This window comes from Sebastes umbrosus, chromosome 5, assembly GCF_015220745.1.
Source record: "Sebastes umbrosus isolate fSebUmb1 chromosome 5, fSebUmb1.pri, whole genome shotgun sequence".
In the NCBI taxonomy this organism is placed as follows: Eukaryota; Metazoa; Chordata; class Actinopteri; order Perciformes; family Sebastidae; genus Sebastes; species Sebastes umbrosus.
In genome coordinates this window covers 26,289,423-27,305,803 of record NC_051273.1, presented here as the reverse complement: position 1 = coordinate 27,305,803, position 1,016,381 = coordinate 26,289,423, and the positions used below count along the sequence as shown (strand labels likewise).

Sequence of the window (1,016,381 nt, the reverse complement as noted above, 5' to 3'; positions counted from 1 at the left end):
AGCAGTGGTGAGTGAATATAACGTTATCGGTTATTTTTAGGCTACTTAAGCATTGAGTCGGTCCGCTATTCTCTGCCACGTTTTATCTCGCTGTTTTATTACAGCAGCCGACAGCCGTGTCTCCTTTTCTACATATTGCTTAACTTCTTCCTAATCTTCCATTAAAAGCTGTTTCTCACTGGGTTTAAAGTATGGAGAACGCGTTTACTCCATTTCAGCATCAGTAAATCTGCGATCGACCTCTTGGTCTGTTGAGGAAAGTAGTGAACGCGCATCTATCTGAATTACTTACACCTGGCTCAACCTAGTCGCTCTTCCTCAGCCTGGCTTGACCTTCGTGAAACGCATTAAGCCAGGATGACTAGACTAGGTCAACCCTCTCTTTCTCTCTTATCCTGGATATCTTTATTCTGCTTTTGTGAAACAGGCCCCAGGTGTCACCTCAGCTAATTCACTGAACTAAGACTCTGGGCCGTGTTTATGATGTTGGTGCCTTTTGGAGATATTTTCAAGCACATATCTTTTACATCATATCTTGGCTTGTTGTGCAGTTAATTGTACGACAGGCATCCTGTTGGCCAATGTGCGGGCGTTGGATGATGGGTTGCCGCTGGAGGGCCTCGGTTTACAACGGGATATTGGGAAATGTAATGTTCATGAATCTTGGCTAAATCTTGGAATGCCGGATGACGCCTTTCAGCCGTGACTCTTTCAATCTACCAATCAGACAGAACAAAGACGAAAAGAGAAAAAGGGAGGAGACGTGCTTTATGGTGGATAACATTTACGTTAATGCACAAATTGAAGGAGCTGACGGCATTGCATTTCACTGGAGTTGTAACGTTAATGTTAGCTTGTACGATTTCATGTGACAAATAAAGCTACATCAATTGATTGATTATCACCGGTGCCAACTACTACTGGTGCTGCAGTGCAGGGTTAACGTTAGCCAGCCTAAGCTCCATCCTCTTTGCCCATTTTTGTTACGACCCATCCAAGAGAAAAACCCTTATGGGAAACCCTGGCGCAACATGAAAAATGAGTCTCCCCTCTCCCCAGCTCACAAGAACCAACAACAAGGAATTTGCAGCCCTTTTAAAAGTTTATTTCACACTTGTAGCTTCAGGGGGGGCTAGCAGCAAAACGATAAACAATAGTAAAACTAAAGTTAAACAACCTAGATTAAATAAGAAAACAGGAAAAATGCTAATCTAACTTCTAACTGAAAACAGGAGAAAAGAGGGCTAACCAAAAGTGCTACCCACCCCTACTGAACCTGGGCTGTTATATCAATTGACAGATTTAGTGCATTGCTCACTAAACATCCTTGTTGGCAGCAAGGCCTATTGAAAGAGGCTAGGTCAAGTGTCATTAACGCGCCATATCTTTGGGGTACAACACATGTGCAGTAAAATCTGGTCTGCACTCACTGAAATTGAGCATATCGCAACGCACGACCGCAGCTCCAGTTACATTGCACATGTGTTATACCCCATACCACAAGACCCGTGTCTGCCCGTGTCCCAGCCTCCTTTAATAGGCCTTGGTTGGCTGTCTGACTGAAAGTGGAGAGAAGTGAGCCCACAGGGCCTGAGGGAAGCCAGCCTTTTAAACCTCAAGCTTGAAGGCTGGAACCAATCAGCTCCCCGGAGCAATCATCCACTCAGCCAATCACACACAGGCACCACAGCAGCAGAGAGAGATAAGTGATCCACAACAACACATGCACAGAGAAATTGAGAGCACGTACACAAATACATGGGGGGCGGGATCAAACCACCGATCGGAAGATCGGTGGTTTGATCCCCGGCTGCTCCGGGTCACATGTCGATGTGTCCTTGAGCAAGACTCTTAACCCCAAATTGCTACCGAAGGGATCCTAAGACCCTGGTTCTTTTCCAATTCATTTTTAATTAATCAATCAGTCTTCCAGAAAATCTTCCACCAGTTTGTTGAATTCATCAGCGTGCGTCACATGGAACATGTGTTTACCCCCTGGCATCAGGTGTAATCTAGATTGGGGACAAAACAGGGGTTATATACGTCACATGTGTCGTTTCCTGAATTTAAGGTCATTGTAAAACTGTTGTTGTTGTGATGTGTGTGTGCGTGCGTGTGCGTGTGCGTGTGCGGGTGTGTGTGTGGTCACACCTTGATCCCTTGATGTGTTTGAGGAGGAACTGTGGCTGGAGGCTGGGCACCATTTCGTCTTTCTCTCCATGGAGGATGAGGGTTGGACAGCTGATTAGGGGCAGAAGCTCCAGGCTGATACTCCCTGACCAGAGGACATTTAAGTTTACATTTTGGCTTTACTCTTTTCAGCTGACATTTATTAGAACATAACAAAATTAGGGAGCATCTCAAATTTATTCTCCATATGTTCCTTGTTTATAAAAGTAGTAGAGATTTTGTGGCAGAAATAAAAATCTTCCATCCTAAATTCAGTCAGTTCTTTGTTTCCTACTGCACACTCACAGTATTTATATATTATCAATACTATACAAACATCATCAATACAAGCATTTCCCCTCCATCTCTTGATTTTATTATATCTGATGGTTTTCAGTTTCAATTTCACTTGTGTAATGAGTCTGTAACAACATGGATTCGGTACCTCCTGGTCTTTTTGCATACTGCAAGATCCCATCTATATAGCCCCTCCAGGTTTTAGCAAAGACCTCTGCTCCATACACCTCCTCCAATTCCTTTCTTATCTCTGGAGAAAACGTAGAGACATCACGCATCCCTATGTGTTCCCACAGAAACCAATGCACACAAAAGGACACACAATCAAAGTTAAGAAAAATTATACCATGCACAGTTCACACAGTTTAGGATTACATTGGCAGATTACCTTGGTGCACCTTGAAGTCCTGCTGGGAAATAAAAGAATTTGATCCCCATACAACCAACTGGTTAATCAGGTCGGGGTTCTTCCCTGCTGCAATCAGAGCAGTGGATCCTCCGGCACTCCACCCCAGTACAGAGAACTTGTCATGGCCCAATGCCTGTCAATAAGATAAAAAATACTGTACTATAACTAACAAAGTCTCTATTGTCTCATATGCAACAAAAATAAATAATGAACATACAGATGCGAATTAGCTTCCATTCTTCTCATCACAGAATTAGGTGATCAAAGCACATATTTGCTAGATGGTGAATTACACATGGTAATAATAAAATGAATTCTGATGTGAACAATTGTGTGCACAGATTGCTAAACAGAGGGCATAGATTAATAAACTGTGTGTTGGATTTAGCTATCGGGATTATCATCAGTGTAAGAAAAACAGTGCCAATGCTTCCTGCATAAATCAGCCACTCAGAGCAGTGTATCAATTCAATTTATTCAAGTCATATTTGATAATGCATAGTTTCTTCATCTGAAGATAAAGCACAGATCAAGGAGGTATTTTGAGTTATAATTTGTGCTTCAACATTTAAAGAGTAATTGTGCCACAGCAAAATGATTTGACTTGCATGTTTTGTGTCTATTTAGTGATTCATAAAGGATATTATAGTCTTTTCACTACTATTCTGAAGCCAGTTATTAGACTGTGCTTTCATTTACATGATGTGACAATTTAATACTGTCTTAATTTAAAATATATTACATTCCAGCAACTTGCTTCAAAGTTTTTCTTTATATTTTACTAAACACTAAACTGAACTATAATTTATCAATCCATTCTCTCAGATTTACACCCATGTTCCTTCCCACCATATCATCCCCCACGGGGCCTTCTTAGTAAACTACACAATTCAGATTGTAATAATTATCATCCTTGTGTGATCAAAAGATTGATAAGACCTTCATCAGATCCACTCCGTCCTTTGCATCCCTCTCAAAGAAGTCAGGGGGGAAGTCTCTGGCTGGGGGGCGAGATCGTCCGTAACCACGGGCATCCCAGTTCACTAGAGTAAAGCGTTCCTTATTCAGTGACTTCATCTGAGGTATAAAACTACGCTGAGTGCATCCTGTGGTGGAAAAGACAAAAAAGGTTTTAACAAGATTAGAGGACGAACACATAAAGGACATGAGGCAGAGATACATTATGTGTGTGAGAGATCTTGCCATACAGTCTAAGAAGAGCTGTGTTATTTACCCAGAGCACCAGAAAAAAACAGCAAAGCGTGTTTCCCTCTGCCTGTCTGCTCGTAGTACAGATCCACTCCATTAACATGCTTCCTGCCTGAGACCACCGAAGAGCTGCAGGGAAAGAGACAGGTAGACTGTGGCAGTAATGGTCATGGTGATGGATAAGAATAGAATAGTTCTGTCTAGTGAAAAACACTGGCTTTCATTTGCAAACCCAGATATGACAAGAATTAGAGCCATAAGAACAACACTGTAGGCCTATTGTTCTTGTGATTCATTGGCCTTGAACATGTTTGATCAGTGGTTGTGATACATGCTCAACACCATGGTCCCCATTACCCTCAGTGACAGCTTCTGTTTTAAACATCTGTGTAATTTTGACTGAATCATGATGAATGAGACATTGTTGTCTTCTTGTTCGCTGTTCTAGGTTGTGCATTGTTACAGCTATGTTGCCTCTGCCTACTGTAAATGTGATGGCATTTTGTCCTGTCAGTTTGCACCACCAGCTGACTGTGACCTGCTGTTAAACATGACTCCTGCTGTGAGGAGGGCCTCTGACCTGAACATGCCAGCAAGGATACTTTAATAAAACATGAAGCTGCACTGATGATGACTGCTTTGCTTTGATGGTCACAAAATTACAAAAAATGTTACACAGAAAAATGCTTCAGTTTAGAAAGAGTCTTATGGACTTGTGCAGATATTGTGTCTAAATGTCCTGATGGATATTATATAAATGACATGCCTGATCTTATTCTAGATCATACAAAATATAGAATAGTAATTACGATTATTTTCCTCTAAGAAATGCTTTTTTTGTTTTATTTTGTAGGGGAAAAGCCTGTTAACATTTAAGACATTTAAGACAGTTAAGACAATTTTCATATTATTCTTATTATTTCGTACATACTATATGGTACATTGCCTGGAAATACTACGTCATCTAGTGGCTTTAATCAAACAAGCTTTCAGAGAAATTCTGCAAGATGGAAAAACATGTTTCAAACAGCAGGGCAGACATTTTCTGTTTTCTCTCTGCATAACTCCGAGAATAAATCTGCAGTCGTTCACTTTGAGCAAATATGATAAAAAATTTTTTTTGTTTTTTTTTCACAAAACTGTCACCATATCCTGACAGTATTGCATGAGACAGACCCAAAAGTCGCGCAAGTTAAGTCTCTCTCACTGAAGCTATGATGCCTGTGTGTTTCGTACTGGGATGTACTCACATGAGCAACGTGTCTTGCTCGTTCTTTCGCTTTCATGTACTGTTTTGCTGTAAAATGAGAAAAGTTTGCAAAGTTTTCTTTCCATCTGCCATGTTCGAAACAGTCGAGCCAAAAACGAGCACCACCCACCTGCTAGAGCAAACTTTGTCATTTTACAGCTAAACAGTACACTATAATATGTTTCTGAAAACATTTGAGGCGAGAAATAGGCAGTACAGTAACAGAATATTGATTCATATCTGATCATGCACTACTGTCAGGTTAAAGTGAGTGTCTTATAAATAGTTGAGACAGTTGTCTTTTATACAGGTCACGAGTTGAGATTCGGAGTACTTTCTTAAAGCGAGAGGACTAATTTAACCGGTCTGTGGGGGCCAGAATACTTGCTGGTTGCTAGGGGATCAAATACTTATTTCCCACAATCAAATGCAAATCAATTTATAACTTTTATATGATGTGATTTTCTGGATTTTTTTTAAAATATTCTGTCTCTCACATTTCCTCCACTGTAGTTACCAGTATGGCTGGATTGCTGTCACGACTCTCTTTATGTCACTTCTGCATTTCAAGAAACGTCCTCCAAGTAAAAACAACGCCATTCCTGCTGCAGGTTCTCTTCTTTAAGTGGTTAAAGATGAAACAAAGTCTCTTTCTGACTGAAGATCATGTAATCCTCCACTGCCTGCAGTCAGTTTGTCACTTTATACCTTGCCTTTATTGACAAAGATGTGAGGAGTCAAACATCTGACTCCACCCACAAGTTTTTTGGGGGGGATTACCCGAGGTTGACATTAAACAAAACCGTGAACAACAGCACAACTTAAATATAAACGTAGTTATATCTTGGAAGATCGTAAGAAATATTATATAAAGTAGTAATAGCACAACAGGAGTATTGCTATGTTTTGCTTCAACAATCATTAGGTGATCATTTGTGCTATACATCTCAAACGTTGATACAAGCAAGTCACATTGTCTGCAGCAAAAAAATAGTTATATAAAACCTCTAGGCTACAACACAATCCCAGAATGTGTGATTACTGCTGCTGAATATTTCTGTTCCACTAGAACAAATTGCTTCAAAGCCTGGCGCTCTTCCTGGGGGCTTGAGTGTACATCAATTTCTCAGTCACTTCACTCATCCCAAAGCTCCTTTACTTATCATGTCGAGTTTGTTGGAGCTACACAACGTTAACACATAGCTGCTATTGACATAGGTGCTAATATCGCTAGCACGCTAATCATGTTTCGCTATGGGCAGAATGCAACACTGGTCTCTGAGGTGAAAGTCCCTTGCTTGACCCATCCATCCATCTATCCATCCATCCATCCATCCACCCAACCTCCTCCCTACGCGGACTTTGATTAAGGCCTTTTTTTTCAGTTGAACCTTCAGGGAGTTTGTGTGTCCACCATGGCAAAGGATCCTTTCCATTGGCATTGTTTCCATGGTGCCGGCATGCAATTGTAACACTACGTGCCACCACCATTTCACGTATTTCTGTGATGACAGGCTGATCTAACCTGTTTAACGGCAGCAACAGACAGTTTGTTGAGCAAACTTTGAATGTTTAAAGGTTAGACCCAGCAGCACCTCTGGCCACCAGCTCGCTGTAATGCTCGGAGCTAGACACGAAGTTTGTTGATATCAGCAAACTGGGTTTAACCTGTGTAAACAGCAACAGTACAACAGCAAATTTACACAGCTTAGTCAATTGTTACAGCCGTCCCATGTTACAACTGTCCCTGGTCTCCGCCTATGTGTGTCTCAGTAAATTGAAATTGAATTGCAAGAATTTAATTTTAATTGTGAAAACTGAATGTGGAAGATCGATTTTAAGTGAGGATCAAATATAGTTTCAGAGTTAAATTTCATAATATTACATTAGGTTTCAAGTTTATTGGAATTCCAACTAATAAATTCAATTTCAAATTATGCTAGTCTGATTCACTTTTTATCAATGCAATTATTCAAATTAAACAAACAAGCATATTAGACATCTGACTTTAACACACTACATCTTGATGAAGCGGTACAAAAATACACACACAGTGTAGTGTCCCATACTTTTAGCCGCTACTGGCTGCTAATTGGTAAGAATTGTTTAGAGGTGTGCTCCGAACAAACGATATACAAAGTTTCAATACTTTATAACATGGCGTTTATTTACCAATCATGTTCATCTGTGTGGACATGAGGTGAGTGGCCATTGCTTGCCAAGGCAATATTCGCACTGAAAGTTCACCAAAGTTGAACTCCACACAAATGTGAAGATGCAAATTTGCTTCACCACCAGAAGTGAATGTTTTTTCCCCCCTTCACTCACATACACTGTGTGCACAATTATTAGGCAAGTGAATATTTTGACTCTATCATAATTGTTATGCATATTTTCCAACTCCAAGCTGTATAAACTTGAATGCTTGTTGGATTTAAGCATATCAGGTGATGTGTATTTGTGTAATGAGGGAGGGTGTGGCCTAAAGAGGTCAACACCCTATATCAACATGTGCATAGTCATTAGGCAGCTTCTTTTCCTCAGGCAAAATGGGCCAAAAAAGAAATTTAACTGACTCTGAAAAGTCAAAAATTGTAAAAAGTCTTTCAGAGGAATGCAGCACTCTTGAAATTGCTAATATATTGGGGCGTGATCACAGAACCATCAAACGTTTCGTTGCAAATAGTCAACAGGGTCGCAAGAAACGTGTTGAGAAAAAAAGATGCAAATTAACTGCCAAAGATTTGAGAAGAATCAAACGTGAAGCTACCAGGAACCCATTATCCTCCAGTGATGTCATATTCCAGAACTGCAACCTACCTGGAGGTCCCAGAAGTACAAGATGTTCAGTGCTCAGAGATATGGCCACGGTAAGGAAGGCTGAAACCCGACCACTACTGAACAAGACACATAAGTTGAAATGTAAAGACTGGGCCAAGAAATATCTGAAGACAGATTTTTCAAAGGTTGTATGGACTGATGAGATGAGAGTGACTCTTGACGGACCAGATGGATGGGCCCGTGGCTGGATCAGTAACGGGCACAGAGCTCCACTTCGACTCAGACGCCAGCAAGGTGGAAGTGGGGTCCTGGTATGGGCTGGTATTATTAAAGATGAGCTGGTTGGACCTTTTCGGGTTGAAAATGGACTCAAAATCAACTCCCAAACCTACTGCCAGTCTTTAGAAGACACTTTCTTCAAGCAGTGGTACAGGAAAAAGTCTGCATCTTTCAAGAAGACCATGATTTTTATGCAGGACAATGCTCCATCAAATGCATCGAAGTACTCCACTGTGTGGCTAGCCAGTAAAGGCCTTAAAGATGGAAGAATAATGACATGGCCCCCTTCCTCACCCGACCTAAACCCTATTGAGAACTTGTGTGCCCTTCTTAAACGGGAGATTTACGGGGAAGGAAAACAGTACACCTCTCTGAACAGTGTCTGGGAGGCTGTGGTTGCTGCTGCATAAAAAGTTGATCGTCAACAGATCAAGAAACTGACAGACTCCATGAATGGAAGGCTTATGACTGTTATTGAAAAGAAGGGTGGCTATATTGGTCACTGATTTTTTCTTTGAAATGTCAGAAATGTTTATTTGTAAATTTTGAGTTGTTTGTTTATTATTTTCACTTTAACAGATGAAAATAAACAAGTGAGATGGGAAAATTCTCGTTTTTCATTTAGTTGCTTAATAATTCTGCACACTAATAGTTGCCAAATAATTCTGCACACCTATATATTTTCCTAAGAAAGCCAGAACCTCACTTTTACTTTCTTAAATGTTCAGGTTTGTGGTTTGTTAACATTTTGGATTGACCGAGAGCACTGTAGTTGTTCAATAATAAAATGAATCCTCAAAAATACAACTTGCCTAATAATTGTGCACACAGTGTAGAATGGAAGTGAACAGGAGGCATGTTAATTTTGCGCATGTGTAACCGTGCCTTTTCCCGTTGGTAAAACGTTGCATCCATCAAAGTAAGCAAACATAATTACTCTACTACTTAAAAGCAACACACAGTAACATTTGCTGCTACTACATTGAAATAGGTGCTAATATCGCTAGCGCGTGTGTTCTTCAAGGGGCTTCCTTGCTTTGCCGATGCCGTTGATGTTGTTCAGCTAAAACTGTGGAATAGCCTGCCCACAAGTATTCAACAAATAACTTTTTTTTTTCAAGACACATCATGACTTTTTTTTATCTTGCTGTTGAGTAGTTCTAGTAGTATTTTGTTGCCTTTTCCATTTTTTTGAATCCTACTAAAAGGTTTTATTTACAACACTGTTTAAACGTGGGCAGCTTTGGCTCAGAGGCTAGAGCAGATAGTCCACCAATCAAGATTCAAGATTCAAGAGTTTTATTTGCCATTTGCACCTAAGTACATTGGAATTCTGAGTGGTTTACACCGAGTCAGCTTTCAGAAAAGAAAAAAGGTAGAAAAGGCATAAGGTAATTACAGTACAAAATAAGTAGCACATTCAACTCAACACAATAAATAAATAAATTATCAAAATATAAAACGCCCTCAATGTAGTCAATAAATAAACTAAACTACCCTCTGCATAGGAACGATACCCCCAGAATACAAATATACAGTATATATGCTCCATGACCATGTCAAAAGAACTTGTAACTCTCAAAATATTTAAAAAAATAAATAATTAATATATTTCAGACAATTACACAGTGGAAGGCAGCATATTGCACAGCATTACAGTCCATTCAGTTCAGGTGTACTGTGTGTCAATAATGGTATGGAGGTGAATCGGAAGGTTGGTGGTTCGATCCCTGGCTCACATGTCGATGTGTCCTTGAGCAAGATCCCCAAATTGCTCCCGAAGGCAGAGAATAGAAAAGCGCTATATAAATGCAAGTCCATTTAAAGGCATTTGAAACAATTTGTTTGCAACATTTTCATCTGTTGAACTGTTTTAAACATTTGAATGCCATTTTATGGAAAGCACTTTGAGTTGCATCCCATGTGTAAAAGTTGCTATACAAATAAAGTTTATTATTGTCATTATTATGATTTGGGTGAACTAACCATTTAGGCCTTCATCCAGCGCATCAAGATGACTGTCTACGGAGTCCACACATAAACTTAGTCCAGCCACTTGTTCATTTATTAACAGTGGTGGAGGAAGTATTCCGATCCTTTACTTAAGTAAAAGTATGCAGCATGCATGTCTCTGTATGTCTGTTTGTTTGTTTTAAGTATTGTTTAAGTACTTGTTTTAGGAGTCGTAATGTTTGACCGTGTTTTAGACAGATGAACGCTGGAGGTTAAAGATGAAGTCGGCTCCAGTGCTTTTGCTGCTGTTTTTTGGTCTCTTTTTTGACCGAACGTGCCAAACTTATATATAAGTGCCAAAAACAAGGACATAATTATTCCCAAAAAGATGTAGCGAGATTGGTGCGTGCTACTCTTGAGAAGCATTTTATCTCATCTTGCATCTACTGGGAAGAGAAATCCACATTCTTTTGTCCAGGAAGATTTGGTCACTGATAGATGTTTTAGTTAGAAAGAAGGAACAAGTTGTTTTCTTAAGACAACGTAAACTCTGCAATCGACCATCGAGTGTCGATTTTGACATTATCCAGGGAAGATAAAGTTGTATGACTCTGGGAGAATCCTCTCTCGCTTAAATCAACGAAAACTGTTAACTCCTTGATGACCTCAAAGTGATCTTTTCAACGAAGACCGTCCCACACACACACTCCCCTAACATTTGGAATTCCATAGTTGCGTAGGTCTTGACCTTTCAGTGACCCTGAGAGTCAACGAATCTGCGATGAAACAACATTGCCACCTAACGGTATCAGGAGGTAATAGGATAACTAATTGAATGTAACGTTTGTTATAAGTTTAGTAAAACTGATTTTAAGGTTGGTAATGTTTATTACTGAATATTTTGTTGTATAATCATTAATGGTATTGTAATACGTTTTTAATGTTTTATCAGTGATGATCAATAGATGTAATATTTTAAGTTGAAAGTTGTTGAGAATGAGTAATAACTTGACTTAGAATTAAATTTGGACAATTTTGATACTAATGTTTGATCAGAATATTAGTGGTTATATAGTTTTTGATATGTGTCTGTTTCGTGCAAAGTAAGGAACTCTGAAATTAGTGAGGAGGGAACTTTGATTTTGCGTGTGTAAGATTTATTCAGTAATAGAAATTGAGTTGCTGAATGAGAGGGCTTCAACCCCCTCCCTCCTCTACCTCCATGAGGGGGGTTAAAGAAAAGATGACACACAGTCAAACAAAATTAACAACAAGTGTTACTGACATGTTACAATATCTTAAGTTCCCGTTTTGTAATGTTACATCTATGGATAGAGCTGTATAGTTTAGCTTTACATGAGTGTTTGTTTTCTAACATTGGATTAGCCACAATTAGCTGCAACAAATGTTAGAGTTACATAATATGGTAAATAAGTCACCCTATATATATACAGTATACTGTATATATAAACATACACTATACAGTATACTGTGTGTATATATATATATATACATATATATACACTTTGTCATTTTAAAGTAAGCAGTCTGGCTGGAATTGGAGAGAAGTAAGCCCACATGGCCTGAGGGAAGCCGGCCCTTTAAACCTCAAGCTTGGAGGCTGGAACCAATCAGCTTCCCGGAGCAATCATCCACTCAGCCAATCAGCCAAGCTCATCTGCAGCATATCACACACAAGCACCACAGCAGAGGTCTGTACTGAGAAGCAAATTCAACATACCCAGGGTATCTTCTCGTTATCTGGCTTAACTAACCCTAACAACCATGATCTCGCTAAGCGGTCCTATGACGGTGGTTATCAACTCGGTAAATCAACCCAGGGTTTCTCAATCTGGCTATGAGCGCTTTCACATAAAAGGGGCGGTGTTTGCAGCATATGACCAATTGCAAACATGGACAAGTCTACTGTCAGCAGAGCGTCACATTTTACAGAAGAGGAGCAAACTATAATATTAGACAAATAGAAGTTAAACATATAATCCAGAATAAAAATAGCACGGTTGAAGCTGCCAAATGCAGGAAGGACAATTAGCAAAAAATTTGTGAATGCATAAATGAACAGACTTATTAATGTAACGGAATACTCAAAAGTCAGATATAGTTGTCTAGATAGGGCAGTGATATTATACAAAACTTTGAGAATATAATGGATGAAACCATTACACTTTATTATGCCCTTTGGTAATGAAATACTGTAGCGTGTATGAGTATTTGAGCCTTCTTTCAGCTGCATCCCCGACTCCGGCGGTGTGAAACGGACCATAAAGCATGTAAAAAATATTATGTTTCTAAATATAAAAACATAATTCAAAGCAGTAAGCACCCACAGCATACAGCCAGCTGTCCTTCCTGCATTTGTCAGTTTAAACTGTGTTGCTTTTAGTCTGGATTATGACTAACTTCTTCATATTTGTGTAATATTATCATACGCTCTGCGTACTGAGCTCTAATTGGTCTGTAGGCGGTGCTTTTATGCGAGTTGATCTCCTATATGAAACATGACCTGCTCCGGAGCAGGTTAGGTGTTCAGCATCAGTTACCATCGCAGACTAGAGTTCTATGAATCTGCACTCGACAACGCAATGACCATAGCGGAGACCAGGGACAGCTGTAACACTTTTCCCCAATAAATCAAAAAGCGTTTACACTGGATTAGCCAAATTGCTTTTCAGTTTTACTCTTACATGGACATGTATCCCAAACATAAAAAGGGAAAAGACAACCAGACAAGACCAGCAGGGCAGATGGGCACTGAGTATTTTTGTCACCTAACGCTATGTTTTGGCCGTCAATTAAAGTAACACTAATGGTATAGGGTGGTGATGCCCAGCGACATTGAACTAGCGGTTTTCTCAACACGGTTGTATTGATTTAAGTTAAAGAACAAAAGTATGAGTATCAAAATATACTTAAAGTACTAAAAGTACAAGTACATGCAGAATTTCATGCAATTATTTCAGAATAATATAATTGGATTATAATTAGTGATGCATTGATGTCTTCATCACATTAATGTTGCAGCTGGTAAATGTGGAGCTCCATAATAATACATCATAACATATTAGTTGTTTTATATTGTGTATAAATAAGCAAAATCTGCAAAGTAACTGGTAACTAAAGTTGTAATATGCATGTATATATATGCATATGCATATATATGCATATATATACATGCATATTACAATATATATGCATTATATATACATATATATGCATATATATATGTTAAATGCATATATATGCATATTACAACTCTATTTACCAGTTACTTTGCAGATATGGCTTATTAATACACAATATAAAACAACTAATACATTATGATGTATTATATTTATATATATTTATATATATATAAAAGTATAATGCAAATAAATGTAGTGAAGTATAAAGTGACTGAAAATAGAAATAATAAAATAAGTTACCAGTACCTCAAAATTCTAATCAAGTATAGTACTTAAGTAAATGTACTTGGTTACATTACACCACTGCTTATTGTGTAAATTAAACATTTAACATAATTCAACATGTTATAACTTTGGTATCACTTTAATAAGGGCTTATAAATTGTAAGCAATGATTTTTTTATTGCTAATAAATCCTTTTAAATGTGACATCATTAACATTAGTCTTGTAATCGCCAAAGTTAGCAGCTAATGTCACTGCCTTTTCATGAGTTTATATTACTGTGCTTTGTAAGGTACAAAATAAACAACTAATGTTATTAACATTTTACAATATCTTAATTTCAGTTTTGTAAGGTTATAGCTATTGATACAGCTGTATATTATAGCTTAAATTTAGTGGATGTTTTCTAACATTGTATTAGTTGCAATTACAGCAAATTTTACAGAGTAACATAACTTGAGAAATAACTCACCTCTACTTGTTTCATAAATCAAATTATTAAAAGAAATGAACTTTGACATTTTAAAGTAAAATATACAGTATTTAACAGTTAATGCCTCATGAAAACAGAGTAGAAATTAAATAATCAATAAGAAAAATTAAGACATTGTGTAAATATTTGCACCCTGATACCTCTCCACAAAATGATCAGACATTAGTTCACAGTGTTAATTAATCGATCAGTCTTCCAGAAAGTCTTCCACCAGTTTGTTGAATTCATCAGCGTACTTCAGGTGGATATTGTGTTTACCCTCTGGCATCAGGTGTAGTCTAGATTTGGGACAAAAAATGGGTTTATACACATGTCACATGTGTTGTTTCCTGAATTTGAGGTAATTGTAATATTATTGTTTAAATGTGCGTGTGTGTGTGTGTGTGTGTGTGTGTGTGTGTGTGTGAATGCGGTCTCACCGTGACCCCTTAATGTGTTTGAGGAGGAACTGCGGGTGGAAACTGGGCACCATGGGGTCTTTCTCTCCATGGAGGATGAGGGTTGGACAGCTGATTAGGGGCAGAAGCTCCAGGCAGATACTCCCTGACCAGAGGACATTTAAAGGTCTTTTTGATAATATCTTTACGTTGACAAATGTTTTTTAAAAAGAATACGTCTACAGAGCTTTTGGAAAGGTGCCGAATAAAAGTACGACTTTTTCTGAAAAAAACAATTATGCTTGTGAATTAATCATTTTAAAAAGTTTGATGGGTCCTAAATGAATGTTTTGTTTATCTCTGTGGAAGATATCAGATGTTCAGTTCTCAATTACAACAAGGCTTGTGAGCACACAATGACTTCATCACTTTACCACGAACGATTCATCACTTGACATGTCTGTCTGAGTCTCACTCCACTCGACCATAAAATATGCAGGTTGTGCAACGAACTGGCAACCACTTGTTGTGAAGTGAATGCAATGGAAGGGGGGAGGGAGAGTGCAAAATCTAGTAGCTGAATGTTCTCAATATTATCAATAGCAAATTTAAGTAAACATTTTGGCTTTACTCTTTTCATCTGATATTTATTAGAACATAACAAAATTAAGGAGCATCTCATATTTATTCTCCATATGTTCCTTGTTTATAAAAGTAATAGTGATCTCGTGGCAGAAATAAATATCTTCCAACCTAAATTCACTCAGTTCTGTGTTTCTTACTACACATCCGCTATGGTAAACACTGCAAAATCACAGTATTTATATATTATCAATACTATACAAACATCATCAATAAAACAACTTCCTTTATAATTGCATTAATTACATTATTTCCCCTCCATCTTGTGATTTTATTATTTCTAATGTTTATCAATTTCAACTTCACTTATGTAATGAGTCTATAACAACATGGATTCAGTACCTTCTGGTCTTTTTGCAAACTGTGCGATCCCATCCACCCAGGCCCCCCAGGTTTTAGCAAAGATTTCTGCTCCATACAGCTCCTCCATTGGCTTCCTCATCCTCACGCTCCACTGTGAGACATCACGGACCACTATGTGTTCCCACAGAAACCCATGCACACACAAGGACACACAATACACGGTTAAAACAGATTACATCATGCACAGTTCACACTGTTTGGGATTACATTGGAAGATTACCATTGTAAAGTTTGAGATCCTGCTGGGAAACAAACGAATTGGATCCCCATACAACCAACTGGTTAATCAGGTCGGGGTTCTTCGCTGCTGCAATCAGAGCAGTGATTCCTCCGTCACTCCAACCCAGCAGAGAGAACTTGTCATGGCCCAATGCCTGTCAATAAGATAAAAAATACTATACTATCACTAACAAAGTCTCTCATGTAACAAATGCATTAAAATATTGAACAGACAGATGCGAATTAGCTTCCATTCTTCTCATCACACCATTAGGTGATCGAAGCACATATTTGCTAGATGGTGAATTACATATGGTAAACTAGAAATACCGCCTCATGGTTGTATGCGTCTGCCAACAACTCAAGTTGCAGTTTCCATCCATATCTGTCAAAAATGTGATCACTACATAATAGTATCCTGTTAGACATTTGTGTGAAATTGTAATAATTAGCATATGAATTCTTGAATTATGGTCAAAAATGTGTTTTGTGAGGTCACAATCACCTTTGACCACTAAAATTGGCACAGAGGCATAGGAAAAAAAAAAAACATACCGACATGAACATTTGTGTGCACAGATTGCTAAACAGAGGGCATCGATTAATAAGCTGTGTGTTCCCAACCCATGTTCCTTCCCACCATATCATCCCCCAGGAGCTCCTTACTGTAGTAAACTCTACAATTCAGATTGTAATAATTATCATCCTTGTGTGATCAAAAGATTGATAAGACCTTCATCAGATCCACTCCGTCCTTTGCATCCCTCTCAAAGAAGTCAGGGGGGAAGTCTCTGGCTGGGGGGCGGGATTGTCCGTAACCACGGGGATCCCAGCCCACTAGAGTAAAGCGTTCCTTATTCAGTGACTTCATCTGAGGTCCAAAATCAGTCCGAGTGCATCCTGTGGTGGAAAAGGGTTTTCACAAGATTAGAGGACACACACATAAAGGACATGAGGCAGAGATACAGTATGTGTGTGAGAGATCTTGCCAGACAGTTTAAGAAGAGCTGTGTTATTTACCTAGAGCACCAGGAAGCAACATTAAAGCGTGTTTCCCTCTGCCTGTCTGCTCGTAGTACAGATCCACTCCATTAACATGCTTCCTGCCTGAAACCACCGAAGAGCTGCAGGGAAAGAGACAGGTAGACTGTGGCAGTAATTGTCATGGTGATGGATAAGAATAGAATAGTAAAAAACATTGGCTTTCATTTGACAGTTACAGCAAAACCAAATATGACAAGAATTACAGCAATAACAACAACACTATAGGCCTAATGTTTTCGCTTCCGGCTCTTCCTCCTTTGCAGACACTTCGCTGCGTTGCTCTCCACTTCGCTCTCCGCTTTGCTTTCTTTTTTTTTTCGTTGCAATATTTTTCTTTCGCTACTAAATTTTTGGAAAGCGGGTCCTGGATACTTATAAATCACTGGGAGTTTAATTTATGAAAGAAACCGCTATTTTAAAAAAACTGTCTATCAGCAGCACAAGCCTGTAGGCTACTATAATGAACGGGAGCGAGGTGCTTGGCTAAAGCTTATCAGCAGCAAGATGCCTCCCTTCTCCACGGATGACTACCACAAACTTCTACAGAAGATTGCAGTGCTGGAAACAAAAATTCACCGGCTCGAAGTGAATGTGGAGGTGAATGGACTATGTGGGAATGAAACCACTCTACCACTGACTCAAAACAGTGAACAGGAACAGACTAATAGAAAACTAATTAGCAGCAACAAGACCACCAAGAAGCAAGGGGGCTGTGTACAGGGCAATAAATCAACTAGTAGTCCTCCCTGGAACTCTCTTGGTGCAAAGCCAAAGCGTAAATCATGTCCCTGGGAAATGGGAGGAAAAGGACCCAGGCAGAACCCAGCACCCTCAGATATGTGATGCGACCGGCTGGCCTGCATTAGCATCCAAGCATAGTGCCTCATCAACCCCTGTACAAAGTAAGGTCCAACCGTGGACAACTGTGAAAGGAAGGATGAGTAACAAACCTCCCCAACAAACAAGTTTGCAACTGGAGAACAGATGTGCAGGACCCTGGATCTCGATCTGATGCCCTTGATATTCTCATCTCTTCACACAGCAGGGTAAGAACCCAAAGCAACTCTGAAGGTAAAAGGCTACAGGGAAAGCTAACAATTGGGCCTCAAACTCAAACTCAGATTGTGGGTGATGCTGCTGTTAAAGATGTGAAAAGCATGTGGAGTAAAGACATCAAAGTACTCTGTTTCCCCAAAGATATGGTCTCTGATCTGGCAGAAAAAATCCTGGATATTGTGACTGCACACCCAAATGGGAAAAATGTGGTACTGCACATTGGGTCGAATGATGTTGTGAAACAACAGTCTGAAGTGCTGAAACTGGACTTTACTGGTCTGCTAAACACGGTCAGCTCTGTGAATGCTCAGGTGTTTATCAGTGGTCCCCTGCCGCCAGTCAGAAGAGGAGCCGAGAGATTCAGCAGGTTGCCGGGATTAAACACATGGCTTTCAACTGCATGTAAATCCCACTCAGTGCATTTTATTGACAATTTTAACTTTTTTTGGAACCGCAGACATCTCTCTAAGGCAGATGGACTGTGCCTAAACAAGTCAGGAGTAAAACTGTTCAACTATAACCTACTTTACTTCCTGCGTCACTCATCTGTTCCGTCTGCCAAGGACGCGAGACAAGAGGAATCACCACTGGAGGAAGACACGACACAATGTGCCAGGGACCCTCAAGGAGAACCATCTCACCCCCCACCCCAGGCCAGCCCTGATAATGGGATACAGCAGAGACAAGAGGAGGCGTCTTCACCCCCCTCCACACTGTACACCAAAATCGAAGCCTGTGAGGAACCACCTACTTCACCCCCCCCAAACACTATTCAGTTCACCCTCCTCGCTTGTCACCCTTTCTCCCTCCTCCCCCCTCTTGGAGTTTTCTGTCCACATAGAGGAGCTGGTCACTGCTAGAACAAAACTAACTCCCCGCCGTACACACATTTTCTCTCCCATAATCCCCCCTCGGCGTCCACCTCGAACAACTTTGGTACAATCTTCACAACCACGACATCCACCACCTCCTTCCCCTTCACGATGGAATCAGCTTCTGTCTCCTCAGCCTGATAAGGATGTTTGTGTACAAAATGTTGCAAATACAAATTGATATGTGCCGTGGTCCAGGCTTCAAGGCTAATGATACACCTGACTGTATCCAGGGCAAGCTGTGTGACGAGAGCTTCATCAATCTCAGTTTTGAAAGAATGGTGAATCAGCGAAGAAACAGGAAGCATTTTACTGATTGTGCAAATTCATCAAATTTAGCATTGATTCCTTGCCAGCCAAACCGTGTCCAAAATAATAATAATAATGCTTCTAGCACATTAAAGCTAGCCTTATTAAACAGCAGGTCTTTGGCAGGAAAAACTTTTTTCAAGCTTGATTTTATGCTTTTAACTGAAACTTGGTTAGACCAAAATAACAGTGCAGCTGTTCTTATCGAGTCAACTCCTCCCAACTTTAGTTTTATGAGCGAAACTAGAATGCATAAGAAAGGAGGTAGAGTTGCCATATTGTTTAATGATTCCCCTCCAATGCAAACAGATATCTTATGGACATTTTGCTTCTTTTGAATATGTCGCTCTTCAGCTGAACTCCTCCTCTCGAGCTTTGTTCCTGAATATCTACAGGCCACCTTAATACCGTGCAAACTTTTTGGATGATTTTACTGAACTGCTGTCTTTAATTTGTGTTGACTTCCACTGTGTAGTCATTGTTGGTGATTTTAACATCGAAGAACTCTGTCAGGTTCTTGATAAGTATGGACTGACTCAGCATGTGACGGAGCCAACACACAATAGGGGGCATACTTTGGACTTAATCATATCAAAGGGCCTGAACATTTCCAAGGTTGTAGTGATGGATGTTGCTCTGTCTGATCATTCCTGTGTATTCTTTGAGAGTAATCTTCCTGTGCACAGAAATGATCAGACAGAGGTAATCACTGAAAATACCAGTGATCAATATGTTCAGGCTTTCTCTTCTTCAGGTCTGCTTAGTGTCCCCAGAGTCAGAACTAAACATGCAGAAGCAGCGTTCAGTTTCTATGCACCACATATTTGGAACAAGCTCTCAGAAAACTGCAGGACCAACTCCAACTCTTAGTTCTTTTAAATCGAAGCTTACAACTTTCCTGTTTGCTGCTGCCTTTTATTAAACCAGATAATGATCTTATACTGCACTAGAGCTTTTATTCTTGTGTGTTATACTCTATTTTAGCTTCTATCATAGCTTTTATTTTGAGATTGTTTTTATTTTCTAATCTTTAACGTTTTTATGTTTATATTTTAATTATGTCTTAATGTTCTTTTGCACTTTGCCGCAATGTTCTTCAATGTTTGTGTAAAGCACTTTGAATTGCCCTGTTGCTGAAATGTGCTACACAAATAAAGCTGCCTTGCCTTGCCTAATGTTCTTGTGATTCATTGGCCTTGAACATGTTTGATCAGCGGTTGTGATACATGCTCAACACCATGGTCCCCATTACCCTCAATTACAGCTTCTGTTTTAAACATTCTTGTAATTTTGACTGAATCATGATGAATGAGACATTGTTGTCTTCTTGTTCGCTGTTCTAGGTTGTGCATTGTTAGAGCTATGTTGCCTCTGCCTACTGTAAATGTTCAGTTTGCACCACCAGGTGGCTGTGACTTGCTGTTAAACATGACTCCTGCTGTGAGGAACAGGCTTTCATCCATGAGACTGCGGTTCGTGTCCTGTGCCTCACGTTACAATCAGCTGTTCGTTCGTGTCCCGTGTTCACAACGTTCAGTATCATTTTCACTGGACAAACGTAGTAGTTTTAACCCCAACCATGAATTTCTTTCCTAAACTTAACTATTGTGGTTTTGTTGCCTAATCCTAAAGTGACGGCAAGGGTAACTATAGTGGTTTTGATGACAAAAATAAAGTGACGCCAAGGGGCTTGACAAAGCGGCGGTATGTGACAAGTTGGGATGTGAAAGTGTTGGAACGGCATGTCAATCCACACCCAGCACGTACCTCGCGGGCACCGGTGCTAAATTATTAAAGACCGTAGTATTGATAAGCTACGACATTATCGGTTCTTTTATCTGTACTTTTTTATGTTTTGGTGTAATTTATTATCATGCTGCAGCAGAGCAGAGCAGAGAGGCCGCAGTAGATAAAGTGAAGATAACTATGAAAAGCCAATTGTTGACAGCTATTATCAATAGCTGTTCAACAATCATAAACATGATGTAAACATGTAGAAAAGCCATATTTGAATCTGCTCTGTCCTCAGTCTCTCATCCACCGCCGCTATATTACACAACGCCAGACAAGAAAGCACAACATGCTAGCTCGGCCAATAGAAAATGGTTACAAACAAACTAATACAAAAGCTGTCTGTATATAGTCTAACTGTTCTGATCTTAGTTTGCCATGTATCTTAAAATTTGGCAAATTCTTATAAACTTAGTTGCTGGCTGAGGCAAACAACCCCTGATACTGACTGATGTCTGTGTTCTTCATTCTTTAAGAACTTCACTCTAGAATATTATTCATCATTTTATTGAATTTTTTAGGTTTGTTTATTATTTCGTTTATGACTTTGCTGTTGTAAAAATGACTGATTCTGCTCAAACAGAATGAGTCTGAAACTGCTGAAACAATATTTAGTTATATTTTAAACATAAATAAATTCTAATCCTGTTCTCAATTTTATATATATATATATATATATATATATATATATATATTTATATATATATATATATATATATATATATATATTAAAAAGCAATTATTTAATAGGCCTAATGAAAAAAAAACAATAAGAGCATTGATAAAAGCCGATAAGGTGTATCATAAGAGTAGTAGGCTATCCATAAAAGTTTGATTAATAAGTTTAAGAACCCTTTTTCGAGATCATAGAAAATATAGAATAGTAATTACAATTATTTTCGTTTAAGAAATGTTTTGGGGTTTTTTGGAGGGGAAAGCCCATAAACATTTAAAACTAGGCTGTGCATGATCAATTATCAACATTTTTACTATCAGAAATATTTTTGGGTATTTTTATCTGATAATGGAATTTTTTTTTTTTTTTAAATAAAATGTTTTTTTTAATTATTTTTTAATTCTGAAAATGTCCAATAATAATTGTAGGGCTGCTGAAGAAAATAATACCAATATCACCAACTAAGATACTACTCACAGATTAGATGAAATATATCTACAATGGTTCTTAAAGCGGGACCTGTATTATGTTTATGGATTATAATAACAATTTCAGCTATATTATTTCGTGCATACTGAATTATGGTACATTGCCTGGACATACTGCGCCATCTAGTGGCTTTAAACCAAACAAGGCTTCAGAGAAACTCTGCAAGAAGGACGAACATGTTGCAAACAGCAGGACAGACATTTCCTGTTTGCTCACTGCTGCAGCATCGTGGTTAAAGTCCACATTTCAATGTGCATATAGTCCATACATGCAAATATCAAACAGAAAGCAGTTACCAGTACGGCTGGATCGCTGTCATGACTCTCTTAATGTCACTTCTGCATTTAAAGAAACGTCCTCCGAGTGAAAACAACGCCATTCCTCAGAGAGTCCGCACAGACCGAGCAGCTCTCTGCTGCAGCTCCTCTTCTTTAAGGTGGTTACAGATTGAACAAAGTCTCTTTCTGACTGAAGATCATTTAATCCTCAACCGCCTGCATGCAGTTTGCCACTTTCCACGTTGTCTTTATTGACAAAGAGCGTCGCCTCAGTGTGGGCTGCATGATTGCACGTCATTTAAAGCGAAAGTACAAAAAAACAACCGAACGGTTCCAACATTCACGTGGTTCTTATAAATTATATTACACTGGGAAATATTTCAGTAACACATTATTTTACAGATCCCTTCATTTCTTAATAAGTTCAGAGGAAGTTTCCCTGGAACAGATACAGTTAATAGAGTAGTTTCCCTAAAGTTACATTTAAACCCTAAATATTGGTTTAATATTGGAAACTTCATTCTTCATAGATTTTGAGTTGTTTGTTAGCCTGTAGACATTATTTGCATGTTCCCCTACTGTAGGTTACACTAGCAAATAATTGAAATGAATTTATTGAAAATGTAATAAACCGGACACTTTGTTCACTACGAAACTATTCCTTTCCAGGAAATGTCCTGAGTACAGTTAGGAAACTATGGGACTTATAAAATACAGTTTTACTTTATATGGGCAATGCATGAATTTAAATATTTTATTTGCCAAAATGTCATTCACAGACAAATGTACAGCATGTTATCCTCCTACATGGTGACATGACCCCAGGGAGTTCAAACTCCCTTTTAGACCTCTCATGAACAAACTATGATACTTATTTGGGAGGGCTAATGCTGGATAATAAGTACAGTCAACACCAATCAGAGATACTGTAGAGTGTGTAAAAATCCATTATATTTAACTGTCTAATAGACCCCAAAAATGTAATGTGTCATTTTCTACAGCAGACTTCTGACACATTATTTCATCATTAGTTCAAAATCATGTTTACAAGAAATTCTACTAAAATTACTAAAAGTCATGACGATTAGCGTTATCATTTGTTGATTAGCACCAAATAAAAAGTACAACTGATGCTGAAGGGAATGTCATTAGTTTTGCAGGTATTCAGTCATGAATCAAAGTATTGATTGATCAGTTGCCTATCGTATATTTTTTTTGCAACGTCAGTAAGATTCATCCTCTGAGCACCGTGAATGTCTGTACAGCCATCTAATCAGTAGTTGTTGAGACATTTGAATAAAAAACACAAATGTCAACCTCATGATGGCACTAGAGGAAAAGTCAGGGGGTCAGTAACATCAGTAGGCTTCATCCTCTGGGAAGCCTATACTGGGAACCATTAATATCTGTACAAAATTTCATAGCAATCCAATAGTTGAGATATTCCATCTGGAACAAAGGTCTTGGTGGACCAATCGACCAACAAACATTACCAAAAAATGTTCTCTAGTTCCAGCTTCTGAAATATGAGGATCTACTGCTTTTCTTTGTTTTATGTCTCTGCAAACTGAATATTTTTGGCAGTTCAAGGGCATCACCTTGGCCTCTTGTAAATTACAAAGGCCATTTTCCATTATTTCCTATAGACGAGCCGATTACTCGACAAATCAAGAAAATAATCGTCAGATTAATCGACAATGAAAATGATTGTTAGTTGCAGCCTTTGAATACCTGTCTGTAAGGACTTTACAGTGTGGTATTGTTTTGTTGTAGCAGACGTAGCACCTATTGATTATCTGCTGGGTGTAACAAACAAAGTGGCATCAAACTTGAAAGTTACTCCTGATAGGCAGAGGTTTTTGTGGGGCAATCGCTCTACAAAGCCTAGAGTGCACTGGGCATCACTGGACTGGAGAGGAGGAAAGCCATCAAGGACATAACAGAGGCAGCGGAGAAAGCCTCGAGATGGCTCTGGATCAGGAGAGGAGGTCCATGGGGAGGAGCGAATGCCACCTGAACACATGGTCTGATCAACCATGGCTGGGTGTCTGATGTTGAAAGATCCGAAACACCCACTGACCCCATGTGACATCACTGATGATGTGTTCAGGAGCATTGAAGAGATGTATTCTATCAATTTCTCTTTTTACTTCAATTTCTAAATATATTTTTAATTAAATTATTTATTTATTAATTAATTAATGTATTTCTAAATTACATACTTGTTGACTGTTTTATGTATATTAATTGCTTTGTAGTTTAGTCTATTTATAGATTCATAAATTAAGTGGTAAACAAATGTATTAATGTCTATTTTTCATTGTACAATTAGTTATTAATTAATGAAATGTTTGATTACTATTTCTGTGACACTTGTGGTCCTCCACAGTCATGCAGGCAGCTTTTTGTAAACGCCTCCACTCTCCTCTTCCTGTCAGTGCATCTGAGCTGTGCCACACACTGAACCACACACAGGGCGGCCGTGGTGGTTGGATCGGGTGGTTCGATCCCCAGCTCTTCCAGTCCATATGTCAAAGTGTCCTTGGGAAAGATACTGCACCCCAAATTGCTCCCGATACTCTGCCATCAGGGTGTGTGAACGAGCATTGGGATTATCTCCTGATGAGCAGTTTGGCACCTTATAGGGCAGCCTCTGCCATGTGTGTGAATGGTTGAGTGTTGACATGCAGTATAAAGCGCTTTGAGTGGTTGGAAGACTAGAAAGGTGCTATATAAATGCAAGTCCATTTACCATTTACACAGGAACACAACACAAAGACGACAAAGCCGAGCTAAAAAATACCTCGATCGCCACAGAGTGATGTGTTGAAGATGTAGCAGAATTTGGGGTTTTACTGTAAACGCAGTGACTGAAGTAGAGTCAAGTGGATGTCCACTGAGAATCAACACAATTTAAAATATATGGGGGGATTCTTTGTTCTAAGACAAAAACAAGTTTATAAGCAATTCTCATGAAATTCGAAAAAGTCCCGAAGTATCAAGCTGATAAAACAATGTTAAATGTGAGGATTTGAGGTTTTATTTAATAGTAAACCGAATATATTTGCAATGCTAGTATGTCAATGGTAGGTCCACCACTTTGATTCAGACTGAAATAAATCAGCAACTATTGGATGGATTTCCATGAAATTTGGTACAGACATTAATGGTCTCCAGAGGATGAATCCTATACTGACTTTGTTGATCTCCTGACTTTTCCTTTAGCATCACCAGCAGGATGGCATTTTTGTTTTAGAGTGAAACACTGTGACAGATATCGGGTTGATTGCCATGACATTTGGTATAGAGTTTCATGGTGACCAGAGGATGAATCTTCATGAATTTGGTGATCCCCTGACCCTTTCCTCTAGAGCCACCAGCTGGTCAAAGTATTCACTTATTCATTTACTGTGATGATGTGATTGACTATGGCCTGGCGCCATAAGCAAACATCCCCACAACCTTTTTCCAACCTCTTCCCACCCACTTCAAACCAGCAAGAAGAGCAGAGACAAAATGAAAAATATAGAACATCTGTCATGTGAAATAACGGAAACTGCTTGAACTTTTGCAGAAAGTTTTGTGTTTATGTAGGACACCATCGATCACACTAAGAAGTTGTTTAAACAAAAGGTTTTTTCTGGGCATTTAACCCCTTATCCCACCGACTGGGGTCCCCACAGACCCCAAAGGTATACTTTGTGTCATATTTCACAGGTGCTTTATTTCATTATTCCAATTTGTCATGACTTTGTCGATCAATTTGTTCCTAATGACTTCATATCATTGTTTTCTGTTTTAATAAGTGCTTTTTAAAAAGACCAATGTGTTAGGGTCCTATAGGGGACCCCAGTCAAGAGCACTCAATTGCAGCCTATGTAGTTTTAATAGATAAAATAGAACAGATTGATAAAATGTTTGCCATGGATCTTAATTTAATTAAAGTATCACACATTATCATTTTGAAGGAGACGGACACAGATTTCCTCACGCCTATTTTAATTTTACACAATATGTAAATTAACTGTGACTACTAAAATAATAATAACCCTGTTTTTTTTGTTGTTTTTTTTTACTTCGGATCACATTAATTACATTACCAGTCAGTAGTCCTTGTATGTTAAATAGGTTAGTGGGATGAGGGGTTAAGCTAAATTGGGGAATTTCTATAGTTCTAAGACAACTCGCCTGTTATATATACCTCAAGAATATTATCTAAATTAAGATTTATTGCAAGTGGCATGTATTTTGAGCCTCATTCAGAAGTGCTCCTTGTACGGTAGGCCTACAACACCTCAGCAGATCTGTTCTCCTCTTCCCTCTGGCCCTCAGCCATCTTTGTCTGGCTGGTATGTGCCTGTCCACAGTCCCATGACCCAACTACTGGTCTAAATATAAATATCCAAGCAGCACTGCTAAGGTCACATTACGTCATCCCCAGTAGCACATTCTCAATCAAGTAGCACTCGGGGCATGAGCTGTGGAGGCGTTCGAAGGCTTTATGATATCCTGGGTCACAAAAAAGTCATCAAGGGTAGTTTGAAAACGAGCTAGTGAGAGGGCTTGACCGACGGAGCTAAACACTTCTTCTTCTATCACTATTGTAGGTGATAAACAACTTTAAAAACCTGGTGAAAAAAAATCCAGCGTTCTAAACTTGATGTGCTTTTCTTGAGACTTTTGGCTGACATGGGTAATGGAATGAATAAGGTACAGTATCAAATCTCTACACGAAAAGGAGTCAAAAACAATCAAACCTTGATCACCTTGTTGTAGGCTACTTTCGCAGCCTCTTCTTCCTTCTTTTGACTCAATTTCTAACTGTCTTTAGGTCCTGCCTGATCTGTATCTCGGAAATATCAAAGGTAAGATGTCATGCCTCTTGTCATTTTGAGTGAAGAATTAATTTATTTTCAGGATAATGCAGTAGAGTGTGTTTCAGTTCCTCATACGGAGGGGCATGTGGTGAGATGCTACGCTGAGCTCAGTTTCTATAGAGTGGAGAGGTCACAGTGTAGAGCAGAGTGATTGAAGTAGTGTATTTTGATGTAAAAAAACAAAACGATTACACTGTTTTTTTGCCTCTGTGTGTGTGGGTGTGTGCGTGCGGGGGTTGGTGTGTAACTCTGTCAGCAGCTGGAGGAAAGAAATTATTTTTGAGGGCTGCTGAGTGCGTAAGGGTTGGTGTGGGAGGGGATGCCCCGCGGCGTGGGGGTGTCCCTAGTGTGAACTGTATTCCACATCTTTCCACAAACCAGCAAATATGATCATTAGGTTGCTCTTACAAAAGATCTGTGCACACATGTAATGGTGACTGCACAGGAAATGGGTTAAAAATATGGATCACTTTTTGTAAACATGACATATTCAGGTAACCACTGTTAAACAGGAAATCTGACTTGTTTAACGTTATCCAGGCCGTTGATCTTCTTTAAAACATTTTGCTTGGCATTCTTTTACATCATGTCAAATTGTATGTATTTACAACAACAGGTGTGAGCAAGTATGAGGGAGAGTTAAACTCTGTAAGACTGTCACAATGTTAGGAGACCCTTGATCTGCCCTACAGAGGTAGGACAGTGAAGTTCAGAAAAAAAGGAGTTTAAGGTTTTCAGGCTGGCCAGTAGACTGAATAATGCCTAAATTTGATGCCTTTTTAGGATGATTAAAAATAAAAAAAATAAAAAAAACGTCACTATAATACAGTACCTAGAAAGACCTAGGCAGTCTTCAGGGAATGGAAGGAAAAATGCAGCATCTACAAACTAAATGTGTTATCTCAGCTTTCTTGTACAGTTTGCTTTAATTGTATGATATATATATATATATATATCATATATCATATATATATATCATACATCATATATCTCTCTCTCTATATATATATATATCATATATCGTATCTCATATCTCTATCTCTCTCTCTCTCTCTATATATATATATATATATATATATATATATATATATATATGTATGTATACACATATACATGTACTGTATATCAATTAACAACACAAAAAAATGTCAAATATTGTCCAGAAACCCTCACAGGTACTGCATTTAGCATAAAAAATATGCTCAAATCATAACATGATAAACTGCAGCCCAACAGGCAACAACAGCTGTCAGTGTGTCAGTGTGCTGACTTGACTATGACTTGCCCCAAACTGCATGTGATTATCATAAAGTGGGCATGAATGTCTGTAAAGGGGAGACTCGTGGGTACCCATAGAACACATTTTCATTCACATATCTTGAGGTTAGAGGTCAAGGGCACCCTTTGAAAACAGTTTTTCCTCGCCAAAATTTTGGAGCGTTATTTTGCCTCCTTCGCGACAAGCTAGTATGAAATGGTTGGTACCAATGGATTTCTTAGATTGTTTAATTTCATATGATGGCAGTATCTTCACTCTACCTTTCTCGCTTTAAAACTGTGCCTGCAGGGGCGCTACTGTAGTTCACCTGGTAGAGCGCCCCATGTACCAAGGCTGAGTCCTTACTGCAGCAGCCCTGGGTTTGAATCTGACTTGTGGCCCTTTGCTGCATGTCATTCCCGCTCTCTCCCCCTTTCATGACTACCTCTCTTGCACTATCAATAAAAGGCATTAAAAAGTTATGTTAGCTTTAGCAGGAGTTTATTGTTAGTATCAGTTTAGTGTTAGCAGGATTTTAGCGTTAGCGGAGCTTTTATTCTGCATAATGGTTGAATTTAATCCATTTAATAAATAATAATAATCTTTTTAATAAAATATCAATAGGTAAATTTAGTTTACAGTAGCTGTGGCCATAGGCTCCAGGTTAGGGGGACAGTGGCCCGGGTAACTTTTGGAGTCTGATATAATATAATAATAATATATACATGTGATTATTGTTTAGCTGTTGTTTCTGAACCATGGACAGTGCTGTTTGTTGTGTAGGGGCCAGTGGTCTGTGCTCAGCTGACAGACAGTTGTCGGCTCTGTGACACCCCATAAAAATATTTATCTCATGACCAACACACTTGTGGACTATTCACTGGTTTCCTTGTAAGTTACATAATCAGATTGTGTTTCCTCTGCAACTATATGAAAGATTTATCTTAAGTTAGGCCTACTCATATGTTTATAATTTTTCCAATTGATATTGTATTAGTTATTGTTTAGTCTTGCAGTTTATACAAACTTTCATGATGTGTGAAAATCTGGTTAGTTGAATTGATTTGGCAGGCAGTAGGGTTCAGTACAGACTCATCTTGGTCTTGTATAAGGGGCATCAGCATCCTGCAAACTTGCAAAGCATGAGAAAAACATGCTCAAGACACATCTGTCCAAAGCAGAAAACCTTTGGCTTCCTTTTAAAGAACAAATTTGATTAGAACAATTACTGTTTCTTGCTTCTGGGCCAAGCTGTTGGACTGTTTTAGAAACACTGGTTTTCCGGTTTTTCTTTCAGTTCAAAACTTTGAAGGCCACATTTGCTTGGGAGACAGGGGGGTGGAGGGGGGGGAGGGTGTTGTTGGGTAGAAAATGCTTAATTTAGGTTGGAGCTTACATGTGGTGATCTTTGTTTGCATGAAAGGAATATTTGAGTTGACTGATTTTCTTTGCGATCCACAGATGCACGAGACAGGGAGCTGTTGGCGCAGCACAACATCACCCACATCTTGTCCATCCATGACACAGCTGCACCCTTCCTGGAGGTGAGCTGTTTCCTCTGCGTCTTATATCGGCCTGTGTGACCCTCGGACCCTAACATTAATCCAGCCATAAAGTACACAACCTCCCCTGAACTGTTTCCCCCCCTCAGTGGCTCAGCTGCTCGTTCTGAAAGTGTTAAATGTTGGCAGCAGACCTGAGGTGCCCCTCTGTCTTTTTCTGACTTAATATATTCATTAGGGCTGCAGCTCTCACAAATATGTTCAACAGCGATTAATCTGTCAACTGATTTTCCATGTAACTGATTGTTTAATCTGAAAAATGGCAAAAAAATTGTGAAACAATGTCCATCAAAGTTCCCCAAAACCTGAAAAGACTTTACACATTTGTGAAGCTGGAACCAGCAAATTTCTAGCATTTTATGCTTGAAACCTGATTTAAACAACAGATCATTTATCAAGATTGACTAATTGATTATTCAACTAATCATTTCAGCTTCAGATCTTCACTATACCCTCATTATCATCCGAGGTATCATCTATAACAATCTATTTACTATGTGAGGCCAATGCTGTTGCGTTTTGAAAGGAGAAATACGAGAAAAAAAGGGTGCAAAGTAATATCCAACACCCTAAAGTCAGATTTGTATCAAACACTGTTGAAATACACCGCTTCAATTAGTGTGAAAGGCAGATACTCTTTTTTTCAATTTTGCACGGAAAGTCCTTTTGTCGTATACCAGTCAGAAGACCCGGAATTCACCAGGTTCCACGAAATAAGCCGTTTTCTGCAGTATTGTGTGGGATCCCAGTGAATATCTGAAAATTTGTATGCCCTTTTCTGTGGTGCAGCTGTGGTGCAGATGCAAGTCACCAAACTGTAAGACATTTTTCACACAAGATGCTTTTAGCTCAGCAGCTTGAAGTCCATAAAGACTTGAAAGTGGAACTGCATTAAAAAAAAAAAAAGGTTTCTAGCTTTTCACAGCTGCATTTGGCGATTTGTGTATGAAAGGTGTTTTTCTTGTGTGTACGTGAGTGAGTGAGTGCTAGAAGGATAGAAAGAGGTGATTCTACTGTGAGAACCTGGTAGGTTGAAAGTAGAAATTTGCTCTCACTGATTTCCATTTGGTAACAGATCTGTACCACTGCAAAATCTGTTCTTGGATAAAATAAAGTTTAATTTAGAAGCGTTATCCTTTCGAATAATGGCCAATGATCCATTTTAATTCAAATTTTATTGTCATTTTATTGGAATGAAATTTTCCTCTCTCAGTTTACGTTTGAGCCGTTTTCGGAAATCTTGATCTTCAGTGTCCGCTTTCACAACTTTCATCTTTTCTTGCTGAAAGCGAGCATGAAAAAGTGCTCAGAGATTTCTGTACACTTTCTCCATCCATGCTATTATGTTTCATTGAACTCTGAAGAGAAACAGCAACTTGTATTACAGTATCACTACCCAAACTGGTCAACCACCAAAACTTTTAAAAAGGTTTTGGGCTTGAAATTATAGTCTGACTCGCTGAACTGTGCTGCCCTTCATTCAACAACTCATTAATCCCAGCTGTTGTACAAATCTTTGATCTTGATCGTTGGATTGTTCTCGCATTCATATGAATGACTCAGCTTTTTGAGTTTTGTGGCGTAATAATGACTCAGGTTACCAGTGTAGCCCAAATGGCCAGATGGGATGGTGTATTTGCATACCTAACAGTCAAACTGCTGACTGATCGATTTCTTGGAAGACAGCATGATGGTTCCTGAGAGAGGAAGGTAGAATTTGCAACCACCAAGTCTCTGAGGTCGGACTTGCCCTTTACTGTACAGTAAGCGGCTCTAATTAACATACCGCAAAGTAAGAGGGCGAGGCCAGCTTGATGGAACAAAATCTGAAAATTAATTTCTGCACTTATACACTATTTGCGCGCACATTGTTCAGGAGTTTATTCATGCTTTCTGTCTGCCTGGGTTAGATTTTACAAACACCAAATCATGGTCATGATGAGTTTTAAGAGTGATGGTGCAACGATAGAAGAGGACTTTCTCAGCATTCGTTTGCAAAACCTGACTTTTACTGTCAATAATTATAATGTCGACAATATGAGAGTTACATGCTCTGTCAATATGTGATATGTGTGAGTTTTTAAGCGCGTGTGTGTGTGTCTGTGTGTGTGCATGAGTATTGCGCGAGACTGTGGTTGGTGTGTGTGCGAGCTAACTTGTCTGGAGCACTTCCAGAGCTCGGAGTGTCCCAGAGGGCTCAGGGGTTTTTGCAGCGGTGCAGTCATAACGGGACAAGGTAGTTTCTGTCCACTGCATGTACCATCAGCTGCCAGGTGCACAGTACAAAAACATATGCATTAACACACACACACACACACACACAACAACACACACTCACACACACAGTAGAACATCGTTATTTCATGACCTACCATACCAGCAGGGTCAGAGGGGCAAAGTTTCAGGGGCCGTCCCACACACCGAGAAACAGCAAGTGTGTTGGACCCGTTGTTCAAACAGATGACCTGACAGGATGAAAAACTCTTTTTACACTTTGTTAAATGTTGTACATTCATTTATCTGCAGAAAATACACTATTGTGTTGTTTGAGTCTAAACTTCTCCCCCCTTCACCCTCCAGGACATGACGTACCTGTGTATATCTGCTGCTGACCGCTCTAAGCAAAACCTGTGAGTGCTTATATGATATATATATACAGTATGTACATAGATGAGGTCCACTATGTTTGAAAGTTCTTCAGTATTGGCTCTGATGTATCCACCGTCCGATGATCCGTGGCAAGCATAATTGCAAGAAAATAAAAGTCAAACCATTTTAATTTTCACAATTTAATGATACAGATTTTTTTCGTATATAATTAACTTTTTGATATCATAACGAACATGTTCTATTTATTAAATTATTTTATATAAAAGTATTCTTATCCAGGACAACTTTTTGAAAAGACTCACACATACAACCCCATTACTGATTGAGTACTGTAAACCAAAAGATTACAATTTAATAATTAATTAATTTTAATTAATTTAATTACAATCATACAATTTACAATGTTTTCTGCTTAGAGGGCAGGTTCAGCAGTCAATATTTAATGATTATATAATTAATAAAAACTGCAGAATATAGCGGAAGAAAAGTGGAATCAATTGATTAATAGATGGTTTAAGAAATAAAGTTACTGCTATTTCAAATGTGGTGGTTGAATATATTATTATAAGTCTGTATTGTTAAGCCAATTGTAATTTAAATATGAATTAATTCAGTGTGTTTAATGTGGTAATTTTACCAGGATTCAGTACTTCAGAGACAGCATCATGTTCATCCACGAGTCCCGACTGAGAGGAGAAGGCTGCCTTGTTCACTGGTGAGTGGAAATAAAGCATAAAAATACTTTTGGTTGGTTTGTTCTTTATTTGTGAATTAATGTACTTAATCTTAAAATCACATGCTAAAATAGTACTTCAATTTGATTGATCAAACATGATTTACTTGAGCAATAAATGGGTTTTTCAGTCTTATTTTTCTTGTATGTCTTGTTGTTTTAACGAATTATTTACTGCATAGTAGGCCTACAGTACTATACGTTCATATTTTTATTTAAAAATCACTAAGCCATAATATATTGTGCATCAGAATAGTACGAAACTGATGTCATTTGCATATGAGGATGTTGAGAGGAAGAAGCACAAATATTCAGATTTGGTAGATTTTTGTTTATAATGATGAATATTTGCCTCAAGGTGATTACTGACTGGAGGTCTTCATATTGTATTAAACTATTTTTCATTTTCAACCACATCACTGTCATCAAACAGGACAACATTTTGGTTAATGCTTTCATAGTAAATACCATCACCTTTCATCTGTTCTCATATCAAACAGGACAAAATCAAGCATTTAACCACAGCTTTAAGAAAAAAGGAGTTTCACTTCTTTGTACACTAAAGAAGAGAATATGAATATGTGTTGATTGGGTGAAGCTGTGTGCTCTCAGTGTGGCAGGAGTGTCCCGCAGTGTGACTCTGGTAGTGGCTTACATCATGACGGTGACAGGGCGTGGCTGGGTGGAGTCCTTGGCGGGGGTGAGGGCGGCTCGGCCGTGTGCGGGGCCCAACCTGGGCTTCCTCCGGCAGCTGGAGGAGTTTGAAAACACAGAGCTGACAGAAGTGAGTAACACCCCACTGATTGATCATAACATTTCATGATATAAAAAGCCAATTTTGATTATTCTTATTTTTTGGCAGTAGCCATTCAATGTATTTCTTTAAATATCTCTCTCTCTCTCTCTCTCTCCCTATATATATATATATATATATATACATACATAAACACACACACACACACACACATATATAATTCAGTATAACCGTCATGGACAACATTGTTGACTGTCGTCTTTTTTAAAACAATGTGATGTGGCCAAAGAGCAACTTTACACCAGGCTGAGAGGCAGTGTGTATTGCCGTCTCTGGTTGAAAGTTTGAAAACTGTTCCACTTCTTTTTTTGACAGTTATACGATAGTGAAAAGGTAGACAGGAAGCAGAGGGAGAGAGCGGGGTGTGACATGCAACAACCGTCTCGAGATAACTTCTGTTATGATTTGACGCTGTATAAAAATAAATTGAATTGAACAACAAAGGCCTGTGGTTGGTCTGAAATCGATGTGAAACACCCTTCATGGCTTTGATTCTGGCTTATACTCATCTGACTCACTTTTACACTCCCTCTGCCCTCCCCCTCCAGTACCGGGACTGGTGGAAGGACCGATATGGGAAGAACTCATTCAACGACGATGAGGAGATGGAAACCCTTTTAACTCAGAAATCTAGCAGCAACAGCAGCAATACCATAACAACAAGTATCACTACTACACTGGGCACAAGTGGCACCTGAAAAAATGTCTTCTGACAGTTTTGTCTTTCCTGAACTCAAGCAGCTGAGGGACTGGTGGACTTCTGCTTGGAAGTCCACCACAGTTTTTTTTTTTTTTTTTTTTTACAATCACTAATATCCTTTTGTCCAGTCTGTAGTCACATTTTCAAAATTCTAAACACTTTAGGACAACATCGGTCTGTTGTGGACCATACCATTAACACAATTCATGTTGTTTTCACAGAATATGCGGGCAATTAACACGTTTCGAAAATGCTTAAATTTTATTTACATACCAGCTTACCCAATACCAAAATTATGGATCTTTCTTGTTTTATTTTGCTTGCACACAGCATGCCAGAAATTAAAACCTAATGCTCAAAACCTTAACTATAGTATAAAGCTACTACTTCTGCAACAACAACAGCTCAACAGTTATATTGAAACAGCTGATGAGCATTTTGAATGAACAGAACATTGAAACATTGAGAAATATCTGATTTACTATAAGTTGTGTAAAATAGACTGCCAAAGGTGGATAAGGTATGCTAAGTGTTTCTATCCAAGGTGCATAGCGAGAGATGACATACAGTAAGATGTGAATATGGATGAGAACATGACCAAATGCTGAAGATCGTATGGATTGGAACAGGACTGTGCATTTTTGTGTTTTTTTCCCCTTCTCTTTTTTTTTTTTTTTTTTACTGTATTTGTGTATTTTATTTTTACACATTTGGAACCAAAGGCCATAAATGTTGGATTTTTTGTTGATCACTGGCAGATCATTATGTCACTATTTTTTTTCTACTGTACATTCTATAAAGTAAAGATAAATTAATGTAACTCATTCTGCTTTCTAGTAAAAGGAAACTGAATTATAAAAACAATGGGTTTCATATTGTCTATTGTATGCAGGTGGATTTGAAACATGTAAATGAATGCCGTTTATGTAATGAAATCAACTGTTAGTATTTTGAAAGTTGTCGTGCTATGATTGACTATATGTTCGTCTTTGATAGAAAACGTGTGCTAGTATTTTGAAAGAATGATTTGATACCGAGTCTGGTTTGTTGTGTTTTGACAGTTAGTGTGTGTAGAGAACGTGTTTGTTTTTGCATTTTTAAATATTGCACCCGATTCGACTGTTATCAGGCCATTAAATAGTCGTCATCAGTCGCTATGAGCAACATAGATGTGGGTCAGTAGGGGCCTACTACACCTACTAGTTTGTAAAAGTGAAAGTGAAACTTAAAAGCAACATGTTCTAAAATGTCGTAAAACTGAATGAAACGTCACGTTTTGAACACAAACAAAAAAGCTTCTTTAGGTTTATGCAACAAAATGACAATGTCTTCAGGTATAGGCAAAAAAAACAAAAAACAATTAGGTTTAGGCAATACAACAACAACTTCTTGAGGCTTAGGCAATAAAAAGCACTTGGTTAAGTTTATGGAAAAACATTGTGTTTTGGGTTAAAGTAATACGAACACAAACACAACTTGTTTCACACAGGTTGCAAACTCCGGTCTCCTGGATAAAAGCCTCCACTCCTTATGGAGTTTCACACTGTCTATACTACAGCACCTGACTTGTCGTGTTCGTTTATACCTTCTTTCGGTGATTTCCCATGTGAATAGATGATAAAACCTACTAGTGGGTGTAGTAGGCCCCTATTGACCCACATCTATGGGGCTTGCAGCGACTGATAACGCCTATTTAATAGCCAGACAACAGTCTAATCAGCTGAATGTAGTTTGTATTTAATGAACAAAATTTGGTTTTGAACAGAAAATTAACTATTTGGCTAAATGTGTGATGTAGGTGTGTTGCTGTGTTAAGAGTTTAGAAAAAGTGTCTTAAACGCTTGTTGGCAATCATAAAAAAAACCCCACTAAGACCAGACCAACTGTTTGACTTCACCATCGATCCTGCAGGGAAAAGCTACAGCAGAAACATCCTGTTTGAAGAATGGCTATGGAGTCATGTGAGTGGGGGGGATTTTTATGTCATTATTTCAGTCTCCCTCGTCATGTCATGACCTTGCCTCCAACTGTCAAAACAACATGCAAGGGCAGTCAAGCATGAGACCAACGAAATAAGTACATACAGTCCACAGTGTGAACACGCATTTAGCAGCGTTCACTCCCCCTGTTAGTTACATTATGCTGTGTCCTCTACTTGAAATATGAGTGTTACTTTCTATAGACAGTGTGGAAGCTGAATGCTGAGACTTTCAGTAAAACAGTATCAGAAGCAGTATTTATTTACTTATTGCAGTTTTATTCCTTTATTATCCTACATGTCTGCTCCAGACTACAGTAAATTATACATGTGAATTTGCATTTAATTTAACTAAATATCCATATACATGAGATTCAATTCGTCATCTGAATATTTTTTTTTATCTATTTAGCAGTCGTTGTTAACTTGGGGGCTGGGACCCCAATAAGGATTGGAAAAGCAGAAAAAAAAAAAACATTTTTGCAATTCAAAATGTCAATATATTTAGATTTTCTTGTGAATTAAAGGATTTTAGTTAATTTTTATAAAATATTCAAACAGAACGAGAGTCTCTGGTGGAACTGGTCACCACAGGTCAGTGGTGGATGAAGTATTTAGATTCTTTACTTAAAAAAAAAAAAAGCAATACCATTATATAAAAATACTGTGTTACAAGTAAACGTCCTGATGCATTTAAGTGTGAGCAGAATTTTAATGTAGTTGGTTGAGGTGTAATTTGTACTACATGAAATGCTACTGGGTAATTTAATTTATAACAATCAAACATTTTATAAAATTATCATTAAGTAACTAGAACTGTTAAACAAAAGTAGTGCAGTCAAATGTACAATATTTCCCTCTGAGATTTAATGAAGTATAAAGTAGTAGATTTTTTTTGTGATTGTTTTTAATGATAAGGTTATTATTATCTAACATTTATTCATTTTTGCTTGTTTTCAATAGTTCTCTATGTTTTTTAATGTTGTTTCCTCGTTATGTCATTTAGGCTACATCTCGGCATTAAAGGTGCTATACAAATGAAGTTATTATTACAACAAATATGACTAACTTGTTCAAAACTTGAGTTAATGTAGGCTACGTATATTTACATCCCACTACCGGGGGGTCAAGAGCCAAAAGGCAGTGGTACAACAGTAACTAAGTACATTTACTTAAGTACAAAGTACAATTTTTGAGGTACCTGTACTTTACTTTGAGTATTTCTATTTTATGGTACTTTATACTATTTTATATTTCACTACTTTTCAGAGGAAAATATTGTAGGTTACATTGTATTCCGCTACTTTCATTGGACAGCTATAGTTACTAATTACTTTACAAATTTTTATTTCATAATAAGAATATGTGCTGATTTTTATAAAATATGATGCATTGTTATGGATTAAACTAAGTGTATTAAATAGTTAGAATTAGCTCCACCTTGACCAGTTACACTATTTTAATGTTTCTTATAGGTTAACATGTCAATGATAATCAAATATATGTATTGTATTATTTATTATATATATTCTTTACTACATACTGTAGAATGAATCATTTTACTTTGAAACTTTGAGCTTAATTTGCTTTTTGTACTTTTACTTTTGTGAGCTTTTGAATGCAGGACTTGAGTATTTTTATAATCTAAGTTAAATCTTCCACCACTCCCAAAAAGGTTGTGAATTTCTGATTTAGAGCGTAGTGACTTGTATTGTATTGGTCCTCTAGAACTCCCTTCTGGAGGAACTCAGGCTAGTAAACTCTGTTTCTTCTTTTAAATCATGCCTCAAAACCAACCTTTACAGGAAGGCCTTTTTATAGCAATCCCTTGTTTTAAATGTCATTATTGTTGACTTTTTGTACAAAAGTCTTATGTTCAACATTTTATTTTGGCCAATTTTTTTATTCTGTATTGTTTTTATTTTTATTTTTGCACTATTTTAACTTATGTAAAGCACTTTGTAAATATGTTTGGAAAGGTGCTATACAAATAACGTTTATTATTATTATAATCATTATTATATATTTCTTGTGCTGTGTGAACTCGATGAACTGTAGACATTGTGTGCTCACTCAATAACGTGTTTTGATGTATTTATTTCTGTGTAATTATACTCTACACAGATATGACACAGTTTATAATAATCTTATCTGGAGGCTTTTCTTGTCATCACACTTCTATATAATCTTCCAATGGCAACAAACTGATGTGTGTTTTTGTGCGCATCACTTCTGCTGCAGGACCACTCGATGGTGACTTTTCGTAAAGCTTTTATCATTTCAAAGAATTGTTTTCGTCTCCGTCCCATGATTTTCCACGTGTGTGTGTGCGGGTGTGTGTGTGACACTTCTGAGTGACACCGGCAGGGTTTCCCCCCCACGGTGTCTTACTGGAGATCACACTGCTGCGCTGTGCGCGCAGATAAGCTTCACTGGAGAGAGAGAGAGAGAGAGAGAGAGAGAGAGAGAGAGAGAGAGAGAGAGAGAGAGAGAGAGAGAGAGAGAGAGAGAGAGAGAGCGATGTTTTTTATTTGTTTTTGTTTTACAGAAACAACAAACATTAATTACTTTGTTGTTTTCTTCAATTTACATGCATGTTCTTTTTAAATATCTATATATTGTAATTTGTTTAATGAATTGTACACACATATATATATATATATACATATATATAAATATATATATATATATATAAATAAGACATGCAAATCCAGAGGACAGATGATAATTTTGTAATGGGTTATGTATGAATAATTGTGATGTGTTTTGTTTTTTTTGTCTGATGGGTCTTACTTGTCTGTCTGTTTATGGTAACAGTATGTCTGCTGTATGTGTACGTTTTTCTCAAACTGAGCTGCCTATGGATGCAAAATGAATTTCAGTGCAAACTGACAATAAAGTTGTATCGTATCGTATACATGTATATATATATATATGTTTTTGTCATGATCAATGAAGCAAATTGAATTGAATTGAAGTGAATTGAATTGAGAGAGAGAGAGAGAGAGAGAGCAGCAGCAGCAGCAGGTGCGTCCTCCTCCTCCTCCTCCTCCTCCTCCTCAGCATCCTCTCTCTGTGTCTCCTCCTCCTCTGCTCGCTATAGGCTGGAGGAGGATTTAAGCGGTCCCGCCGTAGTGATGAGAGCTTTCTGAGACTGATTGATTTCAAAACTTGACGGGTTTCGAGTTTCACAGGTAAGAAGAAACAGCTCATTACGCGCAACAAGTCAGTCTGCTGCGTGGGAGATCCGGGTGTTAACCTTTTAGTGAGTTTTTACTGAACTCATCCTACTCTGCTAAACTTTCAAACACACATATCACAGCACATTGCGCTGCAGTACTGAGTTGTCGTGCCTGTGTGTGTGTGTGTGTTTGGACAGAGATGAACGTAGAGTTGGATTACTCCGGCGGCTCCGGCAGCAGCGGTAACGGGAAGCTGCGTCAGTGGCTCATCGAGCAGGTGGACAGCAGCAAATACCCCGGTCTGGTGTGGGAGAACGACGAGAAGAGCATCTTCAGGATACCGTGGAAACACGCCGGGAAACAGGACTACAACCGGGATGAGGATGCCGCGCTTTTCAAGGTGAGAGAGAGAGACCCGCATCCTCCGCTTAGTCCAATCCAGACTGAAGAAAACAGGACTTTCAGAATAAAAGTATAGTGTGCAAAACTGACCAAAACACATAGTTCAAAATGTTTTTTAAAGTCTTCAAAGTGATATAAAGGGGAGACTATGAGATAAATATATAGCCTATTGATATATGTTTTAAAATCATCATGAAGCTTTTCATAATAGGTTTATAGCTTCGTTTAGGTCTTATGTTGCACATTTCATGTTTTTAAAGTCTTCAAAGTGATATAAAGTGGAGACTAAGAGAGAAATATATAGCCTATTGATTTTTGTTTTGTCATCATGATGCTTTTCATAATATACTTCATTTAGGTTTTATGTTGCACATTTCATGTTTTTAAATTGGATATTCTATGGAGGCTAAATCACTTTGCAGTGTCTTTGTATATTAAAAAGAGCTGAACGATTCTTTTCATTATTATTATCAGTCTGCCCATTACTTTGTTGATTGCTATTTGGTCTTTTAGGCTAAATGTCAGAAAATAGTTTTTAAAAAATGATATTTAAAAATGCCACACAAGTTCCCCAGAGACAAATATGACTTTAAAATGTTTTGTCTGAACAACACTTCTAAAATCAAAAGATAAGTTTTTAGGAAGACAGTGACAAATAGAAAATCGTCACATCTGAGAAATTGGATGTTGATGGATTACTCAACTAATTGTTTTAGCTCTATAAGCAGAGCTGAACGATTATTTTCATTATTATTAATATTATTAGTCTGCCCATTACTTTGTTGATTGCTATTTGGTCTTTTAGGCTAAATGTCAGAAAATAGTGTTAAAAAAAAATGCTACTTAAAAATGCCACACAAGTTCCTCAGAGACAGATATGACTTTAAAATGTCTTGTCTGAACAACACTTCTAAAATCAAAAGATAAGTTTTGGGGAAGACAGTGACAAATAGAAAATCTTCACATCTGAGACATTGGATGTTGATGGACTGCTCAACTAATTTGTTTTAGCTCTCTCTATATAAACTTTGCTTTTCTTGAGAGGATGTCTACTGGCTCTGCTGTAGTTCAGTTTGGAGAACCTCTCAGGCTAAGCTTTAGTTAAGGGTTCTTTTTAAGTTTTACTGGTGACCTGTCTGCAGGCCTGGGCCCTGTTTAAAGGCAAGTTTCGGGAGGGGATCGACAAGCCAGACCCGCCGACCTGGAAGACTCGCCTCCGCTGTGCCCTCAACAAAAGCAATGACTTTGAGGAGATGGTGGAGAGGAGCCAGCTGGACATCTCAGACCCGTACAAAGTGTACCGCATCATCCCAGAGGGTGCCAAGAAAAGTCAGTCCCACCTCAAACACCTCACAAACTATAGAGCTTTGTTTTTTGGGCTTTTGTCACAGCACGAGTTAAATGACAATGCAGCATACATATTTACAGTGTCGAATTTAACCAAAGTGGGTGAATGTATGCTTCAATGTAGTTATGATTTGTTAGTTAGTTGTTATGGTAAACTGTTTTTTATCAGGCAAAAGTTGGAAATTCTCATCAGTGATTGGTAAAGGTCACTGACTTCTCAGTGCAGTGATGCATTTTTAAAGAGTCAAGAAGTCATCCACCAGTGAAGGTCATGCTGCATGATGTCAACATATGTGAACTTTTTCTGTGCTGAGTTCTGAATGTGATTGGATTTCTTTTCTTTTCTGTCTTGCGTTTAGGACCCCGACAGGAGGACAGTCCTCTGAGTCCAGGGAGCTTTCAGGTGCACTCCCCCTACCCTGCCCTGCAGACTCAGGTGATTTTCATACACATGGAAATGAGAGCAAAAGAGAGAGAGAGAGAGAGCAAGAGAGAGAGAGAGAGAGAGAGAGAGATTGGATGTGCAACAGAAACTGTGGATGAGAAAGCATACATACCGTGCATGCATGAATGACCTCGGATGCACCAGATGACAGGTCACAGCTTTATGAGTTGCATCCCAAAGTCTTACTGGTGCTGCCTTCAAGTGCTGTTGGAAATACTGAAATTACAAAGAAAATCTCAAATCAATATTTATACATTTAACTGTTAACTGTACATTATAGCTCCCAACATTATTTTAAAGTTGTCACACTTCATGCTGTCAGGAATATAATTCTGGTAGATAATAATAAATTGCTTTATTGAATTTGATTATTTTTTTACAATTATTTGTCCAATTTTAACATAGTGGCTCGAAAGCTATTGAAAGAAGAACACTGTGTGTAATTGTAGAATGTGAACTACTAATTTTACTAATTACTAACAAAGACAATAATACATTATAAAATGAATTCTAACCATTTAATCCTGCTGTGGAGCTCCCTTATGCTCATTATAAAAATGATTTTACATGACAGCACAAAGACTCTCCAGTTGCTGGAGTCTTGAGAATGAAATAAATGAAACAATATCGATGAAAGAAGTTACATCATCTGATTGTTTGTGTGTCTGTCTGTCTGTAGATGCCACAGTACGTGCCCACACCAGAGTGTGGCTGGAGAGATTACTGCCAGGAGCAGGCCTCCCTGCCTGAGCTGCCCTTCACTCAGTGTCCCTGTCCCCCTCGCAGCCTGCCATGGCAGGGCCCGTCCATGGAGAATGGTATGGCACTCAATGTTCAAATATAACTATTAGCATCCCAGGCAGTGCCTTTCTGTGCCCGTGTTGACCTCTTGTCTGTTGCTCGGTGTGTGTGCAGGATACCAGCTCAGAGCCTCTATTTACTCGTACGGTCCTGCTGACAACCAGCCCTCGCCTTTCACACTGGACGCCGGCATCAGATCAGCGGAGGCGCTCTCGGGTAAACAAACACTTTCATTTCACTTTTTTCTCTCCTCTGCACGCTATGACATCAGAAGGAGAACGGTGTACTATTGGTCCAGGTGACATCCTCAACTGAGCATTTCAATGTGGCTGCAGATCTTGTTTAGCCTCCCTCAGACTCTTTTAAACAGAAATACCAAGCGGTGAATACATCTTTACATAATGTATAAATACCTGGAAAAATCATAATATGCAACATATGTACAAGACTGTGCTTTGTTTATGGTCATACACAGAGACATAGCTAAAGACACAGACATCTATGTGAGTTTAAACTATGTAGCCTAATTTTAGCCTACATCTATCTCTTAAAAAGGTTAATCAAAGCAAAGCTGCAGAGAGGATTTGGATAACACTGCTCTGGTATTGGGAAAACTCGGAGGGTTAATGCAACTGCACTTTTTTTTCTCCAAGCCTAAAATATACACTGATTGGCCTAATGAGGGCGCTATAATTAAAGTAAAAAAAATCAATCGCAAATATTTTTGATTCTTACATTTACTGTATGATTTAGTATCACCATTCGCATCAACCCCATGGGTTGGCGTTACTGTGCGCTACCTGCCCAGCACCACAGCCAGGGATATGTGCTGGCTGTGTAGCTAGCAGTCTGTCTGCCCCCTAGTGGCCAGAAATGACTTAAAGAATTTAATTAATGCAGCTTTTTAAATTCTCTATACAATATCCAGAGCATTAATATAGCAGCAAACAACTATTTGCTATGTTAAGATATAGAGGAGTAATGTCTACCTGAGCAGAGAATGAAGTCGCTCTCCCTCTGTGCTTTGTTGACATAGCCGGGCCGGCCTTGTGTGCCTTTTATTGCATGCGAGCTTGCCACACTGGCTAGCTCACAGTTGCCGCTCCTCACTGCTCTCATACGGTGGTTACAGCTGATGGCGCCGTCAGTCGGGACGGCGTTATTGTGGTAGCATAGCATCCAGCCTCCAGGTTAATGCTGTGTTCACACTACGGGCGACACAACAACATTCTGCAAGTCATTTTAAATGGAAGTCGGTGACAAACTGACGCCCGACACGGGCGTGACACGCTACAAATAAAGCTAAGCTGGTTTCAGCGCTCAAATGACGCGGTGAAGTGTCAACCAATCATGTGTTTTTATTTCACCCTGTTCCTTTTCATCTAAAGAAATGCCGTCAGCCAGTCGCCAGTGCTATTAACACCATAACTACGTCAATGAGCGCTTGAGCAACACTTCAACAGCGATTCGGTGACAATGTAGCTGACCACACTTGCAGTTTTGTCACTTTTGTGGCTTGTAGTGTGAACGTAGCAGAAAGCTGTTAGCAAGTTTAAAGCTAGACTGTGCATGCCCATGTGCGATAAAAACATGTTACAGTACAACAGTACAGCTTCCAGCATCCATATTTGTAGTTTGGTAGACACTAGAGTCATTACATAAAATCACATTGGACTTCAATAGGTTTGGACCAAATCCTTAAAATAGAGAAGCTTGAACCAGCAAAAGTTTGTCATTTTTGCTTGACGAATGACGGATTATCAAAACTTTTGTAAGAAACGTGTGAAAAGATTAACGTGACCCCTATCCCTGTCTTCTTCTCCTCCAATCAGACTTCCGCCTGCATGTGTCGGTATATTTCCGGGACACTCTGGTGAGGGAGGTGACCACCTCCAGTCCAGAGGGGTGCCACATCACTCCCTGCTCCCCAGAGGAGAAGCACTACCCGCCGCCCGGATGTCCTGAGGTGGTCCCCCTGCCTGTGGACAGTCTCTCAACCCAGAGGAGGGCAGAGGAGTGTCCCCCGAGTCCCCCGTCCGCCCTGGAGAGGGGAGTGTTACTGTGGATGGGCCCAGACGGACTCTACGCCCGGAGGCTGTGTCAGGGCAGGGTGTACTGGCAGGGAGGAGTGTCCCAGTACGGAGACAAGCCCAACAAGCTGGAGAGAGAGGTCACCTCTAGACTCCTCCACACACAGGACTACCTGACAGGTGAGACAGCAGGAAAAGGCTGAAACTAGTTGCATCATCATTTAATCTGAAGATTTGTTTTTGAAAGTCTATGATCTAAAAAAACTGTAGAAAAATGCTATCACAGTTTCCTAAAGGTGACATCTTCAATTCAACAGTCCACATCCAAAGATATATCAATTTACGATATTAAACTCCAAATATTCACATTTAAGAAGCTGGAAGCAGCATATGTTTAGCATATTGGTTTTATAAATGCTAAACAATATCATGTTTGTCGATTAGTGTTCTTCAAAATTAAAGCATGTTGTACAACTCCTCTCCAGTAACCTATGCTTTAATCACCGAATGTTTTCGGCCATCTCGTCTTCGTAAGCACGGTGTACTGGAAAAGAGTTGTGCGACGTATTTTATTTTGATTGACTCGCATTGAAGCTTACACAAAGGTTAGAAATCAATTTGTTTGCCCTACAATTGATTAATCAACGAATTGTCCTAGCACTAAAAAAGAACACACAAAAAATTTACCCCATTCAAGCTAATGCTGAGCTAGTCCCAGTTTGTGCCTCTCGGGTTTTATCGACTCACAGAGCATCCAAATTCCCGAAAAATAAAAAGCCGACGATCTTTGAAAAACCCAGTTGTTTAATAACACTTATGGCTGTTCTGAAAGCAGTTTCAGATGCCTCAAAGACTCCTCCAATCATCTGGATGAAAAAATATTTCACGTTGCACAATAAAAGAGTTGAGACATAGAGTAGAAGATAGAATAGCAGACTGTAGTAGTAGTAGTAGTGCAGCAGACTGAATATTTGTTCATCCCGGCCATTGAGGAGTCTGGAAATACCTTAAGACAAGTGGAAAGTATTGTTAATCAACCTTCTGGGTTTTTCAAAGTATTATGTAGCCTATTTATTTTTTGGCAAATTGGATGCTTAGCTCGGTGACTTGAATGTAACGCTAATGCATAAGAGACACAAACTGGGGCTAAGGCTAAACTCACAGTAAGTCAGCAGTGCTTATTGGAATTTTTCAAAAGTGAAATTTGTGATTGCCTCAGTTTCTGAACCGTCTTTCAGAAAAACTAGTTCATTTACTGTAAGTCACTTTGGATAAATGCCATTTAAGAACAAAACTCAAGACAAACAAATCCCCCCAAAAAGTCATTTTCACTGTCAACCACGACAAATGTGGTACACAAACTCTTATAAGTAGTAATTCATGATGAGGCGGCAGCCACATGAGTTCTTCACAGCCACCTCATCCCACCCACATGCTAAGCCAGACCCAGCTGTGTAAAAGCCTGACAGCTAATTGTATTTACATACTTGGTGTGACCAGGACTTTCCATTTGAATCACCCCAAAAGGTCATGCTACTTCAAGAGAAATTCTCCTGAATTCATTTGAATCTACCCGTTCAGATGTATTTTACATTTCATAATAATTTGATCTCATCTCTTTCCTGACTATCAGAGATCCAGAGTTACGGGCTCCACGGTCGGCCGCTGCCTCGTTTCCAGGTCCTGCTGAGTTTTGGAGACGAGTGTCTGGACCCACAGAGACAAAGACGGATCCTAACAGTCCAGGTGAATGTCCATACTGCAATACTAGCTGCTCTACACATATATTAGTACTCTTTAACTAACCCCGGCCTCATGTCTCCTCATAGTACTTCCACACACATTCAGTTTACTTTCATTTTAGTTGAAAAAAGTCAAATGTGGTTTGAAAAGTGAAAAATAGGATATGAAAGCTAAAACGGAAGATTTATAAAGTTTGTAGTCTTCATAGTCATAATGTTTCAAAACTTTAAATTCAGTTACTGAACAAGACTTGCAGAGATTCAACGCCTGCCTGGTTCCAGATCTCTGAATCACAGACCACATCTGTGATTATTCTTTTCAGTGATTTAAAGTGAAAATAAAGGGGCAATTCATATCTGCTATTTCAAGCTTTGGATGACGGGATTTCTGACACCGTTTCAACCTGGGAAGATCTGAGACCCAGAAAACCCCCCCCAAAAAACCCCAAAAGTGGAGTTTCAGACCAATGTGCTCCAGCGTTTCTTAGCTGTTATATGTTACTGTTTAACTTATTCTCATACAACGGTACGTATGATATCTTATGACAAAGTTATTCCTCCTTTGTCGTTCGTTTTCTACAAATGTCCAGCAACACGTGTCAATTTCCGCTCGTTACATGCATAGTCTTTTCAAAATAAACTTCCGTCTTAAGAGGAAACAACTTACTTAGGTTAAGACCAAACTACTCAGTTAGGTTTAGGAAAAGATCGACTTGGTTAGGTTTAGGCAACAAAATTGCTTAGTTAGGTTTAGGAAAAGATCGTGGTTTGGGTTAAAATAACTCCAGAAGTAGTGTTACTTCAGTACGCAAGTTACGTGACAAATAAATCAACGTTGACTTCTGGTTTAACACGGGACACGAACGCCAGTCTCCTGGGTAAAAGTCCAGTATTTTTTGACCCACCCATCTACCCTGACCTCCTCCCTACACGGCTTTTGTTGCTCTTTATATTTTCTGGTTCACAATTATGTGAATTACACACAAATTGAATTAATGACATTATGACAATTCAATTCATACACGAATTACAGTGCATTTATTTTTGTAGGTATAGCTACAAACAGAGTATGAGACCAGACTGTACTGTTACAGCCCGATAATCAGACTGAATAGCCAGTTTGTTTTCACTTTGCTATTCAGTCTGACATTGTGTTCAGCACCCGGTTAGTGACACAGTGAACACAAAGATGGCTAATGTAAACTATAGGCCGACGCCACACGTGAAGATTATAAGATAATTTAGTTTTAATGGATTTAGTTGAATTCCGCGTATTCTTGCCCTACTGTTAGTTAGAAGTGTCTTTTTGTTTTATGACTGATGACAGACATATTTAGATTGTATGGACCCAGTAGTAGAGGTGAAATGCTGCCCATTTGTTTGGAGCATATGGCCAGGTCTTACACATTGCACCTTTAAACACTTAAGAGAACACAGAACTAACAGACTTTCATGTGTTATTTTTACACTTTCAAATCCTATTTTTCACTTCTCAAACCATAGTTTTAACTTCCAAACTTACCTTAGCTATTTTGATACTGATCTGAGCTCATAGAAACTACCTGCAATGGAAAAAGGTGACAGTTTAAAGCCTTTTACTAATCTGCCTGACCTTCCTGTGTTTCAGGTGGAGCCGCTGTTTGCCAGGCAGCTCCTGTACTACGCCCAGCAGATGGGCGGCCACTACTACCGCAGCTACGAGCACCCGGGAGTCACGGACCACATAACGACCCCGGAGGACTACCAGAGGACCATCACACATCATCACAGCAGCAGCCTGCAGGAGTGATCTCAGTAGGTTCAAGTGACTGTTGAAAACTTCAAGATGCAGCAGTGACCTTTGACACAAGGAAAGTCTGAGACAAGAGGACAAACTTGGACAGCGTTATACATGAAGATTATGAACGTTTAGTGACCCTGTAGGGTCCTGTGTGTGTTTGTCAGTGTGTGTGTGGTGGGAACAAAAGTTGTAGTTTTATTTTTTTCTTTACTGTATTTTTAATGGTACCATGAATATTTTCTATACTCACTATGCAAAGTAAACTGACAGCTTTGGTGATTGTACTCTAGAAAACTGTGTGGTGAATTTTAGTGCCTTAAGGTGATAGACATTTTGGGGAAATACGCTTATTCACTTTCTTGCTGAGTTAGATGAGAAGATCGATACCACTATCAAGACTGTACAGTAAAGATGAAACTGGAGCCAACAGGCGGTTAGCCTAGCTTAGCACGAAGACTGGAAACGGGGGGAAACAGCTAGCCTGGCTCTGTCAAACAAAATCTGCCTACCATCACCTCTAAAGGCCTCAAAGCTAATAATTTAACAAGTTATATTGAGTTTGTTAAATCCGTACAAAAAGTGTAAAAACATAAAATATGCGATTTTATATGGGGGTTATGAGCCCGAACAAAAAAGTAACTAGATTTAACGTGTTATATGCTTTCAAGGTGCTGGGAGGCAGATGTTTTACCTCTGGAATGAGCCAGGCCAGCTGTTTCCTGAGGTTGCAGTCTTTATGCTAAGCTAAGCTAATTGTTTTCTGGCAGTAACTTCATATTTGCTGTACAGACATGAGTGGTATCGATTTCCTCGTTGAACTCTTCTCAATAATGTTTTTGTTGCTAGGAGACACTATCACCACCATTTACTAAATTATGAATGAAGTCTTCTGCCTAGCTGTGTTTGCTTGAGAAACTCTCGGAGCTGATTTTAGATAAGCTTTTTCAACTCAATTTTGTATCAAATATTTCAGTTACATGATATATTTTTTTAAATGTAAGTGTTATACGTCAAATGTGAGAAAGAGAGAGTGAAAGTTTTGAACTTTTATGCCTTGAAGGAGCAGATTTCTATTTTCAAAAACAATAAATGGCTGAAGTGCAAAGAGTGACGACCTCTGTTGAGAACTGTGTGAGCTCTTTGGGTAACGTCAGTACTATGCATGCTGTGTCTGAACAGGAAGTGTGGTTCAGATGCAGGATGAGGCTGGTTAATCAAACACTTCGTTATCACAAACAAATGTGATGACATCACGGGGGGAGGAGAGAGAAGAGGAAGAGGTTGGCCACGCTTTCCGCGCTTCGCTGGAGAGAAAGCCTTCCTGGCTTCTGCTCGCAGATTAGAGTCTGTTTCCACTTCTATGGAAAACAATCACAATAACATTTGTCACTGCCACGAAATGATTTACAAGAAGAGCAGGGGAGATTTCATCACTTGATAAGGTTGCCTGTGAAAAACAATTGAGATGTTTTTCTTTGAAAGCCACTAACTACTGTCTTTTCAGCAAGCAGAGAGCTTTAATAATGACCCCTAACAGAGCTGCAATTAATGATTAATGTGCTAAAAACGGTTTGAATTAACAGATTAATTGTTAAGTCAATAAAATGTAAGAAAATAGTAAAAAGAATCACAACTTCTCAGGGGCTAAGGTGACAAAAACTCAAAGATATTAGGCAGATATTACAGCAGACAAGTGATGGAATAGAAGGCGATTTTCTAACCGAAAGTTCACCAAAGTTGAACTACACTCGAATGCAAAGAGGCATAGAAGCGAACAGGAGGCGAACGTTAATTTTGCGCATGTATGACCGCGCCTTAAAGTGTGTAGGATCTGGCGTAGTTTTGCGGTGAGGTTGAGATCGCAACCAACTGAAGCATCTCCCGTGTGCCAAGCGTGTTGGAGAGCTACGGTGGCCGACGCAAAAACGCAAATGGCCCTCTCGAGAGCCAGTTGTTGTAAGAGTAGCGTTGGTAATTTGGAGAGGAGCTACTTCTTAGAGTATGTGTGTGTACGAGGGAAGTGAGTGGTGAAGCAAGAGAGAGAGCTGGCGACGGGAGCGGGAAACATGATCAACTCCAGCCCAAGCCGTCAGGCTACTGTAGAAACATGGCGTACTCTGTGAAGAGGACCCGCTCCGTATATAGACATAAACGGCTCATTCTAAAGTAACGAAAACACAACGATTTAATATTTTCAGGTGATTATAAAGAAAGCATAGTTATTAATATTTCACATTTCTGCCAATAGATCCCTCTAATTATTACACACTGGTCCTTTAAAGCAGAAAAGTATGTTGAATATTGCCAATAATGTCCTTTTAATACAAACAATTTAAGACATTTCTGACAATGAACATTATAATAAACAAATGGTGATGCTTTCAGATGTCTGAAAAAACATTGTCCTGATCTTTTGTGGAAAATTACATAATTAGAAAAAAAAAACCTCGACTCACTGAAGGAAACTACTACACATTTTTCGTCAGAACAATATCAAACACCTACAGCAGGTGGATCCTTGAACGTCACCTGTTACACTTTAACTGAAAACATGTTTTTGTACATTTCAAAAAGGTCGGAAAGTTTTAAGAAATGTGCAGAAAATCAGATATTATCTTCACCCATTCAGAATTAATCAATAATTGTTATATTTGAACAGGTAAGATTATCAAAATTAATACACTTTCACTGCCTGAAATATTTTACATATATTAATCATTTTGATGTCACAATACTGATAAGATATATCAATAATTATTGCCTTATAGCAAATTAGCAATTCTAAGCACTATACAAACATTTAATAACTGTTTATAACAAACTATAAAGTAGTTGTAATAATATTTAAGTGTTTATTAATGTATTTATCAACAACTATAACTCATCCTATGGGCAACCATAAGTGGAGGCTGATGTATGAACAGATAATGAATGAAATATAGTGAAATACAGCTGTAAACTTGCTGATCTTGTTCACTGCCGCTGTGTTTTTTTTTTAAGTTCATCTGCATGAATACAACTTACAAAAAACATTAAAGGTGAGTTTGATCTAAATTTCCTCTGTGTCAAATTCCTCCATTCCTTTTAATTACCCACTCGCGGTGAAGTCAGATCAAAGTCTAAAAGTGTTTTGCAGGTCTCGTCATCACGTCTCCTGAATGGAACGGCGTACTGGTGAATATAAAAATAAATGAAAAAACTCCCCCTCTCACCTCGGTTACTGTAAACAGAGAGCGGATAAGGGTTTAGGCTTTGAACTTATTTTGTGAATGAATCCGTGGGAGGGCAGAGAGCTAAGTTTAGAACTCAGAGAATCAAAACAACTCCTGCCTGCCCTGCATGGCTTTCCCCTAAACGTAGATGGGGAAACCAAGACAGAGAAAAGGTCTGAGGGACATGAAAGTAGACAATAACAGAGAGTTGTAACCAAAAGTTGACTGAATGATTGAGCTTGTGCATTCAAATGTGGAGATCGAATTGGTCAACTCCTACTCCAACACAACAGCAAGTCTACCTTGTTCTCAGATAACCTCCTTGTGTCTTTGTCAAACTTTCTCATGTGAGCTGTGGGCGTGACGCTGTCTGTCTCCTTTGCCCGAGTGACGAAGCCACACCACAACCGTACCGCTTGCTATGTAAGTCCCTACACCCACGACCATAATCACACTTTCTGTTGTCATCATCTTCCTCCGGGATCCAATAACAGCCTGTTCTGTTCGCTTTGCTGCCCTGAATAACGGCCTAGAACGTTCCCCACCCGGCACACGCCCTGCGCTTCCTCTCCTCCCCGAGACGTTGACATGCAAGACAGCATGAGTGAACTGGTGAGCTGGAGCTCCACAGATGAATGGCTTAACCCCGTTGGTTTAAACCGTGGTGCACACACACCAACTGATATGCAAATATGCACTAATGCAGAATGGTTCACTTTGGTGTGACGTATGGATTTGTATGTGTAAACACAAGAGAAGTGATCCTTTTGCAGGTGCATCACAGACACAATATCATTAACACCTATGTTTGTACAAAGAGGTACATACAGGGAGTATTAATATATGGAACATGCAGGTTATACTGTTTTTGCTCCTTGACCCCAGAGAGAGGCATTTTGCTGATCTGTATACTTGTATGTGGATGATTGACATCAAATTTGGACTGCATGGACAAGTATTTTTTTTAAGTAAATGTCACAATACAATCTAATCAAATATAAAAACACCACACATTATGCCTTTAAAGGGGAACACCACCCAAATTAAGAATTCCAGTATGTTATTTCCATGGCCGAGTAAAGTTCAATCAATGTGTAAACATGAGCTCCCCGCTCTCAAAGCCAGAAACCAGAGAAGCAAGTCTCAAACTTGTGATGTCATAGTATAAAGTGTGGCGCTGCTCCATAGACAATGAATGGGAGACTGATTTTGTGACCCCACAGAATGTTTGTTTTCTTTTTTTTTATAACCAAATGAGCTTTATTCTATTGTAGTGTTCTCAGTTGTGAAACAGAAAATGTTCCCACATACTGAGAACGTTCCCCTGGGTGCTCTCAGTGTTATCTAGAACATCTCTCTTAATTCATTGTCTATGGAACAGTTACACACTTTATTCCCAATGACATCACAAGTTTTCAGAGTTGTTCATGTTTACTAATATTTTTTGGATTGTCTTAGACCATAGGAATAACATGTATGAATTTTGAAAATGGGCGTAGTTCCCCTTTAAATTACTATGGAGTCGAATTTCTTTGACAAAAATGCTAATAGAGTGCTCCAGGCATGATGTGATTTTGAAAGCCAACCAGGAAGTTAGCATCACCCTGGGTTCCCTCGACAAAATCCAATAGGATTTTTCCATGAACACCACTTTTATGATTTTTGAAGTGTAAATGCAATCGCAATAAGTAAAAAAGCTAACGTTAGGCTATAAGTGAACTACATTGCGATTGCTTAGTTAGCAACCGCCTTTTTTAAGGCACATAGGCTTCAGAATTCACAAGTGGGGTATTTACCAACGCATTTTATATTGTAGAACAAAACATTAAAATCTCTTCAGCTTGTGTCAACCACAGACCTTATTTCAGGCATCTAACTAAAACTCATTCAAAACACCCATTAACTACAAGACAAGGGAAGCGTAGTGCTAAAATGCTAACTCATTTCCAGGTTTTAGGACTCATTCCTGTAGCACTCTATTCAAGGCAGCATTTGACGAAATTTAGGCTTGGATATGTACCGTGATACAAGATATACTTCAATAATAGAGTAAAAAAAAAGAACACAATGCAAAATTTTTGAATTTGTGTAGATAAACAAGGGACAACAGTGTACTGGAATAAGGAGGAGACTTAACTGAGAAATCAGTTAGTTAGCAGGATATTGACGACTAACTACTTAACGGATGTTAGCAGACTTTGGTGGAAATTTAGGCTATGGGCCAAGAACTAGTGATTTGTTTTTGGTGTGGGTAGCGCCACTATGTGGCCTGCTTTAAAGTGCTTTAGTTTTTGGATCATTAGTCTTGAATAGTGACAAGTAAAAGCAAGATTAGCAACTTCAAATGATTTCGTTCCCTAGAAACCACAGCAGTCCTCAGCCGATCGGCACGATCGTCTATCACTACTTGTACTGCTGAACAAAATGTACATTTTGATACAGATCTCGATCCACACGCTGAGGCATGTGTGGCCTTTGCAGAGGAAGTGTTTTCTAACTGTAAAAAGGATAAGAGCATCTCTCACATTACACCTTGAAAATTAAGAAAAAGATATGATATATTTAGCCTGCCATACATCCCTAGCTCAAGGGCTACTGTAAACTAAGTAGCCAAGAAACTTCAACCATTTCTGTACAGTGCAGCAAATCTCAGATAGTCACTAATCATTGCTGAAAACATGTCAAATCAAAAAAGGAACTGTCCAGCTCAACTTTTAAGTCAAAACTGACCTAAAGTCCTAAAAAGTGCTCAGAGTAATGAAAAGATTCAACACTTACAGCTCCATGACAGCCAGGCAAACTAGATCTGCTGATGAAGAACGTGTGAGATGGTCAGAAGCACCTGAACAAACAAGTAAGTGGTCCTTGAGTTGAAATTGTTGTGACAAAACAACCAAAAGAAAACATGACTTTAATAGTAATTTTTTAATTTTTTATTTTATTGGGCAGTAGAGATTAGTTTAGTTTAGTTTATTAGGATCCCTATTAGCTGACGCCATGACATCAGCTTGTCTTACTGGGGTCTGATCGCACAGTATAAAGCAACAACACCAACATTAAATCTTCATCAGGATAAATAGCAGACTCCGACCTGGTTACAGCCTACATCTTTAGAGCTTTCTTGACACAAAGCCAGTTAGCAGCTTGCACAGCGCCTGTTAGCAACATGAGTGTCCGTATGTGATTAGCATAACCAACATGACTGGGACTGTCCAACACAGTAACAATGAAATCAACTCATTTGGTGTCTTTGAGATTAGATGAACAGATATTCCTGTCCAATCTGGTGAAGTTGAAAGTGACACTGAAAAAAGAGATGACTAAACAAGTGAAGTGATAAGTGTAAAGAGAGGGTTAAAGTTCATTAGCTGGTTACACATAGATAAGAAACAAAGAGTGCAGTACAGTTGTCGATAGAGTGGATTGAGTTTATCTCTTAACAGGCTGGATGCACGAGGTCTGGAAGCAGGTGAGCTGGAGCTGCATGCTGCTTTTAAACTTGTTCAACAGCTCTTCCAATAACCTGGCGGAAGAAACATAAATCGTAAAATGAATTTCACCGAAAGAAAAAAATTAAAATTTTTATTAGTAACCAGTATGAGACTCACTTCTTATCGGCTCCGCTGTGTAGCTGAGGAAGGGCATCCAAAGCCAGTTTGAAGCTGGCACTAGAAACAAGACACACAGTTTATTTAAAAAAGCAAACATATACTGTACATATTAAAACTGGAAACCAGAAAATACAGTTCAGAATAAGTCTGAGCATGCTCAGTGACCTCCACACATGAGCACATACATGTACGCACACACATGCACAAGCGCACACCACAGTGCGTGCACACAACAGAACCAGATTACTTTCACTTCCTTTTCAGAACCCACCAAGTAACATAAATAGGGATTGTAGTGAGGGATGTGCGACTGCAAAGATTTATGTTTGTGACATTCGCTACCATAAATCACTGGGCATATACGTGAGTTCCCGTTCTGTGCCACTATGTGAATGTGTGTTGCTGCACTTACTTGCTTTCAGAGTTTAGGTATGCGGCTATGGCGTCTCTCAGAGCACAGAGTTCAAGTCGAGCCTGAAGATGATGTGGTGGGGAGAGGTGGGGGGAGGCAGAGCAGATGAAATCAAATGAACATCTTCAACTGTCAGCAGTTGGGAGCTTGAACTGAAATGTGGCATTATCATAAATGATAGGTAAATCCCCCAACAAGAATGAGGGTCGACTTATGAGTCAGGGTCTTACTATGAGTGATAAACTGCTATAATTGTGTGAGAGCGTGTCAGTGTGTACCTGCAGGGCTCCATTCTTGCTAAAGGAGGACACGCATTGCATAAGACGACACATCTCGTCCGCAACTGACTCCACAATTTTAGACAAAACCCGAGGAACCAGGTCCTTAGACACTGTGAAGACCTGAGACAGACAAAGATGGTGATGAGAGCAGAAGATAGATAGTGAGGTGACAAAAAGACCTGGTGAATGCAAATACAGGGACACGTCCAAAGAACAACAGAAGTGTTCATGGTGTGTATATGAAGTGTGTAGGTTGTGGGCACCTCAGCATGAACTGTGATGATGGCAACCAGAGCTTCCTTCAGGTAGTTCCTTACACCTGAGATAGAAGAAGGCACAACATGAACGGAAAAAAAATTGAATTTCAAAGTTTCACCGTGCAGAAACATCAAATTGTTGCCAGATAACGTGAAATAACAGAAAGTGCGCAGTGAAAGTGGTCACAGTGACCTTTGACCACCAAATTCTAATCAGATTATCTTTGAGTCCAAGTGGATGTTTGCGCCACATTTGAAGAAATTCCCTCCAGGTGTACCTGAGATATGGGACGGTCGTGAGGTCACAGTGACCTTGACCTTTGACCACCGAAATCCTATTTTCTAGGTTGCCCGCAGCATAATCCCAACCCATCACCCTAACAGCTAATAGCTAGACTTAAAGTCAGTTACTCCCACCTTAAATTCATTAGGAAAAGTTGGAAAGACTGTTCAGGTGTTTGGGGAATAACCTACAACATAATTTTGAAATATATAGTTTTTCTTTTAAGTGTGATCTGCATAGTTTAAGTGCCTGTGTGGGTGTGTGAACACAATAAATGGTGGTGGAATTGGCTGTAATGCAAGGGGCACCAGCTAAAACTTTGCCTAGGGCACCAAATTGGTCAGGGTCGGCTCTGATTGATGCCTACAGCACACACTGGATGCCCCCAATCTGGGCAGTGAATATAATATGAAACAGGATAAATGGCGTATCTAGCGCATCATTAGCTGCCCATGTGTTTGGCTCTTTAAGGATGATTCCTAACTGTGAGTTAACGGCACAACTTCTGTTCTTACGTTACATTTGGTGAATGGATTTTGACATTTTTCATTTATCTCTAAAAAAACTTCTAACGATTGCATTTACACTTCAAAACTCATAAAATTGGTGATCATTTGTGAAGATTATCTTGCTGAACAAAACGTGTAAATATCAAACATTTGTTTGCCACAGAGTTTAAGCTTTTTGCCATAATCCAAAACCCAATTAAAAAATCCCATTGGCTTTTTGTCAAGGGAACCTAGGGCGATGCTTACTTCCAGATTGGACTACCAAAATAAGTCATCCCTGCACCACTCTATTGGCACTAGTATAGAAAATTTGCAAAAGCGATATTCCCATAGCCATTTCAAAATCACTAGAAGAAATAGAAGCTCTTTTTAATCTGTAATTAGTAGCTGCTCACACTGAAGGTAACTAATGCAAAGTTATTATACTGTAGATCTTAAGAGGCACAGCTCTGCCCAAACCAGACTGTCATTGTGTTTTATTTAACTAGACAGCAATCTATAGTGTGTATACAACACTAAATAGGGAATGTGTAAGTGGCTGTTCAGTGAAATCTTCATAGTTTTAATGCTTGACAATTTATCAGACACCATCGTCATTTGGCTAGGGATGTGACTAAGCGAGAGGACTTTATTATTCATTGATCATTATTGCTTCATGATATGTCTGACTCTAAAAAGAGTAATAAGCTGCACGCACAGATAAAAAATAATGCAAATACATGGAGCTGGAAGTGTATTATTATTTTTAGTTTACACTGTTCTGTGAGGCGAAAGAGAGACAGGAGAGCGACCATAGTTAATGTATAAAATTTAACATTTAATAAACTCTGACACAACCAGAGAATGAAAGTACTGAAACTGGATTTTTAATGCCTTGCAGCACCCACACGCCAACACCAGTCCCACACAAAAGTGCAACAAGTGAAAGTATCATATCCTAGAACTGTGGTTTAGTGTCCAAAATGTTCCTCTTTCACATGCAGCCCAGACACACAAACTCACTCCAGCAGGAACCAACCAGAGCAAGGCCCCACTTTCGATCAATACTGCCTTTTAAAAAACTGTGTAATGAGCTGCTGCCCATCTGAAAATACACCCAGAGCTCTAACACACACACTCTGACATGCTGCCTCACATCCTGTGCTAAGGTAAACCACATATACGCATTTAAGTTTCACCTGGGTTTGGTGCATCTGGCGAGCAAAAAGTCAAACTAAACTCATGTGCACACAAGCCGCTGCACACCCACAGCTAAACACAAAGGCCATGAGACTTTTAGGGGGACCAATAGAGTGATCTCAGTGGTGTTTACAGTAAGCCATCAAAGGGCCGTACTTTACACATGACACATAAGAACCACAACAACACAGATTAAACCAGAAATGTCGAGTTCTCATCCCACAGGACCGTTAGGGGCTAATTTCTGATATTACCGGGGTCAGATAGTGAGGGTTAGTCTGCCTGGTGATTTCCCCTAGGGTTTCTGCCAGTTTATTGCAAGCCTGGCGGCCCGCTGGACCTCGCTTGTCACCTGCTGATTAAAGTGAAGGGGGTTAGCCCCGAAGTTAGCAACAACTTTGGCTCAGGCTCAGTTAAGGTAGGCTGATCTTTAAGGTGTACCAACTATTCTCATTTTAGTGACAAGCCGCTCCTCTGAGTAAAAAAAACACAAAAAAAAAACACTTGGGTGCCGGACCTCACAACTTTTCTGGCGGAAACCCTGTCGCCTGTTGTGTCAGACATACAGTACATTCCAGGTTTTATCATTGCGACACACAAGGAGAGCGTACAGACGGAGAACATTTCACTGAGCATGCTTCCAGTGAGGCTGTGCAGTACAGTACCTGTAGGTGTTTGGCAGTCTCTCCAGTCAAAGTATCCAGCGTAGATGCCGGGCTCCAGAGAACCTGCAATCGGGTCAGCTCGTCTCTCGATGTAGGCCTCAAAGAGTTTTCTATCCAGCTCTCGTACAGCATCCACACTCACCTGACCGGTCAAAGACACATAATGTTACTACGACAAAATGGAGAAATACATTCAATGCACAATAGATTTTTTATTGTCACTTTTAGAAGGTCTTTACACACCGGGGGCGTAACACGTCAATGCGAAATACTCGCCTGCGAATATTATACGTCTAGGGCTTTTATTGTGAAAGGTAAAAACAGAAGGAGTGGATCTGGTCTGCACTGCTTTTGTCAAGGTTGTAATAAAGCTTGCCGTCTTGGTGTCGGACTTTTACACTCCTTGTAAATACAGGCACAATTCAACCCGTTGCAAAGAGCATGATTGGTTGATGCCTTTATGCGTGGTGTGAAAGCTCAGCAATGTTGAACTTGTTTTTCACCGCGTAATATTCACATTCTGTGTGAAAGCATTCAAAAACAACAGTTTGAAAATATATATTGCCGTGTGAATTAATTACACGAAAAAAAAATGCCCCCCGGTGTGTAAAGGCCTTAAGTCCAAGCAGACAAAATAAATAAATTGAATGATAAATAAATTATAATATTCAGCTATGTACGTATGCAGTGGGAGATGCTTTAACTTTTAAGTGCAAATGCTGTTTGTAACATTTAACGGCTTCTGTGGTGCTTCAGTGGAAAAAAGCGGGGAATTTGATTTTTTCCTGTGTTCATGGTACAGCTGTGCCACACAGTGAGGCAGCTGTGTGGTAGATGAATGATGGGGGAATTCTTATTTTTCAAAAGCTTGAAAGTTAGTAACTATGATTAAAATCTAGACAAACGGTCACCCATATCTCCCGCTCTAAATACCAATAAGATGAGAATATGAAGTCTAAATCGATCTTTCAAAGAAAATGATGTTCACTGGTTTTTACTGGAAAACCAACTGAACACTTCTTTGCTTTGTGAATCAGCCATTAGTCATCCTGAGTGAGTGAGTGAGTGAGTGACTGTGTGTGTGTGTTTGAAGAAGAGAAAGGAGTGAAAAAGTGGAGCTGAGCTTCCAAGACAATGACCTTTACTTTGTTTTAAAGGAAATAGTCATATCTTGAGTGTCTCTCTGATCAGCTTTGTTGCTAATCACAACACAACACACTTCTCATCAGCAGTATGAGACATACAGAGCTGACTACTCCTTTGGTACGAAATGGTAAAAACTGGAGTGTTAAACTGACCCGTGTGATCTTCTCAGTGCCTGTGAGGTTGTGTTTCTCAAAGTAGTTGGCCAGATTCAGGAAGGTGCGTCTCTCCAGGTATTGGCAGTTACTGAGGATGATCAGTAGACGCTGCTCCTATACACACAAAAACACATATTTATACTTTCATACTTGTGAGGACTCTCATAGACATAATGCATTCCCTAACCTCTGACCTTAACCATCACAACTACATGCCTGACCCCAACCCTTACCCTCAAAAAAGATCTAACCTTAACCCTTAAACAAAGTCTTAACCCTCAAACAGCCCTTGGAAGAAGTGAGGACCGAACAAAAGTGTACTCATTTTTCTGAAATGTCCTCCGTTTTTAAATATGTTCTAACTTTTCAAAATGTCCCCACTTATCTAAAATGCCTTCACTTTCTAAAAATGTCCTCACTTTTCGAAGTGTCCTTACAGTGATAGTTCAGATTTTTAAGGGGGCTGCATGAGGTATTTTAAAGGGTTAGTTCGGATTCACCAAATTTGCACAATAACACAAAAACCAACTGATCAAGGCAGCGTTAGACCAACAACTTCTGTCTTATATAAAGTAAAATTACTGTTTTTGTCAATGTAGTCTGGTGGCTTTGAAGAGAGCATAGATAACGGTTTTGGTTCCCCCCGTTGGAAAGGTGAAATTGAAAATATGCTAAATACACTTTAAGTGATAATGATTTTTTTAGGTGGCTAAAATATGTTTTGTTGCTGCCCCCGTCCACAGCACTACATCGCTTTGCTCCCGTGCCCCGTGTGTTCCCATGACTCAAATTGGTACTCAAACAAATAAGTACAATAGCACAAACACACAATAATGCACACAAACAGAACACAAGCACACAAACACTGACACTGATCACGACAGAATGGTGTTGTCACTGAGCAGCAATTTGTTTTTTGTACTTGATTTAATCAAGACTGCAGACCTACAGACACAATACGAGACTCAAGTGGGCAGATGTAACCTGATATCTATCTAGTAATGGCAGCCAGGTACTGTCCTTGTATGTATGTGGTGGTTTCTAGGTTGCCAACTTGCCAAACAAACACTAGATTTCATATCATGAGTGGCACTATCTTAACTCTGGTCAGCTGCACTCAATCGAGTCTGGCTGCCTCACACCCTGCTACGCATATTTAGGCTGGGGAAACCCCGTCCGCACCTTGCTCCATTTCCCTTTACCAGAAGCACTATACGCCATGCTCTTCCTCCTCCTCCTCGTCCTCCCCTGCGCTTAACCCCCTTCACTAACATCTCAAGCAACTTACAGGAAATGAGGACGTATCTGCATCTTGTCCACAACCAGGAAACAGCCTGATAACATTTCGCGGTTTGAACGAGTGAGACACGCGTTTGTCCTGTTGTGTAAAGAAGAGCCCACGCTATGGTGACGCTGCCAGATGTGGGATTTCAGGTGTATTAACCCCAAACAGTTTAAAAGGAAATAATAATACAAAAAAAAGCATCAGACTTACAGATGTTGGAGTGAAGCCCTCGTGAACTCCAGTAAACCGAACAGGAGAGGACAGGTCCACTGAGACGTTGCTGTGCAAACACACAGGAGAGATTTGAACATGTTAACAGAGTCGAGCACTCTATCAATCAAAGATGTGAAAAAGTCATCCAAATACTTACTGAGATGTTTCAATGTCTCCATCAGTTTTAGTGCTCAGCTGCTCCAAGCAGTTTATGAAAACCTGCATTGAACACATGAACACACTTGTCAGGAACGGTGTGCAAAAACATATACCGTACTCATATCTTACATGATGAACTCGTTCAGCTCACGACAGAGTTGGATCTTAGATACACCAACACAAGGTGGGTGCTTCAGTGGACGGTGCATATAAATTAACATTCATGGCATCCTACCGCTGTTTTTATGTTAATTCTATGTCTATTTTCCTTTACTATAAAGCACTTATGCTGCTTTTCTGGTATGAAAGGTGCCGTACAAATAAAGTGTATTATTTAGGGCTGTCAAAGTTAACGCGTTTACACAAATTCGTTACAACGCCACTAATTTCTTTAACGCATTAACGCAAACTTGCGATTTTTAGGTTGTAGCGGGTTCGGTTTTAAAGCTACAGAGAAGATACTGGTATCATATGAAACTAGAAAACCTAAGAAATCTATTGTTACCAACTAGCTGTCAAACTAGTTTGTCATGAAGGAGGTTAAATAACGCTCAAAACTTACGCTATTTGGGGGCTTTTCCAAACAAATTAAATCAGCATATATAAATTTCAGGGCTGTCAAAGTTAACGCGATAATAACGCATTAATGTAAATTAATTTTAACGCCACTAATTTCTTGGACGTATTAACGCCACTTGCGATTTTTAGTAACCAACCATGTCATACTAGCTTGTCGCGAAGGAGGCAGATAACGCTCCAAACTGGCATGGGCATTTCCAAAGGGGTCCCTTGACCTCTGACCTTTAAGATATGTGAATGAAAATGGGTTCTATGGGTTCCCACCAGTCTCCTCTTTACAGAGATGCCCACTTTATGACTTTCCCCAAACTGCATGTGATTATCATAGTCAAGTCAGCACATTGACACACTGACAGCTGTTGTTGTCTGTTGGGCTGCAGTTTGCCATGTTATGATTTGAGCATTTTCTTTATGCTAAATTTCTGGACAATATTTGTCATTTACATAAAGAAAGCATATTTGCCCACTCCCATGTTGATAAGAGTATAAAGTACTTGACAAATCTCCCTTTAAGGTACATTTTGAACAGATAAAAACCATGTGCGATTAATCACGATTAAATATTTTAATCGATTGATAGCCCTATAAATTACATTACTATTTTGTTTGCGGACAATGTTTCAGACCAAAGACAAGTAAAAATGGGATAAATTTACATGAATAAACATGTTCTACAGTTAATCGTGATTAACTATGGACAATCATGCGATTAATCACTATTAAATACTTTAATTATATTATATTATAATATTTCAATTTAATATTCTAAAAATTTAATTTTTTCTTGCTGACAATCGGTGTCAGACTGAACGATATCGGTTTAGCTCTACGAAGAAAACGATGCAAGCAGAATCATCAGCTCGAGCTGCAGTCATGTTTTTATAAAGTAGCAAAACAGTCACATTTTGACTGTCTTGGTTTGTCAGAGCTCTAAATCGGACAGGAAATAAAGTTTATGCTCCGTATCCGTCATTCTAAAGTGCTCCTGCTTTCTTTGCAAGTTCTTATACTTGCGTTTTACCTAAAGTCTACCTAGACGTCAGTGGACCATGTCCTCACCTGAAGTTTTGAGCGCCCAAGCTAAATCTGCAGGCGGTGGACTTGGGTCGCCGTGTGATCTGGGACTACTGTTTTTTCATTGACCACCAAAGATTAAAGATTAAAGTTTGTTTCTCTCAGATGATCACACAGTGTAAATAATTTCCTTTCAACAGATAAACGGATGAAACAGAGGATTAAGGGATAAAATTGGGGGTCGACTGCATATTAAATGGGTTTGAAATGTCTTCAGAATTTCAGGTTTATTTATAAATACAGTGAGTTAAATACTGCATAACATGCTTTTTGTGCATCTGTCAAAACATCCATAATATAACCATATCTTTCACTGTGGCTGCAGGCTGACACATCTTACCTTCATGATGCCAACACTGAGCTCTGTGGCCTGGTCCTGGACCTGGTCTATCTGCAGCACCTGAAGAAAAGGCAATGAAACACATCAGAAAAGTCCTAATATACTTTTTAAGTTACTGAAAAATAAAAATTGTGTTACTATATGTTTTGTGTGAGCAATTACAAAACACTCTCAGGCTTCCTTTGCAATGAAAATGTTCTTAAAAAGGTGCTACTGATAACATTCAGCTACTGGAAGTCGCATTCTCCCTCCCTCGTTCCATTGCAATCACTTCGTAACAAGTGATTGCCAGGCACTTATCGTCAAACTCAGCCAGATTTTTTTTTTTCACACTATCTGGCAACTTGATCGCTGACAACACAGAGATACTACGTGATACCAACTTCGTTATATTATTGGCTCAAAAGCCTTGTTAGAAGTGGGAACTGAATGTCTGATATCTTCCACAGAGATAAACAAAACATTAATTTTGGACCAGTCAAAACTTTAATGATTAATTCCCAATCATAATATTTTTTTTAGGAAAAGCCATACTTTTATTGTGCATTTTTTCTAAAAGCTCGGTGGATGTATTTTTTTTTTTTTCTAAATATTCGTCTACATTAAAATGTTATCAATAAGACCTTTAACTAAAGCTGCAACTGCAGAGAATAAGGATATAAGGTACTTATAAGATAAATAAGACTGATTTGACTTTACTTTATTGTTTTGTTTATTTCAGTCACTCATCCTCTGCTTTGACCCAGCCTAAGAGGAGCAGTGTGCAGCACCCACAAGCGTGTTAGAAACAAATGTTTCTGACTGGCCAAACAGACAACCAATAAGTTAATTGAGGACGCCAAAGTTGATTATCATGAGACTACTTCTGCTACTCTAGTGTATTTGCATTGATGATTGCAGGTGATTATCTCACATTGATTTCTCCGGGTTTGATCTCCAGTGGCTCTCTCAGTGACTGCAGCATCTGGACCATGCACTGTTCAAACTGCGAAGGCTGCAAAAACAACATGATAGCACATAAATTACAAAACCTGGCTCCTGAAATTAGGCCACAATTCTTATCTGCATTCTCAGCAGGGATGCAAACAAAAAAAACAAAGACACTTTATCTTAATGGTCAGAAGGAATGCTCTGTTATATATAAAAAACATACAAATGTTAGTAAAATGTCTTTCTTGTTTTGAACGGAATAAGGACTTACTACGCTGCTAACTAGTAAGTGAAAAATGGTAATTCAAAGTGCAATACTGATACTCGGTGTGTATCTTAGATGTGACAGTTTGCTGGAGTGTATCATTTCTCATTATAATATGACACACTGCTTGATGCAATAGCACATCCTTACCAGGCTAGTGATTCCCTCATTGTCCACGACCCAGTCCTCCTTCTCAGCGAGCCTCTTGACATCTGAGTGTACAAAAAGCACAAATATGACTCGAAAGGGCAATAACTGGAAACCTCTGCAGTTTATTGAACTCACAGTCAAAAAAAGCCTTTCTATATCTGAGGTGAGATCACTTTATGAAAATATAAACCAAATTAAGAGTTTCTGAGGGAAAACCACAACATGATATAGGAATCAAACCCTTTCTGACGAGACCACAATTTGGGGGAAAGTTAAGTGAAAACCAGTCACTCTTCTCAAAATGACCATGACTAACCACAAGTGAAACCGAGCATGTCTGGTTCTAGTCTCATAACACTTTCTCCATTACTACCCTGGAAGTTGTTTGAGGTAAAAGGTGACAGTTGAGGACAATAACCGCCAAATACTCAATGGAGGAATGTAGCAATAAGTAGGCAATTAAGAATTTTGATGTTGTTGTTTTTCATTTTTTTTGGAATAATGAAAAAAACGTGTGAAAAATCTATACAAAAATTTTATTTACCAAAATCCAGGTGAAAATAGGATTATAAAAAAATATATATTTCTGTGTGTATTATCGTGTGGTGCAGTTGTGTTGTATAGTGTGTAGTATTTTTCACCAACTAAGATGACTTCGGTGCATAATCAGCAGCTTATTTGCATTTTGTGCATTACATAACAGGACCACAGGATTCCCGAAAAAATGTCAGCTCCTACTTTCAACCAAGCCTTACTTATAAACCCTTTTCATTTATTACTGTTCCTGCTCACAGAGTCCTCCCTCACCTTCTGTAGTGTGCAGCAGAGACACCATGAGGCAGTGAACTCTCAGCTCCAGCAGCAGATCCTGGATCACCTGCAGCAAGTCATTTGGGATCTCCAGAGCAGACAGAGCCTCATGACAAGCCCTGGACGAGAGACACGAGAGGCAGCACAGACAGAGAGAGAGAGAGAGAGAGAGAGAGAGAGAGAGAGAGAGAGAGAGAGAGAGCGATGTCATTAAATGGAACTGTATGGCAGGCATGAAGTTAAAAATTCCTGCATGTCAGGACATAATCAATGAGACACATATTCAAACCTGACGATGTGTATGATTTGTGTAAGCCAGGCTCCAGTGAGCTCCGTCTTGTTCTCCCAGCCTCCATAAAACTTCAGCTCCCCCTGCGGCAGGGTTGTGGGGAGAAGAGCCCCACGAACGAGCTTCACCAGCCGGTTGGTCATCTCCTCGATCATTTTCTGTCAAACACACAGTGAAGCAAACAAACAACAAGGTTTAGGAGGCATTTTTTTTTCTTTAAACAACTGTGGTGAGTGAGAATCTCAAAATAATTTTGGTGTAAACGGTCACAATGAATCATACTTTAAAGTCATTCTGTCTCTGTCTGGCATTCTTCTTGGATTTTTCCACCTGCCCAGATTTCTCTCCAGTCTGCAAGAAGAAAAAAACAAGAAACACTAATGTTTATCAGCAAATTGAAACAAGTCATTCATGTGACATAACTTTTTAAAGACAGCCGTAGCCGTAGTTGACAGTGTAGAGGCAGACAGGACACATCACGGGAGAAAGAGGGTTATGATAGGCGACAAAAGGTCTCCTACCTGAATTAAAGCTTGGAATTTGGACTAATGTGATATGCGTCTCAACCACCAATAGGCCACCAGGATGCCCCAAGACCCTAGACTTGACCACCAGGCCAATTACTTAAAGTGGGGTTCATAATTTTACCATTTACGGTATCTCTAAATAAATGGCTCTAAATATGGCTTTCGGATTTTTTTTAAACGCACATTATGTAATTTCCAGCCGCTAGGGGCCTCTCAATCAAATCAATAACACAAGACGGAGTTTGGTGACGTCATGAAGTAGTGTGGGATCATGGGAGTTGTAACCACCATTGCCGTCATTGCAGTCAGCTTCTTCCAATTAGGATTCCCTGAGTGTTTAGGAGGTTTTTACCAGGTGCCAAATTATCCACAGAGGTCTCCTCCTCTCCAAAGCAAACGGACCAGGTGATTAAAATCAGTAAAGACTAAATAAAGTATTTTCACGTTAAAAATCTGAGTTTCTCCAAAGCTGTTCAACGGACAAAGAATGTCCCGGGGTGCCATGCCATTGTTCTGATGGCCCATTATTCCGAAACCCCAATAGTCCGAAAAATGTCCCATTGAACCAAAAGCCATTTTGTTCAGGAGGTTTTTTCCCAGAGCCGAATTCTCCTCAGAGGTCTCCTCCTCTCCGAAACAAATGAACTAGGTGATTAAAACCGGTAAAAACACTGAATAAAGCAGTTTCACGTTAAAAATCTGTGTTTCTCCTACACCGTTTAGCAGACACAGCGTTTGCTCAGCTTAATTCTCTCATAACTTAAGATCCAGACGTCCAACGACTAAAATCCTTCACCCGGTTAAGATATATAGTTAAAAAGATCTAAAAAGTCGTAAAAATAAACCTGGATGAAAAACTTCTGGCGGACAACCACAACACTGACGCATGCGCAAAGGTGATATGACGCCATTCACAGACGACCAAATGAAACTTGAATGAATGACATTTGTTTTCACCATAATGTTAAAAGGGCCAATCCAATCAAAAAACTATTTTCTTTTATAGGCAATATTTCTGTTGACAATGTGTTCTGTGGATTATCCAGAGTAATATGGACACTTCTGGAAAGACGTGCTGCTGTGGATATTAAAAGATACTCGGAGCTTCCAATCAGCTCCATTGTTTTGGGGTGGAGGGAGAAATCTCAGAGAAGGATTTAAAACTATCTGAATGGCTCGATACCACGAGAGGTAAGCGGGACAAATGGTCGTGATTAGGATGAAACCATCGGTTGTGTGTTGTATACAGTATTTACCTCACTGAAAAGACTCCCATTAACATAAGAGATCCAAAGTTTCCAGAAGTTGGGCAACTGACCGATCACCACATCGGACAGCTTCTCCACGAACTGCACCTGCTGCGGCGTTTCAAAGCGCCAGGCTGGGACAAAGACACACACATATACTGTATTACACAAACCTACCAACACACAATACTTATCTCTGATGCACTGGCTGACTTGAAAAAGTGAAAGTGCTTTGGTAATTCAAAGAATCAAGTCATCTTTAACTTCCAGGCACACCAGTTGTTTGTACTTTTACTGTACTGGCTCATGTAAGGGGACACACACTGCAGTTCCCTTACGCATGACTCTTATATATTGTGATTCCCCGAAGCACTGAACAGGGCCAAAAAAACAAACAAACAAATGCACACTCAGAGTGTGCCTCAGACAGGGAAGCCCCTCTCAAGCACCGAGTGTGTGGGTGAGTTGTAATGTGATTGTGGTACTCACTGCTGGGTCGTGGCGTTCGGAGGCTGCCCCCTCTCTTTAGAGACGCGGTATGGCTGAGCCTGCCGAGGGCCGACGGACGGGTATCTCCCTCCGGGTCCAGAGCTCCGACACCCACTGACAGACATAACGAAAGGAGGAGAGGAGGGGGCAAGAGATGAGAAATGAACTCGGAGGGAAAAGAAACACATACTCCAGATATCAAATAATCAAATAAGCCATTTTCATAATTCCACATTCCTCAATAAGCTCAGCAGGCTTTCACACCAAACAATCCTCCCTCGCCCCTCTCGGCCTTTCTTTATTTGTGTTCTGATCCATCTCTGCCGTGGCCCACAGCTGAGAGAATGTACCCTTCCAGGGTGAGGAAACAGAGCTGTGGGCTTTGAGAGCGCTGGGGTGAAGTGGGTTTACATCGGCCACACTGGGCTCAGTTACGTCTGATCCTTATTTAGGCAAGCAACAGAGCTCCACTAGATGGCAACAGGGAGCTTTGCAGCGGTAACGAATGAGAAAGTCCCTCTGCAACCACACACACTTATATCTCGGCTAGTGAGATAACTTTAGTGTAATGAATCTATGAGATAACTGTAGGATAACAGAAGGAGAGTTGACAAACAGGAATGAAAGTGAAACACTGCAGTGCTGAGTGGGGATCAGACTTACTACAATGAAAATGAAACTTTCAAAGACCAAGTTCGTGCAACGCTGCAATACGCCTACATATAGTTTGTCTAAACGAAGGGAGATGGATGGCCACATTTCCAAAACATGTGTCTGACACACACAGAGAAAAGTGTTCTGGTGAGTCACAGGCTGAACGCGACGTGTAAGCAAGTATTGAGAAATCCCCGAGCGAAGGAGCAAATGTGGTTGGGCCGGCCGTGCACACATCACAGCCATCCAGTCTAGAAAATGTAAGGAAATTCACGATTGAGTCAGATTATCTGTAAACACACAAAGCTTTCTCACACACACACACCACGTTGACACATAGCCCATATGGAGCTGTGCAGAATCCGTACTCTGTGATGTTTTCCTCTCTTTTTACAGGGATGAGAGCTGCTGTTGATCCAGGTGTCGGCCGAACCCCCGGCGTCCTCAGAATGCAATGTGTGTGTGAGAGACAGTTTAGGTGTGAGTGTGCATGTGTGCATGGGGCTGCTTTAAGCGCTCAAACTATTGAATTCATTATGTTGTTTCTTGCTAAAAGTCTGAAGGTTAAAATATAGGAACCGCTGTGTGTATGTGTGTTGAAGACGCTGACACAATGTGCTTCTGCTCACTTCCTCATCAGGTTGGATGAGTTCCTGTTCCCCAAGGGGTCGCTGACCTTGACCACACACACACACACACACACCTGCTTTTTCTCTAAACACACACACACACACACACCTAACTGACTCCTGTTTAAATGTCGTTTATTTCCCACGCTACAGAATATTGAACACTCATTTTTCACAGATTTTCACCCAAAAAGTACAACGATTTTTTTGCTTTTTATTAGGGCTGTCAATCGATTAAAATATTTAATCGCGATTAATCACATGATTGTCCATAGTTAATCTTGAATAATCGAAAATGAATCGCACATTTTTGATCTGTTCAAAATGTACCTTAAAGGATTTAATAGTCTTATCAACATGGGAGTGGGCAAATATGCATGCTTTATGCAAATGTATGTATATATTTTTGTATGCATATTAAATATTTTAATTCACATATCTTGAGGTCAGAGGTCAAGGGACCCCTTTGAAAATTGTCGTGTTAGTTTTTCCTCACCGAAATTTAGCGCAAGTTTGGAGCTTTATTTTTAACCTCCTTTGCAACAAGCTAGTATAACATTGGTGCAAATGGATTCCTTAGGTTTTCTAGTTTCACATGATGCCAGCATCTTCACTTCAGCTTTAAAACTGATACAACCTAAAAACCGCAAGTTGCATTAATGTGTTAAAGAAAGTAGCGGCAATAAAACTAATTTGCGTTAACGCGTTGTCGCATTAACCTTGACAGCCCTACTTTGTACCCATATTGTATATACTCAAGGAACCAAAAAATGTTAAGCTTCCTGCTGCAAAACACTGACCACCATATTTAACAGTAAACTAAGTTGTTGTTTTTCCGAGACGTTGGCAGCTAAGAAGACAGAAAACAGGGATGAAATAAAAATCGGCTCCAGAATCCCTCCAAGACAGTAAAAAAGAAAGAAATGCCAAAACTACTACTTTGCCCTGCAAACTGTATTGCACTTTTGATTTTTAGCTTGTTTTTTTTGTATCTTTATTTCAATTTCTTTTTAATCAATGTTTCACCAGCTTTTTCAGATGAAACAGATAAACTGAATAAAAATAAACTGATAAATTCCTAGATTTCCTGGGGGAGAAAATACAAATTCAAAAAAATGACCCTCAAGAATACGCTACCCTGCACTGGTACACATGCAAACACTTGATAAACATGCTCATTGAAGTGTAATAATTAACACGTTTCTCCTGGAGTAGAGTCTAAAATCACAACCGCATGTTTCTCAGTCAAATGTACGAACATTAGAACCCCTCTAACTGTTCACTGACAAACCTATTTTCCTACGAGCAAAATTTCCCGCTAATTGTATTGATATTGGCAGAAGAAGCGCTGTTCAGGAAATAAGAATACTGCAGTGTATAATTGAATCGGGCAGAGTCAGATTGCAGCACCGGGGCACTATGGGAGTATTTAGACATACGGAAGCAACTTGCGCTGCTATGCTTCCTCGCAAGAGAACTGGAACGTGGGGCTTTTGTTTCAACAGAGATGGATGGGTCTATTTCACATTTATGGCAATTTATCGGGTAATTAATGGAATCATAACTCCACCAGAACGGCCTCTGACCTCATATTCTGGACTCGGAAACACAGGAGACAGAGAAAATGACATCAGTTACGGCGGACTTGGCTGATCCATCACAGAGGACTAATCCCTGCCACGTGTGATGCTGACAATTGCATAAAAAGATGGCTTATAAATACACCGAGCTGGTAAATGTGATACGAGGAGGAAGAGGAGGCCGCCATCAGAGGGGTAGGCTGTGAGGTACCGGTAAGGGGAGATTCTGGCTATTTGAGAGGAGGGGTACGGGTGGGAGGGAGGGAGGGGGAGGGAGAGTGAGGTCGGAGGGGAATGTAGTGGATGTGGTTTTATGATGGTGGCTGTTCAAGGGCTGCCTGGGTGGAGGGATGTTTCAAGAGGCACGGGTTTCGTACTTGGGCGAGAGGTGAGCAGCAAAGAGCGGGGATGGTAAATAGCTACCAGGTGTGTGTGAGGGGAAGGGGTGGGGATAGAGGGGCTCTCTGTAAAGTGTGACAGCAGAGGGGACAGGAGGCAGCTGGCTGCGGCAAACTACAAGAGTAGAATTGACAGAAAAACAGATGGATCTCTATGTGTATAAACTCAGCTATTATGTCTTTCAGAGGTTGTAGCGGGCTCAGTCTTGAAGCTAGAGTGATACTGGTTTCATATAAAAAAAACCTAAAGAATCGATTGGTACCAACCATGTCATGTTAGCTTGTCGGGAAGAACGATAAATAACTCTCCAAAATTAGGCAAAATTTTGATGAGGAAAAACTGGCATGGTCATTTTCAAAGGGGTCCCTTGACCTCTGACCTGAAGATTTGTGAATGAAAACTCTGACATGAACAGAGTGAAAATCTGTATCTTATTAAAACAGATGTTGACAAACTGCATAAATTGTAGTTGAAAAAAGGTAATAAATCACAATATATAGCAATAAATCGTATCTAGGGCTGGGAAAGTTAACGCGATAATAACACGTTAATGCAAATTCGTTTTAACGGCACTAATTTCTTTAACGCATTAATGCAATCAATATATGCCATGTGTTGATTTGAGCAAATTTTCTATGTTAAATGAAGTACCTGTGAGGGTTTCTGGACAATATTTGCCATTGTTTTGTGTTGTTAATTGATTTCCAATAATAAATATATACATGCATTTGCATAAAGCAAGCATATTTGCCCATTCCCATGCTGATAAGAGAGTACCTTTAAGGTACATTTTGAACAGATACAAAATGTGTGATTTGCCTCTGGTGATTCCCACCCCTAGTAGCCTGTGGAGCTTTTGACCAGTAATCGTTTTTTGTATTGTGTGCCCTACTCGTACCCAAACCAAGCCCTCCCCTGGAACAACGCTGTGCCGAGCATCACAAACACTCACATGTCCTGTTATGTTATTAGAAGGGTTTTACAATAAAATTAAAAAGTTTCCAAGATTTATACAAGCAGTCATTTTTGTGCCAGTCAGCCAGCCGACTCAGCCACATAAGGAATCTACTGAGCATGCTCTGTGTGCCCAAAAAGTTGGAAGCCTGTAAAATGTTTTTGCTGTACTGTATGCTGAAAGTGAGCAACTACTGTCATCTTGGAACATGGTGTCCAATTCTCTTAATAAATCCAAGACCCAAGCGAGGATGCACGTCTCTGCACGAGCACATGGGTAACATGATACACATTCCTGTTGATGGTTATACATTATTCCACTGATCGACAACTATTGGCGTTAACAAACCAAGAAACCAGCAATGCGCCAGCAAAAAGGCAGGGAAGAAGAGGACTGCTAACATGGATGTTAACAATTCAAAATATTCCAAAATTCGGTTTTTCAAACATTTTGATGAGAAACACGCTATGTAAATAGTAGGGTTGCAACGTTAAATCGATTAGTTGTCAACTATTAAGTTAATCACCAACTATTTTGATAATGGGTTAATCGGTTTGAGTAATTTTTTAAGGAAAAAAAGTCAAAATTCTGATTCCAGCTTGTTAAATGTGAATATTTTCTGGTTTCTTTACTCCTCTATGACAGTAAACTGAATATCTTTGAGTTGTGGACAAAACAAGACATTTGAGGACGTCATCTTGGGATTTGGGAAACACTGATCGACATTTTTCCACAACGGAAAAGTCATATCGGTCATTGACAAATGACCTGTTTTGTGTTTTAGGTATGAGGACTTGTTGTGTAAAGTAAATGTGTCAGAATTGTAATTTATATAGAATATTGTTTGGATATAATGTTCCTCTTGAATCACTGTTTATTTCCTATGTCTTTTACTGTTACATTAAAGTAAATAAACTAACTGTGAATGTGCAATTTTGCAAACCAGCAATTTTCAAAATAGTTAGGTTGCACTTGATTTGCAATGCAATTTCAGATTCACTCCCTGCCACATGTTGCTCTGCTGTGGAATGCATGCGTGGACTGAAAAAGGGGCCATCCCTGACATGATAATCAAGATGATATTTAGCTGTGGAGAGGCAGGGAGCACACCAACCCCCAGATCCATCAAGCCTGAGCCCCGGAAACCACTGTTACCCTTAGCATTAGACATGTTTATGTTCCAGCTGCACTATGTGAGGCAGCCACCCACTCACAATGTATTTGTATGGGTGCCTTTGTGTGAGTGTGGGTGTATGAGTGTGTGTGTGTCTAAGCGTGGTTGTCGAATCGCTGTTCTTCCTGAGCGGACGGTTTCACATTCACATTTTTTTCTTGCTGGCTGATTTAACAGAGGAACGGCTTAATTGGGGTTAATTGTTCCAATCCATCTGTGAAGCCGTGTGTGAGCGAGAAAGAGAGTTATGTGTGCGTGCGTGTGCAGCAACATGTCGAGCCCTGAAACCCGAATCCGAAGCCAATGCTCCCTCGCTTTCATCTTATTCATACATTCATGAAAAAATAAACACGCGGGCCTCGAGTGGAGCAGGGGAGGGCGGTGACGGAGAGGGGAATGCAAGCAGGGAGCTGGTACGACGGAGACGCAGCTGGTCTTCTCTCAGCTACCCTCACAGACTCACATGGCATTCACCAGCCGCTGGATTTGGGAAACGCTAAATAGGGGCTTTTCACTTCATGTGCAAAGCGAGTCATTTCAGACATGTGCGTGTGAGTTAGTCACCTCTCTGGCCACCGATGAACTCGTCTCTGCAGTCTTGCATCAGCTGCAGGATCCACTTGTACTGAGCGTAGATGCACTGCCATGCTGGGTCGCCTGAAGCGTGCAGGTCAGACAGGTACCTGCATGTGCACAAACACACAGGTGTGAACAACTTTACATAAAAAAACAGGTACGTAGACATCAGAGGAAGGAGGAGAGAGCAAAACAACAATCACGACGAATTCTATTCATTTGATCCAAAAACACTTCACCCTCTTATACACCTCTCTACGCATAATCATCCATCGCTCAGGAGTCGATTTCCTAGGTATCACTCAGCGACCTGTGGGATGTCAGATGACTCACTCTCTGAGCTGTGGCCTGGCTCCCTCTACTGTCATCCTATGAACCAAACCGCTCATTTGTTTCTCATTAGGTGGCATCTTTCAAAAGATTGAGCAAGGCACAAAAAACACACACGCATGCACGCAGCTCCCACCGTCCACGGCAAGAGTAAACAAGAGCCGAGTGGGCGTTCAGAGCCGTGCCTGATGCAGGCAGGATGAAAGATGTTGCCGTGCGGTTGAAAACTGGTCTCTGTGATCCTGACAGGTCGGTCTGAACAATAATAAATCGGGAGCGACCACAAGTATGAATGGGCAGAAAGGATAGAGGGGGAAAAAGAGGGAAAGAAAGGCAGAGAACGGAGGGAAAATAGAAACAGAAACAAGATGACGGGACAACAGAAAGCTGAGAGGATCAGTGAACATTTGGAGAAAAGTGAGAGGCCGACAGAGGAGAGTGGATGCAGGATGAAGTTCTGTTAAACGATGACACAGACGGATAGGCATAAGAGATATGTCATGACTTTATATTTCATGTACACACTCTCTTTGCATTGTGTAGAGATTGTGTGACACGTGAAAAACTGCCGGGGAGAAAAAAAAAAAAGGCTTCACATGTAGATAATGTACCCGTTAAAACTGTAAAAACTAGGGCCGTCAAAGATAATGCCAAAGAGTATGAGATGTATATAAAATATGACGACAGGGAGGAATACAGACAGATGGTATGACAAATCCGTTGCAGGATTATGAAAACGTAAAGAGACCTGATGTATCTCTTCTGGTCATGCAGCGTCGACGGGGTCTGCAGCAGTTTGTCCAATAAGAGACTCCTCAGAGCTCCGATCCTCGTCTCAACCTCAGCATACACTAGAGCAAGGTAACAGGAAAGAAATATTCAAAATAGAGAGCGTAGATGAAAAAAAGAGTGATTTTTTACTTAATTTCATTTTTTTGTTGAGAAAAAAAAAACTAAAAATAAAAGAAAGTGTTTACCTTTTTTGAAAACCGGGACTTCAGTATTGCCAAAGAGAGATTTGGCTTTCTCATAGTCATTGATCACCACATCGTAATCACCCTGAGAGAGAAAAGGTCAGTTCAGTTAATAATGCAGCCCAACTCATCAATCGTGACACACTGTGTATTTAAGCCTCTCTAGCTCCACCCTCTGGATGACAGCCATCCAAGCTGCACCTTAAAACAAATATACACACATACTGGGGATAGAAAAAACGGTATTAAAAATAACAATTAATAATTAAAAGTGCAGCTTCACAAGAATCATAGTGTTGAATGCTCTTTTTCTTGTAGGGCTGTGGGAGTTCTCAAAGCAGCTTGAGACAACTAGGAGTTCAAAAAAGCTGACTCAAAACCGCTTTTATTAAATATGATAGACTGTTTTGAAAATCATGACAACATTTGTTAAACACAGAATAACTACTCAAACACTACTGCCTTAACAATTACCACAGACTTTAATCAACGCCTCTGTGCCGTGGATTGTTTTACAAAAACTGTACATCGTGAGCTTTTGAGTTATATTTATATGTATATATTTATGTATTTAATTGCTGCTGTGAGGCCGGTTTCCTGTTAAAGGACAGTAAAGTGAAGTGAGGTGAAGTTACACATGGTGGTGGACTTGTAAAGTCATGGGAAGCTTCTCATGGGAGACATAAGGTTTTATGATGATTGCTCTGCTGGGTCTTATAATAATAACAGAAGGATATTAAGCCACAGGACTCTGTGCACCATAAAGCATTTTTCTCTGTTCCCATATTTTTAGATGACAATGGGCCTCATTCACCAATATATTCCTAAGTCTGGTCTTAAGAAAGGTCCGAAGAAAACTCTGCGTCAGATTCACGTCGTGTTCTTACAACTGTGTTCTTATAATGAAGAATCCCATTGTCCTCAAGGACAGGTAAACGCCCCACCAATCACCATAAAAGGGCATGAGACTGCAGGACCGTGTGCTCACAGAAATATAAAAGTTGAGAGAATTAAGTCTAGAATACCCAAATGAAAGTCTAAAGTGGGTGGGCCAAAGTCTATAATATTTGGTAATTGGCAAATCAGTAATCAAGTAGAAATTATGATAAATGATGAACTAGATAGAGTATATGGAAATACATTTCTGGAAACATACAAAGCCAACCCTAATCACATTTTCATGCTACAGAAGAGAGCTATAAGAATTGTAAATGATCGGATAATTACCAACCAACCAATGCACTATTTATTACCTTGCCTTACCTATTATATGCTTTAAAAGTTTGTGATCTAGTCGATCTTAAAACTGCAAAGATGATGTAAAAAACACAAAATAATCTGCTTCCTGACTGTATTCAGAGGTTGTTAGAAATTAGAGAGAGCCAGTATGAATTTAGGTGGAATATGTATGTTTAAAACAAGGAATTGCAAATGTGTAGCTGCAAAATAAAGAAAAGGTTAAAAATAAGGTAGTAAACACATATAAAAACTGAGCTATGATTATTATCTTATATGAAATGTTTGGAACTTTGTTTTTGTTTTGTTTCTGTAAACCTAGCAGTGAAAGGGTTAAGGCCTATTGGGTATGCATAATAAGCGTAAGGTTTATCCAATACCTTTCTGGTCAGTATTTTTTTGTTGTCTCTTTAATTTAATGCCTTATTGTTATTTATTTATTTTTATGTGCATTCTTTTTGGAAAATAATTCAACTTGTCAATAAGGACCAAAATAAATTACTACTTCTACTACAACAATCGTAAACAAATAACTTCAATAGTTCTGAAGTAGAGGTACCGAATGCCAAAAAAGTTGTCATATTTAATAGTGTCAGTAGTGGATATAAAAAAAAACACAAAAAAGATGCATGAGATGATAGTAGCTGTTCAGTGTGCAAGTGTTAGTGTAGTGTTTATTTATTTTAAAAGACAATACTGCTTTGTAAAATAATAAAAATAATTATTAAAAATGATAAAAGTATTTTTGTGATTTTATACAACTGAAGAACTGAAGAAAACGCAATAACGAATTATTTTTCTCGACATACATAGATTCTGTTTTTAACTAAGAATAAATAAAAAAACAATGGTGAATGTCAGAATCTTTGTGAAAACTGCACAAGTGGGTTTTTAAGAAGAAATTTCTTCTCAAGAACGGTTGATGAATGAATTGGTAAAATGTAATGTTATGACAGCTAAATGAACTCAAGGTTAGTTTCATGAACACGAAGATGAAAAAAATAGACAAATATACAAAACACTGTATGCTAAGGGAAGTAAAACCGATTTTCACCTCCTCCATCACTCAGAGAGCTGAAGGCTTTCCCATTATGATGAATGACCGAAAATCTCACTCCACATCAAATGACAGCATTTACAATTGTACTGGTGTGGAGGCACAGGGAAGCTGTATTTATTTTGTATTCAGCACTGTGTCCACACTGTATTGTGCTGGTGTTTCTATTGCTATTTTGTACATGTACTGTGTGGATAGTACCTTTTGGATATTGCGCTCAATGTTGAGTGGCAGGTTGAAGAGAAACTTGAAACGCTGCAGGACGTTGAGTGCATTGCGTGTGGAGTCGGCTTTGTCTTTCCGCCCCAAGACCTCCTGGAACAGAGTATCTGCGGTATCACTCGCTCCTACGAGAAACACAAAGAGAGCGAGAGTGTGAGTGAGAGCGAACGAGGCAGGAGCAAATGAGACGCTGGGATACTATAAAAATAAATGTTGATACCACATTTCCCTTTTAATGGCGACCTCTGGTTTTCTTCCTGCTCTGTGTGCTATCTGAGACAGTAGAGGCTGAGCTGCTAAGGAGAAAGTGACAGCTATCTCTTAGTCAGACAGCTTAGTGGAACCTTTGCACGACTAGCTGGCTTCGTGGGTGGCCTCGGATGTGCCGTCAAATAGAAAAAAACCAAGTTCTTCTAATCAAAACAAAGCCCAACCCCCAAAACAAAATCCCTGAAGGAAAAACAGCATGGGACCAAACAGAGGAATATTTCACATTTTTTCATTCGCCAGACTGAGTTGTCATGAAACTAACATTCCTATTTTGTGATTGGTTGACTGTTGCTGCGTGTTTTGACGCATGACTTTTTTGGGGGTGAACGGTGGCCTGGGCCCACTGGGCCACGGGCCCACAAGTCTGGGGCTGTGGGGATGAAAGCTACGTCCGGCTTGGAGGTTTATTTACTCTAGACTCCGGGAAAAGGACCTGCTTATTGACCCTCCATTAGAGAAGTCACATTATCATGTATGAGATGAGAGGGTGGGAACACAGGATCTGCTGAGGGATCTGCTTGTTAAAAAGGGGGAGATCTACAAAGACGTCTGAACATACACACACAGTGTACATGTGTTCGGTTAATGGACGGCATATCGGTGGGTGATAAGTTTGGCAGCACAGAGCATCAGACTGTTTCTTCTCATAATCACTTTGACCCTTTTGCTCTTTGAGTTTTATTTGGAAATAATAATAATAGGGTTAAAAGTCAACCCAAGAACATAGTGTAAAAATAAGTCAAAGTAATGTGCAGGGAGAGGAAAACCAACGCAAAAAGGGGACTTTGTTAACATGAAATCAATTAAATAATAGATAAAACAGTTTAAAGTTATTTTTTAATATGTATTGTAGGATTATGATTTTTGCGGGGAATCTGTACCAAACAAAGATGTTTTCTTAAGTCTGTAGAATATGATGTGTAGGCCAGGACATCTCTGCAGCACCACCATATTTTATTTAAAATGGTATTTTGACACACATTTCGCTTTTAACAAATATTGCGATTTCCTCCTCATTTGGAGATTTGGAAATTGCAGTAGGCCATAATGCAATTTTGATTAATTGTGCAGCCCTTCTTCTGTCCCCTAAAATCATCTTTTAACAGAGATGATGATGATGTCACATGATGACACGTGGGCCAGTTCTATTCAATGAGGAAGACTTTGAGATGCAATTTTATTGCTCTGAAAAACCCAGTAACTGAGCCTTGAGTTGAGATTATTATGTCACATGTAAAAGCTCAATATCCTATTGGAAACTGACCTCTGAGTGCATCTTTGAAATCGTTTGAATTAATGACCTGGAATATTTCCCTCTCTGAATTGTATCTTGTATATAATTTTTTAGAAAACCTTAACGTAATTTGTAAGAACTAGGGCGGGGCTACTACTGCCCACCCCTAGTAGGAACTGAAGTTTTGGAAAAGAAGAGCTAAAAGGATGCAAGGATTTGAAGCGGTTAGGAGGAGAAACGTTTTCTCCAGGGTTGCTGAAAATGAAACAGTATGAAAAGTAAAGCTAAATCAAATAATAATAAAGGGTGTACAGAAATTGATCGTCAACAAAATAACTTACTTTGCTAATTATGCCAAAAGATTTAGTTAATTTTTTACGGACATAATCAATGTGTTCTTATCAAAGAAGAATGACATCGTTTCTTCGTGCATCTCAGGCTGACTGGGAAGCATTCAAACAACTAAAAAGATTGTGGAATTTCATCTAAATTCAAATCTGGTTTCTTAAACCAGCTTGGAAACACGTCATTGTCATTGGCTATCAACGCATTAAATGACACAAGAAATTGGGCCCTTTATGTGCTAAGAGGATGTGTTTTGGGGGAAATGTCCCAAAAACTGAAACTTCACATTTGCAAAACATTTCTCAGTAGTTTCTCTTGAGGCTGAACTCTGAATGAAAAGATGCTTACTGTTGAGGATGTTTTCTAGTCGTTGGGTCATCGATCCCTCCACTCTCTCTGTGCCATCCGACTCCAGCCTCTGGTGGATCGCTGCAACACAAAAGTGAGTATTCATTTGTATTGTAAAGGACTGTGATGGACAAACTACAGTTAAATACACTAAAATAAAAACCAGAGAAATAATAAATGTTAGCATGAATGTTGAGGTGGGAATAAATGTGGAAAAGGAAACAAACAGTTCTCTACACTGTAGAGTAACCGACGTGCAATCCCCGGAGACAGGAACATTTTCAATTTCAGGAACCGAAGGTAAAACAATAAACAGGCCCTACCCCAGTGATAGATGGGAGATAACCTCGCCGGTCCTCCGCCCACAGATGCTGCTATTGAACCCACCCCCTACCCCCTCCTTGTGACTGTTCCCACGCAACAGGCGACGTGACCTCGTCCCAGCGGTGACTGTACTGGATCAATTCACCTAACCGAAGCCATTAACAGCACCGTTTTGTGGTCTTGGGACATTTGGAGCCCTTTGACCTGGAGGTAATGTGAATCTAAAATGTTTCAACTCTGAAAAATAACATTTGGGAGCGCAGAGCCGGAGGTCTGGATATATATATGACTGTTGCTGAGGGGGGTGGGAGGAACTCTCTGATGGCTTGTATCCATCACTTAGCATGAAGAGCTTTACGCGGGAGAGGGAATTTGAAAAGAGGGAATGAGGGGCGAAAAACAGAGAGAGCAAAAGAGGCAGAGCGAGTGGTGTGGCTGCCCCAGTGAATAAATAAATGGTGTGCAGTAGTGGGCAGCTGGGCGCTGAGAGCTGCAGTGTGAGTTTATTGACAGAGTGGAGGAGAGGTGGAGGAGGCTTAGGAGACCTTCTCATACATACTTGGGGAGCGATTCAAATATGCAACGGGCAGACATCTCAAGAATGAGACAGAAACATGGAAAAAAGAAAAAGTATAGCGATCCTCTCATTTCTGTTCTCTCCACTTCCTGCTTCTCCCACAACTACAAATGCTCGCTGTTAGCAGAGCTTGGACACAGCAGAGGGAGCGGGAGGCAAAGTGAAGGGGGGAGAGCTCTGTAAATAAATATGTGGGTCCATTCTGACAGACAGAAGCCTCAAGGCAGAGACCGAGGTATTCCTAAAGCCCACTGTTCAAACATGCCATTGCCTAATCGGTGCGGACGTCGCTGGCCCTTTCATGGACCTCTCGCTGACCGGCATAAAACGTGGCCAGATGCAAGTTAGGACAAAGGCACATAGACGTGGGAGTGTATATGGGAGAGCACAGGATTGATAGGGCTGAACACACAGGAAGACTAAGACACACACACTGCAGGTCTGCTTCACGTCTACACTTTCCCCCCCTTGCCCTGCTGCCACAGCTGTGTGTCCTCTGCATCTGTCACACACTGAAAGGCTGATGACGTCACGGCTAACCTAAACATCAGGTCAGAGTCCGGATAACACACGCAGCCAGGACCTGAGGAAGAGCTGTGGCTCCCGCTTCACTTCCTGGAACCATTGAGGGAAGAAAAAAATGAATAAGAATAAAAATACAGTGTCCCTGGATTCTAAAGCTGGAGATGTTTTGACTCCTGCCGGGGCCGGGGGCTCGGGGAATAGGCCCTGGGAATCTGGCATTTTTGGAACACGGTAGCCGTTCCATTTCCTGCATCACTGGGAGGCTTCCTGTTCACACAACAATGAAAAACCTCAAATTTCAACATTTTAGCAGAAACAACCCTGGCCTCCCTGACAGACTGTCAGTCAGTCAGTCAGTCAGTCAGTGAATCAGCCGGAGCGGCTCTGTCTCAGATGCATTGCTCAATTTGTCACTGAGGCGCCACGACCAAACAGTCGCCACTCCCGAAACCTTGCATTTCTTTCACCAGTCTGTGGTGGTTCACATGGAGTGTTTACAGGAACACTTGTTTATCCACTGCAGAAAAAATCCCTTCTGCAAACAACCAAAATATTCAAACAAATATCAAACAAGAAATCTGCCAACAGGGTAAGCAAAAGTGACTTCTTGATTTCTTGAAACTAGTATAAAAATCTGACCACTACAAAAACTATCTGAGCTCAAAACAAGCAAAAACAAATACATTATTTAATTAAATGTCCATTTGGCCTCACAACATACAGTACTTCCAACATTCTATCCCCAGTAACTAGACCACCTGACAGAAGTAAAATGAGTTTACATCTAGAGGATCTAACCTGTGACTTCATTTATGTCCCAAGTTGTCCATCCACTTTTATACATACTGTGATTTTGAAGTTAAAATATAACTTTTTATAACATCACATTCTTCTAACTGTTTTCTCTTCATTTTTTTGTTAACTTAAAAGCTGTTATATAATGAGATATGGGCTTAACATTTTGAACTTTTTTCCCCCTTGTAATCAGGGATGCACCCATCCAACTTTTTTTCTGATACCAATAAAAATACCTCAACTCTGGATATCTGCTAAAAAGAAATTCCAATCTTATACCTATGGTCTCTTATCCCAAATTTTAAATCTGTATACCAGCTATTACTTTTATGTAAAGTAGCATGAGGCCACAAATTACTTACGTCGGCAGCTCACTGTGACTTAATAAATTTAGCAGAAACACTGACATTGGATTGGTCAATCTGGTCGATAACAGATCTGCTCAATAAGGTCAGTATCAGCCCCTGTATCGATCTGGTGGTTGGGATGGGATCCTTTAACCTCACCAGCCAGATGGTTTGTTGTCACACAGAACCATTTGAGAAGCCATCATTGGAAACTGTTTGGAAAAGGGCAGGCACTTTCAATAAATATTTGGCAGGTGATTGGATGAACCATCTGTCAATCAAACTCTTGCCGAAGCCAGTCGGGAGAAGAGCGAAAACATAAAGAAAAGCCTTCAGTGTTGTTCTTTGCTCTTCTTTTAATGTAGAAATACTCTCCAGTTCTGATATAACTGATGCTGTTGCAGCATCTACGCTAACCTCTTCAGGCCGCTATTGTTTTTTAGAACAGTCGCTTCTCCGTGTCTTTACACACACACCTAAGCCACGCCCATAGCTGCCAGTAGCTCCTCACAGGACGCTGATTGGTCTGTGCACTGGCTGGCCGGACACAAACAGTTTATTTGAAGCCTGACAAAATGGATTTTCGTGCGAACTGTGATCCTGCGATTCACGCGTGATGTTGCGACATCGCGAGAATCCAGCTGCTGTGCAATGCAAGGCATGCTTTGCCCCGATAAAAAAAATACATGCCCCGATAGTGCCATTTGGATAGATGCTTCTGCTAAAAGAATGAATGCTGATCTGGGTGCAGCTCATTCTTTATACCGTGCAAATGTTTTGAGGCCACGCAACTTAATCATGCACTTCTGATCGGCCCTTTGGAAGTTCTAAGAATACAATCCTAGTATAAAAAGCTGGCCGGAGCTCCCAGTCTTGTTTCTCCATTTGCCTCCATTTCAACACAAACAGCACTGTAATTAACAAGATTTGTGGTTTTGCAGATGCAAAAGTCTAAACTGTGTGCTTAAGCACAGAGTTCATAGTTCATTAAAAAGAGACATGGGATTTTGTTTTGCTATTGCTGTTGGAGACGGTTAACTATACTGGAGAGCAATTAAGAAGCAATTAGTGGGGACAAGAAAGAGAGGGAGGGAGAGAAACCCCACGGATGTTGAAGTCAGAGTCCTGCTGTTTGCTCTAAATATTTTCTATCCGTCTCATTTCTTTTCCAAGATTTGGCCTCTCCTCCTCGTTTCCACCACGCCGGCAGCAGTACACTTGCATTAAAAAGTAACTCCAGACTTCTATTAAAGTCATCAATAAAAATCTCACATGCAAGCCGAAGTGAAAATAAACAGGGGAGGAGACTAAAATGTCTTGATGGTGATTGAGAGGGCTGGAAGCACTACAGCGACTTCTAACACAGCGGATTCTGAACAAGGAGAGAACACACAAGCACCCTGTTAATTTCTTTTTTTTACCCACAGCTAATTTCTTTTAAATGTTCACAGCTACATCTCAGGTGAGGTTCATTTGGAACGACTAAGAACAACAGAGACCTGCCAAACGCCGCTGAGAGACAAAGAAAGGATTCACAGTTAGCTCAGACAGCTGTGCTAACTAGGCCTGGCAGTGAGCTGCTGCAGAGCTGTCTTGAGCTGGCTGCCTGCTAGCAGCGTGTCGGCTGGTATGTCGGTTTGGCTGACCGTGCCCAGTATAAAGAATATCTCCACTTGAGCTATCCATTCTGGGCTACCACTTCGTTTTTTAATGATTGAGAGCCAAATCTTGGCCGAGAAAGGATGTTGTAGTGCTGTAATGAGTCATGATGAGAGGGCAGGAGTCAGGGAGTTTAAAAATGAATGTTTAAGTTAAGTTGTTGGTCTGAAAGGGAGACTAGGTTTTTTTGTGGAAATTTGAAAAGTGGGAGTTGTATGATATTCGAGGATAAAGTGAGTACTAGCTTTTATGTTACAGAGCGAACCTGTTCCTTTATGATAATGTTGTATTTTGTGTTGTTTGTAGCCTTGTTGTTGATGAGCTCATTTATAGTGTAGAACATCTGTTGTAGTTAGTTAGCCCTAAATGGCTCCTGTCCATTAAGTTTAGTTACAATGAAGGAAATTAACTAGGGCTGTCAAATTCATTTTAACGCCACTCATTTAAAGTGAAGATACTGGTATCATATGAAACTACAAAAACATAAGGAATCCATTGGTATCAACCATGTCGTACTAACTTGTCGCAAAGGAAGCTAAATAACGCTCCAAATTTATGCAAAATTTTGGTGAGGAAAAACTGGCATGGCCATTTTCAAATGGGTCCCTTGACCTCTGACCTCAAGATATGTGAATGTAAATGGGTTCTATGGGTACCCACGAGTCTCCCCTTTACAGACATGCCCACTTTATGATAATCACATGCAGTTTGGGGCAAGTCATAGTCAAGTCAGCACACTGACACACTGACAGCTGTTGTTGCCTGTTGGGCTGCAGTTTGCCATGTTATGATTTGAGCATATTTTTATCCTAAATGCAGTACCTGTGAGGGTTTCTGGACAATATCTGTCATTGTTTTGTGTTGTTAATTTATATCCAATAATAAATATATACATACATTTGCATAAAGCAAGCATATTTTCCCACATAAGAGTATTAAATACTTGACCTTTATAGTACATTTTGAATAGATGAAAAATGATTAATTTGCGATAAATCACAATCAACTATGGACAATCGATTGACAGCCCTAAAATTAACTAAAAGAAAGTGGATCAATCAATCGGACCTCTTTTTTTCAGTTTTTATGGTGAACGTGTTACTGTTGCATATTTACACATCCATTAGACAAAGAGCAACGTTGATTCTCCTTGAAAAGATACAACGGGATTAAAAAGACCACCTGACTATCGTTCTCATGTTTGTTGGTTATTTTGTTTTAAATTATTTACTGCATTTTATCATAAATGTGTTAAACATGCTATCTGTCTGTCTACCTTGTTCAATTCAAAGTGTTCATAATCCAAAATTGGGTGTTACAAATCAAGTGGGGCATTTTATAATCATCTTATATTCAGGCCAATACCGTGAATCCCATCCTGTCACACAGGTCATAAAGCATCATGATGCCCTCTTGGTTCAAAGGTCAATTAAGTCCATCCATAGTGTATTGCTTCCTCTGTCTGTAGAGACTGTACATTTCCCATTGGGGCAGTGGGCACACAGTAGGCACGCTCAGTCTGAACGTGAGAATGACCGTGCATTGTTCCCATTGGTCATATTGGGTCTGTTATCAGCACTATCAGTCCTAATACTCTGGCCTGCATTGTGTTGGGCTGCTCCGTTTATTTAGATTCAGCCACTAACAATGAAAACATTGCCTCTCTCCCAACCGGGGCACAAACACACGGAAAGCAATAATAATAATGATGGAGGCAGAAAAGTGTACGTATAAATAGTAAGGGGAAGTAACTGAGCAGCTATGGCGGGAGGAGAGAGTAAACAGACAAAAGTATGAATGATGAAGCGAACAATTGATTTGGAGTACCTGGCAGAGCGACAGCAGTCAGTCAGTCGCTCCTACCTTGAAATCTTTTCGGCATCTGAAGGTCCATGTGGCCAAGTGTGTGTTTTTGTGTGTCCACTTCCAGGCTCTAGGGAGACTCAAGTGTGACTATGTGTGACAGGTGAGAGCTGATCTCATTTTGATGAAGGTGAATTAGCCGTGTTGTGGTTGGCTGGTGTAACTGTAGTACGAAGTGGAGGGTTTTCACACGGCGTCCAAATGAGCCTCTTTAATCAACCGCCGCTAAACCGCATGTGGAGGGGGAAAAATCCCAACACTTGCACGCTTTCCAAAAATCAAAAGCTCTTTTCTGAGCAGAGATGAAGAGTGATGATTTGGAAGTTTGTGTATTGATTGTAGGCCATTTGGTACGATTCCATAGCACACAAAAAATGTGTTAATCCCTCTCACCTGCCAGAGCGTCCTGGGCCTCAAAGAACGTACTGAGGCCTCCTTTTACGTAGGCCAGACTCCCCTCATTCTTCTTAGTGGCCTGCTTCTTCAGATGATTGGCCCCAGTCTTCAAGTGCTCAAAACTGAGGAAACAAAAACAAAATGATCATGCCATTAGATGAGGCCTGCAACTTGTGATTACTGTCATACTGTCATTAATTGTCTAGTTAATCGATTAATTGTTTAGTCTATAAAATGTCACACCATTTTTAAAAATTCCCATGACAATAGTTTGAGATGACGTCTTCAAATTGCTCCAATATCCAATGTTAAACGGAGAAAAGCAGCAAAAAGTCATGTTTAAAGAGCCAGAACCAAATTCATGGATCTCAGAAACTCAGTCACACACTAATTTTCGGCCAATGTGAGTGCGTGTGTCTGTGTGAGAGTCCAGATTGAAGTTTCCTCCGCAGGAAGAAACAGTCACCCAGCCAGGTCCAAACAGAGGCCCCTGGTCATGCTGGATCCTGGGGTCTGGGTTACTGGAAGGCTAAGCAGGGGGGAGAGGAAGCCAGGAGAGTCCAAAATAACTCTCCTTTGCCCTCACATGACAGTCAACTGGACTCAGGGCTTTTCGGTCAACAGGCTGTCGCGTCTACATACCTCACTGCTCTCTGAAGGACCAAATGGGAAGATTCAGCCAAGACACTATAACCTCAAAATGAACGTCATAAAACCAAGCATAATAAATGATCTGTCTGTCCACATATGAGAAGCTGGAACCTGAGTGTTTAAATAATCAATTATCAAAATTGTTGCAGATTTATTTTATAACAATTAATAGTCGATTGATAATCAATTAATCAACTAACTGCAGTTCTGCTGGACCATAATCATCTGTTCGGCTTGGTGAGGGAATAGGGGTAATATCTCTTTGGCAACACATGGATTTACCTGCCACTGATCTCACCTGCCAGCAAGGAGTGCTACTGGAACAAACCAGTAGGAAATGCTAGCATAGTGACCAGGATGTGCCAGATTCAGACTTTTTTTAAAGATTATTATTTGGGGGTTTTTGCCTTAATTTGACAGAGACAGTGACAGTTATGAAAGGGGGAGAGAGAGAGAGGGGAGGTCATATTTGAACCCTGGGCCACGGTAAGGACTAAGCCTTGGTACATGGGACGCCCGCTCTACCAGGAGAGCTACCGGAGCGCCCCCCAGACTCCCACTTAAGTTCATCAGTGTACGCAGCCAAACTACAAGGAATTAATCTTAGACCTCAGTTTTTGCCTCTGCAGCACCCTGTAAGCATCCTGCCTCTTGTGTCTCGTGTCTAGTTACTTCAGCAGAGGACATACAGTAAGTATGATATAAGCCAACTTCTGGTGGGTCTCCAGTAAATTAAAAACTTGCATTGCATTCTTGAGAGCTTCAGTCAAAGGGAGTCTCTTTCCCCCTTTCTTATTAGTAGTTATGAAGGATGGTAGTTTAAGACTGGTGATAACAAAGGGCCTACCTGGAGCCTGTGTGGTTTTCTATGAGGTACCAGGTGGCAGAGAAGTTCTCACTGGTGAAGTCTCCACTCATTCCTGGAAATGTCAGCTCCATGTCTTTCTGTGGGAATTTGCCTCTGAGAAAAGACAGATACACAGAGATGAACACAGAAGAAAGGCAAGACAAAGAAGAACTCCACTGTATTAAAAGATCAGATGTGCAGTATACAGTATAGTACTGTAATGACACTAAAACAGAGAATGTATAATATACAAATATAATGAACAAATTGGGAGTGTGAAGGGATTGGCAACATAATTCTGAGATACAGTACTTTTTATGTGATGTTGGGTTCAGTTTCTCCAGCAGGGGGCAGTGTGCTGCCAAAAAGTAACCCAGGCTGGGAGAGCTTGGCGTGGGAAGTGCAGTGTGTGACGCCTGGGTGCCCCTGGAGGACCCAGCACTCATTAGGGAAGCTTGATCTCTACTAATGACCCGTGGCCTACACAAACCAACCCCCCCTCCACCACCACCACCCACTCTGCAGTCACACACACACACACATGTAGAAAAACCGACACACCGACAGTACTGTAAAGTAAGGTGATGTATGCACACACAGAAAACCAGAAGCACTCAGTAGTAAGTACAAGCACATACACACTCAGTCATGTATGTGACATAATATTACAAATAGATGTTGCAATGGTTAAGATGAGTGAAATTACAAGCTTCAAATGTATACAGTATCTGTATCAAAGATCAGAGTTAAGTGTTTTAACCCCTTTAGTTTTTTCTGTGGTAAAAATTCACACTCAAGAAAACATTTAAATGTACAAGAAGTGACTGTATTTGAGGGAAATACAGCACAACAAAAAAAAATGCTACAGTCTCATTCCCTTTATAATCCTCATTGTTTTCAAATTAGCTCAGGAGATCCCAAACTCAGATGGCTACGGAAGACAGTCCCATACAACGTCTGTGCAACTATCTAATCTTACATTTAATGACCATTGGAGTCCTTTTCTGTACCTTCAAATAGTGTTAGAATGAAAGTAAATAAGGATAGCTGAGGGCACTGTCCAGCTTCCTGATATGATTCAATGCCTCTGTAAGCTCTCACATGTGTTTAGTTTGCAGAAGACACAAATTAAGACAAGTTCGTAGCTTTCAGGTGTTGTAATACATCATTATCCACCTCTGAGAGAGACTTTGGAATGTGTACCAAATGACGAGAAACCGATTATTTGAGCCGATTTATTATTCAAGTCCTTAACTATGTGATTAGTAACTTCTAACTGTGTGTCACTAAAGTGGGTTGCACTTTTAAAAACTTAAGGAATGTCATATGTAAATCAGTTGCTAGGAAACATTTATAGAACTGTGTAATCACACAACAATCAACAACATAATCTCTGAAGATACTGCAGCAAGCGATATATTGAAGTTACTTGCAAAGGCCAGTATTACTTGTTTATATTGTATTGTATTCAATTCATTTAAGTTCAGAGTGAGGGGAAAATCCATTTACGCTACCAAACAGACCTTATCTTGCATCACTAGTGCTATAATTTTGCAGTTGAGCATGTGGAGATATTTCGTAACAACTAACGTGCAGACTAGTTTGTGTGGTGCGAGCAAATTTAATCTGGTGACTTTTCAATCTCCATTTATTACATTATATCTAGGCCAAGTATGACGTTTTACACAGCTGGTGCAAACATCTACAGCTGAATAACCATTCAGTGACATCACCATACAAAGATCGAGCGATGCTCTTTTACTAACAAACAGCTCTTCCGATTAAATGCTTTAACCCTTGTGAAGTCTTCACATTCTGCATACTCCCCTTGTCCTAAGGGTCAAAAATCACCAGCCTTTGCTAAACCCCTAAAATAAAGCAGCTTAACTTTAATTTGTACCCCAAATCTATTATGAGCGAAGAAACAACCTATCATTCATCACAAACGTTGTGATTATCTGGGTTTTCTCTCTTCACAGTTCAGAAAGACTGAAGGGAAACAATAACAGTCTTGAACTTTTTTGACAACTTAGTTATACATTCTTTTACACTGTACAATGAGGAATTCAACTACATAATACTAGCATTCTCCTATTTTGTAACCACAGCCCCACAAGGTGTAAAAACAACAACAATAAATAAGAATAAAATATAATAATAGATCCAAAACAAAAGATGTGAAGAACATAAATCAAATCAACTCAAATCAGCACATGTAGGACACGATGCAAGTCTATGTGCATGGACTTTACAGATGTATTTCTCACATATGCAGCACACAGTATTTGTTTTAAAGTCCTTTAGGGCCGTGGAGGGGACTAGCCCAAGAAATGGTAAATGATTTTATAACTCAAAATGACCCTATGACAATCTTTGTACCTTGGTGGTGTACAGAGTTCAAGGAAATATGAACAACACAATGTTTAATGTTTAATTTTTTCTTTTTCTCTTTTTTTTTTTTTTAACACCGCGTCGTAACTGGATGCGAGCGTTTAGGAACACTTTAGGAAAAATCATTGAATTTCAAGTTGAGAAATGATCATTTAGGGTGTTTTCTCTGCTGTTAAACATAGTGACGGGTAATTTTTGACCCTTAAGACAACACAAGGGTTAAGGAGTGTTTTATTCTCCCTGTATCAGATCAACACATTACTGTCAAAGAGAATTGTGTAGACTTTTAATGCTGGATGTTTAACGCAATCCTGGCAGACGAGTGAATGGTACAGCCTGTTTACGGGGGTCTTGTCTCTGGCCACGAGCGGTCACTTGCCCCCGGCCCCTCTAAACCAAACAAACACTAACCCAGAAATGCCAGAACCTGACAACACAAACTATATATTACAACTGCTGCACTCCCTGCCAGGCGCGTGGGAGGCAGCACCACGCCGCCTGCTCCGAGGCGGTACACAAACATGTGTGTATGGGACGCTGCTTTAGTTCTTTCCAAATCCCTTTCTATCGCCGTCCTCTCTGCTTTATACACAATTATTCTGTTTCCACTCCCTGCGAGCAGCGGTTAGAGGCCGTTCAACCATTGCTGTGTTGGCATAATATTTCAAACGCCTGCATATGGGGAGAGTTTGTCTCTGTTTAGGGATGTAAACCATGACTCAATGACTAGGGCGCGTGTGTTTACGGCGGTGTGATTGTGCCGAGCGATGCTTGTGTGCGTGCGTTTGTGTGTTCTCCGTCCGTACTTGTCTACGTCGATGCCCAGTGGATTGCTGGGTCGCAGGGAGAGGGGGGAAATGCCTTTGTTGCGGTCAGTCCTCATGTCGTAGTAGTTCATTTCATCCACCCACACAGCGGACTGCTCCATGATACCTGCAGGACAGGGCAGGACAAGAGAGGAGAGACACGCGTCAATGAGCTCAACAACATGTCCCAGATGTGCGCTCACACACAGACGTACCCTCGCTCAAACATACAAACACGCACATTTATGCAGAATCACATATTATACTTTAGTTTTTATTTACTTCATATTTTAACTATATTTCTGTTTATTGTAATTAAACTAGTGCAAATTATGTCTACTCTATTCTGTACATAAGTATGTACAGAATACTACATTACATGCCTAGGTCCTCTACAGTGGCCGAGATAGCTCAACACACTGCAATTTCAGAAACTACATGCAAATGAGCATAACAAAAGTAAATGAAAAATATATCTTCTCACTTCGACAACACACGCATTGCGCATTTAGGGAAAACTGCAAATAAATAAAAGGCAATTTGAGAAACATGTTCACCAATTTCACAACACATACGCAGCATTAAGAAATGTGCCGCAAATACAGATGTGCGCCAAGTCATACAAAGAAACTGAAGTTTCCAGGAGACACACAAGTCATCAGTGAAAGGCTAATGCTGGCCAGTATCTCCCATAATATTGGAATCACATTGTTAAAATTAGAATAAATGTTAGCTCATTCGCATGGTTGATTTCAGTCACACAAAACACATGACCAGGTGTGTTCAGCACATTATTTTTCAATTTGCATGTGTTTTATTTATTTCCTGTGTATTTTTATCAATGCAATGTACTGTATGTGTTGCTAAAGTGGTGAACAATTTATTTTTTTAATTGACTTTTTGAATGTGTGTGTGTGTTTTTTTTTTTTTAAGAAAACGGAGCCCACAGTAGGATCTCTCCTCTGTTGCTCTTCCTGTGGGTTCTGCCATTTGTTATTGTCCTGATAAAAAAGTTTTGTGGGAAAAAAAAAATGTCTTTATCCGAATCAAGGTTGCAGAGAGGGTGTCATAGGGATTGTAAAGTCCTCTGGAGCAAACATGCCGTATTGGGCTAAATAAATTTAACTTGTCAATTATTTGACAGAAAAAATTTATCAGCAGCTATTTTTTAAATAAATTAACTGTTTGTCTTCGTTGCTTATCAGGAAAAAACGCTTCAGTTTAGCCTCTTAAATTTGAGGATTTTCTGCTTTTCTCGGTTTTGAATTGTTGGTTGAAAAAAAAAAAATGAAGATCTCCCTTTGAGCTCTGGGAACTGACATGCACCTTTCATTATTTTCTGACATTTTTTTAGACTAAACAGTTTAGTAATAAATAAAAAATAAATAATCAGAATCAGATTTATTTTGCCAAGTACATCCATATAAAGAATTTGACTCCGGTTTTATGCAGCTCTCTAAATGTACTTACACAAATAAGAGAGTTTAATCGCTAATGTAAATAATCATTAGCTGCAGTCCCAAGTTGCAACTTTTTTCGTCACATTTTGTCAAGGCTAGCAAATGAAATGTTTAGTCTTGGGAGTCTTACTAATCCTCTCTGGCCTGAGCAGCTTAAACGAGACCGTGGAGGTGCCGAGACCCCCGGACTTGGTGGTGACAATGATCTCTCCCTTGTCGTCTTTGGCAGGTCCTACGCGGCACACTATCTTGCTGGCTGACATCCACTCGGCTGTCAGCAGGCAGTTATGGCCGCAGATCGACAGACCTGAGACGGAAGAGAAAGAGGGGAAAAGGTGAGAAGGGTGAGAGAAACAGCCACACAGTGACAGCACAAATAAACAATGTGTAGCACCGACACACACACAGACAATCTCTAACAAGAGGAGCTCACTCAGACAGAATTGGCGTCTATCAGCAAGTTTAGTCAAACTGTCACCAGGGGGTCAGAGTTCAAGTTGGGGTCACGATGGGCGTGGGTGGCTGTGACCTTCCTTCCTCTCACTCAGCTCCTTTAAGCTAACGTGTGACACTTCAGTGCTAAGTGGCCCATTACTGGCACAATGTGCACTCTGCCCCTACATCTGTCGTCCTCTTTTTAAACCCTCTTGAAAACTATTTGGACACTAGAAGACAGACACAGGGATTACTTTGACAGTTCCAGCCGAGGGGATTCAGAAAGCTTCACGTGTGTATGTCATAAAAGCCTGTGAAAGCTGATTAACAAATAGCCCATAAAACCGTGAATAATATGCCAATTAGAGCCCCATTTCCTGCCTCTGTTCTCTGCTGGCCACTTTGTTTGAATACATAAGCACTCACACACATTTGTGCATATCTAATTGTTCAATTCCAGGCCCCAGGGACATTCATGGTCAGAAATAGAGCTGTATCACTGGCCAGAGCACGGCTCTCCAAGCATGGAGCAGTGTGTGGACTGCCCCCCCTTCCCCACCTCCGCTCAAACCAAAGAAGTAGGGGTAGAGGAGGAATTGGCGAACATGAGGGAAAATATCGGCACAGAAAAACGTGTGACGTTCAAACACATAATGAGAACAAGATGGAGGTAGTCCATCTGTGTCTCTGTGTGTGTGTGTGTGTGTGTGTGGCTCTTGAAAATCATAAAAAAGACAATTATATTTTCACATTAATGCATGTTAATAATCTCTTGAGTTTCTCAAACAAGGCATGCAGTATCTAAATATTTACACAAACAAAAATGTTGCAGGGAGTTGGCAGAATTGTCGCAAAAGAAGCAAAATTGAGTTACATAACAGTATCTTAATATTGTTATTTGGTTGGTCTGCAGTAGTCTTTTGTTAAGTTTGTTTTCTCTACTAAAGTTGCTGGACAATTTTTTTTTTTTTACTGAAACCTTTATAGAACACTTCAAATTTAATATTTTTATATGTATAATAAATTCATAAATTATGCATCGCAAATTATAAATAGATTTTTAAAATTTTCAAATTACTTTTCTTTTGCTTTGTGTGAACAGAATTTGGAGTAACTTTTTCTCTTTTACTTGTTATTGTGCAACACATATTTAAACATGTTAAACATTTATGTATACAGCCAGTTTAGATATTTAAACAGTTAATTATTGCTAGATAAAATATGTGTAAAAATTACAAACTTGACATTTAACTTGCTTAAGTTTAGAACGTTTTTTTATTCAACTTTGTAAAACCTAAATAGTGAAAAAGTGATGAAATTCTTATTCCAGAGGGAAAAAAGAATCTGGCGTCCTGTCCACTTACGTATCATATAAACAAAAACAAACTTTACACCAGCCTGTTTAAAAAAGGGGGCCGCTGTGGTTTGTTGATGGATAAGTTAATAAAATCAGTTAATACGACTCAAGTTACAGAATACTCAACATACCCGAGCAGAAATTAGATGACAAAAATAAAACAGCTATATTTACTCAACATCAGTGTCCCTCTTCTTCAACAAAAAATGACTTACACAGAGAAAGAAGCAGTAAAAATCATTACCTAAGAATTATCGTTTACCATAGACAAATAAATGTTAATTACATAATGTGTTGACATATTATATATTTACAGTATGTCGTGATCTAAGAAATATATATAGACTGTATATTTATCTTGACGTATTCAGTTATATACCTAGATACATACTTTATTAAGTAAGACTAAAGAAAAAATATTAAGTGGAGGAATGTAAAGGATGAATACAGATGTCTTCATTTCCCATGGAAATCATTATTTCTAAAGAAGAAATTAATTAAAAAAATTAAACAAACAGAATCTACAACATTCTACCAAGACGGAGCTGCGTGTGTGGTTAGTCACGTTGTTATACAGTAAATGCATTACCGATGAGGTCGGCTGGGCCCGTGCCCAGGTTTTCTCCACGGATGGTGACTTTGGTCCAAGCCGCACCCTCCTTGGGCGAGATGCCTGTGACCAGCGGGGGCTGACGGGCACGAGACATGGTGGCCTGAGGTAGACAGTAACACTGGGTCGATCAGCACCTGGACATGGAAAAAGACAGGCAGAGGGAGACATGCATAAGACGACGTGGTGAGTAACACAAAACTCAACAAACTTGATAATAAAATGATGAGAGTATCAAGAAAATGCACTATTTAAAAAATATAAAATCAAGTAATAATCATTAGTTATAACTCTGGAAGCTGAAATAGCTTAGGAAGATATAATATAGCCAAATTATTGCTGTTAAAATGGACAAAAATTGTCCACACAAAACACACTAAACTATACTAGACTAGTACTAACTATACTTATCTGGAGTAAACAATACCAGCAGGTGTTAAAAAGGGGATAAAAAATAACATTTATGTCAACTATGAACTGTAGCTGGTGAACAAACCTCTCCTGATAATAACAAATACGGTAAATCAATTTTTTTTTTAAATTCACCAGCCGCCTTTACTGAATTACAAGGCACCCAGATATTTAGATTTTTTGAACAGCCTTTGGCTAGCAGCTAGTGTTAATTTCCCGCCCTGCAGGTCTCCAAACAATGTATGCATTACAGCAGTTATCTCTCAGATAATAAGGAAAATAGAGAAGGGAGCCAAGATTGAAGGAGCAGACAGAGAGCAGGGAGGAAAGGAAGAATGTAAACCTCAAAGCGAAGGATAAATAAACCTGGCCTCCCCAATCATTCCACATAAGCCCACGCAATACAGTACAGATTATGGTACCAACGAAGAAGCACCCATGCAAATCAGTTCATGTCGTGGCGGAGCAAAAGGAAGAGAGGGAAAGATTCCAAATGAAAAAATGAAAGGATGTATTTCAGCAGCACAGATGTTTGCTAATAAATTACTGCCAGGTCTCAAAGAGGCTGACCAATCTGGACTCTCCGGAATAGTATGAGCGAGGCTTCCGCCCTTTTGCTCCATAGCCAAAACACGTTCCCCATAAACAATGCAGGAGTTCACACGGACCGGACCTGCAGCAAGTTCACGGTGGTAACCCTTTGTACAGTTATATGGTCGCTAATTAGCTGTAGGCTTACAACTGAGGTGCAAGAAGACTTCCAAGAGCCAACGGGGGCGCCATTATTAAAGGAAATCGAAACTGACAGAGCAGGACATTGATTTGTCTACTTGTTAGAGAGACTTTCCTGTACAGTTTCTGAGTTTCAACGCCTGCAGCAGCCAGTGCACGCATCAGGAGCCATAAACCAGGGCTGCAACTTATGGTTGTTTTAATTAGGAATTAATCTATCGTTGTTTTAAATTATATTAATCATATGGTCTATAAAATGGTAGGAAATAGTAGGGCTGACCAAAATGCTTCGAAGCTTCGTTCCTCGACCATGGTAATCAACCTCCAATTAAGGAATAAGCCCACAACATTATTCATATTCAGAAGAACACATCAGCCTGCTGCGCCACAAAGCTTCAAATACCTTCAAATCCCAAAAAATGGTATTCGAGAAAACCCTGGAAAATAGCGCAAAATGCAAATCAAAATCACAATCTCCCAGAAAAACATATTCAAGTTTACAGTGATATAAAACGGAGAAAAGCAGATAAACCTCACATTCAAGAAGCTGGGACAAACAATGTTTGGCATTGTGGCTTGATAAATGACTTCAACGATTAGTCTGTGCTTTCCTAACCCCGGGGTCAAGACCTCATGGGGTCGCCTGATATGCAAATAGGGTCATACGAAACAAATATATATATATATATATATATATATATATATATTTATTTTTTAATAGTGCATTAGGTTAGTAAAGTTTAAATTAAATTAATTTTTACAAAGTTTCAATCCCAAAAAAACAAAATATGTTTGCTTGAATTATGTATGTTGCATGACCCCAAGAGCCGTCACCTTCATAATAAAGCTGAAACAATTAGTTGATTAATCGGTCGAAAGAAAATTCATTGGCAACTATTTTGACAATCTTTGAAATCATAATTGCTCAACAAGTTTTAGCTTCTCACCCGAGACAATTTTTATGCTTTTATTGTCATTTGAATATTTTTGGCTTTTGAGCGGTTGGGCAGAAGAAACAAGACATTTGAAGACGTCTCCTTGGACGGATGGACTTGATGATCTGTCACTATTTTTGGACATTTTACACCAGACCAAATTATTAATTAATTTATCAAAGCATTCCTTATTGGAATTCCATGGGTGCTTAAGTGCAGCCCACTGCTCCTACAATGCTTAGGATGGGTTAAATGCAGAGGTCAAATTTCATGTATGTAGCTGTATGTATATGACGACTGTAATAAAGTTTAAGTTTTATAATGAAAATAAGTGTAACCCTACTTCACAGGACTGCACTCTGATGGCATTCAGCGTAGTAGCATACATAGTGAAGCCCTCTGACTTTACGCTGCAGCGCCATGTGAGCGCACAACCATCTCATTAGACATAGTGAGTACAAATAAACATCAGTGACAACATATTGTGCTTTACACTCAGTGGCCACTTTATTATGTACACCACCTGTACAACACAATACAATCATCCTGCCATAAAGTTTACTTTTATGTTCAGTTTCTTTTTGCGGACACACGGTTTTTATTCAGTTATATGTTTTAGCATTGAGGTCAGAGTTAGTTCAGAGATATTTCTAAGATTCTTCCCCGGTCATGTATGTTAATGGAGTACAAAAAAATTGGAAACACCTTTCAATATAATGCAGTCCTGTAAAACACGACTTTTAACTATGACATCAGTAATAAACATGTTATTCAAATTACACATTTTCGACAATTTCACCAAAAACTGAACATTCGAAACTTTATGCAGTTAGAATTTATGGCAGAGCAGAGATTGTACAGGATAGGTGTGCCTAATAAAGTATTTGTGTAGCACTATTAGTGGTCAATAAAATGTTGACAAATCAGTTAAGAGACTTATCATATGAAAACCTCCTTAACACTATGGACGTACCGATACAGATACCCGATCGGATATCAGACCGATACTGACTCAAATAGCTGGATTGGATATCGGTGACAATGGGGCCAATCTATTCAATTCAATTTTATGTTTAGATACTATACACATTATATACTGGAATTTTAATTCCTGTTCAAGTTTTGACCAATTTGTTGCTGCATTAAAAAGGTTTGCACTTGAATTTTAATTCCTGTTAATTTTGAAGATTCTTTACCAAGTTGTTGATGTACAATTTATTATTTTAATAACACATTACAATTAAATACATTTACATCTATGTATTTACTGGTCACATTTTGTTTTTTTCAAAGTTAGGAAAGCGAAGTTTAAGTCAAGCCTGATGATGCCTTACACATAAAAAGAATGATCCCGGTCACTTCCACACAGTGAGGCATACAGCTTATTAATGAAACACTGGTATCGGATCGGTACTCACAAAGCTCAGGTATCGCTATCGGGACTGAAAAAGTCGGATCGGTGCATCCCTACTGAACACTGAAGTCCCACCAGCTCGCAATCTATCAATTGCTGAATATTTGGCTCATGGCTTCAAGTAAATATCAGAAGACTTCAGACCTCACATTTTCATTACAGTTGTTAAAATTGTGGCAATTTATGTAGGGAAAAGTACGGGACGACAAAAACATAGATGCATAAAAATCTAGAGTGGGACAGCAGCACATGTATTGACCTAAAAACCTCCAAGAGTAGGAACCTTTCTGGGAAACTTTTCCGCCACAGATCCCCCCCTCCATCGCCCTGACATCCTAGAGTTAACGAGAAAACTCCAACGGGATTTGCCTCATGTTGTTGCTGCTGCCCTTCTCCTGTCAGAGGAAATGGAGGGGCTATGGATCTGACATGAAGAAGATAAGAGGTTAACAGGCCTAAAACAAGAGCTCGGTGTAACCTTCATCAATCCCATATGTTTAGAGTGGGAGCGGCAATGAGCAGAGGACTGGGATCTTTATTTTGTACAATTCGGATTCTGCTTCCAGGAGTGTTTCTAGATTATCCCCCCCTCCCCTCATCTTGGAAATACACGTGCACAAACACACAGATAGCCTGCCCACACACACACACACACACACACACACACACACACACACACACACATACATGCTGGGCAGAATGACAGCTCAGCTAGGTTGCGTGCGAGGGGCCCGAGCTGAGTGTTGTGTGGTCTGTGTGTATGCGAGTATGTGGAAGGATCTGCGGAGAGGTCTGGGCAGTGTGTGTGTGTGTATATATATGTGTGTGCGTGTGTGTGTGGTCTGGGTGTGTGGTCTCTGGCGCGGGCCTGGGGAGAGCCTGCTGACGGCTGGGATGAGAAAAGAGCCGCTGTGTTTACTTTACTCTGGGGGCTGTGCATGGACACGGGAACACTGCCCAGACCCCTCTCTATAACACCGCTGTGCGCGCACACACACACACACACACACACACACACACACACACACACACACACACACACACACACACACACACACACACACACACACACACACACACACACACACACACACACACACACACACACACACACACACACACACACACACACACACACACACACACACACACACACACACACACACACACACACACACACATGCAACAAGTCACGCAGAAACTAAGCGGACTCTTGCACAAGTCTAATGTCACACACCACCACAAATACCCTGTAAACTAGGGAATAGAAAGTATAACTTTATACAGACCGGGGACAAACTGAGTGAATTTTTTCCTTAAAGTAGCATGAAGAGGAAAACAAAAGAAAAGGTTTCTGAAGCTCCAACTGGAAACTTATGAGGTGGGCAGCATTTTCCACAAGAGGGATAAAGGTAAAAACCTCTAGGGGGCATCAGAGGATCCCCACAAGAGTAAACCCCACTACTCTTCCAACATGTGTCAAGCCATGTCGTACTGTGAAGGCTAAATTTAATCAATGACAACACACAACCAGATTTAGCCCCTCTTCTCTCGCTCGATTCTCTTCCAACCATGATGCCGTTAACCCCCCAGCCCCAACCCCAACCTCTCTCTCTAGTAATAGGGCTAAAAAGGCAGGTTTGTTTTCCTTGGAGGCTGACTTACAAACAGCAGGGTTGGCTCTAATCTGTGTGGTAGCTGTGGAAGTCTGAGGCTTGGGATCTTCTTGCAGCGCTGCTAACAAGTGACAGCCCTTCCTTGGCCTTGTGCTGGAGCATGCAGACACATAGGAAAGACTTTTCATTAAAGCTCTAAACAAATCTCTTTGTCACATGAAACCATTTAATTTCCAGAATGCCACACGCAGTACAGCCCAAAAAACGCTGTACTCAATGGTCTGGGCTATAGATGGCAGCACTGAATTTATTTTTCATGGGAAAAGTACGACGAAGAAGGAAGGCTACTAGAAAATAATTTCATAATCACAATCATGATTTTGGCTTATACAATTAATTAAGGTTGTGATGTTGATGCTTTGCGTTTCAAGTACACGCTCTGGTGCATCAAAGCAAGTCTTCCTCATTCGCTGGTAAACTGTCTGACCCATCACAAATGTTTGTTTCAAGCACATCGTGAATAACTGGCCTGCAGGGAAGAGCATTTACACTAAACAAGGCAACTAAATTTTATATACATATACATACACTAAAATACATAAATACAAAAAGAAAATTGGTTTTAAATTGGGATGAACAGTGCTAAAAATAAAACAGCAAATAAAATGTACTTATATTTTTGAAATCAATATCACTATATAAAGAAAATATTTCTAATATTAAAATAAAAAAAATACATAAAAAAATATATAAAATGATATGATTTATGTTCATTGCCATAACTATCTTTCAGTACATACAAAAGCATTAATTAATTTTGCAAGGGTTTTAACCACAAGATGCTTGGACATTAATTTGGACACAGAATTGTGTAAAAACGATCTTATCAACAAGATATCATTCAACCGAAAGTAGATTAACAATAACATACAATTATTTAGAATTTAAAAATATAGTAATTAATGGATTCATTATTTGATAGATTGAAAATGATTCAACATCATTATTTGTAATTTACAAGTCAGAAATGAATCATTTGCTGATTCCAGCTTCTCCAATGTGAGGACTTTTCTAAGCTGTGGACTGCATCATTGTAAATAGAGTATTTGGGGGTTTTGGACATATGAGACATCACTTTGGACTCTGGACATTTTTCACTATTATTTAACATTTCATACACTGAACAATTTCATTGATAAATTTAAAAAATAACAATCAGATTTATCAGAAACGAAAGCATTTGTTAGATGCGATTCTAAAATGATCACCCAACCTTATTTAAGACATGTAATTGTAATGTCCCTAGTTCAAATAGGGAGCTATGTTGCATGTCACCCCACCCCCCCGCCCCCCTCTCATTCTCGTCTGTCTCCACTCTGGGCTATCAAATAAAGGGAAGAAGGTATACCTAAGACATACATCTGGTCTGATTAACAAGCATCTTAATAATGCACCAAAATGAATTGCCAGGGGTTTAAACACCACAAGTCCTCCAAACTCTGACCTTTTGCAAGATTTTTGTTTCGACAACTTCAAAACATGACAAACTCTCTGCAGCACCACGGACACAGGAATCTATCTACCTGAGCCACCATATCAACACACACACACACACACACTGCTGTCTGCATGACTATCTCATGAATAAGGCGTTCATACCTTATCATCATATGCTGCTCTGAGCTCAAAGGTGACTCACATATGGCAGTGATTGGCAAGTGTGTGTGTGTGTGTGTGTGTGTGTGTGGATGTGTGTGTGTAAGAGAGAGTGTGATGGGTTTAGGGGGCACAAAGGGACCCATTTAGACAGCTCATCACCCTCACCCCCTCCGTCTCCCATCAGAGCAGCTAACTCACTGCGAACACACACGCACTAACACCATTTCACTCCGTGCTCCCCAACATTACACAAACACCAGATTCCATCAAAGATCCCCCTCCCGTCTCCTCTGAATGGACAGAGCGGGCCAAACATCACCCAGCCTGAGATGACTGGTCTGATCACACAGGCTGGACGAAGCTTTGAACAATCCCCCACAGTGTTCGCTAACACCCGGGCCGCCACATGCCTTTAAGATGTGGAGAGGGCAACGTAGCCAAATTGACCATAATGTGTGTCAACTGTCTCGTATTCCATATAAATGGATAACATGAACTGCGCAGGTTCTGTTTGAAACAGATGCTGCTTTGCGACCACTGTCCAGTCATCATTCTTCTACAATGAGTCAGCATCTCCGGTGCACGCAGACGGCCCCGGCGTTCATGGAGTCTTTCGTGACAGAGAAAGAGGACAGAGCGATCAGATGTGCGCCTCTGGCTCGCTATCCGACCATCATGATGTCTGCCCACAAGCTTTGTTATCTTTAGGGCTGTCTGTTTGTTTGTTTGTCAGTCTCAAGTGCTTTTCAGAGTCAGGCCTAACGAAGTGAAGTCCCCAATTTCCCATATAAAAATCCTGGAACAATAAACAGAAATATGAAGTATAGGCCTGCAGATGCAGGAAGATGTTTTCAGAGGATTAAGAGACTGGAGACAGGCGGCTTTGCCCAATGACATGGGGAAATGGAGAGATTTGAACCTTCATGAGCTGTAACTCTGCTGCTTTACATAAAAAACACACCACCAGCGTGAGAACCGTCTTCACAGTCACATACTATCATGAATTACACAAACACTGTAGCTTACAATACAAATCTACCCTTTTATTTAGGCTTGCAACTGATTAACATTTTATAATCAATTAATCTATTGATTACTGGCCAACAGTTCAGAACGCCCAAATATTCAATTTACTATCATAGAATGCTAAAAAAAAAAAAAAAACGCAATTTGTTTCATTTGAGATGCTGAAACCAGTGACTTTTTGGCACTGAATGATTAACTGAATATCAAAATTATCACAGAATAATGTTCTAAAAATTGCCTCAATTAATAAGGGTAAAAAAATTGTAAAAAGTAGCCTTATAATAGTAGAAAGGTGACGTCTTAGAAGTCAGTCCAAAACATAAAAGGTAGGGCTGGACGATACGGACAAAATCTTTTATCATGATATAGGTAATTTCATATCTCGATAATGATATATATCACGGTATGGCATGTTTTCTGGTAAGTCAATATATAAATAGTCTATATGAAATAACCACATGGTAAAGCCCATTTCTGTATACTCCTGTGTGAATTAAATACTTGAAATGAAAACTATTTTCTCAATTTAAGAGCATGAGAGCAAAATGAAAATAACAGTTTTAAGTCAAATTATCGAGAAAAAATAAATGAAATATATGCTTAGCCTACAGCGCAATAGAAACGATATAGAAAAATATTTACGATAGACATTTTGATATAATTTAATATCGTCATATTGCCTAGCCCTGTTAAAAGGTATTCAATTTACAATATAAAACAAGGAAAAGCAGCAGCAAATGCTCACATTGGAGAGACTGAAACCAATAAATATTAATAAATTAATGTCAATAATTAAAACTACAAGGCATAAATGATCACCAAAATGGTTGTTGATTACTACTCTGGAAATTGAGTAATTATATATTTAATTAGGGCTGCAATTAACAATAATTTTACTTATCAAATGATCATTTGGTTTATAACATGTCAGAAAATATTAAAAATGCCTATAGTAAGGCCTAATGTAATGTCTGAAAATGTTGTCTGACTAACCATCTAAAACCCTAAATATTCAGTTTACTATCACATAACTCAGCAATTAAGACGCCCAGATCAATTATACATTTGTTTTGTGTCAAATTGTGTCGCTCTATTATCAACTAATTATTTCCATAAGTCTGAATCTACACTATATAAGAGGACTCACTCCATTAGTATTGAGCTTGTCTGTTTGAGCTGTGCTGTGACCTGTTTCCCCAGCCCAAAGCTCCTCTGTCTGTCTGTCCAGGTCTGACTGGGTCACAGAAACCATACTGTGAAAACTAGTGGACCCAGCAAGCCTGTCAGCAGGGAGGAGGCTACCAGGTGGGGCGGACCGCGGAGAGCAGACAGGGGTGAGGGAGAAGTGCCGCTTCACAAACACGGCTCGGCCTGACCCCCGTCGCTCGATTCACCCCGAGGTCTACGGAGCAGCGGCACTGAGGAAAAGCCTCAAAAAAACACAACCCACCACATTCCACCAAAACAAACAAGCAGGGCCACCCAAATTTTTCAATTAGAGCCCCGGGAGGGGGGCAGGAAATGGATCAGAGTAGCGTTGCCCCCGCCATCCCCCAGCCAAGCAAGCAGTGCTGACTTTGGGGAGGAGAAGGAGATACACAGAGCTCTGTCGGCTCTCACTGAATGGCTGAGGACTTGTTAGAGTGGACGTCGACACAAATGATGGAGGAGCTCAATGACAACTTATTCCTGCGACGTGGCGCCTGTCTGCAACCAACCTGTCAATCAGTTACTCTCATTCACTCTCTCTCTCATATAATCAATCAGTTGAGCAAACATACATGGTTTCCCCTAAAAAAGCCTATTTAAGACCAGCTAGAAAACAACTGTATGTGCAACCACAGCTGAAATAGTGCTTTTTTGATTTCAAAGTAACACAGGCTTGATCTGACTTTTCTAAAAACAAAATAAGTTGACCTCATGTTATCACTGCTTACTGCAACTAAATTTTTTTTTTATAAAACAAGATCTTTAAGGCCCAAATACCAAACTTGACTCATCTTATCACAGTTCGATGTAGGCCAGGTGTTTAAAACTAGGGCTGCAACTAACGATTATTTTCATTGTTGATTAATCTGTTGATTATTTTCTCAATTAATCTATTAGTTGTTTTGTCTATAAAATAAAATGGTGAAAACGTCGATCAGTGTTTACCAAATCCCAAGATGACGTCCTCAAATGTCTTGTTTTGTTCACAACTCAAAGATATTCAGTTTAATGTCATAGAGGAGTAAAGAAACCAGAAAATATTCACAATTAAGAAGCTGGAATGAGATTAATCGATTATCAAAATAGTTGGCGATTAATTTAATAGTTGACAACTAATTGATTAATTGATGCAGCTCTACTTAAACCTCAATTTCTACTCAAAATTTTCACCACTAAATGATGGAGCATGCTGCAACTGAAGGACACCACAATACCTTATGTTAAGATTTGTTGCTTTCATTGGTGATATATGAAAATATCTCTGGGGTTTTGACTGTTGGTCAAATAAAACAAGCAATTTGAATACATCTCCTTGAATTGTGGGAAAGTAAAACAGGTGTTTTTTCAGTATTGTCTGACATTCTATACACAAAACAATCAACTGATTAATCAAGAAAATAATCAGCGGATTAATAATATATAATAATGAAAATATGAATTAATTGCAGCCCTATTGCACCAACTCCAACTCGTGTTAAATCTTACAGATGCAGCAATTACCTGAAATCTGAATTGATGGCATCTTAAAAAACAAACTATAGAGATTATTATTTTAGTATCTATTTCTACAGTTCCAATTTTTTTCCCAAAGCTTCATATTGGCATGTTATTATGCCTCTTAAACTTACTCATGGAGAGGAGCACACTGTGTGGGGGCAAAGAGGGGACATCATTCCCACCTTAACATATGTTATACTGAAAAAATAACACACATCATTCATGAAGAGGAGGGCTGATATACAGTTTACAAAACAAACCAACAAATTGTTGCTAATGATAAACAAATAACACGGTTCAGTACAGATAATCTATCTTTGTATGACAAAGTCACGGCAGTGAGACAAGGTTGAAACTGTTTTAATTGCAATCAAGTTGTTTAAAGTGGCAGTAGGCAGTATATTTTTGGCATCATTGGGTAAAAATGCCATATTAACCTTTCAGCATAATGTAATTCAAGTGTTCTGAGAATAAAAATAGACTTCTCCACCTCATCATGATGTTTTCAGGCTTTAAAAAATCTAGCCCGTGATGGGAGACTTTGACCAATCACAGGTAATTTCAGAGAGAGAGCATTCCTATTGGCTGTGCTCTGGTCATGTGACCGGTACTTGGCGTTCCTTCAAGCCATCTCAACCTGATCTCAACATGGCTGCCGGGTCACAAACTTTCTCATTTTACAGCTAAACAGTACACTACAAGATGATTCTGAAAACATTTGAGGAGAGAAATAGGTATGACAGTAACAGAATATTGATTCATATTTGATCAGCGCTGACTAGTTTGACCGTTTGGTCGAAGTTCGCGAGTGATTGACAGCCGGCTCTCATAGACAGCAGATGGACAGCAGACCTCAGATCAGCTCTGACTGCTTGTTTTCCTCCGGTCTGTGAAATCTTGCAGATGCCGTTAGGAGCACCGGAGGACACAGAGGCACATGATTTTTTTCAGGTTACCTGTTTCATGTACTACTGTCAGGATATAGCGACCGTTTATAAAAATAACTTTTTTTTAATCATATTTGCTCCAATCTCGCCTAATTCAGCTTTAATAGAATTAGTAGTGATGCATTATTACCTCGTTTACAGTACTCTAATGTTTATTCTCATCAAAGTGTCCTCAAATCAAAGGACGGCTGCCTTTCTGAGTCATATGAGGTAATTTGGTGTGATCATTTCTTTCTTTTGGCTCATTCCCATCTGTATACATGAAATGTTTTCCCAAGTATAAGCAAGGTGTTAAGTCCAATACATTTTCTTTGTTTTTATAGAGCCCTTAATAGGCAATCATTATTTCTGTGTTAAAAGGCAGTTACTTAATCTATTTACATTGGAATGGACTGCACAGTGTTTATAGACGTTGGGAGAGAAATCGTGCCACCTGGCAATGAGTAACCACTGCAGGTTCTCTCATACATACAACACTCATTACTGATTTGTGCTGTTTCAAGCTATCGTAATCATATCATAATTGCTTCACTTGATGCAAGAGATGAATTCAGTGCTGGTTGGAGGATGGAAAGGAGGAATGAAATTGGGAGGTTTCTGAGGAGGAAGGGAGACACTGTTCTGTTTTGATTTCGATTTGATATATATTTTTCTATATTTGCAGTTGGGTTTTTTTAGCGCTTTAAGCATCACAGACAATTTTCTTAATATTACATTAACTGTATGAATAAACTCTGTATGAATCACTACTTGGTGACAAGCAAAAGATAGAGTAAATGGCAGAAAGGTGCAGAGAGATGTAAGGTTTGCAAGCAGGGTCTAAAATTAAGTTTTTTCCTCCCGTGCCACTGTGGCAGGTCACTAAACATTTCTACTAGACATACAATTGTTTTGTCTGCCACTTCTGAAGTCTATGTAGCTTTAGAATTGTAAACACTAGGACTGTGTATTGGCAAGAATCTGGAAATATCATACGTATCATGATACAAGGGTTACGATTCAAAATATTGCGATATATTGCGGTACTGTAAGCAAGACAATATATCGCGATTTTTTTTAAATCTAATTTTAGGAAAACTGTCATAGTATAAAAAACACACCTCCAAATGCATAAAATCTGAGCAAAAAAAAAGTTTACTTATTTTATCCAATCAGAATTGTAGGATCTACATTTGCATTTATCACAGACGGCGCATATCTTTGCAAATAAAATAAAGTATTGACTGAGTTAATCTTTGCATGTAAACTATTAATTAGAATTCAATACAGAGTTTTTGAGAATTAATAGATACAGTGTCACAAAACATAATATTGCAATACTCAATATTTTCTTACACCTCTAGTAAACACTGAGTCAGTTGTAACAGACAGTAGAAATATGGATTATGTAACCTTAATCCCTGACTATTTTTAATTTAGGAAATGCTTTTTAAAAATAATACTTCTTAAAAGGGACTGTTTGTAACTTTTTAAGTGTATAAATGTACCGGGTCGGTATCCCATGCGCGCTTGCGTGTGGCCGGAGTCACTGCTCCTCTGCCTGTTTGCCTTCACTAACACACTGCGCGCGTTCTCTCTCCACCTCTAGACGTGAACGCGCGTTCATTAAACACACTGCAGAAGAGTTAGTTTAGCTCTGAGAATATCTAGTGAATGTACAGTGGAAGTTTGTGCAGAAATAACTGCTGCAGCTCCTCCAGACCAACAGAGGTTTTCCGTGTCTTGTGAAGTGACGGGGCTCCGCAGCGAGAAACGTTGCCGTCTCTGACCGGGTGCCGATGTCTTCCTGCGGGCGCAGTCGGGAGACGATAACGTTTCTCTTCCTGCTTCAGCCTCGAAGCAGGAATAGCCAACACTAGGATCAGCATTGATTCATGGAGAGACCTTCGTCTGGTCAGCTAACACTACTGCCAAGCAGGTGAAATATAGAGTGATATTGTGGTTTTAGCTGACGTGTGTCTCCTCACTGTTTTGAGCGATGCTTGTTCATGTCTATTTAGAGCGAGCATGCGCAAGCCCGACGCTGACTTTCGTTGAACTAACGGCCACAGGTGTCGCTGTTAACAAGCACTTCTGAAAGTTACAAATAGTTTGTTTAATATTAGGAATCTGCCATCGTGGCAGGTGGCCTGAAATTGTTACCTGCCACAGCCAACATTTACCCTGTATATGGCAGGTGCTAATTTCATTACCTGTTTGCAAGATACACAGTAGCAGTTATAACACCAGTGACCACAGCTAAATAAGACAATGAGTACCGCTTTATGGAGCACTAACACGGCTGAATTTTCTAGAAGACGTTAACGGATATCAAACAGTCTTAAGACATGTTCTCCTACACTAACAACACAACATCTCCTTTAAAGTGTCAGATATTTCAATGGCATTTGGTTCTGCTAATCATATTGCCATTGAGAGATCCACTGCAGGTTATCTCATACATACAACACTCATTACTGATTTGTGCTGTTTCAAGATATCATAATCATATCATGATTGCTTCACTTGATGCAAGAGATGAACTCAGTGCTGGTTGGAGGATAGAAAGGATGGATGAAAGTGGGAGGTTTCTGAGGAGGAAGGGATATACTGTATATTTTGTATATTTGCAGGGATTTTTTTTAGCACTATAAGCATCACAGACAATTTTCTTATATTACATTAACTGTATGAATGAACTCTGTATGAATCACTACTTGGAGACAAGCAAGATATACAGTAGCAGTTATAACACCAGTGACCACAGCTAAATAAGACTTTAGACAAATAAAACGACTTTTCTAGAAAACTTTTAACGGATATCAGAAAGTCTTAAGACATGTTCTCCTGCACTAACAACACAACATCTCCTTTAAAATGTCAGATATTTCAATGGAGTATGGTTCTGCTAATCATATATACATACAACACTCCTTACTGATTTGTGCTGTTTCAAGCTTTCATAATCATAATCATATCATGATTGCTTCACTTGATGCAAGAGATGAACTCAGTGCTGGTTGGAGGATAGAAAGGAGGGATGAAAGTGGGCGGTTTCTGAGGAGGAAGGGAGATACTGTTTTGTTTTAATTTGGTATATATTTTGTATATTTGCAGGGATTTTTTTTAGCACTATAAGCATCACAGACAATTTTCTTAATATTACATTAACTGTATGAATGAACTCTGTATGAATCACTACTTGGAGACAAGCAAAAGATGAAAGAGTAAAAGGCAGAAAGGTGCAGAGAGATGTAAGGCTATCTTGTAGGTTTGCATTAGATATACAGTAGCAGTTATAATACCAGTGACCACAGCTAAATAAGACTTTAGACGAATTTTGTAGAAGACGTTAACGGATATGACAAAGTCTTAAGACAAGTTCTCCTCCACTAACAACACACTAACAACACAACATCTCCTTTAAAGTGTCAGATATCTCAATGGAGTTTGGTTCTGCTAATCATACTGTCGTTCAGACGGTGCAAGACAACAAGCAGCCGCATCTGTCAGCTGTCTCTGCTCTTATAGACGCTCAGTGCGACATATTAAACAACCCACCGGTGAGTTTAGAGGAAGGGAAACACCTTTGTTGACATATTTGACATCTACCGTTAGCTCAGGCTAACCTGTGTTCACTAGCAAGCTACCCTTTATACCGGAAGCGTTATCATTGGCTGTCATTAGTGCTCCTCGTAATGTTACAAACCGCTTATATTATCACATTTACCCACCACAATGACTTCTGACTCCACCTCGAGCATTTAGGAGTAAAATATGTGAGAGTAAAAGAGCAACTTACAGTTTACAGCGGTTCCTACTGCAGACACCGTATCCGGTATCCGGTGACCAATTCCGGCCTTCCGCTCTCAGCCACAGCCTTCAAAATAAAATGACAAATACTGTAGCAGTATATGTATACATTTATATTATATAGTTTTGCATATTCTGTGTCCCAGTTTGATATTGATACTGAGCTCTATGACTTAAAACACATTTCTGAAAGATAAACGCAAGGTGTAAATTATGATATAAATGATATAAATATACTGGAAAAACAAAGTTTGGAAACTTGTGTTTGGTGGATTATTTCTCTGTTGTTACAATGCTAATTGGCATTGCATTTTACATGGTTGGAAAGCCTGTTTATTTACCTTCACAATGATGTCCAACTTGTAAGGATCATGCATTTGCGGGATGAGCAGCACAGCTGATTATGTGGGTAGCGCCCAAGAAAAATTTGCCAAAATGCTCCGTCAATGGTAAACAGTGTATTCTCATAAGGCTACCAGGAAGCCTGCAATGACTGCCCTTCACCGTCAGGCCCGTTTGCGCTGGTGTCGACAACACAGACAATGGAACCTGAACATGTGGGGGAATGTCATGTTCAGTGATGAGTCCAGGTTCTGTCTGCCAAAGTTGGATGGCAGGGTCAAAGTGTGGAGACGACGCGGAGAACGCTATGCTGATTGTTGCACCGATGGAGTAAGAGCTTTTGGTGGGGGCAGTGTCATGGTGTGGGGCGGCATCTCCCTCACAGGCAAAACAAGGCTTGTCATCATTGAAGGCCATCTCAATGCAGTGAGATATCGGGATGAGATTCTGCAGCCAGTGGCGATCCCATATCTCCACAATCTGGTACCTTACTTCATCCTCCAAGATGACAACGCTCGCCACCAGAGCCAGGGTTATCACAGACTACCTCCTGTGGGAGTAGAGAGAATGGAACGGCCTGCCAAGAGTCCAGACCTCAACCCAATTCAACACTTGTGGGATCAGCTTGGGCGTGCTGTACGTGTTAGAGTGACCAACACAACCACGCTGGCTGACCTACAACGAATCCTGGTTGAGGAATGGAACGCCATCCCACAGCAACGTGTGATTAGGTTGGTGACCAGCGTGAGGAGGAGGTGCCAGGCTGTTGTGGCTGCGTATGGATCTTCCACCCGCTACTGAGGCTCCTGACATGTTGTATTAAATGAATAAAGTGTAAAATTGCCAATATGTCTTGTTGGTTCCTTGTTACTGATAGAGAGTTCAATCATCCAATCCACCAAACAACTCAAACAAGAGTCAATACCAACAGGAGAATACACTGTTTACCATTGACGGAGCATTTTGGCAAATTTTTCTTGGGCGCTACCCACATAATCAACTGTGCTGCTCATCACACAAATGCATGATCCTTACAAGTTAGACATCATTGCGAAGGTTAATAAACAGGCTTTCCAACGATGTAAAATACAATGCCAATTAGCATTGGAACAACAGAGAAATAATCCACCAAACACAAGTTTCCGAACTTTGTTTTTTCAGTTTATAAATGTGTCCAAAACAAAAGAGATGATAGTAGATTTCTGGAAGAATCCTACGGTATCTCTCCTGTAAGGCTCAATGATCAGGCTGTTGAGGTGGTGCAGCAGTACAATTACTTTGGCATGGTACTGGATGACAGGCTAACCTTTGAGAGTCAGGTGGACACTGTATGTAAAAAAGCTCATCAGTGGATGTATTTTTACTGTAAACTTTGTAGTTTTAAGGTGGACAACACTTTTATTAAAATGTTTTATTCTTGTTTTATCGAGTCTGTCTTGACGTTCTCTTTTATCAGCTGGTATGGGTTGCTTACCCTCAAAAACAGGAACAGGTTGCAGGGTATAGTCAAAGTGTGCAGGCACCACCCTGAACGACTTGACTCCTCTATTCCAAAGTAGGACCTTGCAGAAGGTTCAGTCAGTCCTAGCTGATCTTAGCCATCCCCTGTCCATTGAGTTCAGGTTGCTCCCCTCTAGCCGCAGATACAGTTTGCCTAAACTTAGGACCAATAGGCTCAGAAATTCTTTTGTTCCGACTGCCATTGGTTTCCTAAACAATGCCCTGTAATGTTGTATGTTGTAAGCTTTTGTATTTATTGCCTTTAATAGGCTATTTATAGTGTTTATTGTATTTGTTTGATGACTGTGTGGTACTTCTGACTGTACAACAAATTGCCCCTAGGGGATAATAAAGTTTTCCTTGACCTCGATACCAGTATTTATTTAAGAAAAAGTAACTTAAACATTGCATGTGCTACTTTTTTTTCCACATTCTCTACATTTTAGTCTGTGCAGTAAACAGCCCAGCAGTGCTGGAAAGTAATTAAGTTAATTTACTCAACTAATGTAGTTAAGCACAGCTTTGTTTGTTATGTGCTGGATACTTGTACAGTACTTGAATATTTCCATTTTTATGTTGCTTTATACTTTTACTCCACTACATTTCAGTGGTAAATAGTGTGCTTTTTACTCAACTACATTTTTCTGACAGTTGTAGTTGATACATTGTCATAGATAAAACTACCCAACAGTGTATAAATCTGTTAAAATTATTTCTACCTCAAACAGCAACAACATTAAAATGCCGCTTACATGTTAATGCATCAATAATAATAAACCAATAGTATAATATATATTATAATAGGACACGCCGAAAGGGGCCATTCTGCATATGAGTACTTTCACTTTTGATACATTTTGCAAGTGCATTTTGCTGATAATACTAATGTATGTTTTACTTACAGTAGGTGAAACGCTGGACTTTTACTTAAGACTATGTGTTTTTACATTGTATTGTTACTTTTGCTTACATAAAGGATCTAAATACTTCTGCCACTGCAGCCTTGCAGACATCCTACCGTTACATAATACTACCTGTTTACATAATACTACCTGAATAGACTCATCCATGATCTTGCTGAATTTCTCCAATTTCTCTTTTTTAATTTGCCTTTGACATCATACCGACTTGCTTGGTGGGTTGTTGGTTATGCAACTCTGTCCTGAGGGACCCTTTTAAGAAGTAATGAGGATATTGATGAGCAGTTTGATCTATGGGTCATCTGGTTTGTGCTCAGAGTGGATGTGAGATTAAATGCAGCAGAAACAGCGTTACTAGCCTGCATGCTCCTCTGAAGTGTTGGATGTCCTTTGTGTGAGAATTCTGAGGCCCAGTGGGAGCTTTGCTTCTTTCCTCGTCTCTCTTTTCACGGTGCATCACTGAGGTATTTCCACTTGTTCTGGGAAAAGCGCAGCATCATTAGAAATGCAACAGAGACCACCCAGGCACACACTAGAACACTGATACCATTACATTTATCTCACCAAATTGTGCAGGGCAGAAAGAATTTCTGTGATAAGGCAAGGCCCAATCCCCAGGGAAACCTTGTTGTCCAATTAGACGGGGTAATCTGATAATTGAGGGATCAAACTGTGACTTGGGAGTTTGCACAGATGCTGATGCAACACAGGGGCTGTTTGTCTACACAAACATTAACTTCCAGCAATGACGCTGGAAGATTTTGATCTTGGTCTCAGTGGTACAGCCTTTGCCATTGAAGGAGAACATCAGTCCCATATCCCACATACCAACTGGTGAATCAATCAATTTAACATTTTACAGTACAGAAGAACAAGAACCACTTATGCAGAGCCTTGTTTTTAGTTAAAGGAATAGTTTAATATTTGAGAAATACACTCATTTGCTTTCTCACCGAGATGAGACAATTCTCATCTGTTCATTAAATATGAAGGTGGAGCCGGAAGACGGTTAGCTTAGCTGAGCATAAAGACTGGAAACAGGGGGAAACAGCTAGCCTTGCTCTGTCCAAAGGTAACAAAATCCACCACATTAACACATTATATCTATTATTATATTTATATCTACTTTATATGTTTAATCCAAACAAAAACCGAAGTGTAAAAACGGCAAGTTGTGGTGCATCCGATTCAACGGTTATCAGAGGTCATTAAATAGGCATTATCAATCATTACAAGCCTCATAGATGTGGGTCAGTAGGGGCCTATTAAGCCTACAGTACTACATTGTAAAAGTGAACGCGAAACTTAAAAGTAACATGTTATAACACGTAAAACTGGATGAAACATTATATTTTGAAAACAAAAAAAGGCTTCTTTAGGTTTAGGCAACAAGACTACAACTTCTTTAGGTTAAGGCAACAAGATAACAACTTCTTGAGGTTTACATTTGACAAAACCATTTAGTTAAGTTAAGGACAAGTGTTTTAGCATAAAATAACTATTGAAAAGTGAAAACACTTATGGTAAATAAACTTGCATTTATATAGCGCCTTCCTAGTCTTCCGACCACTCAAAGCGCTTAACACTACATGTCAGCATTCACACATACATTCATGCACTGATGGTAAAGGCTCATCAGGAACTAATCTAAATACTCATTCACACACCGATGGCACAGCCTTTGGGAGCAATTTGGGGTTAAGCATCTTGCCCAACAACACTTTGACATGTGGACTGGAGAAGTCGGGGGTCGGGGAACCGCTGTTCTTCCAATTGGTGGATGACCCGCTCTACCTCCAAAGCAAACAGCTGCACCGCTTATGAACACAAAGACAACTACGCATTGTTGGTTTCACAAGGGATGCAAAACCTGGCCTCCTGGGTGAATACCCTGTGTTTCGTGTCCCATCTGTCACCCCAAAGTTTCATGCCGTCTATACTACTATACTCCGCTTCTGCTCCTGTCATAATTACCACAGTCGCTAGAGATCACTGTCATGTTCTTTTATACTTTCTTTTAGTGATCTACCATGTAAATAGATGATAAAACATAATATTAGGTGTAGAAGGCCCCTATTGACACATCTATGGTGCTTTTAGCGACTGATAATGCCTATTTAATGACCTGATAACAGGCTGTGTGGTTATATACTTGAGGTTATGTGCTGCACAAGTTCTTGGCTATAAGCCAGTATCAGTCTTAATGCTCAACTACGCTTACCGGCTGATGGCTGTAATGGACAGTTATGAGAGTGGTATCTTGGCAAGAAAGCATATAAGTGTTTCACAAAATGTCAAACTTTTCCTTTAAATAACTATACCTACTGCTAATAATATTCTCATTTAGCAAGGAGCACGTGATTGTATGTTGTGTTTTTAAATAGCTTTCTGAGCAGGTGTTCCAGGTGTGCTCCTGAGGGACACCGCTGGTGCCTTGATCCTTGCTGTGACCCCCCAAATCCTCTGCAACCCACATCCCGTAATGGCACACGCTGCGCTGGCACCATTGCTCATCCCTGAACCCCATTGTTCATTGTTTGTCCACTCCAGTTTTTTCCCATGGGCCCCTGGCCAGTGAGAGGAAAAGGTCACTGTAAATATTGCACTGAAATCCTCCCTCCCTCCCATAGAGCTCCTGAAGATGGAACAGGCGACCAGTGGGTGAGCACTTCCTTCCTGCGCAGGGCATTTTCAACTGTAAGACATCAAACAAGTATGAATCCCTCAATGTCAAAGATCGCTGCGGTGAGATCATATGCTCAGTGTTGACATTACAATAACCTGGGCAGGTCTCGTCTCTTTGTGAAGCACATCAGCGCAATATCTACATATGTGCCATCACAAAGCTGCAATTTATCAAGAAAAACTGGGCCATGCACATCTATGTTCTCTCATATCCCATAGCTGCTCTTTAACCGGTCTCTGTTACTGTTAAATGAACAATAATATGTTATTATTGACTAAGAATGAATCCGATCCCTGACTGCATTTGGAATCTCATAAAATATGGATTCCAAGGAAAATTAAGTGAGGCTTAGCAACCCCTGACCCATGTGTGGCTAATCACTAGCCTGTAGCCCTGCTGTTAATATAAGACGGGGAGATTTTAAATAAACCCATGATATTTAGGTTTGTTTTGCTTTCGATTGGCGCTCCATCTCCCGCTGCTTCCCTCTCCCGGAGGAGTCCAGATCCCTGGGCTAGCATTTTGGGCTCCGGAAATTCAGGCCTGTGCCAGGCTTAGCTTGGAAAAGTATCCAGATGAACACAATGGAAGAGGGAAAGTCAAGGGGAACAGAGAGCCTTTCAGTCTGAGTGCTGACACATTGCTTGACACAGTGGCTGAATAACACAACCAATAAATGGATGGAAAGATGAAGGTGGGAGTACAGGAATGATTTTACAACAAGGTTACCTCTGATGATATCTCTACCATGACCTTAAAGGAACAGTGTGTAACATTTCTGGGGATCTGTTAGCAGAAATGTAATATAATATCTTTTCATTAGTGTATAATCACCTGAAACTAAGAATCATTGTATTTTCGTTAGCTTAGAATAAGACCTTCATATCTACGCAGGGAGCAGGTCCTCTTCACGAAGCCCCCCATGTTGCATCGCCATGTTTCCACAGTAGCCCAGAACGGAAAAAAAAAAAACACTGGCTCTAGAGAGAGCCTTTTACGTTTTTATGTTACCCGAAGGCCACCGTAGTTCTCCGACATGCTTGTGAAACTGCGGTAACGTGAACCGCAGAGTGCAAAACCGTGGTACCGCCAGCTGCCGTCTGACTTCCGTTGCTCCTAAAGTAGTGTTATTATGGTGAGGATGGCCTCTGAGCAAGGCGAACGGTGCTACCACTGCTTTGCACTATGCGGCTCAAGTTACCGCAGTCTTGGAAAGGGAGGAGTGAGCGGAGGGTACTCAGTTGGTTGCAATCTGCAACCAAACCACTACATGCTCCCATTAAAGATTATAATTTTATAGTTTTTAATGCACCAATCTGTCACTGTCAATCTAAATCTTACACACTGTATATATATATATATATATATATACACATCCATTCAGGATATATTTCTTTGCACTAGGCTATTTGTATTGTTTACAACTTACAGAATACTTATATATGTTTTATTTTTATAGTTGGTGATTTGGTTCTTTTTATATTTATTTATATATATTTATATATATATATGTGTACATAAGTCCTTTTTATTTCTCAACTTTATCGTCCAGCTTTGTTGTCGTTGTTCTTAGCTGCTATTTCTATTACTGTGTATATTGAGAGCAATGCAAAAAGTCAAATTACTTGTATGTGTACACATACTTGGCCAATAAAGGTGATTCTGACTCAAGTTATTGATTACGTTTTTGATGACTAATGAAAAATGTGTTTAGGGTTGCAATTGGGGGAATTTGGACTCAGTATTATGACCTCAGTAGTTCTAAAATCCTTGTTATGTCTCGGCAGTGGATTGTCCAAATAAATAACAGAGATGTTGTTTTTGGAAAGATGCTTTTCGGTTGATTTTTTTTTAACTATCATTCTTCAATGTTTTGTATTGTATATGTATTGCACAACAATAAAAATTCCATTCACCAAATTAAACCAAATCTATTTAAAGGTGCTATTGATAACATTGATAACATTCAGCCACTAGATGTTGCATTCTCCCTCCCCCATTCCATTGCATTTACTTCACAACAAGTCATTGCCAGGCACTTACCTTCAAACTCAGCCATTTATCAATTTTTTCCACACTGACTGACGACCCAGAGATACCACGTGATATACCAATGTTGTTTTACTTTTGGCTCACAAATCTTGTTAGAAGTGGGAACCAAACGGCAGATATCTTCCACAGAGATAAACAAAACATTCAATTTGGACCCGGCAAAATATTTTAAATTATTAATTCACAGTCATAATAATTTTTTATGTAATGTATGTATTTTTTATGTGGATATTCATCTAAATAAAAATGTTATCAATAAGACCTTTAGATGTTCAAATAGCACAAGAAGAAATATGCATTTTGTTTTTTTTATTTTGGGTGTGTGTAATTTGGGTGAACTGACCCTTTAAGTATTAAGACGCAGGGAAGATCGGAGAATTCCTGCAGCTGAATGTAAGAATCCAAAGAAAAAGAGTGGGTGTGAGAGGGTATAAAGGGGCATTTTCCTAAATATGTTCAGGCTTTTACCACCCAGGTTAACATAACATGTTCCTTGTCCTTCTCATAACAGCACTCCTTCGGCCCCCCCAGGCCAGACAACAGGCTACTGTGTCTCAGGAGGCGCAGACAGGATCAGCCCTGAGAACTCTGGAGGAACACGTTCTGGGAAAACGTCTAGAAAGTAAAATGAAAAATCCACAAGAGTGCTGAAGACGTGGAGCCAGAATGACTTCCTCTGACACATATTGTCTTCCAAAAGGTTGTTGTGGAGTTCAGCCTCATATTTTACTGTTACATCCCTCCTCGATTGAGTAACATAACGTTGAGAGGAAACAGCTTTCATCCACGGGGGCCAGCTGAAGCCATCGATGCATGCTGCAGTGTGTGCTCCGTCTTTGATGAGATGTGACAGGTCGGAGTGTGTTCATAACTGTTTGTGTTTATAAACAGGTGGACTTGGTTACAGCTGGAGGTTATTTGTGTGCTGGATGCATGGGTCCGAGCCAATCGCAATCAGGAAGGGAGCATAATAATATCATACACTCACTCGGCTGATGTTATACGCTCAGCAGGCTCTGTTTTCTATCGTCATTGGTCAGACGATGCTGCCATATTTTAATTTTTCATTTCATAGTAATATTATATATTCTTTTGAGACATTCCCACGGTAACTACAGCACCTAATTTAAATTAACCATAAAATGATAGCTCATTATACTAAATAAAAACTTAATTTATTGCAAAGATGAGTGACTTTAATTTCACACCACAACGATTGTGTTTTTATTGTCTTTCTTAAATGATTTTATAAGGTTACCGTTATGTTTTTTAATAGGAAAACCTATCTGCAAAGATAATAAACAAATTTCCCTGATAAGAATCTCATTTTTATTTGACTTAAATGCAAATTGAATGATGACAAAGGGAGAAAGACATGTAGTCTATGATGAATTTTTAATAAAATGTTATAAAGCGCTAAGAAGTGATGAGAAACTTAAAGTAAACCATACAGTCCAAAATAGACGACCTATTAAAGACGCATCCAAAATACCACATGACAAAAACTTAAATGATATCTTATTTTCCACTGTGTGAAAGGAAGAGAGGGTCTTAACTTGAATGAGCCCTCTAATGCCACACATGGGTTTTCTATCCCACGGATCAGCCTGTAAGGATTTAACACATTCAGGAGGAACTCGATCGGCCTCAGTGAATATTAACTGGACTTAATGTGCATCATATTGGCTCGCAAATGATTTAATAATACATCTTCATTTCCTTTGTTAAATAAATGACTGTAAGGATTCAGGCCATGGTGGACCTCACTGTGTCCTCAGGATTTTCCCTCTTTTTGAGCAGTCTAAATCATTTCAGAAACAAAACCCATTGTAGCTACAGTCCAGAAGGGGGCGCCCAAGAATGTCATTTATGAACTTGGCCTCCTCCTCAGAGCTCTTGTTTGCGGAGGAGGAGAGCTAAAGATGAACAGTAGAAAGAAGAAGACAAACAGAAAGTTTTGTTCAAAGGTTTAAAGATGATGATAAAAAGTGAATGAGAGATTGGTGATTGCAGGGTTAACTTACAGGGGGTGACACAGTATGTAGTACACCTTACAGCATAATGCAGGGAACAACAGCACCTGAAACATCCACAATAATCACCATTTAGTTTTGTTGTCGGTATTGTTTGAAATGTTTTGATATAAGTGCCACTACAATTTCTCAGTTTGGCACAATACCAAAACATTTCTTTTATTGATACTATACACTGAGAAAATATACATGTATATATGTATATATAATGTTTATTTATGTTTTTTAATGTTTTATAAATGTTTTTCTACAAAACCTCTTCTTTTATTTAACAAAGAAGCCAATGTTTTGAAATGATAAAAGTTGTCAAAATGCAAGCAAGACTTTTGCTAAATAAAACTGTCTAAAATTGGCAACATTTTGATTTAAATGAGGAACTATCTGATGAAAGAACAAATAAGCAAGACTAGAAATGTGACCAGATATACAGCTCTCACTATTTAGACATTTTTTGTTGCCAAAAACCTTGAGCCTTATTATTCAGCCCTTACAGTAATACAATTATTATTATTATTATTATTATTATTATTATTATTATCATTATTATTATTAATGTTAATATTATTATTAATATTATTATAAATAAATAAAAACAATAATGTTATTTACAGTATAAAGCATTTTTCAAGCAGGGAGCACAAAGTGCCTCCCTCTGGAGAGGAAAATAAATTTCAATAACACAATAAATGGTACTATAATGAGAATAGTATAAAAGTAAAAGTAAAATAAATACAAAACAACAATATAAAAACGTTGTTTCTTCCATTCTATGCATTAATAGATTGTGTTACATGTGATGTAATGTAAAAGATATACCATATAATAGGAGCTGGTCACGTAACCAGACAGGTGCATGAAGTAGGTAGGTGCCTATAATTTGGCTTTAGAATCCGTGCACATTTTAAAAAGGTGTGTATGAAGAGCTGAATATTTGCACAGTACATCAAACAAAAACTACAGGTGTGATCAACCAATCACATGCCTTTAAATCAGCAAAAAAAAACAAAAAATGTTTTGTTTGAGGGCATAAATGTATACGGTTCAGAGTATGTGTATATGTGTACACAAATACTGTGTGTGTGTGTGTGTGTGTGTGTGTGTGTGTGTGTGTGTGTGTGTGCGCGGGGAGTTGAAGCAGAGAGGCTGTTTGTAGTGAAAACAGTGAGAAAGAAGACACAGAGAGGAAGCTAAACACAGGCTGCTCTTTGAAGTACAGAGCAGGGTAATGCTATTGTGAGCAGGTTATTTAACCAACACAAACACAAGTTATATGTTCGCCTCGGACATATCTGATCATCTGTAAATCTGATTAATATGTGATATATTGTATAAATAGTGCAGATTAAAGTTAATATGTCATGGAGGCTATAAATTGCACTATTAATGGGCTGGAGGCGGCGAGAGATTTCCCGTGTTAAGTGGATGAGGTAGTATGGCATACAGGAAGGGAAATAGCATGTGGGAGGCGGCGGAGGGGATGTGAGGAGAACGATAGGATTGTGTATGTTGGAGAGGTGCGGAGTGCGCAGCGGTGCAAATTGAGGTCAGTTTCAGCCGAGTAGCCTTTTAGCTTTGATCCCTCAGCTGAACTGGATGAAAGACATCCTGCTTCCCTCGCCAAGGAGGGAGGAAGGGGAGGCGAGCGGGGAAGAGGGGGGAGGGACCTCAGTTTTCTACCTGACAGATATGGCTCGATGCAGCCCAAACCGTTTCCTCTATTACACCGATAATCTTTCATTTTCATCAGTCTCCTCTGCCTAACTTGGGACCGACCTCGCCCACGCCTTTCTGTAACTCACCCACCCCCCAGTTTATCCTGCTAATATAAATCCTGATGGGCTTTATCAATGCTTTGTCTCTCTATCTATTCTTCCCTGACTCCCTCTCTTCTGTTCTTTTCCTTTACAGTGCATTCAAAATCTGAACTTTGATCCTCCCACGACCTGTCAGACAGCAGACATGAAGCCTGGAGCAATCCGCTGTTTGCGTGTGTGTGCATCTGGTGCAGAAAAAGCATCCGAGTTCATGCCAATCACTGTGCGTGTGATCAGAAAATAATGACTTAATGGGATTACGGTGTTTAGACTTGACTCACAGTGTCACTAATGTGTCTTAAACACTGTATGTTCATTGCAGCAGCTTCCAGTCAGGCAGCGGGACTATTATCTTTTACCGGAAAACTGGTTGATGAATGGATGATTGCAGTTTATTACAAATTAGGTCTAGTTATGAGCATAATTTGTATGTGTTACAGTAACATTGTACTCACCAAAGACAATTCTGAGATCAGGGAACACGGGGGAAGTCAGTGCAACAAAGACCAATCTGCCAAGAAACAGTTACATAATCAAACTAGTTGGAGACAAACGCAGAGTTCAGCTGAAATTATTTGGAAACGAAAACAGAATTAGTACCCAAACTGTCAATCACCATTTAACGACTCAATTTCAACTATGAGCTACCGTATTTACCGTACTGTAGTTCAATCAGCAGAGACAGCACACGCAAAGCTAAAAATGCAGCAGCTTTATTTAATAAAAGACGTTAGCAATGTCCCCAATACAGCACTTTCATTAAAATAGAGCCCTATAAACAGCAGCCAATCAGAGATCCCCCTGTGGAGCCATAGAGGGTGCCTTGACACTGGCATTGGCGGGGTGGTGGAGGTCAGCCTGGTCATACAAAAAGGTGTCTGAATGACACGATAATGCGCAGGGAAAAAGCGTGTAATAAGAACACCGTTCTTGTTTAAGGCGTGTTATTTGAACACCACGTAATCTGTACTGACTGCAATGTAAATGTATTCGCGTGAATATGGTATGCTCAGAGCTGGTGACGTAGAATAAATGTTGTCTCCGTACATATTGTACTTGGTTTACCTACTTATTTTAAGGCCAACTAAGACATTTTATTTAAACCTAACTAAGTGGTTTTGTTGACCCCTGTTGGTACTGCACTTGGTACAGGCAAAACATGATACTGAAGCGCTATCCTCTGGTGGTGCGATATCGGGTTGTGGAGGTGCGAAGCTGCAGCATAGACTGCAATGACAGAAGAGACTGGTGAAGTGGTTTAAACATCCTTAGGCTAAGATGATCATTGGATGATAGGAAAGCCTGCCAACAAATCCAAGAGAAATTGTTGGATAATAACTGAGGTGGATGACGAAATAAAATAATACTTGTCTTTTGTGTGCCATCACTTTCTGTTTCACCCACAAATAAAGCGGTTTACACAACCTGTCTGAGTATATGACTTTGTTGTAGCGCCGTCTAAATTAAAGATGCTCTGTGAAGTTTTCTTGTAAACAAACAAAACTTGTGTTTCCATTGTGTGCAACAGTGTTACTCACCAAAACACATTGTGTTCATTCTTGAGGTTTAACAAATGTGTTGAAAGCATTTCCTTCCTCATGAATATTTGCAAAGCCAATTTGTATTTCTATTTTTTCGTTATTGATAACATTTTTATGTAGCTGAATATTTTTTGAAAAAATACATCCACAGAGCCTTTAGAGAGGTGCCGCATAAAAGTATGGCTTTTATTTTCATTGTGAATTAATCATTTTAAAAATGTTGGTGGGTCCAAAATTAATTTGATTATCTCTGTGGAAGATATCGGACGTTTGGTTCCCCCTTCCAACAAGGCTTGAAATGACGTTAGTATCACGTGGTATCTCTGGGTCGTCAGTAAGTGGGGATAACACACCATAAAAAATGGATAAATGGCTGAGATGGATGGTAAGTGCCTGGCAATTAAAGTGAATGAAATGGAACAGTAGAGGGAGAATGCGACATCTCGTGGTTGAATGTTATCAATAGCACCTTTAAATCATGCATTGTTTACATCCATGTTTACTAGCTTGCAGTAGTCTCCTTCACTGTCTTTGCTCAACGTATCCTCATACAACGGCTCGTATGATATCTTACAAAAAATTATTAATTTCAATACAAACTCATAAAAACATTGCTCCATAGTGCTACTAGTGGTCAAACACTCCACAGGGTACCTTTAACTTGGTGACTAAAATGTTATCATAATGAATATGAATAGAAATGGTGGCCAAAACTATGAAAATAAGAACCAAGCTTTGACAAACTGTCCAGCTCGTACCTCATCTTCCTTCCACACGTCGTCATTTCTCTTTTTGCGTTCTCTCTTTGTCGTCACCTTTCCGCTCTGAAGCCGAAATACTTCAAAGTGTTTCTTCACACTGGAAAGAACAGACAAGATATGGAACATAAATGACAGGATGGACCGATTAGTTCAAATACAATAGAGTTCAGGAACAAAGAGGATTAATAGAGGGCCACTTTCCTGTGTTTGACGTTGGACCAGTATAATGTAAATGTCCTGTATGTTTTTCATTTATTTATTCTTGTCAGAGTGGAGTTTGTAAATGAGGAAACCAGGAAAACAGTAATTTGGAAAAAGAGTTTGGACCGTTGAGGTCAATTCATCATAAACAGGAAAGAGACCTACAGTAACATATTAGGACAGTATGGGAAGTGCGCATGCAAGCATGGGTCTATTAGAGAAGTGGGAGGATGCAGATGATGTCTGTGAAATAAAATGGAGCTGCAACCAAATCTTGAGAGATAATCTTCAGTGGTGTGACATTCGGGGAGTTGAGCTGGCACCCATTCAGCCTGAACACTTTCACCCTGTGGGTGGGCACCACAGACTGTATATGAAGATGGACGACATGACAGCTCCCCAAAAGTGAAGCCAAAGCATCTTGCTCGCCTTTGGGTGGCTGGCTGCAGTATAGGTCATAAATCCCGCCCCCTTCATTTTAGGGTTAGGGTTATGAGACATGGGCCAAACTAAAAAGTCATAGTACAACTCAAATAAATTCTTACCAAAGATGTTTTTTTGTCAATTTAGGTAGATCTTACCACACTGATGTGTGTTCAGCTGTTCATTTTTCTGATGATTTCTGATTTGGTTTTAATTAGTTATTTGATGCTATAAAAAGGAGTTGAGATGTCATGATTGACAGCTGTGATTGACAGCTGCTCTGAGTGAAGTAGTGGTGCAGCCGGAGGCTCGGGAATTGTATGTGAGAGGAGATGTAACTTTCCATAACTGTCACAAGTCTGTGTAATAGAACGTGTGTCAATTTGATCATAAATTTAGTGATAGAGATATTATAGTTAGTTGTTGTGTCCTAATGTTAATGTTTCTGTGTAAATTTAAACACCCCTGGCTGATGTTCCGTCCTCCTTGGTTACTGTTTGTTTTTTTACGCCTCCAAGCTTCTCGTGTGTTTAACGTCACAACACTATGAATTGTGGGTAATTCCCTCAGGCAAAGTCTGCAGAAATGTGGACTTACTGAAAGTGTTCATAAAGGGCTCAAAATGTCTGTGGGAGAGCCCTCAAGGACTTGATGATTTGACAGTGGGACGGCTCTAAACCCTCACAGACTTTGCGGGAACGCGCCTCAAAGCCTGTGAATCTGTGAGTCTGTGAGTGCGGACACTGGGATTGGGCCTTTGGCTCCAAATGACGTCAGAATGTCAAGATGGCAGCTCCCGTATCCGGGATATTTTAGCTTCACTTTTGTACAGTGGGAGGAAGCGGAGACGCGTCGACCATCTATATAAACTGTCTATGGTGGGAACACATCTTCACTTCAGTAAACTGTGCGACAGAGCCTTGGAGAAGAGGCTGCACTCCTTAGATACCTTTGTAAATACTATAACAGGTGTTATTTTACCTGGTTATATAACCATACTAATCGGCCAGGTAATGATGACTCACATGCAGAATGGAAACATGCACACAAAGAATTCAGTTTTTAAATAGCCTCCATCATAACGCATGACTAACGTTAGCATAAACAATCCAATTATGACAAACAAAAGCAAATAAGATTTATTGTCTTGAGCTGTTTACCGGGTTGCTAATACAGTGCTCAGCCTTGATTGATGGGCAGGTTGACGTCTCACACCCAAATGCTAATGTGCCCTGAGGAGAAACAAGACGACAACAACACAAACGACTGACGAATGACCTTCTTTCCCTTCAGCCGTCTTGTTTCTTAGCATACTGGAATCACCGGCTTGCATAATGAGACAAGTTCCAACAGCCGGGGATCTCTCTGGCTCTCTAAACTAATCTTCCCTGACAAGTTCTCCGCAGCCAGGAAAGCACCTCATTCAATGAACTGAGAAACAGGTTCTTCTGTAATGGAGTAGTGCTCGGCTCAAGTCTGGAATTAACAGCAATGGGTTGTTGTTCACAGGTGTTTGTCATGTTGTGCATGCAAGCTGCCAGTTATCCTTTAGTGTGAGGAGTATTAAGGTCCTTTATTCAAGTAAAAGAAGATTAACATTAGGGGTGTAAGAAAATATCGAAATATCGAGTATCCCAATATTATGTTTTGTGATTTTGTATCGATTCTCAAAAACACTGTATTGATTTTAAATTAATAGTTTACCTGCAAAGATTAACTCTGTCAATATTTATTTCTTTTGCAAAGACATGCTTTGAGCATATTTGTTTATGCTAAATGCAGTACCTGTGAGGGTTTCTGGACAATATTTGTCATTGTTTTGTGTTGCTAATTGATTTCCAATAATAAAATATATACATACATTTGCATAAAGAAAGCATATTTACCCACTCCCATGTTGATAAGAGTATTAAATAATTGACAAATCTCCCTTTAAGGTACATTTTGAACAAAGAAAAAATTGTGTGATTAATTTGGGATTAATCACAATCAACTATGGACAACCGTGATTAAATTTGATTAAATATTTTAATAGATTGACAGCCCTACTATATATATATATATATATATATATATATAGTAGGGCACCCATTCATATATATATATATATATATATATATATATAATACATATACATTCGTTGCATGGTGTGTGTTTTCTGTTTTATCTTAAGATATTTTTAAGTTTTGTCTGTGCTTATTTTATTGTAAACTTTGTCACTATAATTTAAAAAATGTGATAAAAATCAATACTATTGAGATGATGATGCAACATGTTCTCATCCCACCTCGTCACATACTGAAGCTTTGTCAAACCCCTCTGCCTCACTTTTCAGTCGCAGTAAAAACTTGCTCAATGTTGCGAATTAAACAAAAACAGGTTTATACCTCTTCCTAACTGGATGCTATGAGAACGAACGAGCGAGCGAACATCAGATTGTTTCAGTTTCTCCCAATGAAGCTCCGAACCTGCTCTGTGCGTCAGCGAACAGGCGAGGTGACGTGCCGATTGCTTGAAAAATCGCTCGTCCTGGCTCTATTTATGAGAAGTTTTGTGCACCTGCTCCACCTCCAACCTATTTCCACTCAAAACGTCAAAATCGACGCTGACAGCAACTGACAGTTAGTCAGAATCACTCGCTCTATGTAATAGAGAATGACATCGCTCATAGTATATCTGGACAATTTTTTGCACTCCATTCGCCAGCCAGACATGAAAGAACAGCTGATTGTAACGTGAAAGTGAAACGTAATGCACGGGACACGAACAGCGGTCTCCTGGATGAAAGCCCTGTATTTGTTGGACCCATCCATTACCTTTGCCCCTCAAACTACGTCCTCACACTCCCGGGGCACTTTCTCTGAGCGTTTAATATCGACACGGATGGGTTTACATTGTAGTTAATTGAAAGCCCGGTGCTTCTCATACCGGTGCTAAAGGGTGCCGTGTGCGTTGGTAAGACATGCCGATGGGTGTGACAAAGAGTTGGTAATTTAAACTCTGGGAATGAGAACAGGCTGGTTGATTACTAACATAGCTGACAAATAAGTGCAGTGGAGTAAAAAGTACAAAGTTCCCATATGAAATGTTGTGGAATAGAAGGACAAAGTAGCATAAAAACAGTGCTAAAAGGTAGGTACATCCCTTCAGAAAATGCACTCAGTTACTTGCAGTCTCTGCTCCTGAGATGACTCGCAACGTACGAAAGAGCCCAACAAGACCCCTGAGAACTGTGTAAGTGTCCATAAGATGGGACAGGAAAGGTAGCAAACTCCAAAATCAATCTCCAACTCCATATTTAATTACCTCCAGCTCCCACACAACCCACTACTGTGCAGCAGGAAATGGAACGCAGGTCATTTGCATTGGTTAATACATTTCATAAGCGCAACAATCAGAGTATTATTAAAGATTAATGGTTTCCTCAACGCACATCCATCATGGGTCTACGGCCAGCAGACAATGGCCCCGCTCCACACACCCTATTAAATACGTTATGTTAGCCTATAGTAACTGGGACAGAGAATTCCCGAGATTTGCGTAACTGTCATTTGGTTTACACAAACACACACACTCACACGGTGACGCATGGCCGTGTTGTGATCTTTCCACACCCAAGGGTTGCCCATCGCGTGTGACTGCAGTGCAGAGAACGAGTGCACAGGGAGGTTTCTTGGATGTTTAACATGCCATCCAACCTGTTCCAGCTCATTATGAGGTGACAGTTGGATTGTTATCAGGGCGCCAAACAAAGGCAGGATTGAGACAGGCTGACACCTCAGTGGGCTGCTCGCTGACCTGGGATCAGCCCGACTTTAAGAGCAACATCAAACACAAACAGTCTGTGAAATACTATAAATACTATAATAAAACAAGCCATAAAAGAAAAACAGCCATACAATAACCTACTATAAATATCTTAATGTGGTTGATAGGCATGTACCAATATGCCCCTTTAATGACGTGATGATCTCCAAAATGATTTAGACACACAGAATCATAGTGATATTTTACAGAAATAAGATAACTTAAATCAGTATTAAATGTTTTAATGACAAAGGAAAATTGACACTGTGTCATTGTGTTCCGTCACCAATCTCTTTAAAAACATTTTCAACAGACTTTTTTTTCATTTTCGTTTCGTTTTCATTTGCACATTTATCTAAAATACCTGACACTAAAGTTTTAACATGATCATTCCTACTATTTTATATTCTTATTGTTGCAAAATACCCCCTCCACAGGTAGACACATATGTAAACACCTGCATGGTACTTTGTCTCGTCCATGGTGAGTGGAATTGGAGCAGCTCCAACATGACAGTTTTTATTTAAAAAATGATGGTAATAAAAACTGAAACTTTTTTAGTTTGTTGTTGTCTGGTAGGATCATCTATAGTTTTAGCCCGAAAAACGAGTCCAGTGTTGCCAACTCTTTTCCAATGAAAGCAGCTAGCGGTACTAGCTGCTGACTAGCTCCAAAAGTCACTAAATCTAGCGAGAAAGTTGCCAAGTCGGCAACACTGACAGCCCGTCCCTTCAAGCCTCCCTCCAAAATCATATAAACATAAACATATTCAACTTATTTCATTGATACTTTTTAATAATTTTTACCCAAGGGATTTACCTGATGATGGTTCAAAATAAGGATGTACTTTAACATTCACTGTTTTTTGTGTACCAGTTTTCACTCCTCCTTGTGGCTAATGATTTTTTCCAATGTCCTCTGAAAATGAACTTGTGGCTTCAAGCAACCCTATCTCAAATTCATCCTTTGCTGTGTTTTTGTAATGTGTCATCTCAAGCATGAGCTGCAACCTTGACATTGTAAATAGAGAGGCCATAGTGTGAAACAACAAGACAAGACTGACCTGAGGTGATTTTGCCGTAGAAGTCTCAGTCAGAGCTGTAGGTCATGTGACACCAACTGGCTCTGAAGACTTTTCCCCCCAAATAAAATCATTAGCCTACAAAAGAATCGTCCATAAATCGATTAATCAATTTTTCTGGGCGTCTCAGACACTCCAACATGCCTCTGTAATTTCACAATTTGAGCCATTAGGTCTAATAAACACTGAAAAGTTTCTAGGAGCCATATCAGTAAATTATTTTAGTGCTGTTCATCAGTGCGGGGAGCCAGCAGGAAAGCAGCCAGCTCACCCAGAGAAACACACTGATGCTCGCGCTCTATGGGCCAAAGAGGCCTAAAAATCTTTTCTGGCATATGCGGCCTATGAGCCACTTTCACTGGAATGACTGAGGCACAATCTTGGAAGACTGTATTCAACTCTCTAAATACATGCAGGGTTTGTGTTTAGTCTTTCTCACAACAACCATGCCTGACAAGCACTGACCCTGTGGGGACTTTATCACCTCTACAGGTACATAAGAATGCTCAGTTCAATAGGTCATGCATTTGCACCTGCTAGAGCAGTCAAATTTGCAATGGCGTACTATCACAGAGTATATCCATTCTTAGACCCAGTCTGTGGGAATGGAATTGTTTAAAGTCAATCTGAAACGGCATCTTAAGAGTATCTACGTATTTCCGAGTGAAACAGGAGAGGCAGGCGGGACATAACGTTGGGAGGAATTACGGACACGGAATACATGGAGCATTTTGGCAGCATACATCTTGTGTCAGTGGCTGGTGGATAATGTAAAGTTAATGCTAACGTTATAACAAGAAAACCATTGAATACTGTATGTAGGCCAAGTACATTATTTTTAAGTTTGCCAAAAGGTGCTTACTTTCAAAGTAGGAGAGGCACCAGCGGTGTACACAGACGGGATAGCAGTATCCATCAGGGAGAGAGAGACGGAGCATATCGCATGCTACATGCAGTTGCCGAAGCAGTTCGCAGTAAAATGGCTTGCACGTAATCTGGAGCTGTCCCAGATTCAGAAAAGGAACGACGTTTGAGGTGGCGAATACACAAAAACACACCGACATACCATAGTGTTAGAAAGCTAACAAAAGAAAGATCTTAGCTCTGACGTGGCCGTCTATAGCTCCAAGTGCCACTTAAAGTTGCAGATTGATTGACGGGTGGATGTCATGATATTATTGGTTGAAATTGGCTTGTACTAGTTTACGTAAGCATGCGGCATATATAGTTTTATGGGAAGAAAAAAAATAATTGTATTTTGATATAAAAATGCAAAGAAAGTGTTATTTTGTCATTTTTGGGGGAATTTATTGTTAAATAGGTGCACAATATGACCGGGGATGTGATCTACACTAAAAGGGTTAAAAATACATTTTTCATTTCAGCTCGCCTTTAAAGTCTTTGTCTTACTTTGTGTCTCACAAAGACCCATGATTGAAACATAGAAGAATGCATAAATTAGTTAGTACGGGAGCATAAAGCAGTGAGCGGATTTTGCCTTTAGTGTTTATAATGGGCATTAAATTGGAAGTATTGAACGGAAGTATAGATAATATTTAAAGCCAGCACTCAAGGCCTCCTTCAGTAATGTAAATCAGTCTCTGTGTCCCCAGCAGCAGCAGCTGCAGCAGTAGCAGCAGCAGTAGTAGTAGTAGTGTGGGACTACAGGCTGCAGTTTCACCAGAGAGGCTGTGTGGTCCTCCAGTCTCCTGCTATTAGTTTGTTTACAGAAGTTAAAGCTGTGAGCTGCTGAGTGCCCGGGGCCAGCATTCCAATACAGTGGCTCATACAGTACAAGCATGCACGGGCACACTCTGTTGTCTCTCAATACAATGTATGCAAACCCACAGCAACGAGCAGAGCGCCCCTACGAGCACTTCTTTTTTCGGTTTCTCTTCTGAAAGAATCCATCCCTCTTTTTCACTGCACACACTTCCTCTTTAGCTGTTTTTCTTTGCCATTTCTCCATATTTCAGAAATCTTTTAGTCCACACAATCATCTCCTCACGCCACCAAACATAAACACACGTGGCGGTATGGCTCGTGTGGTCGTCTGAACGGCAGGTGATAGCTGTTGCAGGTCGAAACGAGCTGTTACATGTGTATTTGAATGTACAGGTGAAGATGTGTCGCGCTGATAATGGCACGCCTGACATGAATAGCGGTGCATCGTATACAAATGAGTAATCATCCGCTTACCGCGACCAACCGTCGGGTAAAAAAGTCCACCTCGGCGTAGACGAGCTCGCAGTGTTAAAGGAAACTAACAGTTGATTGATGAGATGACACGCGGGGTGTAATTAGTGATGGGCCTGACAGCTACTTAAAACTGTTTCAGTCTTGGGGGAACAGACAAATATGCAGACATCATTCCTAGATGGGATACATCCTCATTTGAGAAATCTGTCTATCCATCTATAGCATGCACTGTTATGTACCTACACGTCAGGTAAAAAGGAAGGAATGTAAATAGCTTTTAAATGTGCAGTAGGAACAAAGCAATGATAAAACTGTGATGCAGTAATTAGTCAGGGCCAAAGGGTTATTTCAAGTATGCTGGTTGTATTGAAAAGGCTGTATCAACTGCCTCTGGGATAAAATGGCTGTCATTTCACATGCTGATAAGAACGCCATATTCATCTCCCCGTCTTTGTCTGAAGATTTTAGTAGGTAAACTTCTGAGTTACTTATCAGTACAGGTGTTACACATGTTGACTCGAAAGCCTCGATTCTGAATGGTCACACACCTGAGCTGGTAATGGACTCGCTTTATCTCGTTTAAACAGTTGTGATTGTCGATAGGCAGGCATGTTCACACCTAGAAACAAGAAACAACACTGCTCCAAAGCTTAGCTGCCATTGTTCTCTCAAACTATGGCCGCGTATAAACTATTTACTGCATTGTGTTATAAGAGATTGGCGGAAACTTGAGTAATCTCGAACCAAATCCTCACCGAAATACATATGCAGTTTCAGTATCGGACTGTTGTGCAATGTAACTCTTTGTAGAACTTCATACTTTGCTCAGTTCAAACAAAAAAAAAAGGTGATCTTTGGAATGTCTCCTCGTAACCATTGCACCCGAGTCGCTCCCGTCACACCTGATGGCTGCCTATTGGCCACGTTGCATCAATGTTTTACTCTCCATTCAACAGCCATAAAGCTGTCATCTCATTTGGGTTAATGTGAATGCTTAGTCATTTCACACAAAGCAGAAAATTGGACAGTATGCAGACACGCCCTGCACTAATGGCCCCAAACGCCGTTGGCCACAGGTATTGCCGAATCCTCCACTACTTGGCGAAGGGCCCAGGTCTTTGAACGCAGAGGATGACCTCAGTTTACAGTCAGAGTGCTTATGTAGTCTGCAGTCACGCTATCTGGAAAAAACGTTGAATAACATCCTTCAGCCGTCCCCATTCCGTTTCAGATGCCTTTCAATTAGTCTTTGTTTCTGTAAACTAGAAATAATTACCAGGAAGGAGGATTTTAAAGAAGCGGTAATGAACACATGTTGGACAAAGAAATAACATTTGAAGAATAAATTACAGTTTGGCATTTTTATTAGATTATAATGACATTATTACTGTAATATGTCTGTAACATTAACATGATGTCAAAAAAGTACACTCAAAAGTGATTTTGGGCTATACAAATAAAATTGACTTGACTTGATAGCTTTTATGTATTTAGAGTGTTACATTAGGGTGTATTTAACCCTGTACTTAAGGACTTTGCATAGGCTAAATTTGTTTGCAAAAAACTTCTATGATTTTTTTAAAAGTAGAAACTAACCGCTCAACAAGAAGCATGTTCATTTCTAGATAAAGAATTTTAATGTTAATGCCCTAAATTGCTGTGATTTGTCTAATTTGTGATTTGTGTTTTCAAGCTTCTTTTAATATAACTAGCAACAAATCTATCTTACTTCTGAAAGGCTTTTTTGTCAGAAAATCTGTACCAAAATCTGAAATAATGCACGATTTCCAGTGACTAAATACACACAAAACTTCTTATAAGTGTGGTTTTGTTATAATTGCTTGAGATTTTGTGAGACAGATTCAGTGCAAATTTTCGGTGTTTAACTCAATCGTTTGGTTGAAAAAATGTTGATTATATGCATCTTAGTTATTGTTAATATTTTGCCTTTTAAAGTTTTACTTTATTGAGTTTGGTACATCTATCAGTTTTTGACAAAATGTTTAAATAATCTTCTTAGTTTAATTAAAAGGCACCCTGCTATAGACTCAGTGACCTTTTCAGGGTGTGCTACTGTACGCCTCGCTCAAAGCATGTGTGACCATGCACAGTATAAGCAGGTATGGGTGGAATTTAAAAGGCATCTGTTTATAGTGATTTGATCAGTAGGTGCATCCCATGTTTGCGTCTCTGTTTAACAAAAAAAAACAAGACTTGTTTTCCTGTTTTGAACTCATATTCACATTTCAGTTGTACTCCATATATACAGTAATTATTCTCTGCGTGAAAGCTGATGTAACTCAATAAAGACTAAGAAAAAGATAGCTCAGTTGATTAAAAGGCCGTGGGTTCAACTTTTAAACCTTTAGATTTAGTATTTGAACTCACCTAAGCACATTTAGAAGGGCACTTTCATTTAGTATAGTACAGCTAGTAAAGTACAATCAAAGTAAACATGTAAGTCTATTCTGCATTAATATAAAACAATGCTTATTGACTGCCAAAGTAAAACTGACTTAGTACCTGAAAGCACTTAAGAACACTGCAACTCTGATAAAATATACTTGACACACATGCAGTAATACAAATATACTTTTAGCACAAGATATATCAATTTAGGGAGTGTTTAAGCAAAGTCTAAATATCCATCATATCACAAACTGTGTTGCATTAATCTCAAAGATTGTATTTGAATATACTAACCCAAATACTATCCAGTTCGTGGTGAAATGTCATGTGGGAGAAGTGTACCACTCTGCTTACAGCATATAACGATTACTGCTCATTGTATCTGCATCAACAGGTGGGTACTGTAGGTTTGCATACCCTGGTACTTATGACACATTGTGGACTCATTGTATACACATCAGCATTTAGGTGTGGGTAACCTACACACCAACGGCTGTGCCTTTTTCATGAAGTTCACCGCCTAGCCCTAAGGCCACACACCCATTATAAGACATTTCTGCTGAAGCCATGTCCCATTTAATGGTTTACACCTCGATGCCACATATTTACACACACTGGAAGTGCAGTTAAGGACACAGGGATAGATATATGTAAATGAGCAGGCTGCTGAACACTAGTCAGCTTGTATTATCATGCATTAGTAGAAAGGTCATAAAACCAATAAGCATGCTGCTGTAAACACTATATCACCTTAAACTATGTCTTTAAAGGGGGGAACTTGCATAATGAATCCAACGCAAACAATTTTAGCAAAAATGTACACTAAATGTGGCCGTCAAGCATTTCATCCCTCCTGGTAAGGAAAAAAAAAAGAGGGCCAAGACAAATGCGACGTGAGGCGATGCAATGGTCGGCTTTTATCGCCGCTAGGTCTTTGATGTCGGGTTGGTGTGTCTGGGCCTTTAACCTAACTGCGGAAGTTGTAGTTTTGTTGCGTGCCATATAAATGACACATGAAAAGGCTAAAATGCATCCTCAAGTCGTTCTATTTATACTCTTTCCATGAGATCGGGTTGTTTGATACATGACTGAAAATGCTGGAAGATCACATCAAAAAGAACCGGACTTTGACTCAGTTGATCCAAAACAGCTGGAGTTATGACAGACACACAAGCACATTCACAGCTTGTTGCCTTGGAGAAACATTATCTTATCTAAGCATTGATTTCCATCTGTTCCGTAATCATTTTTGTCACCTTTAGGTTCTGAAACTATATGATAGATGACATTTTTAGAGTTGAAGTGTAAAAACAAGATTTTCTGAAAGAAGTGTTGCAAAGGTCTGAAGTCAGTATTATGTACAGTTATGTCACAGTCTGTGCCGTTAACATGCAAATGGAAACAGATCTTTATGACTGACACCTAACCCATACTGTGGAGTATAACAATGTGTGTGTGGTACACATGTGAACAGGCTAAACATGATACTGACCGACTGCTCTGACGACCCCTCACTGATTCCCCCGGGAGTCCGTGTGAGTTGGCTGATGCTCATTTATGTAAGTCAGCGTGTTAGTGATACGCCAATATGGATGACGCGGTCCCATCTCACATTTGTTGTTTTGTTATGTGATGGGGATAATTTATATAACTGGGACACGTAACACAGCCACCTCAGAAGTCACTCAGAAGCTGGATTGTGTAACTGTCATGTTCCCAGGGGCTGCTTTTGTTTGTAATGTCTCCTGAGAGTGTCTGTGACTGTATATTGTGTAACGCTGCCACATGTCCCGAGGCCTTCGCCTGTGAAATACCCATTTCTATTTTTGTCACCTTCTCCACAAACCCAACAGGCATTGTGTAACAAAAAAAAGAACATGTGATGTGTTTGGGTTTACATCCAGGAGTGTGTGGATTCAATGCATTTCAATAAAATAAACCATTCAATAAATAAACATTTTAATCACTTAGTTAATTTGATTTCTTTTTTTGTATGCGTGTGTGCGTGTGTGTGTGTGTGTGTTATTTGCATACATTTTTTTCTGTGCGGTTATGGGGAGTATGGTGGCAAAACGACAGTGCCTTTGGGACATAAAATACAAACCCTGAACTGAAATTTTCATGTTTGCATGAGATTTTAAAGTATAATCTAACCATTCGATGAATTCATTACACAACTAGTAGCATGTTAATTTCTAGATAAATAATGTTAAAAATATAAATGCCCTAAATTGTAAATTAATCACACATTTTTTATCTGTTCAAAATGTACCTTAAAGAGAGATTTGGATTCCTTAGATTTTCTATAGTATCTTCATTCTAAATTCATTCTAATCTTCTTCCAAAATAAAGCAAGATTTACATCTTGCATGAAATCAAGATCGTGGTGTGAGGGCGGGTTGATGAGGAGCAAACCTATAAAATTCAGTTTTCAGACACAGTGTTTTGCTAACTGTCAACCCTTTCAAAGCTCTTTAAAATGAGTCTTTAGGCTCCAGTGAATCTCCCGGAATGTACATGTGACAGTATTGCGTGGTGAAGTCTGTCTGTACAGTATGTGTGTGTTATTGGTCTCTCGCTGGGTAACCACAGGGCAGGTGAAGTAATGCCTGTCAGTGAACCCACGCAGGATGGCGTGTCTGGCAGAGCCAGCTGCTACAGAGGTGTCGAAAACCTCTCTCTGCTCGCTTTTACTCCGTCCCTGCCCTCCAGCTTCTCTGCTTCTCTGTTTACCTCCCTGCTTCAATTTTCAATCTCCATCACAGAGAGACCTTGTCACTATAATACATACATACTTTATCTGTTCTATTCAAATATTGTACTTAAGTACAAATTTAAGGTAGTATTACTTTACTTGAGCATTTCAGTTTCTTCTTTTAATCCACTCCTTTTCTGAGTGATTGAAATGTGATGTGTTCTTTACTCCACTACATTTATCTGACAGATTTACTTTCAGGTTTTACATTCAACATCAGATAAGTTCTTTATTTCCCTCTTACTCATTCTCTTTTTTTTTTTTTGTTTGTTTCCTTCATCAGCTGATCTGAATGCAAACAAATCCCCAAAAAATGCAAATATAGTCTTTTTGTGTTATAGCAAAACTAAATGAGTACTTTACAGTAGACATGTGGTAATACACATACTGTACAGTAGTATTCAGCGGTGGAAAAACAGATCCTTCAGATCCTTTTCTTACGGTATAGTACCACAACTCACGCTAATTTGATAGTTGTTTAATTGAACAGATGATCGACAGAAGATTTTGATAATCAATTAATTGTTTATGACATTTTCGAGGATAAATGCTCAGAATTCACTGGTTGCAGTTTCTCAAATTGAGGATTTGCTGCTTGTCTTTAGACTTCTATGATAGGAAATGGAATATCTTTGATTTTTGACTATTTAATAAGACGTCAAGTAAACAAGCAAGACGTCTAGTTAGCCTGTAGAAAACAGTGAAGGGCATTTTTTATACTTTTCTGCAATTTTGTAGACAATTAATCCATTAATCAAGAAAATAATCTGCAGATTAATTGTTAATGGAAATAATCCTTCTTTACAGCCCCACTTAAAATACTCTATTATAAGTAAAAGTCCAGCATTCAAACCCTAACCCAAAGTAAAAGTATGTAAGTATTACAAGCAAGTCATGCCAGCTGTATTTTAATGTTGCAACCTATTTACAGGGAACTACTTTTAAATATGATATTGTATTGGGTAATCCATAACAATGCATCATATTTTATAAACTGATCATGAATTCTTTCTGAAAAATCATTATCTGCAAAGTGACACTAGTTGTCAAACAAAGTAAAACGTGCAATATTTCCCTCTGAAATGTAGCAGTGTACACGTACAAAGTACCTTAAAGTGAAAATACTCAGTTCATTTACAGTACTTGGGTAAATGTGCTTAGCCATGTGTGATCACTGGGAATAATTTCCCACAGTAATCTTGCTACTTTTACTGGGGAAAAAAAAGACTTCAGTAGGCTACGAATTCCAAAACTGATTCATCATGTGTTAGGAGGACAAACAAATTAAATCAAAATGTGTCCTTCCTGGTCCTCCTGTCCTTCCTCCTCTGCTCTATCTTGACCTCAGTCTACACACACTATGGGCCTGAGGGAAAAGGGTGAACCTGCTGAACTAGCGAGCTAAACAAGGGCTGGTACGCTGTGTTCTCTCATATTGTCTTTCTCCGTCTGTCAGTCTGAGGTTTTTCGCACTCCAGATGCCCTCAGACACACCTAATATCTTTACAATGTAAAACACCCTCATGCGAGAGCAGCTCTCATGGTTCACCTGCAGGACAGGGGAGCTGTGAACTCCTGGTTCTGGGTCGATCAGTCAAGACGAGGGGGGAGATCAGGGCACAAAAAACCTCAACATGTACCTCCACTTAACCTGCAAGTGTTTGAGTGACTGGGCAAACAAAGGCTGGAGGTAACACCCACAGCTTACATGAAGTGTATCTGCACTCATTACTCAGGCCTGCGTGCCGCTACTAACACAAGAGGGCTGACCTTAGCTGTTGTTAGTGGGAGAATGTGCATGTGTTCATGCATGATATCACCGACTCCAGTCACGAAAGGATTGTTTGCGCAGATAAACAGCCTTCTTGTTTGATATCTCACTCTCAGCAGTCCAGAAAGCACCTGAACACATGCAGCTAAAAGTGCGAGAGACACACAAATACCTGCTAGTTGTGGGAATGCACGACAAGCTCCATGCCACTCAAAAACCTGCCTCTCATTGTGAGAGGTAATAAAGCCGTGCATATGCAGAGCGGGGATGTCTAGCACCCTTATTGTGTTTGCTATACAGATGTATTCAAGGCAGCGAGTCGCTGAAGAACAGGCCTGCTGTAGATTAGACGCCGTTACAGCGACCCTTGCGGCTAATCCTTGCACGCACGCCACCGGGAATGTGCTACTCCCAAGACACAGGCCTTGGATTAAAGCCGGGAGTTATCGACATGTGCAGCACACGAACAAAGGGAGAGCCATTAACATAGAGAGCGATACAAGCTGCTCTCCTTTGTGAGGGGCAGATGAAGCCGAGCCGCCACGTTCTGCATAAACAGAAGTCAGCGGCGACGGAGCAGCGAGAGGGGAAACAGACAACAGCGACGACGACGAGTGAAATTTGGTCTAAAACTCCAAAACCCCTATACACACCGCCGAGCCACATTAAAATGACAAAGGCTGGAAACTTGCTCTTTATGTTGTTGCTGTGATGCACCCCTCACAAACTCGGAAAAACATCCTTTTCATATTTACAATATGATTTCCCCATGGGGATCATTAAAGTTTCATCCTTCTTATAATAATGACTGAGCGCATTGTTGTGCTCCAACAACAAAAACTACTATTTGCAGTTGTGTACACTCTGAACGTGCTATACATTAGAAGCTTCTTGTTGATATTAAGTTGCATCTTTTATATGTTTCAAATCTCATGTTACAAAGTTTATAAATCCTTGTCTGTTTTTATGTATACCCTCCTTGGTGGTTGGGAATCAATAAGATTTAAAGAGTTGGTTCAGCCACATTACAAAATGATATTTTTTCATTTACTTCAAGTCGTATCTAACCATGCAAATAGTTTTAGGTTTTTATTTTGAGATATCTGCCCCTAAGATTTCTGCACCCACCCCAATATACAAGAGGTGAATGTGATTTTGTTTTTGGTGCTCACCAGCTTCAAAAACTACATCCTCTCTTTCCAGAAACACTATGAGCTGTTCACACAGAGAGACGTCACTCAGAAGAAAGGCTTTTGATCTCAACGTATTTCAGACAGAGAGAGCAACTTGTACTGTTATAGTGGGCCAGAGCAGCATGGTGACGTGGCCACATATTCTTGTCGTGGAGTGCACGGTGAAAAAAGCTAAAAATGGAGATGCACCGCAGATCACCTGTCAAACTAAAAAAGGTGACCAATGAGCAACAAACTGGGCCTTAAGGTGCAGTCACCCTCACGCCAGATGTTGTGAATACATTGCTTCATCTCCTATTCACAATCATTGAAACTTGAATGTTACTTGAAAGATACGTTTCCTTGCTCTACTCCTTTGCTCAGACCTGTGAATTCACATTGTCACCCACGAGAAGCAATGATGCATTGTGCATTTGTTTGGTACAATATAGAGTGCTCCAGGGATGACGTATATTTGTAGGCCAAACAGGCCAAAAGTTAGCATCGCCCTGGTTCCCTCGACAAAAAGCCAATGGGATTTTTTTCCATTGGCTTTTGGATTATTTTAGAAAATACACATTTATTATACTTAGACGTTTTGTTCCATAAGATTATCTTCTCATATGAACACCACTTTTTTGATTTTTGAAGTGTGTAGGCAATCACCAGAAGTAAAAAGCTAATGTTAGGCTATAAACAAACTACACCACTGTTGCATGAGCGCGAGTATACACAACGAGGCTGTAAAGACGGACGAGTCGGCGTGATGACGTTTAGTAGTCTCATTTAGCCACATGTCAGCAACCGTCTTTTTTTAAGACACATTAAGGCTTCAAAATTCACGAGTGGGATATTTACTGACGTATTCTATATCGTAAAACAAAACGTTAAAATCTCTTGTGTTAACCACAGACCTTATTTCAGGCATCTAACTAAGAACCAGTTCAAAAAACCCACTGGCTTCCAGACGAGGGAACCGGAAGTGCTAAAATGCTAACTCATTTCCGAGTTTTAGGACTCATTCCTGTAGAACTCAATTACTGTACCAGATTACAAAGTGCAGAATTGCTCTCATAGATTGTTAACAGTTTGTGATCATTCTGTTTAATATATATTTATAACCCACTTTTTAATCTACACACTACATCCTTTTAGGGGCAGTTCTGTTGGACGGAAGGTAATGTCACTGTACATTTAATCCGGATAATTCCCAGAACACAATCAACACTTTTCATCGGAACTTAAAGGTGCCCTCTGGAGGCTTTCACCACTAGTAGTGCTACGGAGCAATGTTTTTACAAGTGGGTTCCTGGTTTGTTTGATGCACGTGCACGAGGACACACTTGCGTACGTGTGAGGCAATATACATTCCTGCTGCTGGTGTCACGCTGTTCCACTGATTGACAGTTGGTGGAAGTTAACCTCAAAGAAGCAAAACAATACGCCAACAAAGGCAAGGAAGAAGAAAACTGCAAGCTCACAAACATGGGGTCGTGTCTAGAATGTAACCCACAAGTTGCGAAACTCTCGTGAGATGGTCAAGGTTAGGAATTGACCTTGAATAGTTATGGTTAGGATAGCGTCTCGTGAGAGCGGATAGAGTCTCGTGAGAGTTTTCGCACGTTTTGGAAACTTGTGGGTCTAGACAAAGCCCAGACGTGGATTTTTTTACTGATTTGATGCTTACAATGCAGGATTTAGAATATTCAAAAAAATCTGCTCTGCAAATGTTTAATGAGAGAGCAAATGCATTCACATTTCACACACATTTGCCAAACCTCAAGGATACAATGTGCTCTAGTGAGAAACACTGAATATAAACATGACTTATGTTTGTTTACCAGAAAACTCCATAGGGCCCCTTTAAAGTGTTAACAGCGGGTTCTGTGGATTATCTAGAGTAACAAGGACACTTTTTTCTGAGGGGAAAAAAACAAAAATCAATGCTGTGAGCACCACAAGCAAAATTCCCTCCCATTGTTGTGGGATGAAGGCAGAAATCTCGGAGACAGATATTTAAAAAAAAAAGTTTCCTTTGACCTGACCTGACCTTACAGTAGCCTCGGCTCTCTACGTCCAGTCACACTGCAGCCTGTCACAGACAGCGCAAGGCCGACAGATGGAGTGTGTGCAACCGCTCAATCCGCCGGCCGTGTTTGTGTCGAGCTGCTGAGTCTCAGAAAAGTTCCCGAGTTCGGTGACTCATACAGCTTGGCTGCAGCTGGATGCTTACAATGTGTTTTCTTCATATTCAATATCTAGCCAAGCATTGTGAAACCTGGGAGTATCCCGGCTTCATTAATCCACCTCCCAGACAACAGCGTGGAAAGACAAATGTTTGAAACACGTGTTAAGTACCTGACTGACTCATTGTTTTGAGCAGCATCAGCGTGACAAAAGGTTAAAGGAAAGCTGTGAGCCCCTCAAATGCCAGCACAGCACCCAGTCCTTCGACCGCTAACCCATATCTAAAAATACAATTAAAAAACATTTAGAAACTGACCAATGGCAATTCAAGATGATGAACAGCAATTCAACAGATTCCCCACTGTATAATTAAAAGTTGAATGGATTACTTTCACAAAATTACACTTTAAAAAATCTAAACGTCAGTTGAATAACATGTAGTAGCTACTTGGGTGGATAGCAAATCATCTGGCTATTTTTACTTTGGGATTTATCAGCCAATTTATCCAAGAATTTTATGAGCCTCAGGAACTAAACTGAGAAGCTGAATATAGATTAATAAAATTATGAAGATTAGACAAAACAGGCTGATAAAGGAATACAAAGTGATCGTGCTTTGTGTCATGTTTCCTAACAACAGCAACTGTTGGTTTCTTTTGGACATGACAGAAATGGAAAACTCTTTCTAACCTTAACCAAATAGTTTTGGACTAGTCCCTTAAAAAATATAAATGTAAAGTGATTGGTCGAACACATAAGCCAATGCAGCAACAGTTACTGTAGAAACATGGTGGCCACCGTGAAGAGGACCCGCTCCGTATGTAGATATAAACGGCTCATTCTAAGCTAACAAAAACACAACAATTCTTATTTTCAGGTGATTATACACTAAAGAAAACCTACTTTACTTTACTTAATATTATATTCCATTTCTGCCAAGATCCACTGGACCATTAGATCCCCCTAAATGTTACACACGTTACCTTTAACATAGTGAAAAAGTGCCATATAACTGTAATTAACTGTAAGGAATCTTGCTGGCTGAGTAGCTCTTCAAACCTCATGTAATAAAGCAGCAAAGCAGCTGCTGAGGTGACGATAGAAACCACAACGCTCCGGTTGCTTGAATCATCCTCTAATCTCCAGCAACTGAAGTTGTGAATGAATTTTGCAACGGTTCTGTTGCTCAAGTTGTTTTGTTTACATTTTTGTGATGTTGCATAAGAACCAAGTTTTCTTGAGATTTGCAAGGCCAACAACACACACTAAGTTTGCCAATTTGGAACTTTTAAAGGATATCATTTGAGCCATCACCTGCGATTCCAACATCCTCACTGATGCATCATAATATATAAAAAAAAAAAAAAAGTGCTGCCTTTCTCTGCTCAATAGGCAACATGAACTGTTAGTTTTTCAGCCATTAACAAATGACAAACAAATCAGTACTTTCCATCAGTGAATCACACGGAAGGGAACTACACCTCAGGTGATTCACATCTAAGTACAATTTGTATTAACCTCGACCACACCCTGATTAACCAAGCTTGTTTAAGTTGCTTTGACTTAATCATTAGCTAACCTTTCATCACTAAAACCAATTTGTGGTTTTCGAATGACTGTTTGTCCACCAAACACCTAATCTGTGTTTAAGGGTTTGTGCTGATTGCACAAAATGGAGCTGAATAGCTGTACAATTTATGTGATTTTAGTAGGTTTGTTTTCATGTTTTCAGTTCTGATGCGTTTGCAATTGGCTTATTGGCCTTTAATACATACAGTATCTATCTCCATCCAAATGCGTGTTTGATAAAAATAAAAAAAGACGCTTGGGTGTGTCAAAGGTTCACAATAACAAGGAAAAGGAAATTAAGGTCAAATACAACATGGAAGAAAATGTGCATTATTTACATTTGCTTAGTCATGTAAGAAATTATGTAACATTTCAAACCACTAAACATGTTCTGGGTATTTTTGTGGTTGACCTTTTGGCTGTTGTAAAGTAATATCACATATTTAGATAAAGTGGTGAACTTTGTCATGTGTGGCCATGGGCTAATTCATTTACAGACAGCCATTAAAACCACTTATCATCCTTAATCGATAATGTTGACACATATTGTGACCACACAGTCTACACATGATTGTTTTACTGTAAAACATGCTTAGTCATGTAAATTTATCCCATTTTTTACCTGTCTTTAGTCTGAAACATTGTCCACAAACAATATAGTAATGTAATTTATAGGGCTGTCAATCGATTCAAATATTTAATCGTGATTAATCGCACATTTTTCTATCTGTTCAAAATGTACCCTAAAGGGAGATTTGTCAAGTATTTAATAATCTTATCGACATGGGAGTGGGCAAATATTTAGCATAAAAAATATGACACAACAACTGTGAGTGTGTCAGTGTGCTGACTTGACTATGACTTGCCCCAAACTGCATGTGATTATCATAAAGTGGGCATGTCTGTAAAGGGGAGACTCGTGGGTACCCATAGAACCCATTTTCATTCACATATCCTGAAGTCAGAGGTCAAGGGACCCCTTTGAAACTGGCCATGTCAGTTTTTCATGGCCAAAATTTAGCATAAATTTGAGGTGTTATTTAGCCTCCTTCGCGACAAGATAGTATGACATGGTTGGTACCGATGCATTCATTATGTTTTCTAGTTTCATGCCAGTATCTAGCTTTAAAACTGAGCCCGCTACAACCTAAAAATCACAAGTTGCGTTAATGTGTTAAAGAAATCAGTGGTGTTAAAGCAAAGTTGCATTCACGTGTTATCATTGCGTTAACTTTGACGGCCCTAGTGATTTACAGTGAAATTAAAGAAATATTTTGTATTATTTTACAGTCGGTGTGTTCATCTTTTTGATCTTTCAAGTCAGTTATAGGAAATAATGGTTAAAAAATGACACATTTCTGCTGTATTTTACACTCAGCATTATTATAACATCGCCAGTAAACCTCAATATAAATCAATACCAGCTACACTATAAGATTATCAGACCCGGTAGCAGTGTATGTGTGTGTGCCATGGCTTTACAGTGTCAATCCTCTGCCGCCTGGCTCCCAATATGGATTGGTTAACAAGCGCAGGGCAGCGTTTGGCCTTGTGAAAGCCCTATCTGTGTTGACAGAGAAACAGATGACCTGTGGGCTCGGGCCAACACAGTGGCAACACACCCGCTGAGGGGAAGAATTGCTCAATAGGCTGATAATACAGCTCATGCTATCTACTGCTGATTGCTTTATAGCGGTGTAATCCGGGGACAGTTTGTTTTAGAGCTTAGGTGACCAAATATGGCCGAATGTCACTGCAGCAATCCGTGTGTATTTTATAATTTTTTACAAGAGCATGAATTCTCATTGCGTATTGATCTTGTTATCCATGCAAATAGAAATGACGGTAGAGGTTAATGAATAATAAATTGTCTGAATTGTCTGTGTTGTATCTGCTCCTGAAATGATATTCACAGTTGACAGTATGCAGCTTTCAATTGATAAGACCGTAGTGTCACTTCACAAAAAAACACCCTGGAGTCTTAGCCTTATACTCTCAGAGAGGATGTTTCATTACAAGCTGTGGTATGGCAGTTTATGTAAAAGGCCACATCCTGGTCTTAGTTGTGTTGCCATGTGAAGTGGGTCACGTTTAGCAGTGTGTGGCATAACCAGCTACACGTTGTCCCCAGAGAGCTTTGATACCTATAGACAGACGAGTGAAGAAATCAAAGCCGAGGTCAAAAGTGAAAACTGAGAGTACAGTGAGTTCAGTTAATCCTTCTTGTTCTGCCAGATTGGGTTGCACCAGGTATTCATAAATCCATCATGTGTAAAGTCCTTCCTGAGTTCTTTGTATCTACGAGCTACTTTCAAACTAGTGATTTACTGTATCAGGTTGTCGCCATAGACTGTATATAAGAAGTGAGCGTAGTCACCCATTGGTTTATGGACTGCCGTCTTGAAGCCTCGAGTTTGGCATTTTGGCCGTCGCCATCTTGGTTTTTTGCAACCAGAAGTGAAACGAGAGGGTGGAGCTAAGTACAACCGAACGCTGACCAAGACATTTTTAGATAACCAGAAAGTTACAATTAACTTTCATGTACTGATAACAAACTGTGAAAGGGTTAACGTTGTAAGACAACACTGACAACTCTCAGACCGAACAACGCAGTGGTAGTGACCTGTCAATCACAAGGTAGCCATGCCCTAAAGCATACTCTGCTTTATGGTCTATTTGACTCTAAATGGGACCATAATGAACTAAATGAACTTCATGCTGTATTGGAGAAGACTTTAAACTAGCGATTGAGACCATAAACTCATGTTTACAATGTTTACTGAGGTAATAAATCAAGTGAGAAGTCACAACTCATAGACTTCTATACAATCACACTTCTTTTTACAACCAGAGGAGTCGCCCCCTGCTGGCCATTAGAAAGAATGCAAGTTTAAGGCACTTCCGCATTAGCTTCACTTTTCAAAACCAGCAGATTCCGCCTGGTTGCAGCATTGAAATAGAAGTCTGATTGTATAGAAGTCTATGAGAAAATGACCCTACTTCTCACTTGATTAATTATCTCAGTAAACATGAGTTTTGATCAAGTCACATATGTTGCCAATATTCTATATTACTTCTTTTAGTCTTCACTCTGAACGGGTCATAGTGTTAATTAGCAAGCCAGCGTTCGTTTTTTCAGTTGGTTCATTCAGCTACACCCATTATACCTGGCAGTTACTGGGTGTAAATATTAACCTCTTAAGACTCACACTTTTTAAAGAATAACACTAATCCTTATACCATCATCAAACCATTGTTGATCATTATTTTTACCCCAACCTTACCCCTAACCCGCAGGCAGGAAGGTGGGTTTTAAGTGGTTAAGTAACAACTAAGCTCTACATAAGAACTAGTTTATGTGGTGTAACCCATTTGAATTCAGAGATGCATAAATCTTCTCTTAGTAAAGTCTTCAGTTTGAACATACAAAAAGCTGGTGCAACTGACGGGAGAAAGAACAACACTCTCCACCTCTTGTTTGGCCTCTGACAGATGCAAAAGAAATACCCTGATCACTAAAGAGCTTCCTACTTTCCAAAAGCAAACCTGACATGGCAAAAAAAAAAATAGAGCACATTACAGTGTTTTTTGTGTGTCTCCTCCTTTCCTCTGGGACCTACTACAGTAATGAGCCACACAGAGTGGGACGATGTGCCAAATGGGTGGCCTGGGGCAAGGAACACCAAGAAACCATCAAGTTTGGTGGTTTGAGTGCGAGCAGGGGGAGCGATTGGTTTGGTTTACATTGAAATTAAGGCAGAGAAATGAGAAACTGCTGTTTACATTTTAGGTGGACTGTTCTCTGTATTTCCATCCACACCCAGGGAAAACCTAAGTCAAGAAGTTATGAAAAATGCATCCTGTAATTGAACATGCAAAATGTGAAACAGAGCTTTGACTCGCTATAGTTTACAATTCAAAATGCAGGCATTATAGATTTGCTCAGGGTTATTATAGCATTCAGTCACCGGCGCATGTGGACTCTCTAAAAGGTTTTCTGCAACGTAACGTATATATACAGTAAATAAGTATAAATACAGTAATGAAACTTACTGTAGGACCATGGTTACCATGATTACACCACAGCAATGTTTAATGGGAAAGTATTTCTTTGCCCTGTGAAAAAGGAATGTATTGAATGAACAGACACATCAAAGATGTTCTTACTTTAACAACTACGCTGCTAAATGTTTCAAGTTTTATCTATGTAATTACAAATCATGAATACTTCACAGGCTACTGTTGACCATTTTCAAACGCATAGAGATCCAGATTTTTTAATACATTTGTTCTATCCAGGGAAGAATTGCTTTCGTTTCCAAATGAAATGAAAATCAATTATCAGAATCTTACAGTAATACTTAAAGTAGATATCCATCACAGTGAAGGTCGAGTCTGTATTGTTTTCTTTCAAAGTTATTGTGATGTTGCACAATAATTAAACTGTAAATGCAAATCATTTTAAAAACGGGCACCGCAAATAATGCCTCTGACAAAAATTGCTGAATTTAATGTTCATGTAAATGTGATCGATTATACAACACAAACACGTTTCAAGAGATATTGATATGTATGGAAGTTAATGGCTGATTTAAATGAATGGCTAGCTTTAATGTAACATACAGATTATTTATATTAAATAGTGTAAAACATGCAACATTACTGGTATAGTATTTAAATCTAAATCCGTATACATTCATTTAGATCTTTTGCTTATCATTTTACATTAAAAATTAAAAAGTTGATCACGTTTTCTTAATTGTATCTTTCAGATCAAGGGGTCATATTGTCAGATTTAAGTAAAAATTTACATTTTGGACTCATTTTTTTATTTGCTACTGGACTGTTGAATAAAAAAATGAACGAAAACTACAGTAGTTTTATTTCTAATGATGTCATGGGTTGACTGAGAGCAAAGGAACTTAAGCCCCGGGTTGACTAAAGTCTGATAGTCAGGTAGAAAATTGCAAAAACAAGTCCAAAATCTTGTCTCTGAAGAAGTCTTTAATGACTGCAATGTAAATGCATGGTGGGCGGGAGGGGAGATGGATAGGTCCAACAAACACAGGACTTTTAACCTGGAGACCTGTGTTCAAGACAGGTTATTTGTTTTGTAAATTACGTTAGTGACATGTTTTTTAGTGACCCGTTTCCTGTACTTATGTTACGTTGTTTCCGTACGTATTTTACTCATACATACTTATTTTAAGCCCAACCACGACGTTTTCCTAAACCAATCTAAGTAGTTTTGTTGCCTAAACCTAAGTGAGTGGTACTGGTGCCTAAGCCTAACTGCGAACGTTACCGTAGTTTCGTAGTTGGGCATACAAATGACACAGGAAAAGGCTAAAATGCGTCCTCATGACAGGCGAAATGTCCTTGTAATGTTGTGCTATTTATACGCCTTCCCGTGAGACTATATCAAATAGCACTAGCTCTTCAAGTTTAAACAATGCCAATACCGTACATGTAACCATCCATCCATCAGCTATACTCGCTTCTCCTTTAGAGGGTCACGGGGGGGGTCTGGAGCTGAGAGGAAGGGTACACCCTGGACAGGTCGGCAGTCAGTTACAGGGGCTGACATACATAAACAGACAACCCTTCACACATTCACATCTGTGTGCAATTTAGAGTCGCCAATTCCCCTAACCTGCATGTCTTTTGACTGTGGGAGGAAGCTAGAGGAATTGGAGAGAACCCACGTTGGCACTGGGAGAGCATGCAAACTCCACTCCAGCAGGTTTGAACCCTACATTTTCTTGTTGTGAGGCGACAGTGCTAACCACTGCACCACCGTGCCGTCCCATATGTGTCTCTTAACCTGCAAATCAGACCAGTGTTTACTACGAAGCAACATGAGAGTTTGCCACGGTTTATTTTTGGGAACCAGCTCAGATTTAATGATCACCTTCAGCGTTGCTACAAGTATGAGTCGATGCCGTATATTCACACAGACCACATGAAAGAAGGACATAAACGCCCATTGTCCTGGCGTATTCCTCATAGGTGTGACTCGGTTTCTGTGACAAAATGACCCCCGGGGCATTGCATGCTCTCAAAAGGGATTCTTATGCAATGAAAGATCTCACCTTCTAGAAACTGTAAACCCTGTCATCTAATCACCAACAACGGAACAAGGACAAAGACAAGTGATTTTGACTCATGTAATCTGCTGTTGTAGACGTTTTCTGTACATGTCAGTGTAGTGATGAAACTGTCCCCTGAGGATTTCACTGTCAGTCATGTGCTCAGCTACAGTGGGAAAAAGCAAGTCAAGGGAAATGTGAGGGGGGACACAAGTATAGCACCTGTGAGTATAGCACCTGTGTTTACTATAAATCTAATTTTGATATCGATATTATAGGGTTGACATTGGTGGGATGATGTCTGTGGGACAAAAATAAAAAATATAGAGTAATGCCAGCCTTAAGGCCTTTACACACCGGGGGTGTGACGAATAAACAACACGAAGATGCGAAATACTCGCCTGAGAATATTATATGTCTAGCGCTTTTATTGTGAAAGGTAACAATGGAAGTAGATCTGGTCTATGCTGCATTTGTCAAGGTTGAAAGGAGTAATTGTTTGCTGTCTTGGTTCGGACTACGGAGCATTCGTGTTGTTGTTATAGGCACAACTCAACACGATCCACACAACTTGATTGGTAATAAAAATTGACCTTGTTCTGGAAAAAAAAGTATGCCACTTTTTCGCCACGTAATATTCACATTATTGCGAATAGTGTATTGATTATACACTAAAGAAAACATTTGTATCAATATTATATTCCACTTCTGCTCATAGATCCCTCTAAATGCTACACACTGTTCCTTTAACAACAGTGTTAGCATAGCGATGTTGACTAAACAAAGCATTGATTATCTAGACTTGACTTCATGTCTATTTAATATACAGCATCACATGGTGGCACAATAAGCAGTTGTTATATTTCTCAGAATGCCGCCGCTTTAACCAGAAATCTGTTTGAATGAGAAGTCGTGGGGCTTTCCTTGGAAACAGTGACACAAGCATACAAGTGTACATGCACCTCGGATGACGATGTCAAACTCTTTCAAAGTGTTGACTGTGCACCAAAAGATGGCACGCAAGTTTATTTATATATATCATTTGCCTACCTCTCTGTAATTCTTTTGTGTTTAACGTGATTGCGTATACTTGTATGTGTGTGTGTGAAAAACCAGGTATGCTCTGCCACCTCTAATTAACTTGCTGGAGATGTGTATGACTCAGCAGCAGTTGACAGCATAATCACCCTGTGGCTCACCTGTTTATACGCGCAGACACACACACTCACGCATACACACACACGCATGCTTACACACTCGCATAGTCGTAGGCTGACGAACCCTTTGTGAACCCCTGAGAGACTTCTCACTGTGCATCAGGGTGAAACTCTTCCGTGGCAAAACGCAACTATAAAACAGAGGCATGCCATAACCCATCGCTGAATGCCAGCCGAGGTGCATTCTCGCCAATGTGTGTTTGTCTGTCTGTCTGATGTAACCTGGCAGCTCAGGTGCAAACAGAGGGCAACGCGCTGTTTAGAGGTGGCAACCTGCAGCCACAGGCAAGCATGAAAATGAACGTTCAGGTAAATCAAGCAGCAGCTATTTACAGTAAGAGCAATAAAACATAAACAGACACAAACAATCACCATGGTTTCACACAAAGCAGGAAATTCATTTGAATTTCCGTCTATGTAGCTGATTCAACTGATCTGATTCTCAGTGATTTAGTGCCTTTTAATGACTTTCCACTTTAGTCGTTAGTCAAGATTTGAGGAATGTCTCATGTCCTCTTTTGTATATTGTGTTTTTGCCTTCTACATTAAACTACATTTCCCCTTGAGGGACAATAAAGATGAGCTGAACTGAACTGAACTTGGTAAAGATTCTAGAAACATTTTTGTGATATTTGTTAAAATTCTTGTTACATCCCGACAGCAATCACACATGCTTGTGTGCACTCTGCCCATGCACTCATTGACTTTTTCAATCCCGATACCGATAGCGATACATGGGCTATGGGTATGTACCGATACAGAGTGCTGATCCAATACCAGTGTTTGTTTAATTGTCACCGATATCCGATCCGGTATCGGTATCAGAGTCTTCCACAAGCTGCTAACTTGAATTGCTGTGAGTACTAACATGTTCGTCGTTCAAATTCATAATGATATACTGTACTTACGTTCATACTGATAATCGTGGGGTGTCGGCTTTGGAGGGAGGCCTGAAGCGACGGACTGTCTGTGATGCCGACTTGCCGACTTTCTCGCACGATTTAGGGACCTTTTGAGCTAGTTAGCAGCTAGTGCTGCTAGCTACTTTCATTGGAAAAGAGTTGGCAACACTGGGTTAGTTTTTTCAGCTGGATCATTTTTAAAAGTCTAGTGCTAGTATCTCAAGATCGCCCACCCTGCCTTTAATTAGTGTAAATAAACAAATAAATAAGAGTGACCAGATAATCCGACAAAATGTATTTTAAAGTGAAACTGAAGGTGAATCTATTCAAAGTAGAGGTTGTCATGGGTCCACTTGGTTCCAAGTGTCTATAACCCCTGACCCAGGACCCAACTTAGGACAGGTCCAAAATGGGTCTCCTTTTGTTCTCTTTTTTTGAAAATGAATGCATTTGGGGTTCTGGTAGGTTTTACATGGATCAATTTAGGACTAGGTCCTACATTTTGGACCAGTGTAGACCTCTAATCCAAAGTGTAACTATAATTATACTGTAAAACACACTGCTTTGTTACTCTGTAATTTAAAGTTGAACTCAGTGACATCTAATGGATGTTTACAAAGGAGAGTTTGGGTATTCCAAATAACTGGTTTAATGATAACACGGTTAAAGGAACTTGTTATAAACCTGTCTAACCACTTGTGTTGTTTGTCCCAGTAGACTCTGTTGTTGGTGTTGTTGTTGTTGCATAGTATACATATATGTTCCCTGCAGTAAACCTAGAAATTTTGGTTGCAGCATGAGATTGAATGTCTATCTGAGACTGTGGCATGTCTACTATCACATACATTTTTCATAGTTAGAAAGAGAAGATAGCTGGTTAGTTCTGCTTGGCTCTGAAGTGGAAACCAAGGGCTACATTTTTGAGAATACAGATACTCATAGCACATACATATACAGTATGTACACAAATATACAGTATACATAAACACATATGTGCACACAATGCCAGCCAAAATCCATCTCACAAAATATATATAGTTATACTAACTATTAGTGATAGCGATAATAACATGTTAATGTTAACACACACATTAATTTGCGATTAATTGTGATTAACTATGGATAGTCATGCAATTAATCGCGATTTAAATATTTGAATGGGTTGACAGCCCTACTAACTATATATAATTATACTACAACTGCGACTGTATCTAACGGTGCAGGTGAAACGGTTACATCTGCATGTGCAAAATGACTACACTTCTATACTGTATGCACAGTACATATTCTCCCTTGTAAATACATTGTATCTTATGTGATATAAACAATGGATAGAAATATTTAAATTGCAACTAACTCTATTAACTTTCCTTCTCCTCTCTTTCTTTTGCTTTTACATATTTACTTAAAAACATGTATATATAGTATATAGGTATCTATATATGTGCTTATATTAATGGGCATATACAGTATGTTTGTATATATTTTTTCCGATATATGTTTTAGGTTTTAATCTAAGTTATTGTGACTGTATATAAACAAGGAAGCAGGAAGAAGAAGCAGGAACTGTGGCGTAGAAAGTAAAATTTGGCCCAGGTTCCTGCGGTCCACATGCAGGTAAATACCTGAATATGTCAAACAAATCTCAGGGAAGTTCAAAAGGTCTTTGTTTGTCTGTTGTTTGACAAGCAGAAATAACACACAGCAACACTGACATTACAACAGACAGGTGGATCAGACTGAAATATTCCAAACGCGGTTCATGACCTCCACAGGCATGCTGCAACAATCACAGGCTCATCATACTTTACCCTGCATCCTTTACCCTGACCTCTGAAAAATAACAAGTTATCATGTGCCAGGAAGCACCATCAGCTCTGCCAAGCTCTGGTGAAAGTTGTGAATTTAAAGAGATGCAGGTGGTGGCACAAAAGATCTTAAAAGCTGTGTGAGCGGAGATGTGAAGGAGTGGAAAGTTTGCCACTCTTGTTTGTAAAAATCTTCCACTAATCCCATCAGAAGAAGAAGAAAAGGCTCTGGTCGGTGTAATCTGTTGATAAGTGATCAGGCCTTGTTTACCACAACGTTGATTAGTGTATGAAGTACTGCAAAAGAATACAAAAAAAAATGAAAAAGAAGATTAATAAATACAGAGACAACTTCTAAAGTGAAAGGGAGGAACAATTTCCAGTAAACAATTTCACTTTTCAGTTTGGTTGAGAGAGAGGTGAGAAGTTTCTTAGACGTCCGTTTCATTTCGACGATTCTAATATGTACAGTAGGAGTGGGAAAAAAATCCATTCACCAATGTATCGCAATTAATTTTTTTATGATTTTGAAATCAATTTTTTAATGCCAGAATCAATATATTTGCTTTATTTAAGTACATGATGAGGCAAAAGGATATGACCTGCACCCTCACATGTTAAATCTAAAGTAGTAAACACTACACATACAGTAAAGCATGGAAACACTTTGGGTTTCACACATTGCCAGAAAAAGCAGAGCTAGACATCACGGCTAAAGCTGCATGATAACTCTGTCATGGACAGGAAACGTTATCGTATTGTGGTAACGTGCGGTCAAGCCGGCCGTCACTCTCATCTTCGTGGTCAAATCAGCCGATGCTTCAACTGTAGAGCACCCATATACTGACATTTATGTTAAATGCATTCAAACGGCCCGATGGAGCTGACCATGGACGTATAAAAAGAACAGAGCTGATGGGAGAACTAGCGACAGACTTGGCGAAATTAGCGCAAGTATACATGTGTGACTACGTCCATTTTTCAAAATAAGGTGCTAACAAAGGGAACTATATACAAAATACATATATGGAAATAACAATAAATATCAATAATCAATATTGATTGGATTATATTAACCAGAAGTGTAAAACATTACATGTTCCTTATAAATTAAAAAAAAAAATACCATTAAATCCTGAGGGAAATGTCTTTATTCTTTGATATTTGGATTGTTGGAAAAAAATGAATAAATAATTCCTGACAATGACTGATATATTTGACTTCAGGACATCTCTGACTACATATACGTATGCTGAAAGTCAATTATTCTTACTGTATTAATTAAGATATGTTCCAAAGTAAAAGTCCCTTGAATTGTATGATTCAACTTTTTCCCATGTTCTAGTTAGAAAAGTTAACAAAAATTGCAATAAATCGTAATATCGAATCGCAATACATATCAAATCGACACCCAAGTATTGTGATAGTATCAAATTGGGAAATAGGTGAATCGACCCAGACCTAATGTACAGTAGCAGATGTTAAATACATGTTAAAGGATAAGTAAGGCAATACTTATATGCAAATCTCTGTTTTGTTCTACTTTTTGTTGACACTGACTGCTTTCAGTACTATACCAGAATGTCAGTCTTATAGCTGAATGCTGTTGTGTATCGCACAGAGCTGTTTAGATTCCCACTTCAACAGTATGCAAAGGTTTACTGGAAAAAGTCAATACTGTAGGCTACAAGACTGTATACACAAAAACAGGATATGTATATTTGTGAGTAAATGCATTTGTGTACTAATGTCTTGCATGTATCGTATTCTTCAACACTTCTAAACATTCTTTCATCTCAATCCAATAGAGCACCATTGGGATGTGGTGGAACGGGAAATTCACAGACGACAAATCTACAGAGATGCGTAATTCTATCATGACAAAATGGACCAAAATCTCTGAGGAATCTTTCCAGCACCTTGTTGAATCTATGCCACAAAAAATTAAGGCAGTTCTGAAGACAAAATTTGTCCAACCTTGGTACTAGAAAGGTATACCTAATAAAGTGGCAGGTTGTAACCTGAATGTCTAAAAATGTTTGTCTAAAAAATTCTGTTTTTTTGTGCTCAACCAACACTCATGTTGATCATGTGCAAGTATGAAAACTTGACTGAAGTCCATGACTCAAATAAGCACAAACTCACACTGTTAATGTGTCAGCTGCTTTGCACGGGTGTGCTATACAAACATCACAGTGGTTTAATCCTCCCACGCGCTGTGACCAGGAGAGACTTCGGGAGATAAATGAACGGACAATCTGCAGGCGTTTATCAGATACAATCAGATGTAAGCAATATGTAATAGACTGTAATGAATCAAACTAAAATCAAATTGACCGCAGGGCTTGCACAGATCGGCCCTCGCAACAATGAAACCTGTTTGTTTTAGTGTAATGTGGGAGGCGATAACTCCAGGGCTGCTGCCTTGGAAACAAAATAATTTAAACTCTGTGTTGTGCAACGCCCTGACTCTGCATCTGTGATGACAAACCGAGTGATCACCTTTATGCCAAAACCATCAAACAGTTTTACGAGTAAAAAACGGAGCTGGGATGGCAACGAGAACCTGCTTATGCACACAGAAACTCTGCACAAATACACCTGGAACACGCCCAGTATACATGGCAACTGGGACCGACAACCACTTAAAACACAACCACAGAAAAGAGGTGCTGGGATTCACTACACCCCGGTCAAGTCTGTCGACAATAACTGAACAGCAAAACATGAACCCGCAATGTTAGTCTCTTTGATGTTCCCCGGCTCTTTTCCCCCCCGTCTTCTTTTTTTTAATCTTTCCTTCAATAGAGGGGAGTCTGAAAGGCAGAGTAGAGATGTTTAAGAACACGGTTTGCGGCGGTTAAAACCCGCAGATAACAATAAGCGTTTTACACTGAGCAGGAATTCAAAGAACTTGAGGAGAGAAACACAGAGACAATACTTGGCTGTGAAAGAGTGACGATCGCTCTAACATGCTAAATCTCTGCCTTTGTGCCCCGAAGCTTTGATCCCAAACTTCCAGCGGGCCTCTTGTTGAGTCTGTTTGCTCTTATTCAGATATATTAAGACTTGCCATTATGTGCAGACTTCAGAAACAGCCTGTGGTATTTGCTCAAAGATTAGTTTACTTAAAAGCCCTAAAAAAAAAGGTCCCGAAATCAGAGGGGAAAACCTTCCATTGACAGAGATGAGAGGTAATCTGTGCCCATTTCAAGGCTCTTCTAGTGTGTGTGTGTGTGTGTGTGTGTGTGTGTGTGTACAGATCGTGTGTGTGGCTGTTTTTGTGTGTTTCTTTTGCTGTTAGATAAATATGTATTGAAAGTGTTGGGCTTAAAAGAACAAGCGAAAGGAGCATAAACTTCTTCTTTCATACTCTAGAGTTCAAAACACTGTTTACTGAGACACACAGAGGTTAGAGCACCAAACAACCTCTGAGGAGCTGACGCAGACCTGTCAAGCTTGTGTGTGTGTGTGTGTGTGTGTGTGTGTGTGTGTGCGTGTGCTATTAAGGGCACGTATCTGAGTGCTTGTTTGGTTGATTTGTGTGTTGATTTGTGTGTTTGAATGTTGCCTACTGCCGTTCATCCAGTGAGCAGTCAAGGTTCATTGGGTCACTGTGGTTCCCCGAGGAACTGACTGTGCCGGCGGCCGGTCGGGCCAATGAACACCACTGACCTTTGACCTTAACCCTTGTCCCACGACTGACCCTGCCAGATGATTGACTGCAGCCTGGGAGGTAACTGAGGCGCCCATGAGCTTCGACAGTGTCAACAGATGACCTCAAAAATATCAGTGTTCACGCCGAGCTTGAAGGACGGTGACGCAACAGGAATTACGTTCATGTTGGGCGATTCTGCTTGATTTCTTATGTACAAGGCCAATGTTCATGAAGGAAGTAGTGTGCCATATATTTAATGTGGTAAAGGTTATGAATGTGTAGGTCAGGGTAATGGATGGGCTTGTAACTTGTGAGTTTGGCGGCGGTGACTGGGATTTGGGTTTCAGACCAATAAATAAAGTTGTTGTTTCTTAAAACCATGACCAGGATCTTTCATTTACTACAGCCAAGTGTTTTAGTTGCTTCACCTTAAAGCTTCACTAGTCAATACAATGAATTAAATGACTATGTTTAATAAAAGTGGTCACTCGCAGAGGATTATACCTCTTTCACACCAACAATGACCAGGGTCACCTGACCCATGTTCAACCCTTCTTTAGTCAATAGACCGGGTTAATCCCTGGTCATGACAATTCAGACACGACCTGGGTCAAAACCCGGGAGCAATGCATGCTAAATACCCCAGGTGCTGGAAATAGGCGGGGGGTTTACACATCTGGAGGATTACAGAGCGATTAAATTGTTAGTCAACTAACACTCATACGATTTTGTCGACTAATCAATTAGTTGATTTAAACGACGGATCTGCAAAACTTAGTTTCTCCACAAAGAATCACACAAACGCACCATTTTAAATCTCGATGTACTCCGTTTCTTTGAAATAAGTCATTCAGCATGAAAAATGACTAATCGACTAAAGAAATCTTTATCAACTACGACCAATATGACCGATTAGTCGACTAATCGACTAAGAGCGGGCAGCCCTAGATTCATACTTTAACCATAACATATTCATAGTTTACATTCTCGGTTATTTTTTTGTTCTTGGCTCTGTTCTTCGGGACTTTTCTGGATCATCCAATATCAACACGATGTTTTGATAGGTTGTGACACACACACACAAACAGATTCTTAAATTAGACAAGACGCATGACGCATCTGTATGGTATGAAAATCATTATGAAAACAAAGACAGGTGATGGGAGTGTGTTGTGTGGTGAAGTATGTGTTAAAATATCATTCCAAACTAATGTGTCTTTGTGGATTTGAGCAACTGATTGAGCAACATGGGTGTGCTGAATGTTTGTGTTTGACGGTTTGCATATGAAAAGTCATCAAAGATGATGGGAATTAGTCAAAGCACTTATGTGCATTTAAACACCCTGTAAACACAACATCTGACATATGATCACCTTTTAATACACAGCTTTGTTGAATACTCGATTCTGATTGGTCAATGATGGCATTCGGGGTCCACCCCGACGCAAATTGCCGTATTGCCCTGTTGGGGTTTATTTGACAACGATGACCAGCTCACTGTACATCATCTCTTACATAAAGTTGATATGGCTATTGGTATGGGTATAGATCTAGTTATTAGACGGTTGCTTTACACATCCAGCAGACACTTACAGAACCAATATCATCAATCATTTGGGGTTGTATTTCTAGCTACCTTAGAAATGTAAGTCCAATATTCACTTTCTTTTTTAGCTTTGTTTTGAGGGAAATATCTGGCTCTCTTGCTGCTAAATGCTCCACTTAGCTAGCTAGTTGCTAACTTTGTCTGATGTTTGTTGCTGGGCAGGTAGTATAAAGTGGCAGGTAGTACCGGCTGCAACTGGAAACAGGGTTGATGACACCGGTGAGAATGAACCAAAACTGTAAAGCTGCAAGTCGGACGACCAAAACAATGAGCTGAAAGATGCTTAAACACTGAGGGGAACTGCAGAGACGGGTGATAACGTCACCAACACATTACACGTGTAATTTGACACTTATACTTCTATTGATGGGTGCAGCTTTAATTAGTCCTCCTCGTGAACTTATGCAATGGACAAATAGAGTCCATTGGATACCATCAGTAAGCCTACCTGTCACACATTTCCTGGCAATCAAGGCAAAAAACAATCGTAGTCCAAATAAGTTCCTCAAGACATACAGTATTCAGTATATTATAATATTATACAAGGCTTTTAAGTCAAATGGTGCATTGAAGTTTGCTTTGCAAAATCAAATTCCATCATATTTGGTTGGTACACAAGGTCAGATCTTTTTTTCAAACATCATTCATAGTCCAAATATATAAAAGAAAAAGGACAATATTTGAACCTGCTGTCACTTCCAATTTGATCTTAATAGGGAGACTAACACTAGACAACAAGTACATCGAGATTATGGATGTTTACTTAGGCTGTTAAAAGGTTGTTTATATCAGTGATTGCTTGTGTACAGAGCTGTAAAACAGGCCAACACATGGAATTATGATTAAATGAGAAACCTACTCTGTTTTCACAACAACTAAAACTCTTCACTTATATAAGTAGATAGAACTTAAAGAACTTGTCACTGGACAAGTTATGTTATTTCTAAGACATTTTTGGGTTACAAGGCGCTCAGCGGTTACTCAGTGTTGACAGCTGTCATTGTCCAAAGTTTACTAGCAATCATAGGTTTAAATGTCCCAGTGAGGCTAATCTTCTGTCATAATTAGCATGACAGTAACATTGCTCTCCTAACTGCTCTCAGACTGACTGCTGACCTCTGACCTGAAGATGACCTGTGATGACCCCTGACTGATGTGCTTGTTTGCTCTGTAAGGCCCACGACATTCTGTCGACTGGTTAAGATGACCAGAAGGGGAAAGAGAAAACCAAGAAGGGAGGAACGTCAGAAGAAAAAGAGTGACAGACAATGTTAAGATGAGGAAAAACTGTGTAAATGGTTGTTGAGGCTTTGGGCCAAGGCTAGATAATGGTTTGTCGCTCTTATGTCTTTAAATAGAGACACTTTAATTTAGTAAAAACACAGGTGAACATTTTAACCCCGCTTAACACCCGCTTTGTAGCTGTCGACATGGGAACTGACAAAAACAATCAGACAGACATCTGTTATAGCTAACTAGCTAGCCTACAAAAAATGTCAAGACACTGCATGTCTTTGGTATTGTTTCAGTAAAACGTTCAAATGACGGTCCCACAGGAGTTCTATACAGTGTTTTATAGGAACAACGGGGTTCTGAAGAAGCCAATATGTGTCACAAATGTTGATTTACAGAAATAAAAATAAAAAGGTTGGTAGGTTTCCCTGTTATTTTCTATGTGTAATACAAAGTGCCACACCTTGGCACTATCTCAACTTACTCATCTCTCTCTCTCTAAACTCTGGTCAGGTTGTAGTGACAACATTAAAGTCCATTTAGTGTGTCTTCCAGTGTTTGGTGTTGATACAACCTGAGCAGGGTTTGAGCTGCAGGGAGCTGAGGGTCTGAGGTTTGACCTCATGTAACTCATATCTAACTCTACATAGATGCCAAGACCATAAACACTGTCAAAAAAAGTGGTAGGAAGGGAGTACGTATTTGTTCAGATAAATAGGCTACGTTTTAAACACATAACAGGCCCACTTCAGACCAGATGCATACTTTACCTTTTGATCCACAGTAAAGTTTTCTGATAAGATACGGTATAAATCTGTACCAGATTTCATCTTAACTAAAGGTACAGTTGTTAAAATAGCTCAGGGAAACTGGATGGGGCAGAAAGAAAAACACTCACCACCACTGCAGAGACCAGGGTTCACTTCCCAGCAGAGTTGCTTCCAGTTTGATCCTATTGAACACAATAAGAAGTGGGAAGACAGTGAGGGATCATCTCCTTGTTGCATCACTTGTGACTACAATGCTCGGGACTAAAATCAAGTTGGAATTTAATAGAACAAACACGTTGAATTTGTAACCCATTTAGCATAATCCTAAATTACATATTTACCACCTGTGGTGCCTCCACTGCTTGACTAACATATGACTCCTTGGATGTTGTCGTGGTAACAGTAGTGTAAAGCTGCCTTCACTCACCGCGAGGAAGGGCACAGAGATGTGCAGAGGCAGCAGGTATAAATATCTCCCAAAAAGAGCGCAAGGAACTAGGGCTGACCCGAATGCTTCGAAGCTTCGACCGTTGCCATGGTATTCAACCTCCAAATCACTATTCAAATGCTTTGTTGTTGTTGTTTTTTTTAAATATATATATATGTATTTATATAATAAATAAATAATGTAGATTAGGCAGTACAAGTTGACAGCCTGAATCTTATACATCATTTTGCCATCTATGGTGTAGAGTAGTGGCTCCTAAACATTTTTAAATCATGCCCCCCCCGAAGTGTCCACCCTAGTCTACACCCCACTACACAAAAACTGTGAATTAGCAGCATCAAGGACTGCAGAGCAGGGGGACACTATCTATCCAAATTCGGGAGAAAAATTGTCAAATTGATTGAAAACTTGATTTTTGAAATATTTTGTAATGCAATGTTCTGTCTAAAGGTACATTTTGCTTACCTTGGAGCATAAAACTGAACGTATACAAGTCCCTAAATGAACATACAAGAAAGACTATGTTGACCTAGTTGTACTCTTCAATGTAAAATACTTTTTTCATGTGTAAGTTCACCGGCTAAACTCAGGCCCTGGAATTCTCTGGGTATGTGCGCATGAGCACCAGCGGGAGTGTCCGTGTGTGCAAAGTGCAAACGAGAAGATAAGCGATCCAGTTGGAAGCCGAGCCAGGGCTCCATCCTGTGATGTAACAGCTAATGACAGTAAATGAGTTGAGTTCTTTGCTCGGGCAGATCAGTGGCTCCCAGAGGAAAAGAGCCCGCGGTTCACTCTAAGTGCTGTGTTGTTATTTCTGAAGTGAATGGAGTTTGTTATCACAGCTTGGCCCCCCCTCGGTCCCCTCCTCCGTCACTCCGCAGAGCGACGGAGCAAAACCCCTGCTGCGTTTCTCATGCTAGACACCACAGGACTGCACACACACACACACACACACACACACTTATATAAAGGGTAAAAGCATGCATGCGCATTTTTGTAGCAGTATATGGAAGCATGTAGAAAAGTAACTGAAGGTAAAGGAGATGGCGTGCGACTCGCCTGCTACCGCCATGACTCTGCTTACATGTTACTTATCTTATCTGCTTATCACGTTGGCAGACAATAAAACACACACACACACATGCACACACACTCTTTTTGGTATGTACCAAAGTAACCAGTATTTTGGCAGGTGTTCCCCAGTTTCCTTAATCAGGATAAGATAATCTTCCCTTTGAGTACACAAACACACACACACACACACACACACACACACACACACACACACACTAGAGGCAAAAAGTAGCCAAATACATGTACTCAAGTACTCTCCTTAAGTGCAACTTGCAATGTACTTACACACAGATACAGGTACTTTCCTTGAATATTTCCAATTCAAGCAACTTTCTAGTTTTTTCCCACTACACTTATGTGACAACTGTAGTTACTAATCACTTTGCAGATTAAGATTTTATATATAAAACTGATGAAATGTTGAATTCCTATGTTAACACATCTCAGTCTGAGTTCTAAGTCATACTTTTAGTACCTAAAGAGAGGAGACAGACGCTAGCTGAAGCATGGCCAACCCTCGGTATACCTGGCTGGCAGTGAAACATACTCTGCCCTAAAAGAAAACAATAACATGAACCAGCGGAGCAGGTGAGTCTTTCTGTCATGCGTCACTCTGCTTCGCTCTTCAGAGCTGCAGCATCTGACGTGGGTCGTCGGCCGATGGAACGTAGGAATGTCTGGCTCGGGGGACCCGCCCGGAACCCGCATACGTCACCTGCTGGTGTTAATAGTGATGCGTGGGTTTGTGTGGGAACATGGAAACTGTAGTGGGGAATAAGGTCTATTGTCTGGCCAGGTATGAAACACCAGATTAGACTATTGGAGGGAACACACTGTACAACCACACTGAAGTGGTGTAACTGCAGTACGGAAGATACGTGACAAATAAACCAACGTTGACTTCTGGTTTCACACAGGATACGAACAGCGTTCTCCTGGGCAAATGTCTGGTGTTTTTCGACCGTTATCAGCTGTAACTGCCGTATGAGAGCAGTGAAGAGCAGGGGCCGTCAGTGGGGCATGCTCACATGCACTAAAAGCATGTGCGGCCGGCCCAGCTATGTTAACAAAGCACGGAGAAACTCGGATTACAACACACACACACACAGAGGAAGAGTGACTTCATTCTCTGCTCAGGTAGACATTACTCCTCTATATCTTTATGTAACAAATAGTTGTTTGCTGCTTTATCAATGCTCTGGATGTCAAATTTAGCATCTTTAAAGAAAATACGATGTTAAGACCCCAAGTTGGCACTCAGCATCTCTGTTCTACATGCAGCTGTTGTAGCAAAACTAATTATACAGTCGTGACGTGTTGTTTTTGCTCCAGAAATATCTAAGATTCCATGTGCGGATCAATCTTCAGCAGAGCTCTTGAGTGAAAAGCTCAAGGATATTTGCCCTTTAGGGAAAATTTAGTGCAAATACCTGAAGGATTAGACACAAAGAGACAGGGTACAACGATGTGGGGTATGCACCTGGCCTAGGCCATGTGGACGAGCCCAGCATGATCACACCTGGGAGACAGGCTCAGGTGAGTCTGGAGAGCCTGTCAATCACAGTCCTGGTGGCCCCGCGGCAGGCTGCCACTTCAAATTTACTGCCCCGTTTGGGTTTAAACCTGAGCTCCTGTTCGGAGATCTGTCCTATATAAACATGCAACCACATATTCTACACTCTTGCGTGTGTGCGCAACCAGATTCACAACACACGAACAGATTATCTTGGATGTTTATACAGAACGACTCAAGCACAGATCTGATAAGGCTTATCTGATCCGAGAGCTGCAGCTCATTTAATCAAGTGTAAGAAATTCTCACGCACCTGTGTGCTGCTCAGAGAATGTGTTTTTTTTTTTTTTTTACTACAGCCAGAAAAATGACTGCAACATGTTTATGACTGTGTAAAAACGACGTTGGAAGTCTGTTTCAACAGCACATTACTTCACCTGCAGGTTTTTGTCCGACACGGGGTTGTAGTAGCTCTTGACATGTTTCTTAACATGTTTGTTACTACAAACCACTTTCAGTTTACATGGAAACATTCATAGTAATAGTCATTAGTCAATTACAAATATAAAGTTAAGCTGTTTTATAGCGATAAAGGATGATAAGATTATGATGGCATGCTGTGAGGTCTCAGCGCATCCTGCTGAACCAGTTAGTTAATCTCATGGGTTTACTTCCTGGATTAAAACGCAAATCTCAACAGTTTTACCTGTGTCGTTTTTATATAGTTATGTGATGGCAAACACCAAAAGCATTTCCAGCGTGAAAATTCAGTGCAATTCAGTACGCTAAAACAGTATGTGAGATTTTTTTTGTATTTTAGTCCAAAACCTTAGTATGAAACCAATAGTACGTGAATTGCATACTATTTCCGGTGAAATATTACAGTATGCAAACGCTGGACACTACGGTGCGGTATAAATATCCCACAATGCAATGCAGTAATGACAAATTTTCCTGTAAATTACCAAGGTGTTTTGATATATGTGTATTAGTTTATTATGGCATATGTATTGTGTGATGTTTACTTTATTCTATTTCCATATTTGTAGTGTATTGTGGTTTTGTGATATACAAAAGCTGGATATTTTAATTACACTGTACATGTAAAAGCCCAACTAGGGACACGAGTTGAAAATTAGCAATAGCTATAAACTCTCTGTGCAGCACATCAGCTTCATGCCCTGTATTGTAACTATGTTAAATTGCATCGTCCTTACCAAAATAAAAAAAAATAAAAAACATTAATTACAGAGGTTAGCGGACAGCTCTTTAACATCAATAACGCTTCAATTGAACTGTAAGTATAAAATTGCACCTTGCTAGGCGTAATATCTATTTTTCAATTAGTTCAGATTTTGATTCTCACAAATCATCGTTTTGGTCACATGAAGTCGGCATGGGTTACCATGGTTACACGTCTCCAACCGGCTAGGAGGCTCTCTGGAAGTGTTGACGTAAAGATACATACTACTGTTTATTCACACAAAAGTATGTTGAACAATAGTACACATGTTGGGTATGTAGAGCAGAGTATGCAATTTGGATGCAGTTTTTTCGGTTCCATTGTGGGAATTTTTGATGGCAGTATTAGTGCGTGAACTTGACATTTTGTGCACACTGAAATTAAACGACAGAAGGTAAATATCATCCACAAAGTATCAAATACTTTGTGGAGTTAAGTCTTTGACTACTTTAAGTAGGACAAATTTACTATGAATTCTGGGTAAATTAAGAAATTTTTTAAACTAAAACATAGCTGACCAAAGCAACTGCTTTAAGTCGAAAACTTGTACAAGAAACAGACACAAGGATAATTCACTTGTTAGAGATGGTGCGGTTGACAGGTTGTCATTTCACATATGTAAGCTGATGCAAACCTTCTAAAATTCACTCTAGATAAATTTAAGAGGACACTTACTGGCCACCATACATGAGACTAGTCCTGAGTAATACTAAGTGTACTTAATACTCTATGGACCAGTCGAACATATCTTTGTGACAGTACAGTATTTCCGTGTTTGTCAGGTTTAACAGAAGACTCATGATTGATACATACACATCCAGGAAGCCCACACTGCACCAATGGGCCCCGTGGTAAGGTATCTTTATGTTGCTCTCATGATTACGCGGATGTGCAGACGGCATTAGAAATGAGATGTTAAGATTAGATATGCAAGCACATGTTTAGTATTTAGTCATTCTAGACATGTGTATACCACATGAGCACCTAAAACACAGTAGCACTCTTGTTCCAGTTGTTAGTTCAAGACATGAAAAGGCGAACAAAGAGCAGAAACTTCACTTGATGTTTCTGTCATACCAAAACTTAATTTGAAGATCAAAAGAACAAAAATCTAGTTGTCTCTGTTCTTTGAAGTATTAAGACCTCTCAGGGAGTTTGATGTACTCTTTAAAAAGGCACACGATGTAGAAAACAGCTTCTTTAAAGCTTAGCGACACTATCTGATTGATTGTTTTGTGGACTGTGTTGTCGTGCTATGCGGCGCAGCGTGCGTTAGCTGCTCGTCTCAGTCAGATCACATCTACGGCTCCGCCTCTGTGACATCACATACCCCGCTGAGTGTGCCAACACTCTGAACTGACAGAAAATGCCCGCATACGCTGGCACGTTATTGTTGCATGCGTGATAATGTGGCTGCAGCAGAAACAGAGCGGTGATGAGGGGACTGATAGGCAGCAGCATGCCACTGGCGGAGCCGCTCCACTGAGTGTGCAGAGGAGGTGAGAAGGAGAAATGTGATAAGATTCTTGTTACATCTCTGTTTCTGATTGCTGGTAAAGCACATGGTTCAGAGGAAACCATTTCACCCACAGAAAAAATGCAGCAAGTTAACATGTAGCTCAATCAGACATACAGGCCTCCATCACCAAATCAGAGAACAGACTGATGTTCAGCAGGTGAGGCACTGAGTACACCTCATACAATTAATCTGGGATTTGGGATCTATTCCTAGGAAACAACTTTTAAATCCAGTGGAAACTTTCAACCCAGCACTATACTAAGGTAGTATGCACGGACGGACAGACAACCCGAAAACATAATGCCTCTGCGCCGGCGATCCATACAACATATATGAGTGGCTACTACAGTTCCACACTTAAAGTATGGTTAAGATTAGGGAAAGACCACGGCTATGGAAAGGGTTAAAGGAAACGTGGCAAATGATTGAGAAAGATCTTGGTTACGTTAGTGCGACTTGACTAAACAGCACAAAACATGCAAACAAGCAGATGTTACATTCTGTTACCACCGTCTGCTGAGTCACTGTCAACTCCAGTACATCCACAACTCCGCTGCTCATCTGCTCACCCATTCCAGCTACCCTGAGCCTTGTCCTTTCAGAATCTCCATTGGCTCCCTGTTACACAACGGATCCAATTCAAAGTCCTTCTCCTCACTCACAAAACCCTCCATAACCAGGCCCCCTCACCGACCTGCTCCATAACCTCACTCCTTCCCGCAGCCTCCGTTCCTCTGATGCCAACCTCCTGTCTCCACAACCCAGGACCAAGCAGCGGACAAATCAAAACTCACCTCTTCAGAACAGCTTTTAATGTCTGATTAATGATGCGTGTTGTATATTCTTGGTGTGTTGTTTTATATGATCATTTTAACTTGTGAAAAGTGTCTTTGAAAATGTATTATTTTTAAGATTACTTTTTAGGGCTTTTATGCCTTTTTAATGATGATTGATAGTTATGAAAGAGGGATATAGAGGGGGGGGTGACATGCAGCAAAGGGCCACAGGTTGGATTGGAACCCTGGGCCGCTGCGGTAAGGACTCAGCCTTGGTACGTGGAGCGCCCGCTCTACCAGGTAGGCTACCACAGCGCCCCAAATGTAATATTATTATTATAACTGATGTCAACCTAAAAAGTTATCACCAGCTTTCACCTTGTGTGTGTCATCATGGTCCTGGAGACACCTACTGTAGCGGGAACTACCACAGAAATGGTTTTGGGTACTTTGCCAGGTGTTTATATGTATGTCTGTTGACGGATTTTGTCATGGCGATAGCATCACAACCGTACAAGATGCAGTCACAAAACTTTATAGATGTGTAGTTGATATCAAAATGAAGGCCTAATCTCTTGTACTTCTGTTTGCATGCTCGCTTGCCTCGAATTCGGCCCCTTGATGGACCAATAAAGAATACTGAATTGAAAATATTACCAGCTAAACATCTGCATCTGTTAGCATTGTCATTGTCACAGGCCTGCTAGCACGGCTGTAAAGACTCTCAGTCTTGTTTAAATGTGTAGGGTTTTTTCAACACCGCCTGAGGCATTTAGAGGAATTCTGAGAGGTGACAATTTATCTTGCAGTGCCACGCCTCGCATGCCAACACAACAGTAGCGCTATAAATAAACTTGTGATTGTTATTGAGGAGAACCATCGGCCGAAGTTTCCATAGAAATATGAAGCTGTTGTGTTTGCAGCGCATCACTGGCTACGTTCCTGCGCAAAATCTGACTAACTGACGGCAGCGATGCCGTGAATCACCTGGGGAACACACACACACACCATAAATAAGCACAGGTGTGAATAAGCAAGGTAAGCAGGAGAATAGGAGGAAGGAGGGGGGCTTAAGGTTAAAACCATAATTATGGACTTGGTGTTATTTTTAGAGCTGCAGTCAGAGGGCCAGCATGTAGAACAAAAACAATAACAGAAACTTTTGCAGCCCTTAAGCCGCAGACAAACACGTCCTTACCTTCTATCCAAACCCTTATGAGTACTGTCAGACCTGATTCATCAGCGCGGCATTATAAACTAAGCCTTAATACCAAACCCAAAGCGAAATAACAGCCAGGAAATCAAAATGAGCTTTGTTTGTGAGCGTGGAGGGAACCCCCTGTACCTAGTGATCCCTGTGCTATTGATATCTATCAAAACAACATTTTAGAAGAACCAGTTTTTTAATAGCACCTACACACACACACACACACACACACACACAGGCCTAACCTCAACTGCTCAGCACACACGCGATGGCATACTCTCAACAGTGACTCACAGCTATTACCTGACACTATTAAGCATTGTGAAACACTAGCTGGGTTACCCTCAGAGTCACATACTGTCAGTCACCGTTTCCTCATATTTCACACTAATCCTTTTTTCAGACAAACATGGGCGAGCAGCTAAATAACACCAAATACGTTTGGACATGTCGGCCAAATGACCAGGCTGCATGTGACAGGTGATTTGTCACGCACACTGTACATAAACCATTGGTGAGCCCACCCCCCCCCACTATAACTCGAGTCAATATGATAAGATACAAGATAGGGGCTGCGTTGCACCAGGTGACGGGACAGCAGAGCCCCGGGTCAATGTCATTCACAAAGCATGCTCAATCCGCGATAAGAGAGGCCACAAAAACACGCTAGTTATGTAAAACGCTATCTAAACATTGCATAAAGCAGACTGGCGTCTGGTTTTGCCGGTGTGATCCCTCACCTGTCATGAAGATGAGGAATACACCCGTCACGTGACGTGTGTGTAGGTGTGAGGAATGTATTTTTCCATCTAGAATAGTAGTGCTGCGTTCAGAGGCCTGTGTCTCTCTGGGGCAGCTCACAATATAAACTATAAAGTATAAACAAGCACAGGAACCAGAGTCCTACAGTTATACTCATTGAGCTTTAAAGAAATACTAGATTATACTGAGTTTGACAAACATGCCACTTGAGACCAAAAACTTTAGACCTATATGATCTTACTTTTGTAATTGCAATCATATGAATGTATTTGGGTGTGTATCAAACTGAAGGTGCCAGTGTTTTGGGTTGTTTTTGGCATCGACACTCCTGTTTTTGCAAGTCAGGTCAAGCCCATTTATTTATAGAGCATGTTTAAAGAAAAGTAAAAACAAAATAATAAGATGGTTAAAATGAAAGTAATGAACAAAATAATTATAGCAATACAAAAGGTGTTTTGCTGAGGAATAAAGATAAAAATATGAGTAATATATTACCCACAATGACATTAGTGGAGAAACACAGCTGTTAGAAGGCGGAGACAACTCGATGTTTGAGATAAAAACATGCACTCTGAGAGGAGTGATTGTGATTTTCCGATAGACCTAAGATGGATAAAAAAATGTTTTCATTTGTTTGTTGAAAATGTTCTTTGCATAGGTGACAGCAGGGTGCATAAATGTGGGTTAGATTACAGCAGGAGTCTACAGCACTAAAGATGAGAAAAAGATGTTTTCTCTCGTCTCCCGACTGGCTTCAGCAAGAGTTTGATTGACAGATGGTTCATTCAATCACCTACCAAGTATTTTTTGGTTCAGGTTAGTATTTGTGGCCTACATAGTTTCAAACAAGATAAGTTTGTACTCGCATTTGCAAATTTAACTAGTTTCTATCACATTAGCGGTATACTTTACATTACTCAGTAATAATTAATGAAAATAAAAACTGACACTTAAGAGATAATGCTGTATATGTATATTTACTAGGCCTGTCAAAGTTAACGCGATAATAATGCGTAAACACAAATTTATTTTAACGCCACTAATTTATTTAACACATTAACGCAATCGATCTTTCGGAGGTTGTAGCAGGCTCAGTTAGCTAGCGTGAAGATACAGGCATCATGAAACTAGCAAAAACCTAAAGAATCCATTGATGCCATACTAGCTTGTCGAGAAGGAGGTAAAATAACGCTCCAAATTTAAGCTAAATTTTGGCAAGGAAAAACTGGCATGACCATTTTCAAAGGGGTCCGTTGACCTCTGACCTCAAGATATGTGACTGAAAATGGGTTCTATGGGTACCCACGAGTCTCCCCTTTACAGACATGCCCACTTTATGATAATCACATGCAGTTTGGGGCAAGTCATAGTCAAGTCAGCACACTGACACACTGACAGCTGTTGTTGCCTGTTGGGCTGCAGTTTACCATGTTATGATTCGAGCATATGTTTTTATGCGAAATGCAGTATCTGTGAGGATTTCTGGACAATATTTGTCATTGTTCTGTGTTGTTAATTGATTTCCAATAATAAATATATACAGACATTTGCATAAAGCAGGCATATTTGCCCACTCCCATGTTGATAAGAGTATTAAATACTTGACAAATCTCCCTTTAAGGTACATTTTGAACAGTTATTGCAAAAGTGCAATTAATTTGCAATTAATCTCGACTAACTAAGTACAATTGTGCGATTAATCACAATTAAATATTTTAATCGATTGACAGCCCTGATATTTACTAAAAGGAACACCCTTTACCTTACTGATTAATGTTAAATTATCGCATCTTTAGTTGAATATTTTAATATTAATGGTTTCACTGGTAAATTAAACCAGATTTCGTTCAAACAAATATGTGGAGGAGGAGAGGATAATTCTTCAATATAGTTTCTGCAGTAACATGAGGGTAAGGCAGCATGTATGTAGCCTGAGATGAGAAAGGGGTCTGACTGCTGGACACTGTTTATGCGTAACTGGACATGTAAAGGAATCAATACACAGAATTTTCTTTATTTTACATGTTCGAAATAAATGTTGAAATGAATTTGTGAGGACTTAAAAAAGGTCAAGTCAAAAGTTGAAATTTGCAGCTCTCTCAGCTACATTTTGTGTGCTTCAGTCTTCTCTAATTCCTTTGTGCAACAAGAATCAGACGGCTGTAAATACTATGAATCAGATCCTCATGGCATCAACAGAAGTTCAGACTTTTGCTAAGAGACGGAGGGAGCTCCTGAAATAAGAAGATCCAGGTTTGTGATTGCGGCAGCAGCCCTCTCAACCAGCGCTCCATTCCCGCTCTCACACATGGACCACCTGGGTGATCTGTTTATGGAAGCCATCCCAGCTTCTGGCCCTGAGCACAGTCGAGCTATTCGTGCCTCTTTTGTTTAAAGAAAGTCGATTTATAAAGTCTCCTGCACAAGCAGTATGCAGATCAGAAACAGAGTGACTTGTCCAATCAGTGCAATGCTTTCAATCTGGACACAAGGCAGCTCGCTCCTATAATGTAACCATCGCGACATTAAAGGCTTATTCCACTGTTTTGGATTAACATTATTCCTTTGGTGGATTACATATAGGAGACATCTCCTAAGAAATGTTTCCATGCTCCCAGTGGAGCATCATGTAAACGCATGTAAGAAAAAAAAATAAAAAAGGAGGAGCAGGTATTACGTGTGTGTTTCGTGCGAGGGCCAAAGTGTTTCCACAGGTTAATTTGTAGGGAGCCGCTCCCGCTGTTGTCACGCACGCCACAGCACTTTGTTTTGCCGCTGCCGTGAAAAGTGTTTTTGAGCTAACCCAAACACAGTCTATAGTAACAGTGATATTATCTACCTGAGCACGCGGGGCCCACCTGCAGGGCTCTGACACAGCGAGGGAGATGTTTTACCTCGTCTGCACGAATGGGCCCGGAGCAGAGGAGTGAGGCGGGAGAGGGTAGAGGGGGGGAGGGGGCGTGTGGGAGGAAACACACAGAGAGAGAGGGGGAGGGGGGGAGGCGTGTGGGAGTAAACACACGGAGTAGGGGAGGGCGGGGGGGCGTGACGGAGAGTTTTACAAGCTGACACGCATGATGCTGTTTGGGCAGGTTGAGCCTGCAGACTCGCTGACTTCTCATCAGCTAGTTTTTCTACACCTTAACGGCCACACTATAATTAATCAGATGTCTGGGTTGGATAGGCACGCAAGGGCTGGGTTCAAGACCTTTTGTTTGGTTAGATGCCTGGTCAGGTGTGTAGCTGTATAAATAGTTACTGCCTGTTTTTCTCACAACGCCTTTCAGAGAAAGTCCAATTAGGGTGGTGTGTCAGCGACACATTTCCTGACACGAACGGGCCGAACGGAGCAGTAACTATGGTTTTCTACTTTTTTAGCATAATTGGGGGATCATTGGACTTGAGTGTAGAAGAGGCATTCACTGACACTTTATTGTATTTTCTTCTACCCCCTCAGTCAGCTGTTCTCTCAGCGAGACACAGTCGAGGGTCATCGGACCGAAAGGCTTTGGGACACAATCACACTGCTGCATTATTATCCCATATTCCCACCGTTATCACGCCGCTTACCCATGACCGCCCATCCCAGTCATCAAGCAGGTGCTGCAGTTTCTGCCTCTAAATTTTTCTTTTTTCCTCTCCTCCATCCACCTGGCCGTCCCAATGTGCCAAACCTGTTTCTCTGGCATGCAGGGGGAGTTAACGAATCTTAGCAGTACGTGCATTCAAAGGCCGGATCTATTTCCAAATAAAACAGGAGAGTTGGGGATTGTGCCAAAAATCACACCAAAATGCGTATGCTCAAACAGATAAACATTGGCGGTTGATGCATGGGTGGCATTCATCCTAACTGATGATGAGGTTATATTGCGTGGATAAGCCTGATGTTGTCTTTTTATTTTCATCAACAAGTCCCTTGAAGAAACCATATCTAAGTAATAATTTAACTATTGTCTGTTAATCCACAGCCTGACATACAGAAGCTATTCCTCCATGACATAGAACTCTATTGTTACATAAACACATAAAAGAGCAATACTTTTGCTTTGGGTGACAATAGATTTTGGGCACCCCTGGTTACCGGAAGTCAGGCTGTACTCATACACCGTTTGTAGCTATACCTACGAAAGTCAATACACTGTAATACATATACAGTATATCCCACGTAATCATGAACCAGGAAGTATAAAGAGCATCAAATGCTGCATAGGGAGGAGGTCGGGGTGGATGGGTGGGGTGGGTTCGTACCCCGTGTAAAAGCAGAAGTCAACGTTGATTTATTTGTCATGTAAGTTCTGTACTTAAGTTACGCCACTTCCGTAGTTATTTTAACCCAAACCACAATCTTTTTCCTCAACCCATCTATTGTAAGTAGTTTTGTTGTCTAAACCTAATACTGTATGCATATAACAAGTGGAAATTGACACGTGCTACTGGACATTCGTAGGAAAATGCATGAGGAATAAGGAATAACTTTTCATAAGATATCATACGAACCGCTGTATGAGGATATTTTGCGGAAGTAGAATAAAAGTCCCATTATTTTTCCCCATAGATAATGTTAGCCACAGTTGAAGAACTTCTACGGCATGGAGCGATATGAAACTCTCTTGGTCAAATCGTCACTATAAAAGAAAGTACAACCTATGTACATAAAAACTTCAAGGTACAGTAGAAGTTAACTACGACTCCCAAGATGCATTTCAGCAAAAAACAAACAATAACAGGGCTTCAAATTCTGTAGCGGCAGAAGTTAAATATTGCACTGTTTAGAAAACTGATTTTACGATCTGCATTTTTGAACCACTGTCGTTTGTTCCCAACTGAAACAACGAACAGCTTTGAATTTGCTACTGCTCTGGTTTGTGCCTCTGGCTGGCTTCTTCTCCATGGCAATGACATGGGTAGTGCAGTATTGAGACTAGAGCCGTCCGCCATGCCAAAATGACAGAAAAGAAGTTGAAATAATTCAAACTGGCGGTCACATCATAAACCTATAGTGCCTTTCCATTAGCCAGGAGAGTCCCGTGTGCCTATGGCCTTGATTATTCTATCACATACCTAATACTCATATATGCTGAAGATACTGACAGACGTGTTCTACTGTCTAACATTTTATATGATCTGATATGGGTGCTGAGGTTTGCTGTGCAGCCAGGCAGCTGTTGTTTGCTCCGGTGGATCAATGCAGGAGCGGAGGCAGCCAGCTGGAGGAGATTAGGCCTTTTTTTCCCCAATCAAACTTCCGATCCTTAATGATAATAATTTACAAATTATCACCGGATCAATATCTAATAGCACTTACTACAAACAGTAGCATCTGCCCAGGAGCCCAGGTTTCCAATTACCCCTGCAGTGAGCCATGTAAAGTCTACAGAGATTAGAAAAAAAAATCTTAGAAATTAAGCACGTACACTTAACTCCACATTTGATATTTGAGTTGGGAAAAAATTATCAGTCTAAAGTTTCTTTACTTTGGAGTCAGGACCCACCAAGGGGTCACTTGATATGCAGTTATATATGCAGTTATGGTTTGGTAAGGCATATATCATTTCTTTGCAGGATTGGAGCTGCCTCTCTGAACGTAGAAGTAAATTACCAAACAATTTAATCAAATTCACATGACAATTTGATGTCATGAAAATTGGAGGTACACATTCAGTATATTTGCAGTATAAACAAACCCTCGAGCCACACTAAGGGAAAGCACCACTGATCCAATGACCGATGTACCTGCCTCAGAAAAGACCCATCTCAGTCTCTTTCTCTAGCTCTGTGTGCTTCCTGCAAGCTAAGTGGTGAAGTGATTAGGTGCTAATCAAAGCCTTGCTAAGGGTTCAAATCTTGGTCTAGGAAAAATTGAAGGGTCACACCAGTATTTAGTATTGTACTTCCATAAAGTTGGTGGACTTGTGAGAGAAAAAAATCAAAGCAGTATAGGTCGAACTATCCCAAACCACAACTTTTAGTCTTAAAGGATAACTTTGATATTTTTCAACCTGGACCCTATTTACCCATGTTTTTGTGTCTAAGTGACTAATGGGGACAACACTTTTTGAAAGTTGTCCAGTATTGAGGGATAGCGCTCCAGCCGGGAGCCACTAAACAGGCTGGGAATTCACATCCACTAAAAGTGCTTCTCTTTGCCACTGACAGACTCAGACTGTTATTGTCTGACAACATTATGGAAAGGACACTAAAGACAAAAATGTTTTTCTTTACCTTTCACTTGATCCGGTTGGTCTGTGACACAATAACAAACCGTGTCAAGCAAAAGGTAAAGAAGAACTTAAAAGGGAAACCCTGCGGCAAAAGATGCAAAATGACGGATTTTGTGACATACGGCGGACCCTCGCCGGCAAACGAGCAGGAAGCTCCAGGCCCCGGTAACACGGAAGGAAGCCGAACATCGTTCATTTACACATATCACCCACATTGCAACGATACAAAGCCAATTGAAAAAAGTTTCCAATTAAGAGAGGTCCCTCCAGAGCCACAGAAGACATTATAGTGCAACGTTTTTCACAGGCTGAATAATAATCTCTGTGACAATTAAACTGAATTTAATATGTAAATTTAAAGAGTGCCCCTTTAAAGTACTGTTCTACTGAAATATCTCAAGATACGTAAAATATTCTCTTTTGTCTTTAGTCCACCCTGCTGTCAGCTTGAATAAAGTACAGGCTTTTTTTCCATGAAGACAAATCATCTTTCTCTTCTAATTAGAAAAGCTTATAAAAAACCCTCTGAAAAACCCCAATCAAACTAAATTTAGATTAAAATGATGTATAATAATGTAAGTTGGCCCTTGTGGCAAAAGTACATAGTCACTATAATGTGCTGAATAACAAGCAAAAGGTGATATATTAAAGAAGCTAAAAAGTCCAGGATGTAAGCCTGTGATAGATCTTTTTAAAACTGTTAGTTGTGGTAACACAGAGAAAAGGGGATCTAAATATAACCCACAGACTAATGTTGTCAATCAGCGAGGTGTTTGTTGGGTTTGTCTGTGGTATGACTCCTTGGTAACTGTTCAAAATCAGTGCTATGTTTGCAGATAAAACCCCCGAGCTAGATGTTCCACCTCTCAATCAAAGAAATAAAGAGGGGCAGTTCAGGTTCAGACGGTGCAAAAATAGCGCTACGGAGCGGTATAGGTTGAGAGGCGGGCGAAGCATCTCGTGCAAACCACTATGCGTGAGTAGAGTGTTTGGATCCTATTTCAAGTTTAGACAGAAAAGGGCTGAACGGCTGCCAGGTAAACAGTGCAGCGCAGGTACTGATTTGGCCCTGTGTTTATGCTTACACAAAAACAGCCTACAGCACTGCTGAATGGAGTTAGGTCCTATCAGCTGCAGCGATAAAGCAAGGTGTCTATGGCTGAGATCAATCATTGCTCCTTTTTCTTCTTTATCCACCCCCCTCATCCCCTCCCAACCCATACAATCCCTCCACGCCTCCCAGCTCGGCATGCGAGGGGACTCTAGCGTGTGAAGAGCTGAATTGGACGATAGCGGCAGATAGGGCAGGTATTGAGCCTATGTTGCCCGCATGGAGGAGGTTCATTGACAGACACGCACTAACAGTAACATTTTATGTGCAGGATTAAGGGTTTCACTCAGGTCCGCTTCTCCCTTGATGGCGTTCTGTTTGAGTTTCTTTAGACTGCTGACCAACATCTGATCAAAGGCACCAGAGGTGTTCAGGTGATGGTGCAGATGTTGGGCAGTGCAATGTCAAGGATAAAAGTATAGGCATAAATATATGCACATAGAGTCAACATCGGCTCATGCACACTCTCATATATTGTACATGCAGGGTTAGAAAAATGCTTAGAAGAAGTGGTGTAAACCATCCATGGGGCACCTCTTCCGTTAGGGTTAGGATTCAGTTTTACCCTCAGGCAAATGGGACCTGAGGGGAACTTTGTCTGAGCAGAGGGAACTGGGGATCTAAGGGGTCACTTGAGGACCATAGGGGTGCATGAATGTACTACATGGGCTCTTTGGGGACCAGGGGGCCACTTGGTTAACAAGACTCGTCAAAACCGAATATATGGCTGAAACGCGTATGGTCAGTCTGTGAATTTGTGGCTAAATTGTTACAAAACTAGTTAGTGGTCATGTTTATAATGTTAAATCCAGTGGTAAATGTCCACCAGGTCCAGCAAGGACACTAGGGGACGCGCTGCTCCACTCAATTGGTCGTTGAGGCGGTGACATACCCTATTGTGGAAAGTACGTGATTGGTCCCTGGTTTTCTGCTTGCCTTTTCAAACAGGAAACAACATGGCGGCCTGCTCGTAAACTTTCTGTTATTCCTTCTAAACGATCCAACAAAATCTACTTTTGAAACCAATCCTGTAACTTCATAACTCAGTTACTCACTCAGTCAGTCAGTCACTCAGTGACAGACTTTTTCATTTGTAGGGCTGGCCCTCTGCGGTCCAGCTAAAAAGGGGATCATTTTAGCCAACCCAAATTGGCATTTAGGCTGAGCAAAGTGGCATTTTATTCAACCAAAGGGGCATTTGACTCAACCAGAAGCAAACTTGGGGTCAAAAAGGTCACTTAGTGGCCAGAGAAGCTCTTTTGCCGACCAGAGGTGCACTTCAGCCAATCAAATCTGCACTTAAGCTAACCAGATGGGCCCATGGGCTGACCATTGGGGTAACAGCACCAACAAGAGCTGCGTTCGGGCTCACCAGAGGGAAACTTGAGCTGTATTATGGCTGACTAACTATGTGGGCGCCAACCAGAGCTCCTCCTGAGGTAACCAGAGGGATACTTTGACTTATCAGAAGGGCTCTTGGGTTTACCTCAGGGCCCTTTCGGGCTGATCACAGGGGAACGTGCACTTGGGGACTTGAGATACATTTGAAAACAAGATTTGCATTTGTGATATGACTACACTTGCCTTTCTGATGTGAAATTAGAGCAAAAGTTGGGTAGATGGGTAGGTTACTGAGGAGGAAGTGGGTATACTCTCCTATATATTCCAATGGCTTTTTGGCTGATAGGTAGGTATACTGTAAACCACCAGAAATAGAGGTTGGTATACCCCGTATAACTGTGCATACCTTCCACTACCCCCCTTGTGCAGACATGTTGTAGATGATGTTGTAAAGATAATGATTAAAAAAAGACCCCCTCTTTGCACGCTCCTGGTTACAAGTGTAAAAACATATTGCATGTATCATCAGGATACAGCGGGGGACCCGGAATGACATCACTACCGTTGCATGTGAATTAGGCCCTGGCGGTGCCAGGATTCCTTTCACCTGTGCCTCACCTGTACTTCACCTCTTTCCTTAATTACTTTAATTATACCCTTGTTGGCTCCGTTTATTTATATGTATCTATTTTTTTTCTCTTCGTTGGTCTGGCAGGATGTGAGCACCTCAGGTAAAAATGCAGGAGAACCCAAAATAGCAACATGTGGCTGCCAACTGACTGCAGGATATGCTGCTTCATTTTATCAGATTTCATTTATTAATCGTTGACACAGAGGCAGCAGGAGAGATTTACGCTCCTCAAACCACGCTTATGAAACCTCTGAGTCACTGCATGTACTGTACGTGTTATGTCTGTGTGCGTGTGTATCAGGTATCAAACTATTAATTTATGCTGCATGCAGCAGTTGCCTGGAAAGTTCTTGCGTTATGTATCACAACAGCTTCGTGGGAACTTTTTGTTTGTCGCTGTTAAATGTTCAGGTGTGTTTCTGATTACATGGACGAGGCGCCCCCCCACCATTTATCTTCCAAAACACAAAGGTATGATTCTACGGAAGTGCAACAAAGCCGAATGTTTAGAGGGCCGAATTTTTGGGTAATTACAGTAATCACTCTCGAAAGAATAAACTAGACGGAATGTATTTGTCTTACTCACATATTTAGCTGAACATGCACAATGTCACACACTTTCACGCCCCCAACCTGAGCAGACGCACAGCTGCAGACAAACATACATCCCCATACACAAACCCCTACTGTGCCAAGTGCAGGAATGAGTGGAATTCATGTGTCTGATTTTTAGCTCGGCTGTGAAGTAGTTGCCGTGCCTACCCGAGCGCCCAAATGAAGCATGTCGACTATCAGCGGCCTCTGTCAGAGACTGAATCTGCTGCAGGGAATCTCGGGAATCTCAGCTACGCGGCATTTCTTGTTGCCGTTCCTCTCTGCCCTGCTCGCCCACAAGCCCGCACTTTTGTTTATACAAAGACATGGGGGCCGGACACCCTTCACTCACAGAGAAGAAAGCAAACAAAGATGAGATACAGGTAAGAAGTCATCCAGAGACATGCAGACAAGGGTTTGCGTGTGAGCGTAGACCGCCGCAAAGGTGGGGCTATTTTTGGAGCCGTGAAGGATTCACCACGACGAATTTACATTACTGGAATTCCACTCGTGTCAGCACTTAAAAGAGACTTCTCCTCTCGCTCAAAGGAGACACTTTGAATCTCAATAGGTGAGCTAAAACAACAAGGTGCCAATTTTAAGAGAGGCACGCTAACAGGTTATATAAGCATGATGTGTTACTCTTGTCTAACTGCGGAGCAGAATGGATTCCTTTGACCTCGATGACCTTGCAATTAAAGCTATTTTACTGCATTATATATATCATTTTCCATTAGAACCTTAAGGTAAAAGATGATCCTGGCCTTCTCAAATGATTTTGAAACAAACCCAAATATCCGGAGAGGAATTATAATATGATACTTTACTGTGATCCCTGTGGGGAAATTATCTTTCCACTTCTGATTTCAAATTGCCATGTGGAAGATTAAAACTGAAAACAGGTGTGCTGCCTTTCACACCAAATCACTTCAGCACAGGTGTGTGTAACTGTCTTGGCAGACGACCTGAAATAAAATATCACACTTCTGAAAAGACGGAAATCCACACAAGCGCACCTACCACCAGCCAAACGGTTTAACATTCTCTGAGATTGCTGTACAGTGGCGGTGATAATGATAGCACGCATGCCGCTGCTTTCCTCAGCTCTGGTTTTAGGCTCACAGCGGTAGGCCCTCCTGAGTTTCAACAAAAACATTTTGGTTTCAACTCTCCAGCTGCTGCAGCGACGTCCCGGTGAGAGGAGGAAGCAGTTTCCCAAAATCTAAATTTGATTAGAGGATGACCTTTGGTTTCTCTGACATCCTTTCTCCCATCACAACTACAGAGTTTCTGGTATCAAACCGACTCCAGATTTGTATGATGTACCTGTGTTTCCTTTCAGATTTGGACGCTAAGCATGTCCAAGACCCACAGGGGTTCACCTTCAGTTTACAGAGAAATGTCAGTATTGCACATTTAAAGATGTAAAGGCTGACAAAGCGTCAGACACACTATATACCAAGGTTCACTATCTCTCTCCAACAGGGCCTTCTCCATTGCTGCCCCCCTCCCTCTGGAAATATCTCCCCCAACACCTCACAGCTCGGCCACACGAAAAGAGTATGAATGACACAATAATGCACGAGGCAAAAGCGTGCAATAAGAACGTTGTTCTTGCTTTTGGCGTGTCATTTGTACACCATGGAGTCTGTATTAGTCAGAGCTAGTGACGTAGTGACAAAGTGAGAAAGAGTGCTTATGGGAGGTGGGAAGGGAGGTGGGTGGGTCCAACAAACACAGGACTTTCAACCAGGAGACCGGTGTTTTGTAAGCTACATCAGTGACATTTGTGACGTGTTTTCCGTACTTCCGTTACGTTATTTCCGTACATATTTTACTTAGTTTACGTACTTATTTTAAGGCCAACCGTGACGTTTTTCCTAAACCTAACTAAGTGGTTTTGTTGCCGAAACCTAAATGAGTGTTTTTGTTGCCCTCTGCCGGTACTGCACCTTCATACATGCGTGCCTCCTTCAAAACTGCACTCTAAACCCTCCTTTTTAAAACCACCTCACTGTTCCTGTTGTTGTTTTTTACCATGTAAAGTGCCTTTGAGTACCTTTTAAAGCACTACATAAAGAAAATGCATTATTATTATTATTAGTTATCTGGATAATGTTTCCCTATAGCTAAATTTGATTTGCCTTAACTTAAAAAAGCAATGCTGTCCAGAAAAGGCCAGCTGTCCAGACCTGGACTCCTGCAATCAACAGCCCCGTAAAGACACCCACAACACACAAAACACTCATTGGACCCACTGACGAGGCTGACGTGCATTAACAGAGATCCACAGTAAACTGGCTGATTCAGATAATGTCACTCATTACAAGCACACACATCTGTTCCATTTCTACTGCAGAGATGAAAAGTGACAACCGACAGATTGATAAAAAAAAGGAGCTGTCGTCGGGCCTTTCATTAACAGGACTGGAAAAACAGACGTAGGCTTCAAGTGCACATACGTGTAATTAATCTATTTACCCTCCGAATTCTGTTGCTTTCCCACACTCACACAAACACCAACAGCTCTGGAGATCTTTAATCACGCCTGTCATGTACACCCAAGGTGATAGTTAGGCAATAAAAATTGAACATGTAGACACACAAACCGCTCAGGATGCCAAATATAGATTCATATCTCACTGCTGTCGGGAACAGACTGATATTTACAGTGACCTTATCTTATATCCCATGGTATCAGTGGAATTCTTTATCCCGTAGGGGTCTTTCATGTGTTTTTTGTTTAGCATAATTTACAAAATTCATTACAGGGTCCCTATAAATCTTTTCATACGCAATGTGTAGGTGCACACACATGAATACAGTGTACAGAGTTGAACTTAGAGTAAGTTGTTCAGGTCCCAGCAAAGTCTGAGCAGCTGAGATGGGAGGAGTGGCGGAAGAGACAGTTTAATGATTATTACTGGCCCGAGGCCAAGCTCATAACTCATGTTAACTCTCCAGCTTCTCTCTGCACCATCAACTGGCTAAAAGCTGTTGACAGGACAAGAGTTAGTGGGACAAACAGACATTTGGTTTACAGGTGTCCGGGACGTCAGTTTACTTAAAACCTGTTAGGGTAGCTGCGCTCCCTACAAATATTAGGTTGTCGACTGTAGTTGACTAAACGTCTGCAGACAATTTGACCACGCATTGATTTATAACTCATATTAATTGGTCATTACGGTCAAAATGGTTATGTCACCAAACCTGTGTTGCAGTGATGCACGAAGTTGAAAAAGACTGATGGTCCTAGATTCTCCTCCGTACATCTGTAACCATTTTTGCTTTTACTCGTTTTTAAGTTTGCTCATAAGAACGAAACTGCGCTAACATGTTTTTCATATTACAAAGTGATTTTATTTCCATTCTTCCAATTATTTATTTCAAATGTATTTGCTTATGTTTCTTTTGAGATTGTTTTGCTAGAAGATTAAGTAGTTATTTATAGTTTCAATACCTTTTCAGCCAATTTATTGTATCAATTATTTATTGCACAATATTATATTACTACTTACAGTTGGCCAGTAGTAGCAACCCTCATTCAGTCAGAACGCTTAACACTTTAAAGGTTTTTTCTATACAATAGCTTGAGCATTAATATAATGTAGCAGCAAACAACTATTTGTGTTTGCGAACTGTATGTTCGTGCATGTGGGTGTGCCCACTGGCTAGCTCACAGCCACCACTCTGCACAGCTCTCATACAGCGGTTACAGCTGACAATATGGTTGCAGAAGTGTAGCGTCCAACCTCCGGTCCCCCCCCCAGGTTAAAACTGTTAGCCCTGTCAGCACTTTTGTTATTGTTTCCACTGTTAGTGCTGTTAGCTTGTTGTTTTGTCACAGCGATTAAGTGTTGCAACAGTGCAATATGCAGTCACAAAATGTGTAGTTGAGATCAAAATTAAGGTTGAGAACGAAGATGGGTGTGGTCTGGGTAAGGAAGCGAGGGGGCCATTAGCCTCTCCACTTTACAGCTTTGGCCCGATTTGGCATCACGGACTGTCGTGGCTGGTGTGATCCCATCACAAGATGGTCTCTAGTTTCAAATCATTCAGGCAGAATATTTTTAAAAATTGAAAATTACGTGAAAATGCTGTAAAAGACCACTTTGCGATGGGATCACACTATAGCCACGACGCCAAATCGGGCCAGGGACATAAAAGTGGGGGACAATGGTTCCTTCTTCACTTCCTGTCCTCCTACTTCCAGCCAAGGCCTATTGAAAGAGGCTGGGTCAAGCGTCATCAATGCGTCATATCTTTGGGATACAACACGTGCACAGTAAAATCTGGTCTGCACTCGCCGAAATTGAGCCAATCGCAACGTACGACCGCAGCTTCAGTGACACTGCGCATGTGTCATATCCCATACTCCAAGACCCGTGTCCGCCCGTGTCCCAGCCTCCTTCAATAGGCCTTGCTTCCAGCGCCCTTACTACATTATGTAAGACCACACCCATCTTCAAACTCCGCCTTCATTTTCATCTCAACTACACACCTGTTTCGTGACTGCATCGTGCAGACAGGAAAAACAAACTTGGCAAAGTACTCCAAACCGCTCCTGTGGTAGTTCCCTCTAGTGTAGGTGTCTCTAGGACCACATTTTGCCATGATGACTCACACACAGACACACAAGGTGAAAGCCACATGCTGTCACGGCTGGTAATTAAGATTCCATAACTAACTAAACTAATCACGCAATGTCATGCACCAAGCCTACTGGCTGTCTGTCTGATAAAGACTTCAAACTAGTATTTAACTGCATCAGTTTTCAGTTTTTGAGCAGTATGATGTGAGTTTAATGAGCAACATGTTACAGTACGAAACTTTCGGAAAGAAGCTGAGACTGATTGTTGGCTGAATTTATTGCAGGGCAGGGGTACCTAATAAACTGGTAACCCTGTGAAGTTGGAATAAGAGCTTTCGGTTTATGGTGATTTTAAGTGTCTTGGTTACTTGCTGCACAACAAGCCAGAGGGGACAAGCGGAGGTCATCAATGTCAGAAGACCTGCAGTTTCACCAGCAAAATAACCACCAGACTCACTCCACTGCAATAAAGACAAATCCTAGGACCAGCCCTGGCTTCCATTAAACCACATGAGACTAGGACTGACTGACTTAAGTTAAACTAATGTATATGATGTGATATGATCCTGGTGTACTTAACTGTATAAAAAAAAATGCCACCACAACTGTTTTTTTCATATTATACATTTGGATTATGTAATCTTCATCATTATGTCTGTGTTTTTTATATGTTAAAATATGAAATATGATATAATCTAATTGTAAACCCAATTAAAAACGACACTTCTAGTAAATAAAACAATACAGTAATATTGTTATTAGTATTCTGAGAGACACTACCTCCCCCTCTCTGCTTATTTGCATCACCGGTTTAAACGCCTGTTTTCAGTCTTCTGTTGCTCCAGTGTTTCTTTGCATGCAGGTGCGATGGTCCTCTGAACTCTCCATGACCTCTCTGACAATCTTTTTTTATTGCCTCAACACTCTTGCTTAAGCTGAGAGCTTACATAGACACTGTCATTCTTGGTGCGTTACGGTGGAACTCATCCAAACCCATCTCTTTCATTTCAGTTGTGCGTCCGCGTTACTTCCCCGTTCCACCGGAGCACCGGCGGAGTAGAGGGAGTAACAGGTTCAACTCAAGAGCAGTATAACAAACAACCTGGTCTAATATTTCTCCATTTATTTTCTCTGTTTTTTTCTGATTATTTCACATCGTTTCAGCTCTCCCCCGACAGCTTTGTCAATTTTTGTGCGCAATTGCACTTTACCTCACCGAACAATCTCAAATCTAATTGGCTCTATATCGCATTTATTTTTCCATAAGAAGTGAGTAAAGAGAAGAAATAGGAAGAAAAAAAACATTTGAAGAAATTTCTATTTGAATCTGGAATCCAGACAGAAAAAAAAGGTGATAAGTGATAAAACTTTTGTTGATTAATAATCCAGCAGAAGAAGTTTATTTGATGGGTTTAATGCGCAAAATCTAGTTCAAGAAAAGTCCAAGATAGACATATAGACAGATAGATAGATAGATAGATATTCAAGAAATGTCCAAGATAGATAGATAGATAGATAGATAGACAGATAGACAGATAGACTTGGTTGCATCTCTCAGACTAATTATTTCTCATACCTGCCCTCTCTCGCTTCACTCCCTCACTGTTCTTTTTTTTTTTTTTTTTTTCATTCCCTGGCGTGGCACTGTGGCGACCAATTGTAAACATACATCCACTAATTCATTCAATCGCTTCAATGGATTGGGGCTGTAAACCCCGCCTGTGGGCCGTCCCTTTGCCGAGGCATTATATTAAAGCAAGACAAGCGTGTCTCCGGAGACAGATCAGTGTTCAGCTGCTCCACACTGAGGCTCAGGGTGCCTCCAGCTACAACACACTAACACAGAGAGACATTACTACCGCTGTGGAGACTCCTACACCTGCTGCTGACATTTGAGGGAGAAGATCCTTCTCTTTTTGAGGAAAAAAAAAATGAAACTTGAAGTTTTCTCCGCGCACCACTTTGCGCAGAAGCCGCTGGAGTTGTGCATGGACGCGGAGGGCGGAGTTGCGTCTCTATCCGGAGACGAGCTGGGGTCTGACGGGGACTGCGTGGCCAACAGCCCGGCACCTGTTCTCCAGCAGAGCGGCAGCGAGGAGGGCGGCAACAACAACAAGGGCAACAAGCCCTACACCCGCAGACCCAAACCCCCCTACTCCTACATCGCCCTCATCGCCATGGCCATCCGGGAGGCCGGCAGCGGCCGCCTCACCCTGGCGGAGATCAACGACTACCTGATGAAGAAGTTCCCGTTCTTCCGCGGCGGCTACACCGGCTGGAGGAACTCGGTGCGCCACAACCTGTCGCTCAATGACTGCTTCCTCAAGGTGCTGCGGGACCCGTCCAGGCCCTGGGGCAAGGACAACTACTGGATGCTCAACCCGCACAGCGAGTACACCTTCGCGGACGGCGTGTTCCGGCGCAGGAGGAAGCGCATCGCCAAGAGGTCCGGAGCCGCCAAGGAGAGGGAGACATGCCCGGACATCCTGGGCGGGGACACCCGCCTCCAAGGCCCGGAGGAGAGGGTTGGAGGTGCCGCCAAGTTCTCCAGCTCCTTCGCCATCGACAGCATCCTCAGCACGCCCTTCAAACGGAGGGAGGAGAGCCACGTTGACGCCCACCGACTCTATTACTCCCACATACTGCCTTACAGTCTGAGCTACCCGGCACAGCACGGGTACCACCTGTCAGAGGGCGCGTGCAGCAGCAGCAGCAGCACGGAGCCCAGCTGCACATACCTCCATCACACACCTGAGCACGCTCTGCACGCGCTCAAGGTGCCCAACAAGGCGCGAGGCTTCCATATAGACTCCTTGTTGTCATAATGCATCCAGGACTGTGTGTGTTGTCATAAAGCATCCAGGACTGTGTGTGTTGTCATAATGCATCCAGGACTGTGTGTGTTGTCATAATGCATCCAGGACTGTGTGTGTTGTCATAATGCATCCAGGACTGTGTGTGTTGTCATAATGCATCCAGGACTGTGTGTGTTGTCATAATGCATCCAGGACTGTGTGTGTGTGTGTTTTGACCCCCATGATGTGCACTTTTTGTGGGCGCTCTTATAGCTGTTTTATCTGTTTGGGACTATCTGTCTGTGTACTGTAAGTTATTCTGCAGTGAAAACACATGTTGTCAACTGTGTGATGATTCAGCAAATATCATGTCATCAGCAGGGCATTCCACTGCGCGCGTGTGTGTGTGTATGTGTGAGTGTGTTAGAGATGTTTAGAAGAGAGAGTGTGTGTCTCCATGTTATCCATGTATGATGGTTCATTGGTCATTTCCACTGTATACGACAACGGCAACCAAGCGCCAAACTATTAATCTATTTATATTTTCATGGTTTTTTTTTGTATGACCTGCTGTATAAAATATTGTTGTGTATATATATATATATATATATAATGTATATATGAAATAAATATTGACAGAGCTATACGATGAGAATCGCGTGGCTGCACTAGAAAACGCATGGAAAATGTTTTGAAAATATGTTTTTTCCTCAGATTGATTGATTCATGCATGTCTGGTATTTTTATGAATAAAAAGAAATACAATGGGAGCCTGATGTTCAATGAGTTGTTCATTATAGAGACATGAAAGGGAGATGAGGAGCAGGTGTACAGAGCCGCACACCTGTTCAACAGGAGAGAGAACGGTCTGCGGTAGATCTGATGGCAAAAAGGGGATTGTTGGTCTCATAATCTATTGAAAATTAACTCCTAAATCATAATCATCAAATCCAAAAATAACAGAATTAAGTCCAGCCTCTTACACTGATTCACTCAGTACTGATTTTGTTTTTATGAAAATATATGAATATTGGCCATTAGTGCTTAATATTATAATGGAATAAAGAAAGTCAGTCTATTTAGATTTTGCAATCAAAGCAGCAACCACAGTAAATAAATCAAATAATAGATCAAAGAATAAAGATTAAACATAAAAAACACACTATTGTTATAATTGTTGTTATATTATTATGCTGTTTAGCGTGTCATGCACATACATGTGCCCAGCCCACATAAGACACTAAAAATACTGTTGCAGAAGTGAAATATATATTTTTAAAAATATATTAAATTTCAAACAAAGAACTTTTTCTAAGTTGTCTACAAATAAAACCTGCCTCAAAAAAGGTTCCCTTCCTAAAACAAAACAAACATATTTATAGTTATCTATCCTTAAGCACTTATCATAAATGAAGGACATTTTACTATAATTATTGCTATTGTTGTTATTATATTTCTATCTTATTTCTACTAATACTTTTACTGCTTCATCAAAAATAACGATATGAAATATGCCACGCACTGTTTACTGAAAAAATATGAAAATGATTTGGTGCATTATACTATCGGTTCTACGTCACAATCAATGGTTTCTCACAGACTATAATAAAGTCTATAATATAGACTAATAATAAATAAAAGACTCAACAAGGATAAAAAAATATTGAAACTTTCATCATGACAATAAAGCCCCACTGAATATGAATTTGATAAAGATGCGATGTGACATGCCCAAAATAAAAACATAAAACAAAGAAAAACGCTCAATTTGTTTCGTCATCAAAGCACAACTATCCGTTTTACGTCGGCCATATGTTCAAATATATAGGCACAGATATTATTTTCAACAACATGCGTCCACACAGAGTCCTGCAGGCTGTTTACTGCTGCTGTCCGGAGGAGACTGCAGTTGCTCTCCGCGGTCCTGAAACAGACCCCAGACTCATCAGCCGCTGGACCATGAGGGACGAGACACATCACTTATGTAAAATATCGACGTTATGTGTTCTTAAGAAAATGATTCACCTAAAATGGTACCCCTCAGATAACTCTGTGGTGCACTGTTCTGTATAACATCGAATAAAAACCGTTCAGTCTGAGAGTTTTCCTCAAAAACATGGCTGCTAAATAATGTTCACCATGTATGTAATCATAAAACAAGACTAATATACCTCCACAATGACAAGTCACTTCCAAAATTGTAACCTGCTCTCTGAGAGTTTTCCTCAAAAAAAATGGGTGCTAAATAATAAGCTAATGTTCACCATGTATGTAATCATAAAACAAGAATAATATACCTCCAAAATGACAAGTCACTTCCAAAATTGTAACCTGCTCTCCAACAGACCGATGCCACTGAATTACAATTACATGTATTTATTTAGCAATTTAATAGAAAGCGAGTGTAATGTTCAAGATTATTAAAAATAACAGATCCTCCATGCGTAAAAAGATATCAGATGAATAAATTCAAGTTTTGGACATGAATTCTTCTGATGCAGGTGGATGGTTCCAAATTAATTTGCACATTTCAACACTAAATATCCTGTATTTTTGTCACTGCAGTCATCTTAACATTTGACCATGTTTTTATAACACCTGTATCATGCCTACACACTGATCAGTCCTGTCCTCTATACATGTATCTCATGATGTGCCCTCCTCTGATCGTTACGCACAAACACGTTGAGGCTTTAAACCAGCAGCTGATCTCTGCGCTCAGAGTCTGACAGGTGACAGGTGAGACCAGCTCCTGTTTCCAGGGACAATGCTGCAACCTGCAGGTGAAACTTCGGAACAGCATACCTGTCTGCGAGGCTGTCACGTGACCTCCAATCCTCTCGGTATCCCTATACATTGTTAACACCCTTGTTGTCACGACGCGCATCCTTCATATTTGTAAACAGCCTTTCTTTGCATTTCGGCCTTTACATTTCAACCGGTCCGGTCCACATCATCACGCTGAGGGGAGCTCAGGCCAGTTCCAGGGTTGGCTGCTATACACGAATAATAAGGCCCACACAGTGTTATGAAACCAAACTGTAAGGCAGGCACAATGTTAGGAAGTCCAAACAGTCTGTCACTCCGGCAAAACTGAACCGCGCCTGACCTCCCAGAGTCCCGGAGAGGAGGCTCCAAAGCTCCGGCACCGACACAGGAAATACAGGAATACCCGAGGAATATTAGGTTAGCGTTAAAAGGAGCTGAACGCACTGTTTGTCATTGTTTTATTTTAATGCATTATGTTTATTACAAGCCTACAAAATACATAAGGACGGTGAAAACATGGGACATTTATTATTATTATTATTATTATCATTATTATTATTATCATTATTATTAATAATGATAATAATAATGTGTAAACGTTGTGTTTGTCATTGTTTTATTTAATGCATTATGTTTATTACAAGCCTACAGAATATATAAGGACAGTAAAAACATGGGACATTTATTATTATTATTATTATTTATCATTATTAATATTATTAATAACAATGATAATAATAATGTGTAAACGTTGTGTTTGTATATTATTTGGGGAAAACTTGTTTCTTAATATTTGTTGATGTTTATTTTTAATCAGAAATAGAGGATACTTGTGATTTTGTTTATGTAACATATTTGTATTTAAAAAAAGCATTTTATTTTAAAAATGGCTTGAAATAGGTTACCTGAGGCCAGAGACCTCGACAAAACATTCTCTCAAAATCGTAATATTTCACGGGGGATAAACAGTATACTTCAGCCTAAACATGAAAACAAACAGAGGGCCTTATTGTGTCGGCAGTAGGCTCATATGGGCCTCCAGCCGGGACTGTGCTCCAAAAGGCAAAACCCCTCTATCAAAAACCGCCGATCACTTGATATTTTCCAAAAGGCTAAATCAGGAGTTCCTATAATGTTCAGTGCGTAAAAGCAGCCGGAGGAGCCTCGCGGCGCGTCTTCAAAGCTCCCAGAACAAAGATCCCCTCTGCAGGCCGAGGCATCCTGATCTCGGCGGGGGTCATAAAAGTTTTGATGTCGCAGGAAATTTCTGGGGCTGTTAAGCTCCTCCGAACCGCTGTGTGTGTCACGGTGGAAAAATGATTTTTATCCTGCACATCCTTTGTTGTGCAAAGTGCAAAAGGTTATTTATTGTTTGGGGAAAATCCTCCAGGCTATATCTAAACTTAAAAAAGGGTTGTGTCGGCCAAAACACGTGCACACAAACACAGATTTGAGTTGAGTGAAATATTTTTTTTGTTCTGCAAAGTTTCCACTTGTGGTTTGTTTAATCTTCTACAAACATCATCATCATCATGGGCCAGAAAGGGACGCAATCAAATGTACCTAAAATTACGCATGCATGAACAAAAAAAACATATTAAAAAGAAATCGTGACAAACATGAAACACAATCAAAAAAGCTCTCGGTGCACAAAACTTTATGCCCCTTTTGTTTTCCTTCTTCTTCAACGATCTCCGCTCCGTCGCAGTATACGGATGTTGATATTACCTTTATGGGGATATAGAACTCCATCATGTCGGACAAATCTGCGTGTGATGTCTCCATAGGGGAGGAAACTGTCGACGCCCGCTCGCCTAATTTCGCTTTTCTCTCTCTAATGAACGCGGGGGCCCATGGGACCGGCTCTGGCCCCGGGGCCGGTAAGCTGACACTGGCTCGCTGTGTGTGGTATCCAGGGCCGGGTCTTGATGGAAAAAGCCTGCTTCCACTCATGTCAAAGTCATTTACTCAGAGCAAACCCCCCGCTTACACACACGCACGGTAAAAAAAAAAGACCACCACCTCTCCATCTCTCACACTCCGCGCAGCGCGACAGTTTGTTTTTGTTATCCTCTGGACTCGTTTGGGAGGAAATTATGAGCAAAATAATACAAATAATACGCTTTTTTATTGCGTTTTGGGTATCATCCTGCAGCAGATATCATGTATAGGGCCAGAGTGTTTTGTTGTATCATCATGGCTTCAATTGCTTCAGAGCTAGACCTTTTTTGCATGCACATATTGTGGTGGTTTATTCGTGTCAGGAAAATGTATGATCTGTGGCTGAAATCGCAACTTCATACATGCAGGACCAGGGGAGGGTGTGGAGGTGGGGGGGGGGCTCGTTTTTTATGCGTCTGGCGTGTGGCGCGTGTGTTGATTGGGATGTCTGGGGGAGGTTTGATAGATGGCTTAATTGCGTGTAGTCCGAACTTGGACAAGAGGTGGGGGTGGGGTGGGAGGAGGAAGGAGGCGAGGAGAGGAGAGGAGAGGAGAGGAGAGGAGAGGAGAGAATGAGGGGCTTTAAGGAGGCGAGGAGAGGAGAGGAGAGAGAGAATGAGGGTCTTTAACGCTGTTGAGAACGGTAAGTGGACTTGGGCCAGATTTGGCAAAGAGGGTGGAGGAGGGGGGGTGGCTCTATTCGTCACTGATTTCAGGGAGATTTGCAGGCGCAGAGTGCGGATGAGAAGAAGGGGGTGTGGGGGGTCTCTCAGAGGGACGACAGATTTATGTAATGATAGGTGGTCGAGCTTTGTTTGGCCGGACTGTTGCGCGCAATAAGTCGACGGGTTTTTTTCTGCGTTTCCTCCACTTGAGGGATTATTAAGGCGCTCCATGGCCACCCGGCGCGCCACACACAGCACCACTTAGCGCCGCTGTGACACCCAGTGGAGTCGACCTAAAGCCCTGGACACTCAGTCTCCAGTGGATAACCAGCTCCCCCCCACCTCCCTCTCCCTCTCTCTTCCTCTTCCTCCCTCTGTCAGTGCGTATACTCGCCGTGCGTCAAGGGAGAGCACCGTGCGTAACGGGAGAGTCGTGCGTAACTGGAGACACATTTCACTCCATTTTGCGCTGGGATTTCTGAGGACCACTGGCGGTGTAACGCTCACTTGACCACTGGATCCTGATCTATTTTCTCTTTTTGAAACATCTCACAACTCGTCTTTTTTCTCCCTCCCTCCTTTCCTTTCTCCTCGCTCTCTACGCGCAGTCGTATACGTCAGAGCTTGACATGACGACCGAGACCCCTCAGCAGCAGCTGGACCCTCCGCCTCCTCTGAGATCCAGCCCGGCGTCCGGCGCCCTGCACCCGGCCATGCTGAGCCCACAAGCCGCCACGGAAAGTTCGTCTATTAATAAAGGAAAGAAGACGACCTCCGGTTTGCGTCGACCGGAGAAGCCTCCGTACTCCTACATCGCTCTCATCGTCATGGCTATCCAGAGCTCTCCAACCAAACGCCTGACTCTCAGTGAGATCTACCAGTTCCTCCAGGCTCGCTTCCCGTTCTTCAGAGGCTCGTATCAGGGCTGGAAGAACTCGGTCCGGCACAATCTGTCTCTGAACGAGTGCTTCATCAAGCTGCCCAAGGGGCTGGGTCGACCAGGAAAGGGCCACTACTGGACCATCGACCCGGGCAGCGAGTTCATGTTCGAGGAGGGCTCGTTTCGCCGCAGACCCAGAGGCTTCAGGAGGAAGTGTCAGGCTCTGAAGCCCATGTACCGGATGATGAACGGCATCGGCTTCGGCACCTCCATCCTCCCGCAGAGCTTCGACTTCCAGGCTCCGTCCGCCAGCCTCGCCTGTCACCACGGCAACGGCTACAACTTGGACATGATGAGCAACTCGATGGCCGGTGGTTACGACGGGCTGAGCGGCGGCGGACACCACATGTCTCCGAGCCCCGGGTCCACGTACATGGCGAGCTGTCCGGTGCCGTCTACCGGGGAGTACGGAGCGGACAGCAGCAGCAGCCCGGTACCGTCCTCTCCGGCCATGGCCAGCGCGCTGGACGGACACTCTCCGTACGCCAGCTCATCCGCGCACTGGGCGTCCTCCGGCGGGTCGCCTTACATCAAACAGCAGCCTCTCACCTCCAGCAGCACCGCGTCCTCCGGTTTACACTCCGGCATGTCGCCTTACTCCCTGGAGCAGAGCTATCTGCACCAGAACGGCAGGGACAGCCACAGCACCGACATATCAGGTATGGAGCAAACTGGAGACGATGAACCGCGTAATGTCTTTGAAGGCTATCATCACATGTACATGACATGCACTATCTACCTTTAAACATGCACTATCTTCCTTTAAACATGCACTATATACCTTTTAACATGCACTATCTGCAACCATCTTGGACTCTAACCACTAACGCACTTTACACTATACATCTTATATACCACTTTATAGATTGCACATATTACATTTATTTATTGCACGTACTACATTATGTTACCAAACTATGTTCACCCATTCACTCTGTATCTTTTATATCTCTATTATTGTTTTCATAATTAATATCTTTGGCGGTTATCATAAACGATAATACGATAACGATAATACCATAATACTTTATTGTCAGACAGGTCTGAAATTTGTTTTGCATAACAGCAGCTCCATTTGCAATATCACCGAAAGGACAAAGACAAGAAACAAAAGATATGTACGTTTAAACATTACAATCACAAGAAGATGATATTCAGGGCCTTTCAATGTACATTTGATCTGGGATTAGGCTCTATATTTAGTTTTAGGATTGACTGGTGTACAAAAGAGTGCTTCAGTCTAACCTTATTAAGTCGTGGAACCCTGTATCTCCGATTTGATGGTAACAATTCATATTCACTGTTCAAATATGGTTGGGGTCAGAGACGGTGGTGTTTTAGCCAGCCTTAATATGTTATTATGATAGGCTGATTCATAGAATTTCCTAAGGGGTTGACCTACAATCTTTGAGCAGATTTTCATTTGGTGAAGCAGTTTTGACTTTAAAGTAGTGGACAAACTCTTGTACCATGTAGTATAACAATACTGTAGAACACTCATAATCACAGAAGTAAAAAACAAAAGAAGAATTTGTTTACTCGCCCCAAAAAATAACATATATTTGCCATAAAAATAAATGTATAAGAAAAGTCATGATAACAATCCTCAAAGCAACTCCACCTCATCTGAGACACAGCCACTGCAATATGCAACGTTTTGTTTGCATGTGCAGCAGAGGCCTGTGACAAATTCTAAATGTTTTTCTTTTTATTTGCCTTTTTCTTGACTGTATTTGATACCTGTTTATGTGTCTTTGTCCTCATTTGTTTGTTTTGTTGTGTTTTTAGCTTGACAGCCCTGTGCTTGTCTTTGCTACTTTTAATATTGACTGATGTATTTTTTTTATTATTGTAAAGCACTTTGTGATTTTGTATCTGTGAAAGGTGCTATACAACTACACTTTACTTACTTACTTACTTACTTTTAGGAGTGAAAACGATATTATGAAGTTATATATTTTATAAATATATCTAATATTTCAAATCAGGATTGTCGTCTTTATTTAAAAGGCAACACACCAAAAGGAGAGTTTACATATTTGTGCAAGGCCAATAATATAAAATCTATAGTATATTACCATTATTTTCAATATAAATAAATATAATAATTTAACAATTGTTTGATTAATTGTACTGAATAATAAAGTTACATTGCATGTTAATTGATGATAATAATAACATTAATATGGCCTGAGATTGGTTCAGTACAATTAACGTTATAGTTTTCAAAATGTTTTTGAAGCCAATAAATAAATAAAATCCAGATTCTAAGAGCTGCTACTGTGTGATATAGCCTATATCTCTTTAATCCACAGTCTGCAGGGGTTTTAACTCACATCTGTACAAGTGTTCACGGGTGTATTTTGCACTAATGAATAGATTAAGAAAAACATCTATTTTCGTGCTCGCGTTCTTAATTCACCTCCACAGTTCACGCTCATTTGCTTTAACACAACACACCGAGGCTTTACTAAAGTCTGGGGATTTCAGCGAGGCGAGCAGCTCCATGCTGGAGCCCGACAGGGTCCCAGAGGTTACCCAAACAAAGAGTGCGCAGGTCGGACCACACCGGCGGAGGATTACAACCAAGAGACGGAAGGCCTTGTGAAACTTTTACGCAGCGCCTTAATTGAGCCTGTACGGAGGAGAAATGTGTTGCAGGGTCGCTAGCTAACTGTACTGTCAGTCAGGGAGGTGTGTGTGTGTGTGTGTGTGTGTGTGTGTGTGTGTGTGTGTGTGTGTGTTGTCTGTGGAAACGGGCTCACTGTGGTCTGGAGGATAAAGCCTGCATGTCTTCCTCTGAAAAACAGTCACATCTGGAGTCCTTATGACCTTGACGAAGCCGCAGCCTATTTATTTTTTCTCTTTCTGGAAATAGAGGCTCACTTACAGACACACAATGATGACGGTCACTGAGTCTCATTTAAATATTCTTGCAGGTTTGGGGGTTCTCTAGGGGGGGGGAAATAATCATATCAAAATAAAAGCATTGAATTGATTTTGAAAAATATGAAGTGAATATAATATAATGCCTTTTAAAGTATTGGAAAGGAGTACAGTGTCAGCTTGTGGAAGGTGTATAGAAAGCAAAAAAATATTATTTTAAACAACAACAAAAAAAAACAAGTTAGGCCTTTTTCTGCTCTTGTGTAAAGAAATAACCAATTTCTATAATGAATCTATAAAGATGTGAAGCAGTTTTGGGGATATATATATATATATTTTTATAAACAATAATTATTTCTGTACAACAAGGCCTTATAGCAGTCAGTTATAAAGCCTATATGACATTTTTGCGGTTTCTGAAACATCTAAGGCTATTTCATATTTTATTTTGAAAATATTTGACATGTAAAACGTTGATTTCTGGTCACAAACAAAAGTATATTTACCTCCCACACACTGTTTTATTTATTTATTTATTTATTTATTTTTGCTGGTGCAGAATAATTTAAAACTCAAAACAAAATAAATGTTATTCATATAAAGCATATAATGCATATTAATGTATTTATCTCCATATAATATTGTCTATCTCCTCTCCGCAGTGGGGATTCCTCGCTATCAGAGCCACTCCTCGGTGTGCGACCGGAAAGACTTCGTGTTAAACTTTAACGGCATCTCGTCCTTCCACCCCTCGGCTGGCGGATCCTACTACCACCATCACCACCACCACCACCCCCAGAGCGTCTGTCAGGACATCAAACCCTGCGTCATGTGAGCTCACACTGCAGCTCCATCACAAGAGGACATTTTAATACATTTTTACTTTTTTTTTTTACTTTTGTTTTGTTTTTGGAGGATTCATACAAGGATGTATACCGTGCCTCCAACATGCAGCCAAAGTAGCTCTCTTGGTTGAGAATAACTATGCATTGAAGGAAATGAATGAAGAAACCCCAGAGGCCTTTTAAAAAAGAAACCACTCTGCCAATAAGAACCCTGACAAGCGTTTTTTCTTCTTCTTCAAAAGAAGCTTCAGAAACACGACTTTTAATGTGTGTTTGCTCCTGTAACGCGTGCAAACGACTTATATTCTATGTAACTATCCTATTAGAGTAACTACACACACGACGCTTTAACATGAACTGCAACAAACAAACCTTGCACTTATTGTATAACCCTTTGCCATTTTTTTTTGTCCTGTAAAAGGTTTCAATAAAGCTGATATATATTTTAGGCTATACATTCCTACAGACTTCTGTCTTTCCATGTAGAGAGGTTGTTTATTTTGGTGATATTCAGTGTGCATATAGCAGAAACACATAATTCCATATTAAATATTGCGTTCTGGCTGTTTACACATTTCCAGTCATGGTCAGCAGTGATGGAAAGTACATTTACTCAATTTAAGATATTTATTTCAATTAGATCTGCTTGTACTCATTTATTTGGCAGCTGGACTTTAATTTGCAGAATAATATTTAACATGCAAAACCTGAGATCAGTTTATAATATTTTAAGCATGATTATATATTTAACTATTCAACAGCAGAAACAGCTACAACATTAAAATTGTGCTCACATGTTGACACAACAATAAATATAATAAAATAACTAGGGGTGTCAGAAAAATATCGAAAAAAAATCGAATATCGTGATATGATGTGTTGTGATGTATCGATTCTCAAAAACACTATCGATTTTGAATTAATAGTTTACGTGCAAAGATTAACTCAGTCAATACTTATTTATTATTATTATTATTTAATTTGCAAAGAGATGTTACCTCTCAGTGTATGTGCCCTCTCAAAGTAGTGCCGTGATATTGGATGTTACAGTGACTGATAAATGCAAATGCAAATCCCACTGTTCTGATTGCAGAAAAAAAAATGTTTTTACTCAGATTTTATACATATTCAATTCAATTCAATTTATTTGTATATAGCGTCAAATCATAACAGAAGTCATCTCGAGACGCTTTATATATAGAGCAGGTCTTAGACCATACACCATATGGCGTTATGTTCATTATACTAAGGCAGTTTTCCTAAAATTAGATTAAAAAATCGCAATACATCGCCTTGCTTACAGTATTGCAATATATCACAATATATTGAATCGTAACCCCTGTATTGTGATATGTATCGTATAAGACGCTTGCCATTACACAGCCCTACCATAGACCATAGAGGGGCCTGCAATATGAGTACTTTTACTTTTGATACTTAAAGTATTTTTTGCTGTCAATCCTTCTGTATTTAAGTAAAAGGATAGAGCGCAAGACTTTTACTTATTAAGGAGCATTTTTATATTGTAGTATTGCTTATACTTAAGGAAAGGATCTGATTACTTCTTCCACCTCTGATGGTCAGGTTTTGAATTTATTCTTTAAAATCAATAACATTCAAAAACAACAGTATGACAACCAAATGACAAATGGCTGCTTTGAGTCTTATTTTTCAGTTAAAGAAACCTTCTATCATTCAATTAATAATGTTCGTTTTCATAGAGATTTTAAAGTGACATTTCAATCGTTACTGTTTTGGTGTGCAGTTGTGATTATAATGGGGGATGTTGCGGCGGGGGAAGAAGTATTTGGATCCTTTAAGTAAACGTAGCAATGCCACTAAAGCTCCATCTCTCTTTACTGTAATTCTATTACAAACAAAAGTCCCAGATTTTAATCTCTCTTTAATAAAAGCACAGAAGTGTTATAAGCAAATTGTACTTAAAGGATCAAAAGTAAAAGCACGCATTATGCATCAGAATTGCCCATGTGATTCTACATTTCATAATACTGATTTATTAACATGTAAACAGAATGTTAATGTCATATGGTTCTAAGGTCGAAGTGGAGATAATGTACATCCTGTTGGGTAGATTAACCTAAAACGAGGAATCTTATGTTATCAGCTGTTACGTTCCACCACTGTTGATAAGTAAGACGTGTTAGGAAACAGGATTACTTCAAGAACCACACAGGCTGATCATTAATGCAATAAAACATTTGTAGACCACTGATGTGAGGTGTGAGGCTCAAAAGATAAACGCCCTTTGAAAGTTGGATTACAATGTAAAAGGAAGAAGATACTTCTTAAAAAATCAGATTATTATTAGTGTGAATATTTCCACATTTTGCATGTTTTACAGCCTGTCTACAACAGCTGAAAGTCTTTCGCATCCGGAGGCTGCTCCCTCCCATGTGGACATCCAGGGCTGCCAACATTTTGAAGACGCCATATAAACAAATGAAACGACAGGGCCGGCGTCTATGGAAATGCAACAACTAGGTATTTTTAGAGTGCGGTAAACAGATCGGACTCGCAGAGAGCTGCCTCGTCACACAAACAGAAAGCAGACTTGTGCTACTATACTTTGACTTTTGGTCATGACTCAAAATGGAGCATCCCTCATGACTAACACATGCAGATAGAGATTTGGCAGCGGCAGCTCCTTATTAGGCCACTGACATAATCACAGCTTCTTAAAATGCTCTGTGGTGTCACTATTTGGGTCGTGAATGCAACGCCTGAGAAAATGTTCTCGCTGGGATGTTTAATATCTGTTACCTCAGTGTTTATTTGTCATGTTAAAGCGCACTATGGGTTTGAAAACTCGGCATAAAAGTAATTGTGCAGGAAGTTATAACATAATTCAACCAGTTTAAACATTCTAAGGTATTACAAATGAAAACCACATGTGAAAGTTGCTTTTCACAAGTTATTTTTCACATTTCAACTGCCCAAAAAGCCTCACATGTGCAACACCATGTGGACAAATCCTCATGTAGTCCTGCTTTGATGCACAGAATAAGGAAAGATCTGGCGGCAAATTCATTTTCTTCATATCTGCTTAAGCCTAAGATCCAGAATCCATATCAGAAAACACACAGCACGGGTGAGAGACTGACTGAATCCTGTTGGTCTCACTGAAGTGGCCTCCCTTGGGTGTTTTGAGCATTTTGGGGTCCAAGCAAATGTCATATGGGATTGGTAACGGAAAGAGGAAAGACCAGCATCAGCAGTCACATATCAAAAAGAAAAAATGTCTTTGACAAGACAACAAAGTCATTTTTAATTTCCCCAATGCAACCCTCCATGATGAAAAGTCACACACGTTGGCCCTGCAGCTGCTGGATTTTCCATGACAAGATCTTTTGAGGAGTGCTGAACTTTCAATATGGTGGAGTATAGCGCCATCTAGTGGATAGTTTCTGCAGTGGGACGATATTATGAGGGATACACAAAGCAGAGGCTCAGATGCATAGGCCCATTTTACATCAACATTTCTCTGATAAAGCAAATATAAAACTCTCTTACGTTAATAGTAAAAATGTGACTTATGTCACAGCCAATGATGAACTACACCTGCTGAATCCTACTCAATTTAATACTGTGTATATTATATTATGTTGTTCTTCTCCAGCTATCACCACAGAGGATCATCTGTTTCCATGTAGTTGGCAACCTGGGCCTTGACTGTTCCGGTTTGGAAATCTGATTTTTATGATCCACGTGTTTGATTTGGCATAGGTTTTACACCAGATGCCCTTCCTGATGCAACCCGGGACCTTCTTACTGTAAGGCAACATTGCCACTGCACCACCGTGCCGCCATGTGTATATTATATCGTATCGTATCGTATCGTATCGTATCGTATCGTATCGTATCATACTATTGATCCAGATTTGCATGACTAGGCTTTAAAGCGAGAGTAAACAGAGTTGAGCTGGTGATTTACACTTTTCCTGTGTTATTTAGAGCCATGGTCAGATTAACCCACTAGGGGGCCAAAATGTATAAACTAGCAGTGGGCCCCCTTCGCCTAACAGAACCATCTGAGAAGCCGTCATTGGCACTTTCAAAAAAATACTTGGAAGGTGATTGGATGAACCATTCGTCAATCAAACTCTTGCCGACACCAGTCGGGAGAAGAGCAAAAACATCTTTTCCACAGAGAAAAGCCTTCAGTGCTGTTCTTTGCTCTTTTTTCAATAAAAACATACTCTCCAGTTCTGATATAATGCTACTGCAGCATCTACACTAACCTCTTGAGGAGCCACCACTGTTGTTTTGAACTAACAGTTGCTTCTCTGTGTCACATCACACACACCTAAGCCATGCCTGTTGCTGCCAGTAGCTCCTCACAGGACGCCGATTGGTCCGAACAACTGTGGTTCAACAACACATCATTTGAAGCCGGACAAGATGGATTTTCGTGTGATCTCTACAAATGCAATTTGGGCCTCACAAGCTAGAGGGAAGGTCAGAAGATCCTAAAACTAGCTATCATGGGGGGACTAAGGATGTCACGAGAACCAATACTTCGGTACCAAGTCAATGCCAAAATTTTAAAAAAGTGAAGGTACTCTTTTTCTACAGTACCGCAGGAACCGTACGATGCCTTTAATGGTCACTGATAGGGATGTGACAGTGAAGAAAATTTACCCACCAGTTAATAAACTTGTGACAACACCGGTGTTACGATTACACCGGACATTTTAGAAGAAAAGATTACGGTCAATATGTGCAGAGCGCTGACTCTGATCTTTACTATCAGGTAGCGGTGTGTCTGGCCTCTCTGGTAGCGTTTCTGCTGCGGGGCTCTGCGGGGGGGTCTACCTGGTGCCGCTGCTCCTTGCACATCGGCTGTGACGGCTCCATCCACCTCACGGCGATTACCTCATTAACGTTATGGTTCCCTTATAGCATTGGGATTAAACGTGAAATATTGCCGAATAGGTGCGTTTGCTTTTTGCTTCGACAATAAATCCTCTGCCTCCTGCTCCTACTGCTCTGAGCTGACGGACCAGATGTATTCACGGTCAGTATGTAGCGTCCGTCATCTGACTATCAATTGATAACATGCCGCTGATACGCCAAAATGAACGAAATGGGTCAATTCTTGTTATTAATTACTTAAAGGCTACATGCCTCTGTTTTTTGTAATGTTCAAATGTTTTTAATAAAAGAGAGCGTGTTGAATTACATGGGATTTATTGTTGTTGTTTTGGGGTTTTTTATCGTGGTATCGAATTGGTATCAAGAATCGTGGAAATTCACTAGTATTGGTATCGACTACTAGATTTCTGGTATCGTGACATCCCTAGGGGGGACCATAAATGTCTGCACAATATTACCTGGAAATCCCTCCAAGTCATAAATATTTCCCTTCAAGCATACAACCGACAGACCAACTAGCTGACATTGCCAGAACCATCCTGCTAGTAGCAGGCCAAAAACATAAAACTGGAGTCTGACTGTAAATGTAATGATACATGCATTATTGTCAAAATAATCTAATAATCTAAATGTATTACATTTTGTCTAGTTATTACATAATGTGTTGTTGCAAACTTTTTTCCTTGAAAGCTTCCCAAGCTGGAGACCTCCAAGCATCCTGGAGCTAGAGGTCTGAAATAGTGTCTCAGCAGACTGGGTCAAATGAAGCACAGAAGAAGTGGGTAGTGAGACTGATAGTATGCTGCAGTAGCTGAGTGTGGAATTAGAAAGGGGATGGTTGCACTTGAGAGCTTGTTAGTGAAATCTCACCTTAACAGGCAGGATAACATCTGGTAAGGGCACATAAATGGATAGGGCTGCATTACCAGTCACTATCATCACCAGCCATTGGAGCATTTACACTCAGTGAGCCAACACTTGATAAATACAAATATTTTTTTAAAAAGCTTTACAGAAGAGAAGAGAAAGAAAGGAACAAAAGAAGACCAACCCTGAAGAGGAGAGTGATAGTGGTTGCAGGTAACCACTAGGGGGCAGAGTTTAGCTGCAGTTTAGGACTGCCGCTTAGTTTAGTAAACTGCAGTATAGCTTGTTGCTAACTAATACAGTACATTTGTAGTTGCAACATGAATAAAGCCACAAACTAACAAAACTCATAGATGGGTAATAATAGTTTTGCGAATGTCAGTAGCATTTTACAGACATTGAAAAAGTGATTTTTATGATGTTGCATCTTCTCTCTTTCCACTTTTTTCAAAATGGGAAATATTGAAAACTTGACTTCAATGTTACAAAATCCTGTAACACTTGTTAATAATCACACAATATTAGTCCAGGCTTTTTGGCTGCTGTTGTTAGATGGATAGATGGATAGATGGATAATCTATGGTACAGATGACGATACCGATTCAAATGCCTGGATCGGGTATTGACGACAATGGGGCCAATGTATTCAATTCAATTTTATGTTTATATACTATATATATATATTATACTGTATACTGGAATTTGAATTCCTTTTTAAGTTTTGACCAATTTGTTGCTGCATTAAAAAGGTTTACACTTGAATTGTAATTCTTGTTCATTTTGAAGATTTTTTACTAAATTGCTGGATTTATTATTTTAATGATAAAGACCAATTAAATAAATGTATATCTTTGTATTTACTGGTAACATTTTGTTTTACAAAGGAAAGCAATGTTTAAGTCAAACCTGATGTTGCCTTACACATAAAAGAATGATCCCAGTCACTTCCACACAGTGAGGCATACAGCTTATTGATTAAACACTGGTATCGGATTGGTACTCGGTATCGGCCGATACCCAAAGCCCAGGGATCAATATCGGTATCAAGACTGAAAAAGTCGGATCGGTACATCGATGTTGTTTGTATGGAAAAATACATATAAATATCGTATGAAGTTCCAAGGAGATATTTTTCGGGCTGTTTATTGAACATAAGAGACAAATAGATCTAAATATTTCTATAATCTTGATTTCATTTGAGATGGTGTGCAAATAAAGATGGATAAGACTGTTTGTCATCATATTAGAAGATTATGCCATTCATCAGGGCGGCTAAATCAGAACCAGCTCAATCTTCAGTCATTTCCCGTGACCTTATTTGGATTTTCAGAGAAGCTCTGCACATTCGTCTGTCTGTCTGGTCTTAAATGTCAAGTTTTGGGGTTAAAAAAAGGGGAAAACTGCCACACTGTGAGGCGCTTTGTGGCCTTGAGAACAGCTCTGCCCTCTCTTCAAACCAGTCACAGCCGGAGCACCAAACACAAGATTAATGTTTTGCACATGGATGATTGGCAGCTATTTATTTGAAAACCAATTCCAATGTGCTCTTTTGGCGCATGGCTTTGAGGTCCTGGGATATTTTGGAAATCTGTCTGTGTTTAATTAGGCACTTAATATAAACACTGTCGATGACACACTGAAGTGCCTGAAAAACAATTTCATACCCGATCCCTCAGGAGTGAGACTTTATAAGAAAAGACCACAAACTGATGAGAGGTCACCAGTAAAAATACTGAATTAAAATACTCTTTTTTTTTTTACAGTTGACATTCCTCATAGAATTGTGGACCTTAATGAACTAAAATGTGCTCATAAATCAAGATTTCCTGCTTTTTACTTCTCTGCTGCTGTTGCTGCTGCTGTTGCTGCTGCTGTGTGTGCATCAATGTGACAGCAGAGGGCGCTATGTTACTACTTAATGCCAGATTGTGTGTGCCAAAATTACTTACAAGTTCAAGACACTGGTGGCAACACAGGCATTCAGTGATGATGATGATGATGATGATGATGATGATGATGATGATGCCTACAAATGAAAACCAGGAATAAAGTCAATGTTACATTGCGTACAATAACTTTTTTTTCGTTCAGTTAATGCAACTCGCAATTTATAGGTTGTAGCGGGCTCAGTTTGAGGCTGGCTTGCCATTTTCAAAAGGGGTCCCTTGACCTCTGACCTCAAGATACTGTATGTGGAAAAGCCCTCATTTAAATCATTATGTCCTAAAAGTTGTCAAAATATCTAATAGCTGAATCCAGAGTTATTTTCCTCGGCATAATGAAAGTGCATCAGACCCACAGGACTGCAACGCCCTGCACGCTATATCCATTTCTGCCTGCTAGCTGTATGCGGCTGTAATAATGGATATATTGGCTGTAATTCATCACTTTTATTATTTTCTAATATACCCATGGGCTGTCTGCTGTAAGCCTGTACGGTGGTGGATATATTAACGTCTCTGTTCCCAAACAACCGGCTATCGGTCAGTAGCTAGTAGTGCTAGTAGCATGACATAAACAGAATTCAATGTAATTGCAGGGCAAAAGCACAGGACACAACCTCTTATACATCCATGGTCTGTGGTCTATTGGACAACTGTTTGGAGGTCCTTGACATGAAAAAGTTTCAGATTGTTTTCAAAAATCTGTGTGTTGGATTTTTCTAACTTCCATTTATGTCCATCACTCACTTTATTCTCCTCTGGGAAGTGAGTAAATACTTCTAATAGTATGCATTTATTTGCGATTAATCATGATTAACTATGGACAATCATGCGATTAATCGCAATTTAACATTTTAATCGATTGACAGCCCTAATAAAAACCTGTCACTGCATTTTGTGTCCGGGAAAAAAAAAATCGACATCCAGCCTTTTTTCTAAACAAATAAGAAAGTGCTATCTATTCAACAATAAGTAAGTATTGTGTGCTTTAAATCTGGGTGTCTGTAATCTATACATCAGAGTCAGAGCTGTAAAAGGGAACCAGCATTGTCCTGTGGATGGGCAAGGACACAATATGCTTCAGCAACGCCTTTTCATACAAAAGTCCACAAATGTACTTAAAAAGACAACAATAAATGCATCAAAATAAAAGCATGCATTTCTTGGGGAATATTCAGTGGTTTATAAGCCTTTTATTTTAACCTGTATTTGCTCTTTGTTTCACCTGGAGTCCCAAAAACATCTATAAGAAACTTATAATATATAACTGTAAAATGTGACATCAAAACTGAACAATCAAAACAAAAATGTCATCAAACTGAAGAAATTGTCACTGTGGAGATAAATGACATATTTAAGATGTGCTGTCAGCTGGGTAGACACACCTGTGAAGACACACCTGTGAAGACACACCTGTGAAGACACACCTGTGAAGGTACTGTAGAAACATGTTTCTTTGCCTGTGTGTAACTTTGGTATTTTTCCACCTGGACCGTATTTGAACATGTTTTTGTGTCTAATGGGGACAACTAGTTCTTAATACAAGTCCAGTATTGAGGGATAACACTGTAACCATGGCAACGAGCAGCAAGGACTAGTGAGCAGCCTCAATGTTCACTATTAAAGTGCTTGTTTCGTTCACTAAAAGTGTTTGTTCACTAAAAGTGCTTGTTTTTGCCACTGACAGGCTCACACTGTGTCTGAAAACATTACTGAAGGACCCTACAGAGAAATAAAACGTGTTTCTCACCTTTCACTAGAGCCGGTCTGTTTGTTATCCTGTCCAAGTCCCGCTCCAGGTGAAGTCTCGTTGTGAAATCTGAACATCCGTATACTCAAATAAGTTCAAAGACCTTCTCCACATTGACGAAGTTATCTAAATATTCCGCCATGACATTGAACATATTTGAGATAAAAACTAAGCGACGCTTTCTGTGCTCCAGCAGCAACTGACTCTGCTCGGCTAGCACGTCGTGTTCCCACGATGGATGTATTTCGGCAAATTGAAACATCGCGAGATTTCAAAACGACACTTCCCTGCTGCTTCCTTGGGTATTTTCTAGAAGGTAACCCGCAAATTGCAAAAACTTGCAAAACGTAGAAAATCAATCGATCAGTATAAAAAATATATCATTAATATATAACAATTGTAATGTTATGTTAATATTCATATTGATATTATTGAGTATTTGAGTTTTGATGCTTTGGCAACATTGTTTTTTGAAACTTTCATGCCAATGAAGCCACTTTGATTTGAAAAAAAACATTGGATTTAATTAATTGAAAAACTCTCGCGAGACTCATGACAATCCATCTGATTGTGGACCAGCTGACCAACATTGCCATCCATATAAAGCTACATCAAGCATAGCTAAAACACTGTGGGGGAAAACAGGAAAGGAGACGAATTTAAAAATCCATTGCTTCTAGTTTTATAATTCTCATTATGTTTATCAGGAGAAAGGCTAGTTGAGTCTGTAACATGTATTTTTTTGATACTGTCTGGCCTCCACATACTGTAGCAACACCTCAGTGACATAATTTGCCCATGACCTACACTCCCTGCTATACTCATAATCTCTCAAATACAGCAACTTTGTCTAGTGATTAAAATGCAGCCATTGAAGACTGAAATGTCAACGCAGATGCACTCAGGCTATTCTCAAGGTTCTCTAGTAGTTAGTGGGTTTCTAATATTGTAAAGGGAGCACATGTGGAGTGATGCTGATATCAAAAGACATCAGGTTTTAGGAAACCTGTTTGCATATCATATATTAGAAGTAATGTTTTATGTGTCTGTAAAAATCCTAAGCATTTCATTGTGATAGTTTTATGAGAGAAGAGTTGTATTACTGCAATTCTCTTTGTGCTGAATCACCCATGTACAGTATAGATTCCCACACAATTGAACAGACTTCCTCTGCAATCCTTTAAATGCAGTTAAACAAAACTCTGATACAGTAAAGAGCTCAGATTTCACTACATGCAGTGACTTGATAGAAGGGGACATTTTTGCTTCTATGTGATGCCATAAGAATATTGCTTGTGTGTGTGTGTACATTAACAGGAATGTGTATCTTACATGCTAAGACTCAGATATTGCAGCCTAGGTGTGCAGATATCACAGAGGAAACAGAAACAGAACATTTGACTTAGTTTCAACATTGCCTTTGGCATTTCCTGATTTATTGCTTCTTTCACAGAAGAGAACAAGCAACTGACAATGAGCTGATTTACTGATATATAAAGTTTAAACCTTCTGTGATCAGTAACATCAGACAGAAATGATAAACTCTGTTGGTAAATCCAACCACATATGCAGCTGGTTCAGTTTGTAACGGCTGGACAATCGGTGCAGAAGCGCCTGAGCAGAACATCAGTCTTCAGACAGGTTCCAGGAAATGACTGGTGAATGAGAGCCGAACTTGACAAGCAGCTAAAGTTCTCCACTGACATCACCACATCCAGAGAAGAGACAAGAGCAGGACAGGCTGATGAGGGTCAGAGCGTGGCTGGCCTGGTGCAATAGCTCGGGGTTATGGAAGCAAGCAGCTGAGGCAGGCAGATGCAAGGACAGATCCTGGAGACACAAGGAAACAGAAGAAGTTCAGGTAAAGCACATGGCACAAAGAAATAACTGTGATTACGCAAACTTTTTCTATGATACTGTATTTATACTGCACTTTTCAAAACAAAGTCACAAGTTATTCTATTGTAGACTATTCTAGGTCAATTTCTCTACAAAACAGAAGCTCTTACTACTTTTTTCATCCTCAGTGAACAACAGCAGCTCAGGTGGTGGAGTAGGATATAAAGAATGGTTAGTAAACCAATACAACAATACAGTAACACACAATTCTCTCTATTTCTTTACAATATAGACTATTTTACTTTGTTTACATGTCAGATTACTGACCTTCTTCGTCCTCGGTGAACGGCAGAGGCTCAGGTGGTGGAGTAGGATATAAAGAATGGTTAGTAAAACAATATTTGAATTATTGAATAAGTATGAATAAGCAGATTTAAAATACAATAACACACAATTCATACTATTTCTTTACAATATAGACTATTTAACTTTGTTTACATGTCAGATTACTCACCTTCTTCGTCCTCGGTGAACAGCAGCAGCTCAGGTGATGGAGTAAGAGAGGGAACAATAAATAATGGTTAGTAAGAGAGACAAATTATGTTTGAATTACTTATTAAGTGATATTATATGAACAAATAGATGTATAGCATATAGTTTGTAGGTGGGTTACATAATATTACTTTATCTTTTTTTACATTATAGACTATTTAAGATCACCTTCTTCATCCTCAGTGAACAAAAGCAGCTCAGGTGGTGAAGTAGGATATAAAGAATGGTTAGTAAAACAATGTTTGAATTATTGAATAAGTATGAATAAGCAGATTTAACACACAATTCTTACTATTTCTTTACATTATAGACTATTCCAAGTCCCTTTCTCAACAAAACAGAAGCTCATACTTACTTTTTTTGCGTCCACAGTGAATAATAACAGCAGCTCAGGTGGTGGAGTAAGATAAGAGTAAAGCAAGACAAATGTGGTTAGTAATTAAAATAATCTTTGAATTATTGAATATTTTGAATATAATAGATATTTTATATAGTTACTATACCTTTTTCGGCCGTATTAAAGGGATAGTTTTGGTTTTGAAGTGGGGTTGTATCAGGTACTTATCCATAGTCAGTGTATTACCTACAGTAGACGGCGGTCGGCACGTCCCCAGTTTGGAGAAACAGACAGGATACCAACATGGGAGCAAAGCGATGTACTGCTGTGGACGGGGCCGGCAGGAAAACATATTTTAGCTACCTAAAAAAAAGGCCCGCCTAAAAAAATCAATATCAGTTTAAGTGTACGCTATATCAGCCCGTTCTCATTCCTAAGGCGTCAAATACCGACGCTTTGTCGCAGCCGTCAGCGTTTGACACCGCCGCACAAGGCTCCCTTTAGCGCTGGTATGAGACGCACCGGACGTTCCCGTAACTACAATGTAAACCCATCCACGGCAACAGTAAACACTCAGGGAAAGTGCTGTGGTGACATTGTTTAAAGAGCGAAAGATACAGTGGGCGGGCGGGTGGCGTGGTGGATGGGCCATAAAAATAAACAAAAAACACTGGCTAAAATGTGTTTTGCTGCCTGCCCCATCCACAGCAGTACATTGTTTTGCTATTGGGCTGGTACTCCTGTCTGCTTCTCCAAACTGGGGACGCACCGACCGTCATCTACTGTGGGTAATACACTGACTATGGATAAGTACCTCATACAAAACACCCAAACTATCCTATACGGCATTTTTTTTTTTTTTTATCTCTGAAGACGTTCAGGAGGCATGCTAATAGGACACCTAACGTTGGGCAACTTTGAGCTAACTCCCTGTGGGAAGAAATATTGTGTTCATTTGAATACAGACAAGGCTGAAGATTCCTCGCCCTGCCAGACGCAAAGACTACATGCATGGGGTGTCGACAGCCCTGCCAGACGCTAGGACTACCTGGGGCATTGACGGCCTTGCCAGACGCAAAGGCCGGCCCTCAGGATGAAAGAAATAAAATAATGTCGATCGATCCACCGTTCAAAAATGAGGAATTACTGCACAAAAAGCCCCAGTGCAAGACGCTACGTGGGGTGTTCGCAGCCCTGCCAGACACAAAGGCCAGCCCTCAATCCAACGGTCCCGGTGCAAGAGGCTACCGGGGGTGTCACCAGCCCTGCCAGACGCAGAGGCCAGCCCCCGGTGCAAGACGCTACCAGGGGTGTCACCAGCCCTGCCAGACGCAAAGGCGGGAATGATTGGTCCTGTTGTGATGAGGAAGTGATGAAGGGGAAATGTGGACTCAGTGATTGCTCCTATGTTTAGAGTCAATCCGAGTCGCTGTTATCAGACCACCTCGGCCTCTTCGCAGCAGCCTCCTCCTCCCCGTCGCTGTCTTCCCTGCGTCTCCTTGTGGAGGGGCCGGGGCCAGAGTCTGCCTCGCTGAGTTCCTCAGGGGGATCGTATTGGCAGACTGGCCCGATGTCTTCAACCTCCAGGATAGGGAACTCAATCCCATTGTCCCCATCGTCCCAATCCTCAAGATGGTCCTCAAGATGGTCCTCATCCTCTCCATGTTGCCAAAAGGCGTACCTGTCAACAAAATACTCAATGGCTTCAAAATACTCAACGGCTTCAAAGCCACCGTGAGGGTCAGCAGATGGGAAACTATGAGGAAGACCATGAGGGTCCGCATGAGGGTCAACTTGAAAGTCACCAAACGGGTAGGCAGGAGAGAAAGTAGGAGGACGACCGTAAGGGTCAGCAGGAGGGCCAATGAAAGGGTCAGCAGGAAAACCATAATAGTCAGCATGAAGATCAGCTTGAAGGTTAGCAAAAGGGTTAGCGGGAGGAGGACCATAAGGGTCAGCAGGAGGGAAAGCATAGGGAAGAAGATAGGGAACAGGGTAATAAACAGGAAAAGGAGCAGCAGGACCCTGTCTCCATCCCAGCCCAAAGTAGGGCGGAGGGACCTGCTGCTCACCGTCCCCGTTACCTCCCTGAGGCTCAGCCTCAGCCTCCTGAAGCCCGTCCGCATCATCACCCCAAACAAGGCCAACCTCTTCCTCGTCCTCGTCCTCGTCCTCGTCCTCGTAATCAGGCAGGACAGGATCATCGGGGGGCCTCTCGACGTCAGGGCGCTCATTATGCAGAGGCCAAAAGGAGCCACCTGAGGAGGAAAAAAAACATTAAAATGTCACATTCTCCACTTCCATAAAACAGTCTTAAACAAGAAAATCGTTTTTGACCAGATACATTACCAGCACTTTGTAGAAAAGCCCCCAACAAACAGAGTGCCACCTCTAAAAGTGATATCACATATAGTGCAGTACTGAGTACATCTGATTTATTGATTGCAGTCAAGATGTGATGAGAATTTTAACAAATATAACAAAACAAGTCTCTTAACCCTGCCTTTAAAATAAGAGCAAATGAAACTCTCTCCACAAAAATATTTTTCAATGCACACAGAAATAGTTAAAATATGAATTAAAAAACGATCATTAAAATGACAAAAAATCAGTACAGAAAATTTGTATAAAATAATAAAATATTATAAAAATAAATTAAATACGTAAACAATGGAATATGTAATAATAATAATCATATTTATTATTAGACTTATTTTTATTATTAATAAAACGGTGTCAAAAATCCCCACACAAATGCAATGAAGTTCCCACATGACAAGCACTTTGTGAATGCAGGTTCAACAGTTTGTATATAAATGTCACAACATCCAAATATGTTTTTGATGAAAATTGCAAATACTTTTAAATACATATATTTGTAGATTTATATTACATGTATTTAAAATAATAAATATTTGTGTCTGCATCAGAAATATATTTGTGAACCTTATTTTTTATATGTGGATATATATTTGTTTACATTTATATATTTATATTTTTTAATCCTTCTGTGTGCATTCATTAATATTGAGACTGATCTGACTCCATAGAAGAATCGGTCAATTTAATCTTCGTTTGCATAACACAAGTCCACATAATAACCCTGTTCACATCCCTCTTTTTCTTTCTAAATACACATTTTGTTTCTTATAACCACAATTAAAGTCAGACCAGTATAACAGTAGTCAGAACAATAGGATGTAATTCTGTTATGTTGCATCACATTTCAATCATATTAAAAAACAGTGGAAACAGGTGGTTCTGACTCTATTCAGTGATATAGCGAGAAGAGATGATTGTTCACGACACTGTGTGTTTTTAGGAGGATGCTACTGCCTCCAGGATTCCCTATTAGTTTACAATAAGCTGTGAAAAACACTGCGATACCCAAAACGTTTGACGCGGACTGACCTACGTGCGTAATTACGTACGCTTAAACGTGGGTACCTTCATTAATTCACGCGCACTTAACGACAGGCCCTCTCCATAAATAACCACACCAAAATATATGTGAGTCTTGGTCCGGCAAACTAATCGCTTATATTTATATTTAGTTTCTCTCCTAGGTTGCAAATCTTAAAAGCATATTACAATGTGACGACAATACTATCATGTCAAGTAGAAGCTCTGAGTGGTGACTGAAAAGCTTTGGTTTTAGGTCCAATAACTGTCAGACACTTTAGTTGACTTCATGATAAGATAAGATAAGATATTCCTTTATTAGTCCAGCAGTGGGGAAATTTGCAGTGTACAGCAGCAAAGGGGATAGTGCAAAAAAACAAGATGCATCAGCTAACACAGTAAAAAAGAGCTAAACAAAGTGTAACAAAATATGAACCGTTTAAATAGAAGGAAGTATAAAAATAGGAGCAGTATATACAGTATTGACAATAAACAGACTATTAACAAAATTGCACAAATGGAAAATGATATTGCACAGTGAGAATGAAATGAATGAATGAATGAAATTCCACCTCAAAATATCACGTTATTGTCAGTTTTTTTTTCATTCAGGCTCATATAACAATATCGATCTGTTGGTGCATTTTGAGGAAAATCTAAAAATGAGTTCATAAATGTGATATATTTGAACTTAAAAAGGACCCGACAACATCTCCGGATACATTTTTAAGCCGCAATCTCAGCTGTCCACACAGAGGAACGTGACCTGTGTGTTTACACCTGCGCGCTCTGACGTCAACACGTTTGATCCTAATCGCTCGATCGTCTCCATGGTGAACTAAACAACTCATGTTTTTGGCATTATTCGAAAAATGACAATTTTCTTTCCGAAATTTTCGACGAAATTTTGGAAAAAATGTGTTTCCCTCAAACAAAAGTTAGTGTTTTCAAATCACTCCAGTTGTAAACATACTCCACAGCTGTCCTGTTACACTTCACTTCACACTTCTTATCAGATCATTATGATTTTATACCCAGAAAACATCAAGTATCACCACAACCAGTGTTTTCCTATAACAGGCCAACTAACAGGTGTATTTATCTATAAATCCAACAATTTAACATAATTAAAAACACATTGTGTACCGAAATTCTCTTTTAAAGAATTTAAGGAACATTAATAAATATTTATGACGAGATTAAAAGATGTCTTACTCGCAAAAGAAGCGATCCAGCGCCTGATCCTGGTCAGCAGGCCGTCCTCCTCCACAAGGGGTCCATTAGAGGCCATCTCTTCCAGCAGGTAGCTTTTAGCTGTACAGATGTTTCTTCAGCTCAGTAATCCAACAGGTTTGTTCTCCAAAATTTGCTCCAAAGGGCGATGAAAGATTTCAACTCACCAGATATTCACAGGTCAACTTGTGTCCAAGTCCAAGGGCGAATAGGAGTTAGTAGAAAGGTGTGCAGCTCTGACGTCACCTCGGTAAAACGTCAACGTTCCGTTTCCATGGCTTTAAGTGACGCACTGTACGTCAGATACAGTAATAGATGATATAATGTTAATTGTTTGGACTCTTTAGTGTGAGTGTGTACAGCAGGTGTTTCCATCAATAAGTGATGTGTATGATGATCTATGGTCACTATACACTTCACACCATCTTGACCCGGAGCTCACTGAACCAGGTCAGCACAGCTTCATTTTGTTGTTGTTGTATTTTTAGATACAAAATAATGTTGGCAGACAGTAAATGTGAATCAATGCATGCTTTGTATCAAAGATTGCATTATTAATTCATCTCCAGTTTATAGCCTACATCGTGGCATTTCAATGATGCTCAAGTGGCCTTTATTGTTTCTTCATTTGTTTCTTTCCTGATCCTCGTGCACCCTGTGATGCTTTTATTTTGTTTTGCCACTGGGATGATAAGATAAGATAAGATAAGATAAGATAAGATAAGATATTCCTTTATTAGTCCCGCAGTGGGGAAATTTGCAGTGTACAGCAACAAAGGGGATAGTGCCAAAAGACAAGATGCATCAGCCAACACAGTATAAAAAGAGCTAAATAAAGTGTAACAAAATATGAACCATTTAAATAGAAGGAAGTATAAAAATAGGAGCAGTATATACAGTATTGACAATAAACAGACTATTAACAAAATTGCACAAGTGGAAAATGATATTGCACAGTGAGAATGAATGAATGAATGAATGAATGAATGAATGAATGAATGAATGAATGAATGAAATGAAGAATACAGAGGAGCCCAGGGTCCCTCAGAAGCTCCAGGTTCACTGTGTGGCACAACAGTAACTTGAAGCAATAAGTGGAAAATCACAGTTTTGGAATATACAAATAAAATATGCATTTAAAGCCATTTTGAGTTAAATATGAGAATTATTTACGTTTTAATAAAATAATATTTTTGTTGACGTAAAAATAATAAAGAACATACAAGTATATCTGTCTAACATTTCCACAGCGGAACCAATATTCTTGTTACAGTGATGTCCGGCGGTCATTATTATGAGTGGCGCATTCTCTACACCTGAATGATAAGTTACGTTGCTGTATAATGTATAATGTTTTTGTATTATTATTTTTTTTAGAAAATATAATTACAATAACAATACATACACAACCTGCCAGGAGTACATTAATAAAGTAAAAAATTAAAAAATTAACAATAAAATAAACAATAAAAAAAATACATCTATATAAAGAAAAAGTAATACAAAATCAGAATAGATTCTCATCGGTCCATAAGAAAATTATCAAATACAGTAATGTTTCTTATTTTGGTGCCATATTGTCTCAGTTCTTCATAAAAATGTTCAAAATCAGGTTTGGAGTTACAGTACGTTTCTTTTTTTTATGAAGATTGAATGAAGTGAAGACTTGTAGCTGGAAGTTTCCAGCCAATGAGGGATCAGTAATTTTCTACATTATGCATTGGTTACTTTGCAGATTTAGCTTTCAGATGACATGAACTTTAATATACATTCTGATTTATTATTACAGGTTAAGATCAGATCCGATTGATCCCTGGGGGGGATTCACAAGCAGCCTATAAAGAAGAAAAACATGAATGCATCACCAATTATAATCCAATAATATATATATTATCCTGGAGTCATTCTGCATAATGAGTACTTTTGGTACTTAAAGTAGCCTATATTTTGATGTTAATTATGTTATACTTTTACTGAAGTAAAATGTGGAATGTAGGACTTTTACTTGTAACAGAGTATTTTTACATTGTGGTATTTCTACTTTTACTGAAAGTTCTGAGGACTTTGTCCAACACTGGAAATAAACTCACCGATTATACTGATAATGTGCATCCATTATGCACTTTTACAGACTGACCACTGGGGGGCAGGAATGTGTCGCACATTGAGAGAAGAATTCCTATAAAGTCTTCAGCTTTCTCTCTGCAGTCCAGTAAAAAAACTAATTAAAGTCTCTTATCATATAACAAACGATCATTACTGTATTTACTACTATTACTATTCTTATAATATTTACATATAAGGATGTTTAGATCCGGTGTGCTGTTTTGTGTCCCAGATATTATCTCTATAGGATGTTGTTGGTTTTCATTGGAAGCTCAGTGTAGTGACAGCTGGAGGGATCCGAGCTGCAGAAATGAACCTGATCCTATAACAAACACCACGACTGATTCATCAAATACATGTAGGCTAACCACAGCTACAATCTGGTGCACCCACCTGTGTGGGTTGCTGGTTCTGTTGTTTCCCTCCAAACACACACACAGACAGACAGTCAGATGCTGCGGAGAGAAACAGGCGACCCTCCATGTGTCAGCAGGGGTCACTGGTCAGCCGTGGCCGGCACAGAGGACTCATCGGCCGGACCACACAGGTGACAGTAGTCCGCTCTGCATTTGCTTCCAACAGAGAGAGACAACACATGCAAATCACAGAACAAAGAGAAGAATGAAAACACACAAGTGAGAAATGAACTGTTCTCACTGATCTGATCGTCACTGTTTTATCACAGTTTACTATTCATTGTTATTATTATTATTATTATTATTGTTTTATTTTTTTTCTTTTGTAGCTAAATCAAAATTCTGCTAATTCTGAAAGGTAATTTTCCAGAATAAAGACACGATAAAGAAGCTGACTTGTACCTCTTTTATTGGATATAGGCCTGATGTGTTTTAGTTATTTCCATGTACTCTTAGATGTATCGAAATACCAATGAACTGCATGTTTTTTTTTCTCCCCTAAATAGGATGTCAAGTTTAAAGGTAAACAAGTGTCCAACAAATTCACAGTCACGCTTTATGTTCACTTCACAGTTTCATCAGAATTAGTTCTGTCAATAGAGATATTTAGGAATACATTTTCGTTTTGAATATATATGTAGAATTTAAAGAATATTTCAGATGAATTTGTTAAACTTGCTTATATTTTTGTTGAATCCATAAAGTTAAATGAGAAATGTTGGAACATTTTTTATAAAGTCTCTCTCTCCTTTTTCTTTTTTTTTTTTTTTACATTATTTGCAGTATGCTACCGTTTAATAAACTCTGACACCATATACCAGCCTACATAATAAAACAGAACAACTCCAGCTTTGGTAACACATGTTTCAAATAAAACCACTTGATGCCACATGCAGGGCTGCTTCATACTTTTTAAATTATTTTATAGGAGCAGCCAGGCTTTTTTCCTTTTCTGATACATTTTTAGACACAACAATGTAGATTAAAAACAAATGTGAAGACAGGTTTAATACTGAACTAATAATATGTATAAATAATCTATAGAAATATAGTTATCTAAAAATACAGGACTATGAGTGGTAAAGCCGTTAACGTCCTATATCAATAAAACAAAAAATGTTATTTTATACAACTTATATATATATATATATATATATATATATGCGATTTTTTTAGTAGTTTGTAGTAGTTTGATAACAGACAAATTACAAAAATATTTTGTATTCTCTGTCAGCCTAAAATGACTGATTAACTGCCATCCTTCCCATAATGGTCTCCATCTTCTTTATGTTTTTAAACGCTTATTTAGGCTGTAAAAACCCACTCGTGTTGTTTTTAGGCTTTGCAATCAACACAACGAAACATAACTGTGTAGAAGCCTGATGTCTCTGTTAACACCCGCTCAGTGTGAAGGACATTTGGAGGTCTTTATCTTTAAAAAAAAAAAAAAAAAAAAAAAAAAATCCCACCTCTGTCCCAGCAGCCGCTCGCACCCAGGGGACCTTTTCTCACCCATCTCGACCAAATGATCTTCATTTAACCTTTAATTAGTTTCCCCACACCGCCCACCGACAGGGAGGCATCCTCACACTCTTTCATGATGTGCGTCTGTTTATTCAGAGGCTCAACAGCAGCTGAGGAGAGTCTCTCACACACTGATGAGTATTAGCTCGTTTTGCATTCCTAATCGGTAATACCTCTGCTCTAATTAGAGGTTTGGTGCATCCAGACATATTTTAAACCGTTCATTTTGGAAAAAGGCCTATAATTTCCGGGCCTGAGGGCCAATATGACACATAATATATATAATAATAGAATACATTTGTGGAATGCCGTTTTGGTACATTTTTGGGGAGCTTTGTTTAGGATCATTTCAGCTTTTACGCATAGTTTTGATATTTCGGAGATGAAGAGGAGGGTACACTATAGTTTGGTCAGACGTTTTTAAGGCATGTAACCCCACAATAAAAATCACTCATCGTTTCCAAAGCAGAATAATGAGAAAGTTATTTTATGGCTCATAATATAATAAATGTATATAAAAATAATAAATGTTTCGCAATTTGAGTCATTAAAGTGAACATTTTCAGCATTTAAGGCGCACTCTTAAGATAAGATAAGATAAGATAAGATAAGATAAGATGAACCTTTATTAATCCCCGGAGGGAAATTCAGGTGTCAAAGCAACAATATCAGCAAACAGAGTGAAACACAGGAGAGGTAAAGGTATACAAAAAATTATTATTATTATTATGCTGCTTATTATTATTAAAAGATACAGAGTGAATGAGTGAACATAGTGTGTAAAGTCCGTCAATAAATAAATGTAGTATGTACAATAAATAAATGTAATATGTACATATGTGCAGTCTATTAAGTGGTATATGTATAGTGTAAAGTGCGCCAGTGGTTAGAGTCCAAGATGGTTGCAGATAGTGCATGTTTAAATTTAACAGCGTTTTAATATAACTCCATGTCTGAGCTGAGCTGAGGAGAGGAGAGAGGGAATGAGAGAAGAGGAGGAGGAAGAGGAGGAAGAGGAGGAGGGGTGGTGTAGTAACTTTTGTCGCCATGCAGCTTTTCCACAGGTTCATTCCGTCCTCCAATTGGATGATGGAGCACTCATTCTGGGAGGAGCAGCCCGAGCAGCCAAAAGGGAAGAAAAAAATGTGAAGGGTGAAGAAAAAAGAAAAAAAAAAAAAGTCCTCTCTGTGTGTAGACTCATGATCCTCCAGTCTCACTTTTAGCCTTTCACCAAATGTTCACTGCGGCAGTGTGCGCTCTCTCCTCCGGTTCACCGTGGCCAGCTGCGGCTTAGAATAAGACCCAGAAGAGAAGAAGAGAGTTCAACAGAAAACCGGAGCACACACCCGCTGAAGTATAGTGAGAGTTTTCTGGAGAGGACGCAGTTTTGGGTCGGTTTTTACGCACATAGCGCAGGATGCAGGCGCGCTACTCCGTCTCCAGCCCCAACTCTTTGGGAGTCGTCCCGTACATCAGCAGCGACCAGAGCTACTACCGGGCCGCCGCCGGTGGAGGATACACCGGGATGCCTACACCCATGAGCATGTACTCCCACGCCGCGGCCCACCACGACCAGTACCCGGCCAGCATGGCCCGTGCGTACGGACCGTACACGCCTCAGCACCAACAACCCAAGGACATGGTGAAACCTCCGTACAGCTACATCGCTCTCATCACCATGGCCATCCAGAACTCACCGGAGAAGAAGATCACCCTGAACGGGATTTATCAGTTCATCATGGAGAGGTTTCCGTTCTACCGGGACAACAAGCAGGGCTGGCAGAACAGCATCCGGCACAACCTGTCTCTCAATGAGTGCTTCGTCAAAGTGCCCAGAGATGATAAGAAGCCCGGTAAGGGCAGCTACTGGACTCTGGACCCGGACTCCTACAACATGTTTGAGAACGGCAGCTTCCTGCGGCGCCGGAGGAGGTTCAAGAAGAAGGACGTGCTGAAGGACAAGGACGAGAGGGGGGACAGACAGAGCAAGGACGCGTCTGTGAGTAGTGAGCAGGACTCTCAGGGGTCCCAGCCGGTGAGAGTGCAGGATATAAAGACGGAGAACGGGACTTCAACGCCTCCACAGGCCGCTGTCTCTCCGGCTCTGAGCTCCACCGTGCCCAAGACAGAGAGCCCGGACAGCAGCAGCAGCAGCAGCATGTCGACCGGCAGCCCGCACAGCGTTCCCTCTACTCGGTCACTCAGCATGGACGCACCGGAGCAGCACCACCAGCACCAGCAGCACCAGGGCTTCAGCGTGGATAACATCATGGGGTCACCGCAGGCCGAGCTCTCCACGCCGCCTCTCGTCGCCTCTTCTCGGACACTGTCGCTCAGCTACTCTCCAAACCAGACAACCGCGTACAGCTCGACCTCCTGTAACCAGAGCAACAACGCGACCTATCACTGCAACATGCAGGCCATGAGTCTTTACGCAGGAGACAGAACGACCGGTGGTCACCTGGCAACGTCCACCGGCAGCACCGTGGTGGAGGAGGCGCTGCCAGACTACTGCGTCACCACGACCACCGCGTCTCCTCTCGGACACAGCAACCAGGACGGACACCACGCGCCGCACCACCAAGGGAGGCTCGCGTCGTGGTACGGAGACCTGAGCCACTTGAGTCCGGTTAGTAGTTACCCGGCGCAGCAGCAGAACTTCCACTCGGTGAGAGAGATGTTCGAGTCCCAGAGGATCGGTGGTTTGAACGGCTCCCCGGTCAACGGGAATAATAGCTGTCAGATGGCCTTCCCATCCGGACAGTCGCTCTACCGCACCTCAGGAGCGTTTGTTTATGACTGCAGCAAGTTCTGAGAGAGACAACAAGTTTCTCCTTTTTTTTTAAATTAATAACTCTTAATATATGTTTTATATATTTTTTTTGTATTTTTTATTCTCACTCCGAATGGACATAAGAGACTTTCTGTCGAGGTGCGTGTGTAAACACCGAAAACACGTAAGTTTTCTTCCCTGTTTATATAAAGCTGGCCCAAATACCATGCTTTTATGATGACCATATACTGTAAATTATAACCTAATATAGTAATTTATTTTTTAGGAAAAAAAAGGGAGTGGTTGGATATTGAGGACCAAACACTTTTAAACGTTTTCTTTCCAGTTTTTTTTTTTTTTTTTTTATTGCTGCCTTTATTTGTCCCAGTTCTTGTATAGAAATAGATATGGGGGGCTTTGTAGTCTGACTTATTTTATTCATTTTGTCTTATTTGTTTAAAAAAAACTATTTTTTGAAGGCATTACATTTTGTTTGTTTAATAAAGTGCCGTCTATTTGAACTTAATTTGAGTGATTTATTAGCAGTGCTATAAGGGAGTTTTTTTTCTAAATTAAGAGATACATAACCAGGTAGAAGTCAAAATATGTTTGGGGTATAAAATATTTTATATAATTGTTTTTAAAATTGCTGAATGCTCTAAAAATGGTGGCCACTGAGAAACAGTCTTTTTTATTTATTATTATTATCTAAGAAAATAAGCAAGCAGTGTGTAGTTTTAGTGGCGTTGCATTTGAGTCTTTCAGTGAATCTACATGATTTGGATTTACTAATTTATGATAATCTTATAGTAATTTATATTAAGGTTCATAGGACCTGTTCTTTTCAAGATGGAATATATTTTTTTTACATATAACTTAAAGTCATGAGACGGGTCTGCGGCCCTACTTTGCGCTGCGGAGGCCAGATTCAACCGCACAACCGAGATGACCTAAAATATCAAACTGTGAGAGGTGAAACAGATTCAAATTCATTTGAACTGTCAGAATAAAAGCTTCACCTGCAGTTTATGTATTTGTAACATCCGTGCGTAAAGGCAGATACATAAACACACGTGTGGCAGCAGATGAGCGGTGAGGTCTGATCTCACTAAAGGCCTAGTCAGCAAAAACAAATCAGTCATTACGAACCGAGCAGGCTTCCGTCCGACTGCTGTTTGGGAGTGCATGATGGGAGGGTTTGGATGCAAAAAAAAGAAAGAAAGAAAGAAAGAAAGAAAGAAAGCTGCAGCTGCATTTGTTTTGGATGTCTTCAGGGGACATTTAGCTGCACGAGCAGACCGGAGCACACCCTGAAGGCCGCAGAGATGCATGATGGGACGGTCTGATTGACATGATGTGTGAGGTGGAGAGATGGTGCAACCTGCTCTGCACAATTACAGCAGCACCACTGACCTGTTGGGACTGATTGAAACACGCTGCTGTCACATGTCGATGTATTTTTTATTTCAGTGCTTCCTTGATGACGTGGGCCCCCACTCCCCCTAAAAAGAAAGACCCAGATTCTTATGACAATCCAAACTTTTCAATTTTTCTAAATTTGTATACGTGCAGGCACATCCACATGACAGCGTGCATGTCCAGTTTCATATTCATTCGTATCATTATTAATATTATAGTACTATTCAATTCAATATTCTGTAATATTTTGAATGAAAAAACAATTAGAAAAAGTTATTATTATTATTATTATTATTATTACTATTATTATTATGAATAATTCAATAGACTGAACTGGTTTGGCCCACGCAATAATATTTAAATATTGTATTTAAATAATAATATACTTATCTCTAATAGGTGACGTGAAACTCATAATCAATTATATATATGAAATATTCACATATTAAAAGAAAATATATAAAACCATTCTGAGAATTACATTAAATTCAGCAATAATATTAATACAAATATGATTATTAATAATAACAATAATTACAATAATAATGATAATAATAATAAAACATGATACTCATAATCAATTATATATAAAATATTCACATATTAAAAAAATATATAAAACTTCTGAGAATTACATTGAATTCCGCAATAATATGAATACAAATATGATTATTAATCATAACAATAATTACAATAATAATAATAAAACATACTCATAATCAATTATATTTAAAATATTCACATATTAAAAAAAAGTATAAAACTATTCTGAGAATTAAATTAAATTCAGCAATAATATTAATACAATAATAATAATTACAATAATTCGAATAATAATAATAATAATAATACATTAGAAGTCAATGTTGTTTCCAGGTTGGACAGTTAGGATGTTAACTAAGAATAACCTGATTTTGTTTGGTGTTTGTTTGCGCCTCAGCCTCTGATCCAGCAGCCTGACAGTAAAACTGTGTGTGTGTGTGTGTGTGTGTGCGTGTGTGTGTGTGTGTGCTTGCAAGGCCGTTCAGGCGGTGGAAGTGTAAACGTGACTGTCAGTTTCAGGCCTGTGTGTGTGGATGAGATTTTAATGAGTCAGTGAAACTAAAAAGTCCAAACTGTCCCCTGCAGGGCCAACAGCCAGTCAGATGAGTCAGACCCATAAAACTAATGTAAACAATGCGCTCTGCTGCAGCAGCACCTGAGGGGGGTTAATCCAAGTTTAACTGCAAAATGGCATTAAAAAATCACATCATCATATGCACAGAAAGCTGCCTAATAATACTCGTAATAAAGTAGATTATTGCCTCTAAACAAACGTCTTGGTGATTGATGCTGCACTCGAGGGTCAGGAAGGAAAACGCAGTACCGGCTGAGAATCATTTTTCATTGTAAGGACAAGACAGGAGGAGGTGATGGGGGTCAATGGAGAGGATGTCAACAATGCACTTTAGGAAAGGACGGCGAGAAAGGCTGCAGTAAAGCCTGTCACTAGCTTATCTAAAGCACCTGAAGCTGCAGCCGGACGACTCACTGCTGTGTTGTTGTTGAGGAGGGCTCTGCAGAAAACTGGAAACAAGCTGCCAAACAAGCGCAATAAAAGCGCACTGAAACGCGCCATCATGTTGTGTGTTTGAGGTATTTTAATGTTCAGGTAATTGACACCAGTTTCAAATATACATCGCCTCGAGGGATCCCGGTTGTGTATGTGCTGCAGAATGAATTCACTATGATGAGCATCACAAAGATAGATGTCTTATTAATATCCTGCTTATAGTGAGGTGTAAAGCAACCTGATACACACATCTTATGTATTACATGTTTGGCAGATACCAAAAAGGAAACATATCCTAGATTCACCGAGAAGGGACTATTTTCTTGCGCGTCACTAATTTGGAGTTTTGGCCAAAATTACCAAAGAAATTAAAGTCGAAATTAAGTTCTTTAAAAAATTTGAATGATCTTTAAAATTGGGACTCACTAGTGAGAGAGACCAATCTAGGAGGATGACTAGTAGAACATGACAAGCACCCACATCTTTTTCATCACAACTGACAACTCAGAAATCAATGTGAAACATACAGTATATTTACTTTTCCTTACCGAAGCACCGCTGTTTTTTTTTTCATGCGATATATAACAGCAACACTATATTGATCTGTTATAGTTTACTCATCGTTTTTTTTTTGCAGCTGGAGCCAAAAAACGCAAATATTAAAAATTCACGCGGATATCACTGATATGTAATAGTCATAAATTATATATATTTTTTAGTCCAAAACTGGAAGGAGATCCCAAAATATGAAATGTAATCTTATACTTGTGAGGTCAAATATATATATATATAAAAATATGCATTTTATATATAAAAACATTACAAAAAAAGATATTCTAACAGTATAAATAGATTAGAGACTGAAGGCGTTTCACTTTAAGTGCAGAAAATGTGTGGCCGTTTCAAACTACTAATGTAGGCCTGATTATGACAATGTGAGGTGTTCAGCTCAGCTCAGTCTGTTGTGTCTCAGGGGAGCAGATGATGGCTGAGATCAACATTTATTTCACTCTGAGTTTTCTGCCTCATATGTAAGTTTTCGTGTCCTGAAAAAAAAAATCCATATTCCAAATTCTTGATCTGGTTTACAAAGCAAAGCCTTCAGAGGCCTGATGTCCCACATTTAACACAAGCGAGGTGAAATCAAATGTTAACTATGTCCATTTGTTTTATGCTTCACTGACTGTTGCTGATATCTGGATGGATTCTCTTTAAAAACTTGATGTTTCCATCATCCAAAAATATACAGCCGGAATTATTGTTCACTTTTTGACTTTATTAATCTTTAGTGAGGCTTTGTGAGCTTTTATTTTTATTTTTTTATTTTTATTTTGTGTCTCTCTTATGTGTATTTGGGAGAGCTGAGGAGTTAGATTGCTGTTATTTCTTCCAATAACACGGGTTTTCTAGCACATAACCTCCAGCTGAAAAAGGAAAAAAAATTACAATATTCTGTTATTTTGGTGATATTTAGCCCTTAAGGCCTCTTATATGAAATTATGAAAACATCAGATTTTTGCTTTCCAGCGGACCTAAACAATTTCACGTTCTTAATAATACATTATTATAAAAACACAATTTAGACTCCTTAGAGTATGTTTTTATGACAATCAATCAAAGTGTGTGTTTTACAGTAAGTCTGTTCTCACAAGCATTAATACAACATTAACTTATGTTTTAATATTGCTGCTTTGGACAAAAGGCGCAGCTGTTCTTCCTCCTGCAGGTTTCATTTAAGAGCCTATTTGTCCTTAAACTAGTCCTACTCACTGTCCATTAAATCTGACAGAAAAACACAGTAATATTATTATCTTACAAGGACTTAAAGAATCAGGAGTTTAAATCGACCGTTTCATCTCTTTAACATGTTTGTTTAGCTGCATGAAGTTTTTTTTTTAATTTCTTTATATTGGTGGTCCAGATCCAGAATAGCTTTACTTTGTGAGAGAGCCAACAGTATATAAACCTGATCACGAGGCTCCTCTAATTGTTGTTGATCGGTGCTAGGTGCACCTGCGAGAGAAGCTGCAGGCTCACTGTGTGTTTCACTGTGTGTGTTTCACTGTGTGTGTGTTTCACTGTGTGTGTTTCAGAGGCCAAACAGCCTCAGAGACACATCTGGTTCCAATCCAGACTATAGTTCACACACACGAGCACAGAGAGACTTTAAATGTCCTGTAGGTGTTGTCTCAAAGAGAGAAACACTCCTCAGATTGCTCACTGAGACCCGCAGGCCTCCGGACAACAAGGTCAAGGTCAAACAGCTCGACCAAGAAACAACACCAGAGGGTGAAAAGTAACGAAATACTTTTACTCACCGTCTGTACTTAATTATAATGTTGAGCTAATACTTTAATTATTTTTAAATTCTTCTCCTTTATATTGTGGAAATACTATATATATTTTTTTCTCCACTTTATGACAGATTTCCTTACTTTATAGGTATCTAAGATTTTAGATATAAAATGTCAGAAACGCTCATGAAAAGGATGCATTGCTGTAGATTAAACTACCAAATATACAGGTAATATACAGGTTAGTTAAAATTGGCTACAACATTAAAATACATGCTTAAACTCTACTGCATCAATCTCCTCACAATAATCAATAATATAATATATTAAATAATATCAAAAAGGAGCCATTCTGCTGCATAGTAAAACTTTTACTTTTGATATTTTGCTGATACCTAGTACTTTTACTTAAGTAGAATTTTGAGTGTTTTTGCATTGTGGTCCTCTATTGGCTATATAGGCTAAATTAAGGATCTGAATACTATAGTATATTCCCCAAATCCTGCTACAAAAATACATCCATCGGCCTGAAGAGATATTATCAAATATAATGAATAACACGCATGATAAAGTGTGTATCAGGCTATATGTGCATTAATAATCCACAGGGATGTAAGAAAAAGAAAACTTGTCAAACACATTACATTTTTTTTACTAAAATAGCATTTTTAATTACAGTCAGACTTATTTTTTTGCAACAACAGTGAGAAAAATATTTAAAGATGAAAGAAAATGTTTGAATTGTCGCCTCAAGGCAGTTTAAAGACTTAAAGACTTCCCTCTGGAATTAAATGTGAAATGACCCGCAGTGCGTAACGTGCGAAAACCAAGTGGAGGCAAATATGTTGCTTGTTTAAGAGAAAGAAAACATCTCAGTGGGTTGAATTATCTTCAGTAAGATGGGAAGTGTTTTCACTGTATCGGTGTAAAAAAAGGTCCGGATCCAGGCAGCCAGTCTGGACAGACAAGAGGCGTTTGAGAGCCGGACTCTGGGACTCCGGCTCCCGGGAAAAAACGCACTTCCTGCCGAATACAAGAGCGCAGTGTGCTCGCTAATAAAAAGCCTGGAAAGCCTGGAAAGCCGGAGAGAGCAGAGAAGCGACAGGAGCTCAGCCAGCCGACCTCTGCTCATCCTGGGCAACACACACACACTCACACACACACACACACACACACACACACACACACCTGCATTTGAATCCTGATTGAAGACTTGCTGCTGCTTGCAGGCCTAAAAGAATAAAACACAAATCATACAAACAAAACCACACAAAGAAACCTCCATCTTAACATCTATTAATATGTATATTAACATAATTTATCACAGCATTGTGTAGCATCATAAAAAACATTAGGACACAACATGTGAAAAGAGCAGTCTTTATTGTACTAAACAGCACATTTGTTCATTTATATCATCGTTAGTCTATGAATAAACCCGTTGATTCCTATTTTCCAACATTAAATCTTCATATTTGTATTTATTTATATATTCTGTCATTTCATCCTCTGACATCTAAATCAATTCAACCACAATCGAAAAAGAAACAAAGACATAAATAAACCCTTAATCCTTTGTCATCTCTATAAATTAGATCATGATCAGTGTGGAAATACAAAAGGCATCTCTGCTATGTGATAACAAAACAAAATTAATTGACACATGATGCTAGAAATAGACACAACACACGAAGGCAATCAAAGGTTAAGCCAACCCGCAAATAACAAAGAAAGAAAGGACACAATTACATCATTTGGAAAAGTCATAAAGAAACATAAAAAAAGACAACATGTTCCTTCCTCTGTTGGTAGGACACCGGAGTGTTAAAATGTTTCCGTCCCGGGTGGAATGACTGATTTGGACTCAGGCGTTTGGGTTTTTCTTCATTAGCTCGACGTCTGCGTCCACCATCTCCTTCACCAGCTCCTGCAGAGAGACACCACGGTCACAGGTTAACACTTAGTTTCAGAAAGGAAGGGAAAAGGTTGACTATTCATCTTTAATGAAATACGTCTCTTATTAAAAACACAGTAGAGCCACTGATTGTAATTAAAATGCTTTGTCTTTATTTATAGTAGGCCTGCCATTAATGAAGATGAACTCTGTTCAGTATCAGCATTCATTCAATATCATCATTTATTGACTTTCAGACAAAATGTTTTTTTTGAAGAATGACTGATTACGGCTGGATATTAAACCTTCATATTTCTTTTGCACTGACCAAAATGCGTTCGTTGTACTGAATATGGAAAACTGTGAAGTACCGAAAAGTGGCATCGAATGTCAGGTCAGATTTGGAGTCTTGTTTGCTTATTCTGTGATCACTTAGTTCAAGATTTCATTTAAAATGTTGCTAATTTAATTTTATTTATGTAAAGTTCTTGTTTGGCTGCTTGTGTTTAGACAACTTTTAACATTTGAGAACTTTGGCTTTTTTAGTTTAATAGAAAACTGTATATATTTCTCAAAAAAAATGATACTTATGGTATCAGCATCAAAACTCTATAAAACACTATATGATCATATCATGTTATTGTTTCACTAAATTCTGTTGTCCATACTAATTCTTACGAGCAAATAGTAAAAAGATGTAGAGCTCCAACGATTAATCGATTAGTTGTCAACTATTACATTTATCGGTAATTATTTTGATAATTGAATAATCGGTTTGAGTAATTTTTTAATAGAAAAATAAGTCTAAATTCTCTGATTCCAGTTTCTTAAATGTGAATATTTTCTGGTTTCTTTACTCCGCTATAACAGTAATCTGATTATCTTTGAGTTGTGGACAAAACAAGACATGTGAGGATGTCATCTTGGGCTTTGGGAAACACTGATCGACATTTTTCACCATTTTCTGACATTTTATAGACCAAACAACTAATCGAGAAAATAATCGACAATGAAAGTAATAGTTAGTTGCAGCCCTAAAAAGATTTAATTCAAACCAAAATAGTGATTTGACTCTTGGAGACTTTTGTCTGGTATAATTCAAAACAGTTGAACATAGTTAATAATATCAGTTTGATTTTTTTTTTTTTTTTTTTAAATATGTGACTTACTTTGAATACTTTTGCCTTATCTTGAGATATATTGGAAAAATATTTTGTTTTATTATTTTTATTAAATTCCATGCCTTCCAACATGAAGTTCTTTTCAAAAACCTTTCCAATAAAGGAAAAAATATTATATTCTTTCCCATAAAACATACCAGGCTGACATAAGACATGATTTCTCTCTAACACATAAAAATAGGCCTGTACTTGTACTTGTTGCTTTTCTGTTGTTTCTTATACATGCACCTCAGTAGTCTGCTCACAAAAACTAGGCTACGCTCACTCACTATACAAGTAATATCACATCCTTCATCTCACTATCCCACCCACATACTCTGCTAACCCACCCACTTTCTACCACCTGTGGCTATATTACAGTATATTTCACCAAATCATTCCATGTCTGTATATGTGTGGCTAAAATATCCTCATTCACATCATCGTATTGATTTCAACCACATCATCCAGCTCTTATCAGATGTGTGACACGTACCTCAAAAGTGACCTTTGGCTTCCAACCCAACCTCTGATAGGCTTTGGTGCTGTCGCCTTGTAGGTAGTCCTGTTAGAAAGAGAGAGAGAGAGAGAGAGAGAGAGAGAGAGAGAGAGGGAGGGGGGGGGGGGGGATAGAGAGAAGAAAAACAAATCATCAGTCATGTCTGATCTGATGTCGACGAGGAGGAGGATCCTGCAGCCAGCTGATGTGTCGTCCGCACATAAAGACACACTGGATTCAACTCAATGTCCAAATTTGACGTCTTCAACAGGATGCAAGGGATGGAGGGTGATGATTACTCTCACACACACACACGCACACATGCACACACGCACACACGCACACACGCACACACGCACACACGCACACACGCACACACACACTATCTCCCCTCTCTCGGGGCAAAAGGGAGGTCACAGAGTCTCGCCGGCCATCAATCCCCCCTCTCGGCTCCCCACCACCGATCTGTCCGGACAGCCCCGTCGGTGCCAGAGGATGATGAATTGTGGGACTCTGGTGGCGTAACCCCCCCCCCACCCTCCCCAGCCCAGGACCCCCCACTCACCCCCCTCCACCCATCAACCCCTGACTCATTTCCCCCCCTGTTGTGTTTTGCACCGGGTTCAAGATCCAATGAGACCCTTCTTGAGACCACCAAAGAGACAGAAAAAACTTTTCTCTCTCTCTCTCTCTGTCTCTCTCTTTCCCCACTTCTATTTCCATCTCAATTTTTGGGGGAATTTCTTTTCATGTCTCAGGCATCATCCGTATTAAGTTAGTATCAGAAACACACATGTTGGCCTCAAGGGGTCTAATAAAACATTGTGGTGAAACCTGATACTGATGAATCTCCTTTTTCAATAAACTGATAGTGTACGTTCCCTAATCCTGCAACTAATTCAGAAATTAGTGACTACCCCGAGAAAGCTTTGCTGAAGTCGACAAAGGCTTCTATTTTTCTTTCTTCTTTTTTTTTTATCTTTAACACAGTCATGGCCTTGGTGCTTTCTCAAGAAGTGCGTGGTGGTCTTTTCCTTTCTTTCTTTCTTTGTTGTTTTCCCTCTGCATGGAGGTTCAAATTATATCATATTTATTTCCATGGCCAAAAGTATGTGGACACCCAAGCATTTCCACTCACATGTGATCGCTGAGCATAACTGTTGCTATAATAGACCTACACACTTCTGGGAAAGCATTCTACAACATTGTGGATGCAGGGATTCACTGCAATTCAGCCACAACAGCATTAAAGTGGATTTATACCCGAGCAGTAAGGAGGTACAGTACAGCTACGGAGCATACTGTATTCACGTAGCCGCTGGAGCTGACGGGCCCCTCCTGAAAGATGGCAGCAGAGAAAGCACGTGGACAATGGAAGGACTGTGATTGGTCAGTTTGAGCTTCTTGTGTTTTCTCCTACAAGTTTCTGACGTTGTTTACTGTGTATTTGTATGTTTTTAATGGTGAGTTGTGTTATGGGTATTGTATGTGCCTTTGTTGTATTTAGGAGAAGCCAAAGACAAATTTCCACTGAGGTGGATCAACCCAGTCTCCTACAAAATTACATTCCCATACAAATAATCTGCATTCTCAATCACGTTTCGAGGGAAACGTATTTTCTCCCGGTCTATGATCACGGTTTTAAACAGTTTTAAAGACGGGTCAACGTAAATTGAAAAAAAAACAAAAGTTCAACAAAACTACTTGGTTAGGTTTAGTGAAAAAACATCATGGTTTGGCTTAAAATGACCACTGTTGTTACGTCTTAAGCTACGGACATAAATTAAAATAAGCAAACATTGACTTTTACATGGGACATGAACAGTGGTCTCCTGGGTGGAGGTCCTGTGTTTTTTGACCCGTTCCCCACCCTGACTTCCTCTCAAGGCGAAGTTCCGTCTAATCTAATGCCAGTACAGATTGTTAAGAACGAAGGCAACATGTAGCAAATCGAAAAAAAAAAGGCACAGTCATCTTAACACACATCTAGCAAAGCCAACTCCAAGATCATATTTACGCCAACTGCACCGAATAGTCTCATACTCACTAATGAAACAAGGCAGAGGTTCCCACTGTCTCTTGTATCACACAGTAACAGAAGAAACATGATACGGCCTGATCACATCCAGTACGAGGTGTTGGATGTGGTTGAGGTTAGGACTCTGTGGAGGCCAGTTAAGTTCATCCACACAAAACTGGGATAACTTTATATGATGACTGTCTTTTTGAGGGCAAACCTACTGGATCTTGTGTAATAATTACATTTATTCTACAGCAATTAGGGCTGTAAGAAAATATCGAGTGTCGTGAGATTTTGTTTTGTGATACTGTATTGATTCTCAAAAACACTATACATTTTTAATTAATAGCTTACATGCAAAGCTTAATTCAGTCAATACTACTATTTCCTTTGCAAAGATATGTGCCCCCTCATAGTAGTGCTATGATGCTTGATGTTACAGTGACTGTGATAAATGCAAATGCAGATCCCACTGTTCTGATTACATAAAAAAGTAAACTTTTATTTTACTCGAATTTTATGCATATGGTGGTGTGTCCTTTATACTATGAAAGTTCTCCAAAAATTTGATTTAAAAAATTGCAATATATCACCTTGCTTACAGTATCGCAATATATCACAATATATTGAATCATAACCCCTGTATTGTGACACGTATCGTATCGCCAGATTCTTGCCAATACATAGCCCTAAATGCAATAATTGCATTCATACTAGTGCAATAAATACTCTTATTCTAGTGCAAAATTACATTGTATTTATTTATTTTACTCATTATTTTAGAACCTGTGTTGTCTGTTTCAGTTGTTTTGTTTTTGTGGTATTTGTCCTGTGTCTTTCAATGCATTGATCACGAGAAGTGCTCCTAATTACAATAAAGACTTTTCTACTCTATTCTATTTATGGACCTGACCTTGTGCACGGGGGCATTATCATGTTGAGACAGGAAAGGGTTTTCCCCAAACGGTTTCCACAAAGTGGAGGCGCATTCTTCTCTAAAATTTTGGATGCAGTGGCATAACATTTCCATTATTTGGAACCAATGTGCTTAGCCCAATCCATGAAAAACACAGGCGGCCATACAGTGAAAAAAGAGAGAGCAGTGTTTCTATATGACGTTGAACCTCTTGAAAATGTCTTTTCTGGGTGATCTTATTACACAGGAACGCTCACAGCAGCACTGGCATAGCTGAGCCTTTTAGAGAGCAGGGACCCACATCTCAGAGAGGTTCCACGCCGCTTAATCACACTCTACTGATTACACACACACAAAGGCAACAACACTGAACACACACACAGTGAACAAGTACAGGCCGATTCGGTCTGCGACACTGCTCGGTTTTTATTTTTAACCTCACATGGAGCACATACAGCCCCGCAGATGAAAGCTACAGCCCATTTTCTCCTCCGACTGTAACGGGCAGCACAAACAGCTCTTTCTCATGTGAGCGGCTCCGTACATTACTCACATCCATTTCTGGCTCTGAAGCCATAACTGGAAACATTTTCAGACTAATTACCTACAGCAATGAGACATAATTTATCACGGGGCTGAATGTAATTATTATAGGGTGACTTACTCCACAATTACATTAAATAATCCACTTGCTTCATAATTATATTGATTAGGGTTCGGTAATGGAGAACATTTCGTAGCTGGCACAGATGAAACATCAACCTGGTCTCGTCACGAACACTGAGGCTGGTCTCAAGTCAAGTGTTAACACGTAGTACATTTTTAGTAGAAACTGAACCTGGTTTAAGGTTTGTGTTTCTATGCCCTTTCTTGATTGGTTGCTAAATGCCAAAGAGGGTGGGTCTTATCTGATGTGAGCCTGTCAAAGGCCGATGCCAAAAAATGGGAAGGAGAACAAATGCAAGAAAGTTGGCGTGCCGTAAAACCCTGAACAAAAAACCTGAAGTAGCCTTTTGTTTAGTTTCTGTTGGCGTGCCTATGTAAATCCAATGAACTGACATAAACTCCAAGACGTCGACGCCAAAGGTGCCATCCATCTTTCATTCACTTCAACTGAAGTCAGAACGACTGACACATTCAAGAACGTGTTTCCTGTTTCTATTTGAGCTCCAATTGTTTCCCCCATTGCCCACCTTTAACCAGCGAATTGGCATAGATGACCAATACAAAGAGTGTTGGCTGTGTTGATAGATCTTGTGTTTGGAGATGGACAAATCATTATTCTAGCTGTGTGCCATCAGCCTGTTTTGGACAAGATTACACGCCGATAGTTCACATGGACTCTCGCGGACACAGGCAGATGACGATATTTACGTTGCAAGGACCCCTGTGGCAACACGAATGTAGAGAGCATAAATTGGCTTATCAGTCAACGTTGATTTATTTCTCACATAACTTCCGCATTTAAGTTACGCCACTTTCTGAGTTATTTTAACCCAAACCACAATCTTTTCCTAAACCTACCTAAGTCGTTTTGTTGCCTAAACCTAACCAAGTTGTTGCATGTGAAGACTTAAGTTTATTTTTGAAAAGACTGGAGTGGAAATTGACACGGGTGTCATGTGTGGTTGGACATTTGTAGGAAAACGCATGAAGAATGAGGTATAACTTTTCATAAGATATCCTACGAACCGTTGTATGAGGGCAGGTTGGATTATTAATGTAGCAAAGTTTCATGGCATAAAAGATGATCACTGTTTTTAACTGTAGATACATGTTTCTATGACTCCACCACTGGTAAAAAAAATCCAGCTGAGAGCTCTCTTTGCTGACCATCTGCAAATAATTGAGGGACCTGGAAACAGGAAGGAGGGCTGAGCATCCAACCTCTATACTTTTGTCAACTAAAATGTCGCGTATCGAAAGTTGACATCAGATGCTTGACATATCCTGTTCTCTTATTCTTGATCCGATATTGTTTTAGATTTTATTTATGCAAAGTTCTTGTAATGCTGTTTGTGTTAAAGACATTAAACACTGAGAAATCTGGCACACTTTGTTAAATGAAAGAGGAATTTTATAGAAAACATTTATATTGCTTAAAAGTGCAGTGTGTAGGATTTGGTGGCATCTAGTGGTGAGGTTGCAGATTGCAACCAACTGAAACTCCTCCTGTGTGCTAAGAGTGTAGGAGAACTACGGTGGCCGATGCAAAAACGTGAAAACGCGAATGGTCCAATCTAGAGCCAGGGTTTGTTTGTCCATTCTGGGCTACTGTAGAAACATGGCAGCCGGCTCTGTGAAGAGGACCGTAGATATAAACGGCTCATTCTAAGGTAACTAAAACATGATTCTTATTTTCAGGTGATTATACACTAAAGAAAACATACTTATTAATATTATATTCCATTTCTGCCAATAGATCCTCCAAAATGCAACACACGGTTCCTTTAAACTAAAATATTCCATAAATAACATGCTGTACCGAATCTCTGGTTTTGCATTGGCACCAATATTGAACAATTTCAAATAACCCCCATAACAGGAAGTAGGAAGAGTCATGCCTTGTATCATCATCATCTTCGTCATAATCATCGTCATGCCTGGCCTCTGAAATCCCCGTCTGAGCTTGGCAGGAGAACATCTGTTGAAATTGGACTCTTGTCTGCTAAATCCGCCGTCTTAGCACACAACCGCACGGTTCAGCATCCAGGAAGTTAATCCGGCGCCTGGTCTTTCTCAACCAGGATTTCTGCAGGTGACGGACCATCTCACCCTCGCAGATCCGTCTGCGGAGCGCGGCTCGCTGGAATAAAAGCTGCTTCCAAACTGCTAACAAGAGCGTTCTGCGGCCAAGTGAACTCACCCCAAACAGAGCATGTAGCAAATAATTCAACACGAACTACTAGCAGATGGGGGGCACAATATAATCTTCATATGGATCCGATTTGGAACCAAACCCAATGCTTTGGCACATCCTGTTTAAAGCAGCGCTCTGCCCACGTCTGAAAATATGCAGCGGTGATAATAACAACAGCTAGAGAGCCGAAGATTAGCCGTGACAAAATGTGTGTCACTTTTAGAGATTAAATGACAATACAAACTACGCCCACTCACCATGTGGGACCATGCTAGAGCATCACAGACTCTGAGCACTGATGTGTGTCACGAGTAGGAATAAACACGGGAAGAACACATATGCAAATGGTTTCATAAACCAAAGTTGGAAAAATTGAGACCAGAGTTTTATTTCTGATGATGTGTCTGACGGATTCAGAGTAGGCTGAGTAGTGGTATTGTGATACAGAAACATCACAGCTGTTACTGGTTACCAGTATCATCAGTCACCATGATGCCCATCTCCATCATCACCATCACCACACAGTACATTTGCAGTTTACTCATAACAGTCAATGTTACTCAACACAGACACAGATGCTTTGTTTCTGAAAGTGAAGAATGGAACTCAATATGACAGTATCCATTAGCCTCAGTGGTTGTTGCTACGGAAGATCCAAAGATGAATTGATTCAAGTCGCTAAATTAATTCCAGACAAACCTCTAATGCTCCGTTCACACTACGGACAACACAGCAACAGGCTACAAGTCATTTTCAAAGGAAGCCGGTGACATGAAGCTACGAACTGACGCCCGATGTGCTACAAATCAAAGTTGAGCTGGTCTCAACTTTTTCAGCGCTCCAATGACGAGGTGACGCGTCAACCAATCGTATGTTTTTTGTATCACCCTGTTCCATCGAAAAAAATGTCGTTAGCCAGTCCTCAGTGCTATTTAACGACATAACTATGCCAACTATGATCGTTTTGTTGTGTTTGTCGCTCGTAGTGTGAACGTAGCATTAGTTCACCTCACAATAACATGCACTGCGAAATAACCTAAAGGTCTGAATGGATGCTGTTATAGCGATGCTCTCAGGTAATTGGATTATCTCTTATTGTTGTCATGTACAGAATTGTGTATATTTTACCTTTTTTCAATTAACCATTTTATTTTTTCAAATCATTTGCTTATTGGTAGAACTGATGAATCAACCAGGAGACTATTATGGCTATTTGAGTGGTGGTAATGCTCAAATGGCTCATCATCTAACTGGGACAAATGAGAGCTGTAGTCGTGCTGGTGGCCTCTGTTCTACGAGCATCTGTAACTCAAAGGGTTTTCTCGTGGTGGTTTACTTCCAATGATGATATTGCGAAGTTGGAACATGTTCTTGGCCCATGTTATGTCCATATTCTACGATGAATAAATGTCTTTGTTTTTAGTGGACACGTAGCCGTTTTAGCCAAAATAAATCAATAATAGTTTTCTGACTACCTTCATACTGATCATTTGTTCAAATGCAAAAAACATTTATTTATACTAGCCTGAAAAGCCATGCCAAATATGACTTTTGTCACCAAGAAGTAAAGGCAGAAGTTGCATAACTTTGTTATAGCACGGGAAAACATCTTAGAGCAGAGGACAACTATTCACATCCCATTTCTTAGCAGCAAAGAGTCTTGGTATCCTCTAATCGTGACCACGATCTTTCCTTAAACGTAACCAAGTAGAGCTGCAACGATTATTATATTGATATGCAACTGTTTGAATGATAGATTAATCAGTTTGAGTAATTTTTAGATTTAATTTTAAGAAAAGAAAAGTCCTAATTCTCTGATTCCACCTTCACAAATGTGAATATTTTGTTTTCTTTACTCCTCTATGACAGTAAACTGAATATCTTTGAGTTGTGGACAAAACAAGACATGTGAGGACGTCATCTTGGGCTTTGGGAAATACTGATCAACATTTTTAACCCTTTTCTGACATTTTATAGACCAAACAACTAATCGATTAATTGAGAAAATGATCAACAAATTAATCAACAAGGAAAATAATTGTTAGTTGTAGCCCTATAACCAAGTAGTTTGGTTTTTATTTTTAACCACAATATTTCCTGAACTCTAACCAAATAGTTGTTGTACCTAAATCATCTCTGTACCTGCCGTTTGTAATGGTCTTGGACCAGATCAGAAAATGCTAATATGAGTAATGCTTGGATGACAGCTTATTTTTCCATTAAGTTTGGAGTACTTGGTTATTTTGTTTGATCAGAAGCTAGGGGGCATGACCTTGGCTCTCTATACGACTGTTACTGCCATAACCTTGATTCTCAAGCTCTGACGTGAAGAGTACTATTTCTCTTCAACTCTAATACAAATCTTTACTTAAATATCTACTCGCCAACAACCTATCATTGCCTATCATTCAACATCTCCGCCTCCTTGCCTTTTCCCTGACACTCTCCACTCTAATAAAGACGGGACGCCATAAAAAATAATCTTTAGAAATGTAAAAGCGAGAGACGGATGGAGTGTGATCATGGTTCATAAAGCACACAGGCAGTAAAAGGCACTCAGAGAAGGCATTTAACGCAAAGGAATTCTGGTATCACTGCGAGGCCTTTCAATAAATCACACGGCACACCGGGGCTGACCTACGAACACATAAGGGCACACACACACAAACATGTAGCGGCGTGTGAACACACACACACACACACACACACACACACACACACACAAAAGCACCTACAGCACTCGTATGTAAGGAAAAGGCAGAAAAAAAGTCCCTAATATTATTAGTTTTCTTCCTACATGGAATCCTTACGGGAGACACATCAAACGTTCTCAGGAAAACAACTCTCTTCTCTCACTCTCTCTCGGAGGGATGCATGCTGGGAGACTATGATGTGGTTTTTGAAGTCCAGTAGCGTCTCTGGTATTTGTACAGTAGTGGACATGAGGCTGCGAATACAGAGACTTCAAAGAAAATCAGATAAAGCGGCCGAGAATGCTGTGAGAGCCCGGAGCCCACGGTCTCCGTGTCCCCAGCAGACCCAGATGTTCCGAACAGACCCATATATCCTGACCTTTGACCTCGCTGGCTTTTTTGATGGAAGAACTCAACCCTGATCCTGCAGGGCTTTTTATACCCAGGATGAACTGCTACTACGACAGCGATGGGGACACGAAAAGGAAAAATCGTCTCTCCCTTCAGAGCCCTGACGCTGCGGCCTGTCTGTGGTAACATGGAGGCGGCTGCGTTCACCGTGCGACCAGGTGTGTGAGCGGGTAAGAAGTGTGTGCAGGTGGGGAAACACTGCCAGCAAATGAAAGAGAGAACTACATCATTCCTAGATGTTGAGACTCAGAGTCACAAATCTGTCACTGGTCGATTTCTAACGCAACGCCACCAGCATCGCCTCGACTTTCTTGAAAGCACAAAAGGGAGGAAATAAGAGACTTATGTGGTAATGTGCATACCACTGGTCGTCTTTCTTCTTCTTCAAGATCCTAAATTATTATACAGAACACACAAATTTGTGTTTTTTTAACCCAATTTTCTCAAATATATTTGCTTTTCTCTTTGAAAATCCGAGAGTTTGACATCTTCAAGGCTTTAAAACTATTCAAATGAAACAATCCAAGAATCCGAGGAGCATCCCACCGCTAACAGCCACTAACAGACACATTATGCAACAGGTGGTAAAGGGTCCACAGGAGACATTTTATTGGCTTTAAGGGCCACAAGCCAAAAAGGTTGTGAACCAATACACTAGAAGGTAACATACATAAGATAGATATATTGTTTAATCTTCATTTTTAATCATTTTCTTACATCAACAGGTTATATCGTAATCACTATTTTGTCTCTTTATGCTTCGGCGACACAAATGTATTTCGCATTTCTTAACAATAAAGCAACATTTTAAATTGAATTGAAAAAGATCTGAATTTAAGAGATATTATACAGAGCATTTTTTGTGAGGAGCTGAATTACAGTGATATTTATTTTATTAATGCATCATATTGCATTTGTATTAATATTTTTGGATTGTTTTGGTAATATATATGTCCATACGATAAAAAAGCTCATTAAACTAAACTGAGATTTCCTATTCTAAATATATGATTTTTGTAATTTTATGTATGTTTTTACATTTTAACACCTTAATACAATTTTTTTTCTCTCTTATATGTCCCCTTTAGTTGCGTTAAGGTAGGAAAACTAATTTAAAAAAATAACTGAAATTTAAAGAGAAATATGTAAACCCAAGACTTCATGTTTTCTAGCTGCACCGTTCCATCAAATGGAAACACTCTACATTTAGCCTGATTTATTTGGCATCTTTAGAAATCCTGGCATCTCACTCGAATTTAAATGAAGTTCTGCGGGTTTGATTTTGATTTGTGATGATTGGAGTTGGAAAGGTTAACTGTTTGTGTCTGTGTGTGTGTTAACATACTTTGGGGACACAAATCACTGCTTTTATGTTTACTTTTACATCAAGTTAATCACTGAAATACATTTAGATGAATTGTGAGATGCTGCGTCTTTAGGGAATCCAAGACAGTTATACGCCACTCCCAGCCAGAGGTCAAAGGTCAGGTCCAGTGTGTGTGTGTGTGTGTGTGTGTTTCTATATGTGTATGTGTGTGTGTGTGAGAGTGAGAGAGAGAGAGAGCTGTGTGAGTTATAGCTCAGGTTTCCTTCCCTGACTCCCCATGCAGCTTGGCCTGCACACAATGTGTTGAGTGACCTCTAAAGGGTGGCCCTGTCACCCTGATGAGTATGTACACTACACTACACACGCGCACGCACACGGCAACCTCAAATCTTAAAAGAGTTAACAACTCGATTTACAGATGGACCGATGCACCACACACACACACAAACACACACATAAATAAAAAACAACAACAGGAAATAATTAGCAGAAAAGCAGGAAAGTGTGAACCTCATCCAGGGAAACAGTAAAAGCCACTTGTGATATTGAAAAGCCAAAACATCACATCACAAACTGTCAGTACACTTCGCCTCCTCCCTCCTCTCTCCTCTGGGCTCGGCTGTGTTGATTGCTCTCCATCAGTGCTCATTAAAATTCCTGGGGGAGCCGTGTGATAAATATTTACGCGGCTGAGGACACACTCCACACACACTCCAAACACACTCGAGCGGCTGGATCTCACTGGCGATAGTGTTAAGTGCCCAGAGGGCTCTGGCAGCGAGAGAGAGATCGGTTGGTTGTATGCGTGAGGCGTTTACTGTCGAGATAACGGGAGGAGGGCGGCGATATATGGCTCTTAATCATCGAGGTTTAAATTTGTGTTTTTCTGCTTGTGTGTGTGTGTGTCCACGTCCCGAGGATAATCTTTTAATGTGTGAAGTTTATGGAAATGAAGAGGAAAATATCGCACGTTCGCACATCTGGATATAAAAGCACACACACAGAGTGTAACCACAGTGGAGCTGGACTCCTCACTACTGTTCCACTAAGCTGCTGCCGACCCCACCCGCCCTCCTCCTCCTCCTCCTCCTCCTCCTCCTCCTGTATTCTATTATTCCTGCGGACGGGAAACAGATCATAATTCCTGGAGTCAGCAAAAAGCTGCAGACTGAGAGAGTGAGAGCTGGAGGGAGGGGAGGGAAAAGAGAGTGGGGGGGCTCAGGTGACTGTTCACTTCCACTGAGGTCAAACTGAAACTGTGCAGTTAAGTCATTTCCAGTGAAAAGTGAAATGTGTGTTTAGTCTGTTTGCGCGTTTGTGTAATAGAGTTTGGGTGAAGTAGCGCTTTGTGTGTGTGTGTGATGAGTGTTTCATATTTCAGGAGGCATCAAAGGCCAACATGATTTCCCTTCTTTAAACAACATTCTTTACAATCATACTACAAAAAGAAAGAGAGAATGGGTGAGAAAGGGAGGGAGGAGGAGGAGGAGGAGGAGGAAAATGTCATCCAGTCTTATCTTAATTGTTGTGTAATCTCACTGATGGAGCTTTGACACCCAGCCTTGCTCTGTGTTTAGGTAGATGATGATTGTTGAGCAGCTTCTTGTACTCTGGACACAATCTGGCTCCAATTTTTTGTAGTTTTGGCCGTCACTCCAGTGAATTAACAGAACATTTTTCTCACCAGAAACCATGCTAACATAGCTACAGCTTGCAAAACAGGCAAACCACTAAAATGATGTTTAATGTCCTTTGTTTTTTTATTTACTTTTTATTGTTTTGCAGACTGACACCAAGTTGCCCTTTATGGTTACTCAATGTATTGCATAACTGTGTGCATGTTCATTCCTATCTTTGAGAGTCTCTACTGACTGAGGTCTGTATGTGGGAGTAATGGATATAATGCTATATTGTACTCGTGTTCTTGCACAACTTCGCTTGATTGAGAGGCTGCTTTTTAAAAGACACAGCAAATACATTTTATGAGGAGACATCATTTTGTGAAGCCTGTGTCTTTGTAACACACACACACACCCCGCAGGGCGTAACTGAGAATCACTGGTTTAGATCACTGGAATAAACTGGGACCTGTTTGAGATCCTGGTCGATTGCTGTGGTTGCAGTGTACCGTTGTAAAGCGGAAAATAAAGCTGATGGGTAAAATGTTATTATAATACAAAGGATTGCTGAACTACAGTAACCACAATGAACTACAAAAACATACCAGTTTTCTCTCTAAAATGTAGTAAGTCTGGAATAGTTCAGAAACTTGGCTCTGTATTTATTTGTATGAATCCAAATGTGGACAAATATTTTTTTTGATTCCAAATGTGTATTAGTGCATTGGTGGGGATGCCCCGAAGGGATAGCAAAATTGCAAGATTATTAACAGGATTAACAGAAAAGCAAAATAACATAATTCTGCTAATAAAATGACCTTAAAAAAAACAAAAAAAAAAAACTTTTCTCAGTTAAACTCATCTTTTTTTCTTGCTGAATTACTGATTTTTGGGCACAATCTATAGACCTACTGTCTAAAACAGTCTACATTCAGTCACCCATCAGTCACCCATAATACACAAACACATACACTCTACATAGGTTACCTAACAAGCCCCATTTTAGGAGCTCTTTTGGTAAAGGTGACATAAATGTTAGAGATACAGAGGGGAGTTCTAGTTGACACACACACACACATACAGTATGCACACACACACAGTGGATGTGATATATGTGGTCTACTTCAGGCCTTGGCTGAGCTCTCGGCGGTGTCGGGGTGAGGCAAGGTGGTTCCACACAAAATCTGCCGTCTCCAACTCTCAGCTCCCAACACACTATTTATTAGTCTCTCGCCCTTTTTCACCTCAGCTGCTCTGTGAACATGTTAACGTATAACACGCGACCTCCTCCCTCCTCTCCGACTCTCACAGCCACCGCCCATTCTCTGCATCGAGTCTGATGGTTTACTCAGGGTTAAGACAAATGCTTTGTTCTATATTTGTTCTAAACACTAACACAGTATGGTGAAAAACATGATCAAACTCATTCAAATATTCAATATTTTTCAGAAATAAAAAATATCTTAGGTTTGGGTTCTGATGGCCGTTTCTATTTTGGATGTTTCCAAGTTGGTATAGCCAGATTTGTTAAGCACTGATTCTAACAAATCTCCTAGCAAATCTTTTCTATCTGCTATTTTTGTTGATGATATTTAAAAAAAGGTCAGAGGTTGCAGGACTAAACTAAGAGACTGTGAGACAATTAACAGGATAGAAAAGAAGAAAAAACTGTTTTTCTTCTGATTTTCTCATATCTTGTTTATATTGATATTAAACAATCAGAGAAGAGAGCATGTCCACAATTGGCTGCACAGGATTTTTTTTTCAAAAGCTAAAGCTTTATAATAAGTGTTTCAAAAGGGTTCAAATTCAAGAAGTAGCTTCAATTCTGGATTTTGAGTCAATAAAATTATTTTAAATCCCGACCCCATGTCTGAGCCGGCACGTATACTTCAAACATCGGTGATCATTTAATTTACATAAATCAAACAAACGTTCACTACAAAAACATCCTTCTTAACAAGCCTTTTAGCACCAAATTCAGCCTTTAGAAATCCCAGAAAAATGATTAAACACAAGCTGATTTATATTGAAAATAGAGTGAAATTATTAGATTTTGTTTTTGCATGTTTTAAGAAAATAATGTTTTAAAACTCAATAATGGGTTAAATGTTTTACATACTTCAACCAAATTAAGAGAAAGCACATTCTTCACTTTCCTATAGCGGTATTTAGCCATCGGAAAGTTTGGGATTTTGTTCTCCAAGTTTATAGATATGTGTCTTGAAGGATTATTTTTTCTTCACCTCAACACAATGAGGTGAAAAATGATAAAACTCAACAGTAACAACTTGTTCCAGATATAGTTTTGGATAATCTTCATACTTCTTTCAAACAATTTTCCTAGTGGCAATTTCTTCAGTGGAAAGTGTTTCCAGTGAAAACTGTTTTGCACTGACAGTCCTGAATTTAGCATGTCATTATTGAACAGAAATGAAGTAACAGCAGCAGGTAAAAGGAGGGCGAGCAGGAGAAAGAGGGAGGCTTGAATGGGCATGCCCATCGGTCCTGGGTCAGTGGATCTCAATCCCTGCTCCTTTCCTTTCTCTATCCTGCCACTCCAGCGTGGAAGGAGACAGAAGGAGAGGAAAAGCCCGGTGTTGGGTGGGCGTTGGGGGGGTTGGATGACATATGGAGAGGAGGAGGAGGAGGAGGGAATAGTCCTCTATAGGCTACATCTCCTCCAGAACGGCGTTTCCTCTCTGAGCAGCATTCCTCATCTTATCAGCCCCAATAATCTGCCGTTCTCATCGTGCCCAAACAGGGAGAGCCAGAACCTGAGAGAGTGTGAGTCTCTCTCGCACCAACTCTCTCTTTCTATGTCTGGTGGCTGGTGATAGAGTGATAAAGCCGGGAGAAAAACAGCCAGCTGTCTGTCGCTCGGAGGAAGTGGTCGCTCGAGTCCCGCAGACAGAGCATGCTCAAAAATCAAGCCTCGAAGAGGGGAGGTGAGAGTTTGCAGATAAAGATTTTCATACAAAACATGATGATCTAAAATAATAATAAGCACTGTACTAGATTAAATTGTTAGGTTAAAATGTGGCTTATATATTACTGCATCAGTAATAATCCAATAAAATAACTGTATCATCCTGGGGGGGAGACAAGTGTGTGGGAAAATCTCCCAGCATTCACCGGGAGCAATCAAACCTGTGTATACAAGTCATATTTTATATGTGCTCGGCCTTTGTTAACGGTGTTAGTGAAAACATTGTGGTGCGGTCGGGCCGTGAGTAATGTTTAGTGTTTGAATAGTGAGGTTCCACCCAATGTGAATGCAAAGATTAGCATGTTGCTACCATGAAGCTGATGTTCATGTTAAAATCTGCTCACCACTGAGTCCTGCCTACACCTGTGACTCCTCATTCTCTGTCGTACTAACATAATACTCATTTTGAGGAGACATTTTGCAGAACAGTACTGGAACTTTTGATACTGTAAGAACATTTTGTTGATAATACTTTAAAGGAACACTACGATAACTCACAGCTTTGTGGTTCCTATACTTACTTGAAGTAAACAACAGGGCAATAAAAATTAGGTCAGACAGGGCGTGAAGCAAGTAGTCAGATGATCAGACAAATTGTAGCCAAACATTATTTGGAAGGGAGAACAATGGTGAAAGAAATGTAAGGCTATTATCCAAATTGTTTGTGGTAAACATCAATTACAGTTCACACACTGATCTACCGGTTGAACAACCATAATTGCCACACTGTGTGCCACACTCGGTTTTATTGTGCTATAAAGTATTATTAACGACATTGTGGCAGTGTTCACTCTGTTTTACAGAGCAGGAATAATGAATTAATTACACATAACATCCGTCTTAGTAATGGCAATAATGTTATGTTTGTACTGGTGCATGTAGATTGGTCTTGTTTAACAATCTGTAATATTGTAATGGGTTCTCGCCCACGAGATTCAGCTCACAGCAAACAAAGCTTTTGGATTTGTAAACAAAACTTTTTGATTTGCAAACAAAACTTTTTGATTTGCAGACAACATTTTTGGATTTGGATTAATACCTTTTTAATTACAATTTTATTTTACTTGGAATGAAACATTTTTTGATTGTAGTGTCGTTAGTTTTGCTCTTTAATCTATTTTTTTTTACTACAGTGTGGAAAGTTTTGCTCTCACATCTATTCTGTTTGATTTGGTAACAAAGACACGAAAGTCTCCATAGAGGTTTAGATAATTTAACTACACTGACGTCTTACTGTAACCGAACTGATGACTGGAGCTACAACAGTAAAACCCAAGTTTTAATAAAACAGCAGTATTCCTTTAAATACATTTTAATGCAGGACTTCTTGGACTGGAGTATTTATACATTGTGGTACTGCTACTTTTGCATAGAATGTGAATACTTCTTCCACTGCTCGAGTCGAAGCCGTTAAGGAGGGGAGGTGGGAGGGAGCGCAATAAGACAGACGAGCGAGCTTCGAGAATGATCGAGTGAGAAAGAGAAATAAATTGAGCAAGAGTGAGAGAGAGAGAGAGAGAGGGAAGAAAGAGGGGAGAGAGAGAGAGAGAGAGAGAGAGAGAGAGAGAGAGAGAGGAAAAATAATGCGACGAAGCAGCCTTAGGGTTACAGGAATGTCGGGGCTCCTGAGTTCAGGAGGGTTCACAAGTGTGTGTGTGTGTGACATATGAGTGTGTGAATACTGGGGCGACTGAAGAGAGCAGCCCCAGAATTAATTACCCAATCAAGATAACAAGCCAGGGAAAGACATTAGAGAGGTCACACTACAATTAACCTCTTTGTCTAAACCTCTCTCTCTCACACACACACACACACACACACACACACACGCACACACACACATACACACACACACGCACATACGTAATGAAAAAGTCATAGAGGTGGAGGTTCACTGCAGAAAACGCAGTGAATGAAAGTCACAGTTCGATATCACCTCCCATCACTGACCTTCGCTGACCACTGCGCTTTTATTTTGAAGCATTTCCTGTATTCTGTTATTTCTCGGGGGGGGGGGGGTTATAGTGACTCTACCTGTCCCGTTCTAGAAACCCTGGCAGAGCTGGCTTGTTTACAGTGGGATATTGAGTGAGTCGGGGGCTCGAGTGGAGTGGAGTCGGATGTGGTTCACACATTCCACCAGAGACTCAGATTACACTGCAGGAAACACCGGCCCTGCAAGACACACACTGCCTGACTCTGTGATTTATAAACACACCGCTCTATGGGACACACACACACACACACTCACACTCGCAGAGACACACATTAAAATCTCAGCGACTCAGCTCTGAGCCGGTGCTGCTACACCTCCATCCCTCGCTCACTTTCCTCCTTTCCTTTCCTTCCTTCCTGCCTTTCCTGTCATTCTCAACCTCTCGGCTCTCAGCTCCGCTTTACTCCTTCTGTCGCCGATCACAATGAAGACACCAGAGGGATGACATCATCTCAAGTAGACCTCGTTTCATGCATTTATGAGGTGGTTTCTCAAGACTGACAAATATCACAGTATCCCGCTTCCTAGAAAATGAATCACTGAGTCATTTAAATAATAATAAATTAAACACTGGCACATTGACATGTTATCATAAGCAATAGTTGGCTTTTTCTACATCAGCTATATTTACATGGAGCCTTTTAGTCACTACTAATCACAACCTCCATCAGCATGAAGCGGCCCATTCTGATATAAGGGTTATGGTTTAAACAAGACACTTTCTGCCAATACTTGCCTTCATTAGATAAGTTTCTTGGGAGAATGTCCTCATCAGAAAATTAATTGCATTGGGCGTTTGTCTCATCATTTCAAATTCTTAAAATGACTTATGCTTAAGATTTATATGACAAAAATAGGTGCCACAGTTCAGTGCCTGCAGGAGTAATACATCCTGACAGAACTGACGCTTCAGTAAAAAGCACGGCAGTAAATCAATAATGATTTCATGAATTCATTGCAGAATTGTATTTTTCTAAACTTTGCACGCTGGATTTAACTCATGTTAAAACTAAGCATGTAAACAGGACACGTTGCCCAATGACTTTATTTAATGCTCAAGGACTAATTGGCATCAATCAGATGGAAATGTATTTGTTTGCAATAGGAGTTTGTTTTAGGGCACAACAATGCGATGTTGGCAGCTCTCCTCAAAAGTGCAGGGTTGGGCGAAATGATGATATACTGTGGGACAACATAACTGTCAGCCGCCAGAGGTTTGGATCTACTAACTGTGTTTCCATTTGATTTTCAAGAGAATATTAAGCAAACTTTTGAAATGTCGCAATAAAAGAAATGCGAATTAGGCGTGTTTCCATTAACTGGTTTGGAGCGGATAAACTTGGGCGTAGTTTCGTCAGACGTTGCTGCTATAAGCTCGGATGGCTGTAGACCGCCAGTAAACCACAGGAAGTAGAGGTAGCGAACCAGAAACAAATCAAGTCGGCTTGGCCATCTAACCATCTACGAGAGAAAAATATAGAGAGGCCTTCAGGAATTTGTTTCAATTGGGCGAGTTTTAATTGTTCTTTCATGTCAGCTAGTACTGGCCATATTTCATGTCGTCCAGAGATGAAGACAAGCATCCGCACGTTGTGGGAATATCCGAGAAGACGACGACATCAGAAACAGCTGATCAGTCATGTGGGTGAAATGTTAGTGACATCAGAATATATTCAGCAAAGATGTTTCCATAATCCATTTAGTGCATCAACTCTTTTTTGACTAAGGCAAAAACCACCTCAAGCGAACGTAAAAACTTTTGTTCCGCAATGGAGGAAGTTTAATCAAATTTTGCCGTTTCAATGCAGCTTTTCTAAAGCAATACTTCAAAATGCAAATAAAAATGTGTGAATGGAAACACCGCTGCTGTTTCCTTGTTGCACATCAATGATCAGTACTACTTCCTGGCAGTATTGCACTTAACGGAGTTTTGGAACAACATCATACCTTGAATTTTCAAATATTTACTTCAGGTAATTAGCCAAAAATGGACATCTCCACTTTTTCAATTGGATTTCCAATTGCCCGAACTTAGTAGAGCTTGTCTGGGTTATAACATTCTTATTGGGGTAGGAAGCAGCAGACTTTATGGGAAATATAGTCCAAACACTGATGTTCAAAAATGCTGCATAGAGAACCTGCGATAATGTTCAGGACCTAAACTACATTTGGAAGATTGATTTTTTTCCTCATAATCCTCACATTACTGCCCAACATTCAAAAACAGAAAACAGCATCATTTATAAAAATGTCATGGCAGCGTAGGCGAGCACTGGTTCCAGTTCAGTCCGGGAGGTTCAGATCTGAAACCCTGCCCAGATCTCTCTCCTCTGACAGTCTGACGGCGGCCATGTTCCCCCGAAGCTGCTCAGTGGAGAACTCTGGGTAATCAAGCCCAGCTGGGACTAGGGGGCAAAGACACGGGCTGACATAGCTCACCCTATTCTCCCTCACCCTGTCAACAAGGCTCTCCCCCTCTCCTCTCTTTCCACCTCGTCTGGCAGGTTTCTCTCGTCAGGCCCAGCGCCGAGCGAGGCTGGCTGATAGCGCAGGAATCCTGGCCCGCAATCCTCGGTGCTCCCTCGCTATCTCTTCCAACGAATTACTATAAAGGTGCTGGAGATACACCTATCCATCACACCGCTGACACCAGGGTACAAATAACTGCAAAGTATTGCAAATACAGGCATCCCAGAAGCAACCAGACTCTCAGACCGTTGGAGAGCTGCCTACAGCCTGGAGCAGAACCCGAGACGCTGCCTTCGCTTGGCGAGACCACGCGTTCCTGCCTTAATAACAACCTGTGTGTCACCATCTTTATCAATGCTCCTTTATATTCGTACACCTTCATATCTAACGTGGCTCCACGCTGCTGCCATGCCTCTCTGTTTCTCTCTGTACTGGGAGCAGTACCGGGTCAGTCTGTGGGTTGGACTGCTGAGGGCCCCAGGGTGGTTCCGCTCTGACGGTAGGAGGAAACTCCTTCAGGAAATACCAAACTGCCAGACACACACACACACACAATCCACAATCTCTCTTTCTCCTACAAGCAGACTAAAGCTCCTGCACAGACTGCTCAAGGCCCAGCGCTCTTCTTTCAGTTAGTTGCAGCACTTCAAACACAGAGGAGCCGTCAGAAAACACAGCTCCGTTTGGTGTAGTCTACTATACTCAGGTATGGTAGATTGCACGTTAACCCATGTGGTGTTACACAACCCAGAGATTGGCTGGCAGCCAGGCTTTTTTATTGCATCAATTACGGCTCAATTAAACAATAAATCACTGCAGAGCCAAGTTTCTGCCCCTGAGAGCCCAACCTCTCCAGTCGCACTAGTAAAAGTTGAGTTATTTGTTTCCTGAAGAGTGAGACAAGTAAGTTAATTAGCATGCAGGGAAACAGACATCTTTATACAAGATTTTATAAAAATGAACGAAAGCTTCTGGGCTGCAGTCTGGTTGAATTTTTTTTAATGCTTTTTTCATGTTGAATGACTGATTTCTAAGAAACTTATGAGCACATCTCTGATAAACACAAGATTAAAAGTAGTGCTCTTGTGTGACTAGTGAAGTGCACGTTCGGAGCGTGTGCCCATCCGGAACGGGCCAATTGCTTGGCCCTCAGAAGTGCTGTTGGCAGCATTGTCAAGAACCGCTGTATGGCTGCTTGCATCCGCCAAGTTTGAGGTTGATTATATGAACGGTTCTCAAGATATGGGAAGGACAGTCATACATACATACATATACAGACAGACAGACAGAGAATATTTCCGTTATAGTTAGATGATGCTGCTACAGCGCCACGTATTGGCCAAATGGCACCAAATGGCACCAAATTTGCCATGGTCACTCAAACATCATATCTACAAATGTCCACCAACTGTGGTCGCAATAGCACAAAGCGTTCAGGAGATATGACATTTTTTTGTAATATAGGCCCTGCCCACAGCATTTGAGCAAAACTGTACGGAACATCAAAAATCAGAATAAGTAACTCTTTCCGGTTAGGTCTAGAGCTGTTCTGTACCAAATTTGGTGATGAACATTCGAAGGAGTAGTAGCAAAAAAATCAGATTTGGACAAAATTCAAAATGGTTGAAACGCAAATGGGCGTTGCTTATATAGATAGATTTGTCTGGACCCACAAAATCCAGGAAAAAATATTTTTGTTTCTGAGAGCTAAGGTTCATAAGTTAAAAGCCAAAACCTAAAGTTCATTGTTACAGCACCACCATCTGGCCAAATTGCACCACATTCAACACTGTGCTCCCTTGGGACCCCATCAATACACCCGCCAAGTGTGAAGTAGAACTGTTCTCGAGATATGTGAAGGACATACAGAAAGACTCAATTTTACAGATCTGTTGAAATCAACTAGTCGACAAAATCGAGTGTTAGTCGACTAAGAATTTCTTTGGTCGGGGACAGCCCTAGTTGAGCCTAATTTATCTTATTTTGTTGAAATAAGTTTATAAACTATACCAATAGCGTGAGATAAGCACTAGAATTACAGTTGTTTTCAAGAGTTTTGTTGAATCAGGAGATATTAACTTGACACTAGCGGAGAGATCCATCTTTCTTTCAAGACTTTAGTAATTTTCCGGTTATTTTCACTGCAGGTGAAACTGCAACAGTAACAAGCAAACCAAAGAGTAGGGGAAGACGGAAAGAGGACAGATGTGCATCTACAAAAAATAAATCATGTCCTCCTCCCCCTGACATATTCAAATCCTTATAGGTTAGTGATGACGCAGCATCCCCGGGCTGTTTTGCATGGCGTCGATATCGGTGGCGCTCGGCTTTCCTTTGGAACTAGTGTTCTCTGTAGATAAGCTCTCTCATTTTCATATTCTCTTGAAATCTTAATGGACCAAAACAATAGAGGGCAAGAGAGAAAATAAACTATTCATATGTAGATGAAACCACGCCAACCATGCAGTGGTGGCAGGTTAGAAAATAACAAAGTCGCAGTTCCATCATGGTATCTTCCTGAATTTCTAAAGTTTCATTGCTTTTATCAAGCCTTGTACCACTTTTAAGGCCAGATGCTGTTCATGTGGCCTGATTGGCTTGGATTTGCAAATATCTCCTGATTACACAATATTTGGCGTGTTTGTGGAAGGGTTTGTTTCGCAGCCTATCCCTGCCTAACATGAGATATGTTGTGATTCTGACTGCAGTGTTTTTTAAAAAAAGCTGAATTTTTGCATTTTTACATATAGTTCAATGTACTGTTTGTCTGAAATGTACCTCTGTGTGTGTGTGTGTGCACATTTGTGTGTTTCCAAGCAGCAGCCCTGTGGCTGACCACAGGAAGTTCTAATCAGCAGCACGGCGTAGCTGCTACCTTCCCTTTCCCCTGGTGACCTCCTCCCCACCCTTCTCCCTCCACAATAGAGATACCAGGATCACATTACAAACTCACAGGGTTAAGGGTCAATCCCATTTTTCAGCCCTCTCCGTCCCTTTTTCCCCTTACAGATCCTTTCCCAGGGGTTAAAACCTCCCGTCACCTAAATTCACATCAGTTCACGCGTGGCGAGGGAGTGGTATCCGTCGGAATCCCTCCGTCTCCTCTCCCCCCCTCTCCCCCATCTCCTCCCTCACCCACACACCCCTTTTAGTGTCCCCTTGACAGACAGCTCTCTGATCTCACACAAAGAACTGGACATGGGTTAGAAACATGTTTAAAACACTGCTGGCCTCTTTGCGTCATTGTGTTGGTGTGTCTCTGTTACACCCCGGTTAACGTCTGTGTTTTAGTGCTGCGGAGGATCGGGTTACTGGGAGGTAATGCTGAGCCTGTGCTGACCTCCTGCATAGAAAACCAACCATTTTACAACAATAATGTAAAGTAGGAGGATATATTTGGGGTTCTAGGTCATTTTTGGATGAATTCATCAACTATGGCTCTGTGTTGTTTAAATTTGCAACGTCAAATTGTTCTGAAATTGCTATGGCTCTGATTCAAGCATCTGAGTGACTATGTTTATATACACACTAATATTCCTCATTTATTCCAAATATGACAATATTCCGACACCGATACGGGTTCATGTATAAACATCATATTCCGTTTGGATATTCTGAATTAGGCCTTATTCCAAAAGGAGCATTTTCCGATTTAGACATGTGGAATATGCGGATATTATTCAGGCTTTAGGAGCACTCTTTGGACATGTATACAGCGCATTTGGATTATGCAAGTCAACTGAGTTTTTTACGGCAGTTTTTAACACACGGCCTCTTGCCTGTCTGCGGCCAGCTCTGTGCGTTGTGGTTGTACACGAACCAACCAGCTGATATTTTGCAGGGATGCATGCCCAAAAGAAAAGTTATTGGGATATGCACAAATACCGCAACGCCAACCTTTTCAAGAAGGTGGTAGAAGGAATGAAAGAGGGAGGCTATGTTTGCACGGTCAAACAAGTCTACCACTGGTTATGTTAATGATGCACGTGGAATATTAATTTGAATCAGACATGTTAACAGCTTAATAGGAATATTGTCTGTCTTGGAATAAGGGAAAAAAAACGGAATAAACATATTCATTGGCTTCCTCTCCGTAGCAATGGCGTCTGAGGCTCATGGATGTTGAGATATTTAGCTTAGTATTTAGCTTTAGCTTAACTTAGTTGAAGATATATTTTTAAAAAGAAAACGTTCAAATTGTAAATAACAGCGGTGAAAAATACTTCTGTCACCAGCGGCTCCTTCCACTTTGCAACTCAATACATGTGGCCGATTCGGAGAAAAAGAATACGAGTGAAACAAGCCACTTAGTGTGATATACACATGGCTGACAGCAGAGCAGTGCTTTAAATCATAGCTTCTATACTAAAGAAAACCGCACCCAGACCCAACATGAGCATGTGGGTGAACTGTGCTCTCCCTCAACACAAGTCTGCTTTTGATCATGTCGTGGTTCCTCAAGTACACAATAATCCCTTTTAATTATAGTTTGACTCTCAATCAAACAAGAGAGCAAGAGCTTAATGACACTGAAACTGACAGGTGATCATTTTCTCACACACTTACACACACACACACACACACACATTTAAACCCTACACGTTTAGATGCTTATGTAGTGAGATTTATAGCCGGGCACTTGCTTCTTTGGCTGTGTGAGTTTCATTTATTTTTCATTCAATATAGACAACAACACTCCTTTAATGTGTATATAATGTTCTGTATGTTTTTTTTCTTAATCAACTTATTGTAGATTATAGGTATTTTATTTTTAACCAAATGTTAATAAAGCATCATTGAATTGAATAGAGAGAAGGAAAGAGAGCATGGCTTCATGAGGAGATACTGATAGTTGGTGTAAATGATCGAAGAGGAAGTGGCCCTCATCAGATAATCAGGCCTATGGAAATGTGAGTATACAGACATGACGGACGTATTGCCAAACAGTAGACGGAAGCGGTCGTTACCATGACAATACATCAAACCCCACATTACTTTAAACACATTCATGGCTCAGTGGCTGAATGGATTCAAAACAGAAAGTTGAAAGATTTTTTTTGAGTTTTAAATTTGGATTATATTTGGAGAACGATATTCACTCATTCATACAGTGGAGAGTTCATGTGTTCTAAGCTGATCCACCAAATCATGTCCAGGACCTATAAAGTTATTCATCAGTATCAGCTACATAAAGCCCATTCGATTTCCATTTTTCTTTATTGTTAACCATTGCACTCTGTAAAAACACAACCTGTGTTTCTTGCAGGAGTTTAACTTAAGTAGGAGTCACACATTGTACACACCTGGCATTAAAATGTGTTTTGGGCGATCGGATTGCTATCAACTAGTGCTTGACCACATGAATGCGCACAAAACGCATTGAGGATGGATTGGGATCTGATTAGCCAAACCACCTCCAGAGGTGGTCGGGGATGCATGTGACTACATCGATCACAAGTGTAAATGTAATTGAGTTTTGAATCCACATACAACAACTACGTGTGCGGAAATATGTGGTCCTGCGCAAACAAGAGGAGTATGTGACCTTTGGGTTGTTTGAGCTGGACAGAACGATCGGATCTCAATGTGGACACTGGAGACACACATTAATACCAGGTGTAAATGTAATCAGGTTAATCTAGATACAATCTGAATACGAGACAGATTTTAATGCCAGGTGTAAAGGGAGTCAAAGTGTCTCTGCGGATTGATGCACACACATCTGACGCGTATTTAAAACTAACATGTTTATGGCATAACCAAAATCTGTACAGTGAGAGGAACTGATTTGGGTTCTATTTCAGTCACATTTTTCTGGTGCATCACACCTCTAAAAGAACTGCTGTTGTTTTAAAACTGCACTTGAAACTAGGAATACGTCATTCATACGAGGAAGAGAGGACATCCAAATTCTGTCTAACCTTCCTGTCACAACAGATCCAGATTAACATTCCTCTCTGTCTCCAGTGACGTTTCTTTTACACGGAAAATAACAGGAAAACTGTGATGTGGGGTATATTTTCCAAATGCAGAGAAATTTAGCTGTCAAACAAATAACTGTATTGAAAAACATGAATATCATAATGACACTCAGTATCAACAGATATTCAATATTAAAGGACAAAGGGCAAACAACTTGATTGAATTCCCTAGCATTATAGAAACTCTATTCATCTAGACTAAGTAGATCTAGTCTACTATTTATTTTAGCATTTTGAAAAGTTTCTGGGTCTTGATTCATTAAAAATCATATTCAAATATTTATGGAAACTAGCTGACAAGCTATAATGGACAAATGTAAACTACCAGGGAAAATGTGCGACCACTTTCTGCAACCTTGTCTTTTATCGTTCTCTATCATTTTCCATCCAGAGCAGCAGAGCGCCTGGCTGTCAGCGATCTTTCCAGACAGCAGAATTCCAGGTGAGAGAAAAGTGAATGGCTTTCCTGTGAACCATCTTGGAAAAGGACACCCAATTCCTCCCTAATATACGGAAACCTTTTAAAATAATGCTAATATTTCATGCTCCCTTTGTGTGAAAGTACCGCAGACCCCTGCCAAACATCCAAACTCAAGCACTGATAGCCCGTTTCGTGTGTCAAGTGCCATAAATTTAGCCGGCGGAGCTCCACAAAGCTTGTTCAACGGATAAATCTTGCTGCTCATAAAAAGCCATTTGCTCCTTTATGTCTGTCTGGTGTTCAAACATTCACCTCAATCCATCAACGCTGCAAACTGCTGTCAGAACACTAAGGCCTCTCCTTACCTCACATTTCCCCTTATCACTGGCTTCTACTGAGAGGAATCTGAGGAATCCTGGAGCTCAGTGTGTTCGCCAACACCCAATACGACACGGTGAAATGCACAGACACATGCTGCTTTTAAAACACAGGCTAATTTCTGACACATAAATCGCACAAATTGATCACAGATGCTGGCGCTAACTACTGCGGCTGAGGAACAAGTGTGGAATAAAACAACATAATTGACAATGATGTGTGAACCTGAGCTTTGGGACGATGTTTTGCATGATAATAAAGCCGTACTCTGGCTCACAGCCGACTGCCACCTCTCCTTGTTTTAAGACCTATAGTGCAGTATGGGAACTCCACCCAGTGAAATGGGCTGAGTTTGCTGCCTCAGCACTTCTCCATCCAAACGGCTGCGGTTCAGCTCGAGGTCTCGCTGCCTCGGCCCCGAGATGGAGCACCTCAGAGAGCCAGCAGTCCTAACTGGCCCCTGGCTTCCACCGCCGGCCTCTGACTGACACCGCTACACTGCCAGAGACATAAAGCAGGATAATAATAGCTGCTCATTCCTCCCTATCCCATACCGACCGACCAGACAGGCCCACATTGTCCAAATCCATATTTAACTGCATGATAAAGGTGAATACCTCAGCCTACAGCCTCACTGAAATCAGATCTATGAGTCCAGTTCAACATATTTAGTGAGTCACCATCTTGGCAGGTCATTGACTCCCACGGAATTTTGTGACAGCTTTGTAATAAAAGCGAAGTAGTCCCTTAAAAGGAAAACGCCATTTTATTCATGACCATGGTGTTGATTTTGTCCATCTTTCCTTTTGGTTATGATGATACTGTAGTTACTAATTTTGATTGTCAGAAACTGCTTTAGAAGCAAAGGCATTTAGGGCATCATTAAACTTCTTGTTTGGAAGTAAAAAATGAATTCCCAAAACATCCATTCTACAAACACTGTGATCTACAATGGAAGGGGTACAAGTAGCATCACCACATGAGCTTTCATGCAAGTTTTAAAGACGCCACGATGTGAAAACGTGCCCAAACTCTCGCGAGACTCGCTGCCCGATGACCTATCTTAACCCTAACCATTCAAGGTCAATGCCTAACTTCAACCATCTTGCGAGAGTTTTGCAACACAAATGCAATGGATGGATTGAGGGATATATTTGGATAACTCATCCCAGTCGGCAGAAACATTTTTGGCATTGGACGTGTCTGCAAACCACGGATTTGTTGAATGGCGACGTTTCTGAACCAAAAATAAGTTTCATAGATACATCTCATATCAGCCTCAAATCACTCATGCAGTAACACAATGCCTCGTGGTTAATGTTGTGAAACGATTGGTTAGGTTTAGGCAACAAAACTATTTGGTTATGGTCCGAAAAAGTATCACGTTTGTGTTCGCCTGGTGTGTGTCTTTTCGCTCTTGAAACTACGTCACTTGCTCTGACTGAATGCAAAAACATCGCCATTCAACGTATCCCTGGTTTGCAGAAACGTCCAATGCCAACATTTTTTCTTTCCTGGTGACTGGGCCGGATAACTTTAACTTTTATTCCTACTTATACATCAGCTAAAACCTGGTTAAGATATTTAGGTTTAACTGGAGTCTGATCCGTCGGGGTAAAAAGTTTCGGTCTCAAACATATCTCCTCTTCTTCATGGCTCTTGACAACTTTGTCAGCCAAAGTGGCAATCACACTAGACGACACAACAGGAAGCAGCACCAGTGGTGGCATGGGTTGGGAGTTACTTATAAAACTGACCTACTGAGAGCAGAAGAGTGAGCAGAAACAAGGGTGAAAACACATTTTCCATCAGTCCTCTCCCCGTTTTTATTACAGTGAGGTTGACAGGTACTGTATGTAATTTTGTGAAAAGATAGATCTGTCAAACTTTATTGCCTGTATTGTTCAGTGTGCATCGACTTTTAGGGGGAAGTCTGAGTGGTCTTCATTGTAGAGCTTTGTCTTGCAGTGTCGCCATGGTGTTGTATCTCTACAATCAACCTGGTGATTAAAATGCTATAATAACTCAAAGGCATAATGGCCACAAGGATGAAAATAAGACCCACATTGTAAAATGTTCCTTGAAGAAGTAGAATATGAAACAGCTGATGGCCTCAAGAGCAGCTTTTTCTTTCAACTGGATGCCTGAAGAGAATTCCAACCTAACAGTGGGAAACTCTGAAATAGCCACCATATTTCAGGCTTCGTTAAATAGCAGATATTACGCAACCAAACAGGCCAACTGCTAAAATCTTCTCTGGGGCACAGGGACAGAAGTGTATGAGTTACTGCCTGCCAGGAGCCATTATGTCAGCAGCAGCACATGTGTGTGGGGCCATACCTGTTTTTCTCATTGTTAGGATAAAGAATTGGCTCCACAGTGGGATCTGACACTGTGGTTGCTGCAATCATACTGTGTCTGCATGAGTTGTCTACCAGTAGTGTTATTATGTACTATAAAGTAAAAGCAGGAATTGGTGTGGATTTAAGAAGGGGTTATACGATATCTGCTGAAAAATTAATAAGACACCGGTTTTCTTTCAATCAAAGGAACTGTATTACTCATTGTGTGTGTGGAGACAGCACTACAAGGATCCTGGGAGCGGATTTATGAGGTCTGGACCGCCTGCATGGAGTCAAATGAAACCCAACACCGGCTCTGTTTCTTCAACGAGGCCTAAGAACCTAGCACCTCATGTCTGCTGCTACAAAAGACACTGTACTGACTCTAAAAGGCGTCACGATGCTTCAACGAAAGTGCTTGTTGCATGCTCAAACATCGTCTGCAACCCCTTCCTCCAACCCCATTTAGGCATCGGAATTGGGGGGGACTGTGTCTGACTCAATTTTACCAAGCATGACCACTTCACACAGAGAATGGTGAGAAGGTCAATGTATTCTCATACATTGATTTGTGTGATATCTATCTTGTTCCATGCATACAGTCTTTTCAAAATAAACTTTCGTCTTCACGGGAAACAACTTCCTTAGGTTTAGGCAATAAACCTACTTAGTAAAGCTATAGGAAAAGATTGATTTGGTGAGGATTAGGCAAAAAAAAAACTACTTATTTAGATTTAGGAAAAGATCGTGGTTTAGCATAAAATAAAATCAGAAGTGGCGTTACATAAGTATGTAAGTTACGTGACAAATAAATCAACATTGACTTCTGGTTTCACATAAGACACGAACGTCGGTCTCCTGGGCAAAAGTCTGGTATGTTTAGACCCACCCCAACTTCCTCCCTACACAGCGTTCGTCGCTCTTTATATTTCCTGGTTGACAATTATGTGGACTAGATATGAACTGATTTCATGGGATATACAGTATACGAATTACAGAGCATTACCTTTCGTAGATGTGCTGTAGCTACGAACAGTATATGAGACTAGCTAGTTCATCTTGAGCATACCCTCACCTTTAGGTCCCTGCATGGTTGTCCATTGTTGATTATCCTATGGTCATGTTGGTGAGACTCTCATCTAAAGTACTCATGTATGGATTCAGTGTCTTGAATCAAGGAAGTAGGGCTCTGGATCGGATTGAACCTGAGAACTTCAAAGGATTGTATGTTCTCCTACTATTACTACTAACTTAATTTTACTCACAGTGATGATATTTTTTTTCTTTTCTTTTACGTTTGGTTAAATATTTGGTCTACCATACTTTATCTTTCATTCGGACTAGTTTCTTGTGGTATTTTATTTAACCATCAGTTTTTCTATTAGCTTATAATACTGTTGGTTTTTAATGTTGTTTTTTGAATAGTGCTCTACAAATTAAGATAAATATTACTATGTAATTATTTTTCTCTACAACCCATCATTACTATGTCAACCTGTAACTGCTCCACCTTTACTTGTAGTAAGCTAGAGATGTAGTAATAGAAACAAACATGTGTTTTGGATGCATGCTGTTCCTCTGCTGCTTTGTTGTTCCAACTCTATTGAGCAATGGATTGCATAATCCTAGGGTGGTATCTTATTTTTTAAAAACTGAGTAATGAAACTAAGGTTTGTTTTTCTGGAATTAAGCTCCATCTATAGTGTATATTCAGAGATAATGGGGGGATGAGATAGTACTAGCCATTTGTTCAGCCTGGTACCACCTAGCAGACCTGCTAAATATACCATGTAGCTTTAAACTCTTGAACTCCAATTTTCCCCCTTAAATTTCTTTCTTAAGCAGCCTTGACATTAGAAAACACAGCTCTTTTCCGCATTGTATGAAAACATCACATATATAATATATTATGTCTCTTCGTGTTGTAACACTTCATTGAAACTATATAATGCTTACACTGAATGAATTATTTGAACCACCGTGTTTTCATGGCTGCACCATAACATCATTTGGAAACGTTCAAGCTGTCATGTGATTTTGTACACACTTGTCATTTTATACACATTTTCCCACAGTTTTGTGTGACACATTTTATATCTCTCGAGTCCTTCGAAACCCTGACTAAAAGTTAAAACAAAGTTTTATGGGTTTGAACGATCCCTGGCTGTACAACATTTATTGGGTTGGTAACAATGGTTCAGTTTGAAGAGAGTTCAAACACACTTGTTCAGACACACTTGCAAAGCAACATACAGGAAGTTACAATTCAGCCTTGCAGAGATCTAAAAATACAAGTGCTGCATAGCAGGTTTGGTGTCTGTCCCTCAGAATCAGATAGGAAGAGCTTTTTATTTACCTGTATCTTTTCATCATTTAAAACAAATATTCAACAACCGCGCAGGGAGAAATCCACTGTAAAACAGAGGGATGTTATCATAGTCATAGGTTATCATTTGTCATCTTTGAGGCAGGTCTTATATAATCAATACAAAAAATAAAGAACTCTGATTAGCTTTGGTATTAATAGCAGCAAGTGATGAACTGAGACAATGAGCGTATTGTGATGCTGCTTACGCTATTCATAATGCTATTTAAAGGGTGCACATTTCTGTTTTGGGTGTGTGTGCGATACAGTTATATGGGCTGTTCTGTACACACAGTACGTATTCGAGACCTGGAAAAAAACATGTTGTGTTCATGTTTATTTGTTCTTTTTGTTTTACTATTCTATCACAATGCATATCATTTTTGACTGTGCTTGTACAACGTATCCTCATACAACGGTTCGTATGATTTTTTACGAAAAGTTATTCCTCATTTTTCGTGCGTTTTCCTGTGAATGACACACGTGACGCACGTTTCAATTTCCGCTCCGGTCTTTTAACACTACCTTGAGGTTTAGGTTTAGGAAAAGATCAATTTAATTAGGTTTAGACAATAAAAGTACCTAATTAGATTTAGGAAAAGATCATGGTTTGGGTTAAAATAACTACAGAAGTGGTGTAATTTAAGTACGGAGGTTAAATGACAAATAAGTCAGCCTTGACTTCTGGTTTCACACGGGGGAACACCAGTCTCCTGGGCGAAAATCCGGTGGTTTTTGACCCATCCAACCTCCTGCCTACGCGGCGTTCGGCACTCTTTATACTTCCTGGTTTGCAATTACATGTATTACATACGAATTGACTTTGTGAGATGTATACAAATTATAGTGCATTACTTTTTCGTAGGTATAGCTCGAATGATGTATGAGAACAGCCTGACTTGTATGACATTGTACAATGCAACTTCAATGTAAACTACACTAGCTAGTTCAGTTCACCAATCATGCTGGTCTCAAACACTGTTCGTAGCTCTACCTACGAAAAAGTAATGCACTGTAATTTGTGTATATCCGACGAAATCAATTTGCGGTAATTAACATAATCGGAAACCAGGAAATATGAAGAGCTGCAAAAGCCACCTAGGGAGGAGGTAGAGGTGGATGGATGGGTCAAAAAACACTAGACTTTCACCCAGGATACCGGCGTTAGTGTCCCTTGTGAAACCAGAAGTCAACGTTGATTTATTTGTTATGTAAGTTACGTAGGTAAGTTACGTAGGTAAGTTACGTACTTAAGTTACGCCACTTCCGTAGTTATTTTAAGCCAAAACACGACCTTTTCCTAAACCTAATTAATAGTTTTGTTGCCTAAACCTAAAGGAAGTAGTTTCTTGTGAAGACGGAAGTTTATTTTGAATAGACTGTATGCATGGAACGAGCGCAAATTCACACGTGTTGCTGGACATTTGTAGGAAAAGGAACGAAAAAGGATGGAATAACTTTTTCGGAAGATATCATTCGAACTGTTGCATGAGTATACGTTGAGCTGCATAGCAATGTGGTTTGTTCACATGCATATCAGAGCCTTCCACCCGATCTGCGATGGCTCTAATTGGGAGTTTTCAACAACCCACTGCTTGCTAACTAGTTTTTGGTTCTTATGTCCCCCTTTGCTCAGTTCAGGCCCCGTCTGTGGGAGCAATCAAAGGGCGCTCTGTGAGACTCATGAGATCACTAACTGAAGCAGTGGAGGCAGGTCACAACACTTCATCACAAAGCCACGAGGAATGCATTCAACACCTCACACCGACGATACTCCGTGACGGAGTATCCAAGGGTGGAATCGTCCTTTAAGCTCAATAACGCTTGACTTTGCAAAACATTATTAAGTAACCAGTTCAGTCAGGTGTGTCTTTGTCACATTGATGACCTCAACAGATGGGTAGACGTTGCTTGCCAACGGTAATAAAAGGTTACCACAACACACGGCGTCTTTATTCTCCCAGATCACTGGAACTATTGTTTGAACTCCTCGTCCAATGACGACAGATATGATGACGTATGAAGAATATGCAGCGGAGTTTATTTCTGGTGAATTCGTTATGCACATCTTACCGCTGGAATGACAGCCATGTGAAGCAAGAAGGAAGTTTAGAATTGATGCACATACACACAGACGGTTGACAGATTAGGAGGTGTGGCATGTCAACAGGGTTATTGTGAGGAGCTTTTTATTCTGCAGTCTGAATAAAAAAAAAAAACAGGCCTGGCAACTTCTCTGTAAAAATCTCACAAGTGTGAATGTGACCCGCATTTTGCTATACGTATCATTTCATACTTGTTTCTGCCATGCTGCAACAACTCTTACATTTTTGAATTTGGTCTAGGTTGGAGTTATTGCTTTTAGCCAGATTGAAGAAATGTGAAATTTAGCATTCAGAGAACTCTTACTGTCAATAAATAAACAATGGCAACACTAAACAGCGGCAACATGGTCTGATGCAGTATCAGGATGTTGCACAGGGTGACAGCAAAGATAAGAGCAGGATTTATTTGATCAGCATCTTCCACAAACAGTGTATTATGCAGCACACACTTGGGTCACACAGGTGCAGGCGCAGCAGCAGCAGCGGCGGTGGTATGCAGCACAGCACTCCCGCTCTTCACACTTATTTGTGCCGCACAAGAATAAACTTGCAATGTCTAAACAAAAGGACGATCATTCACGTACTGACTCTACATGACTGTATCATGGGGAATGCTGGTATGCGACTCTAACAAAGCCTAATTTACATTTGTCGTTTTCGATACATGGGAACTTCTGACGGTGATTCCCCCCTGTCAATCAAAACAAGCCACAGCAATGAATAGCATTCAACTCATGCCATTGTGAACCGCAGTGATGTCAGCGGGATGATCGCGCAGCGATCTTGTCGTCCTGAGTTAGTTGATTAATTGACGGGCGGAAAATTAAACAACAACAATTTTGACAATCGATTAATCTCTGGAGCGATTTATCAAGCTTCTTGTTTAAGATGTCAATTTGCACCCTGGGAACTTATGATGTGAACTTCCTGCAAATATTGTATCGTTGTCCAAAGAATCAATATAATTTTGTATTGTGATGAAACTGGTGATGTACACCCCTAAAAATTATGTTGCCATACAAATAAACTGCATTCTAAATTACGTTTCAAGGGAAAGTATTTTCTCCCGGATTACAGTCGCACTTTAAAAACAGTTTTAAATAAAAGTTGTAAATTGAAACAAAACAAAAAACGCAACAAAACTACTTGGTTAGGTTTAGTAAAAAAACATTGTGAATGGGCTTAAAATGATGAAATTGAAACAAAACACAACAAAACTACATGAACACTGACTTTTCGTTTCACACGGGACACAACAGCAGCCTCCTGGGTGAAAGCCCGGGGTTTGTTGACCCATCCATCACCTCGACCTGCACCCTACGCAGACTATCAATAAAACATATTTGTGATACGTCAAAATCAAATGTAATCCGCGACAAAATACGTCTCCCTCAAAACGTAATTCACAATCCAGTTTAGTTTTATGGGAACAGAATTATTAGGGGACGAGGCTGCTGATGTTTAGATGATGTCTTCGCTTCTGGTCTCTACAGCAGAGTGAGAGGGTGGTAGGTGATAATGGGGGCAACTGTCTGTCAGCTTTTTCTTACATGAGGATAATCTCGCCTGGAGGGGCATTCCTGTGCTGCTGACCGATGCTCGTTACATCACTGTGACTGAGACATAGACGTAAGTGCAAAAAGGCCAAAAGGGCGAGAAAGTGCGCTGAGAAAATGACAGTGGAAGAGTTTTGCGAAACACTCATGGCATAGAGAGAGAGAGAGAGAGATAAAAATCAAGATTGAAAGACAACATCCCATTCATCACCACTTCTCTTGCTCCTCTGCATGAGAGGTTGGACAAAAACCGCAGCGCTGTCACTCAACTCGCAGCAGTTTATCCCCTGCAGCGACACATGAACTTGGAAGTATGACAGCCGGGCTGCATACCCACAAGTGGTGTGTATGTGCACATAGACACACACCAATTCAAATATGTGCACAAACAGTCCAAAACTAGGTCTACCAGAACAATAAGGGCTTCCACTGCTAACTGAGACAAATTGGGATCTGCCATAAATATTTCAGGTTGAGGTTTCAACAAAGGAAAAGAGAAAATTCTATTATCAATCATAGTTCACAAGTTGTAACTCTCCAATGAACGGAAATTGCCTTTTACAATTATTTTTATAAATCCTGGGCCAAATCAAACTACTGTATTGGATACATTATGTTATTTGGAGTATTGAAGGGAAACTGGACTGACATTCAGAAACATTTCTGTAATGAAAATCTGAGTATTAACATCAATTTAAGTCGATTTTGTATTAGAATATCTGTCAAATGCCTTGTCATGGGGTCATGGGGTCATGTTTACTGTGGTTACGCGAAGAGTCCAGTTGAGATTTATGAGTATTTATGACTACTTAGTGGAAATTATTTCATAAGTAGTAAACACTACAGAGATATTTTTTGATAATTTTGGAATTTGCCTTTGCATACTTTAATTAAAAAGGCTTTCCAATGATTGTACACATTACATAAGATCAGTTTCCAGGTCATGGTGAATATCTCCTGTGGTTCTGGTGGAGCTTCGACAAGTCCAGAAAATAGACCTGATGATGTCATGATGATGTCACCAGACTTATCATGGCGTTTTCTGTGGGAGACTTACATTTTTTAATGCAAAGCTGGCATTACAAACTGGGCTTATGGAGTATGACAGGCGTGGATGTTTACCACGTAGGGACGGTCCAACTAAAGATGCTACAAGCTGCATTATAGTAGAAGATTGTAAAGTGTAAAACCAACACATCAACAGTCGCAGTGGGTGTGAAACAATTAATTATTAACAGTTAAATTAACAATTAAGGTACTTCAAGTAGAAAAATCAAACGATGTTTGATTGCAGCTTGAAACTACAGGACCTAAACCAAAAAGAAATAAGATGAACAATGTTGAGCTGTGTTTACGTGGACTGTCTAAAGTGATTCTCCATGGCCTCAGTGTGTGACAAAGTTAAGTTTCGTGTGAAGTTGAAAGTTTATTTTGAAAAGACTGGAGCGGAAAATTGACGCTGGACATTCATAGGCATACTCATAAAGAATGAGGAACAACTTTTCGTAAGACACCAAACAAATCGTTGTACGGGAAATATAAGTTGTTCTGACATATTTCGTTCTTGACTACCCATGTAGAAACTATGCCACGTACACACCGTCAAGCACAAGATTACTCCACCTAATTCATCCATCATACTGTACTAATTCACACACCTATTGTCAATTTTAGCCTCGCTGTTGTTTCCGTCATGAACCACGTTCACACACAGCCCTGTAAATCCCACAAAATCTCGCAAATATCCACTGCCATGGCGCTGCGCATCACCTGGCAACCAAAACTAATCGTAACTATTAGAGCACAATACATCGTGACACACCTTTGCGAAGGCTCAGGCAGAGGCTGCTCACCTGAGCCAAACCTCACTGTTGGCAGAAACCCACAGGCTGACAAGTGTGACTGACAGCTCGGCAAAAACCAATACAATGGAAACAAACAGCAGCCATGACAGTTGGAGTGGTTTGTAACTTACCTGTAGCTTTATTCAAAACAACCCTGACAGCTTCAAACCACACGTCTTTTGCTCTCACATGTGACTATCTGCAGAAAATGGTGCTTGCTTTACTTTTTTTCCTTTTTAACCAGCATGTTTAACATCAAGTAAACAACTTCCATGACCACAGAGACAAATTCCCCGTCTTCCCTGCAGCCTCAGGGCGCACAGGCAAGTGCACGGTTATGCACAAAGAAACACACACACTTGCAGCACATGTGAAGCACACCTGCATATTCAACCCCCTCCCGCCCCTCTCGCCGCTGTCCCAAGGGGCTGGAGTGATAAATGAGCTCATGTCAGACACACACACTGACAGAGATAATGATGAATTACATATATATTAGCACACAGCCCGAGGACTCGCTCTTCTTACGTACAGCCACACCCACATCTGCACACAGGCCTCACACAGATCCAAATGTTCTTGCACCTAAACTCCGAAAGGGTCTGAGTCAGCTGAATTCTTAATGCACACGTACACACACACACACTTGATGACAGGTATTTCCACTTCAAGAGAGCCACAATGCTGAGCTGTGAGCCCGGTGTCAGTCACTTCCTGTCTGAAGGGGTCAGAGGTTAAACACTCTTCAGTCTCTTTAACCCCTACTACAGAAATAAAGAGACAGTGAGACAGAGCAGAGAAATCGCCCGCTGTAGCTGAACCGTCTCCCTCTCGTTATCGCTGCAATCTGTTCCCTCTGAGATACACGTGTTCTAAGTGATAGAAACTGCTGGTTACGCTACTAAAAAACTAAAAAGTGAAATGCTAAATTCAGACACGAAGTATCGATGAAGCAACTGACAGGACAGAAGAACAGCTTTAAAAATTGATTTAAGCTTAAATCAAAGATTTATTTGCTGGTTCCAGGTTCTCAAATGTGAAGACTTTCTGCTTTTCTCTATTTTATATCACTTTTTTATTTTCACTCTTTGGGTTGTGGATTGTTATATTAATAAGACGTCACCTTGGGCAGTTTGGACTTGTGATGCCTGATGAAGGTCCATGACAGCAATATAGTATCTCTAATAGACTATGTGCTGCAGTGAATTATTTCTTTTCTTTTCAATGATTTCATTTTCCTATGCACCGGTCTACCAGGTGAGCAGTAGACAATGCTTAGTTTGACCATATGGAGGAGCAAAATCTTAGGGCACTTTCACCAGACATAGACCGTTTGGCTAGTCCGAATCAGAGTATAAGTGATACTTTTCGTTCGTTTTCTATTTAGTCTGGTTCGGTTTCACAGTGCACAAATTAAAGCAGAGCAAATAAAAACGTGTACGAAGGAACGAATTCAGCTTTTTCGTCTCAAGAGCTTCCACTTCTGTGCTGGGAATCGCAGACTTTGAAATATTGCTGTCAAAGTTTTATCTCTTTGATTCAGCACTGATCTACTGTGCGCAAGAATCCCTTCTCCTCCAGTTTATCTGGAATGACTATATAAACGTCACTATTTTTGTGGACTTTATTTAGCACATTCTGTGTTCTTTTTGGCTCAGATGTCAAGCAAACATCGGACTTCTGCAGAAGTTCAGGTCAGTCATCTCCAACTCATGTTAACTTGTCGTTAGACCCGAGACCACCTCTCACAAGCGGTCTCGGACCGGTTGTTTTCAGCACCAGAGTACGATTACTGCGTTCACAACCGCGCAAATGAACCACACCATAGTTTGATTAAAACTGACTAAATGTTGGTTTGTGAAAGCGCCCTTAGAAACACCTTACAATATAATGCAATCCAATAAAACAACAGCACAAAAGACAGCAGCAGGACTATTGGATTGTGTGACAATATACAGGGGTTTCCGTTCTTTTAATCTATAACATTTAAATGTTTCAAATTCATTCAGCATCTCTCAAATTCACCAATAAATCTTCACAGGTAGGCAGGCATCAATGCTACAGGGTCCTGTATCACAAAAGCTCTTGTGAATGACACAGAGCCGTTCCTCTGCTGAGAGGTCACCGTTGGCTGATTTGACCAGTGTTTGGAGTGGTTTTCAGTGCGGATTCAGGGTTAAGACCTTGAATGAATGAGCCGACATGCACAAAGGACACAGGCCCAGGTGTGTGACCGGCGCTTCCATCGCCTCAGCAGTCAGTCAGCGGGGCCTCCTTGCTAATCCTCCGCCATCACTCAACTGGATCTCAGCTCTAATCTCGCCAGGCCAAAGCACAGCAGAGGGGCGCTCCTGCCTTTAAACTGAGAACCTGACAGCTAATCTCGGCCCCGACACCCCGGGGTAACCCTACACCCTCCCCAGGGGAGCAGCCACAATACCCATGGGCCGCGGCGATGAGAGAAAGACCTCCCAAATATCAGAGACACTTCACGCCTAGGCAGAGATGGAGGGATAAAATGACGGCTCATTTTTTGGCTTGAATGCTGTTATAGACACGGGTTCAGACACAAGCTGATAAAAAGGACACACATACTTTTCTCCTGATCTTTCAAAGCCTCATTCAGCAGAATTGCCTCACCAGTTGAGTGAGTCAATCCAACACACGCCCTCGCTATTAAACAACATTCTTCAAGGTTGCTTGCCCGAATAATACGAGCACCCATTCAGCACCAACTGGCAGGATGCAGCCTACATTAGTCTTAAAGAGGCGGACTGGCTTGTTTCCAGCCGTTTAAAAGCATACAATAAGCAGCCCGAGGCTGTCAACTGGACCCGTTACAGCTGATAAGTGTAAGGTCCCAGACACAATGACCGGTGATCAGATACATGCAGAGAAAACACGTTACATTCATGTTAAGGTCAGGTATATGGAACAGGAAAAATGTTTCAAGAATCATATAGAACTATATGAATTATTTACTATTATAGTGGACCGACTTCATTCTGCAGCAGCGAGTGTAGTTTGTTGATATGGTCCACCAGCATGGTCCTCATTAATTAAGTGACAAGTTAGCTTAGTTTGAAGTCTTGAGGAAAAACCTGTTTGTTTCCTACAAATCTCTAAAGTCAAATGTGCAAATGAAAGTGTGAAGATTGTGGTGGTCTGTCCGTGAGTGGGCTCACTCAAGGCATTATCATTAACAACAACAACAAACACACACATGACTAGGACAACTGCTGTCTACCGGGCTGTAGCTGTGACCGGAGACTGTAGGTGTTCAGGCCATTTGCTAGCTTTAAAAGAAAGAGCTCCAAGTGAGAGGGAGTCATATTTATTACTCCTCATCATCACCCATGAAAAAAATGTTGAAATAAACACCTTTTATGGCATTTTTGCCATTATTTGATAGTACGACAGTATAGTCAAATAGGAAAAAGAGGGAGAGAGAGAGAGTGGTTATATAACATGTATCTTAAAGAGGACCTCATTTTATTTCTGCTCTGACTGGTCAGCTGGCCCACTCTGTTGTGATTGGTCAATCAAACAAAACTCTTCGGACCCTGCTCCAGCTCCGCTCTAACTAGCTTTATCTGAGGGTGTGCCAAACTAGCCGCTAGGTAGCTATTATGCAAATGTGTTACTTGGTGACATCACCACTTTACGGAAGAAAAGGCGGGACTTCAATCAAAGCATTTCAGGCAGTTCAGGAGCAGTTTTTCTGTGGGGGAGAGTAGCTCTCTTTGGCGTGGACCTTGGGCTTTGTTACTTAACAGACCTTTTACATGCACAAAAAACTATATAATACACAAAAAGAAAAAGCACAAAAGCATAATAGGTCTTCTTTAAACCACTCAACCAGCAGGGCTCCCAACAGACAACAAACAATTATTTTATAGCTAAATGCTTGATCTACTTACTAGCTTTTTCAAAGATAGGGAATAGATAATCTGTGAGCTAACACAGCTAATGTGGACACACATTAAGACAGCTAAATGCTGGCGCCATTAACACTATATCAAGTAAATAATATATAAAATGGTTAATTTTAGTCCCTATAATATGTGTCATTGAAAAATATTGTTCCATTAAGAAGATATTAATGCTTGAAATGGTCATTGACAGGAAACAGTAAAACTACATTCAGGCCAATAGATGATTTAAACAAAGAGAAACAACGCATATACACACACGGACACAGGGAGAAACTTGACTTACCACTTCAGTAGGACGGAAGTATTTTGGGTCCACCTTCACATGTACCACTCCTGTCTCCTGGCAACGGCCAATCTCCTTCTCATCCTTTCCCTCCCACCTGGAAAAAAAGACATGTTAGCAGGAATACAGCTGCTGGAAAGTCCAGCTGTTCGTTCCTCTGTCTGCCTCCCTGATTATTTCTTGTGCAGTTTTGTTTCTTTAAAGTCTCGTGCAGACAAAACATGTCACCTGTCTTTTTTTTCCCCCTGAAATCAACACAGCAGTCACACCTTCACCAACATGTCAGTGTGTCCTCCACAAGAGGGAGGTGAATGAGAGGTGAGACAGAGGAGGGGACTGAGACGTGGCATTAAACAGGAGACACAAGTTTCCAAAATATCACATCTTTCAGAGATGGAACCTGTAACATTGCTGGCTTCACTGATGACTATTCTGCTGCTTCTCAGTCCAAGAAAATCCATGCATGTTCTCATCAATTTCATTATTCATTACATAGAATATTGAACTCCGATGCCTATTTCATACAGGCGGGCAGTGCCAAAGCATATTTAAGAAAGTAAGACATTAGGTCGTGACTTTAATTTTGCTGTATTATATCCAACATATTTTGCTGCCTAGCCTCGTCTAATGTGATGTAATTGTCTCTACATATTTAAATTGGCTCATCCACATTACATATGTGGTTTGTAAGTCTTATTTCACTTACTTTTGCATAGGAAATGAGAATTAAATCACTCATTTATTACAGCGCTTTTAAGAAGACACAAACTCTGCGTTCTATGGGTGTATGCTGTGACCTTTACTTTAATGTGACGGCACTTAAATCAGACTGGAAAAGTGTTGGACGTGTTATAAAATGTTAGTAGGTATGTCTTGTTATTGTTGTAGCTTTTATGGAAAAGTGAATGGGGGGCTTATTCATGATACGAGGGCTGCCCTCTCTTAGTCGATTAGTCGACTAATCGGTTGTTTTGGTCCTAGTCAACTAAGATTTCTTTAGTCATTTTTTATGCTTCTTCATGCTGCATGACTTATTTCCATGAAACTTAGGAGCACATCTCTGATAAACACAAGATTTAAAGTGGTGCTTTTGCATGATTCTTTGTGGAGAAACTCGGCTTCACAGATCTGTCGATTGTTAGTCAACTAAGAATTTCTTTAGTCGAAGACAGCCCTACATGATACAGACATCTAAAATTGTCTGAAATGTCTGAAAAAGTATTGTGTATCTGTGTGCACTCACACAATAGTCTTCCCCACACGCGTGAAGGCCTTCTCCACAAACTCCCTCACGCTGTGCACCTCCCCCGTCGCTATGACGAAATCCTCCGGCTCCTCCTGTTGCAGCATCAGCCACATAGCCTGAAAGAGACAGACGGAGAGAGAGACAGAGGACAGAGAGGTTAAACCACTGAGAGATCATAAAGACAGTTCAGCCCTCCACACTGGAGCCTGCCCAGCTCGGTCCTGACAGACAGGAAGTGAACCTGCGACCTCTGAGCGGGGCATTCGCTTGTACCTCTGTCCTGACGTCACCGCAGGGGCTCATGGGACAAATACCGTGGGAAAGGAGGACGGAGCGCTCCCGCAGGCCCGCTGTGCCGCTGGCACACACAGAAAACACACGTGGCCGTGAGTGCACATGCACCTATGCACGCACACACAACTGACACGGTCCAACCGCTTAAAACGACACCGAAAAGTTAATATAGCAAAGATAAAGTTCCAGAAATAAAAAGTACAGCAGCATCCGGTTCTGACTACACGGAGCAGGCAGTATTATCATTAGCCTATATACCCCAGTGAAAGCTGATAGTCTGAATCCCTTAATGGACCCAGCACTATATTAAAACAGCCAGCGAGGGCGTCTGTGCGTGGTTCCATAATATTTATGGTGAACCAGAGCCAGCAGGTCAGAGCTGCTGACCTCTGGCACGTCTAGCCTGATTAGGAGAGACTCGAAGGGGACACAAAGACAGACAGACAGACAGACAGACAGACAAATGCTCCCATCTGCACACATGCACTGACAAATCAAATCAAGACACAAGGATAGTTTAAAGTGTTATTTACAGTAAGGTTGGGTATGATTTAGACTTTATTTGATTATTGATTTCAGTTCTTACTGTATGTATTTCTGGTTTGGATTCTTATTCGTAAACTATTTGAGCTAGAAAGGAAACCAAAGTGTGTTGAAACCAAAGCTACGTTCATTTTCAGTAGATTTGTGTTGACATATTCAGTGACTGAGATTTCTGCCTCAGAGTCTGAAAAAAAACTAATTTGGATAAAACTGCCTTTAAAGATATGGATTGTAATTCCACACATTTTGCATGACACTAGGTGAATAGGGTAAAAAATGAACTAATAGATATTACCATGAAACTTACCCAGTTGATTATTTACTTTAACACAATTATTTTTTGTATTACAAATTTTCAGAAATTGTATGTTTAAATATGCAAATTAGGCATTATCTAATGCTAACTTTTGGTAAATTTAGGATAAATCTACAGACTCAAATAGACAAAGTAGTAAAAATAAAAATGTAGATTTCTGTTTTAAATATTAAGAGGAATGGAAAAAAAAGAAGAAATAGATTTAGTGAGCTGATCTGATGAAGAGATTAATGCAACAGGTGGTGCTTACAGACATTTGGGAGAACATCAAAACCCCAACACTTGATGAACGTATGTGACGCCTTTTACCTCTTCTGTTGTATGGAAAACTACTTGTTGAATGAAGTTGAAGCCACACTGTGCAGGCTATTGTAAATGGTGTCCAGCCACACTAAATTGCCGTCTGTTCTCTACAGCAGAGAGGTGGATAGGTGTGGAGCTGGTTTCCTCTCTGTCTCTACAGAGGGAACTTAAACACTTTGCCTGTCTCGTTCTCAGAGGATCACATCAGCGCTGTTTATGTGCTCTACTTGGATCCGTATTGAATGGTGTGTGTATGTGTCCTATCCAGCCACATCAGGATGTTTTATGTGATACAGTTGGACAGAGCAGAGACTGTCTGTCTCCCTGTGCACATTTAGCAGATTATGTGTTCCCTCTGCAGTAGTACTCATAGGTGTGTCTTTTGCAGAAACACACGGAAAAAAAATACTAAAAAGCTAACTTCCCAGTAGCAGCCCCTACTAGCTTCAATGTTGATCACACACCACGAAAAAAAAGCACATGAGGGAAACACCCTCTTGATGATTGAGCATGAATGTGCTGACTAGATTTCATAGCAATTTGCCCATTATATATAGACATTTCATTTGCAAAAGTAGTATATTTTGGTTTTTGTTTTTTTCATGAACTATGGTGTTGATCAAGAGGGAAAATTTAATCTGACAGTGGTCCCAGATGGAGGGTCAGAAAATCATAATAATAATCTTCTTGGGACCATGAATATTTTAAGTTTTCATGGCACTATGGCCATTAGAAATGTTGCGTACAAAGTTTATATTTAATGTGTTAGTGTTGGTAAAGGAAAGCTTATAGAGTGTCCAAAATGAGAAATGGTTAATCCTCTGGGGAGCAGGAATACATCGTTTTACTTTATGGCAATCTTCTCATAATATTTTCAAATATCTTGTGTATAAGCAACATTTAAACCTGTGACAATGGCGGTGGACGAAAGGTCAGGGGGGTCACCATTAGGAATTATGTTTTGGGGACCATGCACATCGATACCAAACTTAATGGCAATGGACCAGATTGTCAATCAGAAGTACTGACAGATCAAGTGTTGTGACACTCACTCAGTACTAAAGTACTGTATGTGCCAATTGTGGTATTGTGAAAGCACATGCCTGCTCTAAAACACACTCATTCACACACACACACACACACACACACACACACACACACACCAGCAGCGGTGGAATGCTCCTCCTCGGGGAGGCGAGGCCATCCTATCTCAGGATCGTTCAGGGTCGACTGACCGCTCAGCGCTGACGGCTCCCCTGAGCCTGACCCCTCACCCTCCGGCCCCTGATGAACACACCAGATTCTCACACCGCTACATGAGCCAATAATATCACCTCCTCCTCGGTGCAGGACTGACAGCGGAACAAACGAATCGGAGCATGTTCAATTTTCCACGACCAGAGCGCGATCAGAATCAGTGTTTCCCAATTATTTCCACATTTTGTGCTTTTTAAGCTGATGGGAGAGTTAAAATATCTGACAATACCATGTGCATCCTCACATATTCGCATGCACAAGATAAACAAAACAGGGACCCACTAATAGAAAAACAGTTCCATGGCGCTAGGTCTAAAACTGCACAGGGAACATACAGTATATAGAGACTGAATGGTTAAAAACGTACATGGAAATTGTCTTCTTTTTATTACCATATATAATAAAGCAAAGCAGCGTTTCAGCACATGTAGGACTATACGCCAGCACTAGTCCTGAATAAATCGATTAGCTGGTTAATGCACTGACAGAATTACGGTAAGTAATTAAATATGAATAAGTAAAAAAATAAATAAAAATAATATACATATATATATACATATATATAGATATATATATACACATACATATATATATATATACTGTATATATATATATATATACATATATATACATATACATATATATACATATACACATATTTATATATCATTTTATTTATCTTTGGGCTTTGGACTTTTGGTCAAACAAAACAAGCAATTTATAGAAATTCTGATGGTAATTTTAACAATTTTTTGGGCCATTTTCTACATCAAACATTTAATCCAACAAAATAATTTATTGATAATGAAAAAAAATCATTACGTGCAGCCTGACATATTACAATAAAATATTTAAAAAAAGATAAACAGTACAGGCCATAGATCTAGCCTAAGAATTTAATCAGATATGAATTCACATTCTGCCATTTTAAAATAATTCAACCTTTCCGTTCTCGATGTGAGCAGGATTAATTATCACTGGAAACGGTGGAACATCAAACACTGACATCTACACTGTAATACTGTTTTGATCATGTTGACTGGCTGATTATTTGAACTTGTAATGAAGCAGGCTCTTTCCCTTCTCCTGTGGACCTCTCTGCTGATGAATGTATGGCCTGCAGTAAACTGGATGGCCGTGATGATGGGAGCTGGGAACGCGGCTCGGCTCCTCTCGCAGCCAGAGAAAATGTTTACGGCCAGAGCTGAGTGATATGGCCTCTGCTGATTTTTAACTGGGCAATGTGATAAATAATACGATGTGTACTTTTCTGCTCGTTGTAGTAAAATCATGGGAGACTGTGGTTCATTCCTCTCCCCCCGTTCCGGGATAACAGCTAAGGGGAAAGTGCTGGCTTCACTGCGGGTATTCCCACATTCAACTCTCATCTTTTTCTCAAACTCTTTTACATCCGCCCCCTCTTCTTTTACCTTTAGGCCCCTTTCTCCTCCCTTTCCCCCTCTCCTGCCCCCTCCTCCCTCCACCAGTCTCTCTCAGGATTTCTCTGCTTCATTAGCTATCTGATAAACAGCTCAGAGGTTCAGCCCTTCACACTGATCCCGCACCTTCCTGTTCACATGGCCACAGGATGACCCCCATCACGCACTCGCCACTCGACTCCAGCCCAGAGACAGACACTGACCCCTGCAACCACCCGCAACCCCTTTACCTGAATTATACTCTGACACACACACACAAGGGGAAACCTGGTGACCAAAGTTCAAATGCTGTGTTTTTGTTCAGAGACTGTAGAAAAACATGGATGTCTATAAAGTCTGTGGCAGTGTAAGTTTCTGATGGGAATGTTTTGAAATCTGTATTTTGGTTTATCTCTCTTTGGCATTTTTGTCAGTTTGACTACCAGGGGACAAAACATTTAACATATAGGCAACTAATCAATTTTTAGATGTGGTTACAAGTTGGTAAAATACCCAGACTTTAGAGATGCAACGATTAATTGATTAATTGATTACCGATAATTAATCGCCAACTATTTTGATATGCAATTCATCGGTTTGAGTAATTGTTTAAGAAAAAAAGAATACCAGTTATGACTACATCAAATCGAAAAAGGCAGTAATTCTTCACAAATCAGCAACTTTTGATGCACAGAAACAGCCACTTTAATACAGTTCGAGTTTTCATGGCTTCAGCATTCAGCTGTGGTGGCTGCCACTTTTTTTCTGAATGTGTATTATATTTAATTTAATCCTTTCCATATGCCCCTGTTAGATAGAGCGCAGATAGAGCACAACCAGAGCTACTGGGCTGCGGGAAAATCCCTGGTACAAACCAACGGCAGTCTGCTGACTCAGAATACTTCTGCAGGTCACACAGTGCACTCTCACCACTGTGATACCAACGGCTGCAAACATGCTGTTTCAGACCCCAAACTCTGTATTGCTTATGCCAAACATCTGCTAATGTGAATGGAACAGAATGTCATAATTTATCAATCCATGTAGGTTCATTTTTCCTAGATTAGATGCTATTACATACAGGATCTTTAAATAAACAAACAAGTAGGTGTCTTCCTCGAAGACACTTCAGCAACCCACACTCCAAACCACAGCTTAAGCGATGACTTCTCTGAACCTCCCTCCTCTGCAGCCAGCTGACCCCTCCAGCCTCCCCTTCACCCTCCTGTCTGTCTCGCCTCCCTCCCAGCATCCCAGGCTGTTACGACCCCTCGCTCCTCCGTCTCTGGCTGCTTGACTACAGCTGACATGTGGCATGGCTCATGGTAAACACTTAATGGAGCTGCTATTACGGCCGCGGAAAGCCATCAGCCCCAATCACAGCCTGCTAATGCCATTAACCCCAGGGTTTCACACACACACACACACACACATGTGGACGCAGGTATCCACATGTGGGCAAATGCATAAACATACACACACTTTCTACCTCACCCACACATGCAAACATATAACAAAGCCGTGTTTACATGAAACCACAAATGCACTCGTGTAGGGATTCATTCACATTCCTGCACATATAAATGGTCTTTAATTTCTAATCACATAAAGCCACATGAGTCTGTCTGAATCATTACAACAGACATTGTATTCTCACAGAATTTAACATGATGGTGTAGCGCTGAGAGTTTTGGAGAAGCTGCAATTCCATGTCTTCCCCGCTACAGACCTCGACCAGAGGCGGCTTTTCCACATCATTAGTAGCTTAAGAGCTTCTCAGCTCTGTTCCACAACATGCTCGCACAGCTGCCAGAAAAGAATGTTAAAGCCTGAAAAATCAGAAGAAAAGTGCTCTTATTTTGGCGTGGACCAGAGGGGAAGTCTTGAATTGGAGCAGACGCAGCTCCGGCCCGCTGGCCCCACCTCATACCGCTGATAATGAGATTAATGAGCTGCACTCACAGCTATGATACAAGACATTCATGCACCGCGGTGCCGTGTCGCACTACTCGGGCTCAAACATAGTCTCGCTCATGTACGTCATACGTTGGTGTTATCAGCTGGTCTTTTCGGACCCACATCCATCAAGGCCACTACTCCCCGGATACACTGGCAATCATCTGCAGCCATCTCGTCCTGAGATTAGGCAAATAGTATTGAAATTACGACCTCAGAAGGCACCAAAACAGATACCACACTGAGGCCAGATAACATCCTACTACGTACTGTAGATATTTACATATGACTATATTTAGCAGCTATATTAATACAGCTCTATTTGCGTCACAACAATTCAGAGAATGACAAACACCTTGAGTTGCTTCCTCTACGTTCTCATACACAGATCTCAATCTTGACTCCAGTTTTAGTTTTTAAAACTGGGTAATGGTTGAATCCAAATCTTATCTTTATAAATAACAAATACTTTGTACTTGTTGTGTAACTGCTTTTTGTATATAACTTCCAGGGCCATCATGAAAAGATGCTGCAGCGGTAAGACCGTGTCCATAAGGAGGCTAAACTTGAAAACATATTTTTCTCCCAGCTTTGGCTTGCCATCGACACAAAATCTTTCATACCTAAAAACAATAATGTGGTCCAAAGTGGATATACCCACAGACTGTATATATAAAGTGTCTGTAGTCACCGTGACGTCACACGGTAGCCATGCCCTAAAGCATACTCTCGCTATATGGTTTATTTGACTCTAAATGGGACCATAATTTACTAAATGAACATCATGCTGCATTGATGAAGACTAGAGACCATAAACTCATGTTTACAATGTTTACTGAGGTAATAAATCAAGTGAGATGTAAGGTCATTTTCTCATAGACTTCTATACAATCAGACTTCTTTTTGCAACCAGAGGAGTCGCCCCCTGCTGGTTATTAGAAAGAATGCAAGTCTAAGGCACTTCAGCATTTGCTTCACTTTTCAGACCCAGAAGTTGCCCTCTGGATATACCCAAGTTTACCAGTGAGGTGCAGCAACAGACTTTCGGTCTATAACCTGGATTCATCTATAGTGGTTCAGCAGTCTGACAACAGTAAAATATGTCAATAACAACACCTGAACTACAGATGGGTTAAGCTCTTAGAACACTAGATAAATGATCACAGGGGGTAACTTATCTCCTGCACAATTTGAACTTTGCAAAGATAAATCATGTCACCAAACATTCTTAATGTGTCGCAACTGTGAGCTGCAGTTTAAAGTTTTGCAGTGAACGGCTCTCGAGCATGCACAAACAGAGCAACGCTGTCTTTCAATTTGGTCTTTCACCATCATCCACATTTTTCGGCAATGAGTTGATCACCATTAGCCTTGCTTTTTGGCAACCAGTCTCTTTGCGGTATCGTCCCCTTAAGGGATTTAAGTGTTACGTGCTCCTCTACAGAGATATAAAGACACAAATATATTCATTTTTAAATGTAACCTTTATTTATGTTCAAAATAGGCAACCGTCATATGTGTTTAAAGGGCATTGTCATTTGTATTTGCATACTCATGTAGAATTTGTTCAGCAAACCGGGCTGTGAGCTCTTAGAGAGAAGCGGCGGGACGAACTCTGCCTGTATCACATAGACAGCCATTTGACGAGTGGGTATGTTTGCCACCTGAGCGAACAGAGAGTGTATGAAGTTACATACAAGTGACTGACAACACATTGTGAGTGTGTCTGTCTGTGTGTTAAACAGCATTCCACAACAGTGAAGGATAATCCCAAACACCGGATTAGAGAAGAATGGACACGTTTGACAGCTTCCTCTCAAACTCTGCTCTCAAAGGATCCTTTGTTCTTTGAGCGTCCTCGCCGTAATACACACACACACACACACACGTACACACAGCCCCTCTGGGCTCTGACAAGGTGTTTGTAACTTTAACAATATGCTAAGTGGCATCTCATAAACTAGGTGATTTGAGTCCTCGCTGCCTCTCTAAACAGCGTATCACATAACAACTCCACAGCGCCGCCAAAACAACACTGACACACGATCTGTATCAATACAAACATTTGAACACTGCCAAAATGTGTCCGTATCGAGTATCCAAGTGTTTTTGAAACTTGACACAATTCTTTGATTAGATATTCCAGATCTAAATCAGGGAACTTTTCTAACTTTGGACTATATTTTTTAGGTAAAGTCAGAACAGTGATACATTTGAACCGTTTGGTATATTTTGTTGAATGAAGAAAAAAAGATTAAAACATGTTTATATGTTAACTACGGTATTATTTTGGTGTCGGTACCACATCTAAGGTATCATACTGACAAGATATCAAAACATCTCAGCCCTAAGACTTCAAAGCACCAAATTAAAGCGGTGTAGGTCTAGGCTTATATAACTAAAGCTACTTGAATGATAATCATGTTGAAGAGAAAAATAAGAGTTAAAGTCCCAAAATACTTTTTGTTAGTCATATTATATTGTATATATATATTTGTAACACTATAGCAAAACAACCAATCAGATCTTTTTATATTAACATATTTTCACACCTTTAGAATAATAAGATTTCTCAGAAACAATGAAGCGGTTTATACCATTGGATATATGACACTGAGAGCACTACTAGACTATACACATATTAGGGGCCAAACGTTGACAAGAATATTTCCCAAACAAAACCTTTATATTAATTACAAAAGACCACTGATTGGTCAGAGAGAATCGTCAGTAGCGCAACACAGGACATCCTGCACAAACACGCCATTTTTAAATAGCCAAGTTACTGTCAATGTTTTTATTCACTAGTCACTATTATTCTAAAAGACGACAGCCCACAAAACTACACCGTACACTACAATTGACGAAGCGCACAGGTTCCTTTGTTTGGTTGTCGATGAAAGGATTCAGAGTGTTGCTATGATGTCACATCAGTTTAACAAGAGGTCGCTATGGCGATCAGCTGAGAATCCCGCCTACACTGAGGGGGTACTGTCCGCAGTGGAAAACTAAATAGAGAAAAGGACCTGGTACCAAAACTGAGTCGAGTCGAACCGTGCAGTGGAAATGAGGCATTAGTGTCCTTAAAATAACAATACAGTATGCCCAGTGGGTCTTTTGATACACAAAAACATCAAGACTAGCCTATTTCATGAAATTATGTTGCATTAAACAGTATTTCCTGTGACACTACTCACCATCGCCCGTAACAACGTGACAACACAAAAAAACTCACATGCTTCTCAAATTGGGCCAGTAGAGACATTCAGTCTGAGACTCCGTGACTAAGTCCTGCCATCCGTTATAAACCAGTACAGATAAAACCAGCTGGCAAAAATAAAATAAACCAGCCGGTAAAAATAACATTTAAATGAATCTCAGTTTAGCACAATGAAGGCCAACACCCTTTCAACAGGCAGCCAGAGGGGCCAGATATCAAGCACTGAAATGGAGAGTGGTGGGCTAACATTCCACGAGTTCCTGCGTAGAGAAAGTTTCATCCAATGAGTTATCTTTTCCAACATATTTTATGTGACTTGACTGAGTTATGTTTCACTACAATCTCTTTTCTCATATAAGGACTACTTTTGTAATTCTGCATCCCACAATCCCTGATGTTCTTGTAGTGAGTCAGTAAAGGGCAGGGGTGGATTTGGCAGAACCATGATTCGGACCAGACCAGGAGAAATTGGGCCAGGCCAAACCAGGGAAGACTAGGCCATATCAGCCCAAACAAGACCGCTTTCAAAACCCTATTCTGCGTAAATACAAGTAAGAACCTCAATCATTCAATTTAGGTCTACATTTACACACGCACACACACGCACTGAGTGACATGCTAGTATGCACAGCTAACTTTCCCAGGCTCCACCTCAGGGAGCACACATCATCCAAATGGCTGCTATGGAGCTGTGATTTTTAGCAGAACAGCTTTTTTTCTGTTACTGAGCCCCCTATTTTTAGAGATGGCTGAAATTATTAAACCCCCTTCCCTTTCACCCACATACATACTCCTCTTCCTCCTCCCCTCTCTCCTCTCTCCTGTTGTGTTTTGACCAAAAAAGTCATAGACTGCAGCGTGTTTCCTCGTCAGACAGACCGTCTGGACATCGAGTCGAAGACAGACAAGGCTATATTTACAGTCTGACTTCACCCCCGAACGCACATACGCACACAGAGACCCATGCACACGCTGCTGCTATAACATGGTCGGGGGATGACGCAGGGATGACCGCACCTCGGCGCTGTCTGTTTCACCCTGACCATGTTCTGCTGGCCGGGCCTCACAGCGGTGGTTGACCTCAGAGGATGCTCTCTCGAAGACAACAGCCCGTTACCATGAAGAGGTCGCAGAGTCTGACAGATGAGGGAGATCGCAGTCGATCATAGCGAGTCCAGAACATTTTATTCACACAGTGCTGCTTCTGGTGGGTCCCCAAAGTATGTTAAATCAAGACTGTGTCCAAGGGAAAGACAATTTAAAGGAACATACCAACATTTTGCGGATTTTTAATCATTAGATAAGGAAATCACTCCTGTCAGCATAACCTAACCCACCTAGTTTCTTTAATCTGTAAATAAACACAAAAATTTAAAATGATAATTTACGGTTTTAGTTACATCCTAGCACTATTTTTTGGTAAACAACAGCTAGGAGCAATAACTTTCCACACAGTGAGGTTGCCAGGTCAGATACCATCATATCAGCACAGAGAGCTACACCAAAGTCTAACACCACCGGGATCTGGCAACCCACACTATAGCTGGAGAGACACTGCGCAGACGGACACATGAATTGTTATTTGTTAAACTACTGCTGAATTACAAAGTCTAAGCTAAAACTTATGTCCACTATTTTTCAGAGTTTTTTTCTCGTAAATTTACGACTTTATAATCTCGCAAATTTGTGAGTTTTTTCTCGTAAATTTGCCACTTCAATCTCAGAGGATATCCAAGTTATTTATGACTTTAATCTCGGAAATTCTGTTTTTTCTTGGAATATAACTCCCCTCCCCAGGTTCCGAAATTACAATGGTCCTAATATGCTGTCATAGATTCTTGTTGTAAACTTTTTTTTTTAATTCAACTATCACCTTTGTTTAATACTCATCATAACAAACACTTAACAAGCAACATAAATATGAAAGCTCTTACACACCTATTGTCCACCCCCACAGGTGATTTGTCAGATTAGACCTCCTATAGCATAACGCTGCCCAACTCATAATCACACAAGCATTATCCTAAAAGCCAGACAATTTGTTTTTGTTGCAGCGAGAGGGACATTTTTTTTGTTCATTTTAATGACACAAGTGTGTTTGAAAGGATTGTTTAGGGGATTAGTAAAACAAACGGAAAGGATGCACTCATTAGGACTTCTGTCAACAGCAGACAATCTGTCTTCCTGTGAGCAGTCAGCTGTAACAACTGAGCTTTGTTAACATAGCAAGGAAGCAAAGTTAACTGATGTACAGTAGGCTGCTACAGTCTTTAAACTGTTGTTTATGAATAGTCTGAAAGAGTCTGAAAGAACGGAATTAAATAAAATATGGGGGCTGCCCACTCTTAGTCGATTAATTGGTCGTTTTGGTCTTACTCGACTAAGACTTCTTAAGTTGATGAGTCATTTTTAATGCTTTTTCATGCCGACTGACTTATATCCAAGAAATAATGAATGAAGAATAATGAATTGGTGATATTTTTGATAACAAGCAGTCACTATGTCTTCTTATTGGAATTTCTGAGGCTGAGGTCTTTAACTTCAGTAGGTGTTTTCATCAGACAGGCAGGCTTTCAACACAGTTCTTCTCCAAACAAACTACTGTCACAGCTGATGAAAACATGAGAGAATGTTGTTTTTCTGGCTAAGACGTGTCAGCTCCAGCCCTAAGAGTTTACAAAACCCTGGTTCAGTGATGCACCACAACAATTTCTTACAGATCATACAAACATGTAGACAGATACATTGCCCACCTCTTTAAGTCATATTCATGCCATCAATCAAGCCTGCACCCGATCCTTTTGATATCATCAGCGTGTTTGTACATCTAAACATAGCCACATGCACGGGGAAGTCCACAAAAACACACGCACACACTTGAACTTGACTGTGACCTCTGGCTGTATGAACAGTGAGTCCTCAGTAAACAATCTTTCCATGTTTTCACCAGAGGAAGGGAAAGGGGCTCATAAAGACTGTCATTCACTATTTAAAACACACACTGCAAACTAAATCGCCCATGCACGCACACACACACACACACACAGGTTGGGCCCGGTTCCATGCATCGTGGACAGAGCTGCTGATTCTTGGAGCCCTGCGATAGCGTCATTTTTACACCGTGAGAACATGAGAAACACATTTCTCAAAGGAGCCCTCTCATTTGCCGTGGGTGTGTTACCATTTTTGGGAGGAGAAAGTGGGGGACAGGAACACACACACATGCACACCAGTTAAGTTAAGAGTTAAGTTAAATATAGTGGCTACATGATAATCTGTCATAGCTGGGTTATGAATAGGCTAAAGAGGATGTGAAAGGCGTTTAAAATAGTCGTTTTCAGATTTTCTGGACTTTATTTAACTGTGCTGTAACCCAGTATATCACACATGCATTTGTATACACACACACACGTCCTCGTCTGTCAGAGAGAGTATCAATAGCAGAGGGACGAGTGATGCTGGTCCAGAAAAGCACTTTATTTATTTTGCCCTCTTTGAACGGGCAGGAAGGAAAACAAGCATCAGCAGGAGGAGGAGAGCGATGTAAACGCTGCCTCTCGACTTAACGGACGCACTGATTTACTTCTATATCTCTCACCATGCACCACAGACTGCCTACAGAACGGAATATCACAGCATCTACTTCCTAGAGGGGAAAATCTGCAGGGAGATGGAGTACGTGCACAGACTATATGAAACACATTTCCAAAGAGGAATGGTGAACCCTGACAGGATGGGATGGAGAACAGGGCATCAATTTGTAAATTATATTAGAGTGGAAAGAAGTGGTTGCTTAATCGATTAGTCAGTCAACGTTTTTGTCAACTAGAATCAAAATTGCTAGTCACTTATCAAGGAAAATGTCAAATGTTAACTGGTTCCAGCCTCTCAAATGTGAACATTTGCTGTTTTTATATCATTCTATATTGAATAGTTTTGAGTTTTTGTCAATTGTTGGACAAAACAAATACTTTAAAAACATTTCCTAGGACTTAGGAAAAATGTTTAGACTTTTTAAAACGATTTTTCTTTTACATTTAATAGAATAGAGAAATAAGTGATAATAAAAAGTGATAATAAGTGAAGAAGTGAAGGGGGGAATTATGTTGTATTTAGGATAGTATGAACAATCTCTTATAAATTCTGAATCCAACTCAGTAATCTCTGTGAGATGATGTTGCCTCCCTTGCTACTTACAATCAGAGTATAAGGTCACACCTATAACTGGGACCATCATACCGACTGCTATCAAACGCTGCAGAAAGTAAAAAGAAATCAGTTGACAAGAAACCTTCATAAAGTCAAAGCTGGTTGGCTATTGTATCTTATCATCTGTCTTATTTATAAAGAAGGTGGTGACGGCACTGGAGGACAGGCAGAACTACGTGAAGGGAGTGCTACTGTCCATAAGGGCTACACACAAGACAAAAAAGGAGCGCTCCCCTTCTGCTATCCTCATCCATTCATCCCATTGCATCACTGCACCATCATGCCACCATCAACTAACCACTACACCGTCTAATAAGAAAGAAAAATGTTTTAAATATCAAGATTTAAGCAATGTAAAGCAGCGACCTTGGTTGGACGGAAGCGGGGGTGTGTTTTGTAATTTTTCCCTCCCTGAAATCGAGATGTGTGAAGTGGAGATAACACCGTACACAACACAGAAAGCTAATTTTACGTATGTTTTGTTATCGGTGATGGTGTAATGTGATTACACTGCAACAGAGAGTCTGACAGCGGGAGATAGATACAGTTTGAACTGTGGGAGTTGTAATATTTTTAGTCTTTCCACAAAAACTGAAAACAGATAACACCATGGGAAACTGGAATCAGACAGACCAGATGAACAGATGAGTGATGTATGTATGTTTGTTTGTTTGTTTGTTTGTGGAACAAAAAGGAAGAAAGGAAAGGAGACAGAGACTCAGAGATTCAATGGAAGTAAAAGTGAAGAGTTTAAGTGAGAAACCAGAAGCAGGGGAGACAGCGAGGGGGCGGCGAGTAAACTGTATGGGGTGTCAGTCCGGGCTATCTTTGTGAATTGAATTTCCAGACTTCCTCAACGGGTTGAGTTTGAACTTTGACCCAGAGACACATGACCTCTGACCTCGAGGAGCAGCGCTGCTAGAAGAAGACTCCGTTTACACTGTAAAGGCTCATAAACGCTCCGCTGCTTCTCGTCTGTCATACAGAACAATGCCTGCTTTCCTCTTTACAGAGTGTGAGTGTGTGTGTGTGTGTGTGTGTGCGTGTCTACGCTGGGCTCAGCCTCTCTGCTTAGAATACGGTTCCATCCGCAGTGATCTCATATGAGATTCTATCGGCCTGTTTACTGGTTCTCTGCTCCCCTGCGGCCACTACATCGCTTACAAATTGGACAATCAAGAGCAGGTGTGCGTATGAGATACGAATGTGTGTGTGTGAACGACTGCAGCCCAGTTTTTAATGGGACTACATCCTCTCCCCTCCTCAAATCTCCACTGCAGGTGGAACTCCTCCCCTGGTGAAAGCAGGGTGCACACAGGGGCCCAGCCTGTAAACTTTAACGGTATTTTGTCACATATTTAAGAAAGCTGTTAGTGTATTTATGGAGGTGCAGGGGCCACGGGCCCCCCGCGGGCTGCCGTCCAAACGAGGGACATGTTGGATTGATTAGGCGGTCTGGCAGAGGCTGCACCAACAGTTTGGAGGGCAGATCTTACACTGCAATCAATGGATGTTTCTTTCTTTTTTCGTCTAGCAAGAAGGTTGTGAATTTATTCCGACTGAGGCCATTTTTGAGGGCATTTCCACGTCCGTTTGAGTTTCCTACAGCTATTGCGTTTTTTTTTTACATCCTCAACCCATCCCAATTCAACTCAATGCCAATAATCCTTGTTTTCGTCCAGTGCAGGACGGGACAGACATGGTCAAGAGATCGATGCGATACACTGTCCAGGTTAGTCTGACTGTCAGATCCAGAGTCTTTTCCATATTTTAGTCATGGATGCTTTATGTCAGCCTCATCTCCCTTGGAATTAAGTTCATATTGTATTGTCATTCTGCAGCATACTATTCCTGTCCAATGTCAATGTTCAGTGCCAATGAAGGAAGCGGTGTGTCCTCTTTGCAGTGAGACAGAAGCTATAGGTGGGGGTGTCAGAGTGGTGAGTGGGCAAATGGAAAGTACAGTTTTACGTGGAAAACAAGTTTGTATTTAGTCTTAAAATTGTGTATTTTCCATCTCTGTCTCCCACAAAATCACGTTCCAATACAACTAAACTGTATTCTCATTACATTTTGAGGGAAACATATTTTCTCCCAAATAACATTGCAGTTTTAAACAAGAAGTCAACGTTGTAAACAAAACAAAAAATGCAACAACACTACTTAGTTGGGTTTGGCAACAAAACTGCTTGGTTAGGTTGAGTAAAAAAAACATCATAGTTTGTCTTAAAAGTGAACGTTGACTTTTAGTTTCACACGGGACATGAACAGCGGTCCCCCGGGGAAAAATGTTGTTTGACCCATCCACCTCCCCACCCGCGCACCCGTAGTGGACTTTCTTGCTTTTTCACTTGTTATTAGACCACGTAACTTTCAATAACGTTATTTTCCATGTCAATTTCATTAACAGTCGCTTGATAAACTACGTCACCTGCTCGGCGTGTCACTCATACTACATCACTTGCAGCGGCCTTCTATAAACTACAGAGTACTACTACTGTATTTGTAATACGCCAAAGACAAACGTAATTCGCGCCAAACTACGTTCCCTCCAAACGTAATTGGAGATGCAGTTTAGTTGTTAGGGGATGTATTTTTTAGGAGACAGGGCTGTTTTTTTTACCATGACCATAATGTTTCTCTGACTTTAATTAAATAGTTGTAGCTGCCTAAACTTTAAAAAATGTCAGAATTTAACATAATGTGGGTTTCACAGAATCGTCCAACATCAACGCTGTCTGATGAGTGGTTTGCCTTATCTTCATATGCTGAGACAACACTGATAAAGTACTGCTGGGTGACAGAGAGAGAGGGTGGGGAGGGGGGGCTAGAGGTGAGGGTTGTGAGATGGTCGGGGTCTTTGGGGACAGCTGGGAAACCGCACATTCATCATTTTCACAAAACATGAAGCGGGCACAACATAATATTTTAAAAACAGATAAAATCCCCTTCCATCCTCTTTATCTCTCTTTTGGGTGACTATTGATTCATTAACGTTATCTGACCACCGCAGCAGGAGCAAAGGGAGCCATGAAACACACACACACACACACACACACACACACACACACAAACACAAAAACACTCACCATTTCCTGAAACACACAGGCGCACACACACACAAGTTTCCTGTGGGAATTTGTTTTCAAATCAGCTATCTGCGATCACCTGCTGCCAGCCTCGTCCTCTGGCTTCTATAACGTCATTAAAACATCACGGTCTAATACAGAAACCAGAGAGAAAGAGAGGGCTGCGAGGACAAAAAGAGGAAAAGTTGGATGGAAATCAAGGTGACGTTGAGGGTTTCAGAGAAGAACAACTGGATGTAGTGACACAAAAAAAATAAGCAGAGAAGATTAATCATTACGATTAAAGAGGCACACCTGGGAAATCAGCAATACAATCTAATCTGACTGTTTGATAACAAGAAGTGATGACAAGTTTAACGAAAGTGACACACACACACACACCTGCAGGGCATCAGTTACATCTGTTTTAAACAGATGATGACTAAAAGTAAACACACGTGTTGATTTTGGCAGGGATTTTCATTTTCGTTTTTTACTAACTGATATATTAAAAAAGTTTTAGTCAAATTTACCTGACAAAACTGAGAAATTTAGTTTTGGTCTGTTAATTCAATTACTATTTCTTATATATTTAATATTCAGTCTTTTTCCTAATAACTTAATTTTAGTTAATATCTTTTAAAATTGGAATTTTATCTAAAAAAAAAAAATGGTATCATACTACTACAAGTTTTAATCAGATGTCGTATTAAAAGTAATTCTGCTCAGTAACATTGACATTATAGTTTAAAGATGACGGTTTGAACTTCAAGTCAAAAGCTCTTAAAATTGATAGAATTAACTCACATATCTATTACATGCATGGCTTCTCCCCTGGCTGCATTAATGTAGTGCATCCACATATTGTTTCTACTTTTTTCTACCCGCTGCTGTGGCTGAATAATCAACATCAATGGCACACTGAACATTTGTGTTAAATAAAATCTAATTCTGCCATGCTGTGAACTCACATAGAGGTGAGGTGCTTTGAGATAAAACATTACTGACGTTAAACTGTAACCTTTCATGAGGAAGTTTAACTGGAGGATCCTCTCACTGAATGAGCAGTATTTTGATTGGATGACAGCTCAGTTAAAAATTCAACATGTCAGTTTTGATTTAATCTTTTTTCAGTTTGGTCATGTTGGTAGGAAAATAAATATAAATGTACTATTTTCTCTAATACGTTCATCGCTTTACCATCATGTTGCATCATACTGCCTGTCAACAAAAATGTACATGTCATGATAACGCTGTGACACTTTGTGCACCACGAGCACAGAGCTCAATAAGCATTACTCTGCTACCTCATATACAGCGCACACACACACACACACACACACACACCTCGCTAGTGTTATCAGTAGGGAAACCAGACCAGATGAGAACGGTGTCCCTGTTGATACAGAGGCGATAACATCTGGACATTAACACTAAAAATCAGGGCCAAATGATGATGAAAAGGACAAGTGATTACCAGTCGGTGTCATCAAAACACTGCACATGGTCACTCCACGCTCACACATCCACACACACACACACACCATATACAGATACACACACCATCTCTGAGCCCATCAGAGGTGTGTATCTCTGAAATGTTCCTGTAATGTGTCCAATGTGTAAGATAAGAGAGGAGTAGTGTAAACAGTAGAGTGTGTGTGTGTGTGTATTGAACGTAGTGCATAGGAAACAGATGCCTCCCCCCCGGGTATGAGAGAGAAAGAGAGGGAGAGAGAGGGAGAGAGGGAGGGAGGGGAGAGAGAGGCTGTGTTTGTATTGGAGCTTTTCAGCAGGGACCCTGCAGTCTTGTGGCTGTTGTTCCACATCGTTCCACAGTCAGACACCCAGAGGGGTACAGGGGTAATAAAGCAGCGGTGAAGTTCGGCCATTTTCACTGGTTCATGCTGACCTCTGCAAATTCTTCACATATGGCAATCTGTGTGTCAAAGGTTCTCGAGAGAGCTTCTCTAAGTCTGCTCTGTGAAATACACACGGAGAGTTAAAATGGTACAGGAGCTGTGTAGAGTGAACTTATAACAGCTACAGCTGACAGAGAGGCCCTCCTATACGTGACCCACAAGCCAGTTAAAGCCCGACGATGAACTACAAAATTTGAGGTTGTTCCGTTTCGTCATTCTGTCAACATAACCTTATTAAAGCTGCAGTGGGTAGAAATGGAGCAAATATGATTCAAAAAAGTTATTTTTATAAAACGGTTATTATATCCTGACAGAAGATCTGGAGTCTGCCGTTCAGCTGCCGTCTATGAGAGCCACGGGTCAATGACTCGTAAAGTCCGATCAAACGTTCAAACTAAGCAGCGCTGATCAAATATGAATTAATATTCTGTTACTGTAATGCCTATTTCTCTCCTCAAATGTTTTCATAAACATCTTGTAGTGTACTGTTTAACTGTAAAATGTGAAAGTTTGTGACCCGGCAGCCATGTTGAGATCAGTTGAGGAAATACCAAGCACCGCCCACCAGCTGGAGCACAGCCAATAGGAACGCTGTTCCTCTGAAATGACTTTCGATCGGCCAAATTCTCCCATCACAGGCTAGATTTTTTAAAGCCTGAAAAACAGTGCCATGAGGCCCAATGATGCCAACAACTTTCTGCCTACTGAAGCTTTAACGGTGTACAAAAATTGATTTTTGGAATGATTTAGATCACACAAACTAAGACTTTCTACCAGTAACCAGAACAATACGATTTCTTGCCAACAAAAAAATACAGTATAACATCACAGGAAAAGAGTGAGGTGCAAGCCCTCACCTGCATACTTTGAGGTGAACTGATGTTAATAACCTTGTCCTTATAAGCCCCTGACATCAATCCCATCTGATACCTTTGGGATGCACCTGAGTGCAGGAAAATTAACTCATCAACAGCTGCATGAAGCACTGATATCTGCATGGTCAGCTTTAACACCTGGGATGCTACAGTTGAGTCACTAGTATGATGCATTCCAGTCCAAAAGGTGGTTTACCACAGCACCGACCTGTGATTTCTATTTTCCTGCTCACTGAGAACGTACATAAAGATGCCCATCCATCACTTCCCTCCTTTCCTCTCTTCCCCTCATCCATCACTCACACGTTCTCCCTCTCAGTTTTCTTCACTCAATCTCATTCTGCAAATCCCTTCCCACCCTAACCCTAAATGGATCCATCCCAGTGATGGTGCCTGAGGGTGCACTAACTCTGCCCTTACACTTCTGCTCCAGCCCTTCCTGTGGAGCTGCAGTGGGAGTCACTAAAGGAAGTCTTCATCTCAGAGGACAGCCCACTTCCTCCTGAGAAAGCGGGATGGAGTCGAGGGTTGAGAGTGAGAGAATTACAGAACAACAAACCTGTTTGTTTGCAACAAAGTGAACAGAAAAAGAGAAAGAAAGAAACCCCTCTCTGTTTTAGGGCAGTAGTTCCAAAATAGCGCTAACCGCTGTTACAATCCATTTCAACTCACTGGTTTGAGTCATTTTTGTTGCAATACTAAATGTTTGTCCACATTTTGTGAAATGAACAACATCTGTTTTATCTAATAAGACAGCTTTCATTCTGTTCAACTCAGTGTTTTTATTCACAAACTGTATCTTGAGGTTAGAGGTCAAGGGAACTCTTTGAAAGTGGCCATGACAGTTTTTCCTCACCAAAATTTAGCGTAATTTTGGAGCGTTCTTTAGCGTTCTTTCTGACAGGCTAGTATGACATGGTTAGTACCAATGGATTCCTTAGGTGTTCTAGTTTCATATAATACCAGTACCTTCACTGTTGCTGTAAGCCGCTACAACCTCTGAAAGATGGCGGTCGGATTGTTAAGAGTTAATAGTTTATATAATACTTTACATCTGTGTATCGATATAATATTGCAATGCAAAATGTTGCGATACTATGCGGCTTCCATTTTTTCCCTCACCCCTAATTCCCGAATCAGGTAGGGTTAACGTATGGTTATGGTTAGGCAACTTAACATTGCATACATTTTGGGAAAGTTCGTGGTTGGGGTTACAAAAAAAAGAAAAATGAACTGTTGGTCTGCGACGGGACATAAACGTCGATCTCCTGCATGAAATTCAGATGCATCCACTTCTGCGCCTTCCACACCCTTATTCTTCGCCTTGCCACATAAAAAGCCACATGATTTCCCGCACTGGCACTGAACGTTGGCACTGGATGTAACATCTTGCGCTGCAGAATCTTTTAAAACACCATCGTAACTCATGGGGCTGATGTTTTAATGAATAAGAATAATTGTGTAGCCAGAGGATAGATCAGCTGGTAATCTCTGCTTTAAGGGACGCTCCTGCTGAGGCATGATGAAGGTTATAGGGAACAGGCTCAAACTTTAAAAAAAAAAAATCGTCTGATTTTAAATTCAGCCAAAAGAAAGGTGATCGGCTGGGCAGTAAACAGGTGGGTGGTCATGTGTTCAGTGCATGCGGGTATGTGTATACTAGCAAACTTGATCCAGGAACCTCATTGTTGCCTCATCACGGTCGAGTAAAACTTCTGTCAAACTCTCGGTAATGCTGCATAAATCAGTGGAACCGCTTAATATTTCATCTGCCGCCGCTGCTGCCGGCCAAAGGCCTTGGCATCGGACTGCAGCCGTGAATTTCCAGCGTTTCAGCTGTATGAGCATGCATAAACATTGTGAGTAATGAAAACATGCACCTGCACACACACACACACCATAAACATGCACATTAAAAAATAGTGCAGAGCGAACTATAAAGTCAATCCAGCAGCGCTGTGAGACAGGGTTAAACAATTCATCTGTGCAACCAGCCTCTGAACAATAGAGCCAGTGTGATCGGAGGTATGTGCTACGAAAAAAAAAATCTGTCATTCTCATTCACTTTCCCTTTCCTAAACATAAAACACACACCCTTTCTGTCTCTACGCCACACGGTATTGTACAAAAAAACTACATCCACTCCTAGCAATGGATACAAACATGCACAAAAATCACAAGAAACAAAAGCACTTTTTGTCCGCTAGCGACAGTTGGCAGGGAGCGCTGCGCAGAACAAACGACACAAGTGTTTTGAATTTCCCCCAGGCACACTCGCCGAGACTTAGTGGGAAATATTTTCCTTCCTATCACACACACACACAATTGCCTGAGGGTGTTTCCCTAGCATCTAAATATTCAAAGAATCCTTTGTTTTGTTTTGATAAGATAACAGTTTAGACTCAGAGGGAGGCAGAGGCTTGAGTGAGGCACTCATACAACAGCAACAGTTCCTCTTTATGCATCAGTGAACTGTGATAAAAGAATCTCTCGTCGTCTGTATGTGAGTTTACTACACACAGAGGGATGCAAAAACACCAACGCCGAGGTTTTTATGTTTTACTGTAAATCACCCTTGACTACGGCTTTTCCATCACAACCCATAACTGGCGCTTGCAGCCTCTAATAGCTTTCGTAATCAGGATCGTGTAAAGTCAACTCAAAGCCAGACTGATCTGCAAATCAAAGCTGATGGCACACTTCCACGTTGAAAACAGTAAACATTTCTGCTAATACTCATATAATTAAGGGATGATTATGATTATAATTTGAGTTCAATCTGCCATTTAAAGACGAAGCGGGGGGCTGCAATATTATAACTGAAATCAAAATAGCATTTTACTACCGATAAAACATACTATTACTGTTACAAACTGCACCTCTTATTGAATGACACACATTTACATATGAGGGTTTACCTTAGAAATATGAACAGTCTGTCTTTGGTAGTGATTTATGTGAATGCTAACTGATGACATGTGGTGGCTGAACCAGGGGGATATTCCCAAGAGTGAGGAGACATAAGGAAATACATTACAGGTGCACAGTTGATTTAAAAGACCTTTACAGCCGCCCAAAAGAAAGAATGTATTTTTTTTCATGTGTTTTATTTCAATATTAATTTTTAAACGATTTTCTTTTATTTATAGCAGTGTTTCCCAAACTATTTTTTTCTGGGGACCCACTTTTCAAAACTGACAAACCACCGTGACCCAATTCACAATATCTGTAAATCGTGAGAAAAGCGAATTTGTGCGTAAATGAATGTTCCTGACCATTTTTACTGCCACTTCTGCATCACCTTATATTATCTTCAATAGGTAAAACAGCCATTTCGAAGAGATATGCGTTGAATCACAACTTTGTTTTATGCACGTGTTATTGAAAACATATACACATGTTAAAGATTTTTGAAATGAGACCAAATAAATACATTCAGGTGGAGTTAACAGGCTCTTGTTTTCTTCTAGAGCTGCAATGATTAATCGATAAATCAATTATCTTTCAACTATTAAATGAATCACAAAATATTTTTGATAATCGATTAATTGGTTTAAGTAATTTTTTAAGAAAAAAAAGTAAACAATTCTCTGATTCCAGCTTCTTAAATATGAATATTTTCTGGTTTCTTTACTCCTTTATGACAATAAACTGAATATCTTTGAGTTGTGGACAAAAGACATTTGAGGACGTCATCTTTGGCTTAGGGAAACACTGATCAACATTTTCTGACTTTTTGTAGACCAAACAACTAAACACTTAAAGGGACTCTGTGTAAGAATCAGAACTTGCTTGTTAACAGCGACACCTGTGGCCATTAAGAGCCGACACTGTTTTGCAAGACGGACTTCACTAGATATAACTTTGCGGTTTTGGTGCTTCCCTGTAGTTTGTGTTTGAACAGCGTAGCCACACGCGAGCGCGCATGAGACACCGACCCGATTTATACGTGTAAGAAGTTACAAACAGTCCCTTTAATTGAGAAAAGACACAACAGATTAATCAACAATGAAAACACTCATTAGCTGCAGCCCTATTTTCCTCTCATTAGTAAAACAAACCGAATGTACACTAGCCTTTTGTATTAGATTCAATGATATAAGTAGGCTACAATTATCAGAACAATACAAACATTCAGGCGCCCTCATGTGGCTTAAAAGTGTACTGCAGATGTAAATGTTAAATACAAGACTGTGGAAGAAATTCTGCAAATGTATTTGGTGACCCTAGTAAAATCTCCTGCGACCCACCTGTGGGTCCCGACCCAGTCTTTGGGAATATATTTATAATATATGATGTAAAAAATATAAAAATAAATAAAAGTACAATATTTACCTCTGAAATGTAGGAAAGTATAAAGTAGATTATAATGACAACTTAAGTACTGTCCTTAATAAAATTAATGAAAGGTTAAAAAAAACTCTCTTTATAGGTACATTACAGGCCTATTACAACCTGCTTTGGCAAGACTGTATTCAATTGTCATCAGGCCATTAAAGCAAATTTGAGAAGGAGAAAATGAAAGTGGGAGAACCGGGGAGCAGAGATGCAGATCTGGACGGGGTTAACCCCGAGTGGACCTTGTGGGTGGGTGGTATAGAACCAGACCGGCTTCTTTACATACTTGAGTTAAAACCTCGTTAAAAGCCAATTAGGCAAAATAATAATCCACGCCAAATTAAACACAAACTCACAATCTGCAGCTCTGCCTTCTACCAAAATAAAAATGAAAGAAGATCATTTTGAACAAAGGAAATATGATCTCCAGTAAAAAACGTTTTCCTCAGTGTGTGTGTGTGTGTGTGTGTGTGTGTATGTGAGCAGAGAGGCTGCTGGTTCCCAGGCTTGTGGACCACCGGAGTGAGCAGGTCGAGCTCCGAGGCAGTAAAAGCCCCAGGCGCTGTAAAGGACACAAGCTGAGAGTCCAGAACTGGACCGGGTCTTCTTTCAGCGGGACGGTTTATGTGACGAACACGAGGGGCCATGTGTGAAACTTCAGGGAGGCTAATTGCTGGGATTCCAACGGCCTCGACGAATGAAGCAAACGGCCATAAAAGCACATGGTAGTGATTAGGCCACGCCGATAAGCATCTACAGTATGTTCCTCTGTCTTTCACTCGCTCACACACCCACAGAGCTATTTTAAAAAATGATGCTAAACAGGCATCTACAGATAAGCATCTGATAAACACGCACGATCTAAAAGGAGCTGAGAAACACCTGCGGCGATGACATCATACGGGTGTGGTGACAGCTAACAGCTAAATGCATGGTTGTCTTCATGCCAAAGGGATCCCATTTATAATGTTCCATGCCTGAGTCAACAGCGATGGTTGCTTTGAGTACGTGCAACCGCACAAAGACCCTGCGGCCGAAACAATTATCCGCCATGATTGACAACGTTAGCAACAAATTATTGAATAATATCTCTGCTGTTGATCCTAAAGTTGATTTGTACGCCGGCGCTTGGCAGGGGATCATTCTGACTTAATGTAAACTTTCGCATTAATACTCACACTTGGGACGACTTCAAATGTAATATTTTCTCAATGGCGTGTTTCAACACACCCTGATATCTGGAGCTTTCAGTGGCGTCTGAATGGAGGAGCAGAAGCAACAACTATTCCTTCAGTTTCTATCTAGACAAAGTGGGATTGTGTGGATTTCGTCTTCTCGCCAGCACACACATGATGAGTTGTTATTTTTTCGGCAACTTCAAATACTTAAGGAACTTATAATAGATGAACAAAAATTTAGGATGTCAACCAATAACACAAGACACGTAACAGAGAAAATGAGGAAAACCAAAAGTGAAAATATTAATTGCATCCGTGTATTGTATTTGAGTTATTCTGTGGTTATAACCAAAACGAGACAAACAAGTTGAGTGTTTCCACTGCCATTGTTCAAACACGGCAGACTGCAGTGCCAAATACCAAAATAACCTCCAAATACCTTCTCAATCAGATATGGATGATCATTTGTGCTGCTTGAAACGCAGTTTCAAAACAAATGTGCATCAGACAAGCCTCACTGTTCTGACTGCAACTCTCCCAAGGTTTTCCTCATTGTTTTCATTATAGAGCTGCAAAGATGAATCGATTAGTTGTCAACTATACTACATTTATCCTCAACTAATTTGATAATCAATTAATCGGTTTGCGTAATTCTTTAAGAAAAAAGAAGTAAAAAATCTCTGATTCCAGCTTCTTAAATGTTAATATATTTTCTGGTTTCTTCATTCCTCTATGACAGTAAACTGAATATCTTTGAGTTGTGGACAAAACAAGACATTTGAGGACGTCATGATCGCCATTTTTCACCATTTTCTGACATTTAGTAGACTAAAGAACTAATCGATAAATCAAGAAAATAATCAACAGATTAATCAACAATGAAAATAATCTTTAGTTGAGGCCCTATTTCATTATTTACTACTACGGATCACTACACTGCTGCAGACAATCAGATTGATTCCAAATTGAACTGATCTATGTGATTCTACGCGACTAAAATGCTTAATTACAATTAAATGTTTTAAAGCTTGCCTCCTAAGTTATAACAATGACCTGTGTCAGTATCCCCATGTTTTGTTTAAAAGTACAATATGGTCACACATGGGATACATAATTGTACTTTTGAAGGACTTGTTAAGTTGTGTTCACTGAGAAAAGTAAATTTTTACCAAGAAAATTACCATAATAGTTTTTCCTCGCCAAGATTTTGCGTAAATTTGGAGCATTATTTAGCCTCCTTTGAGACAAGCTAGTATGACATGGTTGGTACCAGTGGATTCCTTAGGTTTTTCTAGTTTCATTTGATATATATGATATCGTCACTCTAGCTTTAAATCTGAGCCCGCTGCAACCTAACGATCGCAAGTTGCGTTAATGTGTTAAAGAAATTAGTGGCGTTTAAACAAATTTGCGTTAACACGTTTTCCTCACGTTAACTTTGACAGCCTTATTTTTTTTACTCAGATTTTATACATACGGTGTTGTGTTCTTTATACGACAGTTTTCCTAAAATTCGATTTACGAAATTGCAATATATAACCTTGCTTACAGTATTTATTTATGATTTATTGAATCATAACCCCTGTATAATGATACGTATGGTATCGCCAGATTCTTACACAGCCCTAGTTGTTACTATACCGCTGCTGCACCGTTGCTCTTTCTGCCAAGGCTCAAAACTGCATTATTCTGCAGTATAAATTCAAAATACATGCTACAGTGGCTTTCCTATCTGCTGTACAACTCATCTCAACACTAATCTACGATGTGCGATGCTCTGCTGCTGCTGTATTTGAGGTGTACAAACACACATTTCTGCCACACAACTACTGTCCTCAAATCCAGATGTAGACCCTAAAAACAACCTCAGGGCAACATAACCTCGCCCCTGTGACACACTAAAAGTAAAACAACCTGCTTGTTCATTAAAAGACGCGATCGCCACTAACGGGTTAAATCAGAACCATGTGGCTCGCGGGGAGCCTCTGCTTTTCAATATAGTGGGATGAACATCAGAAAGGATGGGCTGACGAGAGACATATGTTTAACACTACATTACCACATGTGGGTGTACAGCAGCAATCTCTTTGGGTCAAGGGTTTCACATTTTTCAGCTTGAGATCCAAATTACGTCTAAACAGTGATGCCCAGGGAGCCAGATTTATTGTTCTCCCATCTGAATTTTGTGTTCTAAGGAGATAGTTGGGAAATACAGCATTAAATTACTTCAAATTGAAATTCTTTGGTAAAGAAATCAGGGGTCTTAACTGGTACATTTTCTACTACAAAACCTTAAACCCAGCGAGATCCACAGGTACTATAGTTTAGTCTACGTGGCTAGAAACTTAAGCAGACATTATTGCTGTGTAGGCACTTGAGCTGGAATGTCTTTGTCTTATTTCCAGAGGGAAACCGTATCCCCGGTATTCCTGCCTCCGTTAGGCCATCGAGGAACGCCAGAGAGAAAGCGAGCCCAGCCCGCCCAGCGCATACCTCCCTCTTATTGGAAAACTGGGATAGCGCGCGGAGGAAATGCCTGGCATATTCCCAGAACAAAAGAAGCGATCTAGCCACCGAGGGCAAAGAGGAAAATATATTAAGTTAAAATTAAAGACATTTTTTTGTCATATTCAATACGCAAAGTCAAAAATCAGAATCAGATGAGGTTAACCAGGCGGCAGAAACAAGAGGAGCCGGGTGATGCTTTCAGCCTGGTTTGGATACAGCTCTAAGCAGTTCAGACACATATGTGAGTGTGTGTGTGTGTGTGTGTGGAAGTCTGAAGTGTGTTGTGACTTGTGAGTGGTGTAGACATTAAGTGGCTGACATTAGATCTAGTCTTTGCGGGTTGGTCCACTCGCGTGCCTCCTGATGCGTGTGTGAATGTGTGTGTCTGTGCACGCGTCGCGTACACGAGCGCTTTCCAGAGCGTGCACCTGTGTCATATAAATCCGCCATGAGCCTGCTCCCGTAGCAGCGCTACATTTCCAATAACAGTCACTGAGAGGGCTCGAGGCGAGGGGCGGAGAGATGGCTACTGTACATTGCTGTAATAGAGCACAGCTGTGTACGCATGAGTGCGTGTGTGTGTGTGTGTGTGTGTATTGTACGCACATGTGTTAAGACAGTCAGCGTGTTTCTGAGGGAGGGAGATGGCTGGCGAGCTGCTTGTAAATTTAAGAAATTGGCTTTTGATTGCATTTGGCTGCAGCTGAAACAAAGCAAATCACTTTTTGATGGGAGACAAGAATAACAAAAGATGTCTACTATGTTTCTGTCTGCACTGTGACATGCTTGCACTGTACAGAAGTCATGAAGGCGATATCAGGGCGGGTGTAAGAAATAAATTGCTGGAATTTGACCCAGGATTTGCTCCTTGGTCCCACGTGTTGTTAGGTTAGGGAAAAATTGTGGTTTGGGTTTATAAAATATTGAAGAAAGTCATTGCAACAAGTGAAGTTGGCATTGACTTTTTCAATATCTAACCAAGACCATAATCTTTTATTACACGTGGCACTGACTTGCCTATACATAACCAGGAAAACAAGGGCCGGATATCATTGGAAATGTTTTGATACTAGCACCACCATACTACCTGAATTTAACAAAAGAAGCTCTCAATTATTAAAGCTCGTCACATGTGCAGCCTATAATAAAATAGTGTAAGGTTATCAAAATTGTGATTTAATACAGAAACTTTCTGATCAAGGATTAAAATAAATAAATAAGAGTATGAACGTGATACCAGCTGTCAGTCCTTGACAGTTCTCAATCCTCTCAATGTGTAATGGACACGTTTGATAACAAAAGAAAGTATTGAGGCCTTATATTTACAACCAAGCCCAGTAGATGTTGTAGGGAAAAATCTGAATATGTTGACAGTAATAATTGTGTTACAGATAAGTACAACATGAGCGTGTACAGTTTCGCAAATATAGTCAATATACCATTTTAGCATCATGTTGCTAAAAAGATAAAAACATAGGCGGCATTACATTTCCTATAAAACATGTTTGTTAAAACAAATTAGTCGTGTATGGACTTAAATTTTAGCAGACGGGGTTGATCCCAAAGGTGTCTTTAGTTGGTTTGACTATGAAAATGACAAAATGTACCAATACATGGACACATAACAGAAAACAGAGACGAGGAGCAAAGAAAAGAGAGACTTAAAGAGTGTGAGAGGGAGTAGAGAAAGTCCTCGCCATCACAGCCTAGCAGCAGGCTGTGTGAGGGCCCAGGATGCCTCTCTGTGTTTTAACTCTGTGGTTTCACTCCGGAGTTCTTCTTCTCTCCTGGGAAATAAAAACATTCTTGTTTTCCCTCCAAATGAGCGTTCTGGGGGCAGCCAGATGTGCAGGAGGGGAGGAGGAGGAGGAGGAGGAGGAGGAGGAGGAGGAGGAGGAGGCTCCTCTCCTCTCAGACTAAACTGAGGGGCTAGGCGAGGGGACCTCCAACACCAGCTCCTCTCCTCCAGGAGAGGCAGCCCGCAACCTCGCCTCTCACCTCTGACCCATCACCCCTGACCTGAGGGATGGGGAGGGGAGGAGGACTGTGAAGAGCTTAGAGAATGTAAACAGCCAATCACCACATACAGAGTGACTTTCCCCGAGTCATTTTCTGTCCTTGCTGGAAAAAAGCCCAACAGATGATATAGATAGTGTTCTCCTCTGCACATACATCATACAGTATACTGTATATGTGTGCATGAGGGGTTGGCCCTCGTTTCGTCTTATTTTGGTCTTCCTCCTTCCCTAAGAGAGAATTGCGTCAGCCGTCTATTCCGGCCTGTTGGACGATCGGGAGGAGAATACCATCAATCCTTCCGGGACTTCGCAAGAGACCACCGGCTAACACGGAGGAGCTGTCGAGGAGGAGGAGGAGGACGACACGGGTTCGAGCCCTGAGCCATGGGCGGAGAGACAGAGAGGTGGAGGGAGGGAAAGATGTAGGCAGATAAGAAGGTGAGGGAGAGTGGGATGGAAGGGAGGGAGATGGGGAGGGCATGAGGTGTTAAGAAATAGAGGATGATACAAGAGCGAGGGAGTTGAGAGAGGAGTATGAGGTAAAGAGAGCAGGAAGGGGGGAGGAAAGGAGGAAAGGAAGGATGGAGGAGGCCTCAAGGGAACAAACTTAGTACAGGACGTCCTAATGTAGTGGAATGCTACTTCACTTCGCTCTGTAACCGATATAACTGAATGTGAAAAATAACCCTGCAAAATTAACTGACTTACTAGAGGAGTCTGGTCTTTATTCAACCAACATGTTTCGACACAGAGCCTACATCGGCCTGTTTTACAGAATTGCAAAGAGCACCGCCTATATAGTAATATACACATACCACTTTATCAAAAGTCTTCATCAACTATGACTGGACATATTGCGATAAACTTCCAATCTCTCCTCGAAGGCATTCATAGTGTAGAAAATACTGTGGGAAGAACTTGTTATTGGTTGTATCCGTGGCAACAACTGAGATCTGAAAGTCCAAAGTCTCAAAGCGCATTTTAGCCAATCACGGCCAAGCTTCTCTGCACAGTTCATGAGAAAAATTTCGACACGGTGTGACGTGACCAGAGACTGCGAGGCCCAGGCGGGCAAGTCCGGACAGTGGATGCTTGGATTCAGCAAGTCGTAAACGACCAACCTAGAAATGATGCTGCTGCTCCAGCAGACACATTTCAAATAAAAGTACATAACAAAACCACATAAATGCAGAAAAAACTACAACACAGTCACTAAATATAGCCAAAGAAATAAGGTATGTTTAAGGCCTAAGAAACACACAAGTATAAAAGTAGTTTTTGTTGTTTGTATAACATTTGTTTTGTGTCTTATTTTGAAATTTCTATTTTGGAAGTGTAGCATCCTTTGTAGAGAGCCCTCCAATCCATACGACCACATAGATCGTTTGTTTCTATCTTGTAATACGACCCACAGGAGCGTTTCCTTAAATAGCACCTCTACCAGTGGTTTAGGTTAAGGCAACAAAGTTAGGTGGTTAGGTTAAACTACGCAAGCCGCGAACGCAAGCCGCGTATATAAGCCACGCACGTAAGTGACGTAGTGACATAAAGTACACTTAGTTTAAGGTTTATGTAACAAAACTAGGTGGTTAGTTAAGGAAAAGATTGTGATTGGGGTTAAAATAACTATGTAAACTACATACATAAGTGATGTAGTGATGTGAAGTAGATGAAGCGACGTAAACTCAAATTCCTGAAGCGCTGTAATGACGTCACATGCTTACATGACATAACTGACATAAGTAAAAAATAACTCAATATTGACTTGCAAATTTCCCCGCTGTGGGACTAATAAAGGATTATCTTAACTCTTATCTTTTGGTTTCACACAGGACACGATCAGGGGTTTCCTGGGGGAAAGTCCTGTGTTTGTTTGACCCATCCACCAACACTCCCTCCCACCTTATGTGGATTGTACCCCGGACCCTGTAAAGCACCCTGTTGAAGGCTGTGTGTCGTGTTGGTGGAATAAACTGCAGACAAGTAAGTAAGTTATTTTTCTCATTTGATTCTCTTGTTACTCGAGCACCTACTGTAGTTTGCAGCGACAGCACACTCTTTCTTCTCCTCTGAACTGAATAAATGGCCTCTCTTTCCTACCTCTGGCCCCCGGGGCATCAGTTCAACGTTACTTTCACAACCTCTCACACTAACAGTTGCGAGATTGCTGAGAGTCAGATAGCTGGCATGGCATTCTTCTTGACAGGAAGCGGCTCTTTTCTCTGCACTCCCAGACCTGGCATGCTAGGAAATCAATGCACTGCCCTCATAAAAGCCCTCACTTCCTGTCTATACAGGAAACAGTCACTCGCTCACTCGCTTGCTCCTGATATCCTGCAGGTCTGGGTCTGTCTGCGAGATTGTTCTGCCAATCAAAACATGTTTATCAATGAAAACAAGTGCAAGAATGCGACCTTATCGGCGCGTCATTTGTTGTCTGAGAGCGAGCGCTGAGATTGAATCACGTCGTGTGATGAATGTGTCATGTACGGCAATAAAAGCCAATGAGATATAAACTGTCTAATCACAGACATGTCAGTCCTGAGGGAGCTGGCTGGTTGAACTGAATACAGACCAAGTTTCACTGAGTCTTTACAGCTTGCTTCCTTGCTTTTTTTCAGTATTTCCACAGCGTAGACCTTAAGTTTCTTTTTCTACTCTTTTTTTTTTTTACAGTCAGCCTCATCTGTACGTTTTCCCAGCAAGACTGAGTCTCATGTTACATCTTAAAACACATTAGCCGACGTAAAGCAAAATGGAGCGCCATCAATAAACTGCTTTGTGCAAACAATCAGCACTTGGTGCTCCGGCTTGTGTGTCTGCGGGAAACTGAAAAATGACATGCTCAAGACAGAAAGACAGAATCCCCAGCAGCATCTCTAGTGGGGATCATTTTATTCTTCCAAACATCACTAATCTCTGATATTCTCCTGTATTACTGCGTCTCACCAACTCCCACACCAGAGGTGTTAATCCAACAATGGTTTTAAACCGGTTGGATGGTTGTCAACTCCGCTTCCTCTCCAGGTGAAACATGCCCCCTCCCTTCAAATCAATTACCCCCCCCCCCCCCCCACCCTCTCTCCCTCCCAGCTGCTGAGCTCTTATTTATGGGCTGAACCTGGAGCCTGGGATTATGGCAACATTTGACCTCTCACCTTCGACCCTCCGAGACGACCCCGTGCGCCATTAAACTGCCTCTCTCCCGTTATTACCCGATCTGATGACTCACTTAAGGGGGGTCCCAGGTAACATGAGAACAAGATGGCAGATCTACCTGCTGTAATGGCAGCTGAGGAAAATGGCCGCCAATTAGAGGAGAGAGGGGGCTTCGGCGAACTAAGAACTTCTGAGATCACCAACGGCTCTCGGATGCAAACAGAGATATCGTTTTACATCTCTGTGGTTTGCCACCCAGTGGCTCCTTAGGCAACATCTGCACCATGAACAAAATCACCTAAAAGCACATCTGGGCTTATTTTAAAAAGGGAAATAAACCTGTGAATTAATTGCTTTATTTTGACTATCAATAACTACTGTTATATGACTATTAATAATAGCTTGAGCTTCTAACACCATAAGAGGACCTCATTTTATATCAGATGCGATTCTATGTACTCTTTCAATAGGAGGCACAATAACTTGTGGCTGATTGAGGAAATAAAATCCTGTTGAAAAAATGGCTTAAACTGATTTACTCCTTTAAAAAAAATCAACATTTTTCAGTTTTGACAAGGTCTATGAAGCAAAACATCAACTAGAGGGAGTGTGAGTGACCCAAAACTGTGTGAGATATCAGTTTAAAAACCGAAGCAAGTATAGCTTAGTCAGCTAGGATCCCTCACTTAGACACTAAATGGAGTTTCATTGGATCCAAAAGGGTCTCAGCTTTACAGTGATACCCAATTTATGCAATTCAAAGACTGTTTAAGGACCCCAGTATGCAGAAATATTCAAACACATAATTTTTAGAATAGGCAAAGTAACACATTTATACTGAATTAAAAAAAAACTGCATGTTTTTTGCCCCCAAACTGCATGTGATTATCATAGAGTTGGCATGTCTGTAAAAAGGAGACTCGTTGGTACTCATGGAACCCATTTTCATTCACATATCTTGAGGTCAGAGGTCAAAGGGACCCATTTTGAAAATCGCCACGTCAGTTTGTCCTCGCCAAAATTTAGCGTAACTTAGTAGCGTTATTTAGCGTTCTTCCCGTGAAGCTAGCATGACATTGTTGGTACCAATGGATTCCTTAGGGTTTTCTAGTTTCATATGATACCAGTACTTGACTCTAGTTTGATAACTCAGCCCGCAACAACCTCTGAAAACAGAATAGTGTCCAGGCCCGCCTGAGCGTTAAGGGGTTGGACAGCAATGGATGAAATGAGTCGAAAAACGAGGAACCAGCAGAACCAGAGAAAGCAAAGTGAGAGCCGCAGCCAGCGCCCCACCTGGCCTCGCCGTGTTTATTATTACCATTATCCAGTGGTAATGGAAAGTCGAAACAAACACTGGTGCACCTGTTAATTCCACCCCCAGGGAAACGGGCCCACAAACTCTCCAGCTATTTCCTGTGGCCTTGGGGAAGGCGCGGGATGGGCAAGCAGAACCAGATGATGGGGTGTTTGGAGGTTGTGGAGGTTACAGCTCCTCGCTAGTGTAGTGGCCGTCAGGGAGGTAGAGTCAGGGGGTAAAGGCCAGGGTGGAGGGGGGGCAGGGACACACCCAGTAGGACAAGAGGAGGACCTGAGACCTTCATGTGAATCTGTTCCAGACCCAGAGCTAAATGACAGTATATTGGATCCAGACATGAGCAGGAGGTTGTGTGTGTGTGTGTGTCTAAATGTACGGTGTGTGTGAATCTGTGTGTATATATTACATTGCATTACGATTGATTATATAAGAGTACAAAGTACAAATTATTTGGGTGTTCCAGTGTGGCCCCGGGAGATAAAAATATGTGGTGTCTAACGATTCAAACTGTTTGCATTAGGATTCAGTCCATGTCCATTTTTCTTATTAGGACCATTTTAAACATGGTTCATATTAAACAGAAGAAATAATCCTATGAAAACTGTCCAAAACTGCACACAAATCCTAAAATAGTGCAGCATATTATTTTATTATCCGCTTCATCAGGTTTCAATACAGATCCAGCTGAAGCTCATCTCTCTCTTAGGAAGTTTAATCACTTCCAGCTCTATCTACAGTTTACAGTTCTTTTTTCCCAAAGTCCCTCCATTCACCATCCAATTTAAATTTGTCCTCAGTTTATTTACCGTTTCCAAAAGAATTAGAGCATACATTTACAAGGCAAACATTTTTATGGATGGATGTTTGCCCCATTGAAACAAAGGAAAGTTTTTGTTCCTGCTGGATTTCAGGGATTTCCTAACAACACCACTAATCATAATCTACGCATCTTCCTCTGTATTCACTCAGTCCTTCAACAGGTGATCCTTGCTGACTGTCAAGACTAAAAACTGCATGCATGTTGATGATGTAATGTTTGGGGGTGTCTGGTCTTTGTAGGGATGAGTTGTACACAAACCAACTAGCCCAAAGTTTGCAAGGCTGGGGTAGAGATGCATGCCTCAAAGAAAAGCCCACATTTCTGGTCGGTAATGTGAAAGACTTGAATATCAACAAGTTTTTGGATATGCGCAAATATCGCTACGCCGACCATTTCAAGAAGGTGGTGGAAGGAATAAAAGAGGGAGGCTTCGTTCACATGGTCTAACAAGTCCGCCTCTGGTGGAAAACTTTGAAAGAATCTCATTTCAATCGTAGTGTAAACACCATGTAAACAGCTTAGTAAGAATATATTATTTTTGGAATAATGGCAAAAACAGAATATTTTGTGCATGTAAACAAGTCAGTGAGATCAGTGAATCAGTCAGAGAATTGGTGCACCCGAAATGTCTATGGGTCAGTATGCAAAGCAGGTGGTCCACTAATCGCAGGGTTGGTTCAATCCCCAGCTCCTCCTGTCCGTCAAAGAGTGCTTGAACTTTGCACTTGAGCAAGAAATTGAAGTCCAAATTGCTCCCATGCAAGGTGACCATCTGTGACTAAACATTAGTTTGGATAAAAGTGCTTTGAAAATGGTGGTATGGTAGGTATGAAGCAGGGAGTAGTTCAGTGATGGCTGCTTACAGTTTGTAATAATTTTATCACTTGCCATCTTTTTCTTTCAGATAAGTTTGGGTAACCCAGGGGTTTGTTTAAAACCGCTTGTGTTTCTTGATCTGTCTGACTTCTTTTTATAGCGATGTGTTCTAAGACCTCAGCAACTTGTTGGGTACAATGTTATTATTGACTGTGTCAGAAATAACCAATAAGACCCAGGTTGTAATAAAACTGAAGGTCCGTTCCTTGCATTATTTTGTCTCCATCTTCACATTAGGCTTCACCTCCTCTGGGCCTTCAGGCTTAGAGCAAACATAAAACTATCGACGTACACAGAGACGCTCCCTCAGCCCACCCGCCTGCTTCCCTTCGGTGTGAAAACATGATTCCTTCACCGTCATCATCCTCCGGCCCCTTCTGCTCCTTCTCTTCTCTGTTCCCCCCTGCTGTTCAGCGCTGAGGGGAATTAGAAAGCATAACAGCCGAGAGGTCCACTCTCATGGAACACCCAGGTCGCTCTCCTCTCTCCCCTCCCTTCGCCTCTGCTCCACCTCCTCCAGGCTTCCTGCTCACACAGCAGGCCCTTTCTTCTCTCAGGCCCCGTGTTTCAGGAGGAGCCAGTTCAGCAGCGCACCACACCGGTGAAGCGGGGCCATAAAGAAGGGCTCTGAGCTGTGGGGATGGACCCGTTGGTGAAATTGAGCATGGCAACACTAAATCCATCACAGAGCGGAGAAGGGGGATGCACATAAATATAGTCTAAAGAAGACAGGGAGAGGGCGGAAAGAAGCAAAAAAATAAGGGTGGTGGGGGAGTACAATGGACAGAGAGAAAAGAGGAGGAGGAGGAGGAAGAGGACTGAGCTTACAGTGGGTTTAACAACAAAATCCTGATGGGTTTCTGTGTCAGGGTTTTGCGTAGGCTCCATAGTTCGCCACACTTTATGTGCACTTCCTGAAAACTTGCAACTATACACGTCAGGGCTACAGAGATAGAGACCACAAGAGCTGTGTCAGCTTAGCAAGAGCTTGTGCTACATGTTTCCGATGCCGGCAGAGATCGCTGATAGTGACAAAAACATGGAGCAAATGGAACGGTGATTGTCTTTTTTTCAGTGACGCTAGACTAAATGCCTTTGCACACCCAGTCTATATTTGTCGTATGCGTTTTTTAATCCGCCATCCAAAGAAAATCATTATGCACAGAAACTTTGCACACTGAGTCCGATGTGTTTTATTATTCTATTAGGTATATATTCGTTAATACAAGACAAAACTGAATTAATTACATTGGTGCAATATGCAAAAATTACATAATAACCTTTCAGCGTATTGTAATTCAAGTGTTCTGAGAGAAAACTAGACTTCTGCACCTCCTCATGGCTCTGTTTTCAGGCTTTAAAAAAATCTAGCTCCCGACGGTAGACTTTGGCCAATCACAGGTCATTTAGAGAGAGAGCGTTCCTATTGGCTGTTCATTCAACGGAGGCAGCTGTCAATCGCTCGCGAACTCCGAACGGTCAAACTAGGCAGCGCTGATCAAATATGAATCAATATTCTGTTACTGTAACAGAACTGTAATAAAGTTTGCTTCCAGTTTGCTTGGTATTTCCTCAGCAGATCTCAACATGGCTGCTGGGTCACAAACTTTCACATTTTTCAGCTAAACAGCACACTACAAGATGTTCTCATTAAGTCATTTATCTGCTCATCGGTGTGAGCCGGGGCCACCGTGTGCCACTCGGCTCTGTGACAGAGCCGCCGTCATGGTCTCTCTGTCTGTCAGCGAGTGCGGGGCCTCGGCATCGACAGAAGGCTCAGCGAGGAGGGTGCACTGACAGACGAGACGGGAAAAGCAACAACAACTGAAACAGGGCAAGACTGAGAGAATGGGAGGGACAATATATATAGGAGAGCAGGGGTGAAGAAGAAGAGAGGGAGGTCGGAGAGACAAATTGACAAAAGCGAGAACGGTATGTTGTTCCATTTTAAGGAGGAGATGATTTACAAGAGCTGTGAGAATCCCTCCAAACACGATCTGACCCGACGCGAGCACAAATCACTGCTCGGTGGACGGCTGCCATCACCGCCGTGAACTAACCCTCCTTTTTCAGACCTGTGGCATGTATACTTCAAAAGACTCGTCACATTACATATTACCAATCCATTACGCCTCATCTCTGCTGGACCGTCCCTTCTATTAATCCTTAAACTTGTTAAAAAAGGAATTAATTCAAAAAGACCGCTATCTCCCACCTGGGCGAGGAATTCCCTCTCTGCCCCCTCCAACCCCCCCACCATCTCATATAACATGTCACATTGGATTCCATGTTCCTACATGGCGTGCTGTGCGAGTCTGTGTGGGAATGTAGGCAGGTTAGTCAGTGGCCAGCGTAGATGAACATTACTCTTCGAGGTTGATACCAGCCTCGCGACCCTGGAGCCAACTTCATCGCTATGGAGATTACCTACTCTGATTTATGACCCCCGACCCCTGGCCAGAGATCCTGCTGGTAACATCACTCACACACACACACACACCGACTGACACGCACACCTGTCCCCTGACCAGCTGTGAAAAATCACTTCACAAACGGTGTCATTCTTTCTCTCTCTGGCCTGCCTGGATGTGTTTGGCCAGGTTGTTCAGCCGCTTCGCCAACTCTTCTGGCCCCGTTACAAGGAGTTGCCAAGCAGTATTGCGTCTGCAAACTTAATGCAACCAGCCAAACCGTTTGATACGGGAGACTGGCCATGAGAATTTATGCTGGCAGTTGATTTCTGTTAGTGGGAGGATAAGGTATGATAGCTGGAGGATGAATGACTCCTCCTGTTAATTCGACAGTGGACAGTCTGTACGTTTTGAACAGCAACCCCCTTAAACTGCGGTCTCTTTGGTTAAAACTCATCCAATGCAGTCACTGTAAAAGCCACAAATTAGATCAAAATATATTGTGTTTCAGACTTTATTCTATTAGAAATTAGCTACTCTTACAGTCTCCCCATGTATCTGTAGTTAAATATCTGACAATGTGCTCATTGCAAATAGCCAGAAAGTAAATTTAAGGAAAGAAGAGACTAGATAAAGAACATGACAGATTCTCTTTGCATGCTTAGTTCAAGGTCACAAAGAGGCCACAGTATGGGATGACATATTTAAACTAGTATAAGATATGGACAATATACAATGATACAAAAATGGACTGCAATATTATCTGAATGTGATTATTATAACTCCCAAAAGGCATATTTCTGCATACTTTAAATGCCAGAGGGGGAAATTAAATGTCATCCATTAATGATGTATGTTCTCAGTGGTCCCACTTCATGACGACATCGTAGTCCGACCAAGTTTAGACATTTGCACTTTATCTTGAGGAGGCTCTTATCATTTTTATTCTTCTGTTTAGTTTTATGAAGATATAGATCTTCATGTAATATGCGCTGCTGTTTTCATTTAAAGAGGACCTTTTATGCTTATTTTCATACTTTTATTTTCTGTTTCTACTAAAACATGTTTACATGCTTTAATGTTCAAGCCTTATCTGCTCTGATTGGTCAGCTGGCCCATTCTGTTGTGAATGGTCAACCAAACCAAACTCGTCAGACTCTGCTCCAGCTCCGCTCTAACTAGCTTTGTTTGAGGGCGTGTCAAACTAGCTGTTATGTAAATGTATTACTTGGGGACATCAACACGTTACAGAAGAAAAGGCAGGACTTCAAGCAAGGCAGTTCAGGACCAGTGTTTTTGTGGGGGAGAGTAACTATACTACATATAATTAAAAACTATATAACACACCAAAGGAAATGGAAAAAGCACAAAAACATAATAGTTCTTTACAACACTCCATTATTGGCAATTTGCATTAAATCTACAAGAAAAATGAAAAGATCGGTTTCACAGGAAATAAATAAGTCATTTAGTTTAGTTAGCTGTCATTACAACTTTCCTTTTAAAATACTGTAAGGAAATTGAACAGCCAATCCCTTTATATTGTATCATACTGAATTGTGCTGACTAATCCTAGCATTAATATTTGTCACAGTGGAGTGTTAAATAATTATGAGACACAGGGCAAATGTTGGACCTGTTCCTGTTGCAATATTATAAAACTGAACTAAGATGGATCATTTTCGACATTACTAATAGTTTAACTGCCTACCAATCAAACACCCATTCAAGACGTCGGCTACTCAAACTCAACCCCCCTTCACTCCGACATGTGAGGAGAGAGTCGAACCAAACCGACTACAGTCCCTTTAGAAATGCGAGTGTGACATCTGACCTCGGAGTCAGATCGGGGCGCGCTGTCACTATAACCCTAACGCTCCTGCAGGAGCCGGGATTTCACGGTGAGGAGGAAGCCGGCACATGCAACAACAAATGGCAGACGTCAGCCATGCTGGTCTCTGATACCAACGCACACTTCTTCACTTCAGACAGGAGGACAGACACAAGACTCCGGAGAAGACAGAGAGAGGACGGGTCTGGAATTGGGGGGGTTTGCATGCCAAATAACCTTAAACCCCTTCACAGAGAGAGTAACAGAGAGACGACAGATGGTTGGTTTGTGTTACACACACATGATGCTAACACACATTCTCAGGCACTCGCACTCCAAGAAATCCATCGCACAGGGATGATTCATGATCTCTGGAGCCACGGGGGAGCAACAAACACACCGGACACACTTCATACGTGTGTCACGCGTGAGGCTGGTAACCGCAGAGATCCTGTTATGCATGTTATCTACACTGTAAAACATGCCGTACATACGGTCAGTGCTTATAGTCCTTCAGAGGGGATATAAAACGAAAGCCACTGGACTTATATTATACTAGTTGCCATAACAAATACTGGGTCTCCTCAGAGGTGTTTATTGTCTCCACTGCTTTTTATTACGTACACAGAACATTTATTGCAATCACCCTGGTAGATAAAAAATAGATATTGAGTGATAAAGAGATGACATAATAAAAGAAAAATAAATTCAGATAAACTTAATATGATGTAACCACTGACGAGGGGTCTCACAGAGTTATTGCTTCATATTAAGAAGTCACAAGCAAAGGCATTGGGAACCAGTGATTTACAGCAGTGATTCTCAAAGTGGGGTCCGTGGCACTCTGCCAGGGGGTCCGCGAAATGATGTATCATTAAAAAGTACATATCTGCAGATGGGGACTATTCGCACCAATAAAACAAGCATATTGTGTCCATTACTCCCACCCACGTATCTTTGGGTAAATAGAAACTCTCATATGATTGTGACGTTTCATGTCTATCTTTCATGAATCAATCACTTCACTCACGCTAATGCAAATATATTCCAATCAAAATTTCCTGAAGTAATATGTTAGGTTAAATTACTATGATGTGTTCTATAACACTGTTATGATAACTTGTGTTATTTGTTCAGAGCCTTCAGGCCATTGATTTGAATAAGGGTCAATATGTTCATTATTTTAAAGTTGAAGCACTTACTGAAAGTCAGCTTTCAACTGGTAATTTTAAATGTCTGGATTTATTAGGACTCTGTCAGTCTTGCTACTGTTTCTGAATTTTCTGAAAGCTTTTAAGATCAGTTACTTAAAGTATAAATGCTGTCAAGTTGAGTCCAAATGCAATTTGAATAAAATTACCTTTCTGTTTATCACTATATGAAACAAGTCTGAAGTATTTAAGTTGAAAAGATTACCACTACAAATAGTTCCAATGGCATCTAAGAGTACAAACGGTAGTAAGCATATGCTTCATTACGATTGTAGATTGCTATTAATCGTTACGATTTTGAGGGGGGTCCTTGGAGAATGTTCTCCCCTGTAAGGGGTCCCTTGTCCCAAAAAGTTTGAGAAATTCAAGAAAGCAGCAAAAAGCAACAAAACATACCCTAATGATAGCTCAGATGTATCAACCAAAGCAAGTTTCTTCCTTAAAAAAAAACAGGATTGGAATGGATGTACACGTAAGATGTTTTTCTACCTGATAAGTCAAGTCTGAAGTCAATTTCAGAGGTATCCTTTCTGTAAATAGAACAGATGTGTGCATCAACACCTGACAGGCAAGCATCAGCGTCAAGTATTTGACAGACGTGACTTAGGCGAGCAGACGTGCCGGTCACTGCTCGTCATAGTGATGCGATGTGTAATGCTTGAGTCAAAAATTGAAGGACCAGATTGTGGGTATAATACTACAACCATAAAGTCAACATAGATTAAAATCTATACTTGTAGTGGAGCATAAAAATGTATGGGTTACTTACATCTCTCACTCTCGACACAACTGTAAAAAGCTATAGAAAATACCATAAAATCAAACCACAGACAATAGACAATAGAGACTAAAAGGTGTACATTGTCCGGAGAGCTGTGAAACAAAGACAGCCGGAGATGTTTGTGTGCTCTCAGGTAATTGTTGAATGTGTGTCGACATGCTTTGCTGCGGGCGACTTGTCATCAGTTCTGTCTGTGGCAAAGTGGAGTGTAGCGGAGTAGACGGAGAGGTGCTAATACTCAGACAGACAGACAGACAGACAGACACAAGACTCTCAGTTAGAGATGAGCTGCGATCCCGTCACAATTCACTGGTCTCCTTTCAGCGCTCTGGATTCTGCTGGAGGCTTCGACACGCCACTCAACTCAACGCTGCACTACCAACGCAATACACACTCACTCAGTGCTGAGTATTTCTATTGTGCACGAGGTTAGAAACAGTGGTTCTCTCTGTCTGTCTTCTTACTCACATATACAGTAACACCTGTCTTCACTTAGCCAGCATGTACATCGATAACAGACTATTGTATAAGGGATGACAAGCAGACAGGAGACATGGGGGGAAAAGTAGTTCACATTTATAAGTAAAAATCTACTGATTTTGTCCAAGAATGCCAGAGAGTATTTGATATCAGACAAAAAAGTGGTGACTGCACCCCGAATCTCACTTACTGTAAGTTCTAAGAGACATTTCCTTTGTTTTCTGATGTTTTAGAGTAGAAATGGGGTTAAATACCAATTGAGTGAAATACATATTTTCCGCACAGGTGCTATGAAGCCATTTTAGATAATTGCAGTTTTACTGCCAAAGTTTTAAGAAATTCACCAAGGACATCGGTGAGAAACACAACCTCAATACAATGGAGGTTAATGGGATTCCATTTGCATCATTGAATTTAAAAGCCTTTCTTTCCATGAACAACATTCAGTTGCTAATTCAAACATGAAGTTCAGTTTACTTGTGACGAGGTAACGTATCCTCATACAACGCAAATTTTTTTGTGTGCCTTTCTACAAATGTCCAGTAACACGTGTCAAATTCCACTCCTTACATGCATACAGTCTTTTCAAAATAAACTTCCGTCTTCACACGAATCCACTTGGTTAGGTTTAGGCAGCAAAACCACTTAGTTAGGTTTAGGAAATGATTGTTGTTTGGGTTAAAATAACACCTTAAGTACAGAAGTTACGTGAGAAATAAATCAATGTTGACTTTTTAGTTTCACGGACACCGGTCTCCTGGGTGAAAATGTTGTGTTTTTTGACCCACCCTGACCTCCTTCCTTCGCAGCGCTCATTGCTCTTTATACTTCGTAGTTCACAACTTCGTGGATTACATACTAATAATCTATTTTGTGTAAAACAATTACTGTGCATTGACTTCTCAACGCTCCCAGTTCACTACATCAGTTCAAACCTTTCCATGACCCTTGAATGATACGACATTGTTGCTTTGCTCCTACTCTCTCTACTGTAAAAGGAGCTGAGCAGAAGATCAGGATGATGTAACTGTAGGTCACATAGTAAGATGAGATGTTCAGGGTCGGACAAAAATAATCAGCTCTAACTCTATTAGATATTATTTTGTTTTGTGTTTCTGTGCTGTAACTAAGGAGCTGACTGGAGAGAATCACAGCAGACACTTCGGTCAACATGATGTCAGCTCGCATGCAGAGAGAATCACACATAGTTTCACCACAGAATGTCCACTCACACAACACATCAATAATCGCTGTCAGTTCGGTCTCAAGCAGGCCGGTTCCACCTCATTGGCCGTGATTAATTGTCTATCATGGTTTCCCATGATTCTCAGCGTGGCCGGGCAGAGACTGACTCCAGCTCGGCATTCTGGGAGAGGACTCTGGCAGCGCTTCTCACCGGAGCCGTGACCTCTCCTTCCCTCCCTCACCGCCCGCCGCCTTTAACCTTTCCACTCTGCCCTCGGTGGGCTCAGGATGGGCTGGCAGCGGTCGGGTGGAGAAGGAGGAGGAGGCCGCGCTGCTGGTGAGTTATGGACGTGGTCAACATGCCAGGATTTCTCATGCAGACTGAGAGGCATGGCAATTACAAGTTTAGCCAATAATTGAAGCATAATGAAGATGGATGGGGTCAGCGGCGAATGCGGCGGGGTCACATCACCGGCTAATTCACAACATTTATTTCAGAGCATAACGAGCTAATTGCTGGGATACAACAGGTGAACAGGGCTAAACGGAGGACGCCCGTCACTCCAGCCAGCCAGAGAGGTAAACATGCAAACAATCAGCAGCTGCCTTCAGTGCATTCACTAAGGAAAACCAAATAACAGATTTACATGCCACAAATTTATAAAGACTGCTGGAGGCAAATTAGAGTTCTTGTGCTGAAATCTGGAAATGTAGTTGACATTTTCTTTCAGGTATGTTACATTTTAAGGCAAATATGGATTACTCAGTGCCTCTTGATTGCCTCCAAACTGTTCTCTATAGGGCAGTTGAGAGTACTTCTGCAGCATGAAAGTGCATACAGTATACAGTAGACTAATCCACCTGCTGATTTATGCGTTGCCCCGTTACTGGTGTGGTTGGAAAATGACCACTTCAATGGATAAGGGTAGCCTATGTGAATGTGGGTTTTTATTCCATCTAAAAATGGTTATGACATTGGGTTTATGAGGGAAAATATCATTAATGGACCAGTTTTTTTTCTGACCTCCACAGACTAAAGGTGCTGTGTGCTAAATAAGATGGCATAAATGTTCATAATTTGCTATATAATGATTACAAATCAACAAACTTGCACTACCTACTTTCTGTATAAAAAAAAATCTGAAATATATTAAATTGTAAAAGTAAAAAATTTCTCGTGGACAGGAAAGATAACTATGCACTGAGTATGGTTTTAGACGGAGCATGACGATTTCAAGGAGAAATTTATGGATCAGAGGCTTTAGATTTTGGTTCCTTTTTTTTGTTGAAATTTTGGAGCAGGTGATGACACAGCCAAGTAAACTGGTTTGGGATATTTACAAGTAAATACACGTATATGCGTCTATTAAAACATGACCCATTTTTTTTAAACTTTCTTTTAGATTACATATACCTATTGTTTCAATAATTTTTATCAGTGACTATAATCAACATGTACAGTAGCAGGTTGTAGAGCAGTTAAATAAATAATTTACATACATGCCATTACAGTATTGGTGCTTAATAGTTCTGTACTTTCATCTATAACCCGACTGTCCAGATCTTCCAACCAATAACAGCCGTAGTGGGTTTCTTTAGCCACTCACTGGTGCTAAGAACGTTGTACCACCTAAAAAGCGCCACTAACGCTTTGTCGAACTAAAGTCCAAGCTACAAAAACAGCCCCAAAATCCCCCTCATGCTCGGAAAAAGGATCTCGTGAGCAGCGGTTGTGAAAATAGACAAGAACGAGACACGGATAACATGTTAATAAGTTCACAGCGAGCTGCATGAAACACAATAGGTCAGGTTTTTGTCCGTAATCTTTGCTCAATCACCTATAATCTCTTCATAACTCAGAATAATGCCCAGTAATATGAACAAGCGACGAAGTCTTGGAGTCTCTCCTCCGTGAGTAAATATACAACAACCTGGGAGCCGCGGGTTCTCATATCGGACCCATCTGAACACACTAACAGTCGAACACAGGACCATCTGTGGATCTCTGGAAGGACATTGATGCCTTATTGGCTTCCTGTGAGTGAGTTTGTGTTAGCTAGAGTGAACCTCGGCCGTACCCGGGCCAGGGGGAGAGAGGGGAGTGGGCGGGTTGGGATCTGGATCTGCCTGAATCCACCAGTGGTCTCCACAACAAGCTCATTATATACAGTACGATTACATAAACGTACTGCTTATTAATCATTTTCCTTTAATCAATTTTGGTGAGATGCAAGATAAGATGTCAGTAAACAAGGTGCACACACACATGTAGAAGCACACACTGCGCGAACTGGACCTGAACCCAGCTCAGTGTCTGTTTAAACTAAACGATCCGAGTTAATGCGAACAAATATCCAGTGAGCTGCTCAGAGGTTTCTTCATATCCTGCCCTGGCCCACACACACACACACATACACACACACGCACACACACACACACACACACACACACACACACACACACGCACATACATACATACAATATGGAGGTATACGCACGATATTCTCCACCTCGTAAAGGGCCCCCTGGCTACTCTAACAGACAGTGTTAAGCCATTCCTGTGGCAATCGTGAGAGCCAGTCAAATCCCTCCATCAACAATGCCCTTTGTTTCTGTGTCCAGGATGTATTTTAAAAAATGGCGCCTGCCTAGGCTCGTTTGTCAAAACTGATATTTTTGTCGCTCTAAAACTCCCCAGCTTTCCCCCGCTCACTCTGGGCGTATACCTCAGACTGACTTTGCCAAAGTTCGTACAACAACTGCTTGGTAAAATAGTGCAAATGCAGTCTGAACAAACTCGCCAGAGCGTTTTTCGGCTAAAGCTGCCAGCATGTTTCTCCGACAGTGACCCACTGTGTTTAACATGCTGCCTGCCAAGGGTCACTTTCCATTTGGCTGAAAGACTCGAACGGAGAAAGACGTGGAGGGAGTGAGAGAGGAGACGCAGACAGACGGAGCAGGCATCTGCTGCTGTTTAAGCGGGAAACACCCTTCCTCTGTGACAAATAGATGAACAGGCCCACCTCACACTTTTCCCCTAATCAATAATTCAACAGTGACCTCATATGAATATAAAGAAGCATTGAATAAATTATTAAGCGCAGCTTTGTCCATAGCAGCCAAACAGATGTCATGCGTCTACAGTTTGTACTCAAAAATATTCAAATCCTATTATAAACCGTGTGCTGTTAATTCAAACGCTGTGTCTCTGAAGATGTGGGAAAGGAACACCCTGGGGTGTCAGTAGTCCGACGCTGACTCCTCTGTGTGTTTACAAAAGTGAATTCTCATGTCAAACTGAGCTCTTTCTCACAGCTCCTGTCTGCTTCTCTGGAAGAGCTAATGCTTCTCTGTCGGTTTCTGTCTCCGTCCACTGGCAGTGATAGTTGTTTAGAAGACAGGAGGTCAATAACAACTCGTCCTCTGAGGTCTGATTTCAATCTGCCAGAGCATTGGACTGACGTCTGAGAGCAACAGAGGAGGAGGAGGAGGGAGAATCTGGTCTGTGGTCTGAGAATTTCAGGACACACGACGAGGACGTCAGAAGAAAACGGTGGACTGGAAACTGCTCATTTTGGGCTTTGTGGAGAGTGGGACAATACCAGCTGACATATACACAGACAGGGAGAGAGAGGGAGAGACTGACAGAGGAGGAGGATGATGGATAGCTTTCCATACAGGGCCCGTCCATTTTCCAAAGGCTAAAAACAGACATGGCAACTGAATACGACTTGTTTTCAAATATTTGTATGTGAAATGCGTTTTATTTTAAGCCCTAAAACTGAACACAGCATTAAAGGATAATCCGGGTTTATTACATGTTAGATCGTATTTTCGTGGTTTTGGGCATTTTTCTTTTGGTTACGAAAACAATAGAAAGTAATTGCTGAGATTTGGGAACAACGACATCCTTACAAAGTCAAATGGGGCAAAAAACACAATCATCAGACGGTTGTAAACATTATCAAAACCATTTATAAACTGAATGTGATTGCATCCAAAATAAAGCTTATAGTCCCTCATTGCACAAAAAAACTGTGAATGCAGTGAGCACAACTGCTGTAAGTACAGTAGGTCAAAGTTCATTCAGGAAACAGCTGTTTGACAAAAGAAATCTTAACTCAAGGTTCATTTTCTGGCATTTTCTGGAGCTTTCAACTGCATATCACAGCCTTCAGAGGTTAGTGTTTGCCCAGTTTTCATAATGTATGTAAGTATCAAATATTGGTTGTGTTTTGACTCCATCCCCAACATACAACTACCTTTTATCACATGACTGAAGTTCCATGTTTAGGTCATGTGATGACAACTACGTTATCTCCATGACAACTGAGCAAATGCCGTGATGCGGCTGATAATTCCGGAAAAAGCTAAAAAGTGTTGTGTTAAGTATTTTTGTCAAAATACCAGCTGTAAAAACTGTTAAAAAAGGTCAAATCGGGGCTGCAACCAACGATTATTTTCTTTGTCGATTAATCGATTCATTGTTTGGTCTATAAAAATGTCAGAAAGTAGTGAAAAATGTTGATTAGTGGATCCCAAAGGAGTAAAGAAACCATAAATTATTCACATTTAAGACGCTGGAATCAGAGAATTTGACTTTTGTTTTTTTCTTAAAAAATTACTCAAACTGATTAATCAATTATCAAAATAATTGGCGATTTATTTAATAGTTGACAACTAATCAATTAATCGTTGCAGCTCAAAGTCAAACTATTTTTTATTATCTTTTTAACAATTCTTACAACCAATCGCTTGCACTTTTGAAAGTCTTTTAGACAGGTGCGATCATTAACTCTGACTGTGAAAGAATTTAAATCTAAGATTTTTACCTGATGAAAGTCAAATGAACAGAAATGTAATTTAAAAAAGTGAGAATGTGGAATATTTTTTACTTTTTTTAACAATTCAGAATCTTTTTAGCTACTTCCAAGTCTCAAAATATGTGCCTGCAATTTATAAAAAGAAAACTCCACAACCCCACCTTTGTTTCTAACCTACTGAGGCTGAATGTAGGCAGACCCCCATCAGCGGCACCACCCACCCTATTTTACTTGTGTTGCCAACTGGAGATATACTGTAAGGAGCAAAAAACGACAGAGTGAAAGGATGAGAAAGTGTGGGTTTAAATGTGTGTGTCTGGGATATGAATAATGTATGAGTGGCAGGTCTGATTGATGTGGGGTATAGGGTTTCCAGCCAGCCAGTGGAGGGGCTGTGTGTCCATGCCCAAACCCCAACACACTGCGCTGCTCACTTCAAAGGGTGTGGTCTGGACTCACTCATATACAAACACAAACTCTCTCTCACACACACTCAGATGCACAAACTCACTCACTCACTCATTCAGTCACACACATATGCACACTCTCTTTCCTCACAACTGTGCACACTTGCGCGCACACGCAGACATGCTGGACTTCCTGTGCTCCCAAACAGGAACACACAGGGTGCTGTGTGCTGGACGGTGGGTCTGGGATTTTGGGTGGAGGGAGGCCTGGCTTTCCACACCTGTGTTTGCAGCAGTAATTGAGGGCGCATGCTATTTCGGGGGCGGCGAGCGTTCGTCCGTGCGCTCACACACACACACACACTCTGGAGCGCACAGAGAGAGCTCTCAGTGACTGGAACGTACAGTATATACGTAGGCTGGTGTTTGCTGTGCAGCAGCTTGTGTTTTCTGTGGTTGGAGAGTGTGAACGCCAGTGGAAAGCTCTAAATGGCCTGTAAATACAAACAGTCATATTTCCAGTTCCAGGCCATTTAAGAGCTCATCATGGTCTGCCCACGCGGGCCTTTATGACATGACAGACAGCAGAGCTCCAGCGTTAGCTCAGCTAAGATGCTAAATCACGTGATCAACCCATCGGCCTCACATCTTAGAGGTTAATACCGGCATTATTTCACCTTTTTGTTCCTATCAAAAAATACCTGAAGGAGACCAAAACCATTTATACATTTATCCTACTAACAAGTATTGTCTGTGTAGCAACCAGTGGGCAACCACGGGGTCTGAGAAGTGAAGCCAATGCGGAAGTGCCTTAAACTTGCATTCTTTCTAACAGCCAGCAGGGGGCGACTCCTCTGGTTGCAAAAATAAGTCTGATTGTATAGAAGTCAATGAGAAAATGACCCTACTTCTCACTTGATTTATTACCTCAGTAAACATTGTAAACATGAGTTTATGGTCTTAATCGCTAGTTTCAAGTCTTCTTCAATACAGCATGATGTTCATTTAGTAAATTATGGTCCCATTTAGAGTCAAATAGACCATAAAGCAGGGGATGCTTTAGGGCGTGGCTACCTTGTGACTGACGTTGTTTGTCACCAGGCAAAGTTAGAGACTAAGTGGTGAAGAAAATTATGCATTTATTAACTACAGAGCTAGATATTTTTTCTCAGGAGTTGGTGGAGACCTAAACAGAGCTGAAAGGAGAGTGAATTTTGGACTTGTGTTCATCAGGTGGAAACAAACCCAACTCCAAATGAATGCTATGTTGCTCTGTGCCTTCTGGATGTATTAACAGGTAACTGACCAACACTTTAGCTAACTTTATAATGTGATAATATGTCAAGGCAATGCCTGTTAGCCTGTCTTGGAAATATTCTGCCCCCTAGTGGCCAGAAAGTCATTAACAATGCTTTAAATACACATAGAGGAACCATACTGTATATATGTATTACGTGACATATTTCCAATGTGTACTTTATTCTGAAGCAAGTCCACCATTGCATTTTGATCTCTGGAGAATATTCCATGTCACATAGAGGTCACTGAGCTTGGGGACACAGTTCTGCCGTTAGACTATAATTACTGAGGTCATTTAAGGATTGAATTTCTTCATAATGAAGATACATGTCAAATAATGCAACCATATGGTTCTTGTATGTGCTTGAAGTGTTATAGTGCTATATCAGGCTGTGGTTTTGGTCTTTTAATGGGATTTATTGATACTATTAAAAGATAAAGCAACACCTGCTTCATCAAATACTGTAATTATTCAACACAGTAAAACATCATGGAAAAATAACTCAACTCAAAAAAAAGTTGCCTTGGACTAAATGAGCGCTGGTCACAGGTCAAATGCTGAGAAAAGCTTGGAGAAGCACATAATCACACACCTCTCTTACAGTAGCATCTATTCTGTTCTGGATTTCTAAATTTGCATCTGGTCTATTTTTGAATCCTCCCACGTGGCCAACACAAGAGACTACACCTCCCGGCATTTTCGGCCCAGTCTGCCGCTCAGCATCTCGAGGAATAAAACAAGCATGACAGGCCGTGACAGTCACCAATCAGCGAGGTCTATACTTTGAGGTTGCGCTGGTTTGGAGAGCAACGAGGCAAAGCTATTGCGTCGTGAAAAACGTTAAGATTTGTGAAGACGGGGAGTAAACACAGAGACGGTGAAACGTGCTTATACATTCTCTTTCCCTCCTCGCTCCCTCGCAATCTCGTAAACACGCGTGCACGGTAATTACGTCTCATTAGAGTGCTCGGGGCCTTTCATGTAGCTGCTGAACATGGCCACCGTATCTCCCCTCTGGCCCACAGACATAAACAAACACTTCAGCTGGCCTGCCTCCTGGAGCCACGGAGCCTCCGCTCCACAATGGAGAGCTAGGGATTCCCCTTCGCCACGGCGCATGTCCCCACATCTACACTCCACAGCGCCACCCACTTCTTTTTCTTTTCCCCCTCATGCTTTTCTTCTGTTCTTTCCTGTTCTCTAAACACACAGATAAATGAAAAACAGAGTTGAAAACAGAGAAGGAAAGAGGGAGACAGAAGTCAGAGCGCTGCCTGCCTGCTGTGGGTCGGTAATGATATAATGAGAGGACTGCAGTGTTTAGTGGGCGGCTCTTTTTATAGCAACTGTCAAGACAAATGTGCAATCATTCACTCTGATTGAGTGAGTGTGTGCGCTTGCACATTTGTTTGCATGTGCACGACGGCTCAGTGCTCAGTGACAGGAAGCTGACTAAGGGATTGTGAGGTGAGTCGAAAGAGAGAGAAGGGAAGGGAAAATGGAAGGAAAGGACGTGACTGGAGGAAAAAGAAAAAGGGAAAAGGCAAAAAAGAGAGGTGTCACTGGAAAAAAAAAGAAGAAAAAAAAAGCGTGTCCCTGGCATTGAGCGGAGGGTCAGCGAGAGGTGACGGGCCCGGTCAAGCTGAGGTCAAATAAGGTGCAAAACCAGTAACTCTGGGGCAAGTTTAGAATGAAAACAAACCGCCGCTATCACTGCAGGTCACAGACAGGGCCTCCCCTCAGGTTACACACACACACACACACACACACACACACACACACACACACATATATTGCTGGGGCCACTTAATTAAAAAGAGATCCCTGGCACTCCCTTAGAAAGTCCCACCTTCTGAAAGCAAATACACGGCTCTCCATCGCGGCTGTTTTAACAAGGATAGAGTTCAATACCAGCAGCGTGGAGTGAAAGCCTCATTGTGGTGGAGAGAGAGGCTCTGAACGCCATGTCAGTTCTCTCCTCATCCATCAGGCCGACACCTCTGCACAGCATTTCCTCACCAATTATGAACCTCGCTGCCCAAGTGCACACAAGCCTGTTGTTTTATATATAAAGTATTTTATATGCAGCATGCATCTGTGTCTGAATACAAGTTGTTTATTACCGTGACATTATTCCTCTCAAAAACATGCCCACATAGCATATTGCAAACACGTGTGTTTGTGCATGCCAGCATGTTAACGAGTGTAAAATATCGGTGTTTGTGTGTGAGCTCGTGTGCCATACGGGGACGACGTGCGCCCGGTTTAATACCATAAGCCTGTGTGAACGTGGATCTGCTATAAGTGTAATAAAAAACAGACAACATGAGGAAGCCATTTGGCGTTGCGCGATGAGGGAAGACAGGCTTTCAGTGCTCTGACCCAACAAATGTTTCCATTCCATTAAAGCCATCAGGCCAGTTTGAAGTGGACTGGTTGGGATGCTGTCTCTGCCACGCTCAATAGACTATCAGGCAGCTCTCAGCTCAGTGGGCCTGGCGGGAAAACGCTGCCTGGGTCTGAATCACTCTTTCTCTGTACCTGCAGTTGTGTTCAGCCCATAAAAAACACAATTGGGGTGTTAAATGAGGCAGTTCAACATATGTAGGGAGCTCTCAGTGGAGAGCAATAAAGACAAAAGCAATGTTTATGAGTTGGATGTGGACCAGAGTTGACTTAATTATGGAGTTTTTAGCCCGACGCTGCTGCAACTTACAACTAAAGTATTTTATGAAGTGTTTATTTACTCACACACAAGTGAATCAAATTTCTACCACAGGATGCTTGCAGATGTCAGGACAAATCATTGCAGAAGTTTATGGATAATAATAACGCAATAACATGATAAGAAATTTCAAAATAGCAGTTATCGCTTCAAGCAGCATTCAAAAGCAGCATTACTAAATGCTTTACAAAAAGCACCATAAAACATTAAAGATGGGAATCAAGTTACAAAAATGAAATGCATTAGCTGTAAATATAAACAAATATACACATATACATATATATATATATATACAAAATACAAAAAAAATGGAAGAAGTATATAAATTAAAATATACCACATAATATAATTCCTAGTGAATATAATATAATCTCTGCAAAAACAACTTTCTGTGTCTAATGGCAGATTAGTGGTCAACTATTAAATTAATCGCCAACTATTTTGATAATCAATTAATCAGTCATTTTTGAAGAAAGAAAAAGTCTAAATTCTCTGATTGCAGCTTCTTAAATGTGAATATTTGCCGGTTTCTTTACTCCTCTATGACAGTGAACTGAATATCTTTGAATTGTGGACAAAACAAGACATTTGAGGATGTCATCTTGGGCTCTGGGAAACACTGATCGACATTTTCCCCCATTTTACGACATGTCATAGACCAAACAACTAATCAACTAATCAAGAAAATAATCAACAGATGAATCGACAAAGAAAATAATTGTTAGTTGCAGCTCTAGTTTTGGCCAACCTGATGGATGAGAGCCCATTAATACAAACACATAGTCCAGGATATATTAAATCTAAAGTAAAACCAACATAACACACAAACACAAGAGAGGAAATGCTTTTCAGATGTGCACAATGGGAGCGATTTACTCTTATAGACCGAGTAATATTGATGCTCCCATGTAATGCAGTGTGAGTACATGTGCACACAAACACAGCCACACAAAGTGTGTCCACAGAGAGCTGAGTATCAGAGGGGTCAGTCAGTCAGACAAAAATGTAATCGAGAGAGAGAGAGAGCTGTGAGAGACTGTGACTGAGCTCTTGTGATACTTGGCTCCGTTTCGACACTCGGCAGTCTGGACGGAGAATCTTCCCACGAGTCCCCCGACCGTCTGACAGAGCGAGAGGCGCACGGAGAGCAAGCGAGCGAGGGAGTGTGAAGGAGCGAGAGAAAGAGAGAAGGTCACACACATTCCAGTCCCAAAGAGTCGGCCAGACTCCTCACACAATTAAAATAAGATGACCCCCCACCCCAACCCCTCTAAACATCCCTCCACTCCATCAGTCCTGTCTGCTGGACCACTGAAGGCTTCACTTCACTCCCTCGCACTCCCTAAAGTGTCACTACATGAGACTCAGCCTTTTTCTCTATGACAAACACACATAACAGACACACAGAGGCCTGGGAGGGATTATTGCATTAGGGTGCTTCACACACTTGTGCTTCCCGATCAGAGTGTCTCAGCTTCATGGACCAGCTGTGGACTCTCTACCTACTGCTGCTCTCTCTCTCTCTCTCTCTCTGTCTGTGTCTAGTGCAATTCAATAAAGCTTAGTTGGCATTGCCAAGGGTATCGAATCAATACTCGGTACCAACTGAAATGCATCTGTAGCACTGAGTACTGAAAACTGGCGAGTACTGAAAGCTGGTATCGACTGTCTGATCAGTCATCTTGTTTAGTTTTTTCTTTGATCAATGAGGTCCTGATTTAAATCATAATCTCGCCAATTTCAGACTATTTCATTTTGGCAAGGCAGCAGCTTTCAACGACAAGGTGATTCAAAGTGCTTTATGACATAACATTAGATAAACTTTCTTGTGTTTATAATGCATTTAATCTTTGAGAACTTTGGCTTGTTTTGTTAAATGGAAAAAAAGGGTTTAGCATAAAAACATCCTTATAGTATTAAGTATAAAAAAGCCAAAGATATAAACTAGGGCTGTTTCAGTTAATGCTATAATAATGCATTAACGCAAATTGGTTTTAATGTCACTAATTTCTTTAACGCATTAACGCAACTTGCGATTTTAAGGTTGTAACAGGCTCAGCTCTAAAGCTAGAGTCAAGATGGTATCATATGAAACTAGAAAACCTAAAGAATCCATTGGTATCAACCATGTCAGACTAACTTGTCATGAAGGAGGTTAAATAACGCTCCAAACTTACACTAAAGTTTGGCGAGGAAAAATTGTCATGGCCATTTTCGAAGTGGTCCCTTGACCTTTGACCTCAAGATATGTGAATGTAAATGGGTTCTATGGGTACCCACGAGTCTCCCCTCTACAGACATGCCCACTTTATGATAATCACATGCAGTTTGGGGCAAGTCATAGTCAAGTCAGCACACTGACACACTGACAGCTGTTGTTGCCTGTTGGGCTCAGTTTTAGCATATTTTCTATGCTAAATGCAGTACCTGTGACGGTTTCTGGACAATATTTGTCATTATTTTGTTTTGTTAATTGATCTCAAATAATAAATATATACACACATTAGCATAAAGAACGCATATTTGCCCACTGCAATGTTCATAAGAGTATTAAACACTTTTTAATTGCAATTAACTATGGACAATCATGCGATTAAATCACATTAATCAATTAAATGAATTAAACATTTTAATTTAATTGACAGCCTTAATATAAACAAAACAAAAAAGTAATAATATACAGCAAATGAATGAAACAAGTTGTTACCGGTAAAGAATGTCAATAGAGTGAGAAATAACTGTTGATTCAAGAAACAAATAGCATAAAGCAAAATAATGTAATGCAAAATAAATAAAGAATATTGGAGTAGTCTTGAATAAAAATATGTCTTGCTTTTTGACAAGCAATAATAGCTAACAGGAAGGAAACGTAAGTGTTGAATTTGGAGGGAAAATTCCAGGCGTTTTGTAAAGAATGGGTTGCGACATAACTTCACCTACATGCAAGCTGCATCGAAAAATATCAAGTTATTCTTTACAAATATTTTTGGGAGGCCCTTCTGCCTCAACTTCTCCTCTCCCACACCGCTACTCATCACCCCCAGCTGCCCCGACCTGTTAAACCCCCAACAGGGTACTGAGCCCTCCCACCACCTACCAGCCATCCATTTCCCCTCCTGCTCCTTCACCCCCTCCTGCTCTGCTCCCTCTGTCCAGGTGGGAGGTATACTGTAGAGGGTTTCACCCCACACACACACACACACAAACCCGTCACCAACCGAACCTGTCAAACAAACCGCAGGACAACACTGCGGCCGCACTGAATAACACACTCTATGGCCTTTGTTTCCTGTTTTATATCGAGACGACTGAAATAAGCCACATAACTACAGCGTTGTTAGCATGTTTACAACAATAAAGCATTCATGACTTAAAAAATATTGCACAATCACTGGCAACCTCAGTCTTTATTTACTGAATATAGCTTTGGGTACTTGGACCACCGGCTATAGAAAATACCAAAAGCTGTCATTCAATGTTTGGGCAGACTGTCAGCTTCGTTTACCCGTTCTGTGATCAGATAGTTCCTAATTTAACTTTACATTTTGTTCATTTAGGACTGTATGTACTTAGATTGAGTTCTTATTCAGCTTCTCTGTGTTAATACACTGATATAAGGGAGACATTTGACTTAGTTTGATGAATGAAGAAACATGTTTGTATAAAAACATGCAAGTACAATTTAAACTAAGGTATTGGGGTGGAAAAGAGTATCAGTAAAAAACTGATTCCTGGCAAAAGTAAGGGACATTTTTAAAAAACACTGGTTCAGATATGGTGAGAAATCAGCTCAGTTTCTGGCACGAAGACTGTTAAGATTTCTTAACAGCACAAAACATCAATTCCCATAAGGAGAAACATAAGTACATATTCATTGTTATTAAGAACCGTTATTGGCTCATATTCCCTTTCTTGGTTTTCAAAACAAATACACACAAGTCAACAGTTGGCTCTTATGTCACTCTATTATATTGTCTTTGTTTTGTTGCAGCCTGATGGGGAGGTGGGGGTTGCATTTGGGAGGATGGAAATATTTTGTACATTTCTTTTTTTTTTATGTTTGGATCTTATTGTTCAACACAGTCTCACAGCAGTTTGTAAAATAGTCATGAAATAGAATCTAATTGATTCATGTACGTAGACATAAATATCCTTTTTTTTCGTGACCCTCAGCACGACTTTCAACAACATATTTTTTGTGCATTTTCCTACAAATGTCCAACAACACTTGACGCACATGTACATTTCCGCTCCAGCCATCAATTATGTGGATTACTTACGAATTGATTTTGTGCTGACCATCACGAAAAAAATTTGAAATGTGTGTCTATGTACACACGAAGCATTACATTAAAATTTCGTGACTATTTCATAAACTGCTTTGCGACTGTGCTGTTTTGTTTATGACATGAAAAATTCTATATGGAGACTATAGAGTGCTGTATTGCAATTGACTTTGCCTTTGGGATTTCCTGCCTTTTATGAATAATGTCCATATCTTCATACAGTATATCTGTGCATCTGTATTTTCCTTCTCTATACCGGTGCCTCTGTATTAACTGTCGGCATGTCAATGTTCGTATGTGCGTCTTTGCTTTCTGCGGGACTCCGGGGTGCAAACTATCCTGCGGCCTTCATATGAAAGCTGATGACTCTGGTTACACAAGGCGGCGAGGAGAAAGGAGAGAAAAACAGATCACGAGAAGAAGGAGGAGAGCATCTGCTTTCATCCTCAACTCAGCAGGGGAGAGCTTAGGCCTGTCACTCTGAGAGAGACAGCCAGCTGCTGCTGCTGCTGCTGCTGCTGCTAGAGCGCGCACACACACACACACACACACACACACAAACACACAAGATACAAACTTGGGAAAAAACACTGACTATTCTGGAGTACCATTAAAGCTCAGTAGTACAATCATTTCTCTTGTTTTCACCATCATAAAGATATATTCTTCATATTAAGGCAATAAAATATACAGGGACAAGCATGTACTGCAAAGTTAAAGTTCTAATCCGTCCAGAAAGTTCTTGCCAACATGAAAGATTTCCAACTTTTCCTCTCTCTTTTAAAAAAAGACCTACAGAAAGACGTTCCTCATTGCAGAGTCGTCCAGCTGGACAGACATCCTCACTAAAAGGCAAAGACAAGCACCACTTGGGTGTTTTCGCCTCTTCAGGCAGAAAAAGTCATTGGCGTGCCCACTATAAATTTATTACAGGTCTCTGATTCCAATCATTTAAAAATGATTTGCACTCACCACCAACACGGCAATAAAACCTTATTAAATCTGACACACATTTACATTACAACTTCCAAAAGTCGTCCTTAACCTGGAGGAGGAAGATTATTTTGGTACAGTATTATTGTACATTTCGACTTCCAATGTTTTATGGAGTGAAACGGCCTTGAAACCGGAAAATAAAGTCATTACTCGTGTCAAATTTAATCATCTTCACTGCCTACTCCCGCACAAAGGGATAATGAGTTGTGCTAGTCGCTTCATTTCAGGGACAGTAAGCCAAAAGGGCCACAAACACCGAACAATAAGATTGGCTTTGTGCAGATGAAGCAAGTAAAACAAGGATTATTAAGTTAGAGACATGACTCAAAACGTTTAACACTGCGTCCAAGAATGAAAACCAAAACACGGAGAGAACAGCGACTGGATGATAGAAACACAACACATCTCGTATAGCTAACAAGAGAAAGAAAAATATGTTTAGCAGCTGTCCTGGAGCTTTCAATTGTATCATCAGATGCCCAGATCGTGACAATGTAGATGTTCAAATTTTTATTTTTCAAGGAATTCATGTTGGCTCAACAGATGAGATCGAAAGTTCATTCTGAACTTGGAAAAAACAATTGCTCACATTAGGTTTAAAGGACAATTCTCAGACTGGAGTGCATACAAAGATTCAAAGTAATAATATATTTCAAATTGTTCAAAATATTGATCTGTCCAAACTAAAGACAAAACTGTGGTGACGCTTTGGCAAGAAATAGTGATGTAACAGCTAATAATAAAAGTTCCTCCTTTATTTAGAATATTATTTAGAGCTTTCTGGTATCATTTTTACAGGAACACATATGGAGATGGTTCTTTAGCATTAGTATAGATGAGGAGGTTTGATCTCCCAAAACAAGCGAACACAAACCTTCACCAATCAATAAATGATTCAAAGTCACAGTACAGTCACAACATGAACATTTGTACATTTGAAATTAATATCAAAGTCGGCATTTTGGTGCTGTGTGTCTATTTATTTTTGCCTCTTTAAGACTTAAAACTGCAGTTGTTGTTGTTTTGTTCAGTTGAAGGCTGAGTCACTGAGGCTCAAACATGAATTAATGGTGCTGTATAAACTTGATATCCATCAAGGTACAAATAAGCTGAGGTTTTACCAAGTGTGTTATATTTATAATATTTTATTGTCTAAAACAGGTAATTTCGGTAGAATATGACAAAAAATAGAAATAATTTAGTTTTACTTTTGTACGGCACAGGACACAGGACTTCCAGCCTCCAGTAATCCTATCATTCCCTTTACAAACTGTATTCCAGCTACGATCCAACTCTTACAGCCAATCACCCCGAGCTGTTCGGCCAATACTGACTGGGAAGTAACAGAGGGGTGAGAAAGACATTAACAGAACAGGAACAGAGAGAAAAAAAAAAGAAAGCCGTTCCCTGAAAACCCCTGAATCTCACCCCAAAAATGAGGACTGCTCCTGGGTTAGGTTTCAGCCTGTAAAGCTGTAAACCTCACCATGGCCTCTTCACAAATGCAGTAACCCTAGAATCTCTGCTGTCATGGATCTGTCTGTTATCTGTTCCTCTATTGTTAGAGCAGCGAGAGGGAGTCACTTTTACACAACCGTCCTCCATTTATCTTCCCACAGCTCTAAATTATCTGGACTGTGAAAATCCTCACAGTATCGCTGCTCTGTGACTCCCCCTGAACCTCTCTCTCTCTGGCCCTCTGGTATCATGCCACAGTAAATACTCACCCCATGTCTGGTGATTTAGGATTTGGACTCCGATGGGGCATGAGTGCCTCCCTGGGGATCTATTTTAAGTATCTCACCTAATTCGTTATTCTTATCTTCATATCTAACCTCCCACGTGTCTTTCCTGTCTGTTTATCCAAGTGCAACTCCCTTCGGTCTACCTGTGTGTGTCTGTGTCTCATGTCATAATCAACAACAACACAACTAAGTTTCATTGCAAAACCTCAGCCCACATGTGTGTTGATGGCCTACATTCAAATATGCAGAAGGAGACGTAATGCAGACATAAATAAGCAATTTACTTTACAAAACCATGAAACCCCACAAACAGTCACAACATACAAAATGAGTCTATAAAGTTGTGTAAAACACACAGATATTCCAGTTTAAAAAGGGAACTTTAGTTGAAAACTGACTTCTAACATTTTTTTTAAAAAACATACTTAATATTATATATTATACTAAATACTCTCTAACCAATAGAAACTTGCTTGTACCAAAAAAAAATGTTTTTGCCAATGATGTAACCAAACATACCTTGATTAGATATAATGAAACTACCACTAAAATCAATCCACTACGAACACTATTGGTGCTTAAAAGTAGAGAAGAAAAAACTTGCAGGTGCTTGACACTAGAAAATATGTCTTTGATAAGAAAATGTAAGATTAAATAGTCCTATATGATACTGAATTATCCTTTTTGCAGGTTTTTATTTCCTTTGATGGAATCTGGATCAAAATGGTATAGCTAATTTCTTCCTATTTGTCTCTTGACTTTACATCACCAGATATTCTCTGCTGTTGTCCTTACAAGAAGGTAATCATCGTCTTCTTGATGCAAAACACAACAACTCCTGGGTGCATGAGAACGTAACAGATTCAAACTCATCCGTTCCTTTTAAAAAAAAATCCTGTTATTTTTTACAGTAGACGTCTGTGCGTCTTAAGGATTTTATTACTTTCATTACATGAAATCCCAGAGATGATGAGCATCAACACTGTTATCTATAATCTATAATCCATTTTAATTTAGAATCCTTAAAAAACAAGCCATTACTCTTGAGAACCGCTGTAAGAAATGTCTACGGTTGATTTTAGAGGCTCCATGAACCAATTAAAGTCTTCAGACCTGGGATCAGATATCCTTTATCAGTCATTCATGTTTTCATTATGTTCAGCCATCATGTTCTATAAACGTGCGTGTGTGTGTGTGTGTGTGTGTGTGTGTGTGTGTGTGTGTGTGTGTGTGTGTGTGCGTGCGTGTGCGTGTGTGTGTGTGTGTGTGTAGGTGTGTGGTTGCTGGAGGTTCAGTGAGATTTTATTGCTCTGAGCCACAGGGGGGCAAACCCCAGTTTATTAAGCTGCTGTTAAGACCATGGGTCGAATTTCACCTGCAATTAACGTCACAAAACCAGCACTAACACACACACACACACACACACACACACACACACACACAGAAATACATACACGTGCACGCACACAGCTGCTGTCGTTTACTCATCCTGCTTGTGTGGGATGCCAGGTCAACATGACGGCAGCTTCTGTCACAGTCTCTCTCTCACTGAATGATCTACACTCCCCCCTCTCCTACACCCCCCTGCAGAGCACACAAACACACTCACTCACACAGAGCTCAAGAGATGACATTATGATTATGCCAGGGTGGTTGTGTTGGGGCAGCAGTGGTTGAGGGGGATAGGTGGGGGAGGTTTTTGGTGATGAAACCTTACGCGCCCTCTCCTCTGCCCTATTAGCTCCCATTTTAGCTCTTTACCACTCCAGCTGTGTTTATTAAAACCTTACAGAGCAGGCAGAGGTATTTATCAGCTCTCTGAATCACTGCTGTAAAGATCCAGGCACGCATATAACACACACTCACTCACACACACACACAGCAAGGGGACATTGTCCTCTACAACACGTCAAAGTGCACCAGTGAGCCTTTAAACTCCTAATACTCATGGACATGATACTATCGTTATGTCTATATGGCCCTGTTCAGACCTGGTATTAACATGCTTCCTGAGTGATCCGATGACAAGTGGACAGCTTTAAGTACGTCTGTTCACACCTGGCATTAGAATGCGTCTCCGCATGCGTCTTGGGTGACCACTTGTGATCTCGGATCTCACTTCCCCGCTCTATATGCAAATAAACACGTAGTAAACACATGGCTAGTACAGTAGACGTTGTGACGTAATATTACATGGATGTCAGTAGTAATATCTTACATATTCATGAATTTGGGTAAATTTTATTAACATCAAAATAAAAGGTTATTGTCCCAGGGGACCACTGCCTTTGCTAGGCAACGGTGGCATACAGAACTTCAGAGCCGGGGTTGAGAGCGAGTAAGAGAGTGAGCGGGCGAGCAGGTGGGTGTCAGCTCCGTCTAGAGCACCGGAACAAAAACACTGAAACATCTCCGACAGTATGATAATAATGCACTTCCAATGCTTAGTCTGATAGTCTGTAGATATGTAGCCTATAAATAAGATATATTTTAATAAAATACAGTTGTACAGACGGGATACAGTAGTGCACAGAAGCTGTTTCCATGCCGCGAGGCTTGCGTCTGCCTGTATATTCACCTGAGGAGCGCAGTGAGACCCTGCGGATCCAAAAGTTGTGATCGGATCACCGAGGACGCATGTTAATGCCAGGTCTGAACAGGGCCTATGTGATATCTGCTATATGAAGTTGATGATAATGATAGATATTTAGCTTATGGAGTGTGTTGTTATTTATTACTGTGGCTATGTTATGTTGGAACCAGAGCTGCAATAATTCGTCAATTAATCAATCTGTTGAACGATAGAAAATTAAATCAGAAACGATTTTGATAAGTCTTTTTTTTTTCCAGCAAAAAATGCCAAAACTCTCTGGTTGTAGCTTCTCCAATGTGAATATTTGCTGGTCTCCTTGGTCTTTGGACTGCTGGTCTGACAAAACAAGACATTTGAGAAGTCACCGTGGACTCTAGGAAACTGACATCCATTACTCAAGAAGATAATTAACAGCTTAATCAATAATGAAAATAACTGTTACTTACAGCCCTGGTGGGAACTGTACGGTCAGTATCTGCAAATTATATCAGCTTGGTTGTGGCCACTTAAGTTAAATGTACTGAATTAAATATTGCCTCTTTAAATTAGTAGAATACCTGGATTTCTTCTGAGGTACCTTCAATCTCTTATCTCCTTAACCTTTTCTGTTTAGCCAACACCCCCCATAAAACACGTCTTATGTCTGATCTCCACAGCAAAACATCTAGTGTCCATCAGGTCTATCGTCCCGTCAAAATGTCTTTTAGAAAGATAATGAGCTCCTTTTACGTGCTGAGTGAGCGCCTCAGCAAGAATTCGAGAATGTAGACGTTACATGTCTAGTTTACTGTACCGAGTCCTGGAGCCTGCCCCCGCTGTCACCTCCAAGGCCAAAAACATGTGATGAATGGCCCGGCGCTCTCATCAATCATCTGTGATTGGCCCTGATCTGCGCTGTGATTGGCTAATTAGCCTCATCTGTAACCATTACTGCACGGAGAGGCAGCTGCGGCAGTAAAAAAAAAAAAAAAAAAAACGGATAAGAAAAATAAAGGGAGGTGAAAAATTACACCATCAGGGCCGTCCTGTCACCTCGCTGCCTCCACACAATGCCAGGAATCAGACAGCTAAACCGCCACACACACACACACACACACACCTGAAGACTGCAAGGAAACACCTTCCAAAGGCCCAGAATTTCACAAGTAATTATATTTTCAAAATAAATACGTGAACAAGACAAGAGCGAGGAGGAGGGGGTTGTTAGGACTGTGTGTGTCAGCGGGTCAGACACATCTCATCTGGCAACGGTTTCTGGTGCGCTACGGCAGCGAGAACAGCAACGCCAGCTCCAGTCGGGGGAGAAATAAGAGCTGGTTATTAGACGTCAGAGGGTGGTAACTGGGTGGTAACGGCTCGAGAGCCGGACAAGAGGGAGCGACAGTTTGGTGGAGCTTTGGTGTAGTGACGCAGCTTTTCAGGAGAACAAAACATCAAAAAGTAAAAAAGGTTAAGCGGTGGGGGGAACATGAAGAATAAAAAAAGGTGTGAGAGGAAACAGACGATAAGACAGAGAGAAAGTGAGCCAGCAGAATGGAGCCCGAGGGGGGAGAGAGGGCCAAAAGCACCAGGCTGACTTCTGCTCCTGCTCCCTCCCAGCCAGCACTCTTCTCTCAAACAGGAAATGGATCTCTGTAGCCAGAAGGAGGGGGGCTCCAAACAGCTGTACCCACCATGGCCACTTAGGATGGGGGCACAGGCTGAGAGGAGAGGAGGGAGTAGGGAGGTAAAGATGGTAGAGATGGACGAATCATCTTCATCTGCTCTGATGGGTGAGTTAGTGAGTGATTGCTGTGGGTTTCCTTTTCTCCACGGCATGCTAAAGATTTAGAAATTTGTTCTGTATTGCCGAATCCCAGAAAACCGCACTCAAAAAAAAAAAGGGGGGCAGCCAAATGTTTCAAACACCATCACCAAAACTCCAAAAGCTTAACCCCCTTTTGAGGAAAATGAGATCAGGAGGATTTAAATCATTTTATCTGCCCATTTTAAAGCGTTCAGCTCCCGGCGTCTATTCCATAATATACCATAATAATAATAAAAGGACTCCATTGAGAGTAGCCGGGCAGCTCCAGGTCTGTCTGCCTGCCTGGGACAGACACCCGATACCCGGCCGAGACGATGCCCAGCCAGCCGCACGCCTTCAGACGTCGTTAGAGCAGACACACAGCACGCCCCTCCTGCCACCCGCAATCCATCCACAGCCAATTACAAGCAATTTCCCTGTCCTGGGTGGGGTGAGGAGAGGGAGCGGTAGAGAGGGAGGAAAAGCAGTTGTCAGCCTAAAGCAGACACACATGGTTCTGTTTACAAATTGCCAGTTGTTTGGCTTCGCCATGGCAACACAGTGCTGCTGACGCTGGCTGGACAGATATTTCAAAGTGAGGCGGAGAGAGAGAGGGGGGTCGTGGTGACAGTCGCTGGCCTTTGATGGTCTGCAGGGCGGGGCGAACTTTCAGCGGGAGAGATGGTCCATTTATGCATAATGTACAAACGTCCCACAAACACGCGTCTGTTTCCCTCCTGCCTTCATCTTCCCCCCCCCCTCCTCCTCCTCCTCCTCCTCCTCCTCCTCTACATCAGTTCCCCTCAGCACCTCGGGCTTCTGTTTGGCTTCCCGAAATCCGCCTTTTCCGAAACTGGAGACGCACGGCGAGGAGGTGCCTGATTCACCAGAAGTGGAATGTCGGCCGTTCCCACAGGAAACCTGGGGCGTCTCAAGCCAGGGTGCCCTGGACAGGCGAGTGCACACACACGCACAAATGCAGCGACACAGGGTTGCACGTACATCACATAAGTACACAACTGGTCAGTCAGACTAACATAACAGGATGCTGGATGCTGACCCAACAACCAGAATTTTACTTCAAGAAGAAGAACCAGTCTTGTTGTTTCACATAGGAGCTAAGTGGAGTTTCTGGAAGGTTTTTCCTCACCGTAAACTGTCATTTAAAATGTTGTTTTTAATGACAACATCAGTATTTCTCAAAATAGCAATATTACTACACTACAGTCCCTACTGTCTGAGCCTCAGTGGCTGCTGGGATGAAGAAGACAGAGGTACAAGTCAGAGCTCATTTTGAACACTTCAGTTGCAATCAGGAAGCTCAGTCTCGTGATTTGTACATTTATCTTTTCATCAAAGAAGGAGGTTTCTTTCTACCAATTATTTGCACTCATAATTCATCGAGGAGAGTTCAATGCCAATCACACAAAAGACATGTTCACATTCAACGTGAAGCCAATTTTTCCCTCACTTCATTCCCGCCAAAGTGACTGCTGGACTGTTTGAGAAGTCCATGTTTATTCCTCACAAACTGTGTTGCAGATCAGATCAGTTTCCAGCTCAATCACAGATTGGACTGGGCAGAAACCAGTCCAGTCTGGCAACACTGCCCGAAGCAGAGACTGTACAGAGATTAGCTGTAGCTAGCTAGCGACGTGCTGTTCATGTGTCTCTGTGTGACAGCTCACACCTTCATCCTCTTGGTTCTGTATGTTCATGAAGTCATAAAGCTACAGGATGAGTGTAAACTGTGGTGGAAACATTATCAGCTCACATGGGCATGCCTTCAGTGGGTTTTTCCATTGACTTTGTGTGCACTTTTGCTGCCTCTAAAATTTGCATTTGGCGTTAAGTCAACTCCATTTACAAGTGCCCCCCCTTCCTGTCACCTCACATCTGTCTGAGAAAAATAAATGTTTACTTCCAAGATCACATCGATAAATCATTTATTTTGTCAGATGTGAATCCGTTTGTGTACCATCCCAAAAACAGATTATTTTCCCAAAACAAACTTTGTCTTTCCATCTCATCAATCCCAATTCCAGTCCGACTTCCTACCGCAGGAGGCAAATATTATTCAGTGCGGTTATAATCGAATATGACTGATGTTAAGTCTTCCCGTATCAGGCGGTGACCAAGTCACTGACGCCATCTTCGCCTCCGTGACCCGCATTAACAGCGTGAGCCACCGCCGCTTCGCCACCGCCCTGCTCTGACGCAGTGACCCCACGCTGCGATCTGCAGTTAAACCGAGGTTCCCCTCGCCGTAACCTCCTCACCCCCACTCCCATCTCAAAGAGCGCCCCCCGCCACCATCACCTCCTAATAATAACACGGTCCGCTGCGAGGGGTCTGCTGTCAGACATGGCAACCCGTCGAGTCTTTCATCTCGACAGCCACACACACACACCAACCTTAACCTATCACACACTTTGACACACACACGTAGGAATGTGCGCTTCCTTACAAACACACACACACACACATGCATGGAGGGGGAAAAACACATTCAGAAAGCCGCGTCTGCTCCTGGACGTGGCGACCCCACTGTTCGTTTCATCTCCCCACTCCTTTCTCTGCTTGCTGCTGGCACCATCACGTTAACACAAACACCATATTTCTGTCATCGTCCCCAGGACGCAGCGTTCCCTTAATATCTCTCTTTCTTCTGCGGGCGTTCGGGGGAATGGCGATGGGGGCCTAAAGGGATCTGGGACATGGGTGAGTTGTGGGAAACCAGAGTGCAGTCTGTGGCCTCGCAGCGTGAAGCCCCCTCTTTCCCTCTCCTCCCGCTCCCCCCCTTTCTTTCTTTCTCTATCTCTGTTTCTCTTTTGGCAGAGAATCATAGGAGGCTTCATGCAGATCGCATATTGCGGCCTCAAACGATCTGGGAAAACATGCCCCGTTAATGCTATGTGCACGTCTGAACCCTGTTCAACTCTGAAGCAGTGCACGCACACAGTTTGTGTCTGTTTCCCCGGGCCTTGTGTGCGGTTATGGTTGTGTGTGTGTTTTACCTCCACATAGTCTTTGGCGTGGCCCCAGTCCCTCTTGGAGTCCAGGTTGCCCAGGCTGAAGTTCTCCAGTTGGCCGAGGTGAATCTTTGCCACAGAGCGGCTGATTTTACGCGTCACAAAGTTTGAACCTAAAACACATACATTAAAGAATGCTTTATTGGCATCGTATGGATTCAATCATAGTTAACACAGGATATAAATATTACAGAGGTTTAGCTCGGTCCAACACACACAAACACGGATTGTTAGAAACAAAGAGCAGATAAGTGAAATCAAGGCCTCCTCATGGAAGAGTTTATAGATCCCTACCAAACTTGTACATCACACTATCACCACACACACACACACACACATAGACAGACAGCCTTCCAAACCTCTACTACTGCTCCAGCTCCTCTTTAGCCAAAGCAAAAAGCTCAAGCAAGAAGCCACCCCCGAGTCAAATCGATTCGTTACCACCTCACATTTCAGCCGCTAGATCCTTTTAGATTCCTCCTCTCTCATTTTCCTCTCTAATTCACTGTTTCAGTGTCAAATCTGGGCCGGGTGCCAAGACAAATCTCAGAGCATCAGTCTGTCTACACCAAAAAAAGCAACAGGGAAGTGCCACAGAAAAAAAAAAAAAAGAATGACAACCAAACGGGGACCACCCTGGCTGTGCCGGCGCGGCGTCCAGTTCAGAATCACCACATCGACAGGCCGATTCATTTGCCAGATCGCTCAGCGGTGCTCCTCATTCCTGAGCCGACACACGTGGCGATATTATCTGCGGGAGTTGAAATGAGCTCCTAATGACTATTTCTGTGAAGAAGGTTTAGACAAGTTTTTGGGTGCTTTTGGCGGGACACCGAGAGCCGGTGTCATGTTCTCTGTTCCTGCTGCGGCGGGAAAGATGCCGCAGAGTTGCCTGCGAATAAATGCACCAGTCCTCCAACCCAAACACAGCATTATAGTGATGGAAATCAACACTAAATATTAGTGTGTCACGTCTAATAATGCCACCATCTGAGTGGAAACAGCTTATTAGAGCTTGAGGAGTTTAGGACTCGTCTGTCTTGTGTTCAAATGGCAGATATGTGGGGATATGTGAAAGTCTGATTTCAAAGGAAAGCTTGAAGCTTGCATCAAAGCGTCGGCTATTTTTAGCGCACACAACATCTCCGCTGTACATAAATCTCCCACAACCTTGCCTGAACCTTTTGGAGACCTCTTAAGAGCCGTTTTTTTAAACTCGTCCTGTCTGAGATGAATGTTGCCTTTTAGCCCTGCATCGCCCCAACCAGTCCATAATGCTGTGGCCCTGTCTCGACACTGTATCACTGTTGCCCTGACATGGAGCAGAGCTTCCATTTAGACGCAGGAAAATCCCATGAACCCAATCATGCGAATGCACCAAATTTGTAGTAATTATTTCATAGGAGAGCAACAGCGCTGGGCAGGCTGAGCAAAAACAGACCGGAGAAGGTTAAGACACGCTTATTTGAGTAAATACAGCGTGTTGTGTGTTGGTGGCGGGTCACATGGCCCCCGTGTCAACACTGCTTTGTCGCCATGTTGAGCAGGAGTTTAAGAAAGTTTAAATAAGGCTCTGGCCAGTCTTCAGATTTTCTTTGGATTAAAAACTTAAACAAATCCTTCTATTTTTCCGAATTCGGTGAATCCATATTATTGACAAGTTTATTAGGAAATAGGCGCCTGGGTTAGCTCAGTTGGTAGAGCGGGCGTCCATGTATTAAGGCTTGGTCCTGACCGCGGCGGCCCGGGTTCGAATCCGGCCTGTGGCCCTTTCCGCATCCACTCTCTCTCTCCCCCCTTTCAAGACTCTATCCACTGTCCTGTCATTAAAAAATGGAAGATGCCCCCAAAAAAATAACTTAAAAAAAAAAAAGTTTATTAGGAAATAGCATGCGCCTACAGAGCGTAGATAAATTGTGGATGGAAAACCCCCTCCGATGTCAGACCTGTCCTGTCTTTGCATGATCGTCTCACGTGGCCCCGGGGCCCTTCTCTAACCTGGCAGGTCATCTGTTCTGGCAGGCACCACTGCTCCCCCTCACAACAGTCAACCATTATTCATCTGCCACTGACACATACATGATTGTCAGCTTTGCTCTCATCCATATCAGCAGGCTCAGCACAGGGTGAGGGATATTTATTTACCATACAGCTATGAACACGTCATATACCTGATATTCAGACGATTAAGCAATTAATCAGTGGACAGAAACTTAATCGACAACTACTTTAAAAGGGGAACTCCACAGATTTGACACATTAACATCAGTTATCCAGTCAAGGGGAATGAATACTCAGACAGAAACAGTTGAATCATGTTTTCTGTGGTGGAACTTTCTAAAGAAAATCACCCCTTGTGATGTCACCAGGGTTATCTTAGCTTGGGCTTTTTAACGGGAAGCCTGTGTTACAATCTGGGGGTGTTGAAGTTTTAAAGACATGGGTTTTCAAACCAAAAGATGCCATGATGAAAGATACAGTGTTTTTGGATCTTGACCCACGTTAGGGACTAAAAGTCAAGATATCTTCAGTTCAGTAACTTAAATAGACAATGAGGTTCTGCAAACATTCTACCAGTTCGGTTTTAATCCAAACTAGAAAACAAACAGCTTTGGTTCTCATTTCTGATTGGCCGAGTCAAAACAGCTGATAGATTTGACAACACAACATCTAAAACATATATGCTGCAACTGAAAGTAGTGGTCACATACGGTTATTATACGAGTAATTTCATAATAAGTTCTTAAAAGTTTTCTGTAAATTACTATGTTATTTGGTTCTAATTTTGGAGTAAATAGAGACAAATTCTACTATTGTAGTTTAGTTTGTTATGATGAGTTCAAAAGCAGTTGTTGAGAAGTTCAAGACTCTGCAGGTTTGACTTTAACTGTTCTTTTAATGCAATCTAAATTATTGGAATGCTTTTTAAATAATTAATTAACTCTTTTATCAAGCTAAAGAGAGAATAATTTGATGGGTTACCCTCTCTTATTTCAGTATTTGCTGCTTTAAACATTTTAACATTGCAACTGCTCTTTAAAGCCTTCTTTTTTGTTCTGCATGTGTCTTTGAGGCTGCAACTTGAGACCCACTGTTTGCTTTGCGTTTTCCATTGTTTCTCTATTTCATATAATTGTAAATGAGATATTTGAGGATTTTCGACTATTGGTCTGAGGAGCACGCAATTCTATAATGGAAACTTGTGATGGACTATTCCCACTAGGGGTGTTGCGATGTACCTGTATTGACGGTGATATTTTTAAAATGTAATATTGATATCATGTTAATAATACACATATGATAATATGGTGTAAATAATCCAGTGCCTCTTAAATCATTCGTTTCTTTCCGTTCTCACTTTGTCTCCCCAACTCCCCAAACACATGTGAGTCTAATTCATTTGCCAAAAAAAATAGACAAAATGCACTATGAACAAAGTTAAAGATACATTTTTTTTTATTTTCTATAGATATCGTGATAATATTATCGAGAATTCTTTCGGCCACGATAATCGTGTAGGGACAATCTGATATCATGACAGCCCTAATTCCCACTACTGGTTTTTACATTTCTAGAAAAAAAAAGATGAATCAAATAATCGATAGATTACACAAATAATGACATTTTCATTAGTTGCAGCTCTCTACAGTATATCATATATTAGGACCCAGGGGGGTAAGGCAATGTAACAAGAGCCCAGATTGGTAACTGCTGTAAATTGGAACGAAGGAGTTTGATTTGATCCAACATATCCAAGGGAAACTCAAGTTTGCAGGTTAAACACAGGTTGTCAAAACTCTGCAGGGCCGAGTTTGCTCTTAAAAAAGGTGGCAGAGGGATACAGTGTAGCACAGTACACCCAATGAGTAATAAAGTCCATTATTTCCCCCCAAGCACACCTGTAGTCTCCTTGTAAAGCTCACACCTATGTTTGGAGTGGCTCTGCTCCCTGCCTGCTCTAATTGGTGCGGTGTGTGGACCAGAGCGTGGGCCTAATGGACCGGCCTGCCTGGCTGTGGACAAAGCCTGCTCTGTTACTGGCCCGGGTGTTAATGTGTTTCCTTTACTGGCAGCGGCACCGCAGGACAGCCAGGAGGAGGAGGCGAGGGGAGCCGGAGGGGGCTAACGGGAGGTTTCGAGCCCAAAACGGGGCAGCGGTGGCCGTTTAACCTTGCCCACGGCCCGGCGGAAAGTCTAATAAAACCATGGGCCGTGAAAACTGAGCAGACAGCAAAACCCGTGCCAGAAATGGACACTCAATCTCTTTCTCTCTCTCTCTCTCATTCTCACTTAACCGTTGCTTTTCTTTTTTTTCCATCATTCCTTTTCATTTTTTTGGCCAGAGAAGCGACAGGAAAAACGTAACACACGGGCTTCGTTGGCACAGCTGGGCTGAACTATGGGGAGAAAAAAAGAGGAGGAGGAGAAATGTGCGGAGATGACTCCCATCCAGAGCCAGGCCATGTGGGCCCAGACAGGATGGGGACGGGAGCTGTCAGCTGGGGGCTCGAGTGTGGGGGAGTCAGGGAGGGGACTGTGGGTTTCGAGGGGATTTTGGCTGGACTGGCCTCGGTTACTCAACTGATTCTGTTGTTAGAACCACGCTGCTAAAGAAAGGTGACTTATGAAGTCTGTCTTCAAACCGTGTGACGGCCCAGCCCTTACTGTACGCTCTCAGACCCCGAGATGTCTGACTCACACTCATCTATATTACCGTCTGGGAGCATATTTATGTGCGTTTGCTAATTGAGATTCAACCGCGGTGTGATTTATTCAAATCACTCGTCTGTAACATTTATTTTGAAGACATAATATGTGGTCATGGCTCGGCCCAATGGCACATTAGCTCTGGAAAAATGGAGCAGATTCAAGTCTTGAATCATGTTGAACATTTATCAAGTTGATCTTTAATGTTACATTTGCACAGGTAGAACATCTACTTCCTTCCTCAGCCAAGTCTCCTGTTCCAACTTTAGACCTGGCGCGTGTTTTTCATTACCACGTAAATCTGTTCCAAGGTGATTTGCAGGATTTTACCAAGTTCTCCCTTTTCTTAATAAAAATGTGGAATGACTCGGTAACCCCAGACTGCTTTAATGAGCCACATTCCAAAAATAGGACGACGGATCGCCTACTTTTCTTAAAACACAAAGACTCATTCCAAAGTATTTTCCAGATATTTCGCAGTTGAGTCATTTCTGACGCGAGCTTGTCTGAACTGGCCACGTTCTGAAGCTGGTAAAGAAAAAAAAATAGCCAAGACTTCATTTGGTCACTTTCATTTTGGTTCATTTTGCCATAGAGGTGTAACAGAAACCCTTAGGTTACCTCGACACAGGGTTTTCACACCTGTTTTGGAATTCAACCAGAACTGCAAATCCCATAATTCCACTCTGTCTTTCACCAACAGCCTAGGGGAGTGAAAGGCTTTGTGGTAGATTTGAAGTGGAAAATGCAACACTTTAATTTCCACCTCCACCTCCACACGTTTCAGGATTTAGGTCGACCCTGTAGCCCTGTTTACATCAAACGTGTACTCATCTCATCTCCTTTATCTATACTGAGTTATGGACAAAATACCTGATTTGCAGGAGCACTGAGTGATTCCACAGGAGGAATCTTCCCCTCGTCGGGGATTGGCCAAATTCCACCCAGGCCAAAGACCTGTCAGTGTCTGCCATCGCCGTTATTGCACAATTCACATTCTGACTGATCTGTGGAGCCTCGACAAAGGGAGAATATTTGCGTTGCATCCAAGAGAGGTCATGCGCCTTGCTCCGCCAACACAGTGTCTATTCACACCTGACAGACTGCTGCCTTCGTTCTGAGCCGACTCGACTGACGGGGAGGGTGCCGAGAGAGAAAAAAATGTGATGCGAGGAGGGTTGGAATGGGGCTGGAGGGTTGTGAAGACAAAGACTTTTTTTTTTTTTTTTAAATTGGGTGTGATGCAACAGAATGGATGGACGGCACAGGGTGTGGGGAAAGAAAAGGAGGGTGTGGAGTAAGAGAGGGGAGTAGATGATACATGTTTTTCTTGAGCTCCAACAACGACACACCACCTCCAACTGTTTCACCCTAGTATCGAAAACAAAGACGTAATTGTGTCTAGCAGCATCCCGTAGTTTGACTAAATCAAATGGTCTCAGAGAGACATTTTTGGGTTCGATTGTCCTCTGAGTGGAACTGGCAAAGGTTGAGAGAGGCGACAGGGAGCCCTCAACTCACTGTGTAATTAGCGCCGCTCAAAGAGAGCACTCAGTCAACAAGATTCTTGGGTGCCATGGTGATCTGGGACAACAAACACAAGATTTGAGGGCGGCGATGGGGATGAGTGAAGGTAGAAACCTCAACGATCACGTGACATGTCTGAAACCGACGTAGTCTGAGGCAGAAGGAAGCACCTTTTTTGGCCACGTGACACAACGTGGTGGAAAGTGTTGAAGGAGAGAACTCTGTCGTCAGCTCTGCTCTGAGGCGTCAGACTCCGCTCTTCACCTGGCCACAGTTCAGCTGATGTTTAGACTGTTCTCACTCAACCTTTTCTCATCAACACCCGGCGAAACGAAAGACCGAAAAGCGCTCGCTCCGTGCCGAGTTCCTTCTTACGGAGATCATTCCAAATCCCCCCGACGCCCCCATGACCGAGTCATTCCTATTTGAAGATTTCCTCAGAAAATAACCTCTCCGGTAAATGGAAAACATATCCTCTTACAAATCTATCATGCGATCTGACCTTTTGGGCTCCGCCTCAACGAAAGCAGAAAGATGAAGCCGAGGCATGTAGCGGCTCAGTGGCTGTATGTGTGAGGGGGCAGCATTGACTTTGGCAGTGCTATTCTAACTTCCCCAATGCTAACCGGTCTTCTCTCCTAACATAACAGTATATTATTCTATACTGCCAAGCGTGAACCACAGAGCTCTCAGGGTGGAGAGATGGATGGGACTTCCCCAAATAAACCAGGGGATTAGCCTACAACTGGAGCTGGTCAGTAGCAGCAACGGTGGATACACACACAAAACATATTACTGCACTGATTTACTGCACAGCCTTAGATCAACACACGGCTAATAACTATATATTAAACTTGGGTTTTGTCTTTTATTGTCAAAATTAGATTTTTGAGGTGCTTTGTTTGTTGAATACGGTGACCAAATAAATATATGAACTGGTTATTTGCACAGGTTTCACTGCTGATCACTGTGGAGTACTGCACTGTCTCATGTGTCAAAGCAATATGGAGTCTATTTAGCGCCCCTGCTAACGCTAATCCCTCTCTTCAGAGTCAGTCTGAGGGCTGTTTGTTATGGCTAACAGCTAAGCTAACCAGAAAGGAGCTAGCCGCGGTGTGAACCGGCCGGCAGATGCAGGCTTCTGTTTGCTTTGCTTCACGCTGGATTTCCACCGGGATATTTTCTTCTTCCCGACTGTCCGATTCCGACCTTTTTCGCCTCAGAACAATGGAGGTCGGCTGTTTATTGGTTGAACGCTCAGGTGTTTACGAGAACTGTTAATAGAAACCAGAAGCGCATTCCTGCTGGGATTAAGTCATCCTGGGCGCTTTAGGAGACAGAGCCCCTTGTTGAATCCTTCACAGGGACAGTAAGTCTGAGGGGAAACTGGTGTTCAGCTTCGTACTTCCCTCTTCAGCCATTCCCAGCAGCCACCACACCGTCCTATGTGACACACCACACCACGCCACACCGCGCCACAGAGATGATTGGCCACTGGTAGGTCACTTTGGCAGACGCTACTGGAGTAAGACTCTGTGAGGGAAAAACTTCCCCATAAAGGCAAACATCTATTTGTTTCAGGCACACACAGCCACTGGCATGCAGGGACAATGACATCACAGCTCTTCCTGTGTGTGGGAGGGGGGTTGGTGATGTCAGTGCCACTGACACTGACATCATAGACTTCCTCCCTCATTAGTGACTAATTATCCAGAGGCACAAGTGGTGCGTAAAAGAACTGGAGGGGCAGCACACAGGTACTAAATAACCCTTTATCTCTGTGTTAACACACGTAGGGACACAAATACAGAACAGATATGTTCCGGGTGTGGCTGAGAACAGAGAAGAGATGAAAATCCCTCTGGCTCTGGTGATCTGCGGAATGTTTCACTAGATTCTTGAGTGATGTCATTGTCATTGGTCTGGTGAGTCATTTACCGAAATCACTTGGAGAGCAGCTAGTAGTGTGATTTCATTGATTTTTATTTTATATATTTTAGAGTTTTTGGTGTACTTTTTGCTGTTGAGAAGGTTTGAGTTCTATTGGCGCAAGTTTTATCTTTACCTGGGTTGCCATCGTCATAACTGCTGAGTTCTTATTTATTTTCTAACTTGAATTCAGTTAATTTTTTCCCCAGAAAGATCTATATTGTGTCCTATTACCACACTATACCCTAACATTATAAAGTATAACTGTACAATGATGTTTAAAGGGACTGTATGTAAGTTTTTACACGTTTATGCTACGTCAATGCTCTTTTTATTGCCAATGTGTGATTGTAACCTAACCTAAAAAATGAGACCTTCCACGACTTTCTGGGTTTCCTCTATCAGCCTGTAGACTGCTTTTAATGGGAAGAATGTGGGCTGTTTTTTTCTGGGAAAATCCAGCGGATCTGACGTCATGAGCGATCGCGGTTAGAAATGGAATCCACTAACGCCAACAAACGATCAGCCCCCACCACAACTCAGACTCCAACACAAACTCCAAAGAAGCACGAAAAAAACAAAGTTATATCTAGTGAAGCCTGTCTTGCAAAACAGGAATGGGACCGACGTCGGGGGGGGGACTAGGATCAACATCGGCTGGGCCTTTGACTCATGGAGGGACCTTAGTTTGGTTTTGGGTATCAAAACGGACCCCGAGCAGGGAAAATTCCTATTGGACAGGTTAGCTAACATTACTGCCAAGACCGTGAAATATACAGTGATATTGTGGTTTTAGCTGGCTAATGTTGCTAAAGTTAATCAACATGATGCCCGTCAATCATGTTCAGTCTCTTGTGTTTCGCCTCACTGTTTTGACCGATTGCTCGCTCGCGTCTTCGAGTGCGAGCACAAGCGCGATCAACAGGACGCTGACGGTCGTTGACTAAACGGCCACAGGTGTCACTGTTAACAAGCAATTTCAGATTCTTACATCTATCCCCTTTAATGTATTATTTTGAAGGTTAATATAAAAGAAATTGGTCTTGATCCATTTACATCTATTTTGTAAAATACAGAGACATTCAAAAATTATGGAAGGTGTGACAAAAATGATCATTAACACACTTTGAGTCATTGACACCAGAGACACCATCAATAACGTTAAATTCAAGAAACATTATAAACAGCAAGGTTAACGTTTAGTTCATGTTTCCCTTTTTTGAGATGTCACTGGAATCACCATTTCAGTTTCTTGTTGAACAATCCCCCAATGTTGTATATAACTTAAAAAAGTGAAGAGTCAAGGCAGCAAAATGGAATTCAGCCATCCATCCATTTTGTTATTTACACCGGCGCATCTCCTACTCTGACACGTCAAAACGTCTTCGGTGAAAAAGGCCTATGGCCAAGAGTGAAGTAATGTTGGATCAGCACGTGGATCAGTACGCTGTGTAATGTAAAGTACAACCTGACACACTAACAATGACAGAATGTGCCATGGGAGCGTTTTACAGCTCAAAGCATCGACTCCACCCCTCTAAAGCCCTCCTGTGGGTGGCGAAGTGCACGGCCAAACGCCCCCTTGGTGCGGCAGCGGCGGGGTCATGGCGGGCCCCGGGGGCCTGGGTAAACACTGGCCAGTCCAGCCAACACAAGCGCCACACTGGGTTGTGCAAGGCAGCAGCAGTGGGACATCTGGCCACATCACAGCGCAGCACGGCGTTCCTGCTTTATGAGCAACAACAGCCGTAACTCTGAGAATAGAAGTGGCGGGAGCAAACCCAACGGCCCGCTGCAGAAATGCTGACTGTGGAAAAAGGAGGATGAAGACATGGAGTGAAGCGAGAGAGAGGAAGAAAGAGGGAAGGAGTGTGTGAAGAAAGAGTGGAAAGATAGAAGCAGAGTCGGAGAGAGATGGGAAAGAGCTGACCAAGGACCAAAAGGCTAAGGACTTGTTATTGAGCGAGCACAGAGCTTTGCCCTTATAAGGTCATTGTGTGTACGCGTGGAAAAGGACACAAGCATCTCTGATTTCACAGTTCCAGCCAGTTTGTTTATCTCTAGAGTTGCAAATAATGATTATTTTCATGATCAATAATGATGATAGTTTGTCTGACCAACTGTCCAAAACTCAAAAATATTCAATTCACTTAAGAGGCTGGAACCAGAGAAAGTGTGGCCGTTTTGCTTGATAAATGACCCGACCGATTAACCAATTATTATTGTTGTTTTAGATCAATTTTCTGTTGATCAGCACTACATATATCCATCACTCCTCCTGTCATCCAACCCATTTGTCCGCTTCATTCCCAGAATGACTCTGTCTAATAATTCTCCATTACAAGACCTCAATCACCATCTTTGCTGAGCTGGCCGTAAACTGCACTGGTTCCCACACCTATCTATCTGTGGTAACCCATTAGGGTTTACTGGCTGACCCCTGACCTCGGCCGGGGTCGTGGCCGGGGCCTTCATTAGGGGATAAATCATAAACACCTGAGCGGCTGACCTGGGCGCAGCGCCGGGGCTGCAGTCATGTGGTATTCATTTTGGGTCGCGGTGGCGTGTAAATCGGGTTAAACCAGCGCCTGCGACCCTCGGGGCTCAGAGCGCATATTAAAAAATGCGACCACAGCCCACTCGCTATGTGTCAGAATGAGTGTCAAGTAGTTATGAGAAACCTGGCTCCACCAATAAATGGATATGGCATTATATGGAGCATGTAATTGAATACTTGTACACACTCTAACAATGGTTTACCTTCTGTTTTACTGCTTTATTGGGGGTTCAGCCTGTTGCTCACAGGGGAAGTGATGTCATTTTTTTATTTTAAAAACCTGTCCTGTATGATATGATATATTCATTCCTAATTGGCAAAATTGTTCTTCAATTAGCAAATCTAATAAAGAAACACCACAGTTGAGGGAATTATCTACATGAATCATAAGTCATAATCAAAATGTTAAATTATGACAATAATGGTGCTTCAGTGGTGCTTTTAACTGTGTTTTGATTGTATGCCAGGATTCAACTTTATATGCAGAAAGTGATTTGATGTTGTTGCTTCAGAGTTAGATTTGATTTTATGACTGAATATGCTTTTGTATTCATTTAACATATAAGGTGTATATTAAATAACAGATCAGTGTAATGAGCTGCGTCCAAAATCCCATACTATGCACTACATACCCAATATGTGTATCGCCATTCAATTTACTTTTGTGTGAATAAACAGTAGTATGCATCTTTTTGGATGCACTGAGCAGTAATATACGTCGTCACTTCCCGAGAGCCTCCTTGCCGGTTGGAGACGGGTAACCATGGCAACCCGTGCTAACCTCATGTAGCCAAACCATGATTTGTGAGAATCATAAAGTCTGAACTAATTAAAAAAAATATCATACCTAGCAAAGTGAAATCTTACATTTACAGCTAAATTGAAGTGTTATTGATGTTACAGAGCTGACCATCAACGTCTGTTATGAACGTCGTCACTACCGCATTGCATTGTGGGATATCTATGCCACCGTAGTGTCCAGCGTTTGCATACTGTAATATTTCACCAGAAATAGTATGCATTTTGTGTACTATTGGTTTCATACAAAGGTTTCGGACATACTAAATACCAAACATACTGTTTTAGCGCACTAAATAACATGTTAGTATGGAATTCGGACCGACCATGGTGATGATTCCTTACTTACTATACTGTAAAATGACGAATGATGGTTTGTTTACCGAAATATGCAAATGAGGAATTGAGGAATAAAATGGTAACTTGAGGACAGAGTTTTGAGAGATCTTTATGCCTCTAAGGCAAGTTACTGTATGTATTTAAAAAAATCTAAACCTTGAATATCCTTTTATGATTATTAGCATATGGGCAGGATTTTGATCTTTATTTGTTTCATGTATTTGTAAGAGGAATTATTACGTTCAAGTTATATTCTGTGTGTTCTACTCTTTTCCATCTCCTGCCTGATCATTACAAACAATATATAGCACACGGGAATAATGTAATACAAAGAGCCAATGTTATCAGTTAAATGAAAACATTGCTCAACCCTAGTGTGACCTTTAATAACGCTCTTCAAGTAGCGCATACTCTCGTCTTCTCCTCCATTACTATCAGATGCTGCAACAATCTCATTTCCACGTTAGGACAAAAACAACAAAACAACCACAACTTTGTGGCGACACTGAACAGCAGGATGCACGTCGTGCTGCGAGCTCACCTCTCCTCGGGCTCTCGTGGTTAAAGAGGATCCCGTTGACGGAGAACAAGTTGTAGGCCTCTCGAAAGTTCACCACGATCCAGTAGGCGTAGAGCTTTGCGGCACCTGAGAGCAGACGTGGAGGGAGACAGGAACATATTAGTGCCAGAAAAAGTGAGGAGATATCACTTCACACAAAACCCACTGATCCACCAACGTTCCTCGGAGTGCACAAGCAGACTTCACACTCACATGATGCTTTTATTCACTCAATCAACAACTTCAACTTTCACGCAGCTATTAGCACGGTTCAGTCTGACAGAGTGACAATGTAAGCAGAGAGAGACACACTGATCCTCTCTTCTCTCATTGTAGCTACACTACATGTCACAGTTCAACACAGCGGTACCACTGATCATATTTCACCGTCAGGAACGTGAACCGCAGACTCCTGCTGATTGACCGAAAGCAGGCTTGTACAAAAAGTTTTCCCTTCTTCTCCTCTCACCATCCTCCTCCTCCTCCTCCCTTCTCCTGTGATGAGGGGAATACCAGAGCAGGCAAAAGGGAGGCGCCCGTTGATTAAGCCGTAGGTCAGGATGTACACTGGAGGTGAAGAGAGGTCGCCACGGCAACCCCCCGCCTCCCTCCTATCCAAAGTCTAATTAATAGAGGAGCAGCCCTCCTCGTGATGGTATGCGCCTCCCATGCAGCGTCAGATTGAGTGCTGACAGATGGGGAAAGTGTCAGCGAGGAGAGCATTTAGACAACAGAGAACATGAAACCTGATCACTCACACACGTGTACAGCCTGCCCGTGTGTGTAAGTGTGTGTGTGTGTGTGTGTCAGCGTATGTTGAAAGTGAGTGCTGAGTGCTGTGGATATAAAGGTGTCTTTGTTAAAGTGAGAGCCACTCCAGTCTTCAGTCAGACGCTCTGGCCTCGAGGTGTGTGGAGAGCTCAAATGCTGGCTGAGCACTGAAGCCCCCCTCTATTTCACTTACTCTCACACACACACACACACACACACACACATATTCACAAGAGATATCAAGCAATCTGCGTTTGTATGCCCTTACATGGCCATACGCAATGGTTTGACGAATGGCGCAAGGTAGAAAATGTTAGGTAATCCGTGTGTGTGTGTGTGTGTGTGTGTGTGTGTGTGTGTGTGTGTGTGTGTGTGTGTGTGTGTGTGTGTGTGTGTGTGTGTGTGTGTGTGTGTGTGTTTCCACATGGATCTACAGTACACTGCATGTATTACCGTAAGGTGAGCGAGGGTAGAAGGGCGTAGTTTCCGTCTGAGGGATCTCCTGAACTTTGCCGTACAGCTCACTGGTGGAGGCCTGGTAGAATTTGACGCTGTTGGTCAGACCGCACGTCTTCACGGCATCCAAGAGTCGGAGCGTGCCAACGCCGTCCACGTTTGCAGTGTACTCGGCCAACTCGAAGGAGATCTGAGAAAGAGGGAGAGAGAGAAAAGGAGATGGAGGAATTACTAAGGAACCTTGATAGGAAAATGTCCTCTATTCATTAATAATAATTCTGTAAAGGATTCATACTATTTAACAATAAACCATTGTTGGAGTGTATTGTTAAAGTATTCAGAAAAAAAGATAAAACTTGAGATTAAAGATTTGGAGTAATTTCTTTTGGTACCAAAGTAACAAAAATGAGAATTTGAGACTTGATTTGATTTAAGACTGCTCAGAACTTGAAAGCATTCAGCTCTAGAACTGGGGAAATCCTGGAACAAAAAATAATAATAACACAGTCCGACTGTCAGGCCTTGCCACAGTTTACATAGTTACTTATTAGGCTAGAGCACAGAATGTACTTGGTTTTAGATATGTAATAAAACAAAAAAAAAGACAATTTCAGAGAGAAAATTGGTTTGAAGTTGTGATTTGCCTTGACTGACTTGGCCCAAACGATTTTAAAATACCTCTGCTATGGACGATGTTACAATTTGTTTTGATGCATTTTAATTAGGGCTGTCAATCAATTAAAATATTTAATCACGATCAATCTCATGATTGTCCATAGTTAATCCTGATTAATTGCAAATTAATCACATTTTTTATCTGTTCAAAATGTACCTTAAAGGGAGATTTGTGAAGTATTTAATACTCTTATCAACATGGGAGTGGGCAAATATGCTGCTTTATGCAAATGTATGTATATATTTATTATTGGAAATCAGTTAACAACACCAAACAATGACAAATATTGTCCAGAAACCCTCACAGGTACTGCATTTAGCATATAAAATATGCTCAAATCATAACATGGCAAACTGAAGCCTAACAGGCAACAACAGCTGTCGGTGGGCATGTCTGTAAAGGGGAGACTCGTGGGTACCCATAGAACCCATTTTCATTCACATATCTTGAGGTCAGAGGTCAAGGGACCCCTTTGAAAATGGCCATGTCAGTTTTTCCTCACCAAAATTTAGCATATGTTGAGTGTTTTTTAGGCTCCCTCTCGACAAGCTAGTTGGTCCAGTGGATTACTTAGGTTTTTTAGTTTCATATGTTTTCATATGATACCAGTAACTTGACTCTAGCTTTAAAACTGAGCCCGCTACAACCTAAAAATCGCAAGTTGTGTTATTGCGTTAAAGAAATTAGTGGGATTAAAATGTACTTGCATTAATAAGTTATTATCGTGTTAACTTTGACAGCCCTTTGACAGGTTTTAATGATGCAATTTATCGCTGATGAATTTTCAAAACCACTATGCCTAGTTTCACACCAACTTCTTAGTCATATGCAACACATCACAAATGGACTTTATCTTTAGTGGTTCAATTAACTCAAAGTTTACTAAAATCCCTTAAATCAGGTTTGCTGCATTTGCTCTGAAAGTTCAAGGTCAGACATATTTATATTTAAAGGTGCTACTGGTATTGACATGTCAGCCAATCAGGGTCCAGTATTATAACTGTTTTGCCTGTGAAGTCTCAAGTTTTCACTCTTTTAAGTCATCAACATGTAAATAATGAAGGGTATTGCTGAAGTATAGTGAATACCTCGACCATCTTCACAAGGTCGCTGCACATGTCACACAGAGTCACCAATATGGGACATAACAGAAGGTGGCGACAATGATGCAGAACGTAATTGGAGAACGTGTTGTTTCTGGAGTCCATCAAAGCCGATCAGAAAGCTCATACCTCAAACTAAATACTCCAACTCCCAGAATGCCCGTTTCCACTGCTGAGGGCCAAGAAGGGAGGGAACTTAATGAACACTTGGGGGGAAATTAAGTTTAAATTAGAAATGGATGTGTGCGTGCACGACTGTATGTGAGTGTGTGTGACGGTGTGCGCGACTGTGTGCTTGCGTGAGTGCCAGGACGGCTTCAGGCTCCAAATCAGGCGTGACGGTTAAAAGCCGTGCTGGTTAGTGGTCACCACACCTGGAGCGAGCGGCATGAGCCACGTCTGTACGGAGGAAACGCTTCAGCCCTTTAGTGCTTCCACGCCGGCGCTGTGCACTCGGCCAGATAAAGACCCCTTATTTAAAGCCGGGGCCGAAGAACACTGGGCCTCTATTCCACTCAGAGTCCATATGCACACATGCACTGACACACACACACATGCACAGTGAGCAGGTTTGATCAGGTTCAATTACACTCCACAGCTCGGGGTAATTACCTGTGACGCTCCACTCACGCTTTTACTTTACATTCTGGCATTTTCATTTACATTTACATCATTTACAAGAGAAAGTGAGGGGACACTTTATACACCGACATATACTGTACATTATATTATGACGTTTTCCACAGCAAGCACAAGAGGTGCACACAGTAACGGCAATACCTGTGCAATAGAATCTAAAATCACGACAAACTGAATAAATGCACAAAAGGTACACTATTATTTACTGAGGAAATGTTGTATGATGTCCATCAAGATCAGTCAGAGGGAGGTTTGACTAACTCATATAGCAATTCATTTGCAGCTACTTGCATCTTGAGTTAGACTGCGTTTCTTCAGCTCCGTTCATTTATTCATCCATATGAATTCAACTGATCATAATGATATTAAAAGATCATAATAGACTACCACAAACACATAGGTACAACAATATAGTTAGAAATAAATAACTAAATTGTACATTTTTGGCAAATGTAGTTCATCTTAAATTTGCAGAAAAGTGTAAAAATGCATATAGGAAGTATTGACTTTATAGAGTGCATTGAAAGCGGGTCAATGCAGACTGGTTCTGATGTAATGACTCCCTTCGTGAGTTTTATCTTTCTATTTTGAGCAGACCTGAATCCCACTGGTATTTTTATGGTCAAATTATCTAGTTTATGTAGCTTATTTATATTTTAGTAAATAAATAAAATGCCAAAAAGGAAATTTCACTCACAAGTCCAAGCTAAGTCTGAACAACAGCCAACAATCCTGAAGTATCTCATTTCTAATGATTAGGAACAGAGAAAAACAATGAACTCTTAGCATTTTTAAAGCTGTACCCTGGAAATGTCTAATTATAATACTTGAAAAAAAAAAAACTTTCAGTCAATTCACTTGCCATTAAACCATTGCAGAAGAAGAGGATGCAACAAGATGGCGTAAAATAGCGCCAATCAAACTTCAAACTGTGGAAAACAATGTATAAAATGTAATAGAAATATTGCATTTCTGTTTGTTTCACTCATGTATTGATGTGAGGAACATTACAGTCTCCTCAATGCTCCACGCAGATAAGATGTTTTCATCTGACACTATTTTTAGTCTCTTCAGTGGACGTTGAAGTCCCATGCTTCATGTGCGTCATGAATTATTCGCTAAGACTTTTTCTGTTGTTTGTTTTTTCTACTTTTCCGCATTTCCACTCAGTCACCCACTTAATGTGTCACTACAGAAGCTCCTACACTATATGACTTTTTGGTCGTCACCAAAAAACAGTCTGTCTGCACCACTGAGTATTGACAAGTAATGAAAGTTAGCACTAAATGTCAGGTCATATACTGTATATGTACTGATATCTGTCCTGGTTTCTACTCATACTCCCTGGAAGAAGAGATATTGTATCTCAATGGAACTTTTCTGGTTAAATAAAGGATAAATAAAATACAAAAATACAAAATAAATTGTAATCTTTTGTACTTATTTTTAACTTTATTTTATTTTTGATCATAGTCCCTGATTAAAATCAAAATTTGGCCATTTAATAAAGAAAATGTACTTGTGATTAGACAGTATTTTGCAATTTCAGCTTTCTTTTGTTAAATAAAGAAATCTTGGTTTTGCCAAAGAAAAGTAAGGTATAAAAATTGTTTTAGGATAGTTGAAAAAAAATATATAAATAGTACAGCCACTTTTCCTCAAATTTCCTCTGAAATTTTGAATGGAAGAATAAATTGTAAATGCGTCATGTTGGGGTTGCTCAGGTCAGGACTGGCATAGTTGGCGATGATGAAACAGACAATACCTGCTTTCATGTTCAGTGAAAGAGAAGGGACAGTCTCACACTCAAACACACACACAAGGCCGATTCCCTCTCCAACAACAGACACAATGTGATCCCAGCTCTTTCAGGTCCACCTTCAGCTTTTCCTCCTCCCCTCCTCCACCTCTTCCTTCCCTCCTGCTTCGTCACTGCTCACTCTCTCTGGACCTCATAAACCTTATTTTATGCTACTACAGCACCTTCCTCCCCAATACCCCCCTCTCTATCCTGCTGTCTGTCTGTGAGTCCCTCCATTCCTTTTGTTTTTCCAACACCAAAGAGGTCTGCAACACACACACACACACACACACACACACACACACACATATACACACACGGACTCTGGGTATCAAAACCAGCTGAGAGGGGCAGGGTCCAGGACGCCTTGACAACTTAAATCAAACAAATTGCCTTAATGCCTCCATTCTCTGTCATTATGTAAGGCAGGGCCTGAGCGCTGACGGTTTAAAGGCCAGACGCTTGTGTACAGCGCTATGTGTGTGTATGTGTGTGTGTGTGTGTGGACTGCTGGGCCCCTCGGTCGACCTGGCAGATATTGTTCTGTTCTGGGAAGTCAGCCAGGCTCTGTCAGCATTGGGGGTCCACCGCCGCCGACCCGGAAAAAAAGCGATCCGTTTAAAAAGGTTCTAAATGTACAGGATATACGTGCTGCATTTAGTGGTTTCATTTCTTTCCTGCTCACACAAGGCCTGTTGAAATGCATGCTTGAAACTGGGGAATGTGACTCTGTGCATGTGTGTGTGTGTGCGTGTTCACATACAGCAGAGTGTTGGTGTGTGTCTTGACAGATGTATAAATATGAGCTACATTTATTCAGCCGTGGCCTCCCTCTGCATACCTGCATGGCCTTCCATACAGGGTAATATGAAGGACTTAAACTGTTTATACACAGTGATGGAGGAATGTAGAGCTCTATTGTGCATTCAGAAAAAAAAGAACAAGTCAATCACTCAGGAGCAAAGAGGCACCATTTCTATGGGGACTTCCATTGAGGAGAACCACCGATATTCCACACATACTGTAAATGAGTACGGTTATCTTTATATTATTACAGCATATTTATTGCCCAATTTGACATCTGCTGCTACATCACACCAGTGATTAATCTGATGATAATCCTCAACATGAATGCAGTTATTCTGGGGCATGCTATCTTTGTTTTGTTTTTGCATTACAGGTTCATATTTGTGTGTAAATTTGTGTTGAAATGTATATTTCGTTATTGTCATTTTTTTTTATATTCTCTTTAGAATGTTATTCTCTTAGTCGACTAAGATTTCTTTGGTCCATTAGCCATTTTTTAATGCTTACTTCATGCTGAATGACTTATTTCCAAGAAAGTTAGGAGCACATATTTGGTAAACATTTAAAAAGTGGTGCTTTTGTGTGATTGTGTGTTCTGACACCTTTCTATCGAAACCAGCATTAACTTTTTCAGCAATTTGAGCTCCAGTAGCACTTCTATTGGATCGGACAACACGGGGCCAGCCTTCGCTCTCCACGTGCATCAATGAGCCTTGGGTCTGACCCTGTTAGCGGTTCACCGGTTTTCCTTCCTTGGACCACTTTTGGTAGGTCCTGTCCACTGCAGACCGGGAACACCCCACAAGAGCTGTAGTTCTGAAGATGCTCTGATCCAGTCGTCTAGCCATCACAATTTGGCCCTTGTCAAAGTCGCTCACATCCTTAGTTTGCCCATTTTTTTTGCTTCCAACACAAAGTTCAAAATGTTCACTTGCCGACTCTAATATATCCATTGTATGCCATTGTAACGAGCTAAACAATGTTATTCACTTCACCTGTCAGCGGTCCTGGCTGATCGGTGTATATATATGGGTTTTCAAAAATTTTAATTGTGAATAATCTGTATACACAATGAAAATCACATTGTTCTTCCTTCCTTAATTTGTATTATTTATGCACTTTAATACTGAATTATTGCATGAAAACTGTACATTCCCATGAGAGAAATGTATATTTTTGAGCTATCCTCTCCACCGTCTACTGTAAATTGTGGTGATGTTTTTTGGATCATAAAATCGAGGTAAAATTATGTAAAGTGTCTGATTTACTCTACTGTATATCACCAATTTTCACCAAGATTCTTCTTAAAATCCAAATTAGTTACTAGTTATCTCATCTTCAAAGTAAACAAAAGTTTTTTTTTGTTTCTTTAATTATAATAACCCAAAACAATAAGCCCTACACAACACCAACCTGCTCCCTGGTCCACTGCTGTTTGTTCAGAGGCATCACTACAGTAAAACACTGATGCGGCAGATTAATGACCTCTGTGGTAAACCGTCATCACACCTCATATTTCAGAAAATTACAGGAGAAAGAACTGCCCATCTGTGAGCGTCACTTTCTCCAAATTGTGGACTACGTTGTCAAACACTGAAAATCCGGCACATTCCTGCCAACCGCAAACACCCAAATAAAGAAATCACTACGACGCCCTGGAGGTGCAGATGACAGGGAGAGGGAAAAAGAGAGGCAGGTATGGAAGAGAAGAAAAATAGAGACAGACAGACATAGAGAGAAAGTGTGTGTGTCTATGTGTGTGTGCGTGTGTCTGTGTGTGTGTGTGTGTGTGTGTGTGTGTGTGCATGAGCATGGGTGGGAGTTAGTTGGGAAAACCACAGTCAATTACACCTTTACTCATCACATTACAGGCCAACTGAAATTAGAGCAGTCGTGTGTTAACAGGGCAAAGACAAACAGGCTGAATTCCCTCCAGGAGAGAGAGGTTTAGACCCGACCTGGCAACCCACACACCGCCAGACAGATCAATTACGCCGCTTTCATCAACTCAACTACACTGTCACTCATCTGCATCATGAAGCCAAGATATAGACCCCACTTTTTCCCCTGCAAACATGAAGCCTTAGTGCAGCGTTCCTCCTCTCAGTGTTTGGAGAATTATGTTTTTCTTTGCATCAGTAATCAGAAGGTGGGAATAATGGTTGGGCGAAGCAGTTTCAAGGTCGTAATTTGTGTAATAATAAACCTTTTACTTCTAATTCACAGCAATAACAAAGGATCGCCTACCACAGCTGCAGCTGTGCTAAAGACGTAACACAAAGTAGAAGCCTGGGGATTCATTCTTTGACAGCACATTAAAATCTGTAGGATTATTTTGTAATACTTCACTCACATTTGTTTGAAAGTCATTATGCACATGACCGCAAGAGGTCGATTGTCTGGAAATTCGAAACGTTTGAAGAGAAGACCAATGCTGCCTTTATTCTGGTGAGCACTTATTTTGATGACAACTTTTTATTTTTGGTCATTACGTTTAAACTGAGCTTGGAGCGAGTGTGAACTCGCTCCAAGCTCTTAGGTCTGCAACTCGTTCAACTATTCAATCCAGGTTAACACACATTTTCATGTACAGACTGTGGGTTTACAGATCACAATGCAAACTAATAATCTTAACTCCTTGGCTAGCATTATCTACAACAGCACCACTCTGCACCAGGAACTAAACTGGCTGTGTTTGCACAATGTCTGACAACATCCTTGTTTTGGGATGGCCAATCATATGACCTGTGCTGTGTCTCAATTTGCGTACTTCCGTATTTACATTTGCTATTTTGAGTGGCAAAATGCAGTGCACTCTTAGTACCCAGATGTTGTACTCAAAACGGTCAAAACGTTGAGGGTGGAACCCTGGACATTTCTCACCCTCAACGGTCGCCATCTTTGCTACGTAGCAGAAGGGGAGGGGCCAACAACCTATTTCAAACTTGTGAAAATTCCGGGCGAGAAAGCTGCAGTGGTTGCGATTGAAAAAGTGAACACTAAACTATACAAATTTAAAATTATACAATTGTTGTTTTTCAGTAAGTATCACTATACTGTAGTCGGATAGAAGCCATTAATGGGCCGATACGGCGTGATATCCATGACTGACTATCACTAGCTGATCTACCAAGCTTTTGAGTGCACAACAGCCTTGTGCGATTTGAGACAAAACTAGCCTGTCGAAATTCACGCACTATACACAAGTAAGTACATTGTATGCACAGTCTACTACGTGGAAGTATCCGAATTTAGACACAGCTCTGGTGTCTATTCTATATTGAGGAAATCCTGCTGTCATTTTCAATCCCTTTTACTGATTTTCCCAGAACCCAGTTCGACTTCTTCAAATGTCTTGTTTTGTCCGACCAACAGTCGAAAAAGATATTCAGTTGACGATGACATAACACAAACAAAAGCAGCAAATCCTCACATTGGAGAAGCTGGAACTACAGAATGTCTGACATTTGTTATTAAAAAATGACGAATCGATTATCAAAATAGTTGCCAATTCTTTTTCTTCTTGGTCGATCAACTAATTGATCAATCGGCTAATTGTTGCAGCTCTAATAAAGACAATATAAGGTCACTGTTGCTCAAAATAAAAGATGCTTCCAGAGTGTACAGGCCAAGTAAGTTTACACTTTTTGGTACGGTATATTACAAAAATACATTTAAGCAAATATCTACAAAAAGATAGCTTATTTCATCAACCATTAAGTTAGAGGTCAGTGAAGACTGTATGGTTGTAGCGTAACACGGGTTTGAGTGACTCCGTGTTTTCACAGCTACCTGCTGTATCCTAAGCTACTGTTGCTGTATGCGTGCCCACGCTATCAGCCCACTCTCCAAACAGAGCCGTATCTCCATCACCATGTGTTGTGATGAAACTTGAGGGGGAATCTCTCCACCTCCAGTTCTGTCTTGTTAGAATTGTGTCACTCGAGCTCGTCTGCGCATAAACACACACACACCTGTTAGAAAAACAACGTGCTATTTTTTTTTCCTTGTAGTGTGCCAATTTGCCTTTCCCTGAGACGCAGACATAATACAATTCAAGAGTATGAGTAGCAGAGAAAAGACGTGAACGGTGAGTGACAGGGAGAGCAAGACAGAGGCGTGGATTTATGACATTGCGTCATCCATCTGGAACGTGTGTTGGCCCTTTGAGTGTTTTCTCGCTGGGAACCTAATGTTCTTAAAATGGATCTCAATAACAATATCACTCCCCAACCTACGTAAAACATACAGGTATGACTATCTCACACTGCTACAAGCGATTCCAAACATTACAAGCATGTCAGAAATTCTCAAATAACACAGAACATAAAATACATACACACACAGACGCTTGGCAACACGACCACGTCGTGCCAAGAATTTCCTTGTTTCCAAATTCCTTTGAGTTCCAGAGGTGACATTTGAAGGCTGAAGACTAAATAAAAGACACAGTGACAAGCGGAGTCAATAAAAGCCTCTAAAGAGCTTTAATTACAGAGTGCACCTGAAGGAAATACGAACACTGAGTTTATTAATAGAGCGCCTGTTTAACAAGAACTCCCGGAATAGCACAATAGGTTTACATGGTTCTCATGAATTACAGGGGTTGTTTTATAGTTAATGACGGATATTAGTTTAAAGGTAAGTGCTACGACAAAGAAGATGCTTGTCTTTGAATACCTGAAAGACACTTTGAAGACGTATGACGTGATTTGGACCTTTTGACTGAATTCCTCGACACCAAAGCTCAAACGATACTTTCCGCCCCCGCAGGGCCCCGAGGGTTTGCATGACATCAATTTGTGTCTGCAGGCATCCATGAGGCCCAAAACACACGAACACAGTCCTGCATTAAAGTTCTGCCACCACGACCTCCACACCCTTACTTTCTATGTCACTAAACAAAGGGCACACAACTTCCAGCACTAAACATGGACATTTGGATGTAAATCATGAGTTGCGGCATAGTCCAATGTAAACGTAATTCCAAAGGACTCTGGGCTGATGTAACAGAGCCTTACGAACCACAGGAACTAAAACAGGAAAGTCGCTTTAGTGCATCATTGTTTGCATTCTCATTGCATTTGAAGAACTATGAGGATTCGGTAAATCAGACTGACAATGGATTTACATGCAAAGGACTTTACTGTTTGAATGCAAAAGAGGCCTGCAGATGAGGAAAAAGAGGCTGAAAAATACAGATTGTTGCTACTTGGGAGACCAATCTGCCGAGTGTTTCATTTCTGCTTTGGTACATAACCGTAATGTATCAAAAACAAACTAAGTTTTGTTATCTCATTCATCCATTAACTCTCTTGTTTGCACATACTTTCTCTCCCTTTATCTGGCTCTTTAGACTGATCAAAAAATCAAATTCCATCAATAAACATTACAAGCAATGTCCACACCTAGTGCCATTAAAGATGAATATTGACTAGTGACACCCCATGCTTGTTTACTGTGTGAATGAAGCTGCTACACAAGTTGTAGCAGCCACAAGGTTTGACCAGTGAACGACATTCAGCAATGCAAACCTCGTCTTGATAGTTCCTGGACCATCGGAGAGTTGCAGGTACTTCTTTTCTGGGGCCAGGAACAGGCTAAATTTGGTCCCTGGTACAGCTACTCAAAAGCACAGGTAACATTCCTGAATTCCTTACATGGTTCTCAAAACATTGGAAAGGTTCCTGTAGTGAACAAAGGCCAATAGAATTGCGCAAACCTGTTTCATTGAGTGTTTTTTGTTTTGTTTATGATGCTGGCTGCACCCGATTCGGCTGTTATCAGCTCATTACGCCTACACGTTGTAATAGCGAAACTGAAAAGCAACACGTCGTAAAACTGCATTAAACGTTACGTTTTTAACACAAACAAACAGCTTCTTTACATTTACAGTAGGCAAAGAAACTACAAGTTCTTTAGACAACAAAAAACACTTGGTTTAGTTTGAGGAAAAGGTTGTGTCATGGCTTAAAATATCTACGTTTGAAAAGTGAAAGTGAAACTTAACGAACTATATGTTGTTGGTTTCACACGAGATGTGAACCCCAGTCTCCTGTATGAAAGCCCTGTGTTTTGTGTCCCGTCTATCGAACCCAAACTCCACCCAATATGGACTTTCACAGTGTCTACAGTGCATGACTTTGCTTCTGCTCCTGTCATTCCTTCTTTCAGTGATCGACCAGGTCAATAGATGATAAAACCTACTGATGGGTGTAGCAGGCCTTACTGACCCACATCTATGAGGCTGATAACCATTGAGAAAGAATTGTTAAAAGAGACATGAGTGTGTTCATTTTCATCCTGTGAGACGAAGGGTTTAGTCCCATTAAAGCTTAACCTCACTAGGGGATGAAAATGATCACTGATGTGTTTCTTGGCAACCTTTCATACAGAGACTGAAATGCACCAGCGTGCTTTCAAGACAGATTTTCTCCCTCATTTACTCAGGTGTTTCTTTTATTGTGTCTATTCACTGTTTAAGTGCAGAGACAGTTACAGAATGTGAAGCTTAACACTGAAATGTGTATCTACTTAAACAGAGCTTAAAAGATAGGATTAAAGAAATAAACTTCAGTACCTAAAACTTGAAGGCAAATTCAAGGTTAACATTCATTTTTCAAATCAGGGATCTGTACATGGCATGACATGCATCCACCCACTAATCCAACCCCACTGATGTTCACTCATCATTGCGAACATATCTCTAATTACAGGCGTCTTCTGCTCGGTTAGTGTGGAGGCCGCTGCAGCTATGGCAATGAACAAATACAAGTCAAACAGATCAGGTGAATCTGAGAGAGACAGATGGAGACATGGGAGTGTGAGCGGTGCACGTGTGGAGAAGTACGTGCTGTGGCAGCGTATGTCAGGGCAGGTAGACAGAGAGTTGGAGATCGGCTGTCAAACTGAGGATTTATGCAGTCGAGTCTGGAAAGTCCCTGCCTGCCTCCCGGCAACCGCTCTCTCACCTCTTTCACTCCTTCTCTCTTTTTCTCTGCATCGCATTCTCTTGATGGCATTGATGTGAACAGGTGGTGGCCGGTTTTTGCTCCATCTCTCAGGGCAACGCAATGAAGGAAATTTGAAGGATGCCTGAGCCAATGCAATCAGTCTGTAGTCCAAAACTTTTCCTAGTACCACTGCCAGACACACATCCTTATAAATGAAGTAACATGACTTTATTGAAGTAATATTCTACCAAAATTAGTTTTCAAGACAGAAAGATTTATCAAAAGGTCCACAGAAACTTTTCTGTGTAGTGATATTCCCACTGTTGAATCTCTACAGAGCCCATATCTTTAACAGTATTTTGGCAAAACAAACTTTATGCTGCTGAGACAGGATGTTTCCTGACTTCTTGAAAACCTCTTACCATCGGAACAGCCACTTATCAGTGACAAAACTAGCGTTACAAGTAGTGCTTATTTTCCCTTCTCTAAGTCCCACCAGCGCAGGGAGATATCTTCAGATTTCCTATTTTGTCCAACCACTAGTCCAAAACCCAAAGATAAACCATTAATAATGATATGAAATACAGAAAAACAGACATGTATCGGGTGGCAATGTGAAAACAATGTGAAAGATCGTAGTGATGAACCTACAAGAGAATCATCACCTGAATCTGCAGCTCCTCGGCTTTAAGGCTGACCCACACTAAAAGACTCTTAAAATCTTAACAGACTTTGAAAATGTGAGAGACCCAACACATAACGACATGTTATGATAAATGTAACAGTTTTGTTCCTATAGTGTGTGGTGAGCAACGATTTGGCCAAACAGCACACCACACACTAGCAGATTGCATTCATGAACAACAAGAGTCCCGACTAAAAAAAAACGGATATCTATATATCCATATCGATGAACAGGAAGAATTAGCGATGTTAGTTTTTGCATTACTTTGCACTGAAAATTCACAACTTCATGTTAAATAAACACTTTTCCTCCATTTCTGAGGTCCATCTTACTACTACTTTATGCTTCGCGTTTTGCATTAGTTCATGCATTAGCCGCGGCCTCCATAACGGCGGTGGTTGTCCTTCAGCCTCAGTCATCTACGATCCCAATTGGCTATCGTTCTTCCCACCTGACTGCGTCATCAGCTGTCCTCGGGGTTCCCCACCCACAACAGGATATCCGATTGTAAATACTGAACAAGTTTAAAATTTACGATTTGAGATCGGTGCAGCCAGAATGGACTTCTGAGCCCATCAGGGGATGTAATAAACACTCTTAACATACCTCATACCACAGGAATATCTGGAAAAATAATCTTTAGAGCCATCAAAAAAACAGGGCTTTGCTGACTATTGTCAAGAGGGGGGAAATCAAGCTTCATAGTGAGTTTCAGCTCATAGTTTAGCTGTCCGGTGCAAAACTTTACTGCATTGGTTCACTCTCACCGCTCTCATGGCGTCGTTTTCAGCCGCAGCAGTCAGCTGTTTTCAGCGATAAAGCTCTAAAATCCCACTGTACAGCGCCAAACTGCGGATAGACAAAGTTAGCAACTAGCTGGTGTCCTTTATGCCAGGAAGTCCCCATAAGAAGTACTATACAGTACAACACAATAAGAAAGAATAGCCACAGATAATGCTGCAAAATGCACAAAATGCCTGTTTTTTTGTGTACGAACAATTTGCTTGGTCACAATCTGACAAAAGGCTGGAGGTAAGAATGTCAGTTAAACTGCAACTCCTATGGTGACAAGAGTGGTTGCTACTAGCAACAAAATATTTGACTGAAATTAACAGGTGGTGGCAGAAAGGTATTCATTAAATGAGAAATGCTGAATGTCATTAGAGTCCTCCAGTATTTCAACAAGACTTAAAAGCATTCTAGAAACATTTGTAATCAGTAAGGAGTACAAAAGGTGTTTATTAGGAGAGCAGAGATGCAGTCGTACACTTCATTCCTTTAGCGTTGGATAAGAGCGCCAGACATAGCAACTTCCCGGAAAAGTCAGTCAAGAAAATAAGCACCCCCTCATTCCTGCCTTCCCTTGATAGCGTGATCTACCCTGCAGACATTTGCCACCAATTAACCACTCCGACCTCGCAAATATAATCACACATGTAAACATGGCAACAGACCTTACTGCAGCGGGCTGCGGTCATGCCCCCCGGGGGCTGTGTGGAGCAATCACACGTGCACACACTGACACACATGAATACACAGGTAGAAACAGCTTTGTCATAAGTGACACTCGTTTTTTTTGTTTTTTAAGATTATTTTTGGGGGGTATTTTCACCTTTATGTGACATAGGACAGTGTAGAGATGGGAGAGAGGGGTACGACATGCAACAAAGGTCCCGAGGCCACAATCGAACTCAGGACGTTGCGGTTATATGGCATGCACTGTAACAAGCTACCAAGGCACTGCAGTGGCACTCCTTTCAGGGATTTCACCAGTGGATATTGTGGGCCACGTCCACACTACAGTACAAACAATCAAGTACAGAAAGTATATGGATGATGTCAGTTGGCTGCAAACTACTACTAAACTTGGTGTCCAAACTACAATGAGAGACCAGCATTTCCAAGTCCCTCTACTCTGGAGAGTATAGACATGTCTTTTAGTTTATTTTAGAGCGGTGGAATCATTTTACTGGACCAAATTCATTCAACATGAATCTATTATCTCAATACAAAGGCTTTTATAATTTAAGCAGTGTGTCATTGCTTTATTACCTCTAACATATTACATAACCAGAGAGAGACTTGATGAGCCCTTAAAAACATAAAAACTACACTTAGAAATTCTGCCACACTGCCAAATACTGCGACCTCCACAACACACAGGAAGAACACTGAACACCACAGAATCACAGCAGCATCCTCAATCAGAGATAACATCTCTCTTTCTCCCTCTCTGGGCGTTTCCCCTCACACTTTTTTATCAGCTGACCAGGACCAGATGACTTCAAAGTGAGCGCTCAGAGGAGAGGTGAGGAAGGACCTCCCACGTCTGAGACCCCCTGCCAGGACCAAACTGATCCCCTTTACACTTCCAGCCCCCCGTCTTTCCTCGCTCACCTTACACCTGCCCCCACCGCTCCAACTCCAGCTGCTGCCCCTGCTCCATTTGGCTGTAATCAGCACCCAGCATCGCCTCTGATGAGACCAGTTGGGGGTGGTAGGAGGTAAAACTTGACAAATTGGCACATACTTCCCCACCCTTTCCCCATCCCTCCCAATCCTCTCTTCAGCCCCCTCACACACCCACAGACCCCACTTAAATCTGGCAGGACCTCTCCACCCACCCAACCCACTCTGCACCGCTCACTTGATGAATGCTGTCCTTGTGAGCAGAGGAAGCCACCAACACACACACACACACACACACACTTCTCCTGCCCTGGCGTTGCATGATCCTTAAATAGAAGTGAAGTTTAGGGACCACCGCCCCTGCAGGTGCTACCCCTCTTTAGTTATACACACATACACACACACATATGGACTCACATGCATACACCACCACATGAACACACTCCCATAAATACACACACAAACCACAGTCGGCCACAATAACGCATACCAACACACACACTCTGGCAGCTCTGGTAGCTGTCACAGAGCCATGCGACCAAAACGGAGCCCAGATTCTGATCCAACATTATGCCTGATTTACACAACCTCCTCTCTCTCTCTCTCTCTCTCTCTCTCCGCTGCTGCCCTCAAACCCCAGCCAGTCTATCCCGGCCCGCCCAGGACCCCCTAGACAGCAGCAGCACAACAGCTGCATGTGTGTGTGTGTGTCGTAGGGAAAGGAGAAGGAGCCAGGTTATGGTCGGGCAGTTACATGGGGCCTGTTGAGTTATAAATACCTTCTCGTCTGTCTTGCAGAGTCACTGCAAGTGTCTCTTTAGATGTGTTTATGGGGTGTGTGTGTTATCCTGGTTGCAAGGCTCTAGGCTATAAAAAACAGGACTGATCTGCGAAAGAGCACCGTGGCGTGGCGGAGCAGGAGACCGACCAGAGGAAGATTGGAAACAATTAGTGCGTTTACAGGCGCCTAAGTAGCTGGATTATTGTGGACTTGAAATCTGGTTTCTTCAACATCATGTAAACAAGAAACCCAGTTTCTGTCTGTCAGAGTAGGGGATTAGAGAACGGTGATTTCACCGAATCAATTTCTCCTGGAGGAAGCAGATTTCTCGGTCACATACATGTATATGCGAAATCAGTTACCAGCATGTTGACAAAAACTGTAACACAAAGTCAACTAACTACCATTTTCTGAAACTTTAAACCACATTGCAATGTCCTCCATTTGGTTTCTTTCATCTTTCATAAGTTTTTGAAACGTGCATATGCGTCTGGCAAAGATTTCAAACAGTCAAAGTGTTGCTGTGACACTAACTGCGAATATTATACTGTATATCTAGGGCTTTCATTGTGAAAGATAAGAACGGAAGGAGTGGATCTGGTCTGCGCTGCCTTTGTCAAGGTTGAAAGGAGCAATAAAGTGTGATGTCTTGGTTCAGACTATTGAGTCTCCGTGTTGTAGTTTTATAATCCTCATAAGTGCAACTCAACCCATTCTGCACAACGTGATTGGATGATGTCTGGATTCGCGGTGCAAAAGCTCGGAAAAAAATCGAATTTGATCAGAAAAAAACATTATGCCACTTTTTTTCGCTGCGTAATTTTCGCGCTCTTTGTAAAAGGAATCATGACAAAAACAACAGTACAAAAAAATGTATTGACGTGTGAATTAATCGCACGAATATATGGCCCAGTTGTGTAAAGGCCTTAAGTCTAAAAAGAAATTGGTCATCACACTGAACAGTTGACTATCTGGACAATTTATAGAATTGAAACACATCCGTGCTGTAAGGAAAAAATTGCACACTTAGACTCTTGTACAATTAAAGGACAAGTCTAGAGATATTCTAGGTTTTACACACTTTGATGGTTTTGGTCCATTCATTTGTTGATAATAAGAAAAATATTTAATAGCATCTGCCTCATCTTTTAAAATAAGTAAGCCGTGGCTTCAAAAGTCCAGTGGTTGTGGAGAAATCTCATTACTGACCTGCAGCAAATAAACAGTGGCTAGATGAAAGGTACTATTATTACTCACAGCAGTGAGCCCTTGAATCCTAACGACTAAATCCAAAGTCTGACTAAAACTGAAAGTGACACTAAAACAAAGTGTGGTAGATTCTTGAAGTCAACCAGGCTGTTCTCATACATCGTTCATAGCTATACCTATGAAAAGTTTATGCTCTGTAATTCATATATATCCCACGGAATCAACTTGTATGTAATCCACGTAATTGTGAACCAGGAAGTATAAAGAACGACAAACGCCGTATAGAGAGGAGGTCGCGGTGGAATGGGTAAGTCAAAAACACCAGACTTTCGAGACCCCGTGTGAAAGTCAACATTGATTTATTTGTCACGGAACTTCCGTACTTAAGTTATGCCACTACTACCGTAGTCATTTTAATTCAAACCACGATCTTTTCCTAAACCTAACTAACTAACTAAGCAGTTGCCTAAACCTAACCAAGTTGTTTTGCTGCGCATGTAACGAGCGGAAATTGACACGTGCCTCACTTGTAAATCGTCATTGCAACTGCAATGGGTGTAAACTAGATTAATGTTTTCCTCCAGTGACCTTGTTTTCATAGTAGTTAGTGATGAAGGTATGGTCTGGTGATGATACAGAAACCTGCAGAGCCGCCCTGGACTGGCACGCTGCTTAAACAAAGACAAGCGAAGAAAGACCAGGGCTGGGCGGACCAAACCGGCAAACCACCTTCTCCCCACAGTCATATAGATGCATGTTTGTGACCATGTGTTTGTGTGTTGCTCTCTCTCATTACTATGGTGATGGTTCATCTAACAGCACGAGGGGGCCGAGTCATAAAAGATGGTGTGATGTAGGAGTGGCCAACCTTTCCCATCCTTCCCCATCCCCGTCACACCAACAGCTTTCATCTGGAGCGTATTAGAGACATTAGCACTTTCTTATCTCTAAGCCTTCCTCCACGTCTTTCACCATCTCCCCCCTTTTTCCTGTCTCTGGCCTCCCACACAACACCCACCCTCTTTATTTCTCCATCTCTGTGCCCATGCATTCTTAAAATACTCTGAAAGGTATTTAGGAAAAGAAAGAACTTGCTAAATCAAGGGGTTGACAAAGAAGGAGGAGTGGACAACAACCTTAGGCAATGTTATTAGAGTCTGTTATTAAACTATTATACTCGTATTAAGAGAAATCTGTCTCTCATTCAAGCACATAAATCAGCGCACACAGGCTTATATTTTCATACGAGCGCCAGCCAGCCAAGTCCACTCTGCTCTGTTTGAACACACAAATATGCGGCTTGGTTAAGGGAAGAGAAATTTATCAATCACAACCCTGACACTGGATAAAGTGCATTATAATCACAAGTGACTCTACCACAATATCTAAACCAAGCTGTGTTTGTGTGTTTTGTCGCTGGAATGTGTAAGAGGCTTACGGATATTACAGGAGCGCTTGCACAGAGGCTAAAATTAGCCGTGCACTTATAAACAAACACACATTCACACAGCCGGTAATCCACATTAACACCAGACATCAATCTTGAGATGATGGCACGTTAGGCTGTCCTTACTGGGAAGAGATACGACAGCATTCTTAGTGGGAGTACGTTGTTGCAGAGCCGGGGTCGAGATGGGAATTTAATATCCATCATCTATCTCTATTAAAATGGCTCCAGATAGCCGCTGGGTTGGACACCGGTCTGACGAGGCTACGCCTTGGCTGATTCCGAACATCACAATATGTGGACAATACTTTGATACAATGAGCGTGAGTAACTGTCAACTGAACATATAAACTGCGCACAACACCGTCACCACCCTGCTTGAAGACAACTGCATCCTTTTGAGTATTTGCTGAATATAAGCCAAGAGTAAATACGCAATTCTTCAGAGTCAAATCAGGAACAATGTTTTTTTTTTTTTTTTAGATCTGCCCTTTGGCTAATAAGTGACAAGTTGTTGGTGACAAATAAGGGAATGAAGATATGGCTCATTTTTTTTCAGTGACTGTATTGTTCAGTCTCAGCGCTCTGACCTCTCATCAACCTGTTTTGAGCAAACAAACTCCAACGTCTGACAGCTACAGATTTGTTGGTAAAAATAGAGAGACTGCTGGACTTTGATTCATTATGTGGAAAGAGAGAATACTTCAAATTAGGGCTGTCAAAGGTAACGCGATAATAACGTGTTAATGCAAATTTGTTTTAGCGCCACTAATTTCTTTAACGCATTAACGCAACTTGCGCTTTTTAGGTTGTAGCGGGCTCAATTTTAAAGCTAGAGTGAAGATACTGGTATCATATGAAACCAAAAAAAACCTAAGAAATCCAAGAATTTGTGAAGGAGGCTATATGATGCACCGAACTTGCACTAATTTTTGGCGAGGAAAAACTGGCATGGACATTTTCAAAGGGGTCCCTTGACCTCTGACCACAAAATATGTGAATGAAAATGGGTTCTATGGGTACCCACGAGTCTCCTCTTTACAGACATGCCCACTTTATGATAATCACATGCAATTTGGGGCAAGTCATAGTCAAGTCAGCACACTGACACACTGACAGCTGTTGGTGCCTGTTGGGTTTGAGTTTGCCATGTTCTGATTTGAGCATATTTTTTATGCTAAAGGCAGTACCTGTGAGGGTTTCTAGACAATATTTGGACATTGTTTTGTGTTGTTAATTGATTTTGAAAACATAAACTGTATAGCTGTCTCAACGTAAAGTGGGGTGAATATTCTAAATATAGTGTAAACTTAAATTGATATTGATTTTTTTTAGGTGAGCCTTTCTTTTAGCTTAATTAAAAAAATAAGTAAAAATATAATAATATATGACCATGCTATCATAATAAACCTACACTGCATGTTGTCTTTTTTGCCGACACTCATCTGAGCAGTTCATAATCTTTTCCAAAGCCACTGCCCTAAATCTGACTCATCTCTCATCACTTTAACAACGACCGTCTCTCTGTGTGACTCTTTAGATCATCACGTAGAGGAATTACTGTCTGTGACCTTAAATACCAACAACACATCATCAGCAGAAACTCGTGATTCACACTTTGACAGAGCCACGTGGACACACAAACACAAATATACACACACACACACACACACAGAGAGAGAAAGGTTAGCAGAAGACAATTGCTTGGGTTCAAGTCCAGCCCGCCTCTCTCAACAGGGCGGGAACATCGGAGCAGGGGTCGGCATGCCGGGTCGGACCATTGCGGAGTGGCCGGTCTTTGAAGGAGGCCTGTAGCGGGGAAGGCTTTTCGGGAAGGGGAAGTGCTCTGCTGGAAGTTTTGGATATCAATGGAAAGGCTTTTTCTCTGCCACGCTGGGCAGCAGAGTGACTTTCCTTTATCTTCCACTACTTATCCCACCGCAACGGAAAGACAATGTCAAAGAAACATGTAACAGAAATATTTCCAGGAAGCGACGGCCTAAACAACTGCAATCCAATCCCAGAACAGGAGGATGTTTTGTAGTGAAACATTATGTATCAAGTTTAAACTGCAGTAAAATAAGTTAGGTGACTAAAATCTGACAGTGTTGATGTGGATAGAATACATATTACAGTCGGTGGCTGATGGACAGATGATGTTCAGCCCACAGGAGAACATGTAGGAAGAAAGTCTGCTGACCCCAACTATCCCACGATCCAACAGCAACCTGGCTTAACCACAAGCACAACCTCTGGCTATCCAGCTGTTTGCTCCAGAAAATATCACTATATTCACACACACTCACAGAGAGAGAGACACACTCACACACACCAGCAGGGAGTAGTTTGAAACTTACTCTCAAGTTACAGATAAGGTTGAAATGTGCTCTCTCAGTAGAGGGTCTGACAATGCCTCGGTCACCATGTCAAAAAAAACATTGTAAGTACACTACCGAGCAGCTGTCCTGGGGATTTGTATAGTGGAAACTGTTGATAAAATAGATCGATAACCAGGTTACGGGAAATAAAATATTTCCTTTAAAAGGTAACAAACAGAACACTTGAATTAGAATATGCTGAAAGGTATTAGGGAATTTTTGCCCGATGATGCCAAAAATATACTGCCTAATGCCACTTTAAGGTTGCTTCCAAATTGTCTTCTGACAATTGGCTGGTCCAAACTATTCAAAAACAGTGAGAACTTAAAAAGGAGTTCCTTTTCTCTTTGGATGCACATCATCTATATGCAACTAGAATTACCGCCTCACGGTTCGTGGCTATGCTTACGTCAACAAGTCAAGTTGCAGTTTACATCCATGTTTGTTCAAAAATGTCATCACTACATCTGTTTATCCTACTAGACATTTGTGTGAAATTGACATAATTAGCACATGAATTCTTGAGTTATGGCCAAAAATGTGTTTTGTGAGGTCACAGTGATCTTGACCTTTGACCACCAAAGTCTTATAAATTCATCCTCGAGTCCAAGTGGATGTTTATGCCCAGCTCATTGATTTGAAGAAATTTCCTCAAGGCCTTCCTGAGATATCACATTCACAAGAATGGGACGGACAACCCGAAGACATATGTCGCTGGCGCGGAGGCATGAAAACATCTAACAGCCATCGGCTGCAGTGCACACAGAAAGACTGTGAACCCTGTCATCACTCTAATGTCATCACTAAAAAGGGCGTAAACTATTTTTTCCCCCAAAAAAACTTCTCAAAACTGCTACCACACATCTGGGGACACTTTCCTTATGAGGCACCAGTCCACTGCAATGGGTTTCAGTCACTTTGTGGAGCATTATTGGGCCGACTACAGTGGATATCGACATTTAGAGTTGTGTGTGATCCACAAAGACATTAACGCCTGAATATCTTGCATGAGAAACTTTGCAATTTCAGTTGTGAAAGTGGTACCAACCTTATTGGTACACACCACAGACTACCAGTTCATGCAGACACGAGTCTCATATCTGGTGTCCCCCCCTTGTTTATCTTTTCACTGAGCTCTCTGTCCTCACCTCTCCTCCACCACAGAGCTTTCTCTCCTCCTCTCAGACCTCCGCCTTCCTCCGGCGAGGCTGACCACAACCCGTCCAGCCCGGGTCGCCTTTCCCATTTACCGCGTGGGAGCGGATACCGACACGGGCTCACAGAGACCCATTCAAAGCCCTGCATATGAAATCTCTTCCTCTGCAGTGATACCTTACACTTCATCTGCATATTCGCATATTCAGAGCCTGGTTTTCACTTCCTGTCTGTGTGAGATAGAGGGGGGAAAACTGAGCACAGATGAAGTTGGTGTGTTTTTATTAGTTTTCAAAGGGTTTTTTGTCACTGTGTCTTGGAAACCAACCAAAGGGGCAGCAGAACGTCTCGTATAAACCTCCTCAGACTGGGCGGGCATCAGTAATGTAAATATCTTAGTAGGAATCAAAAAGATGGATATTTCTAAGCCAAGGTATTAAGTCAAATAAATCACGTCTACTCCTATTAGACACAGATTTGTTGTTGAAAGCAATAAGAGAGAAAAAAAAAAACTGTAACTGCCATTTGAGGAATCCTGCCGGGACCTGCCCATCACGTGGCCGTCACGGATCATCTCTCGATCCGACAGCGGGTGTCAACAAACGTACACATGGAAAAATGAGAGCTGCCATTGTGTGACAAATTCCCAGCGCAGTTACACTTGTAAGCAAACAACAGCATACCAAAATGACACTCCTGGTGCTCTGCCATGTCAGCGCTGGTAGCTGCTCCGCTCGGCTAATCACTGGCACATTGATGGTTTTCATAGCGTTTTCTGCTGCTGCTGCTGCTGCTGTGTGGAAAACGTCCGCAGAAGATGGAATACAGATCGATGCAGCATTCCAGGTAGCGTACGATCAGTCAACAGGTAGCGTCGCTGATGCCATCATGTTCAATCAGTTATGTTCCTTCTGGATTCTTTAAATATCTTGGCACATAAAACATTTACCCTATAGGAGCCCAATTAACCCACTTTGGTTTAAAATTGTCCTGGCTTGAACTATCTGATCTAGCTTCCTGAAGGAAGATCAGATTTACTCCAGGACTAAATAAAGGCTATACATTGTTGCATGGCTACATGGTAAATTTCACTTCAGATAAATACTGTGTTTAAGGAACAACCTACTCAATCATTTAGATGAAATCAGATTTCCAAGAATGTTCCACCTAGAAAAACGAAATGCAGTGGAGATTTTTTCCCTGCTGGGGCCCAGGCTTCCATTATTCTCAGAAAAAGAGAAACGCCTCTAAGTGCTGGTCAGTTTAAGGTTTTTGGTTTTGTGTTTGTGAATGCGTTCTTTTTCTCTGCTCCCATTGTTTTGTCAGTTTTTATTTCTTCAACTCCAGTAAATTAGGGGCTTTTTTTGAGGTCCGTTCCAACATTTCTGAAAACCTCGAGGCCATTGCTGTGTGCACATATACTCTCTACAGAGGACAAACGAAGGCGGTTCAAGTGTATTCTTATTGTTTGAAATATTATCAGCGATTCAAAGCTTGTGCTCACTCAATATACGGCTCACGTTGACAATGGTATTGTTTTTACAATCATTTGCCAGTTAGCATGATATGAAGTATAAAAAAAAAAAGGCTGGAAGTAAATTGTTTGCATTGCTGCCTACATCACTAAACACTGATTTCAAAATGCTTTACATGCATCAATATAAATGAATCTATTACTTATGAGCTAGTTTGGAAGTCCTTTTTTTCCAAAACATTATTCATATGCAACTAAACCATAAAGTTGCCTATTCAACTCATACCTTAAGGTTAAGGGATTGCTGCCTTCCACAAGTTGATGCATCCTTTGATTTTGTTTTAAATGCAAAAATAAGCATTGTAACAGAAAATTCCTGAAATATTTGGCTCCTCATAATACTATAACATACGCTTACATACCTTGTGGGACTGCACATGAAATAAAACCCTTCCCAGAAACCCCGGCCTCCATTAACAACTTTCAAAAGAACCAAAAAAAACATCCTTCCAAACCTATTTTCTTTTTTATGTGCTGTGCTGTATGTGCAAGCGCTCAGCTGATGTTTCTGCACGTTGCCTGCAGTTTAAGGAGTCACGCAGACTCTTTAAAAAAAATCATAAAATCATCTTCGTCAAAGCAATGTCTTAACGTGTCAACGCACAGCGTAATGACAGAATCAGTGTCATGTTAATTCAGTTGAGAATAACAAGGCATTAACACAGAGCACTCTTTAAATTACAACAACTGCAGTTACATCCAGAGCGTGATCCATAAATCTGCAGAAATAAGGAACAGTAGCGTTGAGACTTCACATGTGGTTATGATGGGGCGTATTTTCTTACTTAACCCACAAGTCAAAGCCAATAAATGAGAGAAGAACCAACTCTAACCAGAAAACAGGCCTGCAACAATACAGCTACCCGTGGATAACTCTAAAGAAGTAGTGTTGCTGCGTCCCTCCCCGGGGCAGTGAGGTGCTGACTGACACTCTGGTAATAACTTTGTGTCTCTTGAACCTGAGCAGGGTCCACACACACACACACACACTGAGTGAACACATCTGAGAGCAGAGAGAGAGGAACGTCTGGCTCAGATACGTTCTCTCGATCGCTCTCCGAGGCCTCGGCTGCCAAAACGATGCAAGTTAAGACACAATCCAGAGCAACAAAAGACACCGCGAAAGTATTCTGCCACAGCAGGCATCACCAGCTGTGGACGCTCACACTGTAACTTACAAATAGTGTAGTATATTATAGGCTATAAGGTTGCTTTTCTTTATCATTTTTATATATTAAAAAATATTTATATTTATTATAACTTTAATTGGAAAGACAAGAAATACATTTGGTTAGTTTTTTGTCTTTTTTAAAAAAAACAGAAAGGAGAATATAATTCAGGATCATGCTCAAGATCCTATATTAAAACTTAATTTTTTTTAGCCTACAAGGGTGGAAAGTTAATGCAACAGGACTGACATAAACAATTACTTTGTGAACTTTTAATGTTTACCTTTGTTTGTTTAGAGTGTCAGAGGGGTATTGATTCAAGTATATGGTATTTTAAAGGGCATACTGTATGGTATTCCTTTTATACCACCCCTTTAATTAAGTCAAATTAGCAGAGCATATTTCTGAAGTGTTTAAGCAACAGTCCTCTAAAAAAAGATAAGACACTTTGTTAAACATTGTTGTCTTAAAATTTAAATTGATGATGAGCATACTTTAAGACACTTTATAGTCTAAATCATTAAAAAATAGATCAATTAATAATGAAAATATTTGTTTGATGCAAACATAGAGGTCATAATATTATGGTTATTAAACATTTCCAATGGCAGAAATGAAAGAAAACTTTAGCAGTAACAGAAAAACTGTTGAAAATTAAAAGGTTTTTCTATATCGAAAAGTGATTTAACTAAGAGAATGTTACGACTGGAGTATTTTAAAGTAAGCAATGTTTCGATATTTTTTTTTATCTAAATACTCCTATCCTGCATCCATTATTATAACAATTTATACTTCTATCCAGTATTTATTATTAAAAAAAATTATACTTCTATCCAGTATTTATTATCATAACAATGTATAATAAGATCATTTTGGCCAAGATATTCACACTGTGAAAGTTTCATAATATCATTGTATCACACATTAAAAGGCTGGGTATTGAACCTAATACTTTTGTGGTAACAACCAAAATATGTCTGTAGCATCCAGTATTTCAAGTACTGGAAGATGGCATGGAGTATCTGATCTAATAATCAATCTTGTTTACTTACTCTTTAATAAGATTGAATTCTCCAAATATTCTTATCACACACATTTGTTTTGCACACCAACGCACAAAACAGCAACGTGACTTTTAAACACACAAAACAGTTATGAGCTTGAAACAACTTCACCACGGTGTCTCCACATGCTGAACTGGCCGTGCATCTAGTACACAGACGGTATCGCACCTGTGAGCGGTGACGGTGGAGGTTCTGGCGAGCAACGAGTGTGTTTTTTTATTTTTTAGTTCCACGGGCACGACAGTTTAATTTGACTATAATAAGATCAGCGCGACAGATTGGTTTCACTGCAGCGGGGCAAGACGCTTGACTTTTATTACAACAGGCATCACTTGGAGACTATTATTGTAAACGTTTAGCTGTGGTGGCGAACTGCGCTGGCCACACATGACTATAAACCCGGAGCTTAGATTACTGAGCCAGAGCAGATATTACCATACCAGTGGCACGGAGACGTAGGAAAGATTTAGCATGGGAAGATCAGAATCCCAGGTGGATGTCTGTGTGTCTGTGTCTCTCTGTGTGTGTGTGTGTGTGTGTGTGTGTGTGTGTGTGTGTGTGTGTGTGTGTGTGTGTGTGTGTAATGGTCGCCACTGTCAAAATGACTGGCCGGTGAGGGGAAAGTGTGAATACTGCCCTGGCTTGTGTTTGTGTATCTATGGCTTTTTTTCCCCGTCATTATGTTCATAATTTGGGGAAGGAATGCTTGGGGGAGCAGTTAGGAACGTCAGGGGACCCTCAAGCTTCGCCGCTAAGCTACGGCTACACCCTGACACCCCGAATGTGACGAGGTCACCTACAGCGGAGAGAAAAGAGAAAAAAAACACTAACGCGGGGCGGAAACGCAGACACACAAGAAGTGCACGCTCACAAAAAAAATGCAACACCCCCTCTTCACTGTGTCATTTCTTGCTTAACTCTCTGTAATCGTTTAGCATGTGTGTGTGTGTGTGTTTGTGTGTGTATGTGTGTGTGTGAGGAAAGCAGAGAAAAGTAAAGAAAACAGTAGAGTGTTTTCTTTGGAGTTTGCCCACACTGCGCACACAGACGGAGGAGAGCAGAGATTATCTCCTGACTAATCGTGTTCTGTTCTCTGTGAGATGGCACTTATCATCATCGCCCCCTCACCCGACCCTCCCTCCCTCCTTGTGATCTTCATCACCACCATCACACATGGATGTCCAATCCCGCGGGCACACACGTAGTAAGGATGCAAACATATGCTCATGGCGTCCCAAACGGCTGCGAACACACACACACACACACACACACGCACAAATATCACTCATATCTCAGGGTCACTTACTGCAGCTTAAGCATGTCTGCGATGCGGCATCCGCTAAGAGGGCACTCTCACAAGTGATTTGCACGCCTGAGAGGGGGCCCGCCACGGTTTCATCCTAAAGAAAACAACTCTGAGATGTTTTTGACTTCAAAATGGTTTTCTGTTCATCCCTGACTCGGCGTCATGGTTTACTTTACTAAAAAAACAGATATCAAGAGCAGAAATGATTTGTTGATTAATCAATTCAGACAACTAACAGAAAATGTATTGACAACAATCCATTCATTACTATAATCATTTATAAGGCAATAATGCCAACAAATCATTGGTTGCCAGTGATTGCAAGCCAGTGGGCAACCTCCAGTTCTGAAAAGTGAAGCCAATGAGGAAGTGCCTTAACTTGCATTCTTTCTAACAGCCAGCAGGGGGCGACTCCTCTGGTTGCAAAAAGAAGTCTGATTGTATAGGAGTCTATGAGAAAAACCCTATTTCTCACGTGATTTATTACCTCAGTAAACATTGTAAACATGAGTTTCAAGTCTTCTTCAATACAGCATGATGTTCATTTAGTAAATGATGGTCCCATTTAGAATCAAATAGTCCATAAAGCAGGGTATGCTTTAGGGCGTGGCTACCTTGTGATTGACAGGTTGCTACCAGGCATTGTCCGGTCTGGGAGTTGTCCCTGTTTTCGTCTTAGAACTTTAACCCTTTCACAGTGTGTTTTCAGTTCATTAAAGTTAGTTGTATCATTTTGGTCGCCTAAAAATGTCTTATTCAGAGTTCGGTTGCTCCCCACTCTCGTGTCACCTGGCGACAGCCAAACACCAAGATGACTACTGCCAAAATGCCGAACTCGAGGCTTCAAAACGGCAGTCCACAAATCAATGGGTGACATCACGGTGACTACGTCCACTTCTTATATACAGTCTATGGTTCCAGCCCCTCACATGTGAGTATCGGTTGTGTTTCTGTGAATATATTTGGGTTTTGGTCTGTTTCTGAACAAAACAAGCAATTTGAAGACAACCCTTTGGGCTCTGGGAACTTGTGATGGGCAGTATTGGGCACTATTTTCTGACATTTTACAAACTGAACTGTTAATTATTTTGTTACAATTTAGTACCCAACCAATAAATAAGCAGGCCAATATTTGACAATATTAGTTGATCACAGATATATTGGCATTAAAGAAATTGCAGTACAGATGAAAGTGTATTCTTGATATGATTAAATGCTCCAGAACAGCTACTAAAATGTCAGTATCCAATGTTAACAATGAATTTTCTGTCTCAATGTTTGAGTTAATTTGGAGACTGTGTCACCATCATATAAATGTGTACCAGAGAGCACCAACAGGTTTATTTTTCAACTGTAAAATGTCAGAATTTAAGTGATCCTTGTCAAAAACGCCCATGTTGTGTCTTTTGTTAAAAAAACTTTTTAAAATAAAACATTATATAACTAAAATAGAAATACAGCATTGATCTCAAAAACCTAGTATCGGTCGGGCACTGTTACAATTTTTTGCAAAAATAATCAAGAGATTACTTGATAAAGAAATAATGAAGTGCAGCCCTACAGATAACCTCGGATCAGTTTATCTTTATGTTTAATGATTACGCCACGGCTGGCTGATTTATGAGATAATGATGATGAAACCAGGTTGGATTCGAACAAAAACAAATACTGGAATCTATCTGCAGGATGAGCTCAGGGAGACCGAGAGGTTACAAGCTTTAAGTCAACAGTTGGAAGTTGGCCGTGTCTTTGACAGTTCGGTGCTCGTCTGCCTCGCATGTCCGTCAGCCTCTCTCCCCGTCGCTCCGTCCGCCTAACCTTCCCCGCCAGACGCCAGCGCCGATGATGGATGGTACCGTGGAAAACTGGAAACCATTATTCTCAGTGACAGAATCAGCGTTCCCAAATGACAGAGCAGGAGCCATTTATCACACTTTGCAGCTTCTCACACTGCCGGAGACGTTTCTCGTCACTGCTGCTGATATATGTGCTAATAATGATAATAAGGAGGAGTAATCACGATCTAAACTACCATCCTACAGCAGCCTGAGGGCGAGGAGCAACACTCTCATAGACACCTTTTTCACATTTGAAAGATCCTGAGACACTTAAAGCTGGGGTAGGCAACTTTGGAAAAAGCCAGCAAGAGTAAGCTTGATTTTGAAAACATCAAACCCAAAAAATCCCAGCCCCTCCCTTGAGGCCTCCCTCCAAAACCACTCAGGCAGGTAGCTCGTCCAATCATGTCACGCGGGTCGAATGAAATCAATGGACGAGCTTATTGCAGCCCAGATTTGTTTTTCTTTTTTTTTAGTGAGATCATTTGATTTATTGATTGCTATCGGGATGTAAAGAGAATTGCAACAAATAAAAGAAAAACAATCCTTCAAAAATAAATTGCCTACCCTAGCTTTAAAAAGAAGAATATCTAAATTTCCCCCCGTTGCTAAGATGGAAAAAGTGAGAGGCAAAACAGCCCGAGGCAGGAAGGCCGAAAGAGAAACAATGAACGAGTGCAGATAGTTTGATTAATGATCATTTTTTCTATTTGCCACTCATACATCTGGCAGCATCAAACTGCTGGACAGAAGGTGCCGGTATACGGGCCATGTGTGTGACCAGACACTCACCTCCTGATTCATACATGAATAAGAGGGGCATGATGTTTAATTTTCATACATTTAATACACATCTGAACAGTATTCATATAGTTTTGTTCATAAGTACTATATGGCCCATATAAGTAGTGTGTATGGACATTTTTGGCAATATAGTGTTTTGTGTACTTTTGGCCTGTTAGTCCCAAGTAAGACAGATCTTAATGCTACAGATTATAATGATATTTTAGACGATATTTAATAGTGTGCTTCCAACTTTGTGTCAACAGTTTATGCCCCCCTGTCATTGAAAACTGTTTGGAAAAGGGCAGGCCCTTTCAAAAAATACTTGGCAGGTGATTGTATGAACAATCTGTCAATTAAACTCTTGCCCTGACCTTAACCCCATCCAACATCTTTGGTATGAACTGGAAGGCCCGCTGTGGGCCACACCCACAGTAATCAGGATTTTACGACTTGTAAAATGAGAGTAAAATGAGAAAGTGTGCTCCGGCTGATTGGCGGTGCTTGGTATTTCCTCAACTGATCTCAACATGGCTGACAGTGTCACAAACTTTCTCATTTTACAGCAAGATGATTCTGAAAACATTAGAGGCGAGCAATAGGCATCACAGTAACAGAGTATTGATTCATATTTGATCAGCGCTGACTAGTTTGATCGTTTGATCGGAGTTTGTGAGTGATTGACAGCTGCTCAGTGACGGCAAGGCTCCAGCTCGGCTCTGATTGGTCGTTTTCCTCCAGTCTGTGAAATCTTGCAGATGTCATGAGGAGCACTGGAGGACACTTGAGGACACTGGAGGACACTTGAGGACACCGAGGCACATGATTTGATCCCAAAAATATCACGTGTTGGAGTCAAAACAAAGCAATGTGAAGAGAGCACATCATGCTCACTGCTGATGAATAGCGCATTGAGCAGCTGTGCTCGCTGGTTATTGTACCTGAACATCTCTCTCTCTGAGAATAAAGGCCTGTTTGTTTGGCTTGACAGCAGACAAGGTAAGAGTGGCCCATCCCTTCATACAGGTATGACAGCCTGATTTAAAGCTGCAATTAAAAACACACACACTGGCAAAGCCAGCAGCCTACACACACACAAAGAAGCCACAGATAAAAAACAAATTCCACACTGTAGAATAACACCTTCATTAAGTCAACAAAAGACTAAAACAATTACACTCATCTAGATTAGTGTCTAACGCCGTAACTCATCTCTAACCTCCATTCAAACTCTCCTCCTCTTGTTTTTGTTCCCCTGATCATCATTATATGAAACAAGTGAGATCAGAGCTCATTACGGAGGGATTTTGTAAATAGATTGCGATCCCAACAGACATTAAAAAGGGGAGAACATGGAGCGCACCCACGCATGTTGTTAACCAAAATAATAGTGCCTTTTGGAATGATTACAGATTATGACACTTAAAAGGGAATTTATAGATTGTGAAATAACAATTACACCGCCCCTGCCTTTCATCCCCAATTGGAGTCATCGTTTTCTTTTCGAAACAGTTAGAAAACAATAGCGAGACCGGGATTTGACTGCAGGCCACGCTCGGAAGAAGAAATCCAAACACACTGCTGTATTACACAAACATGCCATTAGCAGGGGAAGTGTTGGTGTGTGTGTGTGTGTGTTGTATCTCCGAGGGTGTGAGCACACAGCAGAGAGTGGGCAGCAGCAGTCAGGACTTGTGTTCACAGATTAGCAACAGTGTTTACTGTGAGTAATGAGCTTATGTCACTTATGGAAGGATTGAGCGAGGCTGCATCTTTTCACTGTGTGTCATCGCCAAGTGTGGGTGTTTTGGGGATACGGTGTAATTAAGAGGCTGCGCTGATGACAGCCGAAAAGAGATATTATTTCTTCATGAAATAATAAAGGTGCAGTTTGGTAGCCGCCGCTTGATACAAACAAGTGAAAACAGACCAATTAAATGCACCGATCTCTTTGCGCATCTTCACTAAGCCGTGTGTATACAGTCAGTGAGTCCCTTTGTACACATGATAAAATGTCTATGCAAACACCACTATGTGTGCTCGAGAAAAACACCAATACCGCCAAATCTCTCTGTCAACTGAGCTGTCTCCATGTTCATTGTGTAAACTCATTTAGACTGAACGGTGTGTTCACACAGGTGTAATTTACTCTCCTTTTACTGGATGCACAACGCTAACTGATGCTAAATTAGAACAAATCGCACACGCTTGAAGCTTATAGCAAACGCAAATTGTAGATATACGTTACCTTCGGGTGCAGTTGCCTCAATATTACAGCTGCAGCTGAAGCATAAGAGGCCATCAGTGAAGCCACAATGTCAATAGCAAAACCAAACCCAACAGTGAGTGGCTATATTAAGCACTGCAGAGAATATCTAAATCATCCAAACTACAGAAATAAACTGAAATATCATGGCAAACCGTTTGAAACGGTGACAGATGTGCTCATTTTAATATCAAAGGCAACCACTGAAGGAGTGGGGAATATCTGTGATGGCTATTCAGTTAAAGTGAAGGTTTTTTATTATTTAAAAATCTAATTTTAACAGTCACGTTCGGCTGAAAAGCTACCACAAGCCATAAAAAGACAACTGTTGTGTATAATCACGTACTTTGCTAATGAATTATATTGACAATGCATTCACATACTGTATTCCTATTTACATTTTACACATGTGTACACTACAAAGTCCACACATAACTCTAGCTGACCTGATATAGCCGTCATTACTAGAAGAGCAATAAAAATGGAAACATATGAACAGACAAAAAAAAAAATATCATATATGCAGTGTGATATTGTCAAATATAGAAAAAATGTGTTGTGTTCTGCGTAGATGGGGGATATTCTTATAAAATCAAAAGATAAAGGTGTTGGGTATCTGAGCTTGTTAGATGGAAGAGTAATTAAAATGGTCAAGACATATTTCCAGTTCTTAGCATAGACGTTTGGTTTGTGCATCAGCCTGAAGGATACTCCCCGGCTGAAAGAAACACGTTACATTGTTTTAACATAAAAATAGGAGGCGGTTGACAGTTGCTGTAAGGTAAAACCAACGTATTCTCATACAACGGTTCGTATGTCTTACAAAAAGTTCTTCATTTTTCGTGTGCTTTTCTAAAAATGTCCAGCAACACGTGTCAGTCTCTGCTCGTTACGTGCAGACAGGCTTTTCAAAATAAACTTCCATCTTCACAGGAAACAACTTTGTTAGGTTTAGGAAAAGATCGTGGTTTGGGCGTAACTTAAGTACCGAAGTTACGTGACACATAAATCAAAGTTGACTTCTTGTTTCACATGGGACACAAACGCCGGTCTTCTGGGCGGAAGTCCGATGTTTTTTGACCCACTCCTCCGACCTGACCGTCTCCCTATGTGACGCTTGTAGCTCTTTATACTTCCTGGTTCACAATTACGTGGATTACATATGAATTGATTTAATGATATATATACGAATTACATTGCATTACTTTTTGTAGGTATAGCTACGAGCGGTGTATGAGACCAGCCTGGGTAAAACTCACTGAATCACCTTAACAGAACTGTTTAGTTATATTGACAAGAGTTGCTATAGTTAAGCGTGATTTCCAGTTGTTGTTTTTTTTACTTGTAAAGCCTGATTCATTGTGCACCACGATGCCCGATCATTACATTGTTTGCTGTACTGTTAAACAAGGATCAGTTCTGATTCATAAAGATGAAATCAGCTACTGTACCTTCATCATGGATTACAGTGTTATCATTTTAATGTGTAGACCATACAGCTCATCTGTGACAGTTGTATACAAATGCACATATCACATTCTGAATGTGATAACTATACATTTTAACTGGACATTGAGTTAATGATAAAAAAAAATTAGTTAAGTTAATTAAATGAGTTAGTTTTACAGTGGAAGTGCTGTCATTACATATTTTGTCGTTGGTTACATCTTTTTAAAAAAATTGTCTGGTTCTGTTAGTCCAAAAGTTTCTAGTTCATGATGCTATTTGATGGCTCAAACCTCACTTTTGGCAAAGTATTTATGTAGATATAGATAGAGATATTTATAGATATAATAAATACTAAATACCACAAGAGCTTAGACTCTAATGATAGGTTAGGTCTATTCATCACGAAAAAAAGTATTTTCATGCAGCACTTTCAGACAAAAGCAGATTATTGGAATTAGCTGATGAAGAATGTCATGACATGTTTCACTGATCACACAACCAGCAGAGCTGCACATAAATCATTACAGAACATCCAGTATGAAGCTATGAAGCTGATTATTATTGCCAAATGTCTGCCTGGAGGACATAGCAACAGGAAGATTGATGAGTTTGATAAATATTTAGTGTAATCCCTGGTTACCGGTGTCTCCTCACCTCAGCTCTCCTCTCTTACCAGCTACACCAAACTAATTAAGCACACCATCCCAGCTTTGTGTGTTTATTGTGGTAAGTTATCGTACCGACAAACACGCTACGGGCTACTGTCAGTCACTCACCGCAGACGTAAAAATGGAATATAGGACGTGCAGTAAGAGGTAGGAGGAAAAATAGAGGGGGGAGAGACTGAGGGATGATGTAGCAGATAGGAAAACAGTGATACTAAACTAAAATACAACAATAGTTTCCTCAGTGGCACCATTTTACCAGTTCTGATCTCTTCTCTGTCTAACTTTCCAATCTTTTCTTATTCTTTTTTCCTTTATTTATTTCTACTTTTTACTCATTTGTAACCCTGAGCCATGCCTCCGTCTCATAGAGGAGCTGTAATGTGACAGGCTGACCTGCAGAGGGCCTCATCCAGACCTGACGTCTGAAACAAATGCTTCCATCATTAAAACCACAGAGACACACTATTGTAGGGCTGTAACAATTATTTGCATAACAAATTAATCTGCTGATTATTGTCTTGAATAAGAAATAATAAGAAAGACAATTGTTTTGTCTATAAAATGTCAAAATTCTGGAAAAAATGACATTTTTTGTTTTCCAGAGCCCAATATGGCAACTTCAAAAATCTGTCCAAAACCACAACTATTCCATTTATTCCCACATATGACAAGTTAAGACAAGTAGCAAATCTACAAGTTGGAGAGGCTGGAGTTGGAGAAAGTTTAGCTTTTTTGGGAAAAATAAATAATGAAAAATAATCAATTGTCAAAATTGTTGCAGATTGATTTTCTGTGAATCAACTGATCAGTTTATCAACTAATCATTTAAATTCTACACTTTTTTTTATATCAAGTAGAGAAAGGATTGTTTTCCTCAGCAATTACTCTGTCAGTTACTTTTCAAATAATCAACTATTAGAACATTTTGTCTATAAAATGTCAGAAATGTTGTGTGTTGTATATTCATAGTGAGTGTGTTGTTTTATACGATCATTTTAATTTGAGTGAGGTGTCTTTGAGTACTTTGAAAAGTGCTCTTTGAATAAAATGTTTAAGTATTTGTATTATTACTAGAAAACAATGAAATGTTCATCGCAAGTTCCCAGAGCTCAAGCTGACATTTTTAAATATCTTGTTTTGTCCGGTCAACAGTCCAAAATCCTAAAATATTCAGTTTACTGTCACATGAGTCAGGGAAAAGCAGAAAAATCTCAGACTTGAGAAGCTGGAACCAGCACATTTTTTAAAAACTATGAATTTATCAATAAAAAAAATCATAAAATTACTTATTTTTGTTTCGTTCTTTCATACTACAAAAGCAGTTTAAACTGGATTGCTTCTGATAAAGCTGCATCCTCTAGATTTAAATTTACAATGATATGAAACAGAGAAAAGCAGCAAATCCTCACATTTGAGAAGCTGGAACCACTGAATATGTAGAATTTTTCTTGATCAATGACTGAATCTATTATCAACACTGTTGTTGTTTGACTAATATAATCATCTTTATTTAGATTAAATGCCTGAATTATTTGTGTTCATTTTTCTAATGATTATTGTTGTTGATTGATTTCTTATAATAAAGCTGAATCCTATAAACCCACCTGAGTACTTTTTATTCCCCTGACCTGACTGCTGTGTAATACCTGACTACAGTCGTGGCTGTAACTGTCAGGGGAGTCGTCCACAGCGGCTCACTGCTGCCATCTATAAATCACAGGTGAAACTACATCTGCACTGTTGACTTTGGCTTTTGTATGTCACACGAAACAAGACAGTTGATCTGGAATATTTGGGGTTTGATTTAAGATACAGACTTAAATGCAATCATATTTAGCTTTTTGATACTATTTATTGACTCAGTGTATTTACTTAACAAACCTCAACCCCCCCTCGCCTCCTCCTTTCTCAAACTGCATGTTTCCATGTGTTACAACTTTTTCTGGAAAACAGAAAAAGAACTGACTCATGAGTGGAGCAACGGATCTGACCCACAAAGCACAACCACAAAACATTCCCTGACTCTGAACGGGGAAAGTGCAGACGTGTTTCTCTTGGCACAAAAGAGGCTATTCTTAAGCTTAAAGTTCACTTTCGATCCGGGCCAGGCGGGCTGCCTCGTACGAAGGCCTAACCTTTCCAAACAAGGATTGGCCTGCTCAGGGAGCTATTCTGACCGCTGACTACCAGGCCACCAACGCAACACCGTCCCTGTTTCTGCTCATTCAATAGGCTGGAGGACGCATGAGAAAATGTGGGCTCAGAGATTATACTATGCATCTCCATTTGGCCAAAACCACCACGATTCTGATCCTGAACGGCAATTTTAAAACAATGGAAAACATGGCACCTTAAATACACACTAACCGCACACATGCAGCTAATGAGTCCTCAGAGACAGAAAACACATGCTTCACTGGGGAATGTGCTAGTTTGGTTCCAGGCGAGTTTTTATCCCAGTGAGATACGCACGACCGCAGCAAGCGTGCCACCGAGGGCTGATTGGACGGGATTAATATAAACACCAATCAGAGAGTGAGTAAACTGGCCAATGGGCTGTTACAGACACCAGACCGCTCATCATTCACTGAGGGGTTTGACGCTGTCCTGTGAAAACCTGGTTCCTCCAAACCTAAGCAAAAATCTTGTTTGTATCAATGAACTTTTAGAGATAATCTAAAAGGTTTGTAGCCCGAAAAGCAGGAGAATGAAGAATTGCCATTTCCGAAATGATCATTGCTGTCATATGAAAACTGTTCCTCTTTCAGCTTTCAAACATTTCAGCTTTTCCTTAATTTTGGAAAAGCAGTCTTATTTTGAGCTTTGTGACACTGTTTTTTTTTGTTGAGAAAAACAAAATCAATTTATTTTTACAATTGGAAAGAAAGGAGAATTGGTGTTTACAAAATGATTATCACTGCAGGGCTCGACAATTATGATTGCCCGCTTGCCCGGGGCAATTAAAATGTAATAAATCAAGCAACTCACTTGCCTGATAGGGCAAGTGGTAAAAAAGGAATTAAACACATCGTTTTTCCAGAGCTGATGATGGGAGTAGCTAAGGAATGAGCCATCTCGTTTCCTTCTCATCTCTGTTGAGAGTTGCACATGTACCGATCCGGCACTCATGAGAGAATGGCGGCGGGTAAAGAAAAGAAACAAAGTTTATGAGCTGAAGCGCAAGGAAGCATTTCAAATATCCTGGGAACAGGAGATTAGTTGGGTGGCATTAGAGGATGTGAGTGAAACTCCAGATTAATTTATTTAAATAAAGGTTAAACATGACTATTAACTTTGGTCTTTGTTGTTATTTGATAACCGCAAATAAATACAATTTGTATAGGGGCAAGTAAAAATGTACTTTTGGCAAAAAGATTTCTGTCCCATTTGCCCGACCAGGCAACGTTGAAGCCTGCACTGTCTGTGAGAACTATGTTTGAGATAGTTTGATGGGTTTTTACAGGTTTTTACATGTTTTAGCATCTTCCACATCTCTCAGCCTTCATCAATTTTGTGTGTTTTTTTTCTGATGTAAAGCATATACTTCCAAAATGTGAGCTTTTCATGAAGTAACGAGAAGCAGTCTTGTTTTAAGAACTGTGACAATGCATTCTTGAGATACTAAGGGTTTTAAAAGTTTTTTTTAGATAAGAAGCAGGGGGATTGGTGTTTGCAACATTTTTGGCACTGTACTGTGAAAGCCATGTTTCTCCAAAATGTCAGCTTTTTATGGTTTTATGATAAACTACAGCTTGTCGACAATGCAGTTTTGAGGTAATCTGATGGCATTTAAAAGGGTTAGCCTAACAAATAGGAAAATTGGTATTTGCATAACTGTCCTCGCTGTCCTGTGAAAAACATGTCTCCCCAAAATGTCAACTTTTTAAGAACAAACAAAAACTGTTTTGTTTTAAACTAGATCATCTGAGACAATCTAAAGTTTTTTTTTGAAGTTTTATTCAGCTATAGGCAGCAGTATAGGCATGTTCAATAACAATGTTATCTCTCCATTTCTTGTTTTAATCTTTCTGACACTGCATTTCTTACATAATCCAATGAGTCTTTAAACAGTCCTATTGGCCTGAGAAGCAGGAAAATCTTGGGATTTATTGTCGCTGTCCTTTTTAATATCAGTACATTTTTGACTTTATCCGATAGAGAGCGTTTTATTAGCCTCAGATGAATAATCCCAACCCCAGCATTTAATGCTTCAGTTTATCTGAAAACAAAAATCACCAAATTTGGAAATACATGGTTTTAACCGGAAAGCAAAGTTATGCTTTTTTGGAGCAGAATTGGCAAGTGTTGCATTTAAAAATGCATCCTCAACAGTTAGGAGGGCTAATACGGCAGGAAAATGAGCAGTCTAAACCCACTACAACATCTCCTACGCACATATCACACACACTACTGGATGACACACAGGGAGTCAAAACAACACTACTGACACGTTACAAGGATTGCATAACATGCCCACAAACTGTAGTAAGTAGTGGTATTACCGCCTGTGAGAGTAAACCGCTGGCAGGCTGCACAATAGCTGCTTCAGGCCTATAAACGCATCAACACGCCGAGCAAACAGCGCCGAGCTTTGAGGGGAACAACAGGCGTGTTAAATCCTGTGTGTGTGTCTCTGGCGTGGGAGCTTCTGCAAACCCGGATGGGGGAGAGACCAAAGGGTAGCGGAGAGAGAGAGAGCTGTAAGAAGATAATAGGATGATGATAAGTCCTTCTGAGGAGGAATTCGGATATGGATAATGAAGGATATAGATGAAGGAAGTCTGTCTCCTGGATGCAATCTGCACTTTTGTCTTCAAAAGCCATCAAACACAATGAAGTGGAAAACCTTCTGCTGCTTCATTATAGATACCCTCTCACCCTCTCACCCTCTCACCCTCTCTCCCAAAACTCTTTCCACCTTCTCTGTCTCCTCACCCCCTCCCTCCCACTCCTCCCAGTCATGTCTTTCTCCCTGTTACGAGCGAGTTGTGTTAATAATTCAGCCCGTCTCCCTGTGCGTCTGCTGCGACAGCTGCAGGTGGGAGAACTCGCACATAGAGAGCGATGGTGAGGGGTTTTGTTCGTGGCTTTCCTGTGAAGCGCTTCAGTGGGAGAACACAATGGGGTCGCGTTGAACCCTCAGACGCAGAATAGATTACCGTTTGCGGCCTGTAAGCACTTCCCCATTTCGGGTCCGTTGTTCATGCATATTTAACCTGTGCGATTTCCAAAATATTATTATTATTATAAAGATGCATAATTCATGAATTAATGCTATAGTATTGAGGAGGTTGGTGTCTCTTTTTCTATTCGGTCAGTAAACCTGTTCAACAGTAGGGCTGCAGCTAATGATCATTTTCATTATCTATTACTCTGCAGATTATTTTCTAGATTAATCAATTAATCATTTGGTCTATAAAATGTCACAAAATGGTGAAAAATGTTCATCCCAGTATATTAAAGTCCAAGGTGATGTCTTTCAATGTCTGATTTGCGATTCCAAAACCGAAAGAGCGGAAAAATATCCATATTTGAGAGGTTGAAAACAGCATTTTCTGCCATTTCTGCATGAAAAATTATTTTAATGATTAATCAATTATCAAAATAGTTGGCGATTATTTTTCTGTCGATCAACTAATCAATTAGTCTACTAATCGATTAGTCTACTAATCTTTGCAGCTACTGTATATTAAATAATAAAAACAAAGATATTAAAGTCAACCATACATATGTTTGTTATGTTTCTTATTTTTAGCACTACCTGCTACAAGCTATCAATGCACTATATAAAGCAAAACACATTCAATTTTCCAATCTGGAGACACCGACAAAAAAATTAGGGTTTTGACCAGCTCTTTTTTGTAATTGAAGCCCACAAACTACACACATTTCTTTCACTAGCACAGGAGTCCCAACTGACTGCAAAAGTCACACACTCACTCAAACTAGCATTCGTAAAAGTTTCTGACCAGAAACAAGACAACAAGACACAGAAGATGTTCTGGATGAAGCTGTGGCTGTGGTTGGTTTGTACAAACTGCAAAGTAAACTGGGAGAGGCAAACTTTGCAGTTTACTATTAGGTAACCTTGGTGCTTCCTACGTTTCTATGTAGCACTGCTTAACAAAATGGTTAGCATTATGTGTTAGATAAAAATGGCTCAGCTTTATAAGTTGGTCATACATAGAAGCTTAGTTGAATCGATATACAGTATAATCTGGGGGCTAGGACATTGCGATTTGGAGAAAATCAAATAGCGGTAGCACAATATTTTTGACCAAATACCACAATATCATTATTGCGATGAAGTGTTGAGCTTTTGGAAAATAATTATCAGTAATGTGAATATAATGACTAAGTGGGTAAAGGCAGACAGAACAACTAGAACAGTCTGGTAAGTTCATAAAATCACATCACTTTACTGTAATGTAGCCTTTAAAACCAGGAAAAGACAACACTTATGCCATATTACGATACGACGATATCTAATCTCATATCACGATATCAATATAATATCGATATATCGCCCAGCCCTAGCACCGCCAGACAGTAGAGGTTCTAGGAATACATCCCCCTTGTAGATGTAAGTAAGTTTGTATGTGGATATTGCAGTTTAATTTTTAGCCTTTTGACTTTGGTGATTCTCTGACTTTCCCTCTAGCACCGCCAAGAGGTTGAAAGTTTTGGCTTTAAATGAAACGACAGATGGATTGGTTCAGATATCCAAGGTGCCCAGCACAGGATGAATCCAAATGACTTTGGTGATCCTCTGACACCAGCAGATCAAAACTTTACTTTGTCCAGTACTTCGGTTTATGACTGAACATTCTCATCAGCCTCAGCTCTACTTTGTGTTTAGTAATAATTTAGCAAGTGTTAGCAAGCTAAAATAAAGTGGTGAATATGGTTAACAAACACCAGCAAGTTAACATGTGTCAGTTATCAATTATCTGACGTTAGCATTCAGCTCAAAACATCACTGTGCATCACACCACAAGTACAGCTGATGGTGTGACTGTAGACTCTTCCTCTCTATTAATCTTCAGGGCTTTTAAAGTACACACTCAATCACTTAATTGGTTACAATCCATAGCTTATACTAGTTGAGTTAATGCAGAGCACTGTAATAAACTATCCACCAGAAAGGTTTTACTTTTTACAAACTCTTTTAGCCATCTTTCCTATGGCGGAATATTGCTTTAAGGAAAGACGCCATGAGCACAAAGATCAAACTGATCAACTCTTCTGCTGTTACAGTTCCGTAGAAAAGACATAATGTGCGCTGGTCTTTTGATACTGCAGCTGGCTGCCTCTCTGGCCCTCCAGTGTCCGTCCACTATTCCCTGTCCACCTCCGCCCCTGCAGCATTAGAACATAACCTTCACTCTGTTCTCAGTGATGACTCTCTACAGCGGAAACCAGCACCCACACACACACAGACACCCCATCTACAACTCAAACAACTCAGGAGGGATTCCCTGTGAGACGGTGGGAGCGGGGAGAGGGCTGATGGGAAGGAAGAGAGAGAGAGATGCTGAGTAGCCGGTGTGAGTGATCTTTTCCTATGTGGTGGTGGGACAGACTGGAAATTGCTCCACACCGCTGCTGCCAGTAATCCTGAGTCCGGCTCAGCTGTTCAGAGCGGGCAGCATGTGGTGAGGAGCTACCAGAGTGGGGTTTATTGGTGTGGAAACAAATAAACACAGCAGAGCCTCGTACAGGTAGAGGGATGTTCTGTCACTCAGAGTGTGTGTGTGGCCTGAGGATGATCTACCATGTGGGAGGTGGGAGCAGAGTCCCGGCCTCTGACCACAGAGGATGTGGAGAGAGGAGTCATCGTTCGCCTCCCTTCTCACTCATTCTCACACTTTCTTTGTCTGTCTGTCTGTCTGTCTTCCTTCAGTCCTTTTTTTGTTTTTCCACTTTCTTCATTCTTAGTCCCACATTTATGCTTTAAGAGCATCAGCAAACAATTATCAGTGAGTAATCAATATTTTTTCAATCCATTGTTAATTGCTACACACAACTATGTTACTTTGATTGAGACAGTATTGCAGTAATAGTAAATCCTCACATTGGAGAAGCTAGAACCAGAAAATCTGGAACATTTACACTAAAAAACTAACTTAAACGATTAGTTTATTATCAAGAGTTTGTTTTCTAGCGGCAGCAGCAGACAGCTGTTTTCAGCAAACAAGCTCTGATAAACCCATTGTACTCTACCTGGCCAGCACCAAACAGCAGACGGATAAAGTTAGAGAAGAATGAGATACTTTTCTCAGAAGTTGGTGGAGACCAAACCAGAGTTAAAAGAGTGAATATTGGACTTAAATTCATCAGGTGGATACAAACACGTCTCCAAATGAATGATAAAGTTGCTACGTGGTTGCTGGATGTGTAAATCAACTACTTTATCAGGCAAAACATGTTTGTCTGTCAGCTTGTTTTGGTGTTTTTCTGCCTAAAAGTGCCAAAAAAGTGATTAAAGTAAGCTTTCTTACTAGTTTCAATATGATATTGAAGAAAAGTGATTCAGATTTTTGAAACCGAAACCAAGATTTTTTTTTTCATGATAACTGAGAAAATGGATTAATAGATCATTGGAAATATAATTCATATGTTTACCGTTGATTTACTGAATTAATGAATTCAGCAAAGCTTACTACACCACAGAGATGTGCGGGCTGACGTTGCTCTTCCAGTTTTAATATGAGATTCAAAGACTGGAAACAAACTAAGTTGAACTGAATGATGAAATAGTACCAATTTCATCCAAATGTGGTTGGATTCAATAAAGAAACTACTACTATTGAAAAGCAGCGTCTCATGTTCACATTACAAATGGCCTTATTATCTATGATCTGACTAAGCTCTTGGCTCCGTATCCTACCCAAACCGCCATGGTGAAGGAGGATCAGTGCTGCCTGGAGACTGTGTGTCAGATCCCGGTGTGGAGGGCAGGAGGAGGGGGGAGGGGGGTGCGGCGCGGCGCCGAGGGATCTCCTGGGATCACCGCGGAGCTCTGAGACAAAAGGGACATTGTGGCACAGACTGACCCATCCAAGAAAACATTACTTCCTGTCCCATCAGCTCCAGCGTCCTCCGCACGATCTGCTCACTTCCCAGAACTGAGAGCCCATTTTTAACATCATCTGCTGTTAACCATTCACAGCAGCAGTCAGTACCGACATACCCTGAAACTGAAGTTAATAGCCCGGGATTTTATTTGCTTCAATCACTGAACTCAACCGGTTCAGTTCAAGCTCAAGCTCAATTATTATAACTAATAATTTACAGAAACATTGCATGCAATAGTCCACTCCTCTCTCACACACACACACACACACACACACACACACACACACACAGCCAGCGACGCACCGCTCAATCCTCGTCTCTGTAATTGTCTCAGTCCTAAGTCCAAAGTCAAAATTTATTGAACAAAAAATCAATGAAATCATTTTCAACTAAATATTCTGCTCCAATCCATATTTGTTGGCGTTTAGCCTTTCAAAAACAGTTTCACTGCTGTCAAAAAACTGTCCGCCGCTTGCCGCACACAACGGGAGGCACAGTCTGAATTACCCGGGCGGTCTAGCAGCAATCTATCAGCATCATAAACCACAATAACAAAAATCATATTTTCCCTATTTTTTAGGGTGATGACATCATAAAATATGACAGCAGACATTCAAACATCCATTCGAAAAAAACCTCAATAAAAGCTTTGAATGTAAAAATAAAAGCTCTATTTACTAAGCCAGTAAATCTGAATGAATTATTACTTTGGTGCTCATGTTTTCCATAAAATGAACTGAACGATTAAATTGTGGAGAATCTAACTGATCTAATGATGTGTAGCAAATAACACTTGACTTGACAAATAACAATTTTAATAGACAAGTAGGTTTTCACATTAACTAGACGCTATAATGAAATCCAAAGCACACTCCTCTCTTTACTTGAGGCTCGCCGCTCTAGGCTACTACTACTACTAGCATAACACACCTGAACCAAACTAACTAAATAACTGAATCTCAAATTTCACAGTTTAGAATGTCCTTGAATGCAGCAATAAGGAAAACTATTATAACAGCCCATGCTCAAAAACCCATTATCTAAATAAAACCTACATAAAACTAAAATAAATGTTTACTGTGATGAGTACAAATCAGTCAAACCAGATCATCACCAGAAATGTTTAGCAACCTCTACCACCATCTCTTTTAACATTGTGAGTTATCAGGTCAGATTTTACTGTGAAATCTGTTTATAGTGACAAGGCTCAAGAGCTCCATGGCACAAAACAGAAACCAGTTTTACTTTGGAAGTCACCGAAACCGTATCCATTACTCCTGTTCACTGTTATCAGCTCTTTTCCATCATCTGGCTCTTCAAAACAAACCCATGTGCAGTGCAGTGATTCCAGGGAATGGGAAGTAAGTTAACTATGTTTATCAGAAAAAGTGGCCTTCATTTGGAGGAACACAGTGAGTTAGAGACTAAAGACCAATGACAGTGTTGGAGATGTGTTTGTGGGGTCACCCTACCTTGACATGACTCTGAGCGCCCAGGTTGTAGATCTCTGTGGGCTTCACCTGGTTGATGATCTTCACCAGGCACGTGCTGTCAGTCAGATCGCCGTAATGCAGCTTCATGTCTAACAAAGAGGGGGGACAAACAAACAGTGACGAACTCACAGTAATTCAAGCTTATTGGTCATCCACATATTCAACCATCAGCCAAATCTAAAAATGTGACACCCCATTTATAAAAGTTGGTTCCTAGCCATCTATAAGTCAACAATGTTCTGGTGTGTTACGACCTGGCCGCAACAAAAGGGAGACACACCACAATGTCATGGCACGTCATGTCATTGGGGTAAAACACGTGCGCAGTAAAATCTGGTCTGCACTTGCTGAAAGGCTCCCATAGCTGGAGCACGATCACAGAACATGGGGATGATTGATTAATTTCACTGAAGTGTCTGCAGTCTGCCTTGGGTCGGAATATATTTTATACGAAAAATAATAAAGGGATAACGTGCAGCGAGCTGGTCATTGTTGCGAAATAAACCCCTTCAGGGCGATGCAGGATCCCTCCGCAGCATCACCCTGGGGTGTCGGGGTCTCGCTGTACATTATACCGCTTATTACATGGCTACTTACTTAAGAAATCAATCATTTGAAACAAAAATGGTCCTCAGAGATCAAAACTATGTCCATAGCAACGGTCTGCTATAAAAGACATAACAGACCGTAGGATGTCGTAATTGACCAATCAGAATATGTAGAGTAGTCAACAAAGCTGTGTAATAAATTTAATTAATCTACATGTCGTTACTAGATCTAGATCTGGTGTGAGAGAGGAGACTTGCTATTTTTCGTCCGAAAAAGTTCCGTTAGGTCGAGCAAACCCAAAGAGCATCTGAGCAGACACCATCCCATTATTTCTAGCGCCGTCGGCTGTAACCCTCCAACATCACAGCTCCAGTTACACTGCGCATGTGTCATACCTCACAGCTCCCATGAGGTCAGAGGTCGTGACTCAGCCTTCATTTAATAACCTTAATGTAACCTAGGAACAGGTGTTCCAGATGCTAATCTACCACCTGAGCAAGAAAAGATACAGGTTAGGACCAGACCAAACCCAAAGAGGACCCCAATCAGTAAAGTCAAGGCAAAATAACCAAACCCGTACGTGGTGTGCCGTTTCCTGTGGAGAGGAACAGAGAGAGGGGTCATCACATGTGTAACTGCAATTCCTTTACTGCAGTCTAGAGGAAGTGTTCTTCTTCAAAGTTTTTAAAGTACCAAGCGCTCATTCATACTGTCCTGTCCTACAGCTTGAATATAAATATACACTGCCTGTGTTTATACTTATATATAGTTTAACATCTATAGGTTGGTGGTGAGGGTTTTTTGCGGATGGGAGGAATTCCAAAGAAAAGAGCTGAAAGAAATGTATCTCTTTGACTGGTTTACCTATTCAAGATGATATAAGTTGGTGCGTAAATGGCGGTAAAAATGGTCTGGATCGTTCATTTACACACAAATTCGCTCTTCTCACGATTTATAGATAAGGCCTATTGCGAATTGAGTCGAGATGGTTTGTCTTTTTAGAATGTTTATCGCTGCGTGTATGCGACCACACTCGCTCGTAGACAATACCGAATTAAAGCATATGGTCAAAGTGCTTGAGCCCCGCTACAATGGGCTTTCACGTGTGTGCCAGTCTGTTGTGCCTGCCCTGTATAAACGAGCAAAAGCTACAGCGTAGTTCAGGAATTATCAACAGGTCAGAGTCTTATGATGGAGCATTTGTGTTATTTATTCATTGATAATATGTCAGTATTTGTGTGCCTTAACTGTTACAGTAAGAATTGTGTCCAATGAGCGACTGTTGAATGCTTATATTTTTCAAAATAAATGAAAATATATATATATTTTCTGTAGAATTTATTTGACATGCACTTTGATTTTTTTAGTTTGGCCCATGTCCCATCCACTAACATGGAGGGGGCGGGGTTAATGAGCTATACTGCAGCCAGCCACCATGGGGCGATCGAGGATACTTACTGCCTTCCGTGTGCGTCTGTGGGTTCTGGTAAAGATGCTCAATGCGACCCGTGTTGAAGGAGCTGGAGCGACGCAAAATACCATGAACCTGTAAGAAAAGGAGACAGGATTTATAATACCATATTTCTTATATTTGACAATTATTACTTACACCATTTCAGTTTTAACATTACTACAAACACTACCATGCTTGGTTAGCTTTGTAGACCACATTCATATTGTCTTGAAACAATAATGTTTTCATGTTAGTATGTTGTTAATGCAAACTTTCTGCAGCTCCCACTGAAGAAAATTCTGCTGATCATAGCTTTTACTGTGAAGCAGCTTTAGGAGATAGTTGAGTTATTGCGACGTTTACACGTACTGACTGGAGAAGCCAATGTCAAAAGTTGACCATCATCAGGACTGAGGGAGCTGAGAAAAATTGTATGCAAATATCCTCTGAAGCACCGTGGCAACAACTGGCGCTTGTTTTGATTCTCGATACGTGCCTTGATTATATCATACAGATCCAAAAAAACATTCTTGATCAACAAAACACTGTAAGATAAAAATAATACAAAGCAGAGAGCTATTCTACACATCAAATCATCAGGAAAATCCTGCCCCTATTGAATTTGTATGGGGGAACCATAGACTGTATAAAATATGGACGTAGTCTCCGTGACGTCACCCATAGGTTTCTAAAGAGCCGCTGTGATGCTCAAAGTGGGTGGCTCCGGCCGTCACCATCTTGGCAGTGACGACAGCCTAACTCACAGCTAATCCAGAAATGACCAAAGAGGTGGCTCATCTGTGGAGCTGAGGCGGGGCCCGGGTGACGCAGCAGAGCAGAGCACCCACCGGTCACTGAAAGCAGCAACGCCCTCATTATGCCGAACTTTAAGACTTAATATAAGTTAAACGGGTGAGTTATATAAAAATGCAGCCCCCGTACAGTTGTCATGAACAAGAATACTAGTTTTAGAGTCCAAAACCGTTTTTTGTACGGGGCTGTAAACATGTTTATTTCAGCTGTAAAGTCAGGCTTTTAACATGGGGGTCTCTGGGGATTGGCAGATCAGCGTTGGCGACATTTCTCAGCACCGGAGGTTGCCGCTTTGAGTGAACAAAGGGCATCATAGTCACTGGTGGAGATCCAGTTTATGTCAGATGGGTTCAGTTGATTTAGATGATTTTATACTTAAAAATCACATTACTCTCAGTGGATCAAACTGAACTGGTTCTGCATTGAGATGCAGGCTCCTACTAAACTGAGTCAATTTGGTAATAAAATATGATGCTTTCATTTTGCAATACATAAAAACAGGCACATTTCATCTTGCCATCTAATAAAAGCCAGTGTTTTTTCTGGGCTCATCTAACGTTTTGTTATAAATGTCACGATGTCATTAACACTCTTCGTCTGTCTCTGAAATTAGATGTACTGTTTAGCTATAGTCTGTTTTTTTATGTATTTTTATAAATTAATTTGGATTTACAGTATAGTGTTTTTCTTCAAATGTGACAAGATGTCAAATATGATACAGCGTGCTTTGATTTATTGCGTTTCTTTGGAAGATATTTGGACCAGCACAGTATTTTTTTATTGCACAAGTTGATATAACAATATTTTGTCTCTCATGGCTCCGGCTCACTGTGTTTTTAATGCTGCCTGTGATCTGTGATCTGTACTCCGTGTTCTGAGGGGGGGGGACGTGTGAGGAAGCTCTGCTCAGAGAAGATAACAGAACCTGATCCGAGGGGAGTCCATTAGTGGGAGGACGCTGTGCCCTGACCTCACTTCCTTTATTCACTGTGCACTTCCTGCTTGCCTGTGTGTGCTCCTCTTTAATGCCACCCCACCACCCCCTCCACATGCAGCATCCCCAACCAGTCCACTTCCTGCCTGCTGTCTCTGAGGTGGGCGGCAGATGGCGAAGCTGACCAGGCAGGCTGGGATGAAGGTGTGTGTTTGTGTGTGTGTGTGTGTGTGTGCTGCTTCTGCACATCTGAGGGGAAATTAAGTCATACAGCTACTGTCAGGAAAACACAATGTGCACTGGTGTGACACGTATGTTTATGCAAGTGTGTTGTACTGTATGTATAGTCACTTTGTCAAACCAACGCCGAAACCTTACGTAGCAGAAACAGCTTGTTAACCTCTGCATCCATCGACAGGATGTTGACTTTTTGTGCTCCTAAAAACACACATAGCGCAGCAGGTGAAAGTTGGTGACCTCACTCGTATGACCATATAATAACAACTATTTCCCTGCTAATGGTTTGACCCGGGGGTAAAAGGTGAGGGGTTAACAGGCTCGAAGCAGCACACGGGGTCTTATCAGGGTTGAGGTGCGAGTCAGTCCGCGTACGAAATCATGTTACGTCACGATCCCTGAGGAGCTCCCACACACAGCGCTGTGGCTGGACCAAGCTTATCGAGGGAATGTCGCTCTGTGTGCGTCTGTGTTCGTTGGCATTTGCGAGTGTCTGCATTCATTCCTGTGTATGTGTGTGAGCGTGTGTCTGAGCTTTCACAGTAGGACAAATTCTTGGTACTGTTAAGTCCACAGTCTGGATTTCTCTCTCACCTCGTAGCCCTTAGCGAGCAGGAACTCGGCCAGGTAGGAGCCATCCTGAAAAAGACAGAAGACAACACCACTTAAAAACCTGTAATATTACACAAAATACACAAGTGTGTCCAGACGTAGTGATCAGAGTTTCTCGTACCGACTGAATCACAGCACATGAGAAAACATTCTCCGTCCAGGTTTGGGAAAACTGAATTCAAGATATCACAAAGTGTAAATGATTCACACACTCTTAGGACACAGGCTTTGTTGTAGTCTTTTCTACAGGCCGGGGAGAACCAGACCTGATGACCCAACCACAGATATATACACAGGCAGGACAGCACCAAATGTTGATGTAATAACTGTAGAGCTGCAACGATTAATCGATTAGTTGTCAACTATTAAATTAATCACCAACTATTTTGATAGATTAATAGGTTTGACTCATTTTTTAAGAAAAATAAGTCAAAATTCTGATTTCAATTTCTTAAATGTGAATATTTTCTGGTTTCTTTACACCAATATTACAGTAAACTGAATATATTTGAGTTGTGGACAAAAGAAGACATGTGAGGATGTCATCTTGGGCTTTGGGAAACACTGATTGATATTTTTCACAATTTTCTGACCATTTATAGACCAAACAACTATCAATTAATCGAGAAAATAATCAACAGATTAATCGACAATGAAAATAATCATTAGTTGCAACCCTAAATACCTGCTAATTGTAAAATTATAAAACATAACCGTGGGAGAACAGAGCTTTCAAAAAATCATCTGCTAAATTGATAGAAAATTAAAACTTTACATGCAATTAAATGCATGTAATAAATAAATGACGTAAGAGTTATTATATTTTTAGTCTGTTTAGGCCAAAATATGTTATAGCCCTTGAAAAAATATGAACTACCTATTTATGAAATAATACATTTATTTTTAAATTTTCAGATTATGCAAATGTGCAGATTTGTGATGAAGAATAAATGTTCCGTACACGCCGGCTAATGCTAATGCTGTTTATGTAAGTTCCTTATGTGTTCAGTGAAGCGTTAGATGTCTCAAGTATGGATGATCATTATCTTACAAGTACACAATGAAAGAAACACTGCAGCCTTAAAAAAGAGAAACACTAGAGTGAGGGTGAACATCAGTGTGGTTTGTTCAAGATGGACAAAAGACTTTTCAATGAAGCAGAAGTTGTTTTCTGCTGAATAGTTACAGTAAATACTCATTTTTATCATTTCATTAATGATTACGCCAACAGATGTCCAAATGTAGTGTCACATCGGATCTTTTAGAGACGAAACCCACCAGAACACCTCTTATAGTACAATTCTTCTTGGTTTAACTGGCTAGTGCAGTGATTTGTTGAAAAGTTAACATGCATATTGTTCACCCCATGACACATTAATGTAAACTCTTTCATGGTGTTGGATAACAACCCTCCTGAAACCTCCACACTGTAGCTGAACACTGAGCCCTGGGATCATTAGGTGTAACATCCACATGAATCAGGAGCTTTGGTCAGACATTGGGCCAATGTGTATGTGTATGTGTATGTGTGTGTGTGTGTGTGTGTGTGTGTCGGTGTGTGAGAGAGCGAGCCCTGTCAATAAGGTCTTGTTCCCCTCACCCATGTTACTCCTCGTCTTTTTTCCCTGCTCAGACTTTCCGACCGCACATTCTGGAACACTCTGGAACATTCCGAACTAGTCATGGCATTCATCCCTCAATCCCCCCCTCACATATGTGCACACACACATACTCTCACACTGCCAGCCCCATGCGTCCTCTCCAGGTCTGGGGGTAACCGTCGAGGTGGAGGGCAGGGAGCAGAGGAGGAAAGGGTTTAGGGGGGGCTAGAGGTTGAAGGACACCCAAGAACCTGCACTCAGCGCCGGGTAGGAACATGGCTGCATTGGGGCATGATCCTGGAGAGGCTGTACAGGTGGGCAAAGTCTGACACAGAGCAATTTGCCCATTTGTCCAAACTGACAACTACACGCTGGAAAACGTTGTTTAAAAAGAAACAGCAGAGACGTTATCTCTCAGGTTAAGTTCACAGCGAGTTGCATTAAAGGGTCACAGCTGATTTATGGCCACTAGGGGGCAGAAAAAAACAAGCCCACACGCACACACGCACGCAATAATTTTACAACAATGACCGGCTAGCTGTACATTATCCCTTACGTGTTTGCTGAAAACAGCTTTCCACTGCAGCTGGATATAAGGTCGATGAATAAATATCTCATTTAGATGCTCACTTTTCTGGTTGTTGATATGTCTGTTCTTTGGAAGAATTGGAGGCATGCATCCTGGAAGCTGTTTATATACTGTACTTTAGCTCCCGTCTGAAATGATAAGAGTCTGAGATCTGTGTATTATGAGGATGAGAATTTGCTTGCTTCCTTGTGTGTGAGCCGTCTAACAGAACCTGACCCACTGAGGTGGGATGTCACAGTGAGGACATTTTCCCACCGGTTAATAAACTTGTGACAACACCGGTGTTAGCGCTTACTTTGATATTTAAGACTGGATGGCGGTGTGTCTGGTCTCTCCGGTCGAGCTTTCGCTGCGGAGCCACAAGTTTCCACCCGGCACCGCTGCGCCGCGCAAACCGGCTGTGAACGCTCCGTCCTCCACACAGCGATTGCTTCATTAACTTCACGGTTCCCTTATAGCTTTGGGTTTAAATCCCAAAGCATTGCCAAATTGGCGCTTTTGCTTTTCGCTTTGACACCAAATCCTCCGCCATCATCTTGTCTGTCAACACTCTCCCATCCTGTGTGTGTGAAATATGATTCCTGCTACTCTGGGTTGAGACTCTTTCACTTTCAGTTTGTAGCGTCTGTCATCCAACTATATATTGATAACATATTTTCCTTGTGTTGTGCAACCTCCAACCTAACCTCATACCTGCCGTTTCAACACCCTGAAGAAGGTGTAAGCCAAACAAGTGGCAGTTTTAGTTTCTTTTTCCCCCCATGAACAGGCTTTTAATTTAGATTCACACACTTCTCACTTCCGTCATTGTTTTTGTCCTGACACTAAGTTGAATGGGCTTAAAAATGCTAAACAGCTAGTACAATCCTCAAAGACTCATTAATAGCAAATGTTTTTTTCTTGTTTCATAAAAATGTATGTATGCCTTAGTACTACTCTAAATGTTTTTTTAAGATCATTTTCAGTTTTGCAGGTTGAGCCTTCAGGTTGTGCGGTCGTTGGCACCGATTCTCAACCTGTTTCTGCCTAACCCAGAGGGGGGGGAATGGGCACGGGCACTGGCAGCCCCTCGCCCGTCCCCACGGCGTTCAAAGCTCCGGCCGGTGTCATGTTTTCCTGCCCCTGTGCCAGGGTCAAAGCGTTTCACGCCAGACCAATATGGAAAACAAGCCTGAAGAGCTGCAGCTCTGTTTCAAAACAAGAGGCTCCTTTGAGGCCGTATTAGCCCATAAACCCTGGCCTCACCTCGCTGTTTCCTGTTATGGGGAGCTGGGCGCTTGGTGGGAGCAGGGGGGGAATGGAGGACACACTCACAAACACACACACACACAACTATATGCTCACCTGCCAGGTCTGTGTCACAACACTAACTCCTCAAAGACTCATTTTGGTCTTTGACACAATATGATCTCTCCACTTTACAGCTACACTGAATATAAGCAAAGAGGCTGCCTCAGCAACAGGAGAGTAGATGCTAATTGAAGTACAAGACAATGACTGTCTCATATTTGAATACTGGTGTTGTGAAAATGTTAACTGAATGTTGATCGTCTGCAGTAGCAAGGATCGTCTGCAGGAGGAGCCAGAGTGTAAAAACTCATGCTGCATACAGGTACAGGTGTGAGATCCTTTAGTACCAATGAACAGTATGAGTATTAATAATTTTCTGATAATTTCATGCTAAGCAGACTTTGATTTTCATGTTTAAGGAATGTAACTTCTTTAGTCCTTAAAGGGGATATAATTAAATTATATGATATGTGTGTCAGTGCACCCATGTTGCATGTTTTTGGGGTACACAAAGACAGCACAATACAAATCAACTAGAAAACTACATCTAATTCCTGCTCAGTAATGTAAAGGCATAAACTGTATAATTACAGACAATAGTTATGTTAAATTAGACATTTTAAGGACTGAAACGTGCAAGTGCAGCTGTTTGGATGCAGAGCTTTGTGTGCGTTTTAATATATTCTAAATACTTTTCAAGTTTGTTTCTTCATTTTCTGTATTTTTTTGTCCTCCTTTTAGTGGAAAAAAAACATGAGGCCTTTAAAATCCCATTATTAAAAGAAATTCTCTATGAACAACATTACATAAACTAGAGAAAACAAAAGGGTAAAAAGGGGAAGCTTCGATAGAATTAAAGACATATGTAAACACAGGAAAAAGCTCAGGAAAGGGTGAAAGGACAGAGGGGAAGAAAACCTAAAGCTCATGTTGATGTTAGATTAAATCAGTCCATGTGTCTGAAAAATGTTAACAATGTTCGCTGTAGAACTACTCCCTCCGAGTGCCATCATTAGCTCCAATCAACATTCCCATCATCATCATTATCACATCATCATCGTGTGGTTTCATTAAGAGGATGGATACGCATCAATATCCGACGGTGGCACTGGTGGTTGTATGTGTGTATGTGTGCATTTCTCACAGGAAAGCTATACAGTTTTAGGTCTTTCACCTTAAAAATATTTCTTTTGTGCGGCTTCTGCAGTGCAGAGAGGTAACATAATCTTATCTGGCCGACACGTTTAGTTCATCGCGACAAATGCCTAAGGACACTAGCTGTATAAAATCCAATACCACTGCAAATTAAATACCTGAATTATCAATACGATGCAATAAACAGTACCCTTTTAACATCTTACTTCAAGAAACATAAACACGTTTTTCCACAAAACTCTTTTTTTGTGTAATTTTCTACTCAAGAACAGCCGCACAACAACTTATGATTTAAATTGGGAACTATCCCACTATCCGTAAAGAAGATTAGAAATCTGACCTGAAAGTAAATGCCAAGTTTTGTCACTTGACAGTTTTCAATATTAAATGCAGCAAACACGTTGCGGTTAATATCAAAAGTATGCTGCAACGATTAATCAACTAGTTTTCAAGCATTAAATTAATCGCCAGCTATTTTGATAACTGATTAATCAGTTTGAGTAATTTTTTTATGAAGAAAAGTCCAAAGATTATCTGATTCCAGCTTCTTAAATGTGAATATTTTCTGGTTTCTTTACTCCTCTATAACAGTAAACTGAATATCTTTGAGTTACAGGCAAAACAAGACATTTGAGGATGTCATCTTGGGCTTTGGGAAACACTGATCGTCATTTTTCCCATTTTCTGACATTTTATAAACCAAACAATAGTCGATTAATCGAGAAGATAATTGACAGATTAATCACCAATGAAAATAATTATTAGTTGCAGCCCTAATCAATAGTAGCCAAAATATTGAGGTTCTATACCCAGCCCTAGCTGTGCTCAAAACTCTTAGCAGGATGGACCATCCCATTTGTCAGGACCACCCTTTCTGATATACTACATCTCTATTCATACAGTATAGTACAGGTTATGGGGAGGCAAGCTGGCAGACACCCATCTCCTATACAGCTGGTGTGAATAAGGCTGTAAGAAGCTAAACTAATTTTCAATCTTAAAATGGTGAGATGCACTCTGTGTGAACAAAGCTCAACAGATGATCATATGAACAATAAAACAATATATGCAGGTATTTCAGGACAATGAAAAGGAAATAGCAAAATGCAAGTATAATGGAAAAAAACAGCTGACCATCCCATTTAAAACAAATCGGTCAAGGAGAAAAGTTCTAAATAATATAACAGACATCAAAGATAAAGGAGCATCAGCTGACATCTGCTAAATAATGAATGGAATTGTGAACAATTTCATGTTTTAGAAACAAAGTTCTTCCTCTGAGGTCATGGGATCACTTTCACATGGATGGATAACTTGACTTAATCTGCCAATCCTTTTCTGGATTAAGTATGATTTGGTCTATAAAATGTCAAATGATAGTGAAAAATGTTAATTCTTCAGAGCCAAAGTTGACTTATTTAAATAGCTTCTTTTGTCAAATTAACGGTCTAAAACCCAAAGATATTAATTTTACTGTAATTGGAGAGAAAAACCTGCACATTTTCACATTTGAGAAGCAAGAAGCTGTGAATTTTTGGTATTTGATCATATTTGTAAGCACTGACCAGCATGCGCAAATATAATGTAGTAAACAGTCATAACCTCCTTAACCATTAAGACGATCAACACAACTATTGTCAGCTCTCCAGCCAAAGAGAAGGGAGGAATGGAGTGTGTGATGTCTTTACACAAACCCCAGCACTATGAGTTTAGCACCCCCTGCTGGTGGAACAGTGAATTACTAATCAATAGTATTACGAGGGCCGCTCTGTGACCTTTAATACCTTAGGGTTCGATCACCTGCCTAACATTAGCGCAAAATATACATAACCAAAACTTAAAGAGCGTGTGTCCGTGTGCCTGGAGGCATTATGCATGCATTTAAGCAAACACAGAGTTCAAGGCCGCACATGCGTTTATTTGTCATTTTGTGTAAACTACAAATGCATCAATTTAATGTGCTTACATTAGACCGCAAGGAGAAGCTGCCCAGCACGCCACTGCTCCGCAATTAGGCCTGATATGGTTTAATGACGCTGCAATCACAGACCACAACACACAGCAGCATGTGAATGTGCACACACATAATCACACACACAGCGGCTAAGTAGGAACACTTGGTGTGCAGCCTGATTCCTCCTCAACTCTTGGACCAACTCAGGCGTGACGCTGAAACCAATATAGAGAGAGCTTCCTGGTATCAATAGGACTTCCTGTAATCCCGAATGTACAGTGTGTAATTATAAATTTGCATTTGAAATCCATTCCCATGTGTTCGCTGCAGCTGAACTTACACCTCCTTCCTGTCCAACTACAAGTTAACAGACTTCAGGAATCAGCCTTGAAGGAGCCATCAGCAGCCGTTACGAGCGACAGAGGAGATGTGTGCACGGATTCTTAGCTTTATGATTATTATTGCTGGCGCTCGCTCCAGATTCTATCCTGTGCTGCTAGCAGAGGGAGTCAGTGAAAAGCAGGCGAGGGAGGGATGAGAGAAGTGTATCAAATGCCAACAAAAGGATGAAGAAAAGAGGCTCGCAGGATGAGCATCAAACGGCCCGAGAGGTCGCATCGCGGCGCGGCGTTGTTTTCCCAACCAGATGAGCTGCAGAAAGACGTGTGAACCTCAAAGCCAAGATAAAGTTTTACTGTCGAACAGAGAGGCCGGACCTGTCCTCTTCGTAACCCCGGATCGTAAAAACAGCTCTATCAGCCAGAGCCCCTGCCCCGGCTCTGCAGCTCTGCCTCCTTGGCACTCAGGTGGTCTCCCATAACTCTCACCCTCTCACCCCAGGGCTTCCCACTGAGACAGCAGTCAAAAATATTCAGACTGAGCAGCATGCTGCCCTGAAATTTATGAACAGTAGTTAGCCAGCCGATTTATGGCATCGCTGTGACCCTGACACCCCGCTAGTGACTCCTGAGATGGTCTATCCAGATGCCTGCCTGCTTGCCTCCTGCATGGGCTTTGGGTATTCAACAGTATCGCCATGACCGGCGGGATAAAAATGAATTAACGCTGTTATTCTTTGTTTTCTGTTAAAGAGGGTGAGGGGAGCTTCGGAAAGTGTTGCTCGACAAAAGGAATGTGAAATGACTTTCCAAGACCTCTGATAGTTAGACGGATATGGCTGCATTCTGGGAACGGTCAACTGGCAACTTTCTCCTCCAACCATGAAACATCCCCCAGGTCTCTGCTTATCCCCTGCTGCTTATTTGCTCGATTTTACTTGGAAATTAACGCCCAAAAACTGACAATGCTCCTCTTTGCGCATACGTGCACACACAGAACCACAAATGCAAATGTGTCCGACAGATTCACGCTGCCGCTGCCACTTCTTTGAGAAACAGCCATGCTATTCAAATCAAACCAAATACTGTGTTATCTATGGTGTTCATACCATTAAGCTTTCTAACGAGCATAGAAGCACTTCTTTACAGTAGAAATGACCAAGTGGAAGGGTTGAACCTCTTCCATTATGGCTTTTCAATTCTATTCCAAGTGTTATTCCCAATATATATTGATATATAGAACATTTTACAAAATGTATTGACATATTATGTACATTCAATTGAATTTATAGGTAAAATATCAGATTGGACTGTCTGACAAATACCCAACAAATCAAGGTACTTGTTCAAAAATCGTGTTAATCCCTTATTGCAACATTTCTTGCAATGGCCTAATAAATAGTGATAATGGGCCGATTAATGCCATTTTGAGATAATCGGCCGATGCCTGCACTCATGAGGCCGATTAAAACTAAATGTCTGCAGACACATCTGCAGGCAGCATCTCAGTGAGGCTACTGTAGAACAAAGCTAGCAAACACCAAGGAAGGCCACCAAACTAACATGATTTATTTATATTTTTATTTTTTATTTATGGAAGTTGACAATTTTGTATTCTCTCTCAGAAACACGGAGATGCTGCTATCTGCTGCCAAATACTGTTGTTAAGTGCACTAAAACAATTTTTTTTATCATTGATAAGTTGTTGTTTTTTTACAAAGTTAAGATTTTGATTACCTGTAGACATTTATTTAGTTGATAATTTTTTTATTTAAGTAAGTTTTATATAAGTGCACTGCAGACAGAGTACAGATTTATTTGAGCAAACGGAGACAATGCAGACAATAACAGTGTTGAAAAAATGTTAATTTCACTTCAGCAAATTTGGTTAAATTTATTAAATTGTTGTTATTTATCAGATGCAAAAAGAAAAAGAAAAAACTAGATATCTGTATTATATATCGGCCTCCCTGTTCTCTAAATGTCAGTATCGGCCAATGAAAAGCCCATATCGGTCAACCACAACTAATAAAATTACAGGTATTGCAGGAAAGAAAATGTCCAAATCTGAATAGCCTGACACAGTATCTATTGTCTGTATGCAGGACAATATCTGACTTATTAACCAAAACAACAAAAATTAGTGAGTGCTTCCATTTTACGACAAAAAAAAAACAAAACATAATTAATGTGTATTGTTTTCATATAAAAACATTTTGGGTTCATCCTTAATAATTATTTAGAACCAAATACACCAAGAATACCAAGTATAGACTGAAAAATACTGAACTTTTAAAAAGGCTAATACCAATATCGATATTAACGCAATGATGTTCGTTTGGCCAATATATTATTTATTATTCTATTTTTATATATTTTTTTACACATTAAATTAACCAAAGATCCATCAACTTTGGGTATAATAAAAGTTATACTGTATGTACTGAGGTAGTACATTTTAGAGTTATTAATAAACTAAAATGATCAAAGATGACAGTCACAATAAACAGAAGACAGTATATTTTGATCTGGAAATTTCACAAGAAATTAATAATAAAAACAAACCAATTAAATATAAAATAAAACTAATTACATTGGAATTTTTAATGAATGAAAAAGTGTCAAATATGCAAATCCGACATATGACGCATTAATGAATTGCAATTTTGCAAATGTGTTAACAGTATATGATAAGCAAATATCTGCTGATAATATCGACTAAACTAAAAACGAAAATTTCTAACCTCCTCACAACAGACAATGTTTCATGTTCAGTCTCTAACAATAACACTGACTGGACTTCGGCATGTTTGACTTGCAGGCGTTTTTCATGGTAGAGTGAAACCAGCTAACATGACAAGGACACAAACTTCCCAACCTCCAGGCAAAGAAACTACAATGAACAAAGCCATGAGAATAACATGATAGCAAACATCATTGATGACATCATCACTCTGGTCCTGTCATGTAACCACTGACCCATAAAGATGCCATTCAATATGTACATTAATACCAGTAAGGCCAGTTCAGCCAAGCTACCACTCCTCTCTTCCCATTGTCCTGATGTTTGTTCGGGTTACGATCCTTCGGGTGGCAAACTTTGCGTCTCAAACATGTTTCTCACCACAGTAGCAGCAGCATGTAGTCAAACAGTGAGTCATAGTGAAGTCACTGCCCTCCCACAGATCCTATACAGAATTAGATGCTTCCTCAATCTTTTTTAACAGCGACCGTAGCACAAATAATATAACATTTCTCCATTAAAGGCATCATCAAATCCAACTAATACAGTCCAAAAGCTGACAAAGACCACACATCACCACTTCTCAATTACATCAAATGGTACCCACACGTACATACACTGTCAAACTGCAACAGACGATTATCTTTATTCATGTTGGCCAACACATCCAGTTACACCCCGACCTTAGTGTCCCCTTTGCCCTCACATACTCCTCTTACATTCCTACACAACTCAAACACGCTTAATGCTTTAGAGTGCTAACCAATATCTTTAGGTTAATAAAGGATCAAATAACTTGAATGTGAAAGGTGTCGTGCCCAATTCCATTCGCTTTGAGCTGCAACCAGCAGTTGGGCTGTCGCCAAAACTTTCCACACCCTTTGGCAACCACAGTTTTCGCCGTAGGCTACTTAAATTTGGCGTGGAGGACAAGTGCGTGGGTGTGAAGGTGTGGGTTTGTGTTCATGCCAATTAACAGGCACCACTTTGATGGTGCGACTTTGTGTTGTGTGAAGTTGCCTCCGTGTCAATTCCGTCTGCTTTCAAACAGAAAAATGCCTAAAAGATGCAGGGTGTGGTGGCATGCACTACCAACAGAACTAATGTCTCAATTCATGTGCTTACTTAACACTTGCTATTTTGAGTGCATAAGTGCGTTCACACTGAGAAGTGTGGCAAAATGCAGTGCACTGCAAGTACCCAGATGTTGTACTCAAAATTGTCAAAACGTTGAGTGTGGAACGCTGGACACTTCTCACCCTCAACCGTCGCCATCTTTGCTACATAGCAGAAGGGGAGGGGCCAGCAACCTATTTCAAACTCGTGAAAATGGCGAGCGAGGAAGCTGCAGCGGTTGTGATTGAAACGGCAAACACCGAACTATACAAACTTAAGTTATACATATGGGGTTTTTTTTTCACCAAGTACCACTATACTGTAGTCGGATAGAAGCCATTATTGTTTATAATAATTATTATTGTATTATTGTTCATTTATACGTCTGAATTGAATTACCGCCGATAAAGCGTGATGTACCGTGGCTGACTATCGCCAGCTGGTCTACCGAGCTTGTGGTGAGTGCACAACAGCCGTGTGTGATTTGAGACAACGCTCACCCTGTCGAAATTCATGCACTACGCAAGTAAGTACATAGTGTGTCCAGTGTACTACATGGATGTACTAACGGAAGTATCCGAGTTGCCGAACCGAAAAACTGAGCCTTTAAGAAGACAAAAGTGGATACAGACATTTCTGTATGTAAAGCTAAAACAAGTTGACAGTATGCAACTTGTGTTACAGAGGAATGTGGATAAATCAGAAAGCTATGCATTATTATATTTGCAAATGCCTTAGCTAACTACAGTAGCTTGCTAACACATAGCTTACATTGGCTTGCTAACTTTTTTTTTCATTTTAGTTATCAGCTGCATCCCTGGTAGACATAGGGTCCTAAAACAATCCTTTGACATGCTGATGTTTTTAACTAGCTACAGGCATTTTGTTAGCGTTTCAGCCCTTGTTTGCATATTATGGTGCCGATTCCCTCTGGTAGGCGTGGGAGTAGGATGGTTTCATCTACTCAAATGTGAGGATTTGCTGCTTTTCTTTGTCATGATGGTAAACTGAATATCTTTGGGCTCTTACAAAGCAATACATTTGAAGAGGCCAACTTGGGCTCTGGGAAATTATAGTCATTTTTTCACTATTTTATTACATTTTATAGACAAAACAATGAGTTGAGGAAAATAATCAACAGAATAAGCAATAATGTAAATAGCTGTTTGTTTCAGCCCCAATTGTGATATATCACCAGACATAAAACTGTGATAAGGATTTCAACCATATTGCCTGGCCATAATTCTTCATCATCTACTTTCACTTTTGGGTCACCTGATTCTATTCTATTCTATTAATTTGCAATGCATGCTGTATAACTTAAAGGTGCATTAACATAGCAGCAAACAACTATTTGCTATGTAAAGATAGTGGAGTAATGTCTACCTAAGCAGAGAATGAAGTCACACTCCCTCTGTGCGTGCTGTAATTGGAGCTTCTCTGTGCTTTGTTTACATAGCCAATCCGGCCACGTGTGCATGTTAGCTGGCTAATCCTGCTGCTCTGCATTGCGCAGACCCACGGCGGCGTTGCGGAAGCATAGCACCACCCCGGTTAACACAGTTAGCTCTCTGTCAGCACTGTTGCCGTTGTTTGTGCTGTTAGCACCGTTAGCAAAGAGTATAGAAGCAAAGAGATAAAACTACTAATACTACTACTAATTTTGTTTAACTTTTGTACGGAACTTTTTAGGCGGATAAACATTAACAATAAAGTCCAAGACTTATTTCCACTGTGCTCCTTGGTGTAAAAGATAGCAGAGATGCAGGAGTGCAGGTGTCAATGAGACATCATATGAACAAACACAGTTAAGACATACAGTATAGCATCATATAAACCCATATAAACATGACAACTTCTTTGTAGTGACGCAGGTGTTTGAAATAATAAAGATAATAGGAGCAGAAAGGCTTTCTTCTTGGATAATAAACACTTCCCTTCTGCCAAGAACATAGAGGGACATAATATGTGTATAGGACATTAAGGCCAATAACATGGATATAATCATGAGCATTATGTATTAACCATGCACTCTTCAGAATGATACTGTACATACATATCCATGTACCACCTAGACTGATCCCTACCATTACCCTGCTTACATCTTTATGACACACTGTTAACCTGATTGTGGCATTGTATATACTGTATATGCACCCTATTGTTCTTGTTATCTCAGACTTTTATATTTGCACTCTTCTCACTTTGTCTTGCAGCTATGCAAGACAAAGTGAGAAATGAAAAAATCTTATTTAAAAATCTTATTGTAAACATTTTAATATAGATATATTTATGTATATATATATGACATGTAACAAAATACAAATAAGTTCTGTCTATTTATCAGTCATTAACAGTAATATCGTATAATACATACACAAAAATGTCAATAAAGTGACAGTGTATTGCAACCCCTCAGAGAGAGCAGAGAGATCAACCCTCCCATTGCAGGAGGCGTTCAGGTGTTGTTTAGCAACAGTGTTGCTAAGATGCTGCAGAGTGTTTACCTGTCCGGTGATGCCGGTGATAACGGCCACCTTCCTCTCCTTCTTCAGCTCTCCGTTCACCGCGGAGCTACCGGCAGCTTGCTCGGAGCACAGGGCCATGTCTTCTTCTCGGGTGGGTGTTTAAAAGTCTGCTGTCAAAAGAATACCTGTGTCTGTGCTGTTGTGTGTTTACAGTGAGAGAACCGACGAGCCTCCTCAGCATCCGTAAACCAAACCACAGGCTGCGGGCTGACGTGTGAGGAAGCGGAGGAGAGATCAGCCAATGGGAAGAGAGCAAAGGGAGATCAGCCAATAGGAAGAGAGCAAAGGGAGATCAGCCAATGGGAAGAGAGCAAAGGGAGATCAGCCAATGTGAAGAGAGCAAGGGAGCGCAGCAGAGGCGGCTTCACTGAAGAGGGTCAGAGTGTCTGAGAGGGCTGCAGGTCAGTAAACACAGCGACGCCTGCAGGATGGAGAGAGAAATGTAGCTTCCTATATCACACTCACAATCAGATTTATTTGCCAAGTGTATACATACAACTGGAATTAATTTAATGCATGTATTTCTATGTGCTTACACTGAAAGAGAAATAACAGATAGGACAGCAAATCTGCACAAATAAAGATAAGGAATAGGCAGGATAAGAATGATAAGAATGCACAAACAGGTGCAGTAAAAGCTGACAGGAGACTCAGGAAGATGTCAATAAATTACAATGGGCAGAGATCTAATCAACCAGATAAACTGGAATCACCTGTGCGGGTGTTCATAACTGTCACTTCTCTGTTGTCAGTGTCATTCCTACACCCAGACTGAGGTGTAGGCATTTGTGGTGTAGAGACTACAGGTAAAAGAAATGCACTGCACTTTTTTTATTAGCCACTGGTGCCTGTAATTTCAGATATTGTACTGTCATCACCTATAAATATGACTAAAAGCATATCAGTATGTCATTTGGTACCCCATTACATTCATGAAGTCAAAACTGCAGCTACTGGTGACAAAGTTAAGAGCGAAAAACAACAATGTTACTGGGTGAGCGATCTAATCGACGTGAGTGTCAAAGTTTGGGTGTGTCCCAATGTCACTCATAGGAAAAGAGGCTGTAAAGACAAACTTATTGTCTGTTTTAATTAGTGTTTTTTATGTGAATTAATCACACTCTACGGTGTTGAATACATTAAGTCAGAAAGATTAGTGACATGGTTTGATTTGAGTAAAACCTGATTCTATTGTGCAGGTTCCTCAGGCACGGCTCAACAATAAGGATTGCTCATTTGCCCGGGGCAAGTATAATACCACATTGGGCTCGTAAATCGAACAACTTCCTGTTTCCTTTAGGTGGCACTATGACTATCACTCATAATGGCACGTGTATGTCTTGATGCCAGGACTCTTATAAAACATTTCAAGTTTGGTGCAGATTGGACAATGTATAGTCAATTTACAACAGCTTCCTGTTTCTTGTAGGTGGCGCTATGCATATCACTCATAATGGCACATATATGTCTTCAGGCCTGGACTGTTATCCAGCTTGGGAAATCTGGGGCAGATCGGATGTAAAGTCAAGTTACAACAGCGTGTAAAGTTTCATGAGTTTTTGTGCATCCTAAAGTCCTCAAACATGTGTTCGTAAATTTTAAATAAACGCACAAAATCCAAGATAGCTGACTTCCTGTTGTCTGAAAAATCTCAAAAATATTTAATACGCTCTTACAGATGTGAGAAATGAGCTACTCAAATTTCGTGAAGATCGAAGCTACTTTTTCTCAACCCTGCCTGTATTTGGGGGCGCTATGGACCCTGCTGGCGGCGCCCGAGCCAAATCATTAAAGAACTTTGCAATTTTCGCCAGTTCTGATTCATATTCCAATTTTCGTGAGTTTTCGTGCATCCTAGTGCCTCAAAAATGTGATCTCGCAGCGGAAAAATAATAATCCTTAGAAAAACGATAGGTTTCCTTGTGGGCGCCCTTCCTCATTTTCTGCCTTGAGGTAACAAATAAAAAAAGACAGAAATACACTTTTCACCCCTGTAACTCTCATTGTAATGAAACTGACTCAACACTTTTAAGACAACGATATCAGGGACCAATTATTTATTTATATTATAATAAACATATTTATTTCCTAAAATAAAAATCTAAATGTTTGTCTTAAAACCAAGTTGCAGTTTATGGTGCTAGGATTAGGGTACTCGGGGGTTGAACCCTCAAGTGTCGCAGCAGCAGCGGTAGGGGTACTCCAAATCTGAATTTCAATTATAGGGCACCAAAAGGGCTAGAGCCTGCCCTGAATATTTTTAACCCAGAGATACAATATATATTATTCTGAAAAGGGCCATTCTGCGTAATGAGCACTTTTACATTTGGTACGGTGTGGTTTGAAGTATATTTTGATGCCAAATGCGGATTGTAGCAGGACAGGCAGGTAGGTGAAAAACAAGTCTTTATTTCAGAGGAATAATAGGTAAGATGAGATGGAGGCTGGCAGGAGCCTTGGCTGGGGAGTGGAGAATTGTATCCAGGGGGGAAACCCAGGAATGAGAGCTTTGATGTGGGTTTGGTCAACTGATGAGGCGGGTAAAGGCAGACAGGTATTCATGGTAACCAGGAGAGCAGGTCTTTCGAGGAAACAGGTACACAAACAAGCTGAGAGACAGATAAGATTAGCAGGCAAGCTAAACTAGTAACAGAGCTGGAAATGTGACACAAACACAAACCGTGTATGGCCTACCGGTCCAGCAGGGACTGGCTGTTGGTGCAGACTGCACATTAGTAAGCTACTTTCCTACAAGCCATCTCCACTCTCCATCTTCTCTTCCTGCATGATGGCAGACAGGTGTGATATTTGCAGATGTCAGGCAGGTGTGCAGTGAGAGGGAGACAGAGGGCAAGGGATGAAACTGACAGACAAAAGCAAACACACACCAAGCACACACTCACTCAAACAAAAGCACACTCACACACAAGCATCACTGGCAGGAGTCACAGAGGAGGAGTCATGACGCTTCAAGCCGTGAGCACACTGCCCGCATGAGGCTGGCGTGACGGCAGCGTCGCGTCGTGGCCGCGTGATGCACACCTAGGGTGTTCACACTAGACGCTAGTTAGCTGCCTGTCGGGAGTGTGTCTGCTACCTGTCAGCTGTGTTTTCTGCTGCTGCTGACAGCCCTTTCTTTCTACATAGAGTTTGCCTTTTAATTGCCATTTAACTTCATGATAAATATAATTTATATTTATTTTAGACAGAGAAAGGTTCAGAAACGTGTGGTAATTAGTAAATAATAGTAATAATCCACAATTAAAACTCCTTACTGTATTCATTTATGATGCTTTCCAAGTCACTGCTTGTTTCACAGCACTGACTGCACATATTTCAGAATAAAAGCCTCGTGTTAACAAATGAAGGAATTCTGTGCAAAGAAACCCCGCTTTAGGGCTTTTATTTCGAAATGAAAGCAGGAAGTGTTGATTTAAACCCCAAACTTTATCAAAAGCCTCGTGTTAACAAATGAAGGGATTCTGTCTATAGAAAAAACGCCTGACGGCTTTTATTTTGAAATGAAAGCAGGAAGTGTTGATTTAAAAACAAGTTTAATTAATTTTACTTTTTTTTCATCTCCGTAACATATTCTACAGATAAACCTCGAAACTGTAGTAAAGTCTTGCTGGTATGAAGTTAATATACAGTCACTAGATCACTTTCACTGTCTGTGACATATTCTACAGATGTCTAGACATGGAAACTGTAGTAATCTTGCTGGTATGATGTTCATATACAGTCAATAGATCACCTTCACTGTCTGTGACATATTCTACAGATGTCCAGACATGTAAACTGTAGTAAAGTCTTGCTGGTATGATGTTAATATACAGTCACTAGATCCCTTTCACTGTCTGTGACATATTCTACAGATGTCTAGACATGTAAACTGTATTATGTAGCTGATATGATGTCCATATACTGTCAATAGATCACCTTCACTGTCTGTTGCTGCTGGGACACGCAGCTGAGACGCGAGAGGCTCGCGTGTAAAATAGGCGAGCCTTCTATTCTATAAAATAGACGCGCGTCTCATGCGGGCAGTGTGTCCACTCTAACCTGTTAACATGGACGCCGAAATAAAAAACAACACGCCACGCGAGACTCACGTGAGCCTGATGCGGGCAGTGTGTCCACCATGTACTTTTGCTTAAGTAAGATTTTGAATTACTTGAAGAGTATTTTACACTGACTGTAGTATTGTAGCCTAGTAGGCTAGCCTATATCCAAAAAATGTTTTGCAGATTATTTTTAAATTTGTTGGAAATTTAACCCGTTACCCAAAGAGCATAGTTTTACTGTGCAAATCCACCAATTGATTTCGTAAAATTGCTAAACAGGGAATTTTTGAAAATCTTTTAAATTTTTTATGAGATAGGCTATTGTATTTTTAAAAAGCAGGCACATGTATTCCATAATTGTCTATAATTACATGTATGTTGATGTTGTTTGATGTTGTTGATGATGAATGTGCACAGACATACAGATTGATTTGAGAGTTTCAGTGACCTGAGAGTGATTCAGTCTTGTTGACTCTTTATTAGCATACCGGTACTCAGACATTTGCATTTGAAGATGTGGTTTGTGTGCTCTCAGGCATATTTTTCTCAGTTTGAGTCTGCATGCAAAGTCAGTTGATGTAGAAGCTAAATGGGGATGTTTTTTTTAGAAAGTAATCCATTTTTTGAAAATCACAGCAGCAGTGAAACGTGAGTCTCTTCTGGCTCTGGATGAAGCTGAAACACTGTGTGAACCAACAAAGTAGCAGAGGTTACCAAATGTCTCAATAATAACTGAAGATTTACTTTCCAAAAATACTTATCCTCTATCATCAGTCATTATAAACCAACCAGGGTAAAACTACATTGTTGAACTTTGATACAGCTACACACACACACACACACACACACACACACACACACACAACATAATGATGAATTCAAACTGGGGCTGTCAAAGTTAACGCGATAATAACGTCCATCCATCCATCTTCAACCGCTTATCCGGGATCGGGTCGCGGGGGCAACAGCTCCAGCAGGGGACCCCAAACTTCCCTTTCCCGGGCCACATTAACCAGCTCTGACTGGGGGATCCCGAGGCGTTCCCAGGCCAGAGTAGAGATATAATCTCTCCACCTAGTCCTGGGTCTTCCCCGTGGTCTCCTCCCAGCTGGTCGTGCCTGGAACACCTCCCAAGGGAGGCGCCCAGGAGGCATCCGTGCTAGATGCCCGAACCACCTCAACTGGCTCCTTTCGACGCAAAGGAGCAAGGACTCTACTCCGAGTCCCTCACGGATGACTGAGCTTCTTACCCTATCTCTAAGGGATACGCCAGCCACCCTCCTGAGGAAACCCATTTCGGCCGCTTGCACCCGCGACCTCGTTCTTTCGGTCATGACCCAACCCTCATGACCATAGGTGAGAGCAGGAACGAAGATTGAACGGTAGATCGAGAGCTTTGCCTTCCGGCTCAGCTCTCTTTTCGTCACAACGGTGCGGTAAAGCGAATGCAATACCGCCCCTGCTGCTCCGATTCTCCGACCAATCTCACGTTCCATAGTCCCCTCACTCGCGAACAAGACCCCGAGATACTTAAACTCCTTCACTTGGGGTAAGGACTCATTCCCTATGATAATAACATGATGACGCAAATTTGTTTTAACACCATTTAGTTTTTTAATGTATTAAAGCAACTTACAATTTTTAGATTGTAGCAATCTCAGTTTAAAAGTTAGATTGGAGATACTGGCATCATATGAAACTACAAAACCTAAGGAATCCATTGGCACCAACCATATCATACTAGCTCGTCACGAAGGATGTTAAATAACGCTCAAAATTTACGCTAAATTTTGGCGAGGAAAAATTTACACAGCCATTATCAAAGGGCTCCCTTGACCTCTGACCTCAAGATATGTGAATGAAAATGGGTTCTATGGGTACCCACGAGTCTCCCAACTAACAGACATGCCCACTTTATGATAAGGGTTTATGTGAGGGTTTCTGGACAATATTTGTCATTGCTTAGTGTTAATTAATTTCTAATAATAAATATATACATACATTTTGAACAGATTACAAATGTGTGATTAATCGCGATTGATCATGATTAACTATGGACAATTATGCGATTAATCGTGATTGAATATTTTAATCGATTGACGGCCCTATTTAAAACTATGCAAGTCTGCACCACTCACATGCATCACCATATTCTGGGTTGAAATTAGCTTGTTGCAAGCCTACACTCAAGGAACAAGCACAAAAACATCCACTAAGAAATCAATCTCCAGAAGAAACAATGCTGTCTCGTGCTGAGAGGACATCCGTGTGCGCTTGTGTGTTCGGGTGTGTGTGCATATATTGGGCCCAGTAAACATCCTGGTCAAACAACAAGGAGTAGGTCATGTCAACGACACATCTGTTGGTTTCATTATAAGGAACAAATATAATACATCAGCACTTTGTGAACATTATTCTTGTTTATGTAATGAGCATCACTGCAAGAGGAACAAATACACATTTCACCCTCAAGAAAACGTTTCCTCCACTCTTACGGATGCATGTTGGTGGACATGCGTTGTTCAAACCCACAGAACTTTATTTCTAATTTTAGTAAAGATCCAAAGTTGTTGAGAAATATGTCAGCTTGAAACATTGAAAAATGTGTGAATAACGATAAAAACGACGATGGTCCCATTTGCTGCAATGCTGAAGCGTAAAAGTATACTGTCTATGGCAGTGGTTCCCAAAGTTTTTCACGTCAAGGACCCCTAAACTGAAATTAGACCACAGAACCCCATTTGATACGATTTTGTCCCAGGGTCCCCCATCTGATAGGATTTTAGCTTTTAGATGTTTTATTACAGAAAGTGTATGAAGCCCATGACCAAAATAGTCATAAGAGAGGTAACATGATAAGATAGAACTTTATCAATCCCGAAGGAAATTCTTTTGACAGAGTAATACATATAAAGTGTATAAGAAGTAATATTAGCAACAGTTCCTAATAGAATAACAATGGGAGTATGATGCATTTAGTAAAATAAGTAAACTAAAATAGAAAAGTAATATTTTGCATGATATTCTGTCATTGTGTTACTTCTGATGGAAATATACTGAAAATAATAATATTCCCCTTCTTGCTGGGGACCCTCTGGAACCCCCTTAAGGACCCCTCGGGGGACTCTGGACCCCACTTTGAAAACCACTGGTATATGGTACTTTCATAAAGTGTGGAAAAAGGTGTTTTTCTAACTTTATTTCAGGGGAAATTTAAGAGTTATTACATTTGTTATAGAATTGACTTGTCAGCGTGCCAAAATAAACACAGTTTCAGGAGCAGAACTTGATATATTGACCCTGATAGAGGAATTCATTTCACATCACTTGAGATGCTATCTTAACAGGAGCGATCAAACAGCTCCTATAATCTCTTATTATTCTTGTACATTTGAGCACGTATGACAACATCTGCTCCAGCTGAGAGCGTCGGTAGCGCTGTGAAAGCTTCCCAGAGTGCACAGCGTGATGGGAGGTGTGATTTCATAAAAGCAAACATGATTGTGTAAAAAAAACACAGTGCCCGGGGCCCTGAGAAGCACAGCGGTCCGCTCATCCACCCTGCCTGATCAAAAGAGAACAAAACACACAGCTCTGTTACAGCCCGGGGCTCTTCTTCTTCTCTTCTCCTGTTTGGACGGCAGGTGTCTCGCTGCATGCTTCGAGGTATTCGACTCTCACTGCGTGTCCACTGCTGTGCAGAAACCTTCATCCTTCACGTGTGTGTTGTGTGTGTGGGAACACTGAAGAATGTAATAGGAGTAGAAATAGGAGATGGAGGGTCAGATCAAGCTACACTTTTGTTCTTCATGAAAATTCACCCGGAGTCCATGAGCCAGATTGAATCCACAAACAAAGTGTGGAAAAGTCAGTTTCCCAAATGGCTCCCCTTGTTCTTTTCTTTGTGCAAAGTTCTGTAGAGTTGACGCTGACACACTCTGAGAAATTCCCCAGCTATGTTTGTCATCTGGCACAACCTGCTGGTTTTCATAGTCTTTACTCCTTGACCTCCTGAACTCAAGTGCAGTCAGATGACATGCTATCACAGACGTCATCAGGCCCTGTGGACCTAGATTTTAGATCAAGAGGGCAATAGAAAAAGATCTGTTTAACTTTCTGAAATGTTTCTATCCTGATGGGTGTGGTCTCTTCCAAGTTGACAGTAGAGGATTTATTACACCTACCCGTGTGTATTTATCCAAGTGCTCAAATGATGAATATCCTTAACCAGCCCGTTCTTATTCCCAAGGTGTCAAATACGGACACTTTGTCTGACGCTTAAGGCACCCTTTAGTGCCGGTATGAGACGCATCGGGCGTTCTACTAACTACAATGTAAACCGATCCGCGTCAATATTAAATGCTCAGGAAAAGGGAGCCGGGAGTGTGGTGACGTAGCTTTAAGAGTGAAAAGACACACATTGGGCGTGCGGGAGGGGAGGTGGATGGGTCCAACAAACACAAGGCTTTCATCCAGGAGACCGCTGTTTGTGTCCCATGCGTAACGTTACAATTAGCTGTTCGTTTGTGTCCTGTGTTCACGTTTATCTCCCCCTAAAGACCCTCTGTATCCTCCTAAAAAAGGCAAAAATTAGTCTATGTGGGTTTCAGAGGGTTAAAAAAAAAAAGACACATGCTTCAGTATTTTCACTTTAGTACTTTCTCTTCTTTAGCAATTCATGTGTGCAGATTTAAACTTTTCTTCAAGGCTTCTGCTGCTTTGAGAGTGTGGACATACAGGAATTCGAAACAGAAGCTACCTAATATACACTTTATTAACATGTGGATAGACCTACATGTTTACAGTTTCAGTATGCATTTAGGTTTTTGTTTATATTTCATGCAAATGGTCACAGAATTTTAATATTACATTTTTATTTCCAAAGAAACACTGCAAATGTTTTCTAGTGTGCTTTATTTATTTGCTTATTTATATTCTACATTTAATTATGTCTCATCGTTACACAAGAAAACTTGAAAAAAAGGTATCATAAATTCAAATAAACAAGTATTCAAAATCACAAAGCTTTTCCATTTCTAATTGGAGCGGCCAACAACTGAGCGACGAACGTTCATCCGACTTCCCATTTCTTAGACAGAACGGGACAATTAATCAGTCGCCGCTGACGTCTTCTCCGCTCTGCTGTTGGCTCTCCATCAAGCTCAACTGTGCATTTACACACACGGTATGTGCAGAACTACGTGTTTGTCTCCCCTGAAAGAAATCCCATCTTGAATTAAAAAGCTTTGCACTTCAAGTACAGTCTGGTGTTGAACCAGCAAATAAATGAACATATGAATCCACTTCAGTCATAAACATGAATCATTCGTAGGTAGTATTCTGTTGTTCCGTTGTGCCTTCATGGAAGGTGAGAGGGCTACTCCAAACTGCCGAAGCGTAGGCGAGCTAGTGGCGTGAACGCAAACAGAAGGCGATCCAGTCTACGGTAGAAATGTACCAGAAATGTGGGCTCGAAACCAGGAAGTATTCAGTCATTGAGATATCCTCACTTTTCAGGGGGAATGAGAGTGTTGTGTTATATGCTGTACAAAATAAATTAATGTGGTGTGACTGTGACTTCAACCAAGTTCTGCATGTATTTTTACCTTATGTTCAAGAAAGAATAACATTTTATAAGACTTGTAAATTAAAAGAAAGAAAGAAAAATCTGTATTCACAAAAATATATTATTTAAATAATAGCAGTCTGTCTATATTTTTGCTTAAAGTTGTTTGATAAATCTTGTAGAAATAGGCCAAAAGGTGCAAAACATGCAACAAAACATGACAAACTGATCACTGTCAGAGGGAGAATAACAGCGTCTGTCTGATGCTGATTTTCAGTTTTTCCTTTACCTTTTCAGTGGTACATGTGGAAGTTGTAGAAGTGACAAGTAATTCAGGTCTTTAGTCTCTATTATTTTGGACTCACCATTGCGATACGGGTCGTTCTACACACCACCATAGAGCGAGCGAGTCCTCGCTGGGTCAGTCGGAAGTTTCGTGCTCTACATTGACAGTAAGCATGCTAGCAGATGGTTCGTGCCTCCACCGCAGCGTTAAAAAGAAAAGTCTGTTTTTCTCCTGGGGGCCTCAGACTATTCAGGTCAGAACTACAAGCTGTGGAGCTAAGCTAACATGAGGATGCGAGCGCAGTTATCCAGTAGCCATACAGGTACAGCAGCATTGGTCCAGTGTTGAGCTCCAGGGCCCTACGTTGTCAAAAAGGCATGCTGATGGCCTCACAGTGTTTCTAGGAGGGAAACAAAAAAGAGGAAGATTTCAGGTTTTAAGTTTGTAAGTAGCCAGATGGTAAAGAAGCAATGCTTTAGATTGAGAAATGAATCACTAACTAACAGGGAAATATGAATCTTACCTGTCTGGCTCTCCGGAGAAGGAGCATGTGTGGAGTGGCACTTGTTTTTCTGCAATGAGAGAGGATGCACTGAATTAGAGCATTGGAGCAAATACCTGTATGAACACTGCTTTGTTTGCCAGTCTATTAAAGTGACAGAAGGCAGAACGTTTTTGGCATAACAAATCCATAATAACCTTTCAGCATATTGTAATTCAAGTGTCATGAGAGAAAACTAGACTTCTGCACCTCCTCATGGCTCTGTTTTCAGGGTTTAAAAAATCTAGCCTGTGACAGGAGACTTTGGCCAATCACAGGTCATTTCAGAGAGAGAGAGCGTTCCTATTGGCTGTTCATTCAACGGAGGCAGCTGTAAATCACTCGCGAACTCTGATCAAATGGTCAAACTAGGCAGCGCTGGTCAAATATGAATCAGTATTCTGTTACTGTAATGTCTATTTCTCTCCTCAAATGTTTTCAGAAACATCTTGTAGTGCACTGTTCAGCTGTAAAATTAGAAAGTTTGCTCTGGCTGGTGGGCGGTGCTTGATATTTCCTCAACTGATCTCAATATGGCTGCCAGGTCACAAACTTTCTCACTTTAGAACCTTTCAAGTAAGGGATAATGTACAGCAAGCCGGTCATTGTTGTGAAATAAACCCCGACATTACCTTCTGGCTTAGTCGGTGATGCAGACTCCGGTCTGACAGCCAGGGGTGTCTGAGGGACTCTGTTGCACTCATCCTCCAGCTCTTGCTCTTCACCAGCAGAAGGGTGATGAAGTCTTTGGCCTCGTCGGAGATGTCCGTGAACTCCTCCTCCTCAAAGTTCCACTGGCAGGCCAGGATGTTGTTCAGTGTCTCGTTGTCGTCGTCCCCCAGAAACGGAGACAAGCCACTGAGCCTGGACCAAGAGGAAGCAGAGGTCAGGGATGCTACTGTGTGTCGGTAAAATATTTAGAGATGAATGAGCATCCACAACTCACAGCATGTAAGTGATGACACCGAGGCTCCACATGTCAGTGGGGAATGAAACAAACTCATAGTTGATGACTTCAGGAGCTAAGAATTCAGGCGTTCCAAAGTTGACCCTCAGCTTCTCCCGGGGTTTATACCTGTCAGAGACGCACCAGCAGAAACATAAGAGATACATCTGGGGCTGAGAGAGTCCTGTTATGAAGTTAACAAAGATTTTAACTGTATATAATAGATGATAGATTTTACCTCCTGGCCAGGCCAAAGTCAATGATTTTAATCTTGTTAGTAGCTCTGCTGACACAAAGAATGTTCTCTGGCTGAAAAGGAACAAAAGAAAAGGATTACAATCACATACAAGGAAACAAATAGGGGAGAGCGGGGCATCTTGTCACACAGGTAATTCAGATTACTTTATTTTGTCCCTTAGATTTGCATAAAATGGTTATTTGGCATATAAGACAACACACACCATGCACCACAATTCCGTATCTTAAAATCTTAAACTGACCAAGTGGCAGTAATAAAAAGTGCTGAGTGGATTGTTCTTCCACTGGCATGTAAGTCCAATAAAACATCACAATAGTGCATGTGACTCAGCAGAATTTAACAATGGATAAATAAATGTAAATTAAAATAAGTGATGGAATTGGTTGCAGAATGTCCTTAAAAGTAGCCTTGATGCTTGGGATTTTTCCATTTACAGTTTTTCTCAAACGCTTTGGCTCATTTTTTTTAAACAGTCTTGACAGGCTCTAATCTGTAAGTGCAATCGTCAAGACTGTTTGATGGGACATCACAACTCCAAGAAAACTGGTGTATAAATCAATATGACAGTAAAATGATAAAAAAAAGAGAGGGATATTGCTGGCTACTGCTCCTACGTTGAAGTAGGTTTACCTTGAGGTCCAGATGTAGGATGTACATCTTATGCATGTACTGCAGCCCTTCACAGATCTGGCGTATAAACAGCACCGTGTCCAGCTCTGTCAGGTTGTAGTTCTCATCGATGATGCGGTCAAACAGCTCCCCTCCCTCCACACTACGGCACAAAGGAGACAGGAAGACAGGGCTCTTAAAGTTGTCGTATTGACGAATGAGAACAAATACTGTGCACCCAGAGGAATGCAGGTACCCGGACTTACTATTCCATGACCAGGATGATGTCATGGCGCGACTCAAAGGCGGCGTACAGCTGGATGAGGTTGGCGTGGTTGAGCTGGTTCATCACCTGGACCTCATTCCTCACCACATCCTGAGAGAAAGACAGAAACACATACAAGTCAGTTAACACACACACACACACAGTGAGGTAGGGGTAAACACACAAAGTGTTAGAAAACCATAGAAGTAGATATAATATGTGTGTGTTTGTGGAGCGATTTTTAGAAGTCCATTAACAACAGAACTGTTAATGAAGTAATGAAGTTCATTATTATGTCCATTATTGTGTGAGCTACTGTTAATTTGATTTCTTGCAGCTGCTTCACCGTAAATACAGAAATTAACCTATTATGAAGTGTAGTTACCACTTAAATTAGACTTGATTCAGGGATTTTTTAGCACCTTTTTAGCAATAATTTATCAACGCATTGTTTCTAAATGTAGCACTTGGAAACAGTTCAGCATGTTTGATGAACTCGATGTACATGCATGATTCTTGCAATTTTGGGGTTGTATCCACATGGTTCAACATATATTCATATAACGGTTCGTACGATATTTTACTGAAAGGTTGTTCCTCCTTTTTTGTTTGTTTTCCTACAATTGTCCAGCAACACGTGTCAATTTCCGTTCATTACATGTACAGTACACAGTCTTTTCAAAATAAACTTCCGTCTTCGCAGGAAACAACTTCGTTTAGGCAAGAAAGCTATTTAGTTAAGTTTAGGAAAAGATCGACTTGGTTAGGATTAGGCAACATAACTACTTAGTAACTTACATGACAAATCAATCAACATTGACTTCTGGTTTCACACGGGGTACTAACAGCAGTCTCCGGGGCGAAAGTCTGGTGTTTTTTGACCCACCCATCCACCATGACCTCCTCCCTACGCGGCGTTTATATTTCTTGATTCACGATTACGTTAATTGCACACAAATTGATTTCATGGTATATATACGAATTACAGTGCATCACCTTTCGTAGGCATAGTTACAATCAGTGTATGAGCCCAGCCTGCATGTTGAAGGACCTTATTGTATAAGTCACTTTGGATAGAAAGCATCAGCTAAATAAATGTAATGTAAATATTCAATATTTATGTCGGTATTTTGCACATTCCTACACAAAACTTTGCAGCTCTTTCATTTTAACAGATATATTGTACATATTTTTATAGTATTTTTTCATATTTTGAATGTACATTTTTCTATTCTATATTTATGTTTCTTGACTTTTCATGTACTTGCTTTTATTTTGATTTATGTTTATTGTTATGCACTAAAACACTAAGGCAGATTCCTTGTATGTGAAAACCTGCTTGGCAATAAATCTGATTCACATACAGATTTTGCAGGGGATGAATTGAAAAAGAAGATGCAGCCACTGGATGTATGAAGATCTGCTGGCATCAGGTACTTGTTGTAGTTTGGGCATCTTTATTTAGGTTGTACTGTGTCACGGACTCTAACCCTTGCACACTATATTATCTGTATGGACTGTATATCACTTGCCTTCACAGTCAGTTTTGTCACAGAGGATCACTGACAGCAACATGAGCCAGCCAAGGATTTGGCTGTGTGTTTGGCCGGCTCTGATCTTTTTGAATATCTCACATGATAATGTAACCACAGAGCTACAGTATGCTCAGGCATCTGACCTCTCTCACATCCTTTTCGGATGACCCAGAACAAGAAAGACACAATAAATGAGGCTGACAAACTGCCACATGCCCACGCCCTCTGTGCTGGTGATCTATTTTTAAAATGTAATTCATTATGGTTCTTAGCAATGATATAAGTAACCATCCATTAGACCGTCTGGGAAAACAGGCATCCGATCATTACTGCACCTTCTCTTTCTGGCTCTTGGCCTTGATGATCTTGGCAGCCAACATCATACCAGACGAGTTCTCCACGCACTTGTGGACTTGTCCAAAACGTCCCCTAATGAACGAAAAGCAAATACATAGATGAGTCAAGCACATACGTGGACAGTAGGGGCAAAGTAGAAGAAGAACCATCCTAGAAATTTATAAATAATTAAAGCTGCGAGCAGCGATGAACGGGCCCTCGCCCCTGCGGAAACGTCTTGGGAACGCGTACGTTGGGGCACGTACATGTCTTCAGGCCAAGACTCTTATAAAACATGTCAAATTTGGGGAAGATTGGACAATGTATAGTCAATTTACAACAATTTCCTGTTTCCTGTAGGGGGCGTTATGACTTTCACTCATAATACCACATATATGTCTTCAGGCCTGGACTATTATCCAGCTTGTGAAGTTTGGAGCAGATTGGACTATGTAAAGTCAATTTACAACAGCTTCCTGTGTCATGGCGAATCATTTAAATTCTCCGCCACGCCACGTCAACACCGTTTCATGAAAAAAAGGTCTTAAGATACTACTGACCAAATTTGAATATGATCGGGATAAATCTCTAGGAGGAGTTCGTAAAAGTATGCATAAAATACATAAATTACATGAAAAACACAAAATTCAAGATGGCCGACTTCCGGGTGGCGGAGCTAATGAAACCCAATGAGGAATATGTTAGCAATAATGAACAGGATGTGCCTACCAAATTTCATGAATATAGGATCAACTTTGACCAAACTAAAGCCTTCCACGCGTTAGGGGGCGCTATAGAGCCGGCTAAACACGCTGAACCCAAAAACTGTACGTTCACGTAAAGTTCACAGGTGTCCATCTTTTTGACAACTTTCATGAGTTTTCGAGTATACCAAGGGCGTCAAAGGCATGTTCAAATGCTAAAAGACATAAGGGGGCGCTAGAGAGCCAACATGCCACGCCCAAGCAAAATTTCACCACTAAATCAAAGTAATTACTAGTTTGGATGTGCGTGTAAAGTTTCATGAGTTTTTGTTCACCCTAAAGTCCTCAAACATGTGTTCGTAAATTTAAAAAAAACGCAGGAAGTCCACGATGGCTGACTTCCTGCTGGCCGAAAAAATCTCGCAAATATTTATTCCAGGTATGAGGATGTGAGCAATGACATACTTGAATTTCGTGACGATTGAAGAAACTTTCTCTTAAAAACTGCCTACATTCGGGGGCGCTATCTCGCCCGCTGGTGACACCCGAGCCCAATCACTCCAGAACATTGAATTTCCCACCAGTTCTGACACATATTCCACTTTTGGTGAGTTTTTGGGGATGGCTAAGGTCCCAAAAAGGCAATCTCCCGGCAGAAAAAGAATAATACTTAGAAAAACAATAGGTTTCCTTGCACTTTTGTGCCAGGACACCGCTGGGGTCCTGGCACTTTCGTGCTCGGGCCCTAATTATAAAACACTTATTCTAGTGCTGAAAGGATTACACGATAATGATGATGCGCAATAATTTAAAGCTTCAGTAGGCAGAATGTTTTTGGCATCATTAGGCAAAAATTCCATAATAACCTTTCAGCATATTGTAATTCAAGTGTTCTGAGAGAAAACTAGACTTCTGCTCCTCCTCATGGCTCTGTTTTCAGGCTTTAAAAAATCTAGCCCGTGACGGGAGACTTTGGCCAATCACAGGTCATTTCAGAGAGAGCGTTCCTATTGGCTGTGCTTCCGGCTGGTGGGCGATGCTTGGTATTTCCTCAACTGATCTCAACATGGCGGCCTAGTCACAAACATTCTCATTTTACACCCAAACAGTACACTACATGATGTTTCTGAAAACATTTGAGGTGAGAAATAGGCATTACAGTAACAGAATATTGATTCATATTTGATCAGCGCTGCCTAGTTTGACCGTTTGGTCGGAGTTCGCGAGTGATTGACTCGTTGCGCTCAGAGATGGCAGCTGGACGCCAGGCTCCAGTTCGGCTCTGACTGGTTGTTTTCCTGCGGTCTGTGAAATCTTGCAGATGCCATTAGGAGAACCGGAGGACACATGATTTTTTTCAGATTACCTGTCTCATGTACTACTGTCAGGATATAGTGACCGTAATAATTTTTGCTCCATTTCTACCCACTGATGCTTCGAGTAATTTCTCATGGTCATCTTCCAAATAATTTCTGGTTCCAGCACATCAAACAAAGAATTTTCTGCTATTATCTGTTTTATATAATCTTAAATTTAGATTTTAGATTGGTAGTCTGACAAAACACACAATTTTAAGATGTCATTTTTGGCTCGGGGAACTTGTGATGAGCATTTTCTTTTTTTGCTATTTTTACCAAACAATAATCAATTAATTAAAAAAAAATAACTCAGATTAAAAACATCTTTTAAATAATTATTAATCATCATAATGGCTCCTTCAGTCATACAGCAATTAGGGCTTTATACTGTGTCATTATGTCAGTAATTTGAGGAATGTGCTTGCGTGCTGACGGGTAATCTCCAGTTCTAGAGGCAGGATTTAGCACCGGCCTATTACATCAGAGAGGCCCGCTATTTCACAAGAAATAGCGCCCCCCCCCCCCCCCCCCCCCCACCACCACCACCACCACCCAAGGCTCACAATCAAATGCCCTTTAGGGGGGCAATAAAAAGGTCTAGGAAAAAAATGATTAGGCGTCCCCACACAGGCTGAGGGACCGATGTGTTGAATTGTCTGCGTGGCTGTAACCGAGCAAAATGAAAACAAGCTCTTTAGAGGCGGGTATTCGGTGGTACTCACCCTCCCAGGACCTCGTCCCTGTTGATGGTGTAATAGGTGGCTATCGGATGGGGTTTGGGAGTCACGATGCGGTGTTCAAAAGGTGCCAACGGTGGAGGGCTCATGTCTGAAGAAACCATAAAGAAATACAGAATAAAAAGAAGAATTTGCTGTTGCTGAGAACAGAGAGTGTGAAACAGAGACAGAGGAAGAGGCCTCGGTTCCCAGAAACAAAGTGGATCAAAATAGCAGCATGCCAACGTCTCATTATCTGCTCTGCCAGCTGTGCCGACTGACATGTTAGTGACGCTCGAACGGCCATGGTGTTATGACACTGGATCTGCTTCAAAGTCTGAGGAACGATAAGTTAAATGTCACCAACTAAACAACCAAGTTGGGTCTCTCCATGGAGAGCCTGCTGCACATGAATGTGACACGAAGTGGATCCATTTCAAACAGGACCATAGCCAGGATCATCAGCCCTACATGCATCTTTAATGGATCAAATTATAAAAAAGTTGATTTGTTTCTCAAGCATTCATGCACTGTAAAAACATAACGTCTCACCAATAACAAATTCCTTCACCGCTGACTCTTCCTCCTTCCCCTCCTCTTCCACCTCTGCCTTTACTTCGTCAGACTTGGAGGCCCGAGGCTCGCTGCCTTTCACCACCTCTCCGTCAGCAGCTTCACTCTCTTCCACTCGGCTCTTCTTGAGGTCGTCCTTCACCAGGTCTTCTTCTGTGACACGACGTTTGCTGCAAGTGGCCACATCGCCGACCTCCTCACAGCTACACATGATGATGAAAGAAAATACTGAGCACTTTGAACATTTTACTTTATTCAATAAAGTATTGTAACGTGAGGGTTCGTTGTGTGGTGGTGGAGGAGAATAAACATGCAGGATGGAGACGGATAACTTTTTAAGCAGCCACTTTACTGTTCTTCCCGCTTCATCTGTTTCACAACAACAACACTTCCTTGTTCCTAACTCACAAGTCGTAGAACTAACCAATCAGAGGCCAGAAGGACCTGGACTAAGGTAAATGTCAGGAAGATACTGCAGATTCAAGATATCATTATAACTATTTCGAAGATGCTGCCGTAAATATTTGAACATGTAAATATGTAAATAATAATCTTGTAAACATAAATATGTAAATAATTAACTGTGTAAACATTGTAACTATATTTTTAGTAACTTAACTCAAATATATGAATTAACTTCTAAACCTTACAGTATTTTATGTTTTATTTTTCTTCTCCTTCCCCAAAACAATTTGCTCTTAACTGACTTGTGTGACTTGCATATACATAAAATAAATATAAGAAATGAAAATAAACACAATATTGACACACAGTTATATAAATGATAGCATCAGAATGAATCGTGATTGGCTGGAAATACCTTTCCTGTGGTAGGAGAGAGGTTGTGCAGATATCTGTGATGGCACTCGGGGCCTTTTCCGACTCTTCTGCCTCTCCTTTACTCTTTTCCGTCCCATCATCCTCCACTTTTACATCCTGTTCTTCTGCCTTTTCCTCCTCTTCCTCTGACTCCTCAAAGACACTCCCCTCCGCTTCCTCTTCTTTCTCCTTTTCTGACTGGGCAGTAGAGGTGTGTGAACCTTCCAGGATCAGCTCCGTCGACTCCTGTCTTTTTCCTCCACTTCCCCGGTCCTCCCCAATCTGACTGTCATCCTCTGCCTGTCCATTGGAAAGCTCAGCGTTCTGCCTGTTGAGCTTTTCCACCTGTTCCTGCAGCACAGGCTCGTTCAGCGAGGAAGTGTCTGACATGGCAACAAACAGAGCAAACAACCATAAGGGATTATCGCCACTCTGTGTGGACGTTTCTATTGCTATTACATAAAAAAAATCAATGTGTTTTGGAAATTGGTGACCCTGGCATGGATACAATTCACTCCTGACATAAACTAGTATATATTCTATGCAATATCTTTTACCCCAGCAGGGGCTGGATGGAAAATGCCAAATTAGGTTTGGAGGAAATTTAGAAACAGTGTCACCATTGCATACTTTGTCCACTAGAGAGCACTTTTCACACTGTAAAATGTCCCACTATTTTGGTTTCAATAAAAAAAACAAAAAACGAATCTAAGGGATATGTACCAAGATCGTTTGTTTAAAGGAACAGTGTGTAACATTTCAGGGATCTATAAGTAGAAATTTAATATAATATTCATAATGTTTTCAATAGTGCATAATCACCTGAAACTAAGAGAGCAAAGAGCCTTTGGCATTTTTGCATTACCTGAAGGCCACCGTAGTTCTCTGACATGCTTGTGAAACTGCGGTATCATGAGCCACAGAGTGCAAAGTGACACCGCCAGCCGCTGTCTGACTTCCGTTACTCCAAAAGTGTCATTATGGTAAGGATGGCCTCTGAGCAAGGCGAACGCTGTGCACAGTCTTGGAAAGGAATGAGCACAGGGGTACTCAGTTGGTTGCAATCTGCAACCACACCACTAGATGCCGCCAAATCCTAAACACTGTCCTTTAAGTCATGTGTTTTGACTATCTGCTGATATCTCATCCAATTTTTAAACACCCACGTATTGATATTGGTTTGAAAGATCCAGTATTGGTCGGTCTATAGTCCATATCTATTCCAGCAGATTGTCAAAGAACAAAGATAGAGTGCACGTCCCTACATAAACTCAGGTGATTAAAGGTTAAGAGATATTTCCTGTTGGAGCCTACCTGACGTGTCCGTAGGTCTCCTCTTCTTCTGGGCTTTCAAGCCCTTAAGGCTCAGTTTGGCTTTATCCTTGTCATCCTTTGCCTTGTTGCAGAAAGAAGAAACAAAGATCAAGCATTAGACAATGCATCTATAAAGTGACAGACGTGGACAAAACTTGAACCAGGTTTAACAAATCCAAACTCTGAGCTCTTATATTCGCAGCAATTCATTTTCACATCAATGGGGTCAATGGGGTCAAAAGTAATTCATGAGTCGGTGTATATGTGTTTCCATTTGCGCAATAGTCAGACAGCAAGTGTTTGTTAGTGTTGCTACGGTTGCCCCTGTAACTGAAGTATAATGTTCTGCGGGACGGATGCCTCGTCCAGGAGAAAGACCAAAGGTCACATATCAGCAGACGACATGCTGCACAACACAGGTTTTATTTACACTTATTCCCACATATACTATATAGCAAGAAAAGAACATGATATAAGAGCAGTATCAGTAAAAGATATACATTTCAATGCATGACACTTTACAGGATGGCAGAACAGAAGTTCAGGTGATCCCTGCTACCGTTTTTCTGTCATCTAATATGTCTGACAGAGGCTGTCTGGTGTAATAAATCTGTTTGCTTAACAACACACCCATTCCTAAAAACAGCTTCTGAATCAGCAGAATTCAAGATATCCCATCTCACACACAAACATACACAGATATCCTGCAAGGATAGGGCAGCAGAAACTATGCAACAGTCCTCGGTACATAGTTCATATTGCTCCAAGGATCAAGAATAACAAAGGCTTCAGAACAGGCCACACTATCGCTAAATAGGGCCTGTGCAGCCGCAGTCCAACAAGCTGCTGCGCTGATAAAGACATAGTTTGGATAAGATAACCAGTCTGACTCCAGTCAATTACACCTCAGAGGCAAATGAAAATCACCACACAAAGGAAAATTACTTAACATTACAGAGGCATGTACAACAGAGCTAATTATAGATGTACAAGAAGGAGCCATATCAGAACAATTAGGAATAAGTAGCAGCATTACATGCAAATTTAAAAAACCTGTTAGGAGCCATTTCAAGGACCAGTGTGTAACATTTAGGCGGATCTATTGGCAGAAATGGAATATAATATATGTTTTCTTTAGTGTGGAATCACCTGAAAATAAGAATCGTTGTGTTTTCATTTCCTTAGAATGAGCCGTTTATATCTAGGAGCGGGTCCTCTTCAAGGAGTCCGCCATGTTTCTACAGTAGCCCAGAACGGACAAACCACTGTGTTAACTTTTCCTGCTTGGCCCGGAGTCGATAACGTTACATGCTCCGAAGTTAACCCCAGGTACACACACACTCTACGCACTGGCTCTGCTATTCTCCAAATGACTTACGCTACTCTTACTACTCTTCTAACAGCTCTAGATTTGCGTTTTCACGTCGGCCACCGTAGTTCTTCTACACGCTTGGCACACGGTAAAGGTTGCAATCTGCAACCATACCTAGATGCCGCCAGATGTTACACACTGTTACTGTATGTATTTTACCTATACTACAGGTTTTAGAGCCAGCTATTTATAATGTCGCTGCAAAGAGGTCACATCAAAGAGGATTAGCAACCTTTCGGAGAGCGCTGAATGCATCTGGCGCCATGATCACAATGCAATTAGATCCCTCACTATGTTGACATTAGTGACGCAGCACAAAGTAATAGAGCCACTATGAGAGCATTGCACCGCACCTTCCACAAAGTACTCAATGTTGGAGAACAGAAAACTAGACGGAAAAACGTTTGATTTTGAGGCCACTTCTTGCAGGAAAACCTTGCTTGTAATAAATCTCTCACCTTCTTGTTAGCCTTCTTTCCCGGCTGTTTAAAGAGCAGCTCCACCAGCCTGGAGCTCTTCACCACCTCCCCAATGAAGCTGATCACCTGCTGGGTGCCCTCCACCAGCCTCTCCACCCCTTCCAGCCTGCGTCCCTGACTCTCCATCCACTCGCCGGCCTTCTCCACGGCCCCACGCAGCTCTCTGCACGCCGTGTCCGCCCCAGGCCCGCGTCTGCCCCCGTGGCCCTCTTCTCGCATAGAGGCCAGATCCCGACCCATGCCCCTGACGTCCAGGGACAGGCCATCCAGCCGGGTCAAGACGGTCTGCTGCATGCTGAGCAAGCGCTCCATCTGGGAGCTCAGTGAGTCCATTCTGCTCTCCACGCAGCGCAGAGTGGCGTCATGATTGGGCGAGGAAGGTGATGATGAAGAAGAAGCTTGGGACTTGTCTGATCCATTAAGTGAGAGCTTCCTTCCACCAGGCTTCTGACCATGAAGAGGCTTTGGATCATAGACTTTGGCTAAAGAGTTGACCAGGCTGGAGCTCATGACTGATTTACAGCAGACGTTCTCTCACAAATCTGTTCACTTTCATGCAGGCTCGATGGAAACGGCAACAAAAACCATATTACCAGAGAGGCAGAAGAAAAGAAGTGGAGGGAGAACAGAGATCTCTCCCTCAACGCTGCACCACAGAGTTGAGTTTTAAGAATAGCACATGGCTGTCCTCCAAATTAAAGCGCAGCCCCCCAGTGGACGTCAGGGCCTGTGAGTGGCCAGCGATAAGAGCTGAGGGCTCTGGTGTGCAGTTGGGGATTGATGTGGGTTAGGGGGGAGATGCTGGAGAGGATCGCTATGTGACATTTGAGACACTTCAAAAGCCCTTCAGTCAGGGTGTCAGAATCCCAAGAATCTGGGACTGAAATATGACGCCGTAAAAAGTAAGACAAACAAATAAAATGTACAGCCAATAACAAAGAACATCAAATCTGGAACAATTAAGGACTCGTGCAAAGTTTCAGCAGATGTGGTAGTATTAGTTTACAGTATATTGTCTAGTACATGGATCTTATTTTCTATATGGAAGTATATGGTTTTCACATTGTTCCATAATAGGAAGTGGGTTGACAGGTGCATGCGTGTGCAAGGCCTCAAAAACGTTATTAACCACTTGAACCTCTGTTAAAGACTCGAGCATTGTGGGTATTTCTGAACCTCGTCAAATGCCACACAGTTCTCATAATGTTTTTGTTGATGTGTCAGCAGAACATTGCATAACTGCCAATAATTCCCAAGGTCATGACTTGCTCAAAAAAACAACATCAACTACAAAAAAGTTCTTCGCTTAAGATAACTCAAGTCTTGTTTTTAATGTTGGGAAAGTTCATTCGAGTAATTCAACATATAATATCCTCATACAACGGTTTGTTGTTTCTTTTCAAAATAAACTTCCGTCTTCACAGGAAACAACTTGGTAAGGTTTATGCCACAAAACTACTTTGTTAGGTTTTGGAAAAGATGGTGGTTTGGGTTAAAATAATGTCAGAAGTGGCATAACTTAAAGCTGCAGTGGGTAGAAATTGAGCAGATATGATAAAAAAAAGAAGTTATTTTTATAAAACGATCACTATATCCTGACAGTAGTGCATGAGACAAGTAATCTGAAAAAAATCATGTGCCTCTGTGTCCAAATATGAATCAATATTCTGTTACTGTAATGCCTATTTCTCGCCTCAAATGTTTTCAGAAACCTCTTGTAGTGTACTGTTTAGCTGTGCAATGAGAAAGTTTGTGACCCGGCAGCCATGTTGAGATCTGTTGAGGAAATACCAAGCACCGCCCACCAGCGGGAGCACAGCCAATAGGAACGCTCTCTCTCTCTCTCTGAAATGACCTGTGATTGGCCAAAGTCTCCCGTTACAGGCTAGATATTCTAAAGTCTGAAAACAGAGCCATGATGAGGAGGTGCAGAAGTCTAGTTTTCTCTCAGAACACTTGAATTACAATATGCTGAAAGGTTATTATGGAATTTTTGCCCAATGATGCCAAAAACATTCTGCCTACTGGATATATACGAATAACAGTGTATAACTTTTCATAGGTACGTCCCTAATAATATACGAGAACAACCGGTAATTCTTCTATGGATACTTATTATAGCACATACACAAATTGAATCTGTATACTTTCTACCAAGTTCCCAAATCACCCCCTTTGTTGAATAGAAAAAGGAATGGTTACATATGAATATTAAATATTGCTGTAAAGAAAATCATGTACATGTATTTTTGTTTTTAAATACTAGTAATTATCCATTTCTTGTTAATATTGTGGCTTATTTAAAATTCTACTAATTGAATCACATCTTTTTTTGTCAATTTTTGTATTACAGTAAACATTCTGTTTCCCTGCCAAATGTTGTATTCAAATACAAAAAAAACTTTTTGTGAAAAGAAAAGAGGCTATCTCACTGAATCTGAAACAGAAGGTTTTCCCTTAAGCATTTTGCAAAAGGACATATTTGAGGACATTTGAAAAAAGATTTGTTTCATCTGGTGTCTGCAAAGTTCCCGATATAGACTGACAACTTGTGCAACGTGAGGGCCAAGACAACGGGAGAAAACAGGAAACAGGTGATGCCACTGACACCTAAGAACTGTTGATACAGAGGAGAAGGGGATTGTGGGAGAGGAAACTTAATGCACATGTGTTGCTGCTGAGAATTAAATAGGACAAACTGACACAGATACACACATGGACACGGAAGTTCATGAACAGAGACAAACGATTGACACTTATTGAGACGCGTCTGACTGTACACATTGGTCTCGAACTTTTCCACGTCACAGTGCAGCGATATCTGGAGTGGGCAGGGTGACAAAGCACCAGCGCCTATATACTGGCACCCATCTGTCAGCACCGGAAAAAACTGACCTATAACCTGTCCCTTGCACTGTTCCCAGTACAGACAGCTCGTCAGCTGTCAGGTTTAACACGTATTCCTGCTGCCCATTTACCAGCTAAGGTGAGAATGAAAGAAGACACTGTACAAGTGCAAACAGAGTACATACTGTGGACATACTGTGGACATGCTGTGGACATACACTGGACGGACAAAGGAGATCACTGATCAGGATGGGCTTTAACACTAATCCAGTTTGTAAACATGAATACAATGTCTTTGTTTGTCGGAGATTGACATATAGCACTGCAACTCCTATGTACTGTAGCTATCCAGGAATTTAAAGGGCCACTTCACCTAAAATTAGACAGAAACAACAGTACAGTACATGTCTTTCTAAATGCGAATGGCCCTAGAACCAGGGTTTGGTTTGTCTGTTCTGGGCTTCTGTAGAAACATGGCAGCTGGACCCGCTCTGTACATAAATATAATGGCTCATTCAAAGGTAACAAAAACACAACTATTCTTATTTTCAAGTGATTCTACACAAAAGAAAACATACTCATTAATATCATATTCCATTTCTGCCAATAGATCCCTCTAAATGCTAAACACTGTACCTTTAAAGCAGCACTGGTTGAGTTTTTGGCCACTTGAGGGTAGTGGAACAAGCAATAAACACAACATATTATCACCTTATAAAGTTGTTATGTCAAACATGTTAACCTAGAGTTGCTTATTTACACATCTAGCAAACACGATGCAACATTAGCATTCATTTGGAGTCACATACGTCTAACATTCACTCTACTTTAAGCTCTGTTTTGGTATCATGTAGCTGCTAAATGCTCCGCTATGTTCACCAGCTATAGTCACTAAAAGGCACTAAAATGCTCTGTAGAGCTGATGGGAACTGCAGAGACAGGTGAAAATTGTCTCTATAAGCGTCTCCTTTCATATAGTCATTTGATCCATTGTTAATAAAAAGAAATATTGACTATTGCAGCTTTAAACATTGTGTTCCTTTATCCCTGTGGTAAGGGGCTGTGGTATAAAATCATAATGCACTCATGGGTGCCCCATATAGATAACAATAGACTCAGTGTGGAAAACACCATTCCTATTGTCATATTCTTGGCTTCAAACTCTTCCATTATTTTCTTATATTGGACTTGCCACAATCACAAGATTAGGCGTCTGAAAACGTGATAGATGGCTGATAAAACTAAAGACAGATAATTGCCCGACTAAAACAATCCAGCAAAATAGATTCTACAAAGGGCGATGAGACAGAGGAGCAGGGTGATGGTTGATTGGTCTGGGTCTGGTGTTGAGGGCAGTGGGAGGTTTAACTGTGCCCTGTTGGACAATCACTGAAATCCCCAGTCAGTAAATGTGACATGGTAAGACGAGAGCCAGTGTGGTATAGCAGTACAGTTTAGGAATGGGAGTGACGCGGCCTCGCCAGTCTCACCACACATATAAAGTTACTCAGCAGCAAGACACAGACAATACATAAGCATTATGTATTGTCTGTGTCTTGCTGCTGAGTAACTTTATATGTGTGGTGAGACACAGACAATACATAATGCTTATTCTAGTTCAACAAACTGTCTGGTAATCCAATAACATTGCAGTGCAATGGCCTGGATGACATGGATGCAACAAGCTTTAGCTCAGAGCCACAATAATAGACTGGGTGACATGCAGAACAAATGTGTGCCTCAGTCTAATGGCTGATGACGTGAGTCCGCATTTAACAATACTGTAGCTTTGCAAGCAAAAGCTGAAATGAAAGCAGAAGTGGGGAAAGTAGCTTAAAATATTTACTCAAGTAAAGTACACATTTTCAAGTACTTAGATTTTACTTGTGTACTTCCATATCTTGAGACTCCTCTACAGTTTGTACTTTTTACTGCACTTATAGGGCTTTTCCATTGGCACTTTTGGCATGAGTGTGATGACATGCCGTGCTGATTTGTGTTTCCATTACCAGTTTTAGCGCGCCAAATAGTGCCAAGCTGTGCCCGAGAGGGACCATCTCCGGTGTCGGGCCGACTCCAAGCGGGTTGCGGTGATGTCTCACAAACTTTGCAGAAAAAGATTGTGCTTCCGTTTTGTCTTTTATAGAAATGAAAGTGTGTTGGCTTCATTTTTATTTTCACTAAATATTTTCAAACTGCAAATTACAGACCAACTCGCGATGGGATCACACCAGCCGCGACGCCAAATCGGGCCAGGGGCGTAAAGTGGGGGGGTCAATGGCCCCTTCCCTACTTCCTACCCCCCTACGTCCGTCACCCTTGCTCAGACTACACCCATCTTCGAACTTGGCCTTCATTTTGATCTCAACTACACATCTGCAAAATTTCATGAATGCATCTTACACAGTTGTGACGCTATCACGTTGACAAAATCTGTCCACAGACAGACAGACATATAAACACCTGTAAAACAGTAGGTGTCTGCAGGACCACATTTTGCCATGATGACTCACACACAGACTCACAAGGTTGAAAACAATATCAGCCACACACTGTTGCAGCTGGTAAATATTAAGATAACATGCAGTCGATTCAAATCTTTAATGATGTACATTCACTCACAGAGTATAATACCCAGTACCAAATTTACCAAATTTGATCTGTATACTAGGACTTAATTCTCATGAGCTGAACCTGCGTCACTAATAGGTGTGCCTTGTAATAGACTAGAAATGTTGGGCTCCCTGACAACAGCTCAGTGGCAGCTCTCTGATCTCTGGTGACATGTTCCAGGGCCCTGATCCAGCTCTGGGGTCCCTGAATCATCCAGGGTTCCCCCACCCCCCCCACGCCACCCTCCAAATGGCATCCCTGCCCACAAAGGATTCACCATACCAACATCATGACTCAACCCACACAGCCTCACTGAGACCAAAAATAATTGCATTCAAATGACGGCAAACAAAGGGTCCTTGACAACTTGTAAAGCCCGAAATTCTCCCAGTTCATCACCACTTGAACGGCCAACAAAGTGCCAAATACTCAGTGGTGATGCACTTTAACATGTAATTGATGACTGGAGAGCAACGCACCGAGCCTAAATATGTCATAATGTGTTGGTCTTTATCAGCCGGTGTATTATAATGAGTAATAACAGGTTGCTAAGCAGAAACGATATAATTTATGCACAACTTATTTACATTTTATAGTAGCTTTTTCAATAGACCTTTTTCACGGCAGACATTTGAACTTGTCGTAGTAGGAAAAACACAGGTGGAACGATGGCTTAGTTCAATTAGGTGTCCCGGTAAACCGTTGTAACAGTGAGATAGCATGCACAAAACCAGCACCCTGGGGCTAGCTCACCTGAGTGGAACGCAGTCGTTTAATGTCAACAATCGCACCTGTGCTTTTCCTACTCTGACAAGCCAAAATGCCTGCTCTGCTCATACGATGTACAGTACATACTTGTGATGTCTGACCGAATATTCAAACCCAAGACACCATGTTTTTATAGCAGCACTATGAAATGGAAATGTTCAATGTGTTTTACACAATCTAGTTAAGCACATTTCCCCACAATTGACCCTGACACGTTTGGTATTTTTGGAAACCTCTGCATCATGACTAGAATTCAAATCAAGTTATATGGGTTTGAACAATGCTCGAAGTTGCAACATGCGCTGATATTGGTGGAATCACAGAGAGGTTTGGCAGGTTATTTCATATTTCTCTTTTTATGGCGTATAATTCCTCGGTGCTTGAGGACGGACGTCTGGCGCATACAGTGACAATGGAAAGAAGGCGCATTATCTCTGCAGCTCCACCTGCTGCTGTTCTATCTGACAAATATACTCGTGTCACCACTGGCTGATGACAGTCTGTACTTTCACAGTTCAGCTGCGGCGATAACATTCATCAAGCTCTCTCTCTGCCGTGCCACCTAGGACAGACACTTATAAAATTCCTTTCATGGTATAGAGGTGCTGCATGACGTCAGCAAAGTGTGTGTATATGTGTGTGGTTGTGCTGGAGAGGGCGATTATTAGGCCTGTAAAATGTATGTTACATAAGCATCACAAGTATGTGCACAGACTCTACACACCAACCAATTTCCCTCGGTTGTCGTGAGTTTGCTGCTTGCTGTCAGCGTTACGTAACATAAAGACAACTGGGCGTGACCGGACTGGCGCTTGAAAGAGGATTCAGGATAAATGGTGACCTCTGACCTCGTGGAATGACTGTCAATCCCACCGTCCAGAGAACACACACAAACACATACACACAAAAACCAGCAGAGCTTAGTGGAGAATTCAAGCAGAGGATTTTATATCTCCATCGCTCAGTGTTACATCGTCGGCACAAACTTACAGCTTGATAAAAATTAAGTCTAAAAAAAGTCTAAAATTTGACTTTAACGAGGTAAACAAGCCCAAAAAATAATTGATATGAAAACTATTAACATGACTTCAATAATTTGGTGACTAACTCTGCCCTTTCAGCCCGACTTCCCTGGAGGAAAGGAAGAAAAAAGACATTTATGAGAAATTCAAAATTCTTACTGTCTAAAATCATCAATCAAGTTATTAAACCCTACATTACGCAGAGTGAAACTGGTCTTTAATATAAAAATGTAAACATGAATGTATTCTATATAATGGAGTTTATCATTCTGTGCTATTACTTCAAGATATTTAAGAGCGTGAAATTCAGATTAAGAATTAAAAATTTGGATAAATCAAACAAGAACGTTTATTTCTTCCTAAATGTATTACCTTAATGTAATGTCTTTAATTGTTGTTTACTCTGTTTAGAATTGTCTGAATTTGTTTATTTAAACTAAATTGCATAGGATATTTGTCAATATCTGCAACATTATTGCTGCATGATGGGCCTTATAAATGTATTGCACTGTTTGTTCTGCATACAGTAGGATAATAATATATTTGACAACAATAAGTCCAACATGATGTTCCTTGTAATGGTCCACCTAAGTGAAGCTTTTTTATGTTTTGCAAAAATGTCAGCAGCCATTTTAAATGTTTATATTATTATTAATATTGGTGTTTAAGGAGTAAATTAACTAAAACATGCAAGATCATCAGCAGACCATATGGTGTTGTAATAACAAGGAAGGTGCATTTCTGTCTTGCTACCACAAGATGGCAGAAGTGATCCACAGACCCAGGACTAACCTGCTGATGACTACCTGGGAGTTTAGAAGCAATAGGATGGCATTTTGGTGGAGGGTCACTGCCAGCTGTTCTCTGGTTACCTTGAACCCCGACCGACTAACCCCCTACACACACACACGCATGTATTCACACGAATCCAACTTGTCACTGTTTGCCATGTAAGATCTACTGCACATGTTGACAGATTATAAACCCCACCAGTTCCAGTTGTGACTTTGTGTCGGTCCTTAAAACTAATGCAGCTTCATTCCATCCTGCTCTCATTCACTACCTCTGCTCTCTCCAAGTAAACAAGCCAGAAGACCTCAAGTATCACACTAATTTGTATGCTGATTTTCAACCACTTCCCATTAATGCTCACCGTTTTTAATACATTGTGTTTTTGACTTCCAAATTTGTTTCTCTCCTTTAAATCAGGCAGCCACTGCTTGCCATTCATTTCCCTATAAAAATTGACTAGCAAAGATATGAAATGTGCAATAATCCATCACATTAACACTGTGTCTGCTTATATTAGCATTTTGGAGTGATGCCTCCTATCTCTTAACTCCAGCTACATCCACACTTCTGGATTCAAATGTTTTTTTAAATGTTCTACACCTGGCTGCCAGTTTATTAGATACACACATACACACATAATGTTTTTAAGAGGTATTGATTCAACTTTATGTTACTGTATATCCATATATCTTTGTACTGTAGGCCTACTGCCTTTCCTTGGGATTTGTTCTATGTTCTATGCCATGGGTCAGCAACCTTTACTATCAAAAGAGCCATTTTAGGCCAAAAAAAATCTGTCTGGAGCCGCAAAACATTTGCAGTGAGGTAGGGAAAAAATCACAACTGAGTCAGAATATTACGAAAATAAAGTCATAACTTTACGAGAAAAAAAGTCGGAATATTACCAGAATAAAGTCATAACTTTACGAGAAAAAAAGTCGTAGTATTACGAGAATAAAGTCAGAACTTTATGAGAAAAAAAGTCTTAATATTATAAGAATAAAGTCATAATTTTACGAGAAAAAAAGTCGTAATATTACCCGAATAAAGTCATAACTTTACGGAAAAAAAAGAAAATAACTTGTAAAATTACTACTACTACACTACTATACATATATATATATATGTATATATATATATATATATACTAATATTATGACTTTATTCTCATAATATTACGACTTTTTTCTCTTAAACTTCTGACTTTATTCTCATAACATTATGACTTTCTTTCTCGTAATATTATGACTTTATTCTCGAAATCTCAGATTTATTTTATTTTCCTCAATGTGGCCCTAATACTCCGTCGTTCCGTCGTACCATAAACCTACAATAATGATAAATAAAAATTTAAATGTAAACAAAAAAAAAACAGTTATTAATTTCTACTAATTTTAAAAAAAAAAATCCACAGGGAGCCACTGGAGGGGAGCTAAAGAGCCGCATGCGGCTCCAGAGCCTCAGGTTGCTGACCCCTGGTCTATGCACACTGATGTGCTTTGCTCGCTGCTTTGAACCGGTTTACCTCCAGTTGGTACGTAAAAACTGGCAACTGTGTGTAACAACCATATCTAAAATCATTTGAATGCTGTTGAAAGAACCGTACCTTAGTGTAACCCTAACCAAATGTATCTACACACCTGACAGTTACCTAAACCACGCTGTTAAGTGATGGGCGTGTCCTCTGCGCACTGCACATGCGCACATCGTGTCGCTACGTCATTCTCTGACCGGAAGCTCTATCTGTCAGAACACCTGTTGCCAACAGTTAGCATTAAACAAGTTTAGCCTTCTTCAAGACAGCAGACAGTGTTTCTCTGACTGTTGGACTCTTCCTAAATGTTTACTCACCAGGGGAATACTGCTTCACTTCACCAAGATAAGTGTTTTTTGTAAGTTTAGTGCTGAAATGTTTATTTGACTGAATTTGGCTCAATCTGATGCTGCTAAGCTAACCTAGCTTTAGCTAGCTGTAGAGCCTGTCATCACCTTGACAACAGAAACAGTTCATTATTATAGTCCCAATTTGTCTTTGTTTGTATTATTAATGTATTATTATTACATTATTGCTCTTCAGCCTGCTACTAGGGCTGCTGCATCTACTCATTTACATTGGTACAAAATTGTGATTAATTCCATGTAGTGTGCATGAGCTTATTTTTGAACATGTGCATTATAATGCACCATTATCTACCTGTCCACCAGACGCCCCTCTGACTTTTTCTCCTGTCCCAGTCAGCTCACTCCCACATCCAGTCACTACCAGTTGCCCTGTAATAACCCCTTTCCCTCCAGTACCTACCAATCAACTGACCTTCCCCACCCACCGCCTCACTTGTTCCCACTTTCCTCATCAGCCCTGAAGATATTTACCCGGCCCATTTCCATTAATTCTCTGCCATATTGTGAAAGTTGTGATGCTACTGTGCCTTTATATGGTAAATTCTCGAACTCTACCAGTCTGCCTGCTTTGTCTGTATTGGGGTCCTACTGTATCTCTGTTGCCTCGCACCCACCAGCCGTCACAGAATGCATGTTTCCACCGGTGTTGCTGGAGGTTTTTTATTGGCTCACTGTATCATAACCGGATGTCTAGTAGAGGATACCGCTGCCACTAGTGATATAATACAGTATGACTGTTGCCTATTCACAGAATTTTCCTGTAATACTAGCATCAAGGAAATGTCAGCATGAATTGGCACACATAGAACGCAAATTCACATTTTCAAGATTGGGGAAATACTCCAACTCAAAAGCATTGGGTCCAGTGTCTAGGATCTGGCGGTTTCTAGCGGTTAAGTGAGGAAATTGCAACTAACTGAAGCCTCTCCCCGTGTGCCAAGCCTGTTGGAGATCCACGGTGGCCAACGACAAATCGTGAATGGCCCTCTCTGGGGCCATTTGGAGCAGAGCCTGTATGTAGAGTGGGTGTGTATGTGGGAAATGAGTGGTAAAGCAAGAGACGTTATCGACTCTGGCCCAAGCAGGAAAAGTTAACAGAGTTTGTTTGTCCGTTCTGGACTACTGTTGAAACATGGCGGCGCAACATGGCGAACTCCACGGAGAGGACCCGCTCCCTATGTAGATATAAACAGCTCATTCTAAGGTAACGGAAACACAATGATTCTTATTATCAGGCAGGGCTATCCCAAATACCATTTTTTGGGCTTCGAAGCTTTGGTGATAAATATTCAAAGCTATTCGAAGCTTTGGGACTGTGGCACTACTGTACACACGCGCACCTTCACACATAACAAACAGCGATATCCGTCTAATAAGTAATGTTTAATATGAATAATGAATAATGCTGTGGGATTATTCCTTATTTCATGGGCTATTTGGGGATTTATACATTATTATTACGTACTTGTATATAAAAAACGAAAAACAAAACATTTGAATACTGATTTGGAGGTCGATTACCATGGCAACGGTCGAAACTTTGAAGCATTCGGGTCAGCCCAATTATCAGGCGATTATACACCAAAGAAAACATACTTATTAATATCATATTCCATTTCTGCCAATAGATCACACTGGTCCTTTAAATTTAACCTAATAGTTCAAACTGTGTGTGTTTGTTTCTACCCGTCAGTGTGCTGCTGACAAGTTTTTGGATTGAGGGAAGAACCTTGGAGACAGTTTAGAGCAGTCCTAACCTCGAGCACAAATAATTTCACTCGATGAACTTGACAGCTCACCTCAGAAAGTAAGACATGGTAAAGGCCAGCAAGCACTTACACTTGTGTGTACTGAGTGTGTGTGTGTGTGTTTTTGTTTGTGTGTGTATTAGGCCCCACCACTATGTATCAGCACTGTAATGAGTTATGCAAACGGCTGAAAGTGGACACCAGCCGAGAGGCCAGAGGAGTCCAGGCAAAAACAGCACATTCCCCCGGAGTCCTCATACCAGAGCGACACAGAGGAAGAAACATGGAGTCAGGGGAGCCGAGGATTAGAAGTCTAAATAAAATGTAGGTTCTAATTCAATTTATTAAAAAAAAAAAACTCATTGCAGACCCCTTTTTCTTCAATTCACACAATGTACAGATAGTCTTTGTGTGTAACTGATCAATGTAATATACAGTTAGAGGTGTAGGAAAATATCGATACACTTGAGTATTACGATATTTTGTTGTGCGATACTGTATCGATTCTCAAAAACACTATAACATTTTTAATTAATAGTTTACATGCAAAGATTCATAGCAGAATCCTAAAATTAGATTTAAAAAATTGCAAAATATCACCTTCCTTACCATGATTCTTATTGTATTGCTCGATTCTTGCCAATAGACAGCCCTAGTCATAATACAGAACATGTTTTTGAAGCAGAAATGTTGTAATCTATAGGAAAACTGTCCTATACTCCGGAGTAAGATGTGTCCATTAACATTCTCATCAACATTTTAAAGCCCTGACTTTAAAGTAAAGGCTTTTCTCCCCCAATTTGGATCAAATTCTACCATAGAATAATTTGACAATTCATGCCAGTAGAGTGAGAATGTATTAGTGTTGATGTTGTGTTTTTTTTTAATACTTAAGTCTTAGTTCAGGATATCTAAAGTGGTAATTTCATCATTCACCAGTAGTGGCTAAATAAATGTTCAAATATTTACATTAACCAGAATGTGAGTTAGTCCTGAGTATAATAAAAGTAAACAGGAAATTCCAGTCTTTCTGTTTTAATAAAAAACTGGAAATTGTGATAGTTCTTCCTTACTTAATGTCCTATACCAAATGAAAGCCTCGAGCTACTGTATTTTTAAAATGTGATGTTTCTGTCAATTGTAAGATCAAAGATAAGACAAATACACACATTCACTATTAAATGACCTTCTTTGTCTCTTTAAATGATTTAATCCATCACATGAAACTATCCCTGTCTCTGTTCTTCCCTCCCTCCTCTATTTGTTTGTGTGCTAATTTGGTCCGAGCTATGTGAGTGTGAGAATCTGGAATAGGAGAAGCCCTTGTCACATTAGTCATGCTCACGCACATTAACACAAGCTACAATTTACTCTGTATAAGCCTCACATAAAACCATTTGTTTGTGTGCTGTATGTTCATCGTGTAAGACGTGCATAAAATTGATCTTCTTTTCTTCATTTTGATGATAAAGTTATACGTTTTAAGACAAAACGTTTATCACATCAATTATCCACATAACTTTTGACACAAGTGACACAAAACTACAAATACAGAGACTGTATTGTGTGCAAAAATAAAATGTAAATTGGTCAAATCGTCTCTGTTGCATGAATACAGACAATAGAGCATATAAAGAGGAGCTCAGTCTGATGTCAATCTTATGAGCCCACAAAGATTCACAGAAACGTGAGCTTTTCTGCCTGGTTAACATTTTACGGACACTGTCACTTTGATTTTCGCAGGATGCTGCAGGCTGGCTTTTTGTGTGTAAACCTGGATTTGAAGAAGAAAATCCTCCCAGTTCAACTGAAGATGCTCCCGCGTGTGTTCAGGTTAGTAAATTAAACCTGGCTATAGAAATCGAGTTTCAGGTAAGGAACGTTAATTAACAATCAGCTGAGGAACAGGGTTGTTTCAGCACCTTGGACAGATCTCACTTAAACGGGATTAATCTGTTCTACACCCAGGTTTCTTCAAAAACTTGACTTTGAATCCCCTCAGATCCGTCTGATCTATTATTTATGACCATTTTATTCACATTAAAACCACTATGACATCTCAACATGTTAACACATTTGGACTAAACTGTCCAGGGTAGTAGAAATGATGAATAGAGTTATAAATCTAGCGGTAATAAGCCCACTGTCAGCGGAGACAAGAAGAATGAGACTAATAAAAATATTGAGCTGACACTGACAGGCTTTAACTGCTCAAAGCATCGCAGCTCTCACGCTTTATGAGGAGTCAATTACATCTGCCTCCTGCTAAATTATGTTGACATAATAAACTGGTTATTACTGAACATGGTATGTGTAGCCTAGAGGGCACAGGCTTGTCTGGATGGAGTGGTGGAGCAGTTAAGTGCTATTGGACAGAATTGAGATGTCACTGCTGGTGACAACAAGTGTGTGACGCATGTAAGGTGACGTTGTGTTTTCCACTGACTGTCCCGTGCTCACACACTGGCTACAGATGGATGCGTCACCTGCCAAAAACTATTGTTGTTGCATTGTTTTGTCAAAGCAACGTGTTCAGTTCACGTCAGCAGTTCAACATAACAGCAAACACGATACAGATGCCAGAGATACCTCAGGTGATTAGTTTTAGTGCCAGTATACAGTAAATTCCTGGAAAACAGCTGTAGTCCGTACACACAGACCGGATTGGTCAGTAATGCTCTACAGGGGAAGATCAGTTCTGAAACATGTTCACATCACCAGAAACACAACTCCTCTTCTCGGAGTGAAAGCAGAAACTAGGCCACCCACAGATAAAGCCGGCATCGCTGAGCTCAGATATTCCAGGGTCTTCTTTCCAAAGTCAAAGATATGATAATCGAGCCACCCACACGTAATCTGTTCCACTAGCCAGAGCTTTGCTATGAAGTATGGAGGTCTAAGTGCAGCAAAAAAATAATATTTTTGCTGTATTATGATTTATAAAGTAGTCAGATAGCGCATATATCTTCCAATGCTTCCAATCCTTTAAATCTGTTAATTTATTATCACTGTAATAGAAATGTTTTTAATTCCGCCCTTTATCTTATTTAAACTCCACAAGAACCGTCTTTGCAGAGAAAAAAATTGACAGTCTGAGCTGACAAGAACCTGTTGATACATTTGTGTCCAGGGTGCTCATGATTTAGATCTGCATCTAAATGCACGTCGTGGCACACAGCCACCAGATTTTCTATTCAAATAAGTGTAATATTTCATGAAAAAATAGTGAAAATGTGCAAAAACAAATTCCCCTAGTTGTAATGTTAAGAGCTCCTTTAAATTTGGATCCAGACCAAAACCTCAACTCATGGGAAGGCGTGTTAATAGCATGACATTACATTGACATTAGCAAGGACAGTTCGCGTGTCACAAGGACGCATTTTAGGCCTTTCGCATGTCATTTGTATGCCACACAACGAAACTAACGCGGTAACGTCCGCAGTTAGGTTCAGGCAACAAAACCACTTAGTTAGGTTTAGGAAAAACGTCATGGTTGGCCTTAGAATAAGTATGTAAACTAAGTAAAATACGTATGGAAACAATGTAACATTAGTACGGAAAACAGGTCAACTACTAGACATCACTAAAAAACACGTGACAAACATCACTAACGTAGCTTACAAAACAAAACACTGGTCTCCTGGTTAGAAGTCCAGTGTTCTTTGGACCCATCCACCTCCACTCCCACCTGCCATAGTCAGTCTTTCTTGCTTTTTATTCAACATCAATAGCTCTGAGCGTAGCATATTTAATCGGATGCATTTACATTGCACATAGTCAGTACAGACTACATGGCGTACAAATGACACACCAATAGCAAGAAAAGCATTCTAATTACACGCTAAATGCCTTGCGCGTTACCATGTCATTCATACGCCTTTTCGGGCGAATGGGCTGAAAACCTAGTCACTCGTTCCTTGTTCTATGGCCTAACTTTCTGCCAAACTACATTGTAATCTGTTAACAGGTTTTGCTATCTAACAGACGAACAAAACCGGAAAACACAACTTCAAATGCAACAAACAACAACTTTCGTCAAATCTGTCAAAGTGACGAGATGAAAAGAAGCTGTCTAGTTGGCACAACTTTGGCCATTAAAGCAGCATTAGTGCGGGTGATAATGTGAGAACATCCATTACTTCATTTCCGGTTCATGCAGGCCTGCAGCTTATCGGGCTCAGCCTTAATCCCCAACATGACAGCTGAGTACAATAAACAAAGATTTGTTGATTTCTCCATTGTGCTATTCATTCAGATTGAATGAACTTCTGGCATCAAATTCACCTGTTCATATGTAGCTCAGGTGCACAGACCTTCTCTCGCTGTGTTACCTGTATGTCTGCAGATGGTGTGGTCCTTCCCCTCTTCTTGGTGGAGAATAATTTCCACAGCCGTCCCCACAGGAAGGTGGCCACCAGACACACACTCCCTAATATCCAAATATCTTTATCCCTTAGGAATTTCTCCATGATAGAAATCTTCCTCTTCCTGTCCCTGCTGTCGGCCTGCACAGGCAGTCTGTCTTATCTCCTCTCTGCCGCCTGTGGCGAAGGACTTTCAGGTGGCGTGCAACAAGTTGTTGACATGGGGCGAGACAGCGGGCGTTGATTATGAAATAGTCGGGCTCCTGTGGCTCTGCATTGAATACAGTCTCTTGCTCACTAGAGACTCGGAAGAGAACAGGGAGCCTGTGCTGTCAAGCCGCCTGCCCACCGAGCCAGCCATTCACCCGTCACACGGCTTCCTCCCTGCCTCCCGCCCCGGGACCTAAAAGGAGAGAACATGCTGTCTCTGAGACGAGAGCGGGACAGGTGGTGTTGGGTTCAGGGTGTCGTTGCTGTACGCAGAATCACATGCTGGTATGTTAGTGAGACCCCTGCGGTATCCTTTAACTTCAGACACAGCACTTCACGCATGCATGCATACTCCTCTAAGTATATCAGTCAGGCAGTCGCTTTGCCTGTTCACAAATGGACACAATTGTGTCGTGTACATGCATTATTGCAGATGCATACAATGGCAAATGTGCAAATAACAAACACCTGCATCTGTGTGGTGCTAAATTTAACCTTTTCTGTGGCCACATGTGGTACAGGGTAAAATAAGAAGTGAAGTAGTTGACTTTTGCTATGTCCACACTGTGTGAGAGAAAGGACGACTTCTAAATGTTATTGTCCATTAATTGTATTCAGTATACAGCTAAATGTTTGGGTGCGTAAAAAAATGATTGACACTCTTGCGAAGATAGAGAGGGAGATAAAAATAAATAGCAAAATTCTGATATTAAAAATGAAAAAAAAACACAAAAACACTCCTGTTCCTCTTATGTATATTCAGTAAACCCTAGACAGAGATGTACAGATCCACTCCATTTGCGCTGTCAGCAGAGAACTGCAGAGTTTCTTTTTTGGACTTTAAGTGCCTCTGTGTGTGCGACAGCTATCTGTCTGGATGGTGGCTGATGATTTATACTGGATAGTGGAATGAGACCAGTCAAGGAGTCAAGCAGATCAGATCCCTCCCCATGCCCTGCTCGACTTGTTGGTTAACAGTATGAAGGACTTTTAACCTTCATGCCTTTACAAATTTCTTTAAGAGAAGATGAAATATTTGATGTTGATTAATAACCTCAGGAAATCATATAGAAATATGTGCACTCCTCATTTTGCTTACCTTTAAGGATATAAAAAAAAAATTCACCCAAAAAAATCTTTGATTCAATGTCTATTGGTCATTGGCATTTTGATCTAGAAAACAGCATCATTCTATGAAAACGACAAAGGTTTTTTCAGGCAGCCATTTTTAGCAGGTTGTCAGAAAATTTGCTTTAGTTTTAAGATTTTCAAGATTGTGCAACAATCCAAAGTAAGCTTGATTTACTGTAACAAGCAGCAACAGGTGTAGGGCGGGTTACAGAGCATGACCCCTGGGAGGGAAATATTCCCCAGTGGGAATCTGAGGAGAACCTCTGCAAAGAGCAGGGCTGGAGTTTATTAAAGGGCGCGGGAAGTAGCTTCCCAGTGGTGTTTCTTATGTATTCAAACACTAAAATGTTGGTCAAAGTATGTATGTTTTAGTGTCAAAATGCTATTTACCCAAGCCCTTCTAAAGACTTCTTACCAAGTGACCTGATTTTGGTTTTCTACATGATGACACTGCTACATATACAGTATATATACATATAGTCAGTGTATTAACATCACATACAGTAACTTAGATGGTGGTTGGCATGCTCCCAGTCCGTAGAAGCAGACAGGAGTACCGGCACGGAAGCTAAGCAATATACTGCTGTGGATGCCACGTTAGTTCGGATCTGAAAGTCACACAATAACACAAACAAACTAACTGATCGATGCAGCGGTAAACTAGCAACTCCCGTGCTCTGTTAGGTCAAATTACTGTTTTTGTGAATGGGTCTGGTGGCTTTTAAGACAGCGATATAACAACTTTAGTTCTCCGTCGGAAAGGGCTGTCTGATGGCAAGGTAAAGCGGTTAAAATATTCTAAATGATAATGATTTTTTAAGTGTCTAAAATACGTTTTTCTGCTGCTCCCGTCCACAGCCGCTTTACCTCGTCATCAGACAGCCCTTTCTGATGGGGAACTGAAGTCGTTATATCACTCTCTTCAAAGCCACCGGACTACATTCACAAAAGCAGTAATTTTACCTCACAGAACGCGGGAGTATACATACAACCCCAATTAAAACAATCTGAACTAACCCTCTCAGTTATTTGACTCAGCTAGTGTTAGCATTCACATTATTCCTAACCTTACTCATTAGCTTTCTTTGGTAACCTACGTCACTGCTTTTCGCTAACGGGCGTTTCTATTTTAGTGGGGGGGGGTTATTTGAAAAAAACAGAAAAGAATGAAGATGGACCCGCCCTTTAATGAAGCTGGGGGATCTGGTGGCTGACCTGCAGGTTTGTAAAGTGTGGAACAGTTTGTAGTAGTTAAACTATGAAGGAGGATGGAGAACAGAAAAGCGGGGAGGGAATAGAAGGACAGGTGGTGGGACAAAGGTGCCACTGAGGTCAGAGTTCAGAGAGGAAGGTGAGAGTTATTCGCTGGGCACTACTGTATGATCTTAAATTACATTTGGTGCCTCCCACGTTATTGGAACATGTCCCTCAGCGCTCCCTGGTGGTCACTTCGAAAGCACCACTGATTTAAAGTTGGACAAGATAAAAAATAAATAATAAATAATATATAATTTATATAATTTATATAAAAATAAATAATAATTACAGTCAAGGCTTACAGTAGCTACACTGAGATCAACCAGCTGCTGGACTTTCTAGAGACCATTCATAAAGGCTACAATAGTGTACAGGCTCTCGTGCTGCTTCAGGTTATTTTTAATACTTTTCTGAACTGGACACAAAAAGTTGAAATTATGATAATGACTTGTAGAAAAAGCTGGTTTCCAACAATGAGTACAACAAAACGTAACACCTTGTACACTCAGTTTACTTTGCGTTTAGAAAAAAAACCCATTTAACTTCATACTGTATATTAAATAACTGTGTACTGTATATTTAACACAAATATAGATTTTTTTTCATTTACAGATGGACATGTCCAGATTTATGTCTTCCTTAATGTCAATCACGCCAAGGTGTTTGAATATAGACTTTCCTCAACTTCAACATTTATTTATATTCATAACAATTAAATAGTATATATTAATAATATTATTATTAATATTCTTAACAATTTAAGATTACCTTCATATAGATCATTTGAGCAGACCTAGCTGGCCACATAGTTGTTCTCAATTCTCATATGAGAGTGCAAGTCTTGTGTATTCATTTTTTCAAATGAGCAAAGCAAACTGGCCCAGGGCCGCCATCTGGTGGCATCTAGATCTGTGTGCATTGACCATTCATGTCAGTCTGTGGACTACTGTGTTTGTGAGTGTGAGTGTGTGTGTGTGTGTGTGTGTGTGTGTGTGACAGGCTGTGAGTTGAGGAGGTTCAAACAGACAATAAAAAACATTAAAAGATCTACAGCTCCCTCTAGCGAGCTTGCTGTATTCCACCTGTCAGGGCATGTTGTGCTTGCCAACAGGTGCCGACAACCGGAATAGTGTTTGCGAACGGTTTATTTCAGTTCCCTTCTTCCCCCTCTCTGCACAGCCTGCTGATTGTGGCTCAGGTTCAACACATTGCAGTATTGCCATCAGGGGGCACAACATTGTTACAGAGACAGTCATCCTCATGTTATCTCACTCCCATAAATGCCGGCTTGTGTGATGGACCAACAAAGTCTAGCCAGTGGTTAACTCAGTTGCTCATTAATTGATTTTTAGTTTGCAATATAAAGAGGGATTAACAAAAGATTAAGAGAACCATATTGGTGTTTTTTGTTTGAACCTATTTCTTTTTACAAATCTCATACTTTTTAGTACTGTTGAATGTTTTTCATTGCATGCTTTGGAAAGCAGTAATGTATGCTAAAGTTTTAGGAAATGGCCTAAACATGCGAAAAGTGTGGTATGTTTTTTTTGACAAATGACCATGTCAAGATTTGATCAAGTAGGTCCAATTTAAATATGGCAGCAGGGTGGCAGAGTTCAACTGTGTAACCCAAAATACCTGAGTTAAGTGTATCACTTTGTAAGAATGTATTCTACTAAGTGTCCTTGAGCAAAAAACTAAAGGAGGAAGGTTAAAAGGAAGTATTGGGGAGTCACAGGAAAGGTTTCTGTTTCCAGGAATCACAGATTTATCTGATCAACCCCAGCTCTGGAGTGCATTAGTTCTATGTGGATGATAAGAGTGAGGAGAATAGAGGCAGCGTATGTTACCTGCTGGCTCCCTCCCTCCAGCTCCACGTGTTTGAGCTCCCAGAAGCAGCGCATGGTCTCCACCTTCTCCAGGTGCCGGTAGAAGGCCAGCCGGCCCAGACGAAGGCTGTTGCTGCGGTTGCGGATGGCCTTCAGCCCCTCCATCTTTTCAACGATGGGGGACATGGGGATCGGCGGCGGTACGGCAGATGATGGGAGTTTGCCATTCTTCTTGCCAGAAACAGTCTCATTGCACTGAGTCTTCTTGTCTGACCTGGAATTACAACATGCGGTTTATTAACTTCTATCATTTAAAATATATCATTACATTTACAATGAATCATTCAACACAAATTAAATCATCAATCGTCAAAATTAATATTGACGATCATTCTTTTAAATCTTCTATGACACAAAACGTCCAAATAGGTGGTTCCAGCTTCTGAAATGTGAGAATTGTATGCTTTTTCTGGTTTAAATCTTTGTAAATGTAACATTGGGCTTCTGAAAAATTGTGATGGGCTACTACTAAAATGTTTTATTTGGGTCGGTGTAGTCTTTTATCACAATTAGAACGGAAATTGAGTCGGCACTCGTTCTAGCAAAAGTGCTAAACATTACCAGTTTCTAGCCCCTTTTGATTTTCTTTGTCTTATGTGAAAGTGAACTTAATATCTTTGTGTTTTGGACTGTTGGACTGGACAAAACAAAGCAATTTAAAGACTTTAAACTTTAGGAAACTGAGATGGGCATTTGTCACTATTTTCTCTCATTTTATAGACCAAACAACTTGATAGAGAAAATAATGTGCAGAATAATCGATAATTTAAAAACGTTGATAATAAAAGTAATCTTTAGTTACAGCCTTGTTCAATTAAGAAATAATCTATAGATAAACAAACCAGAAGGGAATGCCTGTTTTTGGCTCGCATTGAATCAAATACCTAAAAAAATCAATGTACTGCATCACATTGATGCAAAAACCCTTTAACTCCAACACTGCCATAAATCAGTCCTGTTCACTGGTTTGCAACATTGCTTCCACTTACCTAATGCAACCAGTGAAATTAAAGAGATCCCTGCTTTGGTATAAACACTATAACAAAATCTCATGCCTAATCTAATTGCCCAACTCTAATCTGAACTGTTGAAACAGCAGTGCGCACCATATGCTTTGATGCAGCCCTCCTGTGGACAGCAGTGTCTCTGATCCAAGTGGGATGACTGATGATGTGGTGGAGATAACCACTCTGACGCCTGCTGCCGACAGCTGGCTTTCTGCTGCGCTCTACCTGTTGAGCCTCTGGGGGAGTCATGGAAGATCACTGGAGATATTTATACCTCCAGAGTGAAAATGTCCTGCCTTTGCTTGACAATTACAAAGGTCAGAGCAGAGGGGCTGTAGTTTCAGCACAGCGCATGAGTCAGACTGTATGTAGCAGCCAGGGCTGTTCTTCAGCATCTCAGGGTAGGATTTCAACTCCAGTGCTAAAACCAAGAGAGTGGCCAAGGATGCACCTGTCACTGTTATTTATGTTGGCCTTTTTATTTACACATTCTATAATTGTTTTTTTACTGTTATTTATTATTCTGTGTATATGAGGGAATGGGTTAGGGCTGCAGATTCACCAGATGTGCAGATACATGTTGTTAATTAAATGGTGCATGGCACAAGGTAGATGATTATTTCAATTATTGCATTCATGAAAAGATATTTATAATATTAGAATAGATGGTAGCTTTTTCGGCGATAGTTTTTGCAGAACGTTCAACATGAATATTTGTGCAAACTCATTATCACACAATAGATGTACCCTGCAGACCACATTACACATCATAACAAAGCTCTCTCAATAATCACATTCCTCATTTGACATGTGTTGCTGATATTTATAAAGTAAGTGACCAGACTTCACTACATTATAAAGTGAATTACTCTACTTTTCTGTATGTGAGGACTGAAGTAGGCTAATTTTACAGATTAAGATTTTTCACTGAACAGAAGATACAGTGAGCCCACAAAATGCTGTTGTTCAGTAAAATGTGAACTGTATTTTTCTAAAATGTTAATTTCTCAGAGACTATGAAAAATACACCCTTGCTGTAGCATGATACGAATGTATCCAAAATGAGTTTTCTCAACCTGCTGTGTAGCATGTAATCTTACCAGCTAATCTGACTGCACAGAAACCCCCTAATGTTCCAGGCACATGTTCACAATGACTATGATATTTAAGTACATTTTACTTATAATACATGTGATTTCTAGTTTTCTAATAATACATTTGAATGTAGACGTTTTATTTGTAGTATTTTTACATGTATTACTGCTTTTACTTAGTAAAGGAGCTGAGTACTTCCTCCACCACTCACTGTGAGAGACAACAGTTGTCTCAACGCGTTCTCAAATCTCGTCACAAACTGCCGCTTCGTCACTCCCCTTGGCGTCACTTTATTTTTGGCATCAAAACCACTATAGTTACCCTTGGCGTAACTTTAGGATTAGGCAACAAAACCAATTAGTTAGGTTCAGGAAAAAAAAATCCTGATTGGGTTTAAAACTACTATGTTTGTGAAGTGAAAATGAAACCGAACGTTGTGAACACGGGACACGAACAAACATCTGATTGTAAAGTGAAAAACACACGGGACACAAACAGCGGTATCCTGGATGAAAGCCTTGTGTTTGTTGGACTCATCCACCTCCCTTCCAACCCACCCTGTGTCTCTTTTCACTCTTGAAACTACGTGTCCACACTCCCGGCCCATTTTCTCTGAGCGTTTATTGCTGCCGCGGATGGGTTTATATTGTAATTAATGGATTTTACGTCAATATTTGACGTACTAAAGGACTGGTTGTCCAACCTGACCACCACCCAGCCGGTTTCTTGGGGTCTTTCAAGAACTCTCATGCCTGTTTTGACGGTGTCGGCTGGCTCTGGGAAGCCCTGATGCTCCTTGTCAGCTGGGTGACCCTGGGTCACTCATTTTAAAGGGCTTTATTTTGGGATCTCTGTAGTACAGGGCGAGGGTCAAGGGGCACACTATCACCAGAAATGGAAAACGCCCATCAGTGAAAAACCGTTAGGAGGCAGGAGCTGTCACACTGCTGCCGGGCAGACAGGAATTAAAGCTGAATAGATTGCTTTCCATTGTGGTCACTGACTCATTGCAGTTGTCTCTTTAACCACCCCTTACATAAGGGGTATTGTGTATGGCATGTGTTTGTGTCTGTGTTTTATGTGTGCATGCGTTCTAGTAGCAAGTGTGTCACTGTCCAAGCAATGCTGTAGTTTGTGTATGTTTACTTTGCTTGGCGGCCCTTAGTAATCCCCCTCTATAAAACTGCAGGGGGGTTCCTATCTGTCTTCTCCATCATAATCCTTCCATGTAACTGATAGGAAGACCCCGCATGTGTCTCATAACTTTTAAAGTAGCAATGAATCATGGAGACCCCCGAGGACTGTGTGGGTGTATGTTTAGATGAGTAAAGAGCCAGAGAAAGAAAGAAGGGGCGGGTTGGCATCGTTCAAATCCCCTAAAATGCCAAATGCGCCAAAAGATCAAAGTGATGAGAGGGGACCTCACTGTGAAAACCTGCCCACGGGAATTAAAATATCCCAAAATCTATTTATACTGGCTGTCAAAAGGAATTAATAAAACATATGCACGATAAGTGTTGATCACGACAGAAATGTTAATTGGAGGGGGCAGCATCAGGATGTTTTTTAAAAATCATTTCTACATGTTTAGGACTGGGTCCAAATGCTGTACATAGCATAGACTGTATAAGAGGTCGCTATAGTCATCTTCACGTCACCCATTGGTTTGTGGACTGCCGTTTTGAAGCCTTGAGTTTGGCATTTTGTCTGTCGCCATCTTGTTTTTTTGCAACCAGAACTGACACAAGAGGGTGGAGCTAAGTATAGCCAAACGCTGAATAAGACATTTTTAGATGACCAAAAATGTTACAATTAACTTTAATTTACTGAAAACACACTGTGAAAGGGTTAAAGTTGTAAGACGAAAACAACTAAATTGAAACTATTTAGCTATGCCAAAGTTTGTGAAATACCCGTACTTCCTCAGGTAACGAGATGCAAAACAGTTTCATCTCTGTGCACCGAAGATGTCTTTGTTTTTAAACTAGCTTAGCTCAAAGAATGGAAAAGGGGGAGGAGGGGAACGGCTAGCCTTGCACTATGATAGCTACCTTAAAACAACTCCTATGCTTACGTATTTACACATTGTATCTTGTGTATTCAACACGTAGAAATAGAAGATGTGGTTTAACAAGCTGTTAGCTTACGCCATTGTGCTATTTATTGATTATCAACAGCATAGACTGTGTTTAAAGATGGACGACAAAACAGCTCCCCAAAAGTGAAGCTAAAACATCTCGGTTGCCCCCTGGTGGCTGGCTGCATTATAGGTTATGAACACCGCCCCCTCCATGTTAGCAGATGGGACAGGTTCATTTTTCTAATAATTTCGGTTTTAATTAGTTATTTGATGCTATAAAAAAGGGCTGAGACGTCATGATTGACAGCTGTGATTGACAGCTGCTCTGAGTAAAGTAGTCACGGAGCCGGAGGCTCAGGAATTGTACGATGTAACTTAAACTTACCATAACTATCAAGAGTCTGTGTAATAGAACGTGTGTCAATTTGATCATAAATGTAGCTATATTGTGGTTAGTTGTTGTGTCTTTCTCGCCATAGTGCTAATGTAGCAGCTAGGTGGCTCACGGTAGCGAGCTGCGACCATGCTCGGCTAGTGATTGGCTCGGGCAGGTGTGTGGGCGGGACCTCAATACCTTGGCTCCAGCCCCCCCATCACTGCTGCGCAGACTCTGGCTCCAAATGGCATCAAAATCTCAAGACAGCAGCTCAAGACCGCTTTGGCTTCACTTTTGTACAGTGGGCGGAAGTGGAGATGTGTTGTCCATCTATATATACAATCTAATGTCAGCAGCTGTTCACAGTGAGAGGTTTTCTTTGTACTCTTTCCAGACTTTAAAAAAACAACCCCAGATGACCCTTGTTTGTGTTGGTAGCTATCTTTATAGCTTACAAGGTAAAACACATAAATAAGAGAGCAATAAATACACTGAAAGGAATTTGTGAGTGACTGTTTGTAAGATGGCAAACAAGCATATTTCCCAAAATATCTAAGTGTCTTTACTCTAAAAGTTTAATTTTACAAAGTAGAGTTAGTGACTAGAATATGTTGATGTAATGAAATGTGAAATAATCACAGATTTTGAGGTGGCAGGTCATCTCCACATTTGAAATGCGCTATAAATTATTTATTTTTATCTGGCACTGCTGTGCCATCGGTCCTCTCAGCCTTGATCAGGCCTGGTGTAGAATAACAAGCCAGGCTTGAATATTGCACAATGAGTCAGGCTGAGCTAGTCCTGCCCATGTCAACATTTCATGTAGCTTATTCAGAAATTAGAATCTAAAAATTGTCTCAGCTTCTGCTTTGTGTGTATCCGCTGCTAGGTAAACAGACGTTGCAGTCGCTCTCAGCTAAGATAACATTAAGTGGCAAGGGGGGACGCAGAGTCTGCTGCATGCGTGTTTGCTCGTGTTGTGTTCACGTGTATACAGTATCAATGTATACACTAATGTAAAAGTGTGTAAGTAATCCAAGGCCTAACTCTGCAGGGGTTTGTTTGTTACATGTGAGCACGGTACAGCAACAGCAACAAGACAGATTAGGGGTCTTTTTTAGGTACCAGGCCGGACAGAGGATCTAGTCACAGACAGCCTGAGTGGGAGGGGCGGCCTCGAACGGACAGTCTTCACCCCAGGGTGCTATCTCTCTCTCAGGGGCCTCTGCTGTCCTGGTTTAGCAGTCGCATGGAAACAGCCATCAAAGCCTATAAACCATAGGAATGTGGGGGAGGTGTCTCTGAATGTGTGTGTGTGTGTGTGTGTGTGTGTGTGTGTGTGTGTGTGTGTGCGTGTGTGTGTGTGCGTGTGTGCGTGCGTGCGTGTGTGTGTGTGTGTGTGTGTGTGTGTGTGTGTGTGTGCATGTGTGTGTGTGCAGAGAAGAGAATAGAATAGTACACAACATTATCAATCAACCAGATTTGTCTTTGGTCTCAGCTAAAATACAATAAACACATAATGTATGGAGTCAAAAGACTTCTAAAGGGGCCTCAAGATCTAGATCTCCAAATTCTCTCTGCTGAACTCTTCAACTACAGCCTTGTGCACCAGAAAAAAAGGATTGTGCAAAGTACTGCACATATTTCCCAGCCCGCACTCCTTCATCAGAGAGGATACTCAAGTGGCCACAGCCGCTTCTCAAATTAATAGGCATCATATTAAACGTGTCGACGCCGACACGATAATATCAAGTGGTCAACAGGGATTATTTTTCCCCGTCTAAACTCGACATTCCCTCCTTTCCAGCCTGCCAGCTCGCTGCAGCTTTCACCGCGGCTGTCGCCAAGTCATGATCAACGTATCACCGCCATAGCTCTCTGGAGTGCCCGATGCAAATAGTTGGACTGAGGAGGTTCTCTTCGGACAGGGCCAAAGCCAAAGAACCCAAGCGACCTTGAAATTCTGCTGTAAGTGCCATATACAATACACTCACCCATAAACAAATAAACACATACACAGATATATGATCACAGCAACTACAAGAAAATGCATGAACTCCGCATCACACTGTACCTTGTGCACACAAATGTGCTGTTTTTGCACACATGTGCACAAACATGCTGTACAGTATGCACAGATATACGCACTCATCTGTGCCCCAACAGACATATTCGGTGCCCACAGCCCCCTCCAATCTGTCACACTGGCAACAACTCGCCAACCTCGGCAGAAGAGTGTAACTGTAGAACTTCCACTCAATGTACTTTTCCATTTCGCCAAGAACAAAGCAGGGCCCTTTTTTTAGTCCACAGCAGATTGGGTTGCATTCTGCTCTGCAACGAAATGATGTATGAACCGGCATCGAACCTAAAATAAATGAAATGATTCTCTCGCTTATTTTTTATTGGAAAAAAATAGATTCTTGTTTTTTTTCCCAGTTTGTTGAGCTACTGCACATAAATGTACATAATGACACAACCCTGACAGTGTGATATAAGAGGTCTTTTTTTGAGAAGTTTGAAAATGATAATGCCAAGGCGCGCCTTGGTAGCCGAGTGGTAACAGTGCATGCCACATAACCGCAACGTCCCAGGTTCGATTCAGATCTCGGGACCTTTGATGCATGTTATACTTCTCTCTCTCTCCCATTTCTACGCGGTCCTCTGTCAAATAAATGTGAAAATCTACCCCCCCCTCCCAAAAAAAATCTTCAAAAATTAAAAATTTCAGGTTGTTTTGTTTTTGTCAAATATTAGTTCAGACCAGTACATGACAGACAGAGTACATGTGTGCTAAATGGATCAGTTTGCCGGGTAACTTGACAAGTGGCACCTTGCACTGTGACGGTAACTGATACCACAGGAAGAGAAGGTGATAGAATTCAAAACATGGTCATCATGCAAGTTTAAGATTGCTTTGCATTTCTGAGGAATAACACGAATAGACAGTGCAGGCAGGTCAAAAGTGTCTCCTTAACTATTCCAATTAGGGACAGTGAAAATATGCCAGAGTTGCAACAAAAGACTCACCCTTGGTAGTTGGGCACATTGGCAATCACCAAAACCTTCTTCTCCTTTCCTCCCATGTCTCTCATGGGTGTGCTGGAGTCCGTCACTCCAGGTTTCCCTTCCTTCCTCTGCCGGTTTGTGTTTTTATGTCCAGGTGCTAGATGCTCTTTTGCTCCCTACACACACCAGGCAGCTATCGGGAAAATTGATCCAGTGTGACTGACAGACAGACAGATGAGGAGAGACAGCTCAATGGCAAGCTCTGGCTGCTTCTGGCTCTCTGCAGTGGGAGCCACGGACGCCGAGGGATAAGCACCAGAGGGGGCGGGTGAGGAGAAGAGAGGGTGTATGAGAGGGGGGGGGGTCTGCTCTGGGACGCAGGGACCACTAGCAGGGACAGAGCGGAGGAAGTGTTCCAGGGAATGTGGCTTGTTATAATGGAACGAGTGGCATGCCAGAGTGCCATGTGTCTCTGCAAGAGGAGGGATGAAAGACTGGGAGTGGGAGACAGATACAGCCAGGGGGAGACTAGGGGGGGCTGAAATAAGGAAAGATACAGAGAGGGGTTTTAAAAAAAATACTCTCCTTGTTTGTTGTATTTGAGCTGAGTTTTAAATCATCTTATGAAACTAGAAAACCCAAGGAAGCCATTGGTACCAACCATATCACACTAGCTTGTTGAGTATGAGGCGAAATAACGCTCCAAACTTACGCTTAATTTCAGCGAGGAAAAACTGTGTGCTGACAGCTGTTGTTGCCTGTTGGGCCTGATTTTGCCATGTTATGATTAGAGCATATTTTTTAGCTAAATCCAGTACCAGTGAGGGTTTCTGGACAATATCTGTTTGATTGTTAATAATAAATATATACATACTTTTGCATAAAGCAAGCCAATTTGCCCACTCTCATGTTGATAAGAGTATTAAATACTTGACAACTCTCCCTTTAAGGTACATTTTGAACAGATGTGATTAAACTGTGAATAATTTGAGACTAATCACGATTAAATATTTTAATTGATTGACAGCCCTAATTTAAACCTGATTGTTTTAGGGGGTGGGGGGGCATTTGAAAACAGTGGAAACAAGTTGTTAACACAACATTATCACCAAGTTTATATGGCAATATCATGGAGTAGCTACACCTACGAAAAATAATGCACTGTAATTTGGATATATCCCACAAAATCAATTTGTATGTAATCCACACAATCGTGAACCAGGAAGTAAAAAGAGCGAGAAACGTTGCGGAGGGAGAAGGTCAGGGTGGATGGGTGGGTCAAAAAACACGGGACTTTCAATGAAACAAGATGCTCCAGGCTTTCACAGTGCTGTCTCGTAATCATCTGTTGTGTTTATCACCATCATTTGTTGTTCTCCTGACCTTCCCATTAGGGAGCTCAGTTTTAGTCCTGACACTGAATCCTCCCTTACCCCTCTGTCACCCTCCTGTCCCTCCACCTTCTCTCTCTCTGTGCTAATTGGTCACACCGGTGCCTGTTGCTGTAAGGGTTTAACAGCGCTTTACATCGGTCCAAAAGTGTCACCCCGGGCCAAATGTGTTGTCTTCCACTTGTGCTATATTTAGCTCACACTCAATTAGATTATCTTGGATTAATAGTAATGTGTGGCAAAGGAAATGAGACAGCACAGGGTATTGTTACACTCTGTGTTATGCCCTGTGTATGTCACAAAAAATGCCAACAAGACGAGCTGCAGCTATAGGAACACTCAAAGCTGCAGCTTCCATGAACAGCTCCATAACTAACTGAGAGATAAGATAAAGCGTGCCAGACACTGTTGTTCAGACCTAAAAAGCAACATCCTGTATAATGACGGGAACAGCCGAGAAGTCTGCATCTGTAAATAGAATAAAACAAATATAAAGCAAACAAATGATAACACAGTTAAACAAACAGCTGCTGGCTGACCTGACCACCACCACCTGCCTTCACGCCCCATAGTCTAGTTTAAACTGGGCTTTCAAGAACCAGCATGTCTGCTTTTACCACACAGCCAACATTTGTTATTCATTTATACCATGACATACCAAAAGACCATGAACTAAAAAAAAAAAAAAAAACCCCGTCAAAAGGCAAATCTCCTTTCAATAAAATGACTCTATTACATTTAAAATTGAGATTATTAATGTCGATCAAGGTAAATTACATTGACAATTATGTGGTAATATAATTTTTAGAATGAAACAGACCTATCTTTAAGCTGCTCTTATTTCATGTATTTTATCTTTTCAGTTTTGTGCAATGTAAAGAAAATTTGTGATTTTACTTATCCAAAACTTTTTTACACAATTTAAAAAATATTTGAAAAATACTTTTTCTTCAAAACAGAAAGGCATTAAAAACTAACACTACCACGTCACGAAAAAATAACACTGTTCATAATAAGAAAAATCTCCTAAAACAAACAAATCTTGAGATCACACGTTGTACAACAGAGCCATGTAACACAGTTTCCCAGACAGGAAGTCATGAAGCAGACACACTGGCTGACATGCGGGCATACATTCACGTCAATTTTGAGAGCTGCGTTTATTGCGAGGTATTTTCAGCTTAATCTGTTGCGTAAACCGTCTGGTATGGTGGCGGCAGGGTTTTTAAGATGTATCATATCACGATTGCTGCGAGGGTCACTGACATTGCATCAAGTGTATAGGCCTTTTTCTCTCAGCCGCTGACTGCTCACACGCGAGCTGCAAAACAAAAAAATCAGACTTTGGAGGCTGACGGCTGACACAGATTTCCAGGTGCCACACTTAATCTAACCTGGAATATCAATCAGGAGGGCAGATTCCTTTGTGATCCCTGAGAAGGTCACAGCTGTGTGGGCACAAAGAGGCCGGCATGCCAGCTGACTACGGCGGTCGGCTGCAGCGGCGTCTTCCCTCGGCCGACAGAATTGAGGGCACCAGTGTTCGCCTTGACCTGAAGCGCATTCGTGGAGGATGGGGATGGTCAATACGGTACACTCACATGACATGATCTCATGTCTAGAAATCTGTAGCACATTTATGGTTCTGCTGCCTGGTTACAGTCAAGTGATGACAGAGTGGTAAATTAATAGACAACAGTTGCTGTGTAAACATTGGTTGCTGAATCAGCATATACTGTTCAAGAAAAGTAGACTAGGCTAACTGTAAACATGCATCTATGACTTCTTTCCTACTATTCATTCATTGTATGTAATGATGCAAAAAAAAAAACTGGAAGAGCGATAGGCTTCTATCCAGTCAGATGTTGTTGTTCGCAAACTACCAAACTCTCAAGCCAATCGGATCGTTATGCGGGATATCAAAACTGCTGTTGTTTAGAATGATGGATGATTCAAGGCTTTTAAAGAATCTGTCTGGTCAATGACATCTGGAAGATAGCTAACTAGTTAACCCTTTGATACGTAAAATAAACCTCCGGGTCTGAGAAGTGAAGCCAATGCTGAAGTGCCTTAAACCTGCATTCTCTCTAATATCCAGCGACTCCTCTGGTTGCAAAAAGAAGTCTGATTGTATAGAAGCCTATGAAAAAATGACCCTACTTCTCACTTGATTTATTATCTCAGTAAACATTATAAACATGAGTTTATGGTCTCAATCGCTAGTTTCACATCTTCTTCATTACAGCATGATGTTCATTTAGTAAATTATGGTCCCATTTAGAGTCAAATAGACCATAAAGCAGGGTATGCTTTAGGGCGTAGATACCATGTGACTGACAGATTGCTACCACGGCTTTGTCCGGTCTGAGAGTTGTCCGTGTTTTCGTCTTACAACTTTATCCCTTTCACAGTGAATTTTCATTTCATGAAAGTTAATTGTAACATTTTGGTCGCCTAAAAATTTCTTGTTCAGCGTTCGGTTGTACTTAGCTCCACCCACTCGTGTCAATTCTGGTTGCCAAAAACCAAGATGGCGACCACCAAAATGCCGAACTCGAGGCAATGGGTGACGTCATGATGACTACGTCCACTTCTTATATACAGTTTATGGTTTTTAGTTATTACAAATGTTTTTAAAGTAGTATGGTGTAATGTAAATATTGTGTATTAAGTTCATATTGTTCAATTTGTCATTTTATTAGGCTGTGTGTAAGCTGCCCACGGGCCCTCTCTGTGGCCAATTACTTGAATGTGTTAATTGCTTAAAGGGGTTAAGAAATCTTATGGATTACATGTTTTTCGTTGTTACACATCGACCCATTCACCGTGGAAATGTCTAATACGAGAACAAAAACACACACAGCGTTTTTTTCCCACTTTTTGGACCTTTACCAATGCCTGAGGTTTTCTATATCTGAATCTGCTATTTCAATGTTTACCTGCTTTCACACTGCACAGAGCATATGTTAAAATTAGATGTAGTTGCTCAAAACTTTACATAGAAATATACAGTATAAATACTGTATGTGAACACTCTTAACCTCCACCTTGTTCGTTTGATCTTGAACTTGATAACTTTCTAATTGCCAAGGTCAGGAGAATTGGGTTAAATCTTATGAAACCGCTACCTCACCGAATCATAAACACATGCTGCAGACATGCATAAGTCTTAACTGTATTCTTAGACCAATTTGTGCTTTGCTGAATGATCCTCTGTGGATATTTCATAACTATAGCACTGACAGCTGAAGGCATAAGTTACCATCTAAGGTGTATATTCTGTAGCAGCAACATCAGATGTAATTCTGCAAATAAGAGCATGTAATTACAAACAAGTTCTTTGACAAGTGTGTAAGTGCTTAGCTAAATAGCCGGAGAAATCTGAGCAAACACAGAAAGAGCTGGTACACAGTGTTCACCTTCTGTTGATTCAAACTGAGCAGCTGAATGGCTCCAGAATCTGTATCAAGTGCGTAACACCTTATTTAATTGCAGCTGAGGGGCGCATTTAATAACTCTGGAGTCGTGCATTAAGCTGAGGTCAGTATTGTGAACATGCAGCTGAGGTAGTATCTGGTGATATGCCATGAACTATTCACCATGGCACCGTGTGTTCAGCATATATTCAGTCAGATATAGACACACCCGTACACATTTTGTACATGCAGATACAGACTTGCACTCACTAACCCGCCATGCATGAACATTTTGCCTTCACTGCAGATTTAATTTAAAGCTCTACTAAGTAATATTTTATATTAATCAAATGACTCCATGTAATGTGACTAATTGATGAATCAACAGAGAATTATCACCCGACTCTGCAGCTCTACGGAGCTTATTAGATGGTAGTTTTGGTTTCACTGCACCATTTACCGTTTGGTTCAGTCTCAGCGCTCTTATCAACCCAATTTGCAGCAGGAAGTTGGATTTTTAGCAAACAAAGCTAAGTGGAGAGTGAATATTGGACTTGCATTCATTAGGTGGGCACAACAGAACTCCAAATGAATGATAATTTTGTGTTGTGTCTGCTAAATGTTAGCCATAACAACTTTATAAGGTGATAATATGTCAAGGGTGTGTGTCTATCAGCTTGTTTTGGATTTGTTTAGCCTCATGGTGGCCAAAAATAATTTAAAGGAGTAGATAATTTTGGAAAATGAAAGTACTTGCTTTCTTTAAGAAATAAAAACCCCTACCCTGGCTATGTTCAAGGTTAAAAAATAAAGCTACCAGCTCCTCTAAACCACTAATTTACACATGTTTCATTTGGTTAATCGGTATATAAACAGAAATGTGAAAAACAGTCATCATATTAAGCTAGGTTAAACACGTCCTGACTCTAGCTCCAAAATTAAACCTGCAATAATTAATTTGTTTGGCCACTTGTAGGTTGTAGAAACATCACGTTTGAAGTCGATATGCTAAACTTGTCAGCAAGCAGTTACTTATTTACACATCCATCAGTTACGGAACAACATTATCATTCATTTGGAGTCACGTTTCTGACCACATGGTGGATTTATGTCCATTACTCACTTTTAGTTCAGTTCTTGGCTTAGCTCTGTTTTTGGTCTCTACCAGTGGGCAACCTCCGGGTCTGTTTGGTTATACTTATCGCCACCCTCTCGTCTCACTTCTGGTTGCAAAAAACTAAGATGGCGATGGCCAAAAAACAAGATGTCAACGGCCAAAATGCAGAACTCAAGGCTTCAAGTCTACAAACCAATGGAGGACGTCACAGTGACTACGTCCACTTCTTATATACAGTCTGTGCATCTCTACCAACTCCTGAGGGAAATGTTTGGCTCTTTAGCTGCCAAATGCTCCACCAGCTAATTGCTAATACCCTTTGTCCACCAAAATTAGCATGTATATGTTTAGTTATTACAAAAGTTTTTAAAGTAGTGTGGTATAATGTAAATATTGTGTATTATGTTCATATTGTTAATTGCTAATACCCTTTGTCCACCAAAATTAGCATGTATATGCAGGTTTTTTAAACACAGGAAAACCTGCTAATATAGGCGATAGACTTCTTTCCCATTGCCGGTAGACGAGTGGCCTTTTCTGTTGTTTTTTTTTCTGGTGTGTCACGTTCAAGGTCACCAATGGTGTGTCGTTCAGTGCTGAGCAGATAGTGTTAAGGGTTTATTGACTTAAAACAGCTGCCTGCTGCAATGAAAGTAATGCTAGGAGAGCGATGAGAGGGAACCAAAAGCGTAAAGTTGTGGGCCGGACAGCTAAAATAAGGAGCTGAAACTGAAACTCACTAACCGACATGGGGTTCATATCGATCTTCTCATTTCACTTTCAAAAAGAAAGCAAATCGGCGCCTTTCCCAGAAAGTAGAACAACTATTTATATTTAGCTTTAAAAGGCAAAGCAAGGCCACAGTAAAAGTCCAGACCAACTCTGTCACCTCTGGCTTTTTCCAAGAACTCAGACTACCGAAGTGTGCTCAAGGTTGGAATCAAGTTATATCTGATGTCCCATAAATTCATGTTCAGTAAGGTAAGCTGTTAAACCTTGGCTTTACACCGACAGCCAACAAACAACTCATCACATCACATCTGCTCACTCTCTCGCATACAGTTTTTTCTACAACTTATACAGACTTCTGTTTTTCCGGCTCAGGCCTCCTGTGTCATGTCTGCCGCAGTTCAGCGAGCTGGTTTTAAGAGATACAAGCCATTATTGTTTTGTAATTTGTGCCCTTTAAGTCATGGTCCCCCAGAGTTTATAACTGTTAACTGCTGGTCTGGGGCATTAAAGTGTCCTTCATGAGCCTGCTGAAGGACAAAGGTAAAGTAAGTTAAACAATGTGAAACACACACACACACACACACTCCCCTAAGCCCCCGCCTGCTGTCGGCACGCTGCTACGTTTTCATCTCACACTCGTAAATAAATATGAATAACAACGATGAGATTTATGAAAGGTCATATACTCTGCCAACAGGCCCTATCTCCTCCGGCCAAGTGTAACATATCGAACAAGTGTGCCACTGTTGCACCCTTAAAGAGACATGACTCCATCTTCCTTTTGGCAACTTTTATTCTTCCCAGTTCTGTTGAAGTTATCTTTACACGAAGCAATCAGAACCGTTTGCACACATACGTAAACAACAAGCACGTTTTTTACTCGCTACTGCGCTGACTGATGACATCATCACACTCTTAACTTTGACCTCTGCGATAATAAAATTGCGCTGACTGATGACATCACATCCCTCTGAACTTTGACCTCGTGATAATAACATGAATCAGATAATAGTGTAGTGTAGTGTATATTTCCTCTTAGATAACTTAAATCTATTCTAGGTCAATAAAATGTAAATTATAAAATATTTCTAGTTCGCAACACCACCATTGACTTCAAAGTCAGTTAAAGGCACCAGTTGTCACTCTCAAAGTGAACAACAAAGGTTTGTTTTTCCGATTCTGTTTTCGGATGCATTTAATGTTAATTGTGATTGGTTGAAATGCTGATTATCCGTTTAAAGGGGCACCCCACTGGTTTAACATGCCAAAGTCAATTTAGTCATGGGGAGTTCTAGGCAGCTTGTAAAAACAGTCATATAATGTCTTCTGTTTCTCTTGAGGAGCGTTACCCAGTACGAACAGTTTACTTGTCAGGGAGGGTCTAATAAAAGACATCCATCGAGTCGCATCATTGGAATGTATGGGATTGTGTGTTTTTGAATGGTTACCCATAAAAGGGACTAAAGGCTGGGTTATGCTTGAAACTAACTAGTGTCGTCTGACCACGTATGAAGGCAGAAGTGTTCATAGCTGTTCCAAATGACCACATTGTGAAGGCGGGGTGAAAAGCCTGCCGTCATAGCGATGGACAAGGCGTGATAATTGTTAAAATGGGGCACCCACTGTTCACTCTGTACTTTTTGAACGCGACAGAAAAACCTAAAAGAGAGCTCGAGAGAGAAGCTCAAAATTTGCAAGATCTCCTTTAAAGATCGGACACATGTGAATAGACGTCAAAGTTTATATGGTGGGAAAAGAGTGACTTTATATGGGTTTTAAGCTTAAGTTTTTAAGTTAAACATAAAAAAATGTGTCAAAACAATAATTACAGCTCCATACAAGTGGTTCAATTTGTACAAATGGAACGTAAATTCTTCTAAAAACTTGAATTCAACTTGTAACGGAGACGCAAAAGTTTCAGAAGAAACCAAATCTATTTCAGCACTTTTATCTTGAAAAAACATCTAGCAAATTGTAATATGAAGTGATAGAAATCATTCTTGAGCCTGTCTGCATGTCAGACCCCATGTGAGGTCTTAACCCCACAGTTGAAGAACACTATAATGTCTAATTTCTGATGTCTGTGCAACAAGTAACTACAGTATATAACTGAGTTGCCTGAGTAGCTTCCCTGCTACTGCTGCATAAGCTGCACATGTACTTTTTCACGTGAGGTCTGACATTTCCCTCAGCTTCCTCAAGGCTAACCCTGTTTCCATGATCAGTTTCCCCTCACAAGTGACACAGCTGATGACGAGCCTACATGACCAGATCGGGGCCATGTTGACAGGACAAAAAGATGCTCCTGCTAATGGAAATGCCAACGTCAATGGCAGGAACAGAACAGCTACCAGAGGGAGGGACTGAGGCTGGTATGTGAGTTACCCACCGACCCAACACTCAGAGGGGTGTTACAGGGAGGACAAGCTGGGGAGGATTGTAGTGGAGGTTTATTCTCATGCAGATAAGATTCCTCATACAGTTGTTTACTATAGAGCATAAAGAAAACATTAAAGGACCAGTGTGTAGGATTTAGGGGCTATTTATTGGTATGGAATATAGTATTCATAAATATGTTTTCATTAGTGTATAATCACCTGAAACTAAGAATTGTTGTGTTTAGAATGAGCCCTTATTATCTAATATCTTAATATCATACACACTGCTCTTTTAAAAAAAAAAAAAACTAATATAATTTGTAATATATCAAATCGTAATTTATTAAATGGTAACTAATATCCAAAACAGTGAATAATGAAAATCGTGTTCCCTTGACTGGAACTGCAATGGATTAATGTGTCTTTTTGACCAGAAAAAAACAATTTTATGTACACTTAACCACTATCTAATTCAAGTAAAAAAAAAAAGGATAACCAACTAATTGAATAATGAGTGCAATATTTATATTGACCCACCAATATGTTTCTCTTTAATTGCCATTTTTACCTCTTCACTCAAGCTCCAAACACAGAAGACTCTGAGGACCAAACACTCACATAGACACATCATTCAAACATACTTTAGTAATAACAGCCAGGTAGGACAAGCTTGTGATAAACTTGTTTCCAAGTTGTTCAATGCTTTCTATGGGAGTTATGGGATGATGCACTGACAATTTTATAATATTCAGATACATAAAGCCGGAGGGACAACACAACCCTTCGACTCCCTCTAGTGGAAGACAGATGTTAAGTCGTCTCTGTTTGCATGTGCATTGATTGGTCATTTTTCATGCTGATTTTGGGCCCCTGCAGCCACCAAGGACCCCCAAAATGAGGGTAAAATGCAAACAATATAAACATTGTACTCATTTGTATATAATTTTCAAAAAATAATTATTCCATTTCAGTATCATCCAGCATGGCATTTTCTTCTTAATCAATTATTAGGTTTAAGCCTGTTTAGATTATAAATGTGATGTCTCAGAGATTCTCTGTTCATTTTTGTGATTAAGCTTTTTTTTTTACTGTTCATGTTCCACTCTCTGTGAGAAAGAAAGTGTACTGAACAGAGCCAATCAAAACCTACTTAGGGCCCAAGTAGGCACATAAATGCACATAAAAATATAATAATGTCGCTCTTTTTTTAGACAGTGCAGGAGGACGGGGTTGGTTATCGCTCCTCAATAATTTTTGGCATCAAGTCCTTGGTCAGATTCTTAGGCTTGTTTAGACTCCTTATTCTTTGACTAGATATGTCTTAAATTGGGCAACTTCTTTAAATTAGAAGTGTAATTTATTTAGGCAGAATGACTTATTTAACACTGATGCATTGAGCAATATGGCATGGTTTGTTAAACGGGTAAAATGTGTTTATATTTCCTAAAGGTGCCAAGTATAATATTGGTACATAATACATGAAAGGAAAACCTCTGTATGTGTAAGGAAGAAAGAGCGGAGGAGGGCTTCTATAGTGGGACAGGCTATAGGATGGTGTAATGTAACAGGGAGGGCTGGAGTCCAAGGGTTCCCATGAATCAGAAGTGTTTATTATGTTATAGTGGTTGCCAAGTAAGCCTCTGTGACGGGTGGAGACAAGATATAATCTCTACACAATAAATCACACAGACACGCCTTTCTACAATGTTGCAACTGGTTAATGTGGGGCCAATTTTAACTACTGTATGTACTGCTGAGTAGCTTAATCTAGGCTATAATAATACTTCAGAATTTAGTTGCTGATTATATATTCTATTAATAATCTGAATCTGCAAAATAACTAGTAACTACAGCTAGATACTGTAAATAGTGGAGGAAAAAGTATAATAATTCCCTCTGAAATGTAGTGCAGTAGAAGTATGAAGTGTAAATGTACCTCAAAATTGTACTTAAATGCAGTAGTTATACATGTAATGTATAAATGTCAATGTACTTACATTCCACCACTAGATCTGAGCAGCAGAAGATGTGAAATTTTGTCAAAATATTAATCACAATTGTGTATTTATTACAGTTTTATTATCTTAGGGAGAAAAAAATAAGTTCTCATTAATTTAGTATAACAGGATATTACAGGTGCCATAAAGGACACCAAGTCCATGCCCTAATAATATTCATAATATTCCTGGGTATTTGGGGGGGTTAATGACATAAGAGGAATTTATATTGCAATATTACACACATATAACACGTATTAGATTCTGATATTAAAATAAAATATTGACTTTTTTTTTGGGCATTTCCACCAGGCAGTGTAGAGAAGGCTTTGATCAAACATTTAGACTATAATGAAAGGAGATAAGATTTACAGTTACATGAATAAATTAAATGGGACATTTTGTGATTTCTTAAATACTTTGAAAATTGTACAGAGTTTGGTCTGTGGCTATGCGGGAATGTGTGAGATGGGTGGGGTTCCTCTGGGGGATTTTGGACTCATGGCCCCCTATTTCTAAAATCCTGGTTCCGCCCCTGTCTCTCCATCCATGCACGCTGTCATCGGATAGCAGAAAATATCTAATAAATTCGATATTAAAAATGTGCAAACTTTTTCACAGCACTGTATTTGCTCATTTTGTTTCCCTTCCCCAGTATACCAGTACTATAAAGGCATGTATTGTCACCAGTCGGTGACTTATCGCCCAGTCACGCGTCCCACCCACAGTGTGCCAGTCCCAACCTGCCTGTGTTCCTATAAATGAGCAGCGGTGAACTCCTGCCTTCAACCACCGCCTCTGCACTCTGTGCTTTCTCTATTGTTTGGAGATTTTTTGGGACTTTTGCGGGTCTTCACGTTTTGCTTTCACTCCTCCACACGTGTGGTGCGTGCGAGCACAGCGTGCAGCTTCAGTCGTCGCGAGAGGAACATCAGGTAATATAACACTAAAGCTTATAAGCCTGAAACACACACACACACACACACACACACATACCGCTATCATGTCAGCTAATCCTGATGTCTGACATGCATTCTGCTCTAATTGCGTATTTAATACCAGCTATAGTGTGCCATTTAAAGATGGACGTGTGCGGTGGGTTTATTTCCGGGTATTTCAACGCAGCATTACAGGCTCCAGTGAAAACTGTGATACTAGTCAGACATGTGGGAAAATACAACATTTTATACCAACTTTGTTTATAAATGCATTCAAAACTTTTGAAATTGTCAGAAAGGTTAAAAAAAACAAACAGTTAAATACCTTAATCATCTTTTGAATCTATGCAAACACCACCCAACCCTAACCCTATAGGCTATATACTCACTAGAAATGCAGATTTTCCACTAAGTGGTTAAACCATGGTGATAGGTGTAACATTACAGTGTCTTGGAGCATCCAGGTGACCATATAGGTGCATATAGGCTACATGTGCAAATGGATAATTAAAATGATTTAGGTTGTGGATCAAATTGGGGAAAAAAAGCTTTCTGTGACAGTTTTAGTGAGTAATGTGCATTCCTCTCAGAACAGATTTATTGAAAAACAAAAACAATTTCCTTGCAACAAAAGCAATGTTGCCTTTATTTGACAATTTGACAATAAAGATAGACAGAACTCAGGGAGGGTGAGAGCAAAGGAGATGTTTCCTATTAAATTCAATCCCCATTTCTTCTTACCGTGGCGTTAAACTTGTTGATAGATAGATAGATAGATAGATAGAAAGATAGAAAGATGTACTTTATTGATCCCAAATTGGGAAATTCTTAAGGTGTGAAATGTAGAGGTCCTCTTTCCTACGATATTTAGGATACAGTTTGTTTCATATTAACACCATCAACTATGAAATTTGGTATGTTAACATTATACTCTGTCTGAAATGTATTTTACAAAATGGAATTATATTGATTTCAATGTCATTTTTCTCTTTACAGGAAAACCGCACATCATCAGTCATGGCCACCATCAGCATCTCGAACACAGCTTTTGCCTTGGAGCTGCTCCGCACTCTGAGCCAAGCAAATCCCACCGGGAACATCTTTGTCTCACCGCTGAGCATCAGCTCGGCCCTGGCTATGGTTTACCTGGGGGCTAAAGGAGACACTGCTGCTCAGATGGCACAGGTCAGCAGCACACCGTCTCTCGATAACCTGATGTCATACAGTTTATGAAATACAGTCATCCTGGCCCGTTTCCATAAAACGTTTTATGAGTTCTGAAGTTCAGGCTGTTTGCCCAGGTGTGTGTGTGGCCACAGACTGAAAGGTGTGTCTTCAGACAGGCGAAGTCTAATGGCACCTGTACTTTGACCTCAATGTACTCCTCTGAAACAAGTAATGTATTGTTTGCTTAAAAGCAGATGTGAAAACTGGAAGCTCTACACTGAGTTATGGTTTGAGTTCCTAAAACCTGTTCTCTTTTTAAAGTACAGTAAATCCTCTGAGCTTTATTCTCTGTTCTTCTTTATCTTATATTGATTAATGACTTCTATGTAAGTGAGATGTGTTAGCTTTTAGCCAAATGGCATTTTTTTTATCTGCAGTGAGTCAGCAGGTTGATGATAAATGAACGACTGAATGAAAACACAAAACACAACAGCATGCAGAAATATGGATATGCATTTAATGACCAAAAGTATGAGGGCACATGAACATTACACCCGTATGTGACTGTTTGAAGATGTCATTCCAAAAATAATGGGTGTTAATCTGCTGCTATAACAGCCTCCGCTCTTCTGAGAAGACTTTCCACCTGATTTTGAAACCCTGCTGCGGGGATTTGATCCTATTCAGCCACAGTGAGTTTGGCCACTGATGTCTGGTGGAAAGGCCTGGCTGCCAGTTGGCATTCCAGTTCATCCCAAAGGTGTTGGATGGGGTTGAGGTCAGGGCTCTGTGCAGGCTAGTCAAGTTATCTCACAACAAACTGGGAAAAACATGTCTTTATATTCCAGGCTTTGTGTAGGGAGGCACAAACGGGGAAGAGCCTTCCACATACTGTTGACACTAGTGGGCAACCTCTGGGTCTGAAAAGTGAGGCCAATGTGGAAATGCCTTAAACTTGCATTCTTTCTAACAGCCAGCAGGGGGCGACTCCTCTGGTTGCAAAAAGACGTCTGATTGTATAAAAGTCTATGAGAAAATGAGCCTACTTCTCACTTGATTTATTACCTCAGTAAACATTGTAAACATGAGTTTATGGTCTCAATCGCTAGTTTCAAGTCTTCTTCAATACAGCGTGATGTTCATTTAGTAAATTATGGTCCCATTTAGAGTCAAATAGACCATAAAGCAGGGTATGCTTTAGGGCGTGGCTACCTTGTGATTGACAGGTTGCTACTATGGCGTTGTCCGGTCTGGCAGTTGTCCGTGTTTTCGTCTTACACCTTAGAACTCAGTTCATGAAAGTTGCAAGATTTTGGTTGCCTAAAAATGTCTTATTCAGCGTTCGGTTGTACTTAGCTCCACTCTCTTGTGTCACTTCTGGTTGCAAAAAAAAAAACAAGATGGCAACGGCCAAAATGTCAAACTCGAGGCTTCAAAACGGCAGTCCACAAACCAATGGATGTTGTCACGGTGACTACGTCCAATTCTTATATACAGTCTATAGTTGAAACAAAGCTGGAAGAACACTAAATTATAATAATACTATAGCATTAAGCTTTCCCTTATTTGGAATTAAGGGGCCTTGCTCATACCATAAAAAATAGCCCTAGACCGAAAGTACACAAAAGTATGGGACATGCCTCTCTGAATACTTTTGGCCTTATACAGTAGTGCAATGTGTGTAGAAGGCACATAACTTTAACAACATTAAAACAGCAGACATGACTAAATATTACAATTGCAGGCAACAAAAACGCACATAGAGAATAGAGAAGAAGATCATACAGTGTAGCAGCCACGGAAAGCAACACAGGACTACACATAATGTACATAGAGGCTTGTAATATTGCGCATCATATAACCTGCAAATTTAACAATAAGGTGAAGATCATTTTGAAATATTGTGTTGCCACTGTCCAATAACCAGATTCTTTTCCATTTCCAGCAGAAGTCTTTCAAGTTGTTACAGTAGCTCAAGAAAACTGTAATGTCCTGACTTTTCACTCTCTGTAACACACTTTTTTGATCCCAGAATAAAGTCTGTTGTTCCAAACCTTCACACAGGCCCTTTCATTCGGCTCTGGTGAAGGCGTCCATGCAGACTTCCAGACACTGAACGCAGACATCAACTCACCGTCTGCATCGTACATCCTGAAACTAGCCAACCGTCTATACGGAGAAAATTCCGCCAACTTCCTCCCGGTGAGTATCGCAGAAGACACAGATACTTATATTCAATCAATAACTTTATTTGACTGAATTCATAAGATGTTATCTGCTCACTGCAGAAATTCCTCGAAGCCACACAGAAGTACTACCAGGCAGACCTGAAGGCTGTTGATTTTAAAGGGGCTCCAGAGGCATGCAGAGCGGAGATCAACAGCTGGGTAGAGCAGCAGACAGAAAGTGAGTCCACTTAATTGGACACAAAATGATTCCTATATCAACTAATACAGCAATCATTTAATGGTGTACTCTGTGAATCAGTGTTCAACGGTTGCTTTGTCTCTGTATTTCCTTCCAGATAAGATTAAAGATCTCCTGAAACCAGGAACAGTCAGCGCTATGACAAGATTGGCTCTGGTTAACGCCATCTACTTCAAGGGAAACTGGTTGCACCGCTTTGATGTGGCAAACACCAAAGAGATGACCTTTAAAGTCAACCAGGTGAAGTTTAAATACACAAAACAGTTTAACTTAGCCAGATGAGATCTGATCCGATGAGATCTTGATGTTCTGTTTTAATTGTGCGTCAGAATGAGGCCAAGCCGGTCCAGATGATGTACCAGATGAAGAAGCTGCCCTACAACTACGATCCCGAGCTTGGTCTGCAGATCCTGGAACTGCCATACGTGGATGAGGAGCTCAGCATGTTCATCCTGCTTCCTGAGGAGTCCGCAGACGGCTCTGACCCTCTGCTGAAGGTACACAACAATTTAACAAGCACCTAGAAGCTGCTGCTTACAACATCTTAATATAAATATGATCTAGAGATGCAATACAGTGTGTGTGTGTGTTTTGTTCCAGCTGGAGAAGGAGCTAACACGGGAGAAGCTGGACGAATGGACCAACAGGGAAAACATGGACGTCCACTCGGAAGTCCTCGTTCACCTGCCCAAGTTCAAGCTGGAGGAAGACTACGAGCTGAACGAGCCTCTGGCCAAACTGGGCATGACAGATGTGTTCTGCGGGGCGAAGGCCGATTTGTCTGGCATGAACGGCGAAGGAGGACTGTTCCTGTCCACGGTGGCCCACAAGGCCTTTGTGGAGGTGAACGAGGAGGGGACGGAGGCGGCCGCAGCCACAGCAGGCATGATAGCATTGTGCATGTTGAGGGAGGAACACTTCATGGCGGACCACCCCTTCCTCTTCTTCATCAGGCACAATAAGACCAAGTCCGTCCTCTTCCTCGGCAGGTTCTCGTCTCCTCAGTAGACAGAACCAGCTGAGGAAGATGTTGGGCCAATTGAAATAAAAAAACATGCAAAATCCTTGAAATTAAGGCTGTATTTTCTGTGATGTTTTGCTAATTGAAGAGCTGTCTGCCTTTGAACTGAAATTGTAGCTGTAGATGGAGTTGGAGTGTTTTTGGTTGAATTAATGCATTGTAATACTGGAGTGAACTTAAGTGAAATATAGCAACAGACTTTGGGGTTTTAAAGTGACTACACTGTTAAGATTTTTCATAAGGACTGTTACTTCAGTTGACAGTACTTCTAATGAAGTGGGTTCACCCTGAGGTCTGTGGGTTTTCCAGAGGAACTGAACTCATATTTTAGGATTTTTAAATATAGATAAAGCATAAGAAAAATGAATGGTGATGAATGTAGTAAGTGGTTTATTATGTGTTACTGCTTTGATGATAAATTTGCAAGATGTGTTTTTGCAAATCCTTACAGTTTGTGACTCCTTTTACAATAATTTGTTAAACACTATTGCATAACGCCACAAAGCTGTGAAAAACAGTTTTGAAATGTGAAACCAAATCAATGCAGATAAAGTCCAGATAAAGTTCTTCGACAGCATTCTTACCAAAGCAAATGAAAAGTCAGCAGCATACCATGCATAAACTGAGGAGGTTCTGTATATCCTGTTAACTCCAAGTGACCCCTGTGTGGGTGTTCCTCTTCTTCTGGTCACTAAGGGGCAGTGATGACTCAGTAATGTGTTTCTGAGACAAACTGTGACACAAAATATACAGTACCTACACTAGTAATACAAATATTGCTCCACCATCCTGATCAGAAGCAAATTAAAAACAATATAAATGTATCAATCCAGTTCTAGCAAGCAGTGTTCTGCTTTATGCATCTGCTCTAGATGTATATAGCATTGAGCATGGACAGTTCAAAAATAGATTCAAAGAATAATCGTGAAAAATATATAAGAATATATATATAAGAAAGATTTCACAAAGTTATATTAAATGGGCTGTGTTTGTGATTTTCTGTTAGAGATAGTTTTATGGATACCTAAGAAACTTTCACATCAATTGAAAAAAAAAAAGTTGATTTAGGAATATTGTTCTTAATTCATGGTAATTCCCTGATAAAAAAATAAGCTTTATACATTGTATGAGCAGATAAAAAAATGTTTAAAACATTTACAATAAATGCAAAAAACAGAAATAATCATATTCTATGGCAGAAAAAAAATAGTGCTATTACCAAACCGGAAAGGGTATTTTTATGCATAAAAGTAAAAGTTACAAATCGTGAAAAAATGCTGTGGGGGAATGGTTATTAAGTCAAACTTTACACTTGATGCATTATTTACGTCTTTCCACTTTGAGAATAATTGGAACACTTCATTATGTCTATTTGAGGCATGAAAACGAACCCAGCGAACTTTATTTTGAAGGTTTAGACCGGAAGTGTGTGTCTCTCTACCGGCTCCCCTCTGTGTCTGTGTAGTCTACAGCCAGCAGGTCAGGAACAACCACGATACACAGTTTAGCTCAGAGTTAACGCTGTTTTACTGCTCTAGCGGCGGAGAGGGACATTGTTACTCACGGTATAGTTGCCACATCCAGGTTTATCTAAGTTAACTCGCTGAGAGGAATGCATGTGACATATTTCACCTGCTAGCATTGAGAACTAGTGTTGTTAAACTTGTCTGGCTGCTCTGCTCAACTCAACACAGCTCAGTGCAGACTGGTCTCCTCCAATGACAAGCAGGTAACAACACACGAGCTGTGCCTTTGGAAACCCGGAAAGAGCGGTAAGATAACTACGTTAGCTGTAGTAACTTAGACAGTGTTTGTTATTTGAGTGTGACTTGATGTAGTTTGCTGAACTGAGCTGCTTAATGACGTGGCATTTACCTGCAAACAGCTGAGCAGAGCTGCAACACCCACCCACCTGTAGTCACCTGTCAGGCAGCCTTCAGAGTTAACCGCTCCTTTGTTTAATGAAGCCTCATTATCATATGCAAACACACTCATATTCTGTTTTGTTTGTATCATGCTTATGTCCCTTTAAACCTGCAGTAGGCAGAATGTTTTTGACATCATTGGGCAAAATGGGACTGAATTAATTAGTTTGCTTGCATGAACATGTTAGTGTTTTTCACAGATGTCAGTGATCTCTTTTTTTTATTTAATATATTGCCTTAGACTTGTACACCCTTTTCTTTTTTGCATGCTCTCATGTCACTGTGTCAACATTTGTCAAGCCTTGTGCCTTTTTACTAAGAACAATTTACATAAGAGTGATGGGAAAACAGCACTAAAGTCTTGGTTAGACATGCAACATTTGTTATTTTGTGTATTTTGAAAAGCCATTTATAATCCTCAGACTGCAGCTGTATGTTGTGAGTACAGATAATGCTGCATGATCTGCATTACTAACTATACAGGGACATCCACTGAATATACATTCTGTAAATGCCTTTGTAGGATGAGCATAATAACGATGCATGGGCTATAGTGTTATAATGGCAATGCAGAAAGCTACTCTATCACTTAAAAGCATATAGAATAAGCTAAAAACAAACTCATTTTACAGCTTAGCAGTACACTACGAGATGTTTCTGAAAACATATTCATATGTTTCATGTGAATATTGATTCATATTTGATCAGCGCTGCCTAGTTTGACTGTCTGATCGGAGTTCACGAGTGATTGACAGCTGCTCAGAGACGATAGATTTGTTAAAGCCTGAAAACAGAGCCATGATGAGGTGCAGAAGTCTAGTTTTCTCTCAGAACACTTGAATTACAATATGCTGAAAGGTTAATATGGAATTTTTGCCCGATGATGCCAAAAACATATACTGCCTACTGCAGCAGGTTTAAGTATCTTTGTGCCTTGCTCTTTCTAGATGAACTGTCAGGCTGATCAGACTGCTCCATTGAGGGTGTTGGTGACAGGAGGGTCCGGCTTGGTGGGCAGAGCCATACAGCATGTGGTCAAAGAGGAGGGGGGAGCCAAGGAGGGGGAAGAATGGATATTCCTCTCCTCCAAAGATGTTGACCTCATGTGAGAGCATGCTTCTGTCTACTGCTAATATGCAAACACAGCATATGTTTGGGCACGAACACATAGAATTTGTGTCTGCACTTTTCTCATTTTGTGTTATTGTGGCCTCTCCTCAGGAACATGGAGGCGACACGGGCAGCGTTTGAAAAACACAGGCCAACCCACGTCATTCACCTGGCTGCTATGGTTGGGGGGCTTTTCAAGAACATGAAATACAACCTGGACTTTTGGGTATGAGGAAGTCACACTTCACACACTGCTAATAAACTATCACATATGTCTGAAAAGGTTGTTGGACATGTGTTGAAAGTAGAATTTGTTGTTATTTATGTAATTTGGTAACACTCATTTTCAGATTTGTTTTTGTTGCTACTGATGTGTCTGTCCCCTCCAGAGATGCAATGTCTACATCAATGATAACGTGCTGCAGGCAGCACATGAAGTTGGAGCGGTGAAGGTTGTTTCCTGCTTGTCCACCTGCATCTTTCCTGATAAGACCACCTACCCTATCGATGAGACCATGGTAAAAAGCCCCTGTGGTCTCCTAGCTCTGTGGTTCCCAACCTTTTTCTTTAAGGGACCCCTTTTCTATCATTGAGTAAACTGACGACCCCTGACCAAGTGCATAACAATAACGGTACAGTACAACTGATAAACTATATAATTGGCCCAAATAGTGAACGTAATTGGAAGTTTGCGTAAAACAAGCCATTTAGATGACTTTTGAGCAGATTATTTCCTGCCAATATTGCATCAGAGATGAGTCTTCCTGTTATTTTTAGGAACTTTTAATACAAATCTCTGTCTGTATTATGTATTTTATATTTATTTTTAACAATCACACATACTTAATAGGCTTCTTCTTTTCTTCTCCCTGACGCTTAGCCATTGTTCTGTTAGCTCTTTGGTTGTGTTAACTGCGTGGTTCTCTAAGTTTACATCTTAAATGATAATCCAAACTTTAAGAACAAAAATGTTGTTTAATTTTGTTCCCTGAAATGAATGAAATGCTGAGACATCGGCCAACTGTATAGTTTTTTAAAAAGTTTTCTTACACCTCTTAAAATCGAGAAGGCTTCACGACCCCCCGTGATGCTTTGGCGATCCCTAGTGGGGGTCGGGACCCCCAGGTTGGGAACCAGTGTCCTAGCTGGTATGTATCAGTAAATTTGTAAATGGCAACTAACTTTACTTCTTTTGCTCAAGATCCACAACGGTCCACCTCATGAGTCCAACTTCGGCTATGCCTATGCAAAGAGAATGATTGACGTTCATAACAGGTGGGAACTCAGTCGTTGGTTTTGTGCAGTAGCGTGTTCAGTAAATTCACAATGTTGCATGAATAACAATTGTCTATAAAACTGTGTGTACGTTTCATAGGGCGTTATTCAAGCAGGATGGCCGTTGCTATACAGCTGTGATTCCCACTAATGTGTTTGGTCCACATGACAACTTCAGCATTGAGGACGGTCATGTGCTGCCAGGCCTCATACACAAAGCTTACATTGCTCAAAGTAAGTCACATAATCCAATATTTCCCTGTTGATAAAACACCTGAACACAGGGTTTTGGACAATACCAAATAACCATCAGTTCTGGGGTCTGTGTATCTTTTGGTCATTCAATTTTCCTTTCAGAAATGGGTTTTAAAAAAACAAGTGGTTATTTGACTTTCATTTTAAAATACAGAAATTTGAATTGAAATACAAGGTGAGTTTTTCTTTTTCATGGTTAAAAAGGGATGAGCGAAATTTAAAAAATGGTTTGATTTTAATTTTCTATTTTGTGTAACCAGACAATAGTCTCATTTTCTGAGACCGGTGTGGTCAGAAGGCAAGAGCGATAAATGTAGGATTGCCAGTGTAGCTTTAGATGCAGGCTAAAATGTCTACTATACAATATGATTTTTTATTTTTATTTTTTTCGTTTGTTTTCTGGTGATTTTATTTTTTGTTATATGAAATAGAAAATGAAAATCAAGCCATTTTTAGAATTTCGCTCACCCCTTTTTGACCATGAAAAAGAAAAACACCTTGGATTTCAACTTTAATTTTTGTATTTTAATATGAAAATCAAATAACCACTTGTTTTTTGTTTTTTTAATGCCTGTTTCTGAAAGGAAAATCAAATGACCAAAAGCTACAGGGACCGCTATTGTCACTCTTTTCTTTTTCAATTTAGAACATGTCTACCTCAATTATTTTGTTTTAGAAAGTTTATGAAGTTGTGTTGTTACCAAGAACTGTGACAGAAAATCAATATTAAAATAAGATTGGTAACAGCGCTGATACCAATCCCATGTACTGGACTATCAGGGTATAGTGGGGGATACATGGAACCATATAAATCGTGTACTCATTTATGTGTATGATCAGAGGAGGGGAAGCCGCTGACGGTCTGGGGCTCCGGCACTCCCAGAAGACAGTTCATTTACTCTTTGGACCTGGCTCGTCTCTTCCTGTGGGTCTTGAGAGAGTATCCCGAGGTCGATCCAATCATTCTCTCCGGTGAGTCCTCATACACGGCATATTGATAGTTACTGTTGGTAGTTGTTGTTGATTTTATTTAAATATGCTGAATTATAATTTGATGGGTTATTGTTGTCCGGAGGATTAAGCTAAGACAGCTAATATGTGCAAATGTCAGTTGTCACTTGTTGCCATGGTAAATATTCACTCATTCTGCAGCCTGAAGGAGACACCAGTGTCAAACAGCCATTTATCTGTTTTTTTCCACACTAACTGGCAACATGATCACTGACAACACAGAGATACCATGTGATACTAACGTTGTTATACTATTGGCTCACAAGCCTTGTTAGAAGTGGGAACCTAATGTCAGATATAAACAGAACATTCATTTTGGACCCATCAAAATGTTTGTAATGATTAATTCGCAATCACAATATTTTTTTTAAATAAAAGCCTTGCTCTTATTTAGCACCTTTCTAAAAGCTCTGTTGATATATTACTTTTTTTAATTATTCATCTACATAAAAGTGTTATCAATAAGACCTTTAAATTCATAGTAATCACTGTGTTGTGTCCACTGGTTCCAGTTGGAGAGGAGGATGAAGTGTCCATCAAAGAAGCAGCAAAAGCAGTGGTGCAAGGACTGGACTTTAAAGGGGAAGTGGTGGTATCCTTTTAAGCATGTCGAGTTATTCGTTGTCATCACAGCAAATCTTTAGAGGTGTTTACCTCGGAACAGGTTGTTTTACTATATATATATAGTCCATGTTCCAGATTTGAGGCAGTTCGAGGTTTTTTCAGCAAGGTTAACTCGGTAAGCCTTTCCTTTTGGATCAGACTCCAGGCAAGCAAATAATGTTTCATGTGTTTGGTGGGCGTGCTGGTGGTTTAGATAAGATTGTTTATTAGCCACTCGACCAAGGCCAGTGGAATTTGTTTTGGGTACAGTATGTCATTCTCTGCAGCACAAATACATAAATGGACAACATCAGACAATCATGGTAATTCATGTCAGTGGTATGTGAGGTGGCACGAGTGCAGAGTCCTGATGGCTGAGGGGGGGAAAATTGCTGTCTGTGAAGCGTTTATTCTTAGTGGACAGTGACCTGTAGCGCGTAAGGGGAAGGAGCTGGAAGAGGTGATGAGTAGGATGTAATGTGTCGGAGATGGTCTTCTTTGCTCACTTTCTCATTTTACAGCTAAACGGTACACTACAAGATGTTTTTGAAAACATTTGAAGCAAGAAATAGGCATTACAGTAACAGAATATTGATTCATATTTGATCAGCGCTGCCTAGTTTGACCGTTTGATCGGAGATTAGATTAGATTTAGTGACTTTTGGAGCTAGTTAGCAGCTAATGCTGCTAGCTACTTTCATTGGAAAAGAGCTGGCAACACTGGGCTTGTTTTTTCGGTTGGATAAATGTACCTTACTCTTGCTGGTTTCTCCAATGTTACCTACCCGAGCTTCATGCTTTTGTAAATAAAGTGGTTATTCAAAATATTTCTTATCATCAGTTCCATGTAGTTTCCTTGACCTTTGACCTCTAGTTTGATACCAGTAAAGCAGACGGCCAGTTCAAAAAGACAGCCAGCAATGCAAAGCTGCACCGCTACCTGCCGGACTTTAAATTCACACCCTTCAAACAAGGTGAGACTGACTTAGTGTGTGTTTGTTTAGATGCCATCAGAGCAGAAATACTAAATAATAAAATACTTGATAATTACAAGAAGTATGTTTTGATACATCTGCTGCCTGTCTTCACTGATTCCTCTCGCTCTCACTTTCAGCTTTAAAGGAAACCTGTGATTGGTTTGTTGCCAACTATGACACAGCCCGGAAGTGAAGACTCTGCCAAACAAGTTGGTACAAAGTCTGTCCATTCATGACTCTCTGTTGGAAGAGAAGGGGAATAGAGAAGGTGGTGGTGGTGGTGGAGAAGGTGGTTCATCTGCAAATGGAGGTGAATGTTACTGAATGAAGTCTGTCAGTTTGATTCTGTTACTCAAGCCAAATTCAAGTCTACAACACCATACTGTATTATGCTGTGAATGTTGACTTGTTTAGGGTTTAAGAAACACAATCTGTTGTCTACCTGTATGTGTACTTTTTCACTATTTTAGCATTAATCATTTGAATTGTTAATAGACTGCTTCAATCTTGGAATCCGGGTGCTGGTACAATTTAATAATTTCAGTAATTGTCTAGTATAAATCTTTTTCAGCTTTTCACCACTGAATTACCTTAGGTCTTGAAGGGTTTGGGATTTTGAAGTTTAAGTGACCTTGATTGACTTTATTTAATGAACAGAAGGTTATATAGTATGTGCGGTTTAACTGCTGTTTTTTCCACACAGTACTTTAGCACTGAGAAAAATAAATATTTTATACATATAATACGTCTCAAGTGTCTTGCCTGAACCTTTAAGGGCAGAGATTTCTGCTATTTACGAATTTTGTAGGTTTTCACATTTTACAGGAAGATGAAATATAAAACGGTGATTGAATTGGGACTACTACTGCCGCTCTTTTTGAATACACAGAGACGGATTCATAGGTGAAGAAATAATTTATTAACTTAAAAATGGACAGGCAGAATTTACAGTGACATCACAGTAACAGTTCATTTTTGCAGAGAAGGCCCCCTAGCAAAAGAGAAAATGCTGTTTGAATACATGTACAGACAGATTCATAGAACAGTTAAAAACATGGTAATAAAATGTATTAAAAACACATGTAGTCTTAAAAAAAAAAATGTGTGGTGCTTGCTTATTTAACAACGTAGGAGGTCTGCCCCCCTTCGTGGACTCTGCAGTACTCCTGTCCTGGCACGACTCTCTTCTTACAGGCCTTCCCTTTTTTGGTGACCCCGTTGCACAGCTGACGGCCTGATAGGGAGCTGCTGGGAGAGAAACAAGAATGTTGTGATCAGTTTATTGTTAAGAACCAGCAGAAAAAGGCCTAATCAAAACATTTTTTAACAACATACTTGGAGTTTTCATGTTTAAAGCACTTAGATGTGATCAGAAAGTTAAAAACCCTGACCTGTTGCTGACTACTGACGGGGTAGGACTCGCACTTCGCGAGTCGTTCGCGAAATCCCAAGAGTCGCTCACTGCATCAAAAACACTTCCCAGGTTCCTCGGGGGGATGTCAGCAACCAGAGCCTATAAAATAAAACCACAAAACATGTGGTGGATCCTATTAATAGTTTGTGAGGTACTGAAAATAGATATTCTTCATATGACATTCACTCAATTTGCTCACCGCTGAAAGAGACGGCTGAGGTCTGCGCCTGGGAGTGGAGTGATTGGATGTGCCAATAATCGGCATGAACCTGGACTCTGATATTGGCTTCCTGTGAGGGGGAGACACTGCTGATATGTCAAAGTTACCTGTTTACAAAGACATAAGAGAGAGCAAATATGAGTAACTGAATCTACGAAGGTATCTTTAAAGGAACACTTCACCCCCAAATGATCATTTGTGTATCAATTACTCGTCCCATGTTGCCTTGAATTCTTGATGAAAACTTTGTTTTTCTTGCGTGCCTCTGGTGAACAGAGAATCCAAAACTGAGAAAATACTGTTTACGCTGAAGTTGTTTAAATAGTAAGGTTTTAGTGAGAAAGCAATGCGTTTGGGAAGTAGTGAGCATACAACTGAATAAGTGAGACTTGGGTTATACTGCACGAGTAATGTGAAAGTTTTGGGATTTTTCGTTCACCGTGGAGGCATGCGAGAAAAATAAAGGTTTCTTCACAAATTCAAGGTAACATGGAGTGAGTAATTGATATACAAATGGTCATTTTGGGGATGAAGTATTCCTTTAAGGGAATTATTTGTTAAATATTTTTTTTACGGTTAAGGTACAGTATATAATTCAAACCTGATGTGAAGCTGTCCTGATTCAACAGGTCATCTTGCTGCGTGAAGTCATCATTTTCATCTCTGAGGACATAAAGAATAAAACAGACTACATCAAAAAATAAAAACTACAGAGAAATAAGGGCACTTATCTCCTGCATTACTGCACAATTAAATGTGTTATGATGCCAATTGTTTAGAGGTTTTAAATCAGGATCTGCATCAAACTGCACAATCAGGGGACGCATATACAATAGTTCATTTGAAAGTAGTAAGAATAAAAAAAGGGGGAGGTGTCAGAGCTGAAATAATTATAGGCAATTAAGGGATTAGTCAATCAACATAAATTAATCAGCAACTACTTTGATAAATAACAGATTTTTTTTAAAGCAAAAATGCCATACAATCAAGTATGTTCTGCTTTTCTCTTTATATCATTGTAAATCGGATTTCTTTTCTACCGTAGGTCCGCCAAAACATTTTGAAGACGTCCCCTTGGATCCTGGGAAATTATACCGAGCATTTTTAACAATTTTCAGACATTTTATATACAAAACAATTAATCAAGAAAATAACTGTCAGGTTTAATCGATATATATAGTATATGGATATATACCCGGCAATATATATAGTTTGTTACAGCTCTAGTCGTGTATAATGAGCTGTGCAGACTCACTTCTGCAGTGTCGAGGACAGTGGGTATGAGTGGCAGGATGAAACTGGCTGCTTCAGTGGCTCCACAATGTCACATGGGGCCAGTGGCAGCGGGGCCGCCGGCTTTCCTCTGATCTGGAGGCACGCCCACAACTGACTCACAACCCAGTGACCTGCAAGATATGAAAAAAAAAACTTTCAACACTGTCACAAATACAGGAGAATATTGGAGACATTGCACAGAATTTGCCATGTAAGCAGCTTTAAGTCTGTACCCATAGAGAGAAGGAGCAGCAGCAGGCTGAGGCCAGTGAGATCCAGCGCCGGCTGCTGGTTGACCTCGGCCACTGCGTTGAGAGGCACGGTGAGCAGCAGCATGGCTCGAGAGAAACCTGGACAGCGCAGGAACGTCAGCAGGACGGCACACATGACAAAGTAGCCTGTATGTGCAATACATGTCCACATTGCTGTCAGGCTCAGATCTGTAATCACAAGGGAAATAAAATAAATCAATACAAATCTTAACCATATCTAAGTGGTTTTAGGACATCTTAGACTACAGAGGATATTTGGCTCATTTGATCATCCTAATGGTCGACTGTGGGATCCGTTACCACACTTTCAGTTGTGTGGTGTTTATGTGCAACTAAACCAACACTTTCTATTTAAATATATTTTTAAGAGAGTTGTTTTTTTTTGCACAATTTGTAGGAAAAGATGCTTTTAGCACCAGAGTAATCAATTATCTTAGATCAATACAGTGTTAGTTATTAAACTAAAAGGCAAAAAACATGTTTTTATGAATAACATTTGGCATTTTTTCTTGAACTGAATCCCCGGTCCTAAAATCCTGAGACTCCACTGACATCTGCTTTTGATATGATTAGGGATGCAATTGACGCTTATTTTCATTATCAGTCAGTCTGCTGATTATGTTCTCGATATCATATATGACAAAGAAAAGCATTACATTGAGATTGAGATGCTGGAACCAGAGAATGGCATTTTTTGCTTTAAAAACAAAAAAAAAATACTGGAATGATGATCAAAACAGTTGCCGATTTCTTTTCTGTTGATCATGATTAAAATGATTTTGTAGCAGAAAAGATGACACACGTGGACAAACTTGGTCGTTGTACTGTGTGTGTGTGTATGTAACGTCTCACCTGCCCAGCCGAGGTAGCTCTGGATCATGTGAAGCCTCTCCTCGATCCGGCTCTGCATGTTATCCAGGTAGTGCAGCGTGGCTCCCAGGGTGCTGTTCATGCGCTCCAGTTTGGTCATCAGGTCGGTGTAGTACTGCGAGGTCTGGTCCTGGTACTGCAGAAACTCCAACATGCTGTGGTCTGAGATCAGGCACAGCGAGAACACATAAAAAAAACAATGACAGGACTCATTTGACAGACATGTTTTGAAAAAAGATGTGATGAATTTAGATTTGTGATGCTCTCTCTTTTTTGATTACCAATTTTCTGGTGGATGTCCTGAGCTTGGTGTCGGACATCTGCGAGGTCTTTGACGATTGCCTTGTGGCTGTCCTGCACCTCCGAGCCCTGGATCTGCAGATGTTCACTCACATTCTCTAAAAGGAAGACAGGCAGAGGGGAATAATTATCAATTTCATACATTATTTTTTTTTGCAATCAGATTACTGCTAATCAAGCTCGCTGTTATATTAGTTGTTTGAGGTTAATGTGTTGCTAATACAACATTCTATATAAGTGCTAATTTACTGTTGGGCTAATTTATGTATTTGACTGGTTTTACTTTGACTCTTGTGGGCTCTATGCGTTTGCTATGTTGTACTTTCTGTGGGGAGGCTGTTCTTTAACTGGTAATACTTTGTTTCTTCCTGGCATGAGAAATAGTTCAACTAATGTGACAGCTATGTCTTGTTCATGTAACTGTATAAATTCATTCATTAAGGTTTACAATACCTTTGGTCTATCTCTTGTTTAAGATTAGTAAACACTACCATTGAATTTGTTGTCCAAAACTGTTGTAGTTTGTAAAGAGGAATAATTAAGTCCAATAAAAGTTCCTAATTTCTTTCTGAATATAAATGTTTTATGTATCTGCAATGAGCGATATTGAGATAAGCGAAGGTAATTTTGATTAGGCATGGATCATCTCATCCGTAAACTGGCAAAATCTCTGAAAAACTTATTGAAAGATTTTAATTAAATTTGGGGGTTAATTTAACCATGGCACAATTTTTTAACATGTGCTATTTTCTCAAGACTTATTGTATTCACTAAATAAATACTTGTCATATGTATCCTATGATTGTCTACCATTATGCTTATTTTGATGCAAATGAAAATGTATAAAAAAAAAAAAATTGTATTATTTAAGGTAAAAAGGATCTTGCTCTTTGTGTGCTTAAGACCGTAGACACAGAGATACAAAGCACAAATACAGGCACACATTTTGGTATGTCGACACTTCAGACAACCACAACTGAAATCACCACTGAACTTCAAAACTATTGTATACAATAGCTAATTCTGTGTAAAAAAAAAAAGAAGCTAAATATTTTCAATTTATGTAAAACATGAAAGCACTCACCCATTCTATTCGTAATGCCCTGAATGAGCTGGGCTACCAGTTGCTGTCCAGAGGCGATGAGGGCTTTTTCCTGGCCCAGTCGCTCCAGGTTGTCCCTCAGTGAACTCTCCATTTGCCCCTGGCCCTCGTATAGTTTGCCCTGTTGGGCTTGCAGAGTGCTGTGACCGTCCAGCAGCTTGTCCAAGGAGGCTGCAGTCAGTTCCTTCAGCTCCAGCTGGCCCTCCTGTTACACAACACCATGATCAGAGCAACAATCAACCTGTAGCATACTATGCACATGAAGATGAAAAGACAACAGAAATCTACCTTGAGGTCCTTCATTGCATCTAGCTGGCTCGTGGCCGTGGATATGAGAGCGTTGACGGTGTGCTCTGCTCGGCGACGGAAGAGCTGCTGCCGAGTCGCGTAACAAACTGAGCGCGCCCTGTTGCTCACTATGTGGTAAGCGTTCCATGTGTCTGGATCCATGTCTGCTGTGCAATCTTTTATACTCTGAAATGTCAAAATGATATTAAAAAAATAGCTCCACAATGACACAATATTTTGATTATAAAATATAAATCATAACTTTATATTTTACCATTTCCTCTGTACATGGGTAGATTCGGCGCCCCTCATACTCTGCCTGGCAGTTAAACAGTACGACTCCAAGCTTCGCAAGCTGCTCCTCTGGGAGGCTTTCACAGCTCGCCTTCAGCCGGGCAACCACCTACAACGGAGCACAGCGCTTTATTCAAGTAATTTGTACCAAATGCTACTGTGAACCTGCTGTGGCGAACAACGATTGTCAATATGTCCAATTTGATGAAAATGCCCAAAGACGGAAAAAAGGCTTTACATCAGTGTTTCTCAACTTTTCTGGACTGTAATTGCATTTTTAATCCTAAAACATCTCATGACAGGTCTCGAGTTGTCATGTGATTTTGAGACTACCACAATTTTAGCAAAAATCCCAAACATTAGCCGGTTCCAATTTTTTAAACGTGAGGATATTCTGCTTTTTTTCTTCTTTTTAAATCATAGTAAAAAAAATTCTATACATTATTTTTTTTGTTTTGGGACTGTTGGTTATGGAGGACGGAACCTTCCAAAATAAAAAATGAATGAATAAATAAATAAATAAATAAATATATATATATATATGACATTAAAAGTACCAAAAATCATATTTTTTAAAATAAATGTAGGTCATAAATAATTAATAAAATGTGACAAATTGATATTTCTGTTTTAGTTTGCTTCTGTATTTATTTACCTTTGTATTAATTTCCCTATCTAACTACTCTTCCACCTAATTTCCTCTTTTATCTATTTTTTCTTAACTTTTAAATGTTTTTATTATTTATTTTAGCAGGTCCCGTTTCCATAGTTGGTCAGTCAAAACAAGCAATTTAAAGGCATCACCTTAGGCTTTAAGAAATTCTCAAAATTAAATTTGAAAAAAAATATTTGTTATTTGCAGCTTTACATATAATCACACAAATGTCAACATATATGTACTTCTGATTCTGATAAGTCTCGATTTGACCCCGTTTGCGTAAATGACTCAAAGTGGATTCTGAGTCACAGACCGAGAAAGTCTGAATCTCCAAGTTTACCCTGTGATGGCAGCTGTCTAACGGGCTGAGCTCAAGCTGCTTCGCCTCGGCCAAAAACCTCTCATCTGCAATGGTCATCTCAAACTGAGCATCCTTTGCAAGCAGTGCTGGGACTTCTGCTGCTGCTGTTGGTGGAGGAGGCGCTGCTGCTGGTGGAGGTGCCTGCGTCCCCTTCATCCACTCAAACAGCCCGCTGACTGCCGGACACTGACAGGCCAGCATGATGATCAGCAGGAAACACAGGTGGTGGATCAGGAGACGGCCCATGTCTGGCAAAGAGCACAATAAGAATGCATAATCACTTCAATCTTTATTAGCAAGATATTTGCAATATTAAATAACAGCAAAAACATCCTTGTAGTCCTGTTCATGGATTCAATTGCAGCTCGGTTCAGATGTCTTGTACTATAAATTCAGCTTCTTGTAGTCTAAAGCTATACATCAGATTTTCGATTAAGAAAATTTACTCAACAATTACTAGCATCTGTTTGTGTGTCGGGGGAGCTACTTTACCTAATTCCTCATATTAGCTTTTTTACTTGCTATTAATAGTAATGTAAAGAGGACCTTTTATGCCTTTGTGCTTGTTCCCTTTCTTTAGTGTGTCATATACTTTTTTGTGCATGTTAAAGGTCTGCAAAATTACAAAGCTAAAAATCCACGCCAAAGGGAGTTACTCTCCCCCACAGAAACACTGCTCCTGAACTGACTGAAACTCCTCGCTTGAAGTCCCGCTTTTTCTTCTGTAACGTGGTGATGTCACCAAGTAACACATTTGCATAATACCTGCCTAGCAGCTAGTTTGGCACGCCCTCAAACAAAGCTAGTTAGAGCAGAGCAGAAAAGAGGTGCTGCGTTTTTTGAAATGTAAACCTGTTCTACTAGAAACCCCAAATACAAGTATGCACCTGAGCATGAGCATGTCATCTTTAACAAAATATCTGTTGCGTCTTATTACACTCTTGAGATAAATTCCAGTGCCTGCCATACAACTCATTGTTCAACTCAGGGACCATTGTAGTATTTGTTGAACTTTGTTCTTGTATTTGTTCTACTTAACTGTTTAAATAGGACCATTTCCCAATACAGTTATTTTCCAACTTTTCACAAAAAAAAAATGATTAATTGATCCACACTCTCTACAACATATCTGACACCTACAGTGTGTAACTGATGACTTACTTTTATCACTATCTGAAATCTCAATTTCAGGAGAAGGTGTGTTCTCAAAATATTCAATAATGACACTAGATGGCGACAACAACAGAGTTAATATGTTTGATTGTTTGAAAATGTATATGCATCACTCTGGATCTGGTTTACAATAATGTATATGGGGTCCTGTAAACCCATGCGGAATGCACATAACTGTATGCATGATGGGACATAAATCCAACTATAAATACAAAGTTTCATTCATCATATGTTTGAATGATCAGAGCACACTGAGACTTGCCCAGGCATGTCTGCTCTGCTGCTGCACAAGAGGCTCCAACACAGCACCTGCAGTGTGTGTGTAAACCACTTACACATTATTTTCGCACTATTATACTAATTGACAAGACATTTTTTGTTTTAAATGGGAAACAGAGATATTAAAATCTACCAGGGTGCAATTTAAAATCTACTTTCCGTCTGTGTTAAGCACAGGGAACTCATCATGCCTCCTTCAGTATGCCAAATAAAATGGGAAACAAGGAAATCCATTTAAAACTCTAATAGAGTTCAGCACATTCAACACACTACAACTTGTTACAGCAATATATATAATATATATATCTATATATAATATATGCGAGTACAAAAAGTGAAAATGAATAACCTTGCTATGCAATGCACGCTGGATTAAGGCCACAATTTTAAATACATATCTAAATCATGTACCTGTTGTTTAATGTTGCAGGTCCTTGTTCGTCCTGTCTCCCTCTGTCCCCCTCACACAGCTGATTTGAATGACAGTTAATTGTTTTTGTCCACAACCTTTTCTCCCTATAGGACCATGAGGACGAGGACACAGCCAATGGAATCACTCGCATGTTTTTAGGGACGTACATGTGGGTGTGTTTGATTTATATCACGGCGGAAACAGAAATGGTGAGTGTGGCAGGAACGTGTGGAATGTGTGGCTGTGTGGCCGCCCACCTGGCGCAGCAGCAAAGACGTTGAAAACAAACCCACCGATAGTTCATACTGGAGCTCAGTAGTGATGGGAATTCCGAATCTTTTTAGTGAGCCAGATCATTTGGCTCAGCTCACCGAGAAGAACCGGCTCTTTCGGCTCCCAAACGGCTCTTCGTTTTACCACTTCTGCCCTTTTATAATTCAGCCAAATGTAGCGCTGTTTTGACCTATGATTAGTATGTGTGCACATATATCACTTAAATTATTCAATCTAATTATACTAAACCTTATAATTTCCAGAATACCATAATTTTACATGCTGCTTCGTTTCCGACTGTCACTCATCTTGTCTGCTATTTGCGCACCGCACTCCTCTCTCTCTTTCTCTCCTCCTATCCCTCCTGTAGACAGTCAACACTCCGTGCACCCCCGCCCCTCCCTGCTTGATGGCATGATTCTTGTCTGTCATCACCTGATTGGTCGCACGGACGTCATTAACACAACATTCAGTCAAAGTCAGTGCATGGAGTGCCCGTGGTGCGGAGAAGATCGTCCTGTTATACTGCCTTGAAATAATTAAAGAAAGAAAAAAAAAAACGGCTCTCGGACGGAGCCGGCTCTTATGGTACATGTCCACAGGGGCATTTTTTATCGAGAGGGGACGTGACGCTTCCCAGCATTGGACGCTTGGTGGGCTGCCACTAGACACAGGCTGTCCCCACCTGATTGGACGAAGGCTTTCCCTCCGTGGGCTGCTGCTCCCAGCTTTCAAACCGGAAACAACATGGAGGCTCGTTTGGAAACTTTCTTCTTTTATTTCATGAAAATAGTTCACCGAATTGTGTTTCTGAAAACATTTGAGGCAAGAAATAATCCGTGCTGTTGCTGAATCTGTCTTTATTTTGGATCGACAACGTTTATTTTAAAAGATTCTCGGGAGTTTCGAGAGGCGGCGAGTCGCGTCGGACGCCCGTGATTTGCATAAAGTAGACGAGCCCTCAACTTCATGCAAATGAGGAACGGGAGTCGTGATGCTCCATTTCTCGTATCACGCCGCCACGCTACCAGAATGCATTGCACGGCTGCTTACATAGACAATGAATGGTGAGCGTGGAAATCACGGAGGCTGTGGACACGTACCATTATCGTTCACTTAAAAGAGCCGGCTCTTAGATCCGGCTCGTTCGCGACCGACACATCACTAGTTCATACTGCAGCTCAGCTGGTGTTGAGAGGTGCAGCTGGTTGTACCGGGTGTTTCCGACCTCACACACAGTTTAAATTAAACTACACTTTGATCTTTACTTAACGTCGGACGTCAGCAAATCTGAGAAACAAGCAGGTGAATGAATATCCTCCCTCAAGCGTTAGCCGGTGATACTCACAGCGTCGCCTGACACATGGTGTTTATGTCACTCCGTGTTACTTTATGGTTGTCCAGTCAACAAGTAACACGTGTTTTGTATTTCTAATCTAATCTAATGCTGGATTATTGTGTCGCTAGTTTAGATGCAGCTGCAGGGCTGGGTTTATGCTATCCTGGTTATTAAAGTTACAGGATTTTAACATTATATCAGCACGCATTTCACGTTAAAAGCTAGCACCACTCCGCCCGGCCACCTCAGACATGCTAGCAGCTAACTAGCCACCCAGCCGTGACATTGTATTAACATTTACTAGCATTCGAGCTAGCTAGGCTAACGTTGCTAGGCTACGTTGCTAGGCTAACGTTGCTAGGCTAACGTTGCCATAACAATGGAGGACTCCGGCATCAAGAAGCAGAACTGGGACGTGAAGGAGACAGAGTTGTTCCTGGACATCCTCAAGGAGCTGGACATGAAGAAGTGCCTGGACGGGAGGAAAGTGAGGAATAACAAACTGTTTAAAGTGGCCCACAGGAGGATGACAGCGGCTGGGTATCACAGGTCTGTGGACCAGCTAAAGTTCCGCTGGAAACTTCTCAAAAGTGCGTATTACAAGTGCAAGAGAGAGCCCGATGCTCCGGCTCCGACCAAGATACAGGGCTGGTGGCGCTATGAGAAGACGATGGTAGCCATCATGGAGTCCAGACACCCGCTGGTCGGAGCTGGGGTCAACTCTGACAGACATGATGAAGTGACAGAGGACTCGGACGGAGAAGCATCGATGCTGCCCTGGCCTCAGCAGCCCTGCCCGGACAGTTCAGCCCAGACCCTGGGGTTAATTGTAGGGGTGGTACCGTGGATGCGATGTAGTCTTTGTCATTAGATCATAACCGTGATTTATTTCATTTCTCCCATGTGTTGTCTAAATGCATGCATCCATCATGTGAATATGTCTCTGGGTTGTTCTCGGATATATACACTCATTTACAAGGTGCACCTAAACTAAAACTAATGCAGTCAAATGCAAAAGTCCTGCAAGAAATCCTCCCATCATGACTGTGTTATCATGTTTTAGAGAGGTGTTGATTCACATTTATGGTCATTTTTAAAGGGACTGTTTGTAAGATTCAGAAATGCTTGTTAACAGCGACACCTGTGGCCGTTAAGTCAACGAAAGTCAGCGTCGGGCTTGCGCTTGTGCTCGCTCTACATAGACATGAACGAGCATCGCTCAAAACAGTGAGGCGACACACGTCAGCTAAAACCACAATATCACTCTATATTTCAGCTGCTTGGCAGTAATGTTAGCTGACCAGATGAAGGACTCTCCATGAATCACTGCTGATCCTAGTGTTGGCTTTTCCTGCTTCAGCCTCCCGACTGTGACCGGGGGGAACAGGGGAGATACTGGCACCCGATCGGAGACGATAACGTTTCTCGCTGCGGAGCCCTGTTACTTCACAAAACACAGAAACCTCTGTTGGTCTGGAGGAGCTGCAGCATTTATTTCTGCACAAACGTCCACTGTACATTCACTAGATATTCTCAGAGCTACTAACTCTTCTGCAGTGTGTAGTGTGCGCGCATGAACGTGAGGTGGAGCGAGCTGAGTGAAGGCAAGCAGGCAGACAGAGGAGCAGAGACTCCGGCCCTGGAGACCAAAGCTACGGTCTCCGACCGCGGCCAACACTGTTTTGCAAGACAGGCTTCACTAGATATAACTTTGCGGTTTTGGTGCTTCCGTGTAGTTTGTGTTGGAGTGTGAGTCTGAACAGCGTAGCCACACGCGCATATCGACCCGGGTGATTTATACGTGTAACATGTTACAAACAGTCCCTTTTAATGTTTCTAATATTCTGTCCACCTTATTTATATCAATAAGGATAGACTAAATATTAAACGCTTACAATACAACTTTTGCTCTATCATTTTATTTCAACAGGTAGTCTTATCGACAAACACGTAGAAATTCACAACAAAACACAGTATACATTCTACATTACTTAACAATCAAAATGCTTGAATAAAATATTGTAAAATCTTCCAAAGAAATGAGAGAATTCATAATCTACAGCCTCCAAAAATGACCATAAAGTTGAATCCACGCCATTTCAACAAAAACTGATATTGATCACGTTCATGAAGGTAGGATTTATTGCAGGTCTGTGGTGTTAAACTGCATGAGTTTTACCTCGGACTTACTAAACTGGCAACTGAATGTAGTTAGTCTCAAGAAGGGGTGTGGAAGATAATTGCTTCAGCAACATATAGCCGTACACTACTCTGGTAAAAAAGCCTATGTACGTTTTCTTGACACATCTATACGACTGTGGCATTTTCAGCGCTATCGTTTCGTCGATCAATTGTTTTCTTTTAAGTGGAAAATGGTGAAAAATGAATGTGTGACCTCTTCAACAAGCAACAGTTGAAAACCCAAAGATAATCAATTTACAATCATAAAAACAGAGAAAAGCATCAAATTCTCACATTTGACGAGCTGGAACAAATGTTTGGGATTTTAGTGTAACAAATAACTGACTGTCAAAATAGTTACTGATAAATGTTCTGTCAGTTGACAGATACCGATACTGTGAAGCCCTCTCTTTGTTTACTGTAGATGCATTTCAGATATCCCAGTGCTCCCGACTCGTAGCAGTAACCTGGTTTCTGAAACATCATCAGGTTACAAGATCAAGAGAGAAATGTGATTTACAGACGGAGGGGTGGGGGGGTTCAATGTCGATTAATCTGATGATTATTATCTCGATTTATCGTTTTGTCTATAAAATGACAGAAAACAGTGAAAAATGTGGGCTGTAATTTTCGTCCTGCCGAGGTGATTTATTCAAATTGCTTGTTTCATTTGACCAACAGTCCAAAACCCAAAGATAACAGTTTACTGTCACAAAGGACGAATAAAAGCATCAACTCCTCACGGTGAATTTTTTTTTAGCATATTTGCTTGAAAAATATCTAAAATGATTATCAAAATAGTTGCCGTATCATTTTTTCTGTCCATGAACTAATCAATTAATTGACTAATCCTTGCAGCTTTCATTTTCTTGCAGTATTATCATCTATAACAGAATCCTAATGTATGTGTGATATTGTGTGATACCATTGTCAATGTGGGAAACGTGTCATGATGGTGTTGTGCCGTAGGTTGTCCTGTCCTGTGATTCACACCCTTAGTTTTCACGTAATTGTTAAACTATGATGTTGATGTTTCCACTCAAATCTGTTTTTCTTCTTTCCTTAAGATCAAAATGGACCCTGAGATGGACTCGCAGCTGAAGATTGGTTTTATCGGTGCAGGGAACATGGCCTTCGGCATCGCAAAGGGCATCTTGTCTGGTGAGTCATGAGAGTCGTTGAAACAGAGCAAACAGAGAGATGTTCTAAATAAAGGAGTTAACAGTCTCTTGTGTGTTCCCATTAAAGGAAGTGTTCTTCCCGTAAACGTCAAAGTGAGCGCACCATCCTCCAGGAACCTGGGGCGCTTTCAGGTACTTTTATCACCTTCTTCTTTACTTTTCTGCCAGTTCTCAGTAGTATGGGTTGGATTGCAGGGCAGTGAGCAGTCACAGTCAGGATCATGGTTACTGTTTGTAAGATCAGGTTCCTTGTGAATGGATGGTTTTCCTGCAAACCAATCCATTTTAATGCTGACCTTGTTCCGTTGCAGTTGAGTCCTGCAGGTGTTCTCGAATTAGATACTTGCGTGCATGAATCAATAGAACATAATGTTAAACAAACTGTCATCCAATAATTAAGCAATTAAAAATAAATTATGAAAGTGTAGCATAGAACATGATGATATAAGTTTGTGATGGCCATCCCCATGCTCACTTATGTCTCATGAATAGTTGCAGCAATTTTGGGTTTGACACCATTTGTTACACAGATTTGATGCTAAATTTAACCATTTTTTTTTTACCACTCGAGAATTAATAAAAATGATCAATAATCCCTCCAAAATCCCACTTTAAGACATTAAGACCTTGAGGAACACCATAGAAAAAGCCATGCTGTGATTTGGTTTAAAAAACTTTTGACATTTGGAGATTTCTGCAAGAATTGCATTAGTCGGCGATTGGATGGCGAGCACTTCTGTTCTGGAAACTGCTCAACTGCCCCTTATTGTCAATATAGCTGTTAAAGCCACCCATCCTCTGAATGCCCTAGGTCTTTAGTTTGTGGTTGTAAAGATTCATGAAGCTGTGATTATCCTAGAGGTCACCACAGGTCATTTTATACAGTGAGGTCAAATTTCAAAAAATGGTCTCACTATAATGAAATGGCTACTATGGGGACTAACATCACATACGAATAAAGTTGGGCTCATTGGGTCCACAAGAGTCTCAGCTTTACAGTGATACCCAATTTATGTAATTCCAAGACTGTTTAGGGACCTCAGTATGCAGAAATATTCATTCATTCATTTAGAATAGATGAAATTAACACATTTATACTGTATGTATGCCCCAAACTGCAATTGATTATCATAAAGTGGGCATGTCTGTAAAGGGGAGACTTGTGGGTACCCATAGAACCCATTTACATTCACATATCTTGAGGTCAGATATCAAGGGGCCCCTTTGAAAGTCACCATGCCAGTTTTCCCTCGCCAAAATTTAGCGTAACTTTGGAGCTTTATTTAGCATTCTTCCTGACATGCTAGCATGGCAAGGCAGTAAAGTCGTCCGAGGGCACCAGTGCCTTCAAAGAGGTTAATGTCAAATTAAGAATGTGATGCACAAATGGTCTAACCTAACACCTGCCTCTGTGTAGTGGTCCTGTCTGTATGCTGTGTTTTATTTGCCTTGTCAAATAAAAGAAGGTGCACTGTTTACTCTTCTTTACCTGTGGGCATGGATTGATTTTATGTGAGTCTTTCTGCATGCAAGTAGACATGTGGGTCAATATAACATCCCTTCCATTGGCTTTCAGGAGCTCGGGATTGCCGTCACCCACTCTAACATTGAGGTGGTCTCTGGGTCAGATGTGGTTTTTGTAGCAGTCAAACCTCACCTGGTTCCGCTAGTTCTCAATGAGATCTCAATACACGTCACTGACCGACACATTATCGTGTCTGTTGCAGCAGGAGTAACGCTGGCAACACTGGAAGAGGTGAGAGCCCATAAGTAAGGATTTTTCAAACTAAATGGTGTTTTTTGTGGTGATCTAAAAAAGTAATATTCTTTTTTTTATCTCTCTCCTTCAATTACAAGCTCCTCCCAGAGAATTCAGTCGCCATCAGGCTGATGCCAAATCTCCCATGTTTGGTTCAGGAAGGGGCTCTCCTGTTTGCACGGGGATCCCATGCGAAACAGGAGGATGGAGCTCTGCTTCGCTCCTTGTTGCACCTCTGTGGTTTGGTGGAGGAGGGACCTGAGGCCTGGATCGACATCCACACTGGACTGAGCGGGAGTGGAGTCGCTTTTGTGAGTGTCCCCGGATTGTATGGTTTGTTTAGAGGGAGGTGTTTGTAACTGTTTGCAGACTGTTGTATTAACACTACCTCAAAACAAAGAAGTTAATGTTGATTGATGATGAGACTCGAGCCGGAAAATAGTGAAACCTGTAATTCTACTAACCTTTTTTTATAATGTAAGATGTTGTACTGTTTTAGATTTCTGTTTTCCTACCTTTTACAGGTATGAACTCATTTCACTACAACATGAAAATCAACTTGTGGAGACATGAAAAAACGTTGTCATTGTAAATTATTGTTAAAGGTGCTCTATATGATATCCAGAGCATTAATATAGCAGCAAACCACTATTAGCTATGTAAAGATATAGAGGAGTGATGTCTACCTGAGCAGAGAATGAATGAAGTTGCTCTCCCTCTGTGTGTGTGTTGTAATCCGAGCTTCTCCGTGCTTTGTTGACATAGCCGGGCCGGCCGCGCAGGCTTTCAGTGCATGTTCATGCATGTGAGCGTACCCATAGAGCGGTTACAGCTGGTAACGCCGTCCCAACCGATGGCGCCGTCGCAGGAGAGTAGCACCCATCCTCCGGTTCCCACACCCAGGTTAACACTGTTAGCTGTCAGCAGTGTTGCTATTGTTTCCACTGTTAACACCGTTAGCTAAGTTTGCATTACATTACCACAGAATATTAACATGGCTTGGAAAGAAAAATTCGGACTCTGAACTCCATAATGAAAGGCAGACCGGCTCTGCCTATTTCTTCTTATGCAACTAAATCCAAGCATGTACATAGTTGGAACAAAATCTTGTAAACCATATTCTTCATTTCAGTGTTTTACTGAGACTTGTACTTGATAAACACAGTACACAGAGTACACAGACTCGAAGACAAAATAAAAAAAGACCTAAATAATAAAATAATAGCTATAAAACTTGATACTAGCCAATCAAAAGGGAAAGCTCTTTGCTGTGTCTATTGGTCCACATCAAATCCTCAGTGAAAATTACAAAATATCAGCTCTTTACATGTGCATATTTCTCTCCTGTATGAATGGTATTAACAATGATGGTCCCTGGGATGAATGACCTATCTGAAGTAACTTTCAAATCTAAGAAAGGTCAGAAAAGCACAGTCAGATGTTACAACCTTATATGATACTTAATATATTGTTTACCTTGCAGTAATACAAAGTCATCAACACGTGTGATTTAAAAAAAATTGTATGCACTTTGTGCACCTTTTGATTCTGATGCATGTGATCCCTCTCTGCAGGTGTATCTGTTTGCTGAAGCGCTGGCAGATGGAGCTGTTAAAATGGGAATGCCAAGTGCTCTGGCACACAGCATCGCATCTCAAACTGTTCTGGTCAGTTTTACTGTGTGTGTGCTTTTGTTTCACTGTTTTTAAGGGACAGTGTGTAGGATTTGGCGGTATTTAGTTGTTTGGTTGCAGATTACAACCAGTGAGTACCCCTCCACTCACTCCTCCCTTTCCAAGATTGAGGTAATGTGAGCCGTCAACTGCAAAACCGTGGTAACGCCGTTCGCTTCGCTCAGAAACCATCCTTACCATAATAACACTACTGACGGCGGCTGGCCGTACCACGATTTTGCACTCTGCGGCTCACGTTACCGCAGTTTCACAAGCATGTCGGAGAACTACGGTGGCCTTCAGGTTTAGTTCCAGGTGATTCTACACTAATGATAAACATAGTTTGAATATTATTCCATTTCTGTTAATAGATCCCCTGAAATCCTAAACACACTGTCTCTTTAGTATTTCTAAAAATACTGTGTTTAATGTTTTGCCAGCACAATATTTGAAACCACCATCATTAATTTAGTCTCTCTTCCATCTGTTGCAGGGTGCTGGTAGATTGTTACGCGAGTCCGGGAAGCATCCAGCTCAGCTCCGCTCTGAGGTCTGCACCCCAGGTGGAACAACCATCTACGGGCTTCACACCCTGGAGCAGGGCGGTGTGAGGGCGTCCACCATGAGCGCCGTGGAATCTGCCACCGAGAGAGCCAGGGAGCTCGGCCGAAAGTCAGCAGCGGGATCCAGGAAATGACAGCTGCTTTTTTGCCTTTAATAACTACTCAACGGACTTAACTCAAGCCTTACAACAAACTGACTTTTTGGCTCAACTTCACCATGGAACACAAAGACAAAGCAGGACTTGTCACTTTTTTTTATTTAATTTTCTCCCTGTTATTCTCCCTTAAACAAGTGCTGTTCATACTAGTTCTTTTTCATGCCTTTGACCCGAGGGATTTGTTGCGAGCAAAAAGGAAATGTTGGCTAAATCTTAACACCGACAAGTAAATTATTTGATCATGACCTTGTGATTTCTGAGAGAATGGCTACTTTTACATGCACACCAATAATCCAGTCTCTAATGCAAGTAAGGTGTAACCTAAATTTGATTACTCCCATAGTTGTGGATATCGTAATCACAATTAGATGCACAGTATCTTTATTTTAGTCACATTTATTGAGGGCCATGTCATAGAGTAATGTAGACAGACAATATTCTAGCATTATCAGTCCAGGAAGCAACTTGTATAGTATTGCCTTACTAGCCATGATTGGGTTATTATGTGCATGTAACATGGTGGAGTACAGAATGGAAGTAAAATGTGTGGATGTATTTAATTATATTAAAAAATACTATTTAATAATATTTGGCCAAATGAAGCATAAAAGATACATTTTGGATAATTAAAGAATGACTGGTTGTGCAGCTGCTGATAGTTTCTGTCCCAGGTGTATTTAACATCTAGTAGCTGGCTTTGTGTACAACACAATGTTGAGAAAAATATTCATGATCCATGATGCCAAGTGTGTACGGTGGGTTTTCATAAAGTGTCCTGTGAACCAGCATCCTCTGTGCAGTGCCTCATTTTTGTACTACCGGTGTAATGGATGGATGGATGTGCAACCATTATGATAATCGATTAAGTCATTTTCAAGCAAAAAGGAAACAAAACAAATCAATATTTGCTGGTTCTAGCTTCTCAGTGGTATGGATTTTCTGCTTTTCTATGTTTTATTCATATATTTGATATTTTGGGGTTTTGGATTGTTGGTCGATTGTTGGCCGCTCACATATGCATATGCGCGCTTGCATATGCTCGCGTGTGGCTATGCTGTTCAGACTCAGACTCCAACACAAACTACACAGAAACACCAAAACCGCAAAGTTATATCTAGTGAAGCCCGTCTTGCAAAACAGTGTTGGCCGCGGTCGGAGGACGTGGGGGAGACCGTAGCTTTGGTCTCCAGGGCCGGAGTCTCTGCTCCTCTGCTGTACTCTGCTCCTCTGCCTGCTTGCCTTCACTCAGCTCGCTCCACCTCACGTGCATGTGCGCACACTACACACTGCAGAAGACTTCGTAGCTCTGAGAATATCTAGTGAATGTACAGTGGACGTTTGTGCAGAAATAACTGCTGCAACTCCTCCAGACCAACAGAGGTTTCCCGTGTCTTGTGAAGTGACGGGGCTCCGCAGCGAGAAACGTTATCGTCTCCGACTGGGTGCCGGTGTTTCCATCCCACTGCGGTCGGGAGTCTGAAGCAGGAAAAGCCAACACTAGGATCAGCAGTGATTCATGGACAGACCTTCGTCTGGTCAGCTAACATTACTGCGAAGCAGCTGAAATATAGAGTGATATTGTGGTTTTAGCTGACGTGTGTCGCCTCACTGTTTTGAGCGATGCTCGTTCATGTCTATGTAGAGCGAGCAAGCTCGAGCCCGACGCTGACTTTCGTTGACTTAACGGCCACAGGTGTCGCTGTTAACAAGCATTTTTGATTTTTACAAACAGTCCCTCTAAGGAAAAAATCAGAGTACTTCTTTCTTTCCATTGGATTACCAGGTTTAAGATTAGGGAAAATAAGTAAAGTTTTACAACCACACATGACGTGTCATAAACAGTTAAGACTTGCCACACTAGGACAAAGGTTGAAATAAAGAAAGTGATCCTTTAAACTCAATTTAAATCCTATTTTTGCCTAAATTATGTAAAATAATCCACTGTAGTAATAATAATAATTATAGTTAATAATAATCTGAGTGTCAACAATACATGAGATTTAACATCAGGATACATTAATGATTCATAACTCCCCCCCTCCCCCATCCTCTAAGGTCACACAATCACCGCTTCTTGCTTCCTCCTCCTCTTCCTCCTCCTCTTCCTCCTCCTCCTCCTCCTCCTCCTCTTCCTCCTCTGGCTGGAGAAACACGCGTTTTGTCCACCGGCCTGCTCTCACACCGACAAGACAACGAAACAAAGCAGTAAGTATCGTTGACGCTGACTGACAGCGGGGGTTTCAGTCAGGGGAATAACGTTGTGAATGAATGAATATTCAGCTGTTCACAGGCAGCAGGCAGTCTGCGCGTGTTAGCCGAGGCGAGCTCCCTGCTAGCACACGGCTAACCGTGGTGCTAACGCTGCACGCCGGCTTCAGTGGCCGCTGTTCTACATTGACATCATATATAAGAGTCTTACTGACAAACTCATGCTTTAGTGTCACATATTAAAGCATTGTTGATGGTTCCCACCTAAGGACAGTGAAGCACCCGAGCTATCTACCAGATGAGAGCTAATGTTGAGGTTAGCAGGTTAGCAGGGCACACCTTCTGATGCTGACAGCTCTGTTGCTCTGTGGAGGCTTTGATCTGCCTTCATTGTTCAACATCCTGCACGACAGGCTTTTCTTCATGACATGTACACATTACCAAGCTTGAAGTTGAAGTGTTTTCAGGGGTGTAATGTCTTTTAAAGAGGACCTGTTTCCTCAATGAATCTAAGCTGTTATTTTCAGATTTGATGATTTCTTAGTGCTGTTGAGGCTGTGTGTGTGGGTATTGTGTTTAAACTCTGAAATACAGAATGATTAAGGGGTATGATGGTAAGTTAAGCATTTTCCTTGCTAAGTGTCATTGAGCACATCACTGTATTTCACTGTTCTCTACTTGTGTTGTGCTGCATCTGAGAGGTTATTTGAGGTGACTTCAACCTAATCATGACATCATGGGGATGTGATCTGATGTGCACAATGAAACAAGTGAACATTTAAAGGTCCCATATTATAAAAAAAAGTGAGATTTTCATGTTTTTTTTTTATTATAAAGTAAGCTTAAGTCCTATATAAATACTGTGAAAGTATCAAAACGCTCAATCCACAGGGAAATACACACAGCCCGTATTCAGAAACTCTGCATTTGAAACAAGCTGTCAGGATTTCTGCCCATTCGTGATGTCACAAATATACAATATTTAGACCCTTGACACAATTTAAAACATAAACAGTCTAAATGTGTCCCAGTTTATTCCTGGTTGCAGTGTATGTGAATGTCATGAGCTGACAGGAAGTACACATGGACCCAAGCTGTTGCCGAGCAACGCAATTCTGTTGCAATTCTGTCAAAATGCACTAAAACGGAGCGTTTCAGACAGAGGGTAAATACAGGCATATTCAGGCTGACAGTATGAGGAAAATAAAGTTTTTTTTAACATTACAGCATGTAAACATGATCTAGTAGAAACACAAAATAAAAGTATGAACCTGACAATGAGCATAATATGGGACCTTTAAAGGGTGAAGCTCAGGCTATGAATATTTTTATTTATTTGTTATCATCAACCCCATTTAAAGACCAAAACTAACACTGAATTGACCCTATCTAAAAGTATTGTCTGTGTATCCAAAGCCTGATATATATCGTATCTGTGCCGCAGAGCTCCATTGTTGTCCGTAAACTATTAAAAACATCAATGAGCCACATCGTTGCACTGGGGGACATGTTCCTTCAGATTAACACGGGCACTGTAGTTTATTTTGAGTCAATCTCACATACACCGTGCTGCTGCCAGAAATACTCACTAGAGCACCAAGTGATGCTTAAAATAGCCCACTGTTTGAGTGACGTTTGCTAAAAACTACATTGAGCAGCTATTATAGGAAATTTAATATTAAAATGAGAGTATGTATTCGTGAACCCTTTTTTAAGATCTCAGTATGAACAAATAGATTTAGAGCAGAGTGCCACAGATGCTGAAGAGAAGTCAGAAAGTATTAAGAGATGCAACCATCGCATTGTTGGTTTTGATGTTTTTAAGGGATTTGTTGAGAACAAGATAAATATGGAAATATCTCCAGCCTTACCCTTTAAATAAATGGCTGTGTCATTAGAGCTGCATCTAAGGGGTGCATCCTAAAAGCTAACATTTTAGACAACACAAAAATGATCAAATGTGGCTGAACAATCCAGCACATAGGGCAGTTTTCTAAGTTGTAACATCATCACTAATGTGATTAATTGGATTGAAGGGTTTTGATGTGACTGCTCTTTTTTTGATGAAAGTGAGGAAAATGAACTGTCCCTAGTGCTTTCCATTTAAAGAGAGGGGGAAAGCTTTGGGATGCATCCAAATTGTTGCTTGAAGTTCTTGCTTAATATCCGACTCTTTGATTTTAACAAATAATAGTGCAAGTAAGACTAAAGGGGTAACCTTGTGAAATCTGTAAGACTGCAGAGTTTCATGGTATTTATTTAGAGAAATCTTTTAACACGTAGCTTCTTTCCTCTCATCTTGCATTCAGAATTTGACAAGTGAGTATCCCTGATAACATTGACATTTACATGGTTTTGAGTTTGGTTGTATCCATAGTTAGACCCTTTGTACCAGTTCCATTGTTTCACAAGGTGGTGATTGTTAAATTTCTTTTTCAATGGCTTGCGGTTAACTGGATGAAAAGAACGTGTTGAGCATTTGACTTTGAATACTAGTTTAAGCTCAACACCTTTACCCAGGAAGGTGAGTTAAGAGCTTGAATATGATTTTCTAATAGACATTAAGCAGGAAATGCCTTCCCAAAACCCAAATCCATTTCAGTGGTCTATTAGTGTTCATCAATATTAATATTTCTAACATCTACATGTTTTCATGAAACATTAAGGGAGTGCATTTCCTGTATTGCAACAGAATAATGTAACGTCATAAAAAGGGCATGGCTTGTGCAATGTGTGATTTGTTTGCAGAGCAAAACCTCAATACCTACTGAATTAATTAGTCTGCTTGCATGAACATCTTAGTATTTTTCACAGATCCATCAATGTCAGTGATCTCTTTTTTTTATTTAATATATTGCCTTAGACTTGTACACCCTTTTCTTTTTTTGCATGCTCTCATGTCACTGTGTCAACATTTGTCAAGCCTTGTGCCTTTTTACTAAGAACAATTTACATAAGAGTTATGGGAAAACAGCACTAAAGTCTTGGTTAGACATGCAACATTTGTTATTATGTGTATGTTGAAAAGCCATTTATAATCCTCAGACTGCAGCTGTATGTTGTGAGTACAGATAATGCTGCATGATCTGCATTACTAACTATACAGGGACATCCAATGAATATACATTCGGTAAATGCCTTTGTAGGATGAGCATAATAACGATGCATGGGCTATAGTGTTATAATGGCAATGCAGAAAGCTACTCTATCACTTAAAAGCATATACAATAAGCTGAAAACAAAGAAATTGCATGATGATAAATAAATGTTCACATCTGGCTAAATATAGCTTAACACGGCAGTAGGCAGAATGTTTTTGGCATCATTGGGCAAAATTTCCATAATAACCTTTCAGCATATTGTAATTCAAGTGTTCTGAGAGAAAACTAGACTTCTGCACCTCCTCATGGCTCTGTTTTCAGGCTTTAGAGAATCTAGCCTGTGACGGAAGACTTTGGCCAATCACAGGTCATTTCAGAGAGAGAGAGCGTTCCTATTGGCTGTTCATTCAACAGAGGCAGCTGTAAAATGAGAAAGTGTGCTCCGGCTGGTGGGCGGTGCTTGGTATTTCCTCAACTGATCTCAACATGGCAGCCGGGTCACAAACTTTCTCATTTTACAGCTAAACAGTACACTACAAGATGTTTATGAAAACATTTGAGGTGAGAAATAGGCATTACAGTAACAGAATATTGATTCATATTTGATCAGCGCTGCCCAGTTTGCCCGTTTGATTGGAGTTTGCGAGTGATTGACAGCCGGGTCATAGAAGGCAGGCTCCAGCTCAGCTCTGATTGGTTGTTTTCTTCCGGTCTGTGGAATCTTGCAGATGCCGTTAGGAGCACCGGAGGACACAGAGGCACATGATTTCTTTCAGATTACCTGTCTCAGGCACTTTGATCAGGATATAGTGACCGTTTTATAAAAATAACTTTTTTAGTCATATTTGCTAATATACATAATATATATATAATAATAATCCTCCCTACTGCTGATTTAATTTTTAATAAAAACAAACGCAAAATGACATGAAATACAAGAGGCGCTTTCTTTTTTACTCTGGCGCTTCACTGACTCACTGAGTTTTGTAGCTGCATTTCAAAGCGCTATGCATCCATCCAATTTGAATGTATGATTTGTAAATGTCTTGCCTTTTATTTTATTTTGTTTTGGCTTGGCTGAAGCTTATTGCCGCATTTTGAATCAGGTCAGGGGCGCACCAATCGTTATCAGCTGATATTCGTTCTAAATAATTTGATCGGTGGTTTCTATGATGGCCGATCAGAAGAGCTCATCGGAAGAGCCAATCAGATGATGCATCGATTCTGAATTGAAACGTTTTCTTTACTCTTTTGTCTTTTTTTTTCCGCCTGCGCTTTAATTTGCTCTGAGAGCAACACAGCTACAGAGCTCGCTGCGGTGCATCCTGTCTGAACAGCTCAATAGGTTAACCGAAAGGAAGCTTCGGCGCCCATGTTAAATTAACATAGAACCTATAAACAGACATGCGTAACCAGTAAAAAATGCTCTTGGTGGTTAACTGCTTAACAGTTAACCGTTGACATCCCTAGTAGCAGGAAAAACTGCCACTCGGCATTTAGACTCAAAAGCATGAAAGCCAGTGTTAATTTTCCGTTACTTATATTGTTGAGTTTATAACATGCAAGCTTAGCTGGACACTTTCCAAGCTTTGGTGGGACTTATTCAGCGTGTGCTCTGCATGACTCTATGGATGATACTGACTCTTGACAAATCACAAGTAGATTCCATTCACTAAACATTTTTAGTTCATCTGCATGGGTTTCTTCTAATTTCCTGCATGCTTCTTGGCTTTCTCTGGGACTGATTTGTAGACTCTGTTTTGTGCATACAGCTCTATAACAAAGAAAATGTAATGTCTATAACAAATTAATCAGTGTTTGACACTGATTCATTTGTTGCCATGAGTCTAATAGATCAGTCCCTTTGTGTCTCTAAACCTTCCTGCGTCTCTCTAACTAATCCAAAAGTCTGTACCTGTTATTCTCTTTTATTTCCGCTGCAACGGATCAAAGATGATGTCTAAGAAGATCCCCCAGTGCTCTGCACTGGATCAGTCGGAGCATGATTCGGTGGACCAGTCTGCGAAGGCAGCACTGGGGTGTAGGAACAAGGCTGAATCGGGTCAAAGAAATGGAGAGACGGCGTCATCGTCCCCAGAGAGCGGCAGCTTGAACGGAGATGGAAAGCGCAGTGGGAAAAGCCGCCGCCGCAAGAAACGTTCATCCAATCCCGAGAGTCGCTCCGAGGGGAAGGTTGAAAGTAAGACCAAGCATGAAGAGAAGCCAGACAAAAGGACCAGCCAGCCACCACCTGACCCCCCAGCTGGGCTGATTGGCCTGCAGTCTGAGTGTGCTAATGTGTGGTTTGAGCGCAGCACCTACGAGCGAGCCGAGAGCCTCTACCAGTGCTGGTTGGCGAGCTCCTCCAATGGGACCACCAAGTCAAACCGGTCACCTCCAGCCCCTGGGAAACACTCAAACTCTCCATCCACTCCATCTTCCTCGGGACTGGTGTGCCACCATGGCGACCAGGTGGCGTGCCGCCATGGTGACCAGGTGGCCTGCCACCATGTCGTCCAGGCCGTGTGGGTGAACAAGACCACCTTTGACCAAGCAGAACGCCGCTATGTTGAAGAATCCGTGCAGCCGCCAATTCCAAACTCTCTGGACCTCCCATCCCCACCAAACCGCTCCATTGCACCTAGAACACCTGATGAAGGGTACCAGTCTCTAACCCCGACACCCGCAACTCCTGTCGTCCAACAAGCAGCTGTCACACCAACCAATCGGCAGTCGATTAACGGACTGCCCCGCATCCCGGTGGAGCTGCTTAGAGACGTGTGGCTGGAGAAGCCGCTGTATGACCGCGCCGAAGCGGCCTTCTACCAGAATCTGTACGGTAACAATTCCTCCAAACGGTCCAGCTGCGCCTCCACTTCCAGAAGTAGCGACCACCCTCAAAGCCTTGTAGAAGAGGAGGAAGAAGAAGAAGATGAGGAAGTGGCGGTGGAGGAAAGACGGGTGGTCCCGCACAGTAAAGCAGAAGTCTTCCACGCTCTGCTCCCTATTCAGGAGGAAGAGGAGCCAGCTGAGGTCCCAGAAAAGGAAGAAGCGATAGGGGCCGGAGTCTGCTACTTCAATCACCCAGACAGCGAGCGGGTGTGGCTGGACAAGTGGCGGTATGATGCTGCAGAGAGCCGTTTCCATGGCTACAATAGGAGTGAAGCTGTGGTGGTGAAGAAGGGTCGGAGGCCAGAAGCACCATCAGTTGCCTCCACCGCCCCACTGGGGGACAAGTATGACCAAACCGGGAGAATGGAGTCGCTCCAGATGTTTCTGTTTTATCTTTCATTGTTTTTCTTTATGTATTCATGGGTTTCCCTTTTTATTTTGTTTTTAATACGTGAACGTTTTTTCTTTTTACATCTCGTTTTTTTCATTAATTTTGGTTCGTTCATTCTTTATTCCTTGTGGTCTGTTTGAAACTGTTCTGAATGTTGTTTGTATGAGCCGTTGTTGCGTTTTGCCAACTTAACTTCATTTAAAGTTTCTTTTGTATGGTTGTGTTGGGATGGTCTGTTTGTGGGAAGTGTAGATAAAATAATACAATAAGCCTTTTTTAGTATGAAAAGTTAAATATTTCACAGCTATTAAATCATTGTGAATATTGATCACATATCAGGTGATTTTAAGTATAAATATTATAAGTAGTAGTAATACTTAATAATTTGTTTCTTTTTCCCTGACCTCCTGTGTCCTGTTCATACATCCCTCTCTTGTCCCTCCTTGCTCTCTCCTCTGTAGCACCATGAGTTCAGTGGACTTTCTGGCCCAGGAGAAGATCTGGTTCGACAAACCTCGCTATGACGAGGCAGAGAGACGCTTCTACGAGCGCCCGAACGGCTCCTCACAACCAACACAGGTACCCACGCTGTCTCAGAGGCTCAGCTTATCTTCTGCTTTAAGTTGTCACTCCTCCCATCTGAAGTAGCAAGATCGCTCCAACCAGTTGACCATCATGTCGACATTATTCATGTTGATTCTTCAAGTTCTTTATTGTGTGAATATCTTCTATCACTTGGTATCAAGGTTATAATAGTTTCAAATTTTGAATTAGTTTTAGTTTTGACTTTTCTATTTCATTGTAGTTTTTCAGAGTTTTAGTTTTATATATTTAGTTTTAGATTGATTTTGTTAGGGCCAGCAATAATATCTCAGAAGTATGTAGCTAGCTATATATATATATATATATATATATATATATATATTTATATATATGGTTGCAGAACTGTGTAGGAATCGCCATAATGTTTAATATTCACACTACTTTAGTGAACAAATTCTCCTGGAATGGGAAGTCCGTTCAATTTCTGTGGTTCAATGTCATGAGAGTTGATGGAAATTCATGCTGTATTCTTTTTTCAGGAGGGATATAGCTAAAATAATTAAACTGAAATGAATTTATATTCATTAATATTTTATTTTTATTCTTTTTTTTTAACCAGTCAATATCGTTTAAATTTTGTTATTCTTAAAAGATATAGTTTTTATTTAGTTTCAGTACAAAATATTTGTTCACTAATTTTTGTTTTAGTTTTAGTTCACTATAATAACTCTAGTTGGTATCCGGTCAAATATACTGTGGTATTTGATTTTGTGATTTTGGTATTATTATTTTTTCAAAATAGCTATTATTGTTATTGCTACGCATCTATTTTTAAACACCAAATTTCTGTACATGTCCCAAAATGTTTGTAGGCGCAAAAAGATTTATGTTGAATTTGCCAGATCTGTAGTTGTTTAGACTTTAAATCTTGATGCAGTCTATCCACACTGCACATAGAAAGCCACGTGATAGGTTGATGAGGGAGAGGGCGAATGTACGAGATTTAAACAATAAAGCCACACATTGAGACACATTGCACATTGAATCTTTACAAAGTAAAAGATGAGTCAGCGTTGACTTTCATTCGTTTTCTTTCAGGATGTCGGAGCTAACACCATTCTGCAAGACATTGCTCGGGCCCGGGAGAACATCCAGAAATCTCTAGCAGGAGTGAGTACATGTTTTGTGCTGGACCTGCCTCTTATCTCACAATTCCTACAAGTACTGTACATGTAGCCTGAGCAATCAAGGTCCCACTTGACCTATATAGCGCAGTGCTTCAAAATGTCCAGGATAACAGGACGGGTGTGAAGATGAGGTTTCATGAATGGTTATTACAATCAGATTTGTGTATCTTGTGTTAATTTCTATCACATAGCCGTATGCTAGACACATTGCTGCCCAAGCGTCACACCTCTTATACACATGACTGAGTATCTGTATATTTTAGCTGTGAAAGGATTTAATTTGCCACCACTCCATGTTCACATGTCCAACTTAATTTGGACCTGAACATTACCTTTGGAAACACCTGCTTAGAAAAGAGAAAACGTCCCTGCAGCTGCATAAACGTTTTTCTGCTTGTTACTATTGTATGGCCTGAAAATCAGATCTGATGAAACGTGGTTAAAAAAAAATAACTTGAATGAAAGAATCACCTTTCTAATTGAATAGTGTGCTTTGCTAAGATTATTTTAAGTGAGTTATGTGTTGTCTCCTTAATTGCAGGAACAAAATAGTAACATTTAGGAAGATTATTGTATATTATGCTAATTATGACAATTTCACACAAATGTCTAATAGGATAAAATGATAAAGTGATGACACTTTAGAAAGACATGGATGTAAACTGCAACTTGACTGGTTGGTAGAGGCATATAACCCGTGAGGTGATAATTCTAGTTATCTCTAAAATCACTTCCTTCCTTTTTCAGTTAGTTAGGCCCAATCTCTATGTCCACACTCACAGACTTGGAGGCGTGTTCTTGCAAAGTCCATGAGGGTTTAGGGCTGTCCCACTGTCAAATCACATTTCAACGACATTTCGACTCCTTAATGCACACTTTCCATGAGCTCTTGCCGACTTTTCCTAAGGGAATTACCCACAATTCATAGCTTTGTGATGTTAAACACGAGGCTTCCACGGGAAGCCAGGAGGCGATGGTACATAAAAAAGACACATGAAATCAGGGTAATGAAAGTGTGTATATAACGTAGTTTATTCATCAACCTTTTTTTTTTTATTTTGCTTAATGATGCTGTTTTGACAAAAACAAGTCAAATGGATTATTTGAATTACCTCTCGTCTCATAAGACAAGAAGCTGGAAGACATTCAAATCAAGCAGTAACAAACGTAAAATAAAAACCAACAGTTGTACATTAGGTGTTTTGGCATCGTCAAGGCAACGTGATATATCGCTGCAAAGTGTTGTCCCATTCCTATTTATACCATTTCAAGCCTTTGCAGCCTCTCTCACTCAACCATTTACCAGGTGATGTCAGTCAAGTCCCTGTTCAGGGCTTAAGGCCTCAGGGGGGACATAGAGGGATTGGCACCTTTTATGATTTTGAGCATGTAATTTGTACATGCTTATGATTTGTTTGACATATTTGAGCTTGTTTATTTTAATGATATGTAATTTCGTTGTTGCTGATAGGTCGAAATAATTTGCTTTGCATATAGGTTTAGTTAAAGTTAAAGTAGAAGCTTGGTGGTCAGCTGATGCCATACGAACCTTACTCTGCAGAGACATGGGTGTTATCTTCCATTACCTCCCAGCTCTACAGAGTGTCTTTGGTTGCTTGTTAGCTTTCTGTTTTCCACTCCTCAGTAGCACTCATTCAGCATGTACTTCATTCAGTTCCCTCCCTTTATTCATGCTTAAAATCCCCTCCTTCCTCCAGCTGAAGACTACACTGTGTAACAGAGGGTCTGGCCAACCTTCCCTCAGCCAACAGTCCCAACTTGTAAGTGCCACCAAGCCTTGTGTGTCCCTGGAAGCACCTCTGCTGCCAATCGCGCTGTCAGTGGACCTCGCTGACATGCACGCTCGCTTTAGCTTTTGGATGATATTTTGTGTGGAGTGTTGAAGAACCCCGTCCGAGTAGCTGCTTATAACTCATATTTCTGTCAGGCTCCATCTACAGGTTGTGTATTTCTGCTGAAATGGACACTTGGCTGTGTGTTGCGTGTTCACATAATGGGGTCTGCTTAATAGTCCTGGGTGTGATGAAAGGACTAATATTCTGGTTTGGTCATCAGATGACGCTCTTACTAAACTGTGTTGATTTCTTTCTCTCTTTGTGTCTTTACTGTGCAGAGCAGCAGCGGTGCAGCCGATCAAGGAGAAATAATCTCTCGCATCAAGAGCCTGGAGCTGGAGAACAACAGCCTACACAAAGGTGGGTTTGTTTCTTTAATTAAATATGAATGCATTTTGTTTTCTTTAGAGCCACCATTGGTAACCTATCAAATATAGTGCTCACATGACTGTTTGTGGATTCCAGCTTTTCCAGTTTTCTCTCAATGTTATGATTAACTGGCGTCGGGACCTTGTGATGTTCATTTGTTCTTATTTTGTGACATTGTGTTTACTCAACAATTGTTTCATTGCATAGGTTAGGAAAAGGAAATATTTGTTGCATAATTATTTGGAGTCCAAATCAACCAAACTATGTTTTTACAGTTAATTAATGTTAGGACAGGCAATTTATTTTGGAAGCATTATTATGCCTCCGTGCCGGTGACGGCTGTGACCAGAGGCATTATGTTTTTGGGTTGTCCGTCCATCGGTCCGTACCATTCTCGTTAACGCGATATATCAGGAATGCCTGGAGGGAATTTATATTATTATAACATTTTATAATTATACTACAACATTTTTAAAAACATTTTTATGGCATAATATACTACGACATTTTTTGACATACTATACTACGATTGTTTTTATTGATTTTTTTTTTCCATGACATACTTTACTATGGCTTTTTTTCAGGACGTTTTATATTATATTTTTTATGGCACACTATACTATGACACATGATTTTTTTTTACGACCTTATATATTAAGACTTTTTTATGACATTTTTGTGACAGTTTTCACGGCATACTACTATGACTTTTAGCATGACTTCTCACAACACAATACTATGACTTTTTCTGATATTTTCCGACACACTAATTACTTTATTATTTGTATTTTTATGGCAAATCATACTATGACTTTTTCATGACCTATTAATTGCATACTATACTATGACTTTTTTATGACATTTTTGTCAGATTATACTATGATTTTTTTACAAGATGTTTTTTAATGGCATACTATATTAGGATTTTTTTTATGGCACGCTATACTAAGACTTTTTTATGATATACTATACTATTTCTTTTCCCGATGTACTATAATTAAAAATACGCACTATACTCTGACACTTTTTGTTACATATTATACCATGACTTCAAAAATTACTTATGACATATTATGATGTACTATGACATTTTTTCAGACATTTCTATGGAATAATATATTGACATTTAATATGATATACAACATTCTATGATATTGTTTTTGACATTTTTGATCTCATAATATACTAACAAATTTTGAGATTTTCTTTTTATATTTTTATAGCACTATATAGTATGACATTTTTTATGACACGCTATACTATGATTATATTTTAAAGAAACATTTTATGGCCTACTATACTATGACTTTTTTCATGACATACTAGGCTGCGACCTTTTTTTATTTCATACTATACTATGACTTTTTATAACGTTTTTGCGATGTTATACTATGAATTTTATTTTACAACGTACTATATTGACGTTTTTTTAATAACATCTTCATGGTAAAATATACTTTTTATAATTTTCTATGACACTTTAATTTTTTTTTTTTACATTTTACACATCTTTTTATGACATAATAATGTCCTAGTACAAGGCTAATCAAATAATTAATGGTGTTTCATTGTCTTACCTCTGTTACCCAATGCCGTTGTCTTAGCTTGATTTTCATCTTGAATACATGATGATTTCTATATTGATTTTCCTAAGTGTTCCTTTTTATACACAACACTCTACTACCATGGTGTATTTTGTATGTAAGACTTATGGTGTCTGGTCCTGTTTCTTAAGTGGTGGATGACTTGAGGGCTGCACTTTCCAAACTGGAATGTCGGGTGTCAGTTCTGGAGAAATCTCCTGCGGTTGTGACCCCTGCTACCACTCCTTCAGTGCCCTACACAAATGTGAGTTTATACAGACTGCTTTTATCAAATCAATCCTTCTTGTTCATTTTATTTGACCTCCCGTACATCATATCAGACCCCTGTGTAAAGCATGTGATTATTTTGACTCTGTTCAGGGTACTACCGTCCAGCAGAAGGCCACCGCCCCAGTTAAAGACGAGGAGGAAGAGGACGATGATGATATTGACCTGTTTGGTAGTGATGATGATGATGATGAAGAGGCCGAGAAACTCAAAGAGCAGAGGTTAAAAGAGTACGCAGCGAAGAAAGCCAAGAAGCCCGGCCTCATCGCCAAGTCTTCCATCTTATTGGATGTCAAACCTGTAAGTCTGCGTTCTGACCGGATTTACTCTAAAGTCAATGTCTCCTCAAACTATAGATGAAACCAAGCAAATTACATTTCAGAATCTGCTTTATTGGGCCAAAAATGTGTACACATATAGCCAATTTGACTCAGTTTTAATTTGCTTTTAATGTACTTACACAGTTCCAAGTACAATTTACAGGAAGACAGAAATAAAACATAGACCTAGGTAAAAGAATAGATTCATATATACAATGACCAACAACATACAATGTCTATATATACACAATATCATTTTTTTTTTTTTAAAGCTTGATACTGACAGTGCGCCCCTTTCACCTTGTGTTGTATGACCTCTCCTGCCTTTTTTTTTTTTTAGTGGGACGATGAAACTGACATGGCAAAGCTGGAGGAGTGTGTGCGTTCGGTGCAGGCTGACGGCCTGTTATGGGGGACGTCTAAACTGGTTGCTGTTGGTTATGGCATCAAGAAGCTCCAGATCGCATGTGTGGTGGAGGACGACAAGGTGGGAACAGACCTGTTGGAGGAAGAAATCACCAAGTTTGAAGACTATGTAAGTACTGTGCAATACAGTTATTTGAATGTTTCTGGAAAGGTCACACACACACACACACACAGACCAGTCTCTTGAAGGAAAATAAAACCATTCAACAGTCATTGTGACCAATGAGGTTGATATTTATTGTCCAATTTGCCAAAATCAGAAGGATTTAACATTTTTTTTGAATGATTTAACATTCAGTAACTTGACAAACAGTTTTGCAATAGCCTCTAAACACATTAAAGTGTCTCCTTTTTTATCTCTGTTTCAGATCCAGAGTGTGGACGTAGCAGCTTTCAACAAGATCTGATTCCAGTGTCTCTCTTTCTGTCTATCTTCCTGCCTTGTTTCTCTGCTGATTGTGTCAACGGTTAATAATAATAAAAACAAACTCTTGCACTTAAGCTATGGTCTCATGGTTTAGTATTCTTGTCCTAATTTTTAAAGGACCAGTTACATCAAATGACAAATGCTTACTTCTAGTTTTGGTTTAATTTGTCCTGAATTTTAGACGTCTTCTTACACCTCAATACATTGAACTTTCAGAAAATTCAGCATGTCTTTACAAATAATATTCTTAATAATAGACTTTTTTTCAAAATATGCTGACTTTTTTTTAACATACTATACTATGACTTTTTAAAAAGGTTTTTACATACTATACTAAGATTTTTTTAATGTTTTCAACATACTATACTAAGACTTTTTTAATGTTTTCAACATACTATACTATGACTTTTTTTTTTTTTTTTTTAACATACTATACTATGACTTTTTAATTTTTTTAACATACTATTCTATGACTTTTTCGGCATACTTTATTATCACTTTATTTAATTTTTTTGACATACTATACTATGATTTTTTTTCAACATGCTATACTAGGACTTTTTTTTTTAAATGCAACATAATATACTAAGACTTTTTCGACACACTATACTATGACTTTTTCTTTCAACATACTTTACTATGACTTTTTTAATGTTTTCCACATACTATGACTGTTTTATTTTTTCGACATACTTTACTATGATTTTTTTCAACATGCTATACTATGACTTTTTGGTAATTTCTTACATATACTATGACTTTTTTTCGAAATACACAGTATGTATAGTTGACATACTATACTATGGCTTGTTTTTCAACATACTATACTATGACTCATTTTTTTTTTCAACATACTATATGACTTTTCGACACTACTATGGCTTTTTTAATAATTTTGACATACTCAAATAATGTTAGCACTAATCCTGATTTGTAGTAAATGGAATAAAAAGTGAATTTCTTTTGTTTGTATGTATGCAAAGTTTGGGACTTCAAGCATATTATCCGTTTTTATGGTTGATACTTATAACATATTAAAACAATGTCAGGTTAAGAGCGGGAGCTGTTGCCAAAAAAATCATTAATTATTACTTAGTTTAAAGTTACTGATCCTTGTTTGGAAGTCAAGATGGAAATCTTTCTTGGACTTTACATTTAAACGGTCACCGGACGTCACTGCCGACTTCCAAAACAATATTAAACTCATGTCGCACTGTGCTGCAAACTGTATGGACTAATGTCTCAGTTTATGTGATGAGTTTATGGCCCTTCTTCCATTTACTCACCTGATGGTCTGCCATCACTGTGTCATGTGGTCTACCTGCACGCAGGTGTGAGGAACAGCAAGCATGAAGGATCTGAAAGGAGAGAGGAAAAGAGTTTGAGTTTGACTACCTGCTGCTGGTTAACTACTGGATCACAGCAACAAACAATGACATTATTACAGACCACACTATCGACAGTTTTCATAGAAGCTGTTCTGGAGGAAGATGACGATTCAACTCTGGTGATTTTGGAGACTTTAAAGGTTCTATATATACAGGATTGAGAATTAATATAGCAGCAAACAACTAGGCCTATTTGCAATGTAAAGGTATCGTGGAGTAATACCTGAGCAGAGAAGGAAGTCACACTGGGTGTTGTAACATTTAATCCGAGCTGTCTGTACTTTGTTCAGTAATGGGCCGGCTAGTGTGCGTTTTAGTGCATGTGAGTCTCTCTGTTGTGCCTCACTGGCTAGCTGATGGCCGCCTCTCCATGCAGCCCACTGAATATGTAGTAGCAGTAGTGTTTCCCCTGCTGACCCTTTACATTGTGATGCCGTCACAAATCGCTTTTCTCGGCTCGAGGAAAGTTTTACAAATATAAAAAAACCTCTAAGGATCAAAAGGTTGCCTGTAGCAATAGGAACTTACTGTATGTGCTGCATATGCAACACGGAGCAAAGTTGTTGTTGCACCTAGAGGAATAAATGTTAAAAAAGACGTGTGGAAACTGGTGGAAAAAGGCTATTTTGCACACATGTGCCAACAACAACAGCAATATGTCTCACACATGGTATCATGTCATTTACCTTGTATTTCTTGCGTGTGTTTTCGTGACAAAATGTAGTTTAGAGACCTCATCCATGGGCCTAAACCACGGCGTCGTCTCCATGTTGAGAGCCCTGTGGAGGCAATAGATATGCTCTGAATTCTGCATTGAGCACCTTTAGTGGTGGTGCTTTTAAAACAATAATTAACTTTTGAATTAGAATAAATAATGAAACACACTTACTGATTACTTAGAGTTAATGAATTTCAATCTGGGTCATTAGGTCGCTTTTTTTTATTAAAGATGTAATGAACTCAGTTGCCCACTGGATGGAACTGTTTAGCCGAGTATGACTGACTAGGCTGGGTAGCAACTATAGAGGAAAGTATCCATATGGTTATATCAAACAAATATACACAGCCTACATCTCTCAAACTCTTTCTTTATTTACAATAAAGGATGTGTTGTATAATAAATAGAGGGCAGTGTGTAGTGGGTACTGATAGCCACACACACAGAAAGACTGAACAGCACTTTCTCCACACAATCTTAGAAAAACGGTCAAACCCGAGAATATGGCTGGACCGTGTATGGTCAGTGTGTGAATTTGTCTAAATTGTTACACAAATAGTCAGTGGTCATGTCTATAATGTTTTGTGAACAGTTTTTTCCACTTATGTTTGTTTGAAAGACAACTTATAGTGAAGCAAATGACATTCAATAATAGTAACATTTACTAGTCAGTATATTATACGTTTTATACAAGGTGAAAAGGTATTAGCATGACATACAGTATGCAAAGTTTAAAGTATTTCAGTTTTTTATTAAAGCGGTGTGTAACATTATATACATATGTCGCGAAAGTTTATCAGCATAGAGATATTCCCGCTGTCATCACTAACGTTGTTGCTGCCGTATGGAATCCTAGATGGAGTGTTAATGGAGCAGCTGCATAGCCTGGCACTGATCGATCCGAAATCCAGTCAGAAAACAAGCATTTTAAAAGTTGTTTGCTTGGCGTCTTGCGGACAGACCTGACAGAGCATAAATTCAGACTTTTTTACTAATCAGCATCATTATGTAGTTATTTCGGCACACTTTTGATCAGCTGTTTTGAATGTAATAAATACATTTAGTGAATTTTCAGGGTATAAAATTACTATTTTTTTTAAAGTCTGAAGTCATTAGGCAATGCTTATCACCCCATCCCATCTAACCCATTTAAATGGTCACCCAAAGGTTTTACTTACCTGGGGATCTCGATCAGGAGTGTTATGGACAATAACGTGATAATCAGAACGAGTCTGCAAGTCTGGCAAGCAATAAGAAAGATACAGGGTCTTTCCCTGGCTCCCATACAGGGTAACAATGATTTTTGCTCCAGCTTGTTCAGATGGAGGATTTAACATCTGGAGAGAGAGGGGGGATCTTAACTCTGGGGCATTTATTTGATAAAGGAGTTATGCTTACATTTGAAGAAATCCAATAGAAATATGGTCTCTCTAGAAGTAATTTCTTCATATATTTACAAATTCATAGCTTTATTCAGGATCAAACCACTTACTTCTCTGACTGTCAGACTTCGCAGATAGAACGTTTACTCCTCAGCAGAGGCGAGAAATCAGTTCTTCGTCAGGGGTATAAAAATATATAGTATAGTATGTCGAAAAAAGTCATAGTAATCTACGTCAAAAATAGTAATATAAAAGTCCTAGTATAGTATGTCGAGTATGTTTTAACTTTTTACATTTTACATTTTACAGCTAAACTAGAAGATGTTTCTGACAACATTTGAGGCGAGAAATAGGCATTACAGTGACAGAACATTGATTCATATTTGATCAGCGCTGCCTAGTTTGACCGGAATTTGTGAGTGATTGAGAGCTGCTTCTGTTGAATGAACAGCCAATAGGAACGCTCTCTCTCTGAAATGAGCTGTGATTGGCCAAAGTCTTCTATTACAGGCTAGATTTTCTCAAGCCTGAAAACAGAGCCATGAGGAGGTGGAGAGGTCTAGTTTTGTCTCAGAACACTTGAATTACAATATGCTGAAAGGTTATTATGGAATTTTTGCCCAATGTGCCAAAAACATACTGCCTACTGCAGGTTTAAGTGTGGGATATTTCTTTGCCCTGAGCGGGTGGCAGGCAACCAGTTTAGATGGAAGTTACAGAGAGGTAATAACTGTAGAAGTGAACTTTTGCTTTAAAATGACGATACCTTTTAGTGACAAAACAAGTTGACAGTTTGACCCAATTTTATTAGTTTCCTTTTGAAAACCTACCGTATTTCATTGCAACAACACATTTCAATCTACAGTGTACACTTACAAAGGGTTGTAAATAGGAAGGTCATCTGAAACACGACTTTGTGCATTACAGTTAAAGCAAAATGGTCCAGCGACCAAAGAAATTACCATGAAATTGGTGCTGGGTGGTGAGTGACTAACCGTCTGAAGGAAGAAAGGACTCAATCCCGACGAGTAAAATATTTACATAGACAGCATTTCGATGCTGTGTAATTCTACTGTCAGGAAGACAAAGTTTGAACACAAAGGCAACAAAAAGAAAAATCAACAGGATCTTAAAAAAGTACAGCAATGAATATTTAAAACCATGTCTCATGTTATTAACACTTTAGTCCTTGTTTTCACGTCTTTACAAAAAATTATTTGACGGCTTTCCTTCTACAGTTAAGACAACAAATCTTTAACTTTGAGTGATCAGGCACAGACATGTCGTGGCCTATATTAAAAATATAAAAGAGGATAGTGGAAAGAGAAAACATGTTTGGGATGTTTAGTCACTCATCTCCATGTCTTCCTGATGGTGGTCGTCTCCATTCAGTTTGGACTTTTTGGGGATTTGGCCCTCTGATCTCTCCATCTCCTCCTGGCCTTTGGGGGATGAGGCAGAGTCAGAGTCGCTCTTCCTCTCATCGTCTTCCTCCTCTCCTTCCTTTTCACTGTCATAACCTTGCTCCTCTTCATCGTAATCCCGGGTCACCTGTCAAGACAGTTTAAGTTAAGTTTAAAAAAAAGAAATTTAGAAGCTTCAGCAAAAAACAAATCACATGAAATGTAGCCAGCTACTGGGATGTTCTAGTCAATACCAGTAATTTCAATAGGAGATTAAAATACTCTAAACGTACCTTAACGTCTCCTTTTTCACTGTCGGACTTGCGATCCCGATCTCGCTCCTTGTCTTTGCTCTTCTTCTTCTTACTGCTGGAGCGTTCTCTTTCATCTCTGCTCCGGTCCCTGACCTCCTTCCTCTCTCTATCCCGGTCCTTCTCGCGCTCCTTGTCCTTCTTTTTCTCTTTCTTGTGACTGAACATGACAAATGTTTCATTTTCAGTTGTTGTACTCCACATTGATATATCTATTACCACTCTATTGATTGTTGTTGACACTATTTAAAAATACATTGAATTAAAAAGTACTAAATGTAACTAAATGACTTGCATGTAAAATGTGTTTGACAACTCACCGTCTGAGCGAGGGAGACCTGGACAACCTCTTCTTGGGGGACCGAGTTGCACTGCGGCTTCGCCTGTGCCTCCTGAGACACAAAGTAGAAATAAATAAATATATATTAAGACTCCTGTCATTCTTGTTATTTGCTTTTGTGAATGTAGCATCACATCAACTGAAAGAAAGTACACGTGTTGTGATTGGCACGTGTGCCTTTAGTTTACCATAACACCAATCAACACAGTGCTCAGACCACTTACCGATTGATGCTTCGAGACCTCCTGGCACTGCTGTAGCTCTTGGGGGGCGTCTTTGACCTTTTCTTAGCCTTTTCCTCCTTCCTCCTGTCCCTGATCAAGACGAGCAAGGTCAACAACGTTAGCAAACAGCAGCACATTGCAGGAAACAAAAACTGGATGTACTGGCAGCTCTTGCAAGTGAATGTTTTTGCAAAGTGTAAAAATGTGATAGGGTAGCACATCCCATATTTCAAAAATCAAGGAGGACAAAATACTAACATTTCACTTGTTTAATTGGCTCACATCACAATAGACATACGCGTTTCGGCACAGAGCTTTCTTCAGGGCGTTTTGTTTTTGCAAAGTATTGTGTAATAAACTCTGCAATAGAAATGGTCCACCATTGTGATGTCTTTCTTGGGCTATCTTCAAATGATTCATATCCCTAAAATCTTATCAAAAGTTAGAAATTCCAGTATTGTGACAACACTACCGCACATAACATGATGATGCGAAAGACAGAAGCCTTAGCTTTCCACTGCCAAAAGAGTGAATACACCAACTACTATGGTTTTTATTTTACTTTGATTTAAACAGGATCATGCTTACAAAGGGTTAAGAAAGTGTCAGGTTTAAAAAATAAAATTCATGACTACAACTACAGCTCAAATTCTGCAGCGGTGGTCAACTCATGTGGTCGGCAATAAACTTTAAAAAGGCAGCTGTTTTAGTACGGAGGACAACAGTGGAGATGCTGACCTTGATCTACTGCGACGGCTTCTGTCCCGGGAGTGGGTCCTCTTCCTCCGTGGACTCTTGGACCTCCTCCTACTCCTTGAATGGGACCTCCGCCGAGACCTGCTCTTCGATCGTCTGCCAAAATGAAGCAGCGACGATTTTAAAACATTGCAAACTACTGTCAGAAATTGATTATACTGTTCATGAAGACACCAAAGTTCATTTTGTTCACTGATACGGTCCACAGTAGGGCTGCACGGTTTTGAAAAAATATCTAATTGCAATTATTTTGACTGATATTGACATTGTGATATGATTTGTTATTTTAGAGGGAATGATCATTTTTACATAATTATTCTCATTTTTATTGAAAAATATCAATAAAATACATGATTTTTGCGGGGATCTGTACCAAACAAAGTTTGTAGAATATAATGTGTAGGCCAGGACATCTCTACAGTATGACAATATTTAAATAAAAATGGTATTTTAACACAATTCACCTCATCTTCACACCAAATATTGCAATTTCCTCCTCATTCTGCAATTTGAAAATTGCAGTAGGCCATACTGTGATTGTGATAAAAATTGTGATTAATTGTGCAGACCTAGTCCACAGACAGAATTTGTCATGCAGCTGTCTTTACCTGTGTCTTGAGCGAGATCTAGACCGCCTGCGCCGTGACCGCGAACGGGAGCGGGAATGTTTGCGCTTGTCATCTTTCTTATCTGCAAAAAACAATGACGAAGTTAAATATCTATCAGGTAGTAAGAGACTTATTTCTCGCAAAGTGGAACAAATATTCCACAGTAAGAACAAAGTGTTTTTATTAAAACAGGACATTAGCTTTTTCACTTATCATATTGTACTATAAAGTACTAAATAAAGCAAGTAGCCTTCTCTGCAAAGAGAGGAGGAAACGGCACACTCACTTCCTGGTTCGATGGCTGCAGAGATGAGAGACTGGGCCTCTCGGACTCTCTTCATGGCCTCTTCAATCTCCTTATTGGAAGCATCATTCTTCATCCCTGGATTCAAGTTCAGTCCGGCCGCTAATGGATTCAGTCTGCAAGTGCCATCAATTATTTAGTTTTTTTCTCCAAAAAATTAATTATTCGGTATTGCGTACCCGGAATTTGAGTGTGTATAGTTTCTTACTTGGGGTCCATGGACTGCATGAGCTTCAGGAAGTCTGCAGAAAGAGCCTGAAAGAAATACGAGAAGGATATTACCATTAGAAGGAAGTATTGTTTTAACATACTGCAACTATGAATGTGACTGATCAAGTGCTCACCTGGGGGTTCATGTTAGGGCCCGCAATTCCCATGGCAGCCATTTGTTCCAGGTTGGGACCTCCAAGACCTCCAAATGGCGTCCCTCCCATCTGAAATTACAGACGCAGACACTCTTAGAAGAGCTAAATTAACAAAACGTTTTATTAAGAATCCAGCAGATGCAACACAGTATTATGTCTTAATTATCAGCAGCATGTTCCAATAAACTGAATTATTGTGCCTATTTACATCCGTGTTACTAAAGGAAAAACTGTGCTAATACACTAGTTTTGTTTGCTTATACAGGCCAGGTTTTTTTCTATCTATGGTACACGAAGCAAGCTCAACAACAATCATCACTGCCAAATCGGTAGAGAATACTGCAGAGACCCTCCTCACACCATTCATTCATATTCACTAAAACCCACTCTTCCCAGCACACACTGACTTTGACTTAAACCTTATTTTTTTGTTCATCAATTCTTCTAAATACGTGGTACCTATTCTGCACAACCACAGTCTCCTGCATCTTCATTGAATATTGTCAGCTGTGTAATTGTTCCTCCTTATTCTACATCTAGAATCTTAAATCTGATGAAGTCCACACAATAATGGTTATTATTTACATGTTCATAACTTGCGAGTGATATACAGTAACGGTATGCTACACTGGCTCAAACACTATCAATTAGTGCTCAATAGGTTCCATTCACACTAGGGCCACCATGTATTTAATGCAATGAGGGGGATTTAATTCAAAGGACTGCAACAGTGAATGATCAACGTTCCCTCTCTGCATGTTATATTTGATTATTTTTTTTGCAACAGTACTAACAATTGTGCGGTATTTTTCTTTTACATCTAGTTCACATTTACCCCTTTCAACTCAGTAATTGGTCAAATGCCAATTTGTGAGATTTTCTACCTCTTGAACTTTGGGTGTTGGAAACAGTGCTGCCTGGAGGGTACAATCATATGGCGTGTTTTGGAAAATGGTCAGGAGCTACAGAAGTGTAAAAATGTGACTAATATCACAGACTATAAATTGGCTTACAATTAGGTTTAGTTTATTAGGGTTACGTTTAAGATGAAAGAAACTCTTCGCAATAGAGAAGAGAAACCCAAAATGATCATGAACACAATGTAAGCTTTAAAATCAAACTTAATGTCAAAACTCACTGTTGCCAGAGGATTGGGTGTTGGAAGAAGGCCTCCCCCAGGCATCATTCCTGCTACGGCATTGGCTGGAGCCAGCAGCGACATAGCTTTAGACTCATCAGGAATGACTCCTGGAGAAAAACAACAACATTTCAGTACATGCTCCAAGCAAACATCGATAAACACTCAGACAAGACTTGCAGACAAGCCACCTCAGTCTAACTACTCTGTAGTAAAAAAAAATAAAAATAAAAAATGATAAAAAATCCACTTTTTTGTCTTGTCTGTAAATCTTGTTCCCTGATTTTTTTTTGTGAAAGTATGATTGTAGGATTAGCAGCTATGAATTTATAAGTCACAATACACACTGTGGTCAACACTGCCAAGATTTTATCACCTGTACTTGTTTTTTAAGTCATGAACCAAACGTAAGCAAGCACAGCCAGTTGTCCCGTGGGATGTGCTCTCAACTTTCATTAGATGTTTTATGTACAAGCGAGTCGTGCCGGCTGCTTCGCTATAAAGCACACAAAAACATTGAGATACAGAAAAGAAAGTTCATGATTTGGGTGGAGACAAGGGTACATTTCAACATCACTTACCATCACCGATACAAAAACAGAAAAGGTTCAGACATATTACCTTTTCTGGGCTTTTGTTGGTGGTTACTTTGTACAATCCCACCACAAAAAAGGAAAAACTTACTTGGCAACCAGATAAAGTATTGCTAACAAGCTACAGTACTGCTAGGTTTTAGCCAACAGCATGTCACTAAAAACACTAAACAATGGCAAAGATAAACTGCACTAAACAGTTAAGGGCTACTACCAGCAAAATCTGAGATAAAATCATGACAAATGTGCCCAAAGCTGAAGAAACCAAACAGTAAAATCAAAAGGGAAAATCTTATGGAGATGATCATCCATGGTGCAATCTGAAAACAGGCTATTTTTAATCTGACATTTTTACATTTTAAAAAGGGGAGAGAGAGAGTGAGAGAGAGAGAGAGAGAGAGAGAGAGAGAGAGAGGGAGAGAGAGAGACACACACACACGCACGCACACAACAGAAAGGACACTTGAGAAACAGGATAAGGCTGCAGAAGACAAAACTGTTGGTGGCATTTTCAGCAGGGCCTGGTATATAGGGCTGGCTGAACCAGGAAAAAGAACTGTAAAACACAACAACAAAAGAAACACCACTGTTAAACGTGAGATTCACTCAACTCTTTCAGAGTCATGTGTGGAGAGGGTCAATAAAAAGCATTTTTTTTTACTGCAACATCAAGCAGAGGCTTAAAACTACTTTTATCTCGTGTGTGTGTGTGTTAGTGAAAAATTTGGAAATACAGATGCAGTGTAAAAGCATACAAGGCTTTGGCACATGAAGCAAGTAAATGCCAAAAGGCAGTTTGTGTGCATATCATGATTAATAACCAAATTATAAAGCTACTCAACTTCCACATCTGCTCAAAGTAACTGTGTAGATGATGGCACACACACCTTCAAAATCTATTCTAGCATGCACAGCTGATTAGTTAATCTATCCTGCATGCTTTGTGCTGTTGTAGGGATGTCCCGAACATTTTACCCTGATCTGAGCCATTTAATATCAGCATTCAGCCCATACCAAGTCCTAATCCAGTATTTATATTTTCCTCTGTAATGCACCCTATACTATAAAGTATGTACTATACTATATGAGCCACACCCTAAACACCCACACAGGTAAAGTTTACACTTACTGGCTGATTAGGCCTCTCCTCAGAACTGTGTAAAGACTGTGCTTGATTGACATCTTCCTCACTCTATTGCTAGGATTTGTTGCATCTGTTAGTGCTGGGCAACTTACACCTAGACCTTATCAAACTCCCACAATAGCCCTGCAAAACTTAAGCTTAAAATATTTCTAATCAGCCAGTAACTGAAAACACTAGTGTGTGTATGTGCGGGGTCTTTAATGGTTTCCTACACGTTGCATATAATATCCATGGACAAAGGAGTGGCAGCGTGGATCTGTTGTGGCAGCAAATCAACTACATGTATGCTACGTACACGTGTCAACAACAACAACAACATCAGCAATGTGTCTCGCGTATGGTATCATGTCATTTACTGTGTATTTCTTGCGTGTGTTTTCATGACAAAACGTAGTTCGAAGACCTCATTGGGGATTCCTCCCAGTGAAAGATCTTGTAGCGTTTCGCCGGTCAATCCTGTAGTGTGATAACCACGACTAAAGACTCCCAATATAAAATATAAACAGAGGATCAGAAATGGTTCAAGCTTGAAGTCAATACCATTTAGTTAAAAAAATGTCTTGAACTACCTCGATACAGATACAGCAGATCTGCTCGGGGCATCCCTAGTTTGGTGCATGCCTAAAAATCGACATACATTTTTTTGGAATAATATTAAAATTCTTTGAACATGTGAGGAATTGAGATTGCCCTGCACCCTCCCCCCACCACCACCCCCTCATTTTGCTTAAGAGTTGTGTGGCTAATTTTTTTTTTTTTTAAAGAAAAGATGCCTTGAACAGAGAGAAAAAAATAAAGAGTTAATATTTTACTGCAGAACAAGAGAGAGAAGGGGGCTTGCGAGCCTGGTGCCATTATTTTGTTCTAATCTCCTGATGGCAGCAGAGGACCACTTTCAGCCAGCAAGGAAGGGGCTCTCTGCAAATGACTTGTCCACTATGAAAACCACAACACAAATAACAGAGAGAGAAGTTTACAGCTAGATTGTCAGACATGGACACAAATGTACATTTCCCTTTTTACATACCTAGAAATGCCAAGCATTGAAAAGCTTAGCGAAATTTGCTTGGTCACAAAAAAACTCACAATGGCTCAGATAGTGTTTGCAATTCTATCAAAACAACCTACACATTTTGATGTATGTTCAGAGATAGCCGTGTGGGTGCGACAAAGACAAAAAAGACACCCACCTTCAGCGAAAGGGACCACGATCAAGGCTCGGTCCACGAAGACGGTGTTCGTCAGGTGTTGGGAAACTCCCACCGACTCAGACTCAAGGAACTTTACAAAACAGACACGTGAAGTCACAGGCAAGGGAGAGTCACTGGAAGAAAATACAGATATGTTGTGCAAAGAATACAAACAAGGAGACCCAACATGCCTTCTTCAAACTGACCTCAATGAGTTTTGTGTCCCCTGGACAACTACATTTTAAAAAAGGTATAATATGCAGCATTTTACTAAAAAACAATGTAAATAAAAGAATAATCCCTCTCAGTCATCATTTATGACCCACTACAATTGTGTGGCAGTGTCTGTATCTACTGAGACCCTGCCATCTGCCTGTATTTCCTCTTTTCTTATTCATTTGCTGTGTTTGGAACGTTTCTCGGCTTCAGCAGAGAGGCCTTTGGGCCCCAGGTGGGTGTGTAACTCCAAGCTAATGATAGCATGTAGGGTGTGCACCCTGTTCTCATTCCCATGCCAACTTTGAATGCTGCGTGTTTACAAAAAGCAATTGATAATGCTACATAATATACCTTTAATAATGGATTATGGGCTGTACAATCTCACCCACCCTGACCTTTACATCCTCTGCTTAGTCCAACAATGTATCTTAGAGATATCTTTTAATAATGTGTTGTAGTTAGCACATCGCTCATCGACTGTGGCCCTGTTCAGACCTGGTATTAACATGCGTCCTGCGTGATCCGATCACAAGTGAACAGCTCAAAGTAAGTCTGTTCACACCTGGCATTAGAATGTGTCTCCACATGCGTCTCCAATGACCACTTGTGATCTTGGATCTCACTTTCCCGCTCTATATGCAAATAAATATGTAGTAAACACATGGCTATACAGCAGACATCGTGATGTAATATTACAGGAATGTCAGTTGTAATATCCTACATACAGTATTTGCGAATTCGGGTACATTTTATTGACGTCAAAATAAAAGGTTATTATACCGGCGGTCCCCGGGGACCTCCATGCCGCCAACACCGCTGCCTTTGCCAGGCAACAGCGGGGTACAAAGCTTCAGAGAGCTGGAGATGAGAGCGAGCGAGCAAGCGGGTGTCAGCTCCGTGGAAAGCACCAGAACAAAAACACTGACACATCTTCGACAGTATGATAATAATGCACTTTTGAGTGCCTAGTCTGTAGATATGTACCTTATGAATAAGATATATTTTAGTAGAATACAGTTGTACCGACAGGATACAGAAGAAGAGTAGGCGGTACTTCAAGGTGGCCCAGGACACATTCACGTACACACTGCTAAAAGAATGTGGCCATACATGGCCCAGACCACCTCTGAGTGTGGTCTGAGCGATCAGATCTCAAGGTGTCTTGAGTGCGTTCACACCTGTGCTTAGAGCTGTTCACTTGTGATCGGATCACTCAGGACGCATGTTAATACCAGGTCTGAACAGAGCCAATCTGTTGAGAATCAGAGATCACTGTCAATCACTGACGCTTTGAACCTTTGCTGTTGTTGTTGTTACAGTCCTCGACAAGTCCTACCTGCTGAGAAGCCAGGTGTATTTCGATACAGGAAAATACAAAGCAGAGAACAATTATTTCCTACTATAGTCAATGTTAAATACTGCAGAGTATATATTGCAGTAGCTCATTAGCATCCCAGGTGAGATGTAGGGAACCCAAGGGATTGCCAACAGGAAGTCACTGACGTAACATTATAAAGTTAATTGGTTTTTCCACTTTGTATAAATCAACATTTACAACATCAAGATGATGCTGCAGCTGCTACATCTAGGGCTGCAACTGTTTATTGACATCATTGATTAATCTGACAATTACTTTTCCAGTGACTCAGTTGTTTTGTCTATAAAATATCAGAAAAGAAAATGCACAAATTATTCAATTTACAGTGATATAAAGTAGAGAAAGAGAAGAATAAGCTTGGACGAGCTAGGGTTTGGCATTTTTCAGGGCTGAAACAATCAATTTTTATAATCAATTACAATGATTTGAAGGGTTATTTATAAAACTTAAATGCTGTGGCAAAGCTATTTTTAGTTACTGAAATGTGAGGATTCACTGTTTTATTTGTGCATGTTTTTTAATCATTGTAAACTTTGGGGTTTAACGTTAGACCATTTAGACTTGACCAACAATATGGGAACTTATAACGACCTTTTCTCAAACTATTTGTGACATTTGTGGGCTAGACAAGTAATCCCTAAATAATTGACAGATAACTAGATGATAAACATAATCTTTACTTTAAATCCTAGCATTTTGGCTTGATCACCGACTCAAACAGAAGTTAATTGGTTTTTCCACTTTGTATAAATCAACATTTACAACATCAAGATGATGCTGCAGCTGCTACATCTAAGGCTGCAACTGTTTATTTACATTATTGATTAATCTGACAAATTACTTTTCCAGTTACTCAATTGTTTTGTCTATAAAATATCAGAGAAAAAAAATGCACAAATTATTCAATTTACAGTGATGTAAAGCAGAGAAAGAGGAGAATAAGCTAACTAAGGTTTGGCATTTTTCAGGGCTGAAATCAATCATTTTTTATAATCAATTACAATGATTTTAAGGGTTATTTATAAAACAAAAAAAGCTGTTTTCAGTTACTCAAATATGAGGATTCACTGTTTGATTTGTGCGTTGTATTGTAAACTTAAATCCCTCACATAAACCCCCAGCAGGAGCAGTGATCAGTGTGATAGACCCTCATGGTGTGTAGTTAAGAGGAGGCTGCTGCTGTATCCTCTAAAGGCGCGGGGCTAACGTTAGCATTAGCATTAGCACACCGTGCAGTGAGGCCTATACTCGGCACTACAGGCCTCTAGAGAAGCCCAGCGGGGGATAGCAAACACAACTCATAGTTCAGACAATACTCACTCAGGTGGAAACAGTTTGAGCTCCTCTATGTTCCCCAGGAAGCCGAACAGAGTCCGCATCTGCTCGGAGGTGGTGCTCGGGGAGACGTTAGTCACCTGGATGACGTGCGTGCTGGAGCTCATGCTGCTGGAGTGATAATAGAGATAACTATCTAGCTGTATGAGAGTTTAAAAACAAAAACACGACGAGCTGGTTCACGTTTACGAGGAAAACAACAACATCAGGCGGGTGTAAAAGCTAGCATTGCTCCTGTAGACAGAAGGTGGTTATAACGTTTGCTGCGGTGCAAATCTACCAACGGCCTGCAGCGAGCACAGAGCAACAATACCACAGAGAGCAGGGAGGCTGCGTTCACGGGCACGTTTCTAGGCTCGTATTTTTATTTTATTTTTTTCAAGAGTTTTATTTGTCATGTGCACCTCAGTACATTGGAGTTTTGAGCAGTTTACACCAAGTCAGCTTTAAGAAAAGAAAAAAGGTAGAAAAGGCATGAGGTTATTACAGTACAAAAGAAGTAGCACATTCAACTACAACACAATAAATAAATAAATTATAAAAATGTAAAACGCCCTCAGTGTAGTCAATAAATAAACTAAACTACCCTCTGCATAAGAATGATACCCCCAGAATACAAATATACAGTATATATGCTCCATGACCATGTCAAAAGAACTTGTAACTCTCAAAAATATTTCAAAAAATAAATAATAATATATTTCAGACAATTACACAGTGGAAGGCAGCATATTGCACAGCATTACAGTCCATTCAGTTCAGGTGTACTGTGTGTCAATAATGGTATGGAGGTGAGGTGTGTGGTATCCCTCTTTAATGTCCTACTTATGAGTGTCACTGTAGGAAACTCGAATTGTCCCATTCAAGAGGGGCAAAATAATATTTTTGGTAAATATCTTATCAGTGGTGGAAGAAGTAAAAGTAGTAATACCACCTGGATTTTGAGGCTGATACTGATATCAATATTTAGATAGAGTTTAGATAGATAGATAGATAGATAGATAGATAGATAGATAGATAAATAGTAACTTTATTGATCCCGAGGGAAATTCAAGTTTCCAGCATCACAGTTCCATAGTGAAAAACATGTTAGTAAAAAAGTTAGTAGTGCAAAGTACAAACTACAAAAAAATATACCAGATATAAAAATTCAAGGAGATGAAGAAAACTGTTAAATCTGAATATAGTACAGGGTAACAGCTGTGATACACGACTATTAAAAAGGTGAATATAGTGCAGAAGAGACTTAAAAATGAGTATAGTGCAGGGTAACTCCAGTAGCTTAGTCTATGAAAGTGCACTGTGTGCATTATTATCTGTCCTGCAGACCGCACAAACTGAGTTTTTTCATTCGAATTTATTATATATTTTTTAATCTAAACGCGTGATTTAAACTGTAGAACTTTGAATGAACAATCACGAAAAATAATGTATCAATACATGAAAATAAATTTCTTTCCAAGGTAAGTCTCATTTATCCCACTCTACTGGAAGGCAGCACGGCTCTGAATACGGCTGTGGGTGTGGCTAAAGTTGTGTCACAGTGTTTAGTTGCTAGGCTGCTAGCTGGTGATCTCTCCACACAGACTTACTGACTCGTTTTAATCTCTAAATCACAAAGCCATGCAAACACTGTAATAATCCAAAACGGGGAATGTATGCAGAGATACATCGGATGCAGTGGTGATCTTTGAGCTCGGGTTAAACAAACAGCGTCGGAGGTTAACTAACTCAACCACCCACATAGAGGCGCCTCTTGCTAACCTAGCATCCTCGCTACCTCTTGACATGTCAACAGTCTGCCTCAGTGGTTTGTTACTGCAGCTATTTAGACTTTATGGCATTCATATGAACGTTAACGGTGTCGATACATGTCAGTGTAACGTTATGCAAAACGTGTGGATCCAGTAACACCTCCATGATCCGGTAAAACAGGACGAACAAGCTGGCAAAGATGGAGCTGCAGAGATCAACGACATGAGACAGGACATGAGACAGCCTGTCCTTCTTCTGTATATTGTCTCTGCATGGTGAGCTTTATAAGTGATCAGTGTTTATGGTGCATCATTAAGAAACACTGGTATTTTCTACCTTAGAAGTACAACATAGAGGCTAAAGTATAGAATTGGCAAGGCTTAAAAACTATGTACAGTATTACTAAAATAAATAAAAATAAGCACAAAATGGGCATATAGGGACACCCCACCCATTTACTTAATGTGTTTGGTGGATTATTTCTCTATAGTTACAATGCTAATTGGCATTGTATTTACATCGTTGGAAAGCCTGTTTATTTACCTTCACAATGATGTCCAACTTGTAAGGATCATGCATTTGTGGGATGAGCAGCACAGCTGATTATGTGGGTAGCGCACAAGAAAAATTTGCCAAAATGCTCCGTCAATGGTAAACAGTGTATTCTCCTGTTGGTATTGACTCTTGTTTGAGTTGTTTGGTGGATTAGATGATTGAACTCTCTTTCAGTAACAAGGAACAAACAAGACATATTGGCTATTTTACACTTTATTTATTTAATACACCGTCAGGAGCCTCAGTCCATCCACCAAACAACTCAAAACAAGAGTCAACACCAACAGGAGAATACACTGTTTACCATTGGCAGAGCATTTTGGCAAATTTCTCCTGGGCGCTACCCACATAATCAGCTGTGCTGCTCATTCCACAAATGCTTGATCCTTACAAGTTGGACATCATTGTGAAGGTAAATAAACAGGCTTTCCAACGATGTAAAATACAATGCCAATTAGCAATGTAACAACAGAGAAACACAAGTTTCGGAACTTTTTTCCCCCAGTTTATTTTCTCTGCAGGGTGAGCTTTATAAGAGAACAGTGTTTACTGTGCATCATTAAGAAACACTGGTATTGTCAACCTTAGAAGTTGTAATGTAAATTCAATTAATATTCCGAGATGAGTCCTAATGAACGTTGAAATAAGGATCTCGAAGAGATGAAATGTCTTTGTTGTATTTTATTCTTGCAAGAAGAGGCACTGGTTCTGCAGAAGAGTGCACTGCAGGAGATTATTACAATGTGACTATATAGAAATCTACAACAGGGACTGTGAGAAAAGGAGTTGTTTTGCACAGATAAGGAGTTGTTTTACTCAAACAGTGTTCCAGTAAAAGTCAACACTCAGTACTTTCCCACTACATGAGACGAAGAGCACACAGACAGTAACTTTCCACTGTTGCATAAAGAGACATCATTACATACAATGTAATTTTCCATTACAAAGTACAACATAGAAGCTAAAGTATAGAACTGGCAAGGCTTAAAAACTATGTACAATATTACTAAAATAAAATAAAAAATATAATATATATAATAATAAACTTTTTTTATATAGCACTTTTCTAAACAAGGTTACACAGTGCTTTTCAGAGAGAAAAAAACCCAAAAAACAAAAACAATAAATCAGCAAAGAATAAAATACAATCAACAGAGGGATCATAAAACCAAGAAACATCTGGGGGTAAAATACAATTTAGAAAGCAGAATAAAATGGCCAGAGAGGGGTGATAAAAGCCAGCATCATATTTATCACTCAAAAATGCTTTCCTATAAAAGAAAGCTTTTAGAAGGGACTTAAAAGATGGTAATGAAGTAGCGAGTCTGATTTCAAAAGGCAGAGTGTTCCAAATAAGCCCAAAATGAGCATATAAAGACACCCCACCAATTTACTTAATGGAGGAGAGAAAAGAAAGAAGCAGGTACAGTACTGGAATAGTATAATAGTAGGAAAATGTTAAATTCATGTAAGAAATGAGATGGATTTCAGTTTAACAAAAAGTACGAGAATTGATGAGGAAAAAGATAAGGCCATTGGGAATATCAACATTTTCCTCAGAGATATTATAAGATTACGAAGAAAAACAATATACAACTAATGTTACAATATATTAACTTATTATGCACCGAAAAATGAACTTCCAAGGCCTCCGCCATTTCTGACAACGTCAACAAACATGTCACAAGTCGTAAACTTGTAGCTTTCAGAAACTTTCCACTGACGAGGGACTCTTCTTGTGAACACGGTAAACACAATCCCACATGAAGGCACCATCAGCCATTTATTGTTCCACACTAACTGACGGACCCAGAGATACCACGTGATATCAACGTTGTTTTACTAGTGTCTCACAAGACTTGTAAGAAGTGGGAACCAAACGTCAGCTATCTTCCACAGATATAAACAAAACACTAATTTTGCACCCACCAAAATTTTAAAAATGATAATTCACAATCATCATAATCTTTTTCAGGAATGCCATACTTTTATTCAGCACCTTTCTAAAAGCTCTGTGGATGTAATATTGTTAAAAAAAATATTCGTCTACATAAAAATGTTATAAATAAGACCTAAATGTTAAGGTAACATGTCGGAAGTCAGTGCACAAAATTCAAACCTTTATTAGTGTTTTTGATGGGCAGTGCCATCTCTGTGCATCGACACTAAAATGAGTATTCTTTCTCTTACAGGAAAATGTTGTCAACTTACCAAAAAATAACTATGAACTGGAAAGTCACAAGATGGTGAATGTATTCCCTTGTACACCCCTATTCTCATGACACCAACCGGGAGATATGGGCATCCTAAGACTGGGAGCCAGAATCATGGGTAGGATCAGTACTTTCAGGTCCTATCAGTTTGTGCTTCTCCTGGCTGCCGCACTCGCTGTTGTAGCTTTTTACTACTTCGGCTCAGAGAGGCAGAACTTCTCCAGCACCACGAAGCGGATCAAGCACACGCAGGCCACCCACAATGCCAACAGAAACGATGCTGACCTAACCGTGGATACCAGTCTCTCACACCCAGCTGGATCTGAAGAGCAAGGAGGGGAAGATCGAGATGTAGGAGGAGGAGGAGAGAGCGAGGGAGTTAGTTCCAGGAAAGGGGACAGTGGTAGCACTGGTGACCAACGCTACCACGCACTCATGATGTTCACCAAGGTGGACAAGAGCCGGAGCCTGCAGGACAAGTTCAGGGTGGCCATGTTGTCGATGGCTAAGCATGGAAACTTCATGGAAGGAGAGGTGTTGGTCCTTCATTTTGTGAGCGACCAAGCCAGCAAAGAACTGGGAGAGAGGATGCTGCAGGAGTTTCTCCTCGATGCAACATTTAAGTACGAGGTAAGCAGTCTACATGATGTCTTTGCACTGTACCATGGCTCTGTTCTCTATTCATTTCAATATAAGAAGAAGAAATCTCACAATGCTTGACTTAAAGATGAGTTTTATTTTCAGTAAAGTTTGCCTTTGATGTGCATTGAAATCGCTTGAGTTTGATGCTTTGCTATTGAGATTGTGGGTTAATTTTTGACATTATAAGAATGTATTTATTGAGCTAAGCTAGGGCAGATAAAACGAAGTTAGTATTGGCATTAAGATCTTTGTAGTAAAACAGTACCAGAGAGGCTTGTATTTTAACCGCACAACTCTGATGAACCAGTCGTAGAGTTTCTTACAGAATGCAAATGTATTAATTTTGTATTAGTTCAACATTCAACACTTCAGAGTCGGATGCAAAAGAGCATTCAAAAATTAACTTCTGTCTAGAAGAGACAAAACACCATTTTGACTGAGTGTATGTATATTCAACTTGATTTTCCAACAGATTTCTAACAGGATGAAATTATAAATCTAATAATATTTTGACAACGTTGGGTGGACTGCTTATTTAAAACACTGGGGGTTTTTTTCCCAACCTTTTTTGGCCATAAATTCTCACGAGTCCAGGAATTAGAAAATCCTGAAATTTGTATTTGAATTTCAGTGTGGTATTTATGTAGTGTATTTTATTTTTGAACGATGGACACAACTTTTAATGGGTTGGATATAAATAATGACAGATTGAAAAACAATTCAAATAGCTTGTTGCTTAAAGGAGCAATATTTAGTACTGACATCTAGCATATAAAATGGGTAACAGTCCAAATTTAAAACATTGAAGCCGTGGCCTGTCCACTCCTCCGGTGTGACTGATGGCAGTTAGCACAAATTTTCGCAATTCGAGGGGTTACCTTCTAGACACGACCGCGTTAGCCTCTGGCCAGCAGTGGTCGGAATCACTTCACCGGCTGTGTGTCTCAAATACTGTCTGTCTTAACCCAGCTGCACACGGACCACAGAGAGATGTGCCGAGGCTTTTCAGGTCGGGTAGAATCTAACGTTATCTCTGTTGATCCAGTTCGTTTGCTTACTTCCATGGCTTTGTTTCATACGCGGCAATGGGATGTCAAAATGGGCAGTGGACGGGATCTCACCATCAAAACAAAAACAGACGTTTCAGACCGGAATGGGCATTGTTGTCAGAGAAGCCAGTATTTCAATTCAGTGTGTTTCCTTAATCTTTGATGACATATCATGATCATCTTATGATTAATTCAGTAATTATATTACATATTGGTCCTTTAATGTATACGAAACAAATGAATATTTCAGTGTTTGAAATCCCTATCAGGGAAGCCCATGGTTGATAAACTTGGAAGTGAAGACTTGAAACAAACTAGTTTGTACAACATCCGGCTACAACTGAAGGCAAAAGTGTTTAACCCTGTTCTGACCGGCCACACTCAAAGACGAGGTGAAAAGCGTGAAGTCACAGACAGGGATGAGACCCGATAGTCATACAAATAAGGATAGCGGCAGACACTTTTGGACAGTCTCTTCTGGAAGGCATTCATAGGGTTGTACTTGTTACAAAAAGTGACAGAAATAGTTGTGTAAAGAATAAAAGAGCTTGTGAGAGAAGCCCGACTCTTTTCACACCTTCACACACCTTTTGTAGACTTTATAAAAATTACAAAACTATCCTACTAACCCCTTAACCCAGACAAACATTGGCTGTTGGTGCTGTTTGAAGTCGAAACACATGGGGGCAGTGTTGGTCCGCCAAACTAATCCCTCACTAATGGGGATATCCCTTCCTGTCTGTGCTCTCTCTGCCAAAACACAGGATTATGTCCCCTGTCTGTTGCATGCAACGGTCATTATTTCTCCTTTTTTGTATTCTTCACAGAGCACAAGATCGTAAACTTGTTAACAAATTACTTATCCCTGTCCATATCCTCCGCACCAGCTAGGCCTTTTCTCTCAGGAAGTTCTCATCATCTACAACATCTGGTGTTGTTACAGCTCTGTATTAGCTCAGGCTGATCTCATGCTCTGCGGGTTGGTTAGAGGTTCGCTCAGCTTGGCATCTTGGCAGTTTTGAGCCTGTGGGTCAGATTGCTTCCTGCTCATTTCACTCTCTGTATACTCCGACTGAGCTCAAAGTCTTCTACGAGCACCGCTGAAGTGTGTAATGTAAAATACTGGGCAAGATCTGACATTTGATGGTGAAGTGCTGCTACACCAGATATAAAAATCTGTTGTGTTATACCAGGGTGTTAAAGAGGACCAGACAAGTCCTCAAAAATACAGCCCCAACTGGCACGCAGGGATTATCTCCCCACCCCCTCCTTTCATGTACTACTCACCCAATACTAATAATGCTCTGTGTATAACTATTAAAGGAACAGTGTGTCACATTTATGGGGATCTATTGGCAGAAATGGAATATAATATTATTAACTATGTTTTATTTAGTGTGTAATTACCTGATAGTAAGACTTGTTGTATTTTTGTTAGTGTAGAATGAGCCGTTTATATTCACATAGGGAGGGGGTCCTCTTCACGGAGCCAGGTGCCATGTTTCTACAGTAGCCAAGGACGGACGAACCAAACACTGGCTCTAGACAGGGCCATTCACGTTTTCATGTTTTCGCGTCGGCCACTGTAGTTGTCCTACACGCTTATCACACAGGAGAAGCCTCAGTTGGTTGCAATCTGCAACCTCACCTGCACCTTTAAAGTTTGCCAAGATACAAAACACATTTGTTAAACGGGTAGCACAAAGTATTGGCCGTATTAGCAAGATGTTGGGGTTTCATAGAGTAATGCAAAAATATAGAGTTGGGAGGGTCCTTAATTAACGGCATCACCGACAAATATCCAAACATTTTGACAATAAAAAATAAATTTTTTGGTTATATTTACTTAAACCATCAGCCAGAAACCTGTCAGGAAAAGCATGATTTAGAAGCAGAGTTACCGAGGAAATACAATGTATATATTGTGAGATATTTCAAGTTTACTGACTAACCTTAGCCTATGGTGCTGTTACTGTAGTGTGTGTGCTCTCATCACATTGCAACTCAAGTATACATAGCAGAGCCTGGCTAACACTGGATTTGGATTTTCTTTTTACATTTTGACTGGAACTAGACTGATAAATCTGCAAGGAAAATATGTTGACTGATATTACCATATTGCAGTTATATTATTGATTTATATGTCAGCCGATAAGTAACAAGAAATTGCTGCACAGTAATGCCAAACTAGGCTTGATGTAATTTAGGAAACAGTGTCTCCATTACTTAGTTTGACCACCGGAGAGCACTGACATGTTGATGCATGTTGTTGTTGTTGTGATGTTTTTTCATTTGTCAAATGTCACACTCAGTTTGTAGCTTGATCATAATTCTCCCAAATATCGATCAGCGGGGCTGTAATGTTGGGCCATAATAATTTGATATGGATCCCTTCAATTTGGTTATTAAAGAATTGTGATGAAGATATTTTTTTGAGCGGGTGTTGACCCTGAAGGACGTCGCTGGTTTGTCTCTGGCCGGCGACTTTTGTCGCATGGCATTTCCCACCTCTCTCTCCCCTGGTTTCCTGTCATCCCTGTACTGTCTACTCTCAAATTAAGGCACCAAATGCCCCAAAAATCCAAATAAAAAATGCATTAGCTTCAGACTTTAGCTGTCTGTACTGCTGTACTGCAGCATATCTTACTTATCAGCTACCATTCGCTGTAATGCCTATGTATGTGTGAGGTCACTATCAATATATCGGTGTCTGTCAGTCAGGCTCTAGTTAGTACATAGTGGCCCAGGGGAAACACGTTTTTATAGCTCTCTTACACAACTTTGTAACTCAAAGTTACATGCTCCATAAATTGTACCAGCAGGCTGTATACTCCCACTGTTTTTTATCATTGTCATGATATCATTCCAGATCAGTGCTTTTAAACATCTTGGTTTGAGATAATGAATCATGAAATGCTGTTCTGACAGAAGCACAGCCACAAGTGCCGCCTCTGTCTCTATTGAAGTGCACACAAACAGGCGCTCGCTCACTGAAGTCCTGCCAAAGTTACAGATGCGACGGGGACTCCCCGGGGGCTGACGGAGGCAGTGTATTATGAGCACATTGACATCCTTGTCTGCTCAACTCGAGCCTCATTCCTTTTTAATTATTTATCTAAAAGGAGCATGACGGGAAGAACAGCGGTTATGCAAGAATTTTAGCCTCCATCCCTTCTCAACACTGGTAAATTCAATGACCCACTTGACATTCGCAACAAGCAGCCTACAGAGTCACACTGCCCAGAGGCTGTGCTCATTACAGCTGACCGTCATTCACACAACATACTGCAGTCGTGTGCTTCGTTCCCGTTCAGTCATTAGCACGAGAGAACACGGTGTTGTGATAGGATTCCCAGTTTAATATCCTGTTAGGAGGATATTTGTGTAGGAGGGTACACAATATATCAATCATGTAACTGACAATAGGGAAAATCACAAAAATATTAGCAGGATCTAGTAAATACAAACAAAACAGTCAATTTGTAAAACACAAAGGATCAAGTGGCCTCTGGGTGGTCTTAAGCTTTGATTATGCTTTCTGCAAGGACGGCCACACCGACATGAGCTGAGCTGGAATCGTGACAAGGAAATGATATCTAAACTATATAAAAGGGTTTCAGGCGAACACTTGACGTACAGAACACCGGCCGTGTCTGATGGTGTCACGTCACTTTGGCCGTGCGGACACTCGCAACCCTCTCAGATACGGCAAGCATAAATCAAGCTTTAGGACCCTGAATGTGGACCCAGAACAAAGTGTTAATATCTTCCCTTCTTTATGGAGATCCTCTGAAATGATTGTCCTCCTAACAGGTACTCTGTGTTCTGACTGTACTTTGTAAATTTGTGTCTTGTTCCTGCACCCTTGATTAGATTAAAAGATGTGTAATTTCTGTGCTCTGACCACACAATGAAGGTTATTGATTGGGAAATTAACGTCTAAATGAAAGGATGCTGGTTTAAAGTCATGTATGTATACAGCTTTTCCTGGTAATATTTCTCATTCTGTATTTAAGTGTATTACAGGCTTAAACGTCTCGATTCCCCTGTCTCATCCTCTGTTCAGTAGAAATTATGGCAAGCAAGCCTGGCATCAAAAGTCAAAAAAGGAATTTTTGCTCAGAACTGACGTCAACTTGCCAACGACTGCCAATCGTGTCCAGTCTCTCAGGTCAACTTTGTGCAGCTAGTTTTGTTTGTGAGCTAATAATATTACTTGGTCAAATACACTGAATGCCAAAAGTATCAGAAGTATAAATAACAGAACAGAAGAGTATTTATTTTATCCCTGAATAAATAATGCTGTTGGGCGCTTGCCAATATTTCCAATAATCTGTGTTCTCAGGTTAGAGGAGGGTTGTGTGGGGAGTGCCTATTGAAAAACAATATGATCTCTTGCACATTTAAATAGTAAGCAATCGTCTGTAAGCAATTTGAACCTTTTGCATATTGTAAAATCCCTTTCCGTGTTTAAAACAATCAACAGCTGTTTCTCACAGGTTGAGAATTAATTTGTGTTAAACTCCTGGTACAAGAGTGTGTCTCTAACTTGTCCCTCACATTGCCATGGACGCACAGATGGGTGCAAGTGCGCCGCTTTGCGCCACGTGTAAGATAGGGCCCTATGTTGAAAAAATGTCAGTCTATTTTTTAAGAACTTGTTGCATTATTTATTGTGGCCATTTGGGGGAAGTAGTAAACTTGTTTTTTCTCCATGAATTGTTAATAGGAAGCCATACAAAATAGCTTATACAATATAAAAGAATCCTCCAGAAAATACACTGTGCTATAAAAGATGGAATTAGTCTGTCCTCAACTAATTTTCTATATTCACAGTTATTGTTAGTTATCCTGTTTCACCAAGGTGACATTCATTGCAGACATAATTGTGCATAATCTTTGTCTTAATTTGACTTACTGGTCTTCCTATGGTTTTGTCTCTTTAACTTGTTGTGATTGACGGTGGGTTTGTCATTATGAAAACACTGAGCATTTGCTTTTGGTTGAAAGTTGTATTCTGCATAGAGAAACATGGAAAACAGAACAGCAAAAAGTTTAAATGAGACGCCACCTGTAGTGTTAATTCTTGTAGTGTTTCCAAATGCGTACTTTCATATGAAACGGCGAACATAGATCCAGACATTGGCACTGTGATACAGCTTGTATAGCTCATAAGAATCATGGAAATCTTAAAAAACAGAAATTAAAATGTGTCCTTTTGCAGTCCCAGTGAGTGAGAATTATTTATCAGGATTTTAGTAATATTACTTATTTCTCCCACAGCAGTGATTTATGTGCCATTACATCACATTACTAGCAGGAGTCCAAGGCGGCACTGATTTCCACAAACGACAGAAGGCTTACCTTAATCTGCCAGGGATCATTAAATGATGTTTGCCCATCGAGGCACATGGGCCTGATTTATAATTCCACAGCCTGGCATATTGTCCAGGTTTTATCTCAGGCCTCTAATGTACACATTTACTGATGTCAGGCTTGACCAGAAAAGGCCAGATTCTCCTCAGGAAATACTGTTTGTCCCAAACCAACACATTTATTTTTCCTTCTGCCGGAAAGCTTTAATGATAATCAGTACTTACTATTTATCCTCTTTCAGTAATCTGTAAAGATATCTACTGTACATGATCAGAGCGGAGACTGCTGCTTCACAGCTGGCATGTCATTTAAAGCTCAGCACTGAGAGGCACGAAACACAAGAAGATGGCGTTTAAAGAAACAGTGTGTAGGATCTGGCGGTATCTAGCGGTGAGCAGATTACAACTTCTCACGTGTGCCAAACGTGTAGGAATGCTACGGTGGCTGAAGCGAAAACACAAATTGCCCTCTCTAGAGCCAGTTGTTGTAAGAGCAGAGCGCTTAGAGTGAGTGTGTACGTGGGAAGTGAGTGGTGAAGCAAGAGAGAGAGAGAGTGGCGGTGACGGGAGAGAGTAACGTTATCGACTCCGGCCCAAGCAGGGTAAAGTAAAGAGTTTTTGGTTTGTCCGTTCTGGGCTACTGTAGAAACATGGCGGACACCTTGGAGAGGACCCGCTCTCTATGTAGATATAAACGGCTCAGTCTAAGATAACGAAAACACAATGACTCTTATTTTCAGGTGATTATACAAGAAAATATACTTATTAATATTATATTCCATTTCTGCTAATAGATCCTCCTGATTGTTACACACTGGTCCTTTAATGGTATTTGGGTTCTAGACTGTCTGAACATCATAAGAAGCATAATTTGCAGTCAAACCTTTTTAAATGACACAAGGCAGTGTTATATAAAACATTTGTTGTTTACACTTATATCTATTTTTCTAGACATCATGGTCCTCTCCACTAATTGTGGACAGTAAAAGTTTTATTTGAGAGGTTGCACGAAGCAAGTAGTTGTCTGTAGTGCACTGCAAGCGCATGGTAAATTATTATTATTAACATTTATGGTCAAATCTGCCCACTTTTGATCATTATCTTCTTTTACCCTGTGTACAGCTTGTCATTTTTTTATTGGTTTTGATTTATAGGACAAAGGAGTAGGCTACATGGGGTTAACTTCATTGTCAGATATTTCATCTAAGAGAATATTCCCATGGGCTTCAATGTTGGCGTACATCACAACTCGTGAACTCAGAGCTATCAGAAAATGTCCGTATAGGGAAATAGTCTCTTAAAGATCTTAAGCGGTTCCATATATAGTTTATCTCAGCTCTACTGCAGTTGGGAATTTGTTGTACTAACTTGATTCCACTGTGTTGATCTGCTGCCGATCTGCAGGTTTTGTTCCATGACGTGGTGGCTCTCACACAGAAGCTCTTCCCCATCGTGGAGGCCATGCAGAAGCACTTCAGCGCCGGCTCTGGGGCTTACTACAGCGACGCCATCTTCTTCCTGTCTGTTGCCATGCATCACATCATGCCTGACAGTAAGAAAAAGCACATTTTGTCACATTTGTCAGTTAAATTACTACAGATTTAGCTTTAGATTTAGAGCTATGGCTGATCTAATTCACCACTGTAGAGTCCAAAGATGACCTCTAATAGGTGTGGGTTACTTATTGTATATATATTTTTTTAATTTTTTTTTTTTGAGTTTTTCCAATATGCAAAATAGACATACAAGAAAAAAAGAACGGCAAAAAAAAGAAAAAAAAAAGCCCCCACTCACCAAAAAAAAGGCCAGAATATATTACAGATATTACAATTGTGTTAATTAGTGTACATTTTACATGCATAAAAAAAGCTGAGTATGCAATACCCATTGCTAATGCAACCAAATGTCAGAGTATTCAGGACCTGGGGGAAACCAAGACCAGTCACCCAGAGGGACTGACAACTAATGAAAAGAGCAACAGAGTTGACTTGTAATTTTAATCACTGAAGCATTTTGGCTATCCATGTACTGTAGATTATTTGCAGAGGTTTAGAGATATCTGTCTCTAGGATTTCTTTCTAGAAACAATGTCCCATAGATGTCAAGTACATGTACTCTATAGCATTTTGAGTGTTTTTCAACTGATCATAATTAAAATATGTACAAACATTACTGATGTAAACAAACCTTTAACAGAAAACATATCACTTTATGCGGAAAGGAAATTGTACCAGGATTTCATTTGGGCAAATAAGAAAAATCTGCAGTGTTTCAGTTATGGAATTACTTAACTTACCTGTTGGCTGATAAAGGACCTACAGTCCTACACATTACATCTGAAGCTCTGACCGGGATCTAAATGAAGTTAAACAGCTACATTCTAAAGCACAAATAAATAACCACCAAACAATCAACAGATGATTTACTGTGGAGACAGACGCTCTTAGTTTCATTTTCCTCCTCTGCATTTCATTCATTACATCCAACATGCATTATTAAATACAATGCAGCAGTAAATATCGTCGCAGTGAGACAAAACCTTTTACGTTTATTTTTATTAACTTGTGTTTTTAAATGAACTCATTTGCCTAATCTTCACAGGTCTTTAGACTGCAGTTGAAACGCAGACAACAGTGGGCTAAAGGAACCTTTTAGTTCCTTAAAAAGTAGTTCCAGGGACTAAAAGTCTTTTGGTGGAAACCCTGCAGAAGTAAAGCATAATTTTCCTTAATTATTATTCAGCTTCTCTGGCAGACCATATTTGAAATTCACTCAGATGCTCACTTTGCTATCCTGGCACTGCTGGAGCACAGCTGGAAAAGGCAGTTTGGGCCGGTATCTAACAGACACGTGGCATGCTGCAGAGGCCCTGGGGAGTGAGGAAGGACGGATTTGGTCTGTCGCTGCTGCCCACATTAGTGCCCCCTGTGTTGGTGCTGACCGATGGCAGCGATCTCCTCTGTTGTGGTTCACTTCAGTGGATGTGCAGCACGGGGCATCAGTCCACAAATGAGCCAAACCACTGGGCTTTGAATCAATAGTCACCAGAGGCACACGTATGAAACCCGACGTCTCCGTCTTGCAGACAGCAGGGCACCATCCTATTTCAGTTATTAAAACTGCAACTCAGGGTGCACAGCGGATACGATGTCAACACTTTAGATCATCACGTTCTTGTTTATTTTAAGTTTATTTAAAGATATGATTTAGGCATAATAATAAAAACATTTTAATAGGGCATTACATATCATTAACAGAGGGTGTAGTGATGTGTTTTTCACTCTAAAGTGAAGAGTTTTTCAGCAGTTACATTAAACTATTTTCATAAACAGGGCAGTAGTGGAAATCAGCGTGAGCTGGAAGCTCAATTATTTCATTTATTGGTTTTCCACCAAAGAAAGATGCTGCGTGTCCACATTTGAAGGCTTGACAACCCCTATGGTAAAATTCAGGTTTTCTTTAAGGTTTTGTTTTTTTATAGCACATCAAAGTATGCTATTTACATTACTCAGGAAAGCAGGATATCACTTAAGGAGCAGAAGAGGAAAAATATGAATGTCTCAAGGCTAAACAGGATGATAAATAAAAGATTGTGCTTGGGGGGGGGGGAATGTTTGAGTGTGTGAGTCAGCTGTCGGCTCTGAAAAGTCATTTTTGGTGAAGCACAAAGTTGTTTTGACTGGATTTTAAACATATTGCCAGTGTGGCATCGGCGGGTTTTGTACGACAAACGTTTGTTTTTCGAGCAGTCTGTTGTATGAGATGGAGTTGTGTGTCTGATGGTGTCTGTTAAATCCCAGCTGCCCCAACTGACAAACTGGCCAAGTATCTATAACTGAACTGGGTGCCGCTCCAATCGGGCTCTTCAGATATCCGAGCAGGAAATGGGATGGGCAGTGTCTAGCTGGAATCAATCTCGAACAGGGGACCAGGCAGCCGACTTGGCATATGTAAAAAAAAAAAAATCAAACGCTAAAAGGGTTAGACACATGGGAGGGTGCCGGCTGCTGCCGAAACAGTGTCTCACGTTGTGCGCTTGAAATGCTTATTGATCAGCCACATGTGCCACCCGTCTGCTGTGTGTCCAAGTGGTCACACATTTCTATTTAAAGAATCCTTTTATCTCTAAAGGGCATAATGTGTCCGTCTTAACAGAGAGAGCGGGGGTACTATTTTCCTGAAAGTCTTTATTCACTGAGCCTCACAGAACATCATTTGCGATTAAAGACAAACGTGATATCCATAAATAAAAATAGCAGATGCAAGTGGGAGGGCTGGAAATTTAACATCCTCTAACGTGCGAAGTGGGAGATGTTGTGATTTCAGCGAGTTTCATTTGGTTGTCAAAAGAAAAAGAAGAAGTATTGGAAATTGTCAGCACTTTAGCACCAGCTATACAACCTGAAGAGGAAAGTGTTTGCTCAATATAAATGGGAAATAAAATGTTTGGCAGGTCTGTATTTTATTTGTATTGAACATTTGGAGTTTCTCGCATCAAAACAGTTTATTTTGTACTTAACAATATTTTATAGGATAAGCTAAATAGCTGTTTTACAATATCCAATAGCTGTCAATGAATATCACAATATCTTTGCTACAGGATTGTATTTAAATACATATGCAACAAATGACAAATGGCTTTTAAAAGAGGATTCTATTTTCACACCATCTGTCCTTGGAGGATAGGAAATAAAGTGGACACAATGGAAACCTGTTGTAATTAATGATAAGGTTCCTAAGAAACACTGTTTTTGTTGGTGGAGAAGTGTTCCATGTTTTGTTTCCCCTCTAGAGGTCTCAACATGCTGGGACATGATGTCTCTCCTAAAACCCCGACCTCTGTTTTCCACCTCAGGAAGAAGTGGCACTGCTGATGCGTGAATTGCTTTGCTAAAGTGAGAAAGATGGTACCTGGAAGCGAGGTACTGTAGTGTCGAAACCATTGGTTGTCACACAGGCCTCAATTTACACAGCAGATGGATGTCAAAATGCTGATTTAGGTTCTATCTTTATTTGCCTCTTGGCAGCCATCTGTTTCACCTCCAATCAGTGTCTGGTGAAATTCCAAGAAGAAGCACCAAAAAAGAAGACTTGCTTTATGGATAAAACCTTTTTAATAAATTCTATTATTAAACACTAAAGTCTAGGTAGATACAGTCTACCTGCTATAATCAGATCTCCCACCCTGTTTCACCAGAGCTGATAACACAGAGCTAACTAGAAGTGCACTCGGAGCTGTGAGCAGACCTCCGCCAAGGCAGGTTTCATGTACGTCGCTGCCCACTTCCCACTTGTTGGCAACCACCTTTTAATAAGAAACATAAAGGCTTCAAAATTCACAAGTGGGGTGTTGATGTATTTTATATTGTAGAACAATTCTCTTAAGCTTGTTTTAACCACAGACCTTATTTCAGGCATCTAACTAAAAACCCATTCAAAAAACCCATTGACTACCAGACGAATGAACCGGAAGTGCTAAAATGCTAATTGCGATTATTTTGACTGGTATTAAAATTGCGATATGATATGCGATATTGGAGGGAATGATAATTTAAAAAAAAAATAATAATAATTATTCTCATTTTCATTGAAAAACATATTAAAAATGATAATGGTGTTATTTTTGTGGGGCTCTGTACCAAACAAAGATGTTTTCCTAAATCTGTAGAATATGATGTGTAGGCCAGGACAGCTCTGCAGCACGACAATATTTAATTTAAAATGGTATTCTGACACGTATTTTGCTTGGATTTCAACACAGAGATAAGGAGAGCGACTTCATTCTCTGCTCAGGTTACATTACTCCACTATAACTTTACATTGCAAATAGTTGTTTGCTGCTATATTAATGCTCTGAATGTCGAATTTAGCACCTTAACCATTCGAGATCAATGCCTAATCTCAACCACTCCTACAGAGGTTCATGTAGATGCTGCAATTGCATCAGTTATTTCAGAATTAAGAGTATTTCTTGATTGAAAGAAGAGCAAAGAATGGCAGTGCAGGCTCTTCTCAATGGAAAAATGTAATCTTTGCCACATAAAAAACATGTTAGCTGACTGGAAACCGTGTACCAGGAGCTCTTCTTTAAAATAACAAGGATCATATTCATCTAGCTTGCTGGAGGGAATGCGCCAAGCATGTGTATGCACACCCAAATGGGAAGTGGGACTTAGTTCTGCTTTGGCCAGCCACATCCCCATGTAAGCATCATCAATGGGAATAATACTAATGGTCTTGGACATATTGTATATGACCAAAACTGTGTACCCAGACAGGAGGAACCACCCACCACTACAGTAGGGGGATAATAGTCTGGCTTAAACATCTCCTCTGAAACAAAATACCTGCTCTGTACTTCTCTAACGGGAGGTGACTCATCCATTATACTGCCAATGAAGAGGTGCTTGCTTCCATCATTATCTTTGAGGCTTTGGAGATACTCAACCATGTTGTCTGTGTCGGCAAAGACGTCATCATCGCCATTTAGCAGCAAGCGAGCGTGTGGGCAGTTTATTTCTATCCATTCGAGGAAGAGTACCTGCTTCAAGGTGAGGTTGTAGAATGAATCTTTGAAGTCCCATTGGAGGACGTCATTTTCTCACGTCGCTCCAGTTCAAGGAGTTTGTTCATTCTCTCTCTCTCTCCGGGCGAGCATCTGTATTTCCTACGATGAAGATCCTTCGAATCAACACACCATTGTGTAACCTCTCTTTAGCCCACGTTTTGCGCAGCACCTCTCGGCGGTCGTAGTTCACAGAGGGCGCTTTTAATAACCAACAGAAGAAAGACGTCCGCAGATTCACTAGCTCCACCGCATTTGTCAGGAATGTCCAGTAGCATGTGCGTCACGCGCTGCCTGTTGATGGCGTCACGTTGACACTTGGTAATGATGTAGCTGGAGGACGTGTCTGGGCTGATGAGCCACTTGTCCCGGTTCCGCTTGGTAGTAATGGGCCTGATGAAAATGAGAAGCAGTATCCTGAAGTGTTCCAAGTGTGCGCTGTGACGTGCGCCATGAGTGTGGCCAGTCGCAATGCAGATACGGAGCAGGCAGAAACAAATGATGATGTCACAGAATTGTTTGTATTATCTTTGTCTGACACTCCTTTGTCTGTCTCGCATAGTGAGTTGGTGAATGAGCAAAAAGCAGATTCTATACTGGGGGAGCTGTTCCAGTCTGTTCTTCCAGTGGAGGAGGTGAAAAATCGTGCTCACGGTTACTTCATTCAAAATGATGTATTAGTGAGGAAATAGGTGCCACATGGTAAGGGCTCATCAGCCCAGACACGTCCTCCAGCCACATCATTACCAAGTATCAACGTAACGCCATCAACAGGCAGCGCAGGGCGCACACCCATTCTAACTTCACCGTCAAACAACTCTGAATGGACAGGTCTTTCTTGGAATTTAGATTGACGATGTTTGTCTCTTTGGGAGCTCAACCTATTTTTACAGTCACGGACCTTGGCGAGGTATGCGCTCTCCGAGTGCCATTCTAGTTTAATTTGTTTCCTCTTTATATTCCTAGAAGCATTTTCGAACTAGTGCTTGTGACTACGCAACATTGTTTACTTCAAACAGCAGTAGACAGTTTATTATTGCAGCAGGAAACACAACTTTTGAATACATAACAAGGGTGAAAATGAATTTCAAAGGATCCCGTCCTTTGAAAAAGGCAAGGTGTTTTCCAGCGGATGTTGGTGAAAGCAGCCAACAGTGACCCTTACAAATAGGCCATAAGTGCTCACAACAAGACTGCTATTAGGACTTAATGAGATTGACCCACTTTCCTCCTGAAAAAAATGTGATGTTAGATAACAGTGTCTCTGTTGTTTTGTTGCTGTTGAGGTTTACTCTGATCTGAGCAGAGCCTCAGGCGAGCTCTTAGCCACCTATATAACATTGTTCCTGCAATAAATGTACAACTCTGACGTAACTGGCCAACATTTGATTTTAACCCCCTTTATTTTTACGTATCCATTTCGTTCGTCTATGTTCTTCAACCTTACAAGACCTAGAATTCAGCAGAGATGTGCCATCATTAAGGATGTCTGAGATTTCTTAATGCTACTGGGAGGAGACGGAGAGTGAATCCAGGTGAAAGTCAGTTTAAACAACCAACTCCTTTGAAAAAAATCTGCTATTTTTCAGTGAAAATCGCCAAAAACAGAAAACAATGAGCCATAACTATATTTTTACCTACGAATAGTCAACTATGACTTCTCACATTTCTATATAAAATAGCTGACTAACTTAAAAATGTATTGATACCAAAGCTGACACCTCTAAAATATTGTTACGTGGTTGCACGAGCGATTGAAATGCACATACAAATTGAATTCATGTTTGATTTATGTGTACACTGGCTGCATTGAAGTTGTTATACGTGTGTTGATCTCTGGTAAACTCAACAGTTCAATTTTAAGCTCTGGGTTAAAGAGGTTGAAAATATATAGAAGCTAAAGCCCAACATTACAGATTACAGATCACAGTGTAAAAGTGAGGAGAGAGATAGACATTTTTGTTTAAGAGTAAAATCATTTTTTGTTTAACCAGAAACAACAGCTACATTGCTCTCGCCAAATACACCAGACTCCATTGACAAAAACAGTCATTTTCCGTGTCGTAAAACACACTTCATTCAAAGTTGACAGAAACAAAATAAAACTCGCCAAACCCATCTTGGTTAGTCTTTCCACTGTTTCAACAATCACCAACTCTGGTTTGGTCAAAATAAACCCTTAATTCTCCGTGTTAGATAGAAAATATTCTGGCTCTACAGCTGTTTTCCCTCTCGCTCCTCTTCTGATATTTTCACACCTAATGCTGAGAGGAAATGAAGGAAGAGAGAGAGATTGTGGGATAAGAAGAAGATGCAAATAAGTGAAATACACCTTCCGTCTTTTTCTTTGTCACTCTCTCTCGTCTCCACAGGCTCATACGCAGCTTTCTATAAACAAGAAAATCTGTCTAGCCTTAAATACTAATACACTAATTGACAGCTACTGCAGAATCTGTCTCGCACAGTTTTCAAGATCATTATTTTCCATTTATGCGTCTGCTTATCATTAAATGTTTTTGTGATGGACATATGCTTTTTTCAAGCAATAGATTTTGTCACTGTGAGCATCATTGCAACTTACAGCAATTTAACCAATAAGCGTACGGGCCATTTTTAGCCTAAAACAAACTTCTTTTTCTTCGTGCCAACAAGTCAGATATCACTCTCGTTATCTGCAGACTATGAAGGCAGACAATTCCTAACAGAGGTAGGACTGTCAAAGTTTAAAGCTGAAGTAGGCGAGTTTGGAGCAAATATGATTAAAGAAAGTTATTTTTATAAAACGGTCGCTATATCCTGACAGTAGTACATGAAACAGGTAACCTGAAAAAAATCATGTGCCTCTGTGTCCTCCGGTGCTCATAACGGCATCTGCAAGATTTCACAGACCGGAGGAAAACAAGCAGTAAGAGCTGATCTGAGGTCTGCTGTCTATGAGAGCCGGCTGTCAATCACTCGCAAACTCTGACCAAACGGTTAAACTAGGCAGCGCTGATCAAATATGAATAAATATTATGTTACGTTAATGCCTATTTCTCGCCTCAAATGTTTTCAGAATCATCTTGTAGTGCATGGTTTTGCTGTAAAATGAGAAAGTTTGTGACGCCCTGCCATTGTGAAATCTGGTGAAGGAACACCAAGTTCCGGTCACATGAGCTAGATTTTTAAAGCCTGAAAACAGAGCCATGAGGAGGTGCAGAAGTCTAGTTATCTCTCAGAACACTTGAATTACAATATGCTGAAAGGTTATTATGGAATTTTTGCCCAATGATGCCAAAAATATACTACCTACGGCAACTTTAACGTGATAATGCGTTAATGCAAATTCGTTTTAACGCCACAATTTTTTTTAACTTGCAATATTTAGGTTGTAGTGAGCTCAGTTTTAAAGCTAGAGTGAAGATGCTGGCATCCTATGAAACTAAAAAACCTAAGAAATCAATTGGTAGCAACCATGTCATAATAACTTGTCACGAAGGAGGCTAAATAACACTCTAAACAGTCATGCCCACTTTATGATAATCACATGCAGTTTGGGGAAAATCATAGTCAAGTCAGCACACTGACACACTGACAGCTGTTGTTGCATGTTGGGCTGCAGTTTGTCATGTTATGATTTGAGCATATTTTTTATGCTAAATGCAGTACCTGTGAGGGTTTCTGGACAATATTTGTCATTGTATCGTGTTGTTAATTGATTTCTAACAATAAATATATACATACATTTGCATAAAGCAAGCTTATTTTCCCACTCCCATGTTGATAAGAGTATTAAATACTTGACAAATCTCCCTTTAAGGTACATTGTGAACAGATAAAAATATCCCATTAATTTAATTTAGTTAATCGTGATTAACTATGGACAGTCATGCGATTAATCACTATTAAATATTTGAATCGATTGACAGCCCTAATTATAATTATAACTACTTTAATCACGTCAAAGCAAAACATGTTAGTGATGTAGCGAATGAGCATGAGAATTGTTCAAGATGTACTTCATCTCAGACACAGGCAGCTTTGGTTGCAGTGTAAAAATAACGACCACAATGGTTGCTTAAGTCATTGACCAGTTACTGTTCTTATGACAAGAAGATCTATCAGTAGAAGAACTTTTATACACGACATAATTATGCATCTATGGAAGACATGCTGCCCATTCATACTGTTGAGAGTGATGGCTTTAAGGCAGTGGTGAAAACACTAAATCTATGACGTGAGAAAGTGCAGCAAGCAGCACCAGTCTCACCTCGTTATTGAAATCATAATCTGCCGTGATCAAACACTGCCATACTTTCACCTTCACAGGACTTTGTGTTGAGTCATTGATCTAACATCAAACCATTCACATCACAGTGTTGTAACAACTTCAGGCCCTGTTCCTGTTATTCTACCACTAGTTAAGCCACGTACAAACAAACAGCGTTGACCACTCGGAGATTACTCGTCCTAGCCCCTCTCTGTTGCTACAGTACATGAAGGCATTGTGATGGCAGCTTCCTTGTTTGTAGAGCACAGAAAACCGGTCGCTGCCGCACTGCTGAGTCTTCTTTTTCCATCACTTGTTTCAACAGAAACCGTCACCCAAATATCTCTGCAGTACAAACTTGTAGTCCAGCTACGATCTCCCTATAGCTACATGTATACCCTTTATTGTTTTGCATTTCGGTTGGCTTTGTTGAGGCCAAATTTGGGATTTTTTTGCTTTTCAAAATTAGGTTGTTTGTCTATGATGTTTGGCCCCTTTTGAGTACATTCCTCTATTGGACACATTTCTATTTTTACCACAATAGAATAAGATTAGGATGGATAATTTGGTGATTAAACTGTCGATTATCAGTTTTTTCCATATCATATGAAAAACTTGCATATTCCATAATAGCTGATTGACAACGTGGTACATTTAAATTACTTTGAAACATCTGGAGTTTTAAGTTGATTAACTTCTTAACAGTCTCTAGAATCTCAGGATCCACCATTTTTTAGCTCGACAAAGAAAATTATAGAAGCCAGACGTAATTGCTGTATTGTTTTCTAATCATTTTAAAGCAGCATTAATGTTACATTACAAAACAGAAGTAGATGAACAATACAGCATAAAGATGAGATAAAGATGAGACGTTAGCATCAAGATTAGTTGAGCAAACCTACAGCTTGTAAGCTGATAATGAAGGTGAAATTCAAATTAGTCTGCCTTGTTTACACATAAACTTAACTAGTTAGTAATTACATTTATTTTCCAAGTGTAGCCTCTTTATTTTCCTTCTAATAAATAGCTCTTGTCTATATATTGGATGAATGATGCAACGCATTTTCCCCTCTGTATTATAGTGCACACTTTTTGCAGCCGGAATTATAAATAGCTTACTAATTCTCCACTTGCTGGTTGCTGGATCTCAACAAGGCTTTGAAGAACTGAAACAGATCTGAAATCATGTTGAATGGAGCTCTGAAGACCCCATGATGCAGACAACCCAAGCAGCTCATTATTTTTAAGTACTCTCATCTTTTAAGTCCTTTAGCACCAGTTGTACCAATTCTGCAGTTGTCAAACCAACCTCCTGCCAATGAATGTTTACTGCCCTCAAACTAGAGGCCGTCATCTTTGACAGTTTGTCTAAAGCTGACAAGTGTTTTCATCAGTTCAATAATCATGTTCTGCCCCTGGCACACCATTCCTGAGAATTCCCCATCCTTTCATCTCCATGCCTACCAGCAAAACATAGGAAGCTGAAACAATGAACAGATGAGGGCCTGAATATCCTGGATACCATTTCATCCACAAACAACTGTGTTAATCATTTACTGTATGTTCGTCACAACTGACAAACGTGCACTTTTTAATCGAGCGTCATGCTCAACTCTCTAGACATTTCATGCAATTTCCTTTGTTTAGATCAATAGTAATATTACAGAAAGCAAAAACACCACCGCAGAGCAACCATTTGATTTTGTTGAGCTTGTCAAGAGTGTAATCTGCTCCTATTACCTCTCACTGTGTATTCCTGGAAGGACCCTTAGAAGTGATTAGGCAGGCAGTCTGTCACTTGATGAAAATCAACCTACGTACACAGTTGACCCAAAAGAATTATCCCATTTCCTGGGATAATTTTAACTAGAATTACCACGTCACGGTTATATGCCTCCACCAACCAGTCAAGTTGCAGTTTACGTCCATGTCTCTCCAAAATGTCCTTACTTCATTATTTTATCCTGTTAGACATTTTTGTTAAATTGTCATAATTAGCATGTGAATTATTGAGTTATGGTCACATTGACCTTTGTCCTTAGACCACTGAAATAATCAGTTCATCCTTGAGTCCAAGTGGACGTTTGTGCCAAAGTTGAAGAAATTCCCTCAAGGCGTTCCTGAGATATCGCATTCACGAGAATGGGATGGACGTGAGGTCAAAGTGACCTTTGACCACCAAAATCGAATCAATTCATCCTCGAGTCAAATTCAATTCATCCGTGTGTCCAAGTGGACTTTTCTGCCAAATTTGAAAAAAATCCCTCAAGGCGTTTCTGAGATATTGCGATCACGAGAATGGGCCCGACAAAACAACCCGAAAACATAATGCCTCTGGCCAGAGTCCGTCACCAGCGCAAAGGCATAGAAATAAACTCATTTTGTCATTTATCAAACTTGGTTAAATATAAATGATTCATTATCCACTGACATGGAGCAGACAGAGGTCGCTTGTTCTTTGCCAAACAGCAATCAGTTTACACATTTAGAATAATCTTGGAGGATTTTTTCACAGTTTGCCTTACTAATGTGTTGTGCTCTTCTTTCAGGTCTGACGCGCATAGTGCAGCTTGACCTGGACCTGAAATACAGGACCAACATCAGGGACCTTTTCCAGGAATTTGACCAGTTTCCTCCAGGAGCGGTAATAGGCATCGCCAGAGAGATGCAGCCAGTCTACAGGTAGGCAGTGCGGCACAACACATCAGATATTAGTGATGTCAAAATGTCACGGACATACAAAAAAAACGATGTGGTAAAAATGTGTTCAACCAGAAGTCTGTAGACACAAGTTCAGTTTTGAATAAATGGATCCCTGGTCTTAGATGGAGAGAAATGAAATAGACAATGTCCCTAAAGTCCAACACTTGGCTGTTATGCATTCATTTAATCAATTTCCACTGCTCATGTCCTAGTGCAGTGGCCAAGCTTCAATGCTTTGTGAGTAGAGACTGCAATGTATCCAAAGCATGGACTATCAAAAACTGTTATGTACCGGAAACTGAATGCTTGGCCAGACTCTTAGTCATGTTTTCTTAATCTTTGGACAGACATTTCCTGATTTAATAAATAAATTAAACAGCCAGATTGAAACGTAAACTGATATTTCTTGTTCTGATTTTCCCTATGAGCTGGTCCATGCCTATTATTGCTCAAAATATCATCAAACTGTTTAGCAAAGTATATTTTGCAATGCTGACATGCTATATTTATGCATGGAATTGGTGAGAGCAGCCACATTAGCAATATCCTTTTCATCTCTTCCCCACTAATGGAATAAAAGCCACCGTACTAATCTCACTCACTCTTGCTGACCCCAGATGGATTTTAGTTTTTAAGGGCCTCACTTGCACATTCACAGTTATTTTCTCTCACAGTTTCTAAGTGAGAAAGAACATCAGAAGTCTCTCATACAGCATTCACAAGAACCTCAGCAGTGTTACCAGTCTGTCATTTCCCAACTGCAGGCAGAAATTAAAAAGATGTCATGCAACATTTAACAGAGACAAAGTGGCCTTTCTAATGATCCATGTCATGATTGTCAGTCCAGGATTTTCATGATAAATCTAATGCAATCTAAAACATTTAAAATATGTTTCAATAATGGTAAATTTTAAAATCAAAACTGGGATACGAATGGGGAAGTAAAATCTGTATATCATGCTTCAGCTCTGTCACACCTGAATCATCTTAATGCGCTTCAATTTCTGCATAATGTTCGACAGAGTATGCTGACGTGTTGCTAATGTGCTGCTTTCACAACGCAACAGCCTGGATTTTGAATGAAGCCTGAAGTTCTGCTGTCTTCTGAAAAATAAAAACATTGACGTTGTTGTCCCCCCCCCATTAATTATGAGACAATTGTTTCCATCATTCAAAATCAACCAGCCACAAACCGCTGAAAACCATCCTTTTACCGCTGTGGTCTGTGATGGCAGACATTAAGTCACAGCTGCAAGATAGTGCAACACTGACAGTATGATGTGATGTTTTCATGAATACGCTATTTTAAGTCCTTCATGTCAGATAAATAATTGAAGATTTGGCAGAATGTAAGCAGATAGACGCCTCCTTGTCGGGAAATGTTTTGTTCTCATCCTGTGATTCAGAAATGTCTCCTGTCTCTTTGTTAGTCCTGTCTGGAGTAAATAAACAATCTGCTCATCGCCAGAACCGACAAACACACTGATATGATCCATATAACCTTCTCTAACTGGCTGTATTATTTGCCCTACACGTCATTGGGAACTTGGCACCTATCAAGTAAACTTTAAACCCACTCTGACTGTAGGTTACGGCACCCCATGGTGGCACTGCAGAGCTCGGGACTTAACTCCCCCCTCCTCTTATCCTCAGCCCTGCACACCAGCCCCTCAGACCATTGTTTTTATCCTCGATAAACACACCTCATACCTTAGCAATGTGCACACTGGAGGGATGTGTGGGAAAGAGTCACAACAAGTATTGGAAGTTAGCATCAAAAGCTTAGTTGGATTGGAAGTTTGGCCTATTTTGTTGACTGGGAATTTTAGTTCCTACAGTTGAGATAAACTTGTAATTCTGTTGGCACACTCAAGTGTTTTCTTGTCAGTTGTTGAGTAAGAAGTTTTGGAAATGGGAACACACATCAACTTTTCTTACTATCTGTCCGACTTAACACCTCCTATCTGCCAGTTTTTCTTTCTCATATTAACTTTTGTTCAGAAGCGTGATTTACTGTATGGCTGGTTCAGACTAAACAATATCAGCCCGATTATAGCCCGACACGGCCGTCGTAGGGTGTGAGCTCGCGACAATCGATTGTTTTATCTTGTGAGGTGTGTCATGGTAGACGACAACCAATGCCGTGTCTGGGACGCATCACGACGTCCCGACAGAAAGTCTAGCATGTTTGATTTTTTATTATATTTTTTTTGCCTTACGCGACCTGCTCCGTCATGGCCGTGACTTTGACCAATAGGAGCACAGAGCGATCTGCTGTAACTGCAACTGTAAACAATGGCGAAGCGAAAAAGAGGAACGATGTTGGTGCTGTGAGGTGGAATTGTGAAATGGAGGAAAGATTTGTGGAGCTATGGCAACAACATCCCAGCCTTTTTTGATGTATCCTCAAGAGACTACCACAAAGAAAAACGCTGGTGTGAAATAGAGGCACTTTAGCAACCCGGGAAGAGCGCCAGTCGCTGATCCAAATTTATGTAGTGGCCAAATGGCGGTACTACAACTTCTGTGTCCATCACGTGATGCCATCGGGCCCAAAAAGACTTCTTCTCCATAGACTTACATTGGAAAAGAGACATCTGTAACTCGGCGGATACTTTTTTTTTAGGTGAATCAACTGCTCAGTGAGAACACTTGAAAAGCCCTTATTTAAATCATTAGGTCCTAAAAGTTGTAAAATGCACTAATAGCTGAATCCAGAGTTATTTCCCTTCCTCCGGTCATGTGAATGAGACCCAGACCGGGGCTGGAGCGAGGGCTGGGAGGCGGAGTTAACAAGCCGTGACAACAGCATGACATTGCGACCGCGTAACTGAGCCATGTGACCAATGGATGCGGAAGATCGCCGGAAGATCCGGGTACTTTTCCAGTTGGAAGTCGAGCCATTTTGGCATCATGCACCACTGAGCTTTTACTGAACTTTCATAGGAATGAACGGGGCCCCACCTCCAACGCTGTATCCAGTTCTCTTAATACATCCATGGTAGGCTACTGCCATTAGCATCAAGCTTCTTTCCTGATGACATCACGTACGTCGTTAAAGACGACCAGTGATGACATGTCATTTCTCTCTCTGTCATGTCTCTCGGCCAAATCACAAAAATAATTTATGACTCTCAATCGCCTAATCTGACAAATTGACTATCATAACTGACAAAAATATTGTGTAGTCTGAACCAGGCATAAGATAATGAAGCCACTCAATAATAACACGCATTGTTATGTGTGTGTGTGTCTGTGTTTGTGTGTGTGCGTGTGCGTGTGCGTGTGTGTGTGTGTGCGTGTGTGTGTGTGTGCGTAAACAAGGGACTCTGACTTTCAAGCTCTTTGTTCTTCAGCATTTTTCCATCCCTTTCCAAGACAGTAAAATAAACATGCCTGCTTCGTTTAGACTACTTCACTGTTTTCCATCCAGCCACAGCATCAAAACAGGACGTATGTGTGTGTGTGTGTGTGTGTGTGTGCGCATGAGACAAGGTCAGGTGGGAGGTTTCATTTAGCAGCTGGTTACTGGGATAAACATACAGCCAGGTGGTTTCCTCCGGGGTTTTAAAAACTGTGTGTGAATGAAACAACGAATCAGAACATTGGATTTGAATTAGAAGGCATATTAAGATAATAACTCACAGCATCCTTATCTTTCAGTATCTTCTGTGCATGTAAATGTGTGTAAGTTTTCCTAATACAACCTTTTATATAACCCATATTATTCTAATCAATATTATATAAAATATTATCCATTTGCGCAAAAGTCTTGAAATCTGATACAGTCATAATTTTGGAAAAAATTAGGAAAAACTGTTTATGAAATGTCTTCCATTGGGTTTTTTACACTGCATGTGTGTATATATATTTGATATACAACTTATTATGAGTTCATAGATAACAAATACTTGATTGTGCTCCTTGTAGTTTCTGAGATGCATTTTCTTATCAGCTTATATTTGGTCTTTTGGCCTATGGGACTACTGTTTTTTTTTAATGTAGAAATGCCCTAGAATAAGCAGTAAAAATGTAGGTATTATTATTATTCTAGGATATATCTACCATTTCTAAAAAAAACAAAAAAAAAAAAACATGATCAGGACACGCCTAATCATATATAAACTATATTAGAGCGTCTTTTTCCCTGAACAACATGGTTGTCATGGTGTAAACAGTTGGGAAATAAGTGTCATCAGTGGAAAGTAGTATTTGTGTGAGACAGTAAAGCTTGGTCTGCAATGATACTGCAAAATGTTGGTGACTCCAGTTGGCACCAGCATCTCCAAACAGATCTGTATCTCTGCCCTGCCACTGCCCTGGCTCAATGGGTTACTAACCCTGCTAATGTTGTTCCTGTGGGCCCGGACACACTCATTTAAAAACACACGCCAACATAGCAGGAGATCGTGCCTCTTAGCATGCACAGCCTCACTGGTTGAAATTTAAGGGAGGTTAACAAAACTTTCACACACACTGTCACGACTGGATCACTGTCTTTGTAGACCAGTATGGGTTTGTATGAACGCGTGCACTGTCAAGAATGCAGTGTCATTTCAAGTTCAGAGTTTTGAAGCAAATTCCAGGACCAGCAATTGATTTTTCATCTTTTGTTTTTTTTAAATTAAAAGGAAATTTAAAGTGTCAACAGCAGTTGGGGATTTACGTCACTGAGACTCTCGAGGATATTGCATTCCACCCAGTCAGTGGTGGTCTTTTTTTTTGTTGCTCAAACTGTGCTGGATGGTCATGTCAGGTGCAATTTCCGGATACAAGTCCAAGCGTTCCATGCAAAATAAAATGTTTATTGACTGGGGGGTTGAGCAACATCAACAGTATAACATGCCTTGACTTGTTTTCCTGAAAATTACATTTACAATCATCTGCGAAGCAGGTAAAAATTAGATGTGTAACAGAATTTCATGATGGGAATCTCAAAAAGACAGCCAAAGAAAATCATTTTTACTGCTTCTAAGTAGGGGTGTCACGAGAACGGATACTTCGGTACCAAGTCGATGCCAAAATTCTGAAAATGTGACGCTACAGTACCACAGGTACTCAAGACTAACAGCGTCACATCATCTCGTGGACGATAGAAAATGTGTTTGGGACGCAGTAAACTAACTACCCTATTTTTTCACTCATAATGCTACATTGTGAACAACAAATCCGTGTTGAAATCGGTAGGACGAGCTCTGTGCTCTCTGGCCCTACCGACTTCAACACGGGAGGTGCCATTGATGTACATTATGATGCGTTCAGGCCATATTCAGTAAAAATGAATTGTATTAGGTGAAGGTACATTCTAACATTATCATGACGTGTTCAAATGTAATCTTGTAAAATGTAGTTTTTAGTGAGAAACTTGAATAAATCCAGTTGTTGTTTTCACAGCAATATAAAATAGATGATAGAGAGGCAATTATGACGTATTTAACTTCCTAACAAAAAACAGTAAAATGCAAATGGTAATAAAGGAGTGTATGTTTAAGTACATGGGATTTATAGTTTTACTTTTGTTTTTTACTGTGGTATCTAATTGGTATTGAGAATTGTGGAACTACTAAATTTCTGGTATCGTGACATTCCTACTTCTAAGAGCCTTACGGGAGAGAATATGTGACTGAGAGATGAACTAGACAAATGTGGGATGTACATCATGCTTGAATGGATGTAGTTCATGTTTCAAATTATAATCAGGGTTGTCTTTTATTCGGAGCAATAGGAGAATCTGCTGGAAATTCACTGAAGAAAACTCGGTCTGTGCTGCACCCCAAAACACACCAGTAATGTTACACTGTCAGTATATTAAGTGTTTTCTTTAGAAGATAATATTTAATATAATATTTCAATTTTCACACTTGGTATTAGCGATGCATTGTGTGCAATCCTGTCACCTGAAGTATTTTCCTGTGTTGAGTGGAGAAGGCTCTCAGCTCCCACACTGTCTAGTGCTAATGGACAGAGCATTATGCAGGAGAATGCATCCTCCCACCAGCCGCATTCAGAGCGCACCCTGCCACCGAAAAGTTCATTATTAAAAAATATTGGCCTATGTATTTTCCCTGCAGCTGCATTTGTAATGTAAAAATCCAAAAACCCTCTCACATAAGTGTCACAGTCAAAGCCGCTAACACACACAATGAGAGACATTAGCCAGAAGCAAGTCACTCTCTTCATGCTTCGTGTATTGAGTCTCCGTTGTGTGACACATCCCACGTATTCCCATGTTTCACTCTAAAACAGAGTCAAATTCAATGTTGACTGTGAAATATTGAGTTTTGCGATGGCTACGTATCTTGTTTTACAGTCAGACGGCTGTGAGCACTCTCACTGTGACATACTTGTTTGTCTTTGTTCTGTAGTAGATATAATGTTCTTGAAAAGCTACCATCATAATCCTCAATGGACAGGAAGCGTTAAAGGCTAGAATAAACCTTGTGTTATGCTACGCAACTTGTGCTTTTTAGGTTGTAGCGGGCTAAGTTTAAAAGCTTGAGCGAAGATGCTGGCATCATATGAAACTATAAAACCTAAGGAATCCATTGGTACCAACCATGTCATACTAGTTTGTCGCGAAGGAGGCTAAATAACGCTCCAAACTTACGCTATATTTTGGCGAAGAAAAACTGACATGACCATTTTCAAAGGGGTCCCTTGACCTCTGACCTCAAGATATGTGAATGAAAATGGGTTCTATGGGTACCCACGAGTCTCCCCTTTACAGACATGCCCACTTTATGATAATCACATGCAGTTTTGGGCAAGTCATAGTCAAGTCAGCACACTGACATACTGACAGCTGTTGTTGCCTGTTGGGCTGCAGTTTGCCATGTTATGATTTGGGCATACTTTAATGCCAGGGTTTCTGGACAAAATTTGCCCACTCCAATGTTGATAAGAGTATTAAATACTTGACAAATCTCCCTTTAAATTACATTTTGAAAAGATAAAAAATGTGCGATTAATTTGCAATTAATCACGATTAATTAGATACTATCCTGCGATTAATCACAACTAAATATTTTAATCGACTGACAGCCCTAATTACAGTGTAAGGTGTTCAATAGATGATTTGTGCTTTTGGTGATTCTGTGAACTTGAATTGTAAATCTGCAGCAGCACTGTAGGCTTTTGTGTTTGAAGGGTCCTCTCACATCAATTAGATCAACAAGAGGGTTTTACGCAGCTTTCAGGAGCAGGCTGTTTCTTGTCCTAAAGAACATGGAGGACACATTTGGATGGCATAGCAGCTCAGAATGTCCCCATCTCTAATTTTAACGCTTTTTCATTCTTTCCCAAGTGAGACTTCACTTGGTTGACAATGAAAATTGGAGGCAGGAGACGAGGAGGAGAGGCACTTGTAGGGACACTGATCTCAGCTAAGATGACATATCGATGACTAAATCTTTGACTGAGTCTGATTTGAGTGTACTGTCTGGTACAAAGGAACAGAAACAACTAAAGCTATTGAGACAGAACATAGCTGCATTTTGTACTCGTCCTTCAAATCTCACTACTTATCACAGGCTCTAACAAGAGAAACTGCATCAGAAGAAATGATGTGCAGTTTAACAATTGATTTTTTTTAAAGGATTCATACACTGAAGTTATCCTATGTGTTTCATATGAGCATGCAAGTTATTATGTAATGTTGGCCAAAATATTTCCAGGTTTTTTGTGTCTCAAAATGAGGACGAAAAAAACAAAAGCTGATTTTAAGTTTTACATTTAAAATTCAGGTGGGACTTTTTCATCATATCTCACTCTCAGATATGTCAGTATAGTCAGTAGAGTCTGTATATATGTTGGCTGATAAAAAAAACAAGAAAATGCAGAACAGAAATGCCACAGATACGTTTTTAGATCATTTATAAACAGTGTCGCCATTACATAGTTTATTCTAGTTAAATGTATTAAATAAATAGTGTGAGATTTTGGGAAATACACTTATTCACTTTCTTGCTGACAGTTAGATGAGAAGGTTGATACCAAACACCTTATGACGCTTTAGCTGTAAAATGAGAAAGTTTGTGACTCAGCCGCCATGTTGAGATCAGTTGATGAAATACCAAGCACCGCCCACCAGCCGGAAGCACAGCCAATAGGAACGCTCTCTCTCTGAAATGACCTGTGATTGGCCAAAGTCTCCCATCACGGGCTCGATTTTGTAAAGCCTGAAAACAGAGCCATGAGGAGGTGCAGAAGTCTAGTTTTCTCTGAGCACTTGAATTACAATATGTTGAAAGGTTATTATGGAATTTTTGCCCAATGATGCCAAAAACATTCTGCCTACTGCAGGTTTAATTGCTAACCACAAGAACCTGTTGCATATTCCTCTGTTAACTCCAGCTTTACTGTCCGTCATGTCTCATAACCACTACGCTGTCAGGCAGTCTTATATTATGGCCACCATGCCACTTAAAACAAATGCAGTTTGTTCCACTTTATGTCAAAAAAGCAGAATGGAAAAGTCTGTGAATGTTCCCTTACTGACTTACTCACCCTGTAAATGTGTCTCAGGGCACGTAGACCCAGTGTATGTCTTTAAAAAGATAAACACTCTACAGAGGCCTCAAGTCCCCAGCTACCAAACCAACAGATTGTAAAAAACTGTGTGGACAAGCTACAGCTGCTGAATATAGGTCAGTAATAATATCAAAGCGTGACTCAGAGAATCTGCTGCTCCCACTAGATTTGATCAAGCTGCACTGAGAGAGAGAGAGAGGTACCCTCGACAATATGAATCATTACTATTCTACACAATTTTCCCCACGTGCGTTTATCTGCATCAACAGAGCAGGCAGAGCTCAGCTGATTTTATTAACGTAACTTTAATTGTGATTTTGTAATTATTTTTATTTACAAAACTGACCGTCCTGCACCCGCTTAGTCTGTCCTCTATCCCCATGAGTTTTAAACCAACACACTTCTCCATTAATATTTAATCTACAGTAGGTTTCCTCAGGCTTGGCCAGCGCTAAGAATAATTTCAATTCTGTAGAGAGTGTGTGCGTGTACACATCCATGCAATATAGAGTACATTCCCATACTCCAAACACTTCACTTCAACAAAAAATAAAACCGTACACCCACAGCACAGAAACAAGTGGTCTCCACAGACTTGATATTAAAACCACAGCAACTGAAGCTTCACTTCCCTCTTCTCACAACTCTACTTCTGACAAGTGCAGCTCCTCTCCCGTAGCTCAGTGCACTTTGAACATCTGGTCCCGCTTTAGAAACCTCTGTTTTAGGCAAACACATCCCATATATTGTAACTACAAATACAGCAGGACTGTTGCTAGAGCATATGTTAGTCAAGTTTGCCAAAAAATAGTGACCCTTTATTACACTCTGCATTACATAATAAATGAAATGAAATGAGAAAGTGAGATAATATTAATAAATACCTCTAAAGGTCTTACTTGTGTGTACACAAGTAACGTCTGTGCATACAAATGCTTGTTGAATGAAGCTCTGTGTGTCATTTAGCTACTTAAGAGTTGGTGTGTTGGCAGAACAGGGTGCTGAGTTGGCACAAGCCGCTGGCACTCCAACATGCTCTGACACTCCTGGACCAGCTTTCTTCCTGTTTTTGGCCACAGCGCTGTTTGTTCAGCAAATGTGGACTGAAACAGACTTGACTCTCACTTTTTTTAAATGTGCTACATCCCAAACATAAATATGAGTGAGACATTTCACCGTTGGTGTACAAGTTCCAGACTGTGCAGACGGATGAGTTCAAATTCAGAAAGATCACCAACACAGAAAGTGATTGTCTTTTATTTGGGTAGAGGTTTAACATGGTTCCTGACTTTTCTGCAACCGCATGTTCTAGTCATCCGTTATATTTTATTTTAACCACTTGAATGAGTCTCTTAATGAAATATTTGTGTCATGTGCTACTTTTTTGCTTGGGTTTGGTTGTTGTCAGTGAGCCCGAGAGAGAAAAATAACTTTGTAGACAATCAGAAGCCGCTTCTCACCAGTGTGATGCGAACATACGAAAATCTGCATGCGAATTATCCGCATTGCCGTGTTCCATTTTCGTCAATGAGGCTCAATGACTTTCCTCCTAAATAGAGCCCATGTCCACTCCACACAACAAAAACCTATTGAGACATAGAATGTGTAAGGTGCTAATGTTAAATTATTGGACCCCAAATTTGATGCTAACATTAACTGTTGTGGCTAGCCCCGTTCAGTGACCAACATATAACATTAACAAGTGTATATCAACTACATTACCATCTTTATCGTATCCCAGCTGTTGGGCGATCTCAAGCCATATAACGTTATTATCCTTTATTTGGTTGTTCCAAAGGCACATCGTTCCAAAACACCAATAGTCTGAAGAATGTCCCATTGGACCAAAAAAAAAGCCCATTTGTCCTACAGTCCGTTACCCCGAAAGCAAACGCCCATTGTTCCGAAAATACACACTCTGGTCTGGACTGATATTTTTATGACATCAGTTGGAACAAAGGAACATATTTCCGCATGCACAAATCTGATGATCTGATTTGTACCATGAATGCTGTCTCATGACTGACAGCAAGCCATGCCTCTCTTTTGTGGAGCACTTTATTCTCCGACAGATCACTGTCATCGTCATGTAAACCTCTTTCTGTCTTTCCTCAGACACACCTTCTGGCAGTATCGTAAGGAGAACCCTCAGACCAGAGTAGGTGATCCTCCTCCCGAAGGCCTACCAGGCTTCAACAGCGGCGTGATGTTATTGGACCTTGGTGCTATGAGGGACTCGGCTATCTACAACCAACTGTTGCAGCCTAGCAATGTGGCCAAACTAGCAGACCAGTATCGCTTCAGGGGCCACCTAGGGGACCAGGATTTCTTCACTATGATCGGCATGGAGCACCCCGAACTGTTTTATTCGCTGGCCTGTGGGTGGAACCGACAGCTGTGCACATGGTGGAGGGACCACGGTTACGGAGACGTGTTTCAGATGTATTATCGCTGCGATGGACTCGTCTATATCTACCATGGGAACTGTAACTCCCCGATACCAGATGACTGATGTAGGCACTGGACTGATGCTGGAACTGAAAAGGAGTCTATGACATCTAGAATATAGTTTAAGGAAAATATTTTTCCTGCTTTTTGGAAGGGAGGATTGTGTGGCAGTTTGCTTTCTTGACCACCGTACTGCCGGTGTAGTCACAGACTCTGCCCCCTGCTGGCCAAGGGGCTAGTGAAGGGCCCATCCATACAAAGATACGACCAAATGATGTTCATCGGTGTCAAGGAGCTGCAATAGTTGGGGCGTGTCTCTTCAGGTACAGAGATGATGAAATGATGAAATATGATATACGAAGTCAAGTATGAGTAACAGATCTATTAGTTTGAAGACTTAAGAGTAAAAATACACTGATTTATGTTACAAAATAATCTACCTAGAACATGTTCTTGCCTGTATTTGATTGGCCAATGCAGTGCCTTGCTGAATGATGAAGAAATCATACGATTTTGTAGATGAACGGATTAGTTGATTTAATCGTCAGATCTGTAAAATTGAGTTTCAACACAAAAGCACCACTTTAAATCTTGTGTTTACCAGATATGTGCTCATAAGGTTCTTAGAAATAAGTTATTAAAATCATAAAAAATTAATAATCGACTAAAGAAATCTTAGTCGACTAAGACCAAAATGACGATTAATCGACTAAGAGGGGGCAGCCCTAGATGTCGCATTGCGTTGCGGAGAAAGTTCAACTTTTTTTTGCAGGGGCCCTCTGCATGGCACCCCGCTGCCTCCACGCTGAAATCATTCAAAGTAAATATGGGGGTTAATGTCAGTATCAATGATGCCTAATACGTCATACATTGTCAATGTCAAGGCATTTTTCTTTTCATTTGCTTATACAATAATTGATCTCAATAAATGTTTATATTTGTTTTGAGGAGAATCTAAAAGACCACTATCCATTACATATTGTTGTGTAAGCGACTGTATTTTTGTATAATGCACAAGGAATTCATATTGCTAACAAATGGTTAGATATTATCTGCAATGAATATAGGGTCAGAAAATATGTTAACCCTGCAGTGGGCAGAATGTTTTTGGCATCATTGAACAAAAAATCCATAATAACCTTTCCGCATATTGTAATTCAAGTGTTCTGAGAGAAAACTAGACTTCTTCACCTCCTCATGGCTCCGTTTTCAGGCTTCAAAAAATCTAGCCCATGACGGAAGACTCACAGGTCATTTCAGAGAGAGAGCGTTCCTATTGGCTGTTCATTCAACGGTCAAACTAGGCAGTGCTGATCAAATATGAATCAATATTCTGTAACTGTAATGCCTATTTCTCGCCGCAAATGTTTTCAGAAACATTTTGTAGTGTACTGTTTAGCTGTAAATTTAAAAAGTTTGCTCTGGCTAGTGGACAACTTTCCTCAACTGATCTCAACATGGCTGCCGGGTAACAAACTTTCTCATTTTACAGCTATTAATCAGCGCTGCCTAGTTTGACCGTTTGATCGGAGTTCGTGAGTGATTGACAGCTGTGAAGGAGGGGTGGGGGGAGATAATGGTTAACAATGGTGGCTGTTGTTTGGGCCCTGCATTTGCAGTTTAGCTGAGGCCAAACACACGCGTTTCAGAAGGAGTGAAGCGGCCGTGCTGACACTGACCCACTTCTGAGTTTTCTTGCTGTGCTCACTGAACTGCCACTCGGATTCCAAGAAATGTCAACACTCAATATTCATCAGCCAGGATATTGTCTGAGGCGATGCACACTTTAACACACACACACACACATACACACAACGAGAGTGAGGCAGCTGAATGGCCTGCACCATCAGTGGAGTCTAAGACACTTGAGAATAAACATTATCTCAAATCAATGCGCTTCCCTTGAATTCTCCTTGAAGCTGGTCAATATTTTTCTGGCTCTTTCAGAACAACACTCTTTACTCTCCAAAGCTGTAAAACACATTGAACCGTTGAACCAGAGTAAATAATGAAAAATAACCTCCATTCTCAATTGCTAATTGCACTTTACAAAACACCCTTTATGATCACGGGGTTGTGTTGACTAGACGATGTTTAGATTTGTTTTACTGCATTGATTATTATTTGTTTGTTTTTTGTTTTAAAGACTATTCCAGTTTTTGTAGTTTTTGATTGATTTCCTACTCTTTATGCAGCAATTTCTTCCAGTGCATTATGAAGAATTGGTAATCCATCACAGTGAGCACTTTATTTGTATTTTTTATGTCAGTATAATTATGTTGTATTACAGTGGGGCATTTCAAAATTATTCATAGTGGTGCATTTGAGAACCCAGAAAGGATAACTGTCTGCTGAAGAACATTGCATCTGTTAACTATGTTTAAAAATGAAATCAAGAAGTAAAGATACAGACATGGACGCTGTGAAAGAGACTAATGAGTTTGATCTTTCCTTTAATTAAAAATTCAGCTGCCAACTCTCAAATCTGCTGTTTTGAGCATCTTTTTATGGAGGCTGAGTGAGTTATCCTCGCTCACGACAACTGCATCAACACGGTGATAAAAAAAAAAACAACAACCATGCAATAAATAATTCAATGTGATGGATTACCTATCTTAAATACATTTAAAGGTTTTCTTTCATAGTACAGTTTAAAGAACTGGAAAAACTGGCAAGAGAGAAAGAAAACGTATGTGGGTGTTTCTGCAACTACGGGCATTTTTAAGTCCCAGTAATGAAATTTTAGATTTATGTTAAAATTTGCAGTGCAGTGCTTGATAAATATATACACAGTGTTATTACCCATCTTGACATAACAAATAATTACTAAATAATGTGATTTAATAAAATTTATAATATATATATATATATATACACCGATCAGCCATAACATTAGGACAGGATGGGCACCGCAGCACCATACGCAACAAACCGCGAAGCACTGTGTGTTCTGACACCTTTCTATCAGAACCAGCATTAACGTTTTCAGCAATTTGAGCTACACTAGCTCTTCTAATGGATCGAACAACACGGGCCAGCCTTCGCTCCCCACGTGCATCAATGAGCCTTATTAGGTCTGACCCTGTTGCCGGTTAACCGTTTTTCCTTCCTTGGACCTTTTTTGGTAGGTCCTGACCACTGCAGACCGGGAACAATCCCACAAGAGCTGCAGTTCTGGAGATGCTCTGAACCAGTCATCTAGCCATCACGGTTTGGCCCTTGTCAAAGTCGCTCACATCCTTATGCTTGCCCATTTTTTCTAAATCCAACACAAAGTTCAAAGTGTTAACTTGCTGTCTAATATATCCCAGCCACTGCCAGGTGCCATTGTAACAAGATAATCAATGTTATTCACTTCACCTGTCAGTGGTCTCAATGTTATGGCTGATCGGTGTATATGCGACCTGTCCAGGGCGTACCCAGCATTTCACAACTTTGAAATGTTGTTTTTTTTGTGTGATCAGCTTTTTAAAATAAATTACAATAATGTCACTCTTTTTTATGGTGTTATTGTTTTATGTAAACTAATACTGCAGACATAAGTTATGCTTCGTTCTTGTTTCAGTTATTGAACAGCTGACATGAGAGACGACCTTGCTGTGTGGGAGGGAGAGCTGGCAACACATCCTCGTGAAAAAGGGTATGCTTTTAGTCACTTAAGGGTTATAATGAGGTGGTAAAAATCAATGTATGTTAATGGAGTGTCCTCGCATTTCTCATTATACAAACTCGTGACGTTGTTCTTGTGTTTCTGCTACACGATAGACGTGACCCATTTCTGTCACTCACATTTGCAGACGCAGGCAGCAAACGCTCCATAGACAGAAAAACAACATCAATCAGCCTTGACCCTTGAATGTGCTGACATTAAAATTACCCAATTTACACCTGAAGCTAAAATGAATCTTGTATCAAGATATGCTGGAATATAATCATATTTTCTTTCTCTGCAATGAAATCAGTTTGCTCTTTTGAAAAAATGTGTTGATTTACATGTACAACAGGTACTATAATGTAGACCAGGGGTTCTCAAACACGGGAGAACATTTTCCAAGGACCCCCTCATAATCGTAACACCGATTAAGCATTGTGCATACATTCGTACTCTTAGACGCCATTGGTGGCTATTTTTGGTCTGAGTTATTGTGAAATTTTGCACATGCATAAGCCAAAATGCCAAGACTTATCTGTGTTTGCATGGATATTTAGACATTTTAGCAGCAGCAGCAGCAATGTTTCAACTATTCATCCCATATTGCAAAAACAGACTGCGCCATCAACAACGTAGCGTTTTACATTTTGAAGCCCCAGTGTCTGGCCTCACATTACAGCTTCTACACTGATGAAGTTATACTAGGTTGGGCATAATAACCCTGGGCTATGTAGCCCATCATCAGTGTGCAATGATTTCTAAGAATCCCTCAGCCTGGTTTGTTCATCGACAAACACTTTAAGCACATTTACCTTCAGGGCGAGCAGCAGAAACAGCAGGCTGGTATAGATTTGATACAGCGGCAGCATTGATGTCTTATCCAAGAACCACAAACAGCTCAATGTAGAGCCCAGTGAGACTCGGAGTGTTTCTGTGCAGCTCTGTTTCCTACAGATTGACAGTGGAGTGAAGATAAATGCTCTGCAGAATCTATTGCTGCTGTAACAGCTGGTCATAGATGACTCACTAAGTCAGCGCTGCATTCAAAGCCAACAGAAACACCTACAGACATGTACACAGAGAGAACAGCATATGAACTAGTGTAGGCGATTACACTTGTGCGTATGGCAACAAGTCAAAGATGCTGTTTAAACAGGTGACCCACTGACCTGGTTTTAGTCTGCAAACCACTTCAGTTTGTTGCTTTTAACATACTGGAACTCTTTACTTTTATATTTGGCACTGCTAGCAGACAGCACCATGGATGTCTAAAGAGAACTGGACACAGTGTTGGAGAAGGGCTCCCATTCATTCCTGTGAAAGTTGGTCAGTGGCGCATGAAGCCAAAATGGCTCAACTGCCGAGTGATAAAATTACCCGGATCATCCAGCGATCTTCCACTCTATTGGGCGCAGTAGTGTTTCCTTTGACGCTGCCTCTCAGCCCTCGGTCCAGATTCGGTCACGAGCTCAGTCACATGAACGACAGCACGAAAATAACTTTGTATTCGGCTATCGGTGCATTTTACAACTTTTAGGACCTAATGATTTAAATAAGTTTTTTTTAAGTGTTCATACTGGGAAGTTGATATACCTCAGAAAAATGATCCGTTGATTTACAGATTCAGACTCATTTTCAAAGCAAAAGGTAGAACAATATTATTTAACAAAGAATACAATGCAACCAACTTCTCTTCAGGTCGAATGAACAGTTGTTTAACCACCTGCTTCTGTTCTCATTTTCAATATAAACTGATAACGCTGTGCCGACCCACGGCGGCGCCGCGGAAGCGTAGCACCCACCCTCTGGTTCGCACCCAGGTTAACACTGTTAGCTCTGTCAGCACTGTTGCCGTTGTTTGCACTGTTCGTGCTCGATCATAGATATGCTCTAAATTTGGAATTTTAGCACCTTTAAGGTCCCTTAATTCTTTAATTTGACTTGTGTGGTGATGGGGGCCATTTAGAAGAGCTCTGGCACATTGCCATCATCGCTGTACTACTGTATCATACACATTTTTAGGGCTGGTTTAACCTCAAGATTTGAGTCTCTCCAAGTCCATCTTGAAGGCTCTCCTTCTGACACCCACACATCCAGTAAGTATGTCAAACTATGGTGTAAGATTTGTTTTGCCTCTGGTACCATCAGACAGAGCACCAGACTAATGCATTACAAAAACAGCAATCCAGCTCTTGACATATGTTTTTGATTAAAAAAAAAAGATAAGTACAATGCTATCTTAAATATCTGAAATTGATGGCTTATGTTGAAAAATGCTTTGGCGGAGTGCCTTGGTAGCCGAGTGTTTACAGCGTATACCTTATAAGTGCAACGTCCTCGGTTTGATTCTGGCCTTGGGACCTTTGTTGCATGTCATATCTCTCTCTCTCTCTCTCTCTCTCTCTCCCCCCAATTTCTACACTGTCATCTGTCAAATAAAGGCAAAAAAAATAATCTTTAAAAAGAGAATGAAAGATGCTTTGGCAGAAAGAGTAAACTAATCGAAATTCCACAGACATTGCCGACAGTCAGTCCAATTTAAACATTCAGACCATATCAAATCAAACATGTATTGCCTTCACCGGTTCTGACTGAAACACATTTACCTGACATGAGGTCTACATGATCTGTGTGATAATGTATATACATATGTGCCTGTAGTTTCCAAATGAATTTGTACCTATATGTGTGTTTATGCAGCTGACACAGTACTCCACTGGATAAAATGTAGGCCAGTGTCTTCCTGAGTGCTCTCTCTCTCTCTCTCTGTCTCTCTCTATGTCTCTCACCCGCTCTCACGACCACTCACTCCCCCACATAAAGTGCGGTCTGTCCAATAAAAGGCTGAACAATGAGCGGCCTTCATCCATCTGTACACATCTCTCACTTCTCTTTTTTGAGTGCTATGCCCTCTGCTTTCCTCTGTCATACCATATCCAGAAATACATTTGGAATTGAAAATAAGTAAAGAAACATTTTGAGAAATATTCTTGGCTGCTTCTTTGCCTAGGGTTAGATTAAAAGATTAATATTCATATCCATTTTAACCTAGCTTTTCTCAAAGACTGGAAGAAAGGGGAAACAGCTAGCCTAGCTGAAAGGTACCTCCCAATAACTACAAAGCTGTCTTATGCACATGATGAAAATAGAAAATTAAACGAACAATTAGTTAGCAACAAAGCTACTGTAAGTCTTTTTAATTACTTTTAGGCAGTAGAGACATGGAAAATGCGGTATTGGCCGATACTGAGTACCGATCCGATACCAGCATGATAAAAAAAAACATAGTTATTATTATTATTATTATTATAACAGCTGTTTACTGCTGACCCTGTATGGATGTGATATGATGTACTTTTGTAGCTTCTAACAGAATCTCCTGCTTCCCTGTTTGTACTTTCAAATATCTGCTTTATTTAACTGTTTCGCATTGAGCTGCATAGTCGTGTTAAGTTGCTGCTGATGAAAACCAACATTTCCTGATGTTGCTGCTTCATGATAAAAGCTTTTAAATAACAATATAACAGGGGACTTTTATTGTGAAGAATATGGGAAATGAAATGTGTTTATCACCGTTTTACAGCCGCTCCTTTGATTACTAGTCACAGCCGTGGTTACACACCTTCAAGCAGGTAGCTCTGTTGTAATGGAGACGTAAATCCCTGCCGTGCTAAGCTGACGCGAAGAGTAACGTATGGAAAAACCCTACAAGACACAGGAACTTGGTTTGTGTCCTGTGGAGTTGTAGTATTTATTCACCGACGGCAGCCTAAACTGTACACACACTGCACTGCTGCGCTCACAGCTAGTTACAGCTGACTTCATACTCACCGTTACTCTGTCCTTAGAGTTATTCCTTAAAGGAGTTCGCTACTTGTATAATACATTTGTGTTTAAAAAACATCTTAAAAATACATAATTCCATGATGGTTTGGCCTGGCGGAAACCCTGGTATCGGATCGGTGCATAGACTCTGCGTACACACCGATACCCTATCTCAAATTTTGGGCAATATCGGACACATTTCTGATACTGGTATCTGTATCGGAACAACTCTATTTGCAACAGTTCAGAAGTCCTGTCGTCTGCAGTTTACAGCAACAACACAACATGAGTGCAATACACCATACATATGAATGTTGATTTATAAAATAGTATATTAAAATGATGTAAAAACTCCTTTATCTTGCAAAATTACTTTGGATTCCCAGCATCTATGAATTCCTTTATATCAGCACAATGATAGCTAACCTATAAGCGCATACGTCACAGTGATACTTTTTTATTAATTTCATGTGCTGTATTCAGCCTGATTCCCCGGAGCTGTTTACCATTTCTCACAACACCACTGTCATTTGCCAATGCCTATTGTATGACTCACCTTGACAAGGTGAATATGCAAACAAGTGTTTCAATCACTGCCACAAACTCTGCTGAACTCTTATAATTTCCTGACAACTCAATAGTCTGCTAACAATGGCCAATCTCAAGGTGAGCATCAGCAATGAGAAACAATGAATGCTGCTGCTCATGCTGTACATAAAAAAAAAACTTACATGTGCCTGTGGATCCTGTGGCCTCAAGGATCCACAAAGTAAAACTTTCTGTTTCTCAAAAGTGAGGGAAAGAAGTTCTGACTTAACTAGGCTAACCACAAGACATAGACACCTTTTAAGACTGCAAAGGCTACGTAAAGCACAGAGAAGCTCGGATTACAACACACACAGAGGGAGAGAGACTTCATTCTCTGCTCTGGTAGACATTACTCCTCTATATCTTCACATAGCAAATAGTTGTTTGCTGCTATATTAATGCCATGCATTTTGAATATTGCACCTTTAAACAGAATAAAACCTTCACAGAACAGTACAGATAAAGGACAATTTATTTTATGCAAATGTGCAGTTGCCACTTTCATTAGAGTAGATCTTCTTCTCTCTCTATCTTTTTCATCTTGCACCCAAACTTGTACATATGCATAACAAGACACAAATTAAAATGCACTCACACACACCACCACCATCTGTGGTCCTCAGAGATTGCTCTGTTTTCCACCTCTCGGTGTCAGAACAGCTGTAACTTATGAACAAGAGGGAAGATTATGATGACAGCAGAGAGTCCTTTCGTGAATCACCAACAGATGAAACATCAGCCAAAAGGACGTGGCTCGAAATTGGGCCACTGAGTGCAACATCATTTCTGTGGCTCATTAGTTTAAGTAAACTGCAGGTCTGGATTCTGTGTGATTTCATAATAGATCTTATACACACTGATTTGATGCTTTTATCCAAGCTGACATTCACTGACGACAACAACCGAATAACCTGAAATCTGTAGATGAACAATATTACTAACAACTACTTAACTAGAGACCATCTTGTGATGAGATCACATGGGCCAGGGGTGTAAAGTGGGGAGGGGGAATGGGGATTTTGTTTCCCCCCAGTTTCCAGTCTTTATGCTAAAGCTGAGGACAAACCAAACCGACATCAGAGAACTAGCACCGACGAAGGCCACATGTTGTGTCGCCTCACGTCGCCTTTGTCTCGGCCGACAAGTTGCACCCGAACACACCGCAAAGACTATAGCCGACGGCCAGTTAGCATGTACGTTCTGCGCCTGTGTGAGATGAAATAATCCTCCTCACCAACAGGCCGCGCTAGTCTGTATTTGTCATTCAAAAAGGGAAACCGGAAGACCGAGGACGGCGGATATACAAGCCGACCATTTTCACACCACCTTGGCAAGAAAACAATATGTGCATTTCCCAAAATGTCCAACTATTCCTTCAAGAGACGCAAGTGTACAAGCAAATCCTGATAACCAAATAAATATTAAATAAAGAGCAGTCTCTAAGTGAAGTTAAGCAGTTGAAAGCTGGCAAAAGCTCTATAGTAGAAATTACGATAATAAGAAGTTAATTGTTAATTTATTATATTGTTTTAGTTTTTTTAATACATTCTTATCTTATATTTCTGTGATTTTCCAGTTTGGGGTGCTTTATTACTCCCATTTGTGATTTATATACATTACATATAGTTTATATATCATATTGGTTTGTTAATCATCTGTAAAGCACTTTGAACAGCACAAAGAGCTCCTAACTAAGGAAATGGAGAACGAAATAGTCTTTAAGCACTTAATGCCAATCTCTCTTCTACATCATGCACTTACAGGGGTGCAAGTACACAGTGTATACACGTACGGTAACAACCTGTACTGTCACGCCAGTAAAAGTACATTATGTAACATGGAGGCCTTCACAGGCTATAGTTGAAAGTGTAAACGAGGTTTCCGTATATTGAACACAGTCACGGTGAAATAATGTGTTACCAAAAAGCCTTAAAGGGATTATGTACATACAGTATATTTAAACAGGAAGTACAACGACCCTTGAGACATGTAAGCCCATTTCAATCATATGTGTTCAGGTCTTAATCATGTCAATGACACCAGATAAACTATGTGAGATCAGGGGGGTGCAGAAGATGGATTCGGGAGGCGCTTCACAAACCACAGGGAACACGACGACTCACAATGAGCAGACAGTGAGATATATGAACAGACTGTCTCAAGAGCCACACCTAGACATATTACCGCCATTTATTCACAAGATATGGAATCACAATGCCTTCTGGGAGGATGCAAACTGTGAAAACTGGCCGGGAGGCTGACCCATATAATATATGGCTCTATCTAGCAGAAATTAGGTCTCTGTGTCGCCCTACTTCAAAGTCCACGGGGAGAAATGTCCATGTTAACAGCTAATCTTGTATTCAGCTGCAGAATCCTATTTAAAATGTGAGGCGGCGAACTATTCTTAAGATGGGGTGAGGGTGATTGAACGTGTCCCAAGTGCAGAGGTGTTCAATCATGTTAATGTGTCTAATGTGTAATATATAAGTAATTTCTTGTAATGATGATTTGATGTGAAATAAGTTAAGACATTAGTTAATTGCACGATTTTGTTGTAAGGTGATGTCTTTATTAAAGTTTATCTGCTTTACTCTCATTGTTTGTTCTCAACATTTCAGACCAAAAAAAAGAGTAACCTATTCCACTAAATGCACTTTTTGTGTAAACTCAAGCTCTTCAAACTTGTGTCATGACACCCGAATCAGTAATTCATGAGCACAAATAACAGTAGCAATTTGTTCCCTTGAATTAATAATTCACTCACTCAAATTAAGGCTGTTCATTTATTTTTGCGTTGAGAAATGATGCCAATACTATAATGTATAAAGTTGAAGAACCTCACCTCAGTGTGTCCGCGACTTGCCGTAAGCCGGTTTAGGTTATGCGGAAGTCACTATGGCAACGCTACACATAAAAATGGACGCCACTCTGACCATCCTGCTATGTTGATTTCGACAACCTTGTTTTAAGAAAAAAATGTTTTATTCACGATGTCATGGCGAAGAACTATACTACCAACAATCAAGTGCAACAGCTACGTCTCCGATTGGTGGAGCTCGCTGCTACTATAGAAATGTTTTGCGCTACCGTGAAAGGCTTGTGAAGGTACGCGCTCGTACGTGCTGCTCCACGGTCTGCTCCCGGATTTCAAAACAGACCAACAAGTCGGCTCGTTTGGAAACTTTCTCTTATTTTACGAAAAAAGTTCGAAATGTGTTTCTGAAAACATTTGAGGAGAGAAATAAGCCATGCAGTTACTGAATCTGTCTTCATTTTAGATCGACAACGGTTAGTTTAAAGGTTTTTTAGGGAGGTTCCAGAGGCGGCGAGTCATTTGCAATGGTTTATGGGATGAGTAGTTCCTTCATTCTTAAAATAATTACGTACACAGTCTTGTACCTTTGCCTTTCTTTTTTTGCTCCGAATCGAATGTTTTATGGTCACCTCACATCTCGTAGTTGGTTGGCTTAGTTCCATGCTTAAAACTCTTTATATAAGGATTTTCTGAAACGTCAATGGAATGAATTAATAGGAAAATGCCAACCTGTAAGAACTCTGCCCCTTAATGTTCATGAATCATTGTTGCTGCTCAGATTCTCCATAAGCTTCCCCAAACCTTACTGTATATCCATTTGCTACTGTATACAGGAAGAGGTCAGACGCTTGACGCAAGTGTCTCCGATTGAATTCCTAGTTTATTCTTGGCTTGCCAGTTTTGGCTGCCAGGTTCACACATGCCACTGTGTGTTAATGCATTTCAAAGTACACAGTGGAAGTCATGGAGAATATCAATGGACTGCTTGGGTGCAGAGTGTAAATGTTGGACTGAGATGTGTGGATGTACTTTGACATTTTAGCTTTTAAAAACAACGTTGTGTAATCTTTGATGTCCCTTTAATGTGTTTTACAGGATAACAGATCGTATAATTTGACGTAAATGGTAATAAATCATTCAACACAAAAGTAACCAATGTGTCTCTCTGAGGTTTTGCAGTAATTCATAAGCCGTTGTGCATCAGAGTGCACCATATAAAACACGTCACTGTGACACTTGTGATTTGTGATCATTAAAATTAAAATGTTTGATTTCTTTTCAAAAGCCTCCACACTTGACCACCACCTAATGACTGCATGCCCTGCAGGCAGTCTGTGTGTCCACGACTCTGTCCTCAAATCTTGGCCCAGATGGCCAGCGTCCACACCCTGTGCCTTTGCCAAAGCAGTGGTGGTGACTCACTGGCTTTTAGGACACAGAAGTCAAAACCTTCTGAGCACATGTTCTCAGACTGACATCACTGACAGGGAGGCATCTTAATCGCACACGACGTCAGCAGTGTTAGTGATGGGTTGACAGGGTGGCTCGTGATGATGCTGACTGACTCTGCACTTTCACCAGACGATTAAACGAGCCATAAAAAAATGCATATTGAGAAAAAAATGTTGTCAACGAAACCCTTCATTACTAGAAGTTTCTATACTGTTTTGTTTCCATCCAAAAAAATTCTGTACACAGATACACATCACAAGGAGAACCAGTTTAACAAACTGCAAACAAGAATTTGCTGCATAAATACCAGTGTTTGGCACACATAGACTTTACTTGGACGGGCCACCCAGATATATTAACGGCCAAAGAATATTTAGCTACCCATTTTGTATTTTTAATTCAAATTTTTGTATCCGTCCGAGAGAACGACGCCTTCCGCGTTTGATTAACTAGTTGACAACCTTTTCGTTCTGCATTCTGCATTCAGCATGTTGAATCGGCGGCGGAGCTCGTTGGTGAGAGAAATCACTGTGCCATTGATGATATATCAATGGCATGGTATATCCATTCAGTATTTATTTGTTTGCACTATTTGTATCGTCTACAACTTACAGAACACTTGACTTGTATACAGACATTTATTTTCTTTCTCATTATGTTGTTGGTCATTGGCGCTCTTTATATATATTTATATAGTATTTATATATACACTTGTGTACATGACAGTTCTGTCTATTTCATGCCTTTATTTGTCCAGCTTTGTTGTCCTTGTCCCTAGCCTTTATTGTTTCTATTTCTGTGCAAGTACATTTAGAGAGCTGCACAAAACTGGAGTCAAATTCCTTGTATGTACTGCATGCACTTTGCTAATAAAGCTGATTCTGATTCTGATAATTGATTAGTTGACCTACTTCTTCTACCTTTGTAGAAGTACTTTCAGTAAAGCCTGAGGTCATAGAGGATGTAATCCAGCATAAAATTAATCTCCCGTTGGGTTTACTGGAGATTGATCAAGTAAAATAATCAATTGAGATTACAGCTGTCAAACTGGGCAATCTTCTCCCCCGTAAAGTCAATATCTTTGATTAGAAGACACTACAGGGACTAAAAGCAGGAGTTAAGTGAACTTGTTTGGTCTTGAATAATCTTGACTGACATGTCCTTTAAACTCCAGGAGGGCACCAACGTGTGAATGACCTATATGTTAAATGCCAGTGATATGACACTGACTTGACGGTGATTGTGTTATCTCTATGATGTTAGTTTCGCTCCTCAATGCTTTAATGTGCCAGTTACCTGACTAGACATAAATGTTGACCCCATTTTGTGGTATTTCTTGGTAATATGACATCTGATGCTTAATGGGGACACACGGACCACTTCTGGCGAGACAGGCAGTTTGTAAGAAGAGATGGCCAACGTGTGTGTGTGTGTGTGTGTGTGTGTGTGTGTGTGTGTGTGTAAGAGTGAATTTAATACTAATGGACCGCTGTGCTCACGCAACGTCTTTAGGCTGCTTGTATTGATGTGACTACCCATCTCTCTCGCTCATAACATATATATATAATGGTGCCTTTACATGCATGCCTACGCAGTCTGGCACACATAAGCCTCACAAACACACAGTCATTTCACATACGCACATATACCCACATAGCATTTATCTTATACAAGCCGGCTGATAGAAATAGCCCAGAGTGAGAGAGGAAAACCAGAGGAAGAGGTTGTGATAATGAGGCCCTGCTATATCGGCCCATTCTGTAGCCGGTGTGTCAGAACACAAACAGCAGACCACAGAAGTAGGTCAGTGTGCTACAGTACACGCAACAGGCTAGCAGTAGAGAAGCTCCAGTGGTGATTAATAGCTACTCAGGCCATGCCGCTGCATATATTACAAGAGTGCCACATAACAGGATGCAGTTACTGCGTTCACAGTTGGGAGACCTTCTGTGGAAGATTCATCAGAGATCAGCTACTTAATCAATTCAGAAAATGTATTTTCTTCCACATTAGGAATTCTCCACCATGGCCTGCAGGACGGCGTAAACAGATGGAGCCTGTCAGTCAACCAGAGGCTTTGAGTTCAAACGTCATGACAGAGAGCAGTTGCACTCATGAAGGCACTGAACTCCCATCCGTTCATGCAGTGCTGTTCTGTAGTTGACCCGAGACCTCTCACTTCCATGTGGAGAAGGGCAAGCAAAAAGACCACCATGAATCAATTAAATAAATATCAAGGCTCTAATATCCAATAAATCCATAAACAAGTGACTAAAACAAAGGACTGTTCAATATCACTGGCCGTTTCAATTATCATTTAGTTTTTTTTTCCAAGAGATGGCAATGTCCAAGTTTGGTTTAGTTGACATAAGGGGGACATTAATTCACACACATCTACAAATGTCAGTGATGACACATTACGGTCTAAGACTTTTGATTGTAGTACCTGAGGGGAGTAACGGTGCGTGAGTACAGGAGACATGGTGACATCATATTATCAACAAACCAACTTGAGAAATACCCAAATTGTCATTTGCTCGGTCTGAAAAGTGAAGCCAATGCTGAAGTGCCTTAAACTGCATTCTATCTAATAGCCAGCAGGGGGCGACTCCTCTGGTTGCAAAAAGAAGTCAGATTGTATAGAAGTCTATGAGAAAATGCTAACATCAGCATTCCAACATACAAACGCATTAGCAAGATACACTAACATCCTAAATGTAAGCATGTAACATATTCATGGTAACATGCTAATGTTACTTCAGCATATTCATCTACAGCAGTTGTTAGCATGCTAAAGTGGGAATTATATTATAGCATTACATTTCAGGTCAAAGAACAGCTGAGCCAAGCACATCTGAGACCGATAGTGGAGCCAAGTCAGACAATGTAGAGCTGAGTCTGTAATGTCCAAAAATGGCCATTGTACATTTGATGATTCCCTTTTTCTCATTTTTGTCCACCCAGAAACTTCATTTTCTGGAATGTAATAAGCATCACATCCTCTCGGGGCCGCTAGCATTACATTATAAAGTTTATTCTTGTTTAAACACAGTGACTATCAATCAATCCATAAATCAATTAGTAATTCCTGGACTCGATGCTTGGTACAAACACTCAGCATTGCCATAGCAACAAGCACACTGCAACTTCTCAACAAGCCCAGTTTCTATTGTCATTATAGAGCATCATTATAAGCCACCACCTAATGACTGCATGCCCTGCAGGCAATCTGTGTGTCCACGACTCTGTCCTCAACTCTTGGCCCAAATGGCCAGCCTCCACACCCTGTGCCTTTGTCAAAGCAGTGGTGGTGACTCACTGGCTTTTAAGACACAGAAGTCAAAACCTTCTGAGCACATGTTCTCAGACTGACATCACTGACAGGGAGGCATCTTAATCGCACACGACGTCAACAGTGTTAGTGATGGGTTGACAGGGTGGCTCGTGATGATGCTGACTGACTCTGCACTTTCACCAGACGATTAAACGAGCCATAAAAAAATGCATATTGAGAAACAAAATTGTGTCAACCAAACCCTTCAATACTAGAAGTTCCTAAACTGTTTTGTTTCCATCAAAATAACATTTCTGTACATAGATACACAACACAAAGAGAACTATTTTAACAAACTGCAAACAAGAATTTGCTGCATAAATACCAGTGTTTCGCACAAATAGACTTTGACTTGAATATTTAGCGACCCATTTTGTATTTTTAATTAAAATTTTGTTATCCGTCCGAGAGAACGACGCCATCCGCGTTTGATTAACTAGTTGACAACCTTTTTCATCTGCATTCAGCATTCAGCATGTTGAAACGGCGGGGGAGCTCGTTGATGAGAGAAATCACTCTGATTGGCTGTTCAGCTTAAGCAAATCAGTGCACAAGAAAAGAAACAGAAGTGAGGAAAGCAAGCCAACGAGTAAAGTCAAGAGGGCACACGTAGAAATTTATTTCATGTACGTATCATAACAACGGCTTGTATATCTGCAGTCCTCGGTCTTCCAGTTTCCCTTTTTGAATGACAAATACAGACTACCGCTACCTGCTGGTGTGGAGAGTTATTTCATCTCATAGCGCAGAACGTACGTGCGAACTGGCCGTCGGCTGTAGTCTTTGCTGCGTTTTCAAATGCAAATTGTCGGCCAAAACAAAGGTGACGTGAGGCGACGCATTAGTCGGCCTTCATCGCCGCTAGTTCTTCGATGTCGGCTTGGTGTGTCTGGGCCTTTAGTCTATCTACGTACTTAACACAACGCTGTCAATCATGGAGACCCAACTCTTCAAATAAGTTATTAGCAAGCATGCAAGGATCCTAGCTAGTAAGGATAGCTAAAGTTAGAATGCACCTGGATTGTCGAGGTTAGCTCGCTGAACATAGCTGCAACCCCCCATACTCATGTATGAAGAAAGTCAAGTCAAAGTGTTTGACAAGTTTCCCTGTACAATGAAATGCCTTATGCTCTGAGAGCCTTTATTTATCTAAATTCCCATTCATGAACCATCTTTAGTCGTCCACTGAAGGGAACAGCAGTAGTCGGTAGCAGAAGAATGAAGAATTTCTCATTAACCCTGCTTTCAACTTTTCATACAGGCGGTAAATACCTACCTAGAGCAAAAAGTTAGGCCCATAGTAAATTCTCATCACAGCTGAGCTCTGAGGTCAGGGCCATGCACGTGTCTTCAAAGAACAGTACTGGGAATTGTTTTGACACTTGCTGTAAGATGTCAACACATTTAATCATTTTTTTCACTTTTTGTACTCAATAGGAAGCCAATGCACCAAGGCTGCAGTGCACTGGACCACGACAGTATACATATATTCAAATATTACGGTTTGTAAATGAATATGTTAAGCAGAGTGCTTGCATGCATGCAATCATGCACAGTGCAAGTATAGTCTTAAGAGGATTTGCTGAGCTTGAGAAGCACTTATGAAAATATCCTACTTCCATGGACCACGGCACACACAATTAATGTGGCAGGGATGCAAAATGTAAAAGATTAGCAGTATTTGGGCAATTTGGTATTTTAAAGCTGAATAGTATATTTTTTGTCCACTTGTGAACTAATGCAACACTAGTTGCAGAACATATTATAGTGTTGTTGTATCGAATTTGTTGGCAAACAATTACGGAGCAACATTAGCATTCATTTGGAGTCACGTTCCTGGCCCCCTGGCCAATGTACAGTCCAATATTCACTCTCCCTCCAGCTGTTTTAATCTTCACTAACTCGTAAGGGAAATATCCAACTCTTTAGCTGCTAAATACTCCACCATGTTCCCCAGGTAGTCACTATCTGTCTGTCTGCTGTTAGTCAGGGACGGGTAGCGTACAATGGGTTTATCAGAGCTTTTTTTTTGCTAAAAACAGCTGCCTGCTGAGGATGGAAATGAGGTTTATGAGAGTGGAGTTTGCAGACCATAAAACCAAAACAAGCTGAAAGATGCTAAAGCGAAGGACACTATACTACAGAGTATTATTCTCTGTGAGTTCATCAGTATCAGTGTCTCCTTCCACATAACATGTAGCGTTCTCTATTGCTTTCTCTCTCTCTTATGTGACTGGCCCTGTATAACATTACTGATGACTAAGTGCTTGTGTTGTATCCAGTGACCTTAATAATATGCTACTACTGATCAGCAAAGGAAAACTCACTGGCATACAAATGAAAATCTTGCTTTCTCTTGGATTTGCATCACTCAGACGTACACGCAGACAGATATGAGGCATTTAGGTCTGACACTTAAAACAGGGGTAGGCAGTGTATTTTTGGCGTCATTGGGCAAAAATTCCACAAGAACCTTTCAATATATTGTAATTCAAGTGGTCTGAGAGATAACTAGACTTCTGCACCTCTACTCCTCTTGGCTCTGTTTTCTTTTTCTTCTCGGTTTTAGAAAATCTAGCCCCGTGATGGGACACTTTGGCCAATCACAGGTCATTTCAGAGAGAGGACGTTCCCATTGGCTGTTCTACAAATGCAGTTGTGTGTGCACGTCCCTTCAGATGGTGAAAGACTGATTCAACGGCGGAACATCCTGCAGGAAAAGTTGCTATTCCACCGTTGGCAACAAACTACCTACACTGCAAAGCAAACCAAAAAAAGGCAAGACGGACTTATCAAAAAAGAGTCTGACAAAATAAGCGTTTCAGAGATGGAGAGAAAATGTTGCTAATAGTTAGCTGATAGCCTTCTGCTCACAGTAGGCGTTGTTCCGCAGCGGTGAGCAGAAGGCTATCAGCTAACTATTAGCAACATTTTCTCTCCATCTCTGAACTTCTTTGCCGATATTGCAACTCGCTAGAGCCCAAAGTCACAGTATGTAATCTCAAAGGGGCTTTACGGGCCCCAAATGTATTTTATTATTATAAGTCTGCAAAGAAAACAGGACGGTAATTCTCACAGAATTGCCGCTATGTAACGGCATCAGGATCACAATCACAATCGGGATGATGTTTGAAATGATGGATGTATTAAGAGAACTGGATACAACGCTGGAGGCGGGGCCCTGTTCATTCCTATGGAAGTTGCTCAGTGGTGCATGATGCAAAAATGGCTCGACTGCGGAGTGGAAAAGTACCCGGATCTTCAGCATCCATTGGGCCCATGGAGCAGGCGCAGTAGCGTCCACTCAGTCGCATGGCTTGGTCACGGGATCACAGCCGTCACGCTGTCGTCACGGCTTGCTAACTCCACCTCCCAGCCCTCGCTCCAGCCTCGGTCTGGGTCTCATTCACATGAAAGGAGGAAGGGAAATAACTCTGGATTCGGCTATTAGTGAGGCTTGTTTGAAATGAATGAATAGTACTCATACTGGTTACTGTATGAAGTGTGTGCACATAACCCTGCTTGTCTGGTGGGAAGGGCAGACAGGGGAGAGAGGAGAGCTGCAGGATGAGGGCTGCATTTTCAAATTCAGGCGTTTTGCCTTTTCCACAAAACTGCCTACCCTGGGGTAATAAAATATGCTGAAAGGTTATAGTGGATTTTTTGCCAAATAATGTCAAATATAACTGCCTCCCTCAGCTTTAAATGTCTGACAGATAGAAGTCAAACTAGAAATAATTGCCTTTCGCATCCAATCAAGACAATGTGGGAGTTTCATAATCTGACATTCTCCCTCTAAAGTTTTAAACCCTCAAATATGCAATAAATCTTTCTGTCATTAAATGTGTGTTGTATAAATAGAGTACACAAAAAGTGTGAATAAACAGCCCATCACACCCTTTACACAAATATCTACATGTTTTATGCACACATACAAAACAAACATACAGCTGAATGTTGTAAAGCGGGCTCTCATGTGGCAGAGGGTTTTCATCCATTGATCTATGCTGCCTCTGATGTGGAAGGTAACACTGGGGTTCCACAGCAATGTAGGTCACGTTACTCATGAGTTTGTTGTTATCTCAAAAGAGCATTTTTCATTTTTAAAACACTTGCCCTTTATGAGGAAAGGACATTTACGAATATCAGAGATGGAACAGAAAGGCCATAAATGACATGAAAGCTGTGAATGACGCAGAGAGAAAAGGAGGATGAAACTAAGAGGAGGGGGATGTATGCAGGTGAGCAGCTGGCTGATTAAAATCTCTCGTGGTCAGGCTGAGGATGAGCAGATACAAACAGAAACATGTCACACACGTCCAAGTGAACACAGCCAGATGTAAAAACTACAGAATAAATTCATTTCTCCTGGCAGGCGGAGGGGCGTTTTGTTGACGCGGCGGGTGAAGTGTCGGGCTTCTGCGAGTTTGACCCACATTCAGTGTGTCCAGGTGCTCCTACTGTTCCAATCTCACTCCTAGCTCCTCTCTTTGTGTTTATTTCTTTTATCAGTGTGCTGTGTGAAAAGAGGGATGACTAATGAAAATGATTCCTTTCCCTCAGGTGAAGGTGTTTCGGAAAGCAGCGAGGTGCCGGGAAAAATACTGACACTGCTTTAAATATTCAGCAATTTCATCAATGGAACGCTCTGCTCGGGGAATATTTTGTTCCAAGTCAGAAGAAAAGCTTTGATTAAATTAAACTCAGCAGCGACGGTGGAGCAATGGATCGTTTGTTCAGTTTTGTTCAATTTAAATTCAGCCTTTCTTTCTGCCAGCTTCAATACGAATGAGCAAATTGCAAAGCCCCACATGAACAAGGTTACCTGTTTGAACTCCGGTGCACCCGAAGGGGCTTTATTGTAACTTGCTTTGACACAGGTGACCTTGGTGCATATGAGGAATTCAGACCACATGCTGTTCACATTCTGAGGCAACAGTGTCCTTGTGTGTCTACTGAAAAGCTGCTCAAGTATGCCTCCTGAGCTTTTAGTGCTCTGCTGGCATGTGTGTGTGTTGTATTAGTGTGCGCCTCATAACCTTATATGAATGTGACCTGACATGCACGTGGTGTCACACATTTTTCTGGGATCTCACGCGAAACACAGACTTGCTTTATACCTGCTGTCACGTTCCAGCTGTCCGTCCGTCAACAACTGCTGCTTTCCTCGACATTTATTTAACATTTACCACTAATGTGTGTATCATAATGACTCATGCTGATAGTAATGTAAAATAATACCTAAGGAGAACTGTAGCTGACCAACTGCTGAGCACTGCAGTTACAGTTTGGTTATTTATCAGCTTTGCAAAACAGCACTATTTGTCTCTGTTAAGACATGCTGTTATGTTACTCTGGTAAATTTCAGTCTCTGGACAGCAGAATAGTTGATACAATAATTTTTACACTGTGCTCTATTTATCTTTATTGTGCTTCTGCCCCCCTGTTGTGATTAGATTACACACTAAACTTGCTTACTATCGCATCACATACAAGTTTTTCTACAGAAACTGAAATACAAATGGGGAACAACAAAAAAATCTATGAATAAATAATCCTTAATAAAGATGCACCGATACCCGATATGATTCAAACAGCTGGATGGGGTATCGGTGACAATGGGGCTGATCCATTGACTTAAATTCTATGTTGATATACTATATACATTATATACCCAAATTGGACCAATTTGTTGCTACATTAAAAAGTTTTACATTTGAATTGTAATTCTTCTTCATTTTGAAGATTTTGTTTTACTATGTTGCTGGTGTACGATTTATTATTTTAATAATTGCACTTAGTAAATTTATATCTCTGTATTTATTTGTTACATTTTGTTTTACAAAGTTAGGAAAGCAATATTTTTAGTCAAGCCTGATGTTGCGTTACACATAAAAGAATGATCCCAGTCACATCCACACAGTGAGGCACACAGCTTATGAATTAAACACTGGTATCGTATCGGTACTCTGTATCAGCCGATACCCAAAGCCCAGGTATCGCTATCGGTATCGGGACTGAAAAAGTTGGATCATTGCATCCCTAATTCTTAAACTCTAATAAAGACCTGGTCACACCAGAATTTGGCACGATGAAACTCATCTGCACATCTCTCTGGTGACATAGGGGCTACTCGGAGGGCTAGTAGGTGAAGTACTTTAGCTAAGTAGCAAACTGCTAACAGGTTAGTCAGCCAGGAACATGCCAAAGCTACTCAGAAAGAAGCTTGGAGAGCAATTGTGACTGTTTTCTTGCCTTCTATTTCCCTCTGGAATTTTCATTTCAAGTCATTGAAGAGGGGAAAAAAGCTCTATTAGCTAACAAGCTCTCTAACTGTTAGTTTGTCAACAGTCAGTCAGCAAGCTTGTTAGCTTGGCTGCTAACAGGACAATGAGTTCACACAGTTTATTCAAAAGATGAATTTGTAGGAGCAGGAGTACAAAATATTGCCGTTTTAAATGCAGGGCCGTATCTCTGGCTCAACTGCAGCAAGGTGGATTCCCACTGATGCTTCCTAATGTACATTTAAAGGTGATAAATACGAGATTGGGAGCATTTCTATTGCCTCTGCACGGCTCTCAACATGGTGACGGCTTGCCGCTAACGGTGCTACAGCCCTAAAAGTGAAAACAACAGCAACAGTGCTGACAGAGCCAACAGTGTTTACCAGGGGGAGAACCGGAGGGTGGGTGCTACGCTTCCACAACGGCGCCGTTGGTCGAGATGGCGTTATGAGCTGTAATCGCTATATGAGAGCAGTGCAGGGCGGCGACCATGAACTATCCAGTGGGGCACGCTCACATGCACAAACATGCACTAAAAGGCACGCACGGGTAGCCCGGCGATGTCAACAAAGCATGAAGAGGCTTGGATTACAACACACACAGATGGAGCGCGACTTAATTCTCTGCTCAGGTAGACATTACTCCTCTATATCTTTATATAGACAATAGTTGTTGGCTGCTATATTAATGCTCTGGATATCGTATAGAGCACCTTTAACATTGTACAGTTGGTATATGGTATTTGGGTGAATCTGTTGATATCAATTCTGTGTATTCTGTAACATTCAGGGTTAATAACTACATGTCTTCATAATGAAGACAGTACCAGCTGTCGGTGGCAGTGAATTAAAAGGTGCGTGGGCGGTGATACTGAAAATATTTTATCGCTCATTCTGTCTTTCTTTGTGTCTCATGCTCCCTTTACGCCTCACTGTCTCCGTGGCTTGTGCTCATATTTAGGCTTGACAAACCAATCATCCATCTGCACACTTTCTCTGTCTGTGAGTTTGAATTTGCTCATTTTTGTTAAGTAAGCTTTATGCATGTATGTGTGTTTTTAGGGTGACAAATAAGTTATGTTTTGGGTTTGACATTATCTCAACACACAAATAACCAGTCTCTGTCATTTAAGTCTGCAGGATCTGATATTTTGGTTAGTAAAGTAAACATAGAGATTGGTCACCAGTCTATCACAGGGCTAACACACAAATAGACAGATATATTCATACTATGGGCAATTAAGAGTGACCAATTCATCTGCTGTCTTTGGACTGGAGGAGGAAACCAGAACACCCATGCAGAACATGCAAACTCACATCTAGGCAGGTGGATTTTAAGTCAGGCAACAGTGCAAACCACTGATCCACAATGCTGCCCCTCTCACCTCTTTGTACCAAGTTGTTGCATGAAACTTACTTAATAACAGGAACAGATAGTGTATAGCCGAGGGATATCTGCTAATGATCTGACTTTATCAAAGTCCTTGCTGCGTCAAAACATTAAAACTACATCTCACAGGGATAGCAGTACAACCACCCCCATGGCAGTGCCACTTCCTCCGTCTGCCCCAGAGAGGCTGCCAGTTCAGGCCTGGCACGACACCCCAGCCAGCAGCCTGGAACTCCCACTCATCTCTGCTGAGACTTCTGCTGGAGAGACACTGGACACAGAAACTCGGATTTACTATGACTGGTACATATACACACATGTAGAGTGCCAGTGATAGCCGATAGCCGATCCAATCGCAGATAGAGGATCCAATAGACGATCGATGATCCGATAGACGACCCAATAGTAGGGATGCAGCAATCCGATACCTGGGCTTTGGGCTGCTGTCATTAACCTGTATTTTTGTTCATTCATTTCTATGAAGACATCTCAAACATCTTTGTCCAGCACACCCTGTGCATGACTGCAAGTATGCACCTGCTCTCAAATGCACACACAAAGTACACAGCTGCTCCCCAAACCAACAAATGTACCAATGCACACTCCCACATGAATGCAACACACACACTCACACACACACACACACATTGTCATCCACCACCATGTTTCCTACACACTGAGGCTGGCTGCAGTTAATGGGGTGATGGTATTTGGCTCTTCTTGGAATTGCAAATGGGTGCTGCTGTGCTTCCAGTTAATTGAGTGACGTAACTTTGGTCACGGCTCATTATTTATGGCTATCACTGCAGGGGAAGTTTGATTTATCAATGCCAGTTTGTTTGCAGCTGCTCTCATTCCGCCTCATGCCAGCTCAGTGGTTCGGGCCACGGGCCTTTGTATCTGAAGGGCGGCAGAACATCGTGTTTGTTGTTGTATGTTTTGTCATTTGTCATATGCACTTAGCCTGCCCACAAAGTTCTCTGCTCATCGTGGTCTGGCAAGAAGGCTGAGTGGCCATTTGCTTTGGCCATACATCATTTAAAGGCTGTACTCTGAAAAATGAAAATCATTCCTCTAAAACAAGACAAAACATTAATCCTCCCTAAAGATGATTGAACAAACATCCCAGTCTCTGAGCTATCACTTTTCTTGCTTTAGATTTTACACCTAGAAATTCATAGAGGCTCTCTCATATTTCAGATTTTTCCTAAAATATAAATCAGTTTCAGAACGATTAGATGTTGAGGCTGCAAAAAGGAATTGCAGTTGCAGGGCATTTTATATGCAGCTCGATTAAATGGTTATTCATGAGGTTTGTGAGACAGACAGAGAGAGAAAAAATAAAATGTAGACATGGTTAAAGTGAAAACCATTTAGCTGAAGAAACTGATATCAGTAAAACAAGTCCAACAAGAAGTCATATATCCTCATCACTGTATCTGTAAACTAAGGTCATTTACAACAGACAGACAGACAGATGTCCCATGCAGTGACAATATTTCCACATGATGGACTTGAGCCAGACGGATGTACAGCACATAGACACACAGTGTGCTCTGCTGTACATAGTGTTCTGTTCACACGGTGCAGATAATAGGCTACACAGATCCTGTGGGCTGCCTACAGGAGGCACTGCTGTTCTCTGAGGGGAGCGCTGTTACTGCTCATGAAATGGGACAATCCATCAACATGCACACAGCCCAGCTCTTCCAAACAGTAACATGCAGAGCACCATGTAATTGGTGTTTGTTTTATCTGTTGCTTAGTGCTGACAAAGAGGACTACAGCATGTGTATATTATGTAGACGGGACCCCCCCGACAGCCAGCTTTGCAGGTACAAGCGTGTTGCAGCACAAAAGTGGTTGAAAGAGATTTTTCATTGTTTTTCTTGGCCTGCCACTCCATCATTACCGTTCACAATTGCTTCAGATTGATTTTTCACTGTTAGAACAACGAACTCTTCTTATTTTATGTCAGAGATTCACCCTTTGTGCCTTATAACAATGCAATAGTTTTCTGATATAAAAAGATCTTGTGTAAAAATGTCTGTAACTACACTTCAGTCTAAAATAAAAGTGGCAATGATTTTTTTTTTCTTCGCATAGATGGGTTTCAGAGTGACGTCACTGAGAGATAGAAAACAAACCAGAATGACGGAAAATATATATGAAGAGCAAGTTGTTTTTTTTACCATAAACTGCACAAATCACAACATAAGTCATGAATCTAAAATGCTCAATATTTCAAGAGAGAAACCTACCTACAACAGTTATGAGTGCATATTTAGCTATGTGCATCTAGAGAACTGGTCAGAGCCCTAGATTGTAATAAGGTGGTAGATAGTTTTTCACTGTCACTGGTGAGACATAATATATATAATAATATATAATTATTATTATTATGATTATAATAATCATAATAATAATAATAATAATAATAATAAAAAGCATAAACGGACACAGTACATCCTTGATACCAACAATAACCACAGCCATAATTAAATTAAATACAAAGCCGTTTTTCTTTGAATATACACAGCAAGGTGCTCTACATTGGACACAACACACTAGTCCTCACCTTGAAAACATTTCAGTACGGGGTCCCAGAGCTTATCGAACAAACCTCCTCTATCTTCATTATAAAATCTCAGTATCTCTATACCCACGAGTCTCCCCTTTACAGACATGCCCACTTTATGACAATCACATGCAGTTTGGGGGCAAGTCATAGTCAAGTCAGCACACTGACACATTGTTTTGTGTTGTTAATTGATTTCCAAAAATAAATATATACAGACATTTGCATAAAGCAAGCATATTTGTCCACTCCCATGTAGTATTAAATACTTGACAAATCTCCCTTTAAGGTACATTTTGAACAGATAAAAAAAGTGTGATTTTTGTGTGTGATTAATCGCTATTAATCATGGACAACCATGCGATTAATCGCAATTCAATATTTTAATGGATTGACAGCCCTAGTTTTAATGTAAGGTAGCTCTCTGCTACATTACATTCATGAATAAATTGACTACAGCACTTTAGAGTCTGTATACAGTGATCTGTATTTCATACCACATCAGCCCAATAACAGGCTAAATGCATGAATTTGATTTGGTTATCGATTGCCATAAAATATATCCCAGTATTCTTTCTTTTTTATTTCTCAATTGTACTCTGTCTCTTTCCAGCGCGCTTGGTGGATCCTGTTGGGTCTCTAAACTATGGTGTACGGTCATCGACCTGCTCTATATATAAAGCGTCTTGAGATAACTTCTTTTGTGATTTGACGCTATACAAAAATAAATTGCTTCTCTTTTAACAAACATTCCCTACTCTCCTCCGTCATCTAATTATCCGTTTACCTTTGTTTGGCCGTCTGTTCTTTCCTGCTCTGACGCTCTGCTCTCTAATGTCATTTCCCTCCTTCTAACACACTGACATACATTTCTGAATTGCTGACCTACATTCACAACTCTGGGCTTCCATCACTCACTATAGCAACCTTCCTCTCTCCTCCTTTTCTTTATCTCTCTTTGTCTCCCTCGCTCATCCTGTTTCCCTTTCACACACTGTTGCTGATATTCAGACATCCTTTTATTTTCATCTGTAGCTGCCTCATTATTTGTTTTGAGTGTTCTTTGCTATATTTTTTATTTTCCTTTCCTGCCTTTCCTTGTTCACTGCCTGCCACTGTGGCAGGCAAGTTTTTTTTTTGTCTGTCACTTTTGAAATCTACGTGCAAAATGAAGGAATAACATTTTAGATCTGATGTCAATGTTCGATATATTTTACGTAAAAACGTTATATACATGGTAAAGTCCAGTGTTCGAATTACACCCTAGCTTCCGGGGGAGCCCTATGTTGTACACACTACTGTACTGTACTTTGCTATAGTCATCTATAGTGGTTATTTGCATAAAAACACACAAATCAAATGATTATGATTATTTAAATATTTGCTTTGGTTAAAAAATTATTGGCAAGCTGTTAGAAAGTTAAACAGGTCATAATTCCCTCTCTAATATCTATTTTATATTACTGTGAAAACATCTCCTTCAAACAACTGGATTTATTCAAGTTTCTCGCCAAAACGTAATGTTACGAGATCATATTTGAACACATCATGATAACGTTGTAATTTACCTTTGCCCAATAATCCTTTTTTTCTGAGCAGAGCTTGAACGCCTCATAATTGTAACTCAATGGCACCTCTGTTAACGTTAGTAGCTTTGTTATTTAGTCAAGCAGGACTGTGCTGTCCACCAGCTTCTAACAGGTAACATTACTAACTCTCCTCCTTTTGTTTGTGGTTCACAGTGTAGCATTATCAGGGAAAATAGGGTGCGCCCCTCATGTTTAGTAGGAGAAGCGCCATGCTTTTGAGCATTTTTTTTTTCTCAGCCAAACAAACTGAAACATGATACAGCGTGCGTATGCATCATTGTGCATGCGTAACTGTTGGAAAGCATCAATACAGAGAAATTGATAGTCACAGAGGCATGAGATGTCAAGGAATCAGACAACTAGGAACCAACGGGAACCGATTCTCTATTCCCATCCTTGCGTTTTCCCTGCCTGCCAAGGTGGCGGGTGGCCGGATGATTTTATCCGCTACTGCCAACAATTTACCCGCATTTGGCGGGTGGCGGATCCTGACCCAGGTACAACATGACTAAAGCGATTTTCTAGTGGTGGAAGAAGAACTCAAGTCCTTTACTTAAATTGCAGTATTAGTCCCACAATGGGACAATTATCATATTGGCCCAAATACACAATTTTTCCCCCTGAAAAACAAGCAGCAGAATTTGCTCTTTAATGGTGTTAAATGATAAAAATGACGAGAAAATAAAATGTATCAGCAGATTCCCTATGAGAAGCGGGGGCAAGCATCCCTTCTGCTCACTATGGCCATTAATTAAGGATTTTAAGGCAAAACAAGTTTTAACATCCATTAGAGGTGCAGCTTAAAAGGACAGAAATGTCCATCATAACATTACATATAACTCTCTCTCTGTCAAATAACGCATGACCATAGGGGGTCCTCCCAATCTCTGTAAATGTCCTGTCATGTCAAAGAACATTATTGTGAAAATCACCAATAGATGAAGCCAGCAATGTCCAGTATTCCATGTCTGAAAAAGAGCTTAAAAAGTGCAACATTTTCTGTCTCAGAATAACTTATCTAACCTAACTCTCACAAGTCAATTTTTCTGCAGAAAGTGTGATTTAGTTGACACAGATGCTACATCCATGGATGTCTGTTCTCTGTCTATGACTGGAGCTCTCCTTTCACAGTGGCGGATCTGGATTTGTCTCCTGTGTATCCAGACCTTCAGCAACCAGTGTGCAGCGGAAATAGCGTTTCAAAAATAGCATTCATCATCACAGCATGGTGGCTTCACGCTGTCACCTCACTCCTTGTGAATCTGCAGGAGAGCCAATTAATCATATGTTGACAAAGATGGAGATTCCCTGGTAATGTATATTGACATACCTCCTCTTTCAGTCTGTTTTGTAATGGCACCGGAACAGAGTAAAAGTTTTTCAAAGCAAAAGTTTTTCTGTAAGAAATACAAATTTGCATGAATTTTCAGTTGTTCAATGTAAACACATTTCCTCAGACACTTTTAAGAAGTTGGTTTCTGTATTTACATTATTCCCCAACACAACAAGCATTTATAATGGAGACTCTGGTTTAAATAAATGGAATATAAATGTCTCCCTACCTTCTCTTCAGTGCACGCTGAAATGCTCCAGCCTCTCTATAAAAAGTGTTATTGCACACAAAAAAAGAACTGTAGGGAAGTAAAACATTTCCTCGATGGAGTTTTTTCTTTCTCTATAATCCCCCATTCATGCATCATTGTGATATTAAATCACAGGACTGGCAGTCAGCTGTGAACGTGATGCTGCTTAATAAACAAAGAAAATGGACGTGCATCATCACATGTGCTCCACACATGCACTGAACGTGATGAGATACGAGGGAAAAAGATATTTTTGCCACCAGCCCATATTTTTTCAGCTTATTATGATGGTGAAAGAAGTCTTATGTCTTTCCTTACTCTTTTCTGTACCTATATGCTTCCTTCCATCAGTGAGTCTGTCTTTTTACCTCCTGCAACCTGTTGCTCTCTTTTCCATAAATCTCTTCATCTCTGTCTTTGTACCTCTTTTTCCTTTCCCTTTGGTTTTCACTTTCATTTTCTTTCTCATCTCTCTATTTCCTTGTCTGGTGTTTTTTTTTGCTTCCTTCCCATCTCTATATCTTTTTTCTCTGTCTTTGTTTGCTTCCCTTTATCACTGACTCTGGGGGCACTGAATGGCCGCTGACTGATGCCTCTCTGTGCAGCAGGTGATCAATCAGCCCTCAACACCGGGGTGCCACAGCAGGCGGCCACGACACGTGTTTGTAATGCATGCGCTCACAGATGCACAAACTCTGTCTCTGCTGAACTATCAGTGTGTCCTTTACACTGGGCTTTTTGCTGCTTTGCAGCTGGTTGCTGGTTTATTGGGTATTTATCGTATTCATGCAGGGCTTTTTGATTCCGCATTTTCAACTGATCCCTTTCAGAATATGCCATTTTTTTTTAAAAATGATGTCAATTTTTCTAAAATTAAAGGTCTTATAGATAATATTTTTATTTAGTAGGGATAGACCGATCCAACTTTTTTAGACCTGATACTGATAGCGATACCTGGGCTTTGGGTATCAGCTGATACCGAGTACCGATCCGATAGCAGTGTTTAATTAATAAGCTGTATGCCTCAATGTGTGGAAGTGACCGGGATCATTCTGTATGTGTAAGACAACATCTTACACATTAAACATTGCTTTCCTAACTTTGTCAAACAAAATGTAACAAATAAATACATAGATATAAATTAACTGAATTGTTATTTATTATTAAAATAACAAATCATACACCAACAATTTGGCAAAAACATCTTAAAAATTAACAGGAATTACAATTCATGTGTCAACCTTTATAATGCTGCAACAAATTGGTTAAATTAAAAAATCCAGTATATAATGTATAGTATATAGTATACAAACATTAAATTGGATTGAATAGATCGGCCCCATTGTCACCAATATTCAATCCAGCTATTTAAGTCAGTATCGGCCCGATATCCAATCTGGTATTGGTGCATCCTCATTTATGCAGGTGAATATTTAAAAACAAAGGTATGGCTTTTCCTGAAAAAAATATATTGTGACTGTGAATAAATCATTTAAAAAACTCCAAAATGAATGTTTTGTTTATCTCTGTGGAAGATGTCTGACGTTTGGTTCCCACTTCTAACAAGACTTGTGAGCCAATAGTTAAACGTCGGTGGTACCACGTGGTACTGTATCTCTGGGTCGTCAGTTAGTGTGGAAAAAACGGATAAATGCCAATGAGAATGACAGTAAGTGTCTGGCATATACTTGTTGTGAAGTAACAGTTGAAGGAAAATGCGTTACCAATGTAACAGATTCTGATTTTGACTCTATAACCAAAGCCACTGTAGAAGAGCTGTTGAGAGTAATTAATGATTCAGATACTGTTTAATTATTATCATTATTATAATATATTATTATTAACTATTAACTATAATACTGCAATGGTGAAAAAAGAATTTCACTAGCATGAGACACCAATTTTATTCTAAATATGCATCTTCAGCACATCGAGCTGCACACATAAAATCAATTGTGGTACTTTTATGTAAATGTGAAAAATTATTTTTCCCTCTTCTTCAATTTCATATACAATGAAGCCTTGTTTATAAAACCTTGGCAACAGTTTCTGTGCAGCCAGCTGGCCACAGTACTAAAACCTCACATGGGTGATTTTTTTGAGAGCTGTTTTATAAGTTTTATTTCACACAGGCTTCGTGCTCCATAAACCAGCCCACTCTCTCCTGTGAAACGGCACACTGAAAATTGCATGTACCATTTCAGCCAATCACGGAAAACCCGCCAACAATGCATTTTTGTTTGCTGTTTTCTGTCATTATTCTGTTACGGATGCTCTGCCTTCTTCCTCATTAGCCCTTTGGCAGCAGCTCTGCAGTCTGATTGGCCGTTCTTTGCTGCTTGTACTTTTAAATGGGAAATCCACCATTCACAGTGATACTGGCCTAAAGTGATATTTACATGTTTACACGGGCCTCAGTTATGTCTTTTCTACATGACCTCCGACAGACTGTGTGACCAATACCAGTATCAGAAATGCTTCAGGTACTGCCTAAAAATTGGGACCGGGTATCAACAAGTACGCATTATATGCATCAATCCAATACCATAATTTATGAACCCCAAAAAATCAACTTGTTTAACCGGAAATCAATTAAAACAGTAGCCTTCACTGTGCTGTAGCCCTGGATGTATCATGGCTGCCACAAGCAATTACTGTTTTAGAGCAGCGAAGAAGAACTGATTGCAGGTAGTTTATCACCGATGTGAGGATAGCAGACAACAACAGTGTGGTGCTAGTGGAGAGTGTAACGGTAGTCAGAGCGAGGAAAATGTCAACCATTTGGCAATATTTCATAGTGGAAAATCCAACAAGTAAAACGGCGATATGTACAGTAATTAAAGTAATAAGTAAATTAGCACACAGGCTGTCCACTGAGGAGACAGCTAAGAGAATTGTTATTTATTCCCCGCTTCATTTATTTATGATCTTTGTAACTGACAAACTGAATAATAAAAGAAAGTTCTAGTGTATTCATTCTCTGTATGTATTTGTTCATGTTTTACAAAGGGTTTAACCTGAGCCAGGCCATACAACAAGGATAGTCATCATATCACATCCATACATGGTCAGTAGTAAACAGCTGTTAAATAACCATTAAAATAATAATAACTATATATTATCAGTATCCGGAAGGAAAAAATGGTATTGGAACATCTCTTAGTGCAGTGATGCTAGACTGTAAGAATACAGTAATTTCACCTGAATGCAACCAGCTCTATTGTATGCTGGGCTTCACTTTTGCTTATCGCTTCCTGCCCTACCACCCAATCAGGTGGTAGCATTTCTGAAAAGCAGAGTTCTTACACTGATAGAAATAACAAAAGCAAGAAAAAATGTGAACATGAAAATAAATAAATGTCTCCCAGGCCTATGGATGTGATGAGTTGCAGGGACATACACATGTCAACACAGATGTTCTGCTATTTGTAGGCTCAGACAGTTCAGATATAGTATCAGCTTCTGAAGTATTACAAATGTTACAGTATATACAGACTATACAGTAGTGTTAATGCTAATAAACTAAACTGGGACAGCGTAGAGCTTTCAGTACAGTTTTTCTTTCTATTCTCTGTCTCTGAGGTGAACAAGAGAAAATAAAGCTTGGCAGTCACTCTGAAATTTGTTGATATGCTGTTGAATTTTGCACCACTTTATCACCTGCTCTTGTCTCCTGAGGTGATCTGTTCTCATAGCTGTGAGACAATATTCAGTGTTTCTGCTGTCTGGATGACAGGGCTAAAAATACGCTGGTGCAAACAGGCTGAACCCAAGACTGAAACAGCTGACAAAGTCTTCTGTCCACCATCCTTCACTCACGTATACCATGTACAGGCCTCTGTCTCGGGTGCTGTGAAATAAGTTTCATAGCACCTGGATGATGATAAAAGATTGTTATGGAATTTCTGCCCAATGATGCCAAAAAAATTCTGCCTACTACTTATGTCTTTTTATTCATCTACGCACGATCAATTATTGTGTTGTATTATCTTCATGCCCAATATACATTCTTCCTGGAAAACTTACAATTTGGTTTAATCCTGTGAAAGAGCTGCAAAAAGCGAGTCTTATTTACAATTTTTTTGTTTGAGATTTTGCACGTTTCGAGAATAATGTTAATCATCATGTATCAGTGAGACATGAAGAGACACCTCAACTAAGTATCAGCCTTTGATTCATACATTTTCTGTAACACAGGAAGGGAGAGGAGTGCCGTGATAAAAAAAAGTAGCTATTTTCGCTCAGACTGTGACCTGCATCTTGTCAGAAGAAAAAGACAAGAAGACGAGGAAATAGAACAAAGTGGAGAGAGTGAGAAAGAGAGAGAGAGAAAGAGAGAGAGACTGGGAGACGATACAGTGATCTCAGTTTAAGTGCAGAGTCGTGGAATCCAGAATAACTGCAGGAGTTTTGCCAAAGATTTAATATCAGAAAGAAATACTGAAGAATATACAGTATGATAGTGTTAACGCTGATAAACTAAACTGCTACAGGGTAGAGCTTTAAGTACAGTTTCTATATATTCTCTATCTCTGAGGTGAACAAGATAAAATAAAGCAAGCAAAAAAAAACAAGTGGCCTTGGTCATCTAACCATAGAAAAATGGAAAGAGGTCTTCAGGAATTTGTTTCAATTGGGCAAGTTTTAATTGTTCTTTCATTTCAGCTAGTACTGTCCATGTTTCATGTTTTTCGGAAACAAAGACAAGCATTCGCATATCATGGGAATATCTGCCGACAGCAAAAACAGCTGATTAGTCATGTGAGTTAAATGTTCGCTACGTCGAAATATATCTGGCAAAGGCGTTTCCATAATCCAATTAGCGCAACTGTTTTTCGACAAAGTCAAAAAACACCTCTAGCGAGCGTACAAATGAGGGAGTTTTATCGAATTTTGCCGATTCCATATAGCTTTTCTAATGCGACACTTGAAAATCCAAATTTTACCTGCTAGCAGAGAAAAAGAAATGATTGGATCTGACCTGGAAGTGTCATCCTGTCCTCCTGTCTGTGTGTGTCTGAAGCTTGTTAGCCAAAATTTGAGAACAGATTCTACACTGAGCACATCACACATTATCAGGACTGTGTGCTCTGTTCTGCACACAATAATCTTTCCCTGCACTCTTAAATATTGAGTCTTTGAGTCTGATAAGATCTTGAAAGTCATGCTGACTCCTCCATAAACATCTTTGTGTACATCTAGTGAGTGCGTACTGATGACCTATACATCCATGAAGTCCAGACCTCAACGCGGTAGCTCATTACAGCTATTAGAGGCCACTGCTGTTAACTTAAATCCCACTCTGCAATCTGTCTCATCACCTCAACTTGTACATTAACCCCCATCTCCCTCTTTTTTCTCATGCCGTTTCTCTGTGTACTTTGACAAAAGAAGGATGGACGGTGCACTGGCTGACTGCCTGCTCCACCTGCCACATCAAATAGTCCCCTGCATTCCTACAGTAATATTTTTCTTGCATTTTACGTGAGTTCAACAGTTGCATAACTATTTTTCATAACAGCTTCGGCCTTTTGTGCACATTCCTATTCAGCAGGGTTGCCAGGGGGGAGACGTGTTGGGGAGCACCACAGGCATCAAATACAAAATGATAAATAAATAATAACAGCTATTGTCAGATTGTCAGCGCCTGCTTGATTCCTCAAAGTCCTATTTTCTTTTATATTGTTCCCTATTTTTAGAGATGCTTCTCATTGAAAGTGCTGATTATTTGTGCTTTGTTAAATTGATGCGTGACTCAGAAAGCTGTGCAACCCCTAGGAGGATAAGAAGGAATGACTGGTTAAGAACAGTTAAAGGGACTGTATGTACGTTTTTACACGTATAAACGTTTTTAATTGTTTTGTATTGCCAATGTGTGAACAGGTTGTAAACTAACCTAAAAAATTAGACCTTCTGCGACTTTCTGTGTTTCCTCTATCAGCCTGTAGACTGCTTTTAATGTGAAGAATGTGGGAAGTTTTTTTCTGGGAAAATCCAACGGATGTGATGTCATGCATGTTCATGAGTGCCTTTACTCTCCACAGCTCAGCTTCAGGGCTATCAGTGTGCAATGACAGCTGACGTTCGGTTAGAAATGGAGTCCGCTAACGCCAACAAACGACTAGCCCCCACCACAACTGAGACTCCAACACAAACTCCACGGAAGCACAATACAAATACAGAGTTATATCTAGTGAAGTTATATCCTGCAAAACAGGAATGTGACCGCCGTCAGGGGGAAAACAGGATGGAGGAAAGCTTCGTTTGGTTTTGGGTTTCAAACTGGACCCCGAGCAAAATTCCTATTGGACAGGTTAGCCTACATTACTGCCAAGCATGTGAAATATATAGTGATATTGTCGTTTTAGCTGGCTAATGTTGCTGATGTTAATCAATGTGATGCCTGTCAATCACGTTCAGTCTCGTGTGTGTCGCCTCACTGTTTTGACTGATTGCTCGCTCACGTCTCTGTATTGCGAGCACAAGCGTGAGCAACAGGACGATGACTGTCGTCGGCTCAACGACCACAGGTGCCACTGTTAACAAGCAATTTTTGATTCTTACATCTAGCCCCTTTAAGAAAGAAAGAAAAGAGGAAAAAAAGTTATGAATAAAATGACATAAGGGTTATTTAACACACATTGTAACTTGTTTTGTACCTCTTTGTATTATCATCACAAAACAGGCAAATCACAGGATTGTGTGATAGTACTTATGTGATATTCAAAGCTACTTCTAAAATCACGCAATCCATTTGTGTTAATAACGCATTGACGCAAATTAATTTTAACGCCACTAATTTCTTTTTTACGCAATCAATATTTAAGAGGTTGTAGCGGGATCAGTTTTAAAGCTGGAATAAAGATACTGAAATCCAACCTAAAGAATCCATTGGTACCAACCATGTCATACTCAATGCATGGCCATTTTCAAAGGGGTCCTTTGACCTCTGACCTCAAGATATGTGAATGAAAATGGGTTCTATGGGTACCCACGAGTCTCCTCTTTACAGACATGCCCACTTTGTGATAATCACATGCAGTTTTGGGGCAAGTCATAGTCAAGTCAGCACACTGACACACTGACAGCTGTTGTTGCCTGTTGGGCTGCAGTTTGCCATGTTATGATTTGAGCATATTTTTTATGCTAAATGCAGTACCTGTGAGGGTTTCTGGACAACATATGTCATTGTTTTGTGTTAATTGATTTCCAATAATAAATATATACATATATTTGCATGAAACAAGCATATTTGTCGACTCCCATGTTGATAAGAGTATTAAATATTATATATTGATTAATCGACTGATCACTTTAGGTGTGTTGCATGCTTGTGAGCGACACTATGGATTTTTTTCAGTTTGTCATTAAAAAGTGAGTAAAATGTAGCAACCCCACTCTGACAGCAACTACTGTATTCCCCTCATACCTGTTTCTACCTGTCAATCAAATTTAATGACATATGAGATTCAGTTACAGTCTTGACTAATAATGCTCATACTCCTACATATTTCAGAGAAGATAAGACATAAGGCAAAGTAACATGCAGCATGAAGTCACTGGAATAAACTTCAATTTGATTTTCCCCCATGGGTCCATGTATTGATGATGCAAGATGATGGTCATCAACACTGTCCAATGAGAGAGTCGCCAGTCAGTCCATATGACCTCATATTTATACTAGGGCTGTCAATTGATTAAAACGGTTAATCGCAATTAACCGCAAATTAACCGCAAATTAATCGCAAATTAATCGCACATTTATTATCTGTTTAAAATGTACCTTAAAGGGAGATTTGTCAAGTGCTTTATACTTTTATCAACATGGGAGTGGGCAAATATGCTTGATTTATGAAAATGTGTGCATATATTTATTATTGGAAATCAATTAACAACACAAAACAATGACAAATTGTCCAGAAACCCTCACAGGTACTGCATTTAGCATAAAAAATATGCTGAAATTATAACATGTCAAACTGCAGCCCAACAGACAAAAACAGCTGTCAGTGTGTCAGTTTGCTGACTTGACTATGACTTGCCCAAAACTGCATGTGATTATCATAAAGTGGGCATGTCTGTAAAGGGGAGACTCGTGGGTACCCATAGAACCCATTTTCATTCACACATCTGGAGGTCAGAGGTCAAGGGACCCCTTTATTAAATGGCCATGATGTTTTTTTTATACCTACTATGGTTCTTCATAAAAAGCCGGTCTAGACACGAACCGGACCAGAACTAAAAAGAAACCATTTCTTTGGTCCAGATCAAATGAAACAAACTACAGGTGTGAAAGAGACCTAAATCTTCTGAAAAACATATTCAAGGGTGCCAGAAAAGAGACTTCAGACAATGTGGAACCTCGCATTCGGGAGGAAAACAGTGGGCAAGCTCATATAAATACTGGAGGGAACATGGGATATCCATCCAATTTCTAAGCATGGATGTTCATTATTGACCTTTGGGAAAATTATATGTAAGAAAAGTTTACTAACTTTCAGAGCTGACTTTTCAACTGCACCTCGCAGTTTCAGCAAATGCAGCTAGCGGTTGAAAGCTGTAGAGTGGTTCTTTGATCTTGGATTACTGTTAGCTTGGAGAGGACTTATGACCCATGAGTCCCATGAGGTGTCCTGTGGGGGGCACTGTGGGAGCATACTGTATGGTGCCAGTCCCCATCTGGCACAGGTTCACATTGCGCTGCACTTTTGTGAGCTCCATAATCCAAAATTGTCTATCAGAGCTCATGTCGGATTTCCAGCCAATATGTTGTGCCAAAGTTGTGTCCTGAGGGATGCGTGATACTTTACACCCTGTGCCTGGGTGTGATCTCATTATGGTCTCATTGGCTGGCTGTTAATATACAGTGATGCCAGGGTGAATATCAGGTCACAGGACTGAGTCAGAGAGGTTTCCTAAAGCCTCTCACTGTGGATGTTAATTGGTGCTCCAGTCAGCCAGGGGCAGCTCTCCGGCTGCACTGTAATTGGGCAAAGTGGCGAGTTGGCCAGACTGGTCACTCTTCTCCCTCTTTTCCTCTGTCTGTCTTTGTCATAATTAACTTGCACTCAGTCAATACTTCACACGGATAATTTGACATGAAAGCGACGGAGACAGAGGAGAGAAAGAGAGTGTCAGAGAGAAAGAGACGGAGAAATGGAGAGGGACCTTCAACTCAGCAGGAAGGAAATATGACTGCAGTTTCCAAGGTGATAATGAAGTGCCAATTATGGTATGTCACTGTTCTCCATGTTGCATTAATGAGTGGCCCTTTTTATCTCAGCGGCTCTCATTCTCTGCATCTAGTATTAATTTACTCTGATCTGAACATCTTACAGTATAACGCATGCTGTAATTTATGAGAAGAAATGATTTGAGAGATGAGTTTCTCAAAGAATGAGAAAAACATTGTCAGTGTAAGGACAGTAAGTCCAAACCTTGAATGTTCACTTGAACAAAAGGTATGTTTGTCTCAATGTGAATGCCGGCTGTGCACGTGTTCACGTGTTCATGTGGATTTTGTGCTTATTCAGTGACAGCTGTGGCTAATTCTGAAGAAAGACTAAACATATTGGACATGTATTGCTGACATATACAAAAATAGTGTAATTAAATCACCTCACTCCTCTACCCTTCTGACAAGCAGACAAGATATAGGTTATTATACTGCTACTGCTCCTTTTTATAAAGGCTACGAAAGTCAGTTAAAAACTAACCAACTGGCTATCTAGGAAGTATATTCTTCAAAATGTCTTTTTTCAAAATTAAAAAAATAGGAACAACAGGTTAACTCTGGTTAATATTTGAAAGAAGACTCAAATAATCATTCCTGAGGAAAGACAGACATGACTCTATACCAGATGAATTTATTGTAGACGTTTCTCAGAATAAAGATTAGGCTACAATAAACAGCTGCCTCAAGACAGTTTAGACTTGACAGACATCTGATAATACTATACAGGAGACAGATATGTCTTCGGTCCCCGTTGGCTAGAGAAGCGTCAGGATGCCACTCATTGTGAACTTAACCTCAATCCACATGCTGTCACCGGTCACTGAGACTCAAAGGGGAGCGGTGGATGGATCGATGTTGTGTACAGATCCTGCAACAGGACAAACTAGAACGGTATGAAGGAGAGAGACAGGAGCAAGCCCAAATCAGCAACTACACTTAAGAAACAAGCCCAAAAAACGCAACCCGCGACTACCCATATTTGTAAGCGACTTTATAGGAAACTTATAATAAGCGGACTTGGCAACTCTGCTCAAAAGCTCAAACCAATGCCCTGCATTACAAAGTGGTGGATATGAGAAAGGTTCAATTTTGTCCTCTTACGTCAGGGAATGGAAACTAATACTACTCGTGTTAACTGACCAACACAGGGACCGTGACCGGCCTGAGGGCGGACACAGGAACACAGCGCCAATCAGTCTTGTCAGCTCATGCGTCATTATTTCAATAAGACATATTACAAAGTAAATATACTGCAAAGCTAGGAGCTAATATGCAAGTTAAAAACCAGCAATAAATGAAATTAAACTATTTTGTTGCATTAGTAAACTGGGAACATCAGAGAATACCTGCCCAATCGAAGCTCAGTGTGTGAATTACATACTCCCAAAAGACAGCCTGCCACTTTTCAACTTGCTTGTGTGAACGAGGCACTACATTAATAGAAAGACTGGTGGAAGAGTAAGTGGGCCCCAAAATCAAACCTGTGTTGAACGGAAAATTCGCAGATTTTCAACCTTATCTCCATCTGAGTTAGGGATTTAGTGTGAAAAACACCTGCAGTTCTTGTGCATATTCTTCATGTTCTTCTCGGTCAATATAGCGCACACTGATTTGAGAGACTGGGCTCTCTGAATAAAATAGTTGATAAATAGTTGGATCTTGCATTCTATACCTCTCTTTTTTGAGTATCTACTAATAAATGTTATGAGCAAAATCTATACTACTGTTTGTAATTTAGATCATTTTAGATCACACACATACACACACAAACACACACAACACTGAAGGAACTGGCCTTCTACCTCCGAGAGGTCAAGGCCCAGTTACGTGCTGGTTAATCTTGTGTGACAAAGAGAATTTCCAAACAGACGGGTTAAAGCATAATAATACAATTTATTCCGAACACTTAATGTTGCATAAGTAAAATAAAAGAGTTTACAGATATCTGGATCCAACCTACATGTCCCTGACAACATACAGTGCATGGGTCAGTTCGTGAAGTCTGAACCCCGAGCTATCCCTGATCCAGCCTATTCATGGTTTACACAATATTAATATTCATGAGCTTATGGCACGTGATGTTTCTGCTGCATGTCTTCTTCTTGGTTATCTCTTTCTGACTCCTTCCTCCCTTTGGCCTTGAAAAAAGAACAGAGCATGCCATCCTCCCTGTCCTCGCAAACACTTCACACACAACAAATCCAACAATCAGGTTATTGTAGGTCATTGTAAGCACTTTTGTACATAATAAATCCAACAGACCCTCTTTTGAACTTAACTAAGTTCACCTACAGATAATGTTACATACAGATATATTTATTATAAGCATAGATAATGTTACGTACAGATGTATTAATTATAAGCATCATCACACAACCTCTTCAGGATCAACATCTTCACTATCCCCCACCATTTCCAGGAGACCCTGTCTCTCCGCTTGGAACATGGCCATCTGATAAGAAGGAGGTGCATCCGGATGCTTTCGTTGCACAGCAGAAATAATCACGCGCTCAGTGAGGTGGCGAATACATGGAATACAGCAACAACCGCATAATACTAAGCATGCACACACAGCAAGGATTGAGGAGAATAGAGATACCACCATGGACTTCCATTTCCCAAAGGTACGGTCTAACCAGTCGTTAATGGGGCTGTTGATACCTGAGTCATCGTGCATGGATTCAGACAGCGTCCGGAGCCCCTCTAGCGCCTTAGTTACAGTCCCGTCCGGCGCTGTATTGTTAGGGATGAAAATACAACATGAGTCTTGGAACATTGAGCATACACCGCCTTTCTCTGCCAGCAGCATATCTAATGCCATTCTATTTTGGATCACCATCAGTGACGTAGGAGCCATTTGTTCAGCTAGTCCGGCAATTGCATCACGGGTTAGATTAGTCAAACGGAGAACATTATAGTGGATGTAGTTAATGCGGTCAACATTTTTGTTAGGAGTGATAGGGATCAGAGCACTTATTAGAGGTATGTTTTCAAAACCTGCAGCTATTTGGTCAGCTAGTTTATATTCATTAGGGGAGCTACCTCACTACATCATTCTTTATAATCTTGGTTTAGCCTTCCCCCCCTTGTAGCCCACACCTTCCACCCTGCTTCTGAGTGAAAGCATTGTCTATTGTTAAAGAGTTACTTGTGATTAGCCAGTTTTAGCAGAGTGCAGAGGCGAGGATGATAAGTAATGTATCTAAACTAGTACAGTCTGTGCTTTCCCAGGTTATTCTTTATCCTTTTATCATGAATAACTAAAATGGTAACTGAAAACACGAAAATACATGAATTGCATTAAGATAGTAATATGAAATGAACGAGGACAAGAGAGGTAAACACAAATGCTACAGCAAACGCTACTAGCAGTTTGTCGTACTGCATGATGCTTCTAGTTTGTTTTCCTGCGCGCAACTGAAAAACTTTTATCTGGGTGATCCTATTTTATACTGGTTTGGGAAAGGAAGTGAAATTTCTCTCTGGTGGATTCTCCCCACCCCTGGTTTCTCTTTTTTATCTATTTTTATCTATTTTTGTCTATTTTTGTCTATTTTAGCATTTATTCTAAGCAACAATTTTTAATACAATGTGATATATAATGTTTTTCAAAAACCACCTAGATGAGTCCACCTAAACAACCATGTTAGCCTGATTTAACTGTAAATACAGGCAAGACCTTGTAACCTTCTTTCCCTTATGTGTATCTCATCACAGTCACAGTTTATACAGTATATGAAAAATAAAAAATTATACGTGACCCTCTTTTCACGTAGCCTGGGCTCCTTGTGGGGCTGCCTCCTCTGCTTCAGGTCCTGTCCTGCTGCTGGAGCACTGTGTTAGGTGCCACCAGTTGAGTCCTTTTCCTGCAAGCTGCACAGCTGTTGCAGTTCTGGCCAGAACCTTGTGTGGGCCTGTCCAACGTGGCTCCGACCACTTCCTCTTTAACACCTTCAACCAAAGGTGTTCCGGGGGTCCGGGGTCAGGTCCTGGAACGTCCTCTGTGACAGGGGTGACAGGTTTGTCACCTGTATAGGAGAGAGCTGACACAAGAGCATTAGCCTTCAAATAGTATGGTCTGTAACCGAGGTCAGGAAGGGGAGAGGGGTTTTGGGACGGCCCTGGGAAAGGTCGGCCACACGTAAGCTCAAATGGTGTGAGTCCTGTGATTGTGGATCATACACAGTGCCAAATTTGTGTTGTAGTCCCAGAGCCTTTTCAACAGATTGCAGGTCTTTATTTTTGAAATGTGAACCATTATCTGACCTGATCAATTTAGGAAACCCATGTTTCGGAATGTACTCATTCACCAGACATTTAATGACTGATTTTGCGTCCTCTTTTCCCGTAGGGTAGGCCTCAACCCAACGTGAAAATGCGTCCACAATTACTAGGAGGAATCTTTTCCCCCCAGCCCTTACTCCCATATCTGTAAAATCCATAAAGATTTCCTGTCCCGGGGCAGTGGGAGAAGGATGTTGTCCTGCCCTAGGAGTGATGGTAGGTCTGATGTTACATGTACTACATACGTCACACTTAGTCAAGAAGTCAGTTATAGTAGCATGTTTCCGGGGAATCCACCAGTGGCGGAGATCTCGTAACATCTGTTTGTGGCTTTTATGGTCAAGTCCATGAGTCTGAGTCAGTATTGAGGACATCCAACAGGGGGGCATAACTATTTGATCTCCGTTATACCATATACCATCAAACTGTTCTATAGCTCCCTTATCTTCCCAGATGGTTCGTTCTGCTGCTGTGGCAGATTCTTGAGCTTGTATAATGGAGAAATCAGTTATCTCAGAACCGAGATCTGCTGTGGTCATGACCATCATAGTAGGTAAATACCCTGCCGCCTTTTTAGCGGCTGCATCAGCTGCTTCGTTTCCTATACTCTCTAAGTCAGTGCCCTGACTGTGTCCTTTCACTTTGATCACAGCTACCCTCTGTGGTAACTGGATTGCTTCCAACAACTCTTTCATCAACTCCTCATGAGCCATAGGTTTATTCTGACTAGTCTTAAAACCCGCTTGCACCCAGCCAGACATATCTCTGTGAATTGCATTGCACACATACGCAGAGTCTGTGAAAATATTCACTGCCTTCCCTTCCGCTAACCGCAGAGCACAAACTACAGCCGTAAGTTCTGCTGCCTGAGCAGATTGTTTCCCATCAAGAGGTAACACATTATATGTCAGCCTTTGGCCTTCATATGTAAATGAGAAAATGTCCTGTAAATGATCTGCTAAGGGCAGGCAAAAGAAGGTGTTAGCCAAATCTATACATGTGAAAGATGTATGGGCTGGGGTGAGCATCGAGAGAGCAGAGTGGGGGTTCGGTACTGGAGAACAGGAGTCAAAACCAGCTCATTGATGGCTCTTAAATCATGAGCCATTCTGTATGAGCCGGAGGGTTTGATTACTGGCAAAATGGGAGTGTTCCACTGAGAGTAAGATTTTCTTAATACTCCCGCCTTTATCAGTCCTTCAATCGTAGGGGAGATACCCTGGGCTGCTTCCACTTTATGCTTATACTGAGGTCTCCAGATAGGGCAGTAAGTCTTCATCTCGAAAGTTACCGGTTCCATGCTGCACCTGCCAACATCAAAGGGGCCCGTAGACCACAGTGAGGAAGGGAGAGCTGCCAACATGGAAGTGGCTCCTTCGCCATCTAACATCTCCCTACCGTGGTGGCGTGTTAGTAACTCATGTTTGCAAATACCTGACACTGCATTGTAAAAGGAGAGTCTATATATGTTAGAGGATGGTGAGATTGAAACCCCCAAAAGGGAAATGGGAACCCAGTCTGTCAGAGCGACTGCTGCTTTAACCATGGGGCCTAAGTCTTTAGCCTGATGTTTTGGAGCTATGGCTAGGGACACATGGGGAACAGCTTCTTCTGACATGCGATACCATTGTTCTTGTGCTGGGGTTAGTTTTACTGCGGCTGCTACTCCTGCTGGTGCTATATAAACATCTCTTACTCCTATCCCCCAGGTTGTATCTAACAGGTTCTGTTGGAACTCATCTTGATACGTAAGATCATTATTTCTGTCATAATTCAGAGTGCAGTGGGGAGGATCGGGAACAGGGAGGTAAGGGTGTAGAGCCCTAATCCATGGTTGCCACATGTTATAGAAGTCAATCAGAGGGTTTCTGTCGGCTAGCAGGACCCAATATATGTCCGCACAGGGTGGTGGGGCATCAGGTGAGGTATCAGGACTCAACATGCGCATGCGATCAGCACTGGAGGGCGAGGAGCACACCATTTTTTCTCCTCCGGGGAAACTCACTATCACAGCTTCTGGTGAACAATGTACAGAAGCCCCCAGTGCTGCCAAAACATCTCTTCCCAGGAGATCACGTGGACAATCAGGTGCATACAAAAAGGGGTGCTCCATCACCTGTCTCCCAAGCCGGACAGGAAGGGGAACAGTAAAAGGCAGTCTTTGTTCAGTGCCGGAAAATCCCAAAACGGAAACATAGTGAGAGGAAAGGGAACACATAGGTTCAGCTAAGGTGGAGTAACGTGCTCCCGTATCCACCATGAACCATCTTCGTTTTCCGTTCACTGTCAACTGGAGACAGGGCTCTGCCAGCCCCTGTCCCTCCATCTCCGTCGGGCACCCCTATGGGAACATTCCTGGTGTATATGGACCAGGTGGAGGTCCCTGCGCAGAGTACCCGCTGTATGCCTGCATTGGAGCTAGCTGTTGGTTTGGTGGAGTCTGTATTGCTGGCTGATATGACTGCTGTGGAGGCCCTCTCATCTGCTGTTGTTGTTTCTGAGGACAGTCACGTGCCCAGTGATCTGGGTTTCCGCAGATGTTACAACTGCCTCCTCTTGGTTGGGCATACCTCCTCCCCCTGCCTCCTCCTCCTCTCCCTCTGCTTCTATTCCGTCCTTCATGATAAGGGGGCCGCTGATATGAGGGCTGCTGAAAAGGCACATGATACTGGGGTGGATATGTAGCCTGTGGCTGGCCCTGCAGTGGATCAGGATTCTGTGGCGGGGCTGGAGCTGGTGCTACATTTTGAGTCATCTGGGTATCTTTTTCTTTCCCTCCCTTTTTTTTATCTGTCGCACGAGTCCGTGCATCTGCCAACTGTAATTTAGTCAACTGAGCTACCATCTCTTTTAATGACTCATTTTCCTCTTCCTCCTCCTTGGTTTCTGCATCCTGATGATGGCAGAAATGTGTTTCCCATCTTGATGATTTTGCCCCTGCCATATCTGGATTCTCTTGCATCTTTCTCTTAACTCCTTCCGGAGCATGTTTTAACAGAGCTATTCTGAACAGAGACTGCTGTGATTCTTTATCTGGGTTCACCCCCGTAGCCCCCGCCCACTCTGTCTTTGCTCTTTCTATGAACGTGCGTCCACTCTCCCCGTTCTTAATCTTAAACACCAAGCTGTGGAGCTTGCCCGCTGGTATGGGATACTTTTGTCTAATAGCATTACCGAAGGAGGTAGCGTAGGGGTTAAAGTTCCAAAGTACCACCTAACACTTGAAACAATGGTGCCATAACTTCGTTTGTATAATCACTGTCCTGTGGGGTTGGTACCGGACTAGGGGTAGGAGGAGGATAAGGAGGGGGGTTGGGATGTGGGCCAGGTGGGTACTGCTGATGGAGGGACATGTAATGTGGCGGCTGGCTAGTATGTGGGTTTGGTGGTGAGGGTGCGCTAGGACTGGGTGAGGGATTCACTAGTGGTTTTGCTTCAGCGGTTTTTGCGTGGGTGGCTTTCGTCTGGCTGCCTAAGGCTGATAGTGCAGCCATCTGTATCACATTATATTTTACCAATTTACTTGCCAACTCGTCTTCTTTCTTCCTCAATTTCCCCCTTACAAACATATGTCCCTTTTCTTTGTCTTGTCTTGCTTGCAGCAGCTTTCTATGAACCACCTGTATTAATGCTCTCATCACTGGCATCTCACCGTGGCTGGAAAATGCCCTTCCTTCACTGTCATGTTATACCACTCATCTAGGTCTTGAGTCTCTTTATTTCTAGTCTTGGGATCAAATGTACAGATTACATTGGTCTTAACTTTAGCCCATTGCTGTCCAAATGATAAACGGGGAGGCCCACAGCCACCCCGTTCCTCACAGTCTTTGTCAAATTCTCCGTCCATTCTGTCCAGTACTATTTCACACAGGTTTATTCAGTTTATGACAGTAACTAGATTCAGAGTAAATGGGTCGCTATGCCCCTCGCTGTGATCCTACCAACATAAGCTTCTACTGGACACTTTGATGTTCCAGCGATGTTGGCCCAGTATCAACAGTAAGTTTTAATTTTCCTCTGAATACTAGTTATTAATGTACACTCATACAGTTTTTATTACTAAACGGGCAGCTTTCCTCCTCTTAGTCTTTACCAAAAGGGCAGCTTGCTCCCCTAAATTAATTCAGCTTTCCTCCTTTTAGCTCTACTAAAAGGGCAGCTTTAATTCAGCTTTCCTCCTTTCAGCTTTACTAAAAGGGCAGCTTTAATTCAGCTTTCCTCCTTTTAGCTTTACTAAAAGGGCAGCTTTAATTCAGCTTTCCTCCTCTTGGATTTACCAAAAGGGCAGCTTTAATTCAGCTTTCCTCCTCTTGGATTTACCAAAAGGGCAGCTTTAATTCAGCTTTCCTCCTCTTGGATTTACCAAAAGGGCAGCTTTAATTGAGAAAGTCTTTACTTCTGCAACATTTATCACTACAAAGGAGATTCAGCACAACAAGAGAGATAATTTAGAGTAAGCCAATATGCAGAGTTCGATAAAACAGGTTCTGCTCACCTTTAAGATTTCAGGGATCCCTTTCTCTCTCTCGCCGGTCTGTCCGTCCTTTGGACACGCTTCTCAATGCCGAAGATCACGTCGGGGTCACCAATTGAAGGAACTGGCCTTCTACCTCCGAGAGGTCAAGGCCCAGTTACGTGCTGGTTAATCTTGTGTGACAAAGAGAATTTCCAAACAGACGGGTTAAAGCATAATAATACAATTTATTCCGAACACTTAATGTTGCATAAGTAAAATAAAAGAGTTTACAGATATCTGGATCCAACCTACATGTCCCTGACAACATACAGTGCATGGGTCAGTTCGTGAAGTCTGAACCCCGAGCTATCCCTGATCCAGCCTATTCATGGTTTACACAATATTAATATTCTTGAGCTTATGGCACGTGATGTTTCTGCTGCATGTCTTCTTCTTGGTTATCTCTTTCTGACTCCTTCCTCCCTTTGGCCTTGAAAAAAGAACAGAGCATGCCATCCTCCCTGTCCTCGCAAACACTTCACACACAACAAATCCAACAATCAGGTTATTGTAGGTCATTGTAAGCACTTTTGTACATAATAAATCCAACAACACACACACACTGACTCTACTAAGTTCATGCACACAAACACACTCTCTAGTTGCTAGGACAACCTCTTTCTCCCCACATGCCCTCTGCGCACTTTAATTTTGATTAATCAAATCAGGTTAGAGTATTGCATTTGCCCATGGCTGACTGGGGACTGGATGGTGAGAGTGAGGTTACTGCAGGTAGATCGAGGACAGAGAAATCAATATGGCAACATTTTTTTGGTGTGAAAATCAGGTCAACTCAGACACCAATGAAAGAACACAAGGCATGTAAATGTCAACATTTGAATAAGTCAATACTAGGGATGTTAACAATTAACCGTTTAACCATTAACCGACATTAAGAATTTTAACCGATTAACGCTATGGGTTAAACAGTTAACATAAACATTAAAGATTAAATAAAAAGCTGAGTAAACTCAGAGGAGCGGCTTGTCACTTAAAGGAGAATAGCTGGTCCACCTTAACAGTCCACCTTAAGAGAGTCCGAGCCAGTGTTGTTGGTAACGTCGGAGATAACCGCCTTCACTGTAATCAAGAGGCGGCTGGCAAGACACGGAAGCAGTAGCATTTATTCACCGACAAATAAACTGCACACACACTGCTGCAGCCATGTTCACAGCTATAATACCACCGATAACCCCACACTCACCGCCGCCACACACACACACACACAGTCTGTCGGAAACTCGCTAACGTAACGCCGGGTTGACAAGAGTACACCGCCTCCACACACTCATGCTCTGTCTCTCCACCAGACACTCCGTACAGTTACGCAATGCTCACTGAGTACGCCAGGCAGACAAACAGCTGACAACCTTGCAGCTAAATGAAGTGGTGGAGACTTACTGGGACAATACAAGCAACGTCCAAAGATTATGGATTGCAGGTAGCAACCTTCAGTTATATACTGAGCTTTTTGTTCGTCAGTGGGTGAAGGTGTCAAGGGAAAAGAGAGGCTGAGAAAAGCAACTGTTGTGCTTAAACTGGAAAATGAAGCGTGACTTTGTATACTCCTCTAGTGCCATGTGCGTCTTTATGAACCATTATCTGATACAGCACAATGGAGGATGCTCTGACTACGTGTGTCTTGAATTTGTTTTGAAATACTGAAAAAGTTTCTCAAGGCCAGAATCTCTGCCATCAGCAAATATTTGTCTGGTGTCTTTTATTTAATGCTTAGCTGTGTGTGTGTGTGTGTGTGTATACAGTATATATATCTATATATATCTATATATATTAGCGTTGTGACGATTCACTCAGCTCACGATACAATACGATACACGATATTGGGTTCACGATCTCGATACCATACGATATTATAACCCGCTGTTAGCCGTCGAGTCAACGCGATGATAGCCGCCGAGCCAACGCGGTGCTTGTGTAAACAGCAGCGGTGGATGAGAGACAGCGGACAGAGCAGATTGAAACGTTGCTTTCCTCCACGTTTAACCGTTTCATCGTGTTTATGCTTGTTGAACAGGTGTAATAACTTATCTTTGCTTTATACTTGCAAAGTTTTATTGCACTTAGCAACGAGCGTAGCGTGAACTCGTCTCTCCACCGCGGCCTCTCGGATCAGCTGTTCACTGACAGCGCTGTATGTGTGTGTTGATGTGTGTGGTGCTCCGACACAGAAGCTGCGGCCGTGCGTTACGATTGATTGGTTCAATTTCGGCGAGGGCAGACCAGATTTTACTGCGCATGAGTTGTACCCCGAGAGGCTGCAGCTTCAGCCCCGGAGCACCATATGTACGTAGCACCAATTATGCCCTGATATCGCAATCCAGTTTTTCATCTCGACGATGCATATCGTCACGTTTTTATATTGCGATATTTCGAGGCACGATATTTCGTCACACCCCTAATATATACACCAGACAAATATTTGCTGATGGCAGAGATTCTGGCCTTGAGAAACTTTTTCAGTATTTCAAAACAAATTCAAGACACGTAGTCAGAGCATCCTCCATTGTGCTGTATCAGATAATGGTTCATAAAGACGCACATGGCACTAGAGGAGTATACAAAGTCACGCTTCATTTTCCAGTTTAAGCACAACAGTTGCTTTTCTCCGCCTCTCTTTTCCCTTGACACCTTCACCCACTGACGAACAAAAAGCTCAGTATATAAGTGAAGGTTGCTACCTGCAATCCATAATCTTTGTAGATGTCTGTGTTTCTAAACCAGACTGAAATGTTCCAACAGATTAAACTCTTGAATTCGAAAAACATTGAAAAGCAAAAGTGTTCTTGGACCTTGAAAAAGATTCAATTCAATTTCAATTTATTTTTTTATAGCGTCAAATCATAACAGAAGTTATCTCGAGACGCTTTATATATAGAGCAGGTCTTAGACCGTACACCACAGCATAAGATGCTGTCGACACTTCTCGTGAGCTTGAAGCGTGTTTACTGTATGCCCGACATTTATGAGAACTGACGTGAGTTATGCTGCACTGGGTGACTGCAGGTGAGTGATCACAAAGACATTTACGCTCCAAATTTATTTCCAAATTGAGGCAGAAGTGTTTGCTGCACCACTGCACGCATGTCACTGATTTGCAGTCGCATGCATGTAATCGGTCATTCAGTCACCCAGGATGACGTCATCAGTGAATACGTGACCCACATTAATGCAAGTGTCTTGGCTGATACAATTATTTGTGGATGTAACTAGGGCTGAACGATATTTGAGAATTTGCTGCTCTTTTGCTGTTGGACTAAACAAACAATTTAAAGACATCACCATGAGGTCAGGGAACTTTTCACTATTTTCTGACATTTTATAGACAAAAGTAATGCATCAATCAAATGAGAAAACAATTGACGGATTAATCGATAATTCAAATAATCATTAGTTGCAGCCCAAGATGTAACTTTGGATTGTGAATGAGAACACATAACCTCAGATAGCCCTGATTAGCGCCAGCACTGAGAGCCATGGCTTCTGACAGTCTGTCTTGTTAACTCCTGCTGGATGCTGTTGATCAAAAATGAGTGCTGCTATTTAATGATGAAGGCCCTCATCCTTCTCAAGAGGATGTGTGGCTGCAGCATGTTCAGTGGGGAGGGCGGGAGACTCACCAGAGGCTCCACGATACGATATTATCTCTTAAGTCACGATACGATCTTATTGCAATTTTGCGATACATTGTGATATATTGTGATTTATTACCTATTTCAACTGCAAATTATGCAGTTTGTCAACATCTGTTTTATCTAAAAAGGTACAGTTTTCACTCTGTTCATCTCAGAGTTTGCATTCACATATCTTGAGGTCAGAGGTCAAGGGACCCCTTTTGAAAATGGCCATGCCAGATTTTCCTCGCCAAAATTTAGTGCAACTTTGGAGCGTTATTTAGCATGACATGGTTCATGTTTCCAAGGATACCAGTATCTTCACTCTAGCTTTAAGCTACAACCTCTGAAAGACAGAATGGCGGCCGGTTAAGAGGTTAATAATTTACATAATAAAAGATCGATACTTGAAGCCCGGGTATTGATACAATATTGCCACGCAAAATATTGCGATACTATGCTGTATTGATTTCCCCCCCCACCCCTTATGTTCAACAAACAACAAACCGGCATTAACTGCTGAGATAATCAAAACGTTAGTTTAAGATTTGCATTAAAATTATTAATTTTATCATGAGCTTTTATGAAACATGTACGCAAATTGGTATGGAGCAGGTGGATTTGCATTAAACTTTGGTAAACAAACTGTGAGCTCCTCCAAACACTTAATTACAGCAGTGATCATTGCTCTGCTTATGATCACGGTTGTTGAGAACAGGTATTATAACTGCCATTTTTCATAATGCAGGGACACATTTACAAAATGTGAAAACAGGGTAATAGGTATAAATCTACTCATCTTCTTCTTTATCGTGGTTTCCTTGTTGACCCAAGTGCATTCAATGGGAAAAGCTTTTGAGTAAAGAAAGCTGTGTTATTGAGAAATATCCTTCTTTTTTTTACCAATTTTACCAGGCAACTGATTTGTAGCTATAGTCTAACTCACCGGATGTAGACTATGGGTACAAGCCTGCCATTGGGCACCAATTTCCACCGGCATTCTCCTCGCCTTCTGCTTATCTATCTATTTTGCAAGGCCACTGTACACAATAAGTGCATGACTTCCAAATCACAATCACACACATGCACACTATTTATCTTGCAGGGCATGGATTTACCCAAGCATGATTTCATTAAATGTCATCTTTTTCAAAGTTTACAGCGACGCTGTTTGATAGATTTAATTCACAAAGCCTGGTATAACTTTGAACCTTTCTATTGATGAAGCTCGCCAGAGACATCAAACCCTCAGTGTCAGAATCTCAAGCGCTCTCTGCCTTTGCTGTAGGGCTATGATTGATGTACAGGCTCCCGTGCACATACTGCATTTTGAGTCTGTTCCTTGGGGGTTGGAAGGCATTTGCATGGAGGATCACCTTGAGATCAATAGGCTTTAAAAACAACATAAACTCATGTGCTCCACTGGGCCTCCGACTGGCCTTTTTCTCTTGACTAATCAATCGCTATTGGCAAGAGAATAATTGATAAATCCTTTTAAAAGCAGCACAAAGTGCGTCCTCGCAATAGCAGCGTCTCATTCTTAACTGAATTTAACATAGACATTTCTACATTTCCATTTGGTGCTTTTGACAATATAAGATTACAATATTATTATACCTACAGTATATACAGTATCCTGTGTGGACTCTATTTTTTCCGTCTTTTACATGTTTTTCTGTCCAGCACCTAGTACTTATCACCTGGATGTGCATGCTTTTGTAAATACTTTTTAGTGTTCTATACCGTGACATCCCTCAAGAATGAAAACATGTTGCCTAAAATGTCAATTTCTGCTCAAACAACTTTGAATTCAGAATAAGGTTTAATTGCGTCTCTCGTCCCGATGAATAAATTACAGTTGAGAAAATTAGACTCTAAGTGTTAAGGGTTACTGATGATATGCATGTAGGATGAAAAGCTTGGTTCCTTACCTGACCGTACATAAAGGTTATCAAGCACCTCTGATTAGAAGTGATCTGAGGCTCTGAACTGTAATCAGACCTGTAACAGCAGGATTGTGGTTGGTTCACTTGGATAGATTCACAGAAAGGCAACACAACTGCAAAGACATTTAAAGGTTGGAGATGTTCTCTGTAGTCTCTAATTGAGAAATACTGTTGGGCTCGTCGTCACAGTTTGTTGCGTGTGATCGACAATGCCAACAAAGTCTTGTTTTGGCCGACAAGTTGCAACCGAACACACCGCAAAGACTACAGCCGACGGCCAGTCAGCACGGACGTTCTGCGCCTGCTTGAGAGGAAATAACTCTCCACACCAGCAGGTCGCGGTAGTCTGTATTCCTCGTTCAAAAATGGAAACCGGAAGACCGAGGACTGCGGATATACAAGCCGTTGTTATGATACGTACATGAAACAAAACAGCGTTTGTCGACCGTTTTCACACCACTCTCACTCACCACTTAACTTCATTCCATGTCGCTGTGAAAGTATCCGTGTATTGGAATGATCAGATGAGATGAAAGTGAGAAAAGCCTTCTGTGTTTTTCCTCTTGATTTTACTTGTTAGCTTGCTTTCCTCACGTCCGTTTCTCTTCTTGTGCATGGATTTGTTTAAGCTGAACCGCCAATCAGAGTGGTTTCTCATAATGTAGAATATGTCAAACCTCACTCACTTGAAAGCAGGACGAAGCCAAGAAAGTACAGTTAAAGTAAATGAAGAATCAACAAAAAGGTTGATGAAAAGTACATATGTATAGAGCGAAGGACTACTTTCCCCATCTTTTTAATTTCAGTAATTTACACTGTATGCCCTCGTCTGCTTGCTCTTTTGGCTTTCAATCAAATTATCCCTTTAAACCTGAATATGGCCGCACTACATGCTGATTGCCATTGTTCCTCCGTCTCTCAGCCTTACCCCTAAGCCAGGTGGGAGAACACTTACATAACACGATTCTCACGTGTTTTATTTATCATTTTTTTTTAAGTTTGATAGAATTTAAATCCAATTTTCTTGATGTTTCGGATCAAATATACATCATTAAGTTTTCAGAAACAAAGTGTAACAACTGCTTAATGTGATAACATCAAGCTAAAGGCTTCTCTAAAGCAACAGCAACAGTATGGAGTTAACGTCTTCCAGGGAAACTGTTGGAAGCCATTCATTTCTAGTTAGTCATTAGTTAGTCAGAATCCCTCCAACAGCGTGACATTTTAATCTCCCTTTGCAAAGTCAATGGCAATCTATTGCACAGAAATCGATAGCTAAAGACTGCCGCCCACTGAGTGCATTTCTGCAAAACACAACCGGTAAGTCAGCCGTTTAACCTTGAGGAATGAAGCTGACAAGATATAATTATTTATTGTGCAGTAAATGCCAAACCTGAGATAAATACTGTAAAAGAGTAAATAAATACGTGACTTGTTTTTTCAACAGTTCGTCTATCCGTGCCCAGGTCCACTTGAAAAGGTGGTAGAGTTTACAAAGTACAGTTCATGTGTACTTGGTTTGTGTCAGGTGTGATAACTAACTGTACCATGGAAGTGGACTGCTATTTAACGCGAGTAGCAGCAGACAAGTAGAGTTGTTAAACGCCACCCGTCTCTTCCAAAATCTGCATATGCACCCATAACGCGCCAATCTCATCCTCTCAACATGGGTGATAAAGTATGAAGGCAGGCGAGAGGGTCGTTTTTGACATTGTCTCCGAAATATAAACAATAGTAAGCAAAATGCGAAGGTGGACTCCATTGTATAGACTTGGGATCTTGCAATTGGCATGCTTTTTACACTATAGCGACAACATAAACAAATGTGTACTCAGGTATCGAACAACATTACTAATGTGAAAGCCAGAGATGGAAAAAGAAGAAAGTAGAAAGTACTTTTACTCAAGTACTGTACTTAAGTACACTTTTGACATACTTGTACTTTACCTGAGTAATTTCATTTTATGCTAGTTTATAGTTCTACTCCACTACATTTCAGAGGGACATATTTTACTTTTTACTCCACTACATTTATTTGACAGATATAGTTACGGTTACAAAAAACAGACTGTATGACTGTATGATCAGTTTATAATACAGTTTATTATACACACTGTTAAAGATTAAACCAGTGGCTGGTCTAGTTTGGCCCTAGTGCCATGTCTCAGATGTCTATGAGTTGTTGATGGGACTTTTCCCCTCGAATTTTTTCAGATAGTTGTATTTAAATAAATCTTTTGAATCCCAAAGAGATTAAATTCTCTTCACCAAAAATCAAAGATTAGAGAAAAGTCTTTGTTTTTTTTCTTCTTTTTCTACCCCATTAATCATCTCATGACCCCTCAGATTTATTTTGTGATTTATTTTGGAGGGGCCCGACCCGTAGATTGGGAACCACTGGACTAAACTACTGATATAATATATCATAATATAAAATAATATCATATAATATAATATAATATAATACAATATAATATATAGGGATGCTAATTTTGAAAAATGTTTAACCTATAACTGACCCTCGTTAACCGATTATTAACCGTTAACCAACAAGATTAGTGCGTTTCACGCAGCTGTGCTATTTTTAGTGCCTAACTCGCCCAGCTGCAACGAAAAGCCGATGCCCAAACAGATTAAATCGATCATTTATCACCAGCTGCAGTGTACGCGCAAAACAGACAACTGAATCCACAGTTCACCCGACCGAGAGAGTTACTAAGTGACCACCACATCAATTAGCTGCGAGGTTGTCAGCTGTTTGTCTGCCTGGCGTACTCAGTGAGCACGGTGTAACTTTAGCGAGTGCCAGTCGAGAGACAGAGCGTGTGTGTTTGTGTGGCGGCGGTGTACTCTTGTCTGCCCGGCATTATGTTAGCGAGTTGCCGACAGACCGTGTGTGTGTGTCGGCGGTGAGTGTGTGGTTGTCGGTTGTGGTAATGGTATTTTTACTTAAGTATAAGATCTGAGCACTTCTTCCACCACTGGAGAAAGCTTTGCCGCGTGTGAGTGGAAGGGGGTTGAGGGGTCAATTGTACTCAGGCACGTTACGAAGCAATCATACATAATATGAAAATGCCCTAAGGGTTACACGCCAAATTTAACCTGCTTTTTTTTGTTCGATGTTGTTTTTTTTACAGGTATTATTTGCTTGTTATCTTGTACGGCTGTTCTCCGGCTGTTGTTGTTTTGCCCCATTTGTTCTCATTTATTGCATGTGAGCACACCAGTGTTTAATCAGAAGGCATTAGTCTAAAACCCCAGCGTCAATAAGTGGTGGAAGGGGAGCCAGATTGCATTAGAGCGCCGAGATCAATAGTCTCTGGAATACAGCAGAACCCCAGAGGAGGCGAGGCAGCCCCGACTCTCACCACAAATAATGAGAAAGTGACTTACAGGTTTTATGAGTTTTCATCATTTTTTTATGAGTTCAGAGTGACCTCATTCTGAGTGATAGGGACTTAGATCCTGACCCTCTATTTCATTAAGTTGGTTGTGCTTAATAGGACTGCCGTGTATGATGTAGGGAAAGGAGGCGGCTTTGCTCTCCATGGCTCATATATTGAGCCATGCCTCCTCTATCTCTTTTCTCTCTCTCTCTCTCTCTCTCTCTCTCTCTCTCTCATCAGATGCACTGGTCCTTCTACAGGTTTACGCCCAGCTGACCCTAATTGCTAACCTGACATGATAGTATCAAATGAAGCTCCTAAAGGCCTTTTGGCAATAGACAAAGAACAAACTGACTAATACCCCGAGAGGTGTTTGGCTTAGTACAGGACACATGAAACCCCCAACCGTCCTTACCGTTATGTAAGTGAACTTGTTAAGTTGGTTAAGTTCATGCAAATACATTATGCATGCTCTACAAAGTCCTGAACACAGCCTCATAACAGAGGACTGGCTTTACATAACAGACTCTAATTCTGTCCAAAACTTGTAATGGAGCTGTTTATTTGTGAGCTCTTTGTCTATTCTGTTGATGTTTCATTCATCCGTTTTGTTTTTCTATCCACTGTCACACATACTGTAACAAGCATGGTGTTTGTTACAGACCAAGGATTCAATTCCTGTGATAAGGCAACGTGTCCCCCCTGAGTGTCTTTGAGCAAAACATGAAATAGTTGCTACAGGTTTGTTGTTATTTGAGGCTCCTGCATTCAGTCAACTTTGCTTAAATTCTCACATAACACCCAGAGATCAGATAATAAACAGGCCTTAAATAATAGCAGCGAGACAAAAGAATCAATTGTTTAAGAAAATGTCCAAAAACAACATGGTTACGTTTAAGTGACAAAACCATCTAGCGAGCATAGTAACTATTCCTGTCCATCTGGACCACAAGGTCAACAAAATAACTTTAAAATCGTGTTCGCTTCACATTTGCTACAGACAGTTAACACTGGCTTCTTTTAATCACATTGTTGTTTTCATAACAATGACAGTGTAGGTCCTAACCAAACTTTAACCATAGCGGTTTCAAATCAGAAAATGGACACCAAATGGACAGAATTTATTTTGTTTCTTTGTAACGGTTTTGGAAGAAACAGACAAATGATCATAGGGGCTTATATGTGTCATTCTGGATGGCCATTACAAATTATGTAGGACTTCTTACCCTGTAAGAAGTTGTAAAACGCACTAATAGCAGAATTCAGAGTTATTTCCCTTCCTCCGTTCATGTGAATGAGACCCAGACCGTGACGACAGTGTGACCGAGTCATGTGACCGAGCAGACGCTACCGCGCATGTCCGATGGGCCCAATGGATGCGGAAGATCGCCAGAAGATCCGGGTATTTTTCCAGGCGGAAGTCAAGTCATTTTGGCTTCATGCGCCACTGAGCAACTTTCATAGGAATGAATGGAGCCCCGCCTCCAACGCTGTATCCAGTTCTCTTAATACATACATGGGCTGGACCCAGCTTCTAAACTAAACTCTACTTGACTGGACACCGATTGATTCAGTTCAACTCACTCTCAAGTCAAAAATACACAAAGCAAGCACTAAGTCATGGAGACAATAAATAACTGGCTCTGCTGCTCTCCATGTCTTTCATCTCCACCATGTGCAGAAGTTGAAGCTTGCATGTAGCTCGCCCTGTTCCTCTCTATGTCGAGACAAGGAGAAGCTAACTCTGGCACCAGCCAGCCTCCTAAATGAGACCATTGTATCCCCTCCATCAATGCTGTCTCACAACATCTTCATGTTACACAGCCGTATCATGAACTTTGATCTGGGAAATTACATCTACAACCCCATAAGGACCTGGCTAACCCTCGCACAGAGCAGGCTTTGTGCTCATGTTACTCAAGCCTCCATCTCTGTAACGGCTCAGAGAGACAGGTTTAGGATTATAGCAAGGTAATGGCTGTGTGTGTGTGTGTGTGTGTGTGTGTGTGTGTGTCCTGCAATATGAATTAAGGATGTCACAAGAACTGATACTTCGTTAGCTAACGTTAATGGGGGTTGCATTGAGTTTCATTATGATGATATGATTATTCGTTCAAGCTCTATTCAGTCAGTCAAAATTAGTATTAGACGAAGTTAAATTATAACGTTATCATGATGTGTTCAAATGTAATCTTGTAAAATTTTGTTTTGGACGAGAAACTTGAATAAATCCAGTTGTTTGAAGGATGTTTTCACAGCAATATAAAATAGATATTAGACAGGGAATTAGACAGGTTTAACTTCCTAACATTAGCTCAAAGTGCTTATTGTTTTATTTTTATTTTTGTGCTATGGAATTGGGTATCGAGAATCATGGAATTTCACTGGTATTGGTATCGGCTACTAAATTTCTGGCATGGTTCTGGTATTATGAATTGTAGGGCTGTGTATTGGCAAGAATCTGGCGATACAATACATATCATGATATGGTGGTTGCGATTCAATATATCAATATATACTGTAAGCAGGCCCATATATTGCGATTTCTTTAAATTTTAGGAATTTTAGGAAAACCGTCATAGTATAAAGAACACACCACCATATGCATAAATCATATTGCATTTATCTCAGTCCCTGTAACATCCAACATCATAGCACTACTTTGAGGGGGCACATACACTGAGAGGGATCATCTCTTTGCAAATGAAATAAACTATTGACTCAACTTACAAGGAAATGGGATTCATCATTATAAGAACACAGGAACAATTCCGCAGTTTAAGTACATGTCGTGAATCTGACGTAGATTTTTCGTAGGACCTTTCTTAAGAACAAATTTAAGAAAAAACTTATGAAGATATTGGTGGAAGAGGCCCACTGTCTTTAGAGAGACACAAAAAAGAGAGAGCAACAAGTGCTGGAAGGTGTTGAACCTGGTTTTGCTGTCCTTTAACAGAAAGGAAAACTGCCTTTTGAAAAGAAGCACAGTGAAATACTGACAGCAGAGGACAGGCTGTCATTTTCACAGCTTTGTACGATATATTTTGTACTTGACACACTATCTACCATAGATGGAGATGAATATTTCATAGCAGCTAGTCACTGACACTTAGCATTCAGCTCCTTGCTCAGGTGCAAGGTGTGAGCGGTCTTTTGTCTCAATAGCACCAGTGGACCATGAAAGATGACCTGCTGCACTTGTGCTACCTGCTGATAGAAACGTTATCACGTCATGCAGTGAAATATGCCCATCAGCTTAACGGTAGGTTCACATTGAGACCCGACTGCATATGGCAGAGAAATGGGTGTAAAAGACGCACAAAAATATTTAATTTATCTTTATACTGTACATTACAAATACTGTCAAAATGGTAAGTACCAAGCTGGCTGTCTTTATAGGGGTAAATCTAATTCTAATTTCCTTCCTAGTAGTGAAATGTGAATGTTAACAGGCCCTCTTTTAAACCTCCAGGGTAGGAATTGTTCTCAAACTCACAATTCAATAAATTGAGATGCTTTGATAGGAAAGTGGGATGATAAAGTTACATAACTCAAGAGATAAAAAAAAGTGAGGCAGAGTCTGGTTGGATTTAAAAAGAGGCAGCAACAATGAAGGCACTATTATTTCTCTGGTGGTAAAATACAAGTATTAGTGGAACTTCAAGGAGACAGATAGATTTCAGAATATACCGCGAAATGAGTTGCTTATATTGCATTAAATTCAACACCACGACAACTGTTGTGTTAGTGTCTCTAAAACATCCTCAGCAAAATTCCAAAGACAACAGGTCTGACTAAAGAAAAGATCCGGTCTATGAGCTTAAACAGGTTTGATTTTAAGCAAATGAAAGTATTCCTGATTGCATTTTCAGATGACTTTGTTAAAATATTTTAACAATAGATGGTGGTAGATTTGTATTCTGGCTGATCCCGGCTTCCAGCCACGATTCCTCTGGATATATGGGTCAAAGTATGTACATTTACTATAGTTATTTTTCATTCAAGCCATGTGACAACTGATGCAAATAGTTTTGGAAAGGCTGGCACCTCCCGTTGTTGGGGTCACCCACCCTGCCATTTACTGGTAGAGGAAACTTGGCTTCAACACCCTGCCTAACAGCGGGGTGAGATCCTGATAACCAGGACAGAAGTGTGTGTGTGTGTGTCTCTCTTTCTGTGTCTCTGTATTTGTTGAAAAGTAGCACTCATGCATACAGGGAAAAAACATTTGAAATGCATGAATGATGAATATTGATTATAGTTCTTTTGCCCGGCTCAGGTCTGGTCATCTTTAGACTGCGTTGGGGGCTGAGATGTATCACCATTTCTTTGAGCTTTTTTTATCGTGACACATCTCTAACAGTCGTTATCGCTGACTGCTGAAAGCCTGCGTGCTGCAAAGCAAGTTGCGATATGACAACTGGCACCCGTGAGCTGTTTATCAATCTTAGCTGCAGCGTAATCGCGTATTCAACAGGGTTTTAATAATAACTACATTTTGAGGTTTATTGCTTAATTATTTTGTTACGATACTTTAAAAACATTATATGAAAATTAGGGCTGGAACGATACGCCTGGATACTATCACGATACTTTGGTGCCGATTCGATATGTATTGCGATTTTTAAGTATTGCGATTCTACAAGACTACAAGTATTGCTAGCTCACTAGTCAGCTCCATTCTCTTTAAACATCCATTGTCAGCTCCATCGGGGCAGTTTGAATGCATTTAACATAAATGTCTGTATATGGGTGCTCTACAGTTGTAGCGTCGGCTGATTTGACCACAGAGATTAGTGACGACTGGCTTGACCGCAGGTTACCGCAACACGACAACATTAGCTGGCTATGACAGCATGTAGCTTTAGCCATGATGTCTAGCTCTGCTTTTCCTGGCAATGTGTGAAACCCAAAGTGTTTCCATACTTTACTGTACAGTATGTGTAGTGTTTACCACGTTGGATTTAAAATGTGTGGGCGCAGGTCGTATCCACGTAGACCCTCCGCTGTTTTCTACGTTTTGGCTCACTGCGGTTTGTTTTGGTTGACGGGTACGGGACAGATATGACGTTACTCAGACTACAACAATAAAAGTGGTAACTTCCTTCTATATTTCCGCAAAGACTCAAATGAAGCAAATATATTGATTCTGGCTTTAAAAAAATGTATTTAAAATCGTAAAAATCTTAAAAATAGGTGGATATGTGAATCGATTTTTTTCCCACCCCTAATGAAAATGTAGTGATTATAAACGTTGATTTAGCCTGTCTTTAAAGCCTTCCAGGGGAGCTACTCTCCCTACCTCTAATTTTAGCCTTAAGTCCTGACCATAAACTGACCTCAACCTTTACTCTTATCCTAAAATAAACCTGTGATTCTAGTCGATGCATGTCCTGAATTGCAAACTAGAAGCCCTGTGGACTAGCCAAAATGAGCTCTCTTGGTAAAAATGTCCCCACTCCAAAGGTCTAAACCTCCAGCTGGTTTTCACAAGGACAGCAAAGCAAGCACACAGACACACACAAATACGGCAGCCATTGAGCACTCAGCGTGGTATAAGCCCATTCCTAATAGGGTCATTCATAATGAAAGGGGCATTAGATGTGCCCGGCTTTCACTCACTAGATAAAGTGTGCAACAACAGCCAGCTAAATTCAATTGGGATTACATAACTCCCAAAATCAACAAGGGTAGTGCCCCCAAGATGTTTTGTTTTTTTGGCCTGTGATCTAACAAGCGAGTTGCCAAAAACCCTTACAAGACATTTTGTCTGGTGGACTCATGTGAGAGTCTTCTCCGGCCCTGATGCTCTTGTCTGGTAACTCTATCAGAGTTAATACACAGCAGGCCTAATCTCTGAAGGCCCCAGGTTCTGAGCAGCCGTAATCCTCGGACAGCTCATATCACACAGGAGCAGATGCAGCAGGTCCAGGGTCAGCGCTCAGCCCCGGCACCCCCGTCTCATTCATCCTCTCTGTTGACTCTCAGAGCCAAAAATAAAAACGCGCTCTTCTACCAAGAGGAAACTGAGCCTCTTCAAGGCCTTGCTGAAATCCTGTGTTCTTCTAAAAGAAGTATTACCTTGTGTGCATGACATACTATGGTGTATGCATATTACATAAATCATGCAGGTCAATCAGTTGCATCAAAAAGTGCAAAAAGATAGGTGATTCGGTTTGTTACTACTGTAGGTTAAATTTTACCAAATCAAAGCCCTAATGACATTTGTTTACGTTCAAATGAAAAAAAGCCCTCCAGCGGCCATAGTAATTATGACTCATGTGACGTTAAAGAGCCACAAAGTCTTCAGAGGGAGCAGCTCTTGGTGGATGGGTCAACTAATGGTTCTAAATGGTTTTTAGGGGTGTAAGAAAATATCCAAAATATAGAATATCGCGATATTATGTTTTGTGATACTGTATCGATTCTCAAAAACACTGCATCGATTTTTAATAGTTTACATACAAAGATAAACTCAGTCAATACTTTCATTTCATTTGCAAAGAGATGTTCCCTCTCAGTGTATGTGCCCTCTCAAAGTAGTGCAATGATGTTGGATGTTACAGGGACTGTGATAAATGCAAATGCAAATCCCACTGTTCTGATTGCATAAAAAAAGTTCAAAAGGTGCATGGAACAACAACATGTTTTGTCATTTAATGTGGGGGACTATCTTGTTGGTTAATTCTAAATTAAATTCCCAAATGAGTAAAACTCAGAAAAAAATATTCCAAAACTGTCCAATTAAGCACCCACTTTTTTTTTCTTTTTTTTTCTTGCTTTTCACTTGACATTTTTAAACCTGTGGACACAATATGTATGCACAATTAAGGACACTGAGCAAATAAAAAGATAAAAATGTGTGAATATTGTGTGAACACAGTTTTTACAGCAGTTAATGCACACAATACACTTAACTATTCCCTCAACAAATATATTTTAACCTCCACAGTCAGTCCCAAGCTCTGTAAGGAGGTGATTAATGACTTTAATAAACGTAAATATTCTTTATTTCCCAGAGTAATGATTGGTTGATTGTTCACAATATAAAAAAGCCTCACCAAAGACCACCTGTTTGTGTCACTCAAGGACATTATCATATTTCTCTTTTTACTTCGGTAGTAATTACAGAGCACAGACTACCATGGTGTGGTGTGGTGAATTAAAACCCAGACAGAATAATAGATGCTTCCTGCATTGACTGAAGCTTGTGGGTTTATTGCCAAGGTGATGGAGCGGTGGAGAAGTCAGCTCATTGGTACATCTTCCTCCCTATCTCCTCCTTCCTTTTGTACAGCCCTCCTTCCCCTTGCTAATAATGTTGCAGGTTGTTAATCTACGTTTTATGATGGATGTATAAGTCACTGTAGCAAGGACAGGTGTATCAGTAGACAGGAGGGAAGCTCATGAATGAACCTGTAGGTGTGTTGAGAGATGATAATGTGAACACCCTGTGTGTTTATTTGAAGGGGAGAGAGACTATGTGTGAGTCTGTGTGAAAACTACTTGTGAGTTTATTTTATGTGACAGTGCAGTGTGTGTGTTTGTGTGTTTGTGTGTGTGTGTGAGAGTAGCCTGGAACAGTTATTGCCCCCTTCAAATATTTATGATAGGGTTGTTTTCTCATATTTATAGTCTAGAGGCTGAAAGCACAGCAGCCATTTCTCATCAACCCAGTTAACTCTGCCAAGGTGAGAGGAGGACTTAAAGAGAAAAACAGAAAAAAGGCGAGAGGGAAAAAAAAACTTAACAGGTTAAGAGAATCCAGACAGATTGGAAATAAATACTTTACATTTTTGACTGCCAAAACATCTGAAATAGCTAAATATGTGAAAATAAATATGTAAAACAGAAGAGCTTTTGGAGGATTTCTAAGAAAGTAAACCACTTCTGATCACTCATCTATTCGCTGTACTGCTCTGGCGCCGGATCTACTCAACAACAAATCTATCAACATGGAAAATCCCCTTAAAGCCGAAGTAGGCGAGATTGGAACAAATATGATTAAAAAAAGTTATTTTTATAAAACGGTCGCTATATCCTGACAGTAGAACATGAAACAGGTAACCTGAAAAAAACCCTGTGCCTCTGTGTCCTCCGGTGTCCTCCAGTGTCCTCCGGTGCTCCTAATGGCATCTGCAAGATTTCACATACCGGAGGAAAACAACCAGTCAGAGCTGATCTGAGGTCTGCTGTCCAGCTGCCGTCTATGAGAACCGGCTGTCAATCACTTGCGAACTCCGACCAAACGGTTAAACTAGGCAGCGCTGATCAAATATGAATCAATATGATGTTACGTTAATGCCTATTTCTCGCCTCAAATGTTTTCAGAATCATCTTCTAGTGTACTGTTTAGCTGTAAAATAAGAAAGTTTGTGACGCCGCAGTCATTGTGAAATCTGGTGAAGGAACGCCAAGTTCCGGTCACATGACCGGAGCACAGCCAATAGGAACACTCTCTCAATTAAATGACCTGTGATTGGTCAAAGTCTCCTGTCACGGGCTAGATTTTCTAAAGCCTGAAAACAGAGCCATGAGGAGGTGCAGAAGTCTAGTTTTCTCTCAGAACACTTGAATTACAATATGCTGAAAGGTTATTATGGAATTTTTGCCCAATGATGCCAAAAATATATACTGCCTTCTGCCACTGTAAGCAACCTTACATTTCATAGTTTCAAACGCCTCACGTTTCAAAACTTTCTCAAGAACCAATGGCTGACGACCAATACTGTTCCACATGAGCATATTAGTCCAGTCAGATGGTTCTACAGCACACAATTTACATCCAATGTCAACGTTCAGTGCCAGTGTGAGATTTAATGTGTCCTTTATGTAGCAGGGCAAAAACGAATGTGTAGAACTGGTGGAGGTGAACGGTCGTACAACGCTTCTGATTTACATTCCAGAGACTTTTATGTCTGTAACTTTAACAAGCTGCCGAGCCTTAACCACACCTTAAACACATCCTAAATATATTTCAATCAGGAGAGACTCGTATGAATTGAATGATGATTTATTACAAAGTGCACGAATTATGAATAGTAACAGTCTTTGGCGATTTAGACCCAATGTGACATAATAAGGGGGAAGTGATGCCGTAGTTGGATTTAGGATCATTCCCCCCGGGTCTAGACACTGGTGATGGTGGTAGTGAAGATTGATGCCGATCCGATGAATGAAGTGGAGCAGGATTGCTCTGATTGGATGAATCTGGAGGTGATGGGGTGGTGGAGGGTCGCATCAGTTTGTGCTGCTACTGACACTGAAACAGCATAGAGGAGAACGTTTTTTAAACTTTTGACAGCAACAATGTGATTGGTTTAGGGAGATATGGCCCATGAGAGAGTGACCCAGAATGAATGAGAATGAATGAGATTGCACCCCTAGTCTTCCTGACTGAATTTACGCATAAGCTTCATTTCTTGGCTAGGACCAAGAACTTCCTCAAAGCTTGTCATCAACCTTGAAGTTGCCAGGCAACCAGCATAGGATGTTTAGCTATACTTATAGTTATCATACACGGAGACACTGCAGAAATTAATCCTTAAAAACATATTTGTAGTGGCTGTTCAGAAAATGCTTTCATTCATCAAAATCCAAGGTTTGCATAATCGTCCAATATCTAAGTTTTGCCTGTAAATATGGTTGAATAGGTATATTAGAATACATTAACACAAGGTAGATCAGCAAATATTTGCAACATTTGAATCAGCTATATTTTTGTTAGGAAAAAAAGAGGCATTGTGCCCAGGACTACAATCTGCATTTGGCAATCGGCAGTGTGATTCTCAGGAATGCTTGGCTGTGGTGTTAGTTACATCATAAAACAAGGAACCCACTGTGGAGGTTTTAACACTCTGATGGACGGGTGCTCGCCATGAGCAATATGCAGCAAGAGGTACAGATGAATCAATCAACACCACATCTGCACTCTAATCTGCACAGGCCCCCTGCACTGGGAAAAGCCCCCATTAGCACTCTTCCCACTGGACACAAGAGTCGTGTAAACACATACACACACACACTAATGCACACACATAGGCTGCCTTCACATGCACTTAAGTAATAAGTAATATGATCATTTGCTGCTTTTGGCAGTGGCCTAAATCTCTGAAACACCATCTGAATGAGAGACCCGGCCCGGGTCACTTTATCAGGTTGAAGGATTAGGACAACCCAGATAAGAAGATTTCTGATGGAGAAACCTGATTATTCTGAAATGTATAGCTTAATCAGGATTCTTAAAGTACCTTCTTGTACTGAAGCCAAACTCCGACTGTAAGAGAGCAAAATTGCATTGATTATCCTGTTATTAACTGAAGCTTTAACGATTAAATAGTTAAAACATTGATTTCAACAGCTGCAAAATAGACAAATTTAAACACATGCAACTATTTCATAATAAAAATATAAAACTGATTACACTTAAAGGAACGGTGTGTAACATTTCAAGGGATCTATTAGCAGAAATGGAATACAATATTGTTTTCATTAGTGTATAATCACCTGAAACTAAGAATCATTGCGTTTTCGTCAACTTAGAATGAGCCTTTCCTCATGAATGAATGAGTACGCCATGTTGCTCCGCCATGTTTCCACAGTAGCCCAGAACAGATAAACCAAACACTCCTCTAAAGAGAGCCTTTCACGATTTTACGTTACCTGAAGGCCATCGTAGTTCTCCGACAAGCTTGTGAAACTGCGGTAATGTTACCCATTGAGTGCAAAGCCGTGGTACCGCCAGCCGCCGTCTGACTTGCGTTGCTCCTAAAGTAGTGTTATTATGGTAAGGATGGCCTCTGAGCGAGGCAAATGGCATTATCACGGTTTTGCACTCAAGGTTCAAGGTTCTTTATTTGTTATTTGTCAAGGTCTCGGTGGTAGTCAGTGTTACCGGTGTTACACGGTGGTCCGGCATACACTGACTACATCACTTGCCCACCGCCCCCACCGTCGTTTTGCTTTTTTTTATAGAAATAAAACCCATTTAGTTCATTTTGCCGTAACAGCGCCATGTTATATAGTCGCATACAATACATAGTTGGACGACGGACGCTACAAACTGAAAGTGAAAGTGTCTTCTCTGTACGGAGTCTCAGCTCAGAGTTGAAGGAGTCAGATTTCACACACAAGGGACGAGAGAGAGTTGACAATGATGGAGGATTTGGTGTCAAAGTGAACAGCAAAAGCGCCGATTTGGCAATACTTCGGATTTCAAACCAATGCTAATAGGGAACCTTAACGTTAATGAGGCAATCGCCTTGTGGAGGACGGAGCGGTCACAGCCGGTGTGCACGCGGTAGAAACCTTCGGCACCGCAGTGAAGGCTCAACCAGAGAGGCCAGACACACAGACATCCAACATCTCCACACTGTGACATTCCTACTCCACAGCTCACATTACCGTAGTCTTGGAAAGGGAGGAGTGAGCGGAGGGGTACTCAGTAGGTTGCAATCTGCGACCACACCACTAGATGCTGCCAAATCCTACACACTGTACCTTTAAATATGCCAATACTGGTTTAAAAAAGGTTATAGGAGGGAAAACGTACAGTATTACTGAAGTGTGTGTAATCTGGGGTTTTAGAGTAATCAGACTATTGCACTGAATGTAAAATATATGATCCAATTCTAGTTCCTTGTACATGGAAATGTAATCTGGTATTGCCTTGGATGCACATTTATTTGATAATGTGGCTGAATTGCAACACATTTTTGCAGTTAACTTTTTTGCATTTGTACCTAGACAGCTGCTGCACAGCTTTGCTAAAATAACATGCAAGTTATTTCCGAATTAAAAACGAGAACAAAAACAAACATCAGCTGGATCTATCCCCCTGACCCTGTCTGTTGGCTCATACTAAAATTGAATCCTCAGTGGACACAGGGAATATCAGTCCACTGATGAAGAAAATCATTTTTTTGTTTATTGTGTTTGAGTTCATTGAGTGTAAAGGTCTCTTTTAAAGCCTTAATGCTCCTGTAAACTCCTGAGAACCGTGTGATATTGTTTCTCCCTTCAGATATCCAGGCAGAAGTTCTGAATCTTCCAAGAACCGCCAACCTGCTGAATCCACTCAAGCAATCAGAGCTTCATTTCTGGAAACAAATACTCCCTGATAATTCTTTCAGAAACAGCAGTTGGTACCTTGTGGCTTGTGATCATGTAACCGATTCAGGTCGCTGCTTAACGTCAGCTTAACACTGTTAGGCACGAGAGAGCTGGTTTTCATTATTGACTATTGCATTATTCTGGGCAGGGGTCAGCAACCTTTACTATCAAAAGAGCCATTTTAGGCAAAAAACAAAAAACAAATCTGTCTGGAGCCGCAAAACATTTGATCATTGTGATGAAGGTAACACAGTTTAGAGTCTAAGTATATAGTATATCAGTCTAATGCAGTGAGGGCCAAAGTGCAAATGTACTACAGAGTATTAGGGCCACATTGAGGGGAAAAAATGGGATATTTCCAGAATAAAGTCATAACTTTATGAGAAAACAAGTTGTAATATTACGAAAATAAAGTCATAACTTTACGAGAAAAAAGTCGTAATATTACGAAAATAAAGTCAGAACTTTACGAGAAAAAAAGTCGTAATATTACGAGAATAAAGTCATAACTTTACGAGAAAAAAGTCGTAATATTACGAGAATAAAGTCATAACTTTACGAGAAAAAAAGTCGTAATATTACGAAAATAAAGTCAGAACTTTACGAGAAAAAAGTCGGAATATTACGAGAATAAAGTCAGAACTTTACGAGAAAAAACAAAATAACACGTAAAATTATTACTTTACAATATTATGAATTTACTCTCATAATATTACAAGTTTTTTTCTCTTAAACCTAGGACTTTATTCTCGTAATATGTCTTTATTTTCGAAATCTCAGATTTTTTTTTTTCCTCAATGTGGCCCTAATACTCCGTTGTACCGTCGTACCATAGACCTACAACAATGATAAATAAAAATGAAAATGTAAACAAAAAAACAGTTATTCATTTCCATTTTTAAAAATCCACAGGGAGCCCCTGGAGAGGAGCTAAAGAGCCCCATGTGGCTCCGGAGCTGCAGGTTGCTGACCCCTGGTCCAGGGGAACAGACACAAGCACAAACTAAGGTGGGACTGCATCTATCTTCACTAGCGCTTGCTGAGACCTGAGGGAGGTAGAGCTGTACCTCTCTGTGATGAACTATGAAGATAAATGGAGGGATGGGCCGGGGGGGGGGGCCTATACAAAGGCTCCAGACAGCCCCTCTGGATGTTGTTTATATGGGTCAGAAATATTTCTGCCCAGCCATGTACCAGATTTAGCAGATTCCTGCTATTGTTTGCACCAGCACATGGGACGAGAGGCCATCAAATGAGGGTTGTTAGAAAGCGAGGCCCTCTGTGAGGCTTCAGCAAAGTCCTTTGAAAGTCAGAGAAGAGCCCCTCTGTAGGAGGAAATGATGTTGCACTCTATTGTTCAAGGACATGGGGGGTTTACCGCTCCGCAGTAATTGGTTGGACATATTTATGTAAACTTTCTGCAGGGACCACATTAACACAGGATGACTACCATGTCTAATTATTGTCTCAGCAGCCCATTGTTGGCAAGCTAATGAGTCTGTGTGAACACAAAGCTCAATTATACAGTACACACAATAATAACTGGGGGGAGTTTGGGTCAGGGTAACAGTTGGCAAGGAAAGGCAACCTCCAGCTTGTCGTAATGAGTTTGCTCAAATCAGTAACGATAACATTTCAGTAGAAACGAGGCCCTAAATTATCAATAGAAATGAGGCCCTAAAAGCAACACTTTCTCACGGATAATTGGAAAGGTCACATAAAAAAGCCTTGAAAAACATGCCCGAGAATCTGCTTGACTTTTTATGCAATAATGAGGCACTTGTGGAGCAACACACAAACACATACACAACAAACCCATGCAAAATTCAGCCCTGGCAGTGACCTTTCCTAGTGTTTTTTCCAACTTTACCCAACAGCCATTTATGTCTAACGTTACATGACTGTGTTCATGATAAAAATGTAAGTGGTGATTAAATTTGGTACACGTTGAAAAATTTGCAGCAAGAATAGCACTGCCTGTACTTCTTCATTCCTTCCTGCCATACGTAACGATCCGTCTTCAGAAAGAAAATCATAACATCATCAGGGTTTTTGGCTGCAGTTATCCCAAGAAAGTACAACATTTCAGAAGACCTTGATAAAGAATTACTGCATGATAAGGTTGGATTAGTCATACTAAAAAACTCCACTGTTATTATATAAAACCATGTTCTATTTTATCTTTCTGCTAACATGACAGCGATGTCACCACTCCCTTGTCTTTTAATAAAAAATGACTCCCAATGGAGACGTTCCAAGGATTTTCCCTCCTGGCAGTCCAGTCCACCATTGTCCGTCAACTCAAAACATCTGGGTTGTAAAAATACTCTTTTTGTGTCAAGGTATTCTTGTTCGGAGTACAAGCTCTGTTCAAGCATGATTATTTGGAGTCACAGCCAAAGCCAACTTACCAATGATACTAGTAAGATTTGCCAAGAATTGAACAATGTATGTTTGTTCCCCTGTGATGTCTGCAGTTCCAGCTAATGATAATTGTGGTTTTATAGAAATTTTACATATTTTTAGCTTCTTACACCATGTAATTACTATTTGTTTCCGGTCTTTGTGCTAAGCTAAGTTTCACTTTTGAAAGTTATTTTATGCCAAAACACAATGTTTTTCCCTAAATTGAACTGTTTTAGTTGCCTAAACCTAAAGAAGTTGTTTTGTTTTTTTCAAAACGTAACGTTTCATTCAGTTCCACAACGTGTTAGAATGCGTTGCTTTTCAGTTTCACTTTTACAACAGTTTAGTAGGCCCTAATGACCCACATCTATGGTGCTTATAGTGACTGATAACAACCATTTAATCGCCCGATAACCAGGGATGCACCGATACCGATACTGGATCACATATCGGGCCGATACTGACTCATATAGCTGGATCAGATTTCGGTGACAATGGGGCCAATCTATTAAATTCAATACTATGTTTATATACTATATACATTATAGACTGGAATTTTAATTGCTGTTTAAGTTTTGACCAATTTGTTGCTGCATTAATCCACTTGAATTGTAATTCCTGTTAATTTTTAAGATTTTTTTTATTAATTTTAATTTGCTGGTGTACGTTTTATTATCTTAATAATACATAACAATTCAGTAAATGTATATTTATGTATTTATTTGTCACATTTTGTTTTACAAAGTTAAGAAAGCAATGTTTAAGTCAAGCCTGATGTTTCCTAACACATAAAAGAAAGATCACTTCCACACAGCGAGGTATACAGCTTATTAATTAAACACTTGTACTGTATAGTGTCGGTATCATTATCGGCCGAAACCCAAAGCCCAGGTATGGCTATCAGTATCGGGTCTGAAAAAGTTGGATCGGTGCATCCCTACTGATAACAGTCGACTCGGGTGCATTCCTAAAAATTCGATGAGGTGCCCCCCGGTATTCAACATGAAGGTACTTTAACATAAGTTCATAATGGCCACAAGGTCAGAATGATGGTTGAGGGCATCATGACCTATAATCACTAAAACCTGCTCACCCCGATACTTTCTTCAGTAACCAATCATGTAATGTGTGTTTTTATTGAGGCATTTGCCAGGTTAAATCAATATAAGGCCGACTTGTTCTTAGTACTGCGACATCTTTGAGGTGGCATCAAATGGATGATCTTGTTTTGTTTATTCACAGCCTGCATCCTCAGCCATCCACCACTCTCTCTTTGCTCCCGGGCACACTCGTCCTACAAAACAAGCTTAGCATCCAACGGGAGGTAGAGGTGAGCTAACTATGTCACAAGTTGCAGGGCTAAATTTAAATGCATCTGACTGGAGGGGTGATGCTTCCTGGCCGCACCCTGCACGCAATGTCCCTGTGACTCAGATCTCATATATACTGCATGATGTGGCAATGAAGGAAAAAGCCATTAACTCCTAGAGCAGGTTGCCAAAACAAAGCAGTTAAGCTGGAATAAGTCACATCAGAGCGCTGCATTGTGTTCAAAGAGAATAGAGGCTGTTACCTACGTATGTCTGTGGTCAGACGATCGCTGCATCTCCTTAGCGGAGGTCAAAGAAAGTCAACAAAATCAATCAGTACAGAACACGGTCAGACAATAACATCACCTACAGTGACCTAGAAGTTATAAATTACACTTCCTGTGCCAAAGACAGAAATAGTGCCATTTCCTTTATTTACTTTGACTCACCAAGACAGTCTAAAGCCAATGAAATATTAATAGTAGTGATGATGGTGATGCATGGGTCCACCTGCAGGTCGGATGAAGTCTGGTAAGCTTTCTAGAAAATATCACGGGTTGCCTGCAATAGTCCACCTTCCCTTCCCCGCTCTCTGTCACTATCTCTCTCTCTCTCTCAAACACACGTGCCACGGCGCTCAATCCTCGGTCTGCACAAACATGTATTTATGTTGACAAAACTGACGAGCGACGTACATGACACCTGCCTTGGCGGAGGTCTGCGCTCTCCGAGTGCACTTCTAGTTATAATTACACACATATACTAGTTACCATCTACTTTGGGCACGTCTTTCAACTACATTCAAAGCAAACAGGTTGGCTCCATTGCAGTCCCAGTGATAGCCACCCAGTTTCCACTGCTGGAGGCCTCACTTGTTGCTGCCAGTGTTCACAACACTCTGCTAGTTGATGTGATGCAGCAGCATGTAATTATCTCCAGCTTAAAAGAAAGATCATGCTAACAAAGTGGAGGGAAACAAACAACCCAACTGAACTGTACGCTCAGCTGCCAGTTTATTAGGTACACAGAGCTAAAACTAATGCAGTCTAATACTACAGTCCTGCAATAAATCCAACCAATATGAAGGTTATGATGTTCAATGTTTTCGAGAGATGTTGATTCAACTGTATGGTCATTTTGGATGCTGCAGTTTATGGTGCTGTTGGATTGGATTGCAATATACTGACAGGTGTTTCAATTATTTTGTCAACCCCATTATATCAATAATTGGTTTGAAAATGGTTTGGTTAAAGCTTCTAAGATGTTGATATCTGATACCGTAATTAATCACAAGCATGTGCGTGATGCAGCATGTAGTCTTCATGTGACACTAAAGTATGAATTTACATCTTACAAAACACAGAATTAGACTTTCCCACACTTTTTAGGTACGCAGCTGTAGCCTCGGAGGATGTTTTACCGTACTGACGGTGAACAACTTGACTGCTGATTTACATCTAACTCTCCTGTGAATATCTGTAATCATAAAGCATTCCTAAAAACACACACGGAAACATTCATTGATAATTATAGTTTAGAAAAACTAAATCAGCCATAAGGTTGCTGGACTAATCTGAAAATTTTGCACAAAATGACAAAATCCATCCTTTCTTAGCAATGTACGTTACTGTGGTTGAGGGGATACTTACACACAATGCAATGTGAAAGTTATCTTACTACTCAGACAAACAAGCTGCCTGTTTCTGTCTCGCTACCAGTCGCAGGCCTCTCTCTTCACATGTACACCCACACTTTCAGTCTGCACGCGCTCACAATCGTCAAACCACACACGTGGCTTCGGCATCATAAATCTGACACGGCTTTCGCGTTCAAGATTGTGTGAGTGAAATATGTGGGTACAACCAAACTTCTCCTCAGCCGTCATCATTAAAAAGCCACTTGAGGTTAAACAAGGGCATGGTGGGTTATGTACAGTAATTCAGCATGCAAGGATCACAACATTTCAATGCAGTGCATGTCAGTTAATATCCACTTCATCCACACCACATCCAGAAAAAGCATGGTACATCTTTTGTCGAAAACAAGAAGATGTACGTTTTAGTCGACATGCAGACCCTACTGTAGTTTGGTAATCTTATTTAAAGCTTTGTAACAGAGGCTGATGGGGCTTAATACCTGCTGTGAGATAGTCTGGACAAATTGCTGTTGGTTTCACAAGGATTCATTATTTTACACTGAAATGTTTGGAACAAAAACTTTGTTTCACAAATTCTTAGTTGGGCATAACTCAAGAGACACAAAGTTTGTTGGTTGATCTCCCAGAGAAAAAAGAGAGCGGCAGATGAGATGCTATCTCAATTCTTACCTCTCTCATCAGATACCTGAGAGGCTTTTTAACAAATTCCACAATAGTCTTATTGCTGCCAAATTCAATCTTCACTTAATCTGATCATGAGTACTTAGCTGTAAATTACCGATGGATAAAGGCACCTGTCGAATGCTGTTAAAGTAAACAAAAAGTAATTAATTTAATTACATTTTCACAAATTGTCTGTGCAAAAACCACAGTACATAATTTACTTCTGTTAGTCTACTGCTGAGTAGCAATTAGTGTACTTGTAGATTTCTGTTTTTTTTTTAGAGTTATACATTTTTACTATTACTGTAAAAAGAACGTTGTCCGTTGTCTGTGAGCATTATAAAATAGACAATTACGGACCCATTTACAGTGAACAGTCAGCAGAAAAGAAAGTCCAGATAATCTGAAATTAACCTGTGCAGTACACATGTCATTTCATAGCATTTCTTTTACATTTTCACAGCAGACATTCTGATTTGTCATTGTAGAAAAAGAACAGGTGTTACTAATAAGATTAATGATGGTTTTGTTCTATTTAAGCGTCCCTCTAAACCATAAAAGTGTGACATTGAACCAGCATGCACAATACCAGGACCCTGAAACTGAAGCAGCTAAATAATGGAATTCAGCCATCCTTAATTTCATTATTTACAAAAAAAATCGATTCACCTACGTATCGTGATTTTCTTTTTTAATGATTTTTAAATAGATTTTTTAATGCCAGAATCAATATATTTGCATTTGAGTCGATGCAGAGGTAAAAGGAAGTTACTGCTTTTATTGTTGTAGTCTGAGTAACGTGACGTCCTATCCGTTCTGTATCTGTCAATCAAAACAAAACGCAGCCGGATGCAGTGAGCTGAAATGACAGAGGGTCTGCGTGGATACGACCTGCACTCTCACATTTTAAATGTGTAATGGCTCACACATTACCAGGAAAAGCAGAGCTAGACATCACAGCTAAAGCTGCCCGCTAACTCTGTCATGGACATCTAACGTTATCGTATTGTGGTAACCTGCGGTCAAGCAAGCCACCACTCGCATCTCCGTTGTCAAATCAACCAACGCTACAACTGTAGAGCACCCATATACTGACATTTGTGTTAAATGCATTCAAACGGCCCCGATGGAGCTGACCATGGATGTATAAAAAGAACGGAGCTAACTGGTGAGCTAGCGACGGACTTGGCAAAATTAGCGGAAATATACATGTGTGACTACATCCAGTTTTCAAAATAAGGTGTTAACAAAAGAAACTGTATACAAAACACATCTATGGAAATAAGATTGATTGGATTATATTCACCAGATGTATAAAACATTACATGTCCCTTGTAAATTAAAAGAAAATACCACATATTTGTGAGGGAAATTTATTAAAAAATAATGCCTGACAAGGTCTGATATATTTGACTTCAGGACATCTCTGACTACATACATGCTGAAAATCAAACATTTTTATTATTTTCCAAAGTAAAAGTCCCTAGAAGTGTATGATTCAACTTTTTCCCATGGTTTAGTGTTAAAAAAGTTACCAAAAATAAACGCAATAAATCATAATTTTGAATCAGCACCCAAGTATCGTGATAGTATCGAATCAGGAGAAAGGTGTATCGTCCCAGACCTATTTTTCACACTTGTGCTTTTCCTACTGTGACATGTCAAAATGTCTTGGGTAAAAAAGGCCTATGATCTTTCCCTGTATTGTGTCCTACACTAGTATCCTATTATAACATGGAAACATAACGGACGTTGAAGGATGCTCTAGATGCTCTTAAAATGCTGTCTCATTGTGAGCTCCAGCCTCAAATGATCCATTAATTAATAACTCACTGGTGACCAACAGTAGAGGAATGCAGTTGTGCTGGGCAGCTCCCAAATGTCAATATGATTCAGCATCACACTACTAAAGAGCATGATTCTTCGTCAAAACTTCTCTCATTGAGGAATTTTAAAAATGTGTCTTATCTTCCACGGAGAAACACTCCAAGATTTGTTTTAACAGCTAAATCAAATGATGTTAATTTACAATATAAATGTGACACTACCCAAATTAAATTACATTTTCCAGGGAAAGTGTATCAATTCAAACTTTGCTCACTCACTCAAGATGGATTAAGTTTATAATTCATCAATAAGTACAGTTGAACTAAAAACGGGAAATGTGAGACGGTTTAACACGCTAAATAATATTTTTGGATGACCTGTCATGTCATATACAGTTATAATAGGACTGAATGTTTTTATCTTTTTATCTTTAACTATAAAACGGTCGCAGAAAAAAAAATAAATATTGTACAATCATTGTCTACACTCCCACACAATCAGCTGCTATTGTCTTCATCATCCACAACCTCCAAAAATCTGACCTGAACCTTTTATAAACATGAGACACGTGGCTCATTAATCAAAATTTAAGTTCGCAGGGATGAAGATGAGGCAGACGACGTAATGGTGTCTGCAGTCAAAGGCCACACGAGGAACTCAATTCATCATTAGTTTGGAAGACCTTGTGGATCCGTTCAGGGGCTCATTATCTCAGCTAGTGTTGCTGGATGTTGCTGCTGTCACACTGGCAGTGTTATTGATAGTGCAACACTGGAAATGGAGCAGATACTGAATTCATCTGAAGATGCAGCCACAAGCAACAGTCCCACTATTAATTGTGTGTTTTCTGAACTGCTTCTGCACCTTGGAGCTATCCTATGAATGGTTAGTGGTAAAAAATCTAATCATGCTGTTAACTGGGGCAAGATGCATGAGAATAATAGTCCTTACAAACCAGATGGCTTCAATGTACTGTAGATCCAAATAGATTTATTTTTGCAGTTTGTTTTTATTCTAATAATGTTTTTTGGAGGAATGCATGAGGCAGATTAATACACTGTGTTCCCAGTCTAAATGTTACATCCCCAGAAGGATGTTTACACTAAGCTGTGCTAATAAATGGAGGTTTAGTCCACATCTGAAGTCAGTTCCTAGAAGTTGGATACTGTGAAATTTCGACTGAGTGTGCCATGTTGTGATGGTATGTCTACTGTCGTGAGGAGTGTGTCCCCGGGGCCAATAGATCGGCTCCCAGATGATGTCACCTTTTACTCTGGCAGCGCTTTATCAGTGAGGTCAGATCAGAATATTATGCATGCTATTTTCCATGTCAGCTGTCTTTTTCTCACAGAGACTTTGCAAACACTCGTCAGTGGCCTTACTGCAAAAGACTACTCACTACTCTGATGCGTACTGAAGCTAACCATACCCATCATTCACAATACATTTTGCAGCTGAATCAAGTATTGGTCCCCAAAGGTGTCTACATTTTGACCCAGAAAGAAATGTCCACTGGGGTTTTTCATTTATATCCTTTTTAACTCTTAGTTTTTAGGTTTGTCAAACAGAGTGATATAGGCTGATCTTTTTTCTTGTGGGTTTTTTATATTGGTTCAATAATGGCTCTTCCTGATCTGACTTTATACGATGTTTGAAATGATTGATTCATTGTGCATAATCTTAAAGTGCTTTGGATAGAGGGCTATATTTGACCTCAGTATTCAGAAAATGTTACACAAAACTTGTGTTTATTTTTTTTGTTTTTGACGTTTGGAATTTAACACAACATGGAAGTGAAAGCAGCTCTGTTTTTTTATTTTAAATGTGAAATTTGCATAAAAATAATTGTGATCTCAATATTGATTAAAATAATCATGATAATCATAATAAATCATTTTGGCCATAATCATGCAGCCCTAGCCAGAGATGAAAGATTTGTTTTTTGGAGTGCAACGTACATCCTGGAAAAACAAATAAAACACTTTAAAAGCTCTAACTAACTTGAACTCTCTTTCACTTATTTCAATTCTGCCAACTTGGCACCTTTAAGAGAACTTCACTCAACTTCTCTTCCACTTCAGGAGTTATCTGCATCTTATGGCAGAACACCAAATAGCACTTTTATCATTTAGAGTTAAATTTCCTTGCGGCTCAAATGCACGTGAACTACTGGTGTGTGAAATCATCTTCACTCAAAATGACCTTGCAGGCTTCTTGGTGGGCCAAATTGAAACTGCTAGATCCCCTGTATCAGGGCTCCTCTCGCAATCCACTTGACTTATTTCCACCTTAATAAGGCTCGTCCTGCGGTTGTAGCTCTCGTACGAGGGCGGACAGGTAGCCTGGCTCTGACTGATAGAACTTCTCACTCCCTGCAGGGCCATTTCACTTTCATGTTATTATCTCTCTCAAGGGGCCAAGACATTTTAGAAGTCATAAGAGTTTCAAGAAGTCAAGTGCTCTTAATAAGCACATACTCGATCAAGCAGCTGCACGTGTCTGCACATGAGCATATCCACACAAGAAGTCTTTTAAAAGTTATAACCTTTGAAAATAAGTGTTTTGTTACGTATTCCAAGAATCAGTTTGTCTTTGTTCAGTGTGCGGCTGCAACAATTATTTTCATTATCGATTAATCTGGAAATTATTTTCTCAATTATTCAATTAATGCTTGATCTATAAAATGTAATATATATATATTGTAATTCGTTTCCATGATACTGCTCAGAGTAATCACAGTGACCGACTCGTCCGCCAACAACACAGAGCTGAACGGCTCCGTTAACAAGTAATGTATGTTTTGGTCGAGAAACTTGAATAAATACAGTTTGAATGAGATGTTTTCACAGCAATATAAAATAGATAATCTGAGCATATTATAATACATAATTAAAACTACTGATACCAAGATTTTTTTTTTAATCAAAGCAAATATTTACATAAAAATTCAATCATTTAACTCCTAATCATTTGAATTGTTTGTTATTATCCGAAAAAGATAGACGCTATGAGACTGTGAGAGAACAAAGAACTAAATAGTTACCTGTTTTCATTCTGTTAATGTCACAGTTAAGGAAGGCTGTGTTAAGTTGGGTTAAATTGCCTTTTCTGTATTGCTTTTACATACGTTTACATTTGGGACACCAAAACTGTACTTTGGTGCCCGGGCTTAAAAAAATTAGCGTCTATCCCTGAAGGGTATTATCTAATATCATAGAAGACTAAGAAGACCAGCAAATATTTACATTTAAGATGCTGGAGCCAATTGCTTTTTGGCACTTTTGCGGATTATCAAAATTGCTGTTGATTGATTGATTTTTCTGTCAATTCACTAATCTATTAATCGACTAATGGTTTCAGCTCCAGTTCAGAGTAAATTTTTTTCCTCTTTTCTTCTTAATGAGCTTAAAAGACTTGCTATATTTACAGAAGGGTGTTTGCCCAATTAAAACACACTATAACTGCCTGGGTTTATACAGGAACACATAAAAGATTGTGGTGGGCACATGCTATGATCGACTGCTCGTCTGATTTATGAGCAGCCAAATGAGCAGGATGAAACACACCATGTGGATTATGTCTTTTCCATAAATACTTTTTTTTATGCACACATTATAGATAGTACAGCAGCAAAAGCATCCTGGCTGCAGATTATTTATATCCGTCTGACCCCGGCCTGATGCTTACAGCGCAGAGCGGCGAGCGGATGATGCTGAGGCTGCTGTCTGTCTGTCTAATCTGCTTCCAGCCTATTTTCTTCACAGCTGTCTCATTTACTCCCACCATATCACGATTGCCATTAGCAGACTACCTGCCACGTGAAAATGCCATCAGCTGCATTGAACGCAACCACACTGTGGCAACGTGCAGCCTCTAAAGGTCTGCTAATACCCTTTCCTGCAGTGATGGAGCGCCATGTCACCATATCCTGTAGGAGGGAGATGGCAGGGTAAAGATTTAATGTCCTACGTCGGGCACTTTATTAGAGGAATGGATCGAGAAAGTGTGCTAAAGTCATCGATGAAGAACATCACATGACACAAGTGAAACAGAAGGATGTTTCACTGTGGGGAAAACTATTCATATCTTGTAACACAGTGTAATTAGAGAATGAAGAACAGTATTTGCATGGCCCCATTATGCCTTGTGTTCATTAGTGTGATAGTGTATGGCAACAGAGGTTAAGATGATGAATATATTCTACAATGTGTACAATGTCTATATATATATTTGTGCATACAGTATGTGTGTGTGAGCATGCAGGGTGACAGTTTGTCCTATTTCATAACTACGGACAAGTCCTTGAACAAGAGCGAGGTCTAAATCTGCCAAAGGCCAAATATTGAGAGGATGGATGTCCCACAGTTAGGAAACCGGCTCTGGCCTCTTCAGTTAAGGTTGTTTTTCTTTTCTTTTCTTTTTTTTATGTACAAGGTGACCTTGTCTGGTCTGAAATCCTGCAGGAGCTGATCACTGCCACCGGCATCCAGATCGCACCGTCCGGTCAATGCGAGCCTATTGAGAGCCGCTGTATTGATCCAGAAAGGAAGCCTTCTTCAATGCAGCTTTCTCCCTCTGTGCAGTAAATTTGAGTAAAAGCTGATGGGGTCCTTTTGTGGATGTCATAAAGTGGACCATCTAAATAAATGAAGCCTATTGTCTGAAAGGCACGAGACAATGCAACAGATTTTAACTGAATCACTCCTGCTTCATGTTTTGTTGAACAACGATTCATGACTTTAAGTAGTTTCTTGCTTTTGTTATCTCATCAGTGCAGTAAAGTATGTCCATTGATCAAAACATGGATTAATGACTTTTTTTTGTTCTTTAACATATAATGAAAGTGTTTTTTTCTTTACTGCATAATATGCTCATTTGTCTCTCTTTTCCTTAGCACCTTGGTGTTTATAGATATGATGAGAGAATGTTTGAATTAGGGCTTTCAAAGTCAACGCCCTAATAACCATTTAACACAAATTTGTTTTAACGTTACTAATTTCTTTAATGCATTGATGCAACTTGCGTTTTTAGGTTGTATCAGGCTCCGTTTAAAGCTACAGTGAAGATACTGGTATCATATGAAACTAGAAAAACCTAAGGAATGATTATTTTGGCGAGGAAAAACTGGCCTAGCCATTTTCAAAGGGGTCCCCTAACCTCTGACCTCAATATATGTGAATAAACATGGGTTCTATGGATACTAACGAGTCTCCCCTTTACAGACATGCCCATTTCATGATAATCACATGCAGTTTTGGGCAAATCATAGTCAAGTCAGTACACTGACACACTGACAGCTATTGTTGCCTGTTGGGCTGCAGTTTATCATGTCATGATTTGAGCATATTTTTATGCTAAATGCAGTACCTGTGAGGATTTCTGGACAATATATGTCATTGTTTTGTGTTATTAATTGATTTCCAATAATAAATATATACATACATTTGCATAAAGCAAGCATATTTACCCACTATCATGTTGATAAGAGTAATAAAAACTCGACAAATCTCCCTTTATGATACATTTTGAACAGATACAAATGTGTGATTAATTTGCTATGAACTATGGACAATCATGCATTTAATCGTGATTAAATATTTTAATCAAGAGCCCTCTAGCGGCAGAAATAACATATTGTGCTTTTAATCAAACCATTTTTTTCGTCAATAATGTAAAAAAAATCGAGAAAAATGCCCATTACAGTTTCCAATAGCCCAAGGTGACATATTCAAATTGCTTTTTATGTCCGACCAACAGTCCAAAACCCAAAGACACGTCGTATACTATCGAATATGACGAGGAAAATATCAAATCCTTATATTTGAGAAGCAGCAAATGGTGAGAATCTTGCATGAAACATGACACAAATGATTAATCGATCATCATCTGTTCATCATTCTGTTGATAGACTACGATTAAGTGACTAATCATAGTATAGAGACATTACTATAGGTCAGAGCAATGGAGCTTACTACCATATCTGCAGGCCTGTTAGATTTCAAATATATGGCTCTTCCACACCGACCTTTATAACCTGACAAGGAATTATCACTCCCTGGAATCAATGTGACACACTACTTTGCTCGTGGTGGTTGCAGGAGGAAATGATCATCACCAGAAGAGTCCTATTCTGAAATACTTTGAGGGTTTTGAATCCCAAAGGCTATTTCAGTCAGCCAGAATCTGCCCAGGGTTGATATTTGGCATCAAGATATGTCGCTCATCATTTCCCGCTCAGCACAGCAGAGATTGAGGAAGTGACGATAATAAAATCCCCCATACGAAGCTACATTAGATACAGAGCCTGACGCCAGCTGTTATGTGGAATCTACAATGTGAGCCGACGGCACCATCTGCCCCGAGGCCAATCCTAAAGAAAGCACCTCTCACATCTGCAGGGGATATTCTATCTGGTGAATTGAGAAGGATAAAATAAACCCAGCTATCCAAGACATTTCAGCTACGCAGCAGGTAATTACTAACTTATATTAAAATCACAACTTCAAACAATCTGTTTCATCAAATATGTGGCAATAAGCAACAGAAGACTAACTATTAAGTTATAAACATGAAGTTGGCAATGAGTGAAGCAGCAGTGTAAAACAAACAGCAGCCCAGCCCAGTTTAGATGTAATTATGACACTGCAAATAGTAAAACATGCTACGTAAAGTTGTTTCTTTTGAGTTCAAATGTTTCTCAAATGCTTAGCTGAAGAATGTGTGGAGAAAATGTGAAAAAGACTATCTTAGTCAACAAGTGCATGTTGAGTTTCTTGCGAAGTCAGTAATACTAATCCATAAAGCCAATATACAATATTACCTTCTACTAGAGACCAGAAATGGTCCTGAAACACCAACACCAAAGACAACAACCTTGATGGAATAGAGAGGTGAAGCCGCTCCCCTTCAGGTGTCCCCCATGGCACCTTATTTCAGAAAGAAAATATGTACGGTAGCCTACAGCGAGAGACAAAACATTTGTCTCGTTTGAATTGTGCAATGAATTACACATGATTATTTGTATCTCACTGTTAACTACTGGACATATTTTTTTCCCCAAAATAAACAGTGTGTTTCTTTATCCATACTAACATACTATTTAGTATGCCAGAAAAATATTTAGTATGTTCCAATATGCAAATGGAGAATGCTTAAAATACCAGGCTGTCCCACCCATAGACTGTATATATCAAGTGGACGTAGTCACCGTGACATCACCCATTGGTTTGTGGATTTTGGTTTTGAAGCCTCAAGTTCGGCATCTATTTTTCTCTAAATGGGACTATAATTTACTAAATGAACATCATGCTGTATTGAAAAAGGCTTGAAATTTGAATCTTGAGACCATAAACTCATGTTTACAATGTTTACTGAGGTAATAAATCAAGTGAGAAGTGGGGTCATTTTCTCATAGACTCCTTTACAATCAGAGTCACGTCCTGCTGGCTGTTAGAAAGTAAGCAAGTTTGAGGCACTTCCGCGTTGGCTTCACTTCTCAGACCCGGAGGTGGTTTGCAAGCCAGCATGCTTTTCATTGCTATTCTGACCCACAATCCTCTGTGCAGCAGATATATGAGCAATAGAGTCAAAGTTCAAGGTGCGATGTCATAACAAAGCAGTATGTCCCAATTGTTATGCCTACTGCAAGCAACAGTACGTACTGTACTTTGTAAGGGCAGCATGTACTAAAAGTAACAGTAAAAAGTATATGATTTGAAACGTAGCCAAGGTCCCATGGTGGAAAGGGGACGACTTCAGCTCTCTATAAAATAATCAATTCAGCCAATAACAATCATAAACTCACACATACAAATTCTAATTTCACGACAACATAAATTAACATAATGAAGGAATAATCATTCACCTGCCAGACAACATCAAGAGCTCAGCTATTACAAGAAAGCTATTAATACCAAAGCAAATATTCTGAAGCTGCTTCAGCTAGGTTACAGTAGCTAGAGGAGACGGATGACAGATGAAGGGGCTAACTGCTTAGCAGCAGTTAGTACAAAGTAAAGACACTAAGCTGTTTTGAAGCAACATTATCTGACTTTCGGACGGTCATGTTCATGAAAAAGAACCGCAGTGAGTGTTAATTACTGTACAGTTTTACAGTATAGCTTGAAAACAAGTGCATCTAACTGTCCACTCAAATACACCGCCTCATTAATGAAGGTGCGTTTGATTTGTATACCAGCAGAGCAGAGTGCGTCACGTGCGTCATGTGCTGTGTGTACCTGCCAGAATAACGTCAGAGACTTCATTTATGCTGCAAGAGATGATGATTTTAAAGTATTTTGACCTGGACCAATAATATAAATCTATTCAGACTACTCTCTTATGAGTTGTTTTATATAACATTATATTTTTAATCTATAACCGGACAACACAGATGATTTACTTTAAACCAGTGATTCTCAAAGTGGGGTCCGTGGCACTCTGCCACGGGGTCCGTGAAAAGTTTTTAGATTAATTTATATTATCATGATATACTTTTCTTTTTTCTTTTTTTTACAAAAGGCTTCGTAGTTCAACTAATAATATTTTATTTTTTAAATGTACAATATAATTTACGTTATGTTATTGATCTGCTACTCTGATATTGCCTTCCATTCATTCATACTTCAGTGTCATCCTCTTTCTCATTCATCCACCCATATGTTGACGTAGATCTATAGCAGATAATCAAACAAGTGAAGGTCAAAGAGCTTTTCATGCCTCACACTGCAGACAGAGAACACCGAGGGTGTAGGTGTGACGTGACGCTCAACTCACGTGTGATTTTCATTCTCTGAATGGTGAATGTAGGCCACAGGAGGGAGGGATGGAGGATGGGAACGGTGGGTAAATAGATGGTACGAGGTCGAGGAAGTGGTACTACAAGTACACTTCGATCAGTTTCTATTGTTACTGTCGTCACACACACAGACGTTCAAATTAGAGAAAGTAATGACATTTTCTCTGTTCCTCTTTCTATTCCATTTGATGTTATGGTGTGTTATTGGTGCACACAAGAAGTAGTCATTAAAGAGGAGATGACAACCCTGAAGGGATTTTCGGTAATGATAAACAAGTGCCACCCACCACAAATGGCAGGCGTAGGTGCATGCATGGGCAACTGGGTAGCAACATTCAAATTAACATTCAAATTTGATCAAAATGTAAATATGCATTCTAACCCCCGTTATGAGTTCATCTGTAAATTTATATTACATTCATAATACAAAATATACAAATGGACACCAGTGTTTTAAACTTGACAGTGTGTAACATTTAGAGGGATCTATTGGCAGAAATGGAATATAATATTAATAAGTATCTTTTCTTTAGCGTATAATCACCTGAAAATAAGAATCGTGTTTTAGTTACCTTAAAATGAGCCGTCTGAGAGCGGGTCCTCTTCACGTAGCCAGCCGCCATCTACAGTAGTCCAGAACGGACAAACCACTGTGTTAACTTTTCCTTTCTGGGCCCGGAGTCGATAACGTTACTCGCTCTGGAGTTACCGGAGTAACAAAGTTACTTTCCCATACAGTATACTGCATAACCATACTACGTTTTGAGGGAAACGCATTTTCTCCCAGATTACGGTTGCAGTTTTAAACAGTTTTAAACAGTTTTAAACAGCTTAACCTAACACTTAGTTAGGCTCAGGCAACAAAACTACTAGGTTAGGTTTAGTAAAAAAAACATTATGATTTGGCTTATAATGATGTAACTTTCGTTCACGGTCGCTCGTTGTACTACGTCACTTGCTGTCCATAGACTTACAAAGGTATTTGTGATACGTAAAAGACAAAATAATCCGCGCCAAAATACGTTTCCTTCCAAACGTAATTGAGAATGCAGTTTAGTTTAGTTCTTTTTTAGGAGACAGGACTGCATGTACACACACGGTCTACACACTGATTCTGCTTTTCTCCAAATTAAAATGTTACACACAAAAATGTTACGCATTGCACCTTTAATTCTAGCTCGCCCTAGTCAGTCCAGTCGCTATTTTAAGTGAAAGAATGCATCACCCTGCAAGTTTTGTCAGAATTGAACACATGCCATGTGGTAGTAAAACATGTTTCCTTAAAGTTTAACCAGTAGATTTTATTTTCAAGGATAATCAGATTTGTATAGGGGGTACACCATAAATCAGATTTCTGGACAGATGCTGTAAAAAGCAAAGTGTTAACAAATACATCCATTCTCAACACTGACCTACATTTGCTCTGACTCTTATGACATTCATCAACCTCATGGAAAAATGATGAAATGTCTTGGCCAAAAATATATGTCACTGTTATTATTTATCTTCCTTAATCACCTGTGCATCTGTGATGGCAGAGACGCCCACTTGACAACCCTGCTATCCTCTTCTTTGCCGACCCGCGGAAACAACAGGATTATTTGTACAGTAAAAGGTCTTTCTACACAGAAAAGATTACTACTTGTACACCAAACTCTGTTATTATTTCCAGGTATTTTCAGCTCATTGTATTGAAGCTGGGGATGCTGACCTGTAAACCCACAATGATTCAATTGGTCCTCTGTGTGACATTAATTCAATAATATCTAATGTGGGGGCGACGTTTGTTGCCTTCAGCACTCACACCAAGGCCAAATTGTCAGAAAATGAGCAGTGTTGTTCGGGCAGCCTGACTTTTATTCAGACGTAGTAGCTGACCCAAGGACGACCTTGACGTCTGTGTTCTGGTTCAAACTTGGGATATGCGGCCACTTCAACAGTCTTCAACAGTCTTATAATGTTTAATCATGTTAAATAGGGACATAGACATAAGACCTAAGCATTTGCTGCTTCAGTCATGAACAGTTGCTTTACTGCTACTGCTACTTCTAAATGTTATTTCCAGTGTTGCCTGGGCAAGTGAAGCAATAATACATTTGTTTTCTCTGACAGCAGCACTTGAATCCATCTGATTGATTAGTGCGATTTATTTATGTCTACTGTGCAGATGACACTTGATCATAAAAACCGGAGCCCAAAGAATGTGTTATTCTTCTTCATCCATAGAAAAACACCAGATACAGAGGCCACATGTATAGTAGACATTACATGGAGATAGCAGCTTTAAAAAGTCAAGTTCTGACTCATTTATTGATATTTTATTGTATTTACATGTATTTTATATTATTTTTTGTTATATTTTCATTTAGGATTCACATACATTTTTTGAAGAGTTTGACTTTTAGAGGCAAACTTTTCTCTTTCTTCTAAAAAAATGTTGAAGGAGAAGTAGAAGCTCACTTTACAGATTTATAATAATATAATAATTATTATTACTACTTTAAATAGAGATGCGACAATTAATTAATTAGTTGTCACTATTAAATTTATCGCCAACTATTTTGATAATCGATTAATCGGTTTGAGTAAATTTTAAAGAAAAAAAAAAGTCAAAAATTCTATGACTCCAGCTTTTTATATGTAAATATTTTCTGGTTTCTTTACTCCTCTATGACCGTAAAGTAAATATCTTTGAGTTGTGGACAAAACAAGACAATTGAGAATGTCATCTTGGGCTTTGGGAAACACTGATCGATTTTTCCCCATTTTCTGACATTTTCTAGACCAAACAACTAATCGATCAATTAAGAAGATAAACAACGTATTAATCGACAATGAAAATAATCCTTAGTTTCAGCAGTAATTATAAATAGCATAGGAACAAACCTATAGGTTCGAACCATTTACTGTCAAAAAAAAACTAATGATGACCATTATTATATGTAATACACTAAATAATGATATGGTGTTTTCATTTGTCTTTTGAATTGTTTTGGTTACAAAAAAAGCTGCTGTTAAATACAGCAGATATTAGCAATCTGTTAAAGCTGTGTGCCAAAATTTAAACTCAAAAGTCCACTTTTCAGAGTTTTCAACCACTTCGTCATCAGCAAGTGGAGAAAAGGCTGCAAAAAGCTGTTTCATAATTGAAGAGTGGAAGATGCAGTAGTGTCTGAAAACAAACTGTTGAGTTTTTCTTTCATGCCAGGAGTCATTTTAAAGCAGGTAACTCTGTGTCGCTTGCCAATTTTTGTTTTTATAGACCTTTTCATTGCCATTCTGTTGCTAGGGCAACAGCTTTGGCCCAAGTTTACTTCCTGTGAGCTACTGCATTAACAAACATTGCAACAGTAACGCAAAGGGGCCCTTTTAGAAAGTTTGTTGGCAAGTTTGAAAAGGTCTATAAGAAAAAATATTTAAAAATTCATTTTTAAATGCAATTTAAATGCATTAAAGGCATTAAATTCTCATGGAAACTCTACCGACTTAATCTTTAGAAAGTTGTTGAGGTTGTGTTGAGTTGAGGGTTTTCCTTTTTTCCAGTATTTTTGTTTTTGGGGGGGGCGGGTATAGAATGTAGAACTGCAGTATTTGGCAGCTGCCTAGAAAAAAAAAGTGTTAACATCTGATTTTGTAGTGTCTCAAAGGACAATTTAAATGATATGGTATTTTTAAGGATTCACAGCATTGGATGTTAAGATGGGAAAAAATAGATTTTATGAGTCATCGTCCATGTGCGGAAATTCCACTAAGCGCTGACCCTCTGCAGATGTTTCCTCTCTCTGTTGTTGTTGTTCTCCCTCAGCACCCTGGGGTCGCTCCACTCTATGCTAGTGGCAAGCTAACATATTAGTTATCTTTATAAACAGTATCCCTTAAAAGGAACACAGGTGGTTCTGACTAAGACAAATCTGTATTCCACAACATGGCTGGTTACAGGAAGTTACTGTCCCAACACTGGCTGGTGGTTTCCTAAGATTTAAGAGGCACTTTTACTGTTTTACCATGCAGGAAATGATATTTTAGAAACAGAAATGAGGCAGGCGGCTCACCTGCCAAAGCAAATAAATCAGCTTTGGGCTGGTTACGATCCTACTCCTGCTGGGTGTGAAGCAGTGGATGGTAGAATCTACTGTAATAAAGCTATTGTGAGACAGGAAACAAACAAAATCAATATTTACAGAACATATAATGTATTGGTTGTTGTCTGCCTTGCATCTGAAGGTCACTTTTGCACCACGGTTTTGCACTCTGCAGCTCATGTTACCGCAGTTTCATAAGCGTGTCGCATGTCGTGTAGTCTACTTTACCTGAAAGCAAAGTAAAAACATGAAAGTGTCTCTCCAGAGCCAGTGTTTGGTTTATCTGTTCTGGGCTACTGTAGAAACATGGCGGAGCAACATGGCAGACTCCGTGAAGAGGACCTGCTCCCTATGTATATATGAACGGCTCGTTCTAAGATAACAAAAACACAACGATTCTTAGTTTCAGGTGATTATACACTAATGAAAATAGTTATGAATATTATATTCCATTCTGTAATAGATGCCCTGAAATGCCACACACTGTTCCTTTAAAAGCCTTTTCAGTGCTGATATTCTTTGTCTATGATGTTAAATGAAACATATTATTGTGAGAAATGATTTTAGTCAATTGGAAAATCTGTAGTGTGCAGAAAATACCTGATATGAGCCTCCTTTCTTGTCACCATCCTCCCTCCCCAGGGCAGATCTAGAGGCACCTATCACGTGATGTGTGTGCCTGTGCGCACATGCACAGTACATGAATGTGTGCTTGCATGGGCGTTTGTGTGTGTGTGTGTGTGTGTGTGTGTGTGTGGCCGTGGAGAGAACATGTTGCCCTTTTCCTGCTTTACTTTTCTCTCGTTCTTAAGTATCACGTGTACGGAGCACACAGAGGGAGGGTGGTCTTGTGACAAACTGGGCTATGGTAACAAGGCTCTGAATTTAAACCCACCAACCCACACCTGTCTCTCTGGAGGTAAATATACACCAGCTTCAGATATTTATAGGACTCATGAATGATTTTCTCCTGCAGCACTCGGTGCACGGGAGCTCGTATGTCTGAAGCTATGGGTACCCCGGCTGCGTTTGACTAACGAGGTGCTCTGATTTCCCTCCAGGAGAGAAACGGGGACACACTAAGTGATTCCACCACTGTTGAATGTCTGCAATTTATAAGTGGGGCCTTAGAAAATCACATTTTCTTGCTCAGATTTCCTCATCTGAATGTGCAAATGTCAATTAGCCAGAACAGAAAGCAGCTTTTTCTGACGGATTATTCTTCATCTTCAAGGATTGTTTTGCAGCATAATCCAAATGGTCTGGTATCAAGTGATAGCACTATGGGTTCAGAAGTCCAAAATTTACATTTTAACAAACACATAGCAAAAGAAAATGCAAATGCACAATACATTTGGTGCACATCTTTAGATGGTTTGGTATTTTTGGCCTTGGTGTGTGTGTTCGTTGATTTTGCTGTCTTCTAGGAGGTGCTGTCCATGGGCACAGCAGGGTTTCCTCGGACACGTTTTTTGGACGCAGCAGGAAGCGAACAAATCAATAGAAAACTCATCACAAGATATTCTAGGCTGTCCAACACGTGTACCAACACTTTTCTTCCAAACTGAGAAATTCCTGGAAAAGCTCTAAAAGAAACTATAACAAGAATCAGGCCTCACTGATGCTCCCTAAGAATTATGTCCTTGTAACATATAATATATTCTACTGGGCAGTGCTGGCTCTTACTATGAGATGAGATTAGATACAGGATGGAAAAGCATAGCATTTGTGCCAGCAATACTGTTTTCTATTGAAAATCTTCTGGCTCTCTAATAGTTTGTGTTTTGTGCCATAGCAGATACAAACCAGATGCTCAAACAGGCTACAGGGCTCAAGTGTTATTTATTTATTTTTACAGATTTGGGTTAGGGGTGACAATTTTGTAAAAGGAACAGTGTGTAACATTTAGAGGGATCTATTGTCATTAATGGAATATAATATTAAAAAGTATGTTTTCTTGAGTGCTTGATCACCTGAAAACAAGAATCGTTGTGTGTTTATATCTATATAGAGAGCGGGTCCTCTTCACAGAGCTGACCACCATGTTTCTACAGTAGCCCAGAACGGACAAACCAAACACTGGCTCCAGAGAGGGCCATTCGCTTTTTCACGTCGGCCACCGTAGTTCTTCTACACACTTGGCACACGGGAGGCGTTTTAGTTGGTTACAATCTGCAACCTCACCACTAGATGCCGCCAGATCCTACACACTGCACTTTTAATGGTACTAATGTTTAAACAAAAGAGAGTGGTAGAGCAACTACATCCGTTTTGGAAGCTTGATTTATTTTAAATTGTGTGAAATGCACTTAAACTGAAAATCTGAAGATGAGGTGAGACACCTGTCAATAAAACAAACACACCCCCAAACATACCTCTCTTTAAGCCTTAATATTTTCTCAATGAACGAATACATTTCCATTACATTTTATGTGGATGTCCAATCAGTGTTGACAGTAAATGTAGTCAACTGAAGCAATAAATTCCTCAGTGTGTGCTATATTGATCGAGAAAGTTGAGATCTCCTGCTCGCAGAGCCGTGCCGGTAGTGCCTACATGTACCAGGATGCATTGCACGTGAGCTTCTGATACCCAGAGGGTCCCCACCGGCCATATCCTCTTGCACGGTTAATGCAGCCTCGGCCTCGGCCTCTCGCCGCTGCATTTCTTCAGCCGTATACTCTGGCTGGAATAAATACAGCTGAATATCCAAGTCAGCCAAAACACTGTAAAATGTGTCCTCGTCCACAACATCCTCTGCATGCATATTTTGAGATGTCATTTTCCTTGGAAACGTAGTTTGCAATACAAGCAAAGAGAACAAGGAAGTTCGGTTTTTAAGCGGCATCTAGAGCACGGCGACCCCTGGCTGCCCAGAGGCGGAGACTATAATTCCAGGCTGAAACAGCCCGTAGTTCTTCCTTGCCTCCAACTACGTCACTGCCAAATCAAATGACGGCACTGGATGCAGAAAGAACAACACATTTTGCAGCTGCGAACTCAGCTTTCTCGGTCAATATAGCACGCACTGAGGAATTTATTGCTTCAATGGATCACATTTACCATCAACACTGCTTAAACATCCACATAAAAGTTGGCGATTTTTCCATTTAGATATTTACATTGTGTGGGAAAACAAAAATTACTGAAATATTTCAAAAGAGAAGTTACTGTAATGTCATCGGAGTATCGGAGGAACTACCGTTTAAGGCACTTCCCCACTGGCCTCAGTTTTTAGCCCTGACGATAGCCGCTATGTTTGGAAAAAAACAGAAAAAAACTGGGTAGTTCAAGGCTAGTCAAATTGCCTTATCTTTAAATAATGTTGTAAAATGTGGTAGTGAAAATTGTTAAATGAATGTTACATTTTTGATCTACTACGGATCGAGCACGGTAGGAAACAGTTGATAAAAGAGCAATAATGTATACAAAGGTGTACAAAGTGTGTGCACAAATTAAAAATGTCTTTGTTGATTTGCTGCTCTTATCTCTGTGCACATACATGTGGATTGAAACATACTGTACTTGAGTGTTCATGTGAAGCAATATGCACGTGACTGTGGTATTTAGCAGAACATGGCCTCAGGCCACATGGTAGCAGCTCCAGATGAAGACACATTGTGCTACTCTCCTTGCTCTCCCAGAGGACAGTTGTGACAGTTTGCTTTAGAAACATGTTCAGGCAGCCACACTTCCACTCACCCTAACCTGCACCCCGGGGGGCGGAAGTAGCGGAAAGTTTAGAGAAGTGGTTTGTTTACAATTTAAGTTCCAGTTAAACAACTGTGAAATCTGGAAAATTTATGATTTATACCCTTTTGTCACCACATCTCTTTACAACTGTTTTAATATTCATTCTGCTCAGCAAAGATACAAAGAAACCATGAAAACAGAGCATAGAATAATGTGCAAAAAGTACACAGAAATACCATGGTATCGTTCTGGCATTGTGCATGCTGGCTCACTATTGGTGCCTTCAAATGAAACTCATGAGCTCGTGTTTACAACATGGCAAGTTGTGTACATGATATGTTTGGCGTTCAAGTGAGAACACCGCTGCTAAGCAACAGAAATATTAACGTTACTGTCGGCGTCTAGAAGCCACAGAGGTTAACAATTTAGCAAGCTAGCAAGTGGGTAACATAATGCAGTAAATGCGAAGGCATAATGACAGAAGAAAAAGATGAGGCCGTTGGGAATATCAAAATTTTCCTCAGAAATATCACGAAATTTATTATGCACCGAAAAATTAACTTCCTCCGCCATTTCTGACAACGTCAACAAACACGTCACAAGTCGTGAACTCAGAGCTCTCAGAAACTTTCCACTTACAAGGTCGTGAATACCACAAGAGGGGGGCGTTCATATGGACTCTTCTCATGAACACTGTAAACATGAAGAGAACAGATACATCGTCATCATTAGTAAACCTTTGCTTTTCCTACTATGACAATTCAAATGTCTGCTGTGAAAAAGGCCTATTGTCTGTCTAAAGGCCCAGACACACCAACCTCACATCAAAGAACTAGCGATGATGAAGGTCGACTGTTGCATCGCCTCACGTCGTCTGAGTCTTGGCCGACAAGTTGCACTTGAACACACCGCAAAGTCTACAGCCGACAGCCAGTTAGTACGTACATTCTGCGTCTGCATGAGAGGAAATAACTCTCCACACCAGCAGGCGGCGGTAGTCCGTATTCATCATTCTAAAAGGAAAACCGGAAGGCCGAGGACGGCGGATATAGAAGCCATTTTCACACCGCTCCCACTCACCACTTAGCTTCATTCCAAATGGCTATGTCGTTGTGAAAATATCCGTGTATTGGAACGATCGGATGAGATGAAGATGAAAAATTAGAAGAGCCTTCTGTGTTTTCCCTCTTGACTTTACTCGTTGGCTTGATTTCTTCACTTCTGTTTCTCTTCTCGTGCCAATTCGTTTAAGCTGAACAGCCAAACAGAGTGATTTCTCTCACTGAGGGGCTCCACCATCGATTCAACATGCTGAATCGGCCCAAAAAACTCCAAAATGGGCAGACTAGAACCGATGGTGCGGGACACTCCGAAAAAACTTCGCCGACAGACGCTCACTGACGGCCCCAAACTGTCCGACGGCCGACCGACGGCTTGGTGTGTTGGGGCCTTAAAGGCTTGGTTGATTAATGCTCTCCTCTTCATCTACAATGTCCGCTCCAGCCTATGAGCAAGGCATTTCATCCACAGCTAGTGGAGCTGCTTGGTAGATAGAAGGAAGACAAAGTGTTTGTGCTGAGGTAGTTTTAATAGCTTAATGAAAATTAAATGAAATGACTGGGAAATGAAATGAAAGTCAGTTCTATTTTAGGAGTCTGGTTTGACATGTATTGATACTGAGTTATTGATATTGACGTGTTTTCAGCAAAGACTGTTTACTTGTGGTTATAATGAGATCAGTGTGATGAGATCATCTGTAATGTGGTAGTGGAAGGTTTAAAGATCAATGAAATCCTGGAAAGACAATAGGTCCTAGTGATCCAACAACAGTCTGAGACATCTGCCGTTGAACCATGATGTCGCTGGTTTGGATCCAAGATCCAGGTTGGCTCCTTTACAACAAAGTGGTTTGATTTACAACAAGACAAAGAGACGATTCTCAATCTTTCTGTTTTGCCAAGTTGTGCACAGTTAGACTTCTAGCAAGCCATAACATTTCCTGCAGAGTCTTGGCTATTTTTTCTCTCTTTGTATGTTCCCATTGTTTATCTTTGAGTTTAATTTCATACAGCTGTGTGTTTGGATTTGAGGCCACCAAACTGCTGAACTCAGAGCAGAGAGGGGACCACACTCATAAAATAGCTGGACACACATATACAGCACCAGGGGACTTAAAGTGCTCAACAGATGTTTTGATGGGAGATCCTGATCCGAGCACAGTTTGTAACACACAGATGCAGATTGTGACCTTTCCTTCTGTACTGGAAGAGAAAATAAAGCTTTGTTGCATCAAAGTAAACTGTAACTGTTTGATCTTTGTGTTAAAGCATCAGTAGGCAACCATCTTTTGGTATCATTGGGCAAAAATTCCATAATAACCTTTCTGCATATAAAGTGTTCTGAGAGAATACTAGACTTCTGCACCTTATCATGGCTCTGTTTTCAGGCTTTAAAAAATCTGTGACAGGAGACGTTGACCAATCACAGGTCATTTCAGAGAGAGAGCATTCCTATTGGCTGTGCTCCGGCTGGTGGGCGGTGTATGGTATTTCCTCAAGCGATCTCAACATGGCTGCCGGGTCACAAACTTTCTTATTTTACAGCTAAACAGTACACTACAAGATGTTTCTGAAAACATTTGAGGCGAGAAACAGGCATTACAGTAACAGAATATTGATTCATATTTGATCAGCGCTGACTAGTTTGACTGTTTGGTCAGAGTTCGCGAGCGATTGACTCATGGCTCTCGTGGACGGCAGCTGGACGGCAGACTCCAGATCAGCTCTGACTGGTTGTTTTCCTTCCTATGAAATCTTGCAGATGTCGTTAGGAGCACCGGAGGACACAGAGAGGCACATCATTTTTTTCAGAATACCTGTTTCATGTACATGTAACAATTTAATGCCATGGTTGGCCACATGGGGCACAAATACCAACCACTATACTCTATCAACATACATCTTATAATAAGGAATTTAACTTATCCTTTTTTAATATTTGGCTCCTACAATAACTTTTATAAATAACATATTTGCTCTATTTCTACCCACTGGGTTTTAGCTAATTTGAAAACCTGAAAAAACAAATAAGGAGTAGTTTCATAGTTATTTTCTTTCTCCAGTTCACCCCAACTCTTCTCTTTTCAACATGCCTTAAAAGACTCATTAAATTGGGTCTATAAGTAGTTTTTGCCATAGTCAGATGAGTCCTTTCTTACATCTCAGCTGTCCAACAAACCCATACACTCACCTTTTTTTTGTCTATAAATTTCACAAATCCTCTCCTGTCCTTGTCCTTATTAACTTGTCTCTCATGTTGGTTTTGCTCAGACATTGTGAAAGTCCATGAATTAACTTGCAAATATCAAATCAAGCAAAGCATAAATTAGGGATAATTTAACCTGATCCGTTAGTCATTAATCGCCTCCTTAAACTTTCTGTTATTTTGTTGGTTTCCTAAGCTGGTTTAATATCTTGAATCAGTCATTTGATTCTCATCTTTATGTATTTTTGTCCTGGTGTCATACAGTCTATGCCTATATCTTTTTGGTATCTGTTTTCATCATATATCCTTTATATTGTATCACTACATTATACAGTATATTGTATCTATCTACACGCTGTAAACTACAAGCACTGCAAAAAAGCCCTCTGAATAGTACAGGAGTGCATGTGTATTTTGAAACTTTTATGTCTCTCGGCAAAGCAGAAGCATTCATTCTTTATCTGATCCTACAAATAAATATTTCATTAACCTAGTTCCTCGAAAAAGCAGTTGTACCACCTTTTTGTTCCTGACCTGTTGGCGTTCCTCGGGTGAAGTGTGAAGCGAGTTGATTTCAGCAGATTGCATCAGACACAGCTGGTGTGTGAGTTTTGTATGCGCCGTGTGTTGTGTGTGTGGATGGCAGGTACAGCCCCGGTGGGCCCTCCAGGTCTGTTGCTGGAGACTATACAGTATAACAGCATGAGACAGTCTGCTAAACAGACGGGGAATGTTTCAGATTTAATTTGAATCATCAGATTTTAGTGAAATAAATTACTTTACCACACGGGGTGATTTGTCCTACTACCCCACTTCCTTTGTTTGTCTCTAGATGATAAGGAATCCCATGCACTCCTTAGTCCTCACTCTTTCATTTTGACTCAATAAGAAGTGGGAAAAATCAGGTTTTTCTGCATCCAGAACAATCATTTTACATGGGTGACCAGATGTCAATTTGGGACAGTGCCGAATTACGAGCACTTGTCCCGAATCCCGAATCCTGTGCTGTTTGTCCCCAAAATTAGACTAAACCTGAGTTTTCATGATACTGACTGTTGTGAAACATTATTTCGGACGGGCACTGTTATGTCCGTAGCCTACATGAAACATGGCTGATATTGTTTTTTTTAGCCGTATGCAGTATAGTGCTGTGAATTGATAACAACTATGTATAGCGTCGATGCATAGCTATGACATTTTTGAATTAGAACATTTACGGAGGGAAATTAAATAAAAATGGCAGCATGCTAGGACAAAGCCCCAGAACCAAAACATGGTGCTTGAGTCAAACACTGTCCCATTCATTTGCTGTTCTATCTGTTTTATATTTCTGGCAGTGGTAATAGGGGCTTGCGTTGAATTAACAGAAGAACTGTATAGTCGCCATGAGCAATGATTGTCGCAAGGGCTCAAAATACAAAGACAAGAGCACCACTTACACAAAATGAAAGTTAAGATAAAAATACAGCTTAGTACCAAAGATAATTTGACCCAAAAACCCATGTCTTTTTACACGTGGTAACAGAATATAAACAAAGATAATAATTGTATTGACACTAGTGCATTTCATTGGTTGTCGTAAGGTTAGAGTAGTGCCCTTAGTTGTGTATGTAGGTGTAAACAGCTGCTTGTGTCCAGTTGTTTTGTAACATAACATGTGGCAATAAACAGTGTGAGAGGAGCTTTACCAGATTACTGTTGCTGAGGCTACACTGTTAAACTGTCCTTTATCACCTGCCGTGATTGACTCTCACAATTTACTCATGTTGTATTTTTAGCCACAGATGTACCTGTGATGATACTATGTGACGGTTGTTTTCTTCTCAACACATACAGCACACTAACTCTTTAATCTGTCCTGGAGTTGATGTCTCCGTCCCTTGGGCAACATAACAGAGGAACATCTGCGGACTGTTCATCAAGTCAGTGATCTGTGGCTGTAGATGGACCTCCGTAAAGATATGGGTGATAAAACTCGCCTGGACGTAGATTAACAAAGCCTTGCTACTGTAGCTGCCTGCTCCACACCTACCTGGAATATGAGCTTCTCACTGAACGGCTCAGCGGACAGAGCAGCACAGCAGACATTAGTGTGAGTATCCTTTATAATGTGACGGCCTGGAAAACTCAGGGTCGCAGTAAACAAACTCAACTGTTATGTGTTTTCAAAGGCTGATGAACACAATGCTGCATGCAGCTCCTTCACTTTGAGCAGCAAACACTCATAGAGGACAGCAGCTGTAGTCAGCTCGGTTCAGTTACAATGGAACAGTGACCCACTTTTGCATTAAAACATCCAAAGAAACTTCTCAACCTCCTCCTGCACTATAATCCATTCCTCCACTGTCCATACACGTGGTCAATATGTTCCAACTATTAATAAATATGCTGTTTATATTTCAGTCCTTCACACAACCCTCTTGAGGTTGCAAGAAAACGTGCATGTTGGCTCAGTACAATGTCTGTATTTTTATTTTTTTCTGCACTTTGTTGTATACTTGTCTCAATGCTAAATGGATTCAAGAAGGACTTTTTGGTCGTTAAAATTTAACAATAATAATAATAATAATAACCCATAATGGGTTAAATAGTAAATAGTTAGATCTTGGGTATTTCTTATTATTATTATTAGTAATCATTTTATTATCTATTTTATTTTATTTTTTTATTATTATTTTATTTATTTGCAATTAATGTTTTCTTTTATACTATGCATTTTTTTGTTAATAATTTCCAATGCATTTCTTTAAAACCAATACAATTTTATCACAAAAAAGTGAGATCGATCAAATGTAAAGATTTAATTTGAATGTGAAAGATGTAGTCACAGCCACCAGTGTTTCACATCTACAGTAATTATTATTGTATCAGTTTATTTATTTATTATTAAATTTCCCCACAGTGGGACTAATAAAGGATTATCTTATCTTAACTTATCTTATCTTATCTTATCTTGTCTTATCTTATCTTATCTTATCTTATCTTATCTAATATGATATATATATTTATTATATACTAATTCACATATATTTATTTTACTTTGTTACCATAAGGAGTTTTATGTAGACTTAATAAAAGTTAATAAATAATTATTTAGTTGATTTTCTATTTCTATTGTTCTCCAGGCCTTGTGTTTGTGACTATACCCAAGTATGACCACCCAAGCGTGCTCATTACAAACACACACTGGCATCCACACTCTGATAGACACACATAACTAATCAATTATTGAAAGGTCTTCACTTCCACAGAGAGATGACACCATCTCCTGCAATTCTCATTATATGGCTCATCTTCACCTGCAAGTGACACCCGTTCTCAGTGAGGCCTGAGGATGAACAGCAGCGAAGCACCATTAAATCCCTCCTCCAATAATTACTGTCTTCTTTAAAAGCCCAATGAAAGAGATCTGAGAGGTCTGCGTTGTTTTTATCCGGTGTTACATAATCATAGTTAACAGATCTAGCACTAACTGTAGCACTGTTAACAACTTGTTTTCCTAATTTATGTATCTAATTTGGACAAAAGAAGGATGTTGTTGCTAGGAAACCACGTGGACTATCTCAAAGAGTAAAGAAAGTAAGGATGTGGTGTAAATTTCGTACATTGTTGGAGAAAAGAAGATAGATTTCATTTCAGTACTCAAAATATTGATCAATAATAAATTTAGCTGGAAGCAGGAGTTCAGAGACCCACGAAAATCCCGTCAGAGTCCAGTGCACAGAGGCACAGAGGGCTGGTCTGACTGATTGGACTGTGATTGGAGAAACCATTGTGGAAATATGGGTCACTTCCTGTTTGTGTCTTTGCTGTCAACTTTGTCAAGTTGTCATGTTGGAATTGTTCATTATTCACTCATTGTTGCAAGAAAGCCATTCAACTGTTTGTGACTCAATATGTCACAATTCATCAGTCAGTCGGATGAACTAAATTATCATAAATGCTTTGTACACTGATTTAGAGAGCATGGTTTTAAAGGAACAGTGTGTAACATTTTGGAGGGTCTATTAACAGAAATGGAATATAATATTCATAACTATGTTTTCATTAGTGTATAATCACCTGAAAATAAGAGTTGTTGTTTTTTTTGTTAGCTTAGAATGAGCCCTTCATATCTACATAGGGTCCGCCATGTTGCTCCACCATGTTTCTACAGTAGCCCCAAAACGGACAAACCCTGGCTCTAGCGAGAGCCTTTCGTGTTTTTTACGTTACCTGAAGGCCACCGTAGTTCTCCGACACGCTTGCGAAACTGCAGTAATGTGAGTCGCCCAGTGCAAAACCGTGATACCGCCACCTCGTTGCTCCTAAAAGTAGTGTTATTATGGTAAGGATGGCCTCTGGGCGAGGCGAATGGCATTACCGTGGTTTTGCACTCGACGGCTCACGTTACCACAGTCTTGGAAAGGGAGGAGTGAACAGAGGGGTACTCAGATGGTTGCAATCTGCAACCACACCACTAGATGCAGCTAAATACTGATACCTTTAATAAAAGATTGTTACTGACTGTGTGAACCTGTGATCCATAGATTATAAGCCTTTCAGTGTTTTGAGAAAAAAATTTAACAAATACACCATGAACTATGCGAACATGGAGGGATTTAAAATTTTTTACATCAAGTTCTCAGCCGCCCAAATTAAGTCAACTTCAATCCTCATAATCCTGTGTGTTTGTTTTGACCAGCTTTGTTCTTGTTTTTAGCTGTATGTCTATTTCTGTGTGTGTACATTGAGAGCATTTTTCTCTTGTATGTGTACACATACTAGGCCAACAAAGTTGATTCCGATACTGTATTGGGGTATACTTTTTAAAAAATTCTATTTATAATGTGCATGTGCTCAGTGAGGACCAATTTACATCCTTTACCTTGAGTGTGAGGAAATTATGGTTGGTCCTCATTTCTCCAAAGGGCTGTTTGAGGGTTAATTTTATGTTCATGGCCCTCAAAAGTATATAAGGTAGAGGTCTTAAAGTGTCAGGGTGAACTGATGATCCCACATAGTTCAGTTCTGGTCCTTCAGGCATTGGTACACTCCCTTTATATACAGTCTGTGAGATGTACTGCATCCTCTCTGCTGATAAAAACCATAAGTAAAACCGACACTTACCAGGTACCAGGCATGTAACTTTAAAAGATCTTTATTCCATCCGTTGTTGATAATAAAATACCTGCTATGACATCTCTAAGTGTCCTATTGTGCAAACTGCAGCAAAGTTTCAACAATAAGCAGAGCAGCAGCAATGTTTCTGTCCTGTGTCATCCCATATCCTGACAGTTGTCTGTGTTTACACAGTGAAACTGCCCATCATCTGGGAGCGAGAGCAGGATAGTGACATTTCAGGATGCTACTGAAGTCAGAACCAACTGTTCTCGCCAGTTTAGTAGTTACAAGAACTGCAGGCGTCATCTTCTTTGATGGGTTTCCCAAAAGTAGTGCCTGAGTCATGGCATTTTTTTCAAAAGAAAGAGAAAGGCTTGTCTGGCTCTGGACTAAAAACATGACGTGGCACGTAAGAATCATGACTGCTTCCAACAATCAGATTTTAAGGGTGAGGTGAAAACAATGTTATTATGTTGCAGAGCATTTAATAACATTTCAGCTGTCATGTGCAAATACTTATTCATGTGTGTTATCTCAAATATAAATATATATCTGGTGGTTTAGAGCTGAAGTAGGCGAGACTGGAGCAAATATGATTAAAAAAAGTTATTTCTATGAAACGTTCTCTATATCCTGACAGTAATGCATGAGACAGGTAATCTGAAAGAAATCATGTTCCTCTGTGTCCTTCGGTGTTCCTAATGGCATCTACAAGATTTCACAGATCTGAGGAAAATCACCAGGACTGTCGACGGGGACGGCAGAAAAACGTATTTTAGCCACCTAAAAGAAAGGCCCACCTAAAACAAAATCTTGCACTGTATTGCATTGTTCCGGTGCTCCTGTACGTGCCGACCGCCATCTACTGTCAGTAATACACCTACTATGGATATTACCTCATACGACCCCATTTTAAAACACTCAAATTATCCCTTTAAATGTGTTGGAAACAAGTTGGATAATCCCAAGGGCAGCGTCAAAACGGATGTGTTATGTTGAAATTCTGTTCCTGTATTTGTCAAACTGGTGTAACTGTGCATCCTAGAATAGACACAGCCCGGACGACATTACACATGAATTTCCCTTGAAAATTATAGTGTCTTCCAGTAGAAAGCAAGCAGGGACTTGCAAGATGTCACAATCAATTTGGGAAATGACTGGGACAATCACCAGGCTTCTGCAAAGTGAGTATCAGTCATGTGTTTCTGTGTAACTGTGACTGGAGCCACCCTCTCAAAAACCTGTAGTAATGAAATGTGCTGTGAGGCATGTTAACCGTACAGCTTTCACTGTCATTGTGCTGATACAAGTGTGTTGCTCAGCAGCAAACATGCAGCACCCTGCGAGTCCGCTGGCACCGAATCAAGCCGGTCACACTGATTATGGACTCCAAAAGTTTTCTTACAGTCAGCAGAACGTCCTGCATGGTAGCCAGCAGGAGGTGAGTGCAGAAAACTGACACATTTTATTCAGCGGTGCCGGAAATTCTCATTTTTATAGCACTCACAGCAGCAGCCAGAGCATAGTATTAATATCATTCACTATGCAGACTGCCACCAGAAGCAGTGTGTCGTGGTTGTCTATATTTTCATAGATGATATAGACCTCAATTATTGTACAAAAACAGCTAAAAATGCATTAAGCCACACTGTTGCACTCAGTGACTCTCTCATGCTCCTACGTTACGATGATGGGCATCGTAATGAATCCAGGCGGCAACCTCCGGGTCTGAAAAGTGAAGCCAATATGGAAGTTTCTTCAACTTGCATTCTTTCTAATAGCCAGCAGGGGGCGACTCCTCTGATTACAAAAAGTAGTCTGATTGTATAGAAGCCTATGAGAAAATGACCCTACTTCTCACTTGATTTATTACCTCAGTAAACATTGTAAACATGAGTTTATGGTCTCAATCGTTAGTTTCAAGTCTTCTTCAATACAGCATGATGTTCATTTAGTGAATTATGGTCCCATTTAGAGTCAGATAGACCATAAAGCAGGGGATGCTTTAGGGAGTGGCAACCTTGTGATTGAAAAATTGCTACCACGGCGTTGTCCGGCCTGGGAGTTGTCTGTGTTTTTCGTCTTACAACTTTAACCTTTTCACAGTGTCAGGTTCAGTTCATGAAAGTTCATTATAACCTTTTGGTCTCCTAAAAATGTCTTATTCAGCGTTTGGTTGTACTTAGCTCCACCCTCCATTAATCATTCTCTCATAGACTTCTATACAATCAGACTTCTTTTTGCAACCAGAGGAGTCACCCCCTGCTGGCTGTTAGGAAGAATGCAGGTCTAAGGCACTTCAGCATTGGCTTCACTTTTCAGACCCAGAGGTAGCCCACTGATCTGGATATATTGTCTACTGTATTAATGTGTGTTTCTCCTGTGTTCAACACCTCAAAGGGCCTAGAATAAATAAAAAAAATATTAAGTTATAATTTGTAACATTTACATGAACATTTATATCAATGAAGTTCTCTTTTGCTGTTCTCTGTCAATGCAATAGTAATTTAACCTAGCTTTTAAATTCACTAATCTCAGACAATAATACTGCATCTGGTGCTCTACGTCAATCCCAAAACGATTAGACAGAAGAAGAAATGGTACATGTAAATTAACATTAGCAGGTAGCAACCACTGTCACTGAACAGACGAGAAACAGCGCGCTGATAACAGTAATCAGCTGCATTCTTAAAATGTGTTTGTAAAGTGGAATAGAAACGATCTCTTTCCCAGGTGTCAGTCGTCACGTTTCAAAACATCAGGAAACATCCAGACTGATCTCTTTTTTTTGAAAATGTGAAGAAACATCAACCATCTTCGTGCACTCTTCAGGTTCAGATCAGGTCCTGAGGGGCTTGACTGCTTCTAACATCTATAAAGGTTTATTCCTGGTGTTGCGGTTTACACTAAGAGAAGTCAGGACCCCTGTGATTAACTTTGCCTCTTAGTCCTCTACTTAAACCTGGCTGCTGGTAAAAATACCATGTACAAAACTCCACACGCTACCTAGAGACACACGCTACTGACCACACACACATGTGCTTGGAATAAGAGTAGGTTCTGGTAAACTTGTTGGTTACGCGGCCATTAATGACAGCAGCAGAGAGAGGTCTGAATGACGCAGACATTATGTAATCTGCCAGTGGCAAGGGCTGATCAGGCTGACTGGAAGGTTGCCAGTTTGGTGAGGAAGAAACAGTCTTCTCCCAGGAACACACCCGCTGAGGTGACCTTGTGACCCTATGTGACTGTGAGTGTTAAACACTAGCAAAAGGAAAATAATGCAAGATGGCTCAAATTTGACGTAAAATAGGAAAATACAAGTTACAAGAGGTTAAATTGACCTCATCCTTTCCATGTTAGTTCAACAAAAAAGATGCTGAGTCGGCTGTACTGCCAACAGCATCACAATGACCCAACATCCCGTAACATCAATGGCCCTTTGTGTTGAATTGGATCAAAAAGGAGCGATCCATTACTGTCTCATTTTAAACAAAGCCTCTGGGTTCACGACCGGGTTGTTGTCTTCAGAGGGCGTGCTGATTTAAACACCTCTGGAGGAGTTTTTTCCGGCGCCGCTGAGGACTCAAGCCAGAGCCGGGAGTAGATGGGAGCCAGGATCCTCTGCTTTCTTTCGTCTTGCTCTGGGCTGCATCCTGAGGCCACGAATGGCGGCGGCTAGAAATAGCCCAGACGTGCAGGCCAAGTCTGAGCAGAGCGCTGTTGGTGTCGTCTCCTCCGTCTCCTCCTCCTTCCTCGGCCGTGGCCGCTAATCAGCAGAGACAGAGGAGGATGCAGGACAGGAGCCAGACACAGATCAGGCTTCTCTGGGTGGGGCAGGCGACAGGAGTGTGCATGTGTGGAAGTATGTGGGTGTGCAGCAATGCTTACTTACCTACGCATGTATGTGAGTAACTTTGAACATGTGGGAACATGTCAAGAGGAGACACAGGAGTGGCACAATTTAACTTCTCATCTTACACACACCTTAACCCAATGGTGCAAAGTAACATTTAAACACTGTAATTACGCACAATTTTGACTTGTACTTGTACTTTTAATGAGTATTTCCATTTTCTGCTACTTTATACTTCTACTCCACCACATTTCGGAGGGAAATATTGTGCTTTTTACTCCAATATACTGTATCTATTATTATTTTACTTGCGGATTAAGATTTTAAATTAAAAAACATTTGATAATCTTATAAAATGCAATATATGTTTAAGGCGAGACATCCCAGGTAAAAACAGAGATTTGGGCTGTTTTGCCTCCATAACATGTCTTCTTTCAGACTAGTGGAAAGAAAACATCCAAAATGCACATTTAGGTGTTTATTTTACTACTTTGTCTGTTTGTGCCTGTAGATTTCTCCTAAATTCCCCCAAAGTTCCCATTAGATAATGCCTCATTTGCATATTTAAACATTAAAAAAAGAATTGCCTTAATGTAAGTAATCAACAGGGGATGTTTCATGATGATATCTATTAGTTATTTTATTTTACCCTATTCACCTGTAGTGGCTCCACTTAAATATGAATGACCTATGACCTAATGACCCACAGATTAGGAACCACTGCAATAATCTCCTTATGTAAAGTAGATAAAACAATTTTCACCTCGACCAGCAACATAAGTAAAATGCTGCGTACACATTGATACATCAGTATAATAATAATAATAATAATAATAATAATAATAATAATAATAATATACTGTATGTAAATATATGTCAGACATTTTGCTGTATAGTGAGTACTTTTACTTTTGATACTTCAAGTACAATTAGCTGATAATAGTTCTGAATACTTCTTCCACCACCGCTGTAATTATTGCAGGATTAATTAAATCATCTCAGCACATTGCAGCCGGAATGTACTGACTCGTTCACTCAGCGTCATAACAAACCACAAACATTACTCAACACTTACAATATGTGCTTTCCCTCTGATGATCATGAAATTAGAGTACAATTAGACTTGAATGTAATTCCCCACCCATGTAAACACACATGACCATTAGAAAAACAATAGGCCCTTTTCACAGCATGGGAAAACACTAATGTGTAATTAATAACATTAATTATTATGGCCCTGTTCCATTTATGTTGGTCAGGGCCCTGATATGTATACGTGTACGCTGACTCACTGGAATGGCTGTGACACACTAAATAGAACAGCACCATGATCATCATATAATAAATGTCAAAATGCCTGCTGTGAAAAGGGCCTGTCACACTGATTTATTCAAGTTAATGTCACTTCCTCTTTTAACACTTGCAGTCAGTCGATAAATTATTGAAAATGTTTTGAAAAGCTTATAAAACTTTAAAGCTGTTTAAACTTTTAACACGTCATCTGTCCACAGTCAATTACAGCGCAGAGCTCGACAGCCGAACCTTGTAGTCTGACCTTTTTTTCTCCGACCTTCTTTCTCCTCCTAATAATGAAATCTGAAGGTACTGAACATGTGCTCTTCAGCTTTAATTTAAAAGACAAACTATTTTTAGACATTTCCTTTCAACAGACGACTGCACGGTGTATTTTTTACTTGTAGTTTTGCCCAAAGAGAAATACCTGCAGCATTATCAGATTGCCATTCTGTGACAGTTCAATCAACACTTCCCGAGATCATCACATGCTTTTGTCTTAGTTCTCTAGTTTCAGGAGAGATTTGTTCATGTTTACACATTTCTATGAAGTAGACCTTGTGATGCAAACAGTTTGACACTTTTATGACTTGCAATTTCCAAACACACATCTCCTTTTGAATCCTTGTTGTGAATGTAAGCATTCATTTGTGATTCTTCTCACTTTTCAAACTCCTGCATTTGACCAGTGAATCATTTTAAAGGATTTCATTACAGACATGAAGCCTAATAATGGATTTGATATCAGAAACATTTTTATGAGATTGCACAAGACTCTTGGGATCCAAGAAAGACCATAACAAGAGTAGGATTTATGCAATTGTTTGTACTTTGTGTTGATAAAAGGATTTAAATATGCATACATTATATGCTAAATATAATGTGCTAATATACATATGTGCTAATTTAACTGATGAGAATCTTAAAGGAACCCTGTTGAGCTTTTGGCCTGTAGTAGTGCTATTGAGCAGTTTTTTTTGAGTGGGTCGCCATGCACGTGAACGCAATACAGATTCCCGCCACTGCTCACTATTCCACTGATCTACAGGTGGTGGTAATGCTGCAGCAATGTGCCAGCAAAGAGAGGGAAGGAGAAGCAAGCTTGTACACATGAATGTAAACAATGCAGGATTTACTTTAAAAATGATCTTTGCAAATGTTTTATTAGGAAGGAAATACATGTATTCAACACATTTGTTAAACCTTAAACCTGCAATAGGAAGATTATTTTTGGCATCATTGGGTAAAAATTCCATATTAACCTTTCAGCATATTGTAATTCAAGTGTTCTGAGAGAAACCTAGACTTCTGCACCTCCTCATGGCTCTGTTTTCAGACTTTAAAAAATCTAGACCGTGACGGGAGACTTTGGCCAATCACAGGTCATTTCAGAGAGAGAGCGTGTTCCTATTGGCTGTCATTCAACTGAGGCAGCTGTCAATCACTGAACTCCGATCAAACGGTCAAACTAGGCAGCGCTGATCAAATATTAATCAATATTCTGTTACTGTAATGCCTATTTATCACCTCAAATGTTTTCAAAAACATCTTGTAGTGTACTGTTTAGCTGTATAATTAGAAAGTTTGCTTAACAATGCCAACATTTTTTGTGGCGACTGGGTTGCTGTGGATCAGTCTCGGGCTTTCTCACTTTGTTCATTTCATATCTCAGACAACGCTCTAAAGTTGATGGATTGTGGCATTTCAGCATTGTATTACTAATTACTAGGAGCCTTCAGAGGGTGCGCTGCATCATCTGCACATTTGTTTGTCTGCATGTCAGATATGATAACAGAGCTGGAGTGTATTATTCCATAGCAGCACTCTTTGTAACTCACTGTGGATAAGACTGTCAGCTAAGTGATTGAAAGTAAACAGGGTGAGGCCAGTGTTTGGAGCTCCTCCACTGCTTCCTCGCTGGCTGCTCTCCAGGATTCCCGACTCTGTTTTTGCATTTGTTCCAATATTTTCAGAGGTGTTCCTAGTTACAATCCTGAAAGCCAGTTAATTATCTCTCTGGAGCCATTGTCTTATCTTGTTGACTGTACCAAGTCCACGCAGCACAATGTGCGAGTGGAAGTTCACGTTTTAAATTTCCGAAGAGTATGGCGCCTCCTCCGGCTGACGCTGCTGTCCTGAGTGTGTGTGTGTGTGAGGTCAGTTGATCCTGTTGGAGGGGAAGGAGGTCGAGACATACACACACACACACACACACACACACTCACACTCACACAGTGAGTGAATGGGGCTTCGTTATCCACACTGTAAGGGCAGCGAGTGTGTGAGAGATGAGGAATGAAGTGAGACAAAGAGTGACGAAGAAAGAGAGAGGTGGTAGACGACAGGGCAGAGGAAGTGAAAAACACACACACACGCACGCACTCAAAACACACACACACACACACACTCAAAACACACATAGTCAAAACCTCTGTCCTGTTTCCTGTTTACAGCGATGTGATGTCTATTTTTGTCCACTAGATGCATGAAGTGAGGCCTTCAACTTTAACAATAGAACACGGTCTAAAGTTAAGAGAGCTCCCATTTAGACTGACAACACACCGAGACGGCCAAACACGACAATCATTTCTTATACATTTTCTAAAGTGAATTAAATAATGATATTATTATTGTCAAGTCATTGCAATTCAGTCATCTCCAACACTGTTTGGTTTTGAATACTTTGTTTTATGATTCCAAAAAACACATTCTCATCCCAACTCATCACATACCGCTCCTTGGCCTGACTTTATTGTTGTAAACATGAACAGCTGATTGCAACGTGATACACAGGACATGACCAGCGGTCTCCTGGATGAAAGCCTAGTTTGTTGTTGGGGCCCATCCACCTCCCCTCCTACCCGCCTGGTGTGTGTCTTTTTGCTCTCCCTAATACGTCACCACACTCCCGGCACACTTTCCTGGAGTGTTTACTGTTGTCGCAGATGGGTTTACATATTTTTATTTATTTATTTATACATTTTTTTTCATCCAGTTTTATTTTGTTTTGTTTTATTAATATTTTATTAATATTTATTTAAATTTTATTTGTTATAACAAAAAAATTTAATTTAACGTAAAATCTTGTCTACCATTCAACAAATAAGGAGATAAAGTTTGCAATAATAAATTTATATTTACTTCTGTTTAAAAGAATAGTTTGACATTTTGGGAAATACTCTTATTTGCTTTCTGTCCAAGAGTTTGATGAGTAGATGAGCACTCTTATGTCTGTATGGTAAATATGACGCTCTTGCCAGCAGGTAGCTTAGCTTAGCATAAAGACTGGAAGCGGGGGGAAACTGCTAGCCTGGCTCTGTCCGAAGGTCTCTAACGACAACCCCGTCACAATGTCTGCCTCACTATTGCTGCTCAGTCTGCCTCTCTGTCCCTCTCTTCAGCCACATTTCCACTACTCCCCAGGCCCCTTCGTTACCATTTTCCATCCATCCACCAGATATCCTTGGACTTTCCCTCCTCCCCCATCACCTGACTAACCCACACATCTACACACCTGCTCTCACTTCCCTCATCTGCTCTGCTGTTGCCTGGCCTTCCTCCCCTGCATCTCACACCCTCGTCAGCCCTTTCTCTATACACCAGCTCACTTCCTCTATGTGGTTTTCTGTTACCCGCCTGCTTAATTTGGGCTCTTGCCACCTGTAAGGTGTATTTTTACCAATAAATCGCTGAAGCAATCCTGTTGCCTCCTCAACTGTCTGCATTTGGGTCTAATCCCTGTTCCTGTATCCACCCCACCGTGACAACCCCCTCCAGTAAAAACATTTTTTTTTTTTTTTTGTACAAACAGACATACGTGTTAATTAGTGAGCTTTAGATGAGCCAAGCTAGCTGTTCATTTCCTCCTGCTTTCAGTCTTTGTGCTCACCCAAACTACCTGTCTTCTGGCAGTAGCTTCATATTTATCATACAGACATGAAAGTGAATAATCCCAAAATATTGAACTATTCCTTCAAACAGATCTGTTAGTTTTTAAGATTTTAGCAGTTCCTTCATGGACATTAGTCTACAGATCAGCAACTAATTACTGCATAATATCAACTCAACAATGTTTACCGTCTTTCTTCTAAAAACTCAAATACATGTGCAGGTACTGACTGTCTTAACACATGGTGCTATTTCCCCTAAAATTAGTACCAAAACACAGTTCTTCCCTGAAATCTCTGAGAATTATTTCAGGAAAATGACAGCACGTATAAAATTAAACATCATCCAATTTTGTCTTATGTGATGCTAATTCTCTACTGCAACAACTGAGGAAAGTTGTAAAGAATGGAAAGCCTTCATGCCGGGATCGGCTGAGGTTCATTGTTTTTTTGCGACAGACGTTGAAAACAGAAGAAAAGAAAACGTCCTCTACCTATATTTGGAGGTGGGTCAGAGGTGACGTGGAAGGTTGAAGAGCGCAGGTCACTGAATCAAGGAAAACATTTCAGTAGAGCGGTCTGTTCTGGCCTCTCTGCCATCCGCCATGACGCCTGTTTATCCATCCCACTTCCTGTGTGTGTGTGTGTTCTGGACAGCTTACAGTATGTGTGTCTGTGCATGTCTGACCTTTTTTTTTTTTTTATCAAAATCTTCCCTCCCCCTTCTGCATCTGTTCTGTCTGTTTCAGTCAAACACACACACACACACACACACGCGCGCGCTCACACATACAGCACACATTCCTGATAAATCGCAGCTTTGTGAACGTGTTAGTTCAGACCCAGGAGGCTGCAGTGTTCGAACATTTCTGTTGTGTAGAGAGAATAACTGAGAGGACAAACAACCACACACACACACACACACACACACACACACTCAGACACAGTTGTACTTTTAAAGACACCTCATATAGACAAGAAAGAAAACCTCCTGCAGTTACTGAATGTGTAGAATACAAAACCAGGTGCAGCACAGTGCACACATACAGACATTAGTAGTGTTATTTAACCATTTACCTGATTCTACACCAACCTGGTCTCACTGGAAGGTGTATAAATTGCGTGTAATGAGGACGCATTTTAGGGCTCTTCGTGCGTCATTTGTACGCCACGCAACAAAACTACAGTAATGTCCGCAGTTAGGTTTAGGCAACAAAGCCACTTAGTTAGGTTTAGAAAAACGTCATGGTTGGGCTTAAAATAAGTACAGAAAATATATACGGAAATAACGTAACACAAGTACGGAAAAGACGTCACAAACGTAACCTACGAGACAAAACACCAGTCTCAAACACCGGTCTCCTGGTTAAAAGTCCTGTGTTTGTTGGACCCATCCACGTCCCCTCCCGACCGCCGTAAGCGGTCTTTCTCGCTTTTTATTCTACGTCACTAGCTCTGACCGTAGCATATGAACGCGGATGCGGTTACATTGCCGTCAGTGAAGACTACATGGCGTGCAAATGACACGCTAAAAGCAAGAATGGCGTTCTTATTGCACACAAAAATGCCTTGCACATCATTGTGGCATTTATACGCTTTTTCATGCAAACTTCTTTACATATATATCTATATTTATTACACGGCTTTGTTGAATAATCGATTCTGATTGGTCAATCACAGCTTTCTACGGTCTGTTATTTCATTATAGCGGACCGTTGCTATGGGCGCAGTTCTGACGTCGGACTCTGGCGGTCGGGGTCCACCCCTCCACTCCAATCATTTTTTGTATTATTCACTATTCTATATACAGTAGATTCATGCAGATGGACACACACACATACAGTACCTAATATAAACATTTCTTGCTTGTAATCGTTTTGTTTTTTTTACTCTTCTTTGTTACATATTTGTTAAACATATTTTTACTCCGATGATTCTGAATCGGACACAGTACACAGTCTGTTGGAGGCTGTCACCCAATCAGAAATCATATCCATGATGTTTGTAAAATGTGCACAACTCCAACCTAAATTTCTTCTGAGTGACGTATCTTCCAGCTCCATCCAGCTTTTCTCACACACATGGAAAAGTCTGCATCTTTGATATCTCCTAGTAAAAGCTCAAGTTACAGTAATTGTTTGAATTTTGGAAAGTCTGAGGGACTTTTTTTTATCCAGATATTATGCAATATGGAACGTGAAAGTGTAATACCCATTTTCAGGCCAACAAACATGTGGGATACTGGCTTCATTGTCTTTCTTCCAACCTCGGGTGCTCAGTGTTGTTGTGAAAGGGGGATTACACATTTCTATAAACTAACTACAGGATTTATAGAACCTTCTACTGTAGAAGCTCTCTCAACCATAAATCTTAATCTTTTAACTCTCAAAGACAAGTAAAAATATGCAGGTTGTACTAAATAATGTTGCCAAATAAAGATGAATCGTTCTATGAACTTGCGCTCTGCTTCACCCTGTTTGCCATGTTAACATTGCAGCAACCTCTTGGGGCGGCTGTTGCGTTGGAGGGTTTCCTATTGACCACAGGCTTCTAGAAGTGTTCTTGAGCAAGACGTTGAACCTCAAATTGTTTCCGATGGTTAATGGCTTTCATGTTAGCTTTGCCACTGTAGGCCTGAACAACACGTTCTCATCCCAACTCCTCACGTACCGCCGCTTTGTCACGCCCCTTGGCGTCACGCCCCTTGGCGTCACTTTAGGTTTCGGCATCAAAACCACTTAGTTAGGTTTAGGGGAAAAAAACATGGTTGGGCTTAAAGTTACTACGTTTTAAAGTGGAAAGGAAACTGGATGTTGTGAACATGGGACACGAACGAACAGCTGATTGTAACGTGAAGATAAAATGTAAAACACAGGAAAGGAACAGCGACCTCCTGGATGAAAGCCTGGTGTTTGTTGCACTTGCCCTATGTGTGTCTTTTCGCTCTCTAAACTACGTCATCACAGCACTGTTTTTGAGTGTTTTTGTTGCCGCGGATGGGTTTACATTGTAGTTAATGGAAAGCCCGGTGCGTCTCTTACAGGCGCTAAATTCACACCAGGCTCGCCACAATAATGAAGGTTTTCTGCGTGTGAAGACATTCTTTGTAAAGTAGGTCAACCTGACACAGGAGACACAGGATCTATTCACTGATTGGCTGCGGGTCCTCTATGGCCACACTTCGCCGCTAATGGTACATGTCCACAGCCTCCGGCCTTTCCACGCTTCCCATTCATTGTCTATGTAAGCAGCTGTGGAATGCATTCTGGTGCAGAATGCATTTCAATAAAGTTGAGGTCTAGGCTGCTTTATGCAAATCACGGGCGTCCAACGTGACTCGCCGCCTCTTGAAACTGAAAAGCGTTGTCGATCCAAAATAAAGACAGATTCAGCAACTGCATGGCTTATTTCTCACATAAAACGTTTCCGGAAACACATTTCAAAACGCATTTTCGTAATATAAGTGACCACAGATTATGGATGAGTCAATGCGTGTTCGTTAGCCCATATCAAACACTGGCGTTTTTCAGTGAAAGTGGAGACACTTCAGAGAAAACATCAGGAGGAATCACCCTCACACCCACACAATCTTTATTAAACTCCTCCACCCCCACCCCCTCTCTCTTTTCCCACATAGCAGCCAAAAAAAGGCAGAAGCTCAGTGACCGGCTGCTTCAGATACCTTGTGTTGGGTGTCTATTTTTAACCACAGACGTGTGTGTTGGGTAGAGCGCTGAGCTCTGGCTTTTGCACACAAATGTTGTAAACCCATGTTTCCCATCCAGCCGCAGAGATAAAGAGAGCGTCTGTTATTGGGGCGGACAGGCAGAACAACAATGAGCCCTGCTGAAGACACTCGGCGCTCACGCACACGCAAAACAAACACCCACGTTCTTTCTCTCTCTCTCTCTGTTAACGTGTGTGTGTGTACGCGCGTGTGCAGCATTTTCTCTCCCACACACACACACACAAACATAAACAAATGAACACACTTAGCGACGTGCTTCGGTTATTTATATGTTATATATAAGCTGCTGATATCAAGTATTTTTAAATTTGACCACGCAGAAAAATGACTTTTGATGATGAATTTTCCACTGTGCTATTTTTGTCTGGGTGGAAAATCATCTAAATTTAACTTTAAGACAACCTGTTTTAATAATGAATGTTACTGGGTTGGTTCAGCAACACACGCCAACAGTTTAGGATTCCATTATAAAGTACAGACGGGCACATAAGCATGAATAATACATGCGTACATGACACACAGAAAGCATACTCCCACTTGCACACACGCACATGTACTCCGTGTCTTTGTCACTTCTTTCAGTGTTCATTAAAGGTGTGATAAGTGACACTAAGCCAGCGACGGCAGCCAACACCTTCGTTCTCAGGGGAGGCCGCCCTCATAGCTGAGCTGAATCTCCCATCGAGTTGTTTATGTTGGTGTGTTGCATGCAGCTGTTTTTAATTGTCTTATTGTAACACATGACATAAGAAGGCTTTTCTACATCTCTGACTGTCATTCATCTGGTGGAGACAACAGAATGGGAGGAATTTGGCGAGCGACTATAGCTGTGCGTAACGATGAAGGACATCCCTTGACAACGTAATCAAAGTCACGCCGTGTCTGAGTTTCAGTAGGTTAAATCTCAAGGGAGTCGCCCTGATGGCTTGTGATCTAATGTGTCAACCCGCTACAGATGTTCTCATTTGGAAAAGTCACAACAGCGTATAGCACCACCGTGGTGGAGTTAATAGCTACAGTACAATCTGTTTCCCTTGTTTGATGCACAAAAGACCTTTTCAGCTAAATGCCAGTGTTGCTAATGGAGACATTCATGCACATCTTCAAATGTCACTTTTAACCTCACGTGCTAGTGCATATTTTTTTTTCCCAATTTGCTCGTTATTTATAATTATCAGCCACATCACTTGAAATATAGAGGGAGAAGAAACGACAATAATGACTTCCGACGGAATCCTCTTAGCTCTGCAATGTACAGATTATATAGGCGGAAAATTACATAAACCCATTTCATTCATTGGTTTGGTTTAAAGCAGTGGTCTCAAACTCAATTTACCTAGGGGCCGCTGGAGGCAGAGTCTGGGTGAGGCTGGGCCACATCAGGTATTCCACAAAAAAAGCTTTGTTAAAAAAAAAACAATCTTCTCAAACGTCATTATTAACAGTTCTTTAACTTGAATGGGTTCTTCTGAACATGAACTGTCCTGAACATGAACTGTCCTGAACATGAATGGAACATTGAAGAACATGAACGGTTCTTCTGAACATGGCCTCTATTGCGTCTCCCACTTTTCCTGAAATTGTCTGTGCTCGTCACCAACCTTTCTCTTCACTGCAGGCTTTGAAAAAGACATGATATATGTGTGACAAGATATATATTCATTCCACTTGGTGTCACTCCACAATAAAGTTGTGCCTGCTGTGTTTGTGTTGCTCTGCAATTACACCACCAAACCGCTAGTTGGCGGCGGCGTCTCTATGAGTTTCCTTCTTCTTCTTGTACTACAAACAGAAACTGAGCGGAGTTGGAGCTAATAACTGTTGAACCACAGAACTTTTACTGACATTACTGCAACGCCGAAAAGAGAAAATATATCTGAGTCGATTTGTATGAACAAACATTGAAAAGATGGAGGCAGAGAGAAGTAGAACTTTCTGTGGTTGTCCGGGGTCCTGGCCGCTCAGCATCGCTGAGAGACTGGACCAATCACAGCTGTTGCGGTCTGCGTCGCCGCGACGTGTAGTTACATGTCTGGAGAGGTGCACGTCAGGCTACGGCGTCGATTCAACGCAGAAGTATAAATCAAGCTTTAATCAAGCTTATGCGATGTTACACGGGCGTCGCCATAGTTGTTGTGAAATGTTTCTCTGCTTGCATCAAGCCCGGCCGATTGCCCGCCCCCGGGAGCCATATACCCCACTGTGATTGGTAGGTTTGTTCAGCTTGGGCTCGCGCAACAAAGGGACCTTCCACGGCAAACTGCCATTCACATAAAACTCGCGGGCCGAGGGCGTCTGGTTAGCTCAGTTGGTAGAGCGGGCGCCCATGTAACAAGACTTGGTCCTGATCGCGGCGGCCGGGGTTCGAATCCGGCCTGTGGCCCATTCCGCATCCACTCTCTCTCTCCCCCCTTTCCAAGACTCTATCCACTGTCCTGTCAATAAAAATGAAAAAATGCCCCCAAAAAAAAAAAAACTTCATAAAAAAAAAAAAAAAAAACTTTGCGGCCGCACTAACATTAAACTTTCATATCAAGGTGGGGGCCACAAAATATCGTCTTGCGGGCCGCAATTGGCCCGCGGGCCGCGAGTTTGAGACCCCTGGTTTAAAGCCTCGTGTCCACCATCTTTGTAACAAAGACAATGACTGCTTAACTGCAGCGTGCAAACGCATTAGACAGGCTCACGTGTTCCATGTTGAGAGAGTCTCACTTTAACTTTAACTGAAGGGGCACTTCACTTTTCTCCTGATCTGCTCCACAGGAAGGTCAGAGGTCACATCACTGGTACAGAACAGAGATACATCAAACAGGGATTTGTCAGAAGATTGCAAAACTAAATAAAATTTGGTATGCTCTCAAACAACTGCAAGTAAATGCAGTATACTCACAGGCAAGGACAAACATTTTGTGGATTTAAACTGAAAATAAATGGACCAGAAACACGTGCCAGTGATAACCAGTTGCAGACAGTATCGTGGTTACATGGAACCGACAGGAAACAACTTCTAATCAAGAAATATTTTATGTTTGTCACTTTATACCCCTAGTGTTTCTGTGCAGATGTTGAACTTTCCAGTGAAAGGTGAGATCACAGTGAGGTTTGTGGATTACCCAAAGAAACCAGTTTGTCGAGAGACAAGCTTTCTGTTGTGTGTTTCAAATGTTATTCTTCAATGTCTGGAGCACAACAAATGAAATTCTAGTCACCCGCATTGTACTGTGGTGTTGGCAGGAAACTCAGCAGCAGATATTTCAAAACCTCAGCAGATAAAACTGATGGCTAGATACCCCTATGAGTGAGCATCATTAAACACACAAACAAGTATCTTATTGGTTGGAGGTACTCAGAGCTTGTTAGGTCACACATCTCCATGTTAACGAAGCCAATCAGATCATCACAGAGACAGTGACACATTTCACACCAGGTTTTTTATTCTTCACATGTTGAAATCAAGCCCAGTTGCGTCACATTTGGCTATAGCTGCTGCACTTTCAAGTTTGGCAATGATGAATTCGTACTGTATGTACTACACAAGCCTTCAGCCATCTCCGTGCTGCAGAGGGTGAAAACATGCAGGAAGTTGCAGCTTAAAGTAAATTAAGAAACCTCACAGTTTCACATATATATTGCACTTCTTTGGCCAAACCCCAGCAATCTGTATGGATATTTTTTTCACTGTACAATATGAACAATATGTAGAAATACTTTTTTTTCTGTGGCTCCAGTGCTTCATCGTCTCTGCACATTTTGAATGGTTAACATTTACAACCTGTCAGCATTATTTTCGTGAACCTTGGGAATAAATGTTTGCACCCATCCGTCATTCAACAACAGTGCAACATAATGAGTGTTCAGTGTTTCTTCCTTACAGTAAACTGCATACTCACTTCATATCTGTAGGGATTTCTGTAACTAAACATAGAGATGCCGCTGTCTGATGTGATATATCTGATATGTCTCCGACTGTTGCTCTTCATCCCCTCCAGTCTCAACCTCTCTCTCCTCCCTCTCTTTGAACTCCTCTCTCATTTTTCTCTTCTTTCATCTCTCTTTCTCTCAAGCCATTGGAGGAATGCCAAAGTCTTCTGAGAGGCCGGATATGAGCGGCGTTGCATTCCTGTCTGCTCTACAGGTTAGACTGGCAAGTGGAGCCACGTGACTCTTCTTCAGGTGACAGATGGGAACAAAATGGAGGAACTCCACCTCTGGACTTCACAAACTCCAACCCCAGCCTCTCCTCAGTACTGGAGGTGTTTCACTTTCTCAGACTTTCGTATGCACCCTGTGCATATCTGGTCATAGCACAGTTTAGCCATCTGTGCTTTTTTTTTTTGCCAGAAAATCAGTTTTAAACATTGAAGAGAAAAATGGTGTGAGACATGTCCTGTCATGCCTGAAAGGACGGGTCTATTATTATTATTTTTTTTAGGTTTTTGTATCATTCTGTAGCTTCTCAGTGGTGTTCTTTATGTATTCAAATCCAAACATTCAAATTTTGGTCAGAGTATGTATGTTTTAGCGTCAAAATGCTATTTTCCCAAGCCGTTCTAAAAACTTTTTTAATATATATACATCTTTTTTTCCGAATGGAGTCTGGTCTGGTGGCTTTGAAGACAGCGATGTAACTGCTTCAGTTCCCTCCTCAAAGAAGGGCTGTCTGATGGCAAGGAAAAGCGGTGAAAATATTCTAAATGTAGCATATACTTAAACTGATATTATTTTTTTTAGGAGGCTAAAACACATCATTCTGTTCCCTTTCACAGCCGCTTTATCTCGCCGTCAGACAGCCCTTTCCGACGGGGAACTGAAGCCGTTATTTCGCTCTCTTCGAAGTCACCAGACTCCATTCACAAAAACAGTAATTTTACTTCGCAGAACACGGGAGTATACATACAACCCCACTTAAAAAAATTCAGAGACAACCCTTTCAGTTATTTCCAAATTTAACACAGCTAACTTTGACTCAGTACTAGCGTCACATTATTCATAACCAAATCAACAATGTTTCCCTAACCTTAACCAAGTGCTTTGAGTTGCCTAAACATCACCATAAAAACATTAAGCATGCCTTAGTTACCCCGAGGTGACATTTGAACATTTGCAATACGTTGATACATTTTGCAAAACCCTTCAGCATGGATATTTTGCGTTGGCAGTTAACATTTTGCACATAATGTTCTATATAAACTTTTCCTTATTACACAAAAACAAAAACATTATCTGGGTGGAGTTAAATTTCCTCTGAACGTATAGTATTTGCTGCTAAATATTAGTTGCATATGAACACAACTTTTAGGAGACAAGGTTGATGCATGTTACAAATTGACGTGTTTAAAGTAATAGTTTGGTTTTAGGGGACTTCTGCTTTTGAATTTGTAGGAAACAAAAACCCAAATTGGAGCAGTAGAGTTCTGTGTTTTTACAGTTTCTGTTTTACAGGGGTAATGCAGGTTGTTTATACATTTTGTCTGCGCTAGACTCTTTTGACAAAGCAAACTCCTAAACACACACATGCACACACAGTCACACAAAACTTTGTCCCTTTCACCCTTGGGTTGTGAAGTATGCACACACACACACACACACACACACACACACAGCGCTCGAACACAATCCCATTTAATCACAAGAATCCTGACTGGGTGCATTCCTGTCGCACAGAGTTAGTACGATTTGCTTATTAGAGCAAACAATGGTATCTGTCAATTTCATTTTCATAAGCTGAAAGATTACAGAGCGATGTGCTTATCCTCTGTATCCAGTCCAGTGCACTGCAGTTCCTCTGCTTTCCCACGTCTGACAGGCACCACGTTGTATGCGGGTTCAGCAAACTGATTGTCAGGTGGATTCAAACCTTGCTGAGCAGAGCTGGACATGTTTTATACAGTAAGCCTACAACAGAAACGGTTTTATGCATATTATATAGTGTAAAACCACAGAGGAGGGTTCTTGTTATTGTTTCAAGGTACTTTGCTGATTCTGACGGCATCTCTCAGCTGGCCCTGTGTCACCCTGGTGCCAGTAGTCACACCAAAGGGCACACTCTCATGTATTATGGCTAGTATTACAGAGAAGACCTACTGACTGCCATTGTGATAAGCTGCTGCACCTGAAAGTCTGCATTGCTGTGTCATTGACTATATGCTGACTCAGAATATAACCAACCCAATGACTACACCTGAGAAATGATTACAGTAATCGCACACAAATGTGCACAAACTGTAATGACATAAGCAGCTGTACATGCACTATTATGTGCTTATAAATACGTCCGTATTCTAGTCTGGTATGCTCAAGATATCGTAGTGCACGCAAATGTTCGGTCAATTTCACTCAACTCAATTCAACTTTATTTATATAACACCTTTAATACAATCATGCAGCCCAAAGTGCTTCACAGAGCAAGATTAAAACAGCACAGACAAAAAGCAAAACAAAAACAAAAAATTGACAACAATAAATAGAATTTTGCAAGACTAAAAATGACAACAATAGACAATAAAATGTAAAAATAAATAAAAGTCACTAGAACAAATAGACACAACCCTTAAGAGCCTTAAAACCCTTAAGAAACAGACATGACACGCATGTACAAAAGCACACACATCAGTCAGTAACACATCCATTGTTTGCACGTAGAAGTATGTTCATGAATATGAATGAATGTAAGCTGGAGAGGGCTGGATTACTGATTCTTTGTTTTTGTGAAAATCCTGCACATGCACCTGCATTGTATGTGATTGCTTTTGTGTGAGTACAAAAGTATGTGCATGCATGTGCAAGAAAATACTTTTGTGAGCTTGTTTGTGCAGCGTGTCAGAGTCTTTATGTGTGTGTGTGTGTACGTGTGTGCGTGTTGCAGGTGGAGGAAAGAGGGGGCAGCCTGCAGCAGGGGACCGGAGAATTAAATGAAGGAAACGGGAAGGAAATGACGAAGGCTTGCTCTCCGAAACCGCAAAACTGCCACTCTCCCCTTTGTCGTCCTGTATGGAAACTTGGACACATAGCCTGCTCACACACACACACACACCTACACACAGCCTGTTGTTGTTGTGACTGTGATGAAAACTCTGGTACACAGGATCTGAGACACAGGATGGTAAACAATGAACTTGGAGAATAGAGAGAGAGAATGAGGCATGGGTTCGAGGGTAAGTGAAAGACAAATAAGGAAAGAAAGTGTGAAAGAATGTGGCAGACAAAGACAGGTGAAAAATATTTTTTAAAAAGACAAACCTGACTTGACTGCACAGGAAAGGTTAAACGGCAACTGTTTGATACTTATATAACACAATCTTACTTTGCATTCACAAGAGTTATACTACTTTCTAAGCAGAAACCTCGTAACAGCCGATAATAACTTTTCCTTTCATTCAGCACCCATTTTGTCAAAGTCAGCGTCCCATTTTTCAAATGGCTGTCGTCTCTTTTTTTACATTAAGCTCTTGAAGGAGACACATTTGTGAGTGGGAGCAGGTAAATCATGCACAAATAAAATGATTATTGCACATTTGTCGGCTGAGCGGTGGCCGAATAAAGCTTTTACGCGCATTAACTTGAGAGGGAGACAGCATAGGAAGCCAGCACTTCCACACTGATCACTGATAACCCTGCAGGGGCAGCGGCGGGCTGGAGTGGTGACACAAACATCGCTGTCGCAGCCAAAACATCAACGGGCCTGGATCAAACAGGACCGGGAGATGTTTCCTATAGTGCCACATCAGCAGCATTAGCAGCTATAAAATGTGGATCACAGAAAAGTTACATTGACTTAAGTATATTTCTCTTTGACCTCAACATTCAGGAGCTCGGGGACAAACATGATTCATCTGCAAAAAACAACAAAAGGACCGCCACAGGAAGGTCAAAGGTTACTGCAAGAATGTCACTGGCATGTTCGTTATCACATATTTTCCCAACAATGCGCATAACTCAGTATGTGTGAGCACATACACACACACAAATACACACACACACACACTCTCTCTTGATGTTTTGAGGAAATCTGTGTCTCATCTTTCAGCTCAACAATGTTGTTTTGATTTAGTTTGTCTGTTCTGTCAAACAATTGCCTCCAGAATGAGTTTTCATCACTCCTGAAAAACAATGCCCCCCCCCCTTTGGGTTTACAAGGATTTCACATGTGATACAGAGATGACATCTTGTTTTAGTTTGGGTGTGTGTGCGTCCATTCCTGTGGTTTTCATGTTTCTGTGTTTGTGCACTTGCTTGTCCAGTATGCTCCATGTTTGCTTTCACTTGTCCTTGAGCCAGACTGTGTGTGTGTGTGTGTGTGTGTGTATGTTTTAGGACACAATTATGCTTTTATCATCTGGGCGTGACACCAATCAGATACAGAACATTTCATTCTGTGATGTAATTTTGGGCCACGTGGATAATTTAACCAAATAATAACCCAAGGCAGATAAACAAGTGGCAGCTGAAGGCGTTTTGAAAGAGACCGCAGATAAAAACTGACACACTATGAAAGAAATTCCCAATGCAACATAAATCTCCTAATCAGTCATGTTTTTATGAGGAGACATCTGCTCTCTGCTATACTACAGTAGTTAATACAACACACCCGTTTCATGAAAACTTGCTGGTCTAAGCACACAGTGTAAGGTAGCTCTTTCACAGGAAAAAATCCCCTGCTGAACAGGAAGTGATGTGTTTCATGTTCTTGGCAGAAGCAACGGGGGATAAAATGAAGGAAAGTTTGCAGTTGGCATGACATGCAATAACAACCCTGACTGAACTCAAACGTCAGTAAAGAAGAGAATCTATAAAAATCTATGTTTAGCAGCACTAAACACAAATCAAAGATCACACTCATGTACTGTCACTTTAAGACTTCAGGTAAGCCAAACCGGGCATAGCAACAGCCGAGGGCACTGTGCATTTCCTAGACGGTGTGTGTGGCTCGCGAGACCTGATGCTAATTCCATGGAGACAGCGTTGTAGGGGGGTTGAGATTACAGTCTGGCAGTGGAAGTCCAGCAAGGTTGCTCTGTTGTTTCCTGCAGTTCATGGCCTGTGTCTTAAGAGGCTTTAGGAGGCTTGGAAGAGATGAACTGCCATCTGGCTAAATCCCGAACAGGCAGCCACACATGGTTGGGTACGCCGCTGAAGTGGTGTGATTTAGCATAGGGTTGCTGGTGACTGAAAACATGGCTTCTGTTACCTGAGAAAAGATTGTGAAGGAATGATAGAAAATGGTTTAAAGAATGTGAAAAGCTACCTTTTTATAAAAAAAAATTTAAAATCTGAAATATGTCTAATATGCAAATTAATTATCTTTGTGTTTTTTTTTTGTAATAGCTCCTTGTTGTTAGATTTGCATGTACACATTGCAAATTGTGTGTGAAGGGTCGAGCTGCAGAGCTCCAGGCTCGGGTCCACCTCCTCCAAGGGATCCTTTCCTTTCATTAGTTTGAATAAGCCACACACACTCTACAATACAACCTTAACATTTCGATATAACTTTATAAAGTTAGCTAACGTAACGTTAAGCAACAAATAACTTACCTTACTGTACGAGTTTTCTAACGTTAGCTATCTGCCAAGCATAACTAATGTTATGCTGCAATCCTTTGCAAGTCGGAAGTCGGTAATTCTGAGTTGGTATTCCCCACTTCCAAACTAAATGTGTCCCATAGTGCATCTGCTCGGGAAAACATGGACGCCTGCAACAAACTGATGTTTGTATGGCAAGTGTCTGAGCTTCTCAATACAAAGGACCTACAACAATTACCACAGCACCATTAGAGAAGAGAAACGCATATAAAGTAACCATCTTTAAATTCACTAGCAAGGTCCACGACGGCAACGAGGTACGATTTAACAATTTTGTGGAAGGAAAAACACAGATGATGCTTGTGGTTTGTCCACTTAGTAAGATGCGGTTTGGGGAGCTTTGATTGAGGATCCGCCGTAGCGCCCGGGCGAACTTTCTGACTTGGAATTTCGACCTGAATCACCATTCCATTGTATTTTTTCCGTGTCGAAGGTTGTTTTTCTTTGAGTACAATGGATCACAGCATAAATGTTAGCTGAAATGCTGACAAGCTTTTTCATTTTTTTTCCTGTCATTGTTATGCTGACGTTAACATTTGTTTGCTAATGACATTACATTATGTACGTAACTCATAAGGTTATTTGCTGGTTAACATTACGTTACTTAACTTTAAACGTTACATCAGTTATACAGTTATATCTAAATATTAAGGTTGTATTGTTTACTTTGGTGTTATTGGTGGGGGTAGTTTGGCATGGACGTGGTACAATCAATACATATATTAAATAAACGCACAGTAGGCTACTTCATTTATTAACCATAAACCAATACACTGTGCAATATAATACAGTGGCATGTGAATGTTATTCATGATAAGGAAGTGCGATAAACACGTGATTTCCCACAATGGGTCCTGGCAATGGTGATGGGTTCCACGGCTGGAGGTGGGCCCGAGTCTGGAGGTCTGCAGCAGGACGCTAGTATTTTTGACTATACTGTAGAAAGTATTGGCTTCTTTTACTCAAAAAATCATTACATATGAACTTAATCCAAGCAGAAATTACATTTGTCACCACAATGTAATTGGTAAAACAAAATTAAGACTATATAAATGCAAATAGAGACAGGCTTGTCCTTCTTTCGCAAGACGTTTCTGTTGCTGTTATGTTTTGTAAATTGGATTTTTTAAAAAGTCCAATTAGTCTGTATTGAGTATGAATGAATATTAAGCAAGAGCAGTCCACTCGAGATGTTACCATGTTACATCATTTGTTTTATGTACCCCAGCAGTGATTTGTCTTTGCAGCGTGGTCGCGGGTGTTGACAGTTTCACACACCACATCAGTGTCAGACAGTACAGTACGAACCTGCAGGGAGAGAACATGCTGGCACACAGCCTTCACCATACCAGTCTGCTCAGATCTGTCAAAGTAAATCAAACATGCTTCACGAACAGTTTACTTTGTCTTCTGTTGAAAATTACAGCTCCTCCCTGTTTAAAATATTTATACATTTATTTAAGCTGCTGCAACACTGTCAGTCAGTCATGCAAACTATGAGCTAATCACTCCTTTAGTGACTCAAGGAGATATAATCTAAATACTTGAGTCCTTATAACCAACATCAGAGACTACGCTACAGAGAAGTAGAGTTTAAACACCGACAGCAAGCTTTTACACTTCTGTGGTTTTCATTTTAGTGTGGAGGAGTGGTTCTTAGAGCAACAAGCGATAAACATTGCCGGGATTTGCGCAAACAAAAGACTCTGTTTGGTTTCCCTTCCAGAGAAACACATGGTTTTGTCTGCCTGCAGCGGAGACACACAAATACACAGTACTGAATGCTGCTTTGCTTGTTTCATGCAGTTTGTTCAGTTCTGAGAGCTCCTGATCAAGGTGAAGAGGTCAAACCTGGGCATCAATAACCTCAGTCATATGAGTGTGTGATGTCAGACAAGCATTTGGAAAGCAGCCTGAGCAAGGCATGCAGCCCCCAGTAGGGATACTTTGTTGGTAAAGCACTACACCTAAAATGCATGTTATACTGTATATTGTATCCTACATTATCCAAAAACTTTGCCTGCTCTCATTGAAATATATGAAGTGGACAAAATAGTAGAGATACGTTTCAACAGCAGCGCAACCTGCAGCCTCCAAAATGACCATTAAGTTGAATCAAAAACAGTTTAAAGCTTCTCTATATGATATCCAGAGCATTAATATAGCAGCAGACAACTATTGTCTATGTAATGATATAGAGGAGTAATGTCTACCTGAGCAGAGAATTAAGTCACTCTCCCACTATTTACTTTAGCTTGGCGTACCTAATAAACCAGCAACTGAGTGAAATGATATAGTGGTTGTAGATATTTATCATAATTGACAACTTCTACCTGATACAGTAAATGGTCCTGAAGTGGTAAACTCCATTATTTTGGTATTTCATTAAAAAAAACAACTCTGAATTGTTATAAATTTACATTTGTGCCAAGTTTGAAACACATACAGAGTAGCTGCCAGTCCGAGCTTTTGAGCAGCCATTTGTGTACATAATAAAGGATATTAAATTCCCCCAATTTTCTATACTTAGTGTATCCACTTTACTTCTGAGTCACTCTGGGTCATTACAGAGCTGAATGGGGTCAGCCTTTAACGCTGTTTTTTTGTGTATAGAGTTATTTTGTCACATGAAAACCTTATATAAGTATATATATAAAACTCTGTTTGTTGCAAGAGGCGGAAGATTGCATCATTTACTCCAGGCTAAAAAACAATCTCATAAAAACAGTGTTAACGCTAGAAACAAATACATTTTTTTCAGCTCTTGACATGTTGACGCTTTGAGTTTTCACCTAACGTGGACTATTATACCTTATACTGTGTTATATATACACAAAAGTATGTTTTTATGAAGAGTAGCAGCAGTAAAATAGAAGGTCATTTCTTTTATGACACCATTATCTTTCCACTAGACCAAAGTACTAACATGGGTAAACTGGTAAACTGTTCTTCAAGGCAAGTCAAGGCAAGGCAGCTTTATTTGTATAGCACATTTCAGCAACAGGGCAATTGAAAGTGCTTTACATAAACATTCAAGAACATTGCGACAAAGTGCAAAAGAACATTAAGACATAATTAAAACAGTTTTAAAAACATAAAAACATTAAAGATTAGAAAATAAAAACAAGCTATAAATAAAAGCTAGGATAGAAGCTAAAATAGAGTATAACACACAAGAGTAAAAGCTCTAGTGCACTACAATATCATTATTCAAGTGCAAAGTTGACTGCACCCAGCCGACCAGGCCGTCGTCTACATTGATCAGCGTTGAGCTCAGCTGTCAGTAGGACACCTATTCATGGATGGCGACTGACGACATGCTGGCAAAATGCTATGAATCGAATGCAGACTTGCACAGCTGACACATGCACAGCTGACACATGCACTGCATTGATCCAACCTCAGTGGTTAGGACGTATCTATCAGTGACAAGGTCTGTCCGTCACAGGTCAGGCGACTCGATGGAAAATTGAGATTTGATTAGTCTGATCAATGCCTCTGAGAGCTAGGAGTCTTTCAGTAAATGTGTTCAACACTAGAGGTCCTTCACTGATGTATAAAGTATTGACATTTAAGAATGATCCAAGTCTCAAAACAACAAACACCCTCAGCACAAAGTACAGCATTCACAGCTTGGATAATAAAAGGTCATGTGTTGAGATAAGAGACAGTCATAAAACCACAGCTGGCTGCAAAGCACATAAATATAGATACAGTTTTAGTTAAACCTGTACAGTTTTTGGTTAAGGTTTTCTCAGATTGGGGATATATTTTTGCTCCTCTGTTGCCCCAATTCTTCCTGTCAGCAGATAAAAGCACCTTCAAAAACGTGTGCACACACACAGAACCATGTGCATCCTACGGGACATGCCTGAGAACTGAGGTGTTGGACATCGCATCTGTTTCCTGTCTGTATTTGAAACGGGAGAATTACACATGTGGATTTCACCATCATATGTGGACAGATCTGAAAAGTAGGCCACAGTATCTATTGAGTAAAGTTGCTTTTCACTTTGCTCTTGCCACTGAACAATAGAAGCAAAGGAAAGTGAGTGTTTTGGGGGCATGCTGTATCTCAAGTCTCCCCCTACACAAAACACGCTGATGGGTATATCTCGTTATAAAACGCAACACAAAAAAGCCTCACAAATCCCATTTTGGATTCTGCTATCCGCTCAGACAGCGCGTCTGTCCAAGGGTCACCCCGTGATTTTCTCTCTCCCCTCTGTTATTATTCCATTTCCTCCCCGTGAACGGAAAGACCGAAATAACCCTGCCGAAATCTATGGCTCTCTGGGGGCAAAGCTTTTGTGTCGGAGCAAGTGGAAAACAAGAGCAGCGGTGGCTGAATGGGACACCGCGAGATCTAGAGTTTCAAGGCCTCATGGGGCTCGGTCCATAGACACGGACACGGCTCATTACATGAGCAGACTGTATGGAGACCAACCAAGAAGTGTCTTGTGAGACACTCAGCATGTATGATTCACGGGGGGAAATTGTGGGCTGGATTCTCTGAATGATGGCTGAGTGCACAATGATGAAATATTCTGTAAGTACCTGCAACTGTGTATGTGGGGAACTGAGGAAGGAGAGGTTATGATCCAAACTAATGCAGAGTCCCATTAAACCTTTTCTCCCCCGCATCTCTTATGATTCTTGCTTCTTGTCTGATTTTTAGCCACGCTACCTGTGTGGTTCTAACGATGTCGCTTGGTCCACTAACATCTACTGAATGGATTGGCACAACATTTTGCACAGAGATTCAAGGTCCCCAGAAGATGAATCCTGTTGGTGATCACCTTACATTTCCTCTAGCGCCACCGTGACGTTGACATTTGTGGTTTTCTGTGAAATATCTCGACAACACATTCTCACTCCAAACTCCTCAAATACCGCCGTTTGGTCAGTGCTCCTCGGCATTGGAGTTGGTAACCCTCTTGCGTTACTTTTGGACGGAGCAGGGACGGCGTGTCAATATATGGTTGTTACATGCATAGAGTCCTTTAAAACTAAACTTCAGTGCGGTTAGGACATCGTGGTTGACGTATGACTCAAGTGACTACTGAGTGACTAATGGCTCCTGTGACTCAAGGGACTAATACTATGTCACCGGTTACTTTTAGTTTCACGCGGGACACGAACAGCATTCTCCTGGTTGAAAGTCTTGTGTTTTTTTGACCCCTTCCGCCCGCCATGAGCCGACTCTGACACTCTTAATACTACGTCACATGCTCTAACCGCCGAGGGGGGGTTTACATTCGCTTTAGTTGAAAGCCCAGTTTGTCTCTTACAGTTGCTAAAGGGCGCCTCCATGCGTCAATATCCGATGCCGAGGGGCACTTACCAAATGGCGGTATTTAAGGAGTTGGGAGAGAGGACAGGTTGGTCGCGACGACTATAGGATGGATTGCCATGGAATTTGGTTCAGACATTCATGTCCTCTTTTTTAATAAATTGTAATAACTTTGCTGATCTCCTGACTTTTCATTTAGTGACATCATCAGGTCCAATACTTTTATTTATGACCAAAAATCTGCAAAAAAAATGAATGAAATCCCCATCAGCCTCAGCTGTTTAGTGCTAAATAGCAAATGGTAGCATACCAACACACTAAACCAACTTTGTTTACTCTACTTTTGGCTTTTTAATTTTTAATTTTCTGATTATTTTGGCTGTGTTAATGCACACGGCATACATTTTGGGGTATGGTTGTGAGTTTTTTTTTCTTTGAATTTTGGAAATTCAACCGCTTTCAATCAGGTTTTCAATCTGGAGCACTGGCTTCAATATTATACTTTTCATGTTTTCCACCAGATTGAGCCATTTTCTTGTTTTCCCTGTGGCGCAAATACATGTTATTTTCCTGGTTTCCTACACAAAAAAAAATATCAAACTCAATGTTGTTGCTAATCATTGACATATTCCAGAATGTTGAAATTAAAAAAAAAAAAAAAGCATTTAGTATACAGAAAACATTTTTTGTGTTTCTTTCAGAAAAAACAACAGTGGCATTACGTAAACAAACTGGTATTTTAAGGGTTAAAATTCTGAAACTGAACAAATATTTGGTAGTTATGATATCAGGACTGATGTTGGTTAAAAAACTGAAGTGAAAGTGGAAAAAAATATTAACATGCATTTTTATAGCAGTTTTAGGAAGGGGACATTTTTGTCCTCTCAGGACATCAGAGCAACTTTTTAAAGGGATGCACAAGAGTTAACATGGATGCTTATGTTAGCATTTAGCTGGAAGTACAGCCTCACAGAGCGTCTAGCATAGCTGTAGACTCCACGTCTACAAATCTATTTTTTCCTCCGAGCTGCTCATTTTAAAATTTACATAACCCAGCTAGGCAGCCGTCGGTGCATAAAATGACTGACATCTATCTGAATGTTTTACACACAGTCGCTTTTAATGGTTGCACTTTCTCAATAATTCATTAAAGCGTGTCTGTCTTCGCCCATTGATGCATCTGTTCTCCGCTTCAGCTGGAGCGGCACCTTAGAGGATGCTGCACATGAAATGAAGACAGTTGAGCATGAAAATGACTTGTACCACACACACATAATGGACTTGCATGCATAGACACACACACATATATAGAGCTCCCTGAGGACAGCTGTCAGATACGAACTAATGAGAGCTGAGGCTGGCACCATAATGGATATTTTTCTCGCTGTCTGTCTGTCTCTGTCCTTCTCACATTCACAGCATCCTGGTAAAATCGTAAGTGGACTCTGACACTGACATTGTCTGGTACTGTCTGTCTGCCTTTGAAGTATGGCGTCAAAGTAACTCATCCCCTCCAAAAAAAAAAGCCAACAAAGTTCAGCACAACTTTGCCGATAAGGTCTGCTGCACCTCTAATTGTAAGTTGTGTGTAAAATAACCCCGTTATGAATGTGTCTGTAGTTGAGGAGCATGTTAATTACACACCTTCATGCTACAAATAGTAGTGTCACTTCCAGCTCCTCCTCACCTGAGACACTGTCAAGCATCTCATTATGATCTGAGGGCATGCTGGGACATGTTTCCACTGGTCCTAGAGATTTGTTTTTTTTATGTTTCCACTGTGTAGCGAAGGTCACCGTCCCTCTATGCTCTGATTCAACCCCTCTGACGTCTTAGTGATGCTGCTGTAATCAGATCCGGCCACACTAACTAACTAACGGCTCTCCTCATGCATTATAGACAAACAGATTTTATGGCGTGGTTAAAAATGAAGCTGTGTGACTGCCTGGCACTGGTGGTGATGATGGTCTGGTACAGCGATGGCCCGCGGCTGCGTTCCACTAGCAGATAATTAGGAAACTTTGCTCTCCTGCTTCTGTGTCAGGCCAGACAGCGATCGTCATTTATTCTCTGTTTGACGAGTGCTATTGTACTCAGAGCAATTCTCTCGTGTGATTTAGCTTGATGAAAGGTTTTCATGTGTTCACAGGGCATCACTGCAGAGAGCAGTAAGTGTCAAATACCCAGAGAATACTTCATGTTCATTGAACCGTGCTGTATGCTTATATACGGTAAAAAGTACATTTACTCGAGCACTATACAGTTTTAAGGCACATTAAGGTGCTTTAATTAAGTATTTTGATTGTATGGAACTTTCTCCTAACCTGACCCGCCAGATGTTTTGTTACACAGAACCAGCCGTCATTGGAAACTGTTTGGAAAAGGGCAGGCTCTTGAACCATCTGTCAATCAAACTCATGCCAAAGCCAGTCGGGAGAAGAGCGAAAACATCTTTTTCCATCGAGAAAAGCCTTCAGTGCCGTTCTTTGCTCTTCTTTCAAAGAAGAAATACTCTCCAGTTCTGATATAACTGCTATTGCAGCATCTACGCTAACCTCTACAGGAGCCACCATTGTTGTTTAGAACCAACAGCTGCCTCTCTGTGTCGTCTGACACACACACACACACACACACCTAATGCTACAAAAGCAACAAAATGACCAGTGTGGCCTTCTACATTGTCGCCGCTGAAGTGTTGCTTCACCGCGTCATTGGAGCGCTGAAAAAAGCACAGCTCAGTGACAAGTGTCAGGCAGATTAAGATTTGAGATATAAAACAAATGATCATTTGAAAATACGATGCCTTTTTACAATTAAACATCTCAACCGTTTATAAAATAGTTAAAGTAGTTTCCTTATTGACACATCAGTATTAATAGTTACATAATAGTATATACAGTATAGAGTCATATGACATTCTGAAAGGGGCCATCTTACATGATGAGAATTTTTAGTTTTGATACTTTAAGTTCTTTGTTATTAGTTTCATACTTTTACTGATGTAACATCTTGAATGCTACTTGAAAAGTGGCATTGCTACTTTCACTTGAGTAAAGAATCTGAATTCTTCGTCCACCACTTGTTAGTAAATAGCTAACAGCAGTAGGGCTGTACAGATTTGTCCATTAATCAGTGAGTTGATTGACAGAAAATTGATCCGCAACTATTTTGACAGTCGATTAATTGTTCAGGACCATTTCAAAGCAAAAATGCCAAACATTTCTAGGTTCTCAGTATTGAAGATTTGCCGCCTTTCTTTATGATAAAAGATCTTTGGGTTTTGGACTGTTGTTCTCAGGCTTTAGGGAATAATGATGGGCATTTTTCACAATTTTTCATTATTTTGTAGACTTTATAGAGCAGTGGTTCCCAAGGTGGGTTCCCAGGATGCCCAGAGGGGGCCCCGGCAAAAAGTGGAATACTTTATTTTCACAATAATTCCATCTATAAGTAACACAATAACAGAATCTATGACTATTTTAGCCATGGGTTTGATACACTTAAAAGCAAAAATCCTGTCAAATGAGGCACCCTGGAAAAAAATCTTATCAAATGGAGGTCCGTGGTCTAATTTGTGTCAGTTTAAGGGACGTGAAAAGGTCTAGGAACCACTTTTATAGACAATTCATCAGGAAAATACTCAATAAGAAAATAATCATTTATTACCTATAAACTCTTAAAAGATACACAACATCTTCTTTCATGATGCATAAAAAAAAAAAAAAAATTCTGTCCATTCCCGGATAGCAAGTTTTATAACAGCATGAAAGATGGGCAAGTATTATAAACAACACACTTGGCTTCTGTGATAGCCAGACAATTTTCTTCTTGCATATGCAGCCTCTTTCCCTGTAACTCACAGTACACACTCCTGGCAGTAGGTTAAACAAACACCGGAGTATTTGTTTGAGGTAAAAAGCGAATGTGACATGTGAATATTAAAAAATCTCTCTTATCAGCCAGGAACTCCGCTCCTCTCTCCCTTGGCAGCTTGAAACGTGCTCTACAACCACTTGTCGTCAACAAACACTTTGAATCGTTTAATTGCGTGAGTGGGCTGGCTGCACCTGTGGCTTACATCCAGGTAATCCTGGAAGATTGCGAGACTGCGATTGCTTTTGCAGAGGTGTGACTCGAGACAGGCTGCACGAAAAGGTAGATCAAGGAGAAATGTTGAACTGTAAATGCATGGAGCAGCTGTAAAAAGCAGGAGTAGTAGACGAATGACCTTTTGCTCTGTCTACCTATATGTTTATGCGGCTTTCCACTAATTGCATTGAGCTGGGCATATGCTGATGATGTCATGCTATATCTTCGCAGTATAAGGTCAAACTTCTGTGAGGCTGCAGCTGGTGTAGACAGGGCATCACACCACAAGAGGAAGAGTGTGGGTTTCTGCGCTCTGTTGCTATTTCAACTCACATGCAGGATTTGACAAGCCACGAATACAGCAACGATTTAGTGTGTGTGTGTGTGTGTCGTGAAAGCACATCAATTCATAATGAGCTGCTGTGAAGCTTTTTATAGGACTTGCCAACCGCTGGCTGAAACACATTAACCTTCTGTCTCTGGATCTCGTTCTAAATCCGTGGTGGGGGTGTTTTTGTTTTCAGTGAATGCCTCAGCGTGGCCAATGGGATTGTGTCAGCTGGTGAAACACTGTCTGTGCAGATAACAATCCCCATATCCACCTCCTCCTCTGGTTTTCTCCCTGCCCATGTCTTATTCAGCCCCGTCAGAGCTGGTGGTGTTAGTGAGAATGTGGCCTGGCTCTGGGGGGGGTGGAAGCATCCCTGCATGCTCGGGTGCCCTGGTGGACGTAACTCTAATGGCTTACGTACATCAATACAACAATATCTGTGTGTTCCAGTTGATACTGTCTGAATGACTGGCAGGAACTGGGTGGCGTGGGCCATGTGTGAAAAGGAAGTGACTGTGACAGGTCTTCCACTTTTAGAGCAGCGAGAGAAGTGGTGTCGATGAGGCTAAGTCACATCCCTCGCTGACCACATGACCACATGATCACAAGGCTGGCGCGAGAGGTGTGTCTTTGTCACTGTAGGTATCAGATATTAAGCTGGCATTTAATAAAAGGAAGTAACCTAATCTTTTAGGGCTGCAACTAACGAATATTTTCATGGTCGATTACTTTCTTGATTAAGCGATGAGTTGTTTGGTCTATAAAATGTCAGAAAAAGGTGAAAATTGTCGATCAGTGTTTCCCAAAGCCCAAGATGACGTCCTCAAATGTCTTGTTTTGTCCACAACTCAAAGAGTTTACTTTTTAAGTTGGATACTGAGTGCTCCAAGACATGTAGTGTCATATATCTATGATAAAATAAACTCACAGAAATATATGCCTATGAAAGCTTGGGATAGGGATGTAGCAGAAATGGGACAAGCCTTAGACTGGGATGCAATTTGGGTTAATGTTACCGGTGCTTCAAAAAACCCAAATCATCAGTATAAACATTTGAAATCTTGTCACAGAGCATATCTAACAGTGATAATTAGACATCAAATGGGCCTGGTACCTGGCCCATATTGCCCATTTTGCTCTCAAGGAACAGTTGGCTCTTTTCTACATGTTGTATGTGCAGGAGTTTCAGATTTTTGGGGGATTGGTACCCTTGCAGAACTAACGGGAGTACAATGGACCCTGCTGCACATCTTCTAAATGATGATTCCTGCATTTCCGTTATGGAAAAGACACGCAAAGTCTGGCTGGCAGGCTTGACTGCAGCTAAGAAGATTGTGGTCCAGCATTGGAAACCTCCTCATGATATTTCAAGTATTCACTGGATTCTGGGCTTTTTGGATATTTCTTACCTGGAACTATCATCAGCGAAAGTCAATGATGCACAATCAAACACAATTTTTTTATGTGGACAAACTTGATATCTAACTTAAAAGATCTTCTGTCTGAATAAGGATGCTCTGTCTGTGTGGATATTGCTATCCTGTTGGTCGGTGGGGGTGAAATGTTCAAAATGTAATTGGCAACCTGTTGTTTTGTCTGTAATTTGTTGGTGTTACAATATCGGTTGCAATAAATTATAAGTGATTAAAAAAAGATATTCAGTTTACTGTCATAGAGGAGTAAATAAAAAACAGAAAATATTCATATTTTATCTTAAAAAATGACTTAATCCGATTAATTATCAAAATAGTTGTCGATTAATGTAATAGTTGACAAGTAATCGATTCATATCTGCAGCTCTATAATCTTTTATCAGTGTCCCTTCCATATATATACTGATATTTTAGTGACACTACTCATGCAATAAGTAGGGCAATATGTGAATGAAATGTACCCGCTGCTTCTGAATGTATGATTCTATACATACGACATTACAGTATGGATATACAGCACTTGTTTTTGCCCGGAGGAGGAGAGACGTAACAGCAAATAAAAAAACAAGCCAGTATGTTGTTGAAAGACCTCCGGTTGCTTCAGCCTCGCTGTCATTAAAGGACCCATGTGATGCTCTAACTGCTTGGTCTTGTGGTGACGTCCTTTTGTTTGGCCTGGCTTCCCCGGGGCCAGTCACAATGAATGGGCCTTCAGTACCTTAATTGAATAACTTCTGCAGCCTGTTCCCTGAAAGCAATTTGGCACAAAAGGACACAGATCCAGCCAAGACTATTAAGTAAAATATATGTGTTCAACAACACAGATACTGCAGCGATAACACCTGTAGTCTATCTCTTTCTCTGTCTCCCAGCTCTGCATCTCTGACCTCAATTTGAGCCTCTCAAGGTAAATCCCCACTCACATATTAAAGAGCACCAGAGGAAAACACGTCCTACTTGTTTTCCAACACAAATCTGCACATACGACTTTATATAATTTTAAATTTTTTATTGATAATTCTATGAGGTTCACATAACAAACCACATTCTCTTTAAAAAATAACATATTTATACTTTAAAACATCTTACTTTACAGTTTAATACATAAAGGTGTTTTTTTTCCTTTTGCACAGCAAAGATATGACATTTATGTTTCAGACAACATACCGACAAAAACAAACATTATGTACATGTAGTCAACATAATACTTGAATGAGTTCCACAACAGTGCAAAATAATGTAAATGAAGAGACAGGCTGTTGACAGGAGAAATAAGGATGCCTGTTTAGACCCACTGAAAGAACCACTTAAAGGAAAAGAACAAAAACATTTTTTTGGATCGTGATGACAATCTTTCAACAGAAAAATGCCATTTAAGTAAAGTAAACAAGCTTGAGGATGCAACAAATCCTCTTAAATAAAAAGAAATGGAATTAGTGCCGTGCGTCCTAAAGGCGCACTGGGATGCTGTTGGTTTCAACCTGTCCATGCACTTGTTTCTCCATTGTTTACACAATCTTAAAAAATATCACTCAGTAGCCTAATTGTGTGTCCATGTGCAGTTAATTGTCCCAGAACCTTCTGTCTTTTTTCTGCATCCACAGAGAGGGAGGAGAGAGAGGTTGAGACTGGAGGGGATGAAGAGCAACAGTCAGAGACATATCAGATATATCACATCAGACAGCAGCATCTCTCTGTTTAGTTACAGAGATCCCTACAGATATGAAGTATACAGTATACAGTTTACTGTAAGGCAGAAACACTGAACACTCATTATGTTGCACTGTTGTTGAGTGACGGATGGGTGCAAGCATTTATTCCCAAGGTTCATGAAAATAATGCTGACAGAAGAATGCAATTTGCAAGGGGAAAAAAAAAAGTAAAGTTAACAAGCTTGAGGATGCAACAAATAAATAAAAGAGATGGAATTAGTGCCGTGGGATGCTGTTGGTTCAACCTGTCCATGCACTTGTTTCTCCATTGTTTACACAAATAATATCACTCAGTAGCCTAAATGTGTGTCCATGTGCGGTAATTGTCCAAGAAACCTTCTGTCTTTTTTTTGGGATCCTCTCAGATAGTCGTGGAGGCTCCAGATTACAACACGGAGGGAATGTTTTTCTTGTGCCTCAACAAAACAGAGGCGCCTAAGAAACACCCTAAAATAACTCAGGCAATTTCCTGCAGCACCTTCACCTCCTGAAAGGCGTGAGTAGGCGCAGGAGGCTCCTGGTTGCTGCTCTCTATGGAGGACTCGCTGCCAGTGCTCTCTCCAGACAGCAGCCTGGTGACTCTCAGGTCAGCTTTCAGCGTCTGCACGTCGTTCCCTATGCTCATCTCTCCCAAATCGTTAATAATCTGACTCAACTCCTGTTTCCCATTGCCCAGGACACACTCATCATCCTCCGTGTCCAGGATGTCCTCACACTCAAAGTGCATCGCTGCTTTCTCCTCCTCCTCCTCTCCCACAGAGTCCTCCGTGATGGAGCCCAGCTTGGGCGCGCTCCGGCTGCGCTCCACCGGGGGTTTGTAGTAACATTGTCCGTTCAGCAGCTTCCTAATGGGGACTAACGGGATGGTCTGCTCGCCTATGAGCTGCTGCTGTTGGTGCCTTGCATCATCCCTCCTTTTCAGTCTTTTAAACTCCGCCAGAGCCGTAGCAGAGGTCTGGTAGAGCAGCAGCGCCATGGCCTTCGCCTTCTCCGGCTTGGACACCAGCACCGCGTGGCAGCGCAGCATCACGGCCTTGTGCTTCATCTCGTGCCGGTACACCCAGGCGAAGATCTTGGGCAGCCTCGGGTCCGCCACGCAGTAGGTTATCCGGTGCAGCAGGTACAGGTGTCCCGGCCTCCTCGCCTTGTCGTCAACATGCACCATGCGGATGCCCTGCGAGCTGACGGTGAGACGCATCTTGGTGCCGTTTTTACCCTGCTCGCTCTTGGTCCAGATCTTGCTCACAGCCACGTCCGTGCAGCCGTCTCCTTTAGACTGGATGGTGGTGGCGTTGCCCAGGTAGAGGACGGTGTAGGTGGGGTCCTCGCTGGTGATCTTCACCTTTTTCCTCTTGGACTTGAACATACTGCCCACCCGGTTCAGGGCGCTCTCCGGGCAGGACTTGGCGAAGGAGGTGAGAGCCGAGTAGTTGAGGCTCACAGCATAGCCCTTCTGCTTGTTGTTCGACTTATTACTGCTGTCTTCCTCGATCAGATCGAACTTGTTCTTCTTCCAAGGCAGCATTTTATTTTATTATTGCTGTTTTCCAAGTCAACAGCAACAAAGTCTATACTGAGAAAGAGACAACTTTGTATCAAAGCTATACTGCTAAATCCTAGAGGTGTTTTATTTCCCCTGTCAGGTCATTGATGAGCTACTCTAAAGACTCCGTATACTTCGTGTGTTCGTCCTCTAAAGTGCTCTGGTCCATCGTGTGATGTGTCCTGTAGCTCTGGATACAGTCTGATGCTGCTGCTGGAGCTCTGAGCGTTATATGCAGGGAGAAACCATCTGAGTGAGACTGTAGGGGGGTGGGCTGAACCAAATGAGAATATAGGACTGTTTGGTTTGTATTGATCGTGCTCATTGATACGAAACTCTCACAGTTGCCCTCTGTTGTACAGTTGTTGTTTTTCAATATTTTATTTATTTATTTTTTGTTCATTTTGAAACAACAGAACAAACTTTCCTGTATCTATACTGGCTTATTTTATTTTAATATTAGGTTTTTTAAGTTTCTTTGTACCGAGAAAGTTATTATTGGGGACGTTTGAGAATAACATATTCTATACAAAAACAGATATATCTCTGTCAGTTAACAGTTAATATTTATCATTAAAAACGTGTTTTTTTGCATGCATTATATTTACATTTTGCAGCACACTATTACAGCATCCCTTTATACAAGTGGCAATAAATATCTATAGGATATTACTAGATAAAATATGAGACATATAACTATATTACTATATTAAAATCCCTCTAAATTTCTATAAAAAAAATCTATCATAGTAATTGTGCAAGATGTAAAAGCATAAGGAGTTTAGAAAGAAGATAGAATCACCACTGAGTGCAAAGTAACTCCTATGTATCTTATTGTCATTTTTATGTCTCTTTTATTTAACCAGGTGAATCCAAGACTGGAGGGGGGGGGGGCTGAACCAAATGAGAATATGGGACTGTATTGGTTTGTATTGATCGTGTTCATTGATACGAAACTATCACAGTTGCCCTCTGTTGTATACAGTTAATATTAATCATTAAAAACATGTGTTTTTGCATGCATTATATTTACATTTAGCAGCACAATATTACAGCATTCCTTTATACAAGTGGCAATAAATATCTATTGGATATTACTAGAGAAAATATGAAACATATAACTATATTACTATATTAAAATCCCTCTAAATTTCTATAGGACTATCATAGTAATTGTACAAGAGGTAAAAGCATAAGGAGTTTTGTAAAAAAAGAAAGAAGAGAGAATCCCCATGAGTGCAAAGTAACTTCTATGTATTATTATTGTCATTTTTATGTCTCATATATTTAACCAGATGAATCCAATTTACATTAAGAATCTCCTTTTCAGGGGCGACCTGGCCAAGACAGGCAGCAGCAGCACAAAAAAACAGTCACAGACAGAAAACACAAAGGGAGACAAACAAAAGAAAAGGGTACATCTATAAACATTTCCATAAGAAATCTGCTCCTATTGCATAATTAGGCTACCGTATTCCCATCCCACCAAAATCAAGATTTTCTTCATTGTCTCTCACATTTTTTTCAAGTAAGGCTTCAGATAAGTAGCTAATTTCCCTTCAATACTGTATATCTACTAAAATGTAACTCGTGTTCTCTCCTTCTAAAATGAAACTAACACAATCACCATCAACAATATAACAATAAAAACATAGGCTGTATTGAATAGACTATAATAAAGTAGCCAAATATTTGCTATGTCAGTCAGCTCATCATTTTAGTTTATGTGGAAGTAATAAAATCATTCTGCTGTTTAATGCTGCCATCTTTTGGTTCACATCAGAAGTGCGTTTGTTAATCTTGTGTCTGTTCGATGGAAGATGATTTACTTGTTACTTTGTGCAATACTAACTTTTTATTTGCTGCTGTTAAAGTCACATGCATTGAAATTCATGGATTTGGTCAAATTTAAAACCGCAATAATTATGTTCAAAGCAAGACATAATTCACTTTCGGGCAATATTCAAAAAATGTTTTGTGACAGGGAGGGGGGTTATAATTTAAGAGGAAAATTGGATTTTAAAAAGCATTGTGTTCGTACAACAAAGAAGAGTATATGTATTTCAGTCTGTGGGGTGGATCACTTTAAAAAGCTATACAAAAAATATATTTTTGGGAGGTATATGGTTGAGGAAGAGTTGTGATAAGGGTTGCGTTAAAGGTTGGTTTATATCTACTTTCTAACTCCGGATGGATATGTGGGTTGTAAATATAAACTTGGGATGCTGTTCATATATTTAATTTGGGATGTAAATAAATCTGGGATAGTTTATATATTATATTATATTATATTATATTATATTATATTATATTATATTATATCATATTATATTATCATTCTATGATATAAGAGTTATTAGAGGAGAAGTGAGAAAGGGGTAGGGAAATATAAATTGTACTTCTCCCTACTCCTTTTCGGACACCACTACTGTTGTTTTGTTTGTTATTATTTTGTATCTGTTTTTATTTATTTTTATGTTCGAAATAAAATCTTTCATTCATTCATTCATTTGTGAATTTCAATCTACTTTAGTACTGAGGACTGTATTTATATGTATTTATATGTATTTTTATTGTTAAACTGATTGAGGTTAGACATGAGGAACGAATATTGGTAGCGTCCTGTTTCCTTCAGGGCAACTTTGATAGCTGGACAATGAAGTGGACTGTACCACTGTACCATAGCTACGTCACTTTAGATGCTTGAACAAGCAGATATTATTACGAGTTTTTAGTGGTTAATTATGTATGTGTAGTAAGGTAATTCGTAATTAATAAAATATATAAATCTATATCTTCGAGTAGTTGAGGTGGATTCGTCCGGAAATGAGGCTCGATTGGTTTCTCCCACTTCCGGTTCTTTAGACAACAACGTAGTGCACATGGGGCGCAGTAGCTGGAGTCGGACAGCGTTTTAACACCCTGCAGATATATTACATTACAGCTTTTGTGTAGTAGTAAAGTAGTAAAGTAAAGTAAGTAGTGAGTGTAAAGTATAGTATATATAGTATATTATTATATTATATATATTATATTAGAGGAGCGACAGCATCATCAGTGAGTATGAGTAAGAAGAAATCAGGCACTCTGGGCAGAGCTCTGATCAAAGAGAGACTGCAGGCAGGCCGAGGAAACAAGAGGGGCGACACATGGGTATGTCAACTAGCTTATATCAAACATGTTTAATCAAATCATAGAGGAGAGTTATCCTGCTGTTCATGATGTATTGTGAAGTTCATATTCAGTGTTGGTCCTGTTTGAACTGACACTCAATACGTGGGTAGTAGTAGTTCTGAAAAGCATGGTTTGTTGCTTTGCGCCAAACTCCCTCAAGAAAATGACATTTTTATCTTTGCTTTGCACAACATCAACCTGAAGTACCTACAATAGCACCTGTTCGTAATAAACCAGCTCCTGTGGTAAATTCGGCATGGAGATAAATTATAAAGGAGCATTGTTTTTTGCTATTCAATCTTAAGATCATTAGAACTGGTTCATATGCCCTAACGCAGTGGTTCTCTAAGTGGGGTCCTTTAGGGGGTTTCCAGGGGGTCCCCAGCAAAACAGGGAATCATTTATTTTCACTATAAGTTCATCCATAAGTAACACAATGACAAAAATGTGTTACTATTGTGGTCATTGGTTTAATACAGGATCCTTGGCGTGAAAATATTTGATAACCTCTGCCTTAATGTTACTAATATTACCAACGCTGTATGTTTTCATGCAAGACCATTATTGGCAAATGAAACTACCACGAGTGTTTCGGCAGAACACAATAGAGTTAAATGATGTCCTCATGCCAGTCATTTTGTAGTACTCACTTTAATTCTAGACTAATGTGTGGTTTGTTATTAATGGAGGCCTTATTTATTTCACATTTGCAGCGCCACACCAGTGAGCTGAATGATGGCTATGACTGGGGACGGCTGAACCTGCAGTCAGTGACAGAACAGAGTTCCATGGATGACTTTCTGGCCACTGCTGAAATGGCAGGAACAGAGTTTGTTGCAGGTACGTAATACCACACTTCAGTCATGTGTAGTTCTTAGGTTGTATGTTGTACCGGGATGTTGTGGGTAAAGATTGTCAATGGCAAGGGGTACTCATAGCCCCAATACGTGCCATTCTCTGACACGGCTGTTGTATGTTAACATCATATCAAACTGAATGCAAAACAAAGTCACTCTGGATGCTTTTTTGGGTTGTACCTGTTGATACTGTGTTTTATGCAGCTGCACCATGGCTATCCACACTGTTTCCTAGGTATAAAATGGACTTATTGCTCATGTCCCTAATAGTCTTATCATTTAGCACATGGACTGGTAGGTCACAGTGTGCCTCACCCTCACTGCTTAGAGGATCTTAGAGGATAGATATATTGTGCTATAATACAGTTATCCACTGCTCTTCTGTTTATGTTTATTTATTTGTTTCACATATACAAAAAAAAACATTAAAATACAATTCATGAAAGGAATGTAAAATATGTGTGAGGGTGTTGTAGAAACCTATGATGGCTTACATAAAAACCACAACCACCCTGTCCTTTGATTCCACTGCTGTCTCTCACTGTTTCTTGCTGTGTTTTCTTAGAGAAACTCAACATCAAGTTTGTGCCAGCGGAAGCCAGAGCAGGCTTAATAACAGCTGAGGAGCGAACCAGGCTGAAGAAGCTGCATGAAGACAACAAGCATTTCCTCAGAATTCCTCGACGGTAAGAAGAACAGATCTAGTTAATTTTATGAAATCCCTCTACTGTATGTTTTGCACTTTTAATTTTTGTGACATCTCTTTCCCAATTTGAAGCCCCCACTGGGACGAAGGCACCAGTACAGAAGCGCTTCAGCTAGCAGAGAAAGACAGCTTCTTGGAGTGGAGACGAGTGCTTGCACAGTGTGTAATATTTTGTAAACTCAGTCACCTTTGCTCTTACAAAGATTGTGTTCTTATAAGCAGTAGTGTAGTTGTTGCATGTTTGTTGTCAAAAATGTTGTGTACAAAATTACAGCATTTGTAATATGTGGTTGCATCAGTGTCTGCAATCTAACTGCAATTGTTTCCTCTAAAGGCTGGAAGAGGAACAGAAGTTAATTCTCACCCCGTTTGAGAGGAACCTGGAGTTCTGGAGACAACTGTGGAGAGTGATCGAGAGGAGGTAAAAAAAAAACACAAAAAAGCTTTATGCAGCTGTCATCTTATACCTGTCTTTAATGAGGAATGTGTTCTCCTTATGTAATACTTAAGACAACATTTTTTCGTGTTTTCCTGTAGTGACGTCGTCGTTGTAATCGTCGATGCCAGAAATCCTTTGCTGTTCAGATGTCCTGACCTGGTGCGTACATTTGGCAGAGTTGCTTTAGTGGAAAAGTGACGGTGCGTGCACTGTTGAAGGAGGATGTCACTAATCTGTGACAACACTTTCCAATGTTTTTCAATGACAGTTATTCCCTGCATTAGGATACACATACCGATTCTAAATGCTGTTTCTGTCATTTTATATAGAGTGGTGCAGGGATAACGTATTTTTGCAGGCCAACCAGGAAGTTAGCATCAGGGAAACCAATGTGATAAAAGTACATTTTGTGCTTAGATTTAAAGAAGCCATTGACTATTAGTTGACTAATCTGTCATTTTGGTCTTAGCCGACTAAGACTTCTTTAGTCAATTAGTTGGTTTTTATGCTTTCTTTCATTATGAATGATTTATTTCTAAGAAACTTGTAAGCACATCTCTGGTAAACACAAGATCAAAGTGGTGCTTTTGTGTGATTCTTTGTGGAGAAACTCAGTTTCACAGATCTGTCGATTAAATCAACTAATCGATTAGTCATCAAAATTGTATGAGTGTTAGTCGACTAAGAATTTCATTGGTCGAGGACAGCTCTTACAGAAATACAGTCCAAATGTGAATCAAACATTTGTCCCTTCTCTGTTGTATGCCGCCAGGAGTTGTACGTAAAGGAAGTGTCGGAGCATAAGGAGAACATGCTGTTGGTGAATAAGGCCGACCTGCTGACCAGGGAGCAGAGGCGAGTCTGGGCCAAATATTTCCAGAAAGAGGGGCTGAGGGCAGTTTTCTGGTCCGCCCTGGCTGAGAACGAGAGACTTGACGCAGAGGAAAAGGTGAGTTTGAGAAGCTGAACATAACCTGTGAATTTGAATGTATGTGCTAGCTCATTTATTTACATTTCTTGGGAACAACTAAAGGTGTGGATCTACATTTCCTCATCATTGGGACCTGAATGTTATCAGTTTGTAATGTCAGATTGTTTTGGAGTAATGCTTGTGAACAGGAGTAGATCTCTTTAGAATATTCACACCAGTATCAAAATGCAAAACGTCTCTTCTCGTAGGGCATGGAAGTGGAGGATCCAGAGTGTGTAGAGAGTGACCCAGAAGAGGAAGGACAGCCAGACAATGAAGCCATGATACAAGAAGGGGCGGCTGGAGAGGAGGAGGACGAAAAGGAGGACGAAGAGGGACAAGAGAGTGGCACAGACGAAGAGCAGCAGGTAAAGATAAGTGTAGATGAGGAGGACTGGCACAGCTGCTCAGAAGATGAAGAAGAGAAAGGGACTGTTGGCTCATCCAGTAAATCCTCCTTCCACAACTCCAGCCGTCTGCTGCATAAGGAAGAGCTGCTTGAGGTGTTTAAGGCTGCTCACAGCGGGCCCAGGTGTAAAGAAGGAGAACTCACAGTGGGACTGGTGAGTGAAAAGTTAACCCTATACAATCAACTAGAAAATGTATGTTGTGAAGTCACCTTATGAGTCTTCTGATTGACTGTGTATGAATTCAACAGGTCGGGTATCCTAATGTGGGAAAGAGTTCCACCATCAACACTATTTTTAGGAACAAGAAGGTGTCTGTCTCAGCCACTCCTGGACACACGAAACACTTTCAGGTACAGGACTGCTCTTTAAACCTCTCAATATGAATTCATTGTATCAACAGAAAGCCTATAGTTTGATTGACTGTGTTGCTTTTTCTTGACATGTATCCCAGACTCTGTATGTGGAGCCAGGCCTCTGCCTCTGTGACTGCCCAGGTCTGGTCATGCCCTCCTTTGTTTCTACCAAAGCTGAGATGATCTGCTCTGGGATCCTGCCCATTGACCATATGAGAGATCACGTACCTGCAGTCTCACATATATCCTTTCTATGCTGTTGGCACCTGCAGAATCCTGCAGCTGATATTTTTTTTGGGAAAGAAGTGTTGATGAACATTAAAGGTGCTATGTGTAGAGTTTATAACCGGCATTTTGAGGAAGTTAAAATAGAATTTGTGTACTTTGTGCATTCAGAGATAGAAGTTGTTCGTCTGTACTTTCCTGTAACTTCTACGATATTAGATATTATTAAAGAAAATGTGTATATGTATCTTTTTACTAAGACTATATCTACAATCTTAACCTTGAAAATACCATAACGACTTAAAAAAAACCAAAATGTATTTCTCAATGATATATTGATAAATGGTATTCCTAGAATCTCGAATATGAACATCATGAGAACTTTTTGGATCTCGGTTAAGTCCTTAACAGATTCGTCACATATGTCAGGTGATCCCTCGGCATGTGGCAGAAGGCACCTACGGCATCAACATCATCCGACCACGAGAAGACGAAGACCCCGACAGGATCCCCACCTCTGAGGAGCTGCTGATGGCGTATGGATGTGAGACTACCGGATATATTTATTGTGTTTTTATAGAAAATCAATTAACAATATGCCAAAAAAGGTACTTGTCAGCATGCGGCTCTGTATAGAGAGGAGCTGTGAGAGTGATTCATCTACCTTTTATATCAAATAATAACATGCTTTTCATAGACTTATGTAGTATTAGCCCACTTCATGTTTTTTTTTTTTCTTCAACCAAGTTGCTCTTGAATGTGTTCTTGTTATCTGCTCTGTTTTTAAAGCATTGTGTAAACTCTTTGATAAGAGCAGCCTAACGTTTGTAATTGTGTTTCCCTCTATTTCAGACATGAGAGGCTTCATGACGGCGCATGGCCAGCCGGATCAGTCCAGGTCAGCCCGCTTCATCCTGAAGGATTTTGTCTCGGTAAGTGCCAGACCTGAGTCAGAACTGAAAAATGACAGTCGCTAGAACATTTTGTTGTTGGTTTTGCCTACTTATGTATAGTAGGTAAGGTTGAATAGGGCATAAGGGAACCATCCATTGAATACCAAATGTGTAGACAGTCTCTTTAAAGTCAACATACTGGTTGTTAATTCACCTGCAGTGTCACCTATAATAATTGTGAATTCATTGCTTTATGTTTAAAAGGACAGCAGGGACCTTTGGCCATATAGCTGCATATTGGAAGAGCTGTTCTATGAAATCGTTTTGTATCGTTGACTAAATACGTGCATCCTGAATAGAACATCCTCTCCCTGACACACTCTTCCTAACAATGTTGACTCTTCACAGGGAAAGCTTCTGTACTGCCATCCGCCTCCACATATTGATGCTCAAGACTTCCAGCCGCAGCACAACAAGTTCCTGAATGGAGACTCGGACGGCTGTGGCCTCTCCTACACAACAACAAACAAACCCAGGAAAATCAAGAGAATTGAAAATGTGGTTGACAAGAACTTCTTCCATCAGGTACGATAGGTCGACTGTCTTCTTATTCGTAAGAAAAATGCCTTAAAAGGATAGTTTGGGTGTTTTGATGTGGGGTTGTATGAGGTATTTATCCATAGTCAATGTATTATCTACAGTAGATGACGGTCAGCACGCCCCCAGCTTGAAGAAAACAGACATGAGTTACTGCACGGAAGCAAAGCAATACAGGACTGTGGATGAGGCCGGCAGCAAAATGTATTTTAGCCACCTAAAAGAAAGGCCCACCTAAAAAAAATCAACATCAGTTTAGGTGAATGCTATATTTAGAATATTTTCACTGCTTGACCTTGCCGTCAGACAGCCCTTTATGATGGGGAACTGAAGCCGTTGTATCCATCTATGCTTTTCGTCAAAGCAACCAGACTCCATTGGAAAAAAAACCCCTGTAATTTTACCTGCAGAACACAATGGTTGCTGGTCTACCGCTGTCTTGATCCGTTAGTTTGTTTGAGCTATTGTGTAACTCCAGTGAACTAACCATAGTCACACAATAACAGAAACAAACTAACCGATCAAGGCAGCGGCAGACCAGCAACTCCCGTGTTCTGCAAGGTAAAATTACTGTTTTTTTCAATGTGTGGCTTTGGCGAGAGTTCTTATATTGCTTCAGTTCCCCGTTGCAAACATAGACTGTTTAGCTTTCTGACAGCAAGGTAAACCAGTGAAAATATTATAGATATAGCGTACACTTAAACTGATATTTACTTTTTTAGGTGGGCCTTTCTTTTAGGTGGCTAAAATACGTTTTGCTGCCGTCCCCGTACACAGCAGTACATTGCTTTTTTACTTCCGTGCGGTAACTCCTGTCTGCTTCTCCAAGCTGAGGTCGTGTCGATCGACTATGGATAAGTACCTCATGCAACCCCACTTAAAAACACTGAACTATCCCTTTTAATAGCAGTTATTAGTTGTCATAAAATAAAAAAATATGTGAAAGTAAATGCTTGAGTATTGATGGGATGTCTCTCTTCAGGCGAATGTGCGGGCGCTCTCCAAGGGGGTTCAGTCTGTTATGGGCTACAAGCCAGGCAACGGACCTGTCGGCCCGAAACAACCTGGAACAGAGACGGTGGTGGGAAAACCCTGGAAAAAACACGGCAATGCGAACAAGAAGGAGAAAATACGCCGTATTACCAAGCATCTGGACGCTTGAAGATGATCCGAAATCAAAGCTCTTTAAATTACAGATCATTTCAGCGGGAATGGAAAAACCCTCAACTATAGTTCACACGTGATTCCAAAGGAATTAATGCTGAGCAGCATCTGTAGGTAGATGTGGGCCCTTTAATCTTGTGTGTGCACTTTGAAAGGATATATGATCGTGTCATGTACCGCTCTGGTTAGAAGATTATATTAGTGCAATGCATTCCATCAACTGGATCACCAGTTGTACACCAGATCTCACCACGGTGTTCGGAAACGGACTCAACATCCAGCGGGTGTGAATTTTGAAGACATTGAAGAAGACTTTTTCATTTTGTATTTGAAAGGCGTTTCAAAAGACACATCACAATGTCTACAGTACCCAGATAAATCACTGTGTGTTTGATAATGCTTTTATCCAGATATACAGTTTTGATTAATGTAATTAAGATGGATTATGAAAATAAATTGAATATTTTCATGTTAGTGCATAACTTCTTTACTCCATTATCACAAAGCTATCATTGGTTATTGCTGCCCAGTGCAACGGTGGAAAGGAAAATAATCAAGAATATTTGCAAATGTAGGGCATATGCATTCATATAGAGGTTCATCTTTTTAAAAGCTTTATTTGCTGCAGTTTATAAGTATAAAAATGTACATTAATCAATATTTTAATGTCAACATTAAACACAAAATGACTTAATGTGAAAAGTGTCATCTGCAATGTTTAGAATGAAGCTACATTCACCAAAACTCATGAAATCTGAAGATGTGCTGAAGATTGTTGAGAAATATAAGAGTTGTGGTGGCAACCCTAAAACATCTAGATTGTATCTTAATGTTGTTGATCTTTGTTTAAAGCTTTCTGTTCAGGGGGAATTTAGCACTCAGACTATTGAAGTTGACAGTGTTGATTTGTTATCACAGATACAAACAATTCCTTGATTCCTCACAGCTTCAAGGCAACAAGAGAAGCCGTGACATTTCAATCTACAGCATACTTTGTGTTCCAGTACTCATGCTACCATACCATTTAGTAAGCCAGAACAAATATTTAGTATGTCCCAATACATAGTATGTCAAATGCAGTATGCCGAAAAATAGCAGGATGTCCTACTACAACCAGCATGCTTTCCTGGATACTCAGACCCACAATCCTCTGCTCTGCGGTTATGAGCAAAATGGTCAAGGTGCAAAAAGCTATGAAGAAGCAGTATGTCCCAGTTGTATGCATACTGCATGCAACAGTACGTTTTACGTACTTTAGTACATACTGCAGCTGCAGAAAAGAACTAGGGTCACATAATAATGTTAATTAGTCAAGGCCACAATAAATGAGTGGAGGTCTATAGAGCCCATCTCCCAGGATCAACTGGACTAGTTCTTCTTTAAAAACCTGTGAATAAAGGGTTGCTCCTCCATGCCATGGGTGTAAAAAGTAGAATAGAAACTTCCCTCCATCATTAGGACCACCTCTAGGCCTCATCCTCAGGAGCATTCAGTGAAATGGGATACCTGTGATCCTGAACATTGGATGCAAACGTCTGTCAAAGTCAACTTTTGCACAGATTTAGCTCCAACTAATTGATAAAACACAACATTTGCTTTAACTTATTTTCTTTTAAAGAATAAATGAATTATTTCAAATGACCCTTCAAAAGTGAGGCTTCAGTAGCTAATTTCCCCCACAACGTCCAGTATTCAGTAGGGCTGTGTATTGGCAAGAATCTGGCGATGTGATACGTATCACGATACAGGGGTTACGATTCAATATATTGCGATATATTGCAATACTGTAAGTAAGGCGATATATTGTATTTTTTAAATCTAATTATTGGAAAACTCTCATAGTATAAAGAATAAACCGCCATATGTATAAAATCTGAGTAAAAAAATTAACTTTTTATGCAGTCAGAATAGTGGGATCTGCATTTGCATTTATCACAGTTCCTGTAACATCCCTCATCACAGCACTACTTTGAGAGGGCACATACACTGATGGTGCATATCTTTGCAACTGAAATAAGTATTGACTGAGTAAATCTTTGCATGTAAACTATTAAATTAAAATCAATATAGTGTTTTTGAGAATGTATCCAGTATCACAAAACATAATATTGTGATATTCGATATTTCCTCACACCCCTAGTAGGTTATCCAGTGAGGTGCATCACAGGTGAGCTCCTCCCTAAAATCCGCAGACTGGCTCCATTGTGCGTCAGACTGCTGCATGGTTGTGCAGGTGCTGCATGGATTCATTTCTTTCTAGCACCACGAAATGTAAACACATTTGCAATTAATAATGGGGGGACATGCATTGACCCTAGAGGGTCAGACAAGAGGAGATCCAGACACTTTTCTCTCCAGTTTGGTTGAATTTTGCGTCGATTCGGTGACTTTCTGTTTCTCTCCGGATGCAGACAAACGTTGCGTCCCCGTCGGTCTCTGCTCTCTGTCTGAGCTGCTTCTACTGCTCTCATGCTTTCTGTAAGTAGCTCAGCATTTTGTTCCAGTAATGAGTTGAAAAGGTTCCAGCATTAATCCCCATGTTAACTCTTTAAAGGCTCGTGTATCAGAGGTGTGGAGGAGATAATCCTGGAGGAACCATCCTGCTCCTCTACAGCCTCCTCGGTGCTCTGTGCAGCACGACTGGAGCCGTTCTGTCCAGACAGCTGCACATCCAGGTAACATCCTGTTCACATCCTGTTCATCTGGCTGCTTTTTAAAAAACATTTTACATGCAGTAATAACTTCTTTCTGCTACCTCCTCTGTAGGTTTTGATGGGTGCTTTTGCAGCTGCTGTGGATGCTGTCAGTTTGATTTCTTGCTGCTTCCATGTGCTCCTGTGCTGGAACTCAAAGACAGGTAATGTTCAGAGAAATTATGGAAGCCCTGAAAGGCAAGAGTGATTTTTTTTTTTTTTCTGGTTTAGAAAAATCACACTAAATTTATTTTGCTACCTGTTTCACAGACAAAAAAACTTAGAAAGATTATCCTTGCAAAATAAATGTTTTTAAGTCATAAACACAGGAGAGAAAATAATTCAGATTTAGAAAAATGGATCACAAGAAAAAAAAAGAAAATTCTCGCTTGCCTTTCAGGGCTTCCGTAAGAAATGCCATATCTCAATAATAATATTAATGCAAATACTGTTAAAACAAAGTAGAGAAAGGTAGCACAGGTGTTTTTATTATTAGCACCCAACTGGCCAAGCCCTTTAGGCAAAACAGTGAGGAGACTTATCAGAGACGCTCTACAGATAAAAGAACACATGAATAGAGGATGTGTTACAACTGTGTCCAGCTGCAACAACCACCGTGTGTGTGTGTGTGTGTGTGTGTGTGTGTTCTCCCTCAGAAAGGAGGCAGAGGATGATGAGGGGTCGGAGGAGGCAGCACCTCCTTGCAGTGTGTGTACTGATGGTGGTTGCAGGAGGTTTTCTAAAGTCCAGGGTGACCCAGCGCCCAGCAGACAGGCTTCTCAGCAGGAGGAAACTTCTGCATGCCACCCTCCAAGTAAGCACACACACCACCACTGTGGCTAGTTGGAGTCCTTATATGACTTTAGTGTAGTTCCATGGACAAATGCATTTACATTTCATGTGTAGTAACAGATGGGATGTTTTTTTTTTTTTACATCTACACCAGTGGTTCCCAACCTTTTTACTTCAGGAAACGACCCCTGTTAGTGACATATTTTATGAATATTTCATATTATATTCAGTGCAAAACAATAACAGTACAGAACAATTACAATTAACCCAAATAGTGAACGCAATAACTGCAGGATGTTTGCGAAAAACAAGCGATTTGGATGAAATGTGAGCAGATCATTTGATTTCCTGTGAATATATTGCATTACAGATGAGTTGTGCCTGTTAGGTCTTTCTTTTACAATTCTCAATTTTACAATTTTTATTTTTGGCAATCATTCATACTTACTGGGCTTCCTTTCAGACAAATTCGTGAACGTCGTGACACCCAGGTTGGGAACCAGTAATTTACACTTCCCTCACACTTATGTGGCGCTCTGTAGTTTTAAATACTCTGTTGTTTATTTCACGGCATCTACGATCTCTGTAGTGTGGATGGATATTCATGTTATTCAAAAACCCTATTTAGACTATATATCCTTACCTCGTATTGTATCTGACATTATAACAACTTTAAACGGTTCTTCTAACAGGATAACACTGAAATCCTTGGTTACACACTGGGCTTGCTGTCCTTTGTCATCGCCTGTACTTCCAGGTTCCCTGCACTCTGCAGAGTAGTAAGTGACAAACAATACATTTAGTGTCGGAGACACTTCTTATTGCTTTCCCAAAATTGTTCCCAGTGTTAAATCACTTTTAAATGAATTTCATTTATTATTTCCCTATAGTACAGAGGACAGATGTTGACCTGGGCCTACATGTTCTCTGGACTGCTGTGCTCTCTGGCTGGTGTCCTTTATGCTGCTGCCATTCTCCTCTACGACACTCAGCTTGGCTTTCTTTTAAGAGTCATGCCGTGGCTGCTGTCAGCAATATGCTGTGTCACCCTGGACCTTCTTGTATCCTTATATAGCAAAGAGTGACCGCATCTTACTCACTCTGTCAGGCTCACGGCTTCACACCAGAATAGCACTCCTGCCAAAGCCTTTAATGTACACCTAAACTGATATTGATTTTTTTAGTTGGGCCTTTCTTTTAGGCGGCTAAAATATCTTTTGCTGTCGTCCACAGTAGTGCATTACTTTGGTTCTGTGCGGTAACTCCTGTCTGCTTCTCCAAACTTGGGGTGTCATCTACTGTAGATAATTCACTGACTGTGGATAAGTTCCTCATACAACCCCACTTCAAAACACCCAAACAATCCCTTTAACATGGGCACCGGCCACTGAACTGCAGGTGGTTCCTGGTAGTATTGACAACACAATATTGATTCAGCTTTTCCAAGTTCTGAACTCTCTCTGGTAACTTTTTCAGCAACAGCAATAGACACCATGACTGAACAGAGAGCGAAAGAGTAGCACAAACAGAAACCCAAAAGTCATCAATACAAAATACACGACAAGAACTTCACAATACTGCCCACAATGTTTGATCTCTGGGAAATAACACACAGTACAATTATATATAAATAGAATTGCTTGAATGCATGTGAATTTTGATGATTTCAACCAGGTCTGATTTGTTGACCTTTAATCCAACATCGTAAGATTCTTGTCATCCATCGGTGGAAGAGAGGAACCACACAGTTGTTTGCCAGTTTTCCTCCAGACACAGAGAGCCTTTTAGGTGAGGATAACGATGTCATGAAGAGACAAAGAAAACAGGTTCATTCATCAGTACGGACAAAAGTAAGTTTTCATACTTCATGTTTTAGGTCCCATTTGTTTTACTAAACCATAAGGATCGAACAGGAATCTTGATCTCAACAAACTTCCTGAGTAAATAAAGTACTAACTAACTAATTGTTTTATATTTTACAATGACAATATTGGAATTATACTTACTGTGCCACTGACTCATTAAATGATCTCGATGTGTCTGCTTAAATGTGCATAAAGTAAACAGAAGACTTTCCTCTGCAAGATTTGAGTCGTTTGTATCAAATGAATGCTAATGATGCCTTTTCTGTCTTGGTTTGAGCATGACTCTATTTCTTCAAAGACAAAAAATGTCCAGAAGATGACTGAGATGGGCCGTTACATGGACATCAGTGTTCAACCTGCTGGAAAAGTGAGCGAAGAATCTGTGGTGGAACACGCTGCGTTCTTGCTGCATATTTTCTTCACCTCAATCAATCGGTGGTCATCCTTTCAGTAGAATTTATATGTTTTTGTGTTTTGCAGATATGCCTCAAGGAGGTGACGTTGTCCAAGAAGGAGGTGGAGGAGCGGCCTCTCAACAGAACGGTGCGAGTAATCCGAGTCGACAGTTACTGTTCCTCAGATACATCCTGTGATTCTTCACCAGTCAGCTCCGATCTGGAGGTGGGTTGGAGCCCTGTTGGTGAGCAGTATGATGTTTTCTTTCAAACCTGCCAACCAATCAAATTACTTACACTGATGTAGCAGCAACTATACAATACACAGGTGTCTTCTTAACCCCTCTGATTTAATGTAGCCAGTAATAACCTGGAAGTAATATTTCACCTTTATTTGAATTCAATCAGCAGTGCAGCAATATTCACTCATCAAATATCTACTTAAGTTTTTTGGTTGTGTCCAAAGGTAACACAGACAGCTCAGACATTGTGCTTTTTTTAACGTTTCAATTCAAAACTTCGATGCTTCGACGCCAAAAGCTCTGTTCCCAACCATGCTTTGGACGCACTCTTTGCAATAAATGCAATGCATAATGTTGGCCGTTTTCAGGTTTACTGGGGACCGGGAAGACAGGTGGTGGAGCAGTTACTTCCGCCGATGATGTCTGGGCCGGGCCTTTCAGGGCTGAGGACAAAAAAACGATCAATAGTTTTCTTCATTTTGAATTACCGATATGATTTATGGTTGTGATATTGCTCCAGGAGGAATAGAGGGCGTGGTTTCACACATACACACATCCCTTTTTTCTTTTTCAGGTGCAGGTGGGGGAAAAAAAATAACGCTACACACACATATAATAATAATGATAATAATAATAATACATTTTATTTACAGTATATAGCGCTTTTCAAGAAACTCAAAGACACTTTACACAGCTAGAATGATCATAAATAAGAACATCATTAAATATAAAGGTGCTGTGCAGGTGCACGGGTGCAACCAATGAAAATGTTTAGTCACTCTCGACAGATTTTTGGTTGCATCTCTGGAGCCCTGTAAAACATGGCATATTAATTTTTATGTAACATATCTGCCGTCATATCAGAGGAAATGTTAATTTATGTCCGATGCCGATGTTTCATTTTCAAGCCTTTATCTGACGATACCGATGATATGCCGATATCATCGTGCATTCCTGATCCTAACCTTAACTGTTCAAGGTCAATGCCTAACCTTAACCATCTTGCCAAAATTTCCCAAATTGTGGGTTACCTTCTAGACACAATCCAGTTTTCCCATTTTTCATTTCCTGTTGTCTTGAAATTGTGTAATATATTTATTCTGCAATCGTTACCATATTTTCAGGAATAGCTTTGCATTTTTATAGTTACTGAACAAGTTTCAAACAGTGATCTCAGACTCAAGCCTGTTATTAAATACAGCTATGAAGTGTACTTCCCACAGTGTGCCACTAGGTGGCGACAGTGGTTGACATAATGTGCGTTGCACATGGTGCTGTGAAGTGGAAGTATGAATGGGTGTGAACAGGGTGTTCGAAGGCTGTTGACTTCTGTTCTTAATCTGTTTTAATTTATTGACCTTTAATATGAGCTTGTGTAACAGGTTTTCTCGGCTCAGCACAGAAGTTCATGCAGAGGTGAAAGTCAAGACAAGGGTTGAAACACCACTATCTGTTCTTTTATCCATCTACATCAGGGTTGACAAACTCCCTTTAGCTCTTGGGCCACATAACAGCCAAATTTGATATCAAATTGGTCGGAGCACTAAACCATTGCATAATAACCTAACCTATAAATAACACCTCCAAATGTTTCGCTTTCTTTTAGTCTAAAGAAGTACATTCTGAAAACGTTCACAATTAATGAGCAATCCATTTACATAACAGATGTAAACCGCATGAGATGTTTCGCTGATCTCTTAGCTACCACTCAAAACAGACTGCTGTTTCCTCAGACCTGCCAACAATTCATTTATTTTCTCCGTTTTCTGTTGTTCTAGTCTGATAGTGGCGCCGAATATTATATTCCTTGAGCACCTAAAGGTGAACACACAAAGCAAACTGGCTTCCCATTTACCTCTGTAAAGAAATAGGAACTGGGCCATTTTTCTTGGAAACCCAATACTCTGGGACTTTTCATTTTTTTGACAATGACATTTTCCACCAGCTGCTCCTGCATTAACAGTAACCTACGCTTGACAGCAATATGTAAGCAGACAGTAAGCACGTGGGATCTAAAAGTGTCTCCAGCACAGGCCCTGCTACTCTTATTAGGACAGTGGGAACAAATAGGAATAGCAGTACATTTTATTGAAAAAAATGGAATTAATTACTTCTCTGCAAAATTTCACACTTTGCAAAGTCATCCAGTGGGCCCGGATTGTACCCTTTGGCGGGGCCGGTTCTGGCCCTCGGACCATATGTTTGACACCCCTGATCTACATCAAGTATCTCTGCATATCCATGCCTACTGTAGCTTTTGGCTGTCCCTGTTAGATTAGATTAAATGCTTCACATATTAGAAATTATCATAAAGAGCAAATGAAAATCCAGAGCTCAGAGGAAGTCATAAGAAGAAGTAACCACAGGTCAGGATGTGCTTTTCACATGTGACTCTGAGGGAAGTAAATCAGGCAGTCGTCAGAGGTTCTTGTAAGAAGACAACAGTCATCATCTTGTAGGATTGATGAGTCAAACTCTACAGAGAGACTCGCCTGTGTGTGTGCATGCGGATTTGTGGGTAAAAGTGTATGGAGAGAGAGTTTGTATTTTAAGTGGTGATTTGAAGTGACACGTGGCTTCATTCTGCCGTGTACAACTGTGCCCAGAATTAAATATCGGCTACACAGCAACAAAAACAAAAACAGTCTTGTTTTTTATAAACTCTCCTCTCTTTGAAAAGGCATAGTTTGAGTTTGCAGGGAGAGTGAAATTACAAGCTGTTCCTTTTCAGGCATTCACAGCCACAAGAGAACCTCCCTGCTGTAGAAAGCCAAGCTATGGAGGATGTCATTTAATCAGAGACAAAGGCAAATGGTGTGAGCACAAACAATTGCAGCTCGATACCGTTCACCAAACAGGAAAAAGCAAATGACGTGAATGCCCTTATTGTAAGTAGTGTGTTAGAAGTGAGAGGGCTTTAAAATGTACTGTGTGTACATGTTATATGTGATAAAGCTCTAAAGTAATTTCATCTCTCATTGGTTGGTGGAGGATTGTTTGCCCCAAACACTACAGGATCTTCCAAATATTCTGTGTTTTGGGGGCAGCTCAGATTAGTCAGCGAGTCTTTAAAACAAAATCTGTTAAGTCCTGATAGCTGCTAATGTTTTCTAATCAGTTCTGAACAAATTGTTAGTCTGACGTCTTTCTGATCAAAGACAACAGCAGGTAAATTCATAGATCAGTCCCTACCTCTCTTTCCCACTTTCCTAGTTAGAGTTAACAGAAGCTGTTTCAAGCCTGCTCATTGAAAACTGTCACTTTTTATTTGTTTACAACATTTTTCCACTACATTTTAAAGGGGACATATTATGAAAAACTCACTTGTTATGGAGGACAGGACCTCCCAAAATAAAAAATAAATGAATAAATGACTCGATAAATAAATAAATGACTTGATAAATAGATAAATGTCATTAAATCTAGCAAAAATTATATTAAGAATAAAATGAGTCATTAATTAACTGATAAAATGAGACATAAATTGATATTTCTGTTTTAAGTTGCTAATTTATTTATCTTTGAATCAATTCCCATATTTATTAATTTACTCTTCTGTTTAATTGTCCCTTTGATTTATTTATTTATTTATGTATTTATTTTATTAATCTTTAAATAATTTATTTAGAGTGAGAGTAAATAAATACGGGGATTAATACAAAGATAAATAAATAAATAAGTAAGCAAATTAAAACAGAAATATCAATTTCTCACATTTTATCAATTAATCAATGGCTACATTTATTTTAATATTTTTGCTAAATTTAATGACTTATTTATTTATTTATCGAGTCATTTATTGATTCTTTTATTTTTTATTTTGGCAGGTTCTGTCCTCCATTAAACATGTGATTCAACAAGCCATTCAGATTTGGCTCCCCTTCTTATGTCCCATGCAGGCTCATTAGAATCTATCGGCTTGAGAACTATCTTTGCAAAGGTGCGCCATGTTTTTCTCGAAAGCCAATCAGAGCAGACTGAGTTTTTTCAGGAGGGGGTCTTAAAGAGACAGGCGCTAAAACTGAGCGTTTCAGACAGAGGGTAAATACAAGTATATTCAGACAGTATGGGTAGTAAAAATGATGTGTTTTTTGATCATTAAAGCATGTCAACATGTTCTAGTAGAAAACCCAAAATACAAGTATGGACCTGAAAATGAGCATGATATGTCCCCTTTGAACGCAGAGGTTACCCAACTGTAAAATGTTTCAGAGTGAGCTGAGGACAGAAAAGAAAAGATCATAGTGCAAGTGGGCTATTTTTAGATTTAAATAAAACATGAATTTAAATTGTGCCTGCTTTTCATGATATCACCATAATTGCTGATCATGATAAAACCACACAACATTTTGGAGCGTGCTGCCTGCAGTCAGAATTCACCGCCGCCAGCAGCTTGAATTGTCTATTGTGCTGTGTGTTTCTTGCACATTTCTGCTTGAGTGCCGGTTCTCCGCTGAGGTGGAGGTGAGGGGCGGGGGGGACGGGGACTGAGGGGTACCATGAGGGGTGGAATTGTTTGAGATTTGCCTAGTGGCCCAATTGTTCTCCTGTAAAGGATCTTTGATTAAAGACCAGCACTGGGTTGGGCCTGTCTGCTTAGGAAGTAGTGCAAAATGGTTGCCTTGTCTATAGGGGGCCAGTGTTACCCTCTGCTATTTTGGGAGATGTTTATGGTCACTTGTGTGATGCCTGCTGCCCTAGACTTAACTCTGTGTGTGTGCAAGACTAAGCCTTTTGCATTCTTGACATTTAGCTGAGTCTCTTACACAACATGAGAGAAAGAAATAATTTCAGAATCTCTAACATTACAAATAACCCGTGTTAAATGGGATAAGGATCAGGGACTCCGAAAGAGTAATAACAAATATTCCTGTGCTCTTGAAATGATTAGGCAAAACGAAGAAGTGCTAGATGAAAGGTACGGATACAGTTGAGATGGTGTGAGCAATACTATAGACACATAATAACTGAATAGCTACAGGGATGGTTAATAAGCTACTAAGGAATGACCACTCTTTTATAAGGATCATAAAATTTGACACCATAATCCTTTGGCTGTAATTCTCTATAATAATATCTCGACCTGTCCATATTTTCCAGTGGGATTTTGAAGCGGCAAATGCCCAGTGGAGTGAACCATCAGCAAAACAACAGAATGAGTTTCCACCTCAAGAGTGGCCAACAAACCCCGAACCCTTTAACATCTGAACCTGTGCCGTGTCGGGATTCCCACAGGGAGAGAGCGCCTCTTCTGCAAGCTTGGCAAAACGACAAACAAATGTCAATCTCAATTAGTAATATGATACACATCTGATGCATTCATTTGAGGGGGAAATAAAAAAGTGTAAACACTGACCTGTTATCTGTGTTGTTTAACTTTACAGTTTAGCTAATGTGTGCGTATCTTTCTCATCACCTCAACAGGCGAGTGTGGGTAAAATGATGGTGAAATTTGTAGGTCTTTGCTTGGTAATGCTGGATGTTGCATTCTAGTTGCATTGAGCAGCTTTGTCTTTAAAGTAATAATGTAAAAACAGTTTTTAAAGGACTAGTCTGTAACATTAGGGGGGTCTATTGGCAGAAATGGAATACAATATTGATAAGTATGTTTTCTTCAGTGTATAATCACCTGAAAATGAGAATTGTTGTGTTTTCGTTACTTCAGAATGAGCCGTTTATATCTACCTAGGGAGCAGGTCCTCTTCACGGAGTCCGCCATGTTTCTACAGTAGTCCAGAATGGCTCGGGCCGGAGTTACTCGCTCCCGTCGCCTCCGCTCTCCCTCTCTTGCTTCAACACTCACTTCTCGCATACACACACACACACACACACTCTACGCACTGGCTCTGCACCAAATGACCTACACTACTCTCACAAGAACTGGCTCTAGAGAGGGCCATTCGCAATTTCGCGTGGGCCACCGTAGCAATCTTACACGCTAGGCACGCGGGAGAGGCTTCAGTTGGTTGCAGTCTCAACCTCACCGCCAGATCCTACACACTGTTCCTTTAAATAAACGTCTGTGAAGTCACTATCTATCCCCGAATGAGGTAACACAATGGTGAATATGTACTACTGATAAAAAGCCATTGCATTTGGAGTATTATGAACTCTGTGTCTGTGGCAACATTCCCGACAAAAAATCACAAGTGTGCCGCCAAAGAGAATGAAACGGAGACCTTCGAGATTGTTACTTTAAAAGGGACGTGATGTGAAAAAAAACAGTTTTTCAGTGCTTGTGCACATACATTTGGGTGTCTGGAGTGCTTACCAACCCCACAAACTGTGAAATAAGACAACCCAGTCAGTTTTTTGTGGGATGCCAAGATCAGAAGACTTGAGCCAATCAGAGCAGACTGAGCTTTTTCGGGAGGGGGATTTAAAGAGACAGTGTTTCAGACAGATGGTGAATACAGGTATATTCAGACAGACAGTATGAGAAAAATTATGTTTTTTGAATATGAAAGCATCATGTAAACATGTTCTAGTAGAAGCCCAAAATCCAAGTATGAACCTGAAAATGAGCATGATATGTCTCCTTTAACTTATGGCCATTTGTCAGTACACAGAGGCAACTACATCTATTGTCTAAACTCTTACTGCATTCATCAAGACCTCTGAGAACTGAGATCTGTTAGGACAGTTTACAGAAAAGACCTCCCCTAATAAAACAATATTGCGACCCTGCTGCCTTGCAGGGTTATTGGGTCATATCCTGTATTTTGCTAGTCGACCCGGGTTATCAGGGCTGGACTGGGAAAAGGCCCGGTGGAGCAGATAAGCACCAGACTAGACGGCCAGGGCTCCTCCGTCCTCTCCATCATCCCTCAGACCCCTCTGTCCATCGGCCTGCTCCGGGGCTTTGGACGATGATGCTGGGGGGCATTTTTAACTGAAGGGACTTCCTAAAACCTGATAACAGAACAATACAAAGATTAGGGCAAAGTTATGGGGCACATTTTACTCCTCCCTGTTACATTTCCTCAAGTGACATGTCCGTCCGAGACAAATGACTGGGAAACAACTAATGAACAAAGCAATTGCTGATATCAGCAGTAGAAATTAATGTAACTCGACACCTTGTTTGGCGTGTAAACATGACACGATAGGTCAGGCCGTGAGACAATTCAATAATACTGTTTATTGAATATCCCCATTGTCATGAAATATGATCTTATCATGTTATTGTATCAGTTAATGATTAATGACTAAATTAATGATTTTGAGCAGGGGTTTTTGTTTGATGAATTAGATGTATTGTACACTGGAAACAAATGAACTGCTTTCAACATCTGTTTTTATCATTTGTGTGGTTTTATATAGATTTGTCATGCCATGAAATCCCTATTAATAATGTGATAATGTTTTCAACCATACTGTCCAGCCCTACTGATAGTGGAAATACTTTTGACATCTTTAATTCAGTCAGTGCTTCATAAATATTTATTTCTGTAACTGTTTTGTCTTTAATGCATTTGGGATGTGATTAATCAAACCACAATGAAAAGCCACGCAGTGCTTCCTGCTGCTTAGGCCAATCTAATGTTGCTGATGGATAGGAATGTATCCCATGTGTATAGCTTAGTAAAGAGGCCTGAAATCTGAGATGCTGAATAAGGTCAATCATTACACACATAGTGGCTGTTTAACTGGAGCTCACATTGCAAACATTTCTCCTCGACTTAACTGGGGGCATTATTTTGTAAAAGATTAATCTATTTGGTTGATGTTACCATCTTGGAAATAGACCTAGACACAAGTTTTTCATCTGTATTTCCTAACAGATACATTAAACTAAAGAAAAAAATGATGTGTTTGTACTCCGTAAAAGCCGTCTGATGTCACGATGAGTGCTGAGCTAGCATTGGGCCTCATCTCTGTGCCTTTTGAGACTGCATGGCCAAAGGAAAACAAACTGTGTGTCCCATATAAAAAGGTGGAATTCTGTTTGCAGAAGTGATGAAGAGCACGGATTAGCACTTCTGAAGCAGCAGTGGGGGAACGAGCCTTTCTGTTTTTCTTGGCCCGTGCGTCAGTGATCGCTCCACTGCAGTGGACATGGAAGACACTGGATGATTTGAGCCTGCAGGACATTTTGTTCACCTTGCAGGGGGGTGGGAGAAGGGAGAGGGGAAACTGTTCAGGAGTAACACAAAACCCTGACAAGTTGCAGTGAATGAGCAAGGAATAAGAGACTGAATGCTGATTAATGAATACCTAGTTGTTACTGAATAACTCAGAACAAAGGATCATATACTAGTGAGTTGAGAGCTTTGTAAAAGGGGGACTCACTGATTTAACACATACAGATCCGTTTTTCTTGTAGAAACAGTCTGGGGAAAGAGTATAATGTATAATGTCTGTAGCTCTGGAAGAACTTTCTAAAGTGTAAAGTGTAATATATACATATATATATATATATATTAGGACTGTCAAAGTTAATGGGATAACTCAAATTCGTTTTAATGGCACTAATTTCTTTAATGCATTAATGCAACTTGCGATTTTTATGTATCAACCATGTCATACTAGCTTTTATGTAAATAAAATGTAAAAGTGTAAATAAATAATGCTCCAAACTTATGCAAAATTTTTGGCGAGGAAAAACTGTCATGGCAATTCTCTAAGGGGTCCCTTGACCTCTGACCTCAAGATATGTAAATGAAAATGGGTTCTATGGGTACCCACGAGTCTCCCCTTTACAGACATGCCCACTTTATGATAATCACATGCAGTTTTGGGGCAAGTCATAGTCAAGTCAGCACACTGACACACTGACAGCTGTTGTTGCCTGTTGGGCTTGAGTTTGCCATGTTATGATTCGAGCAAATTTTTTATTTTAGTACCTGTGAGGGCTTCTGGACAATATTTGTCATTGTTTTGTGTTGTTAATTGATTTCCAATAATAAATTATATACATACATTTGCATAAAACAATCATATCAACCCTAACCCTAGCCCCTAACCCTAACCCAAAGGAGGACGGTCTGCAGGACAGATAATAATGCACACAGTGCACTTTCATAGACTAAGCTACTGGAGTTACCCTGCACTATACTCATTTTTAACAGTCTCTTCTGCACTTTTTTAATAGTCCTGTATCACAGCTGTTACCCTGCACTATATTCAGTTATAACAGTTTTCTTCATCTCCTTGTATTTTATATCTGGTATATTTTTTTGTACTTTGTGCTACTAACTTTTTTTACTGCCTTTTTACTAACATGTTTTGCACTATGGAACTGTGATGCTGGAAACTTGAATTTCCCTCGGGATCAATAAAGTTAATATCTATCTATCTATCTATCTATCTATCTATCTATCTATTAGTCCACTCCCATGTTGAAAAGAGTATTAAAAATCAAATCTCCCTTTAAGGTACATTTTGAACATTTTAAATATATATATATATATATATATATATATACAGTATATATAGCTGATTTGCTGTAATCATTGCTTTAATAATATCCAGCGTGTCCATATATATATATATATATATATATATATATATATATACATATATAGCTGATTTGCTGTAATCATTGCTGTAATAATATCCAGCCTATACAGACGTAGGCAAAGTTGTTGGTAACGTTCCATTAAAGAGAGAAAAACCCACAATGGTCACTGAAATAACTTGAAACTGACAAAAGTAATAATAAATAAAAATTTACTGAAAATTAACTAATGAAAATCAGATATTGTTTTTGAATTGTGGTTCAACAGAATCATTTTAAAAAACAAACTAATGAAACTGGCCAGGACAAAAATGATGGTACCCCTAGAAAAGATGTAAAATAGTTTGACCATAGGGACATGTTAAACTAAGGTGTGTCCTGTAAATAGCATCACAGGTATCTTCAAACTTGTAATCAGTCAGTCTGCCTATTTAAAGGGTGAAAAGTAGTCACTGTGCTGTTTGGCATCATGGTGTGTACCACACTGAACATGGACCACAGAAAGCTAAGGAGAGAGTTGTCTCAGGAGATCAGAAAGAACATTATAGACCTTCATGTTGAAGGTAAAGGCTATAAGACCATCTCCAAGCAGCCTGATGTTCCTGTGACTACAGCTGCACATATTATTCAGAAGTTTAAGGTCCATGGGACTGTAGCCACCTCCCTGGACGTGGCCGCAAGGGGAAAATTGATGACATATTGAAGAGACGGATAATACGAATGGTAACCAAAGAGCCCAGAACAACTTCCAAAGAGATTAGAGGTGAACTCCAAGGTCAAGGTACATCAGTGTCAGATCGCACCATCCGTCACTGTTTGAGCCAAAGTGGACTTAATGGAAGATGACCCAGGAGGACACCAAATCATAAAAAAGTGAGACTGGAATTTTCCAAAATGCATATTGACAAGCCACAAAGCTTCTGGGAGAATGTCCTTTGGACAGATGAGACAAAACTGGAGCTTTTTGGCAAGTCACATCAGCTCTATGTTCACAGACGAAGAGATGAAGCATCCAAAGAAAAGAACACTGTACCTAATGTGAAACATGGAGGAGGCTCGGTTATGTTATGGGGCTGCTTTGTTGCATCTGGCACAGGGTGTCTTGAATCTGTGCAGGGTGCAATGAAATCTCAAGACTATCAAGGCATTCTGGAGCGAAATGTGCTGCCCAGTGTCAGAAAGCTTGGTCTCAGTTGCAGGTCATGGGTCCTCAAACAGGATAATGACCCAAAACACAGCTAAAAACACCCAAGAATGGCTAAGAACAAAACATTGGACTATTCTGAAGTGGCCTTCTATGAGCCCTGATCTAAATCCTATTGAACATCTGTGGAAGGAGCTGAAACATGCAGTCTGGAGAAGGCACCCTTCAAACCTGAGACAGCTGGAGCAGTTTGCTCACGAGGAGTGGGCCAACATACCTGTCGACAGGTGCAGTAGTCTCATTGAGAGTTACAGAAATCACTTGATTGCAGTGATTGCCTCAAAAGGTTGTGCAACAAAATATTAAGTTAATGTTACCATCATTTTTGTCTAGGCCAGTTTCATTAGTTTGTTTTTTAAAATTATTCTGCTGAACCATAATTCAAAAACAATATCTGATTTTCATTAGTTAATTTTCAGTGAATTTTTATTTATTATTACTTTTGTCAGTTTCAAGTTATTTCAGTGACCATTGTGGGTTTTTCTCTCTTTAACGGAACGTTACCAACAACTTTGCCTACGTCTGTATATATATATATATATATATATATATATATATATAGTGGAAACTTGAATTTCCCTCGGGATCAATAAAGTTACTATCTATCTATTAGTCCACTCCCATGTTGAAAAGAGTATTAAAAATCAAATCTCCCTTTAAGGTACATTTTGAACATTTTAAATATATATATATATATATATATATATATATATACATGAATGTTATTACATTATATTAGTAATAATCTCCACCCTACTCTATAGTGGTGATGGGCGCGCTCGCTCTCCACCTTGCGTCGTCTCCTCTCGTCACTTCCTGCCGTCAGACAGCCAGTTCAGTCCAGTTCACTACTGCTGTAGTACTCAGTCTATCCCACTGAGCTGTCAACACACAGAAACCTCTCTCTCTCTCCACTCTGCCTCCTCTCTGTTCAGACCACATTATTCTATCAAACTAGGTCCGTCTTTCTTTTCAACGACGTGTTCCTCCAGATAACAGCTGCTCTCGTCTCAGCATGCCTCGGAGGTGATCTTCAGCGTGTCCAGGTGGTTCTGGTGAGTGTGTGTTGTACTCATCGCTGTCATCAGCACCCATGTGTCAGCTGCTACCTAGCTGGGATGAAGCTAGCTGCTAGCTGATGCACGTCCGGGAAAACTGCTTTCATGGTTGTGTTTGAACACGCTGTTTCCCTGCAGTCGTTTCTGAAACCGAAAAGTATCTCACCAGAGGAAGACGCATGGACTGTTGTTAAACAGCTAGGCACTAAGCAGCAGGCTAACAATGGAGCTGAGCTAACGTTAGCCACGCTAGCCTAACATCCAGCGACGTCTCTGGTGGTGTCTGCATGTAGCCACGATTCAGTGTCAGTAATGAGGAGTGTACCTCTAGTGAGTGTCTATCAGGGATGTGGGTAACATTAGCTAGTGAAAGAGAAACATGTTACTCTGTAGACTCATGACAATCACACATTTCACAGCTGTGATTAGTAGATTGTTTCTTGGCTCCTTAATTGGCTTAAGACTGAGTTTTCTTCTTCTTCCGTTGGGGGTGGTTGCCTCCAGTTATTGGAGTTACTTTTAATTCAATGTAGTGGTGTCATGTCCTTTCTGTTTCATTTGATTAAACACAGTCTCATTCTGGTAAAGTGTACTGTACACAAGTCAAGCTACTCATCTTATTGGAGTCCCCAATAGCCTGTTATGTTATCTGTATACACCCATTACATTAAAACAGCTGTCAGAACAGTGACTGAGGACATGTCATTATAAAATACCTTATACAAAACAAATGCATTGTTTGAATGTTTCTTCCATATTAAATTACATTACAAAATAGAAACAATCTATTATCCCGGCACTTTTTTACAGGACATTAAAGAGAAAACTGTATTGTGTTCAACAACCAAAGTGTTGATGACTAGGGCTGATACTGACTTAAATAGCTGGATCGGGTATCGGTGACAATGATCTATTCAATTCAATTCTATGTTTATACACTATGTACATTATATGCTGGAGTTTTAGTTCCTGTTTAAGCCTTGACCAATTTGTTGCTGCATTAGAAAGGTTTACACTTGAATTGTAATTAATGTAAATAGTTCCTGTTAATTTTGAAGCTTTTTTTTTTTTTAATCAAGTTTCTGGTGTTCAATTTATTATTTTGATAATAAATAACAATTCATTACATTTTTATCTATGCATTTGTTTTTGTTACATTTAGTTTTACAAAGTTAGGAAAGCAAAGTTTAAGTCGAGTTTAATTTTGTAACAAATTAACTGTGGATATATCAATTAGCACAAACTTTTATTTATATTTACAAATTGTCTGGATTTAGTAGGATATGTATTTAAAACAAACTAATTGATGAGTCAATATTTAGGAGAGCCACCTTTTGGCTTCAGGTTTATGTATAGGTGTTAGTTTTGCACATCTGGCCTCGTATACTTTCAGTTTCAAATTGCATGGTGACCTTTAGTGAACAGTCATTTTTAAGTCCTGCCACAAATTATGAATTTGATTGAGGTCTGGACTTTGACATTCGTACAACATTTTATTTTCTGATATCCCACAAGCCTTTTAACGGTAGCCGTGAGTTATTTACAACTGTGGCTTTCTCTGCGACCGGTGAAGCACCATTGTTGTATGCACAATGTCTCTGATCCTTCACAGTAGCTCCTTCAGCGGCGCCCCAGGCCTCTATGTGGACTCCCTCACTAGTGGCCTTCTTACACTGACGCTGAATTTTTGAGGGTCTGATAGCTGTGCCATATTCCTTTTTGCCTTTCCATTTTGTTATCATTGGCCTTACTTACCGCCATGCACATTCAGTTTCTTTTTATATTCTTCTGTTAATTGTGGCTTTACAATTACCTTGTCACAGACTTGTTTGAAATATTGCTTTGTCTACATGATGTAGATTTTACCAGATAATTAACTTATCGGCAATCAGGCCTCCCAGACGCAGCCATATTTAATCAAAAATCACTTGTCACACCTTAATTACACACCGATGATGTCCATTCAACTTTATGCAACTTCCATCAAACAGCTGGGATGATTTAATTGGGTTAAGTGTGATGAATTAAGGGAATTAAGGCTTAATACTTGTGTGTTGTTAATTTAAATCCATTTGTGGAGATTAATTTTTAGATGGTAAAGAAGTGGCTGTGCTCACATGCCTTGTGGCTGCATGCTGTCAGTGTGGATATCATTTTTAGACTGCTGGCTGTTATTTATTTGTGCTGTGGCATGGCTGGCATACCCGCCGGACCACAAAAGGTTTCAGTAAACAAAGGATCAGAGGGAGATTGGGCTTTATATAGCCAACACCGATCAATTAGAAAATGTCCTGATCAAGTTCAAGTTTATTTGTGAAGCACAATTTCCAAACGCACAGTGCAGCTCAGGACAAATTTAATCATTGCTTATTCACTTTTCTGTTTATACATTAACAGAGACAGGTTCATGCTGCCACAGTGATGCTGAGGAGGTAATTAGTTTGTGCGCTTTTATTGAGAATGTGACCTTTGAGATGAGAGGAGTAATGTTTTGTTGTGTAGTCTGTTCTGTTGTTCCTACAGTCCATATAAAGAAAAGCTTCACACTCACACACACACACTCAAACCCCTGTGCAACCTTTGACCACACAAGTTATGATTCATAGGTGATGCGCATGTTTTTCTATATTAATTTAACCCGTATGTTACCAAATATTTGTATGAGCTGGAGCCACTGCCTGAATAGAATATATCTGCGATGAATTCAATATCTCTATGATGAATTCTTGGTCTATTTATAAATTATAAGGGGAAAAAGAGACCCATTTTTTTAACGTGATTTAGCAACATTTGTGATAAACTCAAGCCGTGTATGCACAGCAGTCAGAGAGATGCCCAACTAGTCTTCACATTTCGCAATTTGTGTATAAGCACTGACCATCCATTACATTTCAATTTTGTCTTTCAATTAATTGACTAATCATTGCAGCTCGAATATTTAGTTTGAGTGGCTCCGTCTTAATTAAGGCCGGGTACACACTATACAAGAATCAAGACGATTTTGGGCCTGATTCCCCCCTCCTGACAGTCGTCAGCAAATTTTGTTTGTTTTTAAGATTGTCTTTCCAGATATTTACGATCGGATATCCTGTTGTGTGTGTGGGGAACCCTGAGGACAGCTGATGACGCAGTCACGTGGGAAAGAACGATAGCCAATTGAAAAGGAAGCTGACGGAAGGCCGCTGTTGATGCATGACCTAATGCAAAACGCGAAGCATAAAGTAGTAGTAAAATGGGTCTCCTTGACTTCATCCATCCATCCATGTTATGAATTTTCAGTGCAAAGTAGTGCAAAAACTGTAGCTTGTGTTACACATCTGGATTCCTGGAATCAAGGAGTTGAACTTGCCCCTTTCACCTTTCTTCCCCTCTGTGAGAGATCCTGAGGTCTTGTCCAAGCTGAAAATTTGGAAGCGGTTTAGTCTCAGTTTAAGAACCGAGGCGCCAATATATTCCACTGACCTTTTGAGCCAGTGCCTCAAGACTTTTCACAGTTGAGCTTTAAGACAACACCCTGTGATGGAAGGCCTGCCAGTATTGATTCAGAGTGCAGATGAGAAATAATCCTGACATGGTAAAAGTCCTGTCAGCAGCCCAGCGCTGTTTGGTGTGGGACCCCACAGCAGCGTGATAGAGAAACAGATCTTTCTAGTACCGGTCTAGCGGTTTGCCTCCAACAAGACCAGGATAAACCAGCGGCCTGCATCAGTGGAAGTGAGATGAAACACTTCAAGTGAAAATAGAAACAACTGTGAAATTTAACACAGTAATGCAAACCTGAGAATAGAGTTGTGCAATTAGATGAAAACATCGGGCATTGCAGATGGACCGGGTTCATCGCTGATCAAAATTGCCTTGCAGATTTGAATCATAGTGTAAATCGGGACTATCCAGAAACTCAGGTAGTTCTTTATTTTTGAATTGAATTAAGGATTTTTTTTACTGAGGGCTTATAAGGCTTTGCATAGCTAGGCCCCTAAAAAATTAGCTTTTAATCCCTTACAAATCTGCTTGCCGTCCTCAGACAACAACGTCTTCACTGCATCCCTCGGACGCTGGCTGTCGGTTGTCAGGTGCTGTTGGGATAGTATAGAGGACCTCAGGACCATCATTCATAGTTTTTGTGGTGCGTCCCGCACTTTTGGCTCTAGCTCACACTTATCAGCAGCTGTTCAGATGATTTGTGACAGAAATTTCAGGACAGAGTTAGATAGATCCCTCCTTAAAATGCCACTCCTGATGATGATGATCATAAAGCAGCTCAAGAGATTGGATGATATTAAAGCAGCCATTTTTACACCCCTTTCACATACCTGGTAAAACTGGTAAATCAAAAAGAAATGACAACAACACAGTTGCAGTTGAAACCACTAATCCATCTGGCATTATGACAGCCACACACTTGTTGCATCCTGAGTCCCACAGTGGTTCATTTTGTGGTTGCAAACTGTATGAGATGCTGTGTAGAAAAAGCAACTGCTGAAAATATGACTTTTATGCTCTGTGGACATGTGAAACTCTCATTCATTAAAAAAACACTCAAAAGCACACTTTGCTTTGAAAATAACTTGGAAGACAATTGCTATGCTATTAGCATACTTGCCAACCCTCCCGATTTTCCAGAGAGACTACCTTTTTTCATTGCCCTCTCCTGGTTTCCTCCCGGGGACACAATTCTCCTGCATTTCTCCCAAATTATGGCAAATTTTCACACCTTTTTTTTCTTTTATGTTATTTCAACCTGTTTCTGACACTACAGCGTGTATAAGCCCTACTGTTCCCTCCCGGACAACAATACAGCTACACCAAATGTCGTTGCGCAGCGCCCAAAGTCGGGCTCTGCTCGACGCAGCGGAAAGCCGTTGTAGCATATCACAAGCCATTGGAAATAACGGGTTTCAGAGCGTAGTCTCGCGTTGTATCTGAAAGGACCTTCACTGAGTGAGATACGAAGAAATGGAGAGTACTGAGAGAAAGAAATACTCAAGCAGGGTCAAAAACTAAATGAATGAATAACTAAGTTCTGATGAATATTAGTTTATGCCAGAGATTTACACAAGTTCACACCAGAGGAGCAAAATATTTAGTTTTCTTTCCTGAGAATTAAAAGTAGGCCTATTTAACATAAAAATGCTGTTGCTGTGTATTTTATTATTTTATTTTTTATTCTTTAAAAGACACTAGAATGCAGAAAACGTTGTCTCTATAACTATTTTTTTTTTCTGGGGGAGAACCCCCAGACTCATGATATTACAGTACAACACCATTCGACTGCATCGATTGGATGGAAATATAAACCATCTCAGGGGCGTGTTTGATTAAGGCAGTGAAGACACTGTTTGAATTATATTACTTTAATATTTCTCATACGTATGATTTTAATAAACTTCAGCTGATTAATGTCTTTTATCTTGGTAAGTCCTAATAAAGAGCTGACATTTACAACTTCATTTTGCTCATGAAATAAGGAAACTTTGAATTATTCAATAATCTGTTATGTCCATATAGAAATATAATTTCTCGCCAGGCGTCATTATGAACCAATAAGCCCCTAAAAACGTGTTCTAATCTCTGGCAGTGTTATCAGCAGGTTTTCATAGACTGTCAAGCAATGCCACCGTTAATCCAAGAGCATGTGGTCTGACTTAAAATTCAGCACACTTTTGATCTGTAGGATTATTGTTTTTTCCCCAGCTCTTTCCCTCCATTTTTTTCACAGGAGTGGAGCTCACATACAGACTCCTTGTGGATCTCTTTTTGTCCTTGTCCACTCCCCGATCTCATCCATGTTAACTCCCCTTTCCCTTCGGCATCGATCATAGTAGCCAGCAACTCTTCTCACTTGGTTGCGCTCTAAAGTGTGCGTATGCCATCTCAAAACGTACAGAACCTGAGGCTGGTGCTCTGGATTGTTTGTAAAAGGTGTGGATGTGTACCTCATTTATAGGTGAGTTTGCCTAGGGGGATTCATGGTTTGTTAAGCTTGAACTGTGTTTGAGAAGTAAGAAACTGAACTGGAAGTGGTTGTGTGCTTGTTGCGTTGCTACATCCGCTCTGTACTGTATGCATGAATGTAAAATAAAATGTTATTTACACGCATGTTTTCCCCTTTGACAAGTTGTTAAGAGATTAATTATGTTATCAGTGGTGGTGAGCTCAGCAGAGGAAGGGCAGATAGTCATAGATTTTTTCGTAAGGCCAGTGGTCACAGCGATAAACAGCTTGATTGGCCCATGACGGGTAACAAAGCTGGGCTATAATACCCCATGAGTAGGAGGGGAAGTGATAAAGAAAGCGCATTGAGTGCAGAGCACGATGGCAACAAAACACTTTGCTCCAAATGCTTCCATGAATTATGGACTTGTGTCATTAGGTCATGGCTCATTGTTCACCTTTTCCTTTCTGTCTGTGTGCTGAAGAACAGGACAGAAAGGGAAAGGAAAATATTAGCTATCCTGGAGCTGTTTATTTGTATAGTTTTGCCTTGCTCCTGTTCGGGTTCTTGTACAATATATGTAAAGTGTCTGCTACAAATGGCTCAACCTCATTCTAAAGTGAACTTTGTACAGCCTAATATTTAGCAAATGATGATATTGAGACACTTTGTTTATCCTCATACCATGCAAGCACGGGACTTATAGCTTGAAGCACGACTGTAAACTTATGCTACTATAGACATACGGTGATGCATGACAATGAGCTTTTTTAAGACTAAATTAAACTGACTAAAGACATAATGTCACATTTTGAATCATCAGTTGGTGACTAAATGATTTGTCATTTGTTTCAAGGAAAATTTCAAAATATTTACTGTATCCAGCTTCTCAAATGCAGGAAATTGCTTTTCTTTGTCTCAACTTATTACATGAAGTATATTTTGGGCATTGGACTGTTGGTCGGACAAAACAAGCAATTTAAAAACAACTACAGCTGCAACGATTAATCTATTAGTTGTCGACTAAATTAACCGGCAAGTATTTTGATAATTAATCGATTTGAGTAATTTATTAAGAAGAAAAAAAGTCAACATTGTCTGACTCCAGCTTCTTGAATGTAAATATTTTCTAATTTCTTTATTCCTCTATGACAGTAAACTGAATATCTTTGAGTTGTGGACAAAACAAGACATTTGAGGACGTCATTTTGAGCTTTGGGGAACACTGATCGACATTTTTTACTATTTTCTAGACATTTTATAGACCAAACAACTAATCCATTAATCGACAATGACAATAATCAACATTGTAAATAATCATTAGTTGCAGCCCTAAAAACAGTGCCTTGGGTTTTCGAGGTATTGTGATGGGCATTTTTCAGAATGTTTAACCTTTTTATAGACCAAATGATTTATTGATTGAGAAAAATAATCAGCAGATTAAACACCAAAGAAAATGTTTACTTGTAGCCTCAGTCCCACAGTTGTTCAAACATTGGCAAAGGTCCATTAGCTTAATGAATGTATTGCTGATAGTAGATTGAAAGCAGTTGATGAATTGGAGTCAGACAGCTCACAGTACAGTCAAATAACTTAATAATTAATTGTGTGTTCGAGCTAATCACCTCATAATACATGTGTTATTGGCCTGTGTAAATGCTCTGTGAACCAGATCTGCTTTTGGACTCGAATAGCTGTTCATGTCCCCACCTCTGTTGTGGTTTAATAAACACATACTCAGTGGATGTTTTTCTGGCTCTTACCATTTCTTTCCAGGAACACTGATGATTGTCATGTTTAATCTTGTAGTTTGAAAAAAAATCAACAGCTGCCTCGCGTGTGTGTGTTTTTTTTCCCAAGCCCGCGTTGCTTATTAATACAATAGCAGACTAATCAAATGAGAGACAACAATGTGGCTTTAGGCAGGGCTGGAGGAGTCTATAAATATCTCTGAAGTCATGCTGACTCTTAGAGGCCCTATAAGGGTCCTCTATACTCCAGTCAAAACACTAGTTTCTCCTGTCATCCTCATATTTATTATATTAGGGCATTGGGACGGGACAGGAAGCCTCGTGAGTGGATGGTAGTCAGGAGGAATCCCCTGGCACTTCTTCCATATACTGCAACCATTTCAGCATGAGGTCATGATCATTGGCTCAAGGCATTGCTTCATCATGTTGCCACCTACAGTACCCAGGTTCTTTAGCCACCACGGGAAATAGTTACTGGGGATGAAGCATTAAATGAACACAGGGTCTGTCTGAGCAGGACATGATTAGCAACACCAGAAGTCCACAGGAGCTGGTGGGAACTGGAAGATGTACTAAATCGGAATTTGAGATGATGGGAAAACCTCCAATGTGGTCTAGTAGTCTGTCCTAAAATCTGCATTAGTGTGGTGGACATGGTCTCGGTATTGGTACTCCCCTGGGTGGTATTTCATGATGCTGACGGTTTATTGTTGGACTTGTTTACTTCAAATTTAACTTCAGGCAGTTCACTCTTCCTTTCTGTACTTTTTAAATATTTCAAAAAGTTGTTACCAGTAGGAGCAACCAAATCAAATGATGGTCAATTGTTGATCCATAGTTATCAGAGGGTCCTATCCAGTACTTGTTAAGTGCATACGTGATGAGTATATGCTCTTCAGAAATGTACACCAGTGAATACCTTGGCACATGCGTTTACATTACCTAGTAATTCTTCAGCCGCAGCTCAATACACATTAACCATTATTGTTTTTCCCCTTGGGATGATACGTTACTGTTTTGTGAAAGTCTCTCTCCTCAGTTTATCATAGTTCATTTAGTGGAAAGACCTGACATTTTGGAAAGCTGTGTTCGTAATGTGCATTGTGTTTGCGTTCTTTGTTTGTTTCCCCTCCCAGGGTTCCAGGTTGGTGTGGTGAGAGAGCAAGCTAACTGCGGGGAGGAGGACCGCCTGGGGCATCGTGTCCCTGGCTATCAAGGTAGGAGCACACCAACCAACCAGAAACCTGTTATCTGTTTATTTCTGCTTGCTGAGGAGATAAGGGAATGCTCCTCACTGACTGAATTACACATATTATGAAATGAAATGTACGTGTGCAACAGCTTCAATGCGACTAGGGGTGTCATGATTTTGATTCTAAATCAAAAATCGATCGAAATTAGTTTTTCATTTCAACCTTCGAAGTCAAGAGCAGGATCAGCGATTCTCCCAGTATTTGTTTATCTCTCGACCTCCGCCTACTTGCGTGCAACCGAAGGAAAAATATCCCCAATACTTTAAAGACCTGCCGCTCAAAGACGACACAGCTTATCTTACCGGTAGCCTGCAGCTGCACTTTGAGACACCGTGGCCATTGCCGGAGTCGAAGATGACGAAGAAACAACAGAACTGGAAAATCCTCCTGCTTCCCTGAAGTCACCGATGGGGCGACATTTTGCCTTCCCCGTGAGTTATGTAAACAGCGAACGCATCATTGACAGAAAAACTACAGTTTGTAGGCTTCAGAAGATTTAGAAACTGCAACAACCAAAGAAAACAGCACTCATTGAACTTTTTGGCAGTTTCAGCCGCGGTCGCGCGCTATCTCCACTTAAAATCGATTTTGTGTCTACATCGATTTGGGGGCTTCATGGTGCATTCAGGTTCAGTTCCCTCCTGCCATCTAGTGGATCTTCTTTTTGTTGTTTGTTCCCAATTGACTGGTGAAATAAGTTATTGTTATTACATATTAAATCAATTATTTAAATTTGATCATATGGCCTTAGTGTGGTTTATTCCCAAACAAATATCACACTTGATATCATGTAGCCTCTCTTTTTTTGTAAAGAAGAATTTGAAAGTGTAAATGACAGTTGTCAGGACATAAAACCAATGATCTGTTGATCTTCACGAATCAAGACTCCATAGTCTAACAATGACGTGTTTAAATCGAAAATCAAATCAAATCATGGATTTGGAGAATCGTGACACCCCAACCTAACACAGTTAGTTTATTTATGGGACGAGGGTTTACTCTGAATTATTTGGTTGTCAGTTTGTTCTTTTATTCTTTCTCTGATGTACACTATGTTCACATTGTTGTTTTTTTTTTTATTTCTGTATATGAATAATACACATGTGTTTTGGGACAGTTCCCTATCCCTGCTCTTGCACAAGTTCACCTAAATTAAAGTATAACTTAACTTGTCTCCAGCCTGAGTTAACATGTAACATATTGGCACTCAAGCCTTAACTTTGGCTTCTCAGCCACAAAGTTTGAACTCTGGCCTCTTGTCTGTTTGGAACCTGTAATTATGGGACCTTGTATGATTTCTGAGGTTACAACCCTCTGTTATCTCAACAGGTGATTCCAACATAACATATTATGTAATATTATTTGGTGTTCGTAACCACATAAAAGTAATACTTTAAAATCCTTTTTGGGTGCCATTTGCCATTTATCTGTGAGTCACCGTGCCAGGACAGCGTGAGTGCGTGCATGATGCATTGGTGTCGGCATTTCCAGTCATAGCAGCGGTTGGGGAGGGATTGTTCTTGTTGCACTGCACCCACTGCCTAGCGCCGGCCAGGGGGCTGCTATTGTAAAATACTAGGAAGGGCTTGGTCCTAAGCAAAATATCCCGCTGTATGCCAGAGAAAAAGTCCACCCGGGTGCAGCTTGCAGATAAGATCGGAGTGTGGGGGGCAGTGATACAGGATCAGAGTGTGTTGTAGGGTGGTGGGGGCAGTAGCAGGGTGGCCCTATGGGCACCGTGCCCTGACACATCACGCCAGCGCTCCTCAGAGACAGATGGGGTGGTTCCCTCTCCCTGTTTCTGTCACTTCATGTGGTTTTTGTGTTTTTTTTCCTGTTCGTGCATGTACTGCTTTCATACGAAAGACACTGTCACTGCACAGAGAAAGGCCATTGTTTTTCTCTCCTAAACAGTTGCATTGAGGAAACTGGTGCTCACTGCCTTGATTTTCTGTCCAGTTTAATTAAGGTCAACTTTGACCCCATATACACTGACCTGTAAAAGGCACAACTTTCTATCAGACAGTTTGGATGTAACTAGCAAAAAAGAATAGAGAATAGAGAGAATATGCAAGAGGATGTGATGCTTTCTTTACATATTCCATGTTTTTATTCTGATGAATCACAACAGCTGGTAGTTGAATGAAGTTGAATGAATGATCTGAAAGCTTTGCACATTATTTTGTGTCACTAGTAAATTTATTTTGACTATTTTAGATAAGACTTTATACAGAATTTTACAGCAATGTTTAAAAGAGCAAAGTCACTATATAAACTCAATAATATCGCCCTGGAAAAAATCGAAATAAGATAAATAGTATTCCTGACAATAAACACTGAATTAAGTTTGAAAGGAATGAAGTAGGGATGCACTGATACCGGATGGGATACTGACTCATATAGCTGGATCGGATATCGGTGACAATGGGGCCGATCTATTAAATTCAGTTCTATGTTTATATACTATATACATTATATGCTGGCATTTTAATTCCTGTTTAAGTTTTGACCAATTTGTTGCTGCATTAAAAAGGTTTACACCTGACTTGTAATTCCTGTTAATTTAATCTGTCAAAAATATATTTTTGCCAAGTTGTAGGTGTACGATTTATTATTTTAATAATAAATTACAATTCAATTACAATCTATGTATTTATTTGTTACGCTTTGTTTTACAAAGTTAAGAAAGCGATGTTTAAGTCAAGCCTGATGTTGCCTTATAAATAACAGAATGATCACAGTCAAAAGTCAAAGCCCAAGTATCACTATCCGTATCGGGACTGAAAAAGTTGGACCGGTGCATTCCTAGAATGAAGAACATTCAAACCGGTCTATCACTGATCCTCTGTTATCCTCCCTCTGCTTATGTGGAGTCACTGCCTGGCAGGTACTGCTGGTTTGGGAGTGGAGTTGACTTTTCCATCCATTATCTTAACCTCTTATCCTATTATTGTACTATTCAGGGTTGCGGCATTCCCAGCTGACATTGGGCGAAAGCTGTACACCCTGGACAGGTCGCCAGACTATCACAGGGCTGACACATAGAGACAGACAACCATTCACACTCACGGACAATTTTAGTGTCACCAATTAACCTAACCTGCATGTCAAACCGGAGAACCTGGAGAAGTCCCACGCCAACACGGGGAGAACATGCAAACTCTACACAGAAGGGCCCCAAGCCCGAAACCCTCTTGCTGTGAGGCAAGAAGAATTTGCTCAATTTTAAGAAACGTTCAGCTAATTAAGCTAAACAGTTAGGCAACATGCAGTTGGCTTTAGTTTTGGCTTGTTCCTAACAATTTGCTATTAGCCTAACAAACATGTTATGGCTAAAACATAACGGTGGAACAGGACGGGAGACTGCTGACATAACAGTTGAAAATATCACTTTCCTGCAAGTTTATGCTTGTTTAACGGTTGTTTTGATAATCACTCTTATTAGATTTTAATCACAGAGGTTTTATTGCTCTTACAGTAAAGACAAGGATGTGTGTGTGTTTGTGTGTGTTTGTGTGTGTTTGTGTGTGTTTGTGTGTGTGTGTGTGTGTGTGTTTGGAGGAGCTGAGCTTTGCCCTCAAGCCGTGGGCACACTGCCCGCATGAGGCTCGCCTGACGGCAGCGTCACGTCGTGGCCGCGTGATGCACACCTAAAGCCGTGGGCACACTGCCTGCATGAGGCTCGCCTGACGGCAGCGTCACGTCGTGGCCGCGTGATGCACACCTAAAGCCGTGGGCACACTGCCCGCATGAGGCTCGCCTGACGGCAGCGTCGCGTCGTGGCCGCGTGATGCACACCTAAAGCCGTGGGCACACTGCCCCGCATGAGGCTCGCCTGACAGCAGCGTCGCGTCGTGGCCGCGTGATGCACACCTAAAGCCGTGGGCACACTGCCCGCATGAGGCTCGCCTGACGGCAGCGTCGCGTTGTGGCCGCGTGATGCACACCTAGGGTGTTCACACTAGACACGAGTTAGCTGCCTGTCGGGAGCGTGTCTGCTACCTGTCAGCTGTGTTTTTGCTGCTGCTGACAGCCCTTTCTTTCTACATAGAGTTTGCCTTTTAATTGCCATTTAACTTCATGATAAATATAATTTATATTTATTTTAGACAGAGAAAGGTTCAGAAACGTGTGGTAATTAGTAAATAATAGTAATAATCCACAATTAAAACTCAGTACTGTATTCATTTATGATGCTTTCCAAGTCACTGCTTGTTCCACATCACTGTCCGGCACATATTTCAGAATAAAAGCCTCTTAACAAATGAAGGAATTCTGTGCAAAGAAAACCCGCTTTAGGGCTTTTATTTTGAAATGAAAGCAGGAAGTGTTGATTTAAACCCCAAACTTTATCAATTTTTTGATTTCCCAAAGTGACTGCGTGCTTTCACAGCACTGACTGCTCATATTTCAGAATAAAAGCCTCGTGTTATCAAATGAAGGGATTCTGACTATAGAAAAAACGCCTGAGGGCTTTTATTTTGAAATGAAAGCAGGAAGTGTTGATTTAAAAACAAGTTTTCTTAACTTTACTTTTTTTTCATCTCCGTAACATATTCTACAGATAAACCTCGAAACTGTAGTAAAGTCTTGCTGGTATGATGTTAATATACAGTCACTAGATCCCTTTCACTGACTGTGACATATTCTACAGATGTCTAGACATGGAAACTGTAGTAATCTTGCTGGTATGATGTTCATATACTGTCAATAGATCACCTTCACTGTCTGTTGCTGCTGGGACATGCAGCTGAGACGCGAGGGGCTCGCGTGTAAAATAGGCGACCCTTCTATTCTATAAAATAGACGCGCGTCTCATGCGGGCAGTGTGTCCACTCTAACCTGTTAACATGGACGCCGAAATAAAAAAACAACACGCCACGCGAGACTCACGCGAGCCTCATGCGGGCAGTGTGTCCACCACTTCAGTCGAACGCAGCAGAGGAGAGACAGACAGAGAGGAGAGGCTGCATGTGCCACCATAAATTACACCGAAAACATATTTTCTGCTATCGTTATTCTATATTTTGCACTTCCTGGTTTCTTCAAGTACTGATAAAATAGCCAACCTTAGAATGACCCTGAATTGGAGCCGGTTCTAACTTATTTAGAAACGGCTCCCAACAGGCCATTTTCACAGCAGACATTTTTACTTATCACAGTAGGAAAAGCACAGGTGTTAGTAATAACACTAACAATGTCCCAGTGAGAGTGACAGTGAGCCAGCATGCATGAGACCAGGACCCTGAGATTAAAGCAGCTAAATGGAATTCAGCCGTCATTAATTTCATTATTTACACCTGTTTTCCTACGGTGACGAGTCAAATGTCTTCCGTGAAAAAGGCCTATTCAGAACCGGGTTCCTGGGGGCATCATTAGTCAGAACTCTGGGTCATTCGCAGTGGTGCGCCCAAATAGTGTTTCACATTTGCTCACTCTAATTTTCACTGGCGTATGCGACCAAAATGCTTGCACTGTAGAGCCCTTGATAGGATGTCTCTAGTTCCCACAGTGAAATCCACAGTGTACCCGAGTGACTGATTACCAAATCCCGACCTTGAAGCCAGTAGCCCAATTAACCTCTCTTTCATACTACTTACACAGTTTGACTCCACATACATCCAGCTTCAGTGTTTCTCTCTGTAACTCAATACAATGCATGAACAACAAAATGATAAACTAGCCTGCTGGAGCTGCTTTTAGTGACAGATTATCCGCAGCCCAACTGGTATTTTCAAGGGCCTTCTCATCTTTTGACCTAAATGCCCCTCTCTGTCAATATCAATGCAGAATTCACACACACACACACACACACACACACACACACACACACACACAAAGTGACCGTGTGCCCTCCTTGGCAGCTGGCTGGTCTTCTGGGGCAACTGAGAGGAGGAAATGGGGTCGAGCCTGATATGATTACTCAGTTGGTCTGTGTGTGGGTGTGTTGACACACGTAAGAGATGGGTATTCTGAGGTTGAGCAGCTGTCATGGAAGTGCTGTGCATTTGGGCGTGTCCCGTGTGCTCCAATGAATTACTGACCTCCGTTAGCTTTTCCTGCACTTTGTATCCTCAGACGGTAATATCTTCCTTTGTCATAGCTCTCTCCCCACAGACAGTTGAAGAGTTCACAGTGGGTTAAATAAGTTTAACCAGAGTTCAGGAAAACATTTTGATCCCTGCTCACCCTAAGTCCATGTGCTGCTGAACATTTCTTGTCTATGGTAGAAATTGTCTGTTTGTTATTCACATAAAGACAGGCAAAACTGAAAAAGATTGATATCTCATGCCTTGAGAGCGATTGGTTAGGTGCATCATTCACCTCCAGCTTCTGATTATCGTTATACCTACTGACTAATATTCACTGCACAGACTGTTGGAAGTAGGGGTGGGGGAAATTGATTCATATAAGAATCAAGATTCTTATCTTCTAAGATTCTGAATCTATTCACAACTTCCAAAAATTGATTTCTAAAAACTTTTTTTTTTTTTCTGCAAAAGAACCTAGATATTGCTACTGATGGACAGTAATCCTGCACTCAGAGTCAAAGTTGTGTCAAGCATTATTGTGTGATTTGTTGAAAAATCAAACAAAATACCAGTTTAACAGTGTTATTTTGCGTATAACATATATTTTAAATTGGCAAGTTTCTAAGAAAAAAAAAGGCAGCTAGCCTAAACCTACTAATTTCATTTATGTAACGGGCAGCATTTAAATTTTTTGTATGACTTGAATTTGTTATTTTTGAAGTCACCGAGAATTGAGAAATACTAAAAACTTTTAGTTTAATTTTGCAGGTTCAGCATGAATAAATGTGACTTTTGCCTTCGTGTGTTTACATAATTTTATCCCCGCGACAACGTAATCGGGGGTATATAGCGCTCCGCGTGTCCTTCCGTCCGCCCTTCCTTCCCTCCATCCATGTCACACGGAGCAGAACTCGGAAACTATTTAACTTAGGAACTACAAATTTGGTATGATGGTTGACAGTGTGGTCTAGTTGTGCCTTTTGGGGATTAGAAGTCCAGGGTGCCCAAAATTTCTAACACTTTTGGGCACCCTGGACTTGAGCAAGGTGAGCTAATAACAAGCTACATTGTGCTCAATAGACTAATTCCATTACTTCCAAAAGGGCAAAACCTTTGTTTTGGGGTCAAGCAGTGCGCGGGGGTATGTGAGCCATGCTCACTTTTGCTTTGTTACAATCAGTTGATACAAGGTTTTCAAATATAAAAACTCCATAATCTTAACAGAGTCTGGAGGCGATGAAAGAATGGATGACCTTTTCTAAGTCTGCAGATGAAAGGATGATCTTGGTAATCGGTCTTAGTTTGGCAAAATCTCAGCGAGGCAGGACATAATACAGGACATACCGGTGGTACCAGGCTTTAAAGGGACATACAGTTGGGTGTCATCCGCATAGCAGTGTAAATCAATGTCATGTCAACGCATTATTTGCCGCAGAGTAAATGTTAACTGACTGCACAGTAATGGTCTCCGATCCTTTCAGCTCATAAACCTCAATTATGAAGTTATGTGTAGTGTATGCATAGTTTAGCAACCACAGAAATGTAGAGTTAACTGCATAAAATAAAACCAGTGAGGATCTGGGTTTTTCCCTTGCATCATTATATAACGGAGGAAGATATAAAAAATATGACAAATGTGTTGACAAAACACACAGCATTTTCCACACAGTACTCCTTTGCATCGTATCGCTAGAAAGCATCTTGTGACCCTCTGATGTCGAGCCACTGAAATGTTTTTCCACGCTGTTCACTCTGACATTTGTGTGTTTGCAGTGACTGAGGGAGGGGCTTGGCAAACTGTTCTGCAGCATGGAGAAGGAAGACCTGAAGGTCCTCAACAAAGGGGAAGAGGAGGAGATGGTACGGCTCTTTGTCATTTTACATCAGTGCCAATGTGAGACTTAATGCTTCCCGACTTATCAGTATGCACACCCTTTTCTCCCTCCACCCTTTAGGAGCTGCAGGGCTTCCGTCTGTGTCGTTGGCGGCTGGCCCTGGTGGGCCTCGGGGTGCTGTGTACAGGGGGCTTCCTCCTCCTGCTGCTCTACTGGATGCCAGAGTGGTGTGTCAAATCCACCTGCACCCGTGCCACAGCCCGTAATGCCGAAGTGGTATTGCTGCGCTCCACGGTAGGTAGCAAGTAGAGCTGCAATAATTAATCGATTAGTCGACAGACAGCAACTACTAGGATAATTGATTAATCGTTTCAGTCCTTTTTAAAGCAAATATTCACTGGTTTCAGCTTCTCAAATGTGAGGATTTGCTGCTTTTCTTTGTCATATATAACAGTAAATTGAATATCTTTAGGTTTTGGACTGTTGGTCGCACTAAACAAGCTAATTGAAGACATTACCGTTGGCTTGAAGAAATTGTAGATGGCACTTTTTTCACAATCTTTAAAGTTTTTATAGACTAAAAAAATAATCGACAGATTAATCAATAATGAAAATGTGTTATTTGCAGCTCATAGCGAGCTAAGCTCTGAGGTTTTACATTTACATTTAAACTGCTGTATTTAGATTGTTTAATTTTAGCCCAGAAAGGTAGTTGGATGGTAAATTAGCAAACACAGGTGACGAATTAAAGAAATTTACCATCCTCTGTGGCTAATATAAAAAATGTTAAACTGTTGTCCGATGTAGGAGCATACTGGATAGTGCTTTTTTTAAATTGCACTTATTTTATGTAACTTAATTTGCAGGCGTGTTTGGTAATCTAAATAAATAGTAGAATATCAAGACATCTACCAAGCATAATTACATTTTTATGTTACTTTAATACTCAGTTTGTGGTTTAATAAAAACACTCCCATGGTTCTTCTTCAAACCAGTTAACCAACCACAATAAAGTCTAAATGCTGTCAGGAACAGCTTGACATATAGGTACATGCAAAAGATATAAATATCAAGCTCATGAGCATTTAAAGCTGTGAGTGAATACAACTGTAGCAGCACAGTAAATACATTGAGCCTGACTGATTGCCACTGATAGTCACACCAGCAGGAATGCACAGATAATTTGCCATGTGTCCAACAGTGTGTTCATTACATTTGTGTGTGTGTATATTTGTCCATGTTTGTCTGCATTCATCTCTCTGTGTTGGCTTCATGCTTGTGTACATGTGTTTGTATTCTTCCATATCTGCCAATATTTTACGGTTGATGCATACAGTACCATATGCCATATAGATATCTGGCCACCTCATGTTTTTTAGACAGGTACAAAATACAGCAGAATAAGTGTTTAGGTTAGTTAGTAATGGAGGGAGGTTATGGGGTTAATGAGTGAAGGTCCTTAAAAGTCCAGTACTACAACTTTGTGTGTTGTTTGTTGGACTAGGATGAGTTCCGGCGCTGGTTCCTGGCCAGGGTGCGAGTGATGCTGGCCCCGGGGAGCAACCCCTTCCACAGCCTGGAGACCCAGACCACCTCCCCCTCCTCCACTTCCTCCCCCTCCTGTCCCTTCTCCTCATCCCCTCTGGCCAACGGACACACCCCCGGCCCCTCCGATGGCAGCTCCGCACAGGAGCTCATCAGAAGATATGCCGACTACCAGCCCACACAGGTAGGCACCCGTCACGACAATATACTGTATTTACACACACACACACACTGAACGCACCAGCCGGCTGCCAGGTTTTCAGTGGTTTGTTTGCAAAGTTGATAGAACGGTTGGCATATTTTAATCATGTGTAATTATACTCCATATTTATGTTATCATAGTGATACCACAAATCATTAAACGGATGTTACATAAAACTGAATTGTAAGTAAACTGAAATTTAATGTGTTTCTTGCCTTTAAGTATGTGGACAACAATACAGTAATGCTGATATGTGTCCCTTCCCTCTGCCTCTCCCCTGTTGTATTTCCCTCAGATTCGCTATTTTACCTTACATAGCACAAAGTATTATTGGAACGACGGGCTGCAGAACTTTGAATTTTTAACGTAAGCATTCTTTGATTATCTACAGACATTTTATGGGCTATTTTTATACCAGTTTGCAGGCACTTTTGCTGCCGAAAACTCCTTCCTTACAGTAAGCTAAATTGGTTAAGGGTTTTATCTGACAGTGTGTGTACAGTAATACACAGCAGTAATGATAACTAAATCTATACAGCCCTATTTAACTCACAAAGAGCTGTAAAGTAAAATGAGAAAAATAAGCCTTTGCATTTACAACTGTGGTAAATGTTAGACGTACGTTGCTAGTTATGTGTAATTAGTGTAATAAGTGTTGACTTTGTCCCCTGCTTTGACCAATATTTCACCTCCAGCGGCCTGGATGATCTGCAGGTCAGCTGCTCCACCCTCCACTCGGAGCACAGTGCAGGCCTGACCAGGAACCAGCAGGAGTACAGGTAACATCTCACCTGTCTGAAGGACTTTAGACAGCCAGACAGGAGGAGCATACTCAGGCCTGTTGGCCACAGTAGCTGCAGTCTATAAGCTCTTTGCCCAAATAAGAGTAATTCTATCGTCTTTGACTTTGTCATGCCAGATGTCAGCGGGGATTCCTTAGAAGTGGCCAGGGGGAAGTCAGTGCAGACATGTTAAAATGACAATTTATACTGTACAGAGCCCAAATAATTTAAAGGGTAACTTTGGTAGTTTTCAACCTGGACCCTATTTTCCCATGTTTTTGTGTCTAACTGACTAATTGGAACAACAATTTCTGAAAATGGTCCACTATTGAGGGAGAGCGCTGTAGACGGGAGCTGCTCACGGGCTGCATTGTGGTGCTATTGGGGCAAGCTGGCACTGTCATTCACTCCACTAAAAGTGCTTGTTTTTGCCATGACAGGCTCTGATTGTTATTATAAGTGTCTGACATTATGGAAAGAGTCTCGCTCAAGGAGAAGCCTCGTTCTGAAATCTGGCGAGGTGACGTGTCGCTGGAAGACAACAGTGGAATAGTGGAATACATCCATGGTGGAAACGCAAGTGCCAGCCGGGCAGTGTGTGCTGTGTTGGAGTACAGAAAGCGTAGCTTAGTGTTATCTAAAAGATTTGAAAGGAAAATGTTTTCTTACTCTGTAGGGTCCTTTCCATAATGTTGTCAGACACTTATCATAATAATCTGAGCCTGTCAGTGGCAAAACAAGTACTTTTAGTGAGCTAATTTGCTCTCGCAGCTCGTTTCGCGGCTGCTGGTTACAGCGCTCTCCCTCAATACTGGACCAATTTTCAGAAATTGTTGTCCCTATCCAGGTTGAAAAATACCCTTTAAATGAGAGGAAAGAACTAATCAGTGAAATCATCTGTTAATACTGTTTAGAATGAAAACCTGCATACCCTTAACCTTTTAATTGTACATTGTTGTGTATCTCTGCTATATACTGTGTGTTTAGATATGAAGGTCTGGTTCACAGCATTTGGCTCATAAATGTCTCTTTCACCTCGTCAGGAGACTGTTCTTCGGAGTGAATGAAATTGCAGTGAAAGTGCCTTCTGTTTTCAAGCTGCTTATCAAAGAGGTAGGGCCCAGTTTGCATTAACACAGGCAGCACTTTCTTTAACTCAGTTTGAATTGTCCTTGAATGAAAGACATCTTGTCAACTTGTGTGCTCATCTATAATACATACTTTTAAATTGATCTTTTCAGTTCCTTCAAAAGCAAAACATGTCAACCCACTAACTAATCTATATAACTAATCTAACTTTGACTCTTTCCCAACTAGTAGTTATAGAGACCTTTCCTGTTATGTGCATACTTGTTTAGGAAAATATTTGGGAGATCTACTTATTGTATTTCTACAAGAGGAGTGTATGTACAGTATGTATGAGGTACTTTGGTAAATACTACACTAGTGCTTCTTGCAGACCAACACAATGATGTGGGTCACAACTCACAACTCGGGTAGCGTTACCCAACGGGTAGGGATGTCACAATACCAGAAATGTAGTAGTCGATACCAATACCAGTGAAATCTCACGATTATCGATACCAATTTGATACCATGGTAAAAAACAAAAGCATCCACTCCTTTATTACCGTTTGCATACTGTTTAGGAAGTTAAACAGGTCATTTCAATTCCCTCTCTATTATCTATTTTATATTGCTGTGAAAACATCTCCTTCAAACAACTGGATTTGTTCAAGACTATAAAGTCCATCTCTGCCTCATTAGCACTTTTTATTGAACACTTCGTTTGTGGTATCTCATTTCCTCACACCTCAAACACTGCTAAAGCATGTGAACTTGATCATTTGTATGAAGCAGATTTTTCCCCTCATTGTCCTGGTAATATCTTGGTTATGTCCTCAAGTACAGTAGACATCTCTGTTTTTAAATTCATTGTCGAGGTGTCTTCATACTCTCACTTCTGCATTTGCCACACTAATACCTCTCCCCTGTCTCCTCCTGTAGGTCCTCAACCCTTTCTACATCTTCCAGCTCTTCAGTGTGATCCTGTGGAGTGCCGATGAGTATTACTATTATGCTGTGGCCATTCTCTTCATGTCGATCATATCCATAGCTACCTCTCTGTACACCATCAAAAAGGTGAGCTCCACAAAATGCTGAGACTCTTTATCAATCCAGAGCCTGGTTTATTTGACCTCATAATTATGTGATGACCTGGTTATATTGAATTGGAAGATATCCATGTGCTGCTACATGTTCACACACAGGCTTGGAGTTCAGCAGTTATTCCCTTATATTTCACATTTTCTGACTTGTGACTTACAGTATGTTTAATATAGTTGTAATTTAGAGAACATGTTTTTGCAGATTTTATGCTATTTTTGGTATTATTATTTTTTGCCCCGTCAGTAAACAGGGCTTAAGCTGTCTGTTTGTTCATCTATTGGTTTGTCCATCCCACACTTTGATCGAGAGCGATATATTTCGCCAGCTACAGGCCAGATGCGTCCGCTGACTACAAAGTCAAACTCGGACTAGAGCTGCAACGATTAATCAATTAGTTGCCAACTATTTTGATAATCGATTAATCGGTTGGAGTAATTTTTAAGAAAAAAAAGTCAAAATTCTCTGATTCCAGCTTCTTGAATGTGAATATTTTCTTTTTTTTTAATCCCTCTATGACCGTAAACTGAATATCTTTGAGTTGTGGACAAAACAAGACATTTGAGGACGTCATCTTGGGCTTTGGGAAACACTGATCGACGTCTTCCACCACTTTCTGACATTTTCTAGACCAAACAACTAATCGATTAAATAAGAAAATAATCAACAGATTAATCAATGAAAATAATCGTTAGTCGCAGCCCTAACTCTGACGGAAACAACCTCGCAGTCACACACGGTGGTGGTCATGGGAATGGGGAAGTTTCTCATCTTTTTTTCTTTGTTCTTTTTTTCCAGCAATACGTCATGCTTCACGACATGGTGGCAGCTCACTGTATTGTCCGAGTGTCTGTATGCCGAGCCAACAATGGTTTGTACATTTTATTTGTTGTCTTATTTTTTTTGTTTTTGCAGATATCCTCTGTAGAGTACACAGCATGTATTATTCTATTCAGTCTCCTGCTTTTCTGAAGAGGGCTTTCCAAACCAAACCTGACAGTAGACATTTTTCTGCTTCTCTGCTTGGCCAGACTCAATTACACAGTCACACTGCTCTGGCTGTCCTCCAGATGGCTGCTAGGGTGGGACAATGCAGACATAGAGAGAGAGTGTGTGTGTGTTTGATAGCGGGCATAGCATATGTATACATTTAAAAGCACTCTTAATAGTTCTGCACATGCTTTTGTATGTCTGATGGGTGATAGTGTGTGCAGAGATGATGCGTGAGCATTGAGAGCCTCATCAGGTGTCAGCTGTAGCCAATTAAAATGATTTCCATGTGTTGGCCGAAAGACAAATGAAACTCCTGCTTAGAATCAGTTAGAAACATTGCTGTGGTTGTTTGTGCACCGCTTATACTTTTGTTTATGCATCCATTTACTGCACTGGCCCCTGCTTGTGATACCTCAGCTTTTTGTTCCTGCTGCCTAGAGAGGCGTGAATAATGAGAGATGGGCTGAACAAGACTCAGGGGCTCTGACACACAAAATATCTCCTTTCTCACCCTCACACCCTCCATCTGCTACTGCTCCGGCTCATTTACACACTTTTCACCTTTCTCCACACTCATCATTTTCTATCTTCTATTTTGTCACCCACACTGCTCCACCTGTCTGTATTTAATGCACACATGTACCTTCTCCACTCCTCTATTGCACCCCCCCCCTCCTCCTTCCTGGCAGAAATCGAAGAGATTTTGTCTACTGATCTGGTGCCCGGCGATGTGATGGTCATCCCCAGCAATGGGACCATCATGCCATGTGACGCCGTGCTGGTCAGCGGCACCTGCATCGTCAATGAAAGCATGCTCACAGGTTAGAAGCAAAGTCTGAAAGAATATTGTTGGAATATTTGTACATAAACTTAACAACCAACCACAGGAGACTGAAGACGGCAAAATGCTTTTCCTGTAAATCTCCCAGCAGCCAGTTTTAATATCAGTCTAACCCCCCCCCATCAGGTGAGAGCGTTCCTGTGACAAAGACCAACCTCCCAAACCCCTTGCCTGGGGAGAGGGAAGGGGAGGCTGACGATGCCTACAACACAGAGGAGCACAAGAGACACACACTCTTCTGTGGCACCAACGTCATCCAGACCCGCTTCTACACAGGCGACCTGGTCAAGGCTGTGGTGGTCCGCACAGGTAGGTGTGTGTGTGTGTCTGGGGATATGCATTTAGAGATGATAAAAAGGACCTGTTATGCTTATTTTCAGGTGCATTCTTTTATTTTGGGTTTCTACTAGAACACGTTTGCGTATTTTAATGTCAACCAAACCAAACTCTTCAGACTCCGCTCCAGCTCCGCTCTAACTAGCTTTGTTTGAGGGTGTGTATTATGGGCAGATATTTTGCAAATGTGTTACTTGGTGACATCGCCACGTCACAGAAGAAAAGGCGGGACTTTAAGCAAGGCGTTTCAGTCAGGTCAGGAGCAGTGTTTCTGTGGGGGAGAGTAACTCTCTTTGGCGTGGACTTTGGCCTTTGTAACGTTTCAGACCTTTTACATGCACAAGTACCACGAGTCTGTTAGCGGTAGTCTTAACCTGTCTTTATTTTGTCTGAACTGAATTACGGCCGATACGGCGTGATGTTTGTGGCTGACTATCACCAGCTGATCTAACGAGCTTCCAGTGAGTGCACAACAGCCGTGTGCGATTTGAGACAACACTACCCTGTCAAAATTCACGCACTACGCAAGTATGTACATAGTGTGCACAGTGTACATGGAAGTGTACTAACGGAAGTGTCTAACTGAGACACAGCTACAGAAATCACAGGTTCTACTGCTGCTCATTACAAGAGCAATTTCAGAGGTCAGAAATATCCCTTTCATTCAGGAAGAAGCCATATTATTAACGTGCTCTGCAGTTTAATCCTTGTTCATTACAGTTCATTGACCTGAGCCCATGTCTGAAAGGAGTTTAAGATCAATTATCGAAAAACCCTTTCAACCCAAACATCTCCTAACTTCTTTACCCAGGTTTCAGCACAGCCAAAGGCCAGCTGGTGCGCTCCATCCTTTACCCGAAACCCACCGACTTCAAGCTGTACCGTGATGCCTACCTCTTCCTGTTGTGTCTGGTGGCTGTGGCTGGAATTGGCTTCGTCTACTCCATCGTCCTCAGCATCATGAACAAGGTAATAATGGAGGTGACGAGCAGATTAAAGGAAAATGAGAGCGCACAAACTGCAAGAAAATCAAATCTTATACTGTCCCATGAACAATCACTGGCTCTGTCTTTCTGTTGAGTTACAATCATAAAAAATACACAATCGTATTCGTGAGCGGCACAGTTTTATTTGTTGATAATTGACCATATCACTACAACAGTACGCAAAATATTTTCCTACAACAAACAGCGTGGCAATGCTTTTCTGAATCAGTATGTGATGCAGAACATGAACTGTTTGAGACTTTAGTTTTCCCTTCTCTGTAACGCTTCTTGTGTGATTGTAGGGTTGTTGTTGTTGTAAGATAAGCATCAGACTTGGCGGATCAGTCATTTTGAGTCCTTGCTTTGGATTTGTTGTTAACATGAACAATCCTAGGAGAAACATGCCCCAGCAAGACTTTGCTGTACCACACTGTTCACTTCAAAAGTGGTTCTTGACAGCTTATGCTGGGAAATGTCACATATTTGACTCTTAAACCAGGATTTTAACAGCCCCTTCAACAAATGAGTGAGCCTGAACTGAGAATCCTTACCAAGTTTAAGGAGTGCTGATTTTTTATCAAACATGCAAAAGTATCCTGACTTTCTCCTTTCTGCCTGCCCCAGGTGCCAGCCAAAACCATCATCATCGAGTCCCTGGACATTATCACCATCACTGTGCCACCGGCGCTGCCAGCCGCCATGACAGCTGGCATTGTGTACGCCCAGCGACGCCTCAAACACCTTGGCATTTTCTGCATCAGCCCACAGAGGATTAATATCTGCGGTCAACTCAACCTTGTCTGCTTTGACAAGGCGAGTACTAGTGGTTGTGTTATTGCTGTTTTTGCTCTTCAAGTAGTCAGCTGTAGGAATGTCACTATACCAGAAATTTAGTAGTCGATACTTCAACATACACTCCTTTATTACCGTTTGCTTACTGGTTTTTGAAAAAACAAATCTGTGTTGAAATGGACAGGGCCAGAGCTAGTTAACGTTAGCTGTTAGCAGCCGGTAAGCAGCACAGTCCTGCACGGAGCTAACGGCTAGCATTAAATAGCTCTCGTCCTGCCGATTTCAAAACAGATTTGTTGTTCACAATGTAGCATTATCAGGGACAAAAATAGGGTGTGTCCCCTGGACATGTCGATAGTGAGTTTACTGCATCCCAAACACATTCTCTATCGTCCCTGGGACATCGTTGGTCTCGAACTCAGACGGTACCTACGGTACCTGTGGTACTGAATAAAAAATGAGTACCGTCACGTTTTCAGAATCTTGAGGTCGACTTGGTACTGAAGTATGGTTCTTGTGACATCCCTAGTCAGCTCTAACCTTGTATATCACTAAAGAAGAGATGTCTATTTTCTGGAGGCCAACAAGAAAGTACATACCTGAAAACAAAACAAATAATATAGAAATATACCACACAGTGATCTGAACAATAGAAGGACTAGAACATTTTGAGTAACTGAGAAATTGGATTTGATATTTATGTTATCTATTATAATTATCTATTTGATTCCATTCAATCAAACTTTATTTCTAAGATTTGACTTTCTTTCTACTTACAGACTGGAACTCTGACAGAAGATGGATTAGACCTATGGGGAGTCCAGAGGGTTGAGAATGGCAGGTGAGCTTGTCTGTACTTTAATTTATTAAACATAATGGAACTACCACTGTTTCAATACATATTGGCTGCATCCCAAAGAAATCTCAAGTCATTGTGTTTGTTTAGCCATTGCTGAGCTTGTATTGCTTTGCTGATTACCTGGTGGAAATGTACTGGTAAAAATGTACTGTAAAAGCTGAAATCTCACTGATGTTGAACTGGGATGATTGGGTTGTGACTGTGTATCAAACAGCTCAAGTGAAATTATTTAGATATCAGAAGAGATCTTCAACCAACCAGTCACTTATGAAATGTGTTATTCTGTGTACAGTAATACGATTATTTGTCAGATATTGTAATGTGCAGGAATATTGAGTAATTATTATTTATTTACCCAAATTTAGAATAGTAGTTATAGAGTGGTTATGATTTTTAGAAAAACTATATGCATCTTTCTGTAGCATGAATCAGTGGTATAAATATACATACATACATACAGTAATTATGCACCATTACTATACCAAGTCCTTGAAATCCATTGCTTTTCATTCTCATCATGAAATATACTTTTCACATCATAAAGTGTTTCTTACTCCACCGTTTATATGTCTGCGTATAACTTCTTTCCTCATCCGCCTCCTGTTTCTTCTGCCTCTCCAGTTTCCAGCTGTCAGAGGAAAATGCATACAAGGAAAATCTTGTCAAGTCCCAGTTTGTGGCTTGTATGGCCACCTGCCACTCTCTCACCAAAATAGAGGGCCAGCTGTCTGGAGATCCGCTGGACCTCAAAATGTTTGAGGCTACAGGCTGGGTGAGTTGTTCTGTCACTATCCAAAAGCATAATGTTGGTCAAGACAGCACAGTGGGAATGTGATTAGTCAGACTGCCCTTAAAACGATGTATGGGGACAAATGGCCACTTGGAATCCCTTTTATGTGTTTGGTCACCAGTGTGTGACAGAAAGAGAGAGAGAGGGAATCTAAAAGATATTATGTCAAATGTCTTTACACATTCTTGATATCTTACTGTTTTTACATCAACGTTTTTGTGAACCTTATTTTCTCTCTACCTTTGTGTGCCCAGATCCTCGAGGAGGCCACTGAGGAGGAAACGGCTCTCCACAACCGTATCATGCCCACTGTGGTTCGACCCCCAAAACAGCTGCTGCCCCCAGAGCCTGCCGTCTTACCAGAGCAGGACATGGTATGAACAGCAATAAATACAGATCTATCAATCTAATGATATTAATAAAATATTAGAGCTGGAGTGTGGTTTTGATCATTGAATTTATTATTTGTTCTCTGACTTTTTTTTTTTTATATAGTTTTTAGTATATTGGCTATATATAAAACCAACATATTCTTGTGCCTCAATGCAACATAAATAGACACTATCGCAATCATATGTGAATGATTGATTTATTTGTTTTGACATTGTGTTTCTCACAGACTCATCCCACTCTGCTCTTTTTTTTATTCTAGGAACTGTATGAGCTCCCGGTAAGTTGCCTGCTTCCTTCCCACCACCCCCACCCGATATCAGATTTCTAATGCACTATTATCGTGGCCAAAAGAATTCACAATAACAACATTATCGCGATAGCTATAGAAAATTAAAATAATAATAATGCTTTCAGTCAAATTTAACTTTGTCTCTTGTGCGTTTTGTCTCTTTTTTTGGCAAATGAATTAAACTCAAAATACGAGTGTAGTGCGGTGGAGAGAGAGTGTGTAACCATTGCTGTACAAAAGCAGCATTGTAAGAGTCAATGGTTTATTTACACGATATTATCATATGTGTAATACGGTTATCGTCAATACAGGCATATCGTGACACCCCTACGCCAAATGAATAGTTTAGATTTTAACGAGCAGTAAAATTGAGCATAAATAGTGGCCTTCTACTTACCAATGTTGCCAGTTAATGTAAAAGTCAGTTAAGATTTTAAGATTTTAGTCTTTTTGTTGATACATGAGCGTCAAGTTTTCAGAATTATGTGCATCGTTCCATTTTGTGTCGTAACTGTAATACGGCATTTTTTTCCCAGGAATGTCGGCACAGACACCCAGTATATAATAGTGCAAATATGTAAATATTGCAGTTCTTTAATCAGTGAGCCATAGGCTCAATCACCATTGTGGTACTTCATTCGACAATCGATGACTTACCAGACATTTATTTAAATGAGAATCTTCGAGATTGCCATTTGACACACACAACTTGTGTCGTAAATTTGCTTATTATTCAGTATAAAAAAAACATGAAGATGTAATCTGTAATAGGTATCATGATTTTGTCAACCAACATTTATGTTACCCAATATCCTAGTAATAGTAATTTTGTAAGTACTCAGTTATTAGCATTATCCGTGATGGACATTTCATTTTTAGTTTTCATTTTCTCCTTGTCATAAAGGTAAAGACTGTTATTTGTTTTTCTGTGTGTCTGTGTGGGTGTGGATGTGCAGTCAACGTATGAGATCGGTATCGTGCGCCAGTTTCCCTTTTCCTCAGCACTCCAGAGGATGTGTGTGGTGGCTCGTCTGCTGGGGGAGAAACGTATGGATGCCTATATGAAGGGGGCGCCAGAGGTGGTGGCCAGTCTCTGCAAGAGAGAGACAGGTGAGGCGTCTAGTTACTGTAGCTGCTATGGTGGTGAACAGTATTATTATTAGGGATGCACGATACATTTGGTGGCCGATATACTATTGCAGATAAGTAAGAAAAATAATTTGTTATTGTTATAATGGAATTTCAGCCGATAATTATGTCCGGCTGCAGACTAGGGAACCACTGAAAACCCGTCTCGTCTTTACTTGCTGTCTGTCTCTCTCTAATTTTACTCATTTCTTCAATGTCTCTCTGTCTTTGCAGTGCCAGAAGACTTTGCAGAGGTTTTGGAGGGCTACACCAAGCAGGGTTTCAGGGTCATAGCTTTGGCTCATCGTCGACTTGAATCCAGACTCACCTGGCACAAAGTCCAGAACATCAGCAGGTAGCGTTCTGTATATTATTGATATTGTTGCCATTGACCTTCATTTCAAACCTATCCAGAGAACTTCAAGCTAAGGATTGCTACTGCTTTTTTTTTAACATGCTACTTCACACTGTCATGCCTGCATTCCTCTAATGTATGACATAAGTACTAATGTGAACGTTTTACTTTCCTTTGAACTAGGGATCACATAGAGGCAAACATGGAGTTCCTGGGTCTGATCATCATGCAGAACAAGCTGAAGGCAGAAACCCCAGCGGTGCTGCAGGACCTTCACCAAGCTAGCATCCGCACAGTCATGGTTACTGGTAAGACCACACACACACTTACAGAGGTATCTAACTAAACCACCTGTGGCATCAATATGATGTGCAAATGAAAACATACAGTGCACATAACACACAATCACACATAACACAATCCTTTCATGTCTCTCTGTCTGTAGTTGCTCATTAAAACTCTTGCACTGATGTAACACAGGCAGCATAATGAGTTTGGTAATCTGTGTATTGGCAATCCCTGTGGTATTTACTCAGCTCTACCTGTAATCTCAACTAATAACTTTTCTAGGCTGCTCAGTGTAACTGGCACAAATGAACTCCAATATCCACCAGAGGATTTAAATTTGTTCTTCCTTGCTTAGCTTTCTCCTTATCACCTGTCTTCTGAGGATTGCTTCAGAGGCCTTAAAAGAAAAGACTGAAAACGTCTCCATCGAAGCTGAATCATGATGTCATGATGTACACATACAGTATTAGGCACCATTTTAGAAACTGGGTTCCTCCTCTTGAGGCCCAGACACACCAAACTGACCTCAAAGAACTAGCTGCGACTGTTGCGTCGCCACCCGTCACCTGTGTCTTGACCAAAAAGTTGCACTACAACACACCACAAATACTACAGTAACTCTCCACACCAGCAGGTGGCGGTAATCTGTATTCATCATGCAAAAAGTGAAACCGGAGGACCTAGGATGGAAGATATACAAACCGTTGTTATAATACGTACATGAAACAAAGCGGCGTTTGCTGACGATATTCACACCACTCTCACTCACCACTTAGCTTCATTCCAGACGGCCATGTCGTTGTGAAAATATCCGTGTATTGGAATGATCAGATGAGATGAAGATGAAACATGAGAAGAGCCTTCTGTGTTTTTCCTCTCGACCTTACTCGTTGGCTTGCTTTCCTCAGTTCCGTTTCTTGTCTTGTGCACTGATTCGCTTAAGCTGAGTGATTTCTCTCACTGACGGGTTCCGCCGCCGATTCAACATGCTGAATCGGCCGAAAAACCTCAGAAACGGGCAGACTAGAGTCAACGGTGTGGGACCCACCTTAAAAACTAGAGCCACAGACGTTCACCGATGGCCGACCGTCGGCCTAGTGTGTCAGGGCTTTTACTCCAAATGTCCCCAAACTTTCTTTATGTATAGGGTTCCAGGACAATAGGTTCCTGTTCCCATTCACCACCCTACCATCAGTCACAGAATGTACTAAACCCACACTGTATAAATATTAATATGGGTTGTCGAGGAATCAATCCGATAAAATCGTAATAATGCATGTGTATTTGTGAGAAAGATAGAGAATGAAGGACGAACAGAGTACCATAAAACAAAGAACTAATTGTGTCTCAGCTAGACACTGTACTAACAGTATCTGTCCATCTATAACACAAGCTGATCATCATAAAAGAAGTAATGAATTTTCAGTGGAGAAAAAATGCATAATACGACACGCTATGTATTCACATTGTAGGTGACAACATGCTGACAGCCATCTCTGTGGCCCGGGACTGTGGAATGATCCCTCCCCAAGACACAGTCATCATAGCTGATGCCCTCCCTCCCCATGAAGGACAAGCCGCCAAGATCACCTGGAGATACGCCGACAAGCCGAGCAGGACATCTCGCCTGGAGGTGAGGCGATGGGGCTGAGGCTAACACTCACACAAAACACACTCACACAGAGAAAGAGCAAGCGATGAAAAATCTTGCACAATCAGACACACACCCACAGTGAGAGGCTGCACGCGGGCATACACACTCGTGTCTCAACTGTCTCTGAAACCAAAAAAGTGAAATTGTTTAGGTCAGTTGGCTGCTCTTAATGACGAGGTGTCCCACATCACCTCCCATTTCCTCTTACTGTCGATCAAATAAGAGCCAAGCAAAATGTAACATACTTGTAAGTAGCTTAATATAGTGTATAAACTTGAGGTTATCTTGTTTACTAAAAAAATATGCAAGCGTTGTCTTTAAAGGTGTGCTGTCTCATCAGTGGCATCTTTCCCAAACTAGTTTTAAATCATATCAATCATGAAGTTACGCCAGTGATTTACTGATAAGATGAGTACACAAAGGTTTTTTAATACTTGGATAAGAGAAGAAAATTTGAAACGACCTGGTTTAATCTGCGAAGAAATGCTTCGCTGCCTTCCAAATAAATACATTTGTTTACATAGTGCAATCCAATACAACAGCTGAATAATAAAATATGATCTTTGCAAAACATAAAATGTATTAATTGTTATCGACACAGTCTGAGAAGTCCCTTATAATGTTTTAGCTCTAATCCATGCTTTCATTACTCCAACAGCAAGTGTACATCGGTCTGGAGGATGTGTGTCACGTAGATGAGCCCAAAACACAAGAGCTGTACCACTTTGCTATGAACGGAAAATCGTTTGCCGTCATCTCCGAGCATTTCCCTGACATGCTTCAAAAGGTATGAGGTCTCTTAAAAGAGACCAAACTTTTCTGTAACTGGAGTAGAAATGTTGAAGTTGCTCCTACTGTTCTTTGGGTGCAGTTATCTCCATGACACCTGATGTTTCTGTTGTTTTGATCACGTGTTCTGTCGTACAGCTGGTGCTGCATGGGACAGTGTTTGCAAGAATGGCCCCGGACCAGAAGACCCAACTCATTGAGGCGCTGCAGGGCGTAGAGTGAGTATTACTGACGAACACATGATGTAGCTATGAAAACTTTGACAGGTCGTCTGAAGTGTATTGAAGTATTACATCCACGATATATGCTTCTTGCCACTGAGAGAGTCTTAAATAATCAGCAGCAGTAGAACCAGCCTACAGTCAGAACTGTAAAATAATATATATATATATATATATATATATATATATATATATATATATATATATATATATATATATATTATGGTAACATTAAGCACATAGTGACTGCTCTTCTTTATTTGCTCACAGTTACTTTGTGGGGATGTGCGGAGACGGAGCAAATGATTGTGGGGTATGTACAGCCACTTTAAAAGTAACCATGAATGTGACAATAACAGGTTGACATGGACATTGATTGATTGCAGTCTGTACATACTTTATATTTCTCACTTTCCTCACCCAGGCTCTGAAGAGGGCTCATGGTGGCATCTCTCTGTCAGAGCTCGAGGCGTCGGCAGCTTCTCCCTTCACCTCCAAGACCCCCAACATCTCCTGTGTCCCCAGCCTCATCAGGTTTGTCTTTCCTTCTTCTTATTTGTGTGCCACACTATAAATAAATACAAAAGTGATGAATAAAACCTAAATGGAACATCTTACCTCAAAAGCACCAGGATGCACGACGTTGTTGTCATTATGTGCTATTTATTAGTGGCGGTAATGAAGAATAAACTATTGCTCGAACTAGTGGTTCATTTTCTAACTCATTTTGTGAAGTTTTAGGTACAATTCTCACACTTTAACACAAGAAACCACCCCATGCAAATTCATCTATCTTATGTTTTTAGAATAACACAAAAAGATAGTGTATGCTATATACACCGTATATATATATATATATATATATCTTTCAGGACCTTGACCTTGCTCGGAAGCCATCCTTACATAAGAACATTACTTTAAGTGCAATAAAATTCAGATGGTGGCTAAATTTGTGACTTTAATCTCAGAATATTCGAATTTTTTTCCAGAAAATTGTGATTTATTTTTTTTCTCGTTAATTTACCTCAAATGGGTTTAATTTTTACACTTTAATAACACAAGAAAACCACCCCATGCTTTTTAAATTCACCTATCTTAGACAAATTGAATTGAAAAGGGCTTTTTATGTCAATTTGTGTTTTTATAGCTACATGACATGTTACTTGTTGCTTTTACAGGGAGGGGCGTGCTGCTCTCATCACCTCCTTCTGTGTGTTCAAGTTCATGGCCCTCTACAGCATCATCCAGTACATCAGTGTCACCCTCCTCTACTCTGTACGTAATGCTGCTTCCACAATCAGCTGTAGCTAATGAGAAATCCAGTCTCTGATCTGTGCTGTTTTTGTTTCTTAGATCCTCAGTAACCTTGGAGACTTTCAGTTCCTCTTCATCGATATTGCCATCATCCTCCTTATTGTCTTCACCAGTAAGTATAAGAAACAGTGATGTTTTTTTTTAAGTTATTTTTTTGGCATTTTAGTATTTATTGACAGGACAGTGGATAGAGTCTTGGAAAGGGGGGGAGAGAGAGAGAGTGGACGACATGCGGAAAGGGCCACAGGCTGGATTCGAACCTGGGCCGCCACAGCTAGGACTCAGCCTTGTTATATGGGCGCCCGCTCTACCAACTGAGCTATCAGGGCGCCCTTTACCATGTTTTTTATCTTTATTTCCCTACCTCTTCTCACCCACAATGTCTGCTTTCTGACCATCATCATCATTTCCCTCTGCTCCTCTTCAGTGAGTCTGAACCCAGCGTGGAAAGAACTGGTGTCCCGTCGTCCCCCATCAGGTCTGATCTCAGGGCCTCTGCTGTTCTCTGTGCTGACCCAGATCCTCATCTGCTTGGGCTTCCAGACCATCACATTCCTTTGGGTCCGACAGCAGCCCTGGTACTCAATGTGGACACCGAGTTCAGAGTGAGCAAATGCGATTTTCGAATAATAATCTACTAATGCCCAGTGATTTTCTAATCGTTTGTTGCTTGGAATGCACATCTCTAATTTTGACCACAGACTGAAAATGTTATTTGATTGCTCTTGAACCGAACTCTCCTCTCACCCAGTGCCTGCAACCATTCAGCCCATATTAACGTCTCCGACCACAACGACACAGAATGGGACGACCACAACATCAAGAACTACGAGAACACCAGCCTCTTCTATGTCTCCTCCTTCCAGTATCTCGTTGTTGCCATCGTTTTCTCAAAGGGCAAACCTTTCAGGCAGCCGAGCTACAAGAATTGTAAGGAAACTTGCTTCTTAATAAATCTGTCCTAAAATAGTTAAAATGTTACTTTTATATGTTATAAATTTGTTTGTGTGTTCTCTCTCCAGGGCCTTTTGTGCTGTCTGCCTTGAGTTTGTATTTTTTCCTGCTGTTCATCATGTTCTATCCTGTCAAAGGCATTGACGAATTTCTAGAGGTAAGAAGATGCCAAGTACAAGACACATACCACTTTACTCAGCTCTGGTGTTGACTAGCTTGTTTTATCACGCCGAGCTCTATACTCTTTTAATATTTTGATATGATATAATGTCCGAGTCTGCAGTTTCATTAAGATGTGCCGAACTGAAGTGTTACAGACACATAAAGCCTGAAATAAGGCTGTCATGTTAATAACCTCTGATGGTCATCTTTGGAGTATCTCTTTCTCTCTCCGTACAGATTGTTTGCATCCCGTTTGAATGGAGGGTAAAACTCTTCCTCATCATCTTAGTCAATGCTGCTGTGTCTGTTGTGGTGGAGGTAAGGCACACACTTCAAACACATGGCAACAGTAGATGTTTTTCTCATGTACAGTCTTTTGTTTTTTCATGCAGTGTGCTCATCTTTGTCTCATTTAGCTGGACAGCAGGATCAATCTTGTGTTGTGAGAAGAGTGTATGTTGTAAAGTGAAAAAGAGACAAGCTTTGGTATCTGTAATAGTTAACACTTGAAGTTTTTTTTGGTGAAATGTTTACATTTGTTAGGCTTTTGAAAATCATCTAAACAGCATATGTTTGTCCGTGTAGTTTTGGATAGACGGATGCTCTGTAAGAACATAATTTACTGCTTTAATGCTGGCTTGTCACACTCAGTGGAGCAGTATCACTACGCCTCTGCCTTCCTTTTAGATGACTGCCCTTGCATACATGCACTGCTTAGAAGACACCCTAGATGATGCTATTTCCTAAACTTCCAGTGCAAATTCCTTTCACCGTTTTAAGTGAATTAAAAAATCAACCCAAAGGATTTTACACATAATCAAAAATGTTCAGTATTTTGAGACAATAGTATCAATACACTCTCTTCTTACTAATTTGTTTGATTTCATTTTAACCTCACATCTGATGATTAACAACACACAACTTGATGGAAGAAAAAAATTGCCACACATGATTACTTAAAGCTTTGATACATTGTGGCTCTGCAAATCAATTGATGACCACTGTGCAAAATACAATGCAGAAGCTATGATAAATTACATTAGCCTCTCTGTAATTCTTTCCCCTGCCCCACTGCGCTATTCCATAGACCTTCATCCTTGACATCGTCTTATGGAAGCTTGTGTTCAGCCGAGACAAACAGGGCAGCTTTGGCATCACTCCTGCCGCTCCGACACCACAGGTTGGGAAAAACTGACACATTTCTTCTTTCGCCCTTTCATTTTCACTCGTTTGGTGTTCCCTCTCTCTGTCCCCACTTCCTTCTCTAATGTTACGGAGCGCACCTTTTCTATTGTAACTTCTAACCAAGACATGCATGTGCGAGACGTCAGCCTCATTCTGACCTGTCCTCTACGTCTCGTGACGGGCCTTCTGTTCGGGGCTTGATAACAGTTGCAGTTTTACATCTCCAAACCATTCTGTTGTCTGGCTCCGTTTCGAGATAAGCTTCATAACTGCTCTTACAGACAAGTATTTTTCTTTACTTTACTTTCTTGCTGAAGCTGAAAGCTATCTTCAAATTTAGAGCTACTTGTATTCACTGTTAAATACATTTAAATTGAGATAAGTAGGTACATGACTGGGAAGTAATTGGTTTATTTTGAAGCTTGATCATCTCCTTTAGAAACCACCATAGAAGCGCCTTGCTTTAGTAAGGTAAGCTCTATTTGCTGCGCTCTTAGTTTCCCTATTAGAGTAATTCCTAGATAACTGTCAGTCAACACTGTCAGTTGTTCCTATCAAGTACAGTATATTTAAAATCAAAGCAAGGTTAAATGAATAGTTCCGGTGTTCTGAAGTCCGGTTGTATGAGGTACTTATCCATAATCAGTGTATTACCTACAGAAGATGACGGTCGGGACGCCCACAGTTTGGAGAAGCAGAAAGGAGTTACCGTACGGAAGCAAAGCAATGTACTGCTGTGGACAGGGCCGGCAGCAAAATGTATTTTAGCCACCTAAAAGAAAGGCTCACCTAAAAAGGTCAATATCAGTTTAAGTGTTTGCTATATTTAGAATATTTTCGCCGGTTTACCTTGACGGGAGACAGCTATACAGTACGTTTCCCACAGGAAACTGAAGCCGTTATCTATGCTCTCGCCAAAGCCACCAGACTCCATTGAGAAAAAAACTGTAATTTTACCTCGCAGAAGACGGGAGTTGCGGTCGGTTAGTTTGTTTGTGTTATTGTGTGACTTTCGTTAGTTTGGATTCACCAATGTCACACAAGAACACAAACTAACCGATCGAGGCAGCGGTAGACCAGCAACCCCCCTGTTCTGCAAGGTAAAATTATTGTTTTTTTCAATGGAGAGCATAGATGGATACAACGGCTTCAGTTCCCCGTCGGAAAGGGCTGTCTGATGGCAAGGTAAAACAGTGAAAAGATTTTAATTATAACGTACACTTCAACTGATATTGATTTTTTTTTAGGTGGGCCTTTCTTTTAGGTGGCCAAAAATCTGTTTTGCTGCCGGCCCCGTCCACAGCAGTGCATGGCTTTGCTTCCGTGCGATAACTCCTGTCTGCTTCTCCAAACTAGGGTCGTTCCGACCGTCACCTACTGTAGGTAATACACTGACTATGGATAAGTACCTCATACAACCCCACTTCAAAACACCCAAACTATCCCTTTCAGGAGAAATTTTAACTCATTTATTTTTCTAATCTGTAAAGATCTGCTGTGGAATCCTTTTGTTTGTTTGATCTTTGACTCCATGAGCTTGTTTTTAGGGAGTGGGCTCAGTCTTTAAGCTGTCTACTGCCCACTCCTTCAAAATATTATCATGCTGACTTTTGTTTTGAATGACTTGCATGCATGAACACTTGCTGCAATTTGCCAGTGTAAAGAAATGTGCCTGCGTTTAACGTAAATGGCTCCAGTTTTATATTTTGCATGCAACAGTTATATCAGCATGTCAGTAAAAGGGTTTTAGAAAACCTGAACAAAATATGACACCAGTTCATGGAACCTTTCATCCTTCCCTTTCCTCCTTTCTCTGGTATTTTTATTTTATTTATTTGTTTATTTTTGGGGTTGTGGTATTTTCAGGGGATCATTGACCTTCGGGCGTACAAGTGTCTGTACCGGCTCTGCTGCCCAGGCAAGATGACACCCAAGGCTCGCTACATGCATCTGGCCCAGGAGCTCAGTGTGGACCCCGACTGGCCTCCAAAGCCAACCACCACCACTGAAGCCAAGTCCCGCCCAGAAAATGGCTCCACCTATCAAATCATGATCAACTCCTAGCACCCCCCCACAGCCACTCACAGTACCTAATCTGTCCCTTTCATACAGGGGAGGTGTATGCATACGACGCGTGTTCAGTGAACGCACCTTCAACCTAGTCAAAGAAAATTGTCCCAGGATAATTGCTTGTCGTTACGGTTCACAGAGACTTGCGTCTAATACTGTAGTTTCCAGAGACGTTGCTGCAAAAACCTTAAGATTACACATGAGTACCAAATAACGTTTCATTTCTCTCAGTGCTCTTGCTCTCTCTGGCTCAACCACTCGCGCTCTCAGGTCTCTCTTGCTTGTCTTTAAATGTCATTTAAACATCAGGAACATTTAATGTAATTCCCGTTCCTTATTGCAATGTCTGTTCACCAAAACTGAGCAGCATTCAACCCAGGCTGGGGTGATAAGTCAGGTCGAATATGTACATTGACCCCTCACTTTGTCTGCGTGAAAGGGGTGTAAAAGAGAGTCCCACTCAACTTCAGAGCTGTGCTGTCAGGAATGTCATGCAACAGCGTCTTCAGATTCCATCAGCAACCACAGTAGTAGATGTCAATTTTACTTGTAAAATAGCCTAATATCATGTCTGAGCCTTTCAGAATGATCACTGAAAAAATAGACTAAGGAGAAGTACAGTATTGGATGCAACCAATGCTAGTGTAGAAGAAGGGTTGTAGTTTGGCCCTCTAAAGTACGACCCACTCTTAAATGGTGAGTAAGAAAAGATAAAGAGTCTGGAAGAGTTTAGGCAGAGGGTGGAAGAAAGGGTTCAACTCTGTATGATCTGATCATACGGTTTTTAAAAGCAACAGCAAGTCCACTTTATATTTGTCTTCTGAGCAGCCATCACCTCACTTTTAGGACATTCAGCAACTTGTTTCACAGGTTTAACCTGCTGTAGGCGGTGTGGGCTCTGATTGCTACTATGTAGTGGTCTTATACAGCTAATGTACATATATATATAGAGAGTCATTTTAATGAGCTAGCATCACCACCTGGCAAGCACTCATTAGAGAGCATTGAATCATAACCAAAAAGCTTTCAAGCTTACCATGGACCCCCAGGGATGACTGAAATTACTCATTTGAGACCAGTATTTAAATAGTCTTTCAAGCACACTGTGAGTTGTCAAAGATTAGGAATCTTGGAGCAGATTCAGTCAACTTCACTAGCACACCTCAGGCAGAAGTTCCTAATCACATTCGCAAGTAAACACAAAAATAAGCTGATTGGCTGTCGAGAGCCAACGATAGAAGTCTGGACAAGTATAGAAAATTAGATGGGACATTTCTAGATTTTAAAGATTCGGAAACTTCACAATAAGTCTGAAAATATTCACGTTTTGTCAGAGCTGACAGGACAGGTAATCAAGTTTTTGTAAATCCCTGGCCACTTTTAATTTAAACCCTCGGAAATTGAGAAAATTACTTGTTGAAGTTATAGGTTTAGGGAAAGTGTGTTTTTCAAATTGCAGGCCTTAATCACAAAATACATTACATTATACATCAGATTGATGATTGACACTACAAAGTGATGGACCTCAGAAAGTAATCCGAGGTTGCATTTCCTTCATAATTTGGCCAAAAGTTTCATCCAAAAACATCACGGCTTGTAAAAAGTAAAGGACTTAAAGGAGAACAGTGAGGGAGACAGATGTGCTCATCCTCTCTCAACCACAGGCTGGGACCTGTGGCAGGATCTCCATTGTGTTTGTCAGAGTTTACCTTTACGGTTTTTGATAAAGATATTATTATGTAGAAAAATAAAAAACTGAAAAAAACAACAACAAACAAAAAGACAAGTTTCATCTCAGCTTTTTAGGCATGCTAGTGGATCCATTGGTCTGTCCGTCCACCAACCGTTCAACACTTCATAACAGGATACCTCTGAAACTAATGACTGAATTCTCATCAACCTCAGCTATAGTTTGATATTAATCCTAACATAGCATGCTACCATACCACCAGCATGGCAAGTGTTAGCATACCACGCTAACAAGTCTGACAGGGAACAACATGGCCTTTCCTCTGGCGCTCCCCTAGTGGTAAAGATCTAACAACAGCAAACGCGTCTCTACTTTTCGTGCATTTAAAGATGTTTTTTAGTGTCTAATGAACTTTTCACTCTCATGGGCCGCCAGCGTGGCTATAAACTTTTTAATCTCATGTTCTTGCATCTATGAGCCACGTCCTGTCAGCATCAGACAGGCGACTGAAAACATACCAACACTTGCATGAGGCCATCTCCCTATCCTCATGTTCTGAGGACTTGATGGTTGCAATACTAGAAATATAACTACAAATACAGCATTACTGTAGAATGAAGGAACATTTACATTAAAATCTCTGTATTTAAAAAAAAAAACAAAAAAAAAATCTGCACAAGAAACGGCATGAAACTGGCTGGTTATGGTGGACAGTTAATTGCATGCATGAGAACATACAAATCAAAGAATCCTACATTTACAAACTCGTGTCAGATTGGCTCCAGAAAGCTAGCAGAACATTTATTTTCTTTAAAAACAAAATTTCTTCCTATGGAAGACTGATTAAAAGCGTGATAGTAAATTAAGGCAAGGCGTTGTGCATCTCATCAGCTCGCTGCACATTCAAAACATCCATGCAACAACACACGCTGCATATGATGAATGCTGATTACCATATATACTAAGTATTCATGTATTAAACATAGGCTACCTGCATAGAGAGTTAAGGGCTATGTTTTATGTTCACTGCTCTTTCTTTGACATCGAAAGTGATGCTCCCAAAAAATGTATTCTTTAAGTATCAAACACTCTTTAAAGGTGGCTGTAAAAAAAGTGTTGCTTCTTCCTCAATAACAGCCTGACTGTGTAAATTCAGTTTGTTAAAGAGATAGTTTGGGTATTTTTGAAGTGGGGTGAAAAAACCCTGTAATTTTACCTCACAGAACACGGAGGTTGCTGGTCTACCATTGCCTCGATCGGTTAGTTGTTTTGTGATATTTTCTGACTTTGGTGAATCCGAACTAACCAAAGAACCCCACTTCAAAACACCCGGACTATCCCTTTAAGTTAGATTACAATAATGGCACACTGAGCTAACAGATGGACAGCAGAGAAGCAGTGTGCACTGCAGGAATGGATTGAGGAATTTTTATTTGCATTTTGCTACTTTTTCCAGCCATGAAAATTGGTACTATTGGAAATCATTCTAATTAATTGAATTGAATTTGACCACAGCCGCTGGAAGGAGAAGAAAACAAACGTTTTACAGCCACCAGACATGGTGTTTGATCCTCAAAAGGCAAGTTAAGGATGGACTGTCACTTTCAAGCAAAGATGCCAACACATGCAGCTGGTTCTCAATATCAGCATAACTGTATACTCTGCCTAGCAGCCTGCCTTTCATGAATTGTACGGTTTAATATTAATGATTTCAAATAGTGTGTCCCAAAATATTTTCAGAGTGCTAATAAGTGGTTACAGGACACCATGTTAGAAGAATGTTGAACTAAATGTAATGTTACTCTTCCTCCCTGACAAAATTAAGCACATTTCTTCCTCAAACATCTGGTAACAGCGCTGTCTTATGTGACACATGACATCACATTTAGCTTGTCCATTGATTATTAATGATTTTATTCATATGGAAACAAAATCACAACAGATTTCCTCAATATCAGTAATAACGAGTCTGAAGTTGCGTAGTTCCTAAAAAGCCATCGTCTATTGAGATGCTTGTAATATTACATATGAAACTTTGGATCCATACGGTTTCTATGAAGAGCTCAAATGTGATATGTGACATTCTTTATTTGATGAGCAAAAGTATTTTGTTATAGTATTTTGTGGGTAAATTGTCAGCGTGAGAAGAAGGATAGATATATATATATATATATATATATATATATATATATATATATATATATATATATATATATATATATATATATAGTGCTGTAGATGAAACTGGTGAGAAATGCATAACGTGGCTCAAATGGACTTTCTTGTGCCAATTTGCAGAAAGATTCTGATATGTTGTCAAACACACAGGCCACATGGGTTTCTACGGTTCTGAATACTTTTTCTTTTCATATTTGCTTTCAGGTTTTGTTTTTTCTTTAGACACCTACTGAGGCTAAAACTGAATGTTGCGTAAAGAACAAAATGTAATGCAATGCAATACTACGGTTATTGATTCTTTTTCCAAAGACTTTTCATCACATCTGTATTGGTTATTTGAAAAAAAAAAAAAAAAGAATTAATATTAGCCTGTGTTCAGTTTTGTCAAACCTGATTTGTCTCAGCAGAAGTGGACTTTAAAAAGTGATAATAATATTAGAGGTTGGATTCTATCTGTGTGTATATAAGATGTACATTTCTAGTGTGTGCTTAAAAGTCAAAAGATTTAGTTATAAAACAAAATGTATGGTTTTTGGATTATCAAAGGGCTGGTGTATCTTTTTCTACTATTTTGGTACTGTGTTACAATCAGTTGTCTGTCTGTCTACTTTTGATTTGTACTGTCTGTTGGATTTATTTGTACTTTCACTTTTGTTATGGAGTTGCATTAGCTTGGATCTTCCGTATTTGGGCATGAATCCTGGGCATTTATTTCACAATTTTAATCAGTTATTGTGACGTATGATTGGGGCACTTGGATCAATATTTGTTCTGTCTGGGGTAAAACACAATGCAGCACATCTACGCAAGAGCTTAGAGAACCAAATGGAAACATTTGTCTCTGCAGGACTTCTCAGCTTTTCTTGTTTATCTTTTGTCTCAATGCTTTGTATAATACCAAGGACCCGACACAAGAAGGGAAATCAACTGCTGTATATTTGTCGCCTCCTCTCAGCGAATTCAGAACTCGAGCAACATCTGACAATCTTGTTACTTTTCTGTTCGATCATCCAGTATACATATTTTACTTTCTTTGTCTAGAACTTTTTAAAGATCATTTGCACCCATGTAAAATTAAAATGTAATTGGCAAAGAGAATGTGCGTTGCTGCTCGATATCAGCGGTCTATTGTAGAAGTGACAATGATGATTCAGTCTCAGCTGTGTCATAACTGTGCACCTTGATACAGAAAATTCATCAATTTAACGACGCGCAAAGTGTAAAAACTACTATTGCTCGTCTTCTACGCTACAGTTTTGCCTTTTATCCTGACACAGCTATGTCACAGCAATGGCTTTCATGCTGAAACCTCTATGCTCTTATACAGGTACAACATATACCGACTGTTGACAGTTAGCATTCTTATTCACTTCATGTATTTTAAACAAACCATCGAACGGCATTTAGATTGAGTCAGCCACTGAGTATATGAAGCCTCATGTGGATGTGGTTTCCTCAGGGAAATGTGTCTATTTGTAATGAATAAAGAAAATAATAAAAGTTGATACCCAAACTGAATGAAAATATACTGTTGGTAAAACTTTTTATTACAGTTCAGCGTATGTCGGCTCTTTCACTACAGGTTATCTGGTGCGCTTTTTATTTGCAGCTCCCGCACCTCAGCAAGAGGCTCATCTGGGGTATATGTGTTGTTTTTATTGGCAGAGATGTACATTTTGGACATTTTTTGTACTTTATAATTTATTTTTTATTTATTTTCATTTCTTTCTTCCTGAGGATTGTATTTCAGATTATCTTGATTTCTTTCTTTTCAATAAATGTTCTCAAAATGGTCTACTGCACGTCTACGAGTGATTTGTGTCCATTATGCATGAATGGGATCCCTAAAGCTATGGCAAGTATTTCGCTCTATGTAGAGAATGGTTAGCGGGCCTCAAGTTGCCAATGTGTTGCAGCAATTCAAGAAAGTATAGTGTTTATAGTTTACCTGTTAACAAAATTGAACAAAGTGCAGTATCTGGTTAATGTGTGGTAGTTACAAGATATTTACTGACTTTACAAGTTGACTGGGACCTAAACCTAAACAACTGAGCAGCACAAATGGATCGTGGGATACTGAGGGCTGCAAAGGTTACGCAGGGTGTGTCCTCCAAATTCAGGCGATTTAGCAGAGCCTTTGAAATATGACGGGCCTTTCTTGATGCAATCATTCTAGAAATGTAGACGTTTGGAGGATCTAGCCCCTGAACAGGTACATACAGCTTAAGTCTTTTGCAGTACCTCCTCACTGGTGTTGTCACTTACCCTTAAAGGGGAACACCACCCAAATTAAGAATTTCAATATTTTATTTCCATGGCCTAGGAAAGTTCAATCAATATTTATGAACATAAGCTCCTCTCTTTCAAAGCCAGAAACCAGAGAAGTAAGTCTCTTGTGATGTCATAGGGTATAAAGTGTGGAGCTGCTCCATAGACAATGAATGGGAGATTTTGTGGACCCACAGAATGTTTGTTTTCTTTTTTACACCCAAATGAGCTTTATTCTATTGTAGTGTTTTCAGATGTGAAACTGAAAATGTTCCCATATACTCAGAACATTCCCCTCAGTGTCATCTAGAACATCTTTACCAATTCAGTTTCTATGGAGCGGTTCCACACTACTTGATCTTTACTAATATTGTTTTGGACTGAAAGAGAGACTAGAGAGGAAGTTTGATATCCATGAATCTTAAATTTATGAGACATGCAAAATCTTGCCTATGCAACAAGTATTTACATGGACAGCCTCTAGCTAAAGTCACACGTCTAACTGCAGACATTTCTTGACATATTTTCATTATGTAAATGACGGCTGTCTGTCAGTCCTCAATTTAATCTCAATGCACTTTGTCCTTAACTAGTCTAAACTGCACCTGTTTATTCAAATGCCATCTTTATCAATCATGTTATCAGTATTGCCCAGGTAAATGTTCCAACCAACAGGTAGCTCTCATTTTCACTTTACATGAACATAGCAAGCACTATCTAGTGGCTCAGTGTGATTATTTTATTATCATGTGACATTAGAAATGATCCCACTGGCCCAGTAAGTTATTTAACAAATGCATCCTTAAGGTTCATCACAAATTGTAAAGCTCTGACTCACCACTGTGAGTTGTACTCTCGGGTGGGATGGCCTGCACTGGCAACCCGTAGGCTCTCCCATTGGTACATCTTTATATATAAGGTGATTCTGGGTCTGCTCCCACAATACTTAAGTGTTTTTGTTATGCAAACAAATTGTGGACAGTATTCACTGCGTTCACAGTTCCTCTTTGTGCTCTCTGTCCCAAAAGCTCGGACAAAAATTGGGGAAAGGGCTTTTGCATATTCTGCACCCTCAGCCTGGAATTTGCTCCAAAATGACCTAAAAATCAAGGACCTAGCATCATTAAATATTTTCAAATCTAAAATGAAGGCTTTAGAAGCAGACTCTATGGCATGCCAATGTTTTTAGCCCCCTTGTTGTACAGCTGACTCCCAGAAAAGTCTCTTTTTGCCCCCCCATTTGTCTTTAGATAGTTCTCTTTTAATGCAAATTTTTGTGCTTTTAGTGTTTGTGAATTGTATTTTATCTCTATTTGTGTCTGTGTCTGCAACTTTGTGTTCTTGCTGCTGACCGTCTTGGCCAGGTCTCCCTTGGAAAAGAGGGTCTTAATCTCAATGGGACTAACCTGGTTAAATAAAGTAAAATAACAAAGCCCCTGTATCCTCCTAGGTCAGGGGTCAGCAACCTTTACTATCAAAAGAGCCATTTTAGGCAAAAAAAAAAAACAATTATCTGTCTGGAGCTGCAAAATATTTGCAGTGAGGTAGGGGCCACATTGAGGGAAAAAAAATCTGAGATTTCGAGAATAAAGTCACAACTTTACGAGAAAAAAAGTCGTTATATTATCAGAATAAAGTCATAACTTTGCGAGAAAAAAGGTTGTAATATTACCAGAATAAAGTCATAACTTTACGAGGAAAAAAGAAAATAGCTTGTAAAATTACTACTACTATGTCACTATACATATATACTAATATTATGACTTTATTCTCATAATATCACAACTTTTTTCTCTTAAACTTCGGACTTTATTCTCATAATATTACAACTTTTTTCTCATAAACTTTTAACTTTATTCTCATAATATTACAACTTTTTTCTCGTAATATTACAACTTTTTTCTCTTAAACTTCTGACTTTATTCTCGAAATCTCAGATTTATTTTATTTTCTCTCAATGTGGCCCTAATACTCTGGTACCGTCGTACCATAGACCTACAAAAAAGATAAATAAAGATGAAAATGTAAACATAAAAAAAATTATTATTCATTTCTACTATTTTCTTAACAGGGGGTTACTGCAGAGGAGCTGAAGAGCCACATGTTGCTGACCCCTGACCTAGTGTACACACAGGAACTCATTTCACTGACGCGTTTTCTGTCAGTGCTGATTTGAAAGTAGGACCGTTCAGCGGAAGTGGACTGTCAGTGCTGTGTCCTTTAGCCATCAAGCTACTCTAACTAGCATAACAGGCAGATGATGTGTACCATATGGAGAGATGACTTGACCTGTGCTTAGAGAGAGATTCAAGAAGACATTAGTGTTGATAACAGCGACCATGCTGCGCGTCGGGAGTAAAGCTGCCTGGTGAGTTCACATTAATGAACAGAATAACAGCAGCTGGCTGTGTTAGCTTTGGTAGAAGGAAAGCACACATAGCTAACAGCTAGCTGGTCATTCTGACAGCTGAGGACAGCAATAGCGGCTATATTGCTAACTAGATGCTAATTTGCTAACTAACGTCTCTCCATCAACTGTAACTGACATCTATCAGTTAGGTTGCTAAGCGAACTGTGCCGTTGCCGTGGATATAGACGTTCCTTTAACGGTAGCCAGGTAACGTAGCCAGGTAACTGTAGTTAGGGAACGTAGCTATAGCTATCTTACCCGGGTGTGTTGTGGTAATGTGAGTTATCCTACACTCTGAAACTAAATGACTTACAGAGACTAGCGTGATTTGGAGTTGATATACCTTTTTCATTCTCCATTACTGTTTACTTAGCTAGCCATATAGTCAAAAGGTAAGAGGTAACGTTGTTTGTTATCGTTACCTTATAATGTAACGTTACTTTAATCTTCTCTTCCTCTGCATGATGCAGCGTTTTGTGATAGTATGACTGACTCATACACTATCATCATTAACCTAACTATGCACTTTATTACACTAATCAGATGCTCTCTGTAGAGTATCTCAATATAGGCTATAGGCTCAATTCATTACTCCAAAGGCCTCCACCTGATGATGGAGTCACAGTCTGGAAATGAAGACATTTTAGTTTGACTTAAATTATCTTAATCGTTTTACTGTTACAGCTATTGTTACAACAACAACAACAACATCAGCCAGTGCTACTGTTTACATGCATCTCTAGCTAACCTAGGTGTTGTGGTAATGTGAGTTATCCTACAGCCTGGTAATGAAATGACTTACAGAGACTAGTGTGATTTGGAGTTGACATACCTTTTTATTCCCCATTACTGTTTACTTAGCTAGCCATATAGTAAAAGGTAAGAGGTAATGTTGTTTGTTATCGTTACCTTATAATGTAACGTTACTTTAATCTTCTCTTCCTCTGCATGATGCAGCGATTTGTGATAGTATGACTGACTTATACACTAGCATCATTAACCTAACTATGCACTTTATTACACTTATCAGGTGCTACTCTCTGTAGAGTATCTCGTCGGCTGACTCAATTCATTACTCCAAGGCCTTCACCTGATTTATTTATTTAAAAAGGATCCCCATTAGCTGATACAAATGGCACCAGCTAGTCTTCCTGGGGTCCGAAATCAAGTACATTACATTTATCACATACATACTATGTACAACATCATCATCATTTGTGTTACACTAATAATGTTTACATTTTCCAAACATATATACATTTCACATTCATACACATCTTCCACAACCATTTAGCCTCAAGGCCCATCATCAGGGACAAGGAACAAAAGAAAAACCATACATGACCAACACTGGACTATCAATCAGCTGCTTAAGTAATGTATTCTTAGATTTGAATGAGGATTTGTTAAAGGATTGACGGATGTAAAGAGGGCAGCTATTCTAATGATTGATGGCACGATAAAAGACCGTCTTTTTTGTGGTTGTACTAAAAGGACCACTGAAAAAAATACAGATTTCTTAAGGCACTTTGTATGAGACCCACAAGGACATGAGGTAGACAGAGCTCTTACACCTCATAACAACAATTATATTGTACATAAATTAAGGAAATAAACATAATACACATTATAAAACATCTACAACTAACATTCAGAAACCACTCATGTGCCACGACGTCTTATGTAATTATCCATGAAAATCCGAATTATTAACAGATAGATCAAATTAAACCTGCTTTATATTGCACAATACAAATATAATAAATAATCTGTGCAAGGTTGAAAGGTGTCAAACTCATTTTCAACACAAGTACAAGTGTTGTTCATCTGATACTTGGTAGGCAGGGGAAAAAAAACACTTTCCAAACTACTCCCTTTAAGAAAAAGCTTTGCTGAAAATACTACAAGATGTGTGCTAATCTCCAGAAGCACATGTGTGTTCACAGTGACGAGGTTCCAGCTGTCTCTCTGAGGACACATCAAGGCTACAAGTTTTAAATTGAAGCGATGTGTCACAGTATGACTGACTTATACACTATCATCATTAACTTAACTATGCACTCTATTACACTTATCAGGTGCTACTCTCTGTATAGTATCTCGTCGGCTGGCTCAATTCATTGCTCCCAAGGCCTTCACCTGATGATGGAGTCACAGTCTGGAAATAAAGACATTTTCGTGTGACTTAAATTATCTTAATCCTTTTACTGTTACAGCTATTGTTACAACATCAACATCAACAACAACAACAACCAGTACTACTGATTACATGCATCTCTACACTCAAAACACAGATATCCGTCTGAGAATAACTAATAATAATTCATGTTGACTCTGAATTGTGGGATTATTTCTTATTTCATGGGCTATTTTGGGATTCACACATATTTAGCATTCGAATACTGATTTGGAGGTCGATTACCATGGCAGTGGTCGAAGCTTAGAAGCAATCAGGTCAGCCCTAGTACTACAAGCTATAGATTCCAAAGTGTCACATTTTTATCTTGTAGAATATTATTCTCTTTGATTTTATGTTACTCTTTGACTAGTACCAGTACCAGCATCATCAGGATAGAATTAGGGATGACCAGAAGCTTCCACTGAAATGATATATTCAGGGGGTTATGGTGTTTTTAAGCACATGAGGAAGATGAGCTTGTGTAATTTATTGTCCAATTTATCTGTCTTCTCAGCATGGCCTGCAGGAACCTGGTCTCCACCAACATGGGGGTGAGATTTCGGGTACCGCTGCAGAAGGTGCACCCTCTGTCCCGTGCTATCCACCATCGCTACTCGGGAAACACCAACCCCCAACGACCACCTCATCGCACGGCAGCCCGCTATTTTACCTCCATGTCACGTTTGCCCATGCGGCCTCCCAAGCCTCCCCCAGGGTCAGGGGGCCGTGGCCACCAGCAGCAGCGCAACTTCTGGATAGCTCGCCTCGCTGTCCGTCTGCTGAAGCTCCGATACATTCTGCTGGGGTCGGCAGTGGGAGGAGGGTACACCGCTAAAAAGGTCAGTATTGAGTGTCTCTAACTTAAGGTTTCTGGACTATTCTCTACATTTCTAGCCCATGAACTAGTGTTTAGTTCTTAGTTATTGCATCGTCACAGAGTAAGAGAGTTGTAAACCTTCCCCTGGGTGCTTTAAAGAGCAGTCCCTTGACTTTTCTAGCTGTCATGGCACACTGGTGCTTATTGAAAAACTTTAATTCTTGTGAAGATAACATAACTTGTCATTTTATCTCCAGACCTATGACGAGTGGAAGGACATGCTACCTGATTTTAGTGAATACAACTGGGTCATTCCTGATTTTGTCTGGGAACTGAGTGAACAAATAGATTTTGGTAAGTGTTTTCATTTTAATGTCATGATTCATATGAATGTGCTTATACCTGGCCTGGTCTTTCTTGTAAAGGATCCCAGATTTCAGTAAGTCAAACAGGGGCAATTAGGTTATACTTGAAACATGGCCGCACAATTAAGCATCATGAGATAAGACTTTCTGTCTTCTCCACTTGACCTATTATCTCTTGTATCCACAGATAAACTGGCCAAAGCTCTACCAGAGATGGAGGAAATAGCAAAACTACTACCTGACCTTGACAAGATAGGCGAGAATTTCACTTTCCTCAAAAGCCTCCTGTCCTCTGGTGAGTGAACAAAACCTCAACTATGTCTTCATAACATTACTGCATCAGAGTGTCTAGTCCAGTGTCCAGGTTTCAAATGAGGATAACAGTAATTGTACCCAAGCCAACCTACAGTATATTTCACATCTTCATTGGCCCCTGCTTTTATATAATATATCTAACAGTTCAGTTGGGTGCCCTCTACAATATACCATGCTTAAAGTATGGTATCTGTAGTTTCTCGTACCTCAATGTGACCTTAGCAGAACGAGATAACACAGACTTAGAGTAAAGAAAAAATATGAGGAAGTTTGTCTGCTTCGTGCCCTATATTGCAGCCCTCATGTCTAAGGTTGTGCTTACTAAAATTATTCTAAAAGAGCCCTTCTTTACTCCAAATAACCTATAACCGTTGTGTTTTGGATCAGTGGCTTTGTAGGCAATGCTAAAACACATGTCTTGTACAATTAATTTATTGAGATAGTACCAGGTGCACATTGTAATCTTACCTTGTATCATTGAATTCCTCTAATAACCTGTGCGGTCTTCAGTAAAGGTGTTTTGAATTCAACACTTTGAGTCCAAAATGATTTATTCCATCAATTCACAAGGCAAAGGAAGTGATAATGTTTTATGTCATAATGCAACATTGACAAAGAATTTTTATTCTGCCCATAAAATAACTAGTCAGTAAAGGAAATGCCTTTAAATAGAGTAAGCTCTCGATTGGGATCAGGCCCAGTTTGGTGTGTGCTCTTTTAACAGTTTCTCATTAAGTGGCTGCTTCGCTCGAAGCTCCAGCACAGCAGCGGCTTTGTTTTAATACACTTCATCATTTAGCTGAGTCCCTGCTTTGATCACCATCCCTCTGCTTCTGTCTTTTATGATTTTTTTTTTATCTTGTGTTGTTCTTCCTTTCTCCCCCTCCCCAACCCTCCTGTCCCCCTCCACATTTTTCACAGGTGTGAGTTTGGGTAGTGAAGTCAAAGGAGCTTCTGGTCTGCATCTGTTGTTAGGTGTGTAAACCCTGCTCTCAGTAGCGCTGCCCACTCCCCTCTTTTCTCTCTGCCGCTGTCTGACCATCACCTTGCCACAATATTGGTATGGTGGTGGGGTTACTGCTCGCCATGGTTTCGGCTCTAAAGGCGGTAGCAGTGCATCTTCCCAGGACGTTGGCTTCCAGGTTGCAGACCAGTGCTGCTGACAACAATGGCAGTGTTCATGGTTAACACAGGTTCTGTATTCAGTGAAATCTATGACCCGTCACTAGGATGGTGACAAAGTTTCAGAATCAGTAAAAGCTTCATTCTTTAAGTTTCTCTCCTTCTTTCTGAATTAGTTTAAAATCCCTAGAGAACTTGAATGGTTATTATTCCCTAGGTGATATATATATAAGCAGAAGTGCAGTAAAAGAAAAGTGTTAAATAGTGGCAATAACCTGCCATGAATTTTTGAAGTTTTTCCTTCCTGGTCTGAAAAACCTTTAGTATGTCCCCTCCTTCCCTTTTGACTTTCTTTAACCTGACTGTCCTTGGCTGTACTTTGTTCTACCTGTGTGGTTTTTCGCCTCCTTTGACTTCCACCCTCTCTCTCCCCTGGCCTGTATGAGCTACTTTCCTTAATCACATTCACTAATCTTTGGGGTGATCTCAGTCTGCTTTTAGTTATTTCCTCTTCAATGTTTGGAAAATGCACACAAAATACATTTTACATAGAACATCCTTCGAAGTTGCGAATGTACACTAAATATTTGCTTTGGAAATTATGCCAAATAGTGGTAAAATAATAGAGGCATAATGATGATAATAATTATCTAAGCCTAAAATGGATTAAGGTCATGTACAGTGGCATACGGGACCACGCCTCTGCGGTGAGTCATAAAATCCTTATAGGCGTGTTCCTGGCTCTTTTCAACTTCACACCCTTTCATATACTTATGTTTTCCATGACAGTTTCAAGTTTTTATATTTATATATTTACTGTACTCAGATGTTACCTTTTATACTATGCACATCAGATTACAGTGTGGTGCCTTTTGTAAACACCTACATCATTTACTGTATATGGCTAAGCAGACTTTGCTTTGTGCATGGCAATAACAGCATGCTAGTTCACAAACTTCACATAGTAAAAATGTAAATTAGGCACTTTAGACAAAGAAAATCTTTGTTCTTTATTGGGTTTTTTTCAGCGTTCAGTGATACAGTAACTGCTTTTCTAGCCACGATGCCCCACCCAAGTCCACCAATTAAAGTTTCGGTAAACGGTGTCCAATCGTGTATCTAAATGGAACCATCTATAACTAGTTTTCTGAACCTTTATTGCATATTTTTAAAATTGCTCGAAGAACTCCAGGCGCACTAAATGTTTTGAAGATCCTTACTTACTCTTACTGGAACTAATTACATAATAACTAGCGATGTATTCTTTAAACAATCTCGTTTTTTTTTGCTGTAGCCTGCACTATTAAAACATTACTACAGTTTATAAAAAACAACACAAAAAATACAGAAAAGTCACTGCAAATTAAGTAAATTAGATAAATAATTCAATAATCACAAAAACTCATGATCCTAATTGGACTGCTTTACTCCTACTGCTTAAAATAGTTGAGGTCGGCAGTTTAAATTTTTTGGTCAATTGAGATCAATGCAAAATTTAAAAACTCTCAAATGTGGCTTGTAAAGTACTATGCACATGTTATATATGTATACATCAGTGCAAGATTTTCCAAACATTTGAAATGTAATGGTCTTTATTTCTCTAATCATTCGCATGCTTTAAATGATGGCTATCTGGCATATTTTCACTATGGGCATTATGGTCTCCCCTAAGCTTGTTTATGTTCAGCTCTCAATAGTCAAAGATGCATTTTCACAAGTAACCCTGTTCTGTGTCGTTGTGTCTCCACTGGTAGAAACCTCAGGCGATCCTCCACTAAAAGCCACAGATTCTTCTGCTTCAGCCGCACAAGATGGCGGCGACAAGCAATACAAAAAGGCAAGTTTGTAAAACCTGCTGACACTTCTCAGCTTTGTCCTCTGACCACTTCACTCAGCTCCTCTCTGCAGCTTGGCTACCTCTCACTTCAGTGGCAAGAACTGTAGCGGATTGAATCAAAATCTACTCAAAGAAACGTATACATGAGTTTGTATTGTTCAAGGCATAAAACCATAGCATATAAGGGCCCTGAGCCACCAAGGAGACTTCAAAGACCTCGCTTTATCACCTCTTGTCGTCTCACATAAGTTGTTAAAAGTTGCTGTTAAACAAGGTCCTACTGTAATTATATGAACGTATGCACACTCAAAACACTTTAAATAAAACTGCCCCCTAAATGGCAAATATTTTGTAATACGGGCAAATGTAATCGTTTTGAGAGCATTTTGATTCAATCAGTTCATCTGAATATGAACTGTGAGTTTCACATGCTGGCAGGCTAAAGTATTATCAAGATAAGCTTTTGAGGCCATGCGGCAATGTTATGGTAAGAAATGTTTTACCCATTTTATGACAGTAACAGTATGATTTAAAAATGTGTAAGGTTTTACTATTACCATATACATACATCATTCTGTATGGAGTCATGGGAGTAGGGAGTCATAGGAATGCCGTAAAAAATAAATGTGGAAATATAAAGAGGAATAGATAAAATATATATATATTTTTTCGAAATATCAAGACAATTAATAGAATATTAAATAATGATTATAAGCATATATTATATAATTAGTTAATCTTTATTGACAGAATCAAAGTCAATTAGCAAAACATGTAACACAAACAACAATACATACATTAAAATAGAAATATTGCCATATAAATATTATTTTTTTGTAAATATACAGAAAAACTAGAGTAATATATATGCAAAAATTAAATAAACATATAAATATATATATATATATATAATATATAGGCTATATGAAATATTTACATAAATATATTCACTTTTATGTGTTTAAATGAACACATAAAAGTGAAAATAAATGAAAATACTTATGATTATTCTTTTATTTATTCCTCTTTATATTTACACATTTGTTTGCTTATTCTTTTACAGATTTATTCATTTTTATGGCACTCCTATAACTCCATAATTCTGTAGAGTATAAGCTTAGAAGTTAAGCACACTGATATTTATCATTGCTTCAGAAGTGCCTTTACTACTTCTCATGCTTCTAAACTCTTCCAGATATCATTAATTTTTCTAGCTTTATATTATATAGCAGTTCTCTGGCAGAACACTTAATATGCACATTTGTTTTCATTGCTGTTGTCCTCTCTGTTTCTTGCTCATTTTATGTTTTGTTCTTTCCCGCAAAGTGACCCGTTCCAGTGTCCCTCTCTTCTATTTTTATGTTTTTATGTGTGTTTTTATCACTGTACAGAGTTTAAACAATGAAAACAAGATGTGAAAGTTTGACAACAAATATTAAGAAGAGCTTCATTTAAAAAAAAAAAAAAAAAAAAAAATAGAAGTTGGCTTTCTTCTCCTATCTCCTGCTTTTACTCTGCAATCATGGTCTCCAACATGAGCACATAAAACACAACACAACTCTTACAAGTTGATGCTTTGCTTCAAATTATATTTAAGAAATGTGTATGTCACAGAACAGAAAGAAGCAACAAAAAAAACAGCACAAAGTTAAATGATGATATCATGTTGGGGACCCCTGAACTAAAGCAGATTCCACCAGCTGTAATCTATGCTTTGTGCTTCGCCCCTTATAGAGCTACTGTATATCCCTGTGCTGGCTTTGCTTATTTTAACCATCATCATCTTCAGCATCATCAGACTGATGATGTTCAGAACCGCCTCACATCATTGTGTTGCAGCACATTAAAACATATTTTACCTTCACGGTAGAACCTGAATTTCCACTCTCTTACTGTATTTTACACTACTAACTTTGAGTATAAAAAAATTGTTATAGTGTTGTCTGTTGGACATGCAGTCATCGATCCACAGTGGTGCATGATGGCGAAGAAAGAGAATAGGTTGTTGCCACTTGCTGAGAGGTGCTGGTTGTGGTATTAGTCACCTCGTCTGCCTTCAGTCTGGCAAAGTTTGACATCTCCCGTTTGTGTTTGAGAGAGACCGACTTTGTTGTGTAGCACTGATGATGGTGGCAAGATTAACAAAGACCCTGATTCTGTTAAACTTGAGCCTCGGCTGAATCATCATTCTCCGGCCTGCACAGCACTGATGCCAGTGACTGAGAAACAGGCCAGGTTTCCTCTGTTGTGATTGGATGCAGCTTTAGCCCGTATGGCTGAGCCCATTGGCTGGTTGATGTCTTTGTTGCTGCTCCTACCTGTCTCTCATTATGGCGTACCCCAGCAGGGTCTGCTTGGCGAGCTCATTCTTATTCAGCAGCAGATCCAGCGGCACGAGGAGGAGGTCCGGCGGGCCGCGGCAGCCAATAGTGCGCCTCCCCCACTGCCAGAGCCTGCTCCCAGTCCGCCTCCGAACCCCAGCCCCCCTCAAGAGAAACGCAAGGTGAAGGTCCCACCCCATTTAGATCCGCCCTATCCCACCAAAGTCTCCTAAAAGATAACAGCTGCAGAGAAGAAACAGTAATAGAGAGTGTATATATACTGTATATATTTTAGGAGAATTTAGTTTCTACCAGACGCCTTGTCAAATAATAGTAATTTAAGACCAGGCTGAAGTGTTTCACTGCCTTCTTTGCTAAAAAAGTCTGTTGCATATTTGACCACTGCGACAGCGTATTTGGGCCATTGTAGGTTAAAAAAAATAATAATTACAGAGCCGGGGGAGGAGGGTAATATTCAGAGAAAAAACCTTTTGTTATTAAAGTCAGAAATTTACAGGAAAAAAACTTGGATATTCTCTGATATTAATGTGGTAAATTTACAAGAAAAAACTCATAAATTTGCGAGATTTTAAAGTCATAAATTTAATATTACACCCCTCCCCCGGCTGTGTAATTATTTTAACCTACAATGGCCCTAATACACCGTCCTAGACTGGCTGGCTGTGCACTTCAACATCACGTCAGCACCACTGGAGGTCAGCAAAAACAAGATTTTCAGCTGATTCTAAGTTGCTCTTTAGCTAACTTAGTTTGTCAGAATAGAGCTGGCAATTTGAACATTTAAATAAAACTCTTTCATAAAAGAATTGAAGATCCAAATTGTAGAAGCGGTGCTTTTCTGTTACTCCCTAATTCACAGGGCATGGTAGACACAACAACATGAACAGCTGCAAAATAGTTCATCAACACAATAATATATTCCAGTGCTGTGGCCATGCAATAAATGCACTCTTTGATATGCTGACCACATAGACGGCAACATGATAAGATAGAATGCAACTCAGTAAAACCATAAATTAAACAACTCATCCCTGACTAAACATATCTATTGCATTGCTGTTGCATTGGATATTTTACAGCCCTCTGCTTCAAAGGGATAGTTTGGGTGTTTTGAAGTGGTACTTATCCATAGTTGGTGTATTATTCACAATAGATGACGGTCGGCACGCCCCCAGTTTCGAGAAACAGACAGGAGCACCGGCACCGGAGCAAAGAAATACAGTGCTGAGGACGGCAGAAAAACTTATTTTAGCCACCTAAAAGAAAGGCTGATGGAAAAAAATGAATATCTGTTTCAGTGTACGCTATATTAATTATATTTTCCGACGGTGAACTGAAAGTAAAATGTATATATACTGTTTTTGTCATCTGAGCCTGCTGTCTTTTGAGAGAGCATAGATAAGTTCCACTCTCAGTTCAGTTCCCTGTTGGAAAGGAGAAGGAAAGGGCTGTCTGACTGCAAGATAAAGCGGTGAAATGATTCTAAATATAGCGCACACTTAAACTGATCAATATTTTTAGGTGAACCTTTCTTTTAGATGGCTAAAATACGTTTTTCTACAGTCCATGTCCAAAGTCCTGTATTGCTGTGCTCCAATGCCGGTTCTTCTGTCAGTTTCCCCAAACTGGGGGCGCGCCAACCGTCATCTACTGTAAGTAATACACCTACGATTGATAAGTACCTCATATAACCCCACTTCAAAACACCCATACTATCCCTTTAAGCCAACCTTTTTAAGCTCATTTTATAATATTTGTAGAGCAGACAAATTGGCCTGTCAGTAGTTTAATCTGTTGCCTAAAATAACCCAGCAGTAGCCTCCATGTTACAGTATCACCCCCATAGTCTGTCAGGCTAAGCTTCGGTTGTGGAGAAGGCATGCATGGACCTTCATAGCCTGGTTCCAGCAGCACAGTGACGTAGTTCAGTCTCATTCTCTCATGCAAATGGATGGATAATCATCATCATCAGCAGAGCTCCATTAATGTACGGAAACACTGCATGGAGTGGAGTGGCAACCAGCTGCATGGTGTGAGCTGCACTGTTTGAAGCTACCATGAATGGTCCCAGCTATATAATAATTTGAGAGTTGTTGTCAGCAAGGTAGAAAGCCTTAAGCGTATGAGTAGTTCTTTAATGCCTAAATAAGTGTCTTAATTATGGAAATTAAAAACATTTTCATACACTGTTGACGCATATCGCTAGAAGGTAACTTACAGCACACTTCTTGTTGTTTAGTGTAGAAACAGTTTTTGATAAAATAGTTTGGTGTGTCTTGTTAAATTCCCTTTCTTCTGCTGCCAATCCCATTTGTTCACGTATGCTGTGTCTCCTGCTTTCTGTCCTGTCTCTCATCCTGACAAACATGTTCCGAATATAGAAAATATATAATCAATTGAGGTTTGCCCAATCATGAAAAATCAAGCTGTAATGACTAAATGATTTTTGCGATCAGCTGTGTTTTTCAGGGGCTCACTCTGTGATTTGTGCCCGTTTATGAATTACAGCTTGTTGATTGAAGCTGAGTAACACCAGAATGTGTAGTGTCTGCCTGAAATCTGATTTTTGTTCCTCTCTTTACACATTAACTTGACTCTCAACTCTGGTTCTCTCTGTAATACAGTGTGCACGTAATGAACCTTCGTGGTGCTGGTGGGATTTCGTGCTTGTGAAGTTGCACAGTGAGAGTAACGGGAAGCCCTTATTCTCAAAACAGAGGAAGCGTTAACCCAGTTTGTTGCTGTTCTTTTTCTATTTTTCTACTTCCACCTCTAGTCATCAGACAAAGAAAAGATAGACCAGCTTCAAGAGGAACTGCTCCGTACGCAGGTACAGTAGATTGTGTGTTGCTTTTGATAAAATCGATCTCTTAGTGGATCAGAGGAATGTGTATCATGCATCTCATCCAAATCTGATTTAAGAGCTTTTATTTTCCCAAATTTTTAAAATACTGTATACCTTATTTTGCAGATTTATAAAACTGCCCAAAAAGTATAAATATATCAAATAGGTTAAAATCTCTGTTAGCCAAAAATGTGGTAGTAGATGATATACAGTACCAACACCGGGTTTGGGTAAAAACGTTCTTTTAGATGTAAAGTGTTACTGATGCTGGTTGTTGATTGGATTCTACCGTTTAACCCACAGCTAAAATATCAGCGCATGCTGGAGCGAGTGGAGAAGGAGAATAAAGAGTTAAGGAAAGTGGTGCTGCAAAAAGATGATAAGGGGATTCACCAAAGGAAAGTGAAGGTGAGTTGCACATTTAAACATGCTGATACATGCTAACATGTAATGGTAAAAGTTTTCCCCATGAGGCTTACTTTATCAAATATGATCATTCTACAGATACAGGAATATTTTCTTACATTTTGTAATACTGCTGTTTGTCCCCTGTTATATTAGTTTAGTTATTGCTTTATTCCTTTAACTATTCTTTGCTAATTTCATTAATATTGTGTCCTTTCGTGTAGAAATCCCTCATTGACTTGTATTCTGAAGTCCTGGACATCTTGTCAGACTATGATGCCAACTACAACACCCAGGACCACCTACCCAGGGTAAGAAGCGGTCAAATGTAGCCCTGCTGCTCATGGGAAATGGATTTCTATCAAAGAGGAGCCAGATGTTCGAAAGATTTCTTTTTTGACCTGTTTTTTTTATTATTTTTTTTCTGATACAAATGGGGCAAGACACATGCTAAAAAACAAAATGTTGTTTTGTCATTTATTGTTTTGTGGTAAAATTGGTATCTTGATTTAAGTAAATCCTCTCAACTCCAAATTTGTAAACGTGTTTGTTCTATTTGCTTGTTCCTGATCACTTAATAGCCCCCTGTTTCTCTTTCCACTTTGTCCTTACGCCATTGGGTTTGCCTGTCCTCCTATTCTCCTATTCTCCTGTTCTGTCCTCTGTCCGTCTCTCTGTATTGTGTCCAACCCCTCACCCATTTCCTCCTCTTCTGTTTCAGGTGGTTGTGGTCGGGGATCAGAGTGCTGGGAAGACTAGTGTGCTGGAGATGATAGCCCAGGCCAGGATCTTCCCCAGGGGCTCAGGAGAGATGATGACCCGCTCTCCTGTCAAGGTATGTGGGACCACACTGGCTGATGTTTGTTTAATATTTTCTTTTAAAAGGACAGAAAAAAGATTTACCCATTTATTCACACTACACACATTGTCAGAATTTGTTGTCATGAAATGACAGCATTGACAGCCATTGTGAGCCAGAATCGACAGTTAAGGAATGAAGGTATTTTGTGAGAGGAAAATATGTATGAGTCCAGTTCTGATGGATTTCTGTAATTTGAACTTCTTTCTGCAGGTAACACTAAGCGAAGGCCCTCACCACGTGGCCATGTTCAAGGACAGTGGCCGAGAGTTTGACCTCACCAAGGAGGACGATGTAAGTCACAAAGTCACACGCTCCATCCACCTAAAATGAATTTAAGCGCTACCTTTATTTTTACCGGTTAACATTATGATATCTGGCGTCTTTTTTGTCTGCGCTGCAGCTGGCTGCTCTCAGGCGCGAGATTGAGCTGAGGATGAGGAAGAGTGTGAAGGAGGGACAGACCGTCAGCTGCGAGGTTGGACATACAGCCATGCTTCCATTCAGATTACTAATGCAGCAGCTACTTGCTGATTTACTTCTCTAATGTTTCATAGAATAATCATGTTTATTTTTTGCCTGTCAGACAATATCCTTGAGTGTCAAAGGCCCCGGCATCCAGAGGATGGTGCTTGTTGACTTACCAGGAGTCATCAGCGTGAGTATACATTCTTAAATTTAAAAAGAATGGGAATGTTTTTCTTGTACTTGTTTGAGCTTTGTAATATCAAAGGCAATTGACCACACTTGTCTTCACAAATATAGTAATACAATTATAGTCTTTAAAAATGTTTTAAATGTGTGTTTCTCTCAGACTGTGACTGCAGGCATGGCAGCAGATACTAAGGAAACCATCTTCAAAATCAGCAAAGCCTACATGCAGAACCCCAATGCAATCATCCTCTGTATTCAGGGTGAGCCATGAGTATACTAGTCACAGTTGCAAAAATCCTATATAAAGGCAGCATTTCTCTTAGTGAGCAGGGAGATGATCTGTCAGAGGACTTAAAGACCCCTCCACTCATGTCCCATTGCTGTTTTCTTAAGCAAAACACCAAGTCTGTCATGGTTTTTATACTGCTTATCATCATATCTCCTGTGCCCTCCTTGTCTCCCTCCAGATGGCAGTGTGGATGCAGAGAGGAGCATTGTAACAGACTTAGTTAGCCAGATGGACCCCCACGGGAAGAGAACCATCTTTGTCCTGACCAAGGTGGACTTGGCTGAGAAGAACCTGGCCAGCCCGAGCAGAGTAAGATGTCTTAACTGTCCCAAAAATCAAATACAATAAAAAAAATTATATGGGTAGTATGTGAAGTATTATACTGACTATTAATGCCTTGTTAGTCAACATGTTCTTAACTCATCATTTCAGTCAATTCTTAAGTGATAAAATCAATTATTATCATCCTTAGATGAAAGGCATCAAGATCGCAGAAATAGTGAGCTAAAGCAGAATTTGATTAACAAAACAGCTGCTTTTTGCAGATTTCAAAACTGTTGTAAACCGGTGTATAAAGTGTCAGCCACTGTGAGTGAAGCTATATGCAGCTGTTCCACAAGAGGGAGCTCAGCACTTTTATTCTAACTTAATGGCTCCTCAATGAGCCAGTGTATGGGAAACATGTTCTACAGAGTGGACTGGCGGGAGAATTTAAGTCCTTTGTTTTACATACAGATTTACTTTTTGCTGGACTGACAAAGCTGATGTTAAATAAACTCCAGCTTATTCAGAATGCAAAAAACTAAAAAGTTTGAACACATCACTCCTATTTTAACTTTTCTTCTTTTCTAACTCCTTCCTATTGTAAGTCGTTGACATGCTCACTTGCATACACACGGGATAGAGCCCTTAAATCAAGTAAAGATCTCCTCACTATACCTAGAATAAATTCTGAATCAGCTCATTTGTGCCTTCAGTCATTATGGTCCTACTCTCTGTAATTCTCTACCACTTGAACTAAAGTCTGCTACAACAGTGTCTTCTTTTAAAAGCAGACAAAAAAACATATCTTATTTCGCAAGCTTTTAGTTAGGTTTAAAGTGTTTGGTTAATGGGTATAACTTTTATATTAGAATCAGTATTATTATTATATAAGGCTGCAACTAACGATTGTTTTCATTGTCGTTTAATCTGTTGATTATTTTCTTGATTAATCGAGTAGTTGCTTGGTCTATAAAATGTCAGAAAATGGTGAAAAATATTGATCTTGTACGTTTTTGTTGCTTTTTATTTTGAAGCACATTGACTCTACTCCTGTCGTATGAAATGTGCTATATAAATAAAATTGACAAGACTTTTTCTCTTTCAGATCCAGCAAATAGTGGAAGGAAAGCTGTTTCCCATGAAGGCCCTGGGCTACTTTGCAGTGGTGACAGGAAAAGGTAACCTCTACTACTGAGTAATCCATCATGCTGTATTTAATTTCACATTATTTCATGAGGACTTTCAGCTCATGATCATGTCTGAATTACACTAACGTGGTTTTATGACACCAATTGCGGTAAACCCTGGGGCTAGTTGGAGGTTCTCTGTGGTTAAGTTTTTGCCCTGTGTATCCTGAATTATGTAGCACTTGTACTGTGATTACATACATTTAGATATTGTTATTCTATATGAAATCTAACATCAACTGAATTATCATTTACTTTGTTCTGCTGTCTTCTTGTGTGCAGGGAGCAGTGGTGAAAGCATAGACTCTATTAAAGACTACGAGGAAGACTTCTTCCAGAACTCCAGATTACTAAGGTAAGTTGCCTGTGATTGACCACCAAACATTAATGCATCATCAAATTAATTAATTTAAAGCTGATAATGAATCTATGCATGCAACTAGGGACGGCATGCTGAAGGCCCACCAGGTGACCACAAAGAACTTGAGTCTGGCCGTCTCTGACTGCTTCTGGAAGATGGTGAGGGAGTCTGTTGAGCAGCAGGCGGATGTCTTCAAAGGTATGACTAACCTTTATCCCAGGAGGGGGTTGACTGATTTATATGCCTTGTTATTTGTGCCGTTGAGTGAATGTTTATATCCCATACCTTTTATAGCCCCAGGCATGTTTTAATAGTGTGAATGAACATGGTAGTGTTTGATCCATTAACTGTACAGGGAACAGGTGCTATTACTCCTTTGCTACTCTCCCACCTCCCTGTATTGGCCTTACCCAGCCCACCCTGCCACACTTTTCCACTCCCTCAGTCCTGCCTTCCAACTGCAATTAGTCTAGACAATCTCAAGCCCATTGCTAACAGCACAGGAGATTTATGGCCGTGAGACTGCAGTTCCCATAGGCCCATTGTGTAGCCTATCGATCCATATCCCATCAAATCACACACAGCCGGCCTCCATCGTCCATGCTTGGCGCCACCGTGGCCCCACAAACCAGCAATTAGCCTAATCTCCACTGTGGATAGGGAGGTGTGGAAAGGGACAGCGGGCTTGGTGTGTGTGTGTGTGTGTGTGTGTGTGTGTGTGTGTGTGTGTGTGTGTGTCTCTCTCTGTGTGCATATATGAGAACTAAAACTCTGACTTTTGATAAAGAGTGTGTGATTGGCCCCATCCCCTCTCCTCCCAAAGGACCAGTTAAGGGAGTGAGTGTGCAAAGTCCTCACCCACGTTTATTAAAGGATAGGCACCATTTGCAGTCTGAAAGCTGCCTTTATATCATACCAAGTTAAAACAAAGCAGGCCCTGTCCCTGTATGGTCATTGCCTGTTGACAATGGAGAATTACTGTTTGATGGAACGTAACATCAAAGGTGAAAAAGCAATAGAAACATGCAGGAGATAAGTTTGGTCCAGGCATGAGAATGAAGCAAATATGACTCATATCAAGGTCAATTTATTTAGACATTTTAAGGGACAAAGTTAAGTTTCTATATGATGAAACCATTAATATATAAGTATAATTTGACTTATGTAAAGTTAGAGATTGTTTATTCTGATGTTGAAAAGGTTTATTTAAATCAAATAGTCATTTTCACTGTCCATCCTCACCACAGCATCTCGCTTCAACTTGGAGACGGAGTGGAAGAACAACTACCCTCGTCTGAGAGAGCTGGACAGGGTGAGAAACACAAACAGCAAGGGCACCTAAATGACACATTTATATTACTCTTTAAAGCTTGGGTAGGTAATATTGGAGAAACCAGCAAGAGTAAGCTACATTTTAAAAATCATCCAACTGAAAAAACCCAGCCCAGTGTTGCCAACTTTTTCCAATGAAAGGAGCTAGAAGCACTAGCTCTAAAAGTCCCTAAATCTAGGGCTTATTATAGTCCTGCGACAGATACATGATTTTTTTCTTTGTTTTGTCAGAGCATTGATTGCTGTCGGAATGTAAAGAGAATTTCAACAAATATAACAAATTCAAATCTAAAATACATTACCCACCCTAGCTTTAATAGAGGCTTGACAAAAAACAAAGTATGGAGAAAAAAAAGTGTTATCTCATTAGTGGCCCTGTTTGAGAAAAATAAAGTTTTCCAAAGACAGTACAGTAACGATACAGATGTTAATTATTATTTTTTTTTGCAGAATGAACTCTTCGAAAAGGCCAAAAATGAAATCTTGGACGAAGTCATTAGTTTGAGTCAAGTAACCCCACAACACTGGTAAGTAAATTATATTTTTTATTTTTCTGCTATAGCCGTAGCCGGAGGCATTATGTTTGTGAGTTGTCCAAATGTCCGTCCGTCCTTACGTACGTACGTCCCATTTTCGTGAATGTGATATGTCAGGAATGCCTGGAGGAACCTGGAATTTGGTGGTCAAAGGTCACTGTGACCTCACAAAACACATTTTTGGCCATAAGCCACAATTTCACACAAATGTCTAATAGGATAAAATGATAAAGTGAAGATGTTTTTTTATGGGTTTTTTTGTTTTTATTTTTGGAGTGAAGATAAGATCCAGTTCTCCAACTGCACAGTGCTTCCTCCTGTGGTTGGGTCAGATGTCAGTTCTAGCATTGTAAATACAAGTGCAGTGGCGTGCCCATTCGTAGCACGTGCCCGTTCGCAACAGGCCAATTGCTTGGCACCAAGGAAGTGCTGTTTGCAGCACTGTCGAGAACCGCTCGGTGCTCGTTGACTGCAGGGAAGTGAAGAAGAGTTTGGTTGTAACGTTAGTATATCCAGCAGCAAAACTGAAATGCACTCAATGAGCCCAAGTCTGCCCACTGCAGACGACACGCTCGTCTCAGTCTGCTGAGCCCTGAAGCCCCGCTGCTGCACAAAGCGCTGTTTGCTTGTTTATTCAAAGTTTATTAATATTGAAAATGTTGCATGTCCAAATTGCACCAAATTCGACAAAGCACTCCATGGAATCCCCAGCAATACACCCACCAAGTGTGAAGTAAATCAGAAGAGTGGTTCTTGAGATATGCGAAAGACATACAGAAAGACAGCGATTCCTCACTTTATAGTTAGATAGATAATCATTTTAATATTGTTAGTATTTGTGTTTTGTCCATTCTATTGGTCTTAATGAGATGCCACCTTATGAGGACTAAGCTGTGAAAAGTTGTGTTTGCCTGAAGGCAATTAGATCATGTATTTGCACCGCTCCAACACTCAACCACACATAGTTGAATGCTATTTTTAGAGCAAACTGCAGGTCTCTCACTGGGTGCATTTATCTGTGCATGAATGTATAGTTATACCTCACCCCCGATGAGGAAAACCTTGCTAAATGAGATGTATGCATGGTGTTGTGGCCGTCCCCAGTGTGCGTGCCATCAGTTCTCCCAGATCAATACTCTGATGAATGGCCCACGGACGGGAACAGGGGTGGCCCTGTTAGCCAGCCAGCAGCCAGCCAGCACTATTGAAGATAGCGCTTATTGACAGTGAGGAGTGCTCGTCTGAACAAAAGGGGAGCCTAATGAAATATGAGCGTGCGTTTATGATAAATGAGAGAGGCACAACACTGGTCTGGTCTCGGGGGGACTTGGGTAGGGTTTTGTTCCATTGTCACGCTGCCCTGGAGAGATAGAGCGAGAGTGTGGAGGCTGTTGGCTGCTAACAGGGTCAGACTGGAGCTGTATTGGAATCTACAGTCAAGTGTAGCCATGAACGATCCCTCTTCACTCATTGTTTTCTTACCCCACCGGGTCACTTAACTGAACTGAGCTGGACACCTGGAAGCAACTTTGTTACAAACACTCTTCCTCTAGATCTATCTGAAATCTAAATCTGAAAATAATGATCAGAATCTAAAAAGTTACATGCACCTACAGTATGGTCAAAGCACCTTCAGCATGTTACTAGAAGTCATGACACGGAGAACCAAAATCACCACAGCTAGAGGTGCCAATCAACAGATATCTTCCCCCCCCTTCCAGTTACTCAAAGTTGTAATGACTTATCGTTCACTCTCCCAGGGAGGCCATCTTGCAGAAGAAGATGTGGGAACGTGTTTCCACCCATGTGATTGAGAACATCTACCTGCCTGCTGCCCAAACAATGGACTCGGGTACTTTTAACACCACCGTAGACATCAAGCTCAAACAGTGGACCGACAAGCAGCTTCCACACAAAGCGCTGGAGGTAACGCACACTGTCTTTATACAGCTGGTCATTATGTAATTCCTTTGTTTAAAGGGGGATGTTGACTATTACATGAAATCAATTCAAACGTTGGTTAAATCAGATCTTATAAGTTGATCTTCTGCAGATATGAGGACATTTCTAAATATAAATTGGTTTATGAGTTTGTTCCTGTCGTTGTTGTATTTCTTTCAGAAATAAATTATGATGTTGCCAAAACTTATTACCAGAGGTGTGGACTGGAGTCGCACAAATTTGATAACTTTAGACTCGACTTGACAAAATCCCAAAAGACTTGCAACTCGACTTGGACTTTATCACCAATGACTCGTAACTTCACTGGGACTTAAGTCTTTTGACTTGAAAATACTTGATACCTTCCCCCAAGCCCAAAAATTAAAAAGTATGTTAATTAAAAAGTGTGTGCATGAAGACGATCAACTGCCCGGTACCGGAGGTAACCTCGACAGCGTCAGAGATGTTGGGTTATTTACTATTTAAGAGGTCCCTTATTGATTTTTTTGGGAAGAAGATTTACTTGTGGGGAAATAACTGAACTGAGCAAACTGAATTTCTATTTTTTGTTGTTTATTGTTGAATCCCCAAAAAGTGTCGTTTTTGTTGAACTCTGGACTCTTTATTTTGGTGAATTTTATTTGGACTTGCAATTGATTATCTTACACTTAATTAAGTCCCCATATCCACTTTGTTTGAACCAATCCGTCAGCATCTAATCAATCTGAGGAGAAAAATGAAGAACTAACTTTACGTTACTGAGCACCAGTAATGTAAAGTTAGTTACACTGTTGTTAAAATGACATTGCATTTGGTGAAGAGTGCATTATGACTTGATTAGGACTCAAAACTCAAAGTTTAGGACTTTGGACTTTTCAGTCTTGACTTGAGTGCAAAGACTTGAGACTTACTTGTGATTCGCAAAACAATGACTTGGTCCCACCTCTGGTTATTACTGAATGATTTGTCATTTTACTGATTCAAATTCTATAATTTAGCTTTGTAATGTACTCACTGTTCTGTACTACATGTATTTGGTTCAACTACTGTGCCACAGACTGCAGAAATGTGAAAAATATTCAATCAGGCAATGGCCTTGTGGTAATACAAGCCTCCTCTTTCCCCACGTTACTTGGCCTCCCATTAGGTTGCCTGGGAGACGCTGCAGGAAGAGTTCGCCCGCTTCATGGCTGAATACAAAGGCAAAGACCAGGACGACATTTTTGACAAGTTGAAGGAGGCCGTGAAGGACGAGAGCATCAAGAGGCACAAGTGGAATGAGAGGGCCATGGACAGCCTGGTAAACACACAGTAAATCCTCTCACCCTGTTGTGCAAGGAGACAGGGAGCATGCACATAGTTGATTTAACACTTCCTGAAGCTGACACAATTTCATGATCATGTGCACTGAATGTAAAGAAACTGGTCTTGCTAACATTGATGCAAATACCCATTGAAACCAACAAGTGGAACATCTGGTACAGGACTTAATATGCATTGCAGTTACTTTGCAGCTCAGCTAAGTTTTTCTCCTTTGTGTGTGTGTGTGTGTTTCAGAGGGTGATCCAGCACAACGCCCTAGAAGACCGCTCCATCACAGACAAGCCCCAGTGGGACGCAGCCATCATGTTCATGGAGGAAACCCTCCAATCACGCCTCAAAGACAGTATGTTGGCCATGATGGCCTCATACAGTGTCACTTACCCAGTGCTGGACACCAGTCCCAGTCTTAACCATGCAATAACTTACCTGTCGAGATCATACACTGTATATAAAGATGGACAACATGAAAGCTCCTCAAAAGTGAAGCCAAAATATCTTGATCGCCCCCTGGTAGCTGGCTGCAGTAGAGTATACAACGTAAATCTCGCCACCTCCATGTCAGCGGATGGGACATAGGCCAAACTAAAAAGTCAAAGTACACCTCAAATAAATTTTTCCCCAAAGATGGTTTCAGTCGTTTTAGGTAGTTCATTTCACACTGATGTATGATAAAGTATTCATTTTTTCTGATAAGTTTGGTTTTAATTAGTTATTTGATGCTATAAAAAGAGGGTGAGATGTCATGATTGACAGCTTTGATTGACAGCTGCTCTGATCTAAGTAGTTGCTTGATTGGCTTGGGCGGGTGTGTGGGTGGGACCTCGATAACACAGCTCCAGCCCCCCAATCACTACTGCGCAGACTCTGTCTCCAAATGACGTCAAAATTTCAAGATGGCAGGTCTCATATCCGGGATATTTTGGCTTCACTTTTGTACAGTGGGAGAAAGTGGAGACACGTCGTCCATCTATATATACAGTCTATGGTCGAAATTTTTCAAAGCCCTATGTAGATGTATAGATCGGTTGACTAAGTTTGGCTCTAACCCAGTTGTACAGTTACAGTTGTAACAAAGATTGCACATCAGCGAGTAGAATGGTTGGAAGTAGCAGCCATGTTCGGTACCTTCTCCACCTGGCTAGCCCTTTTTGAAAAAAAATATTTCTTCCCCATTAGGATTCAAGGTTAGTGTGCAAATATAGTCAGGTTAGATCCATTTAAATTACAGAACAAATTCTTAAATTTGCTCTGACACATTTGCCACACTTTGGGGGTAAATCGTTAGACAAGTCACAGACACACATACATTATGAAGAGTGGTCATGCTTCAGTGCCATCTTGTCTAGTCTGCTCCAGTCTTCCACAGTTTGAGCTCTGTTTCTGTGGCACCACGAATGCTCATGACTTTTTTCTTCTCTCTTCTTGTAGCTGAGTCAGTAATCAGAGATATGGTGGGTCCAGGCTGGAGGCAGAGGTGGATGAACTGGATGAATCGCACACCAGATCAGGTCAGAGTTCGGGGGGTCTCTGCAAATTCCTTGGTATAACTGTGCTGTTTTTTTAGAGGGACCACACAGATTTTAAAGTGGAAGGATCATAAGGGCGGCACTCATTAAATTGGTATAATACCAGTTGCCCCATTTGTGCCGATCCGATGTACAGTACTTAAATGTACAGAACTTGGTAGAAGCACACAATCCATGAAATAATCAACTACATCTCAACACCCACCATGAGGACAGTGCTCACTTCCTTTTCTTTGACCTTGTAGCACATTCGTAATGAAACAAAAAATGAGCTGGAGCGCTTGCTGAAGCTACACGACGAGCACACAGCCTACCTGGCCAATGACGAGGTCACCACAGTCAGGAAGAATCTGGAGGGACGAGGGGTTGAAGTCGACCCTGTGCTGGTGAGATCAAAACATCTGTGTCTCTGAGCTTTGCTAATTTAAAACACCAGTTTGCTATTTTTTAGCTTTAGCATGCACACTATGTCTACTATCCATTAACTGCTGAATTACTGATCTCCTTGCGTGGTCAGATCAAGGACACGTGGCATCAGCTGTATCGCCGACACTTCTTGCAGAAGGCGCTGTCTCACTGTAACCTCTGCAAGAGAGGTTTCTACTACTACCAGAGACACTTTGTTGACTCTGAGGTAAGGAGAGAGGATGAGTAATCCTGAGTTGTCTTTCTTTACCACCTCATTCTCAGCTATATTTAAGGTCACTGTGTGAAAAGCTAAGCTGTGTGCCTACATGTTTGTGTCCAGCTGGAGTGCAATGATGTGGTACTGTTCTGGAGGATCCAGAGGATGCTGGTCATCACCGGCAACACTCTCCGACAGCAGCTCACCAACACTGAGGGTAAGGATCGGGGATACAAAATATAGTATTCAGAATTTAAAGAAATAAAGGGCGAATATGGATTATTTTGGAAATCCCATTTAGATTATATATCAAACACTCTGCTACTGTTTATTTTTTACCAATTCTATTTGTCAGCATTGCTTTGCCTCTCAAGTTTGGATAGATTGTGTAATTCTCATGTAGTTGGGTTTGAGTTTTGAGTTTGGGTTTGAGTTTATCTTGTGAGATGTATGATTTTGCTTTTTTTGAAGGAGTATATTGTTGCGACAGTATCACTTTTGGTCATTTAGGACAAAGATTCAACACTAAGTTCAATGGACGTAGCATTTTTTTTCTTTTTTCAAAAGTGATGATCACCATGAGCAACCAGATGAAACCATAAAGTGTGGTTCAAAGTGGTCCAAATATGGTTGGCTGGGGCAGCTGGGCAACCGTTAAGCTGCATTCACATGGAATCAGGCAGATGACAGACGGGCAACACCTTCTGGACAGCACGGGAAAAACAAACAAACGGCGAAACGAAACACACATGACGATATTTTGCTATGGTGATGGAATAAAAATATGTTAAATAAAATCATTCCATATCAACTATATTATGTAATTATTCTAATAATGCATGTTGCTCTAAAACACAGCTTTCTCTTTATACTCTATTGCAACCTTACACAACTTTATCTGGTGCAAGGGAGCTACGTAAGATCCAGTTATAAATTCTGTCACCGTCAACCGTTAGTGTTGCCGGTTTTCTCTGCCGGCCTCACCTAATATTACCATCCTGCTCTCACCCACTAACATGATATTGCTACCGTCTGCCTGATTCCATGTGAATGCAGCATTACTGCTGGCCTGAGCTTTGTGATATAATTTACCCAAGATCCATAACCACTCACTGATAACCGATAATTCAATAATGAAATTGTTCTTACTACCAGTGTTCTCAAAAACACCTATAGTAAGAATAGACAATTCCTTTCACAACCTTTTAATGATGGTAAAATGTGTTGATCATGTAATTCAACAATGGAGAGAAAAAACGGATGCATTGTTGTTTGATTGACTATTGATTGTTGTGCTTTGTGTGTGTTTGTTTCCTCCATTCATCTTCTCAGTGCGCCGATTGGAGAAAAATGTGAAGGAGGTGCTGGATGACTTTGGGGAAGACATGGAGAAGAAGACCCACCTCATCACTGGCCGCCGAGTCCAGCTGGCCGAGGATCTCAGTAAGTCACACGACAGACTTACAACAGAAACATATTAATAAGTTAAAGAAAAACACAGGCGTACACTTGAAGTCCATGAGTAAGGAGGCAGTTTGTCACTGTCAGCTTGTCCCATTGGTTGCTGTAGGGATCTGAATTACCCAAACTACTAGACCCCAGTGCAGCGCATGCATTTGCTTCCATACCTCAACTTGTGGTTCCTTGAAATCTTGAAGTTGTCAGTAGGTGGCAGTAGTGCTAAAGGAAATGGTATTGATCAGTCTGATATAGCAGTATTCATTCAGCTGACTGATACAGTGCAGTCAAGTTAAAATAACTTGGATGTCAACTGGAAATTTGCCTTTTAAGCTTCTTTTTAAGGCAGATTCATGGTAAAAATTCTTCATATAATAAGCAGCAATGCTGTCACATTGTAAACAGGATTGTGTGCGCTGGTATGCACTTGTCTCGTGAGATGTTGCATTGGTGTAAAAATTGAAACAAAGTTTATTGTTTTACATTTAGGCCTAAACCTACAAAGTTCATCCCCATATGCGCAAGTATGGCTGTCCCCAAGAGACTAAACACTACACATATACTTGACTTACCTGTTCATGATGTAATCCCTCATACACGCAAATATGTTTTTATTATATATTTAAAGTCTTAAATTAGTGTGTGAGTGTGTGTGTGTATCTGATAGGTAGCAGCAGTGTGCTGGCTGTCTGCCAGCCAGTTGTAGCCACCAGCCCAGCTCTCTGTTAACACAACCCTGCTGATTAAACGCAGCACAGTTTGCAGAGTGCCCACATGCCTAAAAGACAAGCCCAGACTTGCTCTCTTTCTCTGTGTCCATCAGACTCTTTTTCTGACACACATACACATGGTGACTATTACTTCTTCAGCGACAATGCATGCATTATAATCCCACCCTCTTTGATTTTGCCAACAGGCATCTCTCTGAACGTGGTAAAATGTTTACAGTCACTTTGAATTGGGAAAACGCCATCTAAAATGCTCTATAAGCCTCAGGTGTTTCTGCATACTTGTGAAAAATCTGGTTCCAAAATCAGATATCCACCACTTAGAATGATTGACAACCACTTTCAAAAAGAGCCTGCTGGCCACCTTTATCGGTTGCATCTAAAGTTATGTTAGATATAAATTACAGTGTTAAAGGGATAGTTCTAATTTTTTAAAGTGGGGTTGTATGAGGTACTTATTCAAAGTCAGTGTATTACCTACAGTAGATGACTGTCGGCACGCGCCCCAGTTTGGAGAAACATACCGGAGTACTGCTGTGGACGGGGCCGTCAGCAAAACGTCTTTTAGCCACCTAAAAGAAAGGCCCACCTAAAAAAATTAATATCAGTTTAAGTGTACGCTATATTTAGGATATTTTCAGCGGTTTACCTTGCCGTGAGGCAGCTATACAGTCTATGTTTCCGACAGGAAACTGAAGCAGGGTTATCTATGCTCTCGCAACCAGACTGCATTGAAATAAAAATAGTAATTCTTCCTCGCAGAACACAGAAAGTTGCTGGTCTACTGCTGCCTCGATCGGTTAGTTTGTTTATGTTTTTGTGTGACTTTGGTTAGTTTGGATTCACCACAGTCGCACAATAACACAAACAAACTAACTGATCGAGGCAGCGGTAGACCAACAACCCCCATGTTCTGCGAGGTAAAATTCCAGTTTTTTTCAATGGAGTCTGGTGGATTTGGCGAGAGCATAGATGGATACAACGGCTTCAGTTTCCTGTCGAAAACAGCTGTCTCACGACAAATTATAGTGGTTAAAATATTCTAAATATAGTGTACACTTAAACTGATATTGATTTTTTTAGGTGGCTAAATATGTTTTGCTGCCGGCCCCGTCCACAGCAGTAAATTGCTTTGCTTCCGTGCGGTAACACTCGTCTGCTTCTCCAAACTAAAGGCGTGCCGACTGTCATCTACTGTAGGTTATACACTGACTATGGATAATTACCTCATACAACCCCACTTCAAAACACCCAAACTATCCCTTTCAGGCACTAAATAGAATAGTGGAATCATTTGGGGGTATTTTTTCAGACTTCTTAGGAAAATATTGTTGCACAGTTGTTTAAAGAAAATGAATCATAATTTGGAAAATCCTCATGTTTTCAAAGGTCATGAACCAGACCCAGGCACACAATATTGAAAATGCCTGGCGTGCTCATTTGTTGTGTGTTTGGGTGGGATGAGGCTTCTATGAGTCAGACCACTAGTATGGCTCTGGTCTCAGTTTGTGCCTGGCGTTAATGGTAACCAGAGACGAATGGAGAAGATTTCTTTGTTTTTGGCACCACCGACTACCCCCTCTAGTTGTTGACTATTAGTCATGTTTTGGACTGTGCCACCAGTGACATGACCAGACCTGTACGTATTGTCTGGTGTTTCCATGGTTATGTAAATCTATTTATCTCCAGGGGGGTGTTTGAGGCACACTGCTGGTTATCACCCCCTGATCGCAGTTGTTGGGAGTGTGATACATGAGAATTTCTTGCCTAATGTTTCCCCTGCTGGTACAGGATTCATTCAAGTCATAAACCCTCTGAGGAGAAGCTGTTAAAGCAGATGACCAATCTTCTCCTTTCCTCCGACCATGATCTGTGATCTGAAACTTGTGTTTCTTGCCTATGTGTGAATATGCGTTTACTTAATAGATTCAGAATCAGTAAATATACAGGGATTTGTCTCAATTACATTGGTTAAAAAGCATTTCCTGAATGTAGTGTTTGTACAATGACACTGTGCACATGTACTATTTCTGCACTGTTGGTAAGTTTTGAAAGACTTTTCTTGGGGGTGGGCCCTACATAGCCGCTAATTTTTACCTGTCTGCTTGCTGAAGGCTCCTATTAACAGCCAGTACAATGAGGGTTGAGTCGTCTGCTGCTTTGGTCTTATTCAGCAAAACTCTGCTTGCTAAGCAAAGTCTGTATTCACAAAGCAGCACGTGAGGCTTGCTGCCATTTCTGAACTCTCTCTATAACACACACACACATACTTAATCATAGTTCCTGTCACCACAAAGGCACACACAGGCAAGCATAATTTACACACACCTACCTCAAAGTATAAGTTGCACACACCACTATTCTCTCATTTACACCAACAAATGCTTAAAACCCCTGCAATGCTTGCGTGATCTAAATTGTAGGGATTAAAGAACACAATAATGTCTTCGCTACGCTAATTAGAGGTCATCAACAATACCTTTCATGAATGTGTCATTTTTTTTAATATCCTTTGACTCGAAAAAACATTAGCATTAACAAGTCAGTCAGTTTCAACGGCATCTACGAGACTTTTTTTCAGGAAACAAGACAGATTTTTGCTGGTGGAGTTTGACCATTCTGTTCGTCGCCTCCCCAATGCAATTTTCTTTGTTTTAAAGAGATTTATAAACTGGTGCAGTGCCAATTCGTGGCATGACCGTTCGGAACAGGCTGATTGCTTGGCTCGCGGTAGCCTCCCGGTATCGCTGCTTGCAGCATTGTCAGGATCGTGGCCATGTGGAGCACGTGGCCGTTCGTAGCGGCCAGAAGGAAATGCGGCTTTCTGCGTTCTCGAGAACGCTTGTTGACTCCTGAGAAGTGAAGAAGAGTTCGGTTGTAACATTAGTGTATCCAGCATCCAGTAGTAAAAGTGAACTGCAGCAGTCAATGAGCCGGCGTCTCCCCGCTGCGGACGACGCGCTGGACAGTCTGCAGAGCCCTGAAGCCCCGCTGCTGAACAGAGCGCCGTTTTCTTTTTCATTCAAAGTTTAATAATATTGAACATGTCGCAAATTGCACCAAATTCGACAAAGCACTCCACGGGGTCCCCAGCGATACACCCGCCAAGTGTGAAGTAGATCTTATGAGTGGTTCTCGAGATATGCAAAGGACATACGGTAAGACAGACAGAGATTCTTTGCTTTATAGTGACATGAGTGTCTTGAAAGCAGACAGAATGCAGATCTGTGCTGTCATGTTAAACAAACATCACACTTGATTTAGAAAAAACTCAACAATCAATCTGTATGTATTGGAATTGGCTACAGTAATCTTGTCTCATCTACGTATTTTTTTATGATTTGAATGACTGAATGACTTCAGTCAAGACTGACAGTTTTTTGGCAATTAACGTTTGTATTTTCAGGGCTTTTCATTGGCTGTTCTCAATCAGTAATAGGCACTTAATTTTGATCTAAAATCAAATTTCACATGACATTTTAAGGGCTTAAAAAGTGTTTGAATTAGAGTTTTTGCACCTTGCAGATACCCTGACCTTATGACTCGTACATCAGCCATATTTCTGATTCTGGCTATGTAGTGATGGTATTCAGTCGGCGGCGCTTTGCCCTCTGGCCCTGAGAAATCTCATCCTGCTGCCTACTTCCTGCTGCCAGATATTCTTGGCTTCTATATACAGAATATAATTGAATGTTTGAGGCCTCAGTTAACACCCATCAAACATTAACCCCGTAAGAGAGCTCTACATTTATTTAAACTCTTACACGCGCACACAGTCTCTATTGTTTCCCGTCTTCATATGGACTTCCTGCCTACTGATAGCAGGGGACTCATGTCGTAAAGGCCCATAAATGAATGACGCAAGACTTTTAATGGTTGGTCTATATCTGTGTGTGTTTGGTTTGGTTGACTCAATTATCGCCTTGAGAAAACACACACACACCCCTTCATTGACTTTTTCCCCTCCGTTACTACCAGTGAAAACACGCATGTATCCAAATCCCATCGGAACAGGATACACACCGTATTGTGCATTTAAGTAGACAAACATGCACACATACACATTTCACCAAGCATACCTACAGTATACAGTACATACAGGCACAGTCAAACTACATAGAGAGACACATAGAAAAGAGATGTAAAAACACACACATTCTGCAGTGGAGTCAGGTTTTCACACTCGCATACACGTAGTCCTCTCTCCATTACACACTGTCAGGAATGCCCAGACCTGCCTGGCCTTGCAAAAATCCTACAAGGCAAGTTGATCCCAAACTTTCCCAAACAGGCATTACATTCCCACTTCCCACCACCGAAGACTCCACTCAGTGATAGATGTGGGAATGCGGTTGGAATCTGTTATGGGATCTAGAGAGTAGAAACACACCTGTGCATGCTGCACACCACACCCCCTCACAGGCTCATGGGGTCCAGCATGGGAACATGTAAAGTTTGCTCTACAGTAAATCTGATTCTTTTCAGTCATTTTCACTTTCACACCTGCTAAGTAGTAGTTAGTGTACTGTTTAGCTGTAAAATTAGAAAGTTTGTGACCCGGCAGCCATGGTGAGATCAAGTTGAGGAAATGGGAACTCTCTGAAATGACCTGTGATTGGCCAAAGATTTTTTTAAAGCCTGAAAACAGAGCCATGAGGAGGTGCAGAAGTCTAGTTTCCTCTCAGAACTCTTGAATTACAATATGCTGAAAGGTTATTATGGAATTGTTGCCTGCTGAAGCTTTAAGAAAAGATGTAACAAAATGTAGCAGTGCTCAACCTAACACCTCTCTGGGCGCCCTGGTGCTCTAGGGGTTTAAGGCGCTGACCATGAACCACAACGTTCCTGGTTCACATTGGGCTGGGGACATTTGATGCTTGTTATTCCACATGTCTCTCTCCCCTCTTTCCATCTGTCTCTACTGTCCACCCTCCGTTAGATGCATTAAAATGCCCCGAAAAGTACTAAAATAAATGTAATTTTGTTGTAACTCATACCTACAATATATTCTGCAAATATGCCTCTCAGCATGCTTATATCCGTAAGCCCTAATTTTATGGTGATGGCAGATTTTTCTTTTCCTTCTACCGAGAAAAATGTGCGTTTCAGAGTTTTAGCTTTGTCAATCTGTCTGGTTGAGTTAGTGGGTGAGAGGAGGATCTGGGTCATTAGCGGTCTGACACTTTGCACAGGCCTCTCTGTGTAATGCAGCATAGACCCGCGTGTGTGGGCGTGGGTATGTGGGTCCATCAGTGTAGACTGAACTGCATTGGCTGATGGGCTGACTCGGTGACACGCCTCAAAGCACAAAGTGAGCGAAGCTTCTGAGGGGCAAAAGTCTTTTGAACAAAAAAAGTTCATACCAAAAAGTTGCGTCTGCAGAAACTTTTTTCACTTGTGGTGCTCTTAAAGAGGAGAAAAATGTGCATCATTTCTGTATGTTCTGTACTATCAGGAATCAGAATCCACCCAATTTATAGGACAAATGCATCACCCAGTCATTGTGTTTTACTGAAACACATTTCAGCTGTTGGCAGGCATTGAACCTGTGGATTTTCAGTAAGAATAGTATTTTAACCAACCAGTTAAAGCTGTAATTTTAGTGTATTTATGCAAATCAGGCGTTTAAGTAGGGGTGGAGGAAAAAATCGTTACGGCATAGTATTGGATATTTTGCTTGGCAATATTGTATCGATACACATCGTCAAGAATCAATCTTTTATTATATAAACTATTAACCTCTTAACAATCTGACGCTATTCTGTCTTTCAGAGGTTGTAGAGGGCTCAATCTTAAAGCTAGAGTGAAGAGAACTGGTATCATATGAAACTAGAAAAACCTAAGGAATCGATTGGTACCAACCATGTCATGTTAGCTTGTCAGGAAAAACACTAATAACGCTCCAAAGTTACACTACATTTTGGCAAGGGAAAAACTTGCAGGGCCATTTTATTAGGTGTCCCTTGACCTCGCACCGCAAGATATGTGGAAAAAAACCTCTGAGATGAACAGAGTGAAAACTGTATCTTATTAGATAAAACAAATGACGAACTGCATAATTTGCAGTTAATAAGTTGCAATATATCTTATCGCAATACTCAGCATATCGCAATATGTTCAAAATCGCAATAAGATCGTATCGTGACTTAAGTATCGTGACTTAAGTATCTTGACTTAAGTATCGTGACTTAAGTATCGTGACTTAAGTATCGTGTGGCCTCTGGTGATTCCCAGCCCTAGGTTTAAGAAACTTGATATAAGCCACACATGTTGTTTCAAGCCATGCAGTGCTATAGGAAAAGATATTTTGTATACGTTCCTGAAGCAGCCTTACTCGATGCATTATGAAATCATCATTCCTCAGAGCTGTTGCACCCCCCCTCATTCTTCAACCCTTTAAAAGACAGCAGGTCAGATCGCCTCAGGCCCAAACTATGGCCTGACCCCACAGGTCAGCCAGCTAATACCACGGGCTACTTGATCCAGCTAGCTTTCTTTTCCACCTCTCCTCCTCTCTGGATCTCTCGTCACTTTTTTGCTGCCTCTGTCAAATGCTGTCCAACCGACACTGTCCCTTTACTCTCCCTTGACAGAGAGAGAGAGAGAAAAAAAGAGTTGAGACCCCACCTTCACCTCTCAACCTCTGCTATAGGAAAAGGAGGGAAGACAGGAGGGAAAAGAGGGAGAGATAGGAGGCGGGAGAAAGGATAAACACACTTAACAAAGGCAGAAATGTGCTCCCGGGGGCAGTTTGTTGTTAAGCTGTATTTGCCCCTACTCGCAGGCAGGCTCAGCATCGCTCAGGTTACAAATACAGGTCAGGTGTGTGCCTCGGTGAGTGAGAGCGTGAAAGCACCGTTAATGAGTGGTACAATGTACACTGCAAAGGGGTGTGTGTGTGTGTTTGTCAGCGTGTGCCAGACCAGCTGTATGGCACAGTGCCGTCTCTGGAGCACAGCCCAGGCCTAATGTTCAAGCAAAGGCCTCTTAGGAGTCCACTGGGATGTCGCTTGGCTGCTTCATTGCCCCTCATAGAAATTGTGTTTAGTGTGTGTCTGTGTGTGTATGTGTGTTTGGTGTGCTGGAAAACGCGCCGTGCATGGTGCCTGATTTGAGAAAGTGCACTATACGAGAGTGTTTCCAGAATTACGACTCTATAATGTAGTGTTGGATGTCATATTTGATATTGTGAGCTTCCAGATACTTAACACTCGTGAACATAAATCAAGACTGCACCATTTTGCTGATGTCTTATGGGACATTTATAACATATAGACCCCCTTTTCAACGGAGCTGTTGGTGGGATCCAAGCCTTATGGTATTTTTAAACCATTTTTCTATTCCTAAGGTATTATTTTTTGAATTTACTCCTTATTACCTTGATTTCTTGTCTTTATTTCTCTGTCTACCAGTGACCTATAGCCTTTCACTTTGCTTACAGTCCTGGCAAATTGCTGTGTAAATAGTTCTTTTCTTTTCCTCCGCTCCACCTCTTCCTCCCGTCACATGAATTGGCCGCCCATGAAGGGGGAAGAAGCGTTTCCCAGCTGTCACTCCCCTCGTGGTGACTTTTTATCCATCATTGTCAGCTTGATGAAGAGCTTGTGTACAGCCAGGGCACTAACAAGAGCACCTGCATGTACACACACAGACAGTCACACGCTCACACACACACACACACACACACACACACACTATGGCTCTTATTGATACACTATTACATCAGCTCTTTTCTTCATTGTGAAGTTGACGTCAGTTGTTGAGTTTAAAACCTTAGTCATGGGAAAGAGGTTATGTGAGAGACCATGACGGAGTATATACATTATATATGGGTGTGTGTGTGTCCACTTACGCTTGTACTGATATGGATGTGTTGTACTTATTCTTATGAGATCATGTTTTTTTAGGCCATGCAAATGAGGACATTTTTGCAAAGTGTTGCCAATTTGTCTGTTTCTCAGTTTTTCAAGGGTCTACTACCATACTTGCCAACCTTGAGACCTTAAAAAAAGGAAGGTTTTCAAAACCAAAGCGGGGGGGTCTGAGGGTTCTCCCTAGAAATAAATTGAGTTTCAGAGATTTTGTTTCCTGCATTCTGATGACTTTAAAAGAGTGAAAATAATAACAAAATAATAAGTATACTGCAACAACAACAACTTTTGATTTTACCTTTCACTCCCAGGAAAGAAATGAATAATTCACCCCTCTGGTGTGAACTTGGCATGAGAATCTCTGTCATAAACTAATCATCCCTTTTTATTTATTTTTGCTCCTGCTTCAGTGTTTCTTTCTCTTAGTGCTCTCCATTTCTCTCACCTTCTCTCACTCACTGAAGGCCCTTTCATTCATAATGCAACAACGGCACCACTGCGCTCTGAAATCCATTATTTCCAATGGCTTGCGCATCGCCACGACAGATTTACGCTGTGTCGCGAGCAATTCCGCCAGGAAACGACAGTTGGTGTAGCTCCATTGTCGTCCGGGTGGAAACAGTAGGGGTTATACACACTGTTCAGTTCCAGAAACAGGCTAAGATAACGAAAAGGAAAAAAGTGTGAAAGTTTGCCATTGATCGGGAGAAATAAGGGAGAACTGTGACCTCGGGAGGAAACCGGAAGAGGGCAATGAAAAACGGTAGTCTCCCGGGAGAATTGGGAGGGTTGGCAAGTACAGTATGTCTATTACTTTAGTGTTTAGGATCAAATAAAACCTTGGCAGATTAGTATGTTTTTTTTCTGATTATTCCGTTAGGAACTCTTTCACTAGCCAGAAGCCACTGTATTAATATTCTCGTGATGATGAATCTGGTAACAGTGGAGATTGCTGTCATTACTGGGATCTATATGTTTAAGATCGATAGATCTCGATCTTGAAAGTTAATATGAGTCTTGCAATGCATCAAAGAAGAGTTGAACAGAATTTGAAACATGAATAGTGTCATCCATTCGAAGATGTTTGACAGTTGGTATTTTCAGAGTGAGGGTTGAGGATATGTGGTGAGTGAGTAAACGAGTTTACAGTTTTATTTTTATTAGTATGGAAACATCCTGGACAGTACGTTACCTCCATTAAAGCATTCTACAGTGTTGAATGGTGCCGCACTTTGCTAGTCGCTGGCACATTTTTGGACCACCACACAACCTTTTACAATAACTTCAATATCTTCACTTTGTTCATTGGCGCAGATGAATGGGACAATATGCAGAAAATTATGGATTTCAGCTTTTGTTTTGAGGCTATTTGAGGGTTAAGGAATTAAAGGTGTCAACAGAAGGTGCCCTCAAGAACCGTGATGATGTGTGAAGTGTTTGCGTGTTTGCACATGCAGTCACTTTCTCCTTTTCCTTTCTCCTGTGTGGAAGCAGAGTACAATAAAGCTCTGGTTGTCTGGGCTTGCTCACCGGAATGCCCTCTCAGCCTCACGCTCACTTCGCTTCCTTTCATCTCCTCCCCCTCCTTCCTCCAGAGTGATTAGTGAGGGCTCAAAGAGATGTGCTCCTCTGTAAGGGATGACGTATCGTCCTAAGGTGTTGTGTGCACATGTGCCTGCGTGATCAGTGTTAACCCTAAGAGACCCACCATAGACCTGTTCTTGTTTTTTTAGGGATGGATTGGGGATCATTAGGGGGAGATAGCAGGTCAACAATAGATGTTGCATAGAAGTGGTGTAAGGGTGGGAACCTGAAGATTAATTTGAGATGCAGCTCATCACTGTGTGTCAAGTTGTTCTAGTCATAAATCAGAGGGGCTTAGAACATTATGATAGAAGTATATGATGGTCATTCCCATGCTCTATTATGTCTCATAAGTTCTCGCAGTAATTTTGGGTTGATACCATTTGTTACACAGATTTGGTGCTAAATTTACCCATTTTTACCACTTGAGAATTGATAAAAAATTATCAATAATCCCTCCCAAATCCCACATTAAGACACCAAGACCTTGAGGAACACTATAGAAAAAGCCATGCTGTGATTTGGTATCAAAAACTTTTGACATTTGGAGATTTCTGCAAGAATTACATCTTTCGACGACTGGATGGCGAGCACTTCTGTTCTGGAAACTGCTCAGAAACCCCCTTATTGTCAATCTAGCTAGGAAATCCATCCATCCTCTGAATGCTCTAGGTCTGTAGTTTGTGGCTGTAAAGTTTCATGAGGCTGTGATTATCCTAGAGGTCACCACAGGCCATTTTATACAGTGAAGTCAAATTTTTTAAAATGGCCCCAGTATATGCAATGGCTACTGTGGGGACTAACATCATCACACATGAATATTATTGGGCTCATTGGATCCACAAGAGTCTCAGCTTCATTCCCATCATATCCACTTTATGCAATTCCAAGACTGTTTACGGACCCCAGCCCCAAACTGCATGTGATTATCATAAAGTGGGCATGTCTGTAAAGGGGAGACTCGTGGGTACCCATAGAACCCATTTTCTTTCACATATCTTGGGGTCAAAGGTCAAGGCCCTTTCTGACAAGCATGGCATGGTTGGTACCAATGGATTCTAGTTTCATATGATACCAATACCATCACTGTAGCTGCTCCAGCCTCTGTAAGACAGTAAAGTTGGTTGGTAGTGTTTGTGTCAGACTGAGACAGCTGTTTGGCTGTATTGACATACAAACTGAGAGTGAATACAGAAATGTGGCTTTTTAACGTTGCTGCCAGATGTTAGTACCTGGTCATGTTTGTGTGACTGAAGGTTGACACGCACATATCAGTAAATTTTGAAAAGTTAAGTTTTCACCATCCGCACTACTAACACTATCCTTCATAATCACTGTCCACTGTGGACAATGTGTTTGGAAAAGTCTCCTTTTCAAGGGTCGAAAATGCCACGTTGTTATGGATGGAAAGCCAAAACAGAAAAAAAGAGTCTGTTTCAGATGTATCCACTTCATTGTAGACATGGCCTGAGTCAACTTGTGTGCATTTTGGAACGTGGGGGTGGTTTTGTGCAGTGAGATAGATAGTGGGCAGACTGTCTGCTCTTTGGCACGTTGGGGGCTATTGCCCTTACATGCACTCTTACTTCAATATGACCTTTTATGAATTTGAATTACTTCCTCTGTTGTTTTGTTTCTCCGTGTACACTTCTATCTGTAGTTGCCACTCTCCACATCGCTCCCTCTAACACACTGTCTTGCTTCTATCTCCCTCAGTGCTGTCTTTTTGTCTTTTGCTTTCCTTCTTTTTTTTTTCCACCTTTCTTGCTCTTTCTGTAACACTCAATCCCACTCTTCTTCCTGCCACAATCTTTTTTTTTGTTGTCCCTGAATGAAATAGTTACACAACAATGTCGCTCTGTAAACTAAGGAGGCTTAGTACTGATACAATATGAGTTTGCTTTTTTCCCACGGAGGAGGTAACCTCAGGCTGCAGAGTTGCTGCCAAATGATCCATTTTCTCCCCGGGAGCATTGAGTACACAAACAGTAGATCCACAGATGTCATAACACTGGCACAGTTAAAGCTGCCCCTCCTGTTTGTTTCTAATCTCATCCTGTTAATGTGGTGTGAAAGCGACTTCCGAAGTGAGCTGACTTTTACTATCACCCTAAAGGCACCCTAAAACATCTGTAAAGTTCTTGAATATTTTTCCCCACATCTTATGACAGCTTTCTTTGTACTGTTTCTCCGACTAAATTAATGAAAAGAACAAGGTTAAAACGGTATGAAAGACATTTTTGTCATCATATCTGGTTTAATACAGTAGGCTTCTTCGCATATCATAACTGATTTCCTGCTGCCCTTGTTTTGATACTGCTGCTGATACTTTTCCATTTTCTGTCTGTCATACTCTGCTATAAACTGTCAATATTTTTTTAAAACTGCTGTAAAACACAGGAGTGTCTGTTTGTCTTCCTCTTCCTAATTCACCTCACTCCATCAAGGCTTCAACCAGCCACCTGCCCCCAATGACCAAAGTCGTGACCTGCGTCTCTTTCCACTTTCCCATCATCCATCTCTTCCCCCTTATTCCCTCCCCGTCTCTCTCTGTTTCACTTCCTCTCTTCACTCCTGTGTATCCATCCTTCCTCTCATGTCAACAACCAGGAACGTCTTTCTAAGACAGTTTGCACAGACATGTTGTACGCAGCTATCAGCATCTAATTGACAGGTGTATAGTAGTTTAATTTGAAAAAAAACATAGAACAGTACTAAAAATGAGGGTGGACTAAGGAAACAAGGAAGAAGAGCTGCGTGTTTTTAGATGACAACCAATCAAGAGGCGATAATGGAAGTGGTGATAAAGAAGTAAAACTATGAAGGAGAATGTGAAGCCATCTTTCATTCTCCTCGGGGAGAAGAGAGAGAGCAAGTGTGGGAAAATAGGAAAGAGAAGGAAGTGTGTGTGCTCCTGTTCACATGTTTCCAGCACAGTGTAGCCACCAGGGACCCATTCCCACTGATCCCCCTGTCACTCAAACACATGCAAAGATGTGACAGCAGATGCTGGTTAAGATGAGGTAATAGGAAAACCATATACTTCCTCTCTCTGTGATAGGTGAAGGGGGGGGGAAGCAAACTTTAAGTTGGAATTTTCTCATGTCATGACGAAAGGAGGTTGGTCTAATCCTTTTCTTGATTTATTGTTGTCTAGTTAACAGACATACATTTTGGATTTTGTTCTGTGGCTGTTGTTCAGATATGACAAACTTTGTTTCCAATTAGACTCATTCAAAGAAGTGGAGAACACTATAAAATGTGTTTCCTGTATGCTGTTGGGAAGGTCAATCAGAGTAGAGCTGCAATGATTAATCCATTTGGTGTCAACTATTAAATTAATCGCCAACTATTTTGATAATCAACTAATCGGTTTGAGTAATTTTTTAAGAGAATAAAAGTCAAAACTCTCTGATTCCAACTTCTTAAATGTGAATATTTTCTGGTTTCTTTACTCCTCTATGACAGTAAACTGAATACCTTTGAGTTGTGGACAAAACAAGACATTTGAGGACGTCATCTTGGGCTGATTGACATTTTTCCCCATTTTCTGACATTTTATAGACCAAACTAATCGATTAATCAAGAAAATAATCAACAGATTAATCAACCATGAAAATAATGGTTAGTTGCAGCCCTAAGGCAGAGCCTCACTGTGGATTGCTTAAAGCAAAATTGTCCAATCACACTCAACAAGCACCTATCACAATATATTGCCTGTTAATGTACTGTATGTGTGGGTAGGCTTTTTTTGGAGTGTGAATTCTATTTATGCTGGCGCTTTCTGAGGCACCAGCACTACTTTGTTTCGGCCTTTGCGAGTAAAACACCTGCAGTCCAGTGACTCCAGCCTATGGGCCTGAACAGGCCTTTGCTAAAGACTCAAAGGAATTCCAGGTGCGTTTGCTGTCTCTTGGTGTTACGTGGACGTGACGGTGTGTGAGGTCCAGAGCAGCTGAAAGCATGTATTTACCTGAGGGCAGCAGGGGGAAGAGGAGACCCGGCCTGTCTTATCTCTCTCTCTCTGTCATCGTGTTTGATCGGCTGGTCTGGGGTCAGTGCCGTGTCAAGAAGGGACTGAGAGAAGGTGATTAAAAAGGGATCCTTTACATTTAAGCCCAGGTATCAACAGGGCTGGATGTATGCATGCCCTTTTTTCAAACTTGTGTGTTTGCTCTGTGTGCTCACTGACTCGGAGTTCAGCATTATTTAACTTGGTCAACACACCTGTGGCCGATTCAGCAAAGGGGAGTTTCTCTGAGGGATTCTGACAGGATCTCAGGTTAAACCAGACTTGTCAGCCTCACATCCCCAGGCCCGGGTGGCTACTCAAGATTGATTGCCACTTAGCCTCAGTACGGGGCTCCATTTGACTGTAAAATGTGAGTCTTGGAAAACCTCAGACCCCTGACTTTCTGTGATTTACGTCGTGAGTCATAAGTAGACTTACTGTCTCAGACCAGGGCCAGTTGCATAAAAATGGATCTAGTCTTTTCCTTAAATATAACTTTAAATTTGATTTGCTCCAGACACTTAAATGTACCTATTGCATAAAACTTCTCTATGACTGACTTAGATAGCCTGTCGCGCAATGCATTAAGGGTGAAAAAAGACACTTAACAGAAGAGGATAAAATGGCAGATGCAACAGCGACAGCACATCAAGTATGGGAGAAAAAAAATACAACCGTTAAAGATGTTCAGAAACAATTCAAGAATATGGTACTACAATTAAAACAAATTATGGATAAACAGTTGAAATAGTTGGCTAACTGACGTTCTAACAGATTGGCTTAACCAGGGGGAGAGGTGCTTAACTTCTCTACCTCAAATTAAGTCAGTCTTAATATTTATGCAACACACAGACTTAATCAGACTGGTCTAGTTCAAGACCAAGAAGACTAGTCTTAAACTAAGTTTATGCAACTGGCCCCTGTTTATTTTAAAGAATGAGTATGTAAAGTGATTGTGACTGTTTGGTTACTATATATGGATGATAAGTTTTAGTTAGTCTGTGTTCATCATCATGTTCAATTACTGTTGTAGCTCTTCCCTCAGTTAAACCCCTCAGGCCTAGAGCTAAACCCACCATCTTCCAAATGTTGTCACCACTATCCTCATCTTTATAACCCCCTGTACTAAAATCTTCTGGCCCAACACAGCCCAACGACGTCATCACCTGGCTCTTTCAAAGGATTATTCTCTGCATTTTGCTGTTTTTGTTTAGTCTGCCCTCTGGCTGACCTCAAGCTTTGACCTGTTCAGACCGACGTATGTCTCTCCCCAGGTTGGGCTGCTCCCTCCCAGGCATCTGTTTTCCAGATAAGAGCCGCGAGTGCGAGGGCTGATTCATCGCTCTGTCACTGACATGGCGTTTGGGCCGTCGACATCCCCGCTCTCCCTGCGTCCATGTCTCCCATGGACCCAGTTTTTTATAGCATGACAATCCAGATTTAGTGACAAATCAAGCAGCATGCTGAGGAAAAAAAGGCTTTTCTGTTTGTTACATTAAGAGATCGGCTTTCAAAGGAGGAAACGGCGGAGCGTTAAAATGTCCAGTGTCCCTCCACCTACACTGTGACCCTGGCAGTCATGAGATATAAAACGTTTCTTCATGAATGATGACAGGTTAGGACAGGAACCAAACTCGCCGCCCCGCTCTCTCTAGTGACCACGCTGTGAATTGCCGGTGGGAAACTTTAAAAGCGGCGTGCTAAAGTAGCCTCAACCTTGGCACCAAACTTCATCCGCTGAAATCTTTCTGTTGCCACTTTCTTCATACCAGCCACCCTTTCTTTACAGGAGAGTGGCCATCTCCCATAGTAAGAGGATTAGATCTCACAGTAAGTTGCAGCAGGCCTCCCTGTCCTCTCCCTCTCATCTTTTTCTCTCCTCTGTTCTCCCTCTCCTCTGTGTTGGCTACTTGTCCAGCAGGGCCACGCAGTTTCACAGTCTAATTACAGGTCAATTAAAGGCTTTGTGGCTCAGCCCTCCTTCTGCCAGCGCTCCGGCCGTAGCAGGCTTAGGGGACTCGACAGAGTGAGAGTGAATGAGATATCATTTCATGTGGAGATCAGCCGAGAGAAGGCCTTGAAAGAGGGAATTTGTGGGGGGGAAAGGCTCCCCTCTCTTTCTCTCAATGGACGAGAGTCCCTCCATCCTCGCCAACCCGCACAGCACCCAGCATCTTAAAGAAGGGGCCTCTGGGATAGAGGCCAGAGGATTATGGGAATATTCATGACCAGATAAAGGGGTGAGCGGTTGAATGACTGTGTTTTGGGGCTCATCTCTTAGGTAAACAGGAGCCTAAATGGAGTTTTAGATCGCTACTCCCACTGCTCAGTGAGGAACAGGCAATGGTGACTCTGTCCACTGTGTTTTTTTGTTGCATTTCCACAGGACGGAGAAAAGAAAGCCTTGTTGTGGCCTTTTCTTCCTCTAGCTGCTGTCTTTTGGTGGCAAACAGATGGTGTGGGGGAAATAAATATCTGTTTCTCACAGTTTTTTATCCACAGAATATTGGCTTTTCTGAAAGACGCCATTCAAATTCGCCAGTGGCCTCCTGGGCTCCTGAAAGCTGCCGAGGACTCATTTTAAAGTCATTAAGCATCCCGCTGTAAGGGAATGGCTGATGGGTGTTGCTGTTTTCGTCTTGGTCTAGGTCTTCTCTCCACAGTGTCATGGTGGAACTCTAATTGCACAGGTAGCCAGGCGCAGGTAAAACTCAAGATATAATGTTTATTATGATAGGTGGCTGCTCATTTTCTCAGCATTGTGACACACACAGGGGACGCAGGGGGTTTTGTGGTCCACGTTTTGTGCTTGATGGAACCTGGAAATTGCTGCACATCTTCTCTGAAACTGATTACACTTACAATAATATTTACCTAACTCTTGACTGTCATGTTGTTTATCCAAAATGTAATTATACTACTGTTATTTTCCGTTCTGTTGGTCTTCCTGTGGGTTCTATAAAAAACGTAAGAGAAGTCTTAAGAAGAGCTTTGGTGTTTGAAACGATACAGTCTTTTTTTCCCTGCGAAAGTTTTTTCGTGGAGTTTTTTCAATTTGCATTGAGGTGAATTGATGTGGCTACTGAGACTTCAAACAGCCCTGCATTCAAAAATGTATTCAAATAAATGAGGAGCCGTGTCTTTTCATGCAGTACTTAAGTCAACCTGAATGTGGCCCGAGAATAAAGAGTGGCATCTTTTGTGAAAAGCCGTCTGAGGCAAATGAGTGACTTTTGATTTTGGGGTGTATAAAAAAAAAATTGTTTTTACTTCACAAGAGCTGCCCAGTACAACAACACTTCCACTGAAGCACTGGATCAATGATGGGCTTCAGTTGCGTAAGCAGCATAGACTTTATAAGAAGTGGACATAGTCACCGTGACGTCACCCATCGTTTTGTGGACAGCCGTTTTGAAGCCTTGAGTTCGGCATTTTGGCCGTCGCCATCTTGGGTTTTTGCAACCAAAAGTGACACGAGAGGGTGGAGTTAAGTACAACAGATAATAATAATTAACTCTGATGAACTGAAAACACACTGTGAAAGGGTTAAAGTACAAACTCCCAGACCGGACAACGCTGTGGTAGCAACCTGTCAATCACAAGGTAGCTACGCCCTAAAGCATACCCCACTTTATGGTCTATTTAACTCTAAATGGGACCATAATTTACTAAATGAACATCATGCTGTATTGAAGAAGACTTGAAACTAGCAATTGAGACCATAAAATCATGTTTACAATGTTTACTGAGGTCATAAATCAAGTGAGAAGTAGGCTCATTTTCTCATAGACTTTTATACAATCAGACTTCTTTTTGTAACCAGAGGAGTCGCCCCCTGCTGGCTGTTAAAAAGAATATAACTTTAAGGCACTTCCGCATTGGCTTCACTTTTCGGACCCCGGAGTTGCCCTCTAGTCAGCAGCAGCAGGTGTCGAAGAAAACCAGATTGATTTTCAGCCTCCCATTGTAAACTTTCCCAGCCAATCTGGGGATTGAAACATGTGTCTTTTCTTATCACATGCTCTCTAATTTAAGCACTGCTGCCTCCAGTGATTTAGCTTGGTGTTTCTGCCCGACATTTGGCAGGATCCCTAATGTTTGACCACGTTAAGCGGTCTGCATGTTGAAGCGCTGCGGCTCCATAGAGCACCTTATCATCAGCCACATCTAAACCCACTTAGAAGCTTTGAAGCTTGAGCCAGGGGATTTCCCACGTTTTGATGATCTGACAGTCAGTACCCTCCTTTCCCCACACCAACCAAAACTCCACCCCCGCCCCCGTACCTCACATCTCTTTTTCTTCAGGTCGGACAGATGTTGGTAATCCTGCTCTGATTGGCTCGGATTGAGCCGTGTTGTTCTGTGGTCAGGGCACGCCGCCCACGCGGCTGAACTCTGTCAGTTGCCTTTGAGCCGTGCCCCGCGGTGGGCTGCGTGTCGGAATGGCGTACTGCGGGGTTATGTTTCATTCAACCCCACACCTGCTGCAGTGACTTGTCAGCGTGCCCCTCGACAGGCCCCCTTAATGCCTCCCATTAGGTGTTGTAATCTCCACCTAACGCCCTGCCATTTTGCCTGAGTGTGTTAACAGAGTATCAAAGGCCGGGGATTTTTTTTTTTGCCACCTGCCAGCGGTGAGTGTGTAGGAAGGTGAAAAGAGGTGGAGGTGGCATGACTGTACAGCTCTAGCTGGTTTTCAAGACATTAGTGTGGTTTTGTCTGTGTGTCTTTCAGGGCAAAGCTTTTGTGGCTGTCAAGTCTGCCTACCTGTGTGTGGATGTGTGTGTGGATGTGTGTGTGGATGTGTATGTGGATGTGTGTGTGTGTGTTATCCAGCACTTCTGCTAGTGTTTCAGGACGTGTGTGGGGGTTTGCCTGCATCTCTCCTAACTACCGTGTGCTTTTCATCCGTCAGGAAAAGGATACCTCAGCAGCCGTGCTCCCATCAAAAGGGGGCTGCACACAAGCCCCTGAGTACGATATTTAGTTTCACTCCAAAGCACGCACACAGTTATCACCTTTGTGCCGACCTGAAATGGACACTTAGGACACTGTTGCTCCGAGGTCCAAACCACAATGATTTATCTCCCTGCAAACGGGCAAGTCTTTTTAAAGCTGTGTTTTCACTGGGCCTCCTCGTAGGGAAATAATCGACAATAGGTCGCCTATGGATCTCGTGCGGCTGATTGATCAAGATAGAGCAGCGCTAGTTTGTTTTTCAGAGCCGCTGTTTGAGTTTGTGCTTGGGGGAGATCCAGACAGATTAGCGAGGGTGACAGGGAAGCCGGAGAGCCAGCCAGGCCTGGAGGTGCAGCTGGCATCGCGAGCCACGGCTTCCTTTTCTCTGTATTGGCCCACAGACTTCCTTCAGCCACTGTTTAATCAGCGATTAAGACCGCTTTAGATGGCTCGCTCATCTCGTGTGACAGTACACGTCGGGGTGGAAGGATCGCTCGTCTTATGCAGTCTTCGGACAATAGGGAGTGTAATCATGAAAAGAAGAGACTGATTGTTTCTCCAGTAGATTCCCCTCTCTTTCATGTGAAATGTTGTTGTTATGGTATCTCCTTCTGTCCATTAGCAATGTGCCTGTGAGGTACATGCCATGAGAAAGGGGAGGGTGAGAGCTTTGATGTGGTCTGTGCTAACTGGGAAAGGGTACACAAGCCTTCATCATCAGATGTGTGACGGAGGTCTGCCTGGAGGTTTGGCTGTCACTGTCAGAGGGGACCATCTGGTGTTTTGGTGAAAAATGTGAGGGAATTTCTACCTGCAGAAGTAAACGGTCGGGATGGGAATATTGTTTCATATTTTCTCTGTTTTAAAGAGCAGATTTTATAACCTGCTACCCATCCTGACGTTGCTTCATTAACTACTCATTAGGTTTTAGTGAGTTGCTTTAATAGAAAAGCAGCAAAAACACAACTTCATTCAGATTCACACTGTTTGAAGGAAAAAAGGTTTGATGCTTAAAACAATCATTGGAAATGTTTAGGGCTTCAACTATTAATTATATCCATTATCAATGAATTTGCCGATTATATTCCTGATGATTCAATTAATCTTTTGATCCATATAATGTTAAAATAAAGTCCATTTCAGCTGTCTTGCATCGTCAGACCAACAGTCCAAAACCCAAAGATATCCAACATACTAGGGCTGTAACCACCAATTATTTTCATAGTCGATGTATCCAAGCATTATTTTCTCACTTCAACTGTTAATCTTTTATTCTATTAAACATCAGACAATAGTAAAAAAAAATCCCATTGTAGTTTCCCAGAGTTCAAACTGACATATTCAGATATCTTATTTGTCTGACCAACAGTCCAAAACCAGAAGATATTTGGTTTACAATTATTTTAAACAAAAAAAAAGCTGCAAATCCTCACATTTGAGGAGCTCAAACAAGCGAATGTTTGGCTTTTCTATTGGAAAAAAAAGACTAAAACAGATAATTAATTACTACAGTACTTGCTCATTAATTTTCTGTTGATCAAATAATGGAATTGTTTCAGCTCTACAGTTTACTACGGTAGAAGACAAAGAAAAGCAGCAAATCATCATGTTTATGAAGCTGAACTAGTGAATTCTTGGCATCTTTTTTCTTGAAAAGGGACTTAGGCATTGTACAGATTATCTAAATTGTTACCAATTTTCTGTTGATTGACCAATTATTTGACATTGTTTCCGTTCTAGAAGTGTATTTGTGTTTGTTTTGTGGTTTGACTAACCAACCTACTTTGTGTGCTTTTCTGCAGAGAAAGTCCGTGAGATCCAGGAGAAACTTGAAGCCTTCATAGAAGCTCTACACAAAGAAAAATGAGAGAACCAGGTATTTGTCTCTGTACTGTATAGTAGCACTTACAGTTACCTGAAATGAACAATCGTTAAATTATAGTAAATCTAACTCAGTACTGGTAACCGTGTACTGTATGTAAATTTGATCTGTTGTCCCTTCTGCTCTTTCCTTTACAGAACTATTGAAAGTAAGTTTATGGATCACAACAGAGAAATGCACTGAACAAAGACAACTCAATCTGTAAATGACCGTCATTACATCCTGACCCTGCCCACACCACTCACCTGATTTTAATACCTACGGCTTGGCTCCCTGTCCCACCTCTGACGCTGATGGAAAGATGGACCTGAGCTGAAGGAAATTGTTTTCAAGCTTGCTCTTTGGTTTTCTTTTTTCTCTCTCTTGCGAACTGTCCTGAATCAAGAGAGGGGCCAAACAGTCGGACACAGTGTTGTCACTCATCTGACATCTCATTTTCAATAAATGAGGATTGTGTACATGTTAATCTCCCCAGTTTTTTTTCCCCACTGATGGAGTCTGTGTACATGTGATTAGGGGAGTGTTCATCTTCACTGATCTCTGTACAAAGAAAAAACACGTTCTTGATGGGTGAAACAGCCTTGAATTTCATACCTTTATCTCACCTGGTGCTCCTAAAATACGCCATGATACCCACCTGGTACACGGGAAATAGCCTCTAATTAGCATTATCAGTTCTTTTTAGTTGCACTTAGGATCCAAAGCACTTAAGTCATCCCTCCAAGCTGCAGCTACACTCTACATTTCTGCTCCATGTACCCCTAAATGAGGCGGTGTTTAGTTCCGGCAGATGTCCACACATTAAATCTATAAGAATAGAAAGTAGCTGCCTGGTTCAATATTCAGCTTCCCTCCCATCAACGCTGTAACACTACAACAAGTATACGGCCAGCTCTGAGGGTGTTGGAAACAGTAAGATGTATAGATTTATTTCTTATTATTTTGATCTAATGGGGTTTATTTGACCATACTATGTTTATATGTCTGCCAAATACATGTAATGTCCTCGTCATGTCACCTTTTGTTTCTGTCTTTGTCTCTGTGTTTGTGATGTTTGCACTTCCATCATTGTACATTAACACAGATAATAATACAACTTCCCCCAAAAAACAAAATAATTGGAATAGGACCTCCTCTTAATAAATTGAAACTGTAGTCAAACATAAATTCAGGATGCTTCTACATCATTAACACTTTATTAAACTAAGTGCTGTGGTTTTTTTTAACTGATTGTGGTGATGTATTTCAACATATTACATACATTTCTAAGGTTTAAGACATCATTACGCAATAGCCACATCGCATCATCAGTTAAAGATGTCATAATAACCATTTGAAAATGCATTATCTGGCATTTGTTAGAGTCCACGTCTCCACTTTGGACATGAGCTTTAGTCTTTCCCGCTCTAGTATCCAGTCCATCTTGATCAGCTGGTCCAGTTACACAGGGTGAAGGTGGGTTGTTCTGATGTGTTTCCAATCTGCACCAGGTTTGGTGTCCTTTTGTTTATTTGGCAGCACAGTTATCTCTATGTACATATACACAGCACAGGTGCACCTGTACTTTTCCTCTCGTCTGTGTTTGAATGGTCATTATCATCTCATGTCTCTTGCTGCTTCAGGGATGAGATCAAACTCCCAAAAAAAAAAACAAGGAAAATAGTTATCTCCATTTTGTAAATGAACAGGAATTATCCTCAAAGTTAACAAGAAAAACAACGAATATCTAACATGCCGGTGGGTCATTTTAAACTGTGTATGCTTTCGTCAACTCACTGATTGTTCTACAAGTCACTGTCCAGGGCGGGATGTTTCCATGCTGCTCCCAATCTTGTGCTTCTTCTTCATTCTCATCTTGGACCCCTTCTCTCATATCCACCTCCATCATTTGGACTATTCTATCTCTCACATAGACATCCACTCACTCTTCCTAGCTTGAAAAACTGTCTGATGTTTGACCGAAAAAGGGGTGAGAGACTGTGTTAATAAATAGTATATATAATAAGCCGTGCATTCTGTACAGGTAAAGTTAATGGAGAGTCATGGAACTACTATTATGTACAGCACGTGTATGCAGAGTGAGCAACTTGTGTAACAGCAAATCCGTGAGTTGGTTAGAAAAATGTTTTATGTTGTAGAAAGTAATGTTTGCATGGTGTACCCCATCAGATGTGCTTTATTTATTACATTTGTGTTTAAAAGGAAAAAAAGTTAAAATAAAATTGACAAATAAAAATGACCCTTTTTCATGACGTGTCATCTTGTCCAGTCAGTGTTGAACCTATTTTTCACATTTGTAGTTGCCTGCTGTTGAGTGCATTGTCATTCAGCTTCATATTAGCAGTTGCTTTGAACAATGTCCATTCACCTGAACCTCTAGCCAGCGACAAACTCAAATAACATGAAGAAAGTTGACATAAGTATCTAATCTAATTTCAAAGTCCGTTTAGTAGCTCTTGTGGAGCTTCCGACCATATATGATCTTCATCAGCAGATGAAGTTTGCCCAGTTGTCATGGAAATGTTTTAAAATGTGAGAATGTTAAACTTTATTACAATCATCATACATACAGTACATCAACTTTGACCTCTGCATTTAACCCATCCTAAGCATTATAGGAGCAGTGAGTTGCTGTGAAGCGCCCAGGGAACAAGAGGTTCAGTGTCTCGCTCAAGGACACTTCGATGTGCGGACAGTAGGAGCCGGGGATCGAACCACCAACCTTGTGGTTAAAGGCTTCTTGTCTGTGATCAAAGATCATTCCTGACCTTGAAAACATGCACTTGAAATCCTTAAAAGGCTCAGAAAAAAATGGAAAATCTATTTCCATGCCAACTGGGCAAACTCCTAAATCTGGTTGTGTGTAGAAGGTAACCCCCATAGATATAAAACTGATTAATATCTATGGTAACCCTGAGTTGGTAAACTCTCGCGAGATGTTAAGGTTATGCATTGACTTCGAATAGTTAAGGGCTTGGAATCTCGCGAGAGTTTTTTTTGCAAGTTTTCGCATTTGCGGGTTACCATTTAGACACGACCCTTAAACCTGAGCTCCCTCAATTCTCGCGTGATCACAAGACATCGCGAGAATACAGCTGCAAGGTAAGCAAACTCTCATCTACTGATGAAGATGTTGTATGATAGAAATGACCAAAACAACAACTAAATGCATGTTGTGGTGATATTGTTTTTCCAACTGCTGATTCCAAGGAGAAGAATGAACATTGAAACTCATAGTAAAACCAGACTGTGAGTCCACAGACATGCTGGCAGCTCTGAGAGGCTGAACTCATACAGTGCTTTGAGCTAAATGCTAACATGTGCAGAATGACAACATTATTCCCTGTTAGCCATCAGCATGTTCAGCAGGTCCATCTTGTGTTAGCATGCTAACATTTGCTAATTAGCACTAAACAACACAGTTGAGGCTGATGGGAATGACATTGGTTTTGCAGGTGTTTGGTCATAAACCAAAGTGTTCCACACATTTTAAAATTTGGACCTCATGATGCTGCTAGAGCAGGGGCCTGCAACCTGTGGCTCCAGAGACACATGTGGCTCATTAGCCACTCTCCAGTGGCGGCCTGTGGATTTATAAACATGGAAATGAATAACTGTTTTTTGTTTACATTTTCATTTTTGTTTATCATTGTTGTAGGTCTATGGTACGACAGTATGAAGTAATAGGGCCACATTGAGGAAAAAAAAAAAAATCTGAGATTTCGAGAATAAAGTCGTAATATCATGAGAATAAAGTCATATTATTATAAAGTATTAATTTTACGTGTTATTTTCTTTTTTTCTCGTAAAGTTATTACTTTATTCTCGTAATATTACAACTTTATTCTGGAAATCTCAGATTTTTTCCCTCAATGTGACCCTAATACTGCGTAGTACATTTTTCTTTGGCCCGCACTGCATTAGACTTAAATACTATATACTTCGACTATAAACTGTGTTACCTTCATCACAATGCTCAAATGTTTTGCAGCTCCAGACAGATTTTTTCTTTTTTTTTCTTTGCCTAAAATGTCTCTTTTGACAGTAAAGGTTGCTGACCCCTGTGCTAGAGGAATGTTAAACGGTATGGTTGGTAGTGTTGTTCAAATACATTTTTGTTGTATTTGTTGAAATTCTCATTACATCCCGACAACAATCAATAAATCAAATGCTCTGACCAAAAAAAGTCTATCTGTTGCAGGACCGTAATAAGCCCGTCCAATCTCTTTGGCCCGAATGAAATGACTCAACAACTTGCCTGCGTGCACTCTGCCCGTGCACTCATAGTGCGTCACCAGAGTCTTCCACAAGCTGCTAGCTTTACAGCTGTGAGTACTAACAATAGCCAAGCTCGTTGTTTACGTTCATTATATGCTTACGTTCATAATAATAATTTTGGTGGAGTGGCTTTGGAGGGAGGCCTGAAGGGACGGACGGTCAGTGCTGCCGTCTTGGCAACTCTCTCACTAGATTTAGCAACTTTTGGAGCTACTGCTGCCAGCTGTTTTCATTGGAAAAGAGTTTGTAACACTGTACTCAGTTTTCGGTCGGATCATTTTTAAAATCTAGTTCTCTTGCTAGTTTCTTAAGATTACCGACCTGGCCTTTAAAGTGGCAGTAAGAAATAGTGGCACTATTGAGCGTTCCTATTGGCTGTGCTTCGGCTGGTGGGCGGTGCTTGGTATTTCCTCAACAGATCTCAACATGGCTGCCGGGTCACAAACTTTCTCATTTTACAGCTAAACAGTACTACAAGATGTAGTGTAGAAATAGGCATTCCAGTAACAGAATATTGATTCCTTTTATGATCAGGGCTGCCTAGTTTGACCATTTGATCGGAGTTGGCGAGTGATTGACAGCTGCTCAGAGACGGCAGACTCCAGATCGGCTCTGATTGGTTGTTTTCCTCCGGTCTGTGAAATCTTGCAGAAGCCATTAGGAGCACCGGAGGACACCGAGGCACATGATTTTTTTTCAGATTACCTGTCTCATGCACTACTGTTAAGATATAGTTTGTTAGTTTGTTTAATCATATTTGCTCCATTTCTACCCACTGCATATTTAAGTGATCACCAAATCTTGCACAAGTAATCCTCTGGGGACGATCAATGTTTGCGCAAAATGTCACAATCTCGGAACCCCTTGGCTATTGGTCTGACGACGGATACACCTCTGGGGGCAAGGGGCAATATTTCTGTGGCCAGTTTACAAGCTAATTCTAAACCAATAGAAAGCTAAATCATCATCAGTGGGTTCCCAGATTGCATTTCAGCCAAAGCTTTCCGCCTCTTTTGCTCTCCACACAGACTTTTTGCCTGCGTTCAACCAAAGCCTGCTCGAACGTGATTGGTCAATACTACTCGGACTACAAACGGAAAAACCAGAACCGCTTCAGATGCCAAAATCTTTACCCTTTGCTTACATGTGAGTGCAGAATCTGTTTATAGCAATTAAAACTTTCCCGGCAGTACATCCAATAAATGTTTAGTTAAATAGAGTTAAAGGCAGTCACCTTTGATGCATCGTTTCACTCTCATCCTTGAAGAGTTGTGTTGCATGTACGTGTGTTTCCATCACACAGTCTGCTGTTGTCCTACAGCTGGTTGCATGTGGACGCAGTGACCTGTGTGCTGATGTGATGGGGCCTCTGCTCCAGGTCTGAGCAAACCCTCTGAGTATTTAACTCTGCAGGCTGTTATCTCAACCCTGAGTAGGCAGGCTGGAGACACGTTGCAGCCTGAGGCAGCAGCTAGGGAGAGGCAGGCAGGCAGCTGAGGGTCTGACTGATTAATAAGTCGGAGTCCAGAGGTCCTCCACTCCTGGGCATCCTCTCTTCTTTCACAAGAGCCTGGTTGTTACTTCATCTCCACATCGCTCAAAGGGCAGCACAGTGAGGAGGGGCGGATGCAGAGGGGGCAGGCCTCATCCTCCCTGCCGTCACCTGAGGCTTTACACATGGAGATAACTGCCTCACGTCAACTTTCTATTTTCTGTGTGGCTATTATATTCCCCTGTTTTCTCAAAAACAAGGGAAAAGGAGTGAAAAAAAGCCTAATGACTTTGTAGCAGCCGTGAAAAGAAAGGGGGAAAAGTCAACCTCCAGCAGAAGGCCTTTGTGCTATCAGATAGCCACGTTCTGGGAGGAGGGAGGCTGGCCGGGACACACTATACACCATTAGCATCTGCAAAGGCCGTCACGTTGACTAATAGCCAGTGCCACAACGGCACAGTGGTTCAGTTTGTGTTTTCCCTCAATCCCCATTATGTTGGTGACACAAAAGCAGCCGGGCCAGACTTTTCAAATGTGCCACAGCAGCGGACGTGCACAAAGCTTCATTTCTAGTCTTTCTTAAGAAAAAGAAAGGGCCGATCTTGTTGCTTCGTTTTTTTTTTTAATCCCCCACCTCATCACACAGACACATTCGGGGTCTTTTGGCAGGGGGTGTGGCGGGTCGGTATATGATGAAAACGTTGAATAAGTCTTAGAAAAGGGCAATAAATTGTGGGGATGGGCGTTTTTTGGCAGTAGCAGCAGTGTTAGCATTTGTTTGCCTTCTTGTTGGCGACACTGGCTTTGTTCTCGTCTTTCTGTCCCCTCTGTTATAGGGTTGTTTGTTGAGGTTGTGGGAGAGGCAGAGATTCTGGCAAGCAGATTAACGTACGTGGACGTAAACTGACGTCGACAAATTGTCTGGTTGGCACTGCACGGCTGCATCCTCAGGTGGACATTTACCAAACGTATACTGGTTTAAGTAGTCCACTTTAGAGATTGTTCAATAAATCATAAATACAACAAGGTCACTTGTTGCTCACTAGAGGTTCAAAGAATATGTACATAAATTTGATCAGCTGTCAATTAAACGAGTTACGCTGCTTTCAAGTTTGATTACATCAGAGATGATGCAACGTTGAGCGCCACTTCACCAAAGTCCACAGCAACTTTTCATGTGACTTTCCGGTTGGTAGCAGTCTACGAACAGAGACGGTAAACGACAGTCTCTGTTTACTGAACTGACGAAGAAGGCCAACGCAGCAACTGAGGCTCCGTTTAGTGGCGCCTATCCTAACGAAATACAAAATGCCCTTCACTTATGAGATTGTAATAGAGGCGATGACTGAGGTGGCTGAAAATTATTAAAGGACCATAAAAGTAACATAGAAATTATGTCCGCTATTGGCGATGTGCAACTTGGTGCTATTAATAGCTCTAGGACTCTTGGTGCTATTAATAGCTCTCGGACATTTTCATTTTGTCAAATTAGCTCTCAAGGAAAAAAGGTTGGAGACCCCGTGTGAAATCTTAAGCACTGAACCTTTAATGAAAATTACTTAAACCAATATTCATGTTTCGGGAGCTTTAAAGACTTTTGTTCTGCTTTCCTTTCTAATTATTATTTTGCATGAATGCGCAGTAAACTATTACCTATGTTGTTATTCCATATTTTTTGTGTGTAACGACAATTGAAACTCCATGATGCACATTTGTTATTATTTTGGACAGCAAAATAAAGGGCACTTAATCCCAGAATGGCCCAGTTTAGGGCTGCAAATAACTAATTTTAATCAGCGATTATTTTCTCGATTAATCAATTCGTTGTTTGGTCTATAAAATGTCAGAAAATAGTGAAAATTGTTGATTAGTGTTTTCCAAAGCCAAGTTGACGCCCTGAAATGTCTTGTTTTGTCCACAACTCGAAGATATTCAGTTTACTGTCATAGAGAAGTAAAGAGACCAGAAAATATTCACATTTAAGAAGCTGGAATCAGAGAAATTAGATTTTTTTTTTCTTCCTTAAAAATACGGATGAATCGATGATCAAAATATTTGGCGATTAATTTAATAGTTGACAACTAATCGATTAATCAGTGAGCGTACATGAGAGACTCTGTCTGACACTGTCTGATATTTGAGGAGACACTAAAACACATAGAAAAGACAGTGATTTGGCCCACGAGAGTCACTTATCAGCACTTCAGTCAACAAGTGCAGATAAATACAGTGGATGTAAATCTAACACTTTGCGCCCCGGGAGACTGTTGAGTCACCGCTGATGAATCTTATCAGCGGCTTGTTGGAGCAACAGGCTTCCTTCTCCGTTTCAGCCAACAAAACCTCCTACTGTCCCCGGGGCCCGCTGCTTTCTGCCCTGCAGAGAATAGCGGCACAATTGGCCTTTGTGTTCATTATGTTAGAGGCATCTTCCCATTGCGCTGTGGGGTCCATTCCAATGCTGAATTAGGCCCATGGGGATTTTAGCCAAGTCACGGAGGTCAGTGACCCTTCTTGTCACACCCCCAACACACACACACACATACAGAGAGCCCTGTTCTTATTCTGTGTGAGCTATAAATTATGGCAGCACTCAGTGCTTCAATTTTAGGAACTGAAGGAGGCTCGACCGTGTGAATCCTGTGGTGGTCCTGTATCTATATGTTAGTGTGTGTGTGTGTTTCCACAGGGGTGGCCGGGCAGAGGGCCACTGCATGTTCTCACCATTCAAGTCTGACGTCCGCCCTGAAAGAATCCATAAAATGACCTCATCGTCGTCTCACGGCACGGGACGTCATAAATGAATCAGACCATTGTGGTTGGAAACAGCCTCCATTAATAAATCCCTGATGGTGGATCTAGATTTTCCGACTAATCCCACAAGATGCAGGGTGTCCGCTCACACACAGGGTCGCCGCCCGCCACACAACAGAGAAAAACAAACACAAGAGCTGGACTGACATCACGCCACTGCTTAAAATATCACATTAAAGGTGCTCTATAATGATATCCAGAGCATTAATACAGCAGCAAACAACTATTTGTTATGTAAAGATATAAAGGAGTAATGTCTACCTAAGCAGAGAATGAAGTCACTTTCCCTCAGTGTGTGTTGCAATCTGAGCTTCTCCGTGATTTTTTGAAATCGCCGGGCCGGCCTTAAGTGCTTTTAGAACATGTTCATGCAGGTGTGCGTGCCCCGCTGGCTAGCTCATGGCCGCCGCTCTACACTGCTCTCATACGGCAGTTACAGCTGATAACATGTTGAGAGCTGTGTGGAGGCGAGAAATGCTCCCAATCTTGCATTTAGCACCTGCGGGAGTGTGTCGACAGTTTAAAGAAAGAAAAGACACACATGGCGGGCAGGAGGGTAATTGGATGGGTCCAACAAACACAAGGCTTTTATCCAGGAGTCCGCTGTTCATGTCCCGTGTGTCATGTTTCACTTTCACGTTACAATCAGCTGTTCGTTCGTGTCCCATCTTCTCAACGTTTAGTTTCATTTTCACTTTACAAACATTGTAATTTTAAGCCCAACCATGATGTTTTTTCCTAAACCTAGCTAAGTGGTTTTGTTCCCTAAACCTAACCAAGTGTTTTTTGTTTAAATTCACAACATTAAGCACGTGTTTACTGCGACTGTAAAGTGTCGCAGAGTGGCCTGACAAAGCCTCAGTATTCGATGAGTTGGGATGAGAACATGTTGGTCATTGTTGCCGCTCACACCAGATTAGCTAAACCGGTATTATTGGCAGAACTAAGCACAAATGAAAGCAAAGCCAAATAGCTGATTATAATTTGGTTAAACACTTCTATGTCGTCAAAAATACTGCCACCGAAATATGTCGGTGCTAACAGAATTGAGCCTGCAGTATGAACGCTACCACAAAGACTGTGAGGAATTCAGTTTAAGATTTACCCCAAGATGACGGGTAAAGTGTGACTTGAGTGATAAAGTGCCGAAACAGTGGGTGAAGAAGTGAAAGGGATGTGTGTGTTTGTGTGTGTTACAACAGAGGGGTGGGAACTTTCCTCTGCAGAACGGAGTTATGCAAAGTTGCCATGGAAAAACTGATCGTCGCACAAACTGTTTCTTAATCGAGTGGAGGTCTTAGTGAGTGGGAGGGACTCTGAGTTTTTAGCACAAGAAGCGGCTCTGGGTTTGCATGGACTTAGTGGGATTATGTGAGCATTCATGGCAACCAGCGAGGCCAGCAGGTGAGGTCTGGGCTCAGCTGCCTTAGCCTTTAGGTAAACACAGAGGAGGGTTGCCAGATCCCGGCTGCGTTGCCAGGCTGAAATTGTATCTGTCCACACTACTTACGTCAGCCAGGCTCATCTTCCTTCTCCTGCAGAGTGCCGCTGACGGGGGGCTGCACTTGTTGCCGGATGGGGGACGCTGAGGACCGGCTTTCATCGTCTAAGTGCCACAGTGAGGCCGGACCAAAAACGGTCTGGCGACATTACTTGACTGGCCATCAATAGTAACTTAGCAGGCGCTAAAACCAAAAGCAAACACACAGTGAGGCTGAATGTTTGAGGCGAGGCTGTGTGGCGTTAGAAGCATCCAGAGCAGAAATGACAACAGGTCTGGTAAAGTGATCAAGTTGTGAGCTTTTGTCTCTTTTCAGGAAGTCCTGATCTGATTTCCACTGAGCTTATACTTTTAATTAGATTTGCATTTTCTAACATGCCTGTTTTACATGTGTTTTTGGACTTAAACAGTGAAACAGGCTTATCTAAATGAATGGTTCACTGTTTTCCCAGAATACCACGATTTCAACCTGCCTGACACCACGTCAGATTAAGACGAGGGCATCGCCACGATACATATTCAGTGTTGTCAGGAATTCTTGCTCATTTGCTTCACACACAAAAACTTTTTTTCTTTCACATGACCTTTGGTCAAATTAGAGTTGAAAATAAGATGAGAAGAGATTTAGGAAGATGTTGAACTGAATGACGAACAGCTCTGAGAAGTTCGAGAACACAATGCACGTAGAGGTAGATTGTCCTGCTTTTCTGATGTAGAGATGGGAAGTTAAGGTGACCAGATCCCAACAAACCAAATGTGGGACAAAGAATATGTTTGTGTGGGACAATGTGGGACACGTTACCAATGTTGAGAGGTAGTCTAAAACGTTGATATAATGTCCATCTAACTTAAAAAATTAAGTTTCATATTGTATTCCCCCAACCCCCCGTATAAAATTGAAAAATACAAAACAGAAATTTCGCAAAAAACTCTGAGAATCACCTTCCACCGGCTTCAGTTGTAGTTTCCCAGTCTTTGTTATAGCTGCGTTTTCTTTTCTTTGTGGTAGTTTTCGTCATATTCTGCCTAAATTTGCATAAAGTACTGTAGGTTGTCCCCGTTGGGCATAGCGTAGCATAGACGGTGACAAGTTAACCTGCACTTGACCTACGTGTGCGCAGTTTGATTGACATCGAACACAGCCCCGTGATGACAGCCTTCGCTGCTTACTTCACAGCCGTTGGATAAAAGCCAGATTTTAGAAAAGCGTCTGTCCTGCAGTGGTTTGACTTTTGAAAACTAGAGCCAATGAAAATGTGGGACATCGTCTCAATGTGTAGGACACAGGACAAGGGATACAAATGCTGTGCAGTCCCACATAAACTGGGACACCTGGTTACCCTATGGGAAATGAATGCATAAATGAATATTGCGACTAAAATGTTTCTCTGTCTCAGTCACAGTTCGACTAACATTGGTCGCGCATTTATGTCAGCTTATTTTTAAAATGTGAACTTGTAATATGCATACATATTTTAAAACTGAACTAACTTTAAAAGTGAAATCCATCTCCGTGGCGTCCTATCATGTCATCTTTATGCCCCTCCCCCAATGGAGCCTCTCTGTTTGTTCACCTGCCGGTCAGTCGTGCCCGGCCTGAAAGGCCACCGCTTCGCCCCGCTGACCTCCTGACCCCCAGCAGCCTCCACACGCCTCCTCTCTGGACCAGCAAATATTGAACCAGTCAGTCAGGGTTTCTCTGCTGCCCACTGAGTGTTTGACTGTTGCTGGAGAACAGCTTTACCACCACTGGACAACAGCAACAGCAACAGCAAGTCAGGGCATGCCCCAGTGTGTGTGTACGTGTGTGTGCACACACACACACACGTCTGGGGATTTAAGTGTGGGCTGCATAAACTAGAATTAACTACAAACCTGGATTAAATTAAATTAAATTTATTTTATTTTTCTATTATATCAAAATTTTAAACTTAGCATTGGGAGTAAACATTAACTTATATTATATTTATATATTATATAATGTTATCATTTAAACAGAGATCACTGGTTCACCTAAGTATGTGACAGTTTCTAATTCTATTCAATTTTAAATCAAAGTTTTCAAATCGAATTTAAATTCAAATCTTGATATTGCGTTTTAAGACCAGTTTAACAAAACTATGTTTAACCCTTATTTTTTATTAATTCCTTTTAGTACAACCTACTTACCTAGTGTGTAGACGTGCACACACAGTGTACAATAAATGATTAGCTGTGTCCCAAATCCATACTCGCCTACATACTAATTCAAGCAGGTTTTCAGCAAGTTTTCATGCAGGCTGTTCTCACACACCATTCGTAGCTATATCTATAAAAGGTAATGCACTGTAATTCATATGTATATCCCACGAAATCATTTTATATTTAATCCATGTTATTGTGAACCAGGAAATATAAAGAGTGACAGATGCCGCGTAGGGAGGGAGGAGGGTTGGTGGGTCAAAAAACACACCAGACTTTCACCCAGGAGACCGGTGTTTGCACTTCGTGTGAAACCAGAAGTCAACGCTGATTTATTAGTCACTTAACTTCCGTTCTTAAGATACGTCCCTTCCGGTGTTATTTTAATCCAAACCACAATCTTTTCCTAAACCTAACTAAATAGTTTTGTTGCCTAAACCTAACCTAGTTGTTTCTTACGAAGACGGCAGTTTATTTTGAAAAGACTGTATGCATGGAACGAGCGGAAATTGGCATGTGTTGCTCGACATTCGTAGGAAAACGCACAGAAAATGAGAAATAACTTTTGGTAGAATATCATACGAACCATTGTATGAGGATATGTGTTGTTTAAAAAGTCTGCATACCTACTAAATCCACTTGATTAGTCACCGTTCTGCTGACGTGTGCTGTTAGTTGTCCCACAATTCAATGCCCAAAGGAAATAGAAGAGCTACTCAAAGCTGCAAAAACTTAAAATAAATGTGAATGGTTGTGAGGCTGCTCCAGAAAGATTACTGAAAACAATCAAACAACAACCAAGAAACTTTTATTTTGTTTTTGTCAGGTTCATTTAGAAGTGGCATTCTAAAATTGCAGTTTGATTGGCGTCCGTCAGCACGTGTATCACATCTTTTTGTGTTTGGTCAGTACAAAACGATAAAGTACATCGATTTTTTTCTGTTTACCATCTGAAAAAAACTATGTGATTAGTATACAGCACATATTGAATACTATAACTAGGGTATGTTTTATCTATTCTTTTGTTATTATACTGTTTGTCTTGCACTATCAAAGCCAAAGAAAATTCCTAGTGTATACCTCTTACACCTGGCAATAAACACCATTCTGATTCTGATTCTGTAGTACTGAATTGGGACAGTCATTGTCTCCGTTATCAGTTTAATATCTTAAATTTCCATCATGTGCATCAAAGCTGTGCATGTATGTGTGTTTGTGATATTATTTTTTAATTTTATTATTATTTTGTCATGCATAAATAATATGCCCAGCCTAAATGGGCTGACAAGACACCATTATTTAGAAAAAATAAAGAAAAGACAAAGGCAGAAACCAGAGTAGCAATACAAATTACAAATAATACTAAACAAATAAACCATCCTGACGTTTTTTTCCAAGCTTGAGAAACAAAAGTAGCCGACTTATAACCATTAAAATTAAATAGCCATTCCATTTCGTCATCATCCGAGCACCACAACATTTCGGGATTTTGAACAGGCATTTAATTTATAATAGAAGTTCGTAACTTCTCCTAACTCGCATACTTCGTACAACCTGTTGTCCTCCTGGATGTTTTTAAATCTACCAACTTCAAGGGCCAGAGGAAGGCTTCCTGTTCTTAACTGTGCAACTAAAGACCTTTGACTCCTTCATCAGTTTGCTAGAACATAAGATTCAGTGCCATAATTGTGCTTGATTTAAATATATGTTCGTAATTTTGGTTTTAACAATATATCTTTCCACCAATTTTCTTCAAATCTAGTGTTTGATTGCCTTTGTCTTTGTGTGTTAATGAGTTTCCTTTAGATTGTTTCTCAGAGCTATTGCCGTGTGTGTGTCCTTCCTCTGCATTGTGTTAGTGTGTGTTTGTGTGTGTGTCAGATCCTGGGTGCTCAGGAATGTTTGCTCTGCCAACACTCAGTGACTGTAGTCGTCGTCGTCTCTCCAGCCTCGAGTGAAACAGACACTCTGCAGCCTTTTATCAGACGGACATGGCCTGTCCCTTTAAGAGGAGGAAGGTAAATAATGGCTGGACTTTAATAGGTGGATAATGTGGTCGCAGGGCACAAGACTGACTCTCCCTGAGCAAACAGGACCATGGCAGCAGTACACACACACACACACACACACACGCACGGGCCAATAGCTCTCTCAAACAGAAGATAGAAAGAAGAAATGTATAGCCTACGTTTAGCTTTCAGTGCTCTTTGAGGATTTAAGGATCTCAAACACGTGATCAGTCTTTCAAGAACCACGCATAGTTTAAATGAATCACCTTGCACTGTACTTTCATGTTGTTTTATTCTTCTTCTTCTTCAGATTTCTGTCCCCAGATTAGCAATGTTTCACCAGGAATTCACTACAAAGTGTGTTACCTTTATTTACTTCACAACGGCTTCTTATTCTTTTCTATCTGTTCTTCAGTTTCCTCTTGTTTGTGTGTTTCGCCCTCAAAGTTTTATTTTTTTTTAGATTTAATTTATATGAGATTAGTTAAGATAACTTTGTCAATCCCCAGGGTGGAAATTAGTTTGGTCGCACATTCACAGTGACAAATAACAAAGGAGACACAAGTCAGACAACATATGAAAGACATAGTGCCACAGCAGTAGCCACACTACCAAAGAGACTAACACAAATTGCACGAGGACATCCATGTTTGGCTCAGTATTCTGGCAACTAAATTAAAATGTATGCAGTACAATTGAACAATTTAAAAAGGCCGACCATAAGGGATGCAACTGAAAACCAGCAAAGCAAAAAAAATTAACATTTGTAAAAACAATATGTTGAAAATACATGTCTCAGAAAACAATCGTCACATGTCATATAGAGTATATTTCCATATCTTTTGGTTCATCCTCCTCCTTCTTTCTCTTGTAGAGCATGTATGTATTGCATCAGATGTTCACCTGTAGGCCTTCTCTGTCATCATCATCATCATCATCATCCTCTCATATCACATCCATAAAGATACAGCAGGTTTATGTTTGCATACATTTAAACACTCACACGTTCCCTGAAGCCTCCAGAGGCCAATTAAGATAGTCTACCTACCTTGGGGGCATGTGCACCCCCCTTCTCCCCCCTGAGTCACCACCATCACCCCCTCTCACCCCCCCATAGACCCTTTGACCCCTGACACACGACCTCTGTGCTGAATGAGTACACACAGGGGCGTCAGAGCGAGACCCCCGGCCATTCCTGCTCTACCACATATACACATATAGTAGCATACACATCCACAAACCCTCTGGCTGTGCACACTGAACAGTAAAAAAAAAAGCTATGGACCACTAGCCATGCACAAGGCGTCTCACTACACACACACACACACACACACACACACACAGCTGGGAGGTGAGGGGTTAGTTGTGGGTCGCAGGTTAATACAGTCCAAATGGGCAGGACAGCTGCAGGATGCAGGGGGAGTTGTAGAGACGAAGAGCAGCTCTGTTTGCATAAAAGTGTCATTATTTTATGGTGGGACCATGGTGTAAAATAAAGTTTTTTCACTGAACATTTCTATTAGCCACACAATTTTTTTGTCTGAAATCTATGTAGAACGCTTTAGAATTGTAACACTAGGGCTGTGTATTGGCGAAAATCTGGCGATACGATAAGTATCATGATACATGATACATTTTTAAAAATCTAATTTTAGGAAAACTGTCATAGTATAAAGAACACACCGCAATATGCATAAAACCTGAGTAAAAAAAATAGGATACTTGTTTATGCAATCAGAATAGTAGGATCTGCATTTGCATTTATCACAGAGGACGCATATCTGTGCAAATCTGTGGAGCTGTTCAACTCCAAAAAGGCAGATAATCACAGGTTCCCGTTAATTTATGATGGACATTTGTGTTGTGATATTTAAACAAATTATCCGTCAACAAGGAAATAAAAGCCACTTGTCTACAAGACCGGTCTCTAGAGAGCTCCAGACAGCTCATAGCGGTCTGTGAGAGTGACGGGCAGGCTGGCAAGGTAGCACTGTTGATGTGTGTGAATCTAGTGATGAAAAAGCTACGAAAAATGTAAAAAAGAAACGCAACGTTTTTGCTGTTGTTGTTGTAACCGTAGCCTGTACCATTCCGAATTGCATTGTGGGATACAGTAGGCGAGGTAGACTGGTCCGATGCATACTGGAGAATTTTTCCAAATCAGTACGACATCCGGGTATTTTTAGCACACTGTAGATTTTGCTTTTGTTCTACATGCAACATTTTAGCCAAATCAGTACGTACTACTAGTATAGTATGCGGTTTCAGATACAGCCCTGGTCCTAGTCTACCTGCACACCTGCCATCAATCAGCTCATCACCTCTCCCAGCTCTCTGCTCTGCACACACCTGTCAGCAATCTACTCATCAACTCCACACTATTTCAGCCCTGGCTCTCCTCCCCGTCCTCGCCACATCATTTTCTCAGCTACAGTGGTAGCTCATGCCTCAGGCCTCAGTAGTTTCTGTGTTTTCTATGAGTATGTTCCCCGTGTTGTTCTTGGAGCCTGTGATTCCCTGCGTTTTGTCCCAGGATCTTTTGCCTCTCTGCCACTCACCAGTCTGTCTTCCAACATCGCCCCTCAGCCTCAGCCAGATATCACCTTCTCTCCACACAACCTCCTTTCCTGTGGTTTTACAATAAATCCTCTACAACTTCACCAACCTCTTGTCAGTGTCCTGGGTTCACCGTACTATCTGATCATAATATCATCCCTGTTATTAGACTTTCTTCTTGTCTTTATCTGTCTCTATAATATGTCACTGATAAAAACAAAAAAACATATTCTCTCATTTACCCTTTGTAGTATTTAGCCATGCAGACAATTTTGTTTTTATATGCCTACCCACCCTAATACAATGAAGGTGAATGTAGTTTGTGACACTCACATCAGTGAAACAATCCAACGTTTCTTTACAGAGTCAGTGTCTCAGTTAATACCACCCCCGCTGTCAACAGTTTTCATTGGAGCTACTTTATACCAACACGTTCTCATCCCAACTTGTCACATACTGACTCTTTGTCAGACCCCTCGGCGTCACTTTTCGATCGCAGTAAACAGGTGGTTAACGTGAATTAAACAAAAACATTTGCTTAGGTTTAGGCAACAAATCAACTCAGTTAGTTTAAGATAAAAACAACATGGTTGGGCTTAAAACTACTACGTTTGTACGGTGAAAATGTGACTTGACAACAGACAACAGTTGATAGTGTGTTCTGTGGATCATTGTTATTTATGTGAACCAACCCTTAATGTTTTGTAGTATCTTCAACTTTGTTTGTTTTTGATCTGCGTGGCTCTAAACTATATAATTTAGGTGTCATGTTATTTGTAAATGCACCTCATAATAAAAATAGTATTCCTCGTTTGTTTCATCCTCTGTGTCGCATATTACCTTTGTACCAAATCCAACACATTGCCTCCAATTTTTAGAAGGGACAAACTGTGAATAGTTGCGATGTGGTGGTCAGTGTATGAGGACATCAAAGGGATCAGCTCAGTGGTGGCAACACTGGGAGGAGGATAAGACCAGAACCAGCCAACAAAACTAAGCCCCACCTGAAAGGCAGGCAGGCCCAGTAATACGGGATCATCCCTGGTGTAATTCCTCCCTCCTGGCCCCCAACAAAGAGACCTGGGACAAGAGCTGCACATCTGGGGGAGGGCAGGGGGGGTTTCAGGGAAGGTCCGGTGGTCCGACAGTCACTGACCAGGTCGTCATGCCAACAACATACATGCACACAGACACACACGTCCGCACACAAACACATGCCTGCAACAGTCCGCAGCCCTCTTGCCCTCTTTCATCCCTTCCATATTCTAATCAGCCGCCTTGGGACTCGCATTGTGTGTGGACGTGTCCAAACATGGCGGGAGATCAGAGGTCAGCTTGGCCGCTGACCTTGGCCCCTAGTGGCCCCTTCGGAGGCCCAGTAAAGGGGGGGTGTTGTTGGATGTGGGTGGTGTCAGGACGTGGCTCTGTCCCTCCGTGGCAGGTCCGGTTCCTAATCGGCTCAGAGGCCAGTTGAAGGCCGTAGAGCAGTCGGTATTGTCCAGCGGCGTCTGAAAGGCCGGGGGAGGACAGGGTCAGACTGGCCGCAGCGCTCTGCTGCCTTTCAAACGCCATCGATACCCTCCATCACTCTGGCCAGCTCCGCATGGCGAGCACCCAGCCATGGACAACTTCTGATGTGATCTCCAGAAGATGACGTGGCGGCTGGATAGGAGCATCAGCTAATCATTAAGAACTTAAAATACATAGGACCAATTTGATTTTGAACACTGTTACCAATCTTAAGATAACATAAGCCTTTTCTTAATCACATTCTGTGGATTTAAAGGTGCATTCCTTCACCCTGGAAGTGCTTCCTTCTTTCCTTCCCTTCATTTGTGACCCAAAAAACAATTTGATGCTGCCATTTTGCCAGCTGTCCCAATAATGTCCAAAATGAATCAAACATCTTCAAAAATGTCCTTTAGGAAGCTTTAACTGAGGAAAAACAAGAGTGTCTTCACAGTTTTTTAAAGTACTATTTGATATTTCATATTCAGATACTGTACAAGTAAAGAAAATCAGAGACTGTCAGTAACCCCATGATTGGCTATTGGACTGATGTTTGTCATTTCATTTGTAATTTTAAGTGGATTTTTATGACAAAGAGAACTTCTGTGTTTCCCTCTCTCATTCACTTTCCTTCTTTTTGTCCTCTGAGTTCTTGTATTTCCTTGCAGTGGTTTAAATCAAGGAAAAGGTTGTGATTAGAGAGCAACTGAGACAGCAGGCTATGATGCAGTGGGCACTTTAGGTGTAATGCATCCAGCAACTGAAGAAGAAAATACGTTAAACTTTTGCCTTAACAAAGGGACCTCATCTTCATCGGTAAAGACGGCTACTTCTGGAGATTTCAGTGTCAGAAAAAGAGTTAAAAGCTAATTTTGGTGGTACAGATTTGGTATTAATTTGCCAATATACAACATAACATTGTCTTTCATAGTTCAAAAGAACCCAAATCCTTTTAAAAATGTCCTTTGAGAAATAAGCTCATTTCTACCCTTAAAGAAATTCGCTTTACATTTCCCCAAAAAGGATTTCAGGTGTATTGCAGGAGTTCAACATGCTCTCCTGGTTAGCCGTCTCTCATCCCAACACACACACACACACACACACACACATACACACACACACTCCATGCAGCTTCCACTTGTTGACTCAGTACTCAATTAGTGGCTGATAAAAAGATGTTGCCAGACTCCTTTCCAAGCTGCTAATGTCCTCAGGCGGCCCTTAGAGACTGACCCACACACGTTAATTCTATTACAGCCGTCTGCCAGGCTCGTTTCATCAAGCATCTCTCGCTAACCTACAAACACTAATCACATTTTCAGCCGAACTAATACTGATCAATGAGGTGGGCAGGGAGATGAAGTGGTGTGGGAGCTGAAGTAACGCGAGCCTCTCTTTAAGACACATTAGTAAGGATAATCATGTTACTGAGGAGCGCTAAACTCTCTGGTGACAAGCTCAGGGTATTTACATTTTGTGATGTTTTGGGCTCCGTATGGGACAAAGGAGCTGATTGAGGGGTACGGGAATGTGGATTTGAATTTTCATCGATAAACTTGATGGATATTGTGTTTTAAAGGAACAATGTGTAACATTTAGGGGGATCTATTGGCAGTAATGGAATATAATATTAATGTTTTCTTTAGTGTATAATCACCTGAAAATAAGAATTGTGTTTCCGTTACATTAGAATGATCCATTTATATCTATATAAGGAATGTGACGGTGAGGAAATTTTCCCACCGGATAATAAACTTGTGGCAACACCGGTGTTACCGATTACACCGGACATTTTACAAGAAAAGATGACGGTCAATATGTTTAGCGCGCACATCGCTTACGTCGGGTGGCTGGCTGTGTGTCTGGCCTCTCCGGTAGAGCTTTTGCTGCGGGGCCGCAGGGATCTACCTGGTGCCGCTGCGCTGCGCACTCCACTCTCCTCAGTGTGATGGCCTAATTAACATTATGGTTCCCTTATAGCATTGGGTTTAAATCTGAAATATTGCCAAATAAGCGCGTTTGCTTTTCGCTTTGACACCAAATCCTCTGCCTTCTCACGGTCTGTCAACTCTCTCTCGTTCCGTGTGGGAAATCTGACACCTGCCGCTCTGAGCTGAGACTCCTATGGAGCAGATGCATTCACTTTCAGTTTGTAGCGTCTGTCGTCCGACTATCTTTTGATAACATGCGGCTGATACGCCAAAATGAGTTTTATTTCTGTAAATTACGGTGGGGTTTGGGGGGTGGTGGGTACGTAATGTAATCGGTGTGTGCCCGACCACCGTGTAACACCAGTAACACCGACTACCGCGACAAGCCCACCACATAGGAAGTGGGTCCTCTTCACGGAGCTGGCTGCCATGTTCTACAGTAGCCCAGAAAGGACAAAGCCCTGTGTTAACTTTTCCAGCTTGGGCCGGAGCCGATAACGTTACTCGCTCCGGAGTTAACCCCCACCGTCACTCCACTCGGCCGCCGGGAAACAAGACACGGGAAACCTCTGTTCTTGGTCTTGAGGAGCTGCAGCATTTATTTCTGCACAAACTGCAACTTCCAGTGTACATTCACTTGATATTCTCAAAGCTAAACTAACTCTTTCTTCTGCTCCACTAGCTCACTTGTTCGCTCACACCCATTCACTGCTGCTCTCTCTCTCTTGCTTCACCACTCACGCACACTCTACGCACTGACTCTTCTGCTCTCCAAGTGACCTACGCTACTCTTACAACAGCTCCAAAAAAGGTCAGTTTTCACGTCGGCTAAGTAGTATAAAACCGTATTTCCCCTTTAATAAATCACCCTCCCTCTCTACTACTGTTCCAAGGTTGTCAAGTCTTTAGAATAAGACGGGAGACACTGCAGTGAGTTCATCTGCACCTAAGTGGGTGTGTTTTTAATGAAGTGGACGACAAGTCCTCTTCGAACCTACACTCTCAGGACGTGCGACATCCCAGATTCCTCAGCTCTTGTCGCCTCACAGGCTAATAGGACCTGCCAATGGAGTCGTCTCTTTCTCCTCTCACAGCCAAGAGAAAGGCGAGCAATTAAATCCAATTGCCTGCAGTGCGGCCATGCTGGGACCCGGCCCCAGGAGGCCACGGCGGTCCGGACGTTTAATCATCATGTGACCTAGTTGCTGGTTCTGATGAATGGGCCTGGGGAGAGAAAGCGTTGGCCGGTCATTAATCTACAGTCAGATGGGGACAAGAACACACGGTCGCCGCCAAGTTAATTGGCCACTTATTTTAGCACGAGCGGGAGGCTAAGCGAGATGGAGATGGATGTTTCTCCGTTGATCCATAATTCGGTCCTCCGGGGTACTAATACGAGCAAAACAAACAGAATAGGAAGAGGAGGTGAGGAGGATGATGGAAGTAGAGTGAGGGAGAGGGGGCATGTCTCTGAGGAGGTCTGAGGGCTTTCCACACTTGCACGGGTCATGAAAATACAGTCCAGGGTGGCTTAAAGAGGCCAGATTGACTTGAACTCCAGAGGAAAATTGGCTTCCTGTTTAAATTTGACAGTCCTTTCCTCTCTTTGGCTCTATTTAACTGCCATTTATATGAAATAATTCTTATGTAGGATGGAAAAAGCGTGAGAGACTCCCTAAACCCCGCTATGTCATGAGGAAAAAATGCTGATTCACTAGAATGTGCTCAGGCTTGTTATCTGCCTTATCTCCTCCACTCCCGTGTGTCCTTTCTGCCTGGCTATCCAATCAGGTCGTAGCGAGGGGTCAGCCGTCCTCCAGGTGGCTGCCCGTCTGATGGATGATGGGAACAGGAGGGGCTGACCCAGTCGTGATAAGGAGCCTATCTTGACAGGGGCTTCCTCTCCGAGCCTGAGCCTCAGTCACACTGTCGACAGAAAGAGATGGATGTGCGGTTCGGTGGACGGATGGATGGATGAGGGGGAGACAGACGTGGGGGGTGTCTTATGGAACAAGGCACAACCTGTCCTTGTGTGTTATCAGTTCACCTCCTGACCTCTGTACTTTTTCCTCTCAATTCAGCATGAAATCCAGAGGCGATAGAGGCAGGCTGGGGCCATTTGTAGTCTGGTTGTGTATTTTGTTGCATACTCCAGGGATAGTAATGTGGGTCTGTCGGTAGGTCAGTGCACCACTTTGGTCCAGACTGAAATATCTCAACAACTTTTGGACGGATTGCCATGAAATTTTGCACAAACATTCATGGTTCCCAGGGGATTAATTCTTATGACTCTGAGGATCCCCTGACTTTTCATCTAGTGCCACCAGCAGGTTGACATTTGAATGTAATGTCCTGACAACTGTTGGATGGCTTTCCATTAAATTTAGTCCCCCAATAGTAGATAAATGCCACCCTCAAGATGAATTTCAATCATTTGTTGATTAGCAGATGCACCTATATGTTGACATTGTCACCATGCAACCCGATATCACGCCAAAGCGTGTAATGGATCCTCCTGTCCACCAAAGGATAGCCTGTCAGTGAATGAAGGTGCAATAACAGTAGGGTGGGTAACAAACCACTGAGTTAGGTTTAGGAAAAACGTCATGGTTGGCCTTAAAATAAGTATGTAACCTAAGTAAAATACGTACGGAAACAACATAACATAAGTACGGAAAACATGTCACAAACATCCCTAATGTAACTTACAGAACACCGGTCTCCAGATTGAAAAGTGTGTTTGTTCCATCTACCTCTTTTTCCATTTTTATTCTACGTTACTAACTCTGAAAGTGGCACATTCACACAAATGTTTTTACATTGCAGTCAGTGCAGACTACATGGCGTACAAATGACACGCCAAAACAAGAACGGCATTCTTATCGCACGCTTTTGCCTTGCGCATTATTGTGTCATTCATGAGCATGCTAGTACAGTATGCTGATGTTAGCATTTTGCCCAAAGCACTGTTGTGCTTAATTACAGCCTCGCAGAGCTGCTAGCTTGGCTATAGACTCTTGTTTATTAGTTCCAGCAAAAGATTGTTGTTTGGTTTGTAGGTGACGTTTTAGAGCTGGCACCTTCCACCAATATTTCACATCTAAATAGAGGCAGAATATCACTGTATAAGAGGTACAGACACCAATTTCTCCACTGGCAAAGACAAATACAGAGATTCTCTGTATTTTGTGGGTATTTTATGCATCAGAGGTTTTCCAGTTCAGAAAGTGACCCAAAGTGAGACACATCTGTTTGCTTCCTCTCATTATACTTTGGAAAGACTGCTGTTAGTGGAGATATTGGCGTCTGTACCTCTTATACAATGTTTTTCTGCCTCTATGATGGTCTTTTTTTTCCTTCAATTTATTTTATGTAAGAATTGGGACCATGATATGTTATATTTTTCAACTGTAAAATCCTCTCAGTACATATCATGGTCACAATTCTTACATTAAGTAAATTGATGGGGAAAAAAGACCATCATAGAGGCAGAAAATCACTGTATAAGAGACACAGACACCAATTTCTCCACTGACAGAAGTCTACGGAAGTGGAATGATATGAAGCAAACAGTTGTGTCATTCTTTGGGTCACTTTCTGAACTGGAAAACCTCTCACTTTGATGCATAAAATACCCACACAGCATGCAATATTGTCCTCAGAAATCTCTATACACACTCTCACAAACAGTGTGCCGAGAGCCCAAGGCGAGGGCTGTGATCTGAGACAACAAACAGGTAGAGGGGCCAAGCAACCGGTCTCATCCATCACCCTGAGAGATCACATCAGATCAGAGACCTGACCATACATGCTGACTCACTGAAGGTCCTCAGGGGGATCTATGTGAATGTGTATCTGCTTTTTCTACATGTAAATGTTTGCACCATGCATTTCCTTTCAGAGTGTGCGTGTGTGATATGGTTGCATGTGTAATCTTAAGGGGAATCACCATCTGGATTTTCTTAGTGTTAGTGCTGCCTGGGTTGTGTTGCTCCTCACCATCACGCCTTGGTGAATAGGCAGAATTGGACTGAATACCAGGAGTCTGATCAATATGATAAATTGGGGCGTCGCTGCACCGTGCAACCTAATTCCAGCTAATTGGGACTTTTCACACATATATCCAGAGCAGAATGCCCTCCCTAATGAGCGCGGCTGCTTTCACTCTCTGATCTGTGGCCAGCAGCGGGAGCCTGGCCCGGCTGACCTGCCCGGTCCCCGGTGGTCAGCGCTGAGCCGGACGCAGCTCCTGGTTCAGCTCCAGTGAATAGCTGCTCATCCCCTGTTCTCTGCAGGAGACCTCGGCCTTCTGAGGTCCAGGACTGACCCCCCACGGGAGGGAAGCGGGCCAGGGTCAGGACCCAGAGTCAACAGCTCTGGATCAGCCTCTGCACCAGCGCGGTGCACTCCGACCGCCAGCCTCTACTGCCCTGACCCCGCTCGGGCCTGGCTTGGCCCCCTGCGGTGAGTCACGGGGTCAGTCTCCTGGAGGGTCATTGTAGTGGGCGCAGACTGACGATAAAAGGGCTCGTGGTCAAGCCAAGGAGCCATGAAAGCGAGGGGATAGCAGCACCCCTGCCGCTGCAGTCTAATTTGGCAGGATGCTGGTACGTCTAGCGACAGACGCCGGACCAACAATGGCTCGGCACTGGTAAACAATAATGTTTGTGCAAGGTCTCTTTCTTGGGGCCAATCTAGTGCTCACACAGCCCATCTGGCATCAATAAGATGTCCTGAGACACCATTCAGCACATCAGTCTTCATTTTACCCAGCTTTTCAGCAAAGGTCCTCTCTGGATGCTCAATACCCAGTGTTGGCTAACACTTATAAAGTGACAGATGCTATACATCTAAAGTTTTGGAGGTGAAGTGAGCGTATGTGAAATCTATCTGTTATTAGATTTCATGCATGGAAGTGTGAAGATGATGAGACAAGAGTCTTGATTTAGAAGTGACATTTATTGGCTTTATGGTAAAAGAAACAAGAGGACAAAAGAGTAAAACATGATAAGGATAACAGCAAATATATTGACACAGAAATGAAGGAATTAAAAAAGCTCAACATCTGTGTTTTGCTCTCACAGAGTTTGTCTTACAGAGAATTTGGCTGGTGATTTGGCCTTTCTTACTCATCATAAGGAGGAGTTCATTTACAAACAGCGTTGCCATTACAGTACATAGTTTTTACACCAGAGAGGACTGACAAGTTTATTTTTCAACTTTAAAATGTCCCACTCAGTACATATCATGATCACAATTCTTACATAAAATAAGTTGAAGGGAAAAAAGACGGCTGATGTGTCGTTATCGGATTTTTTAAACTCCCAAATATTTTTTTTTTCAGAAAGTTCAATACAGTTTTTACATAAACTATACATATTCTGATTTTGAATTACAAAAATTGCAGCAAACATATTTCACAATATTAAATAATATAAAAACTAAATAAATTATACAACAAATAAAATGTAGGGGAAAGGAGAAGAACAAGAAAAAAAGCAATTGTAATAAATTTAAAATGTCTAAAAATAGTTTTTGCCAACTTATAATTTTTTTGTTTTAAGTTTTCAATGGTAGTCAAATATGTTTTAAAATCAGTATCTTTAAAAGTATAAAAGGATGATAGTCTTTAAAGCCATATCATTTTATGGATATAATATTTTGCTAAGATATTAATCAAGTAAATTATGTAATTTTCATCCACCAAAAGCTGGGATCTTTGTTAGTATCATATCTTTTTCATTTTCCCCTTAACAATTACAAAAAGTGAATATGTTGTTTATAGTTGCAAAGAACTTGCAAAAGCTCTCAAATATTAATATTGATATTGGCCTCAAAAATCCAGTATTGGTTGGATTTCTTCTCCAGTCCTTGCTGTACATGGTAGTTGTGCTTGGTGTGTTTGGTGATGATAAGAAACCGTTAAGTTGCTACCTGGGTCCAGCAATGTAGAGCAACACAACAACTTTATTTATGTCCTCAGTTCACAGTTTTCCCCCCAATACGCTGAGAAAGTCCCAAAAACCTCTTCATTCAAACTTGATTCAGGCCCATATGACTCATGTCTTTATACGGAGGCGTGTGGGAGGAAGTTTGGAACAAGATGGCCAGTGAGTATTTTGTTCCCAGTACTGGGGCTGGGCCGGCTGGGCCGGGGTGAATAGTCAGGAGGCTAATGAATAAGAGCAAGAGACAGAGAGAGAGCGTGAGAATGGAGGAAGTGAGCACAGCTAGTGGCAGATAGAAGCCAGGACTCTCTCCCTCTCTCTAGCTGTGTCTCTGACCCAAACTGGGACAGGAAGTAGGATTGTTTGTGACCAGCACGTGTGATCCACAGCCCAGCATGCTCTGCTCTCTGGAGGGAGGTCAGGCAGGAAGTGGCCAGACGTGGGCTGTGACCTCTGGGTAATGAGCGAGGATCCTCAGGGGGGGAACTGCTGCCTGCCGCCTCGTTCCCCGCACGCGCGCATGCACACGCGCACACACACTCCATGTGGAGACGGTAGACTCACAGCAGAAACTCTGCAGTATCAATAGATTCAGTTTGAATCCCGATTACACTATTATATTACACAGGAGGATGTCGGTTATTGAGCCACGCTGTGCAAACTGACATACAGTGAGGGCAGCAGCAGGACCATAAACTACACAGTGTGAATGGACAATGGACAAGAATGTTTTGATGCTTTCAGCTGCTGTGCGAGGCTGCAGTTGCATTCACGGAGAGTTGTGGTGCAGCACCAAACCATATTTAATATGTTATGGGTGAATAATATTACATCATTTTTAAGCTTGCTCACGAGCTGCCAATCATGTGGCGGTCATTGAACACATAAATACAACCGACCACAGAGAAGCATGCAACCGTTCTCTAAGCATTGTGTTTGAGTTTTAAAAGAGTTTGTAGATAGTTTACAATGGACAGAAAACATTTTTCCTCATAAGATTTTGATGTGAGTTATTTTCTTATCAAGGGTCTGTTTAGGGATTCTTGTTTTTATTACTGTAGCCAAATTGTGACGTCTTTAAAGTATATTACTCTGACTAAAGCTGCCTTCACATGATAAGAAATTTGCTCTTTGCTCACTGTGAGGTAGGGTGCAGAGCCTCACCGAGGCAAAGCACAGCGCAGGTACTGTATAATATATCATCAGAAAGTGTGCAAAGAACACCATTCACTGTTTCTAGGCAACAACAACAGTTGCAGCTTCGAAAGGTCAGCAGCAACCAAGGTCAAAGTTGAAATAATTCAAATTTTGAGCGCAGCGCTCATTTGCAATTTTGATGGTAGTGCCTTCGCTAGTTGGGTGGCATCGCTCTCCCCAAAAACAGTGGCACAACCAACGCAAAGAGATTTTACCGCTGATCATGTGTGGGCACAGGGTCAAAAGAATACATCTGGCTGGACCAAATCAATAAACAATTAATTATTTTATTAATTTTGTTGTTGTTTTTTAAGCGTTAGTGCAGGCCGTAACAGAGATTTCTTGAATAATGTTGACTGTGGCTGTACCCAAAGCAGGTGTTACACACACTGTAGATACCAACATTCATAAAACCTCTGCAGCAGTCTTTCTAGTGAGCTTTCTACTCAAAGTCAAAGGCTGAGAGATGCAGCGCTGCAAACTGAAAGTGCTGCTTCTATCTCAGTCCTAAAGAAAACATAAGGACAACACTCCCCTGTGTGTGTGTGTGTGTGTGTGTGTGTGTGTGTGTGTGTGTGTGTGTGTGTGTGTGTGTGTGTGTGTGTGTGTGTGTGTGTGTGTGTGTGTGTGTGTGTGTGTGTGTGTGTGTTCCTTTTAGTTTGTGCAGTTGAAAACTGGCAAATTGCTCTCTTTGGATGCCTCCCTTGCCCTTTCTCTGGCATACTGCTTGTTAAGCTCTGCCATTGTTCGCACAGTGTGTTTGTCTGTGAGTGTGTGTGTGTGTGTGTGTGTGAGTGTGTGTCTGCATTTCAGTGTGTATTTGCATGTCAGCATGTTAATGTGTGTGCTTCATATGTCATTGTGAGCATGTCAGTGAGTGTCCAGCCTGGGTGTCAGACAGTGGGCTAATCAGGACTAATTCATGGGGTCCGTCCTGTTGGGATGGTGGTGGTGGTGGTGGTGGTGGTGGTGGTGGTGTTGGGGGGTAAGTTGTCAGCGGGGCAGCCAGCCAGGTTCCCAGGACACCCTCTGCAGACCACTTGAGACGAGGAGAAAGAGAAGAGAGGGAGCGAGGGAGGGAGGGAGGAGGAGAGAGGGAAGAAGGGAGAGACGTTCCCAAAACAAAACACAAAAACCTGAGGCCACAAGTCAGTCAGGGAGGCATTCAGATCCCACGCAGGTAGCCGGGCCAGAGAGAAGCCAAATTGTCCTTTGTGACACAAGAGCCATTCAGCGGGAACAGGATGCTGTCTGCGGGATGTCCCAGACCCCTCGGCGCTGCATTGTAGTGTGTATGTGTGTTTCTGTGCGTGTGCGCGCATGTCTGGCCCAGTGTTGACTTTCAGGAAAGATCGACGAGGGAGGACTTGGCTCTCTTCTCTGTCAAGCGTCTGACAGTGAATGAACGCCTCATGGACAAACTCAATTAGCCAGCATGGAAATTTGAAGGAGGTGTCCCGTGTGACAATGGGACTCCTATTTTGACATATGGCTGTGGTGAATGTATGGCAAACATATCTCTTTGTTGGTTTGAGACAGTGGCAGACAGGTTAGAGGCGGTCTGAGACTGAGAGACAGACAGAGTGATAGTAACAGTGACAGCCAAACAGACAGATGGATAATATATGCAACAGTTTCGACTCAGAGTCATGAACTGGGCAGGTTTTCTGTATATGATGTCATCAAACAATAAAGGGTCCGTTCACCCAAATTACAATATCAATATATAATCATGTAGATAGTGGCGGACTCAGGCTTTCTGTAGGGCAGGGGCGAAAAAATAAAAGGGCACCAGCTGCATGTGGTGGGGCACCAGCGTGCAGAAACTTTTCTAGCATGTATGGCAGCCTATATGGCACTGCATCATGTTTTTTCTCCATTTTAAAGGCAGCCATTAGTGCACAGCATCTCCTTTTCTCCACTGGAAGGGCACCCTAGAGGGCTCTTTATCGTGTATCCTGTTTTATCAACCATAGGGGCATCCAAGAGGGCACGTCATCACGTTTTCTCCACTGGAGAGGCACCCTAGAGGGCACTTTATCATGTTTAATCTAGCATAGAGGTATCCAAGAGGGCACTTATGCTGCATTTCTTTCTAACATGGGGGCACCAAGGGGGGCAGTCACCTCCCTAGCCCCCTCCTGAGTCCGACAGTGCACGCAGATAGTTTTGGTTAACGGTAATATGACAATATTTTTTCAGATTTCTGCCATTGAGAAGAGAATTTAATATTTGGCGCTCAAATCAATTAAAAAAAAATAAGAAAACTCAACAGTAATATTTCTTTCCAGACAAAATGTTCTGGCTCCTTGTGATAATCCACAGACCAAATGTCAAAGGGGAGTCTACGTATGTCTTGTTTTGTCCACAACTCAAAGATATTCGGTTTAGTGTCATAGAGGAGTAAAGAAATCAGAAGATATTCACATTTAAGAAGCTGGAATCAGAGAAATTTAAATTTTCTACTAATCGATTAATCATTGAAGCTCTAATATAAATGTACATTTACATTCTGGTATTGTAGATTTCACTCAAGTAAGGGATTCTAGTACGTCTTCCCCCACTGTATGACACTTAAACTCTCGCTAAAAGAAATTTAAAGTTGGTTAGCAGCTTCATTGCAGGTTTCCCAGAGTCTCAGAGAGTCCTGAAGTTGAAAGGAAATATCCTTCAGCACATCAGTGGTGGTGAAACACAGACTAGATTTTTGGTCAAATTCAGTTCAGTATAATGTAAAACTCATGAACTGTCGTAATGAAAGATTATGTAAAGTGTACTAAACCTCTTTATTGAGACAGGAAGGTTAGATTTCTATAGAGAGTAAGTCTTTCCAGCTAAGGTTATCATGTATAATAAGATATATATAGATTAGTATGTAACTATATACACACATATGGTGCATGTGCACTATCTGTGTCTCTATCTTGATATTTCCCATTCAGTTGCACCCATGCATGTGTTCACTGAATGCTTGAACATGTTGCACCATGTACACATGTTCCCATGCACACATGATAATATACAGTATGTGTATGCGTGGTTACAGCCGGTGATTTCCCGAGGTCATGTTTAACCCTCCGCTGCAGTCAGCTCTGTTTCTCATCTGTTTCTCTGTGACTCCCCTGAAAGCCCTGATGAATAGCGCTGGCAGTTAGCGGTGGCACAGTCTGAGTTATACATAAGACCTTCCTCTCATCCCCAGGCTATACCTTCATAAAACATATTTCACCCCGCACCACCCTTTATATTACAAACACAGAGTTTCCTGGTTCATATTTTAAAGTTTCAGGTGCTGAAAGCGGCTACATGGTGGGAGACGAGCCAGCATGTCCCGCACCAAAGAATGAATTTATGTCGGCTAAAATCAGTACAAGGGGAAGCTGATGAAGGGGGAGGCGGTTGTGTGTGCTTGTGTGTTCATCCCCATGACAACAAGGATGAAAACACGCACTTCCTTGCACAGTGAGCCCGTATAAGGGGGCCGCTGGACCGAGGCCCGCTCAACAATACCTTTAATGTCATAGCTCAGTGACTGGTCTTTGTGAGCGGGGCGGCGCGCTGCGACCCGCACAAAAACTCAAAGGCAAAATGGATTAGAATATGAGAGAAAAGATGACTGAATCAAACCCAGTGGATTGGAGGAGATTAGCTGAAGGGATTATGGGAGAAATGACACACTAATTACTTTCTGTTGGGGCAGGGGATGAGTTTTTTATTTGAGGGAGGTGTGCACTTTGCATTTTGTGTATAACTATTTCTTCTCTTTGTTTGAATTTCAATGTACTGTATTAGAGACTGTACAGAAATACCTTTTTAAAAACCTACCAAACAAACTATTACGGATTGAGGAATATATATGAAACAAAATGGGCTTGAATGTTTAGTCGATTAAATGATTAGTCAGTTGACAGCCAACTATTTTAATAATTGTTTATTTTTTAAGAAAAAATGCCAAACCCCCCCCCCCTACATCCAGCTTGTCATCTGTGATTATTTGCTGCTTTTCTTAGTTTTATATCATTGTAAAATTAATATCTTTTGATTTTAGACTGAAACATCACCATGAAGATGTCACATTGGGCTTTAGAAAACTAACACTGGCACTGACAAACACTAACAGGAATATTTTCTGACATTTAAAGAACAACTAATTGATTCATTGAGAAAATAATCAGATTATTAATCAATTATCATAATCCTTAGTTGCAGAAAAATATCTGCTTAAAATGTTTTTAAAAAATTAGGATCATTTGTTTTATTCTCATCGAGAATTTAGCATTGAGCTGTTGTCAAGACTTTGCACAAAGTCTATTTTGAATGATATCCACCGCTTGAAAAGTAAAATGATAACTAGCAGAAAACTTAGAAAACTTAAATAAATATATAAATAAAGTTTGTCATTTATTTGAAGACCCATAAAACATTTTTTATAAATGGCACTGGCTGCTTTGAACCACCAAGTGATACTTCAGCACAGCGTTTTTGGAATCGGCATCTTTGTTTAACCATTTAAAACCCAGAAGCCTCTTAAAACCAAGTCAAACAAGGCAAAGCTTTGAATGTGCGGCTGATACTAACTCCTGATCTGTATCTCCTGGAGCACTCCGGTCCTTCCTGTTGTGTTTGTGAGGAATCCAAACTCAAGTCAAACACTTTAAAGAGAGACAACAGCGAGCCACTCAGACCTGCAGTCTGACTTTGTGACTTCCACTCCTGTTGAGCGAATGCTTCTTCTCTCTTGCTGTTAATTATTTGACCAAACTGGAGTCGAGGAGCTTAGAGGACGTCTTGTCTGGAGTTTGCTCTGCTCTCCAGGTCTCCAATTAGCCTAAAAAGACCCCAGGAAGGATAGCTGAGACAAAGGGAGCGGGATGCCAAAAGAAAAACAAAACACAACAATCAACAAGACCTCCTGGCGTCCTTGTGGGGGGAGGACACACACACACACACACACACACACACACACACACACACACACCTCCTCCCATCCCTCACAAACGCTGTGGTGTTTTCAGAGCTCAGTCGGTCACTGTGGAAACCTGGAGACACTTTCGTTCATTTCATTCGTTCACTTCCCTTCCTCCCTCCTTGCGTTTTTCCTCTCATTGCACACACACACACACACACACACACACACACACACACACTGACATCCCCCCCACGCCCCCGGTCCCCACCTCCTCCCGCCCCTCCATTCACGCCCTCCCTTCTTCCAGGGCTAAAACAAAGCACCGGGCTGAAAGGGCTCTGAGGTAGGTAAATGTATTCAGTGACACCGGCCGGATGATTCCCTTCTGCGCCAGCCCTGTAACATTTGTTTCAGGCCTTGTCTGAGGGCAGGGACGGCGTGTTGGGCCTTTTGTCCCACGTGCCCTCTGCACAGCCCCGCAGTTAATGGTGGCCTTGTCCTAGGCTGCTGGACCAGAAACCTGCAAGCCCCACGGGACGGGCAGACACGGTGACACGGGAAGTGGGAGAAACATGGGAAGCTGAGGAGGGATGAGGGGGTTGTTGTTGGTGTTAGTAGGAGTTACCCAGCTGGGAAGCCCACCTCGGAGGTTTCCACGAGTTTATCTCTGGTCTCCAACATGCTCTAAAAAGCAGAGAGGGAGGCGCAAAAGGATAAAACACTCATGCACGTGAATGTTACATTTACAAATGCACACAATCTGTTTTTCCAGCATCTACTTCATCCACTCTCCTCTCTGTTCTTTTCCTCTCCTTTCTGTTCTTCTCCTCTCCTCTCCTCTCCTCTCCTCTCCTCTCCTCTCCTCTCCTCTCCTCTCTTGGCTGACACAATACCCCCCAAGCCTTCCCTCTTTTTTTCTCCCCGCTGTGAGTGACAGGCCGTCCAGCCGAGGGGCCAGGTGCTCGTAGAGAGGGTGAACTTGATCACTGGGGGGGTTGGAGGCAGACATCCTGCTGCTATCTGTCTGAAGAGGGGCCCCAGCATTTAGCAGTGAGGGTCCTAGAGCATCTTCACTCCTGTTTTGTGTGTCTCTCTCACTGGGAGAAGAGTGGGCATTGGGGCTGAGAACTATACCACACTTGACTCTGGTAATCTGCTGAGCAGCAGAAGAGCCGGAGCCTCCGTTGATCTAGAGGAGAGCATGAATGTGGTGCTTTTTATCAAACCTGTATTCAGTGACACCGGTAGGGAACTCCAGATGGTTGTACCAACTTTCTGTGGCTCTTGCTGAAAAACTTTTATATCTTTATGTAAAAAGAAGTTTTATGCACTTTTATTTCTCTTAACTGTGTCTTTCTTTTTTTTACTTTATTATGTAAAGAAAACTTTTGCCTATTATACTTCCATATAACTTTAATTGGGTCTTGAATTCTGTGACCTCTTATCACTTGGAAAACTCGTGGGATGATTATAGTTCTGACTGACTAAGAATAACTTTCACATTTCTACATGCTACAACAGACCAAAGTCGATTCCTGAACTGAGCTGTGATAAAACCAGTTGCTTGTCTGAAAATGTCTCCCGTCATTCTTGTTGAGTTTTCGTTTCTATGAATTCACTCCTGCATTGAAATGTCCGTCTGCCGGGAATCCCAGGATTCCCACCAGAGTATTTGTGTATGTGTGTGTATTCATAAGACCCAAAACTCAACTCCACATCGCTCCCTCTCTCTCTCTCTCAGCGTTGGGCAACAAAATCAGCTCTTGTATTGGGGGCCACCACTACAAACTGTGTATGAGGGGATTAGGGGCTCCTTGACCGCTCCTTCAAACACACACCCAGCATGGCCGCCTCGATTATGACCATTAGATACCCGGAAAATGAGACGGAGATGAAAGGAGGGAATACCGAGGGCTTTTCCCAGGGACGAATTTGACCACACGTCCAGCAAAAATGAATCTGTAATCCAAAACCCTACAAAGGCCAGAGTGGAAGCGGTCCTAGAGTGTTGTGCTAGCGTGCTGAGAGAGGCTTTATGTTTCTATTGCCTTCATTGAGCCTCGGAGTGCCATAATAATGATTAGAGACTTTAAAGGCTAGATTAAAGTGAGGACAAGGGCAGCTTAGTCTGTGAAGTAATTTAGGGCAGTTGAGCAGGTTTCTTAATGGGAAAATTCCTCTGAACAACAGTGAAAAGGACACAGGACAGGGGTGTCCTCAGATCAAGCTGGCACTTTGATATATAACCATGAAATTTACTCACACATGCACACACACGCCTCACCAGACACACATGCACACTGTCTGTCTGTCAGGGAGCAGCTCATCTGTGGGCCGTGCGCTCAGTGGAGCTGCAGGCGGTGCAAGGTGATCCCGTATTATCCGGGCGGCCTTTACTCGGCAGGTGAAAGTGCTGTGGGGCAGAGGGGCTTAATGTAGCCGCTGTCTCATTCAGCAGCCGAGGATGTGCAGGGCGCGGGGAGCAGCTGAGAGGCCGAGAGGCTGAGAAGCCTCGCCGCATCGCAAATGACAGACGCCGCAGAGGCCAAGGTGTGTCAACGCTGCAGGCCTGCAGCTCCCTGAAGGATACGATGACGGAGTCACAAGAAGGAAACTGTTGTCATTGAAAGTTTTGTAACAGCACTGGTTCTATCTTTTTACAATATGTCAAGTTTAAATGTTCCCCCAATTGTTTTGCAATGCAGTAAGTATCTACCTTTCTGTTCACTTAGTTAACTATGTCCTTTTTTACAGGAACAGTGTGTAACATTTCAGGGGATTTATTAGTAGAAATTGAACATGATACGTTTTCATTAGTGTATAATCACCTGAATCTAAGAATCGTTGTGTTTTCGTTAGCTTAGAATGAGTCCTTCATATCTACATAGGGAGCGTGTCCTCTTCATGGAGTCCACCATGTTTCTACAGTAGCCCAGAACAGACAAAACAAACACTGGCTCTAGAGGAGAGCCTTTCACGTTTTTACGTTACCTGAAGACCTCTGACACGCTCGTGAAACTGCAGTACGTGTAACGAGTGAAAAACCGTGGTACCCCCAGCCGCTGTTGCCATTGTTCCTAAAGTATTTTTATTATGGTAAGGATGGTCTCTGAGCGAGGCGAATGGCGTTACCACGGTTTTGCACTCGGTGGCTCACGTTACTTGAAAGGGAGGAGTGAGCGGATTGGTACTCAGTTGGTTGCAATTTGCAACCACACTAGATGCAGCCAAATGCTACACACTGTACCTTTAATAGTCAACCAATGTCAGATGATTGTTCTGTTTTACTTGTGACAATGTTAACACTGACTTCATAGGTACAGTGAACTTGAACTTGAGTTTTTTATGATTGAATCAGTATCATTATTGAACCTGTTATCAGCTTTTCAAATGTTAATGGTCCTCTTTTTACAGCCAGGCTCTTAAGTTCAGTTTTACAATTTCCTTAATTACAGTTTTTGACACAATTTGGTTGCAAAGTGACAGTGCTACTATCTATGTAGTGCATTACAACATGCCTCTCATCTCTCATTCACACTTACCCTTACACACAAGCCACCATGCAAAGCGCTGGCCTGCATTGATTTATCAATATGAAAATGGGGTGTGGTGTCTCGCTCAAGGACACATGGACATGTGGAGCCAGAGGTTGAACCACCAACCCTACGATTAGTGGACGACCCACTCTACCAGACACACTCACAGAGAGAGTTGAGTTCCATTGTGTGATCACAAGCTTTGGGCAGTGACCAAAATGAATGATACTGTGGATAAAAACAAATCATGTCATGTCTACCGCCCCCTTTAGAGATGTTACAGGCAGACTGACTTAGAGGAGACTCAGATTACATCACCCATCTCCTTATAATCAACGCTCTGTGTTGAGGATGGATGATATCTCTCTCACTTGGCAGAAGTTTTTAAAAGAACTTAAATGAAACACTCCTCTGATTGTGCAACAGCAGTAACTACATGATGTGTTCCCATGCCAAAAGTGGTTTAGATAAAATGTATTTAAATAAAAATGTATAATAAAAACAGCACATTCATGAAAAAGTTGCTCAATCAGTAATAAGAGTACTTCTAATAAGTTACATCCCACACTAGTGCGTAACATCTACATATATTCAGCATCAGAAAATGAGGTTGATGATGAGATAATGCAGGGACATGTATGAACATCTTTGTCTTAACCTTCTAGTAACATCACTATCAGCACTGAACAATAAACTCACACTGAAATACGACTGGAATGAAAAGCATATTTCACAATGCAATAAAAAAAGAAACTCCTGATGTAAACCGTAAAACTATAACAACCCCGTACACTCAGCACAAATCAAATGCACATTTAACTTGTAGATTTTACCGCCAAATCTATCCCGTCCCACCCACAGCCCAAGATTCCCCTCGAATATCCCCTAATTCCCAACTGGAGCTGATAACAAAGCCGTACGGGATGCCAACAAAGCCCCAGGAGATCCTGAAATATCCCACTACCAGCTCCCTCTCCCCTTAAGGCAGAATAACTCCCTCTCCTGCCAGAATTCCTTGTCTGTTCATCTCAGGCCAGACGATATGTGTTGCAGAGAATGTGAGACTCTGTGCGGATAGGCCCTCAGGGACGTGTGCTCATCACATGCTATAGGTTTGGGATAAAAGCAGACAGGGGAAGGTAACTCAAGCATGGAAAGGAGAGAAGGGACGAGCCATCCAGGGAGTGAGTGTTAGAGCTGGCTTCAGTTCCCTCTGCACGTGGCTCCCAACCCTCCAGGCTCAGGTGTGTTTTTCCTCTCCGCCAGGAATGTTTACTGAGTGCATCAGAGCTGCTTTCACCACGATCTGGGGTCAATTCACTGCCAATTCAGTTAATTCTGGGAGTGGATTTTGGTCAAAGTAAAAGAAAAAGGGAAATATTTTGCCAAGGAAAACATTAGGGCTGCCCCTTCTTAGTCAAGATTTCTTTAGTAGATTAGTCATTTTATATGCTTTTTTAATGCTGAATGACGTATTTCCGAGAAACCTTTGAGCTGATCTCTGGTCAACACGACATTTAAAGTGGTGCTTTTGTGGAGAAACTCGGTTTTACAGATCTGTCAATTAAATCAACTAATCAATTAGTCGACAAAATCCTACGAGTGTTAATCGACTAAGAATTCTCTTTGGTTGAGGACAGCCCTAGAAAATATCAAAATCTGTGAATGTGTTAAATCCCTCCATCTCTAATTTATTATCAGCATTTTTAGAAACAATTCATTCACCAATTAATCCTAAATTAATCACCTTAGCACCCTCAGCATTTGGGGTTTTCCCCCAACTTGAATCTAAATACTTTAGTAAGAGTCTATTAAAACCTTATTATTATTTTAATGACAAAGTCTCGTGCTAATGTTTGTAATTCTTCAACACACTGCACCATTCAGAATATTTCAGTGTAACATTAGAATATTTCCCCCCATAAATCCTCTCTTTTACATGAAGACATATACTACTGGTTTCTGTTTATTTTCTTTGAAAACTTTTTGTTGGGGTTTAATGTGGTTTCAGATTGAACTGAATGGGTCTTTCTAAATAAGAGCAACACTCATTTAATCTACAACAAACACTATATCAGCTTTTTTATGTGAACTGCAGTTTATTTTTGCAAATTGAATTTGATAAATCAAAAGTGAATTGATATTCACCTTTACATACATTATATATATACTTTATTGTCTATGTTGTATTCTTATTATGTTGTTACTCTGTACACAAGACATCTACTGTTCGTCTGTCTCTCCTGGAAGAGGGATCTGTCCTCTGTTGCTCTTCCTGAGGTTTCTTTCATTTTTTCTCCTTGTTAATAAAGGTTTTTTATGGGGGAGTTTTGGAGTTTTTCCTCATCCGATGAGAGGGTCGTACTGTAAAGTACAGAGGGTATCGTATCCTGTACAGATTGTAAAGCCCCCTGAGGCAAATTTGTGATTTGTGATATTGGGCTATGCAAATAAAATTGACTTGACTTACATGTATTAAAAGAAGAATGTGTCATGACAGTGTTTCACCCAATGTTATCAGTATTTACTGCTGTATAAGCGCCTCAAACATGGCGTAGGATGAAAATTCCCAGATTCAACAAGTGTTGATTTTGTTTTTACATCTTATAGTAGCATAAACACTAAATTAAAGCAACACCAGTTAATATGTGTGGAGAACTGTGAAATGTTAACAGATTCACATTAAAATGATTTAGTTATATGGAGTAAGACTGTAATATACAGTATAAAAGTGATCCTGCCTATAGATCCTGTATAATAGAGAGCACCGTTCTTACCTCCACCACTGGAGGGAGGTGTTGGCTCTGAATGCTCAGTGGAACTCTGCATGAGGAGCAAAGAGGCAGGAGGACTACACAGATCAATGGACGTTTCCTCTCAAACAGAGCAGTGTGGAGCTGTCAGCAGGTTACAACAGCACACAGGAACAGTATGCATGAATGTAAAGAGTAAAACATTAAACAAACATTCATAAAACACGGTCGGTACAAACCTTAGTTCAACAGCAATTACTCTAATTGCTCTCACCTGGTGAACCCGGAAGGTGAAGAATCAATTAGCAAACTTTGTTCAAATAAAATCATTTTGTAGCTTGTGAGCTGCTATCTTATACTGTGCTCTTGTTATGTGACAGACAGTCAAACAAATGTTCCAGCAAACAGTAGCCAAACGGCTCTCACCTTTTTGTTTTTAATATGTTTGCTAAGTCTAAACCCTGTTAGCTATTTGCACTGTTGCTTTGACGGTACAAATATTATGTCCCTTTTGCTCTTCTGTTTCTACCCTGAAACTATCATACAGTGCGACTGCACCCTCAAAGCTAAATTATGCACCTTTTTGCTGTCAGTTCACAGATGTGGACGGTCATCAAAGTGAAGGAGGCATCTACAGCGAGCTGCACTCTTCAGAAGTCCTGTGTTTGCTCCAGGGATTACATTACCACACCAGAGGCCGTCCAGACACACACACACTACTAGTCTACACATCACCACCCAAGGTAAAGGCTCCTCTGCTGATGGGGTGCAGTGGACAGTTCAGGACAGGTCCAGGGACTTCATGGTGTGCCCCTCTTTTCTGTGGGGTGTGTGTTGACTCAGATGGGACGAGCAAACAGAACCGGGGTGAAGCCATGTGGGCGCTCCTTTCTCATGGAGCCCTGGCCCAGTGGATTAGGCTAATGCTGGCCCGAGAGGGGGGGGGGGGGGGGGGGGGGTTGCGGTTGCGGCCTTCCCTGACAGGAGGTGATGGATTAGGGCTTTGTCAGGGCCCATGTCGGCCTGAGGGACCCAGTGATGAAGGAAGGAGGGGAGATCAGGGCCCAGGGGCAGCCCAATCCCAGGATCAGCAACATGTTGACAAGGGATTATCCCGTTTGGTGTATTGCTTCGTCTCATAGACGGCCGGGGAGAGATAGATAGCAAGTGTAAAAGCACTGGATGTGAGGTGTCCAGAGACCTTAAACGGATGGCGTGTGAGGAGGTGGGACTGATGATGTGATTGCACAGGTGGTTGTTATTACAGGTGAAATGATACTTGGACATGATCCCATGATATGTGTGCTATAAAATGCATGATTCTTAAATTCTCAAACATCAAGACAGAAATAAAAAGCAGGTTTCCTTTCAACCCCCTTTCTCCCCTGTGAGATATGAAAATCAGCTGCTATAGTGAGTGGCAGGAATAAAAACCTCCATCATTTTGGTTTCCCTGGCGCAGGTTTGAGAGCCGCTGATTTAACAACAGCCGTAAATCCCCCCCACGCATGAGCAGAGATTGAGTTACAGTAAGCGCTGGCGATGGCACCCCTCCCTGGAAACAGCGGCGGCGGTGGCATGATATCTCCGCCACATTTGCCTCCTTTTTGTCGAAAATGTGAAAACCAGATTGTGTCTTTTTATGGGCTCCCTTTGAAATCCGGCACACTTGACCCTCCCTCGGCTGTGATTTTACTGCATGCTCTGGTTTATTTCTGGAAACCTCCTACGCTCCTCAGCTTGTTTAAGACGCCTGCCTAAGTGTGCCTTTTGTTTACTTTGCCAGTTGGGACAAACAGTAAAGTTAGGTGATTAAAGCATTTGCATGAGGTCTTGTGCACCCCAAGAGAAACCACAAGGAACATTTGGAGGGAGGCTTGTCAGTCCACATTTGTTGTTTCTGAAGTGTAGTGGGGTCTGGAGGAGAATAAATTGGCAATATCAACCACTGGCACTGTCTCCACATCTGGGCTTTGTCTGAAGTTATTAAACGTGAAAATTTAGTTTTGCTTGGTGATGTTATGGTAAACGATACGGATTGAAATGATTTACAGCGAGAGCTTTCTATCATCTCAATTAGGAACATGAAATACTCTGAGGGGGTCTGATATTTGTCATTTAACTCGCCACTTATCAGAAGATGGATGTGCCCTGAGGTTACACTTTGTTCATCTGAAACAGAAATGATTAGTTTAACATATTCATATGATGAGGAGGGGAGGAAGGGAGAGGTGATTGTGAGAGATAGTGACTGACATGTGGCAAGGAGGCACCGATCCGTCTCTTGACGAACTTGTCGCCTCACCACGCTCCGTGTGTCAGGGCCTGGCACTCTCCCGATGTCAGGCGTGGGTGGCCTCCTTGACAAGCGTTTGAATGTGTGTGTCACGTCCGTCTGGGCTGAAACCGCTCCTGAACACACACCCACGTAATGACACTGACACGGTGCCATCAGGCCCGCCACCAAGCCCAGAGAGTCCCTGGCAAACGCAACCTTTATCTCCCTCCTCCTTTACGGAGTTCTCGCAACCTCTCAGCCTTTCTGTTGCTTGCTCTTCCTCTCCGCGTCTATCACTCATTGGTTGAGCACAACCGCGGCCATTAACTAGCAATTTGGGCCTGAATGATTATATTTAATGTAATTACGACCATGAGAAACAGAAAGAGGGACTTGGGAGCGGGCCCGGCTGGCTCTTGGACTCGGTTCATCTGAAAAATGAACCCTGTGCTGTAAATTGTAAGTACCTCTGTGGATGTCAGTGCCAGCCAGTCCTACACAGGCGTCACTCATAGACCCCACTCTGTAATTGCCTGCTAGCTGGAGCTGCTGTGTAATTTTTGACGTGGCTCGATGGCGTTGGTGGTGGCGGCGCTGACAGAATAAGGGACTGGAGATTTAATGCCCAGTCTCAACTTTCTCCCAACCTTCTGACGCTCTCTTTCTGCTTCATCGGTGAACCTTTTTATTCCTGGCTTCAATTATTTTCTAGGAATCTGCGGGGCTAAATTCAGGCTGCCCGGGTCGCTGGGAGAAGGACATAGTCTGGCATGAATTAAACTCTTACTGTCAGTTGTGGAGCTGGATCCGGGCCTGGCAGGTACTCGACACACAAGCTGTTGTTTTTGCTGCAAAAAGCACTACTAGTATCCCATTAATTCAGCGGGAAATGTGGATGTCATTCATATTCACTGAGGAAGGCCGTGTGTCTCCACATAACAGATGTCGGTCCATTTGCTGACATACTACATATTCATTCCTGTGCATTCCTGCAGGTGTGTTTGTAGGCGGTGGTCTCCTTGTGATGCACCCACTCAGCATAAAGAGTGGGAGGAGGAGGAGTGAGGCTGAGTCTTTAGTGACAATAGCCCCCCTCTAGATGCTCTCCGTGGGTGTTGGACGGGGGGCATTTAAAGGCCATTCAGCCTCTAGCAAGCCCCCCCCCCACTCCCACATTCTGGGGATGACTACCTGCCCAGGAGCTTTCTTTCTCTCTTTCTGCCCATCTGTCCCCTCCAGAGGCTGCCCTCCTCTTCCCTCCTTCACCACAGTGCTCCTGGAGAGGCTGCAGGCTCCCACACACACACACACCAACAAATGGGTGATTGCTGACTCAGCTCCGCATCAAGCTGACAGTGCAAACGGAGCGACGCAGGGGGTGAAGAGTGTGTGAGCGTAATGTCTGTGCGTAGGAGGGCGTAGGCTGCTGTTGCATTTGTTGGAGAATGAGTCGGTGTGTGTGTGGGAGTTACTAGGTGGGAGATTGAGCATTCATTCGTGTTGATGGATGTGTGTGTGTGTGGACGGACACATGTGTAGGAGGTAGAGGGTGTGTGTGGGTTTGTATGTAGGAGGTATTCAGGGGGTGGCTGTGGGTGTTTTGCTGTGCAGGTGGGCGGGGGGCAGGGGGCAGGACACTAGTGGCACTATTAATGTTTTACTTCTTCGACAGTGGTGGAATGTAACTAAATACATTTACTCAAGTACTGTATTTAAGTACAATTTGGAGGTACTTGTATGTTACTTGAGTATTTCCATTTTATGCTACTTTATACTTCTACTCCACTACATAGAATAAAGTAAATATTGTACTTTTTACTCCACTACATTTATTTGACAGCTTTAGTTACTTTGCAGGTTTTGATTATTAATACATAAATCAGCTAATAAATGATGATATATTTAGGGCTGTCAAAGTTAACGCGATAACGCGTTAAGGCAAATTCGTTTTAACGCCACTAATTTCTTTAACGTATTAATGCAATCTATCTTTTGGTTGTAGCGGGCTAGAGACATCAAATGAAACTATAAAACCTAAAGAATCCATTGTAACCATGGAAGGAGGTTAAATAACACTCCAAACTAAGGAAATACTGTCATGGCCATTTTCAAAGGGGTCCTTTGACCTCTGACCTCAAGATATGTGAATGAAAATGGGTTCTCTGGGTACCCACGAGTCTCCCCTTTACAGACATGCCCACTTTATGATAATCACATGCAGTTTTGGGACAACTCATAGTCAAGTCAGCACACTGACACACTGACAGCTGTTGTTGCCTGTTGGGCTGCAGTTTGCCATGTTATGATGTGAGCATATGTTTTTATGCTAAATGCAGTACCTAATTGATTTCCAAAAATAAATATATACATACATTTGCATAAAGCAGCATATTTGCCCACTCCCATGTTGATAACAGTATTAAATACTTGATAAATCTCCCTTTAAGGTACATTTTGAACAGATAAAGAAATGTGCGATTAATTTGCCATTAATCATGATTAATCATGGACAATCATGCGATTAATCGTGATTAAATATTTTAATCGATTCACAGCCCTAGAAGATATATTATTATGGATTAAGCTACCCAGCAGTGTATACTGTATGTAGTAAAGAATAGCTCCTAATTTACCAGCTGCAACGTTGAAGTGATGAACACATACTTTTGTAATTTACTTAAGTAAGATTTTGAATGCGGGACTTTTACTTGTAACCGAGTATTTATACACTGTAGTATTGCTAATTTTACTTTAATAAAAGATCTGAATACTTCTTCCACCAACTTTATTACAGATTATTTAGAATTTATTTTAAAAGCCAAAAAGCTGTTACAACTCCAGGTCCACTTACTTGCTTGTTCTGGACCTTTTAAACGTATCTTATAGTCCACATCAGCAGATTGATTTCCAATCAGTTGGCATGGAAATGTAGAGGCTCAAACTTTCTACAATATTATATAATACACCCCTGTCTTGGGGTCATGACAAAATGTATGTATGTATGCAAAACCTGCAAGTCAAGGTCAGTTTAATACCTGATAGCTACATTTCTATATTTTGTATTTATGCCAAGTTTTTCATGTAATTGGAATATATATTTAGCTTTGGGATATTTATGCCTAAAATGATGCTTTCATGAAAATTTGATTCCAATATGTGGGTGTGCTTTCTCGACAGCATGCCCTCGTTTCTTGCAGCAAGGCAGCAGTTTAGCCTTATTCCCACAAGCGAGGCCGTAGGAACGGGCACAGTGTGACCTTCATCCCAGCATGCTCAGCCAATTAGTCCAATTTACTCAGCTGTCAAACTCCAAATTCACACTCTCATCCATTCTGAGAGCAGGAGGTTAAAAGAAGAAAGGCGTTCTGCATTCCTTTCACCCTCTTGGTTTTAAACCTCACAGTCTTTGCACAGAAACTTGCTGAATAAACCTTCCTCTCTGTCCAGCAGTGAGAAACCAAACCTCACCCCCCACCCCCCTCTCCCTCGGTGGGAGGATGACTGTAGATGAGTTAGCTAAACACTTTCTGGCAAGCAGGCACGCCGCCGGCTGCACACACGAGGCCTGCAGGCGTGGGAAAGACCTGACTCTGATAATAAGCAGCATTTGGCCCTCCTAACCTCTGCAGGCTTTGGCTCGGGCTCGTTGTCTCTTTTCTCCCTCACTTGTTTTCTCTCTCGTTCTCTCTGTGAGTGGAAGAGGCGCAGGAGAGGAGGTCAGCCAGGGAGAGGCCCACAGCTGCGGCTGCGAGGTCCCGGTGTGTTTATTTGGGCAAGCCCAACCAAAATAAGCTCCAGCCAGGCATTGCTCCTGAGGACTGGGGCCACCACCGCTGCGGCGCTTTTCATCCTAACAATGGGGAAAGTGCTCTGACCGAGCGAGGAGGGAGCCGCACGGCACAGTTTACCGTGCAACAGCTGCCTCATCTGTGGGGGAGGAAGTGCGCCGCAGATGTGGACAGGATAGATGGTTCATGTTCCCACACCTACTCCTGTTGTACAGTTGTTCACCCGTGCTCAGCGGTCAGTGAATGAGTTCCTTTGTTTAACATGAGAAAGTTTGCCTGCCTAGTGGAAACACCACAGGGTGGAGAGCCACAATAACTACAGTGTTTGATATTTACATGAAATATGTTACATAGGGTACGTAGGGTAATGTGAATACATACAGTAGAATCAATTAAAATATTTCACATGATTGGCCATAGTTAATCGCAAATTAATCACACATTTTTTACTTGTTCAAAATGTACCTTAAAGGGAGATTTGTCTTAATTTGTCTTCAGTATTCACAGTAATACTCTTACCAACAGGGGAGTGGGCAAATATGCTTGCTCTATGCAAATGTATATATATATATTACTGGAAATCAATTAACAACAGAAAACAATGACAAATATTGTCCAGAAACCCTCACAGGTACTGCATTTAGCATAAAAAAATAAGGTGCTCAGATTATAACATGGCAAACTCAAACACAATTTCATTCACATATCTTGAGGTCAGAGGTCAAGGGACATGTTTGAAAATGGCCATGCCAGTTGCCAAAAATATAGCGCAAGTTTGGAGCGTTATTTAGCCTCCTTCCTTACTTTCCTAGTTTCATATGATGCCATGTGTCTTCACTCTAGCTTTATTATCGCATTAACTTTGACAGCCCTAGTTGAAATAATGCAGAATCTAATTTTATCTATCTATAATTTTGAAGACAGCTACATGTGTTGTAAATCTTTAGTTTGGAAAGTTGTTAATATTGGTTGGGGGAATTTTTTCTCTGATCCCAGCTTCTTAAATGTGAATATTTTCTGGTTTCTTTACTCCTCTATGACAGTAAACTGAATATCTTTGAGTTGTGGACAAAACAAGACATTTGAGGACGTCATCTTGGGCTTTGGGAAACACTAATCGAGAAAATAGTCGACAGATTAATCGACAGTTGAAAATAATCGTAAGTTGTATCCCTAGTTAACGCCAATGGCAATGGTTCATTCATTGATAATGAATAAAGTAAAGTAAATGAACAGCCCTGTTTTTATTGGGAATCAACAGACTTTTGTCTGTGATCAGAGAATAAAGAGCTCCAAGATAAACAGTCTAATTATAGGTGTTACTCCTCAGCCGGTGTAATATAAGCCAAATTTGGAAGAGCCATAAAATGCATAAGGTCGCAACAATGCCTTTGATTTGCTGTCCTGCCCTGCTATCACTCAGGTGATCTATATTGGGGGACAACAGCTCTTTTATATGCAGAATAACAACATCCCCGTCCTGCTTTACTCATCACACCGCCCTGTGCTGACCCACCCATTAAAAGGGTCGTCCAGCCTGATGCAAAGGTGCACAGGTGTGCCCCGGGCCTCCCTGGGCCAGATGACTGACAGTTGCCCGCCCACTGCCCCCTCTAGCCGCCAATCAATCCTTTCTGCTCCTGCCGCCTCCTCCCTGCTACAGCTCCGCTCATCTGTTACGGGCTGTAAAGTTGACGGATGATTAGCTGTCTTGCTTATCTTGTTTGCCCCGTCCATCCCACCCACACCGTCCATGCTGTGGAAGTCGCCATCTAGTTGTTAATAGTTTGCCCCCGTGTCACACCTTGCCCATGCCCAAGGCCTTACCTTACCTTAACATACCTCCTCCTTTTGACCTCTCCACTACCTCTACAGGACTCAACATTTCAAACTCCTCAGGTCAGTCAGTCAGCACCCTTGGTAAAAGCCCTGGCTGTGTTTTCCTGGTGAACCCCCCCTCTCAGTGGAGGAACTGCGTGGGGCCGCAAAGAGGGACACGCGTCAGCTGAGCCGACAGACAAAGCAGGTGCTGTGGCCGGGGCTCGAGGAGGGGCAGCTGTCCATCAGACCTGCTGCACCCAAACACTGACTACATCCCATATGGCCACTAGATCAGGGCCTGACTGACTGACAGCCAGGCTGGTGATGGTTGGAGTCAACAATACTGACCTTAAAGTGACCATAACGTCACTGACAGAACTGCAAAATGATCATTCTGATGTTTTTTTTAGCTGGTGCTGTTATCTGTCATGGCAATGCTAATTTAAAGGAACAATAAGTATGATTTGTATTGTCTTGTAGCACAAATTGACCTAAATATCAGCATCAGTGTGTTGTCCACCTTGTTGTAATTTGTTTTTCACTCATAGACAAACGTTTCCTTTTGTCTACAGTTCTTCATTAACCCTCTGAGACTCGCGGGGTCGCAGTTTTTTTGCATGCAGTATAAATGTGTTATTTTCACCTATTCTAAATATGGTGTATTTTAATATTTCTGCATACTGGGGTCCCTAAACAGTCTTGGAATTGCATAAATTGGGTATCACTGTAAAACTGAGGCTCTTGTGGATTCAATGAGCCCAACTGTATTCATGTGTGATGACGTTAGTCCCCATAGTTGCCATTTTATTTTAGTGAGACCATTTTTCGAAACCGGACGTCACTGTATTAAATGACCTGTGGTGACCTCTAGGATAATCATAGCCTCATGAAACTTTACAGCCACAAACTACAGACCTAGAGCATTCAGAGGATGGGTGACTGTCCTAGGTAGATTGACAATAAGGGGGTTTCTGAGCTGTTTCCAGAACAGTGGAGTGCTCGCCATCCAATCACCGAAAAATGAAATTCTTGCAGAAATCTACAAAAGTTTTTGAAACCAAGTCACAGCATGGCTTTTTCTATGGTGTTCCTCAAGGTCTTGGTGTCTTAATGTTGTATTTTGGAGGGATTTTTGATAATTTTTATCAATTTTTGAGTGGTAAAAACAGGGTTATATTTAGCACCAAATCTCTATAACAAATGGTATCAACCCAAAAATTGCTTATATAATTAATTAATTCATGTTTATTTCTGATTAAGACTAGAACAACATGAGCTGCATCTCAAATTAATCTTCAGGTTCCCAGCTCTCAGATGATGTACACAACTTCTATGTGACATCTACTGTTGACCTGCTATCTCCCCCTAAAAAAGACAAAAACAAGTCTAGGCAGGTCTCTTAGGGTTGTGGCTGTAAGAAGCAACAGATGCCAACATACAGTATCTGCAACATCTGCCAGCTCTCATCTGCCCCCAGTTTGTGCTACCTGCAGGATGCTAGTGGCCAACCACCACTCCCAGAGGGCCCCGATTCTTAACCATTACCCCCCACCTCCTCTGTAATTAAAATGCAAAAATGCAATCTGCCCTATGAGATTCCTTTACATAATTTGCTGTCCTCCCCCTCCCCTAACCCCAGCTCCCCTAAAGCATCACTCTGCGGTCTGACAGCAAGTGGGTGACTTCTGACAGGTCGCATTGATCTCCTAGCTGGGAAAGAAGTCGGCTTAACAATGGAGAACATGTGTCCGTTTTAGGACAAGCCTTAACTTGTCTGACCCCCTCATTCGGGATGCGCCCACAGAAAAGCCATCCCTCGGTTAGAGAAAACTATTTCATCTGCTCAGACAGGAATTTGGTCTCTTGTGAATTTTCTTGGTCTGACTCGTTTGAAGTAACGGAGACATGATTGTATTTTGTTTTTCTTCAAAATAATGAATAGAAACATTCGTCTTTGATTCAGCAATCTGCAATGTTGTATGCATACTCTCCGCTTGGTGGGTCGTGTTGGTAGGTTAAGTTCGGGGCTTTTTTGGGGTTCCTTTAAAGCGGCAGCGGGGAGAAATGTGTTGTTGTCTGTGTGTGATTAGGTAGTTCTGTTCCATTGCCGTTTCTTCCATGTGAACATTAAATAAGAGCCAGCCCACTTCTGAAATGTCTTTGATAGATGATATGAATAGCTAAATTCCTTTATACAGCTTTGAAATGGCTCATTCTGGTCGCATTAATAACAGGGATCATAATGGGGACATGGTTTAGTTTACATTTGGCTGTGGCGTTCACTTCTTTCATAAGAATTGTTGCTGTATTACACATTACATTGATTGTTGGAAAAAACACATAGTGATGTGCACTTAGAGCGGGGCTGTGCGTGCCTGAAACACATTGGCTTCAGCAGCACAGGGTGGAATTGGCCCTATCTGTCCCATGCCTGCATGTGTGTGTGTGAGAATATGTTGGTTCCCATTGACAAAACTGAACCAGAGGATCTGGCAGGTAGAACATATGCTGCAGCAGCTTGAAGTGTTTTTGTTACTCATGGACGCCTACAGTATCTGTCTTGTTTCATAGAACCGTTGAATCCAACAGACAGGGTGAACTAATGGGAACATTTTAAGAATGACTTGCCTACATAGTTTGGCAGTAAACATAAAAATTGAGCCGTCATGACCAGCTTATCCGGCAGCAGGGTAAGCAAGGTAGCCCAGACGTCCTCCACAGCCACATCCGCCAGCTCCTCCTGGGGAATCACATGACCTTCCTAGGCCAGAATATACATTACATGTGCATACATACATTATGATCACATGCCTGAACCACGTCAACTGACTCCTTTTGACAAGAACGTGCAGTGACTCTACTACTAGTTACTCCTTGAAGTCTGAGTTCGTCACCCTGTCTCTTATACCCTTTTTCCACCAAAATTAGCTTGTATATGCGTTTTTTTAAGCACGGGAACACTCGCTAAAAATAGGCGATAGACGACTTTCCTACTGCAAATATGCCGTGCCGTTGCACTGGCCTTTCTGTTTTTGTTTTTTTTCCAGTTGTGTCAGGTTTGACGTCACGGACGCGCCAACCGGCACCCGAAGCAGGGTTTGTAAACAGCGAAAATGTTACTGTTGTTACTTATTGTTTTATATCTGTTACTTATTCTATAATCTCTTTTTCAAAATCTCCATCCAGAGTTGGTGATTGTTGGAACAGTGGATAGACTAACAAAGATGGTTTTGATGAAAAAAAATAAAAATGTTGTCTGACTGGAGTCTGGTGGCTTTGAGGAGAGCATTTTAATTGTATGATTTGTTCTTTAATAAATTATAAAAATTGTCCAAATCTCTGTTGAGTTTATTTATTATATATTCACTTCAACAAGCGTCACATAGCATCGCGCTGGAAAAGGGGCAAAAATCATCGAGTGTCATGTTTCTATTACTGCCGATCGGAGCTGGAGCAGATAAATACCCGTGACTACTGCAGAGTTATTTGTCCTGGGAATGAATGCTGATTGAAACCAAGCCAGATGTTAGTGGGTGTTTTTTTTGTCCAGTGGGAAAGAGGCTTTAAGGGTGACCCCAGCCACCTTGCGAAGGACAATCTCATTGTTTCAGTCAGTATTCAAAGCTCACGATTATAGATGAGGGTAAAGTAAATCACTCCTAAAAATAAAAAAAAAATCTGGTGTTAAACCTGCAGTCCAGTACAACATTTACATTGCTACCGACACCAAATCCATAAAAATGACAATTTCAGATGACATGGTCAGTTTTACTGCCTATGATGTGTCTACACTGCAGGGTGAATAACTGTCCAACTGTCATGTCTTCACCACCGTGGGAAAGGGAAAGCAGAATTTGCAGAGCCTGAGTAAACACCTCTGGATATTCAGGCTGAACAGCTGGCTACACGTACTGCCCTGTTTCAGTTTCTGAATGGAGCATTTTACCATTGATTGCTTCTCAGTTTTGACGCGACACGTGCACATGCTCATGACAGCAGGGTTAAACGGGTCACACCTACTCATCAGTGTTGACGTCTGTGAAGTACTTGCTAAAATAGTCACTCATTGCTGCAAGATGAAAGGTGATGAAGTCATCCAAGACATTCACCGCCAGACTGTTTGTTTCCAGAAACTACAAAAAAATGTGTCACCTATTCAGGACAACAGCCTTATTCTCCAACGCGTGGTTTCTCATATCTAACGTTTGGATGACTTATATCGGATATATCACAGTGTTTGCTGTGTGCATGCTTGGTGCAACTGATAATAGGCATGAGGCTAATAAAAAACACAGCATAAACCAGTAAGTACCGGTAATAGTAAGTCTTTGAAGTACACGTCTCAAAGTTAGAGGAATGTGACCAGAAAGTCACTATTGAAAAACTGAGCATTGAAAAGAAACCTAATTATATCAAAGAGTAGAAAGTATCACATCCCCTCATTGTTTATGCTTTCATTGTTTTTCCCTGCAGTCCCTGGAAGAATACTGTATGTTGGAGGAAGAAGACAAGAGACTGATAGAAGAGGAAGATGAAATTGATCAGTTCAACGATGACACCTTCGGAGCTGGGGCCATCGGTGAGTCATGCTTACAATATATATTTGAAATGTATTCGCATTTAATCACTGTATTTCAGTGCATGCACTATTAGTGCTCCTACGCTCATTCATAATTACACAATTTTAATGGAGTTCAGTGAAAGAAGGTGGTCTAAGAGAAGTCACACTTATGAAAATAGATCTTAAACAGATTCTATTTTCAGTCTCAAAAAATTTCAATCAACATCAATAGACCAGATACTACTAATAATAATCGCCATACAGCAATACAACATGTAGTGTTTTGAGTACGTAGGGGTTTGTTGTTGTTTTTTTTTCTCTGCTCACTATTAATCCTCCACCCACCAGCATACCTAACATCTGAATGCAACATGTTCATACCTGTTCCTTGGGGATTGTCATGGGGTATTTTAGAAAATGCCGCAAATTAATAACACATTTTGAATCAAAAAATAAGTGCACACGATCCATAATGTCACCAATTGATGAAATGACACAAACTGTAGCAGCTGGGATTTTCCACCTCAGAATTCAAGTTCAAATTGTGTTTACTTCTCCCTCATACACTTACTGTGCATTCCTATACCCATACTACCATACTATTTAGTATGCCAGCAAAAGATTTAGTATGTTCCAATACATACAATACATAGTATGTCGAATGCAGTATGCCAAAAATACCAGGATGTCCTGCTGCATCCGGTTTGCAGCATGCAAGCCAGCATACTTTTCTGGCTATTCTGTCCCACAATCTTCTTCTTCTTCTATATGAGCAAGTAGTATGTCCTAATTGTATGCATACTGCATGGAAGAGTATGTGCTTTATAAGGGCAGCTGCAGGATGTAAAAGTATATATCTTGTCCCTGCCCCCCAAATTTCTTTTTTTGTTTTCCAAAAAAAATATTTGTGATACAAGTTAATCTTTTATGTGCCTCTTTTGATTCTGTTGACGTGAATTCAATTTATTTGAGTAAAACAGCATATTTAAATGAGTCGGGTCCCCCAGGGGGGCACTTTGACGAGGGTGTTATGACAGGCTCCAAAGGCCATGGCAAATAAAGGGAGACTCAGTGGTGTAGTGGAGGGTATACGCAGGTAGACGGGGTATACCCACCTTTTTTTCCGGCGGTTTACAGTATACCCACCTATCGGCCAAAAAGCCATTGGAATATATAGGAGGGTATACCCACTTCCTCCTCGGTAACCTACCCATCAGTACACCCACCTCATCAACGACCACTACACCACTGGGGAGACTTCCTAACGTGCATGTGAGTTTAGTGTGAGTGGGCTGGTTTGTTAATTGCAATCCAAATCTTTATAGATGGGTCACTTGACCTGGAGACATAAAGTTGATTTCAGGTTGATTAAAGGAAATATCCTCAGCAGTGAGTGAGTCGAGGACAAAAACAGCCAGAGTCAGGTATAATAGTAATCTGTTATAACTATTAATGCATTGACTTTCCATTAGGGTAATAAAGCTATGAGGTAAAACAATTAGCAGATAATGCTGTCATAGCCCTTTTAACATAATAAATCTCCTGTCAATGTAATAAACCTAACATGCAGTGATTGTCGTATATATTTTTTCCTCTTTATAAGCAGCAGAATTATAAGCATATTTGATTTTATTGCATTAGCAAGATGGTTTATTTGCAGTCAATTTCCAGACTCTTTCATATACTGTATAATCAGGCCCTTCCAGTGTGTGTTGTGATATTTGTTAGAATACAACTTACATTAATTAATTACATGTTTAAATCATTAATATGTCATGTGCATATGCATGCGTGCCCATGTCTGCTCTTCATACTTGCAGATCTGTAAACTGGCATTTGTTAACTTGTAAATCAATAGTTCACACAGCACATATTATTTCACATCAATAGCAGATATTCAGCTCCAGTTCTGTCGTGTCTGCAGTTATTTAGTAATTCCAATGATGCTAAAGGGAATTAAGTTCCATCTTAACTTAGTAATAATGTCATATGTGTCATTGGCAGCCTTGAGTTTTGTTTTGTTTTGAACTTCTATGATCTCTGGATCTCAGATCTATTTTGACACTGCTCTTTTTGTGGAAATATGCAAGAAAACAATATTTTGAGTCATCTCGTCTTTTAAGAGACCGCAGTTAATTGACGACATCCCTCCTTGCGTCACTCACGACACCACAAGCTGAAGTGTGGTGAGTGTGAGAGTGTGTGAAAATGACAGCAAGTGTTCCAGTGAGGAGTAGGAGGGTGGCGAGAGTGCCTTTCATACTCATGTGAAATGAATTTGTGTCCTGATTAATGCATCGCAGCTCGGCCGATACGCCAAGCAGCATGTGTTGAGAAGCTCAAGCTAACTACAGAAATGATGATCTCTGAAAATGTATGTCTGTTTCTGTGTCTCCAACGATATGCCTTTTTCAGTTTTGAGATGTGATTCTCCTGTTTTGTTTTAGCTGATGTTGTTTAGAGATAGATTTAGTTATTATTTAGATTTTCAGGGTCAATCATTTTGTGTCCAAATTAGCTGTTTCATGTGTATTACTTTACCACTTCCACTCCCCTCTCCCTACTATAGACACATTTTAGTCTTTTTTAGAGGAGACAGGGGGTCTTCAGGGGGAGATAGCTGCTCAACAGTAGATGTCACATAGAAGTGGTGTACATCATCTGAAAGCTGGGAACCTGAAGATTAATTTGATGCAACACTGTGTGTCAAGTTGTTCAGAAATATATCATAAATCAGAAATATACTTTGGTTAAGTTAAAGCCTATTCAAATGTTGAAGGTTTAGAGTGTATAAGGGTTTAGAACATTACGATGGACATATATGAAGGCCATTCCCATGCTCTATTATGTCTCATAAGTTGTTGTAACAATTTTTTTTGGGTTGATACCATTTGTTACATAGATTTGCTACAAAACGTAACTATTTTTTACCGCTCGAGAATTCATAAAAATGATCAAAAATCCCTCCAAAATACCACATTAACACACCAAGACCTTGAGGAACACCATAGAAAAATCCATGCTGTAATTTAGTATCAAATGACGTGGTTGGTACCAATGGATCTATTTAGTTTCATATAATACCAGTATCTACACTCTAGCTTTAAAAACCGAGCCTTCTACAGCCTCTGAAGGACACTAATGTCGGCGAGGACGGTTAAGTAATGCATTCTTGTGAAGAAAAGGTGAACACCTTATTAGTCTATCTGCATGTATGTGGATGTCAATCTTATATTATGTAGTTTAACTACATGTTTTTAAACTTACATATGTACATTTTGCAGCTCAGTATTTATTTCAGTGGAGTGAAATAGGTTTCTTGCCTAGATTTATTTTGTTTAAGTGAACATGAATTCATCTTTATTTTCAAGTGAATCCTGAAACATCATTCTTGACCTCTTCAGGGCATCAGGGGCCTCCGTTACATCTGTGACCTCTGATAACAAGGACACATTAACCAGTCATTGTCCAATGTTCGGAGGTCATAATAGTCAAAAATCAATACCTTGTTTTTTGTCTCAATGAGACAGCCACTATCTCCACAAGTAGACGCTTCTGATTAGTCTGGGACTGAGTGGATCATTGGGTCTCAGGAGTGGGAAACATGTTTATAGATGTTTTATGGCCCAGATGAGAATCAATGTATCCCTGCATACTAATTAATTACTTGTTTGTGCCATTACTTTGTTGGCTGCTTGTAGATCCTGTCTGTTGTCTGACAAATGTCCAACACAGAAGTCTAATATTTCAAGCTCACCTGTGAGATATCACTTCGGCATTTGAGGCGCTCATATTTACAAACGTTTTTTTCCTTGGAAAAATCATCTTGGTTCTCAAGGATATTATAGCACAGTGCTTCTTCCCGTGATCCCCCTAGATGTGGACAGATGGCGAGCATCATGCTGCTACTTCCTGCAGTTGCTCAGGGGTGACGAGCTGGCACTCAGCGACATTCTCCAGCTCCTCTCTACCATGGATAAACACGGAGCTGCTCGCTTTCCCTACACAGTAACGTTCACCTGAACTCTCTCCTGCTCCGGTTTGTTACCGTCAGGGCTTTGATGTAGGCCGTGTCGGGTCTGCCCCTCCACATCTCCGACGTGACCCGGAGGGAGCACGCTGAATGGCTTGCCCTGTCTGCGATTCCACTGTGGGGGGAAAAAAAACACACATACTCATTACAACAGGCTCTCTTGTTGTTGCTCTGCGTGAAGGCATTCCCACCTGTGACCGGGGCTGTGAGACGGGCGGAGGGATGTGTGAAATATCAGTCTGAGAGGGTCGGAAGCTGGGCAGCAGCAGCTCAGGGAGACAGAGGGAGTGGGCCAGCTGTAGATCTAATATCACCTATGGGCCTGCCGGCTGGGAAGGCTTGCCTAATATGATACACATGTGCTACATCCTGTCTGAGCTGCTGCCTGGCTTTGTGGCGCTGAGTAGAGGGAGGAAGGAGTGTGTATGTGTGTGTGTGTCCATTATGTGCATGTGTGAGGAGGACAGCTGGACAGCACTCTTGCCATGTATTGATCTTCCAGACCTGAGTGTTTACGGTGTCATATTGTTAGCTTTCAGATTACTTTGACAGTTGTGATGAAAGCTTAGCTGCTGTTGTATGAAGACAAAAGTGACACTTTGTGGAGCTTTCTCAGTGGACAACTCTGGGGTCAGTGAGGAAGTGCCTTAAACCTGCATTCTCTCTAACAGCCAGCAGGGGGCGACTCCTCTGGTTGCTAAAAGAAGTCAGATTGTATAGAGGTCTATGAGGAAATGAGCCTACTTCTCATTTGATTTATTACCTCAGTAAACATTGTAAACATGAGTTTATGGTCTCAATGCTAGTTTCAAGTCTTCTTCAATACAGCATGATGTTCATTTAGTAAATTATGGTCCCATTTAGATTAAAATAGATAGATATATAGATAGATAAAGACAAAGCAGGGTATATTTTAGGGCGGGGCTACCTTGTGATTGACAGGTCGCTACCACAGCATTGTCCGGTCTGGGAGATGTCCGTGTTGTCGTCTTACAACTTTAACCCTTTCACAGTGTGTTTTCAGTTCATGAAACTTAATTATAACCTTTATGGCTGCCTAAAAATGTCTTATTCAGCATTCGGTTGTACTTAGCTCCTCCCTCTGGTGTCACTTCTGGTTGCAAAAAAACAAGACGGCGACAGCTAAAATGCTGAACTCGAGGCTTCAAAACGGCAGTCCACAAACCAATGAGTGACGTCACGGTGACTATGTCCACTTCTTATATACAGTCTATGAGTTTTCTTCTGCAATTGTGGGATGTAGGGAAACAAAGAATAAGTAGGAATATATGCTTTAATGACTGTTTTAGCTTTAAGGACAGGAGTTGTGTATTTGCGTGGTAACCAACCCATCAGCAAACAGACTCTGTGTACAAGTCGTGTGTGTGTTGGAATGTGTGAGCGAAGCGAGGCCTCGCCATTAACATCCACTTTATCTCTAATTACCTCTCCAGTGGTTACTGATTGACCCTGTTACACCTGCGCGGATATGCCAGAGCTTTTAGCAGCCTCGTCCAGGGAGAACAGCTCTTTTGATTTAAATCCACCATTAGTCTCCAACTTAACCGCCGGGTAAAAAGAGGTTATACTGCAACCCTGGCTTGACATAGGTGAGCTGAGATTATTCCAGAAGTGGAGCGATGTTGAGAGCACGTTAGTGTACCTTAGAGTCTTACTTGATAATACCAGTCTTGACTACCTGGGATCCAATCCACATCCCTCCCCCAGCGAACCAAAATAGCCATGCTTTGATGGCTTAAAATTAATTACCAATTTACAGAGTCCATAACTCTATCTTCAACTCCTGCTTAAGCTGTATGCTGATATCTGGTGCCAATTTAGGTCAATCATCAACCAATTTTAGAGTTAATTGGGAAATGGTGCCTGGCCAATTAGGAAAATGTGGTGCACGAGAGAGAGAGAGAGAGAGAGGGGCCAGCTTGGATGATTAAAACCTGAAATAAAATCCTCATAATAAGGAACTTTCACATTCAGCGCTCTTAATTAGTGAGTTCTCCTTTGTCTGAAGTCTTCTAGTTTATACTGTGTCTATACTTAAATTATTAAAAGGATCATGATTCTTTGCTTGGGTAGTGAACTGCACCATTGTGCTCGGGAGACTGATTACCGGAGGCTCAGCAAGGGCATTTGGGAGCCACATGCCTGGCTTGTGCACAGCGCTGGTCTCCCAGGGAGAGGTTAAGGAGCCTACCTCCCTGGGAGTTGCAGACTTGCTCTCTGCCACCATGTCATCCATCCTGGAGCCTAATCGAGTTATCATATCAACAAATCTCCCATCAGGGGCCTCACAGCTGACACTCTCAGAAAGACACCCACAGGGGGGCAACAAATTTCGAGCAGCAGGGCGTTGCTAAGAGAGGCCGAGGCACCTGTAAAGGTCTTCTCTCCTGCCCACGGAGAGGGCACTCCCGCTGGGCATCACACTGCTCTCTGGCCCCTGGTCAGCGACGGAGCACAAGAGCAGGGAAGCGGGAGCCATAGTTAATGCTGTTCACAATAGATTGAAGACACAATAGAAGCACTATATCACCAAGACTGTCAATGAATTTAAAAGCAACCCACAAACAATTAGCTGAAAGGGCAGCGAGGTTTCATGGCCATAGGACTCGGCTCTGCAGGCCAGCGGAGACAAACTGTCCACCCACGTGCAAATGGCAGCTGGTGATTCTGCCCAGAGAATACGTTCACAGACTTCTGTGGATTACCGCCTGACCTTTAAGTGTGTCCCCAAAAAATAAACCACATGCTGGGCCCTTCCTCCAGTCACGGGATGGTTTATGACTCCTTGAATGTGGGAGATGTCGCCCAATAGTTTGTCTTTGTGGCCATATAGAGTTACGTAGTTTGTTCGTTCAATGGTTTACATTGTTGGCAATATGAACCAGCCAGCTGTTTCCCTTGATGTTTTATGACGTCAATGCCAAATGTTTACTTTGTGTGATGATTCAAAGCAAGTCTATCTGTTTGTGCTGATAATTTCTAACTTTTTGAATATTGGTTTTCTTAACAAACTCCTCCATTATGCTCTCTTTGAGGCTAAAATGAGTCATCAGCAAATCCTGGATAGCATAATGTCTCTCTTGATTTGATTTCTTGTGAGATCATTTAAAAAAAAGAGCTTTGTTTGCGTCGTCTATGTAGCCCTAAAATCATCCAACATGAAAAACAAATGCCATCTTTGATTTGGGCAAGTGGGTATGAAGTCCATCTGTTCACAATACCCTAACAAGAACAAAACGCCCTTCAGGGCAATCAGAGCTCGCTTGCCTTCCATGACCAGATAACTTGTGAGGCTCTAAACTTCCTTCTGAAGTGTCCCAGTTTGATGGAATTACTTAAAGAGGTTGGCAAGCGATAAACAGCTCGCGACAGATCAAGCTCGTCTTTTACTTTTGGCAACAGATAGTTTGAAACCACATTTCTAAAGATGTGAGCTAGCCCAGGTTTTGTTCATTAGCAGAAGGTTTCAGGGGAAACATATGCAAGGGGAAAAATAAAAGATGACTCAATGGCATCCGGTTTGTGAAATTAAATGTATAAAAAAGTCCTAAAGAGCTGGCAGCTCAAGTCAAGAAGTTCACGTCAAGTGCTCGTGGTGGGGGATAAGCAAAGCATGAACATATTGTGCCTTTAGAGAAATGTTAAGAAAACCCCGGCCAGATTTAAGTGCAACCTCTTAGTATTCTCTCTATCCAGGCGCATCTATAAATCATTCGTCTGACCACCACTGCTCCCCACCGCTGACCAGCTCGACCCATTGGCCAGGAGCCAGGCCTGTGTCCGGACAAGGCCCTGACCCGTTAACCTTGGCCAGAGCCCCTGGGCCAATGGGGCGAGACTGTCAGAGCGGCGACCCCGGCAGCCAGGGCTACCTGCTGCTCTGGCATAATGCAATTGGACACAGCCATCAGAATGATGGAGCACAGGGAATTCTCCACGCTGACCACTCCAATGGCTGCTGACCACTGCGGCCAACGCTGGCTTCAGCCCCGCCAGAATGTAAGAAAACAGCCCTTTTGATATTATGTCACAGATGCCTTTTTTGTGTTTTTTGCCTCCCATCTATATTGTGTTTTAGGTGCCTGCAATTTGGGTCCCTTTTCAAGGGGGCAGGGTAAAGAAGGTGCTGTTTTAAAGGGACTTTGTTTTCACGCCAGCTTTCTGCTTTTCAAAGTAGTGAGAATAGTCTTAATTGAAAAGCCACTCTTAGAGGTTTCAGTAAAGTTCAAGTTATACCTAAACAAGTTTAAGTTTCTGAATATTTTTAATTAGAACTGTGTTTTAATACATGAGCCATTCATTACTTCATTTACGTAAACCTTTCGCATTTGCCCCAGGTCTTACCAATTCATTTACATTGTCATGTTATATATATAAGGTAGGCCCAAACTCGGGCTCCTGCCGACATTTCCTCCCTCTGTCTCCACCTCTGTTTTGTTAATGGCATGAGGTTCACACTGGTAGTATAATTACTAACATTAGACCAAACTAAGAAAGACTCTGCAGGATGCTAACCCCATGAAGCCGTAACTGCTGTTCGACCGTCAAGGGAAAAGGTGGGATAGTGATTCCCTGCCTGCCTGTGTAAACTGAAGGCATGCCAGTGTATTCATACAGGTGCCCCCCCGCCGCCGCCCAACAAACACACACCTGAGGGACCCCCTCCAAATCAACACAATTAGCATCCTCCATGCCCTGCAGAGTTAAACTCTCAGGGCAAACAAATGCACCCGACTGACAGGCAGCTTAGGCAAATGACTTGTTTGGGGAGCGGGCTGAGTCTCTTTGGGCTTACAGAAAGACTGAGTGAATTTCAGCTGGGAGCGTTTGCATTACAGAACAGCGTGAGAAAAGAGAAGCACCTGAATACAGCTCACCTGAATTGACAGGGGATATCTTGTTGAGAGTGGGATTTAGAGTTCCCTACATCATAGGTTTATACACCCCAGTTGGGATGTTAGAAGATGTATGAAGAGAGGCATAATGTGATGGAAATAATAATGCAACAGAAAGGAAATGTCACAAGTTTCAGTGAACTGACTGAAAGCAGCTGCAATAGAATGTGTTTTGTGATACGATGTGGTCGTCCCGTAAAGGGATAGATCGTCAATAATTGCTATGAATATAAATTTAAGTGGTCATCATCCATCACATGCATCATTTTGTAAGACTGTTAATCGATTAAAATGTATTCGCGATTAATCCCATGATTGTTCATAGTTAATTCCGATTAATCGCATAATAATCGCACATTTTTTATCTGCTCAAAATGTACCTTAAAGTAAGATTTGTCAAGTATTTTCAACATGGGAGTGGGCAAATATGCTTTCTTTATGCAATTGTATTTATATAGTATTATTTATTATTGGAAATCAATTAACAACACAAAACAATGACAAATATTGCCCAGAAACCCTCACAGGTGCATTTAGCATACAAAATATGCTCAATTCATAACATGGCAAACTCAACACAGCTGTCAGTGTGTCAGTGTGCTGACTTGACTATGATTTGCCCCAAACTGCATGTAATTATCATAAAGTGGGCATATCTGTAAAGAGGAAACTTGTGGGTACCTATAGAATCCATTTTCATTGACATATCTTGAGGTCAAAGGTCAAGGGACTCCTTTGAAAATGGCCATGACAGTTTTTCCTCGCCAAAATTTTGCATAGGATAGGTTCTCTAATTTCACATGATGCCAGTATGTTCAAGCTTTAAAACTGAGCCCGCTACAACCTAAAAATTGCAAGTTGCGTTAAAGTGTTGAAGAAAGTAGTGGCATTAAAACAGATTTCCTTGAGTCAAAGTTGTGATATTGGCCTGTATAAATAAAATTGACTTGATTTAAGACCAATTACTAACTTAAACTCATTATGACGCTGTGATAAGCCCTGAGTCACATACTAATATTTTTGTCATTATTTGTTTCAGGCATCTACAAATAGCTCCTATTCAGTGGGTGGGCTTTAGCACGTACAGAAATAGTGAGAACCAAACGTTAAGACGATTATTAAAAAGTACTGGAAGTTCCGGTTGGTATATTTCTGAGATTAAAAACTTTTTGTCACTATCTGAAGTTTTCCAGTGTAGTACACCTTAACAGCTGCGTATGTAACCAGGTCAAAAGACAGCTTTTGAAAATACTTGACCAAGGTCCAATTCGGTTGAAGGTTATACCCCCCAGATCCAACAGAAATTTGCAGGTCACCCTGGATATCTTCGGTCCTTAAGCACATCAGAACATGCACAGCAGTTGGGATTTATGTTGGTGATTCTAAGATTAGGAAGACGTTTTCTCAAGCTTGTGGGACGATGAGGTCTTTGATATCAGAAATCCAATTTCCTTTTCAATTAAACATAAATGCTTTATCAACTTTTTCTTGCAAATTTCATAAGACAACGGCCATTCGCTTTGTTGTTCCATGCTGAAATCTGCTTTAAGATACAAAGAGTCTTAATTTTATTATTTCATTTTTAACTTTTCCTTTTTCTTATTTGCTATTTTGTGAATAAAGTAATTAGAATAGAATAAAATAGACATCTTTATTGTCCATAAAACTAAGTAAGTAATAAGTGGGCCAAACTGTTGGGATGAAAGTGCTAAAATATTAACAATCAATACATATCTTAAATAAACATCATAAAGCAGAAGTCCCTACTATCGAATAAAATATTTTTTTTCGGTAAGATGACAGAGGATGGAATAAAAGATCTCTTTAAGATGTTTCTCGTTGCTGTGGGTATTAATAAATGAATGAGATTCCTCCAGCAGAAAAAAACGTGGTTTCCAATAAAGTCCAAAGTTTGACCACACTATGAAATTAGCCATTGTGTTAACTTTCAAAACCCCACGATTGTCTTCAAAGCATATTCGATATGGGCCAGTAGATCCCATTACTCATCTCCGGGGAAGTTTAGTTTGGGGTCCTGACACTTTGAAAGGGGCCGGAGGCTCGGTACAATGTCCTCTATGTCTTCTGCGATGACCAGGGTCTCCAAGCTGCACAGAGAGAGGAAAAGAGAGAGAGGTGGGCGTAATATTATGTCCTAATAGGCAAAGCTGGACAGACAAACTGATAGCATCTGCCTGCTTTGTCAACGGAGGAGAATTTAAAGGAAGAACTGAGCGCCAAACGTTCAGCAGGACCAGATGAGGACAGAGATGGATGGTTGAGAGGCCACAGGCTTCTTCTGGCCAACGGGTCCGGCTTCTTATCTTTGACCCTCACTGTCCAATCGATTGGTTGTGGAGCATTAGTCATCAACTAAACCCAGGTCACAGCTTTCTGGCCCACGGGCAAAGCATTGTCAGCCTTCACACATGTGCCACTGTATGGAGATGGATGAACGTCAAGCAAATATGTTGCCAATGGCAGAGCTACATCAGCGTATCAGATGAGTTAGAAAGGTCATCATGATCTGAAACTGAATTATTGTGCAGCTACTGAGGGATGTTTATGTCGCGACTCCAATTGATTTTTTGCCTGCGAAAGTTTCAATCGATATCAGAAATTTTAGTTTTTCTTTCTTTTGGGGACATCTTTGGTTATAAGAAGTTGTTTGGAGTTTGATATTCAGTAGAGGCATTGGCTAAATATAATATTCACTGAGAGCTCACTGTGGCTTTACATTTTTTTATTTGTTACAAACCAACTGCTTTTGTTGCTTGTGTGAATGCAAACATTTTTAAATGAGGGTTTTTCCATCAACGAGGGACTTTCCCATGAGGTGTGTCAAAGCTTTTATAAACTGCATTGGTTGAATCACTATCATATTGATCAGAAAAAAGTTTTGAACATCTAAACAAAAAGAAAGGTTTTCCCATTTGGTCATAAGTCCCTTTCAAATCTGTAAATGCTCTGCCAACATTTACATTTTGGCAGGTTTGAAAAATAATTACTTTTCTGTAAAAAACACTCTGGTAATTTGCCAAATTAGGACCAAGCAACATTTACACAGCTCAAGTATAAATAAAAGCAGTCACTCTGCAGTAGTCAGTAAAGGTACCCACAGGATTAAAATGTTATGTGTGACGTTTTTGCATACTGTAGGCAGTAGCAAAGAAATCATTCACAAGAGACAAGGAGGTGACGCATTAAAATATAATTGTTATAAAACGGCTGATTTGACTTAAAAGAAATATTTTGCAACCTTTATAAAAGTCCGGTTTTCTCCCTCCTTTTTGACAGTCTCTCGCTGTATATTTTATCCAACTTTCTGTATTCCCTTGTCTCACAAGCTTATTAGAAATAACTGTGACTCTCTACTTAATATCCCTGTTAACTAAATGTATGCTGCAAGAGAAATCTGTGTGTAAAAGCCAGATAGACATTTTTAACAAATAGGCTAGATGAAGTCCAATATGTATAAAACATTACTGCTCACCAAGTAAAAGCTTGTTGGAGATGCTGCAAGTAAGATGCAATGTTTAACCTCACACTCAGGTCTGTGCATTATTCAGGTAGATGAATCTAGAGGAAAATAATCTTAGACCGGCTAGTATTTAAGATGTCTGATGGGGGGTTGGGGGAGTAACGTGGCTTTACATGGCTTGAGGGGCTGCAGACAGAAACTTTGGTGCCCTGCGGGGTAGCTATTAGGGCACAAGACGAGGGGAACCAAGAGGATGTCTGCACTCCGGGGATCTAATCCGGTACCATGGGCTCTGCTTTGGTAAAAAAAAAAACAGTTCTGCAGTTCCTGAGCTCCCTCGGGTTCTGGCAGGTGCTTTAGTCCACCGGCAATTAGCCATCCCCAGGGTCTGGCTACTTTTGTGGCTGAATTAAGCCCATAGGAGCATTAACTCTGGTCACATTAGCTCAAATGGAAAAGTCAGCAGGGGCACCTTTTTCGGCTTGGTTAACTTTATTGTTTCATTTTCTTGTTAGGACGTTAATAATCCTGACTTAGTCCCAAGGATCTTTTCATACAATGTCAACACAAAAAAAGAAGATTGAAAAACTCTGCATGTGCTGACAAACTGCTTAACTGGCATAGTCAGTCAGTAGCAAATTGTGATACTATAGTGACGTGAGGGGCCACTGTGTTTGACTCTATCCTTCCACACAGTTTACTTTCTCATCATTGGCCTCTTCTGTTCTCAGTTCTTTGGTCTGCGAGCATCTGCTCTGAGCTCTTCTTAGTGAAGTCTTTACCGCCTCACCTTTTAATCTTGGGTTTGGAATCAGCCCTCTTCTTATCGGGATGCTTTGAGCTGCTGCATGAGAGTGAAATTAATTATGTGCTAAGCAGAGTGGAATTAATGGCTCGCAATGAAACCTGTGGCCACGGCTGGCTTAGCCCTTCGCCGATCCCCCTGATCCTGCTTGTTACAGGAGCTTGGCCATTGTAGATGGTGAGATGATTGTGTGGTTTCGGCCTCTTGTCTCTGTCTCTTTTGTCTTTCGGGGAGAGCGTTGGGACCTCTCCTTTTGTCTGCCTCCATGTTCCTTTCAGGCAGTATCACAGCTGGCCCCTTTAATTCACTCAGGACATGGGATGACCCTACCCCCCAGGAGGCTACTGTAAACACACACCCACCCACACACCTAAAAGGACTGCTTTCTACGTATTAAACATTTTGACATTCGGAAAAGGAGATCCACATCTACTTGAATATTGACAGGATACTTTGTAGGTCTTGTCTCATGATCACATGCAAAGCTAAACCTTTTAAATGCTTATCATCTCCCTAACAACTGCTGCTGTGTATTGGGCAAGCACCAAAACATGTTGGCTTTCATGTTTATTATATTTTCCTTGCCAGAGCTGGAAGAAGTACTCACGTCTTTTACTTCAGTAACAACAATAACACAGTGTAGAAAAGTGCAAAAGCACAAAAGTATTTGCATCAAAATATACTTGTATCAGAAGTAAAAGTACTCATTATGCAGAATAATCTATATTATATTATTGTATTATAATTATTGATGCATTAACATGTTCATCACTTTAATGTTGCAGCTGGTAGAGATGGAGCTAATTTTAAATATTTTTGGGGATATTTTACATTTGTTTTGGTCTGATAATTTATTAATATTTTTTTGATATTTTACTAATAATTTTGGGATATTTTACTAATATGTTATTACAACACAATTTATTAGTTCATTATATTTTGTATCAATCTGCAAAGTAACTAAAGTCATCAAGTACTAGTGGAGTAAAAAGTACAATATTTCCCTCTGAGTTGTGGAGTAGAAGTAGAAAATAGCAGAAAATAGAAATACTCAAGTAAAATACAAATACCTCAAAATTGTACTTAAGTACAGTACTTAGTTACTTTCCACCACTGTTCCTTGTACAACCATTATCCAGTTGGCAACCAAAGTTTCAACAAAAATGTGTCAGTCGGTTTTACATCAGGTTGTCCCTGGGAATCCCCAGCATGGGTTGTCTAGCCATCTGCCCACTCTAAAGGTGCCGACTCATTGAGCTTCGCAAATAGAACCACTATATGGTCAAACAATTACCTAAACAGCTTGGTAATGGGTTTATGGTGTCTAGAATGACGGCCCGCAAAATAAAACTACAGGATCCCCACAAAAACCTTACATGGCTGTAAATATGTATTAACCAGAAAATGGGCCTTGTGTGGCATCATTTAGAGGAGACAAAGAGCGTCCCTCGGACAAAGAGGCAAGATGCAGTAAGAAAGAGGGGATTCTACATAGCTAATGAGTTGCTCCATAGAGATGTAAAGAGGTGGGTCTTTAGGAAGAGTGGTCGCCCCGCTGGTCGGGCCTGATAGACTGTAAAGTGTGGAGGTCCGGCCACTGTGCCCACTGTCCATTGTGGCCATGCTAATTCACCCCAGTTATGTCACGGAGGTCTTTTATTGTGGCGTGAGGTGGTCATTATTGGAAGTAAAGTCTCCGATAAACCAGAGAGGAGAACGAGGCTTTGTTGAGTGTTTCGTTCTTCAGGAATCTCAAAGAGAAGCACCCTCGTCCAGCCGCAAATAAAAATAAAACTTCTAACGTGAGCAGCCAATTTACCTCAGGGTCCTTCAGCGTCAAGGGCCGCGTCAGACAGTGCCTACTCTACCTCGTGAGAAGTGGTCAGCCATTAAGAGGAATTGACAGGGAAGCCCTTGTGTCAAATGAACATCATATAAGGAGACTGACATGAAAACGCAGAGACGAGCCTTGTCCTTTTGTAAGTTTCACAAGGTGTTTGAGTTTAGACTAAAATGACTTCTTGGAAATAATGGAGAAAAAAAATTCCAAGTGATGCAATTTCTCCACTAGGAAACGCAATGAAAACGCAAGACTAGAGCAACAACTATATACACCAGAAAAATCCTTAAACCATTTGTATCTAAAAAACACCATGTAAAGCATTGTCAGAAATAGTGGCGCTGGTCGTGCTGTATAGCAAACTTTAGGCCGATCCCTTCATTATCACATCTAAATGGCTGAATTAGGGGAATATCAGTGTTTTTGTGTTTGGGAAGATGGGGACTTGGAGATTATACCGCCGATTGAAATGTAAAACAGCCATTGCAATTACCCATAACCTCAGCGCGAACCTTGCCTGAAACAATGCAACTAGTTTCAAAGGCTGAGAGGCAGGCGCATCCCTGAGAGGCACGGCTAGATAACAAGAAGGCATCATTAAAGGTAAAGGAAGGGAAAAAGGAGATTTTTTTATCTTTCCTTGCAGTGATATGGTCAACAGAGGAGCCCCCCTCAGCCAAACACTGTTTTAAATCTTCTTTGAGTGGGTAGTGAAATCATTTAAGATAAAATGTGAGGTCAGGTCAGTTTCGTTTCTGTGTTTGTGATTTATTCATTACAATATCAAAGTGTGAAATAAAACTTGTTTGGTAAATAGACCACTGGGATTCAAAACGCTGAGGCTGCAAAGTGTCAAAAATGAAAGAACTTAATTCAAAGTGTAATTATCAGGCCAATTATGTGAGGAAAATGAATCAAACTATTCTTATTGTGGACATGTCCCAATTAGTAGAGGTGTCTGGTTTTGGTTTGTGCTGTTTCCAGCCCTTTGTCGCTGGATTGGTGGTATCAGTTGTGTGTGGATTACTCCTTCCTGACCTGTCATGTTCTGCCGTTTCAGAGAGCTGTGAAAGGTCTGTTCAGCCTCGGACAGAGCTGGATTTAGCCGATATTTGCATGTTAATGTCCACAATACAATCCAGTACAGAGAACAGATATGGGATCAGATCAACTGCTACCTTTTTAAAAGGGTCCCTTTTTTCAGGGAGGTCTTTTGACTGTTGGAATTAGCAAAGTGCGCTGTTTCAGTATGTGTGTGTGTGTGTGTTGGAGGGGTGGGGGGCTGAAACACACACTACTACACACACTTACAACACACCTAATCTCACCCTTCTTGATTCCCCCAGATGGATAGGTTTCTCTCTCTGTTTTGATGTTCGCTGCTGTCCCCCTAATTCCAGCATTTAATCACTCTATGTGTCGGCACAGAGACCTCAGCTTGCCCTCAACCCACTTGAGAACGACCCCTATCCCTCTTCAGATCTGCTCTGCCTGCAGCCCCAGTGTGAGGGGCAGATGTGGGACATGAGCCAATCTGCTCCCCGAGGTGTTTGCCATCTCCATCCTCTCTGTCAACACTCTGCTTTCTCTGTCACTCTCACAATAAGAGGCAGCGCTCTTTGTGCTAAAATGAGTTTAGATGGACACGCCAAACTCCGTCCAACATGGATTTGAGGGTGGTGGATGTCAAAGGGGGTCGTTTGATGTTTGATCGACTGTTGCCGTTCGTGCTTTAAAGGCCTGACTGTTTGGGCCTTGAGCCGATGTGGCCTAACAAGTATTCTTTAGATTGGTGTTTGCATAGATTTGCATACTGGCCTGAAGCCTTAATGAAGAAGTGGGTTTTGGTGTATTTACGTTTTGGAGTGAATTGTTCAGCCTGTTGCCCAATAGATGACAAATGCTGAGCAGCTTATAGAGAGTAGAGGTTGTATAGAGTCCAGGTCGTTTTTTCCCCATGATATATAGTCTTGTTGTGAACAGCCACGTCAACTGAACTCAGGGCCGGATTATGTTCGATCAGCACTAGTGTTTATTGTTGCTTCAAACGGCCACACTCGAAAGCGGAGTGGATAGTCGACCCAACATCAAAAGAAAATTCAGTGATAGTAGATCTAACATGCGCATTGAAGTAGGGATCTCACGAGAACCGATACTTCAGTACCAAGTCAATGCCAAAATTATGAAATGGGAATGGTACACGTTTTTCTACAATACGACAGGTACCGTTGGTACCGTCAGGGTTCAAGACTTACGGCTAACCGGACGCCATCTCTAACGCTCTCGTCCTGCCGATTTCAACACGGAAGGTGCCAGTGATTTACATTATTATGTGTTCAGGCTCTATTCAGTAAAAATTGATTGGACAAACATGAACGCTAACGTTATCATGATGTGTTCCAATGTAATCTTGTAAAATGTTTTTTTAAGTGGGAAACTTGAAAAAATCCAGTTGTTTGAAGGAGATGTTTAGAGAAGGAATTATGACCTGTTTAACGTCCTAACAAAAAACAGTATGCAAACGGTAATAAAAGGAGTGGATGTTCAAGTACATGGGATTTATTGTTTTTTACCGCAGTATCGAATTGGTATCGAGAATCATGAAATTTCACTGGCAAAGGTATTGATTACTAAATTTCTGGTATCGTAACATCCTTACATTGAAGGGATATTGATGAACACTATTTTGTTTTAAAATATGAGTAAATACAGGTTATGTTTGCATGAATGGAGAAAGTCAGTCCAGATTGTTTTTCTCATAATCATAATTTTTACATTTGAAATCTTACTTTGAGGATTACATTTGAATCATAGAAATAAGTTGCTTTGTAAATATGACCAAAATTAAGCCAAAGAACAGAAAACATGGAGAGCTGCTCAGTTTGTCTTTGCTGCAAGTATTTAGTGGTAGTAGTGTTTCCTCCACTGGTCACGTTGGCTCTCCATTTGATCCAGTGCATCTCAGCTGACTTTGCATTTAAGTGTAAATTGTCACCTGACTTTTGTGCAGAAAGAAGGTTAAATGTCGTGTTGTTTTGACATCAACTTATTAGCTCATTTTCAGCATTAGATGTAAATTTGGGTGAGGTGCGAACAGCCACCCATCTTCCCTTGCTGGGCAGCACAAGGGCCCCATTGAGGTGATCAATGCCTCAGCAGAGAAGATGGGTGCTACTGTTTGGAAAAGGAAGCTGTGACTCAAACCACTGCCTCTAGCCTAAAGGTGTGAAACAAATTAACACCTCTTAAACTCAGTGACACGGTAGCTTATGAAATGTATATGGAAACTCCACAATGTAGCAGCAGGAGCATTCATTTGAATCATTCTCCATTCAGCCACCTCACACGGCGAGATGGTGTATCAGAGCTGACCCACGTTTAACGGTAACGTGATGGGCTGAGGTTTGTGTGCGATAACATCTGTGAGAATGAGCGTTGAGTTGATGAGCTGAGTCCTGTGACCAGTGTGGTTACTTTATGGTCGTCTCCGGGCCTTGCTCCAGTTTGAGGTTTAGTTCAGCGGTGTCTAAAGGCTATAAGTTCTGGTCATGCGGCCTGATGCTGAGATGACGGTGAAGTAGTAATATCACTGCAGGGCCTTCTCACACAAGAAGTAACTGAAATGTTATCGTATCAGCTATTAAGAGGAATATCATAACGCACAGTCATGCCAATAGTTATTTTGCAGAGTCAGGATGTGGGGGACATAGCTGGTGTCATGGCTGATTTCATACAAAGGTCTCAGTCAGTTCTCTTTAATTTTCTATACAATCCAAACAGCAGAGGAAAAAGACATAAAAGTCACAAAGTCACAGTCGCTGGGGATGAACGTAGAAAGATAATTTAAAAGTTTAAACTAATACTATATCTTTTTGACGGACAAAAGCAGCTTGATTTGATAGGAGTAGTGGATGTGTGTTGAAAAACCTCATAATATTGCCATATTTGTGACATTTCTGAATAAGGATTCCTGGTGCAAAGGTGGTCAAATAGGTGGTGTGATAGCAAGAGTGCGCTAGAGCATGTAAGTAAAGCCCCTGTTCACACGTGCACTGCAACTCTGAACTAGCATAACCTGGAGCCGTATGTGAGAACGTAAATGTCTGAATCAGTTGAACCGGACATTAAACAGACTTTACCCTGCCAGCTCCCCAGTACAAAGTCTGTGTAATGTCCAATTTAGCCCATGTCTGAATAGAGCTGGTCATTGTCCGGAGAATTCACAGCGAACGAGCGGGCGTGTTGATGACGTTTCTATCATGCTGCTAGTGCAAAACCGGAAGAAATCAAACATCCGAGTGTGAAAAAGAGTGATCCTTTATACAAAGACGGCAACGGAAATGTGTAACTGGAGAGACGACGAGATTCAGGAACTTCTGTTGTCAGAGAGATTCAAGGAATGGCAGAAGACTCAGTTGTTTATGACCAAATTACGAACCGGGTATGTCACCGCGGCATTTTTGAGTCACGTCCTGCCTCCTGCACGTTCTACTCAGGCGCCACCCTTTGCCGAAACCTTGCCTATTTCCAGTAAAGCTGCATTCACACAAGATCAGGCGTTGCGTCGATTCGCTGCAGGATTATGCCGCGGTGTCGGAGAGTCACGTTAATGGCCCATTAACTGCAACGATTAGCGTCTTCGATCGCCGGTTACGGGATTGGCCATCACAGCGTGATGTCAGCTTCTGTTTCTCCAAAAGTTGATTCTGTTTTTACTTTTCTGCCGTAATCCGCTGCATTTTATTTTCGGTTTATTCCCTGTGGTATCCACAGAACAGACGCACTACCCCCTTTTAAAACGGGACGACTTGCGTTTTCGCCGCATCGCCGGATCCGTTGTGAATGCAGCCTAAGTGAGAATCCATCTGACTCGGACAATCTCCTGCTGTGTGCCACATGCGTGAAAGGTCAACTCCGGACAATGTCCGGCTTAAGATTAGTACAGACTGGAGCATTGCTGAATGAAATACAAATCGAGTATTAAGGAAATCCATTTTTCTGGTTCACTGTCTTGCCTCATGCTTGGTCAGGATGTTGCACTGCCTCTTTGCAGCTCTGCCATTTCCACATCTTTAATTATACTGTTTAGCGGCACGCTCCTGTGGCAGGCAGAGGCGTACCACGTGTTGGTAAGGGAGCCAGAGGGAGTTGTGGGTAAATCGAGGCAATGAGGTGCACCTGCACCAATTAAACCTAAATACGGCTCTGCCCCCACACACAATAATATATGCTGCGTTTGAGACATGTTAAGATGGAAATTCCATCCAAGATTTATCTGCATCTGAGATGGTGTTTTATGAGATCACACAAACACATTTCAGCATTGCTGAAGTGTTGTAGTTCAATCTATAATCAATCTAATAATTTAAATGTAAAGTTGCACATAATATTTTCTTTATTTAATTTGATGAGAGCACTTTCTTGTGTCCTCTCTCTTCACCAGCAGCTGAGAAATCAGAATTTACTGGAGCTGCTATTCATCGTGGTTATGGTTGGTCATAAAGCAGATGATAAGTACACCTTTAAAGTGTGTCCCATCCATACTATTGATGTAATGGTTGTTTAATGTCCGTGTCCACTCCTAGTTTAGTGTGTAAGTGGCTGCTGATTGCCAAACGCAGGGCCAGGTCTCCTCCCAATGGACGTGTCTAGAAGCTGGCGTAACACGAGGCCACGACCTGGCTGCTTATACACCATCCATACCTCCCTCTGCTCCCCTGCTACTCCCTCCCCGTCATCCATTTCTTTGTTCTGTCGTTATTTTATGAAGTAGTGGGATGATGGTCATTTCTGGTGAGAGGTGGCTGGATCAGAAGGGGAGCGGAGTGTGCCGTCCATCAGACGGCTCGGCCCTCGCTGTCTCCTAATGATGATATCACTGGAGCCAGACAGGCAGCACACTCATACACACACACACACACACACATCTCATGTCGCCTCGCCTCAGGCTGCTTGTCTACCAGGCTACACAGGTGACTCACAGTGGCCCTGATGGAGTGTGTCACCGTGGAGTCTGGTGTCTGCATGCGTCTGGGTGTGTGTGGCGTCAGCGTACAGCCGAATGCATTGGTGAAACGGAGCGTGATTTACCCAGTCACCCCCTGGAGTGCGCCTCTCTTATGAACTCATCTGTGACTCAACTAATAGCTAAACCTGCCACAGATTTAGGCGTGGCCTCGTCGCTCCGCGACCCCACTGCAGGTTTATTGAAGCACGACAGCGTCTGCCTCACTCAGCTGGCATCCAGAGAGGACCTCGTGAACTCATAGTTTTTTGTTGCCTGTAGGAGGCCTCGCTCAGTGAAATCATGCCGTGTGTGAGCATCCTTTGATGGCAATTAAAGCCAACAGGCATAAAGATCACTAATAGTCTGGAGCCCTTAGCACAGGACATTACTAATGAGTGATCAGTCTGTTTTACAGCCATCTGGTGACAAGGCGTTCATGTGACTGGAGCTCTCCGTGAGCGACATGTTTTAAGCGATGGAATGGCAGTGACGTTAGATTTAATTGCGACACACAGAAGCATATTTTTCTTTATGGCTTGATATTAACGCTGTGTGTGTGTGTGAATTAAATGGTCGGTTAGACTTGTGAGGGGTCAAAGTTCTGTCTTATCGTCGAGTGTGGGTGAACCTGCCCGTCTGCTGTTGGATGATGTTTATAGTCCTTATCAGGCTCCACAGCAGCCAAACGCACACACACACACACACACACACACACACACACACACTCTAAACATACAAGCCGCTGCCCTCTTGATTGCTTTAGTGGCAGAAACTAAGAAACTACACCCTGCATACACACTTCAAATGCATGCACACACAAGCCGCTGCCCTCTTGATTGCTTTACTGGCAGAAACTGTGCGCAAACCAAACAAACGTGTGCGCACACACACACACACACACACGCACAGTTCCTCTGGCCGCTCAGTCTTTTCCCACACTGATAGAGATCTGGAGCATGCCATAAAGCACAGTCTTGGATCACAGGGCACAACAGAGGCCCTCCTCTCCCCTCTCGGCCCACTTAGATCACTTGCAGCTCGCAGCGCTGATAAGATGTCTGCGGTGCCTCCCTTATACCCCTCTCCTCCCGCACCTCCTCCCCTCTCTGCTTCTCCTCAGTGCCGCCTTCTCCGCCACGCCACCCTTCTTAAATTATTAGATATTTCCACTTGCAACGTCTATCATAGCTGTCAGCTCAGCTTTAACTGCACAATAACTATTCCAATGAATACTATGAATCGCAGCTAAATCGGTCTGCTGCCTTGACATTATAGTGGTAACTTCAAACCATATAAAACAGTGCATCACCAGCTATAACTCTCCTGTTTCCTTGACCTCATCTTCACATAACCAGCATGACCTCAGCTCGAAGGAAAAAAAAAAAGTTTCTGCCCACACAGACCTCACCTGCCTCCCCCAAGTAGATTTTTAAGTTGAAATATCTCAGCTATTTCTATGATGTCATGATTTAATGTCCAATTAATGGATAGCAGCGGAAACTGAGATTGTTTAAACACTGTTCTACAGATTATTTACTGGTGTTTGAGCATGTCCAGCCCTTTGCCGGTTGTAAATCTTCTGCCCTCTCGCGACCCTCGCGGCACTATAAAGCCGCGCTTCCTCTGGCGGTACGGCTAAGTGAGCTTTAATGGAGCCTGCAGTGCAAGTTTTACCCTTTAAAGATGATTATGTTTTAGTGTTTGTTTAGTAGGCAGGAGACTGTCTAAAAAGGGTCATGTAAATATAGATATTTTATGTTATTCACACCTTCCTTAATTCATTAGCTCAGTGCGGTCGAAGCTTGTGGACAATGATGAAACAAACTGCTATACTGACAGAGTGCACGTGGTTTCTGTTCTTCTGTGATCGATCCTCCCAGCTTGCCCAATATAGTTCTGAGAAGTAAAGTGTGTAATACTCCTACAGACATATTTCTACTGTTGTTTCTTAGCAGAAATGAGTTTAATGTTTAAGTTCCTCAGCCTCCTGTAGATGTGTAACCATACCAGCAGTTTGGACCTTTAAAGCTGCAGTGGGTAGAAATGGATCAAATATTATTAAAAAAGGTTATTTTTATAAAATGGTCACTATACATGTAATACAGGTAATCTGAAAATAATCATGTGCCTCTGTGTCCTCCGGTCCTCCTAATGGCTTCTGCAAGATTTCACAGACCGGAGGAAAACAACCAGTCAGAGCTGATCTGGAGTCTGCCATCCAGCTTCCGTCTATGAGGGCCACGAGTCAATCACTCGCAAACTCTGATCAAACGGTCAAACTAGGCAGCGCTGATCAAATATGAATCAATATTATGTGACTGTAATGACTATTTCTCGCCTCAAATGTTTTCAGAAACATCTTGTAGTGTACTGTTTAGCTGTAAAATGAGGAAGTTTGTGACCCGGCATCCATGTTGAGATCAGTTGAGGAAATATCAAGCACCGCCCACCAGCTGGAGCACAGCCAATCGAAACGCTCTGTCTCTGAAATGACCTGTGATTGACCAGAGTCTCTTGTCATGGGCTAGATTTTTTAAAGCCTGAAAACAGAGCCATGAGGAGGAGCAGAAGTCTAGTTTTCTCTCAGAACACTTGATATGCTGAAAAGTTATGAAATATTTCCCCAATGATGCCAAAAACATTCTGCCTAATGCAGATTTAATGGGAAAACATGAGTAACCGTGACCCCTACAAGCAGTGTCCATTTTCTTGATTCTCAAAACCACAAACATGTCCCACACAGAGATTGACTAACAGGCATTTTGTTTCATTGCCAGTAAGGCCAGCAGTGGTTGGTATGAGTAGAAGTTGTCATCTCATTCAGCGGTATGTTGGGTGTGTAGAGTCTTATCACTGAGTACATAGAGTCAGTGCGTACTGTTCAGTACAGGAGTGGAGGGAGTAGAAGGAAAACGACTGCGATTATTCACTGGTCATTAAACCTCTAACAAGGCAACGCTGCCTCACAACTATAAAAATAAAATACTGGTTTGCAGTGCATTTCTGTCTGCACATACAATTATTTCTCCCAACAGTGCAACCTAAAGTCAGTTTATATCACTAATCGATCCATCAGAGATAACAGATGAACTGCATTGATAGTCTCTTCAAGTAATATATCATGACACATTCATAAAAATGTCAATTTTGCTGCTTTTTATGGCTTACTGATAGTGATTCAGCCCGTACTGCTCCTCTCAAGAAAGCTTTTACATTTGCTGTCCTGAGCACCTGGTGAAGCTCTTTCCCTAGTCAAATCTCCAGGAAGGGACCAGGAGGGATGTGCTTTATGTCTTTACTACAGCAGCAACTGCAGTATGTTTGGCATTCATAGAGGAAATTAATTGTCAAATGGGGAATTGACAATAAAACATGAAAATAGTGCGGTTTCATTGATATTTAACACTCCATTACTGATGTGGGCACGGCATGCATACTGCAACCTCACCACAGATTATCTCTGAACACATTAAAGGGATAGTTAGGGTGGTTTGAAGTGGTGTTGCATGAGTTACTTATCTATAGTCAGTGTATTACATTCAGTAGAAGACACCCCCAGTTTGGAGAAGCAGACAGAGGTTACCACATGCAAGCAAAGCAATACAGTGCTGTGGACGGGGCCGTCAGCAAAACATATTTTAGCCACCTAAAAGAAAGTCTCACCTGCGTATGCTATATTTAGAATATTTTCACCGCTTTATCTTGCCGTCAGACAGCCCTTTCCGACGGGGAACTGAACTGAAAGTGAAGCTTATCTATGCTCTCTCCAAAGCCAGCAGACTCCGTCGACAAAAACAGCATAGATACGTTTCAGTTCAGTTCCCTGTTGGAGAATATTTTAAATATAGCGAACACTTAAACAGATATAGATCTTTGACTGGACCGCAGAGGGCCAGCCCTACAAACGCAAAAGTCTGTCAGTGACTGACTGACTGAGTGATGAAGTTACACGATTGGTCAGCCGAGTGTTGGAGTTTCCTCATTGGTTGTTGCTCTTTCAAAATGAAAAGCGGGGAACAGTCCATTATGCAAATGAGCCAGTCCAGCGCATCAGGCTCACGAAACTTGGACCAAGCTGTCAAACTAGGCGATCTAGTTCTAAAATAAAACAAGATTCAGCAGTGGCATAGCCTATTTGTCGCTAAAAAAAATTCAGAAGTAGATTTTGGTGGATTGGTTAGACGAAATAAGGTGCTTTACACGATAGGGTACATCACCGCTTGAACGGCCAGTTGAGTGGAGCAGTGTGTCTTTTAGTATCCTCTTTGGACCTGGTGGACATGCACCGCTGGATTTAACATTATAGACTTGACCACAGACTATTTATATAACAATTTATCCACAAATTCACAGACCATACGCGGCCAAGGCATATACTCGGTCTTGTTTTTATATGAGCCTTTCTTTTAGGTGGCTAAAATGTGTTTTTTCTGCCGTCCCCGTCCACAGCACTGTATTGCTTTGCTCCCGTGCTGGTACTCCTGTCTGCTTCACCAAGCTGGGGGCGCGACAACCGTCATCTACTGTAGGTAATATACTGACTATGGATAAGTACCTCATACAACCCCTTCAATACACCCACACTATCCCTTTAACTTCAAAAAAACACAAAGAGACCCATAACTCTGTCCATCTCTATTACCTTGTCTCGCTGTAATGCAAACGTGTAGCTTGAACAAAGAAACAAGAGTAATGGGATGAGACAGCGTGTGTGGGAAAAGACTGCAGAGACGGGCGATCACAGTTAGGAATGAGTGGGTGAAGAAAAGGGTCAAATAAAAAGCAAATGACCACCCCGAGTTGATTGTGATGGAAGTGTATATGTGTGTGTGTGTGTGTGTGTCCATGATGATGGGGAATCCCAGCGCCAGCCACAGAGCCAGATATGGGAGTGTGGGAATGAGACTGAGGGCTGGCAGGCTAACAAGGTCTAACACAGGAGGGGGAGGCCCAAACCAATATGGCACAGAGACTGCTTATTCAACCAGCAGAGAGAGCCAGGGCTGTGTGTGTGCGCGTGTGTGTGTGTGTGTGTGTGTGTGTGTGTGTGTGTGTGTGTGTGTGTGAAACCCTTGGCCACTTATCCTCCCCGCTGGCTCAGTTAAATTGCACCCATCCTTGGACTTGCAGTGGTATAACGTACACACATTATTCTTCCTCCTGTCTCTCTCTCTTTCTCTCCCAGGGATATTTGTATTTTATTTCTGTGGGGGTATTTGGCGCGGTCTGTGCGTTGATGTGGAGAAGGGAGATTTGGACGAACTGTGGATCTGCTCTTGGCGCCTGGCTCGCACTCAGGATAGCTGTATGTGTGTGTGTGTGTGTGTGTGTGTGTGAGTGAGTGAGTGGGTGAGTGCTCAGTGATGGTGATTGTGCAGACATAGTGAGAAAAAGGCCTCCATTAACAGGCCTGAATACATTTACCAATATTTCATCCACTTGATGGTGTGTTTCATTTATTGTGTTCTGGAAAACAGGCTTTAGAGAGTGGGCACATCCTTTGCAGCTTAACAGAAATACAGCTGTCTTTTTGTTCCCAGATAGTTGTGGTGTTACTAATAGACGGAGCACAAAAAGGCACAAAGAGGAAATATTACGGATATTATAACTGGCTTGTTAGCTGCTGAAAAGGTGTAGCGACCATGTTGGGGTCACCTCAGGCAAAGTGGGGACGTGTCCTACATGGCTGATATGTAGATCTTAGGGGCCAGGGTGGGAGCTGACCAGAGGTCAGCTTTATTTTTGCGACACTCTAGATGTCACTGACAGGAAACAGCAGATCTGCTCGTCTTCCTCCAGCTGGAAGACGGATCAGGAGGGCTGAAGACTGCTTATGTCATCAGTACAGTGTGTCTGAGAGAGAGAGAGCGAGCGTGTGTCTCAGCAGACGTGTTTTATGACATGTGGGTGGGCCGGGTGAAGCACGGCAGGTGTGAGGAGGAGTGTATTTTTAGGCCCTGTTGCGGAGGAGCACAGGATGATTGACAGACACATCGCTCTGTGAAATCTGCTGACCAGAGAAAGAGACAAAAACACAGACAAACCAAAACAAGGAAAAACAGACCGTGTGTCGATGTAGTGAACAAGTACATGATAAATCTGGATTTCCAGGAAAGGCAGACGGTGTTCACACTGCACGCAATATCAGCTTAAAACAGAACTTTCACTTCCTCACCTCATGCGCCAAAAACAAGAATAACTGAGAGGAAATATCTTTACAATGAGAATCTAAATAGATTGAAAAGTAAAACCATGACATGCAAATGACCAGACCTCATAGTGAAAGACCAGAACGTGGCAGATATTTGGTATTTTGGTTATTATACATTGCATCTATCTTACATGCGTTAGAAAAAATTTCCACAATAGCCTTCATATCATCTTGAATACATTATATTAATCATTATTTATCAAGGTACACCCACTGAAGATTAAAAGTGTAGGAAATGTAACCAAGAGCATCAACAAAGTAGGGCTGCATGATATGAGGAAAATATCGTTGAATACCGTGATAATGGTATTACTTGCAATAAATAAACAGACATTAAAGTGTGTACTTTCAGTATACTGCTAAAATACAACAAATTGCTTGTTGAATTAAAACAATGACATTCTTTTATTGAACAAATTGTACATTGAACTGAACACAAAATGCACCAATAAAAAAAAGAAAGAATGATAGTTGCATTTTAAAGTGCCGCTTTCTACTGACACTCTCTTTCAAATAACTCATAAAATCCCTGTGCATCTTTACTTGGGTATTGAGGAGCTGCAGTGTTTATTCATGGACAAGCTGAAACCTACACTGTAAATATACTACAACGTAACAACTTGACTACTAATTTCTTCTCTGCTCCGATCACCAACACCTGTCTGCTCTGAGCACATCCACCGTCACTCTCTCTCTCTCTCTCTCTCTCTTGCTCAACCACACACTCACTACGCACACAGTACGCACTGAGCTGTTCCCCGAAGGAGCTACACTACTCTAATAACACCATTCTCAACCCAGTCGTATGTTTTTCTCCCAAAAAACGCAATACGCAATTAATGTTCTTTTGCATTTCAATTCGTATGTTGTTTTAGGGTTGACCGCCATTTCATCTATGAAGTAAAAAAGCTTGTCTGTTTTTGTGCGAGTAGAGCGCACCACATGAAGACAGACACAGGCAGATCAGAGTGAAGTCTCAGTGTGGAGCAGACGCAGTAAAGCCAGGTTTATACTCGCCGTAGTGTCCCGGGCACGAGAGTCCGTGAGCCAAGAATGACATCATCACGTATTGTGAGTAAAGCGGGAAGGCTCCGTAAGCTGTTGCAGCGCTTGGTCGTGCATTTCAGATTTTTTAACTCAAATTAAGGAATAAAATAATGAAACAGAAAGACGGTTGATTCGTTTTTTAAATGCTTTAGAAGCAGGAGATCTTCATATGAGTAAATATTTTGCCAGACAAATCAGATTGCTTACAGGATATTAAACCTTTCAACCTTTGTTTCATTATAATACATTTAATACTTGACTCCTTTCTTTACAGGGATTTTATAATGACGATAAAGTATGTCCATGAATATTAGATATGAGTTTACAGTGAATTACAATTCCTCCCCGGCATTGAGGAGTATGGTCGATGGCGTTTTGCCACGAACAATGCGTTAAGCATGAATGCCTTTGTGCATGCTCGTAGTGCGCTCGCCATTTGTGGAGGCCTGCGCCATGGTGCCTCACGCGAGTATAAGCAAAGCTTAACGTCGCTCGTCTGCACACTTTTCCGAGCGCTGGCCCGATTGGGCAGTATCGCAATCTTTCGCAAGCAAGTTGACATCACGATGACGACGAAAATTGTGCAGCCCCACAACAAAGAGTTACAGACAAAGGACCACACAAAACAATACTAAGGATACAACAGATATAAAGTCTAAATACAGATCAGAAAGGGGAGGGAGGGTCGCAGTAGAATATTTTACTGACAGTATGCAGACCAGCATCTGAAGAAAAGCCTGAAGAAAAGGAAAAAGAATGAAGAAGTCATGTCTTCACAGAAGAGTGACCAGACAGGCTGTAAGCTAAGTGTGCAGACACAACATCGGAGTTTTTGGGTCTAATGTGCAAATGTTGTGTTTGCAAAGTGAACTGTCTACTAAGAGGGCCGGCGGACGTGTGCACTTGATGCAGGGGAGATTTATGATTTTATGCTGAACAATTTGTTATTTGTAGCACATTATCTGGCTTGTTGGCAAGCATCAGAGAAACTGAGAGTGTATCCGCAGCTCCGGATCCTCAAAGCAATGAAAGCAGAGAGAGAAGATGTCAGTGTTTGTGTTTGAGAGGAAGAGGCAGAGAGGGGGAGACGGGATACAGAGATAAACATACAGAGAAAGAGCAGCCTCCCTCCTTCTCGGGGCGTCTTGGCTGTTCCTGACGACGAGTTGAGGAGGTTGCCCGTGTGAGTGTGTGTGTGTGTGTGTGTGTGTGTGTGTGTTGCGGAGGGCTTGGTGTTGGCATAGAAACTGTCTGCAGGAAGCGGCAGTTCCAGGCGGAGCTCCGCTGGCAGACTCTCTCCGCTCACTTCCTGTGTGCTGTGAGGCAGGCAGGCACGCGCACACACACTCGCATGCACACACACTCGCACAGGGTTGGAGCGGGGCAGGGCGCTCGCCTGGAGAACGGTCCAACGAAACGAGAGAGCGAGGGAGGGAGGGAGGGAGGGTGGGAGGGAGGAGGGAGTTCAGCAGAGAGCAGCACTTTCCCACAGTCTGGGGATTTGACACATGGCTCTCACACATTCCTCAGCCCTGCGGCCGACCGAGCATCGGCACTCAGAGAGAGGAGGGAGGGAGAGAGAGAAAGAGAGAGAAAGAGAGAGAGAGAAGAGAGAGAGGAAGGTTCCACCCATGGCGCTCGCAAACAATATGGACTTATAGAAGACAGGGAGTGGGTGTCTGTGTTCGCATATGCCCTGCGTGTGTGTGAGTCTTAACATGTGTTTGCCTCATGCACCAGCGTTTAACCCTTTCTTACTTTCTTAGCCACACTTGGCTTGTCAGACAGAATCAGTCAGTGACACACAGGTAGAGAGACGAGCCACCAAGCGTAGGACAGGCGTCTGTTTTACTGACCTACACCTGGCCAGCGCACAAACATTAATGACACACTGACACACTGACACAAAGCCTCTGAATCATAACACATTAACACATGTTTATTTCCTCTAATTCCTTAGTCTCATTGTAATCATTAAAGATGGTTTAAAGATAATGTTAAACATCAATACATTTCTGTCAAAGTAACTGTATAGCCATTGTATATTTGCCATGAATAGGTTAGAACACACAGCTACTTGTACCACAATTAAGAAGCAAATGTCCACTTCAGATTGAGTTTTTGAGGGTTACCTGCTATTTTGTTCAGTCTAAAGCACACAATTCATCGGTCCGTCCGGTGGACCCCATGGGACCTTATTCTGGAAGAAAAAACATGTACTGTAGTCAACGGAGAAAGACAAATATATTTTTGACCCCATTTGAATTGCGCCATGAATCACACATGTTCTGCAGACATGATGTTTGTCAATTTAAATAATGATAATTTTGCAAGTCAAGAAAGTCTGTTTGTTGTTGCATAATTTAGTTTTGTGTGAAAACACTCAGTGATTTACATCTCTTGTCTAGCACAATATACATCACCAACACTAGCTGGCTAGCTAACTTTACTATGTTCCACGTACAGATGAAACGTTACCTTACCTGATGTGTTTTATCCAGAGATTCCTAGTCTTTTTATCAGCCAGGAAGCGAAAGAACGAGCCAGACCGTTACTGGTGTGAGTACATCCCAGTATAAAACACACAGGCATCGTAGCTTCAGCGAGAGAGACGTCACTACGCGACTTTTGAGTGTGTAGTCTTTCTAAAGACATAATTACGTCTGATACTTCAACAGTCTTACAACAAACTGTGACTTTCTTGACTTGCAAATTGTCAAACATCATAGGTGTGATTCCTGGTGCAATTCAAACGGGATTCAAAAAATATTTGTCTCTCTGAATTGACTACCATTCATATTTTTTCCGAAACAAGGTCCCATGGTGCTCCACCGGAAGGAGCGGGACTTTGCCTCTGTATATTGTCTAAATTTTACAAATTTGTTTGCCCCCTGTTTCTTTCTTCATCACATATACAGTCATGCCACCGTGGCACCAACACCATCTCGTCTCTTAATTCTTCGCTGTGGCAATCCATTTAGTTCAGTTGATTATGAGCAAGACGGGACTAATCTCCATGAAATGTATAATAACAATCCAGAACGGAAAAAAAATTAGGAATGTGGTCTTGTGGTTCCCTGTCTGTCACTTTCCCTCTCCCTTCTGTCCTACCTTGTCTAGTTCGTTCTTTGATGTTGTGGCCATGGGTCCGTCCTGTCGCCCCCCTCCTCCTCCCGTCCAGCCCCCCAGTGCTTCCTTAAATAAATGTTCTGCTCGGCGGGATTTTAAAAGGAAGCCAAGGTCGCCCTCCTTGACAATTACAACGCAGCCTGGGAAGAGTTGCTCTGCAAAGCTGCCCCGGCTGGCCCCCGCCAACAGACACGCGGACCACCCGTACACGCTCATGATTGAGTGTGCATGTTAGTGTGTGTGTGTGCAAGTGCTGGAGTTAAAGACGTGACAAGTAGGAAAAGAAATGGTTGCAAGAGAAACCTGGGGTGGAGGGAGGTGGCATGAGGAGACGACGGGAAGATGAAAGTAGGCAGGCCAAATCATTTCTTACTCGAGTGCCCATCCGCTATGGAGGATCCCAAATTGCCAATTAGGATGTCCCCTCTCCTTCCCCCCACCCCCCTTTCCTCTTCTTCCAGCTTTCAAGCGTGAGGTCAAAATTAGAACATCTGAGTCTCTAAATGGCTGTGTTTCTCATTTACGAGAGAATCCAAACGCAGCGGGGAGGAAAACGGCTGCGGTCCAGGCGGTGAATGGCAGGCGGGCGTTTGATGCTGGGAAAGCGACAACAAAGCGTTCCCGGAGGGAATCAATAGGGGGACGGACGAGCACTGCTATTCCGCACGGCACGCCTGTGACACCTTGACACCGCAACTTCCTGCTAATTAAGAGCCGGCAGTCTCTTCCCTGTCAGCACATCCTCAGCCTGTCTGTGTGTGTGTGTCCGAGGCTAGAGAGGTCAGCTGGACTGATGAGCCGGGTCAGTGGAGATAGGAAGGGATGGGCGGGAATGAACATTTGAGTTTAGGTGTGTGTGTGTGTGTGTGAGAGAGAAAACTTGTTTCTGTGTGACGCTGTGGTCTAGGTGTGGTTTAGTAGTTGAGTGCCTCTCATCTTTTGCCAGTTTTTGTGTGTGTTTTTGTCAATGAGGCATCAGGAGCACAGCTGCCGAACAGCTTAGCGTGCTAATAAAAGAGAATGAATGATATGATGGCGGTGGGCTCTGTTCCATCGTCATTCAGAGGAGCTGCAAGCTGGTTTCAGATCACCTGCACGTTTGCATGTCAGGGATCAAACCATTTTTAATGAGGGCATCACTTTCTTCTGTGACAGACATCAGGTTGCGTCTGACCATCTGTTACGGCATTGTAAACCTTAACCTAAAGTGTATTTCTGTAAATCTACACACCGTGTGTGTACCTATGTTAATCCCCTGTTTGACAGTCGAACATCTGTCCTGACATGCCATGATGCGTGTGCGTGTTTTTCAATTGCTTTTGAGAGTAATTAACTTTATATGCTACGGGGCAATTTCCACGGCAGACATTAAAGATAAAAACAGAACTGATAATCTCATCTTTTGTTTGTCACGTTAAGTCATTTCATTTCGTGTGCGTGTGAGAGTTAATGTGTGCACAGGAGTGTGTCAGTTAGAGAAAGTGAGTGTTCATGTGTGTATTGATGGGGCCCCACCCAAACGGCGAGTCGGGGCATCACGGTGGCCCCATTGTACCCGAGTGGCGACTGTTTCCCACTGATGTCTGATGTTTTTAGAGGCAGCCGAAGTGCTCTTTTGTTTCCAGATGACTTGCAGGCAAAAAAAAAAGTCTGCCCATGAGCAGATAGCAATGGCGCTGCGAAGGCGAACGCATAACACACACACACACACATATATGAGTCTTTAGTTTCAGGGACGCGGATGAGGAGGGCTTTGATGTTTCCTCAAGATGTTTTGTTCGGCGTGGCGGACGCCATGCACCACAAAACAGTTCTCCCCCCTGTGTGTGAAGGCAGGGGATTAGCAGTTCCTGGAGTCCTTCTAATGAAGCCTGTTTGATGTGAGGGCCCAATTACCGTACGGGGGCCTAGAGAAAGGGCAGGGTGTGTGTTCATGTCGGGGGGGTGAGGGTCCATCTACTGTGACAGCTCAGATGACCTCGCCATCCACCCCTCGACTCTCCATTGCCCCATTCCCTTACTTAGCCTCTTTAGCCGGTTTTGTGCTAAAATCTTGACACCTCAAATTCAAAGAATATGATTTGTATCTTCATCTTAACTCTTAAGATGTATAGTATACAGATTGAATCATAACAAATGTGGAAAGACAAAGGCAGTCCATTTTAAAGTCCATTTAATACATGATGAAGCTGGTGAAGCAGCACATAATCTTGATCTTCTCAGATGGAGGTTGCTTTACCATTTAACAGTTTGTAAAGTTTCATCGTTGATACTGAAGACACATTTGTGACTTTAAGGACGCTTTCACAAGCCAACATTTGGTGCGGTTTGTTTGGGCAGTTGTGAACGCAGTAATAGTACTCTGGTGCAAACCAAAACAACCGGACCGAGACTGCTTGCGAGAGGTGGTCTCGGACGTTTCCAAGCGAACCAAAACACAAGGAATTACGGGCTGCCTGCACGGGCATTTGTGGAGATGGACACAGGTAAACGACAGGTTAACATAAATGACATGAACTTCTGCAGTAGTCAGATGTTTGCTTGACATCTGGGCTGAAGAGAACATGCAGAATATGCTAAATAAAGTTCACAAAAATAGTGACGTTCATAAGGTTAGTCGACATAAACTGTGGTAGAAGTGATTCAAAGTAGATCAGTGCTGAGTCAAAGTGAAAACACTTCGACAGAACTATATCAAAGTCTGCGATTCACTGCATAGAAGTGGCAGCTCTCAAGACAAAAAAGATAAATTTGCTCCTTCATACACGCCCCTCTGCAACTTCATTTCTTAATTTGGTGTGCTTTAATTTGTGCACTGTGAAACTGAACCAGACTAAATAGAAAACAAACCAAAAGTATCAATTTCACTCTGATTCGGACTATAGCCAAATGTGACTATGTCTTGTGAAAGCACCCTAAGAGGAAACAAAGTGTAAAGTGATGTTTTTTGTGACGATATAGGTTTGGACTACATCTGTGGTTGTTTGCATTATAGTGTTTATTACCAGCCAGAGGCCATAGTTTATGCACTCATTGTCCTGATACATCACAGGCTGATTGAGGTGCCTTTTCATGTCACTTAGCAGGTGTTCGGAGGTCTTCACAGGTGCATGCAATAATTTTCAAAATAGAAAGACCCGATCAAATGGTGACTCACACAGCACAATCAGAACAGATCTAAACACCCTGTTTAGACCCCATCCAAATTGCGGTTGATCCAAATAGACCCTAATAGAGAGAGAACACCAACACAAGCAGCAGCATGATGGGATATCAATTAACAAGCCGTCACAGTCAAAAAGAGAGGCAATATAACAATAGTGCCCTAAGAACAAATACATAATATCTTCCTAAGCTCCAAACTCTATTTGAAGTCTTATTTTCACCCCCTGCACCTCCGGAGGAGGCTGTTTTTGATGCAGTGCCAATGCTGGTAGGGTGTAGTTCACCACAGGCAAAGGAGCGTATTAGAATGAAAGAGACGTAGGGCAAAAACAAACTGCTGAAATGTTGCCCCATCATTCAGGTCCATATCTGAACAGGAGCAAATATTTGGCTTGTGGGAAGGGAAGAGGTTGGATATGTTAGCACCGGGAGTCTGGCGGATGTGCCGCGTGTGCAAGCTGATTACGCTGGTTTGAACACATGAGTGCATGTGTGTATGTCGGACTGTGTTTATAGGGACAACTGTGAAGTTTGTATAAGAGGAGTGTGTGGCAGCATGTTAGTACAGACTCGCATGTGAACATAAGGTTGCGTGTGTGAGGATTTACAGTTTATTTTCCCATAAATAATGGATTCCTTGCACGTACGACCATTTTGACAGGAGTTTTAAGAATAGCCTCGCTCCACTTTGTTGAGTCTTTGCTTAAAGACTATATTTAGTGTGACAAGGAAAAATGCCAGAACATTTGTTCTGATTGGTCTTAAGACTTCTGAAATCTGGTGTGGACATACTTTCAGTAAGTACTGTGACAGCACAACTTTGACATTTTTAGATCACATTAAAAATCTCACTTTTATTAATAGTCAAAGTCAGAATTAGATTTATTTACCAAATACGTGTGCACATATAGGGAATTTGACTCTGTTTTTTTGCATTTCTCTCAATGTACTTACATAGAAATAGAAATAACAGCTAGGGACAAGGACAACAAAGGTAAAGAATAGACAGGACTGATGTACACAGGTAGTGAAAAAATAGCTGTTGCAAAAATATTATATAAATATAATATAGCACCAATGACCAACAATAAAATAAGAAATAAGAAACATTTATATACAAGTCAAGTGTTTTTTAAGTTGTACACAATACAAATAGAGCAAAGAAATAAATACTGAATGGATATACATGGACTGAATGATTATGTACCGTTTGTACACGTATACATGTCTATGTACAGCGTGTAGGATTTGTATTGATAGTGACAGATGATATGTATATATTAGAAAAATGTGCATTAAAGGTTGTACTGTAAAATTTTAATCTATAAAAGCAGGAGTGGATATTTAGTGTTAGAGGGTTAAATGTTTTCCATATGGCATTTTTTACACTGTATACATGTGCATATCTTTGATATTGACCTTGTTATGAGTTCATAGATACCAAATACTTGTGCTCCTTAAAGTTTCTGAGATACAGCCATTTTGTTTTATAATACTATATTAAATCTTTGGGCACAACTGTTTTTTCCTAAAATAATGGAGGATATTCACAGTAGTCACGTGCTCAAAGACTAGATATAGTATGATAAGAAAAACGGTTTGACCGATTTTGAAAATTTCTTCAGATGCAGTTGCAGGCACAAATGTGTAAACAGCTCTGGTTAACACAGACGGCACAACAAGGACCTCTTCCTTAGAAGTTCTCCAGAAAAACAACCACTCCCTCCTGTGAGTGTAGTTTAATACTGAGCATATTTACTTTGATAGACAAACAAGATCTTACTGCATGTTGTATTAAACTTAATCAATGTCATTATTTCATGTAGAACTATTATCCTTTTGTCTGACTACTGAGTCTTGTACTCTAAATTGGCCTTGCACTGAGAAATAGCTTCTCTCTGTGATTATTGGTTATTATTGTTGTCAAAAATATCGAAGTACATATCGATTTTGAATATTTGAAACTGTTTCCATCCTCATTTTCCGTAGTATCGATACACGAGTACCAGCTGCGCTTCCTGCTCTCTCTTCTCTCCGACAGCGAGTTAACACACACACAAAGCTATTTATCTTTTAATAAAAATCTAAAATTTGATGCCGTCAATGTTGTATAAATTTTTCCCTTTGGTATTGAAAATGGTATCAAATATCGATATTTTTCAAGGTATTGTATCAAAGTTAGAAATTCCTGTATCGTGACAAAATTATTGGTTATTATAAGTCAATACCATTTCTGTCTGAAAAGAAAGTATGGTAGCGAGGAGATCTCAGACCTCATCTGAGCTTCATTATAGTCACTCAAATGTAAGCCAACATTTTACTGCCCAGAAAACGTGTCACCAAACTCTGTGCTCTTGTGCACCTAATCAGTTTCACATGAAGTAAAATCTGTCAGCCTGCACATTTTGTTGATTTACTTTAAAGGACAGATCAAGACAGAACATGTGGTAAACAAGGGACTATCCCGTCAGTCAGAGCTTACTCATCGTCTGGGAACCAGGTTCTCCCACTCAGCTCCAGTCTGTCCTCTTTTCACCGCTATGACATCATCATGATGACTGACTTCATCAGCTCCCTCTGAATGTTGGATGAGCTGATGGCATAAAAACAAGTCACACCTCAAATGTTACATCTGCGGATCGCTCTGTGTGAATGAGTGACTGAAACACAAGTCCAAATAGCAACATGTTTATCATTACTGCTATTACCACTACTACTAGTGGTGGAAACAACTGAGGACGTTTACTCAGGTACTGAACTTAAGTAGGGTGTTGAGGTACTTGAAATTTTATTATTTCCATTTTCTTTTCTTTCTTATTTTTTTGTAGTTAGAATGCTTACTTAATTTTGTGCATATTAAACAGAGAGAATATAATATACAACACATAAACACACAAGGGTTTGGCATGAAATCTTGTATACTTGTCAGACATTTCAGAGTTATATATTTATGAATAATTGGGGTGGGGGAAAAATCAATACAGCATAGTATCACGATATTTTGCGTGACAATATTGTATCGATACACAGACGTCAAGTATCAACCTTTTATAATATAAAAGGAGGAGTGACAATACTGGTATATGAAACTAAAAAACCTAAGGAATCGATTGGCACAACCCTGTCAGGTTAGTTTGTCGGGAAGAATGTTAAATAATGCTCCAAAGTTCCGCAAAATTTTGGCGAGGAAAAACTGTCAAGGCCATTTTCAAAGGGCTCCCTTGACCTCTGACCTGAAGATACGTGAAGGAGAACTCTGAGATGAACAGAGTGAAAACTGCATCTTATCAGATAAAACAGATGTTGACAAAAAAAGGTAATAAATCGCAATATATCTTATAGCAATACTCCCACCCTAGTGAATATAAAGGCGACGTGAACATATGCTCAAATACATCCACATACAAACATATCTAAATACATAACTATCTAACTTTATGCAATTATTTGATTATTTCCATTTTCTGCTACGTTTTACCTCTACTCTACCACAACAGAGAGAAATGTTGTACTTTATATTCCCCTACATCTATCTGACAGCTCTACATGCTTTTCAGATGTAGATTTTACATTTTATAAATATGATAAGCTTATAAAATACAATGTATTGGCATAGATTATACCACATTTTGGATTGTGATCCCTTACAAAAAAGCAGCGTCTAGTTTGGGACCTTTGTAACATTTTAGATGTCTTAGTCACATCATAGTCACATGTTGTGTCTAAAAGCAAGCCGTGCTGCTTTCCTTTTATCTAACGTGCTATGGAGGTTGTGCTCCTGCTGCGCCTGCCGTTCCTAAGCGACCAAGACCTGCGCGCTTCGATGACGATGATGATGAAGTTACGGTAATTCAACAGTAAAAGCCTCACTGACGAAATAAACTCAGTCAAAACAAAGATAAATAGATTTCCAGCATTGTAAATCCCTCACAGTAGCTTTACTGTTCGATTTGGCTGTGTCAGGTTGGCTGACCTTTCAACCGGATGTTGTGACGTTCTTGGACGTAAAGGGTGAAGCAAGTAAAATAGTCCATGGGACAGATCATAAAGCTCTGGGTAGCCCTGCACTAAAATTATTAACTTCTCCTCCATCCACATGCAGTGCGCGTTGCTGCTTTCCGAAAGTTGAACTAAAACTGAACTGAAAAATAGTCGCTTGATACCGTGGCGGCGTCGCTCCCGCTTTTGAGAGCTCCTTCCACATGTCTACATGTCGTGTCTACAATGTATGTGACAACAATGGATTTGAGGGCTTTAAAAACGCTGCATTACTATCAAAGAGACATTTCAACTGAAATAATAGTTCAAGGTTCAAACACATAAAATTGTCCAATATTTTACAAAAAAAAAGCAAAGATCAAAGAAAGCAAAAGAAAGTCGCAAAAATGTTTTAGCCCTTTGACTACACTAACAATATATAAAACAGTTCAAACTAGCTCGACCAGCTGCAACAGTACAACACTGCTGATGCATTGATGCATCAGTATTAACAATCTAAGCGGTAGAGCAGTAGTTAATGAGTGGGAGAGGTTATATGTGTCCTGAAGAGCAATGAAATATTGTTAACACATATAGATGCTATCTATGTGAAGCATGTTACACACTACTAACCATCAGTTCATGTAGTGGGTGGCCATAGAGGGGGCAAAGATGGCTGAAAGGAGCCGTCTGTGGGGTGAGTGATTTCATAAACAAAGACAAGAGAGGAAGTGGATGACATACATTCTGTGGCATGGCTGTATTGGGTCAGTGAGGGGTTGTGGTCAAAGAGGATGTGTGTATGTGTGTGTGTGTGTGTATGGGGGGTGGGGGGTGCTGCTGCATGCCAACAGGGTCGTGTTTGCATCTCCAGAGAGGCCCAGAGAGGCAAGATCTTATCTGGCGCGTGCCTCAGCCGCTGTTTCCCACAATCTGCATGCTCCACTGCCAGGAGGGGGGAGAGAGGGGAGACTTATGATTGTGTGTGCGTGTGCGTGTGCGTGTGCGTGTGCGTGTGGGTGTGGGTGTGTGGGGGTGGGTGTGTGTGTCATCAGGGGTCCCATCCTGTCAACTTTACGCCGTTTTGACTGCCATGACATAATGTGCCTCAATACAGTGACCCCCCCTCCTCACACACACCCTCTTTCCGCTCTTTTTTTTCTTCTTCTTCAAAGGGTCTGCACATCAACAAGGGCCTCCTTTTCTGTGAATGTCGCATATTTGGCTTTTCATCAGTGCCCCCATTCCTCTTTTTTTTTTCTAAAGACCCCCACCCATCCCTGTCTTTTCCCTCGCCTATGTTTTTCACTTTGATTGGGGCTTTGCTAAGGATTAAGATCCCCCCCCCCCAACCCAGTCCCCCACCATTACCACCATAGCATGCTTTTCTTATGCTGTTTGCTATGAATGAGAAGTGGTGAACCATTAGAGGACATATTGCAGAGATTAAATGATGACTTTGGCAGCCTTGTTGAATGGATCATCTCTTGTGACAGCTAAACACATACATGTGCACACACTCACCTACCACTCTTTCATACAGGTGCCTTTTACTGTACAATATATACTGAAGCATCAGTATTTCCATTTCCATTAGAGCTGCAACGATTAATTGATTAGTTGTCCACTATTAAATTATTCGCCAACTATTTTGATAATCAACTTGAGTCATTTTTGAAAGAAAAAAAAAGGTAAAAATTCTCTGATTCCAGCCTCTTAAATGTGAATATTTTCTGGTTTCTTTACTCCTCGATGACCGTAAACTGAATATCTTTCAGTTGTGGACAAAACAAGACATTTGAGGACGTCATCTTGGGCTTTGGGAAACACTGATCGACATTTTTCAGCATTTTCTGACATTTTATAGACCAAACAACTAATCGATTAATCCAGAAAATAACTGATTTATCAACAATGAAAATAATCGTTAGTTGCAGCCCTAATTTTCATCCTATTGTTTATATATGATTCAAAATTCTTTGTTTATTATGATGTATCCTATTTAAAACTGCAAGGGGGCCCATTTCACTAAACTGCAGATACATTCACGAGTCCTGCAGGGCTCGCACATGCTCACGCATGGGTCGCAAGTATGGCATTTGTGCTAATTAGTGAAACGTGTCAAAATGAGCACGAGAGGAAATTATCTCGCGTTGCAAAATCACAGCTTGCATGTTGCAAATTTGGTTACCACTTGTGTTGGCAGCCACAAATGTTAAACCATTGAAACCAAGTGTAGCGACTACTATCAATCAGAAAGCCGCTAAGAGGCTAAAGTAGGCTCTTTGCTCGTTCCAAGAAAGAGAGATACGGAGAAATGTTTTATGGTGTTTATTAAATGGAAAGAATTACAAACAATAATTGTACTGGATTAACTAAAGCAGATGAAGTGAAGTGATGTGATGTGAAGATCAACAGAAAATGTTCGAGCCTAACTCACCTTTACTGTCTGAATCCCGCCGTCCAAGTGCACAGGTAAATAAAGTGAAAATCACATCCCTGTGCCCATAACCGGAAATGATAAAAAAACAAACTAACTTGTGCAGCCTAAACAAATAATAATAAACAATACAGGCTAAATGCTTTGGCTCATACACCAATTCTCAAAAGGTTCACCAACCTTTATGGACAGGACGACAAGTTTAGATTTACTACACCATCATTATTCACCATGTGAACAATTCACAGATGTGCAGCCTGTTAAGTCGACCACATTGCATTCAAATCAGCAGCTGTCTGTCCATGTTCGTCCACGTATTCCTGGCCCATTTAAGTGTTTGTGTGGGTGCACACGTGGGTTTTGGACGAGCTTCCAGAGGTTAGCTAAAGAAAGCCTGCCAGATTTCAGGGAGTCACACCAGGTCAAACCCAGAGCCCCCTTACATCCACCGCCACCGCTTCAAGGTTAGGAATCTGATGTGTGTGTGTGTGTGTGTGTGTGTGTGTGTGTGTGTGTGTTTGCAGCCGCCCCCACAGCTGGGAAAAGATCGATGCAGCCTCCACCAGCAGGCTCCCGGCCCCCGGCTGCTACTGTCTGAGAATGAGAGGCGGCAGGGTGTGTGTGTGTTTGTGTTAGGGAGGCAGGACAGATAGAAGGATGGAGGGAATGAGTGAGTAGCAGAGGGAGGGATGAGGGAACAAAACAAGAGGTGAGGAGGAAGGGAGGGTGGGTGGGGAAAGGAGACGAAATATGCCCAAGCTGGCTGACTCACTCCCTCCTTACCTCCCTCCCTTACTCACAAACACACACATATGTTCTCTCCCCTGAGTACACACACAAGCATGCACAGACACACACACACTCATGAACACACTCCTCCTTTCTCTGCCAAGCGCTCCTGTGCCACTGCTCATCTGCGTGGGGGGCCCTGCAGGCAGTCTGGGCCCTTACGTGCCCTCTCTTTACACACACATAGATGTACACACACACACACACACACACACACACACACACATACACACACAGAGGAGTTGATGTGTAAGACACGCTCTGATCCTGCATGCTGATGATGAAAGACAGGCAGCCGGGCTCCTGTCTTAGTGCCAGAGGGCAAGGCCTGATAGGAACCCGCTGATTCTTGATCCTCCCCCTCTTCCTCCTCCGTCTTCATCACTATTGGAATAATTTCACTACAGTTTTTATTGTGCTCGCTATTTTCCTTTCTCATCTTAAACAGCATCTACCCAGGTTCCTCTGTTTTCCATTTAACTGGATTTTTGGTAGACACCAGCGATCCGCAGGTCTAAAGTTGACAATCTGAGTAGTTTTCATGGAAATAAGCAGGAAACAGTTGTTTGCTCGTGCAGAGCAGTAGTCCGGTGAACATTCTCTGTATATGTGTGGTTTTGTATTAATGCCCTAGCTCCGCGTGGTGGAGTGCGATGCTTCATGTTTTTACGTGCATATAGCCCCCAGCCTCACACCTGGCCTGGCAGGAGCTCTGGTCCCACCCCTCCTCCTCCTCTGCTTCCTCCATTAAACCCACCACCTCCAGTTCCACCCCCCCTACACCCAAGAGAGGGAGGGACAGCACAAGACTCCCTCTGCGTTCTCCCATCACATAAACGGTGCTCTCAGGTCTGAATGAAACCTGTTGCCCACATTCAAGCGCATCAGTTTCGAGAGAGGATGTACCACATGTGGGTGTATGGTGCAGATGGCCCGGGCGATGAAGGCATAAATTAGCCTGTGCAAGGAAGGGAGATTCCCCATTGTTCTGATGGATTGCACACACACATATGCATGCACAAGCCCTCTGAGTCTGGCTCAAGCAGGAAGATCACACACTCTCTGTCACAGACTCTCAGATCAGGCTGCCCAGAGCTTCCTGTAATCCCTCCTCTGTAACATTAATTATAAACTGGTGCTTTGTGCCCCGCGGACCAACCGTGACTTTCCCAGGACAATTAAAGTTACTCAGTAGAAGAAGGGGGATTGGGTAGAAAAGGAGGGAAAAGGGGATCAGGGAGTGAGTCGGGGGATTTGACTAGAATTGCGTCTGAGGGCGCTGAAATAAGGCAATGGGCGAGATGAGAGTGGGAGTCTGGGGCTGGGTGTACAGGATGTCTAACTTCAGTCGGAGCAGGGATAAGTCATAGGCACTGGAGCTTTTATATTGTTCTGTAAGTGAGGTTTTTAGCATAAGCTTCGGCCCCAGAGTCGAGGGTTGAGCAGGGAAGGGTCTGGGTGGGCAGATGCCTGGCTGGGGCGGTTGCGGATTAGCTGCCATCTCGGGGGAGTAATTGGCCGATGTGTGGGAAACATGACCCTGTTTTACTTCTCCACCCCAGTAATTCATGAATGTAATAAAATGTATGAAGTATCCATTTTTGTTTACCACTTCTCATCTTTTTTTTGGCCTTGTGACCTGCAGTTACGTTTTTAGCTACCACGCCATGATGGCTGCACATTACAGCACTGTCCCTGGGGGCTTGCAATAATTACCCTAATGTCTGTCCCACTGGTCACTGACCTTTAACAGGCCACCGAATCACTAAATCCTGTTTGACTGTTTTTTTTACTTCCTGCTAAGCACGATTTGCCCTGCTGAGGACACCTGCCTTCAACAAGTGTGTGGGGGGGGAGAAGCAGAAAATACAGTATGCGGCCAAAGAGAGAAAAGGCTGTTTTTCTGGCTGACCAAACCGTGTCCCTGCCCTGCCCTTTGCCTTCTGCAAAGCCCTGAGTCGACTTCACTTCTGCATCTTACTGTGCCAAAGGCAAACCCTTTCAAGTGGCTTCTGATCTGTTTGCAACAAGGGGGTTGATTTCTAGATAAGTGGATGCAGGATAGTTATCAGGCCAGCCAGTGAAGTGGTTCATTTGACAGATGTTGTTATCCCAAATAGATCTGATAGGCTGCTGTTTAATCCTGTTAAGGCACCTTGCTTCGGGACATGCGTCCAGATTCCTCAGTGACGCCCTTTCTCTGAACCCTTGACCCCTCTCGCTGTGGCTAGTGAGTTAAACTACTTTGAGCCATGATGATATGTGGACCTGTCACCTCCTCCCACATGTTCCATTCATATATGCAACTGTTCTGAATTAGTGATTCATATTCAATGGAGGCATTCTGTACCAGTGGTGGAAAAAATAAAAAGGGCACCAGCGCGCAGAACGTTTTCTAGCTTATAGGGTAGCCTATTTGGCACTGCATCATGTTTTCTCCAATGGAAGGACACCCTAGAGGGCACTTTATCATGTTTTCTCTACCATAGGGGCATTCAAAACGGTGCTTTTGCTGTGGTTTGCTCGAACATGGGGCACATGTTCCCAATGGCTAAAAACAGCTCATATGACTAACTGAAAGAATCTTCATTATTTCAACAAAGTGTTTTGGTGTAGGGCGTTCACCAGGGTGTTTTTAAATGAGTCTGTTGCCCAGTTGTTTATTCACATTTGGTCTTTTGTTACTTGAGCACCTAATTGTCTGGTGAAGTAGCAACAGCGCGTTCCTCCTAACATTCAGTACCAATGCAGGAAAAACTGACACTCCTACTGTTGGACAGTCGGCACAAAGAAAGGATAAGGTGGTAATGGGCATATAAAGCATTATCTTTTGACAACAGCAGCCCGTGTTTGTATTATACCTTATATTTGCAGTTATGGTTGACATTTTTATTATTATTAGAGCTGCACAGATTAATCAATTAGTTGTCAACTATTAAATTTAATCGCCAACTATTTTGATAATTGATAAATCAGTTTGAGTAATTGTTTTAAGAAAAAAAAAGGTAAAAATGATCTGATTCAGCTTCTTAAATGTGAATATTTTCTGGTTTCTTTACTCCTCTATGACAGTAAACTGAATATCTTTGAGTTGTGGACAAAAGAAGGCATTTGAGGATGTCATCTTGGGCTTTGGGAAACACTGATCAACATTTTTCCCCATTTTCTGACATTTTCAAGACCAAACAACTAATCGATTAATCAAGAAAATAATCAACAGATTAATCGACAATGAAAATAATCGTTAGTTGCAGCCTTAATTATTTCACCACAATCACAATCTTGATCTAACTTGTTTTTAGTTGCCTAACTTTACCCGTACCTCAACCATACTTTCGTTGCTATGAAAAATAAATGTGGTACAATGACCTACCATGAACATGTCGGGTTAGTTGGCCTTTAAATTAGAAAGACCTGCTTCAGAACTGAGAGGTTACAGGTTCAGTCCTGAGATGTTCTGGACATTGAAATGACCTTAAATCACTTGTCCATGTGAAAAATCAACATTATAAAATGGAAAGCAAAAATGTGAACGACCAAACAATGAAGTCAGAGGACAATGCAGTAGGTTGAGGAGAGACCAGGAACACACGCTCCTCCTGCGATCCACGCTCAGTGAGCCACAGGCAGAATAGCACAACAACAAATGAGAATATCTTCTTACTTGGCTAAAGAGAGCAAGGACAAGTATCGCCTCTGTCCACGGAAATATTTTAGAATTGTAAACAAGGCCTTGGCATAATATTACCGCTTTCTTGGCTGCTTTTGTTTACATACCCTAGATACTTTGCAGGAGGGAGAGTACGGTGTTTTGTGTTTTTCTTCTTTACATCCAGAGAAAAGGCTTGTGGTCATTGGTGTTCTTGATTTCTTTTCTTTTTTTTTGACCCTTCGAGAGTAAAGCAGCGCATCTGCTCAGTAACAGCTGAGTGTTTATGTTTGCCTTCAAGAACTCTGTGATGCTCTACATAGGATAATAGTTAAAGGAACAATGCAACACTCTCCTCACCTCCATCTCACGTGAACCACTAAACCTGCAGAGAGTTAAGGCCCAGACACACCAAACCGACATCAATGAATTAGCGGCATTGCAGGCCGACTGTTGCAGCGCCTCATGTCACCTGTGTCTTGGCCAAAAAGTTGCAATCGAACACACCGCAAAGACCACAGCCAACGGCCAACTACCATGTACGCTCTGCGCCCGCGTGAGATGAAATAACTCTCCATATCAGGAGGTCGCGGTAGTCTGTATTTGTCATTCAAAAAGGGAAACCGGAAGACCGAGGACGGCGGTTATACAAGCCGTTGTTATGATTCGTACATAAAATAACGCGACGTCTGGCTACCATTTTCACACCACTCTCACTTACCACTTAGTTTCATTCCAGATGGCCATGTCGTTGTGAAAATATCCGTGTCTTGGAATGATCAGATGAGATGAAAATGAAAAATGAGAATATGCCCTCTTGACTTTACTCGTTGGCTTGCTTTCCTCACGCCCGTTTCTCGTGCACTGATTTCTTTAAGCTGAACAGTGAATCAGAGGGATTTCTCACCGACGAGCTCTGCTGCCGATTCAACATGCTGAATCGGCGGAAAAAACTCTGACACAGAGCAGATTAGTGCCAACGGTGCAGGAGACACCGCAAAAACTAGGCTGACTGACGCTCCCTGACGGCCGACCGTCGGCCTGGTTTGTCAGGGCCTTTAAGGTCACATTGCAATCTGTATCTTGCTGTGTTTGGTTGTCCTGCAAAGTTTGATTGAGTTTGAGTGGAGTTTCAACAGAGAAGTTAATGAGCGACGGTCTCCAACATAATGCTATCAGCCTCTCAAAAAGTTAGACATGTTGACGCAGTCGGTTTACTTTAGCCCAGTAGGTGGAGCTTTTAGTTGGAATAAAAATATTTTGTTATCCAATATGGATTAAGTTGAGTAGAAAAGTGGATGGCGTGAATAGAAGTGGTTCGCACAGTGTGGCTCTGCTGAATGGATAAAGATTATGTACACTAGATATCATTCTCTCCATTGTTAGTCTGCGCTGTGAGGAAAGTAGCACCTCTAATGGCCCTTGAGGAGCTGTGGCGAGCAGAACCAGCCCTTTTTTAAATCACTGAAATTAACACTGCAGCAGCCAACACTTGACTCCGGCCCAACCACTTACATGTCAATGGCCTTTCCCATAATCCTATGCCCAGTGGTGACTGCGTGCAGGCTTGAGTGGGTGGAGAAGAGAAACTGATTGCTGAAACCAGTGTGAGGCTGAGAGTTGTAGCCAACAGGCCTGCGATCTTTCAGCGAGCGGCGGCAGTTAGCTCATCTCCTCCTCGTTGAAAGCTGAAGCTCTGTGATGAGGAACAATGGAGCCTGAGATGGGTGTGGCGGTAGGGGAGGTGAGGGGGCAGATAGGGTGTTAAAGAGGGAGAGACTTTGGCGGGGATGGGGGGCAGCAAGGTGAAACCTGGAATGTGGCGGTGATGAGGTCATACCTGTGTGTGTGTGTGTGTGTGTGTGTGTGTGTGTGTCTGAGAGAAGAGGATTCGGTTCACAGCCCCCTGAGGCCCCATCAGTAGTGATGTCATGGGAAACTATTACAAAGCCCCTGTTTGTAAACTCTCTCCGTTTCCTTGTCAAAATCTTAGCATGAAACACATGAAAGCCTCCATTTCGAACTGCTGAATAAAAACACAACATGTCTGAGGACAATCTACTGTAACCGGAGTAAAGAATACTGAGTGCAAAAGTACTCCAATATGGACACAAGATGTAAATCATTACTCTTCCTTTGATGTCTCTTCCTCTCAGTCTGTGTCTCCCTCTCGTCTTCATTACTTATCATTTCTCTCGACCATAAACATTGAGAGCTGATCCCCGCTGCTATCCTGCGGGAGCACGGGGGCCCCTTTCTGCGCGGCGCGGCGGTGAAAACAGATCAACTTGGAGGAGCTGGGAACTTGAAAGGAGGGAGCTAACTACAGGGGATAAACACATTCCTCTGCAACCCGGCCTGCCACCGTTGCTGCCGCCGCTGGCCGGTGGCAGCGCAGGGGAGCTCGCAGCGAGAAGCATTGTTGCCACAAAGCGAGGTGGAGGGGGGGGGGCAGCTGAATTTCCCTGAGCTCCCTCAGATCTCACAGGCAGCAAGCAGCACTTGACCTTTCCAGCACTAAAGGAATATGACAGCCGTGAAGCCGACAGAGAGAATAGGGAGAGAGGCAAAGAAGGTGGGGGGGGGAGCGAGAAGCAAGAGACAAAAGCCACACAAAGTGCAGGCTGCCACCAAAACAGTTAGTTTGCAATCAACGTCAGTCATCCCTCTTGTCGGGACAGTTTGATTTCCACTTTTCAAATGAGGCGTTTATTTTTGGCCTGATAACAGGGCAGGCTAAATTGAAATTGGCAGCTCGACAATCTACAGATAATAGTCATCTACGCAGGAGATTATGTGAACAGCCCTTTCTTTCACTTTACTGGAGCCCCCACCCTCTCTCTCCTGTCGAAGACGAGAAAAGAGGAAATGAGGGAGGGAGAAAGAGAGAAAAAGGGCTAATCTTAGTCACAATCAGATGAGGCTGAGAAGGCAAAAAGGGGCCTAAAAATGAAGGGGAGGAGAGAGAAAAGGGGGCGCAGGGAGGAAAAAATAGAGTAATGTCCCGGTGATCAGGAGGAGGGCTGGAGGGGGCGGTGGGGTGGGGGGTGTACAGGAGAGGTGAGGATAGAGAGAGAAAAGGAGGGAAGGAGGGAATTTCTTTAATGTTTCTGGCAGCGAACCAGCTGAGGTCTCAAGGTTATCCTGGCTTTGCAAACTCCCACGGGAAAGGTGGAGTGCTGAGGGCCGAAGGGGGGGAGACGAGGGCTCGAGGTGGAAAAGAGGAGGGAGAGATGGCTGCCCTTTTTCTCCGGGAGGGAGGCTAATGCTCTGGGGGAGAGTAATCCTCAGGGCCCTCTTGTCTGATAAGGTTGGCCTTGGCCCAGGTAGGAGGAGGAAAAGGGGCTATGGGGCCTCCCAGGGCATCCTCGCAGACAGCTCTGCCCTCTGCCAGGTTTGCACAGGAGCAAGAACTTGAATTATTACTCAAGCCATTAGTTATAATCACATTTGAGTGATAACAATGTAATACCCCATTGATTCCCATAGAGAAGCCCATTCTTCCCTACAGGGAGGTCAGAGGTCAGGGGCAGCTATTGTACAGAACAGCTGGATCCAATAGGACTTCAGGGTCTTGCTCCAGGACATTTTAGTAGAACAGGGCCTTGCAGACACCGGGCATGAACCCGACGAACCCCAATTATATGCTGCTGTGTGGATTTATTTCTTTATGTATTTGTTGTAACATCAGGCTTCTTCCCCCATATCCCATGTCAAGGCTTTCATACAGTTAGACATCTTCCAACACTCACATTTAACTCCTTCTTCAATCAGTCTCCATCTTCAGTGCAACTCGGTTTCACGGAAAGGCAACAAAAACACTTACTTAGGTTTAACTAAGGTTTAACTTAGATTTTTTATATCATGGTTGGGCTTAAAAAAATACGTAAACTAAGTAAAATAAGTACAGAAACAATGTAACATCAGTATAGAAAACACATCACAAAGATCACTAAAAAAACATGCCAGTTTTTCTTCGACAAAATTTAGCTTAACTTTGGAGCGTTATTTAGCCTCCTTTGCTACATGTAAGTGTGTCATGACATTGGTACCAATGGATTCCTTGGGTTTTGTAGTTTCATATGATGCCAGTATCTTCACTCTAGCTTTAAAACTTAGCCCGCTACAACCTCTGAAATACATAATAGTGGCCAGGATTTTTAAGAGGTTAATTAAAAATCGATACAGCGGTTTGGAGAGTCGATACAGTATCGCAAAGCATAATATCAAGATACTTGCGTGTATTGATATTTTTCAACACCCCTAGCGTTTGGCATGTACATGGCATACACATGACGTGCCAAAAGCAAAAAAGGCGTTCTTATAGCACGCTAAATGCCTTGCGCATTATCGCGTCATTCATACGTCTTTTCGTACGAACGGGCTGCTTCAGTGAGATCATCGTACAGATTTAAGATGAAATACGGTTGATACAGCAGCTGTGACTAGAAGACCATCCGCTCTAATTTTCTCAAACACCGCCATTGGAATATAAAACAACAAGGAAGACAAAACTGTTTCATCATTCTTACTATAACCCTTCACCTCTCCGTTCCCCGCCACAGTATTTAAACTCATCACCTTTATGCAAATGTGAGTGAATCCTGAATTTGACACGTTTTATCCTGGGTATGATGATGGGGGGGTTGCGGGGGGGATCATGGGAAAGATCTGCTTCGATACTCTGCATGTGTTTGTTTACACTAAACTAGGCCTATTAGAGATAATGATTCACAGCATTGAGCTGTCAGTTTAAGGAGCATGTGTGTGTATTATCTGTGTGTGTGTGTGTGTGTATGCGTGTCTGCTCTTCAAAGGCCGGTCTTCTTATCTACAGTCAACAAACAGCCTCCTCAGGAGGAAATGAGGAGGCTTCATGCACCTGTAATTCAAATGTCCCAGTGCTCGCTGAGAGTAAACAAGCGACACTCGCAGATTCTCCCCCCACTCAGCTTTATGTGGACCTAATGGTTAATGGATAGAAAAAGAAAGGGGCAGACCTGTTCAACGGCTCAAAGAACAAATTCCTGTTTTTTTTGTTAGTGTAAATCTGAAAACTGGCGTTGAGAGAAAATGTCTTGCGTAGAGACTCATCATTGTCCCAAAGATAAGTCTTATTTAGCCAGTGATTCTGCTCCGAGCAGCTAATTGTAGATACATAATAATCCATCATATCTAACTGTAGGACCAGAACCTGTAGATACCTTATCAAACTAACATGTAAATACGGCGGTGCAAATTGGGAACATCTGACCCAAATCTGACGCCACGTTATCTTTTATCTTCCTTGTAGTTCGACAGTTTGAGCTCTGCATACAAATATCTCTACAGTCAGAACATCCAGTAAATGGTGGTTGCACCGCATTTGCATGAGTGGCCCTCACCCCCACCCGCACCACCACCACCACCAGTAGCAGCAAAAGCAGCCGTATTCCCAGTTTGCTCCAGCCTCAGGCAAGCTAACCGGAGACCCAGGCCAACTCGCTGGTCCTCTCCCCAACCGCTTCCTCTGCACCGCTGCTGGGTTTGACTCACCGTGACCCCTGACCTTCGACGCTACACCGCCTCCCCCACACATGCAAATATCGCCGGTCTGCTCCAGGAGGCACCAGAGAGAAGGAGCGGGTCGGATGGAAGAGAGAGGAGGAGTGACGCGGATGGATGGAAGCTAGCGGGGCGGTGTTGGTGGTGGTGGTGAGGGGGGATGAGCAAGAGGGAGACGGAGCAAAGGAGAGAGAGACCCCTAAAGGAAGTGCGAGCGTCTTGGTCTCTGAAGTGGAGGGAGGCAGTGGCAGCCGCCTGGGGAGGCTCCGGTCTACAGCCCAGCACTGAGGCCTTAAAACATTTCTTTCTCTGTTTTAGCCAGCCAAAACGGACCCCAGCGCCTCTGTCTGCGAGGCTTACAGTGACCCGTGCTGATCTTTCTGTATGTGTGTGTGTGCGTGTGTGTGAGAAAAAGAATGCGTGAGTACATTCACTGTACTTATTGTTTTCCTTGCTCCCAGGCTGCTCCAGGCACCTCAGTGTGTGTGTGTGTGTGTGTGTGTGTGTGTGAGTGAGGGGAGGTAAGCGATGTGTGCGGCTGTATCTGGAGAGCCTCCAAACCCCCTCATCTCCTCTCCTCTCTCTCCTCCTTCTGTTCTCTCTGCTTGGAGGATCTGTCAGTTCTCCTTCTCTCTCTTTGTCCCCGCTTTGATCCTGCTCTCCAAGCCTTGGCTGGCCTCGCTAACAGCAGCTGAGCACAGGTCCTACTCCACTCCCACTAATAACACACATTCATGCCACGCTGGGATGATGCGTGTGCACAGACCCACACACTCGCACGCATACACAAACACTCTCATTCGCTGCTCCACTCACTCCCCCTCTCCTCTCTCTCTCACACACTCCAAAATCGGTAACGACTGGCTCTGCTATCATTCAGCGCTTTCTGTAAGTTGTCAGAGCTTATCGCTTTCACACAACCCTCTGTTTGCTGTAACCCCGCGCTCACACTGTGAGCAACTTGGGTGATGGGTCACTCTATTCTGACTGATTGTGGGTGGTGCTAGTGGATTCTTGTAGATACAGTAAATAGTTTTTCACAGGCAGATGTATTTGATAAATCTTTATCAGGATGTCACATCGTTTGGAAGCTTTAAAGGCTTAATGATTTGTTATTTTTAAGGGTGCTTTCACAAGCCAGAGGCTGTATCCGAAACCGCATACTATACTAGTAGTACGTACTGATTTGGCCAAAATGTAGCATGTAGTATGCAGTATACGAACAAAAGCAAAATCTAAGTATGCCAAATATACCCGGATGTCATACTGATTTGGAAAAAATCTCCAGTATGTATCGGACCTCGCCTACTGTATCCCACAATGCAAAGCGCTGGAACGGGATAGGCTACGGTTACAACAGCAGCAGCCAAAAAGGGCATGTTTTTTACATTTTTCGTAGCTATTTCATCACTAGATTCACTTCTGAACATTTTTTGAGGCGAGAAATAAACTGTAGATTTTGAATATTGACAGTTTTACAATATTAAACAGCTAGCTAGCGCCTGCCGGGGTCGCTATCTCACCAGCCGGGCAGTCATGCTGACAGACCGCTATGAGCTGGCTGGAGCTCTCTAGAGACCCGTCTGTAGACGAGGGGCTTTTATTTCCTTGTTAACGGATAGTTTATTTAAATATCACAACATGAATGTACATTATAAATTATAAACGAGAACCCGTGTAAACCCGAGGAGAGGGAAGAGGAGAGAGAAAGAGCAGCCTCTAACGGGGCAGAGAGATACTTGTTAAGACAACATGACCCTTTTTAACATTACTTGAATATTTGTAAGGCTATCAGTCCACTGTTGTGCTGCTGTAACTGAAAAAGCAATTTGAGTAAGGTAAATTTTGTCGAGCAATGTTTTATATTTCCCGTCTCCCCTCGTTGATGATCCTGTTTGACTTATTTCACTATGAGCTGTTAGAATAAATTGTTTAAACCTGCAGTATCTTATAAAGTAAACAAACATAACATAAACAACTAAATCTAAGTTGTATTTTTTGATATTACAATAGTGGTACAAGATCGTTTTTTTTGTCTAGTGCTTTAAGAGCTGGTTTAATTGCCTGGTCTAGCATACTGCTGAATAAATAGCTTTAACTGTTGCATACTGCATACTACTGTACATGTACTGTATGTACTGTATACTGTATACTGTATACTGCATACTGCGTTCGTCAGTAGTAGGCAGTTTTGGATACAGCCAGTCTGTTTAGCTAGTCCGAATCAGAGAGAAATTGATACTTTTGTTTCGTTTTCTATGTAGTCTGGTTTAGTTTCGTAGTGCACAAATTAAAGCCGACCAATAAAAGATGGTCTGTATGAAGGAGCGAATTTATTTTTTTCGTCTCTAGAGCTGCCACTTCTATGCAGGGAATCATGGTTATATTGCTGTTGAAAGTTCTCACTTTGACTCTGCACTGACTGTGAGCATGAATCCCTTCTTTTCCAGTTTATCTCCAATAACTTTATAAACGTCACTATTTTGTGAACTTTAATTAGCATATTCTGTATGTTCTTCAGCCCTGATGTCAAGCAAACATCGAACTTCTTCTCTTCTTTTACTGGTGTATTGATAGTTTTTGGAAAGCGTTACCACCAACAACAGTTAAAGAAATCAGCAGAAATATGTATCATGTCACACCAAATCAATTTGTATGTAATACACGTAATCGTGAAACAGGAAGTATAAAGCGCAACAAACATTGCGTACGGAGGAGGTTGGGGTGGATGGATGGGTCAAAAGACTTTCACCCAAGAGACCGGTGTCAGTACCCCATGTGAAACCAGAATTCAACGTTGATTTATTTGTCACGTAACTTCCGTACTTAAGTAACGCCACTTCCACGATCTTTTCCTAAACCAAACTAAATAGTTTTGTTGTGTAAACCTTTCTGTTTCCTGTGACGATGGAAGTTTATTTTGAAAAGACTGTATGCACGTAAAGATTGGAAATTGACATGTGTTGCTGGACATTCGTAGGAAGGTGCACAAAAACTGAGGAATAACTTTTTTTTCACGGAGAAATGAACTCAAGGTCCACTTGCTTGCTTATTCCAGAGCTATCAATCACATGCCACTGTCTTCCTCAGCTGATATTGCAGTCTCTTCCCATATTTGACCACCAGTTATCATGTGAAGTTACATACATCTCTATTAGAACAGAGCAAACGTCATCACCTGAGGACACACTGTGAGATGTGGTAGAAAGTAAGACCTTTAGGTAAGAACTTTTACACTAAACTTTAATTTCCTTTTCATTTTATTTTATTTAAAACCTTGGAAAACAGATTTAGGGAGAACCCTCATTTTCAAGGGTTTCACAGGCATGCGTACAATAAATGGAGACACGACTAAAATCACAGAACAATACAAGAAGAATACATGACTATATATCAATTAAAGCAACAACAACAGAAAATAAAAAAATAAATTAAAAGCAATGACAGTTACGATCAATAAGATAAGGAATTAAACCTTTGAATTGTTTCAGCGGTGTTAACAAAACTCTGCCTGGAACCCCTGAAGCCGGACCAATTGAAATGAAAAACATATAACACATTCCCCAGCATCTTTACTGCTGCTGTATTTCAAGTACATTTGGTAGAGAACTGGGAATCTTTGACTGTTTGTAATGAGCTTCTTGTGTAGTTTGCAGTTTCCAAGCAGAGCTGCAAACTTCATTGTGACTGTGCACACATTGGCCACTCAGCTCTGTAGGAAATTGAAGGATGTCTGGTGACTTGTTGACCATGCTAATCGCAGTGTGAACTGTCGGATAAGTCAAGTCAGTTAACCACTGTGCGGCAGCCTCTTGGGAGAGCAGGCTGCGTCAACACAGTGCCACCCTCAGTTTGGCAGCAGCAGCCACATGACACCTCAAGGCTGGCCTTGATACAGCCCGTCTGACTGCCTGCTGCTTACTTCCCACTCTTCTTGCCAGCCTGTAATGAAGCTTAAATGCCAGCATAGGCGTTTAAGCTTCAACCCCACCTCCCTCAACACACACACACACATAACCATGTCACCCTTGTGGCACCAGGAGCGCCCGCTGGCAGCAGCTCTGCTCACCAATGGCTTACACATTAAAGGCATGAGCAGTGGGTGACAGCGGGCCAGATTGTTTTGTGAGCGAAGTATCTCACACTTTCACACACACACACACACTTTAGCCCCACAATCTCCCTGCCTAATTGCATTATTGCTGCATTATTGCAGTGTGTGGAGGTCCATGGTCGAGAGGGCTCAATAAAGATATGAGTCCTGGGAAAGACTGGGAGCGGTGGGATGAGAAAAGAGGAAGAGGGAGATAAAAGGAGGAGGGAGGTAAGGGAGGGGGTGATAAAAAAGAGAGATAAAAATGGAGATCAAGAGGGTTGATGTAGGGACAGAGGAGAGGGGGGGTCACAGGTAAAAAAAGAGTGTGAGAATTTGAAAAGTGTCCAAAATAAAAGATGTAAAATAATCATGCTTGTTTGTTTTCCTGTCTGCAGGCCAGACAATTGTCAGTAAATATAGATAACACTCCGGGGACCGACGGCGGCCAGGTGGTGCACCCGATAATCGTGAAACAGGAAGTATAAAGCGCAACAAACATTGCATACGGAGGAGGTTGGGGTGGATGGGTGGGTCAAAAGACTTTCACCCAGGAGACCGTACCCCATGTGAAACCAGAATTCAACGTTGATTTATTTGTCACGTAACTTCCGTACTTAAGTAACGCCACTTCCACGATCTTTTCCTAAACCACTCTAAATAGTTTTGTTGCCTAAACCTTTCTGTTTCCTGTGAAGATGGAAGTTTATTTTGAAAAGACTGTATGCACGTAAAGAGTGGAAATTGACATGTGTTGCTGGATATTCGTAGGAAGGTGCACAAAAACTGAGGAATAACTTTTTTTCCACAGAGAAATGAGCTCAAGGTCCACTTGCTTGCTTTTTCCAGAGCTATCAATCACATGCCACAGTCTTCCTCAGCTGACATTGCAGCCTCTTCCCATATTTGACCACCCGTTATCATGTGAAGTTCCATACGTGGGTCATCTCTATTAGAACAGAGCAAACGTCATCTACTGAGGAAACACTGTGAGATGTGGTTGAAAGTAAAAAAAGAGTGTGAGAATTTGTCCAAAATAAAAGATGTAAAAGAATCATGCTTGTTTGTTTTCCTGTCTGCAGGCCAGACAATTGTCAGTAAAGTATCTCTAAACATCATGTGATCTTTTTACAACAGAGAGCCCTAGTCAGCCTGCTTCCCACAGATTTGTTGCAATAGAGGAGTTGAGACACAGCAACAGGTAACACTCCCGGGACCGACGGCGGCCAGGTGCAGCCGAGAAACTGGCAGGGAACAGGGAGGGACCGACAGACCCAATAGCTCTGTGACTCAGTTCACCTCTTGCAACATGAGCGTGAGAAAGTCATTCAGGCGGAGAGCGTTTCAAAAACCTACACTCTGTCTGCTTCACATCAATACATTTGTTTTGGAACTCTGTCAGTGCCATTGTGTGCTGGAGAATGACTCAGGTGCGCAGCGCACAACAATGAGACATGTCAGTGATGTGTTTGACAGAGGCTGCTGTTGTGGCTGCATGAAGGATATTTAGGATTAAAGCTGGTTTTTTTTTCAGGCGCATGTACAGACCAGACTCCCTCACTTGCCAAAAGCAAAGTTTGCAATTACGCACAAGACATGTGTGTGGTTTCACTGATGTCTCCACATGCCTGTTAATCACTCTGACAGACCCTATTCTAACCAGTCATTTAACAAGATTTCATGGGGGTTTTGTCTGGATGATCAACAATAGGTTAAAAGTTATGTGGCTCAGAGGGTAGAGCAGGTTGTTCACCAATCAGAAGGTCGGTAGTTCGATCCCCGGCTGCTCCGGGTCACATATCGATGTGTCCTTGAGCAAGAAACTTAACCCCTAATTGCTCCCGAAGGCATAGCGTGTGTGAAAGAGTATTTAGATCAGATCCTGATGGGCAAAGTTGGCACCTTTAACAGCCTCTGCCATCAGTGTATGTGTGTGTGTGTGTGTGAATGCTGACATATAGTGTGAAGCGCTTTGAGTGATCGGAAGACTAGAAAAGCGCTGTATAAATGCAAGTCCATTTACCATGAGAATAAAATGTCTGAAGAGTCATGAAAATGATAATTCATCCGTGTCTACAAGCTGCTGGCTGGGATGTCATATAGTTTTCAGACATGGTAATTTACCACTGCGTGCAAAAGTGCATGCTTGGGAGAGAAAAACCCCATCTCTGCGCCTCTCTCTGGTGTTCAGCTGAAGGTCTGGAGCCCTGTGTGCAGCAGCTCGGCGTTGCCTATCAAATTCACGATCTTGCGGCCAGCCGCTGGCGACGCCCCGCAGATCCAGGCGGCAAGCCGGCGAGAGGAGCGCCTTCTCCCGGTCGCCTGCGCGCCACGTGTCGCGGTCTCCGCAGCAGCTGGAGGTGTGCGAGCTCAGCGGAGAGCCGCACGTTCAGCTTCTCCAAAAAAACATGGGAGTTGTTGCTTAATATCTTATTTTTTTTTATTACTTTTCCAGATTGCACCTCTCCTCACATTGGCATAATTTGTTAAAAAAAAAAAAAAAAGCAATAGCCAGAATGTGGTGGGAATACTTTTTACCAGGAGAAAGTCAACTTTTCTTATGTTTTGTCATAAACAAACGATCATATGATTAAACACAATAGAGTTGGAATCAGTCTTTTCTTTCATAGCAAAGTCACTAGTTGGAGAAAAACAAGGATAATAGAGGAAACAATGTGATTATCACATCAATGACTCTTCTAACTTGAAACAGACTCCTAAACACGGTGATATGTATCAGACAGACATGTTCATGGAAACTTCCGTTTGTGAACGCGCGACCTGAAATCACATAGAGCTGCTGCGCGTCAATAAACGTCTAATATGAGCTCTATTTCTGCCTCTCTTTACTGCGCGACTGCGTCTTGCGCGTCTCTCCAAATGCAATAAAGATAAGGAAACGAAATTATGCCCTGAAATCTGAAAAAAAAAGCCTTGAACGCTGTGGGGCGACCATAGGAGGAGGAGGAGGAGGAGAGGTGGAGGAGAAGGAGGTGGTGGAGGAGGAGGAGGAGGAGAAGGAGGAGGAGGAGGAGGAGGAGGAGGCAGCGGTCTGATCGTGTGAGCTCTCCGGGCTCAGAAATATCTCTGCTCTGGCTCACATTCCGATAAGGGAGCCCGATCCAGCTCTCTCTGTAGGCGTGGTTTTCCCAGGCTTTTAAAACAGCAGCTGCTATTTACCTTCCCTCTAATGTAAACCACCGCCGCCGCCGCCACATACCCTCACCCTCCTCCTCCTCCTCCTCCCTCACCCTCCTCCTCCTCCTCCTCCCTCACCCTCCTCCTCTTCCACCTCCTCCTCCTCCCTCCTCTTCCTCCTCTCTGGCCCGGCGGCCCCCCGGCAGCCCGGCGGCCAAACCTCCAACCACCGCGCTCATAAAACATCCTGGCACGTGCTCCACATTCACAACACCGACGGATGATTAAATGCCAAAATGTTGTACCGCAAAGTTAAGAACTTACATCGGTAAACAGCGTGGATTGGAGTGGAGTGTTCGCATTTCATTTGATTTCCTCCTCTGAGGGGAATTAACTTATATACTCCAGGAGTATAATGTCTGTGTTGAAGCATCTTGAGTCTGTCTCCTCTTGTGGTTTTTTGAGTTGTCCTCTAAAGTTGTTTCTTTTACTAATGTCATTATAACTATCTGTGAAGTTTTGGTAGAAAACAAAACAAAAAAGTGCTCCCTCCTGTGCCTTCATGCCACATGACTGAAACTCTTGATTGCCAGATAGACTACCACTTCCCACTGGTGGTTTTAACGGTACACAAAGTGTTGCTTTCTTTTTCCATTTACTATAAACAGTTACCAATTAATTTAGGACACCTACTAGAGTTAGAGGGTAACTTTTATTTGTGGAGGCAGGCCAAAATATAACCAGCTCAAGGCTGAATAAAAGTGGGTTTGATCGTGTTAGAGTAGGGGAATTATTATTATTAATAATATTATTATTAATATGTATTTGTTTATTTATTATAGAGGTGTTCCATGTAGATTTGTAGTATTTATTATTTGTATTATTTGTATTATTATTATTAATATTAGCAGGTGTTCCATGTAGATTTGTAGTATTTATTATTTGTATTATTTGTATTATTATTATTAATATTACCAGGTGTTCCATGTAGATTTGTAGTATTTATTATTTGTATTATTATTAATATTACTAGGTGTTCCATGTAGATTTGTAGTATTTATTATTTTTATTATTATTAATATTACTAGGTGTTCCATGTAGATTTGTAGTATTTATTATTTTTATTATTTTTATTATTATTATTAACATTACTAATAATGTGTATTTGTTTGTTTATTCTATATGTGTTCCATGTAGATTTGTAGTATTTATTATTTTTTATTATTTTTATTATTATTATTATTAATATAACTAGGTGTTCCATGTATTGTAGTAGTATTTATTATATTTGGTGATGTTATATCTATGGTCTGGTAAAGATAAAGGGTCATTGTGGTGTCGGTGCCCAGTCAGCGGCTCCTCTGTTAATCAGTAACCGGTCTGATGATTGAAGGCTGGGTGATTGAAGGCTGTTGGAGGCTCGAGGCAGTAGTTTCCCCGGCTGTGCCCTGAACCCGGGCCGCGCGCCATTGGCCGCGAGCTCCAGCGGCCAGACGACCAATGGGAGGCCGCCGACCACGAGCCGTCCTCCCTCGGGCCGCGTGTCCCTCGCCCTGATTGGTGGGAAGTTACTGTGGGAAAGAAAGTTTGGGAAGTTTCACACGAGCCGTTCGCGTGCAGTCCGAGATATAAATACAAGCCACACGCGGAGGGGCTTCAACAGAGAGAGAGACTCGTGCATCCTGCTCGTGATAGACGCTGCATGCTGCTGTTGCTGCTGCTGCTGCGCATCGATCAACACGGATACTAACTTCATATACAGATCTCAGGGTTTTTTGGATAGGATATTGCAAGCTGAAAATATTCATTTCCCCTGCACCAGTGGATCGTAATTTGCTGTGATTTTTGTGGGATATTTCCGATAAGAAAGAGAAAATGCCTGCCGATATGATGGAAAAGACCTCCTCCTCTCCGGTCGCTGCAACACCGGCGAGCATGAACACAACTCCGGATAAACCCAAGACAGCCTCGGAGCACAGAAAGGTTGGTACATGAGAAAACATTCACCCCTTCATATAAAAACATTTCATTTTGGAAACAAGAAGTTCCTCATCACCAAAACGAGGATTTTTCACTTTTACGCACGAAATGTAACAGTTAATGTCATTTTTTTTTTTGTTTTGCATCTTTTAGTCATCCAAGCCAATAATGGAAAAGAGGAGAAGAGCCAGAATCAACGAGAGCTTGGGGCAGCTGAAAACTCTCATCCTGGATGCGCTGAAGAAAGATGTAAGTACTACGTTATACTCGCGTCCTGGTTTATTAATAGATTTAAAAAAACTTGATCCTTGCTTGTCAAACGGTGAGAAAGTGATTGGTAATCCTAACCGTGTGTGTTTTCCGTCCTCTCAGAGCTCCAGACACTCTAAGCTGGAGAAGGCGGACATCCTGGAGATGACTGTGAAGCATCTCCGGAACCTCCAGAGGGCTCAGATGACCGGTAAGTCGCCTTGTTTTTCCCGGACTAAATCTGTCTGATGCACCAGATATCTGGAACAAGCTCCCAGAAACCTGTAGGACCAACTACTAACTCTGAGTTCTTTTAAATTAAAGCTTCAAACTTTCCCGTTTGCTGCCTTTTATTAAACCAGATAATGATCTTATATACTGCACTACAGCTTTTACTCCTGTGTGTTATATTGCACATTTTAGCGTCTATCCTAGCTTTTTTAACTTGTTTTTATTTTCTAATCTTTAATGTTTTTATAACTAATTGAATTATGTCTTAATGGTCTTGAATATTTATGTAAAGCACTTTGAATGGCCCTGTTGCTGAAATGTTCCTTGATGACTGTGCGCTTTTGGAGCACATCTGGGCTGATGTGCTTCCAGATGCCAGTCTAACTCTGACACATTTTACAGATAAAGCAACATGTTTTGATGATCCTGAGTTAAATATACATGTTTTTTTTCTCTGCAGCTGCTCTGAACACAGACCCCACCGTCTTGGGGAAATACCGCGCTGGTTTCAGCGAGTGCATGAATGAAGTCACCCGGTTCCTGTCAACCTGTGAAGGCGTCAACACCGAGGTGAGGACGCGGCTGCTCGGCCACTTGGCCAGCTGCATGACGCAGATCAACGCCATGAACTACCCGAGCCAGCAGCATCAGCACCAGCACCAGCTGGCACAATCCACAGGCGGACCGACACACCCGTCCTTCGGCCAGTCCATGGTGCAGATCCCCGGCTCGTCTCCGCAGGTGCTGCCCATGAAAGGAGGCTCGTCTCCGGCTAGTTTACCATCAGACGCCACCAAAGTGTACGGAGGTTTCCAGATCGTGCCTGCAACAGACGGACAGTTCGCGTTCCTCATACCTAACGCGGCGTTTGCGCCAAACGGTCCCGTTATCCCGGTGTACGCCAACAACAACGTGGGCACGCCGGTGCCTCTACCGGCTGCAGTTTCACCCGGAGCTCCGTCAGGCAACTCGGACTCGGTGTGGAGACCCTGGTGAACACAACTGGGGGGAAAAAGGACCATAAAGACTTTTTAAAAATGACACTTAATAGTTCTCCTTCTTTGTTCAGTGTTTTAGAAAAGTTGTTTTTTTTTCTTGTAAAATGGAAAAGAGTATGCACTATATTTGTACAGCTATAACAAGGGGAGTAAAAGTTCATATTGAAATAAGATTTGTATCGTGGAAGTCCGTTCACTGCATTTTTTTTTATATATTTGTCTTTTTTTTTTACTGTGTGATGCCAAAGATATGTTCAATGCTCTTATGATGTTCTTCGTTTTGGAAGACAAATAAATTTGTAAAGATATAAAAACAAAACATGCGCTGGAGTTGTTTGTTGGGAACCTCATCTTCTTATTGATGCGTAAAACTGCAAATATGTCTGTTAATGTAGTTTATTTGGTACTTACATTATAGTATAGACTTGTTTATGTTATGTGTGGTAGAACACATCTACCAGAAACTTTAAAATCTGTTATTTTATATATGTGAAAATGACTTTAGAGTAGGCTTTTTAGACATGAATTCAACAAGTGTTTTTAAAACTTGGGTTTTGAACGCAACACGGGTCAGAAATGGAAAGAAAATCGTTAGTTTAGAGTCTGCAGCATCAGCAATAACACTTTGTGCAAATATTAAAAAAAGGAAGTGTTGCTCTGTGTGAGAGACTTTCCATCCTGCAGTAATGTTTATGGTTCAATCTGCTATTTATTAAGATGCATGCATCTTTCACATCTTACACTGTTGATGCTCACTCACTTTCAGTCACACTGGACCAGACTGTCAGTAAACTGTTGGCTGATTGTAATCCTATCAGTTTATCTAAATAATTGAGTCAGGCAGGAGACTGTAGCTCTGTGATTAACCAACTATCTAGTGCTGATATAGTCCAGCAGCAGTTTCACCTCTCCTGGTGGAAACTTTGTGGAGTCTTACAGAGGTCACTTACGCCATCTAGCAGCACAGAAGTGCATTGCAGTGTGATTGGCAATTGTTGGATCAATGAGTAGGAGCATGAATGGCTGCTGTGGATGAGCATCTGGCTTACTAAAGAGATGGTCATGGAAAATACTTATTGTTCTGTAAGTCAAGACACAGGAGCATGTTGTTGGAGAGGCTTGGTTGGGGTTACATCTATGAAGAAAATGAGCTTGTCAGATCAAACCGTTGTAGGATTTGATCAAAACATGTCACTTGAATCTTTTTCTTTTGCACGTTTTGAAGCAATGTCATTAAAGCTATATAGAATCTCATCAGTGCAAATGATGCAGCAACTCTTTCCACTCTTTATCAATTGGGAAATTACTTATTAAACTAACAATCAATCATCAATTTGCAGTGATCAAGCGAGAAAAATCATCATTATGAGGAGTTCCGCCGTTCAGTCAGCTTTAACGTTGCCAGCAGTATTAATCTCCTGACAGTATGGAGCAGAGTGGAGCCTCCGGCTGCGTCTTTAATCAGAGCGGAGGGAGTTCCTTGATGCCAGGGGATTGGGGGTGGGGGGTGGTTGACAGCAGAAGGACATGTTAAACACCTCGCCACTGAGCCATGTGGTAGCGCTCTGCTCTGCCCAGGTGTGTGTGCCCCCTCCAGCTATCCGAGTGTGGCCCTTCTTTGAAGGGGGTGTGTGCGGGGGGAGGAGGGGAGGGTGTGCAGGTGTTTGCAATTATCAGTGCGCTAAGAGGCACAAAGTGTGGATAAGTGCCATCATTTTGAATTTCCATCACACCTTTTTACGGGGGGCCATGCATCCCCCTGGTTGATTGAAGCCATGTGTGTGCTCGTGCCTGTGCGTGCATACGCCTCGTGTGTGTGTGTGTTTGTGCAGGGTGGCTGGGTGAGGACATGCCTGGCCAAAGGGCACAAGGAGTGAGGTAGTGGGGAGTTAAGTAGGAGGAGGGGGGGGGGGGTTCAAGGAAAGGCCTACCACACGGGATAACAGTCGGCCTCCTGTGAGCCAGAGCTTCTTCTCTTCGCACATATACACACAGTCACACACACACACACACACACCTACACGAAACGTTCCCACAGCATTCCAGCTGTGCTCGGACCAGTGTCGAGCTTCCTGCCCTGAGCCCCGGGGCCACAGCTGGACGCGGGACGTCTGGGAGGCACGTGGTGTGACCCGGACAACACCCAGCTGCTGAGCCCTCCCTCCAACCCCACCTCACAGCCTTTCCCCCCCTTTTCCTCCTTTCCTCTCCCCCCCCCTCCCTCACCCGCCAACATCTTCAGTGGTCTCTTCCCCTCTGGAGAACAGCTTTACGAGCCTCTCCAATTACCCAGTGCAGTGGCCGAGCTGCCGGAGTGACCGCACACATGTCACAACACGACCGGGGGGTTAGCTGCCATGCGTGTCCATTAACTTTTCCCACACTCCGCGTGCATGCAGAGAGCGAAAGGAGGGGAAAAAAAAGCCCCTCTGCTTCCTCCTTGGCTCCCTAAGTGCTACCATATGGTCCGCTCTCTCCCTCTCTCTCCCGCGGTTCCTCTTTCTCTCTCTCTCTCCCTCTCCCTCTCGGCCCGTCACTGGGGCTGTCTTTGATTGCAGCCCAGACAAGCGAGAGCTTTATGATTTAAGCCCAGGGCTTGCTGTACCAAGCCCTGGACTCATTTTGAAGCCAAACTCCTCTCCCTCTCCCTCCCCCTCCTCACCCCCCGCCTCCTCCTGCAGTTGCAGGGGAAGGCTGTTTTCTGGCAGGAAATGAATAGCTCCCAGATGAGCGCAGGAACCTGAGAGGTCGTGAGAAAGAGGCGAACCCCCCTCCGCAGGCCCGGCCTGCTGCCAGCCGCCGGGGGAATGTGGGAGAGCGCCTCTCTGACACACGCATCAACCCCTCTGCCCTCCACCACACCGCCTGACTGACTGACTGCCTGCCTCTGCGCTGGGCCCTGAGCCTGGAAATAGACTGACAGACAGGGCAACCGCCACCGAGCCAGGCAGCACGGCTCGTCAGCCAGCCAGCAGAGCAGCCAGGCAGGGAAAGGGAAAGCTGTGGGAGGGGAGAGAGAGAAGTGTTGGATCTGTGTGGGCGGAAGTGGATCAGTGTGTATATGCAGTCTGAATCCTGATCCAAGCATACAATGCAGCGGAAAGTTCGACCTGTAATTTCAGTTTAGACACATGTATGATGACTGACTGGGTCATTTGCGAAGTTTTTTTTTTTTACACATGACATACACATGCATAGACTCATTCGCATGCTTCCCTCCCTCCGTCCCAGAGGCTTACACTCATTCCAGAGTAGACACTCACTCAGACAGGTGTTCCTTGTCAGGAGCAAAGGGTTTTTCCCTTTGGATCCCTGTGTGCTGAACTAACACTTACTCCTCCTGAGGTCGACACTGTTATGGTTGGACGTGGTCAGAAGTTTAGCTACAGCTGTCCAGGCGTATTTTAGGATATTTTTTAATCATTGCTCTGCATCACTCTGACATGTTGAGATCAACTAATTACAGAGTGAAGGCCAGCCACTTTATTCGCCAAGTGCAACAAATGCACATGATTCTGTGACCCCCCTTAAAATGAAGCAATATCTATTTCTGATCCGCATCACTGATTATGGCCTTATAGTTTGGAGATGAGTTGTGAGCAGTTCTTTTTTCCTTGTCCAATTGTTGCGTTTGAAGGAATCCAGTATTTCACAGGAAAAGAAAGCAAAAATTATAATAAAAAAAAAAAGTCTGAAAAAATAATGTTGTGGAAGTCAGCAAAAAATTGAGGTCAAAGGAGTTTATAAAACAACAAACAGTAGATTAGATATTTCACCTTATATATAAACAGTGTTTTCTCACTCAGCCTGTTTGCAGGAAAAGACTTATGAATGCCGCGATAATGCGCAAGGCATTTAGCGTGCAATAAGAACGCTTTTCTTGCTTTTGGTGTGTCATTTGTATGCCATGTAGTCTGTACTGACTGCAATGTAAACACATCCGTGTGAATATGCTACGGTCAGAGCTACAGGTACTGACGTAGAATAAAAAGCGAGAAAGACCGCTTATGGCGGTCGGGGGGGGAAGTGGATGGGTCCAACAAATATAAGACTTTCACTTTTGTTTAGTTTTGCAAGTGACGTTAGTGATGTTTGCTAAGTTTTTTAGTGAAGTTTGTGACGTGTTTTCCGTACTTATGTTACATTATTTCCATACATATTTTACTTAGTATACAAACTTATTTTAAGCCCAACTATTATGTTTTTCTAAATCTAACTAAGTGGTTTTGTTGGCTCAACCTAAGTTTTGTTGTGTGGCGTACAAGTGACACGAAAATCCTCATGACACACCGAATGTCACTGTAATGTTTATACGCCTTCCCGTGAGATCGGGTTGTCTCTCTAAATGCATGTCTACGGTTGTAGCTGTTGGTCAAATTCACATGAAGCAAATGAACAGCTCAAGTATCCATAAAAGCTACTGGAGTCAGGGAGTTTGACATTATGAGTACTTGCTTGCAAAAGGGCATCCAGGTCTCATGGACCTCCACTCCCCTATTTTTAGTATGTTACTCATCAGAGTTGCTCTGTCCTCTCTTAGCAGAGTACCCGGTGACTCAGTAGTACCCATCTAACTCTACATGGTTCACCCTTCTTCCATCTCCCGGTCTCCCTATCTTTCTCTCTCTCAGACTCTTTCTTTGTCCCTCACACACTCAGTTTGTGCGGGGCTCCTATGGTAACCTGTGGGCCCAGTAAACAGGACAAGCTGTCTACACACAAATCCCAGCAGTGTGCGTGCCCACTTTCCTTGGCTCACCCTGCATGGCAACAAAAACCCCACCAGAGGCTCCCACCACCAGCCCATTCAAATGTCAGCCACCTCGTTTGAAGTCACAGACTGCTATGTAAATCCACCGTGTTTCTCACCAGCCCAGCCTCTCACACACACTCAAAAACAAGAACTCTAGCAAAGGTGGTCCTGTGATGCTGGATGATTGTTTCTTTTATAGTCTCCAGCCTTTAGAAGTAGTCTTTTTCATCCCTATAGCCCATCCTCCCAGTTTTGGTTGGTAAACATGTTGTTGGAGGGGTTTTGGTGGATGGTTTCAGGGCATGGTGACTTGAGGAGAGCAGGACATGGCAACCATACGATGCCGTCAGTTACAAAGTTGGCACATCCCCCAACTTTGCGCTGTGACAGTGATGACCCCATCACACTGCGCCTTTGTATGACCTGTCCTCCAGCTACTCTGGAACCCAAGGCCAATTGAGTGGGAGGGTCCCCCCCCCCTCTTCCCAGAGACCATCACAACAAACAAATAGACCAGGCAAACAAGTTCCCACCACACCAACGTCCAAACAACTGCCAACGGTGACAGTTTGGTTGGTTTTGATATCACACAAAGAGGTTCTTCATGAAGCACTTCTGAGCCTCCTGCTTTTATCATTCAGAGCCAAGTTTCCCAACTTCAGGGTCAGGGCCCCCGAGAGTGGTCCCCAAAAAAAAAACCTGGAAAGATTATAATAAGAACAATCATTTGAAATGTACATATAACATATTATTACTACATTATGACTTTCATATCATTTCTTGGAAGTTGTGTGTGTGCTCAAAGGATTTAACATTGATGGAGTCGCCATCGTTTCAACATCATATTGATTGGTTCTACGGTGTTTTGCAAATACATTTGTATTTCTTACTGTATGTATTGTAACGCGTCTTTTAAGGCAACAGTGACGGTCCTAAAGAGCCCAAATTGAATGAATGAATGGACTAATAAATTAAATTTATTTCCAAAGAGAAAACTTTGAAATCTGCTTATCTAATTATGGTTGTCATGGAGCTTATACTGTAGTAAGTGATATGAAGATAGCCACCCCATGACAGCATAACGCCACTGTCCAGTAAAAACCACATATTTCCAAAAGGTCAACTTTTCCCGAAAAACAGCCCTGTTTTCAGCTGTGTGCTTTTCTAGGTTATCCACTGGGTTATTTAGCTTAAAGGTACAGTGTGTAGGATTTGGCGGCATCTAGTGGTGAGGTTGCAGATTGCAACAAACTCAGTACTCCTCCGCTCACTCATCCCTTTCCAAGACTGCGGTAATGTGAACCGCCGAGTGCAAATCCGTGGTCACACCGTTCGCCTCGCTCAGAGACCATCCTTACCATTATAACACTACTTTAGGAGCAACGGAAGTCAGACGGCGGCTGGCGGTATCACGGTTTTACAACAGCAGTTTCATAAGCGTGTTGGAGAACTACGGTGGCCTTCAGGTAACGTAAAAATGCAAAAGGCTCTCTTTAGAGCCAGTGTTTGGTTTGTCTGCTCTGGGCTACTGTAGAAACATGGCGGAGCAACATGGCAGACTCCATGAAGAGGACCCGCTCCCTATGTAGATATGAAGGGCTCATTCTAATCTAACGAAAACCTGATTTTTAGTTTCAGGTGATTATACACTAATGAAAACGTAGTTATGAATATTATATTCCATTTCTGCTTATAGATCCCCTGAAATGTTACAGACTGTTCCTTAAAGACATGGGAGAATTATTTTCTCAATCCATAAAGGAATAGTTCATACTTGCTTCACCATTTCTGAAAAAGTTTAAATCACCAAATTTAGGGATACCTGAGTTTCACTGGACAGCAAAGATGCTGCAGTGACCAAAAAGGATGGCTGCCTTTTCTCTTGCTCGTCTCTCCAAGAAGGTCAGAGGTCAGGGTCAGCAACAGTTTACAGTGTTGCCACGATGATCCTTTCTTGTGCATACTGTAACACTACGCAGTCTGAATCTGGTTATATTCCCATATGGGTTTTCATATGGCAGGATGTTGAGATGATTTACTTAGGCTGCTATCGTGCTGCCGTCTGTGTGTGATTGTATGAGAGAGAGAGGTTACAGTAGGTACCTGCTTGGAGTTCATCTGCAATATGTATGTCTTCAGGTATGTGTGAGCATGATTGCAGCTCACCAGCCACTACCTTCACACTACATCATCATTTTGTGTGGGGTTTTTGTGTTTCTTTGCACATGCGAGCGAGGCTGTGATCAATTAAAGTGGCCTAGGGAGACTTGTGAAGTCCAGCAGAAGAGCGAAACACACCCCTAACACACTCAACTTACACGCTGTTTGGCGGTATGATCTACGAGCTCTGCCCTCGCGTGGCTGGTTTTATTTTCCTGCGTTTAACAGCCCCTCCGCGGAGGCTCGGGCCCCTCTGAGATGAAGGGAAAGAGAAACCAGATTTTTTGACCCTTGAATACATCAAACGGGTCCGGATGTCCAGCTCTTTTTCACTCTGATGGAGTCAGCCAGTTTGATGTCAGCGAATCAACACGCTGGCTATTGTTGTTGTAAAGTCATGAAGATGGTGTTAATGATGTAATGTTAACTGCAAGGCCACACACACAGGAGCATGGGATACAGAGGAGGGAGGTGTCTGCTCAGAAACTGATGGATTAAGTCTCGACTGTGCAAACAGTTTTGTTTGTGTTCTTTGATTTAGTGGCTCGCACTTCAGCATGGGAAATGAAAGAAGAAACTCCTCCACAGATGAGAAGTCCTGTCGAGAAACGTGCTGTGATGTGTTTGTCTGTTGGGTGTGTGCAGCCCTGCAGACAGTTTATAGTACGGTCTACTGTGTTTCCATACAGTACGTACATTTTCATCATTCGGTCCTCAGTCTCATTTTGCTTTTTACATTGCGCTGACTTTGGATTTCCTTTCAAATGAATGTAAATGGTACCACAGATCATTAGACTCAACATGCATATAATTAAATATAGTTATGGTTATGGTAATATAAAACTAATTATCAATGAATGTATAAATAATACATTAGAAAACAAATCAGTTGGGAGACAACAGTGAGGTAGGAGAAACATATGTAGAGCATTTGCATATACTGTACATACCTGAGTACACTTTCTGTCTCCACCCATAAATTAAAATATGGAAAAATAAGCAAACATGGATTCATGTATCTTAAATTAACATAAATCACAATCACAGTGTGTGTGTGTCCATTCTAGGGATTGATTTTTTTCACAAAATGACCATAAATATTGAAGAAATCTCCCAAAGTGACATATTCAAATTGCTGGTTTTATCCGACCAACAATGTAAAACTCAAAGATAATCAGTTTACTACCATATCATCAAATCCTCACGTTGTAGTAGCTGGTAGAGGTGGGAATCAACAGAGGCTCCTCGATTCAATTATATCACGATAGCGATTTTAAACATTTTGCGATATGCTGAATATTGCGATATATTACGATTTGTTACCTTTTTTCAACTGCAAATTATGCAGTTTGTCAACATCTGTTTTATCTAATAAGATACAGTTTTCACTCTGTTCATATCAGAGTTTTTAGTCACATATCATGAGGTCAGAGGCCAAGGACCAGTTTTTCCTCGCCAAAATGTTGTGTAAATTTGGAGCGTTATTTAGCGTTCTTCCCGACAAGCTCATGACATGGTTGATACCAATGAATTCCTTAGGTTTCCTTAGGTTAACTAGTTTCATATGATGCCAGTCCTCTTCCCTCTAGGTTTAAGACTGAGCCCTCTACAACCTCTGAAAGACAGAATAGAGTTGGATTGTTAAGAGGTTAATAGTTTATATAATAAAAGGTTGATACTTGACGTCTGTGTATCGATAGAATATTGCCACGAACAATATTGCGATACTATGCTGTATCAATCCCCCCCTCACCTCCAGTAGTTGGAACCAACAAGTTTTTTTGAAAAATCTGAAACTGTAAATTTTCTGTCGACGGACTTATTCATCAAACAACTACTTCACACACAGCCTTGATTCACACATTTCCATTTCATAAGCCACTAGAGTTGTCTATGCTTGCTAAATGTAAACAACACACACATGTTGATTGCATGAATGGCATTAGAATTGCTGACCTAAATAGGCAACGTGAAAAGGTTTGCGCTCTTAAATCCAGTATTCTCATAGGAAAATAAATGCCTCCACATCGGTGGACAAAACAACTGAAGAGGCTCTTCAGAGGCATCTATTACATATTCATATTCTTCAGCATAACTTGTCAGAAATTCACCTTTTGGATAAGTAATAATTATTAATAACTGATTTCCTATAAGAGAATTGTTGAACCTTTTGGCACACAGCCCCCTTGCTTTAATTCTTGATTTTCTGTCTTTCCTATTCAGTATATATGTTCAAATTTATCCCGAGCAGCTATAGTGACTTCTAATGCAACTCATTCTGTTTAAACTTTTTAGAGACTCTCCACTCCTCAATTTCACCCAAAGATCCTCCTAGTCCTGTTTTCTCATTTGTTTCTCTTGGTTGGTTTTATTGTTGGCATTTAGTGTTTCACCACTGAGATACATTGCATCATGTAGGTGCTCAGAGACATGAAATGGCATTATCCCACCTCCCTCTGCTCCGTCCACGCAAAAGCAGCCTAAACTGTGACGTGGACCAGCAGTTAATCCTCTTTCCCTCTTTGGAGCCAGTGGCGGGAGCCGCAGAGGAGCTGGCCTCAGAGATACGACCACGAGACGCTGTAGACACAAAGCAAGCCGTGTGTGTGTGTGTAATTGTTTGAGTGTGTTCACAATGAAGAGTTTGTTTATGTCACTTAGAGTGTGTTGTGTGTCTTTGCTCGTTGACAAAGCCCAAGTGTGGGTTTATTCTGGACTGTTTTTCTAAGCGTGTATGTGTGTTCGATGCCTCCCACCTCATTTGTCTCTGTAACTTCACCTTTGTGGAGTGTATTCTCAAACACTCCCACCAGACCCTGTTATCTCAGCTCCGGTTTGCATCATGAATGAGACAAATGTGTGTGCGTGTTGTGTTGGGGTACTGGCAAGCTTGTCATGGACATGTAAACCCAGGTTCCTCTGGGAAATGGGTCCAATGTGATTATCCTTGAAACTGTAAAGTAGCTACCTAGAGTGGGCAGAGGAACTGAGACCTCAGAAGAATACGTGGCATGTTTCTGATGGTATTGTGTTGTGTGGTCAAATACATAAAGCATCCGCTTCTCTTTGTTTTCCTCAGTTGCAGCAGCTGTGAGGGAAGCAGCAGCGTGTCATCCCTGAAAGCTATGATAAGTCACTGAATGAAAAAGATTGACTGCATGGCAACTTTACATTATAGGGGAGCTTGTCTGACTTCCGCTGCCAACATTCAGTGCCAATGCAGGATGTAGCGTGCCCTTTAATTTGTGTCACAATCACAGTCAACCGACTATGTATAACCGTTCGCCAAGAGTTTCCCTCCTTATATTAGTTGTCCAACCTTAACCACACTGTAACCTTACTTTATTTGCCATAACCCACATCTTTCCTTAACATTAACCATACCATAGTTACCAGGTAAACGTTGGCAGTGGACATTTAAAAATGGCAACATTGACTGTAATCATGGGTTATGCAAAATTGTCCAATATCAGTGCTGCTTTCTGGTTTGTTTCATCGCAGAACAGTTAAGGTGATACTCCAAGATCTTTCTTTTTGGGTATGAAATAAGGCTGTCACGATACCAGATTTTTACTGCACGATTATCGTGGCCAAAAGAAACCATGATAACCATATTATCGCGATATCTATAGAAAATAAAAAAAAATAATGATAATTATATCAGTCCAATTCATCTTTAACTTTGTTAATCAACACATTCTCAATCCCAACTCATCAAATACCGGCGCTTGTTCAGTGGCCTTGTGGCGCTCTAGGTACCCCTCTAGTGTCAGTTTTGGACATGTCTGAGATGGCGTGTCAGTATCCGCTCGTTACATACATAGTGTCTTTTCAAAATGAACTTCAGTGGTGACAGGAAACTTACAGTGTCCACTCGTTATATGCATGCAGTCTCTTTTCAAAATAAACTTCCAATGTAGGTACACTCAGTTTTTATGTTTACTTGGTTAGGTTTATGCAACAAAACCACTTGAGGCTTAGGAAAAGGGCTTAGGTTTTTTGGGTTGAAATAAGTACGTTTGTTAGGTAAAATAAGTTTCTTACGGAACTGCGTTTATAAGTTATGTAACAAAAATACAGTAAAATAAGTCAACGTTGACTTGGTTTCACACAGGACACAAACAGCGGTCTCCTGGGTGAAAGTTCTGTTTGTTTGACCGGTCCAACCTCCCCTCCCACCCTGATTTTCTCGCTCTTTATACTACGTCTGTTGCTCTGACCGTCTAATAATGAAGCTGATGGGTTTACTTTGGAGTTATTTAAAAGCGCAGTGCATCTCATACAGATGCTAAAGGGTGCCTTGGTGCGTCGGTGTCAGACACTGAGGCGCAGTGAACTGATTAATACAAGATATTATCATGTTAACATGATGTCAATATTTCATTTTTAAAATATTACGGTTATCAATACCAGTATGTCGCGACACCCCTAGTATGAAACATTTCCCCCATAAACATGAAAGGTGGCTGTGAAATGTTTTAATTTGCTAGTTAAATAGAAGATAAAAGTTTTCAGGGCAGAAAAAGAAGTAGAGTAATCAACTTCTCTTCAAATCCAGACTGTGGTCAGTATGTTCCAGACATATTTTTTTACCAATATCTTGATACATACAGAGCGTGTTACGCTGTCTTTGACTGTATTTTGACAAAATGATGACAGGAGTTTGGCAGAAATTGATTCTGCTGGTTTGAGGAGTTTCTATGGCTGTATTCATGCAGTGTTGCTTTAAAACCAAGTGTGTCCTGGCTACAGGGCAAATGTTTCCTATTTTTTACCCTGTCCATGGTGCTCCATCCTACAGGCCTTTTCTGCAGGTTGGCGTGACCTAGATCAAAAGTTCTTGACCCCGTGGTCATTTGGTTTCTGGTGATATTTACAGTATGCAACAGGAACATGTATTGACAGAATTTAAACTCCACCCTTCTTCTAAATGAAATGACACAAATGAATTGGCTTCACTTTGATGTGAAGTAATTCATCACTGCAATTTACCAGTTAAGGAAGGGAAAACAATAAAGTTGAAAATATAAATAGTCTGTTTGCATCGTAGGCAGATGCTTCTGAAAGATTATGACTCTTACAGCATTATATTTAGGCTATGTTGTCAGCTGTTCCTCCTTTCATCAGAGCTGCTTCATTACTACCAGGAAGAGATATTTAACTGCACATCAGATCTCTTTTTTTCAGTTTCATTTGTCCCGTGCTTAATTAGTCCCTTATGGTCTGCTGCTTTCTCTCTTTTAGAATAGACATATTGTCCATAGACCCGCGTTGAAACCTTTAGAACCATCATAATTACTCTGAGTGGTAAAGCTGTCATAGGTTTGCAGAATCAGATAATTTACATGATCCACTAATCTAAAGCTTGCATGTTCGCTTCCTCCTTAACTCGGCCAATAGGCATTAGCGTGATTAGCGTGTGGCATCCGGGGGCTGGCGATTTGTCCTGAAGATCACAAAATCTCTCACCCACACACATACCTACTCTGATTTTCCCACGTGCTCCACAGATCCAGCCACTAGTTGCTGAGCGCTCTCTCTTTCCCCCTGAAGCGCTGGCTGCGTGCGACCCTCCACAGACGATATCAGGGTAATTGACAGTGACTGGAAATATGCAGCATCATTGAGCCCTGACCCGTGTGACTAACAGGGTTAGGGCCTCCCCCCTTCGAGACCGACCCCTCCTCCAGAGCCATCAGTGATATTCAATTTGTGTTAAAGCTCCCTTTGAGGGGCCCCCAGGGGCCCGATTTGATTAACATATTTTATGGCGAGCCCTTGGATGTAGCTGGGAGTGCTCCGGGCCCTGTATTAATAATAGTCAGAGCCCATTATGGCTGACTATGTGACGACACGGTGAGGCCTGACAGTGGTTTCTCAACGCCTCTGAAGTGAGGCAGAGAAGTGACTGGTCTTTAATGGGACGGGGATTCCTGGGTTTTTTGCGAGGCCTCTGTGTGGTTGTGCAGTTTCGCTGACGGCTCGGCTATGCCGGCTTGAGGCTAATCAGAAGTGAATCATGTAAGCGAGTCACAATGCTGCATTGGATTGAATTTGTTTCATCTACGGTTCTCTCCATCACTTATCAGCGGAGTGAACCGCGCCACAAATAAATGGACGGTAGACAATAGACGGCGTTCGTAAGGGCAGTTTTCCCACAGTCCTATCTGTCACGAAAATGGACACACACTGCCACAAGGACAAAGCGACAGACAGACGCACACTCGAACCCGACTTCCGAGAGTGTCTACAGTAAGGACATTCCTGCGCTCCACACGCCTCGATCATTGTCTGCTGCAGCCGTGCAGCGAACAAAAGAGGCGTCCTCTCTGCCTCCTCTGCCTCAATGCCACCGAGCAGTAAAATGTAACCATGTTACCCCATAAATGAGACTCCTCTCCCCTCAGTTTTTATAGCTGGTTGATGGAATCTGTATGTATGAGGATCCCTTTTCACTGTCTCCTGTTAAAACCCCCAAAGTCCTTCAATAAATGCTTCCATGGCACAGTTTATTTCAATGGGCTGGCACAAAGAGACAGAGAGCCCCCTGTAAATCAATGCTTTTGTTTGGAAAAAAAAAATACTCCCCAATATCATTCAGCGGCAGCGAGTCTTGTGATACTCGCGCTGAAACTGCAAGACCTATAGAAACCTCCACGATAACCCTTCTCCCTGTGTTTTAATTTCCCTCACACGAAGACAGACACATAAGCAGCCTTTGAAAGGAGACTGTATAGGCTCTCATATATGGGGCAGCGAGGGAGAAATTGGCAAAAGCTTAAGTTTCGCCCTGGGCCTGTAATGGTTTGAAAGAATGTAAAGCCCATGACAAAAGCGACCACGAGGAGAAACGGAGAACAGGTGGTCATCGCTGCGTCCCCCAGCCTCAACCCACAGACATGAAATCAGCCGAGGGGGTTTAGATTTCAGTGATAAAGACCCTGTGGTTTGTTTGCTCTTTATGTCTGCAAAGATGTGTGAAAAGATGCCGGACCTCTAACCCCTCCCTGAGTCTCCCACCAGCCTTGGAGCTGGGAATAAGAGGGTTAAGGATTCCAGCGCACAGGAAATCGTCTGTCGCCGCTCGTTTGGGAAGGACAGATTGGATACGTGGGTGGAGGACGAGGCCTTGACTTGTGTTCTTCTTAGTGGAGATCTGAAGGCTGCGCTTGGGAGGAAATGAATAAACAATCAAACCCAGTGGTTGAAAAACAGGCATGCAATATATAAAAGATGAGATTAAATGAAATGTTATCTTAATCATCAGCGTGGCAGATTCATTCTGGGTCCAGGTAGTGAAATACCTACTCTGTAAGTGCAGAACATTTCGTATGTTGAGTTGAGCCTTGTGGGAGAAGGTCTTGTAGTTACAATTCTACCGGTATGTTGATGATTTTAGTAGAACATGTTGATGAGACAAGAAACCCTCATAAAAGGATGCCTATATTACTACAGTAAAAGTTATTATTATCTTGTAGGGCTTACTGTACAGTTTCAGCATCCCAAGACTCACTGCAGCTGAATGATACTGGGGAGTATCTATCTATCTATCTAGCTATCTATCTATCTATCTCTCTATCAACATTCAACATTAGTGTGCAGACAACCTCTCCTTTACCTTTGTATGCTGTTGTTGTCCTGCAGCTGTACTGGGGTTGGTGTGCACACTGGCCACCTTTCAGCAACTTTCACATAATCAGATCTTATTCATTGGTGCAATACTGATGGACCACTTCATTAATTTTTACGTTTCATATCAGCCTCGTATCACTCACAATTCCAGAAATGCACAGTGCCACGTGGTTAACGTTGTGAAATGATTGGTTAGGTTTAGAAAAGATTATGTTTTGTGTTAAAAATTATGACGTATAACAACATAAAATAATGTAACTAGCATACATAAATAATAACCGCCCTTAGCAGACTTTCTTATGTAATGTTTCGTAACATGCGTAACAAGCGAGTCAACGTTTACTTTTGGTTTCACATGGGTCACAAACAGCGGTCTTCTGAGTGAAAGTCCTGTGTCCGTTATAACTTTCAACAACGGTTGCTCGATATGCTACGTTACTTGCTCTGCGCGTTGCTTGTTGTACTACGTTACAAGCTCTGACCAAAAACATTCAACGTATCCGTGGTTGGCAGAAACGTACAATGCTAACATTTTTTTCTGGTGATTGGGCTGATTTTATATGTAGTACCGCAAATTGTATATTTTACATGTCAAAATAAGTTGAAAAAGAAATAAGAAAAAATAAAAGAAATAAATTGAAAAACAAGTTTAGTCCACGGGGTAGGTGAGGGAGGTTTTATGGTGGCAAGCTGCCGTAAAATCAACAGAGAAAAATGAACAATGGTGAAATGAATAACGAAGCTGAATGGAGAAGTAATTACACCCTAATTCCTTCGCGTACAAGCTGAGACGGGCTGATCTGCCGGCCAGAGGGCCACGCTGTGTTTAACTGTGCATGTGTTTGACTTTCAGTGTGTGTTCGTGTGTGTAACCATGTGTGTCCGCTCCTTATCTATTTCCATCTGTGTGTGCGTGTGTGTGTGTGTGTGTGTGTGTGTGTGTGTGTGGTTTAGGGTTGTTGTAACCATAGGAGCATGATGACAGACAAGCGGAGGGGAGGGCATGCTGGGTAATCGGGCAGCAGGCAGGCCTTCAGGTGTGTGATAAAGTTGAGGTGGGGTGGAGAGGATGTGGAGGGGCATATGGGAATTTTATGGTAGTGGGTGGGGTGTGTGTGTGTGTGTGCGTGTGTGTGTGTGTGTGTGTGTGTGTGTGTAGCCGAGTTCTGCTTGGGTGAGCTTGAAGAATGCCCATGTGGATCCTGGCAGTGAAAGAAGAAGCTCCTTTCATCACGAGTTGCTCGGTGCCCCCAAACCCCACCCCAATTTTTTCCTGCTCCATCTTCCAGTGACCCTGCACCCCCTCCTCCCCATTTAGTCCTCCTGCGCACTTCCTCCATTATTTGCAGGAAGCATTTTTAAAAAGAAATTGAATGCATGCTTTCCAGCTAATTCACAATCATCCTCCTTTTTTCCCCCCTTTTACCTCTCTCGCTCTCTTCTCTAAACCCTCCCTCCCTCCCTTGCGTCTCCTCCCTGCGTCTCCTCCCTGCGTCTCCTCTGTGAGCGTGGGAGCTGTCAGTGGCGTTTGCTCTGACACACACTCAGCGCCCCGGCAGCAGGCAGGTCCCTGTGCTTTAAAGGGCAGCAGCTAATTAGCCATAATGGCTTCCATTTTGTCCCAGCCTTGCGTCATGCCTTTGATGCCGTGATTGGGAGCGCCCAGGGGGGAATACCAGACAATTTTCCATGTCTGATTTGTTTGAAGGGGAAGTGGGTGTGATAACAATGATGTCAGGGCAAAAGAGAAACTGTGTTAGTGTTTTCCCATCAAGTGATATGGACTTTGTCCTTGCACCTCTAATTACTACTCACACAGTGACGGAGGGCTTGTTTCCCTTTCGGTTGTAAAGGAGTTCGGTGAGACTGTTTGAGGCGGAGAAACAAGGTTTGATGGTACAAGAACAAAACTTCTCTTTTAGTACAGAAGGCATTTACTCTCTTTCATCAGATTTTTAGGGTCATTTTTAAACTTTCCAGAGGTGAAGATTTGAGTTACTGTTGCCATATTGTAGAATATGTTGACTGCCAAATTTAAAACATTGCACTTTGACTAAGGCTGTGTACTGACAAGAGTCTGACGATACAACACGTATCATGATACAGGGGCTACGTCACAATTCAATATATTGCGATACTGTAAGAAAGGCGATGTATTGCGATTTTTAAAATGTAATTTTAAAAAACTGCTATAGTATAAAGAACACACTGTCATGTGCATAAAATCTGAATAAAAAAGTTTTTATGTAATCAGAGCAGTAGGATCTGCATTTGCATTTATCCCTGTAACATCCAACATCACAGCACTACTTTGAGAGTGCACATACACTGAGAGGGATCAGCTCTTTGCAAATTAAATAAAGTATTGACTGAGTTAAAACTGAGCCTAAACTAAAACAAATGAACTATCTTTAAACATTCAACCCTTACAATGAATGTGGACATATTTTGTCAAGGATTCTTTACATTGTTGGACTGCCAGGCAGCTTTGAACATAGAGAGACATTCTATTTATACTATTTATTTATGAATTTTGAGGATGAGGTTTACATGTTCATACTTCTAAGATGATTTATGCTTCAGAATCTTTGTGATTGAAAAAAAAAAAAAATCCTTAACTTTCCCCACTGGAAAGCATCACACACCTGAATACCATCCATCACCTGTTTGGGACCATCCTGCCGGTTGAGGGGTGACATCTGTACTAACCTGGACAACTTCCACTTAAACCCTGAAAGTGTCCCTTACTGTCCCCCCCCCCCCCCCGTCTCTGCCTCCTCCGTCCCCCATGGATCAGGTTGACTGGTGAACTATAGAGGCAGAACCCTTTGAACCTCTTCAACGCACACGCACACACACACACACATAAACACAGGAATACACACACCACTGAGGCGCTAATGGTGCTTGAAGCCCAGCGCAGCACAGCTCTCCCTGGGAGAAAGAGCAAGAAAGAGAGAGAGATGAAGGGAAGAAGGGGAGGAGAGGCGGGGAGCGTCAGGTTCCCCCCCTCGGCATCTCTAAAATAGGTTTATCTCTGCCAGGGAGGTGTCTCTTTGTGTCGCCACGCCGGGGACTGAAGAGGAGAGAGGATGCAGGCAGCCAGGGAAGAGAGACAAGAACAGGCAGAGGGTGAGAGAAAAAAGAGAGCCTTCACTGGGATGGGACCACCTGCGTCGCCTCCTTTGCTGGGAGATTATGCGGGCACACAAAGCGGTGCCGGGAGGAGGGCAGGGGCACCGGGGGAGCCTAGCGTCAGGAGAGTGAGCAGCGTGGAAAGTGGAGCTGGCGTGTGTGCCAGGGGTCTGCCACATATACTGTACCACCAACACCCCGCCGCCACCCTCCACACCTCCCCACAACTGCCTCCCAGAGGCTCATGTCTCTCAGGATGCCTCCATCTCCCCTCCTTGTCCTCCCTCAGTACTTGCCATATGGCTGTACACTATAGTTCACTCACACTTACTGGTATCTTACCACTTCTCATTCAAATACTATAACAACTGTATGTATAGATGAGAAAGAGGACACACAAAATGCTCAGTTTTAATGAGTATCTGGACAATAAAAAAAGCCTGTCCGGCCAGAAAGGTTTGCTGTACAGTATTTTTAACTTTTAGCAATCATCAGTCAAATCCCTCACTTGCCCTCAAAATGCTGATTATACAAGGCCCAAACAAACCCAAGAATCCTAAGCCTTGTGGCCTTGTTTGTTAGGATTGACTGTCTGACTTGATTAAAAAGGTAAACAAATGAATACATATAAATGTCTTTTTTTTAGTTTGGGTGTCTTTGGTGTTTTTAATCAAGCAGGTTAGATGAAATTAAAAATACTAGGGCTGCACAATTAATCAAAATGTTAACAAAATCGCAACATGGCCTACTGCAAATCTAATTTTAAACGAAATATTGTTGTTTTGCAGCAATGTCCTGGCCTACCCATCATATTCTACAGATTTAAAGGGGACATATCATACTAATTTTCAGGTTCATAGTTGTATTCTGGGTTTCTACTAGAACATGTTTACATGCTTTAATGTTCAAAAAACACATTATTTTTCTCATACTGTCTGTCTGAATAGACTTGTATTCGCCCTCTGTCTGAAATGCTTCGTTTAAGCGCCTGTCTCTTTAAGACCCCCTCCTGAAAAAGCACAGCCTGCCCTGATTGGCTTGCGAGAAAAATATGGTGCACCTTTTGCAGAGGTAGTTCTCAAAGGTAGTACAAATTATCATTCCCTTTAATATCGCAAATCATATCACAATGGCAAAATCTGTCAAAATGATCACAATTAGATATTTTTTCAAAATCGCTCAGACCTAAAAAATAGATTAGCAATGAAATTAGTGGACGTTTCTCCTCTCTTTTGCAAGCAGTTATACTTTTTGAACAAAGTGAGTCACCATACTCTCTTAAAGAAACACACTGTAAAAACACACTGGTTCCCTGACATTCATGTGGTTTGGATCTGAATGTGTGAAAAAGTTTTTCTGTCCATGCTGCAGTTAACACCTTATCTATTCTGGCCTCTCATGACTCGCTGTAGGCTGTTAGTATAGATATCAGAGAGCAGCAAATTCCGACCTGTATGTTTTCATAATTATGTGAGAAGGAGTAAACTCACCACTGAGGGTGTGGAGTTGCTACGTGTGCAGATTTCCTGCAACTTTCATGTCTCACTAGTGGATTTTTAACACCTTTGCTTTTCCCAGCTTTTCTTTTTTCTTTTTGAACCTCCATTGCAGCTCACGGATACTTGAACACAAACTTTATTTTATAGAGTTTCCATTTTACCGTGATCTTACAGTCTAGTCCTTTTGTGTATTTATTTATCTGAAGTCATATTTGGGGGTCTTCTAGGAACAGAATCACACTCAGAACAGATGTTCACCTCGAGTGTAATCGCTGTTTGTTTGTTTTTTCAATATCTTCATTGAAAGCATTTGTGCAAAACTTTCGACATTTGCCAACATAAGGAACTTCTTCAATTTCACATTATTTACTAAATGAAATAGAAAAGAGAGAGAGAGTAAGAGAAAGGAAAAAAGAAAACGGAAAAGGGGGAATAAATCCGTCACACCACCCATTCACCCACCTGCCGAGCACGACTTGTAATTTTGAGTTTGTGTTCAATATGTGTGTTGTTCGAGAAAAGAAATATATTGTGACCATATATTTAAAAATGACTTCAGTTTATCATTCAAGATAAACCTGATTCGCTCTAGATGTAATGTGTCACTTTACGTTCTGTGATCCAGAGCTTCAATAGAGAGATATCAGCAGCAGTGCCCGTCTGTAACGGACCGATTGCTTGGCCCCTATAAGATCTGCTTGCAGCGTTGTCGATAACCGCAGTATGGCTGCTTGCACCAGCCAAGTGTGAAGTTGATTAGATGAGCAGTTCTCGAGATATACGAAGGGCAGTCATACATACACAGATAGAGATTCCTTCATTTATGAATAGATGAATCTTCTAGAGCAGCACCTATTGGCCAAATAGCACCAAATTTGTCATGGTCACTCAGACATCTTATCTACACATGTCCACCAAATGTGGTCACAATAGCACGGCTTGGTCCACAGATGTTCTGTACCAAATTGTGTGATGATTGCCCAAAATGTGTAGGAGGAGTAGCAAAAAATCTGATTCAAAATGGTGGAAATTCAATCTCGACGCAAATGGGCACGGTTTATATAGATTCGTCTGGAATTTTGTTTCTGAGACTTATGGTTATGGTACGTTCATTGTTACAGTGCCACCTTCTGGTCAAGTTGCACCACATTTGGCACTGCACTCCCTTGGATCCTGAGCAATACACCCGCCAAGTGCGAAGTAGATCAGATGAGCGGTTCTCGAGATATGCAAAAGACAAACAGAAAGACAGACAGAGATTCCTTGCTTTATAGTTAGAAGTTATTTTTGTTACTATTACCCTTAGGAGACAAAGTGTTGTTGAGAAGCAGTCAATTTACTACGAGTGTTATCACTGTTATAGTAGATTTGGTGCAGCCTGTTACCTCACCCGTCATTAGCCGAAATCTAGAGTATGAATACTTACTTTTTAATTTGACCAGGTAGCTTTCATTTGAATGGCTTAATCTGGATTATTGAGAAAAAAATATATACAATAATACAACCAGGCAGGATAGAAAACCTGCAATACCTTAACCCCCAAGGACCGGTGTTTCTGTGATTCACTGGATCTTATTTGTATTATTGTCATTGTCACGTTTTTACAAAAACAAGGAAACTGCTTTGTCAGCAAAAAGTAGAGAAGTAAGGTATTTCACACTGGCTTTGTGAGGTTTGTTTTCTGGTCACTTTCCTCATAGAACTGCAATCCATCCATCACTGTACTCAGTGAAGTTGATATATTGTAGCTAAACTACCGCTGCCCCGCCTCCCCAGTGTCTGGGACGGTCCCACAGCTGTGAGCTGAGGTCCCCGGAGTGGATGTTACCATCAATGATTGGTCCGTCCCCATTGTTTCAGGCACTGTCATTGGTCAAGATTAATAGCTGTCTCTGGTTAATTATTCCAGGCCTGGCTATTGGTCTGGAGCTGAACCTCAGCTAACCCCCAACTCTTCCATCAACGTACAATGACTTCATTTGGACTTCCCCATTCACTGCAGCCAGCCCTTAAATCTAATAATTGTTGAGTTCCTTTTGTCTTTTTGCTGATGCGGGCTATTAGCAGAGCAGCGAGAGCATCTTGGGCTGGGTCTGGACCACGCCACTTTTGACGAAGCTATTCTGTAAAAGTCCTGCCCCCCCGTCTTGTCGTCCTTCTTTCCCTTTCTAAGAGGTCTCTGAGGAACCCGCAGACCTCAGCACATTCTCAGCCCAAGGTGAAGAAGGGAACAGAAGGGAGAGGGAGAACAGAGGAGGACCGACCACAGAGGCAACCTGTGCTTCTCAAGGTCTGCCTGAATGGGTTTTTTTAGGTATTCATTGTGGCCCTCTCATTCACCCGCTCTCTATTCTTCAAAGTGCTGGCGGCGCCCTGGCTTGGCGTGGGTCTGAGCTCGCATCCTTCCCAGCAAGAGCTCTGCGGGCCACACTGATGTTCTAATCATAACCCGGCGGCAGCAGCTTTGTGTGGAGCGTTGGGAGAACTGAGGACTGGCTTCCTGCCGCTCACAATCCTTTTGTCCCACTGGAAGGTGCCGCGGCCAGGATTAAAGCCGGCAACAATAGAGGTCACCCCAAAAATCTATCGCTCTCTCTCTCTCTCTCTCCGGTGTGTCTGTAGGCAGAACAGGGTGGTGACAGGGTGAAGAGGTCTGTGTGTTTCAGTGGATTTAATGTAAACATTTAAGTGATTTTATTACCCAAAGCAATTAACGCAGGGTGAGTGGTTAAGTGATCACTGTCTTGTGTTCTGGAAACCAGGTTACAAGCCAGTCAAGCCAAAGTGTGTATGTGGTTGTGTTTGTTTATTAGCCGATTGGTTTGTGGTAATGTCTCTGCAGCCATTGAGTGTGAGTACTTACTGTAAAGTGGATACTGTACAGGTGGAAGGGTGTCTATGCCCATATGTTTGTGTCTGTGTGTAGATTCACCTGTGTCCGCATGCGTGAGCGTTGCAGGGAAATGCAGCCACAATTATATATATCCTTTATTTTAACAGGTAAAAGTCTTGAGATTAAAATATCTTTCTCAAGGGTGACCTGCTCAAGAAGGCAGCTTAAATATTGTTACAACAATAAACACAAACAATACAGGAAGAGATACGCCACTCCAATACTCAGTATCGGTATCAGTCCGATACTGGGCAAAATGACTGGATCGGATATTGGAGAAAAAAAAAAGTATAATCCAATCTGACCCATTAGCCTAAACTATCTGTCAACAACTGTCATTGAGGTATAGGCGACATTGAGTGTTGAGTTATATCCAGTATTTCACACTGGAATTATAATTCCTTTACTTGAATTGGGCCAGTGATGTCCGCGGCTCAGGCCGGCATACGCTCTTATAAGTCGGCGTCGCCACGTCATTTTGAATGTTTTGAGTGTAGCCCCAAGAGAAAGCGTTATGTGTGTGAATGTGCAATAGTGTTCGTTACAGAACCGACTGTTATTATATTATTGTATTTGAATTATTGATGCATTAAAGTGTTCATCACTTTAATGTTGCAGCTGATAAATGTGGATGTCATTTTAATTACTTTATATACTGCTGGGTAGTTTAATCTATAACAATACATCATTTATTAGTTCATTATATTTCATATTAAAAACCTGAATCTGCAAAGTAACTAAAGTTATTACATTTATGAATCAAAATTGTCTATGAGAGGGAAAAAGACGGTATCTGATTGGTATCGGCATCGGCAGATACTCAAGGTTGCGGTATTGGTATCGGACATGAAAAAGTGGTATCGAGCCATCCCTACATACAAGCAGACAAATACATCTGTTACAGGCTACAGGTGAATGAGCACCATATCCACTTAATATGCAATACAAAAAACAATTATAATTCATAAAACAGGTTGATTTTAAAACGATTTCAGTGAAAAATTTAAGAGCAGTCACATTGAAAAAGAGTGCCATTTTCTCGATCCTTTAAAATGGACTTAAATTCCCCCATAGTAATCAGCGCTGACAATATCAGGTCCTTCTGTACATTATTCCAGCGTATTTAAAAACTTTTCTGCCTATTTCTGTTCTAACCTTTGGGACCAACATCGTTAGAATATTATGAGGCCATACTGATTTGGGTTTTACACATGTATGTACACAGATGCGAAGGAACCAGTCCAAGGAAGGATTTATAAGAGCCAACCAATGCGAAAGTCCAGTACAGTGATGTACGAGATTTCCAAGGCCAGAAATAAAACGTAAAGCACAATGATATACAGTATCCAGCTTCCTTAGGCACTAATCAGGTGCAATCATATAGAACAGATAACTGTAATCTAATAAAGCTAAAAAAAAAAAAAAAAGGTTGATGAAATCAAATGTTTCCTTAGCTGGAGCGAGAAACAGGATTTCTAAAAAAAAAAACGTCATTTAAGTTTCAGCTTGGAAACAAGCTTTTCAATGTGTGATTTGAAAGACAAGTTCTGATCAATAAGGATACCTAAATACTTATATGTTGACCACAGGTACATCACATACAGTGTATGCTTGTTAGACTACATCAGAAGATGATTCTAATTCACCATTAATCCTGTGACGTTTCCATATAAATAAACGCCCATTTTCCAAGATCCCTTTAATGATGTTGCACAGCAATTATTCTGTCTGTACAGTCATGAAAATAACTAATTTTCTGAACAGAATCTTGCAGACTTTAAAGTGGCATTACATTGCAGTGACACTGACTAATTTCTGCGATTGTGCAGAGGCTTCAGACAACCAAGAGACTTGAAAACCTCTGGAGGATACTACTGTTCTCCACCCACGCTGTCTCTGCTTTCTCTACAGAGACTCACAGCGATGTCATAAAAAAATATCAGGTGAAACAACCCATGATGACATTATTACACATGCAGTAGTCAAACTACTCACTAGGGAGATAACAAGAAGACAGTTTATTGTAGAATATAGGGTCAAATATGATCAATATGATGATCAAAAACTCAGGCGGTGGACATATCTTTTAGGAACAAATTACAAAATAATTCAAGTCAACACCATAAACAATTCCCCAAAACTATTCACAGAGCCTATAAAAGCCCTTTTGAGGTAGTTTTATCAAAAGAGGAACTTTATATTCTTCACTAAGGTAGTATTTGTTGCAGGGCTGTTGTCTTGGATTGCAATATGTTTCATGGTTGTTGCGGTTATTGTATTGAGCCCTTACATTTGCCATCAGTTTTATCAACACTGATAATTGTTGATGGAATAACTGCATACAATCCCAAAGTGCACACAGCATGCATTGCAAAATAAGTTAATGTGTGAGGATGAAACCCAGTGGGTAACCTCCGTGTTTAATAAGTGAAGCCAATGTGGAAGTGCCTTAAACTTGCATTCTTCCTAATAGCCAGCAGGGGGCGACTCCTCTGGTTGCAAAAAGAAGTCTGATTGTATAGAAGTCTATGAGAAAATGAGCCTACTTCTCACTTGATTTATTACCTCAGTAAATATTGTAAACATGAGTTTATGGTCTCAATCGCAGTTTCAAGTCTTCTTCAATACAGCATGATGTTCATTTAGTAAATTATGGTCCCATTTAGAGTCAAATAGGCCATAAATCAGGGTATGATTTAGGGCGTGGCTACCTTGTGATTGACAAGGTGCTACCACGGCGTTGTCGGGTCTGGGAGTTGTCCACTTTTTGTCATAGAACATTAACCCTTTCAAAGTGTGTTTTATGTTCATGAAAGTTAATTGTAACATTTTGGTCGCCTAAAAAGATGGCAACCGCCAAAAACCAAGATGGCGATGGCCAAAATGCTGAACTCGTGGCTTCAAAACCGCAGTCCACAAACCAATGGGTGACGTCACGGTGACTACGTCCACTTCTTATATACAGTCTATGATAAAATCTTAGACCTTACCTTATATCTGAATGTTATTTTTTCAGGAGCTACAAATAAGAGCTTTAGCCATTAGCTTGACCACCTTGAATGTTTGAATCATTCTAATAGCTTTTTAAAAGGTGTCACACTGTATATTAAGGTGTTTTCCGAACTCACAGCGAGCTTTGTAGTCCTTCAGTTGAAATTAAAGCATGCACATCACTAAAATCTGACATTTTCACTTAAATCTAATTAAATTAAATCAGTACGCCTAATGAGACGTGAGTCAGTTATCTTTATAGTTTGTCCTAGTTTTCAATCGGCTCCTCTGCGAAACGTGCGTGCAGTGGTCGTCCCCCGTGACACTGACGGAGTGTGTGATCATAATGATGACCCCGAGGATGAGCCCACATTCCTCTCCCCAGCACGCTCCCTCTCCCTCTCACATCTCCACCATGCAGACCCCCAGCCATCATGTAATAAATGTTCAGCGCCATAATCAATTTGCAATGCTTGGGGAGCATCTCTCTTGATTTAGCCTGTAAAAAAAACAGGGAAAGAGAGAGAGAAAAGGATGAGGCAGAACACAGAAGACAAGAGGGGTCCCTGTGAATGTGGCGAGAGCGCGAGGCGAAGAAGAGGGAACCGGGGGGTCTATTAGAGAAAAGACTTCCCGTGGCGTAAATAGTATTCATGGATGACAGAGTGGTCATGGGGGATAGACGAGGGTCTTCTTCTCTGTGGAGCTCGATCTGACTCATTCTCCGCCTGGCTTTTCTTCCTGACGCGGCTCGCCAAGGGGTTCCTTTGTGCCTTAGCAGCAGGTAGCGATGGAGTGGCAGGTCAACTTTCGGGCCAACACAACTACCCCCTTCTCCCGCTGACCCCTGCTGAGCGTTTCTGTGTGCAAGAAAGCGTAATATTGTGCATGTGTGAGAGAGGAATTCACAGCAAACCACAAATTACATTTTTTTCAAATTACTACTACATCTTTGGAACATATTCCTCCTGTTTTTAACACCTTTTAATCTCATCTTTTGATGTGAAGCATTCGCTTTATTTTGTGTGACTGTTGCCTTGACAGCCAATAAAAAAAAACTAGTTAAGATTTGATTTAGATTTTAACAAGGACTCCTAGAAAAGCAGAAAGACATATTTTGATGACCCTTGCTCCCAGCACACGTCTGTGACCCACAGCAGCTTTCATATCGTAGGTTTTCTAACCGATTGGATGCTTTTTATCCCAGACGGTTGTCTTTCTCTCCCCATGGTAACTCGAACAGTTTTCCCAGTGGGTGGTTCACTCGGCCACAGGGCTGCAGAATAGAGTTGCCCACATAGCACGCAGCCTAATCGAATAAGCGCCCCAGCGTGGCGCCCAGCGTGGCGCCCAGCGTGAGTGTCGTCCCCAGAGGGGATCTTGACCGGAGGCTGCAGGTACTTTTCATTGCCGCCTGGCAGGCCGGCTCCTTTCCCCCTAAGCGTCCTGCTGCTAGAAATTTGTCGGCCCCCTCCGGGTTTCCTTTCTGGGAGTGTCAGCCGCGGGGCCCCTGATGGGAGATTTGTTGATATGATAACTCGATTAGACTACAGGATGGATGACGTGGTGGCAGCGGGCCAGTCAGCCGCACACAGGGAGGTGTTGACTCCTCTCCTTAACCTCTCCTCAGGAGCCCAACGCTTAGCACCTGCCCTCGGCTAATCAGCCTCGCTGCCCAGGGTGATGGCCGGAGGAGAGGTTGAGGTCAGGGCCTGTTTAGATGTGAATGATGGTGCAACCTGACATTGGCCTGCAGCCCCTTTAGCCTCAGGACATCTTCTGGACTTTCACTCAGAGAAGGCATCTGAAACATCTTTCTGAGCGGAAGCAGACAGTCATTGAGTAAACTTTGTATTTAGGTATATTACAGTTGTAATTGTCTATCATGTGAGGTAGTCCTCAGTGATTTCATCACCACTGGTATGTAAAAGGATGCACCTAGTTGAGCTCAATGTGAAGGAATTTACAGTGATTACGTGTGAAAATAATTTGAACGCTCTTTTATTCATAATAGCAGATCACTTGTTCAGCATGTCTCTCTACAATGCTGTTATCAACTAAATCCGATTGTATAAAACTCTCCAGGGTTTCATTAGGTGGGATCACAGGGGTCGTAAAACTTTCCTCACAGGTTTTCACCACCATTAGTACAGCCAGAAACACTTTCGGATGCACAATACCTCCTCTGTATCTCCTCCAGGTTATTTGCTACACGGTGCACTGGGGCCACTCAAGTCAATTAAGTTCACATCTCCACTTTGGCCAAACAAGGGATTGTGGCGATATGAGGAGCGCTAAAGATCAACAGGAGCCTCCCCTTCCCAGCCCAGGCATTGAGGAGCAGCAAAAAGGACACCAAACAAAGGGCGGCCCCTCTGTGTCTCAATGACTCCTCTCTTTGTTGCCTTCTTGGGCCTCATAAAGGAAGAGGGACGCTCTTGTTTGCCCAGGAGGTGGTTTAATGGCCCCGGGTAGAACAATGGCGCCACATTCAAGCCATCTAGAGGGGCTCATTATATTGGGCCGTCCCAAAGCGCGGGGTCCCTGGACGTTCCCACTGGAGCGCTGGGTGAATGGTGGCGATGGGCGGGGCGGGCCAGGGAGGGCATACAGGGGGGGGAGAATAGAGACCATTGAGGTGACAAGCAGGTTCCATCTGCCCCCAGTGCCTCCTCACCTTGCATCACGACAGCTAGGGGCCTCTCCGTGCACAAAGGGCAAATTTAGTGTGTCGGGGTGGCTTAAAACGCTCACTTTAGAAGAGACCATTGAGGGAAATATCAACACTGTAGACCACGGAACGGTGCATTCAGCCTCTCCTGCCCCCTTCCCATTGACAGAGTTCCTTTTCCTTTCAGTCCTTTTCTCCTTTTGGCTCCATTCAAGTCCTACTTCTCTCATCTCCCAAACTCTTCAGTCCAGGCCATTTTTCCCATACCTTGCAAAGGGGCGGATGACAAGAATTAAGTTAGTTCTGGCCCAGCCCAAAGGTTTTGTCCTCTCTGAGCTGTGGCAGGTAACTGTGGTCGTGATGAGATGGATCATCAATCACCAGCCAATCCTCTCTAGTGATGTGACACAGCTTACAAGGACCCCAAAGGTCGACAGATAGTATGTGGTCGATCACTAACTTATCAGCTTCTAGCTGTTGGTGTATGTTGGAGAGGTTTGGTAAAGTTAGTGTGATGGCATGCAAATATTGCAAACTCTTCTAGTGCTCTAAAAAACTTTTCCCTGCTTTCTAGCTTTGTCCAGTAAAACACCTGATTCCTCTCTCCAGAGGTTACCCCCTGTATGACTCACACTGATGTCAGTATCCATGCTGTTTATAATGAAGATGTAGAAGACCGCTTACATCAAGTTGTTATATCATAGGACATAGTTAGAATGGCCTTTGATTTTCATCAGGCCAGACCTGCCTTGGGTAGCCCATCCAATCATTACGTTCGGGTCAAATTAAATAATTGGACAGGCTTATTACAGTCCTGCAACAGCCACAGATGCCAGAGTTTTTTTCTCTTTTTTTGTCAAAGTCTTTGATTTATTGATTGCTGTCAGGATGTAATGAGAATCTCAACATATATAAAAAAAAAAATTTGAACAGCACTATCTTTAAAGCTTCAGTGGGCAGAAGGTTTTTGGCATCATTGAGCAAAAATTCCATAATAACCTTTCAGCATATTGTAATTCAAGTGTTCTGAGAGAAAATTAGACCTCTGCACCTCCTTTTGGCTCTGTTTTCAGGCTTTAAAAAATCTAGTCCATGACGGAAGACTTTGATCGGAGTTTGCAAGTGATTGACAGCTGCTCGGAGACGGCAGGCTCCAGCTCGGCTCTGATTGGTTGTTTTCCTCCGGTCTGTGAAATCTTGCAGACGCCATTAGGAGCACCGGAGGACACAGAGGCACATGATTTTTTTCAGATTACCTGTCTCATGCACTACTGTCAGGATATAAGAACCGTTTTATAAAAATAACTTTTTTTGATCATATTTGCTCCATTTCTACCCACTGCTGCTTTAAGCTAAGCACGATTTCTTTCAATCACTGGGATCCAGTTAACTGTGTACTGCCACAGCTCATTATCATCATCTCAGAGAGAAAATTATGCAAAACCACAATTTGTTTGATTCAGAACTATGTTCCATTTAACTCAATGGCTGACTTCAAAAGTAATCAGATTGCTATAATTGCAATGCAGCTGTATTAGTTCAGTTTCCTCTAACAAGCTTCACAGATAAACATCTTCATGTTCAGACCACACAAAATACACAGAGCTGAGCAAAACTCTCCCATAAACTAGTCTTTAGAGTTTACATATTACAGAAGTTTGATTTCACACTTAAAAAGTTGCTGATTTACACACATTCACATGTGGAAGCTGCCCAGTAAAGCAACTGTCCTCTATTTTTAGTGACGCAGCAGCAACGGGGGGTAAAGATCAAGGACACTCTGATGGTAGTTAATGAGGAAGAGTAGAGTTTTCTTACTCATCTTTTTCATAAACAGTCCAGAGATACAAACTATTGACCCTCTGGTCACACCTCTACATCTTAACTTAAACTAAAAACAACTAAAGCATTTGCTCTGTTCAAAACTGACTGTGAATGACCACCTTTAAATATTTAGATCAAAGAGACAAAGCGTTTGTATACAGATAAGTTTACTTGTAACGACCAAAAATATTACTTTTTAATTTGTTGAAATAATTAATATTTATTGAGGATAGCAAACAGATATCTTTGTATATAAAACATCAAAATAAATGTTGTGTGTCTATCTCCATGAAGAATCCAACTTGTCCAACGCTTTCTGCTCATTTATTCTTTTAATTTGAAGTCTTAAAAAACGTCTATAATTGGCTGCTTTTATTAATTGTGAATATTTTAATATTCTTTGGTGCCAAAAATGTCAAAACAGTTTAGTGAATTAGTTTGACCCTTGCACCTCATAGTTTGTTGATGCCTCTGTCGCTGTGAATTCAAGCACATTATCTAAACTCTCATCAGAGATGACACATGTGTCCAGCAGATACACATAAAGTCTTTTCAATGTTGATTTTTTTTCATGGGCCTTTAACGATGAAAACGATGATTAAGCGCTCTGAAATAATTTCTCAGGACCCTTCAGGTTAAGGCCATGGGAACAGCGAGTGCAAAGGAACCGACACAATCGTCCATGTCTAAGAGCATATAGCCCCGGCCTGAGAAACGTTCTGTCTTTACGGCCTGTGTGAGGGACAAGGCCTCCGTGGTCGACACACCACTCCTAGCCTTATAGTCTCCAGGACCGCATCTCCCAGACACCCCGCTGTGCTGCTAGCAGCTAGCCCTGGAGCTCCCACTGGGCAAGCTCAGCAGGGGCTGTAGGCCGCGGGCAGGCTCCCCAGGGGCCAGATTGCACCCATTTTGCGCCAGGCTTTTGTGTATGTGTCTGCATATGTGTCTAAAATCTAAGCACACATACTTCAGAATTGTGTGTGGGGGTATCTGTGTGTTTTTTTTACTATTTGGCCCAGTGAGTCTGAGTGGGAGGAAGAAGTTTTCCAACAGATGCCTTTGCTCCCAGAACCCTTAGCGGGGTGCCAGTGAAGTCCCGCTGGGCCGCCACAGTAGGAACATACATCTCGCCGCAGGGGAAGGCCATTGGCCCTAATGATGGGACACATCAGTCTTCCTCTCAGCCTGGCCTGACATGCCCAAGTGTCTTGTTCATGGTGGCATATCCATGGCGAAAGAATGCATATGGTAGGGGTGCTTTATGAAGCCCTGTGGGAACCTGTGTTCACTCTCAGCGGTGGAGAGCATTTAAAGGCCACTCAGCGCTGTTGGTGCAGTTTACTCGCTTGGCGGGAGGTTGTGATCTTATTTCCCTGCGCGTGGTTTCCCTCCTGTGTGTGCAATTGTGTAATTAAGCATTTGTTTTATTGACTTCTCAACCATTGTAGTAAAACAAAATGATTTTGAATGTTATTAATAGGATTTTTGGTTGCTTACAAACTATAAATCAGTTGTCATATCTCTGGTGGTTTGAGCAGAATTGAGTTTGAGGGTTTTGTACTAAAGCAAGGAGGGATAAAATAGCCTGCAGTATCGGTGTTGAGTTTTGGTTTCAGAGAGCCTCGTGAAGAAAACGGGCAAAAGCAATGTGGCAGGTGTACTTTTGAAACCGCCTACGAAGGCGACGCAGTCTTCAGGCCCAGAACAAAAAAAACGGCTGTTTTTGGTATTTCAGCGATGATACGAGCAAGACTCTGCTTCCTTCCCAAAAGGAGAGAAGGACATCAGAGGTCACTCTGTTCTGCCTCGCTAGCACACATCTCCCCCACCTTGCTTTCAACGTCTCCATCACTGGGAGCTATCCGCTGCTGCAGATTATATAATGACGAGCATTTTACTTCTGGAGCTAAAGCACATCAGAAAAAATGAAGCAAACGGAGGGGAGAGATGGAAGAGAACAGAGTAAAAAGACAGGAGCCCATGCGTGGCCATGGATGACTCCAGAGGTTGTTTTTGCATGAAAGACTGCTTTTCTCTCTCTCTCTCTTTCTTTGTCTCCATCTCCCTCTCTCTTCCTTTCTTGCTTGCTGTGTGGAGAGCGAGTGATGCCTCGCTTGCCTCCAGCCAGGAGGTAAAACTGAACTGCAGAGCCCGGCTGCCAAATGATGAAAGACTCTGGCATCCAGGGATGCTCTGAGCCTGGACCAAGAGCTCAGAGCGAGAGAAAATGCTCGCTTTTCAACTTAACACTTTTTTTCCGACTACATTTCTTCTCCCTCGCTTTTTTTTTGGTGTCGGTTTTTCCATCATCAGGGCGAGCAATTTCTTTTCTTTTTTTTTTACGAGCGCTTGCACCGCAGCCTTGGAGCAAGAGCTCCTCGTGGGAGACGGGTGGATGGATGGAAGTAGTGAGGAGGAGGAGGAGGAGGAGGAGTGCAAAAGGATGGGCAGAGTGTTTATGTGTGAGTGTGTATGTGAGATTTGTGGGGATGCAGTCTAAACGTGGGTGTGCAGCTTTTTTTTATTGCCGTCAATGCTACCATGCCCCCCACCCCCAATCTGATGTTTGAACATTTAAATCTGTTTTCAGAACTAAAATAAAAAAGTCCTCAGTTTTCCCCAAAATTCTATTACAGCATCATCCCACCAATCATAATGATAGCGCGTGAAATTAATTTTCCAGAAATACACAGGAGGTACCACGGGTTAAATATCACTTCTTTCCTCGACTTCTAATTTCCAAGGATTCTGATTAAATGATGTTACTCAGAATTACAAACACTGCTAAACAGATGTATTCATTTGAAAGCCAGTTGGCATGATTTGCAGCCCCAACAAACTACATATATCTGTCATATCTCTGTCAATGTGTTTCTATTGGACCCATTGTTGTCTCTCATCTGCGCCCCCCTGCAGTTCAAGAAAGATGATTTCCCCTCTGTGGAGCTCTGCTTGTTGCCTCGTATTGCTTTGAAACCTCCCATATCAGTCTTCAAGACTAAAGCCTCTAGCTGCTATTCAACCCAAAATGACCCACGTTTACAACATGAGTTTAAGTCTTTTGAAAAATAGCTTTCTGTTCACAAGTTTTGACGTGCAGTGGCATTTTCAAGCATGGTTTGTTGCCTTTGTTGTCTTCTCCTTTGCTTTCCCTAACATGGCATGTTTTAAAGGACCAGTGTGTAACAGTTAGGGGGATCTATTGGCAGAAATGGAATATAACATTAATAAGTATGTTTTCTTGTTCTCTAGTGTATAATCACCTGATAATAAGAATCCTATTAATCGTTATCGTATTGTTCAGTAGTCCAGAACGGACAAACCAAACTGTTGGTCGGAGTCAGTAACGTTACTCGCTGCCGTCGCTGTCGCTCTCTCTCTCTCTTGCTTCACCACTCACTTCCCACGTACACACACACACACTATACGCACTGGCTCTGCTCGAAATGATCTACGCTACTCGAACAACAACTGGCTCTTGAGAGGGCCATTCACGTTTTCGCGTCGGTCACCGTAGCTCTCCAACACGCTTGGCACACGGGAGAGGCTTCAGTTGGTTGCAATCTCTTCACCTAGCTAGATACCACCAGATTAGTGTGTAGGATTTGGCGACATCTAGTGGTGTAGTTGCAGATTTTAACCAACAGTACCCCTCCGCTCACTCCTCTCTTTCCAAGACTGTGGTAACGTGAGCTGCCGACTGCAAAACCGTGGTAACGCCATTCGCTGATGAATATTATATTCCATTTCTGCTAATAGATCCCCTGAAATCTTACACATCCTTTAATATTTTCTGATCAGTTTATTGCTGTATGGGATGGTGACTTTCCCCCCCCATGATCTTAAAAGTATTTACCCCACCACTCAGTAGCATCATGAACTGGTCGACTTAGTTTTGAGTCTAAAATTCACACTATGTGAAGCGTTCCTGCTCTCCTCCTTGGTGAGACATTGAGTGTCCCAGCAGATACACTAGTGTGTGTTTGTTTGAGAGACTGTGTGTGTGTGTGTGTGTGTGTGTGTGTGTGTGCGTGTGTGTGTACACCGTGGCTGAATTCAACCACAAACACAGAGGAATCCTCTGATTCTCAGGTCAGGCAGCGAGCGCCCTGCCAAGACTCCGGTTCCCTACCATAATCCTGTCTCAAACAGAGGGGGAAATGTGATGCAAGGTGTCGGCAACACCATCAAGATTGTATTTTTCTGTCTTTACAGTAAAGCTACTCCCTTCAAAATTCCAGCCAGGGGTGTAATCCTCCATCTTACACCATTCCCTCTATTCATCACACTTCATTTTTCATCCCTGTGTGAAGACGGGAAGGTGAGGAAACTGGAGGAAAGACTTGACTGTGTTTATATGTGTAACAAAGAGAGTGTCGCCAGCAACACAATCAGAGCGGGAGTTAGACTGTGTGTGTGAGTGTGTGTGTGTGTGTGTGTGTATAGTCTGTGAGTAAGCCTGCAGCTCCATCACTACACTGTACGTTTCCTCAGTGTGATTTAGTCTACCACCCTCGTTCATGCACACATGTACTACAGTAAGCAGGAGTGTGTGTATGTGAGAGACTCTGGTGCAAGCATAAAAAGGAAAAAAGCTCCAAGCAGTGGCCAGAGTCCAGATCTAAAACAAAATCAGTCTCATATGTGGAGTGTGTGTGTGTGTGTGTGTGTGTGTTGAGAGGAGGGGAGGGCTGTAACCCAGGCCTGTTTATGTACCACACGATGTCGGTGGGGAGGCCTTAAATTGGAGCCATGCTGCAGGGGATTAGGCCTGCACTGCAAAAAATATCCATCTTAACAAGACTTTTAGTCTCGTAACCAGTCTGGAGAACTAATTTTATTTTAAACAAGTCTGTCAGTAGGAGTGAGAGCACCGTAGCTTCCAATGAAATTTTGATTAGAACCGGAAGAAAACACAGACAGAAAACAAAGTTCAGCAGAATTTAATCTAACTATAAAGCAAGGAATCTCTGTCCGTCGTTCTGTCTGTATGTCCTTCGCATATCTCAAGAACCGCTCATCAGACTGACTTCACACTGGGCAGGTGTATTGCTGGGGACCAAAGGGAGTAAAGTGGCGCATGTAGTGCAATTTCAGCAGATGATGGCGCTATAACAATGAACTTTATGTTTTGGCCTGTAATTTATGAACCATAACTCTCACAAGCAATTTTTTATTCCTGGATTTTGTGGGTCCAGACTGATCTATCCATATAAGCCATGCCCATTTGCTTCTAGATTGATTTTCCACAATTTTTAATTGTGTCCGAATCTTATTTTTTGCTACTCCTCCTACAAATTTTAAGCAATCGTCACCAAATTTGGTAAAGAACATCTCTGGACAAAGCTTGGATTGTTGATGTTCCATAGAGTTTTGCTAAACGTTAGATCAAATGCTGTGGGCAGGGCTTATATTACAAAAAATGTCATATCTCCTGAACACTTTATGCTATTGGGACCACATTTGGTGGACATGTGTAGATATGATAGCTGAGTGACCATGACAAATTTGGTGCTATTTGGCCATTTGGTGGCGCTGTAGCAGAATCATCTCACTATAAAGGACGGAATCTTTGTCTGTGTGTATAACTGCCCTTCATACAGTATATCTCAAGAACCGTTCATCCAATCAACTTCACAATTGGCAGGTACAAACAGCCATGCCGCGGTTCTCGACAACGCTGCACGCAGAACTTCTGGGGGCACGTGCTCCAAAAGACTAGTATATTAAAAGAATAATTAATAGATTATATAACTACTCCTAAAGGAAGAACTTTAAATTTGAAATAAGTCAAACCCACGTAAGATGTCAGGAATCAAATGTTTAATAGACTGAATGTTATTAACCAGAACGGTTTCAGTGTGAACTCCTTCACCTGGAAAGGAAAATATTGTGAAGTACAAATGTGATCAGCCATCTTTCACCGTATAAATAAAGGTTAATTTAAGGGTATTGGGTCATACTGGTGGCGCTGGTGGTCCTGGTGGCGTGAGGTCCAACGCACGTTACCGCAACGACAAAGCGACTTTATGTCACATGACGTCAGCTTTCCTGTTGCTTTCAACTTAACCCTAAAAAATGCCCTCAAAATGAGACACATTATTTTCACATTTTGGGTGAGGTCTTGGAGTTTGATGGGGCATAGGGACGTAAGTAGTGGTGGAGGGGTCAAATAATGTGTTCGTGGGATTGGGAAACAGGCAACCAGCCGCCCAGCCAGCCAGCCAGCCAGCCAGCCAGCCAGCCAGCACAGGCCAACAAGGATCAGCGCAGTCCTCCATGTGTGGCGGATGTTTTCCACAAGCCGAGCAGCCAGCTTGGCCGCAGCTGTCCAAACCACAGGCCCTGGGAGAAGATGAGGAGGAGGAGGGAGGGCTGGGGAAGGAGGAAGGAGGCTCAGGGGGGCAGTGGGGAGGGTGGCGGGCTTGGCAAAGGTCAGACAGGCTGAGGCGGCCGGGAGTGTGGGAACTGTCCGGGAAGGCATGTGCGAAATGCTCCGAGACGAAGTATCATCTTACAGCCAGACCGCCTGAGGGAGAGCGCTGTGTGCCTGCATGTGTAAGTGTGTGTGTGTGTGTGTGTGTGTGTGTGTTTATGCCTTCTGCATGCCTCTGTGCGTGTGTGAGTGTGTGCGTGTGTGTGTACATTTGGGAGGCTACCGTGACTCTTGGGGAAAAAACGGTGATATGAAAAGATAGGGAGCGAGGGAAGGAAAAATGGAATGAAGCGTGGAGAGGGGAGGAAATAACTCTGAACCCCCCATCGCACACACACACACACACACACACACACGCACACACACACACACACACACACACACAACTGTGAACATTCCTGCTGTTGAATAGTCTTTGAGTGCAAGTCATGTCAGCACTAAAGACTGTGTACAGAGGTATGTAGCACATGTGTGTAACATGATTTCATGTCAGGGGAGCACTGACGATCTTAACTGCCCCATCACTGAGAAATTAGCCTGCACACCATTAATATTGTTGTGGTTTGGTGCAGTAATGTATGGCGTGTGCTGCTAAACCGTGTGTACGTTATAAATTGCTGTGGAGAGTCTCAGTGAGCTCCTCAAAGCTGCGGCAGTCAGATTCCCTCACATTTTGGGGGGAAACGAGCTCCATAATGATCCGTGTTTGTCTGCGAGCTGAGACACACTGATGGCTTTAATGAAACGCAGACATCCTCGGTTGAACTTTAGCTGCACTCAAAGATGGGATGAGAAGTTTCCACACACGAATGCACGTGTACACACACCCTGGCAGCGGTAGTCTGGCAAGCCTGGCTTGGCTTGGCTGAGCGTCACACACCAAGCAGGTGAGGTGAAGTCTGATCCTGCTGTGTAGATGCCTCAACATGCAATCCTCACACTACCCCCATCTTCTTCCTCATGTGCCTGATCCTCCGTCTTAGAAAAACAGCCAAACAAACCCACTCCTCAGCTTGATGGAGTTTCATAAACCATCTCATCTTTCTGTGTGTGTGTGTGTCTTACTGTCATAACAGTAAGTGTGTGTGTGTTTGTGCTGCTAACTCCCACCTTTGTCTGCTCCTCCTGCTCCCATCTTTCACAGGGCCAGGCCTTTGAAGGAGCCTAATCCGGGTTATTTGCTTTCCCATGCTTGTGTCAGGTCCCGCTCTGAATTGACTGTGGAAAATACACTCTGGTCTGCCGGCCGCTCCCTCTGTCCCTGATTTATCCGAATAGGATGTGGCCGATGGGCGTACATAAAGCGGGCTGAATGGTGGGTAAATATGATCTCACCGCCAGTCTTTTTATCCACAAGGCAACACTCTCACTGTTGCTCAAAAACCTTTATGTAGCCTGACATCCATTCAGGGGCTTGTTGCATTCAGCCCGGCTCAATGAGAGGTCCCCAAAGAGCGCCGCGCTCACAATGGGGCCCAGTTCATTACAGTAAATAACAGTGGCAGCCGTCGCTTTGTTTCCACAATGCAAGTTGATTTAGCACACTTAAATGGGTAATTGTTTTAGGCCCAGTGGAGCTTCCTCTCTGGGTAGGAAACCGAACACGGACCCTGGTGCACTCCCCCCTTGTTCCCCCCCGTCACCCCCCGGGGGGAGGAGGAGGGGAGGAACAAGCATGCAGCTTGAGAGAAGGAGGCTTTTAAGCTGTTTTACAGGGAGTAAGGTGAGGCCTGGTGTGGACTGCTGGGAGAGCAAAAGAGAAAGTTGTGTTGATTAACAAGCTGTTTGAGATGAGAGAGAAAGTGTGTGTGGGAATCGTCTGCATGTGCTATCCAAATGTGCCGATACAACATGTGGCGGCAAGATTATTTGTGTCTACATGTTTGAGTGACGTACATGCACATTTATATGTCCTATATTACTGCACAAGACATCTCTTTCATGTACGTGTGTGTGTGTGTAGTTTTGTAGTCTGGATGTTTCTCAGACAGCCAATCTCTCCCAGTGTAGTTCCCCGGCGTTACGCACGAGTCATCCCTCTCCCGCAGTCACGCGATGGCCGCCTGTGGGCGCCTGCCAAGGCCTCTGCGGCCTCCACAAAGCTGCGCAGCGTTTTCCGTTCCCAGGGGCCCTCGCAGCTCCAGCCTGGCCTCAGCGCACCGTGTTTATGTCCTGTGTAATTGCAGACCTCAGTCTGAGCAGGAGGCCAGCGTCTGTCAAAATAGCCATGTGTTCCCTTCAAGTGAGGCCTAAATCACATCAAGTCCCGCACAGTCAGACCGCGTTTCCCACAACCCCCTGCCTGACTAGGCTGGAGGCCCCCAGGCTTGCTGATTGGATGAAAGGGAAATGAAATGGAAATTCCACTATGACCCATAGAGCTACCTCTCATGCACACCAAAACTATAGCTACAGCAGTCTAATAAGTCACAACACATACACACGTTACATGCACAAAAATCCAAACACATTATTTCTCTTTCACAGCCCCCAACCAGCCCCCCGTGTTTGGTCCCACACCTTGAGCAGGCAGCCGTGAAATGGGGCCCTGTCTAGGAACTGTTGGCAGGCCTGGTGGAAACAGCAAAAGCGTGGTCCTCGTTAGCTGTGATGACGCTAGCTAGCCCGTCGTCTCTGGGGAGCGAGCTTGGCTGCTGCTGCTGCTACTGCCAGGAGGCTGAGAGAGGAAAGGTGAAACATAACCAGCTCTGGGGCCGAGCACTGAATCAGAGGCAGCTGTAAGCCAATTACTTCTCCATAAACCAATTATTTAATAGTTTGTTAATATCTGACCCCAGACAGCTCCTCGTTCTCTTGTTACAGTATCAGCAGCTACGACAACATCTTCTGACCTCGAGGTCACCCAACCCACTGACCTATTCAGACCAGGGAGGCCTGACCACATACTTCTTTTGACCTCCGGCGCGTCTCTCCCCTCCCACCCTCATTCTCTCCCCTGTTGGGAACCAGGGGCAGATCAAGGAGTGGGTGGGGTGATGGGTGGGATGGTGACAGGAGAGTATAAGGAGAGGGGAAAATTCCTCAGTGCTTAAATCTCTTCACATCCACCCAGGAATCAGAGAATCCAGCTCACATTCGGCCCACACAAACCCAGCCCCTGTGACACTCCTGGAATGCTGAAGCTTTTTTTCCTTCTTCGCCAATTTAGGTAATTACCGCAGCGGTCACGGCGCTCAGAACAGAGACCGTGACCCTGGGCGGTGCACAGTGACAGCCCGTGTTGCTGAGGCGGCGCTCTGCTTTGTGCTGCCGAAAACAAACCTGCCGACAAATTCATCACTGACTTCTCTGCAACAGCCCCATATTTGGTGGCTTTAATGCCTGCCAACTGGTGTATTGTGTCGCACCCAACATTCCCATGGAGTGTGTTGGATGATGGCGCACCGTTGATTGTGTTTTATGTGAAGTATTCAAGCCAACCTTTCATTTGTAGTTGCGTATTTATGCTTCAATTAAAGGCAGGCACATATCCAAGGAAGTCTGAATCAATTTGTCCCTGATTTAGCTTTCTGGAAGGATTCTTATTTGGGATGTTGGTTGTTACAGATGTTTGGCACTTAATATCCATTTAAGTAAATAGTTCACGGATAATAAAGGGACCCTCCCAATGGTGATGTAGTATTCAAGATCAGTCTTGGTCTCAAAACCACTTTTTGAAGGTGTCGGCCTCGTTTCGGGAAATCATCCACATTTTTACTTGATCTTGTCTCGGTCTCAGACAAAGAGGACTTGTGATTTTATTAACTGCGGGGATATTACTAAATTGCTTATGCATTGTCTTGGTTTATTTGTTAACATCATTACTGTGACTGCTCATAGAAAACAAAGGAAAATTCCCACACATACAATTCCCCTCTGCAATTCCGTTTGATTACTTTATCAAGACATTTCTCATGGTACGCTTAACACACATATACAGTATATATGGCAATAAAAGAAGTGAATTCATCGGTTTTCTGTGGGTGTTTCTATGTGAATATGGATCTTTCAGATCAGTTTGCTGGTTTGCATGTTCAACATTTTATTGTAAGTGTGTCATGCAGTGTGGGACTCGCACTGGTCTGGTCTTGACTTTGTCTCAACCCCTCAAATTCTTGGTCATGTATCGGTTTCGGTTTAGGTGGTCTGGATTACAACACTGCCTCCCAAGCTTCTTGCTGACTTAGGGCTGCTGTACTAAATTTCAAACCTGTCTGATATTTGCTTGACAGTTAACAGACACACATTAGCCAATGAGCCAGTAGCCAACACTTGAATTAGCGACCATGTAGATGGTGAAACAAGATTATGAAAATGTGTCCAGAACCACTGAGGCTTCAACTGTAAAAATGAAGCTGAGTCAGGGAAAACTCACAATATCACATAGCTTATCTTATCTTATCTTTGATTGCTCTTGTATTTGTCGTTTTATCAAAGCTTATCCATGAAATTTAATTTTATAAGTGTGATGCAACCTAAATTCTCTGTCATGACTCTTGAGTTTTGAACTCGGCCGAATGGAAGTTCCTTCCCATTCTTTTTGTGTACAAAGTTGTTTCAAAGCAACAACTGTTCAGTAGGTGTTTGCAGACCTTTTACTCCACATACAGTGGCTGAACATATTCTGTTGTTGTCTTTGCCTCCAGGTATGAACCACCAGCAGTTAGAGCTATCGCTCACATCTTTGCTGTGTCATCAAGTACTTAATAAGCAAGCATGTTTTTTGTTTGTGTTTTTGCAGACAGCTGATGTCTTGTTTTTCTACCCAGTATGACCAGTCCATATTTGGATCAAATGAAATAAAATGCCAAAACATAATTTGTATCAAATTTAACAGTTTACAACAACAAGATTAGACAATCAGGGCATTTAGTGCATAAAAGGAGCATGGACATTACTGCACGAAAACAAAATTATTTAAGATTTTTCCATTTACACAGCAGAAAGTGGATGAACATAATGCACACAGGTATTTTGATCAGGCGCCTTGTACAGTGTGAGTTGTCAGTCCAGACTGTGTTGCAGCTGCAGGCTTTTGAAGCAGGTTAGACGTAAACCCAGATATATTCACATGCCGCGGTGCATAGCAGGTTACCTTCCACTGCAGCTGGATTCTCACGATGTCACGAGATCATGAGAGAATCGTGGGATCACATATCACGTGTCCGGCAAGTCATTGCACGGACCAATCAGCGTCCTGTGAGGAGCTATACTGGCAGTTACGGGCGTGGTTTAGGTGTGTGTGACTACACAGAGTGGCAACTGTTCGTTCTAAACATAGACTGTATAGAATATGGATGTAGTCTCCGTGATGTCACCCATAGGTTTCTGAAGAGCGGTTGTGAAGCTCAAAGTGTTTGGCTCCGGCCGTCACCATCTTGGCAGTGACGACACAGCAACTCCTGGCTAATTAAAAATGGGCAGGTGGAGGTAGATCGCCCGGGTGGACGCAGCAGAGCAGACAGCTAGCAGCTAGTGACCTGGTACAGCACCCACCTGTCACTCAAAGCGGCCACGCCCTCATTATGCCAAACTTTAAGCCTTAATATAATTTAAACGGGTGAGTTACATAAAAATTCAACCCCCCGTACCGAACGGGGATATTAGTTTTAGGGACCAAAACCATTTTTTTTACCAGGCTGTAAACATGTTTATTTCTGCCGTAAAGTCAGGCATTTTAACATGGAGGTCTGTGGGGATTGACTCGCTTTTGGAGCCAGCCTCAATTGGACATTTCAGGAACTGCAGTTTTTGGTGCTTCTGCGTTGGCTTCATTTTCTCAGCACCCGAGGTTGCCACTTGGTTCTAAACAACAACGGCGGCTCCTGAAGAGGTTAACGTAGAGGCTGCAATTGCATCAGTCATGTCAGAACTGGAGAGTATTTCTTCATTGAAAGAAAAGCAAAGAACGGCACTGAAGGCTCTTCTCGATGGAAAAGATATTTTCGTTCTTCTCCTGACTGGCTCCTGCAAGAGTTTGATTGACAGATGGTTCAGCCAATCACCTGCCAAGTATTTTTTGAGAACGCCTGCCCTTTTCCAAACAGTTTCCAATGACAGCCTCTCAGATGGTTCTGTGTATCAAACCATCTGGCGCGTCAGGTTACATAGCGGGGGGCCATGTCAGAGGTTTCAGTGCACTCTGATACCACCCCTACATCCAGTGGCACTGACGTAAACCTTATATTAGCCTTGACAACAGCCACCTATAATAATCTTCAAAGGCCCTGGTGGTGGTATGTCTGGAGTCCAACACGCTCATGCCCCGACCCCATGGCGGGTCCCGCAGCCCTCCATCTGTGTGGGGTTCAGGTTGCACCGTGTCCAGTAAAGATCTCGTTTCACTGCAGGTGTTCCATCAAAGTGCTGGCTGGTGCACCGCTGGACTCAGACCCCGGCTCTGTTAAATGCCTGACTGGCTGCAAAGAGCCAGCCAGTGATAAGACTGCACGCGTGTGCCGGGGCCCGATGATGGGGCCCACCGCTGCAGCAAATCTGAGTCTTGTGGCCAGAGGTGTCATCCGGGGGATTCACTCAGACTCCTTGAGGGTCCTCCTCCCTCCTCCTTCCTCTCCTCCTCCTTCTCCTCCGCTGCCTTTTTGTTCCCCAGTGCTTGTAATTGAAAATGTATTTATTGCAGGGCCAGAGGCTGGGCTGGGGAGAGGGAGGCGCTGCAGCTTATGAAGATGTGGCTGAGGTGAGGGCTGCAGGGTTTGGCTCCTCTTCAGCACCACCAACTCACCCACACAGTCAATTTCTTTTTCTTTCTCTTTTTTGGCTGCTCTCTTTGTTTACTGCTCCCTCACGTACTTCTCCCTCCTAACTCCTCTCTGTTTGCTCGTCTTTCTCTTTCAGCGTCTTGCCTTTCATTTTTGCCCTCCTGTCTCTTTTATCTTTTGTCTCTCTTTATCGGTCTTGATTGGGCGTGTATAAGGTCCATTTCAAATGCAAATGGTGCCGCTTGGATTGATAGAAGTTATGTGCTGCCAAAAGCAATTTGTTCAAAGGAAAGTTTTGTCCGTTTTAAATCCAGTTTGGCTTTTTTTCAGGTTTGTTGAGACTTTCTGAAGCTTGAAATATGTGAACTCCACTAAAACGCAGGCAGATTATGTCTGCTACGTGATTCGCGTCCTTTGCATGATGAACTGTAAAATTTGCTGTGAAGAAAAATTTGTTTAAATTCTGTTAATTTTGTTTGATTTGATTATTTTAAAGGGCTTGAGATTTGTTTCATACATTTTAACAGGATATGTCAGGTAATCATTGACATAACGTTTTATGATTCCTAGTTTTGTTTAAAAAAAAAAAAGATTGCTGTACAAAAACTACCTCTTGACATATGGATACCTTCCTTCCATGAAACCTTCATTCAATAAACAATCTGTTTATATAAACTCAACAACCCAACAAATCCTTAATATAGAAGATTAGGTTAAACTTTATTATAGGAGTATAAGATAAACAGCTGGTGGCACATCTGCCCCACATTACTCACAATTTTTCTAATGACAAAAAATACTGGTTTGTCATATTCCTAAAGCCTTAATTAACTTCTATCAATATTTTCTGCAAAAAAAATAAAATTAAAAAGCTGCACAGAGGAATCTCAAAATCCCTCTCCTTACAGCTTGGTACAGTCCTCCCTGCAAAAAGTAGTTTAGGATGACGCAGGTTTTAAAAAGTATTTGTGAAAAAACAGGCAGACTGACAGTGTGACAAAAATGGAAATATTAAGGTTGTTTATGGGGACTGCCTTGTTTCTGGTCTCCCATGTGTATTAGACTGTGATCTCTGGTAGCCCTCTTCTGCTCCCCATTAGACCAGAGCAAAACTGCAAGACAAAATCGGCCTTTCCCTCAGCAGACCTCTTGAGGGGCCCTCATAAAGCGTGATTATCTTTTACGAGTTCCCCTCTCATTCCCAGGTCTGGCTCGTTGGGGAGCACAGTGCAGCCACTGGGCCTCCCGGCTTTATCAGACCTGTGGAGAGAGAGGTGAGGAGAGGTGAATGAGGTGCTGGGAACTTTCTCCCCTCCCACCCCCCAAATCCTCTTTGTGTTTGTGCAGGCACTAGGTAAAAAGACATAACCTGAAACATATGGGTTTTGGTTCAGTGTGCATCTTGTAGATTATGCCCACAGCACTGTTTCTTTTCTGAATGTTTGCCAGGATGGTAAAGTCACTCAAACAGTATTTGACACTATAGCAGCCTCATTTTAAATGGTAGGGTAAACTCTGATTCATAACGTTTATGGCTTTTGATGTTGAGAAATTATTACAAACAAAAGCATTTGTTTCGTTGTTATTGTAGTGAGTGTATGTGGTATAATGAGTACTGGGATGGATGAGTTTTCTGTTGAACAGAGGTGTGGACTCGAGTCACATGACTTGAACTCGACTCAGACTCGAGTCACAGATTTGATGACTTTACACTCGACAAAATCCCAAAAGACTTGCATCTCGACTTGGACTTGAACACCAGTAACTCGTGACTTCACTTGGACTTGAGCCTTCTGACTTGAAAAATACTTTCCCCTCAAGCCCAAAGATTAAAAAGTATGTTATTTAAAATATGCATCACGAATCAATTAATTCCCCTCCATTTCTTGAATCAACGTTAACTTTATTAATTCTCAGCAAGTCAATAATTCCCACAGATTCTTTAAAGGTTAAGTTCAGTCACACTTGTTCTAACAAATAAAAAAACATTTTTTAAAGCATTCCTTATTTTTCTAAATTTAATATATTATTACTCTGTTGTTAAAATGGCATTACATTTGGTGAAGTGCGCATTACGACTTGTTTAGGACTAAAAACAACCTTACTTGTGACTTGCAAAAGAAGTGACTTGCTGTTGAACCTTCTGGAGTTTGACTGGGTCAACTGCGATGAAAGGTGTCCTCTAAAGTCACTAATATACATTTTCTTCTAGCTAAGTGTCTTCTGATGTTGCAGTAGAGTTACAGATATCATTTCAATTTCTTTTCTAAGAACATTTGAAAACATATCCTCCAGGATTTGCTCTTGTGTGGTCGGCACCAGGAAAGCCCTATTACCTCTCATCCCTACATCTGTCTCTGCTTTGACCCAATCTATTTCTAAACCGGTGAAAATCATCAGCAGGTTCGCTTAAGATGGCACCAAAATGTGTTTTGTTGTAGAAACATCTGAGGGGAAGGTTGCAAAATGTGTCCCTTTTGTGGAGAGGCTCTCGGAGGGCGGATGTGCGGGATGGCGTGAGCGTGCCTTGAAATCACCCACAAAGGGATTCGAGGCACAGCGGTATAGCCTTTGGCAGGGGATGGTTATCACTGACATCCGCAGCCACTGCCTCCAAGACACGCTGGCTGAAACACCAGCACTCCTGGAATCTGTCAAACTGTCAGCTGCAACAGGAAAATAAATAGGAGAGAGAGATGGAGTCATAGTAAAGAACCTTGAAAGCACAATGGCTAACTGAAGAAATCACCCCTGCGGATGGCTGATTGGTAGCTGGCCTAGGGTACGACGCATTTTGCTAGGCAGCAGCATGACAATGGCGTTTCTGAAATAAGATAGAGAGCCTGAGCTGCGATGAAATGCTGGCCGTTAGCATTGTCTTCGTAGCGATTCTTTGACTTCCCTATGACAAATCCCAGTAACACAGACACTTGGCAGACCAAAGTGGGCCACTTTGTGCCATAGAGGGCCCCAGCACATGAGAAGCCAAGAAGAACCTTTAAAAAACGAAGCAAGATGTAATGCAGCTTTTTTATGCTCATTCTGGGCCTGTGATAGCTGCAGTGGCATGGATTTGTATCCCGGCTACACTGAAAGGGCCGCTGAATTGGATGGAGCTTTAAAGTGAAGCAAGAAAGCTCTGGAAAATCGGCCCTCAAAGGCACATTTCAACTGGAAAGCGTTTCTTTTAAGCTGTCACTCCTTGGTAGTTGACAATCCTATTATGGCACCAACTCATTGTAATTAAGAGGGAGAAGAGATATATGGGCAAAAACGCATTCATCGGACCATCTAAGAGACAAAGAACTTTGTTGTTGTCCTGTGTTTTGGGGGCAAACTCGGTGCTGAGCAGCCAGATCACCTTATTTGCATTGACATTTGAGTGATGTAAACGGTATCCAGAAGCCAATTTTTCCTTTCTCCCCCCCCCCCCCCCCCCCCCCCCCACCCCCTGTCCCTCCATCCCCTCACTTGCGGGCATCACTTTTAAAGAGACGTAATGGAAAATAGGTTTTATGGCTTTTCTTCTCTCCCATTTTTAGAGGTCAGAGAAACGGAGCCTTCAAAAGAAAATCCTGAGGAAGTAACGATCCCTCACCTCATCAACTCTTCTGCTAAAGTCTAAATACGCTTTGCGCTGAAATTGCGCCCAAAGCCCAGTATAAAGCGGCTGGGAAAGGATTGTCCATATGCTGCCATTTATTTGCCTGATGATAAAAGGATTGTGTCTCTTTCTTCTTCGCCCTCTCCACAATGGGCAGCTTTTGAAGCAGAAACAGATGATAGAGTGGCATCAGCTACCATTGTAGTAACAGATATGTCCTCAAATTTAGGACCAATGAGCCCCCTGTGCATTGTGCATATGTGGTTATTTGGCAAGTGGCTGTTCTCTCTTGGGGCAATGAAGCCTGACCTTTGAACTCTCTATTACTGACATGCTCCCACATAGCAATGATTGTGACCATAAGATTTAAATATATCTTATTAATCAAACCGAGAAATAATGTTTCTATGTGTTTTGCTTTATATTTACCACGTAGGGCTAGTAAAGGGGTCATAGTCTTAGTGTATGTATCTTTGCATCTGATACTCCTTTGATCTCTATTCTCCGCTCCTTCTCTATGGACCTGTCTTGTGTTACAAATGAAGGTGCTGAGAGGGTCAAAATATATAATATATATATCAAGGGCCAGACATGCTGACATACAACTACGTAGAGATACTCCTTCAGAGCTTCTCCACACCTCCAGCAGCTGTGTTTTAGGGCCGTCTCTCATCCTCCAAGAGCTCGCCTATTATACTCTGCAGCTGTTTCACAAATCCCCTCAACATCATGATTGTTCAGTGGAGATTTGTCCGTATTATCTTCATTTCAGGGCTTTCACATATATTTAAATCACTTTTTGTTTTGTTTTTTGGCACACGTGCTTGTTCGATTTGGTCATTATTCTGCTGTTGAATGTAATAATAATGTAAGTAGACAAAAACCTGTTGACAATGTCAATATATGATTGAATTTATAACCTCTAGGGTAGATGTTGCTTTGTGCTTTCTTCATATTGTAACCCTGTCTCCTAGAAAAACATTTTTTATACTAATTTGATTTGCCAATTATGTTTTTAACAGTAATCACTTCCAGGAATTATGTTCATTGGCATTATGGGAGACATAATATCACAAAAGACTACATGTCTAAATATGGAGTATGCACATGTGTAACTTATCAAGAAAGATAAACATACCTGGGAGTGGTTGTTGTGGTCAGGACATGACATTTGAAGAAAGAGAGTTGTTTGAAGAAGATTGCTAGCTACCAGATTACTTTGTAACCAGATTCATACTTGCTTATCCATCTACAAAGCTGAAACTGATATAAGTACATAGATTTCACCAGGCAGAAATTGCGGTTGCAAACATTTTTGTGTTATTGTGGTTACATAAATGTAATTTATAGTGCTGTTAGATTGCTGCTAGATCACCCGTTAATACAGGTGTGTGCAGAGAGTAAACAGACCGAGTGAAGATGTTGTTTTTCAAAGGCTAAATGCCAACAAATATGAACTGAAGCAGAATATTTCATTAGATAGAAACATGTGAATCTCGGAAATTATTACATCTATCTTTTTTCAATAAATTTTGACTTTTGGACTTTTGGACTGAGGCAATTACAGAGACAGACGGAGCACTGTGTCGCTTGCTCTGTGTTTGTGTTTGAGAGAGAGAGGAAGAGAATCATTTGAATGTCAGTGCTATGAACAATATTTTCTTTTGATTACTATCAGCTGACCACGTTCTCTTGTTCGTCTCCGAAGCATCATCTGTTTTTCTTTTTGTCCCTGTCAAATATCTGTCCATTCTGTAAACCTAGATTCTACCTGTCTGAATGAACACCATCGCCACCATGAATGTAGAAAGAGCCGATTGGTTAACTGTTCTGCCGTGAAAAAGATTTCGATGTCCAAACATTGATTCCGCATCACATTTCCCCCTAGGTCACACTCGCCCCACCTGTCATGCTTCTGTGCCCCACTAGGGGGGCGCGCCACACACTATGAGAACCACGGCCTTAAAGTGGCAGTAGGCAACAATATTTTGGCATAATTTGGCAAAAATTCCGTAATAACCTTTCAGCATATTGTAATTCAAGTGATCTGAGAGAAAACTACACCTCTGCACCTCCTCAGCACAGCACAGGTTGTGTTTGTGGGAGTGTATTGTTTAAGGTATAGGTGAGACAATTAAATATGATCCAGGAAGTCCAGTAACACATTATTAAGTGTAAAGGCTTTATAGATGCTAAAACACTGCACAACAGTCACAGACAGGACTTTGATTTTCACAGACATTGCACCAAAAGTTGAACATGATGGGTCGACTTTTCTTGCCGGGGGACCCTCTGCTTTGGCAACCTACTGCGCCAACGGACTGACTCCATTCAAATGAATGAGAGGACTGCATTTTTTTCCACGCAGGACTGCTGTCAGTCTGAACGCAGTGTAACATGTACAAACACAACCAGCTGTTCAGATCTTTTGCTCCTGATGACCACCATGCGGTATTAGGTTATCAGTAGTAGTTTGTTAAGGCATACACTAAAGCTGGGCATACACTGTACGATTTTAGAAATGTTGCTGTGTACTTCCTACTCCTACTGTACGAGTCGATCGGTTACGATGTAAAGCCAAAGCTCACGATTTATGTGCTCGCACAGTACGTTCCGATCATCAGCCACGACCCGAGTGCTCACACTGGACATGTGAAATAGAAGAAAAGCCCGACTATTCAGCTCCTGCAGGCTGTTTTGGCTGTTGACAGTTATCAATAAAAGGCAGGTGAAGTCTGTTTGCTAGCAGAGGTCTGTACGGGTCACAATGCTAACAAAGCAGAAACGTGCTGCCTTGATCATCTGTGCCATCCTGTCTGCTGAAACGTCTAAAAAAAAAGAGACAGCAGCGTAACGTTATAGGGACTCACAGGAGGACGTGGACAGTATGGCTTGTCCATTTTACAGAGAGAATTAGAGGACAGCTAGCTACGTTTTATTATTTATATCTATTGAACCTACATTGTTATCTTGATAGCTGCGCTCTGATTACTGTAACAAGAGGAGAAAAAGGGCACTGACTTTGGGGTATCGGCTCGTGGCTCTGCTTCAACGGTGCGAGAGCCTGTAGTCGGCCGACCAAAATTTCTGACATGTCCGACGGCCGGAGGAGTTAATCGGTCCTCAGTTGCCCCCGTACACTGCACGCCCGACGAAGCTGAAATTCGGTCCGACTCTAAAATGAGTTGTGCGGCTCAACATTTGGGCCAGAAACGGGCTACATTTGTACAGTGTATGCCCAGCTTAAGACACATACACTAAACCCTTGCCAAACCCCGACCATCTCTAGTCTTATACCTACAAATTATACCTTAACCAACCTTCTGGGCCAATCGCAGCTCTTCAGCCTGTAACCCTCAAGTATCACATGTGTGCTGCCGTCTGGAGGCCCAGAATTTCTAGCAGCGTCCCTGCACGTGCACATACGCTCGCACTTAAAAAGCCCAAACACACAGGTAGTATTTCTCACCAGGAGGCTCGCTGGCTCGGCTCCCCCTCTGTGCCTGTGAGTTTGGCCTGAGTGATTTACGTTGTGTGTGAAAGAGGGCGGCTGGCTGTGTCTTAATGCAGAGCACTGTGAGGGAGGGAGAAGTGGCCCGTAATGAATTGGTGTTAATGAGCTGTTAACTCTGCTCCAGCCCAAAGCACCACAGTAACCCCTGCTGCCTGGCTTCCAAGACAACACAAACGTATACAATCCCACACCCACGCACACCTACACACGCTGGAATGCATACGTTTGCTGAGAAAGACATTTTTCAGCACAAGCACCAAGTCGTCCAAGTGCACATACAGACGTCTCGTCACCCACAGGCTCTCACACACACACACACACACACACACACACACACTCGTTCACATGTTCACTGTCACGGGTGTTCATGTGCGTGCACACACACACACTCTCCATCCCAACACGTACTCAGTCAATCAGCTTCTCACTCCCAGGCTAAACGGGCCCCTGGCTCAGAGGCAGTAAATCTTCCTCATGCTGACACGTACTTGTGGATGGCGCACACCCAGCCGAGCTGCTGAGCAGATCAGAGTCAAATAACATTTGCAAATGATTCTCAGTGTTTGTTTTTCCCTAATGGAGCGCCAGGTGGACGGGGTTTACCATATTTCACATGAGGTCAAGTGTCACACACCAGCAGAAAAGTATTTACACTGTAATTTTAAGTCATTTCCTTTGTTCCCCTAAAATATCTTATGTTGTAAACTCATGTCTACCACCTAAATATAAGTCTGCAACTTATTTATGTGTTGATCATTTAAAAATCATTGTTTCCAAAATGACCGTCACTAATGTCCAACTGTTGTTGACCTGAAATTCCTCAGCTCAGTGTGAGTCTTCATCATCACTACTGATGCCACATTTTTATTGATTCTTTACTTTAAAGTCCAGTTACATTGTGCTTTTCGTTGTACACTGCCAGCTGCCTGCACAGCATAAAACTATAGCTTACATAAAGTGTTCCACCTTTCGTGCTCTTCTATAAAAAAGTTCCCTTTTTTTACAGTACGCTGCTTTGCCTCTCAAAAAAAATCTATGCAGTTTTGTTCTCAGTATAGTTTCCACTGTTCGTCTGCCTTACATCAACTTCCAAAGGTTTAGCAGTCTGAAAAGGTTATGATGGTGTGAATGAGTTCTCTTCCCTAGTCAATGCTTTTCAGCCTCGACAAGTGCTTATGACATTTTCATAAACAGCGTTCAACCTTAATGTTTTGTTTTTTTAACTTGCCTTCGTCGGGCAAGTGGGTCAGAAATCTACTTGCACGAAGTAAATTGTCATGTTTTATCCGCCTTGTTCTCAAACTTGTGGCAAACTGGGCAAAACATAGTTGGAGTTTCGCCCACATCCTCTCTAACGCCACCAAACTAAACTCCTGCTTCCACTAGGGATGCACCGATACCAATACTGGATCGGATATCGGGCTGATACTGACTCAAATAGCTGGATCGGGTTTCGGTGACAATGGGGTCGATCTATTAAATTCAATTCTATGTTTATATACTATATACATTATATACTATAATTTGAATTCCTGTTTAAGTTTTGACCAATTTGTTGCTGCATTAAAAAGGTTTACACTTGAATTGTATTTCCTGTTGATTTTGTTGAACAAAGTTGCTGGTGTATGATTTATTAATTTAATAATGAATTTATATCTATGTATTTATATGTTACATATTATTTTACAAAGTCAAGAGAGTAATGTTTAAGTCAAGCCTGATGTTGCCTTACACATAAAAGAATGATCCAGGTCACTTCCACACAGGGAGGCATAAAGCTTATTAATTAAACACTGATATCGGATCTTTACTCGGTATCGGTTTATACCCAAGGCTCAGGTATCACTATCGGTATCATGACTTAAAAGGTTGGATTGGTGCATCCCTAGTTTCCAGGATAATTGAAATGCTTGCTTGCACTTTGGCTCATAAACTTTGTCTGTCTTAAAAGGTTGGATTGGTGCATCCCTAGTTTCCAGGATAATTGAAATGCTTGCTTGCACTTTGGCTCATAAACTTTGTCTTTACCCACTGCCATTTTCTCGCAAGTGCCCGATCGATAATACAATATATAAGAAGGCTCACTCCTTAGCTAGTTCCCTCATCAGCTCTGGAAAAAAACAATGGGTTTGATTCTTTATCGGGCAAGTGAGATGTCAGATTTGTAGCTTGTCGTAGCATTTTACTTGCCCCGGGCACTGGGCTAGCCTTATTGTTGAGCCCTTTATAAAGATACCGTATGATGACATGCCATCTTATAAAAACTGTGGCACTTTGGTCTTTCAATCATAATAAAACATTCGTCTTTGTTGAGCCAGTCCTCCATAGTGGTGCAGCTATTGTTCTTATATTAATACAGTTAATAAAACTTTATGAGTGATATCACCAGAATTGCGGTGCACCATTAGTTGCCTGTATGCCTCTGCACAAACACAACCAAGATGAATTCCTCCATGATTTACTCGGTATATAAGTGACTTTGAGCTGGTGGCTGTGGAGGCAGCCTGCTTTCTGCCAGGAGGACAAAGGCGCTCTCTCTCTCTCTGCACCCGCACAGTGCTGACTGAGAGCAAATCGTCCCAGAGCTGATGCTGAGCCAGATAAGCCTGCTCCACACTTCCTCACCATGTCTCAAACACACACACACACACACACACACACACAAATATTCAGTCCTGATGCCCGCTGCCTGCTTCTGCTGTGAGAAACCAAATATGGAAAAAAAGGAGATCAGTGTTTGACTCACCTGAGGGTGTGTTTGTGGTTTAATGTGTGTTTGTGAGAGCATTCTGCTGTTCTGAATGTGCACGTCGACAACGCGCCCCCACGTTAAGTCTGTCGGAGGTAAGAGGCCAATTAATGGAGGATGCTGTTAAGTGATTTTAGAGGCATCGCTGGAGATTTAGGGGAAGCAGGAAAAATGGCCGCCCGCAAGGTGCTTTGATAGCCCCTGACAGCGCTGCTGTTTTATAACTAGCAGCTGGTCCAGGTGTTAGCCTGAGCACACACACACACACACACATGCACGTACACAGCGCCTGCCTCATTAAGGTCGCCCTAACAGGAGGGCTCTTTGCGGTTTAGAACTGAGTCAGACGCAGTGTGTATTTTCAGCACACACGTTAAACTGCTAGCTGCTTGCCTGGAAGGGGAGGAAGAGAGGAGAGGAAGGAGCGATCGGGTTTGGTTGTCATGCTCAGGCATTCAAATTGCCATTTGTTGTGGCGTATAAAATACCCCCAGAAACAACTGCCGCGTTTATAGTTTCTCTTCCGAACGCCAGGCAGCGTTTTACAGTCCGATGTTTACAGTCATCACAACCACCAAATTTGTGTTGTTGTGTGAGTGACCTTTTACGGCGCTGTCGCTTTCTTTTCCTCCTTTCTTCCCAAACCTGGGTGTATTACATTAGCATGAGCATTGACCGTGCTTTTACTATGCAGTGTTTAACGCGCGCTGCGGTTCGAGGAAGTCCGCACCCTGAATATTAATTAAAGCGGGAGGAGATTGTGGCTGCGTCATGCTACAAAAAGGATTTATTCGTTTCCGTTTTTGTAATCTCTTAATTCTCTGAACTAGACAACAATGAAAAAAATCCCAGTGAGTCACTTTAATGAAACGCTGTTGAAGCTGTTCAATGAAACACTGATTAGATTTGTATTAGCGAATCGTTTCCCTGTGACGACAGGAAGTGTGTGTGTGTTCGCGAGTGTGTGTGTGTGTATGCGCTGGGGGGGAGACCTCCACATGCAATAATTGTAATTTGGCAATAAGTAGCTTAACCAACGAGGGGAAGGAAAAGGGGCGGGGTGCTGGGAATAAGGAGCACCATGGGGGAAGGAATACAAGAGATTATCAGTTTGGAGGGCGCTGCATCGCCTCCTCTCCTCGCCCCCCCGCTATGGCGCTCTCCTTCCCTCAGCGAGGCCAACATTCACTTCAGGTCAGCCATATCTAATGTTGCTGGACCTCTCCTGGCACAGGGTTACAGAACAAAGGTGTGTCCTGCATTCATGTGCTCCACTCTCTCCCCAGGTCTGCTAATGAACATTACAGACTGGTTCACTGAGGAGCTAAAGATGCTCGCCGCTGGTGTTCACTCCCCCCGCGGGGAGTCTTCTTTCCCAGGAGGACGACCGTCCTCAAAGAAAGTGTTTTCTTTTACAGGCCTTTCACTTTTTGGAGTGTCCATCCTCTTATCGCCCATGTAACAGGAAATGGGATGTCCCGCCTTAACTGTGTTACTCTCTCATTTAGTGTGTGTGTGTGTGTGTGTGTCTTTGCGTGTGTGTGTGTGTGTGTGTGTTTCTCCTCCCATGTGCCACTGATTTGATGTTTTTCAGTGGGAACAGAGAAAGCTGAATGGAGGCACATTTTTTTCAATTTTAATTACTAGTACATGTTGCAAAATCAGATAATTGTAGCAACTTCATTCACTCACATGAGACTAATGGCTGCTTAGTTTCTGCCCTCAAGCCACGTAAGAGGAGGGAACAAGGAAAGAGCAATGCTTTTACCATTTTGTTTTCTGTTTTGTCATGTGCTGATGAAGTTAACCACAATATGCATGATCATTTTAGTATCTAGAAAAATAGTTAAGTTACACAATGAGTTATATTAACCCAAACCACGATCTTTTCGGAAACATAACTAAGTAGTTTTGTTGCCGAAACCTAACCAAGTTGTTTCCCTGTGAAGACAGAAGTTTATTTTGGAAAGACTGTATGTATGGAAAATTGACATGTGTTGCTGGACATTCGTAGGAAAATGCACTAAAATTAAAGAATATGCCCCTGGGACTGGGACGTATGTTCATATTGGATGAATCAGCAGCGCAGGAAATAGAGTAACCTTTATGAAAGAAAGTGAATAGTACATAAAACAATAGAATTGCATTTAATATCATCTTAAGTGCTTCAGAGTGGACAGACACAAGGCAGTGAATGATGCAGTGTGAAATTAAGACATTTAGAGATGCTGATCTCTGCTCTCATAAATTTTAAGCATCATAAATTTGAACTGACATTTGCAAGGGTTGTGGATGCCATGTTGTGACACTGATTCAATTGTAGAAATTGCCAGAGGTGTGGACTCGAGTCACATGACTTAGACTCGAGTCAGACTCGTGTCATAAATTTTATGACTATAGACGCAACTTGACAACATCAAAAACGACTTGTGATTTGACTTGGACTTTAACACCAGTAACTCGTGACTTCACCTGGACTTGAGCCTTTTGACTTGAAAATAATTGATACCTTCCCCCAAGGCCAAAGATTAAAAAGTATGTTATTTAAAAAGTGTGCCACAACTCAGTCCCTGTCCCTTCATTTCTGGACTTAACTGACGTTAACGTTATTCATTCCCAGCAAGTTAAACTTAACTCCCCAGATCCACATTGTTTGAACCAAACTCACAGCATCCAATCAGGTTGCGGGAGAAAACCATGAAGAATTAATGTTACGTTACTGAGCAACAGGTGGAATAAATGATACCAAAGATGATTTTGTCCGAGTACAAAAACTACACGGTGGTCAACAAAAAATTAATTGCAGTACACAAAACGTGCAGGTTGAAAATTACAGACGGAGACGCAAATGTCATTACATTTGGTGAAGAGCGCATTATGACTTGTTTAAGACTCAAAACTCAAAGTTTAGGTCTTAGGACTTGAGTGCAAAGACTTGAGACTTACTTGTGACTTGCAAAACAATGACTTGGTCCCACCCCTGGATATCGATAGGTATAAAGAGCTGCGTTCACACTGGCCAGCTGAGTCCAGATGTCTACCTCTATTTTGAGTGGCATCACCTTGCAACAAATTCATTTTCTAGTGTGAGGACAATAATGACTAAGACACAAACATCTGTCATATGTGTGTAAACCATTGAGGCTGTGAAAAGTCACCCAGTACCTCTGACAGTACAGACGCTGACTGTAGGAACCAAACATAAGCTCTCTCTCTGTTCAGACACCCACAGGACGCGTGCTTTGATCTCAGCATGAATGTGTCTATTTGTGTCACTTCTAAAACTTCTGACAGGAAGTCCAACCACGGTTATACATTCTGTTGAGGCGGTGAGTTTCTCGGGATGTGGTTTTTCTGGAGGATTTAGATCTCAGATGATACAGTTAGCCACAGACTGTCTTTGTTTGTCAGTTTTTCTTTGATGGTTTTTGAACGCTATGTGTTTTTTTGCATTCAGATGTGAAACCGTATACTCATCCTCGCCGAGTTGAAAGCAGTTAATGATATCACAATATTATGATAATCTGACCAGAAACATATGTAATGGAGATTGAAGTATGAGACTGATGGATCAGCTTTAGAACTTTAATAGTCCTGATATCAGTTTATATGCTACTGTACATTTTGGCAGGACAAAAGACATTCTGCAGAAGCTTCAACACACTCCCTATACGTGACTGCATGTGTGGGCGTGTGTGCACTATATAGAGGGGAAGCATGGTTTGGCGAAACCTTCGCAGACATGCAGGAACATGACACGGTTCCTCCAGCGTGTCCTCACAAACCACAATGAAGCGGTATTAATGATAAGCACCTGGATTCCCACAAGCTCCCAGTTAGGCCCAATTGGCAGTAACTGATAAATTGGGATGAGTGGGAGTTAGACTGTAGGGCCCAGTGAATGAACCCTTTTCACATCAGGATGCAAAAAGAGAGCCGAAAAGAGAGAGATGAAGAGATCCTTTATGCTGGCAGCGTGTTCACATGAGAGGAGACCACACGCTTGAAAGAGGATGAGATAGAAAAAGAGAGAGAGGGACAGTGTCTTTCCCAGACAGCCCATGAGAATCCAATACACTCCCACGCGTCTGGGCTTGTGTGTGGCCGCCGCACACACACACGCAACACGCCACATGTGTCCGTGTTCATCCCCTCCTCGTAACATCAACCCTTCGCTCTCTCAATCCGGGGCCACACTTCCCGCCGACTTTGATGCATTTTTTTTTTTTATACTCGATGTTGTACGACAATAATCTTTTTCACCCCTCCAAAAGAGCGGGCCATGGGAAGAAAAGGCCCTGCTCTCGAGGCTTTGCTTCATCTTTTGCTCCGGCTCTCCAGCGAGACAAAATCGCTTCGCCGGCACCACAGTGCGGTTCAACTGCAGCTGAAAGGAGACGGGGACCAAATCCCTCTCATACACAACAAAACAACACTGTAGCCTTTTCAGTGTGACTGCCCACAAGGAAAGGGCCCTTTCTGTCCGCGGAGGACACAGTGTCTATCTATCTATCCGCTCCCCACAGATGTTGACACTGTTTGTTGCGGGTTAAGATGCCCTCTAAAGACCATTGTTATCCCTTATATCTTCTCCGTTATTCCCTCTCTTTCTGGGCGAGGGCCGGAGGTAGAGAGGGGAGAAAGCGGTGAAAGACCTCCGGATGGCAGTCAGCGCTCCAGGGGGCCTTTCTGCCCAGAGAGACCCCGGCAATGGGCTTCATTGTGGGTAGCAGCAGGCAGCCACAGAGGGCTGTATGCTGGAAGTATTGTGTTGCTGGATAGACCCAAGTCCCTCTCCAGAACGGGGTCAAAGGTGAGCCCCCCTGTGGGCTGCTCCATACCTGCCCTGCCTTGTCTCCCCCTTCCACTCTCATAGGCCCGCGGAGACACGGCCACATACAATGGAAACCAGTCAACACACCACTAAGGAGACTCTTAAGATTGAGAGGTAGCAGAGCGGAGAGACTAATTCAGTGCGCTCTCCACTTTTCGATGAATAGCTAATTCGATTAATGGGCCCAGGAGAGGGAATAACGAGCGAGGCGGCTCAGAGGCCACGTCTCAGCACTTCAGCGAGATAAAAATCTTATCGCAAACTCAAAACAAAAAGCTTTTGATGACATCTCGGCTATCAGCGTTGTTGATGTGGGTGTGAGTCATAAGATGGTGTATACTTGTATGTGTGTGCAGGTGACTATGTGGCTGTGCACGTTTTTAGAGACAACGGGATGGTGAAAGAGCATGTCAAACATTTGGATCTATGCTGAGCCAGATCCCGCCCCTATCGCCTTATCTTGACACCCCTGTGCGTCCAGGGAATGCTCGCTCATGCCTCCATGCACCGTCAGCACTCCAAGCACAAACATACAGCTTATTGGACAGCCCTGCCGACTAACTATGGGGTATGAAATTGGACCTCCTGAAAATGGAATATTCATCTTGTTAGTGACGTTCATAGCTGGGTGTAACTCTATTTTAATGGAAGTCTCACCTTTTTTGAAGGGGCAGATGTCAGAACAAATAAAGTTAAAGGTGCTATTGATAACATTGATAACATTCAGCCACTAGATGTCGCCTTCTCCCTCCCCTGTTTTATTGCATTTGCTTCACAACAAGTGGTTGCCAATTTGTTGCACAACCTGCGGTATTTCATGGTCGAGTGGAGTGAGACTCAGACAGTCATGTCAAATGATGAATCTTTCGGGGTAGAGTAATGAAATGAAGCCGGACACTTACCATCACGTTTTTTTCCACACGTTTCCTTAAAAAAAATTTCCACACTAACTGGCAACTGGATTAGCGACTGATCAGAGATACCACGTGACACCAACGTCATTAAACTGTTGGCTCACAAGTCTTGTTAGAAGTGTGAACCAAATGTCTGATATCTTCCACATAGATGAACAAAACATTCATTTTGGACCCATCAACATTTTTTAAATGATAAATCACAATCATAATATGTTTTTTTAAGAAAAGCCATACTCTTATTCACCACCTTTCTAATAACTCTGTGGATGTATTTTTTTTTAATTATTATTATTATTTGTCTACATACAATTTTTATCAATAACACCTTTAAGTTTCTATTTTTGTTACGTTTCTTCCCCTGTCTGCCCTATTTGCCAGTCCGTGAGATCATTATCAATATAAAACCAGTCTACAGTGTAACCCCTAAACAGTCTTAAACAACAGCTATTCACTTGCCATGTATTTGTGTAGGCTGTTATTTATGTTCATATATTAATTGGCCTGTTATTATACCTATTTGTCAGCTGGGACCTCCCCCCCACGGCCTTCTAAGGGATAAGCGGGTTTACCTAATAGATGGTTAAATCTATTTAACTCTGGCTGTGAAATTTCTATACATAAAAATACAACAAAACCCACTCACCCATTTAATGTGTGACCATATTAAACTTTTATGACAGGTTATATATTGCTGCTAGAATTTTGAAAAGCTGAATTAATCTCCTAATGATGTCTTTCATTCAGGGTTTTCTTTTTACCCATTTCTTCTTAGCAGTTTTTCTGATGGGTTTATTTATTGTTAACACACTCGAGTGGCTCCACCGGGATGAGGGAAGCTGCACAACAGAGAGAGTGCTCTTGTCAGGACACAGAGAGTCATTTAGCTCCAGCGCCAATGTGCAGTGTTTATGACTGAGGATTCACGCCGGTAGTCATCACTGATTGGTGCTGTCAGTGGTGATGTATGAGTGTGACGGGGCATCTCTGACCTCAGATTAACAGTACATTAACCCTCTCCCTAGGCGAGGCCAGCGTGCCTCTTAAACCCTGACCCCCCTGTCCCCTCACACCACCACAGGGGGTCCGCAGTCACCGCTCTCCCCTCCAAACTCTGCAAGATGCCACATTGTGTTCCCTCCGGACTATTGTGTGCAGCGCTAAATAATGTGCCTTCTACATCTCCCAGTTCTCATGCTTATACTTGCAGGGAATGTCCGTGGCTGCGGGGCTGGAGTTGTAGTGTCCAGTTTGAGTGTCGTCCCAGAGGGGAGCTTGACTACGAGCTGCAGGTAGCTTTCATGGCTGCCTGGCAGGCCGGCTCCTTTCCCCGGTGTCCTGCTGCTAGAAATTTGTTGTCCCCCTCTGGGTTTCTTTTTAAGAGTGTCAACCGTGGGGCCCCTGATGGGAGATTTGTTGATATGATAACTCGATTAGGCTCCAGGATGGATGACATTCTGGCAGAGAGCCAGTCAGCAGCACCCAGGGAGGCACTGCCTCGTCTCCTTAACCTCTCCTCTGGAGGCAACAATTAGTGGTAGTAATTGGTGAATTAGTAGTGTTGCTACATGCATTCTCTACTTCCTCCACTCTCTCTTTGGGATGCGGGTGGACTAGAGGCCGAGCAGCTGAACACTTGTGCAATCAGCACCTTCTTCAGTCAACAGTTCTGCCTCAGGATGTTAATTTCTTTGCGTTGCATGGCATCATTTCTCCATAGTCCAAATATTTAGTTGCTGAAGGGAAGGTTGGCCATTGGGGACTGCCTTTTCTTATTTCTCACGGACGCCATTCTTTATGTGGCTCGCAGCCCGCAGTTCAGAAGCGATAATTCAATTAATGCGGCCAAGGCCTGCATCTCAAAACCCGGCCTTTTTGTCTGAGAGATTTGCATCATAAAACTCTGCCACACAGCTGAAGGTCCTCCAACGTTCTTTTTTATGCTTTTAGAATGTTAAAATGGCAAACTGAATATATAGATTCACTTTCAAACAAGGCCGTTACCTCGACAACAAGACGTCCCCATTGTTATCTCATGGTAATGCGTCATAACTGCACAATGTCAGTACAATACAAAATACAATACCAAAAAATACAAAGGCAGAGTCTGTTGGGATTTTTAGATGTGTAGGTGTTGCCTTTGAGTTTTGTTCCTGACTGATGACAGGAGATGACTTTTACATCAAAGGTCTGATGGAAACAGAAAGAAAGTTTTTCAGTTACACAGCTGATATGATTTCACATTTGGCTAATGAGAAGCTGCCAAATACTAACATGAAAGTCTCTATAGTTTGTGTGTGCCATTCCCAGATACAATCAGAGATAAATAACAGCAATAGTCATTTAAATGTTTTAGTTTAGTTAAGCAAAACCCCAGTATATTTTACTCAAGAGTCAGGATCCTTATCTTGATAATTACTCAAGAATAGATATGAAACTATGAAGATTGAATAGACTCTGGTAGATAATTTAATTTATTAATACATTAAATTTGCAAGGAGGAAGCAGAGAAGTAAATACTCAAGCAAAAGTACAGACAACTCAATTAATCATAACTGAAATCTAGTACAATTATCTACTAACAGTTGTGATTAGATTTTCCTCTTCTGATGAATTCCTTAAGAGGTTTTTTTTGTGCAGTTCTTTGCGAGTCCACAAAGATCTTACAGGCCTGTTCCAACTTAATTACCTCTCCTCATCTTCCACTCGGCTCTGTGGAGCTTGTCGACTCTGGTGACCTCTGACCTGTCATGCACTGTGGGTTTAGCCTGACGTATTCAAGGTGTTACCATCTGTGCCGTCCCCCCCCCCCCACCCCTGTCCCTCGTCTCTCTCTGTGGACAAGTCCTCTGTGTCCAGGCCCACTGGGCTGGAAAAGTTGCTTACAGTGGACTGTTTGTTTGGCTTTGTAAATGTCTCGGCCCTGGAGAAAGGACGGACAGAGGAGTAGCAGGGCTCCTGGAGGACACTTGTGCTGTGTTTTCTCTTTTTTTCCCCTCTTTGGTTAACAGTGCTCCAGAGGGCTGTGATTCTCTGCACCTACGAGTTAACTTGTAACCCAGTGACCTCTGACTCTCTGTGTATCTAAACTGAACAATAGCTGTTTCCAAACTTTACGTGTGCCTTAATGTGAACCGCCTCAAGCAACAAAAATATTTCACAGTGGAAAGATCAGCAGTGGACAGTAACTCTAAATGATTCAATTGTTTTCTCATTGCAACAAATAAATAAATATTATTCATAAGAATGAAGTTATATTTTGGACCACATAAGAAAAAGCCTCAAGCCAGATCAGTAATGCTGCTGATTTATCATGTAAAATATACAGTAATCTTTATACACAGTTAATGTGCATTTACAGGCGCATGGGGTCTCTTTTAGCACGGTGATAAAAACACAAATGGGGGATGATGAAAAACCGAAAAATGTGATGCTAAAACACATATAAACAAGAAAGAAAATCATATAGATGGGGGGTGACCTTTAAGACAAATGAATGTTGATGCCAATGTTGCGTTAAAGCATTGTATTAAAACTAAGTACTGTGAAAAATTACCTTGTTTTCAACTTGACAACTATGCATTTTTGAGGTAATCTAATGGGTTTCAAAGATGTTTCAGAAACCAAAGTGCGGTAGAATCTTCTGAACCCACAGAGAAGCCTGTAATCCTTTGACTGACATTTAAATTTCTTGTAAAGATAAAGTATGGAAATCATCAACATTGGATGGCAACATCTTGTAGCCAAGAAGTTACAAGAGGTTGCAACACATATTGACAACGATGAGGTAAATATAGCGCCTCTTTACCTTACTGGATAATGCGCTTTACGTTCACACACACATTCACACACCAACGGTGGCAGAGCTGCCATGCAAGGAGCTGGCCTGCCCATCGGCAGCAACTTGGGGTTCAGTGTCTCGCTCAAGGACACTTTGACATGTGGACAGGAGGAGCCACCAGATCGAACCAGCAACATTGTGATTAAAGGACGACCCGCTCTTCCCCCTAAGCCACAAGGTCAACTTTGCTCTTTCTGCACAATGAATGTTTAGCTTGTTCTCACGCCTAAAAAGCATTTTAATGAGTCAAGTGGACTGAACAGGTGTAATCACATTTACATGGATTCATCTGGTCAGTGAGTGTCAGTGGTGGAGGAAGTATTCAGACCTTATACTTCAGTAAAAGTAGCAATACAACACTATAAAAATACTCCAATGCATGTTAAAGTCCTGAATGTACTAAAAAGTATCAAACTAAAATGTACTTATCAAGCAGATATTATATATGATACTGCATTAATATTACTGATGCATTTATGCGAGACACCCCAGGCAAAAACATAGTTTTTTATACACTGGTAAATTTTGAGATTTTGGGCTATTTTGCTTCCATAACATGTCTTTTTTCAGACTAGTGGAAAAAAAACATCCAAAATACACATTTAAGTGTTTATTTTACTACTTTGTCTATTTGCATCTGTAGATTTATCCTAAATTCACCAAAAGTTAGCATTAGATAATGACTAATTTGCATATTTAAACATACAATTTCAAAAAAGTTGTAATACAAAAAACAATTGTCTTAATGTAAGTAATCAACTGGGGAAGTTTCATGGTGATATGTGTTAGTTACATTTGTGTACCCTATTCACTTGTAGTGTCTTGTAAAATGTATGGATTTTACAATCCATATCTTTAAAGGCTGTTTTATCAAAATTAGTTTTTTTCTCAGACTCTGAGCCAGAAATTTCCACTTCAGTAGCACTTACATCCGCCAAACTTTCCAGTTTCATTCCTATCTATATCCTGAAGGCTTTTATAGAGGAGTTTGTTCATATACCATTCATAGCCTGATTTATAGATCATTTAACTTCTAGAAACATGACAAACATAGATTTTTTTAATGGCTGTTGACAGTATTTTCTGATTTATGGAGTGATACAAACAAAAATCATCCAGAAATCCAGACATCCAAAATCTCCTCTGTAAAAACCTTTGACTCTAATATCTCAACAAAATAAAACAAGAATGTTGAACCTGGCTTTATCCAATAATCAGATTTATGTTCTGGAGATGTATGATAATTAGCTCATGTTAAATAAGATAATGCATCATTTGCATATTTAAACATAAAATTTCAGAAAACTTGTAATACAAAAAAACAATGCCTTAATGTAAGTAATCAACTGGGGAAGTTTCATGGTGATATCTATTAGTTACACTGTTTACCCTATTCACCTGTATTGTCTCCCCTTAATGTTTAAGCAGCATATTAAGGTTGCAGCTGGTTGAGGAGTGGCCATTTTTCACTACTTTCTATACTGTTGGGTGGTTTCATCAAACATTTTGTATGTTAAATCTTAATCTACAAACTGACTAAAGCTGTCAGAATAATGGAGTGGAAGTTTAAAGTAGCATAAAATGGAAGAACTCAAGAAAAGCACAAGTACTTGTACATACATTTAGTATAGTACTTAACTAAATGGACTTACTTACTTTCCACCACTGGGGTGTTTTTCAGTGTGTGTCATTGTAGGTCGTTCTCCAGGTTAGCAGGGGTGCTCCTGGTGTGAGTGGGGCTGTCAAACACAGTGAGGTGACTGTACTCATTGGGAGCTAAGTGCACCTGATGTCAGACGATCTTGTCAGCGGTCCCAGAATTCAGAGCAGCTCCGCCAGCTAAATGTACAAGTGCAAATCCACTGCTGTCATTCATTTCCCAGCCATTTGCATGCCTGAAGTTTCCCCAAGCAGCCGCGGCATTCACCGTGTCAGCCTGCTGACGTGTGACTGACGCTCGAGGTCGACTGTAAAATTGAGAACCATCTTTTCAGGGGAATTTCAGTGACCTCTGTGCGGTTTGAATCGTTTCTGACGACCAGTGTACAAATCAACAGCTCAACCAGCTAAACCCAAATGTCCCAAAGCTTTAACAGATGGCTCTGTGGCATCTACAAACACACACACACACACGTAGACAGGACGTTCTCTGTGAGTGATGTGTATTCCCGTAGTAATGACACCGCAAACAAGATGAGTTGGCCCAGACACTGAGCGCGCATCCAACTTACTCATATTCATCATTCCTTCTCCCCAAGGAACTTGTTTTGTTTTGACATGCTGATAGTGAGTGGATATTTAGTTCCTCTCTTGCTTCCATTGAGTCCTACAGCACACTGTGGTATATTTAATAACATGTACATGATGCTTCTTGGGTGGCAGTACCAGGGACTTGGCATGGTTTGACTCAGAGTATCAGAGGAGACAAGTAAAACATATCACTCTGAGTAGGAAGACGCTGCCACCTAGTGGGCAACAGTCTGCACAAGCTTTTACTGCTGAAAAGTAACTATTATACAGTAATTAATTATTATATAATCCTGCTATCTAAAGGTTAATTAACAATTAGAGACCCACTTAGAGATGTTTTTGTCTTTTTTAGGGGGGGCACTTCAGTAATCTTGTCAAAAACTTTTTACATTTGAAGATTTCTGCAAGAACTGCATTTTTTGGTGATTGGACGGCGATCACTTCTGTTCTGGAAACTGCTCAGACACCCCCTTATCGTCAATCTACCTAGGAAAGCCATCCATCCCCCTGAATGCTCTAGATCTTTAGTTTGTTGTTGTAAAGTTTCATGAGTATGTGATTATCCTAGAGGTCACCACAGGTCATTTTATACAGACAAATTTCAAAAAATGGTCTCACTTTAATGAAATGGCTATGGACACTAACATCATCACACATGAATATTATTGGGGTCATTAGATCCACAAGAGTCTCAGCTTTACAGTGAGACCCAATTTATGTAATTACAAGACTGTTTATGGACCACAGTATGCAGAAATATTCAAATACACCATTTTAGAATAGGCGAAAATAACATTTATAATGCCTGCAAAAAAACTGCATGTGATTATCATAAAGTGGGCATGTCTCGTGGGTACGCATAGAACCCATTTCCATTCACATATCTTGAGGTCACAGGTCAAGTGACCCCTTTGAAAATGGCCATGCCAGTTCACTAAAATGTAGTCTAACTTTGGAGAGTTATTTAGCCTCAGTATCCTTAACTCTAAAACTGAGCCTCTGAAGGACAGTAAAGTCGGTCTGAATCGCCGGCGATCCCGCGGTTCTTAATTGCTCATAACATGAAACTGAAGGAGCAACTACTGTTTGGCTGGAACATATTTGATTTAGAGATATTTGAGTCATTACACAGTGTGTATCTACTTTCTGCATCTATTCACTGTAAAACTTAGTTTGGTAATGATTTATTTAGTCAAGTATATAATCCTGTGTAATCATTTATGTAAAGCATTAAAGTACATGATTGTAATGTGTAATCAATGTGATGAAAATCTCCCTTTACATCAACAATAGTAAATTGCATAAATTCATACAGAAACCATGTTTTTAAATAGGAAAAACAGACTGGTGTTTAAAGTGATTGGATAATTGACTAAAAATTACCATGAAGTATGTTGGAGACAAAACATTTTCATTTCTTTAATTATCGACTGTGGAGAACAAGTTATGGAAAAATGTGACAGTGAGTTGTGGTGATGGCTGATCTCACAAAGTAGAACAAAATAATAAAACATAATTTCATTACTTTATGAGTAATGCAACTTATTTGTGTAAACACATCATCACCAGGGGAAAAAATCCATAATGCAGATGTTTCAAATCAATCTGTACTTTCAACTGTTTAACCACTCAAACAAAACGTTTCAGGAGAAATTATGGTTACTGTGACAGATTATACTGGAGTGTGAAATAAAAACACATTCATAAGCCTAAAACACCGCAGCAGGGTTTGGAGAAGCAGTGATGTAAAGTCAATGTTGTTTAAAATAAATGGTCTACAACATGAAATAAAACTCGTTATGATTGCAGTAACATTTGCATCAGTGATTCAAAGGGATAATAACAATGCATTTGACTCTTTGTAGAACAAATCCTATTTTATTTCTTCCCAATTTATCCGTATTACTTATGATGGGGCTTAACCTGTGACTGTGCTTAATCTATAATCTGTAATATATATACAAATAAATAATATTTAAGAAGCATTAAATTCAGTTAGTCTCAGTTGCACCAACAGTGCAGTCAGCTAAACACACTTCTGATAAAGCTTTAACACAAGAGTTAGCCTTTGAGGTTTTTACTGGAAGCAATTTAGAAACTTATATGTAACTAAAATGGCACTCGGAGAGCGCAGACCTCCGCCAAGGTGCTTGACTTTAAAAATAGATCCCAGCTCACAGGTGGCGGTACCGTGAGGTGGTCGGCTTATTATTAACATGGTGTGTTTCCGTGTAACGTATCGGCGGATGCCTCTCTCATTCAGCAGCCTTGTTATGTCTGTATAATGTTACACTACGTTGTCTCATCTACAGCTTTTTTCTTTCTCACCGCGGACGGCCAGCAGTTTCCGCCGCACCATATCCGTTTACATCACGATCACACCACTACTGGCTCTGACTCTGCATCCACACACACGCCTCCGTACAGAAGTAGCAGCCATAACTTCACGAAAAGCCATTATTAACAATTAGGCTCTCTTTTTCCTCGTCCTTGTTATCATTTGCTTACAAATCCGCTCGCTTCCACTACACAGCTACTTATAAATTAAACCGTAAACACTGACTTCAGTGGCTTCCATGTTTACTTCTGTGCAGCAGCACGCTGCGTTTGACCTCTTTATTATTGTCTTTTGTGCATAAGGGTCAGTTCATAACCGTGACCTGTTCACACTGGAATCATTAAAAACATTATGTGAACAGCCAAACAAAAACAAATCAGAATTGAGCACTAAGGCTTGCAGTGTGAACATAGCCAAAGTTTCCAGGAATAGACTCTCCATAATTCTTGTTATACTGAAGTTCCCTCTTGTGGAAGAACGCAGTAATTGCATCCATACAAACAGTATGTAAGGGGAGGTGTAGGAGTGCAGTGTGGATGATGTATCATCATTATTAAACAGTATATCCAGTACATGGATACTGTTTTCTCTTGTTACCTGTTGACAATGACTGCATCCCTGAACGTTTTTTAAGCAAGTGAAGAAGAGACATCAGGATTTTTTTTTTTAAAAGGTCTAAATTAGATGACACTTCTAGGCAACTTTTTCTTCATTTTACAAGTTGCTGCAGATATTTGCTTACTTTTTGATCCTACCATTCTGTACTTCCATGTAAATTCAAACTTAGAGAGAGACCTTAAGTATAAAAAGAGACATCTTTCACTTACCCTACCACTCCACCTCTTTCTCATACACAAATACACACATAATATAGAAGCAGTAATGTTATTAGCAACATTAGTCAAAGAATTAGCAAGATCATATCCAGGAATCTGAATAATTTAAGTTGGTAACACTTCATTTTACAGGTCCGCAACTTTTATGGTAATTAGGTGATGATTAGCAAGTAACCTGTTTGAAATTTCTTTGAATTACTGCCAAATTACCCCAATATTTACCTCAAACTTTATCTCAAAATTTAACGAAAATTACTTTGTTTGGCTGTCTTGACTTGGGACTTGACTCTGGACTTTTATTATTATTATTATTTTATATCTATTATGAATATTATTTAATAATTATATTCCGCTATTTCCCAATAAGCAGTAATAAATAGCTGATAATTTATGTAATACATTTCCAGGAAAAGAACACAGTTAATTTATATGCTTTATTTCCATATCTGCAGAGAAATCGATTATAATTAATTAATACCAGGTTACATTTGTGTAAACAATAAGTCACATATTGGTGAGATTTGTGCCTGATCAGAAGTGCCTTCTATTAGTTTTGGTTTTCCATCTCCGATGAAGAGCAGCGCACAGCCGCTTCTCAAGCCTAAGGGCCCTATTTTAACGGTTATATGCTATTTTAGTATATAACTATTAAATAATGTTTATAATAAAGTAATTTTAGGTATTTTTTTTGTTAAATATTGGAGTAATTTCAAATAGGTTACTTGCTAATTATCACCTAATTACCATGAAATTTGTGGACCTGTAAGATGAAGTGTTACCTTTAAGTTTTGTCAGAAGAGTGACAACTTTGATCTAATCAGCTTGTCATGAAAACAAAGATTGTGTGGTGTTCTCATTTTCAGGGATTTCCCAGGTAAGAAGTGTCATAACTCCAAAAACATGTTCTGTTTTCTCAGTTTACACATGGAGACATTCTTCAACCGTCCCAGTGAACACAACTGGGGTATCATTAACTGCAAGCTTACTCCCACTGCAAGTATCCTCTGAAATGTCTGGTTTTTCATTTTGGGACACTGGGCAATAAAATGAAGACATTTAGATGTCGATTTAATACTGCATGAAGTCACTATTATCCTTCATATCTTTGACATGAGTCTGAGCTGGTGTTGTTGCTTTACTCTGTATTTTATTACTCTTCCACATGTTTGATGAATGTAAAACATTCCATGCAAGAAAACCATTTTTTTTCTTTCTGATTTAAGAAGGAATATAAAATGTTTTTTTCTGAATATTTTCAATATTTGTTGCTTGTTTTCACTGTACCTTGTATTCTGTTTTTAATTTCTATTTTTGTTTTAATATTGAGTTACTATAAACGGTGCTAGCCTTAATTTAAACGAGAAGGTTTTTATATACATATGTATATATATATATATACATATGTATATATATATATATATATATATAAATATAAGTATTAGTAGTAATATAAGTATTCCAGATAAACTCTAAAACATTTTAGCATTTGCCCCACAGGGTACCTCCACTCCCCCATGTCACAGCCTTTGTGAAGAGACAAAAACCTGGCTGAAATGTAACACCCATTATCCCAGGTCTGCTCTATTGTGTGTTGTTTAAAACTGGGACATTATAATGTTTCTTCTCCAGTGCTGCTTTTGCCTTTCTATTCACTATGACAGAGAGGACAGCTTGTTTTAGGGCTTTGCAGTTAAAAAGGTGGACCATGGTTGGTTTTGGTCGCTTGTTTTTCTTACTGCTTCTTGGAACCGTATTTGTTGGTAAGCAATTTACACGTTTAGATAAAAAAGAAAAAAATTACAAAACAATTCTAAACTTTTGTTTTGTTGTTTAACAGCGTTTTGTGCCACTCTGACTGTTTGTGATATTAGTATAGTTATTGTTTTTGTAAGAATACATATTATATAAATGTAATTTGCATTGTTATTCACCGCTCAAAAATACTGTACAGCTGTAATTTACATATATTTCTGGGTCAAACAAGACAAGTTGTGTTTTGCGAAAGCAAGCATAACGGCAGTTATCAACACATCCCAGTTACTGCTATCTATGACCAAACCCAGCTTTGACTGATATGGAACAAGTTAACATCTCTCTTCTATAAGAAAGCTGTTCTTGAAAATGGAAATCATAAAATAAAGTGGAAGCACACAAGTTAGGATATAGAAAAGTATAAATTATGGCACTAAAATACCTGGATTACAACGAACATCACATTATGATATCTATGTGTGTTTATGGCAGGCTTTATTGTTTAATAAAGCTGCTTACTGTCACCTAAAACTAGATTTAACATCAAGTACCTTCACTGCTATATTCTTCTTTATCAGTGTGTTGCTTTTTTCTCATTTGAAGTTTCAGATTTCAAATCTCTAATGTTTCAAACATGCCACTTTACAATGAAAACAATGAAAATCCATTCAGTTATAGGAATAGAGTTACTGCAAGAAAAAACTGGGTCAGGTTCTTGGGGCGTGTCTGAGTCGGGGAGAGGAGTCGCCTCCAGGTCATCGGAGGATCAACCACTCCTACAGCATCGCTTCACTACAGGTTAGCTTTCTGTGTACTGAGAAACAAGTTAATAGTATTGCAGTATTCCATCAGCACAGACATTATACATTTTCACTTTAAAGGGACTCAATGTAAGAATCAGTAATTGCTTGTTAACAGTGACACCTGTGTCCGTTTAGTCAACAACAGTCAGCGTCCTATTGCTTGCGCTTGTGCTCGCACTACGGACACACACGAGACTGAGCGTGATTGACGGGCATCATGTTGATTAACGTTAGCAGCATTAGCCAGCTAAAACCACAATATCACTGTATATTTCCGTACATTCACTTGATATTCTCAGAGCTAAGCTTACTTTCTTCTGCTCCGCGGATCGCTCGTTTTCTCACAACTCGCCGCAGCTCTCTCTCTCTTGCTTCATCACTCACTTCCTACGTGCACACACACTCTACGCACCGGCTCTGCTATTCTCCCCCAGTTTTCGTCCGACGTCAGTCACATTACTGTTTTGCAAGACGGGCTTCACAAGATATAGCTTTTTTTTTTGTGCTTCCGTGGAGTTTGTGTTGGAGTCTGAGCTGTGGTGTGGGCTGGTCGTTTGTTGGCGTTAGCGGACTCCATTTCTAACCGAACGCTAGCTATGTCCATGACGTCACATCCGCAGGATTTTCCCCGAAAAACCGGCCCGGGTTCTTCACATTAAAAGCAGTCTACAGGCTGAGTCGCGGAAGGTCTCATTTTTTGGGTTAGGTTACAACCTGTTCACACATTGGCAATGAAAAAATATTATACGTGTAAAAAGTTACATACAGTCCCTTTAAAACCAAGATATCATAATTAAATGCCCTGTCTTGTCTATGTATCCACAGACTGGCCAGTGCCACTGCAGACTCCACATGACACCAACATGACAGAAAACAATGTCAGTAGAAGAAGAAGACGAAGCTCTTCCTCCGCTGACACTGAAGACTCTGTTTTGCCTCCAGCGTTTCTGACTGACGCTCATCTCTCTGCTCTCAGAGATCTGGTGTCCGACAAGAAGATCATAGGTTGGGAGATTTTAACAAACCTACTCACTCAACTCAAAACAGCATGATGAAATAAAAAATGTCATCTGTGAACTGAAGATAAGTTGACCTGGACCAAGTACTATTTGGTCCAAGTCAACTCATCCTCAAAAAAGGTAATAATTCTGCACTAGTATTAGTCTACAACCTGAAGTTAATTTAAAACATTTAGTCAACTGAGAGTATCTGAGTCGTACCAGCTCTAGCAGTGATTAAATAACATGTCAGCTGCACTTGTTAATGAAACTCACTGAATCAAAAGCTCGGTTACACTCCACTCTATAGGTCAAGACACTGCACTACAGTGCACACTGCTGTATAACCTATGACAGACACATTTTTCAACCACAAGATGGCAGCAAAAGAATGAATTTCAGCTTGTGTGCTACCTTTTAAATCTGATTATTAATATGCTAAAGCTACTGAAAGTATTCACCATTTCTTATAAACCTTTTCAAACTTGACAACGTAAACATTCCTAATGGTCCCTTTGTATTTCCTGTTGCAATGCATTTTAATGCAGTAGCTGAAAGGAAGTAATCTTGGAACAAAGCTGTTGCCCTAGCAACAGAATGGCAATGAAAAGGTCTATATAAGGTTGTATTTCCTGTGAAGGTGTTAAAGCCTGAACAGCATTTAGATTGTATCATATTAACAGACCCATCTTCACACTGAGTTTGCCCCGTGTCAACACAGGAGAAAAGAAAAGTAGTTGTGGGTTGAGTGAATTTTGTTTGCTAACTAATCTGAAAGAGAGAAATGTTGTTGAGCAGGTAGAGACACTTTAAAAGAAGACAGAAGGAAGCAGAGTGTGTAGTCAGCCGTTGGGAGGTTTACCACATTCCTCCATCATGTGACACTAAAACCATTAAAATGATCTTGTGTGTTTCTTTTGTTGTATTCTTAAGATTTATTCTTAAAGGAAAGGACATTGTCTTGTTGTGTCAATGAAATGTGGTCTGACTCGACTCCACAAGGCAGAGTGAAAAACTCTGGGATATACAGTATGACCACGTTAAAAGATTAAAGAGGACCTATTATGCTCGATTTCAGATGCATATTTGTATTTTGGGTTTCTACTAGAACATGTTTACATGCGTTAATGTTAAAAAAAACGCTTTATTTTTCTCATACCGGCTGTGCTGCAGCACCTCTTCTCACCTTCTGTCTGAAACGCTCTGCTTGATCCCCCCACACACAGCCATCTCCCGAAAAGCCCAGTCTGCTCTGATTGGTCAGCTGGTCCACTCTGTTGTGATGGGTCAACTGAACCAAACTCTTCGGACTTTGCTCCAGCTCCGCTCTAACTAGTTTTGTTTGAGGACGTGCCAAACTAGCCGCTATAGGCAGGTATTATGCAAATGTGTTACTTGGTGACATCACCACGTTACTGAAGAAAAGGCGGGACTTCAAGCAAGGCGTTTCAGGCAGTTCATGAGCGTGTTTCTGTGAGGGAGAGGAACTTCCTTTGGCGTGGACTTTGGGCTTTGTAACTTTGCAGACCTTTTACATGCATAAACAACTATATAACACACTAAAGGAAAGGGGAAAAGCACAAAAGAATAATAGGTCCTCTTTAATTTATTTACAAAATTGTTATTAAATATAAATACTACTGAAGATAGTGAACGTCCTCCAGTATACCAGAGACTAAATGACTAGGTGATATCAGATACTTAAATATATTATACATCAGTCAGTCCATTATAACCCATGATTGCAACAATTATTTAGGTCTGAATATAAGCGATCAAAACAGTTGTTTGCAGTTGTGTAGTGGTCATTAATGAGGTGGATGTACTACTTGGTAGATAGGTAGGTTACCGACGAGGAAGTGGGTATACTGTACTCTCCGATATATTCAAATTGCTTTTTGGCTAATAGGTAGAAATATTATAAACCGTCAGAAAAAGAGGTGGGTATACCCCGTATACCTGTGTATACCCTCCACTACACTGCTTGTTGTTTGTGTATGATAATGCCACCAAGGCT

The 1,016,381-nt window shown here is 40.9% G+C and overlaps 23 protein-coding genes and 4 long non-coding RNA genes across 68 annotated transcripts; 16 read left to right on the top strand and 11 right to left on the bottom strand.

Moving 5' to 3' along the window:
- Positions 1 to 1,906: 1,906 nt before the first annotated feature.
- On the bottom strand, positions 1,907 to 22,660 carry bphl (biphenyl hydrolase like). Of its 2 annotated transcripts, none has more exons than XM_037770440.1 (7): positions 22,400 to 22,660; positions 16,887 to 16,990; positions 16,600 to 16,766; positions 15,868 to 16,021; positions 15,627 to 15,758; positions 14,685 to 14,808; positions 1,907 to 2,012 (listed from the first exon to the last, which is right to left on the bottom strand). In XM_037770440.1, the coding sequence occupies exons 1-7, from the start codon at positions 22,480 to 22,482 to the stop codon at positions 1,922 to 1,924; spliced, it is 855 nt and encodes a 284-aa protein (XP_037626368.1). In that variant the 5' UTR covers positions 22,483 to 22,660; the 3' UTR covers positions 1,907 to 1,921. The 2 variants fall into 2 exon arrangements, with proteins under 2 accessions (XP_037626368.1, XP_037626366.1); XM_037770438.1 differs by lacking the exon at positions 1,907 to 2,012 and adding an exon at positions 13,898 to 14,543 and having other exon boundaries at positions 22,400 to 22,659.
- LOC119488631 lies at positions 11,435 to 12,653 on the bottom strand. Its single transcript, XR_005206998.1, has 2 exons — positions 12,249 to 12,653; positions 11,435 to 12,211 (listed from the first exon to the last, which is right to left on the bottom strand). It is a non-coding gene; the product is annotated as an uncharacterized LOC119488631 (long non-coding RNA).
- Positions 22,661 to 26,830: 4,170 nt separating the features above from the next.
- On the top strand, positions 26,831 to 35,891 carry LOC119488630 (dual specificity protein phosphatase 22-B-like). 2 transcript variants are annotated; one of them, XM_037770441.1, is made up of 7 exons: positions 26,831 to 27,091; positions 27,213 to 27,246; positions 29,978 to 30,060; positions 32,659 to 32,708; positions 33,329 to 33,403; positions 34,034 to 34,205; positions 34,784 to 35,891. In XM_037770441.1, the coding sequence occupies exons 1-7, from the start codon at positions 27,071 to 27,073 to the stop codon at positions 34,931 to 34,933; spliced, it is 585 nt and encodes a 194-aa protein (XP_037626369.1). In that variant the 5' UTR covers positions 26,831 to 27,070; the 3' UTR covers positions 34,934 to 35,891. The 2 variants fall into 2 exon arrangements, with proteins under 2 accessions (XP_037626369.1, XP_037626370.1); XM_037770442.1 differs by lacking the exon at positions 34,784 to 35,891 and adding an exon at positions 34,551 to 34,757.
- A 4,131-nt stretch (positions 35,892 to 40,022) lies between these two features.
- LOC119487795 (interferon regulatory factor 4-like) lies at positions 40,023 to 49,758 on the top strand. 2 transcript variants are annotated; one of them, XM_037768794.1, is made up of 9 exons: positions 40,023 to 40,107; positions 40,293 to 40,495; positions 41,640 to 41,826; positions 42,204 to 42,280; positions 42,969 to 43,107; positions 43,205 to 43,306; positions 44,923 to 45,300; positions 46,754 to 46,866; positions 48,490 to 49,758. In XM_037768794.1, exons 2-9 carry the CDS (start codon positions 40,295 to 40,297, stop codon positions 48,649 to 48,651), a joined length of 1,359 nt encoding a protein of 452 aa, XP_037624722.1. In that variant the 5' UTR covers positions 40,023 to 40,107; positions 40,293 to 40,294; the 3' UTR covers positions 48,652 to 49,758. The 2 variants fall into 2 exon arrangements, with proteins under 2 accessions (XP_037624722.1, XP_037624721.1); XM_037768793.1 differs by having other exon boundaries at positions 40,059 to 40,178.
- A 5,006-nt stretch (positions 49,759 to 54,764) lies between these two features.
- exoc2 (exocyst complex component 2) lies at positions 54,765 to 205,115 on the bottom strand. 6 transcript variants are annotated; one of them, XM_037769780.1, is made up of 33 exons: positions 205,061 to 205,115; positions 161,608 to 161,661; positions 124,620 to 124,719; positions 122,776 to 122,831; positions 114,095 to 114,214; positions 110,963 to 111,040; positions 95,715 to 95,872; positions 93,464 to 93,640; positions 91,874 to 92,000; positions 88,677 to 88,790; positions 87,176 to 87,300; positions 80,693 to 80,773; positions 78,475 to 78,620; positions 75,984 to 76,065; positions 75,755 to 75,857; positions 74,665 to 74,783; positions 68,710 to 68,823; positions 68,230 to 68,354; positions 66,729 to 66,797; positions 66,447 to 66,604; positions 66,155 to 66,276; positions 65,348 to 65,409; positions 64,916 to 64,996; positions 64,003 to 64,062; positions 62,008 to 62,069; positions 61,848 to 61,917; positions 60,350 to 60,466; positions 59,052 to 59,193; positions 56,422 to 56,477; positions 56,156 to 56,278; positions 55,878 to 55,939; positions 55,463 to 55,522; positions 54,765 to 55,377 (listed from the first exon to the last, which is right to left on the bottom strand). In XM_037769780.1, exons 7-33 carry the CDS (start codon positions 95,830 to 95,832, stop codon positions 55,284 to 55,286), a joined length of 2,769 nt encoding a protein of 922 aa, XP_037625708.1. In that variant the 5' UTR covers positions 95,833 to 95,872; positions 110,963 to 111,040; positions 114,095 to 114,214; positions 122,776 to 122,831; positions 124,620 to 124,719; positions 161,608 to 161,661; positions 205,061 to 205,115; the 3' UTR covers positions 54,765 to 55,283. The 6 variants fall into 6 exon arrangements, with proteins under 6 accessions (XP_037625708.1, XP_037625709.1, XP_037625711.1 ...); XM_037769781.1 differs by lacking the exon at positions 122,776 to 122,831; XM_037769783.1 differs by lacking the exons at positions 114,095 to 114,214; positions 122,776 to 122,831; positions 124,620 to 124,719; positions 161,608 to 161,661; positions 205,061 to 205,115 and adding an exon at positions 110,099 to 110,217.
- On the top strand, positions 186,269 to 188,075 carry foxq1b (forkhead box Q1b). Of its 5 annotated transcripts, none has more exons than XM_037769787.1 (2): positions 186,269 to 187,376; positions 187,524 to 188,075. In XM_037769787.1, exon 1 carries the CDS (start codon positions 186,442 to 186,444, stop codon positions 187,333 to 187,335), a length of 894 nt encoding a protein of 297 aa, XP_037625715.1. In that variant the 5' UTR covers positions 186,269 to 186,441; the 3' UTR covers positions 187,336 to 187,376; positions 187,524 to 188,075. The 5 variants fall into 5 exon arrangements, 1 of the variants encoding a protein (XP_037625715.1); XR_005206922.1 differs by having other exon boundaries at positions 186,270 to 187,385; positions 187,533 to 188,075; XR_005206919.1 differs by having other exon boundaries at positions 186,270 to 187,405.
- On the top strand, positions 192,534 to 197,806 carry foxf2b (forkhead box F2b). Its single transcript, XM_037769786.1, has 3 exons — positions 192,534 to 192,658; positions 193,289 to 194,279; positions 197,169 to 197,806. The coding sequence occupies exons 2-3, from the start codon at positions 193,310 to 193,312 to the stop codon at positions 197,339 to 197,341; spliced, it is 1,143 nt and encodes a 380-aa protein (XP_037625714.1). The 5' UTR covers positions 192,534 to 192,658; positions 193,289 to 193,309; the 3' UTR covers positions 197,342 to 197,806.
- A 3,091-nt stretch (positions 205,116 to 208,206) lies between the features above and the next one.
- LOC119488587 lies at positions 208,207 to 209,837 on the bottom strand. The gene is made up of 2 exons (XR_005206987.1): positions 209,158 to 209,837; positions 208,207 to 208,634 (listed from the first exon to the last, which is right to left on the bottom strand). It is a non-coding gene; the product is annotated as an uncharacterized LOC119488587 (long non-coding RNA).
- A 534-nt stretch (positions 209,838 to 210,371) lies between these two features.
- LOC119487862 lies at positions 210,372 to 214,444 on the bottom strand. Of its 2 annotated transcripts, XM_037768918.1 has the most exons (3): positions 214,335 to 214,444; positions 214,150 to 214,248; positions 210,372 to 211,790 (listed from the first exon to the last, which is right to left on the bottom strand). In XM_037768918.1, the coding sequence occupies exons 2-3, from the start codon at positions 214,223 to 214,225 to the stop codon at positions 210,949 to 210,951; spliced, it is 918 nt and encodes a 305-aa protein (XP_037624846.1). In that variant the 5' UTR covers positions 214,226 to 214,248; positions 214,335 to 214,444; the 3' UTR covers positions 210,372 to 210,948. The 2 variants fall into 2 exon arrangements, with proteins under 2 accessions (XP_037624846.1, XP_037624847.1); XM_037768919.1 differs by lacking the exon at positions 214,335 to 214,444 and having other exon boundaries at positions 214,150 to 214,328.
- A 4,570-nt stretch (positions 214,445 to 219,014) lies between these two features.
- Positions 219,015 to 221,507, top strand: foxc1b (forkhead box C1b). The gene has a single exon (XM_037771340.1). It carries the CDS (start codon positions 219,631 to 219,633, stop codon positions 221,026 to 221,028), a length of 1,398 nt encoding a protein of 465 aa, XP_037627268.1. The 5' UTR covers positions 219,015 to 219,630; the 3' UTR covers positions 221,029 to 221,507.
- Positions 221,508 to 227,615: 6,108 nt separating this feature from the next.
- gmds (GDP-mannose 4,6-dehydratase) lies at positions 227,616 to 415,217 on the bottom strand. 3 transcript variants are annotated; one of them, XM_037770088.1, is made up of 12 exons: positions 414,974 to 415,215; positions 401,663 to 401,707; positions 399,090 to 399,177; positions 398,212 to 398,226; positions 397,062 to 397,171; positions 352,389 to 352,581; positions 351,147 to 351,251; positions 338,734 to 338,861; positions 271,558 to 271,676; positions 270,315 to 270,411; positions 229,802 to 229,870; positions 227,616 to 228,178 (listed from the first exon to the last, which is right to left on the bottom strand). In XM_037770088.1, the coding sequence occupies exons 1-12, from the start codon at positions 415,070 to 415,072 to the stop codon at positions 228,116 to 228,118; spliced, it is 1,131 nt and encodes a 376-aa protein (XP_037626016.1). In that variant the 5' UTR covers positions 415,073 to 415,215; the 3' UTR covers positions 227,616 to 228,115. The 3 variants fall into 3 exon arrangements, with proteins under 3 accessions (XP_037626016.1, XP_037626017.1, XP_037626015.1); XM_037770089.1 differs by lacking the exon at positions 398,212 to 398,226 and having other exon boundaries at positions 414,974 to 415,214; XM_037770087.1 differs by lacking the exons at positions 227,616 to 228,178; positions 229,802 to 229,870; positions 398,212 to 398,226 and adding an exon at positions 250,097 to 250,338 and having other exon boundaries at positions 414,974 to 415,217.
- Positions 252,903 to 268,150, top strand: LOC119488429. The gene is made up of 4 exons (XR_005206969.1): positions 252,903 to 252,914; positions 264,509 to 264,512; positions 265,463 to 265,465; positions 267,834 to 268,150. It is a non-coding gene; the product is annotated as an uncharacterized LOC119488429 (long non-coding RNA).
- An 8,596-nt stretch (positions 415,218 to 423,813) lies between the features above and the next one.
- mylk4b (myosin light chain kinase family, member 4b) lies at positions 423,814 to 465,108 on the bottom strand. 3 transcript variants are annotated; one of them, XM_037770134.1, is made up of 14 exons: positions 464,868 to 465,108; positions 457,241 to 457,493; positions 434,886 to 434,967; positions 433,573 to 433,954; positions 432,732 to 432,955; positions 432,186 to 432,291; positions 429,401 to 429,494; positions 427,532 to 427,641; positions 427,287 to 427,428; positions 426,636 to 426,706; positions 426,398 to 426,526; positions 426,084 to 426,315; positions 425,434 to 425,482; positions 423,814 to 425,310 (listed from the first exon to the last, which is right to left on the bottom strand). In XM_037770134.1, exons 1-14 carry the CDS (start codon positions 464,930 to 464,932, stop codon positions 425,300 to 425,302), a joined length of 1,950 nt encoding a protein of 649 aa, XP_037626062.1. In that variant the 5' UTR covers positions 464,933 to 465,108; the 3' UTR covers positions 423,814 to 425,299. The 3 variants fall into 3 exon arrangements, with proteins under 3 accessions (XP_037626062.1, XP_037626063.1, XP_037626061.1); XM_037770135.1 differs by lacking the exons at positions 457,241 to 457,493; positions 464,868 to 465,108 and adding an exon at positions 452,760 to 453,209; XM_037770133.1 differs by lacking the exons at positions 457,241 to 457,493; positions 464,868 to 465,108 and adding an exon at positions 436,716 to 437,343.
- Positions 465,109 to 476,589: 11,481 nt separating this feature from the next.
- Positions 476,590 to 481,880, top strand: serpinb1 (serpin peptidase inhibitor, clade B (ovalbumin), member 1). Of its 2 annotated transcripts, XR_005206977.1 has the most exons (8): positions 476,590 to 476,812; positions 477,812 to 478,000; positions 480,047 to 480,184; positions 480,271 to 480,388; positions 480,507 to 480,649; positions 480,739 to 480,906; positions 481,010 to 481,710; positions 481,742 to 481,880. XR_005206977.1 is itself a non-coding variant. In XM_037770136.1 (7 exons), exons 1-7 carry the CDS (start codon positions 476,639 to 476,641, stop codon positions 481,415 to 481,417), a joined length of 1,338 nt encoding a protein of 445 aa, XP_037626064.1. In that variant the 5' UTR covers positions 476,590 to 476,638; the 3' UTR covers positions 481,418 to 481,880. The 2 variants fall into 2 exon arrangements, 1 of the variants encoding a protein (XP_037626064.1); XM_037770136.1 differs by having other exon boundaries at positions 481,010 to 481,880.
- Positions 481,881 to 482,875: 995 nt separating this feature from the next.
- LOC119488310 (GDP-L-fucose synthase-like) lies at positions 482,876 to 489,329 on the top strand. Its single transcript, XM_037769863.1, has 10 exons — positions 482,876 to 483,202; positions 484,303 to 484,460; positions 484,577 to 484,691; positions 484,855 to 484,983; positions 485,667 to 485,740; positions 485,841 to 485,974; positions 486,836 to 486,967; positions 487,519 to 487,598; positions 488,484 to 488,583; positions 488,724 to 489,329. Exons 2-10 carry the CDS (start codon positions 484,303 to 484,305, stop codon positions 488,777 to 488,779), a joined length of 978 nt encoding a protein of 325 aa, XP_037625791.1. The 5' UTR covers positions 482,876 to 483,202; the 3' UTR covers positions 488,780 to 489,329.
- A 153-nt stretch (positions 489,330 to 489,482) lies between these two features.
- bmb (brambleberry) lies at positions 489,483 to 497,660 on the bottom strand. Its single transcript, XM_037769853.1, has 13 exons — positions 497,510 to 497,660; positions 495,620 to 495,891; positions 494,602 to 494,730; positions 494,328 to 494,513; positions 494,022 to 494,244; positions 492,919 to 493,035; positions 492,620 to 492,799; positions 491,729 to 491,935; positions 491,476 to 491,626; positions 490,822 to 490,883; positions 490,200 to 490,327; positions 489,978 to 490,099; positions 489,483 to 489,831 (listed from the first exon to the last, which is right to left on the bottom strand). The coding sequence occupies exons 2-13, from the start codon at positions 495,884 to 495,886 to the stop codon at positions 489,702 to 489,704; spliced, it is 1,902 nt and encodes a 633-aa protein (XP_037625781.1). The 5' UTR covers positions 495,887 to 495,891; positions 497,510 to 497,660; the 3' UTR covers positions 489,483 to 489,701.
- Positions 497,661 to 498,925: 1,265 nt separating this feature from the next.
- pycr3 (pyrroline-5-carboxylate reductase 3) lies at positions 498,926 to 507,419 on the top strand. 8 transcript variants are annotated; one of them, XM_037769860.1, is made up of 8 exons: positions 498,949 to 499,082; positions 501,979 to 502,041; positions 502,365 to 502,458; positions 502,546 to 502,610; positions 504,055 to 504,234; positions 504,336 to 504,548; positions 505,812 to 505,904; positions 506,404 to 507,419. In XM_037769860.1, exons 3-8 carry the CDS (start codon positions 502,371 to 502,373, stop codon positions 506,605 to 506,607), a joined length of 843 nt encoding a protein of 280 aa, XP_037625788.1. In that variant the 5' UTR covers positions 498,949 to 499,082; positions 501,979 to 502,041; positions 502,365 to 502,370; the 3' UTR covers positions 506,608 to 507,419. The 8 variants fall into 8 exon arrangements, with proteins under 8 accessions (XP_037625784.1, XP_037625788.1, XP_037625782.1 ...); XM_037769858.1 differs by lacking the exon at positions 498,949 to 499,082 and adding an exon at positions 499,558 to 499,665; XM_037769856.1 differs by lacking the exon at positions 501,979 to 502,041 and having other exon boundaries at positions 498,926 to 499,082.
- A 1,256-nt stretch (positions 507,420 to 508,675) lies between these two features.
- Positions 508,676 to 522,296, top strand: eef1db (eukaryotic translation elongation factor 1 delta b (guanine nucleotide exchange protein)). Of its 6 annotated transcripts, XM_037770515.1 has the most exons (12): positions 508,676 to 508,836; positions 511,149 to 511,158; positions 511,305 to 511,363; positions 513,894 to 515,176; positions 515,685 to 515,802; positions 516,865 to 516,936; positions 518,672 to 518,734; positions 519,088 to 519,169; positions 520,914 to 521,026; positions 521,143 to 521,349; positions 521,710 to 521,904; positions 522,164 to 522,296. In XM_037770515.1, the coding sequence occupies exons 4-12, from the start codon at positions 513,894 to 513,896 to the stop codon at positions 522,200 to 522,202; spliced, it is 2,172 nt and encodes a 723-aa protein (XP_037626443.1). In that variant the 5' UTR covers positions 508,676 to 508,836; positions 511,149 to 511,158; positions 511,305 to 511,363; the 3' UTR covers positions 522,203 to 522,296. The 6 variants fall into 6 exon arrangements, with proteins under 6 accessions (XP_037626443.1, XP_037626445.1, XP_037626446.1 ...); XM_037770517.1 differs by lacking the exon at positions 518,672 to 518,734; XM_037770516.1 differs by lacking the exon at positions 511,149 to 511,158 and having other exon boundaries at positions 508,707 to 508,836.
- A 4,199-nt stretch (positions 522,297 to 526,495) lies between these two features.
- Positions 526,496 to 537,346, bottom strand: LOC119488054 (serine/arginine-rich splicing factor 11-like). Of its 3 annotated transcripts, none has more exons than XM_037769230.1 (12): positions 537,004 to 537,346; positions 534,087 to 534,220; positions 531,160 to 531,269; positions 530,001 to 530,090; positions 529,865 to 529,911; positions 529,639 to 529,772; positions 529,353 to 529,434; positions 528,727 to 528,840; positions 527,989 to 528,078; positions 527,745 to 527,816; positions 527,407 to 527,584; positions 526,496 to 527,261 (listed from the first exon to the last, which is right to left on the bottom strand). In XM_037769230.1, the coding sequence occupies exons 1-12, from the start codon at positions 537,123 to 537,125 to the stop codon at positions 527,055 to 527,057; spliced, it is 1,380 nt and encodes a 459-aa protein (XP_037625158.1). In that variant the 5' UTR covers positions 537,126 to 537,346; the 3' UTR covers positions 526,496 to 527,054. The 3 variants fall into 3 exon arrangements, with proteins under 3 accessions (XP_037625158.1, XP_037625159.1, XP_037625160.1); XM_037769231.1 differs by lacking the exon at positions 537,004 to 537,346 and adding an exon at positions 531,536 to 533,832 and having other exon boundaries at positions 534,087 to 534,226; XM_037769232.1 differs by lacking the exon at positions 537,004 to 537,346 and adding an exon at positions 531,536 to 531,655 and having other exon boundaries at positions 534,087 to 534,226.
- A 1,197-nt stretch (positions 537,347 to 538,543) lies between these two features.
- xxylt1 (xyloside xylosyltransferase 1) lies at positions 538,544 to 574,061 on the top strand. Its single transcript, XM_037769233.1, has 5 exons — positions 538,544 to 539,048; positions 541,521 to 542,171; positions 550,012 to 550,159; positions 561,971 to 562,103; positions 572,769 to 574,061. The coding sequence occupies exons 2-5, from the start codon at positions 541,626 to 541,628 to the stop codon at positions 573,163 to 573,165; spliced, it is 1,224 nt and encodes a 407-aa protein (XP_037625161.1). The 5' UTR covers positions 538,544 to 539,048; positions 541,521 to 541,625; the 3' UTR covers positions 573,166 to 574,061.
- A 116,240-nt stretch (positions 574,062 to 690,301) lies between these two features.
- Positions 690,302 to 691,367, bottom strand: LOC119488795. Its single transcript, XR_005207032.1, has 2 exons — positions 690,780 to 691,367; positions 690,302 to 690,445 (listed from the first exon to the last, which is right to left on the bottom strand). It is a non-coding gene; the product is annotated as an uncharacterized LOC119488795 (long non-coding RNA).
- A 17,241-nt stretch (positions 691,368 to 708,608) lies between these two features.
- On the bottom strand, positions 708,609 to 711,079 carry fam43a (family with sequence similarity 43 member A). The gene has a single exon (XM_037770842.1). It carries the CDS (start codon positions 710,849 to 710,851, stop codon positions 709,784 to 709,786), a length of 1,068 nt encoding a protein of 355 aa, XP_037626770.1. The 5' UTR covers positions 710,852 to 711,079; the 3' UTR covers positions 708,609 to 709,783.
- Positions 711,080 to 713,630: 2,551 nt separating this feature from the next.
- On the top strand, positions 713,631 to 721,349 carry lsg1 (large 60S subunit nuclear export GTPase 1). Its single transcript, XM_037770758.1, has 14 exons — positions 713,631 to 714,022; positions 714,757 to 714,883; positions 715,466 to 715,586; positions 715,679 to 715,765; positions 715,941 to 716,027; positions 716,144 to 716,204; positions 716,818 to 716,994; positions 717,225 to 717,578; positions 717,674 to 717,775; positions 717,877 to 718,020; positions 718,424 to 718,547; positions 718,856 to 718,935; positions 719,305 to 719,481; positions 720,476 to 721,349. Exons 1-14 carry the CDS (start codon positions 713,933 to 713,935, stop codon positions 720,653 to 720,655), a joined length of 1,911 nt encoding a protein of 636 aa, XP_037626686.1. The 5' UTR covers positions 713,631 to 713,932; the 3' UTR covers positions 720,656 to 721,349.
- Positions 721,350 to 722,823: 1,474 nt separating this feature from the next.
- tmem44 (transmembrane protein 44) lies at positions 722,824 to 732,077 on the top strand. 3 transcript variants are annotated; one of them, XM_037769064.1, is made up of 11 exons: positions 722,826 to 723,135; positions 723,212 to 723,332; positions 723,424 to 723,514; positions 724,007 to 724,164; positions 724,835 to 724,921; positions 725,033 to 725,203; positions 725,852 to 725,992; positions 726,306 to 726,374; positions 726,488 to 726,628; positions 731,745 to 731,878; positions 731,935 to 732,077. In XM_037769064.1, exons 1-10 carry the CDS (start codon positions 722,951 to 722,953, stop codon positions 731,850 to 731,852), a joined length of 1,272 nt encoding a protein of 423 aa, XP_037624992.1. In that variant the 5' UTR covers positions 722,826 to 722,950; the 3' UTR covers positions 731,853 to 731,878; positions 731,935 to 732,077. The 3 variants fall into 3 exon arrangements, with proteins under 3 accessions (XP_037624993.1, XP_037624991.1, XP_037624992.1); XM_037769065.1 differs by lacking the exon at positions 731,935 to 732,077 and having other exon boundaries at positions 722,824 to 723,135; positions 726,285 to 726,374; positions 726,488 to 726,647; positions 731,745 to 731,787; XM_037769063.1 differs by having other exon boundaries at positions 722,825 to 723,135; positions 726,285 to 726,374; positions 731,745 to 731,949.
- Positions 732,078 to 738,167: 6,090 nt separating this feature from the next.
- On the top strand, positions 738,168 to 782,406 carry atp13a3 (ATPase 13A3). Of its 4 annotated transcripts, none has more exons than XM_037770506.1 (34): positions 738,168 to 738,363; positions 747,189 to 747,269; positions 755,111 to 755,197; positions 755,293 to 755,466; positions 756,677 to 756,901; positions 757,215 to 757,285; positions 757,615 to 757,698; positions 758,745 to 758,814; positions 759,709 to 759,843; positions 760,666 to 760,738; positions 761,550 to 761,681; positions 761,828 to 762,010; positions 762,849 to 763,006; positions 763,648 to 763,836; positions 764,595 to 764,656; positions 765,296 to 765,446; positions 765,719 to 765,838; positions 766,117 to 766,134; positions 767,103 to 767,256; positions 767,509 to 767,629; positions 767,813 to 767,937; positions 769,390 to 769,550; positions 770,230 to 770,358; positions 770,499 to 770,578; positions 770,852 to 770,894; positions 771,006 to 771,115; positions 771,760 to 771,856; positions 771,935 to 772,007; positions 772,323 to 772,500; positions 772,647 to 772,825; positions 772,918 to 773,006; positions 773,249 to 773,329; positions 774,099 to 774,191; positions 781,744 to 782,406. In XM_037770506.1, exons 3-34 carry the CDS (start codon positions 755,147 to 755,149, stop codon positions 782,020 to 782,022), a joined length of 3,888 nt encoding a protein of 1,295 aa, XP_037626434.1. In that variant the 5' UTR covers positions 738,168 to 738,363; positions 747,189 to 747,269; positions 755,111 to 755,146; the 3' UTR covers positions 782,023 to 782,406. The 4 variants fall into 4 exon arrangements, with proteins under 4 accessions (XP_037626434.1, XP_037626436.1, XP_037626437.1 ...); XM_037770507.1 differs by lacking the exon at positions 781,744 to 782,406 and adding an exon at positions 776,063 to 780,492 and having other exon boundaries at positions 738,170 to 738,363; XM_037770508.1 differs by lacking the exon at positions 774,099 to 774,191 and having other exon boundaries at positions 781,744 to 782,405.
- A 2,156-nt stretch (positions 782,407 to 784,562) lies between these two features.
- Positions 784,563 to 832,677, top strand: opa1 (OPA1 mitochondrial dynamin like GTPase). 5 transcript variants are annotated; one of them, XM_037770510.1, is made up of 31 exons: positions 784,563 to 784,770; positions 787,506 to 787,830; positions 788,066 to 788,162; positions 788,361 to 788,468; positions 789,410 to 789,463; positions 791,365 to 791,447; positions 793,795 to 793,950; positions 796,566 to 796,619; positions 796,938 to 797,042; positions 797,264 to 797,350; positions 797,761 to 797,874; positions 798,112 to 798,192; positions 798,302 to 798,376; positions 798,485 to 798,556; positions 798,713 to 798,812; positions 799,020 to 799,150; positions 800,211 to 800,283; positions 800,575 to 800,647; positions 800,736 to 800,851; positions 801,901 to 801,965; positions 802,436 to 802,512; positions 804,282 to 804,447; positions 805,610 to 805,762; positions 806,020 to 806,128; positions 807,214 to 807,293; positions 807,557 to 807,697; positions 807,829 to 807,945; positions 808,060 to 808,153; positions 809,269 to 809,379; positions 830,351 to 830,424; positions 830,568 to 832,677. In XM_037770510.1, exons 1-30 carry the CDS (start codon positions 784,742 to 784,744, stop codon positions 830,413 to 830,415), a joined length of 3,111 nt encoding a protein of 1,036 aa, XP_037626438.1. In that variant the 5' UTR covers positions 784,563 to 784,741; the 3' UTR covers positions 830,416 to 830,424; positions 830,568 to 832,677. The 5 variants fall into 5 exon arrangements, with proteins under 5 accessions (XP_037626438.1, XP_037626440.1, XP_037626441.1 ...); XM_037770511.1 differs by lacking the exon at positions 784,563 to 784,770 and adding an exon at positions 785,053 to 785,204; XM_037770512.1 differs by lacking the exon at positions 789,410 to 789,463.
- Positions 832,678 to 941,377: 108,700 nt separating this feature from the next.
- Positions 941,378 to 943,545, top strand: her6 (hairy-related 6). Its single transcript, XM_037771339.1, has 4 exons — positions 941,378 to 941,740; positions 941,891 to 941,986; positions 942,110 to 942,197; positions 942,678 to 943,545. Exons 1-4 carry the CDS (start codon positions 941,633 to 941,635, stop codon positions 943,211 to 943,213), a joined length of 828 nt encoding a protein of 275 aa, XP_037627267.1. The 5' UTR covers positions 941,378 to 941,632; the 3' UTR covers positions 943,214 to 943,545.
- Positions 943,546 to 1,016,381: the final 72,836 nt, after the last annotated feature.

What these genes read in the sequence shown, in the direction of transcription:
- LOC119488054 (XM_037769230.1), bottom strand. Translation starts at nt 537,125, where the DNA reads ATGAGCTCCAGCACGCACGTCATCCAGGTGACTAACGTCTCCCCGAGC. An exon ending in ATGCAGTCCATGGACCCCAA is followed by an intron (nt 529,773 to 529,864) that starts GTAAGAAACTAT and finishes TGGCACTTGCAG; the next exon opens with ACTGAATCCATTAGCGGCCG. An exon ending in AGGTCTCGAAGCATCAATCG is followed by an intron (nt 527,817 to 527,988) that starts GTAAGTGGTCTG and finishes TTTGTGTCTCAG; the next exon opens with GAGGCACAGGCGAAGCCGCA.
- LOC119487795 (XM_037768794.1), top strand. Translation starts at nt 40,295, where the DNA reads ATGAACGTAGAGTTGGATTACTCCGGCGGCTCCGGCAGCAGCGGTAAC. An exon ending in CCCAGAGGGTGCCAAGAAAA is followed by an intron (nt 41,827 to 42,203) that starts GTCAGTCCCACC and finishes TCTTGCGTTTAG; the next exon opens with GACCCCGACAGGAGGACAGT. An exon ending in GGGCCCGTCCATGGAGAATG is followed by an intron (nt 43,108 to 43,204) that starts GTATGGCACTCA and finishes GTGTGTGTGCAG; the next exon opens with GATACCAGCTCAGAGCCTCT.
- xxylt1 (XM_037769233.1), top strand. Translation starts at nt 541,626, where the DNA reads ATGGGCATCCTAAGACTGGGAGCCAGAATCATGGGTAGGATCAGTACT. An exon ending in ATGCAACATTTAAGTACGAG is followed by an intron (nt 542,172 to 550,011) that starts GTAAGCAGTCTA and finishes GCCGATCTGCAG; the next exon opens with GTTTTGTTCCATGACGTGGT. An exon ending in GCATCACATCATGCCTGACA is followed by an intron (nt 550,160 to 561,970) that starts GTAAGAAAAAGC and finishes CTCTTCTTTCAG; the next exon opens with GTCTGACGCGCATAGTGCAG.
- exoc2 (XM_037769780.1), bottom strand. Translation starts at nt 95,832, where the DNA reads ATGTCTCGTGCCCGTCAGCCCCCGCTGGTCACAGGCATCTCGCCCAAG. An exon ending in GTTCATCGGTGGCCAGAGAG is followed by an intron (nt 68,824 to 74,664) that starts GTGACTAACTCA and finishes TATGTCTGTCAG; the next exon opens with TGGGTGTCGGAGCTCTGGAC. An exon ending in AGGGCTTCACTCCAACATCT is followed by an intron (nt 60,467 to 61,847) that starts GTAAGTCTGATG and finishes TTGTGTGTATAG; the next exon opens with GAGCAGCGTCTACTGATCAT.
- her6 (XM_037771339.1), top strand. Translation starts at nt 941,633, where the DNA reads ATGCCTGCCGATATGATGGAAAAGACCTCCTCCTCTCCGGTCGCTGCA. An exon ending in CAGCCTCGGAGCACAGAAAG is followed by an intron (nt 941,741 to 941,890) that starts GTTGGTACATGA and finishes TGCATCTTTTAG; the next exon opens with TCATCCAAGCCAATAATGGA. An exon ending in TGGATGCGCTGAAGAAAGAT is followed by an intron (nt 941,987 to 942,109) that starts GTAAGTACTACG and finishes CCGTCCTCTCAG; the next exon opens with AGCTCCAGACACTCTAAGCT.
- tmem44 (XM_037769063.1), top strand. Translation starts at nt 722,951, where the DNA reads ATGGGGGGACATGCATTGACCCTAGAGGGTCAGACAAGAGGAGATCCA. An exon ending in TTCTGCATGCCACCCTCCAA is followed by an intron (nt 724,165 to 724,834) that starts GTAAGCACACAC and finishes TTCTTCTAACAG; the next exon opens with GATAACACTGAAATCCTTGG. An exon ending in ATTCATCAGTACGGACAAAA is followed by an intron (nt 725,993 to 726,284) that starts GTAAGTTTTCAT and finishes TCTTGGTTTGAG; the next exon opens with CATGACTCTATTTCTTCAAA.
- bmb (XM_037769853.1), bottom strand. Translation starts at nt 495,886, where the DNA reads ATGGGCCGTCTCCTGATCCACCACCTGTGTTTCCTGCTGATCATCATG. An exon ending in TCAGGACAGCTTCACATCAG is followed by an intron (nt 490,328 to 490,821) that starts GTTTGAATTATA and finishes CTTTGTAAACAG; the next exon opens with GTAACTTTGACATATCAGCA. An exon ending in CTCAGCCGTCTCTTTCAGCG is followed by an intron (nt 490,100 to 490,199) that starts GTGAGCAAATTG and finishes TTTATTTTATAG; the next exon opens with GCTCTGGTTGCTGACATCCC.
- pycr3 (XM_037769854.1), top strand. Translation starts at nt 499,496, where the DNA reads ATGGAGGACTCCGGCATCAAGAAGCAGAACTGGGACGTGAAGGAGACA. An exon ending in CGCAAAGGGCATCTTGTCTG is followed by an intron (nt 502,459 to 502,545) that starts GTGAGTCATGAG and finishes TTCCCATTAAAG; the next exon opens with GAAGTGTTCTTCCCGTAAAC. An exon ending in GCGGGAGTGGAGTCGCTTTT is followed by an intron (nt 504,549 to 505,811) that starts GTGAGTGTCCCC and finishes CCCTCTCTGCAG; the next exon opens with GTGTATCTGTTTGCTGAAGC.
- serpinb1 (XM_037770136.1), top strand. Translation starts at nt 476,639, where the DNA reads ATGAGCAGCGGTGAACTCCTGCCTTCAACCACCGCCTCTGCACTCTGT. An exon ending in CGTCGCGAGAGGAACATCAG is followed by an intron (nt 476,813 to 477,811) that starts GTAATATAACAC and finishes TTCTCTTTACAG; the next exon opens with GAAAACCGCACATCATCAGT. An exon ending in TGACCTTTAAAGTCAACCAG is followed by an intron (nt 480,650 to 480,738) that starts GTGAAGTTTAAA and finishes ATTGTGCGTCAG; the next exon opens with AATGAGGCCAAGCCGGTCCA.
- foxc1b (XM_037771340.1), top strand. Translation starts at nt 219,631, where the DNA reads ATGCAGGCGCGCTACTCCGTCTCCAGCCCCAACTCTTTGGGAGTCGTC.
- atp13a3 (XM_037770506.1), top strand. Translation starts at nt 755,147, where the DNA reads ATGGAGAAGGAAGACCTGAAGGTCCTCAACAAAGGGGAAGAGGAGGAG. An exon ending in TCTCTGCAAGAGAGAGACAG is followed by an intron (nt 767,257 to 767,508) that starts GTGAGGCGTCTA and finishes CTGTCTTTGCAG; the next exon opens with TGCCAGAAGACTTTGCAGAG. An exon ending in AAAGTCCAGAACATCAGCAG is followed by an intron (nt 767,630 to 767,812) that starts GTAGCGTTCTGT and finishes CCTTTGAACTAG; the next exon opens with GGATCACATAGAGGCAAACA.
- gmds (XM_037770087.1), bottom strand. Translation starts at nt 415,072, where the DNA reads ATGGCCCTGTGCTCCGAGCAAGCTGCCGGTAGCTCCGCGGTGAACGGA. An exon ending in TGCTCGCTAAGGGCTACGAG is followed by an intron (nt 399,178 to 401,662) that starts GTGAGAGAGAAA and finishes CTTTTCTTACAG; the next exon opens with GTTCATGGTATTTTGCGTCG. An exon ending in GCGCTCAGAGTCATGTCAAG is followed by an intron (nt 352,582 to 397,061) that starts GTAGGGTGACCC and finishes CCTCTTTCTCAG; the next exon opens with ATCTCCTTCGAGTTGGCCGA.
- LOC119487862 (XM_037768918.1), bottom strand. Translation starts at nt 214,225, where the DNA reads ATGGCCTCTAATGGACCCCTTGTGGAGGAGGACGGCCTGCTGACCAGG. An exon ending in CTGGATCGCTTCTTTTGCGA is followed by an intron (nt 211,791 to 214,149) that starts GTAAGACATCTT and finishes TTTCCTCCTCAG; the next exon opens with GTGGCTCCTTTTGGCCTCTG.
- bphl (XM_037770440.1), bottom strand. Translation starts at nt 22,482, where the DNA reads ATGGCGTTGTTTTCACTCGGAGGACGTTTCTTTAAATGCAGAAGTGAC. An exon ending in GGATCTCAAACTTTACAATG is followed by an intron (nt 15,759 to 15,867) that starts GTAATCTTCCAA and finishes GGGAACACATAG; the next exon opens with TGGTCCGTGATGTCTCACAG. An exon ending in AAACACATTAAGGGGTCACG is followed by an intron (nt 2,013 to 14,684) that starts GTGAGACCGCAT and finishes TCCCCAATCTAG; the next exon opens with ATTACACCTGATGCCAGGGG.
- foxq1b (XM_037769787.1), top strand. Translation starts at nt 186,442, where the DNA reads ATGAAACTTGAAGTTTTCTCCGCGCACCACTTTGCGCAGAAGCCGCTG.
- eef1db (XM_037770515.1), top strand. Translation starts at nt 513,894, where the DNA reads ATGATGTCTAAGAAGATCCCCCAGTGCTCTGCACTGGATCAGTCGGAG. An exon ending in ACCGCCCCACTGGGGGACAA is followed by an intron (nt 515,177 to 515,684) that starts GTATGACCAAAC and finishes TCTCCTCTGTAG; the next exon opens with CACCATGAGTTCAGTGGACT. An exon ending in TCCAGAAATCTCTAGCAGGA is followed by an intron (nt 516,937 to 518,671) that starts GTGAGTACATGT and finishes TCCTTCCTCCAG; the next exon opens with CTGAAGACTACACTGTGTAA.
- LOC119488630 (XM_037770441.1), top strand. Translation starts at nt 27,071, where the DNA reads ATGGGTAATGGAATGAATAAG. An exon ending in GTATCTCGGAAATATCAAAG is followed by an intron (nt 27,247 to 29,977) that starts GTAAGATGTCAT and finishes TGCGATCCACAG; the next exon opens with ATGCACGAGACAGGGAGCTG. An exon ending in AAAACACAGAGCTGACAGAA is followed by an intron (nt 34,206 to 34,783) that starts GTGAGTAACACC and finishes CTCCCCCTCCAG; the next exon opens with TACCGGGACTGGTGGAAGGA.
- opa1 (XM_037770510.1), top strand. Translation starts at nt 784,742, where the DNA reads ATGCTGCGCGTCGGGAGTAAAGCTGCCTG. An exon ending in CCAATCACGCCTCAAAGACA is followed by an intron (nt 806,129 to 807,213) that starts GTATGTTGGCCA and finishes CTCTTCTTGTAG; the next exon opens with CTGAGTCAGTAATCAGAGAT. An exon ending in TTGAAGTCGACCCTGTGCTG is followed by an intron (nt 807,698 to 807,828) that starts GTGAGATCAAAA and finishes TTGCGTGGTCAG; the next exon opens with ATCAAGGACACGTGGCATCA.
- lsg1 (XM_037770758.1), top strand. Translation starts at nt 713,933, where the DNA reads ATGAGTAAGAAGAAATCAGGCACTCTGGGCAGAGCTCTGATCAAAGAG. An exon ending in TGGAGAGTGATCGAGAGGAG is followed by an intron (nt 716,028 to 716,143) that starts GTAAAAAAAAAA and finishes GTTTTCCTGTAG; the next exon opens with TGACGTCGTCGTTGTAATCG. An exon ending in GCTGCTGATGGCGTATGGAT is followed by an intron (nt 718,548 to 718,855) that starts GTGAGACTACCG and finishes CCTCTATTTCAG; the next exon opens with ACATGAGAGGCTTCATGACG.
- fam43a (XM_037770842.1), bottom strand. Translation starts at nt 710,851, where the DNA reads ATGCTGCCTTGGAAGAAGAACAAGTTCGATCTGATCGAGGAAGACAGC.
- LOC119488310 (XM_037769863.1), top strand. Translation starts at nt 484,303, where the DNA reads ATGAACTGTCAGGCTGATCAGACTGCTCCATTGAGGGTGTTGGTGACA. An exon ending in TCCAAAGATGTTGACCTCAT is followed by an intron (nt 484,461 to 484,576) that starts GTGAGAGCATGC and finishes GCCTCTCCTCAG; the next exon opens with GAACATGGAGGCGACACGGG. An exon ending in ATGATTGACGTTCATAACAG is followed by an intron (nt 485,741 to 485,840) that starts GTGGGAACTCAG and finishes TACGTTTCATAG; the next exon opens with GGCGTTATTCAAGCAGGATG.
- foxf2b (XM_037769786.1), top strand. Translation starts at nt 193,310, where the DNA reads ATGACGACCGAGACCCCTCAGCAGCAGCTGGACCCTCCGCCTCCTCTG. An exon ending in CCACAGCACCGACATATCAG is followed by an intron (nt 194,280 to 197,168) that starts GTATGGAGCAAA and finishes TCCTCTCCGCAG; the next exon opens with TGGGGATTCCTCGCTATCAG.
- mylk4b (XM_037770133.1), bottom strand. Translation starts at nt 437,246, where the DNA reads ATGAGCTCCAGCCTGGTCAACTCTTTAGCCAAAGTCTATGATCCAAAG. An exon ending in TCTCTCCTACCACAGGAAAG is followed by an intron (nt 432,956 to 433,572) that starts GTATTTCCAGCC and finishes CATCATGTGTAG; the next exon opens with CTGTGAGGAGGTCGGCGATG. An exon ending in GACTTTGGCCTGGCCAGGAG is followed by an intron (nt 426,527 to 426,635) that starts GTAAAATCTATC and finishes CGTCTCTGACAG; the next exon opens with GTATAAACCCCGGGAGAAGC.